At 42.1% G+C, this 1,153,433-nt stretch overlaps 2 protein-coding genes across 6 annotated transcripts in view; one reads left to right on the forward strand and one right to left on the reverse strand.

Annotated features, from left to right (window-relative positions):
- The first annotated feature begins 103,093 nt into the window (after window positions 1–103,093).
- ACP6 (acid phosphatase 6, lysophosphatidic) lies at window positions 103,094–829,069 on the forward strand. 2 transcript variants are annotated; one of them, XM_044072107.1, is made up of 10 exons: window positions 103,094–103,782; window positions 180,699–180,827; window positions 225,246–225,376; window positions 322,553–322,632; window positions 460,738–460,825; window positions 526,517–526,649; window positions 608,396–608,496; window positions 706,261–706,353; window positions 719,909–720,086; window positions 828,720–829,069. In XM_044072107.1, exons 1-10 carry the CDS (start codon window positions 103,570–103,572, stop codon window positions 828,864–828,866), a joined length of 1,293 nt encoding a protein of 430 aa, XP_043928042.1. In that variant the 5' UTR covers window positions 103,094–103,569; the 3' UTR covers window positions 828,867–829,069. The 2 variants fall into 2 exon arrangements, with proteins under 2 accessions (XP_043928042.1, XP_043928043.1); XM_044072108.1 differs by having other exon boundaries at window positions 719,912–720,086.
- A 178,537-nt stretch (window positions 829,070–1,007,606) lies between these two features.
- The window catches only part of BCL9 (BCL9 transcription coactivator), a 1,690,791-nt gene continuing 1,544,964 nt past the window's right edge, over window positions 1,007,607–1,153,433 (reverse strand). For all 4 annotated transcript variants that reach the window (XM_044072112.1, XM_044072109.1, XM_044072110.1 and 1 more), the window contains 3 exons: window positions 1,081,413–1,083,684; window positions 1,041,863–1,042,111; window positions 1,007,607–1,009,890 (listed from right to left, as the gene is read on the reverse strand). In XM_044072112.1, coding sequence (XP_043928047.1) covers window positions 1,008,770–1,009,890; window positions 1,041,863–1,042,111; window positions 1,081,413–1,083,684 — 3,642 coding nt within the window. In that variant the 3' untranslated portion in view covers window positions 1,007,607–1,008,769. The remainder of the gene's footprint in view (window positions 1,009,891–1,041,862; window positions 1,042,112–1,081,412; window positions 1,083,685–1,153,433) is intronic.

A 1,153,433-nucleotide genomic window follows, 5' to 3' on the forward strand; every position in this document is an offset into this window, starting at 1 on the left:
ACTAACTCAGACTTGCCTTGCTTTGGAACAGGCTCCCAACCTACATTAAGCTGAGTCCCTCACTGACACTCTTCCAGAGGAGCCTTGATGAGTGTATGTGAAACTGAACTGTCACACCATGGATCACTTCATCAGCTCTACTACACAGAGGCATAGGGAACTAACCCCAGGTGTGGTGATAGCTGCACACTCTGGCCATACTAATATATGCCTTCAGGCAGATAGCCTATTACCTACCTATATACCTATATATGTAGGGGGTACACAGTATAATAAGCCAAAGATGGATGGGCAGAGATGTGTGTAAGAGGGGGATCATGACAGGGAGCCATCCAGGACTGTCTCACCCAGCACACATCCCAATGGCACAAAAGACATGAGGTGCACATCTCACCCACTGTACATAATAGCCACCAGTATCTGTAAGCATTACAGTGTATGTGGTGCATGTGCCTGCTGTACAACATGACTGTACAATGAAGTACACATCTACTATCTGTAGACATGTACCTGTCACATAGGTTCATAGGTATGTAGTAGACTATCTTCACAGAGGCATATATTAGCCTAAGCAAGTCATGCAGCTTTCACCACCCCATTGGTTAGTCTCCTAAGCCCTAGTTCTAATAGTTAGTACCCTAAGCCCCTTTCTTGTGGGGCTGCTGATGTGATCCCTGGCATGAATTATTTGTTTTCCATCCACTCATTAAGGTTTCTATTGAAGAGTGTCAGCAAGGGGCTCTGTCTGATGTACATTGGGACTCTGTTCCACAGTAAGGCAAGTCTCTGAGATGGTACTCTATCCCACCAGCATGTTATATTCATTGTTGTGATGAGGTTCATATCCCTGGAGTGTGTAGTGTGACTCAGTTTTGTTTTCCTTAGATGAAGCATGTTCAAATGTTATGTGTTGGACATGGCTCTGTATGTTAGGCAGAGTTTGCCTCTGAGTAGGCGGTACGCAACAGAGAACAGATTTAGTTTTTACAGTTGTCTTGCATAACACAACTGTTTGAGACCAGTAATCCTCTTGGTGAGGTACCTCTGTGGTCTCTCCAGCTGCGGGATATGGTTAGTCAAGTGCATCCAAAATGATGCATTGTACTCAATGATGGGTCTGATGACTTAAGAGTAGAGAGCCACCACTACCTCTTTTGATCCTGATGCAAACCCTTTGTTGATTAGGTGGGCCACATAGGATTTCCTAACCACTTTGGCAACATGGTTGTCAAAGGAAAGATGACTATCTACTTCTGTCCCCAGATCCCTTATTACCTCGTCAGGTTTTAGGGGGTAACACATATGTGATAGCTTGTGGGTACTTTTTTTTCCCCAAAGGGGATTACTATGTATTCTTTTGCATTGAGGCCATGATTCTGACACCACACATCTGACTCATAGAGTCCCTTCTGGAGAATATTTGTGTCATCTGGGGAATCTATTATGGCAAACACTTTACAGTTCCCAGCAAACTTAGTCAACCACAACCCTCCTGTGTTTGGCATGTACTTCTGAGAAGTATATACCAAACAGGAGGGGCCTCAGGACTGAACCCTGGAGGACACCAGTTGTTGCCGGTATAGAGTCTGACATGTAGCCAGCAACTTTTGATTTGTGGGATCTATCTGTGAGCCAGTTTGCAATCCATCTTGTGATGTATGGATTTATGCCCAGGTTGGTGAGTTCATCTATGATACCTGACTGGGGAATGGTGTCAAAGGCCTTAGCGAGGTATAGATAGGCTGTGTGGAGCTCCTTTCAATCATCCATAGCCTGGGTGACTGTCTCAAAGAAATCCATCCAGTTCAGGAGGCATGATCTGCCTTTGACAAAGCCAAACTGGGTGTGCTCAACTGTGTGAAGATTCCCAATGTCTTTATTGTTGACTTCCATTATGATTGGCTCCATTGCCTTGCAGATCAGACTCGTCAGGCTCATAGAGTGGGAATGCCAAGGGTCTGTTGTGGCCCCACCCCTGTGGAGTGGGAAGAACATTGCTGTGCAACATTCTATGGGTACATATCCTGTAGAGAGGATGTAGAGAGAGGTGTAGGTATCCTTGATGAATATGGATACATCCCCACCCTATGTGCTATGATCCAGGTTCTGATGCTGGAAGGTATGGAATGAGTAGTATCCTGGTAGTGCTGGTGTGCTCTCTGGAGCCTTGTACTAGGTTTCTGTTCTCCATACTGAGAAGTGCCTCGAGTGTGTGCATTTGGAAGCTGAGACTTCTGGCAATGAGTGGCATTTAGCTCACTTTGTGTTTATTTGTGTTGGTTACGGGGTTTGGTTTGTCCTGAGTGACTGGTGTTCCACACCTGAAGTCAATGCCTCATTGGTCCGATCCGGACATAAGCTAATTACTCTAGATATCCACATTCTGTCCCCACCCTCCATTAAGGAAACCATGGTAAATATTTTCTCCAAAGCCAACTTCATGCTTTTTAAGACAGAAGTGCTGAACTGCAGGACACCCATGCAGATGGACAATACAGTTACAACTACTGAATCCTACACAATTGCACTTTATAAGCACTTACATGAGTGCATGGATCGTGCTATCCCAAACAGAACCAAGACGCTATCCTCCAAAAAAGAAAGCCAATCTGGTGGTCCCCCGCCATAAACAAACTGTACAACAGAAGGAAGAAACTGTTGCAAAAGAGAGTAAAATCTCATGAGTGGAGGAGCTCCCTGGTCAGCCTCTGTAAGAAGCTGTGATCCCTGATAAAATCCTCCAAAGCTAGTTACAAAAACAAAATCGCCACTGATTCTAAAGACAACCACAAAGCATTCTATAGCTATGTCAAGAATCTCAATGGCAACACTCAGATCTGCTTACAGCACAATGGCACTAAATATACAGACCCAACTGATATTGCCAACATCCTGGCAGATAGTTTCAGTGCTAACTTTACCCCCCTCTCACCCATTAAAGAGCCCATCTCTATACCAGAAGAATGCAAAGTTCCTGTAATCACGGCTGCACAGGCAAAAACCCCACTCTCCAAAGCCAAGAACACAGCAGCCATGGGACCAGACAACATCCCAGGATGCATTCTACATGAACTATAGAATGAACTGGCACCCCACCTAAGTACCATGTTCAATCATAGCCTCACCTCAGGCTTTGTGCCTGCTGAATTGCACACAGCGACAGTTATCCCCCTCCACAAGGGGGGAGCTACCACGGACCCCGGGAACTACCTCCTCATTAGCCTGATGGGCCTGGTCTGCAAGGCCATGGAACGTATCATCATGGAACTTATAAACAAAGACATTGGTAATCTCCAAACTCTGGACCTCACCCATTTCGGGTTTGTAAAAGGCAGATCATGTCTCCTAAACCTGATATACTTCTTTGAAGCAGTCACCAAAGCCATAGACAAGGGTAAGGTGGTTCACACAGCCTATCTAGATCTTGCCAAGGCTTTTGACACCATCCCCCACTCTGGAATTATAGATAAACTCACTAAACTAGGTATAAACCCCTATGTCACAAGATGGGTTGCCAATTGGCTCACTGACAGAACCCACACTGTGAAAGTAGCAAACTCCAAATCTGACTTCAGACCAGTGACAAGTGGAGTACCGCAGGGGTTCAGTCCTGGGTCCTCTCCTGTTTGGTGTCTACTTCTCTGAAGTACAGGCTAAACAGAAGGTCTTTATTAACGGTTCGCAGATGACTGCAAACTAGGAGCCATAATCGAAACTCCTAACGATGTGGACATCATACAAAACGGCATGACTGAGACAGATGCCTGATGTCAAAGCCATAGCCTCAAGCTCAATGCCAAAAAGTGCATTGTCATCCCCTTTGGTAAAAACTCTGTACCCATGAACTACAACATAGGCGGTAGTATACTTAACACCAAAAGTGTGATAAGATACCTTGGGACACAGGTGGACAGGAGTCTCTCCTTTGATAATCACAGCACCACAGTAGTCAGAAAATCCTATTACGTGGCACACCTCATCACAAAAGGTTTCTCATCCAGAAAAAAAGAGGTCATTGTTCCCCTCTATTCATCACTCATTAGACCCATTATAGAGTACAATGCCCCTTTTGGTATGTATCTCACAAGACATCTACAACTGGAAAGGCCGCAGAAATACCTCACAAAGAGGATTACTGGCCTCAAACAGATGCCCTATACAGACCGTCTCAAATAACTCCAGCTTTACTCCGTCGCATATTGCCTGCTCAGAGGTGATTTCTGCCTAACATACAAAGCTATGTCAAACCCAGAGCTGTTGGACATGCTCCACTTAAAGAAATCCGAATCCCTCTGAGCTACACGCTCTAGAGACCTAAACCTTGTCACCACAATAAACAGAACATGCCGGAGGGATAGATTCCTGTCCCAGAGACTTTCCATACTCTGGAATAAACTACCTCTCTATATCAAACAAAGTTCCTCATTAGCACTCTTCAAGAAAAATCTTGATGATTGGATGGGGAATAGGAGATTCACCCTGGGGATCACCTCTGTGGCTCTGCTCGACAGTGGCACAGGAAAATAATTTTCTTGGGTGTCAAAAGCCAGGGTACCTTTTTGGCTGGGCTTGTATAGGCCTAGTACCAACCTATGAACCTATGAACCTTTGAGCCTTGCCTAAAAAAAGTAATATAGGGACAGCAAGAGCCTTGGCCAGTATTCAGAAGCATAGGGGTGACAGATGCAAACCATCTCTAGCAAAGCAACGAGGCATGTCTATCATGTCATCCCAGGCAGACAGAGACTGGATACCCTTTGAATGACACCAGAAGCTCAGCCAATTGTTGAAGATTATCATCTTTCTGTTATATTGCAGTATCAAGTAGGTGAAGGTAAGATGCAACTCAAGGTCAGGGTCATACCAGCCTGGGCTACATGATCATGCAGCTACTATATATCTCTTGTCATGTTTTCCTGGGAGATATGTCTCAGGTCATTCACACTGACATGTACAAAGACCATGTCATATATGTACCTGTTCTAGAGTGATCTAAGTGCTTGTGTTATGTGGCGGATCATAGCACTTGACAGACAACTGACAGTAACCTTCCCCTTGTCCAGCCTAGTGAGTGGAACATCTGTGTGCCTGCCTATGGAGTCACCTATTACTAGTGTGTTGGGTATGTTATTTTGCCTTACGGCCTGTTGTGAGGCATGCTGCTTTGGTGTATTATGTGTTTTCTGCCATGTGCTTGGAGGTGCATGTTGCTTGCTTGTCTGCTTAGGAGGGCACACTCTCTTTTTCAGATTAATATTTGTATTCTCCGAGTATGGTAATGTGTATTTATGTGTGTGTTTTGCTGGTGCTTATATTGTAGGTCTATGTGAGACTGTTGGTGTTGTGCTTGTATGACCCTACTCCTCTTGACTGTATTGTCCAGTATTGGGTTGACAGAGCTTAGCCACCGGTATGACCCTGTGTGTGCCAGCATGTGGTGCATCAACCCATATATGATATGGTTATGGTCTATGCATACAATACACTCACAATACACCTAGTATGATAAGCCTGCTGAGGTTAGCAAATGTGAAAAAAAACTTTGGGCAAACTGTCAGCGTGTAATGTCTGTATTGCACCCTGTAACTCCATATTGCTTGCTGAAGTGTAAAGAAGTACTTAGTTTGGATTAAGAACCCCACACTTGCCAACTGTGTGTGTGTGTGTGTGTGTGTGTGTGTGTGTGTGTGTGTGTGTGTGTGTGTGTGTGTGTGTGTGTGTCTCCCTGGGGAGGGAGCAACTTTTTTGGAGACAACTTACACCCCTTAAAAGTGACATACTCATCTCTGTCACATCTGATGATGTCACTATCCTACAAATACACCTGTGAGAAGGTGAAATCCCCGTAATGTATATAGTGTGTTGTGTAAATGCATACTGTTGTAGTATTATAATGTAGGTAGGCAGTGGTTTGAATCCTAGTACTTGCCAACTTTGTGTGTGTCTGTCTCTCTCTGATGAAGGAGCAACCTTTTTGGAGACTACTCAAACCCCTTAAAAGTGACATACTCATCTTTGTCAAGTCTGATGATGTCACCATCCTACAAATACACCTGTGGGAAGGTGAAGTCCTAGAAATGTGTATAGCGTGTCATGTAAATGTGTACTATTGTAATATCATGATGTAGTTAGGTAGGGGTTTGAATCCTGCACTTGCCAACTTTGTCTGTCTCTTCCTGGTAAAGGTGCAACCTTTTTGGAGACTACTCACATCCCTTAAAAGTGATATACTCATCTTTGTCAAGTCTGATGATGTCATCATCCTACATATACACCTGTGGGAAAGTGAAATCACAGTAATGTGTATAGCACGTCATGTAAATGTGTACTGTTGTAGTATCATAATGTAGTGAGATAGGGATTTGAATCCTGCACTTTCTAATTATGTGTGTGTCTGTCTACTGCTCCTTGATGAGGGAGCAACCTTTTTGGAGACTACTCACACCCCTTAAAAGTGACATACTCATCTTTGTCAAGTCTGATGATGTCACCATCCTACAAATACACCTGTGGGAAGGTGAAATCCCAGTAATGTGCATAGCATGTCATGCAAATGTGTACTGTTGTAGTATCATAATGTAGTTAGGGATTTGAATCTTGCACTTGCCAACTTTGTGTGTGTCTGTCTCTCCCTGGTGAAGGAACAACCTTTTTAGAGACTACTCACACCCCTTAATAGTGATATTTTCATATTTGTCAAGTCTGATGATGTCACCATCATACAAATATACCTGTGGGAAAGTGAAATATTAGTAATATGTATACAGTGTTGTGTAAATGCATGCTGCTGTAGTATCATAATGTAGCTAGGTAGGAGTTTGAATCCTGCACTTGCTAACTGTGTGTGTGTGTTCCAGGTGTGTGACACTGTTGGTCAATACAGAGTAAGTTTTGATTTTTCCAGTGTATGACATATCACAATGACAATTGTATGTGCATAACACATGTAAGGTAGCTGTGGGGCAAAGTCATATACATATATGAGACCTCAATTTTTTCATAGGTGGGTACTCTGCTTTCTCCATGTAAGCATATGTTAGCTTTGCCAGAGTGTGCTGGCGCTTTCCAGACCTTATGTCACTTTTGTATGCTTGTGACAAGCTTAGCCACTGCAGTGATCCCTGGGCTACGTCTTCTGTTTCACATCCACTCATCACAGTTTCTATTGAAGAGTGTGAGTGAGAGTTTATGCTTGAGGTATATTTGAATCCTGTTGCAAAGCAAGCAAAGTCTGGCAAAGATGACTAATAATTATAGGTGTGCAACAACCTCTGTGGATCTGCATGCAAACCTTTTATTGCTTATGTGCTCCACAGAGGGATTTCCAAAACCCTTTGGTAATGTGATTATCAAAGGAGAGATGATTAAACACATGGCTCTATGTTTACATTAGTACATGTTCCACATTTTGGGGGCTACTACCTATGTGGTAGTCTGGGGATACTTTGTTTTCTAAAAGTGGATAACTATGCTTTCTTTGGCTTATAGCTTTACAGCATGATTTTGACACCAGGTATCTGTTTCTATGATACCATTTTGGAGGATGTGTGTGTCATCTGTAGAATAAAGTATAGCCCATAGTATACATTTTCATCAAACGTGGGCAGACATATCCCTACTGTGTTTGCTTGTACCTAAGAAAGCTATATGCCAAACAGGAGTGGTCCCAGGACTGAGTGCAGGTGAATACCACTTGTTACTGGCATAGAATTGTACATGGAGGCTGCAAATGTTACTGTGTGTCCTACATTTGTGCGTCATTTGTCAATTCATCATCTAACAATTGTTTATGGTCAGTCTGTTGAGGTTATGTATAATACCAGAATGTGAGATGGGTATGAATTACTGGTGAGCTATAGCTTGGCTGTGTGGACCTCCCCTCTCTGACCTATAGCCTTGTTAACTGGCTTGAAGTCTACTAGGTGTAGGAGCCATGATCTGGCCTTTAGAGAACCTAAGTGGGTTTGGTGCAGTGTTTGCAGGTTCATAATGTCTCTGTTAATGAGTTCCATAATGCTGTGCTCCATAGCCTTCCAGATAACATTTGTCTGGTTTATAGGGTGAGAGTTTCCAGGATCTGTTGTAGCTCTACCCTTAATCAATTTATATTAACATTTGCACTGGGTGTGACAAGGGTGGACAGAATGAGGAATAAGTATATTAGAGGGTCAGCCCAGGTTTGAAGGTTAGTAGACCAAGCCAGATAGGCAGGATTACGTTGGTTTGTACATGTGCTGAGGAGGGATGCAGAGTATATTGTGAAATAGATGCTAAGGATGAAGCCGCCAGGTAACAGGAGAAGAGGAATTCCTAAGATGAGGTTTATGGATGTGGTGAGAGAGGACATGCAGGTGGATGGTGTGACAGTGCAAGATGCAGAGAGCAGGAAGAAATGGAAACAGATGGCCTACTGTATCAACCCCTAATGGGAGCATCTGAAAGGAGAAGAAGACATTGTAGCTCAACCCTTGTGGATTGTGAACACCATTACCATGCGTCATTCCACAAGTATGTAACCTGTATAGAGGCTACATCTGAACAGAGTGTTTAGGTGAGTGGTGACTTCATATGTCAGCTTGTGTATGACACAGCCAGGGACACTATACAGTACCATTGCCACTGTGGTTTGGACTTTGGTAAAGAGATGTTTTAACTAAAGTGTCTGAATCATCAGGTTTTACATTCTTCAGGTCTGAAAATGTGGCCCTTGTGTAATGACAGGGTGGTGAAATTCACATTCAAACTGTCTGACAAGATATTTGTAATGTCATTCAGATAAGTGTACTTTATGACCATTTACATTAACTCTGACCCGATCTGAGATTTTCCCTCTAAATTATAAACAACACTAAAAAAAGCTTTAGTGTTGTCTTTGGAATCCTTGCCAATTTGTATTTTGAAGCTTGCCTTGTATGATTAATGAGGGCTTGCATTTTTCCAATGATACTGACCCAGAGAGGTTATCCCTTCTTGGTATGTAACTCTTTTTTGGTACAACTTCACACCTTCTATTATATATTTAATTTATGGCAGGGGTCCATGAGACTAATGCACTTTTACTGTATAAGTGAGTATTTTTTGTGTTTGTGATAGCATGGTCCATGCAACCCTGTAGGTGAACAGTGTGCATTACTAAATGATTATGCAGCTGGGACAGTGTTAACCTTAGTAATGCAAACCAATGACAAATAGCAACAACAGCATCACCTACAGCACAGTATCAACCCATGTCATACACACACATGCGTACTCAAGTTCCAAAATGTGTGTAGTACAATGCATAATGGCCACCATTAGAAACTATGATGTGTTAACACTGGCCAATACAGGAATGTCACCCTGCCCATATGTCCAATATACATGTACATGCAGACAGTGTACCTCCACCATGTTCACAAATGGACACCTGCAAACCTGTGTTGCACACACCCTACACTTACTGTCCACTGTATAACACACGCTGACACAACTACACACATCAGCCAAGTGGCACATGGGCAAACAAAACACAATTGGAATAAACACTGGTGAAAACAATACAACATTGCTAATTACAGCTTTAATGCATCATGCCTGCTCAGCTACACCTTCAAGGATATCATTACTCTTTACTGCTGACAACATGCTAAACATCCAACCATTGCTATATTTTATTGAAGTCACCCTGTGCATCAGCACCATGTTAGCCTGTTCCTGCATCAATGTTACAGATGACAGGAGGTGGCTCAGGTTTCATCATATGCACAGGGTGTGTTGTTGGTTTGCCAGAAGCCTACACTGAGTCATACAATCGACATGTGTGTGTGAGTGTGTGTGTGAGGGCCATGAGTACTGTTATGGACCAATGTTGATGTCATGTGTGCGGGTATGTATTTCCCCTAGGTTTATGTGTGTGTGTGTCTGCATGCACACAGTTCCACCATGTGGCTGCCATATACAGGGATTGTGAGACAGCTACAGACTGTACCTGGCAGGCTTTACAGATCACCATCTCTGGCCATGGATACAGAACCTGTGCCTGGCAGGGGTGCTGCAGACAGTATCAGGTACTAATCCAGATTGGGTACTATCCTCAGAGGTTGACAAATGTCCACTGGATCCAGGTCCCTGCTTGGACTGGCCAGAGCCACGTGCACGTGGTCTGCTAGGACGGTCTATGGACAGCCCCCCCAACATTGCTGGGGCTGGTACTGGCACTACGGGAGTGGCTGTGACTTGCTGGATGTCCACAGCGACCTCCAGCTGGTGATGTTGCTGGCATACATCCATGTCGATGTCTCAACTGTCCCGCACTGTCCTGCCACATGGACATGACATTGTGGAGGAGATCCAATGTCTCACCCCAACGTCTATCAATGACCTCAGTGTAGTTACGTATGGCACCTGCTAGGTCATGGATACTGTCATTTACAGAGGTGTAATGAGCCCTCTGTGCCCTTAGCCCCTGTCTGGTGTACCGCTCCATTCATGTCTGTGCCTCCATGATAGCCTGGAACATGTGTGTGGTAGAAAGAGGTGTGGCATGTCTGCCAGGGGCATGATGACCAGCAGTGCTCTGACGAGAACCCCTGAGCATCTGCCTATGTGGTACCATTCCAGACATCTGGCTATGGCTGCTGTGTCCTGATAAATGTGCCATAGATACCACACTGTCCTGGCCAGTGCCAACCGTACACTGTCCCTCAGCTAAGGGCAATTGTGATGATGGATGTGCAGGCAGTATGACTGTGTGCATGGATGGGATGGAGACTTGTGTACTGTCAATTGGTGGCCCAACAACAGACCCTGACAAACCTGCCTGTGCCTCAACACACCTATCCTCATGATCACTGTCTGTGTCAGTGACATCAGGTTCCCTGCTGTACTGAACCAGCCCCACCTCACCACCGGTGAGAGGAAAACAGGAAACACACTTTAAGACCTGAACATGATTCAGACCACATGCACACATGCACACACACAAAACTACACTCCTCCCAAAAGCAGACACACACAACACCAGCAATCACAGAACATACACAATAGCAGGTGATGGTGGAGTACAGTATCACAAGCAAAACAGTCATATCACACCTGTCAGCATGCAGGACATGTGTTGCTCAACAGCATGCAGTGCAAGTGTAGTCAATCCTTGTTACTAACAGTATACATGGCTTTGATGCATGTGTTTTGTTATTAGGGGATGGCCCTCCCGCTGGAACACAATGCATACATGGACACAACATTGCTGTGCAGGTATTCATAACCCTGTGATGTACTGTGCACCATAACTCACAGGTGTACATACCATTGCTGGATGTGTATCTGTGTATCAGATAGGTATTCAATGCTGATTACAGCCTCTGTGTCTTTAGCAAATAATTGTGGACACGTTTTTAGCACATGCATGATGAGTATTCACACAACATCATCAGTGGTGCATGGATAATTGATAGAATACCATTCGGCCACATACCCAATGTACGGTACTTATGGTGAGTGTAGATCATATTGTGGACATGGCAGTCTCATCCATGACATGGCATGCTAAAACACAACTGCATATTTAAACACTAGACATAACCAATATGTGTCATATGACCTAGCCACTCAATAGCATCACAAGACATATATGTGTCAGTTGTGCAAATGGTGATTGGTATGCATACTGTTTAGAGGTGCATATGTGTGCACACACACATCATTATGGCGTGTAGCAATGACAGCTATGTGTAGTACTGTGGTTACAATAACTGGATGGGGTATAGTATCATAGGCCATCATCATGAAGCATCAGGTGGTCACTCAAGGCTACAAATGTTTCACAAACCAGCACAAATCATGCTGTGCCAGAACTGTACTACCTTGGCTAAATTCATCATTTCACAACCAGTTGTTACATGAGTTTGTAAGGAGGCCAATAAGATGCATTCCCTGACATGAATGTGTAGTGTGTTGCAGAGTGTTTAAATGCCTCAGGATAGGCCTCTTCCCCTCAGGTATAGTCTGTGTAATGTGTGGATGAGATTTTGGATACTGGAGTGTGTCTTTACAGAGGGTTTGGGAATCCTTTATGTGTAGCATGTTAAAATGCTTTGTGTATGACATAGATGTGTATGTTATGTGGATGTTGAGTATCAACTGTGCCTATCCAATGGTCACTACAGTCTAGCCACATTTGTTTGAGATGGTCTCTGTATTGCATGTGTTTGAGGCTGCTAATCACATTAGTGAGATGTGCGTGCTCTTTCACCAAACATGCACAGCATGCATTATGGGTAGATGTGGTACATGTGTACATGGCCTACACCTTAACTATGACATACACTTTTTATTTCCAATAATAAATGTAGAACACGCTCACCAACATCTGTCTGCTGCCTTGACGTCACCCCAGAGGTACTTACATAGAGATGAGACAGTTTGTAGGTGGCCACAACTGTGGCATTGCTACTGTGTGTTTGCAATCTTACAGTACAACAACAGTTTACACTCATAGAGCTAGAAATTATGTTCCAAACGATCAGTATTGCACAACAACAGGCTCCACATCTTTGAACGACACACTCCACATCTCACATATGCATGATCTACCAATACAGATAACAGTAGTCTTCAGATATGCCATGTTACCTGCATGCTCCATGTGTGCTTGTTGGGTGGCTCCAACCTCCATCATGGTGTATGTCTGCTGCTGTTGTTGGGCAGGTGCCACCAGGCTCATGAACAGCTTCTTCACTCTGGAGAGGGGAGGATGGATGCTAACACCACCCCCTGTTGCAAGCTGTTCTGTACGCACATCAGCGGCACACTGATGGACATTTTGAGAAGATCATTGCAGTGGCGGCGTACCTGCTCATATGTGCAGTTATGCAGGCCTACCTCATTGACCCTGTAGACAAGATCTTGCCACATTGCAGTATGCTCCTGCTGGTCCTGGCCGGTTTGTGAAAAAAGTACACAGTAGTGCTGAATCATGATGCTAGTAATGACATCATCTTCAGCTCTACTGTAGCTTGAGTTCCTGTGGTGGGCCATGATCCCTGGAAGACAAATACAAAAATATGTCTGAGCATGTCATATGGCATATTTAACATTATACAGTACAGATATCACTGAACTGCCATATATATATATATATATATATATATATATATATATATATATATATACTTACATAATACAATATGTTGTACCTGAGCACAGCTTACAATAATTACTCACACACATACATCTACATGTTGGAGTACATTTTCTGTAGTGTTGTATGATTGTACTGGATGTTATGTTTGTGAATACATAAACGATATGTATATCTGAGATGGCTTAGTGGCAAATCACATATGTTGTGATGTGAATGATTGTGGGTTTTTTCCTAGTAAATGCTTTTTATTTTGTTACTAGCCAAAACAAAGGTCAGGGGGTACAAATGCCTTCTACCAGCACCTGCAGGACTGCATGGATAAGGCAATCCCAAGCAAAACAAAGACTCTTTGTACCAAAGGCAAGCGTCCAGTCTGGTGGACCCCAGCCATAAACAAACTCTACAACAAAAGGAGGAAGCTACTACAAGATAGAGCAAAATCCTTAAAAGGTAAGACACCCTTGATCACTATAAGTAAAAAACTAAGAGCTCTCATAAAATCATCCAAAGCAAATTTTGAGAAAAATAGCTAAAGACTCAAAAGACAATCATAAGGCCTTCTTTAGCTATGTTAGAAACCTGGGAGGAAACTCCCAGATATGCTCAGAACTAGTTCAAAATGATGTGAAGATTACTGATCCTACAGACATTGCCAACATACTGGCTGACAGGTTCAGTGCAAACTTCCCCCCAAAGGAGAGATATCTATACCAAGCGATTGCAGCCCCTCAAACATCTCCAACGCCCAAGTGAGAACTGCTCTCTCCAAAGCAAAAAGCACAGCATCCATGGGACCTGATGGTGTCCCCGGCTGTGTGCTCCACGAACTCAACGAGGAATTAAACCCACAGCTAGGACAGCTGTTTAATCATAGTCTACCTCTGGATACGCACTCAGGGAGTGGCACTGCAACTGTGGTCCCACTTCACAAAGGCGGTGCCTCCACCGACCCTGAAATTACCGCCCATTAGCTTGACAAGCCTTATCTGCAAAGCCATGGAGAGGATCATAATGGACCCTCATAAATAAAGACATAGGGAATTTGCAGACTTTGGATCCATCCCAGTTTGGCTTTGTCAAAGGCAGATCATGCCTTCTAAACTTGGTTGACTTTTTCAAACAGTCACCAAAGCCATTGATGAGGGAAAGGCAGTCCATACAGCCTACCTCGATCTGGCGAAGGCCTTCGATACAATACCCCACTCGGTATCATTGAAAACTCATCAGCTTAAATGTTAACCCATACATCACAAGATGGGTTGCAAACTGGCTGAGTGACAGAACCCACAGGGTCAGAGTTGCTGGCGCCATGTCAGACTCAAAGCCTGTCACAAGTGGTGTACCACAGGGCTCAGTCCTGGGCCCACTCTTGTTTGGCATCTACTTTTCCAAGTGCAAGCAAACACAGGAGGGTTATGGCTGACAAAGTTTGCAGATGACTGCAAACTGGGCCATAGTAGAAACACATCTGACACAGATATCCTTCAGAAGGGTCTCACAAAACGGATAACTGGTGCCAGAGCCATGGCCTAAAGTTAAATGCCAAAAATGCATAGTCATACCCTTCGGGAAAAACAAGGTTACCCCTAGCTACCAAATAGGTGGCAATCCACTGAGCACAGAAGAAGTTATCAGGGACCTGGGGACCCAGGTTGATAGTAGTCTGTCATTCGACACCCATGTAGCTAAAGTAGTTAGGAAGACCTTCTACATTGCCCACCTTATCATGAAGGGATTCTCATCTAGATCAAGGGAGGTCATAGTCTCCCTATACTCATCACTCATCAGACCAATGATTGAGTACAATGCCCCATTCGGAATGTATCTGACCCGACACTTGCAGCAGCTGGAGAGGCCACAAAAGTTCCTCACCAAAAGGATAAAGGGTCTCAAACATCTGCCCTATGCTGCCCGACTGAAAGAACTCCAGCTCTATTCAGTCGCCATCCGCTTGTGCTCAGAGGTGACCTTTCCCTAACTTACGAGGCCATGTCAAACCCAGATTTGTTCAATTTGCTTCACCTCTTAAAATCTAGATCCGCCAGAGCCACAAGGGCGGAGACTTAAACCTCGACACGGCTATTAATAGGACGTGCTGGAGGGATAGATTCATCACCCAAAGACTCCCTATGCTGTGGAATAAAATCCCGGTATATGTGAGGCAGAGCACCTCGCTGGCCTTGTTCAAGAGAAATCGTGACCAATGGATGGGAGATCGCAGATATACCCCAGGGATTACCTCAGTGTCACTGCTCAACAGAGGCACAGCAAAATAATGGGTATAGTTCCCCATACTAAAGGGGTGGCGTAAGCCACAAAACTATGGGCTAGGCTTGTAAATGCCCTCGGGCAGATAGCCTAGTATGAACCTATGAACCTATGAACCTATGAAGATGGAATAAGGCACATTTCAGCATTTGCAAGTGGGTTTTCAGAAGGGTAAGCACAGCTTATGGAGGTTTAGCAACCTATAAGCTAACTGAGAGTGAAACCATGCTCTGCACAGCAACAAAATAAAATCACCATATAAGACTATACAAGAGTACCTGGCACACTGTATGCAACACAATGCACCACCTAGCCACAGCAGATATACATCAAGCTGATGTGTAAAGAAATATATCATCCATCACAATCAGTGTAAGGTCCAGTAAATGTATTAATATTATACCACACAACCTGTTAATGCCAAACCCGTGGCCAAAATATGTTCACAATTGGGAATACAGGTCACATACTGCTGTAATACACTATGAATGTTGCTAGATACACAGTTATATGCATTACCACACATATGTCAAAGGACATGTTACAGACATACCCGCACACACGTCAGACATAATTACAGGACACAAAGGTATGTCATCCCAGATAAGCTTTCAGTGTGTACTATACAGTACTGTGTGTCAGTACTTACACAACCTTAATCTTGAGAAATGTAATCTATGATGAATACAGGGACCACACAAAACAGTAGATGCAAGCAATGTGGACATACACTATACTTTGGTGTACAGGCCCAGAGCTTCAGTTAGTACTACAGTACACACAGGATTTGCATTCAACATCGGCACCAATCAATAATCATGCATGTAGTGCTTTAGCCTCCAATGACACACCCTAGTTAAAACCATGGGACTTAATCACACTGTATGCAATAGCACTTGTTCTGCTTAGCAACATAATACACAGCTTTTGCTAGGATCAAAGCAAGGACCCAGAATACCATAACATATACAGTTTCCCGGTAAGCTATTCCACAGATACATATCTTTGACGTATTCACAAACATATTGACCATCACAGTCAGTCAACAGTACAAAGAATCTATTGCAACAAGTAGATGTAGGTGTGTACGAATATATATATATATATATATATATATATATATATATATATATATATATATATATATATACACATCCATTTGTCTATAGATAAATATATATATATATATATATATATATATATATATATATATATATATATATATATATATATATACATATACACATCCATTTGTCTACGTATATATATATATATATATATATATACATATATATATATATATATATATATATATATATATATATATATATATATATATATATATATATATATATATATATATATATATATATATAGAGAGAGAGAGAGGCACATATACATTTCACCTTTCATAGTGAGAATATCAATTATACAAAGGACGTAAGGTGTACAGTAATGTAATAACATTTCGCACAGTCTTAGGATAAATGCATTGAAGGTGTTCACAGCCCAGGTAGCTTTAGCAGGCCGGCTTCAACATAGCAAACTGAATGAACCACCCACAGTGTTTAACCACCACATGTCATATACCAGCACTGTATGTTGTCTTGTTTGTCACACACTAAAACCTACATACAAATATGCGCATACTAACCTTCACCAACATATATATCTTCCCTTCGCAAACAGTTGCAATATGTCCCCTGCTCTATGCACATATACAGATGTGAATATATATGACACATATATATTTCTCTGTATGTGTGTGGCATACACACATGGTCCACAGTGTTGTCAGTCCCTGGACCTCACAGCTGAATTGTTGGGCCTTGCTGCAACACAAACATGTGTCACATATGAACACACACTAACATTGGGGGGTATATATGGCTACAGATGCTAGATAAGCATACTACACTGCTACAGCACTTGCCAATGATAAGCTACACTTTAATATGACTATCATGCATGTGTTGTTCTGCCACACCCATGTTTTTATAATGTCAGCGCTAATCCCCCCAACAGCCATTGGCCACACTACTGTACAGAACACAGATAACATGGATCAGATCTTTGACATTTAATTCTGAGCTACACATTTCATAGGTATGTCCCACTGCCCACAGGTACACACAGCATTGTCCATAGCAGTAGTTAAGCAGAACATCTGTGCAGAAAGAAGTACTGCTGCCACATATGAATGTTTCAATAACATGTACTACATGCCAGTAAATACATATGTGTGTGAAGATTACTGATCCTACAGCATGCCAACATATGGCTGACAGGTTAGTGCAAACTTCAAAGGAGATATCTATGCATGCAGTACATCTCCAGCATAGAACTGCTCTCTCCAAAGCAAAAAACACACATCCATATGATGGTGTCTGTTGTGCTCCATACTCACAGAATTACACAGCTAGGACAGCTGTTTAATCATAGTCTTACCTCTGATAAATAGATATGCACTGTGGTCCCACTTCACAAATGCCTTGATATAGCCCATTAGCTTGACAAGCCTTATCTGCAAAGCCATAGGATCATAATGGACCTCATAAATAAATATTTGCAACTTTGGATCCATATTTGGCTTTGTCAAAGGCAGATCATGCCTTCTAAACTTGGTTGACTTTTTAAACATACAAAGCCATTGATGAGGAAACAGTCCATACAGCCTATTTCATCTCAAACATACAATACATTATCATTGACTCATAGCTTAAATGTTAATACATCACAAGATGGGTTGCAAACTGGCTGAGTGACAGAAACATAGAGTTGCTCCATGTAGACTCAATGTACAAGTGGTGTACCACAGGGCTCAGTCCTGGGCCCACTCTTGTTTGCATCTACTTTTAAGTGCAAGCAAACACAGAGGTTATGGCTGACAAAGTTTGCAGATGACTGCAAACTACATATGTACATCACACAGATATCCTTCAGAAGGGTCTCACAAAACATACTTGCCAGAGCCATGGCCTAAGTTAAATGCCAAAAATGCATATATACCCGGAAAAACATTATGCTACCAAATAGGTGGCAATCCACTGAGCACAGAAGAAGTTATAGACCTGGGGACCCAGGTTGATAGTAGTCTGTCATTGACACCCATGTAGCTGTAGTTGGAAGACCTTCACATTGCCCACTTATCATGAAGGGATTCTCATCTAGATAAATCATAGTCTCCCTATACTCATCACTCATCAGACCATGATTGAGTACAATGCCCCATTAGAATGTATCTGACCCACACTTGCAGCAGCTGGAGACCACAAAAGTTCCTCACCAAAAGGATAAAGGGTCTCAAACATCTGTATGCTGCCCACTGAAAGAACTCCAGCTCTATTCAGTCGCAGTGCTCAGAGGTGACCTTACAACATCTGCCATATCAAACAGATTTGATGAATATGCTTCACCTCATCTAGATGTCAGAGCCACAAGAAGACTTAAATCACACCTTTCTGCTATAGATTCATCACCCAAAGACTCCCTATGCTGTGGAATAAAATCCTATATGTGAGGCAAGCACCTGCTTTGTTATTGACATGGATGGGATCGCAGTTATACCCCATTACCTCAGTGTCACTGCTCACAGAGGCACAGCAAAATAATGTATAGTTCCCCACTAAATGTAAGCCACAAAACTATACACTTGTAAAGCTCAGATAGCCTAGTATGAACCTATGAACCTATGAACCTATGAAGATGGAATAAGGCACATTTCAGCATTTGCAAGTGGGTTTTCAGAAGGGTAAGCACAACTTATGGAGGTTTAGCAACCTATAAGCTAACCGAGAGTGAAACCATGCTCTGCACAGCAACAAAATAAAATCACTATATAAGACTATACAAGAGTACCTGGCACACTGTATGCAACACAATGCACCACCTAGCCACAGCAGATATACATCAAGCTGATGTGTAAAGAAATATATCATCCATCACAATCAGTGTAAGGTCCAGTAAATGTATTAATATTATACCACACAGCAGTAATGCCAAACCCTGCATATGTTCCTTGAATACAGGTCACATACTGCTGTAACACACTATGAATGTTGCTAGATACACAGTTATATGCATTACCACATATATCAGGACATGTTACAGACATACCCACACTAGACATAATTACAGGACACAGTATGTCATACAGATAAGCTTTCAGTGTGTATACTATACAGTACTGTGTGTCAGTACTTATGGTTATAATCTTGAGAAATGTAATCTATTGTGAATACAGGGACCACACACAAACAGTAGATGCAAGCAATGTGGACATACACTATACTTTGGTGTACAGGCCCAGAGCTTCAGTTAGTACTACAGTACACACAATTTGCATTCAACATGGCGCAATCAATAATCATGCATGTAGTGCTTTAGCCTCCAATGACACACCCTAGTTAAAACCATGGGACTTAATCACATGTATGCAATAGCACTTGTTCTGTAGCAACATAATACACAGCTTTGCTAGGATCAAAGCAAGGACAGAATACCATAACATATACAGTTTGTAAGCTATTCCACAGATACATATCTTTGGGTATTCACAAACATATTGACCATCACAGTCAGTCAAACAGTACAAAAGAATCTATTGCAACAAGTAGATGTAGGTGTATATGAAATATATATATATTATATATATATATATATATATATATATATATATATATATATATCACATCCATTTGTCTATAGATAAATATATATATATATATATATATATATATATATATATATATATATATATATATATATACATATACACATCCATTTGTCTAGATACATATATATATATATATATATATACATTATATATATATATATATATATATATATATATATATATATATATATATATATATATATATATATATATTTATATATATATATATGGAGAGGCACATATACATTTTCACCTTTCATGTGAGAATATCAATTATACAAGGGCGTATGTACAGTAATGTAATCATTTCTAGTCTTAGGATAAATGCATTGAAGTGTTCACAGCCCAGGTAGCTTTAGCAGGGGCTTCAACATAGCAAACTGAATGAACCACCACAGTGTTTAACCACCACATGTCATATACCAGCACTGTATATTTGTCTTGTTTGCACACTAAAACCTACATACAAATATGCATATAACCTTCACCAACATATATCTTCCCTTTAAACAGTTTGCAATATGTTGCTCTATGCACATATACAGATGTGAATATATATGACACATATATATTTCTCTGTATGTGTTGGCATACACACATGTCCACAGTGTTGTCAGTCCCTGGACCTCACAGCTGGTGTTGGGCCTTGCTGCAACACAAACAGTGTCACATATGAACACACACTAACATTGGGGGTATATATGGCTCAGATGCTGATAAGCATACTACACTGCTACAGCACTGCCAATGATAAATACACTTTAATATGACTATCATGCATGTGTTGTTCACACCATGTTTTATAATGTCAGCTAATCCCCCCAACATCCATTGGCCACACTACTGTACAGAACACAGATAACATGGATCAGATCTTTGACATTTAATTCTGAGCTACACATTTCATAGGTATGTCCCACTGCCCACAGGTACACACAGTATTGTCCATAGCAGTAGTTAAGCAGAACATCTGTGCAGAAAGAAGTACTGCTGCCACATATGAATGTTTCAATAACATGTACTACATGCCAGTAAATACATATGTGTCATGTTGCACACAGACATTGCCAACATACAGTGACATTAGTAAATTAAAGGATTATACCACATGCATTGCAAACATCTACAAGTAATGTTCTCAAAGCAAAAACACAGCATCATATTACACATACTGTAACTAGATACCCACAGTAGGACAGCTGTTTGCATACACCTCTATATCAATCATAATGTGTATTACAAAGGATAGACCACAAATTACCGCATTATTGACAAGTTATCTGAGCAGAGGATCATAATGGACCTATAAATAAAACATAGGAATTTGCAGACTTTGATATCATATTGCTGTCAACAGATATTCTAATTGATTTTTAAACAGTACCAAAGATATATAAAAGGCAGTATACATATATCTAATTATACAATACATTTGTTATCAACGATATCAGCTTGTTTGTACATCACAGATTAAATGCTATTACAGCCACATAGAGTTACTATGTAATAAACATACAGTGTATACATATTGTCTTGTTTGCATCTATTAAGCAAACACAATATTACAAATATGCAGATATATAACATATATAGAAACACATATACACAGATATATTCAGATCTACAATAAATAATTATATATATATATAAATATATATATATATATATATTATAAAACATATATATATAGCTAAATATCAATATACACAGAAAATATATAATAATATATATAATATCTGTCATTCGACACCCATGTAGCTAAAGTAGTTAGGAGGTCCTTCTACATTGCCCACCTTATCATGAAGGGATTCTCATCTAGATCAAGGGAGGTCATAGTCTCCCTATACTCATCACTCATCAGACCAATGATTGAGTACAATGCCCCATTCGGAATGTATCTGACCCGACACTTGCAGCAGCTGGAGAGGCCACAAAAGTTCCTCACCAAAAGGATAAGGGTCTCATACATCTGCCCTATGCTGCCCCGACTGAAAGAACTCCAGCTCTATTCAGTCGCTGCCACTGCTCAGAGGTGACCTTTGCCTATCTACGAGGCCATGTCAAACCCAGATTTGATGAATATGCTTCACCTCAAAAATCTAGATCCGTCAGAGCCACAAGGGGCGGGAGACTTAAACCTGAACACGGCTATTAATAGGGCGCTGGAGCTGGAGGGATAGATTCATCACCCAAAGACTCCTCCCTATGCTGTGGAATAAAATCCCGTATATGTGAGGCAGAGCACCTCGCTGGCCTTGTTCAAGAGAAATCGTGACCAATGGATGGGAGATCGCAGGATATACCCCAGGGATTACCTCAGTGTCACTGCTCAACAGAGGCACAGCAAAATAATGGGTATAGTTCCCCATACTAAAGGGGTGGCGTAAGCCAAACCATGGGCTAGGCTTGTAAATGCCCTCGGGCAGATAGCCTAGTATGAACCTATGAACCTATGAACCTATGAAGATGGAATAAGGCACATTTCAGCATTTGCAAGTGGGTTTTCAGAAGGGTAAGCACAGCTTATGGAGGTTTAGCAACCTATAAGCTAACTGAGAGTGAAACCATGCTCTGCACAGCAACAAAATAAAATCCCATATAAGACTATACAGAGTACCTGGCACACTGTATGCAACACAATGCACCACCTAGCCACAGCAGATATACATCAAGCTGATGTGTAAAGAAATATATCATCCATCACAATCAGTGTAAGGTCCAGTAAATGTATTAATATTATACCACACAACCTGTTAATGCCAAACCCGTGGCCAAAATATGTTCACAATTGGGAATACAGGTCACATACTGCTGTAATACACTATGAATGTTGCTAGATACACAGTTATATGCATTACCACACATATGTCAAAGGACATGTTACAGACATACCCGCACACACGTCAGACATAATTACAGGACACAAAGGTATGTCATCCCAGATAAGCTTTCAGTGTGTACTATACAGTACTGTGTGTCAGTACTTACACAACCTTAATCTTGAGAAATGTAATCTATGATGAATACAGGGACCACACAAAACAGTAGATGCAAGCAATGTGGACATACACTATACTTTGCTGTACAGGCCCAGAGCTTCAGTTAATACTACAGTACACATAGGATTTGCATTCAACATCGGCACCAATCAATAATCATGCATGTAGTGCTTTAGCCTCCAATGACACACCCTAGTTAAAACCAAGGGACTTAATCACACTGTATGCAATAGCACTTGTTCTGCTTAGCAACATAATACACAGCTTTTGCTAGGACCAAAGCAAGGACCTAGAATACCATAACATAAACAGTTTCCCAGTAAGCTATCCCACAGATACATATCTTTGACGTATTCACAAACATATTGACCATCACAGTCAGTCAACATTACAAAGAATCTATTGCAACAAGTAGATGTAGTGTGTATGAATATATATATATATATATATATATATATATATATATATATATATATATATATATATATACATCCATTTGTCTATAGATAAATATATATATATATATATATATATATATATATATATATATATATATATATATATATACATATACACATCCATTTGTCTAATATACATATATATATATATATATATATATATATATATATATATATATATATATATATATATATATATATCTATATGTATATATATATATACAAATATATATATATATAGAGAGAGAGAGGCACATATACATTTCACCTTTCATAGTGAGAATATCAATTATACAAAGGATGTAAGGTGTACAGTAATGTAATAATATTTTGCACAGTCTTAGGATAAATGCATTGAAGGTGTTCACAGCCCAGGTAGCTTTAGCAGGCCTTACTGGCTTCAACATAGCAAACTGAATGAACCACCCACAGTGTTTAACCACCACATGTCATATACCAGCACTGTATGCTGTCTTGTTTGTCACACACTAAAACCTACATACAAATATGCGCATACTAACCTTCACCAACATATATATCTTCCCTTCGCAAACAGTTGCAATATGTCCCCTGCTCTATGCACATATACAGATGTGAATATATATGACACATATATATTTCTCTGTATGTGTGTGGCATACACACACATGGTCCACAGTGTTGTCAGTCCCTGGACCTCACAGCTGAATTGTTGGGCCTTGCTGCAACACAAACATGTGTCACATATGAACACACACTAACATTGGGGGGTATATATGGCTACAGATGCTAGATAAGCATACTACACTGCTACAGCACTTGCCAATGATAAGCTACACTTTAATATGACTATCATGCATGTGTTGTTCTGCCACACCCATGTTTTTATAATGTCAGCGCTAATCCCCCCAACAGCCATTGGCCACACTACTGTACAGAACACAGATAACATGGATCAGATCTTTGACATTTAATTCTGAGCTACACATTTCATAGGTATGTCCCACTGCCCACAGGTACACACAGTATTGTCCATAGCAGTAGTTAAGCAGAACATCTGTGCAGAAAGAAGTACTGCTGCCACATATGAATGTTTCAATAACATGTACTACATGCCAGTAAATACATATGTGTCACATACCTTTCCTTTGTATAATTTGGTAATATTTATTTTCCTTTCTCTCTCTCTCTCTCTCTCTCTCTGTCAGTCTCTGCAGTAGAGTGATTGAGTTTGTTGGCAGAGATTGCAGCCTACTTTTGTAGGAATTGCACATGAGCATGTGATGGCCTCTGCACCAATTAGTGGCCACCATTTGCTAATTGCATGCAGCCTGCTGTGTAGTAATTGAAGTAATCACTGTCATAGCAACCCAGTACTATAAATTGCTGGCTCATGCAGGCGTGACCCTTTCAGCTTTCCAAGATGGAGAGCATCCTTGTTTGGTGTGGACATCATTGTTTAAGACAGAAGGTTGGTATAGTTCTTGTATCAGAAGCCAGGGGTGTAGCCAGAGATTTACATTTTGTACTCAGACCTAATGTTACTGCTTCCAGTACCCACTTGTCAGTGTAAAAATGTACTCACCCCTCAAAATGCTACCCCAAGATACATTGAAAGATGTACTTTCTTTTCAACTGTTATAATTAACTGCCATACAAAGCTAGTTATTGAGATGTATTCCTTTGGCACAAGAATTGTTTGTGAACTGCTATACTGTGAATATTCATTTACTCAGTTCTAAACATTTTGTGCTTTTTTACTGTTGACATTTGCACAAGCTGCTCAGAAAAACTGGACACATTTCAGTACTGTGAGTATGCTTACCTACATCCTTGGTAGACCCTGCACACACAAGTATATTCTACATTTGGGTAGGGTTGCAGAAGGACAGAGAGCGTAAGTAGTATTGTATGGATTTTATCTTGCTGGACTTACAGGGTTGCTGTGTACATGTTAGTTTATCAAGGCATGTAGTCTGTCTCCATAACTCCCAACTGTGGACCTATCCACATGATAGCCAGAGAATAGCCTGTTATTTTTTGTCTGTGCACCACACATGTCTTTTCAGCAATAGAGCAATGGCTTTCTTACAGTTGGTTGTTACCAGTACATGGCTACATCCATTTGTATTTCAGTGTTTTATTCCTACATAAGGGTATGTTTCCAAAACTCCTTCCAAAGCTATTCACACAGTGTGTAACAGCAGAAAGGCTAATATGCCTCTGTTTTTCTGCCTCTGCCAGATCTCTCAACCAATCGGGTACATATTTGAGCAGCATAAGGGAAAAGTCAAGAAAAACTCAGGGACTATCAGGGGCACCTTTAAAATATTAGTGCCATTAAGTTGAAACATTGAGAGAATCAGAGCATATGAATTAATACACCTTTTCTGAAGTAAAAGAAGTGTATAACTCTTAATTATTGTCATTATTCATTAAGTTTAATTCACCACCTTTCTGCCCAAAGTCAGTAGTTTTAGGAGGGATTCAGAGGGACAGAGCTAAAATTTGGGTCAAAATCAGGGACGTCCCTGAAAATTAGGGACAGTTGAGAGGTATGGCCTCTGCCCTAAACAGATATGCCAGTGTTTGTCCTGCTGTGATACTGTGTGGGGTTGTAAGGTGATGGTGTATCATTATTTCCTGCTAGAATGGCTGCTTCTCTTATCACAGTCATGTCATGTAATCCCACAACTGTTGGTCAACATCCACAGAACAAGTTGTGTGGTATGGTATTCCTAATTTTCCTTTACATTCACTCATTCTGATGCATGATATAATTATTTAATCACCTACGTGATGTATATCTAACGTGGCTTAGTGGTACTTCATGTTGTGTAGTGTGTGCAAGGTCTGGGGTTCGAGACTTACAGAGGTGTTTTATTTTGTTCCTGAGCAGAACAAGGCCCCTCACATACAGAGTGACTAAAGCACTTTTAAGCAGTTGTAAGCGGGTTTGCATGGGTTTGCATAATGCTGCGCATTGCTTAGCCAAGTGCAAACAAGCGCAAACTTGCGCAAACCCACTAACTACTGCTTAATAGTGCTTACTCCCGCTCACCCCTGCACTCATTTCTTTGAAAGAAAATAAAAATGGGGATATAGAAAAGTGGTGAAAAAGGGGCACAAAGAGGGAAAGACAGTATGGAAAATAGCTTGGGATGTGCAGGACAGGTGTAGGGAAGGTCCATAGCTGCCCATTTCTTCAACAACAACAGCTGTGCATATGCAATAAATTTGGAGGTAGATATGAACCCTTCAACCCCAGAGAGAGGGGTGAGGACAACAAAGTATGTTGTAATGCCAATTAAATAACATTTCATGTGTCCAGTGGACACGTGTGTAAAATGGGCAGCTATGTATGGGGCGTAATTTCTTTTTTGGGAGCAGATTGCCCTTTTTTTCAGGTGAGAGTGGAATGTGGGGTAGGGGAAGTAGGTATATTTGGGGAGGTAGGTTAGGGAGTTAAGCAGACAAGACAAACAAGATGCATACAGGGGCAGTATATGACACATGTGGTGGGTGAACACCTTTGACGTGGAGGGATGTTTGGAAATCACAAGCTCATGTGCCCCCAGATGGAAACAGTGGGACCGAGGTCCCCACCCATGGGCAGTCACCACTGCACCTTCATGGCTAAGAAGGTGGCTGTGCTGGGGGCAGTGTAGGAGGGGCAGGCTGACCTGGGAGTTGCGCCACTCGAGCCTCAAGCTGGCATAGAGGTTCTGCAACAGAACGTTCAATCTCTCTATGCACCACAGCCCGGACTGTACGAAGGGTGATAGGTGCCTCTCTGCCCACGCTTGCACGGGGGGCTGAGCCCCATCCCCTGCAGTGCTTCCACCCAAAGGTGGCACAGAGCCAATGGAGGAGGAGGTCCCAGGCTGGGCACCAGACCTGCTGGTGCCAGGTGCCATGGCCAGCTGAGGTGGGACAGGTGGGTCCGCTGGGACCGGCCTTTCCATACAAACTATGTTTTGGAGAGTTTAATAAAGATATGGGTTAGCAACAGTCAACAGCATTCCCAATTAGTTATAACAGCATGCAGAAGTATTCCCATTAACCCAATACACCAGATGTTCAACAGTTGAAAAGCAAGCATGACACATGCATATATAGAACAATAGTGGACATTACAACAGCATGCAGGTTTAATTGATGGCAACAGGCCACCAATATTGTGATATTTTAACAGGGCACATGCATAGAAATAAATGCAAATATTTCTAAACCAATAGGACATATGTCCCAACAAATGTTTTGAGATTAGACATATCGATTGAGGTGTGGAATTGCATTTTTTATGCACATACAGTAGGGTGGAAAAAGATAGCTCAATTAACTTATATATTATTCTAGTTTTCACTACATTCCTATTAACTGCAGTTATATGTCACTTACATGTATTATTACATTACCCAATGTCCTTATATTGTGCAAGTGGATTTTGCTAGATCATTATATACATGAGCTGTATCTTACACACAAACTGTCCAAGATGCAGATGTTACTGCAACATATTTTGAGAGTTGCTCACACACACTACTGCTAAGATGGTACACTGACAGCTCTAATTTCATATAATTATCTAGATATGTTCAGGTGAAAGTATCAGTTATATGTTAACAGCTCCCTACATTTCTGGCAGCACACTGACATTTCTGTGGAACACAATACCAAGCTACTCATGTGCCAGATTAACCTGTACATGCTGGGCATGAACCAACATTTGAGGGCTGTACATATGCATACAAGCTACTGGCACTCCCTTCATCCACGTTATATGGGCCTACCCAAGTGTGGGTTGACACTGCTTAATACAACACTACTATTTGTAGAATGCAACAGTACAACAACATATCAAAGAAAATGACACAGACACACTCCATGAATCATACATTTATTAAAAGATTATTACACCTTTATTTATTGGGTTAAAAGACTTTTTGAAGGCTCTCTCATTTATTTTATATAACAGTACATGCAGAATAATTACTAACCTGCCTCATGACGCAGCCTTTGCAGCCTATCTTCATGGGCTTGCAGGTTCATAGCCCGGTCACCTGCAGCTGTGAAGTAAATGCAGTGATATTGAGACATACCTATCCATAGTATAGACAAGCATGGCAATTCTTAACAACTTAATACAATGGCTACTTACTCAGTACTGGGTCATTAGGCATCGTACGGGATTCCTGGATCCACCGGTCCAATTCATCTCCCCTACGCCGCTTCAGGTCAGAATAATGGTGCCTGACCTGCTCACCAGTCCGAGGAACACCAGTGGCACTGGTGAGATCACGGGCAAGACTGTTCCAGGCCTCTGTTTTATATTGGGTACCCTGTTACTGGTCCTGCAGAAGTCTTTCCTCATGTTTGTGGATGAGGAGCCAAACCATAATTTTGACTCGATGCCCCAGCAGCTATAATTCTAAATCCGAAAAGTCAACAAACAATTACATATCAGATTGCAGAAAGGCAGAAGCACCAGTTAGAGCAAGTATTCCCAAATTCTTGGAGCTTAAAAATACCTCATTTCCTGCATGTTTGTGATGTTTTTGTTTTGGAAAGCTTCGCTGTAAAGCCGCCTGATTGGCAATGTTTAAACCTTGATAGATATGCGTGTGTGTGTGTCTGTGTGTGTGTTTGCAACAGCTATGGCTGAGTAGTTGTTAACTACTACTTTTTTGTGCACATATCCTGAGTTTGAGAGTTTGAGCTGCTTTTTATTTTTTATTTTGCCTGCTGGGCAGACCCTGGAACAAAGGTGAGCGTGCTCAACTGTGTGGCGTGGCGTTACTTGACGTTTTGCAACTGTAGCGCTCAACGCTGCCTCGGCTGTTAGGCTGGCATGCTGGAAAGCAGCTTGGCGAATTGTATTTAACGGTACTGTATTTAAAATGTGCTTAATAGTGCTTATATTGCTTTAATAGGTACTCAAGTGCCTCAGAATGCCTCAGAATGCATACATATACCTTCATATATATATATATATATATATATATATATATATATATATATATATATATATATAAAATTTGTGCACTACTACATTTAACATTTCAATGCTTTTAACAAAATTTATACATAAAAAATGTCAGTAAATATTTTTGTATACAGATTTCCCACAGAACCAGGAATGCCTTATCTTTGTGCAAAGGCTCTAACCACTACGCTATTGCTATGTTGCTTACTTTGCATATATTTTTCTTATTATCCTCTTCTGGTGTCTAAACTGCTAACTGTAGTTAAGCAATGGGCAAACCCACACAAACCCATGCAACTACAGGCAGCTATACCGGAAGAAAAAAAATTATTTTTATTTTTTATTTTGTAAGTTGTTTAACATATGGGGGAGTGTAGTGTTACCTTGTACACGTGAGTGGACTCGCTCATGTAAATGGAAGTTGCGGCATTTCTTCATTGCAGGGTCATGGATTTTTGGACTGCTCGACAGTCCGACATGCCCCCTAAACTCGTCCACGCTCCATGTAACCTTTAGAGTTGAGGCAGCGCGCCCTCATTAATATGCATGGTGCGCTGCCATCATAGTCTTACACTGGCGCTTCCGTGTAAGACTAATCTAGGGTGGAATTTAGGTCAGAATGGCAGTTGTAAACTGACAGAGTGAAACTTTTATAAAATAGTTAAAAACAAAAGTGCTCTCAACTGCTTATTTCCAGAATAAGGGACAAATCCAGATATAATCAGTGGCAATCTGAAACTTTTTAAGACTAAGTACTGTTAACTTGAGACATTTTATAAAATAAGAATGAGCAAGAACGTGTGTTTTCTGAAGTAAAATAAGTCTATAATTCTAATTATTGTCATTACTGAAGTGTAATCCACCAACTTTTCTTCCAGACTTGCCAGTATTAGAAGGGTTAAGAAAGACAAAGCTACATTTTGAGCTAAAATCAGGGACACTTGAGAGGTATGTGCATTGCTTTCAGTGCTCTTCAGACTCAAATAAAAGCTATTAAAAACATAATGGGTTTGTAGCAGATTACTAGGTTAACAGCTTAAAAGGCCTTGCAAGCCTAGAAAATACAACCTGATTTTACTTAATATGTGGCCCCTGGGGCAAGAGGATGGCATGGGTTAGTGCCTATGCCTTGAATATGTTAAGATTGCCCCTGTCCATAACAGACATAAACATTACCCCAGGTGTGAATTTGTTATTCCCCATCCATTGATCCAAACTGCATTTGAAGAGGGCCAGGGAGGGGCTTAACATGAATAGGAAGCCTGTTCCAAAGAATGGGCAATCTGTGAGACAAGTCTGTCTCTCTACCATGTTTTGTTTGAGTTGCTGACTAAGTTTAGACCCCTAGATTGAGTGACCATCATGCTGTTTGACTTGCAGATGTGTAGCAGCTCCATCAGGGCTCGATTTGTGAGTGCCTTGTAGGTCAGGCATTGGTCACCCCTTAATAGTCAGTATGAAACAGAGTAAAGGGATAGGGCTTTTAGTCTATCTGCATAGGACATGTTATTTACATTCTGCGGTTTCTTTATGAGGAACCTTTGAGGTCATGCCAGCTGCTGTAAATGCCTATGCAAGTATATGTCAAATGGCGCATTATACTCAATTATTGGTCTAATGAGGGCTGAGTACAGCGAGACCATAATTTTCTTTGATCTGGATGCCATGCCTTTACTTAGAAATTATGCCACATAGAAGGCCCTTCTCACCACTGTGGACACACGGTGGTCACATTTCAGTCAATCTATCTGTGTACCTAGATATCTCACCTTTGAGTCTACTCTTGGGGTGTGTTATTGGTGTTGTAATTTGCAGGGGTATTTGACTTCCCATTGGGTATGATAATGCATTTTTCACATTTAGTTTTATGTCATGTTTCTAGCACAGTCATTTTATTGATCTAGACCCTCCTGAGGGATATCTACTTCATTGGGGGATTTAATTATTGCCCCCAACTTGCAGTGGTTGTCAGAGTTTGTCATCCAGAGGCCTTCCACACTAACCTTGGCTTCAGAGTAGAATATTTCATACAGGAGTGGTCACAACAGTGAGCCCTGTGGCATACCACTATTAACTGGCCTCTTGCTTTATCTGGATTCACCCACTTTAACCATATGTGTTCTGTCCATGAGACAATTGGCTAGCCATCTGGTGAGGTAGGGATTTATGCCCGCTTTCATGAGTTTGATTCAACTAAACAACTACATAGTTGTATGCTTTGAATATTCATACTGATGCTGCCTTGCCACGGCAGCGGCGATGTGAATATTCATGCGGGTGTGGGGTCCGTGCGGCCGGAGGCGTGTTTGGGGTGGGATTTGCTACTGCGCATCCTGCGAGGTACTAAAAGGACATTTCTGCAAAACGCCCCATCTAGCTCCTTCTTTAGAACCCAAGGATCAAACACAGCACATATACCAACAAAAAACATTCTCCCTTCATACCTCTCAACTGTCCAGATTTTTGCAGAATGTACAGGTTTTTTCCTCTTATTTAAATAATGCACTAGATTAAAAAAAATCCTAATTTGACGACCGACACAGAGAAAATGCAGATGTACTTGCTTCATTTGCAGTTTTATGCATACAGTTAATGATGACATTCATGTTTCCCACGTTTCATTATTTGGAAAAGACAGTAAAAGCCTAGACTAAGTAAGGCATATCACTGAGGTTTTCCTAAAAAAAAAAAAAAAAAGGTTACTTGCAGCATTGACGGATAGCCTTCCAACAAATTAAAATCTGACCAGCATTAGTCAAATTGAACTCACGAACTGCATTAACTTTTTACGTTTAATGTTTTCTGCAGAGCTGTTCACCTCTTCAGCCACTATTCTTGGACAAAGTTAAGTATACATACTAGTCTAGCACTGTGACCTCTTTCTTGTTAGGCGATATTTTACAGAGGCATTGCTCACTAAGACAGTTTATACATATTTTAATTATTTTTAATTTAACATTTGTTGACTGGGAAAGTCCAACTAGGTTCCACAGATCTTGTTTTCAGCAGAGGCCTGGGGAGAAATGCTCCAGAAGCATGTCTTTAGAATGTGGGAGGAAACCCATGCGAACGCAGGGAGAACATGCAAACTCCACACAGAAGGCACCCCAGCCAAGAATCAAACTGGAGAACCTCTTGCTGTGAGGCAACAGCATTAACCTCTGCACCACTGTGCCTCCCAAGACTAAAAATTAAATTTTAATGAAAGTATAACTTTTTGTATAAACATCAGCAGCAGCAGTGTGATCATTGCAACCCTGACAACGGAAAAGTACTTTTCGATTTATAATAAATCTTCTCATTTTTCTTTCCCTCTCATAATTGTAAAGTAACACTTATGTCAAAACACGATATTACTGTATTCAGTTTTGTATTCTTTTTTAATAATAATATATTTAATTTCTTTTCTGGTAACACATGCATTGTATGCATGATGTCACCGGCTAATATAAATAGCATGTCAATCATGCCTCATTTCATATGTAGGTTTGAACGTCAATCATCCGTGCCACGCCCACTCCTGCGTGTAACTCAGGGTGAGCCAGTCAAGTATAATATCGCTGCCCATAGTATATGTGCCAAGTTATTTTCAATATGTGTGAGATTTTTTTCACATTTTTCTTTACTTCACGTTGTTTAACTCTGTTAGGCCAGGCTATTTCTTTTTAACATGTGTTATTTGATAGCCAACCCTTGTATATAACATTTTCTACAGATTGTAGGGGCATATTTATACTTGTGTGTGTATATAAAATTCTTTGCAACTTTTTGTACAGACTGATGGAGCATTTGCATATTTATTTAGGATATATTTATAAATGTATGCTTGTTTCTTTTTGTGTGTGTGTGATCTATTTATGCATATATGTACACGGCATTTTGTGTGTGTAGTTTGGGAGTAGACCTGTATAGTCTGAGGTAGAAATGTGACTCCTAGCTGTAGTTAGCTTCCTGATAATGATCTTATTATCTGCAGTTAGACATTTAGTGACATAATCAAAAATTAGTGACATTAGCCTTTCACCTTCAATAGGTCTACAACTATTTTTCACATACAAATGTTTCCACCACAGCAATAGATAATACAATGACTTTTCTGGGCTTTTGTGGGAAGGAGTCCATGTGTATTCTTGGAATGGTTCTCAGCGTCTACTCTCTGTACCACAATACATGCACAAAAGAGGGTGCTGGTCACTGGCCTTTTTGTGGAGGTAGACTTTCCTATTATGACTTCTTGGTTCATGTCTCTGAGCTGGTTGGCTATCCAGTGGATGACATGGGGGGTATCCATAATTTCAAGAGCTGGTCAATTATACCCATGTGGAGTATTGTGATGAATGCCTGGCCAGCTTGAGGTAGGCAGTGTTCAAATTTTGTCCTTATCTATTGCACTGGTGACCATCTTGAACAAGTGTACTACGTGAAGTAGGCATGGCCTGCCCTTGAAGGAACCAAACTGGTTTGTATCCAATGTCTTAAAGTTTCCTATGTCATTATTCATCATAGCCATGATAACATCATAGATTGTCACTAACCTAATGACCCAGGGGGCCTTTCTAAGCCTTACCAAATTTTCAAACAGGACATTGAGGGCCACGCATTTATAAGCTACCTCTGTCCATAACAGACATGGGTGCCAGGCCCAATGTAAATGTCCTATTTCCCATCCACTGGTCCAAGTTGTGTTTAAAATGGGTAAAAGCCTAACTCAGCTTCATGGGATTAAGCCTTTTTTCCATGAGGGGGTGGTCTCTGGACACACATCCTCTCTCCTAACAACTGAGTAAAGAAAAGGGAGGATTGTACTCTAAGATTGATCTGGAAAGGGTAGAGTACAGTGGGTAATGACCTCTATGGATCAAGATGTCATGCCCTTACTTATAAGTTGGGCAACATAAAAGTACTTTTTATACAGACCGTTGGACGTGGTGGTCGAAAGTAAAGCTAATGTCTACGTGCATATACAGAACTCTTACCATGGGTCGACTCTTAGGAGAGTATTATCAACATGGTAATAAGTGGGCTGGTTCACTTCCTAAGACGTACACTTATGCATTTCTCAACATTTAGTTTATGACCATGGCTTGAGATAGAACTTCTTGAAAAATTCTAGTGTCTGCAGGGGAGTCAGTGATAAGCCCCAGTTTGCAATCATCTGCAAACTGAATCAGCTATAAACCTTCAACATTTGCTTCCATTTCAGAGAAATTGATGCCAAAAAGCAGCAGGCCCAGTAAAGAGCCCTGGGAACTCCACTAATTACTGTCCTCTTGGTGGAGGTGGATTCAAAACTTGGGTCCTATCAATGAGCCCGTTGTCTATCCAGCAGGTGATAAAAGGGTTTATACCTAAATTAGTGAGCTTGTCTATAATGCCTGTGTGGGATATTGTATCAAAAGTGGTGATACTGTATTTTACTGGCTCATCAGATGTGCAGTAGCAGGTGCCACCCAAACTCCACTCCAGCTGGTTGACGTATCACTGTTGTAGGAGAAACAGCAATTACATGTTTTCCCTTTGCTTTTGCAGGGGGCAAGCCCACTGCACCCCCTGTGGGTGCGCTGTGCCCCCCACACCCCCACCACTTGGATATGCCATCTCCGGCTTACACAAGACCCACTGCCTTCCTTTAGCACCAGCAAGACTACTGTAATGCTGCAAGACACAATAACATTAAATCTAGCCCCTGGCATGATGCTTACAATGAATGTAGATGAGGCAATTGAGTTAGGCAGCCTTTACTATGGAACATTCCGATGAACTTGTTTTAATAATTGTTAGCAAGCCTGTTGGAAATGCTGCTCATCTACAGTCATTGCATGCATGATGTCAGTGGCTAATATACATGGCATGACAATCATGCCTTATTTCATATTCAGATTCGCTCGTCAATCATCCGGACCATGCCAACTCCTGCACGAAACTGAAGGTGAGCCAGTAAAGTACAATATCGCCTCAAAAGCCTTGTACAAGTCAAAGAAAGCTGTGTGAACAGTCTTATCTTCATCCAATGCTTTGGTGACCTCTCAAAAAAGTCCACCAAATTTAATAGGCATGACCTTCCTTTAACAAAGATGAACTGTGATGGGTCCAGTGTTTGCAGGTTACCTTCATCCTCATTCTTTTCATGCCTTTACATATGAAACTAGTCAAGTTTATGGATCAGTAGTTTCCTGGGTCTGTGGATTACCCATCCATATGTAGGGGTACAGCAGTTGCAGTCTTCTATTCCTGTGGCACAAAGCCTATTTGGAGGCTACAATTAAATAGATTATAGTGCATCAGACAGGTAACATTTCATACTATTAAGAAGGCATCCTGGGATACTATCTGGGTCCATGGATGCAATGTTTTAGCTTCAGGGAGCACATGGAAGACCTGTTTCCTACTGATGGTTGGGAGAGTTATGGTTGGAACTAATTTTTAACAGATGTCTCGGGGAGAAAAAGAGTAAAACTGAAGATGAATTTCTTGGCCAGTAGAGTTGCTATAAGTTATTCCATTTATAATCAGTTCATCACATTGTTGTGTATTGCCTTTGAGTCTGTAGATGTAGACACAGATTAAGAGTCCCTTGCCCCCATGCTGCTTGTTTAGTTTGATGAGGAGGTCTCTTACTGGGCATTACACTTCCTGGTTTTGGCCAGGACTTTCTTCTCTTTTTGATACAACCTACTGAAATTGGCCTTCCACAAGGTGCCTTGTTTATTTTATTTTTTTCTTTTTATTTGTTCTGTTCTTTTTTGAGTAAGTATTGCTGCCTTTATACATCTGTATACATAATTGCGAAGGCTTTTTGTGAGTAATTCCCTATAGACAGCAGTGTTCCCAGGGTTTGGGGGGGGTGCTTGAAATTTTGCGAGGGTGTCACTTAATAGTAGGAAGTTTGCCTTGGATTAATTCCTAAAAGTTGCAATGTTAGTTGGTGTCCCAGGTTTTATTCTGCAGGAAACAACTTTATGGTAGACCTGACCATTGAGAATATTATACTTCGGGGGGGGGGGGGTGCAATATTCATAAATGTTGGTGGGGAATATGTTAAGCATGTTTTCACCCATAGTGAACTTATGAGTTAACTGGTCCTGGGCAAATGCATTGACAAAATCAAGTTATGTTTGGGCCTGAATGTTTGCAGTCGTGTATGATTCCTATTTTTATGGGGGGGTAGTTAAAGTTAGTCACGAGCTTGGTGTTAGCTGAAATGGAGAGCAACTCTAGTTTATTCAAGTAAGTGGTGTGGGTTTCTTGGGTCATACAGGGGGACTTATAGTTCGCAAAGTTACGATATGAGCTTTTGCTTATACTGAGTTATACATGGAGAAGATCAAGTGTATCATACTACAGCACCAGCCTTGAGGTATGTTTGTTTTTAATGTAATTTGAGACAGTTTTACCTTTTGTCTCTTTCTATGCAGTTAATGTGTGGAAAGCATTATGGCCCTCCACTCCTGCATTGCTTTCCACGGCTTTAAACTATGTCTCAGTAACTATACAGCTGTTTACAGTCTTCTCCAGGGCAAGGAAAGCTTGTAAGCAGTAGATTTTTTGTTTATATTACTGTCATTGAACATTAATGCCTTTAGATTATCCTTGGTTTAGCTATGTTGGCTGGTTAATTAGGTTGGCAATGTCTAAAAAGGGCCTATACGGGGATGGTTAAAGTTGCAGTTAATGTCTGAAAGACAATAGGGAGCAGGTGTGGACTATCCCTGGTGAAGCAGCATGTTTTGACAACCATATCTTACCAGGCAAACAAATATTGTTCCCCCTTTGAATGATACCAAAAACTGATGGCAGTTGTTTGTCAATCATCTTTTGTACGAATTATAGACTCATCCTTGAAAAAAGTGGAATAGTGCTCAATGCTAGGCTCATACTGGTGTGGGACACAGTTCATGTTCCACCATATCTGTCTTCATATAGTCCAGGGACCTATGTCTAAGGTCATTTATGCCCACGAGGACCAAAACTGAGTCATACTGATACCTGTGGGTCAATGACCTAAGAAGAGTATCATCTTTTTTCTTGTCATTTCCTGCATTTCTGTGTGATATGCAGCTGCAGTTTCCTTGTAGTTGTAGAAATTAATTATACACATGTACACATTTCAGCGATATTTAATTTTAGGACTCACCTTCTCCTAACTCCGCTGGCAGTGGGCAGGGTCAATTGAGTGACAGCAGAATACAACTGAGGGCACAACTGAATAATGGTGGTATCTACTGTTAATGACAGTGAACCCTTGAAAATAAATGCAAACATCATGATTGTGGAGAAATTTTACATCCAAGAAAAATAATGGCTTTTCTTTCATTGCATTTTTACTTGGGTACCTTACTTACTATTTTTAACCTGTTAAAAGAAATGACATTTGGGTGTAAATTAATTATTTTATTCACATTTGCTACTGTTTTTCATCTCTGCTTCAGAAGTGTAGAGATGTAGTCATTTTGGTTTGTTTTTAGGTTTTGGACTCAAATAGTAATTTAATAGTTGGTAAGTCAATTTGGATGAAATACATTCTGAGGTTTTGCTGAGTTACATTTTAGCATCACTGCTTCTGTGTACACGTGTCAGTCCTGCTCTAGTAGGCAAGACAGCATAACAAGGCAAGTAGTACAACATTCCCATAACCAAATATCTGCGACAGAAGTGGCGTGCATAACAGTGAATAAAATGTGTGCACAAATAAGGTTATTTAATAAATAAAATTGCATTTTCCAGCTTTAACACACATTTTTCAGTTTTATTAGACTCCTAATATGTATGCCTGTGTGTGTGCATGTCTATATATGATAAGTTGAACATGACTTGGCAATAATACCTGGGCCATCTTGTTATGTTCAGAGTGCTCTGACAGTTTAGATACAGCCTCATCTGTCACTATAACTCCTGTTCTTCTACATATAAAGACAGTTGCCATGTTTATATCTTGTGATTTTTGCAACTGTTCAATCTGTAATGTTAAATTGATAAACTGGTGTCATTCCTTTTTACGTAGGCAGTAACTGGTCCAGTACTGGCCTGAGGCACTGGTTGAACCAGCTATGCTTCTGGTAACAGCCTCATAGGAAGCTCTAATTTATATTTTACAATTTTCTACAATCAAATTTACTGAAGCTTTGGAAGTTAATGGGTAGATTTTTATCTCCGATTTTAATGTAAAGGTCTTTCTTGATTAATAATGTTTCGATTATTGAAGACTAGTGTTTAGAGTTTTGACGCAGAATTATCTACAGCTTCATTATTTAGTTATTCATTTATTTATTTATTTATTTCCAGTTTGGTGACTGCGGAGGTCCACTGGGCTCAAGGAGCCCATTTTCAGTGGAGGCCCGGGAAGAAAAGCTCCATATTACATAGTAGAAATACTAACAGTTAAGCAAATAGTAAATATTATATAGTAAAACATAAGCAAAGTAAAATAGCAACATAGTATAATATACAATGCATATTTACATGTTTAAACATTAGAGAACAGTAGTACAGAGTTACTATTCTACTGAGGTTTTTAAATCATCCGAGAATGGTATAAAAGTAATATTTGTAAGAAAACAGTAAATAAGATTAATCCCCTAAAGGGTATGGTGGAAGGTACTTTATGTGTATGGATGTATTTATGTATAAGGCAGGATTAGGTAGGTAGAGTGCAACTGCATTTCCATTTATTTGAGAGGTAGGAATGGAGCTGGGTTTTGAAGTGTTCAAAGTTTTCAGAAATTCTTAAAGAAGGAGGTAGAGAGTTCCATTTTTTTGGCTAAGGGAAAGGATAGGAGAAGCTGACCTGGGGGCGATTTGGTTTGTGTACAGAAATTAGATTTTGGTGGACAGATCTTAGAGTTCTGTGAGGGGTGTATAGTGATAAGATGTTTGTTAGTGCAGGGCACTTAGCAGGTTTAAAAATAAGCTTGTGGGCTGTGAGATTTTGTTGTAACAGGTTTCCAGTTTAGAATAGATAGAGGAAGATAGGTTGGGTAGTAGGGGGGCACCATACATCAGAGATGGTAGTTAGTAGGTAGTGGCGAGGGTCTGTCTTGTGTTAGAGGAGAGAAAATGGGAGTTTCTGTACAGCAGGCCAAGTTACTGATGTGTTTTCTTAATATTTAGCTGAATATGGGTATCAAATTTTAGGTGTTCATCAATAGTGACCCCAAGAAGTTTAGCAAAAGGAACAACTTCTATAGTGGAGTTGGCATGGCTGATAATACTGAAGAAGGGTTTGTCAAGAGGCTGAGATTTAGAGGGAGAGAATAGTAGAATTTTAGATTTGTTGGCATTTAGAGAGAGGTGAATTTGAAGTATCCAGTTCTCAGTAGTAGAAAAAGCAGTTTGGGTTTTTGATTGGAGCTCGGGGAGGTTTGATGCAGAGCAAACTAGAATTGAGTCATCTGTGTATTGAACTATCTTAGTGTTAGGAATGGCTGCATGGAATTAATTAATACATACGTTAAAAAGCATTGGGCCGAGTATGGATCCCTGAGGTACTCCGGTTGGGGTTGGAAGGAAGGTAGAGGTGCCAATTTTCCATTTCACAGCCTGAGATCAGTCAGAGAGGTAGCTGCTGAACCAGGTAAGGGTGTTCTGAGAGAGATTAAGATTAGAAAGGTAGTTTAGGAGATGGGAATGGGAGACAGGATCAAAGGCCTTGGAGAGGTCAAAGAGGACTGTGGATACAAGTTCTCCAGAGTCATGGGCGTGGTTTACTATGACTAGGAAAGAGTGAGGAACAGTTATTGTGCTGTGGCCAGGACGGAATCCATGTTGTGTTGGGGTGAGGAGTTGGTTATTTGTAAGGAAAGGCATGAGCTGGAGGTGGATGCATTTCTCGAGTATTTCTGAAATAGGTGACAGAATGGCTATGGGCCGGAAGTTAAAGATGCTATTATTTTTGCCTCCTTTGTGGTGGGGTAGGATAAAGGCTGCCTGACACAGTCTGGGGACATAAGATTCCTGTATGGCTCTGTTAATGAGAATGCTAATGGGGATGGCAATGCCATCTGCTGCAAGTTGTAGAAAGAGTGTGAGGATGTTGTCAGGGGCATTGGAGCCTGGCTTAAGCTTAGAGAGGAGTTTTTTTATATATGAAGTGGAAATGGGTTTGAGATGAAAGATGGGAGAAGACATAGGGATGGATGGTTGGGGAGGGGGTTTGAGTAGGGGTGAGGAGTTGTTGTTTGGGAAGGTCTTGGTGAGTTCTGCTATGGAGTTAGTAAAGAAGGAGTTGAACAGAGTGGCTATTTCTGGGTCAGACTTACTAGTGTCAGGGCAAGGATTGTTTTTGGTACCTGAGTTGAGAAGACAGTTGATGGACCTCCAGAATTGTTTAGGGATTTTGGAATGATTAGATTGGAGTTTGGTATAGTATGATTTTTTTATCCTGTATAATATGTTTTTTGGCTTGGTTATGGAGTTGTTTATATTTAAGAAGGGTGTCAAGGTGCTTATTGTGATGGTAAAGTTTCCAGGTCTTGTCCCTTTGTTGCATAAGTATTTTGGTGTCTTTAGTAAGCCATGGGGCGGAATTGGATTTTATACGTTTTGTTTGAGGATGGGCTTGGGAGTCAAGTGTATCTAAGAAGGTTTAGTTGAAGAATTCAACAGAGTGGTCGAGAGGAAGAGTTTTTAGATTATCCCAGTTTATTAGTTTGAGAGAATTGGAGAAAGTTGTGGGGTTAAAGTTTGTGAGATTTTGTGTATGGATATATTGGTGTAGGTGAAGAGTGGAGGGGGTTGCTCTATAGATGAAGACTGGCAAGTGGTCACTAATGGAGTCTGGTAAGGTGTCACTATGGGAGATTTTATTTGGGTGAGAGACCAGGATCCAGTCAGGTATGGAGCCTGGGGGGTTGTTTTTATTGGGTCTGGTAATGGTACTTGTAAGTTGGCTAAAATTAAATAGGTTAATTGAGATGGTGGGATTATTGTTATTAATTCTGTTCCAGTCAATGTTTACATCTCCTAGGATGTATGTCTCAAGCTTAATATTGGTTGAGGCCCATAGTAGAATGTCTTCAAGTGTAGATGTATTGTTTCCAGGGGGTATATAGAGGACTATAACACAAATGCTTTTATAGTTATTTATTTTGAATATTCCTATGACTAGTTCAGCGTTGTTGAATTGAGGAATAGGGTTTTGGTAAGGAGTGATGGAGAGTAGGCTAGAGTAGATTAAGGCTATTCCTCCCCCTTTCCTATTTAGACGGTCATATCTGAGAAGTTGAAATCCAGGGGGAAGGAATTCAGAGTCAGAAATATTGGGTTTTACCCATGTCTCAGAGACAGCTACTATGTCAGGTAGGGGATGGTATAGCCAGGCGTGGAAGTGGGCTATTTTGTTTTTTAGACTCTGGGCATTGATGGTCAGGAGTTTGAGATATTTAGGGTTGGTAATATTGGTAGTGATAGGGGGAGTTGGATTGTTGCTGGTAGTTGGTCCTGGGTTGGGGTGTATGTCACCTGCTAAGCATAGGCAGTTGAAGGGGAACGGGAGCAGGGGTTTGGGTTTGCTCCTTGAGTTTTGTGGGAGGTGCAATATTGCTTTAGGTATGTGGTGCTTTTTTTGGGGAGGGAAAAAGTTTTAGTTTGATGCAGTGAAGTGGGTTTGGTTGAACTATAGAGGAGGATATGGTGTGAAATTCAGATCTGGTGGGGTGAGCAAGGATGTTGGTAGTGATGGTGGGGAATCGGAAAAAAGGGGGTAGTTTGTAAGAGGAGTAAGAAGTAGCATGGTATAGAGGAATTAGAAGAAGTATGGTGAGGGAGGGGAAGAGAAGGATTTGAGACAGTGGAGGAGACATGGTGTGATTTAGAAATAAGGGAGTAGTTTGGAAGGTATGTGGGAAGGAAGTAGTTGGATGATAGGGGACTGTGAGAGGGTAACATGGTGGAGTATAGAAATGAATATAGGACCTTATGGGTTGGAATGGTGGAGGGGGTGATTAAGTACTGGAAGAAGTGAAGGGGAGGGGATAATGAGGACATGTGACTGAATTGGTTGAGTGGAAGGGGAGGGGACTTGAGGCTAGAATAAGTGTAGGAGTAGTGGGAGCAGGTGGAAATTGGAGGCAGGGTAGGGAAGCAGAGTGAGCCTGCAGAGCGAATGGAGCAGGTAGAGCCAGAGACATGTATTCATGTTAAGTTTATTGCTGCATGCCCAAGGGTCTAAGTCAGTTGCTACTGAGAACTACAACAACTCAATTAGATATAATCTCCCAGCAGAGTAAATGTTTGTTTTATTAGGGATCTGTGTTATAACATCAACTTGCCAAAATATTGATAATATTAACATCCAACCCACATTATCAAAACATCAAACAGTATGGACTTCCCAGAAAATCAAATGTTAAACCATGACAAATAAATGTTTTTGCAGAAGGCCAAGCCCCCCTGAACCCCCAACCCTTGCTAATCACATATTTCAACTCTGAGATCACACTACATCTGTTTATGGGCAGAAACTCAATATCCACTGGGCTGCGATCTCACACAATCACCTTCTTGCATTGTGTGATGTTTTGATGCTCAACTTTCTGAGAAATTGATATTGTGCACGCATGTGCGTGTGTGTGTGTGTGTGTGTGTGTGTGTGTGTGTGTGTGTGTGTGTGTGTGTGTGTGTGTGTGTGTGTGTGTGTGTTGCCATTGTCTTCAGTAAGCTGCTACATTGATAATATATTGTAGAAAACAGCCTAGACTCTAAGGCCCTTTGTCCCCCATTTTTTTTAAGTTAGCACATGGTCTATTTGGTGGCAGCACACCTATTGGAGAAACAAGAAGTATTTAACAGCTATTGTACCATGGAAGATCTTACCATCCAGAATAACATAACAATATCTTTAACTAATACAGATCTTGACTGCAGTGTTTTTGCAGAGGACTGCACCCTCTGCTATGATGACACAGGTCTTTTACTGTCCAACCCATCATGTAAACCTTCATGGCTTTACCCAACTAGTCCAGTCGCCAGTCAGGATAAATAAAAACTCCAGCAAGCACACTACCCTGGATTGGATGCTAGTCAGTAAGAGCCCCAAATCATATATAACAGGCTGCTTATCAGATAGCCTCAGTGATCACTCCCCAACATCTCTACTCAAACAATACCTATACCAAGCTAAACCTGTCATCTACCGTCAAATACATAAAAAACTAAACTTTAACCCACTCACATTCATCTCATCCCTCAAAGAATGTAACTGGCATCCTCTAAAGTATCTCAGTCTTGATGACGCAGTTGAATTTTTTAATACTACCTTCCTGAACATCCTTAATTACCATGCCCCCATAAGACTTTCCAGAATCAAAGCACAACCCAGTCAGAAATGAAAAACAGGGATAAAGCCTGGGAGCACTGGCACAAAACCAAAACCCCCTCAACTAGACAGAAATTCCTAGAACTACGCAATAGAGTCAAAAAGCTAATAAAACAGGACAAATTCCAATTCTACCAGTCTGAGCTAGACTCCACCCAACACAGCCCCAAACAATTCTGGTCCTCCATAAACTCCATCCTCCACCCAGGTAAAGTCAGTACCCCTCCTCCTAACATCCCTCACTCCTCAGAAAATATTGCTACCTCATTCAACACACACTTCACACAAACCATACTATCACTAGCTAAACAACACCCCCCCCCTCCCCTCCAACCCATACCTTCAACTAGTAATCTCCCCACTGCCTTCTCTTTTTCTCCTGTACCTACCTCCAGCATAAGAAAACTCTTAACTAAACTTAAACCCACCAAATTAGCAGCAGACAACCTCCCAAGTGAATACCTACAAATCGCAGCTGATGCTCTGGCCTACCCAGTATCCATCTTGGTTAACCAATCTCTGTCAGAAAGTTATGTTCCCACACTGTGGAAAGTATCACATATAATTCCCCTCCACAAAGGCGGACCCTCCACAGAACTAACCAATTACCGCCCTATAGCTATTCTCTCTCCACTCTCCAAAATACTAGAGAGATGCATACACTCTCATGTCTCAGACTACCTCCTTACTAACAACCTCCTTTCCAATACTCAGCATGGTTTCCGACCAAACCATAGCACCAGCACTGCCTTACTCTCCTTTACTAACACTATCCTTCAGCATAAAAACAATGGCTCTCTCTCCTCTGCTACTTTCCTAGACCTATCTAAAGTATTTGACATGGTCCCACACAAACAACTTATCTCTGTCCTCAATAACCTATCCTTCTCACAATCAGTCACCAACTGGTTTCAGAGTTACCTGTCTGACCGCCAACAATCCGTTGTATGGCAGAATGATATATCTCCCCAACTACCTGTCTCCATTGGGGTTCCCCAAAGATCCATCCTTGGACCCCTACTCTTCTATGTTTTCACCAATAATCTAGCCTCTGCCACCAAACATGGCACACTCATACAATACGCAGATGACTCAACCATCATCTGCTCAGCCCAGTCCCTACCCAAACTGCAAAAAGTCACACAGGAAGCCTTTTCCTCTGTTATCCGATGCCCAATTAATACTCAACCCAAACAAAATTAAACTACTCAGCTTCCAACCCACCAAACATACTCAAAACAACTCTCACTTTAACATAACAGCAAAAGACAACACCACTATATACCCAACTGAACACACCAAATTGCTAGGAGTGGAAATAGGCAACAAACTAAAATTTGACATTCAGATATCCATGACCATAAAAAAGTCCACAAAAAACTAGGAGCTTTATACAGAAATAAACAACTTCTCACCAAAGCAGCAAAGATTTCAATAGCAAATTCCCACCTTATCTCCACCCTATTTTATGCCTCTCCAATAATACCAACCTAAGGCAATGCGATCTAAACCTGCTACAACAAAATTGCCAAATTCGCCACAGGGGCATCCTACCGTAGTCACCACTGTCTCTCACTTGCTGAACTGGGCTGGCTTGAACTCCCTCACCTTCTTCAATGGTATCAACTTTCACTTGCCCACAAACTAGTAAACCATCCACTAAATGTCCCACCCCTCCAGAATCTACTCCAACCCTATCGCACCACCAGACCACTAAGATCCAGCAACAAAAATCACTTGCAGATCACTAAAGCCAATAACTCTGCTGGTGAAGCACTATTCTCTTGCACCATAGCCAAATTATGGAACTCCCTCCCACCCACAATTACCTCCATACCATCATGCACCCACTTCAAAACTTTACTAAAAGCGCACCTAGAAACATGCTGGCTATGCCCTTGCAACTCCCACTCTAATATCACCCACCCCATCCAACCACTACCTTTCTTTCCACTCCACTAACTACCTTGATTATAGCAAGCTCAGATGCTCATAAGCCTAGTACGTATTATACAGCAGGAACTTCTTATTGTAACATTTGTTAATGTCTGTTATGTACTTCACAGATAAAGATTCTATTTGTCTACTGACGTACTATGTTCTTCATCTGTAAATATGTTGTAAGTAATTGCTATGTAAATTGTTAATCGCTATGTAATCCAATATAACTACTGTCTGTTTATTTTAACTGTGGAGCTTTTCTCCCCGGGCCTCAGTCGGACACTCCCAGTCAACAAATATAAATAAATAAAAAAATAAATAAATAAAATACTCATTTATTTTATTTTATTTATTTATTTATTTATTTGACATTTGTTAACCAGGTATGTCTAGCTGAGCCAAACAGTCCATTCTCAGTGGATACCTGAGGAGAAAAACTCCAGTTTACAAATATTTACAGGAAAGTGTAGAATAAAGAATACAAATGTTTGCATGCAGCATTGAAACAGAGTACAGAGACAATATACACAATAGTGTACGGGCAGAGAATACAGTTGTTGGTATGCAGTAAGGAAACATAATTTACGTTGACTATACAGCAAGAAATAGTTTTATACAATATTTAGAAAAATCTTTAGAATAACGAGTTATCAGTCAGTACAAGCATGTCCTTTATCAGGTAGTATAGCAACAGGAAAGACATTTTCTGCAGCTTGAGTGAGACAGATAATTTTGTTAATGTAAGAAAGGAGAGAGTGTGGACAGAGTAGAGAGAAGTGGGAGAGAAGTAGAAGAGAGATGGAGTGGAAATGGATGGTTAAGAGGGATTATGGCAACAGCAGGTTCTGGAGTTAAGGAGATAGTTTTTGAATTTGGTTTTAAAGAGACTGGTACTGTTATTGCTGAGTTGTAATTATTTTATTTACACATTTTATTGCCCAGGTTAGTCCCCTTAGGCAGATGGTCTCTATCCAGGGAGACTGGGGTTGTGTATACACACACTAATTAGGAGAAATTCGACGTGGGCATCAGGAACTTATCCTACTCTTTTGATAAGTGGCATAAGATCTTTTACAGCCATCTGAGCTACCACCAACTTGGGTAGCTGTGTCCTTGGTTTAATGTCTCTTCCAAAGGGTAGTCCACTCAGGAGTGTAGCACCTCCTACCACCCAACACTACAACCTGTGAGAGATGCACTTATATAGCCAAACTGGAAGCAAAGCTCTCTTCATCCATCTTCATCCAAGACTGGACTAGACAGTCAAGAGTAGAAGGTAAACACTTGCACCACACCACACTCATCACATAGTCCCTCAAAACCTACACCATCAAAACGCACAGGTAGAAACACAAAACACACACCTACATTAACGGAGGCTCTCAATAAAAATCTGAACAAGCAACAGAGACCTCCAAAGCAGAAACGCGAGCAACCTCCACCCATCAACACAACCCAAATGACACATAGCCCACAAACTCAGTGTGCCATTCCACCACAGCCCACAAGGCATAACAACATACCCAACACTCTAGTCATAGGTGACTGTATAGTCAGGCACACTGATGTTCCACTCACCAGGCTAAACAAGGAGAAAGTTACTGTCAGCTGCCTGTCAGGTGCCACAATCCGCCACATAACTCACGTACTCAGGTCACTCCACAACAAATACAAATATGACTCTGTCATTGTCCATGTTGGTATGAATGACCTGATATATACCTCCCTGGACTACATGAAAAGAGACATGGAAGAGCTCTCCGATCTTGTAGCCCATGCAGGTATGACCCTAGCCCTGAGTAGCATCCTGCCATCACCCAGAATGATACCACAGTACAAGGACAAAATGGTTGACTTCAACAATTGGCTAAGTTTCTGGTGTCATTCTAAGGGGATTCAGTATCTGTCTGCCTGGGATGACATGATCGATAGACCACGATGCTTTGCCAGAGATGGCCTGTACCTGTCGCTCTTGGGGTTCCGGATACTGGCTAAGGCTCTTGCCACCCCTATAATGCCTTTTTTAGGCAAGGTTCAAATGACAAATTTACCACCGTAACAGGTACAAGCAAGCAAAATATGAAGGTAATGCTACTCAATGCTAGAAGTCTAAACCTCAAAATGCACTCACTCAAGGCACTCCTTAAAATGAAGAATATCAACATCTGTGCAGTGACAGAGACCTGGTTCAAGGATCCAGAGAGCACCCCTGCATTACCAGGCTATAATTCATACCACACCTTTTGGCCACCTAACCCGGACCAAAACACTAAAGGTGGAGGAGGCATGTCCATATTCATTAAGGATATCCACACCTCCAGGCTAGTTGCTCAGCATAATGCATCCGAGATTATCCAAGTGCAACTAACTCTGGGCAAGACTGCAATCCAAACTGTAGCTTGCTACAGATCCCCCACCATGCCCCAGGATTTCCACTCCTCATTTCTTGATACACTGCAAAATATTAGGGTACAACCCAACACCCTAATAATGGGCAATTTCAACTACCCCACTATTAACTGGGAAAACTACTCATGTACCAACTCTTTTGCTCAATGTTTTCTAGGATTCATAAATTACAATACCTTGGATCAACTTATTCACACCCCCACCAGGGGCAGCAATATCCTAGACCTGGTCATTACCAGCATAGGTGACCGGTGTCCCACACCAGATGTCAGTTCCTCGTTGGTCAGATCTGACCACAAGCTAATCACCTTAGACATCCACATTATGCCCCCACCTCCATTAGGGAAACCGCCGTAAAAAAATTTCTCTAAAGCCAACTTCGCGCTTCTTAAGACAGAAGTTGCAAACTTCACTACACCCATGCAGATGGACAATAGAGGTACGACTGCTGAATCCTACACAAATGCACTTTATAAGCACTGACACAATTGCATGGATTGTGCTATCCCTAACAGAAGCAAGATGCTATCCTCTAAAAAAGAAAGCCAATCTGGTGGTCCCCTGCCATAAACAAACTCTACAACAGAAGAAAGAAACTGCTACAAAAAAAGAGTAAAATCCAATGATTGGAGGAACTTCCTGGTCAGCCACAGTAAGAAGTTGAGATCCCTCATAAAATCCCCCAAAACTAGTTATGAAAACAAAATCTAAAGACAACCACAAAGCATTCGATAGCTATGTCAAGAATCTCAATGGCAACACTCAGATCTGCTCTGAGTTACAGCACAATGGCACTAAATATACAGAACCAACTGATATTGCCAACATCCTGGCAGATAGATTCAGTGCTAACTTTAACCCCCTGTCACCCCCTAAAGGACCCATCTCTATACCAAAAGAATGCAAAGTTCCTGTAATCTCGGCTCCACAGGTAAAAAACACACTCTCCAAAGCCAAGAACACAACATACATAGGACCTGACAACAACCCAGGCTGCATCCTACATGAACTACAGAATGAACTGGCACCCCACCTAAGTACCATGTTCAATCATAGCCTCACCTCAAGCTTTGTGCCCACTGAATGGCCCACAGCAATGGTTATCCCACTCCACAAAGGGGGAGCCATCACAGACCCTGGGAACTACCACCCTATTAGCCCGACGAGCCTGTTCTGCAAGGCCATGGAACGTATCATCATGGAACTTATAAACAAAGACATTGGTAATCTCCAGACTCTGGACCCCACCCAGTTCAGGTTTGTAAAAGGCAGATCATGTATCCTAAACCTGATAGACTTCTTTGAAGCAATGACAAAGCCGTAGATGAGGGTAAGTTGGTTCACACAGCCTGTCTAGATCTTGCCAAGGCTTTTGACACCACTCCCACTCTGGAATTATAGATAAACTCACTAAACTAGGTATAAATCCCTATGTCAGAAGATGGGTTGTCAACTGGCTCACTGACAAAACCCACACTGTGAAAGTAGCAGACTCCAAATCTGACTTCAGACCAGTGACAAGTGGAGTACCACAGGGTTCAGTCCTGGGTCCTCTCCTGTTTGGTATCTACTTCTTTGAAGTACACGTTAACACAGAAGTTCTTTGCCTAGTGAAGTTTGCAGATGACTGCAAACTAGGAGCCATAATTGAAACTCCTAACAATGTGGACATCCTACAAAAGGGCCTCACTGAGACAGATGCCTGGTGTCAAAGCCATGGCCTCAAGCTCAATGCCAAAAAGTGCATTGTCATCCCTTTTGGTAAAAACTCTGTACCCATGAACTACCACATAGGCGATAGTGTACTTAACACCAAAATTTTGATAAGAGACATTGGGACACAGGTGGACAGTAGTCTCTCCTTTGATAATCACATCGCCACAGTAGTCAGGAAATCCTTCTACATGGCACACCTCATCACAAAAGGTTTCTCATCCAAGAAAAAAGAGGCCCTTGTTCCCCTCTACTCACCACTCATTAGATCCATTATAGAGTACAATGCCCCTTTTGGTATGTACCTCACAAGACATCTGCAACAACTGGAAAAGCCACAGAAATACCTCACAAAGAGGATTACCAGCCTCAAGTAGATGCCCTACGGAGACCATCTCAAAAATCTCCAGCTTTACTCCGTCGCATATCACCTACTCAGAGGCGATCTCTGCCTAACATACAAAGCTATGTCAAACCCAGAGCTGCTGGATATGCTCCACTTAAAGAAATCCCAATCCCTCCAAGCTGCACGCTCTAGGGACCTAAACTTTGTCACTGCAATAAATAGAACATGCTGGAGGGATAGATTCCTGTCCCAGAGACTTCCCATACTCTGGAACAGACTACCTATCTATGTCAAGCAGAGCTCCTCATTAGCACTCTTCAAGAAAAATCTTGATGATTGGATGGGAAATAGGAAATTCACCCTGGGATCACTTCTGTGGCTCTGCGCAACAAGGGCACAGGAAAATAATTTTCTTGGGTGGTGAAAGCCAGGGTACCTTTTTGGCTAGGCTTATATAGGCTCCAGGGCCAATAGCCTAGTACCTACCTAAGAACCTATGAACATCCCTTAACCTGCACTACAGTGTCAGTAGTAGAAAATTAAGCCAACTGCCTGGTATGAGAATGGAACCCTCAGTCTTCTGCACCAAACGCAAATGTCTTCCCTGTTGGGATACTTAGATAGATGTATTACTGCTGTAATTGCACCAAGTCATATACAATAGAAACAGCTTAATTCCATTTTCTCCAAGTTGTTCTGACCTCAGAAGTTTTATATTTACAAATTCTAGACAATATCCTTTTCATCCAGGGGTGCAGGGGATCACATCAGCCTGCAAAAATGCTTTAATAGTTTACAAATTAATTTATTTTTTCTGTATCTTTTTGCCTCATTTCCTACATCCTGTATTGCACTGTAACCCAGATTTCCTAGCAGTGGGTGCCTTCCAGATATGTCAAGGGAGTCATGCGTGGAGGCTGTAATCTTATTATATATAAGATATTCATAATACTCTCAGTGAAAGCAGTTTTAGAGTTTATGTGGCATAACCCCACACCATGGTAGTGATGTGCCCTCCCTCATCACTACAAAGACTGTCTATGCTCCCCCATGTCTGCACATGACCACTCCTTCACATGCAAGACCTGGAGCAGCCATAATTGGTTTTAGCAGCCATAAACTATGACTTTTCTAGCTTCCTGCTACTTCTTTTGGTGTTACATGCAACATCTGCACTACATTAGAGTGGCAACTATAGCAAGCCCGGATTGTGGTTTGAGACGATTGATGCATTCCATGCCTTTGCAAACACGACTTGTAGGGCTAATGGGTCCATATTTCTTGCATCTGTGGTGTTAGGCTGAACAACTTAAGGAGGAGATCTGATGAAGTAGTTTTAGTCTTTGAGAGCACTTGAAAGATAAGGTCTTTGGAGCTATGAGGAGGAAGTGATTTCAGTATGTTTTAGAGGGACAGTTTTAGTCAATATGCTGGTGTTGTCATTAGGCATTGAATAGGAGCTGTATTTACAGATGTTCTGAGCAGTGATGTAAATTAGCTGAAGAAGGACTTGTAATTATCCTTAACCTCATAAACAAGCCTTCATTATGGAAGGCTTCACTGTCTTAATAAATTTCCTGGAGAAGCATTTCATATTTTTATTGTGTCAAGAGATTCTGGCCTTACAAGGTAATCAAAGCAGTTTCTTCCTTCTAGTGTTTACTTTATATCTTCTGACTACTGGGGGGGGGGTCTGTTATTGAATTTGCCATGGTATTTGGTATTGATAGGGACAGCCCACCATTGTCAAATACAATGACAATTTTGCTAACAACTTTTTATCTAAATGAGCACAACAATCATTAGCATAGGTGGCTGCATATCCTGGTTCCATTTTGCGGTTAGCATGCAGTTATGTTGTACAATTGTAAAAGTGTAACTTTTTGACGTCTTTGAAAAGGGTGGTATTGGTAACCATAGGAGAAGATGTCCTGAGGGCAAATATAAGCAGCTGAGAATCAGACTTGTATAAGAGATCATTCCTGCATAGGGAGCAGGTCAGAGCTGAATGTGTGGGAACTAGGCCCAGCATATTTCTGCCCCTTGTGGAGTTATGGACAATTGAATCCAGAGAATTCTCAGAGACGCAGTCTAAGAAACACTGTGCATACCCAACATTAGAAGAAGTACTCCTGTCTATGGAAGAGTAGTTAAAGTCACAAAGGTTTACACATCCATCTCCTATAGGGATTTTTTCTCAGAATACTAAGAAATTATCATGGTCACATCAGGCTATAAAAGGTGATTTGCAACAAGCTACGCATCAAAGATTCTTCATGCTTGGTGTAAACTGGAGTCCACTAAGATTACTTGGAGGCCCACTATCATTTCAAAAAGGATGAAAGCCCTGCTGAAAATGGAGACATTGCCACCATTTCCAGATGTCTTGAAGGAAGCACAAAATTGAGGCAAAGAGGAGGGTGTCCTCATTCCTTATGAACCATGGCACATTCACTACAAAAATATAGATTCATTTCACGTGCATATATGCCTCCACATCTGTCAATTTGTTATTAAGACTCCAGGTATTGAGAAGGGTCAACTGTTGTCTTAACGGGTGGTTTGATTTGTTGGTTATGTCGGGATGTTCAGTATTTGACCTCCAACTAAAACAGGCACACTGGGGGTAGCAAAGGCTTTAACCAGTATGTAGAAGTTCTTGAGTGCAAATGTGTGTGTTAGGTTTAGAGTAATGGAATGGATTAAGTGTGTATGATTGTGAGTATTTAGCGTTAGGTTAGGGGATAGATTTATTTTGTGTGTGTGTGTGTGTGTGTGTGTGTGTGTGTGTGTGTGTGTGTGTGTGTGTGTGTGTGTGTGTGTGTGTGTGTGTGTGTGTGTGTGTGTGTGTGTGTGTGTGTGTGTTTGAGACAGATGAGTGTCCCGACTGCCTTCTGTAGTGGTCTGTTATAATGTTATGAGAACAGCTTTTTTTTAAATTAAAATGCAAGTTAGAGTTAGGGGCAGGGTTAGCATGTATTACTGAAGATAGGCATGGAGGCTTTGCTGGCTATAATGGATCCAGTAATCCAAAAACTCTTTTGCATCCATAAATGAAACAGTCCAGCTAATACTAGGGCCATAGTCCTAAATCCACTACAACAAATAAATAAAACATGGTGGAGGGATAGATTTATAAAACAGCACTTACCCAAGTTAAACAGTCTGACACATTGTCTGCCTTTAAAAAAGATAACTGCTTGGGTATTCATAAATTCACCCCTGGTATGACTGGCCTGGCCAGGGTTGCCAGACGTCCCTATTTGAGCGGGACTGTCCCAGGATCAGCAGCCCGATCCCAAGTCCTGCACCGCCGGTTAAAATCCCGGCAAATCAGCCACGCTTTTTTTTTTAAATTGGCCCATATATGAGCATACGGGCCAGTCAAAAATCTCTAAACACGGAGCTATTTGTGTTTAATGCAGAACTGCAATGTGTGCCGCATTAAAGACCTTTTTTTTTTGGTCTTCACTTAGCGTGAAAGATCTTTTTTTTGTCCCTACCAGGCCCGTCGGAAATCTGGCAACCCTGGGCCCAGCCCTCCTTGTAAAGGGAGGAATGGCTTAAGGATGGGTACTGGCAAAGCAGAAATGTCCTTGCAGCTCAGTTGTTTTGCAAATCTTATGAACCTATGACATGTGACTAAGTCATATCCCTGTATGTAAGCAGAGTTAATGGACATTATATGCTTAGGCCTGCTCTCCTACCTAGTGACTCTTAGGTAACCTGCATGGACTTGCAGTATGTGGGAGTGGAGGAGGAGTACCTGCTGCCTTATCTGCACTGAAGGGTGAGATCTTTTAGTGTGTGTGTCTGGAAGATGCTAACAAAAGATATATGCATGGTATTTTTATAGACAGTATGTGCACTGGAGTGAATTGCAAGACCATAACATTTTTACATGGCCACTACAAAAATATCAACTATACTAGTCAAAATACTTTAATGTACTTTTTGCTTTTGTGTTTTAGACCCTCTTGAGTTGCTGGTTTCTGTTAGCTTAACCCAACTCATATGTTTAGAAGTTTTGGTTCTTGCAGGGGAAGTGCATCCTTAAAATGAGTGTGTTGACTCTCATGCCAACCTCTGTTTTTACAACTATCCTGTTTGACAGTTGATATTTGTGGTTCTCCTGATTTTCAATTAAATTATTTTTTCATAGCTGTTCCAAGTCTGTTACAGGCCCATAAATAGGTAACTTAAAACTATATATGTAGCTTTATTATAATTTTCTGCAGTTATCAATATCCACTGAAAATCCACAGTTTCTTAAAGTTTGTTATATTAACTAAAAGGTTGACTAAATATATAAACAATAGTTACGTAATTCTCAGTTTGTGGTTAGAGAAGTCTGAGTCAGCTGTGTACGTTAATTATTTTAAAATTGCTGCAGTCATTCTTGGTTATGATTTAAGTGGTTTTCATCTTGGACATACCGGATTAAACAGTGAGTGCCATCACAGGTGAAAATAGCTGTATTCAACTTGATGAGGCACTAACTACAATGATTTCCGGCTTGATAGTGATCCATTTCATTGAATGACGGGTTGAATTGCTGAGCTGTTTAAGATGTCTTATTCATTTCAATGTATTTATTTATTTGAATGTGTCAACTAGTGTAATCTGTTCATGCATTCATCACAGAGTAGTAAATTCATGCATTGTCTAGGTGCATCCTATGGATAGACAAGGCTTGGCTTAATTGTTTGGAGGTGGGTATGGTGTTTTAGGAAATGATAAGTGTGTCACTTTCTACAGAATTCAGCTCAGTCTATAACTTACAGTCATGATGGAATGTTGGATGAGAGGTTAGTGCAGCCTTTTTTATAAATGAGTAATTTGTTGAAAATTTTACTTTTTTGGCTGGTATCAGTGGGATTATAAATCACTGTCATGATTTGCTATAGGGGACTTAAATTTTGCAGTAAGTTTTACAGATAATGGTTATATGTTGTTTAAGTTCTATGTAGATTTTCTGCAATTCATTTGGAGAAGCAGTCAGCTTTGTAGGAGATGGCTGCTAGAAGAATTAATGGGACTTGTTTAGATTTCACATGCGGACATTACAGGTAAGTGAACATATTTATGTTTCGAAGATTCTTATTTAAACTGAATTATTGATGGCACCTCTTCTGTTTGGTGTAATTACTAGAGAATTTTAAGTAGAAAGTATGTATTTGGTACACAGCTTTCCATGTTGTATGGTTTATATAGTGTGGAGCTTTGTATTATAGGTTTAATTTTTTACAGGTTGCTAGTTTTACTGCACTCTGTGCAGTTATTTCAGTGTGTGTGTGTGTGTGTGTGTGTGTGTGTGTGTGTGTGTGTGTGTGTGTGTGTGTGTGTGTGTGTGTGTTTAGGGCTGTTACTTACTTTAGTAAATGGCAACTCTTTCCCTGATTGGTTGGGAGTCTGGTTTTGCAAGAGGTGTACCGTGTTGTTTTTGCTTTGCTGTACAGGATTTTAGCTCATCTGAGAGCACGTGGTCATTGTTGAAGGTTTTACTTTGTATTATTAATAAGGCAATTTTTTAACAATATTTATTGTGTTTTCTGTTTGTGGATAGTGACAGTTTAGAAATAGTTTTGTTGAGGGTCGTCTAACCTGAGTTCTGACTTTACCTTCTGGTGCTGTATATGGCAGTGGTTATGGCCATCTTGTATTGCTTAGATACTGGGTAGGTTTTCCTGCTGCCTCAGTTGAAACAGTGGTCAGCTTCACGCAAAAACATGGCTCCAGTAATACATTGTGGTACATGCTTATAAGCTACAGGTTAGTGTGCATTTTTATGTTTTTAGAGATTATTTAAATTCCATTAAGTTATTTATGTCAGCTCTTGAATTTGGAGTATATGTTGTAGGAAGAAATAAGTATGAATGGTGCATTCAGTGTATTTTGTGCAAGTTTTGTGCAGAAGTAATAGCTTCATAGGTATATACTAGACTAATGACCAACAGGGTCTTTACAAGCATAGTCGTGCAACCCAACCCAGTTTCATCCTAGATTTACTTGGATGCCTGTATGGTGCGGTATGTTATTAAAGAGGTAGCTAAGGGTTGCATGGGGGGCTATGTTAGTCGGGGATTAATTTAATCACTGTAGAACTTGGTCCATCAGAGACATGGGGGGGTTGTTCTATAGCACAGAGATCCTTTGAGACACACTGCAGTCTCTCCAGCATGTTCTATTTATGTCACAGGCAAAGTTGAGGTTTTTTGATCTAGTGTTTCTGGTGCTGTTTGTCTTGCGAATGTACAAGAGATCCATCACAGCTGGATCTGAGGATGCCTTATATGCTAATCATAGATCATCTCTCAGTAAACTGTAGAAGACTGAGTACCGATATAGGGCCTTAAGGTGATCTGTGAAGGACAGGGTATTCATGCCCTGGATTCTCCTGGTGAAGAACCTTTGAAGCCATTCCAACTGTTGCAAGTGCCTGGTTGGGCACATGCCAAAGGGGACATTGTACCTAGTAATGGGTCTGATAAGGGCTGAATATAGTGGTGCTATAACTTCTCTGGATTTGGATGCCATACCTTTGGTTATGAGTTGGGTAATACAGAATGATTTTCTTACTGTATTGGCTACGTGTTGGTCAAAGGCCAGATTACTGTCTATATATGTTATGAGATCCCTAACTATCTGGTCAGTTCATACGGGTGTTTTATCAATGGAGTATTTAGCTTCAGTGGACAATTTCCCAAAGGCACTATAATGCATTTCTTTGTGTTGAGTTTTAATACTTGGCTTTGGCACTGATTTGTCAGTATCTTTAGCTTTATTGACAGTATCAGTGTTAGAATGCAGTGCAAGTACTATGTGAGGTATAGAACCCGTATTGTGTGGAGGACAGGAGTTCTTCCTGCAGAAGATGGTTTAGCAGTTATTTCAGAGATGGTGGGCTCAGCATAATGGTTAAGATCTTCACCTCATAGACACATAGCACAGGGTTTGATTCTCACCTCAAATTATTGGTTAAGCTTAAAATGGCTCTTTAGGGCAATTAGCCTACTGTTCTCCTTTGAAGCTAAGATTACTATAGGTCTAAAGTTAGTGATGTCTGTTGAACTTCCTCCTTTGTGTAGAAAGATAATGTGTGATTTTTACAAAGAGAAGGAACATGGGATTCCTGGACTGACCTATTTATAAGGTTTGATACATGATGAGCAATGCTTTTGGCTGCTGTTTGTTTTAAGGTACTCATTTGGAAGGTCATCAGCTGAAGTTGGCTTGGTTTGAGTTTAAGAGTTGTTTTATATATGATGAGGGCACAGGTTTGAAGGTGAAAGTGGATGTTGTGATATTTGGCTGTTGGGCAGGGGAGGGATTAGGTGTAGGAATCCTTGGTTAGGGATGCAATGCTATGTATAAAATAAGAGTTGAATTCTCTGAAAGTTTTGAGTGGTGAGTTATTGGGAGAGGGATTATAGTTGAATTTTTGGCTAGGATGCAAGCTTTCTTTAATGATTAACCAGAATGTTTTAGGGGTATGTTGACTATTGCTCTGAATGTTGCTGTAGTATAGTTTTTTTGTCTTCATTTATTTGCGTTTTTAGTACAGATGTGGAGCATACTGAAGTTTTTCAAGATATTGTGCTGATTTGTATTTCTGCCATTTTTTCCACATTTTTCTTTATTCTGCAGTAGCAGTCTACTCTTTTTGGATAGCCAACTCTCATTATTTGTTTTAGTCTCTTCTGTTTAAGAGGTGAAAGGCTGTTTAGGAAAGTTGCACTGAATTCATTTACAATATCATCTGAGAGGAGGATTTTTAGGATATGTCAATTAATAGATGAAAGGATAGTAATGAAAATGTCTGGGTTAAACTTAGGTTGCATGATTTTTTGGTAAGCATACTGTTTAGATGGCTGTGTGAGATGTCTGGTTTAATCTTTTCAAACATTTTGGGTTTCTAATACCATTATGGGAATAGACCCCATTCCTAAGTCAGGTTATGATTGAAGTTCAAGGAATTGGTATTGTTTCAATCTTTGATAGCCAAAGGTTCTTGTCACAACACCCACAATGGACCCAGATATGACTCCTGCAATACATACAGAGTTACATGTATTGGTGGTATGATTGCAGATTCTTTTTTAGACCCATTGTTCCTACTACTACTAGTACTATTGTCTGAGTATTTTTCATCCACATTGCTCTCATTTCTGCCTGAAAATCTTGATATTTTATGAGTTTGTGTCATGCTGTACTTGAGACATTGCAATGTGTAGCATATAGCATGAACTGCTATATCAGGTTTTTTCGCATCTTGTTTTTGAACAGTTGGTAATGGGTGATCCCATGTGATGTACACTTCATAATTCTCTATAATGCTTTGTGATTCATGTTCCCAATGCTTCTCAGCTACTTCTCTGTTGTAGTGTTTGCACAATCCTCAGTGAAACAATCGTGCCACATTATTGTGTCTTTCAGTGTACAGGCCCCTCTGTCATGAGTGTATCACACCCAGCAACAAGGTGTGTGACTGTTTCCAGTTCTTGTTTTACAAAGCCTATATTTGTCTGCTTCATCCACATGTTCAGTGGACTTTGTAAACCAACTTGTATGTAGTCCAATATCCTGGGCTGCCGTTATTAGCCTTTCATCCTTCGGTTTCGACTCACGTCTCCCTATCCATTCCTGTGTCAAATTCTTATCAACATGAGGTTATTCCATGAGATCTGTTATTTTGGCACATTCAGTTGTTGTTTGATTTTTTTTCCACTTGCCAATTGAATGCTTTTGCTAAACTAAGCAGGGAGGTCATCTTGGACTTCCTCTCCTTTTGTTTTAAAACTTCCACTATGTTTGGCTCTGATGAGATCAGCAGATAATGACCCAGGAAACCCATAACATGTTTTTAAACTTATTAGAAACACTAACCATCCAACCCAATACTATATTCATGGGTGACTTTAATTACCCTCCTATTAACTGGGAATCCTATACGACATCAAACATACGTGCACAGAGATTCCTGGACTTTGTAAACACTAACTCCCTAGACCAGATAGTCAGTGCACCAACCAGGGGTGCAACCATACTGGATCTGGTCCTCACTAATTTTATTTATTTATTTATTTATTTATTTATTTATTACATTTGTTAACCGGGTTAGTCTAACTGACCTTTTGGCTCATTTTCAGCAGAGACCCGGGGAAAAAAAGGTCCTCTGTTAATAGAAGTTATCAAAAAGTAGTCACAGTAGCAGGGAGACTGCTACACACGCCCTACTGTAATGCCTTCCCTGGTAAGGTCAGACCACAAAATGGTCTCCTTTGAAGTAAAAATAAAACCTGGACCGCCAGCTAAACCTAGAATATTTAGGAACTATTCTAAGGCTGACGTCCTGCTATTAAGTGATAACCTGGCTAAATTTCAAGCCCCCATAAACCCTGAGAACACTTCTGCCTATGCAGAACTGTTCACAGAAACCCTGTACCAGTATGTTAATAGTTGCATAGAGGCAGCTGTACCCACCAGGAAGTACAGAACTATCTCAAAAAACAAGCCATCCTGGTGGAATCACAAAATCAATTGGATTTATAACAGGAGGAAGAAAATCATGGCAAAAATTAGGAAGTGCAGCACCCAGCAGGATAAAAGCACTCTCATTAATCAGTTCATCTCAGTGCTAAAAGCTGTAAATGGGAATCTCTGAAACAGCTGCTACTAGATGAAGCAGTCAACTCATTTAATAAAACTTTTTTAGAGATTCTAGATTGCTATGCTCCCCCCAGAACCATTAGAGTTAGAGCCAATTACGCACCCTGGTTGAGCAAGGAATGCCATTCCCTTCTCAAAAATAGAGATAAAGCCTGGGAATGATACCACAAACACAAAACCCAGTCCACAAAACTAACATTTCTGGAACTACATAACAAAGTTAAAAAACTCATCAAACAAGACAAAATCAATTATTACCACAATATTCAAGAAAAATACCACAATAACCCACAAAAATTCTGGGATGCAGTTAATAACATACTATTTCCAGGCAAAACCTCCACACCCACTCCAACCTCTGTCACTAATCCTGAAAACATAGCAACACAATTTAATACTTATTTTACAAAAATAATACTAGCCCTAACCAATACAAACAACAACTGCAATAGCCATGCCCCGTACAACCCCTATCTAAGTAAACCCTCTCAAAACAACCTCAGTCTATTTACACTACAACCAGTAATAATAAATATTGTAAAAAAAAAAAAAACTACTTCTCAAACTAAAACCAACTACCTTAGCCATAGACAAACTACCAGCCGAATTTCTGAAAGTAGCTGCTGAAGGAATAGCTTATCCAGTAGCAATACTCATAAACAGATCTATGTCAGAGTGCATAGTACCTGCTATATGGAAAAAATCCCATATTATACCCCTTCACAAAGGAGGCAACTCAAACAATTTTAGCAACTACCACCCATTCACTATTCTGTCAACCCTATCTAAATTACTAGAGAGGATGGTCCATGCTCAACTCATGAACTACCTTAACACCCACAATCTATTATCAATCCACACAACACAGATTTCGCCCCCCATCATAGTACAACTGCAGCCCTCATGTCCTTTACTAATATAGTCAACCAACTTAGAAATTCAGGGCAATTCATATCTGCCATATTTCTATATCTGTCCAAAGCATTCGATATGGTAAACCACAACAAACTGATCAAGGTCCTCTCCTCCCTAAAGCTTAGTGCTTCCACTGTTAACTGGTTCCAAAACTATCTGTCAGACCGACAACAGACTGTACTGTGGCAACATCACCTGTCCACTCTCCTCCCAGTCTCCCTAGGTGTCCCACAAGGCTCGATCTTAGGACCACTATTATAGGTTCATAGGTTCATACTAAGCTAACTGCCCTTGCAAGCCATTGTAAGCCTAGCCAATTATCCCTTGTGAGACTCAAACCCTGCACCTTGTGTTTGCAAGGTAAGCACCTTAACCATTAGGCCACCCTCCCTTGTTCTCCCTCTTTACCAACCAACTCCACACCTCCACTCACCAAGCATCTGTGATACAATATGCAAATGACTCTACCCTCATATGCTCTGCCCCCACCATACAGGACCTCCACACCATAACCCAGAACTCATTTCTATCAGTAGAATCCTGGCTTACCAATTCTCAACTCATTCTAAACCCAAATAAAACCAAACTCCTCCTTTTCTACCCCTCAAGAACACCTATGACACTCCCAATTTTCACCCTAGAGTCCAAAAACAAAACTGTTTTCACCCCTGTGACACATACCAAACTGCTAGGGGTCGAAACTGACAACAATCTAAAATTTGATATCCACATAGCCCAAACTATCAAAAAAGATCATAAAAAATTAGGCCTCCTTTACAGAAACAAGAAATTTTTAACCAGACCTACAAAAGCTACCATTGCCCGGACACACTTCCTGTCACCCCTACTCTACACCTCCCCTATACTAACCAACCTACGCAAATCATACCTTACTAAACTAGACTCATGTCACAATAAAACAGCCAAATTTGCTGCAAACTCCCCCTACAAAACACACCATTGCACAGCCCTTAGACAACTAAACTTGCTAGACCTTTCTCAGCTCCTCCAATACAAGCAACTAAACTTCGCCCATAAAATACTCCATGAACCAGATAAAACCCCAGCCCTTAAAGATCTCATACAACCATACACCACCACTAGAACACTCCATTCCAGTGGCAAACTCCTAGTTAAATCCACCAAGGAAGCAACTCAGCTGGAGAATCCTTATTTTCTAACAACATTCCTAAAATATGGAATAACCTACCCACTTCCATCACTTCCATCTGTACCATAGTACAACCTAAAATATGGAATAACCTACCCACTTCCATCACTTCCATCTGCACCATAGTACAACCTAAAATATGGAATAACCTACCCACTTCCATCACTTCCATCTGCACCATAGTACAACCTAAAATATGGAATAACCTACCCACTTCCATCACTTCCATCTGCACCATAGTACAACCTAAAATATGGAATAACCTACCCACTTCCATCACTTCCATCTGCACCATAGTACAACCTAAAATATGGAATAACCTACCCACTTCCATCACTTCCATCTGCACCATAGTACAACCTAAAATATGGAATAACCTACCCACTTCCATCACTTCCATCTGCACCATAGTACAACCTAAAATATGGAATAACCTACCCACTTCCATCACTTCCATCTGCACCATAGTACAACCTAAAATATGGAATAACCTACCCACTTCCATCACTTCCATCTGCACCATAGTACAACCTAAAATATGGAATAACCTACCCACTTCCATCACTTCCATCTGCACCATAGTACAACCTAAAATATGGAATAACCTACCCACTTCCATCACTTCCATCTGCACCATAGTACAACCTAAAATATGGAATAACCTACCCACTTCCATCACTTCCATCTGCACCATAGTACAACCTAAAATATGGAATAACCTACCCACTTCCATCACTTCCATCTGCACCATAGTACAACCTAAAATATGGAATAACCTACCCACTTCCATCACTTCCATCTGCACCACAGTACAACCTAAAATATGGAATAACCTACCCACTTCCATCACTTCCATCTGCACCATAGTACAACCTAAAATATGGAATAACCTACCCACTTCCATCACTTCCATCTGCACCATAGTACAACCTAAAATATGGAATAACCTACCCACTTCCATCACTTCCATCTGCACCATAGTACAACCTAAAATATGGAATAACCTACCCACTTCCATCACTTCCATCTGCACCATAGTACAACCTAAAATATGGAATAACCTACCCACTTCCATCACTTCCATCTGCACCATAGTACAACCTAAAATATGGAATAACCTACCCACTTCCATCACTTCCATCTGCACCATAGTACAACCTAAAATATGGAATAACCTACCCACTTCCATCACTTCCATCTGCACCACAGTACAACCTAAAATATGGAATAACCTACCCACTTCCATCACTTCCATCTGCACCATAGTACAACCTAAAATATGGAATAACCTACCCACTTCCATCACTTCCATCTGCACCATAGTACAACCTAAAATATGGAATAACCTACCCACTTCCATCACTTCCATCTGCACCATAGTACAACCTAAAATATGGAATAACCTACCCACTTCCATCACTTCCATCTGCACCATAGTACAACCTAAAATATGGAATAACCTACCCACTTCCATCACTTCCATCTGCACCACAGTACAACCTAAAATATGGAATAACCTACCCACTTCCATCACTTCCATCTGCACCATAGTACAACCTAAAATATGGAATAACCTACCCACTTCCATCACTTCCATCTGCACCATAGTACAACCTAAAATATGGAATAACCTACCCACTTCCATCACTTCCATCTGCACCATAGTACAACCTAAAATATGGAATAACCTACCCACTTCCATCACTTCCATCTGCACCATAGTACAACCTAAAATATGGAATAACCTACCCACTTCCATCACTTCCATCTGCACCATAGTACAACCTAAAATATGGAATAACCTACCCACTTCCATCACTTCCATCTGCACCATAGTACAACCTAAAATATGGAATAACCTACCCACTTCCATCACTTCCATCTGCACCATAGTACAACCTAAAATATGGAATAACCTACCCACTTCCATCACTTCCATCTGCACCATAGTACAACCTAAAATATGGAATAACCTACCCACTTCCATCACTTCCATCTGCACCATAGTACAACCTAAAATATGGAATAACCTACCCACTTCCATCACTTCCATCTGCACCATAGTACAACCTAAAATATGGAATAACCTACCCACTTCCATCACTTCCATCTGCACCATAGTACAACCTAAAATATGGAATAACCTACCCACTTCCATCACTTCCATCTGCACCATAGTACAACCTAAAATATGGAATAACCTACCCACTTCCATCACTTCCATCTGCACCACAGTACAACCTAAAATATGGAATAACCTACCCACTTCCATCACTTCCATCTGCACCATAGTACAACCTAAAATATGGAATAACCTACCCACTTCCATCACTTCCATCTGCACCATAGTACAACCTAAAATATGGAATAACCTACCCACTTCCATCACTTCCATCTGCACCATAGTACAACCTAAAATATGGAATAACCTACCCACTTCCATCACTTCCATCTGCACCACAGTACAACCTAAAACATGGAATAACCTACCCACTTCCATCACTTCCATCTGCACCATAGTACAACCTAAAATATGGAATAACCTACCCACTTCCATCACTTCCATCTGCACCATAGTACAACCTAAAATATGGAATAACCTACCCACTTCCATCACTTCCATCTGCACCATAGTACAACCTAAAATATGGAATAACCTACCCACTTCCATCACTTCCATCTGCACCACAGTACAACCTAAAATATGGAATAACCTACCCACTTCCATCACTTCCATCTGCACCATAGTACAACCTAAAATATGGAATAACCTACCCACTTCCATCACTTCCATCTGCACCATAGTACAACCTAAAATATGGAATAACCTACCCACTTCCATCACTTCCATCTGCACCATAGTACAACCTAAAATATGGAATAACCTACCCACTTCCATCACTTCCATCTGCACCATAGTACAACCTAAAATATGGAATAACCTACCCACTTCCATCACTTCCATCTGCACCACAGTACAACCTAAAATATGGAATAACCTACCCACTTCCATCACTTCCATCTGCACCATAGTACAACCTAAAATATGGAATAACCTACCCACTTCCATCACTTCCATCTGCACCACAGTACAACCTAAAACATGGAATAACCTACCCACTTCCATCACTTCCATCTGCACCATAGTACAACCTAAAATATGGAATAACCTACCCACTTCCATCACTTCCATCTGCACCACAGTACAACCTAAAATATGGAATAACCTACCCACTTCCATCACTTCCATCTGCACCACAGTACAACCTAAAATATGGAATAACCTACCCACTTCCATCACTTCCATCTGCACCACAGTACAACCTAAAATATGGAATAACCTACCCACTTCCATCACTTCCATCTGCACCATAGTACAACCTAAAATATGGAATAACCTACCCACTTCCATCACTTCCATCTGCACCATAGTACAACCTAAAATATGGAATAACCTACCCACTTCCATCACTTCCATCTGCACCATAGTACAACCTAAAATATGGAATAACCTACCCACTTCCATCACTTCCATCTGCACCATAGTACAACCTAAAATATGGAATAACCTACCCACTTCCATCACTTCCATCTGCACCATAGTACAACCTAAAATATGGAATAACCTACCCACTTCCATCACTTCCATCTGCACCATAGTACAACCTAAAATATGGAATAACCTACCCACTTCCATCACTTCCATCTGCACCATAGTACAACCTAAAATATGGAATAACCTACCCACTTCCATCACTTCCATCTGCACCATAGTACAACCTAAAATATGGAATAACCTACCCACTTCCATCACTTCCATCTGCACCATAGTACAACCTAAAATATGGAATAACCTACCCACTTCCATCACTTCCATCTGCACCACAGTACAACCTAAAATATGGAATAACCTACCCACTTCCATCACTTCCATCTGCACCATAGTACAACCTAAAATATGGAATAACCTACCCACTTCCATCACTTCCATCTGCACCATAGTACAACCTAAAATATGGAATAACCTACCCACTTCCATCACTTCCATCTGCACCATAGTACAACCTAAAATATGGAATAACCTACCCACTTCCATCACTTCCATCTGCACCACAGTACAACCTAAAATATGGAATAACCTACCCACTTCCATCACTTCCATCTGCACCATAGTACAACCTAAAATATGGAATAACCTACCCACTTCCATCACTTCCATCTGCACCATAGTACAACCTAAAATATGGAATAACCTACCCACTTCCATCACTTCCATCTGCACCACAGTACAACCTAAAATATGGAATAACCTACCCACTTCCATCACTTCCATCTGCACCATAGTACAACCTAAAATATGGAATAACCTACCCACTTCCATCACTTCCATCTGCACCATAGTACAACCTAAAATATGGAATAACCTACCCACTTCCATCACTTCCATCTGCACCACAGTACAACCTAAAATATGGAATAACCTACCCACTTCCATCACTTCCATCTGCACCATAGTACAACCTAAAATATGGAATAACCTACCCACTTCCATCACTTCCATCTGCACCATAGTACAACCTAAAATATGGAATAACCTACCCACTTCCATCACTTCCATCTGCACCATAGTACAACCTAAAATATGGAATAACCTACCCACTTCCATCACTTCCATCTGCACCATAGTACAACCTAAAATATGGAATAACCTACCCACTTCCATCACTTCCATCTGCACCATAGTACAACCTAAAATATGGAATAACCTACCCACTTCCATCACTTCCATCTGCACCATAGTACAACCTAAAATATGGAATAACCTACCCACTTCCATCACTTCCATCTGCACCATAGTACAACCTAAAATATGGAATAACCTACCCACTTCCATCACTTCCATCTGCACCACAGTACAACCTAAAATATGGAATAACCTACCCACTTCCATCACTTCCATCTGCACCATAGTACAACCTAAAATATGGAATAACCTACCCACTTCCATCACTTCCATCTGCACCATAGTACAACCTAAAATATGGAATAACCTACCCACTTCCATCACTTCCATCTGCACCATAGTACAACCTAAAATATGGAATAACCTACCCACTTCCATCACTTCCATCTGCACCATAGTACAACCTAAAATATGGAATAACCTACCCACTTCCATCACTTCCATCTGCACCATAGTACAACCTAAAATATGGAATAACCTACCCACTTCCATCACTTCCATCTGCACCATAGTACAACCTAAAATATGGAATAACCTACCCACTTCCATCACTTCCATCTGCACCATAGTACAACCTAAAATATGGAATAACCTACCCACTTCCATCACTTCCATCTGCACCATAGTACAACCTAAAATATGGAATAACCTACCCACTTCCATCACTTCCATCTGCACCATAGTACAACCTAAAATATGGAATAACCTACCCACTTCCATCACTTCCATCTGCACCATAGTACAACCTAAAATATGGAATAACCTACCCACTTCCATCACTTCCATCTGCACCATAGTACAACCTAAAATATGGAATAACCTACCCACTTCCATCACTTCCATCTGCACCATAGTACAACCTAAAATATGGAATAACCTACCCACTTCCATCACTTCCATCTGCACCATAGTACAACCTAAAATATGGAATAACCTACCCACTTCCATCACTTCCATCTGCACCATAGTACAACCTAAAATATGGAATAACCTACCCACTTCCATCACTTCCATCTGCACCATAGTACAACCTAAAATATGGAATAACCTACCCACTTCCATCACTTCCATCTGCACCACAGTACAACCTAAAATATGGAATAACCTACCCACTTCCATCACTTCCATCTGCACCATAGTACAACCTAAAATATGGAATAACCTACCCACTTCCATCACTTCCATCTGCACCATAGTACAACCTAAAATATGGAATAACCTACCCACTTCCATCACTTCCATCTGCACCACAGTACAACCTAAAATATGGAATAACCTACCCACTTCCATCACTTCCATCTGCACCATAGTACAACCTAAAATATGGAATAACCTACCCACTTCCATCACTTCCATCTGCACCATAGTACAACCTAAAATATGGAATAACCTACCCACTTCCATCACTTCCATCTGCACCACAGTACAACCTAAAATATGGAATAACCTACCCACTTCCATCACTTCCATCTGCACCATAGTACAACCTAAAATATGGAATAACCTACCCACTTCCATCACTTCCATCTGCACCATAGTACAACCTAAAATATGGAATAACCTACCCACTTCCATCACTTCCATCTGCACCACAGTACAACCTAAAATATGGAATAACCTACCCACTTCCATCACTTCCATCTGCACCATAGTACAACCTAAAATATGGAATAACCTACCCACTTCCATCACTTCCATCTGCACCATAGTACAACCTAAAATATGGAATAACCTACCCACTTCCATCACTTCCATCTGCACCATAGTACAACCTAAAATATGGAATAACCTACCCACTTCCATCACTTCCATCTGCACCATAGTACAACCTAAAATATGGAATAACCTACCCACTTCCATCACTTCCATCTGCACCATAGTACAACCTAAAATATGGAATAACCTACCCACTTCCATCACTTCCATCTGCACCATAGTACAACCTAAAATATGGAATAACCTACCCACTTCCATCACTTCCATCTGCACCATAGTACAACCTAAAATATGGAATAACCTACCCACTTCCATCACTTCCATCTGCACCATAGTACAACCTAAAATATGGAATAACCTACCCACTTCCATCACTTCCATCTGCACCATAGTACAACCTAAAATATGGAATAACCTACCCACTTCCATCACTTCCATCTGCACCATAGTACAACCTAAAATATGGAATAACCTACCCACTTCCATCACTTCCATCTGCACCATAGTACAACCTAAAATATGGAATAACCTACCCACTTCCATCACTTCCATCTGCACCACAGTACAACCTAAAATATGGAATAACCTACCCACTTCCATCACTTCCATCTGCACCATAGTACAACCTAAAATATGGAATAACCTACCCACTTCCATCACTTCCATCTGCACCATAGTACAACCTAAAATATGGAATAACCTACCCACTTCCATCACTTCCATCTGCACCATAGTACAACCTAAAATATGGAATAACCTACCCACTTCCATCACTTCCATCTGCACCATAGTACAACCTAAAATATGGAATAACCTACCCACTTCCATCACTTCCATCTGCACCACAGTACAACCTAAAATATGGAATAACCTACCCACTTCCATCACTTCCATCTGCACCATAGTACAACCTAAAATATGGAATAACCTACCCACTTCCATCACTTCCATCTGCACCATAGTACAACCTAAAATATGGAATAACCTACCCACTTCCATCACTTCCATCTGCACCACAGTACAACCTAAAATATGGAATAACCTACCCACTTCCATCACTTCCATCTGCACCATAGTACAACCTAAAATATGGAATAACCTACCCACTTCCATCACTTCCATCTGCACCATAGTACAACCTAAAATATGGAATAACCTACCCACTTCCATCACTTCCATCTGCACCATAGTACAACCTAAAATATGGAATAACCTACCCACTTCCATCACTTCCATCTGCACCATAGTACAACCTAAAATATGGAATAACCTACCCACTTCCATCACTTCCATCTGCACCATAGTACAACCTAAAATATGGAATAACCTACCCACTTCCATCACTTCCATCTGCACCACAGTACAACCTAAAATATGGAATAACCTACCCACTTCCATCACTTCCATCTGCACCACAGTACAACCTAAAATATGGAATAACCTACCCACTTCCATCACTTCCATCTGCACCATAGTACAACCTAAAATATGGAATAACCTACCCACTTCCATCACTTCCATCTGCACCACAGTACAACCTAAAATATGGAATAACCTACCCACTTCCATCACTTCCATCTGCACCATAGTACAACCTAAAATATGGAATAACCTACCCACTTCCATCACTTCCATCTGCACCATAGTACAACCTAAAATATGGAATAACCTACCCACTTCCATCACTTCCATCTGCACCATAGTACAACCTAAAATATGGAATAACCTACCCACTTCCATCACTTCCATCTGCACCATAGTACAACCTAAAATATGGAATAACCTACCCACTTCCATCACTTCCATCTGCACCATAGTACAACCTAAAATATGGAATAACCTACCCACTTCCATCACTTCCATCTGCACCATAGTACAACCTAAAATATGGAATAACCTACCCACTTCCATCACTTCCATCTGCACCACAGTACAACCTAAAATATGGAATAACCTACCCACTTCCATCACTTCCATCTGCACCATAGTACAACCTAAAATATGGAATAACCTACCCACTTCCATCACTTCCATCTGCACCATAGTACAACCTAAAATATGGAATAACCTACCCACTTCCATCACTTCCATCTGCACCATAGTACAACCTAAAATATGGAATAACCTACCCACTTCCATCACTTCCATCTGCACCACAGTACAACCTAAAATATGGAATAACCTACCCACTTCCATCACTTCCATCTGCACCACAGTACAACCTAAAATATGGAATAACCTACCCACTTCCATCACTTCCATCTGCACCATAGTACAACCTAAAATATGGAATAACCTACCCACTTCCATCACTTCCATCTGCACCATAGTACAACCTAAAATATGGAATAACCTACCCACTTCCATCACTTCCATCTGCACCATAGTACAACCTAAAATATGGAATAACCTACCCACTTCCATCACTTCCATCTGCACCATAGTACAACCTAAAATATGGAATAACCTACCCACTTCCATCACTTCCATCTGCACCACAGTACAACCTAAAATATGGAATAACCTACCCACTTCCATCACTTCCATCTGCACCATAGTACAACCTAAAATATGGAATAACCTACCCACTTCCATCACTTCCATCTGCACCATAGTACAACCTAAAATATGGAATAACCTACCCACTTCCATCACTTCCATCTGCACCATAGTACAACCTAAAATATGGAATAACCTACCCACTTCCATCACTTCCATCTGCACCATAGTACAACCTAAAATATGGAATAACCTACCCACTTCCATCACTTCCATCTGCACCATAGTACAACCTAAAATATGGAATAACCTACCCACTTCCATCACTTCCATCTGCACCACAGTACAACCTAAAATATGGAATAACCTACCCACTTCCATCACTTCCATCTGCACCATAGTACAACCTAAAATATGGAATAACCTACCCACTTCCATCACTTCCATCTGCACCACAGTACAACCTAAAATATGGAATAACCTACCCACTTCCATCACTTCCATCTGCACCATAGTACAACCTAAAATATGGAATAACCTACCCACTTCCATCACTTCCATCTGCACCATAGTACAACCTAAAATATGGAATAACCTACCCACTTCCATCACTTCCATCTGCACCACAGTACAACCTAAAATATGGAATAACCTACCCACTTCCATCACTTCCATCTGCACCACAGTACAACCTAAAATATGGAATAACCTACCCACTTCCATCACTTCCATCTGCACCATAGTACAACCTAAAATATGGAATAACCTACCCACTTCCATCACTTCCATCTGCACCATAGTACAACCTAAAATATGGAATAACCTACCCACTTCCATCACTTCCATCTGCACCACAGTACAACCTAAAATATGGAATAACCTACCCACTTCCATCACTTCCATCTGCACCACAGTACAACCTAAAATATGGAATAACCTACCCACTTCCATCACTTCCATCTGCACCATAGTACAACCTAAAATATGGAATAACCTACCCACTTCCATCACTTCCATCTGCACCATAGTACAACCTAAAATATGGAATAACCTACCCACTTCCATCACTTCCATCTGCACCATAGTACAACCTAAAATATGGAATAACCTACCCACTTCCATCACTTCCATCTGCACCATAGTACAACCTAAAATATGGAATAACCTACCCACTTCCATCACTTCCATCTGCACCATAGTACAACCTAAAATATGGAATAACCTACCCACTTCCATCACTTCCATCTGCACCATAGTACAACCTAAAATATGGAATAACCTACCCACTTCCATCACTTCCATCTGCACCACAGTACAACCTAAAATATGGAATAACCTACCCACTTCCATCACTTCCATCTGCACCATAGTACAACCTAAAATATGGAATAACCTACCCACTTCCATCACTTCCATCTGCACCACAGTACAACCTAAAATATGGAATAACCTACCCACTTCCATCACTTCCATCTGCACCACAGTACAACCTAAAATATGGAATAACCTACCCACTTCCATCACTTCCATCTGCACCATAGTACAACCTAAAATATGGAATAACCTACCCACTTCCATCACTTCCATCTGCACCATAGTACAACCTAAAATATGGAATAACCTACCCACTTCCATCACTTCCATCTGCACCATAGTACAACCTAAAATATGGAATAACCTACCCACTTCCATCACTTCCATCTGCACCATAGTACAACCTAAAATATGGAATAACCTACCCACTTCCATCACTTCCATCTGCACCATAGTACAACCTAAAATATGGAATAACCTACCCACTTCCATCACTTCCATCTGCACCATAGTACAACCTAAAATATGGAATAACCTACCCACTTCCATCACTTCCATCTGCACCATAGTACAACCTAAAATATGGAATAACCTACCCACTTCCATCACTTCCATCTGCACCATAGTACAACCTAAAATATGGAATAACCTACCCACTTCCATCACTTCCATCTGCACCATAGTACAACCTAAAATATGGAATAACCTACCCACTTCCATCACTTCCATCTGCACCATAGTACAACCTAAAATATGGAATAACCTACCCACTTCCATCACTTCCATCTGCACCATAGTACAACCTAAAATATGGAATAACCTACCCACTTCCATCACTTCCATCTGCACCATAGTACAACCTAAAATATGGAATAACCTACCCACTTCCATCACTTCCATCTGCACCACAGTACAACCTAAAATATGGAATAACCTACCCACTTCCATCACTTCCATCTGCACCATAGTACAACCTAAAATATGGAATAACCTACCCACTTCCATCACTTCCATCTGCACCATAGTACAACCTAAAATATGGAATAACCTACCCACTTCCATCACTTCCATCTGCACCATAGTACAACCTAAAATATGGAATAACCTACCCACTTCCATCACTTCCATCTGCACCATAGTACAACCTAAAATATGGAATAACCTACCCACTTCCATCACTTCCATCTGCACCATAGTACAACCTAAAATATGGAATAACCTACCCACTTCCATCACTTCCATCTGCACCATAGTACAACCTAAAATATGGAATAACCTACCCACTTCCATCACTTCCATCTGCACCATAGTACAACCTAAAATATGGAATAACCTACCCACTTCCATCACTTCCATCTGCACCATAGTACAACCTAAAATATGGAATAACCTACCCACTTCCATCACTTCCATCTGCACCATAGTACAACCTAAAATATGGAATAACCTACCCACTTCCATCACTTCCATCTGCACCATAGTACAACCTAAAATATGGAATAACCTACCCACTTCCATCACTTCCATCTGCACCACAGTACAACCTAAAATATGGAATAACCTACCCACTTCCATCACTTCCATCTGCACCATAGTACAACCTAAAATATGGAATAACCTACCCACTTCCATCACTTCCATCTGCACCATAGTACAACCTAAAATATGGAATAACCTACCCACTTCCATCACTTCCATCTGCACCACAGTACAACCTAAAATATGGAATAACCTACCCACTTCCATCACTTCCATCTGCACCATAGTACAACCTAAAATATGGAATAACCTACCCACTTCCATCACTTCCATCTGCACCATAGTACAACCTAAAATATGGAATAACCTACCCACTTCCATCACTTCCATCTGCACCATAGTACAACCTAAAATATGGAATAACCTACCCACTTCCATCACTTCCATCTGCACCATAGTACAACCTAAAATATGGAATAACCTACCCACTTCCATCACTTCCATCTGCACCATAGTACAACCTAAAATATGGAATAACCTACCCACTTCCATCACTTCCATCTGCACCATAGTACAACCTAAAATATGGAATAACCTACCCACTTCCATCACTTCCATCTGCACCACAGTACAACCTAAAATATGGAATAACCTACCCACTTCCATCACTTCCATCTGCACCATAGTACAACCTAAAATATGGAATAACCTACCCACTTCCATCACTTCCATCTGCACCACAGTACAACCTAAAATATGGAATAACCTACCCACTTCCATCACTTCCATCTGCACCACAGTACAACCTAAAATATGGAATAACCTACCCACTTCCATCACTTCCATCTGCACCATAGTACAACCTAAAATATGGAATAACCTACCCACTTCCATCACTTCCATCTGCACCATAGTACAACCTAAAATATGGAATAACCTACCCACTTCCATCACTTCCATCTGCACCATAGTACAACCTAAAATATGGAATAACCTACCCACTTCCATCACTTCCATCTGCACCATAGTACAACCTAAAATATGGAATAACCTACCCACTTCCATCACTTCCATCTGCACCATAGTACAACCTAAAATATGGAATAACCTACCCACTTCCATCACTTCCATCTGCACCATAGTACAACCTAAAATATGGAATAACCTACCCACTTCCATCACTTCCATCTGCACCATAGTACAACCTAAAATATGGAATAACCTACCCACTTCCATCACTTCCATCTGCACCACAGTACAACCTAAAATATGGAATAACCTACCCACTTCCATCACTTCCATCTGCACCATAGTACAACCTAAAATATGGAATAACCTACCCACTTCCATCACTTCCATCTGCACCATAGTACAACCTAAAATATGGAATAACCTACCCACTTCCATCACTTCCATCTGCACCACAGTACAACCTAAAATATGGAATAACCTACCCACTTCCATCACTTCCATCTGCACCATAGTACAACCTAAAATATGGAATAACCTACCCACTTCCATCACTTCCATCTGCACCATAGTACAACCTAAAATATGGAATAACCTACCCACTTCCATCACTTCCATCTGCACCATAGTACAACCTAAAATATGGAATAACCTACCCACTTCCATCACTTCCATCTGCACCATAGTACAACCTAAAATATGGAATAACCTACCCACTTCCATCACTTCCATCTGCACCATAGTACAACCTAAAATATGGAATAACCTACCCACTTCCATCACTTCCATCTGCACCATAGTACAACCTAAAATATGGAATAACCTACCCACTTCCATCACTTCCATCTGCACCATAGTACAACCTAAAATATGGAATAACCTACCCACTTCCATCACTTCCATCTGCACCATAGTACAACCTAAAATATGGAATAACCTACCCACTTCCATCACTTCCATCTGCACCATAGTACAACCTAAAATATGGAATAACCTACCCACTTCCATCACTTCCATCTGCACCACAGTACAACCTAAAATACGGAATAACCTACCCACTTCCATCACTTCCATCTGCACCATAGTACAACCTAAAATATGGAATAACCTACCCACTTCCATCACTTCCATCTGCACCATAGTACAACCTAAAATATGGAATAACCTACCCACTTCCATCACTTCCATCTGCACCATAGTACAACCTAAAATATGGAATAACCTACCCACTTCCATCACTTCCATCTGCACCATAGTACAACCTAAAATATGGAATAACCTACCCACTTCCATCACTTCCATCTGCACCATAGTACAACCTAAAATATGGAATAACCTACCCACTTCCATCACTTCCATCTGCACCATAGTACAACCTAAAATATGGAATAACCTACCCACTTCCATCACTTCCATCTGCACCATAGTACAACCTAAAATATGGAATAACCTACCCACTTCCATCACTTCCATCTGCACCATAGTACAACCTAAAATATGGAATAACCTACCCACTTCCATCACTTCCATCTGCACCATAGTACAACCTAAAATATGGAATAACCTACCCACTTCCATCACTTCCATCTGCACCATAGTACAACCTAAAATATGGAATAACCTACCCACTTCCATCACTTCCATCTGCACCATAGTACAACCTAAAATATGGAATAACCTACCCACTTCCATCACTTCCATCTGCAGCATAGTACAACCTAAAATATGGAATAACCTACCCACTTCCATCACTTCCATCTGCACCACAGTACAACCTAAAATATGGAATAACCTACCCACTTCCATCACTTCCATCTGCACCATAGTACAACCTAAAATATGGAATAACCTACCCACTTCCATCACTTCCATCTGCACCATAGTACAACCTAAAATATGGAATAACCTACCCACTTCCATCACTTCCATCTGCACCATAGTACAACCTAAAATATGGAATAACCTACCCACTTCCATCACTTCCATCTGCACCATAGTACAACCTAAAATATGGAATAACCTACCCACTTCCATCACTTCCATCTGCACCATAGTACAACCTAAAATATGGAATAACCTACCCACTTCCATCACTTCCATCTGCACCATAGTACAACCTAAAATATGGAATAACCTACCCACTTCCATCACTTCCATCTGCACCATAGTACAACCTAAAATATGGAATAACCTACCCACTTCCATCACTTCCATCTGCACCATAGTACAACCTAAAATATGGAATAACCTACCCACTTCCATCACTTCCATCTGCACCATAGTACAACCTAAAATATGGAATAACCTACCCACTTCCATCACTTCCATCTGCACCATAGTACAACCTAAAATATGGAATAACCTACCCACTTCCATCACTTCCATCTGCACCATAGTACAACCTAAAATATGGAATAAACTACCCACTTCCATCACTTCCATCTGCACCATAGTACAACCTAAAATATGGAATAACCTACCCACTTCCATCACTTCCATCTGCACCATAGTACAACCTAAAATATGGAATAACCTACCCACTTCCATCACTTCCATCTGCACCATAGTACAACCTAAAATATGGAATAACCTACCCACTTCCATCACTTCCATCTGCACCATAGTACAACCTAAAATATGGAATAACCTACCCACTTCCATCACTTCCATCTGCACCATAGTACAACCTAAAATACGGAATAACCTACCCACTTCCATCACTTCCATCTGTACCATAGTACAATTTAAAAAAACTTCTATTAACTCACTTAGGAAAATCCTGGCTTTGCTGTTGCTACTCACCTGACTAACTCTATATTCTCCACTTTTTATACACACCCTCTGACTTTCTTTAGATCGAGACTTAGGTTCATAGGTTCATAGGTAGGTACTAGGCTATTGGCCCTAGGGCCTATATAAGCCTAGCCAAAAAGGTACCCTGGCTTTCGCCACCCAAGAAAATTATTTTCCTGTGTCACTGTTGAGCAGAGCCACAGAAGTGATCCCCAGGGTGAATTTCCTATCTCCCATCCAATCATCAAGATTTTTCTTGAAGAGTGCTAATGAGGAGCTTTCTTTGATGTAGATAGGTAGTTTGTTCGAGAGTATGGGAAGTCTCTGGGGCAGGAATCTATTCCTCCAGCATGTTCTGTTTATTGTGGTGACAAGGTTTAGGTCCCTAGAGCATGTAGCTCAGAGGGATTGAGATTTCTTTAAGTGGAGCATGTCCATCAGCTCTGGGTTTGACATAGCTTTGTATGTTAGGCAGAGATCGCCTCTGAGTAGGCGATATGCGACAGAGTAAAGCTGGAGTCTTTTCAGACTGTCTGCATAGGGCATCTGTTTGAGGCCTGTAATCCTCTTTGTGAGGTATTTCTGTGGCCTTTCCAGTTGTTGTAGATGTCTCATGAGGTACATACCAAAAGGGGCATTGTACTCTAAATGGGTCTAATGAGTGACGAGTAGAGGGGAACAATGACCTATTTTTTCCTGGATGAGAAACCTTTTGCAATGAGGTGTGCCACATAGAAGGATTTCCTGACTACTGTGGCGATGTGATTATCAAAAGAGAGACTACTATCCACCTGTGTCCCAAGGTCTCTTATCACACTTTCGGTGTTAAGTAGACTACCACCTATGTGGTAGTTCATGGGTACAGAGTTTTTACCAAAGGGGATGACAATGCACTTTTTGGCATTGAGCTTGAGGCCATGACTTTGACATCAGGCATCTGTCTCAGTGAGGCTCTTTTGTAGGATGTCCACATCATTAGGAGTTATGATTATGTCTGCTAGTTTGCAGTCATCTGCAAACTTCATTAGGTAAAGACCTTCTGTGTTAGCGTGTACTTCAGAGAAGTAGATACCAAACAGGAGAGGACCCAGGACTGAACCCTGTGGTACTCCACTTGTCACTGGTCTGAAGTCAGATTTGGAGTCTGCTACTTTCACAGTGTGGGTTTTGTCGGTGAGCCAGTTGGCAACCCATCTTCTGACATAGGGATTTATACCTAGTTTAGTGAGTTTATCTATAATTCCAGAGTGGGGGGTGGTGTCAAAAGCCTTGGCGAGATCTAGACAGGCTGTGTGAACCAACTTACCCTCATCTACAGCTTTGTTGATTGCTTCAATGAAGTCTATCAGGTTTAGGAGACATGATCCACCCTTTACAAACCTGAACTGAGTGGGGTCCAGAGTTTGGAGATTCCCAATGTCTTTGTTTATAAGTTCCATGATGATACATTCCATGGCCTTACGGACCAGACTCATCAGGCTAATGGGGCGGTAGTTCCCAGGGTCCATGCTGGCTCCCCATTTGTGGAGTGGGATAACTGTTGCTGTGTGCCATTCAGTGGGTACAAAGCCTGAGGTGAGGCTATGATTGAACATATTACTTAGGTGGGGTGCCAGTTCGTTCTGTAGTTTGTGTAGAATGCAACCGGGAATGTTGTCAGGTCCCATGGATGCTGTGTTCTTGGCTTTGGAGGGCGTGGTTTTTACCTACACAGCCGTGATTACAGGATCTTTGCATTCTTCCGGTATAGAGATGGGCCCTTTAGGGGGGGAGAGAGGGGGATAAAGTTAGCATTGAACCTATCTGCCAGGATGTTGGCAATATCAGTTGGTTCTGTATATTTAGTGCCATTGTGCTGTAACTCAGAGCAGATATGAGTGTTGCCATTGGGATTCTTGACATAGCTATAGAATGCTTTGTGGTTGCCTTTAGAATCAGTGGCAAATTTTTTTTCGTAACTAGCTTTAGAGGATTTTATGAGGGATCTCAGCTTCTTACTAAGGCTGACCAGGGAGTTCCTCCAATCATGGGATTTTACCCTTTTTTGCAACAGTTTCTTTCTTCTGTTGTAGAGTTTGTTTATGGCAGGGGACCACCAGATTGGCTTTATTTTTTTGTAGGATAGGATCTTGGTTCTGTTAGGGATAGCATGATCCATGCACTTGTGTAAGTGCTTATAAAGTGCATTTGTGAAGGATTCAGCAGTCGTACCTCTATCGTCCATCTGCATGGGTGTTGTGAAGTTTGCCACTTCTGTCTTAAGAAGCGTGAAATTGGCTTTGGAGAAAATTTTACAGTGGTTTCCCTAATGGGGGTGTGGGGCCGGCATGTGGATGTATAGGGTGATTAGCTTGTGGTCAGATCTGACCAATGAGGAATTGACCTGCAGTGTGGAACACCGGTCACCCATGTTGGTAATGACCAGGTCTAGGATATTGCTGCTCCTGGTGGGAGTTTGTATAAGTTGATCCAAGGTGTTGGAATTTATGAATTCCTGAAAACATTGATCAAAAGAGTTGGTACATGAGTAGTTTTCCCAGTTAATGGTGGGGTAGTTGAAATCACCCATTATTAGGGTGTTGGGCTGTACCCTAATATTTTCCAGTGTATCAGGAAATGATGAGTGGGAATCCTGGGGCGTGGTGGGGGATCTGTAGCAAGCTACAATTTGGATTGTGGTCTTGCCCAGAGTTAGTTGCACTTGGATAACCTTGGATGCATTATGCTTTGCAACTAGCCTGGAGGTGTGGCTATCCTTAATGAATATGGACACGCTTCTGCCTTTAGTGTTTCGGTCCAGGTTAGGTGGCCGAAAAGTGTGGTATGATTTATAGCCGGGTAATGCATGGGTGCTCTCTGGAGCCTTGAACCAGGTTTCTGTCACTGCACATATGTCGATGTTCTCCATTTTAAGGAGTACCTCGAGTGAGTGCATTTTGAGGTTTAGACTTCTAGCATTGAGCAGCATTACCCTCAGATTTTGCTTGCTTGTACCTGTTACAATGGTGCATTTGTCATTTGAACCTTGCCTAAAAATGCACTATAGGGGTGGCAAGAGCCTTAGCCAGTATCTGGAATCCCAAGGGCAACAGGTGCAGGCCATCTTTGGCAAAGCATCATAGTCTGTCGATCATGTCATCCCAGGCAGACAGATACTGGATCCCCTTAGAATAACACCAGAAGCTTAGCCAATTGTTGAAGTCAATCATTTTGTCCTTGTACTGTGGTATCATTCTGGGTGATGGCAGGATGCTACTCAAGGCTAGGGTCATACCTGCCTGAGCTGCAAGATCGGATAACTCCTCCATGTCTCTTTTCCTGTAGTCCAAGGAGGTACATCTCAGATCATTCACACCAACATGGATAATGATAGAATCATATTTGTACTTGTTGTGGAGTGACCTGAGCGCATGTGTTATGTTTCGGATCCTGGCACTTGACAGGCACCTGACAGTAACTGAGTGGTACATCAGTGTGACTGACTATAGAGTCACCTATGACTAGAGTGTTGGGTACATTGTTATGCCTTATGGGCTGTGGTTGAGTGGCACACTGAGTTTGTGTGCTTTGTGTCATTTGGGTTGTGTTGGGGGGTGGAGGTTGCTTGCTCTTCTGCTTTGGAGGGCTCTGTTGCTTGGGCAGATTTTTATTGGTAGCCTCCGCAAATGTAGGTGTGTGTTTTGTGTTTCTATGTCTGTGTTTTGGTGGTGTAGGTTTTGAGGGACTATGTGATGAATGTGGTGTGGTGCAAGTGATTGCCTTCTCCTCTTGACTGTCTAGTCCAGTCTTGGGTGAAGAGAGCTTTGCTTCCAGTTTGTTATATAAGTGCATCTCTCACAGGTTGTAGTGTTGGGTGGTAGGAGGAGAGGGTTGTCTGTGTACATGAGGCAATTGCTGCATTACCCCAAGATGCCCAGATTCATCATGTAGACAGGAGAAAACACCGGGAGCTGACCCTTAGACATGCCTGGATAGGTGCTTATTTATTAAGTACTAAAAACTGTTTTCTTCTAGACAAGTGAGTAAAAGTTGAGTGCTGTAGTAATTTGTAGCTTATTTAGTGCTTACGAGTTCTGAACAAATGCTGAGCTCAAAGAAACAGATTTGAGTGCTACAACTAAAAACTGATTAGTTCCAGTTTTTAGTTTTTTTTTAATATAACAGTAGTGAATGAGCAAACTGATTTTAAACAAATTAATCAATTAACCAATAGAAGCTAAAAACTGAGCCCAGTTCCATCAGTCTTCGATCAGACAAGTTCCAACTGCACACTCCTGCCACTAGGATGCAGGATAACATTATCCAAAAAATGTGGCCTGGATTAGTACTCAAGTTATACAAACAAAGCTAGATTCAGCAGATCTGAATCAAGTTTATGCTACAGAAAACAAGGCGTACCAATTTCAGAAAGAAACAGTTCAAATAAGCAGTCACAATAAGCCTTTAACCAGCAACTCCCAGCTCAGAAGGGCAGAATCTACCCTCTCCTCCCACAAGAGTGCAGGCCACACCTTCTTAATGTAAAATAACTGGCCCAAAGCCCAAGTGCTTAAACCAGAACTAATACACGTTTAGAACAACAGGCACTAAACCTTCAATCAGCAACTCCCAACTTAGAAGGATGTAAGCCTACCTGTCCTGCCACAACAGTGCAGACCACAAACCTTCTTAATGTAAAACAACTGGTCTGAAGCCCAAGTGCTCAAACCAAAGGCTTAGAATAACAATTACAACTTAATCAGGCTACTAACAAGCAGTAATAAATGTCACAGAATAAATGCAATTAAGTACTTTTAAGAACAGGCAGCAAAAGCAAAATAAGGTAATAAAGTAGGAAGAAACACAATTACAGTAAAAGCAGATGAATAAAGTGCAATTTTATATATATATATATATATATATATATATATATATATATAAATATATATATATAAATATATATATATAAATATAATAAGCAGACTGATTTAAACAAATTACCCAATTAACCAGTAAAAAGCTCAAAATGGAGCCCTGTTCCAGCAGTCTTCAATAAAAGAAATTCTAACTGCACACTCCTGCCACTAGGTTGCAGGGGAACCCTCTCCAAAAAAGATGGCCTGGATCAGTGCTCAAGTTATACAAACAAAGTTCAATTCAGCAGGCCTGAATCCAGTCTATGCTACAGCAAACAAGGCGCACCAATTTCAGAAACAGTTCAAATAAGCAGGCACAATAAACTTTTAACCAGAAATTCCCAGCTTAGAAGGGCAGAATCTAGACTCTCCTCCCACAAGAGTGCAGACCACAAACCTTCTTAATGTAAAATAACTGGCCCAAAGCCCAAGTTCCCAAACCAGAGCCAATACACTTTTAGAATAACAGACACTGAGCCCTCAATCAGCAATTCCCAACTTAGAAGGATGTAAGCTACCTGTCCTGCCACAACAGTGCAGACCACAAACCTTCCTAATGTAAAACAACTGTTCTGAGGCCCAAGTACGTAAACCAAAAGGCTTAGAATAACAGTCAGAATTCAATCAAGCTACTACCAAGCAGCAACAAATGCAGCAGAATAAATACAATTGAGTACTTTTAAGAAGAGGCAAAAGAAAAAAGCAGGAAGAAACACAAATACAGTAAAAGCAGATGAATAAAGTGCATTTTTTTTGTTTTACAGAAAAGTAGCTAAAGCAGCAGTAAAAACAATGCAAATGCAGTGCAAGCTAGCACACTTGAGTGTGTAGCAATATTAGACCAAACACAGTTTAACCAAATGCAACAGAATTAAAAATGACTAAAAACAAGTGCAGAAGGAGTTTGGCCTTCCTAAATGATCTCTGTATTAGGTAGACTGAGGTAAGAGATGGGACTGGGAGGAGTGTCACAGATCAAGTTTACAGTGGGGGTGGGCAACTGCAGAAGCCACCAAACTTAAACACAACAAAAACAGGGAGGATGGGTGAGGAAAAACAGTTAGAGCAGAGATCATAAAAGCCAGCAACTGTATAGATAGTCAAGCAAAAATAACAATATACAACTCTGAAGTCAGACAAACCAGGAAGTATATAAATAATTAGTCAAGCAAAATTTAACAGTACACAACTCTAAACTGCCAGAATAATATACTTAGCTCTGTATATTTCCAGATAGTCTAAGCAGCACTCTGTCAGAACACAAGGTCAGCAATGAATATGCTTCCTTCCCTATATATGCTTACTCTATTACCTCAAATCATTTCAAGTCTTCCTCAAAAATATCATACTGTGCTTTCTAATATATTTGCTAGTCAGTTTGTATAATACCATATACTCTGATATACAAATTTTGTTAAAATTGCTAAGGTGTCATCTCTTTCGGTTACTTATTTTTTTGCAATGTGTAGTTTCATTGTTGACCTGTACTATAATTTTCTAGTGGTATAATGTTTGTTTGTTTTTCATATTGTTGGAGCTTTTCTCCCCGGGCCTCCGCTGAAAATGGACCTGTGCCCAGTCAGACTTTCCTGTAAACAGATGTTAAATAAATAAAATAAATTAAGCTAAACAAACAACTCAGGGGACAAATAAAGTCTACCAAAACCAAATGTGAGGTACGTTTGGCCTCCCAGGCCAAGGACAGCCACAAAGCATTCTTTAACCATGTCTACAGCCTTTAAGGCAGTACACAATTGTGTGCAGAGCTCATTGTAAATGGCGTCACCTATAGTGAGCCAAAAGATATAGCAAACCTCCTGGCTGATAAATTCAGCTCCAACTTTACTCCTCTCTCCCCCTGAATCTTCCCTCAGGAAATATCATCAAATATAACTCCCCCTACTATCACTAGGGAACAGGTCCTTATTGCTCTATCTAAGACTAAGAACACTGCATCACTGGGCCCAGACAATATCCCAGGATGTCTTCTAAATAGCACAAAACATGACCTATCAGGGTCTCTGGAATTACTATTTAACTGTAGCCTCCAAACAGACTTTGTGTCTCAAGAATGGAGGAAGGCAACAGTTATCCCTCTGCACAAAAGTGGGCCATCTACAGACCCTGGAAACTACAGACCCATAAGTCTCACTAATCTTATACGTAAAGCCCTGGAAAGAATTATCATGGTGATGATCAGTAGAGATATAGTCAAATTCCAGACACTGGACCCAACCCAGTTTGGTTTCATCAAGGGCAGATCATGCCTACTCAACCTTGTGGACTTCTTTGAGAAGGTCATCAGAGCAATGGATGAGGGCAAAATCATTCACACTGCCTACCTTGACCTGGCCAAGGCATTTGACACAATACCCCACTTGGGCATCATTGACAAACTCAAGAGGTTAGGTACAAACCCATATGTCACCCTTTGGATAGCCAACTGGCTCACAGACAGGACCCAGGAAGTTAGAACTGGGGAGTCCACCCCTACAAAGAGGATAGTCACAAGTGGAGTCCCTCAGGGATCAGTACTTCGGCTGCTCCTTTTTGGCATTTACTTCTCAAAAGCGAGACCAATGTCAGTGGTCTCTGGCTGACTAAATTTGCAAGTGATTGCAAATTAGGAGCTGTCATTTAATCTTGTACTGACACAAATGTTCTCCAGGTGGGCCTGACACAGACAAACAACTGGTGTCAGAGCCATGGACTAAAACTAAATGCCAAGAAATGCATAATAGTATCCTTTGGGATGTCATCCATCCCTGGTAACTATCACATTGACAACACACCCCTTAGAGGTGACCCAGAAGTCAGGGACTTAGGGACACACATAGGTAGTAAACTAGCCTTTGATCATCATGTGTCTACAGTGGTGAGGAAATCATTCTATGTTGCGCAACTTATAAACAAAGGTATGGCATCTAAGTCCAAGGAAGTCATTGTTCCACTGTATTTGGCATTCATCAGATGTGTCATTGAGTACAATGCCCCCTTTGGTATGTACCTAACCAGGCATATCCAACAACTGTAGCATCCAAGGAGGTTCCTCAGTAAAAGAATACAGGGCATAGGTAATACATCCTATGAAGACCACCTCAAGGCCCTATCACTGTATTTTGTCTCCTACAGGCTTTTGAGGGGAGATCTATACCCAGCATACAGGGCATTGTCAAACCCCACTCTGATGGACCTCCTGCATATCCACAAAACAAACAGTACCAGAATTACCCATTCTAAAGACTTAAACCTTCCCTGTGATATAAATAGGACCTGTTGGAGAGATAGGTATGTATCCCTGAGCCTATCCCGTCTATGGAACAGGCTACCCATCCATGTGAAGCAGAGTTCCTCCCTAATCCAATTCAAGTGCAACTTGGACAATTTGTTTGGGAAACCAGAACTTCATCCCTGGTTTGACACCTATGTCTCTGATGCAAACAGATAACCTGTAAATGGTTCAGATCCCAGTCCCATGCTTACACTTATCAAGGGTATCAGAACTTGTCAGAGATTTGGGTTGCATGGCTAAGCTTAAAAAGACTTAGTCTGTGAAGTGGTTTAATTTTTTTGCATTAAAGGACCATTACATTTGGAGATTTGGTGGTTTTGTGTTTGTTTTTTTATTTTTATGCATAGTGGACTGTTCGTTTTTTTGCAAATTGTGGCTGATTTCCTGGTTCTAAACTTAAAAAGGCCCTTGTGGTCATTAGCTTAGAAAACACCTATGAACCTATAATCTATGCAGCCCAACAAGTGTAGATCTATACATGTAATCAATTTTGAGGTGGTCTATATCTCCTTCAGAGAGTGGAATACATAATATACACTATTATTTATATATTATTTGGTAAGTATGAAACATTTTTACTGCTTTTCTGTCCAAATAATCCATTACCTTTTGAGGCTAGTCAATCACACCAAAACAGTAAGTGAAAACAGGAAGAGTAAATTGGTGTAAAGCTTGGACTTTATTCCTATGTCAAGGCTGTTTTCAATATTAGTTTTAATCTTCTGGAGTATTCCTTACAGAATTTTATTCACAACTGTTCATGTTTTATTGGTGATCCTTCCTCAGTTCCCAAATATTTATTCATTCCTTCCATCTCAATTTCCTTTATATTACATTTCTGTCCCAGATTGACAATTTCTTGGTGCTGCAGCTTTCCTGCACATTTATTGAGACCAAGTGTCATTTTTATATTTGAGGAAGTTTTAACTGCTTGCAGTTGTTCTTTCAACTGCTCATCTGATGAACTATACAGTTTTAAGTCATCTACAAAAAGTAGATAAGTATTTAAGCAAAGTTGCTTTCTGGGACCCAAAATGTAATCAAGACCTAATCTGTCTAGTAAACTGCTTAAAGGTTTAAGGGTAAGAAAAAACAGCAGTGGCAAAAAGTCACCCTGGAATATCCCATTTGAATTTTTATCCCTGGTATAATAAATTTGCCATTTGTCATGGCTTAATTGCAAGGTGGTTTGCCATTGTCTCATGGTCACTTTAATGTAATTTATCAATGTAGGATTTATCATATACATCTGTAAGCACTCCTGTATCCATGAATGTGATGTGCAGTCATTTTTGTTTTTATTTTTTATTTTTTGTAATCTGTTCATGCCATACTTAGAGTATTTCCCTTTTTACAAATTTTCATTGTTTTTTTAGCAACAAACAATCCTTTGTTCCATATGACTTTCTTCTGTTTCCCTCCTCTTTTTTTGTGGTGTTTCTATTCTTGTCTGATTGTACAGATTTGGTGGGGGTCACTGAGAGAGTCTGTCATTGTACCAGTTTGCTAGGGTGTCCTATTATGGTCCAGTTTAATAAGGATTTTTATATCTTCCTATAATTTGGGGGGCCTATTAATTAGTTGTATGAAACTGTAAATTCATGCTAGATGTAGGGGAGTTAGAGGATATGTCCAAACAATTGATATTGATGTCACCTAGTAATATTTTTTTCTTCTGGAATTGTTATGGATATCTTCCAGTGTAGCCAGACTGTGGTCAGGAGGAATGCTAAGGACAGTAATACATATTTACTTATATTTGTTTATTTTCAGGAATGTAATAAGAAGCTCTGCTGAATTGAATTTTAGTATTGGTTTGTTGTAGATGCAAATGTGGTAGTTATCCACCTGTGATGGACATTTTGATTTAGGGAGTTGGTATTGATAAAATTGCAAAACCACTGGGTATAATTATTTATTGTATGCAGTGTCCAGTTAATGTGCAGGAAGTTAAAGTCACTCTAAAGTGGATGGGTGTGATAGGTTTAGATATCACATTACTGAGGGTAGGTATCATACCCCTCTGGAAATAATGAATGGATGTGTAGTTGGTCATAATGTGGTAATGGGCTCTATTTAGTGTGACAGAAATACATGAGAGTTTAAAAATTAGTGTCTGAAGAGATTTGGCATGAGGTAACTAGGGAACAGATAAATGAGAATACCTCCCTACCACTCAGATGGTCTGAACGAGTGAAAAGACAGCACAATGAAACCAAGTTTCAGTAACAGTGTATGTGATATCTATATCTATGGTGTGTGTGTGTGTGTGTGTGTGTGTGTGTGTGTGTGTGTGTGTGTGTGTGTGTGTGTGTGTGTGTGTGTGTGTGTGTGTGTATGTGTGTGTTTTCAACTGTAGCAATGGAAAAAAGATTGACCAGTTTTTCTTCAAACTCCTTGTGTTGATCAGTGCCACCTTAATGAAGGCTGGACTGGAATCTGCTAAGCTAAGAAGCTCACGAGATAGAATTTGCCTAAAAAAGGCATTATGGGACAGAAAGTATTAGCCAGTATGCAGAAACTTTGAGAAGAGAAAGAGAGAGAAGCAACTTAGTTAGAACAGTGACTGTTTAAACAGGGAAAAAAAAACTAGCATCCAGACAGTTATGTTCAGATATTGTATATTTGGATGCATGAGAATGAATAGGAAAGGGGAAGGCATGAAGGAAGATTTCTGTACAAGGAATTGAAAAGGCCCAAAGTAAGCTAGAGGAGAACTGTTTCAGTTCTCTGAGATTGGAGGAAAACATATCAATGTGAGAGATTCTCCACTGGTGTATTATAAGCAGAAAGGCCTACCAGTGAAGCATCCACTCATGAGAGCCTGTTCTAAAACTTCCCAGTGAGTCTGACATTGTATTCTTCTCCAAAAGAATGCAAGTTGCCTAATGGAATAAGACATGATGAATTGCTTAGTCTTAGGCAATTTTAGTCAGTCTGCAAAGGGGCTAAGACCTTGTTCTGCCCTGTTTAATTTATGTACCATATTACTGTGGTGCTGTCTGACACCTTTAAAAAAGTGTGTGGCGACCATAATTGATTCAGAGCTTTTAGAGCACTTGTAAAAGACATAGTTTCTATCAGGTTGATGTTTTCAAGCCTGTGTTCATATTTCCACATTCTCTGTCCCTTGATACCCTGGGAAACAGGGCCTGAAGCAAAATCTGAATCATGTGTGGTAACTAAGTGGGGCTAGAAGGAGAGAAAGGGACTCCTCTGTTGGATATAACATGTTTGGCCCACAGAAGCAGCTTTGTAAAGAAAAAACAGAGAACTAGAACTGAATAAGATAACAGAACGAGAGTTTTGGGTCCAAACAGGCTTGAGGAACTGGTTCTTTCTCATGTGAAATATGGCATGAAGTCTCATCAGGGTGGGTACTGACTGTATTTTGAAAGCATTTATTTAAATGTTTGCTGAAATTAAAAAAAAAAAACAGCATTTCTATTTGTTTCTTTGGTTTGCTGCTCCTGGTTGTTTCTAAATTGTCTTTCAGAAGAGTGAATTAGGAGGGGACTTGGATGTCTGATAGTTGTTTATTGTTAATCTGCACTTCAGAGCATCTTTTGTTGTGCTTTCACATTAAGAAATTGCAGGGTCATCCATCTTATGGCAGAAGGTGTTTACATGGTCTCTCTGAGATGAAAAGCTGTAGTTGTTTATAGGACAGAGGACACAGGAGTTAGTTTTATTTTTTTTTCTGGCTACTATAAGCTAGGCACATTTGTGCAGCTCTGTTTACTTCCACAAAACTTAGCAATGCTTTGCATGTATTTCCACTGCATTTAGAGTAATCCAGGCTGAGATAAGTATATTTTCTTGATCATTTGCAATTGCTTTAGTCAGTGATTGCTGCTGATCAATTGCATTTTAAAAGTATTTATTTAACTTTTTACTGAAAAAAAGTAATTTCTCCATTGTCTTGCTTCTGATGACTTCATCTCTGACGTGGGTATGTAAGGTTTATTAGCTTGTCTACAGATAATTGCACTATATGTAGTTGAGTGTCTTTAATGTGAATTTTGAATGTCATGGGTCACTTCATCAATGTGCTGGATTACTTAAGCTGTTGGTGTATTTTCAGTAAGTTTTTATTTTCTCCACTGTAGTGTGATAATGGAATTGGTATATATAAGACAGGGGGTGGTGGAGGCAGTGAGAGCTTGACAACTACAAAAAAGTATGTTTTGTTTCTGAAACTATGCTTTTTGCAATTGAATTTTCAAAAAAGCATAACTTATTCTTGTGCTTTGACTGAAAATGAGTAACCCGGACACTTCACTGTGATAGAAGACTGTGGAGAAGATTTAAGATATATTGGAAGGGACTGAATGTCTCATCTTATGTGAATTCCTGAGGGTTCCAGCAACAGAGCTGGATAATGCTGGTGGGTATGTTGAAGTTTTGCCTGTTTACCTGACAGGCTTATTTGTTTCCATTACTACATTCACCAGCAGAAACCAAATGAAGTACCCACAATCCAACTCATTTATATCACCTGATATAAGACTTCTGTAGTCTGCGCTGTGTAGAGGATACCATTTATTTGTTTAATTTCAAAATGACAATAGGTATATTTGTTAGCATGATTCTTTTTTATTTGATTTTCCTAAGTTAAAATGAGAAGGTCTCTAATCTGGGTTGAAATGTATGTGTGTTTGCGTACTCAAGACACCCCACAAGCAACACATAAACCACAAAATCAGTGTGCAAAGCAGTCACAGCCCTTAAGGCCAAATACAACACCAAACATACTTGTCATAGGTGACTCCATAGTCAGACACACTGACGTCCCACTCACCAGGCTGAACAAGGAGAGGGTCACAGTAAGCTGCCTATCGGGCGCTAGAATCCGCCACATAACACAAGCACTCGGGTCACTCCACGGCAAGTACAAATATGACACAGTCATTGTCCATGCTGGTGTGAACGACCTGAGACATACCTCCCTGGACTACATGAAAAGAGGCATAGAGGAGCTCTCTGATTATGTAGCCCAGGCAGATATGACCCTGACCCTGAGCAGTATCCTTCCTTCACCAAGAATGATGCCACAATATAGAGACAAGATGATCAGCTTTAACAATTGGCTTAATGTCTGGTGTCATTCAAAGGGGATCCAGTGTCTGTCTGCCTGGGATGACATGCTTGACAAGCCACGCTGCTTCACAAGGGATGGCTTGCACCTGTCACCCCTGGGATTCCAGATATTGGCTAAGGCTCTTGCCACCCCCATAGTGCCTTTTTTAGGCAAGGCTCAAATTCTAAACCTACCACCCTAAAAAACAAAAATGGGAAGAAACTGAGGGTAATGCTGCTCAATGCCAGAAGTCTAAATCTCAAAATGCACACACTCGAGGCCCTTCTCAGTATGAACATCGATGCCTGTGCTGTAACTGAAACCTGGTTCAAGGCTCCTGAGAGCACCCCGGCACTATTAGGTTTTACCTCATATCATGCGTTCCGGCCCCAAAACCCGGACCACACCACAAAAGGAGGGGGTGTATCCATATTCATAAAGGATACCCACACCTCCAGGTTGGTGGCAACGCACGAAGCTTCGGAAACCCTCCAGGTGCAACTAACCATAGGCAAAACTCCTCTACAAATTGTAGCATGCTACAGGCTACCCTCTCAAACTTAGGAACCCCACACAGCCTTCCTGAAGACACTGGAGGGTATAAATGTATCTCCAAACACCATCATATTGGGTGACTTCAACTACCAGAATATAGACTGGGAACATTACTCAAGCCCTAACTTTCTAGCCCAACGGTTCCTGGAGTTCATAAATTCAAATGCCATGGAACAGCTAGTCACTGTTCCCACGAGAGGAGAAAATATACTAGATCTCATTATCACAAACATGGGGACAAAATGCTCCACACCGGAAGTATATCCCTCATTGGTGAGATCTGATCATAAACTAATCTCACTGGAAATCCACATCCCGCCCCCACCCCAAACAAAAAAGACCACAGTGAAGAACTTCTCTAAAGCAAACTTCACACTACTCAAGACTGGTGTGGTATCCTTCAGGGCCCCTGAGCCAGTGGAAACCACAACCCAAGCTGCAGAAGCCCTTACAAATGCCTTCTATGAACACCTCCAGGACTGCATGGATCAGGCAATCCCAAATAAAACCAAGACTTTTTCCACAAAGGACAAACGTCCAGTCTGGTGGACCCCAGCCATTAATAAACTTTACAATAATGGAGAAAGCTATTACATGATAGAACAAAATCCATAAAAGGGAAGTCACCCCTTATCATTATTAGTAAAAAAATACGAGCACTCATAAAATCAACTAAGGCCAATTTTGAGAGAAAAATTGCCATGGATTCAAAGGACAATCATAAGGCCTTTTCAGCTATGTTAGGAACCTGGGTGGAAACTCCCAGCTATGCTCAGAATTAGTCCAAAATGATACAAAAATCACTGAACCCACAGACATTGCCAACATACTGGCAGACAGGTTCAGTGCAAACTTCACCCCTCTCCCCTAAAGGAGAGATAACTATTCCACCGCAGTGTAGCCTCTCAGACATCTCAAATGCGCAGGTGAAAGCTTCTCTCTCTAAAGCTAAAAACACAGCATCAATGGGACCGGATGGTGTCCCCGGCTGTGTGCTACACAAGCTAAATGAGGAATTAAACCCGCACATAAGGCAGCTGTTTAATCTCAGCCTTACCACAGGATACGTGCCCAAGGAGTGGCGTCACGGCAACTGTGGTCCCACTCCACAAAGGCGGTGCCTCTACGGACCCTGGTAATTACACCCCATAAGCTTAACAAGTCTAGTCTGCAAAGCTATGGAGAGGATCATAATGGAGCTCATAAACAAAGATATAGGGGACTTGCAGACATTGGACCCGACCCAGTTTGGCTTCGTCAAGGGCAGATCATGCCTTTTGAACTTGGTCGACTTCTTGAAACAATCACCAAGGCCATTGATGAGGAAAGGCAGTCCATACAGCCTACCTTGACCTTGCAAAGGCTTTCGACACAATACCCCACTCAGGTATTGTAGAAAAACTTACCAGCTTAAATGTAAACCCATATGTCACAAGATGGGTTGCAAACTGGCTTAAGGACAGAACCCACAGGGTTAGAGTTGCTGGCGCTATGTCAGACTCCAAGCCGGTCACAAGTGGTGTCCCACAGGGCTCGGTCCTTGGCCCCTATTGTTCGGCATCTACTTCTCAGAAGTACAGGCCAACATGGGAGGACTTTGGCTGACAAAGTTTGCAGACGACTGCAAACTGGGCCATAGTGGAAAGTGCATCGGACACGGATATCCTTCAGAAGGGACTCACGGAAACAGATAGCTGGTGCCAGAGCCATAGCCTGAAGTTAAACGCCATAAAATGTATAGTCATACCCTTCGGGAAAAACAAGGTAACCCCAAGCTACCATATAGGTGGCAATCCACTAAGCAGAGAAGAGGTTATCAGGGACCTGGGGACTCAGGTTGACAGTGGCCTTTCTTTTGACACTCACGTTGCTAAAGTGGTTAGAAAGACCTTCTACATTGCCCACCTGATCATGAAGGGATTCACATCCAGATCTAGTGAGGTCATTGTTCCCCTGTACTCTTCACTTATCAGACCAATGATCGAGTACAATGCCCCATTCGGGATGTATCTCACCCGACATCTGCAGCAATTGGAGAGACCCCAAAAGTTCCTCACCAAAAGGATAAAGGGACTCCAAAATCTGTCATATGCTGCCAGATTGAAGAAACTCCAGCTCTATTCAGTCACATACCGTCTGCTCAGAGGTGACATGTGCCTGACATACAAGGCCATGTCCAACCCGGAATTAATGGACATGCTCCACCTCAAAAATCCAAATCCACCAAAACCACTAGAGCAAGCGACTTAAACCTTAGCACGGATATAAATAGGACGTGCTGGAGGGATAGATTTATCACTCAGAGACTCCCTTTGCTGTGGAATAAAATCCCGGTCCATGTGAGGCAGAGCACCTCGCTGGCTCTGTTCAAGAGAAATCTTGACCTGTGGATGGGAGATCGTAGGTTTACCCCGGGAATCATCTCTGTGTCACTGCTGGACAGAGGCACAACAAACTAATGGGCACAGTATTTTTTCATATAAGGGGTGGCGTAAGCCACAAAACTTTGGGCTAGGCTTATAAATGCCTTAGGGCAGATAGCCTAGTATAAACCTATGAACCTATGAACCTATGAACAAGCTCCTTGTTGGCATGTGTATGTATGTTTGCTTATTTTAAATACATGAAGGGAAGGCTGTATGTGTAGATGACGGTGACACTATTATGTGTATTTGTGAGATATTTTGAAATGTTTGTGCTTGTTTAATTACAAGTTTAGGGGTGAGTAAATGTGAGTTCAGCATCATATTGTTGGATTTTAAGGTTATAGAAGTGTCTCCTTTTCCCTATTTTATATTCAGTCTCAGAGTTAGTATATATTTAAGTTGTAGGGGGTATAGGGTTAAATGGGGTGCTGTGGGGTCTTGACTCCTGCAAAACCCTTTTTTGTAATGGAAGATGCAGTTATACATATTAACTCCAACAATGTCCAAACTAAAATGCACACAAAATTACATGCCGCATTTGACTAAACATATCTTGACTGTAGTACAAACTGAGACAGAACAATGCACCAACATAAACTGTTTTTCAAAATGATAACTTGACTAACAATCATGCTGTCATATATCCATGGTATTAATGAAAACAGCAGCAACCATTCCATAAAATAATGTGATTTTTATTAAACAAGAAAAATATTTGTGTAGATACTTCTTTAGCACAGATGAGAAAAGTTGTAATGTCTCTCATATTAATTCTGCTACAGTTGCAAGGAGAATTCACACAACTTCCACCTGTCTGGATGCTTTGTAGAAAGCTTCCATGCCACTTCAGGTTCTTCCAGCTTGTAGCTTCTTTGTTACTTTACACTTACCAGAACCTCTGTTCAAGGCAGAAATGTCCCAACATCAAGAAGCCAACATCACCAAGTACCAGGGCCACAGCACTCCTTTTAATATATCACACAATAGGATTATGGCTTTGTAACAGGGCTCTGTTTGGCAGCCTCTCTAATGAACACAAACCCATTTATAAAACACAGTTTACAACATATTATTTACAATATATTTGCTATTTACAACAAAATACTCTATGACACCACAACATTATTTTATCATTCTGACACGCACAGGGCAAGTACCACTAGTGCCATAACTAGGTGGGCTAAAGGGGGCAGCTAGCCTGGTTGAAGATGTCAGGGATCACAATCAACAGTTAATTGTCATTGACTGGCAATGATTAAGCTCTGTCAAATGAATAGGTTTAGCAGAGTAGAGTGAGTAGACAGCAGTATTTGCTGCTACAGTTTAACAATTTAAGGGAGGTATTTTAATTTTCTTTTTGGTATTCAGCTTAGTAAGTGTGCACTGCCCAGTGCACCAAATAGGATTCATATGAGTTTCAAGGCTATTTTAGCCCAATGACCGTGTAGGTCTTGCCAGTAGTCACTGTTATGCCTTATCTTTGATACAAGTGACCCTGTAGACAGTGTCCTTGCAGGAAGCTTTGGTATAGGTTGTGTGCGTACAAAATGTGTGACTCATATGAACTGTCTGGGTGATACACAGACACATTACATATAATAACCTGGACATTACAGACCACCTAGCATGATATGGAGTGAAAGCCCTTCCAGTTAGTATATTCCAGGCCATCTGCATTTGATTAACCCTTGATAGTAACATGGGTGTAATCTATACTTCCTGGGATGTCAGAGAAATGGATGATGTCATAAAATAGCGCATACACTGTTGGTTCTCTCCTTCCTGCTGTCTTGAGCAGCCATTTATGCTCTTCCATATACTGTAGTGTAATGTTGTGGAAATGGTATGGCTGCGATACACCTAATATGTCACCCCTAGCTTCATGGAATGTCCCTGTAGCTAAGACGATCAGTGCTACCCATACCATTGTATCCACATGATTGGGCACTCCAGACAGCCAGCATAATTTTAATTGTGGATGGGCAAGTTTGACTAGGTCCCTTACTGCATCCTATCCACTTAGAAATGGTCCATGTCTTATCAGACTATTGGGTGATTGTAGGACAGGTGCTGACTGTTTCTCCTTCTTAACAGTATAGGTAATCATGACATGCAACATTATGAACACTGGCTCTAACACTGGGTCTCAACACAAGCTGCCGTACTATTACTGCTGCTACTCCTGTCATGGCTTCCATCAAGCACACCATGATTCTTGCAGTTCAAACTTGGTATGCACTGCTCTGCAGTACCAACATTTTATATATTTTTGAAATGGTCCACCATTTGGTCTGCCATTTTGGATTCCCTCATTTTGACAGGAGAGAATCAGTTCATGGACCGTAATCACTTTGCCAATACTCACCCTCATAGGGTGTCACGTGTCAGCAGAATGCAAAACAGATGTGCAGTGAATTTGCAGGCACCCATGCAATCAGCATGATTTGCTTTAAAGGAATTGTGGTTATCACTGATGTCCTTCTATTCTCATGTTGCAGTATTCATAACAGTAGGGAAGACACCGCCTGCAGCACTGGACATCCACACAGTATACCAGAGTCTTTGGATGAGGGGAACGTGCAATGTTGCATGTCAGAGCCATAAACCTACATTGGCTATATATGTGACATGTACATGTACCCAATGCAGAACTTTTTTGCTGCAGTGATCTACAGACATACGATCACCAGCTCATGGAATTCAGTTGCTCATTTGCCTTTGACTGTCCGCATTCAAGCCAAGTACCCTTTTGGGATTTTTGATTATACCTTTTTCTTATATTCCAGACAAACATGTCAGTTGAAAGGGAAAAGTGTACTTGTGGAAGACAGATTCCACACAAGGACATGCATGACAAGTGCTTGTTTTGCTTAGAGGCAAGCTACGACTACAAGTCTTGTGACATCTGCCAGTTCTTTGTCCCCAAAACTTTGAGAAGCTGTCTGGCTGCCTTAAATTTATATTTAGAGAATCAAAGACTCCGACGTTTGACATCAGCTATGGAAAGAGGGGTAGGTATGTCCGAGGAGCCGTCTCAGAAGAAAGCCAAAAAGTTAGTCCCAACGCTCATGCTGCACTTCAGGAGTCCAGTGAGACTCTCTAGGCAGGTGATAGCCCAGGGTCTTATCAGTTTTACTGCTGGAACTGGGAACTGTGGAGGAAGCTAGTTCTGTGGAAATCCAGAGTACATCTGCTGAGGTTGTTCTACCATCAGATCCTGATGGTGAGGAGGTACCATGGCTCATGGTGTCGAATGGGCCTACTGCAGCTTTACCATCCACCCCGGCGTCAGCTCCCAGACCAACTACTTCTCCTGTTTCCTTAAAAAAGAAACAAAAATAAAAGCACAGGATCACATGATCGACACCAGGATGGGATGGAAGCCTTTTCACAGAACTTATTCAGGGCCTTCCAGGCTCTTCAGCCTCAGGTGGCCCAACCAGTTCTATCCTTGAATCCCTGACTTATACTTCCCAAATTGAGACCCCCATGGACTTTTCTACCCCCAAGGAAGAAGACTTTCTTAGTCCTGATTCTCCTGGGGAAGAATTTTCTTTTGAAGATACCATTACATTGATGAGAGAACATTTTAAATGGGAGGATTCTGATGTGTCTGAGAAAAAAAAGAGGTATTTTGAACTTCTGCAGATGGACTAGCCTTCTCCGTCTGTAGTTCTCTGTTGGCTTCCAGCTTTCCATGATGACTTTCAAGCTGCCTCTCGGAACCTAGACACTCAGCTTCCAGCTTCTAAAGGACCTGATAGATTTTACAAGATTCCCGAAAAGGAACAATTCCTCTTCAAGAATCCTCATAGTATTGCTGTGTCAGCAGACAAATTCTCCAGGCAGCTACCCTCTACTTATTTGTTGCCAACAGATAAAGATAGCAAGTTTATGCACAGAATGGGGAAGAACATATACACTTCTTCCACCCTGACCATTAGAGCTAGTAATTATTAAACCCACATGGCTAAATTTGTCCTAGATTCATTGTCTAAGGCTACTACCCTAATGTCTGATGTAGCAGATTCTCCTGCCAAGTCTCAGCTAACTGCCCTGCTCTCGACTGTCTCTCAGGTGACCAAGCATTTTATCAAGTGCAGCTATGATGATGTAGAACCATCATCCAGGTCTCCAGCATCTGGCCCTCTCCATAGAAGGTATTCCTGGATTAGAGTCCAGCATCTGACCTTGGATGTACAGGCCAAATTACTTGATGTACCTCTGGACAATACAGCCCTTTCTGGCACCACTTCAGCTGAGCTCCTTAAATCCCACCAAGAAAAGGGCAAAGAGCTGCAAAATTTGAAGACATTTGCTCATTTTGCCCATTCCTAGATACCACAGGAACTACCCACAAAAGACCAGTTTTATAAGGAGGCAGTCCTCCCACTCTTCTGCCGTCCAGTCTAAGGGATGGAGACACCCTAGGAAGCAAACAACTCCTAGATCTTCCACCACCTCTACCCCTGCTTCTTTTCAGAGACAGCCTGACCCCGACAGAGCTCCTCCACTGTGACACAAATCCCCTGCCCACATCCACCCCCCTGTCCCACCGTCTAACCCTTTCCCTACCTTCCTGGCAGAAAATCACTTCAGAGAATTGGGTCCTTTCTATCATACAAAACAGGTACTTCATGACTTGGTGGGCAGTTCCCCCCCTGCCATGGTACCCCTCAACCACCATCAAATCAACTCCACCTTTTCCCCGCAATTCTGAATCCTCTTCTATCTCTGGGCACAACAGAAAATGTCTCTTGGGATCAGACAGCCAAGGGATTTTATTCCACAATATTTCTGGTCCCTTGAAAGGATGGTTGTTGCAGACCAATTCTGGACTTGCCCCTACTCAATCAATATCTCAAGGTGCCTACCTTCAAGATGTGCACCTTACAGCACCTCTTACTTCTTATCCCTCACCAAGCCTTTATGGCATCCCTGGATCTCAAGGATGCTTACCTTCACATCCCCATTCACCCCAGCTACAGGAAATTCCTATGTTTCTCAGTGGGTTCTTCACATTTTCAGTTTTCTGCATTGCCTTGTGGGCTCTCTACAGTGCCAAGAGTATTCACAAAGTGTGTAGCCCTGGTTATCACCCATTGCAGAATGCAGGGCATACAAATTTACCCCTAACTAGATGACCTGTTAATCCTGCACCAGGAGTATCACTCCCTGTTCCATCACTTACACATGGTGTGCAGGGTCTAGGAGGACCTAGGTTTTACAGTGAATCTACAAAAATCCCAAATTACACCAAGTCAAGACCTTGACTTCTTGAGGTGCAGGATAAGGATGGACATGATGTTAGCCTTTATCCCCTGGCAGAAGGTGGAAACACTCATGCACTTCTTCCAATCTCTATTTCCTCTCACAGCCATCTTATCCAGGGAATGTCTGATGGTCCTGGGCCTCATGGCTTCTCTGATGGTCCTGGGCCTCATGGCTTCTCTGATGGTCCTGGGCCTCATGGCTTCCTTGATTCCCATGCTTCCCTTGGCCAGGCTACATATGAGGAAATTCCAGTGGGTATTGAGGAATTTGAGGAACCAACACACCCATCCTCTGGATGTTACACTCCCTCTTCTCTCATGCTTGAAAAAGGAGCTGCTATGGTGGATGTCAAGCATTACCCTCAATCAAGGGGTACCCCTGCAGATCCCTCCTCCCACACAACACCTCTACATAGATGCATCAGATCTGGGTTGGGGAGCCATCCTGGACAGCAGCAGTTAGAACAAAGTTTAGGGGGAGTGGTCCACCCAGAGAAAAAGGGACCACATCAATATAAAGGAACTGAGGGCACTTCTCTTGGTACTGCCAGCCTTCAAAGAGATTCTGCAGTTAGGCACCTTGAAGGTAATCACAGACAATATGCCTGTTCTGTGTTAGTCAACAAGCAGGGAGGGACAAGGTCTTATCCACTCTGTATCACAGATTTCCATGTTCCACCATTCCATTCTGCTTCATGCCTGCTCTATGCTTCATTCCACTTGAAGATCATAGGATCATCTAATGAAATACAGCAGAATGTCTCTGTATAGTTATTGATGCTAACATAGAAATGGATCAGTACTTGATTATATGGCACTGCTAGCTGATAGTAAATAGTGTCTGATGATGTCATCTGTCAACTGATAGCTGATAGTAAATAGGGTCTGGCCCCATATCTCCGATATACAGAGATAGTCAGTAATGCCCAAACTAACGTATCCTCCACATAGCCTCTCAAAACTTCCCGACTAGCATACCTCTCCTAATAAATGCCCATGATACATACAGGGACACAACTGAGTTGGGTTGCATGACTAGGCTTATAAAGGTCCTGGTGGTTGATAGCCTATTATATACCTATGAACCTTTCTGGACGTGAGGCTGAACTCCCATAATGCCAGTTGTAAGTCCAGTGCTAACCACCGTTTTCATTCTCTTGTATTTAAGTTATTCTTTTTAGGCGTAATAGGGCTGCCAGCTTATTAGGACTTCATCATTTGAGACATTATCAGCTACCAAATGTGTTGGCTATATGGTAACATGGTACTGTTAGCTGCTTGACCAAAGTCCATGTAGCCTATGCCATGTATCTCTTGCAGTCATCTGACCAAACAATGTTCTCATTTTATTCACACTGTCCTACATGAGGAGTTCCTTTGCATCTCTGAAAAAAATCATACATGGCAATCAGTACATGAAAACTAACACAACCATAAAACAGAAACAATAACAGCAGTGGCTACTTTTAGCAACAAAGGGCAGAGGCAGCATCGTAGAATCTCATACCTTGGTTCCCTTTCCCACAGATGGTGCAACCCTAGAGAATATTTATATTCGTTAGAGGGATTTGTGGGGCGCAGCCATCCGCAACACCTAAGACAACCTTTACAGAATCATTTGAGTAACTGGAGTTATTCATAATGTCAAGAAGGCAACACTTGAGCAGTTGTTGTTGTTGTTGTGTCTTTCGGCTTTTCCCGATTAGGGGTCGCCACAGTGAAACTCCGGTCCGCTAATGATTGGCAGAAGATTTTTACATGCCGAGTTGCCAGCCCTGACGCACAACCTTTAATGACGTTACGCCCCTTTACGCATGTCTCCACACAGAAGACGCTTTAGCTGAGAATCGAATGGAACAATGTCTTGCTGTGAGGCGACAATGCCACCGCAGCAACACCACCGCAGTCCTACTACAAATAACTAATCCAAAGAATATTAACATAGAGGTAAAAGACTACCCTTCCCCCACACTTATTTCCCTTCCAAGGCTGCATAGTTTTTGGGACAAGCATATAATAACTTACTGCTATAAACTCTGTAATTCACTTGGTACAAAGTTGTGCAAGTTCAGAGTGGGCTTCTTCAAGTAGTAGGACTGTGGGTGGAACAGTCCCTACATGGAGTGCAGCAGGACTGGATAGGTGCATTACTGTTCTTTCTTTGTTTTTGTCAGGTTATTATTTCACATTTATTTTTTTATATCACCTTTCAGCAGCTTGCAGGTGTCATCATTTATGTTTGGTATTTTGTTTTTCAATGCCATGTGAGTCAGGATTATAAAACAGCCTTTTATAAGTCTAGTGCAAACCCTGATTACTTCTTTGTTTATGGTGTTAGAATGCATTTTATCCACTCTCTGAATCTTTGTAGTAATGGCACAGTGAGACTGCAGGTTGCATATGATTTGTAATGCAATGTGGTAACTTGCATAAACGAGCAAAAATGAAAAAAAATATTGTGCCTATGTATGTTAAAACAGTTTTAGAAGAGTTCAGATTTTACAGTTAAGAGTTACCACTTTGTGAGGGACAGTCCCTCTTTGGGCAGTGTCCTGCAAAAAAATTGAAAATGTGGCAAAAGTCCTGAGAGTTTAGGACAAAAAATATTTACTATATTTTATGTAATAGTTGCATAAAACAGTTATTCTGTATCTGAAACACCTAAATGTTATAAGAAAAAAAAATAAGCAACTAAAATGCTACAATAATAAGCTTTTATTTAGGCAAAAAAGTGAAGTTCTGTCCTTTGTACTGGCCGTGGGTATGTTTCACCCTGCAAAATGTGACGTTTGTACCAAAAATGTCCCTTCCCTCTTTGGGCATTTGAAAAGGTGGCAACCCTATTTACAATATTTTTTAATAAGCTCACTAAAATTCTTTCTGGGTAGTACACATGCTGAACAGTTTTACAGATTACCTTCCTGAAGCACTTTTTCAGAAGCAATAGTCTGTCTTTTCCACATGCGTACTATTGAAAGCTGACTTAGCTGTTGAGTGGTTACAGTATTGTATTTTTTTTTAACACTAACGGTGGTTATGATGTAACAGTGCACCTTTTTTCTGTCACATTCTGATTAGTCCTCCTCTACAAACAGTAATACATCCTGTACTGCTCATCTAAGGGCATAATTGTGAGTCCTTTTCTCATGTAATAAACAACAGTAGGACCAACCACATCAATACACTGAAGGGGACATTATGTAAAAAGCACATCAATGAGCAAACAGTAAAATCCATTACATCGTTTTCCATTAGATGTACACCAAACAACTGTGTTGCAGATAATATTTAAAAAAAGGCACATTTGTGTCTGCCTCCAAAGCAAAAGATGCCCCCAAAAAAAGGGGTAGCTCAAAAAGTAGCTCATATAAGTACTTTCTCTACATTTCAAAGTGAAATGATAAGGTATCACAATGGGGCTGCAAATAAAAGAGCACACAGAGGAAACTGATAGCATTTCCTGAAGTGCTAAATTACCCTTCCCCCAAGGTACTGAAACCAGAGCCATCACACTAAAAGCTGTCTGTTTTGTGCTTGTAACCTGAACCCTTTCGGACATTGCAGCTTGTTCTTCATGTTTTTCTTTGGAAATGTACATTCCCTGCTCATTGGAATCAGCAGTACCTCTTAATTGTCCCTGATTTTGCAGAATGCACCACTTTGCTTCAGAGTTCAACCTGCCATCACAATATGTCTAATTCATGAGGTGTTAACATTCAGTAATGCCATATTTCTTGTTCATAAATACACATTGATGCAAACCCAGCTGTCCCATTAACGTTTCAAGATAATTAAAGCAATATTTAAACACAGCATTAAAATTTAAAAAAAAAAAAAGAATGATGATTTGGTACAGCCAAAGTTTTTTTTTTATAAAAGGTTTTCATTTTATATTGTAGCAAAACAGTGACAGTAATGAATGTGTACATAACTACTGTCAGCTTACCACAAGCAAAATAAGTCAATTAAGCAGGAATTTGACATTATCGGAACCAATCTAGGTTGTTTCTCTTTAAAACAATCATGGAAAAGGTCAAGAAAGTTCATAATTAAAGAACCTAGGGTGGGGAAGTGATGTGTATGATGACATCACACTGTGGGTGGTATTATATGGCTAGAGTGAGAGAGCAGGACGCTCCAGAAGCAAATACAGTGAATTGACAGAAAAATGGAGAAGAGTGCAGATTCAGTAATATAGAACTACTTTATACTACTTAAAAGTATGCATTGGTGCCAGAAAAAAATAAAGTGTTCTGTAAGCTACATCTTTGACATTCTATCTTTAAGCAGTTACTGACTGGAGAACCCCGGATTTTTACACAAACGGATGTCACTGATTTATTTATACTACGGATAAGCAAGTGCCTCTGTGAACTTTTCCTACTTCCTTCTAAACTGTTTATTGTAAATTACAACTTACGATCCTGTTTTTAAAACAATCTTTGTGCACTGGTGACAGTTCATCTCATACTGCATCAACAGTGTAAGCCTTCCTCGTGTCACCCGGGAAACTATAGTCATCCTGTAGTTTTAAGTTCCAAGCAGCATAATTTTCCTTTTTTTCTGAAGAAATGAATCGGTTAGCCGTTACAGCAGGTTTAGTAGGGTCAGCTGCCTTGAGTGGAATAGCATACGTTTGGAAGAAACCTGCAGAACACTTCAAGGATACAACTCCGCTCACTGGTGTAGACTTAAGCCAGTATGAACTGAAACTGGTTCAGGTTTTATTCCGACATGGTGCCAGGACTCCTTTAAAACCCATCCCGTTTGAAGATGAAAAGCAGGTAAGCCTAGGATTCATCCATTCATTTATTTATTAGGATGTGTCTCAAGTATTTTTTTGTATTATGTTAACTTGTACATCTGCAAGTAACACTTCTTTTTACAAGAGGTCAGAACATCAAAGAAGCAGCCATGCAAATGTTAACACATATGTGAACATGGGCATTTTTAGAAACATGGTACAAACTCTTCTGTCACTGTGTAAACTGTAAGGGATGGCATACATCTTACACATCAGATGCATTACCAGTCATTGCTGTTACAACAGTTATTTGCTTTTGTTATCTGTCAGGAGGCCTTTAAATGATGCATGTTGTTTTCAACTTGCATAGAGCAGTTGCATAGAACATCTAAACATTCAGTATAGAATGTCAAGCTCCTTAAATGTTTCAACAACTTTAATAAGCAATACATACTTCATAGGAAGCAGCAGTGATAGCAAAAATAAATACTTCTGCAGCCAGGCCTGCACCAGTGGGATAGAGGAGCAAAGCCCATCCAGGCAACCCAAGTTTGATTAGTAGCTTGGATGCTTCACAGCATTGGCAAGCGAGGATGACTTCCTGGGAGGGTGAGGCCATAATGTATACCATCATTGCCAGAGACAAAAAAAAACCCTCTTGGCTACCTGAATGATGACCCTTCTAATGTGGCTCTTGCCAGAATCCAGATGAAATCCCTGGGTAAAAAGAATCAATTAGTGTGTCTGGTTGGGGAAAGCTTGTTAGTCAGCAGGCACACAAGTAAAACTCCCTAAAAATGAATGTCTCAATGCGCAAAACCTCTTTGGGAATCGGAGCAAGGTTATTTTGTTTTGCACAGATTCTAATGTTTTAAGTGTTTCAGCACTGTACTTTTACTCCTTAGCACAGGCAGCACCTTGAGGTATGACGTGAATACTGAAGACAGACTTGACAGCAGAGAAAGTTAGGCCGTTAGCACAGAGTATTAAAGATATGTTAATGATGTAAATACTGAAGACAGACTTGACAGCACAGAAAGTTAGGCCGTTAGCACAGAGTATTAAAGATATGTTAATGACGTGAATACTGAAGACAGACGACAGCACAGAAAGTTAGGCAGTTAGCACAGAGTATTAAAGATATGTTAATGAACTGCTTCCTGCAGTGCTTTTTTTTAAACACCGTTATTGAATGATCACGTGCCATAGGCAAACTTACATTTACATTAAAGTAATCAAACCATATTAACAAATTCACATTTACAAACGTTATATATCATGTATATTGTTCTGTACTATATAGTTAAAGCAGCATTTTATATATTGTTCAATTCCTGCCTTTTCTTAAATGCCATTCCTCCTCCAAAACATTTTTCTGCATGTACAATTTCCATTTTTTTCTATGTAATTTGCTCCTACCCTTTCTAAAGATCTCACTTCCTGTTCGTTTATCTCTTTCAATATTCACTGCTTCAAATGTAGTTGGTTTAGAATTTGATTTCCATTTTCTAGTAATTCCTTTTTTGGCAGCCACCAGAATTAAACTTAACAATGTCTAGGCAATTCAGATTATGTATCCCAGCTCAAAAAAATAATTTCCTTAGTTACACCTATTTGCTCACCCAGTACTCCTGATGGGTCTATATTATAACCACGAAGGTACAGAATCTCGAGTACCTGTTCATCGACACATAAGTGTTGAACATCCTTTTCAGCGAATGGCCACATCATCGATTTCTTTCCAAGGGAAAGAAATTGATATGCCAACTACGCACGACACAATTTAACAAACACTATGAAGTGGGGGTGGGTTCACCACTCCAAACCCCCCAATGTGGGGGGGTTGTGCCCCCCACAACCCCCCGTAACTAAATATACTAAGTCTGCGATCGCACTACTGTGGGGAAAAGGGCAGATTTAAAACAATGGCCGACGGATTTCTTTCCCTCGGAAAGAAATTGATGAAGTAGCTGTTTGCTGAAAAGAACGTTCAATACTTATATGTCGATGAACAGGTACTCGAGATTCTGTACCTTCGCCATTCATAGGTAGGTAATTAGGTAGGTACTAGGCTGTTGGCCCTAAGGCCTATATAAGCCTAGCCAAAAATGTATCCTGGCTTTCGCCATCCAAGAAAACTATTTTCCTGTGCCCCTGTCGAGCAAAGCCACAGAAGTGATCCCCGGGGTGAATTTCCTATTTCCCATCCAATCATCAAGATTTTTCTTGAAGAGTGCTAATGAGGAGCTCTGTTTGACATAGATAGGTAGTCTGTTCCAGAGTATGGGAAGTCTCTGGGACAGGAATCTATCCCTCCAGCATGTTCTGTTTATTGTGGAAACAAGGTTTAGGTCCCTACAGCATGTAGCTCGAAGGGATTGGGATTTTTTTAAGTGGAGCATGTCCAACAGCTCTGGGTTTGACATAGCTTTGTATGTTAGGCAGAGATCGCCTCTGAGTAGGCGATATGCAACGGAGTAAAGCTGGAGTTTTTGAGATAGTCTGTTTAGGGCAACTGTTTGAGGCCAGTAATCCTCTTTGTGAGGTATTTCTGTGGCCTTTCCAGTTGTTGTAGATGTCTTTTGAGGTACATACAAAAAGGGGTGTTGTACTCTATAATGTGTCTAATGAGTGATGAGTAGAGGGGAACAATTACCTCTTTTTTTCCTGGATGAGAAACCTTTTGTGATGAGGTGTGCCACATAGAAGGAGTTCCTGACCACTGTGGCAATGTGATCATCAAAGGAGAGGCTACTGTCCACCTGTGTCCCTAGGTCTCTTATCACACTTTCAGTGTTAAGTAAACTACCACCTATGTGTTAGTTCATGGGTACAGTGTTTTTACCAAAGGGGATGACAGTGCACTTTTTGGCATTGAGCTTCAGGCCATGGCTTTGACATCAGGCATCTGTCTCAGTGAGGCCCTTTTGTAGGATGACCACATCGTTAGGAGTTTTGATTATGGCTCCTAGTTTGCAGTCATCTGCAAACTTCATTAGCCAAAGACCTTCTGTGTTAGCCTGTACTTCAGAGAAGTAGATACCAAACAGGAGAGGACCCAGGACTGAACCCTGTGGTACTCCACTTGTCACTGGTCTGAAGTCGGATTTGGAGTCTGCTACTTTCACAGTGTGGGTTCTGTCCATGAGCCAGTTGGCAATCCATCTTGTGTCATAAGGATTTATACCTAGTTTAGTGAGTTTATCTACAATTCCAGAGTGGGGAATGGTGTCAAAAGCCTTGGTGAGAGCTAGATAGGCTGTGTGAACCACCTTACCCTCATCTATGGCTTTAGTGACTGCTTCAAAGAAGTCTATCAGGTTTAGAAGACATGATCTGGCTTTTACAAACCCGAACTGGGTGGGGTCCAGAGTTTGGAGATTACCAATGTTGTTGTTTATGAGTTCCATGATGATATGTTCCATGGCCTTGCAGACCAGGCTCGTCAGGCTAATGAGGCTGTAGTTCCCGGGGTCCATCATGGCTCCCCCTTTGTGGAGTGGGATAATCGTCGCAGTGTGCCATTTATTGGGGACAAAGCCTGAGGTGAGGCTATGATTGAACATGGTACTTAGGTGGGGTACCAGTTCGTTCTGTAGTTCATGTAGAACGCAGCCTGGGATATTGTCAGGTCCCATGGATGCTGTGTTCTTGGCTTTGGAGAGTGTGTTATTTACCTGTGCCGCCGTGATTACAGGAACTCTGCATTCTTCCGGTATAGAAATGGGCCCTCTACGGGGTGAGAGGGGGGTAAAGTTAGCACTGAACCTATCTGCCAGGATGTTGGCAATATCAGTTGGTTCTGTATATTTAGTGCCATTGTGCTGTAACTCAGAGCAGATCTGAGTGTTGCCATTGAGATTCTTGACATAGCTATAGAATGAATACAAAAACAATAAAGTATGAAAAACTAGCAACTGGATAAAAGTAAGAATAGATTCCAAAACTGCAAGTAGGGAAATACTTATTCGGGTTTATTTGAATCAAACACCACATATAAGCGCTTTCATCTCGTAAATGAGACTTCTTCAGATGCAAATTATGCATGTGCTACACCTACTATATATAATATCTTAATGACCTTAATTAATTAAACAATTAAGCAAAAAACATTTTTTTTGTTGTTGTTTATAAAGCAGTGAAACCAATTACTTTTTTTAAAATTCATATAAATGTCACTTTGTGCCATGAAACAGTAATAAAAACATACAAACAACAAAATATGTTTAAAAATATTTAAGAATTTTAAGAATGTTTAAGAAATATACATGTATGTTGAAAATGTTTAAAAATGTTTAAAAATTTGTGGAAAATATAATTTGAAATTGTAGAAAATTCTATTAAATAACCGCAGATGAATAAAATGTCTCCCTTCATTAAAATAGTTATCAACAGATTTTACATAGATTTGTAATTGATCTATAGTAGAATGAATTTCAGTATTGCTAAGAAAAAATAATAAATACATTAAATATATAAAACAAATATGTTAAACTTTGGCTGCCTTCTCAATAAGAATAGGCTTAATGTTAATATATTCATTTAAGCCAGGGGGGTAATTAGCCCTAAGTCTCAATTGCCATCTTAGCTCCCTGTTTAATAATACATTCTTTATATCACCTCCCCTGCTATTGTTCTTAACCACATCTATAATACCAAATTTGAAACTACTAAAGGATGCACAGGTAACAGAATGTTTATATAGGGCACTGGTATCTTTTTTGGTCCTAATATCGTAAACATGTTCATATATTCTATCTTTTAGTGCCCTTTCAGTTTTACCTATATAAAATGAAGAACAATATGTACAAATGGCCATATAAACCAACATCCTACTATATCAATTGTCTTTACAAAATTTAACAACACTATTTAGGCCATTTTTCAATTTAATGGTTTCTTCCTTGAGAATATATGAACATTGTGCACATCTACCACAGGAACTAGTAGCTTTTTTAATAATCTCCTTATTGACAGCTATTTCAAAAGATCTTTTAAAATTCAATCCTGTCCTATAAATAAAATGTGGTTTATTTCCTATCACTTCGTATAATTCCTTATTAGTTTTCAAAATTCACCAATTGGCTTCGACAGTTTCTTTAAAAAAGTCAGAAAACAAGTTAAATTCAGTAATACAAGCCCCCTGATAATTTTTTGTCATTTTATCAGATTCAACCTCAGCTTTAAGTGGTTCACCTAATAAAGCCTTATATCTAGTACCCCAGTTATTATAAACCTCTTCCAATACTTTACCAACTAAGTCCCTGGGATAACCTCTCTCAATGAACTTTTTACCAAGAAAAATGAATTCATCAAGTAAGTCAGCAAAGTCGGAGGTCATCCTCGCCAATCTGACAGCCTGACCCTTAATCAAACTTCTTTTCTGATGAAAGGGGTGTGCACTATTGTGGTGCAAATAACTATTGCACCATGTGGCCTTACGAAAAATTCTAGACTTAAAACCAAGCTGTGTTTTATAAACAGTGATGTCTAAGTAATTAATACTGTAGTCATCGACTACGTGCGTGAAAGAAAGAAAATTAGTTGTGTTATTCAAATATTCAATAAAATCAATTATATTTTCCTTAGTGCCATCCCATAAGACAAAAATATCATCCAAAAATCTTAGGTAGCACTTAATATGTTCACTATAAGTACTTTTAAACACAAATCTCTCCTCCCATGCTAACATCACTAAATTAGCATAAATGGGGGCACAAGCTGCCCCCATTGCTACACCGCTGGTTTGTTGATAATATTCACCTTCAAGGCCTATGTAGTTATTGTCCAAAACCACTTCCATTAACTCCAGAACTAATAACTTTTGATCATAGGGTAAATCCAAATGTTTATGAATACATTCCTCAAAAAGTTCATACCCATCAACCCGTGGTATGCAAGTAAATAAATTCTTAACATCAATAGTTATAAATACGCAACTTTCTGACCACAATTCATTTTTTATTTTACTAAGAAATTCCCAGGAATCTTTAATTAAATGTTCCGTCTTAGTGACAATATTTTAATAAGACTATCTATGTGCACTGCTAATGGATGTGTTTTGGAATTCCTAGCTGAGACAATAGGTCTAAAAGGGGGTTCAATTATAGATTTATGAATCTTAGGTACACCAAAAAACTGGGGAATAATAGGATGTACTTGTCTCAAAAAATTATAAGTTGATTTATCAACTCTATTTTCCAATAGATATTCCTCCAAAAGGGAGTCAATTCTACTGTAAGCAATTTGTATTCCGTTGTATGAAACCAAAGAATATGTATTTGAATCTAACAACATGTTAGTTAAAACATTGTTATATTCTTCTTTATCAAATAAAACAACCCCCCCACCCTTGTCCGGCTTCATAATTCTAACTTCTTTCTGTGTTTTCAATTTAATAAGCAACTTCTCTTCCTCCCTACTCAAATTATGATATTCCACTTTTCTTTTGTTTTTTATATATATGTCATAAATTTCATTCGTAACAATATTTTCAAAGGTAATAAGTGCCGGATGTAAGGGTGGGTTATATGTACTGTGCCTAACTAGGCCTCTGTTGGTAAAAGAATTGTCTCCAGAGGTTTTCTTATGAATCAGTTTCAGATTTAATTTCCTAAGATATAATTTAAAATCCACTAAAATATGTGCTAAATCACCATATTGCGATTTAACAAACTTAAAACCTTTTGAGAATAAATTAAAATGATTTATTTCCAAAGCAATAGAAGTATAATTAAAAATTTTGAAACCTTTATATTCAGAAACTGTGCCATCAGTGTGTGGAATAAGTTTTATCTGTTCTTCTTCCCCACATTTTTCCATCCATAATTGTTCCCATAGGAAATTGTTGGCTGACCCGGGTCCAAAGGAAGTCTGTTTTTGTTTGCCAGACTTCTGACCTTGTTACGAATGAAATTTATGACATATATATAAAAAACAAAAGAAAAGTGGAATATCATAATTTGAGTAGGGAGGAAGAGAAGTTGCTTATTAAATTGAAAACACAGAAAGAAGTTAGGATTATGAAGCCGGACAAGGGTGGGGGGGTTGTTTTATTTGATAAAGAAGAATATAACAATGTTTTAACTAACATGTTGTTAGATTCAAATACATATTCTTTGGTTTCATACAACGAAATACAAATTGCTTACAGTAGAATTGACTCCCTTTTGGAGGAATATCTATTAGAAAATAGAGTTGATAAATCAACTTATAATTTTTTGAGACAAGTACATCCTATTATTCTCCATTTTTTTGGTGTACCTAAGATTCATAAATCTATAACTGAACCCCCTTTTAGACCTATTGTCTCAGCTAGGAATTCCAAAACACATCCATTAGCAGTGTACATAGATAGTCTTATTAAAAATATTGTCACTAAGATGGAACATTTAATTAAAGATTCCTGGGAATTTCTTAGTAAAATAAAAAATGAATTGTGGTCAGAAAGTTGCGTATTTATAACTATTGATGTTAAGAATTTATTTACTTGCATACCACGGGTTGATGGGTATGAACTTTTTGAAGAATGTATTCATAAACATTTGGATTTACCCTATGATCAAAAGTTATTAGTTCTGGAGTTAATGGAAGTGGTTTTGGACAATAACTACATAGGCTTTGAAGGTGAATATTATCAACAAACCAGCGGTGTAGCAATGGGGGCAGCTTGTGCCCCCATTTATGCTAATTTAGTGATGTTAGCATGGGAGGAGAGATTTGTGTTTAAAAGTACTTATAGTGAACATATTAAGTGCTACCTAAGATTTTTGGAGGATATTTTAGTCTTATGGGATGGCACTAAGGAAAATATAATTGATTTTATTGAATATTTGAATAACACAACTAATTTTCTTTCTTTCACGCACGTAGTCGATGACTACAATATTAATTACTTAGACATCACTGTTTATAAAACACAGCTTGGTTTTAAGTCTAGAATTTTTCGTAAGGCCACATGGTGCAATAGTTATTTGCACCACAATAGTGCACACCCCTTTCATCAGAAAAGAAGTTTGATTAAGGGTCAGGCTCTCAGATTGGCGAGGATGACCTCCGACTTTGCTGACTTACTTGATGAATTCATTTTTCTTGGTAAAAAGTTCATTGAGAGAGGTTATCCCAGGGACTTAGTTGGTAAAGTATTGGAAGAGGTTTATAATAACTGGGGTACTAGATATAAGGCTTTATTAGGTGAACCACTTAAAGCTGAGGTTGAATCTGATAAAATGACAAAAAATTATCAGGGGGCTTGTATTACTGAATTTAACTTGTTTTCTGACTTTTTTAAAGAAACTGTCGAAGCTAATCGGTGAATTTTGAAAACTAATAAGGAATTATACGAAGTGATAGGAAATAAACCACATTTTATTTATAGGACAGGATTGAATTTTAAAAGGTCTTTTGAAATAGCTGGCAATAAGGAGATTATTAAAAAAGCTACTAGTTCCTGTGGTAGATGTGCACAATGTTCATATATTCTCAAGGATGAAACAGTTAAATTGAAAAATGGCCTAAATAGTGTTGTTAAATTTTGTAAAGGCAATTGTTATAGTAGGATGTTGGTTTATATGGCCATTTGTACATATTGTTCTTCATTTTATATAGGTAAAACCGAAAGGGCACTAAAAGATAGAATATATGAACATGTTTACGATATTAGGACCAAAAAAGATACAAGTGCCCTATATAAACATTCTGTTACCTGTGCATCTTTTAGTAGTTTCAAATTTGGTATTATAGATGTGGTTAAGAACAATAGCAGGGGAGGTGATATAAAGAATTTATTATTAAACAGGGAACTAAGATGGCAATTGAGACTTAGAGCTAATTACCCCCCTGGCTTAAATGAATATATTAGCATTAAGCCTATTCTTATTGAGAAGGCAGCCAAAGTTTAACATATCTGTTTTATATGTTTAATGTATTTATTATTTTTTTCTTAGCAATACTGAAATTCATTCTACTATAGATCAATTACAAATCTATGTAAAATCTGTTGATAACTATTTTAATGAAGGGAGACATTTTATTCATCTGCGGTTATTTAATAGAATTTTCTACAATTTCAAATTATATTTTCCACAAATTTTTAAACATTTTTAAACATTTTCAACATACATGTATATTTCTTAAATATTCTTAAAATTCTTACATATTTTTAAACATATTTTGTTGTTTGTATGTTTTTATTAATGTTTCACGGCACAAAGTGACATTTATATGAATTTTTTAAAAGTAATTGATTTCAGTGCTTTATAAACAACAACAACATTTTTTTGCTTAATTGTTTAATTAATTAAGGTCATTAAGATATTATATATAGTAGGTGTAGCACATGCATAATTTGTATCTGAAGAAGTCTCATTCTGAGATGAAAGCGCTTATATGTGGTGTTTGATTCAAATAAACTCGAATAGCTATAGAATGCTTTGTGGTTGTCTTTAGAGCCAGTGGCAATTTTGTTTTCGTAACTAGCTTTGGAGGATTTTATGAGGGATTCAGATTCTTACTGAGGCTGACCAAGGCTCCAGTCATGGGATTTTACTCTTTTTTGCAACAGTTTCTTTCTTCTGTTGTAGAGTTTGTTTATGGCAAAGGACCACCAGATTGGCTTCCTTTTTTTGGAGGATAGCATCTTGGTTCTGTTAGAGATAGCACAATCCATTCACTTGTAAGTGCATTTGTGTATGATTCAGCAGTCGTACCTCTGTTATCCGTCTGCATGGGTGTCATGAAGTTTGTCAGTTCTGTCTTAAGAAGTATGAAGTTGGCTTTGGAGAAGTTTTTTATGGTGGTTTCCCTAATGGGTGGTGGGGGTGGGATGTGGATGTCTAGGGCGATTAGCTTGTGGTCGGATCAGACCAACGAGGAGTTGACCTCTGGTGTGGAACACTGGTTGCCCATGTTGGTAATGACCAGGTCTAGGATATTGCTGCCTCTGCTGGGGGTGTGAATAAGTTGATCCAAGGCACTGGAATTTATGAATTCCAGAAAACTTTGAGCAAAAGAGTTGGTACATAGGTTCATAGGTTCATAGGTTCATAGGTTCATACTAGGCTATCTGCCCAAGGGCATTTATAAGCCTAGCCCATAGTTATGTGGCTTTCGCCACCCCTTTAGTTTGAATAAAAACTATGCCTATCATTTTTCTGTGCCTCTGTCAAGCAGTGACACTGAAGTAATCCCTGGGGTATATCTGCGATCTCCCATCCATTGGTCAAGATTCCTCTTGAACAAGGCCAGCGAGGTGCTCTGCCTCACATGTACCGGGATTTTGTTCCACAGCATAGGGAGTCTCTGGGTGATGAATCTGTCCCTCCAGCACGTTCTATTTATAACCGTGTCAAGGTTTAAGTCTCCCGCCCTTGTGGTTCTGAGGATCTAGATTTTTGAGGTGAAGCATATTCATCAAATCTGGGTTTGACATGGCCTTATATGGAGGCACAGGTCACCCTCTGAGCAAAGCGGTATGAGACTGAATAAAGCTGGAGTTCTTTCAGTCGGGCAGCATAAGACATATTTTTGAGACCCTTTATCCTTTTGGTGAGGAACTTTTGGGGCCTTTCAAGCTGCATCAGGTGTCTGGTCAGATACATTCCGAACGGGGCATTGTACTCAATCATAGGTCTAATGAGTGATGAGTACAGGGGGACGATGACCTCCCTTGATCTAGATGTGAATCCCTTCATGATCAGGTGAAGATATAGAAGGTTTTCCCTAACTACTTTAGCAACATGAGTGTCAATCGAAAGACTACTGTCAACTTGGGTCCCCAGATCCCTGATGACTTTTTCTGTGCTCAGTGGATTGTCACCTATATGGTAGCTAGGGGTAACCTTGTTTTCCCGAAGGGTATGACTATGCATTTTTGGCGTTTAACTTCAGGCCATGGCTCTGGCACCAGTTATCCGTTTCTGTGAGGCCCTTCTGGAGGATATCTGTGTCAGATGTGTTTTCGACTATGGCCCAGTTTACAGTCATCTCCAAACTTTGTCAACCATAACCCTCCTGTGTTTGCTTGTACTTCAGAAAAGTAGATGCCGAACAAGAGTGGACCCAGGACTGAGCCCTGTGGGACACCACTTGTGACAGGCTTTGAGTCTGACATGGCTCCAGCAACTCTGACCCTGTGGGTTCTGTCGCTTAGCCAGTTTGCAGCCCATCTTGTGATGTATGGGTTTTACATTCAAGCTGATGAGTTTTTCGATGATACCTGAGTGGGGTATTGTGCCGAAGGCCTTTGCCAGGATGAGGTAGGCTGTATGGACTGCCTTTCCCTCATCAATGGCCTTGGTGACTGTCTCGAAAAGTCAACCAAGTTTAAGAGGCAGGATCTGCCTTTGACAAAGCCAAACTGGGTTGGATCCAAAGTCTGCAAGTTCCCTATGTCTTTATTTATGAGTTCCATTATGATCCTCTCCATGGCTTTGCAGATAAGGCTTGTCAAGCTAATGGGGCAGTAATTTCCAGGGTCTGTGGAGGCACCGCCCTTATGAAGTGGGACCACAGTTGCGTGCGCCACTCCTTGGAGTGCGTATCCTGAGGTGAGGCTAAGATTAAACAGCTGTCCTAACTGTGGGTTTAATTCCTCGTTGAGTTCATGAAGCACACAGCCGGGGACACCATCCGGTCCCATGGATGCTGTGTTTTTGCCTTAGTGAGGGCAGTTCTCACCTGGTGGAGATGTTTGGGGGCTACAATCCTCTGGAATAGATATCTCTCCTTTTGGGGGAGAAGTTTGCACTGAACCTGTCAGCCAGTATGTTAGCAATGTGTGTAGGTTCAGTAATTTTCACATCATTTTGAACTAATTCTGAGCATATCTGGGAGTTTCCTCCTAGGTTTCTAACATAGCTAAAGAAGGCCTTATGATTGTCTTTAGAGTCCTTGGCGTTTTTCTCTCAAAATTTGCCTTGGATGATTTTATGAGAGCTCTTAGTTTTTACTTATAATGATCAAAGGTGTCTTACCTTTCAAGGATTTTCTCTATCTTGTAGTAGCTTCCTCCTTTTGTTGTAGAGCTTGTTTATGGCTGGGGTCCACCAGACTGGACGCTTGCCTTTGGTACAGAGAGTCTTAGTTTTGTTTGGGATTGCCTGATCCATGCAGTCCTGTAGGTGCTGGTAGAAGGCATTTGTAGATCAATTACAAATCTATGTAAAATCTGTTGATAACTATTTTAATGAAGGGAGACATTTTATTCATCTGCGGTTATTTAATAGAATTTTCTACAATTTCAAATTATATTTTCCACAAATTTTTAAACATTTTTAAACATTTTCAACATACATGTATATTTCTTAAATATTCTTAAAATTCTTACATATTTTTAAACATATTTTGTTGTTTGTATGTTTTTATTAATGTTTCACGGCACAAAGTGACATTTATATGAATTTTTTTAAAAAGTAATTGGTTTCAGTGCTTTATAAACAACAACAACATTTTTTTTGCTTAATTGTTTAATTAATTAAGGTCATTAAGATATTATATATAGTAGGTGTAGCACATGCATAATTTGTATCTGAAGAAGTCTCATTTACGAGATGAAAGCGCTTATATGTGGTGTTTGATTCAAATAAACTCGAATAGCTATAGAATGCTTTGTGGTTGTCTTTAGAGCCAGTGGCAATTTTGTTTTCGTAACTAGCTTTGGAGGATTTTATGAGGGATTCAGATTCTTACTGAGGCTGACCAAGGCTCCAGTCATGGGATTTTACTCTTTTTTGCAACAGTTTCTTTCTTCTGTTGTAGAGTTTGTTTATGGCAAAGGACCACCAGATTGGCTTCCTTTTTTTGGAGGATAGCATCTTGGTTCTGTTAGAGATAGCACAATCCATTCACTTGTAAGTGCATTTGTGTATGATTCAGCAGTCGTACCTCTATTATCCGTCTGCATGGGTGTCATGAAGTTTGTCAGTTCTGTCTTAAGAAGTATGAAGTTGGCTTTGGAGAAGTTTTTTATGGTGGTTTCCCTAATGGGTGGTGGGGGTGGGATGTGGATGTCTAGGGCGATTAGCTTGTGGTCGGATCAGACCAACGAGGAGTTGACCTCTGGTGTGGAACACCGGTTGCCCATGTTGGTAATGACCAGGTCTAGGATATTGCTGCCTCTGCTGGGGGTGTGAATAAGTTGATCCAAGGCACTGGAATTTATGAATTCCAGAAAACTTTGAGCAAAAGAGTTGGTACATGAGTAGTTATCCCAGTTAATGGTGGGGTAGTTGAAATCTCCCATTATTAGGGTGTTGGGTTGTACCCTAATATTTTCCAGTGTATCAAGAAATAAGGAGTGGGAATCCTGGGGCATGGTGGGGGGTCTGTCGCAAGTTACAATTTGGATTGCGGTCTTGCCCAGAGTTAGTTGCACTTGGATAATCTCAGATGCATTATGCTGTGCAACTTGCCTGGAGGTGTGGATACCCTTAATGAATATGGACATGCCTCCACCTTTAGTGCTTCAGTCTGGGTTAGGTGGCTGAAAGATGTGGTATGAATTATAGCCTGGTAATGCAGGGGTGCTCTCTGGAGCTTTGAACCAGGTCTCTGTCACTGCACAGATGTCTATGTTCTCCATTTTAAGGAGTGCCTCGAGTGAGTGCATTTTGAGGTTTAGACTTCTAGCATTGAGTAGCATTACCCTCAGATTTTTCTGGCTTGTACCTGTTATGGTGGTGAATTTGTCATTTGAACCTTGCCTAGAAAAGGCACTATAGGGGTGGCAAGAATCTTAGCCAGTATCCGGAATCCCAGGGGCGACAGGTGCAGGCCATCTCTGGCAAAGCATTGTGGTCTGTTGATCAGGCAGACAAATACTGGATCCTCTTAGAATGTTACCAGAAGCTTAGCCAATTGTTGAAGTCAATCATTTTGTCCTTGTACTGTGGTATCATTCTGGGTGATGGCAGGATGCTACTCAGGGCTAGGGTCATACCTCCTGGCCTACAAGATCGGAGAGCTCCTCCATGTCTATTTTCATGTAGTCCAGGGAGGTACATCTCAGGTCATTCACACCAACACAGACAATGACAGAGTCATATTTGTACTTGCTGTGGAGTGACCTGAGTGCATGCATTATGTGGCGGATCCTGGCACCCGACAGGCAGCTGACAGTAACTTTCTCTTTGTTTAGCCTGGTGAGTGGAACATCAGTGTGCCTGACTATAGAGTCACCTATGACTAGAGTGTTGGGTACGTTGTTATGCCTTATGGGCTGTGGTTGAGTGGCACACTGAGTTTGTGGGGTATGTGTCCTTTGGGTTGTGTTGGGGGGGGTGGAGTTTGCTTGCGTTTCTGCTTTGGAGGTCCCTGTTGCTTGGGCAGGTTTTTCCTCCGCGAATGTAGGTGTGTGTTTTGTGTTTCTATGTGCGTGTTTGGTGGTATAGGTTTTGAGGGACTATGTGATGAGTGTGGTGCGGTGCAAGTGTTTACCCTTTCCTCTTGACTGTCTAGTCCAGTCTTGGGTGAAGAGAGCTTTGCTTCCAGTTTGGTTATATAAGTGCATCTCTCACAGGTTGTAGTGTTGGGTGATAGGAGGAGAGGGATGTCTGTGTACATAAGGCAATTGCCCCAAGATGTCCAGATTCATCAGGTAGACAGGAGAAGACACCGGGAGCTGACCCTTAGACTGCCTGGGTAGGTGCTTATTTATTAAGTACTAAAAACTGCTTTCCTCTAGACAAGTGAGGAAAGTTGAGTGCTGTAGTAATTTGTAGCTTTAGTGCTTACAACGAGTTCTGAACATGATATAGACTCACTCTTGACAGAGTACTCTACAGGGAATTTTTAAAGTCTTCCAACTTATTACACTCTGGGAACATATGCTCCCAGGTATGTTTTTCTTCCCTGACAACCTCCCAGCAATCTTCCTAAAACTATCTGCTGAGAGCATAGCCCTGCCCATTTCCATCGTAATCAACAGATCCATCCAAGAACCAGATGTCCCATCCATCTGGGGCCAAGCATACATTATCCCACTACACAAAGGAGGAAAAAACACTGACACTTCCAATTTCAGACTTATAGCTATCCTTTCCCCTCTTTCAAAAATCCTGGAGAAATGTATTCATACTCAACTCATGTCTTACCTTTCTCAAAACAACCTTCTTACCCCCACTCAGCATGGCTTCTGCCGTGGACATAGTACCATGACTGCCCTCCTATCCTTTCGCGAAACCATAAATAAAGCTCATGTCTCTGGTAAATTTGTATCTTCCCTGTTCCTTAACCTATCCAAAGTTTTCAACACCATCTCCCACCCTCTACTGTTAACTCAACTCTCATCTCTCAACCTCTCCTCCTCCACCTTAGCCTGGTTCGCAAGCTACCTCTCTGAACATCAACAAGCCATTTAATAGAAATCCTCAGCCTCTCCCTTTCAACACCCCCCCCACCGGGGTCCCACAAGGTTCTGTTCTAGGACCTCTGCTCTTCAATATATTTATTAACAATTTTCCACTATGCCATCACTGAGTCATCAATAATCTAATATGCAGATGACTCAACAATCATCTGCTCTGCATGCACTGCCTCCAACCTACTTCTAAAAACTTGTCAGCCTTCTGTCTTAAAAAATAACCACCTTGCCCAAATTAAACTTAAGGTCTCCTCTTCCTCCAGAAACTCCACAATAGACAAAAACGCTTTCTGAATACTTAGCAGTGATAACATCCCAATCTAATTCGTATCCAATACCAATCTCCTTGGCGTCATCATTGACGACCATCTAAAATTTTACACTCGTATTCAATCCACCATAAAACAAACACCAAAAACTGGGGCTTCTATACAGGCACAACCGCTATCTCTCCCCCTCCACTAGAAAAACACTTGCTTCCTCCTACCTTCTCCCCTCTCTGATGTATGCCGCCCCCCTATTAAACTATCTCTAACTTGATCTACAATCTAAACTCAAATCATGCTATAATAAAATAAGCAAATTTGCTACCAACTCAAAAAACTCCTCCCACCACTGCCACTCTCTTCTCATTCTACAGTGGCTCGAACTTCCTAATTACTTGACCCTGCTTAAACTCATAAATGCCCACAAACTCATCAACAAACCCACTAGCTGCCCTTCTCTCTCTTCCGCACTAAGCACCTACATCCCTAACCACTCACTCAGATCTGAAAACCAAAACCTCCTACAAATGTACAAACCCTAATGACCCCCTGGCCACCTGCTACTTTTTTGCCCCATCTCTAAACTATGGAACTCACTCCCTCTCACCCTTCGCAATACCCCCAACCACAGCAAATTCAAATCTCTTCTGTTCTCCTATCTTACAACTAAATGGATCTGCCCACCCCACTCAACATAAATTCCCCCTCCAACCATCTACCCCCACCACCATCTGCAACAACTATCAACCTCCCCATTGTACTCTAATTGGGACAGTCAGCTACTGCATCTAGACCCATCACTCACATTGATGTCCTTCCTCACAAAAAAAGAATGTGTTAATTCCCTTTCTTTTTATTGTATCATACAATGTAGTCATTTGTGAATTTACTGTATTGTTTGCTGTATTATTCTCTAAATGTTGATTGTATTCACATTGTTTCTCTGTAACTGAGTTTGTACCTTTGTTCATATTGTTTCTCTGTAAATAGTTTTGGAGCTTTTCTCCCTTGGCCTCCACTGAAAACGGGCTCTTCATGGCCCAGTGGACTTCCCCTGTTATCAAACTGAAATAAAAATAAAAGAATATTACACCTCTAATGTTTGCCATCTAGCCCAGGAAAATGTATTTGGAGTCTGCTTGGGGTATAAAAGTATCTATGCAAACACTTCCAGGCAAAAATACTAAACCTTTTAGATTGTTACATATCTGGGAGCCATCTATATGTCTTCCCAATGTTTCTTTGTGAATTGCTTACTAATCTTTCTTCCCAATCTTTTCTAACTTCTGATTGATTCCTGTAGTTACCATGAAATGTATTATATGCTACTTATTTTCACTTTTTAACAGCACTTCTGTCCTAGATTCATCTAAAAACTTAACTAGCTCTGGTCTGTCATTTAGGATTCCTCTATCCCTTTCTCTTTTCCTTTACACTCATATCAATCTCTGATAAGGAAGGCAGTCACTAGCCTGCAATCCTAGCCTGCAGTATTCTTAACTATGTGGGATTCCCTTCCGTGGAAGCCCGACACCTGGCCAGTGTTCCAAAGACTTCTGAATTTAAAAGGTTTGCCAAACGTCACCATATTCTCCCTGTGTAATGTAGGGCTTAAAGGTGACATTCAGACCTACCAAAAACAAAACTGATTGCCCCAGGAGGAGCACCAGTCCAAGGAATCCAAGAGGTAACATGTACATTTAGGAAGGCAAAACAATAGGGGGATGTAGGGAGGGAGCAAATACTGCAGCAGTGAAGGCAAGGACATCTACCGTTACAGTAAGATTTTACAGAACTGTACTTTGTTTGTGTCTTTTGTCTTTTCCCGGTTAAGGGTCGCCACAGCGGAACTCCAGTCCACTAATGATTGGTAGTGAATTTTTACGTACCGGGTTACCAGTCCTGACGCACAACCTTCAACAAAGGCATGCCCCATTCACATATGCCTCCACACAGAAGATGCTCTAGCTGAGAATTGAACGGGACAACGTCTTGCTATGAGGCGACAATGCTACCGCAACTATGTCTGTAAATTCACTGCTGCAGTATTCTTAACTAAATGGGAGAGTTGGAAATCTCAAGTGCAAACTTAGGAGGAGGAAGGAACAGAAGTGTCCCCTAAAAACACGAAGAAATGAACTAGCAAAACCAACCCTAGCTCTAGAGATACTATTCAATTTTAAGTGCTTGGTAAAGATATGCACAGAAGTCCAGGTAGCTGCTTCAAGAATAGAACTAGTATGTAAACCTTTGAAAAAAGTACCAGAAGAAGCCACAGCTGTAGTAGAATGAACCTTAATGGAAAAAGGAAAGCTCTTCCCATGAAAAATGTAACAAAAGGAAATAACCTTAGAAATCCAAGAAGAAATAGTTTGCTTGGATACAGCAAGCTCCAAAGATCTAAGATGAAAAGAAACAAATAACTGATCAGTTTTGCTAATAGCTTTGGTCATATCCAAATAAACTCTTAAACTGCCTATGCATGTCCAAAGTATGCAGCACCCTCTTTTGTGGAGCGGGGAAAAATAGGCAGATTAATAGACTGATTAAGTGAACGCTCATTAACCACCTTCGGCATAAAAGAAGGGATAGTGCGCAAGGACACTCTCCTCATGAAAAAACAAAAAAGTAGGACAAGCCATAAGGACCTGCAACTCTGACACCCAACTGGCAGAAGTAAGTGCTAACAAAATAACAGTCTTCTAGGAGCAATGTTGCAAGGAAGCTGAAGCAGCAGTCTCAAAAGGAGCCTTAGTCAACTTCTCCAAAACAAAGGGAGGAGGAACAAGCTTCCTGGGAGGTCTAAGAAATTGTTTCACCTCAAATCTAGCAGCTAAAGGAGGAGAAAAGGGCAGACAAGCAGAGATAGCTGATAGGTGGGCCTTAATAGAAGAATAGGCCAAACCAGCATTGAGCAACTCACACAAATAAGAGAGAACCAGAGGAGCATCCACAGTAAGTGGGTCCAGGTTACAAGCGAGACACCAAAAAGAAAACCTCATCCATTTGGATAAGTAGGATTTCCTAGTCATAGGTTTCCTGGCCTCCTGCAGGACTTGCACCACGTCATCAGAAAAAAGGTGCCAATCCTATCACCAACAATGTCAGCTGAAGTGTGAACAGATGGGGATGGATAAGAGATCTTATGTGGTCTTGTGTGATTTAGGTCCACCCTGTGAGGTAATCTGTGAGAAGAAGAGGTGGCTCCTCTTGCTATTGCGCCAAAAGCAAGTCACCAACAAGATTTTGGGAGCATCCTCTTGAAGTTTGAACAGGACTTTCGGAATGAGAAAAAGGGGAGGTAATGCATAAAGAAACAGTGACTTCCAAGAGAATGAGAGGGCATCCACCTTCCATACCAGACAACCTGAGACTCTGGCACAAAACAGAGGAAGCTGTCTGTTCAGAGGAGAGGCAAAAAGATCCACTTGAGGAGTACCCCACTGGTGGATAATGTCCAGAAACACATCCCTGTGAAGTATCCATTTGTGGATCTGAGTTAAGGACCTGCTCAGAGTGTCTGCCACAGTGTTCTGACCGGAAGGGATATAAACTGCCTGAAGAGTCACTTGACAGCAAGATCCCATGCCAGAAGTGCCAACCAGCAAAAAAGATAAGATCTCATTCCTCCCTGTTTGTTGATATATCGTATCACTATGATATTGTCTGTGAATACCTTGAGAGGCCCTGAAGAAAATAGAGACCTAAAGGCCTGAAGAGACAGCAGAAGGGCTCTCATCTCTTTGACATTGATGTGATCCTTCTGCTGGCGAGGCGACTCCATCCCCTGTACCTTTAGGGAGCCAAACGTCTCCCCCCATGCCATGTCTGAGGCATCTGTGAACAATTCCTGAGAGGGAAGAGGGGGATGAAAAGGGATTCCTGGATTCAGAGACAACAGCTGAATATACCAGGGAAGGTCCTCTCTGAGACAAGGAAGGAGAGGAACTACATATTTTAGAGGATGAGCATATTGAAGCCTCACTGACATAAGAAACCACTGAAACTTTCTCATATGAAGTTTGGCCAGAGGGAGCATCTGAATGGTGGATGCCATGAAACCCAGAACTCTAAGAAATTCCCTGGCAATTATGGAAGCTAGAGGAAGAAGAATGTGAAAGAAGGAAAGGAGAGTTAGGACTTTTGGAGGGGGCTGGGATGCAAGCATTGGCACCGTCTGAATCCTGCAACCCAGAAAAAAGTTCCTAAGGAGTCAGAGAAGATTTCTTGAAATTTATAGTGAACCCCAGGCTCTGAAGAAGGGATACAGTAAAATTCAGATTTTGCAAAAGGGTTTCTGGAGAGGATGCCTGAATCAACGGGTCATTCAAGTAAGGAAATGTATGGATCCCTTGAAGTCTGCAAAAGGCAATCACAGGATCAAGGCATGTGGTGAACACCCTTGGGGCAGTAGAAAGGACAAAGCAGAGAACAGAAAATGCCAGGAAGCAACAGAGTAATGCAAAAACTTTCTGAAAAGGGGATTGATGGGATATGGAGATAAGCATCCTTGTGGTCCAGAGACAGCATGTAGGCCTTAGAGAGCAAGAGAGGAAATAGAATCTGATGGGGCAACAACCGAAAGGAAGGAAGGAAAGTGTTTAGATGCTAGAGGTCTAGAATAGTCTCCAAGTGTCCTCTTTTCTGGGCACTAGAAACAGGAGTAGAACCCTTTCCCCTTTTGGGATACGGGCACCTCTTGAGTAGTACACTGAGAAAAAGAGATATTGAAGAACCTCTGGCAAAAAGGGAATATGTTTCATGGGAGGCTGAGGAATGTCCATAAAAGGAGGAATGGATTTCCACAGCATGAAGTACCCTTGATGAATGACCGACAGAACCCAAGAATCCTGAGTGATCTAAAGCCAAATCGGAAGAAAAATGAGGCTGGGAAGGGACTGATAGTCACACAGTGCCTGGCTTGTCCAGAAAGGAAGGCTTTGGAGTCCCCAAAAATTGAGTAGCCTTAGCAGAGCAGCAGGAGCCCATTTGCCACTCTTTTTACCTTTGGTAGAAGGACAGGATTGCTTACGAACAGAGGCAGGCTTACCAAGGTAGTTTCTCTGAAATTTAGGCACAGGAGAAACAAATGCATACTTAAGCTCCTGTAAGGCCTTAACCTTATCCCAAAGGGACTTAAACAAACCAGCAACAGCTTCCCCAAACAGAAGTTTAGAATACAAAGAAGCATCCATCAACTTACCTTTAATATCATTAAGTAGAGTTTAAAGCTTAAGCCAAGAATACCTCCTCATAACTGCATCCCTAGAAGAGGCATCCGCTGCATCATAACTACATTTAATAGAATAACAAATGACTTGAGAGGAAGTCCTTAGCAAGGAAAGAACAGAAGTTTTACCACCAGAGTCTGGAAAATCAGAAATAAGTTGACAGGCCTGAGAAACTGCAACAACTCATAGTACATCTTATGGATATCAGACACCTGAGTAGAATCCCACTTAAAAAAATCCATCATCCTAGAGAGTGTGTCCAGAAAGGAAATTTCCTGCAAAGGAACATCAGAACTGATACATTCCTCCTTATCTGACCATTAATCCAAAGGAGAAGGAATTTGAGTAGAATAAGTTAGGGATTCATCAGCAGAATCCGACTCATCCTCAAAAGAATCCTGGTCTCTAGGCCTTTTAAGAAGAACATCCTGAGAAGGCTTAGATCCAGGACAACAGTCGAGAATCATAGCAGGAACTTCTTCCCCATCTAAAAACTGAGGAACTCCCCTAGGCCCCTCAGAAAAAATCAACCGTGGTTCCATCTGAATGTCTGAGACAGATGCCTGCAAAGCCTCTTCTGACATGCTGACAACCGGATCCTTTCCAGCCTACAACATGGTCACGGCAGAGAAATCTGACAACACAGCCAGGTGAGCCTCTGGGTTTGTAATGACCTCTGGAGAAACACCTGGCAGAGGCTGGACAGCGTATGATTTTGGTTGTACCTTTTTTCACCATTTTCTTCCCTAATGGCTGACCCTCAGGGTGGGAGATTCCTTCCATAATATCTTTAGCGAGTAGCTTAAGATACCAAATCGCAAGATGCAAGGAAAGGGAAGAAAGTCTACTGCAAAGAGTTTTTGGAACAAATGCCTGGCAATTGGAACAAGACATATCGTCATGAGAAGTACCTAAGCAAAAAAGACACTTATTGTGGTGGTCTTTGTGGAGAATTTGTCTCCACACTGGCAATTAACCTTCCTGGATGACACTAACCCCAAGGAACATAAAAAACAAGAAAAACAAAATTCACAATGGGGAACTTATCTCGCAAAAAAGAAAACAGGCGTAGGAAGTCACTGGAGAACATACATGCGTTCAACTTGCAGAAAATGGATGCAAGTAAACAGGCAGATGATGTAAAAGATATGTTCAGACTGGCAGCAAAGACGTTTTGTTTTTGGTAGGCCTGAATGTCGCCTTTATATGCCCTATGTTACGCAGGGAGTATATGGAGACGTTTGGCATACCTTTTAAATTCAGAAGTCCTTGGAAGACTGGCCGGACATCGGGCTTCTGTGGCAGGGAATCCAGTATAATTAAGAATACTGCAGCAGTGATTGTAAGGACATTTTATAATTTTCTGCTTGTGCTATGTATAAGAACCTTAACTGTGTAGCTCTGAAATGCCCCTTCAAATTGGGTTATCTCAACCCACCCTGTTCTTCTGAAAGAATCAGCTTATCCCACTTGATTCTTGTCATCTTCCCCTTCCAGACAAATTCTTCAGCTCTTTATTAATTGCTATCCACAACTTCTCTGGTTGATAAAAGTATGCCTGCCCTGTGTATAAAACTAAAGGGTCTAAAACAATTTTGACTGTTTGTATCTTACTATCCATATAACAAAACTTCAATTGTCTCAGTTTTTGTATTACCTTTTGTTTAGTCTCTTCCTGCATATCCTTAGTTGCCACACCAGAATCATTTTTAATCCATACTCCTAAATACTTCATTTTATCATGTCCCCATAAGTAAGGATATTGCTGAACCAATTAATCTGTGGGTACATAACTTACCGCTATTGTCTTTGTATTAGCTTCATTAATTTTGTATCCTGAAAAGATTTGAAACTGTCTCAAAATGGTCAGCAACACTGTAATGTCTCCTTCTGGTTTTGTCAGGTATAAAATAATATTATCTGCAAAAAGAGCCATTTTTTCTTGACTACCATACCAGTTATATCCTTGAATTTCTGAGTCCCTTATTTTCTTTGCTAATGGTTCTAAATATAATGCAAATAGCAGAGGAAAGAGGGCTTCCCTGCCTGGTTCTTCTGCTCAAGCAGAAGTTATCAGAAAGGTCCCCACATACTTAACTCACCTCTGATCCCTCATATATCCTCCTAATCAATCTTATCATTTTTTCAGGAAATGCAAATGCTTCCATTGCCCTGCTCATAAAGTCCTAGCTTACTCTGTCAAATGCTTTCTCTGCATCAAGACCCACTAACAACAATGGTAGTTTCTTACATTCTGCTTCCCTTTGGATCATCAGTGTTCTGTTAATGGTGTCAAATGTTTGCCTCCCCTCCACAAAACCTCATTGATCCATACCTATCAATTTTGGCATTTCTTTTGCCATTTTTATAGCCAGTATAGATGTGAACACTTTATAATCATGGTTTAGTATTGAAATGGGCCTGTACGAAGCTGGGTCTGCTGGATCTTTACCCTCTTTAGGTATTATGGCTGTGAAAAACTGAGGGTCTGCCATCCCAGCTGGACAGAATTATTTACAAAATTCTATGTCATTGTAAATATTAATATGTTCCACAGGCTGGTTTCACAAATGTAAGAAAACTGTGTTATGTGCTAAGCTTCAAAAATGTAACCACAGTACACCCTGCTGGAAGAAAGCTGGTAAGTAAAGAATTTTATAACTGTGTATAATCTCAAGCTCCGAGACAGGATGTCTGGGCTAGGAAATTCTTTCTATTGTCCTAAAACAGAGATAATTACTAGGTTTCACATGTAAAGTGTCTTTTATTGCTGTGGCTTCCTGACAGGTTCAGATCAAAAATAAATGTTAAACTTTTGAGTTTTCTGAGCCTGGGAAACTTAAGCAGAAGTGTCAGGAAGTATGTAATCTGAAATGACTCAGCAGTAATGTGTATTATCAATTTAAGGGCTATCTCAAAAAGTAAGAATAGTATTTTGTATTTTGTTCTGACTCTGACAGCAACTCACCAGTACTGTGATCCTAGTATTTCTTTTACAGATAGATAGGAATATAGCCAGATTAGTCTAGATGTTTTCTATATTTATGTCAGACTGTCCTACAATGTTGTTTTAAAGTATTTCCTGTGATTTCTGAACTCTTTAATGTCATTGTGTTGCATTAATAAGTATTGTCTTGTGTTTTTATTATTTATTAAACATATTTAAACCTTTTAACTGTGGCTGTTTTGTGTAGAGCTTTTAAGCTCTTAGAGTACTTGCATGCATTTGGTGATGCTGTATAAACCACTCCTAAATAGCCTTCAAGTCTCAGTCACACTTACCAATTGGATAACAGTAACATTGCACAGTAGAATTGGATACCCTTTGGTAAGGGCCTTTATAGTTGCTGATAAGAGTAGTTGGTGGCAGGTGGTACTACCGTATAGTCTGGGAAGAAGGGGGCATAGCTTGAGAACCTGTTCCAGCCTTCCCCAGGAGTGTCTGTGTATTTGTATATAAATCAAATCTCAAAGTGTGTGTGTGTCAGCTACTTGGGCAGGGATATGAAGCACTGGTTGGACAGAGAGGGTACTGGAGGTTTTGGCTTGACTACTCGGCTGAGATCTGAACCCTATAGCTGTGCCAGTGCTTAGTCTTATTGGGGATCTGGAGAGAAAGGGAGAAACTAGCCCCAGACTGACTGTGATCTCTGTGTACTCTTAAGGGAAATTGTACTTTACTGTGTGTGCACTCGTCATCCTTCCAATGTGGGCGCCCCTCACTGGTGTTAGTGGTGAGGATTGATGCTGCTTGATTACTGGGCCAGTGCACGGGCATCACAGTGACTACTACTGCTTTCTTCCAGGTTATTGGTACTTCTCCTCCTCTTAAAATACTGTTAAACAAAACCTTCCAGATCTTTATTAGTTTTTGCAATCCAAATGTCTTCTTGTCCTATTTCCATTCTATTACCTTTGCCTCTGTAATTCTTTGTTCAAAATATATTGGTTCCTTTGCATGCTTCATCCTGTAATTTCCAGCCTCCTCTTGCCTATTCTGTGTACCCCTAATTGCAGTTATCCATATCAGCAGAATCTGCTTTCTCCATTCCTGTGTTGGCTTAGTTTTTGTATAGTTTTGCTACTGTATGAATATAATATTGTGAATGACTGCTGTTATTCTCCTTCATGATCCAAAATTTCACTCTTTCCTTATTTCTTAAATCACCCTCCCCCCCGTTCTTCATCATCATCCCTTTTCACTTTGTATTGTAGCTTTCTCTTTGCATTGTGTGTAAGAGCCTTAACTGTGTAGCTCTAAATACCCCTTCAGATCAGATAGTCCTAAACCTCCTTGTTCTGTTGGGAAGATCAATGTATCCCACTTGCCTCTTGCCCTTTTCCCTTCCTGGATAAAATCTTTTAACTTGTTATTAATTACTGTCCACAACTTCTACTCTGGTTGATAAAAATATGCCTGACCTGTGTATAAGACTAAAGGGACTAAAACATTGTGACTGCTTGTATCTTACAATCCATATCCATAGACAAGAGCTTCCAGTTTCTCAGTTTATTTAGTCTCTTCCCACATATGCTTAGCTGCCATAATAGAATACCGTTTAATTCATGCCCCAGTAAATATGGGTATTGCTGAACCAGTTCATGTGTGAGTACATAGATTATGGCAATAGCCTTTGTTTTACCTCCATCACTTTTATATCCAGAGGGAAAAAAGGAACTGCCTCAGAATGTTCCACAACACTGAGAGGTCCTTTTCTGCTTCCATCAGGTGTAAAATGATATCATCTGCAAATAAAGCCATTTTTCTTGATTACCATACTAATTATATCCTTGAATTTCTGAGTTCCTTATGTTTTTTTGCCAGTGGTTATACATATAATGCAAATAACAAAGGGGAAAGAAAACACCACTGCCTGATTTCTCTGTTCAGACACTACTCAGAGGAGCCCTCCCACTTTGATTTTTGCCACCATTCCCTCGTATATCCTTTGAATTAGCCTTCTGTTGCCCTACACATAAAATGCCTTCTCTGTCGAATGCTTTCTCTGCATCACTACCCACCAACAGCAGCAGCATTTTCTTACCTTCTGCTTACCTGAATTATAATTTGTTCTGTTACTGTTGCCAAATGTTTGCCTGCCTTCCACAAATTCACATTGATCCCTAGCTGTCAATTTTGGCATCACCTTTGCCATTCTTTTAGCCATTATAGATATAAATACTTTATAATTCTGGTTTAAAATTGAAATGGGCTTAGTTCCACTCCTGTTCAGTATCATTACTAACAAGCTCCACTCTGCTACAAACCTAGCCACAATCCTACAATATGCTGATGACACCACACTCATCTATGCAGCCCCCCTCTCTAAACTTCAAGAAAAAAAAAACAGCTTACTTTCTTTGTGCTAGAATCCTGTCCTACTAACTCCTACCTAATCCTGAATCCCAATAAGGCAAAATGAATGATCTTCTCAAATAAGCCCTCTGACCACCACTCACCCTTACAAATCTATTCAGCTTATAACACCAAGATTAAACCAGTATCACACAACAAGCCACTTGGCATCACAATTGATAACAACATGAAACGTTGTAAGCATCTGTCAACTGTTATAATGAAAGTACACATAAATACAGATCTAAAGCATACCTCACTGACTTCACTAGACAGCCTTTTGCCAGGACTCATTTACTGCCTCCCCTCCTCTATGCCTTTGCCATCTTCACCAACCTGAAGAAATCTAATCTAGCTATACTAAACGCTTGCTGTAACAAGGTTGCTAGATTTGTAATAACTCCCCATACAGATAACATCACTGTAATGCCTTGCAACAACTAAACTAGCTGAAATTGGCTAATCTTCTAACATTCAACCAACTTATAATAGCTCACAACATAGTATATCAACCAGAAAAATGCCTAGCTCTTCAAGACTTACTTAAAACCCAATATAATACAAGGCAGCTCGGATCTTCTGACAGGCTTCTGTTACATGTCACTAAGGCCATCAACTTCTGTGGAGATTGTCTGTACTCCAGTTGCATCTCCAGGACATGGAATTTGACCCCCAACATACTGTAACCACTGCTAACCCCCCAAAATTTAAAACACTTCTCAAGTCCCAGCTATCTAACGTCTGGCTTTGCTCTTGTTTAAATCCCGACTGAATACTGTCTTTATTTAATCCTTCCTGAGAAATTCCAATAACAGATCTTGAATTTACATTTACTAAGCTGCCCTTAAATATGATCCTTCTACTTTTTAAGTAGTAAGATATATGTCTAACTATGGGACAGTTTTGAAGGTCTCAACTTAAGTTTGTATTTTGTTATATTATGTATTCACTGTGGGTTATTTTTGTTTTCTCATCTTATGACTGTAGTTTCTTAGATTATGTTTTCTCTGTAACTAGTGGGGCTTTTCCCCCCAGGCCTCCACTTTAAATGGGTTACCCACCCAGTCGGACTGTCCCGCTAAATAAGCATAAAATAAAATAAATAAATGAAGCTGGATCTGATTGGTCTTTGCCGTCTTTAGGTATTACAGTCACTACAGCCCCCCCCCCCGAGTGTTGGTGTCTTTCCTCCTTTGAAAATACTGTTAAACAAAATCTTCCAGATTTTTATCACGTTCTTCCCTCCTAGCTTCCAAACTTCCATTGGAATACCATCTATTCCTTGACTTTCCTTCAGATTGGTTATACATCACCATTTATAGCTCATCTCCTCCTGTATTAATTGTTAATTAATTGGTGAGCCTCATCCTACGCTAACTTTGGCATATTTAAGTCTTCCATAAATATTTCCATTTGTGCTTTTTCTTGATTTACCCACATTTCTGCTTTATACAAATTTTCAAAAAAATTCCAAAATATCTCTAATACTGCTACAGGATGTCTTGTTATTTTTGTTTGTGTAAAGTGTTTTCAAGTGTCAGGTCTTTGGTAGCTTTCCAATGACGCCATGCATTGTCTCTGAGTTTGAGTTCTGATTTTAGTTCAGGGGTGAACTAGCCATTCTTCTTTCATTTGTAGAATCTAGCTGGTAATGAAAACCATTTGTGCTGTACGATTTGAGAGAATTAATGAAAGCTTATGCTGCACTGTTGGCTTCAGTAGTGTTTAAAATATTTGACCAGTCTGCATGCAATCATTAACTTTGTTGTTTAAGTCCGATTTCGATCTGGAAGGTAGAAGCTGTGCATGTCTTTATTTAGAAAATACATGTCAGTAACACTGTTCAGCCTGCCAGTGGGAACAATGGATATGTGTGTTCTCTGCAGATTCAACATGACACTCTTAGATGTTCCATATTTAACGCTTTTAATAATACACCCAAGCAGTGCTACAAGGTGCCCAAATGTTATTTACTTTATAAAAAATTAGATTAATTGGATCATTGTTTACCTTTCCAGGCCCTTCTACTTTGTTCTGTTTCTAAGCCTGATAAAGACTAAATGTAATGAATTCTGTTTTAAGTGTTTTCTAAATATTCTTCTTCGACTCAGGTTTCCTCAAAAGTTTGTTCCTCACCAATAATATTGGAAGACTCCTCTTCTCCAGGACAGTTGTGTCATAAAATTGGTTAACTCTATATGTATGTATGTATATATATATATATATATATATATATAAAAGAGAGGAAACAAGTCCTTTAATCTTCCTACAGTTATGGTGCTAGACCAGCAAGCTTCATCGCCTGTAGAGGTACAGGTACCTCCAGCCTCAAAATCTGTGTCCTTGTGTGGATGACTCCAAGATTGTAGCATATTGGCTGTAATTTTCGCTGTGCCAGAAAGTCAAAAAAAGTCACTCCTGTCTGAGTCTTTCTGTGGTGCCAAGATTCTCCTCTGAGTTTTCTCCAAGGTTTCCTTTTCTTCAGCACCCTCAGCAGCTCTTGTATTACCTTCATTGGTACTACCTTGTTCACTGCTGGCTGTTTGACTCCTGCTATGTCCAATGTCACCGCTAGGATTATGAGTGCATTTCTCTTGTGCAGCCATTCATTCATCATTTCTGACTCAATTTCAAGCAATGGTTTCAGTGATTATGGACCTTAAGTTGCAGCATCAGTGACTTTCTGAAACAGGCTTCTCTGACATTGGTCTGCGTGGTACCCTTTTCCAAACACAAGTTCAGCCAGTGTTGGCCAGGCTAGTGCCATCTTTTAGATGTTGTACTTTATGGTGTCAGTCTGTTCAGTGTCATCCATTACAACATTGACCCTTTCAGTGTTGGCAGTTTAGATGGTGCCAGAATATTTGACATCAGGATCTTTTTTTCATAGGCTTCAGACTTGCCAAGACTGCTGCATTCAGCTCTTCTGACTCTCAACTTTCAAAGTGACCGGCTGTGTCTTCAGATGCAGAACCATCTCTAGTGAATTTAAAAAAAAAATCTCTCTACAAGTCTGACACTTAGAATAAGAACTGGATCCACCTTTGAGGAATGATGACGATGAAGGAAACTGACCCTCTCCTCCTCCTGAAGATGCCAAGTTTAAGGAACTGTTGCAGCTAAGACAGTAGTGGGGCAACTAACAGCTGGCATTTCGATGCAAAACATTTTGTCAACTGTAAGTTAATCAAGTTTGTAACCCAGCCACTGGGGATGCACAAGCCAGTGCATTTCTTTGTGCCGGTCCCAAGTGCAGATAAATGGGAAGGGTTGCATCAGGAAGGGCATCCGGTGTAAAACCTCTGCCAAATGACTTATGCAGACAATAGTACAGATTTCCATACCGGATCAGTCGAGGCCCAGGTTAACAATGACCACCTCCAGTACTGTTAGCCAACAGGGTGCTGGCGGAAATTGGGCTACTGTTGGCAGAAGAAGAGGAGGGGGAAGGCATGCCCGAAGGCAGGAAGAGTGGAGGAAGGTTAGGAGTGTAGTAGTGAGGGTAGAAACCTTGAATGTTGGCAGTATGACTGGTATAGGGAGAGAGCTAGCTGATATGATGGAGAGAAGGAAGGTTGATATATTGTGCGTGCAAGAGACCAGATGGAAGGGAAGGGAAGTAAGGCCAGGTGTATAGGAGGTGGGCTCAAATTGTTCTATCATGGTGTGGATGGCAGGAGAAATGGGGTAGGGGTTATCCTGAAGGAACTGTATGCCAAGAGTGTTTTGGAGGCAAAGAGAGTGTCGGATAGAATGATGTCTATGAAGCTGGAAATTGATGGTGTAATGATGAATGTTGTTAGTGCATATGCTCCATAAGTTGGATGTGCGATGGAGGAGAAAGAAAAATTTTGGAGCGAGTTGGATGAAGTGGTGGTGAGTGTACCCAAGGGTGAGAGACTAGTGATTGGAGTGGATTTCAATGGGCATGTTGGTGAAGGGAACAGAGGGGATGAGGAAATGATGGGTAGGTATGGTGTTAAGAAGAGGAATGCAGAAGGTCAGATGATTGTGGATTTTGCAAAAATGATGGACATGGCTGTGGTGAATACATATTTTAACAAGAGGGAGGAGAATAGGGTAACATACAAGAGTGGAGGAAGATGCACACAGGTGGATTATATCCTATGCAGGAGGGCCAGTCTGAAGGAGATTGGAGACTGTAAAGTGGTGACAGGAGAAAATGTAGTTAAGCAGCATAGAATATAGGATGACGTTGCTGATCAAGAAGAGGAGGAGGAATGTGAAAGCAGTGCCAAGGATTAAATGGTGGAAGTTGAAAAAGGGTGATTGTGATGTGGAGTTCAAGAAAGAGGTAAGACAGGCACTGGGGGCCAGTGAAGAGTTAACGAATAGCTGGGTAACTACAGCACAGCTGGTAAGGGAGACAGCTAGAAAGGTGCTTGGTGTGACATCTGGACAGAGGAAGGAGGACAAGGAGACCTGGTGGTGGAATGAGGAAGTACAGGAGAGTATACAGAGGAAGAGGCTGGTGAAGAAGAAGTGGGATTGTCAAAGAGATGAAGAAAGTAGACATGAGTATAAGGAGATGAGGCGCATGGCAAAGAGAGAGGTGGCGAAGGCTAAGGATAAGGCGTATGGAGGGTTGTATGAGAGATTGGACACTAAAGAGGGAGAAAATGACCTGTACCAATTGGCTAGACAGAGGGACCGAGCTGGAAAAGATGTTCAGCAGGTTAGGGTGATAAAGCATAGTGAGGAAAATGTATTCACAAGCAAGGAGAGTGTGTTGAGTAGATGGAAAGAGTACTTTGAGGGGCTGATGAATGAAGAGAATGAGAGAGAGAGAGAAGGTTGGATGATGTGGGGATAGTGAATCAGGAAGTGAAACAGATTAGCAAGGAGGAAGTAAGGACAGCTATGAAGAGGATGAAGAATGGAAAGTCTGTTGGCCCAGATGACATACCAATGGAAGCATGGAGATGTTTAGGTGAAATGGCAGTGGAGTTTTTAACCAGATTGTTTAATGAAATCTTGGAAAGTGAGTGGATGCCTGAGGAATGGAGAAAAAGTGTTTTGGAACCTATCTTTAAGAATATGGGTGATGTGCAGAGCTGCAGTAACTACAGAGAGATAAAATTGATCAGTCACAGCTTGAAGTTATGGGAAAGAGTAGTGGAAGCTAGGTTAAGAAGGGAGGTGATGATTAGTGATCAACAGTATGGTTTCATGCCAGGAAAGAGCACTACAGATGCAATGTTTGCTCTGAGTGTGCTGTTGGAGAAATACAGAGAAGGTCAGAAGGAGTTGCATTGTGTCTTTGTGGACTTAGAGAAAGCATATGACAGGGTGCCTAGAGAGGAGTTGTGGTATTGTATGAGGAAGTCGGGAGTGGCAGAGAAGTATGTAAGTGTGGTACAGGATATGTACGAGGGTAGTGTGACAGTGGTGAGGTCTACAGTGGGAGTGACAGATACGTTTAAGGTGAAGGTGGGATTACATCAAGGATCAGCTCTGAGCCCTTTCTTATTTGCAATGGTGATGGACAGGTTGACAGATGAGATCAGACAGGAGGCCCCGTGAACTATGATGTTTGCAGATGACATTGTGATCTGTAGTGAGAGTAGAGACCAGATTGAGGAGACCCTGGAGAGGTGGAGATATGCTCTAGAGAGGAGAGGAATGAAGGTCAGCAGGGTAAGACAGAATATATGTGTGTAAATGAGAGGGAGGGTAGAGGAATGGTGAGGATGCAGGGAGTAGAGCTGGCAAAGGTGGATGAGTTTAAGTACTTGAGATCAACAGTTCAGAGTAATGGTGAGTGTGGAAGAGAGGTGAAGAAGAGAGTAAAGGCAGAGTGGAATGGGTGGAGAAGAGTGTCAGGAGTGATTTGTGACAGATGGGTACCAGTAAGAGTGAAAGGGAAGGTCTACAAGAGGGTAGTAGACCAGCTATGCTATGGGTTGGAGACGGTGGCATTGACAAAAAGGCAGGTGTCAGAGCTGGATGTGGCAGAGTTAAAGATGTTAAGATTTGAACTCGGTGTGACTAGGATGGACAGGATTAGGAATCAGTATATTAGAGGGTCAGCTCAGGTTGAATGGTTTGGAGACAAAGCCAGAGAGGCAAGATTGCGTTTGTTTGGACATGTGCTGAGGAGGGATGCTGGGTATATTGGGAAAAGGATGCTAAGGATGGAGCTGCCAGGTAAGAGGAAAAGAGGAAGGCCTAAGATAAGGTTTATGGATGTGGTGAGAAAGGATATGCAGATGCAGGTGGTTCGTGTGACAGAGCAAGATGCAGAGGGTAGGAAAAAATGGAAACAGATGATCCGCTGTGGCGACCCCTAATGGGAACAGCCAGAAGAGAAGATGGTAATTAAGTTTGTCTCACCGGGTGTTCCACTGTTTGACTCAGTAAGCTAGAAAAGTCCTTTTTCGTCAGGCATTGTCACGAGTAAAGGGGAACAGTTTCTTTTATATAGAAATCAGAGCTCCCTTTACTTTGTAGCAGTGGTGTTTGGTGAATACATTCCCATATATGTGGTGCTGGGGGAGGGGGGACTGCCTTCCAGCAAAAATGCTTATTTTTCTTTGAATTTTTATGTAGCTGTCAGCTAGTTGCAAGAAGTCTTGATGTGGTGTTTTGAATTTTTGCCTAGTGGGACTAGTTGGCCAGGTTTACAGGTTAAACTGAATAAGCTATGCTGTATAAGTTAGTTAAACTATTATGGACCAAATCCCCAAAAAACAACTGTAAAAGTCTTGCACGTTTTCCTTACAAACCATCTGAGGACTCCCTTCCTAGTAGATACACTTCAAGACACAACCAGGATTGCATCGGAGTACATTGTACAAGAGCAGTTGGGGATATTTGTAAATGTGGACAGTACAAAGGACTAGAACTCCTTGTCTCATAGCATGAAAGTGATGGAGAGGACTGGAAAATAAATAGAGAGGTAGAGAGGAAGCTGAGAGATGGGCAGTTTGAATTCGCATCAGGATGCAGTACAACTGACTTTATGTTTGCAGTAATGCAGTTAATGGAGACAAAGCAGGAGATGATGAGAATCCAACTAGCATTCCTGGACTTGGTGAAAACATATGGCATGGTCTGAAGACAGCCAATTTCACAGTCCTGCGAGCCTGCATGGTCTGAAGACAGCCGATTTCACAGTCCTGCGAGCCTGCATGGTCTGAAGACAGCCGATTTCACAGTCCTGCGAGCCTGCATGGTCTGAAGACAGCCGATTTCACAGTCCTGCGAGCCTGCATGGTCTGAAGACAGCCGATTTCACAGTCCTGCGAGCCTGCATGGTCTGAAGACAGCCAATTTCACAGTCCTGCGATCCTGCTAAGGTTTGAAGTCCTGCAAACATAGTAGCATTAGTGCAGACCATGTACAAGGGCCCAGTGACGAAAGTACAAACAGTTTTATGTTCCCACTGGGAGTGGGCGTGCATCAAGGCTTAGCTGTGAGCCCACTGCTGTTCATGCTGCTCATAGACTACATCAGAAAGAACAGATCACCAACACTCCTGTGTGCAGATCATGTGGCACTACAGGCAGACAGTGGACAGCTACACAAAGCTAAAGGCACATGGGATGAAGCTAAATACAAATAAGATGGTGGTAATAAGATGGTGGTAATAAGATGGTGGCAATAGCAGCAAAAGGGAAATCTGAAGAAGCTTAAAAGTGAAATAGAGTGGAAGACCAACAGGTTAATGGCTTTGAGTATCTCGGAGGTGTGGTGTAAGAGAAGAAAAGTATGAATGAGGAGGTGAAAGCTAGAATGACAGGGGCTGCATTCAGCTGCCAGAAAGTATCAGCGGTAGTGTATGACAGAAGAATGGCAAAGAAGTTGAAAAGTAAGGTGTATAAAACAGCGGTGTGACATTCTATAAGCTACAGAAACCTTGGCAGTGAAGATAGATCAGCTGAGAACGCTTGAGGTGATGAAAATGAAGGGCCCGAGATGGGAAGTAGGATGCACACAGTGGGACAGATGAAGAAATGAGGACAACAGAGCAGAAGACAGAGTAGCCCAATTACAGAGGTCAAGGACACGAGATTTGTGTGATTCAGTCACACTCCGAAAAGCAGAAGATCATTTGGTAAAGTAGTCATGAAGAAGCCTAGAGGAGACAAGGTCTCCAGCTAAGGGGTAGATGAACCGCATGAGAGAAGACCTGAAGCATGTGGGCTTGACTGTCAAAGAAGGTGTGTGTGTGTGGGGGGGGTAGCTCTTGCTGATGACAAGTGGCAAAAGTTAACATGACACCCTAACCCTGCACAAAAATGTAAAAAGGAGCTGGATGATGAATCTTGTATCTTCACATGACACTACGCAGTCAGGTTTACTGATGCTAAAAAAACAAGGAACACAAAGGCCTTAGAGATTTTCCTTTTCTCAGAGAAAATGTTCTGCCTTTCAGAAGGAATGTTGTTCCACATAACCTTCTGTGCTTTTAGTTAAACATCCTAACAGAAAGGTTATGTTTTTCTCCTGAAAAACTCTGACTGCATCTCTAAGAAATATCTTGTGATTCTTTAACTGCTCCTTTAGTTATGAAACAGTCCTCTTCCGTTTCTGCAGGACACTGTCGTCCCAAATTAGTCGTAAAATGTGCAGATGACCTATCGAGGGACTCCTTTAGGTTTTTGTTGATAACGGTGGTAGGATCCACATTCTCAGCCTGCGCACTCATTCAGACTTCTTACTATCGCCTTTCCAAGGCCTGTTAATTCTGTTCCTGTAATACAGTCCCCTGCATTTCTGGACATTGATAGTGACTAACTGGCAGTAACACTTCACAGGACAATGTGCACCATTCACAGAATTCTACTCCTGTTCCCAGTGACTCGGTGTGTCAAGGTCTTTTTTCATCTTTCCTGGCAAATACTTATTTTCCTCTGACTCCAATTTCCCCAGCATTGTGGGAGGGGGGGATCTCTGTCATGAGTTCTGACACAGTTCCTGCAACATAATTTGTATTGGTTACCAAAGATGGACATTCTTCTTACAGATATATTTTTATTGTTACTATATAGTTTTCTTTTATATGAGTGCTTGTTGAAATTCCTGTAAGCACAGTTGTGAACTTTGGAGTGGCAGAACTAGATGTATAAATGCAGCAGAATGTTTGCTATATCCAACGTTGTAGTATCTCAGAACATTCCCCGTTATGAATACCGTGACGTTGGGGTAATATAATTTAATTAGCAGATATGTGAGAGGCACAATCCCTCACTTCAGGGGTGCATGATAGTAACCCCAATTCTGTAAGATTGCTAAAAAGGCTTTAAAAAAGTTCAGAATTCACTATCTTTTTTTTGCTTGAATCAGTTTTTTGAAGTGTCAGGACTTGTAGCATACATCTCAACCAACCTTGATTTCGCAGAATGTCCATAATTTTGCCTAATATTTTTGCCCTTTCCCTTGTAATGTTTTGACTTTCTTATAAATCACTGAGGAATAGTCAGTTAATAATGTCAGATATTAGTTTCATACCCTTTATAGTTCAGAAAATGCATTTTAATGCAAAACCTGTTCTAAAACGTTTTAAGTGAATTAGGGTAGTGTTTAAAATTGTGTGTGTGTGTATGTGTGTGTGTGTGTGTGTGAGTGTGTGTGTGAGTGTGTGTGTGTGTGTGTGAGTGTGTGTGTGAGTGTGTGTGTGTGAGTGTGTGTGTGAGTGTGTGTGTGAGTGTGTGTGTGAGTGTGTGTGTGTGTGTGTGAGTGTGTGTGTGTGTGAGTGTGTGTGTGTGTGTGTGTGTGTGTGTGTGTGTGTGTGTGTGTGTGTGTGTGTGTGTGTGTGTGTGTGTGTGTGCGGTATGGTGATTCTCACCCAGTGATGTCCCAAACTGATATAACTAATATTGTTATATATAACGTTTTGTAAGTAGAGGACACATTTTCAGTGTTATGTCTGTGAATATTGTACATAGAGCGTTTTACAAATATTGTGTTTTTCCTTAGGACGGACAGTACAGTTTTTTGTACTAGTTAGAAAGGTTCCCACAGAGAGTGTTGTTAACAATCAATTGTCCTTTAAGAAGGAGAGTTATGGCCATGGTAATAGCAGAAGTTGGCCTCCCAATGTGGAGAGAGTTTGTGCCTGGAGCAGTGGTTCCTGGAGAGTGTGCTGTAGTAAAGAAGGGACAATTTGGAACAACTTAAAGTAGTCTGCAGATTTTCTGCTAAGAATCCAGACAGAAAGAAGCCATATGAAAGTTGATTGTAATTGTAGCAGAACTGTTATGCAAGACTATAGTTTACTTGTTATTTTGCATATACTAAATGACTTCTGTTTTAATAAAACCCACATTATTTTATAGATTAGTTGCCTTTGTTGCCTTGTTTGATACCACGCTGGTGGGTACAGTAAGCAGATTTGACACAACATGTTTCGTGTTACAACGAATCTAAAGTTATACTTTTCGCTACCTGAAAGACCTTTAATTGAGGAAGGTTGCTTTGCCCTTGGAGAGATGGAAGCCCTCTGATGTGGGATGGGAGCTTTTTTGTGGAGTACATACGTACTGGTTTTTGTGCTAAGATGACCACTGTGGAGCACTGCTTCAAAATGTTACTGTTGCAGTTAAGGGGGTAATGGTAAATGCCAGAATCATCACATGTGCAGATTTCCAATGTAGGATGTTCTGTCTGCAGGACCTAGTTGTCAGCTTGTCTTTCAGTGAAGTAGGAAACGTCTGATGCATTTAGTATGAAAATACAGTAACATATATGTTACTTGAGGTAGTTAGGGATTGTGGTCTCTAATTTTGAGCCTTTGCCCACTCCACCATAATTTTCAACTTTATGCATACTTATGAAAAAATGTTAAAGTAGGGTGTTTTAGCTCTAAGAAAAAATTAGAGGCATCCTTATCAACAAAATAAAATGAAAGATAACAGCTTTCCTTGTAAAAAGGCATTATTTGCTACTGTATTTGGCAAGGAGGTTATATCCTCCTTCAAAGGTCTGCCACTTACAATTGCTTCAATAAGTGGCCAATACACTTTATAGCATCATAGGAAGTTACTAGGCTATTGGCCCTAAAGCCCTTACAAGCCTAGCCAAGACTTAGTCCATGTTTAAACAAGAGAGCATCTGATGCCCCTGTCCAGCAGGGACATGGGTGAAATCCCAGGGGTGTATTTTCTGTTTGCCATCCAGTTACCCAGGTTGCACTTAAAAAGGGGTAAAGAGATACTCTGCTTGATGTGGAGAGGGATTCTCTGGAACACAAATCTGTCTCGCCAACAAGTCCTGTTGATGTCACAGACGATGTTGAGGCAGCGCATGTGGGTTACTCGAGTGGAGCTTGACTTTCGGATATGCAGCAGTCCCATCAAGGTGGGGTCCAAGATCACCTTGTATGCCAGACAGAGGTCTCCTCTGAGGACTCTGTATGAAACTGAGTAGAGGGATAGGGCTTTTAGCCTATCTGTGTATGATAGATTGTTGAGGCCCTGGATTCTCCTGGTGAGGAACCTCTGTGGTCTCTCCAGCTGTTACATGTGCTTTGCAAGGTACATGCCAAATGGGGTGTTATACTCAGTAATGGGTCTTATAAGGGAAGAATACAGGGATATTATGACCTCCTTGGTCCTGGATGAGATACCCTTACTTATGAGGTGGGCCATGTAAAAAGGTTTCCGTACAATGGAATCAACATGGTGGTCAAAAGTCAGGTTGCTATCAACCTGGGTACCCAAATCCCTCACAACTGATTGCATACTTAAGACATTGTTATTAATGTGATAATTTGTGGGAACGTCACTCTCCACAAAGGGAATGATGAGACATTTTTGGTGTTAAGCTTGAGGCCATGTTTCTGGCACCAGTCATTTGTTTGGGTGAGACCCTCTTGGAGGATGTCCACATAACTAGGGGGAACTGATGACAGTGTCTATCTTGCAGTCATTTGCAAACTTGGTCAGCCATAGCCCACTGGTTTTGGCTTATACCTCAGAAAAGTATATCCCAAATAACAAAGGCCCCAAGACTGAACCCTGGGGTACACCGCTTATTACCAGTCTACTGCTTGAGGTAGCTTCCCCTGTTTTGACTAGGTGGGTTCTATCAGTGAGCCAGTTTGCTACCCATCTGGTAACATATGGATTGATGCCTAATTGACAGTTTATCTGTTATGTCCAAGTGGGGAATAGTGTCAAATGCTTTGGCCAGGTCAAGGTAGGCAGTGTGCACCGTCTTCCTCTCATTCATGGCTTTGGTGACTGTCTCAAAGAAGTTGGCAAAATTTAACAGACATGACCTCCCCTTGACAAAGCCAAACTGTGTTGGATCGTGTGTTTGGGGATTGCCAGTGTTCTTGTTAATGAGGTCTATGATAATTCATTCCATGGCCTTGCAGATCAGGCTAGTTAGGCTGATGGGTCTATAATTTCCCTGATTGGTTGATGCTCCACCTTTGTGGAAAGGGATGACAGTGGCTGACCTCTACTCAGCTGGGACGAAGCTGGTACTCAGGCTTTGGTTGAATAGGGCACCTAATGGTGCTGCAAGTTCCTGCCTGAGTTCATGTAGGATGCAGCTTGGGATGTTATTTGGTCCCATGGAGGCTGTATTTTTTGCTTTTGACAGAGCAGTGATGACCTGTTCCCTAGATATAAGGGGAAGGGGCAGGTACTGGGAATTTCCTTATTTACTGATGGGGACAGAGAAGTGAAGTTTTCACTGAAACTGTCAGCCAGCAGGTTTGCTATATCTACGGCATTTGTATATGTGGTGTACTTGATCACCAGTTCAGAATAGATCTGGGTGCTTCCTTTGAGATTGCAGACATATGTGAAGAAGACCTTATGATTGTCTCTAGTAGATATGGTCAGTTTGGACTCGAAGTTTGCTTTGGAGGATTTCACTAGTGCTAATATTTGCTTGTGCAGGCTAAGGAAAGATTGGTTCTAATTGGACACTTGCTCCTTCTTGGTCCTGGAGAGCAATTTTTTTTCCTTTTATTCTAGAGTTTATTTATTGCAGATGTCCACCAGACAGGTTTACTTTTCCTTGCAGAGGATGATTTAGTCCTATCGGGTATTCCTGATTCCATGCATCTATATATATGCTTTTATAGTGCTTTGGTATAGTTATGGCTACTGGTGCCAGTTCCTAGAGGGGGGAGGGGGATGTGAAGCTATTTATACCATCCCTCAGGAGGCTGTAATCAGCTTTAGAGAAGTTTGTTTGTTTGACCCTAGCTAGAAGGGGGGGGGGGGATTGGGGAGATAGTGACTTCAAAAGTGACCGCTTTATGGTCGGATCTTATCATGGAAGATGATATTGCAGGGATGCCACAGTGATTACTCATGTTGGTTAATACCAGTATTATCACCTCTTGTGGGGGTATTGACTAATGGTTCCAAAGCATTTGCATTGACAAAATCGAGGAATCTCTGGGCATTTGTGTTCTGGCATGAGTAGTTCTTTCAGTCTATGTTTGGGTAGTTACAGTCACCCATGATCAGGGTAAATGGTTAAATCTTGATAAATTCAAAGAGGTCCAGATAGGTGGATTGGGCATCGAGTCAGATTTGGGAGCTGGTAACTAGCTGTGATTTGTATAGGGGTCTTGTCAATGGTTAACCGCACCTGGAGCATCTCTTGTGCGTCATACTGTTTGACCAGCCTGGAGGTGTGTATGTCTTTAATATGTATTAAAACTCCACCTCCTTTGGCTTTACTGCCCACAGTTTGCAGTCTGAATGTATGATAGGATGAGTAACCAGGTAAGGCTGGGGTGCTCTCCGCAGGTTTGAACCAGGTTTCTGTGACTGGGCAGATGTCAGCATTTTCCAGGGTTAAGAATGCTTGCAGTGAGTGCAGTTTCATGTTTAGACTTCTAGCATTTAGCAGCATGACCTTTAATTTGTGTTTTGTTGAAATTTTTATGTTGTTAGTTTTAACTTCATCACTTTTCCAAAAAAAAGGCACTATGGTGGAGGCAAGAGCCTTTGCCTGAAGCCCAAGTGAAGCAGATGCAGGCCATCTCTGGCAAAGCATTGTGGTCTGTCGATCATATCTTCCCAGGCTATCAGGTACTGGATCCCCGTGGAATGACACCAGAAACTAAGCCATTTGTTAAAGTCAATAATTTTCTGTTTGCATTGAGGCATTATTCTGGGTGATGGTAGAATGCTGCTTAAGACTAGGGCATACCCGCCTGGGACACATATTCAGTGAGCTGAATCATTTCTCTCTTCATATAGTCTGGGGATTTACATCTCAAGTCATTCACGCCAACATGGACTATGACAGAGTCATAATAGTACCTGTTGTTGAGAGACTTGAGTGCGTATGTGATATGGTGGATTCTGGCTCCTGACAGACAGCTTGATTTTCTCCTTATCCAGCTTGGTGAGAGGCACATCTGTGTGTCTCACAATGGAGTCTTCTATGACTAATATGTTGGGTTTATGGTTAAGCCTTAGTGGCTGTGAGATACAGGTGTGTGAACTATGTGTGGTATGTGATGTAGATAGTTGTGGAGATTGCGTGTGTTTTTGCCTTAGATCCCCTTTGTTTGGGTATCTTTTTGTTGACGACCCCCGCATATGTGGGTGTGTGTTGTGTAGATGTGGGTGTTGGTTGAGGTGTAGTGATTGTGTTGACAACCTTCTCAGTGCCAGATATACTGGCTTGTGAGGGAGAGAGCATAGACTCTAGCTTCCTAAAGTAAATGCATCTCTCACAAATTGTGTTCCTAGGTGGTAGTAGTAAATGGTTGTCCATGTGCATGAGACAGTTGCTACAGTGTCTCAGGATGCCATATCAACCAGACTGGTGGGAGAAACTGTAGGAAATTGTCCGTCCATATTTGTCAGAATCTGAGGGAGAGATAAGGAGTAGGCCTAAAGCCCAAGTGCTTAAACCAAAACTAAGAGGCTTAGAATAACACTTACAATTTAAACAGGCTAAAACAAGCAGTAATGAACGCAGGAGAAAAGATGCAACTGAACACTTTAGAGAACAAGCAGCAGCAAATAGCAGAAAAAGCAAGATGAAGTAATAGAGTAGGAGGAGGAAACACAAATACAGTAAACGCAGCTGAATAGTGTTTTGTTAGTAAAGTGGAAAGGGAGAGAGGAGGAACAAAAGATAATTCAAGATTAAGGAACTGTGGGGTTTGGCCTTCCCAAATGATCTCTGTATTAGGTAGAATGAGCTAATGAGATGGGGCTGGGAAGAGCGTCCAGATCAAATTTACAGTAGGGGCGGGCAACTGCAAAAGTCACCAAAATTTAACGACAGGTCAGCAAATATATAAATGCAGACACAGAAAAGTTAATAATTCAGTCGAGCAAATGAATAAAAAGAGTGCAGTACTTATAAGAAACAGATTAATCTTGGAACTGTTCTTGCTGCTTTATGCAATGCTACAAGGGGAGATTACACTATCTTTGGGTGCTGTTTGCCATTACCTTGTTTACACTGTAGGTTTATATTGGCTTTAATTTATTTTAATGTGTGCAGTCTTGTGCTGTCTGGTATAATACTCGTTTACACTCAGCTGCGTGACAGTGGAACAAATGGAAATGACTACTGTACTGCCACCCCCCAACACCAGGGAAGTGAACTTTTTGAGATTTGTGCTGCCTGCTGGTAATATATAAATATATCTATATATATATATATCTATATATATATCTATCTATATATATATATATATATATATATATATATATATATATATATTTTTTTATTTTAAGCTGTTTTCTCTAGTGAGTGAAGGGGAAATTGCACAGTTTTAGGTGTTTATAACACTGTAAGTTGCTTTTGACAGTTTGTTTGCTGAGTTGCACAGCTTAGTGCTTATCTGAGCTAAGCTGACCAATGGTGTGCACCTCAGCAGGTGGATAACAAGAAGTGACCACTGATTTCCTCAACACCATGGAAATTAACTTTTGAGCTACATTTCAGACGTATAATCTAGTGAGAAAAGGAGAAATTGTATTGTTTTAGAAAAGTGCTTCAACAAAGTATTAGTTTAAGGGTATGCACTAACAACAAATTATTAGTTTAAGGGTGTGCAGATTTATGCAACCAGCATATTGTATGTTTTATTTTTTTATATTTTTTCTCCTATTTGTTTTTCAGTTGAATTGTATAGGTTATAGGTCACATTAAAGGTGGAAAAGTTTTGTAATTATTTATTGTGGTATCATTTTTTATATCACAAAAAACTGTCATTTTAACAGGGGTGTGTACACTTTTTATATCCACTGTAGTAAGTGATATTCCAGTTTATTAGTAGCGCCAACTCCTTTATTTTTGAGTCAGTTTTGATCAATTCATCGACTCAGTTTTCTCAAAATTCACGTTGCAGCTTTTGGTATACCACCTGAAACTTGATGAATGTACACAATTATAAACACATAGATGCGGTACTATAGAACACATTTTAGCTACTACTACTTCTAACCTGAAAAGTTGCGTTCCTGTAAGTAGAGGATTGTATAACTTCTGTATGATTTGTACTTCCATAGATAAAGCACCTTGTGGTATGTAATGCCTGCTAGTTCCTATAATTTAAGCAATACCTTGGGGGTAGTGCTTTCCAACCCCAAATCTTTCCTAGATGCACCCCTCGGCCCATGGCCTTGACAGTATGACATGGCAGTCTGTTCTCACCTCCTCTGTGGATAGTCTGCTTGCAGTATTGTTTTGAGACAATGTTGCAATTGTCTAATGCTTATTGAGTGTCCATTGCTACATCCTAACCATATCACAACCTGGACAAGGTGTAAGTATTTAACCTAGAGGCTAACCTGCTGCACTAGACTTTGATTAGTAAGTATATTACATCCACAACCCTAAAGCAGTTACTGCACACTATCAGTCCTGTAATCTATACTGAGGCTGTTAAATATTACTTACTAAAGCCCCCTAGAGTCGTATATCATGAACATGAGGCTGAGATGTTAACGTGCTCCCACACCTGTCAACTCTACATCTTTACAGAACTAACAAAATAGTCACTGGGGGTGCGGGCATGAGCTTCTAAGGCCAACAAAGCCTAGCACCACTCAAGTAAATGTCTGACGCCATACTCATCAGGCTAGGCAAGAACAGGGTGATCATAAGCTGCCTATCTGGGGACAGAATTGGAGATGGTACAAGGGTCCTCATCTCCCGTAAAGCTGAAAAGTGATTGTAATCTATTGGCCATCTTAGGAGTGAATAATCTTAGATGGATGAAGTGAATAATCTTAGACATCTCACCTAAGAGACACTGCAGAACATAGCATGCATGTGTTAGAAGACACTGATCTTGAGTAGCATGTTACCTACACAAAAAATTATGTCTAAATATATGGACAAGAAAATTGGCAAAACAACTGTTAAGAGAAAAAGTTTTAAAACACACTGTTATTTGTCTCTTTCTCCAATCTAGCAAAATGAATATGCTATTTGCTGAAGTGTTGGTAAGAAAAGGTCATTGAACCATGTTTATTAAAGATGGGCTTTATCTATGATAGATGTAGTTTACTTATGAACTTGAATAACATCTGTTTTCTATACTTCTGAATAAGAGTTAATTTACTGAGGCAGGCTGTGGAAAATTCCAGCTACCACTGTTGAACTAAGTATGCTGTACCTTTTTGAACGTTCTACACTAACTGTGGTTTTGAGGTAAACGTTCTACACTAGCTGTGGTTTTGAGGTAAAGCATTCTACACTAGCTGTGGTTTTGAGGTAAAGCATTCTTTTCTGAGGTAAATTGTGATCCTAGATGTTTTTCATAGCCAACTGTCAACTGTTAGAAATGTAACAAAAGCTATTTTGGCTAGTAACAGGAAAGTATAAAAGTTGATGCCAGTAAACAAGCTGATCAGATCGAGATCATCTTGGCCAACATGCTGCTGTAATCTGGTTAGCTGCAAATAAAGAAGTTTTTCATCACCTGAGGCAGATGTGACTCGCTTGAATTTTTTCTTCTGACATTTTGATCCTTCGGACCGGAAACCTCTACGAAGATATGGATCAGACCGACAGAGAGACCGAAAAACCTGCGCAGGTGAGGGTTTCTTATCTTAAGATTCCCTCGACGGAAAGCCCTCCGACTGATTTGTCGTTGGAAAGAGGCCGGCCGCTCTCTGATCCCTATCTGAGGGACGGTTTCCGAACCAAAAGGGGAAACGGAGTCTCATCTGGTTCAGGTAGGATGAAAACAATTTTCTTTTAATTTAATTTAACCTTGTCGACAGGGGTTTTATTTTTAGTTAAGGGTGGGTAGGAATAATTGTTAAGATTATTTTGTTACAATTACTTGTTATTTTGTTAGGATTACCTGTTATTGTGTTAGGATCCCCGTTAAGATAGCCCCATTTTGTAATAAGCCCTGTAAAAATAAGTTTGATGCAGTCCTAAAATAAGAAATCTAGGAAAACATGGGTTCAAGTTGCTGCAAGTGTGAGAGTGATGCCTGTTTAAATGTTGATGCTAAGTATATGAAAGGTTTAAACAAAAATAATGTTAAATTTTTGAAGAAGTGGAAGTTGAAATATGATTTTGATGGTACACTGAATAAGAATGCCTGTGCAAAATTGGTTAGAGATTTGAAAAGAGATGCAGGAACTAGAACTAAAAAGCAGAGACAATTGGGATTTCCCCAAGCACAAAAATGGTTAGAAGAAGCAAATAAACGAGCTATAAAAGAAAAACAGTGTCAGAAAAAAGAGAAAATAAATCAAAAGGGATCACTGGTGCCAAGTGGAAAAGTAGCTTTATTTTTAGATAAGGAGCATGAGCACACAGTTTGTGCAGTACAAAGGCAGGCAACTGCCCCACCGTATGGTGAAATTGCTGCTGCCATACTGGGGGAACCTCCTCAATATCAGTCTGAAGATGTGGGATCTGTACAGCAGGGTGGGTTATTAGCTGCTCAAGGAAATGTTGTGACCCCTCCAATTTACCCACAAAGGTTGCTTTGCAACAGGTAGACCAACCTATGCAGTTAAGGTCAGGACCAGCAGGGCAAGGACGTTGGGCTATTAAACTTTCTGACCATTCAGAAGCTCTTCCCTTAATACAAGTTGCAAACCCACAAGCAGGAGATGTTGGACAAGAACCAACTATTTTAGTTTATCGTCCCTGGGCTAGAGAGGATATAAAACGAGCTACGGATGGTATTCCTCATCCCAAGGTTAATTTTCAAAAGTTTTCTGAGGACATAGTTGGTATGCGTTTAAGTTATCATCTAAATGGTTTAGCAGTAGAACAAGTAGTGCGACAAATCTTAGGTCCAGATTGGCACTTAGTTTGTGGTACTTGGACATGTAAGGCAGATGACGGCACTACATTAAAGCATAATTCTGGGGTGTTAGACACACGAGTCACTGATCTGTTAAAGAGAATTTCTGATAAGTGGCGTCCAAGAGCAGATTGGACAGTAATAAACCAGTGCATTCAAAATGATGATGAATCTGTAGATCACTATATTGTAAGACTGACAGAAGTGTTCAATAACCATTGTGGAATGATGATTCCGCAGGATCAGACTAATGATAGTCCGTATGAACAGCAATTGAAAAATGCTTTTCTTAAAGGTTGTAAGGCTCCGATAAGTAGTTTTATAACTAAGCATATGGTAGATCATAGAACATGTAGACTGCAGCCTTTTTTTGAATATGCACGGCATGCTGAGCGACATTTTAATTTAAAATAGAAAACGAAAGTACAAGTGCTGGCAGTAGGGGATGATGGTGGGATATTCCTAGTACAGGACCAAAGGGGGCAAGGGCGCTGTGTTGGCGTAAAAAAAACGTGGGGGTCCGCAATGGGACACGTTAAATGAACCGGGTGGACATTCAGCCTATAGGGAAAGGTTAAAATGTAGAGAATGTTTTAAATGCGGTAGACGTGGGCATTTCGCTGCCAACTGTGAAGAGTGGCAACATCCCCCACAGCTTACGAACAATGGCTCCGCATGACTATATGATAGTAAAGAAAGGCGCCATCTTCATTATGGGGATAATGAAGAGGCAGACACTCTCTACGATGAATGTCAGAAACACTCTAATGGAAGGGCGGGATTGTGACTGTGAAGTCATAAACCTGGCAAATTTGGATATTGCTATGCATCTAGATCAGAAACCCATGATAGAGTTTTTGGTTGAGGGACAAAAAGTGGAGTTTTTATGTAATTCAGGTGCATCGCGTACACTTTTGGGTCCAGCAGTTCTGCCTCTGAACTGCGAAACAGATGAGTTTGTCCTTGTAAAAGCGGCAAACGGGAAAATTTATAAGGAACCACTGTCTCATCCTCTACTGTTCACAGATCCGCCAACAAACCAAACTGTTAGGTGTAGGGTAATTATATCAAAAGTTTGTCCAGTTAATTTGCTAGGAAGAGATTTGATGCATGTGTTTGGAATAGCGGCAATTCCCACACCTAAAGGTATTGAGGCAAAAAGGTTAGCGGATGGCTTAGTAGTACAGGGAGTACAAGACTTGTTTTACTGGTATAGCCTAGACTTGATTTCAGATGGCCCGGGGAGGGTTGATACAGAGTTGATCAATCTAGCTCTAAGTAAATCTAGGAGCGGGTCACCGCAGGTTGCGGCGCACTTACATTGTACAATGTTCTATAAGGCCCCTGGTCCGGATGAAGAATTTGAAAAAGAATTCTTTAAGCACAAGTGTGCAAGGATAATTTTGAATGATATGTTTTGGGATACACAAGGTAATACAGTAGTGACCTGTACTTTGACTAAGGAAATGAGTTCTTTATATCGCTCAGGTTATAGCCCACATATTTCAATTACTAAAGCAGTGGGGACACATTGGGTAGATTTGGCGAAAAAGGTAACGATTTGGAACACAATGTCTGAAAGTCAGTTGAAAGATCAACAGATCCAGGTACAAAGATTAAATTGGGTGACTTGGGCACGACCAAATGTGCACCTCAGGGATGACAAAACAGAAATGGCATGACAAATCCTCCTAACTCAAGACGAAGATAGTGCGTTAAGTGCCTTGCCTGTAGATTTATGGTCAAAAGGTAAAGGAGATGTAGGATTAATGAAAACAGCAGGTGAAGTTTGTATAACTACAAAGTCAGGTTTTAGCCCTCGTAAGCACCAATATCTGTTACGTAAACAAGCAGAGGAGGGAATTAAACCAGTTATTGAACAGCTAAAACAGGTAGGAATTCTTGTTGAATGCCCAGATTCACCCTGCAATACCCCGTTGTTTCCTGTAAAGAAACCAGATGGGTCATGGAGGTTGGTTCAGGATTTACAAGCAGTTAATTCAGCTGTGATCCCAAGAGCACCGGTGGTCCCTGACCCCTATACAGTACTTAATGATTTACTACCTCAGCACAGATATTTTTCTGTCATAGATATAAGCAATGCCTTTTTCTCCATACCACTACATAAGGAGAGTAGATTTTGGTTTGCATTCACTTTCCAAGGTAAAAGATACACCTACACCAGATTGCCACAGGGTTATTGTGAGAGTCCGACAATATTCGCACAAGAAATGGCTGCGAATTTAGCTCAGTTTGTCCCCCCAAAGGGAAGCCAGGTTCTGTTGTATGTAGATGATATTTTATTGGCCTCACCCATGCAGGAAAGTTGTAAAAGGGATAACCTTGCCCTTCTTAGTTTTTTAGCTGAGCAAGGACATAAGGTAAATAAAGAGAAGTTACAATTGTGGAAAGCACAAGTAAAGTACTTGGGTTATTTAATTTCGCAGGCAGGTAGACAATTGGAGAACAAAAGAAAACAAGCAATTCTTGAAGCACCTATGCCTACGACTAAGCGGGAGATGATGTCGTTTTTAGGTGTGACTAATTTTTGTAGAAGTTGGATTCCTAATTATGCTGAAGAAGTAGGGTCATTGACCGCACTGATCTATGACACTCCCATGGCAGCTAAAAGTAATATACAGTGGACAGATAAGGCAATACAAGCATTTAATAGAATTAAGCAATTGATAGCAGGATCCTCTGTTTTGGGTTTTCCCAACTATTCTAAGCAGTTTGTACAAATGGTTGATTGTAAGGGAGGATATATGACTTCTGTTCTGGTACAAGTATATGGGGATAAACAGAGACCGATAGCTTTTTATTCCTCCAGATTAGATCCTGTTGCAAGGGCATTGCTGCATTGTGTTCAAGCTGTAGTGGCAGCTGCCATGGCAGTGCAAGCCTCAGCATCATTAGTTTTGTTTCACCCATTAAAATTGCGAGTTCCACATTCAGTAGCTACTATACTTTTGCAAGATAAGATAACCTTTTTATCTCCTAGTCGACATTTGTCATGTATGACAGTGCTGCTGACACAGCAACATATGACCATAGAAAGATGTACTACTCTTAATCCGGCGACACTTTTGCCGACTCCAGAAGAAGGTACTCCACACGTTTGTTTAGAGAGCATTCATGACAAAGTACTTCCCCGACCAGATTTAATGGATATTCCGTTGGTAGATTCTAATCTTGTTTTGTTTGTAGACGGATCATAGCTGCAAATAAAGAAGTTTCTCATCACCTGAGGCAGATGTGACTTGCTTGAATTTTTTCTTCTGACAACAACCAGCTAAGTAATTGGCATCATTCAGGAGGGACCAGTATGTGTCAGCACAGTATGTGATGACAGCTAGGATATCCTGTTTCAGCAAGTATAACTTCGACTTCTTGCATTAACTCCTTTGCATATTGCTGCCCCCTATACTGCCTGTTTTAGACAGGGTCCATTTAATGGACATTCAGCATAGCAAATTCAGATCTAGGCAATGTTAGGGTGCTACTACTTCATGTTACTAGTCCAGTCAGAAAGATGCCAGAACTGTAGGCACTCCTACAACTTCAGCTCACCCATATTTGTGTAGGTACTAAAACTTAGTGCTGGTACAATGAAAGCACCCTTCTGCCTCATGCCAGGGTTCAGTACCTGTCATGCTTTCCAACATAATGGCAACTGTGGGGGAGAATCTGATGTTATAAAAAATCTCATCACCTCATGTCAAATTACCCATGATCCTAACTTGGAGTTACTAGATGTCCAAGTCAAGCTCATCAAAATCAACTACTACACCATCTCCTCCTATAAATTCTAATCAGCGTCCACTGAGGACCATGATAATTACATCACTGAATTTGAAGAGATACTATCAAACCTAACACTATCATTTTAGTAGACTTTAACTGTCCAGACATTACCAGTGCACTTGCACCACAAAAAGCCACTATGCTGAGCATTTCTTAGGCATTAATAAGGCAAATGCCGTCAAGCAGATTGTTAAAACCCTTCACAAGGGGTCCTCATACTCTTGATCTAGTCCTTAATAACTTAGCTGCAACCTGTACCTTACCCTGCATCACTCCATCCCTGGTGAAATCTGACCACAGATCTTCTCCTTTACAGCTGTTGGACTACCCCTACCATATGCATTGGTTTTTATGGACTTCTCTCAGGCTAACCTGCTACAGCTTGTAGACTACCTAGAAAATTCGCACAGAACCCTCATTTATGAATCCAGCTGAAAAAGGGGCCTCTTGCGTACCTGACTTCTTCCACCACCTCAGTAATTGAACAGATGAGTCAATTCCCAACTACTCTAAGTACAGTGAATAAACTGCAAAACAAATTAAGGCAAATCATGAATTGCTATAAAATCCAGTTCCTCCCACCTCAAATGTACTGAAGCAGACTAGCAAAGATCTTAAGAGCACCATTAGGAAAAACTATGGATTTAAATTAGCCACAAATACCAAAGGGAATTATAAGTCCTTCTTCAGTGCAGTTAGAATGCGAAGAACTGATGCCCACGGTCCATAATAAGGCCACTCAGTCTAACTCCAAAGGACATATTGGATATCTTGGCAGACAACTTTAGTTCAAAGTTTACTCCTCCCACCCGTGTTATCCCTTCCACTACTCCTGCTGTGCTACCCCCAATATCACTGTAGAGCAAGTCCTAGAATCCCTATCCAAAGATAAAAATAGATACTTCCATGGGGCCTGACAATGCAACAGGATGCATCCTCATTGGTGCTAAATATAAACCATCTAAACACCATTACTTTTTATTATTTTAGCTACTGGATGTATAAAATAATGTAAATGTAAATAATTATCTCACCTAGTGAATTTAGTACTCTGTGCATTTCAAACAAATTTACTGCATTCCTGGACAAATATCGAAGATCGTCCTGCTTGTCCTTCAGTTGGTAGCCTGACAGCACATGGCATCATTAATTAGGCTGGTGGTGTTGAAAAATTAGGCAGACATAACGTAAATCTCTGCATTACCTACTGGATTGCAAATTGACTGTCCAATCGATCCTATGTTGTGAAAGTTGCTGGTTCCCTTTCTGAATGTAAAAATTGTAGCTAGTGGGGTGACACCGGGATAAATTTTAGGCCCTCTCACATTTGTCATTTGTTTTTCTGACATACAAACCAGTATCCCAGAAGTGTGGTTAGCCAGATTTGCTGATGACTGCAAACTGGGCACTGTTATCCACTTGTCCACTGATACAAACAACTCCAGCAAGGGCTGGGATATGTGGTGTATCAAAAACAGCCTCAAACTAAATGACAAAATGCAGCAGAGTAATACTTGGCTAAAAAGTTACCCCATCTCATGTTTAAATATGGAGACTTAGGTACGTATATGGATAACTCTGTCATTCAATCGCCATGTTTCCATCATAATCAGGAAGTCCTCATCTGTCCCATTTGTTTTCCAAGGGAATATCTTCAGGATCCAAAGAAGTTATCCTTATGCTGTACTCTACATTATCAAACCCATCAATGAATACAGTGCCCACTTTGGTATGTACAAATTCAAGCATATTGCTCAATTGAAAAGGCCCCAAAGATTTCTAACTAAGGTTTTCAATTACCCTGATACATCAGTAGGCCTCTCTTTATACTTAGTCAGGCACCTACAGGTTGCTGAGAGGTGAGCTGTGTCTCGCTTTTCAGGCCATAAAAGATCCATTCCTGTTTGAGCTCTTATTTCTTTGTAAAACTAGTGGCTTCACAAACACCCGCACTAAGGACCTAAATCTACACCAACATTTAAACAAGAGTCTTTGGAGAGAGACGTTCCTAACTAAATGTATTCCAAGCCTATGGAGTAAGTTACCACTACAGGCCAAACAAAATACTACTTGGGCTACCATTAAGGATAGTCTTTATGATTGGATGGGTAGACACCAATTTACATCGGGGTTATCATGTATAGCCCTGCTCAGTTTGAGAGGTGAGCACTATTAAGTGCTTGAAGAGGATCTGCTTAAAGATGTACATCACTAGGCATCTCATAGTTCCAGTGATTGCTTGCCTTGTATGTTTGTATGTTTCTATCAGCCTGAAGAATCTTGTATACAAAGCAATGGGGCATAGTATAACTGATCTGATTAACTATGACATTAAAAATGTCATCAGGCTAGACTTGCAGCAGTTTGACTTTGCCAAGGGTAGATCCTTTTTAATAAATTTTGTCAACTTCTTTGAGAGTGTAATACAAGATGTTGGCAGTAACCTTGCTATCCACATGGCATACCTGGACGTGTCCAAAGCATTTGATAACCACCTGTTATGTTTCCATCATCAGTAAGCTAAGTTCCTTAGAAATAAATTATGTGGTCAGATGGATAACAGATCAACTAAAGGACAGAACTGACATGATGCAGGTAGCAGGATCATCGTCAGAGAGTATGAAGGTCACCATTGGTGTCCCAAAAAGCTCTGTGTTGGTACCCCTTTTCTACTGCATTTAGTTTTCTGATCTCCAAACCACTAATCAAGACCTCTGGATAATCAAGTTTGCAGGTAACTGTAAACTGAAAGTTACTGTCAAGACACCCTGTATCACTGAAGCCTTTCAGCAAGAACTTAAACTTATAAATACCTAGTGTATACAAAATGGGCTTAAATTAAATGCAAAAAAATGTTACTTTGTCACACTTAGTAGATTACCCCTTCTCACAAAATACAACAAAATGAGAATGTTGTTAGAGGCCTTGTACATTGTACAGTAAAGTACAATTTTCCTTTAGAGCACACAGAGATCATCTGGGGCTGGTTTCTCCCTCTTTCTCCAGATCCCCAGTAAGACTCCCCACTGGCACAGCTATATTGTTAAGACCTCAGCTGAGGTGTCAAGCCAAGACCTCCAGTACCCTCTCTGTCCAACCAGTGCTTTGTGTCCCTGTCCAAGTAGCTAACACACACACACACACACACACACACACACACACACACACACACACACACACACACACTTTAAGATTTGATTTATATACAAACACACACACACCTGTGGAAGGCTGGCACAGGTTTACTAGCTATGTCTCCTTCTGCCCAGACTATAAGGAAGTTATCACTGCCACCAACCCCTACTTATCAGCTACTTAAGGCCCTTACAAAGGGTGACCAAGCCTACTGTGTAATGTTACTATTATCCAAATGGTAAATGTGACCAAGAGCAAAGCTATTTAGGAGTGGCCTGTACAGTGACAGCAGATACATATGCAAGTACAGTAGACAGTCGATTATCCAAACTAATTGGGACCTAGGGTAGTTCAGATAATCAAACATATAATTGAACTGGATAAAAAAAACTTCTAAAATCTTGTTTTTTCTGCACACAGGAATATACTTTTTAACCATTCAGTGATTCCAATAGACAATAAAAGAATGTTTTTCACATACGAGCTGGCTACAAGCTCAAAAAAACATGATCAAGCAAATACATATAATGTTTACATATTCAGACTTTATGATTTTTCCTGCCCAAAAATGTTGGAAGGCTGGTTCTTATAATTGACATTTCTGATAATTGACGTTCAGATAATTGACTCTCTACTGTACTCTAAGAGCTTAAATAAGCCTCACAAATTTCAGCCACAAAGATAATAATAAATAATAAAAGAACAAGATAATACTTAACACCGTAACTACAGAGTTCAGACTCGCAGGAAATACTTTAAAACAACATTGCAGAACAGAAAACATCTAAACTAACCTTTACTATATTCTATCTAGATCTAAAAGATGCCATGCCCTAAATAACTTACTTACAGAGCAACATGCAGGCAGAAGTGCTGAATGGATGTTTCTAGGTCCAAGACAAGACACAAAATGCACACAGTCTCTCTCTGAGAGAGTTCTTAAATTACTATCAAACATTACTGCTGGGTCATTTTGGATGACATCACTCTTTTGTCACCTGCCTTTAGTTCCCAGGCTAACAGATACTAACAGAATTTTAACATCTCTGTCTGAGAAGTACATATCTCTCAGAAGTGCAGCTGCTGGGAAGTCATAGAACAATAAAACACTTTACATTTTAAACATAGTAAATAATTTTCTCCAAGACAGTAGAAAAAAACTTCTAGCTCTAGACATCCTGTGTTCTTGCTGCATTGAAACTGTCTTTTATAGCACACCGTAAAGCACTTAATTTCAACTTATTTTCTTGAAGATTTGTAAGTTAATCTTTTATGTTCCAGCAGGGTATGCTGTGGTTACATTCCTGAAGCTCAGTACATAACATACAGTTCTGTATCAATCATATCGATATTCACAAATGACGTAGAATTATTTACAAAATTCCAGGTTGCTGGGCTGGCAGTGTCACACCCCCCCCCCCCAAAAAAAAACTCAAGCTACTTTCTCAAGTGAACCTTGAGAAACATTGCTTGAGAGGGTTGAGCCTACCTGGGAATACTTTATCCCATTCCATGTCTTTAGAGCCCATCTGTGTTGGCATTGCTAACCCCACTGCGGTGCTGCCATATGCCCACACTATGGCTAGGCATTCCTTTTCTACAGAATAGCATTCCTCCCTGGGTTGGAGCTTATGACTAAAATATACCACTGGGGGCTCTTCTCCCTCTGAGGAGACCTGGCTAAGTACAGCCCCCACTCCATGGTTTGAAGCATCCACCTGCATAACAAATTATTTGATGTAATCTGGACTGGCTAACACAGGGGTCCTCCCAAAGCTCCTTTAAGCTTCTAGAATGCCTGCTTACATGCTGGGGTCCACACTACCTTATCTGGCTTGTTTTTCTTTGTCAGTTCTGTGAGGGGAGCAGCTATGGTACTATAACTGGGGACAAACTTTCTGTAGTACCCTGCTGCCCCTACGAATGCCCTCACCTGCTTTTTGGTAACAGGAGCAGGCCATGCCTGAATGGCTTCCACTTTGGCAGGGTCTGGCTTGATCTTACCACTCCCCACTCTATGTCCCAGGTAGGAGACCTCGGTCATACCCACCTGACATTTGCTGGGCTTAATGGTCAACCCTGCCCTCTGTAGCCAGCCCAGCACCTCCCTGACATGCTGAAGGTGCTCTTGCCAGGAATGGCTGTAGATGGCAATATCATCTAGGTAAGCAGGGGCAAGGTTTTCTGCTCCTGCTAGGATACGATCTACCAGCCTCTGGGAAGTTGCTGGGGCATTTTTTATCCCAAAGGGCATCTTCATGAACTCATCCAAGCCAAAAGAAGTCCCAAAGGCTGACCTCTCTCTAGCACTGGGAGTCAAGGGCACCTGCCAGTAACCCTTGGTAAGATCAATAGTGGTAAGATACTTAGTCCCACTCAGCTGCTCTAGGGCTTCATCTGCCCTGGGCATGGGGTAAGCATCTGACTCTATGTGACTATTTAATTTCCTGTAGTCCACACAGAATCTGGTGCTGCCATCCTTCTTTGGTACCACTGGCAAGGCCCAGGGACTGCTGGACTCCTGAATTACCCCTAGTTCCAACATTTCCTGTATCTCTCCCTCAGAGTCTGTTAGGCACCCTATAAGGGGCCTGTTTAGTAGGCCTTTGGGGTCCTGTATCCAAATAGTGCTGCACCAGGTGGGTGCACCCTGGTATCCCAGTGATCTTGCCCCCAAACTGCTGTAACACTGCTCAGATTTCTCGAATCTGGTTAGGGGATAGCTGCTGGGACACTGCTACCCCTTCCATTGAGGTGTCAGTCTGAGCCTCAGTGAGATCAGCCACCAGATCCTCCTCAGACTCCTCCTGCAATCTGCTGCAAATGCTCTGCACAAGGGCCTCCCTATGATGGTAAGGTTTCATCATGTTAACATGGTACAATTTGTGCCCCTGCCTCCTACCTAGTAGTTCTACCATGTAGTTAACATCAGTGAACTTCCTTACCACCTTGTATGGTCCCTCCCACGCTGCTTGCAGCTTGTTGTATCTGACAGAAATGAGAACCATTACCTGTTGCCCTACGGCATACTTTCTAGCTCGAGTAGTCCTGTCATACCAGTTCTTTTTCTGCTGTTGGGCTTCTGCCAGGTTCTTCTGAGCCAAGCCCATGAGTTCCGCGAGCCTTCTCCTGAGGTTTGGGACATATGCCACAACAGACTCCTTGTGGGATTCACACTCACCCTTCCACTCATCTTGAATCAAGTCTAGAGGTCTCCTCACCCTACGCCCATACAACAACTCAGAGTGAAAAACCTGTGGATTCCTGGGGCACCTCCCTCAAAGCAAACAACAGATGTGGCAAATATTTGTTCCACTCCCTCTTAAACTCATCTGCAAATGCCAGTAGCATTGTCTTGAGTGTAGTGGTTAATCTCTCAACAAGGCCATTAGTCTGGGGATGGTAGGGGTGGTCTTTAGGTGCTTCACCCCACAGTACCTCCACAGACAAGCCAGCAGGTCTGACATGAAATTGGCATATCTGTCAGTTAGTATTTCTTTTGGGAAACCTACCCTGCTGAAAATCTCTACCAAAGCATTTGCCACCTTTTCTGCCTTAGTGGAGGACAAAACCATTGCCTCAGGGTATCTAGTAGCATAATCTACTACCATTAGGATGTACTTTTTCCCTGGGGAACTTTGGGTACTCAGAGGACCAACAATATCCATAGCTACCCTCTGAAATGGCTCCTCAATCACAGGCAAAGGCATCAAAGGAGCTTTCACCTTGTCTTCTTCCTTGCCTACCTTTTGGCACTGCTCACACGTCCTGCAGTACCCTGTTAAATCTTTGGAAATCCCAGGCCAATAGAAGTTCTGCATAATATGTCTTTTTGTACACTTTATGCCCATATGACCTTTAAAGGGAATATCATGGGCTAAGGCTAGAAGTGCCAGATGGTAGGCTCTGGGCAGTAACAACTGCTGTATTCTCTCGCCTGCTAGCCCTCCCTCAGGGGTCCACTCTCTATACAGTAACCCTTTGTCCCAGTATACAGATTCCCCCTTCCCTTGAGAATCAGATGCCTCACTAGCTACCTCTCTCTCTCAGGCTGTGTAATGTAGGGTCTAAGAGCTGAGCCTGTCTCACCTCTCTCTTAGTAACCCTTTCCAGCTCCCCTTCCACAGGAAGTCTGGCATCCTCTGACAGCGGTGCCTTAATGTCAGCCTGGGTACTACTACTACTACTCACCTTTGCCCTTGCAGTCACTCTGTCCAAGGGAACATCAGTACCCACAAGCAGCTGTGGCTCATCTTCAGTCTCACTGCTACAGGGTAGCTCCCTCCCTGAAGAAACCACCTCACTAGTCCTGGCTGAAAGTGTGTGGTCTATCTGGGTCTCCCCCGAGGCTGCCAGACCCACATGCTTGCCTCCAAGCCTGAGTGTGTGTAACTGCAGGTACACATGGTACTGCATTATCAGAATCAATCCCTATCAGGACATCTGCAGGGATATCCTCAAACACACTTACTTGCCGGCTTCCTTTTCCACACTTCCAGTCAAGGTGAATCCTAGCCAAAGGTATTTGGAATGGGGTACCCCCAAAAGCTCTGACTGGAGTAGACTGCCCAGGCAAGTAGTGCTTCTCTGTAACCATTGCAGGCTTTACAATGGTTCAGTCAGAGGCTGTGTCTCTCTCAGCCATGGCCTTTTTCCCATTCAGTAAGATAGGATGTAACCTCTTGTGGTAGTTTGGTACTCTTGTTGTCTCAAGACAACCTGCTGTTGGCATTTTGTCATTCCTACTTACTGGCTCTCCTGCCTTTTGTTCCCCACCTTGCCTCCATGGACATCTATATGCTACATGGCCCCACTGGTTGCATTTAAAACATTTAACCCTTGGTCCTGGATGTGTACCTAGACTAGTGGCTTCCCCTGCTACTGGCGGATTCTGTTGGGGAAGTCTGGGCTGCCCACCATGGGTTCCCTTAGACCCATGAGCAGCACTGTGGGTCTCTTTCCTGTGCAGTGATGCCCTGCTTGCTAGGCATAGGTCTCCCTTCTTCTCCAACTCATCTGCAGTAGTGCATTGTCTATCAACTAACCAGATTCTCATGTCCTCAGGCAAAGCGCTATGGGCTTGTTCCCTCACCAAAACGTCTGCCAGCCCTTCAAAAGTGGTGACCTGACATCCACTCACCCATCTATGAAAGTAAGTGCTTAGTTCAGCAACATATTCACACACACTTTCATCTGCCTTGCGTCTATGCCCATTAAATGTTTTCTTATAATCTTCAGGTGTTAACTTAAAACATTCTAAAAGACAGTTATTTACAACATTATAATTTAAACAGTCAGTATCAGACAGTTTAGAAATTACAGTTACAGCCTTACCATGGAATAAGAGGGTCAGGAACCATACCCAAAGTTCTTGGTCAGCAGTATACTGTTTACATAGCCTCTCAAATATATGAATGAAACTATCACAATTATCCACCTCTGTAAATTTTGGAAGAAATTTACTGAGCTCTGTTGCTTCTGGGGTTCAGTTACTCCCTTCCCCATTGCCTCCATGACTCTGACAAAGAGTCAGCATCTCCTTTTCATGTTGCCTCTCCCTCTCATTCTCCTCCGCTTCCTGGCATTGCAGTTTCTCATTTTCCTCAGCCTTCACATGTTGCAGTTTCTCATTTTCCTCAGTCTCTAGATGTCTCAGTCTCTTTGCTGCCTCTATTTCCAAATGTTGGCCTCTAGCTCAAGTCTCTTTAACTCCACATAGATTTTTAAGTCCTCTGTGGAAAGGTTGAGCTGTCCATTTTCTGAGAGTTGTACATCTCCAAGGCCAGTCTGATTGTCCTGTTGGTTGCTATTCTGCAATGCAGCTGTGATCAAAGCTGCAATCTTGTCTGCTTTAGTCAGGTTTCCATACACCAGTCCTTTAGCCTGGCACATCTCAGCCAACTGGCGTCTTGTCAGCTTGCCATACTCCTCTGCTGACATGCTTGCCTGCTCTCCCTGACTAACTAAGATAAAAAAAAAACAATTGTGATATGAACTCTGAATGTTCACTGCATGGCTAATTAAGAGTACAAACACCTGTCATGATCACTGTACACAAGCTACAGGAATTCAATATCCACACCACTACAAGCCAATTAATATGTGATGTGGCTAACTCACCACTGTCAACCAATCAATATGTGATGTGGATATCCCACCACTGCTACCAATTAAAGTATGATGCCCTCTGCACTGGCCCACTAATCAAGAAACTTCAGTCCTCACCACTAGCAATAATGAGGGATGTACACAGTGGGAGGCTGACAAGTACACACACACAGTAAAGTACAATTTCCCTTAAGAACACACTGAGCTCACAGACAGTCTGGGCCTGGTTTCTCCCTCTTTCTTCAGATCCCCAATAAGCCTCCCCACTGGCACAGATGTAGGGTTAAGATCTCAGCTGAGGGGTCATGCCAAGACCTCCAGCACTCTCTCTGTACAACCTGTGCTCCATGTCCCTGCCCAAGTAGCTGACACACACACACCCTTTGAAATTTGATTTATATAAAAACACACACACCTGGGGAAGGCTGGCACAGGTTTACTAGCTATGCCCCTTCTGCCCAGACTATAAAGTAGTTATCACTGCCAACAACCCCTACTTATCAGCTACTTAAGGTCCTTACAAAGGCCGACCAATCCTGTTGTGTAATGTTATTACTGTTATCCAAATGGTATGTGTGACTAACAGCAAGGCTGTTTAGGAGTCGCCTGTACAGTGTCGCCACATACATGTGCATGTACCCTAAGAGCTTAAATGTGCCTCACAAATATCAGCCACAAAGATAGGTTTAAATATATTTAATAATAAGTAATAAAAGAACAAGACAATACTCAATCAACACAGTAACCTACAGAGTTCAGAATCACAGGAAATATTTTAAAACAACATTGCAGGACAGTCTCAAATAAATACAGAAAGCATCTAAACTAATATTTACTATATTCTTATCTATATCTAAAAGATGATATGCCCTAAATAACTTACTTACAGAGCAACATGCAGGCAGAAGTGCTGAATGGCTGATGTCCTTCAAGAATGCAACTGCAGTCAAAATATGGGGTTGTCCTGCTCAGGGCAGCCCTCGGTCGGCCGGATCCCCAAAGTCTGGGTCGACGTCGGCTGATCTCGCATTTTCCTCCTCACGCCAGAGCGGGCTGGGGTATATATGCGCCGACGCCTGCTTTCTTCTTCTTTCTTTGCCGCTGCGTAGCGAGCAGCAGAAGTAGTTCTGCGCCGGTCGCGGTCACGGTTCTTCGATCACCTTCGATCGAAAGACTCGCTGGGGACCTTACTCCCCCTTGCCTCAGCCGAGCGTCAGAAATTGAATTAAAGCATTGTGTTATCTTGTGGTAAACAACACTTCATAAGGATTTCCACTTCACTGTCTTCCTGTCTTCTTCCAGACCCCAGACGCCTGTCCTGCCTGTGCTGTGTGTGTTCTCGCAGCGCTACTCTCGCTCTCAGAGGCGCGCTGGAAGATTTTCGGGCGTTGCTTTTTAAATAAAAATGCCGCCGACAATGCCGGACATCGCGAACTCGAACGAACGAGAAAGACAAACCACATCCGAAACAAGGCTACCTCCCGACGGCCCGCCCTCCTACAAAGTTCTCTCCATCAAACGCCTGGCTCCCCGAGAGATCCGCCGAACACCGTGACACCGGAACCCCAGAACACGACGAATACGATTCGCTCCGGAATTGGATCCATTTCCCGATTTCCCACAGATTTGAAATGTCACGGAAATGGCCCAGGACAGTAACCCTTGACAAGGTCACTCCAGCCTGGCCCATGGCCAGGCTGCCAAAACACTACATCTTACTGGCCCAGCTACGCTAATAAAAACAGCAGCCTAACAAAACATCTACTAAACCTGATTTAATTTCTATGATTAGAGCTTCACTCCCAAAGACACACATTATTATTCTATGGCTAGTCTATCCTGAGGCCTATGGAGAGGCTCCACAGGTTCACAGAGAGGATAGGATCCTCCCTTGAAGCCCTGAGCCCTATGAAAGCCAAGAAGGATCTGTTCCAGAGGATAGCCTCTAGGAGTTCTTCCAGAGGAATTTCGACTCCCCCTAGTTGACAGGGATCTGAGGGATCGGACCTCCTCCCTCCTCCTCCCTTTACCTCGTTCTGGGAACCATGAGGATACATTTTAATTTCTTTCTGCATTGGGGAACATTTCAATTCTTGATTCCAGAAAGCCTTTGACTTTCCTTTAGCCCAGAACTTTCCCTTAGCTCCTATACCTCCTCCTTTTTTTGATTTATATTATGACTTTGTACACCCCTCTCTATTCTGTCTCTGCTCTGCTCAAGCCAGCCAGGACTTACTTCCTCCCAAATCAGCAAGGTTCATCAGGTTATTCAGGGCCCATTCTCATGATTCATTACAGGGTCACAGGGGCCTAAAGGAGAGAACCTGGCAAAAACACTGCTGCCTCCAACAGGAAGCTAGGTCATTAGAAAGATGATTTTAAAAAACATACACTATCACAATTTTCTTTCAGGAAGCTTTGACCTTTGAATACTTTATTTCACTTTTGACATAGGATGTTCCTGGATGCTCAAAAAGCAAAAGCCACTCAGCATCTCTATTTTAGAAGGCAGAAGATTTCAGAAGGCATTTGGAGCTTTGCAGCAAGCACTCCCTACAGGAAGCATCATTTGGGCAGCGCGCACTGAAGCACTGATGACACAGCTGCAGGGCAGCTATGACAGGGATGCACTGCAAGGAGCGTCATAAGACCTCATTGGAAGCGTAACACAGAATGCACTTCTGAAAACTCTAAAAGCAAGTTCTTTGAGGCTACTTTTGTTAAAGAAGCTTTAGGTTCAGCAAAATGAAATCAAGCGAAAACAGTTCAACTCCAACAGGCACCCCCAGGGTCAAGCAAAATGTTCAAAAGCCTTCCAGTTTCCTGGGTCAGAAAACCAGAACAGGGGTAAAACAGAACGGTTTAGGAAGAGGCCAAACCAGAGGGTCCTTAGGACTCAGGCCACAAAACAGGCAAGGGCAATGAAGAGAACCTTCCTTAGGGGTCAAATGAGGGCGAACACAGGGAAGCTCCCAAAGAGAGGAAAAAGAGCTCTATTGAAATTATTCTAGAAGCTAAAGGACAGAAGCCCAGCACTGAAGCGAGAAAAAAACTTAGGTTTAGTGAGCAATCTGTTTGGCACGAAATGGGCACCAAGAAAAAAGATTAAAGCGATTTTGCAAGGAACCCACCCAAACAAGGCTATCACTAACATATCTGCAGACTCGATAGTAAAAATAGAAAAAAGGCCACAATAAAAGCAAGGGCCAAAATTATCACTCAAAATCAAAGGCAAGAGATCTCAAAGATGTGAAAAAAAATGTCTCAAAGAACCAAAACCAGAAGAACACAAGAAGGATTAGTCCACAAATAAGAGTTCAGTTCTGCAGACTAAACAAAGCAAATCTTTTCCATGCTGGGCAAGGGTCTTGGCTGATTACTTGACCTGCTGAAGGCATACCTGCTTGTCATTTTCAGACACTGCTGCGCAAGATCAGGTCTTTGGCTGGCAGATAGAGCTACCTCAAGAGTCTCAGCTGCCATTTTTTCTATCTACTAGCTGCGATTACTGCTTAATGCCTTGCCAAATTTCAGCATTATCAATTCGCTCCTCACTGCATAATGTTACCTCCCATTGTACGACAGCCTCCCAACTGCAACAGAATAAATTGATGAGTGATAAAACTTGGGATTGTCATAAGAAGCTTACAACAAACTCTGCGATACAAACCAATTCCTCAGAAAAAGCATAGACCACAAAACTTGGACTATAAGGCAAGATTACAGAAAAAGCTCTGGAAATGGTCAATTAAAGCTAAGACAAAAGACAGAAGCTAAATTAATACTTAGCCTCAAAAGGAAGCCTCATTAAGATGCTCACCTTAAGAAAGGTTACCCTAAGAAGTTAAGGAATTGAAACAGGCTGCCACTTCAAAGTTAGCAAGAAATCACATGAGATCCATTCAGGGGATCCCCTAAAAGCATTGTCTGCAGACAGCAACAACTTCGTACAACCTCCAGCACAATCCAGACTTTCCATACAAAAGGAATTTGGCAACTGCTTGGCAACAGCACCAAACACAGGTATGTCATTCAAAAAACAACCAAACACACAGGGCCATGATTCCAATGTTCAGATAACATTGGGGGCGACATGAGCCAAAAATACCACAAAGGACACACATCTCCACCACAAACAGGACCACAATGAAACTAAAAGGAAATGCTGGACATAATAGGACAAACAGGGAAAGGCTTTGCAGAAGGACATCTATGGCGGTAAAGAACAATGCATACCTGCAGTTAAGCATTTACTGACAGGCAGGCACACCAACTGCCACCCAAGCACCATAAACCATGGACACTTCAACAACAACTGATGAGGATAAACATACACAATCAGGCCCACCACTCACCAGTTAAAGAACATGTTACAAGACCACTTTCTTTGGAGCAATCAGACCTAACACGAAAGTGCCAATGCTAAACTCAAGAGCCCATCACACAATTTCTCATCCCCACAGTTTTGTTTCCAGGAATCTTCTCCAATGTGGCGGACTCAGATCAAACATGACTTCCCAAGGACACCCCATCAAATGCCTCACAAATGGAACTTCCTACAACAGGATCTCCCAAGACCAAACCTACACCATGCATTCCACCCTCACTAAATAATCAACTGGCCAAAACAAAATTCTCACCCACTCATACCTCCTCCTAACAATCCTCTCATTCAAAACTCTGCCAGACCAAGGGACTTCCCACTACTCTCAAGCATAACACCTCATGCCAATGTAAACCCCCTTCCCATTGGTAACACTTCGAGACAAGACCCAACAGTACAGTGCAATAAAAACCTTCAGACCACACAGCTAACAGCAAGGTCAGAACACTTGAAACATTGCAGCCAAACCTTCAGACACTGCAGCTAACAGCCTGGGAGATCCAAGGCCATCATACATTCAGGGATACTTCGCAACAGTTGTCAACCCATGGCATTTGGCAAGGAAGCCCAGCACTCCTAACAACTTCTTGAACATCCCACCTAGTTCTCATACATTTGATAGATTAAGATCCTCTGATCCATTGGAAATCCAGCAAGGGACATCAATCAAGAATTTCAGCTTCCCCTATAACTGGCAAGAACATGCCACCTATCCATCAGCTACCTCAATTCATCTTCCAGAAAGATACAAGCATCTTTCTCTAAAGCTCCTTTCAACACTTATCTGAGACAGATTTTCACCTAGAAAATTTCAGCTGTCTTTCAGAGCCAGCAGCAGCCTGGGACCTCAATTTTGTCCTAGAAAAACTGGGAGCTCTTTCTTTTCAATTAAGCCACTTGCCTCAACTTTCGTTTTCAGCCCTGGACAGATTGGTTTATTGGCTCTAACTGACTCTTTTCACTTTTGAGCCCTTTCAGGCAATGAGGGCCAGTTTTTTATGCATAAGGACACAGGGAGGGGTTTCATTATACACCACTTGATAATGCCTGTAACTGTGTATAACTTTATCAATTTATTGATCTCATTTCTTCTCTGCTTTCTTCCAGAGAATAAGGGAATAAGGGGGGAAAGAACTTTACCTTATTTAGGGATTCTCTTACAACTTACTCAATGAGAAGAACCACCAAGGGAAGAGCAACAATAAAACACACAGTAGCAAAATGGATTGACATTCCAAGGAATTCCAATAAGCAATCAGAGAAAGACAATTTCAAATTTTGCAATGCACCATCTAATCAACTTTGCAGAACCAGACCCTACAGCATTCATTCCAAAATGATTCCACATTACATAAACAGCCCCATTCCACCAGCATTCTTAAGAGGTTCCAACTCTACATATTTCTATACCCTAGAGTAGATGCTCCTTTTCTCAGTTGCCACATATCTACTTGATACAGCCACCTCTACTTCCAGGAGCAGAGGGCTCCCCCAGCTAAGCAGTGGTTTGCTACCACACTCCTGCAGTCCTTGTACCCCACTTCATGGATGCCTCACTGTTCCCTACCTATTGTATTTGTGAGGACCACATAGACTGCAGTCCTGCATCGGATGTTGTTTGCACCTTATATAGTAAGGCCTCTGCCCACCTCATCCAACTTTCATTCTGCTGACCCATAGTCTCCATTTGTATTGTCCCTCCTATCCATTTATTAGTCTGGGGTCCTCTACATGTGGGTGTGTTTTGATTAGCTCCTTCGTGCTGTCGTATTCTCCCTTTTATCCCCCCTCCTTGATGTACTTTTCTGGGTCCAAGACAAGATACAAAATGCACACAGTCTCTCTGAGAGTTCTTAAATTACTACCAAACATTACTGCTGGGTCAGTTTGGATGACATCACTCTTTGTCACCTGCCTTCAGTTCCCAGGGTAACAGATACTAACAGAATTATAACAGCTCTGTGTGAGAAGTACATATCTGTCAGAAGTGTAGCTGCTAGGAAGTCCTAGAGCAATAAAACACTTTACATTTTAAACATATAAATACTTCTCTCCAAGACAATAGGAAAAAAAATCTAGCTCTAGACATCCTGCCTTCTTGCTGCATTGAAACTCTTTTATAGCACATCATAAAACACTTAATTTCTACTAACTTTCTTGAAGTTTTGTAAGTTAATTTTCTATGTTCCAGCAGAGTATGCTGTGGTTACATTCCTGAAGCTCAGTACATAACATACAGTTCTGTATCGGTCATATCACTATTCACAAATAACAGAATTATTTACAAAATTCCAGGTTGCTGGGCTGGCAGTCTCACAGATGCATCCAACTATAACTGCCATACCATTTTTTTTATGCAACATTTGTTTTTGTCAGTCACCACCAAAAACAGAAGGAATTATTTTCTCTAAAATAGAAAACTTAAACTTAATGAAATTCCTACAACAGATAGCATGCTTGGCTAGAGCCCTTCCATTGTCCTTTTTATTAGTGCTGTAAATATTCTGATTTTATTCAAAGCATCGTTAGTTTTTCCGACATAAAATGCTGGACATGTGCTGCATCTAGCCACATAAACAACCCTCTCAGACAAACAATTATATCTATCTTTCCTCATCCAGTTTTGCACACCAGCCAATATTCCACCCCCAAAGTCTGTGTCAGTGTAAGAACACTGATTCCAGCGGCCACATGTCGTCATCATCATCAGTCCCCTTTTTCCCATTTTTCTACATGGGGTCGGGGTATCGTGTTAACTGTCGCCAACTCTCTCGATTCAGTGCCACATTCCTGCCTTCTTCAACACTCATGCCTGACTGTCGCAGATCTTCTTTCACACAATCCAGCCACCTCTTTGCTGGACATCCTCGCTTACTCTTACCTTCTTCCTGTCTGTCCCAAATCTTCCTCACCAGATTGTCTTCTGCTTTTCTACACATGTGGCCAAATCACCATAATCTGTTCTCTTTGATCTTTCTCGCAATTGGAGATACTTTGGCTTCTGCTCTTATCTCCTCAATTCTTTGTCTATCCCACAGTGTGCATCCTACCCCCTTTCTTAGGGCACTTCATTTCCATTACCTCTAGCTCCTTCAACTGTTCTACCTGTAATACCCAGGTTTCTGCACCATACAGTAGTACTGGTTGCACCACTGTCTTGCACACCTTACTTTTCAGCTTCTTTGGCATTCTTCTGTCATAGACTACACCTGATACTCTATGCCAGTTGGCTGCAGCCCCTCTGATTCTAGCTTTGACCTCTTCATTCAGACTCCCAGATACTTGAAGCTGTTTACCTGTTCCACTATCTTCCCTTCTATCTCTATTGTCAGCTTCTTCTGATTTCCCCAATTTACTGCCATTACCACCATCTTATCTGTGCTTAGTTCATCCCGTGTGCCTTCAGATTTGCATTCAATTCTCCTATCCTTTGCTGAAGTTCTAGCTCAGAGTCTGCCTGTACTGCCACATCATCTGCATACAGCAGCTTTATTGATCCGTCCCCTCCAACCTGTTTGCTAATGTAGTCCATCACCAGTATGAGCAGCAGTGGGCTCAGAGCTGAACCCTGATGTGCACCCACTCCCACTGGGAACCCCTCTGTGAGGCTGAACACTGTTCGTACTTGAGTTGTGCAGCGGCAACATGTATCCTCTGCGAAATAAACTTGTCCCTCCAGCAAGTTCTGTTGATGTTGCAGAAGAGGTTTAGAACCCTAGACTGGGCACTTCAGATGCCTTTGACTTGTTAATGTGCAGTAAATCCATCAATATTGGGTTTGAGGATGCCTTGTATCCCAGATGCTGGCCACCTCTTAGCAGTCTGTAGAGTATTGAGTACAGTGGCAGGACTTTGAGTTGGTCCATGCCAGACATGTTTAGATCTTGTATTCTTTTAGTAAACTATATCTGTGGGCATTCCAGTTGTTGCATGTGTGTGGACAGATGCATGCCAAAGGGGGGCTTATATTCAATGACTGGCCTAATGAGGACTGAGTAAAGAAGGTAACGACATCCTTAGATTTAGACACAGTCCCTTTATATATAAGCTGTACAGTATAAAAGAACTTTCTTATGACAGTGGGCACATGTTGGTTGAAAGTTAAGCCACTGTCTAATTTCCCAAATCCTGAACAACTGAGTCAACTCTTAGAAGCATATTGTCAATGTGATAGTTTCCCAGGTAGATGGCTTCCTAAAAGATGCAGTAATGCATTTTTTTTTTGGCATTTAGTTTGAGTCCACGATTTTTTCGCATCAGTTATTTATTTGGGACAGACCTCTCTGCAGCATGGCCAAGTAATTTGAGGATTTAGTGACTTCTCCTGACTTGCAGTCATCTGCACACATAATCAGCCAGAGCACTTTGGTGTTGGAGTTTACTTCAGAGAACTAGCTGTCAAACAGGAGATGTCCCAACACAGAGCCCTGGAGGACTGCACTGGTGACTTGTCTCTTTCTGGAGGTAAGTCCTCCTGTTTTGATTTCCTGCATCCTGTCTGTGAGCTGGTTGGCAGCCCAATGGGTTACATAGGGGTTTATTCCTAGTTTATTTAACTTTTCTACAGTTACAGTGGGGAATTGTGTTAAACGTTTTGCCCAGGTCAGGATATTTGGTGAGTACTGTTTTGCATTCGTCTGTTGTTTTGGTGACTTTTTCCAAAAAGTCTACCAGGTTGATTAAGCGTAACCTTTCCTTGATGAATCCAAACTGAGATGGGTCTAGTGTTTGGAAGTTTCCTATGTCCTGATTGATTAATTCCATGATAAGTCTTTCCATGGTTTTGCATATGAGGCAGGTCAGACTTATGGGTCTTTAATTACCTGTGTCTGTGAAAGGTCTTCCATTATGCAGGGGAATGTCTGCAGCTGTTCTCCATTTGCATGATACAAAACCCGCATGGAGGCTGAAGTTGAACGTGGGTGCCTAAATTATGCTTCATGTTATTTAAGATACATCAGGGATTTTATAAGGACCATCAGTGCAGTATTTTTTGCTTTTGATAGCACTTTTAGGACTTGGTCTTTTGTGATAGTTAGAGGCAAGCAAGTTTCAGGTATATCTTGAGGGACAGACAGAGAGGAGAGGAGAGGGAGTAAAGTTAGAGCCAAATTTATCTGTCAGTAGGTTTGTTATATCTTTAGTGTCAGTTTAGGTAACATTGCCCCCAGTCAGGTCAGCGCATTGCTGCATTGTGCGTTTGAGATTATTAACATAACTAAAAGGCATTGTGATTCTTTGACTTGGGTAGCTGTTTTAACCTCAAACACAGCTTTAGTAGATTTTATTAAGCTCCTGAGCTCTTTTTTATTTCAGTGATGAGGCCTGTAGCATTTTGGAAATTACTGTTCTTATTTTTGGTCAAAATTCTGTTCCTTTTATTGTAAAGCTAGTTGATACTGTGGTTCCACTATGTGGGTTTGTTTCTGGGGTTTGTCCTGCGCTTGTACCTACAGGGTACAGCTGCATCTGTGCAGCTGTTTACATGCTGGTATAGTGTGGGGGTGTACATTTCTGCATATTCGGTGGAGGGAATTTGAAGCTTGCCAGTGATCAATTAAGAGTAGGTAGTTTGTCTTAGAGAAATTTCTAAAGATACCTTGGGTAGAAAGGATCTCTGGTTTCAGCTTTATTTCATACAACTGATGTATGGTTAGACCTAACAAGTGATGAAGATTTGCATGGGATTATGCAAGATATCTCCATATTAGTAAAGACAAAATCCAAAACGTTGTTGCCTCTTCTTGGTACTTTGACTAACTGGTCCAGGGTGTTTGTATTGAAAAGGTCCAGGAATCTTTGTGGTTATGCACTAGTGGTGGTGTGGGTCTCTCAATCTGTATTTTGATGGTTTACATCACCTACGAAAATAGCATTCAGTTTAATACCGAGTGATTCTTGACATAGATAGGCATTGCATCTTTTTTGGATCATAGAGTAAGCTCTATAGCTGGTTAATGATATGGCCATGGGACTTTTCTGATGGCTTTTTGTACATGAAGACAACTCTAGTGCTTCATGCTTTACCAGCCTTGATGTGATTCTCTTCTGGATGTAGATTGAGTCACTTCTGCCTTTTTCACCTCCTGCACTGTTCATGGTCTAAGCTTGTGGAAGGTTCTGTCCACTGTTTTAAACTGTCACTACGCAGACGTCAACACCCTCCAGGGTGAGAAGGGCTTGTAGGGAGTGGATTTTCTTATTTAGACTGCTAGCATTGATCAGTAGTAATACGTTCATATTTTCCTTTGCTTCTTTCATTGTGTTGGTAGGCTTGTCAGGTTGGCATTGCCTAAAAATGGACTGTGCGTGTGGATAATGTCTTTGCCAATAATTGCGACTCTAGAGGAGATGGATGCATACCATCTCTGGTGAAGCGGGGTGGTCTGTTGATCATATCCTTCTAGGCTGACAAATACTGGACCCCTTCAAATGACTCCAAAAACTAAGCCAATTATTGAAGTCAGTTATTTTTTGCTCACATTGTGACATCATCCTTAGAGAAGGTAGAATACTCCTAAATGCAAGGCTCTTACTGCTTGGACACAGTCTGAGAGCTCCAACATATTTCTTTGTGTAGTCCAGGAAGGTACATCCTCAAGTTATTGACACTGGCATGAACTATGACAGTCATACTGGTACTTGTTATTCAAGGACATGTGTGCATGTGAGATCTGATGGCTCTTAGCACCAAACAGACAACTAACTGTCACTTGTTCCTTGCTCAGCCTGGTTAGAGATACATCTGCATGTCTTACAATGGAGTCTGTGGTATGTGACTTTGAGATTCCTTCTGCTACGCGAGGAGGTAGGCTTAACTTGCTGAGTGTGCTGTAAGCCTGTCTTGTGTTTTAGGGAATTTGAAGTTTAGGCAAGGTAATCTTTAGAACCTCTGCTCATGATGGATTATGCATATTGTGATGGCCTCGGAGAGGTGTGATGTGTGGTGTACTGCTAATGATTTTGGTGTCTGAGTTTACTGTGTGTGTGATTTTTGCCTCGAAAGGTGTTATGTATATAGATCTCTTACACACACACACTGTTGTGCTGATTGAGTAATAGATGATCGTCAGGCAGCATGAGGCAGTTCTTACGCTGTCTCAAGATACCTGTGTCAATCAGGCTGGCTGCAGAAGATATGGGGACATGCTGGTCCATGATTCCAACAGGAATGAGTCGGTGGGCAGGGTGTGACTATAACTGCTTGGAGATCAGCTTGTTTAGGATAATGTTTGCATAGACTTGCTACTGACTATTTAAAGTTCAATAGAAAACAACTTGTCTGGAAATTGTAAGCCACCAGAAGGAACCAGCTAACTAATTATAACAAAAACACACTTAATTTAGCACTAAAGTCAGTGTAGGCATTGTAAGTACACTCGATATTAAACACTTTTATAAAGTCTTCCAGCATGGTGAGTAGTTTAAGGGGAGAGACTTTACAAAATGATACTTATGTGCTTATTGTCATCAACCAATAAACAGGGGGGAGGAGGAGGAGGGACTTATGCTGTCAAATCCTCATAAGGGGCAGGCACAATAGATACACTGGGTTTAAGAACAGACTCCAACATGGTGGGTGGGAAGGAAAGAGCCTGGAACTGCTTTAATGTAAGTGCTGGTCTTGAAGTACCCTGACATACACTTGGTACGTAAGAATGAAACTAGGGTTTAATACCAATAGGTACCATGTAAACAGCAAGATGCAGTGTAACTCTGTACTAGAATTACTAATGTAGGCTTAAAGACCTTAGCTAAAGCAAATACAGAGTGTTAAAATGAATTTAAAAACAGATTCATGGACGCATTAGCCGCATTGAGCAGCGTCCTCATTACTGGCTGTTTTCCATGTCTGTGAATCGCAGTAAACTACAAAGGGCAGATCAGCACTTCCTGTGGTAGTTAACTGTGGCAACTGCATCGCGCAAGCAACAAAACACACACCGCATACCGAATAACCTGCTGTCAGAATGTCCACGATGTCCTTTCCTCTGCCATGGTAATTCGGGGATGATTAGAGTCAGTCCAGAATGCCAGACATTCAAGTTTCACACTGCGTATCCTTCAGTAAATGCATACTAGGACAAAAGCTTATGAAGTTGGGAGCTATGCCTAACATTTCCCTGCCCTCTCCCTTGTACACGACGACATAATGCCCATGCTCTTAAATATGTAGGTAACAAGCACCTGGTGCATTAAAGCATCAATTAGTGCAGCTTCTAATGTCGGGGTTTCTTGTGTAAAGAGTGCATGGTTCACATCCCTTTTCTCCATATGCATTTATTTATTATTTTTTAATCATGTAGTTTTTAAAACAAATCCCTAGTATGTAGTGTCCCCCCTATTACGCCCATGCAGCTTGAGCATGAGACATTAGTGTTTCCTCTTGATCCCTTTACTGTTAAAGTGCTTTTAAGGTACAGAAATAAGAATTTCCCCTGGTGTCTAGTGGTCCCCCCCATCCCCATACTGTTAAAGTGCCATTAGGTTACAGACATAAGAGTTATCCCTGGTACCTAGCAGTACCCCACCCCCCAATACCAATTCTGCTTAAGTGCCACTCAGGCACATCTTTTAAGAATTATTCCTGGTGGCTAGTGTTTCTCTCCACTCAGTGTTGCAGGGTATGCTCATTATTCTAGGTATCTGTAGAAATGACAGCCACCCCAACACAAACACAAAAAAACATACAGACACACATATGCCTAATGTAACAATGTAACCCCCCCATTGCTACTTCCCAGATGGACATGCACTCACACTTGCATATGCTCAGACGTACACCTCCTAACCCTAGCTTACCTACAGACTCTCTAGTACTTACCTCTACAGTGATGGATGAACCTGACCAACTACCCTGACATGGAAGGGGCGGCCATCTTAATCTACATGGCCAAGTGGTTCTATGAATTGCTTGTCACGTAGATGCCTTTCTGGAGGCAGTTCTTGGTGAGGGAGTACATGGCTAATTAATATATGCATCACCTATGTCTCTAATGGTCAGAAGCAGCCTGTAAATCTTGCCCTAGCTTATGTATACTCCTTAAAATAATCTCTAAGGCACATAAACTTGAGGGATAAAATTGCAATGCTTGGCTAGGCTTGTAAAGGACTCAGTGTCCATTAGCCGAGTATATAACCAAGAGCCCTCCAACTGCCACATTAAAATGTAGTATGATCTAGGAGACAGCCTGAAGCAGTACTGCATATCCTTGTGCAAAAGCGCCATGTTAGGGCTATCACTAAATACAAAAGGGTTGCTGATCTGTACTCCTCGTGATGATATTTATGAATTCTGCCCATAGCCTTTCCTCAGGCTGTCTTATTTTTTTTTCTTCAAAAGCATTAACAATCTGAGATGCAGACTCAAAGAATTCAGAGTTAGTGTTTGTAAAAGCCTTTGTGTCAAGATGTATAATATATCTAATACGATAGAATGAAAAACCCAGTTGCGGCAAAAGCTTTTCCAGTGCAGCTGTCAGGGGTCCCTTGCTTTCTGAAATAAATTCCATCTGGTATCTTTATTTGCCATGGCTTTATCTCCTTCACTAACAGCTGCTGCATAGTAATGTTTTTCTACAGTTGTCTTCCTGCTTTCTTGCACTCTGTGCTGTCTGACCTCTCAGCATCACCAGGCTGTGAACCCTGCCCTTCTTGGCATCTGTGCTTATCCTGGCGTATAGATAGTGGCCATCTTTTAATAGCTGGCAGTGGGCATTTTTTTTTCTCCTGGCTGATGACTGTATTGTATCCATTTCTTTGCTCTAATCTTTCTCATTTTCAGAATCCTTGTAACTTTCATTACTTATGTCCACTAAAACTTCACCAGGCAGGCATCCTGGAAGTATTTATTTGCATACCATTTGCTGCAGTTTTTTTTCATTATTTTATTTTTGAGTTTTATCAAGGATATTTTCTGCGTTCTTCATGCGTCAGACATGTATTCCCCTACCCGCAACGCAGTGCAGGAATTTCTCACTTGTGATAGCCAAATTTCCCCTTGTCCATATGAATATTACCACCTTGGTTCTGCCGTGAGTCTGACCTAGTTAACAAATGTAAATCTTAAAGGATATATGTGCTGCAGAAGCTTGGCCTTCCCAGAACATGTGTGAGGCTTATAAGAAAGAAGTTATTTTCAGGTTCAAGTCTTCTTTTAGGTAGCATCATCAGGGATATATTCCGGCTAGAGTAAATACAGAGAAGTTTGTTTGCTAGCACTGTGCACCTTTTTTCCATGAATCTCGGGGGGGGGGGGGGTCATTCACATCTAGTGAAATAGCTGGGTTTGTGGAAAACCTATTATTTTGATCACCTCCTTAAAATTACTACAAGTCTTTGCCATGTTTCATCTACGAAATATAGCCCACTCACTATCAGATCGTAGAATTTCTTTTCTAAGGGCCCAGGCTTAATAGTTTACTTGGCGCTAACAGCATAACTCTCCCTAAGCACCACACATTTTAACACTTACGGGGGTAATCACTATAAAAAAAATACTGTAACTGTCACTGAGCAGAGCCATAAATGTGATTCGTGTGCAACACTGCTCACCTTGGGAATTGGAAGCACTTATTCATTTATGTGTATAGTGACCTACGTATGCACATATGTATGCATTTTTAAATGGTAGATATGTGGGAGGGGAAACATTTGGGGTTTTGTGGAAAGTTCTGACTACACCCCTTGTGGATTATGTTGACACTGGCTGTGAGTCCTCTGTGCAGGAAGTTTGCCAGACTCAGTGCTGCTTGTTTGGAAAAAAGAAGGGGTGTAGATAGGAAACAGAACAGCTTATGTGTTGCAGATAGTAGGAAGTGCAGTAGTGAAGGAATTGAGTTGGGTATTTATTTGGTCTATTTTGATTCAGGGTCATATGAATGGCCTTCTGAGTCAGAAGAAAAAATATTAAAAAAAACAAAACATTAATGAACTTTTGTTGCATGATTTGAATGGATACTTCTGAGTTTTGTGTTGTGTGGTTATCTCATTCCTTTTGTCTGACTGGAGTTAATTCTCATGTCATTATTCTCTGATATGAGAAAATGTTTTGTAGCAAATTATGTAGTAATATCTGATTATTACACTGAATGTTTATGGAAGCCTCCTGGAAGGCGGGTGGGATCACTTGACAATTGGTGGAATGCTGTGAGCTCCATAAAACCTGGCATTTCTACCGCCCAAGTATCCTGGTAAAAGTTGCACTGAAGTATGTATTGAGTCTCTTTCAACTGGTTTTCATAATGTATGATTTTGAACATGCTAGTGCAAATGTTTTAGGGTAACACGGCCGTACCTGATAGGATCAAAACAAGCTGCTCAAGGAAGAGCAAACCTGCCTGGTGGACAGCTGCCATTAACAGGCTTTACAATAACAGGAAAAAATCGCTGTCTAAGAGTAAGAGGGAGCGAGCCTAAACTGGAAACACTCCATCCTCAGCTTAAACAAGCAAATAAGAAGTCTTGTGAAGTCCTCCAAAGCAAACTATGAATCCAAATTAGCTTCCTCAACTAAAGACAACTATAACGTATTCTTCAGTTACATTTGTAACCTAAAAGGAAAGGCCCAGGTTTGTGCCGAACCGGTAGTTAATGATACCGCATATACTGAGCCTGTGGACATACCTAACCTGTTGGTCGACAGGTTCTGTGAAAACTTCACTCCCCTGTTACAACCACGCGTACCCTATGACATCCCTACCACCTGTCCCCTACCTTGTATCTGTAACGAGTAGGTTGTAGACACCCTCTCTAAAGCCAAAAACACAGCATCTGTGGTACCCAATAACATCCCAGGCCGCGTTTTACATGGGCTTCAACAAGAATTAGCAACACCATTGGGTACTCTTTTCAGTCATAGTCTAGGCACTGGCTTGTCCCAGTTGAATGGAAAATGGCCAATGTTATTCCTTTGCATAAAGATGGTGCTTCCACTGACCCTAGGAACTATAGATCTATTAACCTCACTAGCCTTATCTGCAAGGCTGTGGAGTGAATCATCATAGACCTTATCAACAAAGAAGATATAGGTACTCTCCAAACACTTGACTCTACTGAGTCTGGATTTGTCAAAGGGAGATTATTCCTGTTAAACCTGGTCGGCTTCTTCGAGACAATAGCCAAGGCCCTGGACGAGGGGAAATCTGTGTATACAACCTACCTAGACTTAGCCAAGGCATTTGACACTCCCCCACTCAGTCATCATTGACAAACTCACCCAGCTAGGTATCAACCCTTATATTGTTAGATATGTCGCTAAATGGCTCACTGATAGAACCCATATAGTCAAATTAGAGGAATCCACCTCCAGCTGCAGACCTGTAAGCAGTGGTGTTCCACAGGGATCAGTCCTGGGACCTCTACTGTTTGGAATCTTTTTCTCTGAAGTGCAAGAAAAAACTAAAGGTCTGTGGCTGGCAAAGTTTTCTGATGACTGCAAACTGGGAGCAGACATAGAATCTCCAAATGATGTCAACATCCTTCAAGAGAGTCTTACACAAATGATTGGTGCCAAAGTCATGGCCTTAAACTCAATGCAAAAAATGTATTATCATCCCTTTCAGTAAGGGTGATGTTCCTGCTAACTACCACATCAATAGCAACACCTTAAGTACATACTCAGTGGTGAGAGATCTGGGCACAGGTTGACGGCAACCTTACCTTTGACCACCATGTGTCCACAGTGGTAAGAAAGGCATTCTATATGGCTCATCTCATAAGTAAGGGCATTGTCTCAAGGAAAAAAAAAAAGTTTTCTTCCCTTATCTGTCCAGTAATTGAGTACAGTGCCAGCAATTGAGTATAGTGCCCCTTTTGGTATGTAACTTTCCAAGCACCTGTAGCAATTGGTGGGACCACAGATGTTCCTCACAAGGAAAATTCAAGGTCTTCATCATCTGTCCTGTGTGGATCATCTAAAATCAGTCACTATGTAATTTCATACAGACTGCTCAGAGGAGATGTCTGCCTTGCATACAAGGGAATCTTTGACCCTACTTTATTGTAAATACTGCATCTCTGTAAGTGAAATGGTACAAGGGTTACTCACTAAGGACCATAACCTGGTATTTGACAGTAATAGAACCTGCTGGAGGGACAGATTTGTCTCCCATAGGATACCATTCCTTTGGAACAGACTCCCACTTCATGTCAAACAGAGCACCTCATTGGCCTTCTTCAAGCGAAATCTGGAAGATTGGATGGGTGACCGTGAATTTGCCCTGGGGGTTCCATCTCTGTCCCACTTGGAGAGGGGCAATAGATGCTGATCATGGGAATAAGGGTAGAACTTGGCTAGGCTTGTAAGGGCCCTAGGACCATTAGCCTACTAACTTCCTATGATCGTATGAGGTGATGTCCTTCATTAATTCAATTATATGTATATGTAGATTTCTTATACCACATCCAGTCAGCAAGCAGGATTTTGTGAGGTTAGAGGAGAAGTCAGAGTACTAGGAAAAACCCCACGCAGTCATGGGAGCAACATGCAAACCTCAACACAGACCTTGACCAGAAGTCAGGACTGATGCAGGACACTGGAACTTTGATGAAGACATCTAGCACTAAACCACTGTGAATTAAAATTACAACATTTGTTTGTTAAAAAAAAAATTAAAAAGAAACAAACATTTTGTATGTTTTGTTGGAAAAGTTATTCTTTAAGTGAAAGGTGTAACATTAACCATAACTGAGATCTTGAAAGACAAATTTCTATCGAGTGCGCTTTAATGTTCAGAGTACACCAAAAAACTCTACTTCATTTTACTTGTCTGACTTATTGATCTCAGTCAGAAATTTTGCAGGAGCATGTGTCACTTTATGCTGGGATTTCTCGTATTACAGATCTGCCACGCCACTGATAGTGACAGCTGCGAACTTCTGGCTGATGTTGACTGTCTACTCATTTCTTTGTGAAAGGAAGCTTTGAAATGACCCCTGACAAGTCTGCAGGACAGTTCTTAATTGATATGGATGGAGGGGGTACATGTCAATCAAAGTATTAGGAAAACTTAAAAAAGAGTTCATAATGCATAAAAAGGTACAGAATAATAAGTCATGGTTTTCTGTGTTACAGATTGAATGGAAAACTAGCTTGCTGAATGTTCCTCCTCACACACTCATGGACTACACTGTCACAGATCTCAACGGTGGTCCCCAGCCTCCCTCACCTGTTGAAGACACCTACAGAAAACGGAAGCTTAAGGTAAATGATGTGGTTTCTTGTTTGGCATAGTGGCAGTACACTAAACTCGGGTTTTACTCACAATTACTCATTATTGTGAAAAGAGAGAACAATATCCTTAAGGATAAAGGAAGGTGCTGTTTTTTTTTTTTTTTTTTTTAGAGGGGATGGGTGGATGCAAGACAGGAAGCTGGATAAGGGTAGGTGCCAAGACTGAGTGAGACTTCAGATCATAAACTTGAAAATGGGTAATTAGTGAGTAATGAGCAAACACATGAATGGCTTTCTAAGCCTTTTGAACAGGTGAAAGTGACAATATCATAATCCTGCTATCGGATGTACTTCTTTAATCATGGTCACAATATTCCTTACTATAGGGAGCTCGTGCCTAGAATAGCCATACGTCCAGCCAGCATACCGAAGCCTGGGCCCCTTCCAAGAGCTGCACATGAGACATCTGTCATACATCCAAGGGGTAAGGTGTATAAGTGATGTACAAGTGCCATATCCTCGGACTTCTTTGCCACCTGTCCGAATGTTCTGTTTTGAATTTAGTCTGAAAGTAGTTTTTCTTGTACAGATCTCTAAGCCTAGTGCAGAAAAATACCACATTGGTGACTCAGCAATAATAGAAAATATTGGACTGCACCAGTGTTTTTGCATTGCTTTCAGAACATTATGCAGTTGTGTAAAATCTAGGTGCTGCCGTTTGTCAGCCAGAGATCTCAGCTTCTTTGTTCAATAATCAAGGGCAAAGCTAAAATAATGCGTAGAAAACCTATTATTGTTGCTCATGCCTTTCAAGAGACCTCATTATGAGGAATGTTCCTCATTTTAAGTCTTAAAAAGTCTGCGTTCCTCACTGTTCCACATTTGAACGGTGTGTTATTCATCCACTATTAAGAATTTTTCTAATTAGTGTCACAAATAGCTTAGAGATGTTCTCAGCAATAATGCAAAGTGTTTTACTTTTATCACATTTAGTGACGGTAGCCATTTCAGGTGATAATGGAAAACACTGGGCTTTGCGTAACCACGTTACTCGTATTCTGGATTTGCACTTGTGCATGGTCCATTGTTCTTCATCATCTCTAGTGACTCTTCCATTTTTCTAATTTTTTTGTTTTATTTTAGGTACATGTCATCCAGAAATGGGAAATGTGAATGTGGGAGGCAGATTTGACCCAGAAGGGTAGACATGAGAATTGCCTTTTTTTATTTGGGTGCAGACCATGCTCACAAACAGTGTGATATTTGCCATGCTTTTGTTCCTAAGACCCTGCACAGCCATCTTTCTTCTGTTTGTCTATTTAGAGAATTAGTGTTTGAAATTACTCACTCATAGGACTATGGCTGCTGAATCTTCCCGGATGTCCAGCTGCCTTTGAAAAAGAAGTAAAAAAAATATGCAAATGGATACTTCTGCTGTCCAGCCTCTGCCAGATGTCTCTGCAGGGTCACTTGAAGAGTGCAAGGACTGTCTAACTCTGATGCCTGCTCCCTATGTTACAACCCTGTTGGGTGCTGGCATGAGGCATGTTACTCGCACATCCTCTGATTCTGAGCTGACATCCACTTGGATAAGAAGGGAACCACAGCTAGTGGTTTTGGAAGGGCCTAGGGGAGTCTTCAGACACATGTAAAGGAAGAAGTACCTGGTTACTTTATAGCAGTAAGACAGGGTTCAGAACCTCCTACTAAGCTGCTTGCCTCATCCAAACTCTTATCTTCAGGCAAGGATACTAGACTAATGGATATGTATGGTAAGAAGGCATATACATGTAGTACCTTAGCTTTCAGGGCCATCAGTTATTGGGCACTTATGACTAGGTATGTACTTGCCCTTCCTGCCAAACTGGGGGGGGGGGGTGTTGGCTGACATGCTCTTTCTTTATTGAGTTCTGCGTCACAAGTAGCTCACCATTCCATCAAATGTCACTATGATGCTGCTGTTGCTTCATCTAAGGTGGCTGCATCGGGGTCCATCATTAGTAGGTATTCCTGGCTTTGGCTTCAATTCTTACCAGAGCATGTGAAGGCAAAATACCTAATACTTGTTTGGTTCTGCTGCACCATATCTCTTTAAAGCTTTACGAGATAAAGAGAGGAGCAAGACCTTAAACAGAATGCCCTATTGCCTATTCTTAGGTAGCAGAGGAATTACCCCTCTAAGGCATACTTTGTGCATAAACAGCATAAGCAGCCTTTAAAGGGTAAAAGAACCACTAAAAAGTTTTTTTTCAGAGAAGCCTGGTCAAGACTGCTGGGGACAGAGGTCTTACTTTCCGGACAAGTCAACTTCTATTTGACAGTCCTTTTCCCCTCAGCCAGCTTCATCTTTCCCAAAGGTTAACTCTGTCCTTCCCTTTTGGCATCAGATCATCACAGATTCTTTGGGGTTTTAGCCATAATTCACAATGATTCTTTTGTGATATGGAATTCTGTCCTCTATTTTTAGTGATTCCTCAACCTCCTTCTTGACAGTTACTGCATTTTCTTCTCCTTCTTCAGGCCCTCTTGGCTGAAGGTACTATTCAACCAGGGTCACCTCTTACTCCAGGAAATTTTTAGCTCCCAGAAAGGTGAGCTCCTGAAGACCCATACTAGACCTCTCCATTTCTGAACACTTTTCTGAAGCTTCCTTCCTTCAGTGTTTTCCCTTTGCATCTTCCTCAGGCATTTCTGGTTTCCCTGGACCTGAAGGATGCCTGTCTGCATATTCCTATTCGCCCTCTCTTCAGGAAATTGTTATGGTTATTTATTTCTTCATTGCATTGCTAGTTTTCTGATGTGCCCTTTTGACCTTTCAGTGGTACTAAGGGTTTTTACCAACTGTCTATATTTTGCAGACTCCGTGATGTGTAACTAGTCACCTAACTTCTGAAAAGATCATACAATAAAGGAGAATCTTATTTGAAGAAAAATCGAGTCACTGTGTCTTTTTTTGATTGTACAGGAGAATCTTCTGCAGCATTTTGAATAAAAATCTGTTAAGATCTGTGTTAAGCTCGGAGTGCGACCTGCTGATTCGATTTGGCTAAAGCTATTTGGACACACGTCTAAATTGGTTTGGTGGTATCAGTACAAGATACACACAACAAGGGAGCCTTGGGGTAGTGCTCTGATCATAGGAGCTTCCAAGTGCTACGAAAAAAGACTCCATGATATACAGATTTTTCCCTATCTGTAAGACTGTCTTATTCAGGCCCATTCTCTGCAGGTTCTTCTACAGGACCTGGAATTTACTACGCTGCTGCTTTTTAGTGTGGACTTCACTTTCCACCTAAAGAATCCACAATAAAAAGCGGCAGGAGACAGAAACATCAACAAGTCAAACTTTATTCACTAAAACGACCACGATTAGCGGTTTTGTCTGTGATAAACAGACTTCATCAGATGAGATTCACTTGAATAGTCCACCATATTTAAAACGCATCCTGTCATCATGTGACTTCCAATGTATCACATTCAAAGAGCCCACACATAATTATAAGCATTGTATAATACATCACATAATACTAACAGAACCACTGAAAAATATACTTAAAAAAGATGAAAAATGAAAAAAAAAAGACTAAACAGCCATTAAAATAATCATTAACAAAAATATATAAGTATAAGAACACTCATGTCTGAAAAGCTTTAAGCTTTAAAACTGGCTGAACAGGTATCAACTCACTTAAGCCTGGACTCACACTTGTATTACATTTCAATTGCCACAGCAGTTCCTTTTTGTCCAAATACAGCCCCGTAGGACCACCCCTTGGATTTTCAATCAACTTCTCCAAAACAGCAAATTTAAAACAATGTGTAGCATGCCATTTAGTGTACCTAGCCAGAGCATTTGTTTCTTGTGCTTTAGAAATGGCATACACATGTTCCCTTATGATATATTTTAACCCCCTTTCCGTCCTGCCCACATAAAAGGGGGTGCAAGACTCTTTTTTTCTAGTGGCTCCTTTAGCTGTTTAAAACTTTCATTTAAAGGCTCACTGCTGCTTTTCAGCTGTGAGTAACATTTCTGCAGTTTGTTCTAAGTAGTGGGGATATTTGTAGCATTTCCATATTCAGGCTTGTATTTGGGCCTAGTGTTTGTGGAGGCTGTGTGTCTGAGCACATAATTCAGGGACATCTTGTTTTAGCCAAAGCCATCAGGCATTTCAGTGAGAGAGAATTGTTTGAGGTCATTGGCTGACTGAGGTCTCCTGGACTACAGCTTAGACTAAGCACCTCATTGGTTCTTTTGAGATTTCTTTCTTAAAAGCTGTCTCAGGTTTCAACTTGCTGTTACCTAAGAAGCTCAGTTGTGAGTGTTCAGCCATTTTACAGTGAGCTGATCGAAGGAAGGACACCCAGCAAACTCGGAGCTACAATATATAACATTAAGTATCCTGTTTTTTGTTTATTTTGTTCTTTATTTCTTTGTTGTTTATAGCACTTTGTGTACTGTGTATTTATTCTAGCTAGTTTCACTGTGTGTGAGGTATTAACTGGAAATTGTCCACTCTTATTAAGCATCTGTTGGGTTGTTTGTTTATGATAACTTGTTGCAGTTAAACTCTTTTTTTCTAGTGGCTCCTTTAGCTGTTTAAAACTTTCATTTAAAGGCTCACTGCTGCTTTTCAGCTGTGAGTAACATTTCTGCAGTTTGTTCTAAGTAGTGGGGATATCTGTAGCATTTCCATATTCAGGCTTGTATTTGGGCCTAGTGTTTGTGGAGGCTGTGTGTCTGAGCACATAATTCAGGGACATCTTGTTTTAGCCAAAGCCATCAGGCATTTCAGTGAGAGAGAATTGTTTGAGGTCATTGGCTGACTGAGGTCTCCTGGACTACAGCTTAGACTAAGCACCTCATTGGTTCTTTGAGGTTTCTTTCTTAAAAGCTGTCTCAGGTTTCAACTTTCTGTTACCTAAGAAGCTCAGTTGTGAGTGTTCAGCCATTTTACAGTGAGCTGATTGAAGGAAGGACACTCAGCAAACTCGGAGCTATAATATATAACATTAAGTATCCTGTTTTGTTTATTTTGTTCTTTATTTCTTTGTTGTTTATAGCACTTTGTGTACTGTGTATTTCTTTCTAGCTAGTTTCTCTGTGTGTGAGGTATTAACTGGAAATTGTCCACTCTTATTAAGCATCTGTTGGGTTGTTTGTTTATGATAACTTGTTGCAGTTAAACTCTTTTTTCTAGGGGCTCCTTTAGCTGTTTAAGTCTTTCATTTAAAGGCTCACTGCTGCTTTTCAGCTGTGAGTAACATTTCTGCAGTTTGTTTCCCACCCTTCCTCCCTGTTGGTATAGTGTTTTATAGTTGGTGGCTTTGCAGTTGCCCGCCCTATTGTAAATTTGATCTGGGACCCTCCTCCCAGTCTAGTGTCATTACCTCATTCTACCCAGTACAGGGAGAGCATTTGAGAAGGCCAATCAGCTTAGTTTCTGCTACTCCTTTCTCTCTTTCCAAAAAAAAAAAAAAATGTATCTGCTTTTACTGTATTTGTGTTTTTCCTACTTTATTTTGCTTTTCATCTTAAAAGTACTCAATTGTATTTATTACTGCTTGGTATAACTCATTGTAAGCCTTTTAGTTTAAGCACCTGGGCTTCAGTTTACATTAGGAAGGTTTGTGGTCTGCACTGTAGTGGCAGAACAGGTAGCTTACATCCTTCTAAGTTGGGAACTGCTGATTGAGGGCTCAGTGTCTGTTATTCTAAAAGTGTATTAATTCTGGTTTAAGCACTTGGGCTTGAGGCCAGTTATTTTACATTAAGAGGGTTCGTGTTCTGCACTCTTGTGGGAGGAGAGGCTGGACTCTGTCCTTCTGAGCTGGGAATTTCTGGTTAAAGCTTATAGTGCCTGCATATTTGAACTGCTTCTTACTGAAATTGGTACACCTCGTTTGCTGTAACATAGACTAGATCCAGGCCTGCTGAATCTAGCTTTGTTTGTATAACTTGAGCACTAATCCAGGCATTCTTTAAAGTATTCAGTTGTATTTATTACTGCTGGTAGTAACTTGATTAAAGTGTAGCTATCATTTCTAAGTCTTTTGTATTAAGCACTTGGGCTTCAGACCAGTTGTTTTACATTAGGAAGGTTTGTGCCTGCACTGTGGTGGCAGGACAGGTAGCTTACATCCTTCTAAGTTGGGAACTGCTGATTGAGAGCTCAGTGTCTGTTATTCTAAAAGTGTATTAGTTCTGGTTTAAACACTTGGGCTTCAGGCCAGTTATTTTACGTTAAGAAGGACTGTGATCTGCACTCTTGTGGGAGGAGAGGCTGGACTCTGCCCTTCCGAGCAGGGAATTTCTGGTTAGAGGCTTATAGTGCCTGCATATTCTAACTGTTTCTTACTGAAATTGGTACACCTTGTTTGCTGTAGGACAGACTAGATCCAGGCCTGCTGAATCTAGCTTTATTTGTATGCTTGTTGTTTGTTTATTTCCCTGAAATGCTAATTCCACCTAAAACGCGGCCTTTTAGCACTTCTGTGGATCCCTAGTGATATCTGCATTTCTTACTGTACTTATTTCCTTGTTTCACTTGAAAAAAGTTACTGTTTGTCGTTTTTGCATTTAAGTTACCTGTAACACATTGCATTTAAATTACCTGGCACTTGCTCACTAAAGCAATTATATAAGTCAGCTCTAAAAAATTAAAAGCACTACACCCTCACAAACTCCCCTTGAGCACCTTGTTCCCCATTGGCCCTTTTTTCAATTATAAAGGAATTCCCAATACTATTCTAGCATGTCCAAAGGTCAGTTGTCAATCTCCTCTGCGGTCCAGCTGGTGAATCTGGGAATCTTGAGGCAATGTTACAACTGCCTCATGTACACAGACAACCCTCTCCTCCTCCCAACAAATTCCAACACATGTGAGAGATGCAACCATATAGCCAAACTGGAGGCTAAGCTCTCTCAACTCAGTACTGGCATAACCAGTCAGGAGGAGAAGGAAACCACACTCACTACAATTCCAGTCTCACATAGACCTACCACGACAACAAACCAAACACATAAACACACAAAAACATACTCGGAGGCTCTAAATAAAAATCTGCCTAAGCAGCAGAGACCTTCAAAGTAGACACCCAAGCAACCGCTACCCCAAAACAAAACACGTGCAACACATAGCTCACAAAGCCAGTGTGCCGAACAGTCACAGCCCTTAAGGCTAAACAACACACATGATACACTTGTAATAGGTGACTCTGTCGTCAGGCACACTGCACCAGGCTGAACAAGGAGAAGGTCACGGTGAGCTGCCTGTCAGGCGCTAGGATCCGCCACATAACACAAGCACTCAGGTCACTCCAAGGCAAGTACAAATATGACTCAGTTATTGTCCATGCTGGTGTGAATGACCTGAGCCTGGACTACATGAAAAGAGACATAGAGGAGCTCTCTGAGCATGTAGCCCAGGCTGACCTTGAGTAGCATCTTACCCTCACCAAGAATGATGCCACAATATGAAGACAAGATGATCAATTTCAACAATTGGCTTAAGTGTTGGTGTCATTCAAAGGGGATTGAATGCCTGTCAGCCTGGGATGACATGCTCGACAAGCCACGATTGCACCTGTCACCCCCGGGCTTTCGGATGTTGGAAAAGGCTCTTGCTACCCCCATAGTGCCTTTTTTAGGCAAGGCTCAAAAGATAAACCCATCTCCATAGGTATCACAAGGGATAAGAAACTAAGAGTAATGCTACTCAACGCCAGAAGTCTAAACCTCAAGATGCACGCACTCAAAACTCTCCTTAGCATGGAGAACATCGATATCTGTGCAGTAACAGAAACCTGGTTCAAGGCTCCCGAGAGCACCCCAGCACTGCCAGGTTATACCTCATACCATGCTTTTCGGCCCCAAAACTTGGACCGAACCACAAAAGGAGGGGGAGTATCAATATTAAAGATACCCACACCTCCAGGTTGGTGGCACAAGCATCAGAGACTATCCATGTGCAACTAACTGTGGGTAAAACTGCCTTCCAGTTTATAGCCTGCTACAGACCACCCTCCCAAACACAGGAACCCCACTTGGCCTTCCTGAGAATACTGGAAAATATGAAGGTCTCTCCAAACACCATTATATTAACTACCCAAACATAGACTGGGAGCATTACTCTAGCTCCAACACCCTAGCCCAAAGGTTCCTAGAATTTATAAACTCAAATGCTATGGAACAACTTGTTACCACTCCCACAAGAGGGGAAAACATACAGGACCTGATCATCACCAACATGGGGACACTATGCTCCAGACCAGAACTGTATCCCTCACTGGTAAGATCAGACCATAAACTAATCTCACTGGATATTCACATCCTGACCCCACCCCCTGCCCATAAAACCAAAGTGAAAAACTTCTCTAAAGCAAATTTCACATGCCTCAAAACCAATCCTTCAAAGCCCCGGCCTGTGGAAAATACGGCCCAGACCACAGAATCCTTCATAAACGCATTCTATGAACACCTTCAGGAATGCATGGATCATGCAATCCCAAATAAAACCAAGACGCAATCCTCCAAAGGCAGACGTCCTGTCTGGTGGACCCCAGCCATAAACAAACTATACAATAGAAGGAGGAAGCTACTACATGATAGAGCAAAATCCCAAAAGGGAAGGCATCTCTGATCAGTATTAGCAAAAAACTACGGGCACTCATAAAATCATCTAAGGCCAGCTTCGAGAGAAAAATTGCACAGGACACTAAGGATAATCACAAGGCTTTCTTTAGTTATGTTAGGAACCTGGGTGGGAATTCCCAGATATGCTCAGAATTAGTCCAAAATGACAAGAAATACACCGAGCTCACATATATTGCCAACATCCTAGCTGACAGGTTCAGTGCAAACATCCCCCCCCCACCAAAAGGGCAAATATCTATCCCAACAAAGTGCTGCCCCTGACATCTCAGATGCTCAGGTAAGAGCCGCCCTCTCCAAAGCAAAAACACAGCATCAATGGGACCAGATGGTGTCCCGGCTGCGTCCTACATGAACTCAAGAAGAGCTAAACCCAAACATAAAACTACTGTTCAATCTTAGCCTTACTACAGGATATGTACCCAAAGAGTGGCGTGCAGCAACAGTGGTCCCTCTCCACAAAGGTGGTGCCTCAACGGATCCTGGAAACTATCGCCCCATAAGCCTGACTAGCTTGGTCTGCAAAGCTATGGAAAGGATCATCATGGACCTCATAAATAAAGATATCGGGGACCTACAGACACTGGATCCTACCCAGTTTGGCTTTGTTAAGGGCAGATCCTGCCTCTTAAACCTGGTCGATTTTTGAAACAGTCACCAAGGCCATTGACGAGGGAAGGTGGTCCACACAGCCTACCTGGACCTCGCAAAGCCTTCGATACAATACCCCACTCGGGCATTATAGATAAGCTCACCAGCTTAAATATAAACCCCTATGTCACTAGATGGGTTGCAAACTGGCTCAAGGACAGAACCCACATGGTTAGAATTGCTGGAGCCATGTCAGACTCCAAACCAGTTACAAGTGGCGTCCCACAAGGCTCAGTTCTGGGACCTCTCTTGTTCGGTATATATTTCTCGGCAGTACAGGCCAACACGGAAGGACTGTGGCTGATCAAGTTCACAGATGACTGCAAACTGGGCGCCATAATCAACTCTCCAGCCGACACAAGCATCCTCCAAAAGGGCCTCATAGAAACAGACAACTGGTGCCAGAGCCATGGCCTCAAGCTAAACGCCAAAAATGTATAGTCATCCCCTTTGGCAAAAACAAAGTGCCCACAAATTACCACATAGGTGGTAATCCATTAAGTACAGAAGAAGTCATTAGGGACCTGGGGACCCAAGTTGATAGCAATCTCTCATTTGACAACCACGTGGCCAAAGTGGTTAGAAAAACATTTTATATAGCCCACCTAATCATGAAGGGATTCACATCTAGATCAGGGAGGTCATCCTCTTTACTCATCCCTCCTCAGGCCCATAATTGAGTACAATGCCCCTTTGGGATGTACCTTACCAGACACCTGCAGCAACTGGAAAGACCCCAAAAGTACCTCACCAAGAGGATCATAGGGCTCAAACAGATGCCATATGCTGCCCGGTTAAAGAAACTCCAGCTCTACTCAGTGGCATACCGCCTGCTCAGAGGTGATCTGTGTAAAGCCATGTCCAACCCGGAATTAATGGACATGCTGCACCTCAGAAAATCCAAATCCTATCGGAGACTTGAACCTCAGCACTGAAATAAATAGGACATGCTGGAGGGATAGATTCATAACCCAGAGGCTCCCTTCACTCTGGAATAAAATCCCAGTCCAAGTTAGGCAGAGTCCCACATTGACTCTCTTCAAGATGAATCTTGATGAGTGGATGGGAGATTGTAGGTTTAATCACTTCTGTGTCACTGTTAGACAGAGGCACAGTATACTAACCTCAAAAAAAGGCATAGCAAAATTAATTTAAAATGGGTGGCGAAAGCCAAACACACTCTGGCTAGGCTTATAAATGCCCTAGGGCAGATAGCCTAGTATGAACCTATGAACATAGCGCTGCATACACCACTCTTTTTGTATTACAGTTATAATTACCTTGCATTTGATACATCTTCCTATTGATAAATACTCGGGTACAAAACCCACATCTTTTCATTATAAAATTTTGATTGTCTGAGGAAGAAATAGCAGGCATTTCCAGGAAATCTTTTAAGTTTTTACCTTTCCTGAAAATTATTGTTGGCTTGTCTCCTAACTTGCTAGCCACCTCATGATCTTCCCTAATAATTATTTCTTCCTCAGACAATCAAGGTTATACCATGAAATGATGTGGGTTTGTAGAGCTTGCCCCTATATAAAATGTTGTTTGTCTTTTCGGCTTTTCCCAGTTAGGGGTTGCCACAGTGGAATTCCGGTCCGCTAATGATTGGCAGTAGATATTTATGGTGCCAAGTTGCCACCGATGCCCAACCTTCAGTGAAGGCACGCCCATTCACGCATGTCTTTCAGAGGCCACTCGACCGCGGGGCGGACATGCAGACTCCATGCCTAAATTCATCAGGTATGTGTTTTTGAATCCGACCATTCATCTTCCTTCCCTCCTTTCTTTCCTTTTCAAATTGTAGTAAGAGGATTCTCCAGTCTTTCAATTTCCATAGACCGCTCATATTATTTAAAGGAGACTACATTTACTAGGAAATCTGAGCAACTTTTTGTTTCTTTTCAGGACAAGAAATTAAGTTTAGCAGTTTCTAAATAAACCATTTCCTCTTTGATTTCGTAAGTCATTTCTTTTCGTTATACCTTTTATGGCAAACAGCTTCCTGCTTCTGTACATGCTCATTTTACTAGGGCATTTACTTCTTCTGGAGCTTTTTTCAAAAGTCTAGATGCTAGATACATTATGGAAGCTGCCACTTGGTCTTCTGTGTATACATTTCTAAGCACTGCAAGTTGTATGTAATTTCTAGGGCTAGAGCAAGTTTTGCAAAGTCCATCCTCCATGGGTTTTCGAGGATTCCTCAGTTCCTTCTTCCTCCTCCCATCTTTTTCAGTAGTTCCTGTACTGTCCCTATTGTAAGGAATACTGCAGCGGTGATTAAAGAAGGACATAGTACAGTTGTGTAACAACTTACCATAACGGTAGATGTCCTGCATATCACTGTTGCAGTATTCTGTCCTTCTGGCCAGGGTGTCTCCTTTGTCTTTCTTTCTGGATGTACATGCATCATCTTTCTTCATCTTCATTGGCTGCTGCTCATTTCTTGGGGCAATTCAGTTCTAAGGATTTGTCACTAATACGTCACTTGTGTGCCTTATGTCTCTACCATAGGACGTAACGTCTGACATACGGCACTTGGAAAGGCCCAGGCTTTGGTTGCTTTCTGGATGTATGGTTATCCTCAGCAAGATATCCCTATTGCAAGGAATACTGCAGCAGCGATAAGCAGAACATCTACTGTTATGGTACGTTCTTACACTGCTGTACTTTACCTGTGGTGGGACAAATAGGCCATTGGACTCAACCCTGATGGAATGAATGGGTCAGTAGGCTGCTCTGGGAGAGGCTTACTAGCCCAAGGGGGGGCTAGAGCCAGAAAAACGATTTTAAAAAGATTGGTAGTTTATTACAAGCAGGTAATGTTGTTGACAAGGGAATAGATGGAGACACCTGTAGGGGTGTAATTTGAAGGAATAACCTTCTAAATTGAAAATTGAGAAGGTGAAGTGGTTAATGGACTTCTGTGCATGTCTTAAACTGATTACATGGATGCTTGTAAGTATAGTTGGCACTAGTATAACTTGGGCCAAAGGTCATTAATAGACTTTGTGTTCAGGTTGTGTCCTCAGACTTGAGGCCTTGTTTTCTGCACATACAGATGATAATAAGGATAGTGATCTTAACTGACCATGTGTTGGTAGTGAACTGAATTTGTCAGATGGGGTGTTACTGGACAAATCCCAAACAGTCCAAGAGGGTCACTTGGAAATGTCTGGCAGAGGCTACTTATGTGGAATGAGTTCCTGTTCTACCTCCAAGATTACTTACTCTTTCTGCTCTTAGTGAGGCTGTGGGCACAGAGACAGATTAGACTATATTTAAGACCTTAGTCACAGCTTTGGTCAGGTGTGGTCAGTATCTGTCACTTATGTAATCTTAAGACCTAGTAGCACACATCAGAAATGAAGGATGCTACCAGTATGTAGAAGATGGCCTTCCTGGAAAGAGAGTGAGTAGTAGGCCAAGAAAATCATATTTCACTGGTTGCCAAAGTGAAAGCTTCACTGTGAGAAGAATTTGAAGAGGCCATGGAGGTAGAATGTGAGGGACCTCAAAGAGGCTCTAACAAACGTTTGTCACCTCAGATAGGCTGTGCTAACTGAAGATAGACAAGTGCTGACCCCTGCTGGGAAGATGGTGGGACACTGGAAGAAGTGGACATGATGCATTTCAAGTCAGAGTGCATTACATTTGTAATGGACTGGGGTCCATCACAGTAGCTGAACTCACTGCAGTGGTCAGAGGACCTCCATATTTGTAAGGTTGCAGGTACGGATAAGATACATCTGGAAATGTCAAAGTTTATTTAACTTTATTTTATTTAATTAACATTTGTTAACCAGGAAAGACCAACTTGGAACAAAGCCAGTTTTCAACGGAGGCCCGGGGAGAAATGCTCCAGATGCATGTCTTTGTAATGTGGGAGGAAACCGGAGCACCTGGAGGAAACCCACACAAACGCAGGGAGGACATGCAGACTCCACACAGAAGGCACCCCAGCTGAGAATCGAACCGGGGAACCTCTTGTTATGAGGCGACAACACTACCGCTGCACCACTGTGCCGTCCAAAGTTGTTGGCAATTAACTGATTTATGAAGGAGAAGTGGGGACAAAGCTTTTTATTTAACTGTCATTCTACATTCTCCAGCCTTATCTGTTGTCATAAAGTGTGAGCATTTTCCAGAATAAGACTGTAGCTGCAAGGTTTGGAAGTTGAGTTTCTTTACAGGGTTGACAGGGTGAGGAGCTAAGTGACCAGGGAGAGACTCAGAATAGAGCTACTGTTTGTTCAAATTAAGAACTATGTAAGTTCATTCAGACATCTTATAAAGATGGCACTTGGGTGACTCCTCCAGAATTGTTTCAGGTATGGGAAGGCACCAAACTTATTGGAGGGATTATGTCTGTGGGCTAACTGGGAGCACTTGGGGAGTCTCGGGATGAGCTGGAACCTGTGACTGTGAAAGGTGAAGTAAGTCTGTCCTGCTGCTTAGTGTGCTGCCTTTGTGTGCCTCAGTGGTAAAAGTGGAATGAAAGCTGCATGAAAAACATAGCCCGTGTTTGTATTGTGCTTAGAATGGGGGTACCTTTGAGGAGATACAGTGGCACTGTGTTATAGATGAGTAGATCACTAATAAGTGAGGAACAAGTTGAGTAAAGGTTACAATAATGGCATCAGAGTGGTAACTTCATTCATAGTAAAAGATGTTCGAGGCAGAGTCTCCTTGATGAGAGCAGTGCAACATTTGGAGAATAGTTTGTTCGGCTATTAACAGTCTGCAGTACATGAGGACAAGGTTAAGTAGAAGTTATGTTAAAGATGTAAGAATGGTGGCATGACTCTTAAAAAGTTGCCTGTGGTAAATTCCCATTCATGAGGGCGAGTACAAAGTTTGGAGAATAGCTTGATTATGTTGGGAGGCTGGATTACATGAGACCACTGATCAGGAATGGGCAAGAAAGAGAGTTTGGAGGGTAGAGGCAAAAGTGAAAAGATCTGCCTTTAAAAAGTGAGACCCTTTTTGGGGTATTCATGGAAGGAGCTATCATAATTTAGTTGAAGGCTTAGTTAACCCATTTACTGCTTTTCTGAGACGTTTGCTCTCTAAAATTAACTGCTTTAGATATTTTCATTTTTGTAAAGAGGTATACATTGAAAATGGTTTAAGAGAGGTGAATGACATCCTTGAAAACAGATATCTGGACCCTGTGCTGTAAAATATTCCTAGACTGTTACTGTTCTCAGATGCAATAGAACTGCATCTCAGTTTCTAATGAGAGGTTCATTTTTATTTCTTTCTTCCTTCCTCTTATAAGTTCATTGGTGTATACTAACCTAATGACCATTGAGGCCTTTATAAGCCTAGCCCCGCAACCCAAATGTATCCCACAGGTTATTGTGCCATAAAGGTTACTTTAAGGAGTGTATGTTAGCTAGACAGGGGCAGCTGTTAGATCATGCCATGTCAGAGGCATAGGTGTCAGACCAGGGGTGAATTTCTGATTTTTCATCCACTAGTCCAGGATGTGCTTGAATAGTTTCAGGGAAAGGCTCTGCTTCATGTGGATGGGAAACCTATTCCAGAGAATTGGGATTCTCCGAGACACATACCCGCCTCTCCAACATGTCCTAGTTAAGTCTCAAACAAAGTTTAAATCCTTAGATCTAGCAGTTGTGGTGCTGCTTGTTTTGCAGATATGGAAAAGGTCAGTAAGGCTTTGAGGTGACCTGTATAGAACGTTATGTTTACACCCTATATTCTTTTTGTGAGGAATCCCTATGCGTGTTCTAGTTCTTGCACGCTCTGGTCAAGTACCTAAAGAGCGAATTATAGCTGATGATGAATCAGATGAGGGCTGAGTACAGTGGCATGATGACTTCCCTGAAGCTAGATGTCATGCCCTTACCTACAAGTTAAGTGACAGAATCATTTTCTTACAACCTCTGTCGCATGTTGGTCAAAAGCCAGGTTGCTGACTACAATGAGTCCCCAAATCCCTGATTACTATGCCTACTTTTTAAGGGTGTTTGGTCAATGAGATAGTTTCCCTGGAAGGGACAAATTCAGAAAACATACTGTTATGCATTTTTTGTTGTTGAGTTTTAAGCCGTGGCTTTGGCACCAGTCATTTGTCAGTGTTAGACCTTCCTTTAAGATGTTAGTATCTTGGGGAGTTTTTATGATTGCTCCTAGCTTTCAATCCACAGACTTGATAAGCCAGAGGACCTTGACATTGACCTTGACTTCCAAAAAAATTGATGCCGAACAGAAGCGGACAGCATAGAGCCCTAAGGGACTCCACTGATGACTGACCTCTTTGTGTAGGTGGTCTCTCTGATCCTTACTTCCTGGGGTCTGTCTGTGAGCAGCTGGCTATCCAGCGAGTTACATAGGGATGGTTTATGCCTACTTCCATGAGTTTGTTTACAATGTCCAAGTGGGGGTTTGTATCAAATGCCTTAGCTAGGTCAAGGTAGGAAGTATGAACCGTTTTGCCCTCTTCCATTTCCTTGATAAAAAGAAGTCCACCAGGTTCAGTAGGCTTGACCTGCCTTTGACAAAACCAAACTGGGTTGGGTCCAGTGTCTGAAGGTTTCCTATGTCATTAATAATCATTTCCATGGCTTTGTATATGTGACTAGTCAGATTAATGGGTTTGTAGTTCCCGAAATCTGTTGATGGTCTGACCTGATGCATGACGCGTGAAGCCTGTATACACATGGCTGTTGTTGAATAGTGACACCAGTGGCCCCGATGAGTCTTACTTCAGGCTATTTAGGAGGCATTCTGGGGTGTTACTGGGGACCACTGAAGCTGTATTGCTGACTTTCATTTAAAAAAGATTAGAAAATTGACTGCTGTATGGAAATGTGTAATGTAATTAGAGCTGATATTATAGCATCACTGTATTTTTGTTGGTTTTTGTTACACTGAATGAAACTGAAACCTGCACTTTTTATTGAAACTACTTTCTTATTGCTGTTAGTCAATAGTTAATGTATTTACATTGTAGTATTTACATATTGTAAATAGAGGCAGTTCTGTTCAGTTTCATATACAAGTTACTATAAATTTACAGTCTGACAACTTCCTTCTTGAAACCACTGTTTTGTTCTGGGTGTTAATCTAAACTGTTCTCAAAACAAAACTAAACAGCTATAAAACTTTAACATATAGTTTATCTAGAATGAAAGATGGATGAATTATATTTTCTTTGCCGTCCCATTAAACATCCCAGTTGTTAAGCCATCCATACAATTCTGTTGTACATCCTCCTTCCTTCTTTCTATAACACACCATCGTGTCTTTTGCTTTGATCCTTTTATCATTGTATTACTGTTCACCATGTCCCTTTATTCATGCATATGATGTTTACTAGCCTCTCTAAAACCCTTAATCAGCAGACAGGCAGCCATACCGCTTAAATTGCCTGATGACAAACCGTTAACCTTCTCAGATTATTCCTCCCTTTTTTATACATTTCCTATATATTATTTATTCCATATTATTTAAACCAGAGTATCCAAATCCCATGCATTTTTTTACTGTCCTGTTATCAGATTAACCTCAATGTTTTCTATGACAAAGTAGCTTGGGGTGACATTTTGGCTTAACCTTTTTATGTTTATATCCCTTTTTAGAACCACTAATCCTTGTCGCCATAGAGGAGAATGCCAGCTGCTTCTTTCTCTTTCTTGTCCTTACTGATATCTGTCTGCCCATGTGGTAAAAATGTGCAGCAGGTGCCCTCAAAGAAAGATAGTTCAGTTGCATGCGTATTTTATTGTAAGAGTAGATCTTTGAAAGTGACTTTGTGCAAGAACTCTTTTCTTTCTGCCCTCATAATTTATTGGCTAATCTTCTGTTGACCTTTCAGATGTATGGGTTTATTCCTTCTAGGGCATGCAGACCACTTCAAGAAAGGAATACAAAGATTTTTCGGAAGGCCTCTGTTAAAGTGAAAAGAACATTAGACAGCATGTTGAAGCGTCTTCCACTTTTTAACATTGAAATCCTGATTAAATAGTTGGCAGAGGGGCTCCCTAGTGCAGAAGAATGCTTCAGGGCTAAGATGATACCCTGGTGTGAGACCTGTTCCACTCCTTAAAGAACCTGCAACAGGGACAGTCATACCGATCTAGTGTGTGTGTTGCCAAGTTTATCAAGTTTTATGTGGCAGTACATGCTCCTGAAGTTGAAATTGCCTCGAATGTGCTCTTTCTTTGATGTAAGATGATAGTCCTTAAAGGCACAAAACTCGAACCGTCATTGATACCGTCATAAGGATCCCTTTTTATTTTACTTTTCTTTTGTCATGGCAGCAAACAGGTCGATTGACTGGTAGGTGGCTGAAAGTTAGCAGGCGATGAGGACAAAGTGTGTCAACAACATATTCCAGAACTCATTTCATTGCTATTTTTTATTAAAATGTTTGGAAACCTAAATACTGCACATATATTACAACATGCATAACTAAAATGGAATACATTGTTACAGTAGAAAGCAGTCACTGCAGCAGAGAAGGGTGTATAAAAAAGAAAGAAAAGACAGATGTTCAGTAAAGAGAATTATCATAATAGCATAAGGATTTATCCTAGCTTCTGAAAGATTCATCTCTATAGATGCCACCTAAGGACGGACCCCCCAAATTTGTCTCAAATGGCACCTAAGGACCCCCTGAATGAGTGTCAAGTGTCTCTTAACAGTAATCAGAGAGGGCAGTTGATTTCACAGAAAGAAAAGGGAGAAGAGCTTCCTGATATTCGTGCTTGGCCCTGGGAGCAACTAACAACCTCTAAACTAAGGACCCGAGCAAGGGAAGTGTCTGTCACTGGGTGTGGAAATCGTGTAAGGTGATGAAGATTTTTAATTCACATCTAGGGTAACCTGACAGAAAATAACTCTTGAGTTCCTTAATGAGAAGGAGGTTACTTAGTCTTCTAGTGTTGGTTACATTCTCTAGGACACCGCAGACTTTCTGTACACATCTGCAGGCCCTGATACAAATTTGCAAGGACAATGACTTGGCTGCATCTTACACCAACGTGAAGGAAATCAGGTCTGGGGCTGAAGTCCAGGAAGCACTGTCACCCTGGGCATAGATAATATTAAGGGCTTGACTGGTTTAGCACAGTGCTTTCTAGGGCTATCCATCCGTCTTATAGACATGTCTAGCCAATTCACTGGCCTACGGAACAAATGAGAACATCAGCAAAGCCTAATTATGAATCTCTTCAGGTAGTGGAGAAAGTCTGAAGTGCATCATTTTGTGATAACGCTAAATAAAACTGCAAACATGTTGCTCTTTAAGGCCTTGTCTTGGGTGTTTGTGATTGCTGTTATTTTACAGCATTTTGGGCATATTTACACTGTGTACAATATCATAGTAAGCTGCAGTTCCTTACAACTTAATGCATGTACTACTATAACTTCTACACCCTAAAAGCATTTATCTTTGTATTATGCTGCTACAGCTTCATCATTGTAGTTTCACAAACATTTTCTTTATGAGACCTAATTAAAGATTTCTGGGTACTTAAGAAAGCATGCCACTAACAACCATATATACTCTACTTGATTTGCTAACAGTTTATCTGGGGTGAAAACTGGATATACAATTTTTCCAGTAGAACTCATAATTTGCCCCATTTGTTAAAAACATATGTGGATTTTATTTATTATATGCCGGTGCCCCTTTCTACCAATTTATGCCATTGTTTCGTCATTTATGTTCTCTGCTAATCTTCTTGTTGCCTTATTACAATTCACAATGCCCCTTAAGTCTGATGGCGCTGCTCTCTAGCCTCAGCACCCCCCCCCCAAAAAATAAAAAACTTTAAACAGCAATCAGGCATCCACGTCTGTTAAACTCACCTTTGACAACAAAGTTCTGAAAACTCCACTTAACTTTCCCAGATCACTCCTCGTTTATTATACACCTTCTGCCTCTGCCTGGACATCTTTCTTCTCCCACATTATATAACCCAATATCCAAATCTTGTCTCTGTTATTCTGAGATTCTGTTTAAACATACTGTACAAAATACTATCCTCTTCACTGTTCAGTCCCACGGGCAACATCCATATTAATATTTAGCATCCAAATCATGGTTCTCATTGCAATCTGCACACACAATACACACCTACCTTTTGTGTTGGAACATCTCACAACTGTGTATCATGACCCTGCTCACCAACACATCACCTCGTCCACCCATTAGCATGGCCAGCAGGGGATAAGGGAGCCTATTACCATCTCTTTTGTCTCAGATCTTTTTTAAAAGTTCAGTAGGACCGATTTGCCTAGTCAGTATGGCACATTAAGTAGGACTGGTATAAACCTTGTACATCTCACATCTTCCACATTCTACTTGGTGTAATAGTCAACCATCGTAGATGTGAAGTCCCCAACAGGAGTGGTCCAGTTCCTCCAGTTGGGGAAACCAAGCCTCCCATTTAAACTTGAACATTCCTAGACAGATCCTCTGAGTATTGACAGTTTGTTAATTGTCCTTACCCTGCTCCTCTTGAAAGTATCAGTATCCAGCTTTCATTCCACAAATCTGAGTACTGCTTAGTAACTTACTCTGTTTATCTCTTGTTAATATCAAATGTTTTGATAGTTAACCTGTCTTTGATGGAACCAAGTTCATAGGTTCATAGGTAGGTACTAGGCTATTGGCCCTAGGGCCTATACAAGCCTAGCCAAAAATGTACCCTGGCTTTCGCCACCCAAGAAAATTATTTTCCTGTGCCCCTGTCAAGCAGAACCACAGAAGTGATCCCCGGGGTGAATTTCCTATTACCCATCCAATCATCAAGATTTTTCTTGAAGAGTGCTAATGAGGAGCTCTGTTTGACATAGATAGGTAGTCTGTTCCAGAGTATGGGAAGTCTCTGGGACAGGAATCTATCCCTCCAGCATGTTCTGTTTATTGTGGTGACAAGGTTTAGATTCCTAGAGCATGTAGCTCGGAGGGATTGGGATTTCTTTAAGTGGAGCATGTCCAACAGCTCTGGGTTTGACATAGCTTTGTATGTTAGGCAGAGATCGCCTCTGAGTAGGTGATATGCGACGGAGTAAAGCTGGAGTTTTTTGAGACGGTCTGTGTAAGGCATCTGTTTGAGGCCAATAATCCTCTTTGTGAGGTATTTTTGCGGCCTTTCCAGTTGTTGTAGATGTCTTGTGAGGTACATACCAAAAGGGGCGTTGTACTCTATAATGGGTCTAATGAGTGATGAGTAGAGGGGAACAATGACATCTTTTTTTCTGGATGAGAAACCTTTTATGATGAGGTGTGCCACATAGAAGGATTTCCTGACCACTTTGGTGATGTGATTATCAAAGGAGAGACTACTGTCCACCTGTGTCCCAAGGTCTCTTATCACACTTTCGGTGTTAAGTAGACTACCGCCTATGTGGTAGTTCATGGGTACAGAATTTTTACCAAAGGGGATGACAATGCACTTTTTGGCATTGAGCTTGAGACCATGTCTTTGACACCAGGCATCTGTCACAGTGAGGCCCTTTTGTAGGATGTCCACATCGTTAGGAGTTTCGATTATGGCTCCTAGTTTGCAGTCATCTACGAATTTAGTTAGCCAAAGACCTTCTGTGTTAGCCTGTATTTCAGAGAAGTAGTTATAAAACAGGAGAGGACCCAGGACTGAACCCTGTGGTACTCCACTTGTCACTGGTCTGAAGTCTGATTTGGAGTCTGCTACTTTCAGAGTGTGGGTTCTTTCAGTAAGCCAGTTGGCAACCCATCTTGTGACATAGGGATTTATACCTAGTTTAGTGAGTTTATCTATAATTCCAGAGTGGGGGATGGTGTTGAACGCCTTGGCGAGATCTAGATAGGCTGTGTGAACCACCTTACCCTCATCTATGGCTTTGGTGACTACTTCAAAGAAGTCTGTCAGGTTTAGGAGACATGATCTGCCTTTTACAAACCCAAACTGTGTGGGTCCAGGGTTTGGAGATCTCCAATGTCTTTGTTTATGAGTTCCATGATGATACGTTCCATGGCCTTGCAGATGAGGCTCGTCAGGCTAATGGGACAGTAGTTCCTGGGGTCTGTTGTGGCCCCCCCCCTTTGTGGAGTGGGATAACTGTCACTGTGCACCATTCAATGGGCACAAAGCCTGAGGTGAGGCTATGATTGAACATGGTACTTAGGTGGGGTGCCAGTTCATTCCTGTAGTTCATGTAGAAGGCAGCCTGGGATGTTGTCAGGTCCCATGGATGCTGTGTTCTTGGCTTTGGAGAGTGAAGTTTTTACCTGTGCGGCCATGATTACAGGAACTTTGCATTTTTCCGGTATAAAGATGGGCCCTTTAGGGGGTGAGAGGGGGGTAAAGTTAGCACTGAACCTATCTGCCAGGATGTTGGCAATATCAGTTGTTTCTGTATATTTAGTGTCATTGTGCTGTAACTCAGAGACGATCTGAGTGTTGCCATTGAGATTTTTGACATAGATATAGAATGCTTTGTGGTTGTCTTTAGAATCAGTGGCAATTTTGTTTTCATAACTAGCTTTGGAGGATTTTATGAGGGATCTCAGCTTCTTACTGAGGCTGACCAGGGAGTTCCTCCAATCGTGGGATTTTACTCTTTTTTTACAACAGTTTCTTTCTTCTGTTGTAAAGTTTGTTTATGGCAGAAGACCACCAGATTGGCTTCCTTTTTTTAGAGGATAGCATCTTGGTTCTGTTAGGGATAGCACGATCCATGCACTCGTGTAAGTGCTTATAAAGTGCATTTGTGTAGGATTCAGCAGTTGTACCTCTATTGTCCATCTGCATGGGTGTCATGAAGTTTGCCACTGCTGTCTTAAGTAGAGTGAAGTTGGCTTTGGAGAAATTTTTTACGGTTGTTTTCCTAATGGGGGGTGGGAGCGGGATGTTGATATCTAGGGTGATTAGCTTGTGGTCGGATCTGACCAACGAGGAGCTGACCTCTGGTGTGGAACACTGGTCACCCATGTTGGTGATGACCAGGTCTAGAATATTGCTGCCTCTGGTGGGGGTGTGGATAAGTTGATCCAAAGCATTGGAACTGATGATTTCCAGAAAACGTTGAGCAAAAGAGTTGGTACACGAGTAGTTTTCCCAGTTAATGGTAGGGTAGTGGAAATCACCCATTATTAGAGTGTTGGGTTGTACCTTAATATTTTCCAGTGTATCAAGAAAAGAGGAGTGGGAATCCTGGGGCATGGTGGGAGGTCTGTAGCAAGCTACAATCTGGATTGCGGTTTTGCCCAGAGTTAGTTGAACTTGGATAATCTCGGATGCATTATACTGAGCAACTAGCTTGGAGGTGTGGATATCCTTAATGAATATGGACACGCCTCCACCTTTAGTGTTTCGGTCCGGGTTTGGTGGCCAAAAGGTGTGGTATGAATCATAGCCTGGTAATGCAGGGGTGCTCTCTGGAGCTTTGAACCAGGTCTCTGTCACTGCACAGATGTCAATGTTCTCCAGTTTAAGGAGTGCCTCGAGTGAGTGCATTTTGAGGTTTAGACTTCTAGCATTGAGTAGCATTACCCTCAGATTTTACTTGCTTGTACCTGTTACGGTGGTGAATTCATTTGAACCTTGCCTAAAAAAGGCACTATAGGGGTGGCAAGAGCCTTTGCCAGTATCCGGAATCCCAAGGACGACAGGTGCAGGCCATCTCTGGCAAAGCAACGTGGTCTGTCAATCATGTCATCCCAGGCAGACAGATACTGGATTCTCTTAGAATGACACCAGAAGCTTAGCCAATTGTTAAAGTCAGTCATTTGTCCTTGTACTGTGGTGTCATTCTGAGTGATGGCAGGATGCTACTCAGGGCTAGGTCATACCGACTTGGGCTACAAGATCAGAGAGCTCCTCCATGTCTCTCAGGTCATCACATCAACATGGACAATGACAGTCATATTTGTACTTGTTGTGGAGTGACCTGAGTGCATGCGTTATATGGCGGATCCTGGCACCTGACAGGCAGATGACAGTAACTTTTTCCTTGTTTAGCCTGGTGAGTGGAACATCAGTGTGCCTGACCATAGAGTCACCTATGACTAGAGTGTTGGGTACGTTATGCCTTATGGGCTGTGGTTGAGTGGCACACTGAGTATGTGGGCTATGTGTCATTTGGGTTGTGTTGGGGGGGGTGGAGGTTGCTTGCATTTCTGCTTTGGAGGTCTCTGTTGTTTGGGAAGATTAGTACTGAGAGCCTCCACGAATGTAGGTGTGTGTTTTGTGGTTCTGTGTGTGTGTTTTGGTGGTGTAGGTTTTGAGGGACTATGTGATGAGTCCAGTCTTTGATAAAGAGAGCTTTGCTTCCAGTTTGGATATATAAGTGCATCTCTCACAGGTCGTAGTGTTGGGTGGTAGGAGGAGAGTGTTGTCTGTGTACATGAGGCAATTGCTGCATTGTCCCAAGATGCCCAGATTCATCAGGTAGACAGGAGAAAACACTGGGAGCTGACCTTTAGACATGCCTGAATAGGTGCTTATTTATTAAGTACTTAAAACTGTTTTCCTCTAGACAAGTGAGGAAAGTTGAGTACTGTAGTAATTTGTAACTTATTTAGTGCTTACAATGAGTTCTGAACAAGTGCTGAGATCAAAGAAACAGATGAGTGCTAAAACTAAAAAGCTGGCTAGTTGCAAGGGAAATTTTGAAAAACAGACTTTATGGCGCCAGGAATAGTTAAGTGGGGGGGAACTTAGGAGCTAACAAACAGTCCTGGACACAGCAAATCCGTATCTGACCTGCCACAGGAAAGGGGGGAAGCAAGCTTAGAATTTTTTTTTCCAGTAAAGTGGAAATGGAGAAAGCTGGAACAGAAGTTAATTCAACGTTAAGAATCTGAGTGGGTTGGCCTTCACAAATGTTCTCTATTAGATTGAGTGAACTAATGACACTAGACTGGGAGGAGTGTCACAGATCAAATATACAGTATGGGCGGGCAACTGCAAAGCCACCAAGTATGGTGGGTGGGGAAAAAATTACAGTTCCTGAACACACAACACTAGGGAGGGTGGGTAGTGAAAAAATTACAGTTCCTAGCTGTAGCCACTAAATGAAAATTTTAAACAGATCGAGGAGCAGACTCGAGAATGCTTTTAACAGGCAAAAATGCACAGAAAAGTTCGGATAGAGCACTCACAAACAGAAAATACAACTCTCAGTATGAAAAAGCAGTTTACAGTTAAGTAATGTTAAAACAGTTTAAAACAGTACATAAATGCAGTGAAACAATAAAAAAAGCTTTATAACAGTGCAAAAGTATAGTAGATCAACTGTATAGCACAATTATAAGCATTTCAGAAGTGCAATTCAGTGAAATAAGTGTAAGAAATAGCCTGCTCTTGGAATCTTAAGAAATTTCCACTTATGCAATGCAATCCAGAGAGTTTAATGAATTTGCATTAATTGTGTAGTCCAGTGGTTCCCTAACTGTGCACCGCAGCACCCTGAGGAGCCTCAGCTACCTCACAGGGGTGCCGCGAGCAGCAGCAGCTGATTACAGGTAAATGAATGCCTGTATGAGTGTGTGTGTGTGTCTGTCTGCATGAGTGAGTGAATGCATGATTGAAAGCAAAAGAGTGTTTGTGTGTGTGTTTGTGTGTGTGTGTGTGTGTGTGTGTGTGTGTGTGTGTGTGTGTGTGTGTGTGTGTGTGTGTGTGTGTGTGTGATCGGGAGAATGCAGGTATGAATGAAGACGTGACTGTGTGTGTGTGTGTGTGTGTGTGTGTGTGTGTGTGTGTGATTGAATGTTCAGATTTGTGCCTCATATTTTTGGTGTATTCCTCCTAAAATCTGTAGTTTTCTGGCAAATAGTTGAGGATTGAAGTCATAAATAATGACAAACATTTGAGTTTGACTCCACATCCTTCAGAGAATTCATGCTAATGCAAAACCTATTATTCTATCAACTTTCTAAGTTTGTAAGAGCAATATTTAAAATCTGCCCCTATTTGTTCCCCCATCATATTAGGCTTACAATGTAAAATAAATAAATAAATGATCACAATTGACGATTTTGCTTTATTTTATTTTATATTTCTTCTCCATTTCAGTAAATTACTCTTAACTTCCTCAATTTCATATTATTCAGCACTATGCTTCTGTACAATAAATGGATCATATATTTTCCAAACACACATGAAGTAGATTTTTTGTGTATTTAATAGCATGCAAAGTCATATGCATAACATTTAACAAATTATGGTCAAAGTGAACTTGCATTTCCATATGATTACTGGTTTTTATATGTTGCAATACTCTGACATGTCCAAAAAATGTCTCTTCTTTATATTCAAATCTATTGAATGACTCTCATGTACTTCAAACCATTCTGAGTAGTCTAAAAATGTGTGTGAAATACTCATAAAACATTTACATGATCATTTACACATAACATGATCCCTAATATAATTTTTGTAGTGTACATAATTTCTTAATAGACCCAGTAACTCAAGTTGGAACAGTGTCCGGTCTCACAGAGGGGTTCCCAGTGGGAGCAGGTGTACATCAGGGTTCAGCTCTGAGCCCACTGCTGTTCATACTGGTGATAGACTGCATTAGTAAACAGGTCAGAGAGGATAGATCAACAAAGCTGCTGTATGAAGACAATGTGGCATTACAGGCAGACTGAGCAAGAACCTCAGCAAAGGATCGGAGAATGGAATGCAAAACTGAAGGCACATGGGATGAAACTCAATTTAACAAATGTTAAATTCATTAATTAAATAAAACTAAGTACAGATAAGACTGTGATAATGGCAGCAGATTGGGGAAATCAGAAGAAGCTGAAAACTGAGGTAGAAGGGTGGACAGTGAACCAGGTTAACAGCTTCAAGTATCTGGGAGGGGTGGTTGAGGAGATGAAAAGGTCAAACTAGAATCAGAGGGGCTGCAGCCAACTAGCACAGAGTGTTTGGTATAGTGTAGAAGAATGCCAATGGTGCAAAAGCCAAAGTAGGTTCAATTACATCAAAGATCCAAGAGAACAGGTTATGGTTGTTTGGGCACATGTACAGAAAAGCAGAAGATGACCTGGTGAAGGTTTGGGACATGAAGGAAAGAAGGTAAGAGGAGGTGAGGAGCTCCATCACAGAGGTGGATGGATTATGTGAGAGAAGTTCTACGACAGTGAAGCATGAGTGTTGAAGAAGGCAGGACTGTGGCACTGCATCGAGAGAGAGAGATGGCGGCAGTTAACATGACACCCCGACCCCGTGTAGGAAAATGGGAAAAAGGGGGCTGATGATGATAATTTCTTAACAGAGACACACATCTTGCTACATACTAATACCTGTAGAACATATTTTCTCCTTCATCTGCAATATCTCTTACCCTTTTGTAAAAATAAGTCTGTGTCTTGGCCAGCAATGTGGAATAGAGAGATAAAGCCCTGACTATGTCATAGGTAACCTGAGCTGAACTGGTGTCTGTGGTGCTGTAGGAAGTGACCAGGAAGGATGGAAGTGAGTGTCGATTGCCATCTCACCCATCCTGAGAAGATGCAGGCAGCTTGGGCTCACCACATAACTAGCACCTAGCAGGAGAAGTAGGTGTTGAGCCATTGGAGCTCTGAGCCTGCTGAGCTTGACTTATCGTAGTACATTCACACTTTGTAGTCAAGGGGAAGCTAACTTGCAAAGACAATCTTCTTGTTGGGTGGTAGCAGTTGTGTGCTCAGAGGAGCCAAACAATGGAGAGAGGGTAGGCCACCCTCATGATCATCAAGCTATCTGAATTTCTACTACCTGAATCTTGACAGGGAAGAGGGATGATGGGGCAGGAATAAATCATCATAGGGATCTGGCCTACCCTTTGAATATCCATCTGATGTTTTGCTCAAACAAATGGTACAATCTGACAAAGTTAGAGGAACAATCAGGCAAGGTCTTGGGAGAGGAATAAGGTGAATCTTAAGTCTTCATTTTACATTAATTAAAATGTTGTATTTGATGGATATGTGGAATATAGTATATAATAACGTGAATATTAATTATAGTAAAGAACTAATGAGGGCTTATCTAAACAACCTTGCACTAGTTTGTGATTATCTGCGTATCAGCTTGGTAGGAAAAGATTTTTATACACATTTATATTTTATTTTTGCACTGTTTTTTCACTTTTTCTAGGAAGAAAGGGATACCCTGTGGAAAAAAAATTACTTTCATTTATATTTTATTGTGTTACCTTTAATTTTCACTGTTATTAGTTAGAAAGGGATAGGTTTTAGACACGCTAACTCTAGCCATCCCAAAGAGCCTAGTCCACTATAATGTCACACACACTGCAGAGAGGACAATCCACAGTTTATCTAAACAATCCTGCCTTGGTTTGTGATTTATTGATCTTTACTGTTAAAAAGAGGTGTAACTGCTAGTAATAGTGAGTAAAGGAATTTGTGCTTTTGTGTGACTTTCACAACTTGTACAGTTTGTGTGATTTTTCTCATAGAGGTTTATTTAAATTCTCTTTGAATTCTGTGGTACCTGATTTTGATTATTATTTTACTTTAGAATATTTTATTTGCAGCTGAATATAGATACCTTAAATGAGTATGTCATTAATGATTTGCTAAAGCACAAATATCTTGTACAGTATAATAAATGTTCACAGGGATTTAATAATCTACATGTAGGTTTTGCATGTGTGCGCGGAGAAGAGTGGTGAGCAGCAGAGCTCATTGCATATTCGTGCCTCACTCCACGTTTCAACCTAATTAAGCAAGGTTTCCTGGCTGGCAACAGTGTTGCTGGTGAAGAGACCATGTAAGTGAATATGCATAGCAATCCTGTTTAAGTCAGAACACTGAAGGTCCTCGGTTTTGCATGGAATGTCATAACGATCACCGGGGTTTAACAGCTAATAGTTTTCATAGCTCTGAATCTCTTAGTGCAAGACGTCCGGACAAAGGACAACATAATGGGGTGTGGGGGGGGGGGGGCAGTGATCCAGAAATAGGAATAGATTTCACATATTTAGGGTCATAGGAGGTTACTAGGCTAATGGCCCTGGGGCCTTTACAAGCCTAGCCAAGAGTTTATCCCCAAAAAAGAAACCTCAGTCAGCACCTGTCACCCCTGTCACTGAGGGACAAAGGTGGAACCCCTAGGACAAATTTATGGTTTCACATCCACTCATCAAGATTGCGTTTGAAGAGGGACAGTGAGGTACTCTGTTTGACATGTATGGGATGTCTGTTTCAGAGATGGGGAAGCCTCTAGGAGACAAACCTGTCTCTCCAGCAGGTTTTGTTGATGTTGCATATTAGATTTAGGCCTATCAAGCAGGTAATGCACAAGGAGTTAGACTTATGGATATGGAGCATCTCTAGTAGGGCAGGGTCAGATATTGCCTTGTAGGTGAGACACAGATCACCTCTGAGCAATCTGTATGAGAGTGAATAGAGTGATAGTGATTTAAGCCTGTCCACATAGGATAGGTGTTGGAGGCCATGGATTCTGTTTTTGAGATATTTCTGTGGTCTTTCCTGTTGATGCAGGTGTTTGGAGAGGTACATACAAATGGGGCATTATACTCAAGCATAGGTCTAATAAGGGAGGAGTACAGAGAGGTAATCTCCTTTTTTCTGGATGCAATCCCTTTACTTTTAAGATGAACCAAGTAAAAGGCTTTTCTGACCACAGCCGCCACATGATGGTCAAATGTCAAAGGTCTTGGGCCAGGTCATGGTAAGCTGTATGTACTGACTTTCCCTCATGCAGGGCCTTGGTGACTGTCTCAAAGAAGTCAACTAGGTTCACTAGGCAAGATCTTCCCTTGACAATTCCGAATTGGATGGGGTTGAGTGCTTGTTTATGAGATCCATAATAATACGCTCCATAACTTTACAGATCAGACTTGTCAAGTTGCTGGGGCGATAGTTTCCCGGGTCAGTAGTGGCACCACCATTGTGCAAAGGGATGATGGTAGCAGATGTTCTTCATGTTTCACTGTTGCAGTCATTACATTTGGGTAATCTGCTGGCAGGTTGCCCTCAGTCGGCCTGAATAACAAAGTCTTGGGTCCTGCGTCAGTTGCTGTCTCCTCTTCCATGATGTCAGGTTGTCAGGGGTATAAAACATGCAGCCGACGCCATTTTATTCAGTCTTTCTTGCCGCGCGGTGCCCGAAGCAGAAGCAGTTCGCAAGTTCCGGTTGGTCGACTCCTGAAATTTTCGCATTCGAGTTTCAGAACCGAAGTCTTCAAACTAAAGCTAAGTACCCCGTTGGGGAAACTTTTTCTTGCTCCTTACCGATGTCAGTAAAAGTTAATAATTGCATTACTTGTGGTAAGCAAATACCTCATAAGGATTTTCATTTGTACTGTATTCCTTGCCTTGGCCCAGATCATAACGTGCCTTGCTGTCAGTTTTGTGATAGATTTAACCAATGCACTATTAAGCATCGGCATATTTTTGCTTCTAAATATTTTGGATCAAGATTTAATTATCCTGAAATGTCGTCAGTTAGCAATCCGACTACCGGAGTTCACAAAAAACGCATAGAAAAAGACAGAGACAGACCATCGAGGTCCAAAACTGACGACAAAGCTTTTCCTAAGCCAGTCGCCGGTTCCCTGGTACTCAGTGAGGTGCTTTTGCAGCCCCTGATACCCGCTACTTTTGAGTTGCAGGCCTCTACCGAGACCTATTCAGAGTCCGGCATGCCGCGAGATTCTCAGAGTATTGAACCCGCGGATGTCTCTCCCTTGGATGGGTCCGGAGCCACTGAGCAGGCACCGGCTTCTGAGGGTGTTTTCAGGCCTCAACATTTTTATATTAAACTGATGCCAGCCTCAAAAACAAGGTCAAAAACATCTTCTATCTCTAAAAAAAACGATGCATGAGCCACATACTCAGGTCCCTATGCCTAAAAAACAAATGATCAAAATGGCTGAGAACCTAATTACCTTGATCAAGGGTTCCCAACCACCCCCACCCCGCTAAGAGGCCTAGGCAAGGCACTGATTATGAATCTTCAGATCAGGATTCCATTTCTTCTGATTCCTCTTCTGATCAGGAATTTTCTATTCCACCCTATGAGGATTCTGATGCAGAGGAATCCATCCCATCTGCATCTCCTCTTGAGGATTACTCTTTTGGAGAGACTTTGCATACTTTAAGGGAACATTTTCATTGGGAGAGTCAGGACTTCTCTGAATCAAAAAAGAGGCTTAGGGATTTCCTTCTTCTTCCTCAGCATAGGCCTTTGGCAATACCTCCTGTATTAGACACTGTTGATGATGTGTTTTTGGAATCAAGCATGGCTCCTGATTCCCTACCTCCATCTCCTAGTAAGCCAGAGAGATATTACAGGGTTCCTGACTCCCACAAATTTCTATTCAAAAATCCTGCTGCCGATTCTGAGACTATTTCACAGGGTCCCAAGGGTGTAAAGGCCTCTACAGCCAAAAATCCTACCCCCTCTGATAGAGATTCCAGGGCGCTGGATAGATGGGGAAAGAAAGTTTATACGTCTGCAACCTTGGCAATCAGGGCCTTAAACTGCCAGTTTCATATGTTTAAATATCAACAGCATGTTATGGGCTTACTGAAACAGAAAATGATGTTGATTTCTGATTGTGTGGAAAATAAAGAGTTACAGGAATTATTGCATTCAGCAGAACAGGTTGGAAAGCATACTTTGCAATGTGGTTTTGATTCCTTGGAGACTTCTTGCAGGGCCGCAGTTACTGGATCTGTGATTAGAAGGCATGCCTGGCTCAAGGAGCAAAATCTGCCTGATCATGTTAAAGCTAAATTGTTGGATGCCCCCTGGGAGCATGATACTCTGTTTGGTAATAAGGCAGAAGAGGTTTTAAAGAAAATGGAAGACAAAGCTAAATCTATGCAAACTGTAAAAGATTTCTTGCAAGTGCAGCCACCCAGGTTCAGTAGGCACTGGCCTACTAAAATTTGGTCCTTTCCTGTGTCCAACAGAGCCACTCAAGGCAAATCCAGGCACTCAAAAGGCTCCAGATACCAATCACAGGGTTCTTACAGGTCAAAGCAATGGGGTGCCTCCACCTCTAAATCTGGAGGAAACAAAGCACAACCCTACAGTAAGCAGTCTCAATGACTTTCCTCTACCATCACCAAGCACTTATCTTTTGGCAGCCCCCTTGGAGGGAAAACTAGCACTTCATGCTCAAAATTGGCAGTTAATTACCCAGGACAAGTGGGTATTAAACATAGTATCCCAGGGGTACAGATTTCATTTCCATACTTTGCCAATTCCAAATGGATGGCCAGTTCTGCCACAAAATCAGTGGGCAGAGGCTCAAAAACAAGTTATGTCCCTCATGGATATGGGGGCTATTCAACCAGTACCAGAAAAGGAAAAAGGACAAGGTTTTTATTCAAGACTTTTCCTGGTACCCAGAAAAGATAATGCTTGGTGTCCAATACTGGACTTATTGATTTTGAACACATTCCTGGACATTCCAAAATTCAAAATGCTGACTTTACAACAGCTACTTCCTATGCTGGGCAGGAACGCTTGGTTAGTGACTCTAGACTTAAAAGAGGCATACCTGCATATCCCAATAAGAGAATCATGCAGAAGTTACCTCTGCTTCAAGGCAGGTTTTCTGCATTACCAATTCTCTGCACTGCCCTTTGGCTTATCTACTGTGCCCAGGGTCTTTACAAAGTGCCTGGCACCAGTAATTGCATTCTGCAGACAAAGAAGCATACAAATTTATCCTTATCTGGATGACTGTCTCATTCAAGCAGAGGACAAGGACACTCTTCTTCAACATCTGGCATTTGTAAAAAGGCTTCTAATATGCCTAGGGTACACAATAAATGAAAAGAAATCCCAGCTGGTACCCTCTCAAATAATTACATTCCTGGGTGCAAGCTTGAATACAACTGCCCAGATGGCTTACCTTACGCCAGACAAACAAAGGCAACTGACAACATACTTCAAACAAATGGCAACAAAAACCCAGTTATCTGCAAGACAAATTCTGCAGGCTTTGGGGTTCATGGCATCCTACATTCTACTAATTACATATGTGAGACTGCATATGAGGAAACTTCAATGGTACCTAAAAAGTTTATGGAGTCAACATTGTCACAGTCTGGAAACAATGATTCCTCTCATTCCCTGCCTACAACAGGAGTTTCTTTGGTGGGCAGAAACATGTCACCAAAACAAGGGACTGTCATTCACTCTACCCCCTGCCATCCAAACACTAACCACAGAAGCATCAGACTATGCTTGGGGGGCCCACCTGGTGGGGAGATGCATTCAGGGCAAATGGAGCCCAAAACAAATGCATCTGCATATCAACCAGAAAGAGATGCAAGCTGTTCAGAATGCTCTGACAGCCTTCAAGGACTTACTTCATCCAGGACAACTACTGATAAAGACGGACAACACCACAGTTATGTGGTACATAAACAAGCAGGGGAGTACACATTCCTACCTCCTTTGCAGACTAGCCATGGCATTGTGGAACACAGCTTTGACTTACCAAATACATCTTCAAGCTCAATTCCTGCCAGGAAATCAAAATACTCTGGCAGACGACCTAAGCAAAAATCTTATGGACCCGCATGAATGGAAACTGGATCCGCAAATCTTCAGCATGTTAACACAGAAATGGGGGAGCCCGGACATAGATCTATTTGCCTCTCCCCAAAATTATCAGCTGGACAAATTCTGCACAAGAACTTATCACAGAAAAGCATGGAAAGTGGATGTCCTGTCCTTCAGTTGCCTGCCTGTTCTCTCCAATGTCTTACTGAAAGTCAGACAGGAAAAACCAAAAATGATCTTAGTTGCTCCGGACTGGCCTCGGCAGCACTGGTACACAAGTTTAAGGAATATGTCTCAACTTCCTCCTTGGTACTTACCTCAAATACCTCATCTACTGTCTCAGCAAAACAATCAAATTCTGCACACTCAACTCCAAACTCTGAACCTTGCAGCATGGCTGATCATTTAATTATTCAAACAACACCTCTCAGTAAATTTGTGATGGATGTCATTTTGGAAGCCAGAAGGCCTAGTACTAGAAAATCTTATGCTGATAAATGGAAGAGATTCTGTGCTTGGAACCAAGCACAAGGAACAGACACAGCAAAGCCCAATATTCCTCAGATTTTACAATATTTGACTGAGATGCTTGACAAGGGCCTATCTTTTTCTTCAATAAAAATCCATGCCTCTGCCATCTCGGCTCATTACAACACAGAGCCTCCCCTCTTTTCTCATCCTCTGCTTAAACAGTATCTTAGAGGGGCCAGAAATGTAAGGCCTTCCAGAAGATCACCAACTCCTACATGGAACCTCAACTTTGTGCTGGAAAAACTCACCCTGCCTCCTTTTGAACCAGCAGCTACTGTGGATATAAAATTTCTATCTTGGAACAGCTTTTCTCTTGGCAGTCACTTCAGCAAGAACAGAACTACAGGCTCTCATGGCTGTGGAGCCTTTTATTACATTTTACCCGGACAGGGTGTCCCTCAGGACCAATCCTTCTTTTATGCCTAAGGTAGTATCCAATGTGGCTCTTAACCAGACAATTCACCTGCCAACATTTTACCTAAATCTGCAGAACAAGGGGGGAGCGGATTCTGCATTCATTGGATGTGCACAGACAACTAAGATTCTACTTAAACAGGACCAAATCTCTAAGAAAGTCTAAGCAACTACTGGTAGCATTTGCTGCAGAGTCAGAGGGGAAGGCTATATCAAAGCAGACTATTTCTAAGTAGATAAGCCACTGCATTCATTTCTGCTACCTGCACCATGGTAAACCTGTGCCCAAGGGGATCAGGTTACATTCCACCAGGGCTGCCTCTACCTCAGCAGCTTTTCTCAGAGGAGTTCCAACCAAAGACATTCTAGAAGCTGCTACTTGGAGCTCTGTTCATACTTTCACAAAGCATTATCATTTGTCTCTCTTCTGCAAATCCAGGGCAGGCTTTGCCACTGCAGTTCTGCAGGGCCTTATAGCCGCTCCTAATGCTATTTAATACCATCCTCCCATCCATAGCTTTGGGATTCTACACAAATGTAATGACTGCAACAGTGAAACACGAAGAACATAGTACAGTTGTGTACACTTACCATAAATGTAGATGTTCAAGTGTATTCACTGTTGCAGTCCAGGTTACCCACCCGCCACCATCCCCCTTTTTTCTATACTTTTTCTTTCCCTCACTGTATACTAAAGCCTTTGTGGTGTATTTGCTTTTAGATGAAGGTAAAGTTTATGTTGCTAAAAGTGCATTTACATATATTTCTGTTTATTTATACACATATATATATATATATATATATATATATTTATATATTTTTTTTTTTGATCCCCATTTGGGGGTCACCTGACATCTGGGGCAAGAAAAACTGAATAAAATGGCACCGGCTGCATGTTTTATACCCCCTGACGACCTGACGTCATGGAAGAGGAGAAAGCAACCGACGCAGGACCCAAGACTTTGTTATTGAGGCCGACTGAGGGCAACCTGCCAGCAGATTACCCAAATGTAATGACTGCAACAGTGAATACACTTGAACATCTACATTTATGGTAAGTGTACACAACTGTACTTTATCCACTCTGCTGGAATGAAGCCAGTAGTTACGCTGTGGTTGAACAGGGTGTTGAATGACGAAGCTAGTTCTTGCTGTAGATGGTGCAGAATACAGCCAGGGATACTATCAGGTCCCATGGAAGCTGTGTTCTTTGCTTTGGATAGGGCCTTTAACACTTGATCTATAGAGATGTGAGGTGTGGGACAAGTATCACAGATGTCAACTGGGCCTTTGGGAGATGATAAGGGGGTATTAGCCACCAGGTTGGCTAAGTTAGTAGGATCAGTGTAAGTGGTGTCATTAAGTACCAATTCAGAACAAACTTGGTTTTTGCCATGGAGGTTCCTAACGTAACTGAAGAAGGACTTGTGGTTTCTCTTTGTTTTGGAGGCTAGTTTCAACTCATAATTGGCTTTGGAGGTTTTCACTAGAGATCTAATTTGCTTGTTGAGGCAGAGGAGGGAGATTTTCTGATTTGGAATTTGTTCTTTTTTACCCTTGGACAACAGTTTCTTATTTTTGTTGTGAAGCCTGTTGATAGAGGATGGCCACCAGCTCTTTGCTGTTTAGAAATGTGCTAGTATAACAAGGGGTTTGTGTTAAGATACCTTTTCTGAAGGTTTTGAAGTCTGAAACTCAAATGTATGTAATTCTTAAGTCACTTCAGTCCTGAGATCATCCCAGTGAAAGGGCAGAAATGCACACATTTGATAAGGAACAGATTCATTTGATAAGGAACACAGCAAAAGATATACAAGGCAAAAATCTGGACATGCTGTGAAAAGCTGGATAATTGATAGGTATGATAGTTATGTATATGGTCCAAGCACAGTATAGGACAGTGTATACAGTGCAGAGTATTGTGAAATCCCATTCCTGGCATTCTGTACTAAAGTTGTATAAATGATCTGTAAGGGTACATGGACTGTCATGTAAAATAAATGCTCAGGGAACTGTGTGTATTGAATAGGAATACACAAATAAATTGTAGGAATAAACACAGGGAAAGAGGACAGATAAAATAACCTAATGACAGCAGATGAGGGCATGTCAATGGAAGACAGCTGTAGCAGCAACACCAATCACGTCAGTATGGTACAGTAGGGACTGCACAGTGAAAATGTGTATTATGTGACTGTCACATGAGGTGACATAACAATGGGGAAGATGTCTGTGTGAGATAAGCATCCTTACATGAATGGTGTAGAGGACCTCTATCAGAGATGTTACATAGAACTGGGGGTAGGGTGCATAGTGTAAAGCTATGCAAACTGATTTGTCTAAATGAGTGTAATCTCAGCAAAGGTCTCCAGCAAGTGGAGCACAGGTAAAATGCTCATGGACAACATTAAAAGAAGCAAACAGAATCATGGACCATATCAGAATAATACCATCATTATTCCCATGTCCTGACATAACATATGTCATTGTCACCTAGAGAAATCAGAGATAATTCTGCACAAACACACTTGTACAACTATTATGACATGTCTACACTCTATGAGGGTAATCACACACACTGACCTGGCACTGTAATATCTGCTGGTGACATTGTGATCAATACAGGCTAGTTGACTGGTGTGCATGGCACGTATATGTATATGTATATGTGTGTGTGTGTGTGTGTGTGTGTGTGTGTGTGTGTGTGTGTGTGTGTGTGTATATATATATATATATATATATATATATATATATATATATATATATATATATATATATATATATATATATATATATATATATATATATATACATATGTTACCCGTGTCATTAATGTTTTAAGACAGCTATGTATCTCCTTTTGTTCTCCCTGGTATAAAAATCGCTTAGCGTGGTTTTTGCGCTTGTATACAGCTCAGCAAAGCTCCTCGTGGTGCCCTGCAGAGTCCTACAAGTGGCTGAGAGACAAAGAGAGACTTTAGAAGTGTTTAAGTATTGATTCTTTCTTGTTGTATCCCTGAAATGCTAATTCCACCGAAAACGCGGTTATTCAGTGTTTCTGTGGAACCCTACTGATATCTGCATTGCTTACTGTACTTAAAATTCATTGTTGCACTTTAAAAAGTTACTGTTTGTCATTTTTGCTTGTATATCTGTAACATAGTTGTAGGCTACACACTCAAGTACGCTAGCCTCCTCTGTGTATTTAGAGTTATTTAAGTTGCTGCATTTCTGTTATCTGTGAAAAAAGAAAAAATACAAAAACATAATCTCCCTGCTTTCCTGCCTTTCTGTACCAGTCTAGTTTGGTTTTCAGGCTTTGCTGAATCCAGGACTGTGGTTAAGGTTCCTGTGTTGCCCATATCATACTTGAATAGTTAGGTGGCTTCCTTGTTCACTGTGAGAGAGGGAACTCTGAGCAGCCTATCTGTCCCTGTACGAGTGGTCCCAGCCCAGCAAATTGTAGCTCATTGGCCATATTGGGCTAATTTCTATCCCTTTGTTCTCCCTGGTATAAAAATTGCTTAGCGTGGCTTTGCGCGATTTTGCGCATCGGGCAGCGCTGGTTAATCGAGTTTAAACTATTCCCGGCTCCACAAAGTCTACTCTTCACTTTTTACCTTGGAACTGCTCTAACTCAAATTAAACACTCTATTCTAAATCTAAAACCCTGCACTTGCTCATATAAGCAATTTCTATAAGTTAAGCACTAATAATCTAAATAAGCACTACATCCTCATATACTCCCCTTGATTACTTTATCCCCTATTGGTCCTTTCTGATTCAGTTGCAAAGGAGTTCCCTATACAATTCTAGCATGTCCAAAGGTCAGTTACTGGTTTCTTCTCCAGTCCAGCTGGTGAATCTGGGAATCTTGAGGCAATGTTACAACTGCCTCATGTACACAGACAACCCTCTCCTCCTCCCAAGTACAAATATATGTGAGAGATGCAACCATATAGCCAAACTGGATTATACAATGCCATTATTTAAGAAAAGTAAGGTTTTTTTTTTTCTTAAATAATGTCATTGTATAACAGCAATAACCCACTTCTGGGTGTGGGTAATACTGGATTTACCCACAGTTTTCTTTGTTTGGCCACTCAGGCTTCACCCTTGTGACTAAACCACACCAACCGTGGGTAAATCCAGCATTACCCACACCCAGGTGTGGGTTATTGCTATAATAGAACACATTTAGGAAAGAAACTCTCCTTAGCATGGAGAACATCGATATCTGTGCAGTAACAGAAACCTGGTTCAGGGCTCCCGAGAGCACCCCAGCACTACCAGGTTATACCTCATACCATGCTTTTTGGCCCCAAAACTTGGACTGAACCACAAAAGGAGGGGGAGTATCGATATTCATCAAAGATACCCACACCTCCAGGTTGGTGGCAAAGCACAAAGCATCAGAGACTATCCATGTGCAACTAACAGTGGGTAAAACTGCCTTCCAGTTTATAGCCTGCTACAGACCACCCTCCCAAACCCAGGAACCCCACTCGGCCTTCCTGAGAACACTGGAAAATATGAAGGTCTCTCCAAACACCATTATATTGGGCGACTTCAACTACCCAAACATAGACTGGGAGCATTACTCTAGCTCCAACACCCTAGCCCAAAGGTTCCTAGAATTTATAAACTCAAATGCTATGGAACAACTTGTTACCACTCCCACAAGAGGGGAAAACATACTGGACCTGATCATCACCAACATGGGGACTCTATGCTCCAGACCAGAAGTGTATCCCTCACTGGTAAGATCAGACCATAAACTAATCTCACTGGATATTCACATCCCGACTCCACCCCCTGCCTAGAAAACCACAGTGAAAAACTTCTCTAAAGCAAATTTCACACTCCTCAAAACCGAGGTGGAATCCTTCAAAGCCCCTGGGCCTGTGGAAAATACGGCCCAGACCGCAGAATCCTTTATAAACGCATTCTATGAACACCTTCAGGAATGCATGGATCATGCAATCCCAAATAAAACCAAGACCCAATCCTCCAAAGGCAGATGTCCTGTCTGGTGGACCCCAGCCATAAACAAACTATACAATAGAAGGAGGAAGCTACTAAATGATAGAGCAAAATCCCAAAAAGGGAAGGCATCACTGATCAGTATTAGCAAAAAACTATGGGCACTCATAAAATTGTCTAAGGCCAGCTTTGAGATAAAAATTGCACAGGACACTAAGGATAATCACAAGGCTTTCTTTAGTTATGTTAGGAACCTGGGTGGTAATTCCCAGATATGCTCAGAATTAGTCCAAAATGACAAAAAAGACACCGAACCCACAGACATTGCCAACATCCTAGCTGACAGGTTCAGTGCAAACTCCCCCCCCGTCCCCACCAAAAGGGCAAATATCTATCCCAGCAGAGTGCTGCCCCCCTGACATCTCAGATGCTCAGGTAAGAGCCGCCCTCTCCAAAGCAAAAAACACAGCATCAATGGGACCAGACAGTGTCCCGGCCTGCGTCCTACATGAAATCCAAGAAGAGCTAAACCCAAACATAAAGCTACTGTTCAATCTCAGCCTTACTACAGGATATGTGCCCAAAGAGTGGCGTACAGCAACAGTGGTCCCTCTCCATAAAGGTGGTGCCTCAACGGATCCTGGAAACTATCGTCCCATAAGCCTGACGAGCTTGGTCAGCAAAGCTATGGAAAGGATCATCATGGACCTCATAAATAAAGATATTGGGGACCTACAGACACTGGATCCTACCCAGTTCGGCTTTGTTAAGGGCAGATCCTGCCTCTTAAACCTGGTTGATTTCTTTGAAACAGTCACCAAGGCCATTGACGAGGGGAAGGTGGTCCACACAGCCTACCTGGACCTCGCAAAAGCCTTCGATACAATACCCCACTCAGGCATTATAGATAAGCTCACCAGCTTAAATATAAACCCCTATGTCACTAGATGGATTGCAAACTGGCTCAAGGACAGAACCCACATGGTTAGAATTGCTGGAGCCATGTCAGACTCCAAACCAGTTACAAGTGGTGTCCCACAAGGCTCAGTCCTGGGACCTCTCTTGTTCGGTATATATTTCTCGGAGGTACAGGTCAACACGGAAGGACTGTGGCTGACCAAGTTCGCAGATGACTGCAAACTGGGCACCATAATCAACTCTCCAGCCGACACAAGCATCCTCCAAAAGGGCCTCATAGAAACAGACAACTGGTGCCACAGCCATGGCCTCAAGCTAAATGCCAAAAAGTGTATAGTCATCCCCTATGGCAAAAAACAAAGTGCCCACAAATTACCACATAGGTGGTAATCCATTAAGTACAGAAGAAGTAATTAGGGACCTGGAGACCCAAGTTGATAGCAATCTCTCATTTGACAGCCACGTGGCCAAAGTGGTTAGAAAAACATTTTATATAGCCCACCTAATCATGAAGGGATTCACATCTAGATCAGGGGAGGTCATCGTGCCTCTTTACTTATCCCTCATCAGGCCCATAATTGAGTACAATGCCCCTTTTGGGATGTACCTTACCAGACACCTGCAGCAACTGGAAAGACTCCAAAAGTACCTCACCAAGAAGATCAAAGGGCTCAAACAGATGCCATATGCTGCCCGGTTAAAGAAACTCCAGCTCTACTCAGTGGCATACCGCCTGTTCAGAGGCGATCTGTGCCTGATGTATAAAGCCATGTCCAACCCGGAATTAATGGACATGCTGCACCTCAGAAAATCCAAATCCCATCGAGCCACGCTCGAGAGACTTGAACCTCAGCACTGAAATAAATAGGACATGCTGGAGGGATAGATTCATAACCCAGAGGCTCCCTTCACTCTGGAATAAAATCCCAGTCCAGGTTAGGCAGAGTCCCTCATTGACTCTCTTCAAGAGGAATCTTGATGAGTGGATGGGAGATCGTAGGTTTACCCCGGGTATCACTTCTGTGTCACTGTTAGACAGAGGCACAGTATACTAACCTCGAAAAAGGGCATAGCAAAATAAATTTAAAATGGGTGGCGAAAGCCAAACACATTCTGGCTAGGCTTATAAATGCCCTAGGGCAGATAGCCTACTATGAACCTATGAACCTATTGTTTGTAAAAAAACACTCAACTCCTATAAAACAAGATAATGCCACTGACAACTTTGGAATTCTGGATACAAGTATTCAGCAATCTAAGGATTCATAGTGTATAGAAGGAAGTGAAAGAAAGGAAGTTCTCAACAAATAACAAGGAAGAAAAAGAAACTGACAAATGTCTGTAAAGCAAAGACAATACATACTAAAAAAGGACACTGCTTTGTTACGTAGCATGCAGATTCTGGGGAATGATACTATTTTTGTATCAGAAAACCTTTGGTCTACAGAAAAAGGCATCATTTTTCCAAAAAATGAAGAAAAGAGGCAATGTGCGGGTAAAAAGGAAGAAATCAAAACAATGTGGAAAGATCAATGAACATTACTGTTATAGAGAAAAAGAGAGAGAGAGAGAAGAACAGACATTGACAACATGGCTCAAGCTGCGGATGTACTAGGGAACAGGTCCTTAATGCTCTCTCTAAGACCATGAACACTGCATCAATGAGCCCAGACAGTATCCCAGGCTGCCTTCTAAATAGCATGAAACATGACCTATCATGGCCTCTGGAATTACTATTTAACTGTAGCCTCCAAACAGGCTTTGTGCCTCATCAATGGAGAAAGGCAACAGTCATCCCTGTCCGCAAAAGTGGGCCATCTACAGACCCTGGAAACTACAGACCCATAAGTTTCACTAGTCTTATATGTAAAGCTATGGAAAGCATTATCATAGAGATGATCAATAGAGATATACTAAAACTCCAGACACTGGACCTAAGCCAGTATAGTTTCGTCAAGAGCAGATCATGCCTACTCAACTTAGTGGACTTCTTTGAAAAGGTCACTAAAGCAATGGATGAGAGCAAAATCGTTCACACTGCCTACCTTGACCTGGCCAAAGCATTTGACACAATACCCCACTCAGGCATTGTTGACAAACTAAAGAGGTTAGGTACAAAACCGTATGTCACCCAGTGGCTCAGAGACAGGACCCAGGAAGTTAGAATTGGGGAGTCCACCTCCACAAAGAGGCCTGTCACAAGTGGAGTCCCTTAGGGATCAGTCCTTGGACCGCTCCTTTTTGGCATTTACTTGTCAGAAGTCAAGGCCAATGTCCATGGTCTGGCTGACTAAATTTGCCGATGATTGCAAATTAGGAGCTCTCATTGAATCTAACACTGACACAAATGTTCTCCAGAAGGGGCTGACACGGACAAATAACTGGTGTCAGAGCCATGGACTAAAACTAAATGGCAAGAAATGCATAATAGTATCCTTTGGGACATCATCTATCCCTGGTGTAACTATCATATTGATAACACACCCCTGAGAGTTGATCCAGTAATCAGGGACTTAGGGACACACATAAATAGTAATCTAGCCTTTGATCATCACGTGTCTACAGTGGTGAGGAAATCATTCTATGTTGCACAACTTATAAACAAAGGTATGGCATCTAAGTCCAAGGAAGTCATTGTTCCACTGTATTCGGCTTTCATCAGACCTATCAGTGAGTAAGTGCACCCTTTGGTATGTATCTAACCAGGCATATCCAACAACTGGAATGTCCACAGAGGTTGCTCACTAAAAGAATACAGGAGGTAAGTAATATGTCCTATGCAGACTGCCTCAAGGCCCTATCCCTGTATTCTGTCTCCTACAGGCAGTTGAGGGGAGATCTATGCCTGGCATACAGGGCATTGTCAGACCCCACTCTGATGGACCTCCTACATATTCACAAAACAAACAGTAGCAGAATTACCTGTTTTAAAGACTTAAACCTTACCTGTGATATAAACAGGACTGCTGGAGAGATAGGTATGTATCCCAGAGACTACACCGTCTATGTAACAGGCTCCCTATCCATGTGAAGCAGAGTTCCTGTCTAACCCAACTCAAGTGCAACTTGGACAATTGTATGGAAAACCGGAAATTCATCCCTGGTTTGGCACCTATGTATCGAATGTAAACGGGTAACCTGTAAATGGTTCATCTCCCAGGCACATGCTTACACTTATCAAGGGTATCAGAACTTGTAAGAGATTTAGGATGCATGGCTAGGCTTAAAAAGGCCCTTGTGGTCGTTAGCCTAGTAAACACCTATCAACAATGGGCACGCTGGTTGGGCTGACCAATCAGAGTGCTACTTTTTGAATATTAATGGCCAGTCATTGTATAATGATAGTTGTAGAACTATAGGTTGTATAAAAAGATTTATAAAGTCTAGGAAATCAAAAATGATGAAGTTATTGTTTGTTAGTAACATTAGACCCAAACTTGAGTATGGAATAACAATATGGAAACCTTATAAGAAAACCAGTATGAGTAAAGTGGAAAGAGTACAGTGAAAATATACCAAGGGCATCCATGGATGTGAAAAGTTAAGTTATTATGAAAGACTAAAATATCTGAACTTGTATAGTGTCTCTTACAGATATCTAAGAGGAGACCTTATTCGGGCATATAGGGCATTTAGAGGCAACTACCTCTGCGAATGTATGAAGTTATCAGACAGTAGTAGAGAATCTTCAGACAACCTATGTAGAGGATTCTAGAGGAATGAGAAGTGTACAAGTTGGTTCTCTGAGAGAGCAACTGATGCATGGAATAGACTACCAAATTACATTAAAGTAAGCAGTAATTTCAATATTTTTAAGAATAGACTGGAGACTTATTATGGAAACAACTGTTTTGGTATATTGGCAGGCTAGAAGGGTATTAATGCCCATACTTGAAATATGTGTACATACGTATTTATGTATGTAATGACAGATGTATACACTATACACAAACAGTGGAGGGAAAGAATGTTTAAAAGCCACATAATACTTTGTTTGTAGTGCAAGAACTTCTTTGTATCAGCTTGCATTTATAAGCAGGGACAGATGACAAAAAACAGACAAGGAAAATTAAGTGACACAAGGAAGACTGCCCCTCAAGCTTGGACAGGGCGTTTTTCTTTCTGCTTTCTGCTTGGAAGAGGTGAATAATAGATAATGGGCATATATTAAGAGGACAAAGTTCTTAAATTACATTGCAGCTGTAGAAGCCCATGTACTGGTTACATGGTAGACCTCTAAAACCATGCACAGTTTAAATTGCAGGTCAGGTTACCTAGTAGGCCTGGTACTTAAATTGAAGAGTAGGCCAGTCTCTTGCACAATTTGTGGTGGGCCCTGGAGGCCCACATAGAGGTTTTATGGTAGGTCTGCATATAGGTCCATGCACAGGTTACCAGGCAAGTCTGAAGGGGGCATGCAAAGCTTTGAAGCCATCACACAGGTTAACTGTCAGACCTGTAAGACCACACATACACCTTTCCGGCCTGCAGACCCACACACAGATTGCACATGGGTTACAAGGCAGACAAGCACCAACTGAAAATGTATATGGTGGGACTAAAGGCCCACTTGCTAGTTACACTGGCAGGTTGTAAGCCCATGCAGAGGTTATATGACAGAGTATCCATAGCAACATGCGCATTAGTACTAGGTAAGAAAAATTACTTGATAATAAGTCGCTGCGATTTGGGTCTAATGTTAAGTGATTGCACCATGACTGGACTAATTTTGGCTTAAAAAATTAACTGCTCATTTTATTGTTTTGCTTCCTGCAGGGTGGAATATATCCTGGTCAGCTGACGACATTAGGAATGCAGCAACTATATGAACTGGGACAGAAGCTGAGAAAAAGATATGTAGAGGAAAAGCAATTCATCTTGCCTGTTTTCAGTCCTTCTGAGGTCTAGTGAGTTTCTCTTAATTACTTAGTGTTTACAGTGCTGTCATGAAACTATTCTGAGCATGTTTCATCTGCCTTTCGGCAGTACAAAAAGTGGTGATGTATCAAATGTACTTAGCATCAGAAAGGTAGATTATTACATGAAACACCAAGACCAGGACAGCAGTAGATATGTGGCACCGAAGCATGCATTATTAACAGAGAATAAACAATAATATGCAGAAGTGTATCAAACACGGATACCTCAAACAGGTAAAAAACAGAAATGTGGGGCATTGCAGGCAAAGACAAGTTAAAACGGTGCTGCATAACAACAGTGTTTCCTAGCATTACATGTACACATTGTGTAGGAGGAGTGATAAATGGAGGATGGGGAATAAAAACTAAAGAAGTAACGCAAGTAGCAGGAAGAGTAAAATACAGTGATAAAACACGACCAAGAGTAAAAGTTTTAGGATGCAAGACATGCATTGCTTGCAGAAGTAAACATTAGAATTCTTAGTACAGGGGAAGAGTTTCAGGGTTGCGACTAAGGTCTAGAAGTAATGACAAATGCTGAATCATTACTGAAGTAGCCAAAAGAACCAATGCTGTTTCTTCATAGAGTTATTTTCATGAATTAATATGGAATATTATTTGATATCACTTGTTTATTTGTTGAAAAGATTCTTAATAAGTAAATGTGTGCCAAATCCTTTCAGTGTGTAACTGCATGGAACATAGAATTTTTTAGACTCAGAATGAGGAACGTTCCTCATAATGAGGTACAGTTGAGAGGTATGGAAATACATGGCAGAAGTTGAACGGGGACTGACACGTCAGCATGCAGCAGTTGTATCCTGAAGCTGTTAATGTACCTAAGGCCTTTGATAAGGTACAGGAGAAGCATGTAGGGACTCTTGTCCCTCTGAGTTAGAGATAAGCAGCTGACGCGTGGAGCTTTGTGTGGTATAGTTCAGGTGATGTGCCTCATTCCTGCAGGAAACTGTACCATTCCAATCTGATTCACTGCTGTAGATGAGTTGTAGCAAGGGTGATGTGTGTGAGGTTTAGTAAAGCTTTTGACACTGTTTCACATCAAAGCTGGAAAAGAAAGTTAAGAGGAATGCTGTTGCGGAAAGATTTTGAGGTAGAAATTCATTTTTTGTTGTCTCAGATGCATATGAAAACGTAGTACAGAACTATTTCTAGGATCAGTGATGTTAAGTACCAACTAAGAATACATCAGTCTGTTTCAGTGTCAACAGTGAATGAGTTAACGTCCATCGCTAGGCAGAACTCTTGCCATGGCATAACAAATATGTCCACTCACCGATGCCTAGTATTATCTGGCTGGTTTAACAGATATGTCCCACTCACCGATGCCTAGTATTATCTGGCTGGTATAACAGATATGTCCTGCTCACTGATGCCTCATATTATCTGGCTGGTATAACAAATATGTCCCACTCAGCGATCCCTATTATTATCTGGCTGGTATAACAGATATGTCCCGCTCACCAATGCCTAGTATTATCTGGCTGGTATAACAGATATGTCCCGCTCACTGATGCCTAGTATTATCTGGCTGGTATAACAGATATGTCCCACTCACCGATTCCTAGTTTTATCTGGCGTGTTTTTTTGCCTGCGTTATCATTGTAGTTGCACTTCATTAAGAGTGACATCTGACCTGTATCCTACATAAAACCTGTGATACTCCTCACCATCCTCAGCTCTTCTTGGCACTACAGGACCATTAATTGCTTGACTGAGACTTCTACTTTCTTACTGTTTTGTTAGCCATGTGTCCTGATGCTCTTGACAGTTACCATACTTGCAGAAAATACTGTTAATTTTTGAAGGTTAAAGTCACAAATTACATCTAACTATATCTATAAGTAGTGCTTGTGCAAGATGTGACAGAATTTGTAAATCTAAGGTGTTTAAAATCCTTGCAGGTACACTTATTTCAGGAAAGGTTAAACGTGAAGTTGCACAGCAGTTGAGCCTAGTCGATAAATACAGGCGCTATAATTAGATTGCAAGCAGCAGTAAAGAAACTCAATATTATTTTGTTCTGACATGATGCCCTGTCCCACATAATACCATTAAAGGACGATTCTTTCTATGTTGTTACTCTGTCACTTAAGTGAACTGGTCCATTTTAGATCCTTTTCAGCCATGACTCGAGCTGGTATAGAGTAGTTACTTAAACTTCACCATATTTAGTAGGCATGAATCAGCCATTCAGCAGTACAGCAGGCAGTGTTACTTTGAAGGGTCACCAGTCTTGGTAATCCTGCCCTTACCACACATGTGACTGGAAAAGGTATAGGGACCAAGAGATAAGCACTGACAAAAATGTGAAACCCCGGCATAAAACCCAAGTACAGCACTGGGTAATTCAACAAAGCTTCCACTTTAATGTGGCGTATCCCCCTTCTTTAACACAAAAATCTGTGTCTCCAGCCCGGAAAATTAAAAAAAAAAAAAGAATAACTGCAACTGTCCTAACCAAAACGGTGTGGGTTGTACTACAGAAGCTCCTCACGTGTTGAGTAAAAGTGGCAGAGGTATCTTTATTTTCAGTCTTCCACTGCCTGTGAACTCCCAGTTGTATTCATCAGCTGACATCATTGTGACTGCCATAGTATGCAGATGCCTGCAAAGTAACAGAAGGATGTGGTCATATTAAACTTAACATAAAAAAATAAACAATGAGATATAATTACTAATGATGGCACTGTAAAAATGTGACAGCTTCCTAACAACGGAGGCTATAGCTGTCATTCACCATAGTAATAACATTGGGTTCCCAGTTGTTTCACTTTACTGTTTTCTAACAAAGAAATGCAGAGAATATTAGTTTATCAGGAAAAAAAATGTCTAAGCAGTTTGATTCCAGTTTTTTAATTGAATTTTTAGAAACTGGAAAAATATCTAAATTAAAACTTTTTTGTCTGCTGTAACTAAACTAAACTAAACAGGTTGGGAGGGTGGCCTAATGGTTAAAGTGTTTGCCTTACAAACGCAAGGTGCAGGGTTTGAGTCTCACAAGAGATAATTAGCTAAGCTTAAAATGGCTCGCAAGGGCAGTTAGTTTAGTACTAACCTATAAACCTAATACGGCAGTATTCTGTTCCCTCCCAGCTTGTTTAGTGGAAGATTAGGTTTCTGTGGAGGAGATTTTAAAGAAGGACAAGTTTTGTCCACCATAACACTTGAGTTTTAATACTTTTTGAGGCTTATGTCAGTGCATTTGGAACTGGCTAGAAACTGGAGTGGGGAGTGGAGACAGTGACATGTTTAAAAGATGATGAGGACATTGCCTGAAAAGAATTGTTCTATTTCTTTTTTGTAAAAAAGATATACTGGGGCTCTAATGAAAACTGACATACTTCCTGAAGGCAGTTCCTCAGTCTGACAGTGTAAAAGATTAAGCCTGTGAGCTGTTAACAAGCTGCTTCCTGTGATACAGAGCTTGATTCCTACAGCATTGATTTCCCTACTGTGTGACCTTGAGCAAGTCAGTTAACCGGAAAGGGTGCTGTAGGACATTTGAAAATTTGAGCTTAACTTTAATGTAGTATCTCTAAAACTTTAAGAATTGTTTCAAGATTTATTTTCCTGATGTTTATCAAAGTGATATATCCAAAAATAAAAGGTTCATAGGTAAGCACTAGGCAATCTAAAAGTCTGGCTCTTCCATCCTGGCTGGTATTTGGGTTAGAGGCAGTTTGTGCGATTCTGCAACAGGAGAACAAATGTAAAACAAAAGAGAAGGTGTTTTCTGTGCATTTCTTTGGGTTTAAGATGTTCCTTTTGCAGGGAGAGAGAAGACATTTCCATGCTAAAGGAGGAACATTTGGAATCCACACTTCTTATTGGAGACAGTGTCCTGCAGCTAAACTTTGTTATGTAGGTAAAGCTTTTCCTAAGAGTAGAAGGGCTAAGAGGCAGCGGTCCTTTTAGCCTGCTGCTCCTTCCAATGGACACAGACAGTCTAAATGTCTGGGTACAACTGCATACATCACCCCCCCCCCTTCCCGCAGGGAAAAATAATGTTGCCAGATCTCCATTTGAATTCTGCTCTTCACCATCCCAGAAATACTCTTGTTAGAGGCAGGAAACGTATTTTGACAAATTGTTTGGTAAGAATTTAGGAGTCAGGATACAAGTTAGTTTAACCCCATCCCTCATCAAAAGATCATTCCACAAGTATTAAAGTTCCCTTTGTGCCCTATGCTCTTCTGAGTCTTCAAAGGTACTGAAGAAGAAAATTACAGAGAGAGACTCTGTTCCTGCGTGGGTTTTCCAAGTACCTGAATGAAAGCCAAACAAATACTTCAAGGCCATGGAGTTCAAAAGGATATCTCTTCACATCATGATGTCCCTGTTTTAGAGTGTATGGATTGCCTGCATTGGACTTCAAGGACACACATTGGTGTGTCCTAGTTTTTCCTCCTTACAGGTTTCTCCTATTCAAAGCAGGGAATCACACTATCCAGTTTTCACTCCTATCCTCTGGTTTGCCAGCAGCTCCCACACTTTTCTCCAAGTGCAGTGTACTTTTGGGATCTGCTGTTACCCAGGCATCTTTACCTGATTGTCTCACTCACCATGGGAGAGCATTGTGGAAACAAGAGCTCTTTGAGTCAGCCATTTCAGGTGAATAACAACTGGTAGGTCAGTTCAGTTATTTAAACATATTACAACTGTCAGGGTAATTTCATTTATATTTGTGTCTCATGATATTGCTCGCCTTCAATCTCTATATGAGAAACTTACATGTTCTGATAAAAAGTTGGAGATGATGACTGCTTTATTTTATCTTCCAATTTCCTTGCTTCAAAAGGTGCTATTAAAATAAAAATAGAAGGTGCCACTGTGAGTCTGCTAACTCTGTTCTGGTAGAGGTAGTCATGGCTCTGATGAAGCCCTACAATGCATGATCAGGATGAAAGTGCTTAACCTTGTGTAGTTTCTTTGTATTAAATATTTTTAAGATGTTTTATATGTTTATTTATTTATTGCATTTGTTAACTGGGAAAGTCCACTGGGCCTAGAAAGAGCCCATTTTCAGTGGAGGTCCGGGGAGAAAAGCTCCACATGATTACATAAGAAGTATACATAAGAAATTGACATAATTACATAATCTTGGCATAAGTACATAGAACAATGTATGTTGATAATAAATTACATTTTAGCAAAATAATAGGAATAAATAGAAAAAAACAAGTCAACATGTTAACATTCTAGAGTAGTATATTGGTAGAGTTGGCATATGAATCTACAGAAGGCATATATATCTGTATCATGGTTAGACAGACTAGAGGAGAAGGGATATGGTAGGAAGTTAGAATGTAGAGGTTAAACGGAAGTTCCAGAGGGAGTTAGTTGTTGGGGTAAGTGGGGTGCAGGAGCATAGCCAGTGAGAGGAAAGATGTAGTTTGAGTGTCTTTTTGAAAGTGGCAGGAGTACTGATTGTTCTGATAGTAGTGGGAAGATTATTCCATAGCTTGAAGGCAGTATGGGAGTACAACATCTGGCCCACTGATAATTTGGGTTTGTTAACTGATAGTAACATTTTGCTTTCAGACCTAAGTTGGTGATTAGGATGGTACAGGTTTACTATGGAGGATAAAGAAGGGCAGGATTCAGGTTGGTAGATTATTTTGTGAGCTGTCATTAGTTGTAAGTAATTAAGTTGGTGAGGGGATTCTAGCCAGCTGAGCTGATGTAAAGAGGAACAGTGATGTGTGTAGTTTTTGCATTAGTGGCAAATTTGGTGACTTTGTTATAGCAGGAGTCTAGTTTTGTTTGTAAGTGTGATTGTAAATTTGTAAGGATGAGAGCACCATATAGAAGAGTTGGAAGAAGGAAGGATGAAGCCAGGGCTATTCTAGTTGAGTGGCTGAGAAAGTAGTTATGTCTGTAGAGGGCACCAAGTTTCTGTTGGGTTCTTTTAATATTGCTATAAATATGAAGGTCAAATGTTAATTTATCGTCTATGATGACACCTAATAGTTTGGTGCTTGGGACCACTTTTATGGTAGTATTGTTTTGGGAATGGATAGAGAAAAGAAGTTTGTCAATATGGCTGGATTTAGTGGGGGAGAATACTAGTAGTTTGGTTTTATTGGGGTTAAGGGCTAGGTGGTTTTGGGACATCCATGTTTCAGTGGAAGAAAAGGCTTCTTGGGTAAGATGCTGCAGAACAGTGGGAGATTTAGAGGAGCAGAGGATGGTCAAATCATCAGCATATTGGATAACAGTACTGTTGGTTAGGGAATTGTGAAAGTCATTGACGAATATGCTGAATAAGAGGGGACCAAGAACTGAACTTTGAGGGACTCCTGTGTTAGTGTTCGTGAAAGGAGAGGGGGACTGCTGCAATATAGTGGCCTGGTGTCTATTGCTGAGATAGCTAGTAAACCATTTTAGGGTAGGGGAAATTAGGTTAAGGTTGGAGAGTTTAGTTAGTAGGAGGGAGTGGGAGATAGTGTCAAATGCTTTAGATAAATCAAGAAAGAGAGCAGAGACTAAGGAACTGGCATCACGGGCTCTATTTACTGTGTCCAAGAATGAAATTAGGGCTGTGTTGGTGCTATGTCCTGGTCTAAAGCCGTGCTGAGTCGGAGAGAGCATTTGGTACTTTATTAAGTGGTTAATGAGCTAAGTTTTCTCCAGAATTTTGGAGGTGGGGAAAGTATGGCAATAGGACGGAAGTTTGAGATATCTGAATTAGAGCCGCCTTTGTGGAATGGAAGGACAAATGCTTTTTTCCAAATGTCGGGAATACAGGATTCTTGAATAAATCTATTAAGGAGGATACTGACAGGATAGGCTACAGAAGTGGCAGCTAGTTGTAGGTATTCTGAAGGTAGGTTATCTGGGGCATTAGTGCAAGGTTTTAGTTTGTGGAGAAGTTTTTGGATGGTAGATGTTGGAATGGGTGGTAGAGAGAAAGTAGGTAGAAGGGAAATGCTGGTAGGTCCTGAGGGTATAGTTTGAGAGTTGGTGTTGACTGGTGGCAAGGAGGTGGTTAGTTTTGCAATGATATCAATAAAGTAAGTATTAAAGAGTGAGGTTATATCCGTAGGTATTTTTTCAGGGTTAGGGCAGGGGTTGTTGTTTGTTCCTGGGTGGAGTAAGGAGTTTATAGCGTTCCAGAAGATTTTAGGGTTTTGTCTGTGCTAATTTTGGATGTTTTGGAAGTAATCTTTTTTATTTTGTATAACTAAGTGTTTGGCCTGGTTGCGAAGTTGCTTATAGTGTAAGCGGTTAGATGCAGTTTTATTTTTGTTCCAGGCTTTCCAGGCTTTGTCTCTAGAAATCATAATTTGCTTTGTAGACTTTGTAAGCCAGGTAGCATGTTTTACTCTAATTGTCTTATGCCTGAGTGGGGCTAGGCTGTTTAGTATTTTGAAAAATGTAGAATTAAAGAATTCTACTGCATCATTGAGAGAGATAGTTTTTAATGGACTCCAGTTAATGTTCTGGAGTATATTGTTGAGGGTATCAGGGGAGAAGTAAGGTAGGTCTCTGTTGTAATGGTATTGGTGTATGTGTGGTATACAGGTGGACTTGCATATTATATATGTTGGTGAATGGTCACTAATGCAATCTGGCAGTGTGCCAGATGGGGAGATTTTGTCAGGGTCAGAAACTAAGATCCAGTCCAAGATGGATCCATGTTTGTTTTTCTTATCTTGTCTGGTTATATCTGAGATTAGCTGAGTGAATTTGTGTAGGTTGATAGCTGTAGAGGGGTTGTTAGAGATATCAAGCCAATTGATGTTTACGTCACCCAGGATTACAGTTTCATTATGAATGTTATTGGTTGTCCAGGCAAGAATTTCCTCCAAAATAGGACTACTGTTGCTAGGGGGGTATGTATATGACTATGATACATAGGGATTTACAGTAATTGAGTTTTAGTAAGGTGACAAGAAGCTCTGCATTGGAAAAAGTGGGTATAGGTTTTGAGTACGGAATAACTGTGAAGGTGCTAGGAGATAGTAGTGCGATGCCTCCACCTTTTTTATGAAGTCTGTCACTTCTGAGGCAGGAATGGTTGGGGGTAGGAATTCAGAGTCCTTGAATAATGGTTTTAACCATGTTTCTGTGATGGCAGTAAAGTCTGGTTTATGTTGAGTGAACCATGCATGCAGTTGAGGAATTTTAGTTTTAATGCTTTGGGTATTGATTGTGGTGAATTGAAAGGATTTTGTGGGGTTGGGGGAGTTGTGGGAGGTGGGAGAAGGGCCAGGGTTGGGATGTACTTCCCCAGATAGGGCTAGATTGCAGAAGGTAGGGGGACTATTTGCTGGAGATTTTCTGTTTGGCTTGTAGAATGTTCTAGATAGTCTCTTATTAGTTTGGTTATGCTTATGTTTATAGACATGGTTGTGGGAGGGCTGAGTTCGAGGGGAGAGGAGTACCATTTTTTCTGTAAGATTATGTTTGTACTGCAAAGAGATGAACTGATTGCTGAATAGCTGGGGAGGGTGTGGGTGTGATTAGCTATAGTAGGGGAGCTTGTGGGAGGTGGGCTAGTCATGTGAAGAGCAGATAGTCTTAGAAGTAAGGAGAGGTAGAAAGAGAGTGTGATGAGGAGGATGTTGGTTAGGAGAGACATTGTAGTACAGTTAGTGGTGAATGATGCAGTGAGAGTGAGTTTTGCCAAGTATCTAGAAGGATTTATCTTTATTATTCATCTTTAAATCTTTAATTCTTCTAGAATATCCCTGGCTGCTGTCTGCTCCTGCCTCTGTACCCTGCTTTCCACTGTGCTGTTCCTGATGTAGCCTCTAAGAGCCTAACTACCTGGTGACAAAGGACCCTATCCAAATTTGCGGTCTCATTAAAACAGCCTTTTTTTGCCCTGCACCCTCTCTCAAGGAAGCAAGAAAGTATGTGGCTGACTAAGTCCTGATTGTAAAACTGACTACTGTCTACTACTTGCTTCAGGGGTTATAAAGTAAGCTACGAGCCTGAACAGCCAGCAGCCTTTACTCCCCCCTCCTATCTACCCTGTATCCAAGTAACCTCCTCTACTTCATAACCCCCCCTTTTACTTGCTATCACTCCGTCCCTGGTTCTAAACCAGCTAGCCCCCTACATACTTATCTGCAATACTAGATCTGCCCACTAGGTGGCACCCTCATCCCAACCCTTATCTCCTGCTTTATCCCCTGTATTTTCCTCTGTAATTACACTAATACCCCTAAGGTCTTAGACCTGCTCCTATTTTCTCACTCACCCTTTACTTCAACTGTATACTCTCACCTGTCCTTTTTTTTATCTCATAGACTCCTGATATATCTCTGATCTTTCCCACTCCTGACTCACCTACTTACCTTCAGCTATTAGCATTGCTGATAGTTTATTCTCTAGATTCTCCTTCACTTGTCCCTACCCGCGCCGTTCACTCTGCGGGCTCACTCCGCTACCCTACCCCCAATTCCCACACACTCCTAGGGGTCCTACTCTTATACCATCTAACCACACCCTTTCCCTCTTACACTAATCATAGCCCCTCCCATTGTTAATTAACACCAATTTACGTACTTTCAATTACCTCTTCCAGTTTCTCCTACCACACCCTACACCTATTTCCTTCCACACTTAGCATACCTCCAAACCTATAACAAGAACCTAACAACTTAACCTGCCAGATGGATATGCTACCCTCCTCAACCCTCTTACAGAGGTTACTCATACTTACACTTCTACGACCCCTAACTTTAGCTTACCTGCTAACCTCCTATGAACACCCAATATATCCACACATTCTTCACCTCAACACACTATCTACCTCTCCTACTCTACCTATTCTCACTAACCATGTTAACATAACATCCACACCTAGCTATCTACTAGCAAAATTCCATAGGATTACCCACATTAGATATGGCTCTCCCAATCCCAGAAAGTCTCTAACTCTATATAATAAGTTCCCAAATCTTAGACTTCAAACACTACGCCTCTTTTTGAAAGATGGTGACATTCATCCAAACCCAGGCCCTATAACTGCTACTACCACTCAACTCCACAACCCCATCCCCCATCCTATCGATTCCTTTACCAAACCACCTAACTCACTCTTATTAGCTCACCTCAACATAAGTAGCCTTAATAACAAAGTTGCACAACTCCATGCTCTCCTAGAAGTCTACTCCTTTGACATTCTTTGTTTAACAGAAACTTGGTTAAAACCTTCAGCTAAAGACAATGAAGTCATCCCACCCGGTTATAATATTTTGCGACTTGACCGTACAACCAAAAAGGGTGGCAGTGTAGCTATCCTTTTTAAATCTGGCCTACAGATTACTACCTTCGACTATATACCACCTCAAGTCTCCAACGCTGAAATTCTTATTACCAAGCTTCAACTTAACAAATTCAAATCCATTTATATTATCTGTACCTATCTTCCTCCTGGTAATAACATTGCCACAATAGAGAATATCCTCTGTTGGCTATCTCAAAATTTGCCTCAAGAAACCATAATCCTAGGTGATTTTAACATTGATTGGAAGTGTTTGAGCAGTTGCCACCCTACAAGCCATATAAACCTTTTTGGATTTTCACAAACAATTACCTCCCCTACCAGGATAAACAAGCCTAATAAGAAAGAAAGTACCTTAGACTGGATTCTCATAAACAGTCATCTCCAGACATATGAACCTGGTACCCTCCCTGATGATGTAAGTGACCACTCACTAACTTACATCATCGGGCATAAAACCAACCTACCCAACCCAACCATATCTAGAACAATTAGAACCAAGAAAAACTTCAACCCCGATCTCTTCCAAAGGGAACTAAGAGCATGTAACTGGTCTCCCTTAAAATACCTCCCATTGGAGGAAGCTGTCAATTACTTTAACTCTAACTTCTTATCCATACTAGACCACCATGCCCCAACGTGCTCTATAAGAATGAGAACTAAATCTGCCCCATGGCTTTCAAAAGAAACCAGGCAAAAAATCTAACTCAGAAATAAATACTGGAACAAATCAAGATCAACTAAAATCCCAGTCGATCAACAACACTTCAGGCAACTAAGAAACGAAACTAAAAAAGCAATACTGTCTGACAAAAGAAACTACTACCTACAATTCCAACAAACCCACCATAATCAACCACAAAAGTTCTGGGCAAGTATTAATCAATTATTACACCCAGGTCAATCCATCACACCCAACCCACAAGGCACAGACCAAGAGAATCCTAAACAGACTGCTAATACCATTAATACCTGTTTCACTGAGGCCATTCAAAACCTTGGCAGTCAGCTATCCACTCAGGACTTACCTATATCCAGCTATATCACTAACCCACCCCCTCCATTTCTCTTCCAACCAGTCCCAACTACATATATTCTTGCCCTCATCCAAAAACTTAAACCAGGTACTCCTTCAGCAGACCAGATACCCTCTGAATACCTACAAAAGGCAGCCAAATCTATTGCCTAGACCATTTCCATTCTTATCAATAGAACAATCACTGAAGGACACATCCCTAGCATATGGAAGGTCTCCCATATTATCCCCCTTCATAAGGGAGGTAACTCCACTGAACTCTCCAATTACTGTCCCATTGCCCTACTGTCTCCCCTAGCAAAGATCATGGAAAAATGCATCCATAAACAATTGCTAAACCACCTAATCCAAAATAACTTACTTTCCAGCTCACAACATGGTTTCAGACCCTCACACAGCACTACTACTGCCCTTCTTTCCTTCACTCACTGTATCAACAAAAACCACAACCTTAATAGGCTTTCCTCCGCACTGTTTATAGATCTGTCTAAGGCATTCGATATGGTAAATCACCAGTTACTTATAAAAATCCTCAAATCTCTGTCACTAGATGCATTAGCTATAAAATGGTTCCAATCCTATCTGGATAACAGACAACAGACTGTGCTTTGGCATAATATTCTATCTACCCATCTACCCATTAACATAGGGGTCCCCCAAGGGTCTACATTAGGACCTCTCCTATTTTCTATATTTATCAACGACCTTCACCTAGCAATTCCCCAAGCTACATGCATACAATATGCAGATGATTCAACACTTATATGCTCAGCCACATCCATATCTGAGCTTTACTCCCTCACCCGAAAGGTCTTTAACACAGTTGAACTACGGTTTACTCAATGCTGTCTCCTGCTAAACCCCCCAAAAAACTAAACTCCTCCTTTTCACTCCTATTTGTAAGTCCCCCCCAATAGACTTCACAGTAACATCCAATAACAGTACTCCTATATCCCCAGACCCAATTACCAAACTACTAGGTATCACCATAGATAACAACCTTAACTTTGACACCCATATTAACAATACTCTAAAATCTGTTAATACAAAACTGGGCTCTCTCTACAGGATCAAACCCTTCCTCTCTCCTACAGCTAGAATAACTATTGCTCACACTCGTCTAATTCCTACTCTCCTCTATGACTCACCCATATATACTAACCTCTCTAAAAACAACCTTAATAAAATGGAAAATGCCTACAATAGCATAGCCATATTTGCTACAGGTAAACCTTTTAGAACCCACCACTGTATTAACCTAAAGCAACTAGGATGGCTTGAATTACAAAATCAGCTTAAATTCCACCAACTTACCATTGTCCACAAAACCTTTTACTATCCTACCAGTACCCCTGTACTAGCTACCCTCATTATCCCCTACAACAATCTAAAGACCTTACGTTCATCACACAGACTTCTGGTAAATATTTGTAAGTTAAACAATAGGCTGGAGACTCACTTTTCTCTAATGCTGTAGGAAAATCCTGGAACCTTCTTCCTAGCGAACTTTCCTCTGTTCCCTCTATATCACGCTTTAAAAACAAACTTTTTCTCAGAACACACTGGTTGTGCCCCTCTACCAAACCTGACTGATCTACCACCTTTCTTACTTGGATCTAGCTACTCTCTTCTTCTCAATATTCTTGTTCCTTTTCTTAACAACTGACCTAGACCTTTCTAGATTTTTTTACTTGCATCCTCTTACTTTCTTTAAGCAGACTAGTTATTAACTCTTATACTGATTATTACAGCTCCTACTTTTTGTTTTCCTTCATTATGTCAACTTGTTTACTAATATATTATCTAACTCAGCAGCTCTCTTTTTATATATTGTATTGCAACTACATTTGTATTGTATTAAGTGTATTTGTATATTTAGCACTATGCTATGAACAAACAACCTCTGTGATTATTCCCCGTTTCTTTTCCTGCAAAGTTTAACATACAAATTAATCTTTGTATAATGTGATTATATTTTTACTTCCTCGGAGCTTATCTCCCCGGGCCTCTACTGAAAATGGACATATATCCAGTTAGACTAGTCCGGTCAACAAATGTAAAATAAATAAATAAATTTAAAGATAAGAGAAAGTATGGGTAGAGGATGACAGTACTAGAGGTGTGATGTAAGTAGAAGTGGGGAGGGAGGTAGTGTAGGGGATATGTTAGAGGTAAAGAAATAGGTGGCAAGTAAAGATTTGAGCAAGATATGATAGTAGTGGGTGTGAGTAGTAATGGAAGGTATGGTTAGTGGGAGGAATTTGTTAGGAGTAAGGAGAGGGAGAGGAGTGGAGTATGTATTAGAAGTGTGGAAGTGTTATAGGGGATGGTTGGTCATGTGAGTGTGAGGTGGTGGTGTGAGGTTGGGTGCTGATGGGGTTGGTGGGGCAAGGCTAGATATAAATGTAATTGACTTGGGAGTGAGTGGGAATGGGTGTAGGGTAGGGGACCGGCGTGAGCCCGAGCGTAGCAGGTTGGCCCAGCTGAAAGTGGTGTGAAGTTTGAAGAAAATAAAAACAATCAGGAAGAAAAAATAAATAAATAAAATGGAATGTTAGAATGCAGGTAAGTATCTTAGTGCACTCCTTGTCTATGTATTGTAGTCAGCAACTAGATTTAGTGACGCTATTTTAAGCAGTACCTTTGACTTTAGATAGGACAGGATGCAGGTAGGGGGCAGAAATACAGTAGGTGGAGTACACCTTACAGAGATTGGGGTTTATGCGAGTGAATGCAAGAGAAAGTACAAGGGTTATTCCAGGTAAGTTTGTTCTGAAGTCGTGTGCTTCAAGCAGTCCTATTTTATGCCGCCATCTAGTGGCCTTAGAAGGGAACTAAACTTGGACAGGGCTAGGTGCGGGGAAGATGGAAGGGAGAAGGGAAATAAAAAAGAAAAAAAATACTACGGAGCTAGACGTGAGCTGGGGTTATTCCAGGTATATTTGTTCTGAAGTCGTGCGCTTCAAGGATGCTAGTTTTAAGTTGTGCGCTTCAAGCACGCTTGTCTTATGCCACAATCTAGTGGCCTCAAAAGGGAACTAAACTTGGACAGGGCTAGGTGCGGGGAAGATGGTAGGGGAAAGGGAAAAGAAAAGAAACACTACGGGGCTAGAAGTGAGCTGAGGGACGAAGTCGCTAGTCTGCAAGCCACTAACAGTCATTAAAATAACTTTATATTCAAGCATTAAGGAAGCCACCTACACTGCATTATTGGACACTGGCTCCGATTAGAGTCCTAGTAGAGGGAGGTCAGGCGAAGCAATTAGAAGTTGTAGTTCACGCAGTACGTGGATATTTAGTACATATGGAGGGGCAGCAGCAAGTATTAGACCACTGAAGTTGTGCTGTAAAAGAAAAGGAAGAAAGTGAGCACTTAGTAGGGTGAGGATGACTAACAGTAGGGTACAGACTGAGAGAGGGCCAGTATCTAGATATAGAGAGGAGTTAGGCGGGATATTAAGGGGGATTTATAGCAGGGAAAGGAGAGCTGAAGGGCTAGGCATACAGGTAAATCAGGATATTAAGATATAGAGAGGAGTCAGGCAGGATATTAAGGGGATAGTAGCAGTGAAAGGAGAGTAGAAGGACTAGCCACACAGGTAGATACAATCATTAAATGTAATTGTTAGTAACAGCTAACCAGTTCTACTACACAGCCGCAAGTAAAAATGCAATGTAACAACATTAACTTGTTATACAGTGTCCTACATTGAACAGTGTTTAAGCAGTTTTGCTGACTACTCAACTGTACTGGGTAGCATCTGAAGAAAAATAAAACCAAAATTAACTGCGCACCTTCCAATACTCTTATTAGGTGGCTTCGAAAGATATATCAGTAATAACGTTACTACTACTTTCCTTTACAAGGGTAGCCTCTAATGAAATAGCAGCAATAACAGTATCTTTTATTTAAGAGAATAATCCCAGTGCACATTTGCCTTTTTACAGTATTCATCGTCTTATCACAATGCAATGGATATGCCGTAAACCTACTACATGCACGCTATTGACCTATCCTTACTCGTTCAATTGTAACATTATTAACATCGATATTCATTGTGCTGTAACAGTTAAGTCACAGCTGACAAACAAAAAGAATATGCACTCACTGGAGTGCACACTCTGCGGGGTCTGCAACAGACGTTCGGGCTGCAAAGGGGAAGAAGATATGATACAGATCTAAGAGATGGCGCCGCGGATGCAGGCTATTACTTATACAGTTTGTTGGGTAAGAGAGGGGGAGGGCTCAGCAGTCAGGAAGGGGGGATCCAGTGTCATACTGGATAGTGACTGGCCCAGCTGAAAGTGGCGCGAAGTTTGAAGAAAAAAAAAACAATCAGGAAGGAAAAAATAAATAAAGAAATAGAATGGAATGCTAGAATGCAGGTAAGTATCCTAGTGCACTCCTTGTCTATGTATTGTAGTCAGAAACTAGATTTTCTGATGCTATTTTAAGCAGTACCTTTGAATTTAGATAGGACAGGATGCATGTAGGGGGCAGAAATACAGTAGGTGGAGTACACCTTATAGAGATTGGGGTTTATGCGAGTGAATGCAAGAGAAAGTACAAGGGTTATTCCAGGTAAGTTTGTTCTGAAGTCATGTGCTTCAAGCACTCCTGTTTTATGCCACCAGCTAGTAGCCTTAGAAGAGAACTAAACTTGGACAGGGCTAAGTGCGGGGAAGATGGAAGGGAGAAGGGAAATAAAAAAGAAAAAAAACACTACGGAGTTAGACATGAGCTGGGGTTATTCCAGGTATATTTGTTCTGAAGTCGTGTGCTTCAAGGACGCTAGTTTTAAGTTATGCACTTCAAGCACGCTTGCTTTATGCCACCATCTAGTGGCCTCAGAAGGGAACTAAACTTGGAAAGGGCTAGGTGTGGGGAAGATGGTAGGGGAAAAGAAAAGAAACACTACGGGGCTAGAAGTGAGCTGAGAGACGAAGTCGCTAGTGTGCAAGCCATGAACAGTCATTAAAAATAACTTTATATTGAGAAACAAATGCAAGCATTAAGGAAGCCACCTACACTGCGTTATTGGATACTGGCTCCGCTTACAGTCCTGGTAGAGGGAGGTCAGGCGGAGCCATTAGAAGTTGTAGTTCACGCAGTACGTGGATATTTAGTACATATGGAGGGGCAGCAGCAAGTATTAGACCGCTGAAGTTTCTACTGCATTATTGGATACTGGCTCCGCTTAGAGTCCTGGTAGAGGGAGGTCAGGCGGAGCAATTAGAAGTTGTAGTTCACGCAGTATGTGGATATTTAGTACATATGGAGGGACAACAGCAAGTATTAGACCACTGAAGTTGCGTGGCTTGCACACTCTGCGGGGTCTGCAACAGACATTTGGGCTGCAGAGGGGAAGAAGATATGATACAGATCTAAGAGATCTGTTGTTGTGGGTTCCTACCTCTTGGAGGCCATTTCCTTTGGTACAGTTTAGTTTACTATTTTTTGTTCCTGTGTTGTTGACATTTTAGTGTACAGTTCATCTCTCCTAAAGGACAGAGAAATTCACTTAATTCACCATTTGCTCAGAGAAGATAGTCTTATTCAGCGAGGAGGCACGGTGCTTCATCTAGCTGTCAGTCCTCTGCGTCTCTCAGCACAGATGCTGGAGTTTGGATCTCAAACAAAAAGACAGGTTCATAGGTGTGTACTAGGCTAATGGCCCTGGAGACTTTACAAGCCTAGTCCATAGAATTGCCCTGGCATAGTGCCGCCCAACATTAGTTTCCAGAGCCTCTGTTGAGTAGAGCCACTGGAGTGATCCCCGGGTTGAACTTTTTATTGCCCATCCACTCATCAAGGTTTCTCTTGAAGAGGGCCAGTGAGGTGCTCTGCTTGACATGTATTGAAACTCTGTCCCAGAGCATGGGCAGTCTCTGGCTTATGAACCTGTCCCTCCAGCATGTTCTGTTGATCATGGTAATGAGGTTGAGTTCTCTGGAGCGTGTGGTGGTGGGGAATTGGGATTTCTTTAGATGTAGCATTTCCAACAGAGCTGGGTCAGACATGACTTTGTAGGTCAAGCAAAGATCGCCTCTCAGTAAACAGTATAAGACAGAGAAAAGCTGGAGTTTTTTTTAGTCTGTCCGTGTAGGATATGTGTTTAAGGCATAGGATCCTCTTTATGAGGTACACTTTTGTGGCCTCTTCAGCTGTTGCAGGTGTCTAGTGAGGTACATGCCAAATGAGACATTATACTCCATGATTGGTCTAATGAGGGAAGAGCAGAGAGAGAGACGATAACCTTGTTCTTCCTGGATACAAAACCCTTGGTAATGAGATGTGCCACGTAGAAGAATTTTCTGATCACAGTGGCAATGTGGTTGTCAAAGGAGAGTTTGCTGTCAACCTGTATCCCCAGATCTCTTATAATGCCTTCAGTGTTCAGTGGACTACCATCAATATGGTAATTTGTGGGAACTGAGTTTTTCCCAAAGGGGATGACAATGCATTTTTTGGCAGTGAGCTTAAGGCCATGGTTTTGACACCAGTCATTTGTCTCACTGAGGCCTTTCTGTAGAATATCTGTATCACCTGTGGAGTTAATAATGGTTCCAAGCGTGCAATCATCTACAAACAGCATGCAGGGCCTCCCCCCAAGGGGATCAGGACACACTCCACCAGAGCAGCCTCCACCTCTGCAGCTTTCTTCAGAGAAGTCCCCACCAGGGACATCCTGGAGGCTGCCACCTGGACATCTGTTCACACTTTTACCAAGCATTACCACTTGCCTTTCTTCTCCAAATCCAGGGCAGGGTTTGCCTCTGCAGTCTTGCAGGGCATCCTAGCCAGCCCCTAGTTTCCTTCACTGCCTCCACCCATTTCCTCAGCTTTGGGAATCAACCCAAATGTGATGACTGCAACAGTGAAACACGAAGAACATAGTACAGTTGTGTACCTACCATAAATGTAGATGTTCAAGTGTATTCACTGTTGCAGTCCTGGTTTCCCCCCCTCCATCCCCCTTTATTCTCTTTCTCCTTTTATTACCTTCTTCCTTGTTGTTCTCCTTTCCTTACAAGGGACATATTGGTATTTATTTTCCACTGGTGGGGTTCTTCCATCAGAACCTGGCCTCTTACTCTGGGGGCTTCTGACAGGTTAGGGCAAGAAAAATGGCTGTAATGGTGTCGGCTGTCTTACTTTATACTACTGACAACCTGACGTCAGTCCTCAAGCAACAGCAACTGATGCAGAAATACTAAGTCTCTGGTATTCGGGCCGGCCGAGGGCTACCCTGGCAGGGCTAACCCAAATATGATGACTGCAACAGTGAATACACTCAAACATCTACATTTATGGTAAGTGTACACAACTGTACTTTTCCCTCCCTCCATCCCCCATATAGCATCTTCCCCTAGGGGGACATAAGCTTCCCACGGTGGCTTTTAGCCAACAGGACCACTTTTCCTTATTTCCTTGTGCTTCTGAATGGTTAGGGCAAGAAAAACTGATGCAATGATGTCGGCTGCCTTGCTTTATAGCACTGATGACCTGACGTCAGACTACAGGCGACGGCACCCGAAGCAAAAAAACATTGACTGTGGTATTTGGGCAGGCCGAGGGCTACCACAGCAGGGATAACCCACAGGTGACGACTGCAACAGTGAATACACTCAAGCATTTACATTTATGTTAAGTGTACACAACTGTAATTTTTGAGTGTCTCTCTTCTGGACTTATAGCCGGATATGCCAGACAGAACTCATGACATACCCAGCAATTGCTCCTGGTAATGGCAACTTCCTATTTGATCTCTCTTTATATGGATTGTGCTGCATACCAGACCAAAGCAGATGGGCCTTACTGCATACCAGACCAAGGCAGATTGTGATTACAGAGTAACAGAGTATGCTTAATTGTAGCTGACCTTGGTGTTGGCTGAGAGATCCAAAACTGCAGAGTTAAGTGAGGCCACATTGTGTTGATGTAATGGCAAACTGTAGCTCAGCTTCTCCCAGCAACACATTATAGGTTGTTGCTATGGGGAAAATATTAGCCTCTACTACCTCTTTATGGTGAGGAATGTAAGTCAAACATACAGACAGCGAGGACAGGGATGAATCGGTTGTCTACTGTTTTGTGGAGCACCTTGCACAATTGTACTGTTTTTCTAATAAGTTTTTTTTGGTGATAGAATTGTTACTGAACAGTATTGTCTGTATTTACTACTCAAGCCTTCACTGGTGCAAGGAAGGAACGTCATCATGAGCCAGTGATTAAAATACTCCTTTACAGAATGCCAAGATACCAGGCCATACCCCTTTACAGAATGTCCATTAATAGGGTGGGGCAAGACAGCCAGGCAATGACGTAATGACGTAACTGAATCATTATAGTGTATTATTATTATTATTATTATTATTATTATTATTATTATTATATTTTGTTTCTTAACTAGGTAGGCAGTCTATTCTGGAGTGGCCCTATTTGATCTTGCCCATAAGCACAACATTTAAAATACAGAAAGCAGCTCTTTCATACTAGCCAGTATTGCTGATTACAGTTGAATATAGACCAGAGTAAAGCATGTGTGACTACTGCTTGTCATATTGTACAGTTACAGAAGGTTTGTGATCACCATGTGTTAAAATGATACATGTAATTCACAAAATATAAAAGTTGACATCAAACATATCTTAGAAAGGATTTATTAAAATTAAAATTTACAGTGCAATTTGTAGAAAGAAAACTCACAGGACCAAAGTAGGTCCTCTGTAGGTTCTCAGCACCTTTGTCATCTACCCAGATTTACCAGCTCTCCTATTAACTCATCTTGGTGTTGGGCTTCATCCCCCTCTTCACTTCCTGAAACTGATTGTATATGAAACAAATGGAATCTGCTTTGCACTTTTACTGAGGCTTGGATGATTAGGAGTCTCTGACATGTGGATGGCCCTCTTCAGGTTCTTTTACAGAAGCAGTTTAATGAAGACATTTTACAGCTAGAATATGGATACCCCAATTTCTGTTAGTGATATTGTTAGCTGAAGAAGGTGGATGCAACCCAGAAGGTTTGGTTGTACCCCTATTGACAGATGATTCTTTGAATTTAAATATGTTTGAAAGACCCTTGACAGCCCCCAACCCTCTAAAAATTTTGGAGACTGTATGGGGCAGCAGCAGACAGCCAAGTGTTTTACATAAATCCAAGAGCATATCTGTATCTGCCCCATAGTTGTGGTGTAGAGCTGCGAGTCTTGCAAATATTTTTTACCAAGAAGCATTCGGTTGGTGAGTTTTTTTGTGAAAAAAGGTATGAGCTACATCTTATCAGAGTTCAGTTTTGCAAAAAAAAAAAAAAGTTTTCATGTACAGTTCAAGAATTTCTCTGTTTTGGCACAAAAAATAATGCAACACTTTAAAACTGATATCCACATCTGATAACCTAAGAACTCACAAAATTAACTGCATACTGTGCTATGGAATTACCCTTAAGGTGTGTACTGGTGTTTCCTTTGAAGCCACAGCTGTTCCTAATTATATTAAGAAAGACGTATTTAATGTACCCATGAACGACCTGTCAGTTTTTGGGCAACCAACAGGAAAAAAAAAAGATACTTACAGAAATTCATACAGCCTGCTTTTATAGATTTATTTGTATTGAGAAGTGCTAGAGAAAAGATAGTTATTTTAAGTCAACTGCATATTTACATAGTACAGCATTTATTCCATTGTGCAAGATACAATTGTACAACTTTTGATGTCATCAAATGCAACATATAGCTCATGGTCATCCACATAGAAATGCTGTAATGCTGTGAACTCCAACCCATCGACCTACATACAAAGTTTTATACCTTTGTTCGATTTTATTACATATCAGGGCACACCAGAACTGTTCACATGGCATCATTGCTTAGTGATGCATCTTGTGCACTGACATGTATCAGGTAAGCAACTTCCTCAGCTAGTACTTACCCTGAGATTGTAGTACTTACCCTGAGATGGTAGTCTATCCCAATCTTTCCAGCATTCCGCAGAATTATGCAACATTAATGGGGGCCCTTTGATAACAATTTGAAACAACTGTTGGAGAGCAAATAGCTTTGTGTAAACTAGAGGTTGGCAGTAACCAACGCATATCAGCATTTTCAAAATTAAGGAAATGCTCATTTATTGGAAGACAGAAATGCATAAATAAAACATATGTAATAAGATGTTGTATAAGACATATACAGCTGTGCATTTTAGTGTCAATATCCAGGAACTATTAATGGCATATACTTCTCTATGTGAGAGACTAAAATCAACCTTCTATGGACTTGTAGTTTGTTTAAAATTTTCTTTTAGACCCTTCACCCCAGGACTTTTGAAATATGTATTCTTAACAGTTAGATTAAGGTTTTAGATTTCTATATGTATATTTCTACATTAGACAGTAAATGCATCAGAAAGATTAGGTTTCAGTTGTGCTCATCTTACACATTTACATATAGTGACAATTACTGCCAGTCAAATAACTACTTGTTTTACTGTGGTTCAGGAAGCATTCTAGGAATAAAACTTCACGCTAAAAAGTCTAAAGATATCATGACAAGAATGGGATTAGGTCCATTTTTAGCAAGAGCAGTTTTGTTGAGTAGACTAATTGTCAAAATTGCTGCCTTCAAATTAGTATTTCCCAGCATTTTTTGGAAACGGTTAGTACAGCCACTGCTCCCCGTGCATCACTTTGTTATACATACTGATTCTGGGATTACACAGCTTTGGGCAAAGGAGCAGTTTTGATGAGTTGTTTCACTCTGTAAAATTGCCTTCAATCAAATGGAACTCTCCTGCATAATGTCCCCTTCAAGGAGAGCAGCCTATATGTAATCCAAAGACTGCATTCATAGGCAGCCCATATATAATCCAAATGCTGCATTCATAAGTAAACACATATTGTAAAGTTCCACTCTCCCCCTTTTGTAAGTATAGTACACTGTTTTCAAACTTAAAATCCTGCATCTCACTGCCTAGTATGCTCTTCTGTCATTTGTTCTTTCTAACATTGTGTATTCATACATACTCCTCCTCGTATCATATTCTCCTTTCTTCTTCACATTTCCTCAGATCTCTTGAGTGTGTGATACTTGTTGCTCCACTTTTTATTTATTTTATTGACATTTGATTACTGGCAGTGGCGGCTGGTGACTTCAAATCAAAGGGAGGCTACAGGAGACAGCTGAATGGGTGGGGCCAACGTGAAAGGGGTGTGGCCAACTAAAAGGGGTGGAGCTATGGTGCAGTGGGATCAATGCTGGACATACTAATTTACATGAAATAAATGCTCAGTCACTATGGCGCATGCACAGCACACATTGTTACATGTATATACAGGTTGGTTTGAACACTTACCTCTGTGGTATGCTGCAAACAGTACTTAGTACTCTGTTTCTGGACCTGAGGAGAAGCTGTGATCTGGTCTGGAACACATCAGGTCATACTCGATTTCTTTCCCCCCCCCTTTTTCATGGAGGCTCACAAGGGACAGTTTAAAGTTTCTCAAGCAAATACTATTCACATGACCCCACCTAGTTCCAAATAACTTGTAGTCTTCTCTTTCAGCTGTTCCCGTTAGGGGTTGCCACAGCAGATCATCTGTTTCCATTTCTTCCTGTCCTCTACATCTTTTTCTATCACATCAATCACCCGCATGTCCTCTCTCACCAGTAAACCTTATGATGCCTTCCTCTTTTCTTCCCAGGCAGCTCCATCTTTAGCATCTTTTCCCCAATATACCTAGCATCCCTCCAAAGCACATGTCCAAATCAACACAGTCTCACCTTTGGGCATGCCTTCCCTCTCTTCTCCTTCGGCCAACAGTAGCTCAATTTCCGCCGGCGCCCTGTTGGCTAACAGTACTGGTGGTGGTCATTGTTAACCCGGGCCTCGACCAATCCCGGTATGGAAATCTGTATCATTGTCCACATATGTCATTTGGCAGAGGTTATATTGGATGCCCCTCCTGACGTAACCCTCCCCATTTATCCGGGCTTGGGACTGGCATGAAGAAATGCACTGGCTTGTGCATCCCTAGTGACTGGGTTGCATAAGTGCTTGAAGTATAGTACCAAATAAGTGCCTCTATTGTGTTCCTCTGTGTATTGTGTTTATCTGTGTATTTTTCAGGTTTACTTAGACAGAGATAAAGTCCATTTGTCTGTCTTTATTTTGTGCAAACAAATCAATAACTCTTTGGTTGAAGTTAGTTATACTCCACGTTAACTCTTTTCCTATGGAAATCATAGCCAATGCATTCAGTCTTTCTTGCCCCATTGTACTACGAAGAAACGTTTTAATTCTTTTCAATGTTGAGAAACACCTTTCTGCCTCAGCAGTTGACATTGGTGTCGTGGCTATAATTAACAACTCATTGTAAATCTGTGAAAACACACTGGTTAAGGAGTTGTCCACCAAGAATTTTAACATCTGGACTGCACTGCCAGTTGCTGCAAAGTCTTCACGTTGATACACAAACTCCAAGTTCTGTTCTAAGTTGTCCCCTCAACAGGAATGGATAGTTGTCTATTGTTGCTGTGAATAGATTTTCTGGAAACTCTCTTATGTATGTTGAAAACATTTCAGGCAGAAGTAACTGAGAAGCTTGAAGATGGCCAGTTTGTTGAAATCGTGATGCTGCCTGGAACTTTATGACATCACACACTTCCTTTGCAGCAATTGACAATGTCTCATGCAGTGGTCGGGAAGCTGATGGCCCTCATTTATGTCTTGACAGGATGTTCTCTGTCTGTAGATACTGTTCTGCAATACCATCGATACCCAATCTGACACCATAAATTTAATTAAAAAATGTATGCACATCCTTTTCAACAGCGGTTGCATCTATGGTATGACACTGAAGTTGCCTGTACAGAATGTCAACATGGGGCATTATACGATGGAAAACAGCAAGCCAAAATTTAAATTCATCATCTTCAGCTGTTCACAGTAGCTCATTGCTTCCAGTACAGTTGCTGCAGCAGATGTAGGACACTTGTACAAATAAAGAAAGCACTCCGACAGCGACTCCAAGTTCTCGTACACTGCATTTACAGTACGGGTGTTAAAATTCCACCATGTTCCTGACACTCTTGGTATGCTTTGTGCTACTATACTATCCAGAGCAGCTTGTCTTTGAACTGAATGACTGAAAAAGGCTGGAATTCCACCAAGTGTTATAAAAATGTCCTTGCTTCAGTATTCTGTTGTGTGGCTCTTTGCATTACTAGATTAAGTTGGTGGGCATAGCAGTGTACATAGTAGGCATATCTAAACTCTCCTCTTATGATGGCCTGTACCCCATGCTGAACACCACTCATAACAGATGCACCATCATAACTCTGAGCAATCACTTATTCATGCTGGTCTCCCACTACTTCCTTCAACTGTTGTTTTATTACACAAGCAATATGTCCTGCTGTCTGTCCAGGTGGTGTAAAGTATCCCCAAAAACGTTCCAACACCTGTCCATTGACAACGTAAAGGAACACAACAGCAATTTGCCATAGCCCAGCAACATCAGTGGTTTCATCTGCTATTACTGCTACAAATTTTGCAGTACGAATCTCCTTTTTTATTTCTTCTCTGCATATTGTTAGCATGCAGTCCTGGAGTTCATTTTGAACAGTTTTTGATGTTCCTTTAAAAACAAGTTGAAGTTCTCAAGTGTTCCCAACTTCTGATTAATCTTGCAAGTGAAGTCTATCAGTCTCCGGAACATTCCTGCACTCAGTGACTCTTCAGACTCATCATGGCCTCTTAAAGCAACTTCTTCTTCAGCACACAGCTTGATGCAGTCGATTGTAAGTGATAGAACATGACGGTTTTCTTCCACTTTCTTGTTGTGTCTTTCTACTGATAACTGGTATCCACTACTTAACTGAGTCCTGATATCCACAGTTCCCAACACTGCTAGACTCATTTGGTTGTCAAAATGTTTAGCAGACTGTTCATGCTTTCTGAAGTTTTCTTCCATTCTCTTCAGGTCATTCATACCCTTTGATGTCCAGGCATCCTCTCCACCAAACAACAAACATGGAAGCAGTACAAGCGGTTTGTTTCCTCACAACCACAGACCCAGGTGTGTTTGTCATACACTGACCTGCTGAAGCTGCGTGTGTATGTTCTTGACCTACTTGTACCTGGAGACTCTATCTTCAGATCAGGTGTGGGTCTTCCAGTCCTCTTGATTCTTAACTTTTCATTCAGAGTTAAGTCTTTAAAATTAATAGATTTCAGATAGGCCACTGTTACACTCTGCTCAGTCATTCTGGTTATCGTAGTTGTTGTAACTCTGAAATGAAGATATTGCAGAAATGATTTAAGTGCCACTGTTGTATACATGTTAAAGTACAGCTTCAGAAACAGCACTCATTTCATTGACAGTCTGCCACAGCCATGACCTACCAACTATCTGGCTTGGCCCTGCCAGGATTTAAAAGACTATAATAATGCATTTGTGATGCACACACTGTCACATCTTACATTCTGTAATAATTCTAGCTTTGCAAGACTAAAAACAAAAAAGGGGCAGTCATTTCATTGACCACCACTACAGTTTCTGCTTTGATCCTTCCAGCATCAAAATACACGTGCTGCACAGAGACAATAGTCACAGCCTGTATGCATATTGCTTACTCCCTCAGACACATTAGTTTTGCAAAGCCAGAATTACAACTGTAAAAGGCCAGTTATTTCATTCTCACACTGACATGATAGTCCCCCATCCCAATAGGCTACCAGAAGTACCTGGCTTGAACCTCTGAAATCAGAAAGCAAAACAGTAATGTAACTGCATCTTTTACATAAACATTATCCAGAGGTCAGCACTTGTACTCAGTCAATCTCACTCCATCCAGTTGCAGTCTTAACAGCTAGTGGTGGGACCAATTATTTCATTTAATTTCCAAACAGCCCCCCCCCCTCCCCATTTAGCTCGGCAAAGCCAGAATTACACCAAAACTACAGTGCCAACATTTCATCCACAAACAGCCATCATATCAATTACCAACTTAAAATATCTGCTGACCCTGCCTGGATTAAAATGAAAATATTAATGGCTGGGTTAATTTAATCTGTTGCAGAGAAACGGCAGTTACAGGGTTGCACAACAGCTGATTTCACCCAGATAAACACCTCACTGTCACCTCAATGAATAAACAAACACCCCCATTACCTAAGTAAAGTAGCTGCCTTTTACCTGTCAGAATTACAGTACAAATAACAGTAACAGCTGCTTTGCATACTTACAAGCTGTGACTAATGCTTCTGTCAACAAGTGCATTTCACAACTTTTATTTACTTGAGTTTCCACAATGCAACACTGTTTTATAAAACAAAAATCCCTGGTTATTGTCAACACTGTCCAGGAAGAAAAGCTCAACATATTAAATAAACATTCAGTATAGAGAATGAACAGATATGAAACATACATGAACTACTGAAGCTTGCTAATTATTGTACATTCATCTTAAATACAGACATTATACTTTTGCAAAGCTAGACTTAAAAAACAGCAAGCATCAGAGCCATTTGTTCCAGTCAAACACAGCCCCAACCACAGTATATGACTTGATCTTGTCAGGTTAAAGGCACAAAAAAAAATACACTGTCATGAATGTGAGTATACACCCACACACACACTCACACACACACATAAAGCATAGTCAGATTTCTGAACTTGTGGTCAATCTTACTTCAGTGAAATCAGCATTACTCTTGCAAAGCAAAATAGAACTGCAGCTATTCACACATAGGCATTGCCCCCAATCCAACTCACTGCCTACCCAGATAAACTGCTGTCAGCCTTCTTGCTTAAATCTTCATGGTTACATTATTGTATTTCTTTCACATCTCAGTAGCCAAGAGCTCACACATGATCTTACAGTCACTGCCACCACCAAGTGGCGTGTGTGTGTGTGTGTGTGTGTGTGTGTGTGTGTGTGTGTGTGTGTGTGTGTGTGTGTGTGTAGACATGTAGTGTTTAATGCTATTGATTTCTGTGGATGTAAGCTACAGGCTATTATTTCAGATACCTATTTGTGGCACACAAATGATACAAAATGCCCCAGCAGACATACAACATACCATCATACTGTAACCGTTGTCATAGCCAAGCACTCAAATCCAGTAATTTCCTTATTTCTATGCACAAAATATTTTAAGCAATTATGTAATTTTCCAGAAAAGGAGGACGCATATGGAGCAGAACCAAAAAGCTTAAGCAAATCTAACTTAGAATACCAGTCCCGGACCAATAAACATAACAGAAATGATATTCCAGGCATTCCATTTTACATGTACTGAGTCTGATTCTGAAGTACCACAGATACTGATTTAACAACACAATGTATGTGTCCGGTACGCTGCCTGCTTATTTATTTTTAGATTATTGTAATGTAAGCCCAAGCATTCTACCCTAGCTAAAAACGTTAATCTTACGTTTTTCATTTTCTTATAATGTTAGGTGCCCACAGACAATACTGCCAAAAAAATGGATCTGCAGTGGTCGTGCTAATGACACCCCCCCAAAATAGTACTACACTCAGACCTCTTGTTCTGGGAAAAATGATGAGTACAACAAATAAGAAAAATATAAACACTTATTACTAATAAAAGTTTATTTCTTTTAAATACACACACACACACACACACACACACACACACACACACACACTAATCCTTCTCTTTATGGTCTTAAACACATTCAGGCCCTTGTTAAGAAGAAGCACATCAACAGCTGTTTTAAATAAATGTGTCACGACTGCTTACTGCTGCTGTTATCTAGGAAGGTACAGTAAATATGATCACAACAAAGTACACTAAAAGAAACACATGGAACATTAATCCTCAGTGTAGGTGTGTACTCTGCCCTGTCATAAAACTTTTATAATCAGTCCTGTCTTCCTGCTGGGATCAGCAAGGTAGTCATCATCTTAGACATTCGTCTCCAACTTTTGTTCAAGAGTGCGAAATCATTTTATGACTTAAAAAGCCATTTAGTTTGGGCTGCTATTTTGGGGTGGGAATAGAATCCACAGCCTTCTGATCTTCCAGCATCAAATAAGGGTAGTTACCTATTTATCCAGCTCTTAACACTGTGTATAATCTTTTACAGAAAGGATGCAGAGTACACTAGAGATAAAAGGTGGTGCCATCTGAAGTGGGTCTTCCCTGAAAAAGGCACAAATGAATGTTTATCTAAATAACCTCAGTACTGTTTTGGCAGATGTAGCCTGAAGCTAGCATGATTCACTGGGGTGTATTAAACCATTGCAGTATATAGTTCATTATTCGCTCCATGTCCTCTTTATTCTTTCCTGTCTTCCTGTTAGGAGTTATGTGTTATACTATGTGTTAAGAACTTGGCTTTATCTTTCATTAGGTAGAAATTATTTTAAGAAAATATAAGTAAATATATTTTCCTGATTTGGGGCTTTCCCCCCAATTCTGTGTTTGCTCTGTCCCTAATTCTGGACATAGAAGTTTAAATGTTTTAAGTGTGGTATTTTTCAGATACATTTAAATGTGCTGGTAAAATGGTATTTTCTATATTTATCCAACTGGCTTTTTTCCAGACATTAAAAAGAAACTGTCAAAAGAAGCTGGACACAAAGTATGTGTTTTCAGCTGATATATATATACCGTGGATATAAAAAAAGTGAACACACCCCTGGTACAGTGCTAGGTTTTTGTGATATAAAAAAAAAGTGTGACCACAATAAATCATTTCAAAACGTTTCCCACCTTTAATGTGACATATTCAATTGAAAAACAAACAAATCTGTTAGGGGAAAATATAAAAAATAAAAAATAAAAATATTCCAATAAACTGGTTGCATAAGTGTGCACACCCTTAAAATAATACTTTGTGGAAGCACCTTTTGATTTAATTACAGCATTGTCTTCTTGGGTACACACCTGCCATTCATATAAGTGAATGGATTTCTGTTCTCATTACTGGTTTAACAACATCAGGCTATGCATCATTTTTAATACCTGAATGGAAATCCAGCTAGGAATGTGCTTCCCTGTCTTTACAATGGACAGAGAAATTCAATTCATATTGCAAGGCATACGAAAAGCACCAGTTAAGAAACGTAATACAAACCCTGCTAAGGTCAGAATGCTTTCAGTCCCTCCAGTGCTCACCAAACACAATTTCTCTAATGCAAACATTATTAAGCATGCTTTTCAGAAGCTAAAAGGGAACCTACAGTGCATTTTGCCATCACAGCATTTCTAGATTGTGGAGGAAGGCAGAAACAAGCTACAACAGAATAAAACAGTGGCATATCACTGGAACAATGCCTGGTAAAACCCAAGGTGTTCCCCTTGATTGCATTTTGCCCTTCAAGCTTATACAACCATCTTTCTTTCCCATCAAAAGTAACAAAGCAATTGTGTAAGCCACCACAATAGTTCAACAACAGCTTCTTTCAGTGTTGTGTACTGAGAGATTTCTTCCTGTGAAATGTGCTTAGTTCAACCACATACACAAGGCTATTTTAGTCTCCACAAAAAACAATGACACAAGCAATGAGATTACAGTGCTGAAAAAACTGCTAAGATAGTGCTTTCCATGCAAACAATGAAAAGCCTGGGTAATTTCAAAGCAAACTAAGTTTACATGATTGATGTCGGTTGCAAAGAACAGTGGGTAATATTGTTTTTATACTATTGTTATCCTTCTGGTGCCAGACACAATGTAATTTGATGAATGTTTTTTATGGCACGTTAACTGAGTGGTGTCAATCAGTCATAGATTCAGGGACACACAGAAGCTGCAGGTGAGATGCTTTTTTTACTTTCCCCTTTCATCCCTCCCAGACCTACATTATCTGTGCACCAATGTCCTATTGCACAACTGTCTTGCCTACTTATTACCCTTTTTATACTGTATTTTACTAACATGAAAACGTGGATAATAGTATGAGGTTAGGTTTAATGTGCACAGAATCAATAAGCTTTCCAACTAATCTTATGCATTATTTCCGAGGTTGTAGAACATGAACATCCATGGACGAAACAGTACTTTGGAAACCCCACGGTTAACATCAATCTAATAATGCAAACAATGATATAACCACTTGAAACTAAATGCATTTGCAGGCAAGACATTTGGATGTTTACAAATACACCTACCCAGCTCTCCTTAGCTCCCATTATAAAACTGATGATAACAAGGTTAGGAAGCAAAAACTGGGTGAGCAACAAAATTCATGTTAAAGCCAGATCAGTGACAAATAAGTTAAACAGAATGTTTATAAATCTGGGTAAAGATGACAAGTACTTTGAAAACAGTGGAACACAGGGATCTGCTTTCAAATGTAGGCTGCAGAACTTCTACCCCCTACAACTGTTGCTTTTAATTTTGGGCTCCTAACCTTAAAATGTTCAGTAATAAATCTCCCAGGATGTCACATTGTATTCATATTAGACCATGAATAAGTGTAACCTCATCAGAGAAAATGTTCACTGCTTACGACACTGAGCAAAGATTTTTCACTGCATCAGGGAACAATCAAAAATTGACTTCCTTTCTTCACCTGAGTCCCCGGATTCCAACATGATGAGGACTGTAGTTGCTGAGTTTAATTGTCATGATAATAAACCAATGAAAATTCTATCAAAAGTTTTTTTTGTTTGTTTTTTTTTTTTTTTTGGGGCAGCCCTTAATATATATTTCACAAATGTATATTTCAACTCCACAAACATTAAAGAGAACTTTGTAAAAGAAACATCACTGTCAGCTTGCACAGGAATCAGTGATTAGAAGCTAAAAATCGTCAGGAAGTTGAATTTGATCATATGGAACTTCATTCGTTTTGCAATTAACAAGGCGTAGTAGCTGTCTTTTTTTCATAAATGTACTGATCCACTTGGTTCACCAAATAATATGATATATGCTCTCCACATGGGGGGACATTATATATACACTTTTCTTAAGACATTCAGTTCTGCTTAGGCTAGCTCATAGCTATACAGTTTAGAACCAAAGAGCCACAGCAAGCCAGTTAGCAATGCATGATTTCAGAACATGTAAGTTTAAAGCACTGCTAAGCCGTTTCATCTTGATTGCCGTCTATGGACTACAGTCTACAGATCCTAACAAGAACACCAGGCTGTGGAACAGTACCTGCAAGGCTAGAAAGGCTAACATCAAAAACTTATGAGCAAAGCATTATTTAAACACTGTCACTGTATAGCTGTTAGAAAGCTGTTTCTCTGTGTAAGCCTTCTGAAATGTCATTCACGCAATTTGGTGGGATCTCTTGTAACTGCAATACTTAACCTACCTTTCTCAAATATAATATAACAAAACAAAGCACACTAATACCAATTCCAGATAGAAAAATGGCCACATGTAGTCTGAAGAGAAGATAACTCACTTGATTAATAATCAAGTGAGTTATCTTTGGACTTCATTGTGTGGCTGTTTTTCATTCCAGAATTGGTATTAGTGTACTTCGTTTTGTTTTAGGTTACAAAAAAAAAAAAAAACTCATGGGTACAGAGCCGATTCCAGCACCTACCTTAGTTTTATACATCTCGCGCTCGTCTTCTTATTTTCCTCTCTGCTCTCCCTGACTGCAGTGCAGTGCAAGCCAAGCCCTTAGCCAAGGCCCAAGACAAAAAAATAAACTTGCTTCAAGCACCACCAACGACAATGCCAGTAAAAATTGTAATCCACTAAATCCAACGGTCCCAAACAAACAAGACAAGTACAGTACTACTGTGCTAGGGCTACTGATTGTTTCTCACTCTCTTTTTTGAGAAGAGAACGAGAACCAATCAGCAATCCAGCTATCCACGTCATGTACGTGCCTGCGGACGTGGCAGTCCGAACCCCCTTCTAATTTACGGTGTGGTTAAACCGCATAGGCTTCTGGACATCACACTGATGCTTTTTCTTTAATCTGGACTGCCTTTTACAGCAGTCAGATAGTACAGTATATACTACGTTCGTTGTTAAAAAAAAAAACGGAACTCCACGAGCATGCGCAGTTCGAGTTCCGGGACTTTGCGGACTTATCATACTGTTGTGTAGGTTAATTAAAACACGAAATAATGGAAATATTTTTTTTTTATGGCAAATGAAATGTCAACTACACTTCCATCTTTTTCCTGGAAGGGCTGCAGTCCAATAGCACGAGCCACCACTGATTACTGGGAAAGTCTGACTTAGTAGATTTTTGTCATTGGATCGTAATGACCAACTGGGAACATACTTTGTATAATGATGTTTAGTGCTGGACAAACAGATGGATGCTGGATAATTTTATATGTGGTAAGAAGCTGTGTATATGTTGTTTGATGGAAAAATTCTAACCAATTTTGACTTTGTATTGCTTTGTAGCGGTGGGTTTTGAAATTGGTATTTGCTACAAATTTAGCCACTTTATTATAATATTAAGAGGTTAGGTACAAACCCTTATGTCACCCAGTGAATAGCTAGCTGGCTTCCAGACAGGAATCAGGAAGTTAGAACTGGGGAGTCCACCTCTACAAAGAGGCCAGTCACAAGTGGAGTCCCTCAGGGATCAGTTCTTGGACCGCTCCTTTTTGGCATTTACTTCTCTGAAGTCCAGACCAATGTCAGTGGCCTCTGGCTGACTAAATTTGCTGGTGATTGCAAATTAGTCGCTGTCATTGAATCGCCCTTCAACACAAATGTACTCCAGAAAGGCATGTCATAGACAAATAACTGGTGTCAGAGCCATGGACTAAAACTAAATTCCAAAAAATGCATAATATTATACTTCAGGAAGTTCTCCACCCCTGGTAACTATCATATTGATAACATACCCCTAAGAGTTGACTCAATAGTCAAGGACTTGGGGACACACAGTAGTGTAGCATTTGACCATCACGTCTATAGTAGTGAGGAAAGCATTCTATGTTGTGCAACGTTTAAACAAAGGTATGGTATCTAGGTCCAAGGAAGTCATTCTTCCACTGTATTCTGCATTCATCAGTCCTATCATTGAGTACAATGCTCCCTTTGGTATGTACTTAACCAGACATATCCAAAAAATTGGAATGTCCGGAGAGGTTCCTCACTAAAAGAATACGTACGTAACATGTCCTAAGCATATTGCCTCAAGGTCCTATCCTTGTATTCTGTCTCCTACAGTCTGTTGAGGGGAGATCTATACCTGGCATACAAGGCATTGTCAGACCCCACTCTGATGGACTTCCTACAAACAGCACCAGAATTACCATTCTTAGGACTTAAACATTGCATGTGATATAAATAGGACATTACTGGATATATCGCAGAAAATGCTCCTTCTCTGGAACAGGCTGCCCATCCATGTGAAGCAGAGTCCCTCCCTAACCCAATTCAAGTTTAACTTGGACAATTGGATGAGAAACAGGAAATTCATCCCTGGTTTGGCACATTTCTCTAATGGACATAGGCAGCCTGTAAATGGTTCACCTCCTAGGCTGCTGCTTACACTTGTTAAGGGTACTGGTAGTTGTTAGAGATTTGGGGTGCATGGCTAGGCTTAAAAAGGCCCTTGTGGTCATTGGCCTAGTAAACACCTATGAACATTGTTCAGGTTTTATTTTTTTGTAATGCCTAGAGGTTAGTAAGGATGGGAGTGCCGTAAAGTCATTAGGGGAGGAGATAAGTAGTGGCAAGTATCATTTTAGTTGCGTTGGTGAGAGTTTTGCGCTCTATAAAGCACCCCTAGTTTTTGTTGAGGTTTTTTTTTTTGTAATTTTGTAAATGCAGGTTGAATTTAAGAGTATTATCCACTGTCATCCCTAATTTGCTGTAAGTAGTGACTTCAATAGTTGTGTTATTAAAAGAGAGTATTTTACATTTTGTTTATTCATGAGGGAGGGATATGGGGAAAAATAATTTTTTGTGTGTGTTAAGCATGAGGCATGAGTTACAAAAACATTTTTAGTGGCTTTTAAGGCTTCTATAATTTTTTTTAAGATGTGACAGGTTGTCTGATATGCATAGGAGTATGGAGTCTTCTGTGTATTGTATTTGGGAGGCCTGTTATGTGGATGTGTGGAGGGTGTTTGTGAAAATGTTACAGGAGTGTACCAAGGATATAGAGCCTTGTGGTACACCAGCAGTGATGGAGATGTATTGATAGAGGGTGGAGTACCATTTTGCTGACTGATACCTATTGGACAAATGGCTTTAGAATCATAAAAAGGGTGGGTTGAGATAGATTTAGTGTGGACATTTGAAGTAGAGGTTTGCCATGTCAGACTGTGTTACAGACTTTAGAGAACTCTAGAAATAAGGAGTAGACTAGTTTGCCATTATCTCAAGCGTTATTGACCGTATATATAAAGGTTAGAAGTGCAGTGTTGGTACAGGGATAGAAGCCAAGTTGTGTGAGGGATAGGAGTTCTTCCTGCAGGAGATAGTGTTAGCAATTTTTTGAATACATTTTTCAAATATTTTGAAGAAGGGGATAAGATTGGCATAGGTCTGAAGTTAGTGATGTCTGTTGAATTTCCTCTTTTGTGTAGAAGGTTAATATATGTTTTTTTCCAGGGAGCGTGAATGTGGCATTCCTGAACTGACATATTTATAAGGATTGGGAAAGATGGGGTTTGATATTTGCTGCTATTTTAAGGTATTTGATTGAAAGGTCATCGGCTGAAGTAGAGCATGATTTGAGTTTGAGTAGTTTATTTATAGGATGTAGGCACAGATTGGAAGGTGAAAATGGATGTACTGATATGTGGTTGTTGGGCAGTGTTGTGATTAGATGTTGGGAAGTCTGTGGTTAGGGACACTATTACACTCTATACATTGCAGATGTTCATCGTGTGACACTGCTGCACTCATTACACTTAGGTTATCCTGCCGTCAGGTGGTTCTCCAGCCGGCCTGTCACCTCCTTCCTGACGTCAGTGTGACAGGGGTATATAAGATGCAGCCAACGCCATTTTCTCCAGTCTTTCTTGCCGCATGGTGCCCAAAGCAAAAGCAATTCGCAAGTGCCGGTCGGCCTACTCCTGAGATTTTCATTCCGAATCCAGAACCAAAATCTTCTACAAAGCTAAGTACCCCGTTGGGGAAACTTTTTCTTGCCTCAAACCGATGTCAGTAAAAGTTAATAACTGTATTTCTTGTGGGAAGCAAATACCTCATAAGGATTTCCATTCTTATTGTATCCCATGCTTAGGCCCAGACCACAACGTTACTGGTTGTCGGTTTTGTGCTAGGTTTAATAAGCGCACTATTAAACGTCGGTTTGATTTTGCCCAACATTACTTTGGCAGAAAATTTAATTATACCATGCCATCGGAACTTCCGACGACTGGTATTCATAAAAAGCGCAAAGACAAGGACAGGCATCCGAGGCCCAAAACTGGCGACGAAGCCTCTTCTAGGCCAGTCACCGGTTCCCCGGTTTTCAGTGAGGCGCCTTCGCAGCCCCTGATGACCGCTTCTGCAGAACCACAGGCCACCCCCCGACCCTCCATGTGGAGATGGCTGGGCCTTCGGATGCACTAGCTTTTCAGCAGACTGAAACCGATCCTGCAGAGGGATTCGGAGTACCTGAGCTACCCGCAGCTTCAGAGGGTGTCTTCAGACCTACTCAGCTAAGCATTAAACCCTCCTCAAAGTCAAAGCCCCCTTTAAAAACTAAGAAATAAGTACAGCATTCTCCAGGACAGGCCTCCATGCCTAAGAAACAAATGCTCAAAATGGCCAAAGACCTAATCACTCTGATCAGGGGTTCCCATCCCCCACCTGATAAAAGGCCTAGACAGGATGCAGACTATGATTCATCCGACCAGGAGTCCTTTTCCTCAGATTCATCCTCAGACCTGGGATATTCTTTACCCCCTTATGAGGATTCTGATGCTGAGGAATCTATTCCATCAGCCTCTCTGCCTGAGGACTACTCCTTTGGGGAAACCTTACATACCATGAGGGAGCATTTCCACTGGGAAGGCCAGGATTATTCAGAATCCAAGAAAAGGATCAGAGACTTCATATTATTACCTCGACACAGACCCCTGGCTATTCCGCCAGTGCTAGATATTGTGGATGATGTGTATACTGAATCCAGCTTAAATCCTGATTCCTTACCTCCAGCTCCACTTAAACCGGACAGATATTATAGAGTCTCTGACTCTCACAAATTTCTGTATAAAAGCCCTGTGCTGATCCTGAAACTATTTCTGTGGACCCAAGTTAAGGCCTCATCAGCCAAGAACCCAGTTCCCTCTGACAGAGATTTCAGAGCACTAGACAGATGGGGAAAGAAAGTATATACGTCTGCAACTTTAGCAATGAGAGCCTTAAATTGCCAGTTTCACATGCTAAAATATCAGCAATTTATGATGTCTCAGTTGAAACAAAAAATGCTTCCAGATACAGATCCTCCTAATTTTAAAGAAATTCAGGATTTATTGCATGCCGCTGAACAAGTGGGAAAGCATACTTTGCAATGTGGTTTTGATTCTTTAGAGGCCTCATGCAGAGCAGCAGTTACAGGCTCAGTCATTAGAAGACATGCATGGTTAAAAGAACATACGTTACTAGATCATGTTAAAGCTAAATTACTGGATGCACCTTTACAGCAGGATGTTTTATTTGGAGTTAAAGCAGAAGAGGTATTAAAGAAAATGGAGGATAAGGCAAAATCTATGCAAACAGTGAAGGATTTCTTACAGGTTCAGCCTCCTCGATTTAGTAGAAACTGGCCAACAAAGAATTGGTCCTTTCCAGTTAATGACAGACCTCAAAGGGACCGATACAGACGGCCAAGAGGTAGAGGTCAACCACAAGGTCTTTACAGGCCTTGACAATGGGGTGCATCAGGCCAGAAAGAAGGGGTAAACAGGCACCAACCTTATAAAAAACAGCCCCAATGACTTCCCACTCCAGCTGCCAAACAACTCACTCTTGGCAGCCCCTTTGGGAGGAAAACTGGCACTTTTTTATCACAATTGGCATATGATCACCCAAGACAAATGGGTTCTCAATATTATTTCAAAAGGTTACAGGTTCCACGTAAACACTGCCAGGATTAAAAGGAATGCCAAATCTGCCAGTAAATCAATGGGCAGAGGCCCAAAAACAAATTATGGCACTCATGAACATGGGAGTTATTCAAAAGGTGCCACCACAGGAACAAGGGCAAGGATTTTACTCAAGACTCTTTCTGGTTCCCAGAAAAGACAAAGCCTGGAGGCCCATTCTGGATCTTTCTTCACTAAACACTTACCTGGATGTTCCGAAATTCAAAATGTTGACATTACAGCAGCTTCTTCCCATGCTGGGCAAGCAAGCTTGGCTCCTGACTTTGGACCTCAAGGATGCATACCTGCATGTCCCTATCAGACAAAACTGCAGAAGATACCTCAAGTTCTTAGCTGGTCCAATGCATTATCAATTCTCTGCACTGCCCTTTGGATTATCTACTGCGCCCTTGGTGTTCACAAAGTGCCTGGCACCAGTAATTGCATTTTGCAGACAGAAAGGAATTCAAGTTTACCCATACCTGGGCGACTGCCTGATTCAAGCAGAGAGCAAGGACATTCTTCTACAGCATCTGGCATTTGTAAAAAAGTGATTAAGTTGCCTGGGGTACACAGTAAACGAAAAGAAATCAAAACTAGTGCCCTCACAAGAGATAATATTCCTGGGTGCCAGCTTGAACACAACGGCCCAGATGGCTTTTCTCACACCAGACAAGCAAGGACAGCTGACACAATACTTTCACTTGATGGCAACAAAGACCCAAGTCCCTGCAAGAAAAATTTTGCAGGCCTTGGGCTTCATGGCATCTTGCATACTACTAATTCCATATGCCAGACTGCATATGAGGAAACTACAATGGTACCTAAACAATGTATGGTCTCAACACTGTCAAAGTTTGGAAACAGTTATGCCACTAATACCTTGCATTCAACAGGAGTTTCGATGATGGGCTCAAGCTTGTCACCTCAACAAGGGACAGCCTTTTGCTCAACCCACAGCCAGGCAAACACTAACAACAGATGCATCGGATTATGCCTGGGGAGCACACATGGCAGGAAAATGTATTCAGGGCAAGTGGCCCGCAGAACAAAGGCATCTCAACATCAATCAAAAAGAGATGCTAGCTGTACAAAATGCCCTTGTAGCTTTCAAGGACCTGTTGTATCCAGGACAACTACTGCTAAAGACAGACAACACCACAGTTATGTGGTACATAAACAAGCAAGGGGGCACTCACTCCTACCCCCTCTGCAGACAAGCGATGACCTTGTGGAAGGCAGCTATAAACTGTCAAGTTCATCTGCAAGCACAATTCCTGCCAGGAGAGAAAAACACACTGGCAGACGACTTAAGCAGAAATATCATGGATCCCCACAAATGGGAATTGAATCCTCAAATATTCAGAATGATAACAAAGAAATGGTGGAGCCCGGACATAGATCTGTTTGCCTCCCCAATGAATTGCCAGCTAAAGAAATTCTGCACAAGGAGTTACCATCCGCAAGCATGGAAAGTGGATGCCCTCTCATTCAGCTGGGCAAACCTGCAAGTATATGCTTTTCTACCACTGCCTCTTCTCCCAAAGGTACTCATAAGAGCCAGGCAAGAGGAGCCAAAAATGATCCTGATTGCACCAGACTGGCCATGCCAGCACTGGTACCCAATCTTAAAAAACTTAGCACAAGGACCACCCTGGATTTTGCCTGAAATACCACATCTGCTGTCTCAGCACAACAATCAGTTACTCCACAGCTAGCTAAAGACACTAAAAATAGCTGCATGGAAGATTCCCTAGCCACGCAAGCAATGCCACTCTCCAAAACAGTTATGGATGTCATTCTGGAGGCCAGAAGGCCTAGTACCAGGAAAGCCTACTCAGATAAATGGAAGAGATTCTGTGCCTGGAACCAGGCTCACAGCCTTGATCCTCTTGTGCCAAACATTCCTCAGATAGTACAATATTTGACTGAGATGCTGGACAAAGGCCTCTCCTTTTCATCCATCAAGATCCACACCTCTGCCATCTCTGCACATTGCAACATGGATCCACCAATTTTCTCTAATCCTTTGCTAAAACAGTACCTTAGAGGGGCTAAAAACATAAGACTGCCCCGTAGAGCACCTGCTCCAACTTGGGACCTCAACTTTGTTTTGGAAAAATTAACTTTACCTCCTTTTGAACCAGCTAGCATGGCAGAATTAAAATACATTTCTTGGAAAACTGCTCTGCTCCTGGCAATTACTTCTGCAAGAAGAGTTTCAGAGTTACAGGCACTAATGGCAGTGGAACCTTTCCTCATTTTCCACCAGGACAGGGTGTCCTTAAGAACTAGCCCTACGTTTATGCCTAAGGTGGTTTCAAGTGTGTCTCTAAACCAAACCATTCACTTGCCTACTTTTTATCCAAAACTACAGAATAAAGGGAAAAGATTACTGCATTCGTTGGACATTCACAGGCAGTTACGCTTCTACTTGGACAAAACCAAAGCTTTCAGAAAATCTGAGCAATTATTGGTAGCGTATGCTGCAGCAACACAGGGAAAAGCTATTTCAAAATAAACTATTTCCATATGGATAGGACATTGCATACGTTTCTGCTATACGCACCATGGAAAACCTGTGCCTAACAGCATTAGATCTCACTCCACCAGGGCAACAACCACTTCACCTGCCTACCTCAGAGGAGTACCTACCAAGGATATTTTGGAAGCAGCAACATGGAGTTCTGTGCATACCTTCACCAAGCATTACCATCTGCCTCTATACTCTAAATCCAGAGCTGGCTTCGCCTCTGCAGTGCTGCAGGGCCTTATAGCCACCCCTAATGCCTTATAGAACCAACCACCCTACCTCAGCTTTGGGATTCTACCCAAGTGTAATGACTGCAGCAGTGTCACACGATGAACATAGTACAGTTTTGTATCTACCATAGATGTAGATGTTCGAGTGTAGACACTGCTGCAGTCCAGGTTACCCTCCCTCCTTCCCCTCTTACTGGCTAGTATATACCTTTTACTACCTATGGGGAGTATTTGCTGGTAGCTGAAAGTATGTTGTTTGCATTTCTTATGTATGTTTTATTAGCAATTTGAATTGCCTACCTATTTGGGGGCACCTGACATCTGGGGCAAGAAAAACTGAAGAAAATGGCATTGGCTGCATCTTATATACCCCTGTCGCACTGACGTCAGGGAGGAAGCGACAGCATCTGACGCCGGACCAAGACTTTGGAACTCAGGCCAGCTAGGGAACCACCTGACGGCAGGATAACCCAAGTGTAATGACTGCAGCAGTGTCTACACTCGAACATCTACATTTATGGTAGGTACAAAACTGTACTTTTCAAGTGGTGAGTTATTGGTAGATAGCAAACAAAAATTTATATTGTTGACTGTGATAGGATTTGTAAATTGTTGAATGTGATAGGGTTTGTAAATTATCAGGTTTAACAGGAGCTGGAGGTAAGGAATCTGGGTGGAGGCTGGCTTCTGTGTACACATCATCTAGAATATCCAAGACGGGAGGGCTAGCCAGAGGCCTGTGCTGAGGAAGCAAAAGAAAATCCCTGAGCCTTTTCTTGGAATCTGAGTAATCCTGACCTTCCCAGTGAAAGTGTTCCCTCAAGGTGTGTAAGGTTTCCCCAAAAGAATAGTCCTCGGGGGGGTGGGAGACTGAGGGGATGGATTCCTCAGCATCAGAATCTTCAAAAGGGGAATATGAATATCCGTGGTCCTCAGAATGCTCTGAGGTAATAGAGGCTTGGTCTGAGGAAGGGTAGTCTTCCTCCAATCTGGGCCTTTTGTCCGAGGGAGGCTGAGAACCCCTGATAAGAGAAATCAAATCCTCAGCCATTTTGAGCATATGTTTTTTAGGCATGGGGCCCTGAGAGGGGCTCTGTGGAACTTGTCTTTTAGTTTTCATGGCTGCTTTAGATTTTGTGAAAGTCTTAATGGAAAAAGAGGAAGGCCTGAAGACACCTTGAGAGCTGGCAGGCTGAGTTTCCCCGCCAAGGGTGGCATCGGTATCTGTAGTCGGAGTGGGCGCCGAGGAGCCTGCGACCTCGGGCACAGAAGACACCGCTAAAGAAGCGTCATCAGTACTCAGGGGCTGCATAGGTGCCTCGCTGTGAACTGGAGCACCTATAGCCGGCTTTAGCGTGGTGTCGGTAGAAGTCGCGGACCTCGTATGCTGGTCCTTATCTTTGCGTTTTTACTCAAAACTGGAGTCGGAGTATCTGACAACATAATGTAATTAAACTTTTTACCAAAACAGTGTTGGGCGAACTCCGCCCGATGCTTAATAGTGCGTTTGTTGAATCTAGCACAAAAACGACAGGCCGAGACGTCGTGGTCTGGGCCTAAGCAAAGAATGCAGAAGGAATGGAAATCCTTATGCGATATTTGCTTCCCACATGAAATGCAATTATTAACTTTGTCTGACATCAGTCTGAGGCAAGAAAAGTTTCCCCAACGGGGTACTTAGCTTTCAAGAAGACTTCGGCTGCAATATTTTTCGTAAATCTCAGGAGCTGGCCGACCGGCACTTGCGAACTGCTTCTGCTTTGGGCACCGCGCGGCAAGAAAAACTGAAGAAAATGGTGTCAGCTGGTTCCTTTGTACCCCTGGCGCACTGACGTCAGGGAAGAGGCGACGACAACTGACGCCGGACCTAGACTTTGGAATTTGGCCGACCGAGGACCCGCCTGACGGCAGGATAACCCATCTGTTATGACTGCAGCTGTATTCGAACATCTACATTTATGGTAGGTACAAAACTGTACTTTTCTGAAATTAATTGACAGTAATGTTAAAATTATGGTCAGCTTAAAGGAAGAAGCTTTAAAGGTTAAAGAGGAAATGTGTACACAGATCACGGACAGTACCAATGATGACATCCATTGCAGTTTGGCTTTGGAAGAAGTGGGAAAACATGAAAATGCTGTTATTATGCGGAAGCATAGCCTGTGAGAATAATCTTGCCTATCACTCCTTTGATCCTAATAATAAAAATAAAAATGGACATGAATATAGCAATAATATAGCAATAATAATCCTACTTTAAAGTTGGTACAGTCCAAGAAAATAAATGACAGGGCAAATCACCAATTGGCTTCATCAAAAGTTATGAGGAGGTACTTCCGGGCTGAGGTTACAGATAATTCCTCAGGTGGGAGTATGATAGACAGAAACAGTAATTTAAAGTCCTGGGTTGGTTAATCAGACCATGGAAAATGTAACAGCAGTTTAAACAGTTTAAATATTGAGAACGGGGCTAAATCAAAGACTTTTTTACCAAAAAGGGACAACAAGGCGCTGAGGACAAGATCCACATGAACAAGGGGGCAGATGGCCTCGGACTGATCAGCGGAAATTTAAAAAGGTATGATGCAGAGACTTTTAGCATCATTAACCTATCAAACTTTGTGAAATTAACCTATCAGACTTTGTGTTAACGCCTGTACGTGTAAAGTTGTTGGGTTGCGGCCTTAATTTTGTGCCAATTAGAAGAGCTAATATTGCAAGAACTTTAGTGGATTTGAAACAATATCCTCATAAAGTTTACTTGGATTTCTTATTGAAAATGTTAAAAATGTAGTAGGGACATATGCAAAACTGTCTTGTTTTACTCCTACTTTACATCATACGCTTAATGTTTTTGAATGTATGTGTGGTAACGAAATAAGGGAGTATCTCAGCAAACACAACAGGAAGTGGTACTATAATTTGGGCATTCAATAAGTTGAGAAATAGAAACTTGAGGGTTATGAAAAGTGATAAGGGGGCAACTTGGTGTTAATGAATATAGACAGGTATCTTAACAGTGTGTTGAACATTTTAAATAAAGGGGGTGATTATGCAGAGGCACAAATGGGTGAAATTCAAAAGAGTTATAAGAATATCTGCACATTTTTATGTGATGGTTTGACGAATGATGACATTGATATAAGTATGTATATTTTTTGTATTGTAGACAAACCAAATGTGGGAGTGTTATTTGGCATCCTGAAAGTTCATAAAGACCTAATTAATCCGTCTTTTAGGCCTGTTATGTCCTCCCCCAATTCTGTTACCGGAGGCATTTCCCTGGTTATAGATTCTATTCTGAACCCCTAAGCACAAAATCTGAAATCTCATAGTAAAGATTCACGTGATTTATTTAGATAAATTCAGGCAGTTTGTGGAAGGTTTTGAGTTTAATCCAGATAGGTATGTTATGTTTACCTTGGATGTAGTTTCTCTATTTACATCTATCCCTCATATTGAAGGAGTGGAATATGTAAGGGAATTTTTGTTTAAATATTCTGTTTTTTCTCAGCATAGGGTCAATTTTTATTGTGATATGATTGACATTTTTTTGCACAGTATTTTTTTCTATTCAATGGTAAGTATTATAAACAGAATAAGGGGGTCGCTATGGGGTCCCCAACAGCCCCATCATATGCTAAGCTAGTGATGGTGTTGTGGGAGACTGCGGTGTTGAAAGAGTTAAGTGACAGCTTTAAGATCTGTTATTACAAAAGGTTTGTAGATGACCTATTTTTTACCATTGAGGGTAATAAGGTAGAAGTTGAACATCTTGTGGTAGTCCTAAATCAGAAATCTGTTTTTTTTTAAAGTTTGTTCTGGGTGATTACGGATGTCAAGTGAATTTTCTTGATGTGCATCTCGAATGGGATATGGAATTGAAACGCTTCGAAAGTAGCATCCATAGGAAGAATACTTTTACTAACAGCTATCTACATAATAGAAGCAATCATCCAGTGTTTATTAAAAAGAACATTCCCAAAGGTCAATGTATATGGGCTAGTAGAATGACCAGTAAGGGTGACGTTGCCAGTAAGAATTTGAATTCATTACAAAATTATTTCAAAATCGGGGATATGATGAGGGACACCTTAAGGAAGTAAGCAACAATATATGGAATAAAAGGTATAATCAGTACCCTCCCATACTTAGGTTTCCTTTTGTAAGTAATAAGGTTCAATCTAATGAAAAGATGGGGTCTGTATGTACCTTGGATATGACAACCGACAGTTTAACAGTATGAAATATTGTGGAAAAGGACTGGAAAATTTTGGAAGGGAATGCAGAATTATTCAAAGTAGTAGGAATTAAGCTGAATTTTGTTTATAAAAATAGGTATAATTTGAAAAGTATACTACAAAATGACCACATAAAGTACATCCCTAGAGTTTTGGAGATGAATAAAACTATGGGAATGTTTATGTGTGATAATTGTAATTTTTGTAGATTTATACTTGGAAGGACCTTTTGTTTTATTACAACATTTACCCTATACACTAAAGGTACCTGGACAGTTTACATGCAGAACTAGGGGGTAGTTTTTATTAGCATGTGTAGTGGGCGTACCGCTTTTTATGTTGGTGTGACCACTCATACTTTATTAGAACGTATGACAGGACATGTACATAGTAGTAAGACAAAAGATTCAAATAATGTGCTTTTTAAACATACTTTAGATAGAATGCCCTAAATATAAAATGTTTTTTTTCCATCTTAGAACAAGGTAAGATGGATTGGAGGGGAGTGATTTTAGAAATGGTTTGGAACAAAAGGAAACTTTGTGGCAGGTTAGACTGGAGGCTGATAAAAATATTTAAATTAATCTATTAATATAAAGTGTTTTTTGAAGGACAGAAAATTAAAAGTGTGCAAATAATTTTTTATTAGGGGGCATATGCAATGCTTATTAGTGGGTATATGTAATGATTTTATATTACATGTATTGAATGCTGTTTTGTATTTTAATTGTATTTAATTGGTTAATTATATAATAGAATTTCACTTAATTGCTTTTGAGAGTATAAAAATGGTATGTGTGTATTATAGAAGTGTGTTCTGAGGAAGTCTTGAGACAAAAGCGTGGAAATAGTTTAATCTGAAGTAGTTTACTTTATTTGGTCTTCAACCTGTGGGTTACAGATCCGTATCAGATCTGATCTGGCAACTTTTGCTAGCATCAGCTCCGAGCTCCAAACTCCTCCCCTTACCCATAATACACCTCCACTGCCTTCCATCCCCAGATCTCATTTGCCATGAATTGCTTCAGCATCATGTCGTCTGAGCTCCAACTAGCAGTGGGTTTAAAAACCTTTTATGAGTAACTAATTTTCTAACTTTTTCTCAGATTAGTGTTAGTGTAGGTTCCCCTTCTCCTCCCCTCCCTTGGTGCGTTGAGTGTTAGTGTTTTTGGGTTAGTTAGAGTAGTTTGTTCTATGCTGCCCCTCCCCCCGCAGTATTTCCTATAGACTAGTGTGGTGTGTGTGTGTGTGTGTGTGTGTGTGTGTGTGTGTGTGTGTGTGTGTGTGTGTTGTTATTTAGAAAAAACTTGCCTGTCTTTTTTTCTAAGGCTATCTTTCTAACTTTAGTATGGCTGAAAAGCTTGTTTTCAAGTGCTGCACAGAGTGCGGCCATAAGCTCTCCACAGCGGATGGCCACACTGTGTTTTTTGCTTCAGTGTGGCCCACCTGAGTGTGGAGTGTAGTATTTGTGCGGGCTTCAACCCCCGTGCCCTAAAGGATAGGAAGGCCAAGTTGGCCCTCAAAGGTCTTCTTCCTCCTCCTTCCGACTCTCTTTCCTTGTCTTCGGCTTTGGTCACAGCGACTGCTGTGGCCTCCTCTCCCTCTTCTCTTCCTCTGGCTTCTTCTCCCTCCCAGGCTGGGACTCAACCTCCTGTGGCCTTGTCACGGTCAACCTGCTCCTTGTCGGATATGGATCTGGACAAGATGATGAGGTACTTTATCAGTACACAGATCCAAATGGGGGTCTTGTCAGCCCCCCCTTCCCTCTGGAGTGGGAGCTCGCTTCCTTTCTTTCAACCCATTTCTCCTTCTTCGATCTAACATTCGGCTTCGGAGTACTCGGATCTGAGGTTGGCTTTGTTCAAGGGGCCGGCGCCAGTGGTGCCTGCTTACTCAACACCGACAGCTGCCTGGAGCATTTTGGATACGACCAGCTCAGACCCAAGCCACTCTCAGAGCCAGAACTTGGGTGTCGGATCCAAGAGAGTGGAATCTTTTTCATCAGCTCCAACTTTGTCGGGCCAGGTTCCCTCTCTCGGAGCTCCATCCACCTCGGACCTAGCTCCGATTCTCGTGTCAGACCCAGAGAGACCGACCTCCTTCTAGGTTTCTCAGGAGATTCACTCTCCTTCGGCGTTCACTGTGGTAGAAAGGGTTCTCTCTGTCTGATCGAGACCCCTGACCACCTCCTCAGACTCCTCCCAGACCCCCACGGCTCTGTCTACTGTCCCCAACATCTTACCAGAGGGACAGCCCATGCTCAAAGAGCCCCAGATGGTTCGCCCAAGGAACAAATGGCTTGCGAGCGCCCCCTGGAGAGCCCCATTGGAGATGTGCCTCGCAAGCATACTTGTAAGAGGAGGTACTTGGACTTCCTCGAGTCCCTCACCGAGGACATGGACTTAGATGATGGAGAGGGTTCCCCAAGGTCACCTCCCGAGGATGTCTCCTTTGGAGACATCATGGAGATCCTGCACCAGCAGGGAGGTTGGTCTTCACCCAAACCTTCTTTTGATGAGTCTGTGTTCCTGGAGGCTTTCTGCACGGGACCATCTACTTCCTGGGTGTCCCCTCCCACGGATCCTTTGGTGGATTTGGTCACCTCACAGGCATGGAAGGATCCAGACACCATGGAGTCTATCCCAAAGTGACCCGATAAAATCCTAAGCTCCCCATTGATAGGCCATCTTGGAATAAGGACTCCCCCATGGACGCCATGGTTGGTAGCAGCAGCCACTAAGAAGGAACTTGCCCAGGAGAGTTCCTCGGTCCACCCTCCTGACTGAGAATCGCAGATGATGGACCACCTAAGGAAGTGGGTTTACGCTTCAGCTACCTTTTCGATTAGGGCGCTGAACTACTTGGCCCATGTCACCAGACTCCAATGCAACCAGGTAAAGGAGCTGGAGGAGTCTCCCCCAAGTCCATGTAGCAGGAGGACAAGGCTTCGTTCTCAGCGAGGATGGCCACTTTAAAAGCCGTATCTAACATGTCCATGTGACTCCTCTCCCATGCTATGGAAGGAACATCTAGGGTGGCTGGATCCTGCGTGTCCATGAGGCATAACGCCTGGCTCAGATTATGTCAATTTTCCGAACCCTTCAAGACGTCGTTTGCCAATGCCCCTTATGACGGCTCTACACTCTTCGGTAAGACCGTCAAGGAGACGTTAGTCCAGAGTGAGAAGGATGCGAAGACACCGCTTCTCTAACCCTCAAAGGTCCTTTTCTCAGAACCAGAGAGGGCAAAAGAAGATGTGTTTCTGGAAGCCACAGTATTCCTGAGACACTCAGGGATCGTCTTCCTCCAGAGGCAAAGGGGGACAGAATGGACACCGGCCCAGAGGTAGAGGGGGTCCGTGGAATTTTGGGTCTGGAGAACCTTTCTCGGACAGACCCGGGCAGTAGCCCTGAGGGGTTGCCTGACTGCTCTAGTCTGGCGGCGGTCGGGGGATGATTGTCCTTGCACCCAGTGGCATGGGAGTTCATAACAACGGACCACTGGGTCCTTCAAATCATGTCCAGAGGATACACTGTCCACTTCCTGGGTTCCCCCATATCTCCCAGACACCTCCTGGATGTACCACCCATGTAAAGGGAGGCAGCAACACAGGAAATTTCCAAGCTGCTAGTAAAACAAGCCATCGAAACCCCCCCCCCCCAGTTCAGTCCAGATCGGGCTTCTACTCCAGGTTCTTTTTGGTGCTAAAGAAAATGGGGGACTTAAGACCCATTCTGGACCTCTCTACCCTGAACCTGTCAGTTGCCAAAGAGAAGTTCCCGTCCATCATGCCGTACCTGCAAGAGAGTGACTGGATGTGCTCATTAGACCTCCAGAATGCTTACTATCACATAAAAATTCACAGAAGCTCCAGGAGGTTCCTCCACTTCTGGCTAGGAGTCAATCATTACCAATTTTGAGCCCTACACTTTGGTCTCACCACAGCCCCCAGAGTGTTTATACCAAAGTGATGGCGGTCGTAGTGGCTCACCTGAGGCTTCAGGGTATTCAGGTCTATCCGTACCTGGATGATTGGCACCTCACTGCTCCCACCAGGCATCTACTTTCCCAAAAAAGGGATTATTTCCTGACACTTGCCCTGTGTTTGTGAATCACAATCAACACATCCAAATCTCTCCTAGATCCTGTACAGGTGCTAGACTACATTGGTGCCAGGATAGATACTCTTCAATGCAAAATATTCCTGACCTCGGAGAGAGTTCAGTACCTGAGAATGCATGTCTCCCTGATCTACCGTTCTCATCTTCCAATGGCGGAATCTGTGTTGAGGGCCCTAGGCTCGATGGCAGCGACCATAACTCTTCTCCCATGTGCTCGGTTACACATGAGAATTCTACAGTGGACTCTAGTGGTTCAGTGGTCCCTGTTGGAGCTGCCATTGACATATCCTATTCAACTCAGTTGATTCTGTCGGTCGTCCCTCATATGGTGGATGGGCTCTCTGGACATTTTGGAGGGGCGACCCTTTGTTCCAGCCCCAGCTCAAACCACAGTGGTCGCAGATGCCTACCAACTCGGGTGGGGGGGGGTGCATTGTTCAAGCAGGACAGTCCAAGGCCTGTGGTCCCCCATAGAGATCAGCTTGCATATAAATGTCCTTGAAATGAGGGCAGTCCTTCTAGCATTGCAGGCCCTTCATGCCTTTCTTCCTCTGGGGATGATTGCTATTCAGTCAGAAAACATGTCAGTGGTCTGGTATATCATCAAACAGGGAGGGACCAGATCTTACCCCCTTTGTCGCGAGGCCATGAGAGTGTGGGAATGGGCGATCTCCACCAGTCGCTTTCTCATCGCAACACACATTCTGGGGCGGTCCAACATTTTAGTGGACAGGCTAAGTCAGACCATTCTGATGCCTTACGAGTTGTCTCTGAATCTGTCAGTAGCAGAACAGATCTTCAGTGAGTGGGGTCAACCTTGCTGCGATCTCTTCGCATCTCCTTCCAATTTGAAGTGCAGCAAGTTTTTCACTTTGAACCCCCTGCTGGGGAATTCCCCAAGAGATGATCTAGTTCAAGCTTGGCCTCCCAATATTCTGTATGCTTACCCGCCAATACCTCTCATTCTGAGGTTTCTGCAGAAAGCTTGTCGACTGGGGAGCAAAGTGATCCTCATTGCCCCATTCTGGCCTCACCAGGTATGGTTTCCCTTCCTTTGGTCTTACTTTCTGGCTCCACCTTGGATCCTAGATCCCATTCAGGATTTAATTTCACACCCTTCAGGGGTGTCTCATCCGAGTCTGGACAGCCTGAAGTTCACGGCTTGGCTGCTCCAGTTCCTGTGATTGCTAGGACTCCCAGTCTACCCTCCTCAGTTAGATCTATTTTGGTAGCTGCTCATAAGTCTTCAACCAGGAAGGTTTATCGCAGCAAGTGGAAACGTTTTTCTTTCTGGGCCTCTCAAAGGAGTTTACACCCTTTCACGACTCCTATTTCCACCATTCTTGATTTTCTAGATGATATTTTCCAACACAGAGCTAGTTCTTCTACTGTCAAAATTCAGTTGGCTGCAATTTCTTATTTTCATGTGGGTGAGAATTCTGTCTCCTTAGCCTCTTCCAGGCTGTGTGAAGCCTTTATCAAAGGCACCTTTTTGTTACCCCCCCGGTCAAAGATCCTGTTCCCCTGTGGGACCTTACTATGGTTTTTCAAGCTTTGGTCGCTCCACCTTTCGAGCCTGCCGCAACTGAAGATCTGAAATTTTATCTTGGAAAACAACTTTTCTGGTGGCTATTACCTCTGCAAGAAGAGTTTCAGAACTACAGGCCTTGTTCATCAAAATTCCATACATGATTTTTCACAAAGACAGGGTTTTCCTTCGAACCAATCCATCCTTTCTTCCTAAGGTGGCATCACCAGTCAATATCAATCAGACTATCAATTTGCCTGTGTTTTTTTTCCTAATTTTATGAACAAGATGGAATACAAACTCCACATGTTGGATGTTCATAGACAGTTACAAATGTCCTTCAAGGATGCATCTGCAGTCCTAACATATGGGTTGTCCTGCCTCAGGCAGCCCTTCGGTCGGCCGGATTCCAAAGTCTGGGTCTGGCCTCGGCTGATGTCGCACTTCACCCAACGTCATAGCTGCTGGGGTATAAAGGCATCAGCCGACGCCATTTTCCTCAGTCTTTCTTGCCGCGCGGTGCCCGAAGCAGAAGATGTTCGCAAGTGCCAGTCGGTCAGATCCAGAGATTTCTACTACCGAAGACTTCTAAAAAAGCTAAGTACCCCGTTGGGGACTCTTTCTTGCCTCAGCCAATGTCAGACAAAGTAAATAATTGTTTAACTTGTGGGAAACAAATACCTCATAAGGATTTCCACTCTTACTGCCTTCCTTGCTTAGGCCCAGACCACGACATATCAGCTTGTCTAGCCTGTGCTTCCTTCAACCGACGGACGCTTAGACGTCGGTCGGAGTTTGCAGAGGAGTTTTTTGGTCCCGCTTTTGCATATAAAATGCCGTTGGAGACTCCGACTACACAATTAGCTAAAAAGTGCAAGGAAAAAGACCGACACTCGCGGTCCGCGGTTTCGGCTGAAACCATGGTTAGGCCAACCGCGAGTGTCTCGGTTTCGGCTGAAACCGAGTCCTCGGTTTTTCCTTCGGCCGAAAGCATGCCTCCGATAACCGAGGCCTCACAGAGCATTGCTGAATCTGCTACTGAAATTACTGCTACAGAAGCAGGCACCCAGGATTTGTCAGACACTATTCCTTTAGACATTTCTACCCCAGCACGTGGGGCTGCTAGACCCCCTGCTTCTATGTCTATCAAGGCCTTTTCCAGGGCTAAAGCAGCTAAATCTTCTAAGGCCTTACCTACAAAAGCTCCCTCACACAGGCCTACCTCTAGTTCCCAGATACTCAGCCTGGCTGAGGATCTTATTTCTTTGATCAGGGGATCCCAACCTCACCCAGACAGGGCCTCTCAACCTCCTCCTGATAAGAGGCCTAGGACTGAACCCCCTGAACCTGTCTCTACAGACTATTCCTCGGATGACTCAGATATTTCAGACCATCAGGAAGGCCCATATTCTCCTTATGAGGATTCTGATGCAGAAGACTCCATTCCTTCTGCTTCTCCTCCTGAAGAATTTTCTTTTGGGGAAACCCTACACTCTATGAGGGAACACTTCCAATGGCAGGGCCAGGATTTTTCAGATTCAAGAAGCAGTGATTCGAAGGCATGCCTGGTTAAAAGAACAATCCTTACCAGACCATGTTAAGTCAAAACTCCTAGATGCTCCTATGGAGAAACAAAGTTTGTTTGGCTCCCCTGCACAGGAGGTTCTAAAGAAAGTGGAAGAAAAAGCAAAATCTGTCCAAACAGTCAAGGATTTCTTACAGGTCCAACCTCATTTGGAGTGCAGCAAAGGGAGAAAATGTCTCATTGGCAAACATAGCACACATCCTGGAATACTTAGCAGAACTGTTCCACAATGGCCTGTCCTACTCCTCCATTAAGATTCATGCATCAGCAATTTCAGCAGAGTACAACATGGATCCTCCTGTCTTCTCTCATCCTCTACTCAGGCAGTTCTTGAGAGGAATCAAAAATGTAAAGCCTCCAAGGAAACCACCTTTACCTACATGGGATCTCAACTTTGTGCTGGAAAATTAACACTTCCCCCTTTTGAACCAGCAGCAACAGCAGACTTACAGTTCTTATCTTGGAAAACTGCTTTCCTGCTAGCAATCACTTCAGCAAGAAGGGTATCTGAGTTACAGGCATTAATGGCAGTACAGCCTTTCCTTATCTTCCATCAGGATAGAGTGTCTCTGAGAACTAATCCTACTTTTATGCCAAAAGTGGTCTCGAGGGTATCATTGAACCAAGCGATTCATTTACCTACATTCTTCCCCAACCCACAGAACAGGGGAAAGACTACTACATACCTTGGATGTGCACAGACAATTACGCTACTATCTGGACAGAACTAAGACCAACAGAAAAACTGACCAGCTTCTGGTAGCATATGCAACAGGAGTGCAAGGAAAAGCAATTTCAAAACAGACAATCTCAAAATGGATAGGAAATTGCATTAGATTTTGCTACTCTTTTCATGGAAAGACAACTCCTGAAAATATCAGGCCTCACTCCACAAGAGCTACAGCCACCACTACAGCTTTCCTACGAGGAGTGGCTACCAAAGACATTTTAGAAGCTGCTACTTGGAGCTCCGTGCATACATTTGCCAAGCATTATAATCTTCCTTTATACTCCAGATCCCGAGCAGGTTTTGCAACTGCTGTTTTGCAAGGGATCTTAACTACACCATCTTTATCTTAGTGCCTCCTCCCCCAGTTTGGCTATGGTATTCTACCCATATGTTAGGACTGCAGATGCATCCTTGAAGGACATAGTACAGTTTTGTACCTACCATAAATGTAGATGTCCGATAGGTATGCATCTGCAGTCAGGATTACCCACCCTCCTTCCCCTCTGTGGTATTCCTAGGGTACTTACCCCTCTTTTAGCTAGCTGGGGGAATCTATTATGGTGTATTTGTTTGTATGTATATATGTATATATATATATTTTGCTTTATACTGTTTGGAATTATTTGCATTTATCCAAATTTAGCCTTCCTAGAGGGCACCTGGCATCTGGGGAAAGAAACAGTGAGGAAAATGCCGTCGACTGATGCCTTTATACCCCAGCAGCTATGACGTCGGGTGAAGTGCGACATCAGTTGAGGCCAGACCCAGACTTTGGAATCCGGCCGACCGAAGGGCTGCCTGAGGCAGGACAACCCATATGTTAGGACTGCAGATGCATACCTATCGGACATCTACATTTATGGTAGGTACAAAACTGTGCTTTCTATTTGCACAGGACAAAAAATTTCCGTAAATCTGATCAATTGTTTGTTTCCTTCTATAAATCCTTTTTGGGGAAACCTATCTCCAAGGTCACTATAGCTAGATGGATTTCTTCATGCATCCTGCAGGTCTACAAGGACAGAGGCATGTTTCCTCCAGGTCAGGTCAAAGCTCATTCCACTATGTCCATGGCTATGTCTGCAGCCTTTTGGTCTAGAGTGTCTTTGGATGACATTTGTTCTGCAGCTACTTGGTACTCATCTCATACATTTATTTCTCATTACAAATTGGATTTGACTTCCAGAAGGAGAGCATCCTTTGTTTCTGCGATGCTCCAGAATATCCTTCCATGAGGGCCTCCCAGGAGTTTAATAGCTGGGGACTCTGTCCCACAGGTTGAAGACCAAATGAAGTAAGCTACTTCAGATAAAGAAGATATGTGCTCACCATAATGTTACATCTGAGTAGTTGTACTTCATTTGTCTTTAACCATCCCTCCCTCCTTCCCTTGGACCTTGGCGCATGATCAGCCTACTGGCTGCAGTGTAGGTCACAAGTAAATCTATCAGGTTGGGTTCTTAGTATAAGTTCAGCAAATTCGATCTTGGGATGAAAGGCAGTGGAGGTGTATTATGGGTAAGGGGAGGCATTTGGAGCTCGGAGCTGATGCTAGCAAAGGTTGCCGGCTCTGATCCGATACGGATCTGTAACCCACAGGTTGAAGACAAATGAAGTACAACTACTCAGATGGAACGTTATGGTGAGTACGTAACTTCTTTTTACGCCAAGTTCGGAGTTGTTGTGCTTGTTTTCATTGAGCCTTTATTCTGCCATCGGGTCCAGTACCTTGTTTTTGTTGGTTTTGAGTGGTATTGGGTCAGATTTCTTAGTTATTGGAAGATAAGTTAGGTTTGAATTTGTGGCCCTGATAAGATTTCTTTAATGGCTGACCAGAATGTTTTCGGGTTATATTTACTATTGTTCTAAATGTTGTTATAGTGTAGTATTTTTGTCTTCATTTATTTGCTTTTCATCATGGTTGTGGTACATTTTGAAATGTTTGAGATACTTTGCCCTTCTTTCCATGCTTTTTCTCTTTCCTGCACTAACATTCTACCCTTTTTGGATAGCCAATTTGGATTATTTGATGTTCTTCATCTCACATTGCTGCAGTCCTTACTTATGGGTAGTCCGCTGTCCTCGGTCGGCCTGAATACCAAAGTATTAGGCTGACGTCGGTCATGGGCGCACAGCCCTGACATCAGAGCGTCAGGGTATAAAAGCGCATGACCGACGTCATATCCTCAGTCTTTTTTGCCGCATGGTCCGATGCAGAAGCAGCGTTGCAAGTGCCGTTCGCTCTGAAATTTTTCGCTTTGGAGTTTCAGACATACCAAGTTGGGCTAAGTACCCGTTGGGGAGCATTTTTGTTTTTCTTGCCTCGGTTATTTACGGATGTCAGAAAAAGTGAATAATTGTATTTCTTGTGGGAAGCAGATACCGCATAGGGATTACCACTCGCTTTGTATCCCTTGCTTGGGACGAGCACAACGTAGTTGGGTGTCGGTTTTGTGCTAGGTTTAATAAGCGCACTATTAAGAGAAGGCTAGTTTGCGCTAGGTTAGTCTTTGGCAAACGGTGTAGTTCTAATATGCCGTCGGATCCTCCGGCGCCCTTCCACGAAGAAGCGTAAAGACAAATCTGTAAAGCCTAGACAGGATGATTCGTCCATTTCGGACGCCGGTCCTTTAGAGACTGCAGTGGAACAGGTGGATCCGGCTGAAGTTTCTGTTGAGTCTCAGGGGAAACCTTGATTTTACAGGATGTGGCCTCACAGGAGTCAGGTCAGGCTGAAGGGGCCTCTCAGGTTACTATTCTCCCTTCTTTGCCTAAGGGGGTTAGGCCTTCTGCTACTGTTTCTAGGGCTCCTTCTAAGGGCAGGTCTGTTTTGCCTTCTTCTGGAGTTAGTTCTGGTTCTTCAGGGTCTGTACCTAAGAAGCATATGCTTAAAATGGCAGAAGATTTGATTACTTCAATTAGAGGTTCCATACCCCCTCCTGATAAGAGGCCCAGGGTAGAGCCAGAGTTGGAAATTTTGGAGCAGGCCTCAGATGATTCTGAGTCTTCTGCTGAAGATATTCAAGATTTTCCTCCTTATTCGGATTCCGATGCAGAGGATTCTACCCCTTCTGCTTCCCCTCCAGAGGATTTTTCATTTTCAGAAACCTTACACTCTATGAGGGAACATTTTAAGTGGGAAGGACAGGATTACTCAGATTCCAGAAAGAGGCTTAGAGAGTTCTTGTTTTTACCACAGCACAGACCCTTGGCTATTCCTCCTGTTTTGGATGTTGTTCAGGATGTTTTTTCGGAGGCTTCATTTAAACCAGATTCTATGCCTCCTGCACCAGTTAAACCGGACAGGTATTATAGGGTACCTGAGGCTCATAAATACCTATATAAGAGTCCTAGGGCGGACCCAGAAACTATTAGTCAGGGGCCTAAGGGTGTTAGGGCTTCTGTTGTAAAGAATCCGGTTCCTCTAGATAAGGAAGCTAGAGCTTTGGACAGATGGGGTAAGAAGATGTACACCTCTTCTACTTTAGCAATGAGGGCTTTAAATTGCCAGTTTCATATGTTGAAATGTCAGAATTTCCTCCTTTCTCAGCTAAAATCTAAAGTGGATGCTTTGGCAGAGGGCATAGAGTGTAAAGAATTGCAAGATTTGGTGCATGTTTCTGAACAGGTGGGGAAACATTCTTTGCAGTGTGGCTTTGATGCTTTGCAGGCTTCTTCTAGAGTGGCTGCCACTGGTTCAGTTCTTCGAGGCATGCCTGGCTTAAGGATCAGAATTTATCTGAGCATGTTAAGTCTAGAATTCTGGATGCCCCTTTACAGTCCGAAGTTTTGTTTGGTCCTCCTGTGGAGTCTGTTTTGAAGAAAATGGAGGACAAGGCTAAGTCTATGCAGACTGTTAAAGATTTTTTGCAGGTTCAGCCTCCTAAGTTTAGTAGAAATTGGCCTGCTAAGGGGTGGACGTACCCTTCTTCTGATTCCCAGTCTAGGGGTAAATCTAGGCGTGGTAGGGGCAGAGCTCAGAGTACCTTTAGGCCTAGAACATGGAGTTCGCCTGCTCAATCTGCTGGTGAGGGTAGGGGCCAGTCCTTTCGTAAACAGGCCCAATGACCTGCATTTTCAGCTGCCAGATTCTTCTTGCCTGGCAGCTCCTTTGGGAGGAAAGCTAGCTCTCTTCAAGCAAAATTGGTTTTAATCACCCAAGACAAATGGGTGTTGGACATTATAAACAAAGGTTACAAGTTTTATTTCCATACATTGCCTCCTTTCAAGGGTATGCCAGACATTCCTGCCCGGCAAAGGATGGAGGCTCACAAACAGATTTCATTACTTCTTCACATGGGAGCCATACAGCCAGTACCTCCTTCAGAAGTGGGTCTAGGGTTTTATTCCCGCCTGTTTCTAGTACCAAAGAAAGGGAACACGTGGAGACCGATTTTGGATTTATCTCTCCTCAACACTTATTTGGACATTCCAAAGTTCAAAATGTTGACATTACAACAGCTTTTGCCTCTGCTGGGAAAAGATCACTGGATGGTAACTCTGGATCTAAAAGAGGCTTATCTTCATGTTCTTATCAGGCCCAGTTGCAGGAAGTACCTGCGTTTTCGAGCTGGAAATTTACATTATCAGTTCTCTGCATTGCCCTTTGGCTTATCTACTGCCCAGAGTGTTCACAAAGGTTCTGGCTCCAGTGATAGCCTTTTTCAGGATGGAAGGAATACAAATTTATCCTTATCTGGACGATTGCCTGATTATTGCACAAGACAAGGACGAGCTTCTTCAGCATCTACAGTATGTGATGGTAGTGTTAAGATGCCTAGGGTATTCTGTGAACGAAACAAAGTCCAGTCTAGTACCCTCTCAGGACATGTGCTTTCTGGGTGTGAGACTGAATACAGCTTCCCAGATGGCCTTTTTGACCCCGGACAAACAGAAAAGTCTTTCACTTTATTTCCACCAAATGTCTCTACAGTCCAGGCTGACTGCAAGGACAGTCCTTCAAGCCTTGGGGTTCATGGCATCTTGTATTCTGGTGCTTCCCAATGCCAAATTGCATATGAGGAAGCTTCAATGGTATCTCAAAATCTATGGACACAACACTGCCAGGATCTAGACACTGTCATTCAGATAATACCTTGCATTCAGAAGGAATTTTTGTGGTGGGCTCAGGAATGTCACCTAAACAAGGGACTCTCTGTGACCCGACCAGAGGCGAGTCAGATTCTAACGACGGATGCCTCGGACAAGGCTTGGGGAGCACACCTCAATGGAAAATGGGTGCAAGACACGTGGCCTGCCAGACTTCAACATTTGCATATCAACTTGAAGGAGATGTTAGCAGTACAATTTGCATTGATGGCTTTCAAGGATTTACTTCATCCAGGGCAGGTGTTGATTCTAACAGACAACACAACTGTCATGTGGTACATCAACAAGCAAGGGGAACTCATTCGTACCCTCTTTGCAGACAAGTGATGATTTTGTGGGAGACAGCTCTCAGTTACAACCTCAATCTTCAGGCAAGATTTCTACCAGGAGCACAGAACTCCTTAGCAGATGTATTGAGCAGACAAATAGTGGATCCTCACGAGTGGAAATTGGATCCTCAGGTATTTCAAAGTTGACAGTGTCATGGGGAACTCCAGACATAGATCTGTTCGCTTCTCCACTAAATTACCAGTTGCCAAAGTTTTGCACAAAAGGTTTCATCCCACAGCTTGGAAGGTGGACGCTCTGTCATTCAGTTGGAACAATCTTCATGTATATGCCTTTCCACCTCTACCTCTTCTGCCCAAGGTTCTCTTGAAGGCCAGACAAGACAAGCCATCCATGATCCTGATAGCACCGGATTGGCCTCGACAACATTGGTACCCACTACTGAGGAGTTTGGTCCGAGAGCCTCCATGGCCTCTGCCTTTGATTCCACACCTTTTGTCTCAGGAGGGCAATCACTTTCTCAATGTCAGAATTCAGTCTCTGCATCTAACAGCGTGGCATATTCTGTTTTAGGTTCTGGAGGTTCTCAGCTTCCACAACAAGTTTTGAATGTTATTTTGGAGGCCAGGAGGCCTAGTACAAGGAAAGTTTATGCTGATAAATGGAGGAGATTTTTTATTTGGAGCAAAGGGAAGGACTTTGATGTTTCCAAGCCTAATTTGAGTGCTTCCTTACAATATCTTACTGAGTTATTAGACAAAGGTTTGTCCTTCTCCTCCATAAAGGTTCATGCTGCAACCATTTCGGCTAATTATGACTGTGACCCTCCTTTATTCTCTCATCCTTTGTTTAAGCAGTTTCTCAGAGGGGCAAAGAACATAAGACCCCCACGTAGAGCTCCTACTCCTGCTTGGGATCTCAATTTTGTGTTGGAAAAGCTTACAATACAACCTTTTGAGCCTGCAGCTACTGCCGAGTTAAAGTATTTGTCATGGAAAACTGCTTTTTTGTTGGCCATTACTTCTGCAAGAAGGGTTTCTGAATTACAGGCCCTTATGGCAGTGGAGCCTTTCTTGATTTTTCATAAGGATAGGGTATCTTTGCGTACTAATCCTTCCTTTATGCCTAAAGTGGTTTCTAGTGTGGCCTTAAACCAAACTATTCATTTGCCTACTTTTTATGCAAATCCTCAAAATAAAGGGAGAAGATTTTGCATACTTTGGATATTCACAGGCAGTTGCGTTATTATTTGAGCAGAACCAAGGAGTTCAGACAGTCTCAGCAGTTGTTTGTTTCTTTTGCTTTGGGTTCACAGGGTAGACCTGTTTCAAAACAAACTATTTCTAAATGGATTGGGTTTTGTATTTCTTTTGTTATTCCCATCATGGTAAAGAGATTCCTGGAATCAGACCTCATTCCACTAGAGCTACTGCAACTTCTACTGCCTTTCTAAGGGGTAGCTACAAAGGATATTTTGGAAGCAGCCACTTGGAGTTCAGTACATACTTTCTCTAAACATTACCACCTTCCTCTTTATTCTAAGTCTAGGGCTGGATTTGCCACTGCAATATTACAGGGCATTTTAGCAGCCCTAATGCTTTATGATTTTTCCAACCTCCCTTTCCCGTTGCTTTGGGATTCTACCCATATGTAAGGACTGCAGCAATGTGAGATGAAGAACATAGTACAGTTTTGTACCTACCATAAATGTAGATGTTCGAAGATCCACATTGCTGCAGTCCAATTTTCCCTCCCTCCTTCCCCTCTGTGGCTTAGCATGGTTATATGGTTGGGGTGATGGCTGTAGTTGGGCATATCTTTTGGGAAGGTACTCTGTTTTTTGGCTAGGGCCTTTCTTTTAGGGCCTTCTGACATCTGGGGCAAGAAAAGACTGAGGATATGACGTCGGTCATGCGCTTTTATACCCTGACGCTCTGATGTCAGGGCTGTGCGCCCATGACCGACGTCAGCCTAATACTTTGGTATTCGGGCCGACCGAGGACAGCGGACTACCCATAAGTAAGGACTGCAGCAATGTGGATCTTCGAACATCTACATTTATGGTAGGTACAAAACTGTACTTTTTTAGTCCCTTACTTCTATGAGGTACAAGGCTTGTTAGCATATTTAGGAAATTTGTACTGAATGCATTTTACAGCATCAACTAAATGGAGGATTTTTAAGATTTTCCAGTTAATCGATGATTTATTTATTTGACATTTGTTGACTAGGATAGTCACAACTGAGTTAGTGCCCTTTTTCGTCATAGACCAGGGAGAAAAGCTCCACAGTAAAATAAGCATTAAAAATTGCAGTATTGAAGCAGAATGCAATAAAAATACATACAATAAAGTATTCCAGCAAATGTCTTAGGTTCATAGGTTAGTACTAGGTTAACTGCCCCTGCAAGCCATTTTAAACCTAGCCAATTATACCTTGTGAGACTCAAACCCTGCACCTTGTGTTTGTAAGGCAAACACCTTAACCATTAGGCCACCCTCCCAACTCTATTATAATGCAAGTAATAGAAATCTGTAAAGAAAACAATAGGACAAAAATAGTAAGTATTGATGCATGTAGTAACAAAAGCTGGCAGAAAAGGAAAAAAAGTATGCAGTTAGGATTATCCTTAGTGGACCACTGTACATTTGAAAGCATTTAGTTTTATAAGCAGTGGACTCTGAGAATATTAATTATAAAGCAGTCGCAGGTAGTATACAGCTTGTTTCCATAAGTGAGGAGGTTAAGGTTAGTAATGATCATTTTTGAGTTAAACTTGGACAGGTTACATGTTGTTTTATAAACATACTGTTTAAGTGGATGCGTGAGATGTCCTGTTGTATAGATTGGGTGGGGGTCACTTTGAGAGTCTGACATGGTACCTGTGGTTGTTGATCTACTAGGATCTGAAAGAGGATCCTGTCTAATAAGGAGTTTGATGTCTTGCTATAATGTGTGGGGCTATTAATTAGTTGTGTGAAATCGTGTAAGTTTATGCTAGATGTAGGGGAGTTAGAGGCTATCTAAATCAATTGATATTAACATTACCTAGTAGTATCGTTTCTTGTGGAATTGATATTGATATCTGTTCTAGGATATCTTCCAATGTAACTATATAATCGCCAAAAGGGATGTAAAGAACTGCAATACATATTTCTTTATATTTTATTTTCAGGAAAGTAATAAGCCTTGCTGAATTGAATTTTGGTATTGGCTTGTTGTAGAGGCTTGTTATAGGGGAAAATATTAAATCAGTACCAGGCTTGTTTTGGTAATGCAGGCATGTAGTTCAGTATTTTTTTTTCTTATGCTTCTAATATTTATGATGGCAAAAGTTAAATTACCAAAACTTTAGATATCTCCTTAATCAAAAGGGTCAAGGTAGATGAGATCAGCTACTGCTTTGACACACAAACCACACACCATAACTGTGCTGAAGAGTTCTGGAGCTCCATCAAAAAACTCTTAATCCCTGGTAAATGGCAACAGTCCAACCCATGGCCTGATAAGGATCCAGACAGTACTACCACTCTATTCATCTCCAGCTTCATAATCACCACAAATTCATTACTTGATAAAAATAACAGTTCCCAAATTACCTCTCAACCATAATTTACAAACTATCTCAGAATTGCTACCATAGCCTATCCAGTCTCAATTCTCATCAATAGATTTGTTCAGGAATCTTATGCCCCCTCCCTCTGGAAGAAATCTTATATCCTGCCTCTTCACAAGGGAGGCAACATCACTGAAGTCTCCAACTACAGGCCCATAAATCCCATTTCTTCCTTGTCTAAAATCCTGGAGAAATGCATCCATGCCCAACAACTTTGAACAAAATTCTGATGTCCTTCAAGGATGCATCTGCAGTCCTTACATATGGGTTGTCCTGCCTCAGGCAGCCCTTCGGTCGGCCGGATTCCAAAGTCTGGGTCCGGCGTCGGCTGATGTCGCCCTCTCCCCGATGTCAGAGCGCCTGGGGTATAAAAGCGTCAGCCGACGCCATCTTCCTCAGTCTTTCTTGCCACGTGGTGCCCGAAGCAGAAGCAGTTCGCAAGTGCCGGTCGGCCAGCTCCTGTAACTTTAACTACCGAAGACTTCAAAAGCTAAGTACCCCGTTGGGGACTCTTTCTTGCCTCAGCCAATGTCAGATCAAATGCTTAAAGTTAATGATTGCTTAACTTGTGGGAAACAAATACCTCATAAGGATTTCCATTCTTACTGCCTCCCCTGCCTAGGCCCAGACCACGACGTCTCGGCCTGTACAGCCTGTGCCTCCTTCAACCGACGCACTCTTAGGCGTCGGGCGGAGTTTGCAGAGGAATTTTTTGGGGCTAGTTACTGTTACATTATGCCGTCGGAGACTCCGACTTCTCATTTAACCAAAAAACGGAAGGACAAGGACCGACACATGCGGACCGTGGTTTCGGCTGAAACCACGCCTAGGCCTACCGCTTGTGTCTCGGTCTCGGCTGAAACTGAGTCCTTGGTACTTCCGACAGCCGAAACCGCTCAACCGACGACCTCGGCCCCGGAGGCCTCTTCTGAGTCGGTTATAGAATTTCCCTCAGAAACCGGTGTTCTGGAAACATCCGACACCATTTCCCCAGACAAAACTACACCAGCACGTGGAGCAGCCAGGCCTCCTGCATCCATGTCCATTAAGGCATTCACAAGGGCTAAAGCTTCAAAGCAGCCAAAATCTCTGCCTCCCAGGCCTATTCCTCAGGGATCCACTTCAGGTTCACAGATTTTAAGTTTAGCTGAGGACCTTATTTCCTTAATTAGGGGCTCTCAGCCACATCCAGACAGGGGCTCTCAACCTCCTCTAGACAAAAGGCCCTGGGTTGAGCCCACTGATCCCCAGTCCTCTGATGAGGCCTCAGATGGCTCTGCTCTTTCAGACTACCAGGAGGAGGCCTTTCCGGCCTACGAGGATTCTGATGCAGAGGAATCTATCCCCTCAGCCTCCCCTCCTGAAGAGCTGTCCTTTGGGGAGACCCTTCACTCCATGAGAGAGCATTTCAAATGGCAGGGCCAGGAATTCTCTGATTCCAGGAAGAGATTAAGGACCTTTTTGCATTTACCTCAGCATAGACCTTTGGCTATTCCTCCTGTTTTGAATGTCATTGATGATGTGTACTCTGAGTCTAGCATTACCCCTGACTCCCTTCCTCCGGCTCCTGTCAAACCCGATAGGTACTACAGGGTTCCGGACTCACATCATTTCCTTTACAAGGCCCACTCTGCTGACCCAGAAACTATTTCCCAGGGCCCTAAAGGGGTTGCAACTGCCACTACTAAAAATCCACTCCCCTCTGAAAGGGAGTCCAGGGCTTTAGAGCGATGGGGTAAAAAAGTTTATACTTCTTCCATTCTTTCTATGAGGGCATTGAATTGTCAATTCCATATGATACAGTACCAAGAGTATTTGTTAGCTGAATTGCATAAGAAATTGTCTTCACCTGAACCCCTAGATCGCAAGTCACTTCAGGATCTGGTACATAACTCCCAACAGGTTAGCAACCATTTCTTGCAGTGTGGTTATGATGCATTGGAAGCTTCATGTAGGTCAGCAATGACAGGTGCAGTCATACGTAGGCATGCTTGGCTGAAGGAGCAATCTCTGCCAGATCATGTTAAAGCAAAGCTTCTGGATGCGCCACTGGAAAAGCAAAAGTTATTTGGCTCCACTGCTCAGGAGGTCTTAAAGAAATTTGAGGAAAAGGCTAAATCTGTACAAACAGTCAAAGATTTTCTCCAGGTCCAACCACCAAGATTCAGCAGAAATTGGCCCACTAAGAATTGGTCCTTTCCGGACACAGAGATTTCAAAGAGGCAAGAACAGGCGTGCCAGAGGTAGAGGGCAAGCTAGAGGCTCCTACAGAGGGCGTCAATGGCAGCCTCCTAACCAGAGAGGTAGTGCAGGACCTACAACTGCTGCACAAGGACAGACTCAATGACTTTACCTTGACCCCGCCAACCAGGGCTCAATTGGAAGCACCTTTGGGCAGAAAGCTGTCTTTATTCTCAAAAAATTGGCACAGTATTACAAGGGACAAATGGACACTGCAAATTATAGACAAAGGATACAGGTTCCATTTTCATACATTACCAAAAAGAAAAGGCATGCCAAACCTGCCACCGAATCAAAGGGCAGAGGCTTTAAGACAAATTTCCAACCTATTGCAAATAAAAGCTATAGAAAAGGTTCCTCTCACAGAACAAGGCTAAGGATTTTACTCCAGACTATTCCTTGTCCCAAGAAAAGAAAAACAATGGAGGCCTATTCTCGACTTGTCCGCACTGAATACTTATCTCATTGTGCCAAAATTCATAATGCTGACTCTACAGCAACTCCTTCCCATGCTGGGCAAGGGGTCTTGGCTGGTAACTCTAGACCTCAAGGAGGCATACCTGCATGTCCCTATCAGACAAAGTTGCAGAAGACACCTCAGATTTCTTGCAGGTTCAGAGCATTATCAATTCTCAGCATTGCTCTTTGGCTTATCTACTGCGCCCAGAGTATTCACGAAATGCCTGGCATCAGTAATTGCACACTGCAGACTTCAGGGGATTCAAATATACCCATATCTGGACGACTGCCTTATACAAGCGGACAGCCAACAAACTTTGGTAAAACACTTGAATTATGCCATCCGCCTACTCCAGGCCTTGGGATATACAGTCAACATCCACAAATCAAGACTTGTTCCATCCCAAAGAATAATTTTTCTGGGTGCGAAACTAGATACAACCACCCAAATGGCTTTTCTCACAGAAGAAAAACAAAGGCAACTACCGGATTATTTCGAAAATCTGACAAAACAAGCTCAGCTGACATGCAAGGAAAATCCTGCAGGCCCTGGGTTACATGGCATCTTGCATTCTTCTGATTCCACAAGCAAGGCTGCATATGAGGAAACTACAATGGTACCTAAGGAGTATATGGTCTCAGCACAGTGACAACCTAGAAGCTTTGATACCACTCATTCCATGCCTTCACAAGGAATTTCTGTGGTGGGCTCAAGCAAGCCAGTCAAACAGGGGTCTTCCCTTCAACAAACCAATAATCAGCCAAACCATTACAACGGACGCTTCAGACCATGGATGGGGAGCACACATGGAGGGCAGATGCATTCAAGGACTTTGGTCACAGAAAGAATTGTGCATGCACATAAACCAAAAGGAAATGCTAGCGGCGATACATGCAATCGAGACCTTCAAACACTTTCTGCATCAAGGCCACCTGCTAATAAGGACAGACAATACCACAGTTATGTGGTACATAAACAAGCAAGGAGGTACCCATTCCTACCCCCTTTGCAGGCTGGCAATGAATCTTTGGGAACTCTCCCTAAAACTCAATATAGAGCTGCAATCCCAGTTTGTACCAGGAAAAGACAATATACTGGCGGACAGCCTATGCAGAAATCATGGATCCACACGAATGGATGCTGCACCCAGACATCTTCCTTCAGATAACACAATCATGGGGAAGGCCGGACATAGATCTTTTTGCCTCCCACCACAACCATCAGCTGAAGAAATTCTGCTCAAGGACATACCACCCACAAGCATGGAAAGTGGACGCCCTCTCTTTCAGCTGGAAAACTCTAACAGTGTATGCATTTCCTCCTCTTCCATTAATGACCAAGGTCTTACTGAAGATCAGGACAGAGCAGCCAAAAGTGATTCTGATAGCTCCGGACTGGCCAAGACTGCACTGGTACCCACTGTTAAGGAGCATGTCACGCACGAAACCATGGCCTCTACCACAATGGCCACTTCTTCTGACACAGCACAATTACAAAACTCTGCACTCCAGCCTAAAAACCTTGCAGCTGACAGCCTGGCGAATACCTTGACTCCTCACCAGGATAAGCTATCCAACAGAGTGAAGGATATCATCATGGAAGCTCGCCGGCCTTCCACAAGAAAGGCATATTCAGCAAAATGGAAAAGATTTCGCACTTGGAGCAACACAAAGGGCCTAGATGCGACAGTCATGAACATGGCACATATCCTGGAATACTTGGCAGAAATGCTCCACAATGGCCTTTCTTACTCTTCCATAAAGATTCATGCTTCAGCAATTTCAGCAGAATACAATACTGATCCACCTGTCTTCTCTCATCCTCTCCTAAGGCAGTTTCTAAGGGGAATTAAAAACATCAATCCTCCAAGGAAACCACCAGTACCTGCATGGGACCTTAACTTCATGTTGGAAAAATTAACTCTACCTCCCTTTGAACCAGCAGCATCTTCAGAACTACAGTTCCTGTCTTGGAAGACTGCCTTCCTTCTGGCCATAACCTCAGCAAGAAGAGTATCTGAGTTGCAGGCCCTCATGGCAGTACAACCATTTCTTATTTTCCATCAGGACAGAGTCTCATTGAGAACCAATCCTTCATTCATGCCAAAGGTTGTATCCAGGGTCTAACTGAACCAAGCTATTCACCTGCCTACCTTCTTTCCAAATCCACAAAACAAAGGGGAGAAACTTCTGCATACCCTGGACATTCACAGACAGTTACGCTATTACTTGGACAGAACTAAGACTTACAGAAAAACTGACCAGCTGTTTGTAGCATATGCTGCTGGTGTACAAGGAAAAGCAATTTCCAAGCAGGCAATTTCAAAATGGATAGGAAATTGCATTCGATTCTGCTACTCTTTTCATGGCAAAACTGTGCCAGCTAACATCAGACCTCATTCCACTAGGGCCACAGCCACCTCCACAGCCTTCCTAAGAGGGGTGGCTACCAAGGACATTTTAGAAGCTGCTACATGGAGCTCCGTGCATACTTTCTCCAAGCATTACAACTTACCCTTATATTCCAGATCCAGAGCAAGCTTTGCTACGGCAGTCCTGCAGGGCATTTTAGCTACACCATCCTTTTCTTAGATCCTACCTCTCCCAGCTTGGCTATGGTATTCTACCCATATGTAAGGACTGCAGATGCATCCTTGAAGGACATAGTACAGTTTTGTACCTACCATAAATGTAGATGTCCGATAGGTATGCATCTGCAGTCAGGTTTACCCTCCCTCCTTCCCCTCTGTGGTATTTCCTGGGTACTTATCCCTCTTATAGCTAGCTGGGGTTATCTATTATGGTGTATTTGTTTTTATATTACTGTGCATGTTTGGAATTTTTTGCATCTCTCCAAATTTAGCCTTCCTTAGAGGGCACCTGGCATCTGGGGCAAGAAAAACTGAGGATGGCGTCGGCTGATGCTTTTATACCCCAGGTGCTCTGACGTCGGGGAGAGGGTGACATCAGCCGACGACGGACCCAGACTTTGGAATCCGGCCGACCGAAGGGCTGCCTGAGGCAGGACAACCCATATGTAAGGACTGCAGATGCATACCTATTGGACATCTACATTTATGGTAGGTACAAAACTGTACTTTTTCTCCTATCCAGCATGGTTTCAGTCCAAACCACAGCACTAACACTACATTAATCAGCTTCATAAATACCACGGTATTTATGAAGGAGATATAATATTCTTGAATAGATCTATTTGTGAAAAAGAGCCCAAATTAGCAATGGCTTCAGCATATGGTATCCAAAATATTCTTAGACTTATCAAAAATCATTGATACAGTCTCCCACGACAAGCTACTGTTTCATCTAGCATCATTAGCCCTATCCTATCCCACATTATTCTGGTTCCAAAGTTTACCTGTTGGATAGAGCACAAGCTATTAAATGGCAATCAAACTAATTCTTCCTACTGGTATCTGTTGGTGTACCCCAAGGATCAATACTTGGACCCCATTTGTTCAATGTATTAATAAACAATTTGCATAGTGCTGTAAAATATGACTACCTAATCCAATATGCTGATTTATATTATGTTTAGTTTGTTATAATTATTTTAAACTGCAGATGGTTTTGTTTTATTTTTGAAGATTGTAAAATTGTTCTTCATAAAATGTTTTGTAATAATTTGGAGCTTTTCTCCCCAGGCCTTTGCTGAAAATGGGCTTCTATTATCCAGTTGGACTTTCCCAGTAATAAAATGTCAATCAATCAAATAAATAATTCTACTCTTATATGCTCAGCCCAGAATCCGGCTCAATGTCAGCAACTCCCTCAGGACTCCTTCACCTCTACTGAAACTTGGTTGGCCAAATCCCAATCTTGTCATATATCCAAAGGCAACAAAACTACTCCTTTTTAACCTAAGTCTCATACTGTTTGCAAAACATATACTGTTTGCAAAACAAAATTCAAAATCACCTCCTCCAACAGCATAATAATTGGAATGGTCTCCAACACTAAACTACTAGACATTACTATTAATGAGGATGACTTGAAATCTGACTTGCATATTCAATAAGTTGTCAAAAAAAACACCAAAAGCTGGGTCTCTTATACACGGTTAAACACTGTATCAGTGAAAGTAGCAGGACAACCCGTGTCTGCTACAGTCTTCGTTTCATACTCCTGTATGCCTCACCAATTTTCTCCAAACCCAAGACCGCACACAACAGAAATCTTGAATGACTGCAGTAAAACAGCCACATTTGCATCCAGTAAAGCTTACACTTCTCATCACTCCTTTGCCATTAAGTACTGCCCAGAGCTACCCCGTTACCTCACTCTGTCCCAGCTACAGGTAGCAGACATTGTAGTACATTAACGTAACGTAACCCTAATAATGTACACACCAGTACGCCTTGGAGCCAGAGATTAAGGAGCAGTAATAATTTTCACACAAGGAATAATTTCAACAACATGAATCAGCGTGTAACTTCAGTCCCTGCTCCTCCTGCTCCTACCTCTTCCTCTTCTTTTTTAGGCACCAGACCCAAGAACAAGGGTCAATACCAACAGAGATTTATGCCGAGGTGGGCCAACAACCAGTAATATCTGGTCAGCTTACCCACGATTCTCCCGACAAAGAAGGAGTCACTGTTGGTGATGATTCTTCTATTGACTATGACTTAAGTAACGGTTGTTATTTTGACGCTGGGACATTGTACAATAGGTTTGATCTCAGCATGTTGGAGGACACTACCACTCAACTGAACAACAAGTTTATGCCTCTTGCTGGTATCATCAAAAATGACTCTGGTGACTTTAGCTTGTACAACTTCAGTGATGTTCATTTTGATAACGAGATGCTTTCACTGTTCTCTAAGGGGTTTAGTTTTGTACCATCTAAATTCATTAATATTGTTAACACAATTTTAGATGTTAAGCTATTTGTCAGGAAATTGAACTTCAAGATACTACTTGGTGATCATGTAGATCCTGTGGCATCTCACTTACATGTCCGCAGTACTTTCAATCCCCCCCTACATCCTGTGTTAGAGACGTTTGAGAGGTGTTGTGAGTTAGACCTGAGGTACATGGCCAACAACACCGTCCATAATTACGGTTCTATCAACATAAGTAAATGTGAGAGAGATCTCATTGAATTTTTAGGTACCCAAAACCTAAGGTTTTGTAAACCAGATAAGGGGGGTGGATTGGTGGTGTTTACGAATGCTGATTATGAGAACAGGATGCATGAAGTGTTAAAATCTAACAAGTACGTCTTGAGTTCTAGATCTGAAGTTAATTGTGCGTATAAGTTGATTAAGGATACCATTGAGGATTTGTTCATTGAGAACAAAATTGATTTAAAGACACATGATTATTTAATTACATCTTATCCAAAATTTTCATGCGTCTTTGGTATCCCTAAAATACATAAATGTATTGATAACCCCCCATTGAGGTTATTGGTGGATAGTAGGGGCACCCCAACATATACATGTGCGAAATTGATAGATTCTATCCTCCAGAAGTACGTTTTGAAAGAGGCACAGATCTGTAAGGACTCATGGTCCTATTTGGAAACCATTAGGGCGATCACTTTTGACACAGACATGAATTTCATCACAATAGATGTCAAGGACCTATATAGTAGTATACCCCAGGACATAGCTTTAGAATGGGTTAGCCTTATGATGAAGAAATATAATGCTCCAGAAAGTGAGATAGATTTGGTGACAACACTTGGGGATCTGGTGTTGTCTTACAACTTCTTCATATTTTGTGATGATTTTTTCAAACAAAAAGTAGGCGTAGCCATGGGGTCGCCATGTGGGGGTAGTATGGCGAACTTGGTTATGGCCTACTGGGAGTCTAACCATGTGTTTTCGTCTTTAAACCCTTATTATGAGAAAATCATATTATATACGCGTTTTTAGACGATATATTCATTCTTTCATGTATTACAGAAAATGAAGCTTCTATGTTGGTTAACTACCTTAATGGTAGTACTCATTTTCTCGAATTCACATACACGTTCTCCACTGAAAGTATTGCATATTTAGATGTATGGTTGCAAAAAGATTTCCAGCACAATTGCTTTACCTCTAAGATACATCGTACGAAGACATATTCAAATACTTTCTTGCACTTTACCAGTTGTCACCCTTTTTTCCCAAAAAAGATCTGTGGTTAAGGGACAACTGGTGCGTGCTCAGAATGATTACCTTGTATGATGATTTCTGTGAGGAGTGTTTAAACCTGAGGAATATGTTCATGGCAAGGGGTTATCCTGATAGCTTGTTGGATGAATTGATTCAGGAAGTGACTGATAAACGTCTGGATAGGTTGTATACACCTTTGTTACCTGTAGTAACTCATATAGGGGCAAATACAACAATTCCAGTAAATACCAGTACTGGCATTAATACAGTGGTGTTTGATAGCACAAAGGGTACTAACAATGCTGACTTGGTTGAGCAACTTGATGCAATTACTGACAAGAATATATCTTTAGTTTGTGAGACAGCCTCTGAGGTTGTTGATGAGTCTTCTTTAACATGTGCATTCATTACCACTTTCAATTTGAATAGTGGTTTATGTAAGGATATTATTTTTAAAAATTGGGAATTGTTTAAAATGTACCCTGATATTTACAAAAAAGTGGGGTATCAACCCCGAGTGGTTTATAAGAGGGGTAAAAATATGAAAAACATTTTGGAAGTAAAATCTCCTGGATTGGTGTGTAATGCAGGCATGCACAAATGCCAGAGTTGTAATTATTGCAGATATATTGAGGAAGGGACACATTTTAGTATATGCAATTACACACATAAGATAGCTTTCAAATTGAATTGCAACACAACATATGTGATATACTTGGCAAGATGTAAATCATGCCCAGCCTTCTACATAGGTAAAACTGTGAGAAGGCTGAGGGAACGTATATATGAACACACATATGCTATTAAAAGTTGAAAGCAGAATGCTCTAGCCAAGCATATTAGTGTTTACCCCAACCACAGTTTTAAGTTTATGGCGATAGACCATATCCCTATGGATCAGAGAGGAGGTCCCAGACCATTAAAATTAGAAGAGGCAGAGTTAATTTGGCAGGTGAGACTGTATGCTTATAGGCATCCTGGATTAAACGACACCTGCTCAATTGCCAGTATTTTGAAATTAAAAAACCTTATAAGATGACATTGTCACAGTATATGTACTTTTTGTATTAAACTTATTTTTCTTTTTATTTTTCTTTTCCTTTTATTTTCCATTTTTGTATTTACGTTATTATTATATATATTTTCTACATTATTTAGTTTTTGTAATGTAGGTTTTATATTTATGGTCATAGTATTGTTACTTATTACTGAAAGTAAGTTGATGCAGGCTGCTCTCCAGTGTTTTAAAATTGGAAAACATACTTTTAACTTAATTAATTAATTAGTCAATTGAATAATTTATGATTGTATATAAATGTTGTTGTAACTTGTTGTGTCATTTCCCTTGAAGAAGGCAAGCATTGGGCTTGTCGAAAAGCGCTTTGGTTATTCTCAGTAAAATATTTATTTTATATTTAAAGGTCGCTGCTTTACGTTTGTTTCTTATTTATTGTAGTACATTACCCTGAAAGGTTACCTACCCTAGGCTCTTTGTTACAAAGGTGCACTCCCAACCATCGACTCTGCCCTAGTGATTAACATCTCCTCATGGTTCAAAGGGCAGCAGCATAGCTGGAGATCCTCTGTATGCCAACCATGTCTACAAGATCTGAAACCCCATCCCACTTCCTATTAGACTTCATGAAAACCCACACATCTTCAAAACTAAACTAAAACAACTCCTGTTTAATTCTTGGCTGTGCTGCTGGTTCACTCCAAGGCAAGGTTAAAAATAAACAGTAACTGACATTTTCCTCAACTAGAGCCATCTGTTACCATATTACACTATGTATAGATTTTAATTGTGTTGCGAGAGTTAATTTTGCATCCATTTATTCTGATGACTTTAGGGTCTTCTTATGGAAGACTTTGATGTCCTTCAAGGATGCATCTGCAGTCATAACATATGGGTTGTCCTGCCTCAGGCAGCCCTTCGGTCGGCCGGATTCCAAAGTCTGGGTCTGGCCTCAGCTGATGTCGCACTTTCCCCGACGTCAGAGCGTCTGGGGTATAAAAGCATCAGCCGACGCCATTTTCCTCAGTCTTTCTTGCCGCGTGGTGCCCGAAGCAGAAGCAGTTCGCAAGTGCCGGTCGGTCAGCTCCTGTGATTCAACTACCGAAGACTTCGAAAAAGCTAAGTACCCCGTTGGGGACTCTTTCTTGCCTCAGCCAATGTCAGATAAAGTAAATAATTGTTTAACTTGTGGGAAACAAATACCTCATAAGGATTTCCATTCTTACTGCCTCCCTTGCTTAGGCCCAGACCACGACGTCTCGGCCTGTTCAGCCTGTGCTTCCTTCAACCGACGAACTCTTAGAAGTCGGTCGGAGTTGCAGAGGAATTCTTTGGGGCTACTTTTGCATATAAGATGCCGTCGGAGACTCCGACTTCGCATTTGGTGAAAAAACGGAAGGACAAGGACCGACACTCGCGGCCCGCGGTTTCGGCTGAAACCACAGTTAGGCCTACCGCGAGTGTCTCGGTTTCGTCCGAAACCGAGTCCTCGGTACTTCCTTTAACCGAATCCACTCAACCGACCACCGTGGCCCTGGAGGCTCCGGCTGAGTCGGCTACTGAGCTACCTACTGAAACCAGTGTCCAGGAAATGTCCGACACCATTCCTTTGGATGTCTACTCCTGCACGTGGTGCAGCCAGACCCCCTGCTTCCATGTCCATTAAGGCTTTTTCCAGGGCTAAAGCTGCTAAACTTGCTAAAGCTTTGCCTCCCAAGACTACCTCTCAGAGACCTTCTTCTAGTTCTCAGATCCTCAGCCTTGCAGAGGATCTTATCTCTTTAATTAGAGGTTCTCAGCCTCACCCAGAAAGGGGCTCTCAACTACCACCAGACAAAAGGCCCAGGACTGAGCCCTCTGACCAGCACTCTTCAGATGAGTCTACGGATGGATCTGTGTTGTCAGATCACCAGGAGGAGGCTTATTCGGCCTACAAGGATTCTGATGCTGAAGAATCTATCCCTTCGGCCTCCCCTCATGAAGAGTTTTCTTTTGGTGAGACACTACACTCTATGAGAGAACATTTTCAATGGCAGGGTCAGGAATTTTCTGATTCCAGAAAGAGATTAAGGACCTTTTTACATTTACCTCAGCATAGGCCCTTAGCTATACCTCCTGTTTTGAATGTTATTGATGATGTGTACAATGATGTTAGTACAGCCCCTGATTCTCTCCCTCCGGCTCCTGCCAAACCTGATAGATATTACAGGGTCCCGGATTCTCATCTACATCTGTACAAGGCCCATTCTGCAGACCCAGATACTATTTCTCAGGACCCAAAAGGGGTTGCAGCTGCCACTGCCAAGAATCCTCTACCTTCTGAAAGGGAGTCTAGAGCTTTAGAGAGATGGGGAAAGAAGGTATATACTTCTGCAACTCTTTCCTTGAGGGCATTAAACTGTCAATTTCATATGATACAGTACCAAGAGTATTTGTTGGATGAATTGCATAAGAAGCTTTCCTCTTCTGAACCCCTTGACCGTAAATCCCTTCAGGATCTGGTACATAACTCACAGCAGGTTAGTAATCATTTTTTGCAGTGTGGTTATGATGCACTGGAAGCTTCATGTAGGTCAGCTATGACAGGGGCAGTTATTCGTAGGCATGCCTGGTTGAAGGAACAATCTTTACCAGACCATGTTAAAGCTAAACTCCTGGATGCTCCAGTGGAAAAACAAAAATTATTTGGTTCCTCAGCGAGCGCAGGAGGTCTTAAAGAAGTTTGAAGAAAAGGCAAAATCTGTGCAAACAGTTAAGGACTTTCTGCAAGTACAACCACCGAGATTCAGCAGAAACTGGCCTACTAAGAATTGGTCCTTTCCAGACTCGGACAGATCCCAGAGGGGCAGGAACAGGCGTCCCAGAGGTAGAGGGCAAGCTAGAGGCTCCTACAGAGGCCATCAGTGGCAACCTACCAACCAGAGAGGTAGTGCAGGAACAGCAACAACAACTACCACACCTGGACAGACTCAATGACTTTACTTTGATTCCGCCGACCAGGGCTCAACTGGAAGCAGCATTGGGTGGAAAGCTTTCTTTATTCTCAAAAAACTGGCATTACATTACAAGGGACACATGGACACTGCAAATAATAGACAAAGGATACAGGTTCCACTTCCACACTTTGCCAAGAAAAAACGGAATGCCAAACCTGCCACCAAATCAGAGGGCAGAGGCTTTAAAGCAGATCAACAACTTAATACAAATGAAAGCCATAGAAAAGGTACCTCTTTCAGAACAAGGCCAAGGATTTTACTCCAGATTATTCCTTGTTCCAAGAAAAGAAAATCAATGGAGGCCTATTCTCGACCTGTCCGCACTGAATACTTACCTCATTGTGCCAAAATTCAAGATGCTGACCCTACAGCAACGTCTTCCCATGCTGGGCAAGGAGTCTTGGCTGGTGACTCTAGATCTCAAGGAGGCATACCTGCATGTCCCTATTTGGCAAAGTTGCAGAAGACACCTCAGATTTCTTGCAGGATCAGAGCATTATCAATTCTCAGAATTGCCCTTTGGCTTATCTACTGCGCCCAGAGTATTCACGAAATGCCTGGCATCAGTAATTGCACACTGCAGACTTCAGGGGATTCAGATCTACCCATATCTGGACGACTGCCTTATACAAGCGGACAACAAGAAAAATTTGATAAAGGACTTGGACTATGCCATCCACCTATTACAGGCCTTGGGATACACAGTCAACATCCAAAAATCAAGAGTTGTTCCATCCCAAAGGATAACCTTTTTGGGTGCAGATCTAGACACAACCACCCAAAATGGCCTTTCTCACAGAAGAAAAACAAATACAACTTCCGGATTACTTCTTGAATCTGACAAGACAAACTCAGCTAACTGCAAGGAAAATCCTGCAGGCCCTGGGTTACATGGCATCCTGCATAATTCTGATTCCACAGGCCAGGCTGCATATGAGAAAATTACAATGGTACCTAAGGAGTGTATGGTCTCAGCACAGTCACAGTTTGGAAACTTTGATACCAATCATTCCTTGCCTTCAAAAGGAATTGCTGTGGTGGGCTCAAGCCTGCCAGTCCAACAGAGGGTTGCCTTTCAACAAACCAAAAACAAAACAAACCATCACCACGGACGCTTCAGACCGAGGATGGGGAGCACACATGGAGGGCAAATGTATCCAAGGCCTATGGTCTCAAGGGCAGCTGCGCATGCACGCAAACCAAAAGGAAATGCTGGCAGTGATACACGCAATCGAGGCCTTAAAACCTTTCCTCCATCAAGGCCATCTGTTAATAAGGACAGACAACACCACAGTCATGTGGTACATAAACAAGCAAGGAGGCACGCATTCCTACCCTCTATGCAGGCTGGCCATGAATCTGTGGGAACTATGCTTGAAACTCAATATCCAACTACAGTCCCAGTTCGTGCCAGGGAAAGAAAATGCACTGGCAGACAGCTTAAGCAGAACTACCATGGATGCACACGAATGGATGCTGCACCCAGACATCTTTCTACTCATAACACAAGCATGGGGAAAGCCGGAGATAGATCTGTTCACCTCACCCCACAATCATCAACTGAAGACATTCTGCTCAAGGACATACCACCCACAAGCTTGGAGGGTGGACTCTCTCTCTTTCAGCTGGAAAGCTCTAAAAGTCTATGCCTTCCCACCTCTCCCATTAATGTCCAAGGTTTTACTGAAGATCAGGGCAGAACAGCCAAGAGTGATTCTGATAGCTCCAGACTGGCCAAGGTAGCACTGGTACCCACTATTGAGGAGCATGGCACAGACAAAACCGTGGCCTCTCCCCCTATGGCCACTTCTTCTGACGCAGAACAATTTCAAGATCATGCATTCCAACTTGAAAACATTGCAGCTAACTGCCTGGAAGATTCCATAAACCCCCCTCAAAATAACTTATCACAGAGAGTAAAGGACATTATTATGGAAGCTTCTTGACCTTCCACAAGGAAGACATACTCAGCAAAATGGAAAAGATTTCTCATTTGGAACACAACAAAAAGCTTAGATGTGACAGTGGCGAGCATGGCACATATTCTGGAATACTTAGCAGAATTGTTCCACAATGGCCTATCCTATTCTTCCATTAAGATTCATGCCTCAGCAATTTCAGCAGAATACAATGTTGATCCACCTATCTTCTCGCATCCTCTCCTCAGGCAATTTCTGAGAGGAATCAAAAACATCAATCCTCCAAGGAAACCACCTTTACCTACTTGGGATCTCAACTTTGTGCTGGAGAAACTAACACTTCCTCCCTTTGAACCAGCAGCATCAGCGGATCTACAGTTTCTGTCTTGGAAAACTGCATTCCTTCTGGCCATAACTTCAGCAAGAAGAGTGTCTGAGTTACAAGCTTTAATGGCAGTACAGCCATTTCTTATCTTCCATCAGGACAGAGTTTCATTGAGAACCAATCCTACTTTTATGCCAAAGGTGGTATCTAGGGTATCCTTGAACCAAGCTATTCACTTGCCTACATTCTTCCCAAATCCACAAAATAAAGGGGAAAAACTTCTACACACTCTGGATATACACAGACAACTACACTACTACTTGGACAGAACTAAAAGTTACAGAAAGACTGACCAACTCCTTGTAGCATATGCTGCTGGGGTACAAGGAAAAGCAATTTCTAAACAGACAATTTCAAAATGGATTGGAAATTGCATTCGATTTTGTTACTCCTTTCATGGAAAGACTGTTCCTGCAAACATTAGGCCTTATTCCACGAGGGCCACAGCCCCCACTACAGCCTTCCTAAGAGGGGTGGCTACCAAGGACATTTTAGAAGCTGCTACATGGAGCTCAGTGCATACATTTGCCAAACATTACAATTTACCTTTATACTCCAGATCCAGAGCAGGTTTTGCTACAGCAGTCCTGCAGGGTATCTTAACTACACCATCCTTTTCTTAGTACCTCCTCCCTCAGATTGGCTATGGTATTCTACCCATATGTTATGACTGCAGATGCATCCTTGAAGGACATAGTACAGTTTTGTACCTACCATAAATGTAGATGTCCGATAGGTATGCATCTGCAGTCAGGTTTACCCTCCCTCCTTCCCCTCTGTGGTATTCCTAGGGTGCTTACCCCTCCATTAGCTAGCTGAGGGATCTATTATGGTGTATTTGTTTGTATATATATGTATATATTTTGGAAAATGTTTGGAATTTATTGCATTCCTCCAAATTTGGCCTTCCTAGAGGGCACCTGGTAACTGGGGCAAGAAACACTGAGGAAAATGGCGTTGGCTGATGCTTTTATACCCCAGACGCTCTGACGTCGGGGAAAGCGCGACATCAGCCAAGGCCAGACCCAGACTTTGGAATCCGGCCGACCGAAGGGCTGCCTGAGGCAGGACAACCCATATGTTATGACTGCAGATGCATACCTATCGGACATCTACATTTATGGTAGGTACAAAACTGTACTTTTCTGGTAGTAATCATTTTTGCAAGGATTTTTCATCTACAGACATGGGTGTTTACCCATTTTTTCCCATAAGGATGTGTTTTTAAGGAGAAAACATCTCCAACACTTTCCTTTCTTTCATTCCAGAGTAATATTTGAGATGAACCCATTCGTTAAGCTCCATGTCTGTGACTTTAAGAAGTGGCCTTTATAATTTGCATGTGTACAGGTAGCTTATATGCTATTTGGAAAATATCTGACCCTCTAGAAACTGTCATCTTTTTTTTTTGTCCACAGTAAGCAGGATAACCACACTGGACAAGCTACGTCTGTCAATGTGACTATGAATTGTCTTGCTTTCTGTTATGAAAATGCGGGCAAGAGTCTGCAAAGAGTAGTGGGAGCAAATTCTACCAGAGCAGCAGTTGCGCTACAGGGTTATATCACCAGGACATTTGTGAGGCTGCAGCTTGTCACAGTGTGTTTTTTTATTAGGTAGTACAAGTTGGATTATTATTCCTGTAGCTGGATAGGACTGTCCTCAGTACACTACAGTGACATATCTAAACCAACCCAGGTTTTATTTATTTTTTTATTGCATTTGTTTACCGGGAAGGTCCACTGGACCTAGGTGAGCCCATTTTCAGTGGAGGCCCAGGGAGAAAAGCTCCACATGTATTACCAATACATATAACAAATAACACACTATACAGTGTATATACAGTTGCAATCATGGAAATACAAGAAATAATACACAATAGAGAATATTTACAGTCAAAATGCATGAAAGTAGTATAAGCTCAACAGTACAAATTATTTACATACATAGACACTTCTACGTCGTGTAAAATTATTAATACTGATGATGGAGTTTGTCAGAGTGTTGTTGATTTGTAGGCATGAGCAGCTAAGATTTAGAAAGAAAGAGTGAGAACTCATGCAGTTATCGTATGTGAGAGAAAGGAAAAGTTGTACAAGTAATAAAAGGGAATAGTGTAAGGATTATAATGGGGGAGTCAGGTTTTAGGAGGTTTTATTTTGGCACATGTACAGTGCCAGAGAGAAAAAAAGATGTTGTCTGAGGGACATTTTAAAGAGAGCGGGATTACTGATTGTTCTGATTGAAGGTGGGAGGGCATTCCAGAGTTTTGAGACAGTAAAAGAGCACCGCATTTGACCAGCTGAGAAATTTGGTTTGTCAACTTTTGGCAACAGTTTGTTTTCAGATCTAAGAGGTCTGCTGGTATGCTGCTATGCAGTCAGTCAGGATTCAAGGAGGTACTTCTACATAGGCTTCCTTTATGTTATCAGTAAATGTTGAAATGCTTTCTCCTGACAACCTTTACTCCAATGCCCTGAAGATTTGTGTGTGTGTGTGTCTATCTGTATATGTACATAAGCACAAATCTTCAGGGCGTTGGAGTAAGGGTTGTCTAAATGCTGAAATTCTTATCAAAGCTCTACTGTTGTTCGAGTGCCCTATACTACTTCAGGGGAAAGCATTTCAACATTTACTGATAACATAAAGGAAGCCTATGTAGAAGTACCTCCTTGAATCCTGACTGACTGCACAGGGGTTGGGAGGGTGGCCTAATGGTTAAGGTATTTGCCTTACAAATACAAGGTGCAGGGTTTGAGTCTCACAACAGATAATTGGCTAGGCTTACAATGGCTCACAAGGGCAGTTAGCCTAACACTAATCTATGAACCTAACCTAATATATATATAACTACATAAATACATATATGCACACACACACATGTAAATGGATGTTGTATCCTACATTCAATGAACAAAATATCAACATTTGTAATGTCGATGTATAAACGTCGACAACACAACGTTGACAAGCTGCTGCACATGCCCCAAGCATTAAGTCTGGAGTATGTAAAATGTAAGGAAGTGTTTTGTAAAGGGGTCAGTCCCTGTTAATTATGTAATTAGTAACTCTGAGTTTGCGTAGTCCACAGGGAAAGAGAATATTACCTTACTGGGCCATTGTTGATCTCGCACAACTGCTGACCACCTGTTTCTTTCAACCAAAGCATGTCAACCAAATAAATGTTGACATTTGAGTGCTGTAATCAAAAGTACTGAACCATATATATGCGTGCTTGTGTGTGTGTGTGTGTGTGTGTGTGTGTGTGTGTGTGTGTGTGTGTGTGTGTGTGTGTGTGTACACACACATACACACATTATTTTGAGATGTCAGTGAGAGGGCACTCCTTGTGTGGGATTCCAAAATATCATACTCTACACTACATTACTCCATATTTAGATGCAATGAAAGGGATATACTACATTGGGTAAGGGTGATGTCCTTCAAGGATGCATCTGCAGTCCTAACAAATGGGTTGTCCTGGCCTCAGGCAGCCCTTGATCGGCTTGATTCCAAAGTCTGGGTCTGGCCTCGGCTGATGTCGCACTTCACCTGACGTCATAACTGCAGTTCAGCGGGTATAAAGGCATCAGCCGACGCCATTTTCCTCAGTCTTTCTTGCCGCGTGGCGCCCGAAGCAGAAGCTGTTCGCAAGTGCCGGTCGGTCAGAACCAGAGATTGCTACTACCGAAGACTTCTAAAAAGCTAAGTACCCCGTTGGGGACTCTTTCTTGCCTCAGTCGATGTCAGAAAAAGTGAATAACTGTTTAACTTGTGGGAAACAAATACCTCATAAAGATTTCCACTCTTACTGCCTACCTTGTTTAGGCCCAGACCACGACGTAGCAGCCTGTCTAGCCTGTGCTTCTTTCAACCGGCCGGACACTTAGGCGTCGGTCGGAATTTGCTGAGGAGTTTTTCGCTCCGCTTTTGCTTACAACATGCCGTCGGAAACTCCGACTTCACAATTAGCTAAAAGCGCAAGGAAAAGGACCGACACTCGCGGTCAGCGGTTTCGGCGAAACCGGTTAAGTCAACAGCGAGTGTCTCGGTTTCGGCTGAAACCGAGCCCTCGGTTCTTCCTTCGGCCAGCTTGCCTCCCACGAGGCCTCATCCAGCATGGCTGAATCTGCTACTGAAATTCCACCTGCTCTTACAGGTTCACAGGATTTATCTGATACTATCCCTTTAGATATATCCACTCCTGCACGTGGAGCTGCTAGGCCCCTGCATCCATGTCGATTAAGGCTTTTGCCAGGGCTAAAGCAGCAAAATCTACCAAGACTGTGCCTATTAAGACCCCTCTCACAGGCCTAGCTCTAGTACTCAAATGCTTAGTCTAGCAGAGGATCTCATTTCTTTGATCAGGATCCCAACCTCACCCTGACAGGGCCTCTCACCCACCTCCAGAGAAGAGGCCTAGAGCAGAGCCCCCTGAGCCAGTTTCTTCAGATTACTCTTCTGATGATTCAGAAAATACAAACCCTCCAGAAGGCCCTTATTCTCCTTATGAGGACTCTGATGCAGAAGACTCCATTCCTTCTGCCTCTCCGCCTGAGGAATTTTCTTTTGGGGAAACCTTGCATGCTATGAGGGAACAATTTCAATGGCAGGGCCAGGATTTTTCAGACTCTAGGAAAAGGCTTAGGACCTTTTGCATTTGCCACAGCATAGGCCTTTAGCCATTCCTCCAGTACTTACTGTTGTGGATGATGCATTTAGTGATGCTTGTACTGCCCCTGATTCACTTCCTCCGGCCCCTGCTAAGCCTGACAGGTACTACAGGGTTCCGGACACACATTATCATTTGTATAAGGCTCCTTTTGCAGATCCTGAAACTATTTCACAGGGACCCAAGGCTGTAGCAGCTACCTCTGCCAAAAACCCCCTCCCCTCTGAAAGGGAATCTAGGGCCTTAGAGAGATGGGGTAAAAAAGTTTATACTTCAGCTACTCTTTCGGCTAGGGCCTTAAACTGTCAATTCCACATGATTCAGTATCAGGAATTTATGTTAGACCAGTTAACTAAAAAACTGTCCTCGCCTGAACCATTAGACAAAAAGTCTCTTCAGGAAATGGTACATAACATACAGCAGGTCAGTAATCATTCCTTAAAATGCGGCTATGATGCACTGGAGGCTTCCTTTAGATCAGCTATGACGGGTACAGTGATCAGAAGGCATGCATGGTTAAAAGAGCAGTCCTTACCAGACCATGTAAAATCAAAGCTCCTAGATGCTCCCATGGATAAGCATAATTTGTTTGGCTCACCTGCACAGCAGGTGCTGAAGAAGGTGGAAGAGAAAGCAAAATCTGTCCAGACAGTCAAGGATTTCTTACAGGTCCAGCCTCCAAGGTTTAGTAGGAACTGGCCTTCCAAGAATTGGTCCTTTCCAGACACCACCAGAGCACAGAGAGGCAGGAATAGGCGCCCAAGAGGCAGGGGTCAATCCAGAGGTGCCTACAGGGGACGTCAGTGGCAGCCTAACAACCAGCGAAGTACTGCCACAGATCCAGCCACTACCACTATCACAGTGACTTGGCTCTGAGACCGCCTACCAGGGAACAACTAGATGCACCCTTAGGCTGAAAGCTAGCCTTATTTTCAGTAAACTGGCATTACATCACAGGAGACAAATGGATTTTACAGACAATAGACAAAGGTTACAGGTTTCACTTCCATACTCTACCAAGGAAGAGAGGAATGCCAAACCTACCTCCAAATCAAAAGACAAAAGCTCTAGAACAAATAGACAACTTAATAAGGATGAGAGCTATAGAAAAGGTACCGTCTATGGAACAAGGGCAAGGATTTTACTCCAGACTTTTCCTGGTGCCAAGAAAAGAAAACCAATGGAGACCTATTCTAGACCTGTCCGCTCTGAACACATATCTCATTGTTCCAAAATTCAAGATGCTGACCCTACAGCAGCTTCTTCCCATGCTGGGCAAGGAGTCTTAGCTGGTAACTCTAGATCTCAAGGAGGCATACCTGCACGTCCCCATACGACCAAATTGCAGAAGATACCTCAGATTTCTTGCAGGATCAGAGCATTATCAATTCTCAGCATTGCCCTTTGGCTTATCTACTGCGCCCAGAGTATTCACGAAATGTCTGGCATCAGTAATTGCTCATTGCAGGCTTCAGGAATTCAAATTTACCCTTACCTGGACGACTGCCTGTTACAAGCGGACAACAAAACAAATTAGCAAAAGATTTGAAAAAGGTCATTCATCTGCTACAAGCCCTGGGATACACAGTCAATATAAAAAAGTCAAGGCTGATACCATCCCAGAGGATAACTTTCTTGGGTGCAGAACTGGACACATCAAATCAAATGGCATCCCTCACAGCAGAAAAGCAGAAGCACCTTCCTCCCTATTTCATGGCATTAACAACGCAGAACCAGCTAACAGCAAGAAAAGTCCTGCAAGCCCTGGGTTACATGGCATCCTGCATAATATTGGTTCCACATGCCAAACTACATATGAGGAAGTTGCAGTGGTACCTAAGGAATTTATGGTCTCAGCACAAGCACAGCCTAGAAACCCAAATTCCAATAATTCCATGCCTGAAGCAAGAATTCCAATGGTGGGCTCAGGCCTGTCAATTGAACAAAGGACTGCCCTTCCACAGCCCTCAACATAGCCAGACTATCACCACGGACGCCTCAGACCTCGGTTGGGGGGCACACATGCTGGACAAGTGCATACAAGGCTTATGGACTCAAGACCAGCTGAACCTACACATAAATCAAAAGGAGATGCTGGCAGTAAAACTGGCAATTCAGACATTCAGACCATTTCTTCAACAGGGTCAATTGCTGATAAGGACGGACAACACCACAGTTATGTGGTACATCAACAAACAGGGAGGCACACATTCATACCCTCTATGCCGGATGGCAATGGACCTCTGGAATGTAGCCCTGAGCTTCAACATTCAGCTCCAGGCAATATTTGTACCAAGAAAAGAAAATATACTAGCAGACATCCTAAGCAGAACTACCACGGATGCCCACGAATGGATGCTGCATCCAGACATCTTCAAATCCATTACAAGGAAATGGGGACTACCAGAAATAGACTTATTCGCATCCCCACACAACCACCAATTGAAAAAATTCTGCACAAGGACATACCACCCTCTGGCTTGGAAGGTGGACTCCCTATCTTTCAGTTGGGAAAACCTGACAGCATATGCATTCCCACCTCTTCCTTTGATGCACAAGGTGCTATTGAAGATCAAAGAAGACCGTCCAAGGATCATCCTGATATCTCCAGACTGGCCAAGGCAACATTGGTACCCATTACTGAAGAGTATGTCTCGGGAACAAATATGGCCTCTGCCCCTAGTTCCCTTACTGCTAACACAGAACAACTTCAAAACCCTGCATCCAAACTTGAAAATGTTGCAGCTAGCTGCCTGGAACATTGCCTAAGACAAAATAACCCAGATTTATCTCAAAGGGTTAAAGACATTATCTTGGAGGCTCGCAGACCCTCAACAAGGAAAACTTATTCAGCAAAATGGAAAAGATATCTCATTTGGAGTGCAGCTAAAGGAGAAGCTGTGTCACTGGTAAACATAGCTAACATACTGGAATACTTGGCAGAACTTTTCCACAATGGCCTGTCCTATTCTTCCATTAAGATTCATGCATCAGCTATTTCAGCAGAATACAACATGGACCCTGCAGTCTTCTCTCATCCTCTACTCAGGCAGTTTCTGAGAGGAATTAAAAATGTAAAGCCACCAAGGAAGCCACCATTGCCCGCAAGGGACTTGAACTTTGTGCTGGAAAAGTTGACACTCCCTCCTTTTGAACCAGCAGCAACAGCAGAATTACAGTACTTATCATGGAAAACTGCTTTCCTGCTTGCAATCACTTCAGCAAGAAGGGTTTCTGAATTACAGGCATTAATGGCAGTACAGCCCTTCCTTATCTTCCATCAAGATAGAGTGTCCATGAGAACTAATCCTACTTTTATGCCAAAGGTGGTCAGCAGGGTATCTCTAAACCAAGCTATCCACCTACCTACATTCTTCCCCAACCCACAGAACAGGAGAGAAAGATTATTACATACCTTGGATGTACATAGGCAATTGCGCTACTACCTGGACAGAACCAAGAGCAATAGAAAAACTGACCAGCTACTGGTAGCATATGCAACAGGAATGGAAGGAAAAGCTATTTCAAAACAGACAATCTCAAAGTGGATAGGAAATTGCATTAGATTTTGTTACTCTTACCATGGAAAGACAACTCCAGAAAACATCAGACCTCACTCCACAAAGGCTACAGCCACTACTACAGCTTTTTACGGTGGCTACCAAAGACATTTTAGAGGCTGCTACTTGGAGCTCCGTGCATACATTTGCCAAGCATTATAATCTACCCTTATACTCCAGATCCAGAGCAGGTTTTGCCACTGCTGTTTTGCAAGGGATCTTAACTACACCATAATCTTATTACGTCCTCCCCAGTTTGGCTATGGTATTCTACCCATTTGTTAGGACTGCAGATGCATCCTTGAAGGACATAGTACAGTTTTGTACCTACCGTAAATGTAGATGTCCGAGAGGTATGCATCTGCAGTCAGGATTACCCACCCTCCTTCCCCTCTGTGGTACTCCTAGGGTATTTGCCCATCTTGTAGCTAGCTGGGGGAATCTATTATGGTGTATTTGTTTGTATATATGTATATACTTGTTTATTTCTATTTGCTCTCTATTGTTTGGAAACATTTGCATTTATCCAAATTTAGCCTTCCTAGAGGGTACTGGCATCTGGGGCAAGAAACACTGAGGAAAATGGCGTCGGCTGATGCCTTTATACCCGCTGAACTGCAGCTATGACGTCGGGTGAAGTGCGACAACAGCCGAGGCCAGACCCAGACTTTAGAATCCGGCCGACCGAAGGGCTGCCTGAGGCCAGGACAACCCATTTGTTAGGACTGCAGATGCATACCTCTCGGACATCTACATTTATGGTAGGTACAAAACTGTACTTTTGCAACTGTCTTCATTCTCCATACACCGTATGAGCTCACAGCTTTATGAGGAGGTGTACCAGTGTTCTTAAAGCTTATCTGGTGCATGGGAGAAGAGAAACAGTTGCAGATTTCCTTATAAAATCTGGTGTACCCCTTTAATTACTCGACAGCTTGGAGAAGTGTTGTGTAAGATCTATTGGAATTGTAAGACTGAAGGTTTTAGGCTAGATGAACTGAAGCTGGCTTGAGCTGGTGTTGACTTTGAAATATTTGGTACATGACTTCATTCACACAAAGTGAGATCAGTATATCCTGACCCCACCCCCTCCCCACTATATATAGGTATTACTGTGGTGGTGGTGCTGCGGTAGCATTGTCACCTCACAGTAAGATGCTGTCCGGTTCGATTCCCACTTAGAGCATCTTCTGCGTGGAGACATGCATGAATGGGCGTACCTTCGTTAAAGGTTGTACGTCAGGGCTGGCAACACGGTACGTAAAAATCAACTGCCAATCATTAGTGGACCGGAGTTCCGCTGTGGCGACCCCTAAACGGGAAAAGCCAAAAGACACACACACATACACACACACACACAGAAAAGGTGCATGAGATACCCATTTTATGTTCTTGCATAACACTGTTGCAATGTTCTTTACTAAGGTATCTCCTAAGGTTATCCCAAAGTCTGGCCAGTGTACCAAAGCCCTTAGTACTTAATACATCACACATATGCTCCCCATGCACAGCATAGGGCATAAATGTAGCCTACAGGTGCATACACTGAGAACTTCTTTGCCACTGGTCCAAACGCCATTGTCAGACATTGGTCTGAATGCCCTTCTGTTGTGCTGGTTACCAAGCAATGTTTTTAGATAAGTGCCCCCCTGGGTTTCTTCCCTTTCTTCTGGTTTTGTGGTTACTGTGTTTATGTCAACCAGAAAGGGAAAATGTCAGTGTGGGAGGCAGATTCCTCATAAAGACCATCATGGCCAGTGTCTCCTCTGTTTGATTGCTTCTCATGATCATACACAGGGCTGTATCTGCTGGACATTTGTCCCTAAGACCCGTGGTAGTTGTCTCTCCACCTTGTTCATGTACATGGTGTTGTCTCTCCTCCTTGTCCATGTACCTGGAGAACCAGTGTCTTAAGTTGTTGGATCAAGATGCTATGGCAGAATTTTACCGTTCTGAGAGCCAGCTGTCTGCTAAGAAGGCCAAAAAAGTTAGGTCTGATTCAGCTGCAGTCCAGCCTCCCCAGATGTCTCTCTGGAGGCTGGTTGCTTCGGATTCCTTTGCAGCAACTCAGTTGAAAGCCAGTATGGATCCTGCTTCTCGCACATCCACAGAGGCTTTTAAATGTCTGTACCTGATGTTAAAGGGAACCTCAGCTGATTATATCTGAAGGACTGAGGGGCATTCTACAAATCTTATTTAAGGAAGAGATTCCTACCACTATTATTGAGTCACACCAGGGGTCTGACCCACTGAGGGTATTTTGAGTGGAAAAAGAAACAAAAAGCATATTTCCCCTGTTGTTAAGGATCCCCAGCATGAAAGGCAGTATTTCTCTCAGGGTTTATTTAATGCTTTTATGGCCTTGAAACCTCCTCCCTGGTCTTCTACCCCTCTCAAGAGACCTAGGGAATTAGAATCCTCAGATGTGGACCTGTGCTAAGGGGAAGAATCTTTGGATTACTCTTCCTAAATCCCCTCCCCCTTGGACAATAGTTCAGAGGAGGAGGAGGATTCCATAAGCTGGGTTCCCGTCCCCCCGAGGACCTTTCCTTTGGGGGATACCTTTGCTTATGATGGATTATTTTATGTGGGATTGTTCTTAACTCTCTGAGATTCAGAAAAAATATTATGACCTCTTACGGATGGAGTCTCCCAGGCCATCTGCTGTTCCTTCTGTTCTGCATGCCCTCTCTGGATACTTTCTCAGCCATGCCTGTAACCCTAACTCTCAGCCCCCTGTACCTAAAAAGCCTGATAGATTCTATAATGTGCCTGAGGAGTACAAATTTCTTTCTAAATGCCCTTCTTACCTTTCTGTAGTGTCAGTCTCCTCTGACAAACCATCCACGTTATTGCGCTCTACCAAGCTGCTGCCTTCTGATAAGGAATAGTAGGACTATGGAAAGGCTGGGTAAGAAAGTTTACACTGCTGCCACTTTATCATTTAGGGCCATCAACTATCAGACTTGTATGACCAGGTATGTCTTTTCTTGGGTTTCTAAGGTGGTTTCTGACCTTCCTGGCTCTGAGGGGAAGGTCTTTGGCCCTTTCCCTGCTGGGCTTCAATTTTCATGTTGCACACCACTTAATCAAGTGCAGCTGTAATGCAGCTGGTACTTCTTCAAGGAGTGTCATCTTTCGTTCAGTTGTGAGGCATTATACTTGGCTTCGTTTTTAGGTCTTGCCTGATGACATTAAAGATGAACTTTCAGATGCTTCTTTGGATAATAAAACTCTTTTTGGATCTGCTGCCGCTGCTGAATTTTTCCAGTCTATCCAGGACAAGGGCAAAGCTGTGCAGGGGCTGAAATGTATATTTGTGTTTCTTCTATTCCCAAATTTCAGAGGAGTTATCCCTCTAAGTCAGCATTTGTTCGGGGGCAATCTTGCCTTCCTCCTAAGGTAAAGAAGGGTTCTAGGAGTGCTAAGTGTACTCAGACTTCTGCCTCCCAGAAACTTGCTGTCCAGGAAAAGCCACATTCTGTTTAACAGTTTGCTTTCTCCTTCCTGCAACCAGGTTCCCATGTTCCTCTGTCAGTCCCCATCTTTTCCAAGTTGGCTACCAGCCACTTCAGACTCTTGGGTTCTGTTCATTGTCCATCAGGGATATTTCATGGTTTGAAAGTTTCTTCCGTTCTTTTCAGGAATTCCTCAGCCTCCTTGGGAACAATTCTCTCATTTCCCAGAGGTTCTTCATTCTCTTTCTGGCTCAGTGCACCATTCAAGCCATGCCTCCTTACCAAGTGGGGAAGGAGTTTTATTCCAGGATGTTTGTGGGCCCACAAAAGGAAGGCACATGAAGGCTAATTCTGGAACTTTCTAGGCTGAATACCTTCCTCAAGATTCCTTCCTTTTTGATATTATCTCTGCAGACATTATTTCCACTTCTTCTACCTCAGGCCTTGCTGGTATCTCTGAATCTAGAGGTATCTCTGAATCTTAAGGATGCATACCTCATCGAGACTTCCATGATGGCTGCATATTGAGTTGCAGCTTATTTCTGGCTCTTCCAGGGTTAAAACAGAAACTCAGCAGAGAAGGCCAACAGACTTGTGTTTATGGGTAAATTTCAGTAACTGGCTAGTAAGTGCACTGCCTGGATGTCAGGAATAAAGAAATACAGAAGACCTGGAAAAAAGTCAGCTACAAAAAGTGAGGAAGGAACACTGACTGGGGAAAATTCTGCAATTCAGTAAAAAGCAATACAAACCTTGAGACTTGACTTCCAATAACCTATATGAAAATCAAGACAACTGCATACAGACCCATTTAAAATAAACAAAACACTGATGGAGTATATCAACACAAACAACAAAATGCTGGAAAAACTGGAAAAGCTTTAAACAAATATTCAGATGAGATGAAAAAGCTGCAAAAGTCAGAGGTTGAAATGAAAAGGCTGGCTGAATATGAGACTGCTCAGGAAGAGATGTTTAAAAAATACTAGAATTAGAGGAGAGAGCACGTAGGGAAAACCTGAAATTTTCAGCTATACCAGAGAAGCTGGAAGGACAGACTGAATTAATTTTATGAAAGCACAAATAAGCAACTGAAATGGTATTCAAAAACTGGAGTTGTTAGTTGAAAGGACACATTGTGTGTATGCTCCAAACCTGGTTATAAGAAAGCAACCTAGACCTTTAATAGTAAAGATGCAATCCAACCAGCTGAAGGAGTTGATTTTGATAAACTGTGGCTGAAGGACAAAGTACTAAAAGTGGGTGACAGCAGAGTGTTTGTGGATAATGATTACTCATTGTACACCAAACAGAAGAGGAGCAAATTTATTCCACTCTACAGGGAATGTCAAAATGCAGGAGTGAGATTCAAACTGCTGTACCCAGCTGTCTTCAAGGTATTCTTCCCTGGAGGGACAAAATATTTTTTTGATGAAGTACATGCTAAGGAGGAAATACAAAAGTTTGTCCAGCAAAAAGTAAGCTGTGAAACAGAAGGAGACTCTGCTTGTTCTTCTGGTAATAAAGAACACAAAGGGACTGTACCTGTGAAACCTTTTCAAATTTGTCAATGAAAAATGTTGGAGAGAGGGAATAGGGCATGAGAGTTGACTAGAAGAATCGACAGTATGTTATAAATGAGGCAGAGACAATATTTCAGAGATGAACAGTAATAAAACCAGTAACTTAATATGGGATTACAATGCAGCAATTATATCTGTGAAATATGACAGAACAAGAAAATCTGGAAATATTGGACTTTTTCAGAATTTGTTGGACTTGTGGGGGACTCTAAAGCATATGCCCTACTTCATGTCATTAATGTTTGGAAAATTGCTTTGGGGAGGGGAAGAGGTGGTAGAAAGGTACCTGTAAGTAAAGATTTTTTTCTTAAGTACTAATTTTGTGACATGTTTTTTTTTGCATGCTATAAAGTAAAGTTGTTAGTTATTTTTGAGTGTGAGTGTAATGGGAATTGTAAACAGGTGCTGCTGTTCTTTTTTTTTTCCTTTCTTCCGTCTTTCTTCTGTCTTGTTCAGTTTTAAGAAATGTAGGCACTGCAGTATTAAAAAAAAGAAAAGAAAAAAGCCTGGTTGAAAAGCATAAGGGAGGGATTGATGTGCTTTTTTTCATTTTTGCATGGGGGAATGACTGGATTGAGTATGCTAGATTGATTTACTAACAAGTTGTTTGAGAGAAAGCAAGTAAATAAAAAGAACATTGAATATTCTGAGGCTTTTTTCTACCAAGTACATGTATACTCAGTAACAGTCTGTAGCTGGTGTTCCTGTTTCCATGGAAACTATCTGATGAAGAGAAACTGGCTGCCTGGTTCTCATGTCTCCATGGAGACAATCTAATAAAGACAAACTGGCTATAGTCTGGTGGAGAGTTACTGACTGAGGAAAAAAAAAAGAAAAGAAAAATTGGCTAGGAGATAATGTTCTCTGAAAAACATCTGGGGTATTTTCCAAGGTAGATAATGTTCTCTGAAAATCATTTAGGGTCTTTCTCAAGGTAGTTAGTGTTCTCTGAAAACATTCATGGTTTTTCCCATCTGGGAGAGCTGTAAAGATAAGACAAAACCAATCAGCACTTAGAAGCATGGGCTGCACCATGCATCTTAGCATGGATAGCCTTAATTTTTAGGTTAACTCAGGTCTATGAGTGTGGCTATCAGTTTGGGACCTTTGTTCATATTAGGAGGGTAAAACTTCACTAGTTGAAGGTGAACATAGTTTTGTGTGTTGATATGTTTTAGGAGGGTATTGGGTGTGTGTGTTTTTTTTTTTGAGGGCTTTCAATAAAACAAAAAGTTTTATAACATGGGACATAGGATCAAATGGATATGACAAGAAACAACTGTATAAAAATTCAACCTGCCAAACAGTGTATACATGTAACACAAAAGCTGGAACTAGACATTTAACAAAAAAAGGTGTTATAAATAAAAGGGGGGAATAATAACTTTTTAATACAATGATGCTTTCTGTAATGTCTTTAAATGTAAATGACCTCATAGGTAAATGCAAAACAGAAAGAAAAGTGAACTATATTAAAAATGTAGAGTGCAAATAGCTATGTTACAGGAGACACACTTGGAAATAACTGAACATGTGAATTTGATACCTGGGACAAACAAAAAGAGGAAGGAGTGCTTATTAATTGCAAGAGGAGCTCCAATAGTGATAGAATAAGATAAAAAAGGTAATATTGGCAGATTTGTAGTGCTAAGGGGCTACTGGCAAGGGAGGAGGATTATACTGGCATGTATTTACATTCCATCTAAAACTACTATAATGGAGCTTAAGAAAATTCTGGGAGAAAAAAAGCAGTTTTCAGCAAGGAATAATTACTTATAGTTGGGGACTGGAATTTGATTTGCATCAGTGAAGATGTGTCTGGGGGGCCCAGAAGGGAGAATATAACAAAGGAGGGTAGTTTTTTGAAGAGATTTATGAAAGTATTTGCCATGGAAGATGTGAATGCAGTAATAGGAGTTCGGAATGAATTTACATATCATTCCCTAATATATAAAAACTGGGCTAGGTTAGAATTTACATTTCACAGGAACATGTTCATTTAATTAAAGGTCTTGATACTCACCCAGTAACTATTTCAGATCATGCGCCAATAATAGCTAAAATAAAACCACAGGGTAATAAAATGAAAATGAGCTATTGGCTTTTTCCCACCTATTTGTTGAAAAGAGAGGAATTTAAGAAATGGGTAGTGGAAATTATTCAGGAGCTGTTAGAAAGGATAGATTTTTTTTCTGAAAATATAGTTAGGAATTGTGATAAAATTAAGGTGGAGTTTAAAAATAGGGTGGAAGTAAAATGAAGGGAGCTATGGTTAAGAAGTAACAATTATTTAGTGAGACTGACAAATGTTAAAGTATTGCAGAATAGGAGAAAACTCACAGAACAAGAAGAGGATCAAATGCAGAATGCTAGACAGAAAAAAGGGATTACCTCGATAATATGCATAAGCTTAGAAAGGTTGCTGTTAAGCAGCTGTTTTTTGATAATAACACTAGAGCACAAAAACTTTTAGCACAATGACTCAGGCAACAAAAAGTAGAAAGAGCTGTCACCAGACTTGGGGAGCCTGAAACAAGGAAGGTAACAAGATCCTGTAGCGGTATTAGATATTTGTGTCTTTTCGGCTTTTCCCGGTTAGGGGTCGCCACAGTGGAACTCCGGTCTGCTAATGATTGGTAGTTGATTTTTACATACCGAGTTATCAGCCCTGACGCACAACCTTCAACAAAGGCACGCCCATTCACGCATGTCTCCATGCAGAAGATGCTCTAACTGAGAATTGAACCGGACAGCGTCTTACTGTGAGGCGACAACGCTACCGCAGCACCACCACCATGGGTCCTGTAGCGGTATTAGATATATTTCGGAAATTCTATGAAAGTCTCTATAAAGCAGAGAAATATGAAAAAATCAAGAAAAGATGCAAATGGAAATGTTTATGGAAGAATTAAATATGCCAAGGTTAGAGGTAGATAAGGCTCACTTACTAAGGATAGGAGGAGATGAGATAAAAATTGTGATATATAACCAATCTACAGGAAAGTCCCCAGGAATAGATGGTATTCCTGTGGAAGTTTGGAAGCTATGGGGAAAATTTGAAAAAGATCTGGAAGGTTTTGTTTAACAGTATTTTAAAAAGAGAAGTGCCAATATCCTGGACGAAAGCAGAGGTAGCTGTAATACCTAAAGAGGGTAAAGATCCTTCAGATCCAGCTTCATACAGGCCCATTTCAATACTAAACCATGATTATAAAGTGTTCACATCTATAATGGCTAAAAGAATGTTAAAAGTAATGCCAAAATGGATAGATCTGGATCAGTGTGGTTTTGTGGAGGGGAGGCAAACATTTGACAACATTAACAAAACACTGATGCTCCAGAGGGAAGCACAATATAAGAAATTACCATTGTTATTGGTGGGTCTCGATGCAGAAAAAGCATTTGAACGAGTAAGCTGGGACTTGATGAGCAGGGCAATGGAAGTATTTGCATTTCCTGAAAAAATTATAAGGTTGATTAGGAGAATATACGAGGGATTGGCGGTGAAAATTTAAGTGAGTGGGATCCTCTCTGATAATTTCTGCTTGAGCAGAGGAACCAGGCAGGGGTGTCCTCTTTCCCCCTTATTATTTGCATTATATTTAGAACCACTGGCAAAGAAAATGAGGGACTCGGAAATTCAAGGCTATATTTGGTATGGTAGTCAAGAAAAGCTTTCTTTATTTGCAGATAATATTATTTTATACCTGACAAAACCAGAAAGAGACATTAAAGTGTTGTGGAACATTTTAAGCCAGTTTCACATCTTTTCAGGATACAAAATTAATGAAGCTAAAACTAAGGCAATAGTGGTAAATTATGTACCCACACACAAATTGGTTCAGGAATATCCATATTTATGGGGACAAGATAAAGTTAAGTATTTAGGAGTATGGATTAAAATGATTCTAGTGTGGCAGCTGAGGATATGTGGGAAGAGACTAAACAAAAGATAATACAAAAAAATGAGACAATGGAAGCTTTGTTATATGGATAATAAGATTCAAGCCATTAAAATGTTTTTAGTCCATTTAGTCTTATACACATAGGTCAAGCATATTTTTATCACTCAGAGGAGACGTTGTGGATAGCAGTTAATAAAGAGCTGAAGGACTTTACCTGGGAGGGGAAGACAACAAGAACAAGTGGGATAAGCTGATTCTTCCAGTAGAATAGGGCAGATTTGGTTTACCCAATTTGAAGGGGTATTTCAAACCTACACAGTTAAGACTCCTATACATAGCACAAGCAGAAAACTGTATTCCAAAATGGAAAGAGATGATGATGAAATGGGGGGAAGCTCAAGAAACAAGGAGAGACTGGGATTTTGGATGCAGGCCTTTAAGCAGAATAACAATAATCATACAGAATATTATATCTATAAAGTAGCAGAAAGTATTGTAAGAACTAAGCTAACATGGGATTGGAGAAAGGAGATTCTGCCTATGGGGATGACTGCAATTAGGGATATGGACAGTAGGCAAGAGGGGTCTGGAATTTATTGGAGAAAACTGGCAAAGGAACCAAGGTATTGGGGGCAAATAACTAGAGACAGAAAGCTGATAGAATGGGAAGATACCAAGAATTTATTTGGACTGCAAATTAGAGATTGCCTTTCGTATCCGGGTTTGATATCAGAGGATAGGCAAAGAGAAAGAAATAGGGGGGGGGTCCTAAAGGAAAGACCAGCACTGGTAGAGCTTTTAGTAGAATCTAGAACAGAAGCTGCCATTAAAAAAAGGAATAATTAGTAGAGCATATAAAATATTGCATGATAACTATAAGAATCAATCAGAGGAGGTTAGAAAGGATTAGTAAGAGAGAATGGATAAGCAATTCACAAAGAAACAATGGGCGTATATATGTATGTCTCCCAAATATGCAACAAAGTCTAGAAGATTTAGGATTTTTGCCTGGAAATGTTTGCATGGATATTTCTGTACCCCAAGTAGACTGCAGAGAAATTTTCCTCAGGCAGACCGCAAATGTTGGATGTGTGACAGGGAAGAAAGAAGTAATTGGGAACATAGTTTATGGGAGTGCGGTGAGTTGGGAGACTTTAAGGATTCCCTGTGGGATGCACTGCTGGAGATTCTGGGTGGGCAAATTGGTCTGACAAGGGAGATGATGTTTCTGAGCTATGATACAGAATTGGAATTGCCTCAGTATGGTAAGGCCTTGCTTTGTCTAATATTGGTGGCCACCAAAAAAAGCAATTACTAGAAAATGGAAATCAAAATATAAACCAACTGTACTAGAAGTAATGAATATAGTAACAGAGATAAAACAACTGGAATTGAGATCTTTAGAAAAGGGTAGGAGCAAACTACATAGGAAACAAATGGTAATTGTGGGAACAGTGCATACAAGGGAGGAATGAGATTTAAAAGGCGTCAGGACTTAAAGAGCTATGTAATGTTTGACTGAAAAAGATTGGGTAGATTAAAACTGATGTATAATGTTTGCAACTGTGAGTGTGTCAGTATGGTTTGTGATGTAAAATACTTGCAATTAGGATTGTGTCGGTGTGGTTTGTTTTCATTAGTATAAATGTATGATTGCCTGTAGTAAGTGATGGTTTAATAAAGATGTTTCTTGTTTAAAAAAGACAGGAATTGAATAATTTATGTAATGTTGCTTAGGTTATATGATATATAACTGTCCCAAGGGTATTCACCAAATTTATAAAAACAACTGCAACTGCACAAAAAAATAAATAAATAAATGAAAAAAATATGTGAAATGAGAACTAATAAACTACTGTACACACCAGAAAATAAAGTTTAGCGCTTTCATTCACTTTAATAACACAAACTTCTTCAGAACTCTAACAGCAACCAACAAACATTATCCATTTAAATACACATCAATTAAATTAATAATTAGTTAATTATCCTCTAATTACAAAGTTTTTAAAATTTTTGAATATGAGGAAAATAAATATAAAGTTAAAAATCAAGGGGAAAACATTAAAATGAACTGTGCCTATTCCATCTCAATTTGTATGGACTCCCAGAAAATTAGACAAGTCATTTGTAAAAACTGGAAGGTTAATATTAGTAATAGAGACCTGGCTAAAGTAGTTGGTGACCATCCTATGTTCATCTATAAAAAAGTGGCTACTGTTAAATCTATGTTGGAAATAGGTGATTCTTCTTCTTCCATTATTGTAAAAGGAGCTGTTGGTACGTACCCTTGCCATAACTGCAAGCAATGCAGATACATTGACTCTTCTAAGAATATTTATTTTCCTCATATTCAAAAATTGATAATTAGCAAAGGTAGATTTAATTGCAAAAGTTGTGGCATAGTATATTTCGCTACCTGTATAACTTGTCACAATTTTTATGTAGGCAAAACTGTTAGGGCTTTATATAAAAGGATATATGAACACAGCTTAGCTATTAGAAATAAAGATGTTAATAATAATTTAGCTAAGCATGCCATGGAATGCTCAGATTTCAAGAAATTTGTTTTTTATGTATTAGATTATGTTAATATGACACCTTTCATTTTTGATTTTAATGCTGCTTTAGAAATCAAGGAGCTTAGATGGCAGGTGTTTTTAAATGCTGAAGTTTTTCCTGGCTTAAATGGCACTTTAAATATAAAATGTCTTTTAAATGACAGACACTACTATTAAGTAGTGGTTTCTGTATTGTGCCCTTTTAAAACTTTGTAATTAAAGGGTAATTAACTAATTATTCATTTAATTGATGTGTATTTAAATAGAGAATGTTTGTTGGTTGCTGTTAGAGTTTTGAAAAAGTTTGTGTTATTAAAGTGAATGAAAGCGCTAAACTTTATTTTCTGGTGTGTGCAGTCGTTTATTGGTATTCACCAGATGCTTTGCTCCTGTCATTGCTTTTTGCCTGTTAGTATTTATCGGTAGAGAAATGCTTCACTGAAAGAATGTCATTGTCACTTGCAAATTTTCAAGATAAGCCTCAACATCTATGTTTAGAAATCCTGTAGTGCCCTGCCAGGGAGATAACAATGATTGACTGTGTTTCTTTGAAAACGAAAGCAATTTTAATGTTCTAGTAGATGATAAATTTAACTTGGTAATTATTGACGTTGTTTGACTTTCAAATCCTTATTAGTCGGTGCCCTTCATTAGCAATATTAAATCAGCTACAGTAACAGTGTTTAAACCACCTCCCATTCAAAATAATTTACCGTGCTCTCATGCTGTTTTGGGGAAAAGCTGATGATGTGCATAATCATGTGATGGAGATCTCAGGAGGAGCTACAACACAAAAATACAAAAGTAAGTTGTCTTTTCTAATCAGATAATTTTGTTATTAGAACATAGTAATTATTCGTCAGGTCAGATTTTTAGAATTTATCCATCCATATATCAGACCAGAAGGTTTAGTGGGTAATGGATACTGTCCAGCAAAGTAGACAATTTTAAATTCCAGCAGAAATTTTATTACTGATTATCCTGGTCCTATATATTTTTCAGTGTCCGTTCCACAAACATCGTTAGGAACATTGAATCTACTCGATGTTTGCTGGCTGGCTTATTCCACCAAAATCAAGAAGGTAAGCGTTTGTCTTTTTTGAGCAGTAGATGTACCTTAAAGCAGTCAATACTTCATATGAGATTGGACTTTAAAATGTGCACTGCATCTCCTAACTTTGCTTACTAAGATTACAGATGGTGTCATATTTGCTTTTCACCTAGCTGAAGAATGTAGCTCTGTGACTGAACTTTTGCTGAGTTGCTGTTCTCCTTAGACAGTGTGCCAACTTATTCTTTCTAAACATCAGCTTGTACCACAGGCTTTTCCGTTTTGCACTGATGTAGTTGCCTTCTTATTAGGGGCACCCTTTAAATTTTGAATTCAAAAATTAACAACCTGACTTAATTTCCTTTATCGCAAAAGAGTGTGAATAGATGTAAAAAGTATACATTGAAAAATATTTCATGTGTTGGTGTGAGATTCTGGTCCTGTCTCTTACTTTTAAAAAAGCAAAGTAGTTTTTGTTTTCTTATGTACCTCAGTGTTTTGATATACAAGTATGTTATGCTTCGGTTTAATATATTTTGTTCACTGTATAATCATTTCTGTATTTCATCTCTCTAAAGCCAGAATAACTGTTCTGGATCACACATTAACATTGTACAGTTCAGACATCTGGCAGTTTAGCACAGAGGATTAAAGCTGTGAACTGTTAACAAGCTTTATCCTGTAATCCACAGTTCAACTCCTTTAGCATTCAGTTTTCTGCTTGCTAATCAGACAGTGCTCCTGGGTTGCACCTGAAAAGAGGCTTGCGCATAGTGTGTTTTCCCAGTCAAAAATGGATAAAATAAAAATAAATATAATTGTATAGGAGTTAGTTGATCTATATCTGTCATTTTGTGGCACAGGCTCCAACATTGATGATGTGTTATTGCATTTTTCGCTGCTGTAAGGCCTGCTGTTTCGTGTGGTTTTGAAGAGCCTGAGACATAGTTCCAGAAACTGCTGATTTAGTAACAGTTTCTTACTTTATTTAATGTTTTTTCTGTAACATTTTTCTCCTCTGCTTCCCAACCATCAAGCCTCCCCAGTAGTACATGGGCTCATTCATTCCCTGATAGTGAAAATAATTCTCAAATCTGCCAGGGTAGGAGCTTGCACATGGCGGATCCATGCATTGTTTACTTTTCGTTTCACTAGTTAGGCGTGTTCATACTTCCAGATCAGGAGCAACCCATGTTTATAAGCTGGGCTACTTTGAGTCACTAGTTAGGCATTCTCACATGTCCAGATCAGGAGCAGCCCATGTTTATAAGCTGGGCTACTTTGAGTCACTAGTTAGGCATGCTCACACATCCAGATCAGGAGCTACCCTTGTTTATAAGCTGATCTACTTTGAGTCACTAGTTGGGCATGCTCACACGTCCAGATCAGGAGCAACCCATGTTTATAAGCTGGGCTACTTTGAGTCACTAGTTAGGCATGCTCACATGTCCAGATCAGGAGCAACCCACGTTCTTAAGCTGGGTTACTTTGAGTACCTTATGCCTACCTAGTAGAAGCCTCTCTCCCATGGTTTTACGAGATCTGTATTCCAAGGTGGGAATATGGAGTTTGTAAAGGACCCCTAACTCTGCCTTTGTACACATCTGCTGCTGATACAGTAATGGTAGGCAAAGTATCCTTCTGTCTATGTGGTGATATGCAGTTCTTAAAAGTCACTGCTTTTGGTAAAAAGTCTGAAGTGCACATTAAAAATCTGATTTACATACCCCATTTTGGCAGTGAACCATAAACCAAATCCTGTCAGCAAAGACTACTCAGTGCCCCTGGCCTTCCCACAAATCAAGAGTCCTTCCCATCCCATTGACAAATATTGGCGGTAAGTCTTTATGCCTGCCTTCACAGTAGTCCTGTATATAGTGTCCTTTGTCCCCCCAACCTGTGCTGTCAGTGATTGAAACCCTATCTCAGCCTTGATCAGAGTAATTTGCTATTGGCCTTTCCTTATCATACAGTCAGCATCATAGTTACCTGTAGATCGATTAATAACAATCTTGGGGGCCTATTAAACTTGGACATTCTTCCCAAAGGTGAGGATCAAACCCTGTAGCCTGTGTCTGTAAGGTAAACATGTTAACCATTAAGCCAGTCCACAAACTCAATACAGTAACGTTTCCCTACTCACACACAGTTAGCCTGTAAGTGCTCAGAGGCCCCTTCTTACCTCATTCCAGCACGTGATGGATCAGAGGTCTTCACAGTGCAGTTATATTTCTCTTGACTTCTTCAGCATCGTGCTTATGCTTTTATTTTCTAGCAGTACTCACAGATAAGCTAACAGCAGTGAGAGTAGCCCCGTCATATATGCCATCGCTTTTTAGTAGCCCATCAGGTACCTGTGGTTCATGGTGTGTAGCTCCTCTTAAGGCACTCAGAGAGCTGTCATTTCTTTGTTTTACAAACGCACGCACACACGTGAAACAGAAGGGACAGACTTCATTCTACACTGCTCTTCCCTCTGTAGTACTGTAAGCATGATTAACCCTTCCCAAGGACTCTGAGCTGTCATGTGAAGGTCTGTGCTTTCTCCTCTTGCCCCCAAGCAAGTCCTTTAGCACCAAAGTCCATCACATAATCTGGGCTTTGATGTATTGTAGATAGAAACCTAACCTTTGTGCTTACAAGCCCATCACCTTCCTTTACATTTATAACAAGGGTGCATCATATTTGATCTTTTTCTTATGTTTGTTATATATTTTAAATGGTTGTCTTCTTCCCACTTTCTTTATGGCTATCACTTTTAAATCTAACCTTTGTGTTTACAAGCCCATCACCTTCCTTTACATTTATAACAAGGGTGCATCAGATTTGATCTTTTTCTTATGTTTGTTATATATTTTAAATGGTTGTCTTCTTCCCACTTTCTTTATGGCTATCACTTTTGTCCATGTTACCATTACTAACCTCTCTTTCTTATGCAGTCTTGTGAATTCTTCTGTCACGTTGCCTAAAGCTTTGTAGGGGTATAGAAATATTGGGTCTACTTCACCCTGTCGAAGGCTGACAATATCGAAGCTGATATTGTTGGCACCAAAATGTCGAAAGCGAAAGTCATTGCGTGTGTAAACGGAAATCTCCGTAAGGGGAGATTTCCATTTACTGCAATGTAGTGTGATCTCGGAGTTGGCATATTTAAGTAGCTGGGGATGTAGGGGGGTGCAGGTGGGCTTGCCCCCCTGCATAGAGCAATTTGTGTTGTGTTTGGGTGTTTTTTTGTTTTTCTGTGTGTGTATTCGATGTTCAGGGATTTCAACATTTTCGTGTCGATTATTACGCTGTCGACAGTTTGAGTTTTCAACAGCGTAATATAAACGCAAAATATTTATGCAAACATTTCTGTTCAAAAATTCTAAATTTCCTTGATTTAATTGCATATTTCGGGCTAAGACATATTTCTCCATGCTATTTTTTTGCCTTTATATTTTAATGTCTTCTCAAATCTAATACTGTCTTAATATGCTCTGCTTAAGTCTCTTTTTCAGTCTGCCATTTCTGTTCTGACCTCAGTAATAACAGTAATTATTTGTGGTTTAACTAAATTACTATCCAACCGTCACATGTCTTTTTTGAACTCTAGCTTTAGACCTCTTTTTATGCAAGGTGATCCAAGTTCATAATCCAAAAATCTGTGTACCTTCATCTCATTGTATTACCCTATCTCCTTTTATCATCAGTCCCAAAATATTTGTTCTTTCTTCTGTAAATACTCTTTATAGTCTTTTCTGTATATTTTTTCTTATTATATATAGTATAGCATCTTGGTGCTTTTCCATTTTTCCAAGGTCTAACTTCCTTTAGCATAAAGACTTGCTTAATACTTTCATGTGTATAAGGCTGTACAAAATGCTATGTATATTCCTTTCCTAGATCTTCCCAAATGCCCATGTGTGATCCTGTTATTACCTTGTCAGGAACTATGCCTGTCGTGTGCTTCCATTTGGGCTTATATTCTGTATCCTGGATCAAATATATTAATCTAAATCTGGAAGTCACATACCACCCTGTCCTTTTGTCAGTATTTGTTTTTCCCATTGCATACTCTCTGTCTCTTTTGTTATCCCAACAAAACTCCTTTTCCATATTCCTCCATGTGTGATCTCTTGATTGATACATTATAAGCATGACCCAAAACCTCTTAATTGCATATATCTTTTATTTTACATATAGCATTTTGACTGATTTCTTCCTAGATTTCGTTAGCTGCTTGCTCAAAATCCAGTTTCAACCAAATTCCTAAATATATCGTCTTGCCATGACCTTACAAAAAGGGAAAGTTATGTACCATCTCATGTGTTGGGGCATAATTCATTACTGCACCATTTGTTTTTTGCTTCATTTATTTTATATCCTGCTGTAATACTAAAATATTTTGGTTTGTCAAATGTAACATTTTAAAATTTTAGACTGGTAACATATAATAGTATGTGGTGTGCAAAAAGAACTACTTTCTCATTAGTATTTCTACATTTATATGCAAAATATGTTTGTCTTATGCCCTTGGCTAATGGCTCTAAATATAAAGCATAGAAAGTGGAAACCCCTTCATAGTTCCTTTTGTAAGGTTAAATGTTTTAGACAGTTCACCTTCACACCTCACCCTAGCTTAATGGTGTCCATGTTTGTATAAACCCAGTACCTTAAAATCTCTGTTCATAAATTCACAGCTCACTTTGTCAAATGCTTTTTGATGTTCAAACTTATTAACATTATTATTATTATTATTATTATTATTGCACAGTGCATTCATTTAAATCATAAGGGTTTTGTTAATATTGTTTATTTTCCTACCTTTTACAAACCCGCACTGATCCAGGTCTATTTTCAGTAATATATTTGCCAAAATCATCATAAGCACTTTGTAATCGTGATTCAGAATCAAAATAGGTTTGTATGGTCTTTGATCAAGAGGATCTTTTCCCCTCCTTTGGTATAAGTTGCTACTTTCCAAGTCAAAGGTCTGTCCCCCCTGGGAATTTATTGTTAACAAATAGTACTGAGCTTTTATTATCTCACGCGCCTTCTTTTTCCTACTTCTATCGGAATATCACTACCAGTGTTTTCCCAATATTCTGGTTTCTCTTTGCTTCTTTAATTTCAGTTGACTTTGTTTTATATTGCTGCCTCTCCTTCTACTTCTGTTAACTGAATAAGTTGTAATTTTGTCAGATATTTTACCATTTCCTGTGTGTTATTCTCAACCTTTCCATCGTGTCTGTATAGTGTACTGTAATAATTTTCTATTGCATTAATATTTTTCAGGTTCGACCTCTACCCTACTATTCTCATTATTCCTGATTTTGGTTATCATCCTTTTAACATTTTGCTGCCTCAAACAGAGGGTTATTTTCAAAAAATCATTTTAAAACCATTGCTCTGTTTGCTCATGGTTTCTACGTAATCTTGCAAATAGACTATTTCGATTGCTCTTCATCTTTTTTGCATTCTACTTATTATTTTTGCTTCTATAAATCACATACATTTAAGCCCTCTACATAGCTACCATTGGTCAGATTCATTAATCCCTACACTAAGTGTACCCAATCTGTATTCAAGAACATCCCTACCACGTTTTTTGTGCTTTCTAGTCACTCAGAAAGATTACACTTGGTGTGCATGTAGTCTACACTTTGTGGTAACCTTTATAAAGCTCCCTCTATATTTAAGGCCCCAAGATAATTGGTAGGAAAACTAAAATTAGGAGGAAGATGGTGTGGGTTATGCTTGTGTTGTCTGTTCACTCAGAATGGTGTACAGTTACTATAGATGTTAATAAATCACAGGGAGTGACTATTATTCCATATTTCATTTTAACCACGTTTCTAAGATTCAGTTTAAAATTATCCAGATTCTTTGTAAGCTCTTTTCTGCTGAGGATCAAACCTAATAAGATTTCAGTTAGTTTGCTTTATGCAATCACTAAGTGGTTTTCATTTCAGAAGATGTACTGTTTACGAAGCTTAATTTGTATAGATGCATGGTCTGAACACTGTCATAGGATGTGTTTTTATGGCTCAGACCATGTTACAGTATTCTTTTGATAATGTAATATCTGTCTAATCCTGCCCAAGGACCATATGTCACTGAAAAATATGTATGTTCTACTTCAGTCTGTCTAGTAAGCCCAACATTCTGCATATCTTCTTTAAGTGTGTGCCTGCAGGTGGTATTGTGTGATATATGGGTCCTCCAGAGACGTGTTACTTATTTCCTGATATATTATTTGTCTGCCTGCAGGTGGTATTGTGTGATATATGGGCCCTCCAGAGACGTGTTCCTTATTTATTTATTATTTATTTATTTGCATTTGTTAACCGGGTTGGTCCAGCTGGGTAAGAATTACCCTTTTTCAGTGGAGACCTGAGGGGAAAAGCCCCTAACAGACATACAAATACATACGAATAGAGACAAATTAACAATATTACAGAGGAAAACAATATTATGGGTACAATGGATAAGAAAAACAAACAATGAAAGTTTGAGAATATGAGTAAGGTAGGCCAGAGGCATGCATGCAAAATATTTATGAAAAGGTGTTCTGAGCAAGATCTCTGAATTAAGTTAAAGTAGGCAAAGAAATTATGATTTAGGTGTGGAGTTAGTAGTGTGCGAGTTTTAGGTGGGAGCATGTGAAGGACATTCCCATTTGGAGGAGAGATGGGAGAGAAGCATGGATTTGAAATTGTTGTGGTTAGGTATATTACGTAGTGGTGTGGGGAGATTGTTCCATAGTTTGGCTATAGTGTGGGATATTTCCTGATATATTCTTTGTCTGCCTGCAGGTGGCATTGTGTGATATATGGGCCCTCCAGAGATGTGTTCCTTATTTCCTGATATATTCTTTAAGTGTCTGCAGATGGTATTGTGTGATATATGGGCCCTACAGAGACATGTTCCTTATTTCCTGGTATATTCTTTAAGTGTGTGCCTGCAGGTGGTATTGTGTGATATATGGGCCCTCCAGAGACGTGTTCCTTATTTCCTGATATATTCTTTAAGTATCTGCAGGCGGTATTGTGTAATATATGGGCCATACAGAGACATGTTCCTTATTTCCTGATATATTCTTTAAGTGTCTGTGGGTGGTATTGTATGATATATGGGCCCTCCAGAGACGTGTTCCTTATTTCCCGATATATTCTTTATGTGTCTGCAGGTGGTATGGTGTGATATATGGGCCCTCCAGAGATGTGTTCCTTATTACCTGATATATTCTTTTAAGTTTCTGCCTGCAGGTGGTATTGTGTGATATATGGGCCCTCCAGAGATGTGTTCCTTATTTCCTGATATATTCTTTAAGTGTGTGCCTGCAGATGGTATTGTGTGTTAGATAGGCCCTCCAGAGACGTGCTCCGTATTTCCTGATATATTCTTTAATTGTCTGCAGGTGGTATTGTGTGATATATAGACCCTCCAGGGACATGTTCCTTATTTCCTGATATATTTAAGTGTGTGCCTGCAGGTGGTATTGTGTGATATATGGGGCATGCAAAGACGTGTTCCTTATTTCCTGTCTGCAGGTGGTATTGTGTGATATATGGGCCCTCCAGAGACATGTACCTTATTTCCTGATATATTCTTTAAGTGTCTGCAGGTGGTATTGTGTGATATATGGGCGCTCCAGAGACATGTTCCTTATTTCCTGATATATTCTTTAAGTGTGTGCCTACAGTTGGTATTGTGTGATATATGGGCCCTCCAGAGACGTGTTCCTTATTTCCTGATATATTCTTTGTCTGCCTGCAGGTGGTATTGTGTGATATACGGGCCCTCCAGAGACGTGTTCCTTATTTCCTGATATATTCTTTGTCTGCCTGCTGGTGGTATTGTGTGATATATGGGCCCTCCAGAGTTGTGTTCCTTATTTCCTGATATAGTCTTTGTCTGCCTGCAGGTGGTATTGTGTGATATATGGGCCCTCCAGGGACATGTTCCGTATTTCCTGATATATTCTTTAAGTGTGTGCCTGCAGGTGGTATTGTGTGATATATGGACCCTCCAGAGACGTGTTCCTTATTTCCCGATATATTCTTTATGTGTCTGCAGGTGGTATTGTGTGATATATGGGCCCTCTAGAGATGTGTTCCTTATTTCCTGATATATTCTTTAAGTATCTGCAGGTGTTATTGTGTGATGTATGGGCCCTCCAGAGACGTGTTCCTTATTTCCTGATATATTCTTTAAGTGTGTGCCTGCAGATGGTATTGTGTGTTAGATGGGCCCTCCAGAGACGTGTTCCTTATTTCCTGATATTTACTTTAATTGTCTGCAGGAGGTATTGTGTGATGTATAAACCCTCCAGAGACATGTTCCTTATTTCCTGATATATTCTTTAAGTGTGTGCCTGCAGGTGGTATTGTGTGATATAACGGCCCTCCAGAGACGTGTTCCTTATTTCCTGATATGTTCTTTAAGTGTCTGTCTGCAGGTGGTATTGTGTGATATATGGGCCCTCCAAAGACATGTTCCTTATTTCCTGATATATTCTTTAAGTGTCTGTCTGCAGGTGGTATTGTGTGATATATGGGCCCTCCAGAGATGTGTTCCTTATTTCCTGATATATTCTTTGTCTGCCTGCAGGTGGTATTGTGTGATGTATGGGCCCTCCAGAGACATATTTCTTATTTCCTGATATATTCTTTAAGTGTCTGCAGGTGGTATTGTGTGTTATATGGGCCCTCCAGAGACATGTTCCTTATTTCCTGATATATTCTTTAAGTGTGTACCAGCAGGTGGTATTGTGTGATATATGGGCCCTCCAGAGACATATTTCTTATTTCCTGATATATTCTTTAAGTGTCTGCAGGTGGTATTGTGTGTTATATGGGCCCTCCAGAAACATGTTCCTTATTTCCTGATATATTCTTTAAGTGTCTGTCTGCAGGTGGTATTGTGTGACATATGGGCCCTCCAGAGATGGGTTTCTTATTTCCTGATATATTCTTTAAGTGTCTGTCTGCAGGTGGTATTTTGTGATATATGGGCCCTCCAGAGACGTGTTCCTTATTTCCTAATATATTCTTTAAGTGTCTGCCTGCAGGTGGTATTGTGTGATATATGGGCCTTCTAGACATGTTCCTTATTTCCTGATATATTCTTTAAATGTCTGCCTGCAGGTGGTATTGTGTGATATATGGGCCCTCCAGAGACATGTTCCTTATTTCCTGATATATTCTTTAAGTGTCTGCCTGCAGGTGGTATTGTGTGATATATGGGCCCTCCAGAGACGTGTTCCTTATTTCCTGATATATTCTTTGTCTGCCTGCAAGTGGTATTGTGTGATATATGGGCCCTCCAGAGACGTGTTCCTTATTTCCTGTAATGTTCCATTTTCCTCCTTGTACAGTGTATCCTTGAAGGAGGTCTGTAACTTCTCCCATAATATTCTTTTTATCTTTTCTCACTATATTTGGTGGAATATGTAGTGCAACCAGTGTAATTGTTACACTCTGCCATATACTTCTCACGAAATAAATCTTGCCTGCATGTCCTTCATTTGTTTCCCCATCTTTACTCGTGTACCTTTTAATTTAGATCTCTTATTTTCATTCTGCTTCTAGATCAGAAAACAAACCTTCATTTTCACTTTTCTTTAAAAATGGTTGTCCTGTATGTCTCAGGTGCATTTCCTGTAACATTATCTGTACATTACTATTGCAGTTATAAGTCAGTATCTTGTCCTGTATTTCCTGCTAAGTAGGCCATTAGCATTCCAAACCAATAAGTCAAATTGTACCATTGTAAAGTTTGTATTTTATTCTACTTAACTTATATTTGTCACCTTTCTGTTACAAATTGGTCCCCATAATCTGTTTATATCACTTTTTTCTGTTACTTTATATACTTTTGTGCATTGTCCCCAGTGAACTTTAATCTCTTAATATATGATTCCCTCCCTACCCATCAAATAAATGTATATTAAATATTAACATGCTTTTGCAAGACAATACAACTGGCACTCAGTGCAAAACGGCTTTTTCTAGTCCTCTCTAATCAGACTTGAACCCTGATTTAAGTCATCTGGCTAGATAACAGCTATTCTACGTCACTTGATCTGTTTATTTTGCTTAACTCCAGCATTTCATTTTTGAAGTTGCCTCTAGATAGCCAGGCTTTCTATACTCTTTCATATTCATTTCTTCAAGTTGTTTATTCCCAACAGCCAGTGCACATTTTTAACAGATCTCCTTTACCTTTCATTAGCTGTTCTTAAAGGGTAAAGCTCAACTCTTTGAGATACATTAACCCCACTTTCTTGCAAGGAAGGTACGTTGCATTCCAGTAGCACTGGAGACAAGTTAGTCTGTGGACTGAGAATCTCCCATTCTGAAACCACATGTGACCAAACAGACAACATGAAATTAAGTAGTGCCCCCCCCCCCCCCAATGGTAGTTACTGAACTGAGTGGTTTTAAAATGTCTTCAATAGTGCATTTTTTGTATTTTAATTATGCTGCTAACAACCTTGTTCATACATACATTTCCCTGTGTTCATCAAACTTCCTTCAGTGAGTTTTTCCAGTGCATTATTTTTATGACTCCAGATATCTATCCTACTTATTGTATGCATCACTAAACCTTAGTGCATGGATTGCCAGAAATAACTCTCCAGAATATTGTATGTTGGTTTCCATCACATTTTCGTTTCTTTCCATGCGTCACCCCTTTACTTCTTTCCACTTCCTTATCTGCTGTCATAGTTCATTTATTAAAAGCAGCAGAACACAATTTGCAGCTTTAAAACATGGACTTTTATCAAACATCATTCAGTATATCCTCTGTCAGTTAGATATAAACTTTCATTTTAAGTAAAATTTGAGATATGATACTTGTGTTACATTTATATTAATCAAATATTTATTTTCTGTTTGGTATTTACCAGTTTTAATGATTTTAAAGTATCACTCTAAATGCAACCCGCATTTTGATAATATCACATCCGTTTATCACTAAATGCAACCCGCATTTTGATAATATCACATCCATTTATCACTAAATGCAACCCGCATTTTGATAATATCACATCCATTTATCACTAAATGCAACCCGCATTTTGATAATATCACATCCATTTAATACTAAATGCAACCCGCATTTTGATAATATCACATCCATTTATCACTAAATGCAACCCGCATTTTGATAATATCACATCCATTTATCATTTTTTAAAGAATGTCCCCAATCACTTCTACCAGTACATTGTATTTTATGAACTCTCCCACTTTTTTGAAAACTGTTTCATCTTATTTGATTTACCCATCATTTTCTTTTGGGAAACTGGTAAGGACTTCACAGGAAATCTCTCTGTTTAGATGTCTATAGTCTGCTTTTCAATACCTGTTGATGGTTGCTTGTTACCTCACCGCCTTCCCCTTCCTGCAAATCTTTTTTCTCTTTGCCAGTTCATCTTATGTCTGTCAGGAGTCTGTGTGAGTTTTTAATCCAAGTAGACAGTAGACTCTAAATAATGCAGGATGCAATAACGTGAAGTTTCATTTCATTGCAGAGTCTTCTGGAAGGAAGGAAAGCATGTCTGTTAGTTTGTTTGTAATGAAGTCATTATAATGAAGTTGTTATCCACAGAAACCCTTGTGTCTCCAGCCTCCTTTAGCTCTTTTTTCTGCAGGTTAATCAGTATAGATCTTGCTTGCTTTCTCAGTTTCAGATTAGGAATGCTTAGTCTATGTGCTTTTTCTATTCTAATATCAGCAATAAAATGTCCAGTCCATGTGCTGAGGCATTTTCTCATAAAGTCTTTATAATCCATCCCTTCATTTTTTTCAGGTTCTACTGTAAACCTTAAGTTGTCTATGTATAAGGTATCCTCATGTTTATCCAGTTTCTGTGCCAGTGTTTTCATATTTTAGTTATTCCACTGTGTTTCTTTCATCTCCTTTTCAACAGTTTGCTATCAGTTGTTTTCTTTGAAGTCCAGGTTAAAACATCATCCTTCTCCTGCAATATTCTGTTATTTGTCTCTATATTCTAACAGTGAAGCACTTATTTTTAAAAATCTCAGATCACATTTGGTCAGTCTTTCTTTGTATGGTGACTGAAGTGGTTCCTACTTCTGCTTCCATTACCATCTGCGTTTCTTACCTCAGCTTCACACAGTGATTTCTTTTTTGTTTTTTTAAAACAAAAACATCTTTATTAAATTTTAATGTATAGCATAGGCAATCTTACATTTATAAATGAAAATAAGCTGTAAAGATACAATCTCATTTGCAAACATTGTCTTACAAATCTTGTCATCACAACTGTAGCTGCAAACATTATACATCACTTTTAATATATCCATTTATTGTCAGTCAACCATTATATAGATCATTCGAATCCTGCCTTCTTTTAAACATTGTTCCTTCTCTGCATGTATTGATCCTGCATTTCCCACTTTTTCCTATGTAATTTTCTCCTACCGTTTTCCAAAGATTCCAGTTCCATTTGTTTTATCTCTGTTACTATCTTCGTTATTTCTAGTAAAGTTGGTTTACACTTCGATTTCCATTTTCTAATAATTGCTTTTTTGGCAGCCATCTGAATTACATTCATCAAGGCCTTACTATATCTATGCAATTCTGATTCTGTATCATAGCTCAAAAAAATTATTTCCCTAGTTACTCCAGTTTGCATACCCAGCATCTCCGACAGTGCAGACTGCAGGGAATCTTTAAAAGTCCGCAAACTCATTACACTCCCAGAAAATATGTTCCCAGTTACCTCTTTCTTCCCCATCACACCTCCAACATTTGGTGTCAACCTGAGGAAAAATTCCTTGGAGTCTGCTTCGGTATAAAAATACCTATGTAAACACTTCCAGGCAAAGATCTTAAATCTTCTAGATTTTGTTGCATATTTGGGTGACATACATATATCCCCCATAGTTCATAGGTTCATATGTTCATAGATTAGTACTAGGCTAACTGTCCTTGTGGACCACTTTAAGCCTAGCCAGTTACCCCATGTGAGAATCAAACCCTGCACCTTTTGTTTGTAAGGTAAACACCTTAACCATTATTCCATCCTCCCACAATTTTTTTGTGAATTGCTTATCCTGTCTTTCTTTCCAATCCTTCCTAACCTCCTCTGATTGATTCTTATAGTTATCATGCAATATTTTATATGCTGTACAATTATTCCTTTTTTTAACTGCAACTTATATTCTAGATTCTACCAAAAACTCTTATCAGTGCTGGTCTTTCATTTAGGACCCCCCTATTTATTTCTCTTTGCCTTTACTTTGATATCAATCCTTGATATGGAAGGTAATCTCTGACCTGTGGTCCAAATAAGTTCTTGGCCTCTTCCCATTCTATCATCCTTCCCTCTCTAGTTATTTGCTCCCAGTACCTTGTTCCTTTGCCAATTTTCTCCAATATATTCCCACCTCCTCTTGCCTATTGTCTGTATCCCTAATTGCAGTCGTCCCTTTTGGCATTCCCGTATTGGCTTAGTTCTTAGAATACCTTCTGCTACTTTATGAATACAATATTCTATACGATTAGTATTGTTCTCCTTAAAGGTCAGCATCTATAATACCAGTCTCTCCCTGTTACTTGGGCTTCCCCCATGCCTCATCTTCATCTCTTTCCATTTTGAATTATACTTTTCTACTTGTGTTGTGTATAGGAGCCTTAACTGTGTTGCTCTGAAATACCCCTTCAAATCGGGTAATCCCAATCTGCCCTGTTCTACTGGAAGAATCAGCTTATCCCACTTGACTCTTGCCATCGTCCTCCTGTCCCAGTAATCCTTCAGCTCTGTCCACAACTTCTTCTCTGGTTGATAAAAATATGTCCCGCCTGTGTATAAAACTAAATTGATTGAAAACATTTTAACTGCTTGTATCTTAATATCAATATCCATATAACAAAGCTTCTATTTCCTAAGTTTTTGTATTATCTTTTGTTTAGTCTCTTCCCACATATCTTCCGCTGCGATGCTGATATCATTTTAATCCATATTCCTAAATACTTCATTTTCTTATGTCCCCATAAGTATGGATATTGCTGAACCAATTTGTATGTGGCTACATAGTTTACCGCTATTGCTTTTGTTTTAGCTTCATTAATTTTGCATCCCAAAAAGGTTTGAAACTGTCTCAGTATGTTCCACAGCACTGTAATGTTTTTGGAGCTTTTCTCCCCAGGACTCCATTGAAAACAGGTTCATTTTGGCCCAATGGACTATCCTGGTAAACCAACTTAAAATAAATAAATAAATAATGTCTCTTTCTGGTTTTGTCAGGTATAAAATAATGTCATCTGCAAACAGAGCCAGCTTTTCCTTGATTACCATACCAATTATATCATTGACTTTCTGAGTCCCTTATTTTCTTTCCCAATGGTTCTAAATATAATGCAAATAACAAAGGGGAGAGAGGACACCCCTGCCTGGTTCCTCTGCTCAAGCAGAGATTATCAGAGAGGACCCCACCCACTTTAATTTTTGCCTCCGATGCCTCATATATCCTCCTAATCAACCTTATCATTTTATCAGGGAATGGAAATGCTTCCATTGCTCTGCTCATAAAGTCCCAGCTTACTTTGTCCAATGCTTTCTCTACATTAAGACCTACCTACAGCAATGGTATTTCCTCACATTCTGCTTCCTTTTGGATCATCACTGTCCTGTTAATGTTGTCAACTGTCTGCCTCCCCTCCACAAAACCGCATTGATCCATATCTATCAATTCTGAGCTGCACACAGTGATTTCAGTCTTCTTCTGAGTTTTCTCAGTTATGTTTCCTTTTACTTCCCTTCTGTTCTTTGTTGAACTGGGTATCATAGGCAGGTAGTAATTTATATTAATAGTTTACAACAGTTTGCAGGCTTTGTTTTAAAATGCCAAATGTAGTAAAAGAAAAAAGAAAAAACAACAAGCAGGAACCAACACAAGAAAGTTTAATCAAAATCTCACTCTGACTCAAGCGCTTCAGCAAAGCCTTCAAGGAGTACAATAAATGCCTTATCCCATCCATTTTAAATACACACATCAGTAAAACAATTATCCTATTAAAACACATAAAACATGTTCTAAATTAACAGTCTCTAATTACATTCAAGATTAAGACCCAGAGGAGACAAAGTACCATACTTCAGTATAAATATACTTTCTTTATATAGCAGTCTATTATTATACACTCTATCTGAACAAAAAACAACAGGATTTTTTCCAAAATAGTGGCATTTAAGCCAACCAGATCAGCAGTGTGAACCTGCATAAAATGTTTAACAACAGGACTATCCTCTTTTTGTTTCTTAATATTCCTTGTATGTTCTGGAACTCTAATTTTAAACTTTCTTTTATTTCCCCTATATATACAAGACCACATATTAGAATATGAGTTATTAATACAAAAAGGCTTCCGATTAGGTTATTTTTCATGTCTTGGTTTAGACAGAAATTTTAATTCACAGGATGGAGAGTTGGCTGTGTTTTTTTTTTTTGTCTCCCTAAAATCCATAAGAACAAGCTTAATCCCCCTGGAAGACCAGTAGTCTCTGAACAAAAGTTTGAGTGAGAGTGATATTTTGATTAAACTTTCTTGGGTTGGTTCCTGCTTGTTGTTTTTTATTTTGTTTTAAAATGTTCTGTGTTTAGAGCTTGTTTTTAGCTGCTTGCACTACTACCATCACCTTGGAATCTCCAGTTTGTTGAGTCTAAATTTTGTGCCAAAGATGATGGATTTTGTTTGGAATGGTTCAAAAGTAGTTTTTTTTTTTTTTTTTAGAAATCCAAATTGAGAGTTGGTTAAGGGTAATTATAGGTGAATCTAGGCTGATACTGTCTGTACATTGTTAACCAATGAACTGGTAGCTGCAGGCTCCTTTATTTCAACAGCAGTGAATCTTTTACTTCTTGAGCTCCTCCCCTTACCCATAACACTCTTCTTCTACCTTGACTGCCAGGATCTTGTTGCCGCCTTCAGCTATTCAGCACGATCTGGTGCTAGATTGGGAATAGGAGAAATGTTGTTGTATTTTGACAGTAAGACAAGTCCTTAAAATTTGATTTTTCTCTGTGTGGAAGATTTTCAGTCCATATATTTCTAGTTAATCACTGTATATTAATCAGATCAGACAATAGTAGTAGAAGTAGCGAGCGTAAACTCGTCTTACGTCAAAACAAAACAAAATGTAATAATAGAAAATATATAATTGTACAGCATTACTAAGTATTCGAAAGTAATCCAAGCAAGGCAGGCAGTCTGTTTCCAGTCGAAAATCCTATATTAAGTACACAGACAAGCGATCCAAGTAAAACAAAAATAGAGTAATAATTTCCTCACAAGCTTTCTAAATATATATGTACTTTTTATCAGGTATGGGAGTGGTTTATTGTGCTATAAAACAAAGTGTTAGTGGTACACATGTTAAATTTACATCCCTTCCCCCATTAGTGTGACATTCGAGTTGGTTCTGCCCTACCTAGTAGCTGTCATAATAATATATAACCCTTATGTACTTTAAATAAAATTTATAATGATGTGGTACCTCTTATTTAACCAAATTATTAAGTAGATTATTAAGTCTGTGATTTTAGCCAAAAATATTTACCACATGGCTGGAAATATATCAACCTTAGTTCATTTGGCAATTAAAAAATATATATAAATATATACATATACATTTTGCATGTAAAAATCAGTTTCTATTTTCATAACCTATTGTTAACAGAGATCGCTTTCGTCCTTCTAGACTTCTTCAGGTCTGTGTACAAGAACCCTAAAAACATATATAATTGTATAATTAGTTAGTATTGTTATTACACATCATTTTGAATAAAGTGGAAAAAAGAAAGAACCAGAAAAAAATAAAAATAAAAAAAATGTATGTATGATGATGGAAACAATATATACATTTAAATTTCAACTGATTTAAAATGGTATTTAAAACCAATTTGTAGAATAAAATAAAATACAATTAGTCATGTAAACAATGTGGCGATTTTCTAAGTTCCAGTGCACTTTTAATTGAACAGTAGTAGTTTAGTCCAGGCTTCCTAAAAGAGTTCATCTTTAATTGCCACATGAGTTCATGTTTCTCCAGAATATTCGGGATGTCTCCTTCAAGATCACCCATGTCTATGCGATCCAGGATCTGAAACTTAAAACCTGTGTGTCTTTTATGGGGAAAGGGATATGAATTTAACATGTGTACCATTAACACTTTGTTTTACAGCACAATCAACCACTCCCATACCTGATAAAAAGTATATATATATGTATATATATATATATATATATATATATATTTAGAAAGCTTGTGAGGAAATTATTACTCTATTTTTGTTTTACTTGGATCGCTTGTCTGTGTACTTAATAGAGGATTTTCGACTGGAAACAGACTGTCTGCCTTGCTTGGATTACTTTTGAATACTTAGTAATGCTGTACAATAATATATTTTATATTATTACTTTTTTTTTGTTTTGACTTAAGATGAGTTTACGCTCGCTACTTCTACTACTATTGTCTGATCTGATTAATATACAGTGATTAACTAGAAATATATGGACTGAAAATCTTTCACACAGAGAAGTTTCTTACACTGTTTTGTCTTTGGACCCACTATACTTTAGTGGGTTGTTTTGAGACTTCGGGGATACCATGGGGATTACTTGTTTTTTAAAATTTGATTTTTCTTACAGTTCTATGACATCTTCCTCTGGTATATTTTTTTCTGGCTCTTCTTGCCACTGTTATAACTTTTGTGTAAAATCTCCCATTCTGTTTCAACCTCCATCTCTCTTCTTACCCAGTCAAGAAAAAAGGATCGAGGTTCTGTACCTGGTATCCATTTATATATCCTTGTCTTCTGATTGTGAAGTGTTTTTACTTCGTATTTTGCTATTACAATCAAGCCATAGTGAAAGAGAAAGTGGGAGAGATCTTAAAAGCCGGGCCTTTGGGTTCAAAAAGTTTAGTAAGTGTGAGATAAGATCCCATCCAAAGACTCAAATAAAATATGTGTTGTTTGTCTTGGGGGTTGGACAGTTGGATGCTGAAGGACAGATTTGTAGGTACTTCAGTTCTAGGTCTGCACTTGATCATAGAAACAACTTGGTATTAAAAGTTTTACTCAAAACTGTCACTGGTGCCAGCATGTATGCACTCCTACCTTTTAACAGTTTCTTTGAAGTGAGAAAGGGGGAAAGAAAAAAGAAAAAGTATTTAGAAGATGTTCAGCAGCCTGTTTAGAAAACTTTCACTGGTTAAGGTTCCTCATATTCTTCTCATCATGCGTATTAACCACTTCTTCCTACCACTCTTTTCAGACTAAACAGGATAAGTTTTCGTCTATAGACTCCACTTTGAGAAGAAAAGTGGGCAGCTTTTCCTTGGATCAAAATTCTCTAGATGTATGACATCCTGTCCAGCTTCAGTTTTGTATCCTTCTGCTTCTCTGTGCATCTTCAAAGCCCCAAACAGTTGGGACTAGGAAAAAATGCTGACAACCTTTGCCAAAGCTAATTTCAGCTAGATGTTCTGCTGGCCCCCTTTGTGCCTATAACCATGTCCCTGCTGTTATTGTTCATCTCCTGGGTCTCGTTTTCTGCACTGTGCATTTTACAACTGACTGGAGATCATGTGCAGAGGTCCTTGACACCCTTGGATATTTTTTCCTCGATGCCAGCTTCCTGGCACTGGTGGAGATGTCCTCGTCAGTGGTCAGTCAGTATCAATTGGTCAGTAGCGGCATCAGCCACAGTGGTTTCTAGGCCCTTGTTAGTGTTGATGCATTCTGTACTAAATGCTTTAGTGCCAAAGTCTGCCCCATACCCTCAGTATTGGTGTTGTGTGTGTCAGTCATTTGGTCCCTTCCTTCTCCACTTCATTGTCTGGATGTCCTCTGTGCCTGTATTGCCGGAGTTGGTGACTTCAGTCCCAGGCACCATGACTAAGCCCTCACTGTCAAGGAGACCACCAGAAATTGGCCATTTGAAACAGGCACCTACTCCCTTTGTTCTTCCCAAATTGAACACTGATGTAGGACCTGCTAGCAATTCATCTATCTTGCTCTTTCATGACCAAGGACCTGACAGATGTACAAAGTATGTTAGGCCTGGGTTAGAGTCTCTCCAAGGAAGGTTGGATGTAACCCCCATGCATACCAAAGAGGACAGCATGCAAGAGGAAACTCCACAACTCTCCACCCGAGCCTCACACCCTAGACAGTCATCTAGACAAAGGGGAAGCTTTCCCTCAAAGCCCTCCAAAGGACCTCAGATTCAGGGAGGTTTTGAAGGTGATGAGACAGAGTACATCATGTCTCATTGACCCCACCTCCCCAGAGGAAGAGATCCTAAAGGAAGTCTACAGGTCCTCACCCCCAGTGGCCTGGGTGGTTCCCCTGCTGATCAGTTAATAATCCTGATGTGCATGCTAGAGCATGTAGGGAGGGGGGACATTGTTAACTTGATCTTAAAAAACTAACAGAGTGTTGTAGACTCTGTGGAGTCAGCAGCCACCAGAAGACAGGCTGCAGAGGATGCTCAAGCCATACATTCTCCAAAGACTCCTGAATGATGGATAAGTTTAGAAAGCATGTCTGTACATTATGCATGTTTGCTATCTGGGCTATGAACTACATGATGCGTATGGTTCATTTTCAGAGTGACCTGACAAGACCTTTGCCTCCATGAAATACTCAAAAATAGTTGGAGACTCAAGTGGCAACCATGAACTCAGTTGCATTGTTCTCCATGCATCTACTTTGTAACACCACAAATGGAGCATCTTGTATCACAGGATCAGGCAATACAGTGAGATGACAAACAAGGGTGCACTTAACTGGATTTGTGGAGCACTTCAATGTGACCTAATTTAATGCCCCTTTTGATGGTGCTACACTTTTCAGACAAGAACTTAGACAGATTTTTACAATGTGAGCTAGAAGACAGAATGTTGACATCTGCTGGGGTGACGTTCTGTGCTCCTCAAAGATCGTTTTAGAGGGACTAGAAGGGTGCTAAGAACCTTTAGTACTGGAAACCCCAATAGCCCCAGCAGAAGCAACATTTTGACAGGAATTCCCAGGGTGGAGGGAGTTTTTATAATGGTGCTGCCCTACAGGCAAAAGTGTACTACAGCAACAGAGTTTCCACAGTCATACTGGAAACACAGTATAACCCCTGAACTGTTGCCTGACTACCTCACTCTGGAGGCAGTCTATGGACATGGCTCCTTGAATTTGACTGTGTGGTGGGCCATCAGGTAGGACAATTGGATCAAGGAGATTGTATCCAGAGGTTATACTACACCATTTTCTCACTACCCTATATAACCTTTCTCCCATCCTCCTTGGCAGGGAAGGGTAGTGGAACAGTTAGTTGTGAGCCTCCTCTGAAAGAGAAACATCCAAGATATCCCACCATATCAGAGAAGATAAGGATTTTACTTAAGATTCCACTTGCTGCTAAAAAAGTCTCATGACCTCCAGTCAATTTTGGACCTCAGCTGTAAAAATCATTATGTAAAGTAAGAAAACTTCCGGACAGACACTTTGCAATCTGTCCTTCCTTGTTTGCAGGAAAGAGAGTGGATATGTTGTTTGGATCTTCAGGACATCTGTCTTCATATCAAAATAGCCAAACTGCCCAGAACATTCCTGCACATTCAGGTGAGAGATAGTCATTACCAGATCAGAACCCTGCCTTTCGGTCTCTCCAACCCCCCCCCCCCAAATATTCTGTAAATGCTTGGTTCCAATAGCCACACATATGTACCTACTAGTGAACAAAAGCTTCCCATAGTTGAATGACTGAATTATCATGGTATAAATAAAAGGGTGATTAATGTTAACAAGGGAGTTCTTACTGTGGCTGTGTTTATCTTTGGGGATGACCATCAACTTTCTCAAGCATCAAATGGACCCTTCCCAGAGCCTGTTGTTTATTAGTTACCAAGTACAGACCATTTTATAGCTGGCTGTCATCCCATTGGACAAAGTTCAATCAGTAGTGCGAGCAATGCAAAATCTGTGCCATGAACCAAATGACATTGCAGCCACAAACCTTTGAGTTTTAGATCTTATGACAGCCACAATACAGACCATTCTGCATACCCGATTTGACATGAGATTCTACAGTGGACTTTGAAAGTTTAATGTTGTCAGTCAACAAAGCCAATAAAAAAGCAGTCAAGCTTTCAAAGGCCTACCTTAAACACCTTCCTTGATGGACATTTCTAGAAAGCCAAATGACAGGCTGTTCATTTCTACAACCATTATCAAGTTGCTACTCTAACAATGGATATATCCAGTCTGGAGTGCAGAGGCACTATAAAGACAGGACGATCCAAGGTGCATGGTCAGTTTATGAGGCCCAGCTGCATATAAACATTTTGGAGATGAGGACAGCCTACCTAATATTACAATCTTTCACATCGCTTTCTCCTAGCATGCACTTTGCTGGTAAAGCCAACATAATTGCAAACAGACTGAGCACACAGATACTGCGTGGTCTGTCAACTCTGCTGACAGTAGCATCTTCTGTCAATGGTAAAGGCTCGCTGCAAGCTGTTTGCTTCACTCTCCAGTACCAAATACAACAGCTTCTTTTCAATTCTCCCTCATGAAAGATACACATCAAGAAATGCTCTGGTCCATGTTTGACCCTCTGTGTTCCACTCTGCCTTCCGGTCTCTACCTATTATATGAAAATTCATATAAAAAAGTAAGATGTCCAAAGCAAATGTGATTCTCCTATCCAGTTTATGCCCTCACCTGGTTTTCCCTGCTTTAGCCTCATCTTGTAAGGAACCTTTCCTTCTATTGCAGTATCCTAAACAGTTGATGTTCATCGTGCATACAGCTGCAGTCATAACAGATGGTGTTATCCTGCCGTCAGGCGGGTCCTCGGTTGGCCGAATTCCAAAGTCTAGGTCCGGCGTCGGGTGTCGTCGCTTCTTCCCTGACGTCAGCGCGGCAGGGGTATAAAAGAGGCAGCCGACGCCATTTTCTCCAGTATTTCTTGCCGCGCGGTTCCCGAAGCAGAAGCAGATGTTCTTCATCTCACATTGCTGCAGTCCTTACACTTGGGTAGTCCGCTGTCCTCGGTCGGCCCGAATATCAAAGTATAAGGCTGACGTCGGTCAAGGCGCATTTGACTGACATCAGGACGTCAGGGTACAAATGCGCATGACCGACGTCATATCCTCAGTCTTTTTTGCCGCATGGTCCGATGCAGAAGCAGCGTTGCAAGTGCCGTTCGGCGTTCTGAAATTTTTCGAATTCGGAGTTTCAGACCGAGTTTCAGACCGAGTCAAAGTTGGCTAAGTACCCCGTTGGGGAATATTTTAGTTTTTTCTTGCCTCAGTGGTTTACCGGATGTCAGAAAAAGTGAATAACTGTATTTCTTGTGGGAAACAGATACCGCATAGAGAGGAACTGTGCCCAAGAAGCATATGCTTAAAATGGCAGAAGATTTGATTACTTTGATTAGAGGTTCTTTGCCCCCTCCTGATAAGAGACCTAGGGTGGAACCTGAGCTAGGGAGTTTTGAGCAGGCTTCGGATGTTTCAGAGTCTTCGGCTGAAGACTTGCAGGAGTATTCTCCTTATTCTGATTCTGATGTGGATGATTCTACTCCTTCTGCTTCTCCTCCTGAGGATTTTTCTTTTTCAGAGACTCTTCATTCCATGAGGGAGCATTTTAAGTGGGAAGGTCAGGACTTCTCTGATTCCAGGAAAAGGCTTAGGGAATTTTTGTTTTTACCCCAGCATAGGCCTTTGGCTATACCTCCTGTTCTGGATGTGGTGGAAGATGTTTTTGCAGAGGCTTCTCTTAATCCTGATTCTTTGCCTCCTGCTCCTGTTAAACCGGATAGGTATTACAGGGTGCCTGAAGCTCATAAGTATCTTTTTAAGAGTCCTAGGGCAGACCCAGAAACTGTTAGTCAGGGGCCTAAAGGTGTTAAGGCTTCTGTTGTCAAAAATCTGGTTCCTCCAGATGAGGCCAGGGCTTTGGATAGATGGGGAAAGAAAGTTTGTACTTCTTCCACCCTAGCTATGAGGGCTTTGAATTGCCAGATGTTATGTGATCCTATCTCGCCTACATTCTGAATGATGGGTTCGGAGCCGATCCCTCGGCTCCGACTCGGCACGCTTATGCCAAAGAGCGAAGTCTCTTATTGGCTGAGCTTACTATATCCCAGGATGCACCACTACCAGTCCCCCAGATCTCGTTTGCCGCTTCCCTGCGAAGACGTGGTCTCGAGCTGGCTGGGCTAAGTAGTTTATTAAACTAACTTTTCTGTCAGTTTTTTGCTGTTTTTGCTCACAAAAGCTGTTTTAACGGCTATCGCTAACTTTGTGTACGATTTGGATTTGAATTGTTGTGTGTGATTGGGTTCAGTTGGTTTTCGGCCCCCCCCTCCATCCAGGGCCTTCCCGGACTGTTAACCTTTATACTTACAGGGTCTCTAGTAATTATACAAATTGGTTAGAGTTACCTGTTCTTTTTACAAGAAGAGTTGGCATTAATTATTACTGTAAGCTTTAATTTATCAGCAGTAAAAATTTAGTGTACTTTCCTGTCAGAGTGACTAGATTTGTGTATCAACATGTCTCAAACCCCTAGGCCTTCGGGTTTTAAAAAATGTTCGAAATGTGGATTTAAAATGTCTATCACAGACGATCATTCGCTCTGTGTATATTGTCTCGGGGCAAAGCACTTGCAGGAGTCATGCAGTGTATGTCACGCTTTTTCCTCAAGGGTCCTCCAGGAGAGGAAAAATAAATTGATTTTAAAGGGGTTAGTTAAACCCTCCTTTGAAGAAGCCTTGGCATCCTCTCCTGCTCCAACCAAAAAGAAAAGGGCTTCGGTTCCGACCAGTCCGTCGGACCCGACTGCCAAGAAACTTAGGCAGGCCTCTCCTTCGGCTCCAAAGACTTCGGAGCCGAGGTTGGAACGGTCTGCCTCGATGCCACCAGTATCGACTCCTCTGTCTTCGGAGCCGATGGCTGGGGCATCGAGAGGCGGGTCACCTTCGTCGGCTCCACTGCTCTCGGAGCCGACAAGGGTCGCCCGCTCAGACACTTCCTCCTCGGCGCCGAAGTCTACCTCGGCACCGATGGAATCTGCTGTGAGTATTCCCTCGGCGCCGATACTCATCGAGTCGCCTCGGAGCCGGTCCCCTAGCCCTTTGGGGCCGATGGAGAGGCCTTCTCGAACCCGTTCTGTTTCCTCTCGGTCTTCGAGGATGTCGGATTCTGATATCGACAGGGTGCTCCAAAGACTGTTCCAGTCCCCAGTCTTCCAAAATTTGTTTCGGTTCCGACCCAGCTGGTTTCGAGCCGATGACCTTGGCCCACCCGTTGCCATTCCTCCTCCGACCGCTTGGCTCCGTGAGCAGGTGCTGTTGGAGCCGGTGGAGATTCTAGGGTCGGCTCCGACCCTTACTCCAACCGGCCTTCGGGTCCGAGTTTAGTACGCGGACTTCTTCGGCTGGACCGGGGTGATGTTTCGGGACCTATGCTTTCGGTTCCGAGCCTCCCCCTCGGTGCTTCGGCTGCGGGACTCCCGTCGGCTATCACGGCTCCGGAGTCCGGACACTCCCAGGATTCTGGGGGTCCGGCTTTCAGAGCCATGAGGAGTGCCTTGGCCAAGTCCTCTTCGGCCATCTCTCCGGTTTTACCAGCACCTTCCCTGGGCGTGGAGACTGGGTCTTTGGCTGTTCCCCTGTCCGTAGCCAGCGGAGCCCCGAGGCCTGAGGTTACCCCCAGTGGGGGTTCCCCTCCTCCTGAGGGTTCTTCGAGGTTATCTTCAGAGGCACCCCCAAGGAAGAGATCGTGCAAGAGGAAGCACGTGGACTCCCGAGTCTATAACATCGGACACTGATATGGATGATGCGGAGAGGTCCCGGAAGACGTCCAGAGTTGATGGCTCAGGTGCAGACATCTTAGAGATCCTCAAACAACGAGGGCTGGATATCCAAACCCCCTCTGCTGATGAATCAGTGCTCCTCAAGGCCTTTGGGGCTCAGCCCTCCGCCTCCTGGGTGTCTCCGCCCGACGAGCTTCTGGATTTAGTTTGTCGAAGGGCGTGAGAACATCCAGATACCGTGGAACCAGTCCCTTCTCGTCCAAATAAATTCTTATCTGCTCCCCCCGAGAAGGAGTTCCTTACTAAAGGCGTGGCTGTAGATGCCATGGTGGTGGCATCTGCTACACAACAGGTCGTGGCTGAGGCTTCAGCGTCTATCCATCCTCCTAATAAGGAGTCTAGGAGTATGGATAGGTGCGGAAGCGCACCCTGACTTCAGCGGCCTTTACCTTAAGGTCTCTGAACTATTTGGCACATTTTACAAGGCTTCAGAGGGATCTGGTCAAGGAGTTGTCAGATTCCCTCTCGGGTAACCTACCTGAGCAGCTAGCCCAGTCGGTTAGCTCTCAGTTGGCTATCCTTACGTCAATTTCTAACTCGTCCATGAGGCTCATTTCCTATGCGGCGAAGGCGGGAGAGCGGCAGGCACAGGCGTGGCTCTCGTGACAAGCCTGGCTCCGCTTGTGTCAGTTCATGCGGAGGCCTTCAAGTCTTCCTTCGCCGACGCTCCCTTTGATGGGTCCTCATTGTTTGGACCCAAGGTGAAAGACACCCTTACCGCTGTGAGCAAGAGGGAAAACGTTATCTGCCGTAGGGGCCCGTTATTCCACTCCCTTCGGCCTTACCCCAAGGCCAAAGGAGGGAAAATGTGGTTCGAAAATCTCAAGTTTTTCTCCCAACAGCAGGAAGATTCCCGTCCAGAGGCAGAGGGCGGGAAATTTTTCAGGGAGACGCCGTCCCAGAGGCGGCAGAGGGCCCCGCAATTCTGGAGACCGCAGTCCTTTCGTGGCTCTTCAGCCTCCCACACGACATGAGGGATTGCCCGGCTGTGCTGCTCGGAGCCAGTCGGGTGTCGCTTTGCCAAGCACCTAGAAGCCTGGGAGTCAATCACTCAGGACAGATGGGTGCTTCGGATCATTGCCGGAGGTTACACCATCCCATTCAAAGACTCACCCCCTCCGTCCAAGAGAATCCCGGGCCCTCCACCCAGTCAAGGGGAAATAGCAGCCGCAGAAGCTTTAAAGCTGCTAGAAAAAGGAGTCATCCAACCGGTCCCCACAGACCAGATCGGATCAGGAAATTACTCCAGGTTCTTTTAGTGCCAAAAGACAGGGGACCTGAGACCAATATTGGATCTCAGCAGACTGAACCAATCCGTAGAAATCCAGATTCGAATGGTCACGTTACAATCCATTCTCCCGTTGTTGGAGAAGGATGTTTGGATGTGCTCCATAGACCTCAAGGACGCCTATTATCACATTCTGATACATCAGGCGTCCAGAAGGTATCTGCGCTTCAGCCTGGGAGTCAGTCATTACCAATTTTGTGCTCTGCCCTTTGGTCTCACCACAGCCCCAGGGTGTTCACCAAGTGTTTGGCAGTAGTGACGGCTCACCTGAGAAGTCTTGGATTCCAAGTGTTTCCCTATCTCGACGACTGGCTCCTGACTGCCACCACCAGGCATCTACTAATGGACAACCTCAAAGCCACCATCTCCTGGGTGTTTCCCTAGGGATTACATTCAATTGGTCAAAGTCTGTCTTGCTGCCCTCTCACGCATAAAATTTATAGGGGCAGAGATAGACTCAAGATTGATGCGTCTTTCTTCCTGCCGAAAGGATCCAATCTTACAGGCCCAAATTCAAGCTCTGATCTCGAGATCCAAAGCCCCAGCCAGGATGGTCCTACAGGTTTTAGGCTCAATGTCTGCCACGGTTCTTTTAGTTCCTCTAGCAAGATTACACATGAGGATTCTTCAGTGGCTCTTGTCAACTCAATGGTCCTTTCAGGATCTTCCCTCAATCATCACATCATGATAACGGAAATATGCAAAAGGGACCTTCGCTGGTGGCTTCAGACACCCAACTTGGATCAGGGAAAACCCTTTGTTCTCCCCCCTCCAGTAGTTACCCTGACGACAGATGCCTCCCAGATAGGGTGGGGGGGCATTGTCTGGGCAGGCTAGTTCAGGGCTCCTGGCTTCCGGACGAAGCTCTTCTCCACATCAACGTGTTGGAGATGAGGGCTGTTCTTCTATCCCTACAGGCCTTACACAAGTTTCTTCCTCAAGGCATCATCGCCATCCACACAGACAACATGTCGGTGGTTTGGTATCTGAACAAACAAGGAGGGACCAGATCGTATCCCCTTTGCAGAGAGGCCATGAGAGTGTGGGAATGGGCTGTAGCTACCAACCGCTTCTTGGTAGCGACCCACATCCCGGAAAATCAAATGTATTGGCGGACAAATTAAGCAGGACAATTCTCTCTCCTCACGAATGGTCTCTAAACGCAAAGTAGCAGCTCAGGTTTTCAAGAGATGGGGGCCGTGCTGCGACCCACTTGCAACGCCACAACACACCAAGTGGCAGAAGTTTTTCTCCCCGATTCCACATCAGGAAGTACCAGCCATGGATGCTCTAGCACAACCTTGGCCAACAGGGCTACTTTATGCCTTTCCTCCAATTCCACTCCTTCCAAAAGTTATTCAAAAGCTTCTCAACTCGGGGCTTGAATGATTCTGGTTGCCCCATACTGGGCTCGTCAGATATGGTTTCGCTAGCTGAAAAAGCATGCAGTGGGCGATCCGTGGACCTTGGACCTGATCCCGGTTGCTAATCCATCAGTCGGGACATTGGCATCAGTCCCTTCAATCTCTAAAATTGACAGCTTGGCTCCTCCACTTCCAACCTTAGTTAGAAGGCACACACTAGACCCGGAAGTTGTTCACATTTTATCTTCGCCCACAAACCCACCACTAACAAATTGTACCTCAGTAAGTGGAAGAGGTTTGCTATCTGGGCTCAACTCAAGGGCTTAGACCCTATCACTGCTCCTGTCCCAGAGGTTTTGAAATTCTTAACATCCCTGTTTAATCAGGGATCTTCTGTCTCAACTATTAAAGTCCAACTAGCTGCTATCTCGAAATTCCATGAATCCACGGATCCTCCTTTGATGAGCAGCAGACTATGCAAAACGTTCATTAAAGGTGCCAGTCTGTTAAGACCACCAGTTTTTCATCCTGCACCTCCGTGGGATCTTGATTTGGTGCTTCGTGCATTAACATCTCCCCCTTTTGAACCGGCTGCTACATGCAAATTAAAATATCTGTCTTGGAAAACGGCATTCTTAGTGGCTATTACCTCTGCAAGGAGAGTCTCAGAGCTTCAAGCCCTGTCTATTAAACCACCGTACTTGATTTTCCACAAGGATAGAGTATCACTTAGGCCTAATCCATCCTTTGTCCCCAAAGTCTGTTCTAGTTTCTGTCTTCAACAATCTCTAGAGCTACCAGTTTTCTTTCCAAAATTCTCTAATGAAGCAGAATATACTCTCCATAAATTGGATGTTCACAGACAATTACGCTTCTATTTAGACAGGACTCAGCAACTTCGTAAGTCAGACCAGTTGTTTGTGTCCTTCTCAGATAATAAATTGGGCCAAACCATTACAAAAGCTACAATCTCAAAATGGATCAGAGATTGCATAACTCAGGCCTATTCTTCTTGAATAAACATCTTACATCATCTATCAAAGCTCATTCTACCAGGGCTATGGCTACTTCTATAGCCTTTCATTCCAAGCTCGCTATTTCGAAATTTGTGCTGCGGCTACTTGGTCCAACCCGCACACTTTCATTTCCCACTACAAATTGGATGTGGCATCTAAAGGACGAGCATCATTTGGTTCCACGGTACTCAGGAGTGTTTTCCAGTGAGCCACCCAGGATTCAGGTGCTAGGACGCTGTCCCATCATTCAGAATGTAGGCGAGATAGGATCACATAACATCTTTTAGTTATGTACTCACCATAACTTCAGATGTTTGGGATCCATCTCCTACATTCCTGATACCCACCCTCCTTCCCCCTGCCTTGCAGATCAGAAGAGATTGAACGGTTTTGAGTTCAACTGTTTTTATCTTGTTCCATCTGACGATGTTATATAAGCAGGGTATGCGTGTGTGCATGTATGCGGACAAACTAGATCTGGGGGACTGGTAGTGGTGCATCCTGGGATATAGTAAGCTCAGCCAATAAGAGACTTCGCTCTTTGGCATAAGCGTGCCGAGTCGGAGCCGAGGGATCGGCTCCGAACCCATCATTCAGAATGTAGGCGAGATGGATCCCAAACATCTGAAGTTATGGTGAGTACATAACTAAAAGTTTCACATGTTGAAATACCAAAACTATCTCCTTTCACAATTGAAGTCTAAGGTAGATGCTCTGGCGGAAGGTATTGAGTGTAAAGAGTTACAAGATTTAGTACATGTTTCTGAACAGGTGGGTAAGCATTCTTTGCAATGTGATTTTGATGCTGTACAGGCCTCGTCTAGGGTGGCTGCCACTGGGTCAGTTCTTCGCAGGCACGCCTGGCTGAGGGATCAGAATTTATCCGACCATGTTAAGACAAGGATTTTAGATGCTCCTTTACAATCTGATGTGTTGTTTGGTTCTCCTGTTGAGGCAGTCTTAAAGAAAATGGAAGACAAGGCTAAGTCTATGCAGACTGTTAAAGATTTTTTGCAGGTTCAGCCTCCGAAGTTTAGTAGAAATTGGCCTACCAAGGGGTGGACGTATCCTCCTTATGATTCCCAGTCTAGGGGTAGGTCTAGACGTGGTAGGGGCAGAGCTCAGGGCTCTTTCAGGCCTAGAACAGGGAGTTCACCTGCACAGTCTTCGGTGAGGGCAGGGGTCAGTCCTTTCGTAAACAGACCCAATGACCTACCTTTTCAGCTGCCAGAGCCTTCTCATCTGGCAGCACCTTTGGGAGGAAGGTTGGCACTTTTCAAGGAAAATTGGAGTTTAATTACCCAAGACAGATGGGTATTGGATATCATACACCACGGTTACAGGTTTTATTTCCATACCTTGCCTCCTTTCAAAGGCATGCCAGACGTTCCTCCTCAGCAAAGAATAGAGGCTCACAAACAAATTTCTCTGTTACTTCAAATAGGGGCCATACAGCCGGTCCCTATGCCAGAAGTGGGCCTAGGATTTTATTCTCGCCTGTTCCTAGTACCAAAGAAAGGGAACACGTGGAGACCAATTTTGGATTTATCTACCCTCAACACTTATCTGGACATTCCCAAGTTCAAAATGTTGATGTTACAACAGCTTTTACCTCTGCTGGGCAAAGATCATTGGATGGTAACTTTGGATCTCAAGGAGGCTTACCTTCATGTTCCTATCAGACTGAGTTGCAGGAAGTATCTGCGTTTTCGGGCTGGGACTTCTCATTATCAGTTCTCTGCATTGCCCTTTGGCTTATCTACTGCCCAGAGTGTTCACGAAAGTTCTGGCTCCAGTGATAGCTTTCCTCAGGCTAAAAGGAATACAGATCTATCCTTATTTGGACGATTGCCTGATTCTGGCTCAAGGAAGGGACGAGCTTCTTCATCATTTGGAATATGTGATAGCAGTGCTAAGATGCCTGGGGTATTCTGTGAACGAAATAAAGTCCAGTCTAGTACCCTCTCAGGACATGTGCTTTCTGGGTGTAAGACTGAATACAGCATCCCAGATGGCCTTTTGACCCCGGACAAACAAAAGAATCTTTCCCTTTACTTTCATCAATTGTCTCATCAGTCCTGGCTGACTGCAAGGACAGTCCTTCAAGCCTTGGGGTTCATGGCATCTTGTATTCTGGTGCTTCCCAATGCCAAACTGCATATGAGGAAGTTACAATGGTATCTCAAAATGTATGGACACAGCACTGCCAGGATCTGGACACTGTCATTCAAATAATACCTTGCATTCAAAAGGAATTGTTGTGGTGGGCTCAGGAATGTCACCTAAACAAGGGACTCTCTGTGACCCGGCCAGAGGCGAGTCAGATTCTAACGACAGATGCCTCAGACAAAGCTTGGGGAGCTCATCTGAATGGAAAGTGGATACAAGACAAGTGGCCTGCCAGACTACAACATCTACATATCAACTTGAAGGAGATGTTAGCAGTCCAGTTTGCATTAATAGCTTTCAAGGATTTACTTCTTCCAGGGCAGGTGTTGATTCTAACAGACAACACAACTGTCATGTGGTACATCAACAAGCAAGGGGGAACACATTCTTATCCTCTATGCAGGCAAGCAATGATTTTGTGGAGACTGCTCTCAGTTTACAGCTAAATCTTCAAGCAAGGTTTCTGCCGGGAGCACAGAACTCCTTAGCAGATGTGTTGAGCAGATGAATTATGGATCCCCACGAGTGGAAATTGGATCCTCATGTATTTCAGAAATTGACAGTGTCATGGGGAACTCCAGACATAGATCTGTTCGCTTCTCCACTAAACCACCAGCTGCCAAAGTTTTGCACGAAAAGGTTTCATCTCACAGCTTGGAAAGTGGATGCTCTTTCTTTCAATTGGAGCAATCTTCATGTGTATGCCTTTCCACCTCTGCCTCTCCTCCCAAAGGTACTGCTAAAGGCCAGACAGGACAAGCCAAGGATGATTTTGATAGCTCCAGATTGGCCTCGACAGCATTGGTACCCATTACTGAGAAGCCTGGTACGGGAGCCTCCATGGCCTTTGCCTTCGATTCCACACCTGTTGTCTCAGGAGGACAGTCATTTGCTCAATGTCAAGCTTCACTCTCTTCACCTAACAGCCTGGCATATTCTGTTTTGAACCATAGTGGGTCTCAACTTCCACAGCAAGTTTTGAATGTTATTTTGGAAGCTAGAAGGCCTAGTACAAGGAAAGTGTACAGATAAATGGAAGAGATTTTTATTTTGGAGTGCAGCAAAGGATTTTGATGTTTCTGAGCCTAATTTAAGTGTGGCTCTTCAATATCTTACTGAGTTACTGGACAAAGGTTTGTCCTTCTCTTCTATTAAGGTTCATGCTGCAGCAATTTCGCTCACTATGATTGTGACCCACCATTGTTTTCTCATCCTTTGTTCAAGCAATTTCTTAGAGGGGCAAAGAATATAAGACCCCCACGAGAGCTCCTACTCCTGCTTGGGATCTCAATTTTGTGTTGGAGAAACTCACTCTACAACCTTTTGAGCCTGCAGCTACTACCGAGTTGAAATATTTATCATGGAAGACTGCTTTTTTGTTGGCCATTACCTCTGCAAGAAGGGTTTCTGAGTTGCAGGCCCTTATGGCAGTTGAGCCTTTCTTAATTTTCCATAAGGATAGGGTATCTTTACGTACTAATCCTTCCTTTATGCCTAAAGTGGTTTCTAGTGTGGCTTTAAACCAAACTATTCATTTGCCTACTTTTTATGCAAATCCCCAAAATAAAGGGGAAAAGATTTTGCACACTTTAGATGTACACAGGCAGTTGCGATATTATTTGGACAGAACTAAAGGGTTCAGGCAGTCTCAGCAGTTATTTGTTTCTTTTGCTTTGAGTTCTCAGGGCAAGCCTGTGTCAAAACAAACTATTTCTAAGTGGATTGGGTTTTGCATTGCTTTCTGTTATTCCCATCATGGCAAGGAGATTCCAGCTGGGATTAGGCCTCATTCCACTAGGGCTACTGCCACTTGACAGCTTTTTGAGGGGTGGCAACTAAAGATATTTTGGAGGCAGCTACTTGGAGTTCAGTGCATACTTTCTCTAGGCATTATCACCTTCCACTTTATTCTAAATCTAGGGCTGGTTTTGCCACTGCTATTTTGCAGGGCATTTTGGCAGCTCCTGCTTCCTTATAGTTTTGCCATCCTCCCTTACCTCTGCTTTGGGATTCTACCCAAGTGTAAGGACTGCAGCAATGTGAGATGAAGAACATAGTACAGTTTTGTACCTACCATAAATGTAGATGTTCAAGATCCACATTGCTGCAGTCCAATTTACCTCCCTCCTTCCCTCTGTATTTAGAGGCGGTTGTGTGGGTTGGGTTGTCAATATGGTGTATATTGTATATATTGTACATATTTTTAGTGCAAGGGTGGTTGGTTGGTTGTTTGCTGTCTTTTGGTTTTGACCTTTCTTTTTAGGGTCTTCTGACATCTGGGGCAAGAAAAGACTGAGGATATGACGTCGGTCATGCGCATTTGTACCCTGACGTCCTGATGTCAGTCAAATGCGCCTTGACCGACGTCAGCCTTATACTTTGATATTCGGGCCGACCGAGGACAGCGGACTACTCAAGTGTAAGGACTGCAGCAATGTGGATCTTCGAACATCTACATTTATGGTAGGTACAAAACTGTACTTTTGCAAGTGCTGGTCGGCCAGCTCCTGAGATTTATGAAAGTATTTCAGCCGAAGTCTTCTTGAAAGCTAAGTACCCCGTTGGGGAAACTTTTCTTGCCTCAGACCGATGTCAGACAAAGTTAATAATTGCATTTCATGTGGGAAGCAAATACCGCATAAGGATTTCCACTCTTTCTGTATACCTTGCTTAGGCCCAGACCACGACGTCTCAGCCTGCTGTTTTTGTGCTAGATTCAACAAGCGCACTATTAAACGTCGGGCGGAGTTCGCCCTTCACTTTTTTAGCAAAAAATTCAATTATATTATGTCGTCGGATACTCTGACTCCAGTTTTGAGCAAAAAACGCAAAGATAAGGACCGACATACGAGGTCCGCACCACCTACTGAAACCACGCCAAGGCCGACTACCGGTTCTCTGGTACTCAGCGAGGCGCCTACGCAGCCCCTGAGTACCGATGACAATGCATTACTGGTGTCTTCAGTACCCGAGGTCGCAGGCTCCTCGGCCCCCATTCCTACTACAGATACCGACGCCACTCCTGGCGGGGAAACTCAGAATTTAGACAGGCCTGCCATTTCTCAAGGGGTCTTCAGGCCTTCCTCCTTCTCTATTAAAGCCTTCACTAAATCTAAAGCAGCCATGAAAACCAAAAAACAGGTTCCTCAGACCCCCTCTCAAGGCACCATGCCTAAAAAACAGATGCTTAAAATAGCTGAGGACTTGATTACTCTTATCAGGGGTTCTCAACCCCCCTCTGACAAAAGGCCCAGATTAGAGGAAGACTACCCTTCCTCAGATCAAGCTTCTATTACATCAGAACTATCTGAGGACCAGGATTATGCCTATTCTCAATTCAAAGACTCTGATGCAGAGGAGTCTATTCCCTCGGTCTCCCCCCCCCCCCCTGAGGACTTCTCTTTTGGGGAAACCCTGCATACATTGAGGGAACACTTTCACTGGGAAGGCCAAGATTACTCAGATTCCAAGAAAAGGCTCAGGGAATTTCTTCTGCTCCCCCAGCATAGGCCTCTGGCTATCCCTCCTGTTTTAGATATATTGGATGATGTGTACACAGAAGCCAGCTTTAATCCAGATTCTTTGCCTCCAGCTCCTGTTAAACCAGACAGGTATTACCGGGTTCCTGATTCTCACCAGTTCCTATATAAAAGCCATACTGCTGACCCAGAAACAATTTCACAGGGTCCCAGGGGAATTAAGGCCTCTACTGCTAAAAACCCATTACCTTCAGAGAGAGATTCCAGATCTTTAGAAAGGTGGGGGAAAAAGGTGTACACCTCGGCCACTTTAACCATGAGGGCATTAAACTGTCAGTCCCATACGTTAAAGTATCAACAGTTTTTGATATCTCAGCTGAAACACAAGATGACACAACCAGAACAACCAGATTTAAAAGAGTTGCAGGATTTGTTGCATGGTGCAGAGCAAGTAGGTAAACATACCTTGCAGTGTGGTTTTGATGCTTTAGAGGCCTCATGTAGAGCTGCTGTTACGGGGTCTGTTATACGTAGGCATGCTTGGATCAAAGAGCAAACCTTACCAGATCATGTCAAAGCTAAATTATTAGATGCACCTCTTCAAAAAGATGTATTGTTTGGTGTTAAAGCTGAGAAGGTGCTAAAGAAAATGGAGGAAAAAGCGAAATCAATGCAAACAGTGAAAGATTTCCTGAAGGTACAGCCTCCACGATTCAGCAGAAACTGGCCTTCAAAAAATTGGTCCTTTCCGGCCACGGACAGACCTCAAAGGGGCAGATACAGGCATCCAAGGGGTAGAGGGCAACCTCAAGGATCTTTCAGAGCCAGACAGTGGCAAGCATCAACCCCAAGAGGTGGAGAAGATAGATCACAGACTTTTAGCAAAAAAAAAAAAAATGACTTCCCCCTACACCTGCCAAGCAAAGCTTTAATGGCAGCACCTTTGGGCGGAAAACTGACATTATCCTCAAAAAATTGGCATATTGTTACAAAAGACAAATGAATTCTGGACATTATAGACAGAGGCTACAGGTTCCACTTTCACACACTTCCAAAAATGAGAGGCATGCCAAACCTGCCACAAAATCAAAGGGCAGAGGCACAAAAACAAATTTCAGCTCTCATGGACATGAAAGCAATTCAAGAGGTACCTGCAAAAGAACAAGGTCAAGGGTTTTATTCCAGACTATTCCTGGTACCAAGGAAAGACAAAGATTGGAGACCTATCTTAGACCTATCCATCCTAAACACATATCTACAAAATTCAAGATTCTCACATTACAGCAGCTTCTTCCCATGCTGGGCAAGGAGTCTTGGCTGGTAACACTGGACCTCAAGGAGGCATACCTGCATGTCCCTGGACCTCAAGGAGGCATACCTGCATGTCCCTATCAGACAAGATTGCAGAAGATACCTCAGATTTCTTGCAGGTTCAACCCATTACCAATTCTCTGCATTACCCTTTGGCTTATCTACTGCACCGAGAGTGTTGCCAAAATGCCTGGCATCATTAATCGCCTTCTGCAGACTACAAGGGATACAAATCTACCCATATCTGGACGACTATAAGAAACTTGTTCCTTGCAGCAACACAGCTCCACACCGACACCAACGGTTCTGAGGAAGTCTATATAAGTTAGATGAAAGCGCTCAACAGGAATTTTTGTTTGTATTAAAGAACTTTTAAACTTTCGTTGGTGTCGGTGTGGAGCTGTGTTGCTGCAAGGAACAAGTTTCTTATGGTTGTATATATTGTTGACTAGTTCCTTATTTTGTCGAGTTTACATATCTGGACGACTGCCTGATCCAAGCGGACAGCAAGAACATACTACTGCAGCACCTGGCATTTGTAATAAAACTGTTGAACTTCCTGGGATACACAGTTAACAAAAAGAAATCAAAACTAATACCCTCTCAACAAATAATTTTCCTGGGTGCCAGCTTGGATACAACCACCCAGATGGCCTACCTCACGCCAGACAAGCAAGGGCAACTGTCTCAATACTTCAGAAAAATGGCAACTTACACCAGGCTAACTGCAAGGAAAGTCCTGCAAGCTCTGGGTTTCATGGCATCTTGCATCTTACTAATCCCATGTGCAAAGCTGCATATGAGGAAACTTCAGTGGTACCTAAAAAACTTATGGTCTCAACACAGCCACAGCTTGGAAGCAATTATACCACTCATTCCATGCCTTCAAAAGGAATTTATGTGGTGGGCTCAAGCTTGCCAAAGAAACACAGGTCTTCCTTTCTGTTTACCTCAAGCAACTCAAATCATCACAACAGACGCCTCAGACTACGCCTGGGGAGCACACATGACAGATCAGTACATTCAGGGAAAATGGACCCGAAAAGAGAAGCACCTTCACATCAACCAAAAGGAAATGCTAGCCGTACAAAAGGCTATTATGACCTTCAAAGACCTACTGCATCCAGGCCAGCTATTGATAAGGACAGACAACACCACAGTGATGTGGTACATAAACAAACAGGGGGAACTCATTCATACCCCCTGTGCAGGCAAGCCATGACCCTATGGAACACAGCACTGGAATTGCAAATTCAACTACCGGCACAATTCCTGCTAGGGAAGGAAAACACACCGGCAGACAACCTAAGCAGAAATATGACAGATCCACACGACTGGAAGTTGCATCCTCAAGTTTTCACAAAGATAACTCAGGCATGGGGACAGCCAGACATAGATCTCTTTGCTACCCACAGAAATTGCCAGTTGAAAAAATTTTGTTCAAGGACCTATCATCCACAGGCCTGGAAAGTGGATGCACTTTCCTTCAATTGGGCAACATTGACAGTCTATGCCTTCCCGCCTCTTCCTCTGCTGCCCACAATTCTATTAAAAGCCAGAGCAGAGAAGCCGAAAATGATTCTCATTGCGCCAGACTGGCCAAGACAACACTGGTATCCACTCCTGAAGAGCCTGACACATTCCCCATCATGGATCGTACCTCTAGTTCTCTTCTGTTGTCCCAGCACAACTACAAAACCCTTCACAGCCATCTCAAAACTCTAAATCTAGCTGCATGGAGAATTCTTTGATTTCCCAACAATTTCTCCACTCCAAGGAGGTGCAGGATGTCATCCTGGAGGCCAGAAGACCTTCTACTAGAAAGGCCTACTCTGCCAAATGGAAACGATTTTGTGCCTGGAATCAAGAAAAGAGACAGAATTCTTGGGTAATAAATATACCTCAAATTTTACAGTACCTAGCTGAGATGTTAAACAATGGACTTTCCTTCTCCTCCATCAAGATCCACGCTTCAGCCATTTCTGCACAATACAACACTGATCCTCCTTTATTCTCTCATCCTCTCTTAAGGCAGTTTCTCAGAGGGGCAAAGAATATAAAACCCCCAAGGAAACCACCAGTCCCTGCTTGGGACCTCAACTTCGTATTGGAAAAGCTGACCCTTCCTCCCTTCGAGCCAGCTTCTTCAACAGAGTTACAGTAGTTGTCATGGAAAACAGCCTTTCTTCTGGCTATCACCTCAGCACGCAGGGTTTCGGAGCTACAGGCCCTCATGGCTGTGCAACCATTCATCATTTTCCATCAGGACAGAGTTTCCTTACGAACCAACCCTACCTTTATGCCAAAGGTAGTATCCAGTGTAGCTTTGAATCAGACTATCCACTTACCTACCTTTTATCCTAATCCACAAAACAAAGGGGAAAGACTACTACATTCCTTGGACATTCACAGACAACCGTTCTACTATTTGGACAGGACAAAACCATTCAGGAAATCTGAGCAACTCTTTGTGTCCTATGCTGCAGGTGCTCAAGGAAAGGCTATTTCCAAACAGACAATTTCAAAATGGATAGCCCACTGCATACGCTTTTGTTACTCATTTCATGGAAGAACTGTGCCTGCATGCATCAGATCCCACTCCACCAGAGCCACAGCTACCTCTGCAGCCTTCCTCAGGGGGGTCCCTACCAAGGACATTTTGGAAGCAGCCACCTGGAGTTCAGTGCACACTTTCTCCAAGCACTATCACCTCCCACTATACTCAAAATCTAGAGTGGGCTTTGCCACGGCAGTCCTGCAGGGCATCCTAGCCGCTCCTAGTTCCACTTAGTGCCTACCACCCTTACTTAGCTTTGGGATTCTACCCATCTGTTATGACTGCAGCTGTATGCACGATGAACATAGTACAGTTTTGTACCTACCATAAATGTAGATGTTCGAGTGCTCATACAGCTGCAGTCCAGGTTTCCCTCCCTCCATCCCCTCTTAGGACAGGCCTTATGACAAACACTTTTCATATAACCTTTTTGGGGTATTCTTTTATGGTGTATTTGCTTGCAACTACTGTTTTTGATTTATCAACATTGCATCTTTGCATAACATTATGCTTGCCTTCCTTCTGGGGGCACCTGACATCTGGGGCAAGAAAAACTGAAGAAAATGGTGTCTGCTGCCTCTTTTATACCCCTGCTGCGCTGACGTCAGGGAAGAAGCGACGACAACCGATGCCAGACCTAGACTTTGGAATTCGGCCGACCGAGGACCCGCCTGACGGCAGGATAACCCCATCTGTTATGACTGCAGCTGTATGAGCACTTGAACATCTTCATTTATGGTAGGTACAAAACTGTACTTTTTAGCTGTCTGGGCAACCTCATCCAGACGTCAAGTCCATCAAATTAAAGGCTTTATTTTTCAAATTTCAATGGTTGCCTGTGATCCATTGTTCCTACAAAAGTGATAGAGCTCATTACTACTTTACAGAAACCTTCCACAAGGAAAAGATTTAGTAGCAAGTGATACACATTTTCAGTTTGGGCAGAAAGACAAGGACTGGATCTCTTCTTCTGTGTTATATTTTTTAGCAGAGATAGTTAATGCCAGGTCAAGTTACTCCTCCATTAAAGTTCATTTGGCTGCCATTTCATGTTTCCATTGAGGGGTCCCTTTTTTTTCTCCTTAGCTTCTCACAAACCATGTAAGGCCTTCTTGAAAGTTCTTTTTTCTTCTTTTTCCTCATTATATACTTCCCTTTTATTACCCTGCTCCACCATGGGACCTGAATTTTGTATTGGAAAAGCTGACCTTATCTCCATTTGAGCCAGCCCATGCAACAGATATAAAATTCTTATTTGGGAAGGCCCTATTTCTAGTAGCTATCCATATATCTTCTATAAGGACTGGGTAATGCTGAGAACTAACCCATCTTTTACGCTTAAGGTTGCAACCCAGTCTAATTTGAACCATACCATAAATCTGCCTGTGTTTTCCCTCCTCATAACCCAATCAAAGAGCGTATAAGGTGCATTGTCTTGACATACATAGATGGCTTAGATTTTATTTGGACAAAGCAAAAGACTTTAGGAAGGATGATCAGTTGTCTCCTTTACATGTTAGTGGAAAAGTGAGCAAATCAGCTTTGCCTAAATGGCTGTCAGATTCCTTTCTTTTTTGCTGTGTGTCAAGCAGCAAATTTTTACCAGACAAACACAAACTGCAGTGTATCGGACTCTGGTAACTTCTTTGGAACCTTCCACTAGGTAGAAAATCTGTGTGACTGATACATTTTCTTTTGAACACAGTTTTGTTAAATATTACAGTTTGAAAATTCTTTCTAGATTCAGAGTCTCCTTTAGGGCTTTGTTTCTAAAAGGTATTTTGTCTTAGATCCAGTCGAAGCATTGGTTTAGAGGTACAGACAATACCAATGTAAATACACAAGTTATATACTTAACAGAGCAGTAGATTTAGTTAGTATCTGTTCATACACTGCAAACAACCTGCTCATTAGTCCCCCTCCAAATTGTCAACATCCACAGAGACCCGAAGGAGCACCAACAGCCTGTTACCTAGTCCCTGGGGTGCACTTTCTTCTAGTAGGCCTCCACTAGTTGGAAAACTAGTTTGTTTGCTCCTTAATTATAAAACTTTGTGGCTGCACTCTATCTGGAGAGGCAGGCTAGGAGAGGGGTATTATGGGTAAGAGGAGGAGCTAAATCTAGTGAAAGATTTACAGTTGCCAAAAAAAAGGCGCCTGTTTTCAGTACTTTACAATACATGTACAAACACCAATGGAATCTATTGTTCTGGTAAGTGCATAATGTCCAGTTTTCAAGGGTGGAGAGGGTGAATCTGAAGTGGAACAATACAATGTCATCAATTACTGCAAAATAAGGAGTTCAGATATGTCTTAGGGAACTTTGTTGATAAAGATGGAGAAACGTAGAAGCACCAGAATTAATTCCTAAGCAATGTCTGTGATTAAGGAGGATTTAGAAGAAGTGGAGTTGTCAGTCCAGACAAAAAAGTATCAATTAAGGAGGTAGTTGTGAAACCAGAGGGCTACTTCCTGACTTTTGCCTTGTTCTAGCATAGAGGATATAAGAATAGAGTGGTCTACCAAATGAAAAGCTTTAGTTAGATTAATAAAAGATTCTCTCTGTAAATAGGCTTTTGTCCATTTTAAAAGAGTATTTTGTCTTTCAGTTTCCAGATTGCAGTTATAGTATTAAGTTTAGTGCAAAAGCTATGTTGTTTGTGAGATAGTAGTTTATATTTATTGATGTATTCATCCAGCTGAGTGTACAGTAGCACTACGTTTATCTTTTCTAAGTTTGATAAGATGGAGGTAGGATGGAAATGCTTTCTTTGTTTAGGTAAAAGCTTAACTAAGGCTGATCTGCCAGACTTTGGCATAACGTTTTGTGTAAGGCCTAGGTGTTATTTGTGCAAGAGATGGACTGATGAGAAGGCTCTGTAGTGGTGTACGAACCATGGGTGTAAATTTTTTGTGCCTTTCAGGGCATCAAGTGGAGTTTGAGTAGGGCTTGGATATCTGTAGAGTTAGTTTGAAGTAGAAGGGAGGAATGAATGGACTGAAAAAGTGACTTTTCATAAGGAGGGTTGAGAATGGTGTCTTGTAAGATAGGAACATTTGTGAACTATTTTAGGAATTCTGAGGGAATAAATAGATGCTAAGTACTTGTTTTGACCAATAAGGTGATTAATCTCTTTCCACAAAAGTTTTAGACTGTGAATTTGGGTATTTTGTGCACAGACTTGAGGAGACTGGATTTTGTTATATCTGATGGCTTGTTTTACTAGGTTGTATAGTTGAGTGCAGTGTTGATGTGTGAGGGTTGTTGGATTGTGTTTCCAAGTATGATAGGCATTCTCTAAGTTTTAGAAGAGCTTTTTGTTCATGTGTCACCCATTGGTTTTGTTTTGTAATGTCTGATATTTACTGGAGAAAATGTACTTTGAATGTTATTAAGCATAGCAGTAAGGGTCTCAGCTTCAAGGTTTGGGTCCATTGAGTTTCTAAATGTGGTCTACATAATGGATGATATTGTGTTTTTTGTTTGATGATGCACAACTGGGATTTGGACCTAAAGGCGATACAATTGGCAGGACAGTTTGAGTTATTCTTTGCGTATTAAAGTGCACGGGGCAATGGTCACTCAAAGTTGTGGAGTGCATGAGAGTTTGGGATATAGTGGAAGGATTGCAGTCAGTAAGTACTCTTTTGAAGATTTAATTTTAAGACAGGTAGGTTGGGTGACTAGTTGCATAAGGCTGAGGTTTGCTATCTTCTCTCAGATAACAATTTGAATTGGTTCTAGTAAGTTAAGGTTGACTTCCCAAGGATGAGGAGGTTTCTATGATTTGTAGCAAATGTGAGTATCTGAGTGACAAGGGGCTGGAGGTGGAAGATGCACTACAGCTACGTGGTATGCTTTTGTTAGTGGTGTTTATTTTATGTAGAGCCCAGTTTGGACTGGAAGTGGATGTGGATTAGATTATGAGACTAAGTATATGTAAAGGTTGGATTTGTGCAAAAATAAGGTTCTGCCTCGATCCTTTTTGTTCTCTGGTCTATAGTCAAGGTAGCCATTACACCCTGAGAAAAAGAAATGGATGAAAGGTCAGCCTGAGTTTAGCCAGGAATTTGTTATAACAAATATGTTGGAGTTTTGCTGTGCAGTGTAGTGAAGGAGATGAATTGGTCTAATTGATTTCTTATGTTTTATCCATTAAGGAAACAGGAAGTTTGTTCTATGTTAATTTGTTTGATTGGAAAGGAGATGGAGAGTGGTATTAGTTTGTTTTAGTACTGGCTTTGAGAAGAAGTACAAACACCATTGGGGTGAATTTGTACTGGAATTTGGATATTTTTAGTAACCATTTCTGAGTGGTGGCATATAAACTGCTGGTGATGGCATGCTGTGTATGGAGAAATCCAAGTAAGGTATTAGGGTTATTAATTGGAGGGTGGACTGTGTAAATGCATTTTTTATGGTAGGGAGTTGTATTTGATGTTGGGTGTTAGCATTTGAAGTCTGTATTTTGTGTACTTCTGCAGTAAATAATAAATATCATGCTAAGTTTGAGGAAGTGCCATTAGGTATGTTAGGAAACGTGAGTTATGTAGAAGAGATTCTGTTGTTATGGGAAAGTAGATGTGTTTTCTAAGGAAGTGTGTAATTGTTCACTTGTATATAAAAGTGGGCTTGTATTGTGGACTGAGTGTATTCTTGTTTAGTATGTAGTCTGTAAGAGGGGAATATATATGTGGGTTTGGATCACTTTGTTTTGTCTTTAATGGGATGGACAAAAGTAGTGAGAAGTGGATGAGCAGACTCTGAAATAAGTATCTGGAGGGGGTTGGGAAGCTGAAGAAAAAAGTGAAGCAAGAAGTGCCAACCATTTTTATGAGAGTTTGTGTATGATCAAAGTACCCAGGCCCTCTGAGTCTAGCAGCAGAAGGTAATAAATGCCAAAAAGTAATGGATTTAACATAACATTTATTATCTCACCTTTGTTTTAGTTGTGTTTCAAGGGAATGGTTCAACCTGAATTACTGATTATAATTACATTAATAAAAACTGCAGGAAAAAAAACAGCCAAGCTAGAGTTTTCACTGTGCGATACCTTAAACCTCCTGTTGTAGAGACTCATGGGATATATGCAAATGACCCCTTATGGGCATCAAGTGTTGAACCACATGGCTACTGAATGTCCGTGACTTTATTTTACTTTTTAAGTCTTTGTGGTTACATTCAGGTCATTAAAACCAAACCTCACTAGCCATGGATATGCATGTTTTGGCCTCTTTGTTGACCTCATCAGCACAGCATAGGTGGATAGTTTGACTGTACTTCAGAAACAAGTGTGACTTAAACACTTGATGTCCTTAATAGGTCCACTGCAGGAGGTTTAGGATGTCACACAGTTAAAACTCTAGCTTGGCTGGGTTTTTCTTGCAGTTTTTACTGAATGGTTTGTGTGTCTTTCTTACCCTTTGGTTTGGATGTCAGTTAGGATAATTTGCAGGTACCTTCCTGTTTATGGGCATCGACTGGGTTTAAAGACCCTGCGTTTTTGAAGTACACCCAAACTATTGACTTATGCTGTACTGATGGTCAGGTATCCAGTCATAAACTTCTAGTATGTGCTCTTAACATGGATGCGCTCCTTAGGTGAATTTCTTGGCATCCATGTCTTAAACACCCAGTAAGCTGCTTATGAACTGAGACCCATTCATAATCTTCTATATTAAGGGACTACCAATACAGGGGTTGGAGGGAGATGTGAGGACTAAACAAGAGAGATCCACAATGGAGCAAGGGTGTGAGCATTCGGGCAGGAAACAGTACATAAGAGATCAAAGTCTGCCCTTAGTCAAATTCAGCACCACCCATGTTAGTGGGAGTCAATCTGTGTACGCATGCTTAGAACACTCTTAGCCTCTAAGTCTGGCAGCAAAAGATAAGAAAAGTGAAGGTCAAAAATGAAGATTAAATGTTACGTAATGCAGAACACTCATGAGACCCATACAAAGGAGGTAAAAGGGTAACAAAATCTTATCAAATCTTTACAGTGTAAAAATAAATATTTATACTCATGAGCTAGTTCAGATTTTCTAAATATTTGCTTTACAAGGGATGTTTTGCATATCTAAACTACCGGTCCTGCTGTTTTGCTCCATTAAGCTGTGTGGCATGTCAGCTGATTAGGAAAGGCAGTTAGTCCCTAGGCATATATTAAGGGAAAGGCTACTTATAGTCACTGTGTGATCCAATGCAGTACGGAATTATGATCTGAAAGTGGAATGCAGGTCAGCTAAGGAGCTGTACGTAATAGATCTGTTCGATAGGGAATACTTGCCAAAGAAGCATGTTAAGCTGTTAGAACTAGAGATTCTGTGGGTAATATCTCAGTTACCAGTGTTAAAGTAAAAGAATTTGTGAGATTTGCTGGTGCTGACTGTAACACCGAGGCCCACATGGGGAAATCTTGCAAAAATCTATCACCAGACAGTCAACTATCTAAGAGCATATGGTTCTTGGGTCGTTTCCACTGCCTACATATAGGTCTGATGGGCAGCAAAGGGGTGATCTTTCAAGTCACTTCCCTGGCATCTGGCAGATCTGCCAAGTTAAACTAGAGTAGATGCACACAAATGTGACTCACTAACCTAGTCATCAAATACAGTCTGGCCTCAAGACCATACAGGGAATATGTACTGTTGCTCTGGAAATGGGGTTTCCAACATCCACATCCAAACTAAGACGCCATACTGATCACTCACAAAGTAGAAACTTTGGTCTAGCACTCCAGGCCCTTTCTCATCACTCTGCCTGTGAGCTTCACTGCTTTCTAATGTCGGTTCTGACAGTAGCTGCCTTACAAATTCCACTTTCACACACGCACATAAACACAGAATTCCCAGGGAGGACTGTTAGAATTCTTCAATTCCCGTCAGCTTTTGTCCTGGTAAGGCACATCTGCCACCAGCCTAGTTTATTAGGCTAAGGTCCCACTGTTTTTATGCCATTCATGATAATTACACATAAACCATTATAAAAAGTAAATACATAAAACACAGTTGAAGGTGGAACAACACTACACAAAACAATTTGGTAAGCACCTTTATTCAGAAAGAATGTATGAACTTCATCAGACCTATATTAACCACCAACAGTGTGTTTAAGTACTAATCACTACTTTACATCACAAGATACATGTTATAAAAACTGTGTTGGCCATTAAACAAAAACAGCAACTTAATAATAAATCTCTTGCTTTCAGAAAGTATGGTATCTTGTCATATTATTTCAATCCAGGTACCTTAACTCATTCAGTCCGGAGCAGCTCAGAAAATGTCTGCTTACTTCCACCATAGGAACAACAGTGAAATAAGTCAAAAACTAGCAAAAGCTGATAACATATAAATAAACAAAAAAATAAAAAACGGACAACAGTGGTAAAACCAAGCATTGCGCTTTATTTAAACCACACAAACAAAGTGACTAAGTGTCAGAAGAAAAATTCAAGCGAGTCACATCTGTCTCAGGTGATGAAAATTTCCTTTATTAACTGCTAACCAGATTACAGCAACATGTTGGCCAAGATGATCTCAATCTGATCTGATCAGCTTGTTTACTGACATCAACTTGTATACTTTCCTGTTACTAGCCAAAACAGCTTTTGTTACATTTCTGACAGTTGACAGTTGGCTATGAAAAACATCTAGGATCACAAATTACCTCAGAAAAGAATGTTTTACCTCAAAACCACAGCTAGTGTAGAATTTTACCTCAAAACCACAGTTAGTACAGAATGTTCAAAAAGGTACAAAATACTTAGTTCAACAGTGGTAGCTGGAATTTTCCAGGACACACAGCTTGCCTCAGTAAATTAACTCTTACTCAGCCGTGCGTCCTTTTACCAAGCTTTCATTTAACTGCAGTTAGCTTTCTTTATTCAGAAGTATAGAAAACAGATGATGTTATGTGATCCTATCTCGCCTACATTCTGAATGATGGGTTCGGAGCCGATCCCTCGGCTCCGACTCGGCACGCTTATGCCAAAGAGCGAAGTCTCTTATTGGCTGAGCTTACTATATCCCAGGATGCACCACTACCAGTCCCCCAGATCTCGTTTGCCGCTTCCCTGTGAAGACGTGGTCTCGAGCTGGCTGGGCTAAGTAGTTTATTAAACTAACTTTTCTGTCAGTTTTTTGCTGTTTTTGCTCACAAAAGCTGTTTTAACGGCTATCGCTAACTTTGTGTACGATTTGGATTTGAATTGTTGTGTGTGATTGGGTTCAGTTGGTTTTCGGCCCCCCCCTCCATCCAGGGCCTTCCCGGACTGTTAACCTTTATACTTACAGGGTCTCTAGTAATTATACAAATTGGTTAGAGTTACCTGTTCTTTTTACAAGAAGAGTTGGCATTAATTATTACTGTAAGCTTTAATTTATCAGCAGTAAAAATTTAGTGTACTTTCCTGTCAGAGTGACTAGATTTGTGTATCAACATGTCTCAAACCCCTAGGCCTTCGGTTTTAAAAATGTTCAAATGTGGATTTAAAATGTCTATCACAGACGATCATTCGCTCTGTGTATATTGTCTCGGGGCAAAGCACTTGCAGGAGTCATGCAGTGTATGTCACGCTTTTTCCTCAAGGGTCCTCCAGGAGAGGAAAAATAAATTGATTTTAAAGGGTTAGTTAAACCCTCCTTTGAAGAAGCCTTGGCATCCTCTCCTGCTCCAACCAAAGAAAAGGGCTTGGTTCCGACCAGTCCGTCGGACCCGACTGCCAAGAAACTTAGGCAGGCCTCTCCTTCGGCTCCAAAGACTTGGAGCCGAGGTTGAATGGTCTGCCTCGATGCCACCAGTATCGACTCCTCTGTCTTCGGAGCCGATGGCTGGGGCATCGAGGCGGGTCACCTTCGCCGGCTCCACTGCTCTCGGAGCCGACAAGGGTCGCCCGCTCAGACACTTCCTCCTCGGCGCCAAGTCTACCTCGGCACCGATGGAATCTGCTGTGAGTATTCCTCGGCGCCGATACTCATCGAGTCGCCTCGAGCCGGTCCCCTAGCCCTTTGGGGCCGATGGAGAGGCCTTCTCAACCCGTTCTGTTTCCTCTCGGTCTCGAGGATGTCGGATTCTGATATCGACAGGGTGCTCCAAAGACTGTTCCAGTCCCCAGTCTTCCAAAATTTGTTTCGGTTCCGACCCAGCTGGTTTCGGAGCCGATGACCTTGGCCCACCCGTTGCCATTCCTCCTCCGACCGCTTGGCTCCGTCGAGCAGGTGCTGTTGGAGCCGGTGGAGATTCTAGGGTCGGCTCCGACCCTTACTCCAACCCGGCCTTCGGGTCCGAGTTTGTACGTGGACTTCTTCGGCTGGACCCGGGGGTGATGTTTCGGGACCTATGCTTTCGGTTCCGAGCCTCCCCCTCGGTGCTTCGGCTGCGGGACTCCCGTCGGCTATCACGGCTCCGGAGTCCGGACACTCCCAGGATTCTGGGGGTCCGGCTTTCAGGGCCATGAGGAGTGCCTTGGCCAAGTCCTCTTCGGCCATCTCTCCGGTTTTACCAGCACCTTCCCTGGGCGTGGAGACTGGGTCTTTGGCTGTTCCCCTGTCCGTAGCCAGCGGAGCCCCGAGGCCTGAGGTTACCCCCAGTGGGGGTTCCCCTCCTCCTGAGGGTTCTTCGGAGTTATCTTCAGAGGAACCCCCAAGGAAGAGATCGTGCAAGAGGAAGCACGTGGACTCCCCCGAGTCTATTACATCGGACACTGATATGGATGATGCGGAGGGGTCCCCGAAGTCGTCCTCGGATGATGTCTCATTTGCAGACATCTTAGAGATCCTCAAACAACGAGGCGGCTGGATATCCAAACCCCCCTCTGCTGACGAATCAGTGCTCCTCAAGGCCTTTGGGGCTCAGCCCTCCGCCTCCTGGGTGTCTCCGCCCTTCGACGAGCTTCTGGATTTAGTTTGTCGAAGGCGTGGAACATCCAGATACCGTGGAACCAGTCCCTTCTCGTCCAAATAAATTCTTATCTGCTCCCACCGAGAAGGAGTTCCTTACTAAAGGCGTGGCTGTAGATGCCATGGTGGTGGCATCTGCTACACAACAGGACGTGGCAGAGGCTTCAACGTCTATCCATCCTCCTAATAAGGAGTCTAGGAGTATGGATAGGTGGAAGCGCACCCTGACTTCAGCGGCCTTTACCTTAAGGTCTCTGAACTATTTGGCACATTTTACAAGGCTTCAGAGGGATCTGGTCAAGGAGTTGTCAGATTCCTCTCGGTAACCTACCTGAGCAGCTAGCCCAGTCGGTTAGCTCTCAGTTGGCTATCCTTACGTCAATTTCTAACTCGTCCATGAGGCTCATTTCCTATGCGGCCGAAGGCGGGAGAGCGGCAGGCACAGGCGTGGCTCTCGAGACAAGCCTGGCTCCGCTTGTGTCAGTTCTTGGAGGCCTTCAAGTCTTCCTTCGCCGACGCTCCCTTTGATGGGTCCTCATTGTTTGGACCCAAGGTGAAAGACACCCTTACCCGCTGTGAGCAAGAGGGAAAACGTTATCTGCCGAGGGGCCCGTTATTCCACTCCCTTTCGGCCTTACCCCAAGGCCAAAGGAGGGGGAAAATGTGGTTCAAAATCTCGCAAGTTTTTCTCCCAACAGCAGGAAGATTCCCGTCCAGAGGCAGAGGGCGGGAAATTTTTCAGGGAGACGCCGTCCCAGAGGCGGCAGAGGGCCCGCAATTCTGGAGACCGCGAGTCCTTTCGTGGCTCTTCAGCCTCCCACACGACATGAGGGATTGCCCGGCTGTGCTGCTCGAGCCAGTCGGGTGTCGTTGCCAAGCACCTAGAAGCCTGGGAGTCAATCACTCAGGACAGATGGGTGCTTCGGATCATTGCCGGAGGTTACACCATCCCATTCAAAGACTCACCCCCTCCGTCCAAGAGAATCCCGGGCCCACCACCCAGTCAAGGGGAAATAGCAGCCGCAGAAGCTTTAAAGCTGCTAGAAAAAGGAGTCATCCAACCGGTCCCCACAGACCAGATCGGATCAGGAAATTACTCCAGGTTCTTTTTAGTGCCAAAAAAGACAGGGGACCTGAGACCAATATTGGATCTCAGCAGACTGAACCAATCCGTAACAAAATCCAGATTCCGAATGGTCACGTTACAATCCATTCTCCCGTTGTTGGAGAAGGATGTTTGGATGTGCTCCATAGACCTCAAGGCGCCTATTATCACATTCCGATACATCAGGCGTCCAGAAGGTATCTGCGCTTCAGCCTGGGAGTCAGTCATTACCAATTTTGTGCTCTGCCCTTTGGTCTCACCACAGCCCCCAGGGTGTTCACCAAGTGTTTGGCAGTAGTGACGGCTCACCTGAGAAGTCTTGGATTCCAAGTGTTTCCCTATCTCGACGACTGGCTCCTGACTGCCACCACCAGGCATCTACTAATGGACAACCTCAAAGCCACCATCTCCCTGGGTGTTTCCCTAGGGATTACATTCAATTGGTCAAAGTCTGTCTTGCTGCCCTCTCAACGCATAAAATTTATAGGGGCAGAGATAGACTCAAGATTGATGCGCGTCTTTCTTCCTGCCGAAAGGATCCGAATCTTACAGGGCCAAGTTCAAGCTCTGGTCTCGAGATCCAAAGCCCCAGCCAGGATGGTCCTACAGGTTTTAGGCTCAATGTCTGCCACGGTTCTTTTAGTTCCTCTAGCAAGATTACACATGAGGATTCTTCAGTGGCTCTTGTCAACTCAATGGTCCTTTCAGGATCTTCCCCTCAATCATCACATCATGATAACGGAAATATGCAAAAGGGACCTTCGCTGGTGGCTTCAGACACCCAACTTGGATCAGGGAAAACCCTTTGTTCTCCCCCCTCCAGTAGTTACCCTGACGACAGATGCCTCCCAGATAGGGTGGGGGGGGCATTGTCTGGGCAGGCTAGTTCAGGGCTCCTGGCTTCCGGACGAAGCTCTTCTCCACATCAACGTGTTGGAGATGAGGGCTGTTCTTCTATCCCTACAGGCCTTACACAAGTTTCTTCCTCAAGGCATCATCGCCATCCACACAGACAACATGTTGGTGGTTTGGTATCTGAACAAACAAGGAGGGACCAGATCGTATCCCCTTTGCAGAGAGGCCATGAGAGTGTGGGAATGGGCTGTAGCTACCAACCGCTTCTTGGTAGCGACCCACATCCCGGAAAATCAAATGTATTGGCGGACAAATTAAGCAGGACAATTCTCTCTCCTCACGAATGGTCTCTAAACGGCAAAGTAGCAGCTCAGGTTTTCAAGAGATGGGGGACGCCGTGCTGCGACCTATTTGCAACGCCACAAAACACCAAGTGCCAGAAGTTTTTCTCCTTGATTCCACATCAGGAAGTACCAGCCATGGATGCTCTAGCACAACCTTGGCCAACAGGGCTACTTTATGCCTTTCCTCCAATTCCACTCCTTCCAAAAGTTATTCGAAAAGCTTCTCAACTGGGGTCTTCAATGATTCTGATTGCCCCATACTGGCCTCGTCAGATATGGTTTCCCTACCTGAAAAAGCATGCAGTGGACGATCCGTGGACCTTGGACCTGATCCCGGATTTGCTAATCCATCAGTCGGGACATTGGCATCAGTCCCTTCAATCTCTAAAATTGACAGCTTGGCTCCTCCACTTCCAACCTTAGTTAGAAGGCACACACTAGACCCGGAAGTTGTTCACATTTTATCTTCGGCCCACAAACCCACCACTAACAAATTGTACCTCAGTAAGTGGAAGAGGTTTGCTATCTGGGCTCAACTCAAGGGCTTAGACCCTATCACTGCTCCTGTCCCAGAGGTTTTGAAATTCTTAACATCCCTGTTTAATCAGGGATCTTCTGTCTCAACTATTAAAGTCCAACTAGCTGCTATCTCGAAATTCCATGAATCCACGGATCCTCCTTTGATGAGCAGCAGACTATGCAAAACGTTCATTAAAGGTGCCAGTCTGTTAAGACCACCAGTTTTTCATCCTGCACCTCCGTGGGATCTTGATTTGGTGCTTCGTGCATTAACATCTCCCCCTTTTGAACCGGCTGCTACATGCGAATTAAAATATCTGTCTTGGAAAACGGCATTCTTAGTGGCTATTACCTCTGCAAGGAGAGTCTCAGAGCTTCAAGCCCTGTCTATTAAACCACCGTACTTGATTTTCCACAAGGATAGAGTATCACTTAGGCCTAATCCATCCTTTGTCCCCAAAGTCTGTTCTAGTTTCTGTCTTCAACAATCTCTAGAGCTACCAGTTTTCTTTCCAAAATTCTCTAATGAAGCAGAATATACTCTCCATAAATTGGATGTTCACAGACAATTACGCTTCTATTTAGACAGGACTCAGCAACTTCGTAAGTCAGACCAGTTGTTTGTGTCCTTCTCAGATAATAAATTGGGCCAAACCATTACAAAAGCTACAATCTCAAAATGGATCAGAGATTGCATAACTCAGGCCTATTCTTCTTTGAATAAACATCTTACATCATCTATCAAAGCTCATTCTACCAGGGCTATGGCTACTTCTATAGCCTTTCATTCCAAGCTCGCTATTTCGATAATTTGTGCTGCGGCTACTTGGTCCAACCCGCACACTTTCATTTCCCACTACAAATTGGATGTGGCATCTAAAGGACGAGCATCATTTGGTTCCACGGTACTCAGGAGTGTTTTCCAGTGAGCCACCCAGGATTCAGGTGCTAGGGACGCTGTCCCATCATTCAGAATGTAGGCGAGATAGGATCACATAACATCTTTTAGTTATGTACTCACCATAACTTCAGATGTTTGGGATCCATCTCGCCTACATTCCTGATACCCACCCTCCTTCCCCCTGCCTTGCAGATCAGAAGAGATTGAACGGTTTTGAGTTCAACTGTTTTTATCTTGTTCCATCTGATGATGTTATATAAGCAGAGTATGCGTGTGTGCATGTATGCGGACAAACTAGATCTGGGGGACTGGTAGTGGTGCATCCTGGGATATAGTAAGCTCAGCCAATAAGAGACTTCGCTCTTTGGCATAAGCGTGCCGAGTCGGAGCCGAGGGATCGGCTCCGAACCCATCATTCAGAATGTAGGCGAGATGGATCCCAAACATCTGAAGTTATGGTGAGTACATAACTAAAAGTTATTCAAGTTCGTAAGCAAACTACATCTATCATAGATAAAGCCCATCTTTAATAAACATGGTTCAATGACCTTTTCTTACCAACACGTCAGCAAATAGCATATTCATTTTTCTAGATGGGAGAAAGAGACAAATAACAGTATGTTTTAAAACTTTTTCTCTTAACATTTCCCCTCTCAAAACACTTTTATTTGTCTTTTTATTTCAGCAATATATGGTAAAAACTAAGTTTTTCTTTGCATACATTACTTCATTTGCAAGACAAACTTTTAAACTTCAAAACATTTGCAAAAGTCACATTTCAATGTATTCACTTTCACCAGTCTGTTGCAACTGCTGGTACATCGTCTTCATAACAGCAGTATCAACCAGTCTTTGTAGAAGACCTCTGATACAGGGTATACAACAACAACCACATACCACCACGATAGCCACAGCGACGCCAACGGACACCAGGAAACTGCTGATGAGATGACTCCATTTTCCAAACCACGCTTGTAGCAAGTCTGTGAAGGGATTATTTACCCCAGAGTTCTCTGCCAATTCTTCGGATAACATCTCCAAACCTTTCAAAGCTCGAGTGATGCTCCCATCAGGGGCAGTGTTATTCGGAATATATGTACAACAGAAAGTCCCAAACATCCTGCAAACTCCTCCTTCTTTGGCAAGGAGCATATCCAACGCAATTCGATTCTGCCATGCCATCTGCGAAGTGGCCTCCAGTTGTTCAGCAATTCCTTTCAATGCATCTTTGGTATAGTTCACAAAACGCTGCTGGTTATAGTAAATGTAGTTGATCCAGTCCACATTCTTATTAGGTTGGATCCAGACAAAGATGGATGTAAAACCAGCTGCTATTTGGTTTATTGCTTTGTATTCATCAGGTACACCTCTTGGTACGCCAATGCTATCGATGTAGACACTGCTATCAAAGGATTGCTTCGGTGCCTCTCTTTTTCTCTTATTCAACCACCTCGGCTTTATTTCAGGTTCTCTTACGAAATTGCTTGCTGGAACTGGGAAAATGTAGAATGGCAGAATTAACTTTGCAAGTGCACAAGTTCCCTTCCAGGGAATCATAAGCCTTGATCTGAGTTTGTTGTCTCCACATAACCACCATACCACCATACGTCTGCCAAACTATGAGTTTGGTTTTCCAGAAATGGATTCCCATTGCCATTCACAGTAACATTGCAATAATTCTGTCCCATATTGCCATAATTCTTTCCTGTGCCATCTCTGGAAATGTACATATACGAACCCAGATAAGAGATTGCTGTAGGCGGTTTCTCAACTTTGCTTATGATTGGAAAACGCTGGGTGTTATCTTTGCATTTATCTTCGGTTTTGTTGAAGAATAACTTTAACAGACACATCAGATTACCTTCAGCTTGCATCAATGGGACTGTCGCTAATTGCTGTTTACCTTCAGCACAGGAAACACAGTTCTCACGATGTGCCTCTCGGGTACTATATCTAACCCAAGATAACCATTCGTTACGGTGTACGAATCCCATCTCGAGTAACAATTGTTCTTCTTCTGTGAAGACAAAATCTGCTTTACTTGTAGCATTTTTAAGGCTTTGCACTTTAAGTTGGTGGGTCCCCAAAGGATCAGTTCCAATTGGAAGGGACACTCCGATTCCATAAACTCCTGAATCACTTTCTTGTGGTGACACGATGGTTATAGTAATTACTTCGGTACCTTGGAAATGCACAATTTTTAATCTTTATTGCCTGCTTTTGTCTTTCTCCGGTATCACTGCACCACTTGTTTCCCATCCATTCACATCTGTTGACCACCAAACATTTGACCAGGATGCACAGTCTCTATTGCAAAAGTATTTTGCACGAGTCAGGAAATCATCACTGGTTCCATTTAGAACAGTCCAAAATTCCTTCACAAAGTTTCACAGTAGTAACACCTGTTTGCACCTGCAGCACAACCATTCCTTTTTTTCTCACAACTGTTCCTTCTTGTATGGGCATATTTACTTTCGCCACCAAAATCATCATCACGTAACAGTTCAAGTACCAGTTGAACATGGCCATCCTTCCTTTGTAGTCAGACTTTGCGTTCAGGGGTCCAATGGAGTCTGACCAACATCAATAGTAGAAGGAAAAGTCTTAAGTTTTTTTACAGTGAGTGATATGAATCCACAAAGTCCTCTCTGCGATCTTTACAGCCGTAGGTGTTGAGATAAGTACTTGATATGGGCCTTCCCACCTGGGGGATGACCAGTTCTTTCTCTTCACAGTTCGGATCCACACCCAGTCCACGGGTGCCACGCTTAACAAGGCTTCACCTCTGGAATCTGCAAAGGAGTCATTGGTTACAAGAGACTTGACATTTAGCAGCTTCTTCATATAATCCGCCAGATCCTCACCCCCCCCCCCTCACGTTCAACTGGCAACAATCCTTGCCACTGCGGGACGTAATATGGTCTCCCAAACAAAAGTTCAAATGGTATAAGTCCTTTGTAGGAGGGTGAGATTCGCATGTACAGGAGTGCCAATGGAAGGCACGCAGTCCAGGATCTGTGCGTTTCTGTCATCAGTTTGCGGAGTTTACTCTTCAGGACACCATTGTGTCTCTCCACCAGTCCAGCTGACTGCAGATGGTAAGCACAATGGTACTTGAGATCAATTTGAAACACTTGACCCAACTTCTGAACAATCTGTTTAACAAAATGAGACCCATTATCACTGTAAATGCGTCTTGGTAAACCAAATCGGGGAATTATTTCTGTTGTTAAAAGCTTAGCTACTGTGTGTGCATCAGGATGCTTTACTGGAAAAGCTTCTACCCACTTAGAAAAAGCATCAATTATGACTAGACAAAACCTTTTTCCCTCTGAGGGTGTCAACTCAATAAAGTCTGTACAGAGTGTGTGGAATGGATATGGAGGGGTAGGGAATGCCTGCTGAGACTTTTTAACTCCCCCCTGAGCATGATACTTTGCACATAATAAACAAAATAAACAGAATTGCTTTGCATAAGTTGAAAATCCTTTACACCAAAACACCTTAGACACTATTTGAACTAGTGTCTGTACTCCTACATGGGCAGGTCCATGGCTAACCAATGCAGCATACCTAAAAAGGTTTGAGGGTAATACCATTTTGCCATCTGATGCCCTATACAACCCATCCTGTTGGATAATACCATATTTCACCCAACGACATTTTTCCTTCTGTGTTGTCAATGTTTGCATTACTTTTAGTGTCTCTAAGTCTAAGAGGTGTCTGGGCTCTAAATTATTGTCATGTAAAAGCAAATCATTTTCTTGAGCTGCCTTTTTTGCAGCCATATCAGTAAGGGCATTTCCACTGGAGACAGGATCTTTTCTATTGGTATGTGCGGAACATTTACATATCGCTAAATGAAGTGGTAGTTGCACTGCATCTAACAACTGTAAAATTAAATCTCTGTGATTTATTGGTTTGCCTGTCGCAGTAACCATTCCTCTATTCTTCCATTGTTGGGCGAAAACATGCACAGTGGAGAAAGCATACTATCTGTATAAATTGTCAGTTTTTTACCCTCCTCTAAGGTACAAGCTTGAGTCAAAGCCACTAACTCAGCTGCTTGGGCAGAATAAATGTTTGACAATCCTTTTGCTTCCAAAACTTCAGTTTCTGTGGTGACAGCATACCCTACTAGTGTTTTTCCTACAGTGTCTTTCTTTGCTGATCCATCTGCAAACAAAACAAGATCAGAATCTACCAACGGAATATCTGTTAAATCTGGTCGGGGAAATACTTTGTTATGAATGCTCTCTAAACAAACGTGTGGAGTACCTTCTTCTGGAGTCGGCAAAAGTGTCGCCGGATTAAGAGTAGTACATCTGTCTATGGTCATATGTGGCTGTGTCAGCAGCACTGTCATACATGACAAATGTCGACTAGGAGATAAAAAGGTTATCTTATCTTGCAAAAGTATAGTAGCTACTGAATGTGGAACTCGCAATTTTAATGGGTGGAACAAAACTAATGATACTGAGGCTTGCACTGCCATGGCGGCTGCCACTACAGCTTGAACAAAATGCGGCAATGCCCTTGCAACAGGATCTAATCTGGAGGAATAAAAAGCTATCGGTCTCTGTTTATCCCCATGTACTTGTACCAGAACCGAAGTCATATATCCTCCCTTACAATCAACCATTTGTACAAACTGCTTAGAATAGTTCGGAAAACCCAAAACAGAGGATCCTGCTATCAATTGCTTAATTCTATTAAATGCTTGTATTGCCTTATCTGTCCACTGTATATTACTTTTACCTGCCATGGGAGTGTCATAGATCAGTGTGGTCAATGGCCCTACTTCTTCAGCATAATTAGGAATCCAACTTCTACAAAAATTAGTCACACCTAAAAACGACATCATCTTCCGCTTAGTCGTAGGCATAGGTGCTTCAAGAATTGCTTGTTTTCTTTTATTTTCCAATTGTCTACCTTCCTGCGAGATTAAATAACCCAAGTACTTTACTTTTGCTTTCCACAATTGTAACTTCTCTTTATTTACTTTATGTCCTTGCTCAGCTAAAAAACTAAGAAGGCCTAGGGTATCCTTTTTACAACTTTCCTGCGTGGGTGAGGCCAATAAAATATCATCTACATACATCAGGACCTGGCTTCCCTCTGGGGGAACAAACTGAGCTAAATTCGCAGCCATTTCTTGTGCGAATATTGTCGGACTCTCACAATAACCCTGTGGCAATCTGGTGCATGTGTATCTTTTACCTTGGAAAGTGAATGCAAACCAAAATCTACTCTCCTTGTGTAGTGGTATGGAGAAAAAAGCATTGATTATATCTATGACAGAAAAATATCTGTGCTGAAGTAGTAAATCATTAAGTAATGTATCCTTTATAGCTCGTTTATTTGCTTCTTCTAACCATTTTTGTGCTTGGGGAAATCCCAATTGTCTCTGCTTTTTAGTTCTAGTTCCTGCATCCTTTTTCAAATCTCTAACCAATTTTGCACAGGCATTCTTATTCAGTGTACCATCAAAACCATATTTCAACTTCCTCTTTCTCAAAAATTTAACATTGTTTGTTTAAACTTTTCATATACTTAGCATCAACATTTAATCAGGCATCACTCTCACACTTGCAGCAACTTGAACCCATGTTTTCCTAGATTTCTTATTTTAGGACTGTATATTTTAGGACTGCATCAAAATTATTTTTACAGGGCTTATTACAAAATGGGGCTATCTTAATGGGAATCCTAACAAAATAACAGGTAATCCTAACAAAATAATCTTAACAATTATTCCTACCCACCCTTAACTAAAAATAAAACCCTTAACTAAAAATAAAAATCCTTGTCGACAAGGTCAAATTAAATTAAAAGAAAATTGTTTTCATCCTACCTGAACCAGATGAGACTCCGTTTCCCCTTTTTGGTTCGGAAACCGTCCCTCAGATAGGGATCAGAGAGTGGTCGGCCTCTTTCCAACGACAAATCAGTCGGAGGGCTTTCCGTCGAGGGAATCTTAAGATAAGAAACCCTCACCTGCGCAGGCTTTTCGGTCTCTCTGTCGGTCTGATCTGTATCTTCGTAGAGGTTTCCGGTCCGAAGGACCAAAATGTCAGAAGAAAATTGAAAGCGGGTCACATCTGTCTCAGGTGATGAAAATTTCCTTTATTAACTGCTAACCAGATTACAGCAACATGTTGGCCAAGATGATCTCAATCTGATCAGCTTATTTACTGACATCAACTTTTATACTTTCCTGTTACTAGCCAAAACAGCTTTTGTTACATTTCTGACAGTTGACAGTTGGCTATGAAAAACATCTAGGATCACAAATTACCTCAGAAAAGAATGTTTTACCTCAAAACCACAGCTAGTGTAGAATGTTTACCTCAAAACCACAGTTAGTACAGAATGTTCAAAAAGGTACAGAATACTTAGTTCAACAGTGGTAGCTGGAATTTTCCAGGACACACAGCTTGCCTCAGTAAATTAACTCTTACTCAGCCATGCGTCCTTTTACCAAGCTTTCATTTAACTGCAGTTAGCTTTCTTTATTCAGAAGTATAGAACACAGATGTTATTAAGTTCATAAGCAAACTACATATATCATAGATAAAGCCCATCTTTAATAAACATGGTTCAATGACCTTTTCTTGCCAACACGTCAGCAAATAGCATATTCATTTTGCTAGATGGGAGAAAGAGACAAATAACAGTATGTTTTAAAACTTTTTCTCTTAACACTAAGCACTTTCACCCTCTTCTTACATGGGCTTCTTCAGAGTCAACAATATAATAAAGGCACTTCCATTTATATCTTAAGTCCTTTTATATCTTAAGCACCAACAATCAAACACCCTATCAATTACTGCATTATTAATTGACTGTCAACATATATAAACTGCTAAAAACATAAAATGTTTCTGTTTACATTACAAATATCAAAACAAAACTAGAAAAGTTGAAATTGAGCTGCAAACATGACTAAAAAATGACATTTTAAGTTGAAATGTGCAACATTAAACTACCATGGCTCTCTGCTTAAGTACTGGTGCTATTGAGATCCCATCGTTTAAACCAGCCTCATGCTTTGCATTAAGCCCGAATTGCCACTTTGTTTCTCTAGCTGCGACTTCCAAATCAACATTCCCACCCCTTTTATTATAGTTGTGATCCGTTTTTTTTTTTTATTTTTTTGTTTATTTATATGGGAACAATGGTGCAGCCTGAGCTCATTTTCAGATCATCCATTTGTAATACCACACCGAAAACAAATGTTCCTAACTCTTTAACCATAGGAGCTAGATTAGAAATGTAAAAGCAAAAGTTGTTCAGCAGACACTGATCTTCCCAATGGTATAAATGTTGATAGTGTGTATGTAAGTCATTATTAAATATTTATCAAGGAATGCTGAGGTTATGCAAATTTTTTTACCTTTTAGGTAAGAGACAGCACAATATCTCGGTGAACATGCCATGTAGACCCATACAATTTGTAATTATTTTTTTTGTATGAATGTCAGTTTTAAAATTATACCTTAACCGTTACTGTGTGATGCTCCTTCACTGAGACATTCACAGAAATATGATTAATATTATATTTCTCATAATCTGAAAGGTAAACAAAACATAATATCACATCACCTGTAACAGTGACTACATGTCATTGTACAAGTTGTGTGGCTCATTGTCAGCTTTGAAATGATACAGTGTGTCATCGCCGTGCTCCCTTGCAAAGATATGGGCATAATAATGAGAAATACCCTAATTTCCATAATGCAACAAACTAGTTGAGTATTTGAATTCTGAGCATTAATTTTTTGCAGAAATTGATGTTTGTTCTGCTGTGAATATTACACTTCACCCTGACCTTGCCTTACTTCCTTGCACACATATTCACAGAAATATGGCAAAATAAATAAATGTTCTTAACCAATGAGCAGACAGTCTGGAATATCTGTCCATGTATGATACTTAAAATTCATATTATTACAGGAAGTTGTACATTTTGATAGTGGCTTTAAAATGATACTTCACTCATCACCTTGCCATCTTTCCTAGCAGAGTTATTTACCAAAATATGAAAAAATATCATAATTTTCATAACATGAGTCATAAACAAGCTGTGATATCCGTACATATGTACAGCATACAGATGCACTACTTTTATCATCTTGCCAGTATTAATAGTGTCTTCAAAAAGTGGGCCTTGTTCAGCACGTTGACATGTTCCCTACTAGAGTTATTTGTCAAAATGTGAAAAAATTATCATAACAGGAAACTTTTAAATGATACGATGTTCAGTTGCAGTAATTCACACAAATATGAATCCTAACCACAATGCATACCTTCACCTGTATCTTGGAAGAAATTGTGATAAAAAAAATTCTGCATGACTCATCGGAAACCATAGTGTCGCATGTGCAGTCATAGGTGCGATAATGACTTTTAGTAATGTGAATAGCAGTGGCAGCTGCTGAGGATTTTACCCAACAGGTGATAATGACTCAGTGTTATATACTGTAACTGCACCTACTGTAAATTAATAATGCAATAATGACTTACATGTCATTAATGGAAGGTTCTACATGTTCAAACAAAAGTGATAATTGCTGCATATAACCTGTTGAGCAGGCATTCATTACATTCTTGATGCAGGTGCATCCAGCTATCTTTGTTTTTAACCTATTTCTGTCCATGATATATGCTATATAAAATACAGTCTATGTATCAGTATCATCTTGGTGAGATTTTGTGAAAAACAGGGTCTACCTCGTGAAGGTACTCACCAAGACTTGTGCATGAATTAAATTCCAACAATACGTCTCTCCTTATCCAGGTGATATGCTTCCATTTTACTTTTTTGTCTGCCTGCTGTAGAACCTCTGGTCTTCACTTAGGGCTGTGGCCAGGCAGGAAGCTCACCCACCTCCTTGGACTGGTGACCTAGAGTTTAAGTCTTTCCTTGATTCATCAACCCCTCCATCTGACTCCACCAGTGTCCAGTAGTAAAAGATGCTTGGAAGAACTGTTATTAAAATATAGTACTTTTACACAGAAGAGCAAATCCAAGTAACACACATATTACCTCATTTGCCTGGCTGAGACACTAGCATCTTCCTAGCGCATATGTTGTAATTTTCAATAATATTTTTATCAAAAATGATCTTATTCTTTTACTGGCTCCTATTTAGACAGATCACTTGGTAACTAAACAGTGCCCCTCTAGTGGCACCACACTGTTACTATCTCAAAAGAGCCATTTAGTCTAGAAAGCAAATGCATTTGAATTTACAGTAATTACATCTCAGGCCTTCCGCGGTGGTGCCGCAGTTAGTGTTGTTGCCTCATAGCAAGAGGTTCTTGTGTTCGATTCTCGGCTGGAGCGCCTTCTGCGTGGAGTCTGCATGTCCTCCCCACGGTCGAGTGACGTCTAAAGACATGCAGGTATGTGCGTGCGTGAATGAGTGTGCCTTCTCTGAAGGTTGGGCATCAGGCTGACAACTCGGCACCGTAAAAATCCACTGCCAATTAGCGGACTGGAGTTCCACTGTGGCGACCCCTAACCAGGAAAAGCCGAAAGACTTTAAGACATCTCAAGCTGCAAGTTTACGAACTAAAACTACTTAAAACTTAGAAGTGCGACTCGTGCCAAATGAAAGGAAAAATCGACAGGCTAAACATGAGGCTCGTCAAGCAGAAGAAGAAATGCGTGGAGTTAGAAGTTGAAGCAAAAGAGAAAACCTGATTTTTTTTCTTATGCCAGCAAAACTGGAAGGAACAGACTATTGAATTGTATGAACATACAAATAACAATTGGATTGGTGATCCTCAGAGAGACGTGAGAAAGTATATCATGTGTTCACTCCAAATCTAGCTGCCAGAAAGCAGCAGAGACATGTTGGTTAAGATGCAATCATAACCGCAAAAAGAGCTGTTCTTAACATAATTGTGTCAGAAGAAAAAGTATTAACAATCTGGGGCACCAGAGTGTTTGTGGAAAATGATTATTCACTGTACGCCAGGCGAAAGACAAGAACGGGATGTTAGATGATATCAGCTGTTATTAAACTGTCCAGAAAAGCAGCATACATTTGGTAGTTAGGGAAGATGTAGCAAAGCAGGTGCAACATGACAGTAACACAGTACTTTGGAAGTCCAAGGAAAAATCAGTGTTACCCAGGGGATTCAAAGCTGGCATTCCCAATATTTATTTATTTACCTGTCCTTTTGTAATTCTTTTGAAAATGAAACAAGTTCAACAAATGGGATCGGTAGATGGATAACTGTTAGTCAATGAACCTTGAATCCTACCCACGTTTGAGTCACAGCTAATGTCTATAGTGAACCCAGTAAAGCCATCACTACCCAAGGAGTTTACCAGGTAAAGGAGAGATGGAGATACAAGTAGACTGACAGGCCTTTCACACACACACAGAAGAGATGGAGATACAAGTAGACTGACAGGCCTTTCACACACACACAGGAGAGATGGAGATACAAGTTGACTGACAGGCCTTTCACACACACACACAGGAGAGATGGAGATACAAGTAGACTGACAGGCCTTTCACACACACACAGAAGAGATGGAGATACAAGTAGACTGACAGGCCTTTCACACACACACAGGAGAGATGGAGATACAAGTAGACTGACAGGCCTTTCACACACACACACAGGAGAGATGGAGATACAAGTAAACTGACAGGCCTTTCACACATACACAGGAGAGATGGAGATACAAGTAGACTGACAGGCCTTTCACACACACACAGGAGAGATGGAGATACAAGTAGACTGACAGGCCTTTCACACACACACACAGAAGAGATGGAGATACAAGTAGACTGACAGGCCTTTCACTCACACACACACACACACACACACACACACACACACACACACACACACACACACACACACACATACACACAGGAGAGATGGAGATACAAGTAGACTGACAGGCCTTTCACTCACACACACACACACACACACACACACACACACACACAGGAGAGATGGAGATACAAGTAGACTGACAGGCCTTTCACACACACACACAGAAGAGATGGAGATACAAGTAGACTGACAGGCCTTTCACACACACACACACACACACACACACACACACACACACACACACACACACACACACACACACACACACACACACACACACAGGAGAGATGGAGATACAAGTAGACTGACAGGCCTTTCACACACACACACACACACACACACACACACACACACACACACACACACACACACACACACACACACACACACACACACACACACACACACACACACACACACACACACACACACACACACACACACACACACACAGGAGAGATGGAGATACAAGTAGACTGACAGGCCTTTCACACACACACACACAGGAGAGATGGAGATACAAGTAGACTGACAGACCTTTCACACACACACAGGAGAGATGGAGATACAAGTAGACTGACAGGCCATTCACACACACACAGAAGAGATGGAGATACAAGTAGACTGACAGGCCTTTCACTCACACACAGAAGAGATGGAGATACAAGTAGACTGACAGACCTTTCACACACACACAGGAGAGATGGAGATACAAGTAGACTGACAGGCCTTTCACACACACAAACAGAAGAGATGGAGATACAAGTCGACTGACGGGCCTTTCACACACACACTGACCCACCAACCCCTGCAGGCAGTTTAATTCAGCAGTCTGCCTACCACAAGTTTGGCAGCACCAGTACAGAGCAGACAGGGAGGACATGCAAACTCTGCACAGAAATTGCCCCATCCAAGAATTGAACCAAGAACCTCTTGCTGTGCCTGGTTTGAATAGAGTAATCGGAACAGGTTACGTATGTCAAGTAGGCGCCGACAGGTGGATTTAAAGCAGTAAAATACTTAAATAATCCGTATATTTAAATAATGAGAATGAGACTTCAACGCACACACAGACCGTCGCTGCTAACTTACTAAGTAATGCACTTCCTGCAAGAATGACCATTATTTCAGGACTTGTTTAGTGCTCCTAGGAGGTCAGCATTTTCACCTTGGTACAACGTTTATTATACACACAGTTCCAGCAAGAGCTTCTGATAGGCAGCAAGGAGAGTGAACACAGAGTACTATGCACAGGTGCCCATTACTAAAATGAAGAGCAATGTATTGACATATATACCACACAAGAGGAAACTTTAACTTGAGGCTTTCTACCACAATCGGCATTGCGCATTACATATCGACATTATCGGGGCAGTTATTTCAGGACAGAATTAGGCAGGTCTGAACTTAACCAACTGAACAGAACAGGCAGATCTGAACATCATGAAAACTAGAAACTCTACTGCTGACGCAATCTACAGAAGGCAAAGTAGATATAAAATGTTATATGGAGTTGGAACAAACTACAAACTACTACCTCCACTGCTGAAGGAATCTGCAGAGGGTAAAGTAGATATAAAACCTGAATTGTCCCTGGCACATTCTTGGCTGAAGGATCTGGTAGCAGTCTCCGTGAAATCACCATATAATGTCTGTAAAGAGAAAAGGAATAATGCTACTACATGACCCCCTATTTATTTACCCCTGAACAAGGAATGGTTAGGTGTCGAGGCAGAGATGTTATGCTATGCTTGCAGTAATCTAATTGGCTGCCACTGCTTGCATCACCACCAGAATGTGGGCTTTCTACCACCTGTAAGTAAACTTACTGGTTTTAAAGGGTTCCTTTTACCATTTCTTCTATTTTTTATTTTGCTTTATTGCAGGTTTACCATTCCTTCTATTTTTTATTTTGCTTTAATGCAGGTTTACCATTCCTTCTATTTTTTATTTTGCTTTAATGCAGGTTTACCATTCCTTCTATTTTTTATTTTGCTTTAATGCAGGTTTACCATTCCTTCTATTTTTATTTTGCTTTAATGCAGGTTTACCATTCCTTCTATTTTTTATTTTGCTTTAATGCAGGTTTACCATTCCTTCTATTTTTTATTTTGCTTTAATGCAGGTTTACCATTTCTTCTATTTTTTATTTTGCTTTAATGCAGGTTTACCATTCCTTCTATTTTTTATTTTGCTTTAATGCAGGTTTACCATTCCTTCTATTTTTTTTATGTTACTTTAATGCAGGTAAAGGGGGAATGTTAGTGTTTGTGTTTACTATCACTGGAAAAGCAGAGAAAATCTGTTAGCTGTGAATGATTGCAACCATGGAAAGAGTGCACAGCAAGCAGATTTTCTGAAAAAACTCCTTTGTAAACAATAGCTAATTCTACTGTGAAAATAAAGCTGAGACGGTAACTAAAACAGTTGGGTACTTTTTCAATTTAATTTTCATCAATGGAGTTACATTCTGTTTGTGAACTTAGTTGTGCTCCTAGTTGACCTCGGAGGTAACGTATCAGGATAGCTACCAACTCAAGGAGTTCGCCCTGTGGCAGTACTCTGAGTTAATGAATTAAAGGAATTGAATCTAAACTCCCAGTTAAATTCTTTTTGTTCCACAACCATGCCACTGATGTCCTTCAAGGATGCATCTGCAGTCATAACATATGGGTTGTCCTGCCTCAGGCAGCCCTTCGGTCGGCCGGATTCCAAAGTCTGGGTCTGGCCTCGGCTGATATCGCACTTCACCCGACGTCAGAGCTTCTGGGGTATAAAGGCATCAGCCGACGCCATTTTCCTCAGTGTCTTTCTTGCCACGCGGTGCCCGAAGCAGAAGCTGTTCGCAAGTGCCGGTCGGTCAGATCCAGAGATTTCAGCTACCGAAGACTTCTAAAAAAGCTAAGTACCCCGTTGGGGACTCTTTCTTGCCTCAGCCGATGTCAGACAAAGTAAATAATTGTTTAACTTGTGGGAAACAAATACCTGATAAGGATTTCCACTCTTACTGCCTTCCTTGCTTAGGCCCAGACCACGGCGTATCAGCTTGTTTAGCCTGTGCTTCCTTCAACCGACGGACACTTAGACGTCGGTCGGAGTTTGCAGAAGAGTTTTTTGGATCCGCTTTTGCATATAAAATGCTGTCGGAGACTCCAACTACACATTTAGCCAAAAAACGCAAGGAAAAGGACCGACACTCGTGGCCCGCGGTTTCGGCTGAAACCACGGTTAGGCCTACCACGAGTGTCTCGGTTTCGGATGAAACCGAGTCCTCGGTTCTTCCTTCTGCCGAAAACATACCTCCGACAACCGAGGCCAGAGAGGCCTCGGCTGAGTCGGCTACAGAAATTCCTACTGAAGAAGCAGGCGCACAAGAATTGTCCGACACCATTCCATTGGACATTTCTACTCCTGCACGTGGGGCAGCTAGGCCCCCTGCTTCTATGTCTATTAAGGCCTTCTCCAGGGCTAAAGCAGCTAAAATTTCCAAGGCCTTACCAACAAAATCTTCCTCTCAGAGACCTTCCTCAAGTTCTCAGATTCTCAGCCTTGCTGAGGACCTTATATCTCTGATTAGGGGATCCCAACCTCACCCAGACAGGGCCTCACAACCTCCACCTGACAAAAGGCCTAGGACTGAACCCCCTGAACCTCTCTCCTCTGATTATTCCTCGGATGGATCTGATTTATCAGACCATCAGGAAGGACCATACTCACCTTATGAGGATTCGGATGCAGAAGACTCAATTCCTTCTGCCTCCCCCCCTGAAGAATTTTCCTTTGGGGAGACTTTGCACTCAATGAGGGAACACTTTCAATGGCAGGGTCAGGATTTTTCTGATTCTAGGAAAAGGCTAAGGACCTTTTTACACTTGCCACAGCATAGGCCTCTAGCCATACCACCTGTACTATCAGTTGTTGATGATGCATACAATGATGTCAGTTCTGCCCCTGATTCTCTTCCCCCGGCCCCTGCCAAACCTGACAGATATTACAGGGTCCCGGATTCTCACTTCCACTTGTATAAGGCCCATGCTGCAGACCCAGAAACTATTTCACAGGGCCCAAAGGGTGTTGCAGCAGCCACTGCCAAAAACCCCCTACCCTCTGAAAGAGAGTCAAGAGCATTAGAGAGATGGGGAAAAAAGGTTTATACATATGCTACTCTTTCTGCCAGGGCTTTAAACTGTCAATTCCATATGATACAGTACCAGGAATTTCTGTTAGATCAGCTGAATAAAAAGCTTTCCTCTCCTGAACCTTTATACCGTAAGTCCCTTCAGGATTTGGTACACAACTCTCAGCAGGTCAGTAATCATTTCTTAAAATGTGGCTATGATGCACTGGAGGCTTCATTTAGATCAGCTATGACTGGAGCAGTGATTCGAAGGCATGCCTGGCTAAAAGAGCAATCCTTGCCAGACCATGTCAAGTCTAAACTCCTAGATGCCCCTATGGAGAAACAAAGTTTATTTGGCTCCCCTGCACAGGAGATTCTAAAGAAAGTGGAAGAAAAAGCTAAATCTGTGCAAACAGTCATGGATTTTCTGCAGGTCCAACCTCCGAGGTTCAGCAGAAACTGGCCTTCAAAGAATTGGTCCTTTCCAGACACCTCCAGAGCACAGAGGGGCAGGAATAGACGCCCAAGAGGCAGAGGTCAATCAAGGGGTGCCTACAGGGGTCTTCAGTGGCAACCTGCCAACCAGAGGAGTACCGCCACAGCTGCGACTACAACCACTTCCACAGGACAGACACAATGACTTGGCTCTGATTCCGCCTACCAGGGAGCAACTGGAAACACCCTTGGGCGGAAAGTTAGCTTTATTTTTGAAAAACTGGCATTGCATTACAGGAGACAAATGGACATTGCAAACAATAGACAAAGGCTACAGGTTGCACTTCCACACTTTACCAAAAAAGAGAGGAATGCCAAACCTTCCACCAAGCCAGAAACCAGAGGCTCTAAAACAAATCATCAACTTACTAAGGATGAGAGCAATAGAAAGGGTACCATCTATGGAACAAGGCCAAGGATTTTACTCCAGACTATTCCTTGTACCAAGAAAAGAAACTCAATGGAGGCCTATTCTCGACTTGTCCGCACTAAACACATATCTCATTGTACCAAAATTCAAGATGCTGACCCTACAGCAACTTCTTCCCATGTTGGGCAAGGAGTCTTGGCTGGTGACTCTAGATCTCAAGGAGGCATACCTGCACGTCCCTATACGACCAGATTGCAGAAGACACCTCAGATTTCTTGCAGGATCAGAGCATTATCAATTCTCAGCATTGCCCTTTGGCTTATCTACTGCGCCCAGAGTATTCACGAAATGCCTGGCATCAGTAATTGCACATTGCAGGCTTCAGGGAATTCAGATCTACCCATACCTGGACGACTGCCTAATACAAGCGGACAACAAGACAAAAATAATAAAGGATTTGGCCTATGTCATACAACTGCTACAAGCCTTGGGATACACAGTCAACATCCAGAAGTCAAGACTAGTGCCATCCCAAAGGATAACATTTTGGGTGCAGATCTGGACACAATAACTCAGATGGCTTTTCTCACAGAAGAAAAACAAAAGCAACTCCCAGTCTACTTCATGGCTTTGACAAGACAAACTCAGCTTACTGCAAGGAAAGTCCTGCAGGCCCTGGGTTACATGGCATCTTGCATAATCTTGATCCCGCATGCCAGGCTGCATATGAGAAAATTACAATGGTACCTAAGGAATGTATGGTCTCAACACAGACACAGTCTAGAAACCATGATACCAATCATTCCATGCCTGAAAAAAGAATTCCTGTGGTGGGCTCAGGCCTGCCAGACCAACAGAGGGTTGCCTTTCCACAAACCACAACCAAGGCAGACCATCACCATGGACGCCTCAGACCTAGGCTGGGGGGCACACATGGAAGACAAGTGTATCCAAGGCCTATGGTCTCAAGACCAGCTGAATCTACTCATAAATCTAAAGGAGATGCTGGCAGTGAAGCATGCAATTGAGGCATTCAAATCATTCCTCCAGCAAGGACATCTGCTGATAAGGACAGACAATACCACAGTCATGTGGTACATCAACAAACAGGGAGGCACGCATTCCTACCCTCTATGCCGGATGGCAATGGACCTGTGGAACCTAGCCCTGAATCTCAACATTCAACTGCAGGCCAAATTCGTACCAGGAAAAGAGAATTCACTAGCAGACAGCTTAAGCAGAACTACCACGGATGCTCACGAATGGATGCTGCATCCAGACATCTTCAAAAACATAACAAAGAAATGGGGAATGCCAGAGATAGACCTGTTCGCCTCCCCACTCAACCATCAACTGAAGAAATTCTGCTCAAGAGAATACCACCCACAAGCCTGGAGGGTGGACTCCCTTTCTTTCAGCTGGAAGGCCCTGACAGTTTATGCCTTTCCACCTCTCCCATTGATGTACAAAGTTCTACTGAAGATCAGGGAGGAACAGCCAAAGATGATTCTGATAGCTCCAGACTGGCCAAGGCAGCATTGGTATCCGCTACTGAGAAGCATGTCTCGGACGAACTCATGGCCTCTACCCCTATGGCCTTTACTTCTAACACAGAACAACTACAAGACCCTGCATCCAAACTTGAAAACGCTGCAGCTAACTGCCTGGAAAATTACATAAAACAAAACCAAACTGTTTTATCTCAGAGGGTCAAGGATATTATCCTGGAGGCTCGCAGACCCTCCACAAGAAAAACATACTCAGCTAAATGGAAGAGATTCCTCATTTGGAGTACATCAAAGGGTACAAATGTCACACTGGCAAACCTAGCACACATCCTAGAATACTTAGCAGAACTGTTCCACAATGGCCTGTCCTATTCTTCCATTAAGATTCATGCTTCAGCAATTTCAGCAGAGTACAACATGGATCCTCCTATCTTCTCTCACCCTCCGCTCAGACAATTTTTAAGAGGGATCAAAAATGTAAAACCTCCAAGGAAACCACCTCTGCCTGCATGGGATCTCAATTTTGTGCTGGAAAAATTAACACTTCCCCCTTTTGAACCAGCAGCATCAGCAGACTTACAGTTCTTATCTTGGAAAACTGCTTTCCTTCTAGCAATCACTTCAGCAAGAAGGGTATCCGAGTTACAGGCATTAATGGCAGTGCAGCCTTTCCTTATCTTTCACCAGGATAGAGTGTCTCTGAGAACCAATCCTACTTTCATGCCAAAGGTGGTATCCAGGGTATCCTTGAACCAAGCTATTCATTTACCTATGTTCTTCCCTAACCCACAGAACAGGGGGGAAAAACTATTGCACATCTTGGATGTACACAGACAACTATGCTACTATCTGGACAGAACTAAAACCAGCAGAAAAACTGACCAGCTTCTGGTAGCATATGCAACTGGAGTGCAAGGAAAAGCAATTTCAAAACAGACAATTTCAAAATGGATAGGAATTTGCATTCGATTCTGCTACTCTTTTCATGGAAAGACAACTCCTGAAAATATCAGGCCTCACTCCACAAGAGCCACAGCCACCACTACAGCTTTCCTATGAGGAGTGGCTACCAAAGACATTTTAGAAGCTGCTACTTGGAGCTCCGTGCATACATTTGCCAAGCATTACAATCTTCCTTTATACTCCAGATCCCGAGCAGGTTTTGCAACTGCAGTTTTACAAGGGATCTTAACTACACCATCATTATCTTAGTACCTCCTCCCCCAGTTTGGCTATGGTATTCTACCCATATGTTATGACTGCAGATGCATCCTTGAAGGACATAGTACAGTTTTGTACCTACCATAAATGTAGATGTCCGATAGGTATGCATCTGCAGTCAGGATTACCCACCCTCCTTCCCCTCTGTGGTATTCCTAGGGTGCTTACCCCTCTTTTAGCTAGCTGGGGGAATCTATTATGGTGTATTTGTTTGTATGTATATATGTATATATATATATATTTTGCTTATTACTGTTTGGAATGTTCTACATTTATCCAAATTGAGCCTTCCTAGAGGGCACCTGGCATCTGGGACAAGAAACACTGAGGAAAATGGCATCGGCTGATGCCTTTATACCCCAGAAGCTCTGACGTCGGGTGAAGTGCGACATCAGCCGAGGCCAGACCCAGACTTTGGAATCCGGCCGACCGAAGGGCTGCCTGAGGCAGGAGGCAGGACAACCCATATGTTATGACTGCAGATGCATACCTATCGGACATCTACATTTATGGTAGGTACAAAACTGTACTTTTCCACCTCTTACAATCAAACTTACTTCTACTAAAACAGAAAAATAAACCCTTTGAAATTAATACAATTCAAACAGTGCTTACACAAAGCATTATTGGCATCCATATTCTTTATTGCTGTCAAATACTCAGCCACCCTTTTTCATTTTTCTATTCATTTTGCTAATATGAAAGCAGTCACAAGCTAATCATTGAACACGATACACCACATTCAAAGTGTCACATGTACATTTTTCTTTAATGGCTTCTGCTGCGCCTATAAACTAATTAACTACAAAAGGACTACTTGATAGGTAGATGGGAATTCACAACTCTACCTCTGGTTTGGCACCTGTGTCCCTAATGAACAGGGGCAGCCTATGAGCACTTGATGTGTACAAGCCTATATCATAACTCATAAAATTCCTTGGGTATTGACACATCAACAATATTTTTTAAACACGTTTATTAAATTATCACTTAAGACATAGGCAGACATACATTAACAGAAAAGAAAACAAACCATTTTAGCATTTTTTTCCATTTAAATATATATTCATTTGCTACTATCATCAGTCCAACATTATATAAATTGCTGAATTCCTGCCTTCCCATAAACTTCACTCCTCCTGAGCATTATTCCGCATGTACTGCTCTCACAGTTTCCATTTATTTGTATGTAATTTGCTCCTCCCCCTTTTAAAAGATCCCTCTTCCAGTTCTTTTATCTCTTTTATAATATTCAATACTTCAAAGACATTTGGTGTAGACTTTGATTTCTGTTTTCTAGTAAGTGCTTTTTGGCAGCCAACAGAATTAAACTTAATAAGGCCTTACTATGTCTAGCCAATTCAAATCCTGTATCCCTGTAAGTCTTTATTCATTCCTTACTGATAGGACTTCGGTTCCGTCCTCTGAACCGATACGGCCGTTTCCAAGCTTGCGCCAGCCAAAAACTCTCAGCTAAGACCTACCCATAATGCCCCCTCATAGTCTCTCCAGATCTCATTTACAGCATTCCTCATCAGACTTACCAAGTCTTCTCTCTTAAAGCTAAGTGAAAAATGTCTGTATTTTTGTGTAGTTTCTCTCAAAACTTTGCCCTTTTTAGTCAGTCTTGCTAATTTCTCCTCTCGCCTGTAAACTGCTTCTACTTCCAACCGTCTACCTTTGGTCGTTACCCTTATGCCATTGTTGGTACTGTCCCTCTCTCCTACATTTGGTAGGCCCTTCTTTTACCACTTGTGGTATTTCTAGATACCATCAAAAAAAAAACTTTCTCTTTCACTTGTTGTTTCCTTTCTGGTAGTTTTTTGTCAATACACTATGTCAGATAAAGCTAAATTGGGGTTTAAACAGTGCGACAAGTGTGAGCGAAAGATGGCCAGCTCAAATGATCACACTCGGTACGTTTATTGTTTGGGCGTGGACCATATAAATGCTTCATGAGACATCTGCTCTAGTTTTAGTAATCGCACTCTAGCAGAGTGCAAAAACAAACCAATCTTGAAAGATTTAGTCAAAACTCCTTTTTTGAAGGCTCCATCTGGGTCGAAGGTTTCACCACCTCCTAAAACCAAGAAACACAAGGAGAAACAGAGTCACTTGGTTCCTACATCCCCAACCATTACAGAACCAAGTCGGCACCGAGCTTCTCCAGTGCCCTCTCCGCAGACAACTTCGGCACCAGGCCCTGTGTCTTCTCCCTCGGTGCCGTCTCTGATGTTGACTCCTATTACAGTTCCAGCTTTGGCACCATCATCTTTTGTGCCGTCTTTGGTCCTGATACTGGCTTTGATGACCATACCCACTTCGGACCATCCCCGGCCATGGTGTCTATAGCTTATTTGGCTCCACAGATTATGACCTCTGTTCCTAAGGTTGAACATCTCCCAAGAACCAGATACTCTCCAACTTACGACCCTTTTTTGGGGCACCAGTTAAGCCTCTTTCCTGAAAGACCTGACTCTCCTTCAGTTGCCTCCTATAGATTCACCAGGAGCCTTTCTGAACAAGATGTAGTGCAGGTTGCGGACCAGCTTCTGGCAGCTAGGGGATTGCCAACCCCGGCTAGACCTTCTGTTCCCTTTGGCAAAGAACCCTTCACTGGCCTCTTCCCAGGCTCCAGAGATCTCTGTACTGATGACCACCCCAGTGCATACTGTCTCGGCTCTGACTGCGGAGTTTCCTCTGTCAGCACTGACCTCCCTTGCTTCATCGGCTCCGTTGGAGCCGGTACATTCTCGGAGCAGTGTTAGGGCTGTCGGCACCAATGTATGTAGTCTGGCATCATCTATGTCCATGGTTCTGACAATTTCGAGTCCTATCAGAGCTCCTCACCTGGAAATGGGTTCCTCAGGGTGGGGTGTGACCCCGGTTCCGAGGTTGTCGTTCTCAGTTCTAGGCTCCCATCCCTCCTCAGGTGGGCCTGCTTTCCAGGTGATGGAAAGGGTCCTTGCCTCCACAGGCTCACAGTCAGCACCAATGGCATCAACACCAGAACCCCCCTCTAATATGCAGCTGTCCCAACCCCCTACTTTAGGATCCCGGACACGGGAGCCACAAGACCTCCCCTTAAAGGGAACTCTTTCTCCAGAGGCCTCCTCAGAAGATCCCACTGGGAAGCCACCCCGAAAGAAATGGTACAAGAGGAAGCACCTTGATTCCCCTGAGGAATCTATCACTGAGGACACCGGTTGCAATGAGGGAGAAGGGTTCCCATGGTCTCCCCCAGAAGACGTCTCATTTGGAGACATTCTTGAAATCCTCAAGCAGAGGGGAGACTGGAAGTCCTCTAACCCTTCAGAGGAATCGGTGTTCTTGCAGGCCTTCTGTGCCCGGCCATCTACTTCCTGGGTGACCCCACCTGCGGTTGAGCTTGTAAAGCTGATTGTGCAGTGTGCCTGGAAGGTCCCGGACAGCATAGAACCTGTCCCCTGGAGGCCAGACAAAATTTTATCCACCTCCCCCCCGAAGACCAGCCCAACTGGTCCAAGCAGTTGACTGTTGATTCCATGGTCATGGTGGCAGCCACCAAGAGGAAAATGGCAGAAGATAGTTCCATTGTCCATCCTCCGAACAGGGAGTCTCGGGCCATGGGCAGACTGGGGAAGCAGACCTATGTTTCAGTGATCTTTGCTATTCGGTCACTGAACTATCTGGCACACTTCACTCGTCTCCAAAGAGACCTAATTTCTGAAATGTCTACCTCTTTGGCGGGGGTACTGCCTGATGAGGTGTGTGATACTGTCGTCTCACAGCTAGCTACTCTAGAATCTATCTTGAACTCCTCTATGTGTTTGATATCTCACACCACTGAGGGGGCAGCTCAAGCTGCCACATCAGGCATTGTCATGAGACATCATGCTTGGATGCGTTTGTGTGATTTTGCAGACCCCTTTAAATCTTCCTTCGTCAACATGCCTGTCAATGAATCTGCACTTTTTGGTCCCAAAGTACGAGACACACTAGCACGAAGTAAGAAAGACGGAAAGACCTTGTCTGCTGTGGGCATACTTTTTCCACCCCTCCAGAGGTCCTATTCCAGGAACCAGAGGGGAGAGAAATTGTGGTTCAAAAAGTCCAAAGGATCTTTTTGTGACACTCGTGGTGAGCTATCTCCCTGGGGCAGAAGGGGAAACTCATCTGGAAGACAACCCTTTCAGGGCAGAGGGGGGTCCGTGTAACCAGGGTGCTAGAGATTCCTTTTCTGGCCAACCCTACCAACGCTCCTGAGCAGCGGCCCGATTGGTTTCCTCTGGAAGCAGTCGGGGGTCATTTTTCTCAGCACCTACCAGCCTGGCAAGTTATTGCTACCGATGTTTGGGTGCAGAGAATAATATCCAGAGGCTACCATATCCCATTTGATTTAACTCCCAGACTCGTCAAATGAATCCCCAGTGTGTCACCCAATCAGAGGGAGGTAGCAGCCTTAGAAATAGAAAAGCTGCTAAGAAAAAGAGTCGTCCAACCAGTCCCACCAGACCAGAGAGGATCCGGGTTTTACTCGAGGTTCTTTTTAGTGCCAAAAAAGACAGGGGACTGGAGACCAATCCTGGATCTCAGCCTACTGAACAAATTTTTGAAACCTCAAAAATTCCAGATGGTCATGGTACAGTCCATTCTCTGTTTTCTAGGGGAAGGACAACTGGATATGTTCTATAGATCTCCAGGATGCGTATTACCACATAAAGATTCTCCGCTTCTGGCTGGGAGCCAATCACTACCAGTTCAGGGTACTGCCATTTGGTCTCTCCTCCCAGAGTGTTCACCAAATGTATGGCAGTTGTAGTACCTCATCTTCGACTACAAGGATTCCAGGTGTTTCCGTATCTAAACGATTGGCTCCTTACCGCCTCGACCAGGAATCTTCTAATCCACATCCTCTCTTACACTCAAGGCTTCGTTCTCCGCTTGGGGATTATGATCAACAAGGACAAATCTCAAATTTCCTCAACAAAAACACTGGAATTTATTGTTGCAATCTTCGACACAACATCCTGTCAAGTTTCCCTCCCTCCTTGCAGGCTTTTGAAAATACCACACCAGATTCAAGCCCTCCTTCCACAGACCTTTGTACCAGCACACCTTGTACTGCAACTCTTAGGCTCTATGGCAGCTGCCATTACCCTAGTACCATTGGTGAGGTTGCACATGAGAATATTACAGTGGCTCCTTTCTTCACAATGGTCAATCTTAACCCACCTACTCGACCGCACGATACACATTACAAACCTTTGCAAGAAAGAAATGCTATGGTGGATGAAGCCAGAATCAAATCTTTGGTGTCGACCATTCTGTCTCCCCCAGCCCAGGGCCACGGTGACTACAGACACTTCCCTGTTAGAGTGGAGGGGGGCATTTCCAGGGAAAGACAGTCCAAGGCACCTGGCCCCCCTATGGAGGCTAATTTGCACATAAATGTCCTAGAATTGAGGGCATTTCTCTTAGCGTTGCAAGTGTTCCATACATCTTCCCTTCCGGGACCATTGCAGTTCAATTGGACAACATGTCAGTCGTCTGGTATATAAACAAATAAGGCGGAACCAGGTCTTACCCCCTGTGTCAGGAAGCCATGAGGATTTGGCACTGGGTGATAGCTTCCAATTGCTTTCTTATAGAAATGCACATTCCCAGGAGTTCCAACATTATTGCGGACAATCTGAGCAGGAACATCCTAATGCCTCATGAGTGGTCCCTCAATCATGTAATAGCGGATCGGATCTTCCACCGCTGGGGCAGGCCTTGATGTGATCTGTTTGCTTCTCTCTAAACAAGAAATGCAGAAGCTACTTTGCCCTGATCCCCCCTCAGGGGGAGTCACAGAGGGATGCTCTAACACACAATTGGCCTCCAGGTCTACTGTATGCCTTTCCCTGTTTCCCTTCATCCTGAAATTCCTCCAGAAAGCTCAAAGGTTGGGAAGCAAAGTGATCCTCATTGCCCCTTATTGGCCCCGTCAAGTCTGGTTTCCTTTCCTGTGGCCTCATCTGATTCCCAGCCTGTGGATCCTGGTTCAATCTCAAGGTCTGCTATCTCACCCTCAGGGACTGATTCACCTCAATCTCCACAGCCTCAAGCTCACAGCCTGGTTCCTCCACTTCCAATGATTGCCAGGCTGCCTGATATTTCATCTTCCATCCGTGAGATTCTTTTGGCTTCACATAAACCTTCCACCAGAAAAAAAATATTCTAGTAAATGGGCTAGGTTCTCTACATGGGCCAAAGATCAGGATGTGGACCCTTTCTCTATGCCTATTCAGAAGATCCTACAGTACCTGACTACTCTTCTACATGCAGGAGCCTCAGCATCAACAATTACTGTGCAATTAGCAGCTATCGCAAATTTTCATAATGGAGTTGATAAATCTTTTGTTATTTCACACCGTCTGTGCAAAACCTTTTTGAAAGGAGTATTACACTTTAAACATCCTGTCAAGCCCCCCACAGAACCCTGGGACTTGACTTTGGTACTTCAGTCGTTAACAAGCCCTCCTTTCGAACCTTCTAATTCATGTGATATAAATATTTTATCATGGAAGACTCTACTTATGGTAGCACTTACCTCAGCGAGAAGAGTATCTGAGTTGCAGGCCTTGAGTGTCAAGAGACCTTACTTGAACTTCCACAGGGATAGAGTGTCCCTTCGTACTGACCCTTCCTTCTTGCCCAATGTCATTTCTGGATTTTCAATTAACTAATCTATTAACCTGATGCATTCAAACAGAGGGGAGTATCTTTTGCACACCCTTGATGTTCATTGGCAGCTTTGTTTTTATTTGGACAGGACTAAATCTTTCAGGAAAATGGATCAATAGTTTGTGGCCTTTGCAGGACCCAGAGTGGGTAAACCTGTCTCCAAAGTGACTCTATCCTCTTGGCTTAGAAACGTCATTACCTTCATCTACCATCAGAATAAACTATCCTTACCTTCCAGAATAAAGGCTCATTCTGCTAGATCAATGGCTACATCTGTGGCTTTTCATTCCAGAGCCTCTATGGATGATATCTGCACAGCAGCCACGTGGGCAAGACCTCATACCTTTATCACTCATTACAAATGGGATTTGGCCTCCAGGGGATGAGCATCTTTTGGTTCTATGGTGCTCAGGAATATCCTTCCTTAGGGCCACCCAAGACTCTAGTAGCTGGGGACATGGTCCTATCCGTAATGAATGAATAAAGATTTACATCAGATAAAGAAGTTGCATCTTACCATAATGTTCCATCTGTGTTGTAGATCTTTATTCATTCATTACTTCCCACCCTCGTCCCCCCTGCCTGGACTCTGGTGGACTTTAAGAACTCCTGGTTAAGGTATTTGCTCAGACAGAGCCTCCTACTTTCTCTTACTATCTCTATAATATAGAGGTGGGCAAACTTGATCTGAAGAGACCATGAGAGGGGCATTATGGGTAGGTCTTAGCTGAGAGTTTTTGGCTGGCTTGAGCTTGGAAACGGCTGTGTCGGTTCCGAGGACGGAACCGAAGTCCTAACAGTAATGAATGAGTAAAGATCTACAACACAGATAGAACGTTATGGTAAGACCTAACTTCTTTTTTCGTTATTTACAGCCATTTGCTTACCCAATATTTCTGCTAGAATACTCTGTAGGGAATTTTTGAAATCTGCCAACTCATGACACTCCTAAAACATACTGTATGTACGCATTTACCTCTTTCTTCTCCATCACATGTCCAGTATTTGCTTTCTACCTGAGGAAAAATTCTTTGAAGTCTGCTTGGGGTATAAAAATACCAAATCAAACACACCCAAGCAAAGATCCTAAACGTTTTGGACTTGTTTGCATACTTGGGAGCCGTACACGTGTCTTCCCATAGTTTTCTTGTAAATTGCTTTCCCAGTCTCTTTTCCCAATCTTTTCTAACCTCCTCTGATTGGTTCTTATAGTTATCATGCAATATTTTATATACCCTACTAATTATCACTTTTCAACAGCTGCTTCTGTTCTAGATTCAACTAAAAACTCTGGCAGAGCAGGTCTTTCACTTAAACTCCCCCTGTCCCGTACTCTTTGCCTGTACTCTGAAATCAAGCCCCAGAAGGGAAGATGGTTTATAGCTGCAGTCCAAATGTCTTCTTGTCACAATCGATAGCCTAGTAACCTCCTCTGAACCTTTGAACCTATAATAAAAGCTTACATCTGAAATGAGGAACTGTATTCAGAGTCTTATTGGTGTTCTTCCTTATTTCTTCCTTTTTTAGCAGAATTTTCAAATATAGATTTCAGATTATTTGTTGTGTTGTCAACAAAGTAGGAAATATCACCAACCACCTTCCTGAATTTTTACACTACCTTGCAACACATTCCAGTTGTTGTAATGAGGTTTTGTCCCCTTGACTCTCCCTTGTGTAAAGGAGAGAGAAAATTTGATAGTTATAGCTGAATGTACTTTTCAGTGACAATAACAAATTCTGGGTTCTTAACTGAAGGGGTGTATTTGAAGGTTTTTTTTTTTTTGAGAACCTCTCATAACATGTCTTTCACCAGTTCCTTGGGATAAGCCCTATCCAGTAAAAAAGACACCAGTTCTCTGTGTTTGATAATAACTCCACCAATCCGATATTGCCTGTTTTCATCCAATTCAACTTTTGGGTTATTGGATCCAACCTCTGCACTTTTTCAGTAGCTTGGATCCAGAGCTCTGACTCATCCCTACCCACAATTCCCTCAGTTTCCAGAAGTACCTCAGGTCTTGTTTACAGCTTGATCCAGCAAGACCTGGAATTCTAGGGCCTATATTTTTGGGTTGTGATAAGTGCTTCTTCGTTGTTTTTTTTCTTCTTCTTTGTGGAGATCTGGATTATATTTTTCTCAACTATTTAGTAATTGAGATTTCTTTACCTTTTCAAAAAATCAAAAAAGAGTAAAGAGCTTTTTCTTTATAGGTTTATACAGTTAAAATTTGTCTTTCTTTTTCTTATAGACTTTAGACCTTTTCTGCCCTTATAGTGTTATAGTGATAGGGAATTTTTGGCTGTTGGTTGGTTGATTGCTGTGTACTGTCATTACTGTAGTTGTTTTTGCTGTTTTAGGTCTGGTGAGTTTTTGTTAGTGGTAGTTTCTGCTTGTTTTTCCTTCATAACATGATGGACAAAGCCATTGGTTTCAAAAAAGGTTTGGCCTGTGATCACAAAATTCCACCACAGGTCCTGCACTCTTTGTGCATTTATTGCTTAGGGGTCACCCGCCTGGATACAGACTGAGGTGTGAGCCTCTTTTGGGGCCAGAGCATTACAGGAGCAATGAGACAAACTTGCTCTAAAGCACCTTCTTCATGCCCAAGTGAGGCATTCATCACATTCTGCCCCAGAGATTTGCCCTCTGGCTAAGAACCCTGAGAAAGCTAAACTGCCAAAGGAAAAAGAGAAAGAGAAGGGGGAGCATGAGAGAGAGAGAACTTTAAAGAACTAAGCAAAGAGTAAAAGAAGGAAAAAGGACAAGAGATAAGATCTAGGAAAAGGTTGCCATATCTGCTGGTGTTGTCCAGTCTGGCACCCAAGACTCTGAGGTGTTCAGATCCAGAGATTTGTCAGAACTGATCACCTTCCTGTCCTCCACACTTCTCACTGGATTTGGTGAGTCTGAGGCTGCATTCCCCTTTTCTTTAAGAGAAGCATCCTTCTTGGCCACATTCTGATCCTTGTGTTCATTGAGGAGTATTTCGGAAATGAATGACAACAGGATAGTATGGAAGTTCTTTCAGACTCCAATCCAGTTGAGGGTCTTCCTGGCACTGACCCCATCAGGGGCCATGGGTATGGTCCTGATTAGCCCTCCACTGGTGTCTCCTGTTCAGGTCCAGCTGTTGGTCCCTGTGCCCAGTAGAGTACCAGTGTTGGAGCAAACAGTATTTTCATCTTTGGTTTCCATTGCTCTCTGATCTCCTGTGGCATCAGATTGGGATGAGCCTCTGAGCCGAAGAGCTAGGGCAGAAGCTTGGTGGTCTGGGTTGACTCTGAAGTTTTTGGATCCATCTCTTCCCCTCGATGCCTCAGCTCTCAACAGCTCAGTGCCATTGTCTGTCTTGGAGCAGGGCCAAGTTGGCATCAATGGTACTCCTCCATTTCCCTGGCAGTTCGAAGGGATACTTCCTCAGCGCTGATTGTTGCTTTGGCTTTCATGGCATTTGAAAGGGTTCTCTCCAGGTCAAGAAAGGAGGTGACTCTACCATACTTGGCTCCTTCCAGACTTCCTTGGGAGTCTGTCTCTGTATCCACACATCCTGATCGACAGGGACAGTCAGCCTCCTTCAGCCATGAAGGTTCTCACCATGCGAACCCCTATCTGATTCCAAACCTTCTCCAGAAGTCCATACAGAGCAGACTCATAGGAAATGGGTTTGTAAGAGGAGACATTTAAACTCTTCACCAGAATCACTCACCAAAGACACAGACTTCAGTGAGGGAGAGGGTTCCACAAGATCCCCCCTCGAAGATGCTTACTTCCAAGACATTCTAGAATTGATGAAACAGAGGGGTTTGTTCCCCCAAAGGTCCCTGTCCTGAAGAGTCTGTGTTCCATGAGGCATTTGGGGCTGGCTCTTCTACCTCCTGGTTGATTCCTCCTGCTGATGAGCTCATGGATCTAGTTTTTCAGTGGGCATGGAAGGAACCTGATGCAATGGAGCCTATACCAAGTGAACCAGTTAAAATTTTAGTAATTCACAAGAAATCACACTGGAGCAAGGGTCCCTCAGTAGATGCTATGGTTGTGGCGGCAGCCGCCAGGAAGGAGTTCTCTGAAGAGATCACATCTGGCCATCCCCTTAACAGAGAGTCCTGGACCCTGAACTGATTTGGAAAACCGACATATGCTTCAGCAGTTTTTGCACATAAAGTGCTGAGCTACCTCACTCATATGACACATTTTCAGAAGGACTTGAAGACAGAACTGACAAAGTCTGTCATGGGTAATCTCCCTGCAGACATCCATAAATCAGTGGAGTCTCAGTTGTCTGCCTTACAGTCAAAGTGAAACTTATCCATGCATCTGCTTTCCAACACAGCTGATGGTACATTTAGGGCAGTGGGCACTGGCATTGCTATTCACTGACATGCCTGGGTGCTCCTCCTTTGTTGGATATACAGAATAAACAGTCTCCATACCTTTGTCATCATTCATTGTTGGCTGGTTGTTTGATGTTACATCCAGCTGTCACTCAACAGAGCTATCCCAGGTAGCAAATCTGGGCAACAGAACACTGGTCAGCCAATAGTTTACTGACTCAGGACTGCTGGACATTATGGTGGGCACACATTGTTTAGTGGGGGCATGTAGATGCATCCCGTCATTTGTATGGGTTCCTGGAGTAAGTCGAAGTACACCAGGTCCTCAACTCACTTAAAACTGACAAAAACCATGGCCCCTTTTTGATGACATTAGTTGATATGACCATATCAGCTAAAACCAGTACTTGTACCACCAAGTGACTAACACTGACACGGCATGTATCCTGTGGTTCATGTTCTCCTCTCTAGATGATACTGAGCCCCATAGTTGATGCCTGAAGTGGTTAGTATTGCACGATTACTCTTCATTTGTGGGTGCATTCCTGTCATATTCTGCTGGGAAGGCTGGGGTAGAACCTGGGACCCTTTGCCCTAGAGGCAGTTCCTTTTTACCTTCTCATTCACCACAGCAGAGACCCAGCATGGTACACACACACACACACACACACACACACACACACACACACACACACACACACACACACACACTCCTCTAATTATGCAGATGTTTTTTCTTTTTCCTCCAGTGCCCAGTCATAGTCTAACACATAATGTGCAGTTATTTGTTTATCCCAGGAATTCCAATCAGCCATGGTGGGGAGTGGGGCAGCTTACTGGTCCTGTGGGATACTGTCTCCCCCAGTGTGACAACTCCCTCCCTCGCAGAAGCTCCTTTGAGCTCCATTGTTAGAGAAGTGTGCCTCCTCATGCTGAATTCTCCTTGGCCTACTGTGAGACTGCCCTCAGCAGCATTGGCTGGCTAGGCTTTGAACTCTGTGGGGTGTAATAAATACTGCTCCCATTAGGTGTCAACCGTCTGACTAATTAGAGTCTAATTCCTCCCCAGGTAGGTGAGCCTGCAGTGTCCAATCCAGCTTGCAGTTATTTTGTACTGAAGTAAGACAGTTTTGCTTTTCTTAAATCTTAGTTGGCAGATACTGACTGTGAGATAGATCAGCAAGACAAGAAGTTAAGGTGACTGGAAAAATGTTATTTTCAAATATAGATACAGAGTTGTACAGATTTGCTATACACGAATAACAGCTCTAGGACAATTTCTTGAAACAGTCAGTCCCAACCATTTTTTTTGACTGCGAGATTATAGTCAAACTACATATAATCTATCCTGGGAAAAATAAAAATAGCTTTTAGTGAGCAACTCTTCCTGCGTAACAGGGATGTGGGCATCCCTCACACCTTACTATTATAATGAACACTGTGGTCACTACAGCTTTTTAAAAAGGCGCTACTCCTTTCCTTCCCACGATACTCCCAGCTTCCCTTACTCTGATTGAATGTGCAAGTCAAGTGACCCATTCGGCACAGTTCAGGGTGGGTGAACAACAGGCTTTCACAGGTAACATGTCCTCCATAGCAAGGATGGAGTGAAGGGGCAGCCACCCCAGGCACAAGGCGGTAGTTCCTGTTTCTGTGCAGACATTTCTGAATGCTGTTACAGTTTTGCACCAAAGTGCTTCAGCACTTTGTGACATTTCTGAATGCTGGTACAGCCATGCACTGAAGTGCTTCAGCACTTTGTTTGTGAAAAGCTGTACAATCCTCTTGCCACAGTTTTAAAAAGTCTTTTTATGCTTTTCAGTTGAAGAGCTGAGGGGGTACCACATCACGCTGTCTGGCACAAATTTTACAAAACCTTACAGCAAAATGCCTTCGAGAATCGTACAAACAGAACTCCAAAAAAATTGTTTTCAAATAGAAAAAAGTCAGTTGGTGGTCTCTTTTTCTTGCCTGGTGAAAAACTTTTCATCCTATGTGGGCAACAGTTTATTTCTTTCACATTTAATAAGTCATCAGCTTGTGTCATGCATTATTTCATTTCTCATTGCTTCTTAACATTAATATCCCCCCAGGAAAACTGTTCAAAATTATCTATTTCTGTTTCAATGAAAAAATGCTTCCTCATATGTAGCCTGAGCTATCCATTTTGTATCTTAGATTATCTCATCCTAAATTGTATTTATTTTGTTATTGCACATTTCAGTACTGCTTCGACTTGGCTGATAGTACTGATGTACTTAAACGTTTTTATCATTCTTCTCCACCCTCCTTTGTCCAAAAGTCTCATCATTTTTGTATGACTTTTGTTACAGATTGTAGAGCATTTTCCTCTCTTTCTCTAAATTGTTTTTATTCTATGCCTTGGCAATAATGGGGTCACAAGAACGATGGACTACCCTCTAGATGGGATCCAACAAATGTCTTAAAGCATGAACTCCTTCCTTCCCGTTTCTGATGACTCTGATTGCATTGTAATATTCCAGCTGACATTTATTTATTCTTCTTCACATTACCTGTATATCTTTAGGTTCCTTTGAATGTCTAGCTAAAGGTTCCCTTCCCGGTTTGTTGCTCTACTTCCTTCCGCTCTAGTGTGTAGTCTTTACTGGACTTCTGTTTCCTAGACGCATTGTTGTCTATTTTTCCATTGTATCAACCCTGTATATGGTGTCATTAGTTAAAAAAAATTACAACACTTCACATACCAAGTAACCTTGTTTCTAGTGCTAATGAAAACTAAAACCTCACACCTAAACAAGTTTAACGTCCCAGCTGTAGTCCTATAGTCAATAACTTGTTCAACTGTCCTAGCAACTATGTTTGACCAAATGGCATGTAACTCAAGCAAATACATTTCAGTCAAAAGATCTTCACCATCTTGCACGGAACAGGTAATCGACTCCCACTTTGCATCTGTAGTTCTTTCAGAACACTTTTACTGTGAAAGGACTGGGACCAAACAATTTACCTTAGGCTTGAGGCACTCCACTTGAGTAGATTTGATAAAGTTTATTTCTCTTCTTCCTTTGAAACGTCTGAAAATGAATATTCATTTAGCAGTAGTAGTTTTCCACCTTCCTTCCTTTCCTCAGACCAGTTTAGTGTAATTTGGCTTCAGCTGATCTATTTGTGTGTCTTGCTCCTTTGTTTACATATGTATGTTGTTTATTTCTGTTCTTACACATTTGATACCCAAATAAGTGGACTAGTCTGAAGACTCTTTTCAGCCATGATTATTCACTGTGACAGATATAACAGTTTATGAACTTTACTATAAAGTTGACTAATGAAATAAAAATTATGTACTTAACATAATGACAGATGTGTAGGAATGGATCCATCTTCCGCCATCCACGAAACTTAAAACCAGCAAGACCCAGCCAGCCTGGCACAGATTATTTTTATATTGATAGCCTGACTACACTGTTGATACATTTTCATTACCCACAAGGCAAAATGACCTTGAGCTGCAGTCCAGTGAGGGGCAAACAAGAAGTGTATTTGCAACTTGCCTGTACTGTAGCTCTGTTTTTATTACTCACAAGGCAGTTATGAAAGTCAGAAATGATCTTTTAGTTACTGAGACCACTAACACTTGTCATGCTTCTGACATATAGCCTCTAATTAGGAACTTGTTACTTAATCCGTAAAGGTGCAATGATCTGATCCTTGACCTTGTATAGAAAGGTAACAGAAATATTGCCGGGATCTCTGTAGCTATCATTTTTAATTTTGTTTAGGGTTTTTATAATTGTATCCCCCGGACTGTAATTTCTGATGAATTTTAAACAAATTCTAATTTCATGGTAGTTGACAGAACTGTGCCAGTTTACTTATGTTTCCATCCTCTGCAAAAAAGAAAGATAGTCTGAGTTAATTACCAGTTGTTTTATAAAGAACTGTCATCTTCCAGATGCCACTACTAAAATTAAAACTGTAGTATAGTGGCTGTTGGAAATTAGTAGGAAAAAAGCTATCAATCGGTTATGTTACTGATCGCAATATACATGTGAATAAATCTGTGGTTGTTGTTTATAGTCTCACACTTCACGCACATTTAACAGGAATGTGAGAATAGCGCCACCATGTAAATAAACTGCAGATGAGCGAAACTCATTTTTGAATTTCTCAGGCCTGTAAAGGCATAGTTAGCATATTTGAATCTGAGTAAACTGAAATAAGATGAATGTAAATATGTTTAAAACAGAATCATTATTTTGTACATGCAACACTTGTTCATAAGGTCACGAATGCTTTTGTCTATATTCGGCAGTAAGCAATGAGAGAAGAGATGCACCAGTCTCTCCAGAACTTTCCACAAGTGCTTGCACTGATTCAGGTTAAGTGCTGCTGCCAAGCAGCTTATTACAACTTCTATAATCTATTACTTCACTTTGAAGGAGTCCTTATGTGGATATTCTGTTATGGCTCTTATAAGTTATGAAAGGGGAAGCTAGGTCAGTTGGAAAAAGGGGAGAGAGCAAGCAAGGAAAACAAAAGAAATTAATTGTTGGTTGTGCTGCAAGAGGTGGGAAAAGATGGATAATTTCTTTATTTTATTTTTTTTGTTGGACTAGTCCCCTTTTTTTCTAAATATACACACACAAACATATATATATATGGGAAGTTGGAGAGGGAAGAATGGAAGAGACAAGGGTACTGACAATAACATATGGCGCAGACAAGACAGACAGGAACACTATGTTGGGTTGGCAAGTTGAAGGGTACAACTGTTGGACAGATAGAGGAGATGAAGAGACCTTTGCAGCCAGTGCCACCCCAGTCCGAACAACCTCCCTGTGTACACTGCCCTGATGTTCTTTGGCAGGGGGACCCTGGTGTTTGGGGAGTTTAAGGCCTCCAGTGGTTTGGACCAGTTGAAGATTGTTCATATGGCCCCCACCACTCTCTCGAGTGCAGCCTCATGTAGGTTCTGAAGTTCAGGTCTTTGGCTTGTGAGGCTGCCAAGCCACAGGGTGCCCACGGGGGGGGGGGGGTTGGGGGGGAGCCACCAGTCCCACCAGTCCCACCAATCCCACCATGTGGAGCAGCCCCAGACATGCAGGAGGGTGGTGATGATCATTCCTGCACTTTGGTCGACTGCAGTCAGAATTTCCCAGATTCACTTGGATCTGCAGAAGGAAAAAAGAGAGGAGAGAAGAGACGGACTCTGGTGTTTCATACCAAATGTTTTTATTTCCCAGAAAAAAAAATAGTGATGTTTTTATTCAGTACTTTTAAAGAGACGATAATTAGATGTATGATAATTATCATTACAGTCAATACTGATAAGTACAGTTTCCGTAATTGATTATCATTACAGTCAGTACTAATAAGTTCAGTTTCCATTAGAGGCCTCGGCACTGCAGAATTTGAAAAACGTTGCATTCCTTAATCATGGATGAATAACTATGCATTTATGGAATGTATAACTGACACCATTATATATTTAGTGTATGGCATGCCAAGATTACCTACAGATACCAAGAAAAAGATAAGCCAGTTAACACTGTCTCTAGAGCAAGACATGATCATAACAGCACTTGGGGAGTGCTTAACAATTGTTATGCTTCCCCCCAAGTGTTATTACTTTTGGATCCTGTGCTAGGGGCAAACAGCGGGCAGCGCCAGCCACTAAAAATCAGCAGAAGATAAAACAGCTTTGATTTTGCCTGCTCACCATGCTTCTTAACTGTCAATGAGTTTCTCATATTGTTTGTGCTGTCACTTGTAAATCTTTGATTTTCTGATTAATCACTGAGGATTATATTCGGTCAATAAAGCCAGACATTAGGGTTACATACTTATAATTGCTGTGAAAATACATATTGATGCAAAACCTGTTGTTCTATTAATTATTTTAAGTGAATAGGAGCAATATTTAAAAACTGTCCCTGGATTTGATCCTTTGCCCCCATACTCTTCCCCTGTTTTGGCTTTGTCGAAAATTCTTAAGCAAAGGAGTAAAGAGGTGTGCTGTTCTCTGTTGACATCACAAAGTTCATAGGTTCATAAGATGTTACTAGGCTATTGACCCGAGGTCTTTGCAAGCCTAGCCGTTAAATTCCAGTATAATACTAGATGAGAGATATTGTCTATGCCCAAGGTTTTTCTAGCATGGACTAACCATGTCCAGGAGAGAAGCCGGGGCAATCCCTGGCAGAAATTTATGGTTTCCCATCCAGTCGTCTAGTTTGAACTTAAACAGGGTCATGGAGGTGCTCTGCTTGATATGGATTGTAAGCCTATTCCAGAAGAATGGCAGCTTCTGAGAAATGTATCTGTCTCTCCAGCAGGTCCTGTTTGACACAAGCTAGATTGAGGTCCCTGGAACTGGAAACGCTAGTCCTATTTGGCTTATAGATGTGCAACATATCCATTAGATTTGAGTCAGAGATAGCACTGTAAACCAGACATAAGTCGCCTCTGAGTAGTCTAGATGCCACTGAGTACAGTGACTTCAGTCTGTCCACATAAGACATGTGCTGGAGACCCTGAATTTTCTTAGTTAGAAATCTCAGAGGTTACTGCAGATGTCTGGTATAGTACATACCAAAGGGAGCATTATATTCAATAATGGGCTTGATGAGGGACGAATACAGGGGAGTTGTAACCTCTTTTGCTCTCCTCACCACAGTAGACACATGGTGGTCAAAGATGAGGTCTCAGTCAACTTGTTTTCCCAGGTCTCTCACTACTGAATTTGTACTTTAGGTTATTGTTGTTTATTTTATTATCAGCAGGGGCGTTGTTTTTACTGTAGGGAATGATGATGCATTTTTTAGCATTTAGTTTAAGACCATGTCTTTGGCACCAATCATTGGTCTGTGTAAGCCCCTTTTGAGGTACGCTGACATTGCTAGGGGATTTAATGATGGCACCTAATTTGCAGTCATCCGCAAACTTGGTTTGGCACAGCCTCTCCATTTTGGCCTGGACTTCTGAGAAGTATATGCCAAACAGGAGGGGACCCAGCACTAACCCTTGTAGGACCCCACTGATGACAGGTCTGCTGGTAGAAGTAAAGTCTCCCATTTTAACTAAGTGTTGTCTATCTGTGAGCCAGTTTGCATCCCATCTGACAACACAGGGGTTGATATTCAACTGGGTTAGTTTGTCAGTGATAGTGTCAAATGCCTTGGCTAAGTCAGGATAGGCTGTGTGAATGGCTTTGCCCTCATCTGTGGCTCTGATCACATTCTTGAAGAAGTCCAGCAGGTTTAGCAGGTATGACCTGCCCTTGACAAAACCAAATTGGGACAGATCCAGGGTTCTGAGGTCACCTATATGAGGCCCATGATGATTTGTTCCGTTGCCTTACAGATGAGGCTGGTTAAACTTATGGGTCTGTTGCTGAGCCGTCCTTGTGGAGGGGGGATAACAGTCACTGTTTTCCATTCAGTGGTGACAAAGCCAGTACTCAGGCTGTGGTTAAATAGAGTGCCTAATGGAGTAGCTAGCTCTTGTTTTAGAATATTAAGAATGCAGCCTGGAATGCCATCTGGTTCCAGGGAGGCTGTGTTCTTAGCCTTGGAAAGACCATTGATGACTTTCTTTTTGGAGATACAGGGAGGAGGAGATGATGAAGATATGGTTTGTGATATGCCAGGTGGGGATGGGGGGGGGGGGGTGAAATTTTCGCCAAAACTGTCTGCTAGCAGGTTTGCAATTACTGCAGCATCAGTGTGTGTGATGCCACCCACAATTAGTTCTGCACACATCTGAGTACTACCTTTTAGGTTGCAGACATAGCTGAAGAACGTCTTATGGTTATCCTTGGCTATGGTTGCTAAATTTTTCTCATAGTTGCTCTTTGAAGATTTTACGAGTTGTCTTATTTGCTTGTTTAGGCTGAGGAGGGTGCTCTTCCTGTTCTGGGATCTCACTTTTGTATTTTTTAGTCAGCAGCTTCATTCATTTATTGTATAATTTATTAATGCTAGATGTCCACCAGGATGGTTTGTTTTTTCTTGAGGATCTTGCTTTAATCCTATCCTGCACAGCTGTCTGTACGTTTGTATAGATGTTTATACTGGGCGTCAGTGTATACCTTAGTGTAGTTGTCAATGCCATCTGTGGAAACTGGAGCTTGGAAGTTGATTATACCTTCCCTTAGGAGAGTATAGTTAGCTTTGGTGAAGTTTTTCAGCTTGACTTCTCCATCAGGGAGTTCTGGTGCTATTGTGCCTTCAAAAATGACTGATTTATAGTTGGATTTAACCAATGTGAGCCGTACATTTGAAGCGTTCCATTAGTCACTCATATTGGTGAAGACCAGGTCTAGAATATTGGAGCTCCTTGTGGGGTGGTGCACTATTTGTTCCAGGGCATTTGAGTTAACAAAATCCAGGAACTTTTGTGTGAGTGAGTTTGGGCTCTTAAAAGTTTCCCAGTTAATGGAAGGATAGTTGAAGTCATCCATGACTAGGGTGTTAGCTTGTACCTTAATTGTCCCAAGTAAGTCTAAATAAGCTGTGTGGGCATCTTGGTTCATGAAAGGGGACCTGTAACTGACGATGATCTGAAAAGGGGTTGGTGATTTGGACTTGGAGTAGAACCACAAAGTTTTCTTGTCTAACCAGTGTAGAGGTGTAATTATCTTTAATGAAGATAGATACTCCACCTCCTTTGCTTCCCACACCTTTAATTTGTGGTCTGAAAGTGTGGAAGGCATTGTAGCCTTGGAAGGACGCGGTACTCTCTGCGGCCTTGAACCAGGTTTCTGGCTGTACAAACATCAGCATCTTCCAGGGAGAGGAGTTCTTCCAGAGAGTGCAATTTCTGATTTAAACTCCTAGCATTTCGCAGCATGACCCTTAGTTTCTTTGTGTTTGATATTTTCACATCGAGAATTTTGTTGTTTTGACCTTGCCTAAAAAAAGGCATTATGAGGGAGGCAAGTACCTTAGCCAACAGCCGAAAGCCTAGAGGTGCCAGGTGAAGACCATCTCTGGCAAAGCAGCGAGGTATATCCACAATGTCGTCCCAGGCTGACAGGAACTGGATCCCCTAGAATGACACCAGAAACTAAGTCAATCATTTTCTGTTTATATTGTGGTATCATCTTAGGTGAGAGTAAAATGCTGCTCAAAGCTATGGACATACCTGTCTGGGACAGACATTCAGATAGCTCAATCATGTCTGTCCTCATATAGTCTAGAGAGGTAATTCTCAGTCGTTCACACCAACAGGAACTATGACGGACTCATAACAGTACTTGTTGTTGAGATACTAAAGTGCAAGTGTTCTGGTGAATCCTTGCACCAGAGAGACAGCTGACTGTAACTTTCTTGAGCAATCTGGTGAGTGGGGCATCTGTATGTTTCACTGTAGAGTCAACTATAACTAAAACATTTGGAATAGTTGTGCATTGCCTTAAGGCCTTATTTGGTGAGACACAAGTGCTTGTGTTTTATGTGTATTGGTGCTTTGCGTGTTGTGTTTAGGTGTACCTTATTTGTGTTTTGGAGGTCTGTGGTGTTTAGGTAGGTTTCTGGAGTGTACCTCTGCATATGAAGGTTTATGTGTTGGGTGCATGTTACATATAGGAGTCATGGTGTGTGAGCTGACATGCGAGAGAGCACTGATTCCAGATTCTTAGTGTAGGAGCATCTCTCGCAAATTGTACTTGAGTGATTTAGGAGTAAGGGGTTGTCAATGTACATGAGGCAGTTGCCACACTGCCTCAAAAAAAAAAAAAAACATGTCCACCAGGCTGGCAGGAGAAACAGAGGGAAACTGACAGTCTATAATGCAAGGTTTGAACCTGGTATCTCAGCAGATAAGGAAGAAATGATGCAAGCAAGAGCAAAGCAGCTAATACAAAGAAACCAGTGAAAAAGCTCAAACTGAGCCCTGCACCAATGAAATAGCTTAAAGTGAGCCCTGCACCAATGAAATAGCTTAAAGTGAGCCCTGCACCAATGAAATAGCTTAAAGTGAGCCCTGCACCAATAAAATAGCTTAACATGAGCCCTGCACTAATGAAATAGCTCAAACTGAGCCTTGAACCAGTAGCCTTCAATTAGATAGTCCCACTGTATACTCCTGCCACAAGGGTTTGGGGGGGCTTCTCAAAAAAAGGATGTCCTGATTTTTAATGCTCAATCTATAAAACAGAACTGAATTCAGCTGGTCTAAATTCAATCTGTACTAATGGAACAACAGAAAAAAGCAGGATAATTTATTTTTTAATTTAAATAAGCAACAGTGTAAAAATGCAGCACAGTTTTTCTTGCATTAATAATAGCAACAGAATAAAACAACAGAAATTGATCTTTTCTTGAATTAAGTAAAAGCAGCAATTGGTGTGAAATACCTTTAAAGTGCAACAAATTCAGTAGTAAAATACAGTGAAAAGCTGCAGCAATCAGTACTTTTTTTAAAACTGCTGAAGTACAGTCACAGTATTAAGAGAAGTGCAAAATAAAAATACTTAGAGCATTTTGGTGGGTTTCCCAGCTCAGAAAGACCAAGTAAACACCTACAGCCATTAGATGAATAATCCCAGGCAGATTAGGCAGAGCTCCTCGCTAACCCTCTTCAAAAGAATGGATGGGAAACAGAAAGTTTACCCCAGGGATCACTTCAATGGCTCTGCTGGACAGAGGCACAGAGAACTAATCTAAGGGGGCGGCGAAAGCCAACACATTCCGGCTAGGCTTATAAATGCCTTCTGGCAGATAGCCTAGTACCTACCTATGAACTAGTCCTCCTAATGTAAAAGCATGTAACAGAGTGTCCAAAGTGAAGTGCTACCACCAGAAGTGCTTTACCATCTTTGAACTCTGGAAAAACACTTTACCCTCCAGCACTTTTTTTCTGTAACTAGTTCATAGGTTACTAGGCTGTCATTTCAAGCACAGAAATTTCATCCCAATGTAATATCAGATACACTAGTCGATACCCAGGATTGTATTCAGTAATGACTGCCCGTGTCCAGGAGGGTTGAGGGTGCTGTCCCTGGTAAGAATTTACGGTGCCCATCCACTCATCCAGGTTCCTTTTGAACAGTGTCATAGAGGTGCTCTGCTTCACATGAACTGGCAGCCTATTCCAAAGACACAGCAGTCACTGGGAGACAAATCTGTCCCTCCAGCATGTCCTATTCAAGTCACAAGCCATGTTTAGGTCCCTGGAACAGGTAGCTCTAGTCCCATTTGATTTACGGATGTGCAGCAAAGTCACATGTACATGGATCAGATAAAGCTCTGCGCACTGCAAAGAATTATGACTGGGTCACCAATCATAACCTTTTATTATGTGCCATATTGCAAAAGACCAGAGTAAGTCATTCTGCAAACAACTTTTTTTGAATATGGTCCCTGGTGTAAACCTGCTTTATAGAGGAGCCTTACACCATTAAAAGTTCCATTGAATCAGGGCAGACATACATCAGAGTGTGACACTTACACTGAGAGCAAATCTTTTGGAATCTGGCCCTATGTGCATACCTCTCAACCTGTTAGAGTAAAAATCTCGACAAAACCTGATATAATAAGGGGACAAAGGTCCCAAAATAAGGACAGATTTCAAATATTGCTCTTATAAACTTAGAAGGTTGATGCAATAACAGGATTTGTCTTAGCATGCATTTTTCTGAAGGCTATGAAGTCTGAAACTTAAATGTATGTCATTATTTAGTAACTTCAGTCCTCCAGTCAACCCAGTGATTTGCCTGAAAACCGCAGATTTTATGAGAAACAGGCCAAAAATATGAGGCAAAAATGTGGACAGTTGAGAGGTGTGCCTATGTGTTCTCATCATGAATTTCTTGGCATCCATGTGTCAAACACCTAATAAGCTGAATATGATCAGAGACCATATCATAATCCTTCTTAGTTGGGCTCTTCTCAGTGACAACTTGGTAGTGCTGTATTGCATACATTTGTAATATACCACTGCCAAAACCTTCTTTACAGATGTAATCTGTATTTCCTGATTCTATATTTTTTGTTACTATGAACTCTCAGCAATATGTGGGTTTCTTTTTATTGAGTATCTATTTTTCTATGTTTCTCTTATTGCTCATTCTAAAACCATTCCTACAGGGTCAGGGAACCAGCCTAGTCTATCTTCTCAGGTACAGGATGCAGTTCATGAAGATTTTATCTGGGTCTGTGTAAATAAGACAAAAAAAATGAAGGGATTACAGAGAATTATTATCTTTGCAGTGTAGTTCAAATTCTTAATTACAACTGCCCCCCCCCCCCCCCCCCATAAATTAAACATGCTGATAAAACGTAAGAGTTAGGATATTTGAAAATAGTTATGTTTATTATTTCCTTGTAAATAACTAAAAGTAAATGTATGCATGTCTTTAGAAAATAAAGGAAAGCATTGTCACTGGAATGAAATTATTACAGGCAGTTTTCAACTTCTGTAGTGGATGTATTCATATGCACTGATTACCTTTTGTGGGTGACGGTATTGTCCTAATTACAGGTGAAAAACTTTGCTGCTGTGGCGACTGTGAAGGTAGTCAGTTTCAGGAAGGTCAGACTCTTGCCATGCATTGCTGTGGCTAAAAGAACAGTTTCTAGTGTTATCAGTAATCCATCCATCATACCTTCCAACCATACAGAATTACTCAGTTTTTACCATGTTTTAGGGTCCAAATAATGGGGTGCCACAATTCACGAGTGGCACTCCTGCATTTCCGAATTTTTCCCAGCTTTCTTTTTTTCACATTTTCTGAGTTGACATCATCAAGTGCGTGATGACGTCAGGTCCATCAGGGCTACCAGCCTGTCGGAATTCAGCTCAAGGGCCAGCTGACTCACTTACTATTTAGCTGACTCGCTCACTTTTGAATTCCACTTGTGAGTGGGAAAGTCCTGGGCACTAGAGCAGTGAACAGATTTATTTATTCTGGCTACACTCAAGTTGTTTTGTTTTGAACTTGCGAGTGGAAAGTCCTGGGTACTTATTCTGCAAGGATGTTTTATTTATTCTGACTGCACTCAGGTTTACTGCAGAGTGGAAAGGATTCTGGCTGCACTTACAAGCAGTGGGAATTTCAGGTAACATGTTTATAAGTCCTGGGTACTAGAGTGGTGAACAGATTTATTTATTCTGGCTGCAGGCTGCACTCGAGTTATTTTGTTTTGAACTTGCGGGCGGTAAGTCTTGGGTACTTATTCTTTAAGTATGTGTTATTTATTCTGGCTGATCGAATGGAAGTAAGGTTTATTTATTCTGGCACTTGGAGTGTGTGTGTGTGTGTGTGTGTGTGTGTGTGTGTGTGTGTGTGTGTGTGTGTGTGTCTGTGTGTGTGTGTCTGTGTGTGTGTGAAAATGCATCCAATTTAATAAACCTGGTGGCTAGAGGTACTCAGGCTCAAACCCTGTACCATAGGTGCAAGGTAAAAAGAGCCTAAAGTCCCTAGCTACCACTACTTGTGAATTTCTGCCTCATATTTTTGATCTGTTCTTCATAAAATCTGTGGTTTTCAGGATTTTTGTGGCAAATCACTGAAGGATTAAATTCACTAAATAATGACAGGCATTTGAATTTCTGACTTCATATTCTTCAGAAAATAAATGGTAACACAAAACCTTTTATTCTAGCAGTTTTCTAAGTTTATAAGTTCAGCATTTGAAATGTGGCCCTATTTTGGGGCTGTATTACCCCATTATTGGCTTTGTCCAGGTTTTTTGTGCTAAGACATTGAGAGCTATGGTGAAAAGTGAGAACTGAAATTTGTATTCCCCCATTATTGGCTTTGCCCAGGTTTTTTGTGCTAACAGGTTGAGAGATATGTTGCGAAGTGAGAACTGAATTGACTAAATGATAGCCATTTAAGTTTCAGTCTTCCTATCTTTCAGGAAACTGTGGATTTGGCATAGTGATATGTTGCTCTGACTGTAGTGCACAGGGTCCTGGGTTCAAGACTTGGCAGTGAAATGCATGGCTGTAACACAACATTTTATCCTAGCAACTTTCCAAAATTATACAAGCAATGTTTAAAATATGTTCCTGGTTTTTGTCCGCCCCCCCCCCCAAAAAAAAAACTGAAATTGAAAATAAGTGCGAGAAGCTGTGCAAGATGACTGTGGGTTACACTACTGTCATATATATATATATATATATACACACACACACACACATATATATATATATATATATATATATATATATATACACACACATATATATATATATATATATATATATATATATATATATATATATATATATATATATATATATATACACACACACACACACACACACACACACATACATATATATATATATATATATATATATATGTGTGTGTGTGTGTATAGTGGGGGTGTGGAGGTAGACTTTTATGATGGAAATGTTCTGAATTGGGCAGTTTTGTCATTATTGGTTTATGCATTTTGTTTCATTGCCTTGGAAAAATGTTCAAACAGTAAATTTAAAATGTGCTCTGTCTAACACGTGTGCTGTATTATACAAGGAATATAATTTAATAAAGTTAGGAAGGTGTATCAAAGAACACATGTATGTTTCTTGTTTTGTGTGCAAGGGGCCAATGATTTGAAAACAGTCCAAAGGTAATCTTTATCCACCACTGGCCATATGCATTTTCTTTGGATGTAGTGTGGGTTTCAATACTGTTTCAATGAATGTGAGTTTCAAGGGCAGAGAAGGTTTAATGCCAAATCTATTTTCATTGTGAGACAGTATTGCTTTGTTTAGCAGATGTCTATTAGTGTTTGTGCATTGTGCTATAAAATGTAAAAATAAAATACAAATCATTGTAGAAGTAAAGCAGTATGCACACAGTATTTATGGTAAATGGGGTGAAATAGCTAGGTAATGGGACATGGGAATGGCTGCAGGGGGACTCTAGTGTCATATTTTGGTTGTCTGTTCTTCATTTTGTGTTTGAAAGTTGGTATCCCACAATTCCATTGGAGTGGGTGGAGTTATGTAATTATGTATTCAAAATATATGTTAATCAGTGTACACATTTGTACCTATTTTTCATGGGCCTTGTCCAGATTTTTGATGTTTCCAGGTTGAGAGGTGTGCCATCCATCCATCCTCAACCCCTTTTCCCATTTTTATACATGGGGTCAGGGTATCACTTCACAGTGACAATCATCTTGAGCCATGCTTTACACTGCCGGGTGGCTAGCCCTGCCACAGTAGTTTATTTGCACCACTCATGCACGCACACACTCTCACCTACAGCCAATTTAGAATGTCCAATCCACCTACTGCATGTCTTTGGAATGTGGGAGGAAACCAGAGCACCTGGAGGAAACCCATGTAACCATGGGGAGGACATGCAGACTCCACACAGAAGGCTGCCCAACTGAGAATCGAACCAGAGAACCTCTTGCTGTGAGGTGACAATACTAACCGCTGCACCACCGTGGAATTTTCCACCCATGTTCCCTTTGTAGTATGTGTGCTTGACATCATTAATCCTTGTATGCTATTTCATTACTATTTTCATCAGTAGGCTTTGATCAAGGCGACAAGCAGTAGAGTTGGCAGTGCAACAAACCTTATGCCCATTACATGTATTTCAAAAAGTCTCTACCCCACTTCTCCCCAGAGGTGAGGGGAATGTATCATTTGCTAAACCTGAGTAAAATTGTGGAAATCTGCAGCACATTAGTAATACCGTGTTACATGTTTTACAAGAATGGCACTTCTGAGTGCTACACATCACTTAGAAGTTAAGTAAATGTATTCCTGCCTGAAAATTTCATCATATGACCTGAGGTATAAGGTGGTGATATAACAGCAGCTGGCAACACAGTAAATGCTTTATAATGAAGTGCAATTCTTATCCCATTGCATTATTTTTGTGTGCATTTATATGAAAAATGAAATAGCAGTCAGTAATTCTTCACTTTATAGAAATGCAAGCAACTGGAAACTTTTACAATACTTATGCATGTGGCATAGTAACTCGAACATATTTAAGTTCATTAGACATGGCTAAGTAACCTTTACAGAGTTTTCTTATAAACCTGGATAATATAATGCATATTTAGTATTGCATCATTAAAGGAATTGCAATACTTACTGTATAACTCTGGTCTCCTCTCATAAATTTCTGCCACCCACTGGGCAAGCTGGGCGGAGACCCCCTCTGCAGCCCTGCATTGATCTATGCACTGGAGATGCCAGTTAGGATTGTTAGCTCATCCCCCAGTTTAGTCCAGATATCTGCTTTTTTTTTTCTGTGTACTAGTGGTCACTGATTCTAACCTTTCAGGTAAGATGCCTGCAGCAGGTGAAGGAGTATTTTGTCTCCTCATACCAGATTGTGGCTTGACTCTGAGCTTTCAGAGAAGGCATACTCTCTATGTCATTTTCAGCTAAGAATGAAGAGATGGGTATAAAACTAAGGCTACTAATGTGTGAGACACACCCACTGAGGTATATTGTCCTTCTGTCTGGTAGCTTACACCTTCTGCTGGCATCCTCTGGGTGCCAAAAATTATGTACATTCACAGAATAGCTACAGATTCACCCACATCATGCCAGAAGGTAGAGGTAAGAAGATATCACTTACATATGCATGATCCTTTCATGGCTGATAACAGCAGTAGGAGCTGAGCTGCACTGATAAATGCAGTTACACATATGCACAGTTCTGAGAGTCAGAGCAATGTTGAATGCAGTTACACATATGCACAGTACCGAGAGTCAGAGCCATGATAAATGCAGTTACACATATGCATGGTACCGAGAGTCAGAGCAATGATGAATGCAGTTACACATATGCATGGTACCGAGAGTCAGAGCAGCGATAAATGCAGTTACACATATGCACAGTACTGAGAGTCAGAGCAGTGCTAAATGCAGTTACACATATGCATGGTACCGAGAGTCAGAGCAGTGCTAAATGCAGTTACACATATGCACAGTTCTGAGAGTCAGAGCAATGATAAATGCAGTTACACATATGCACACAGTACTGAGAGTCAGAGCAATGATAAATGCAGTTACACATATGCACGGTACCGAGAGTCAGAGCAGTGCTAAATGCAGTTACACATATGCACACAGTACTGAGAGTCAGAGCAATGATAAATGCAGTTACACATATGCACGGTACCAAGAGTCAGAGCAATGATGAATGCAGTTACACATATGCATGGTACCGAGAGTCAGAGCAGCGATAAATGCAGTTACACATATGCACGGTACCGATTGTCGGAGCAGTGATAAATGCAGTTACACATATGCACAGTACTGAGAGTCAGAGAAGTGATAAATGCAGTTACACATATGCACACAGTACTGAGAGTCAGAGCAGTGCTAAATGCAGTTACACATATGCACAGTACCGAGAGTCAGAGCAGTGATAAATGCAGTTACACATATGCACGGTACTGAGAGTCAGAGCAGTGCTAAATGCAGTTACACATATGCACGGTACTGAGAGTCAGAGCAGTGATAAATGCAGTTACACATATGCACAGTACCGAGCGTCAGAGCAATGATGAATGCAGTTACACATATGCACGGTACCGAGAGTCAGAGCAGCAATAAATGCAGTTACACATATGCATGGTACCGATTGTCGGAGCAGTGATAAATGCAGTTACACATATGCACAGTAATGAGAGTCAGAGCAGTGATAAATGCAGTTGCACACATCCATGGTACCGAGAGTCAGATCAGTGATAAATGCAGTTACACATATGCATGGTACCAAGAGTCAGAGCAGTGATAATTGCAGTTACACATATGCATGGTACCGAGAGTCAGACCAGTGATAAATGCAGTTACACATATGCACAATACGAGAGTCAGAGCAGTGATAAATGCAGTTACACATCTGCATGGTACCGAGAGTCAGAGCAGTGATAAATGCAGTTACACATATTCATGGTACCGAGAGGCAGAGCAGTGATAAATGCAGTTACACATACAGTGGATATAAAAAGTTTACACATCCCTGTGAAAATTCCAGGTTTTTGTGATATAAAAAATGAGACCACAATAAATCATTTCAAAACTTTTCTCTCCTTTAATGTGACCTATAACTTGTACATTTCAATTGAAAAAAACAAATCTGTTGGGGGAAAAATATAAAAAATAAAGTATAATATGCTGATTGCATAAGTGTGCACACCCTTAAACTAATACTGTGTTGTGTGTGCACACCCTTAACCTGCTACTTTATTGAAACACCTTTTGATTTAATTACAGCATTCAATCTTCTTGGGTAGGAGTCTGTCAGCATGGCACATCTTGACTTGGCAGTATTTGCCCACTCTTCCTTGCAAAAGTGCTCAAAATCTGTCAGATTGCAAGGGCATCTGTTGTGTACAGCCCTCTTCAGGTCACCCCACAGATTTTCTATTTGATTTATGTCTAGGCTCTTGATGGCCGTTTCAAAACTTTAAATCTGATGTTGTAAATCTTTATTCATTCCTTACTGATAGGACTTCGGTTCCATCCTCAGAACCGACATGGCCGTTTCCACGCTCGCACCAGCCAAAAACTCTCAGCTAAGACCTATCCATAATGCCCCTCTCATAGTCTCTTCAGATCTTGCTTGCCGCTTTCCTTGTCATACGTGCCAAGCCTTCTCTCTCAAAGCTAAGTGAAACATTTCTGTTTTTTGTGTAATTTCTCTCAAAACTTCTCGGAGCAGTGTTTAGTAAGTCTGCACTGTGGTACCTAGTCTGGCACCTATTTTTTCAATGACGCCATCTATGTCCACAGCTCTGACAGCTTCCAGTTTTCTCAGAGCTCCTCACCTAGAGGCAAGCTCCTCAGGGTGGGGTATGACCACAGTTCTGAGGTTGTCGTTCTCGGTTCTGGGCTCCCTTCCCTCCTCAGGTGATGGAGAGAGTCCTTGCCTTCACAGGCTCTCAGTCAGCACCAATGGCATTGACACCAGAACCCCCTTCTAGCATGCAGCTGTCCCAACCCCCTACTTTAGGATCCTGGGCACGGGAACCGCAAGACCTCCCCTTAAATGGAACTCTTTCTCCGGAGTCCTCCTCAGAAGATCTCCGGAGTCCTCCTCAGAAGATCCCACTGGGGAACCACCCAGAAGAAATGGTGCAAGAGGAAGCACCTTGATTCTCCCTGAGGAATCTATCACTCAGGACACCAATTACGATGAGGGAGAAGGGTCCCCATGGTCTCCCCCAGAAGAAATCTCATTTGGAGACATTCTCGAAATCCTCAAGCAGAGGGGAGACTGGAAGTCCTCTAACCCTTCGTCGGAGGAATCAGTGTCCTTGCAGGCCCGGTAGCTACTTCCTGGGTGACTTCACCTGTGGATGAGCTAGTAAAGCTGATCGTGCAGCGTGCCTGGAAGGCCCCGGACAAAGTAGAACCTGTCCCCCGGTGGCCGGATAAAATTTTATCAACCCCTAAAGATCAGCCCAACTGGTCCAAGCAGTTGACGGTTGATTCCAACAAGAGGGAACTGGCAGAAGATAGTTCCACTCTCCATCCTCTGAACAGGGAGTCTCGGGCCATGGACAGACTGCGGAAGAGGACCTATGCTTCAGCAACCTTTGCCATTCGGTCGCTGAACTATCTGGCACACTTGACTCGCCTCCAAAGAGATCTAATTTCTGAAATGTCTCCCTCTTTGGTGGGGGTACTGCCTGATGAGGTGTGTGACACTGTCGCCCTCATAGCTAGCTACCCTAGAATCTATCTCTAACTCCTCAATGCATTTGCTATCTCACACCACTGAGGGAGCAGCTCGAGCTGCCGCATCAGGCATTGTCATGAGAAGTCATGCTTGGATGCATTTGTGTGATTTCGCAGACCCCTTTAAATCTTCCTTTGTCAATGTGCCTATCAATGAATCTACACTTTTTGATCCCAAAGTAGGAGACACACTAGCATGAAGTGAGAAAGACGGAAAGACCTTGTCTGCTGTGGGCATATGTTTTTCCACCCCCCCAGAGGTCCTATTCCAGGAACCAGAGGGGAGGGAAATTATGGTTCAAAAAGACCCAAGGATCTTTTCATGACACTCGTGGTGAGCAATTCCCCCAGGGCAGAGGGGGCAACTCATCTATAAGATGCCCTTTTCGGAGCAGATGGGGTCCACTTAACCAGGGTGCTAGAGATTCCTTCTCTGGCCGACCCTACCAACGCTCCTGAGCAGCGGCCCGATTGCTTTCCTCTGGAAGCAGTCGGGGGTCATTTTTCTCTGCACCTACCAGCCTGGCAACTTATTACTACCGATGTTTGGGTGCAGAGAATAATATGCAGAGGCTACCATATCTCATTCAATTCAACTCCCAGACCCGTCAAACGAATCCCCGATGTGCCACCCAGTCAGAGGGAGGTAGCAGCCTTAGAAATAGAAAAGCTGCTAAGAAAAAGAGTCATCCAACCAGTCCCACCAGACCAGAGAAGATCCGGGTTTTACTCTAGGTTCTTTTTAATGCCAAAAAAGACAGGGGACTGGAGACTAGTCCTGGATCTCAGCCTACTGAAAACATTTATGAAACCTCAAAACTTCCGGATGGTCACGGTACAGTCCATTCTCCCTTTTCTAGGGAAGGACAACTGGATGTGCTCTATAGATCTCCAGGATGCGTATTACCACATAAAGATGGATCAGCGCTCCCGAAGATTTCTCCGCTTCCGTCTGGGAGCCAGTCACTACCAGGTCAGGGTACTGCCATTCAGTCTCTCAATAGCCCCTCCGAGTGTTCATCAAATGTATGGCAGTTGTAGTAGCTCATCTTTGACTACAAAGATTCCATGTGTTTCCGTATCTAGATGATTAGCTCCTTACTGCCTTGACCAGGAATCTTCTAATCCACAGCCCCTCTTACACTCAAGGCTTCACTCTCTGCTTGGGGATTATGATCAACAAGGACAAATCTCAAATGTCCCTAACAAAAACACTGGAATTTATTGGAGCGATCTTCGACACAACATCCTGTCAAGTTTCCCTCCCTCTTTACAGGCTTTTGAAAATAAGACACCAGATCCAAGCCCTTCTTCCACAGACCTTTATACTGGCACACCTTGTATTGCAACTCTTAAGGCTCTATGGCAGCTGCCATTACCCTAGTACCACAGGCAAGGTTGCATATGAGAATATTACAGTGGCTCCTTTCTTCACAATGGTCGATCTTAACCCAGCTGCTCGACCACATGATACACCTTACAAACCTTTGCACGAAAGAAATGCTATGGTGGATGAAGCCAGAATCAAATCTTTGGTGTCAACCATTCTGTCTCCCCCAGCCCAGGGCCACAGTGACCACAGATGCTTCCCTGTTAGGGTGAGGGAGTCATTTCCAGGGAAAGACGGTCCAAGGTGCCTGGTCCCCCATGAAGGTCAATTTGCTCATAAATGTCCTGGAATTGAGGACAGTTCTCTTAGCATTGCAAGCATTCCATATATCCCTCCCTTCCGGGACCATTGCACTTCAATCAAACAACATGTCAATTGTCTGGTGTATAAACAAACAAGGCGGAACTAGGTCTTACCCCCTGTGTTGGGTAGCCATGATGATTTGGCACTGGCGATAGCTTCTAAATGCTTTCTTATAGCAACGGACATTCCTGGGAGTTCCAACCTTATTGCGGACAATCTGAGCAGGAACATCCTGATGCCTCACAAGTGGTCCTTCAATCCTGTAATAGCGGATTAGATCTTCCGCCGCTGGCGCAGGCCTTGCTGTGATCTGTTTGCTTCCCCTCTAAACAACAAATGCAGAAGCTACTTTACCCTAATCCCCCCGAGGGGGAAATCACTGAGGGATGCTTTAACGCACGATTGGCCCCCAAGTCTACTGTATGCCTTTCCCCCATTTCTCCTCATCCCAAAATTCCTCCAGAAAGGTCAAAGGTTGGGATGCAAAGTGATCCTCATTGCCCCTTACTGGCCCCATCAAGTCTGGTTTCCTTTCCTATGGCCTCATTTGATTCACAACCCGTGGATCCTGGATCAATCTCAAGGTCTGCTGTCTCACCCTCAGGGACTGATTCACCCCAATCTTCACAGCCTCAAACTCACAGCTTGGTTCCTCCACTTCCGATGATTGCCAGGCTGCCTGATATTTCATCTCCCATCTGTGAGATTCTTCTGGCTTCACACCAACCTTACACTAGAAAAATGTATTCTAGTAAATGGGCTAGGTTCTCTACGTAGGCCAAAGATCAGGATGTGGACCCTTTCTCTATGCCTATTCAGAAGATCCTACAGTACCTGACTACTCTTCTACATGCAGGAGCCTCAGCATCAACAATTACTGTGCATTTAGCAGATATCGCAAATTTTCAGAATGGATTTGATAATTCCTCCGTTATGTCACACCGTCTGTGCAAAACCTTTTTGAAAGGAGTATTACACATTAAACCTCCTGTCAAGCTCCCCATAGAACCCTGGGACTTGACTTTGGTACTTCAGTCGTTAACAAGTTCTCCTTTCGAACCTTCTGATTCATGTGATATAAAATTTTTATCATGGAAGACTCTACTTCTAGTAGCACTTACCTCAGCGAGAAGAGTATCTGAGTTGCAGACCTTGAGTGTCAAGAGACCTTCCTTGAACTTCCACAGGGATAGAGTGTCCCTTCATATTGACCTTTCCGTCTTGCGCAATGTCATTTCTGGATTTTCAATTAACCAATCAATTGACCTGCCGGTTTTCTTTCCCTCAGCATTCAAAGAGAGGGGAGTATCTTTTGCACACCCGAGATGTTCATAGGCAGCTTTGTTTTTATTTGGACAGGATTAAATCTTTCAGAAAAATGGATCATTTGTTTGTGGCTTTTGCGGGACCCAGATCGGGTAAACCTGTCTCCAAAGTGGCTCTATCCTTTTGGCTTAGAAACGTCATTACCTTCATCTACCATCAGAATAAACTATCCTTACCTTACAGAATAAAGGCTCATTCTACTAGATCAATGGCTACTTCTGTGGCTTTTCATTCCAGAGCCTCTATGGATGATATCTGCGCAGCAGCCACTTGGGCAAGACCTCATACCTTTATCAGTCATTACAAATTGTATTTGGCCTCCAGGGGACGAGCATCTTTTGGTTCTATGGTGCTCAGGAATATCCTTCCTTAGGGCCATCCAGGACTCTAGTAGCTGGGGACTCAGTCCTATCAGTAAGGAATGAATAAAGATTTACAACATCAGATAAAGAAGTTATGTCTTACCATAGCATTCCATCTGTGTTGTAGATCTTTATTCATTCATTACCTCCCGCCCTCCTTCCACCTGCCTGGACTCCTGGTTGACTTTAGGAACTCCTGGTTAAGGTATTTGCTCAGACAGAGCCTCCTACTGTCTCTCTTACTATCTCTATAATATAAGGGTGGGCAAACTCGATCTGAAGAGACTATGACAGGGGCATTATGGGTAGGTCTTAGCTGAGAGTTTTTGGCTGGCGCGAGCTTGGAAATGGCCGTGTTGGTTCCAAAGATGGAAGCGAAGTCCTATCAGTAATGAATGAATAAAGATCTACAACACAGATAGAACGTTATGGTAAGACATAACTTCTTTTTTTCTTCTGGTGAAGCCATTCTTTTGTTGATTTGGATGTATGCTTGGGGTCATTATCATGCTGAAAGGTGACATTCCTCTTCATCTTCAGCTTTCTAGTAGACGCCTGAAGGTTTTGGACCAAAAGTGTCTGGTATTTGGAACTGTTTATAATTCCCTCCACCTTGACTAAAGCCCCAGTTCCAGCTGAAGAAAAGCAACCGTGAAGCATGATACTGCCACCACTGTGCTTCACCATGGGGATGGTGTTCTTTTGGTGATGCAAAGTGTTGATGTTCATCGTGCATACAGCTGCAGTCATAACAGATGGGTTCTCCTGCCGTCAGGCGGGTCCTCGGTCGGCCGAATTCCAAAGTCTAGGTCCGGCGTCGGTTGTCGTCGCTTCTTCCCTGACATCAGTGCGACAGGGGTATAAAGGAACCAGCCGACGCCATTTTCTTCAGTCTTTCTTGCCGCGCGGTGCCCGAAGCAGAAGCAGTTCGCAAGTGCCGGTCGGCCAGCTCCTGAAATTACGAAAATTTTGAAACTTAACTCTTCTTGAAAGCTAAGTACCCCGTTGGGGAAACTTTTCTTGCCTCAGACCGATGTCAGACAAAGTTAAGTATTGTATTTCATGTGGGAAGCAAATACCGCATAAGGATTTCCATTCCCTCTGTATACCTTGTTTAGGCCCAGACCACGACGTCTCGGTCTGTCGCTTTTGTGCTACATTCAACAAATGCACCATTAAGCGTCGGGCGGAGTTCGCCCAGCATTATTTTGGGATAACATTTAACTATATTATGTCGTCGGATACTCCGACTCCAGTTTTGTCTAAAAAACGCAAAGATAAGGACCGACACACGAGGTCCGCGGCCTCTACCGACACCACGCCAAAACCGACTACACGTGGCCTGGTTCTCAGCGAGGTGCCTACGCAGCCCCTGACTACCGACAACACTTCATTGGCGGTGTCTCCTGTGCCCGAGGTCGCAGGCTCCTCGGCCCACACCCCAACTACAGATACCGAAGCCACTCTTGGCGTTGAACCTCAAAATGTGGACAGGTCTACCACCACTCAAGGTGTCTTCAGACCTTCTTCTTCTTTCTCCATCAAGGCTTTCACTAAGTCTAAAGCAGCCATGCACTCTAAGAGACAAGCTACACAGGGCCCATCTCCAGGCCCCATGCCTAAAAAGCAGATGCTTAAAATGGCTGAGGATTTAATTACTCTTATCAGGGGTTCTCATCCCCACCGGACAAAAGGCCCAGAGTGGAGGAAGAATCCCCCTCCTCTGATCAGGGCTCCATTATTTCAGAGCACTCTGATGATCAGAAACATCCTTACTTCCCTTTTGAAGACTCTGATGTGGAGGAGTCCATTCCTTCTGTATCCCCCCAAGAGGATTACTCATTTGGGGAAACTTTGCATACTTTAAGGGAACACTTCCACTGGGAAGGCCAAGATTATTCAGATTCCAAGAAAAGGCTTAGGGAATTTCTCTTACTACCTCAGCACAGGCCTCTGGCTATACCTCCTGTCTTGGACATCCTAGATGATGTTTACTCGGAGGCCTGCCTTAACCCGGACTCTCTGCCTCCAGCCCCAGTTAAGCCTGACAGGTACTACAGGGTTCCTGACTCACACCAATTTCTATACAAAAGCCATGCTGCTGACCGAGAAACCATCTCACAGGGCCCCAAGGGAATAAGGCCTCCACTGCTAAAAATCCATTACCTTCCGAGAGAGATTCCAGATCCTTAGAAAGGTGGGGAAAAAGGTATATACCTCGGCTACCTTAACCATGAGGGCTTTAAACTGTCAGTTCCATATGCTAAAATACCAACAGTTTTTGTTATCACAATTGAAAAGTAAAATGTCACAACCTGAACAACCAGACTTGAAGGAGTTGCAGGATTTGATGCATAGTGCAGAACAAGTGGGTAAGCATACCTTACAATGTGGTTTTGATGCTCTAGAGGCCTCATGTAGAGCTGCTGTTACAGGATCAGTCATACGTAGACATGCCTGGCTCAAGGAACAAACCTTGCCTGATCATGTCAAAGCTAAATTACTAGATGCCCCTCTTCAAAAGGATGTATTATTTGGTGCTAATGCTGAGGAGGTATTAAGGAAAATGGAGGAAAAGGCTAAATCAATGCAAAATGTGAAAGATTTTCTACAGGTACAACCCCCACGTTTCAGTAGAAATTGGCCTTCCAAAAATTGGTCCTCTCCAGCCATGGACAGACCCCAAAGAGGCAGATACAGGCACCCGAGGGGCAGAGGACAATCCCAAGGATCCTTTAGAGGCAGACAATGGCAAGCTCCTACACAAAGAGGTGGTGAGGATAACTCACAATCATTCAGAAAGGAAGCCCAATGACTTTCCCCTTTGCATGCCAAGCAAGACTCAAATGGCAGCCCCCTTAGGAGGAAAGCTGGCATTATTTTCAAAGAATTAGCATATTGTCACAAAAGACAAATGGATCCTGGACATTATAAACAGAGGCTACAGATTCCATTTTCACACCCTTCCAAAAATGAGAGGCATGCCAAACCTGCCATACAATCAAAGGGCAGAGGCACAAAGGCAAATTACAGATCTCATAGACATGAAAGCTATTCAAGAGGTACCTACAGAACAAGGTCAAGGTTTTTATTCCAGGCTATTCCTGGTACCAAGGAAGGGAAAAGATTGGAGACCTATTTTGGACCTGTCTATCCTAAACACATTTCTACTCGTACCAAAATTCAAGATGCTCACTCTACAGCAACTTCTTCCCATGCTGGGCAAGGAGTCTTGGCTGGTAACATTGGACCTCAAGGAGGCATACCTGCATGTCCCAATCAGACAAAATTGCAGAAGATACCTCAGATTTCTTGCAGGTTCAACCCATTATCAATTCTCTGCATTGCCCTTTGGCTTATCTACTGTGCCCAGAGTATTCACGAAATGCCTGGCATCAGTAATTGCCTACTGCAGACTTCAAGGGATACAAATATACCCTTATTTGGACGACTGCCTGATCCAAGCGGACAGCAAGCACATTCTTCTGAAACATCTGGCTTATGTAATAATGTTGTTGAGCTCTCTGGGATACACAGTCAACAAAAAGAAATCAAGGCTAATACCCTCTCGGAAGATAATGGGTGCCAACTTGGACACAAACACCCAGATGGCCTACCTCACGCCAGAGAAGCAGGAGCAACTAACTCAATACTTCAGAGCACTAGCAAATTGCACCAGGCTGACTGCAAGGAAAATCCTGCAGGCTCTGGGATTCATGGCATCTTGCATCTTACTAATCCCATGTGCAAAGCTGCATATGAGGAAACTTCAGTGGTACCTGAAAAACATATGGTCTCAACACAGCCACAGTTTGGAAACAATAATACCACTAATTCCATGTCTACAAAAGGAATTTCTGTGGTGGGCTCAAGCATGCCAAACAAACACAGGTCTTCCATTCAGCAAGCCTCAAGCAAATCAAGTCATCACAACAGACGCCTCGGACTACGCCTGGGGGGCGCACATGACAGATCGGTGCATTCAGGGCAAATGGTCCCAAAAAGAAAAGCACCTTCACATCAATCAAAAGGAAATGCTAGCAGTAATAAATGCTATTATAGCTTTCAAGGACCTTCTGCAACCAGGTCAACTATTGATAAGAACGGACAACACCACAGTTATGTGGTACATAAACAAACCGGGAGGAACACACTCATACCCCCTATGCAGACTGGCCATGTCACTTTGGAACATGGCCATGGACTCACAAATCGAATTACAAGCACAGTACTTGCTAGGCAAGGAAAACACGCTGGCAGACAACCTAAGCAGAAATATGACAGATTCACACGGATGGAAGTTGCATCCAAAAGTTTTTACAGAAATAATCCAAGCATGGGGAAGGCCAGACATAGATCTCTTTGCCTCCCACAAAAATCACCAATTGACAAAATTCTGCTCAAGGATTTTCCATCCAAAGGCCTGGAGAGTGGACGCTCTCTCTTTCAGTTGGACATCAATGACAGTTTATGCCTTCCCACCTCTTCCTCTGCTGCCCAAAGTTCTATTGAAAACCAGAGCAGACAGACCAAAGATGATTCTCATTGCTCCGGACTGGCCAAGACAACACTGGTACCCACTCTTGAGGAGCCTGACGCATTCCCCACCATGGACCCTGCCTCTAATGCCTCTTCTTCTGACTCAGCACAGCTTCAAAACTCTTCACAGCCAGCTAAAAACACTCAATCTAGCCGCATGGAAGATTCCTTAGCATCACAACAGACCCTACTCTCCAAGGAGGTGCAGGATGTCATTTTGGAGGCCAGAAGGCCGTCAACTAGAAAAGCTTACTCCGCAAAATGGAAACGGTTTTGTGTCTGGAATGAGAAAAAGGGCCAGGATCCTGGAAAACTGAATTTACCTCTAATATTACAGTATCTAGCTGAGCTGCTAAGCAGTGGACTTTCATTCTCTTCCATCAAGATCCATGCCTCAGCCATTTCTGCAGAATACAACACTGATCCACCCTTATTCTCTCACCCTCTCTTAAGACAGTTCCACAGAGGGGCTAAGAATCTAAGACCCCCAAGAAAACAACCAATACCTGCTTGGGATCTCAATTTCATTCTGGAAAAACTGACCTTGCCTCCCTTTGAGCCAGCTGCCTCATCAGATTTGCAATATTTGTCCTTGAAAACAGCTTTCCTTCTGGCTATTACCTCAGCTCGTAGAGTCTCAGAACTACAAGCTCTCATGGCTGTGCAGCCTTTTATCATCTTCCATCAGGACAGTTTCCTTATGAACCAACCCGTCCTTTATGCCTAAAGTGGTATCCAGGGTAGCTTTGAATCAGGCCATACACTTACCTACCTTTTATCCTAATCCTCAAAACAAAGGGGAGAGATTACTACACTCCTTGGACATCCACAGACAATTACGTTATTACCTGGACAGAACAAAGCCTTTCAGAAAATCAGAACAGCTCTTTGTGTCCTATGCTGTAGGAGCTCAAGGAAAGCCAATTTCAAAACAGACAATCTCAAAATGGACAGCCCACTGCATATGCTTTTGCTATTCTTTTCATGGCAAAACTGTACCTACAGGCATCAGATCTCACTCCACAAGGGCCACAGCTACCTCTGCAGCTTTCCTCAGAGGAGTTCCTACCAAAGATATTTTGGAAGTAGCCACTTGGAGTTCTGTGCATACCTTCTCCAAGCACTACCACCTACCATTATACTCCAAAACTAGAGCAGGCTTTGCCACTGCAGTTTTGCAGGGCATCCTGGCTCCTCCTAGTTCCACCTAGTGCCTACGACCCCTTTCTTAGCTTTGGGATTCTACCCATCTGTTATGACTGCAGCTGTATGCACGACGAACATAGTACAGTTTTGTACCTACCATAAATGTAGATGTTCAAGTGCTAATACAGCTGCAGTCCAGGTTTCCCTCCCTCCTTCCCCTCTTGGGACAGGCCTATAGGCTAACACATCCTCATACAACCTGATTGGGGTACTCATTTATGGTGTATTTGCTTGCAACTACTGTATTTTGATTATATTGCACTGCTTTATTACACAAATTTATGTATTGCCTTCCTTCTGGGGGCACCTGACATCTGGGGCAAGAAAAACTGAAGAAAATGGCGTCGGCTGGTTCCTTTATACCCCTGTCGCACTGACGTCAGGGAAGAAGCGACGACAACCGACGCCAGACCTAGACTTTGGAATTCGGCCGACCGAGGACCCGCCTGACGGCAGGAGAACCCATCTGTTATGACTGCAGCTGTATTAGCACTCGAACATCTACATTTATGGTAGGTACAAAACTGTACTTTTTTGCGCCAAACATACCTTTTGAAATTGTGGCCAAAAAGTTCAACCCTGGTCTCATCAGACCATAACACATTTTCCCACATGCTTTTGGGAGAGTTGATGTATTGTTTTGCAAATTTTAGCTGGGACTGGATGGTTTTCTGTGTAAGAAAAGGCTTCCGTCTTGCAACCCTACCCCATAGTCCAGACATATGGAGAATACAGGAGATTGTTGTCACATGTAGTACTCAACCAGAACTTGCTACAAATTCCTGTGGCTCCTTCAGTGTTGCTGTAGGTCTCTTGGCAGCCTCCCTGACCATTTTTTGTCTTGTCTTTTCATAAATTTTGGAGGGAAGTCCAGTTCTTTGCAACATCAGTTTCATATTTTCTCCACTTTTTGATGACTGTCTTCACTGTGTTCCATGGTATATCCAGTGCTGTGGAAATTTTGTTGTACCCTTCTCCTGACTGATACCTTTCAACAATGAGATCCCTCTGGTGCTTTGTAAGCTATATCCGAACCATGGGTTTTGCTGTAGCAGGCAACTGAGTAAATGTCAGGAAAATCCTATTAGGACAGCTGAAATGTATTTATGGCTAATCAGAGTCTTTTTAATTGATGACAGGTGTGTACCCAAGAAGACTGAATGCTGTAAGTAAATCAAAAGGTGCTTCAGCAAAGTATTAGTTTAAGGGTGTGCACACTTATGCAACCAGCGTATTGTATGTTTTTTATTGTTTAGATTTTTTTCCCCTAACAGATTTGTTTGTTTTTCAATTGAATTGTACAGGTTATAGATGACATTAAAGGTGGGAAAAGTTTTGAAATGATTTATTATGGTCTCATTTTTTATATCACAAAAAACTGGCATTTTAATAGGAGTGTGTAAACTTTTTATATCCACTGTATGCATGGTACCAAGAGTCAGAGCACTGATAAATGTAGTTACACATATGCATGGTACTGAGAGTCAGAGCAGTGATAAATGCAGTTACACATATGCACACGGTACTGAGAGTCAGAGTAGTGATAAATGTAGATGTTCTTCATGTTTCACTGTTGCAGTCATCACATTTGGGTTATCTGCCTGCAGGTAGCCCTCAGCCGGCCTGAATACCAGAGTCTTGGGATTTCTGTGTCAGATGCTGTCACTTCTTCCATGACGTCAGGTCGTCAGGGATATAAAACATGCAGCCGACGCCATTACATCAGTCTTTCTTGCCACGTGGTGCCTAAAGCAGAAGCAGTTTTCAAGTGCTGGTCGTCCAACTCCTGAAATTTTCGATGTTTATCGTGTTTCACTGTTGCAGTCATGACTGTAGGGTTCTCCCCTGCCGGCAGGCAGTCCTCAGTCGGCCAGAATCCCAAAGTCTGGGTCCGGCGTCGGCTGTTCAGCCATGCTCCCTGACGTCAGAGCGCCAGGAGTACAAAGCTGACAGCCGATGCCATCTTCTCCAGTCTTTCTTGCCGTGCGGTGATAGCAGTTCGCAAGTGCCGGTCGGCTGACTCCTGACAATGTTTTCTGATAAACTTCAGTCTGAAGACTTTCTTCTCCACTCAAAGCTAAGTACCCCATTGGGGAAACCTTTTCTTTCTCCAGTCCGATGTCAGAAAAAGTTAATAATTGTATTTCATGTGGGAAGCAAATACCTCATAAGGATTTTCATTCTTACTGTATTCCTTGCTTAGGCCCTGACCACGACGTAGCTAGTTGTCGGTTTTGTGCTAGATTCAATCAACGTACAATTAAACGAAGGTACGATTTTGCTTTTCATTACTTCGGTAGGCGTTTTAACTACAAAATGTCGTCGGATACGGTTCCGGCTACCGGAGTTCACAAACGTCGCAAGGATAAAGACAGGCTTCCAAGGTCCAAATCTGATGATAGCGCACAAGCGGAGCCAGCTTCAGGTTTGGCCATCGTCAGTGAGGCGCTTTTGCAGCCCCTGTCGTCGGCCATTTCAGAACTGATGGCCGAAACAGACTCTCATGAGGAGCCAACCAGGCCTTTGAATATTTCTATTGCAGGACCTTCGGACAATGCTCCTTCGGATGGGTCAGGAGCCGCTGTGCAGGTACCGGCTTCCGAAGGGGTTTTCAGGCCTACTCAGCTTCTAATAAAGGCAAAGACAAAGGCAAAGACTCCTTCTAAATGAAAGACTGCAACACAGGCCTCTTCTGAACCGGCTCCCAAGTCACAGAAACAGTTACTCAAGATGGCGGAGAATTTACTTACTATGATTAGGGGTTCACATCCCCCTCCAGATAAAAGGCCAAGGCAGGAAGTGTATCATGACTCCTCTGATCAGGCTTCTGTTTCTTCAGTTTCTTCTTCTGACCAGGAATATTCTTTCCCTCCTTATGAGGATTCTGATGCTGAGGAATCCATTCCTTCAGCTTCTCCCCCTGAGGATTTCTCTTTTGGGGAAACTTTGCATGAAATGAGGGAACATTTCCACCGGGAAGGACAGGAGTATTCGGAATCTAAGAAAAGACTAAGGGATTTTCTTCTTCTCCCCCAACATAGACCCCTGGCTATTCCTCCTGTTTTGGATATTGTGGATGATGCTTTTTCGAGGCTAACTTAAGCCCTGACTCTTTTCCTCCTGCTCCTGTTAAGCCTGATAGATATTACAGGGTTCCTGATTCCCACCAGTTTTTATACAAGAACCCTTCTGCTGACCCTGAAACCATTTCTCAGGGTCCTAAGGGAGTTAAGGCCGCTTCTGCCAAAATCCCATTCCCACTGAAAAGGATTCTAGATCATTAGAAAGATGGGGCAAAAAAGTGTACACTTCTGCTACTTTATCCATTAGGGCTTTAAACTGTCAGTTTCATATGCTGAAATACCAGCAATTTCTCTTGTCTGTTTTAAAACAAAAGCTTACTTCCATTTCTGCCTGTGCAGATGATAAGGAATTACATGACTTATTGCATGCCACTGAACAAGTTGGGAAGCATGGTTTACACTGTGGATTTGATGCCCTGGAGGCTTCTTGTAGGGCTGCTGCCTCCAGCACAGTCATTAGAAGGCATGCATGGCTAAAGGAACAAAATTTGCCAGAACAAGTAAAAGCTAAATTATTGGATGCTCCTGTTCAGCATAATGTTTTGTTTGGATCAAAAGCTGAAGAGGTGATTAAAAAGATGGAGGATAAGGCGAAATCCATGCAAACAGTTAAAGATTTCTTACAAGTACAGCCACCAAGATTTAGCAGGAATTGGCCTTCTAAAAATTGGTCCTTTCCCACTTCAGACAGGCCTCAGAGGGGTAGATATAGACGCTCCAGAGGAAGGCCTCAAACACAAGCTTCTTATAGACCAAGACAGTGGACTGCTTCCACCCCTAGGGGGGGAGAGGACAGGTCACAAACTCATAGGAAACAATCTCAATGACTCCCTCTGTTGGGCTGCAGGAACTTCTTGCCTGGAAGCCCCTCTCAGAGGAAAACTCTCTTTTTTATCAAAATTGGACTCATATAACCCAAGACAAGTGGGTTCTGGATGTGGTTTCAAGAGGTTACAAATTCCATTTTCATACCCTGCCAAGGCCAAGCGGATGGCCAGACCTTCCAAAACATCAATGGACAGAGGCCTTAAACCAGGTGGAAGCTCTTTTGGCTATGAAAGCCATAGAACTGGTTCCACTTTCAGAGATGGGACAAGGTTTTTACTCAAGGCTCTTTCTAGTCCCCAGGAAGCAAAACTCATGGAGACCCATTCTGGATCTGTCAGTCTTGAACACCTTTCTAGAGATTCCAAAATTCAAGATGCTTACTCTACAGCAGCTACTTCCAATGCTGTCCAAAGATGCATGGATGGTAACGTTGGATTTAAAGGAGGCGTATTTACACATTCCCATCAGGCAGGAACGCAGAAAATACCTCAGGTTCAAGGCCGGATCGAGGCACTTTCAATTCTCTGCGCTGCCCTTTAGATTGTCTACTGCGCCCAGGGTCTTCACCAAAAGCCTGGCTCCAGTAGTAGCTTACTGCAGACTCAAGGGAATTCACATTTACCCTTATCTGGATGATTGTCTAATTCAGGCAGACAGCAAGGATGTCTTACTCCAGCATCTAGAATTTGTACAGGACCTCCTCAAGTTCCTGGGATTCCCTGTAAACATAAAAAGTCAAATTTGACACCCTCACAACAGATAACTTTTCTGGGTGCTCTTCTAAACACCACAACCCAGATGGCATTTCTGAGATCCGAAAAACAATTACAGCTGGCTTCAACTTTCAAAACCTTGGCAACTTTAACTCAGCTATCTGCAAGGAGATTACTGCAGGCTTTGGGTTACATGGCCTCCTGCATCCTTCTCGTACCATATGCAAGACTACACATGAGGAAAATACAGTGGTAACCTAAAAAGTGTATGGTCTCAGCATTGCCACAGTTTAGACATACTGATCTCCGTCCTGCCTTGTCTTCAAAAGGAATTCCTTTGGTGGTCCAGGGCATGTACTCTAAACAAAGGGAAACCCTTCTGTCTGCCTCCTGCCACTCAGATTCTAACCACGGACGCCTCGGATTATGCTTGGGGAGCCCATTTTCAGGGCAACTGTCTGCAGGACCTTTGGACAAAGGATCAGAAGCACCTGCATATCAATTTAAAGGAAATGTTAGCCGTTCAGAAAGCTCTAATGGCCTTCAGGAATCTTCTACAACCAGGACAACTACTAATACGGATGGACAACACCACAGTTATGTGGTACATAAACAAGCAAGGGGGATCTCATTCCTACCCCCTTTGCAGACTAGCCATGGATCTATGGAACACAGCTCTAGCTTGCAATCTGGACCTTCAAGCTCAGTTTCTACCAGGGAAGCAAAACTTCCTGGCAGGCGGTCTGAGCAGAAACCTTTTGGATCCACACGAGTGGATGCTGGACACCGAAATATTCAGGATGATAACAGCAGTCTGGGGATGTCCTCACATAGACCTCTTTGCATCCCATCTCAATCATCAACTACAGAATTTTTGTACCAGGACTTTCCACAAAGAAGCTTGGAAAGTGGTTGCCCTATCATTCAGTTGGAGGAACCTCTCGGGATATGCCTTTTCGCCTCTTCCTCTTCTTCCACGGGTATTATTAAAGATAAAACAGTACAAGCCCAAGATGATAATCTTGCTGGCCCCAAATTGGCCTCGACAGTTTTGGTACCCAACTCTAAAAAACCTATGTCTGGAGCCCCCTTGGGTTTTACCTCAGTCTCCGAACCTTCTGTCCCAACATCAGTGTCAGGTTCTACACTCTCATGTCAGAACTCTCAGCCTGGCGGCCTGGTTAATCCAGGGCCTTTGATTTCTTCTTTCCTACTCAAGCAGGTTATGGATGTCATTTTAGAAGCCAGACGTCCTAGCACTAGAAAATCTTATGCAGGAAAATGGAAAAGATTTTGTTCCTGGATGCAGGCTCAGGATTCTGATCCTCTTCTTCCGAACATTCCTTTAATTTTACTTTATTTGACAGATCTCTTACATAAGGGTCTCTCTTTCTCTTCCATTAAGATACATGCCTCTGTTATTTCTGCTCATTATAATACAGACCCTCCAATCTTTTCCCACCAGCTCATGAGACAGTTTCTCAGAGGAGCTAAGAACTTAAGACCTCCTAGATCTCCTCCCATTCCTGCTTGGGATCTCAACTATGTTTTGGAAAAACTAACCTTGCCTCCTTTTGAGCCTGCTGCCTCTTCTGACATCAAGTTTTTATCTTGGAAGACAGCCATCCTCTTAGCCCTAACCTCTGCCAGGAGAGTTTCAGAGTTACAAGCTCTTATGGCTGTGGAACCTTATATTATTTTTCATCAAGACAGGGTGTCTTTGAGGACTAATCCTACCTTCATGCCTAAGGTGGTTTCCAAAGTGGCTTTAAATCAAACTATCCACTTGCCAACTTTTTTCCCCACTTCTCAAAATAAAGGGGAAAGGATCTTACATTCCTTGGATGTACACAGACAACTACGTTTTTACCTGGACAGAACCAAGGACATCAGAAAATCAGAACAATTGTTTGTTTCTTATGCTTCAATTTCCCAAGGTAAAGCCATTTCAAAACAGACCATTTCTAAATGGATTGCTCATGGAATCAGATTTTGTTATTCACACCATGGAAAGCAAATCCCAGGGAGTATACGGACTCATTCCACCAGAGCTGCTGCCAATTCTGCGGCCTTCCTCAGGGGAGTTCCTACCAAAGACATTTTGGAAGCTGCAACTTGGAGTTCAGTGCATACTTTTTCTAAGCACTACAATCTACCTCTCTACTCTACGTCTAGGGCAGGCTTTACCTCTGCAGTCTTGCAGGGCTTTTTAGCCGCCCCTTCCACTTTATGACCACCTCCCTTTCTTTCAGCTTTGGGATTCTACCCTACAGTCATGACTGCAACAGTGAAACACGATGAACATAGTACAGTTGTGTACACCTACCATAAATGTAGATTTTCGCGTGTCTTCACTATTGCAGTCTGGGTTTCCCTCCCTCCTGTCCCCTCTTATTTTTACTTTTGTGTGGTTCCTTTTTTCACCATTCTTCTGAGGTGTATTTGCAAAGGATATGGGACCTTTCTCATTTTGGGACTCCTGACATCTGGGGCAAGAAAAACTGGAGAAGATGGCGTCGGCTGTCAGCTTTGTACTCCTGGCGCTCTGACGTCAGGGAGCATGGTTGAACAGCCAACGCCGGACCCAAACTTTGGGAATCTGGCTGACCGAGGACTGCCTGCCGGCAGGGGAGAACCCTACAGTCATGACTGCAACAGTGAAGACACTCGAACATCTACATTTATGGTAGGTGTACACAACTGTACTTTTTTGAGTTTCAGACCTGAAGTCCTCTAAAAGATAAGTACCCCGTTGGGGATCCTTTTTTCTTGCTCTAACCCATGTCAGAAAAAATTAAGAATTGTCTTGCCTGTGGAAAGCAACTACCTCATAGAGATTTTCATTCTTACTGCATCACCTGTTTAGGCCCAGACCACAACGTCCCTCGCTGCCGGTTTTGTGCCTTGTTCAACGCCCGAACTATCCGTTGTCAGGCAATTTTTGTAGCTAAATACTTTCACTCTTGATCTCTGTACTCCAAAATGGCATTGGTAAGCCATCCAACTACCGATCTTCTGAAAAAACGTAAGGATAAAGACAGAGACAGTTCGCATAGGTCCAAAACTGCCAACGACGCTACCGTTAACCTAGTCGCCAGTCTGCCGGTCAGTGAGGCGCTTTCGCAGCCCCTGATACCCGCTTCTGCAGATTCACAGGCCTCTACTGAGACCCATTCAGAGTCCGGTATGCCACGAGATGCTTCTTCGACTATGGAACCTGCGGATATCTCTACCTTGGATGGGTCCGGAGCCGCTGTGCAGGCACTGGCTTCTGAGGGTGTATTCAGGTCTACTGATTTTCATATTAAACCGACAACTTCATTTCTAGCCAAAAATACTGAATTTCTCAGGCCTAAAGTTCGCACTACTCCTAGGAAACTGACAACCAAAGTGCATTCTCAGACCCACAGGCATCAAAAACAAATGATTAGAATGGCTGAAGACCTTATTACCTTAATTAGAGGAAGCCAGCCTTCCCCCTCAGAGACCTAGAACTGATTTTCCTTCTGATTCTTCTGATCAGGAATCTGATATCTCTGTTCCTTCTGACTACCAGGACATACCCTTTTCTACCTATGAGCATTCTGATGCAGAGGATTCCATTCCCTCTGCTTCCCCTCCAGAAGATTTTTCTTTTGGTGAAACCCTGCATACCCTTAGGGAACATTTCCACTGGGAAAGCCAGGACTACTCTCAGTCCAAAAAGAGACTCAGGGAATTTTTAAAACTGCATAGGCCTCTAGCTATGCCTCCTGTTCTGGAGATTATAGATGATGTTTTCTTGGAATCCAGTCTTACCCCAGATACTTTGCCTCCAGGTCCCAGGAAACCTGACAGGTACTATAGAGTACCTGACTCTCTCAAATTCCTTTTCAAGAATCCTACTGCGGATCCAGAGACCATTTCCCAAGGACCAAAAGGCATTAAGGCTACTACTGCCAAGAATCCTACCCCTTCTGAAAGGGATTCTGTATGCACGGTACTGAGAGTTAGAGCAGTGATAAATGCAGTTACACACATGCAGGGTACCGAGAGTCAGAGCAGTGATAAATGGATTTACACATATGCACACGGTACTGAGAGTCAGAGCAGTGATAAATGCAGTTACACATATGCACACAGTACTGAGAGTCAGAGCAGTGATAAATGCAGTTACACATATGCACAGTACCGAGAGTCAGAGCAGTGATAAATGCTGTTACACATATGCAAGGTACCGAGAGTCAGAGCAGTGATAAATGCAGTTACAGAAACAGTGGATACAAAAAGTTTACACACCCGTTAAAATTCCAGGTTTTTGTGATATAAAAATGAGACCACAATAAATTATTTCAAAACTTTTCCCTCCTTTAATGTGACCTATAAGCTGTACAATTCAATTGAAAAACAAACAAATCTGTTAGGGGAAAAAAAATAAAAAAGTATAATATGCTGGTTGCATAAGTGTGCACACCCTTAAACTAATACTTTGTTGTGTGTGCACACCCTTAAACTAATACTTTGTTGAAGCACCTTTTGATTTAATTACAGCATTCACTCTTCTTGGGTAAGGAGTCTGTCAGCATGGCACATCTTGACTTGGCAATATTTGCCCAGTCTTCCTTGCAAAAGCGCTCCAAATCTGTCAAATTGCAAGGGCATCTCTTGTGCACAGCCTTCTTCAGGTCACCCCACAGATTTTCTATTGGATTTAGGTCTGGGCTCTGGCTGGGCCATTTCAAAACTTTAATCTTCTTCTGGTGAAGCCATTCTTTTGTTGATTTGGATGTATGCTTGGGGTCATTATCATACTGAAAGGTGACATTCCGCTTCATCTTCAGCTTTGTAGCAGACACCTGAAGGTTTTGGGCCAAAAGTGACTGGTATTTTTAACTGTTCATAATTCCCTTCACCTTGACTAAAGCCCCAGTTCCAGCTGAAGAAAAGCAACCCCAAAGCATGATACTGCCACCACCGTGCTTCACTGTGAGGATGGTGTTGTTTTGGTGATGCAAAGTGTTTTTGCACCAAACGTACCTTTTAAAATTGTGGCCAAAAAGTTCAACCTTGGTCTCATCAGACCATAACACATTTTCCCACATACTTTTGGAAGACTTGATGTATTGTTTTGCAAATTTTAGCTGGGACTGGATGGTTTTCTGTGTAAGAAAAGGCTTCCGTTTTGCAACCCTACCCCATAGTCCAGACATATGGAGAATACGGGAGATTGTTGTCACATGTAGTACACAACCAGTACTTGCCAGAAATTCCTGCTGCTCCTTCAGTGCTGCTGTAGATTTCTTGGCAGCCGCCTCCCTGACCAGTTTTTGTCTTGTCTTTTCATCAATTTTGGAGGGATATCTAGTTCTTTATTTATTTTATTTTTATTTATTTTACATTTGTTTACCGGGCTAGTCCAACTGGATACATTTCCATTTTCAGCAGAGGCCCGGGGAGAAAAGCTCCACATTGAAGTTAGTACAAACAAGTCATTTACATAAAGAAAGTAAGTAGTTAGTAAACTACCAACAGAAATAAGGTTTAATCTAGATTATAGTAGTTGAAAATATATATTAGGAAGGACACTTACTCTAATTTTCTTTACCGTACAAGATAGGGGAGTTATACTTTAGTAAAACATTCATGAAGAGTCTAATTAATTAAGTAAGTATAAACCATAGAGAGTTCTATATTAATTCATATCAGAGGCTAATTAACAAGGGTGATTTAGAGAATGTCTACTCAAGGGGAGTGAGTAGAGAGAGGCGAGAGAGGGTGATTCAGAGAAGAGTAACTAGTAGAATTATAAGATTAGTCGGGATTGATGCAGGGCATAACCAGAGTGTTTTTAGATGTTGTTTGAGTTTTTGTTTAAAGAGGAAGGGTGACGAAGTAGAAGTTAGAGTGGTCGGTAGAAGATTCCAGTATTTACCTATGGTGTTGGAGAAAAGTGAGTCACCTGCTATGTTATTGGACTTGCTTAACTTCACAAGAAGTTTATTAGAGGAGCGTAAAGAATTTAGGTTAGAATAGGGAGAAATAAGGTCAGAAAGTATAGGGGTATTTTTTGGTTGGTGAAATATCCTGTGAACAAAGGTAAGTTGGGAGAGTAATAGTGTATTTTTTAGTTCTAGCCAGTCTAGTTGTTGTAGATTCTGACAGTGGTGAGTTCTAAATGGGTTTCCGGTGGCAAATCTAGCAATGCTATAGTATGCATTTGCTAGTTTAGTGAGGTTATTTTTCTTTAGGTTAGTGTATATGGATGAAGCATAAAGAAGAGTAGAAATAAGATGAGAGTGAGCAAGTGTGATTTTGGATTTTGTGTGGAGATAAAAAGGTTTTAATTCTATATAAGGAGCCGAGTTTTCTATTTACGGTTTTAATAGTGTTATTAATGTGATTATCAAAAGTGAGGTTATTGTCAGTTATAATACCCAATAGCTTAGTGGTAGAGTCAGGGGCTATATGTGTGCCATTGTTGGAAGTAATAGAGAAGTCTATGAGGGGAGACTTAATATTAGGCCTAAAGAGCAGGAGTTTGGTTTTATTGGCATTCAAAAGGAGGCAGCGTTTCAAGAACCATGCCTCAACTGTGCTAAATACATTCTGTGTTAGGGTTTGTAGTTCAGGGGAGGTGTTAGCAGAGCATATGAGTGTTGAGTCGTCTGCATATTGAATACATGTAGCTTGAGGTATTGCTGCATGTAAGTCATTTATGAATAAAGAGAAGAGGAGAGGTCCTAGGATGGACCCCTGTGGGACTCCAAGAGAGACTGGTAGAAGGGATGAAAGTTTATTATCCCAGAGAACTGCCTGTTGCCTGTTATTAAGGTAGGAAGTGAACCATTGAATAGCTTTGGTATCTAGAGAGAGGGATTCAAGGGTTTTTGAGCATATTATGGTTTACCATGTCAAAGGCTTTTGACAGGTCTATAAAGAGTGCTGATGACAGAATACTATTATTGCGGTTTCTATTTATACACTCGGTAAAAGATAGGAGAGCTGTTGTAGTACTATGAAATGGCCTAAAGCTATGTTGGCAGTTGGCTGTTGGCTGTTGGCAATGTCTCTGTTGTCCCATATTTTCTCCACTTTTTGATGACTGTCTTCACTGTGTTCCATGGTATATCCAATACTGTGGAAATTTTTTGTATCCTTCCTCTTGACTGATACTTTCAACAATGAGATCCCTTTGATGCTTTGTAAGCTCTCTGCAAACAATGGCTTTTGCTGTATCAGGCAACTGAGCAAATGTCAGGAAAATCCTACTAGGACAGCTGAACTTTATTTGGGGTTAATCTGTCTCTTTTTAATTGATGGCAGGTGTGTACCCAAGAAGACTGAATGCTGTAAGTAAATCAAAAGATGCTTCAACAAAGTATTAGTTTAGGGGTGTCCACACTTATGCAACCAGCTTATTGTACTTTTTTTATTTTTTTATATTTTTCCCCTAACAGATTTGTTTGTTTTTCAATTGAATTGTATAGGTTATAGATCACACTGAAGGTGGGAAATGTTTTGAAATGATTTATCGTGGTCTCGTTTTTTATATCACAAAAACCTGGCATTTCAATAGGGGTGTGTAAACTTTTTATATCCACTGTATGCACGGTACTGAGAGTCAGAGCAGTGATAAATGCAGTTATACATATGCACAGTACCAAGAGTCAGAGCAGTGATAAATGCAGTTATACATATGCATGGTACCAAGATTTGGAGCAGTGATAAATGCAGTTGCACATATGCACAGTACCAAGAGTCAGAGCAGTGATAAATGCAGTTACACATATGCACTGTACCGAGAGTCAGAGCAGTGATAAATGCAGTTACACATCTGCATGGTACCAAGAGTCAGAGCAGTGATAAATGCAGTTACACATATGCATGGTACCGAGAGTCAGAGCAGTGATAAATGCAGTTACACATCTGCATGGTACCAAGAGTCAGAGCAGTGATAAATGCAGTTGCACATATGCACGGTACCGAGAGTCAGAGTAGTGATAAATGCAGTTACACATATGCACGGTACCAAGAGTCAGAGCAGTGATAAATGCAGTTGCACATATGCACGGTTCCGAGAGTCAGAGCAGTGATGAATGCAGTTACACATATGCACGGTACCAAGAGTCAGAGCAGTGATAAATGCATTTACACATATGCACGATACCGAGAGTCAGAGCAGTGATAAATGCAGTTACACATCTGCATGGTACCAAGAGTCAGAGCAGTGATAAATGCAGTTACGCATATGCACTGTACCGAGAGTCAGAGCAGTGATAAATGCAGTTACACATATGCATGGTACCGAGAGTCAGAGTAGTGATAAATGCAGTTACACATATGCACGGTACCAAGAGTCAGAGCAGTGATAAATGCAGTTACACATATGCACACGGTACTGAGAGAGCAGTGATAAATGCAGTTACACATATGCATGGTACCAAGAGTCAGAGCAGTGATAAATGCAGTTACACATATGCACGGTACCAAGAGTCAAAGCAGTGATAAATGCAGTTGCACATATGCACGGTACCGAGAGTCAGAGCAGTGATGAATGCAGTTACACATATGCACGGTACCGAGAGTCAGAGCAGTGATAAATGCAGTTACACATCTGCATGGTACCAAGAGTCAGAGCAGTGATAAATGCAGTTACGCATATGCACTGTACCGAGAGTCAGAGCAGTGATAAATGCAGTTACACATATGCATGGTACCGAGAGTCAGAGTAGTGATAAATGCAGTTACACATATGCACGGTACCAGGAGTCAGAGCAGTGATAAATGCAGTTACACATATGCACACGGTACTGAGAGAGCAGTGATAAATGCAGTTACACATATGCATGGTACCAAGAGTCAGAGCAGTGATAAATGCAGTTACACATATGCACGGTACCAAGAGTCAGAGCAGTGATAAATGCAGTTACACATATGCATGGTACCAAGAGTCAGAGCAGTGATAAATGCAGTTACACACATGCATGGTACCGAGAGTCAGAGCAGTGATAAATGCAGTTACACACATGCAGGGTACCGAGAGTCAGAGCAGTGATAAATGCAGTTACACATATGCACAGTACCAAGAGTCAGAGCAGTGATAAATGCAGTTACACATATGCATGGTACCAAGAGTCAGAGCAGTGATAAATGCAGTTACACATATGCATGGTACTGAGAGTTAGATCAGTGATAAATTCAGTTACACACATGCAGGGTACCGAGAGTCAGAGCAGTGATAAATGCAGTTACACACATGCAGGGTACCGAGAGTCAGAGCAGTGATAATTGCAGTTACACATATGCATGGTACCAAGAGTCAGAGCAGTGATAAATGCAGTTACACATATGCATGGTACCGAGAGTCAGAGTAGTGATAAATGCAGATACACATATGCACGGTACCGAGAGTCAGAGCAGTGATAAATGCAGTTACACATATGCACACGGTACTGAGAGAGCAGTGATAAATGCAGTTACACATATGCATGGTACCAAGAGTCAGAGCAGTGATAAATGCAGTTACACATATGCACAGTACTGAGAGTCATAAAGCTGAGCACTAGTGTGCCCACTTTGCATAAGAATTTCGTAAGTTGTGCAAAAATGTTCTAAACTTTTTCAGTGTTGGCATTTTGAGGCCACTGACACCAAGTTTCTGCAAAGTCCGACTAAGAGCATGAATTAAGGCACATAGGTTATAACGTGCATTTAGGGTCAATCAAAATGAAATAGGTTGTTACCATTTGATTTTAATGTCACATCTTCAGGATTAGCCTTTGAATTACTGATAAGATAAGGAGGCAAACCCTATTACAGCACTTGTATATGCTACTGGGTAGGTTGTGTGAAACTATCGTATTTAGGTAATTTCAGTACCTTAAAGTCAGTGGGCTTGGTTACTGTAGTGGCAGTGTAAATGCTCAGGACCTTTATGCAGTCAGCTTTATTGTATTTTAATGAATAAACCAGTTCAAGCGTTACTTGTTTTTCTCTTTCCCTCACCCTTCCAATCATCATTAGTAGGCCTACTTTTCTGTGTACACATTCATACATATAACTCAGGTGAACAATTTATTACACACAAAAAAATGGAAAAGAAATAAAAGGCATTACAAAACTGATACATGTCATTTTTTTTTTCTTTTTGTTTTCTAATATTAAATTATCCCTTTGCACGCATGAAACAGAACTGATTACACCCAGAAGGGGTAGGGGTGCAGTAATTAATGCAAAACTTGTATTTCTTTTTTTTTTTTTTTTTTGTAACATCTTTTTATTAGTTTTGAATATTTTACAAACTAACACACATACAAAACAGAAATGCATACCTAAAATCTACTACATGCTATATACCATATAACTATATACAAATCTCATCTATACCGTAATAAGAAATTCTCTAGTGCATCCTTTGCAACATCACAGTAAAATATGATCAAATAATACTTTCCAGAATTCCTTATGTTCAGGCTGTTGGTTCAATGAATACAAAAAGTATTTGTGTGCACATAGTTGCTTTCTGGCTACTTGCTTGAACCCTTCCCATGATAAGGCCATCCTATTTTTCCAATTTAGAGTGATATAGTACTTCATCAACATAAACAGAGAAACGAGAATATGTATTTGCCCCTTATTTATCCCTGGAGGAGGGATATGGAGAAGAGTAAATTTCCATGATAAAGTTGTTTTCTCGTACCCCATTTTTTCTAGCTTAACCCTTAACGCACACCAGAGCTTGTATGAGCATTTACAGCTCCAAATCAATAGTGGATATATTTTCGTATTACTTGCAAAACTTGTATTTCTAGCGAAAGCATGTCACGGTGTCGGGGAAAAGAGTGAGAAAAAACACATTTTCATGGATGTAGTTAGGACATATGGAAAATGTCTTTTTGGAAAAGGGGGAGCTAAAGCACGCTGAGTGAGCAAAGGTGTGGAGTCAGTTCGTGGCTAACATGAATTTTGCAGCGGTAGGAACTGCACCTTGGCACAGTTCGAGGAAAGAGTTAATGACATGCTTGGCCCTACAAGAAATAAACCTAGGCAGAAGACCATTGCTTGTAGTAACATTGGAATAGGTCATCCACTCTCCAGCCTTTAACACCTGATGATTAGCTCCTGCTCTATTTATGAGGCACTGACTGTGATACAGAAGAGGAGGGTACCAGATTCATATGAGGTGACGTGGGCACCAGTAATTTCAGACACTGCAGCATCCACATACAGATTGTGCAAAAGGTCAGTCTTTTGCTGGGATGGGCAATTGCCGGGCTCGTGCACTTGGAATAGCAGCTGTGAAATGTTTCCTCATTAGGTACCCCATCAACATCAGCTGTAGTATCACCTCAGCGCACAGCACATAAGTGTTGTGCACAACATACATTTAGTACTAAATGACATGCTTGTGACAGGTGACATTAATAACATTGTTATGCATTTCCTGACAGTGTCAGCACTAGAAACAATTGAATGCTGTGCCTCACCACAACAGGCTAATGTTGACACCACAGTGGCTGATGCCATAACTCTTATATTCATGATATAATCTCAGGACAGTGGCAAGCAGTCGCAGTGTAGTGGCAAGTTCACTTACCCCGCAGCTGGTAGGCAATTCTGTAGCCAGAAATACTGACTTGTATACTCAGCATAATGAGGAATTGATATTGCAACACGGGGGATAAATACACCATAGCTCAACAACTCTTTCTTCTTTACAGGCTGAATATTTGGAAGAAGAAACAACCCTGTCTGAGGTATCATTGTGACTGTCACACTTGTACTCAGGGATGACAGTTGAAGCCATATTTCACTGTTAGCCCCAGAGACGAGCAAGGCCTTGTCTACACAGCAGCAAATGTATAGTGACATAGTTCAGGCCCATGCTAATACCACTGTGAGTTACGGAAGATGGTTTGAGTGCTCTGGGGTGTACATGAAGAAATGGGCCAGTACCTTGGAATGGCAGAGGCCATTAACAAGGCCAGGATGATCCTCATGCACAGTATCGTTGCTCACACAACATCCATGTCAGCATGTGTACATATACTAGTAAGGACTCACCAGACACATACTGGGGGAGCCGCTGTTTGTGGACAAGTACACAAGGTACCCACATGTGTTACTTCAAACAGTTATCAGTCATGTGGATTCTCCCAAAAGGAAACCAGTCAGGCCTCATCAAACATCCACATCATGGGGTAGAACCTCTGACCTTGATATGCAACCTAAGAAACAAGTACCCTCAGGATCCTCAGAAACACAAAACACAGGCAGCATCCACCATGTAACACACATGTAAGAGTCCCACTGACTCAATTCGAAAACCCATTAGGCATAACTCCACAGAATCCTGTAACCTAGTTATAGGTGACTCCAGCGGTAGACACTCTGATGCACCACTCACTGTGCTGTGCAAGGACAAGGTCACTGTCAGTTGGCTGGCGGGTACCAGGGTTCATGCATGAACTCAAGTCCGTGTACCACAATACACTTACAACACAGTCATAGTGCACATGGGAGTAAATGACTTGAGGTGTACCTCCCTGGACTATATGACGAGAGACATAATGGAGCACTCAGAATCTGAGGCAGGTATGAAGCTAGCCTTGAATACCATTCTGCCTCCATCAAGAATGACAGTGCAATACAAACAAGATTATTGACTTCATCAATTGACTTGGCTTTTGGTGTGATTCTAAGGGGGTACAATATATATATATCAGCCTAGGATATCAGGAATGGCTTGCACCTATCTCTCCAACACTTTCATGTATTGGATAAAGCCTTTTCCACCCCTATAGTACCTTTTTTAGGCAACTTCGGTCTTCTAAAGCTTCCAACATAAACAGAATCCAGATAGTATAAAGGTATTGCTCCTCAATGCTAAGAACCTTAACAAAAAATTCCTCTCCTTACAAGTAGTCTTTACTCTGTAATGCTTTGATATATGCATCGTTACAGACACCTAGGTCAAGACCAGTGGGAGCTCTCCATCAGGACAGGGTTTCAGTGCCTAACACATATTCAGGCTCACCACATTAGGTGATGGCATGGAAGACTGCAAAGTTTCCATATTTAAGAAAAAATAATTTCATCCCCAGGGTCATTAGACAAAACAATAGCCTAGAACACTTCCATGTTCAACTTATTATTACCAAAATGTTATTATCATATCATCACGAGCTATATGACCCTTTCTATGCCCCCCTCTTAGCCCATATCTCCTACCTAACCAATATGGAGTCCCTATACATTAAGTCAAACACCATTCTCTTAAGAGACTTCACCTACTACTGTTCCATTAACTGAGAGACTTGTACATTCTCAAATATGTATGGCCAGAAATTTCTGGTCATCATAAATACAAACTGTGTGGACCAGTTAGTCTGCACCCCAACCAGAGGTGATAAAATCCTGTACTTAGTTCTTACCAATGTGGACTAGCTTTACTTCCCACTTATTGTAACATCCTCCCTGGCCAAATTGGGCCACGGTTCTTTTGCATTCACCTTAAAGCTGAAGCTGGAAGCATCTTACAGTACCTCAATATTCAGAGATTATGTCAAGGTTAATCTGTTAAAAGTGAGAGATGAACTGGCTAAATTCAACCCCCTCCCTTCTTTATGACCCCATTGCTTATGCAGAATATTTTACAGTCAAATCCTGTACACAGGTAAACAGCCACATAGATGCATCTGATCCCTCACAAGTAAATACAAAACCAAATTTGAAAATAAATCCCTGTGGGGTAGAACTCTAATAAAACAAGCAGTATAATAAAAGAAAAAATAATTACACAGAAATATAAATTTAACTCTCAAGATGCCAATAACACTCTTGCTAAACTTAACAAAGAACTTCAGACCCTGATCAAATCAACCAAAGCCATATACAAGGTAAAAATAGCCACTGAGATGAAGAATGACTGCAAAATCACATTTATCAGTGTTAGTAAAGACTATCACATACTTGAACCCAGAGAACATAGCCCATCTACTAGTGGACAAAGTTAATTCATCTTCACCCCCTTTCCTCTCCTATATTCCCTGATCCCATACCTGCATGTTCCTTCCAAAAATCTCCCAAGAACAAGTCCTCAAAGCACTCTCCAAGACAAAGAACACTACTTTTGTGGGACCAGGTAACATACTGACCTGTCATTGGTCAGTTGGAAACATGACTTCTCAGGCCCTCTACAGAGGTTATTAAATATTAGCCTCCGAATGGGCTTCATGACAGATAAATAGAAAGCAGCAACGGTCATCCACTTGCACAAAAGTGAGTGTTCAATGGACCCTGATAATTACAGACCTATAATCCTGACCAGCCTTACATGTGAGGCTGTCAAAGGGATCTTTATGAAATTAATAAATAAGGATATAGTTTAATTTACAAACTCTCAATCCAAACCATTTCAGTTCATAAAGGGTAGATCTTGCCTACTTAACTTGGTTGATTTCTTTGAGAATGTTACTGAAGGAATGAATGAGGGTAAATCAGTACATACTGCATGTCTAGACCTCACAAAGACATTTGACACCATCACACACACTGGTATCATAGACAGACTGTTCCAGCTAAATGTAAATCCCTGTATAACTCACTGGTAGCAAACTATGTCACAAATAGAACCCAGAAAATTAGGGTGGGAGTCTGTACCTCCTAAAGACCTATCACTAGCAGTGTACCCTAGTGTTCAGTCCTTGGACCACTCCTCTTTGGTATTTACATCTCGAAGGTCAAAGCAAAGCAAATGTTAAGGGTTTATGGTTGACCAAGTTTACAGACAACTGTAAACTTGGTCACATCATAAACTCCCTAGAGGGCATCAAGATACTCCAAAAAGGCCTTTCCCGAACAAATAACTGGTGTCAAAACAATGGACTAAAACTAAACGCCGAGAAACCTATAGTAGTTTCTTTTTGCAAACATGCCTTTCTTTAAAAGCATCACATTGACAAGACTTCCCTGAGAGTCGATCCCATAGTTAGGGATCTGAGAACCTATGCTGGCAGCTTGCTGTCCTTTGGTCACCATGTTACCCCTATTGTAAGTGTATTTCTAAAGGTATGGTATCCAGGTCCAGGGTGTAATCATTCCAATGTACTCAGCTCTCACTGTGCCAATCTTTGAATAGAATGCCTGGAGTGACCATGACACTTTCTAACTTAAAAATCAAGGGCATAAATCACTAAAGGTATGCAGGCCATCTGAAAGCCATGTCCCTCTTTTTGCATCATACATAATACTAAGAGGTAACATCTGTTTTGCATATAGAGCCTCAACAGACCCCATCCTGTCAGTTCTAATGCACACTTTTCAAGTCTAATGATAGTGTGAGCACCCACTCGAGGGATCTTAATCTCTTTTGCAATATAAATAGTGCATGTTGGAGGGCTAGGTACGTATCACAGGGAATACCTCTTCAGTGGAACCATTTTCCAGTCCACATAAAGTGAAGTACTTCTCTTACTCTCTTCAAACTTAATTTGGAGGAATGGATGGGAAATTGCAAATTCACCCCTGGTTTAGCGGCCATGTCCTTCATGGCTAGGGTAATAAGTAAATGTCCTGACACATCCTTGATGTTCATCATGTTACCCTGCTGCAGTCATCACACTTGGGTTATCCTGTCGTCAGGCGGTCCCGCAGTCGGACGGAATTCCAAAGTCTTGGTCCGGCGTCGGTTGCTGTCGTCTCTTCCCTGACGTCAGTGCGCCAGGGGTATATATAATGCAACCAACGCCATTTTCTCCAGTCTTTCTGCTGTGCGGTGCCCGAAGCAGAAGCAATTCGCAAGTGCCGGTCGGCCGACTCCTGAGATTTTCGAATTCGAATTTCAGACCGAAGTCTTCTATAAAGCTAAGTACCCCACTGGGGAAACTTTTCTTGCCTCAGACCGATGTCAGAAAAAGTTAACAATTGTATTTCTTGTGGGAAGCAAATACCTCATAAGGATTTTCATTCTTATTGCATACCTTGCCTAGGCCCAGACCACAACGTCACTACTTGTCGGTTTTGTGCTAGGTTTAATAAGCGTACTATTAAAAGGCGCTTTGATTTCGCACAACACTACTTCGGTAGGAAATTTAACTACACCATGCCATCTGAGCAACCGACTACCGGCGTGCACAAAAAACGCAGGGATAAGGACAGACAGCCCAGGCCTAAGCCAGATTCCGAGACCTCGGCCGATCCGGTCTCTGGTTCTCCAGTCCTCAGTGAGGCTCCGACGCAGCCCCTGACTACCGCAGATCTGGAACCCGAGACCGCTACGGAAATTTTGACGGAATGTACCAGGCCGACGCAGCCTTTTACTTCAGGCTCTTCCAACGACTTTGCTACAAAAGACGTCAGTGCTACAGAAACGCCATCGGTTTCTGAAGGCGTTTTCAGACCGACGACACTCACCATTAAAATGTTTTCTAAGTCGAAGACCCCTTCTAAATCTAAAAGGACTGCACTTCAGTCTCCTGTTCAAGGCCCCATGCCTAAGAAACAGATGCTCAAAATGGCTGAAGATGTGATTTCCTTAATCAGGGGTTCCCAGCCCCCTCCTGACAAAAGGCCTAGACAAGAGGAAGATTATGCATCCTCTGAGCAAATGTCCATTTCTTCAGACTCCTCTGAGGACCAAGACTACTCCATCTCTCCTTATGAAGATTCTGATGCTGAGGACTCTATTCCCTCAGCTTCTCCTCCTGAAGACTACTCCTTTGAGGAAACTTTACACACTATGAGGGAACATTTTCACTGGGAAGGTCAGGACTACTCTGACTCAAAGAAAAGGCTCAGAGAGTTTTCTTTTACTCCCCCAACACAGACCACTTGCCATCCCACCAGTTTTGGACATTGTAGATGATGTCTATTTAGAATCCAGTTTCAACCCAGACTCTCTACCTCCTGCTCCGGCTAAGCCTGACAGATACTACAGAGTACCTGATTCCCACAAATTTCTTTACAAAAGCCCTGTAGCTGACCCAGAGACTATCTCACAGGGTCCCAAGGGGGTCAAGGCTTCTATGGCTAAAAACCCAGTACCTTCTGAGAGGGATTCCAGAGCACTAGACAGGTGGGGGAAAAAAGTTTACACCTCAGCTACACTAGCTATAAGGGCACTGAATTGTCAATTTCACATGCTTAAGTATCAGCAATTTCTAATCTCTCAGTTAAAGCAAAGAATAACCACTCTCCCTCAACAATCTGAATTGAAAGAAGTACAGGATCTGTTGCACTCCAATGAGCAGGTGGGCAAACATACCTTACAATGTGGGTTTGATTCTTTGGAGGCCTCCTGCAGAGCAGCTGTCACTGGGTCTGTTATACGTAGGCATGCTTGGTTAAAAGAACAAACTCTGCCTGATCATGTTAAAGCAAAACTACTGGATGCTCCCTTACAGCAGGATGTTCTTTTTGGAGTTAAAGCAGAAGAAGTTTTAAAGAAAATGGAAGATAAGGCAAAATCTATGCAGACAGTCAAAGATTTCCTACAAGTACAACCCCCTCGCTTCAGCAGAAACTGGCCAACAAAAAATTGGTCCTTTCCAGCCACTGACAGACCACAGAGGGGTAAATACAGACGCCCAAGGGGCAGAGGACAACCACAAGCCCAGTATAAACCTCGCCAATGGGGATCTACAACACAGAAGGGAGGAGAAGACAGGTCTCAAACCATCAAAAGGCAAACTCAATGACTTGCACCTCATCCAGCCAAGCAATACTCTCTTGGCAGCCCCCTCGGGGGGGGGAAACTCGCACTTTTTGCAGACAACTGGCACATTGTCACAAAGGACAAATGGGTCCTAGACATAATTTTATGAGGATACAGATTCCACTTTCACACCTTGCCAATGAAAAGAGGAATGCCAAACCTGCCACAAAATCAATGGGCAGAGGCACAAAAGCAAATTACAGCTCTCATGGACATGAGAGCCATTCAACTTGAGAGCAAGGCCAAGGATTTTACTCAAAACTCTTTCTAGTGCCCAGAAAGGACAATGCCTGGAGACCAATTCTGGACCTTTCAATTCTAAACACTTACTTACAAGTACCCAAATTCAAGATGCTAACACTACAGCAGCTACTTCCCATGTTGGGCAAGGAAGCATGGCTTGTAACGTTGGACCTCAAGGAGGCATACCTGCATGTCCCTATCAGACAAAGTTGCAGAAGATACCTCCGTTTCATTGCAGGTTCAACCCATTACCAATTCTCTGCACTGCCCTTTGGCTTATCTACTTTGCCCAGAGTTTTCACAAAATGCCTGGCACCAGTAATTGCATACTGCAGACAAAGAGGAATTCAAATATATCCATACCTGGACGACTGCCTCATCCAAGCAGAAAGCAAAGACATTCTCTTACATCATCTGGCCTTTGTAAAGCGTCTACTAAACTGCCTGGGGTACACAGTAAACGAAAAGAAGTCAGAACTAGTACCCTCACAACAAATGACATTCCTGGGTGCCAGCTTGAATACAAGGCCCAGAAGGGTTATCTTACGCCAGACAAGCAACTACAACTGACTCAATATTTCAAGACAATGGCAACAAAGACCCAATTAACTGCAAGAAAAATTCTGCAGGCTTTGGGCTTCATGGCATCTTGCATACTAATAATACCATTTGCAAAGCTGCATATGAGGAAATTACAGTGGTACCTAAAAAGCGTATGGTCTCAACACAGCCACAGCTTGGACACAATGATAGCTCTCATTCCCTGCCTACAACAGGAATTTCTATGGTCGTCACAGGCATGTCACCTCAACAAGGGTCAGCCTTTCACCTTGCCCCCAGCCAGGCAAATTATCACAACAGACGCTTCAGACTACTCCTGGGGGGCACACATGGCAGGACAATGCATTCAAGGCCTATGGACTGCAGATCAAAGAAATCTGCACATAAATCAAAAAGAGATGCTAGCTGTACAGAAAGCTCTGACAGCCTTCAAGGATCTATTACATCCAGGACAACTTGCAATAAAGACGGAAAATACCACAGTAATGTGGTACATAAACAAACAAGGGGGTACACATTCTTACCCTCTATGCAGGCAAGCAATGACCTTATGGAACACAGCTCTGGCCTACCAAGTCCAGTTACAAGCTCAATTCCTGCCAGGACAGAAGAACACATTGGCAGACGACCTCAGCAGAAACATCAAGGATCCCCACGAGTGGAAACTAGATCCACAAATATTTGCAATGATAACTCAAAAATGGGACCTTCCAGACATAGACCTGTTTGCCAGTCCTCAAACCTATCAACTGACAAAATTTTGTACAAGGACATTTCACCATCAAGCTTGGAAAGTGGACGCTGTCTCTTTCAGTTGGAAAAACCTGACAGTATATGCCTTCCCTCCATTGCCTCTCCTCACAAAGGTTCTTTTGAAAGTCAAAAAGGAGAGACCACGACTGATTCTCATAGCCCCAGACTGGCCACGCCAGCACTGGTATCCGCTATTGAAAAATGTGGCCCACAGCCCACCATGGATATTGCCTCAAATCCCCCATTTGCTCACACAACAAAGCAATCAGATTCTTCACAGCCAGTTCAAAACTTTAAACCTGGCTGCATGGAAAATCATCTAAACATCCAACCAGCTCCTCTTTCACAAGCAGTTCTGGATGTTATTCTGGAAGCCAGGAGGCCAAGCACTAGGAAGGCTTATTCGAACAAATGGAAAAGGTTTTGTGCCTGGAACCAAGCTAAAGGCCAGGACACATTTCAGCCTCACATGCCTCACATTCTACAGTATTTAACTGAGATGTTGCACAAAGGACTTTCCTTTTCCTCAATTAAAATCCATGCTTCAGCTATTTCAGCTCACTTCAACACGGATCCACCTTTATTTTCACATCCTCTTCTAAGGCAGTTCCTCAGAGGGGCAAAGAACATAAGACCACCCAGGAGAGCTCCTACACCAACATGGGACCTCAATTTTGTTCTGGAAAAACTAACGCTACCTCCCTTTGAACCAGCTTTCTCTGCAGATCTTCAGTTCCTGTCATGGAAGACTGCCCTGCTCCTAGCAATAACTTCAGCTAGAAGAGTCTCAGAGCTACAGGCACTAATGGCAGTGGAACCTTTCCTCATTTTTCATCAAGACAGAGTTTCTCTATGAACTAATCCTTCCTTTATGCCTAAGGTGGTTTCCAGTGTAGCTTTAAATCAAACCATCCACTTATCAAACTTCTTCCCCAATCCACAGAACAAAGGTGAGAGACTCCTGCATTCCTTGGACATTCACAGGCAGCTTTGTTACTGTTTGGACAAAACTAAGGCTTTCAGAAAATCTGACCAGCTCTTTGTATCCTATGCTACAGCTTCTCAAGGGAAGGCTATATCAAGGCAAACCATTTCTAAATGGATAGGTCATTGCATACGTTTCTGCTATACCCATCATGGGAAACCAGTTCCTGCTACCATTAGATCCCATTCTACCAGGGCAACAGCTACCTCTACAGCCTTTCTCAAGGGGGTTCCAACCAAGGAAATTTTAGAAGCTGCTACTTGGAGTTCTGTACACACCTTTACCAAACACTATCACTTACCTCTTTACTCAAAGTCCAAGGCAGGCTTCGCCACTGCAGTTCTGCAGGGCCTTATAGCCTCCACTAACCCTCTATGATACCTCCCCCCTACTTTAGCTTTGGGATTCAACCCAAGTGTGATGACTGCAGCAGGGTAACACAATGAACATAGTACAGTTTTGTACCTACCATAAATGTAGATGTTCGAGTGTTCACCCTGCTGCAGTCCAGGTTACCCCCCCTCCATCCCCTCTGATCTACTGGCTAAATCTCTTCTATGCCTTACTGATGTATTTGCTTATAGCTGAAGGGATTTTGTGTTTGTGCAGTGGTTACTCCTTTTGGTATTAATTCCTGACCACCTTTTTGGGGGCACCTGACATCTGGGGCAAGAAAAACTGAAGAAAATGGCGTCGGTTGCATTATATATACCCCTGGCGCACTGACATCAGGGAAGAGGCGACAGCAAATGATGCCGGACCAAGACTTTGGAATTCCGGCCAACTGCGGGTCCGCCTGACGACAGGATAACCCAAGTGTGATGACTGCAGCAGGGTGAACACTCGAACATCTACATTTATGGTAGGTACAAAACTGTACTTTCTACCTGTCTCTGGGTTATTCATACGCAAAATGTAAGAGCTAAAAACTACCATGGGAATATAAGGTTAGGCTTCTCAAGATCCACACAGGTCAATAGCCTAGTAAAGTACCTATGAACCTGACTAAAGTTCTTAGTCCCACAGCGCTGTTCAATGTCAAAATGTTCCCTTGTATTCATTGTAGCAGCTCAGCATCAAGTTCACATGCTAGCATTTGCTCTTGATCTCTCATTCACCCAGACTATCCTTGGGAGACATTGTGTGTGACAGTTTCAAAATGAAGTGCTGTAACACCTATATTACGGTGATATTGTACTTGAGGGCCTCACCAGTTTGTTTCATGCAGAAGTGGGCGTGTCACAAATTGAGTGACAGATGTAGTGGACCCGGGCTGTGCAATAGTCTGTAAATTACGAAATTGGCCTGTGACGGTCCTATTCTCAAAACAATCGTTTCACTGTGCGTTGAGTCAAACAGAACTAATTCAGGAAGTTTTATAAAACATCAATACTCGGCGGCTTTTACAAGTATAGCTGTATTACTTGCTATTATAAATAAGCCAGACTTCATGCTACGTACAAAAGTCTTATCTATTACATTTACCTTTATATACATTCCGGTCCGGTCTCAAAAGAAAAAAAAAAGTAGGTATGAATGTGTGTGTGTGTGTGTGTGTGTGTGTGTGTGTGTGTGTGTGTGTGTGTAAGCTGAAATAACCAGTAATAAAAGAAGTGGACATAAGAGCATAGAAAGAAAGTACCACAGTCTTACCTAAAGCTTCCTCCTCGGAGTCACAACGTGGAGCACAGTGTGTTAATAAAATAACTGTATTCAGAATAAGCACAGATGTAATCATTTTTTGGTGATGTTGTACTTGTAAGGACTCCCCTTGTGAAACTATTGTTTTCTTTTTATATTTTGTTGTACATTCGGAGGGAATGCATATTCATGAATGACATATCATGGGGGTGGGTTTTGGGCGGGGCTTGCTACTGCGCATCTGGTGAGGCCCTCAAGTACAATATCGCCTATATTACTCATCAGGAAAATAATTAACAGAGTGGTATAGATCACATCACTTCATATCTGTTGGAAATGACAAATACCATACTTACCTTCATTAGTCTCCGCCAGTATCTCCTTCACCAATGTCTATTAGCACCCCTGAGAGCACTAGGTTATAGTGCAGCAGAGATAAGCACCTCAAATCGAGAAACAATAAAGATTGCAGCAAAACTGAGCATCTTCTTTGATTGTAAAGTGACTGGAAAAGGTGTGGGTGCTTTTTATAACATAAGTGTTCATGCTGCAGTTGTATACAAAAAAGCGACTGTGAATTGCAAAAGGCCAGAAGACAGCCTCATTTACATGAGTAATTCACACCATTTACACACATTTCTCATTTCCATCTCATTATTCCCTCATTTGCTTAAGACTTTCTAAATCTGTTACTAACTGCTGCATGTAAATGCAGTTTGTCACTGAATCAGGCCTTGTTTGCACTTGGGTGCAACTAGTGTGCATATCCACTCCACAGCACTCAAGCAATAACTATGAATACCTCCCTCTGTATCATACTTCAGTACTCCAAACGTTGGCAATGGAAAGGTTTAGCTGTCGTGCAGATTTTCTTACTATCATCAGAAGTGAGAGAGACAGTCGCATTAAATCTGTGTTCGTGGCCATTTTACTCTCTCTTATAGAGCTTTCTGATAGCAACACAAATCAGGTCTTTTTGTCCTTTTGTCTCTCATTGAGGCAGTCTTAACCTGGAGATTAGAGGTAGTGATCTAATGAAAGTTGAGTAACGCAACTCAAGTAGAATATATTTCAGGCAACAAACTCTCAGACCATTATTTTTTATCAGGGTTGTTGAAAGTTAATATCCATGTATGAATTAGTACACAAAAAAATAATTACTGTGATTTTCTGTTTTCCACAAGACTATAATTGTTGAATTTTTTCATTTAGTTTGCAGTATTCTGCCAGTACGTACCTACTATATAAATGTTTTTTTTTTTAATGTTGTTAAGTACTAATAATGCATAGAGTCGTGGACATTGTGTGAGCATGGCTAGGGGCCTTTGTATTGGATCTTCTGTCTTACATTGCTGACTTTTGCGGCAGTTGAATCCCAAAGACACCAACCATTTAGCACTAGGTTAAAGAGAAGATTGCTTTCAGAAGAGTTACTTTTTTGTATAACTTTAATATACTGGTATTTTAATATACTGGTATTTTATCAAGACTACATAGTATCATCTCATTGTTCTCCACAGGTAGAATACGAATTGTTACAGCCGGTGCAGAAAATGAAATTTTCTATCCAAACTACCACATATGCAGACAGTTGAAAGTACTGGGCAGGTAATTGATTTTAACCAATTATACTTGTTCAATGATTCAAATTCAGACATTATAAAAAGCTGTTGTACTTTGTCCTCCATGTGTGTGTGTGTGTGTGTGTGTGTGTGTGTGTGTGTGTGTGTGTGTGTGTGTGTCCACAATGTTTTAGCCAAATGCTGATGGATAGTTTAATAGAAAACATCGTTTTTTTTTACTTATAGCTTAAATTTCAAAGGCAATAACTTAGTATGCTTAGATAGCAGTTACAATATCTGCCATCTCTGGCAAAGAGGGGATAAAGCCCTGAATAGGGTCTAAAAAGTTCATGTTTGATAAGTGTCCCTGTCACTTGACAGACCTGGAAGGAAGGATAAGTGCATCTATCCTGGGGAGAGGTTCAGAGCTAGCTGCTCTGTAGTCCTTTGGAGGAAGGTGCAGGGCATGTAACCTTTGGCAGGTTTTTGGTGTGCCAAATCTCTGATGGTAAGTAGTTTTCACTGAGCAAATGCACGGGAGCTTGCACGTGCATAATGATAAGGCATTGTGGCACTTGCCGTCTTGTGGGCCATTTATCTACCCCCATCAAGGGGGAAAGGTTAGGCTAAATATAGAAAATCCCTCATAGCCAGAATGCAAGTAAAGACACAAGCAACCTTCATCACTACTCAAGTGATGGCCTTACCAGATCATTCTCACCCTAGTGGATCTGGGGATAATACTGTAGCAGAAGGACAAAGTACTAAAAGTGGGAGACAGCAGAGTATTTGTGGAGAATGATTACTCATTGTACATCAGGCAGAAGAAGAGTAAATTTATTCCACTGTTCAGGGAATGTTGAGACGCAGGTGTGAGATTCAGACTGCTGTACCCAGCTGTCTTCAAGGTATTCTTCCCTGGAGAGACAACAAATTATTTTTTGATGACGTACATGCTAAAGAGGAAATGCAAAAGTATATCCAGCAAAAAATGAGCTGTGAAATAGAAGGAGATTCTGCTCTTGTTTCTGGTAATAATTACCACAGAGTGACTGCACCCGTGCAACCTTTTCCAGTGTTTCAAAGGCAAATGGAGAGAAGAAAGGGAACACAATAGTTGACTTGAAAAATTGAGAGTACATTGGAAATGAAGCAGAGACAGGATTTGAGAGATGAAGATGAACTGTAATAAAACCAGTAACTTAATGTGGGATTACAATACTATAATTATATTTGTGAAATATAACAGAACAAGAAAATCTGGAAATATGGGACTTTTTCAGAATTTGTTGGACTTGTGGGGACTCTAAAGCATATGCCCTCCTTCATGGCATTAATGTTTGGAAAATGCTTTGGGGAGGGGGAAGAGAGGGGAGAAAGTTAACTATAAGTAAATATTTTTTTTTCTTAATAGTACTATTTTGTAGTGTATGGCTTTCTTTGCATACCATAAAGCAAAGTTTTCTCTGTTACTTTTAAGTGTAATGGAGACTGTAAACAGGTGCTGCTGTTCTTTTTTTCCCCTTCCTACCTTCTCTGTCTCATCTTGTTCAGTTTTAAAAAATGTACACAGTGCAATATAAAAAAAAACTGGTTAAAAGAGCATTACAAAAAAAAACATTAATGTGCCTTTTCTCATTCTTGCATGGGGAATGACTGGATTAAGGATCTTAGTTTGATTTAAGAACAAGTTTTAAGAGAAAGCAAGTAAATGAAAAAGAATATTGAATATTGTGAGGCTTTTTTCTTGCAAAATGAATGTATGCTTAGTAGCAATTATATGTCTGGTTCCCATGTCTCCATGGAAACAATCTGATAAAGAAAAAAATGACTGTCTGTACCAATCTGATAAAAGAGAAAAATTTGTAGTCTGATGGAGAGTGATTGGCTGGGGGAAAAAAGAAAAGAGAAAAAGCCTAGAAGATAATGTTCTCTATAAACAATCAGAGGTTTTCCCAGCTGGGAGAGCTACATATATAAGACGAAACCAGTAGCACTTAGTAGAGGCACAGGCTGCACTATGCATCATAGCATGGATAACCTTTCTTTTATGTTAATTAAAGTCTGTCAGTGTGGCTGTCAGTCTGGGACATGTGTTCCTATTAGGAGTGTAAAACAATATTTGAAGATGTACATGGTTTTGTGTTAGTATTAACTTAATAGGTTTTAGGGGGTTTGGGGGATGTTTGTTTTTTTGTTTGAGGGCATTCAATAAAACAAAAAAAGTTTTGTAAGATGTGACATTGGCTCAAATGGATGTGACAAACAACTGTATAAAAGTTCAGCCTGCCAAACAGTGTATGCATATAACACAAAAGCTGAAACTAGACATTTAACAAAAAAATGTGTTCTACATAAAAGGTGAGAGTAATAACTTTGCAATACAATGATGTTTTCTGTAATGTCTTTAAATTTCAATGGTCTCACAGATAAATACAAAAAAGAAAGAGTAGTGAACCATATTAAAATGTAGAGTACAAATAGTTATGTTACAGGAGACACAGTTGGAAAGAACTGAACATGTGAATTTGATAAATAAAGGTTTTCAGGATGGTTTTTCAGTGGAATACTTGGGATAAAGGAAAAGAGGAGTACTTATATTAATTGCAAGAGGAGCTGCAATAGTAATAGAAGAGGAAAAAAGACAATAATGGTAGATTTGTAGTACTAAGGGGCTACTGGCAAGGGAGGAGGATTGCATTGGCCTTAATGGCAGTAAAAAATTATGGGAGAAATAATCAGCTTTCAGCAAGGAATATTACTTATAGGTGGGGATTGGAATTTAATTTACAGCAATGAATATGTGTCTAGTAGTCCTGAAGGGAAAGTATAACAAAAGAGGGTAGATTTTTGAAGAAAGTTGTGAAAATATTTGACATGGAAGATGTGAATTCAGTAACAGGAGTAATAGGAGTTTGGAGTGAATTTACATATTATTCCACAGGATATAAAAACTGGCCTAGATTAGACAGAATTTACATTTCACAGGAACATGCTCATTTAATTGAAGGTGTTAATTTGTACCCCGATAACTATTTCAGATCATGCACCAGTAATAACTGAAATAAAAATACAAGGTAATGAAATAAAAATAAGGCGCTGGTGCTTTCCCATCTGTCTGGTGAAAAGAGAGAAATTGAAGGAATGGGAAGTGGAGATTATTCAGAGGCTATTTGAAAGGATAGAAATTTCTTCTGAATGTTTAGCTAGGGAGTGGAATAAAATTAAGATGGAGTTTAAAAATAGGGTGAAAAATAGGGTAGACATAAAAGAAAAGGGCACTGTGGTTAAGAAGTAACAAGAATTGTTTAGAGGGACTGACATATGGTTAGGTATTGCAGAATAGGGGCAATCTCACAGAACAAGAAGAGGATCAGTTGCAGAATGCTATGCAGAAAATAAGGGATTACCTCGATAATATGCACAAGTTTAGAAAGGCCACTGATAAGCAACTGTTTTTTGATAATAGCACTAGATCACAAAAACTTTAGCACAATGACTCAGGCAATAAACAGAAAGAAACAGCTGTTGCCAAGCTTAGGGAGCCTATAACAAGGAAGGCAACAAGATCCTGTAGAGGTATTAGAAATATTTTGGAAATTTTATGAAAATTTGTATAAAGCAGATGATTTATGGAACTCAAGAAAAGATACAAATGGAAATGTTTATGGAAGAATTAAATATGCCAAGGTTAGTGGCAGATGAGGCTGTATTACTAACTGTTATGATAGGAGGAGATGAGATAAAAATTGTGATTTATAACCAATCTACAGGAAAGTCCTTAGGAATAGATGGTATTCCTGTGGAAGTTTGGAAGCTAGGTGGAAAAAAATGATAAAGATCTGGAAGGTTTTGTTTAACAGTATCTTAAGAAGAGGAGACGTACTAGCATCCTGGAAGAAAGCAATGTAGTGTTCATGTCTATAATGGCTAAAAGAATGGCAAAAGTAATGCCAGAACTGATATATATATGGCTCATTGTGGCTTTGTGGAGGGAAACAAACATTTGACAATGTTAACAGAACATTGATGATCCAAAGGGAAGCAGAATATAAGAAAATACCATTGTTGTTGGTGCATCTTGATGCAGAAAAAGCATTTCACAAAGGGGACTTTATGAGCAGGGCAATGGAAGTATTTGCATTTCCTGATAAAATTATAAGGTTGATTAGGAATATATATGAGGGATAGGAGGCAAAAATTAAAATGGGTGGGGTCCTCTCTGATAATTTTGGCTTCTGCAGAGGAACCAGGCAAGGGTGTCCTGTTCCCCCTTGTTAATTGCATTATATTTAGAACCACTGGCAAAGAAAATAAGGGACTCAGAAACTCAAGGCTATAATTGGTATGGTAGTCAAGAAAAGCTGGCTCTGTTTGTAGATGATATTATTTTATACCTGACAAAACCAGAAAAAAGACATTACAGTGTTGTGGAACATTTTTAAAACCGTTTCATATATTTTCAGGATACAGAATTAATGAAGCTAAAACAAAGTCAATAGCAGTAAATTGTGTACCTATACATGAATTGGTTCAGGAATATCCATATTTATGGGGACATGATAAAATGAAGTATTTAGGAGTATGGATTAAAAATTATTCTGGTGTGGCAGCTAAGGATATTTGGGAAGAGACTAAACAAAGGATAGTACAAAAACTGAGAAAATGGAAGCTTTCTTATATGGATATGGATAGTAAGATACAAGCAATTAAAATGTTTTTATTCCCTTTAGTCTTTATACACAGGTCAGGCATACTTTTATCAACAAGAGGAGAAGTTGTGGATAGCAATTAATAAATAGCTGAAGGAATTTATCTGGGAGGGGAAGATGGCAAGAGTCAAGTGGGATAAGGTCTTTCTTCTAGTAAAACAGGGTAGATTGAGATTACCTGAATTGAAGGGGTATTTCAGATATACACAGTTAAGGCTCCTATACATAGCACAAGTAGGTGTGCTACTTGGTTCTCTGAGAGACAAGCTGATGCATGGAACAGACTGCCAAATTACATTAAAACAAGCATTAGTTTAGATATTTTTAATAACAACCTGGACACTTGTTACAAAAATAACTGTTTTGGTATATTGGCAGGCCAAAAGTGCATTATTGCCAGTGCCTGAAATATTTGTATGTATGAATGTTTGTATGTGTATACATATGTAAAAGTAAAAGTGGTGAAAATTAGGGACAACAGAATATTTGTAGAAAATGATTATTTGCTTGTACAGTAGACAAAGGAGAAGTGAATTCATTTCAGCAATCAGGGATACTGTGATGCAGGTGTGAGATTTAAACTGCTGTATCCAGCTGACTTGGGAGTATTTTTCCAGGTGAGTCAAACATCTGTGGAGACAAAATAGGCTGTGGACTTGATTAAAGTTAATTAAGCAGAAAATAAATAAATACTCTGTAAAGGGAGCTTTCTCTTCAGCTTTCTTCCAGCAGGAGAGGTCAAAGAGAGAGAGAGAGAATTGCCTGTGAAACCTTTTCTGTTGTTCTAGAAAACATGATAGAGTTACAAAGAGAAGCCAAGGAACCAACTAGAAAAATAGTAAGAAACCTGATTGAACTGGTTGCCAGTAGTATGAGAACACAAAGAACAAAGGAAGACCAACAACAAAGTGCATTTACTGGATAAGCGGGAATACTGCAGAACATTAATTCCATTGTGTGCAGCTTAGGTATGTTACTTGTTGAAATGTAAGGACTTGAAAAAATGAAGACTAGAAAGTTGTTGCCTGTGTTAAACTAATGTTAGGATTGTGAAGCATAAATCCAATTAGTGCTATTCTTGTTTGGAAGCAACTAATTTAATGGAAAAAGTCTCTGAGAAAACTAAATGGTTATAAGACATGGTGATAAGTGATACAATATTTAGTCATGAAACTGTTTTTTTAGGTGGCACTTTATTGTAAAAACCTAGAGAAAGTAGTGCATAGTACATATTGTGAAGTTACCATAAATGCTGGGGGTGGTTGTAAGGCAAAAAAGAGTTTTATTTTATATGAAGAGTAACTTGGGATTTACACTGTATCCAGAATAAGAAGGATTAAAAAGTAGCAGTGAAAAGTAAAACATATTTGCTTTATGTATCTGGGGGGATACTAAACTAGGAATGGCCATTCTGCAGCTTAAACAAAAATCAGAGATATTAGTAAGTTTCCCCATAAGTATAGAGGTAAATGAGTATACCATTTATATAAATTAACTAAAGAGGACAACTCCCCCCCCCCCCCAAGTTAAATGTCTTAAAATGAGAGAGCGTAAAGAAATGTCTTATTTGGTAGTTTTGCAGTGCTCTTGCAAGATGACCAGATTTTTTTTCCATTAGCAGGTGTGTTGGCTGAATAGAAGTAGATTTCAGTGGGACTGGGTTAGTGAAAATTCACATCTCAGGGACAGCCAAAACAGAATCTCAAAAGAGTGCAGGTGCATTTGAAATGAGGAATAATTTGATCATGAGATGTCTAGACTTTGTGTTCTTAGTGGCATTTTCTGTGGATCTTCTTACAATTCAGAAATTAACCATTAAAGGGCAGTGGTTTGTAATTTACAAAGTATGTAAGGTATAGTAAGAAATTCAAATACAAAGTGGGTAAAAATGAACCGTCTTAAAAGCAAATAAAGTTCCAGGAGCTTCAGTGTTAAAGGCATTAAATAAAGTCATAGAATTAGTATAATTATTAAAGACTATTCATGTACTTCTGCGGTGGTGCAGCGGTAGCGTTGTTGCCTCACAGCAAGAGGTTCTCCCATTCGATTCTGGGCTGGAGTGCGGGGAGTGCCTTCTGTGTGGAGTCTGCATGTCCTCCCCGTGGTTGGGTGGGCGTTCGAAAGACATGCGTAAATGGGCGTGCCTTCGTTGAAGGTTGAACGTCGAGCTGGCACCTCGGCGTTCGTGAAAATCTACTGCCAATCATTAGCGGACCGGAGTTCCGCTGTGGCGACCCCTAACCGGGAAAAGCCAAAAGACAACAACAACATTAAATACTATTCATAGTAAAGAATTTTTAAAGTGCTAGTTTAAACATTAAGGTTTAACTGAATACAAATACGTTGCTTTTTACACTTGGGAAGGAAATAGACATAAGGATAATACAGAAACAAACACTGTTTTTATTGTGACTGCAAACAATAGCATGCTCCTTAGCATAGCTGTCTGTAATTTTTTGTTAAATAGAGTCTGGGTTTGCAGCCATCAGTTTGGAGCAACTGCTTCTTTTCGGAGGGATTGTACTTTCTCAGTGAAAATGTTTATACTTCTGTGTGTTTGTTTTAAAGGACAGAGGGGTTTGTAGGGTGGTGTAGTATCTGGAAAACTGGCATATGTTCAGAAAGAGATAGTAAGTTGCAGTTATTTGGAAGGTTCACCCAATAGTCATTAATGTGTATGCATAAGCTGCCAGGTGGAAGAGTATATGTAAAAAATAATGTTTACTTACTAGCATGGCTACATTGTCATGTTTAATATGGAATGTAATTTGCCTTACAGGTATAGATAAAAAGCAAAAAAGTAATGACTTGCCATTAGAAATGTGGGGTGCAAATACTGAGACTTGTTGAAATAGAAATGAATGTGTGAAGTTAATAAAGAAAGGCTTTCAAGAAGGATATTCAATGGAATATGAGGGAAAATGAAAGGGGAGTAATAATACTGAAAGGCAGAGAAGCTTCTGTGGTGATAGTAGAGGAAACAAAAGACAGCAGTGAGATATTTGAGTAGTAAAGGGCTATAGACAGGGAAGGAGGGTTACATATTTATACTACCTCTAAGACTTCTGTCTTGTTGCTTAGACAAATATTGGGAGAAATAATACGTTTTCAACAGAGTATTTTATTTATAGGTGGAGACTGAAACCTGATTTTGTAACACTAGGATGTATCAGGTGGCAAGAAGGAAGATTATAATCAAAGAGGGTAGAAAGTATTTGGTATGAAGGATGTTTTTTAAGTAACAGACATTCGGAGAAAATTTATATATTACTATCCTAGATGTGGTAATTGGGCTAGGAACTATATACGTTTTCATTTGATTGAATTTTAAGAAACATCTAGTAACTTTATCTAGCAATGCTTCTTTAAGGGCAAGCATATATAAGGTAATACGATTAATGAGAGGCATTGATATTTCCCCTACACATTTATTAAAAACGATTAAGGAATGGGTAATAGACATAATTAGAAGCATGTTAGGGAAAATAAAAATTACTTCAGAAGGGTTGTTTGGGAAAAGATAAAAATGAATTTGAAAAGTATGATAGAATTAGTGGCAACAGAGATCTGTGTAAAAAGCGGTAGGAATTATGTAGAAGAATTAGCAAAGTAAAATAACTGCAGAATAGGAAGACTGATCTTGTAGACCAAGAAAAAGAGCAGCCGTAGAGTGCCCAGGAGAAAGTGAGCGAGTATTTGGCTAGTATACAATGGTTCAGAAAGTCTGTTAAGTGTTTTCTGATAACAGTCAGAATGGAGAAACTTGTTGGGTCACTGACTTAAGCAACAGAAAGTAGAAGCAGCAGTACCAAAACTCAGGGATCCTATGACAAGAACAACTAGAGAACCTTTGGATATACTGAAGATATTTTGGAAATTTGTAAGAAAGTATATAAGGTAAGTGAGCTAATTAAGATATGGTGCAACTGGAATTATGTATGAAGGGTTTAGATCTGCCAGTGCTACAAGAGATTCACCAACTAACAGCCAGCACAGAAAGGGAACAAATAAAAAGGATGATGTATAATCAAACACCAGCAAAATCTCCAAGAACAAGCAGTCCTCCTGTAGAAGTCTGGAAGTTATGAGGGAAGAAATTGGTAAATATCTGTAAAGGATAGAAGTGCCTACATGTTGTAAGAAAGCAGTGGTGGCAGTACTTCAGAAATAGGCAAAGGGCCCTCACAGAGCCAGATCGTGGTCAAATGGAGCCCTAGGAATGGTAATGGACTTGCCCCCCCCCCCCCCCCCAGCCTTACCAAAATGCCATTACTTGGCTGTCACTCTTCAGTTACCACAAAATACTGTTCAAATCTGTTAGTGTGCATGCTGTTACTTTTTTACTAATACATTGATCGCACACATTTTGGATTTTAATTTGAAACTGCTATTTCTAACATTGCAGCAAAAACATTGGTAGCCATTTGCTAAAAAAAACAAAAGAAAACAAAAAAAAAACAGTCCCACACTGAAAATTGACATAGTATGAGTAACAGTAAACAACTCTTCCCTTGAAACTAACAATTCTTGAAAATGCATCTGGCAACTCATTACACTACGAGACATGTGCCTGAACTCACAATCAAACAGCATATCATGAAGAACTACTTAGAGGTATAGGAAGGGTGCAACAATTCAAAAGAAATGTGATACACGGTTTCTAACAGCTTGTGCCAGCCCACTACCTTTTCAGGGGCAGTCTGGGAGCATTGTTTGATGAAGTGACTTGGTCAGAGTCGTGTAGTAGATAAATGAAGGCTGATGGGGTTAAATCCTGCACTACAAAAGCAGCTTTTTGTCATCCAAGCAGATACAAAGACTGGAATTCATGGTTGTCATTATGTAATGACTGCAGTCCACAATGAACAAGGAATAGGAAAATACCTCTCCCCAAAGTAATGAGGGTACACAGGCACAAACTGGAATAAAAAAATACCTCTCCCCAAAGTAATGAGGGGACACAGGCACAAATTGGAATAAAAAAATACCTCTCCCAAAAGTAATGGAGGGACACAGGCACAAACTGGAATGAAAAAATACCTCTCCCCAAAGTAATGAGGGGACAGGCACAACATTTAATTACCCTTTTTTATCTATATGTTAACTATGTAAACTCGTACATTGCGCAAAAGCCAACTATCCAATAATGAAAATAAAAGTCAATAATGGAAAAAAGTTGCAGATACATTACGCAACAGCTTCTGAAAAATTATGGAAAAGCTTTTCCTAACAATTGGAGGAAACCAGGCATTGCATTCCTTTCAAAAGTAATTGTACTATTTTATTTATTTATTTTACATTTGTTGACCGGGATAGTCCGACTGGATGCATGTCCATTTTCGGCGGAGGCACGGGGAGAAAAGCTCCGTGGAATAACAAATCATCATAACGTGTCACATATTACAAATAACAAATATATTATTTATAGAGATTAGATGGGCAGACAATACAAATTACATATCGAATATTTTTAGTGATTAGAAAAGCAAACATTATAACAAATCGTCAGGTAGTGTTATTCAGCGAAAGAATCGGATAAAATTCCATAGTAGGCTACCTAGCAGATTTACACATTCCAGAGACAGGTTAACCAGGCTTGATACAGTGACATAGCCAGTTTGTTCCCAGGTGGTGTTTGAGCCTAGTTTTGAACTGACCATACTATACTATGTATACTATGTATTGGATGTGGACTTTTAATAGCTAAATATGCTAATAATTATATACTATGTACAAAATTACTTCAGGAAAAGAAGTTAATATTCCCTGAGATGGTCTGCAGAGCTGTAGTAGTAATTACCTTACTTTAAATGCCAGAGTAAGTGTAATATTATGACACTTGGCAAAGGACATACAATATAATTACTAAATTTGTAAAATCATAAACAAACACCATAATTAAAGCCCTGTGGACAATGGTAGCATTTAGTGACAGTGGTAAGTAATCTAAACTTTGGCAAGTATATATGTCTACCAAAGTCCGATAAGAATGGTCAGTAGCCTGTCTGTCTTATCAAATCACTCCAGAGAGATTAGTGGACCTCTCTGTGCCTGACGTATATGACCAGGTATTGAATACAACACAGCATTTTGTAGCTTTGGAATAAGCTCTCTGAAATAACTTGAAAATAGAAATGCTACAGGATTTGTCATTATATTCTGCTTGGTCTGTGAGAAAATGTGCGAGCCAACTGTTATTAACTGTTGTGCCTAATAACCACTGTTGGTGCAGACCATCCCAATCTTTAAAATAAAAATCATTAGTGGAAAAAGTGGCAAATACCTCAAGAACACCTTCAAGATTATGGAATAAGCATCCCTAGCTGTTAGAGAAAAAAAATCACCCTTTATCTTCCTACAGAATTAATATTGCTGTTTGTATTATGTGTTCCCAGAATTAAGAAGTTTATGTAGAGCTTGCCTTGTGTTTATAAGTTAGCAACACAGCTTTACAATGGGCAAAAAAGTAGAAGCTCTGAAATGACAGTTAGAAGTTATCTCAAAGGAACAGTTTAAAAAAAAAACACTTTTACTGGCCTCTTTACAATTTAAATTCAGATAGTCTAATACAGAGGTACTTCTACACTGAATAAAATTAAATAAAATAAAAAAGAAGATTCAGTCACATGTTAATAGCACAAGCTTCTAAATATTAAGATACAGTAAAGTTACTTAACTGGACACAGAACCTCCATTTTTTATAACTTGCTTCTGCTGTTGCTGACCACCTTGCAATTTAGAGAAGCATGTCCTACTTGAACACAGATCACTGCAGACAGAACCCCCCCCCCAAAATGGAAAGTAGTGCACTCCATCGAAACTTAAGCTGATAAGCGTGCTATTCACATATTATCACCTTTCCACAGCAAATTAACACATGCAGTGAATCTAGGTTTATTCTTTAGAAGGATATTGAACTACAATGACAAAATCAGTTTGCTTTAGCATATTTGTTAACTTAAGTTTATGATGTTCTTCATGTTTCACTGTTGCAGTCATTACAATTGGGTTACTCTGCTGGCAGGCTACCCTCAGTCGTCCTGAATTCCAAAGTCTAGGTCTGGCGTCGGTTGCTGTCGCCTCCTCCCTGACGTCAGTGCGCCAGGGGTATAAAAGATGCAGCCGACGCCATTTTCTTCAGTCTTTCTTGCCGTGCAGTGCCCGAAGCAAAAGCAGTTCACAAGTACCGGTCGGCCAACTCCTGAGTTTTTCAAATTCGAATTTCAGATCCAAAGTCTTCATTAAAGCTAAGTACCCCGTTGGGGAAACTTTTTTCTTGCTCCAGACCGATGTCAGAATAAGTTAATTGTATTTCTTGTGGGAAGCAAATACCTCATAAGGATTTTCATTCTTACTGTATTCCTTGCCTAGGCCCAGACCATAACGTTGCTAGTTGTCGGTTTTGTGCTAGATTTAAGCAACGCACTATTAAGCGTCGGTACAATTTTGCATTCCATTACTTTGGCAGAAGATTTAATTATATAATGCCGTCGGAACAGCCAACTACCGGAGTTTATAAAAAGTGCAAGAACAAAGAAAAGGACAGACATCCAAGATCCAAAACCGACTACGAGGCTTCTGCTAGGCCTATCGCCGGTTTGCCGGTTCTCAGTGAGGTGCTTTCGCAGCCCCTGATGCCTGCTACCTCAGAGCCACAGGCCACTTCCGACTCCCACGTGGAGCTGACTAGGCCACTGGAAACTCAAGGTATTGGACACTCGGAAACTACTCCCTCAGATGGGTCCGGAGCCGCTGAGCAGGCATCGGCTTCTGAGGGTGTTTTCAGGCCTACACAGCTATATGTGAAACCTACTTCAGCTTCAAAGGCAAAGACTAAAGCAGATCTAAAGACAAAGAAACAAGTACAGCATTCTCCTGGACAGGCCTCCATGCCTAAAAAACAGATGCTTAAAATGGCCGAAGACCTAATTACTTTGATCAGAGGTTCCCATCCCCCTCCTGACAAGAGGCCTAGGCAAGAGTTAGATTATGAATCTTCAGATCAGGTTTCCATTTCCTCTGGTTCCTCCTCTGAACAGGAATATTCCATTCCTCCCTATGAGGATTCTGATGCTGAAGAATCTATCCCTTCAGCCTCTCCTCCTGAGGATTATTCTTTTGGGGAGACACTGCATACTATGAGGGAGCATTTCCACTGGGACAGCCAAGACTACTCAGAATCCAAGAAAAGGCTCAGAGACTTCCTTTTACTGCCTCAGCACAGGCCCCTGGCAATCCCACCTGTTTTAGACATTGTAGATGATGTATTTTCAGAGTCCAGTCTATCTCCAGACTCTTTACCACCAGCTCCTGTTAAGCCAGACAGATATTATAGGGTTCCTGATTCTCACAAATTTCTTTATAAAAACCCTGCTGCTAACCCAGAAACTATCTCACAGGGTCCCAAAGGGGTCAGGGCTTCTACTGCAAAAAACCCTATCCCCTCTGATAGGGATTCTAGGGCCCTAGACATATGGGGTAGAAAGATTTATACTTCTGCTACTTTGGCTGTAAGAGCTTTAAATTGCCAATTTCATATGCTTAAGTATCAGCAATATCTTATGTCATTGCTTAAACAGAAAATGTTAGCAAATGCAGAATGTGCAGACAATAAAGAAGTGCAGGAGGTATTGCATGCAGCTGAACAAGTTGGAAAGCATACTTTGCAATGTCGTTTTGATTCTCTAGAGGCCTCCTGCAGGGCCACTGTTACAGGTTCCGTTATTAGGAGGCATGCTTGGTTAAAAGAACAGAATCTGCCCGATCATGTTAAAGCAAAACTATTAGATGCTCCATTACAGCACGATACTTTGTTTGGTGTTAAAGCAGAAGAGGTATTGAAGAAAATGGAGGACAAAGCTAAATCTATACAAACAGTCAAGGATTTCTTGCAGGTACAGCCTCCCAGATTTAGCAGAAACTGGCCTAAAAAGAATTGGTCCTTTCCAGTGTCAGATAGGCCACAAAAAGGCAGATACAGATGCCCCAGAGGCAGATCACAGCCCCAAGCCTCATACAGGCCTAAACAATGGGGTGCTTCTACCTCCAAGAGCGGAGAGGAAAAATCACAGCCATACAGGAAACAGTCTCAATGACTTTCCCCTTCCGGCACCAAGCACTTCTATTCTGGCAGCTCCTCTGGGGGAAAACTAGCACTTTTTTCACAAAATTGGCACATGATCACCCAGGACAAGTGGGTCCTAAATATAGTATCACAAGGCTACAGGTTCCGCTTCCACACCCTGCCAAGGCCAAACGGTATGCCGGACCTGCCACTCAATCAGTGGGCAGAGGCACAAAAACAAGTTTCATCCCTCATGGACATGAGGGCCATTCAACAAGTACCAGAGCAAGAGCAGGGGCAAGGATTCTATTCAAGGCTGTTCTTGGTAGCCGGAAAGGACAAAGCCTGGAGACCAGTACTAGACTTGTCTATTCTAAACACATTTCTGGATATCCCAAAATTCAAAATGTTGACTCTACAACAGCTTCTGCCTATGTTGGGCAGGAAGGCTTGGCTTATGACTTTAGATCTAAAAGAGGCATACCTGCATGTTCCAATCAGACAAACATGCAGAAGATACCTAAGATTCAAAGCTGGATCAATGCACTACCAGTTCTCTGCACTGCCCTTTGGCTTATCTACTGCACCCAGGGTCTTCACAAAGTGCCTGGCACCAGTAATTGCATACTGCAGACAAAGAGGAATACAAATATATCCTTATGACTGCCTCATTCAAGCAGAGAACAAGGACATTTTACTACAGCATCTGGCATTTGTAAAGAGATAACTACCATGCCTAGGGTACACAGTCAACGAACAGAAATCAAAACTAGTGCCCTCTCAAGAGATAATATTTCTGGGTGCAAGCTTAAATACAACTGCCCAGATGACTTATCTCACGCCAGACAAACAAAGACAACTGACTGCCTATTTCAAACTGTTGGCAACAAAGGCCCAGTTATCTGCAAGAAAAATTCTGCAGGCTTTATTCTTCATGGCATCCTGCATTCTACTAATTCCATATGCAAGACTGCATATGAGGAAACTTCAATGGTACCTAAAAAGTGTTTATACTCAACATTGCCACAGCCTGGAAACAATAGTTACTCTCATTCTCTGCCTGAAACAGGAGTTTCGATGGTGGGCAAAGGCCTGTCACCAGAACAAGGGACAGCCATTCACTCTACCCCCAGCCACACAGACATTAACAACGGATGCATCGGATTATGCCTGGGGAGCCCACATGGCAGGAAGGTGTACTCAAGGCACATGGTCCGCGAACCAAATGCATCTACATATCAATAAAAAAGAGATGCTAGCGGTTCAAAATGCCCTGACAGCCTTCAAGGACCTATTTCATCCAGGACAACTACTGATAAAGACAGACAATACCATGGTCATGTGGTACATAAACAAGCAGGGAGGCACTCATTCTTACCCCCTTTGCATACTAGCCATAACTTTGTGGGGCACATCATTGACTTACCAAGTACATCTGCAGGCACAATTCCTGCCAGGAAAAATAAATACTCTGGCAGACGAACTAAGCAGAAACCTCATGGATCCCCACGAGTGGAAATTGGATCCACAAGTCCTCAGCATGGTAACAAGGAAATGGGGATGCCCAGTCATAGATCTATTTGCCTCACCTCACAACTACCAACTAAAGAGATTTTGCACAAGGACTTATCACAGACAAGCATGGAAAGTGGATGCCCTATCTTTCAGCTGGAAAAACTTAACAGTATATGCCTTTCCTCCTCTGACTCTCCTACCCAAGGTACTCCTAAAGGTCAGACAGGAGAAGCCAAAAATTATACTGATTGCCCCAGACTGGCCACGCCAGTACTGGTATCCAATCCTATGGAACTTGTCTCAATGCCCAGCCTGGACCTTGCCTCAAATGCCTCATCTACTGTCCCAGCAGAACAATCAGATCCTGCACAGCCAACTCAAGACCTTAAATCTGGCAGCATGGCGGATAATGTAGTCATACCAAACACACATCTCACTAAAGTGGTGATGGATGTCATTTTGGAGGCCAGGAGGCCTAGTACTAGAAAATCCTATGCTGGAAAATGGAAGAGATTCTGTGCTTGGAATCAGGCGCTAGGAATTGACACAGCTGTACCAAACATTCCTCAGATTTTGCAATACTTGACTGAGATGCTGGACAAAGGCCTATCTTTTTCATCTATAAAAATTCATGCCTCTGCCATTTCGGCTCATTACAATACAGAGCCACCAATTTTTTCTCATCCTTTATTAAGACAGTACCTCAGAGGGGCCAAAAATGTAAGGCCTCCAAGGAGATCACCAATACCTGCATGGGACCTTAATCATGTCTTGGAAAAACTCACCCTGCCTCCTTTCAAGCCAGCCACTACAGCTGATATAAAGTTTTTATCTTGGAAAACAGCTCTGCTCCTAGCAATAACTTCTGCAAGACGAGTCTCAGAGCTACAGGCACTCATGGCTGTGGAACCTTTTATCATTTTTCATCCAGACAGGGTTTCTCTGAGGACGAACCCGACATTTATGCCTAAGGTAGTGTCCAGTGTGGCCCTTAACCAAACTATTCATCTGCCTACCTTTTATCCAAGCCCACAGAATAAGGGGGAGAGAATTCTGCATTCTTTGGATATACACAGACAGCTACGCTTCTATTTGAACAGAACCAAAGCTTTCAGAAAGACAGAGCAATTACTAGTGGCATATGCTGCAGGAACACAAGGAAAAGCTATTTCAAAGCAGACTATTTCAAAGTGGATAGGCCACTGCATTCATTTCTGCTATTCACAACATGGCAAGCCAGTACCTAAAGGCATTAGGCCACATTCGACCAGAGCAACACCCACTTCAGCAGCCTTACTCAGGGGAGTACCAACCAAAGATATTTTAGAGGCTGCCACCTGGAGTTCAGTGCATACCTTCACAAAGCCCTATCACTTACCACTCTACTCTAAATCCAGGGCAGGCTTTGCCACTGCAGTTCTGCAGGGCCTACTAGCCACTCCTAATGATATTTAGCTCCAGCCTCCCAACCTTAGCTTTGGGATTCAACCCAACAGTAATGACTGCAACAGTGAAACACGAAGAACATAGTACAGTTGTGTACACTTGCCATAAATGTAGATGTTCAAGTGTATTCACTGTTGCAGTCCAGGTTACCCACCTGCCATCCCCCCTTTTCTTTGCTGGAACTTATCTGTACTTCTCTATTCTATACAACCTATGTGGTGTATTTGCTTGTAGATGAAGGCAAAATATATATTTTGGTGTATGCTTTGCTGACATAGTTTTAGCCTACCCTTTTGGGGGCACCTGACATCTGGGGCAAGAAAAACTGAAGAAAATGGCGTTGGCTGCATCTTTTAAACCCCTGGTGCACTGACATCAGGGAAGAGGCGACAGCAACCGACGCCGGACCTAGAGTTTGGAATTCAGGCCGACTGAGGATAGTCTGCCAGCAGGATAACCCAACTGTAATGACTACAACAGTGAATACACTCGAACATCTACATTTATGGTAAGTGTACACAACTATACTTTTTCCTCTAGGTCCTAGTGCTAACCCCTTTTCAGGAAAAAGTGTACTGAAGTAAGTACCAACGTCCTTGTTTCAGTGTTACTGGAAATGCACAGCCCATTGATTGACATTAATTCCCCAATTGCTGAGGAATATAGCCTCAGTAATGAAGGACCTCCTTGAAATCTCCCATACCTGGGAGTGCAGAATGCAGCAGACATGTTATTGATCTATCTATGCATGAGCTTTGAGTAGAAGAGAAAGTGAAAGTGTGTATGTGCATGATGATTATTAGTTAATGGCCAGACCAGGCCCCAAAGTGAGCACTGGACCCTAAGCAGCTACCTAGGTCACATTGTGCTGCATCCGGCCCTAGGCCCTGTAGATCGTGTGTCCTATAGACCAGTTTTGATTCTAACTCATGATTATAAGGTGTTTGTCTGTTTTAACCAAAATGGCAAAAAGGTTATCAAACTTTATAGACATGGATCTCCATGGTCTTGTGGAAGGGAGGCAAACATTTGATAATATTATATTAAGAGAACAATGATGATGCATAGAGAGTCAGAACACAGTAAACACCACTATTGTTGGTAAGCTTGGATGCTGAGGAAGTATCCTGCAGATTCTGTTTGGATTTTATGAGTAGGGCAATGGCATCTAATACATTCCTGAATAAAATACTAGAATTAATAAAGAGAACATATGAAGGATCCAGTGCAGTAATTTAAGCTTGCGCTTGTGTGTGTTTATAGGGGGGATTCTGACAGGTAAGTTGAGCTTGATTTCAAGAATTAGACAGGTATGCACCCTTTCTTCTTTTATGATGTTCATCGTGCATACAGCTGCAGTCATAACAGATGGGTTATCCTGCCGTCAGGCGGGTCCTCAGTCGGCCGAATTCCAAAGTCTAGGTCCGGCGTCGGTTGTCATTGCTTCTTCCCTGACGTCAGTGCGGCAGAGGTATAAAAGAACCAGCCGACGCCATTTTCTTCAGTCTTTCTTGCCGCACGGTGCCCGAAGCAAAAGCAGTTCGCAAGTGCCGGTCGGCCAGCTTCTGAGATTTACGAAAATTTTTCAGCCGAAGTCTTCTTGAAAGCTAAGTACCCCGTTGGGGAAACTTTTCTTGCCTCAGACCGATGTCAGACAAAGTTAATAATTGCATTTCATGTGGGAAGCAAATACCGCATAAGGATTTCCATTCCTTCTGCATTCCTTGCTTAGGCCCAGACCACGACGTCTCGGCCTGTCGTTTTTGTGCTAGATTCAACAAACGCACTATTAAGCGTCGGGTGGAGTTCGCCCAACACTATTTTGGTAAAAAATTGAATTACATTATGTCGTCGGATACTCCGACTCCAGTTTTGAGTAAAGACGCAAAGATAAGGACCGACATACGAGGTCCGCGACTTCTACCGACACCACGCTAAAGCCGGCTACAGGTGCTCCGGTTCTCAGCGAGGCGCCTACGCAGCCCCTGAGTACCAATGACGCTTCTTTAGCGGTGTCTTCTGTGCCCGAGGTCGCAGGCTCCTCGGCCCCCACTCCGACTACAGATACTGACGCTACTCTTGGCGGGGAAACTCAGAGTTTAGACAGGCCTGCCACCTCTCAAGGTGTCTTCAGGCCTTCCTCTTTTTCCATTAAGGTTTTCACAAAATCTAAAGCAGCCATGAAAACTAAAAGACAAGCTCCACAGAGCCCCTCTCAAGGCCCCATGCCTAAAAAACAGATGCTCAAAATGGCTGAGGATTTGATTACTCTTATTAGGGGTTCTCAACCCCTCTCGGACAAAAGGCCCAGATTGGAGGAAGACTACCCTTCCTCAGACCAAGCCTCTATTACCTCAGAACATTCTGAGGACCAGGAATATTCATATTCCCCTTTTGAAGATTCTGATGCGGAGGAGTCCATTCCCTCAGTCTCCCCCCCTGAGGACTATTCTTTTGGGGAAAGCTTACATACCTTGAGGGAACACTTTCACTGGGAAGGCCAAGATTACTCAGATTCCAAGAAAAGGCTCAGGGATTTTCTCTTGCTTCCTCAGCACAGGCCTCTGGCTATCCCTCCTGTCTTGGATATTTTAGATGATGTGTACACAGAAGCCAGCCTCAACCCAGATTCTTTACCTCCAGCCCCTGTTAAACCTGACAGGTATTACCGGGTTCCTGATTCACACTAATTCCTATACAAAAGCCATGCTGCTGACCCAGAAACTATTTCACAGGGTCCCAAGGGAATTAAGGCCTCTACTGACAAAAACCCATTACCTTCAGAGAGAGATTCCAGAGCTTTAGAAAGGTGGGGGAAAAAGGTATACACCTCGGCCACTTTAACCATGAGGGCATTAAACTGTCAGTTCCATATGTTAAAGTATCAACAGTTTTTGTTATCTCAGTTGAAAAGCAAAATGGCACAACCTGAGCAACCAGACTTAAAGGAGTTGCAGGATTTGTTGCATAGTGCAGAGCAAGTGGGTAAACATACCTTGCAATGTGGTTATGATGCTTTAGAGGCCTCATGTAGAGCTGCTGTTACAGGGTCTGTCATACGTAGACATGCTTGGCTCAAAGAGCAAACCTTACCAGATCATGTCAAAGCTAAATTACTAGATGCACCTCTTCAAAAAGATGTATTGTTTGGTGTTAAAACTGAGGAGGTACTACAGAAAATGGAGGAAAAGGCAAGATCAATGCAAACAGTGAAAGATTTCCTACAGGTACAACCTCCACATTTCAGCAGAAACTGGCCTTCAAAAAATTGGTCCTTTCCAACCACGGACAGACCTCAAAGAGGTAGATACAGGCACCCGAGGGGTAGAGGGCAATCTCAAGGATCATTTAGAGCCAGACAATGGCAAGCACCTACACCAAGAGGTGGAGAGGATAGATCACAGTCATTCAGAAAGCAGACACAATGACTTTCCCCTTTGCATGCCAAGCAAAGCTTTAACGGCAGCACCTTTAGGCGGAAAACTGGCATTATTTTCAAAAAATTGGCTTATTGTCACAAAAGACAAATGGATCCTGGACATTATAGACAGAGGCTACAGATTCCACTTTCACACCCTTCCAAAAATGAGAGGCATGCCAAACCTGCCACAAAATCAAAGGGCAGAGCCACACAAACAAATTTCAGCTCTCATGGACATGAAAGCTATTCAAGAGGTACCTGCAAAAGAACAGGGTCAAGGTTTTTATTCCAGTCTATTCCTGGTACCAAGAAAGGACAAAGATTGGAGACCTATTTTGGACATATCCATCCTAAACACATATTTACTCGTACCAAAATTCAAGATGCTCACATTACAGCAGCTTCTTCCCATGCTGGGCAAGGAGTCTCGGCTGGTAACACTGGACCTCAAGGAGGCATACCTGCATGTCCCTATCAGACAAGATTACAGAAGATACCTCAGATTTCTTGCAGGTTCAACCCATTATCAATACTCTGCATTGCCCTTTGGCTTATCTACTGCGCACAGAGTGTTTACGAAATGCCTGGCATCAGTAATTGCCTTCTGCAGACTTCAAGGGATACAAATATACCCATATCTGGACGACTGCCTGATCCAAGTGGACAGCAAGCACATACTTCTGAAACACCTTGCGTTTGTAATAAAATTGTTGAACTTTCTGGGATACACAGTCAACAAAAAGAAATCAAAACTAATACCCTCTCAAGCAATAATTTTCCTGATTGCCAGCTTGAATACAAACACCCAGATGGCCTACCTCACGCCAGAGAAGCAAGGGCAACTATCTCAATACTTCAGAAAAATGGCAACCTTCACCAGGCTGACTGCAAGGAAAGTCCTGCAGGCTCTGGGATTCATGGCATCTTGCATCCTGCTGATCCCATGTGCAAAGCTGCATATGAGGAAACTTCAATGGTACCTAAAAAACTTATGATCTCAACACAGCCACAGTTTGGAAACAATTATACCACTGATTCCATGTCTTCAAAAGGAATTTCTGTGGTGGGCTCAAGCATGCCAAAGAAACATAGGTCTCCACGTCTGCATGCCTCAAGCAAATCAAATCATCACAACAGATGCCTCGGACTACGCCTGGGGGGGCGCACATGGCAGATCAGTGCATTCAGGGCAAATGGTCCCTAAAAGAGAAGCACCTACACATCAATCAAAAGGAAATGCTAGCAGTGCAAAATGCTATTATGGCCTTCAAGGACCTACTGCATCCAGGCCAGCTAATGATAAGGGCAGACAACACCACAGTGATGTGGTACATAAACGGGGGAACTCATTCATACCCTCTGTGCAGACTAGCCATGTCCCTTTGGAACACGGCTCTGGAAGTGCAAATCCAACTTCAAGCACAATTCCTGCCAGGGAAGGAAAACACGCTGGCAGACAACCTAAGCAGAAATATGACAGATCTACACGAATGGAAGTTGCATCCTCAAGTTTTCGCAAAGATAATTCAGCCATGGGGGCAGCCAGACATAGATCTCTTTGCTACCCACAGAAATTACCAACTGAAAAAATTTTGCTCAAGGACCTATCATCCACAGGCCTGGAAAGTGGACGCACTTTCTTTCAATTGGACAACATTGACAGTCTATGCCTTTCCACCTCTTCCTCTGCTGCCCAAAGTTCTATTAAAAGCCAGAGCAGAGAGGCCAAAGATGATTCTCATTGCTCCGGACTGGCCAAGACAACACTGGTATCCACTCCTGAGGAGCCTGACGCATTCCCCACCATGGATCCTGCCTCTAGTGCCTCTTCTGTTGACCCAGCACAACTTCAAAACTCTTCACAGTCAGCTGAAAACACTCAATCTAGCCACATGGAGGATTCCTTGATTTCCCAACAGACCCTCCTCTCCAAGGAGGTGCAGGATGTCATCTTGGAGGCCAGAAGACCTTCTACTAGGAAAGCCTACTCCGCCAAATGGAAACGGTTTTGTGCCTGGAATCAGAAAAAGGGCCAGAATCCTTGGGTACTAAATTTACCTCAAATATTACAGTACCTAGCTGAGATGTTAAACAGTGGACTTTCCTTCTCCTCCATCAAGATCCATGCTTCAGCCATTTCTGCACAATACAACACTGATCCTCCTTTATTCTCTCATCCTCTCTTAAAACAGTTCCTCAGAGGGGCTAAGAATATAAAATCCCCAAGGAAACCACCAGTACCTGCTTGGGACCTCAACTTCATTTTAGAAAAACTGACCCTGCCTCCATTTGAGCCAGCTGCTTCAACAGAACTGCAATATTTGTCATGGAAAACAGCCTTCCTTCTGGCTATCACCTCAGCACGCAGGGTTTTAGAACTACAAGCCTCATGGCTGTGCAACTTTTCATCATTTTCCATCAGGACAGAGTTTCCTTACGAACCAACCCTACCTTTATGCCAAAGGTAGTATCCAGTGTAGCTTTGAATCAGACTATCCATTTACCTACCTTTTATCCTAATCCACAAAACAAAGGGGAAAGACTACTACATTCCTTGGACATTTACAGACAACTTTGTTATTATTTGGACAGGACAAGGCCATTCAGAAAATCAGAGCAACTCTTTGTGTCCTATGCTACAGGTGCTCAAGGAAAGGCTATTTCCAAACAGACAATCTCAAAATGGATAGCCCACTGCATACGCTTTTGTTACTCATTTCATGGAAAAACTGTACCTACAAGCATCAGCTCTCACTCCACAAGGGCCACAGCTACCTCTGCAGCTTTCCTCAGGGGGGTTCCTACCAAGGATATTTTGGAAGCAGCCACTTGGAGTTCTGTGCACACTTTCTCCAAGCACTATCACCTTCCACTATACTCTAAATCTAGAGCGGGCTTTGCCACAGCAGTCTTGCAGGGCATCCTTGCTCCTCCTAGTTCCACTTAGTGCCTGCCACCCCTTTTTAGCTTTGGGATTCTACCCATCTGTTATGACTGCAGCTGTATGCACGATGAACATAGTACAGTTTTGTACCTACCATAAATGTAGATGTTCGCGTGCTAATACAGCTGCAGTCCAGGTTTCCCTCCCTCCATCCCCTCTTGGGACAGGCCTTATGACAAACACCTCCTCATACAACCTGATTGGGGTATTCTTTTATGGTGTATTTGTTTGCAAACTACTGTTCTTTGATTATATTACATTGCATTATTACATAAGTTTATGTTTTGCCTTCCTTCTGGGGGCACCTGACATCTGGGGCAAGAAAAACTGAAGAAAATGGTGTCGGCTGGTTCTTTTATACCCCTGCCGTACTGACATCAGGGAAGAAGCGACGACAACCGGCGCCGGACCTAGACTTTGGAATTCGGCCGACCGAGGACCCGCCTGACGGCAGGATAACCCATCTGTTATGACTGCAGCTGTATTAGCACTCGAACATCTACATTTATGGTAGGTACAAAACTGTACTTTTGCATTACATCCTCAGCTTTTAGCAAGAAAATTAAAGGATTCACAGTTGAGTATAATTAATATGATAGTGTGATGAAGTTGGCTTTTTTTGTATATAGTATTGCATTCTGTCTAAATAAAACTCAGGATATCCTAGTTTTATGGAACATTTTTGAGACCATTTTAAGAAGTACAAGATTAATGAAAGTAAAACAAAGGTGACAGCTGTAACTTGTGTCCACACATTTCTTCAACTCTGTCCATTTTGCGGGAACATCATAAAATAAAGTATTTAGTTATATGGTTTAAAAAATATTCTGTTATAGTAGCTTGTTGTAGATTGTTAAAAAAAAAGAGATTGAAAATTTGTGATCATGGACCTGGACAGTAAGGTACAGAGAGTGATTTTTTTTAAAACAACTTGTTCATCACTTTTGTTAACTTTTAATATGAATGCAGATGTGTGACTATCAATAAAAAGATGACATTAACAATTTCTCTTATCGCATGTGTACATTATACATACAGTTTCCATCATAATTCTTTGTTCTTTTGCATTACCGCATATATTCAATCTCTCCAGTTATAGCCATTCTACTGCTGTAGTTATATGTCTGAGCTTTGGTTTGTATACATGGTTTCCAAATGTACAATTTATTAAGAAATTACTTCTTCCATCTTTTCATGATCTCGTCTCTAGATTTTTATCTAGTTTCCTTTACAGTGTTCAGTACTTTATTTATAGTTCGTTTAAGCTTTACTTTCCACTTTCATGTAATTTCTTTTTCAGTTGCTGATAGCATTATACTTAATAAGGCCTTAGTATGTCTCAGTGACTGTTTAGTTAATATAATATATTCCCCCAACAGCTGTAAAAAGAAAATCTGTTAGGAGACTAAATTCTGATAATTCCATGCATTCCCAGAAAATGTGCTTCCAACTACCTCTCTCATTGTCAAAACATCTCAAACATTTGCTCACCACTTAAGAGAAAATACTCTAAAAGCCCAATTGAAGTATAAAGTACCTGTGTAAACATCTCCATGCAAATATCCCAATGTTTCTGAACTTTGTAGCATACCTAGGGTCCATACAAATTTCCTCCCATTTCTCTTTTGTATAAAGTCATTTTAATGTTCTTTCTCTGTCTCTTTTAATCTGTTTTTTTTTCATATAATTGTCATGCAACATTCTATATGCCTTACTAATTATCTCTTTCTTAATGGCATCTTTTTAAATCTTATTTAATTTATTTATCCTTTGTAAGACGGGTTAGTCCCACCTAAGGGACATTTTAAATCCACCTGAGCTGCCACCAGTATTTTGACTTAGTACTCACCTTTCTGTCTCTCTTTGACATGCATGTCAATGATTGTCTTCTATATCAAGGACTGTTGGCAGAATACAGACAAACATTTGTTTATGTTCCTCATATTGATCACTGCTGTAGCAGCCTTAGCTATATGGGTTATAGCTAAGGCGACTGCAGCAGTGATCACTGAAACGTCTACTGCTATACTTTTACTTACATGGCTCTACTTTCTTCTTTGCACTGTTTCACTTTTCCCTTCTAAATTATTTGCTCCCAATAATATTTTTTAATGCCCTCCAGTTGCTTCCTGCCATGTCTTACCTCTTTTCTGTGTCATTAGTAGTATGAATTCCTATTAGAAAAATCTCCTAACTTCACTCCCTCACTAATTTACTCTTAATAATGATGGTCTGGCACTCTTTTATAGGTTCATAGGTTCATACTAGGCTATCTGCCCTAGGGCATTTATAAGCCTAGCCAGAATGTGTTTGGCTTTCGCCACCCATTTTAAATTTATTTTGCTATGCCCTTTTTCGAGGTTAGTATACTGTGCCTCTGTCTAACAGTGACACAGAAGTGATACACGGGTAAACCTACGATCTCCCATCCACTCATCAAGATTCCTCTTGAAGAGAGTCAATGAGGGACTCTGCCTAACCTGGACTGGGATTTTATTCCAGAGTGAAGGGAGCCTCTGGTTTATGAATCTGTCCCTCCAGCATGTCCTATTTATTTCAGTGCTGAGGTTCAAGTCTCTCGAGCGCGTAGCTTGATGGGATTTGGATTTTCTGAGGTGCAGCATGTCCATTAATTCCGGGTTGGACATGGCTTTATACGTCAGGCACAGATCGCCTCTGAACAGGCGGTATGCCACTGAGTGAGCTGGAGTTTCTTTAACCGGGCAGCATATGGCATCTGTTTGAGCCCTTTGATCTTCTTGGTGAGGTACTTTTGGGGTCTTTCCAGTTGCTGCAGGTGTCTGGTAAGGTACATCCCAAAAGGGGCATTGTACTCAATTATGGGCCTGATGAGGGATGAGTAAAGAGGCACGATGACCTCCCCTGATCTAGATGTGAATCCCTTCATGATTAGGTGGGCTATATAAAATGTTTTTCTAACCACTTTGGCCACGTGGTTGTCAAATGAGAGATTGCTATCAACTTGGGTCCCCATGTCCCTAATTACTTCTTCTGTACTTAATGGATTACCACCTATGTGGTAATTTGTGGGCACTTTGTTTTTGCCAAAGAGGATGACTATACACTTTTTGGCATTTAGCTTGAGGCCATGGCTCTGGCACCAGTTATCTGTTTCTATGAGGCCCTTTTGGAGGATGCTTGTGTCGGCTGGAGAGTTGATTATGGCGCCCAGTTTGCAGTCATCTGCGAACTTGGTCAGCCACAGTCCTTCCGTGTTGGCCTGTACCTCCGAGAAATATATACCGAACAAGAGAGGTCCCAGGACTGAGCCTTGTGGGACACCACTTGTAACTGGTTTGGAGTCTGACATGGCTCCAGCAATTCTAAGCATGTGGGTTCTGTCCTTGAGCCAGTTTGCAATCCATCTAGTAACATAGGGGTTTATATTTAAGCTGGTGAGCTTATATATAATGCCTGAGTGGGGTATTGTATCGAAGGCTTTTGTGAGGTCCAGGTAGGCTGTGTGGACCACCTTCCCCTCATCAATGGCCTTGGTGACTGTTTCAAAGAAATCAACCAGGTTTAAGAGGCAGGATTTGCCCTTAACAAAGCCGAACTGGGTAGGATCCAGTGTCTGTAGGTCCCTAATATCTTTATTTATGAGGTCCATGATGATCCTTTCCATAGCTTTGCAGACCAAGCTAGTCAGGCTTATGGGGAGATAGTTTCCAGGATCCGTTGAGGCACCACCTTTATGGAGAGGGACCACTGTTGCTGTACGCCACTCTTTGGGCACATATCCTGTAGTAAGGCTGAGATTGAACAGTAGTTTTATGTTTGGGTTTCTCTTCTTGGAGTTCATGTAGGATGCAGCCCGGGACACCGTCTGGTCCCATTGATGCTGTGTTTTTTGCTTTTGAGAGGGCGGCTCTTACCTGAGCATCTGAGATGTCAGGGGGGCAGCACTCTGCTGGGATAGATATTTGCCCTTTTGGTGGGGAGGGAGAAGTTTGCTGAACCTGTCAGCTAGGATGTTGGCAATGTCTGTGGGTTCAGTGTATTTTTGTCATTTTGGACTAATTCTGAGCATATCTGGGAATTACCACCCAGGTTCCTAACATAACTAAAGAAAGCCTTGTGATTATCCTTAGTGTCCTGTGCAATTTTTCTCTCGAAGCTGGCCTTAGACAATTTTATGAGTGCCCGTAGTTTTTGCTAATACTGATCAGTGATGCCTTCCCTTTTGGGATTTTGCTCTATCATTTAGTAGCTTCCTCCTTCTATTGTATAGTTTGTTTATGGCTGGGGTCCACCAGACAGGATGTCTGCCTTTGGAGGATTGGGTCTTGGTTTTATTTGGGATCGCATGATCCATGCATTCCTGAAGGTGTTCATAGAATGCGTTTATAAAGGATTCTGCGGTCTGGGCTGTATTTTCCACAGGCCCGGGGGCTTTGAAGGATTCCACCTCGGTTTTGAGGAGTGTGAAATTTGCTTTAGATAAGTTTTTCACTGTGGTTTTCTGGGCAGGGGGTGGGGTCGGGATGTGAATATCCAGTGAGATTAGTTTATGGTCTGATCTTACCAGTGAGGGATACACTTCTGGTCTGGAGCATAGAGTCCCATGTTGGTGATGATCAGGTCCAGTATGTTTTCCCCTCTTGTGGGAGTGGTAACAAGTTGTTCCATAGCATTTGAGTTTATAAATTCTAGGAACCTTTGGGCTAGGGTGTTGGAGCTAGAGTAATGCTCCCAGTCTATGTTTGGGTAGTTGAAGTTTCCCAATGTAATGGTGTTTGGAGAGACCTTCATATTTTCCAGTGTTCTCAGGAAGGCCGAGTGGGGTTCCTGGGTTTGGGAGGGTGGTCTGTAGCAGGCTATAAACTGGAAGGCAGTTTTACCCACTGTTAGTTGCACATGGATAGTCTCTGATGCTTCGTGCTTTGCCACCAACCTGGAGGTGTGGGTAGCTTTGATGAATATCGATACTCCCCCTCCTTTTGTGGTTCGGTCCAAGTTTTAGGGCCGAAAAGCATGGTATGAGGTATAACCTGGTAGTGCTGGGGTGCTCTCGGGAGCCCTGAACCAGGTTTCTGTTATTGCACAGATATCGATGTTCTCCATGCTAAGGAGAGTTTCGTCGTGCATCTTGAGGTTTAGACTTCTGGCGTTGAGTAGCATTACTCTTAGTTTCTTATCCCTTGTGATACCTATGGAGGTGGGTTTGTCTTTTGAGCCTTGCCTAAAAAGGCACTATGGGGGTAGCAAGAGCCTTTGCCAATATCCGAAAGCCCAGGGTGACAGGTGCAAGCCGTCCCTAGCTGAGCATCGTGGCTTGTCGAGCATAACATCCCAAGCTGACAGGCATTGGATCCCCTTTGAATGACACCAGTACTTAAGCCAATTGTTGAAATTGATCATCTTGTCTTCATATTGTGGCATCATTCTTGGTGAGGGTAAGATGCTACTCAAGGTCAGGGTCATACCGGCCTGGGCTACATGCTCAGAGAGCTCCTTTATGTCTCTTTTCATGTAGTCCAGGGAGGTACGTCTCAGGTCATTCACACCAGCATGGACAATGACTGAGTCATATTTGTACTTGCCTTGGAGTGACCTGAGTGCTTTTGTTATGTGGCGGATCCTAGCTCCCGACAGGCTGCTCACCGTGACCCTCTCCTTGTTCAGCCTGGTGAGCGGGACGTCAGTGTGCCTGACGATAGAGTCACCTATTACAAGTGTATCAGGTGTGTTGTTTAGTCTTAAGGGCTGTGACTGTTCGGCACACTGGCTTTGTGAGATATGTGTTGAACGTGTTTTGTTTTGGGGTAGCGGTTATGGAATGCTTCCAAAGCCCTAATCTCATTCTGCTTGCCTCAGACTTCCAACTTGCTCCACCAGCATATTTTTTCCACTTTACTCTGTAGCTGTCTGCTCGTGATGTAAAAAATATCAGTTGTGTAGCTTTAAAGAATCCGTTCAAATCAGGTAGTCTTAAATCATCCTGTTTAATAGGAAGAATCCGCATACCCCACTTTACTCTTGCTCTGTTCCCTCCCCAAATAACTTCCTTCACCTCTTTGTCATCAACAGTTTTTCTCTGTTTGGTTGGAGTATTCCTGGCTTTGTCCTGGTCTTTTCCCACATATGCTCAATTCCCAGAACAGAATCATTTGTAATCTGTATGCCTAAGTATTGCATTTTCTCATGTTCACATAAATTTAGGTGTTGTTGAAATAATTTGTAGGTGTATAATTTACTGTTATAGCCTTTGTTTTTCATTCATTTATTTTATACCCTAAAATACTCAAACCTGTCTTAAAATATTCCACAACACCATAGTGTTAGATTTAGTATTTGTCAGGTACAAGATACTGTCATTCTCAAATAAAGCTAGTTTTTTTGTTTTGTTTTGCTGCCATACCAGCTATATTCCCAGCTTTGTAAGTCCTTTATCTTTTTAGCGAAAGTTTCCAAGTAAGTAAATAAATGGGGTTAATGGACATCTGTGCCTGTTTTTTATTCATACTCAAGTTGTCAGAAAGGTCTCCTCCCAACTTTATTTTTGCCTCTCATCTGTCTTATATTCTCCATATTAACTCTTATTACGTAAATGCAGAAACTATCATTTTCCTGCTCATGAATTTCCAGTAAACCTTATCAAATGTATTCTCTGCAACAAAAGTAGTCAATAATAATAAAGTTTTTTGTGTGTTCCTCTTTTCTCTGATTTGTCATTGTTTTGTTAATATTATCAAATGTTTGTCTCCATTCCACAAAACCACACTGATCCATATCAATCAGCGTTGGTAACATTTTTCTATTCTCTTAGTTAGTATAAGCATAGACACTTTGTCATCTTGATTTTGAATTAAAATTAAATCTATATGATTGAGGGTTTACAAGAGCCTTACCCTCCTTTGCAAGTTCTACCACCATTTCCTTCGTGTGTAATGCAGGTATTTCAAAAGATTATTGAACATTGCCTTCCAAATCTTCAACAGACGACTTCCCCACTAAGTTCCAAATTTATTTATTTATTTGTTTGTTTGTTTCAGTTTGATGACCGGGGAGGTTCACTGGGTTCAAGGAGCCCATTTTCACTGGAGGCCCAGGGAGAAAAGCTCCACATTACATAGTGATTATACACAGCTATTCACATAAAAATCAAAATTAAATGAGGTAAGAATATGTACACAGATGTTCTTCATGTTTCACTGTTGCAGTCATTACATTTATTACCCAAATGTAATGACTGCAACAGTGAATACACTCTAACATCTACATTTATGGTAAGTGTACACAACTGTACCTTATACACAGTTATTCACATAAAAATCAAAATTAAATGAGGTAAGAGAACAATTAAATAATATTGTGTTACACAGTGTGTTCACAGTTACAGTCAAAGTAAAGAGAAACACAATTCAAAAATGATTGAGTCAGAGAACAACAAAAATTATATAGTTTCATGGTGTCAAGTATTTATGAAGGTATGTTATAGAGTAGGAACAGGGAATGTATTGAGAAGAAATTGTGGGTGTAGATTTTATTTTAAGCTAAAGAACAGGAATAAGATGTTGCAGATTATATTTTAAGCTAAAGAAGTCAGAAATTCCCAGCTAAAGAACAGGAGTATGTTCCCAGTTTCGAAGGTATTTGAAGTGTAGGGAGGAAAAGGCAACTGGGAAAGAGGGGGAAAGAGAAGAGAAGTGAAGGAGAGCAGAGGTGGTAGAGGTTAAAGTGGGTTGTACAGGTGTTTACTTTTACTATTATGTCAGGTTAGGTTTAGGCTCAGTGGTAGAGAAAAGCTTATGGGAAGAAAGCGGCATTAGGCTATGTGGGGAGAGAGCAGTTGCATTTCTATTTGGAAGAAAGGTAGGAGTGTAGAAGAGTTTTAAAGGTTTCAAAGCTTTCACAAGTCCTTAGGGAGGATGGAAAGGAATTCCATTTTTAGATAAAAAAAAGGATAGCAGATACTGCCCAGCAGGACGATTGGGTTTACGGACAGCGATTAGGTTTTGGTGCGATGATTTTAGAGATCTTGGAGGGGAGTATGGTTGGAGGATATTGGTTAGGGCTGGGCTCTTAGTTGGATGAAAAATTAGTTTATGGGTTGTAGTAATTTGGAGATAATCTAGATGGTTGGGGAGTTTATATGTTCATAGGTAGGTACTGGGCTATCTGCCCGAAGGCATATATTAGCCCAGCCACATTGTGCAGTATTCACCGCCCCCTTTGGTTAGTTCCCTAGGCCCTTAATCTAGCAGCTAGTACCCTTGGCCCCTATCTAGTAGAGCTGTTGTGTGAATTTTCTGTTACCCATCCACTCGTCAAGGTTCCTCTTGAAGACTGATAGTGAGGGGCTCTGTCTTATGTAGATTGAGACCTTATTCCATAGCAAGGGAAGTCTTTGCGAAGGGAATCTATTCCTCCAGCATGTTCTATTCATTGTTGTGTTGAGGTTTATATCCCTAGAGCATGTAGCTTGAGTAGATTTGGTTTTGCTAAGATGGAGCATGTTCAACAGTTCTGGGTTGGACATGGCTCTGTATGTTAGACAGAGATCGCCTCTGAGAAGGCGATATGCAACAGAGAAAAGCCTTAGTTTTTTCAGTCGTGCTGCATAGGGCAACTGTTTGAGGCCAGTAATCCTCTTAGTGAGGCACCTCTGTGGTCTCCCCAGCTGCTGGAGATGCCTAGCCAGGTACATTCCAATTGGTGCATTGTACTCAATAATGGGTCTGATAAGGGAAGAATAGAAGGGCACCACTACATCCTTAGATCTTGATGCGAACCCTTTCGTGATCAGATGGGTCACATAGAAGGATTTTCTAATCATCTTTGCAACATGGTTAAAGAAAAGCTGACTATCTACTTGGGTCCCTAGATCCCTTATTACTTCTTCAGATTTCAGGGGGTTACCTCCTATGTGGCAGTTCGCGGGTACTCTGTTTTTTCCAAAGGGGATTACTATGCATTTTTTAGCATTTAGCTTGAGACCATGGCTTTGACACCATGCATCAGTTTCATTAAGGCCCTTCTGGAGGATATCCATGTCGGCCAGAGACTCTATTATAGCACTCAGTTTGCATTCGTCCACAAACTTGGTCAGCCACAGCCCTTCAGTGCTTGCCTGTACTTCTGAGAAGTATATGCCAAACAGGAGGGGCCCCAGGACAGAGCCTTGAGGCACACTGCTTGTTACTGGTCTGGATTCGGACATAGATCCCGCTACTCTTACTTTGTGGGATCTGTCTGAGAGCCAGTTTGCGATCCATCTTGTGACATAAGGGTTTATGCCCAGGTTGGTGAATTTATCAATAATACCCGAATGGGGAATTGTGTCAAATGCTTTAGCAAGGTCAAGGTAAGCCGTGTGTACCTCCTTTCCCTTATCTGTAGCCTGAGTAACTGTCTCAAAGAAGTCCACCAGGATCAGGAGGCATGATCTGCCCTTGACGAAGCCGAACTGTGTGGGGTCTAGTGTTTGGAGGTTCCCAAACTCTCCATTTATGAGTTCCATAATGATTCGCTCTATTGCCTTACAGATCAGACTGGTCAGGCCTATTGGTGGGTAGTTCCCAGGATCGGTTGTGGGCCCACCCTTGTGCAGCGGAACCACCGTTGCTGTGCGCCATTCTATAGGCACATATCCTGTCGAGAGACTAAGACTGAACAGGTTATTCACATGCGGGGTTATTCCATTTTGGAGCTCGCGTATGACACAGCCTGGGACACCATCTGGTCCTATGGAGACAGTGTTTTTAGCTTTAGATAGAGCCTTATTAACAGACGTATCAGTAATAATTGGAGTTACAAAATCCCCTGGAATAGTAATAGGCCCTGTAGGTGTGTGTGTGGGGGGGGGGGGGTTTGCACTGAACCTATAAGCCACGATGTTGGCAATGTCAGTGGGGTCAGTGTATTTTGTTCCATTTATTACTAGCTCAGAATAGACCTGAGCGTTGCCATTTAGGTTTTTGATGTAACCATAGAAGGCCTTATGGTTATCCTTGGCATCCTTCTTTTCAAAATTGGCTTTAGTTGGGCCCTCAATTTCTTACTAATGCTGATCAGGGATGATTTTTCTACTTGAGATTTGGCCTTTTTTTGTATAAGTCTCCTCCTTTTATTTTATAGTTTGCTTATGGCTGGGGTCCACCAGACTGGTTTCTTCTTGCTTGAGGTTTTATTTGGGATAGCACGGTCCATGCAATCCTGAAGATGTATATAAAGTGCCTTGGTGTAGGATTCTTCATCCTGGATATCATTATCCTTCTGCAAGGGAATAGTGAAGCTTTCCACTTCTGACGCAAGTAGTTTGAAGTTTGCTTTGGAAAGGTTTTTTACAATGGTTTCTTTGACTGGGGAAGGTGGAGGGGTGAGGATGTCCAGGGTTATCAGTTTGTGGTCAGATCTGACCAAGGAGGGAGTGATAACGGGTGTGGTACAATGGGCGCCCATATTTGTGATGACTAAATTCAATATGTTGTCCCCTCTAGCGGGAGAACATACCAGTTATTCAAGGGCATTTGAATTTATAACTTCTATGAACCGCTGGGCATAGGAGTTAGAACTTTGGTAGTTCACCCAGTCTATACCAGGGTAGTTGAAATCACCCAAAATTATGGTGTTGGGTAGGACCTTTATATTTTCCAATGCCTCAAGGAATGCTGAGTGAGTATCTTGGGACATGGTGGGCGATCTATAACATGCTATGACTTGAAATGTGGTTTAACCTGCTGATAGTTGCGCATGGATGATTTCTGGGGCATCATGCTGCGCCACTAACCTGGAGATGTGGGTATCCTTGATGAATATGGATACACCTCCGCCCTTTGTACTGCGATCCAGTAAGTGAGGCTGGAAGGTATGATATGAATTGTAACCTGGTAGTGCTGGGGTGCTCTCTGGAGCCTTGAACCAGGTTTCCGTCACTGCACAAACATCAGTTTTCTCCATACTGAGGAGTGCCTTGAGTGCATGCATTTTGAGGTTGAGACTTCTGGCGTTGAGTAGCATTACCCTTAGTTTTTGGTTACCTGTGCTGGTTACAGTGGTTGGTTTGTCCTTTGAGCCTTGCCTAAAAAAGGCACTATGGGGATGGCAAGAGCCTTGGCCAGTATTCGAAAGCCTAGGGGTGACAGGTACAAACCACCTCTGGAGAAACAGGGAGGCTTGTCTATCATGTCATACCAGGCAGACAGACACTGGATCCCCTTAGAATGACACCAGAAACTTAGCCAATTGTTGAAATTGATCATTTTGTCTTTGTACTGTGGTATCATTCTAGGTGAAGGTAGTACGCTACTCAAGGTCAGGGTCATACCAGCTTGGGCTACATGATCAGAGACCTCCTCAATGTCTCTTTTCATGTAGTCCAGGGAGGTACATCTTAGATCATTCACACCAACATGTACAATGACAGCATCATACTTGTACTTGTTCTGGAGTGACCTAAGTGCCTGTGTTATGTGGCGGATCCTACCGACAGGCAGCTGACAGTAACCTTCTCCTTGTTCAGCCTGGTGAGTGGAACATCTGTGTGCCTTACTATAGAGTCTCCTATTACTAGCGTGTTGGGGATGGTGTTTTGCCTTAGGGGCTGTTGTGAGGCACACTGCTGAGGTGAATTATGTGTTTTCTAGATTCTGTTTGGAGGTGCAGGTTGCTTGCTTGTCTGCTTTGGAGGGCACTGTTTCTTTTTCAGATTGGTACCTAGTGCCTCCGAATATGTTTTTGTGTATTTATGTGTATGTTTTGCCGGTGCTTGTTTTGTAGATCCATGTGTGACTGGTGGTGTGATGCTAGTGTGTCTCTTCTCCTCTTGACTGTCTGTTACAGTCATGGGTTGAGAGCGCTTAGCCTCCAGTCTGGCTGTGTATTTGCATCTCTCACAAGTGTTTGTGTCTAGATGTAAGAGGAGAGGGTTGTCTGTATACATGAGGCAGTTGTGACATTGCCTCAGTATGCCCAATTCCACCAGATGAACTGGAGAGTACACCTGAAGCTGACCTCTGGACATGCTTGGAAAAGTGAATTTCTCTTGTCTTGCAGACAGTCGAGGGTCTTATGCTGTATTATAATAGTGCTGTCTAGGAGATTTGGAAAATAATAGTGCTGTCTAGGAGACTTGGACAAGTGCTGATTTTGGTTATACAAGTGCTGCAATAAGAGCAGTTGATCTGAAGCACTTGAATTGAGGCTTGCCTAGTTCTAAGGGAAAATTTGCAGTGCACACTTTGTGGAGCCAGGAATAGTATGCAGTCATTACATTTGGGTAATCTGCTGGCAGGTTGCCCTCAGTCGTCCTGAATAACAAAGTCTGGGGTCCTGCGTCGGTTGCTGTCTTCTCTTCCATGATGTCAGGTTGTCAGAGGTATAAAACATGCAGTCGACACCACTTTATTCAGTCTTTCTTGCCACGCGGTGCCCGAAGCAGAAGCAGTTCGTAAGTGCCGGTCGGCCGACTTCTGAAATTTTCGCATTCGAGTTTCAGAACCGAAGTCTTCAATTAAAGCTAAGTACCCCATTGGGGAAACTTTTTCTTGCTCCTTACCGATGTCAGTAAAAGTTAATGATTGCATTACTTCTGGGAAGCAAATACCTCGTAAGAATTTTCATTTGTACTGTATTCCTTGCCTAAGCTCAGATCATAACGTGCCTTGCTGTCTGTTTTGTGCTAGATTTAACCAACACACTATTAAGCGTCAGTATATTTTTGCTTCAAAATATTTTGGATCCAGATTTAATTACCCTGAAATGTCGTTGGTTAGCAATCCGACTACCTGAGTTCACAAAAAACGCAAAGAAAAAGACAGAGGCACACTGTCAAGGTCCAAAACCGATGACGAAGCTTCTCCTAAGCCAGTCGCCGGTTCACCAGTGCTCAGTGAGGTGCTTTCGCAGCCCCTGATACCTGCTACTTTTGAGTCGCTGGCCTCTACCGAGACCCATGCGGAGTCCAGTATGCCGCAAGATTCTCAGAGTATTGAACCCGTGGATGTCTCTCCCTTGGATGGGTCCGGAGCCGCTGAGCAGGCACCGGCTTCTGAAAGTGTTTTCAGGCCTCAACATTTCTATATAAAACCAATACCAGCTTCAAAAACAAGGTCAAAATAATCTTCTAAGTCTAAAAAACCGATGCATGGGCCACGTGCTCAGGCCCCTATGCCTAAAAAACAGACGATCAAAATGGCTGAGGACTTAATTACCTTGATCAGGTGTTCCCAACCCCCCCTGCTAAGAGGCCTAGGCAAGACACTGATTATGAATCTTCAGATCAGGTTTCCATTTCTTCTGATTCCTCTTCTGATCTGGAATTTTCTATACCACCCTATGAGGATTCAGATGCAGAAGAATCCATCCCATCTGCATCACCTCCTGAGGATTATTCTTTTGGAGAAACCTTGCATACTTTAAGGGAACATTTTCATTGGGACAGTCAGGATTTCTCTGAATCAAAAAAGAGGCTTAGGGACTCCCTTCTTCTACCTCAGCATATGCCTTTGGCTATCCCTCCTGAATTAGACATTGTTGATGATGTGTTTTCGGAATCAAGCATGGCTCCTGATTCCCTGCCTCCAGCTCCTAGTAAGCCAGACAGATATTACAGGGCTCCTGACTCCCACAAATTTCTATTCAAAAATCCTGCTGCTGATCCTAAAACTATCTCACTGGGTCCCAAGGGTGTAAAGGCCACTACAGCCAAAAAGTCCTACCCCCTCTGATAGAGATTCCAGGGCGCTGGATAGATGGGGAAAGAAGGTTTATACGTCTGCAACCTTGGCAATTAGGGCCTTAAACTGCCAGTTTCATATGCTTAAATATCAACAGCATGTTATGGGCTTATTGAAACAGAAAATTATGTTGATTTCTGATTGTGTGGAAAATAAAGAATTACAGGAATTATTGCATGCAGCAGAACAAGATGGAAAGCATACTTTGCAATGTGGTTTTGATTCCTTGGGGGCCTCTTGTAGGGCCGCCTTTACTGGATCTGTGATTAGAAGGCATGCCTGGCTCAAGGAGCAAAATCTGCCTGATCATGTTAAAGCTAAATTGTTGGATGCCCCTTTACAGCATGATACTCTGTTTGCTAATAAGGCAGAAGAGGTTTTAAAGAAAATGGAAGACAAAGCTAAATGTATGCAAACTGTAAAAGATTTCTTACAAGCGCAGCCACCCAGATTCAGTAGGCACTGGCCTACTAAAAATTGGTCCTTTCCTGTGTCCAACAGAGCCACTCAAGGCAAATCCAGGCGCTCAAAAGGCTCCAGATACCAATCACAGGGTTCTTACAGGTCAAAGCAATGGGGTGCCTCCACCTCCAAATCTGGAGGGAACAAAGCACAACCCTACAGTAAACAGTCTCAATGACTTCCCGCTACCATCACCAAGCACTTATCTTTTGGCAGCCCCCTGGGGAGAAAATTAGCACTTCATGCTCAAAACTGGCAGTTAATTACCCAGGACAAGTGGGTATTAAACACAGTATCCCAGGGGTACATATTTCATGTCCATACTTTGCCAATTTCAAACGGTTGGCCAGATCAGCCACAAAATCAATGGGCAGAGGCCCAGAAACAAGTTACGTCCCTCATGGATATGGGGGCTATTCAACCAGTACCAGAACAGGAAAAAGGACAAGGTTTTTATTAAAGACTGTTCCTGGTACCCAGAAAAGACGATGCCTAGCGTCCAGTAATGGACTTATCGATTTTGAACACATTCCTGGACATTCCAAAATTCAAAATGCTGACTTTACAACAGCTATTGCCTATGCTGGGTAGGAGCGCTTGGTTAGCGACTCTAGACTTAAAAGAGGCATACCTGCATATCCCAATAAGGGAATCATGCAGAAGATACCTCCGCTTCAAGGCAGGTTTTATGCATTACCAATTCTCTGCACTGCCCTTTGGCTTATCTACTGCACCCAGGGTCTTTACAAAGTGCCTGGCACCAGTAATTGCATTTTGCAGACAAAGAAGCATACACATTTATCCTTACCTGGAGAAATGTCTCATTCAAGCAGAGAACAAGGACATTCTTCTTCAACATCTGGTATTTGTAAAAAGACTTCTAACATGCCAAGGGTACACAATAAACAAAAAGAAATCACAACTGGTACCCTCTCAAAAAATTACATTTCTGGGTGCAAGCTTGAATACAACTGCCCAGATGGCTTACCTTAAGCCAGACAAACAAAGGCAAATGACAACATACTTCAAACAGATGGCAACAAAAACCCAGTTATCTGCAAGACAAATTCTGCAGGCTTTGGGGTTCTTGGCATCCTGCATTCTACTAATTCCATATGCAAGACTGCATATGAGGAAACTTCAATGGTAACTAAAATGTTTATGGAATCAACATTGTCACAGTCTGGAAACAATAATTCCTCTCATTCCCTGCCTACAACAGGAGTTTCTTTGTTGGGCAGAGACATGTCACCAAAACAAGGGACTGTCATTCACTCTACCCCCTGCCACCCAAACCCTAACTATAGAAGCATCAGACTATTCTGAGGGGGCCCACCTGGCATGTACATGCATTCAGGGCATATGGAGCCTAAAACAAATGCATCTATATATCAACCAGAAAGAGATGCTAGCTGTTCAGAATGCTCTGACAGCCTTCAAGGACTTACTTCATACAGGACAACTACTGATAAAGATGGACAACACCACGGTTATGTGGTACATAAACAAGTAGGGGGGCACACATTCCTACCCCCTTTGCAGACTAGCCATGGCATTGTGGAAACAGCCTTGACTTACCAAGTATATCTTCAAGCTCAATTCCTGCCAGGAAAACAAAATACTCTGACAGACGACCTAAGCAGAAATCTTATGGACCCACACGAGTGGAAACTGGATACACAAATCTTCAGCATGGTAGCACAGAAATGGGGGAACCCAGACATAGATCTATTTGCCGCTCCCCAAAAATATCAACTGGACAAATTTTGCACAAGGACTTATCACAGACAAGCATGGAAAATGGATGCCCTATCCTTCAGCTGGAAAAACCTATCAGTCTATGCATTTCCCCCTCTGCCTCTTCTCTACAAGATCTTACTAAAGGTCAGACAGGAAAAAACAAAATTGATCCTAATTACTCCAGACTGGCCTCGCCAGCACTGGTACCCAATTCTAAGGAATATGTCTCAACTCCCTCCTTGGTACTTGCCTCATATACCTCATCTACTGTCTCAGCAGAACAATCAAATTCTGCACACTCAGCTCCGAACTCTGAACCTTGCAGCATGGCTGATCATGTAATTATTCAAACAACACCTCTCAGTAAATCTGTGATGGATGTCATTTTGGAAGCCAGAAGGCCTAGTATTAGAAAATCTTATGCTGATAAGTGAAAGAGATTCTGTGCTTGGAACTAAGCACAAGGAACGGACACAGCAAATCCAAATATCCCTCAGATTTTACAATACTTGACTGAGATGCTTGACAAGGGCCTATCTTTTTCTTCAATAAAAATCCATGCCTCTGCCATCTCGGCTCATTACAAAATGGAGCCTCCCATTTTTTCTCATCCTCTGCTAAAACAGTATCTTAGAGGGGCCAAAAATTTAAGGCCTCCCAAAAGATTACCAACTCCTGCATGGGACCTCAATTCTGTGCTGGAAAAACTCACCCTGCCTCCTTTTGAACCAGCAGCTACTGTGGATATAAATTTTTATCTTGGAAAACAGCTTTCCTTTTGGCAATCACTTCACCAAGAAGGGTTTCAGAACTACAGGCTCTCATGGCTGTGGAGCCTTTTATTACATTTTACCCGGACAGGGTGTCCCTCAGGACTAATCCTTCCTTTATGCCTAGGGTGGTATCCAGTGTGGCTCTTAACCAAACTATTCACCTGCCAACATTTTACCCAAATCCGCAGAACAAGGGGGAGCGGATTCTGCATGTATTGGACGTACACAGACAACTAAGATTCTACTTAAATAGGACCAAATCTCTAAGAAAGTCTGAGCAACTACTGGTGGCATTTGCTTCAGGATCAGAGGGAAAGGCTATATCAAAGCAGACTATTTCTAAGTGGATAAGCCACTGCATTCATTTCTGCTACTTGCATCATGGTAAACCTGTGCCCAAGGGGATCAGGCCACATTCCACCAGGGCTGCCTCTACCTCAGCAGCTTTTCTCAGAGGAGTTCCAACCAAAGACATTCTAGAAGCTGCTACTTGGAGCTCTGTTCATACTTTCACAAAGCATTATCATTTGCCTTTCCTCCAATTCCAGGGCAGGCTTTGCCACTGCAGTTCTGCAGGCCTTATAGCTGTTCCTAATGCTGTTTAGTTCCATCCTCCTATCCATAGCTTTGGGAGTCTACCCAAATGTAATGACTGCAACAGTGAAACACGAAGAACATAGTACAGTTATGTACACTTACCATAAATGTAGATGTTCGAGTGTATTCACTGTTGTAGTCCTGGTTACCCACCTGCCCATCCCCCTTTTCTATACCTTTTCTTTCCTTCACTATATACTAAAGCCTTTGTGGTGTATTTGCTATTAGATGAAGGTAATGTTATGTTGCTAAAAGTGCATTTACATATGTTTCTGTTTATATATATATATATATATATATATATATATATATATATATATATATTTATATATTTGGGGGGCACCTGACATCTGGGGCAAGAAAAACTGAATAAAATGGCGTCGGCTGCATGTTTTATAACCCTGACAACATGACGTCATGGAAGAGAAGACAGCAACTGACCCCAGACTTTGTTATTCAGGGCGACTGAGGGCAACCTGCCAGCAGATTACCCAAATGTAATGACTGCAACAGTGAATACACTCGAACATCTACATTTATGGTAAGTGTACACAACTGTACATTTCTGATTCTCCCTGTGAAGTTTCTCTTTCCCTGAGACTATTGCTAGAATGTTCCACTGTTTTCAGTGGGAGAACACTGAGTCTTATTACTTCCTCAGACAGTACTATGAGTTGTTACAGAAGGGTTTTCCAGAATCTACACCAGTTTCTCCTTTTGTCTGCTTTAGAGGATATTTTTTACTGCTTGCAGTTTTCCTGATAGTCCACTGCCTTTAAAAAGGCAGATAGGGTGTATAAAGTTCTTCACTCTTTTAATTTTATATGCACTGTTACCAAACCTGACCCAGCAGCTATAGTTTTAGTTGATCCCACTGCTGCTAAGCTCTTCCTCACACTTTTTGAAAAGGATAGGAAAATAACTAATAAGTATGAGGAAAAAGTGCATGGTTCTGCAGCTTTGGGATTTTCAGAATTTTGTATTGTCAGGTTTATAAAGTTTATTCTGACTAATTGTGAATGTATGAGGAATGTTTTGTCTGCCGTTTCATATTGTGAGGAAAAATCTGCTTTAAATGGTTTAGTTTCTTCCATCTCACAGGTAACAACTCATTTTTTAAAGTGTATGTATGGCTCTGTTGATTCTTCCAGGGCTATGGCCAGTGGTACTATTTTGAGGAGGATTGCCGGCTGCATTCTGAGAACTTCCCAAAAAAAGTGAAATCTGAAATCTTAATTTCTCCTTTGAGTAGAGCTTTAGTTTTTGGTCCCTCTGCTACCGAGTGTATTAAAAAATATGATACAAGGGGTAATCTGGTGCAGGGAGCCTCTAAGATTTGTCAGCCTTCCTTTTCCAAAGTTTTTGAGGGATTCTCTAAGCCCCATCCAGTTTGGGCAAGAAACAAAATAAACAGTCACAGCAAAATGCTGGTAAACAGATGTTCAAGAAAGAGTGGCAAGGGGTTCCAAAAAGAAGACAGGAACCTTCCAAAACAATAGCCAGACCAGTAAGTAAAAATGATCATTTAAGGAACTGTGCACACCCCCTCACTTTCACCTGTGCCCACACACACACACACACACACACACACACACACACACACACACACACACACACACACACACACACACACACACAGTCAGCTTCTTTTCTGTTCCAGAAAGTTCGAATCTCCACTTATCTCTCTTTGGCAACAGATAGTTTCAGATAAATGGGTTCTGAAGATCATTCATTAAGGTTAAATAGCCGTGGGAGGAAATTCCTCCTTTTCAGAGGTAATTCTTCATCCATCAGACCAGACCCCTCTATCAACATATGTTGTTCAGGAAGTGGTAGAGCCATTTCCTCATTCCAGGTTTAGGAATTGTGATGCCCATGCATTGGCCCAGTAATCAAGGTACCTCAATCTTCACAACTAGTGCCAATGAGAGGCATCCACATTGGGAGGATTACAAGTACACACACAGTAAGGTACAATTTCCCTTAAGAGCACACAGAGATCACAGTCAGTCTGGGGCTGGTTTCTCCATTTCTCTCCAGATTGCCAATAAGACTCCCCACTGGCACAGCTATAGGGTTCAGATCTCAGCGATGTGGTCAGTCCAAAACCTCCAGCACCCTCTATGTCCAAACAGTGCTTCATGTCTCTGCCCAAGTAGCTGACACACACACACAATTATATACAAACACACAGACACTCCTGGGGAAGGCTGGCACAGTTTCTCCAGCTGTGCCCTCTTCTGCCCAAACTATACGGTATTACCGACTGCCACCAGCTACTACTATCAGCTGCTATAAAGGCCCTTACCAAAGGGTGTCCAATTCTACTGTGCAATGTTGTTATTATCCAATTAGTAAGTGTGACTGAGACTTGAAGGCTATTTAGAAGTGGCCTATACAGTATCACCAAATACATGCAAGTACTCTTAAGAGCTTAAATATCTCTACACCCAAACCTGCCACAGTTAAAAGGTTTAAAGTATTTAATAATAAATAATAAAAACACAAGACACTACCCGTCAGTTCAACAGTGATAACAGAGAGTTCAGAAATCACGGGAAAATACTTTAAAGCAATATTGTAGGACAGTCTGACATAAATATAAAAAACATCTAGACTAATCTGGCTATATTTCTATCTATCTCTAAGAGAAATACTAAGATCTAAATAACTTTACTTACAGAGCAAGACACAGTGCTGGTGAGTTGTTAACAGGTCTGAAGACAAATACAAAATGCTATTCTTACTTTCGGAGATAGCCCTTAAATTGATAATACACATTACTGGAGTCACTTCAGATTACATCATTCTTGTTACGTCTGCTTAAGCTTCCCAGGCTCACAGAACTTAAAATTTAACATTTCTCTTTTGATCTACACCTGCCAGGAAGCCACCAGCAGTAAAAGACACTTTACATGTGAAACCTAGTAATTTATCTATGTCTTAAGACAATAGAAAGAATTTCTAGCTGCAGACATCCTGTCTCCGAGCTTGAGATCAAACGCAGTCATAAAATCCTTTACTTATCTGCTTTCTTCCAGCAGGGTGCACTGTGGTTACATTTGTGAAGCTCAGAACATAACACAGTTTTCTTACCTGTGGATCATATTAATATTTACAATGACATAGAATTATTTATAAACTTCTATTTGGCTGGGCTGGCAGTCCCTCAGTTTTTCACAGGAATGTCTTTCTTTTTTTTAATTCAAAGATGTTTTAGTGTCAAAGAAAGAAAATGCTTGGAGGCCAGTTTCTTGATCTTTCTTTCCTAAACCAGTCTGTTATAGTGCCCAAGCTCAAAAGGCTGTCACTTCACAAACTATTAGCTCCTCTTCTTTTTACGTTTTCTGGTTACACTAGGTTTAAAACATGCTTATCATACCACAATTCATCCAGATTTAGGGCATTTCTTAATGTTTTGTGTGTCTGGATCTCATTAGCAGTTCTCTTCCTTACTCTTTAGACTATCCACTAAACCTTTACTGTTCACTATGTGTCTAGCTCCAGTTATAACTAATTGCAGGCTACAAGGTAGCCATATTTTTCCATGTTTAAACAACTTGTGTATCTTTGCAGAGTCTTTTCCAGAGTATCGTGAGTCTCTCACTTGGGTTTGAGATTTCTTAAAAAATTTGGAATTCCAAGAGAACATTCAAAAGTCTTTTTGACTCCATCACACAAGATTGTATTCCTGGGGTGTATGCAAGACCCCACAGTTCAACAAACATTTCTTCCACAGAAAAAAAATAGATCTATATCTGTCTGTTCCTAGGGCTTTCCACAAAGATTTTGGACTCTGTGAGGGAATACCTCAATATTTTGGGTCTCTAGGTATCTGATTCTCATGATACCCCTAACAAGATTCCACATTAGAAATATACAGTGGCATTTGAAGTCTCCTTGGTCTGAGCACAAACACTTATCATCTTTTAAAAATCTCAGTTCTGGGATTTATCAGAAAAGAAATCGCATGATGGAGACAGCAAATATCCCTAAATCAGGGCCCCCCACCCGCTCCAAAGCAGTCAGTCATAACATGTTTCAGACTTTGCTTGGTGAGTAGATTCAGGAGGGATAAAAGATCAAGGTGTTTGGAACACCAAGTACAGAAGCACAGACATTTAAAAAGAGATGCCTAATCTAATTAAGGCAATCAACTTTATAAATCATCTTTGGTTTCCCAGTCCTCTTCAAGTTTATTACAGACAATACCACAGTCATGTGGTACATCAACAAGCAATGGGGAACCAGGTCTTCACCCCTTTGTAGACTAGCAATGTTAGCTTAGGATACAGCTCAACAGCACAATCTCTCTCTAGAGTCATCCTGCATCAATCCAGAGCAAAATTTGATCCATGTTTGGGCAGTTCCTCAAGTAGATCTGTTTGCCTCCTCTCTGAACATTCAGCTGACAAAATTCTGTTCCAGGAGTGTGTGCAAGAAGGTCTGGAGGACAGATACCTTTTCTTTTCCCTGGGCAGGAACATTCTTGTATGCCAGGGTACTTCTGAAAACTCAGATGGAATCCCCCAAGGTCATTGTGGTGACTCCTTTCTGGCCCAGGCAACAGTAGTTTTCCATTCTTTTGGAAATGGCCAGGGTTTTTTTTACCACAAGTTTCCTCAGAATGGTTCTGCTCACACAAGAACATGCATGTTTGATACACCCTGACCCCAATCAACTTCAGCTTGACTGCCTGTATGATAGGGTCTTAATTCCCTTTAGGAACCTGTTTACTAAGGACAAGCAGCATGTATTAATGGAGGCAAGAAAGCCTGCCACTAGAAAGTCATATATTATTTTATTGATTTTTATTTATTTTACATTTGTTGATCAGGATAGTCCAACTGGATATATGTCCATTTTCAGCAGAGGCCCAGGGAGAAACGTTCCACATACCAAACAAGAGACAGTACATACATCACTGAGTGATAAACTCAGGCAGACATGTTTAGAAAAATATAGACAAAGAATACAGGCAGATATCAGTATACACAATGTGCAGATTTACATCTGATTGGCAGAGATGTATCAGAAAAGGTGAACAGAGAATACAGTCAGATTTCATAATTCACAATGCTTAGACATTAGCAGGTTGGGTAGCAAGACATGTATTAGTGAAGTTGTTAGTCAGGTTTAGAACAAGAGCACAGCCAATGAGATATGAGGTATTTTTCAGTTCTCTTTTAAATAAGGGTAGTGAGGTTTCCTTGGTAATGGTAGTAGGGAGTTGATTCCAGATTTTACCAGTTGAGTTGGCAAATATAGCATCGCCTGCAGAGTTGTTGGATTTTTGGGTCGGTATCAATAGTTTATCAGCTGAGCGTAATGGCCTGGGGGCACTATGAGGAGTGAGAATATTTTTGAGGGCAGGGGTGTTATCAGGTTGATGGAGTATTTTATGCGCTACTATAAGCTGGTTGAACTGTAGAAGGGTAGGATACTCTAGCCATCCCAGTGCTTTGAGGTTCTGGCAATGGTGGGTCCTAAAAGCCATGCCAGTAGCGAATATGGCTATATGATTGTAAGATCCTGATAATTTGTTGAGATCGGTTTTGGATAGGTTGGTGAGTACGGGGGGGGCATACATAAGGGTAGAGAGGAGGTGTGATCTTGCAATAGGTACCCTAGCTAGGGGGGGTGAGGAAAGGTTTGGCTCTGTACAGGGAGCCAAGTTTTTTGTTGACGGACTTAGTGTGATTTACATGTTTATCAAATTTAAGGTTGTTGTCTTTTATTACACCTAGAAGCTTTGTATGGTTATCAGGGGAGATAATGGTGTCATTGCTAGATTTGATGTTGAAGGAAGGAGGAGAAATTCTAGGGTTGGGGAGAAAAGTAGTCGCTTGGTTTTGTTAGGATTTAGAAGCAGGCAGCGATTAGCTAGCCATGTTTCTACCGTACTGAAAGTGGTCTGGGTGAGGGTTAGAAGTTATGTAGGAGAGGAGGCAGAGCATATTAGCGTTGAGTCATCTGCATATTGGATGCAGATGGCTCCTGGGATGTTGGTGTGCAGATCATTGATAAAGATAGAGAAAAGGAGGGGACCTAGTATGGACCCTTGTGGGACACCTAGGGTTAGAGGAAATTGGGATGACAGCTTGCTCTGCCATAAGACAGCCTGCTGTCTACCGTTTAGGTAGGAGTGAAACCATTGTATTGCGTGTTGGTCTAAACCGATGGTTTGTAGGGTATTGAGCAGTAGCTGATGGTTGACCATATCGAAAGCTTTTGAGAGATCTAGGAAAAGTGCTGAAGATAGTTTGTTGTTCTTACGATGAAGATTGATGACATTAGAAAAAGATAGAAGAGCCGTGGTAGTACTGTAGAATGGCCTAAAGCCCTGCTGAGAGTCGGCAAGCTTTCCGTTTTGAATAAGAAAGTGCATGATTTGTTTGTGTATGCATCTTTCCATGATTTTAGCTAGTGGTGAAAGATTGGCTATAGGTCTAAAGTTAGTTAATTCTGTGGAACTTCCTCCTTTATGGAGAGGTATAACGTGATATTTTCCATATTGCTGGGATGGATCCTTCTGAGATGGATCTGTTGATCAGAACAGAAATTGGAAGTGCTATGGCATCAGCTGCTTTTTGAAGATATTCAGCTGGGAGGTGGTCAGCAGCTAGTGTAGTAAGTTTTAGCTTTTTGAGTAAGGTCTGGATCAGGTTGGTAGGTACAGTTTGAAAGGTAAAGGTGGGTTGGGTGCTGGGTGGATCAGGGCTAGATGTGCCAGAGCTGGTGTTTGTGTCCGATGGAGTGAGATGGGTAGCTAGAGACTGGATAGTTTCAGTAAAGAAAGAGTTGAAGCTGTTTGCAATTTCTACAGGGGATTTATCAAGGGCAGCTGATGGGGTAGGAGTGATAGAACGGCCTGGGTGGAGAAGACTGGTAATACCAGCCCAGAACTTTTGAGGTTTTAGCAGATATTTTTGTTGTAGGAGGGTGTAGTGATTTTTTTTGTCTAGAATGACAGATTTTTTTGGTCTGATTCCTTAGCTGCCGGTATCTTACTTGGTCCATAGGGGCTTTGGTAACATGCCACCTGGCCCAGGCGTTGCTTCTTAGTTTAATTTTGTTTTTTGTTTCTTTAGACAGCCACGGTGCAACTGTGGCTTTTGCACGGATGTATGGGTAGGAGCATGGTGGTTAAGGATAGCCAGAAATCTGGTATTGAAGTACTCAACTGCTTCTTGTAATGGGAGTCATTTCGAGACATTCCAATTACATGCTTTGAGTTAATTTTGGAAGTTGTCAAGGTTAAAGTTCCTGACGTTTCATATAGTTTTGTAGGTGCGCTGGTTGGGAATGTTGGCTTTGAGCCTAATAATATAGGTAAGGCAGTGATCACTTAGATCATCGGGTAATGTACCTGACTTGTACTTTTGGGGGTGGCTGTTAATAAGTATCCAATCAAGGATACTATCTTTGACTCTATTTTTGCTAAATCTGGTGGGGGTGGCAATGATCTGAGTAAACCCGTGGAGGTTTAAATGGGTGGAGGGGGTTTCAGAGGAACAGGTGTTCCAATCAATGTTAAATTCATGTAAAAATTATGAATTAAAAGCCTCCTTTCCTGCAGACAATATGTTCTATCCTTAATTATGAGTGATGCAGGAAGAGGTTCTCATTAGTCAATGTAGTGACATCAAGCTGGTATCAGGAGCGAGTGAAGGAAGTGTTGTCAGATTCTTTGTTTTTTTTTTGTTTTTTTTTTTTTTAACAATACCGTTTTTAGTGCATTTTTTTTTTAATTTCTGAGGCTAAATAAAGGAAATTCTGTTATTCAGGGACAGTAGAGAAGGATTCAGGCAACCGACAAATGCTTGTATTACAAACCAATACATAATATTCCCCTTTTACTGTACTCTGCTCCATTTCCACCCACAGATAATTTGTTTTGACAGCTAAAAAAATTCATTACGTACTATTTAGCTACTTCCTGCCCTTTCTTGTTCCATCTGAGGAATATTCAAACTGACGATGGAGTTTAAAGTTTTGCTTTTTTTTCAGTATTACTGGTTTCAGTGATTGGGTCCAGATACCCTGGCACACTGTCTCGGGAAGTGCAGTATCACTCTGACTTTGCGTCATTAAGGTGAGGAGCATGATGAATCAGGAAGCACTGCATCAGCAACAGCTGTGAAGCCTTATTTTGTGGAAATTAATGTTAAAAGAAAATAAACTTTACACAAATACAAGTCAAAGAATTGAAGAGCCATACATTCCTACAAAACTTAAAGGTACTAATGCTTCGTTACACATGATCTTTAAAAATTCTGTGCTAGCATTACCTCTCTAACCCTAACCCCAAAACTCTATGCCTTACCCTAACATTCTATCCCTAACCCTGGCCTTAACCCTGAAAGTCTAAACTGAACCCTGAAAAATTACTCCAAAGTAGAGTGACATGAATTAGTTCCATAGAACTGTTGCTTCGCATTTTACCTCAGAAGTGGCACATTTTCTTGGCGTAATTCACAGTGGCACTATCACACAGTCTCTAGCTGTACACTGTAAGTAACTCTGGGTGCTGATTTATTTACTTGTTAACTGGCTAAGTGCATTGGACACAATTATCCCTATTCTAGGGTGACCTGGGAGTACTGTCTGGTTAAATGGCTTGCTCAGAATTGCACCGTTTGCATTCGAAAACTGAGGGAGCCAAATCCAGAACCATGAGATGAAGCTTATTAACAACCTTTAGCCATAACTGGCTGAGCTAAACTGCCAGGCAAAGCATATCATTTTGATATGTGTACAGAAGATGGAAAGCTAGGCTGTAAAACATTATTTTATTACAATGTTTTAAAAGTCAGCCTGACTTGGGTTATATATTGGTGCAGAAAATGCAACATCTGCTGAAGCAGAAGAAAGTGCTCAGCCGTGTACTTTGGAAGTAACACTTTTTTTAAAATTTGCAGCATTAAGCTGAAGTCGTGCTTTTAAGGATGTTGGAATACTTACTTAAAACATTGCTTTTCCTGTTGTTTTGTTTTTCATAAAAGAAAGTTGAGAGTAATGTGTATTTTGTCTTTATGAGTAATATGTTTAGAAATCCAGGTCTGCTTGCTCTGTTATACACAAGTCACTTCTGCACACATTATGTCTGTTGTAATAGTTCTGTTATTTCAGAAAACAAAAACTCACAGAAATATTGTAGAGAGCCTTCACAAGTCTGCAGTGCTGCACTGATACTAAATTCCATATCCACTGACCCCGGTAAAGGAGCCTTCCATGGGGTAGAATACTGCCTACATTACCTGATGCAATAACATCACTGCCTTTGTGCTGTATACCAGCTGTATCAGGTGTAGATACTGAGATTCATTAACATTCTATATTAACGAAATTTACTGCCGATTCCTGGTGTAATCTGACAGTTGCCAAGCCCACAACTTAACCTCCAAGTTCACTTAAAGCCAGCTCCATCTGTACCTGAGAAAATGTCTGCAATACTATTTACAACCTACAGGTGGGGCTAAGAGTGTCCAAAGCTAGATGACAGAACAGCAGCACCTGTACAGTTGATGTGACACTGCATGCACATACAGGTGGGGCTATGAGTGTCCAAAGCTAGATGACAGAACAGCAGCACCTGTACAGTTGATGTGACACTGCTTGCAGAGCAACTAAAATTGTTTCCTTCATGCACTGTAAAATCAGATGTTATAAGGAGGGTGTGATGTGCACAAAGTAATAGCTCCAACGCTACTATTCCTCACATGCTTGTGGTCCTTAGGGCCCTCCGTCTGCCTCACAGACTGCAGTACAGCTCCACCTGTTTGTTGGTACTGGTACTGTAAGCTACTGGCAATTCCACCAGGTGCTGCCTACAGTACTGACATCACAAACATATGGGTGAATCACCACCTCTGCTGAAAAAGCTCACCCATTTGCATGGAACATGCTGTTAGAGATTTTACTTTTTTTTTTTTTGTTTAGGGACCTTAATTATTCTGCACTTCTATTTCCACAAGCAGAATTACTTGTAAAAGTTGTTTGTATTTTAAACTTTGATGTGCCAAAGTCTTGTAGTTTAATTCACTTTTTGTAATTTCTCCAGTTCTTTTGAGTTTCTAATACCATTACAGGAATGGACCCCATTCCTAAGTCAAAGTATAATTAAAGTTCATGAAATTAGCACGGTTTCAATCTTTGATGTCAGCCAGAAGTGCTCTTCGCAGCACCTGCAATGTGCCCAGTAATGACTCCTCCTGCAATTCATACTGGGTTACATGTATTGATAACATATCTAAATACTATTGTAGATTCTGTTTTTATAAGCCCCATTGCTCCTGCTACTATTGGAACTGTCTGGGTATCCTTCTACATTGCTCTCGTTTCTGCCTGCAAATCCTGATATTTTATGACTTTCTGTACAAAGACATTGTAGTCAATGGGTGTGGAGATTTCAATGATCGATGCTACTTTTGTCTTCTTTTCAAGGACTACTATATCTGATTTTTCTAGCATCTATCTTTTGAACTGCTAGTAATGGGTGAGCCCATGTGATGTAAACTTCATAGTTTTCTGTGATGCTTTGTGGCTCATATTCCCAGTGTTTTTCAACCACTTCAGTACCATAATGTTTGCACAATCCCCAGTGCAACAGTCTTGCCACATTATTATGTCTTTCAGTATACAGTCGTTCTCCCATTAGTATGTCACAACAAGCAATGAGGTGTGCAACTGTTTCCAGTTCTGGTTTACAAAACCTATTTGCCTGTTTCTCCCACATGTTCATTGGACTTTGTCAACCAACATGTACATAGCCCACTGTCTTGGGTCGCCAATATTAATCTTTCGTCTGTTGGTTTGAATTCACCTCTCCTTAACCATTCCTGCGTTCGTTCCTGATCAACCTGAGGTTCTTCCAGAAGTTTTCTATACTTGTAACTATATTTATGCATTTTGCACATTTCTTGTCTTCTCATCTGGAACTTTACCTTATATTCTTTCTTTTGTTTTTTGGCACATTCAGTTGCTGCCTCAATTTTGTCTACTTCTGTTTTGATTTCCATTCCTGATTGATGCCAATATGCTTCTGCTACATTAAGAAGAGAAGTCATCTTAGATGTATTCTCCTCATGTTTCAAAACTTTCACTATGTTTGGGTCTTGTGAGGTCAGCAGATATGTGTGCAGTCCCACAACTGCAAATCTATACATGTAATCAGTTTCAAGGAAGCCCATCCCTCCTTCGGAATGGGGAATATACAGTCTTGGTATGCACTGATTTTTATAAATCATTTGGTGAGCATGAAGCATACCTCTTGTTTTCCTGTCTAATCTATCCAACACCTTTTGAGGCCAGTCAGTCACTCCAAAACTGTAAATTAGGACAGGAAGAGCAAATTGGTTTATAGCTTGAATTTTGTTCGTAGATGTCAAAGCTGTTTTCAGGATTTATTTAAGTCTTGTAAACTATCCCTTACCAAGTATTATTCGCATTTGTCACTTCCCAAATATTTATACACTCCCTCTTGCTCAAGATCTTGTATATCACATTCTTGTCCCAAACTGTTGTTTTCTTGATGCTGCAGTTTTCCTGCTTTAAAGGTTGCTTTTGCACATTTATCAAGACCAAGTGACATACTTGTATCATCTGACAAAGTTTTGACAACTTCTAGTTGTGCTTTGAGTTCCTCATCTGATGAGCGATACAGTTTTAGATCATGGACAAAGAGAAGATGAGAATTCTTTACACTTTGTTGTTTTCTAGGAGCCAAATTATAGCCATGGCCTAAGCTATTAAGTAGACAGCTTAATGGGTTAAGGGCAAGACAGATTAGCAGCGGTGACAAAGTCACTCTGGAATATCCCCCTTTGAATTTTTATCTCTGGGATAATAATTTGTCCTTTATCATGGCTTAATTGCAGAGTGGTCTGCTAATGTTTCATAGTCACTGTAATGTAGTTGATCAGTGTAGGATGTATCTTAGACATTTTTAAGCACTCTTTTATCCATGAATGTGGGATACTATCAAATGCTTTTTTGTAGTCAGTCCATGTCATACTTAGATTTTTCCTTTTTTTACTGTTATCCACTATGACTTTATTTAACAACAAATGATCCTTTATTCCATATAACTTTCTTTTATTGCCCCTTTGTTCTAGTGCCATAATTGAGTTTTCTTCTAAATGACTATAAACTCTATTGGCATCAATTCCAGTGTATAGTTTATACATCATTGGAAGGCAAGTTATGGGTCTATAATTTTTAAGGTAGCTTGCAGGTTCACTCTTAAGTAGGAGCATTGTATTTCCTGTTTGCCAGGTTGGTGTCTTTTCGGGGTGTGCATATAAATTAGTTCTTACTCATGGTTAAATCTTCGTGCAAAGATATTAATACTTTTAACCAGAAGTTAGGTATTGCATCTGGGCCTGGGTTTTTCCAGTTAGAGGCTTTTCTTAACTTTGTTTCAATCTCTCGGGCTGTTATTTCATCCCATTTCATATCCTGTACTTTTAAACTTCTTATTCTTTCTTTTACTTCTGTCCATTTAGCATCTTTGTTATGTTCCACAGGTCTTCATAAATACTTCTCCAAAATATATCTATTTCTTCTTTTTTGGTGGTCTTTCAGTTCCCTTTACCTTTTTTTCCAATTCTCTATAAAACATTTTTGGGTCATCTGCGTATCTTCTAAGGTTTTCCACTTGTGCTGAGATTTTTAGTTTATTTGCTATACTGCATGATAGATCCTGATCTGTTCTAATATTGTGCATTGCTTTTAGATCATGTCTATCTTTCAAAGTATTTTTGTTGATCTGTTACCTCTACTATACTCTTCTAACAGTGACACTTCTTGTCTTAATTGCTTTATAGTTTTCTCTATTCGATACTTCCATGATGGTATTCAATTTCTCCCCTTCCTTTCCCTCTTGTGGTAGGACTGTATCTGTTATTAATTTGGCTGCACAGTAATATATCCTTTTTACTTCTGTTATATCACGTAGATCTCTGTGGATAGAACTAATTACTGTGTCCGTTTGTTTTATCAAACGTCTGACTTTTTTGGGGTTTTATTGACCCTCTGCAGTCTATTTCTTTCATTGATCATAATATGTCTATCTATCTCTATTAAATCAAACAACTCTTCTCTTAGCTCATTTTCTTCTAAACTGAGGGCACATTTTTTGTTTTCCGTTTCCTGTGGTCATTCTATAGAAAGTTATGTAACATCTTCCTGTGGCACATTCTCTTCACTTTCATCCTGTGCCATTCATTGCTGTGTCATATCGGAACTCGGCCTATCACTCCTCAACACTGACTGCATCAGAGTTTCCACAGTTTCTTGTTCCTTCCCTTGCTGTCCAGGTTCAAGTGAACATTTATAATGGTTTCCTGTGGTAGGCTCCAAGATATCTTCATATGGCACCTGACCAGTTACTTCCTGTTCCACTGGCTTCCCCTTAATTTGGATATCTATTGCTCTATCCTGTTGTGGTGCTTTCTAAATTCTTCACTTTGCAGGTACTCCATAACCTCAAGAAATTAAAACAGTCTCCCACAGGGAAAATGACCAATAAAGGTAAAACAATTGGAATAATCAAAAATAGAAACCTCAGTCACTCACGGCAGGTAAATAAAATGTATATTTATTGTTAAAAAGACCAAAAGTAAGCAAAGTCTGATGAAGCAGTTATGCTGAACCGAGAAAGCGCTTACTTTTGGTCTTTTTAACAGTAAATATACATTTTATTTACCTGCCGTGAGTGACCAAGGTTTCTATTTTTGATTACTCCATAACCTCAGTTTGTTTCTTTAACTTCTCCATTACTAATCTCCTTTATTGCTTTCAGGACCCATGATACTGAATGCCCACCCAGCAAACCAATATTGTTCTTAAGTAAACCTAGACCTCAGCACAGGTTGTAGTCCTCGCCTATGTTCCAGAGGCATTTTACTTGTATGCAGTACTTTCCAGGTAAAGTTAAGTACTTTGATTGGTAAATCGCACTTGTTATTTTTAGTGATCACTTCTGTTTCCTGCGTTTATGCGTGCACATTTCACTAATTTTTTTAAAATGTTCTTCCTCTCACTGTTACTGTCTTGAAATAACCTTCGTCAAGGAATTTCCAGCTAATTGTTTAAATGTTAGCATTGCACTTGAGGGTCTCTTCTACTGTGTTTTTACATCAAGATGACTGGGTTTATTCATCTTGTGGCAGGAGGTGTTTGCCTGGTCTATCCAAATTAGGGAATACACAAAAGGACTCCTAGTGTATTCATTTTATTGGCCAGAGGGCCATTATTTAGTTTTATGTTTTTTCTGTGCTCCTGTAAATTTTAAATGTTTGCGTGGGTTAGCAGTGCCCTGTATGGTAGCAAACACCTAGAAAGCAAATTTTCTATGTAGAATGATCCATAAAACTGTAACATTTAAATGTAACGCAAATACCTTGTGCGCCAACAAGCTTAAAGCAGCTAGTTTGGCCTTGAGTGGCAGTACCTACAGATTTAGTAGAAGTCACTGTTGTCTAAACATTAAAGTTAGTAGAATTTAGTTCTGCTTAGCTTAATCTGCACCAGTAAAGTACCCTTATTAGTCTCCACAAAGTACCTTTAATAGCCTTCTAACCCCAATACACCACCCCCTTGTAGCTCACAAATCCTAGGACTGGACAGTATGGATATGCAGTTTCCTAACTTCTCTGTACCCAACTTGGTGGATGTGGGCAGCTTGAGACAATGTAGTAATTGTCTCATGTTTACTGACAACCACTAAATCCTTAAAGAATCAAGACAAGGTATGGGAGAGGCGTACTTACACAATGACACTGGAGGCTAAACTCTAGCATACAAGTGCACATAGGGTTGTCAAAACCAAACCCACAACATACATAGAATAATATATGCTGAGGCACTTAAAAGCAATCTTCCTAAACAACAAAGATTGCCAAGACCACTTGGTCAAAGCTCTGTCTCAGCAAGCTCAAAAGTACTCAAAAAAAACCCACCACCTAACACCACATATACTGTCACTGTCATTGAAGCTGAAAACACTAAGCCCCAAAGGCAAATAAACACATTTCCCAGTCCTCTCATCATGGAGGACTCCATTGTAAGGTATACTGATGCCCCTCTAACCAGGCTGAGCAAGGAGAAAGTAACTGTTAGTTGTTCTCTCGAGCCAGGATCTGCTAAATCATTCATGCACTCAAACCACTACACCACAGGTACCAGTATGATTCCATCATAGTCCATGTAGGTGTTAATGACCTGAGATGTACTTCCTTGCACTATATGAAGACAGACATTATGGAGCTTTCAGACTGTGTATTTCAGGCTGGAATGAGGCTGGCACTGAGCATCATATTACTGTCACTGAGATTGATGCCACAATGTGAGCAAAAAAATGATTGATTTCACCAACTGTCTGTCTTTCTGGTGTCATTCTAAGGGGATCTAATATTTTTCAGCTCGGGAGGACAAGGTCAACAGACCACGTTGCTTTGCCACGGATGGTCTACACCTTACCCTTCTCAGTTTTCAAATATTGACTATGGCTGTCTGCCCTCTTAGTGCCTTTATCAGGCAATGCCTAATTGACAAACCCACCGATACATCAAAATGAACTCAGTGGAACTTCAAAGTGTTACTGCTCAATGCCAGGAGCCTAAATAAAAAAATATATATATACTCCCTCCTAACATTCGAGGATATAGATATCTGTGCGGTTACTGAGACATGGTTTAAAGTAACAGAGAGTACCCCAGCAGTGTAAGGTTTCAGTGCTTTCTACACTTTTAGACCACTAGCTGCACAGACAAGGACTAAAGGTGGAGGTGTCTCTATGTACATTAATAACAAGTATACCTCTAGGGTGGTCAAACAGGATGGCGAGCTGGAGTTCTTCCATGTGCAGATCACCATAGTCAGAATTCTGTACCATATCATAGCCAGCTGTAGGTCACCCTCCATGTCCCAAGAAGCTTGCAGTGCATACTTACTGGATATACTTGATAACCAACCTAACACTCTACTCACAGGAGACTTTAATTACCCCTCTATTGATTGGGAATACTACATGCTGTCAAATCTATAGGCATAGCAATTCTTGGACTTCACAAACACCCTTGACTAAATAGTGAATACACCCACTAGCGGCTGCGACATACTGGACCTCATGCATACAAATATGGGAGAATGCTGCACCCCCCCCCCCCACCAATGCCTTGTCCTCCTTAATAAGGTCTGACCATAAAACTGTCATTTTTGAAGTCAAAATCAACTTTGTAATCCCATTAAAACCAGTAACAAGAGCTATTCCAAGGCAAATTACATGTTTTAAGTGATGGTTTGTCAAAATTCAGTGTTCTTCCAAACCCCAAGAACACACCAGCCTATGCTGTACTGCTGTCAGAAACTCTGTACAAGCATGTCAATGAATGGCTGAGTAGAGGCTGCTATACCTACCAGAAGTCAACCCAGAACTACCCCCAGAAACAAACCTCCTTGTATATACAACAAAAAGAGAAAAAAAATATATGGCAAACTTTCTCATCAAAGTAAATGGGCTAATTAGGTCAAGTAAACCCAGCTTGCGGTTAAGATATCCTCCAAGGTGAAAGATGACCGTGAGGCTTTCCACAGTGATGTCAGAAACCTGAAGAGCAGCACAGAGCAATGTGCTGAACTGGTTAATGGTACCACATTCACTGAGCCTGGTGATATAGTTAACCTGTTAGTGGACAAATCCCATTCCAACTGTAGCCCCCAACCATCCCCCACCCAATAACACTTCAAACATAACCTCTCCAATTATAACTAGGGAGCATGTACTGGCTGCACTCACTAAAGCCAAGAACATGGCCTCAATTGGCCCTGTTAACATCCCAGGATGCCTCCTGAATAGTCTAAAATATGTCTGATCAGGACCCCTGGAGTCATTATTTAGCTGTTGTCTTAAGACAGGTTTTGTGCCATTTGAATGAAGGACTGTGACAGTCATCTTCTTCCTTCGTAAGGAAGGACCTTCAACAAATCCTGGAAACTACAAACCCATTAGTCTGATTGGTCTTATTTGCAAAACCGTGGCAAGAATCATGGACGTTATCAACAAAGACATAGATTCATAGGTTCATAGGTGATTACTAGGCTAATGGCACAAGAGCCTTTACAAGCCTAGCCAGTAATACCCAGGATATGACAATGTTATATCCTAATTCCCCATCTGGGATGGGGTACTAATGGGGTAGTGGGTCTTTGGGTGTTGGAGCCCTGAGTCATTTTATAGACTGTTGGAGCCCTGAGTCATTTTACAGACTGTCTCTGTCCATAAGAGAGGTGAGCAGTACCCCAGGAGTGAATTTACGTTTTCCCATCCATTTACCCAAATTCGTTTTGAAGAGAGTGAGGAACTGGCTTTGTTTTCCGAAGATGGGAGGTTTATTCCATAGACAAGGTAGCCTTTGGGATACAAATCTCTCTCTCCAGCAAGTTCTGTTAGAGACACAAACAAGGTTCAGGTCCATGGAATGCATGACCCTTGTCTAATTTGTTTTTTGTGAATATGTAACATTTTCATCAGGGCTGGATCAGAGAATGCCTTGTAAGTCAAGCACACGTCCTCTCTCAATAAACTGTATGAGAAAGAGTAAAGGGATAGGGCCTTTAGTTTGTCTGCATAAGACGTGTCTTAGGCATTGTATTTTTTTTAATAGGATCATAGGAGATTACTAGCCTGTGGACCCAGATGTCATTTTAAGCCTAGCCGTTTCAACCCAATGTAATACCATAGAAGTGCTAGTCAGTACCCAAGATTGCATTTAGTGATGATGAGAAACCTGTGGAGCCACTCCACTTGGTTTAAGTGCCTAGTTAGGTATGTGTAGAAGGGAGCGTTGTACTCGATCATGGGCCTGATGAGGGCTGAGTACAATGACACTATGACTCCCTTTGATCTTGATGCCATGCCTTTACTTATAAGTTGAACCACACATAATCACTATGGCAGCAACCTAGTGGTCGAAGTTTAGGTTACTATCTATCTGTGTTCTTAGGTTCCTCACCACTGGGTCTACTTTTAGGGGTGTGCTATCAATATTATAATTTGTAAGGATATCTGATTTGCCGAAGGGTAAGATTATGCATTTTTTTAGTGTTTAGTCTCTGATCATGGTTTTTGGCATCAGTCATTTGTCACTTTTAGGCATGTTTTTAGGATGTCAGCATCATTTGGGGATTCATTGATTGCTCCCAGCTTACAATCATCAGCGAACCTGATGAGTCAGTGGGCCCCAACATCGGTCTTCACTTCAGAGAAGTATATACCAAACAGAAGGGGTCCCGACATTGAGCCCTGTGGGACACTGCTAGTAGCAGGTTGCTTATCGGAAGTGGCTTCACCTGTCCTGTCCTGTCACTGAGCCAGTTGGCTATACATCTGACGATGCAGAGGTTTATGCCTAACTCAGTAAGTTTATCTATGATCCCCAAATGGGGGATTGTGTCAAAAGCTTTGGCCAGGTTTAGATAAGCATCGTATACTGTTTTACCCTCATCCATGGCCCTGGTGACTTTTTTGAAAGAAGTCTACCAGATTGAGCAGGCAAGACCTCCCTTTGACAAAGCCAAATTGGGTCTGGTTCAGTTTGTGGAGAGTTCCTATGTCGTTATTGCCATGGCCTCGTGGATAAGACTTGTCAACCTTATGGGTTTGTAGTATCCTAGGTCATATGATGTCCCCCTCCTTGTGCAGAGGGATGACTGTTGTAGTCCTCCATTCCTCTTGGACAAAGCCCGTCCAGAGGCTGTGGTTATAAAGAGGGTTTCTAGTGGCCCTGATAGACTCTGTTTTAAGCTATTTAAGAAGCATTCTGGAATATTGTAGGGACCCATGGAGGCTGTGTTCTTGGCTTTAGTGAATGCAGTAAGAACCGGTTCCCTCATAAGGACTGGTAAGAGGATGGTTGTGGGTATTTCTTTGGATGTGGTAGGAGATTATGGGTGAGGGATTTGAACTTAACTTGTTGGCCAGAAAGTTTGTTGTAGTTTCAGGCTGGATGTAAGTGTTGCCATTCATGATTAACTCTGTACATTGCTAACTGTTTCCCCTGAGGTTACGGACGTAATTAAAAGAAGCTTTATGGTTATCTTTCATTTGGGAGGCTATCTTTGCCTCATAGTTTGCTTTGGCTGGTTTGATCAGCTCTCTAATTTGTTTGTTTAGACTGGCAAGTGCCTTTTTGCACTGTTTTATCTGTTCCTTCTTGGCTTTGGAGATGATTTTTTCCTTTTGTTGAATAACCTATTTATGTTAGGGGTCCACCAGGGTGGTTTCTTTTTGCCAGTAAATACAAGGTTGACTTGGACATGTACTGCCTCTTCTGTGAAGCTATGAATGTGGTTTTACAGTGGTGTTGTGTACAGCTCAGAGTAGGCCTCAGTGTCATCTGGGTTCAGAGAGGCTTGGAAGTTTAATAAACTGTCACTTAGTTTGAGGTAATTGGCCTTAGCAACGTTCTTAACAGGTTTGGAGTGTGATGGGTGTTCTAGATTAATACTAAAGGAGATCATTTTGTGGTCAGATCTTACCAGGGAGGAGTTAATGCACAAGAGGGAGCAGCATCCTCCCATGTTTGTGAGTACCAGCTTTTGGATATTTGTACCTTTGGCCGGGAACTAGTTGCTCCAGGGTGTTTGCATTGACAAAGTCCAAAAAACTCAGAACAAGTGAATTATAGGTTGTATAAGCCTCACAGTTTATGGAGGGGTAGTTGAAGTCACCCATAAGTATGGTGTTAGGCTGAATGTTAAGAGATTTCAGTAGGTTGAGGTAGGAGGTGCTGTTTTCCAGACTCATGTTAGGGGATCTGTAGCTGGCAAGGATATGATAGGTGGTTGCACCTATGGTTAGCTAGGCATGGAGCAGCTCAGGTGAATCATGTTGTTGGACCAGTCTAGCAGTGTACTTGTCCTTTATGAACACTGAGACACCTTCTCCCTTTGTTTTATCCTGAGCCGAGGGGGATCGAAATGTATGAAAAGCATTGTAGCTTTTGATAGTCGGGGTGTATTCTATGGTTCTGAACCATGTTTCTGTGACTGCACATATGTCTGCGTTCTCCAGGGTGTGGAGTGTTTCCAGGGAGTGCATTTGTTTTAAACTCCTAGCATTGAGCAGCAGTACCTTTAAGTAGTTGAGTGATTTTTATTATGTCGGAGGGTTTAACAACTTGGCACAGCCTATAAAAGGCACTATGGGGATAGATAAAGTTTTTGCTAGTATCCTGAAGCCAAGTGGTGACAAGTGCAAACCATCCCTGGCAAAAGCATTGTGGTTTGTCAGTTGTGTCTCCCCAGGCTGACAGATATTGGATCCCCTTGTTGTGAGACCATATCCAGCAGGCCAGAAACAAAGATGACAGGGAAGCGCCTCTCCATTATACCAGATCCTAAGTAGATGGCAAGGAGAAGGGGAGAGTCATTTACAGGTCTAAGTGAGAGTGTTTAGTATTAGATGACCTGCAGTTGTGCTGCCCTGCACAAATTGGCAGCTCTTCGAGCAGCTGTGAACAGTGGGAGACTATGGAAAGCATTTCCTGTAGAGGATTTTAAACTGGAGAGGTTTACTTATGTACAAGCCATGGATATCTCAAGAGAACATTGGGAAATTCAGAACAGCTTTTGCAGTATCAGAGGTGGATATGAAATGTCAGAATACTGTTAAAACAAACTAAGAGCACTACAGTAACAAACAGTTTAAAAAGTGCAGGCTGGAAAACAGTGGTAAATTCAACCAAATTAATAAATGCAACACAGAAGTATTAAATAACACTGAGATAGTTTGAGCAAGTGCAAAAAAATGCTTTTATCAGCTTTGCAGGTCCAAATGGTTTTAGAAGCAATCCATATCTTGCAGTCATAGGTGTCCAAGTCAGGCACAAGGAAGCTTTCAGTAAATGATCACAGTCTCACAAAAATGTAAGACTTTTATACCAGCAGGATGAAGGACGTTTACACAGCTAGGTCCTCAAGCCAATCAGTTAAACACACAGTTAGCCTTCCAGCAGCAGTTTCCAACTCTGGTTGGTTGAGTCAGCCCTCTGCTTCCATCAGAGTGCACAAAAACCCTCTTAATGTAAAACAAACTGTTTTTGAGCTCAAATTTATTTATTTATTTTTATTTATTTATTTGCAGTTGGTTTACCAGGATAGTTCATTGGGCCAAAGGGAACCCGTTTTCAATGGAGTCCTGGGGAGAAAAGCTCCATCAACAATCAAGGTTACAAAATTATGTAGATAATAAGTTTACATGTGTTATAATATAGCGCAGACCAATTAATATAACAATATGACATAGATTGAAAATATACAATTAGATTCGACAAGAACAGACATTGCAAACAGTATAGGTTTTAGATAAATGAACAGGTAGAGCAGAATTTTAAGGAATGATTACAAGATATATACAGGAACATTAATATATAGAAAGTTTAAGTAAGAGGTGTAGACTAGGATAATATCTAGTTTGCAAGTAAATAACAACAGTTTATGAGTTTGAGGAGAAGTTAGAAGGAGCAATGTTGATAAAAAAGGGGAGAAAAATAAATTTTGCAGTGTGAGTTATGTGGGGTGGCAGCTGGAGCATTCCCACTGGGATACTAGGTATGAGTGAAGAGTTTTTTTGAAGATAGAGTAAGTAGGGGTAGCACGAACAAATGCAGTAACAAATGCTTTACAAGAAAAGGCAGGACTCTTGCAGTATCAGGTATCCTTGGAAATAATTTCACAAACCCTGAGAAATGTTCACAAATCCAGAAAAAGTGCACAAACATAGGAGAACTTCTACATATACAGAAAAACTTTTCAAAATTTAGAAATATTTTGGCATACTCAGAACAGCTTTTGCATTATCAGAGGAAGTTAGGATCACAGGATCATTGGAAGTTACTAGACTAATGGCCCCAGGGCCTTTACAAGCCTAGCCAAGTTCAACTCATGTTCCCAATGGTGTCTGATTCAAGCAGACACTAAAAATCATCACCTATTCCCCCCTGTCCAAGAGGTACATAGGTAGAACTCCCCAGAGTGCATTTCCGGTTACTCATCCAATCGTCCAAATTATACTTAAATAGGGCCAATGAGGGGCTTTGTTTAACATGAATAGGAAGCTTGTTCCAAATGTGGGACAACCTCTGTGAGACAAATCTCTCTCTCCAGCAAGTTCTGTTGATGTCACATGCCAGGTTAAGATCCTTTGAGCGAGTGACCCATGTGCCATTTGACTTACAACTGTGCAGCATTTCCAATAAAGCTGGGTCAGAGATTGCTCTATATGCAAGGCACAGGTCGCCTTTCAGCAGTCTGTATGACAGAGTAAAGTGACAATGATTTCAGTCTGTCCGCATAAGACAAATCTTGAAGACCCTGAATGTTCTTTGTAAGGAACCTTTGTGGTCTCTCCAATTGCTTCTGGTGTTTGGAAAGAACATACCAAAGGGGGGCTTGTACTCTATTATTGGCCAGATGAGGGAAGAGTACAAGGGGGTTATAACCTCTTTTTTTCTGGAGGCAGTGCCATTACTTATGATATGAGCAATATAAAATATCCTTCTTACCACTATGGAGACGTGGTGAGTTAAGTTAAGGTTGCTGTTGTCTTGTGTGCCCAGATCTCTCAGCACTGACTGTTTGCTTAGAGTATTGCTAGCGATGTGGTAGTTTTCAGGGACATCACCCTTGCCAAAGGGGATGATAATGCATTGTTTTTGCATTAAGTTTAAGATGATGACTTTGGCACCAGTCATTAGTCTACATAAGACCTTCTTGCAGGATGTTGCATCTCTAGGGGTTTCAGTGATCGCTCCCAGATTGCAGTCATCAGTAAACTTTGTCAGCCACAGTCCTTTAGTTTTAGCCTGTACTTTGGAGAAGTAGATTCTGAACAGTAGGGGGTTCCAGAACTGATCCCTGTGGAACCCCACTGGTTACAGGTCTGCTGGAGGAGGTGGAGTCCCCTATTTTGACCGTATGAGTTCTATAAGTGAGCCAGTTTGCAACCCACATAACAGTATATAGGTTGATACCAAGCAGGGTGAGGTTATCAATGATGCCTGAGTGGGGGATTGTGTCAAAGGTCTTGGCTAAGTCTAGATAGGCCATATGCACAGATTTGTCTTCATCTAGGCCTTTTGTGACTGTCTTGAAGAAGTCCACCATATTTAACAGGCATGATGCCCCCTTAACAAAGACAAACTGGGTTGGGTCGAGCATTTGAAGATTTCCTAATTCTTTGTTGATGAGGTCCATGATGATTCGTTCCATGGCCATGCAAACGAGGCTGATCAGGCTAGTAGATCTATAATTCTGGAGTCTGTGGATTCACCCACTTTGTGCAAAGGGATGATAATAGAGGTTTTCTATTCTGCTGGGACAAAGCCAGTGCTTAGGCTGTGATTGAAAAGCATGCCCAATGGTGATGCTAATTCCTGTTTTAAACCATATAGAACCCAGCCTTGGATGTTGCCTGGTCCCATAGAGGCTGTGCTTTTGGCTTTGGAGAGGGTATTTTAAGACCTGCTCCTCAGAGATACTAGGTGGGAGACAGGTATTAGGGATGTTTTGGGGTATATGTAGCAGGGACAGAGGAGTGAAGTTTTTATTGAACCTGTCAGCTAGCAGGTTTGCTATATTCATGGGTTCTGTATATGTCGTACCATTTACTACGAGTTCAGTGCAAATCTGGACCTTACTTTTGAGGTTATGGATATAACTAAAGAATGCCTTGTGGTTATCCTTAGTTAGGAAAGCTACTTTGGATTTGTAGTTAGCTTTGTAGGACTTCATTAGGAGTACTATTTGCTTGTTTAAGTTAAGGAGAGAATGTTTCCAGTTTTGAGACCATTCCTTCCAACTCTTAGACAGCAATTTCTTTCTCATATTGTATAGCCTATTAATGGCAATTGTCAACCATGTAGATTTGTTTTTCCTTGAAGATCTTGCTTTAGTTCAGTCAGGTATGACAGAGTCAATAGAATTCTACAAGTACTCATATAAAGCATTGGTGTATAACTCAGTATAGGTGTATGTTCCATCAGAGGGCTGGAGAGGCTGTGAAGCTATTTATGCTGTCACGTAAGAGGTTGTAATTGGCCTTGGAGAAGTTTTTTAGCCTAGTTTTTGCAAGGGAGGGGGTCTTGTGTTATAGTTACTTCTAGCGAGACTGATTTGTGGTTAGATCTCACCAGGGATGGTCACACACTGGGGGTGGTACAGCGGTCCCCCATGTTGGTAAGCACCAGATCTAGGATGTTTGAGCCCCTTGTGGGTATGTCAACCCGATGGTCCAGGGCACTGGAGTTAAAAAATAAATAAATAAATAAATAAATAAATAAAAAGTCCAGGAACCTTTGGGCAAGTGAGTTAGAACACGTATAATTTACCCAGTCAATGGATGGGTAATTAAAGTCACCCAAAACCAGGGTGTTTGGTTGTATCTTGATTGACTCAAGTAGATCCAAGTAGGCTGAGTGGATGTCCTGATTCATGGAGGTGGTCTTATAGCTGGCAATGACCTGAAGAGGGATTTTACCTGCAGTCAATTGCACCTGTAGTAATTCAAGGGAATTGTGCTGTTTAACCAATGTAGAGGTGTATTTATCTTTAATGAATATTGGTACACCACCTCCTTTAATTCTCACACCTTCAATTTGTGGTCTGAACATGTGGAAGGAAATGTAACCTGGTATAGCTGGGGTGCTCTCTGCAGCCTTAAACCAGGAAATATCAGAATACTGTTAAAACAATGTAAAAGCAGTAAAGTAACAAACAGATGACGTTTCTTTGACAAGTGCAGGCTGAAAAACCGTGATAAATTCAACAAAATCAATAAATGAAACACAGAAGTGTTAAATAACAGTCAGATAGTTAGCTCAAGTGTAAGAAAATGCTTGTATCAACTTTGTAAGTACAGATGGTTTTAGAAGCAGTCCAAGTCTTGTAGTCACAGGTGTTCAAGCCAGGCACAAGGAAGCTCTGAATAAACATAGGAGACTTTTAGTCGCTGGATCTGTCACAGTTTGGCTTTATCATTGGAAGGTCTGTGTGTGTGTGTATGTATTAATTCAAGTACATATTTCCTTTTGATAATTTACAAATGTTGTTTCTTTTTTGGAAAAAAATACACTGCCAACAAAGGAGAAGTAATAAAACTGAGAGTGTTGTTAACCTGAGTAGAAAAATGTACCTATGACTAAGATTTTTGCATGGTACATCACTAACAATGTATTTTCTGTCTGCATATTTAGGTTCTTTTTACTGCTTTAGAAATTGCAGCAATGGAAGATAAATGCATTTAGCATTGTCTGTGGTCTAAAAATTTGACTTTGATAATGTGTACCTTGTTTGTGTTTAGCCCCCGGTGGTCTAAGTTCTCTCTACTGCCTTCTGTATCTGAGGACCTGAGCCATCTGCACAAATTGCTGGAAATCAAAGAAACAAAAGGTGTGGATTTTATTCTTCTGAGAGACAATCTTGTTGCCATGGAGGTAAATGAGAAAGATGTTTATGGATACATATGGTTATATATTGTTTAATATATGTTTGTATATGTAGATACATCTGAATCTGCGTGTGTGTATAAATAAACACACGTATATATATATATATATATATATATATATATATATATATATATATATATGTGTGTGTGTGTGTGTGTGTGTGTGTGTGTGTGTGTGTGTGTGTGTGTGTACGTGTGTACGTGTGTATACATACATACACATTCATTATAGTTTTAACATGTGGTAGTAGTAACAGTGAGAGTAGGAACACAATATTGCAATTATTTGATGACAGAAGGTGACAGCCTATCTAGTCTGCACTTTAAATGTTTCTGACATTTATTTATTTATTTATTTATTTATTTTATATTTGTTAACCGGGCTAGTCTAGCTGGATACATATCCTTTTTCAGTAGAGGCCCGAGGAGAAAAGCTCCAACATAAATGGTAAATCACAAGTTGAAAAAAACAAGTTATAAAAAATACAGGTTATAAAAAATACAAGATTATAAAAAAGTATAATCAAGTTGACGTGTTACATTTACAAGATTAGTAAAAAAAATACAATTTTATATAGAAGTATTATGAGACAAAGATAGATCGGTTGGTATACATAGCAGAGATATGTTATATACTAATAGTATATATACAAATTCAAGAGTCACCCGCTTATATTTTGGGTAAAGAGGATTTCAAGATCAGTAGTTGGGAGCAAGAAAGAAGGGAATAGTGGTCTGGATAGATTTGGTAAGAAAGTTAGATGTGTTAGGTTAGTCAGGTTCAGGACATGGGCATAGCCATTGTGTCTTGAGATATTCTTTCAGGTTGCTTTTGAACTGGTTATGAGAGGTAGTATTTCTAAGGTTGTTTGGGAGGGAGTTCCATGGTTTACCAATGGAGTTAGCAAAGAGGGCATCACCGCCAGAATTATTAGCTTTAATGGTTAGGATCTGGGTGCTGTTGGATGATCGGAGACTGTTTAGGTTAGTGTAAGGGATGAATATGCTAGAAAGAGATGGGGTTCTATCTGGCTGATTGATTATTTTACATGCTTCAGTGAGTTGGTTGAGTTTGAGAAGGTTGGGCAGTTCCAACCAGCCAAGTTGCCTCAGGTTATGACAGTGGTGGGTGCGATATGGAGAACCGGTTATGAATCTAGCAATGTGGTTATAGGCCAGTGAGAGCATGTTTAGTTCACGTTTATTGAGGAAAGAAAGGACTGGGGAGGCATAGAGGAGGGTAGAGAGGAGATGTGTGCGGGCAATGGTTAGTTTGGCAGTAGGAGTTAAAAAGTTTTTTATTCTGTACATGGATCCAAGTTTTTTGTTCACAGATTTTACGGTTTGAGTAATGTGTATGTCAAATTTGAGCTTATAATCAATAGTTACTCCTAGTAATTTGGTACTGGTGACAGGGGTTATGATAGTCCCATTGTTAGATTTAACATGGAAGGTAGTATTATCAGTATTTGGGAGTTCTATTCCTGGGGTAGAGAAGACGTTGGGGAAAAATAGTAGTAATTTGGTTTTGGTTGGGTTGAGTAGGAGTTTGAGGTCAGTGAACCACTTTTCTACTAGAGAAAAACAGAGTTGAGTGGAGGTTTGGAGGTTGAGGAGGGAGAGATCTGAGCAGATTAAGGTGGAGTCATCGGCGTATTGGATGCAGGTGGATTGAGGGATAACTGAGTGGAGGTCATTAATGAAGATGGAAAATAGAAGTGGACCCAATATTGAGCCCTGAGGGACACCAATGGTATTAGGAAGCAGGCCTGATAGTCTATTTTGCCACATGACAGCCTGTTGCCTACCAGTTAGGTAAGCTTTGAACCAGGTTAGTGATGGGGTGTCCAGATGTAGGGTTTCAAGGGTGGACAGAAGGAGCTGGTGATTGACCATATCGAAAGCATTTGACAGGTCAAGAAAGAGGGTGGAGGATATGAGTTTGCTATTGCGATTATTGTTAATGGAGTCGACAAAGGAAAGGAGGGCAGTGGTTGTACTGTGGTGGGGGCGGAAGCCGTGCTGGGTGTTGGATAGTAGATGATTGCAAGTTAGGTAGTGAAGAAGTTGTTTATGGATACATCTTTCCATAATTTTCGCTATTGGGGACAGTATCGCTACTGGTCTATAGTTTGATATTTCCATGGAGGTGCCTCCTTTGTGAAGCGGGATGATGTAGGAAATCTTCCAAATAGTGGGGATAGTAGCTTCAGTAATGGTTCTATTGATAAGGATGGATATAGGGTATGCAATAACATCAGACGCAATTTGTAAGAATTCTGCTGGGAGGTGATCAGCTGCTAGGGTGGTTGGTTTTAGCTTTTTTAAGAGAGTACTTACGTATGATGTGGAGACCGGCTTAAAAGTGAAAGGGGTAGGGGCCTCAACAAGGGGTTGTGTGGCAGGTGGGGGAGAGGAGGTTAGTTGACTGGCGAGGGTTTGGATAGTCTCAGTGAAGAAAGAGTTAAAGGCATTAGCTATTTCTTCCTGTCCTTTCTCAATAAGTTTCTCAGGGGTTGGGGTAGTAGTTTTACCTGGGTGCTGGAGGTTGTTAAAACATGCCCAGAATTTCTTTGGGTTGTTCTGGTGTTTCTGCTGGAGGTGGCAGAAGTATTGCTTTTTGTCTAGGGTAATGGCTGTTTTAGTAGTATTTCTTAGATGTTGAAACTTAGTTCTGTCTTGGGGGGTTTTTGTTGCTCTCCATTTGTCCCAGGCTTGGTCACGGAGTTTAATTTTAGTTTTTGTTTCTCTAGTAAGCATAGACATTCTGTTCTTTCCATCCCTAGCTTTTTTCAGTCTTTCACCACATGTTGAACAACAAGTTGAATGCTTCTACACCCATTCTGACAAGTCCATTCCATGGGCTTATAGCTCTTGCTGTGAAGAAATATTTTCTGGAGAGCTGTTGAGTAGTTAGTCGGTTCGGTTTTCTATGTACATTTTCATATTTCTTTCCTTCCTTTTCCTTTCAGAATGTCTCCTGCATATCTGCCAAACATGATATTGTGTGTCAGTATCATGGTTTCTTGTGCCTCTTCTGGAGTATACACAAAAGAGCTGCAGTTCTCCAAACTTTGGTCATAACCCCACCACCACTGCCATACCTTATATCTTTCTATTAGTTTTCCTCTGGACTTCTTCCAGAAGCCCACTGTCTCTTTCCTGGTTTGGCGCCCAGAACTGCACACATTATTCAAGGCTTCACTTGCTCAAGGTGTGGGATGTATGGAAGTCTGCCCCTTTATTTCAGAACTCTGCCCTTTAAGCATATACCTCAGCAGTCTCTTAGTTGCTGACATTGCTCTCCCATTCAGTTGGTAGTGATCCAGTCCAGCTATGATCAGTACCCCCCAGATTTTCCTGCTCTGGTGCCATCATTTCCACTCCCATGTCCATAGTGAACCTCAACTGCCACATTTCTACCACCCTGGTCAGCCTTTTAATGATTTTCCTGAGACTCCTCTCCTCACCCTTCACTGCTGTGCCTGGCTTTCATCAATAAAGAGTACAGGCTTGATGTTCATCGTGTTTCACTGTTGCAGTCATTACACTTGGGTTATCCTGCTGGCAGGCTACCCGCAGTCGGCCTGAATTCCAAAGTCTTGGTCCGGCGTTGGCTGCTGTCGCCTCTTCCCTGACATCAGTGCGCCAGGGGTATAAAAGATGCAGCCGACACCATTTTCTTCAGTCTTTCTTGCCGCGCGGTGCGGTCGACCGACTCCTGAGATTTTCGAAATTGAATTTCAGATCCGAAGTCTTCAATAAAGCTAAGTACCCCATTGGGGAAACTTTTTTCTTGCTTCAGTCCGATGTCAGACAAAGTTAACAATTGTATTTCTTGTGGGAAGCAAATACCTCATAAGGATTTTCACTCTTACTGTATTCCTTGCCTAGGCCCTGACCACGACGTTGCTAGTTGTCAGTTTTGTGCTAGATTTAACCAATGCACTATTAAGTGTTGGTATAATTTTGCTTTTCATTACTTTGGCCGAAGGTTTAACTACATAATGCCATCTGAACAGCCGACGACCGGAGTTCATAAAAAGCGCAAGGAAAAAGACCTATATGTCTGAAATACACACCCAGAAGAAGGCTGAGTCCAGGACTGACTCTTTGCTAAGCCATTTGTCACTTTCCTTATTTTTGATATTGTCCCTCTCAACAAAACCCATTCATTCCTACCCTTCAGTTTTATAGCAGTTCTATTCTTTTGTCTTGTTATAACCTACAACCTCACTAGTTTTCATATCGACAGCAGTGTCAAACTGCATGAAAGGTCTTGGCAAAGTCCAGGTAAATCTCTTCTACCAATACTCCCCTGGCAAATCACACTCATAAAAGTGAATTAGGTTTGACCGATAGCTGTTTCTGCCAATCAACTCCTTGCTTGTTGCTATCCTGGAGATTGTTGTCCTCTAGGAAAACCACCAGCCTTCCCCTCAGAATTATCTCCATGAGTTTCCCTGCTATTACATTTTCACTTATAGGCCTGTCACGATCTGGAATTTTACCTGCTTATCCTGTTGTATGAGGGGTATACTTGCTTGTACTTAGGCACCTTTGAAGTGGTTGGTGATCTGTTGAAGATCTCCTTCTGGGGATCTACCAGCATACTGGCAAAATAGTACTAGTTGTAATAGGATTATTTTTATCTGACTGACATCAACATCAACTAATGATGTGTGACAGATATTCACTACTTTGAGAATCATATCTGAGCGCACAAGCATTGAAACTGTCATGACCCATCAAACTCACTGACTTTGGCAAAAATGTTAGTGTTTATGCAGGGGAGTCCCCACACTGCAATAGCTTTAAATATACAGCAAGACCACAGAACAGTGAGGAAAAAGACCAAGTCCCTTACCCCACTGTCCCTCAATCTCACCACAGTGGAGAAAAGACCAAGTCCATTACACCACTGCCCCCCAGTCTCACCACAGTGGGGAAAAAGAGCGAGTTTATTACCCCACTGTCTCCCACTCTTACCATAGTGGGGAAAAAAGACCAAGTCCCTTACCCCACTGTCTTCCAATCTCACCCAAACACAGTGAAGTGCTGTGCCTAAGACCCTTACCCCACTGTCCCCCAGTCTCACCCAAACACAATGAAGTGTTGTGCCTAAGTCCCTTACCCCACTGTCCCCAAATCTCACCCAAACACAGTGATGTGCTGTGCCTAAGTCCCTTACCCCACTGTCTTCCAATCTCACCACAGCGGAGAAAAGACCAAGTCCATTACATCACTGCCCCTCAGTCTTACCACAGTGGGGAAAAGAGTAAGTTCCTTACCCCACTGTCTCCCAATCTTACCATAGTGGGGAAAAAAGACCAAGTCCCTTACCCCACTGTCTTCCAATCTCACCCAAACACAGTGAAGTGCTGTGTCTAAGACCCTTACCCCACTGTCCCCCAATCTCACCCAAACACAGTGAAGTGTTGTGCCTAAGACCCTTACCCCACTGTCCCCTAGTCTCACCAAAACACACTAAAGTGCTGTGCCTAAGTCCGTTACCCCACTGTCCCCCATCTCACCCAAAAACAGCGAGGTGCTGTGCCTAAGTCCCTTACATCACTGTCCCCCAGTCTCATCCAAACACAGCGAAGTGCTGTCAATATGCATTGTAATTGAATGGCACATAGCTGTATATTGGCACTCACTTTGTTACAACAGCAGTATGCACACAATAACCTAATGCATGACAGTTAAATTATAAACACACACATACACGAGAGAAAATGTGTTGCTATTTTCCTTAATCAGTTAATCTTAGTAATGCTTGAAAATGTATGACTTACGTATGGGTTGTGTGCGTGCGTGTGTGCGCACGTGTGTGTGTGCACGTGTGTCTGTGTTTATACATATATATATATATATATATATATATATATATATATATATATACACACACACACACACACACACATGTATACAAATCATATATATATATATATATATATATATATATATATATATATATGTAGATATTCTTCTTCTTCTTCTTCTTTTGGCTTTTCCCGGTTAGTCACCTCAGCGGATCACCTGTCCGCTCATGATTGGCAGTGGAATTTTACAGTATATATATATATATATATATATATATATATATATATATATATATATATATATATATATATAAAAATGTGTGGATGTTTGTGTGTGTGTGTGTGTGCATATATATATATATATGTATATATATATATATATATATATATATATATATATATATATATATATATATATATATATATATATATTTATGATGTGTGTGTGTGTGTGTGTGTGTGTGGGTATGTGCATATGTGTATAGTGCTACCATTTGTATATTATTGTAAACTAATTATCATCTCTTTTTGACTTTTTCACTTCTGTGTATATTCATGTATCTAGTACCTGAATTTATATGCCCTTTTACTCTTCAAAACTATACTTACCATTGCCTTCCAATTTAGATTGTAGCTGAAGAAGTTCCCAGGGCCAGCCAATTTACCTGGTTAACAAATATTTAAATTTATTTATTTAATTGTTTCTTTGTTTGATTTTTTATTCCATTTTACTGATCCTAGACCCCACTGAGCCTGTGGCCCTTTTTCAGGGGACACATGAATTAGTGATTATGATGACTATATAACGTGATATTTTTAATATCTCTGGAAAGAGTTTTGTGTAAGCTGGCATACAAGTTTCACAGAACTTCAGTTAGAGCTACAAAGCTCAGTTATTTAGACTATCTAAACATGGTTATCTACTGGAAACGTTTCCATGTACTCTAGACCAACCTTCTAACTAAATAACTGCTATAAGACTGTAGATAATTCATTATAGTACAATTTGACATGATTTTAAGAGACACCATTATTAGGGTCATAGATCTTGCAGGCACTGGATTTCACTTGTGATGATGCTAAGAGAACATGGAATCCATTGTGCAACAGTTGCATGAGCATGCCTTCCTGACACAGTTAACATTTGACCTTGTACTGCAGGAGCTGGTATGAGCATGCCTTCCTGACACAGCTAACATTTTACCTTATACTGCAGCTTGTATAGTGCTAGTCCTGAATTCGTCATCACTTATGGCTTTACACATACGGTGAGAAGGGCAACAAGTACTTGTGTAGTCAACCATCCGAGCTTCCAGTTCCACCTCACCCTTTTAAGGCATTCTTCATTGACACCTATACCAAAGATCACTGCTGTTTAATCTAGATACTGATGACCACATTAAGAGGCTAAAGGAGAAAAGTCAAAACTTATTAACTATGAGCATACCCTTCTAGATTTCCCATTTATCTTATCAAAATACTTAATATAGTGGAGTCAATGTCTACAATACCATAATCTCATGAATGAGCTATAGCCATTGCTTATAATTTCCTAAGTGGCAGCCCACTGGTGTTTTCCAGATTCATGTTTCAGGAGGAGGGATGTTTCTTCCAAAGACCCTTACATTCTTCTTGCCCAGCCCATTTACTGCCTCCAATCTCCATCACAGGGAGTGACCAGAGAAAGGATGAGATTACATAGAAGAACATAGTAATTATTGTGGCTGTTTATTTTATTATGTTAATTAAATTCTCCTGCAAAGTGCTGTAGTTATGTTACTTGTTTATTTTATTATATTTATTTCTCCTGCAAGATGCCAGCTCCATCCCAGGTGACATGAGATCAGTTAGCGGCTCAATCATCTCTTGTATCCAGTGTGTGGGGAGGATGAGCATGCCTGCCCTGGTGGGGTTGCAGACCAGGGACATCCCGTGCAACAATCTCAGAGGAGGGATGATAGCAAAAGAATGATCCTGGGGCTGGATGTTTGGCTGTCAAGATGCACAGGTGGTAGCCCTTATTAGGGATGCATGGGAACCTGCTGTTTCATGAAAAGGGTGTAGTGGCTCATGAAAATGGTGTAGTGATTTCTGTGGTGACATGGGATGCTTATCCCCTGCTTAAGGGAGGTATTAAGTGCCCCATACTATATATTGTCATTGTCCAGATGCCAGCAAAGAAGGGAGCAAATCTTCTTCATAGCTACCTGTCTGATAGCTAGTCCAGATGGTTGTCCCCCCTTCTGTGGTCTGAGGCTTGATGGTCGGCAGACAGCATGTAAAAAACAGAAAATAAAAACATTAGTTTCTCCTACAGATTTACTTGAATCTGCTTTTTTTCATTTTCTTGTTAATATTTTTATATAAGATGCAGAAGTTTAAAGCTGCGAAATATTTTTAATAAGTAAATAAATAATTGGTTTTCATTCATTGCTGATCAGTGATAAAGATGCAGTGTTTTACATATTTGCCTTAGAGAACCCTTCTTGATGGATCGAGTAACTGGGTTCTTCTTTGCCACCAATCAGAATAATGTATGAGGGTACATGAAGATCCTGCTCTTAGAGATGTCTCCGCGCTTTTTCTTTTTTCAGCCATATCTTTACTGAACAATAATCAGCCACCAATAATAGTATCTTATGAAACATTAAAGTCTGCATGCCTTTTCGTATACACTTCATGACATAATTTGCCAGATACAGACGTGACATACCCTCACCAGTCTGTCTAGTTTTCCTTAGCCTATTGCATAGGTAATCTCATTATCCTTAATATAAACAATGACGTTCTTCTTTCGTATGCTTAAGCAGACACTCAGTAGAGTCCTTGTGGACATTGAATGACAAACCAGAGTTTACACTACTATTGCTTTATTGATTGGGGAAAGGGCAGAACATTAAAAGTACCCAAATGTCAGCACTTTCAGACTTTATCACAAATAGTTGATTTTTAGCTGACCTGGCAACTAAAACTCTAGAGGCCATAGAGTACTCCTTGCACAGGGAATTAAGTGAGGGTCCACCTTGTCATCCCAGGCACATATCAGTGCTTCATCGCAGGATATAACATCAAAAGGCGGGTCATGGTCTTGCCTTCTTTTAGGTAAGTGGTGCCTTAAGCCCCCCCCCCCCCAATTCTTTGTTTACAGCTGGTTCTGATAGCAGGGATTGAAACCCATGAAAAGCTTATGTTGCAGTGAAAGATGATTGGCTTGTGGAGGTGCAGCTGTGGCTCCCATCTTAAGAGAGTATATCCCAGGAAGTAAGTACTGCTTATCCCCTGGTCAGTTAGCTGGATTTGCATCTGGCCAAACTGATTCCAGGAGTGACACCTTGATTCACACAGATTCAGGTCATTAGAACATGGAGCCAAAAGCTCCCCATATAGGAACCCCCACAGCCAGTCCTGGTTGTGGGGATCCAGCAGGTCATTCTATACCAGAGCTTGGGTCTTGGGGTCTAGATATCAAGTAAATGTTTTATACATGATGGGAACTCTAGTGCCAAGCCCAGTGCAAGCCTGTCTCCCTTTGCTGACTGCCGTTGGCTGGTGAATGTTCCACTGTTACCCATTTACATGTGTGTCCTTTGCTCACTCACCTTCATTTGGTACCATGCATGACCTATGACCTTATGCTTATGGGTAATGGAGAGCATGGTACCTCTCATTCAGCCTCCTGGAGGAATCACAGGATCCAGAGGTTATTGCAAGGACAGTGACTCCACTCGTCTCCCACTGCCTCTTCACCAGATGCCTGATCCCTTTGTTGAATTTTTCAGATTTATGAGGAACAAGCAGCTAGGACTGACTCCAGGCTTTGGTCCCATTTCCTCAGAAACACCTTGTGGAATATGTGAGGAGGACACCTGGGATCCTTGAGTTATATTTTCCTATGGAGTCTGTCAGAAGGGTTGCTATTCAAGCAGCTTGGTATCGTACTGACTGCCCTTTTGACCACTAAGAAGGTAGATGCCTTCTGCAAGCCCCCACCAGACTGGGTAGAGCCTTCTAAGTTTCCTTCTTGTGACTCCTCTGTGGTGTCTTCAGTCCACATAAGTACCAGAGAGCACAGCATTTTACCAGTTGGCTACCGGACAAGGAGTCCACAGCTTTTGAAAAACATAGTAAGAGCAACTTTCTGTCATTTTGGGACTTAATGTTTCTAACTGTTTGTCTCACTTGCTGTTTTGTTTGTGTATATTTTATTTAATTTATTTAACTGTGTTAACCAGGTAAGGGGACTGGTCCAAGTGCCATTTCAGCCATATCCCAAGCTATTTGGATCTGAAAGTTTACAGAATTTTTTGCATACGTATTTAATTGCAGTTTAAAGTTATTTACTTAACATTTGCTATTCATCCGTGGTAGTGCAGCGGTAGCATTGTTGCCTCACAGCAAGAGGTTCTCCTGTTCGATTCTCGGCTGGAGTCCGGGGAGTGGCTTCTGTGTGGGCATTCGAAAGACATGCGTAAATGGGCGTGCCTTCATTGAAGGTTGAACGTCGAGCTGGCACCTCGGCGTTCGTGAAAATCTACTGCCAATCATTAGCGGACCGGAGTTTTGCTGTGGTGACCCCTAACTGGGAAAAGCCAAAAGACAACAACAACAACTTAACATTTGCTATTTCCAGTCTACACAATGTAGTTCATAACAGTACATCTGATAAATCAGGCTCTGGAAAAGCTTGAAGATTGCCTTGTTTCTGGACTGAAAGAAGGTCTTGTAGAAACTATCTCTACCTTCTGAAGTGGGACACATTTCACTTCTCTAACTCTTTTTTTTAAGGCCACCGGTTTACACCTCACCCTCATCAGGATTGCATGGATGCTCACTTCAGGGGAGGAAGTACACTTTGAACAAACTACTCAAGACCTGGTTGATGAGAGGGAACCAGACCTCGGCCTCTGAAGAGCCTGTATGACCCCTGTCCTGTCCTGCCTTTCTTCTGTAAGCTTAGCTAAACCCAAAAGTGGAAGACCCCTCTTTGCCATCCAAGGAAGGCACTGAAGCATCACACAGTCTTGCTTCCACTCATCAGAGATGAGTAACCACTGCAACATCTCCACAAGTAGCCCCAGTGTGGTTCTGACTCCAGTCTTGGACAGCCTGTGGGAGAACATTCTCCAAATTATCCCCACATCTTGGATAGCTATTACAAAGGACCAGTAATTTCAAGATGTGGTGACTTTTGAATGTTTTTTGGGGCTCACCTGTCCTTCCCAAGAATGAGTCATGCTGGTGGGCCAGTTCATCTCAATGGATTTATTGATACTGCCCAAGAGACTCTACCACTCAATGGGGTTATACAGACTGCTGTGTTTTTGAAACAGGCTTGGGGAGTTTGCTTCCACCTCTTTTTGATTCCAGAGAAGATGGACAGTTTTCATCCCATTCTGGACTTTAGTGACTTCAAGCATTACATCTGGTACTTTTGGTTCTAGATGGTCATTGTGCAGGAGTCCTAGCCATTACACCCAAAGGGCATCTGTATGGTGTTGTTGGATATAATGGAAGCTTTTTAGCACATTACCTATTTGGGGTCTATACATAATGTCTTTCTCATTTGCAGTGGGTAGACATCACGTCCAGCACAAATTGCTGCAGATTGAGCTTCCTTTAGCACCTGAGCTGTTTACAAAGGTGTTAGCTTTGCAGAGAACTTGCACAAATTCATTTACCTTCACAACTCACTGTTGGTAAGCATTGTCCAGGAACTTCAGGAAAACATCCCTGCAGTGGGTGTTACATGGCTGCCATTCCTTAGTTGACCATAAATTGGGAGATTACACTGATGCCTTCTTGGAGCATTGTGTTACTAGGGGTAGAGCTGCTGTTCAATGCTGGCTATTCCTGCTTTTTGAAAGGACTCAGGTGGTCATCTTCTTGACATCTGTTGAGGATGCAAATACCAAAGTCCAGGCTCTGATCCTATTGCATCTTTTGTGCTTTATGGCTGCCTTAATCTTCGTAATTTCATTTGTACATTTGAGAATATGGATGTTACAGTGGACTGTGCAGTCACTGGCTGCAGATCTACCATGTGTTCACAGATCTGGTGTCAGACTCCTTTCTGCAGGACCTGGAAGGGTAGATTTTACCCACCTACCTTTCTGTCTTTAGTGATGAATACAATTGCTGCTGCAACGCAGTTCATGGTATGTTCTCATGCATTGATGAGGGAGACACATCTGCCATTTGTAGTTCTAAGTGGCCCTTTGTACCCTTAAAATCTTAAATACTCAGCTACTTTTGTGACCTCCCCTTATTTTGGTCTAACAAAACATGTGTCATGTGATACCTAAACAAACAAGGGGGTACAAATTAGTACCTCAGTAGACATGTATGTCTGTTGATATTTTTTTACTTTTATGCCATGTTTTACCAAAACTCCTTTCTGCTCTAATTACCTCAAAAAATGTTGTAATTGTCACTTCTGTTTGTTTTTGCCAGTGGGTTGTAATTGTCTCTTACATTTTATTAAGCTAATTGGTAGTAGTACATTACCAATGTATACATCCATATTACCAATGTATAAAAGTCTACTTTTATTCATGTATGGAGGTTCTTCTTGAGCCTGCACTGAAAACAGGCTATGAATGGTCCAGTGGACTTTCCCCTGTAAACAAACTGCAAATAAATAAATAAATTAAATAAGTAAATAAATAAATAAATGTGCCCCTATATTGAAATATTCTTGTTTGAATGGATTGGTGACATTCCATACTGAGACATCTTTTTGGTTTGGGTCTTAGGTATGTGATAGTCAGGGTGCATGTCTTCCATTTTTGACAATCATGACCTTGAGAAGGGCAGGATTCTGGTCCTGAGCTGACTAGACATGTAGTTTTTAAAAGGAGTACTGTATAGCCATCCGTCATTGAACATCTATTCCCTCAGTAAGATCGAACATAGTAAGCATTCCTATCTGGCTCAACAGTGCTGAAGTTCATTTCTTGGAAACATCTCAAATCATAGGCTTTTATGTATACGGAACTGTAACCTGTCTTTTATGAGGATCAGGTGTCCCTTGGCAGTAACCCATATTCTAGCTAAATGTTTATTCAAATTGTTCCTGAATCCATGGATTTGTTCCCTATTTTGTTTTGCTAGGTTAGTTACAGGGAAAGGAGATCTTTGCATTCTAAATGTGCACAGCCAGCTCAAATTTTTTTTGTCACCTATTTCTAGTCTGTTCCTCATAAAATGTGTTGTATTCTGGTAAATTACAGAGGGTTGCAGTCACTGAATGATGACAGACATTTGAGTTTCAACCTTCATATCCTTCATAAAAAGGAGGATAATACAGAACATGTTACTTTAGCAACATTCTAAATATCGAATGTCAATAAATGTGAACACAAGACCAAGAATCACCAAAATCCACAGCCACAGTACCCAAATCTCCAAAAAAATGTAGTTGAAAGCAGTAGGTTAAAAACAGCACATTTATTGGTACGTAATCTGAATCACACCAAACAGCAGCAAACTATAAACCAAGCGCTTTCGCTCGGTTATTACCGAGCTTCTTCAAGGTTAAAAAATCTGTTATGTCATGTGATGTTGCATTTAGTATTTAACATGGCTGACTACATAACAGATTTTTTAACCTTGAAGAAGCTCGGTAATAACCGAGCGAAAGCGCTTGGTTTATAGTTTCTGCTGTTTGGTGTGATTCAGATTACTTACCAATAAATGTGCTGTTTTTAACCTACTGCTTTCAACTACATTTTTTTGGAGAATTGGGTACTGTGGCTGTGGATTTTGAACATTCTAAATATGTAAGAGCAACATTTAAACTCTGTCCATGATTTGGGTCATTGTCCCTGATTTTCATATTAAGAGATTGACAGTTATTTGAATATTTGTAGCCCTTCTTTTATTTTTTTATTTATTTTTTTGTAAAAGCAAGGTATCTGAGATGTACACAAAGTCATAATCGCTGTGGCTGTCTGTGTAGAAAAATTGCTCTCTGCTGCTGTTTGCTAATTATTCTGGTTTTGCTGGACTACTCTAGTTTGTGTAAAGCAATTTGGAACACTTTAATATGTGTCTGTGTAGAGCAAAAGTTGGAATACACTACATGACCATCATTTTTGTCACAATTGGATGTCTCAAGTGTACATAGAAGTAGCTGTAAGTGCTGGATGGGATGGGGTCTGTCTGTAGATGAAAGGAGATGACACTGTTGTCATTGGCTTTGTTCAGTCAGTTGTCTGGCTTTGCTAGTTTCCATATGATTGGATACTTTACTGTGATTGCTTTGTATTTGTGTGAAATAAATGTGAACTGCATTATTGTTAGCATCATTATTGTTTACTACTGTCCAAGATCTGAGTAATGTTCACAGTCAGTAAAGTGACTTCAGCTGATGGATATAGAGTTTTTTTTATAGGAAAAAAATGACTTAACACTGCTGTCATTTCATCACTGTTAAACAACAGTCACTTTTCCAGCATGGCAGAAGTAGTGTCCCACAATGTATTTTATTTACTGAAATCAGTGTAAAACTAGCTTAAGCTTGGGGTAGAGGCACTGAAATGTATTCATTTCCCATCACAAACGTCATAATTGTGTATGATAAGTAGCTATCTTTGATAGTCTTACAAAAGTAGGATGTCTGAAAGCATGTACTCATTGGCAGAGTGATCTAGTGAGTAACACTGCACATGGCTTCGCCCAGGATGAATTCTTGGCTATGGCTTCTTCTGTATGGAGCCTACGTGCCCTCCCTTTTTGTATGTTGGCTGTGCATCTTGTGATAGACCTCCTTGTCAGGGTCAATGTCAGTGTATGTGTACATGTGTGAAAACTTGTGCATCTTGTGATAGATCTGGCTTGTCAGGAGCAGTATCTATATGTGTCTTTCTGAAAAAAGTCACCAGTTTTTGTCTGTGGACATGTACAATTTTGCCAGAAACATACATCACTCTAAAATAGTTGGCAAATCATTATCCTTCAAAAATGAAGCATAAATTACATCACAGAATATCCAGACCATTAGATCTTCTGAGAACCTGGAGACCTTCACATTGCATTGTCTTTAAATGGATTTTGGCATGGGCTTAATAATGGCCTCTACCCTAAATACCATCTGTTCTATAACCAGCCTGCTCAGAGATGTGCACAGATAATTGCTGTAACTTATGTGATAGTCTGGGGAAAGTGTGGTTATTATTTTTTAATTTACCTCAAAATTAAGCTTGTGTTGGGGCTAGGGACAATGTGATATTTTTTTTGACGACTCTCACAAACTTCAGAGTTGTTCACCGATGGTCACTATAGCTTGTTTAGGGGACAGTTTACTATCTGGGAGCAACAAGTTGTAATACATTGCTGTGATCATTATCTTTTCCACTTTCCTCACAAACGTTAGACCCATACATTGATGGCTGTCATTTGGGGTATAGGTAAGGAGGCATGCTGTTTTAAGTCTCATAACAGCTGGTTGAAATTTATTACTGTGTACTTTATGCTCTTTCAGTTTCGTCCCAATCCAACATTTCTTGGTAAAAGTGAGGAGACATTGTATATGACAGCAACAACTTGAAATGTATGACTGTAGCCATCTGTGCTTTACCTTTCATCCCAATCCAATACCAGAGGGAGTACATAGAAGATGACTATCTTTTTTGAAAGGCAGGCACTATTCCCAGATATGATTTATGTATCATTGCAAGCATTTGTCTTCTCAGTTTATTGTGAACTACTATTTTGTCATGAACGTTAAGCCTTGGACATGAACTGTTTTTTTCCTTGAAAGAAAAAAAAAGACTGAATTTTTTTTCCTTAATCGTGCTTTTTGCTCTGAACATCAGTGGCTCAAGAGGAAAGGAAATGCTGTAAAATACATCTCAGAAAATCTGTAACCCTAAGGTTCTGAGGGAGGTTAGCAGCCTCCAGAGCCCCCAGCTTAATTCAGTTATTTTTTCCACTTGTATTACATACAGGAAAAATAGTAAAGTAAGACAGAATGTGAGAAAAGGAAGAAAGAGTAACCTGGATGGTGTAGGAAGGCCAGGGGGGGGGGGGGCAGGGGAATACTGGGATTGGGTGGGGTTGCAATGGCAGCAGGGTGGGATGGCAGCATGAAGCCCTTTGCCTATGCCGTCATTTCACTTAAGCTTGATTCTGATGATAAAATGTATGCTATATAAATTTAATTATCCTGTTTTATTTTGCTCAGTATGTTGCTAGGCATACTTTCTTAGGCCAGCATATGACATCGCTGTAGATGTTGGTAGGCTGGTTGGAGGCACTCAAGTTTCTAACAAGAGTCCACAAAACCTATATAGCTGAAAAAACCCACTTTAAACAGATATAGATAACACTAAACTAAACACAGAAACAAACAGCAACAGCGTAAGGAGGGAGAAAGTAATGAGAGAAAAGGAGGTAGGTGGTATGACAGGACAAAAGCACACAAAACACAAAAATAAAGTTATTTGATCTAAGTCCGTTAGATGATGATAAATCACTAGCTGAGTAAATATTATAGAATTAAGGTACTTATCCCCCAGAAGACACCAAACTCTGATCTTAAGCATGTCAGAAGCAGGGATTTTGTCTGGTAGTGGGAAACGGTAAATCTGATATGGAGAAGTGAAGACTAAAGGCATTATGGGAGTTAGAGGAGGAGCTCAAACTGTAGAAAGCTCTATAGTGCTGAGTTGGTGCTGCTTGCTGCAACCAGTCCTGCCTTTTGAAGTATATCAGCTTGCTTACGCTATTCAGGGTCAGGAGGAGTGAAACACCTGTTTTGCTGGGTCATAGTTTTCTATTCTCCAGTTTGTCTCCTGGGCTGGTTTGCCTTCTGTACAGACTGTACATATCCTTTCTGTGTCTCCACAGGTTTTTTTGGCAAGTACTTACTCATGTACCAACTCTTTTGATCAACGTTTTCTGGAATTCATAAATTTCAATGCCTTGGATCAACTTATCCACACCCCCACCATGGGCAGCAATATACTACACCTGGTCATTACCAACATGGGCAACTAGTGTTCCACACCAAAGGTCAATTCCTCGTTGGTCAGATCTGACCACAAGCTAATCACCCTAGACATCCACATCCCACCCCCACCCCTCATTAGGGAAACCACACTAAAAAATTTCTCCAAAGCCAACTTCACGCTTCTTAAGACAGAAGTAGCAAACTTCTTGACACCCATGCAGACAGACAGTAGAGGTACGACTGCTGAATCCTACACAAATACACTTTATAAGCACTTACATGAGTGCATTGATCGTGCAATCCCTAACAAAACCAAGATGCTATCCTCCAAAAATAAGGAAGCCAATCTGGTGGTCCCCTGCCATAAACAAACTCTACAACAGAAGAAAGAAACTTTTGCAAAAAAGAGTAAAATCCCACGACTGGAGGAACACCCTGGTCAGCCTCAGTAAGAAGCTGAGATCCCTCATAAAAGCCTCCAAAGCTAGTTACGAAAACAAAATCATCACTGATTCTAAAGACCAACTACAAAGCATTCTATAGCTATCTCAAGAATCTCAACGGCAACACTCAGATCTGCTCTGAGTTACAGCACAGTTGCACTAAATATACAGAACCAATTGATATTGTCAACATCTTGGCAGATAGGTTCAGTGCTAACTTTACCCCCCTCTCACCCCCTAAAGGGCCCATCTCTATACTGGAAGAATGCACAGTTCCTGTAGTAAGGGCTCTTGAGCTGTTAGCCTAGTAGTCTCCTATGAATGTACGAACCTGAACAGCCAGTCAGATTGTTTGAAAATGACCCCAGAATGAACATGTACAACACATTTGGGAGATAATTTTGCATAGATGTCAGGTTTCAAAACTAGTTTATTCAAGCTGTTGTGTGCAGGGCCTCCATATAACAGAAAGTACTGGCAGAAAACTAACCTGTCTCCATTACCTAAGTAAATATAAATTGTCAAAGGTGACTATACCACTTTAGATGTAACTGTATACTTGGTTTGGAGGTTGAAGACTTTCACCCTCCCCCCACCTCCCCCCACCTCCTATAGTGTTAGCTTTCACGTGTTTCTGCTGCACAGCATTTTCAATGAAGTCTGTATTCAAGAGCTAGAGTTGCATAATTGGGCTTAACAAAGCTAATTTCAGACAGCTGATTGTCACAGTCTTCTTCTTTCGGCTTTTCCCAGTTAGGGGTCGCCACAACGGATCACCTGTCCGCTCATGATTGGCAGTAGAGTTTTTACGGTGTTGAGTTGCCAGCCCGGCGACCAACCTTCAATGGAAGGCACACACACACTCATACCTAGGGCCAATTTAGAGTGTCCAATCCATCTCTTTGGGATGTGGGAGGAAACCGGAGCACCCGGAGGAAACTCGCACCAAGGATCGAACCAGAGAACCTCTTGCTGTGAAGTGACAACGCCAACTGCTGCACCACCGTGGCTGCCCTATGTTTAAAAAACAGATGTGTTATAGAAGCATAGGCTTGTGCTGGGGTGTTAGTCTCCGCTAAAAGCTGAGAAGTTGCTGCAAAATGTAGGTGACGGTAGCTGGAAGTGTATTTTGCTACAGATAGATAGGCAGCAATGGAAGAACTGTGGTGTAATTCTAAAAAATGTGACATAAAAAGGAAGTTTTTTTGGGTCTCCAGGATCAGCCCAATGGCTCCCCTTCCTGAGCCCAACTGACCGATTGAGGTGAGAGCCCCTCCAGCCCATTCATTGCCCAGTGAAGGTGAGAGTTTGGCACTGGCATGTGCAGATCCTGCAGAATGTCCTATCCCTACTCCCTCAGCAGCCTGGCAGTTTTGCTATAGCTGCCTCAGGAAGTGTATGCTCACTCCCTCCTATTCCCATCCCCTCAGCAGCCTGCAAGCTGCACTATAGCTGCCTCCAGAAGTGTGTGCTCACTGCCATACGTGTGCAGCCTCCCAGCCAAGCGGTACACTGCTTGCAGTGTAGGAGTGCTAGGCTCCTTGTGCTGTGGTGATACATCTGTATTTCTGCTGGTATTGTCAGTATAGCCAGCTAAGCTGCTTCCCACCTCAGATGATAGGCAAACTGGCATCAGCTGCCCCTTCTCATCCTCCCCTTCTGGTCCCTCCAGCTCCTGTGCCACTTATCAGACAGGGGTTAACTTAAGTGCAGATAGTGTTTTATCCCTCTGCACTATGGGACTGAATCTAAGCACAAAGTTGTTTTAAGTGAAAATGGGGCTTTGGAGGAGGCCATGTTGCTGGCGTGTAGATGTTTTCAGGGAATACAGTCGCATTAAAACTAGGGTGACTGGACAAGCCTGAAAAGCTTTTGTAGGTTGCTAGTTTCTTTCTCCCTCTCTTACCAGCCCATCTGGTGTGCTTTAATTAGAAAGTACACATTGCTGTTTACAAAGAGTTATATTCTGTGCTAATAGTTTCTTGCTCTTTTTTTTCTTTTTAGCTTGTCACACCCTGAGTTAAAGCAGTTAATGTCTAAATTCACTGCTTCCAGTTTTTATGTTGTCTGCTCTCATGTAGTGCCTCAGATCGATTTAGCCTTCTATTTTACTGCCTCCTGGAAAACTGCAATATCAGCGAATCCATTTCTTGTATTTATGTTCATTTTCACATTTCTTAAATCATGCACAATGATTTGCTTAGGCTTTGTTGACCTTCTACTGTTCTCTCATGTGGTTAGTGAAATACAGCTGTTTTGCAGTTTTTGCCTTCTTGTTTGTCTTACTTTGTAGTGCTAGACATAGCATGTGTTACCAGGCATTAGCAACAATTACTGGCCTTTTACGTAGAACAGGTAAATGCAAATCTTCCATGTTTAATTATACTTATCAGTAACCATTTAACTTGTATTTATACAAAAGAAAACAGAGCAACAAAACACAATGCATTAAAAAGCCAGTCAACTAGTAAACACTTTCAGTATATCACTGTTTGTAGATATAACCCTGAAACACTTTTATTGCTCAAATCGACCATAAATACTTTTAATGAAAACCTTTTAGGCATGTTTTATGATGCAGGATCACCTAAGGTTGTATCCAGCCTTTTTAACTGCTGTTACTATTCTAAATGCTGTGAACTTTGTACCTACTGTCTATGCAAGAATGAGAATAATCCTAAGGCCATGCATGTTAAAATTTATTTGTTCATTGCTAGTTACTTTTTGTATGTTATTGCTCTGCTGTAGTGAATAATTACAACTTTTTTATCAGCTGCCATTTTATTCTTAAACCACATTCCATCTTGCTTTATGTTCTAGTTCTTTGACGCTTTTTTTTTCTCTTCTCCTAAAATCCCTTATTTGCTTTTCCTTCTTCTTCTTTTTCATGTTTCTTTCTCTAAATACTTTGATCTTCCTTTTCTAGCCTTTCTTTATTTACCCTGTCTGTTGTGTGTGCTCCTTTTCTGCCTAACTTGATCTTACACCTCTCTTTGTAATCTTGGACTTTTCACCTGTAGACTTCAATCTTTATTCGATACGCTTTCATTTGCATTTACTGTGAGAAGGTTTGAACTTCGCATTTCTATACTTTTTTGCTCTCTCCTATTTGCTGTGTGGAGTCCATCTTTGATCCCTCCACTGTTGTCAGAGTCCATATGAACCTGGGTGAGTTTCCTGAACAAGTTTGACTTTTTCTCCCTCTCTGGATTCACTTGATGTGATTTTTGGAGGCCTTCTGCAGTGGGTTTACCTGATGTGATTTCACAGAATTTCTGCAGTGGATAGCTGTTCATCTTTCTTATTCTAGTACTGATGTCCATAGCTCAGTTTGCAAGCTGTCTGTACACATTGTGCTCAGGGGAGTTGCATGCCTTAGCAAATTTATGTCTGAAGTTCACACTCTGGATTAAGAGGGCATGTTGAGGTGATGCACTAGCCAGTTCTTTTTTGCCACTCGTGTTTTCAACCTTGGAAAGTTCCAGCATTAAGTGCCTTAAAATACCCAAACCATCCAAGTGTTTCTGCCATTGTCAGATCACCAGCTTGGGCTCACACTAACAATACCTTCACTTCCTGAAAAAGGAATGTGTCTTGAAGCATAGATTCAAGAGCCAGCACTTCACCACCTCACCAAGAGGATCAAAGGGCTCAAACAGATGCCATATGCTGCCCGGTTAAAGAAACTCCAGCTCTACTCAGTGGCATACCGCCTGTTCAGAGGCGATCTGTGCCTGACATATAAAGCCATGTCCAACCCGGAATTAATGGACATGCTGCACCTCAGAAAATCCAAATCCCATCGAGCTACGCGCTCGAGAGACTTGAACCTCAGCACTGAAATAAATAGGACATGCTGGAGGGACAGATTCATAACCCAGAGGCTCCCTTCACTCTGGAATAAAATCCCAGTCCAGGTTAGGCAGAGTCCCTCATTGACTCTCTTCAAGAGGAATCTTGATGAGTGGATGGGAGATCGTAGGTTTACCCCGGGTATCACTTCTGTGTCACTGTTATACAGAGGCACAGTATACTAACCTCGAAAAAGGGCATAGCAAAATAAATTTAAAATGGGTGGCGAAAGCCAAACACATTCTGGCTAGGCTTATAAATGCCCTAGGGCAGATAGCCTAGTATGAACCTATGAACCCAGCCACTAGAGATGCAGAAGCCAGTGTATTAGATCAGTTTATTGAAGAAAACAGCTGTGGAAGTCCCAGCTCAAAGATGGGCAAGATGATCCCTACCATAATCCCATGTTGGTACTGGACCAGTATGGGAAAGGAAATCCTACACCAGATATTGGTAAAGACTTCCCCCATCAGAATTCCCATGTTCCTCACCATTTGCAAGCTGTCTTTCAACTAGTGAGGGGTCAGTCTTCTCCACATCATTAACCTCTGACAGGAAAAGCACAGAAGATATATTCTGGAACCATCTTTGGGGATGTTTTGTAGCACATCTGCATTTTGCAGCACATCTGCATTGACATTCCCACATATTGAACTTCCAGAACAACAGATAGATTCATAGGTAAGTACTAGGCTACTTGCCTTCTGGGCCATTTTAAGCCTAGCTACTTTCCTTTTTGGTGTTTGAATTAGCCTATCCTGTTTGGTGTTAGATTGGCCTTACCCATCCCATGATCAATAGTTACACATTACCCCTAGTGAGAATAACTGTGATCATACTGTTGATAATTTGAAGGGACCCATGCATGGTATAAAACCTTTAAGAGCTTCCTCTGCCTATTAGTAGTACAGGAAACAGTCCTGTAGTAAATGTTCTCTTTCCCATCCATAGATCCAATTTACACTTGAATGTAGACAGGGATGAGGTTTGTTTTACATGGATGGGGAGTCTGTTCCCGAGTAGTGTTATCCTCTGCATGATAAACTTGTCCCTCTAAACTGTTCTGTTGATGTTACAGAAGAGGTTTAGGTCCCTAGTCTGAGTATTTATGATGCTGTTTGACTTGCTGATGTGCAGTAAATCCATCACTTTTTGGTCAGAGGATGCCTTGTATGCCAAACACAGGTCACTTTTAGCAGTCTGTAGGATACTGAGAAAAGTGACAGGGCTTTGAGTCAGTCCACATAGAAGATATTGTTTAGGCTTTATATCCTTTCAGTAAGGTATCTTTCTGGGCATTCTAGATGTTGCATCTGTTTGTGCATGCCAAAGGTGGCATCATACTCAATGACTTTTATAATGACAGCTGAGTAAAGGGGGATAATGACATCCCTAGATCTAGACGTTATCCCACAAGTCCCCCTGAGAAAGTTTGGAAGATGCACTTGGGATTGAAGTTTTTGCTCCTTTGCCTCTGTTCAGTCACCCAGTTGCAGTGAGGAGGTTTGCAGATGTCTTTGTGCACAATTATGATGTACAAAAATGAGTTGGAATCTGGGTGTGTGTTTTCTGTTTGACTTTACTGGACACCTTTTTGTGCTGGTTCAGAAGCATGTTCTCAACTTCCTGCCATAATCCACTATTGCTTTCAACTTGAAGCTTCCTGGTGCTGGTGCCCATCACCTGGTATCTGTTGCCACCTGTTACTTGGTTGTTTGCTCCTTTTGTACCTAGTGATAATGGAGAGTTTCCTCTCTACCTCAGTATCCTGAAAAGGGAATTCTGAGGGTCCAAGAAGTCCTGGTCTTTGAGGTTGATAAGGGTGACACATTCCCTTAATGCAGGCTCCCATCCAAATAATCCTTCTTTTGGTAAGACTGTCCCGTTACTCTTATACCTTTATCATTATCTGTCCAAGAAAGACAAGGAATGATGGGCCTTTGTTAAGGATGCCATATTTGTAGCTTAGCAACAAATGGATAGAGGTCCTTCTGATACCAGAAAAATGTACATTTTCAAGCTCCTGAGAGGTGGCATAACATCCTAACTGAAGAAGATGCATTTGTGATTGCTTTAGTGCAGCAGAAATTCCACATGCCGCAATGCCTTTTTACCTTGCCCACTTGATAAGGAATGTAGTGTTGTGGAAGTAGGAGGCAAGAGGGTTTTCTCCCATACCTCTAAAAGACTTGTGTCAGTTACCTGTCCTTCCTGTCCTTTGTCCTTTCCTTCTTAGTGGATGAAGCTCAGGAATAGATAACAAACTTCTCTGAATTTGGGATCAAGAAGGCTCTAAGAAAATATCCTTGACATAGCTTCTAAACGTGAGCTTTTACTGGCTTACTGTAATGTTGACTGTGCTGATGCTATGGCTGAGGTAACAAGCTGAGGTATAGGAACATTACTAGGCAAGTGATGGTAGGGAACAAGATACAGAGCCCTGTACATCTTTAAGTAGACAGATTTAAAGTTATTGACAATTTTTTTCAGCACCATTTTGGATGGCTTAGTTTTTTTTCTCCTTTAAGGATGAGTTCTGACAGGCCATTCTGGATGACCTCTTCTAGGAAGCTATCCCTGTTGGTCAAATCTTCAAAGGACTAGCAGAATTCTGAATACCATATAGGAATTTTATGATATCCTTCTGGCTTTCTTCCCCACCTTTTCCTCTTCTTCTGTCAGCCAACATCTTTAAGATAAAAAAATCCTGAAGAGTGAGGATATGCCCCAGCCAGTTTTGCCTTCCCCTAGTTGTGCTGGCTAAATGTTCAAGGCCAATGACTGCACCAGAGCATCAGCAGTCACAGTCATGGCCTATTTTAGTCCAGTTCTCTGAACATACTTCAGCTTTGCAGAGGCAATATCATGGATCTTTGGGCTTTAGGCATTGCCATGGATGGTCTCATCATAAAATTATGGCAACTCCTACAGAAAGAATATCACCCAAAGACTAGTTAGTCTGTACAGGGCTCCTGGAAAATACCATGATTTAATCTGTAAAAACTAAATGAAAACTCCAGCCAAGCTAGAACTTCCACTCAGTGACCTCTCAAACCTCTTGTATCAGAGGCACATGGGGTATATGCAAATGACCCTTATGAACATCAGGTGTTTCAGCTATATGGCGATTCTGAATGCCCATGATTTTTTTTCTTTTTAAGTCATTTTAACGGACAGATTTCAGGCCAATAAAGCCAAACCCCACTAGCTGTATACGTGGATATTCATATATGTGGCTGTTCATTTAGTTTTTACTGATTGCTTTTTCTCTGTGACCTTCTCACTCTGTTTTAGTTTGTTGTTTGGGATATGTTTGCAGTCACCCTAATGGTGATGAACATCAGCTGGGTATAACAGCCCTGTGTTTCTTATACTTAGTCAAACGCTCTGCTTGTGCTGTGCTGATGAGGTCATAACAAGGCTGAAATATGCATATCCACAGCTAGTGGATAATGTAAGAAAATACCACTTTTATTGGTGAGTCTTGATGCAGAGAAAACATTTGACACAGTAGACTGGGACTTTATGAGCAGGGCAATGGAGGCATTTGCTTTCCCTGGTAATTATAATCTTGATTAGGAGTATATATGAGGGATCAGAGATGAAAATTAAAGTGGGTGGGGTCCTTTCTGATAACTTATGCTTGAGTAGAAGCACAAGGCAGGGTTTTCCACTTTCCCCTTTGTTTGCATTATATTTAGAACCATTGGCAAAGAAAATAAGGGACTCATAAATTCAAGGATATAATTGGTATGGTAGTCATGAAAAGCTGTCTCTATTTGCAGATGATACTATTTTATACATGACAAAACCAGAAAGGGACATTACAGTACAGTGTTGTGGAATATTTTAAGACAGTTTCAAATTTTCTCAGGATACAAAATGAATGAAGCTAAAACAAAGGCAATAGCAGTAAATTATGTATCCACACACAAATTGGTCCAACAATATCCATATTTATGGGAAAAGTGATAAAATGAAGTATTTAGGAGTATGGATTAGAAATGATTCTGTTGTGGCAACTAAGGGTATGTGGGAAGAGACTAAACAGAAGATAATACAAAAATTGAGAAAGTGGAATCTCTGTTATATGGATATGGATACTAAGATACAAACAATTAAATGTTTTTAGTACCTTTGGTCAGGCATATTTTTTTCAACTAGAGAAGTTGTGGATAGCAATTAAAAAAAAGAGTTGAAGGATTTTATCTGGGAAGGGAAGACAGCAAGGGTCAGGCGAGATAAGGAGATTCTTCTAATAGAACAAGGCGGACTAGGCTTACCCAATTTGAGGGGGCATTTTAGACCAACACATAGCACAAGCAGAAAACTATAATTCAAAGTGGAAAATAATGATGATGATGATACCGGGGGGGGGGGCTGAAGAAATAAAGACATTATGATTTTGGATGCAGATTCTTAAGGAGAACAGCAAGAATCATAAGGAGTATATTATTCATAAAGTTGCAGGGAGTATTCTAAGAACTAAACCGGCACAAGAATGTAAAAACTAGATTCTGTTGATAGGGATAACTGTGTTTAGGGATACAGATAAACAGACAAGAGAGGTCTGAACTTTATTGGATAAAACTGTCCAAGGACCCAAGGTACTGGGAGCAAATATCTAGAAAGGGAAAGGTAATAGAATGGGAAGAGGCCAATAATTTATTTAAACTGCACGTTAGAGATTGCCTTCCCTATCAAGGATTGATATTGGAGTATAAGCAAAGAGAAAGAGGCTTTTAAATTAAAGACCAGCATTGGTAGAGCTTTTAATAGAATCTAGAACAGAAGCTGCCATTAAAAAAGGAATAATTAGTAGAGCATATAACATATTGCATGATAACTATAGGAATCAAACAGAGGAGCTTAGAAAGGATTGGGAAGAGACTGGATAAGCAATTCACAAAGAGACAATGGGGGATATATGTGTATCTCCCAAATGTGCAACAAAGTCTAGAAGATTTAGGATCTTTGCCTGGAAGTGTTTACATAGGTATTTTTATACCCCAAGTAGACTCCAAAGAATTTTTCCTCAGATGGATAGCAAATGTTGGAGGTGTGATGGGCTGGAAAGAGGTGGCTGGGAACATATTTTTTGGGACTGTAGTGAGCTGGCAGACTTTTTAGGGATTCCCTGTGGACCATGCTTGGTGATCGGATTGAATTGACTGGGGAGATGATTTTTTGAGCTATGATACAGAATCAGAATTGCATAGACATAGTAAAGCTTTGCTGAGTCTAATTATGGTGCCTGCCAAAAAGCAATTACTAGAAAATGGAAATCAAAGTCTAGACCAACTTTATTAGAAACAGTGAATATAGTAACAGAGATAAAACAACTGGAAATGGGATCTTTAGAAAAGGGAAGGTGCAAACTACACAGGAAAGAATGGGAATTGTGGGAACAATATATGTAGAGAAGGAACAAGGTTTAAGAGGCAGGATTTGAATGAGCCATATGATGCTTAACTGACAATAACTGGATAGATTATAAGTGATGTATAATGTTTGCAACTACAGTTGGTTCAATGATGTCTGTGATGTATAATGTTTGCAACTAAAGTGGTGTCAATGTTATTTGTTTTTCATTTATATAAATGTAAGATTGCCTATGTCATATGTGATGATTTAATCAAGTTGTTTATTGGAAAAAAAAAAGTTTTTCCCAAGGAGCAGGGACTCTAGGAAAAAGACTTCTGAAGTTACAGCAAAGATTTAGTCCTAAAGGCTCTTGAGGAAAAGATGAGATTGGATTGCCTTATGCTCAAGAATGAAAACTGAGCCATAGTATATTACTCAATAAAATAGATCAGCACGTGCTTTTCTCTGTGCAAGGAGAAACCACAGTGAGCCATAATTTTGAAAGCCATTCACATTCCGGGACCTTAGGGAAGGGGAATCCTGTCTGGTCAGTGGTTACTTCCATGAGTGAGATGCCCCTGAGATTAGAGTGTTTGTAACACAAGAGAAAATTCTATTCCACTCAGTTCAGCAGGGAGCTGATTGTAGTTGCTGTGACAATGTGAGATATTGCCAGCTATGCCAGGAGAAGTAAAGCAGTGGATGTGTAACATATACCAGCACAGCTAGCTGGAATTTTTTAAAGAATTTTATGTCATTTGTATATCAAACTGATTTGTACAGATGTTTGGTTGAAAAATGTATTTGTAAAGCTGCTTGTGTTAAAGTGTATCAACAGTGTGCCCTGCTGGGCAGAAAAGAAATGCACATGTATTATTGTAAATGTTTAAATGTAACCTGACATAGAAAGATCCCTCACCTACTTTATCTTACCCTGCTCTATTAAGTAAGTAGAAACAGTGATTCTCTAGATCAGTCAGGAAAATATAGTGAGAATAGTTAAGTATTGTTTTTCCAGCTGTTATTTTTAATATTTCCTGTGATTGAAACTCTGGTGTTTATTGTAAATAGATAATTTAATATTTACATGTTCTTCTATATTTAAACATTTCATTGTGGCTAGTCCTTTGGAAAATATTTTAACCTTTTAGATCACTTGTATCTGTTGATGATACTGTAGCCACTCCTGAAAGCTTGGCTGTTCGGTCAACATTACCATTTGTATTAATATTAATTTCACTCAATACAATTGGGTACCCTTGCAACAGCCTTAGAGTAGCTGGCATTGGGGTGTCTGGTGGCAGGTTAAAAACCTTATAGTCTGGGCAGAAGAGAGCATAGCTAGTAAATCTGTGCCAAATTTTCCCAGGTGTGTGTGTGTGTGTGTGTGTGTGTGTGTGTGTGTGTGTGTGTGTGTGTGTGTGTGTGTGTGTGTGTGTGTGTGTGTGTGTGTGCGTGTACAAGCGCGTGCTACTTGGAGCAGGGACACGAAGCACTGGTTTCACAGAGAGGGTGCTGGAGGACTTGGCTTGGACACTCGGCTGAGGTCTCAACCCTATAGCTGTACCAGTTTGGAGTCTTACTGGGGACCTGGAGGGAGACAGAGAGAGAAATCCAGACCCCAGACTGTGTGTGTTCCCTTTGTGCTCTTAAGGTAAATTGTGCTTAATGCAGAGAGCTGCATCTGAAAATACTGAGTGTATCCATTTGTATTCCAAGTGAACATCCCTCACCAGTGTCAGTGGTGGGGATTCAGGCTTCTTGATTACTGGCCTTAGTGGGGATGTCACATATTGGTGAGCCGTGGTGTGGATATTAATTGAACTTCTGTGACCTTTAAGTAGTTTTCACTGAAGGTGGTTGTACTCTCAAGCAGCCACAGTGTAAACATTTAGAGTTTCATTTCACAACAGTTTTATCTACTTTTTTTGTTAGCTTAGTTTAGTCAGGGAAAGCAGGCAAAGATGTCAGCAGAGGATTATGGCAAGCTGACAAAGAGGTCAAGGTGTGTCAAGCCAAAGGGCTGGTGCATGCCAACCTGACTAAAGAGGAAATTATTTTCGCCTTAGGTATAGCTCAGATCAGCAACCAGGAGGATAATCAGTCTAGTGATGGGAATTTGCAGCCCTCATAAGCAGTATGGTTCAACTTTTCCTCAGAGGACTTACAAAATCCATCTGGAGTTAGATAGTTCAGCTGAAGGCCAAACGTTTGGAACTAGAATCAGCACTGATACTGTGGCATTTGGAGGCTGAAGAAAATAAGAAACTATGGCATTTGAAGGCCGAAGAAAAAGAGAGACTGCGGTATTTGTAGGCTGAAGAAAAGGCGAACCAGCGTCAACATGACAGAGAGATGCTAACTCTTCGACAGGGTCATAGAGGTAATGGGGAAGGGAATAACCGAACTCCAGAAACAATAAAGGTTAGTACATTTTTCCACAGTTTACAGAGGGTAATAATTTTGATAGTTTTATTTGTATATATTTGAAACGGTATGTAAACAGTATAATGCTGACCAAGGACTCTGGGTATGGTTCCTGACTCCCTTACTCCATGTAAAGCTGTAACTGCTGTTTCTAAATTGTTTGATAGTGATTGTTTAAACTATGAAAAGTAAAGAAATGTTTGAATGTTTTATGTTAACACCATAAGCTTACAGAAAAAAGTTTTGTGAGCATAGACGCAAGGCAGTTGAAAGTGTGTGCGATTATATTGCTGAGTTAAGTACTTATTTTCATAGGTGGATGAGTGGGTGTCAGGTCATCACCTTTGAAGGGCTGGCAGACCTTTTGATGAGGGAGCAAGGCCTTAACACTTTGCGTGAGGACATGAGAATCTGGTTGGCAGACCGAGAATGTAACTCTGCAGATGAGCTGGGGAAAAAGGGGATCTCTGTTTAGCAAGCAGGGCATTACTGGCCAGGAAAGGGATAGATAGTGCTGCACATGGATATAAGGGAACCTGTGGTGGGCAGCCTAAACCACCCCAACAGAATCCACCATTAACAGGGGGATCCACTAGTTTAGGTACATATCTAGGATCAAGGGTTAAATGTTTTAAATGTAATAAATGGGGCCAGGTAGCATATACATGTCCATGGGGGCAACAAAAGGTGGGGGAGCCAGCAAGTAGGAATACAGTTATGCCAGTGGTAAGTTGTCTGGAGACAACAGGGGTACCAAACTATCACAGGAGGTTATGTCCTCTCTTAGTGAATAGAAAACAAGCCTCTGCTCACCGCCTGTGGCATAATCATTGTGAAGCTTGCAGTGTTTAAAGAAAAAAAAAACAGTACTTGCTTGGGCAGTCCACTCCAGTCAGATCTTTAGCAGGGACTCCATTCCAGATGCCTTTTGCTAGGATTCACCTTGACTGGGAGGGCGGAAAAGGAAGCAAGCAAGTAGGTGTTTTGAGGATATCCCTGCAGATGTCCTGATAGGGAATGATTTTGATAATGCAGTACCCTTTGTGCATGCAGTTACACGCAGTCAGGCTTGGAGACAGGCATGTTAGTCTGGTAGCCTGGAGGAGACCCAGACAGATACTACGCCTGAAGACAGGATAGATGAGGTGGCTATTTCAGGGAGGGAGCTACCCTGTAGCTGTGAGCCTCTAGTTGAGCCACAGCTGCTGGTAGGTACTGATGTTCCCTTGGACAGAGTGACTGCAAGGGCAGAGATGAGTGTTAGTACCCAGGCTTACAGTGAGGCACCACTGTCGGAGGATACCAGACTTTCTATGGAAGGGGAGCTGGGAAGAGTCACACAAGTAGAGCTGAGACAGGCTCAGCTCTCAGACCCTACATTACAAGGCTTGAGGGAGGTAGCTAAGGAGGTACCTGATTCTCAAGGAAAGGGGGAATCTGTATACTGGAACAAAGGGTTACTGTACAGAGAGTAGACCCCTGAGGGAGGGCTAGAGGGTGAGGTAATACAGCAGTTGGTAGTGCCTATAGCCTACCATCTGGACCTTCTAGCCATAGCCCATGACATTCCTTTTGCAGGTCATATGGGCATAAAGTGTTCCAAGAGACATATTTGCAGAACTTTTATTGGCCTGGGATTGCAAGGGATGTTACAGGGTACTGTAAGACCTGTAACAGTGCCAAAAAGTAGGCAAGGCAGGAGACGAGGTCAAAGCTCCTTTGATGCCTTTGCCTGTGATTGAGTAGCCATTTCAGAGGGTAGCTATGGATATTGTGGGGCTTGTGAGTACTCCACGTTCCACAGGGAAGAAGTGTATCCTACTGTTAGTATATTATGCTTCTAGATACCCTGATGTGGTGGCTCTGTCCTTCATTGAGGCAGAGAAGGTAGCAAATGTTTTGTTAGAGATTTTCAGCAGGGTAGGTTTCCCAAGAGAAATACTGACAGAGATGTCAATTTCATGTCAGACCTGCTGGCTTGTCTGTGGAAGCGCTGTGGGGTGAATCACCTAAAGACCACCCCTTACCATCCCAAGACTAATGGTCTTGTGAAGAGGTTAATCTGTACACTAAAGATCATGCTACAGGCATTTGCAGACCTGTTTAAGAGAGAGTGGGACAAATATTTGCTCCATCTGCTGTTTGCTTATAGAGAGGTACCCCAGGAATCCACAGGTTTTTCACCCTTTGAGTTGCTGTTTGGGCATAGGGTGAGGGGGCTTTAGATTTGATTTATGATGAGTCAGAGGGTGAGTGCGAGTCCCACAAAGAGTATGTTGTAGCATATGTCCTAGACCTCAGGACAAGGCTTAGAGAGCTCATGGGCTTGGCCCAGGGAGTACCTGGCAGGAGCCCAACAGAAGAAAAAGGTCTGTTATGACAGGAATTTTCCTCAGAGGTAGAAGAGCACCCAGTGGTATATCTCAGCCATAGACTCCAACCTGGGGAGAAATGTTATGCAGCAGTAAAAAAAGAATGTCTAGCCATAGTATGGGCACTGCAGAAACTTCATCCCTATCTGTATGGAAGGAAATTCACTGTAGTTACAGACTACAGTCCCTTAACATTGCTACATTGAGACAGCCAACAAAATGCCAAGTTACTAAGGTGGAGCCTAGGGTTGCAGGCATATGATATGTGCAACACCATAGTGCAATAAGCAGTACCAATGCAGATGGCTTGTCAAGACAGGGTATGGGTTAATGTATTCCCAGATAGGCTCATTCCTTTCAAGCAATGTTTCTCAAGGATAACTTGAAAAACTAGCTTGAGTCTTCAAAGGGGAGAGTGATGTGATGTAAGGTATTGTCAGCTATACCAAGAGAAGTAAGGCAGTAGATGTGTAACATGTACCAACACAGCTAGCTGGATTTCTGTAAAGAATTGTATGTCATTTGAATGTCAAACTAGTTTGTATAGATGCTTGTGTTGAAAATATATTTGTAAAGCTACTTGTATTAAAAATGTATCAACAGTGTGCCCTGCTGGGCAGAAAAGAAATGTTCATGCATTATTGTAACTGTTTAAATGTATATATTGTAACAGAGGATACTGGAAGAGAAGAGGTTAATCTCAATCCACCTGACTTTGAGAAATATTAAGAAAATTAAATTTCTGGGCCTGGGCCATAAAGATGTTATCTCACAGTTTTGAATGCAGCTAGAGATAACAAATCTGTACTAGGAAACTTCCTGCATTGTCATTGAGGTGAACTAACTGCTACTGTGAAAGGGTGGATGTTTGAAATTGTTTTGCAGCTTCCAGAAGCTGCAGCAGATCTTAGCAAGGCTGTGTGTGTGTGTGTGTGTGTGTGTGTGTGTGTGTGTGTGTGTGTGTGTGTGTGTGTGTGTTATTGACACCAATATGGTAAATCCTGACAGCTTCTAGCAATGGGGGTTACATGGGAACCAGAAGTCAGATGACCAGATGTATGTGATATCATTCTGTACAGAAATAATGTTTTAATATTAGAGGAGACTGAAGTCTCAGCAGCAGATCCCTCACCTACTTCATCTTGCCTTGGTCTATTATGTAAGTAGGAACAGTAATTCTCTAGACCAGTCTGGAAAATATGGTAAGAATAGTTAAGTATTGTTTTTTTCTGTAACTGTGTGAATCTTTTGATCAGTGTTATTTTTAATATTTCCTGTGATTGAAAATCTGGTGTTTATTGCAAATAGGTAATTGGTATGTCCATGTTCTTCTATTATTTATTATTAAATATATTTAAACTTTTCATTGTGGTTGGTTCTTTAGAAAATATTTTAACCTTTGAGAGTACTTATATTTGTTGGTGATACTGTGGCCACTCCTGAAATCCTGACCGGTCAGCATTACCATTGATATTAATATTAATTTCACTCAGTATAATTGGGTACCCTTGCAACAAAAGTAGCTGGCTTTGAGATGTCTCGTGTCAGGTTAACTACCTTATAGTCTTGGCAGAAGGGGGCATAGCTAGTAAATATGTGCCATCCTTTCCCAGGTGTGTGTGTGTGTGTGTGTGTGTGTGTGTGTGTGTGTGTGTGTGTGTGTGTGTGTGTGTGTGTGTGTGTGTGTCTGCTACTTGGAAAAGGGACACAAAGCACTGGTTTCACAGCGAGCGTGCTGGAGGACTTTGCTTGGACACTCGGCTGAGGTCTCAACCCTACAGCTGTACCAGTGGGAAGTCTTATTGGGGATCTGGAGGGAGACAGACATAGAGACATCCAGACCCCAGGCTGAGTGTGTTCCCTTTGTGCTCTTAAAGGAAATTGTGCTTGATGCAGAGAGCTACATCTGGAAATACTGAGTGTTTCCATTTGTATTCCAAGTGAACGTCCCTCTCTACGGTCGGTGGTGAGGATTCAGGTTCCTTGATTACTGGCCCAGAGTGGGGACATCACAGTTGCATTCTTTTTTTTCTGTAGAATCATAGAGTCCCTTGTGTACCATTCTCCATTCCCTGTGCTTCCACACAATCAAAAAATTCACAGAAGGAATACTAAGTTTTTCTCTTAATGCAGTGGCAGCTGTAAAAGGTGTAGTTTCAGCCTCCTGGATCCTGCACAACCGTATCCTAGCATATGCCAGAGAATTATTAAGCTGGAGTAAGATTTAACTCCTGTCTCCAGGTTCAGCTCCTATTGTTTATTCCTACTTCCCCAAGTCTTCTAGCTGGAGTTCTAGAGGTGATTGAAACTGCCATTAAGTCTTCTATTTGCCAGACATGTTATGCTGAGTTGAACATGTTCTTCATCTTGCCAGAGTGGTATTGCATGCAGCCTCATTGGTCAGTTTGCAGGTGACGCTCACTATCTTGGCGCATCTGCATGAACTGGATCTCAGTTATTCTAGGATTGTGGTAAGCATGTCTGACATATTTGCTGTCAGCAACCTTTTAGAGGGCAGAATTCTTGATCAGCACCAGCTGGTTGAGCATTTCCTTAAAGGGGTTCTGCATCTAGCATCAGTGGGAGAACACATTTGCAGTCTTGGGAGTTAGTGCAGAGGATTAGGGCTATTAACTGTTAACCAGTTGCTTTCTTTGGTACAGAGTTTGATTCCCTCAGCCTCTGTTTCATTATTGTGCAACCTTCAGTAAGCCACTTAGCCAGAGAGGGCTTTGGGGAAATTGGGAAATTGGACTAGGTCCTTTAATGGTCTCCTAGACTATATGCCTCGTAACTACCTGTAAAGAGGTAGCACACATTTTTCACACAGGCAGATCATCTGGAATTATTTACAGGATTTAAAATATTTTTATATGTAATTCCAGACTCTGACCACCTGGAGGCTGGCATATTGACGTGGTTTGAATAAATCAGGTTGCCATCCAGTATCCCAGAAATCATTGTTTGGCTCAAAAATGTTACATCATGCAGGCCTCCGTTTGCCTAAATTTCCTGTCATTTTATAGATGTTGCATGCGTACAAAGTACTGAGTAAAATAGAAAAGTGTAAGTAACATTCCCTGCTGCTGGATGACTACTTAAAACAGAAACAGTGCAAATGTCACAAAACACACTCAAAGTGCTGTTTACTGCTGCCTTTTTTTCTAATTTAGTTTAAATGGCACTAATTTGTGAGACAATGAATTCCAGTCCATTTACTTCTCCCCTCCCCCATAACACTTAGCTTCCCTAGCTGTCAAAGTCCTGAGGGTAATTTGACCTGGTAATTCCATTGTTTGGCAGATCTCAGCAGGGTGCTTGACTCATGTAATTTAATCTTTGCTCTAGCATTTCCTTTGTTAGAGGGGACATTTTTTTGCTGCACTATAGCTATGGCCTTACTTGACTGCAATCACATCCAGTAAGGTCTTGCACCAAGGAGCTAAAGAATAAAACATTTATACTATTAACCAGTTTAGATCTTTATTAATTTAAGTGTTAAGGTATCACTTCATGCTTCCACCTTGTTAAAAATTGAGATTTACATGTGCAAAGTGTGTTGGTATGCAGTGTTTGACTTTCATATGTTTTTACTCCACTGGTTGGTTTGCAAAAAAAAAGCTTTTGCAGTGTCCCTGGATTTGTCTTTGTACATACAAACCACATTGCTATAGTTTCCCCTTCCTTTTTCTTGTGTCCAGAAGTCACTTATAACAAAGTAAATTTTTTTATTGATTTTTTTTTTAATCAAGGACATCAAGGTTAACTTACCTTGAATCAGATAATGGATGCCACTACAAAGAATCACTGTTGAAATATTTGTGCATGGACAAAATCCTTACTAAATCTATTTGCCAGCCTCCAGTTCAATTGGTGCTATGGCTTTAATATACTGGTGTGTTTGCTCATGCCTTCCAATTATCTCCACCATTACATACCAGTTTTGCAGTGTAGTAACCACCCGACATGCCCATACACCTTTAGCCATCAATATGCAGCTACTCCTGTTCATGTGAGTATGTGAATTCATTTTCAGACTTAAGGTGTGAAAGCTGCACTGAATAATTCTAGGTGCTTGTTCAGGTTTCACATGGTGCTTGCTGAGAGCTACTCTCATGTTAATTCACTATGAATATGTTGCACTGCCACCTCTGATACCAGGGTAATGTTTTAATTTTTCTATTCCCGTACTGCACACTAGCAGTATCTGGTGCAAATACAACAGAGAAGTATGCAAGCGATACACCACCTGAGCATCATTTGCCGTGCAGAATGTACAAGTATGCATACCAAATTTCTGTGTTTCCAAACATCGGTGTTACTACACTACTACTGAATAAAATGAACAGCACTCAGGTTGGGGGGGGGGAGGACAAGGGAGCCATGACATCACATAATGGGTGGGTCTTATTATTTTAGTTAGAATCAGATGACGGCTGTGGTGATGTCACTTTGGGGGAGGGAACTGATTAAAAAAAAAAAAAAGTACCTGCACTGCCTGGCCTCGATGATGTCAGTAATTGGGCGACTCCAGCAAGCTTTATTCAAACGTGAGAGAATCATTTTGTAAGTGAAACCATCACAGTATGAGAAGGTAGGCTTCTGTTACAGAAGTAAGGGGAATTATAAAAATTGTAAATGCTTTATTGTTGTTGCTTTACAGAGGACAATGTAAATAGGGAGGAAAAGGGCCGTGAAGTTGAGGAATACACTAGAGAAACCTGTTGTACTCCTTTAATTAGGTTTTATTACATACTTTATTTCTGCTAATTCCATTTCTGTAGTGGTTCTTTCTGCACAGCTGTTTTGTCCTGATCAATGAACTTAGATGCATTTTTTCAGATTTTTTTAAAGATCTTTATCTTTCTTTCCTGATCTTTTATCACAGTATGTAATCTTCCTTTGTATCTTTATTACTACACTGACTTCATTGTTTAGATATGCTGGTTGTCTTTCCTTTGCACACAATTGTTTATTCCCTTACTTACTCTTTTATCAGTTTCCGTAATTTATTCTACTGTCATCAGTTAAGTAAAGTAACAGCAAAACAACGACAAAGAACAAGAAGCATTTTAACAAACAATAACCATATGGATACCAACAGAGAAGGCACTGCGCGCACACATCTAATCCCAACCCTGCCCAACAGCCATATATCACCACATCCACTTTCACCGTCAAACCTGTGCCCACATCTATGTAAAACTACTCTTAAACCATGCTCTTCTTCAGCTGATGACCTTCCAAGTGAATACCTAAAAGTAGCAGCCAGTAGCATTGCCTGTTCTGTCTCAATTCTTATAAATAGGTCAGTCCAGGAATGCCACATTCCCTGTCTCTAGAAAAAGCCAGACATTATCCCTCTGCACAAAGTTGGAAATTCAATAGATATTAATAACTTTAGACCTATAGCAATCTTATCTCCCCTCGCCAAAATACTTGAAAAATGTATTCATATACAATTGATGGACTATCTCCTGCAGGAAGAAATCCAGTCCTCTACATAACATGACGTCCATCCTTCCCATAGTACTAGCACTGCCCTTCTAACCTGTATAGATACTGTCAACAAAGCTAGAGATAATGACAAACTAGTCTCTTCCTTATTTCTAGATTTGTCTAAGCCTTTGACACAGTCTGTCACAGCAAACTTCTACCTCAAATGTTCTCAGTAGGTCTCTGTCAGCCCACCCTTCTGTGGTTCATATGCTACCTGTCTAATAGGTATCAGTCAGTAAAATGACACTCCACGCTTCCTGCTTACCTCCCAGTTACCACCAGTGTACCACAAGGCGCTATCCTTGGTCCACTCCTCTTTGTCATTTTCACCAACACCCTGTATACATCCACAAAACAGGTCATCCTAATACAGTACGCAGACGGTTCCACTCTCATTTGCACATCTGACAACAAGGTACACCTCCTAAAAATAGCTCAGAAAGCTTTAACAGCCACTGAAATATGGCTCCATAACTCACAACTCATGCTCAACACAAAAAAAAAACTATTATTTTTTTCCCCATATCTCTCTCTCTCTTGAAAAAATAAATTAAAGTCCTGTCTTGATAATACAACCATTGAAGTCACTTCTTATAGAAAATTGTTAGGGGTGATAGTGGATGATAATCTTACATTCAACTTGCATATACAAAATTGCATAAGAAAAATTCATCAGAAACTAGGGATGCTTTATAGAGCCAAAAACTTTCTCACAAATGCATCTAAAACTACACTTGCCACCACTTGTCTTCTCCCCACTCTTCGTTATGGTGCTCCCATCTTTACTGACCTCCAGGCTTCACAAAAATTAAAACTTGAACAATGCTAGAAGAAAGTTGCTAAATTTGCAGCACATATTTCTTTCAGAACCCACCACGATATAGCACTGAAAAGCCTAAATTGGTTAGAACTGCCTCATCAGCTAACATATACACAGGTTTTTACTACCTATAAAATTATCCAGTATCCATCTGCCTGTCCAGCACTAAAAACATTCCACACAGGTATGTTCCCAGTCAGTCATTGCGATCTAGTGAACAAAAACTCCTGTCTGTCTCCAAACCTAGTAAATCAGTTGAGCATTGTGTGTACTTGTACAAAGTTGCTAAGGCCTGGAACGCCTTACTGTATCCGTCAGGTCTACACCCTCCCTACCATCTTTCAAAACTACTCTGAAAGACTTCCTAGCTAAAATCTGGTTCTGTTCTTGCTCAAAACCAGAATAAACTAATTCCTAAATGTGAACAAGTACCTTTTCATTTCTTATACCTCATTACTCTCCCTTCTTCACTTATTTCCTTACTGCTGTCTAATTCTCTTCCCCGACTTTTTCTGTAAATATACAAAGCATGTTTTCCCCTCACTTCATATTGCAATTCCTGTTTGTATTAGACTAACTTACCTTTAATTTCTCTAGAAACTATCTAAAATGTCTCTAAATATTAAATAATTGTCATATAACTTTGTATTGATTCTTAACCAGTGTTTTATATTATGTTTAATTTGTTATAATTATTTAAATGGCAGATGTTTTTGCTTTACTTTTGAAGATTGTAAAATTATTGTTCCTAAAATGTGTTGTAATAATTTGGAGCTTTTCTCCCCGGGTCTCTGCTGAAAATGGGCTTCTACCCAGTTGGACTTTCCCGGTAATTAAATGTCAATAAATAAGTGGTGTGACAAGAGTGTTTTACACAAGTATAAATCTTTGGAAATTAACTTCACAAATACAAATTAAAATATACAAGCAATATAGAATTTGTCCGCAAAAGTAACATAGTAACGTAACTAGACTAAAGACCAAATAGTTCTAGTTTGAGGTAAATTGAGACCATCTGTAAGAGAGTTTACGTATATTGCAATTATTCTCCCATAAAATTGGATATTTATTCACTATGAAATTATATTTAAGAGATAAATTCCAGAAGTTTAACAATAAAACTTACCTGTGAATTGAGATACTATAATTGCTTTGTCAGTTTGATACTTAACCATATGAAATTTGATCCTTGCTGAGATGATGAAGGTTAAAAGATTTGTTTCTTGGTTAATATTTGACAGTGGAATGTTAAGAATATGTTTGAACCATTTCTGATTTTGAAAAAAAAAAAACAGACTTTTTCTGTTGAGGGTGTAACAAAGTAAAGAGCAAGGGTGGTATTTATAAACAAGAGTTGGATGTAGTTTTCAAGGCGGTCACTGTGAGAAGACCCACAGAGTTAATCGGGCATGTACTGGGCACTTATTAATAAAGGTAGTGTGAGAATGGGCCCCATGAGTAAAGACAGACATAGTGATAACTGAAACAGGCAGTGCTGGGCTGCTCTACAGCTGGGTCAGTGCTACCTTTGGTCATGTGACCAAGATCTATATCACAATGAAGGTAGGCTAGCACAGCTGAGTCAGTGTGAGTGCATGGATGTAATGTAGCACTGCATAGTAAATGCTTGTGTTCATCCAGCACAAGAAGGGCAGCTTAGCAGCTAGACTGTTGTGGGAATGCACAACAGAATGCTAAATCTGATCAGGAAAAGAATAAAGGGGAGTAGAGCGAGCAGAGGGAGGCACACCAGGGTATGATAAGTGGTGGGGGAAGGGTCATTTTCTTTTCACAAAGGAAAGATCCCCTTTTGTGAGCCTTACAAAAGAAGGGAAAGTATTAAGGGATGGTTTAGGATAGGACAGAGGGAGAAGGGCAGGTAGTATGGGCAGACAGACAGATGTACAACACAGACTCAGACAGACTGGAACGGTATACTCACAAGTGGTGGGGAGGACACTGAATGGGCACAGACATGTAGAAGGTGGACAAGTGATGGCTAAGGAGGGTTGGACAACTACCAAGAAATGGAGATTAACACACAAAAGGGAGGGAAGACACCAGGGCATGTAGGGCAGGATCCTCACATGTTTGTATACCAGGCCATCCCAGAGGACATCAAACCCAGGCATGTCTTGCCTATGTGGTTGATGTTATGGGCTGGTTATTTTCCTGGAGGCTTGATGGTTGTGCCTTGCCAGTAATGTAACTCCACAAGAGGCACCCCACAGTGCTGATGTGTGCCCTCCAGTTACTGGCACACCTTGGCAGTCATCAGCATTCACAGCTGAGTCAGGGAGACTGGTGAGCGACCCCTAACTTCCACTTTCGGAAGAGGAGCCTTTACCCCTTTCATTGACCAGCCATGGGGAGCACCAGCAAAGTATTCATAATTTTCTTGCCAAGAGGCAGACCTAGTGACCACTGGTGGCTCAGTAGTATAGGATTTGTCTGGCACAACCTAAAGTGGTGACAGCGGCTTTACTTGTTCCACAACTGGACCTGCAGAAAGACAACACAGTATGGAAAAATGATATACTGCAACTAGTTACACAGTGGAGTGTTACAAACATCATGCACACTCCATGCACACTCTATTGCCAGGAAAGGTGGTTCACACCTTTTGCTGCACCCAGCCATACATTCCTCTGCCAGTGGAAAACAAAGCATGTACCCCTATGTCTCCATGTACAAAGTTTAACATAGTAGAATATGATACTCAGGAAAAAAGTGCTTATAGGATGCTTCAGGCTCTCCTTCCTGTTCCTCTGCTTCCCCCTTGATGATGATTGTCAGACTGGTGCTGCCTCAGATCACTTTAACAGTGCTCACCAGAACAGGAGATGTAAGTGCACCACTCACCATCCCATTAAGCTCATACCAGGCACCCACCTTCTGCAGTGGGCTGTCATACTTGCTTAGTAGATGCTCCCTAAAGTACTTGTGCAGGAAGAACAGAAAGATCCTGTACTCCCTAACACACCATGCTGGAATCCTGCATTCCACAGTGCTTGAAGTAACTTCAAGTAGCCATGGCCATTCACACAGGTCTGCTCAAGGAGCAAAATGGTCACCCCTTGTCAAAGAGACACGTTTGTGGCTCACATATCATACAGGGTGGAACTGCATTGCAACATACTGACTCTCCATAGAGCTGCACCATGGTGTTAAGAATGGATGTAGTACTGCACTTTAACCCTATAGGCATACACACGTATGCACTTACGTACTGGTCACATGCTGCATGGCCCTTGTACATGCACAGTTACATGCATTTTTGGATAAAGCATTGATTCCCAGGTAGGAGTAGTAGTGTTAACTGACACATTGTAATTTTTATATACATTAGTATAACCTCCTCACTGATGAGCTGTTATTAGCATTATATGAAGAGATAGTGCCATCTATAGCACCTTCTGACACACACAACCCTAGCTTTCACATTCGTCTTCATCTCCTAGAATTATCACTCCTCCTCCTCCTGACTCTAGCTGCACCATTTCCCCAGGATCTCATTTCTGCCATTGCTGAACTTTTTAGGAGGCTGCTGTTCTGTTTATGATCCTAACATAACTCACCTTTTACTTGCTGAATGCCCCATCTTTCTGAACACTGCAATGGTGTCTTAGCTGTCTTATTGCTGCTTCAGGCATATAGTAACAGAACTGTGAACCACCTGAACAGGTGACATTAGAGCAGGTCATAGTTTTAACAAAAAGTACTCAGAATGCAAAAAATTTTCAAAATGTAACACCCAGATTTGTAATATATCGATTCATATTGATGATGTAACTGACCCTGATGCATGTATAAATTCATACAATGGGAAGAGGTACAATAAGGGATAATTTATTTATTTTTTAACCCCTTTTTTGCATTATCACTTGAGGTAGTCAAAAATACATATACATAAAAGAAAACAAAACCAATTTAATATGTTTACAGTTACAAATATTATACATAACATGTATGTTTTGTGTAATTGTCATCAATTCAAACTTACATACATTTCCTACCTTCCCTTAAACCTCTCTTTTCTTCCAAACCATTATTATACATGTATTGTTCTCACAATTTCTATTTTTTCTATGTAATTTACTCCTACCCTTTCTAAAGATCCCACTTCCAGTTCTTTTATGTCTGTTAAAATATTCAGTACTTCAAATACAGTAGGTTTAGATTTTGATTTCCATTTTCTAGTAATTGCTTTTTTTTGCAGCCACCAGCATTAAACTTAACGAGGACTTACCATGTCTAGGCAGTTCAGATCATGTATCACAGCTCACAAAAAAAATAATTTCCTTAGTTACACTCATTTGCTCACTCAGTATTTCGAACAGATTACTCTGGAGGGAATTTTTGAAGTCTGCTACTCATTACTCTCCCAAAACATATGTTCCCAGTTGCCTCTTCTCCATCACACCTCCAACATTTCACTTCTGCCTGAGAAAAAATTCTCTGGAGTCTGCTTGGGGTATAAAAATACCTATGTGAGCACTTCTAAACAAAAATGCAAAATTTTCTATACTTTGTTGCATATTTGGGAGCCATACATAGTCCTCCTATTGTTTCCTTGTGAATTGCCTATCGAATCTCTCTTCCCAATCTTTTATAACCTCCTCTGATTGATTCCAATAGTTATTGTGCAATATTTTATATGTCCTACTAATTATTAATTTTTTAACAGCAGCTTTTGTTCTAGATTAAACAAAAAATTCTACCAGTGCAGGTCTTTCACTTTAGATTCCCCTATCCCCTTCTGTTTGTCTGTACTGATATCAATCCCTGATAGGGAATGCAGTATCTAGCCTGCAGTCCAACTGTCTGCTTGGTCTCTTCCCACTGTATTACCTTTCTCTCTGTCTCTGTCTCTAGTTATTTGTTGCCAGTACCTTGGTTCCTTTGTCAGTTTTCTGTAGTAAATTCCAGCCAACCTCTTACCTATTCTCTGTACCCCTAATTGCAGTAATCTCTATTGGCAGAATCTCCTTTCTTCATTCTCATGTTGGCTTAGTTCTTAGAATACTTTCTGCTATTTTAAAAATATAATATTTTTATATGGCTGTTAGTATTCTGCTTAAGGATCTTCATCCCACTCTCTCCTTATTTCTTGAATTTCCCCCTGCTTCATCATCATCTGTTTCCACTTTGATTATAGCTCTCCGATTGCATTATGTATATGAGCCTTAACTGTGTAGCTTTAAAATATCCCTTCAAATCAGGTAATCCTAAACCACTTTGTTCTCGTGGAAGGATCAGTTTATCCCTCTTCCTCTCCCAGATTAAAATCCTTCAACTCTTTATTAATTACTGTCCAGAACTTCTCCTCTGGTTGATAAAAATATGCCTGACCTCTACATAAAACTTAAGGAACTGAAAAATTTTCACTGCTTGTATCATTCTAGCCATATCCATAAATAAGAGCTTGTAGTTTCTCAGTTTTTGTATAATCTTTTGTTTAGTCTCTTCCCACATTCCCTTAACTGCCATTACTGAATCCTTTTTAATCCATACTCCTAAATACTTCATTTTATCATGTCCCCATAAATATGGGTATTGCTGAACCAATTCATGTGTGGCCACATAGTTTACAACTATAGCCTTTGTTTTGTCTACATTAAATTTTTTATCCCCAAAAGACTTGAAACTGTCTCAGAATGTTCCACAATACTCAGACGTCCTTTTCTTGTTTTATCAGGTGCAGAATAGTATCATCTTCAAATAATGCTAGCTTTTCATAATTACCATACAAATTATATCCTTAACTTTGAGCCCCTTATTTTCTTTATCAATGGTTCTAAATATAAAGCAAATAACAAAGGGGAAAGAGGACACCTCTGCCTGGTTCCTCTAATCAGACAGAACGTTTCAGTAAGGAACACTCCTCCAACCCCCCCCCCCATGTGCGCACGGGCGCGCACACACACACCACACACACACACAAACTCTATAATTTTTGCCTCGGATTCCTCATATATCCTCTTAATTTACCTTACAATTTTATCAGGGAATGCAAATGCTTACATTGCCATCCCCATGAAAGCCTGGCTTATTCTGTTGAATGCCTTCTCTGCATCAAAACCCACCAGCAACAGTTGTATTTTTGTACATTCTGCTTCCCTTCTGGATCATCATTGTTTGATTACTGTTGTCAGATGTTTGCTAACCCTCCAGAAAACACATTGATCCCTATCTGTCTATGCTGGCATAACCTTTGTCATTTTTTTACGTATTATAGATATGAACACTTTATATAATCGTGATTTAAAATTAAAATGGGCCTATATGAAGCTGGGTCTGATGGGTCTTTACTGTCTTTAGCTATTACAGCCACCAAAGCTTTCTTCCAGGATGGCTTGTACTTCCACTCCTTTTAAAATACTGTTAATATTGTCCAGATCTTTATCACTTTTTTCCTTCCTATCTTCCAAACTTCCACAGGAATGCCATCTATTCCTGGAGAATTTCACAGCACTGTTTTTCATCTTATCTCCTCCTATCTTAACTGTTAATTGTTGAGCCTCATCTACTTCTAACCTTGGCATACCTAAATATTTGCATTTATGCTTTTTCTTGATTTCCAAGTTTCTCTGCTTTATACGAATTCTCATAAAAGTTCTGAAATATCTCTAATACTTCTGTAGTATCTCAGTTTATTTTTCCTGTTATTGGCTCCCTAAGTTTAGCAACATCCCTTTCTATTTTCTGTTCTAGAAGCCACTGTGCTAAGTGTTTGTGTTCTGGAGTTTTTTTCAAAAACAAAAAAAGTTGCTTAACAGCAATTCTTCTAAAACTCATTTATATTATCCAGATACTCACATTTTCTCTTTAGCTCTCTGCAGTTGTGCCTCTTCTTGTTCTGTGAGATCCCCCTGATTCTTGCAATACTTTAATCTTTGTCAGCCCCCATAAATAATACTTGTTAATTTTTAACCATATCTGCTTTTCTTTTATTTCAACCCTATTTTCAAGCTCCACTTTCATTTTATCCAACTCACTAGCTCTAAATTCTGAAGAAATTTCTATCTTCTGTAATAACCCTCAAATAATTTCCACTACACATTCATTAAATTCCTCTCTTTGCTATATGTCTAGTTTAAGGGTGCTGTATTATTGCTGTTCTGTTTTAAAAGCCAGGGGGTAAAAATGAAGTGTTTACATTTAGAGACTGATTGATGCCCAGGACAAGGAACTTTTTAACCAAGGACATGTAATAAAGCAGTGTGACAAAGGTGGAGGAACTTAATTGTTGTATTGGGCAACAGACACTGTGCTCATCTGAGCTCCTGCTGTTGCTGCGTAAAACAAGGAGTGTCATATAGGCTGCCAGTATGATCACATCTGCTGTAGTTACATATCAGCGCACTGTAGCCGAGTGACATGCAATGACATGGGCAGCTGCTACTACTATTGTACAGCCTCACAGTCTTAGTGAACTGCCAGTGACTTAAGTCTGTCACTGGAGTTCATCAGCTGCAGTAAAGAAAACCATTTCCTCACTGAGTAGCAGTGAGCAGCCTGAAATATCCATCTTGAAAGTGGTGCAATAGTTCTACTCATTGCCACGTGATATCTGGTTCAGTAGTGTCCACTACACCCATTGCGATGTGATATATGATACAATAATGTCCACTACACCCATTACCACATATACGGTACAGCAGTGTCCACTACACCCATCACCATGTGATATATGGTACAGCAGTGTCCACTGCATCCATCAACATCTGATATAGGGTACAGCAGCATCCATTACACCCATCAACATCTGATATATGGTACAGCAGTGTCCATTACATCAATCTCCACGTGATATATGGTACAGCAGTGTCCATTCCACCCATCGCCAGGTGATATATGGTACAGCATTGTCCACTCCAGCCATCATGTGATACTGTATATGCTACAGCAGTGTCTGTTCCAGACATTACTATGCGATATATGGTGCAGCAGTGCCCACTCCACCCATCGTGATATATGGTACAGAAGTGTCCACTCAACCCATCACCATGTGATATATGGTACAGCAGTGTCTACTTCACTCATCGTCATGTGATATATTGTACAGCAGTGTTCACTCCACTTGAGTATCGATACAGATGCCAGCTATGCTTGCTTTATACCATGCTGTTCCATGTAATTGGAAAATTGAGTCTTCTAACTGAAGATCTTGGATTATCTTGCACGTCCAATTCAACATGTGACACAGGTCACCTCCAGGCACCCCAACAGGTGGTTAGTCTTCTTCCTCAAAACTCAAAATTCTGCCTTTGGCTGCCATAATGCACTCCTCCTCTTTCAGTACCCCAGATCTCATTTTAATCCTTTGGAACAAGTAGTTTGGCTCAAGAATTTAGATAATTCTTGTTTATTTTGTTATTCGGTGTCATTTAAAAGTTTATAGTATTTGTATAACTATACAGAGAACTTAAACTTTTTCCTGTTACATTTTTTCATCCTCATTGCTTCCAGTTTGGCAATTAGGCCAGATGTTAACATTTCACTACTATTTTTAGAATTTAGGTTATATTTGGATCTTTTTGTGTACTTATTGTGATAGTGTTGTTGAATTTTAGTATTTCTGTTTCCAAGTTAGTTGTGCATTGTGATTACTTCCTTTAGCTAGTGATGCCATCCTGGTATTTTCATATAATCTATCTTTTTTACCCCTTTTAACTTTTCTCACTGCACCATCAGAGTACTCTTCCTTACCATAGTTGGTACTATTTTCCTCCCTCATCCAACACTTTAACAAAAAATAAATAAATAAATAATAATAATATTTATTGTCCTTTTTTTCCTATCATTCAAAGATGTCTGAAAAAGGCACTTCAGTGTTTAAAACATGTAAAAAGTGTGGCCATAAGCTTCTTCTATCAGATGCACACTATCTATGTGTGTGCTGTCTGGGCCCGACCACCTGAGTATAGGTTGTACTATTTGTAAAATTTTCAACCCATGAGCAATTGCAGATCGTAAAAATAAGTTAATCTTAAAGGGTTTACTTCCTACATCATTTTTGGAAACAATTACTGGGGATCAGCATCCTAAAATTTCATCTAAGGAGACTTCAAAAAAGTCCCCTAGACCATCTGGCTCTTCCACTCTGTCATCAACAGAGCCACCGAAAAAGAAACATAGATCAAATCTGAAGGCTTCTTTCAGAAACTTCTACAGATCCGAGTTTGTTGGATCCAAAGCTCCTTCCAAGAACTATGCATTCACCATCCATTGACCCAGTACCGTCTAGGGTCCCAGCTCCCTTTTTGGAAAGACAGCATTCAAAATCCCCTTCTATTGCCTCCTCTTCTTCTTCATGGAATCTCACTGAAGCTGACATGGATAGGATGAGGATGAAATTTTTCTTGACGTAGATACAGATGGGAGTTCTCCCAGCACCTACCCCTTTGGGGCAGGAAGCCTTGATCTGTTCTACCCATCCACTATCAACTCCTTCTCCAATCCAGCAGTCTGTTTCGGAGTCCTTGGATCCAAGTTTGCCAAGACCATCTGGCTTGGATCTGAGGATTTCTGTGAGCCCTCCAGCTCCCACGATTTTGGAGCTGGATGACTCTTGGAGCTGGAGCATACCAGTCAGACCTGAGGTGTTGGAGTCAACGCCGAAGTTTTCGGAGCCAACTCTGCCCCCCAGAGCCTGTGTTTTGGATAGCTCAGCTCCGAGCACTGCCTTGGGTGGAATGCCTTTGGGGGAGACTGAGCCGATGGGGCAGAAGCATGGTTTCTTCCCATCATCAGCTTCCTTCTTCCCGGAACATTCTGCCTTTGAGATAGTGGAGAGAGTGTTCTGTGCTTCAGTTGGATGGATGGTTTCCCCCTTGGATATCCCTTCAGGATCTCATGTGTCTCTGTGCCTTGAGCCTCAACATTCAACTCCACAGGGACAGCCACTACAACCTCTCCAGGCTGCCCAGTAGGGTATCACCATCTCTTCTGATACTTCTCCGGAGCATCCCACTGAAATACCTCAGAAGAGAAATTACAAAAAGAGGCACTTAGATTCCCCTCAGGAATCTATCATGAAGCTACTGATTTTGACGAAGGGTAAGCATCCCCAAGATCATCCGAATACGTCTCATTTGGAGACATTCTAGAGAGCCTTAAACAAAGGAGTGGCTGGTCCTCCCACAATCCTTTGATCTGGCCCATCTACCTCCTGGGTTACTCCATCCACAGATGACCTCATTGATTTGATCTTTAAGCGGGTGTGGAAGGAGCCTGACTTGATTGAACCTATCACCAAGAAACTGGATCGCATTCTGGCACCACCGACAAGAAGGGAGTTTTGGAGTAAGGGAGCACCTGAGGATGCCATGGTTGTGGCGGCAGTCAGTAAGAAAGAACTTGTGGAGCAAAGTTCCACTGACCATTCCACTAACAGGGAGTCTAGGGCTTTGGACAGATTTGAGACGTGTGTCTATGATTCAGTGACCTTCGCTCTTAGGTTGCTGAACTATTTGCCACATTTCTCTAGGTTGCCAAGAGAATAGATAAAAGAACTGTCAAATTCTTTTTCAAGGTCCACTACTGCTGAGACTTGGTTTTCTGTGACCTCACAGTTGGTGACCCTACAGTCCATTTCAAACTCATCCATGAGGCTTATCTCTCATGCTGTAGAGAGTACCTCAAGGACAGTGGGTTCAGGCATTTCCATTAGGAGGCATGCTTGGATTCACTTGTGTGACTTTGCAGAGCTGTTCAAGTCCTCTTTCATCAATGCCCCCCTTGGCGGAACTTCTTTATTTGGCTCCAAAGTGAAGGACACACTCTCCAGGTGCAGAAAAGATGGAAAGACTTTCTCTGCTGTGGGAGTATGTTTTTTGATCCCTCAAAGAGCCTTCTCTAGGAACCATCGAGGAGGATGAAAAATGTGGTTCAAAAAAATGTCAGGGTCCTTTCCAAGATCCACATGGAGACAGTTCCCCCAGGGACAGAGAGGGGAACTCAAATGGAGGATGTTGCCTGTCTGGCATAGGTGGCCCCCAAAACCAAGGGTCCAGAGATTTTTTTCTCGGATAGACTCTATCAGCACACCTGAAAAGAGGCCTGATTGTCCCCCTCTGGAGACAATCGAGGGTCATTTATTCCTGCACCACAGAGCCTGGCTAGCTATCACAAAAGATACATGGGTGCAGAGGATCATTTGTAGAGATTATATAATCCCCTTTTCCCTACCACCTCCAGCCTCATGCAAGATTCCAGATGTTCCACCGAGTCAGAGGAAAACAGCAGCACTATAAATAGAAAAGTTGCTAGAAAAAAATAGTCATCCAAGAGGTCCCACCAGACCAGATATAATCCGGAACTTACTCAAGATTCTTTTTAGTGCCAAAGAAAACATTGGGCTGGAGACTAGTTTTGGATCTCAGCAACTTGAATAAATCAGTCTGACACACAAAATTATGGATGGTTGTGGTTCAGTCCAGTTTGCTCTTTTTGAGCAAGGACAACTGGATGTGCTCGATAGACCTTCAAGATGCATACTGTCACATAAAAATGAACAGACAGTCCAGAAGGTACATATGTTTTTGGCTGGGAACTAGTCATTACCAATTCAGAGCCCTGCTCTTTGGTCTCGCCACAGCCCCCAGGGTGTTCAAATACATGGCAGTGGTAGCTGCTCACTTGAGACAGCAGGGATTCCAGGAGTTTCCATATCTAGACTACTGGCTTGTCACTGCCCCGACCAGGCATCCACTCATAAGAGTGAGAGATCAGGTACTCCAAATTTGTTCCCTTCTAGGAATCACAATAAACTACAACAAATCCCATTTAGAACCATCTCAAATACTGGATTTTATAGGAGCAATTTTCAACATGGCATCTGCATTTGATTCCTCTAGCAAGAGTACAGACCATAAGAATTCACATCAAGAAAGTTGTTCACAGTACAAAAATTTCAGCCTGATCGATTCTTCAAGCCTTGGGGTCAGTGTCAGCTGCCATAATTTTAGTCCTCCTGGCAAGATTTCATATGAGAATTTTTCACTGGATACTAACAACACTTTATCAATGAACAAAGGATCACTCAAACATGTAAGAACTACCTTTGGTGGTGGATTCAATCAGATCAGGTTCTACAAGGCCGTCCTTTTACTCTCCCTCAACCCAAGGCCATAAGGACTATGGGCACATCCCAGACTGAGTGGCAGGAGCATTTCCTGTGGAAAACAGTCCAAGGCACTTAGTCCCCTGAAGAGGCCAATTTGCATATCAATGTCCTACAGCTGAGAGCAGTGCTGTTACTGTTGCAAGCCTTTTAGGACGCTCTCCCTTTAGGGACAGTTGCGATTCAACAGACAATATGTCAGTAGTTTGGTACATGAACAAATAAGGAGGAACTAGATCTTATCGCTTATGTCAAGAAGCACTCAGAGTGTAGCAATGGGGGATCTCATCCATCTGCTTTCTGATAGCAATGCACATTCCAGGGAAGTCCTACATGATAGCAGACAAATTGAGCAGATCCATTGGTCTCTCAATATGAAAGTAGCAGAAATTATTTTCCATCAGTGTGGCCAGCCTTGCTGCAATCTTTTTTACTTTTTCCCTAATCAACAAGTGCAGCAGCTTCTTTGCCCTGATTCCCCCACTGGGGTGGAATCACTGAGGGATGCTCTGCTCCATGATTGGCCCCCTGATCTCCTCTATGCTTATCCCCTGACTCCCTTGATCCCCAAATTTCTGCAGAAAGCTGCCAGACATCCTGATTGCGCCTTACTGGCCTCAACAGATTTGATTTCCCCTTGCTTTGATCTCATCTACTTTTCCCAACTTGGATTCTGGATCCGATTCCAGATGACCTGTCTCACCCGACAGGGATGGTTCACCCAGATATCTCAAACCTAAAGCTGGCAGTGTGGTTTCTACACTTCAGTTATTAACCAGACAACAATGTTGTCATCCCCTGTCCATCATATACTTTTATCTTCCCATAAAGGTTCTACAAGAAAACTTTACAGAAGCAAATGGAAAAAGTTTGCTTTTTGGGTACATCAGAAATGCACTGACCCCTTCTCAGCTCCCATAAAACGTGTTCTTGATTTTTTGGCAATGATTTTTGAGGGAGCTAGCTCCTCAACAGTTAGAGTTCAGTCGGCAGCAATTTCCAACTTTCATATTGGGTTTGAAAATTCTTCGATGGCGTCATCTAAGTTTTGTAAATCTGGTACTGCAGGCCTTAACTCATTCCCCATTTAAATCAGCAGGAAAATGTCAGCCTAAACTTCTAACATGGAAAACTGTCTTTCTTGTAGCCATTACTTCAGCCAGAAGAATTATTGATCTTCAAGCACTGTCCTGTAAACCTGCCGACTTGATTTTAAATAGAGCTAGAGTAACATTATGAACCAATCCTTCTTTCCGTCTTAAGGTGGTGTTAGAATCCAATATCAGCCAGTCCAGTAATCTGCTTGTCTTCTTTCCAAAAATTGAAAACAAGGGAGAAAACATGGTGCACTTGTTAGACATTCATAGACCGTTAGGTTTCCTTTTACACAGAATAAAAGAAATTAAAAAATCTGATCAGCTATTTATCTTTTATTTTGATGTTTCCACAAAGGTCCTTCTTCCAGAACCATAAAGGCCCTGCAGATTTGTGGTATAAGACATGACATCAGCAGCTGTCTGGTCATTTCACTGAAACAGATTCCTGCAGTCACAGGGGGCCACTTCAGTGAACATGGGCCCAGAGGTCAAGGTGGTCTGCAGAACCAGGTATTTTATGTCCCTTCCTAGGGTAATCAGCAGAAGCCCTGAGAGCTTGCCTGAACCTCCTATTTCTAGAGGTAGTTGTGAGTTGCTTATCCCCATACAAACAAGTGTGGTTGGCCATCACACAAAACAAATGGATGAGCGATGTTATCCAGAAGTTATAAAATACAGCATTTGGAACTGCCCAACATGACCTCCCCACCACAACCAGATGCCCCACCCTGTCAAAAAGAGGTGTCAAAAATCTTATTATAAAAATAATCATCCAGGATGCCCCACCAGACTAGAGGGGGCCCAGGATTTACTCAGTTTTCTTTTTAGTTACCAAGAAAATAGAGCACTTAAAACCAAGCTTAGATCTCAGTGGTCTGAATCTCTACACGATGGAAACCAAGTTATAGATGATCACAGTGCAGTCTATCCTTCCATGCTTACAGGAGACTAGATGTACTCGGTGGACCTTTAGGATACAAATTTGTACATAAAAATTGCCAAATCATTCACAAGGTTTCTACACATGTATACAGAAGCCAGTCGTTATCAGTTCTTTGAAAACAAGCAAACTGGAAACAAAGAAGCAAATAAATAAAAACACCACCACAGATCCAGACAAATCAATTTATTCACCTCACACCTCTAGCACCTCAGCAAAAATGCTTTCAAGGAGTAAAAGCAATCTAAAAAAAAAATCCATAAATATACCATCAGTTAAACAATTAAACAGTTGCACTTCATTAAACAATTAAAACATTTAGCACACATTAAGTCATGTACTTCCACTTACATTCACCATTTAACCCCCTGGGTACCAATGTATTCTATTTTAAGATTTACAAAGTTTGTTTATACAATAATTTGTCTTTAAAATCACCATTTCCTCCATCTCCAAGTGTATTTGTTCCAGTATGTAACCTTTCAATAATGATAGGTCACTGTGGTGAATTTTTTGAAAATGAGCACCCAAGGAACTTTCAGTTTTAACATTTTTAATATCCCTAACATGCTCCTGCAACCTTATTTTGAAAGATTTTACACTTTCTCCCCACATAAAATAAATTACAAGGGCATTTTAATATATACACAATGCCCTGAGTGTTGCAACAAAGCTTTTTTTTTTGGAATAAATATCTTACCATTTATTTTAGCAAACCTATTCACAATATTGCTACACACAGAGCATTTGTTGCACTTAAAAGTACCTAACTCCACAGAAAGTTGCTTACCCAACTTATTTAAAGGGGGAACAAACCTACTATGTACTATAAAATCTAACAAGTCATGCCCTCTTTTATGAGATATAGGGAAAATGTTTAACCAGCCCAGATAATATCCTATCTTTAAACAAAATAGGCCAATAATGTCTTGGTAAGTCATTAAGCTGTTCACTTAATATAAGTTGTAACAAAATATATCTTTTTCTACAGCTTCATGTTGAACCCTCATTCCATATTTATAAAATGTACAACCAGTCATTTGAAAACTAGATTCATGAACTACATTATTCCTATTTCTAACCTCACGCCTATCTAAAATTTTATTCAAGGCCTCCAAAATTATTTCATCCCTATATCCTCTATTAATAAACATTTCGGCTGTATAAAGGGCCTCTTGAAAAAAAAAAATCATGTTCCTATCTAATTCTAATAAATTCTCCATAAGGTAAACCTGAAATTAGATGAGGAGGATGGCAACTAACCCCATGTAAAAAAAAATTCCCTCGTCTCTCTTCCTGCGTACCATTGTAAGAAACCTCCAATAATTCATACCAACTAAATCCAAATCAAGAAAAGAGATATGTTTACCTGCGTGTATCCCTTCAAATCTAAAGCCAAATCTGTTGTTTTGAATTTGTTCAATAAAATCATGAGCAGAATTCAGTTCCCCATAAAAGTAATAAAAGTCATCTATACAATGAAAATATTTAACTACTTGATTCTTAAAACATATATGGGGATACAAGTACTTCAGTTCAAATAAATCCACGGTAATATTGTCATACATAGGGACAAAAGAAGCCCCATGGCCATTCCCTGAATTTGATTATATAATTCAGAACTGAATGTAAAAAAAAATATTTTTGAGACAAAACATTAGCAATTCAACAACATAATTTGACCTAAGGATTATCACCGAAAAAATAATAGAGGCTGCACACCATGTTAGTGCTGTATATTAGTATATAAGATCTTAACATCCATAACCAACCAATACATATCATTTTTCCACTTAACTTTGTTAATCTTATCCAAAAAGTCCTGTGTGTCTTTAATATTTGAAGGAATTTATGGTACTATCGGCATTAGATATTCATGTAAAACAATTCCTAGATTGTAGAGAAAATATTTTTGTGCAAACACTATAGGGCGTCCATTAAGATTGTCTATTCCTTTATGTATTTTAGAAAGACAATAAAAAGTTGCTATCTGACATCCTTTAGAGTTAATTTTTTTCTCCACATCCATTTTGGAAGAGTAACCCAAACATGCAGTTTAACAATACAGCAGATTTTTCCACAGCCTCATTGTACTTCAGAATGTCACATTTTTCATAAACCAAGACATCATTAAATGTTTATAACACATTTTGGCATGCTGTATATGATTTAGTACAATTATTTTATTCCCCTTATCCACGGGCTTAATTACCGTGTCCCTATTATCTTTTAAATGATTCAAAGCTTTCCATTGTTCCTTGGTAAGGTTATAACCAATATTTTTAAATTTATAAAAATCAGCAAACAAATTTTTAGCAGCCTGTGTAAATGCTGTAATAAAACTTTGTATGCCCTCATTGTTAAAGGGAGGTATAAACATACTTCTACTTTGAACTGTAGAAATATCTAACCTGCAATAAGCATTAATTTCCTCAGGCAGCATATTATTTACATCAGACGTACGTGAATAAAATGAGATATCTTTGCTATCATTCAAACCATTTAAATCACATAAATCACATTCACCATTCTGTTGATTAAAAATATTTAAGATATACTTCACATTTAAAAACATAAATTGAAAGGTTGCATATTGGAACGAGTACACTTGGGGATGGGGGAAATGGTGATTTTAAAGATAAATTATTGTATAAGGAAACTGTTCATTTTACAATATGATACATTCGTATCCAGGGGGGTTAAATGGTGAATGTAATTGGAAGTACATGATTTAATGTGTGCTAAATGTTTTGTTTAGTGAAGCGTAATTGTTTAATTATTTAATTGATGGATATATTTATGGATTTTTTTTTTTAGATTGTTTTTACTCCTTGAAGGCATTTTTGCTGATGCGCTAGAGATGTGAGGTGAATAAATAGATTTTGCTGGATCTGTGGTGGTCATTTTTATTTTCTGAGTATCAGTTTCTTACCCTACTATTTAATTTTACCACAGAAAGGATGTTCACCAAATGCATGACAGTGGTTATATCTCACATGAGACTGCGGGGAGCCATATTTTCCCATATCTTAATGACTAGCTCCTACCCTCTACCACAAAGAGTCATTGGCAAAAGCAAGCCATTATTTACTGCAGTTGTGCCGTCTCAGAGGATAACACTGCAAAGTCGCAGTTGGAGCCATCACAGAACCTGTTTTTTTAGGCAGTCACTTGCACAGTCTGAAAAAGATCATGAAACTACTTGGGACAGGATACCTTTTCTACAATCAGCAGCTCATCACTTGTTATCTCAGCCTGGACCCATCTTATCTGATTCTGTGAGTACTAAGACTGATGGTAGACGGCCATCATTACCATCAACTGTATATCACATGCAAGTTATCACATGAGGGAGTTGCAGTGGACTCCTGAGTACAGTGGTTACACTTGGTGGAAGGTATGGATGAGTTCATCTATCCAGGGTGTCTTGGACTCATCTGCACTAGTGATTGCGTACCCTGATCCTGACAACTGGATGTCTGTTTGTCCTTCCCTTACCAATAGCCACAGTTGCCTCAGATGCATCTGCGAGGGTGCGCTACTCAGGGCAGACAGTAAGAAGAGTGCTTAACTCATTCCCTCCAGTACGGCTCTTTTGAGTGTGTACTGTTAACCTGAGCCTTTAAAAAGATGAAGTTATCACCTTACAGCTCAAACAAATATTCATATTTCTGGAACCATAAGTGTTACTAGAAAACTGCAAATGGCAAACTATTTAGGATAAATTTATATTTACGTAGTGGCATTCATTCAGCTTGATGCTTTAAACTGGATTTTATAAGTCAAAATAAAGGCAGTGAATATTAATTTTGTAATTTTTTATAAACAGCTTATGATATATCCTTAACCATTCAAGACGCATGCTGCCAGAAGGCTTTTCTTCATACTGCTGTGAGCAGTATGAAGGCTTTGCAGTTCTGTCTGTGTTACCTGAATGTTGAGATATTTAGAGAAATATAAAAAATATTACAATACAATTAAGCATTAGACAAATAACATTCAATATCACTTTAACTGCATTAAACAGAGGTCAAATGTCAGTACAGTTGGGTTTGCCATCATGTATGCTTTAAGATGACATCTTCAGTTACCTTGTGTATAGCATGGTTTTAGAATTGTTAATGCAAATATGAACAAGCAGTATTTGATGTCTAGACACGTCAGTAGACGGTAAATACAGAAACGTCTGGAGGCCACTTGGCTGTAATGAGTTAAAATGGATAAAAAAAGTCATGTTGTTACACTCTTGGAACAAGAGGAGAATCTATACATCTATATACTTGAGGTGAGGGAGGTTCTCCTTATGTTGCAGGCCTTGCAAATCACATCCCTTAGGGTCTCATAGCGATTCACCGTTTAAGTGGAGTGGTAGATCATCACATAAGTTTTCATTAGCGCATATCTCCTTTGTCAAGAGGCCATGACAGTATGGGAATGGGTGATGTCATCAGAATGCTTTCTTCTCACAATGCACCTCCCTCTTTGGATCAAGTGGGCAGGCTCAGCAGGTGCAATATGATGCTCCACAAGTGGTCCCTCCTGTATTGATGAGTTAAACTTTTCTGTAGCCTGTTTGTATCCCTAAGTGCAGCAACTTCTTTCCATTATCCCTACTGAGGGACAGACCCCCAGCGATGATGAAATTCAGCAGTGACCACTGGGGCTTCTGTATGCCTTCCTACCACTTCCTCTGATAATGAGATTCTTACAGAAGGCTAGATTATGCAGTGTAACTGTTGTACTTGTGACTCCATTCTGGCCTTGACAACTATGGTTCCACTTGCTTTGACCTTCCCTAAAGAAGGCTTTTCTTCTGCATCTACTGTCACACCCATCTGGAAGGCCTGTCCCAGACATTCAGTCCCTACAGCTAACCACACGCTTTTTCCATTCTTCTTGATGGGCAGGGACTCTTTGAATGCACTAAGAGTAGTTTAGATTCTTAATGCTCCTCACAAACCTTCCACTAGGAATCTTTAAGAGTCAAATGGACAGAGTTCTCCCCATGAGCAGTTCAAGGGGTGTAACTCCCCTTCTCAGTTCCTATAAGCCCTGCACTCCTGTTTTGTATTCTTTGTTTAATACAGGCTACAGTTCCTGTACTATCAAGATAGCTCTGGCAGCAACTTCCAAGATGGCTGCACATTGAGTACCACCTTAATTCTACCTCTCCCAGTGTGAAAACAGAAATGTAGCAGAGAAAGCCAGTGGATTTATACTTTTGGGTAAATTTCAGAAGCTGGCTAGTAAGTGCAGTTCCTGGATGCCAGGAAAAAAGAAATATGTACACAGGACCTGAAGGGAAACCAGCTCCAAAAGGTGAGGAAAAAAACACTGACTGGGAAAAGTACTGCAGCTGTTCAGCAAAAAGCAGTGCAAGCTCCAGACATGACTTCCAGTAACCTAGTAGAAAGACAAGACAATGGCACACAGACCTGATTAAAATAAATGAAACACTGATGGAGTATAGCAACTCAAACAACAAAAGGTTGGAAAAAATGGAAGAAGTTTTAAACAGATATTTAGATCAAATGATGAAACTGCAAAAATCAGAAGTCAAAATGAAGAAAAGGCTGGCTGAATATGAGACTGCACAGTAAGATGATTAAAAAAATAATAGAGTTAGAGGACAGAGAACATAGGAAAAAAAACAAGATTTTCTGCTGAACCAGAGAATATGGAAGGAACAGATTGTATTAATTTTATGAAAGCACAGATAAACAACTGGACTGGTATTCCACAGCAGGAATTATTAATTGAAAGGGCACATCCTGTGTATGCACCATACCTGGTTACATGAATGCAACCTAGACATTTAATAGTAAAGATGCAATCCTACCAGCAGAATGAGTCAATTCTAACATAACAGTGACAGAAGGAAAAAGTACTAAAAGTGGGAGACAGCAGAGAGTTTGTAGAGAATGATTACTCCTTGTATATGTTCATAGGTTCATACTAGGCTATCTGCCCTAGGGCATTTATAAGCCTAGCCAGAGTGTGTTTCGCTTTCGCCACCCATTTTAAATAAATTTTGCTATGCCCTTTTTCGAGGTTAGTATACTGCGCCTCTGTCTAACAGTGACACAGAAGTGATACCCGGGGTAAACCTACGATCTCCCATCCACTCATCAAGATTCCTCTTGAAGAGAGTCAATGAGGGACTCTGCCTAACCTGGACTGGGATTTTATTCCAGAGTGAAGGGAGCCTCTGGGTTATGAATCTGTCCCTCCAGCATGTCCTATTTATTTCAGTGCTGAGGTTCAAGTCTCTCGAGCATGTAGCTCGATGGGATTTGGATTTTCTGAGGTGCAGCATGTCCATTAATTCCGGGTTGGACATGGCTTTATACGTCAGGCACAGATCACCTCTGAGCAGGCGGTATGCCACTGAGTAGAGCTGGAGTTTCTTTAACCGGGCAGCATATGGCATCTGTTTGAGCCCTATGATCCTCTTGGTGAGGTACTTTTGGGGTCTTTCCAGTTGCTGCAGGTGTCTGGTAAGGTACATCCCAAAAGGGGCATTGTACTCATTTATGGGCCTGATGAGGGATGAGTAAAGAGGCATGATGACCTCCCCTGATCTAGATGTGAATCCCTTCATGATTAGGTGGGCTATATAAAATGTTTTTCTAACCACTTTGGCCACGTGGTTGTCTAATGAGAGATTGCTATCAGCTTGGGTCCCCAGGTCCCTAATTACTTCTTCTGTACTTAATGGATTACCACCTATGTGGTAATTTGTGGGCACTTTGTTTTTGCCAAAGGGGATGACTATACACTTTTTGGCGTTTAGCTTGAGGCCATGGCTCTGGCACCAGTTGTCTGTTTCTATGAGGCCCTTTTGGAGGATGCTTGTGTCGGCTGGAGAGTCGATTATGGCACCCAGTTTGCAGTCATCTGCGAACTTAGTCAGCCACAGTCCTTCCGTGTTGGCCTGTACCTCCGAGAAATATATACCGAACAAGAGAGGTCCGAGGACTGAGCCTTGTGGGACGCCACTTGTAACTGGTTTGGAGTCTGACATGGCTCCAGCAATTCTAACCATGTGGGTTCTTTCCTTGAGCCAGTTTGCAACCCATCTAGTGACACAGGGGTTTATATTTAAGCTGGTGAGCTTATCTATAATGCCCGAGTGGGGTATTGTATCGAAGGCTTTTGTGAGGTCCAGGTAGGCTGTGTGGACCACCTTGGTGGCCTTGGTGACTGTTTCAAAGAAATCAACCAGGTTTAAGAGGCAGGATCTGCCCTTAACAAAGCCAAACTGGGTAGGATCCAGTGTCTGTAGGTCCCCAATATCTTTATTTATGAGGTCCATGATGATCCTTTCCATAGCTTTGCAGACCAAGCTAGTCAGGCTTATGGGGTGATAGTTTCCAGGATCCGTTGAGGCACCACCTTTGTGGAGAGGGACCACTGTTGCTGTACGCCACTCTTTGGGTACATATCCTGTAGTAAGGCTGAGATTGAACAGTAGTTTTATGTTTGGGTTTAGCTCTTCTTGGAGTTCATGTAGGATGCAGCCTGGGACACCGTCTGGTCCCATTGATGCTGTTTTTTGCTTTGGAGAGAGCAGCTCTTACCTGAGCATCTGAGATGTCAGGGGGGCAGCACTCTGCTGGGATAAATATTTGCCCTTTTGGTGGGGAGGGGGGGGAGTTTGCGCTGAACCTGTCAGCTAGGATGTTGGCAATGTCTGTGGATTCGGTGTATTTTTTGTCATTTTGGACTAATTCTGAGCATATCTGGGAATTCCCACCCAGGTTCCTAACATAACTAAAGAAAGCCTTGTGATAATCCTTAGTGTCCTGTGCAATTTTTCTCTCGAAGCTGGCCTTAGACAATTTTATGAGTGCCCGTAGTTTTTTGCTAATACTGATCAGAGATGCCTTCCCTTTTTGGGATTTTGCTCTATCATGTAGTAGCTTCCTCCTTCTATTGTATAGTTTGTTTATGGCTGGGGTCCACCAGACAAGACGTCTGCCTTTGGAGGATTGGGTCTTGGTTTTATTTGGGATTGCATGATCCATGCATTCCTGAAGGTGTTCATAGTATGCGTTTATAAAGGATTCTGCAGTCTGGGCCGTATTTTCCACAGGCCCGGGGACTTTGAAGGATTCCACCTCGGTTTTGAGGAGTGTGAAATTTGCTTTAGAGAAGTTTTTCACTGTGGTTTTCAGGGCAGGGGGTGGAGTCGGGATGTGAATATCCAGTGAGATTAGTTTATGGTCTGATCTTACCAGTGAGGGATACACTTCTGGTCTGGAGCATAGAGTCCCCATGTTGGTGATGATCAGGTCCAGTATGTTTTCCCCTCTTGTGGGAGTGGTAACAAGTTGTCCCATAGCATTTGAGTTTATAAATTCTAGGAACCTTTGGGCTAGGGTGTTGGAGCTAGAGTAATGCTCCCAGTCTATGTTTGGGTAGTTGAAGTTGCCCAATATAATGGTGTTTGGAGAGACCTTCATATTTTCCAGTGTTCTCAGGAAGGCCGAGTGGGGTTCCTGGGTTTGGGAGGGTGGTCTGTATCAGGCTATAAACTGGAAGGCAGTTTTACCCACTGTTAGTTGCACATGGATAGTCTCTGATGCTTCGTGCTGTGCCACCAAGGCAGAAAAGGAATACATTTATACTACTATTCAGGGAATGTCGAGAGGCAAGCGCGAGATTCAAACTGCTGTACCCCAGCTATCTTATCAAATATTCTTCCCTGGAGAGACAAAATAATTTTTGATGAAGTACATACTAAGGAAGAAATACAAAAGTTTGTCCAACAAAAAGTGAGCTGTGAAACAGATGGAGAGTCTGCTTCTTGTTCTTCTGGTAATAAAGACCACAGAGAGTCTGTGCCAGTGAAACCTTTTCCAGCACTTCAACAGAAAATGTTTGAGAGGGAAAAAAGCGCAAGAGTTTACTAGAAGAACTGAGAGTACGCTGGAAATGAAATGGAGACGGGATTTGGGAGAGAGAGATGAACAGGAATAAAACCAATAACGTGGAAATTGATAAATGTGAGATTACAAAGCAACAATTACATTTGTTAAACAGAACAAGAAGATCTTGAAATATTGAACTTTTTTGGACTTTGTCAAACTTGTAGGTGACTCTAAAGCACATGCCCTATTTCATGTCATTAATGTTCAGAAAAATAGTTAGGAGAGGGGAAAGAGGAGGTAAGTAAAAGTAGGTAAAAATTTTTTCTTCATGACACTATTTTTATAGTGCTTGATTTTCTTTGCATGCTATAAATTAAAGCTTTCTCAGTTATTTTAAGTGTAATGGGGATACTAATATAAAAAGGTGCTCCTGTTTTTTTTTTCTTTCTCCATTCTCCTTTTCTCCCTGTTCAGTTTTACAAAATGTAGGCACTGCAAATGTAAAAAAAAGTCTGGTTATAAGAGCATGACAGATGAAAAATGAGTGTGCTTTTCCTTATTCTTGCATAGGGGCATGACTGGATTAAGACCCTTATCTTGATCTACTAACAAGTGTTAAGAGAAAGCAAGTAACATATGTATAGTAGTTATTTTGTATCTGGTTATCATGTTTCCAGTAGACAATCTGATAAAGGGAAATGGCTAGGAAATAAAGTTCTCTGAAAGCATTCAAGTGTTTACCTAGCTGAGAGAGCTATAAAAATAAGGCAAAACCAGACAACACTTAGCACCATGCATCTTGGCATGGATAACCTTTCTTTTAAGTTAATTCAACTTTATGATTGTGGCTGTCAGTTTGGAATATTTGTTCCTATTAGGAGAGTAAAACTTCAATATTTGAGTATGTACATACTTGTGTGTTAAGTTAGTAAGTTTAGGGAGTAGTGTGTGTGTGTTTTTTTTTTATTTTTGTTTTGTTTTGAGGGCTTTCAATAAAAAAAAACAATGTCCTTCTATTCCTATGTTGCAGTATTCTAGTTGTTAGATTTTCTGCCCTCAGGCGACTCGTACGTCGGCTCCTATACAAAAGCTTCTGCTTGGCTTTTGCAGTGTGTGTTGGAAGTCACATGTAAGGCCATAAACCAGGGGCCTTAAATGTGACATCTGCATGTACAATCCTCAGAACTTTTCAGCCGCAGACCTTTGCGTCGTACCATCGCTTCTTCACAGACATCGCATCTTAAAGATAAGTAACCCATTGGGTTTCTGTTTTTCTTATTTTGCCGATTGTTATTGCTTAAGCTTCGTTGTTGTAGCCTTTAGCTGATGTCAAGTAAAAAGGGAAAGTGCCAATGCAGGTGCCAGATATCCATAAAGATGCCCATGATAGGTGTGTTTTTTTTGCTTAGGCCGGGAACACAAACACTCCTCCGGTGCAATTTGTCAGTCTTTTGTGCGGAAGGCCTTCGCAGCCATCTGGGCCACTTTAAAACTCAACCTTGAAAACCAACGCCTTAAGCAGTTAGCCCTTAGAATGGATCCTGTATGGGAGGATGCACCCGAACCTCTACGCAAGAAGGCCAAGATTCCTAGGCATTCCTCGCCTGCTGCTCTGCTTCCTGATGCCCCGCCAACTGCCGATCTAGGGGTTGAGGTGAGCTTGGCGGATCCATCAACTGCAACGATGTCCCTTGAGGAAGCTGTTGCACAGCCGACGACCAGCACGTCCTCGGAGCTTATCTAGACAGCGACTATTGTCGATGTTGAGGGGGAACCAGTTTCGGTCATACCTCTGACCAGGATCCAGCCTTCGGATGTGTTGATTTCCAAACCGACGCCTTGGCCACTCCCTACTTCCACCCGGCCAAAAAGAAGCAGAAAACTAAGCATACCTCCTCTTCTACAGAAGCCATACCAGACTGGCAGGCCTTCACCTTTTTTCTCATGCAAGCCTGTATGACCCTCAGACCTTCAGCCTCAGCCCCCTCCACTCTGCCTCTATTGAGCCCTAGGCCTGCTTCTGCCTCTTCCCTCCCACTCATGACCTCTCAAGTCAGGGAGGAAGAGCATGATTCTTCCGTCTCTTCCTCAAAGGATTCCATTTCATATGCATCCTAGATTGCTTCCCCCCAGGAATATTACTCTCCTGATGAGGAATCTATGGAAGAGGATTCTCCTCCTAAGGATATTACATTTGGTGAGACCATCACCAAGATGAAGGATTACTTTAAATAGGATACGTCCCAAATGACTGACACCCAAAAAAGGTACTTTGAGCTTCTGCAAGTAGAATCACCCTCCCCTTCGGTGGTTGCTCCAGTTCTACCTACTTACTTGGATGCCTTCAACTCAGCTTCTAAGGCTCCTGACTCCCAGCCTCCAGCCCCTAAGTGCCCGGACCACTTATATAAAGTACCAGAGAACCAGAAATTCCTGGTTAAACCACCCTTGGTGGACCCAGCTTTGATTGCCACCACTGCAGATAAGCACTCTAGATTGCTGCCTTCTGCCTCCCTCCTACCCACAGATAAAGATAGCAAGTATATGGATAGAATGGGAAAGAAGGTATACACATCTTCCACTTTGGCTTTCAGAGCCATAAATTATTAGACCCACATAACTAAGTACGCTCTAGACTTGGTTTCTCAAGCCTCCGCCATGCTGGCATCTTTGCCTGACAGTCCCATTAAGACTGACATTACCTCCAAGCTGTCCTTGGCCCAACAGGTAGTCAGGCATTCTATCAGATGCAGCTACAATGCTGCAGAAGCATCTGCCATATCTGCAACATCGGCTTCTGTCCTTAGGAGGTATTCATGGCTAAGACTTCAGAACCTACCAGCGGATTTGAAGTCCAAGATCTTGGACGCCCCACTGGACCACAGTGTCCTTTTTGGTAAACAATCTGCAGACCTCTTTAAGAATCTGCAGGAAAAAAAGTAAAGAACTACAGGACGTCAAGCATCTTCTGGTGTCCTCTATTCCCAAGTATTATAGGAACTACCCTGCGAAAGCAACCTTTGCGAGGTTTAATCCTTAGACTTCTGCCTCCTCTTCCAGATCTAGAAGAGGGGGTAGAAGACCCACCACATTCAGACCTTCTGCTGCACCTCATCAACCCTTTCAGGACAAAGGAAGCTCCAGTAATGCGTGACTGCCTTGCCCACCTACAGCTCTTGGCAAGCCTTTCCCACTGTCTTCCCCTTTGGCAATATATCACCACAGACCAATGGGTCTTAAACATTATCCAAAAAGGGTACTTCCTATCCTGGAATCCCCCCCCCCAGGAAAGGCATTCCACCCCCCCCCCCAGAAAACCAGGCCCATCTCATACCATAAGTTCTGGCAGACCTTCTAAAGCTAGGCACCATAGAACTTGTCCCCTCAGGACAAGAAGGAAAGGGTTTCTACTCCCGTCTCTTCCTGGTCCCCAAAAAAGATGGGCCCATCTTGGACCTGTCCTAGCTAAATCTTCACCTTCAGGTACCCTCTTTCAAAATGCTTTCTCTCCCCACCCTGCTGCCTCTAATTCCAGCCAAAGCTTTCATGGCCACCCTGAACCTAAAGGAGGCCTACCTACACATACCCATCAGGACTTCCCACAGACAATGCCTGCGATGTTCATCGTGCATACAGCTGCAGTCATAACAGATGGGTTTTCCTGCCATCAGGCGGGTCCTCGGTTGGCCGAATTCCAAAGTCTAGGTCCGGCGTCAGTTGTCGTCGCTTCCTCCCTGACGTCAGTGCGGCAGGGGTATAAAAGATCCAGCCGACGCCATTTTCTTCAGTCTTTCTTGCCACGCGGTGCCCGAAGCAGAAGCAATTCGCAAGTGCCGGTCGACCAGCTCCTGAGATTACGAATATTTTTCAACCAAAGTCTTCTTGAAAGCTAAGTACCCCGTTGGGGAAACTTTTCTTGCCTCAGACCGATGTCAGACAAAGTTAATAATTGCATTTTTTGTGGGAAGCAAATACCGCATAAGGATTTTCATTCCCTCTGCATTCCTTGACTAGGCCCAGACCATGACGTCTCGGCCTGTCGTTTTTGTGCTACATTCAACAGACACACTATTAAGCATCGGGTGGAGTTCGCCCAACATGATTTTGGCAAAAAATTTAATTACATTATGTCGTCGGATACTCCAGTTTTGAGTAAAAGACGCAAAGATAAGGACCGACATACGAGGTCCGCGACTTCTACCGACACCATGCCAAAGCAGACTACAGGTGGTCCGGTTCTCTGTGAGGTGCCTACGCAGCCCCTAACTACCAACAACACTTCATTGGTAGTGTCTTTTGTGCCCGAGGTCGCAGGCTCTTCGGCCCACACCCCGACTACAGATACTGAAGCCACTATTGGCGGTGAAACTCAGAGTTTAGATAGACCTGCCACCTCTCAAGGTGTCTACAGGCCTTCCTCTTCTTTTTCCATCAAGGCTTTCACTAAGTCTAAATCAGCCATGCATACTAAAAGACAAGCTCCACAGGGCCCTTCTCAAGGCCCCATGCCTAAAAAGCAGATGCTCAAAATGGCTGAGGATTTGATTACTCTTATTAGGGGTTCTCAACCCCCCAGAACAAAAGACCCAGAGTGGAGGAAGAATCCCCCTCCTCGGACCAGGCCTCCATTATTTCAGAACATTCTGAAGACCAGGAACATCTTACTCCCCTTTTGAGGATTCTGATGCAGAGGAGTCCATTCCCTCTGTCTCCCCCCCCTGAGGATTACTCTTTTGGGGAAACCTTACATACCTTGAGGGAACACTTCCACTGGGAAGGCCAAGAGTACTCAGACTCCAAGAAAAGGCTTAGGGATTTCCTCTTGCTCCCTCAGCACAGGCCTCTGGCTATACCTTCTGTCTTAGACATTCTAGATGACGTGTATTCGGAGGCCTGCCTTAACCCAGATTCTTTACCTCCGGCTCCAGTCAAGCCTGACAGGTATTACCGGGTTCCTGACTCACACCAATTCCTATACAAAAGCCATGCGGCTGACCCAGAAACTATATCACAGGGTCCCAAGGGAATTAAGGCCTCCACTGCTAAAAATCCATTACCTTCAGGGAGAGATTCCAGAGCTTTAGAGAGGTGGGGGAAAAAGGTTTACACCTCGGCCACCTTAACCATGAGGGCATTAAACTGTCAGTTCCATATGTTAAAGTACCAACAATTTCTGTTATCACAGTTGAGAAACAAAATGTCACAACCTGAACAACCAGACTTGAAGGAGTTGCAGGATTTGATACATAGTGCAGAACAAGTGGGTAAACATACCTTGCAATGTGGTTTTGATGCTTTAGAGGTCTCATGTAGAGCTGCTGTTACAGGATCAGTCATACGTAGACATGCCTGAGTCAAAGAGCAAACCTTACCAGATCATGTCAAAGCTAAATTACTAGATGCCCCTCTGCAAAAAGATGTATTGTTTGGTGTTAAAGCTGAGGAGGTATTAAAGAAAATGGAGGAACAGGCAAAATCAATGCAAACAGTAAAAGATTTCCTACAGGTACAACCTCCACGTTTCAGTAGAAATTGGCCTTCCAAAAATTGGTCCTTTCCAGCCACCGACAGGCCCCAAAGAGGTAGATACAGGTGCCCGAGGGGCAGAGGGCAATCTCAAGGATCATTCAGAGGCAGACAATGGCAAGCACCCACACAAAGTGGTGGTGAGGATAGTTCACAGCCATTCAGAAAGCAGAACCAATGACTTTCCCCTTTGCATGCCAAGCAAGGCTCAAATGGCAGCACCTTTAGGCGGAAAACTGGCATTATTTTCGAAAAATTGGCATATTGTCACAAAAGACAAATGGATCCTGGACATTATAGACAGAGGCTACAGATTTCACTTTCACACCCTTCCAAAAATGAGAGGCATGCCAAACCTGCCACACAATCAAAGGCAGAGGCACAAAAACAAATTTCAGATCTCATGGACATGAAAGCTATTCAAAAGGTACCTGTACAAGAACAGGGTCAAGGTTTTTATTCCAGACTATTCCTGGTACCAAGGAAGGGAAAAGATTGGAGACCTATTTTGGACCTATCCATCCTAAACACATTTTTACTTGTGCCAAAATTCAAGATGCTCACATTACAGCCGCTTCTTCCCATGCTGGGCAAGGAGTCTTGGCTGGTAACATTGGACCTCAAGGAGGCATACCTGCATGTCCCAATCAGACAAGATTGCAGAAGATACCTCAGATTTCTTGCAGGTTCAACCCATTATCAATTCTCTGCATTGCCCTTTGGCTTATCTACTGTGCCCAGAGTGTTCACGAAATGCCTGGCATCAGTAATCGCCTACTGCAGACTTCAAGGGATACAAATATACCCATATCTGGACGACTGCCTGATCCAAGCAGACAGCAAGCACATACTTATGAAACATCTGGCGTTTGTAATAATGTTGTTGAACTCTCTGGGATACACAGTCAACAAAAAGAAATCAAGGCTAATACCCTCTCAAACAATAATTTTCCTGGGTGCCAGCTTGGATACAAACACCCAGATGGCCTACCTCACGCCAGAGAAACAAGGGCAACTAACTCAATACTTCAGAAAACTGGCAACTTTCACCAGGCTGACTGCAAGGAAAATCCTGCAGCCTCTGGGATTCATGGCATCTTGCATCTTACTAATCCCATGTGCAAAGCTGCATATGAAGAAACTTCAATGGTACCTAAACAACCTATGGTCTCAACACAGCCACAGTTTGGAAACAATAATACCACTAATTCCATGTCTTCAAAATGAATTTCTGTGGTGGGCTCAAGCATGTCAAAGAAACATAGGTCTCCCATTCTGCAAGCCTCAAGCAAATCAAATCATCACAACAGACGCCTCGGACTACGCCTGGGGGGCGCACATGACAGATCGGTGCATTCAGGGCAAATGGTCCCCAAAAGAAAAGCACCTACACATCAGTCAGAAGGAAATTCTAGCAGTTATAAATGCTATTATAGCTTTCAAAGACCTACTGCATCCAGGCCAGCTATTGATAAGGACGGACAACACCACAGTAACGTGGTACATAAACAAACAGGGAGGTACCCATTCATACCCCCTATGCAGGCAAGCCATGTCTCTTTGGAACATGGCTCTGGAATTACAAATCGAACTTCAAGCACAGTACCTGCCAGGCAAGGAAAACACACTGGCAGACAACCTAAGCAGAAATATGACAGATCCACACGAACGGAAGTTGCATTCTCAAGTTTTCACAAAGATAACTCAAGCATGGGGAAGGCCAGACATAGATCTCTTTGCCTCCCACAGAAATCACCAATTGGCAAAATTCTGCTCAAGGACCTTTCATCCACAGGCCTGGAAAGTGGACGCGCTCTCCTTCAGTTGGGCAACAATGACAGTTTATGCCTTTCCACCTCTCCCTCTGCTGCCCAAAGTTCTATTAAAAACCAGAGCAGACAGACCAAAGATGATTCTCATTGCTCCAGACTGGCCAAGACAACACTGGTACCCACTCCTGAAAAGCCTGACGCATTCCCCACCATGGATCCTGCCTGTAATGCCTCTTCTTCTGACTCAGCACAACTTCAAAACTCTTCACAGTCAGCTGAAAACACTCAATCTAGCCGCATGGAAGATTCCTTAAATTCACAACAGGCCCTACTCTCCAAGGAGGTGCAGGATGTCATTTTGGAAGCCAGAAGACCTTCTACAAGAAAAGCCTACTCTGCAAAATGGAAACGGTTTTGTGCCTGGAATGAGAAAAAGGGTCAGAATCCTGGAATACTGAATTTACCCCAAATATTATAGTACCTAGCTGAGATGCTAAGCAATGGACTTTCATTCTCCTCCATCAAAATCTATGCCTCAGTCATTTCTGCAGAATACAACACCGATCCTCCTTTGTACTCTCACCCCCTCTTAAGACAAATCCTCAGAGGGGCTAAGAATATAAAACCCCCAAGGAAACAACCAGTACCTGCTTGGGACCTCAATTTCTTACTAGAAAAACTGACCTTGCCTCCTTTTGAGCCAGCTGCTTCAACAGAACTGCAATACTTGTCTTGGAAAACAGCCTTCCTCCTGGCAATCACTTCAGCTTGCAGGGTTTCGGAACTACAAGCCCTCATGGCTATGCAGCCTTTCATCATTTTCCATCAGGACAGAGTTACCTTACGAACCAATCCATCCTTTATGCCAAAGGTAGTATCCAGGGTAGCCTTGAATCAGGCTATCCACTTACCTACTTTTTACCCTAATCCTCAAAACAAAGGGGAAAGACTACTACATTCCTTGGACATTCACAGACAGCTGCGTTATTATTTGGACAGAACAAAGCCTTTCAGAAAATCAGAGCAACTCTTTGTGTCCTATGCTGCAGGAGCTCAAGGGAAGCCTATTTCCAAACAGACAATCTCAAAGTGGATAACCCACTGCATACACTTTTGTTACTCTTTTCATGGTAAATCTGTACCTGCAGGCATCAGATCTCACTCCACAAGGGCCACAGCTACCTCTGCAGCTTTCCTCAGGGGGGTTCCTACCAAAGATATTTTGGAAGCAGCCACTTGGAGTTCCGTACATACCTTCTCCAAGCACTATCACCTACCATTATACTCCAAATCTAGAGCAGGCTTTGCCACTGCAGTCTTGCAGGGCATCCTGGCTCCTCCTAGTTCCACCTAGTGCCTACTACCCCTTTTTTTAGCTTTTGGATTCTACCCATCTGTTATGACTGCAGCTGTATGCACGATGAACATAGTACAGTTTTGTACCTACCATAAATGTAGATGTTCGGGTGCTAATACAGCTGCAGTCCAGGTGTCCCTCCCTCCTTCCCCTCTTGGGACAGGCCTAACGGCTAACACCTCCTCATACAACCTGATTAGGGTATTCTTTTATGGTGTATTTGCTTGCAACTACTGTTTTCTGATTATATTGCATTGCATTATTACATAATTTTATGTATTGCCTTCCTTCTGGGGGCACCTGACATCTGGGGCAAGAAAAACTGAAGAAAATGGCATCGGCTGGATCTTTTATACCCCTGCCGCACTGACGTCAGGGAGGAAGCGACGACAACCGACGCCGGACCTAGACTTTGGAATTCGGCCGACCGAGGACCCGCCTGATGGCAGGAAAACCCATCTGTTATGACTGCAGCTGTATTAGCACTCGAACATCTACATTTATGGTAGGTACAAAACTGTACTTTCCTCTGACCTTCCTCTCATTTCCAGTTGACTACCCTCCCCTTTGGTTTATCCATGCCCCCCAAGTCTTTACAAAGTGCTTAGACCCAGAAATTGCCTTCTGCAGAACTCAGGGAATCCAGATTTACCCTTATGTGGACGACATCCTGATAATGGAAGAGTCCAGAGATACTATCTCAAGGCATCTACACTTCACCATGTCCCTTCTGCAGAATCTAGGATTCACCATCAACCTTCCAAAATCCTCCCTGATCCCAGGGCAGGACAAGAGTTTCCTAGGCTGCAGAATCAGAACAGACAAAATGAAGGCCTTTCTCCCACAAGACAAGGTTCTTTCCCTGACTTCCCAATTCCAGAAAACCATACTATCCCAGAAGGTGATGGCAAGGCAATTTCTCCATCTCCTGGGTTTAATGGCAGCTACCATCCCCATGCTACCACTGGCAATAATGCACACACGCAAGCTACAGTGGTACCTCAAAAGCATCTGATCCTAACACCTACATCACTTAGAGCAAGTCATTCCCCTCCTTTCCTGTCTAAAGACAGAAATCAGCTGATGGATCCAGCAAGTCCATCTAAACCCGGGGCTCCCACTACAACCCCACCCCAACCCAAACAATGCATACAGATGCCTCAGATTCAGGTTGGGGAGCAACTCTGGCTTCCTACAGGATTCAAGAAAAGTGGCATCCCTCTCTAGCACATCAATATCAGGGAAATGACAGCAGTCTTCTTGGCTCTAAAAACCTTTACTCCCCTTCTTGTTCCAGGTGTGTTCCTGATAGTGACCAACAACACCACAGTTATGTGGTACCTCAACAAACTGGGAGGAACAAAGGCCTATCAGCCATGCAGACTAACCCTGCTGATATGGGACCTAGCCTCTCTCCACAACTTAGTCCTGCAGGCAGCCTACATCCCCTCACAGGACAACCACCAATCAGATCCCTTGAGCAGGACTTCTTATCCTCAGCACGAATGGATGCTGAACAGGGAGGTCTTCCTAGACATAGTCCACTGGTGGGGTGCTCTACAAATAGACCTGTTTACCTCCCCTCAAAACAGACAACTGCAGACCTTCTGCTCAAAAACCTACTTCCTTCTAGCGTGGAGAGTGGACGCTTTCAGCATCTCTTGGGAGGGGAAGTTCCTTTATGCCTTCCCCCCATTCCCATTGATTCAGAAAGTCCTCCTGAAAATACAGAAGGACAAACCAAAAATCTTGTTAGTGACTCCCTACTGGCCAAGGCAACACTGGTTCCCCCTACTTCACAAGCTAGCCATGAGCAATCATTTCAAGTTACCCTACAAGGAAGACCTACTGACACAAGACAAAGGAACTCTCCTACACCCACACTTACAGATGTTATCCCTGACTCTGTGGGTGATAAACTTTTGATCCCCTTCAGACACCACTACTCAGAGGACATGCTTTCTCTCCTAAGGGAGGCAAGGAAACCTGTCGCCAGAAAATCTTACCTGGGTAATTGGGAAAGATTTACAAAATGGTGTCTGCACAAGGGAAGGGACCCTTGCTCTGTTGAGGTCCCCCTGGTTGTCTTACATGTGTCAGTTGATTATTCTCTTATTCTTCTGTAAAAGTACACCTTTCTGCTATATCAGCCTGCCTGCCCCTTGACCCCCCCTTGTTAGCCAGACTCGACGTAAAGCTCTTTCTTAAAGGGGTCTTACACATGAGACCACCAAAGAAACATATCCCCTCTGCCCTGTGACCTTAACTACATCTTAGAGAAACTAACCCAGGATCCTTTTGAACTGGCTGAGTCCTCTTCCCTACAGATGTATACATGGAAGATTGTCCTTCTGGTGGCTATCACTTCAGCCGGAAGGGTGTCAGAGTTGCTGGCCTTAATGGCCTGTCCCCCTACACCATCTTACACAAAGACAGAGTAACCCTGTGAAGCAATCCCTCTTTTATGCCCAAAGTGGTCAATGACTTCTATCTAAACCAATCTATCCATCTACACACTTTTTCCCTCCCCCACTAATGAAGGAGAAAGGATTCTGCACTCCTTGGATGTGCACAGGCAAGTAAGGTTCTATCTAGACAAAACCAAAACCATTAGGAAAATTAACCAGCTCTTTGTCTCCTTTCACCCCAGAGCCCTGGGCAAGGCTGCCTGCAAACCATTGCATGCAGGAACAGGAAAACTATTTGCCTCTGTTACTTCCACCATGGAAAGGAACCTTCAGTGGGAGTAAAGGCCCATTCCACTAGAGCTGTGGCCGCCTCCAGGGCCTTCATGAATGGTCTAGACACTGCATCCATTATAGAAGCAGCCACATGGGCCACTATCCACATTTTCACCAAACATTACAAACCTGACTAAGTTTCCAGAGCTCGGACAGGATTCACCAGGGCAATCCTGCAGGGATTTGTAGAATCCTCTTCAACTACCACCATCCTCTCATAACTAGAATACTGCAACATAGGAATATAAGGACATAGAATAGTTGTGTAAAATCTTACCATAACCATAGATGTCCTTCTCTTCCATGTTGCAGTATTCCTTCCCACTCACCAGTTCCTCCAAGTCATTTTCCTTTACCTGGCCTATCCATACTACAGTAGGACACCAGGTCACACACCTGAAAACCACTGGCATTCCTCCTGCTGGGCCTTATTCTCTGCCTGCTGGCCTTCAAGTTCTGAGGATTGTGCATGAAGACGTCACTGGTTTATGGCCTTACATGTGATGTCCCACGCACACTGCAACAGCCAAGCTGAAGCTTTTGTATAGGAGCTGACGTACGAGTCACCTGAGGGCAGAAAATCCCACAACTAGAATACTGCAACATGGAAGAGAAGGACATCTGTGGTTATGGTAAGATTTTACACAACTATTCTTTTTGTACAATATGACATAGGCTCAAAAGGATATGACAAGAAAAAACTGTATAAAAGATCAACATGCCAAACAGTGTATGCATGTAACACAAAAGCTGGAACTAGACATTTTTAAAAAAGCTGTTATAATTAAAAAATGTTATTAATAACTTTTAATATGATAATGCTTTCTGTAATGTCATTAAATGTCAGTGGTCTCACAAATAAATACAAAAAAACAGAGTAGTGGAGTATATTAAAAACTTTAGAGTGCAAACAGCTACTACAGGAGGCACACCCGGAAAGAACTGAACATGTGAATTTGATAAAGAAAGGTTTTCAGGATGGTTCTTCAACAGAATAGCTGGGGCAAAGGTAAAGAGGACTACTTATATTAATTTTAAAAGGAGCTCCAGTAGTGATAGAAAAGGATAAAAAAGATAATGATGGTAGAATTGTAATACTAAGGGGCTACTGGCAAGGGAGGAGGATTGCACTGGCATTTATTTATATTCCACCTAAAACTGCAGTAATGGAGCTTAAGAAAATTCTGGGAGAAATAATCATTTTTCAGCAAGGAATATTATTTATAGGTGGGGACTGGAATTTGATTTACTGTGAATTCAGTACTAGGATTGGAGTAAATTTACATATTATTTGTCAAGATACAACACTGGGCTAGGCTAAGTAGAATTTACATTTCACAGAAACGTGCATTTAATTGAAAGTCTTGATAAGTATCCAGTAAATATCGCCGATCATATGGCAGTAATGACCAAGTAGAAACACAGGGTAATGAAATAAAAATGAGACACTGGTGCTTTCCTACCTGTGTTTTAAAAAGAGGAATTTAAGGAATGGGTAGTGGAAATTATTCAAGAGCTTTTAGAGAAGATTGAAATTTCTTCTGAAAATATAGCTAGGGAGAGGGATAAAATTAAAGATGAGTTTAAAAATTGGGTGGAAATAAAAAAAGGGAGATATGGTTAAGAAGTAACAATAATTATTTAGAGGGACTGATACATTAAAATATTGCAAAATAGGGGAATCTCAAATAAGAAGAGGAGCAACTGCAGAATGCTAAACAGAAAATAAGGGATTACCTCAATAACATACATGAGTTCAGAAAGATTGCTGTTAAGCAACTGTGTTTTGATAACTCTAGAGCACAGAAAAGTTTAGCACAGCAACTCGGGCTACAGAAAGTAGAAAGAGCTGTCACCATGCTTAGGGAGCCTATAACAAGGAAGATAAGAGATCCTCTAGAAGTATTAGAAATATTTCAGAAATTCTATGGAAGTCTGTATAAAGCAGAGAAATATGAAAATCATGAAAGGATACTAATCGAAATGTTTATGGAAGAATTAAATATGCCAAGGTTAGAGGTGGATGAGGCTCAATTACTAACAGGATAGGAGGAGATTAGATAAAACTGGTGATGTATAATCAATGTACAGGAAAGTCACCAGGAATAGATGGTATTCCTGTGGAAGTTTGGAAGCTAGGAGAGAAAATAAACTATAAATATCTAGAAGGGCATCTTGGAAGAAAGCAAAATACCTAAACAGTGTAAAGATCCATCAGATCTAGCTTTATACAGGCCTGTTTGATACTAAACTATGATTAGAAGCTGTTTATTTCTATAATGGCTAAAAGAATGGCAAAAGCTATGCCAAAATTGATAGAGCTGGATCAGTGTGGTTTTGTGGAGGGGGAGGCAAACATTTGACAACATTAACAGAACATTGATGATCCAATCCAGAGGGAATCAAAATGTAAGAAAATACCACAATTGTTGGTGGTGCAAAGAAAGCATTTGACAGAGGAAGCTGGAACTTTATGAGCAGGGCTATAGAAGCATTGGGTGTATATTATGTCATCGAACCATTACTTAAATGAACAGCATTTCATCAAACCCCCCCACGCTCACTGCTAATTATATATACCAACTGCGATATCGCACTACAGTGGGGAAAGTGCAAATTTCCCATTCCCTACCATAATGTGATTTCAGTAAGAACAGTTCGACGAATGGCATGTTCAACAAAATGCCATTTGATGAATGGTTCTTTTGATGATATAATATGGTCCTGAAGCATTTGCATTCCCTGATAAAATTACAAAGTTAATTAGGAAGATATAAGAGGGATTGAAGTTGGGTGGATTCCTCTCTGATAATTTCTCCTTGAGCAGAGGAACTAGGCAGAATTGTCATCTTTCCCCTTTTTTATTTGCATAATATTTAATACCTTTGGCAAAGAAAATAAAGGATGTGAAAATTCAAGGATATAATTGGTATGGTAGTCAAGAATAGCTGTCTCTATTTGCAGATGATATTATTTTATATTTGATGAAACCAGGAAAAAACATTACAGTGATTTTATCGGGATACAAAATTAATGAAGCTAAAACAAAGGCACTAGCAGTAAATTATGCACCCACATAAGAATTGGTTCAGCAATATCCATATTTATGAGGACATGATGAAATGTATTTAGGAGTATATATTAAAAATGATTCTGGTGTGGCAGTTAAGGATATGTGGGAAGAGACTAAAAAGATAATACAAAAACTGAGAAATTGGAAGCTCTGTATATGGATATGGATAATAAGATACAAGCAGTTAAAATGTTTTAAGTCCTTTTAGTCTTGTACACTGGTCAGGCATATTTTTATCAACCACAGGAAAAGTTGTGGATATCAATTAATAAAGAACTGAAGGATTTTATCTGGGAGGAGAAGATGGCAAGTGTCAAGTGGGATAAGCTTATTATTCCAATAGAACCGGGTGGATTGCGATTACCCAAGTTGAATGGGGTATTTCACAGCAACACAGTTAAGGCTCCTATACATAGCACTAGCACAAACCTATAATTCAAAGTGGAAAGGGATAATGATGAAACAGAGGGAAGTTCAAGAAACAAGGAGAGACTGGGATTTTGGATGCAGACCTTTAAGGAGAATAATAATAATCTTCATATGCCCTCCTAATCAGCCTTATAGTTTTATCAGAGAATGCAAATGCTTCTGTTGCCCTGCTCAAAGTCCCAGCTTACTCTGCCAAATGCTTTCTCTGCATGAAGACCCACCAACAACAATGGTATTTTTTTACATTCTGCTTCCATATGGATCATCACTGTTCTGTTTGTGTTGTCAAGTGTTTGCCTCCCCTCCACAAAACCACACTGATCCATATATATCAATTTTGGCAGTAATTTTGCCATTCTTTTATCCATTATAGACAAACACTTTATAATCATGATTTAGTATTGAAATGGGCCTGTATGAAACTGTATCTGATGGATCTTTACCATCTTTAGGTATTACAGGATGTTGGCAGTTCTCCTCCTCTTAAAATACTGTTAAACAAAACCATCCAGATCTTTATAATTTTTTTCCCTCCTAGCTTCCAAAGTTCCACATGAATACCATCTATTCCTAGGGACTTTGGTTGTACATCACCATTTTTATCTTATCTCCTCCTATCCTGTTAGTAGTTGAGTGACCTCTCCTTCTAACCTTGACATATTTAATTCTCCCATAAACATTTCCATTTGTAACTTTTCTTGATTTCCATATTTCTTTATACAGATTTTTGTAGAATTGCCGAAATATTTCTAGTACTTCTACAGGATCCCTTGTTATCTTCCTTGTTATGAACTCCCTAAGCTTGCCGACAACCCTTCTACTTTTTGTTGGAGGAGTCATGCTAAAAGTTTTTGTGCTCTAGAGTTATTATCAAAAAACAGTTGCTTAATGTCAGTCTTTCTAAACTCGTGCATGTTATTGAGGTAATCCCTTTTTTTCTGCCTAGCATTCTGCAGTTGATCCTCTTCTTATTCTGTGAGATTCCTCCTATTTTGCGATACTTTAACTTTTGTCAGTCACTCTAAATAATTCTTGTTACATCTTAACCAAGTCTCCCTTTCTTTTATTTCCACCCTATTTTTGAATTCCACTTTAATTTTATCCCACTCCCTAGTTATATTTTCAGAAGAAGTTTCTATTTTCTCTAATAGCTCCTGAATAATTTCCACTACCCATTCCTTAAATTCCTCTCTTTTCAACAGATAGGTGGGAAAGCACGTGTGTCTTATTTTTATTTCATTACCTTGTGTTTTTATTTTAGTTATTACTGGCGCATGATCTGAAATAGTTTCTGGGTGCCTATCAAGACCGTCAATTATATGCACATATTCCTGTGAAATGTAAATTCTGTCTAGCCTAGCCCAGTTTTTGCATCTTGGAGAAAATGTGTAAATTCACTCCAAATTCTTTGTACTAAATTCACATCTTCCATGCCAAATATTTTCATAAATGTCTTTAAAAATCTAACGTCTTTTGTTATGTTTCCCTTTCTAGACCCCCCCAGACACATCTTCACTGTTGCAAATCAAATTCCTTTCTCCACCTATAAGTAATATTCCTTACTGAAAGCTGATTTAGCTCAATTATAGCAGTTTTCAGTGGGATATAAATACATGCCAGTACAATCTTCCTCTGTTGCCAGTAGCCCCTTAGTACTACAAATCTACCATTATTGTCTTTTTCCCTTTCTGTTACTATTAGAGCTCCTCTTGCAATTAATATCAGTACTCCTCTCTTCCTTTTGCCCCAGGTATTCCACGGAATAACCATCCTGGAAACCTTTCTTTATCAAATTCACATGTTTAGTTATTTTCAAGTGTGTCTCCTGTAACGTACCTATTTGCACTCTACATTTTTAATATAGTTAACTATTATTTCTTTATTTGTATTTATTCATGAGAAAATTACATTTTAAAGACATTATAGAAAGACTCATATTACTGAGGGGTTATTTACATCTTTTATGTATAACAGCTTTTTTTGTTAAATGTCTAGTTCCAGCTTTTGTGTTACATGCATACACTGTTTGGCAGGTTAATCTTTTATACAGTCATTTCTTGTCATCTCCATTTGAGCCTATGTCACATCTTTTTCTTTTATTGAGAACCCTCAAGTAAAAATACGCAGTGAACCCGAATCCCCCCTAAAACCTACTAACTTAATAATAACACACAAAACTATGTGCATCTTTAAATATTGAAGTTTTACCCTCCAAATAGGAGCAAATGTTCCAGTCTGATAGCCCATAGACTCAAGCTAAATAGAAAGAAAGCTTATCCGTACTAAGATGTATGGTAGAGCCTGTGATTCTATTAAGTGCTGTCTGGATTTGCCTTATCTTTATAGCTCTCCCAGCTGGGAAAACAGTTGAATGCTTTCAGAAAACATTTTCTCTAAACCATTCTCTTCATCAGATTGTCTGCTAGTGACATGAGAACCAGATACAGGACTATTTACTAGAAAAAAGACTTTATAATATTTAATATTCTTCTTCATTTACTTGCTTTTTATTAAAAGTTATTACTTAAAGCTAATGACCTTAACCCAGTCATTTCCTTGTGCAAGAATGAGAAAAAGCACACTATTTTTTTCTTTTGTCATGCTCTTTAAACCAGATCCCTTTTTGTTTTACATTGCAGTGCCTACATTTCTTAAAACTGAACAAGGAAGAAGAGAGAATGGAGAAAGAAACAAAAAGAATATAAACAGAAGCACCTTTTTACATTAGTATCCACATTACACTTAGAAATAACTGAAAAAAAAGTTACTTTATAACATGCAGAGAAAATTGTGCACCACCTAAATTCTGTTAAGAAAAAAATTGTTTTACTTACAGTTAACTCTCTCCCTCCTCTTCCCTTCTCCTGAGTATTTTTCCAAACATTAATGACATGAAGTAGGGTATATGATTTTGAGTCCCCTAGATGTTTAACAAAGTCCAAACAAGTCCAGAATTTCCAGATTTTCCTTGTTCTGTCCTGTTTCACAAATATAATTGTTGCTTTCTAATCCCACATTTGTCAATTTCCAAGTTACTGATTTTAGTCTCCAGATATTAATGACATGAAGTAGGGCATATGCTCTAGAGTCCACTACAGGTTTAACAAAGTCCAAGAAAGTCCAATATTTCCTGATTTTTCTTGTTCTATTCCTGTTCATCTCCATCTCCCAAACCTTGTCTCTGTTTCATCTCCAGTGCACTCTTGATTCTTCTAGTCAACTCCTGTGCTTTTTCCCTCTCTCAAGCATTTTCCATTGAAACACTAGGAAAGGAGTCACTCTGCGGTCTTTATTACCAGAGGAACAAGAAAAATCCCCTTCTGTTTCACAACTCACTTTTTGTTGGACAAAATTTTATTTCTTCCTTAGCATTGTAGTGTATCAAAAAAATGTTTTTGCTTCTCTAGGGAAAAATATTTTGAAGATAGCTGGGTACAGCAGTTTGAATCTCACTCCTGTTTCTCAACATTCTTTAAGTAATGGAATATATGTGCTACTCGTCTGCCTGGTATACAATGAGTAATCATTCTGCACAAATACTCTGCTGTCTCCCACTTTTAGTACTTTATCCTTTTACCACAGTTTTGTTTGAATCAACTCCTTCTGCTGGTAAGATTGCATTTTTACTATTAAAGGTGTAAGTTGCTTTCTAATAGCCAGGTTTGGAGCATACACATGATGTGCCCTTTCAATTAATAATTTCTGTTGTGTGTGCTTTCATGAAATTAATATGGTCTTTTCCTTCCAGCTTCTCAGGTACAGCAGTAAATATCAGGTTTTCTCTACATGCTCTGTCCTCTAATTCTATTGTTTTTTTTTTGAAACTTCTCTTCTTGTGCAGTCTCATATTCAACTAACCTTTTCTTCATTTTTCCCTCTGAGTTTTGTAGTTTTATTATATCATCTGAGTATCTGTTTGAAACTTCTTTCATTTTTTCCTGCCTTTTATATACTCCATCAGTGTTTCATTTATTTAAATCAGGTCTGTATACAATTGCTTTATACTCTCCTCAAGGTTGCTAGAAGTCATGTCTGCAGCTTGCACTTCTTTTTGCTGAACAGCTACAGTATTTTCCCAGTCAGTGTTTTTTAAAATATAGCGGATTTTCCTTCAGGTCCTCTATCTTTCTTTTTTCTTGGCATCCAGACAGCGCACTTACTATTTAGTTACTGAAATTCACTCAGAAATCCAGGTCCACTGGCTTCTCTGCTAAGTTTCTGTTTTCACACTGGGAGAGACAGAATTAAGCTGTTACTCAATGTGCAGCCATCTTGGAAGCCTGGAAATCGATGTCTTAACCAACTGTAGTAGAAGTAGTGAATATAGTAACAGAGATAAAATGACTTAAATTGGAATTTTTAGAAAAAGGTAGGAGCAAATTACATAGGAAATGAGAACTGTGAGAACAATACATACAGGTGGGGAATGAGGTTTAAAAGAAGGCAGGATGTGAATAAGTTTTTTTTAATGTATGACTGACAATGATTAGGTAGATTATAAGTGATGTATAATGTTTGCAACTAAAATTGTGTCAGTATGGTTTGTGATATAAAATGCTTGCAACTGGGATTATGTCAGTATGGTTTGTTTTCATTTATATAAAGGTATGATTGCCTTTGTCATAAGTGATTATTTAATAAAGATGTTTCTTGTTTAAAAAAAAGGTAGCTCTGGCAGGAATATTCAGTTTCTACCAAAGATTCAATCTTCAGTCCTTGATGTCATATAAGGTGTGTAAGGCCTTTCGTATAAGAGACCTTTCTTCTATAACACCTTCATTAAAGAGCCTATTCCACCTTGGGATCTTAACTTGGTTTTGGAGAAGCTAACACCTCCCTACAAACCAGTCAGGTCAGCTAATCTGAAATACTTTCTTCAAAGCCCCAATTCCAAGTATCTGTCACATCAGTGAAAAGAGTGCCATAGTTGCACGCTCTTTCCTGCCTTCCCCCTTACTTGATCTTTCACAAAGATAGGGTTTGTCTTTGAACTAATTCCTCATTTATGCCGAAGATAGATTCAGACATGAACATCAATCAGGCTATCCCCCACTCTGTGTTTTTTCCCATTATGCTAATAGAGGAGTATATACCCTTAATTGTTTTGATGGGTATAAACAATTACAATTATATTTGCAATGAAAAAAGCAACAAAGAAAACATGACCAGCTATTTATATCCTTTGCATCTGTAATAGTGGGACAGTACGTGTCCATTGTAACCTTGTCCAGGTGGTTGTCAGACTGTAACCTCTGTATATAAGTCTTCCAGTAGAATTGCTTCTTTTCAAACCAAAGGCACATTCTACCAGCTCAATGGCCACTTCATCTGCCTACTTCAGAATCTCTCATCTGTAGATGAGATTTGTGCTGCAGTAACATGGGCTTTGATGCATAAGTGCATACCTTTGAAAGACACAATTAGCTGAATGTGATCATTGGATCAAGGTCTTCCATAGAGCCACCATACCCAGTATTCTGTCACAGTACCACCCAAGATATATAGCTGATTTTTTTGTATGGTGTGCCTGTCCTACCTGACATTTTACATGCTTTTAGAATCTGAGAGGGAAAATTATCTTATGGACTTCTCATTTTACATGATCAGATCCTGGTTAATTGTATGAATTTTCTTTCTATTTATTTTATTTATGTTTGAGTAGATTCAGTGTGTCCTGTGTACTACGTGGATAAACTGGATAATCCATAATACCTTCCTCCTTCAGCACTTCCATTAAAGACCCTGTTCCACCTTGCAGTTGCATACTTAACATAACATTGGCTCTTTAGTGTTTGTGTTTATCCACTTCAATAAACTGCCTCCCCAACAAATCTCCAGTATTGTTATCCTGACCGACCTTGCAGACCTTTCAGGGCCTATCCATTCCTGTCTTTTATTAGTCCAGGGTATCTTGGATCCTAATTATTAGGGATTACCTACCTGTGGAAGTTAAGGGCAAACTTGGTTTGGAATGTTGAGGGAGGAGCAATGCATTATGGAAGCCAGGGGTAGAGCTTGAGCTCTGAGGAGGAAGTCTGATTGCTGATCGGGGCCACCTGAATATAACCAGTCCCATGTGCTGAAGTGGAAAGACATGCAAAATGAAGATCCAATATTCCAATAAGTACATAACTATCATGTTTGTTTCACTTTATATGACCAAGCAAGTAGAGTGCTTAAGATTGATAAAATGAAGTCATGTTGCTGCAGTTATGAAATAAATGTTCCTCTTTTTCTATTTCAGGCTCATCATTTGCCTGGTATCCCTGCCCTAGAGAAAAATAGTGAGAAAATTAAGGAACGAGCGTCAGAAATGCTTCATTATGTTTTTGATCCACAAGGAAGGTAAGACTGTGGTATGGCTTTTGTTTTTATTGTACTATTTAGCATTAGACAAGAAGGGCAAATAATTTGTATTGTTTCACCTTCTTGTGGTATTTTTGAACATTTATTTCTTCTGAGCATCTGCCTTTTTTAACACAGAAAAACAAGTGTTAAAGAAATATGGTGGAAATCAGGTTTAGTAGTTTTGATGTCTACCTAGTTGCAAGCGATAATGGCAAACCTTAGCAAGTTCCAGCTCCCTCTCAGCTACAGTTAGAGCTTTCCAGAGATTTGCTCTTCTTTTCTCCATCTGCTGCAGGAGCAGACGTGAGTGTGTCTGTGTGGGTGGGGGAGGCGACCCAAGGTCTCCCTTTTGTGGCTTGTGGGTATTTCTTTCCATTTTTTCTGGATACACTCACTAATTCTGAATCTCTTGACAGAGTTCAAGGCTGAAACTTAAATCAATTCATGGTGCCTTTCACTGGCTGCACAAAGTATGAATTTGGACTTCCAGTGCTGTGGTGATACAAGAAATGTCTCTCTGTTTGGTTGACGGTTGGTTCTTCCTTAGGGCTTAGCACAGTTTAATACCCATATTCACACCAGCCTTCTGCTGGTCACTGGGACTTTGAAACTGCTAGGAAGCCTTCCACTTGGGTTTACTGTCATCTTAATATGTCCTTTGTTTTTCTGAGGCCTGTATGCTCAGCTGTCAGCTTTTCACAAGGGTTTCTGGGCAGTCTTCTACCCAGTCAGTCTAATGGAGGGCAAGGCTAAGGCCCTGCTCTGACTGTTCAAATAATTCTTTTTAGATTGCAGCTTCTCTTGTTCAACTTTGTAGAAATCTTCACCTTTTGGGGTTTTGGAATTAATATTTCACTGACTTTCCTGTATGCTTGTGGACATGCAAGTCTGGGCTAAACTGCCTCTCTAGTATCGCTGCCTCTGAAAAATATGCTAGAGCTTCAAGCCCATAGGCTTTGGGATGGCTATCAATTAGTCCATTTTCTCCCTGTTTTTTTGTGGGGGACAAAAATGGGGGCAGAAAGAGGGGCCCTCACTTCCTGGAGATGTGCTTTCTTCTTGGGCCTTCCTGAAGGGGCTGCACTGATTTTAGCTACCTGGTTCAGTAGTTTGTCCCCCTGGCACCAGGGAGGAAAGTAGACATTTTTTAAGGGCTTGACACCTGCATTATCTTTGGTAGTGGGCGCCTTGCCTGTTGGTCAAAGTCTGCTCCCCTCCAGGAACAGCTGCACTCTGTGCTTGCTTTAGTCTGTTTTATGCCAGACGTGAGTGTTCCAGCCTTTGGTCAGTAATGCTGCCATTCCTAAAGAATTATTGGATGTCAGGCCTCTCCTGGCTGCAGTGTTCTGTAGGACTCAGTCTTTTGAGCTGTGTTCTGCTGCGGTCCTCTGTCTCCTCCTGAGCTGTGTTCTGCTGCAGTCCTCTGTCTCCTTCTGAGCTGTGTTCTGCTGCAGTCCTCTGTCTCCTTCTGAGCTGTGTTCTGATGCAGTCCTCTGTCTCCTTATGAGCTGTGTTCTGGTGCAGTCCTCTGTCTCCTACTGAGCTGTGTCCTGTTGCAGTCCACTGCCTACTTGGTTATGTTCTGGTGCAGTCCTCTGTCTCATTCCGAGCTGTTCCACTGCAGTCCTCTGTCTCATTCCGAGCTGTTCCACTGCAGTCCTCTGTCTCCTTCCAAGCTGTTCTGCTGCAGTTCTCTGTCTCCTTCCGAGCTGTGTTCTGCTGCAGTCATCTGTCTCCTTCTGAGCTGTATTCTGGTGCAGTCCTCTGCCTCCTTCCGAGCTGTGTTCTGTTGCAGTCCACTGCCTACTTAGTCATGTTCTGGTGCAGTCCTTTGTCTCCCCCTGAGCTGTGTTCCAGTGCAGTCCTCTGTCTCCTTCTGAGCTGTGTTCTGCTGCAATCCTCTCTGTCCTTCTGAGCTGTGTTCTGCTGCAGTCCTGTGGTTTCCTTCTGAGATGAGTTCTGCTGCAGTCCTCTCTCTCCTTCTGAACTGTGTTCTGGTGCAGTCTTCTGTCTCCTTCCGAGCTGTGTTCTGTTGCAGTCCACTGCCTGCTTAGTTATATGTTCCAGTGCAGTCCTCTGTCTCCTTCCTTCCTGATTGGTTACTACTTCATTTTCAACCCAGCCATAGGACACACTAGAGAACATCCTTAATGTCTGATACAAGAAACACAGTTTTACTATATCAGTTTAGCCATGAGACAACCTTCTTTGATGGGTCAGAAATACTACCCCCCCCCCGTTCCCCCTGGAGATGGGCCACCTATCCAAGTGTCCTCAGCTGTTTGAGGTCCCTGTAAAATTCAGACTCAAGAATCCCATGCCAAAAGACAAAAAATAATGTTTATTGCAAAGCTTTCGGGTCACAAACACCCTTCCTCAGTGCTACTATCATGAAAGTAAAAATACAACATTTAAATAGGAGTTCTTAAAAAAACACATGATTACAGCCAGCCTATCACAGAATAATAATGATACCCCCAACATATTATAATATACACTTTGTAACAATGCATATGTATATGTAAAAAAGTTATATAAAAATTGTTTCACAATTCATATATAAAAATATATGTGCACATACCAAATACATATATATAAACATATACATAACTGTAAATTTTCTGCCTGTTTTTTTTACTAAAATGGGCTTCAAACTAACAGCATTATTTAAACCAGGTAAAAAATCTGCCTGTAACCTAACTATCCATTCATACTCTTTAAGTTCAACAATATTGTCAATGTTACCACCCCTATTAATAACATATGCTACATCAGTAACTCTGAATTTAAATTGATGTTCTTGACCTTTTTCAGAAATGTGTTTACTTAATGCATTAGTTTTGATGTTTCTTCTAATATCAGACTTATGTTCAACTATACGTTCTCTTAATTTCCTTATAGTTTTTCTGACATAGAATGATGAACGTGAACTACAAGTAGCTAAGTAAACAACATTATTAGTATTACAATTTGCTGAACAATCAAACATATATTCTTTATTAGTTGTGGGGTGTTTAAAAAAGTTATTCTCTGTATAAATATCCATACAACTGCAGTTTAGACATTTTGTAGTACCTGGTTTACTAAAACATTTTTTGTGCTGCCAGTTTGTTTAAAGTCCTTGTAGCGCAACCTTCTCTTTAAATTATTTTGATTTCTGTAAGCAAAAAATGGTCTATCACCACAAATTTGTTGTAACTCGTGCATTGTCATCAAAATTGTACAATTTCTTTCTATGAGTTTCTTTGCTTCAGCAGTTTTTATATTATAAGTAATTAAATATGTTATTTTATCATTTTTGTTCTTCTGTGTTAATAGTACATTAACATTATTATCCAAGAATATAGGTTTAATACTATTATGTCTTTGATCACAGACTTCTTCATAAACCTCTTTCACCTTTCTTAAATCATATCCACTTTCATAAAATTCCTGCATCATATCTTCTGCCTGTTGTCTAAAAATCTCATCTTCTGTAAGTCTACTTAATTTAGTCAACTGTGCTCTTAGTACCCCTGTGAATACACGAGGTGCATGCATACTATGCCTATTTGCATAGCGGTTTACTTGAGCATATTTCTTTTGTACCCTAGTTTCTATTCTTCCTTCTATTTTTCTTATCTCTACATCTAAGAAAACTATCTTTTCATTTGAACTCTCCATTTTAAACTTTAGAAAACTGGTAGTAGAGTTAAGATAGGCAATATATGCATTTAACTCTTGCAGTGTACCTTTCCAAACAAAAAAGCAGTCATCTACAAACCTTTGGTAAAATGTAACATTACTATTCAAAGCATTTTGTTTACTATAAATGAATTTAATCTCCCATTCATATAGTACTAAATTAGCATAAGTGTTGGCCATGGGAGTACCCATGGCCACATCTGCCAACTGCAAGTAAGGTTCATTGTCAAACAAAAAAAATGTTTTTAGTTACTACTAATTCCAGTAGTGTATAACGTTTCTATGTATCTGGCCTGTAGGCCTGCTTGCACACTTTATGTATAGCATCTATTCCATATCTGTTTGGTATTACTGTAAGTGGGTATATAATGTCCAATGTGACAAAAACATAATTTATCTGTCAATGTTTGACATACCACTCTTTCAACTTGCACAAAAAATCTGTTGTATCTTTCAAAATACTAGGACATTTCTCTAGATGTATTTTCAACTGTTTTTGCAAATACATAGAAATGGGATCAGTTATCCAACCACCTCCTGAGACTATTGGTCTCGGGGGAGGGAGGGGTTAAACACGTCTTTATGTATTTTAGGAATACCATATATCTGTGGTTTTCTAGGGCATGGGTCAGACAAATAAACAATTCCACATTTTTATCATTCATCAATTGTAATTCATAAATGGCCATGTTTATTTCAGAAATATGTCCTTTTACTTCTAAAAGTTACTTTTCTAGAGGTCTCTACACCCTGTACCATTTCATTTATAGATGCCATATATTTTACTCTGCCCGTTATTACAGTGGCACCCCTTTATCGGCCTGCTTTATAATAATGCTTTCATCACTTTCTAACTGTGTAAGGGCCCATTATTACAGTGGCATCCCCTTTATCGGCCTGCTTTATAATAATGCCTTCATCACTTTCTAACTGTTTAAGGGCCCATTATTACAGTGGCATCCCCTTTATCGGCCTGCTTTATAATAATGCTTTCATCACTTTCTAACTGTGTAAGGGCCCATTATTACAGTGGCACCCCCATTATCGGCCTGCTTTATAATAATGCTTTCATCACTTTCTAACTGTTTAAGGGCCCATTATTACAGTGGCACCCCCTTTATCGGCCTGCTTTATAATAATGCTTTCATCACTTTCTAACTGTGTAAGGGCCCATTATTACAGTGGCACCCCCATTATCGGCCTGCTTTATAATAATGCTTTCATCACTTTCTAACTGTTTAAGGGCCCATTATTACAGTGGCACCCCCTTTATAGGCCTGCTTTATAATAATGCCTTCATCACTTTCTAACTGTTTAAGGGCCCATTATTACAGTGGCACCCCCTTTGTCGACCTGCTTTATAATAATGCTTTCATCACTTTCTATTCAATTTCTGTTTAAGGGCTATATTTTTTACATATGTCAAGTTATAATGATTTTTATTACTTCTAAAATATAATTCTCTTAGTTCACTTTCACAGACATTACTAAATGCCATGAATAATGGACAACATACTGGTATGAATGTACTTAATTTCTGACATTCTTTTCTTGTGCTGTATCTGTTCCAAAAATCAGCTTTAAGCTTAAATTTCACACAGACAGTTTCAAGTCTGTTAGCGCCTTTACAATATCATCAGTACTTGTTGGGAATAAATTTCAGTCCCTTTCCCAACACAGATAAATGTAATTCAGTTAACTGATAATTAGATAAATTCACAATACCTTTATCTTTGTGCATTAATGTTGAGCAGTCTTGCTTTGTTGAGCTGGACTGTTGTTTCTCCTTTTTGTCCCATTTGTAATGCTGTGTGTTCGGCGCTGCATGGACCTCCCTCTTTGTTGAGCTCTTTGCAAGCTTCCCACCTTCTCCAGAAGGTTTAGCTGAAAAGGAAACATTACTAGCGCATTTTGCTGTTTATTCTGTTGCTTTTTGAAGAAATTAGAGACATTACGTTGCTCACAACTTGTTGTAGGAGTTAACTGCTCATTTTCATCACTTCCTCTTGTAATCTCTGATATTACACCAGCTGCTGATGTCACTATGGGCAGAACCAAAGATTTCTATTGGTTGGAAGGCTCAGAGGCTGATACAGAGGACTTGATGTTCCCATTGGTTAGCAAAGCTGTCTCATCAACTCAACTGACTCAAAGTTGTCCAAATCGCTGGTTTTATTAGTTTTTAATTTATTTTGTTGATTTTTTACATAATCTGATTTAGGCCAAGAAAAAATGTGTCCTTGTCTGAAGTCATTCATTTCTTGACTTATTTTATTCCTTTTATTTTCATTTTTAGCCTAGTATCAAACAAATACATTCTGTCAAGCATATTCTGGTATGTAGTTGATACACTAGGAAAACAGGGCATATTTTTAACAGTTCATTCTTCAGTTTAAACATTTCATCTTTAAGTTCTTTCTCAATATTCTCAAAGAAGTTATTCATTAAGCGCATATAATCTGCGCTTAACCTTAAATTTAACTGCTGCCACTGTTTTAAAAGTTCCAGATATGTGTTGGCATAAGAAGGCATTTTAAGCACCCTCAGTCCACGAGGCACTATTCCCAGCTCCAAATAAGCTTGAAAGCTTAACCGCTGCCATTGGAGCTGCTTGAATGCCAGAAAAGGTAGACCAGTGACTAAAACAATGCTTTCAAAATGGCTATCTGATTGTATCACCTTTGTTTAGTCAGCTGCTAATATGCCCTTACTACACAAGATTAAAGCTCACTCAACCAGAGCAGTTTCTACATCTTCTGCATTCCAAGCCAAATTGCCTCTTGATAACATTTGTGCTGCAGCCACTTGGTCTAAACCTCATACCTTTATCACTCATTACAAAGTTGATAAGGCTTCCAGGGACAGGTCTTCCTTTGGGTCTATGGTCCTGAAGAATGTATTCCCGTGAGCCACCCAAGATTGAGGGTGCTAGGGACACTACCCATCAGTAAAGAATGAATGGCGAGATTGAACAATTTCACATTAAAAAGTTATGTACTCACCATAACGTTCCATGTGAGTTGTTCCATCTCGCCTTCATTCTTACGTCCCTCCCTCCTTCCCCCACCTGGCTGATAGTTGACCTAAAGGCTGGTCTCCTCCTGGTTGCTCAATTCTTCTTCCTTTCTATGGGAGGGTAGTTCACCCATATGGATATAGTATACACAGCAAACAAGATCTGAGGCAATTCCAGCAGTGCATCATGGGATAAGGGGCTTAGTATCGAGCTACTGATAAGCCTTGAGCTTTGCAAATGGCCGTATCGGAGCCGATGGATCGCCTCCGAACCCATCAGTAGAGAATGAAGGCGAAATGGAACAAATCACATGGAACGTTATGGTGAGTACATAACTTCTTATTTTCCCCTATTCCTGAGCTGTCCAACATATGTCTAGTTATGTTGTTTACTTACCTCAAACTGATGAGAATTTATAATTATTCTTATCTGTATGACTGCTTAATCCGAACAAATTACATGAAGAATTCAGACAGTACAGTGTCAGCAAGAAATAGATGACTTGAATCCGTTGCATACATAATCAGATATAAATAAAATTAGCAATAATGTTCTCTTAAAAAATTTATGTGGATATTGCCATAGATGCATGATTAACACATTTTTACAAGAAAATGTCTCTAAAAGTTTGAGACTTCCAACTAACTACTGTGGTCCTCTGTCTTTGTGTATACAAGACATGTCAAACAGCTAAACGGCAGCTTTGGATATTTCTCCATAATGTGAAATTAATTTTCACAGAATTAAAACAAATAAATAAATATATATATATATATATATATATATATATATATATATATGGATCTACCTGACAACACCGATGCACCAAAACACCGACAACAAAATCACAGACACCACATAACCGAAAGTTCACAAACATGAAACCGCACATGCCCGACACACCACAATCCCGACAATCAACAAACAAAACAAATCCCTTGTCCAAAAAGCACACACACAACACAAGCACACCACAATCCTTACAAACCTACACTAACCTGACATACACAGCTATCTACAACCTTAACCCAAACCCTAACCCTAAGGTCCGTCACTATCGCACACTCACCTAACCCGCGCCCTAACCCTAACTCATTTAACCCGCCCCTAACCCTAAAGACTGTCACTATCACACACTCACCTAAGTCCGCGCCGTAACAATAACTCACTTAACCCGCCCCTAACCCGTAAGACTGTCACTATCACACACTCACCTGACCCGCGCCCTAACCCTAACTCACTTAACCCACCCCTAACCCTAAAGACTGTCACTATCGCACACTCACCTGACCCGCGCCCTAAGCCTAACTCACTTAACCCACCCCTATCCCTAGAGTCGTCAATTTCGCTCACTTACCTTATTCACACCCTAACCCTAACGTCCGTCACTACTGCATACTTACACAGCCTTTTCACATGTCTGTGTTCTCAGCGTCGGGGTTTTCATCTGTCGGTCATCCCGGTTTTCGATCTTCTGGTGTCGGTCTTCTCATCGTCAGCATTATCAGCTTTCGGCGTTGTCAGGTAGACCCATATATATATATATATATATATATATATATATATATATATATATATATATATATACGTGTGTGTGTATATATATATGTATATATATATATATATATATATATATATGTGTGTGTGTGTGTGTGTGTGTATATATATATATATATATATATATATATATATATATATATATATATATATATATTTATTTATTTATATTTCTGCAATGACAGTTGCCTGTGTTTTTCATGCAGATAACAGTGATGTTCATCATATCGACTCCCTGATGTGTATACAAGAATAGCACAATATAGTACAAAAAACCTGTGATTTTTTAAGTAACTTTTGCTTCAACCAGAATAAAATGTTTCAGTCTCAGAAACTGTTAACAGCTTTACTTTTCCTAACAAGATCTGACTGTAACATTGTAGATAGCTAGAGACACTACACGTAAGTAGAACTTGTTAATGAAACACCTGGTGTACACTCCTGGTGTCCAGAGTTAAATGTAAGCAGGTATATATTATTAGTCCATTCCGTCACATTGCATGCCTTAATAATCATGTATGGTGGAAATAAAATGACATAGCTTTAGTCTTTTAAAAATTTGTTTGTAGGTTATTTCTGTCAAACCAAACCTACAATCTGTGAAAATTAGTTACAGTATTTCAAAATTATTTTCCATCAGTGTTTGAAACAGATAAAGCAGTGTCAACAGCAAAATGTAATAGTTTAGAGTGAAAAATCCTCAAAACTGTCACAACAGTCAGATAAAACAGGGGACTGAATAATAAACCTTGAGGTAGCACCATGAGCGCTTAGATACCCAGAAACACTGACCCAGACCAAATACAGCATGATATATTATATATGTAGGATATATACCACTCTAGTGCGTCTCTGCTCTTAACTCAATTTATATAAACTACAGGCAAAGTCATGATGACCGATCATGTCAAGGGTCTTTAGTATATTAAATAGAATGTAACCTATGTTTTACACATCATGAGCCTTATAACGCTCAGTGTAACATCAGATTTGATTTTTTTTTGTCCGATTCAACCTTTTGTTTGTCAGATCTGACCTCGGTGCCTATAGAAGCTGTGGACCCAGGGCTCTGAATCCCCCCCTACCATAATCCCTCTCTTCCTCCAAATACTTCAAATCTTGTTTGCTGCCTGATCTAGAAGGTCATATTTTCAAGGGCTGTGATTTTCATCGAATAGATAAATGCCTTTTCCTGTTATTCCCTATCTTTGGGAAGTTATCTTTATGTTATCTTGTTGCTTTACCTTTGTCTTCCCATATTTTTTATAATTATATACATATAGGTTCATAGGTTTATAGGCTGGTACTAGGCTATCAGCCCTATGACCTGTACAAGCCTAGCCACAACAATTCCTTGACTATTACTTCCCTGGCCCCCTGTCTAACAGTGTGATTGACGTGATCCCTGGGGTGAATTTCTTATCTCCCATCCAATCATCAAGGTTTTTTTTGAAGAGGGCCAAAGAGGCGCTCAGCTTGACATGTAGGGGCAGTCTATTCCAGAGTATGGGGAGTCTCTGGGTTAGGAACCTATCCCTCCAGCATGTTTTGTTCATTGTGATGACCAGGTTTAAATCCCTGGAGCATGTGGCTCTGAGGGATTGGGATTTCTTTAAGTGTAGCATGTCCAACAGCTTTGGGTTTGACACGGCCTTGTATTTTAAGCAGAGATCGCCTCTGAGCAGGCAATATGCGACAGAGTATCGCTGGAGTTTTTTTAGATGGTCAGCGTAGGGCATCTGCTTTAGGCTTGTGATTCTTTTAGTGAGGTATTTCTGTGGCCTTTCCAGTTGTTGCAGATTTCTTGTGAGATACATACCAAATGGGGCGTTGTACTCTATAATGGGTCTAATGAGGGATGAGTACAGTGGGACAATGACCTCCTTTTTTCTGGATGAAAAGTCCTTAATGATGAGGCGTGCCACATAGAAGGATTTCCTGACTGTTGTGGCGATGTGGTTATCGAAGGTGAGACCACGGTCCACTTGTGTCCCTAAGTCCCTTATCACACTTTCAGTGTTTAGTGTACTGCCACTTATGTGGTAATTCATGGGTACATGTTTTTTTCCCAAAGGGGATGACTATACATTTCTTGGCATTGAGCTTGAGCCCATGCTCTGGCACCAAGCATCTGTTTCTATAAGGCCCTTTTGTAGAATATCCACATCATTTGGGGATTCAATAATGGTTCCCAGTTTGCAGACCTCTGCGAACTTTGTTAGCCAGAGTCCCTTAGTGTTGGCCTGTACTTCAGACAAGTAGATGCCAAACAAGAGCGGTCCCAGGACTGAACCCTGAGGTACTCCACTTGTCACTTGTCTGGAGCTGGATTTTGAGTCAGCTACTTTTACAGTGTGGGTTCTGTCAGTAAGCCAGTTGGCAACCCATCGAGTGACGTAGGGATTAATGTCCAGCTTAGTAAGTTTATCTATGATTCCAGAGTGGGGGATGGTGTGGAAGGCCTTGGCAAGGTCCAGATAGGCTGAGTGGACCGCCTTGCCCTCATCCACAGCTCTGGATACTGATTCGAAGAAGTCAGGTTGAGGAGTCAAGATCGGCCCTTTACAAAACCAAACATGGTGGGGTCCAGTGTTTGAAGGTTGCCAATGTCTTTGTTTGTAAGTGCCATGATAATGCATTCCATGGCTTTGCAGATCAGGCTCGTCAGACTGATAGGACGATAGTTCCCGGGATCCAAGGTGGATCCCCCCTTGTGGAGTGGGATACCTGTAGCTGTGCCCCACTCATTGGGCACGAAGCCTGAGGTCAGGCTATGATTAAACATGACACTTAGGTGAGGTGCCAGTTCATTTTGCAGTTCATGTAGTACACAGCCTGGGATGTCGTCTGGTCCCATGGATGCTGTATTCTTAGCTTTGGAGAGTGCGTTTTTTACCTGTGTGGCCATGATTACCGGAATTTGGCAATCTTTTGGTATTGAGTTGGGCCCTTTAGGTGGCAAGAGGGGAGGGTGAAGTTGGCACTGAATCAATCTGTCAGGATATTGGCAATATCCTTGGAATCAGTATATTTAATGCCATTCTGTTGTAGCTCAGAACAGATCTGAGCATTGGCATTTAGATTCTTGACACAACTATAGAATGCCTTGTGGTTGTCCTTGGAATCTTTGGCAATTTTATTTTCATAACTAGCTTTGGAGGATTTTATGAGGGATCTCAGCTTCTTACTGAGGCTGGTAAGGGAGTATTTTGCATCATGGGATTTTCCTCTTTTCTGCAACAGTTTCTCCATCTGTTGTATAATTTGTTTATGGCAGGGGACCACCAGATTGGTTTCTTTTTTTTTTGGAGGAGGAGAGCATCTTGGTTCTATTTGGAATGGCACAATTCATGCATGAGTGGATGTGCTCGTACAGTGCCTTAGTGTAGGATTCAGCAGTCAAACTTTCAGTTCCCGTCTGCATGGGTGTCATGAAGTTTGCCACTTCTGACTTGAGTAGCATGAAGTTAGCTTTGGAGAAGTTTTTTATGGAGGTTTCCCTACTTGGAGGGTGGGGGTGGGATGTGGACGTCAAGGGTGATTAGCTTATGGTCAGACCTGACCAACGAGGGGGTGCTCACTGGCATGGAGCATCAGTCTCCCATGTTGGTAATGACCAGGTCTAGGATATTTGAGCCCCTGGTAGGACTATGGATTAATTGATCCAGAGCATTGGAATTTATGAATTCCAAGAACCGTTGGGCTAAAGTGTTGGTGCCCGGATAGTTTTCACAATTAATGGCAGGGTAGTTGAAATCACCCATTATTAGGGTATTTGGTTGTATCTTAATATTTTCCAGTATGTTTAGAAAGGTGTAGTGAGAATCATGGGGCATGGTGGGGGATCTGTAGCAAGCTACAATTTGGATTGTACATTTTTCTATCTAGAATTTGCTATTTCCTATAGTTTTAGTGTAGTTTATATTTTACTGTCAGTTCAGTTGTGTTTTTTTTTTGTAGACACTGTGTTTTTCTCTGCAGGTTCCACTTCCATTCCTATGGTAGACAAATTCAGGGGTTTAAGAACTGTAGGCCTGCGATCATAAGATTCCTCTGCAGGACCCATATTGCTCCTGCATTTATTGTTTCGGTGCTGCCCACTTAGGCACAAACTGTTAGACTTGCTCTTTTTTCGGCTCTAAAGCCATTCAAGGCCTTAGGGACAAGTTAGTTTTAAAAGGATTTATTCCTCTATCAGGACAGTCAACTTCATATATTTCTTCACCAGCTTCTCCTGCTAAAACCACGGATAAATGCAAAAAAATTTTAGTTGCACCTGAAGATAGAGCACAGTGGAGTGAGGGTCCCCTTGTAGATACCATGGTTGTGCTGGCAGCCACTAGAAGAGAGTTGTCCAAGTACATCTGTTCATCTGCCTAACAGAGAGTCCAGACCACTGGACATTTAGAGAAATGGATTTGCACTTCAGCAACTTTTACATTTAGAACACTGAACTACCTGGCTCACATGATTCATTTCCAGAGGGACTACCAGCGGCTCCTGTAGATTTAAAATACCTTTCCTGGAAGACTGTTTCTTGTAGCCATCACTTCATTTAAAAGGCTTTCTGAGTTACAAGCACTCTCCTGTAAACATCCTTATTTGGCTTTCCGTAAGGACAGGGTTTCTTTGAGAACAAATCCTGCTTTCATCCCAAAAGTGGCATCAGAGGTGAACATTAATTAAAGCATTAATTTGGCAGTATTCTTTCCACAATTGTCTAATAAAGGAGAATATATATGTATTACATGTCCAAATACAACTCAGATTTTATTTCTTTAGGACTAAGGAGTTCATAAACTGATCACTATTATTTGTAAGCTTTTCTGAAGCAAAACTAGGGCAGAATATGCAAAAAATTGGGACTCTCTCTTAAGTTAAGTAACCAAGACCTCATTCTACAAGGTCTGTGGATCCTTTGACTACTTTTATGCACAGAGTTCTTCTAGTTCAAATTTGTGCTGCAGCAACTCGGTCTACAGTCCACACTTTCATTTCTCATTACAAGCTGGATGTACAGTCAAGATCGCATACAACCTTCAGTTCTGCCATTCTCAGCAATATCCTTTCTTGATACCCCCCAGGGATGTGGCAGGTAGGGAGACTGTCCCAAAGGTTGAATCAGATGAAAAAAGACAAACTTGTATATGAAAGTTATGTACGTACCATAATGACAGAGCCATGTTGTCGTTTTTTCTTCTGGTTCAACATCCCTCCCTCCTTCCCTTTTCTAAACTTTTTTCTCACATGGTGCTTCTCTAACCAGGAACGTTGTCATTACACAGCCTCATCTGATTATTTTTTTCAGGTTATTTTCTGGAATTTAGTTTTTTTTTTTTTTTTTTTTTTTTTTGTTTATGAGTTAATGAGAGAGTTTATTGGCTGAGAAGTAAGCAAACTCGATCTGACTAATTTGGAGCATGAGAGGGATTATGGGTAGGAGAAGAGTCAATGCCCTGGATACATACCTTCTAAAGACACCAAGGTCAGATCTGGTAGGATCCAATAACACAAAGGTTGAACCAGAAGAAAAGAAGACAACAGGGTTTTGTCATTATGGTGAGTCCACAACTTTCATTTTTGCTGTTAATGTAGAGTCTGACGTTTAAAACCGTGATGATGAAAGTAACTGCTTGGACTCCAGGAAGTTTGTTAGCTGACTGGGTATTACTTTCTCAAAGATCTCAAATGTAGGGGTATGCAAGGTAATAGACCTTCAGTTTTGGATGCTGTCCCTCATGGCTTTTTTTTTTAAATACAGTTATAATTTTTTCCTCTTCAAATTGACAAGAAATATCCTTCCTAAAATAGACAATTAAACAGATTCATGTTGAACAATAAGACATAATTAATAACCAGTTTCAAAAACCTTCACTTCATTACCATTTAGTATCACCTTTGACCTCATTTTTGCTTCACTTTACTTCAGAATAAACGTATTCAGTAGAAAATAATAAAGACAAAAAAAACTCTAGCATTTTAATTTCTAACAGCAATTCTACTTACCTTCAGCAAATTATTAAAATAAGAATTAAATCCTGATGCTGTATTTACAAGGTTTAGAGGTAACCTGTCCATTTATACTTTCATAGGTCTATACTAAGCTAACAACCACCAGGGTCTTTACTAACCTAGCTGTGCAACCCAACCCTGTTTTGTCCCCGAGTTCCTTGAATGCCTATATGGTGGGCTAAATTAGTAAAGAGGTAGCTAAGGGTTATGGGGGGTATATTAGTTGGAGATTAATTTACTTACTGTCAACCTCTGTCCATCAGAGACATGGGGGCCAGACCTGTGGTGAATTCGCAATTTCCCATGCAATGATCAAGGTTTCTTTTGAATAGGGTCAGGGTGAACTTTGGTTCATTTAAATGAGGACCTTATTCCATAGCACTTGAATCCTTTGAGATGCATATTGGTCTCTCCAGCATGTTATATTTACGTTGCAGGTAAAGTTCAGGTCTTTGGATCTAATCTTTCTGGTGCTATTTGTTTTTTGGATGTGCAAGAGATCTATCAGAGTTGGATGTGAGGATGATTGATATAGTAGGTATAGATCTCTTCATAACATGTAGGGGACTGAGTACAGAGATAGGGCTTTAAGGCAATCTGTGTAGGACAGGGTATTCATACCTTGGATTCTTCTGGTGAGGATCCTTTGAGGGCATTCCAACTGTTGCAAGTGCCTGGCTAGGTACATGCCAAAGGGGGGGGGGCATAGTACTTACTGATGGGTCTGATAAGGGTTGAGTTGAGGGGTCCTATTACTTCCTTGGACCTGGATGCCATACCCTTGCTTATGAGGTGGGCAGCACAGAATGATTTTCTTACTGTCTTGGCTATGTGTTGGTCAAACACCAGATTGTTATCTACATATGTTCACAGATCCCTAGCTATCAGGAAAACTCTTAGGGGTGTTGTATTGCTGGACTAATTAGTTTGGGGGATGATTTCCCAAGGGACACTATAATGCATTTCTTTGCACTGAGTATTAATCCATGGCTTTGGCACCAGTCATTTGTTTGTGTTAGACCCTGTTGTACGATGTTACTGTCATGGGGAAATCTCTGATAGTTCCAAATTTACAGTCATCTGAAAACTTGGTGAAGCAAAGGCCTTTGATATTAGCCTTTACTTCAGAGAAGTAGATGCCAAATACAAGCGTGCCCAACATGGAGCCCTGGGGTACTCTGCTGGTAGCTGGTCTTCTGGTGTGGAGGTGGTCTCACTGATCCTAACTTCTTGAGTATTGTCTATGAGTGAGCCAGCAATCCAGTGAGTTATTTAAGGATTTATGCCTAGATCTAAGAGTTTGTCAACAATATCTGAGTGGGGTATTGTACTGAATGCCTTGGCCAGGTCAAGGTAGGCAGTATGCACTGTTTTCCCCTCATCCATAGCCTTGGTGACCCTCTCAAAGAAACTGACCGGGTTGAGTAGGTAAGACCTTCCCTTAACAAAGCCAACCTGGGATGGGTCCAGTGTCTTTAGGTTGCCAATGTCCTTGTGGATCACTTCCATGATAATTTTTTTTCATGACTTTGCATGTCAGACTTGTCAGATTGGTGGGTCTGTAGTTCCCGGGGTCAGACGATGATCCACCCTTATGAAGAGGAATGACCGTTGCGGCCTTCCATTCACCTGGCATGTAACCTATTTTGAAGATTAAGTTATAGAGTGTCTCAAGTGTTGCTTCTATGGCATGTTTTAGGCTATTTAGGAGACAACTGGGCAGGCAATCCTGACCTTGTAATTGGTCATGTTGGACTTTTACACCACTTAATTTCTTGTTTAGTTGAATTAGAGTGCTGTTGTCTTTTGAGGGTTGGTTTTTCTAATTTTGGCCATGGCTTTTTTCTTTCGTTATATACCCTGTTAAGATAAGGATTCCACCAGTGGGGTTTGTTTTTGATGTTGGATATGGGCTTACTTCTGGAAGGCACGGCAGCCTCAGTGCAGCCATATACATGTTTGTACAGGGTTTCTGTAAATAATTCTGCATAGGTAGCTGTGTTCTTAGGGTTTGGGAGAGCAGTGAATTTTGACAAACTCACATAGCAGGACGCAATTTGCTTTAGAATAGTTCGTGACAGGTATGGGTTTGGTTGGGCTTTCTGGCTTGATTTTTTTTTTTTGGAAGACAGCTTTGCGGTCCGACCTCACCAATGAGGACATTACATGGGGGCAGTGGGGATGCAATGCTCCCATGTTCGTGAGTACTAAGTCCAGTATGTTTGATCTTCTGGATAGAGTGTGCACTATCTGGTACAGGGTGTTTGTGCTGATAAAGTCCAGGAAAATGCTTGTAAATTAGAGGCAGTGTATGTTTCCCAGTGTACAGAGAGGTAGTTAAAATCTTCAATGAATAGGGTATTTGGTTGAATGGGTAATGCCTGTAGTAGGTCAAGGTAAGAGTTGGTATGGTTCATGGGTCATAAACGGCAACCTGTAGCTAGCCAGGACATGGCAAGGAATCTTGTCAATGGAGACTTGGATGTGGATAAACTCCAGGGCATCATCCTATTTAACCAATCTGGAGTTGTATTTGTGGCCAGTGTAGACTGAGATACCTCCCCCTTTAGCCCCTGCCTGTGCTGCTGCTGTTCTAAATGTGTAGAAGGTACAGTAGCCTTCCACTGCCAGAATACTTTAAGCAGAGTTAAATCAAGGCTCGGTGACAGGGCAAATGTCTACATTCCCCAGAGTTAGGAGAACTTCTTGTAGGGTGTAGAGTTTCTTGTTTAGGCTGCAGTAGCATCTTGAGGTTCCTTTGAGTTTTGTTTTTTGGGTTTTTTTTTTGCTCCATTGGTAGTTTTGTTATTTTGACTTTATCCATCCCCTTACAGTCTTTTTTGGCAAAGTTATAGCCAGTATCCAAAAGCTGGGGGGAGGGGGCAGGTGCAAACCATCCTTGGCAAAGCAACGTAGTCTGTTACATGTCCTCCCATGCTGATAAGATATTGGAATCCCCCTGAAGTGACACCTGAAACTAAGCCAGTTATTAAAATCAGTCATTTTCTGTTCATACTGTGGCATCCCCTTTGATGAATGTAGACTTCTGTTCTATGCAAGGCATGACACGCGTTCAGAGAGATCCATAATGTCTCTTTTCCTATGGTCCAGTGAGGTATGTCTTAGGTCATATACACCCACATGGACCATGATAGCATCATATCGGTACCTGTAGTGCAGTGACTTGAGTGTGTGCATGTGATATTGTGGATCCTTGCTCTTGATAAGCAGCTGTTATTTTCTCCTTGTCCAGCCTGGTGAGAAGGGTATCTATGTGTTGTGCAATAGAATCTCCTTTGACAAGAGTACTAGGTAAAGTGTTTGCTTGCCTTATGGACTTTGATCTTTGGGGACATTTGGGTGTTGGCTTATGTGTCATGTTAGGTGCTCCTTTTGCTGTGTGCTTTAGTGGACGTTCATCGTGCATACAGCTGCAGTCATAACAGATGGGTTCTCCTGCCGTCAGGCGGGTCCTCGGTCGGCCGAATTCCAAAGTCTAGGTCCGGCGTCGGTTGTCGTCGCTTCTTCCCTGACGTCAGTGCGACAGGGGTATAAAAGAACCAGCCAACGCCATGTTCTTCAGTCTTTCTTGCCGCGCGGTGCCCGAAGCAGAAGCAGTTCACAAGTGCCGGTCGGCCAGCTCCTGAGATTACGAAAAATTTGGAAAACCGAAGTCTTCTTAAAAGCTAAGTACCCCGTTGGGGAAACATTTCTTGCCTCAGACCGATGTCAGACAAAGTTAATAATTGTATTTCTTGTGGGAAGCAAATACCGCATAAGGATTTCCATTCCCTCTGTATACCTTGTTTAGGCCCAGACCACGATGTCTTGGTCTGTCACTGTTGTGCTACATTCAACAAACGCACTATTAAGCGTCGGGCGGAGTTCGCCCAGCATTTTTTTGGGAAAGCATTTAACTATACCATGTCGTTGGATACGCCGACACCGGTTTTGTCTAAAAAATGCAAAGACAAGGACCGACACTCAAGGTCTGCGGCCTCTACCGACACCACGCCAAAACCGACTACACGTGGTCCGGTTCTCAGTGAGGCGCCTACGCAGCCCCTGACTACTGACGACACATCTTTGGCGGTGTCTCCTGTACCCGAGGTCGCAGGCTCCTCGGCCCACACCCCGACTACAGATACCGAAGCCACTCTTGGCGTTGAAACACAGAATGTGGACAGGTCCACCTCCACTCAAGGTGTCTTCAGACCTTCCTCTTCTTTCTCCATCAAGGCTTTCACCAAGTCTAAAGCAACCATGCACCCTAAGAGACCAGTTACACAGGGCCCATCTCCAGGCCCCATGCCTAAGAGACAGATGCTTAAAATGGCTGAGGATTTAATTACTCTAATCAGAGGTTCTCAGCCACCTCCGGACAAAAGGCCCAGAGTGGAGGAAGATTCCCCCTCCTCTGATCAGGGATCCATTATTTCAGAACACTCTGATGATCAGGAACAGGCTTGCTCCCCTTTTGAAGACTCTGATGCGGAGGAGTCTATTCCTTCTGTATCCCCCCCCTGAGGATTTCTCATTTGGGGAGACTTTGCATACCTTAAGGAAACACTTCCACTGGGAAGGCCAGGATTATTCAGATTCCAAGAAAAGGCTCAGGGAATTTCTTTTGTTACCCCAGCACAGGCCTCTGGCTATACCTCCTGTCTTGGACATCCTAGATGATGTTTACTCGGAGGCCTGCCTTAACCCGGACTCTGTACCTCCAGCTCCAGTTAAGCCCGACAGGTACTACAGGGTTCCTGACTCACACCAATTTCTTTACAAAAGCCATGCTGCTGACCTAGAAACCATCTCACAGGGACCCAAGGGAGTTAAGGCTTTCATTGCCAAAAATCCATTGCCTTCCGAGAGAGATTCCAGATCCTTAGAAAGGTGGGGAAAAAAGGTATATACCTCGGCTACCTTAACCATGAGGGCCTTAAAGTGTCAGTTTCATATGCTAAAATACCAACAGTTTCTGTTATCTCAATTGAAAAGTAAAATGTCACAACCTGAACAACCAGACTTGAAGGAGTTGCAGGATTTGATGCATAGTGCAGAACAAGTGGGTAAACATACCTTACAATGTGGTTTTGATGCTCTAGAGGCCTCATTTAGAGCTGCTGTTACAGGCTCAGTCATACGCAGGCATGCTTGGCTCAAGGAACAAACCTTGCCTGATCATGTCAAAGCTAAATTACTAGACGCCCCTCTTCAAAAGGATGTACTATTTGGGGCAAATGCTGAGGAAGTATTATGAAAAATGGAGGAAAAAGCTAAATCAATGCAAACTGTGAAAGAATTTCTGCAGGTTCAACCACCACGTTTTAGTAGAAATTGGCCTTCCAAAAACTGGTCCTTTCCTGCCACGGACAGACCCCAAAGAGGCAGATACAGGTGCCCGTGGGGCAGAGGACAACCACAAGGATCGTACAGAGGCAGACAATGGCAAGCTCCTACACAAAGAGGTGGTGAGGACAACTCACAATCTTTCAGAAAGCAAACCCAATGACTTTCCCCTTTGCAGGCCAACCAGGTCTCAAATGGCAGCCCTCTTAGGAGGAAAGCTGGCACTATTCTCAAAAAATTGTCATGTTGTCACAAAGGACAAATGGATCCTGGACATTATAAACAGAGGCTACAAATTCCACTTTCATACCCTTCCAAAAATGAGAGGCATGCCAAAACTGCCACACAATCAAAGGGCAGAGGCACAAAAGCAAATTTCAGATCTTATAAACATGAAAGCTATTCAAGAGGTACCTACACACGAACAAGGTCAAGGTTTTTATTCCAGGCTATTTCTGGTGCCAAGGAAGGGAAAAGATTGGAGACCTATTTTGGATCTTTCCATCCTAAACACATTCCTACTGCACCAAAATTCAAGATGCTCACTCTACAGCAACTTCTTCCCATGCTGGGCAAGGAGTCTTGGCTGGTAACATTGGACCTCAAGGAGGCATACCTGCATGTCCCAATCAGACAAAATTGCAGAAGATACCTCAGATTTCTTGCAGGTTCAACCCATTATCAATTCTCTGCATTGCCCTTTGGCTTATCTACTGCGCCCAGAGTATTCACGAAATGCCTGGCATCAGTAATTGCCTACTGCAGACTTCAAGGGATACAAATATACCCTTATTTGGATGACTGCCTGATCCAAGCGGACAGCAAGCACATTCTTCTGAAACATCTGGCTTATGTAATAATGTTATTAAACTCTCTGCGATACACAGTCAACAAAGAGAAATCAAGGCTAATACCCTCTCGAAATATAATTTTCCTGGGTGCCAATTTGGACACAAACACCCAGATGGCCTACCTCATGCCAGAGAAGCAGGGGCAACTAATTCAATATTTCAAAACACTGGCAAATTGCACCAGGCTGACTGCAAGGAAAATCCTGCAGGTTCTGGGATTCATGGCATCTTGCATCTTGCTAATCCCATGTGCAAAGCTGCATATGAGAAAACTACAATGGTACCTAAAAAACATATGGTCTCAACACAGCCACAGTTTGGAAACAATAATACCACTACTTCCATGTCTGCAAAAGGAATTTCTGTGGTGGGCTCAAGCATGTCAAGCAAACACAGGTCTTCCATTCAGCAAGCCTCAAGCAAATCAAGTCATCACAACAGACGCCTCGGACTACGCCTGGGGGGGCGCACATGACAGACCGGTGCATTCAGGGCAAATGGTCCAAAAAAGAAAAGCACCTTCACATCAATCAAAAAGAAATGCTAGCAGTAATAAATGTTATTATAGCTTTCAAGGACCTTCTACTACCAGGTCAAATATTGATAAGAACAGACAACACCACAGTTATGTGGTACATAAACAAGCAGGGAGGAACACATTCCTATCCCCTATGCAGACTGGCCATATCACTTTGGAACATGGCCATGGACTTACAAATGGAACTACAAGCACAGTACTTGCCAGGCAAGGAAAACATGCTGGCAGACAACCTAAGCAGGAATATGACAGATCCACACGAATGGATGTTGCATCCAAAAGTTTTTACAGAAATAACCCAAGAATGGGGAAGGCCAGACATAGATCTCTTTGCCTCCCACAAAAATCATCAATTGACAAAATTCTGCTCGAGGACCTTCCACCCAAAGGCCTGGAGAGTGGACGCTCTCTCTTTCAGCTGGACATCAATGACAGTTTATGCCTTCCCGCCTCTTCCTCTGCTGCCTAAAGTCCTATTGAAGAGCAGACAGACCAAAGATGATCCTCATTGCTCCAGATTGGCCAAGGCAACACTGGTACCCACTCCTGAGGAGCCTGACTCATTCCCCTCCATGGACCCTGCCTCTAATGCCTCTTCTTCTGACTCAGCACAGCTTCAAAACTCTTCACAGTCAGCTAAAAACACTCAATCTAGCCGCATGGAAGATTCCTTAGCATCACAGCAGGCCCTACTCTCCAAGGAGGTGCAGGATGTCATTTTGGAGGCCAGAAGGCCATCAACTAGAAAAGCTTACTCCGCAAAATGGAAACGTTTTTGTGTCTGGAATGAGAAAAATGGCCAGAACCCTGGAAAACTGAATTTACCTCAAATACTACAATATTTGGCTGATCTACTAAGCAGTGGACTTTCATTCTCCTCCATCAAAATCCATGCCTCGGCCATTTCTGCAGAATACAACACTGATCCTCCTTTATTCTCTCACCCTCTTTTAAGACAGTTCCTCAGAGGGGCTAAGAATTTAAGACCTCCAAGGAAACAACGAATACCTGCTTGGGATCTAAATTTCATTCTGGAAAAAACTGACTTTGCCTCCTTTTGAGCCAGCTGCTTCATCAGATTTGCAATATTTGTCCTGGAAAACAGCTTTCCTTCTGGCTATCACTTCAGCTCGTAGAGTTTCAGAACTACAGGCCCTCATGGCTGTGCAGCCTTTTATCATCTTCCATCAGGACAGAGTTTCATTACGAACCAACCCTTCCTTTATGCCTAAAGTGGTATCCAGGGTAGCTTTAAATCAGGCCATACATTTACCTACTTTTTATCCCAATCCTCAAAACAAAGGGAGAGATTACTACATTCCTTGGACATCCACAGGCAACTGCGTTATTATTTGGACAGAACAAAGCCTTTCAGAAAATCAGAACAGCTCTTTGTGGCCTATGCGGTAGGAGCTCCAGGAAAGCCAATTTCCAAGCAGACAATCTCAAAATGGATAGCCCACTGCATACGCTTTTGCTATTCCTTTCATGGCAAAACTGTTCCTACAGACATTAGAACTCATTCCACCAGGGCCACAGCCACCTCTGCAGCCTTCCTCAGAGGAGTTCCTACCAAGGATATCTTGGAAGCAGCCACATGGAGTTCTGTGCATACCTTCTCCAAACACTACAACCTACCATTATACTCCAAATCTAGAGCAGGCTTTGCCACTGCAGTCTTGCAGGGCATTTTGGCTCCTCCTAGTTCCACCTAGTGCCTACCACCCCTTTCTTAGCTTTGGGATTCTACCCATCTGTTATGACTGCAGCTGTATGCACGATGAACATAGTACAGTTTTGTACCTACCATAAATGTAGATGTTCGAGTGCTAATACAGCTGCAGTCCAGGTTTCCCTCCCTCCTTCCCCTCTAGGGGTATTCTTTTATGGTGTATTTGCTTGCAACTACTGTTTTTTGATTATATTGCATTGCATTACTTCATAATTTTATGTATTGCCTTCCTTCTGGGGGCACCTGACATCTGGGGCAAGAAAAACTGAAGAACATGGCGTAGGCTGGTTCTTTTATACCCCTGTCGCACTGACGTCAGGGAAGAAGCGACGACTACCGACGCCGGACCTAGACTTTAGAATTCGGCCGACCGAGGACCCGCCTGACGGCAGGAGAACCCATCTGTTACGACTGCAGCTGTATTAGCACTCGAACATCTACATTTATGGTAGGTACAAAACTGTACTTTACTGATGGTAGGTGTTGCTGTTTAGGTTCACAGGAGGTATCTGAGGTTTGGAGAAGTTTCTTTTAAGTGCCTCTGTCCATTTATCTTCCATAACTCCACCTTTCATACCTCTCATCATTTTTTAAGCTGCATTCTACTTGTCTGTCTGTAAATTATTACTAAAGTCAAAAACATCCCAGTTTGATCTGTTCCTGAAGCTGTCCTGCTATAAATATATTCATTGTTATTGTATGTTATTTCTCTCTTCATTAATTAGCCAATTTACATCAATTTCTCTCTTTTCTGTTAAGATGTTAAGTTCATGTAAGAAATATTTAAAAATATTTAAAAATCATGTAAATAAGCTCATATATAGATGCTTTTACCTTGCAATTATAAATGTGCATCATGTGTAACTTAAATGTGTAGCTTTTCTCCCTGAGCGTCCGCTGAAAATGGGTTTTGCCCAGTCAAACTTTTCCTGGTCAACAAAGACAAGTAAGTAAGAAAGTCTATGTGTTTGATGAACAGTATGTGTCAAGGTTGTAGTGTGTGTGTGTTCTTGTCAACCTTGTTTGTAAGCAAGGTTTTTGACTCCAAGGAAGTTATGTATGCACATTTCTCGCATACTGTGTTGGTTTCTTTAACGTTGTCTGAGTACATGAGACAATTGCATTTAAATATCTAGGATACCGAGAGTCCTTTCTACCTAACATAATTAACTACTTGTTATGTTTTAGATACAGTTTTCCCTCAAGGATTCAGTATCCAGTAACATTGCTTTTTAATTACTTTTGAATTTGCGTACATTTATTAGCTTTTTAAACTCAGGACGTACACACTCTGTTTCTTACAAAACTTCTAATGTGGTCCATTTTTCAGAACAGTTACATTTTGCAACTGTCTTTCTAACCTTGTCTTAAACTTCTTTTTGTTTTAATTAACTTTAGTTTTCATTACAAGTACACAGTAGTCCATCATAGATAGACTAGTTTACCTAATATCCATTTTCTATTTACATCACGGGTAATATAATAATCCTCCCACAATGAATTGTGTAAATGTTGCACACCTCACCACTGAATGTGTTTTAAAATTTATAAAACTACTACTGCTTTTGACCTATTCAGCTGTCTGTAGGAAAAAAAAAAATACCTCAGCTGGCAAACCCTCACTTACAGCATTAAAAGGTATCTCACAATTTATTTATGCAAAATTCTAAGAAGTTAATACCCAGTCAACTGAAGAATTATAGCTAGATACAGAATATCTCATAGGAACATGTATTAAACTTAGGATAGGATCAGGCACTAGCCACTTAGTTAAAGTCACCAGCTGTAAGATATTTTTAACTGAAGCAGCAAATCATTTACCTGTTAGTATAGGTGCCTTAGTCAAATGTACCTTTAGGTAAATTTATAATGGGCATCACCGAATGTTCAGAGTAAGGACACATCGTTAAAGAGTTGACCACATTTGCATCATGGTTTAAATACATTTTCATTGGATAAACAAGTTCTTAATAACACAAAAATGTCTTCCAAATTCTACCTGCCCTTCTTTGAGATATTTTCTGGTACAGTGAATAGAAAATCTGGGATGTTCATCATTAGAAATCTGTGATTCAGCAAGTGCATAAATATAATTGGTTGTTTGAATTCATAATAACATTTCCTTTTGGAGCTGGTTGCACAAAATGTTCAGCAAACACTTAAGTACTTCCAGACACTTAGGAGGGTGTGGGTACCATGTTGAACTTGCGTCTCTGTCAGGTTAGTGTCTAGCAGAATATGAATGTTAGCCAAAGAAAAGTGTTTACCTACAATAATGTTTTGAAGGCACTAGGTTGCTTGTTTTTCTGAGTCATTATGTTTTTGAGTGCAAACCTTCACATGAGGAAAGTCTGGTAATATATCAGAAACTTGTGATCAGAGCATTAATGCCCTGGAACATGTCCATTTTTTATTTCTACTTCAATACAGGACTTCATTGGGAAGTACAGCTTTTGTAATATGAAGACCTTTCTTCATTCTTCCAACTGTAGACCAAAAACTGACAACAAAATCTTCAGAATTCCTTTGATGATGCAGTCAGATTTCAGGGTATCAAGACCTTCCTTTGCTCTTCTGCTTATGACTAATAGACTCCTCATGTCTTGTTTATTGAGACCATATTTAGGACTTCAGAGTCTCGGGCCTGTGGTTTTAATTGTGGCGGAGCCAATTTATTTATAAGTGATAGTTATCCAACTGGATCTTTATGCGCAAAAGCATACTAAGATGAGGAATCCCTTATCTGGTGAAAGGCATTACAGGGATTGGTACAGTAGCAAACAGAGAGGCACCCATTGTTATCCAGGTTAAAGACCAGCACTGACCATCTGAGAGCAGGCTTTTAGTATGGATTCATCCATTCAGGCTGTTTATATTCATACTCAACATGTAACATTGTCTATGTTGATGGGAGGTATAGGGCAGCACTAGGAGAGGTTTGATTGATGTTTGTTAGGCTTTGAAAGCATTGCCATCAGTGCAGATTCCCATGGTACAGAATGATATCTAAAAGGCATCAGTAGATTAAAGATGAGAGCCTTCAGTAAAACATTTCTTGCATGGATTGGCTAGTAATGTACGGAATTCAGCAGTGCATGTAATGTATATTGTTCGCTACTGTATACTGTGTGCTGCATATTCTGGAGCCTGTGTCCTTTATAGAGATGTTCTTCATGTTTCACTGTTGCAGTCATTACATTTGGGTAATCTTCTGGCAGGTTGCCCTCAGTCGGCCTGATTAACACCACTTTTCTCTAAATCCAGAGCTGGCTATGACACTGCTGTCCTGCAGGGCCTTATAGCTGGTCCTAATGCTGTATAATTCCCTCCACCCAACCATAGCTTTGGGAATCTACCCAAATGTAATGACTGCAACAGTGAAACATGAAAAACATAGTACAGTTGTGTACACTTACCATAAATGTAGATGTTCGAGTGTATTCACTGTTGCAGTCCTGGTTACCCTCCCTCCAGCCACCTATTTTTCTCTGGCTATATCTCTACTTTCTTTCACTGTTCTTAAAAGCCCTTTTGGTGTATTTGCTTTTGGTTGGAGGTATATTTTTTGTATTTTTAATTTTATTTGCTCCCCATTTGGGGGGCACCTGACATCTGGGGCAAGAAAAACTAATGTAATGGCATCGGCTGCATGTTTTATACTCTTGACGACCTGACATCACGGAAGAAGGGAAAGCAACTTGTACAGCATTTTCTGATAATTTAATGTAAATGTATTACTCTCCTATAAACTACTCAGTACACCACTATGACAAGCTCAAGGGAACTGTGCTTTTGAGCATCTGAATGAAGAACAGTGTAAGACTTGTCTGTCTGTCTGTCTGTCTGCAGAAGCTACTTGCATGCAATTACTTTACTGAACTCCTGTGTTAAGAGGATGAGCTTGAATTTCTTAGTTATTTTCCAACTCCATGATAGTTGATGATTTTACTGTACTTGTCTTGCCCTTTCAACCTGGATAGACTGAAAATGGTCCTTGGACTAGCTTGCTAACCTAGTTTAAATGAAATAAATAAATCCATCCAAACTAAGAGCTGTGCCATTTAAGAAAGCATATTTCTTGCTCCACTTCATTTTCACCAAAAGGACATAGAGATTCTTGAATGAACCATGGAGGGGTGAAAAAAGAATTCCAGAAAGAAAATTTAGTGTAGATTCAGATTTAAATAATATGTCCCATGACCCCTCTCTCTCTGAATAGAAAGAGTACTCCACCTGTTAGGAAGAGTTTCTGACCCTGAGTCTGTAAGACCTTGTAATGTAGGCCACCTTCATATTGCTGCATTTTGACTCCTGTACCAGCTTCATAAAGTGTTGCAGGATGGTCATGAAAGCTAAGTTTTTATATTAAATTCCTGAACAGTCTAGCAGTTGATGCAGAGGATTAAGGCTATGAGCTGTAGTTCCTGTGGTACAGAGTTTGATTACGCAAACCACAAAAATGGCCAGCACCAAGTGAATGGAACAATTCAATTTATTAATGTGGCAACACCATCAAGGTAATGTGAAAACTACAATACCTATAAAATAATCAAGACTGGTTTTAGCATGAACTACCTTCCTCAGTGATAACAAGTAACTGAATAATACAGCCAGGGTCTATATTATATAATCGAACTTTCAAAACTTCGAATCCCATATGTTCGACAACATATGATCGAAGTTCGAATATATAATAAAAAACAAAAAAAAACTTACCTAACGGTGCAGGCAGGGGGGCAAGTGCCCCACCCCCCTACTTAAATATACCAACTCCGAGATCGCACTTCAGTGCAGAAAAGGGAAATTCTCCCATTCTGCACTGAATGGCGCCATTATGCTTAACCTTGAAAACACTTGAAATGTCGATCATATGGTGTCGACCATATGACGTTCGACATTTCAAGCGTTCGATGTTCTAATAGGAACCCTACAGCCTTATTTTATACATTATGTCACACATACAGAGGCTTCCTATTGGATAATTATAAATGTTCGTTTAAACCCGGGGTAAACAAGCCCTCTAATTTAATTATCCAATTTATTTCCTTTTGATCTAATAAAGTATTCCAACCCATCTTGGTTGATGACCCTGAATATGATCAATAATAACAAATTTGAACTGTGCAGAGTTATGTTTGTGTATGTTTATATAAGGCTTTGGAAATCCTTTTGTTCCTGATAGCACTCAAATGTTCTGATATACAGATATATACAGACCTTGAAGTTTGGCCAACATAAAAGGCAGAACATGAGCATGTAGCCAGATAAACAAGCCAATCCAGAGTTTGATTCCCTTAGTCCTTATTTGCCTACTGTGTGATCTTCAGCAAGTCACTTGAACAGACCGTGCTTGGGGACAGCTAGGGCTAGGCCCCTCAATGTTCCCTGGGACTGCAAGCCTAGTAACTACAAACAAGACTAATCTGCTCAGTGCAGTAATACAGGAATGTGCATTTTCATCATTCAGGCCTGTGATGAGAGATGGACAGGAGAGGAGCTCTGCAATTTTCTTACACTAAATATGTCATTGTTATCATTTAGAAATAGCCTAGGCCCTGGATATCAGTCTTAAAGGAAACATTTAACGACATCCCAGAAAATAAATCTGGGATGAAATGCCTGTCGGTGTGTTTCCAAAATTGTTCTCAGATCTCTTCTAGGAGGTCTCAAAAGTCTGGTAATATTGTGAAAAACAGAACTAGTCATTATGGGGCCCCTTAGCCAAGAGATATTTGTTAGTGATTGTAGTACACTGGGAATCGTCATCTCTTAGAGACAGCACAGAGAAGGTGAGTTCATCTCATTCGAGTCTCAAGACATAAAATATTTCCTTGTGAGCACTGGATTAATAAATGTGGGTTAGTCTTGCAACCAAGCCTGGCACTCCAAGATTTTTCAGACATAGACTAGTGGTATATTATTGAAGACATGACCCGCTGACTATCCTGATGAATTAAATATTAAAGTCCCCCATTCCGATCAAAGTCTCCTTCAGATTCTTGATAATCAATTCAAGTAGACATTTTAATTTACCAAAGCGGTATTGTGGGTATACACATATGGAAACTCTAGTAAGAATTCCTGCACTCCGTGCTAGACTGACCATTTCTAGCACCACTTCATTGTCCTCAAAGGGCCAGGATTCATAAAGCACAAGAAGTGTAATGCTCCCAAAAGATCCAGTCCTCTATACCTTCCCAAATTATTTGAAGATTCAATGAATAAACAAGTAAACTTGAAAGAAATTTTTCTTAGGTAGATGGGAAAAGTTTGAGGTGTGATGGGGAAGAAGGCGGTAACTGGGAACATATGTTTTGGAAGTGTAATGAGTTAGCAAATTTTAAAAATTCCCTACAGAGTACCCTGTCAGAAATCTTGGATGAGCAAATAAAAATGATTCTTTTGATCTGGGACACAAGATCTGAACTGTTTACACATAGTAAGGCCTTATTAAGTTTAATTCTGTTGAAAATAGAAATCAATGTCTAAACCAAATGTGTGTGAAGTATTGAATATTATAAGAGATAAAGAACTGGAAGAGGGATCTTTAGGAAAGAGAAGGAGCAAATTACATAGAAATAATTGGAAATTGTGGGAACAATGCATGGAGACTAATGTTTGGGAGAAGTGAGAGTTCAGCAATTTATGCAGTGTTGGACTGATAATAGTTAAAAAGAAAACGTATATGATGTATAATGTCTGTACATGAAAAACATGTTAATATAGTTTGTTTTCTTTTTGTTATTGCGTGTCTGCCTATGTCTTAAATTGATAATTTAATAAAGATATTTAAAAAAAAATGATTCATTAAGTAATGACAAGCCAACCCTAGGTAGCTTACTGTGTTCCCCTTGGAGATATGGATTTCCTGAAGGCAGATAGCATCCAGATGGGAATTCCAGAAGTTCTCGGAGTTGTGCTTATGTAATAGAATTGCAGAGGTCAGTGGTATTCCATTACGCAGCCTTCAGGGGATTAGCCATATCTGACAGGCTAGGTTACAAAACTGCACCAGGCTTCACCATACCCTCATTTGTCCCTATGGGGAGAGTATAATTTCTGTTTCATTTGACTGAGGAAGAAACACGATATACAAAAAGCCCCCGAACCACCACCACCAGAAACTATATAAGTTGAAAGAGTTTGCAAAGGTCAACAAGGCCCATAGCCTTAAGGTTAGTGTGACCATCACTAAAATGAACATGGAAAGGGAAAAAGCTGAGCACGTCAGTAGCTAAATGTTCTGCTTCACTTCCTTTACAGCACTCACTCTTCTTAGTCAGTCACTTCCTTTACAGCGCTCACTCTTCTTAGTCAGTCACTTCCTTTACAGTGCTCACTCTTCTTAGTCAGTCACTTCCTTTACAGCGCTCACTCTTCTTAGTCAGTCACTTCCTTTACAGTGCTCACTCTTCTTAGTCAGTCACTTCCTTTACAGCGCTCACTCTTCTTAGTCAGTCACTTCCTTTACAGTGCTCACTCTTCTTAGTCAGGCATACAGTTTAGAGTAACTTGCCCTTGTAAGCTTATCTCCCAGTGGAAAAGCAGGGTTTATAATTTTCTACCTATTAACAGAAAGGAAAGTTCATAACTAAAGGCAACAAAGCACAGAGTTTTGGCCCATAAAACAAGCCCTGTTTCCATTTGGCTAGTAAAGCCTTGTCAGTAGAGACATATACCAGCTCAAGTTAAGGTGGACTACTTGAGTTGTATTCTGACCCAGTGAATCCAATTCGTCCAACCAAGGAACCTCACTCAAAATAGCCAGTTTGCATAGTCTATGGAGACTGGAGGACAGAGAATCTAAATTCCCTGAAATATATTTAGATACCGCTCAGCCATTGTAGATCCACGGCTAGTTCTGAGTGGGTGGGAGGGAGACGTGGCAACATTTGTCACACACAGTAGATCCATTAGTATCACACACATGCACACACACACACACACACACACACACATGCACACGCACGCACACACACACACACACACACACACACACACACACACACACACACACACACACACACACACACACACACACACACACACACACACACACACACACACACACACACACACACACACACACACACACACACACACACACACACACACACACACACACACACACACACACGCACACACAATATCCATTAGTATGTATTGCAGATTATACAATAACAGCTCATTGCTATTCAGAACTGAACACCCTGACTGGATATCCCTATCAGCATGCTCAATGCTCATTGTAAATCGAGCATATCCCAACAGAAAAAGGTCTGGTCGCTTAACTATTGTTAAGCCGCCAGACTTTCTATTAAGACATGCTAAAAAAATGGTACTCGAATATTTTAAGAGGGATGAAGCAAACTATGAGAAAAAAATCAGGACATACTGCAAAAATCTGGACAGCTAAAAGGTACACTTCTGCTAATATCAAAGACTGCAATGTTTTTAATCTTACCTGTCAACTGTCTGACTTTCAACAGAATGTCCATCATTTTCCTAATATGTTTGTATCATCCCTAATTGTTTTGGTATTGCTGCCATACCTTCCCAACATGTAAAAAAAGGTTAATTAAAAAAAAAAGGCAAACTGACATCAGTGTGCTGTCTTCTATGCCAGTTTCCTAGCACTCTGCTGATGTGTTGTGCAAGCGTACATACTATATGCATCAGTAAATCAGGAAGCCAGCGGAAGAACTGAAATGCCATTACACAAAGGCATTATTTAAGAAAGTTAAGCAATTTCTTTCTTAAATAATGTCATTGCATGATAACAGTAACCCACTCGCTCACTCCTACATGTGGGTGTCTCAGGGTTTAACCATGGTTGGCTTTGTTTAATCACTCGGGCTTCACCCTCATGATAAGCCACATCAATCATTGGTAAAGCCTGCAGTACCCACACCTAGTCGTGGGTTATTGTTAAGTTATGACATAAATTTGACTCTGTTTGTAAGTTATTATTTCCACTCATCCTGCATCTATAATGGTCAGTCCCTTCCCTACTGTGGGGATCTAGTGATAAAATAATAAAACATCAAGAACTTGCAGAACCCCACTCTGCTTATCTTACCTCTTGCATGTTTGGTGACTGCTTTAGTTAAACTAATGCAGAAAGATGAGCCATGTTTCTCATTTCCATATGGGCATGATAAGACATACCTAAAGTGGAGCAGGGAGTGCTGTATCCCTCTGTTGAACTGTAATTGGAGATCTCTATAAAAGCATACCACAGTTCTCTTCAAGTGAATTCTGCCATAAAGCCACACTCTCTTTGGCTATAATGAAGTCCATCAAAGTGCAACAACTTGAAAAGTGTCGAGAGGTTGAAGCCACCTGGGAATTGAGCAGCATCGTGGAAAGCAGGGTCATTCTTAAGTTGCAGTTTGCAACACTTATCTAATCACTTCAGAATTATAGTAACAGTGCCGTGTGACTCTGGAAGTTTCATTTCTGCTAGCTTTAGGACTATGACTGGCAGGACTTGACATTTAAATATTACCCAGGCTGCGTTAGCCCCTCCGCTTTATCCATAATCCTACAGAGGTTACCACCTAAAGACTGCTCTCCAGAACCCTTTAGTCATGGTTAAAGTAAGTTGCATCTTGAAAAGGACTCCAGGCTACCATTTTTATGTCAGACTTTTTTTTCTGTGGAAAGAGTCGTCTGGTTTGGTTTCCACTGCGTTTCCCAGCATTTCAGGTCAGTTCCTTTGAATTTGCTTTGGATGTTCTGCTAGTTTCCTGCTAGCTCAATTTAGTGTTGTACAGGCAGATTTTCCCCCTCCCATTGTTTCTTTGCAACCATTTTGTAGCTATGAAAAAGAAGCAGGATTCCCAGTTCAAAAAAAATGCAAGTGTGTTGCAATCATTTTTTTGGGTAAGCATGTTAATTGTGTAGTGTGTTGAAAGAGAAGGTTACTTTTGTGAAGGCTGCAGTAGCTGTGCTGCCTTCAATCCCTTCATCTTAAGAGTGTAAAAATAGATTACGAGCTGGAAAAAAATAAGTGCTATCCCTTATTCAGACTCACTTCCTAGAGCTTCCCCCTCTACTTCCAAGTACCCCGAGCAGTTTTAGAGAAAAAATAACCTTTAGAGAAGAATACTGTGCATGTCAACCCCAAGTCTGTTGATTTTTCTACTGCAAAGTTTGTTTCTTCTGCCCGTGTCATTCTTGTTGCTTCAGTTTCTACTAAAATCCACTGTCGTTCCTCATTCAGACAGTCTCTTCTGTTTTGACAGAGCATGAAATCAGCCTCCTCTTTCTTCCATTTTATCTGTCAGATCTAGGATGACAGTTTCAGTCCAGCTGAGCAACAAAAAAAGATGGGTCAAGTATTTTTTTTTAAGATTACAGCAGTTGTGGTCACAGATGTCTTTCCCCACTAACATCGGGGGCTTGATAGCAGTTTCTCTGCTTACCTTCTCTGACCTCAGCCCTGACGCTCAAAGGGTGAGAATTAAGCTCCAGTCACTTTGAAACCTCCCATGAACACTTGGCCACAACATCACTGGCCCCATCAGGAAGTGCCTTCAACCTCAAAAGTTCTGCTGTCAACAGTGATGTTCCAAACTTCATCTTTTTTGAGGTAATACCACCTTCAGTGGTAGGGGTCAATCTCCTGGTGGTCATCCTTGGTCCCGCACCCTTCAGGACTGAGTAATCTGTCCCAAAAGTCACCTTTCCAGCAATTAACATGGAGGCCAACAGTCTCGACTGGGTTGTCTGTGCAGGCTTAAACTTCAGTGATCAACACATCGGTCTCATTGCTGGAGTTGGGGGATGGGAACTAGGTTGCAAAACTGGTCTTTTGAACTGGCACAGGAATCAGAAGTTCAGCTGGAGTTGCGCAACAAGGGAAGGTGCAGGAAACCATGGCAAATCTGACACAGGCAGTGTTCTGGAGTGATGTGCCAATGAGTTCCCATAGGAAGGAGCAGCTGAAGAGGGCATGTCACAGAAAGAAGTTCTGTTTTTGTTTTGGCGTCTTTCCAGGCTTGTTAGTTGTTGCTGAAGCACCTACCAAGGGGAGAAAACGCTGAGAGGAGAAAGGAGCCACTCTTGAGATTTTAAGTATTTTCTTCTGCTTTTTTGTTAAGAATTACTGCTTTGCCGCCTACTTTTCGGTGTTTTCCAGCTTGCTAAAGTTTATATCTGTATTAGAAACAGTATTTAGAACACAACTAGAGCCTGTTTACTGCATTTCCTGTGTTGCACTTAATTTAAAATCATTTTTTTCTCTTAAAACTGCATTTTACCTGACTTTGGCCTAGCACTCAAGTGTGGGGTCATTTATTGCACTGTTGTGATTATTTTGCTACTTGTGTATCTCTGCTACCTTTAAACTAAAACAAAAAGAAAAAAAAATCTTGCTTTTTTCCCACTTTCTGAAATTTAAGAAAGTTCAGTTACAGATTTGCTGTTCTGAACTGTTTGTAAGTTTCTTGGAGGCCAGTGCTTGCTTGGACTAAAGGGAAGTCTCTGTGTTCACCAGTGGCAGTGGTTAACACTGAACAGCCTGCCTGTCCCTGTAGGAGTGGTTACTGCCTAGAAGCTGTAGTTTTATTGGCCATTTTGGGTCAATTGTAAACTCCTTGATCTCTATCTCTTAAAACCCTGCAACCCTCTTTTAGCGCGGTTTTGCGCACAGAGCAGCGTCGGGCAGCGCCGCTTAAACTATTCCCGGCTCCACAAAGTCTGCTCTAAATCTCAAATTAAGCACTCTATTCTCATTCTAAAGCCCTGCACTTGCTCGTATAAGTAATCTCATAGGTAAACACAAACTAAAACACTACATCCTCTTATACTCCTTCAAAGCACTTGCTCCCTATTGGTTCTTTCTGATCAGTCAATAAGTAGTTCCCTATATTATTCAGGCATGTCCAAAGGTCAAGTTTTGTGTTTACTCTCCAGTCCAGCTGGTGAATCTGGGAATCTTGAGGCAATGTTACAACTGCCTTATGTATACAGACCACCCTCTCCTCCTCCCAATAAGTTCAAATATATGTGAGAGATGCAACTATATAGCCAAACTGGAGGCTAAGCTCTCTCAACCCAGTACTGGCACAGCCTGTCAGGAGGAGAAGGTAACCACACACACCACAAATCCAGTCTCACATAGACCTATCGCATCAACAAACCAAACTCATAAACACACAAAAACATACTCAGAGGCTCTAAATAAAAATCTGCCTAAGCAGCAGAGACCTCCAAAGCAGACATCCAAGCAACACCTACCACAAAACAATATCCACGTAGCACATAGCTCACAAAGTCAGTGTGCCACACAGTCACAGCCCTCAAGGCTAAACAACACACCTAATACACTTGTAATAGGTGACTCTATTGTCAGACATACTGACGTCCCACTCACCAGGCTGAACGAGGAGAAGGTCACTGTAATCTGCCCGTCGGTTGCCAGGATCCGCCACATAACACAAGCACTCGGGTCACTCCAAAGCAAGTACAAGTATGACTCCGTCATTGTCCATACTGGTGTGAATGACCTGAGACGTACCTCCCTGGACTACATGAAAAAAGACGTACAGGAGCTCTTTGATCATGTAGCCCAGGCCGGTATGACCCTGACCTTGAGTAGCATCTTACCCTCACCAAGAATGATGCCACAGTATAAAGACAAAATGATCAATTTTAACAATTAGCTAAAGTATTGGTGTCATTCAAAGGGAATCCAGTGTCTGTCAGCTTGGGATGGCATGCTCGACAAGCCACGTTGCTTCGCTAGGGACGGCTTGCACCTGTCACCCCTGGGTTTTCAAATACTGGCTAAGGCTATTGCCTCCCCCATAGTGCCTTTTTTAGGCAAGGCTCAAAAGACAAACCCACCCCCATAGACAACACAAAGAAAAAAAAACTAAGGGTAATGCCAGAAGTCTAAACCTCAAGATGCACCACTTGAGACTCTCCTCAATATGGAGAATATCGATATCTGTGCAGTAACAGAAACCTGGTTCAAGGCTCCCGAGAGCACCCCAGCACTACCAGGCTATACTTTATACCATACTTTCCGGCCCCAAAACTCGGACCGAACTACAAAAGGAGGGGGAGTATCCATATTTATCAAAGATACCCACACCTCCAGGCTAGTGGCACTGCATGAAGCTTTGGAGACCATCCATGTGCAACTAACAGTGGGCAAAACTGCCTTTCAGTTTGTAGCCTGCTACAGACCACCCTCCCAAACACAGGAACCTCACTCAGCTTTCCTGAGAACACTGGAGAATATGAAGGTCTCTCCAAACACTATTATATTGGGTGACTTCAACTACCTAAACATCGATTGGGAAAACTACTCAAGCCCAAACACCCTCACCCAACAGTTCCTAGAATTTATAAACTCAAATGCTATGGAACAACTGGTCACCACTCCCACAAGAGGGGAAAACATACTGGATCTGGTCATCACCAACATGGGGTCTATGTTCCACACCAGAGGTATACCCCTCATTGGTAAGATCAGACCATAAACAAATCTCACTGGACATCCATATACCATCCCCACCCCTAGCCAAGGAAACCACGGTGAAGAACCTCTCAAAAGCAAACTTCACACTTCTCAAAACTGAGGTGGAATCCTGCAAAGCCCCCGGGCCAGTGGACAATATGGCCCAAAATGCAGAATCCTTTACAAAAGCATTCTATGGACACCTACAGGAATGCATGGAGCATGCTATCCCAAATAAAACCAAGACTCACTCCTCCAAAGGCAGGAGACCTGTCTGGTGGTCCCCGGCCATAAATAAGCTGTACAACAAAAGGAGAAAGCTACTACATGACAGAGCAAAATCCCAAAAAGGGAAGGCGTCACTGATCAGTGCTAGCAAGAAACTACGATCCCTCATAAAATCTTCTAAGGCCAGCTTTGAAAGAAAAATTGCACAAGACACTAAAGATAATCACAAGGCCTTCTTTAGTTATGTCAGAAACCTGGGAGGCAACTCCCAGATATGCTCTGAGTTAGTGCAAAATGACAAAAATTTCACTGAACCCACAGACATTGCCAACATCCTGGCAGAAAGGGTTCAGTGCAAACTTCTCCCCCCCCTTCCCCCCCAAAAGAGCAAATGTCTATCCCAACAGAGTGTAGCCTTCCTGAGATCACAGATGCAGAGGTGAGAGCTGCCCTCTCCAAAGCTAAAAACACAGCATCAATGGGACCAGACGGTGTCCCGGGCTGCATCTTAGATGAGCTCCAGGAAGAACTAAACCCTCTTATAAAGTCACTGTTCAGTCTCAGCCTTACTACAGGATATGTTCCCACGGAATGGCGTACAGCAACAGTGATCCCACTCCACAAAGGGTGCCACAACAGACCCCGGAAACTATCGCCCTATAAGCCTGACTAGCCTGGTCTGCAAAGCTATGGAACGTATCATCATGGAAATCATAAACAAAGACATTGGGAATCTCCAGACACTGATTCCTACCCAATTTGGCTTTGTTAAGGGCAGATCTTGCCTCTTGAACCTGGTCGACTTCTTTGAAACAGTTACCAAAGCCATAGATGAAGGGAAGGTAGTCCACACAGCCTACCTGGACCTCGCAAAGGCCTTTGACACAATACCACACTCGGGCATCATAAATAAACTCACCAGCTTAAATATCAACAACTATGTCACAAGATGGGTTGCAAACTGGCTCAGGGATAGAACCCACATGGTCAGAATAGCAGGTGCCATGTCATGTCAGACTCTAAACCAGTTACAAGTGGTGTCCCACAAGGCTCAGTCCTGGGACCTCTCTTGTTCGGTATATATTTCTCCGAGGTACAGGCTAACACGGGTGGACTATGGCTGACCAAGTTCGCAGATGACTGCAAACTGGGTGCTATAATCGACTCTCCGACTGACACAAGCATCCTCCAAAAGGGTCTCACAGAGACGGATAACTGGTGCCAGAGCCATGGCCTAAAGCTAAATGCCAAAAAGTGCGTAGTCATCCCCTTTGGAAAAAACAAAGTGCCCACAAATTACCACATAGGTGGTAATCCATTAAGTACGGAATAAGTAATTAGGGACTTGGGGACCCAAGTAGATAGAAATCTCTCCTTTGACAATCACGTTGCCAAAGTGGTTAGAAAGACCTTCTATATAGCCCACCTTATCATGAAAGGGTTCACATCTAGATCAAGAGAGGTCATTGTGCCCCTCTACTCATCACTTATCAGGCCCATAATTGAGTACAATGCCCTGTTTGGGATGTACCTTTCCTGACACCTTCAGCAACTGGAAAGACCCCAAAAGTATCTCACCAAGAGGATCAAGGGGCTCAAACAGATGCCCTATGCAGTTCGGTTAAAGAAACTTCAGCTCTACTCAGTTGCGTACCGCCTACTCAGAGGCGATCTGTGTCTGACGTATAAAGCCATGTCCAACCCAGAATTAATGGACATGCTTCACCTCAGGAAATCTAAATCTCTTAGAGCTACACACTCCATGGACTTAAACCTCAGCACAGAAATAATTAGGACATGCTGGAGGGACAGATTCATATCCCAGAGGCTCCCCTCACTCTGGAACAAAATCCCAATTCATGTCAGGCAGAGCCCCTCACTGACCCTCTTCAAGAGAAATCTTGACGAATGGATGGGAGATCGTAAGTTTACCCCTGGGATCTCTTCTGTGTCGCTGCTTGACAGAGGTACAGTAAACAAACCTTAAAAGGGCTACCTTCTGTGACCTACTATACAGAAGCACAGTCAACTAATCTAAAAGGGTGGCGAAAGCCAAACATACTCTGGCTAGGCTTATAAATGCCCTAGGGCAGATAGCCTAGTATCAACCTATGAACCTATGGAACTTTCTCTACAATGTCCACAGGAAACTGAGAGCAAAGAATGCTCAGTTTAGAAGAAAATGATGTAAGAGCCAAGTTGCATGATTTAAGAGAGATGTATAAACATATTAAGAGTGATGAAGGAAATAGATTACAGAAAGTAAGACCCAAAAATGTTAGAATTTTGAAAAAAATGAACACAATAATCAAGACTTTTAATAGAATTTCATGTGATATGATAGAAGTAAATAAGGTGTATAACTGTGCAGTTAAATTAATAACCGATAAAAGTCTTACCACAGAAACAAAGAGCAATAAGAGAAAGGAAGGGATGAAGTAAAATGCCATCATGGAAGCAACGAATAGAGAAAACTCTAAAGCCATTAAAGTCAAGAAGTGCCACTGCTGAAAGAATATAGAAGATGTCAGCAAAGATACTCAGAAAGATGTGGTAAAAGCAACGGACTTTATCAAAACAAACCGTGATCTATCATTCACTGTTGCATAATAAACTAAAAATATCAGCACAGGCAGAAAAACTTAGAAGATGTACAGTTAAATATAAAGGAAAAGTGCAAAATAAGCAATTTATTAATGACTCAAAAAATGTATAGAGAACCAAGAAACAAAGCAAAAGGAATAGAAACCACCAAATAAAGAAGAAATAGACACGTTTTTGAAAACTAAGAAGACTCTCTGAAATATAATAAAGATGCTGAAATTAAAAAACAGTAAGCAGTTCAAATGTACATGATATAAAATGGAATGAAGTAATGGACAGAGAAACAGAAACAAAATTAAGAAAAACTCCTAACTGGAAAACCCCAAGCCCAGATGCAGTACCCAGCTCCTGGCTAAAAGTATTAACATATTTACATATAGATTTAGCCCTGAGTATGAATTACTTACATGTGCATCCTGAGCAGACACCAACCTGATTAATAACAGGAAAAATAATAGTCTTCCTTAAGAATGTGCATGTAAGCCATCCTAAAAACTATAACCTGCCACCCAGTGATGTACAAATTGTGTACTGGGCTTGATGACAACAGAGTTTATAGTCATTTATAAGAAAACTCTGTCGTGGCAATAGAACAAAAGGGTAAAAAAAGAAGTCGTATGAAACAAAGGATCATTTGTTACTAAATAAAGACATAGTGGAGAATTGTAAAAAGTGGAAGAGTCTTAGTGTGGCATGGATAAATTACAAAAACACATTTGACAGCATCCCACATTCATGGATAAAGGAGTGCGTACAGATGTACAAGATATATCCGGCATTGATCAGTTACATTAAAGTGACCATGAAACAGTGGCAAACCACTTTACAGTTAAAGCATGACAAAGGGCAAATTTTTATCCGTGTGATAAAAATTCAATGGTGGATATGCCAGGGAGATTTCTTTTGTCACTGCTGATGTATTGTCTTGCCCTTAACCCATTAAAGTATTTACTCAGCAGATAAGATCATGGTTACAGTTTGGCTCCCAAAAAACAACAAATTGTAAAGACAACTTATCTTTTTGTGGATGTTTAAAACTGTATGGGTCAGCAGATGAGCTGAAAGCACAACTGGAAGTGGTCAAAACTTTCTCAGATGATATAAGAATGTCATTTTATCTTGATAAATTTGCAAAAAAATCATTTAAAGCTGGAAAGCTGCAGTACCAAGAAAATATCAGTCTGGGACAGGAATGCGATATAAAGGAACTTGAGCAGGAGGTAGTGTATAAATATTTGGTAATTGTTTAGGCTTGGCAATAAAACATGAACAAATGTGAATAAAACATGAACACATTTCGAATAAAACTCTACAAGGAATACTTCAGAAAACTAAAACTAATATTAAAAACAGCGTTGACATCTAGGAATAAAGTCTAAGCTGTAAACCAATTTGCTCTTCCAGTCCTAACTTAAAGTTTTGGTGTGATTGGCCCCAAAAGATATTGGATCATTTGGACCAAAAAAGAAGAAAAATTCTTCATGCTTATCAAATGACATACAAAAAAAAAAAAGTGTATACCAAGATTATATATTACTCGTTCTGAAGTAGCTTTTCGCCTACTTGAAATTGATTACATGTATAGCTCTACAGTCATGGGGCTGCATACTTATCCGTTGACTTCATCAGAGCCAATCATAGTGAAAGTTTTAAAACATGAGGAGAGAAGTCTAAGATGACCCCTCTGCTTAGTTTAGCAAAAGTATTCTGGTGTCAAGCATGGAATGGAAATTGAACCAGAAATGGAGAAAATTCAGACAGCAACTGAATGTGCCAAAAAACAAACAAACAAAAAAAAGAATATAAAGAGAAGGATCAGATGAGAAGGAAAGAAATGTGTAAAAGTCATAAATATAATGGCAAGTACAGAGATATCCTGGAACAGGTGGCGCAGTGGTGCAGCGGTTAATGCTGTCGCCTCACAGTAAGAGGTTCTCCGGTTCGATTCTCAGCTGGGGTGCCTTCTGTGTGGAGTTTGCATGTTCTCCCTGCGTTCGCGTGGGTTTCCTCCGGTTTCCTCCCACATTCTAAAGACATGCTTCTGGAGCATTTCTCCCCGGGCCTCCTCTGAAAACAGGATCTGTGGAACCTAGTCGGACTTTCCCGGTCAACAAATGTTAAATAAAAATAAAATAAAATAAACAACCTCATGTCAATCAGGATTTGATGCAGGAATGGTTAAGGAGAGGTGAACTGAAACCAAAGGATGAAAGGTTAGTAATGGCAGGATAGTAGACTACATACACGTTGGTTTACAATGTCCATTGAACATGCTGGAAAAACAGACAAATGTAGACTCTGCAAAAAAAAAAAAAAATTGGAAACTGTCGCACATCTTTTTGCTGGGTGTAATACCCTCATGGCAGAGGGCCTGTACACTGAAAGGCACAATAATGTGGCAAGACAGTTGCGTTTGGGATTGTGTTAGCACTGCAATATAGAAGTAGCTGAGAAGTATAGGAAACATAAACGACAAAGCATTATAGAGAATGATGAAGTGTGTATCATATGGGATCACCCATTAGCAAAGATTCAAAAAATATATGAGGGAAAACCAGATACAGTAGTCCATGAAAAAAGACAAAAGTAGTTTCAATCATTGAAACTGCTACACCTAATGATTACAGTGTCTTACATACAGAGTGACACAAAGTCATAAATTGTCAGGATTTACAGGTAGAAACTAGAACAATGTGGAAAAAAGATATCCGGACATTTCCAATAGTAGTAGGACCAATGAGACTAATAAAAAATAATTTACAGTTGTACTTAGATATGCTACCAGTACATTTAACTCCATATGAATTGCACATTTTGGGTGCTGCAAATAGCACTTTGGCTAACATCAAAGATTAAAACAATGCTAATTTTATGAACTTTAATTATACCTTGACTTAGGAATGGGGTCCATTCCCATCATGGTATTAGAAAACCAAAGGACTTGGAGAATTTAAAGCTGGAGATGATACTTTCGGCATCTGTGTCGTAGCCTTGAACATCAAGGTCAGAGGTCCCAAGCTTTTGCACAGAGTTGCTGACAGTCAAATACCACAGAAGCGGTACTGCCCCAGAAACAGCCTACAATGAGAGTAGAAGAGGAGCCCAGCTTAGAAGAAGTAAGAACAGCACTAAGGAAAATGAAGTCAGGGAAAGCAGCAGGCTCAGATGAGGTCACAGCAGATATGATAAAGATGCAGGGTGAGCTAGGGGAGAAATGGATCCTGAGGGTACTAATTGCAGTGTGGAGAGAAAGGCGTATTCCAGATGACTGGAGAATAAGCATACTCGTGCCAGTGTACAGGAACAAAGGGGACATCCACAACTGTGGACAGTACAGAGGCATCAAACTCCTACCACATTGCATGAAAGTTCTGGAGGGGGTGATTGATAAATGGATACGCAGAATAGTAGAATGTAAGATGGGAGATGAACAGTTCGGATTCAGATCAGGATGCAGCACAATTGACCCGATGTTTGCATTGAGACAGATACTTGAGAAGAAACTAGAGAAGAGGAGAGAGTCAAACTGGGCTTTCCTAGACTTGGAGAAAGCATATGACAAGGTCCCAAAAAAGCTGATCTGGGCAGTACTGCGGTGGTTTGAAGTCCCAGAAACATTGGTAGAATTAGTACAGGCTATGTACAAGGACCCAGTGACTCAAGTACGAACAGTGTTTGGCCTCACTGAGGGGTTCCCAGTGGGAGTGGGTGTACCAGGGTTCAGCTCTGAGCCCACTGCTGTTCATACTGGTAATGGACTACATCAGCAAACAGGTTGGAGGGTCAGAGCAACAAAGCTGCTGTATGCAGACGATGTGGCAGTACAGGCAGACTTTGATCTAGAACTTCAGCAAAGGATAGGAGAATGGAATGCAAATCTGAAGGCACATGGGATGAAACTAAGCACAGATAAGACAGTGGTAATGGCAGCAGATTGGGAAAATCAGAAGAAGCTGAGAATAGAGATAGATGGGAAGATAGTGGAACAGGTAAACAGCTTCAAGTATCTGGGAGGGGTGGTTGAGGAGAAGGGTAGTCTGAATGAAGAGGTCAAAGCTAGAATCAGAGGGGCTGCAGCCAACTGGCATAGAGTATCAGGTGTAGTATATGACAGAAGAATGCCAAAGAAGCTGAAAAGTAAGGTGTACAAGACAGTGGTGCGACCAGTACTGCTGTATGGTACAGAAACCTGGGCAGAACAGTTGAAGAAGCTAGAGGTGATGGAAATGAAGTGCCTGAGAAAGGTGGTAGGATGCACACTGTGGGACAGATGAAGAAATGAGGACATAAGAGCAAAAGCCAAAGTAGCTCCAATTGCAGAAAAGATCAAAGAAAACAGATTACGATGGTATGGGCACATGTGTAGAAAAGCAGAAGACAATCTGGTGAGGGAGATTTGGGACAGACAGGAAGAAGGTAAGAGGAAGCGAGGGCATCCAGCAAAGAGGTGGATGGATTGTGTGAAAGAAGATCTGTGACAGTCAGGCATGAGTGCTGAAGAAGGCTGGAGAGTGGCACTGAATCGAGAGAGCTGGTGACAGTTAATACGATACCCCGACCCCATGTAAATGGGAAAAAGGGGATGATGATGATGAAATACTGATTGCTTGCCTGCATGATGCCCCCCAAAGTGATTCAGACCATGGTTTCTCTGGAACCTTGCTAAGCTGCTGCTGCTTCTGGTGTCCACAGTATCTATCCCAGGATAGTAAACCTGAGGGGGGGGGGGTCTTGGCAGGATGATTTGGATGTGTCCAGATTGCAGCCCCCTCCCCTTGGATTCCATCCTCCAAGTTCAGGAAGTAAAAGGAAGTTGAACTGCAAGCACTCGGACTCTGTGGCAGGGTCTCCCACACTAGACATATTGAATAACCAGGAGACTGAGTCTCTTCTCTTCTCTTACCAGCTGATGACCCTAAATAATGAAGTTTATTAGGGATAAGGCAAAATGGCCTTTTCTGAGTCTGAGCACATCTTTATCAAGGCTTTCTGGCCTCCTAGGTAGTCTCCTTTGGTGGTTATCCCCAGCTGATGTGATGGTTCAGCTGTTTTCAGAGTGCTTGAAATAACCCCACCGTGGTGGCTGCAGTCCTAAAGAGGCACAACAAGGCTGCAGTCCTAAAGAGGCACAACAAGATCCCCTGTCCCCACAAACACATCCCAAGCTGGTTGTATAACTCAGTTGTGGACTCAATCATTTGTGTCATCTGCTGTCAAGAAGACTTCAGGCCTCAGTTCAAAGCTGTCTGCTTTTCCAGTAAAGAATTCAGAGCTCTGGACAGACTTGAAAGTCATGTTGTTCATCATATTGATCACTGCTGCAGTAGCCTTAGCTATGCAGGTTATATCCTGCCAAGGATATAACAGCCAGCCAGCTTTCAAACTTCAGAGCACCTTCCACATGCCTAAACTGTCATTCAGCTCAAGCTGACTTGACTTTAAGAAAAAACTCGACAATTGGATGGGAAATAGGAAATTCACCCTGGGGATCACAACTGTGGCTCTGCTAGACAAGGGCACAGGAAAATAACTTTCTTGGGTGGCGAAAGTCAGGGAACTTTTTTGGCTAGGCTTATATAGGCCCCAGGGCTAATAGTCTAGTACCTACCTATGAACCTATGACTAAACAAGACAGGGTTGGACACCAAGCCCTTCAGAGCCTTCCTGCCACCAAAGAGAGTGTTCCTCTCAGGCTTTAGAGGATCATCTGTTGGCTTGTGCTGTTCCATTGCAAAGCAGATAAGCTCCTTTTGGGGGGAAAAAATTCTTCTTCTAAAAATTGATGGTTTATTGTAATTTCCTGTTTAGGAAAGTATTTATTTTTAAGGTGGGCGTTTGTGTTTTAACAGAGTGACACAAGACTTAACTGTGTTTTTAATGTTTGAGTGCATTTTTTTCCTGTCAGTTTTAAAAAATGTTTAAAGTAACTGGAAACCATTTTTTCTGTTGAGAATTTGTGTTTATTTTACTGTTGGGTGACGATTAAGTGTTTTAATGTGCTTTTTACTGTCTTTTTTGTGAAAAAAGTGATTTTTGAAAACTTGAAAATTTTAGTGGTGCTTGCTGCTTGTTTTCCCCAAGAAAGAAGCATGATTTTCAGCTTAACCATGGAAGAAACTGCCAGACTCAGTAAGTCCTCCTTCCAGCCACAGAAAGAAAAAGTTAAGCAAACAACAGGCTTTGCGACCAAAGCCGGGTATCATTTTGCCTCAGCCGCAGGAGGATGACTGCTGTGGCCATAGCTTCTTCCTCTGACCACTCATCTTTTACCCGAGATCCCTGTGCTATAGCACCTACAGCCACTATGGACTAGGGGTTTGCTATGTTCTCTGTGGCTACTGGGTCCCCTCAGTGCCCAAGGAAGAGACACCCTTTTCAGCCCTGGCAGAGGGAACAGGGTAGGCTTCCCAGTTTTGTCAGAATGTTGTGCCCATCCCTGGGGAAGCTGCTGATGCTATCGATAACACTGTTGGCCCCATTTATCTTGCCAAAAAGAACCAGAAAACTAAACATGTATCTGCTCTTGAAATTTCCTTAGACAGGAGTAGTTAACTGTGTCTGGCTCATGGTTTAATTTGGGCTATTGATCTTTCTTATTAGGTGGCTTCTGGTGAAAGAAAGAGGGATTCTTCTTTTCCTGAAGTGATTCACAATTCTGAATGTTGACAGGAAGATAAAGGGACACACACAGGGTTTTCTCTAATATTTTCTGATTCAGACTCAGAGAGGGTGTTCCATTTCTGACTCTCCCTGTGGGTGTTTCTCTTTCTCAGTGACTATTTCCAGAATGTGCCAGTGTTTTCAGTGAGAGAACACTAAAGTTTCTCAGTCCCTCAGGAAATACAGCTCTTGAGGATGTATGTGTCACTGTATGTAATTTTCATGATAGACAGCCTGGTGTGCCTAAAAAGGCAGGTAGAGTGTATAAAGTTCCTCAGTCTTTTAAGATGTTCATCGTGCATACAGCTGCAGTAATCACAGATGGGTTTTCTACCGTCAGGCGGTCCCTCGGTCGTCCGAATTCCAAAGTCTTGGTCCGGCGTCGGTTGTCGTCGCTTTCTCTTCTGACGTCAGAGAGGCCAGAGTATATAAGACACCGCCGACGCCATGTTCTTCAGTCTTTTTTGCCGCGCGGTGCCCGAAGCAGAAGCAGTTCGCAAGTGCCGGTCGGCCAGCTCCTGAATTACGAATATTTTGGAAACCAAAGTCTTCATTAAAGCTAAGTACCCCGTTGGGGAAACTTTTCTTGCCTCAGACCGATGTCAGAAAAAGTTAATAATTGTATTTCTTGTGGGAAGCAAATACCGCATAAGGATTTCCATTCCCTCTGCATACCTTGTTTGGGCCCAGACCACGACGTCTCGGGCTGTCGCTTTTGCGCTTTCAATAAACGCACTATTAAGCGTCGGGCGGAGTTCGCCCAGCACTACTTTGGTAAAGCTTTTGATTATAAAATGTCGTCGGACACTCCGACTACCGTTTTGTCCAAAAAACGCAAGGAAAAGGACCGACACGCGAGGCCCCGCCGACACCACGCCAAAACAGGCTACACGTGGTCCGGTTCTCAGCGAGACGCCTTTGCAGTCCCTGACTACCGACGACACTCCTTTGGCGGTGTCCTCTGTACCTGAGACCGCTGGGACCTTGGCCCTTTCCCAGACTACAACCGAAGTCTTTGCCAATGTTGAGCCTACTAATGTGGACAGGTCCACCTCCACCCATGGTGTATTTAGGCCCTCATCTTCTTTTTCAATTAAGGCCTTTACTAAATCCAAAGCTGCCAGGCATCCCAAGAGGCCTGTTGCACAGGGCCCATCTCCAGGTCCCATGCCTAAAAAACAGATGCTTAAAATGGCTGAGGATTTAATTACTCTTATCAGAGGTTCTCAACCCCCTCCAGACAAGAGACCCAGAGTGGAGGAAGATTCTCCCTCTTCTGATCAGGGATCCATTTTATCAGAACATTCTGATGCAGAGGAACACTCTTACTCTCCTTTTGAGGATTCGGATGCAGAACAGTCCATTCCTTCTGTATCTCCTCCTGAGGATTTTTCCTTTGGGGAAACCTTGCACACCTTGAGGGAACACTTCCATTGGGAAGGCCAAGACTTTTCAGATTCCAAGAAAAGACTTAGGGAATTTCTTTTGTTACCTCAACACAGACCTCTGGCTATACCCCCTGTTTTGGACATACTGGATGATGTCTATTCGGAGGCTTGTCTTAACCAGGATTCTCTGCCTCCTGCACCAGTCAAACCTGATAGGTATTACAGAGTACCCAGCTCTCACCAATTTCTCTTCAAAAGCCATAATGCTGACCCTGAAACCATTTCACAAGGCCCCAAGGGATTGAAGGCCTCCACTGCCAAGAATCCACTTCCTGCAGAAAGGGAATCAAGATCTTTAGAAAGGTGGGGTAAAAAGGTATATACCTCGGCCACCCTAGCCATGAGGGCCTTAAATTGTCAGTTTCATATGCTTAAATATCAACAGTTCCTGTTATCACAATTAAGGAACAAAATGTCTCAACCTGAACAACCAGATTTAAAGGAGTTACAGGATATGATGCATAGTGCAGAGCAAGTGGGTAAACACACCTTACAATGTGGTTATGATGCCCTAGAGGCCTCAAGTAGAGCGGCTGCTACAGGATCAGTCATTCGCAGACATGCCTGGCTTAGGGAGCAAAATTTGCCTGATCATGTGAAAGCTAAACTTCTAGATGCTCCTTTACAAAAGGATGTGCTGTTTGGTACTAATGCTGAGGAGATACTACGGAAAATGGAAGAAAAAGCCAAATCTATGCAATCTGTCAAAGCTTTCTTACAGGTCCAACCACCACGTTTTAGCAGAAATTGGCCTTCAAAAAACTGGTCCTTTCCAGCCACTGACAAGCCCCAAAGAGGTAGATACAGGCGCACAAGGGGCAGAGGGCAATCACAAGGATCATATAGAGGCCGACAATGGCAAACTCCAGCACCAAGAGGTGGCGAAGACAGTGCACAACAATACAGGAAGCAAACCCAATGACTCCCTCATTTCCATGCCAAGCATGTCTCAGCTGGCAGCACCTTTGGGAGGGAAACTAGCATTATTTGCAAGCAATTGGCATATTGTCACAACAGACAAATGGATCCTGGACATTATAAACAGAGGCTACAAATTTCAATTTCACACTCTTCCAAAAATGAGAGGCATGCCAAACCTGCCACAAAATCAAAGGGCAGAGGCACAACTGCAAATTTCAAAGCTCATAAGCATGAGAGCTATTCAAGAGGTACCTACTCACCAACAAGGTCAAGGTTTTTATTCAAGACTTTTTCTGATACCAAGGAAAGGAACCGACTGGAGACCCATTTTGGACTTATCCATTCTAAACACATTTCTACTCGTACCAAAATTCAAGATGCTCACATTACAGCAGCTTCTTCCCATGCTGGGCAAGGAGTTTTGGCTGGTAACATTGGACCTCAAGGAGGCATACCTGCATGTCCCAATCAGACAAAGCTGCAGAAGATACCTCAGATTTCTTGCAGGTTTAATCCACTATCAATTCTCTGCATTGCCCTTTGGCTTATCTACTGCGCCCAGAGTATTCACAAAGTGCCTGGCATCAGTGATTGCCTACTGCAGACTTCAAGGGATACAAATTTACCCTTATCTGGATGACTGCCTGATCCAAGCGGACAGCAAGCACATACTTCTGGAACATCTGGCATATGTGACACGGTTACTGCTTTCTCTGGGATACACAATCAACAAAGAGAAATCAAGGCTAACACCATCTCAGAAAATAACTTTCCTGGGTGCCAACTTGGACACAAACACCCAGATGGCCTACCTTACGCCAGAAAAACAGGGGCAACTATCTCAGTACTTCAAAATACTAGCAAAAAGTACCAGGCTTACTGCAAGGAAAATCCTGCAGGCTCTGGGATTCATGGCATCTTGCATTCTTTTAATCCCATGTGCAAAGCTGCATATGAGGAAACTTCAATGGTACCTAAAAAACCTATGGTCTCAACACAGTCACAGTTTGGAAACAATAATACCAATAATTCCATGTTTACAAAAGGAATTTCTATGGTGGGCCCAAGCATGTCAAGCAAACACAGGCCTCCCATTCTGCAAGCCTCAAGCAAAGCACGTCATCACCACAGACGCCTCAGATTACGCCTGGGGGGCGCACATGATGGACAGGTGCATTCAGGGCAAATGGTCCCAAAAGGAAAAGCACCTTCACATCAATCAAAAAGAAATGCTAGCAGTAATAAATGCAATTACAGCTTTCAAGGACTTCCTGCATCCAGGACAATTACTGATAAGAACAGACAACACCACAGTAATGTGGTACATAAACAAACAAGGAGGAACACATTCATACCCCTTGTGCAGACTAGCCATGACTCTTTGGAACTTGGCTCTGGAATGGCAAATCGAACTTCAAGCACAGTACTTGCCAGGATTGGAAAACACACTGGCAGACAATCTAAGCAGAAATATGACAGATCCACACGAATGGAAGTTACATCCTCAGGTGTTTACAGAAATAATCCAAGCGTGGGGGAGGCCAGACATGGATCTTTTTGCCTCCCACAGGAATCATCAATTGGAAAAGTTTTGTTCGAGGACCTTTCATCCAAAGGCCTGGAGAGTGGACGCCCTTTCATTCAGTTGGACAGCATGGACAGTTTACGCATTCCCACCTCTGCCTCTTCTGCCCAAGGTGCTTTTGAAAGCAAGAACAGACAAACCGAAGATGATACTGATTGCTCCAGATTGGCCAAGGCAACACTGGTACCCACTCCTGAGGAGCCTAACACATACTCCTCCCTGGTCCCTGCCTCTAATGCCTCTTCTGCTGACTCAGCACAGCTACAAAACTCTTCACAGTCAGCTAAAAACACTCAATCTCGCTGCATGGAAAATTCCTTAACACCACAACAGACCCTACTCTCCAAGGAGGTGCAGGATGTCATTTTGGAGGCCAGAAGGCCATCTACTAGAAAAGCTTATTACTCCGCAAAATGGAAGCGGTTTTGCTCTTGGAATGAGAAAAGAGGCCAGGACCCTAGAAAACTGAACTTGCCTCAGGTATTACAGTATCTAGCTGAGCTGCTGAACAGTGGACTTTCATTTTCTTCCTTAAAAATCCATGCCTCAGCCATTTCTGCAGAATTCAACACGGACCCTCCTTTATTTTCTCACCCACTCTTACGACAGTTCCTCAGAGGGGCTAAGAATATAAGACCACCAAGGAAGCAACCAATACCAGCCTGGGATCTTAATTACATACTAGAAAAATTAACATTGCCTCCTTTTGAACCAGCTGCCTCAACAGATTTGCAATATTTGTCCTGGAAAACAGCCTTCCTTCTGGCTATCACTTCAGCTCATAGGGTTTCTGAACTACAGGCCCTCATGGCGGTGCAGCCCTTTCTCATTTTCCATCAGGACAGGGTTTCCCTTCGTACCAACCCATCATTTATGCCTAAAGTGGTATCCAGGGTAGCTTTAAATCAAGCCATACACCTACCTACCTTTTACCCCAATCCTCAAAACAAAGGGGAAAGGCTGCTACACTCTTTAGACATCCATAGGCAGCTACGTTATTATTTGGACAGAACAAAGTCCTTCAGGAAATCAGAACAACTCTTTGTGTCCTATGCTGTAGGGGCTCAAGGGAAGCCAGTTTCAAAACAGATTATTTCAAAGTGGATAGGCCACTGCATACGGTTTTGTTATTCCTATCATGGGAAATCTGTTCCTACTGGTATCAGATCACACTCCACCAGGGCCACAGCTACCTCTACAGCCTTCCTCAGAGGAGTTCCTACCAAAGATATTTTGGAGGCAGCCACTTGGAGCTCTGTACATACCTTCACAAAACACTACCACCTGCCTTTATATTCCAGAACAAGAGCAGGCTTTGCCACTGCTGTTTTGCAGGGCATTCTGGCTCAACCCAGTTCCTCCTAGTACCTACCACCCTGTGCATAGCTTTGGGACTCTACCCATCTGTGATTACTGCAGCTGTATGCACGATGAACATAGTACAGTTTTGTACCTACCATAAATGTAGATGTTCGAGTGCTAATACAGCTGCAGTACAGGTTTCCCTCCCTCCTTCCCCACTTGGTAAAGGCATGGGGCCTAACAACCTCTTCATACTACCTGACTGGGTTATCCTGCTATGTTTTATTTGCTTGCAACCACTGATTTTGGATTATATTGCATTGCTTGTATATGCATATAAGCATTATTTATGTATTGCCTTCCTTCTGGGGGCACCTGACATCTGGGGCAAGAAAGACTGAAGAACATGGCATCGGCTGTGTCTTATATACTCTGGCCTCTCTGACGTCAGAAGAGAAAGCGACGACAACCGACGCCGGACCAAGACTTTGGAATTCGGCCGATCGAGGGACCGCCTGACGGCAGAAAACCCATCTGTGATTACTGCAGCTGTATTAGCACTCGAACATCTACATTTATGGTAGGTACAAAACTGTACTTTTCTATACAGTCTTCGCAAACCTGACCCAGCAGCTGTAACTTTAGTTAATTCTACTGCTGCTAAGCATTTGCTTAATTCCATTACTGCTTGATCTGACAAGGATGGGGAGATGATTGATAAATATGGGAAAAAATCTATGCTTCTGTAACTTTGATTTTCAGAATGTTTAATTATTAGGCTGGTATGTTAAAGTTTATTCCAACTAATTGTGAAAATATGAGGAATGTAGTGTTTACAGTTTCTTCTTCTGAGGAAAAATCTGCTTTAAAGGACAACCGCGCCCTCAGACTCAAAAAACATATTAATTTCATCATGGTTTGATGTTTCCTACATTTTAACAGCACTCTGAGACTATTTTGAGCTTTTTAGATATTTTTAGATGCAATTTCTGACTCTGACCACATGGGGTCTGGCATATTGAAAAAATTCAGACTGTTTACTTTGCCTCTAAGTATCCCAGAATGCATTATTTGTCTCCAAAAAATTGCATCAGATCTGCCACGTTTTGCCTTAAGTTGCTGTGACTTCATTGACTTAACAGGCATTCACTGCAGTCTTAAAATCCCCTACTTTTGTTTAAATAGTTATCCTTTTTCAATGACCACTTGAAACACAAGCAGTGCAAATGCTACAGAACAGAACTGAAAAGTGCATTTTCTAGCTCTTTCATCTTAGAAATGCTAAATTGCTTTCTTTTGTGAAGGCTGAAATCTAGCTCTTCAAGGAATCTCCTCCCACTTCACACCTACCTTCCCTAGCTGTCAAAGAGCCAAGGGTAATTTGACCCATTATATGCATGTGATTGACAGCTCGTCACAGCAGGTGACCAGAGTAATGTACTGTTTGCTTGTCTGCCTTTTCCTCCTTACAGTGGGAGACTTTTTTTGTTGCACTACTCCTGTCAAATTGAAAACCAAGCTACATAGCACTGGCAATAATCCCTGCTTTGCAAAGCATCAATCTGCCACTTATTTTCCCTTCCTGTTTAAATAGCTAATAAATGATACACTATCTAAAAACTATTTCAGACTTGCATGACAGCACCCACATGCTTTTTTGAGTCAATATTTAAAAAAAAAAAAAAAAAAACACTGATGGTAGTGCATACCACTTGTAATTTTTGCACTGTTTAATTGTGCCAGACATCGGCTTATGCAAAAACATGCAGTTACTGTCTACGCATGTTCACTGCAACTTTATCTTACTTTTTGTAGCCGTTACTGTACTTAGTTATATTGGTAGGCCTCTTCAGAATTGTGAGATTTTATAGTCTGCTTTTTTGGTTTGACTTTCACAGTTCCAGTAATGGGCAACTACATCATATGTTGGAGTGCTCAGAATTTCACCGCTTAGTATGCATGGTTTTACTACATTTTTTGCTTTATTTACAGTATCTCAATTTACAAAGTATGCACTCGATCCATTTCTCTATAACGCCTGTATACATTAACACTGCAGCGTAATGAAGATCCGTCACCTGTGAAACAGTTGTCATTTTAATGGACCTTACAAATCTACAGTAATCAATTACCATTTAATTTTGCAAAATGTGCCAGAAGTCAATTGATCCTTCATAAGACATACAAGATAAGCTGGCTTTTGGTTCACAATGTGCAAAAGTGGCAATTCCAACAGCACTATTGTGAAAAGCCTCTGTACCTCGTCAAGGTAGCCAGCATCACAGAGGTCCACTCACACCACAATACTTCCGTCTACAGCCTGATCCACTCACATCACCACTTGCATTACACCCCTGCATGTAACAGGCTTCCAGATGCATGCGACGCTTGCCCAGCAAAAAAAACCTCTAAATGCCGACATTTATTCACCAAGGACCAGTCCTTAGACACACTGTACATGCTCCAAATAAAAAGCAATCATACACAACTTCATACCGCTCCATACAAGACATTCCACAAGAGTAGTGGTCTCTTGGTCTACATCTGCACAGCATGACAGATCTTACACAAGTTATGCCAATCGATAGAATTAAAAAAAATAACCAAGGTCAAACAGCACACATACACATCACTAAGGACCAGTCCTTAGACACACTGTACAAGCTCCAAATAAAAAGGAATCATACACAACTTCATACCGCTCCATCATTCACACAACCCCTAGTGCAAATCCAGGCTAATACAAGACATTCCACAAGAGTAGTGGTCTCTTGGTCTACATCTGCACAGCATGACAGATCTTACACAAGTTATGCCAATCCATAGAATTAAAAAAAATAACCAAGGTCAAACAGCACACATACACATCACTATTTCAGAAAAATGTAGTATCACTTCACAATACCAGTACACATTCTATAAAATATTAGCATTTGCCCAGAGCCTCAACTGCTCAACAACAAATTTACATGTGTTTCATCAACCACACCAACTTGTTACACACTACTATGCCTTACTTTTACTGCCTGCTCCCTCAGTGCTACTACATACCTGAATGCTTCACTATTTCATGCAAGGATTGTTATTCCATTGAACATGCCACTTTACAAGTGCATAATGTGCAGGACTGTAATCATAACATTCACAGTTCAAACCAAAAAGATACATTTACAGTGACTGCATGGAATAGCCAGTCCATACACCGTCAGTAATACAATTCTACCTTACATAGCTTATCGATTCCATCCATTAACAACTTAAGAACCATTCATCCAGTTAACTATATTCATCAAGTCAGGAAACCTTAACATTACACATCACAAACCATGCATAACACATTTGTAGACTGCATTTAACATCACATGAATTCATTGTAGCACGTTAGACATTGCATTGAACACGAGACAAAGTGATTGTTGCATGAGTCAAAAAGTAACCAAACATCAATTCTTAGTTATTACGGTTTACATGTGCCAACTCACTGATAGTCTGTCCAACTTTAGAAACACTGTTCATTAAAGTTTGGATTAATCAGTATATAAATGGCAATGGATTTATTTGTATTGAAATGGCAATGGAAGTACTCCTTTGGCTGTTCCTGTTGGGGGTCACTACAGCATATCCATTTGCCTTTTGTCCTGTCCTCTGCATCTTTTGTCAGACACCACTTGCATGTCCTCTATTACAAACCTTACCTTAGGCCTTGCTCTTATCCTCTTACCTGGCAAATACACTTAGTTTAGACAATAATGCCTGCATCCCAACCCTTCCTATAACTGTCATATTGGTTAGATGCTCGCAAACAGTCACCTACCCTTAACACATTTAAGGAGCAGGATCTATGGACATTATCTTCGACACTATGTGCCAGTTTAGACAATAATGCCTGCATCCCAACCCTTCCTATAACTGTCATATTGGTTAGATGCTCGCAAACAGTCACCTACCCTTAACACATTTAAGGAGCAGGATCTATGGACATTATCTTCGACACTATGTGCCAGTTTAGACAATAATGCCTGCATCCCAACCCTTCCTATAACTGTCATATTGGTTAGATGCTCGCAAACAGTCACCTACCCTTAACACATTTAACGAGCAGGATCTATGGACATTATCTTCGACACTATGTGCCACCACCTGTGGAGGAGACACCCACTGCATGTCTGATCAACTCAATGTACCTCTTTACATCCAGTTTGTACATAATCATTTTGTAAAATTGTAAACATGTCATTCTCTGCCATGTTGCATTATTTGACACGTGGTTCCCTATGTTTCGCCTTCATCATGGCCACTACTCTGATGTTTCTGTACTACGTGCCTCAGCACTTTGTGTAGCTCTATGAACATGGGCTATAAAATTTATGTCCACACTGACCAGCCCTAACAGAATCACCATTCGGAGCCAGGCCTACACAAGGCATAGTCCGTCCACTGCCACCCACAGAAGCCAGTGCACAATCACAGGATGGGGAGGGTGTGAAGAAATACTGCAACATGGAAGACATGGACATCTTTCTGGTAACAATTCACACAACTTTGATGTCCTCCCATTCCACTGTTGTACTATTCCACGTGGTTGCCTTCCGCAGCTCACCAAGAAGGCTATTGTTTGCTAGATGTTTCCCTAGGAAAAGGTGGAGGACAGCCAGGTCCAATCTGGCTCTGGCCATTGTGATTTTGTCCTGCTTGCGTTTTTTACCTAACGTCTCAACTAAGGAACAACTAGCTACTTCAATGATATCATTGGTGCCATGTTCCTTACGTCTCCTGAAGAGGCCATCGATCTTTTGTAGTGAGCTGTACTACTTCCATGCAATGTGTTTCCATGGTACAGGTAGCCAAATGTAATTATCTTGCAGAAAAGAGGCTGAAATGTGTAGTATGACCACTACTTTCACACAGCCAGGGGGTGCAAAGACAAAATCCTCAACTCTTTTACACACACTGATATGGGCATAAAACCCAATTAGTCTGTGAACATCCACAGTATGGATAACAGAGGTTGCGTAATAGCTCTATTACCATTGCCATGAAGGACAGATTGGTCTTGACCAAAAGCATTACATCGAAGCATTACATCGACTGGATGGGAGACCCTCCAGTCCAAGGTTACTGCCCATCAAATGTCATTGCTTCATGTGTAAACATTTAGGTGAGGTTTTTACATCTCTCACAGGGGGCTCTGTTCAGTAGTTTTTACTTCTAGTTAAACAACCCATGTAGGTGTCCGCTTCATATGGTGTCTTAAACGTAGAACCCCATTCCTGAAGGTTCTGAAGATAGTCTGTATAATGGTGCATTCAGGTTGCGACAAGCAGAGATATCGAAAAAAATGTCAGCTTATAACTCATTATGCACCTGTCTGTATTCATTAATACACAATACAGGATTAGGCAGATGTCACTTTCCTGTGTCTCGAAAAACTTTGTAAAATTCATGGAAAATATTTTCCTCTTCAATAGGCAAGATTGCCTTTGTTCATCTCTGATCACTACAGTGTTTAGTTGGTCCACTGAGTGTGGTAACTTGGTGTGATTGACCAAAGAGGGAACCAGTCCTGTCTTGGCCAGTAGAGAGTCAACGTAAAGATGTACCCTTTGTCTGGCTTTAGTTTCAGCTGCATATTTGGAAATAATGGGAAGGGTGTTAAAGCATGCAGACATTTCCCCTGCCAAGACGTGAAGTTGGCATCGCTTATCACTGCCTTTTATTCCCTTGTCCTTTTGCAATGCCAGCCTAATTTCCTGTTGGAAAAGGCAAACATGTTAATTTGAGGTATGCCCTATGCGGTCCACTTCCAGTAAGATCTCTGAAGTGGTACAGAATGCCCGGGTGCATCCCAATGGGTGTCACTTAACTGGTCAATCAGGGGTAATCTTGCATATTCTAGTTGTCGTTATAACCACAACAGTTAAATTTACTTTAACTGCAGTGAGCTATTAATGGTATAGGGGTAGTATCGCCTACTACCATCAATAGCTGGGGATAATATTAGTCCTAATTTGGTTATTTGAAAAAAATTTACTTACCCAGTCCACATTAGTAAATGTGCTGTTTCAACCTGGAGGTTTACTACACTCACCGAATCGTGAAATATGTCTAGCAATCACCATAGTCTTCTCAGGACATTCACACCTAGCAATATTCTTTGGTATGTCAGGTATAGACATGGGTTGCGTTTCCAAGATCCCTCGCTTAGCTTTTATAACTTCCAACATCAGGTCATATATGTAGTCAAACTTTCTTTTCTCAAATATTGGTTTGGCTACCCATTCCTGTTTTGCTTTCGGGTACACCACGCGATACCTTAGCTCTCCCTTTGCTGCTGACTTCTTTGTAGAGAATCTCACCACTGCTTGCTCACGATGAAGGTTCTCGTTATGATCCAGGATGGCAAGTATGATTCTTGCTTTCATTCCTGCAAAACTAAAGTGCTCAAACTTGGGGCAATATTTGCATAGTAATGCATGGAACACCTCGAGGTCGCCAGTGTGGCAGAATTTGGTGATGTGCTTCAAATCTTTAATGAGAAATTTGCTTGCAACAATTCTCTTCAATGCACTGTGACAGGCATCATCTTCTTCCAGCCACTTTGTCTCATCTCCATCGATGAGTGGCATTTCATGTCCACAACAGGAAACCTTCTTGCCATCATCCCAACTGTGTTTGTCGGTTACATGGTAGAGCAATGACAACCATTTCTCCTCTAGTACTACTTCATCCCCTTCACACGTTTCAGCACACCACCAGAGGTGATTTGAAATACTGTGGCACCACTGCAGTAAGTCTTGCTGGCCTCTCCTTTTCCCAGCTTCAGTGATTTTCTTCGTCAAATTTTTGGTCATATGCCACACATCAAACTGATGATCCACCTTAGGAAATTCTGTGCGCATCGATAACCTTATCCCAGGATGTCTGTCTGTCGCCACAAGGCTGACATTAACATTTTTATCCAGCAAGTTTTTCAGGCACTTCTTAAAAGCTTTCTTCTCCAGTGCCACCGAGGATACACCTCTGCAGACCTGCTCCAGACAGAAATCTACAATCAATCCAGAATCCAGGTCCATCATGCTGTAGCAGCAGTACTTGGCAGAATAACCTGGACTATCACACCGGCCATCTCCAGCTAACCTTACTTCCTTACCCATTGCATCTTCTAGCAGACGAGTCTGATGCTGTGTCCAAGTATGCTGCAAAACTGGGAATAAATACTCCCGTTGAATAGAATAGAATGTGCTTTCACTTATAAATTAAAGTCCTAGATAAGCACAAAATCGCGCTATATGTGCATATGTACTTCCACTGAAAAGTACAGATGATGCCAGTAGAAGATTGCCAGCTGGCATTAGATCCTATTAAAGGTTGACTTTCCCAATGCATAACTTCATGTCCACTAATGCATGAAACATTCACAGAGACATAGGATCCCAACTTCACTTTCTTCAGTTCCACTGCTGGTGTGTGGCATTGTGGACAGGTCAGTTTTAGCAACACGCAATCCAGGCAGGACTCAAACACAATGAACTTTGATTCACTTACCATCTTCTCGTCTTCATCCTGTTCCAGCACTGTGTCTTCAATCTCTGACGTAGACAAGTTGTCAGAAGTGTACAACCAGTCTGGATCCTTTTCCACATCATCGGTCCACTGAGAAATTGAGGAGCTGCTATGCATGCTCATGTTATGGACGTCCTTTCGTAGCTTGACCGGAGTACTGCAATGTGTCATCTCCGCAGCAATGTATGCACTAGAGCTACATGTGGCCTCTTCAGTGCAACTTTCGTCCTTTTCATTGTGACATCTACTCTCACTCAGGCGATGATTGGCATTATTGAAACTGTGTTGTTGTGGTACGTCTGCACTCAATTCTGTTTGTACATCCCTCGATTTTTTAAAGTATGTGTGGTCTAACAGTGGTGAGACTCCTACTTCTGGAACCTGTACAGCTGCATCAATCATAGTGTGTGGTACTGTTTGAAGGTCCTTTAGCTTGACTTGAATACCTATGCTGCTACCTTTCTTTTGGCGAAACTTTGTCTGGCATGCGACTGTACTGTGACTGCAAATCCCAGTCTCCATTGCGTATACTTCTATGTCTTCGACTACCTCTTCATAGTAATCAGTTGCTTGAACCTACAATCACATAAGAAGTGTTAATCAGTCAATGCTTGACTAATGACAAAGTAAACTACTTGCACTATCTCTGCGATAACAGCATAAGCATTTTGATCGCTGATATCCTAACTCAATATATTCAAGGGAGTACCAATGAACTCCAGTACAATTCTGTAATTTTCACTATTACTCAGACAACCATCACACAACCCGTAAATTAAATGCTTATCCACTCGCATATTACTCTATCTTTTCATCAAAACTTACTTCCACACATTCTTGATGAGCTTGACAGTCTTCCATTCGGTCTTCCACCATGAGTCTTGACGCATCATTATCTGCATCCCTTTGATTCAGTAGCTGCACATACTTCCTCTGCAACAGATAAAAAAGTAAGTCTCATTAAAATTACATTCATCGGAGTGTTGACTAATCATTTGTGTGCTGAAGAGGTAATACAATAACACTCACCTTGCGTTGCACAGACCGTTGCTCTGTCACAAGGTCTTGCAATGTAGGCTGCGTTGTACTCAGAAGGTCTTCAATAAGCTGCATGTAAAAAGTACATCCGTTAACTGTTGCAAATTGAAATGCATGCAGTACCAGTATCTCACTCAGCAAATGTCAGTAGGCCGATTAAACAGTTCAGTGCTCCACTGATGTGCTCACCTTCTGCTGCTGTTTCTGCTGCAACCGATGTACTGAAGATGTCCGTGTCTTGCTGTTCGAAAGAGAGAAAATTGATGGCACTGCCCCTTTTATTAATCTCCGAATAGGTCGCTTGGGCCTCATCTCATCAGGAAGTAGCAGTTGCTGGTAGTCAAGGTGAAATTGGCTCTGCTCAAAGTGTTGAGAACAGAGGAAATGTCGTGGCTTTGTACTACCCAATACTTCCTTAACAAACTTCGGTATGCTACCAACATCTCTACCACAGTTAATCACCCACTGTCTACACAGGTTGATATCACGTGGAAACCGATGGAATGATACCCCCTGTGGCAGATTGTCTTGGCGCATACTACAGTTGATTGCAAAGCAGGATGGCATTTTGACGTTCACCTAATAAAAATAGAAATTACTATATCAAATCATACAGTAATCACACAACTAATTCATGGTAAACTTGTTACACTACATGATATTGGTACAACCTGTAAGACTTCGACGGTTACAATCGATGTTCAATCAAATATCCAACTTTAATAATGGCTGCCTTCATGTGACAGTCATGCAATACATTTGTCAGTGTCACTTTCATCCACCTCTTCTCTGCGTTCATAGTGTATCCTTGCTTTCAGCCATTACCGCCACCTGGAAGTCGACAATTACTCCGATTCCAACTGGGGCACTGTAAAAATCTACTTTTCTACATGAGCAATGTTGAAGCAGTACTAATTCAGGTGAATTTCTTCCCTCCACAAAAACACTTTGTGCTACAAATAAATGAAATGATGCAGACTGGCATATAGTGATCATATGGTAACTCTGCCACAGACAAATACTTTAGGGATTCCTTAGTCTTGCATGGGCAGTGTGACCGGACCAGTACAGAATTAAAAACCACTTAGAGGACAAAATACACTTAGTTGGTCTGCATGGTGGGAAGGATGTCAACAGTGGCACAGGTGGACATTGGCCAAGGATTGAAAGCTGCTGAAGAATTGCTATAAAAAGACAATCACCATCATGATATACAACAGTGAAAACAGCTGTAGTCGTACTCTGCTCTCAGAGCAGCGTCGATTTAAAGGCGATCGTAGACAGATGTACACATGACACATTAAGTATCCAAGTCAATGATTCACACACTTTATTAGTGCACAAATTTCAATTTCAAAAACAAGGTAGTGTATACAGGATTTGAAAACTAAAAGTATTTGTCAGTTGAAACCAGCAATGCACAGCTATAGTAAGAATAGACATGTCAGTGTTCTGAAAAAATCCATAGTCCCTCAAAGGGTTTAAATCCTGTGTACGAATCATCATCTGCACATGGAAACTGTGCTCGAATTCGCGACACTACACAAGCGGGAAGCACCATTCGATTACCAAATCCCAGCCTTCGATTGTTATGCACCCACAGCACATATGCACGGTACGCCACAACCCGGTACAACCTGAAATACAGAGCAATCCTGTGGTGAGAGAGAGAGAGACAGAGAGAGAGACAGACAGAGACAGACAGAGAGAGAGACAGAGAGAGAGAGAGAGAGACAGAGAGAGAGAGAGAGAGAGAGAGAGAGAGAGAGACAGAGACAGAGACAGAGAGAGAGACAGAGACAGACAGAGACAGACAGACAGAGACAGAGACACACAACGTACTTGTTTGTCCACTGCGGTGGTTGATAATACCCTCTACGCCGACACAGAAGCCTGAATATAGTTTTTAAAACGTGGGTATAAAGGCATGCCGAGTCAAACTGTGGATGCACAGTTATGCACGCAGTGTGACCTGATGCTGAAGTTATTTCTGCCCATTTTTCAATTGCTCGTGGCGAAGACACACAACATAGGCATTCGAGCGACGTGGTCATCATTGTGCATTTGCCACATAGGCACCATGTCATACTTGACAGACTACTGTAATCAGGGTCCGGCGAAGGCGGTTCATTCTCACCACTGTTGCACAAACGACGCTGCTTCCTTGGCTCTCCAGGTCGATACCTGGGCTCAAATTGATATCCCTGTCTTGCACTAGTTTGACTGTGCCCTGCCATGAGTACTGTTACAACGTGGGAGAGAAGAGCCAAAGGAAATGCATGAGAATTCTCCAATGCAGAAAAAATACATGTGTTCAGTGTTCCCAATATCGCACGCATGTATATGTCCATATATATAGCACCTGACGAAAAATCAATCACCCTCACTGAAGACACCATTGACAGTGTTTCAGTTTGGATAATGGGCAAAGTAAGCTATAACTATATATATCAGAAGGCATGTAATCACATTACAAAAGAGGGACTGTAAGTAAATCCGCTGTCAGTGATGTGTTGGCTGGTACTGCCAACCAACTTTGAATTGTAGTTTGCATATTATCAAACACACACACACACACGAAACACACACACACACGAAACAGATGACCCTTGCTTTCACTCAGAATCTGGACATTGAAGCAGCAGTGAAACAGACATTCAAAGATAATACAATTAGCCCGTGCCAGACATTAACTTAAGGTTCTATTTTCACATTACAGACCCCTTGCCCAAGAAACACATTAATGAATATATATATATATATATATATATATATATATATATATATATACATATATATACATATACATATACATATACATACACACACACACACACACACACACACACACACACACACACACATATATATATATATATATATATATATATATATATATATATATATATATATGATATAACACTGTTAAACACTGTTATTGGGTGTTTTAATTGTTGAAACACATCCTAAAACAGTGAAACAATATACATGCACCAATTAAGACAATACTGCCCAATTCGGAAGATTTACAACACAAGTCTAGTCAAAATCAAGTCTAAGAAAAACCAGCAGCACTAAAAGCAAACCACTTCTCCTTGTACTCCACTTCTAAAGCTAATTTTTATGCAGCTTTATTAAACTACCAACTAGCAAACAAGTTTTGTTTTGAAACTACCAATGTCTGTGATACCCACACTTGTAGAAATGTTGCTTACCTAAACAAAATCTGCTGCCTGAGTACAAGTATCCACTAGTTTCATGGCCAAAAAATGATTACAGTAAAAAATGAAAAGCACAGATGAAACAAGGTTTCAATACACTGCTTAAGGGATAACTGCACAGGATATGGACCACACGATCTAGATTGGCAGTCTGTCCAGTCTCTCCAGTTAAATCCTGTAATGAGCATCTAAAGTAATGTAATCCTGGCCTTTAGTACAAATACTGTCATATGCATTTCAGTACCCCTGACTAATATATTATATAGTTATGCCAAGTATTCTCAGCATGTCAACAGAAAGTCTTTCAATGTTGGCGATTCTTTAACAGTAAAGTTATTGCAATGTACTTGCATCTTACAATCTCAGACAAGATTACTAGAAAAACAAGATGGTAAGTACAGCATTGCTACTACAACACAGATAAACAGGCACTTTGATTAATAGGCAGAAATCAACAGAATTCAAAGATGTCAGCAACCAGAAGTAGAAATTTTAAATATTGCTCTTATTAACTGAGATCATCCAATAGTAGGTCTTGCAATATTATGACTTTTCAAAAGGATATGAAATCTGAGACTGAAATGTAGGCCATTATTTTCTATCTTCAGTCTCTAATGATTTGGCAGTAATTGTCCACAAAAAACCAACACAAGGTTATATAACATGGACCGAAAATGTGATTGAAAAAGAAATTAGGTACACAATACAGCTGGGAAATCATCCCCCCCACACACACACACACACACACACATGCCCCCTTGCTTGCAGTTGCCCCCGCACACACACTTGCCCACTTGCTTGCCGTTGCCCCCGCACACAGACATGCACGCACTTGCCCCCTTGCTTGCATTTGCCCACACAGACATGCACGCACTTGCCCCCTTGCTTGCAGTTGCCCACACACAGACATGCATACCCTTGCCAGCAGTCACACACACACTTGCCCCCTTGCCAGCAGTCACACACACACACACTTGCCCCCTTGCCAGCAGTCACACACACACTTGCCCCCTTGCCAGCAGTCACACACACACTTGCCCCCTTGCTTGCAGTCAGACACACGCACTTGCCTCCCACACACACTTGGCCCCTTGCTTGCAGTCAAACACACACACACTTGCCCCCCACACACACTTGCCCTCTTGATTGCAGTCAGACACACTTGCCGCCTTTCTTAGCAGTCACACACACACTTGCCCCCTTGCTTAGCAGCCTCACACACACACACACACACTTGCCTCCTTGCTTGCAGTTGCCCACATACACAGACATGCACACACTTGCCCCCTTGCTTGCAGCCCACACACACAAGCACACACACTTGCCCCCTTGCCTGCAGTCACACACACTTGCCCCATTCCTACCAGTCACACACACTTGCACACACTTGCCCCCTTGCTTGCAGTCAGACACACAGATATACACACACACATATAATTATATTGCTTGTACAATGCAGTATAGTTTTATTGGGTGTTTTAATTGGGTTAAAACATTCCAGAAAACAGTGCAACTAAATGCATGCACCAATAAAGACAGTACCACCCAATTCAGAAGATTTCCATCACAAGTCTAGTCAAACTCAAGTCTAGTAAAACAAGCTGCACTAAACGCAAATCACTTCTCCTTGTACTCCAGTTCTAATTATAATTTATATTCAGCTTTATTAAACTACCAAGTAACATAACCAAGCAACGTGCTGCAACTAGCAATCGCTGTGATACCCCCCCCCCACTTGTAGAAATGTTGGTTATCCAAAACAAATCTGCTGCCTGAAAACAACTATCTACTTGCTTCATGGGTAAAACATGATCACAGTAAAAAATGAAAAGCAAACATGAAATCAGCTCAGAATACACTGCAACGAGTATGTCACAATTTGAAATGTCTCAGGCTGACAGCGATGGTCCTGACATGTCATACCTATGAACCTCAGTGCAATCAATCAGGAGTAAGCCATAAGTGGGACAAAGGCATAAGCTGAAGTAGAAATTTTAAATATTGCTCTTACAAAGTTAGAAAGATCATCCAACAGTAGGTCTTGCATTATTATGCATTTTCGAAAGGGTATGAAATTTGAAACTGAAATGTCTGCCATTATTTTCTATCTTCAGTCTATAATGTTTTGCCACTAACTTTCCACAAAAAAACAACACAACGTTATGTGAAATGGACCGAAAATGAGAATCAAAAAGATAAATTAGCCAAACAATACAGCTGGGAAGCTGTCAAAGAAGGGGCACGTTTTAATGCTATTACTCCTAAGTGGAGCAGCTGTCCAAAATAAAAAATTACATGCATTTCTGAAAAGAAAGTAATCCCTAACTGGATTATTCCATGTAACTAATTGTAAACCCTCCATGTTTTCTTCCAACACTGCTATTTCTGGGGAGGGATTATTAGGGGAAGAGAAACATTTGTGTTACCACTACATTAGAACTGTATGTTGTCTGTATATCAAGCTGCTGGTACAAAAATGTGTGTGCGCGCGCGTGTGTGTGTGTGTGTGTCCACAGTGTACCCTACTTGGAAAGAACAGAAATGTACTGGGTAAATGTATATGTTTTAACAGTGGGCACTAGAACATAGAGAGTTAACTTGCAAAACTTCAAGAAAACAGTTAAAATTTAAACTGACTGTGTCCTAACCAACAACCCCACATTGTACCCTCACACAGGTAGTCTCCCAGACACCTTAAGTGACCACAACATAATATACTTTATACATAGTAGAACAAGCATATGCAAAACCACTAACTATATATCCACTAGAAACAAAAAAATTCTCTCCTGAGGTCCTTAACACTTTACTTTGTAACTGTGACTGGACCCCCCTAAAAACCCTGCCACTTGACCAGGCTGTAGCATATTTCAACAAAACATTTCTACAACACCTAGACACAGTCGCTCCATTGCACAAAAATCAAGGTTAGAACCTCTACAAATCCCTGGCTCAGTAAAGAAACTGAACAAATCCTCAAGTCCAGAGACACTGCCTGGCTTTACTATAAAAAAAACAAACACAAAGCCTAAGTACCAAGAACTGCGCAACCCTGCAAAAAAATGCATTAGGCTGGACAAAAAATCCTACTACACAACATTACAAACTAAATACCAACCCAACCCACAAAAATTTTGGAAAAAATGTAAACCAGCTACTAAAATCCACCCAAAAAGCTACCCCCAAACCAACCACCCCTGACACTAAAGTTCCCATCGAAACACAATTCAACTCCCACTTTGTGAACTCAATTCTACCCTTAGTATCACAGGACAGTTCCTTCCTCACTATTCCCCCCAACACAAAACACAAGCTTTACCCTCAAAACAGTTTCCACCACTTCAATCAAAAGCATGCTCTCCAAACTAAAAAGCTCTTCAACAGCAGCCTACCTACTCCCCAGCTATTTCTTGAAACTCACAGCAGATGCTATTGCTATCCCAGTCTCCACTCTCATAAACAGATCAATTGTTGAAAACTATGTGCCCAAACTCTGGAAAATATCCTATGTTATACCCATACATAAAGGCGGGACCTCCACTGAACTTAACTACAGACCCATTGCTTTAATCTTCCCCCCTGGCCAAAATCCTAGAAAAATGCATCCATACCCAGATGCTAAACTATCTCCTAGACAGCAACATCCTATCACCTTCTCAGCATGGTTTCAGACCTGCCCATAGTACCACTACAGCCCTCCTCTGCTTCACAGACACAGTAAACCATCTCAAAAATGAAGGCCTACAAGTGTCGACTTTTTTTGGATATGTCCAAAGCATTTGACAGTCTCACACCAAATCCTGCTAAACAAACTTAACCAATATCATCTATCAAATTCCACTCTTACGTGGTTCCAAAGCTACGTAACTGACAGGTACCAAGCTGTGAAATGGGAAAATTGTAGCTCTCCTCAGCTGCCCTTAACTATAGGAGTCCCACAGGGTTCTATTTTAGGACCACTACTATTCACAGTCTTAACAAGTGACCTCCATACCTCCACACAGCATGCATCTATAATTCAGTATGCAAATGACACTACCTTAATCTGTGCTGCACAAAACATTCCCATCCTCCTGCAAACAACTCAACTAGCATTCTCTGACATTGAAAACTACCTTACCAAAGCCCAAATCATCCTCAATCCAAAGAAAACTCAGCTTATGATTAGAACCAGTTCTAACAAAAACACTAAGTGTCAAATCACTATCTACTCCACTAACGCTACTCCAGTGTCACAGGCTAAGCTATTGGGAATAACCATAGACTCCCACCTAAAATTTGATAGTCATCCCAACTTAACTATTAAAAAAGTACATGCCAAACTGGGGTCGCTCTACCGTATCAAACCATTTCTTACCAACACAAGATCAGCCATTGCTCGCTCCCAACTTCTATACACCCTACTCTATGCATCTCCCATTCTGACTAATCTCAACAAAACTGAACTAACCAAAATGGAAGCCTGCTATAACAGAATTGTACGCTTTGCTGCAAATTGCTCATATAGAACTCATCACTGTACTGCTTTTGACAGCTCCACTGGCTTGAACTGCCCAACCTCCTAACCTACAATCAGCTCTGCCTCTGTTATTATATTACCTCCCCAATAAGTGTCCTGCCCTCAAAAAAAAAGTACATCACCACTCAGACAAAAGGCCTCTTAGATGATCAAGCAAACTACTACTAGAAGTCACCAACAGCTACAACAGCGTTGGAGATGCACTATATAATAGTTCAGTGGCTAAAAAATGGAACTCTGTCCCTACAAGCATTCAAAACACACCATCCAAAGCCTCCTTTAAAGACCTCATCAGGCAACATCAAGGAAAGTTGGCAGTGCCATGATTGCTCCCCAGGCTAGTGAAAGCGGATAACACATACATACAAAATCTAGAGCACTTGATAATAGTTTTCAATCTTACTCACAAACACTGGCTAATCTACAATGTATGTACTGTACCTGTGTACTATGTATGTATTATACCTATGTTCCAAATTTCAGCTGAACACCACAAATCTATTATTTTTAGAATTAATATTTTTTGTTTGTTCTGTCCACTGTAACTCTGTATGTGCCACATACCACTGTAAAACATGTCTCCTGTAATTGGTGTGTATAGTGATCATGTCTAAATAACGAGATGTTTCTGTAATTTCTCTTTGTGGAGCTTCTCCCCTGGCCTCTGCTGAAAAAATAAATCTTTTCGGCTCAGACACCCCCGGTTAAGAAATGTAAAATAAATAAATAATTGTGCTATAAAGTTAGTTTTAATGCAGCAAGGAGACAAGATGCCTAGAACTAGGGAGCCTTCTGCATTAGATTGTGTTTTGTTTTAGGTCTTCTATTAGCTGCAAACAGCTGAAGGCTATGTATTTTCACAGGAAGAAGCTAGATGCGGTTGTCAGTTTCTGTCATTTCATTATTTTCAGCGCTGTGGTGGAAAGTTACAGGTCAGGTTCAGGTAAGTGTGCGACTGGGCATGGGTTAGGTGAGTTAGGGTTAGGCGTGAGGGAGGTATGTGGCGATTGTGTGGACGTGAGAGACTGGGCAGGTTAGGTGAGTTAGGGTTAGGGCTCGGGTGAGGTGAGTGTGCGATAGTGATGGACCTTAGGGTTTGGGTTAAGGTAAGTGGATAGTTAGTGGTGTTTGTAGAGTTTAGTGTAGGGTTAGCTGCAAGATTTTGGGTGTATGTGTGTGGATTGCTGTGTGTTTGGTGTGCTTGTGTTGTGTGTATGTGTTTTGGAACAGCAAATTTTTTCCATAGGAAAAAATTTGCTGTCCTGAATGTTCGATGTTGTCAGCATTTGCTGAATAGGGTTCGATGTTAGAACATTTGAAATAATGAACTTTCGATGTTCTAATATAGACCCGTGACCCGCATACAAAATTCAGCAAAGCATCTCATCTGCCTCTCATGTGCCTCTGCACTGTTCAGCATAGTTGATAACTAAATGTTAGCACACTGCATCTTCCAGAACAAGGTTTTGTTCACTGTATTCCACTTAATTCCACTTAAGGAAATGATAATCATATCACAAACAATTATTACACACTCTCAGACTCTGTGCTTCCCCTAATCATAAGAAAATATGCTAACAAAACGCAGGGTCTGTGCTGCTTCTTTCTCCAACACCACTGCCATATACACAAAACCCATAACTCAATTGTCCCAAGTCTGGGCCTATACTTGCATGGCCTCCTTCTGCCCAAAGCAGCCAATGCATCTACCAAATCCTTAGTTCCCAGAGCCCCCAAATCAATGAATCTCTGCACCCAGTCTGCATCAATCAGGTCAAATATGTCAATGAATTTGCCCTTTCATGTTTTTTTCTTCATAGCTACAGTAATATGGGGTGTAGAAGACACACCAGATCCTCCTTCACGGAAAGTTTATGTAGCTAGCCAGTCTTTTGGCTGCACTCACATTTATTCTCTACCAACATCAGCACCCTGACTTAAATCCTGCCCTACCTGCTTCACAAGTGGTTCAAAGCTACCTACTCTTTCACCTGAACCAGGATCTCCAACCTCCAACTGACTCCTAATCTCTTGTACCTCTTCTTCAAATGTCAGCAATTCCTGCAGCCTAGTCCTCTCCATTCCTTCTAATACTCGCAGTGAATCAGCCACTCTATGAGCCTCTGACCTGCCTCAGCCTGCTTAAACAACTCTTCTGCTTGTGACAACAACTGCACCCAATGTTCCTTCAAAGTTTGGACATCAGCCATTTGAAAAAAAAATTATTAGCATCACATGAGCCAATTACCCATCAAAATCACCAGCACTAGCCCCCTTATCTCCCTGTTCCTCCCAGCTACCCACTCTTTGACAAAACTTCCCAGTGAAAGTCCCAGCCACCATTACATATCTCCCATTCATCTCAATTGTCTAAATTCTCCAAACCAGCCCCGACTAGCCGCATCCACTAAAGCCAGCCTTCACTGACTGAAAACCCTAAAGCCAAATACTTGCAAGCCTCAAGACATATGCCTCTCAACCTCTCAGACAAAAAAATCCAGACACAGACAAAAATAATGTGGAAACCAAGGACCAAAACAGGGTCAAATTTCAAACATTGCTCCCATAAACTGAGAAAGCCACTAAAATAAAAAGGCTTGTGTTATAATGCATTTATCTGAAGGACATGAGTCTGTGTGTTCATATGTATTAATCCAAAGGATATGTAGTCAGAAACCCAATTGTCAAGTTTTGCCTTTTTTGAGAATTCAATTCTCACCAACTCCAGCAAACCAAACTCTGTAGAGAACAGGCTACAATATACAGCAAAATCAGGGACTTCACAAACAGAATAGCAAGTGCAACTGGTGCTGATATATAAAAGATGATCAATATTCCATGGCTAGTCCAAAACGGGCGGGCTATTATCATGTGTGTGTATATATATATATATATATATATATATATATATATATATATATATATATATATATATATATAAAAAATTAAATTCACTTTGGTGACTTTAAATGCAAGCTGCCTTTTTTTTCAAAATCATTAAAGCAAAAGGGTCAGAAGTGAGAAAGTAGAACTGTAAAATTATAACTACTAGTTTTATAACACAGATCAGACCATCTGCTCCTTTTATCAAATTTTGCCGAGGACTTATTCTTCAAGCTGATTAAACAGTGTTGATCTAAATCTACCAATTGTTGCAAATTAACTTGAAGCAGGATCTTTCACTTATGTGCTGAATAAAATACACATTAGTTGCTTTAAACACAGCCAACAAGCTATTTAACATTGTCAAAAGAGAGTTCAAAACTCTCTGTTAACGGCCTCTGCTGAAAAAATAAATCTTTTCGGCTCAGACACCCCCGGTTAAGAAATGTAAAATAAATAAATAATTGTGCTATAAAGTTAGTTTTAATGCAGCAAGGAGACAAGATGCCTAGAACTAGGGAGCCTTCTGCATTAGATTGTGTTTTGTTTTAGGTCTTCTATTAGCTGCAAACAGCTGAAGGCTATGTATTTTCACAGGAAGAAGCTAGATGCGGTTGTCAGTTTCTGTCATTTCATTATTTTCAGCGCTGTGGTGGAAAGTTACAGGTCAGGTTCAGGTAAGTGTGCGACTGGGCATGGGTTAGGTGAGTTAGGGTTAGGGCGTGAGGGAGGTATGTGAGCGATTGTGTGGACGTGAGAGACTGGGCAGGTTAGGTGAGTTAGGGTTAGGGCTCGGGTGAGGTGAGTGTGCGATAGTGATGGACCTTAGGGTTTGGGTTAAGGTAAGTGGATAGTTAGTGGTGTTTGTAGAGTTTAGTGTAGGGTTAGCTGCAAGATTTTGGGTGTATGTGTGTGGATTGCTGTGTGTTTGGTGTGCTTGTGTTGTGTGTATGTGTTTTGGAACAGCAAATTTTTTCCATAGGAAAAAATTTGCTGTCCTGAATGTTCGATGTTGTCAGCATTTGCTGAATAGGGTTCGATGTTAGAACATTTGAAATAATGAACTTTCGATGTTCTAATATAGACCCGTGACCCGCATACAAAATTCAGCAAAGCATCTCATCTGCCTCTCATGTGCCTCTGCACTGTTCAGCATAGTTGATAACTAAATGTTAGCACACTGCATCTTCCAGAACAAGGTTTTGTTCACTGTATTCCACTTAATTCCACTTAAGGAAATGATAATCATATCACAAACAATTATTACACACTCTCAGACTCTGTGCTTCCCCTAATCATAAGAAAATATGCTAACAAAACGCAGGGTCTGTGCTGCTTCTTTCTCCAACACCACTGCCATATACACAAAACCCATAACTCAATTGTCCCAAGTCTGGGCCTATACTTGCATGGCCTCCTTCTGCCCAAAGCAGCCAATGCATCTACCAAATCCTTAGTTCCCAGAGCCCCCAAATCAATGAATCTCTGCACCCAGTCTGCATCAATCAGGTCAAATATGTCAATGAATTTGCCCTTTCATGTTTTTTTTTCTTCATAGCTACAGTAATATGGGGTGTAGAAGACACACCAGATCCTCCTTCACGGAAAGTTTATGTAGCTAGCCAGTCTTTGGCTGCACTCACATTTCTTCTCTACCAACATCAGCACCCTGACTTAAATCCTGCCCTACCTGCTTCACAAGTGGTTCAAAGCTACCTACTCTTTCACCTGAACCAGGATCTCCAACCTCCAACTGACTCCTAATCTCTTGTACCTCTTCTTCAAATGTCAGCAATTCCTGCAGCCTAGTCCTCTCCATTCCTTCTAATACTCGCAGTGAATCAGCCACTCTATGAGCCTCTGACCTGCCTCAGCCTGCTTAAACAACTCTTCTGCTTGTGACAACAACTGCACCCAATGTTCCTTCAAAGTTTGGACATCAGCCATTTGAAAAAAAAATTATTAGCATCACATGAGCCAATTACCCATCAAAATCACCAGCACTAGCCCCCTTATCTCCCTGTTCCTCCCAGCTACCCACTCTTTGACAAAACTTCCCAGTGAAAGTCCCAGCCACCATTACATATCTCCCATTCATCTCAATTGTCTAAATTCTCCAAACCAGCCCCGACTAGTCAGATCCACTAAAGCCAGCCTTCACTGACTGAAAACCCTAAAGCCAAATACTTGCAAGCCTCAAGACATATGCCTCTCAACCTCTCAGACAAAAAAATCCAGACACAGACAAAAATAATGTGGAAACCAAGGACCAAAACAGGGTCAAATTTCAAACATTGCTCCCATAAACTGAGAAAGCCACTAAAATAAAAGGCTTGTGTTATAATGCATTTATCTGAAGGACATGAGTCTGTGTGTTCATATGTATTAATCCAAAGGATATGTAGTCAGAAACCCAATTGTCAAGTTTTGCCTTTTTTGAGAATTCAATTCTCACCAACTCCAGCAAACCAAACTCTGTAGAGAACAGGCTACAATATACAGCAAAATCAGGGACTTCACAAACAGAATAGCAAGTGCAACTGGTGCTGATATATAAAAGATGATCAATATTCCATGGCTAGTCCAAAACGGGCGGGCTATTATCATGTGTGTGTGTATATATATATATATATATATATATATATATATATATATATATATATATATATAAAATTAAATTCACTTTGGTGACTTTAAATGCAAGCTGCCTTTTTTTTCAAAATCATTAAAGCAAAAGGGTCAGAAGTGAGAAAGTAGAACTGTAAAATTATAACTACTAGTTTTATAACACAGATCAGACCATCTGCTCCTTTTATCAAATTTTGCCGAGGACTTATTCTTCAAGCTGATTAAACAGTGTTGATCTAAATCTACCAATTGTTGCAAATTAACTTGAAGCAGGATCTTTCACTTATGTGCTGAATAAAATACACATTAGTTGCTTTAAACACAGCCAACAAGCTATTTAACATTGTCAAAAGAGAGTTCAAAACTCTCTGTTAACTGAGACAGCAAAATGATAGCATTATTCAATTTAAAAAGATAAAATGAAGATTTTGTGCTATTTCATTCAGTTGAGAGGCATACTCCACCATCTGCACTAGAACAATCCAGAAGCCCACTCACCAAACTTGCAACCCTCACTTACACCTACCTAAACCCCATGATCACCATCAGTTCCAGCTTCCTGCCCTGCCACAACTACCTAGCAAAATCACTTCCATGCTAAACTTGTGCTTACCACACCACTTGAACAAAAGCAATAATAACTAGTTTATGTTCTACCACAAAAAAGTAATAACTAGTTTATGTTGTACCACAAAAAGCAATAATAACTAGTTTATGTTGTACCACAAAAAAGTAATAATAACTAGTTTATGTTCTATCACAAGCATACAGTGCTGCTCTGGATCAGTAGTTGTCATGGTAACCCACCTACTGCCCCTCCATTCATCTAAAACTTGCCAGCCATTACTTCATCTGGAACTCTGTTCTTAATTAATGCTTAATAACTTTTGCCATATTAAGCCCCACAATTCAGTTATAACCAAAATCAATGTTCAGGAATGATTACTGGCTCTGTGATTTCAATGATGGAGGAATTTAATGCACCAAGCCCTAACCTGGTTCCTTCCCCCTTAACTCACACCAGCAAAACACAAAAGAATGTTATTAACCAACTGCCAAACACCCGAAGAAAAAGTTTCTGCCCCTAAACTACAAAACTTTCTTATAACCTAACACCTCAGAAAACTTAATCACAGATGGATCAAGTTGCGCTCAGTAGATTGTTGGAATTTCATCGCATGTCTATCAGCGATTTTCACAAAAGGCTTAGAAAAACTTGCTTAAAGTACGATATTAGAACTCCTACGGCGTCCTCAAACACTAAAAGGATACATCTGTTTGAAAACAGTCAGTCCTTTAAAAATTGTAATAAAGTTTAGACTACACACCACCTGCTGTTTCAAGGAATGTAATTCGATGGAAAGGGAGTTAGCCCCCCCACCAAAAAAGTAGGAAACTATTACAGAAAGACCTAAGCAAACGGAATATGTGTGGGCATGTGTGACAGGATTTACATAGTTAGGAGATTTTTTTTTTTTAATTTGGTTCCTTGTATTACGCTTTGACTTTTTAAGCAGCTTCCATATACAAGCATCCACTCACAGAAGGAATCATGTAAAAAAATCAGATCATGCCTACAAAATAAGTCTGAAATCATTCATATTTACGGCAACATATAACTTCATCTCCCTCCTGACCTGTCTAAAATCTTGGTGATGAAAACATGAACATAATTTTTACACGCATCGGGTGTTTTCTCAAGGTTCACTAAGCCTTCCGGTGGGTTACTAGAGAGGTTTCCACCTTTTTTTTGTTTTTATTCATTTTTACAGCATGTTGGCTGCTTTTGCCATTTTTCACACACACAGAACACACACACAGAACACACACACAGACACACACACACAGACCACACACACACACGGAACAAGCAGAGCAGCTTCGTGTCTGAAATAGAGCAAGGCCAGCAGCTTCACACATGGCCAGCAGCTTCACACACAAACAGACACAGTAAACCGGAGCAAGCACAGCAGCTTCACATTCAAAACGGAGCAAGCCCAGCAGCTTCACACACTCACACACACAGACACACACACACAGACACACACACACAGACCACACACACACACGGAACAAGCAGAGCAGCTTCGTGTCTGAAATAGAGCAAGGCCAGCAGCTTCACACATGGCCAGCAGCTTCACACACAAACAGACACAGTAAACCGGAGCAAGCACAGCAGCTTCACATTCAAAACGGAGCAAGCCCAGCAGCTTCACACACTCACACACACACAGACACACACACTAAACTGAGCAAGCACAGCAGCTTCACATTTAAAAAGGAGCAAGCCCAACAGCTTCACACAGACACACACACATACACTAAAACGGAGCAAACAGTAGCATAATGAATAAAACGGAGCAAACCCAGCAGCATAACGAATAAAATGGAATATTAAAAAAAAAAAAACACACACGACTGAAACGCGAAGCCCAGCAATAGAAAAAACAGCCGGAAACATTACAAGACATCTGCAGTGTACAATAGCGAAGCACTCGGCATCAACAAACTAAAGAAAACGAAATATAGCATAGTTTATAAAAAACATACCAGCAACCAACTAAAAAAGTAGTAATACACTAAACAAAACCGAACACAACAATTAAAAACCAGCTAAATTGCTTAACTATTAACAATTAAAAGCACGTGCCACCTGTACAAACACTAACGCTACTAATGTGCACTAAAAACAGTGAAATAAATATCAGGGCTACGAACGCATGGACAGTAAAATTAACTTTTCTTACATTACACTTACACTAAATAGACTTACCTTACCTAGGAATTAGCGAAACGCTGCTGAAGATGCAGTATAAACTGTTGAGAAGTCCTTCGCACGAAATGGAGCCGACAGGATTCACCTCGACCGAAAAGACGTTCCACGCACCAGCTAATGCATTTTATTAGGGCAATAGTGGGCTGGGCAAGGCAGAGATGACATCACAATGTGGGAGGATCACGGGGGCTTCAATACAGCATTTAAATTAGGCAGTGTTCACGTCACTTTGGGGGAGGAAATGTCCCTGGATTTACAAGAAGAGCTATGGCAGATGTGACATCACTATTTAAGAGACGGCTAGACTGCTTTCATTTTGGTTTTCAATAGGGAAGTGAAATAGTACGGAAAGATAGGAAGCCTAAGCTATAAAACACTTTTGAAGATTTTATTTTAAAGCTGCAGTTATTTTTTTTTTTGGCTGTAGCACATAACAGGGACTTAAGGAGACAGCAGGCAGAGCTTTTCAATTTGATATCCCGTTGTTTTCCTTTAAATAATTTAGTTTCTTCCACTGTACAAGTAACGACTTATTGTTTACAATGTGTGTATATGATTCAGTTGATACTTCTTCCAGGGCTAAAGCAGCTGGTACTGTTTTGAAGAGATCTGCCTGGAAGGTTCTCAGAACCTCCTAGATGATGTGAAAATTATATATTTTTGGCTGCTCTGCTGCAGAGGTTATCAAGAATTGTAACGAAATTAGCAGTTTCATTTAGGGAATCTCTAAGACATTTTAGCCCTGCTTTTCCAAAATTTCTAAGGGATTCGCTTAACCCCTCATTCAGTTTTAGCAAAAAAAAAAAATAATAATAATAATAATCATAATAATAATAATAACAATAATAATAATAATAATAATAATAATAATAATAATAATAATAATAATAATAATAATAATAATAATAATAATAATAATAACAATAATAATAATAATAACAATAATAATAATAACAATAATAATAATAATAATAATAAGTCTCAACAAAATGCTGGTAAACAAATATTTCAGAAGTGACACCGGGGGGGGTCATCCAAAATCCACAAAACCATGGAGAGTCTAACAAGTCAAAAGAGGGCAATTTATGAGAACCTGCCCCCACCCTGGCCTTCCCTTTTCCCTTCCAGAAAGCTGGAATCTGTACTATTGTATTTGACAACAGTCTCTGACAAATGGGTTCTGAAGGTCATTCATCAAGGTTGCAGCTGGCAGTGGGTGGAAATCCCTTTTTCCAGAGGGTAATTCCTCATCAACCAGACTAGACTTCTTTATTTCTCCCTGTACTTCAACACATGCTCTCCCAGGCAGTGTTAGAACCAGTTCCTTATTCAAGGATGTTTTAGTGCCAAAGAAAGAAGATGCTTGCAGACCGGTTCTGGATCTTTCTTTCCTAAACCTGTTTATGACCACACCCAAGTTCAAACCGCTGACACTTCACAACCTGCTGCCTTTTCTTCCTCATTTAAGTTTCCTAGTAACACTAAATTTAAAAGATGCTTAGCACATCCCAGTTCATCTAGACTTCTGGTGTTTCTTAAGATTGTGTATGTCCAGGTCACACTGTCCGTTCTCTGTCATACCCTTTGGACACAGAAAAAAAAAACAGACAAAACAAATGGTCATCAATATACTCCAAAAATAAATTTAATATATATATATTTTTTTTTATCATTTGTTGACCGGGAAAGTCCGACTAGGTTCCACAGAGCCTGTTTTCAACGGAGGCCCGGGGAGAAATGCTCCAGATTAAAGCAAACAAATGGCAGACAAACATTAAGCGCTTTCGTCTTGTAACACAAAACTTCTTCAGACAATCACATTAAGTAAAATAGTCCATTTAAAAACTAAAGGACATCATGTGACTCCAAACACAGAAAAATTTAGAGAGACAAACTTTTTTATACATGATAGCTAGCCACCTTATAAGTGTTAAGTATGAAGTTCACTACCCTATACCCAGCTCCATGGTGGATGTCCATTACAAGTTTTCCAGGACAGTAAGTGATGCCACTGTCATCACCTATTCTGGTAAGCAGTGCTGACATCATAGCAATAACCTTTGGTGGTGCCACCCAGACCTGCTTAGAGAGGGAGGCAGAGGTTAAGGGAAGAGAGCCAGGGTGTTACTGAAAGCACTGCTTTTTTACATATTCTGTTAACAGTTCCACCCTGTACTGAGTTCTTCCTACTGATGAAATGGGTTGGCAGTTCTTGTCCTCCTTGGGCAGTCCATCGCTGTGCATATGGATGCAGTGTGACACTTCATTGTGCACATGAGCACATGTAGCTTTGGGCATACATGCCTGCCTTTCCTATGACACTGGACATATATGGCTGCTCCGCTGTACCTGCCTAATATTACTAATGCCTATAATATAGCTCCACTAATTTACTTTACAGTCCTTTTCTGTGAATGTTGACACTGTGCAAGTCATGCTTACATTATCTGAGCAGCTGTGGTTCACATCACACTGCAGGCTGTTTCATATTTAGCAATGCACTGGTGAGAAGTTCTTGTCCGGGAATTCCAGCTCTGATGTCATATATGACAGTATTCCTGAATACAAAAGTCAGGAATTCAGAAGATTTATGAGTGAGTGAGTGTGACTTTAAACATATAACTTTCTGTCCAGTCTCTCTGCAGTTGAGACAAGTAGAGAGAACTGTCCAAACCTAAGATTATTATCAATTTGCAGTTTTGGAATGTAACAGTACTTCAGTGCAGGGGAATTAGTCTCACATCAGCTCAGTTATTTTTGAGCAGAAGGTTAAAAAGCAGATTACCTTTTTCACCTTACATTACTGATACATGAAGGTCAACACAAAGGAAATGCTGTAGGAAAATCAGCAGAGACATAAATGCTGTTATGACCGAGACTGCATGAAAGTAGAAGATATACAAGCAGGCAGAACAGTAAGAACATAACTATGGCAAGGTTTTCAGCCTGAAGATGAAGTGTTTGGTAAAACAGCTGAGTCAGCATCCTGGTATTCAAATGGAAGATGTGGAGCTGTATGGGAGGAACTGCATAAAAGCTCTGACAATGGCTTAGTCAACAAGAGTTCATTTCACAAATTGAGTGACTTGTGGAGTATTAGGGAGAGATGGATATTACCATGCCTCGGGGGGGGGGGGGACAGGCATGTGGATGTCTCTTGCATCGATCTCTGGTGCAGGCTGGAGGGAAAATGGTGGAGAAGTGGCTGAGCTGCAGCTGAGGTGGGGCAATACACTGCACATCTCTATTGCATGCCTGCCCCTTAGATAAAACCACAGGGGCCACAGAAGGGGGAAGGAGAGGAGAAGCAAGGGGTAGATCCAAAATGAAAAAAAAAATGGATTTTGAGTAGTATGACCCCAGAAGATGTCCTTAGGATCCTTGCTGGTGAAAGGTGAAATTAAGTCATTGGACTGTGAGTCAGTTGAATGTGGGGCACTGGGAAGGCTGTCGGAATGAAAAACAGCAAGAGAAAATGTGTGTGTGTGTGTGTGTGTGTGTGTGTGTGTGTGTGTGTGTGTGTGTGTGTGTGTGTGTGTGTGTGTGTGTGTGTGTGTGTGTGTGTGTGTGTGTGTGTGTGTGTGTGTGTGTGTGTGTGTATCTGTGTTTGTGTGTGTCTGTGTGTCTGTGTGTCTGTGCACTGGTGTCTGCCTGAATGGCCTGGGTCCTATAATTTTACAAATTCTGCCCTTATTCTTGAGTTCTTCGATATTTGCAGTGGTTCTTGAAGAAACCTTAATTATTCTAGTTTTTTGGGTTCTTGGATAAAGAAATATAGAGCAATAAAAAGTAATTGTAGATCAAGAGCAGGAAGCATATGGGGAGGCTGCACGCCATCTGTTTTCTGACACTTGTGCTAGAAACTGTTATGAGTCTTTATGTCCTCTTTGGCCTTGTCTACTGTAGAGGAAAGAAGGAAAATTCCCTCTAGACTATCACTGAGAAGATGGTATTAGAGGTCACATAGGCCAGTGCAGGCTATCAGAATTAAGGTGTTGGAGAGCTGAGATGAACTAGATCGAAAGATTCTGCTACTGTAGTGAAAGGACCAATTATATGTGATCTGCTTTCTTTCACGATATTAATAGGCCAGTTTTATTACCATATGAAAACCGGGTTCATTATGAGAATAAGGCTTTTGAGAGAAAACTGAAGATGGGGGCAGCCAGGAGAGAGTGATGATTCAGGCATGGAGTGGTCAGTTTGCAGGACATTAAACAAGGTATCTAATTGTAGGACAAAAGCCCCCACATTGAGTAATAGCCTTTAGTACGTAGTTATGATTGTTGGAAAAGTGAATTGTTTTGCCACTTGATGAGTATGTGGCAGTTGTTGAAAGATTTTCCTTAGGTACTATAAAACATATGAGATAAACTGCAAAGGTGGAGCAGCCCTATGGAGAGGAAAGCCTGTGATTAATTAATTTGTATCTATTTTTTGTAGCCCAAGGATGAAACTCTTTTCATGAAACATAAATGAGTTGACAGCCTCAGTCAAGTGAAACATAATATTATTATTACATTACATAATTCAATTAAGGCCTTGGATTGTACCATTGTAAAAGATTTGTTTGGATGAGAATGGACATTCAGAAACTGACTAATGAATACTGGAGTAGAAGAGTTTCATTAACCTTTTAAAATGGCTAAGAGGATAAACATTGTCCTAGTACTATCTAGAATGCATCTTTTTTGAGGGATGAACACTCCAGTAGACTCACAGAGGTAGTTTGTATGCATCAAAACGTTCAGGGTAGGGGGAATACACACACACACACACACACACACACACACACACACACACACACACACACACACACACACACACACATGTAAAGGATTCATGTTGAGCTGACAAAGGTAAATTCAAAGAACAGAAGTAAACCAAAAAACATTTGCCAAAACTACTTTCGGCGAGAATTACAGCAGTTTTTGCAAGGAGGCAAGGCCCCCCTATACCCCCCCAATGTGGGAGCACACCCCAAACCCTCCAGGTATTAATATGCCATTTCTGAGGTTGCACAACAGTAGAGAAAAAAAGCAAACCCCGCTGTCAGCAAAAGTAGTTTCATCAGACAACTCTCCCTGTTTTTTGTTTGCCGAAAACTACATTCGTCCACATGACATTTTCCCCATAAACACACATATGTTAATATGTACACACTCGCACACACATTTTAGTGATTATTTATCTCAAAGAAAATGTAGAAGATTAATGACTACGTTGTTAGCTTTCTGGTATGGAATAGTACTGTACGTGGGAGACTGGAACACTGCAACTAAAAGTGATATGAAAGATAGTGCAAGAAGTTTGTAGTTGAGTCTAGAACAGAAGCAGTTGATAAAGGAATAGTTGGTAGGGACATATAAAATAAAAAAATAATTGATAAGGCATATAAAATAAAAAAATAATTGATAAGGCATATAAAATAAGGAATAATTGATAAGGCATATAAAATGTTGTACAATAACTAAGAATGAATTAAAGTAGGTTAAAAATGAGTGGGAAAAGACACTGGAAAGGCAATTTACCAGAGGACGATGGAAAGATATCTCTATGGTTCCCAAGTATGCAACAAAGTTGAGAAGGTTTAGGATTCGTCTTGGATGTGCTTGCATGGGTATTTTTATACCGTGAGCAGACTTCAACGTGTTTTTCCTCAGGTAGATAGAAAATGCTGGAGATGTGATGGGAAAGAGAGAGGTGATTGGAAATTTGTTCTGAGAATGAAACAAGTTGGAGATTTTAAAGATTCCTTAGAGTGTTTAGTCAGAAATATTTGGGAAGCAAATCATTGTAACTAAAGAAACAATTCTTTTGAGTTGGGACAGAGATTGTGAGTTACCCGTACATTGTAAGGCTTTAATAAGTTAGTGGTACTGACCACCAAAAAAGTATTTACTAGAAAATGGAAATCAAAATGTAAAATAGCAGCAATTGAAGTACTACATTTTGTAAAAGAGATGAAAGAAGTGGAGGTTGGATCCTTGGAAAATGAAAGAGCAAATTACATAGAAATAAATGGACTCTATAGGAATAAACAAAAGATAAATAAATACCTGCAGAATAATTTTCAGGAAAAGGAGTAAGATTGATTGATTGATTTATATATTGACTGACATTTGACTACCAGGAAAGTCCGACTGGGTAGAATGCCCATTTTCAGCAGATGCCTAGGGAGAAAAGCTCCAAATTATTACAAAACATTTTAAGAACAATAATTTTACAATCTTTAAAAATAAAACAAAAACAACTGCAGTTCAAATAATTATAACAAATTAGACATAATATAAAAACATTGGTTAAGAATCAATGCAAGGTATATATGACAATCATTTAATATTTACAGAAATTGTAGACAGTTTGTAGAGAAATTAAAGATAAGCTAGTCTAATGCAAATCATTGCAATATGAAGGGAGGAAAAACAGGCTTATGGTGTATTTAAAGAGAAAGTTGGGGAAGAGAATAAGACAGGCATAAGGAAGTAAGTGAAGAAGGGAGAGTAAGGAGGTGTAAGGCATGAAAAACTTGTTCACATTTAGGGAGATAGTTTATCCTGGTTTTGAACAAAAACAGAGCCGGATTTTAGCTAGGAAGTCTTTCAGAGTGGTTTTGAAAGATGGGAGGGAGGATATAGACCTGATAGATTTAGGTAAGGAGTTCCAGGTCTTAGTATCTTTGTATGAGTACAGACAATGTCCAACAGATTTGCTAGATTTGTAGAAGGAGTTTTTCGTCACTGGATCGCACTGACCGACTGGGAACATAGTTGTGTGGAATGCCTTTTAGTGCTGGACAGGCAGATGAATGCTGGATAATTTTATAGATGGTATGAAGTTCTGAATATGTTAGTTGATGTGGCAGTTCTAACCAATTAAGGCTTTTCAGTCCTGTACAGTGGTGGGTTCTGACAGGTGTATGTTCTGCAAATTTAGCAACTTTGTTATAGCATTGTTCAGGTTTTAATTTTTGTGAAGTTTGGAGAGTAGTAAGGATGCCAACACCACAAAGACGAGTAGCGTTAAGTAGTGGCAAGTGTAGTTTTAGTTGCGTAAGTGAAAAAGCTTTTGTCTCTTTAAAGCATCCCTAGTTTTTGATGAGTTTTTCTGAAGCAATTTTGTATATGCAGGCCGAACGTAAAATTATCATCCACTATTACTCCTGGTAGTTTGTATGAGAAGTGACTTCAGTGGTTGAATTGCCAAGAGAGAGGACTTTAAATTTTGCTTTTTCACGAGAGAGGGATTTGGAGAAAAAAAATAGTTGTTTGGTCTTTTTGGATTGAGCATGAGTTGTGAGTTATGAAGCCATGTTTCAGTGGCTGTTAAAGTTTCCTGAGTAATTTTTTGGAGGTGTACAATGTTACATGTCCAACTAAGAGTGGAATCACCTGCGTATTATATTAGGGGTGGCCTGTTGTGTGGAAGTAGAGAGTGTTGGCGAAAATGTTAAAGAAGAAGGGGCCAAGGATAGAGCCTTGTGGTACACCTGTGATGACTGGGAGGTAAGGAGAGAGCGTGGAGTGCCATTTTACTGACTGATACTTATTGGACAGGTAGCTTTTGAACCACAGAAGGGTGAGCTGAGAGAGACCCAGTGAGGACATTTGAAGTAGACGTTTGCCATGAAAAGCTGTGTCAAAGGCTTTAGACAAGTCTAGAAATAAGGATCAGGCGAGATTGCCATTATCTCTAGCTTTATTGACAGTATCTGTATAAGTTGGAAAGGCAGTGCTAGTACTATGGGAAGGACGGACGCCATGTTGTGTAGGGAATAGGAGTACTTCCTGCAGGAGATAGTCTAGCAATTGTTTTTGAATACATCTTTCAAGTATTTTGATGAGGGGAGATAAGATTGTGCAGCGGGATAATGTGTGACTTTTTCCAGCGAGAGAGAATGTGGGATTCCCAGACTGAGCTATTTGTAAGTATTGATACTGGATAGGCAGTGCTATTGGCTGCTGTTTTTAGGTACCCACTTGGAAGGTCATCAGCATGGTTTAAGTTTGTTTGAGTAGTTTTATATAGGATATGGGCACAGGTTTGAATGTGAAAGTGGATGTAGTAATATGTGGCTGTTGGGCAGGGCTTGGATTAGATGTTGAGGAGTCCTTGGTTATGATTGTTATACTAGCTATAAAATAAGAGTTGATCTGTATTGCAGCTTAGAGTGATGAGTTATTGGGAGAGGGGAATGGGTTGAATTTTTGGCCGGGATGTAAGATTTCTTTAATTTTCTTCTTCTTCTTTTGGGTTTTCCCAGTTAGGGGTCGCCACAGCTGATCACCTGTCCACTCATGATTGGCAGAGGAGTTTTACGGTGTCGACTTGCCAGCCCAGCGCCCAACCTTTCACAGAAGGCACACACACATGCACTCACACCTAGGGCCAATTTAGAGTGTCCAATCCACCTACAGCATGTCTTTGGGATGTGGAAGGAAACTGGAGCACCCAGAGGAAACCCACGCGACCACAGGGAGGACATGCAGACTCCACACAGAAGGCACCCCAGCCAAGGATCAAACCGGAGAACCTCTTGCTGTGGGGCGGCAACGCTAACCGCTGCACCACCGTGGCCACCCATGTAAGATTTCTTTAATAAATATCCAAAATTGTTTAGGGTTGTGTTTAGTATTGTTCTGAAAGTTATTATAGTGTAGCTTTTTGTCTTCATTTATTTCCTTTTTAGTCCGATTGCGAAGTATTGTGAAGTTTTCAAGATATTGAGGTGTTTTATATTTTTGCAATTCTTTCCATGCTTTTTGTCTATATTGCATTAGCATTCTATACTTTTTGGACAGCCAAATTGCATTATTTTTCAGTCTCTTCCTTCTAGGAGGTGCAAGGCTATTTAGGATATTTAGAAAAAATGTATTGAATTCAATTACAGCATCGCCTAATAGAGAATTTGATGTGTTATAATGTGTGGGACTGTTAATTAGTTCTGTGAAACCATATAGTTCATACTAGATGGGCGGCGCAGTGGTGCAACAGTTAATGCTGTCACCTCACAGCAAGAGGTTCTCTGGTTCGATTCTCAGCTGGGGTGCCTTCTGTGTGGAGTTTGCATGTTTTCCCCTGCGTTCGCGTGGGTTTCCTCCGGGTACTCCGGTTTCCTCCAACATTCTAAAGACATGCTTCTGGAGCATTTCTCCCCGGGCCTCTGCTGAAAACAGGATCTGTAGAACCTAGTCGGACTTTCCCAGTCAACAAATGTTAAATAAAATAAATTAAATAAAAGACGTAGGGAAGTTAGAGTTTATGTCCTACCAGCATTCACATCACTTAGTAATATTTTTTCTTGTGGAAATGTTATGGATATCCAATGTAGGATATCTTCCAGTATAGCTGTATTGTCACCAGGAGGGATACAAAGGACAGTAATACATATTTGTTTATAATTGTTTATTTTGAGGAAAGCAATAAAGAAGCTCTTCTGAACTGAATTTTGGTGTTGGTTAGCTGTAAGGGGAAATGTGGTAGGTACTGGGAAATATTAAAGCAATACCGCAACCTGTCCTCTTTATACGGATGGTATTATAGTCAGGAGGTATAACTTTGGAGTTGTTTATGCTGGTTTAAGCCATGTTTCAGTTTCAGCAAGAACATGAGGGTTATGTTGGGTAATCCAGGCATGTATTTCGGCAGTTTTATTTCTTAAACTTCTAACATTTATTGCAGCAAAAATTAGATAACCAGGGTTGGGGATTGGCTTTTGTTGGGTTACAGAAGTGATAGGTGGGGCCAGGATTAGGGTGGATATCTCCTCCTAGAAGGATTTTAGTACATTAGATAATTATGCACACTTGGTTTTTGGAGAGGATTCTTGCACTTAATTTTGTTTTGGTTTGAGTTGAAGTACAATTAATCATCTGTATTTGGAATAAAGGTGAGGCACAGTATCAAACACGTTTGGTGCATCGTGTGGAGAGTGTAAACAGGAAGTAAATATAGGTGGTTGGGACAGAGTCGGACAGATGTTGAGAGATATTATTGAGTCATGGTAGGATGACAGATGCACATCAGGGTGAGAAGAGAGGACAAGCTGAAGAGTCACATAATTACGTCCAGGAATCGGTATTTTATAGATGTCAGATGGTGGGAAGTAGCAATGAGGAAAGAAACAAGTTACAAGACAGTGGGAGATTCAGTGATGGTGGATTCTGAAAGCTGCAAGAGGATACTTAAGGAGAGGAGGATTTTCTATAAAAGGAGAGGTAGGTTGCCCTGGTATCTTCTTTGGAATGTAAGGAATACAGGGGTATTAAGAGGGAACTGAACAATTTATGTAATGTCGGAAAGAAAGATAATTGTTAAAAACAAATGATGTGTATACTACAAGAAAAATGTCACATGTTGTTTTTTTTATATTAATATATGTGTGCCTGTGTCGTTGTTTTAGCTGTGATTTTATGAAGATGTTTATTTAAAAAAAAATAAATAAACACACTACTAGGATCCTTAGGCTAGGGTGCCATACGAAGTGTTGAACTAAGGTGTTGGGCTTAGGAGAGGTTTTTGCTGTGGTGGAAGAATCCCCCAGCCATGCTTTCTTTTTCAAACAGTGTAAGTCCAGCTACAGACTAGGTGATAATGAAGCTTGTATACATTGTTCAGAAGATATAAGCTGTTGTACTGTCTGGTCATGCTGCATTAGGCATTACAGTTAAGCTACATCGTAAGCAAGAGATTCCCAGTTTACTGTTAATAACAAGAAACATTTGAGGAATGGTGTAAATGTTGGCTGTAGTTAAAGATGGAAGACATTGACTATCCACTTGTGCTGTACTGATGAGGTCAATAAAAAGGCTGAAACATGCATATCCACAGCTAGTGGGGTTTGGCTTCAGTGGCCTGAGTGTAACCATAAAGACTTAAAAAGTAAAAAAAAAAAAAAACATGGGCATTCAGAAGCCATGTAGCTGAAACACTTGATGTCCTTAAAAGCGTCATTTGTATATATCTCACGGGCCTCCATTACAGGAAGTTTACGGTATCACACAGTCAAAACTGTAGCTTGACTGGGTTCTTCTAATAGGTTTGGGGTTGGCATAATGGTTGAGGTGTTTACCTTACAGACACAAGATGCAGGGTTTGATTCTCATGTTTGAAGAGAAATGGTCTAGGCTTAAAAATGTCCTACAGGGTCAGCTAGCCTTATATGAAAGAACAGAGGCTCTGGGGTCTCACACAGTTGGATGGGGTTAGTCCAAGGCTTTGGCAGGTAAGGCCGTGTAATATCTTATATTGATAAGTTATGGAGGAGGGGTAAGGGAATCTTGAAATTAAAGAAAAATAGACCCCTTTAGTTAGAAGGCATTTGACCAGAAAAGACACATACCCAAAGAAGGAAATAAACGAAGTAAAGCAGAAAACAGAAAGGGTATTGGGTAAGTTACACAAGCAGAGGACCCCAGCATATTTAAGTGGGATTTGCCCATTACAATGGCTGTGATTGATTAGGAACCCTGTGAATATTGCAGCAAAGATTATAGTTCCATGAAAGCTTGTGATCAGCTGGGAGAGTGTCAAGAAGAGATTCAGACTTATCTTGGATATACTTACCTAAAGTAAATGCAAACCAGTCCACAAATCTTATGTTGTCTGTTAATAATATTGAAGAAGTGTGTGAAATAATAGGAGGATATGCACAAGGTAAGATTCCCCGAATGGACGGTTTGTTGGTAGAAATCTGGAAGTATTACATAGAGGAGGTTGTGTCACTATTTGTAAACCTATTTAATGAAGTCCTTATTAACATTGATGGACTTGATATCTAGACACTTGTAATTGTAGTAGTTATACCCACGGAGAAAAGGGATCCATGTCTGCCATTTTCTGACAGACCCATATCAGTGCTTAAGCATGACTCCGTTATTCATGTCTGTTATCACAGCAAGACAGCAAAATGTTTGGCTGGAATATTACATGCTAATTAGAGTCAGTTTGTTAGCAGACCTCTGATAATGTTTTGAAAATGTCCGGGTTCATAAAGAGAGCTCAACTGGTGTAGAATAAAATAGCAATAATGATACCAGATGCTGGGATGGGATTTGACAAGAATGAATGGTTTTATCTTTTGAAGGTACTGGATAGTTTTAGCCTGCCCATAGATTGCATGAAATTGATGATGTATATGGAAATTCTCTGGCTAGGATTAAGACACAAATCAAACTGTCTACAAGGACAGGACAGCGATGTCTCTTATCTCGTGTTTTTCCTTTTGCTGCATCTGGAACCTCAGACACTATAACGAAGACGTTGGCTGTTAAGGATATGAGACAGTCAGAAAAGAGATCATAATTTCATTATCTATGAACAATGTTTTTATTTATCTGACCAAGCCAGAAGAAGACACAGACAGTTAGATAGGTTTGGGCAATTCTACAGATACAAAATCAATCAGACTAAAACCAAGGCAATGGCAATAAATTCTGTGTTTTCTAAAGGGAAGAGGCCATCTTATTTGGTAGCCGTGGTTTGGGAACCATCTTAAATACTTGAAATACTGCTGGGAGTACATTACATCTTCTGCTAAGAAAATGTTAAATGAATTGATGGGAAGGATAAAGGGCAAATTCAAGAAATGAGAATAATTACTTAAGATTGTATCAGAGGGTCCAGACTGCAAATATGCTTGTGTTACTGCTCATGTTCTGTGTGTTAAGAGATCTCCAGTGGAATTTTTGTGATATTTTTGAAGCCTTTTAAAAACATGATTCTGGACCGTCTCTGAGATAGAACCAAATCTAGGGTAGCATGGAAGAAGTTAGTTAAAGGAAGAGAAATTAGAGAGTTGGGTGTTGTGGACCCATATTTATATTACAAAACGATCCATCTTAAAATTTTATATCCGCTTCAAATGGGGGCTTACAACACAAGATAGGAAATGCAAGCTTTCTTATCAACTCGAGATAAAGGAAATTAGGAGGGTCTCTTTCTGGATGTATACTCGAGTAATGAGAACCCCCTTACATTGTGAAGTAGGGTATCAGTATCCTAAACAATCTACAAAAGTATAATGAGCTAACAAGCTGGAATAAATTGTTGTTACTTGTTGGCTGTTGCAATAAAGGAGTAGCGAGAGAGGAAGGAGTAAGGATTTGGAAAGGTAGGAAAACCAGGGTGATATTCTGGCATCAGTTATAGACTGGAAATGGGAATTCTGGGTCTGGGTGAATATTAGGTTTGGAGTCTTTTAAGACTTGGCAATGGGAGTATCAGTGGGGGGAGGGGATGCTGCACGCAGCCAGATAATTGGGATTGATAGAGCAAGCAAAGGCTGAATGCCCTAGAATTGTACCTTTAAATATAGAAGCAAGTGGATATCAACCTTCATCTTAAAAAAATAGGTGAGCTTATAGGATGTTGAGGGAATTGAAGGGGAAGATAGTGAAACAGATAAGACAGGCATGGCATGGAAAATGGGTGAAGACAGAAAATTGAAAAAGTTTGGGTATATCTCCGTCAACGTTCATGATGAACTACAAAGTCAGTGTAATTTAGGATACTTATGTGTACATGTTTTATACCCAGCAATAATTGTTTGTATGCTCCCACAGTGGGCAGGTTGTGTTGGAGATGTGATACTGCAGAATGGAGTACTGGGGTACCTCTTTTATTCTGGACCTGTGTGGGGTTGAAGTCTTACATTATGGAAATGCATATATTATTTGGCAAAATGTTTAACAATAAAGTGGCATTGTCAAAGGCTGTCATGGTGGGTTTTTGATGGAAAGTATTTATTTATTTAGTTATTTTTTTTCTTTGTTTACTACGAAGTTCTGACTGCAGTTTATCCAATTTTCAGTGGAGGTCCTGAGAGAAAAGCTCCACATATTAGGCAAGTACATTTAAAGACAAAAAAAAAAACACAGTGACAATTTATTTATTCATTTATTTATTTAACATTTGTTTACCAGGAAAGTTCAACTGGGTCAAGGACCCATTTTCAGTGGAGGCCCGGGGAGAAAATCTCCACATGAATGCATACAGTTAAAATATAGTACATAAACAAGACAAAAGCAGGTATTAAAGGATATGCAAAATAAGTAATTAATACTACATAGTAAGTAAAAATAGGAAGATACAGTAATAGAAAATGTATAAGGTAGATGACATTAATAAGAGATGTTGCAGGTTACATCTTATAGTTTAAGTTCTACAAGAGAAGTAGAAGTATAGAGGGAGGATTAGAAAGAAGGATAGAAAAAAGAAGGAAGAAATGTATTGCAGGATATAAAAAGTTTAAGGTGCTTAAAGAACGTAAGTGAGATTTGGAAATAGTGTAAGAGATTCACGGTAATGGGATCAAAGGTGGAAAAAGGAAAGGAACAAGAACCTATTAGGGAAAGAACAGGGACAGTTCTGAGCAGAGAAAGGCATTTTTAGGGTGTGTGTGTGAAGTTATGTAAACTGTCAATGATTGTAATGTCTGTTGGCAGAGTCCCAGAGCTTAGCAGTACTATGAGAATCTAGGCACTGCCCAGCTCTTTTATTTGGGATGTAGACAGTTAGAAGTTTGTTTTCAGAATGGAGGGATCTAGAAGAATAATAGGGTTTTAGGACAAATGTGAGTGCAGGGTAACTATCAGGAGAATACAACATTTTATGTGCGGCACACAGTTGAGCTAGGCTTAGATGGTATGTGAGTTCAAGCCGCTTCAGTTCCTTTGGGGCTAGGCAGTGATGTGAATGGTAAGAGTCGCCCGTGACAAACCTGGCAATTGTATGGAAGCAAGACTGGCGCTTGTTTTTAAGAGAAGATGGTAACTTGTTGTATAAAGGAGCTGCATATAAGAGAGAGGGGAAGCAAAAAGCTGTTGGCAAGGGTTTTTCCTGGGAGAGTAATCCAGGAAGGATTTTTGTCTATAGAGAGTTCCTAGTTTGATGTGTCTTGTTTTAATGGTATTGCAGACATGATGCTCAAAAGTTAGTTTATTATCACTGGTAACACCTAGTAGTTTGACTGTAGTAACTGTTTGGATTTCTATGTTATCCGGTGAGTATATTTTGAAATCAGATGAGAATGGCTTTGTTGAGAATAGCAAGAGAATTGTTGTTTTGGATTTAAGAGAAGCTGAGCTTCTCTCAGCCATGTCTCTATTGAGGAGATGGAGGATTGGGTGATTTGCTGAAGTTGCTGAATGTTATTAGAAGTGCAAGTTATGGTAGTGTCATCTGCGTATTGGATATGGGGTTAAGAGGTGAAAAGGTAGGGAGATTGTTGGTAAGGATATTAAAAAGTAGGGGTCCAAGGATGGACCCTTGCGGTACACCAGTAGTGTTGGTCTGATATTGGGATAGTTTGTTTTGCCATTTAACACACTGTTGGCGGTTAGATAGGCACTTTGCAAACCATTGGTGGGAAGGAGTGGTACATCCAACAATTGATAGCTATTGAAGGAGCTTTTTGTAAGACACTCTGTCAAATGCCTCTGATACTTTGTCAAATACATTGAGTTTAAATGAAAACACAGTTATATGAATGCATCTGTAACACATTATATAACATATAGTAGCCTATGAATTTAAGGAATTACATTTTTTCATGTGGTATGGGGGATTACAGAGGAATTATACAGATACATAGTGGATGCATTATGTAATGTGCTGATCACTTGAAAATGCAGAGAAGGTTAGCAAAGGTAGCCAGAGATTTAGCAGGAGGTAGAACGTAAGAGGAGAAGAAGTTATATGAAACATCATGTAGAGCGCTTATATAGACCTGTATTAAAAAATAGAGGTAGTGGTAGTTACCTGGGAAGTGGAAGTTTTGTAGGAGAGAAGGTAGGGAGTGAGTGGAATGTCAGTCTGTAGAAGAACAGTGTAAATGATAGCTGTGGGAGAATATACATTGAGATGTGACAGTGATAGAGATACAAAGTTACATACATAAAATTAGGGTACCTAAAGGTTAAGTAAAGGGGGTGTATCTTTTGAAGGTGGAATTTAGGTTGAGTATTGGGGGGTAGCCTGGCTTAGTGCATGAGCAGGTGTTTCTGTACTGATGTTTTGAAGAGATACAGTTTGTCTGCATGTCTTATTTCTGGGAGAGTTGCTTCATCTTCTCAATATCTGTGCTATTGACACTTTTCATGACTGCAGTATAAAAGCATCCAAGTTCAAATACTCTAACTGAAGCAGCTCTGTTTGCTTTGTTAGATGTAAATACACCCAACTTTAAAAATGAGTTTACAAAATATGTTCATGTTGTATTTGTATAATATATCAAAGTAATCATTTCATAATGTAAGAACTTTATCTGATCATATCTTCACCATATCCAGGTTCTGCTGATTTTTCCAATTCTTCATTGTAAGTTACGTTAAGTACCATTGTCCAAGGTATTTGACATTGAATTATAACATACTTGGTTATAAATGCTCTAATTAAATGATTTTTAAATAGCTGTTTGTTAGAAATTGAACTTACTAATTAAATGTTTCTCACAACTCATCAAAATACAAAAGCAGGCCAACTTGGCCATGACATAGTGGCTGTACTAATTTTAAAATGCTTAGAAAAATAAGCATAACACAGATAAGCCCTGATATTCTGCACCTTTTATCTTAATAGTTACTAAATTTATGTACTCAGACTCCCTGGAAACATCCTGTTCTGCAGCCCTGCTGTTGTGCTTACATCAAATGATAGTCCTACCAGTGGTATGTGGTTGATGCACTGTTTGTTGTGTTTTGTCCTTCATGGGCTGAGCCTGAAATCAGTCCATATGGATCAGTACACTACCTTGTTAAATAAATTAAAATAAAAGGAAAGAAGAGACACTGAATGGGGCCTCTTTTAATTTCTGTACATTTGCTCTTCAGTTCCCGTCGTTTTAACAGGCCAACCCATTTTTTCATGCTTCCAGTACGTAGTTTCCAGATTGCGTCTACCATAACTGGATTAGTTTTCAACAATGTTCAGTCTTCTAAAACATAATGTAATGTTTCTGTTAATAACAGCTGAGCATCTAACAGTCGATAGCTTCATAGTTATGTGCTCTCGTACCATTTCATTCTTGCTGCATTACACAGAAATGCTCTCTGTTTTCCACTGTGCTTGTGTTGCACCTCCCATTCATCTTCTGCTCAACCAAACTCATCTGTGTTTACCAGTCCCACCATGTGTTTAGTCTCTGTTACTTCATGCAGTGAGTGCAATGGCATCTTCTTTAACACAGTCATTGGTTCTACATATTTGTACAAGTCAGCACTCCTTCCTTAGAAAACTCATTCAAGACTGCTGGGAAGGTTACCCTATACATCAATTTGTAGTTGAGCATGTGTCTGAGAATGAGATTGGGCAGGGGTTGGCTGTGTGCATGTGTGTGTGTCTGTGCATGAATGTATATATGGGGGTGGGCTGTCATGCCTCCACACGTCCCTAGACTAATGAGCAAATCCTGCAGTATCAGGGGGATATACACCACGGGTACACTTCATAGCATGCCTTAAAGGCACTTAAAGAAAGTGGGTCTAGGGGAATACTTGTCATCAGGGATACTATTCATATTGTGTCTTACAGGCACTTAGAAAAATGTTAACAAGGGTATGTGGGGGCACATTAGGCACCAGGAAATCTCTATAATACCATGCTGCAAATGCACTAAAACAGATTCAAACCCTTTACCCTCCTACTTCAAACATGGGATATTAGTCCTCTGCACCATCATTAGACAGCCTTGATTGATTGATTTTAAAGTTGTGAACTGGGGTAGAGCGCTCATCCCATTAGACAGTTAAATATATTGGCTAAATATTTCTAAAAAATAATATAAAGTACAATCCTGGAAAATGTTTCAAACCCTGCACCGTTGAAACAGAAATCAGCAGCATTAACCAACTACACTGTCAGAGTACTCAGGGTTATTTTATATAATAAGTGTGAATATCTAATATCTGACATGATTCAATGATTACAACAGTCTGTGAGTTGCTAGGGAAAGGGTACATATATGAGGCAATTGCAGGAGGTTGTCTTGGGGGCTTCAGAGTAACGCTGGGAGGAGCACTTGCTGATATCAAGGAGAATTTTTGCAGCATTACTTGGACTCCTTCAAAAAGTGAATTGAGAAACGTTCTAGCATCACAATGCACATTATAGACAGTAAGATTAACGAGCATCTGTCATTACTGAGCCACTGTAAGGATCTAGGTTTTATGAGGGCAGGGACAACAAAATTAAGAGAGACATTGGGGACATTCTGTCAAATTCAGTACAGGTAAGAGGTGTGTGTGTCTGTGTGAGTGAAGAGAGGTGTTGCTGGAGCAGCAGCCAAAGAGAAAACTAGATCTACCGGTACTAAAAGTGCTATGAAAGGTGGTTAAGAACATATGGCAAGATGAAAAATTGGAGTGATGGGAGAATCTAACATTGCCAATAGAGAGTACAACACAGGACATACAGACACACTCAGTGCTATGGAGATGAAAGAAAAAATAAACAGATTATAGTAAAATATTGGTGTCATATTAGTAGAGGAGACAGAATAAAGACATAGGAAGAAATGTAGGACGAATGTATGCTACTGGCCAAGTAGGAATGGGAATATCAAGGAATAGCAGGAAAATGGGGTCTGTTGCAGAATGAGCTTAAAGATAAGCAACCTCAGCCATATATACTAAGAAAGAAATTTATTTATTTTATTTTATTGTTGAATGGGAAAGTCCGACTGGACACAGGTCTATTTTCAGCAGAGGCTCCGGGGAGAAAAGCTCCATTTCAGTACATGAACATGCTCTTAAGAATAGTGGTATTTACATACAAATCAGGAAGACTAACATTAGTAAATATATGACAGTATATAGAACGGGCTCATAGTAAGATATACAGTTCAGAGGTAGCACATTTCTTAATGCATGCAGAATATTGCAGACTTATACATAGAATACATTCAGTTCTTTGTGGATTTATAGATACAATATGAAATGACAGGTGGGTAGAGGGGGGTGTAGGGGGATTGTTTGCAAAATGTGCAAGATTTGAAGAAGAAAAGGACAGTGAGTAGAGGAAAGAACTGCAATTACAAATCATGTAAAGGGGAGTGGGCAAAGATCGTTCAACTACCCAGGTATGCTACAAAAGCATGACATTTTAGGAAATGTGCATGGCAATGTACGCAGAGATGGTTTTGTACATCACCCAGTCTAGAAAGGATGTCACTGGGGACGTCAAGTAGGTGCTGGCAATCTGATTTGGGAGGAAGAGGAACATGGGCTCATTTTGGCAATGTTTTTAGTTAAACAGCATTCTGAAATGCATTTACAAAGATTATTTGATCATGTTTTGCCTGATGTGGTAAGTTTAAACAAAATGTTCTTTCTCTTGGATATGATTGCCAAATCTCAGTGAAAATGAAAGCTTAATAGGGTTAATAATGACTGTGGGGAAAAAGGTGTTGCAAAGCGATAGAAGATGCAAGAGCCTCCAGTAATAAATAGGCTAGAAGTAAAAGAAAGAGAAATGAGTGGAAGAGATATGGAGAGATGGTATAAAGTAAAATGTAGCCCGTAGAAAGCAAGTAGAGATGCGGGTGAGGAAATGAGAGAAAACACCTTAGGAAAATAGTGCGTAAATGGATGGATAGGCTCACACATGCACAGAGATGTAACAACAGGTCAAAGTAAAAAGTAAGAATGGAAAACAGGAAAGGAACAGAACACTGAGAAAGATGAGAAGGGCTGCAAAAAGGAGACTTGCCTTAAACGTATCAGAGAGAAGTGCATTAATAAAAGCTGTACACCCTTTAAGGCAGGGAGATGTTTTACTGTTGGGTAAGTAGGAAGATAAAGGGATGAAAACAAAACTGTTATGTGAAAGATTCAATAAAAATGATAGAACATAGTACAACACCATTGATTGGACAAGATAGTGAAAAATGATAGAACATAGTACAGTACCATTGATTGGACAAAACAAAAGGATGAGAACAATACTGTTATGTGAAATGTTCAATAAAAATGATAGACCATAGTAGAGTACCATTGATTGGACAAGATAGCGAGAAAGAGGACTAACTATTGACGAAGTGAGACAATAAACTAACTCAGAGTGGAATCCTACTTAGAGAAATGAAAGGACAGTGCAGAAGATTAACTTAAATGGTCAAATGATGTACGGAATGTACAGGAAGAATATGGTTAATATGAAACTTAATATGTATTATGAGAAGGTGTAAAAATTGTAGGTGCTGTTTTTTTTTTTTTTTTCCTCTGATGTGGTGCTGAATAAAGTTATTATTTAATTTGTTTGTTTGTGTCTTTCGGCTTTTCCCGGTTAGGGGTCGTCACAGCGGAACTCCCGTCCGCTAATGATTGGCAGTAGATTTTTACGTACTGGCTTGCCGGGCCTAACGCACAACCTTCAACGAAGGAACGCCCATTCATGCATGTCACCACACAGATATAAAAAAAAAATCTAGCCTATTTCTTGAACTTATACTGACACCAGCAAGCATTCAGTCTTCCAGTTTTGATTGCTGCAGAATTAGTTCTTTTTGATGTCAGGTGGATTTCAGTCCTAGCTAGGTTCTGCAGCCTGCAACAGAGTAGGAAAATGCAGGTGTTAGATGCTTTGGATTTAAGAAATGTTACCACACACACACACAACACACACAACACACACACACACACACACACACACACACACACACACACACACACACACACACACACACACACACCAGTTTCTCACCTTTTGACAAACACCAGATTAGATGGACCAAAACTTATTCTTACCAGTTATTGGCTTTGAAGAGCCAACTTTCCAGTCCTTCTACCGAACCATTTTTTTTGGGGGGGGGGGGGGGGGGTAGCACTGTGAAAAGAAAATTGTCTTTTATTCCTTTGTTCCAGTGATAGGGAAAGTCCAAGTGAGAAATCTTATGAAGTTTTCAGATGTTATAGAGAACCAAGATGGTACTGAATCTTTCAAGTAATGTACCAGAAGTGCTGCCTTTAAGGCAGAGTGACAATGGTCTCCATTAGGCACAAGGTTCTTTTTGCTGCCAGTCACACTATGGATTTAGTTCATCTGAGCCTTGTTATTCAATCATTATGGCTCATCCTGGATGCCTTTCATGATTAAGCAGTAAGCAAACTCTGTATTGATACTTTTTAGTACTTAGCTTACTGCATTGTCTTTTGCAACCGAAACATCAGCTAACACTTGGGTTATGGTCAGATGGCATTTGCAAGGGGGTGGCCATTTCACTTTGTTTCTGGAATGTGTCCGCAGCAAACATTTGCATCGTAGCCACTTCAAGATTGGTATATGCCTTCAGCAAGCATTGTTATTTGAATGAGCACATTATGAGTAGAGCATCCTTTGGAGAGCAATGCCTCAGAGCACTTTGACTGGAATCCATTATTTTGCCTTTTGTCTAATGCCATCTACTAGAGAATTTTGTGGAAGGGAGGGGCATGCTTTTTAAAATGTTAAACCCAATGCAAAGGACCTGTGAATAAGATATAACATGTATGCAAGTGTTCACTATGTTTATTTTTTTTTAAAAGACCTCTCTGCAGTAAGCAGGTTTGTCTTTATCCTGCATGCTGATTTCTGCTGCCCAGTTAAGTTTTCAGTGAGATATTTATGCAAATAAACCATTAAGCATAGGACTGTCTATTCTTGTAGCTTAATGTATTTTATTCCAAGTAAATTGCAATGTAAGCAGAAATTAAGAACAAAGAACATTAGGGGTATGCACACCCCTAAATCTCAACTGTGGTGTATCATGTGTGACCTAAAGGAAGCGTATCTAAACATGTGTGGGATCTTGAATTTTTAGAGAAGGTGCACTGCAGTGCAAAAGGTAGAGTAGTTAGTGACCTCTGTATTGGTCAGTGATTCAGATTCATCAGCTAAGGTCTCATTTCACGTGAACATTGCTCTTGGCTGAGATGAGCTGATGTCAGCATTGATAGGAGTGTGGAGGCACAGCCCCCCCCCCAAAAAAAAAGTCTTTTATAATTTTAGCAAAAAATGTGTTGAATATTTTGTTCCGTGCAACTTATTTAACTTAATTTTGCATAATTGCTCTGGAATCCACAGAATGGCTGTACCAAATTGTTAAACCAACTACAGATGGTCTTCTTGAAGATCATCTGATATGCTGAGAACTCCTTTACCATTTATATTATTATTTTTGTCTGTTTGTAAATTCTTTTCAGGAAAGTTCTTCAGTTCGCTGTTGGCCCTTTGCTGCACCTATTCTTAGAAAATATGGAAATGGTTAAAAACAACGGTACCTCTACAAGCAGCAGGTATGTTTCACACCTTCACTGAGGTCAGTGCCTTCAGGGAAATAAGTTTATATATGGAATACATAACCATGTTTTGTGTGACTAGATTGTTCATTATAATATACTGCTGAAGTGAAATGGCTGCGTTGTCAGAGATGAATTTGTGTTGTGATTTGGAATTTTGTAGTGTACCACTGCTGTAAACTGGCATATTCAGTCACTTTAGTTTTGTTCTACTTACCTGCAATATCTCTATAATCACAGCAACACTTTCTTACAGACAATGCTGTTTTTTAAGTATCGTCTTGGTTGGCATATGTGAGAGAAGGTAAGAAAGGATGCCTGATGTGTGCAGCAGCTCGCACAGCTCTTTGTCAGGGAGCAACGCAATAGGAATAGCTGAGTAAAAGGATCTTTCTTTACATTTTTATGCTTAGATGAGATGTGTAAACAGAAGTCAGTAAGAACCTCTTATGTCCAGTGCAACTACCATGGCTCAGTGTCAGTAAACAGCTGTGGAGGGAAAACCAAGCAAAAACACCCTGTTGGTTAATTTTAATCGATGTGCAAGAGGAAGTCAGTGAGGATGTTTTATATGTGCAGCAAAAAGGAGTAGCTTATTGTCAAGGATCAGCACCTTAGGAAAAGTAAAATAAATTGGTTCTGCTGGCTTGTCTTTTATATATATATATATATATATATATATATATATATATATATATATATATATATATATATATATATATATTCGCCTTGGTTGGAGTGGGTAAGGACAGGTCAGGGAAAACATCTGGAGTATTCAACAACTGGGGAAGCTTATTCAGGGAGTACCTCTCTAGATAAAGTTCAAGTAAAATGTAATTTCTGAATAAAACCAAAATGATAAATTCATTATATGCTTGCAGAGCAGGGCTGGACTGAAGAATGTTGTAAAAGAATTGGTTACTGCAGCATAGTACGTGAACTCAGTGGTTCTGATGTACACTGTATTAGCACATAGTGATATTGTTATAATACAGTTTAGCTGTTGCACACCAAGTGTATTCTGTGTGTGTTCAAAGACAGAAGCTGCTAAGTATTTTATACAACGCTGTTAAGTTAAATGTTCATCATTCCCACTGCTGTAGTAGCCTTTAGGCTATGTATGGGTTGTGTATAGCTCAGGACACAACAACCAGCCACTTCTAAAAGCTCTGGCTCTCCCACACCTTCACTCTGACTGCTGATTGAATACTGTACTTTCTTGCTGCCTTGTGAAGAAACCATTCAGAGGCTTCACAGGAGCAGCAAATGGCCTTCAACTTAGTTTCTGGCAGATAAGTCCCTAGTGGAGAAAAATTGCACACAGAATGTTGCTCTTTAAAAAAAATGATTTTGTAAAATATGGCTTTTTAGTATTATTTCCCCTTTAAGAAACCCGATCTTCTTTCTAGTATTAGAAATGTCCTATCAGCAGCCACTATTTTTAGCTCTAATCTATTTGGCAGGCTATTTTTGTGAGAAAATATACTGCTTATGCAAACTTAGTGCTATTTAATGAAAAGTTTAGTGTCCGGAAGTGTTTTATATACATGGGGACTATTATGTTAGTGCTTATTTACCTGCCATTTATTTTTCTGACAGACTGAATTTTTGAAAAAGAGGTTTTCTAGCAGGAATTTAGTGTCCTGCTTATGCATTACTGTGTATATGATGTAAGAATGCTTCTTGTGCACACATTTTGACAACTTACATTCCCACCGACTTGTTGCAGCAAAGTGTACCTCCTATGAGACACCCCCCTCAGTTACATCTTGGATACTTATCCCACTCCAGGTGTTCTGTCTCCTATTGTACATAAAAAGAAAAAAAAAATAACTTTAACCAAAGACTTGTTGCTGACATAGGTTAAGTCAATGCCTAAATCGGTGGACCGGGGGGGTGTTAAATCTGCAGTGGCCATTAGTCATTCCCTAGATCACTAGCTTACCTCTCAAGCTTCCTCTCGTGTAGTCCTTTCAGCCTGTGCATACTGGTAGTCAGACACATCTTTTTCAGAAGTCCCACTGTCCAATCCAGACATGGGAGAACTATCTCTTCTGGAATGTTGCTAGGTGTAGCCAGAGAACGAGACCAGTAGACAGGGCAGAGGTGCCTTTTCCAAGTCGGTCTTCATCCAGAATTGTAAAAAAAAAAAAAAAGTTAAACATTGTTCATCTGAAGACATGGTGTCTGTGAGAAGAAATTATTTTCTTACCTTAACCAGGCAATGTTTCAAGCTGTTTATTCTGATGCTCAGAAATCCTTACCTGAAGAAGATGTTGGAAAAGATATTCCTGAGGAAGCTATGTCAGAGGATTCTACCACAGACAGAGATGGGGCAGCTTCTCCTACAGATTCACAAATCAAATCTCTGAGTCTGAGTAAACTTGGTCCTCACATCCTCTCGTGTGAGAATTTTCCTTTTCTCAGGCAGTAGCCTGGATAAGTGAGATTTTTTTTATGGGAACAGATGGATGTTCCCACTGAACTGAGGTGATATTGTGATATGTTACAAGTAGATGTGCCTCATTCCACTCCAAGACCTCCTATTGTGCAGCCATTGAAGGATGTATTTAATGCTGCCTGTAATAATCCTGATTCTCAACCTTCAGTTCCAAAACAGGCAGGTACATTTTACAAAGTTTCTCAGACTATCACACATTTATTTTCCCACCTCAGGTCTGACCCTGCAGCCATATCCGCATCTTCACTAGCTGGGAATAGACGCTTGGTGTCTTCCAGTCTTTCTTCTGTGGACAAAGAATGAAAGGTATTGGACAGATTTGGTAAGAGAATATTTTCTTTTAATACCTAGGCGTATAGAATTCTAAACTGTCAGACTCATATGTGGACGTTTGCTGTTTGTGTGCAGACAGTTTGAGAATTATGTGCTACAGTCCATTCTGAAGGTACTGCCTATCTGAATTCCACTGTTACTTATCTTTGCAGAGTCCTTTCCCAGATGTCAGAAATCATTACAATTTATTTCTTCTGTTCTGACCAATCTGGAATTCCAGATAAATGTTCAAAAATCCTCCTTGACCCTGTCGCACGATTATCTTTCTGGGCTGTCTTACATTCATCTCTCAGCCAAAAAGTATTTTTGACACAGGAGAAGGTGGATTTTTATCTGGAAACTTTTCTGAGCTCAGATCAATCTCAGACTTCATCCAGAGAGTATCTCAAGATTCTGGGATTCATGACTTCTATAATTCTCATGATTCCTCTCACCAGTTACAAGATTCAGTGGTTTCTAAAAAAAAAAATGGACCTGTTTGCATACTCATCCTCTGGAATTTGTGTCAAATGGAACTGCAGTAGTGCAGACTACAGAAACAAGCAAATCCAAATCTCCCCTTTTCTCCTCTACCTCTAAACCAAGTATAATTTTATACACCTCAGATTTTGTTTAGGGGCGGTTTTTGTGGGGGTAAAGATATAAGGCCTGCAGATCTCATCATATATACCAAAGTGCATCACTGTTAAAGAGATGTTGACTGTGGTCCATACCTTAAAATCTCCATCATCTATGGTCCCCAGGACCTCATCAGGTGATTCCAGACAACACCACAGTGATGTGGAACATAAACAAGCAAGGGGGCACCAGGTTGTACCCTCTGTGCAGGCTGTGATGGCTTGGGTGGTGGCTATTCAGCACTCCTTAACCCCCTCTTAGCATCTTACATTCAGTCAGAGTAAAATATATTGGCAGATAAGATGAGAAGAACCAGGACAGACCATCACAAATGAAAATTGAACAAAGGGGGTCTTCCAGGAATTGATCCAGTTGTAGGAACACCCCAGTTAGATCTGTTTGATGCATTTCAAAACAGACAACTAAACAAAATCAGCTATAGGACTCTTTGCAAGCAAACCTGGAAAACAGATGCTTTTTCTTTCCCTTAGTCAGGAATGTTCCTGTATGTCTTTCCACCCTTTCCACTGACATGCAGAGTAATTCTGAAGATTCAGAAGGATTCCCCAAAGATCATTGTGGTGACTTCATTTGGGCCCAGGTAACTTTAGATCTGATGTTGTTAATCTTTGTTTATTCCTTACTGTTGGGATTTGGTTCCAAACTCGGAACCAAGTCGACCTTTTTTTCAAGCTCGCATCAGCCACAAACCTCTTGAGCTAAGATTTTACCCATCATGCCCCTCTCTCTGTTACCTCAGATCTTGTTTGCCGCATTGCTGTTCAGCCGTGTTGAGCCGTTCCTCTCCAGCTAAGTGTATATTTAGTTTTTCAACTTTTTTAAGTCGTATCTTCTTATTCTTTATTGCTTGTACCTTTTTGGTACCTTCTACTACCTTTGTTGGTAGCCTTTCCTCACCCTCCCTTGGGCCTTGCTACAGTTTGTGTGTGTCTAGTTTTTGAATATTTTGTGGATATAATGTCTGAGAAGAAAGGGAGTCCAGGTTTTAACAGGTGTTTAGAGTGCGGACACAAACTGCCTCATTCTGACACACATGACTTGAGTGTTTACTGTTTGGGCTTGCCTCATTTCACAGTGAAGCTGCCCTGTCAGATTTGTAAAGGTTTTTCTGCCTGGACTTTAAACGAACGTAAAAATAAACTAGTACTAAACGGTCTCATTAAGACCTCTTTCTGCAAGGCTATTTCTGGGTTGCAGGAGTCATCTCTTCCTCTCAAACAACAAAAAAGTTCTAAGTCTCTTCCATCATCTTCCTCCGGAGACCCTAAGAAATTGAAAAATAAGAAGGCTAAATTGTCAGTGGTTGGTGCCAACGGCTGCTTCAGCACCGACTCACTTGACTCTGTCTCCGATGTATGTCTGCTAGCCCCTCTACACTATTGCTTTCGATACAGACATCAGCCTTCATGGTGCAGACTACTACGGCACCGACTAGTTCATAGCAGACTTCCTTGGCACCGATTGGTATATCGGCGCAGTCAGCTTTGGCACCGACTGAAGTCTCAGTGCAGACTCCTTTGGTACCATCCAGTTTTGTGGTGCAGACATCTTCGGCGCCGACAGTTTTCTTGGCACAGGTGCCTTTGGTGCCGACAGTTTTCTCGGCGCAGACCCCCCTCGGCACCAACAATTTCTTCGGTGCAGGTCTTTTCGGCACTGATGGTTTCGGTGCAGACAACTCCAATTTTGATGACACCGTTCTCCGTGCAGGAATCTTCCGCACCATTGATTTTGGTGCATAACCCTTCTGCGCCGGCTTTAGGGGCGTAGACTATACAAACACCGCCAGTTTCAGTGCAGACATTACTTATACAGACACCTTTTTCCAGTGGTCGTGCTAGCCCCTTTTTGGACAGGCCCGAATTGCCTTCAGGGCTTTCAGTGAGGACTACCAGAAGCCTTTCTGAACATGATGTGGTACGTCTTATAGACCAGCTGCTTTTGGCCAGAGGAATTCCTCCCCCTTCAAAAGTGTCTCTCCCCTCTGGAGTTAATCACCCTTCTCCACAGACTCCTACCTATACTCCATCGACCTCTGTGGAGGTTTCGAGGCATCCCTCCTCGGGCAGGCCAACCTTCCAGGCCTTGGAGAGGACACTGGCTGCTGCTTCTTGGCCACCACTGTCGGAGACTGCTACTTCCTTTGTGCCTCAGCTGTCTCAAGTCACAACCCCGGACACCAGGCGGAAGAGTCTTGGGCCATTCTCCCCCTGGAGACCTCATCCTTGCAGCCTTCCCCAGAATCTCCCACTGAGGAAGTCCACCACAAGACTATGTGTAAGAGGAAGCACATGGACTCCACGGAAGAGTCATTTACCAAAGACACAGATTACGATGGCAGGGGAGGGGTCCCCACGTTCCCCTTCTGACGTGGTTTCCTTTGGTTAGACACAAGAACCAAATAGTTGGTGCAGTTAGTGCTCCAAGAAAAACTGAATAACAAAAAAGAGCAACAAAGTTGCGAGTCCTCAGTATTACTTTAATAAGTTAAAATAAATGTTGAGCGCTTTCATCAAAACGTTTGACTTCTTCAGAAGAAGTCAAACTTTTTGATGAAAGCGCTCAACATTTATTTTAACTTATTAAAGTAATACTGAGGACTCACAACTTTGGTGCTCTTTTTTGGTTATTGAGGTTTCCTTTGGTGACATCCTCGAAATTGTAAAGCAGAGGGGTGAATTGAAGTCCTCTAACCCTTCCTCAGAGGAGTGTGTTCCTGCAGGTTTTTTGTGCCCGGCCCCCTACCTCCTGGGTTACCCCACCTGCTGATGAGCTCGTCAAGCTCATCATGCAGTGAGCGTGGAAGGCACCAGGCTCTGTGGAAGCCATACCTCGTAGGCCGGACAAACTCCTTTCTCCCCCAGAAGAATGCTCCCATTGGTCGAAAGTTCTCCCAGTAGACGCCATGGTGGTGGCTGCCGTTACAAAGAAGGAACTGGCAGAGGAGAGCCAGACTGTTCACCTGCCCAGTAAGGATTCCTGGGAGGTGGACAGATTAGGACGTGAGTCTTTGCATCATCGACCTTTGCTGTTATGTCCTTGAACTACCTGGCACATTTCACAAGGCTACAGAGAGACTTGGTGTCCAAACTCTCTGAGACCTTGGCAGGAGCAGTTTCTGATGAGGTCTGAGACAAGGTGGCCTCTCAGTTAGCAATCCTAGAATTGGTTTCCAATTCCTCAAAGCATTTGATATTACATGCTACTGAGGGAGCAGCGAGAGCTGTGGGTGCAGGCATAGTCATGAGGTGCCATGCCTGGATGCACCTTTGTGACTTTGCAGATCCCTTCAAGGCTTCCTTCCTTAACGCCCCTATTGAGTCATCCAAACAGTCCCCCCAACAACTACTTAGTTTGGGTTTAAGGTAAAAGATACATTGGCCAGATGTGAACAGGACGGTAAGACCCTATCTGTCGTGAGTGTCCATTTATCTTCTCCTCAGCGGTTCTGTTCTAGGAATCAGAAGAGTGGGAAAATATGCCACAAAAAGTCTCAGGGACCTTTTCGTCACTCTCAGGCCGAGTTTTCCCCTAGAGGTGGGGTGGTTCTAACTTAAGACCCCCCCTTTCGGGGCAGGGGAGATCCACGAAACCAGGGTTCCAGGGAATCTTTCTCTGGACAGCCCTATCAGTGTTCCTGAGGAACAGCCAGATTGCTTTCCTCTGGAAGCAGTCGGAGGTCGTTTTTCCTTGTTCCCTTCTGCCTGGCAAACCATAACCACAGATGCCTGAGTACAAAGGCCCATCACCAGAGGGTACCATATTCCTTTCTTATTCACTCTCCCCTTACCCAGAAGCTTACCCGACATACCACCCAGTCAAAGGAAAGCTGCAGCTATAGAGATATCAGAGCTGCTTCAAAAAAGAGTCATCCAAACAGTCCCCCCGACCAGACAGGATCCGGCTTCTATTCAAGATTCTTTTTGGTGTCAAAAAAGACAGGGGACTGGAGACTAATTCTAGATCTCAGCGCCTTAAACAAATTCATAAAGACAGAACAATTCCAGATGGTCACAGTTCAGTCTATACTTCCACTTTTGGAAAAAGATTGGATGTGCTCCATAGATCTTCAAGACACATACTACCGCATATAGATGGAAAGGTGCTCAAGAAGATATCTTCGCTTCCAGGTGGGAGCCAGTCATTACCAGTTTCACGTACTGCTCTTTGGACTCTCTACAGCCCCCTCCCTGAGTGTTCACAATGTGCATGGCAGTAGTCACAACTCACCTGCAGCTTCAAGGATTCCAGGTGTTTCCCTACCTAGACGACTAGCTCATTACTGCCCCAGCAAGACATCTACTGGATCAGGCCTTGACTTACACCCTAAACACTGCACAGCAGCTCGGAATATTGATAAACTGGAAGACGTCAAACCTTACTCCGAGTCACTCATTAGAGTACATTGGAGTGATTCTGGACAAAATGACTTGTACAGCCTCTCTACCAGATCACAGAATTCAGAGGATCAAAAAACATGTTCAGGCAATACTTTCACAAAATCTAGCCTCAGCTCGATCCGTTCTTCAACTGCTGTTATCGATGGCAGCCTCCATCACCGTAGTCCATCTAGCAAGGCTACACATGAGGCTTTTTCAGTGGCTGCTTCTTACTCAGTGGTACCCATCCCAGCACCCCTTATCTTTTCCAATTTGAATAACCAAGATTTTCAAACAGGACTTGCTCTGGTGGATGTCAAACAACCCTCACCAGTGGTCTCGCCCCTTCATCCCTCATCAGCCCAACACCACAGTGACCACGGACACCTCCCTGATGGGGTGGGGGGGCTGTTTCAGGGAAAGACAATCCAGGGCACTTAGTCACAGGCGGAGGCCCATCTGCATATCAATGTCCTAGAACTGAGGGTGGTGCCACTAGCATTGCAGGCATTCCAATCAATCCTTCCATCAGGGATTATTGCAGTTCAGTCAGACAACATGTCAGTAGTCTGGTACATCAACAAACAAGGCGGAACCAGATCATACCCACTCTGTCACGAGGCCATGAGAATATGGCAATGGGCGATAGCCTCCAACTGTTTTCTGATAGTGACGCACATTCCCGGGAGCTCCAACATGATAACAGACAAGTTGAGCAGATGCATTCTACAGCCTCATGAGTGGTCTCTCAATCCTCTAGTGGTGGCGAAGATTTCGACCTCTGAGGTCAGCCTTGCTACGACCTATTTGCGTCCCCTTCCAATCACAAGTGCAGCAACTACTTTGCCCCGATTCCCCCCTCAGGGACAGTCACCGAGAGATGCTCTAATCCACAATTGACCCTCGGGTCTGCTATATGCCTGTCCTCCGATACCCCTCATTCCCCTGTTCCACAAGAAAGCATGTTGGTTGAAGAGGAAAGTGATCCTCATTGCTCCATATTTTCCTCGACAAGTTTGCTTTCCCTTCCTGTGGCCTCATCTGCTAGATCGACCATGGATTCTCAGTCCAACTCCAGAGTTGATCTCTCACCCACAGAATCTGGTTCATCCAAACCTATCCAGCCTGAAACTGACAGCTTGGTTTATCCACTTCCAATGATTGCCAGGCAGCAGGACCTATCTTCCCCTATGCATGACATTCTGATAGATCATCCAGCAGACTACTCTACTGCAGTAAATGGAAGAGGTTTTCTCTCTGGTTACAAGATAAACAAACAGACCCTTTTACAGCCATGTTTCTATTGTACTAGAATTTCTTTCAGACCTTTTTAAAGTGGGGGTAGTAGCCTCCACAGTTCGTGTTCATTTGACTGCAATTTCTAATTTTCATAATGTCTTCCAGGGTTCTTCCGTAATGTCACACAAACTTTGTAAGACCTTTCTGAAGGGCGTAACCCAACTAAAGCCTCCATTCAGAGAACCTGTTCAACCTTGGGACCTGGCCTTAGTCCTTCAAGAGTTGACAACTTCGCCTTTTGAGCCTGTATCTACCTGTAATCCAAAGTATCTGTCATAGAAAACTTTGTTCTTAGTTGCTATTACTTCTGCCAGACATATTTCTGAATTACAGACCTTGTCTAGCAAACTCCCCTACCTCATCTTTCACATTCATTAAGGACCAATCCGACCTTCTTGCCCAAGGTCATTTCTGAGTTGTCTATCAATCAGACTATTGATTTGCCAGTGTTCTTCCCTAATCATTCTAACAGTGGGGAATATTGCCTGCATACCTTGGATGTACATAGACAAATTAGTTTTTACCTAGACAGGACTAAATTTAATAGAAAATCTGACCAGCTGTTTTTGGCCTTTTCTGAATCCAGATTAGGTTGTCCAGTTTCTAAAGTCACTTTAGCTACTTGGTTGAGAAATTATATTACTTTCATTTATGGAAAGAATGGTACCCCTTTACCTGGCAGAGTAAAGGCTCACTCTACAAGATCAGTGTCAACTTCTGTAGCCTTCCATGCTAGAACATCTTTGAATGACATTTGTGCAGCCGCAACCTGGGCTAAGTCTCATACCTTCATTGCTCATTACAGATTGGACTTGGCTTCCAGAGGCAGAGCTTCTTTTGGTTCTGTGGTGCTCCGGAATGTCCTTCCATAGGGCCGCCCAGGGAACAAGATAGCTGGGGACTCTGTCCCAACAGTAAGGAATAAATGAAGATTAACAACATCAGATAAAGAAGTTATGTCTTACCATAATGTTCCATCTGAGTTTTCATCTTCGTTTATTCATTACGGCCCACCCGCCTTCCCCCTCCGAAGGTTTCTGGTGGATCTCATTTGTCCTTCTTTCCATTTGTTAGGTCATGTCTGAACAGAGGTAGCCTCGGCTTCATTTTTCCAACTTGAAAACTAGATCTGAGGTAATAGGGAGAGGGGCATGATGGGTAAAATCTTAGCTCAAGAGGTTTGTGGCTGACGCAAGCTTGAAAAAAAGGCCGGCTCGGTTTCAAGGTCGGAACCGAATCCCAACAGTAATGAATAAACGAAGATAAAATAACTCAGATGGAATGTTATGGTAAGACATAACTTCTTTTTTTCCCTTCTTATGAAATTGGCCAAGATCAATTATCACAAGCTTCCTCACAAACTGGACCTACTCAAACAAGACGGGGGCAGTTTGATACACTCCCTTGTCTCATTGCCAGCTAACTGCCTGAATGCCTCCTTCCTGAAGATGTGCAGCAGGTATTAAAGGAGGCAAGAGAACCTGCTACCAGGAAATCTTGTACTGGCAACTGGGAAAGATTTTCTAGTTGGTATCTCGCCAGTAACCAAGGTCCCATCAGGGATTATGTACCACTGGTGCTTAAATATTTGAGAGTTACCATCCTCTGGCCAATCCTTTTCCTCTATTAAGGTACATCATTATGTTTGTCCATGGATCCTCCACTTTCTTTTCTGTTAATACTAGAACAGTTTCTGAAGGAAGTTTTACATCTGAGACCTCTTCGTACACAGGTTGCCCTTTGTTGGGATCTTAACTTTGTTCTGAAAAAGTTAACTTTGTCTCCCTTTGAACCAGCTCATCAAGCAAATTTAAAGTTCATCACATGGAAGACTGTACTGTTGCTGTGACATCTACAAGAAGAGTTCCGAAGTTGTAAGCTGTTATGGTGGGTGAACCCTGTCTGCTCTTCCATAGAGCTAGGGGTCTCATTAAGAACAAATCCCTCATTTATGCCTAAAGTTGTTTCAGAGTTTATTCTGAAACAAATCATCAATCTCAAGTGTACTGTTCAGATCATCAGAATCAAGGGGGAGAGTTTCTGCATACTCTGGAGATGCACAGGCAGCTCAGGTACTATCATGACAGAACAAAGTCCTTTAGAAAACCACGTCAGGTGTTTGCTTATGATGGGGCAAACAAGGGAAAACTCATGTCAAAATTGGTGGTTTTGAGATGGCTGTCCTCTGCTTTTGCCATTTGTTATAACCGCCTGGGTAAATAATTTTTTAGAGGTTCAGGATGAGTAAGCTCTTCTCTCTGTAAGGGCAAGAAAGTCCTGAATACATCTTCATTATGACTGCTGATTTCCCTCGTCTGGGGTGTCCAAACAGCGGCCAGTGTTTGAGTGAGCCAGAGATTTGTGAAGCTGGCCAATTGTTCTCCCCTAGTCAGGGAACAACCTAAATAGCCAAAGGCTACTGCAGCAGTGAGGAACTCAAACATCTACAACTATGATAAGTGCAACCTATACAGCTGAACTTCCCTCAGCATGCAGGAGGCCCTTCTCCCAAAGAGGATGTTTGATGAAACTGTTACAAGTTTCCATCATTTGAATTAATCTGCTGATAATGTTAGGCTAACCTTCTTTGGATGCCAGATGTGGTAGACATCTCAATCTCTTTTCATGTCGCTTTGCATGTTGAAGTTGCTGATATCCTTTGAAAGTAAATGGGAATCTTGTTTTCAGCTGTATAAAATGACTACAGCTACTGAACTGCACAATCATTTTTTTCATAAGAAATTTTGCAAGACTTTGCTGCCAGATATTTCCTATATCTTTTGGACTTAAGTGTTATCACATTTTTATGCACAAGCTATTGTTCATCCATGCTGGCTTTTTTGTTGAGTTGCATGTCTTGAGAAAACTTCTGTCTCCCACTAAATTGTACCTACTTCTTGTGCACGTCAACTTTCGTATAGCTTGAGAAGGAGAAATGGATGCAGTTATATAGCAGAATGTTGGACCTTAATATTGAAATTACAATGAAACCCTAACTGTATGTAGTTGTGCAATCAAGTTTATAATGTATGCATACGTATATGCATATACCTCTTTTTGTATGCATTTATATGTTTACATATGGCAATAAACTATGTAGCTGAAAAAAAATTACTCAACAGTGCATTCTTATTTGTTTGGTTGCTTGTTTGCGTATTTATTTAAAGTTTGTTAACCAAGTGAGTGAACTGGTCTGAGTACCCTTTTCAATGACAGCCTAGGCCAAAGTCAAAGACGCTTACATGCATACAGTGAAATTATCACATACATAAGATGATCTCTAAGGATAAATATTTCTGATACCTAATGTTTAAGGGGTAGAATTCATTTAATCTAATTGTGTTTCACTAAATCACAAGTGACTGGAAAAAAATAATTAAATACTCATTTTACTGAAAGTGCATTTGGATGAATCACAATTCATCGAAAACTTAAAGGCCATCACTGCTGGTGGAGTTTAGAGATCATAGGAATTACAAGGCAAATTTGTGTAGAATTCCATTTTACCTTGTCGCTGCCCTGTCATGTTCTACTTTCATCTCTAGACATTTGTGTTTGTGTGCCAACAGTGATTCCTCTTTTCTTTACAGTTCTGTGACTGTGGGGTTAGTACATACAAGGAGGCTCACCCCTCTACAAAAAAACAAACAAAAAAAGTTTGGAGATATACATACTTGTTAGTGTCGTGTTTTCAATGAAATGTGTTTTCATTCAATTTTTTCATTGACTTGTGATTCAGTGAAACTGCTGTTTGGATCAAATGATATATACTCTGTTTAAAATATGAACTTAAAAACATTTGAATGTACAGTTAATATGGTTATACATAATACAGATGAATGTTCACAGGACAAGAGTAAGGTTCTGCTGTGTAGTACATGCATGCAGTGACAACTAAACCACACTGAAGCTGTGGGTTTGATACCCTAGGTACACAACCGTAGAGTGATACAGTATGTTCAGAGTATAATTAAAAAAATCATAAAGTAGGCATTCAGATCATCAATTTAGAGCTGGTTTAGAAGTACGATAAACCATTCCAGGCTGTGTCCTTCTCAGATGTGCAGAGGATACTTAGCCACTTATACTGTTAAGCCTGAGGTAGGGCTCAGAAGGATTTAATGCGTACCCGTTCACTTAAAATCAAGTGCAAATCTAAACAGATATGTATATGTTGAGTAATTGATTTATAAATAACCTGTATGATTTTCAGCAGCAAATTGTGTTAGCAAACTGCATATTCAGTTATAGAATGAGTGAAGGAGTGTTTATGTGCACAAAACAATTATTACAGCAACAGCACTGTCTTTTTGCTTCTGTCTGTACTTTTAAATCTTTAAAACTGCAGCCGAGCTGAATATAATTGGTGAATTTTGATATACATATCTAGTATTTACTCAACTTTTAGTTTCACTGTTTTTTTTTTTTTTTTTTGTCCCAGCAGTAACAACGTAAAGATGTTCTTGTATTCAACCCATGATACTACCCTTGTACCTTGTATGATGGCTTTGGGGATATCTGATATGAATTGGCCACCTTTCGGAGCAGAGCTTACACTAGAGCTGTACCAACATCAGCTCACTAAGGAACATTATGTCAGAGTCTTGTACCTAGGAGAGGTAAGAGTCTGCTTACAATTCCATAACTTTCTTTTGTCACAGTTTCCTACAGGTAAGTTCAGACTTCTTTGGTTGGCTCTTTTCCAGTCATTCCGTACTTTTATGCAAGTACCAGAGACACTAATGAGTTTCAGGTCCAAACATTTGGTGCAAGACAGCAGGGAGTGATCACTACACCTACAAGAAGAGTCTAGATGGTGCAAATGTGGCACCACCCAGGAGCAAGGTGTTAGGTGGTCATGCGGGAGAAGTTTATCATGTCTGCTTAGTTTTGAAATAAGCCCAAAGCTAGTGTTCTTTTTTTTGGAGTCATGTGTCTGCATTGCATTGTTACCAGAAATTAAAACTACACTTTTTGTGACACGTTTTACAAAGTGGTAAGATGATGTCCTTCAAGAATGCAACTGCAGTCATAACATATGGGTTGTCCTGCCTCAGGCAGCCCTCGGTCGGCCGAATTCCAAAGTCTGGGTCCGGCGTCGGCTGGTGTCGCCTCCTCTCTGACGTCACAACGGCTGGAGTATAAAGGCATCGGCCGACGCCATCTTCTTCAGTCTTTCTTGCCGCGCGGTGCCCGAAGCAGAAGCAGTTCGCAAGTGCCGGTCGGTCAGCTCCTGTGTTTTCAGTACCGAAGTCATCTAAAGCGAAGTACCCCGTTGGGGAACATTTTTTCTTGCCTCAGCCGATGTCAGAACAAATTGAGAAAGTTAATAATTGTTTGTCTTGTGGTAAACAAATACCTCATAAGGACTTCCATTCTTACTGTCTTCCTTGCCTGGGCCCAGACCACGACGTCTCGGCCTGTGCTGCCTGTGCTTGCTTTAATAAGTGCACTCTCAGGCGCCGGCAGAATTTGCTGAAGACTTTTTCGGCGAATCATTCGCATATACCATGCCGTCGGATCAACCGACAGCTCAATCTTCCAAAAAACGGAAGGACCGGGACCGGCATCCTCGGCCCGCGTCCTCCACCGATACTACTCCTAGACCCTCCGCTAGTGCTTCGGTCCCTGCAGAAGCGGTAATCCAGCCGCTCCAGGCCGATGACGCAGCGTTGACTAGTCCTTCGGTCCCGGAGACCTCTCTGGTGCCGGTTGTTGATTTTCCTCCGGATACCGCAGTTCTTGATTTACCCGACACTATTCCGGTGGACAAGGTCACTCCTGCACGTGGGGCTGCTAGACCTCCTGTATCTATGTCCATCCAGGCCTTTGCACGTGCTAAGGCCACCAGCCAGGCCAAGGCCCATCCTAAACCTGCTGTCCAGGCCCCCTCTTCTGATAAACAGATCATGTCTCTTGCTGCAGACCTTATTTCCCTTATCAGGGGGTCTCAGCCTCACCCAGACAGAGGTTCTCAGCCTCCTGCAGAAAAAAGGCCTAGAACTGAGCAGACTGAAACCCTCTCTTCAGATGAGGCCTCTGGGGATTCTGAGCATTCAGATATTCAAGAAGAATCATTCCAGGCCTATGAGGACTCTGATGCTGAGGAATCAATTCCCTCTGCCTCTCCTCCAGAGGATTTCTCTTTTGGTGAAGTCCTGCACTCAATGAGGGAACATTTCCAATGGCAGGGTCAGGAATTCTCTGATTCCAGGAAAAGGCTCCGTACCTTTCTAAAACTTCCCCAGCACAGACCTTTAGCTATTCCTCCTGTGATGGATGTTTTGGATGATGTTTTCTCCGATTCCAGTGCTAGCCCTGACTCTCTCCCCCCTGCTCCTGTCAAGCCAGACAGATATTACAGAGTCCCTGACACTCACAAACATCTCTTTAAGGCCCACACCGTGGATTTAGAAACTATTTCACAGGGTCCCAAGGGAGTGGCTACCTCCACTGCCAAGAATCCTTTGCCAGCGGATAGGGAAGCTAGGTCTATGGAGAGATGGGGTAAAAAAGTTTATACCTCTACCACCCTAGCCATGAGGTCTCTTAACTGCCTTTTTCATATGTTTCAGTACCAGGATTTTTTACTGGATGATTTACAGAAAAAGTTAGCCTCTCCTGAGCCTATTGACAGAAAGGCATTGCAGGATCACATACATAACACTCAGCAGGTTAACAATCATTTTCTTCAGTGTGGTTATGATGCATTGGAAGCTTCATGTAGGGCAGCTATGACTGGGGCTGTGATACGTAGACATACTTGGTTAAAAGATCAGCCACTGCCAGACCATGTCAATGTAAAGTTACTTGATGCACCTCTGTAAATACAGAAGCTTTTTGGCGCTAATGCACAAGATGTGTTGAAATCCATTGAGGAAAAAGCTAAGTCAGTACAGACAGTCAAGGATTTCCTCCAGGTTCAGCCACCCAGATTCAGTAGAAACTGGCCTTCAAAGAATTGGTCCTTCCCAGACTCGGACAAGTTTCAAAGGGGAAAGAACAGGCGTGGCCGAGGCCGAGGCCAGTACCGAGGCTCCTACAGGGGACGCCAATGGCAACCTACAAATCAAAGAAGTGCTGCAGCCAGTCCAGCTGCACCACAAGTACAATCACAATGACTTGACTTTCATACCACCTACAAGGGCTCAGAGAGAAGCACCCTTGGGCGGAAAATTATCCTTATTCTCAAAGAACTGGCATATCTTAACCAAGGACAGTTGGATTCTGGATTTAATAGACAAGGGTTACAGATTCCACTTCCATACTTTACCTACAAGACAAGGCATGCCAAACCTGCCACACCATCAAAGAGCAGAGGCACTCATTCAAGTTTCAAAGCTATTAACTATAAAAGCAATAGAAAAGGTACCTCCCCAGGAACAAAGCCAGGGATTCTATTCAAGACTGTTCCTTGTTCCAAGAAAGGAAAACAAATGGAGGCCTATACTGGACTTGTCTACTCTAAATACCTTTCTCATTGTGCCAAAGTTCAAAATGCTGACGTTACAGCAACTCCTTCCCATGCTGGGCAAGGGGTCTTGGCTGGTCACTCTGGACCTCAAGGAGGCATACCTGCATGTCCCAATCAGACAAAGCTGCAGAAGATACCTCAGATTTCTTGCAGGGACAGAGCACTATCAATTCTCAGCATTGCCGTTTGGCTTATCTACTGCACCCAGAGTGTTCACGAAATGCCTGGCATCAGTAGTGGCACACTGCAGACTCCAGGGAATTCAAATATACCCCTACCTGGACGACTGCCTCATACAAGCAGACAACAGACAAACCTTAATCAAAAACTTGGACTATGTCATGCAATTACTAAAGGCCTTGGGATACACAGTCAACGTTCAGAAATCAAGGCTACTGCCATCCCAACAGATTATTTTCCTAGGAGCCAAACTGGACACACAAACACAAATGGCCTACCTCACAGAGGAAAAACAACAGCAGTTACCAGAGTACTTCAAAGGCCTAGCACAGCTCTCCCAGCTGACTGCAAGGAAACTCCTGCAGGCCCTGGGGTTCATGGCATCATGCATTCTTCTGATACCTTTGGCAAGACTTCATATGAGAAAGCTGCAATGGTATTTGAAAAGCTTATGGTCCCAACACAGCCAAAGCCTAGAGGACGTAATCCCACTTATTCCATGCCTGCAAAAGGAATTCTTGTGGTGGGCTCAAGCAAGTCAATTAAACAAAGGCATGTCTTTCAACAGACCTCAAGCAGGTCAAATTATTACAACAGACGCCTCAGATCATGGATGGGGGGCGCACATGGAGGGCAGATGCGTTCAAGGTCAATGGACACCAAAGGAAAGACATCTGCACATAAACCAAAAAGAGATGCTGGCAGTGATACATGCAATCGAGAGTTTCGAAAAATCACTGCAGCAAGGACATTTACTAATAAGGACAGCCAACACCACCGTCATGTGGTATATAAACAAGCAGGGAGGGACTCATTCATATCCCCTCTGCAGACTAACAATGATTCTCTGGGGAAAAGCACTGAGTCTGAAGATACACCTGCAATCCCAGTTTGTGCCAGGCAAGGGCAATGTACTGGCGGACAAGCTGAGCAGAAATTTCTTGGATCCACACGAATGGATGCTGCATCCCCATATTTTCTCACAAATAACAAAGACATGGGGAAGACCGGACATAGATCTATTTGCGTCTCACATGAATCATCACCTGGAAAAGTTCTGTACCAGGACCCACCATGCACTAGCCTGTACAACGGATGCTCTCTCCTTCAGCTGGAATTCCCTAAAAATTTATGCATTTCCTCCTCTGCCACTGTTGACCAAGGTGATCCTGAAGATCAAAGCAGAACAACCAACAGGCATTTTGATAGCTCCAGACTGGCCAAAGCAACACTGGTACCCATTGCTGTTGAGCATAGCTCGGACCAAACCATGGCCTCTGCCCCTATAGCCCCTGCTCCTAACACAACACAACTACAGGACTGTTCACCAAAACCTGAAAACATTACATCTGACAGCCTGGAGATTACTTTAACACCTTCCGCTTCCAATCTTTCCAAGGCAGTTCAGGACATCTTATTGGAAGCACGCAGACCATCCACCAGAAAAGCCTATTCAGCCAAGTGGAAGAGATTCAGCATCTGGGCTGCCAACAGGGGTCAGGATACAACAGTACTGAGTATACCTCAGATATTGGAATACTTGGCAGAAATGTTTCATTCTGGACTCTCATATTCTTCCATAAAGATTCATGCCTCAGCAATCTCAGCAAGATACAATTGTGATCCACCAGTGTTCTTGCATCCTTTGCTAAGACAGTTCCTGAGAGGGATAAAGAATATCAAGCCTCCCAGAAAACAACCAATACCTGCATGGGACCTCAATTTTGTATTGGAAAAATTAACTCTTCCTCCCTTTGAGCCAGCAGCAACCTCAGAGATACAATTTCTATCATGGAAAAAGTTTTTTCTATTGGCAGTCACATCAGCAAGAAGAGTCTCGGAGATACGGGCACTCATGGCAGTACCTCCTTTCCTCATTTTTCATCAGGACAGAGTCTCTCTAAGGACAAATCCTTCTTTCATGCCAAAGGTAATTTCCAGGGTGTCTCTAAATCAAGCTATTCACCTTCCTACTTTCTTCCCCAATCCTCAAAATAGAGGGGAAAGACTGCTACATACCTTGGACATACACAGGCAACTGCACTACTACTTGGACAGAACTAAGGCCACCAGAAAGTCTGACCAGCTGTTTGTAGCCTATGCTGCTGGAGTACAAGGAAAAGCAATCTCCAAACAAACAATATCAAAATGGATTGGTCACTGCATCAGATTCTGTTACTCTTTTCATGGAAAAGGTGTGCCAGCCAATATTAGGCCACATTCCACCAGAGCTATAGCCACATCCACAGCTTTCCTAAGAGGAGTGGCTACAAAGGACATTCTAGAGGCTGCTACATGGAGCTCCGTGCATACATTTACCAAACACTACAACCTGCCTTTATACTCCAGATCCCGAGCAGGCTTTGCTTCGGCAGTCCTGCAGGGCATTTTAGCTACACCATCCTTTTCTTAGCTCCATCCACCCCCAGCTTGGCTATGGTATTCAACCCATATGTTATGACTGCAGTTGCATTCTTGAAGGACATAGTACAGTTTTGTACCTACCATAAATGTAGATGTCCGATAGATATGCAACTGCAGTCAGATTTTCCCTCCCTCCTTCCCCTCTTTTCCTTCATTTGGGTCCATTCCCCCTGTTCCTTTAGCTGGGGGTATCTCCTATGGTGTATCTGTTTATTACTGTTGTGCATGTCTGGAATTGTTTATCCATTCACCAAATTTAGCCTTCCTAGGAGGGCACCTGGCATCTGGGGCAAGTAACACTGAAGAAGATGGCATCGGCCGATGCCTTTATACTCCAGCCATTGTGACGTCGGAGAGGAGGCAACACCAGCCGACGCCGGACCCAGACTTTGGAATTCGGCCGACCGAGGGCTGCCTGAGGCAGGACAACCCATATGTTAAGACTGCAGTTGCATATCTATCGGACATCTACATTTATGGTAGGTACAAAACTGTACTTTCTTCATGTTTCACTGTTGCAGTCATCACCTGTGGGTTACCCCTGCTGTCGCTTCCTGCCTGACGTCAGGTCGTCAGTGGTATAAAGGAAGGCAGCCAATGCCATTACATCAGTCTTTCTTGCCGTGGAGCCCGTAGCAGAAGCAGTTTGCAAGTGTGCCAGTCAGTCAGTACCAGAGTTTGAATTACAGCTGAAAACGTCTAAAGCTAAGTACTCGATTGGGGATCCTTTTTTCTTGCACTAACCGATGTCTGAAAAAGTTAACAATTGTCTCGCCTCTGGAAAGCAAATACCACACTGAGACTTCCATTCATACTGCGTCAATTGTTTAATCCCAGACCACAACGTCCCCCGTTGCCGGTTCTGTGCCTTCATAAACACGAGAACCATTCATCGTAGAGCTCTTATTGTAGCCAGGTATTTTTGTCTTCCATCTTCACATTTTGAAATGGTGTTCATCAGCCAACAATCCATAGACATTCCAAAAAATGTAAGGATAAAGATAGAGACAGACCACACAAGGGTAAGCCTTCCAATGACTCTACTGCTAAGCAGTTGTCAGTTCTCCGGAATTCAGTGAGGCACCTTTGCAGCCCCTGATGCCCGATTCCATGCCATTGCAGGCCTCTACTGAGACCATTTCGGAGTCCGGTATGCCACAGAAATCTTCTTCGTCTTCCGAGCCTTTGGTTGTCTCTGCCGTGGTTGGGTCCGGAGCCACAACGCAGGCACCGGCTTCTGAGGAGGTTTTTCGCACTACTAAATCTAGACAAAAAGTGATGTCTTCTCCTCCAACTACCATTTTTCTCAGAACGATGGATACTCTTAGGCCTAGAAGCAAGGCTACTCCTAGGTAAACTACCTCTAGCCACCATTTTACTCCTGCTCCACCACCCCAACCTCAAATGCTTAAAATGGCGGAGGATCTTATCACCCTTATCAGGGGTAGTCAGGCCACACCTTCTAAAAGGAAAATACCTTTCTCCTGAAATACTGACAGAACAGGATTCTGAGGAATCTGTTTATTCAGATTTTGAAGAGGAACAACAACCTCTGACTGCTTATGAGGATTCAGATGCAGAGGAATCCATTCCTTCTGCTGCCCTACCAGAAAATATTTCCTTTGGGGAAACCCTTCACCCCTCAGGGAACATTTCCACTGGGAATCCCAAGACTTTCCTCAGTCTAAGATAAGACTATGAGAGTTTCTAGACCTGCCCCCCACACAGACCCTTGGCTACCCCTGCAATCTTAGAGGTGGTTGATGATGTCTTCCATGAATCCTGCTTACCCCCTGATGCCCTCCCACCTGCTCCCAGAAAACCTGACAGGTACTACAGAGTACCGGACCCTCACAAATACCTGTACAGAAATCCTGCTGCAGACCCAGAAGTCATTATACAAGGACCAAAAGGAGCTAAGGCTAGTTCTGCAAAGAATCCTATGCCTTCTGACAAGGACTCCAGAGCTCTGGACAGATGGGGTAAAAAAAGTATACACCTCTGCAACTGTAGCTATCAGAGCACTCAGCTGTCAGTTCCATATGTTAAAATATCAACAACACACTTTGGTACTATTAAAGCAAAAGATTTCAACCTTTCCTGACTGCCAATTCTAAGGAGTTAGCAGATTTACTGCACTCTACTTATCAAGTGGCCAAACACTCATTACACTGTGGATATGATGCCTTAGAAGCCTCAAGCAGGGCAGGAGTGTCAGGGTCCATCTTTAGCAGACATGCATGGTTGAAGGAACAACCTCTCCCTGATCATGTCAAGTATAAATTAATTGATGCACCCTTGGATAAGGACTGCTTGTTTGGAGTAAACGCAGAAGAGGTGCTTAAAACGATGGAAGACAAAGCAAAATCTGTGCAAACAGTAAATGATTTCCTTCAGGTATAACCTCCTAGATTCAGCAGGAATTTTCCCTCAAAACACTGGTCCTTTCCTGCACCTAGCAGACAGGGGCAAGGTAAGCCCCGCAGGGACATACCACCCAGACTCCTATCCCAGGGACAGTAGAGAACCAAACAGTGGACCACTTCCACTCCAAAGGCAGGGAGTTTTAAACCATCCCTCTATAGCAAAAACTTTCAGTGACTCCCTCTGCCCTCTTTTCGCTCACCAAAAACTAGGAAGAAGGCTCTCCCTCTCCAAAGAAAATTGGCTTTCTGTAACAAAGGACCAATGGGTCTTAAAGATAATTTTTCAGGGATACAAATTTTCCTTCAACGAACTCCCACTTCTAAGTGGGTACCCAGACTTACCTCCAAATCAGTGGGCAGAGGCACTGAAACAAGTCCAAACTCTCATATCCAAGGGGTGGTAGAACCTGTCCCCTCAGATCAAACAAGCAAAGGCTTTTATTCCAGACTATTTCTTGTTCCCAGAAAAGAGGGAACTTGGTGTCCCATCCTGGATCTATCCATTCTGAACACCTTCCTTGTGGTCCCCAAATTCAAAATACTAACTTTGCAGCAACTGCTGCCTATACTGACAAAAAATGCCTGGTTAGTTACCCTAGATCTAAAAGATGCCTACCTCTACAACCCCATAAGGAAATCCTGCAGGAAATTCCTTCACTTCAGAGCAGGCTCACAACACTTTCAGTTGTCTGTGCTACCCTTTGGCTTATCTACTGCCATAGCCTTTTGCAGACAGAAATATATAGAAATTTACACTTATCTAGACGACTGCCTCATTCAGGCAGATTGCAAAGAAAAGCTCCTCAAGGACCTCCTCTTTGTCAAAACGCTCCTAACCTCCTTAGGGTACCCTATCAATGAGAAGAAATCAAAGTAAACGCCCTCCAGGAAGATCATTTTCTTGGGAGCACTGCTGGACACAGTATCCCAAATGGCCTTCTTATCCCCAGAAAAGCAGAACTTCCTGCCTATTTTACCCAGCTGGCTGCCAGAAGTCACCTCACTGCGTGGAAGTTCCTGCAAGCTTTGGGGTACATGGCATCTTGCATCCTTCTAATTCCTCTGGCCAGGCTTCACATGAGAAAACTTCAATGGTACCTAAAGAACCTTTGGTGTCAGCACTCTCAACCTCTAGAGACCTCTCTCCCTCTGATCCCCTGTATATGGGATGAGTTTCTCTAGTGGGCAGGGGCCTGTGCTGAGAACAAGGGTCTTTCCTTCACCCTCCGCCCAACCGGGCAGACCATTACAAATGACACCTCAGGCATAGCTTGGGGCGCTCATCTAGAAGGCAGGTGCACCCAAGGTCTTTGGGATGCCCAGCACCTTCCCTTACACATCAACCAGAAGGAAATGATGGCAGTTCAAAAGGCTCTGACATCCTTCAAACCACATCTCAGGTCAGGAGTTCTCCTTATCAAAACAGACAACACCACAGTAATGTGGTACATCAACAAACAGGGAGAGACCCAATCTTACCATCTGTGCAGGCTAGCCATGAACCTCTGACTGACAGCCTCTTCCATGGGACTACACCTAATAGCCCAGTACCTACCAGGGATCAACAACACCCTGGCAGACCACTAAAGCAGAAACTTACTGGACTCCCATGAATGGCAGCTCCACAGATAAATCCTTTTACAAATCACTCAGGCATGGAGGACTCCAGAGGTGGATCTCTTTGTTTCACATCTCAACCATCAGCTGGAAAATTTCTGTACCAGGTAGTATCACCACCTAGCGTGGAAGGTGGAAGCCTTGATCTTCCCCTGGAACACCCTCTGTGTGTACACATTCCCTCCTGTGCCTCTTATTCCAGAGGTACTGATCATAATAAGGGAGGAGTGACCAAAGGCCATCCTTATTGCTCCAGATTGGCCCAGACAACATTGGTACCCCTTACTGCTCAGCCTGACCCTTACAGCCTCCCAGCCATCTTCCCCTGATCTCAGACCTCTTAACTCAGGTGGGAGGGAGGAAATGCTGCACCCAGACTTACAGACTTTCAAACTATCAGCATGGCTAATACTCTAAAGGTAAACAAGGGGCCCCTGTTAAGCAAACAGGTCCTAGACATTATCACAGAGGCCAGAAAGCCCAGCACCAGAAAATCTTATGCAGGAAAATAGAAAAGATTCTGCTCCTGGAGCCAGTCCAGAGGGGGCAATACTTCACAACCTTCCATTCCTCTTATCCTGGACAACCTACCAGAGCTACTTAATAGTGGCTTCTCCTTCTCCTCTATTAAAATCCACGCTTCAGCCATTTCAGCTCATTTTGATACAGAACAGCCCCTGCTCTCCCATCCTTTCATTAAACAATTCCTCAGAGGGGCTTCTAATATCAGACCTCCCAGAAGACCACCCATTCCAGCCTGGGACCTGAATTATGTTTTGGAAAAACTAACTTTACCACCCTTCGAACCTGCTGCTTCAGTAGAACTAAGATACCTCTCCTCGAAGACTGTTTTTCTCCTAGCTATCACCTCAGCCAGAAGGGTTTCAGAACTTCAGGGTTTGATGGCCATTGAGCCCTTCATCATTTTCCATGCAGACAGGGTCTCCCTGAGGACTAATCCCACCTTTATGCCCAAGGTGATATCTAATGTAACTCTCAACCAGGCCATACATCTACCCACCTTATTTCCTAACCCTCAAAACAAGGGGGAAATAAATATCCACTAACTAGACATGCACAGACAGCTCAGATACTATCTGGACCGTAATAAACCCTTCAGGAAAACAGACCAACTACTTGTCAGCTTTGCCCCAGGGGCGGCCCATTTCCAAACAAACCATTTCCAAATGGATATCGCACTGTATCCATTTCTACTACAGATTGCATGGGAACCCCCCCCCCCAAGTCTATTCAAACCCATTCCACTAGGGCAGCCTCCATTTCCACAGCATTCCCACCAGGGACATCCTGGAAGCTGCCACCTGGACTTCTGTCCATACCTTTACCAAGCATTACCACCTACCTCTATTTTCTAAAGCTAGGACAGGGTTTGCCTCTGCAGTTCTGCAAGCCATGCTGACCCATTCCTAGGTCTCTTACTAATCCTACCACCCCTCTCCTCAGCTTTAACAGAATAACCCAAATGTGATGACTGCAACAGTGAAACATGAAGAACATAGTACAATTGTGTACACTTACCATAAATGTAGATGTTCGAGTGTATTCACTGTTGCAGTCCTGGTTTCCCACCCTCCTTCCCCCTTATATCTTCTTTCTTTAGGAAGACATTTTCTAACGGTGGCTTTTAGCCACCAGGACCACTTTACCATATTTACTTGGGCCTCTGACTAGTTAGGGCAAGAAGAACTGATGTAATGGTGTCGGCTGCCTTCCTTTATAGCACTGAAGACCTGACATCAGGCAGCAAGCAACAACAGCCGACGCAGAAAACATTGACTCCGGTATTTGGGCCGGCTGGGGGCTACCACAGCAGAGAAAACCCACAGGTGATGACTGCAACAGTGAATACACTCGAACATCTACATTTATGGTAAGTGTACACAACTGTACTTTATACAGACTATATTTTTTTGCACTTCTTTAGTTCTCCTCCATTTATTTATTTATTTATTTATTTATTTATTTATTTATTTTAGAAACCTCTTAGATGTTTTTCGTGTTTCCCTGTTGCCAGGTAGAAGTAGAAGCTGCTAGGTAAAAGTTTTGCTTAGAAGGGTTCTGTCTGGTGTGTATTCTCTAAATTGAAATTCATTGGGAGCGTCAGACCTGACAAGGAAAGAACGTACACTTGCTAAAGCCTCAGAAAGCAAAACTGGTCTCACGTCTTTCATCAAAGGTATAAGTTCCATTTAACTGGCAACCTCTCACACAAAGAAAGAACCGTCACGATTTGGTAACTTCTGCTGCTTTTCCTTTCTTCTGAGTCAACGTACTTTGACTTTCTATGATGCTGTCATTTCTGAGAGATATGAGAGAGGTTTCCTTGTTCTAGAGTTTATATAAAGGTCAAATGAGTGAAAACTGCTTTTAATGTCAAGTGGGTCCAGCAATATACAGTGGATATAAAAAGTGTACACACCCCTGTTAAAATGCAAGGTTTTTGTGATATAAAAAAATGAGACCACAATAAATCATTGCAAAACTTTTCCCACCTTTAATGTGACCTATAATCTGTACAGTTCAATTGAAAAACAAACAAATCTGTTAGGAGAAACAATATACAAAAATTAAAAAAAAAGTACAATAATCTGGTTGCATAAGTATGCACACCCTTAAACTAATACTTTGTTGAAGCACCTTTTAATTTAATTACAGCATTCAGTCTTCTTGGGTAGGAGTCTATCAGCATGGCACATCTTGACTTATCAATATTTGCCCACTCTTTCTTGCAAAAGGGCTCCAAATCTGTCAGATTGCGAGGGCATCTCTTGTGCACAGCCCTCTTCAGGTCACCCCACAGATTTTCTATTGGATAAAGGTCTGGGCTCTGGCTGGGCCATTCCAAAACTTTAATTTTCTTCTGGTGAAGCCATTCTTTTGTTAATTTGGATGTATGCTTGGGGTCATTGTCATGTTGAAAGGTGAAATTCCTCTTCATTTTCAGCTTTCTAGCAGACACCTGAAGGTTTTGGGCTAAAAGTGACTGGTATTTGGAACTGTTCATAATTCCCTTCACCTTGACTAAAGACTCAGTTCCAGTTGAAGAAAACCAACCTCAAAGCATGATACTGCTACCACCATGCTTCACCGTGGGGATGGTGTTCTTTTGGTGATGCAAGGTGTTGTTTTTGCACCAAACGTACCTGTTGGAATTGCGGACAAAAGGTTCAACCTTGGTCTCATCAGACCATAACACATTTTCCCACATGCTTTTGGGAGACTTGATGCATTGTTTTGCAAATTTTAGCCGGGCCTGGTTGTTTTTCTGTGTAAGACAAGGCTTCCATCTTGCAACCCTACCCCATAGCTCAAACATATGGAGAATACAGAAGATTGTTATCATGTGTAGTACTCAACCAGTACTTGCCAGAAATTCCTGCAGCTCCTTCAGTGTTGCTCTAGGTCTCTTGGCAGCCACCCTGACCAGTTTTCATCTTGTCTTTTCATCAATTTTGGAGGGACGTCTGGCTCTTTCCAGCATCACTGTTGTCTCGTATTTCTCCACTTTTTGATGACTGTCTTCACTGTGTTCCATGATATATCCAACGCTGTGAAACATTTTTTGTACCCTTCTCTTGACTGATGCGTTCAATCTCCCACACCTCACACTTTAAAAATGAACTAAAAGTTTATTTTCTCAATTCCAGAACCTGCCCTTGCCATGACCCTACCTAGTCTTCCTTCCCTTTATGTACCCTCAAAAGGACCATACTTAGTACCTCATTACACCTCTCTCTCCAATGTGTCTACTATGCATTTGCACAATTTTATACAAACAAAAAATATTTATTGAACTATATCAATGTAAAATTGTTACTTAGCTTCTTTTTAATACAACTTTAACTTTATGCATGTAACCCAACATATGTGAATCATTTTGCTATAACTGCCATTATATCAATATTGTTTAAAATTGTACTTGTTTTAAAATGTATTACTGGAGCTTTTCTCCTCAGGTCTCCACTGAAAATGGGCCACAAGCCCAGTTGGACAAACCCAGTTAAGAAATGTCAATAAATAAATAAATAAATACCTTTCAACAATGAGATCCCTTTGATGCTTTGTAAGCTGTCTGCAAACCATGGCTTTTGCTGTAGCAGGCAACTGAGTAAATGTCAGGAAAATCCTACTAGGGCAGCTGAATTTATTTGGGGTTAATCAGAGTCTCTTTAAATGATGGCAGGTGTGTATCCAAGAAGACTGACTGCTGTAATTAAATCAAAAGGTGCTTCAACAAAGTATTAGTTTAAGGGTGTGCACACTTGTGACCACCTTATTGTACGTTTTTTTATTTTTTTATATTTCTTCCCCTAACAGATTTGTTTTTCAATTGAATTGTACAGGTTATAGGTCACATTAAAGGTGAGAAAAGTTTTGAAATTGATTTAGTGTGGTGTCATTTTTTATATCACAAAAACCTGGCATTTTAACAGGAGTGTGTACACTTTTTATATTCACTGTATCTGATGCTGGTTTTTCCCTTTTGATTTTTTTCTGTATCTTAGTTGCTATCTTTCCATTTCACTGTTGCAGTATGCGTTACAATAGGGATCCCTGCCAAGGGCGGCCCGACATCCAGCCAGTATACCAAATCTTTTAGGTAGCTTTAAGGTGCACCATACATTATATGTATGTTCATTGCATAACGTAGGGCATAAAGATGATGTCTGAATGTACAATCCTCAGAAATTCTTTGCCGCCAATCTGAACTCCATCTCTTGATTGTCGGTCTGAATGCCCGTTCCACTGCTGGTTCGCCAAGCCATTGCAGATAAGTGCACCATTGAGCTTTTTGTTATCTTAGCTTTCTTTTACATTTTTTGTTGCTTGTAGGGTTTCATGTCATCCAGGAAGGGTAAATGCCAGGGTGGGAGACAGATTCCCCATAAAGTCCATCACAAGCAGTACCTATTTTGCCTCTGTGCTTCCCATGACCATATGTTCTGTTCAGTTTGTCAGGCTTTTGTTCATAAGACCCACCATAATAGGCTTTTCTCTTTGGCTTTATATGTAGAGAAAAACCAGGAAGTACACCAAGGCACCAAAAATAACTAAGAAGTCCACAGGTACTCTGAATATGGAATGGAGACTCCACACAGTAGTGCAAAAACACAAATTTATTCAACAAGCAAGACACACATACAGAATTTAGTACTAACTTCTCCTCCCACCTTGCCAAAACAAGGTTGGCATATGTGGGGGCGCAAGCCGCACCCATAGCCACACCTTTTATCTGGTAGAATAATTCACCTTTGAAATAGATATTGTTGAATTAACACCAATTCAAATAATTGCATAACCACCATACATTCATTATGTGTAAGGGATACATCCTCATAGATAATTTCTTCTAGCAGAGAAAGACCCTCATGATGGGGGATACTAGAAAACAAATCCACTAAATCTATAGTAAGGAATGAAATGTTGTCCCTATAGAGTTCTTTATTTAAACACCTTTAAAGATCCCACAAATCCCTCAAAATATTGTTCCTCTTCAGCCACAATGGTTTCAATTTACTATCCACATATTTAGCCAAAGGCAGGGTCTTCGAACCATCTGCCGAAACAATAGGTCTAAGTGGTGGGTTACTCCTATTTTTATGTATTTTGGGGATTGGTGTTAAAATACAACTGCACCTATTTCAAAGGTGAATTATTTCACCAGATAAAAGGTGTGGCTATGGGTGTGGCTTGCACCCCCACATATGCCAACCTTGTTTTGTCAAGGTGGGAGGAGAAGTTAGTACTAAATTCTGCATGTGTGTCTTGCTTGCTGAATAAATTTGTGTTTTTTCACTACCGTGTGGAGTCTCCGTTCCATATTCAGGGTACCTGTGGACTTTTTATATGTAGAGAATCAACATCTTAAGCTCCTAGCTAAAGACACAATGGAGGGAACTTCCTGCTGCACGGGGCAGCCGAATGTGAAGAAGCCCAAGAAATCTAGGCCGGATTTTTCTGTTGTACAGCCTGTGCCAGACGTCTCTTCCAAGGTGAGTGAAATCCTGGGGGATTGCCTGGCTCCATCTTTGGATTCTTCTGCCACAACTGGTTTGGAGGCCTGCAGGGATTCAACTTTAGGCGTGTCCTTGGAGGCATTGCAGATATTTGCTTCAGATGTTCAGGTGAACCATTTCTGATTATCTCTGAGGGACCTAAGGGTGTTCCTCAAATTTTGGTCAGAGAAGAAGTCCAACACCAATTATTGAATGCCTTCCGGGGTCGGCGTCTTCTAAGTTTTATAAGGTGGATGTCCCCTTAAAGAAAAAGTAGAAAGCTAAATGTCCAGCCCCTAAGGACCCACAGAGTGAATGGCAGTCCTTCACTCAGGTTGTTTCATGCTTTGATGACTTTAAAACCTCTTCAGGGAGATCTTGTTCCAGTCCCCCCTTGGTCCTCTACTCCCCTTAAGAGACCCAGAAAATAGGATTCTTTTGAGGAGGAGATGGATTCAGATGAGGAATCCATTGCTTACTTCTCTCAGATTCCCACTTCTTTAGATTGTGGTCCAAGGAAGAGCAATCTACTAGTCCTGATACTCCTTTTGAGGAGATTTCTTTTGGGGGACAATCTCTAGAATGGTAGAGTTTTTTAAATGGGATTGTGCTCAAGTTTCTGAGGTACAAAAAATGTATGAGTTCCTTCAGATGGATTCTTCAAACCTTTTTCAATGCTTTTAAGACTCCTGATTCTCAGCCCCCTGCCCCCAAGAAACCTGATAAGTTTTATAGGGTGCCTAATAACTGTAAATATCTGTACAAATGTCCTTCTGCTGACCCCTCATTGATGTCTGTGGCTTCTGACAAGCCATCTCAATTGCTTCCTTCTTCTAAGTTACTGCCTTCTGCAGAAGATAGCAGAACCATGCAAAGGTTAGGTAAAAAGGCTTATACCTCTGCTACTTTAGCTTTTAGGGCTGTCACTTATCAGACCCATATGTCCAAGTACTTGTTGGCTCTTCTTTCCCAGGTCTTTCAGGTGATTTCTGATCTTCCAACAGGGAAAACTTCTGCCCTTTCCCTGTTAGGGGCATCATCCCAGGTGGCTCGTCATTCCATCGAGTGTAGTTATGATGTAGATCCTTCCTCTAGGGCTGCTGCTTTTGGGTCTGTGATGAGGAGACATTCTTGGCTTCAGCTTAAACTGTTGCCTGAAGATATTAAGGCTAAGTTAATGGATGCTCTTCTAGATAATAAACACTTGTTTGGTGAAGCTGCTTCTGCTTTGTTTAAGTCCCTTCAGGATAAGGGCAAGGCTTTACAGGAACTTAAACATGTGTTTGTTTGTTCTGTACCTAAATTACAGAGAAATTACCTCAATAAGCCAGTCTTTGTTCAAAGGCAATCTCACCCTCCCTCCAAGGGTAAAAAGGTGGGAAATGGGATAATTTTCCTGATAAACCAGGTACTGTCTAACTGTTCTGTTCTTCCCAGCCACTTTCCTCTTTATCTTCGCCTTCCTGTCTCTCTTCCTGTTTGGTTAAATATTACTCAGTACTCCTGGGTTCTGTCCATTATCTGCCAGGCATATTTCATGGTCTGGAAGTCTCTTCCCCCTTTTATGGGAATTCCTCAGCCTCCTCAGGAACAGCTGTCTTTTTTCCAGGGGTGCTTTGAGATCTCTTGACTCAAGGTACTATTCAAGAGATTCCTGTGTCCTAAAGGGGGGGGGTTACTCCGGAATGTTTCTAGTGCCCAGGAAAGAGGGTACTTGCAGATCAGTTTGAGAGCATTCTCATCTAAACACATTTCTGAAGGCTCCCTCTTTTCGAATTTTGTCCCTTCAGACTCTGTTCCCTCTTTTGCTTCCTCAGGGTTATATGATGTCTCTGGACCTCAAGGATGCTTATCTCCATATCCCAGTTCATCCCCGTTTCAGGAAGTTTTTTTGTTTCTCTGTTGCTTCCTGGTATTTTCAGTTCTATACTTTGCCCTTTGGCCTTTCTATTGACCCAAGGGTATTCTCCAAATGCCTCGCTCCTGTGATTGTCTTTTGCAGGCTAAAGGGGATCCAAATCTATCCCTACTTGGACAACCTCCTGTTTCAGGCATCTTCTCCAGAGATCTTATTGCAAATTCTCCATTTTGCCATTTCCCTTCTGCAAACCCTGGGGTTCACTATACATTTCAAAAAGTCTTTTCTGACTCCTTCTCAGGATCATGTTTTTCTGGAGTGCAGGAGCCAGACTGTACCTATGCTGGCATCCCTGCCTCCTCCCCAAGGCCTCAACTCTCATTTCCTGTTTTCAAACTCCTCTTCCTTTGGTTTCAATAACAGACAGGGAATTTCCGAGAGCTCTGGGGTTCATGGCCTCCACCATGCCTTTGCTCCCTCTGGCCAAACTCTACTTGAGAAATTTTACAGTGGTTTCTGAAGTCAGTTTGGCTTCAACATGCTCATCCCCTCAAATTTGTAGTCTCTATTCTGCCTTGCCTCATAGGTTCATAGGTAGGTGCTAGGCTATTGGCCCTAGGGCCTATATAAGCCTAGCCAAAAAGGTACCCTGGCTTTCACCACCCAAGAAAATTATTTTCCTGTGCCCCTGTCAAGCAGAACCACAGAAGTGATCCCCGGGGTGAATTTTCTATTTCCCATCCAATCATCAAGATTTTTCTTGAAGAGTGCTAATGAGGAGCTCTGTTTGACATAGATATGTAGTCTGTTCCAGAGTATAGGAAGTCTCTGGGACAGGAATCTATCCCTCCAGCATGTTCTGTTTATTGTGGAGACAAGGTTTAGGTCCCTACAGCATGTAGCTCAGAGGGATTTCTTTAAGTGGAGCATTTCCAACAGCTCTGGGTTTGACATAGCTTTGTATGTTAGGCAGAGATCGCCTCTGAGTAGGTGGTATGCGACGGAGTAAAGCTGGAGTTTTTTGAGACTGTCTGCGTAGGGCATCTATTTGAGGCCAGTAATCCTCTTTGTGAGGTATTTCTGTGGCCTTTCCAGTTGTTGTAGATGTCTTGTGAGGTACATACCAAAAGGGCATTGTATTCTATAATGGGTCTAATGAGTGATGAGTAGAGGGGAACAATGACCTCTTTTTTTCTGTATGAGAAACCTTTTGTGATGAGGTGTGCCATGTAGAAGGATTTCTTGACCACTGTGGCGATGTGATTATCAAAGGAGAGACTACTGTCCACCTGTGTCCCAAGGTCTCTTATCACACTTTCGGTGTTAAGTTGACTATCACATTTGTGGTAGTTCATGGATGACAATGCACTTTTTGGCATTGAGCTTCAGGCCATGGCTTTGACACCAGGCATCTGTCTCAGTGAGGCTCTTTTGTAGGATGTCCACATCGTTAGGAGTTTCGATTATGGCTCCTAGTTTGCAGTCATCTGCAAACTTCATTAGCCAAAGACCTTCTGTGTTAGCCTGTACTTCAGAGAAATAGATACCAAACAGGAAGGTACTCCACTTGTCACTGGTCTGAAGTCAGATTTGGAGTCTGCTACTTTCACAGTGTGGGTTCTGTCCATGAGCCAGTTGGCAACCCGTCTTGTGACATAGGGATTTATACCTAGTTTAGTAAGTTTATCTATAATTCCAGAGTGGGGGGTGGTGTCGAAAGCCTTGGCGAGATCTAGATAGGCTGTGTGAACCACCTTACCCTCATTTATGGCTTTGGTGACTGCTTCAAAGAAGTCTATCAGGTTTAGGAGACATGATCTGCCTTTTACAAACCCAAACTGGGTGGGGTCCAGAGTTTGGAGATTACCAATGTCTTTGTTTATGAGTTCCATGATGATACATTCCATGGCCTTGCAGACCAGGCTCATCAGGCTAATGGGGCGGTAGTTCCCGGGGTCCGTCGTGGCTCCCCCTTTGTGGAGTGGGATAACCATCGTGGTGCGCCATTCAGTGGGCACAAAGTCTGAGGTGAGGCTATGATTGAACATGGTACTTAGGTGGGGTGCCAGTTTGTTCTGTAGTTCATGTAGAACGCAGCCTGGGATATTGTCAGGTCCCATGGATGCTGTGTTCTTGGCTTTGGAGAGTGTGTTTTTTTACCTGTGCAGCCATGATTACAGGAACTTTGCATTCTTCCGGTATAGAGATGGACCCTCTATGGGGTGGTAGGGGGTAAAGTTAACACTGAAGCATTCTTCCGGTATAGAGATGGGCCCTTTAGGGGTTGAGAGGGGGGTAAAGTTAACACTGAACCTATCTGCCAGGATGTTGGCAATATCAATTGGTTCTGTATATTTAGTGCCATTGTGCTGTAACTCAGAGCAGATCTGAGTGTTGCCATTGAGATTCTTGACATAGCTATAGAATGTTTTGTGGTTGCCTTTAGAATCAGTGGCAATTTTTTTTTTTGTAACTAGCTTTAGAGGATTTTATGAGGGATCTCAGCTTCTTACTGAGGCTGACCATGGAGTTCCTCCAGTCATGGGATTTTACTCTGTTTTGCAACAGTTTCTTTCTTCTGTTGTAGAGTTTGTTTATGGCAGAGGACTACCAGATTGGCTTCCTTTTTTTGGAGGATAGCATCTTGGTTCTGTTAGGGATAGCACAATCCATGCACTCATGTAAGTGCTTATAAAGTGCATTTGTGTAGGATTCAGCAGTCGTACCTCTATTGTCCGTCTGCATGGGTGTCATGAAGTTAGCCACTTCTGTCTTAAGAAGTGTGAAGTTGGCTTTGGAGAAGTTTTTTATGGTGGTTTCCCTAATGGAGGGGTGGGGTCGAGATGTGGATGTCTGGGATGATTAGCTTGTGGTTGGATCTGACCAACAAGGAATTGACCTGTGGTGTGGAACACTGGTCACCCATGTTGGTGATGACCAGGTCTAGGATATTGCTGCCGCTGGTGGGGGTGTGAATAAGTTGATCCAAGGCATTGGAATTTATTAATTCCAGAAAACGTTGAGCAAAAGAGTTGGTACATGAGTAATTTTCCCAGTTAATGGTGGGGTAATTGAAATTGCCCATTATTAGGGTGTTGGGTTGTACCCTAATATTTTCCATTGCATCAAGAAATGAGGAGTGGGAATCCTGGGGCATGGTGAAGGGTCTGTAGCAAGCAACAATTTGGAATGCGGTCTTGCCCAGAGTTAGTTGCACTTGGATAATCTCGGATGCATTATGCTGTGCAACTAGCCTGGAGGTTTGGATATCCTTAATGACTATCTCAAGAAGAAACTTCAGTGATGGATTCAGCAGTTGTCTCTAAATCCAGGGTTCCTTGTCATTCACCACTTACTTCTCAGGAGCTGTTCACTGAAGCCTCAGATGTGGGATGGGGAGCAGCTTTTCGCTCCCTAAAGGTGCAGGGAGTCTGGTCGTCTCATCAACAGAAGTAGCACATCAATGTCAAAGAAATTAGAACTCTGTTGCTGGGTCTTCAGTCTTTTCATCCTCTCTTCTCCCCAGGACCTCTCAAGGTGCTTACAGTCAATACCACAGTGATGTCGTATGTAAACAAATGGGGGTGGGGATCATGGTCTTAATCATCTTTGCCAGTTGGCACTCCTAGTGTGGGAACTCACTATCCAGTATCAAGTGGCTTTTCAGGTGGTTTACATTCTCTCAGGCCAAAATATTGTGGCAGATTCTCTGAGCAGGTCTATAAGTCAATCCCAAAAATGGATGCTTCACATGGATGTGGTTCTGGACATTGTCCACCAGTGGAGCACTCCTGAAATAGATCTTTTTGCCACCCCTCTGAACTTCCTCTGTTTTGTGGTTTGGAAAGTAGTCACCCTATCTTTTTCTTGGAAGGGGATGTTTCTTTATGCTTTCCCTCCCCTTCCTCTCATTCCAAAAGTCCCGTTCAAAATTCAGTTCAACAGGATGCTCCCAAAATCTCTCCACGGACAATTCAAGGCAAAAACAAACCGTTTAATTCAGCTAATAAAAACACTCCACATACAGGCTAAAACCACGACTTAGCACTTTCGCCTTCTACAGGCATCATCAGAGTCATGTGTACAATGTGATTAAGTTCCTTAAATAGCCATTTAATCACACTGGCAATTAAACAAGCTTAACCCTTGAATTACAGTCTAAATATATAATGTAGAAATAAAACAATCAATGTTTTAAATGGCTCATGTAGAAAATAAAAAAATCATTTTTTGTGTTTTATAAGGGCAGGGTGTTCCTGCATATTATTCCTTCTTTTATGCTCAAGGTGGTGAATGAGTTGTCCCTTAATCAGTCTATTCATTTGCCCACTTTTTTCCCCTTCTCTGCACTCTGCCAGTGAGAAGGCGCTGCACACGTTGGATGTACATAGACAACTGCGATTTTATTTGGATAAGACTAAGACTTTTAGGAAATCTGATCAGCTCTTTGTTTCCTTTCATCCCAGGTCCTTAGGAGTGGCTCTGTCCAAGCAGACTATTTCTTCTTGGATTTCTAAAGCCATTTCTTTTTATTATTCCTTTCATGGTAAGAGCCTTGCTTCTGTTGACTCGTTCTACTAGAGCTGTAGCTTCTTTTGATGCTTTTTTCAAGGGTTCGAATACTAACTCTATTGCTGAGGCAGCTACCTAGACTTCTGTGCATACATTTACCAAGCACTACAAGTTGGATGTAATCTCCAGAGCTCGAGCTGGTTTTGCTAAGGCTATCCTTCCTGGCTTCCTTGAGAGCTCTGCAGGTCCCTCCTTCTCCCTCTCTTCCTCCTGAACTTTGGCATTCTCCCTATTGTAATGAATACTGCAACAGTGAAATGGAAGGACATAGTACAGTTGTGTAAAATCTTACCTTAACAGTAGATGTCCTTCTCGTCGCTGTTGCAGTATTCTCTCCCGCCCTTCTCCCCCCCTGGTCTTTTGCTCTCCTGGATATACTGATTACATTTCTTTCTCCTTGGACAGGCATTCCTACTAGGGCTGTCACTTCTGAGGACGGTACGTTTGGACAGCGTCTTTATGCCCTACATTATGGGAGCCGCATACATGTTACATACTGTGTACATTAAAGCAACCTAAAGGCTTTGGTATACTGGCCAGACGTCAGGCCGCCTTTGGCAGGGGATCCTTGTTATAATGAATACTGCAACAGTGAAGAAGAGGACATCTACTGTTATGGTAAGATTTTACACAACTGTACTTTACGGTGATTATTCAGTGGGACCTTCCTAGGAGGAATAGTTGTTTCTTGTGTTTTCGGTCTGTGTTGTGTTTTTACAGAGCGTTTGCAGTTCAATCGGTGATATTGTGCACAACAGCGACAGCAGGGGCTACTCTGAGAGATGGTGCAATATTTTATAGCTGTTTCACTAACAGTGGCATCAATAGCACTATACCGTGCAGTGGACTGTGAAATCGTAATTACAGAACTGTGCTTACTGGTGGCATCTTGGTTCTACAGTTTCAAGAAGCCACCTTCCTGTCTGAAAAGTTTTCTTCTTTGTTGTATTCAGGTTTTCTTCCCAGCTTTGATACTGATCTGAGTTAATTACTTGAATTGTTAAAGATTGCAGACTCTTAACTCAAAAATGGCCTAAAAATAACAAAAGCAATTATTTAAAATTATGTATATCAAGCAGTTGATGCTCAACTGGAAGGTATGTATAGAGAGACAGAAAAAAAAATTATACTTATATTTTTTATTGTTATCAAGCCTGACATATAGTCAAAAGAGTCTGTAGGAACTCCAGAGGTGCTCAGAGTCAAAATGAATATAAAAAACAAAAATCACTCAAGCACTCCAAATGTCAAAGCACAGATATTTAGCAGACTCGAAAAAGAAAAAAAAAACTGCCTGCAGTCTCAGAATAGCAGCCTTTCTAGTGCAGTATCTAAACTTTCATTGCAGGAACCATATTTACATATTAAACATCAATTAAGTGACCACTTTCATCATCCAGATCTCTATTAATTAACTGACAGCCAACTATAACACCACTGAAGATCACGCCCTTAAAGTAGGTGCCTCCTGTTACCAAAATAGTATGATGTGCCACAAAAATATTTTCTGTATCACAGTGTATATTGTTTTATATAACAGGTGTAAAAACGTGTCAATTTGAAGTCCCAAAAATATATAGAAAACAAAATGGAAGCAGTATCCTGAAAAAAAAGCACAACATTGCACATATACTTGATTAAAATACCAACACTCATTTATCCATAAAACCTATTTGTACGGACCATTATAGGTTTAAATAATAGCAAATACTGACACCTAGTGGTAAAAAGCAATATGGCAAGAAATACAAAAAAAAAATTCTATAGTACTTGCTGTGTTTTTTCATAGGTTCATAGGAGATTACTAGGCTAATGAGTTAAGACCCCTTACAAGCCTAGCCCATATAACCTAATTTTTCCTAATGTATGGCCCCTAGGGGCAAGAGGATGGCATGTGTTTGTGCCTATGCCTTCAGTGTGTTAACAGATTGCCCCTGTCCATAAAGGACATAAGCGCTACCCAGGTATGAATTTGTAATTCCCCATCCATCGATCCAAATTGTGTTTGAAGACGGCCAGGGAAGGGCTTTGCTTAAAGTGACTAGGAAGCCTGTTCCAAAGAAGGGGCAATCTCTGAGACACACGTCTGTGTCTCCAACATGTTTTGTTTGAGCTGCTGACTAAGTTTAGATCCCTTGATCGGGTATTTATGCTGTTAGACTTGCAGAAGTGTAGCAGCTACATCAGGGCTGGATTTGTGAGTACTTTGTAGGTCACCCCTTAATAGGAGACAGAGTAAAGGAATAGGAGTTTTAGTCATGCATAGGACATGCTGTTTACACCCTGCATTTTCTTTGTGAGAAACCTCTGAGGACGCTTCAGCTGTAAATGCCTTGTCAAGTACATGCCAAATGGCGCATTGTACTCGATTATTGGTCTAATGAGGACTGAATACAGTGGAACTGTAATTTCCTTAGATTTGGATGCCATACCTTTACTTATAAGTTGTGCCACATAGAAGGACTTCCTCACCACTGTGAACACATGGCAGTCAAAGCTCTGTCTACTGTCTAGCTGTGTACCTAGATCTCTCAACTCTGAGTCTCCTCTTAGGGGTGTGCTATTGATATTGTAATTTGCAAGGGTATTTGACTTCCCAAATGGTATGATGATGCATTTTTTCTCATTTAGTTTTAGGCCATGATTCTTGCACCAGTAGCATTTGTCTGAAATAGACCCTTCTGGGTTATCTACACCATTGGGGGATTCAGTGATTACTCCCAGCTTCCAGTCATTGGCAGATTTTGTCAGCCAGAAGCCTTTCACATTAGCCTTGACTTAAGAGAAGTATAATCTGAACAGAAGTGTTCCCAGCAGTGAGCCATGTGGCACACCACTAGTAACTAGCCTCTTCCTGGATCTGTATTCACCCACTTTAACCACGTGTCCTATCTGTGAGCCAATTGGCTGTCCATCTGGTGGTGGTGGAATTTATGTTCAGTTTTCTGAGTTTATTTATAATACCGGAGTATTGTAGCAAATGCCCTGTCCAGGTCGAGGTAGACTGTATGTACTCTTGTACCTGCATCCATGGTCTTAATGAATTTCTCAAAGAAATCTACCAGATTCAGTAGGCATGACCTCTGCCCTTGACAAAGCCAAATTGAGTTGGGTCAAGTGTTTGAAGGTTTCCTAGGTCATTATATATCAGGTCCTTGATTATTCTTTCCATGGCCTTGCATATAGGACTAGTCAAACTTATGGGTCTGTAATTTCTAGGGTCAGTACATGGTACCCCTTTGTGCAGAGGGATGACTGTTGTTGTCCTCCACTCTATCAGGACAAAGCCATCCCTGAGGATGTGGTTAAATATAGATCCTAATGGGCCTTATAAGTTCTGATTTAAGCTGTGTAAGAGGCAACCTGGAACATCGTCAGGCCCTACTGAAGCCATGTTTTTAGCGTTAAAGAGCGCAGTGGCAATCTGTTCTTTGGTGATAATGCAGTGGAATGGTAGAGTGTATGTCTTGGGGGAAACGGAGATAACAGGGAGGTACAATTTGAGCTGAATTTGTCAGCCAGCAGATTCGCTACATCTTCTGGGTGAGTATAGGTGATGCCATCTACAACTAAGTCTGCACATTGTTGGGTATTGCTCTTAAGATTGCAGGCATAACTGAAAAATGCCTTATAGTTATTCTTAGCTTTGGAGGCTATTTTTACCTCAAAGTCTGCTTTCAGAGAGGTGACTAGTACCCTGATTCATTTGTTTAGACTAATGAGGGAATTTTCTCTGTTGTGCACATTCCCTCTTACTTCTTGACAGAATTTTTCTTTCTTTTGTTGTACAACCTAGACCAGGGGTCCACCAGGGTGGCTTGTTTTTGTGGTTTAACCTGGGTTTTCTTCATTCTGCTACTGCCATTTCTGTGCAGTTGTTTATAAGGTCATACAGGGCTTTTGTGTATACCTCTGCATCAGTTTCTCTGTTTTCTGGATTTGGGGGAGCTTGGAATCTAGCTATGCCATCTCTTAGTAGGTAATAATTCACCTTAGAGAAGATCTTAAAGTTTCTGAGGTTAGGTGGGGGAACCAGTTTTACCTTTATTTCAAGGGTGACTACTTGTTGATCTGATCCTACCAGTGATTTTTTTTTTTTTTGGGGGGGGGGGTGCAATGCCATCCCATATTTGTGAGTACCAGATGTACAATATTTATTTCCCTAGTGGGAGTGCAGACAAGCTGGTCCAGGGCATTTGAACTTAAAGTCAAGAAATCTTTGGACTTGCAGGTTAGTGGTTATGTGTGCCTCCCAATTAATGGAAGGATAGTAAAAATCACCAATAAGTATAGTAATGGGCTGGATGGTGAATGATTCTTGTAACTTCAGGTATGATGAATGGGTTTCCTGGTTCATGGTGTGGGACCTGTAGCTAGCAAGAATACGGTAATGGATTTTTCCCATGGTTAGTTGGACATGGAGTAGTTCAAGCATGTCATATTGCTGACCAGCCTTGAGGTGTGCTTATCCTTTGTGTACATAAATACACTTCTGCCTTTTGCACTTTCTCATTCAGTGTGTGGTCAGAAATTATGAAAGGTGTTAAAACCATGCACTGCTGGAGTGCTTTCCATGGCTTTGAAGCACGTTTCAGTAACTGCACAGATTTCAGCATTCTCCAGGGTGAGGAAAGCTTCTAAGGAGTGCAGATGTTCTTCATGTTTCACTGTTGCAGTCATAACTGTAGGGTGCTCCTGCCGGCAGGCAGCCCGAGGTCGGCCAGAATCCCAAAGTCTGGGTCCGGCGTCGGCTGTACAAGCTAGTACCCTGACGTCAGTACGCTTTGGTACATAGCCCTCAGCCGACGCCATCTTCTCCAGTCTTTCTTGCCGTGCGGCGGAAAGCAGCTCGCAAGTCGTTGGTTGGCGATTTTCGAACAGCGTATTTTGTTGTTGTCGGTCCGAAGTTCTTACTTCTCTTCTCAAAGCTAAGTACCCCATTGGGGAATCTTTTCTTGTTCCTCCGATGTCAGAAAAGTTAATAATTGTATAGCGTGTGGGAAACAAATACCTCATAAAGATTTCCACTCTTACTGTCTACCTTGCTTAGGCCCTGACCACGACGTTTCTTGTTGTCGGTTCTGTGCCAGGTTCAACTCTCGTACTATTAAGCGCAGGTACGATTGGGCTTTAAATTATTTTGGCAGACGCTTCAATTATAGAATGTCGTCGGACACTACCGGAGTTCAAAAGAAGCGCAAAGACAAAGACAGGCCTCCGAGGTCCAAACAGGACTCGTTGCAGCTGGAGCCAGCGTCCGGTTCGGCTGTCGTCAGTGAGGCGCTTTTGCAGCCCCTGTCGTCCGCCACTTCTGAACCGATGGCGTCACGGACTCCCATGGGGAGCCATCAAGGCCCACTATTTTAACTGCTGCAGGACCTTCGGACGTCGCTCCTTCAGATGGGTCCGGAACCGCTGTGCAGGTACCGGCTTCTGAGGGGGTTTTCAGGCCTACTCACATCACTATTTCAAAGGCAAAGACAAAGACTCCTGTTAAGTCTAAAGTTCCTGCTCAAGCTGCTTCTGAATCCACTCCCAAGACACAAAAGCAATTATTAAAGATGGCTGAAGATTTGCTTACCATGATTAGGGTTCTCACCCCTCCTGAGAAAAGGCCTCGACAGGATGTTACTCTGGATTCCTCTGACCAGGCTTCTGTATCTTCTGTTTCTTCCTCAGATCAGGACTATTCCTTTCCCCTTATGAGGATTCGGATGCTGAGGACTCTTTACCCTCGGCCTCTCCGCCTGAGGATTTCTCTTTTGGGGAAACCTTGCATGAGATGAGGGAACATTTTCATTGGGAAGGACAGGAGTATTCTGCTTCCAAGAAGAATTTCTTCTTCTTCCCCAGCATAGGCCTTTAGCTATCCCTCCTGTTTTGGACATTGTAGAGGATGCTTTTCTGAGGCTAATTTGAATCCTGATTCCATGCCTCCTGCTCCTTCTAAGCCTGATAGATTTTATAGGGTTCCTGACTCTCATTTATTTTTATTTAAAAACCCTTCTGCGGATCCTGAAACTATTTCTCAGGGCTCTAAGGCTGCTAAGGTTGCTACTTCTAAAAATCCTATTCCCTCTGAGAAGGATTCTCGTGCTTTAGACAGGTGGGGAAAAAAGGTATATACTTCTGCTATCCTGTCTGTAAGGGCTTTAAATTGCCAGTTTCAAATGTTTAAGTATCAGCAATTTCTTTTGTCTGTTTTAAAGCAAAAGCTTGCTTCCCTTCCTGCTTGTGCAGAGGATAAGGAACTTCAGGATGTTTTGCATGCTGCTGAACAAGTGAACAAGCATAGTTTACATTGTGGTTTTGATGCTTTGGATGCTTCTTGCAGGGCTGCAGCCTCTGGTACTGTTATCAGGAGACATGCCTGGCTTCGTGAACAAAGTTTACCTGAACAGGTTAAGGCTAAGTTATTAGATGCCCTGTTCAACATGATGTTCTTTTGGATCCAAGGCTGAGGAAGTTATTAAAAAGATGGAAGAAAAGGCAAAGTCTATGCAGACTGTAAAAGATTTCTTGCAAGTTCAGCCTCCTAGATTTTCCAGGAATTGGCCCTCTAAAAATTGGTCCTTTCCCACGTCTGACAGGCCTCAAAGGGGAAGATATAGGCGCTCCAGAGGTCGTGGTCAAGGTCAGGCCTCTTACAGATCTAGACAATGGACTGCTTCTTCACCTAGAAGGGGAGAAGACAGATCCCAATCTCAAAGGAAGCAAGCTCAATGACTCTCTCGGTTGGGCTACAGGACCCCTTCAGCTGGATGCCCCTCTCGAAGGAAAACGGTCTCCTTTTTACGAAAATTGGACTCATATTACCCAGGACAGATGGGTATTGGACGTGATTTTAAAAGGTTACAAATTCCACTTTCACACTTTGCCAAGGGCTCACGGTTGGCCAGATCTGCCGAAACATCAATGGTCAGAGGCCTTAACTCAAGTGGATGCTCTTCTGGCCATGAGAGCCATAGAGCCTGTTCCACTCTTGGAGATGGGAAAAGGTTTTTATTCAAGACTGTTTCTGGTTCCCAGAAAACAAAACTCATGGAGACCTATTCTGGACCTTTCTGTGTTAAACACCTTTTTGGAAATTCCAAAATTCAAGATGCTTACTCTGCAGCAACTAATTCCAGTGCTCTCTCAGGACGCCTGGATGGTGACATTGGACTTAAAGGAAGCCTACTTACATATTCCCATCAGGCAAGAACGCAGGAAATTCCTCAGGTTCGAGGCACTTTCAATTCTCTGTACTGCCCTTTGGTTTATCTACTGCACCCAGAGTCTTTACCAAGTGCCTGGCACCAGTAGTGGCTTACTGCAGACTTCAGGGGATCCAGATTTACCCCTATTTGGATGACTGCCTTATTCAGGCAGACAGCAAAGATCTTCTGCTTCAACATCTGGACTTTGTTCAACGTCTTCTCCTCCTACTGGGATTCTCAGTGAACACAAAAAAGTCACATTTGATCCCTTCTCAACAAATGGTATTCTTGGGAGCCCTCTTAAATACAACCTTACAAAGGACTTTCCTCACTCCAGAAAAACAAACTCAGCTGGCTTCTACTTTCAGCACCTTAGCAACTCTATCTCAGCTCACTGCAAGGAAATTCCTGCAGGCTCTGGGCTACATGGCTTCCTGCATTCTGTTGATTCCAAACGCAAGGCTTCACATGAGAAAGCTTCAATGGTATCTGAAAAGTGTATGGTCACAGCATTACCACGATCTGGATATTCTGATTCCTCTGATCCCCTGCCTTCAGAGGGAGTTCCTCTGGTGGTCCAGGGTATGCACTTTAAACGAAGGAAAGCCTTTTCGTCTTCCTCAACCTACTCAAATCCTAACCACGGACGCCTCGGATTATGCTTGGGGAGCACACTTTCTAGACAATTGCCAGCAGGGAACCTGGACAAAGGACCATCTTCACTGGCACATCAATCTGAAGGAAATGTTGGCAGTTCAAAATGCCCTTCTAGCCTTCAAGAACCTTTTGCAACCAAGATCTCTGCTAATTCGCACAGACAACACCACGGTCATGTGGTACATCAACAAGCAGGGGGGTTCTCATTCATACCCCCTTTGCAGACTAGCTATGACTTTATGGGACACAGCTCTAAATTTGAATCTACATCTCCAGGCTCAATTCATTCCAGGGAAACAGAATCTCTTAGCAGACAGCCTGAGCAGAAACATTTCAGATCCTCACGAATGGATGCTAGACACCAACTTATTCAACAGGATTACTGCAGTTTGGGGATGTCCCCAGATAGATCTGTTTGCATCCCATCTCAATCATCAGCTACCTCGCTTTTGCACCAGGTCCTTCCACAAAACAGCTTGGAGAGTGGATGCCCTGTCCTTCAGCTGGAGAAGCCTTTCAGCATATGCCTTCCCTCCTCTTCCTCTATTACCTCGGGTATTACTGAAGATAAAACAGGACAAGCCCAAGTTCCTCATCTTGATTGCTCCAAATTGGCCTCGACAGTTTTGGTATCCAACTTTAAAGCACCTGTTCTTGGGGCCTCCTTGGATTCTCCCTCTGAACCCTTCGCTTTTGTCCCAGCATCAGGGTCAGTTACTACATCCCAACCTCAAGACCCTTTGCCTGGCAGCTTGGCTCTTCAAAGGAATTTGATTTCCTCTAGTCTTCCCAAGCAAGTTTTGGATGTTCTTTTGGAAGCTAGACGGCCTAGCACTAGGAAATCCTATGCCTCTAAATGGAAGAGGTTTTGTATTTGGATGCAGGACCGAGGCTCGGATCCTCTGGTACCTGATCTCTCTTCTATTTTGCTTTACCTTTCAGAACTTTTATCTAAAGGACTTTCCTTTTCTTCCATTAAGATTCATGCTTCTGCTATTTCTGCGCATTTCAGTTCTGATCCTCCTGTTTTTTCTCATCCTTTGGTGAAGCAATTCTTGAGAGGGGCTAAAAATTTGCGGCCTCCCAGAACCCCTCCTGTCCCTGCCTGGGATCTTAATTATGTTTTAGAAAAACTAACTTTGCCTCCTTTTGAGCCTGCTGCATCTTCAGATATTAAGTTTTTATCCTGGAAGACTGTTCTTTTATTGGCATTGACCTCTGCCAGAAGGGTCTCAGAGTTGCAAGCTCTCATGGCTGTGGAACCATACCTTATTTTCCATCAGGACAGAGTATCCTTGAGGACCAATCCTACTTTCATGCCTAAGGTGATTTCGAAAGTGGCTTTAAATCAGACAATACACCTTCCTACTTTCTTTCCAAATCCTCAAAATAAAGGGGAAAGGATTTTGCATTCATTGGATGTGCACAGACAGTTACGATTTTACCTGGACAAGACTAAAGAGTTCAGAAAGTCTAATCAATTGTTTGTTTCTTTTGCCTCCAGTTCTCTTGGAAAACCTATTTCTAAACAAACTATTTCCAAATGGATTGCTTATGGAATCAGATTTTGTTATACTCATCATGGGAAACAGTTACCAGGTACCATTAGAAGTCATTCTACTAGAGCAGCTGCCACTTCTACAGCTTTCCTCAGAGGAGTCCCTACCAAGGATATCTTGGAAGCTGCCACATGGAGTTCTGTGCATACTTTTTCCAAGCACTACAATCTCCCCCTGTTTTCTAAGACCAGGGCAGGCTTTGCCTCTGCTGTTTTGCAGGGTATTCTTGCCTCCCCTTCTTCTATCTAAAGCCTCCTCCCCTTTACACTGCTTTGGGATTCCACCCTACAGTTATGACTGCAACAGTGAAACACGAAGAACATAGTACAGTTGTGTACACCTACCATAAATGTAGATGTTCGAGTGTCTTCACTGTTGCAGTCGGCGTTTCCCTCCCTCCTATCCCTCTTTTTCTCCCTTTTCCTTTTTGTGGTGTATTTGTGTTTCCTTGTTGGATTCATTTTTGTTTCGTTGGGGACTTCTGACATCTAGGGCAAGAAAGGCTGGAGAAGATGGCGTCGGCTGAGGGCTATGTACCAAAGCGTACTGACGTCAGGGTACTAGCTTATACAGCCGACGCCGGACCCAGACTTTGGGATTCTGGCCGACCTCGGGCTGCCTGCCGGCAGGAGCACCCTACAGTTATGACTGCAACAGTGAAGACACTCGAACATCTACATTTATGGTAGGTGTACACAACTGTACTTTCCTTGTTGATATTCCTAACATTGAACAATAACACCTTTAGCTTGTCCTGAATAGCTTTTATGTTGGAAGGTTTGTCTGTTTGGCAGTGCCTAAAAAAGGCACTATAGGGGTGGATAATGTTTTGGCCAATATCCAAAAGCCTAGAGGTGACAGGTGAAGAGCATCCCTGGCAAAGCAACATGGCCTGTCAACCATGTCCTCCCAGGCTGACAAGTATTGGACCCCTTTAGAATGACACCAATAGCTAAGCTAATTGTTAAAGTCAGTCATTTTCTGTTGGCATTGTATCATCCTTTGCAGATGGTGGAATTCTGCTCAGTGCTAGGCTCATACCTGCCTGTGACCCATCTTCTGAGAGCTCAATGATGTCTCTCTTTTATAGTCCACGGAAGTATGTCAGAGGTCATTCACGGCCACATGGACTACCTTCTCCTTATCCAGCCTAGTGAGAGAGACATCAGTGTATCTCACAATGACGTCTCCTTTGACCAGAATGTTGGGTTGTAGAGTATTTCACCTTGTGGGCTTGGTAGTTGAGACTGAGTGAGATGTGGCTTTATGTGTTGTAATGGGAATTGTATTGTTTGTGAGCATGAGGAGTTTCTGAGGACTGAACCTGAGAGGCTTTTGAGGTTTGAGCAAGTTACATGTGATCACCTCCACATATGTGGGACTGTGTGTGTGGTCCTTTGTGGGTGAGGTGAGTGATTTGTGTTAATTCACTGACAAACTGTTTGTGGCTTTTCGTGTCCGTATGTGAGATTCTAGCTTCCATTGTCAGTGTGCTACTACATCTCTCACATACTGTATTTGTCTGGTCGAGAATTAAGTGGTTGTCAATGTACATAAAGCAATTGCTACATTGCCTCAGGATGCCCAAGTCCACCAAGCTGGATGCAGAGAGATAGCAGGAAAATGCCCATCCATGGTTGCAGGTCCTAATGTGTACTTGCAGGGGATAGGAGGGGAGGGTGTATGTAACTAGATGAAGGAAGGGTGCTTACTTGGTGTAAACTGCAGCTAACCCAACCAGTGATGCTGCTCAGCGCCCAAACTAGAATCCCTCTGAGCAGTGGTACTCCTGGGTGCTATAATAAGATAAGGTAGGCCTAAATAGTTGTAACTAAATGCAGAAATACTGCTCACCACACAAACTAGTTGCCCTGTGAGTATCGTGGGACTAAGGTTCTGAGGTGTTTTTTGTAGGGAAATTTCAGATTTTGGTGATTGCGTCTATACAAAGCACCAGTAACCACCGCAGCGTGAATGGCAGCTTTGTGCAAATGCAAGCCTTGTATACTATCAGAACAAAGCAAGTTTTATACTAACTATGCCCTAAGACCAATCAGGTAAGTAAATAGTGAGATTTCCACCAGCAATTCCCAGCTTAGATAGGTGAAATCAGCCCTCTCCACTCACAAGAGTGCAGCCTTTGACCCTCTTAATGTAAAATGACTGGTTTGGAGACCAGGTGTTAAGGAACCAGAAATAGATGCCTAACACTAACTAAGAAACACTAGATACGATGTATTTCAGTACAAAACAGCAGTCCTTACAGCAGTTTAAAAATGCAACTTTAAACTTTAAAGAAGTGCAAAAAACAATAAATAACACAATAAATGTTCACATTATAATAAAAATTAGTAATGTTTCTAGATATTTGCATCTGCACAGGGCTCTAGCATGACACACAGCTTCATACAAATGTGCCAAATTTATACCAGCACTGAAAATATTAAAAAAAAAATAAAAATTACTGGACCCTCTGGCCAATAAAGCGACTGCACTTAGAGCCCTTTTGTGTGCTTCACACCTCGGATGGATCAGGCAAACTCTTACTGCCACTAAATGAATAATCCCAGTCCTCCTAATGTAAGGACAAGGCCACAGATATACTCTGTGTAAGTAGCACTCAAGAAACAAATTAACCAGTAGTGAAAAAGCATGTGAAATATGCAGACTGAGTAATTTGTTTTTCTGTCAGTAGAACAAAAACACCAGGCCAAGCAGATTTCTCAAAACAGAAAACAAAATGGAACAGATAAAACAAAAGCAGTTCTAACAGTTTAAGCAACTCACATACAAAAACAAAATTCCTCACCAGCAGGAAGTCACCAACAGTGCTTGCCGTTTTTGTAGGCCATGAGTCTTATCAGAGTCCAAGGCATTAAAACTCTACTTAAACTGCTAATCTGCATTACCTCTTTTCTATTCAAGCACCTCTTCCAATTAAAAGGACACCCATAATGGATATCTACCTTTATATTCTCTGTGTATGTAACCTGTGAGGGTACAAGGTTTGAATCTTGTCTGGCAGTTGGTGCAGCGTGTTAAGGCTGTGAGATTTAGTTTATGTGGTTCAGGGTTTGATTTCCATAGCCCTTATTTGCCTACTGTGTAGCCTTGAGTAAGTCATGTAACTAGGCATTGCTCAAGGGCAACTAGATATTTAGGCTATGTCCCTAAATGGTCCCCTTGACTGCAAGCCTAGTAACTACCTAATAATCTATTAGTACCAATAGGTTCATAGGTAAGTACTAGGCTTGCTGCCCTCATGGACCATTTTAAGCCTGGCCAGTTTCCCTTTTTGTGCTCAAAATGACCTCTCCCGTTTGGTTATCGATTGGCCTTACCCATCCCATGGTCAATAATTATATATTAACCCTAATGAGAATAACTGGGATTATACCATACATCATTTGAGGGGACCCATGCATGGCATAAAGAAAGCATTTAGGAGCTGCATTTGTCCATTAGTAGTGCAGGGACCAGTCCTGGGTTAGATTTTCTGTTTCCCATTCATAGACCCAAGTTGCTGTTGAAAATGGACATGGATTAACTTTGTTTTATGCGAATGATGAGTCTATTCTACAGCAGCAGTATCCTCTGCAAAATATGCCTATCCCTCCAAACCATTCTGTTGATATTGTAGAAGGGGTTTAGATCCCTAGACCAAGCATTTCTGATGCCATGTGACTTGCTGTTTTGCAGTAAATCCAACAGTAATGGGTCAGAGGATGCCTTGTATGTCAATCACAGGTCACCTCTTACCACTCTGTAGAATTCTGAGTATAGTGACAGGGCTTTGAGTCAGTCCATATAGGACATGCTGTTTAGGTCTTGTATGCCAGGCACAGGTCACCTCTTACCAGTCTGTAGAATACTGAGTATAATGACAGGGCTTTGAGTCAGTACATGTAGGACATGCTGTTTAGGTCTTGTATCATTTTAGTTAGGTATGTCTATGGGTGTTAAAGTTGTTTCATGTGTCTGGACAGATACATTGCAAAGGGGGCATTATATTCAAAGAACAGTCTAATGAGGGCTGCATAAAGGGGGGCAATGACATCCCAAGAGCTAGACACAATCCCTTTGTTTATAAGCTGTGCAGTATGGAAGGACATTTGTACAACAATAGACACGTTAGTCAAAAGTTAGGTCACTGTCCATATAAGTTCCCAAATCCTGAACAACTGGGACAGCTCTTAGGGGCCATACTGTCAATGTGGTAGTTCTCTGGGGTAGATGACTTCCAAAAGGATACAATAATGCATTTTTTGGCATTTAGTTTCAGACCATGATTTTGACATCAGTTACTTATTTCAGACCAGCCTTCCTGCAGGATGGCTAAGTCATCTGGTATTCATTGACTGCCCCTAGCTTGCAGTCATCTGCAAACACAGTCAGCCAGAGCTCTTTAGTGTTGACTTTTACTTCAGAAAAATAGATGCCAAACAGGAGATGTCCCAGCACAGAACCCTGGGGGACTCCACTAGTGACTGGTCTCTTTGTGGAGGCGATTTCCTCTGTCTTGATTATCTGTGTCCTGTCTGTAAGCCAGGTGGCAATCTAGTGGGTGACACAGGGGTTTATTCCCAGTTTACTTAAATTTTCTACTATGCCTGAGTGGAGTATGCCTGAGTGGAGAATTGTGCCAATAGCCTTGGTCAGGTTGAGGTATGCAGTCTGTACCATTTTTCCTTCATTCATTGCTTTGGTGACCTTTTCAGAAAATTCCCCCAGGCTGAGTACGCATGACCTGCCCTTGACAAATCCAGACAGAGACGGGTCCAGTGTTTGCACGTTCCCTATATCCTGACTGATTAATTCCATGGTAAGTCTTTCCATGGCTTTGCATATGAGACTGTTCAGACTTATGGGTCTGTAATTGTCTGGGAATGTGGATGGTCCTCCCTTATGCACAGGAATGACTGTAGCTATTCTCCATTCACTTGGTCCATAACCTGTATGGAGGCTGAGATAGAACAGTGTTGCTAGGTTTGTGACTAAATTGTGCTTCATACTATTTAAGATGCATCCAGTGATATTGTCAGGACCCATCAATGCAGTATTTCTAGCTTCTGATGGTACTTTTAGGACTTGGTCTTTTGTGATACCTGGAGGTGAACCAGTGTGAGGTATATCTTGACGGACAGATGGAGGGAAGAGAGGGGTAAAGTTCCATCTAAATTTATCTGTCAGTAGGTTAGCTATATCTTCAGCCTCAGTATAGGTAACGTTGTTCACAATCAGCTCAGCACATTGCTGCATTGTGCTTTTGAGATTACAAATGTAACTAAAAAGGCCTTGTGATTGTCTTTGGCTTTTGTTTCTTTTTTAGCCTCAAACATGCCTTTGGTGGATTTTTAAGCTCCTGAGTTGTTTGTTTCAATGACAAGGGCTCTAACATCCTGGGAATGACTCTTCTTACTTTTTGTCAAAAATCATTTCTTTTTATTGTAATGTTTGTCGATACTTTAGTTCTGTCATGTATGTTGGCTTCTGGGGTTTGCTCTGCACTTGTTCCTACAGGGTAGAGTGGCATCTATGCAGCTGCTACATGCTGATATAGTGTGGTGGTGTACACTGCACGTTCAACGAAGTTAACTGGGTTTAGTGGAGATTTAAAGCTTGCCAGTGTATCAGTTAGGAGTAGGTAGGTTGCCTTAAACAAACTTCTAAAGGTAACTTGGGTGGAAGAGATCTCTGGTGTCAGTTTGATTTTGAAGGAGACTGCTTTATTGAGACCTAACAAGTGATGAAGATATGCAAGGGATGGTACAGGATGCTCCCATTTTAGTAAGGATAAGATCCAAGATGTTATTTCACTAATGGGTACTCAGACTAAATGTTCCAGGGCATTTGTATTGACATAATGATGTAAACAGGAATGACTGATGCAAAATGATGATGTAAACATCTTTCACTTCCAGTATCCCCTTACTGCTGTAATCCATCCATCCACAACCCCTTTTCCCATTTTGCACGCAGGGCCAGGATGTCACTTTAACAGTGACAGTCATCTAGAGCCGAGGTATGTAGTGTAGGGCAGCTATCCCTGCCGGTACAGTTCTTCCATACCACACACTCAAGTACACTCTCACACTTATGGCCATTTTAGAGTGCCCAATCCACCTACTGCATGTTTTTGGAATGTGGGAGGAAACTGGAGCGCCTGAAGAAAATCCATGCAAACACAGGGAGGATATGCAGACTCCACACAGAAGGTACCCCAGCTGAGAATTGAACCTGGGAAGCTCTTGCTTTGAGGTGAAAGCACTATCTGATGTGCCACTGTGCCACCCATCTCTCAATGTTTATGCAGGAATGGTCCGAATGGGAATGGATGGAATTCTGAGAAAATTAATTAAAGGAATCAAAGGAATTGCTTACTGTATTATGATGCTTCACCCCTTTGATCCATTTTTGAGTGTCAGGTTGGCACAGCTTAAGCTTCTTTTTATGGAATCAGTGATCTTCTGTAGCACAAGTGCCAGTATGATACAATGAACTGCAGAGGTTTATAGCTGAATGTGAGTATGCCCAGACAGGCAAAACATTACCGTGCCTAGGCGCAAGAAGGAAAGACGTTTAATCAGTACTCACATCGATGAGTTATGCTAATTATAGACTGCAAGTCATTACTAACTCCCCTTAACCTAGGACATGAGGTAGCCATGCTAGACCAAACAGGTTACAATACTTGTCTCTTTTCTAAGGGTGACATGCCACAAATCATCCATTATTTTGTTCTCTTTTATCACGATTGGAGACCCTCTACCTGCCAGTGTAATTGCATGCTTTTTCCTTTGTCCTTGGTATTCTGCCAAATATGTACACTGAAATCTTTTTATCAAACTCCTGTATTCATTTCTATCCAAATACATCTCCTGCAACATGCCAGTTTGCACCATATAAGTCTCTGTATAGTTCAGTACTCTTTACGTTTAGTCTGTGCCTGTAAGGTAGTTGATATTCCACGTTACAATTGAGAGTGCAGCCATTCTGTCTCTTTTGTGTTGCAGTCACTTATAACGCATGGCACTTTTTTATATGTATGTTCTTCCTACTGCCAGCGTACACAGACTTTATAACACTTTGCTATCAAGACTTTTATATATTTGCAGTGTCACACCTTTGATTTCGTCATCTTTTTCCAGAGAGTTCCATTTACTACAGTCACCACGTCTCTAACACAAACAGTAAACAGAGAGAGATATTCATTTGTGCAAATAGAACTTCACCCCTTCCAAACTGAAGCAATAGCTCCAGGTTGACAGCTGTTTTGATGCTTGCACGGGCATATCTTCCTTAGAACCATGGATACTCATTCTAAAATGCATATTATTACCAGTGTTTGCATTTAAGTACATAGTTGCTTGTTTCATTGTTAGCTTTTATTCCTCTTCCTAATGTTGAAAACAATCTGAATATATTCAGTTAGCCATTAACTTACAAACTAGTGCTTAGAGAAGATTCACTGACTAGACTTCAAAAAGTAAAGTGATTCCATGAGTTCATTAGTACATTCTAAAGTTAAAGCTGCTGAGGAGCAGTACAATTTCAACATTATTTCTCCCCCGTATTTTTTAAGCTTGCGTACATTTCGCCCTTCTATGAATAAGCTGCTAACCCTGGAGCAGAGCCAATGAACACAATTTTAGCTGTAGTACATGTAATACTGTGTTTAAAAGAAGCATTTCCCTCCATGCAGCAATGTATATCGCTAAGGAGTAATGAAAGACGTTTCCAGAGACACTTGGTCTGCCCCACTGTGAATAGAGCCATGGGTACATCATTTACTGTGATCTGCAATAACTTATTTATTGGTTATTTAGGATTTGGTATATAAAGAGATGTGAAGATTCTGTCATGATTGCCGACTCTTGTTCAAAAGAAATACCAGTCAGCTCAGGAAGTTCATACATTACATTGATTCACATTATATTGGACTGACTTTTACTTGCACTTACAGTTTGTGTGCTGTGAAATTTTTGGAACTTGCGTTAACTAAGTTACTAATTGGAGCTGTTAGTTCTGCTTGATTTGTTTCTAACTTCAGAATATCTGCCTAAATACTTCATCCTTACATTTTCAGGGTCTGTGTATTAGTTTCCCCTCAAGTGTTTGGCAGTGCTCTGTACAGACTCAGACAGCTTGAGTGACATTTTTCCTGTAAAAGCACGACTGAAAGTTCTCCAGTACCTAGTTGCACACAGGACAACTAGTTTGCAGTGACAAGCACTGTCCCCATAGTTGCAAACCGGATACTCCTGACACGGATTGATATTCTCATTCCAACAGTCTAATCAGTAAAAAAGGGTCTGTTGCCATGGATATGACCTTTCCCACTGTCTCCGTTACCAGCTTGGTGGATATGGTTATCCTGAGGCAATGTAGAAATTTCCTCATATTTACTGACAACCAGTTAATTCTCAAACAAACTGATCTGGTATGTGAAAGATGTATTTACACAATGTTACTGGAGGCAAAGCGCTCACATAAAAGTACTCCTGTTGTCAATAAGGTTGTCAGTAGTACACACACTGCACCCATCATACACCGTTCAAAGCAGACATATCAACCCACATATGCTGAGGCACTTAAATGCAACCTTTCTAAACCACAAAGACCTCCTAGATAAAGTACACATAACAAACACCCTCAGCAGCCCCAAATGCACTCTCAAAACAACACCAACATCAACACATAGCGCTACATCTCATGGAGCCTCTACCTCTAAGCCCATAAGGCAAGCCACCACACAATCCAGATTCTAGTCAGTGATGTCCCTCTCACCAGGCTGAGTAAGGAGAAAGTCACAGTCAGTTGCTTATCAGGGGCTGCGATCCGCCACATTACGCTTGCACTCAGGTCATTGGACCACAAGTACAGATATGACTCAGCCATAGTCCATGTGGAAGTAAATGACCTGAGACGTACCTCCCTAGACTATGTGAAGAGAGACATCATGGAGCTCTCGGAATATGTGTCTCGGGCTGGTATGAGCCGAGCATTGAGTAGCGCTTTACCTTCTCCAAGCATGATGCCACAGTACAAACAAAAAATGAATGACTTTAATAATTGACTTAGTTTCTGGTGTCATTCTAATGGGGTGCAGTATTTGTCAACATGGAAGGAGATGGTCAGCAGACTACGCTGCTTTGCCAGGGATGGTCTGCATCTCTCCCGTCTAGGCTTTCGAATATTAGCTAAAACATTGTCTTCCCCCTGTACTGGCTTTTTTAGGCAATGCCAAACTGAAAATACTTCCGACATAGCAAATCAAAACCAAGAAAATCTAAAGGTGTTACTTCTCTATGCTAGGAGTCTAAACAACAAACTCCACTCCCTGGAAGCTCTCTTCACCCTAGAGAATGCTGATGTCTGTGCAGTCACTGAGACATGGTTTAAAGCCACGGAGAGCATACTGACAGTGCAAGGTTACCAGCTACTTCACAGGCAGGGACTAAATGTGGAGGTGTCTCTATTTACATCAAAAATAAATATACTTCAAGGCTGGTCAAACAGGGCAATGCACTTGAGCTGCTCCATGTTCAAATCACCATAGGTAAAATCCAATACCGCTTCCTTGCAAGCTATAGGTCCCCTCTATGATTCAGAAAACCCATACCATGTATTTAATTTATTAGCAACACTAACTATCCAACCCAATACCATATTCATTGGTGACTTTACCTCACTAATTACTAGGAATCCTATATGATACCAAACGTACAGGCACAGACATTCCTGGATTTTGTAAACACAAACTCCCTGGATCAGATAGTCAATACACCAACCAGGGGTGCAACTGTAGTGGAGCTGGTCCTCACTGATATGGGAGAGTGCTGCACACCCCCACTGTAATGTCTTCCCCAGTAAGGTCAGACCACAAATTGGTCTCCTTTGAAGTGAAAATAAAACCTGAACCCCCAACTAAACCTGGAATATTCAGGAACTACTCTAAGGCTAACCTCCTGCTATTAAGTGATAACCTGGCAAAATTTCAAGCCCCCATAAACCCGGAGAACAATGCTGCCTATGCAGAACTGTTCACAGAAACCCTGTACAAGCATGTTAATAGCTGCACAGTGGCAGCTGTACCCACCAGGAAGAAGTACAGAACTAACACAAAAAACAAGCCACCCTGGTGGAATCACAAAATCAGTAGGCTGTGTAACAGAAGGAAGAAAATCATGGCAAAATTTAGGAGGTGCAGCACCCAGCAGGATAAAAGCATTCTCATCAAACTAAACAAACAACTCAGAGGGCAAATAAAGTCTGCCAAAGCCAAATGTAAGGTAAGTTTGGCCTTCCAGGCCAAGAACAACCGCAAAGCATTCTTTAGCTATATCCGCAACCTCAAAGGCAATACACAATTTTGTGCAGAGCTGATTGTAAGTGGAGCCACCTATACTGAGCCAGAAGATATAGCAACCCCCCTGGCTGATAAATTCAGCTCCAACTTTACCACTCCTCACCCCTTAACCTTCCCTCAGGAAATACCATCAAATACAACTCCCCCCTACTATCACTAGGGAACAGGTCTTTAATGCTCAGACCAAGAACACTGCATCAATGGATCCAGACAATATCCCAAGATGCCTTCTAAATAGCATGAAACATGACCTATCAGGGCCTCTGGAATTACAATTTAACTATAGCTTCTAAGCAGGCTTCGTGCCTCATGAATAGACAGCAGCAGTAATTCCTCTGTGCAAAGGTGGGTCATTTACAGACCCTAGAAGCTACAGAGCCATAAGTCTTGTATGTAAAGCCATGGAAAGAATTATCATGAAAATGATCAATAGAGATATAGTAAACCTCCATACACTGGACCCAATCCAATTTGGTTTCGTCAAGGGCAGATCATGCCTACTCAACCAGGTGGACTTCTTTTGAGAAGGTAACCAAAGCAATGGATGAGGGATAAATGGTTCACACCGCCTACCTTGACCTGGCCAAGGCATATGACACAATACCAAACTTGGGCATTGTTGTCAAACTCAAGAGGTTAGGTACAAACTCATATGTCACCCAGTGGATAGCTAGCTGGCTCACAGATAGGACCCAGGAAGTTAAAACTGGGAGTCCATATCTACAAAGAGGCCAGTCACAAGTGGAGTCCCTCAGGGATCAGTCATTGGACCATTCCTTTTTGGCATTTACTTCTCTGAAGTCAAGGCCAGTGATGGTGGTCTCTGGCTGACCAAGTTTGTAGATGATGGCAAATTAGGAGCTGTCATTGAATCCCACACTGACACAAATGTTCTCCTGGAGGGGATGACACAGACAAACACATGGACTAAAACTAAATGCCAAGAAGTGCATAACAGTATCCTTTGGGAAGTCATCCACCCCTGGTAACTATCATATTGACAGCACACCCCTTAGAGTTGACACAGTAGTCAGGGACTTAGCAACACACATATTTAGTAATCTAGCCTTTGACCATCACTGCAGTAGTGAGGAAATCATTCTATGTTGCGCAATTTCTAAACAAAGGTATAGTATCTAAGTCCAAGAAAGTCATTATTTCACTGTATTCGGTATTCATCAGATCTATCATTGAGTACAATGCCCCCTTTGGTATGTACCTAACCAGGCATATCCAACAACTGAGATGTCTGCAGAGGTTCCTCACTAAAAGAATACAGGGTGTAAGTAAAATGTCCTGTGCAAACCGCCTCATGGCCCTATCCCTGTATTCTATTCTGTCTCCTACAGGCTTTTGAGGGGAGATCTATGCCTGGCATGTAACGCATTATCAGACCCCACTCTGATGGACCTGCTGCATACCCACAAAACAAACAGCACAATAATTATCCCTTCTAAAGACTTAAACCTTATCTGTGATATAAGTAGGACTTGCTGGAGAGATAGGTATGTATCCCAGAGACTGCCCCATCTGTGGAACAGGCTCCCCATCCATGTGAAGCAGAGTTCCTCCCTAACCCAATTCAAGTGCAACTTGGACAAATGGATGAGGAACAGGAAATTCATCCCTGGCTTGGCACCTATGTCTGTAATGGATACAGGCAACCTGTAAATGGTTCATCTCACAGGCCCCTGCGTGTAAATGTTTATCTCCCAAGCCCCTGTTTACACTTATTAAGGGTATCAGAACTTGTCAGAGATTTGGGATGCATGGTTAGGCTTAAAAAGGCCCTTGTGGTTGTTAGCCTAGTAAACACCTAGGAAATTAAGAACCTATAAAACCTTTCCCTCATAATGTTTATTTGTCTGCCTCTGCCTCTAGCTTTCATCCACTATATATATATATATATATATATATATATATATATGTATATATATATATATATATATATATATATATATATATATATATATATATATTTTTTTTTTTTTTTTTTTTAAGCAAATATTTATAAAACACTAATACATGTCTTCTCTCCAAATAAGTGAATCTAAATTCAGTAGTAAATATTTAGAATCATGTATATAAGAATTTAATTTTACTACATACATAATAATTAATTATTCTACCAACATTGTCTGTGTAACTTTGATACCCAGCTGAAATCTGTCTACCAGGAGACCTAAATATATATTTTATGTAATGTAGTTATGAAATAGCTGAACTTTTTTCATTCTGTGGTCCTTTGTTAAAAAATGACAGCCCTTCTGAGTTATTTCCTTAAGCTGTTGTTTTGCCGAAGAACAGTGATTTTTACTCACTGTCGTATAGATATTTTTATCACATAAACACATTTTTCTTTTTATTGAGATGGCTGCAGCATTTGCAGTCAACTTTATTGTAACATGAAAGCACCAACCATTTGGAAGCTGGAAAGGGAAATTATATGGGTTGTTTGGATTGCTGTATTAGCAGTGTGAATTCGGTATTGCTTTATTTTTCCCAGTTTATTAAGTGGAATACTATTTTGGAACATCAGCTGACAAGTTGCTCAAAAGGCTTGGAGTTTTGCTGAAGTGAAACAAGTATACCCCTCAGACTACTTGCATTTAAGAGACATATCTTAATCATGTGGATCATGGAAAATATAATTAAAGTTGGATGTAATCTTGTATCTTACGTGATCCAGTCCATCCACTTCAACCTCGGGACTGGTTAGTCACAGGCAGCAGTCAGTTGTCACTGTTAATTTCCTAATCTCTAGAACCCCACCCTTAACTCCAGTAATGCACCATGCTTCCCCTTTCTTCCAGATCCCATTTGCCACATTTTGGTGCAATACTGAGAAACATCTCCAAGTTCGATCTTTAACATTTCTGAGTTCTTTTACATCTCAGAGAAGTACTTTGAAGCTTCTTGTTTCCAGATCAGATCTTTATCTATTTCATCTTTTGCATTTATCCGCTGATTTTTTTCAGTTACAATCTGTCTGCTAGAGCTTTGCCCCTCTTCTGCAGTCAGTATCTTGTCCCCGACCCCCCAGTAGTATTAATCTTCATAGCATTTCCTGTTTGACTGTTTCTGCTGTTTTGCTGTTACTTCTGGGTTTTGGGGTCATGGGCTGATTTTTGATTGTGCATTTAGATATGGATAAAGTTTCCAGATTTTGAAAAACATTCAAAGTGTGGTCATAAGATTCCTCCCAGTGTATATACACACGCTGCAGTTATTCATGAGGATAAATCATCCTGATGCAAAATGTGATTTGAGACAGAAATTTGTGGTTTGTACATCAGAAGAACATAGAAATAAGTTGATTTTAAAAGGGTTGGTGTCCTCTGATGTCACTGGATGTAAACCCAGGAAAGAGGAAAAAAAGAGAATATGTACTGATGGAGGTATCCTAATGAGTCAGCTCTTCCTCTCATATGGCCAGATTTTCCAAGGTGTCTCCCCAACAGTCTCTCAAGAATAGGTGGGCCCAGTGCGGTTTTACATTTAGATGTAAATGCGATTCCTAATCCTGTTCAAAATGGTCAGTAATTTGTCATCTGAAAATAATTATCTCACTATGTGAAGTACAGACCATCTTCATCAATGTCAATACATTCCTCCAGGTCTCTTCATGTTCCGTCTATTTATGTTGGTTTGATAGAAGACTGTGAGGGCACTGGTGAAAGCACAGATCAAATCCGTCATCCTGTCTTTCACTTCTGTCTCTTGAGCAGCAAGATGAGGTCTCATTCCCTTCAACTTTTACTCGTCCTGTCCAGGGCTGTGTTTCAGCACCAGATGCTTTTGAGGCAGTAGACCTACCACAAAGTCCTGCATTGGTACTGATAACGTCTCAGAAATCAGCAGTGATGGCCTCTTTTGTGTCAGTAACTCTGGCTCTGAGTCTTTTGCTGTTGAGGATTACTAGGGCTGAGATCATTAACTTTGACAGTTTGGCATTGATCTTGATCCCAGTGTCCGCAGTGGGTATTGTTGGAGTCTACCGTATTGACTTTTAACAACTCAACACCAAAACCTTCCTCATCACTGTCCGGGTTCTTGATGTCGGAGTTGGCCAGGGCCGCTTCATTGCCAAGTACTTGAGCAACCTGCTGGCTTCCTTGATCCCAAATGTATCAGTTGTTACCTGGAATCAATGCACAGAAAACCCAGAGACTTGATGAACATTCTCCTGGACTTGGCACTGACTTGTGCTTCACCCCTGGAACATCCTTCCCTGTAGTGCTTTGACCACTGGAGCAGAATGGCACTATATGAACAAGTCAAAGATTTCTGACTTAGATTCATCTTCCTCCCACTTGGACCAATCCTTTTTTTAAACATGTATATTAAATCTGATTTTAGACAATGACATAGGTACACATACATTAATAGAGAAAACAAACCACAGTAAACTTGTTCATAGGGTATACATTAACAATTATCATTCAGTCCAGTTTTACTTCAATGGTTCAATTCCTGCCCTCCCTTAAATCGCATTCTTCCCACAAAGTCCATTTCTTTCTTTCTTTGTAATTTGCTCCCTCCCTTTTCTAAAAATCCCAACTCCATTTTTTTTAACTTCTTACAATGTTCAGTATTCAGTATTTCTCTTGTAGATGATTTAGATTAGCATTTTCTAGAAAAAGATTTTTGGCAACCAATAGTATTAAACTTAGTAAACCCTTGTTATGTTAAGCAGTTCAGATTCTGTGTCCCAGACAAAAAAAATGTCCTTAGTTACAGTGATGTGCTTTCCCAGTACTTCTGACAAAGTACTGCGCAGGAAATTTTTTAAATCTGCCAACTCATTAAAGTTCCAAAAACATGTTCCCAATTTCCTTTCTCTTTTCTATAACACCTCCAGCATTTACTAGCTACCTTAAAAAATTCTGGAGGCACTCGGGGTCAATTTTCTTTGCACCCAGATGCCTGGGCAAGTATAACACAAGATATATGGGTGCTCAGCATAATATCCAGGGTTTATTACATACCATTTTCCATTCTTCCATTTTGTAAAAGGAAGAAACTTCCCAACGTTCACCCAGTCAGAAGAAGGCAGCAGCACAAGAAATCCAAAAGCTGCAGACAAAAGAGTCATCCAAAGGGTCCTGCCAGACCGGATAGGATTCAGAACTTATTCTTGCTTCTTTTTAGTGCCAAAGAAAACGGGAACACAGACCCATTTTGGATCTAAGTAACTTAAATCAGTATGTAAAGAAGGCAAAGTTCTGAAAGGTCAAGTCCATTCTACCATTTCTACATAAAGACAATAGGATGTGCTGTGTAGATCTTCAGGATGTGTACTATCACATCAAAATAGACAGCCGATCCAGAAGACATCTTCGCTCCTGGCTGGGAGACGATCATTACAAGTTCAGAGCCCTACCCTTTGGACTCATCACAGCCCCCATGGTGTTTACCATGTTCATGGCAGTAGTAGCAGCTCATTTGAGACTAAAGGGATTCCAGGTTTTTCCATACCTAGAAAACTGGCTTCTTACCAACCCCTCCAAATATCTACTTCTGCATACCAGGGACTATTAGCTGTAGATTTGCAATTCTTTGGGTATAACTATAAATCATGCAAATCAAACCTAATCCCAGGCCAGAACCTGGAGTTCATTGATCTTCTTCTAGACAAGACAAAACAGACAGCCTCTTTACGTCCTCATCGTATCGCCACTGTAAGAGTCGGGTCCATTTTCTCCTTGCTCATTCAGCTCCTCCGACAAGGTCAGTACTGCAGGCATTAGGTTCCATGGCAGTGACCATTGTACTACTCCCTTTGGCATGCTTTTTATGTAGGTTCAACAGTGGACTTTAGCTGTACAGTAGTCCATTCTATACCAACCCCTATCAATTCCAGTTAGACTTAACACCAATTTGCAAACAACACATCTGATGGTGGATACATTTGGATGATCTACATCTAGGCAGACACTTTATTTTACCAGCCCCTTCAGCCATAGTGACCACCGATGCTTCTCAATCAGGGTGGGGGGGGGCATTTCTTGGGAAGAACTGTCCAAGGCATGTGGTCCCACCCAAGACACTGAGTTGCATATCAATATCCTAGAGATGAGAGCAGTCTTATTAATGTTGCAGGCTTTTCAAGATGCTCTTCCATTGGCGACTGTTGGATTTCAAACGGACAATATGTCTGTAGTCTGGTACATCTACAAACAAGGAAGAACTCGATCTTACCCCCTTTCCAGAGAAGGCATAAGTGTACGGGAATGGGCAGTCTCATCAGACCGCTTTCTAATTGCGATGTACATTCCAGGGGAAACCAATATGCTAGCGAGCAAACTAAGCAGATTCAATTTGATAGCCCGCGAGTGGTCTCTTAATCAATTTGTGGCGGAGATGATCTTCCGGCATTGGGGCCGACCTTGCTGCAACCTGTTTGCCACTCCTCTCAACAACGAGTGCAGCAGGTACCTTGCTCTGATCCCCCCTCAGGGGGAGTCACCAAGAGATCCTCTAGTTCATGCTTACCCTCCTCTTCCCCTGATTTCCAAATTTTTACAGCAAGCAAGCAGGCTCAAGAGCTCAGTAATCCTCATTGCCCCCTTCTGTCCTCGTCAAAGATGGTTCTGCTTCCTACGGTCTCATCTTTGTTATCCTCCATGGATACTGGAGCCAACTCTGGAACTCTTTTCACACCCATCAGGGTTTCATCATCCCAACACTGGAGCCCTAAGACTAACCACATGGTTTCTCCACATCCAATAATAGTTAGACAACCCAGGCTTTCTTCCACTGTGTATGATATTATTTTAGCTTCTCAAAAAGAATCTACCAAAAAGTGTACAAAAGCAAATGGAAAAGATTCTCCCTTTGTGCTTTGAATAAAGACATTGATCTCTTCTGCCCAGTCTCTGATTCTCAACAACCCTTTTTGAGGAAGGAGATACTTTCTCTACAATTAAACTTCAACTTTCCAAATTGTTCCAGTAGATGAGAGCATGTGCTGCATCTTCTGGATGTGCACAGACAATTACGTTTTTATCTTCACAGGACAAGACAATTCAGAAAATCAGACCAACTGTTTTCTTTTCTCCAAAAAGACTAGGTTATGCACTATCCAAAGTCACTCTAGTAAAATGGATAATAGACTGTATTTCCTGGACTTATTCTCAAAAAGACATGACATCTAAACCTCCCAAGGCTCATTCAACCAGATCCAAGGGCACATCTTTTGCTTTTTGCTCAAGAACATATATTGATGACGTTTGTGCTGCAGCTACATGGTCCAATGCTCATACTTTTGTTACACATTACCAGTTAGATACTATGTCTAGAAACAGAGCTGCCTTTGGTTCGGAGGTACTCCAGAATATTCTTCCACAAGGGCCACCAAGATCACTGTAGCTGTAGACTCTGTCCCATACGTTGAGGAAGAATGAAAAGGACATAATCAGATTTAAAATTTGTACTCCACGTAACTAGGCATCTGTGTTGTACATTTTTATTCTTCCTCAGCTTCTCTCTCATCCATCCACCATCCAAGTTCTTGGGAAAACCTCTTGGACTGTATTGGAGCCTACAGTTCCAGGCTGGAGCCCTGTCTTCCTATCAAACTATTCCTGCCTCTGTTTTATTATGGGGAAAGGGCGACAAATTCAGTCTGAGGTTTTGGGGATGTAATAGAGCATTATGGGTAGAGGGAGGAGCTTGAGAGCTGGATCCTAAGTCTGCAATAAGCGTCCAAGTCAGATTTGAGGATCAGATCCGAACTCTTGCGTTGAGGAAGAATGAAAATGAAAAAAAAAAAAAACAGATGCCTAGTTATGGTAAGAACATAATTTTTAATTTTCATCAGTTTTTGGTTTATTTATTGTCTAATACTGTTCTAGGCTGTATCCATTCATTTGGGCTGAAGCTAGCCTTTTTTTTACAAAATCAGGGGACTTCTGTGCATGTATTTTGTGATTGGAACTGCGTTACCGAAACTGCTATTATTTTATTCAGTGCAGGGTTCAGAATAGTATCCCTGCAGGAATAGGCTTTGGATTGCTATTTAAAGAGAAGGAGACAATAGTGGGATTTGCCCAATATTTTACTGGGCTGACCATGCAGCCAGCATTTGTTATTAATCTGGATAGTTTTTGTCCCTTGACTTAATTGACTAAGATGTGGTGCTCTCCCATCTACCCATTTTGCACCTAAAAAATGCAGAAATAAATCAAGAAATATGCCTCAGCTTATGGCTTGTGACTCTGCAGTAGCCTTTAGCAGGCTATCAGGCTACTCACCTTCTTTTGCCTCCATGTCCTGTGGTGTGGTCTTACTATCACAACTGTACTTGACACAAAGAGCCGATACATCCTCCAGGACTTTACCAGTACCTTGTTTAAGTATAGGAGAACCAAACTTGTTAGATACAGGGGAAGTCAGGTGTGCGGAATCTGTTGCCACTGTTGATATACCTCCCCCTGGGGATTCTCTCAATAGTGTAATGCATGAAAAAGAGACTGAAGACTTACCATGTCTCAGAGCAACATTTCTGACTGGGCTTTCATCTGTGGTGGTGACTATGGCTAGATCCATTGTTTAGGTAGTTGATTATAGGATGCAAACCTGGTTTGTGAGTAACATCTGTATTTACACCTCTGTTCAACCTCCCAGTGATCTTGATTTTGAAAAGGATTCAGAATTTGACATTTCAGAAGTGTCAAGAGTCATGCAGTCAGCTTCTCTGAGATTCTGCAGCTGTTCATCCACAAACACATTTTCTTTTTTCTCAAACCGAGTCTCTTCAGATAAACCAGGCAAGTGGCTATAATCTCTGGGAAAGAAGCTGATACAGTCCAGCACAGCAGCCTTTAAGGTTTTTAACTACCAGTTTTTGTGTGGATGTTTGTGTTGTAGTGTTTGCAGAGTTTAGATGAGTTTGCTGCATTATCTCCTAAGCAAAAAGTATTTCTCAAAGGTATCATAGTCAGTGTTTTTCAAGTGTCCAAACATGCTTTAAAGAATGTCTTGGAAGGGGCTGATACTGTTTCTAGAAATGCAGCAACATCTGTGGGAATAAGGAGGTATAGTTAGCTGCACAGTCAAAACTTTTCTGATGAGTTAAAAAATAAGATCTGAATGCCCCACTTGATCCTGATTATGTGTTATGGTAAAGCAGCTGATCACATCCTTAAACACAGATATGATAGAGGTAAACTGATGCAAGGGGTGTCTGAAATGTTCCGTATTCCTATGTTTCCCTCCTTTAAGCAGGATAGTTTTTGGCGGCAAAACAAACAAATGTCCCAACCAAAACAAAAGCCAAGTCAAGTCTGAAAGTTCAGTATGCTCATTCTACAGACAGAGTGTCCTCTCTTGCTGGATCACTGCTTTATGGCGATCCTGGACGTGAGGGATGCGTGTCACCACATTCCCATTGCCCGAAGCTTCAGGTGATCTCACGTTTGTTGTGTCTGGTTCCCACTATCACTTCTCTGCATTGCCTTTTGGGCTACCCACTGCGCCTCGAGTCTTTACCAAATGCCTTGCTCCAGTATTCACTCACTGCTGGACTCTTGGCATTCACATCTTTCCTTACATGGCCGACCTGCTGAACTATGCATATTCTGTATCAAGGTGTTTGGAATAGCTAGAGAAGGTCTCAGTCTTAGTCTCCCAGCTAAGGTTCAAGTCGAACCTTCGGAGGTCTTGCCTGACACCTTCATAAAGACTCGTCTTTCTGAGGTACTCATTGACTCTGACAAAAGAATAGCCTTTCTCTGTAAAGACAAGGTCCTGTCTTTCCTGATGGTGTTTCAGGAATCCTTGAGGAAGAACTTCTCCTTGGCATGAGAATCCCTAAACATTTTAGGACTTAAGGTATCTATGGTTCTCATGAGATGACAGTCCCTTCTCCACATGACAAAAATTCACTGGTATGTCTGGAGTTGTTGGACACAGCACCTACATTCCCTGGAATATCCGATACCAGTGTTGCCCTTCATCAGATGAGAGTTACAGTGGTGGAGAGCATAGTTGAGTATCAGTCCAGGGCTTCCCTTTTCACCTCCTATTCCAACACAGTCGGTCCAGACAGATTTGTCTGATTTCACTTAGGGAGCTGTGTCAATGGGAGCACAAGTGCAGGCCACTTGGGGGCCCAAGGATACATGGAAGCAAGCACATCAGTATCAAGGAATGTTGGTAGTGAGCCACACCTTGAAAGTCCTTCACAACCTATGGACTCATGGGTCCTCTTCTGCTAGTTACAGATACCACCACAGTGATGTGGTACCTCAACAAACAAGAGGGTAGAAGGTCATTCTCTGTGCTGGTTGGCAGTGATGTCCTTGGGAGCTGGCTTTATAGTGTCCCCTGACTCTTCAGGCATCACGCATTCTGTCAGAGCAAAATGTCATTACAAACAAACTAAGCAGGTCCTGAGTAGTTCTGCATGAGTGGCAGCTTAAGGCAGTGGTGGTCCTGGATCTAGTCCAGATGTTGATCTGTCTCCTTTCAGAACAGACAGCTGGAGAAATTTGATTCCAGACATCCTTGCAGCCATGCTTAGAAGAAAGATGCATTCTCTTTGCCTTGGATGGAAATATTCCTGTATTAGTTTCCACCCTTTTTACTGATTGACAGCATACTTTTGAAGGTTCAGAAGGAAATGCCAAAAATTGTGGTGCCCCCCCCCCCCCAAATTGACCTAAGGTAATCCTGGATGTTCTTCGTGTTTCACTGTTGCAGTCATCACATTTGGGCTATCCCTGCCAGGGTAGCCCTTGGCCGGCCCGAATACCAGAGGCTTAGTATTTCTGCATCAGTTGCTGTCACTTCAGGACTGACGTCAGGTCATCAGTAGTATAAAGTAAATCAGCCAACGCCATTACATCAGTCTTTCTTGTCAAGGAGCCCGAAGCAGAAGCAGTTTGTATGAGTGCTGGTCGGCCACTACCTGAGTTTCTTCTTCCGAATTGAAGCTGAAGTCTTCTAAAGCTAAGTACCCCACTGGGGATCTTTTTCTCTTGCTCTGACCGATGTCAGAAAAAGTTAACAATTGTCTCACCTGTGGAAAGCAAATACCACACCAAGACTTTCATTCTTACTGTGGCACTTGCTTAGGCCCAGACCACAATGTCCCTCACTGTCGCTTTTGTGCTTTAATGCCAGAACTATACGTCATTGGGCCCTTACTGTAGCTAGATATTTTTGCTTACAGTCCTCTAGTTCCGATACGGCTTTGGTAAGCCATCTGACAGCAGATTCTTCTGAAAAAACGTAAGGATAAAGACAGAGACAGACCGTACAGGTCCAAACCTACCGATGATGCTTCTGTTAAGCTAGTCGTCCGTTCTCCGGTCCTCAGTGTCACTTTTGCAGTCCCTGATGCCTGCTTCTGTGGATTTGCATGCCACTACCGAGACCCTTTCGGAGTCTGGTATGCAGCAAAACTCTTCTTCGACTAAGGATCCTGCAGTTGTCTCTACCTTGGATGGGTCTGGAGCTGCTGAGCAGGCACCATCTTCCAAGGAAGCACTTCACACTACTGATTCTCGACACAACCCGACGACTTCTTTCGCGTCTACCGTTCTTTCAAAAACTACCGATTTTCCAAGGCTCAGGGTACGAACCGCACCCAAGAAACCGACGACCCAACCTCAGGCACCTATTTCCTTGCCTCAGTCTCAAATGCTTAAAATGGCAGAATACCTTATCATGCTGATCAAGGGAAGCCAAGCTACCCCTTCCAAAAGGAAAAGAGATCTGTCCCCAGTAGTTTTATCTGAACAGGAGTCTGATGACTCTGATGCATCTGAATATGAAGACATGCAACCCCTCTCTGCTTATGAGGATTCTGATGCAGAGGAATCCATTCCTTCAGCCTCTCCACCCAAGGACTTTTCCTTTGGGGAAACCCTTCATACATTAAGGGAGCATTTTCAGTGGGAATGTCAGGACTACCCTCAGTCTAAAAAGAGACTCAGAGAATTCTTAGATCTTCCACAGCACAGACCCCTGGCCATTCCCCCAGTCCTGGATGTTGTGGACAATGTTTTCCTGGAATCCAGTTTGACTCCTGACACCCTCCCTCCTGCTCCCAGAAAACCTGACAGGCATTACAGTGTCCCTGACTCACACAAATTTCTTTTCAAAAATCCTACTGCTGACCCTGAGGTAATTTCTCAAGGACCTAAAGGAATTAAAGCAACCACTGCTAAGAATCCCAACCCCTCAGAATAGGGATTCCGAGCACTAGACAGATGTGGTAAAAAGTATACACCTCTGCTGCTCTTGCTATCAGACCACTAAATTGTCAGTTCCATATGCTAAAATTTCAGCAACATACCATGGAACTCCTCAAACAAAAACTGTCTTCCTTTCCTGCTTGTGCAGAATCTAAAGAGTTACGAGAGTTAATGCAGTCTGCAAGTCAAGTAACTAAGCACACCTTACACTGTGGTTTTGATGCCCTGGAAGCTTCTTGCAGGGCAGCAGTCACTGGATGTTCATCGTGCATACAGCTGCAGTCATAACAGATGGGATCTCCTGCCATCAGGCGGGTCCTCGGTCGGCCGAATTCCAAAGTCTAGGTCCGGCGTCGGTTGTCGTCGCTTCTTCCCTGACGTCAGTGCGACAGGGGTATAAAAGAACCAGCCGACGCCATTTTCTTCAATCTTTCTTGCCACGTGGTGCCCGAAGCAGAAGCAGTTCACAGGTGCCAGTCGGCCAGCTCCTGAAATTATGAAAGTTTTGCAACAGAAGTCTTCTTGAAAGCTAAGTACCCCGTTGGGGAAACTTTTCTTGCCTCAGACCGATGTCAGACAAAGTTAATAATTGTATTTCATGTGGGAAGCAAATACCGCATAAGGATTTTCATTCCCTGTGTATTCCTTGTTTAGGGCCAGACCACGACGTCTCGGTCTGTCGTTTTTGTGCTACATTCAAGAAACGTACCATTAAGCGTCGGGCGGAGTTCGCCCAGCATTGTTTTGGCAAAAAATTTAACTATATTATGTCGTCGGATACTCCGACTCCAGTTTTGTCTAAAAAGCGCAAAGATAAGGACCGACACATGAGGTCTGCAGCCTCTACCGACACCATGCCAAAGCAGACTACAGGTGGTCCGGTTCTCAGCGAGGCGCCTACGCAGCCCCTGACTACCGACAACACTTCATTGGCGGTGTCTTCTGTGCCCGAGGTTGCAGGCTCCTCGGCCCACACCCCGACTACGGATACCGAAGCCACTCTTGGTGGTGAATCTCCAAATTTAGACAGGTCTGCCTCCTCTCAAGGTGTCTTCAGAACTTCCTCTTCTTTTTCCATCAAGGCTTTCACTAAGTCTAAAGCAGCCATGCATTCGAAGAGACAAGCTACACAGGGCCCATCTCCAGGCCCCATGCCTAAAAAACAGATGCTTAAAATGGCTGAGGATTTAATTACTCTTATCAGGGGTTCTCAACCCCCCCGCCCGGACAAAAGGCCCAGAGTGGAGGAAGAATCCCCCTCCTCTGATCAGGCCTCCATTATATCAGAGCACTCTGATGAACAGGAACATTCTTACTCCCCTTTTGAAGATTCTGATGCAGAGGAGTCCATTCCATCTGTTTCCCCCCCCAGAGGATTACTCATTTGGGGAAACCTTGCATACCTTAAGGGAACACTTCCACTGGGAAGGCCAAGAGTACTCAGATTCCAAGAAAAGGCTTAGGGATTTTCTCTTGCTACCTAAGCACAGGCCTCTGGCTATACCTCCTGTTTTGGACATACTAGATGATGTGTACTCGGAGGCCTGCCTTAACCCGGATTCTTTACCTCCAGCCCCAGTCAAGCCTGACAGGTACTACCGGGTTCCTGACTCACACCAATTTCTATGCAAAAGCCATGCGGCTGACCCAGAAACTATCTCACAGGGCCCCAAGGGAATTCAGGCCTCCACTGCTAAAAATCCATTACCCTCCGAGAGAGATTCCAGATCCTTAGAAAGGTGGGGAAAAAAGGTATATACCTCGGCCACCTTATCCATGAGGGCATTAAACTGCCAGTTCCATATGCTAAAGTACCAACAGTTGCTGTTATCACAATTGAGAAGTAAAATGTCACAACCTGAACAACCAGACTTGAAGGAGAGTTGCAGGATTTGATGCATAGTGCAGAACAAGTGGGTAAGCATACCTTGCAATGTGGTTTTGATGCTCTAGAGGCCTCATGTAGAGCTGCTGTTACAGGATCAGTCATACGTAGACATGCCTGGCTCAAGGAACAAACCTTACCAGATCATGTCAAAGCTAAATTACTAGATGCCCCCCTACAAAAGGATGTATTATTTGGTGCTAATGCTGAGGAGGTATTAAAGAAAATGGAGGAAAAGGCTAAATCAATGCAAACAATGAAAGATTTTCTACAGGTACAACCCCCCCCCCCCCCACGTTTCAGTAGAAATTGGCCTTCCAAAAATTGGTCCTTTCCAGCCACGGACAGACCCCAAAGAGGTAGATACAGGCGCCCGAGGGGCAGAGGGCAATCCCAAGGATCATTTAGAGGCAGACAATGGCAAGCTCCTACACAAAGAGGTGGTGAGGATAGTTCGCAGCCATTCAGAAAGCAAGCCCAATGACTTTCCCCTTTGCATGCCAAGCAAGGCTCAAATGGCAGCACCCTTAGGTGGAAAACTGGCATTATTTTCAAAAAATTGGCATATTGTCACAAAAGACAAATGGATCCTGGACATTATAAACAGAGGCTACAGATTCCATTTTCACACCCTTCCAAAAATGAGAGGCATGCCAAACCTGCCACACAATCAAAGGGCAGAGGCACAAAGACAAATTTCAGATCTCATGGACATGAAAGCTATTCAAGAGGTACCTACTCACGAACAAGGTCAAGGTTTTTATTCCAGACTATTCCTGGTACCAAGGAAGGGAAAAGATTGGAGACCTATTTTGGACCTATCCATCCTAAACACATTTTTAATCGTACCAAAATTCAAGATGCTCACTTTACAGCAGCTTCTTCCCATGCTGGGCAAGGAGTCTTGGCTGGTAACATTAGACCTCAAGGAGGCATACCTGCATGTCCCAATCAGACAAAATTGCAGAAGGTACCTCAGATTTCTTGCAGGTTCAACCCATTATCAATTCTCTGCATTGCCCTTTGGCTTATCTACTGCGCCCAGAGTATTCACGAAATGCCTGGCATCAGTAATTGCCTACTGCAGACTTCAAGGGATACAAATATACCCCTATTTGGATGACTGCCTGATCCAAGCGGACAGCAAGCACATACTTCTGAAACATCTGGCTTATGTAATAATGTTGTTGAATTCTCTGGGATACACAGTCAACAAAAAGAAATCAAGGCTAATACCCTCTCGGAGAATAATTTTCCTGGGTGCCAACTTGGACACAAACACCCAGATGGCCTACCTCACGCCAGAGAAGCAGGGGCAACTAACTCAATACTTCAGAACACTAGCAAATTTCACCAGGCTGACTGCAAGGAAAATCCTGCAGGCTCTGGGATTCATGGCATCTTGCATCCTACTAATCCCATGTGCAAAGGTGCATATGAGGAAACTTCAATGGTGCCTGAAAAACCTATGGTCTCAACACAGCCACAGTTTGGAAACAACAATACCACTAATTCCATGTCTTCAAAAGGAATTTCTGTGGTGGGCTCAAGCATGCCAAACAAACAGAGGTCTCCGATTCAGCAAGCCTCAAGCAAATCAAGTCATCACAACAGACGCCTCGGACTACGCCTGGGGGGCGCACATGACAGATCGGTGCATTCAGGGCAAATGGTCCCAAAAAGAAAAGCACCTTCACATCAATCAAAAGGAAATGCTAGCAGTGATAAATGCTATTATAGCTTTCAAAGACCTTCTGCATCCAGGTCAATTATTGATAAGGACAGACAACACCACAGTAATGTGGTACATAAACAAACAAGGAGGAACCCATTCATACCCCCTATGCAGGCTGGCCATGTCACTTTGGAACATGGCTCTGGACTTACATATCGAACTTCAAGCACAGTACTTGCCAGGCAAGGAAAACACGCTGGCAGACAACCTAAGCAGAAATATGACAGAGCCACACGAATGGAAGTTGCATCCTCAAGTTTTTACAGAGATAATTCAGGCATGGGGAAGGCCAGACATAGATCTTTTTGCCTCCCACAAAAATCACCAATTGACAAAATTCTGCTCAAGGATTTTTCATCCAAAGGCCTGGAGAGTGGACGCTCTCTCTTTCAGTTGGACAACAATGACAGTTTATGCCTTCCCACCTCTTTCTCTGCTGCCCAAAGTTCTATTAAAAACCAGAGCAGACAGACCAAAGATGATTCTCATTGCTCCAGACTGGCCAAGACAACACTGGTACCCACTCCTGAGGAGCCTGACACATTCCCCACCATGGACCCTGCCTCTAATGCCTCTTCTGACTCAGCACAGCTTCAAAACTCTTCACAGTCAGCTGAAAACACTCAATCTGGCCGCATGGAAGATTCCTTAACATCACAACAGACCCTACTCTCCAAGGAGGTACAGGATGTCATTTTGGAGGCCAGAAGGCCGTCTACTAGAAAAGCTTACTCCGCAAAATGGAAACGGTTTTGCACCTGGAATGAGAAAAAGGGCCAGAATCCTGGAAAACTGAATTTACCTCAAATATTACAGTATTTAGCTGAGCTACTAAGCAGTGGGCTTTCATTCTCCTCCATCAAAATCCATGCCTCAGCCATTTCTGCAGAATACAACACTGATCCACCTTTATTCTCTCACCCACTCTTAAGACAGTTCCTCAGAGGGGCTAAGAATATGAACCCCCCCAAGGAAACAACCAATACCTGCTTGGGATCTCAATTTCATTCTAGAAAAGCTGACCTTGCCTCCTTTTGAGCCAGCTGCCTCAACAGATTTGCAATATTTGTCCTGGAAAACAGCTTTCCTTCTGGCTATTACCTCAGCTCGTAGTGTATCGGAACTACAAGCCCTCATGGCTGTGCAGCCTTTTATCATCTTCCATCAGGACAGAGTTTCCTTATGAACCAACCCGTCCTTTATGCCAAAAGTGGTATCCAGGGTAGCTTTGAATCAGGCTATACACTTACCTACCTTTTATCCTAATCCTCAAAACAAAGGGAAGAAATTACTACATTCCTTGGACATCCACAGACAACTGCGTTATTATTTGGACAGAACAAAGCCTTTCAGAAAATCAGAACAGCTCTTTGTGTCCTATGCTATAGGAGCTCAAGGGAAGCCAATTTCCAAACAGACCATCTCAAACTGGATAGCCCACTGCATACGCTTTTGTTATTCTTTTCATGGCAAGACTGTACCTACAGGCATCAGATCTCACTCCACAAAGGCCACAGCTACCTCTGCAGCTTTCCTCAGAGGAGTTCCTACCAAAGATATTTTGGAAGCAGCCACTTGGAGTTCTGTGCATACCTTCTCCAAGCACTACCACCTTCCTTTATACTCCAAATCTAGAGCAGGCTTTGCCACTGCAGTCTTGCAGGGCACCCTGGCTCCTCCTAGTTCCACCTATGCCTACTACCCCTTTCTTAGCTTTGGGATTCTACCCATCTGTTATGACTGCAGCTGTATGCACGATGAACATAGTACAGTTTTGTACCTACCATAAATGTAGATGTTCGAGTGCTAATACAGCTGCAGTCCAGGTTTCCCTCCCTCCTTCCCCTCTTGGGACAGGCCTATTGGCTAACACCTCCTCATACAACCTGTTTGGGGGTATTCATTTATGGTGTATTTGCTTGCACTACTGTATTTTGATTATATGTCATTGCTTTATTACACAAATTCATGTATTGCCTTCCTTGTGGGGGCACTTGACATCCGGGGCAAGAAAAACTGAAGAAAATGGCGTCGGCTGGTTCTTTTATACCCCTGTCGCACTGACGTCAGGGAAGAAGCGACGACAACCGACGCTGGACCTAGACTTTGGAATTCGGCCAACCGAGGACCCGCCTGACGGCAGGAGAACCCATCTGTTATGACTGCAGCTGTATTAGCACTCGAACATCTACATTTATGGTAGGTACAAAACTGTACTTTCTGTCCTTAGAAGGCATGCTTGGCTTAAGGAACAGCCCTTGGCAGACCATGTCAAATCTAAATTATTGGATGCACCCTTGCACAAAGACAACTTACTTGGCACCAAGGCAGAGGAGGTCTTAAAAAAGATGGAAGAAAAAGCTAAATTTATGCAGACAGCTAAGGATTTCCTACAGGTCCAGCCACCCAGGTTCCGCAGGCATTGCCCCTCCAAGCACTGGTCCTTTCCTGCCCCCACCAGGTCAGTTCAGATCAGACCCTGGGGAAGAAGACCCCCCAGACAGCAGCCACAGGGAATGCAGAGATCAAAGCAGTGGAGTTCCTTCACTTCAAAACCAGGGAGTACAAAGCCACCCCCACATGATAAGAACTCGCAACGACTCTCCTCCCCCACCCCCTCCCTCTGCCCACCTGTACTTTGCTCCTAGAAGGAAAACTGTCCTTCCACGCAAGCACCTGGGCCACCATTACCAATGACCGCTGGATTCTCAACATAGTGTACCAGGGATACAAATTCTTTCCACACTGTTCCAACCCAAAAGGGTTCCCAGATCTACCATCAAACCAATGGGCAGAGGCAAAAAAGCAAGTCCTTTCCCTGTTCTCTATGGGGGCAATAGATCACATTCCTGCAAAACAGATAGGCCAAGGTTTCTACTCCAGACTTTTTCTGGTACCCAGAAAAGAGGGCACCTGGCACCCCATCCTTGATCTATCAATTCTAAACACCTTCCTGGTGATACCAAAATTCGAAATGCTCGCCCTCCAGCAACTGCTACCCATGCATTCCAATAATGCCTGGCTAGCAACCATAGACCTAAAAGAGGCCTACCTCCACATTCCTATCAGGGAATCATGCAGGAAATATCTATGTTTCAGGGCAGGATCTCAGCACTTTCAGTTCTCTGCACTTCTCTTTGGCTTATGTACTGCTCCCAGAGTTTTCACAAAATGTCTGGCTCCCGCCATTGCCTTTTGAAGACAAAGGAATATCCAAATTTACCCATACTTAGATGACTGCCTAATTCAGGCAGACAGTCAGGAAAAGCTTCTTAAGCACCTGGCCTTTGTAAAGTCCCTACTGACCTCCCTGGGGTAAACTATCAACGAAAAGAAATCCAAACTAGTACCCACCCAAAGGATTATATAACTGGGAGCAAGCCTGGACACAGCATCCCAGATGGCATTCCTTACACCAGAAAAGTAAACTTGCCCGACAGCCTACTTCTCTCACATAACCACCAGACCCCAGTTATCTGCAAGGAAAATCCTGCAAGCTCTGGGGTTCATGGCATCTTGCATTCTACTTATTCCATATGCCAGACTGCATATGAGGAAACTACAATGGTACCTAAAAAGCCTTTGGTGTCAACATTCTCAAGACCTGGAAACTCTTATACCAATGATACCTTGCCTAGGGAAAGATTTTCTTTGGTGGGCAGCAGCATGATCCCACAACAAGGGACTACCTTTCTCACCACCCACCACTGCCCAGACACTCAACACATACACATCAGACTATGCCTGGGGTGCACACCAGGACGGCAGGTGCATACAGGGCCAATGGAGCCCACAGCAAATCCATCTAGACATCAACCAAAAAGAGATGTTAGCTGTCTAGCACACATTGACAGCTTTCAGGCCCCTTCTCTCCCCTGGGGCTCATCTGATAAAAACAGACAACACCACTATGATGTGGTATATCAACAAGCTGGGAGGGACTCACTCCTATCCTCTATGCAGGCTGGCCATGACCCTTTGGCACATAGCCTTTGCCATGCAACTCCACCTGTTAGCACAATTTCTGCCAGGCTTTCTAAACTCCCTGACAGACCACTTAAGCAGAAATCTTCTGGACCCACACGAGTGGCAGCTAGACCAAAGAACCTTCACCCTAATAACTCAGAAATGGGGCACCCTTGAAGGTTGACCTCTTTGCCTCCCACACCAACCATCAGCTCAGCATGTTCTGCACCAGGGAGCATCACTGTATGGCTTGGAAAGTGGATGCCCTATCCTTCCCCTGGGTCAATATTTCGGTTTATGCATTTCCCCCACTACCTCTCATCACAAGGGTACTGCTCAAAATAAGGGAGGAAAAACCAAGGATAATTCTGATTGTTCCAGACTGGCCTCGCCAGCACTGGTACCCACTGCTGTGCAGCCTGTCCCCACTGCCACCTTGGCATCTCCCTCAGACCCCAACCCTCCTGACCCAGAGGGAAGGAGAATTCATGCATCCCCAATTGCAGACCCTCAGTTTGGCAGCCTGGCTTATTCCCTGACCTCTGATCAATCTGCCAACCTCAGTAAACAGGTTCTAGATGCTATACGAGAGGCTAGACACCCTAGCACTAGAACGTCTTATGCTGACAAATGGAAAAGGTTCTGCACCTGGATTCAAGCTAAGAGAGCCAATACAGCACAGGCCTCCCTACCTCTCATTCTGGATTACTAGCTGACCTGCTACACAGTGATTTCTCCTTTTCCTCTATTAAAATTCATGCCTCTGCTATCTCTGCTTATTTCCACACTGAGCACCCCCTTTTCTCACACCTTCTGATCAAACAGTTCCTAAGAGGGGCTATCAACTTGAGTCCACCCAGAAGAGCACCTACCCAAGCTTGGGACCTAAACTTTGTGTTGGAAAAGCTCACCCTGCCCCCCCCCCCGCCCCCTTTTGAACCAGCATCTTCAACAGAGTTAAAATTTCTCTCCTGGAAGACAGTTTTTCTTCTGGCCATCACTTCAGCCAGAAGAGTCTCCAAGCTACAAGCACAGCCAGAAGAGTCTCCAAGCTACAAGCACTCATGGCTGTAGAGCCCTTCATCATCTTCCATGCTGACAAGGTGTCCCTCAGGACTAACCCATCCTTCATGCCCAAAGTGGTATCCAGTGTGGCTCTCAACCAATCCATTCATTTGCCTGCCTTTTTCCCTAACCCACAAAACAAGGGGGAAAGGATCCTGCACTCTCTAGATGTGCACAGACAGCTCAGATTCTATCTAGACAGGACTAAATCATTCACAAAGACTGATAAATTACTGGTCAACTTTGCTGCAGGGGCAGAGGGCAAAGCAATCTCCAAACAAACCATTTCCAAATGGATAGCACACTGCATCAATTTCTGTTACAAGCAACATGGAACACTTCCCCCTAAGGGGGTCAGGACTCCCTCTACCAGAGCAGCCTCTACCTCTGCAGCTTTCCTCAGAGGAGTCCCCCCAGGGGCATCCTGGAGGCTGCCACCTGGACATCTGTTTACACTTTCACCAAGCATTACTACCTGCCTATCTTCTCCAAATCTAGGGCAGACTTTGCCACTGCAGTCTTGCAGGACATCCTAGCCAGCCCCTAGTCTTCTTGACTGCCTCCACCCTTTTCCCTCAGGGAATCAACCCATATGTGCTGACTGCAGCAGTGAAACATGACAAACATAGTACAGTTGTCTACACTTACCATAACTGTAGATGTTCGAGTGTATTCACTTGTTGCTGTTCTGGTCTCTCTCTCTCTCTCATGCTCTCTCACTCCCTCACTCTCTCTCTCTCTGTCTCTCACTCTCTATCTCTGTCTCTCTCCGTACAAGGAACATTTTGGTATTTACTTTCTACTGGTGGAGTTCTTCCACCATATCCTGGCTCCCACTTGGGGGCTCCTGACAGTTAGGGCAAGAAAAGCTGATGTAATGTTGTCGGCTGCCTTACTTTATACTACTGATGACCTGACGTCAGTCCTGAAGTGACAGCAGCCAACACAGAAATACTAAGCCTCTGGTATTCGGGCCGGCCGAAGGCTACCCTGGTAGAGATAAACCAAATGTGATGACTACAACAGTGAATACACTCGAACAGCTACATTTATGTTAAGTGTACACAACTGTACTTTCTCCCTTGCAATAGTGTTGGCCAAGGGGAATTAGCACAGACTTCCTCACACTCTGGATTTGCTCACACAGTCTCAGGGGCAACTGGCACACACCCCAGCTTAGAGCAACTGCAACCAACAGCCTGGATTTAGGCATTTGCTTCATAAGGATATGCAGCAGGTGTTAAAGGAGGCCAGAAAACCTGCTACAAGAAAATCTGATGTTAGCAAATGGATGAGGTTTTCTAAGTGCTAAATGGGAACAGATGATCCCTTAAGGTTAACATCTCTCTGGTCTTGAAGTATTTATGTCAGCTACTTCAGACTGACTTATCCTGTGTATCCATTGAGGTGCATCTAGTGTCCATCTCTACTTGTCTGCCAATGGATCTCCTTCCTTCTTTATCTCTATTGGTAAAACAATTCATGAAAGGAGTATTACATATGAGACCCCCCCACACACACACAGGCAAATTCCTCCTTTGTGAGATCTCAACTGCGCTCTGGAAAAATTGACCGTACTACCTTTCAAACCTGCCACTCAGGCTGATCTGAAGTTCTTAACATGGAAAACTGTTTTAATTATTGTTCTGACATCTGCAAGAGGAGTCCCTGAGCTGAAGCTCTCATGGCAGGATAACCTTACCTGATTTGCCACAGGGATAGGGTTGTGTTATTACACACTAACCCTTCTTTCATGCCAACAGTAGTCTCAGAATTCACCCCCAGTCAGTCTTTAACCTCCCTGTGTTCTTCCTAGAACCTAAGAATAAGGAGGAGACGATGCTTCATACCTTGAATGTTCATCAGAAGCTCAAGTACTACCTTGACAAAACAAAACCCTTCAGGAAGGCTGAAAGACTTATTTCCTGTACAGGAAAAGAAGAGTCAGCCTGTTCATAGCAAACCATTGCAAGTTGTTTCTTCTGTGGTATTTTTGTAACACCCATCATGGCAGTTTTAATCCAGGCAATGTAAAAGCACATTGCACTAGAACTTCTTACCCTTTAGTGGCTCATTGGAACAGATTGGACTCTAGAAGTATTCTAGAGGCAGCAGTTTGGTCCTCTGTCCATACCTTTACAAAGCACTAGATGCTAGGTGCCTTTTCTAAATCCAGAGCAGGCTTCGCTAGGACTATTTTCCAGAGGTTCCTGGACCCTTATCCTTCTTTCTTCTGGGTTGGGTAAGCTTTGGAGTCTACCCGTATTCCAGTAAGGCAGTTTGTTTGTTGAACATAGTAACAGTTTAAGTCCTACTAACCTGTAACAGTAAATATTTGTAGAGCATACTGCCTTACTAGCAGCACCTACCCAGCATCCTCCTTTTTCGATGCACTTAGTTTGATGGTAGAGTTGCCAGTCAATTATGCTCAGCAGCCATTTTTGTGGTGTGTGTGTGTTTGCGTGCGCACACGCTTTGGTTTAGAACAGTAGGTGTTCGCAAGCTTGCATTTTCATCGTCTCTTCTTTTTGGGCCCTGGGAAGCTGAAAGGACCTTGTCTGTGGTATGAAAAGTCCCTATAATCAGATGATTGGTCCATGACACTCGCAGACAGGCAGAGGAAGGGCTCTGAGCTTTGTTTGACTGCCAAAGATAGGGTAGCGAGGCACTACTACCCATATACCAGTAAGGCAGCATGTTCTACAAACATTTACTGTTACAGGTAGGTCAAACTTATGTAATGGTACTTTTTACAAATTTTCATAAAATTTCCATAATACCTGTGTAGGATCTCTAGTTATATTTCTTATGTAGGCTTCCTAAGTTTGGCAACAACCCTGTCTGTTTTTTTTCTGTTGCCTAAGTTGTTGTGCTAAATGATTTTCTTCTCTGGAGTTATCAAAAATAGTTGCTTAAGAGTAACCTTTCTAGGATAATGTATATTATCCAAATACTCCCTTATTTTCCCTTTAGTGTTATGCAGTTCCTCCTTTTTATCATTTGGGGGATTCTCCTTATTCTGCAATACTTTTAATTTTGTCAGTCCCTCTAAATAATTATGACTTTTTCCCACATCTCTTTCTCTTTTATTTCTATTGTGTCTTTAAACTCCCTTTTCATTTTTGGCCCACTCTCCAACTAACCCTCCTGAAGATGTCTATCTTCCCTACTAATTCTTGAATTATTTTCACTACTCATTCCATAAATTGCCTTCTTTTTTTAACAGATAAATAAAGGAAGCACCATTTTTACTTCACTACCTTGCATCTTTATCTTAGTTTTTATTGGTACATGATCTGAAATCATTACTGGATGTGTGCTATTTCTTTCACTTAATTATATTTCACTGGAGCTTGTATGTTTTCTGTCCAGTCTAACCCTGTATCTTGAGGAATAATACATAAATTCTGTCTGGGTTCTTACTTCTGAATTTGTATCTTCCATACCAAATATTCTCCTATATTTCTTAAAAAATCTACCATCTTTTGTTATATTTCCCTTCTAGATCCTCCTGATGCATCCACATTATAGCAAATCAAATTCCAGTCTCCACCTGTAAATAATAATCCCTGCTGAAAGCTTATTATTTCTCCCAAAATTCTGTTAAGCTCCATAACAGTAGATCTGATGTTGTTAATCTTTTTTCCGTTCATCACTGATGGGTTTGGCTCCGAGCCCTCAGAACCGAGTTGGCCTATTTGCCGGGCTCGCGCCAGCCAAAAAACTCTTGAGCTAAGATTCTACCCAGAGTGCCATTCTCCCTGTTACCTCAGATCTCGTTTGCCGCATAGCCGTAAAGCCACATTTCAGCCGAGCTCTCAGCTAAGTGGAACTTTATTTGATATTTGTGTGAAAATTTGCTGATATCTTTATTTCTTATTGAACAAATAATATTGCTAGTGTGATTTCTACTGTCAGACCATATCTCTTTTCTCTCTATTCTACCCGTTGGTAAATTTCAAGTACCATTATTGGTACAGCCTTTCCTCCCTTACCCTTGTGGTATTCCTTCTATACCATAGCTGGTATTTTTCTTCCTATCTAACTGTTAGCCTGGTTTTAGTAAGGTGTTTCTGTTCTCTCCTACTTTTCACTGTACTGGTACTATTGTGATTTTTTTGAACGGTGTTTGACCTTTCATTCTAACTGGTTATTCTGTTGGCCTGTGGTGTTTCTCTCTATCAAGATGTCAGATAAGAAGGGTACTTCAGGTTTTAAACATTGTGTTTCATGTAATGACAAGTTACCTAATAGTGATTCTCACGATGACTGTGTATACTGTTTGGGAGTGCCCCACCTTTCGGTCCAGCCCCCGTGTGACATTTGTAAGAGTGTCAATCAACGCACTCTTAAGGAGCGCAAAAATAAACTGATACTGAAAGGGTTACTTAAGTCTCCCTTTTCAGAGGCCATTTCTGTGATGGAGGTCTCAAACCCTCCTACTAAGGACAAAAAGAGGTCCCACTCGGTTCCTTCCTCACCATCGGGTGATCAGGGTAATTCTATCAAATCAAAGAACCCAAAGTTGTCTTCGGAGTATAAATCTGCCTCTGTGGCTCTGTCTTTCTCAGCTCTGAGCATCTCAAAATCTTTGATACTGGCACCAGTTCTGCCACTGGTCCTGCCTCCGGCACCGATTATAGACCTCACTACACCTATTTCGACTTTGGCACCCGTGGCCACTTCGGCTCAGGGTGCACCTTCCATTCCTTTGTCAGTTACGATTTTGGAACAGACTTTTTCAGCTCTGTGCACTTCGGCACCGAACGTTGTACCAACTACACTGGATCTGACCCCCTTATTCCCAGTCTCAAAACTAGAAACCGGTGCCAGCAGACCTTGCACCATGGACCCAATACTCCCCTTCTATAGATCCATTTCTGGGCCAGGTATATAGCCCATTCATTGAATGTCCTGCCTCTCCATTCGGAGTATCCACTAGATCCACCAGGAGCCTGTCGGAGCATGACGTGGTGCTTCTTGTGGACCAGCTGCTGTTAGCCAGGGAGATACCCACACTTTCTAAGATCTATCCACCTGCAGGACTTGGGTTGGTTTCTTCACAGACTTCATCTTGCACTCCTTCTTTGACCATTTCTGTTCCAAAGCCTTCTGCTCCGACATCCTTCTCGGAACCCATCACTTCGACTCCAAGTTTATCCCTTTGGTCTTCAGTTCCTGCAGAACTGTTCCTTCCTCATTCTGGGGATTGGGGGACAGGTGCTTCGGCTCCATCCATGGGGTCAGGTTCGTCATAGTGGGGTTTGACCCTGGTCTCGAGGTTGTCTTTCTCGGTTCCAGGCTCTCATCCCCCTTTGGGCAGACCTGCCTTTTGCACGATCAAGAGGGTTCTCACTTCTGGAAGCACTCCTTTGATGTTGGAACCCTAGTTTTCACTCCATGAGCTACAGCTGCCACAGACCACCACCCCCTGGAACACTGGGCAGGGAAGCCACAGGACACCCCTGTGCAGGGTACCGACTCTTCCGAGTCCTCCTCAGAGACTCCCACTGAGGAGCCCCCACGGAAGAAGACGTGCAAGAGGAAGCACATGGACTCACCTGAGGAATCATTAACAGTAGACACGGATTACAATGATGGTGAAGGGTCACCTCTTGATGATGTCTCCTTCAGAGACATCCTGGAAATGCTCAAGTAGAGAGGTGACTTTAAGCCCTCCAACCCTTTGTCTGAGGAGTCCGTGTTCCTGCAGGCTTTTTGCACCCAGCCTTCTATCTCTTGGGAGATTCCGCCTGCCTACGAGCTCATCCAACTCATCATGCAGCTTGGAAGAGCCGTGATTCCACTGATTCTGCCCCCTCCCCTCAAGGAGAACCCAGATTGGTCCAAAAGGTTACCAGTCAATGCTATAGTGGTGGCGGCAGCCACAGAAAAGGTCTTGGCTGAGGAAAGTCCCACTGTCCACCCTCCCAACAGAGTCCCTGGCAGTAGACAGACTTGGGAAGCATGTTTTTGTGTCAGGGACCTTTGCCATATGGTCCGTGAACTATCTGGTACATTTTCGAGGCTACAGAGGGACTTGATCTCCAAACTCTCTGGGACGCTCGCAAGACAGTTGTCTGACGAGGTCAGAGACAAAGTGGCCTCACAGCTCGCAACCCTGGAATCGATATCCAACTCATCCATGAAGTTGCTTTCACATGCAACTGAAGGGGTGGCTAGAGCAGTGGGTTCGGGCATTGTCATGAGGCATCATGCCTGCATGCGCATCTGTGACCTCGTGGACCACTTTGTCTTCATTTTTGAATGCTCCCATTGAAGCATCATCCCTTTTTGGATCCAAAGTGAAGGACACGCCAGGTGCGAGCAAGACAGAAAGACCTGTTTGCTCTAGGCCTACAGTTTTCCAATTCTCAAAGTACCTTCTCCAGGAATCAGAGGAGTGGGAAAATGTGGCACAAAAAATCTAAGGGTCCTTTCCATGCTGCATGTGGTGATGATACTGTCAGGGGCAGAGGGGGTAACAGTTCCGGAAGGCACCCCTCTAGAGGCAGAGGGGGTCCCCGTAACCAAGGCTCCAGGGATTCCTTCTCTGGACAGCCTTACCAGAGCTCCTGAGGAGAAACCTGATTGCTTATTTCTGGATGCAGTCTGAGGTAGTGTCTCACTGCACCAAGCTGCCTTCATTCTATTAGTACCGATCGTTGGGTGCAAAACATCATCACCAGAGGTTACATCGTCCCCCTTTCTTTTCAACCAAATCTTCCAAGAAAGCTTCCCGACATTCCACCCAGTCTAAAGGAAGAAGCAGCTTCAGAGATAATAAAGCTGTCTCAAAAAATGAGTCATCCAACCAGTTCCACCAGACCAATGCAGATCTAGATTTTACTCAAGATTCTTTTTGTTGCCAAAGAAGACGGGGGACTGGAGACCCATTTTGGATCTCAGCAGCTTAAACAAGTCTGTCACCCAAATCAAATTCCGGATGGTCACGGTTCAGTCCATTCTGCCCTTTTTAAGAGAAGGCAATTGGATGTGCTTGATAGATCTTTGGAATGCGTATTACCACATCAAGATTGTCAAATACTCCAGGAGTCTGCTTCGCTTATGGCTAGGGGCTAGTCATTATCAGTTTCGAGCCCTGCCGTTCGGTCTCTCTACAGCCCCCAGAGTGTTCATGAAATGCATGGCAGTGGTCACAGATCACTTGAGACTACAAGGATTCTGGGTGTTTCCATATTTAGATGACTGGCTCCTCACAGCCCCCACCAAACATCTTCTGGTAACAGCCCTGCATTATACTCTCTCTCTGGCAAAATTGTTGGGAATAACGATACATTGGGAGAAATCAAACCCTACTCCTACGCAACAAATAGAATTCATTGGAGCAGTGTTCAACACCCAGTCCTGTCTCGTATCACTCCCAAATCCCAGACTCCACTGACTGAGGCTCCAACTCCGAGTGATACTCTGTCAAACAAAAGTTTCAGCAAGGGAATTTCTTCAAGCTCTAGACTCAATGGCAGCTTCAATTCCAATAGTGCCTCTAGCAATGCTGCATATGTGGATCCTGCAATGGCTCCTTCTTTGTCAATGGTTCCCAAATTATCATCCCCTCTGTTATCAGATTTGAATAACCAACTCCTGCAAACAGGACCTTCTTTGGTGTATGAGGCCAGATGAACTTTGGAGTCGCCCATTTCAATCCCCTCTGCCCAGAGCCATTGTGACCACAGATGATTCCCTGATTGGGTAGGGGGGCATTTCCAGGGAAAGATTGTCCAAGGCACATGGTCCACTTCAGAGGCCCACCTGCACATCAATGTTCTGGAACTGAGAGCTGTGCTGTTAGCATTGCAGGCCTTTCATTTGGCTATCCCTTCCAGGACAACTGCAATTCAGTCAGACAATATGTCAGTAGTCTGGTATATCAACAAGCAAGGAGGAACCAAGTCCTACCCCCTGTGTCGAGAAGCCATGAGAATTTGGCAATGGGTGATAGCTTTCAACCACTTTCTGATAGCAACACATATCCCGGGGAGCTCCAACGTAATTGCAAACAAATTGAGCAGATGCATCCTACTGCCTCAAAAGTGGTCCCTCAGTCCTGAGGTGGCGACAAAAATCTTCAGCAACTGGGGCCAACCTTGCTGCGATCTTTTCTCCTCCCCATCGAACAAGTGCAGCAGCTATTTCACCCTACTTCCCCCAGAGAGGGAGTCCCAGAGGGATACTCTAATCCACGATTTGCCCACAGGACTTCTTTACACTTATCCTTCCATTCCCCTGATTCCACAATTTCTAAAGAAAGCTCTTCGGTTGAGATGCAAGGTGATCTTCATAGCTCCATTCTGACCTCGACAAGTTTGGTTTCCCTTCCTGCGACCTCACCTAGTATACCCACCATAGTTTCTGGACCCCCTTCCAGATCTGATTACTCACCCTCAAGGGTTGAGCCACCCAAATCTGTCCAGTCTCAAGCTGACAGCTTGGTTTCTCTACTTCCATTAGTTGCCAGGCAAACAAATCTCCCTTCGTCTGTTCGACACATTATTCTGGCCTCTCATAAACCATCCACCAGGAGACTATATCAGGATAAATGGAAAAGGTTCTCCATCTGGTCCAAGGATAACATGCTAGACCTGTATTCAGCTCCAGTAACTCCGGTACTTCAATACTTGGCTAAGTTTTTTGATAATGGAGCCTTAGCCTCTACCGTACAGGTACACCTGGCAGCAATTTCTAATTTCCACAATGGTATAGATGGCATCCCCCTTATTTCATTACGTCTATGCAAGGCCTTTCTTAAGGGGACCTCTCATATCAAGCTTCCTGTCAGACAACCCGTGGAACCATGGAACCTCACTTTAGTCCTTCAGTCTTTGACTCAAAAACCTTTTGAACCTGCTGAAAAGTCTGATCTAAAGTTTTTGTCTTGGAAATCTTCGTTTTTGGTAGCCATAACATCTGCCAGAAGAGTCTCAGAGCTGCAGGCATTGTGTATCAAGAGGTCCTATATGGTCTTCCATAAAGACAGAGTATCACTTCGGACAAATCCATCCTTCCTTCCCAAAGTTGTTTCTGAATTCTCCATAAACCAGACCATTGACCTACCAGTGTTCTTCCCAAATTTTGCCAATAGAGGAGACTACTGCCTTCACTCCTTGGATGTACATAGACAACTGAGATTTTACCTAGGCAGGACCAAACCTATCCGTAAATCTGAAGAACTTTTCATCTCTTTTTCTGGGCTCAGAATGGGAGATGCTGTTTCCAAAGTTACATTATCAAAATGGTTAAGAGACTGCATGCATTTCATCTATTCCCTCAATAATGAACCTATGCCAAAAGTTAAAGCTCACTCCACTAGATCTATGGCAACATCGGTAGCTTTTCATTCCAGGGCTTCCATGGATGACATCTGCGCAGCAGCTACTTGGGCTAAGCCTCATACCTTTATCAATCATTACAAATTGGACCTGGTCTCCAGAGGGAGAGCTGCCTTTGGCTCAATGGTACTCAGGAATGTTCTTCCATAAGGGCCGCCCATGGACCTCAAATTAGCTTGGGATTCTGTCCCATCAGTGATGAATGGAAAGAAGATCAACAACATCAGATAAAGAAGTTATGTCTTACCATAACTTTCCATCTGTGTTGTTCATCTTCTTTCATTCATCACTTCCCACCCTCCTTCCCCCTCCAAAGGCTCCTGGGGGATACTTTGGGTCCAAGTGGTGTCCTAGGGTATTTGCGCAGAAATGGCCTAGGCTTTACTTCTCTTTCTCTAGCAAACTCGATCTGAGGTAACATAGAGAAGGGCATTCTGGGTGGAATCTTAGCTCGAGAGTTTTTTGGCTCGCACGAGCTTGGCAAATAGGCTGACTCAGTTCCGAGGGCTCGGAACTGAACCCATCAGTGATGATTGAAAGAAGGTGAACACAGATGGAACATTATGGTAAGACATAACTTCTTTTGTTTTGGTAGAATACAAATGATATGCCAGATTAATCCTCCCCCAGCTACTAACCACTTACTATCACAAAAGCTTTTTGTCCCCCTTTTGTCACTACAGGAGCCCCTCTAGCAATCAGTGTTTTAACTCTCCTTTCCTCTGTCCCTGATATTCTGCTGAATGTCCACTCAGAAGTCATTTCTTTGTCAAATTCACATGCTCATTTCTATCCAAATATGTCTCCTGCAACATTGATATTTGCACCCTGCACTTCTAAATTGTCGATATCTGTAAGCCCATTTACATTCTATGATAATATGGACAGAGTAACCATTAATATGCTATTACTCCTCCCTATTATCCCTGAGAGTTATTTTCAATATGTTTCCAACTTTTTAGCTTACATGCACACACCAGTGTTTGGCAGGCTGATCTCTTATGTTGAATCTGAAGAAGCGTGCCTTGTGGATGCACGCGAAAGCGCTCATTCTGTTATTTTAAATAAAGAAGATTTTGTTACGTGGTGGTGCTCTCCAGTTTGTACTACATGATCTCTTATGTTGCTTAGTCTTATCTCCATTTGAAGCTATGTCGCATTTTTCAGAACAGATAGGGTTCATTGAAAACACTCATACAAAAAAATTAAATAGATTTTTCGGAACCCTTGCCCACTTCTAACTTGCAACACTCAAACAAAACTGTACATTTTAAAAAAATGGTTCACTTCTCCAACTTGATGGCTGCACCTGCAGACAGTTCATCATCTTCTTTCGGCTGTACCCATTAGGGGTCACCACAGCAGATCACCTGTTTCCATTTTTTCCTGTCCTCTGCATCTTGCTCTGTCACACCAACCACCTGCATGTCCTCTCTCACCACATCCATAAGCCTTATCTTAGGCCTTCCTCTTTTCCTGTTAACTGGTAGCTTCATCCTTAGCAACTTTTTCCCAATATACTCAGCATCCCTCCTCAGCACATGTCCAAACCAATGTAATTGTGCCTCTCTGGCGTTGTCTCCAAACCTTCCAACCTGGGCTGAGCCTCTAATATACTTATTCCTAATCCTGTCCACCCTCGTTACACCCAGTGCAAATCTTAACATCTTTAATTTTGCCACATCCAGCTCAAACTCCTGCCTTTTTGTCAGTGCCACTGTCTCCAACCCATATAACATAGCTGGTCTCACTAACCTCTTGTAGACCTTCCCTTTCACTCTTACAGGTACTCGTCTGTCACAAATCACTCCTGACACTCTTCTTCACCCACTCCATCCTGCCTGTACTCTCTTCTTCACCTCTCTTCCACACTCACCGTTACTCTGAACTATTGACCCCAAGTATTTAAACTCATCCACCTTCACCACCTCTACTCCTTGCATCCTCACCATTCCTCTATCCTCCCTCTCATTCACACACATATATTCTGTCTTAGTCCTGCTGACCTTCATTCCTCTTCTCTCTAGAGCATATCTCCATCTCTCCAGGGTCTTCTCCACCTGTTCCCTACTCTTACTACAGATCACAATGCCATCTGCAAACATCATAGTCCACGGGGACTCCTGTCTGATCTCGTCTGTCAACCTGTCCATCACCATTGCAAATAAGAAAGGGCTCAGAGCTGATCCTTGATGTAACCCCACCTCCACCTTAAACACATCCGTCACTCCCACCGCAGACCTCACCACTGTCACACTACCCTCGTACATATCTTGTACCACTCTTACATACTTTTCTGACACTCCTGACTTCCTCATGCAATACCACAACTCCTCTCTTGGCACCCTGTCATATGCTTTCTCTAAGTCTACAAAAACACAATGCAACTCCTTCCGACATTCTCTGTACTTCTCCATCAACATTCTCAGAGCAAAGATCGCATCTGTAGTGCTCTTTCCTGGCATGAAACCATACTGCTGATCACTAATCATCACGTCCCTTCTTAACCTTGCTTCCACTACTCTTTCCCATAACTTCATGCTGTGACTGATCAATTTTATCCCTCTGTAGTTACTACAGCTCTGCACATCACCCTTATTCTTAAAAATTGGTACCAAAACACTTTTCCTCCATTCCTCAGGCATCGTCTCACTTTCCAAGATTTCGTTAAATAATCTGGTTAAAAACTCCACTGCCAGACAGTTCCTATCCTAAAATTGAAGGTATCCATGCTAAAACACATGAGCCTGTGTTCCAATTTACACTAATTACTAACTCTAGTTTTCCTATCTTTAGTCCCCTCCTAGGTGTGAAAACGAGCATTCATGATTTTGGTAAACATCAGCCTTTAGCCCTAAGAAAAAGTGAACTTGGCTACCTTTAAATAAACCAGATTATGCAGTAGTATATTAAATGACTGAGGCTGATAGGGAAACAACTGCTTGTATAACTTATTCACTTCCCACAGTTTCAAACTTCATTAAATTTTCACTGAACTGCTTGCTGATGTATATTTGTGTTAATTACATTGTAGCTTGTACATGTCACTCAGCAAATAGTGTTCAGACTTCTCCTGATTAATTGCTTGCACCTGCAGACTTCTCAATTCTAAGTAATAGCATTTAGTAATGAAAAAAAAAGTAGCAACTTTGCTAATGCATGAAAGAATCTTTGTAAATTTCACTAAGAACACCCTTGACTTTACAAATGCAAGAAATAGCAAGAAATGTCATTTTTCATACCTTTCAGCATTTTATTTTATTTTCCAAGCCTATTTGTTTAACAAATTATTGTATATAGCTTAAACCAAGGGCATTAATTTAGATATCCACCTCTGTAAAACATGGGAAATTCTTATCTTAATTCTACATACAATGTAATCAATATATGTTTACATCCTCCAGCAGCCCAAGATCACACATGTTTTTGTCCAGCCTTTCTTACATTGTTACAGTAAAACCTGGATACCTTACAATTAAGAAAATTTAACATGTATGGTAGTCACTGATGGCTTCCCCTGCCTCATGTTTAAAATACCTCTGACTGCACATTATACAAAGCTGCTTTACAATGTAGTATGCAATTTACATTATTTTTTATGCAAATATTCATAAGAACAAAACAGGTTTGCTTAGTTGCTTCTTCATTCCCTTCAATGCCCTTCTAAATATTAAAATAAAGTGGGGTATACCCTTTACAGGTCATCTGACAGTTCAACACAGTCAACTAGATTCCAGTCTTTCTTCTTCTTGCAAAGCCACATTTCATATGTCTGTTCCTATCTAGTGAGCTTAATACTTTATAGTCTCTGATTTATTCACTAATTTCATAATGCCACTGCTGGTCCTGATCATCTCTCTCTCCTATCACCAATTTATTGTTCAAATCCAAGGTACTCGTGACTCTTCTAGTCAGTTTCTGTGCTTTTTTTTCTGTCAGCCAAGTGTTTTCCTTTAGAACACTGGAAATGTTTTCACTGGCAAAGTCTCACTTTGGGTTTTGTTATCGTCAGAAAAGTGAAAAACAGAGCCCCTTTGCTTGCTGATACATTCTTTCGTGGATGAATATTTGTTTATCTTCTTAGCCTGTTCTGCATCAACAATTTCTGTAATCCTCCAGGAAAAACAATATTTTGAAACAAGCTGGAATACAGAAGCTTGAATCTCATACCTTCTTCTATATTCCCTGATTGCTGGGATAAACTTGTTTCTTTCCTGCCTGGTTTACAGTGAATAATCATTTTCCACAAAAAAAAAACACTGTTGCCCTAATTTTTTATGCTTTTCCTTTCTACCATAGTTTTATCAAGAGCATCTCTTTATGCTGATGTAATTGCATCATTATTAATGTAGGCCTTGACTGCTTTCTCATGGCCAGATTTGGAGCATAGACACAATGTGTCCACATCTTCATCAACTCCCTTTTTCCCATTTTTTTACATGGGGTCATGTTAACTGTCACTCTCTCTCTTGATTTAATGCCACTCTCTTACCTTCTTCAAAAGCCATGCCTGACTGCCTCAGGTTTTCACTCATACATTCCATCCATCTCTTTGCTGAGTGCCCTCATTTCCTCTTGTCTTTTGACTGTCTGTCCCACATCTCCTCTTCAGTAGGAGCTACTTTGGCTTTTGCTCTGATGCCCTCATTTCTTCATCTGTTGCACAGTATGCATCCTACTACTCATCTTAGGCAGTTCATCTCCATCACCTCTATCTTCCTGAACTGCTGTGCCTTTACTGCCCAGGTTTATGTATCATACACTGGTCACAACACTGTTTTGTTCATCTTACATGATGTGCCCTCTCAGTTAATAGTCCATTTGCTTATTTTGTACATTAATGAAATTAATGAAGTCCATTCCTTTCAGCTTCTCGGATACTACAGAAAATCTTGTGTTTTCTCTGCATGTTCTGTCGTGTAACTGTACTATTTTTGAAACAGCTCTTCTTGAGAAGCCGTATGCTCAGCCAGTCTTTTCTTCATTTTAGCAATTTATCTGAATACCTAAAGCATCTTCTTTTTTCCAGCCTTTTATTTGACTTTATATATTCCTTCACTGTTTCACTTATTTTGAACATCTATGAGTGCAGTTAATTTATTTTTCTCTTCTAAATTACTGGAAGCTATCTCCTGTACCAGAGCTGAAGCTTGGCTTGCTTTTTGCCAAACAGCTGCAAGAGCCTTCCCAATCAGAGATTTTTTTTCTAGTTGGTTTTCTCTTACTTACCCCAAATGTTTTGTTTGCTAACATCTAGGTAGTGTAATTACTAACCAGTAATCAATCTTACCTAAATGGAAATGTTTTAGTCTCTCTTGTTTCACAGCTTTGGTTTTCACACTAGACGAGATCTGATTGAGCTGTTGATCAATGATCATCCATCTTAGAAGGCTTTGGACCATTCCCTCTTGATTATATATCAGAAGAGAAGCTGCAAGAAGCACTTGAATGCCCTCTACAGAGTCCCCAGTCCCAGATACTAACTTAACAGTGGAGGATTCCACAGCATCTCCCTAATGGCTCCAAATCTGGGGAGATATTAGAACTAATGAGACAGCAGGAGTCATAGCAAATCAATCCCATCTACTTGGAAAGTAAATTAGGAGACTATTCACTGTGCTCCACTGGCATGCTAGTTGGTTCCACCTACAGACTAGATAGTTTCACTGGTTGTGCAGAAAGCTTGGCAAAAGCTAGATGTTGTGGAACCTTTACCTAGGAGACCACACCAGCTCTTCCGACCTACCATGGATTGTGAATATTGGAATAAGACCTCCTAAGCTACTCAGTTTTGTTGCCTTCTGCCCTTAAAAAAGTGCCCTCTGAAGAAAGATGTGAAGTCCACACCCCTGACAAGGAGTCCAGGCCTGTGGATTAATTTGGGAAGAGCATGTAGACATCAGAGCTTTGAATTACTGATGCACAAAACCAATATTCAGCATGATCTTACAGAAAAAAAATGCGGCAGATGCTGATTAAATTACTCCATGGGAAGTTACAGAAGATATTGCTTTCCCAGTATGTGAACAACCTCTGCATAAGGCTACCACACAATGCCATAGAAGGAGTGGTTGTAACAGCTGGTTCAAGCATTGTCATACACTACCTTACTTACATTGTGCTGGGTCAGGCATTGTCATACACCACCTTACCTTGCTCAAACACTGGAATTTTGCAGACAGCTTTAAGGAATCATTCACAAATGACAGCTCATTCTTGTTTGTGTCTCAGATGAAGGAAAACTTTAAATGCAAGCAGGAGGACAAAACACACACTGTTTATTGAACTGAAGTTTTTCTCTCCCAAATGACTGCCATCCTGTCTGAAATGTGGCAGTGATTTGGTACTTCATCAAGCAGGGCAGAACTCACTGCTGTACCTCTTTTGGAAACAGTGGGGTTATGGAATGAGTCATGTCAGTACATTCCTTTTTTATTACAATACATATTCCGAGACACTGCATACTCTCTGGCAGGTAAGCTAAGTCAATGCTTATGGATGCCTCATCAGTACTTTCAAGGTGGCTGCACACTTATCAACAACTTTCCAGATCTAACATTGTGAAAGGAGAAACTGAGAAATAACCTGTGAAATTGTCATTTTGAGTAAAATTCAACTACTGGTTAGTAAGTACACTGCCTGTATGTCAGCAATGAACACATTTAGAGAACCAGTAAGAAAATCAACCAGAAATTGTGAAGAGAAAATACTGGCTGGGAAGAATCTTGCAGCTGTTCAGCAAAAAGCAATTCAAGCTTCATCTTTTGTACAAGAGATGGCTTCCAGTAATTAGAAGAAAAAATAAATCAAATGTACTCAGATGTGATTAAAATAAATAAGATATTGAAGGAGTATATCCATGCAGATAAAAGCTGGAAAAAAACAGAAGCTTTAACTAGCTATTCAAATGAAGTGATAAAACTGCAAAAAGTAGAGGATGAAATAAAGAAAAGGCTGTCTAAGTATGAGACTGCTCAAAAAGAGATGTTTAAAAAGTGGTAAGTTAGAAGACAGATTGTGCAGAGAAAACCCTAGACTTTCTGCTGTTCCACAGAAACTGGAAGGAACAACCTGTATTCATTTTATGAAACCCAGATAAACAACTGGACTGGTATTCTTCAGCAGGATTTAATTGAAAGGGTATATCGAGTGTATGCTCCAAACCTGGGCTTGAGAAATTGTCTAGGACCTATATTAGTAAAGGTGCAATCATACCAGCAGAAAGAGTTGATCCTGACAAAACTGGGGCAGAAGGAAAAGTATTAAAAATTAGAAACAGCAGAGTGTTTGTGAAAAATTATTATTTGCTTTACACCAGACATAAGAGAAGCAAATTTATCCCAACAATCAAAGAACATCGAGAGGCAGGTGTGAGATTTATGCTGCTATATCCAGCTGTCTTCAGAATACTTTTTTTCCTGGAGGATCAAAGACATTTTTGATGCAGAACAGGCTGAGGAGGAAATAAAAAAGTTTATCCAACAAAAAGTGAGCCAGCAAAAGAAGGGGACTCTTCTCATTCTTCTGACAGTAAAGCTAATAGAGAGACTTTGCAATGAAAATCTTTTCTAGTGTTCCAAAGGCATTGACTAGAAGAATCAGGAGTACCTTGGACTTTCAAAAGTGACTGAGAATGACTGGACTCTTTGTTGACTTTGTTAAACTGAATTAATCTGAGGTTAATTGTACTGCAAATATAGTTTAACCAAAACACTAGATTGTGGTTCTAGAAACAGGTGTTAAAATCACCTTATTTACCGAGAGAGGCCAGGGGCAGAAAGACCTAAGTCTTATCTCCATGGCTCAATTCTATGCCTCACTCGACATTTAAAGGAAAAGTTTATCCATTGGTCTTGGGAACCAAACCGTCCTGGTGCAAATCCAAGTGAAGGCTATGATTTTACCTCTGACTATATCATCTACCGTAATCTGTAATTCCCAAACTAAGAATATTTTAGGAGTATACTGTAAAATGATGGGCTAAACAGATGTGAGAAATGCAATTTGGATATTATTCATGTGTGTAGAAGAAATATTGTAGACCAAACCTAGCTAGTTTCTATTCAGGAGCAGTTGCAACTATTTGAGAAACTTAAAACCACTGACAGCTATATTGGATCATCCCCTCCAAATTTAAAATTAGATCTGAAGTAGGCAGACTTCATTTGTCTGCAACCTGTGGGTATCGGATCCGACCTCGGATCCGAGCCGGCATTTCAAAAGCTTAGGCTCCGAGCTCCTAGCTCCTCCCTCTTACCCATAACCCCTTGCCAAGCCCTGACTGACCTCAGATTTCGTTTGCCGCTTTCAAGTTGCGACGGATTCCTTGAGCTCCTAGTGCAGATAAGTTTTTTCTGACAGAAAAATTTTCAAAAACCTTAATTTTTTTAATTTAATTAGTTAGAAGTGATTGTGTTAGGCTTTCCTCTCTCTTTATTTTAAACTTTTCTCGGGTTTTAAGTAGTTTGTGTGTGTGTGTTTGTTTGAGGCCTGTTAGGGCTTAACATGTCTGAAGCCCATAAGGCTGTATTCTCTAAATGTACCGAGTGTGGCCATAAGCTGTCCCCAGCAGATGGCCACACTCGTGCAAGTCATCTTGGGGTTGAACACCTGTCATCTGGTTGTACCATTTGTGCAGGGTTCAATCTCCGAGCTTTGAGGGAGCGGAAGTCGAAGCTGGTGCTGGCGGGACTTCTCCCTCCAGATACCGCTTCGGCTTCTGCCCCTTCTACTCAGCAAGCAGTTGCTGTGGGCTCTCCTCCACCGGCTGGGACTCAACCTCCCTCTAAGATGCCGGAGGAGAGAGAGTCTTCTAGGGAGAGAGAGAAGAAGGAGAGGCACAGGGAGAGGCACCACAAACGGAGAGCTGAAACCTCCAGTTCGGCTCCTCCATCTAAGCGGGCCTCCCCTGTGCCTTCTAGCTTTCCTCCTCCTCGGCTCCACTCCCCTCGGTTCTCTCCTGGGCCCGAGGAGGAGGAGGAGGCTAGCCCTTCAGCGAGGTCCCTGAGGCGGCTCTCTAGGTCCGCTTCGGTGGCCTCCACCAGATCCACATTCTCCATGAGTGAAGCAGATATGGACCAGATGATGAGGAAATTCATCCAGGCCCAAATGCAAATGGGAGTGCTCCTAGCCCCCCCCCATCCGGGAGGGGCTTCGACCCCTTTTTTCGCCCCTTTGGCTCCTTCTCCGACCCATACCATGGGTTCGGAGCTGTCGGCGCCGGGCAGAGTTGGATCCGGGGGTGGGTCGGATCCGATAGGTCGGTGCACCTCGGATCCGTCCCATCCCTTGAGTGCTTCGGGTACTTCGGACCCGACCTCTCGGAGCCGAGGACCGAGCCTCGGGTCCGAGGGAGCTGGTGTGTCTTCGGCTCCGTCTAGGTCGGAGCACACCGGTCTCTCGGATCCGACGGTCTCGGCTCCGGCTCCGATCCGTGCGTCGGATCCGAGTGGGGGTCAGCTCTCGGGGTTTAGAGAAGCTGGCTCCCCCTCGGCCTTCGACGTAGTGGAAAGGGCACTGTTGAGGACTACCGGACCCCCGGTCCCTGCCACGGCTCCATCCCGCGCTCCCTTGCAGTTGGGCCAGGCCCCCACCAGCCGGTCCCAGGGACAGCCCGCCTCGATGTCCCAAGTAGTTCCCTTGGAACATCCAGCTGCGGAAGAGTACTCCTCGGACAGCCCCCCCGAAGAAGTACCTCGGAAGCGTAAGTGCAAAAGGAGGCACATGGACTCCCCCGAGTCCGTTACCAAAAACACAGACTTGGATGAAGGGAAGGCTCCCAGGTCACCCCCTGAAGACGTCTCATTTGGAGACATTATGGAAATGTTGAGGATCAGGGGGGGTGGTCTGCCCCCAAGGCCTCCTCAGACGAGTCTGTGTTCTTGGAGGCATTCGAGGTGGGCCCATCTACCTCTTGGGTGTCCCCTCCTGCCGACCCTCTGGTGGACCTTATATCCATCAGAGCGTGGAAGGATCCGGACACCGTTGAGCCTGTACCTAAGCGTCCTGACCGCATCCTTCCCCTCCGGCGGACCGCACTCACTGGAGCAAAGGCCCCCCAGTAGATGCCATGATGATGGCTGCAGCCACTAAGAGGGAATTGGCCCAGGAGAGTCCCTCTATGCATCCTCCGGGCAAGGAGTCCTGCTCGATGGATCGCATTGGGAAGCGAGTTTTCAGTTCAGCAACCTTCTCTTTGAGAGCGCTGAACTACATAGCACACGTCATCAGGATGCAGCGGGATCTGATTAAAGAATACGTTGCATCTCCCCCAGAGTCCATGTCGAGTGAGGATAAGCAGGTATACTCCACCCGAATGGCCACTCTTAGATCAGTCTCGAATACATCTATGCGGCTGCTTTCTCACGCTACTGAGGGAGCCGCTAGAGCCAGCGGAGCAGGCCTAGTCATGAGGCGACAGGCCTGGCTCCGCCACTGTGATTTCGCAGAGCCCTTCAAGGTGACCTTCGCGAATGCCCCCTTCGATGGTTCTGCCTTGTTTGGCAAAACTGTTCGCGAAACATTAGTCCAGAGCGAGAAGGACGGGAAGACGCTGTCTGCCATCGGAGTCCGCTTCTCAGCTCCCCAGAGGTCCTTCTCGAAGAACCAAAAGGGACAGAAGAAGATGTGGTTCCGGAAATCGCAGCAGTCCCAACCTGCTCCGGATAACCAGTCCTTCCGTGGCAGAGGAGGACGGGGAGGTCGCCGTCCTAGAGGCAGGGGGGCTCCTAGCAACTTTGGGTCCAGAGAACCTTTCTCTGATAGACCCACGCAGCAGCCCTGAAGGGTTGCCCGGCTGTCCGTCTCTGGAGGCAGTCAGGGGGCGTTTTTCGAGGCACCTAACTTCTTGGGAGTCCATCACAACAGACCGTTGGGTGCTTCGTGTGATATCCAGAGGTTATACAATTCCCCTATACAAAGTTCCCAGATCTCGCAGCCTCCCAGATGTTCCACCCGACCAAAGGGAGGCAGCAGCTATCGAAATCGGACAGCTGCTAGAAAAAAGAGCTATCCAGTGCATCCCCCCAGATCAAACCGGGTCAGGGTTTTACTCCAGGTTCTTTTTAGTGCCAAAGAAAACGGGGGACTTAAGACCGATCTTAGATCTTTCCTTGCTGAACCTGTCAGTAACCAAGCAAAAGTTCCGGATGGTCACCCTTCAATCTATACTCCCCCTCTTGAGGGAGAACGACTGGATGTGCTCCATCGACCTCAAGGACGCGTACTACCACATTCGCATGGACAAACGGTCCAGGAGGTTTCTTCGCTTCCGGCTGGGAGCCAGTCATTATCAGTTCAGGGTCCTTCCCTTTGGTCTCACCTCAGCCCCCAGGGTGTTCACCAAGGTTTTAGCTGTTGTAGCATCCCACCTGAGGCTCCAGGGATTACAGGTCTTTCCGTACCTGGACGACTGGCTCCTGACGGCATCATCAAGGCATCTTCTGTGCTCAGCCAGGGACTACTTTCTTCGACTAGCCCCAAGGCTGGGCATCACTGTCAACTGGGAGAAATCTTTACTGCACCCCACACAAGTTTTAGATTTCATAGGAGGAAGGCTAAACACCAGGTCAATGCGAGCCTTCCTCACTCCAGACAGAATTGCCAACCTGAAGTGTCATGTAGCAGCGGTCCTGCAACCATTTCCGACCGCAGCTTCGGTCCTGAGGGCCCTAGGTTCGATGGCAGCAGCTATCCCGCTTCTTATTCATGCGCGCTTACGCATGCGGGTTCTTCAATGGACCCTTCAGGTTCAGTGGTCCCCTCTCAGTTCCTCTCTCAACACTCCGATAGCGGTCAGCAAAGCGTGCAAGGATTCCCTTCTTTGGTGGCTTCTGTCTCCGGAGCCCCTGACAGGGAGACCTTTTTGTGCTGCTTTTCCCCGAGCCACAGTGACCACGGACGCTTCTTGCCTCGGGTGGGGGGGGCATTCTGCGGGAAAGATTGTCCAAGGCACGTGGAACCCCACAGAGACGCGTTGCATATAAATGTCCTGGAAATGAGGGCGGTGCTCCTAGCGTTGCAAGCACTTCACCACGTTCTTCCTTCAGGGACTATTGCGATTCAGACAGACAACATGTCGGTAGTCTGGTACATCAACAAACAGGGAGGAACCAGGTCCTATCCCCTTTGTCGAGAGGCCATGAGAGTCTGGGAATGGGCAATTTCCACCAAACGCTTTCTGGTAGCAACGCACATTCCGGGAAAATCCAACATCCTTGCGGACAAACTCAGTCGCACCATTCTTTCACCTCACGAGTGGTCTCTCAATCCTCAGGTAGCGAAGAAGATTTTTGCCGTTTAGGGGCAACCCTGTTGCGATCTTTTTGCCTCTCCCTCAAACGCCAAATGCGACAATTTCTTCGCTCTGCTTCCCCCACCAGGGGAATTCCCGAGAGATGCACTGGTGCATGCTTGGCATCCCGGTCTCCTTTATGCCTACCCTCCACTACCTCTGATGCAGAGGCTTCTGCAGAAAGCCAACAGTTTGGGGAGCAGAATGATTCTCATTGCCCCGTTCTGGCCTCGTCAACCCTGGTTCCCCTTTGTATGGTCTCAAAAAATCAATCCACCCTGGATTCTGGATCCGATTCCGGATCTCATCTCCCACCCTCTGGGAATTTCGGTTCCCAATCTACGCACCCTGAAATTGACAGCTTGGCTGCTCCAGTTCCATCCTTGATTAGGACTCCCGGTATCTCGTCACCGGTCAAGGCCATTTTAGTGGCAGCTCATAAACCTTCCACCAGGCAGGTTTATCGGAGTAAATGGAAGAGATTCTCTATTTGGGCGGTTCAGAGAACTTTGGATCCTTTCTCAGCACCTATGTCAGCAGTGCTGGATTTCTTAACAGATCTCTTTCATCAAGGGGCAAGTTCTTCCACGATTAAGGTACAATTGGCAGCCATCTCGCATTATCACATTGGTCATGAGACAGCTCCCTCATGACGGCTAAATTGTGCAAAACCTTTCTCAAAGGGATTTTTTTATTGAGGCCTCCAGTCAAGGAGATTGTACCACCTTGGGACCTATCTTTAGTTCTGCAAGCCCTTACTGCTCCTCCCTTCGAGCCTGCAGCTTCTACAGACCTAAAGTACCTTTCCTGGAAGACTGCCTTCTTAGTAGCTATCACTTCAGCCAGAAGAGTGTCTGAACTTCAGGCTCTATGCTGTCAAGCCTTACCTTTCTTTCTTTCCAGATAGGGTGTGCCTCAGGACCAATCCATCTTTTCTTCCAAGGTCTCTTCAGAATCTAATATCAACCAGTCAATCAATTTACCTGTGTTTTTTCCCAAGTACTCAAACAAAGGAGAATACAAATTGCATTCCTTGGATGTTCATAGACAATTACGATTTTATATTCACAGAACAGCTGGTCACAGGCAATCAGATCAGCTGTTCGTCTCCTTTGCTAAATTTGCTTTGGGTAAAGCAGTGTCTAAAGTCACACTATCTAGGTGGATTGCTAATTGTATTCTGCAGGCTTATGACACTTCAGGTAGACCTGCTCCTCAGAGGATTACGGCTCATTCTACTAGGGCAGTCTCCACGTCAGCCGCCTTTAAGTCCCGTGTGTCATTGGATGATATCTGCATGGCAGCTACTTGGGCCTCGCCTCATACCTTTATTTCTCATTATAAAGTGGATGTTGTTTCCAGAGGAAGAGCATCCTTTGGCTCAGCGGTGCTCGAACATCCTTCCATGACGGCCGCCCAAGATTCAGGTAGCTGGGGACTCTGTCCCACAGGTTGCAGACAAATGAAGTCTGCCTACTTCAGATTTAGAAGTTATGTACTCACCATAACGTTCCATCTGAGTAGGTGACTTCATTTGGATGCAACCATCCCCCCCTCCATCCCCCTGACCTTTATAGAGCGAGTATTTATGCTTTGTTCATGTACTGTAGTCAGTATTATTTAGGCAAACTCAATCTGAGGTCAGTCAGGGCTTGGCAAGGGGTTATGGGTAAGAGGGAGGAGCTAGGAGCTCGGAGCCTAAGCTTTTGAAATGCCGGCTCGGATCCGAGGTCGGATCCGATACCCACAGGTTGCATCCAAATGAAGTCACCTACTCAGATGGAACGTTATGGTGAGTACATAACTTCTAATTCTTGAATCTGTCCCACTAGATATAATATGAAGATTTAGGGATTCTTTAACAAGATGTAGGGATTTTCAGTGTTGCTTTTTGAGCAGTGGAGGATATGGGATGCTGTAAGAAAACTGAGATGCAAGGAAGGGGACCTGGAAATTATTAGTGAAATGATGTGTTTAGTGGAGATGGAGACAAAAAAGAATGGTCATACAGGTATAGCTAGATTGGCTGCAAGATTTGGAAGCAGAGGGAGAGAAAGGGCTTGATTAGTTAATTATAAAAGTAAAAATGGAAGTCTCTCTCATACTAGACATGCAGTAAAGGTTTAGAAAGGCAAGTGTACAGATGAAACATTTTGAGAAAGCAGTGACAGCTCTAAGAATTTTGGCTATAAGGTATTGCCACTTGAAAGGGAAAATGGTGTAAAAATTAATGAGCAATAGAGAGGAGTTACTAGGGACTACATCATTAAGTTATCTGTTCTAGAGATTTTTAAATATAACCAGCTATATACGTCTGAGGTTTTACGAAGTAGAACAAGTAATGGTAGCGGTTCTTGCAGGGTTATCTTTGCCTCAGATGATTGCTGCTGAATGTGAGGCTTGTTAAGGCCTGTTCACCAAGATGAGTTGCAGAGAGAGAAAAAAAATCAGTAGTCCAGGAAATTCCCTGACCCTGGCAGATTTCTGAAAGAATTCTGTGCAGTGAGGGGGAGGATATTTTGAGCGACGTTTTGCTTTTCTGTAATGCAGTCTTGACTACCAGGGTTGTCCCTGTCAGCTAGAGGGAAACAGTATAGCGTCAGCTCTTCATAAGGAGGGCAAAGACTCAGTATTGCTGACCTCACATGGATCTAGTTCCATTTAAAGTTTGATTGTAATTACTTTGTGGCAGTATTGGCAGATAGGATGAATATTTTGTTACTGGGTCTGTGCCATTCTGATCAGTGTGGTTTTGTCATAGGTTTCCAGACCTTTAAGAATTCAGTTAAGGTGATTTTAACACTTCAAGAAAATGGAAAACCCTTTACTAGTCTCATTATTGGATGCCAAGGCAACATTGTTTCAGGTGGAGTGGACTTTTCTGCTTCCAATATTAAAAATATTTGGACTACCAGAAGACCTTGTAAAGTTTATCAGTTCAATCTATGAAGAATCTTCAGCAAGGACTTAAGTTGATGGGTATTTCTCAGATTCCTTTTAACTGAGGAGAGAAACTAGTCAGTGAGGACAATTGTCTCCTCTTTTGTTTACTTTTTATAAAACCTTTGGGAGTGTTAACCCATAACTCTGAACTGAGGGGTTCTACATGGGACAGTAGCAAGATTAGGCTGCCTTTTATAGGTTCAGAGCTGCTTGCTAGGCTGTTGATCTCTGAGGATCGCAAGAAGCCTAGCCTTTCATTCTCATGGTAGTTTTTAGCCTGTGTATTTTGTGTACAGATAACCCAGATACCAGTGTAAGTAATCCATAGACGAACAGAACTAGGATACAGTGGATATAAAAAGTTTACACACCCCTGTTAAAATGCCAGTTTTTTTGTGATATAAAAAAATGAGACCACAATAAATCATTTCAAAACTTTTCCCACCTTTAATGTGACCCATAACCTGTACAATTCAATTGAAAAGCAAACAAATATGTTAGGGGAAAAATATAAAAAAATAAAAAACGTACAATACGCTGGTTACATAAGTCTGCACACCCTTAAACTAATACTTTGTTGAAGCACCTTTTGATTTAATTACAGCATTCAGTCTTCTTGGGTGGGAGTCTATCAGCTTGGCACATCTTGACTTGGCAATATTTGCCCACTCTTCCTTGCAAAACACTCCAAATCTGTCAGATTGCGAGGGCATCTCTTGTGCACAGCCCTCTTCAGGTCACCCCACATATTTTCTATTGGATTTAGGTCTGGGCTCTGGTTGGGCCATTCCAAAACTTTAATTTTCTTCTGGTGAATCAATTCTTTTGTTGATTTGCATGTATGCTTGTGGTCCTTGTTGTTTTGAAATGTGAAACTCCTCTTCATCTTCAGCTTTCTAGCAGACGCCTGAAGGTTTTCGACCAAAAGTAACTGGAATTTGGAACTGTTCATAATTCCCTCCACCTTGACTAAAGCCGCAGTTCCAGCTGAAGAAAAGCAACCCCAAAGCATGATACTGCCACTACCATGCTTCACTGTGGGGCTGTTGTTCTTATGGTGATGCGAAGTGTTGTTTTTGCACCAAACGTACCTTTTGGAATTGTGGCCAAAACGTTGAACCTTGGTCTCATCAGATTGTAACACATTTTCCCATATGCTTTTGGGGGACTTGATGTATTGTTTTTCAAATTTTAGCCTGGCCTGGATGTTTTTGTGTGTAAGAAAAGGCTTCCGTCTTTCAACCCTACCCCATAGCCGAGACATATGGAGACTACAGGAGATTGTCATCATGTGTAGTACACAACCAGTACTTACCAGAAATTCCTGCTTGTCACGTGTAGTACACAACCAGTACTTGCCAGAAATTCCTGCAGCTCCTTCAGAGTTGCTGTACATCTCTTGGCAGCCTCCCTGACCAGTTTTCATCTTGTCTTTTCATCAATTTTGGAGGGACCTCCTGTTCTTTGCAACGTAACTGTTGTCCCATATTTTCTACACTTTTTGATGACAGTCTTCACTGTGTTCCATGGTATATCCAATGCTGTGGACATTTTTTGTGCCCTTCTCCTGAGTGATACCTTTCAACAGTAAGATCCCTTTGATGCTTTGTAAGCTCTCTGCGAACCATGGCTTTTGCTGTAGCAGGCAACTGAGTAAATGTCAGGAAAATCCTACTAGGACAGCTGAACTTTATTTGGGGTTAATCAGAGTCTCTTTAATTGATGGCAGGTATGTACCCAAGAAGACTGAATGCTGTAATTAAATCAAAAGGTGCTTCAACAAGGTATTAGTTTAAGGCTGTGCAGATATATTGCAACCAGCTTATTGTACGCTTTTTGTTTTTTATATTTTTTCCCCTAACAGATTTTTTTTTCAATTGAATTGTACAGGTTATAGGTCACATTAAAGGAGGGAAAAGTTTTGAAATTATTTATTGTGGTCTCATTTTTTTGTATCACAGAAACCTGGCATTTTAACAGGGGTGTGTAAACTTTTTATATCCACTATATGTTGGGACATATACAAGTTGTCCCTATCTATGAGGGACAATGGCAGTAAACCAGGAGTAAGTTTGCTGTTAACCATTCATTTGTCCAAATTATGTTTGAATAGAATAAAAGAAGTACTTTGCCTTATGTGGAGTATAAGTCGAATTCTCTGTGATACATACCTATCCCTCCAGCATGTTCTTTTTATGTTGCAGAAGAGATTGAAATTCCTTGAGAGGGTGTTTCTGCCAGCACTGGACTTGCAAATGTGCAATCGGTCTGACAGGATAGGGTTTGCTAAGGTTCTGTTTGTGAGGCAGAGGTCTCCTCTCCATATACTGTATTATACCAAGAAGGGGGACAAGGCTTTAAGACAGTCCACATAGTCTTTCATGATTCAATTTTTGATTTTCTTCTTCAACCAGTTTTAGCATTAGAGGACCTTGTTACAGAATTTTCACTAATAAATCCCTACAAACTCAAAAATGGCACTAATCCGAAGGTAAATTACACATATTACTCACCTTGCTACAAATTATGGTCTAGAATAGACTTCTTTCTAATCTCAGATTCCTTTCTAAAATTGGAGCTTAATTATAGTGGTGAACCTAGATTTCTCTCAGATCATTCTAGAATAACCCTCAAAATAAACTGGTAAAAAATTAACCAAGATAACTTTGTATGGTCCCCAAACCCTGACCTTTTGTTAAAATAAGATATCAGACAGGAAATAGATTGCTCCCTTGATTGCTCTTCACTTTCTATACATCAATATACCCCTTGATATAAGATGGGCTGCAGTGAAAGTGAGGATAAAATGCATTTTAATTCACAAAGCATCCTATTACAAAAAATAATCAAGGATAAAGAATTTAAACTACATTCTGAAATTAACAAAATTGAGCAAAAACTCCATCATAACTTTAACCTAGAACAGGAAAATAATCTGCTGAAATTACAAAAAGATTTATACATGGTGTATAGTCAAAACTATTCTTTTACAGAAATGAAACTTCTCGCTAGATATGCGGACCTGACACAAAAAAACATCCAAATTATTAGCAAAACTAATAAGTGCACACCAATCAGCTCCCAATATAACAACAAAACAGAAAATACAAATCATGAAATAATGGATATCTTTGTAGAAATGTATGCAAAACTATATGGACCCCAGAAACAAACCTCAGTAGAACAATGTAAAAGTTTTCTTAACAATATAAAATTTCCAACAATTGAAAATCATCAAGCTGATCTGCTAAAAGCATCCCTCTCAATTGAAGAAATTACAAATGTAATTAAGAAGCTAAAGTTAAGTAAATCTCCTGGGCCTGATGGGTTCACCTCTAATTTTTACAAAACCTTTGCATCCAAACTCTCACCCATTCTCCTGAAATTATATAATTTTATTACTAAAAGGGGTCTCACTAACATTGACCTTAATAACTCTGACTATTTTCATTTTAAAACCTAATTCTGATAATAAGAACTCCATGAACTACAGGCCAATTGCTCTTATAAATATAGATATAAAAATTCTGACTACAATTTTGGCCAACAGACTAAAAACATCCAGCATTATATCATCTGAACAATCTGGTTTCATGATGGGCAGGCAGGCAGGCAAACATGGGACAGTACTCTCACTATACATGCAGCTATTTAACTACTGAGGAAAGATAAACACCCCAGATATGCTCTCACCTTGGACACAACTAAAGCATTTGATAGAGTAAACTTAGATTTTCTATACTTAACACTGTCATATTAGAATATCCACTGAAGAATTCATTGAACTAATTAAAACGTTTTACAAGTCCTCCACCACAACACTTTTCTTGAACAAGACACAGTCTAACCCAATAAAAATAATTAATGGTACTAGACAAGGCTACTCCCTATCACCCTATCTCTTTAACCTCAATATTGAACCCTTACTTATATATATAAAATAAAGAACATTCCACCATATTCCGGAGATTCTGCATAATAACCTAACCTTAACAGCATATGCAGATTACATTAACATATACTTTCAGCTACCAAATACAGACCTAAACAAAATCCTAAATGCTGTTGAAAATTTTTCTAAAGTGTCAAATTATGAAATCAACACCTTGAACTCCTTCATATTCACACTTAACCCCCTGGGCCATAATATAGCTTATTTTCCATACACTTCTATTAAAACAAGCTACTCACTTAAATAATTAGGGGTAAACTTTGAGCATAATCATAAATCAAACATGCAAAATAACCTTCTAAAAAATGGACGGCTGTAAAGCTAGATCTGCAGAGATGGGAAAACATGAATTTCCCAATATTATCTAAAACTGCAATAGTTAAAATTAATATTCTTCCAAAACTTCTATACCAACTCAATGCCGGTAATATTACAATTTGTAAATCATTTTACAAAAAAGTAAATAAGGACCTATCCAAATTTATTTGGTATCCAAAAACAACCAGAATTTGTTATACAAAATTAATGCTACCAACCATAAAGGAAGCATGGGGTTACCAGATTTTGAACTGTACTATAAAGTAGTCTGTTTTGACAGAATTATCCAGATTGTTGAGTATAACCCACTGAGCAATGATTGGTTCCTAACGATGGGTTAAATTATGGCACAATCACATTAAAGAATACAGAATTAACCCCAAAGCCCTCCCCTTCATGGACATTTCAAACTTAAAAAAATTTAAAGTACATAACTTACTTAATCATAAAATTCTCATGTTCCAATAACTTTTTGAATATCTAAGCCTTTCACATATTCTAAAGCTATTACAACCAATTCATTTAAACCCAAACTTAACAATAGGGACTAAGATGTTAAATCTAGCCCAATATCCATTAATCAAAAACTTCATAATTTGAGACTTCTACAAACTTAAAAATAAAACCACCAACAAAATCGGGGAAAACTTCAACTTAAGCAAAAAATACATTATTATCATTAGACAAATCATGGAACTCATTGCAACTTTCAAAAACATATCCAAAGATGTGCAAACAGATGTTAATACTTCATTAATGATTCTGAGATGTCTATTGTATAAAAAGAAAAGGCTTTCTACTGTGTACAAATTAGGTTCATAGGTTCATACTAGGCTGTCTGCCCTAGGGCATTTATAAGCTTAGCCAGAGTGTGTTTGGCTTTCGCCACCCATTTTAAATGAATTTTGCTATGCCCTTTTTCGAGGTTAGTATACTGTGCCTCTGTCTAACAGTGACACAGAAGTGATACCCGGGGTAAACCTACGATCTCCCATCCACTCATCAAGATTCCTCTTGAAGAGAGTCAATGAGGGACTCTGCCTAACCTGGACTGGGATTTTATTCCAGAGTGAAGGGAGCCTCTGGGTTATGAATCTGTCCCTCCAGCATGTCCTATTTATTTCAGTGCTGAGGTTCAAGTCTCGAGCACGTAGCTTGATGGGATTTGGATTTTCTGAGGTGCAGCATGTCCATTAATTCCGGGTTGGACATGGCTTTATACGTCAGGCACAGATCGCCTCTGAGCAGGCGGTATGCCACTGAGTAGAGCTGGAGTTTCTTTAAACGGGCAGCATATGGCATCTGTTTGAGTCCTTTGATCCTCTTGGTGAGGTACTTTTGGGGTCTTTCCAGTTGCTGCAGGTGTCTGGTAAGGTACAACCCAAAAGGGGCATTGTACTCAATTATGGGCCTGATGAGGGATGAGTAAAGAGGCACGATGACCTCCCCTGATCTAGATGTGAATCCCTTCATGATTAGGTAGGCTATATAAAATGTTTTCTAACCACTTTGGCCACGTGGTTGTCAAATGAGAGATTGCTATCAACTTGGGTCCCCAGGTCCCTAATTACTTCTTCTGTACTTAATGGATTACCACCTATGTGGTAATTTGTGGGCACTTTGTTTTTGCCAAAGGGGATGACTATACACTTTTTGGCGTTTAGCTTGAGGCCATGGCTCTGGCACCAGTTGTCTGTTTCTATGAGGCCCTTTTGGAGGATGCTTGTGTCAGCTTGAGAGTCGATTATGATGTCCAGTTTGCAGTCATCTGTGAACTTGGTCAGCCACAGTCCTTCCGTGTTGGCCTGTACCTCCGAGAAATATATACTGAACAAGAGAGGTCCCAGGACTGAGCCTTGTGGGATGCCACTTGTAACTGGTTTGGAGTCTGACATGGCTCCAACAATTCTAACCATGTGGGTTCTGTCCTTGAGCTAGTTTGCAATCCATCTAGTGACATAGGGTTTATATTTAAGCTGGTGAGCTTATCTATAATGCCTGAGTGGGGTATTGTATCGAAGGCTTTTGCGAGGTCCAGGTAGGCTGTGTGGACCACCTTCCCCTTGTCAATGGCTTTGGTGGCTGTTTCAAAGAAATCGACCAGGTTTAAGAGGCAGGATCTGCCCTTAACAGATCCGAACTGGGTAGGATCCAGTGTCTGTAGGTCCCCAATATCTTTATTTATGAGGTCCATGATGATCCTTTCCATAGCTTTGCAGACCAAGCTAGTCAGGCTTATGGGGCGATAGTTTCCAGGATCCGTTTAGGCACCACCTTTGTGGAGAGGGACCACTGTTGCTGTACGCCACTCTTTGGGTACATATCCTGTAGTAAGGCTGAGATTGAACAGTAGTTTTATGTTTGGGTTTAGCTCTTCTTAGAGTTCATGTAGGACGCAGCCCGGGACTCCGTCCAGTCCCATTGATGCTGTGTTTTTTGCTTTGGAGAGGGCGGCTCTTACCTGAACATCTGAGATGTCAGGGGGGCAGCACTCTGCTGGGATAGATATTTGCCCTGTTGGTGGGGAGGGGGGGGAGAAGTTTGCGCTGAACCTGTCAGCTAGGATGCTGGCAATGTCTGTGGGTTCGGTGTATTTTTTGTCATTTTGGACTAATTCTGAGCATATCTGGGAATTCCCACCCAGGTTCCTAACATAACTAAAGAAAGCCTTGTGATTATCCTTAGTGTCCTGTGCAATTTTCCTCTTGAAGCTGGCCTTAGACGATTTTATGAGTGCCCGTAGTTTTTTGCTAATACTGATCAGAGATGCCTTCCCTTTTTGGGATTTTGCTCTATCATGTAGTAGCTTCCTCCTTCTATTGTATAGTTTGTTTATGGGTGGGGTCCACCAGACAGGACGTCTGCCTTTGGAGGATTGGGTCTTGGTTTTATTTGCGATTGCATGATCCATGCATTCCTGAAGGTGTTCATAGAATGCGTTTATAAAGGATTCTGCAGTCTGGGCCGTATTTTCCACAGGCCCGGGGGCTTTGAAGGATTCCACCTTGGTTTTGAGGAGTGTGAAATTTGCTTTAGAGAAGTTTTTCACTTTGGTTTTCTGGGCAGGGGGAGGGGTCGGGATGTGAATATCCAGTGAGATTAGTTTATGGTCTGATCTTACCAGTGAGGGATACACTTCTGGTCTGGAGCATAGAGTCCCCATGTTGGTGATGATCAGGTCCAGTATGTTTTCCTCTTGTGGGAGTGGTAACAAGTTGTTCCATAGCATTTGAGTTTATAAATTCTAGGAACCTTTGGGCTAGGGTGTTGGAGCTAGAGTAATGCTCCCAGTCTATGTTTGGGTAGTTGAAGTCGCCCAATATAATGGTGTTTGGAGAGACCTTCATATTTTCCAGTGTTCTCAGGAAGGCCGAGTGGGGTTCCTGGGTTTGGGAGGGTGGTCTGTAGCAGGCTATAAACTGGAAGGCAGTTTTACCCACTGTTAGTTGCACATGGATAGTCTCTGATGCTTCGTGCTGTGCCACCAACCTGGAGGTGTGGGTATCTTTGACGAATATTGATACTCCCCCTCCTTTTGTGGTTTGGTCCATGTTTTGGGGCCAAAAAGCATGGTATGAGGTATAACCTGGTAGTGCTGGGGTGCTCTCGGGAGCCTTGAACCAGGTTTCTGTTACTGCACAGATATCAGTGTTCTCCATGCTAAGGAGAGTTTCGAGTGCGTGCATCTTGAGGTTTAGACTTCTGGTGTTGAGTAGCATTACTCTTAGTTTCTTATCCCTTGTGATACCTATGGAAGTGGGTTTGTCTTTTGAGCCTTGCCTAAAAAAGGCACTATGGGGGTAGCAAGAGCCTTTGCCAATATCCGAAAGCCCAGGGGTGACAAGTGCAAGCCGTCCCTAGCGAAGCATCGTGGCTTGTCGAGCATGTCATCCCAGGCTGACAGGCACTGGATCCCCTTTGAATGACACCAATACTTAAGCCAGTTGTTGAAATTGATCATCTTGTTTTCATATTGTGGCATCATTCTTGGTGAGGGTAAGATGCTACTCAAGGTCAGGGTCATACCGGCCTGGGCTACATGCTCAGGGAGCTCCTCTATGTCTCTTTTCATGTAGTCCAGGGAGGTACATCTCATGTCATTCACACCAGCATGGACAATGACTGAGTCATATTTGTACTTGCCTTGGAGTGACCTGAGTGCTTGTGTTATGTGGCGGATCCTAGTGCCCGACAGGCAGCTCACCGTGACCTTCTCCTTGTTCAGCCTGGTGAGCGGGACGTCAGTGTGCCTGACGATAGAGTCACCTATTACAAGTGTATCAGGTGTGTTGTTTAGCCTTAAGGGCTGTGACTGTTCGGCACACTGGCTTTGTGAGCTATGTGTTGCACATGTTTTGTTTTGGGGTAGCGGTTGTTTGGGTGTCTGCTTTGGAGGTCTCTGCTGCTTAGGCAGATTTTTATTTAGAGCCTCCAAGTATGTTTTTGTGTGTTTATGTGTTTGGTTTGCTGTCATGGTAGGTCTATGTGAGACTGGAATTGTAGTGAGTGTGGTTTCCTTCTCCTCCTGACTGGTTATGCCAGTACTGAGTTGAGAGATCTTAGCCTCCAGTTTGGCTATATGGTTGCATCTCTCACATGTGTTGGAATTTGTTGGGAGGAGGAGAGGGTTGTCTGTGTACATGAGGCAGTTGTAACATTGCTTCAAGATTCCCAGATTCACCAGCTGGACCGGAGAGGATATTGACAACTGACCTTTGGACATGCTAGAATAGTATTGGGAATTCCTTTATAATTGAAAAAAAGGGCCAATGGGGAACAAGGTATTCAAGGGGAGTTTGTGAGGGTGTAGTGCTTTTAATTTTTAGTGCTGACTTATATAATTGCTTTAGTGAGCAAGTGCCAGGTAACTTAAATGCAATGTGTTACAGGTAACTTAAATGCAAAAACGACAAACAGTAACTTTCTTTCAAGTGAAACAAGGAAATAAGTACAGTAAGCAATGCAGATATCACTAGGGATCCACAGAAGCGCTGAAAAGCCGCGTTTTAGGTGGAATTAGCGTTTCAGGGAAATAACAAGCATACAAACAAAGCTAGATTCAGCAGGCCTGGATCTAGTCTATGCTACAGCAAACAAGGTGTACCAATTTCAGTAAGAAACAGTTCAAATATGCAGGCACTATAAGCCTTTAACCAGAAATTCCCAGCCTTCACCCTGTACCCTGTTCTCTAAATATTGGAATGGAATAAACAATAAAATTACCTTGGAACAAATTTCACTTGCTGTAAAAAATACTGTTAAATTATCTCCTTTTAGAAATCTACTATATACACAATTAATGATCAATAATGACGCTTATTTCACACCAATTAGATTGAACAAATTTAACTCAAACTCTTGCCCTTTCTGCCCGAAGATGCATGCAGACCTACTTCACATACTTTGGTATTGCAAATTTGCTCAAAATCTATGGGGTTCATTAAGAGTCAGGCTAGAAAAGATGGGATATGGGCAAACTATTTCATGAGAGTTTACAGTCCTTCACATTACCACAGACAGAATACCCAAGCAGAAATCCCACATTCTTATCAAATTGGTTAGATAGATCCAAATTAGCATGGGAGGGATATAGAAACATGGCACTCAAATACATCACCTCCCATAAAATAAGAAATAGTAAAAAACGTTCCTGCTTCCAGAAGTTTTGGGGTTTTCTCATTGACCACATTCTTAAGGAATTAATACTCTTTGTAGATATTACAGACATTAGCTTATAATAATCACTATCTTCTGTCCTTTGAATACGTAATAATATAATAAGCAGGATAAATTCTGCAGTTTCGCATTAACTGTATAGGACATATGAAACAGTAAACGCCCTGCTCTACGAGATTTCTTATCGTAGCAGTTGTAAATATTGTATATAGTTTTGGGTGAACTTAAGGTCAAAAATCTTTATATCAAGTCATACTACTATTTTTTTAATGCAAAGCTATCAACAGTACTGCTGTTTATGTGCCATTTCATTGTTTTTTGTAACCTTGCTGGTAAATTATCTATATGGTCTTACTCCCAATATGGTTGTATTCTTGGTTTGTATGTACCCATTTTGTACATTGGACTGTTGTAAATTTGTTGTTAAATTATCTCTGAAATAAATAAAACAGATTTCTGAGAAAAAAAAAGTTTTTGATTTTCTTAGTGAGGAAGTCTTTTATTAATTCCAGTTGTGACAAGTACATAATGAAAGCATTATAGTTAACAGTTGGCCTAATGAATGCTGAGTACAGTGGAATGAATTATATCCCTAGACCCAGATGCCATCCCTTTAGATATTAGCTGTGGAATTATTTGATTTGTCTGATATGGAGGCAAACTTTTCTAAATGTATTAGAGTTAGTAAATATGAGTGAAGGCTGTGTAAGGTGGATAAGTTTTTGTCTGTTAAAATATTACAAAAGATGTGTTAAAGTATCATCAAATCTTGAGGGTATTTCTTTTATTTTATTTTTTATATTCCAATTGTTTTTAGGCTTTTTTAAATTGGCACATTTTTAAACATCTTTTTTTTGTTAACAGTTATTTTTTGTATGCTAAATTAAGTAGATGTGATTTATTAACAAAAAGAGAATGTTTTGTAGATGGCAGCCAAAGATTTTTGGAGCACCATCGGAGATGGAGTACTATTATTTGACCATAATGTTGTTTTCAAAATACTTTTAAGATCTGCAGAACCTTGTCTGTATTAGTTTGTAACTTGTTTACTTCTTAGTTGAATGGATAACCATTCAGCTTTACAACTGGTGAAACAGTTAAAGTAGTAATTTTCTGTTCTGGGTGATTAGTCATAAACTGACCAATTGCGTTTAGTGTAGTTTGCCACCTGTTTGGGTATTTTTCACAAAACTAAATGTCGTGTTCCAATGTAGGAATAAGGAAACTGATGTCCTTCATGGATGCATCTGCAGTCATAACAAGTGGGTTGTCCTGTCGTCAGGCAGCCCTTCAGTCGGCCGGATTCCAAAGTCCGGGTCCGGCTTCGGCTGATGTCGCACTCCACCCGACGTCATCTCTGTTGGTCTTCGGGTATAAAGGCATCAGCCGACGCCATTTTCCTCAGTCTTTCTTGCCGTGGCGCCAAGCAGAAGCTGTTCGCAAGTGCCGGTCGGTCGGATCCAGAGATTACTTCTACCGAATACTACTTCAAGACTTCTAAAGCTAAGTACCCCGTTGGGGACTCTTTCTTGCCTCAGCCGATGTCAGAAAAAGTTAACAATTGTTTAAACTGTGGGAAACAAATACCTCATAAAGATTTCCACTCTTACTGTCTGCCTTGTTTAGGCCCAGCCCACGACGTAGCAGCCTGTTCGGCCTGTGCTTCTTTCAACCGACGAACGCTTAGGCGTCGGTCGGAGTTTGCAGAACAGTTTTTCGGTTCTGATTTTGCGTACATTATGCCGTCGGATCCTCCGACTACCCAATCTAGCAAAAAACACAAAGATAAAGACCGACACTCGCGGTCCGCGGTTTCGGCCGAAACCATGGTCAAGCAAACCGCGAGTGTCTCGGTTTCGGCCGAAACCGAGAAAACTGAACAAAGTACAGCTGAACCTATTCCTACACTGAGGCCCCTGCTACAACTCTTGAAACGACTTCAGAAACTTTACCCACTACGGTGGTTGACTTATCAGACACCATCCCCTTGGATGTTTCTACCCCAGCACGTGGTGCTGCTAGGCCTCCAGCAGCCATGTCCATTAAGGCCTTCGCCAGGGCTAAAGCAGCCAAGACTACTAAAACAGTGCCTGTTAAACCACCCACATCCAGGCCCTCTTCTAGTTCTCAAATGCTTACTTTGGCAGAAGATTTAATTTCTTTAATTAGAGGATCTCAATCTCACCCAGACAGGGCCTCTCAGCCCCCAGAGAAGAGACCTAGGGCAGAGCCCCCCGAGCCAGTGTCCTCTGATGATTCTGCTGATGAATCAGACATAACTGACCAGCCAGAGGCTCCCTTCTCCAATTTTGAAGATTCTGATGCTGAAGAATCCATCCCAGCTGCTTCCCCACCAGAAGAATTCTCCTTTGGGGAAACCTTGCATGCCATGCGAGAACAGTTCCAATGGCAGCAACAGGATTTTTCAGACTCCAGAAAAAGACTTAGGACTTTTCTGCACCTCCCACAGCACAGGCCCTTAGCTATACCCCTGTTCTCTCTGTGGTGGATGATGCTTTCAATGATGTTTGCTCCGCTCCAGATTCTTTACCCCAGCCCCTGCCAAACCAGACAGATTTTACAGGGTGCCAGATACTCATCACCACCTTTACAAGGCTCCACTTGCAGACCCAGAAACTATATCCCAGGGCCCCAAGGCAGTAGCCGACCATAGCTAAAACCCTATTCCTTCTGAAAGGGAAGCAAGGTCATTAGACAGATGGGGTAAAAGGTCTACACTTCAGCTACTCTCTCAGCTAGAGCTTTAAACTGTCAGTTTCACATGATACAATACCAAGAGTTTATGCTGGATCAGTTAACTAAAAACTAACCACTGATGAATCTCTTGATAAGAAATATGTATTAGAGATGGTAAATAACATACAACAGGTTAGCAACCATTCCTTAAAATGTGGCTATGATGCACTGGAGGCTTCATTTAGATCAGCCATGACAGGCACAGTGATAAGAAGGCATGCATGGCTAAAGGAACAAGCTTTACCGGATCATGTTAAAGCTAAGTTGCTAGATGCTCCTATGGACAAGACAAGTTTGTTTGGTACATCTGCCCAGCAGGTTATGAAGAAAATGGAAGAAAAGGCAAAATCTGTTCAAACTGTTAAAGATTTCTTGCAGGTTCAACCCCAAGGTTTAGCAGGAACTGGCCTGCCAAAATTGGTCCTTTCCTGACTCCACAAAATTTCAAAGGGCAGGAATAGACGCTCCAGAGGCAGAAACCAATCCAGAGGAGGTGCCTACAGAGGAAGACAGTGGCAAGGTAACAACAGAGGCACAGACACAGCCACTGCCACTACATCAACACAACCACAGTGACTTAACCCTAAATCCGCCTACCAGGAACAAATAGCAGCTCCTCTAGGCGGAAAGTTAACCTTATTTTCAAAGAACTGGCACTACATAACAAAGGACAAGTGGATTTTACAAACCATAGATCAAGGTTACCGGTTTCACTTCCACACTTTTCCAGTCAAAAGAGGAATGCCAAATCTACCTCCAAATCAAAAACAGAGGCTCTACGCCAGATAATGGAGTTAGCAAACATGAGAGCTGTGGAAAGAGTGCCAACAGCAGAGCAAGGAAAGGGTTCTACTCCAGACTATTCCTAGTTCCAAGAAAGGAAAAAGTTGGAGACCAATTCTCGACCTGTCCACCTTAAATACATACATCATTGTCCCAAAATTCAAAATGCTGACCCTACAGCAACTTCTTCCCATGCTGGGCAAGGAGTCTTGGCTGGTAACTCTAGATCTCAAGGAGGCATACCTGCACGTCCCCATTCGACCAATCTGCAGAAGATACCTCAGATTTCTTGCAGGATCAGAGCACTATCAATTCTCAGCATTGCCTTTTGGCTTATCTACTGCCCAGAGTATTCACAAAATGCCTGGCATCAGTAATCGCCCATTGCAGACTTCAAGGAATTCAAATTTACCCATACCTGGACGACTGCCTGCTACAAGGGGACAACAAAAGCAAGCTGACAACAGATTTACAAAGGGTCATTTACTTGCTACAAGCACTGGGATACACAGTCAATTTACAAAAGTCAAGGCTGATACCATCCCAAACAAGGACATTCTTGGGCTGAATTGGACACAGTAAAACAAATGGCATTCCTGACTACAGAAAACAAAAAGAACTCCTCTATACTTCTTGGCACTAACAAAACTGAACAAGTTAACAGCAAGAAAAGTACTGCAGGCCTTGGGCTTCATGGCATCATGCATAATCTTGGTTCCATTTGCCAGATTACATATGAGAAAACTACAGTGGTACCTAAAGAATTTATGGTCCCAACACAGACACAGTCTAGAAACAGAAATCCCACTAATTCCATGCTTAAAACAGGAGTTCCTATGGTGGGCTCAGGCATGCCAGTCAAACCCAGGCCTACCCTTTCGCAGATGTCAAGCAAGCCAGACCATCACAACAGACGCTTCAGACCTAGGATGGGGGCCCACATGCTGGACAAATGCGTGCAAGGATTGTGGACACAGGATCAACTTCAACTGCACATCAACCTAAAAGAAATGCTGGCAGTAAAACTGGCAATCCAAAAGTTCAAACCATTTCTCAAAGAGGGCCAGTTGATGATAAGGACAGACAACACCACAGTCATGTGGTACATCAACAAACAGGGAGGCACTCATTCATACCCCTATGCAGAATGACCTTGGAGCTGTGGACCCTGGCACTCAGCTACAACATCCAGTTACAGGCAATATTTGTACCAGGGAAAGACAATACCCTAGCAGACATATTAAGCAGAACCACTTCGGATGCCCACGAATGGAAGCTTCACCCCGACATCTTCAAGACCATCTCAAAGAAATGGGGAATGCCACAGATAGACCTATTCGCATCACCTCTCAATCACCAGCTCAAGAAATTCTGCACAAGGACATTCCACCCATTAGCATGGAAAGTGGATTCGCTCTCTTTCAACTGGAAAGGCCTAACAGCATATGCATTCCCGCCTCTTCCTTTGATACACAAGGTACTACTGAAAATCAAGGAAGAACGTCCAAGGATTATCCTGATAGCTCCAAACTGGCCAAGACAACACTGGTACCCACTACTGAGGAGCATGTCTCGAACAATATGTGGACAATTCCCTGATGCCTTTGATGTTAACGCAGAACAACTACAGCATCATACATCCAAACCTAAAAACCTTGCAACTGACTGCATGGAACATCACATAACAGCAGCTATTCCAGAACTTTCCCAAAGAGTTAAAGACATTATTCTTGAAGCACGCAGACCTTCAACAAGAAGGAACTATGCTGGAAAATGGAAAAGGTTTGTCATCTGGAGTACGGAAAGAGGAAAAGATGTGTCAAACATAGATATGCCTAACATTCTGGAGTATCTGGCCGAACTTCTTCATTCAGGCCTGTCCTACTCCTCCATCAAGATACATGCATCAGCTATTTCAGCAGAATACAGCTTTGATACACCTGTTTTTCGCACCCTTTGCTCAGGCAATTCCTCAGAGGAATCAAGAATGTAAAACCTCCAAGGAAACCACCATTACCAGCTTGGGATTTAAACTTTGTGCTAGAAAAGTTGACACTAGCACCCTTTGAACCAGCAGCAACAGCAGACCTACAACACCTGTCATGGAAAACTGCTTTCCTACTGGCAATTACTTCAGCAAGGAGGGTTTCAGAACTACAGGCCTTAATGGCAGTGCAACCCTTCCTAATCTTCCACCAAGATAGAGTGTCCATGAGGATTAATCCTACATTTATGCCTAAGGTGGTATCCAGAGTGTCTTTAAACCAGGCAATCCACCTACCTACCTTCTTTCCCAACCCACAAAACAGAGGGAAAGAATACTGCATACCTTGATGTACATAGACAGCTACGCTACTACTTGGACAGAACAAAAATAGCAGAAAGACTGACCAACTTTTTGTAGCCTATGCAACAGGAAGGGAAGGAAAAGCTATTTCCAAACAGACAATCTCCAAATGGATAGGAAATTGCATACGATTCTGTTACTCCTTCCATGGAAAACCAATTCCACAGAACATAAGACCTCATTCTACAAGGGCAACAGCCACTACCACAGCCTTCTTACGAGGAGTGGCAACCAAAGACATCATTGAGGCGGCTACTTGGACCTCCGTGCATACATTTGCCAAGCATTATAATTTGCCTCTATATTCCAGATCCCGAGCAGGGTTTGCCACTGCTGTACTGCAAGGGATCCTAAACACACCATAATCTACTTTTATCCTCCTCCCTAGTTGGCTATGGTATTCTACCCACTTGTTATGACTGCAGATGCATCCATGAAGGACATAGTACAGTTTTGTACCTACCATAAATGTAGATGTCCGAACTGGATAGCATCTGCAGTCAGGATTACCCTCCCTCCATCCCCTCTGTGGTACTCCTAGGGTGTTTACCCTTCTAATAGCTAGCTGTTGGGGAGTCTTTATGGTGTATTTGTTTGTGTATATGTACATACATGCTTATTGTTGTGTTTACCTCTATCTATTTGGAAACATTGGCATCTATCCAAATTTTAGCCTGCAAGAGGGCTACTGGCATCTGGGGCAAGAAACACTGAGGAAAATGGCGTCGGCTGATGCCTTTATACCCGAAGACCAACAGAGATGACGTCAGGTGGAGTGCGACATCAGCCGAAGCCGGACCCGGACTTTGGAATCCGGCCGACTGAAGGGCTGCCTGACGACAGGACAACCCACTTGTTATGACTGCAGATGCTATCCAGTTCGGACATCTACATTTATGGTAGGTACAAAACTGTACTTTTTCTAGTCTGGGGTCCAAACATCTGCTGTCTGACTGCCCCGTTTGTGTGGCCTTTAACCCATGCGCCCTTTTGGATCGTCGGAATAAGCTAATTTTGAAGGGGATCTTGCCTGCTTCTGGAGGTCAAACAGTTGAGCTTCAAGGATGTTAAACAAAGAGCCACCTCCACTTCCCCATGGGCTTCTTCCTCTTCTCTTGAGGAGAAAAGACCTAGACTGAAGGATCCAAGTTCCCCGGATCCGAACAGGCCTAAAGTGCCTTTGGATCTGACAGTCCTGTTGGCTGTGAAGCCTGTTCCTGATACATCCATGGATCCTGAAGCATTGAGTCCGAGGTCTCAGAGCTGAACTTCAGTTTTGGCACCTATGCATGCCTCTCTGGCCCCTACCTCCAAAATTACTTCACCTATAATATCCAGGCACTCCTCTGCTTCCTCTAGGTCATCTGAGAGCCTTCTTAGATCTGACATGGACAGGATGATGTGCAGCTTTCTCAAGGCACAGATAGAATTGGGTTCTTTTGCCATCTCCATCCCACCTAGGATCTGTGAGATCTCCAGTTCCTTCTCCTCGTGCTCCTCTTCCAATCCTAACTATTGTTTCTGAATCCCTGGGTCTGGTTTCTCCAAGAGGGCCATCAGCAGATCCTAGGAAAAGGATTTCTTCAGGGTCCCAGACTGACCCGGCTCTGATGATGTTGGGGCAGAGTGGGTCTCAGAACACCGATGTCCAATATGACAACATTTGAAAATAAATAAATTATTTTCATCTCTCAAAACTTTTTAACTTTAACATGGGAGTTATGCTAACTGCTTCACTAAGTTCTGGGTGCCTATAGATGGTAAGTCCTGGTACTATAGATGTACGGGATCTTTATACCGTCATTCCACATAATATAGCTTTAGAATGGACACAAGATTACTTGCAAAGAAATGGAATTGAACAAGGGAACATCAATAATGCTACTGAATTATTAGAGATCGTTTTAAAGAACAATTTCATATATTTTGAGAACAATATATTTAAACAAAAAGAAGGGGGTAGCAATGGGGTCCCCTGTGGGTTCATTCTTAGCAAATGTTGTCATGTTGGAATGGGAGTGTAGGCATGTTTTTGGTGGTCATCACAACAGTGCTATAAAGTTTTATTTATGTTACTTGGATGACATCTTCCTTATTTGGAGTAAACAGGTCCCTGAATTAATGGAATTTATTCACTACATTAATACAAGTACAGACTTCCTGGCCTTCACACATTCTTATAATCAGGAGAGTATGCCATACTTAGATGTTCTTACAGAAAAAAATAGGGATTTAGGAAGATACACTGCTAGTGTGTACCGGAAGCCCACATACTCGAACATGTTACTACATTTCTCAAGCTGCTACCCGTTCAAACAGAAAAGGGCAGTGGTAAATGGGCAGCTTGTTAGGGCTGCCCGTGTGAGTAGTTTGGACATTGATTTTTTAAGGCAATGTAAAACATTAGTGAACATGTTCAACAGGAGGGGTTACCCCATCTAATGGTGCATGAATTAATTGATGAGGTCCGTTTTAAAAGGGAGACAGGGTTTTATAAACCTATATTGGCAGGACAAGGGGGTAGTTGACAGAACAACCGCTGACCAGAATAGTGATTTAAAGAACTACACAAGTGCACTGGTGACTGCATTTAGCAGGGATAGTTCTAAAATAATTAAAGGGAAGGCTATCAAAGTTCAAGGGAGGTATAACTGTGACACTATGGGGGTGATTTATGGGGCTCAGTGCCAAAATTGTGAAGGTTTTTATGTAGGAAAAAAATGAGCGAAAATTGTGTAATCACATTTATGAGCACACTTATGACATAAGGAAGAAAAAGACAACCAATGCTCTTTTTAGACATTTAGAGAACTTCCCCGAGCACACTTTTAAATTTAGTGTGTTAGAAAAGATAGAGAAGAATCCGAGGGGAGGTCCTTGGTTAGTATATTTGGAGAGACAGGAGGTAATATGGCATTTGTGACTTGAAGCCTATAGGTACCCAGGATGTAATGAAGCAGTTAGCATAACTCCCATGTTAAAGTTAGAAACTTTTGAGAGATGAAAAGAATTCACAGGTTTTATTGATTTATTTTTTAACTTTATGAGTTGAATACATGTATTCAGATAGGAATGTATTTTAAAACTATTTATACAACATATATATGTTACTTGAATTTTCTTATGTTTATGGTGCTGATCCTTGCATGGTTTATTATTGCTTGCACTTTTAAACATGAACTTTTTAAGTATATACAAAGTATGAGGATACGTCTTTAAATTTTTCATCTAAGGCTAGTGATCACATGACTTGCCTCTCTTTGATATACAACACGTATTCTGTGTTCAAAACTATGTAGAAGTTTTTAGAGTTTAAAAACAAAAGCACTTACATTGTATTAAACGTGGTTTGAATATTAAGTTTGGCTGTGTTGTTGTCTTTTGGACTCGGCTTTTGCTTTTTGTTTTTATATACAGTGATGAATATCAACCAGACTGTCCAATTATCAGTTTTCTTCCCAAACCATTCCAACAAGGGTGAATACATGTTGCATTTCCTTGATGTTCATAGGTAACTGCTTTTCTATTTGCATAGGACAAAGAAACATCAAAAGTTAGAGCAATTGCAGTGTCGAAGATAACTCTCATTAAGTGGATTACGAATTGCATTTCTACCATTTATTCTTCAGACAGTATACAGCTACCCTGTCCTCCAAAAGCATATTCTACAAGATGTATGGCCACTTCATCTGCCTTTTCTACCAGAACTTCAATTGATGAAATTTTGTGCTGCAGCAACTTGGTCCAGGCCTCATACCTTTGTGTCTCACTATAAGTTAGACATTGTTTCTACAAATAGACCATCCTTGTGCTCCAGCATATACTTCCATGAGGGCCACCTAAGGAACTACGTAGCTGGGGTCTACATTGAATCAGTGAACACTTAAAAAAGTGAACGCTGATTCATCTACCCTAGTTCAGCGAACGCTGAAAATCCCAAACACCCGGAACAGCAAATTTTTTCTCAGGGAAAGAAATCGCTGGGCCGGTTTTGGGAGTTTGCTGTTTCCTCCACTGTGGTTCAATCTCGAAGCTGGTATATTTAAGTAGGGGGGTGTGGGGTTTTTTTTTTTTTTTTTTTTTTTTTTTGTGGAACAGTGATTTTTTTCCCTGGGAAAAAAATCTCTGTTCTGAGTGTTCATCATTTTCAGCATTCGCTGAACTAGGGTCGATGAATAAGTGTTTGCTTTTTTAAGCATTCACTTATTTAATATAGACCCCGTAGCTGGGTACTTTGACCCAGAAGTGAGGAAGAATGAAATGGACATCAGATTAGATGTTATGTACTTACCACAACTTGGCATTTCTGTACAATTTCATTCTTTCTCACGTCCCTTCCCATCTGGCCCCCATCTTAATTGCTTAGAGACACTTAGAAATTCAGAAACCCATAGGTTCTTAGTTTGAGCTCCAGAATATGGCTGCCTTTTTATTAAATTAACAGTACAGAATAGGTGTGTACCCTTTTGGTAAATTGTTCCCTAGGCAGCAAACTCGATCTGAAGGTTAGACAGGTGTGAGGCATTATGGGAGAGGGAGGAGCCTGAGGCTGGGATCATAGTCTTGTACTGAATCAGATCCGATGTTGGATCCTAAACCCAGAAGTGAGGATGAATGAAACTGGACAACACAGATGCCAAGTTACGGTAAGTACATAACTTCTATTTTTAGTGTTAAGCTGTACTGCATAACTTATACTATACAAGTCATCATTAACCTAGGACAGAGGTTATATTGCACATGGTTTGTTAGTTCCTGCTACTGTCCTTGATAACGTCTGGTATGCCAACTCATTTATCCACTTTACAAAGAAGTGCACAGCTACAAGATGTGTGCTAGTCTGACAAATAATTTGCACTTTTTTCCCTGAAATTCTGTTACACTGTGGTGAGGTGGTCTGTAAATGCTGATGTATATCAGTAATTTACTGTATTAAATGCTGATGTGCATCTGTGATTTACATTATTAAATGCTGCTGTATATATCTGATTTGTTATATCAAATGCAGATATATATCTCTGATTCACATTATTATATGCTGCTGTATATATCTGATTTATTGTATCAAATGCAGTTATATATCTCTGATTCACATTATTATATGCTGCTGTATATATCTGATTTATTGTATCAAATGCAGATATATATCTCTGATTTACATTATTATATGCTGCTGTATATATCTGATTTATTATATCAAATGCAGTTATATATCTCTGATTCACATTATTATATGCTGCTGTATATATCTGATTATATCAAATGCAGATATATATCTCTCTGATTTACATTATTATATGCTGCTGTAGATATCTGATTTATTGTATCAAATGCAGATATATATCTCTGATTCACATTATTAAATGCTGATGCACATGAATAGTTTATTATATTAAATGCCAATGTATATCTGTAACTTTATTGTATCAAATTAACTGTATTTAGTCTTTCAGAATACATGGGGAAGACCAAGGTTACTAGTGTACACTTTGCCAAATTATCATAGCTTGCCTAGCAAAAACCTGGAACCCCAAAAACCTACAAATTCACTGTGTTTTTACTGAACTTTATAATAAAAAAGATACTTGCTTTAATTCAAGTGACTTTTTTTCCTTTTTCATTGCTTAGGATCAGCTGGTACAAGGTTGTAATTCTGTACTTTGTCCACTGCAAGAATTTCATGAAGCTGTAGCACAGTATACACTCAGCCCAGAGGAATATCACACAAACTGTAATCAGGCGCGGAAAGCAGATGGTGGTCAGATGCGAAGTTAACTACACAGCTTGAGAACTTCACTGAAGATCCCTAACCAAACTTACCATCTCCATATTAAAAATGTAGTTCAGTTCAGTGAAATCTTTTCATTTCAGTTCCAGGTGTTGTTTTCTTCAGGCTGGATCTGGAAATATTTCAATACATTTAAAATATGAAGGTGCATGACTGCTCATAGCAGTCAAATTAAAGGGTCAGCATATAATTTTTGGACTCTTCATTGTGTGATTTTCTTGAAATCTAGCAGAGGAAATGCCACAGAAATTAGAATTTGTATGGATATATTTATTTATTTTTTGTTTTAATTTGGACAGACCTGCATATCTGACATATTTACCAAAATCAAGAAATGAAATTTGAAGAACTGTCTCAGTAGAGGGTATTGTAATGATAGGACATCTTAAGATGTACTGTATTGTGGATACACACTGCATCTCATGAGACTTTGTGTGCCACGAAACAGCAAGCACACATTTAAGGGCATGCCCTTGTGTGGTACTGCATTCCTGTATGGAGTATTTATTTATTCTTAAGCCTGTTCTTGATTTCACAACTTCCTAAGATACTGTTGAAAGTGTCCAGCTCCTTGGGTCAGCAGAGTCCTGGCTGATCGAGTTGTCACATCATGTTGAAGTTTCTTTTTAGTCATTCAGTTCACTGTTTATCAGAAATATTTGACACTGGAAATTAGTTTAAAAGGCTTTGTTTGGTTGAAATTTTAAAATGTTTGTGGTTGAAAATGCAGTAATTTTTTATGTAATTTTACATCTAATTTTATCAAGGGGAAAGAGAACCCCTTAAATGTTCCTCCCGTCTCAGTTTGGTCCTGATTTAAGGAGGTGCTTCCTTCCCTTTACACACACATTGATGTAAAACACTGGGGATGATATGCTGTGCAGAGTAATAAGTGGGCGTACTGCATGACTGAGTCACAGTGTTTATGATGTGCTGTGCAGAGTAATAAGTGGGCATACTGTATGACTGAGTGACTTAGTGTTTATGATATGCTGTGCAGAGTAATAACTGGGCATACTGTATGACTGAGTGACTTAGTGTTTATGATATGCTGTGCAGAGTAATAACTGGGCATACTGTATGACTGAGTCACTTAGTGTTTATGATATGCTGTGCAGAGTAATAAGTGGGCATACTGTATGACTGAGTGACTTAGTGTTTATGATATGCTGTGCAGAGTAATAACTGGGCATACTGTATGACTGAGTGACTTAGTGTTTATGATATGCTGTGCAGAGTAATAACTGGGCATACTGTATGACTGAGTCACTTAGTGTTTATGATATGCTGTGCAGAGTAATAAGTGGGCATACTGTATGACTGAGTGACTTAGTGTTTATGATATGCTGTGCAGAGTAATAACTGGGCATACTGTATGACTGAGTGACTTAGTGTTTATGATATGCTGTGCAGAGTAATAACTGGGCATACTGTATGACTGAGTCACTTAGTGTTTATGATATGCTGTGCAGAGTAATAAGTGGGCATACTGTATGACTGAGTGACTTAGTGTTTATGATATGCTGTGCAGAGTAATAACTGGGCATACTGTATGACTGAGTCACTTAGTGTTTATGATATGCTGTGCAGAGTAATAACTGGGCATACTGTATGACTGAGTGACTTAGTGTTTATGATATGCTGTGCAGAGTAATAACTGGGCATACTGTATGACTGAGTGACTTAGTGTTTATGATATGCTGTGCAGAGTAATAACTGGGCATACTGTATGACTGAGTGACTTAGTGTTTATGATATGCTGTGCAGAGTAATAACTGGGCATACTGTATGACTGAGTGACTTAGTGTTTATGATATGCTGTGCAGAGTAATAACTGGGCATACTGTATGACTGAGTGACTTAGTGTTTATGATATGCTGTGCAGAGTAATAACTGGGCGTACTGCATGACTGAGTCACAGTGTTTATGATGTGCTGTGCAGAGTAATAACTGGGCGTACTGTATGACTGAGTCACTTAGTGTGCATGATATGCTGTGCAGAGTAATAAGTGGATGTGCTGTATGACTGAGTCACTTAGTGTTTTACTGTCTTTTTGAATCAAGTGCAAGTAGCAAACCCTTGATGTTGTGTATAATCTCCTTACAATATACAATAACATATGATGCAGTTTTTAATACAAAAGCTGAGCTGCTTTTGCATTTTATTTTGCCGATAAGGAATGCTCCTTGAAAATTTCTTTCAACTGTAACCCCCCTGCCATGACATAGTGAAAGACTGAACCCCCAATGTCTCCTTACCTAAAATAATACATACGTCTACTGTGTTTCCATGCTAGCTGCATCATTACCTTTTCTTCCTCAAAGACAAGTTGTCAAGTAAGAACTGCAGCTGGAAAACTTTAAATTGAAATCTATATATAAAATTCTCTGTTTTTTTTTAAATTATATACAACAATATAGTACTGAAAATTACATTCAAGTTTTTTCTTTTTCTTCTTTTTTTTTTTTTTAAGTAGGTTTTTTTCTTACTCTGAATGTTTTGCAGTTGCCCAGTGCATACCGTGACATCATTTTATGAGTGTGGTAGAAAATTTGAATTTAAATTTGACAGTTGAAATAAAAAATAGCACAGTGTAAATTTCATTTTTCTCAAAATGTTTTGCAACTTTAACATGAGAAATGTAACCAGAAATTAAATTAATTGTAAAACAAAAAATAATCAAAAGATGAGCAATACACTTTAACCAAGGTGCAACACATTGTAGACAGTCTCACCTTATTATTAAAGAATTAAAAAAAAAATATTATATTAAGCAAAATCAAACGTAATTAATTTGGTTTTGATTAAAACTATTTTTGTATTCTTAATACAGCTATGACTGCCCTCATTTTGATCTACAATTTTGTTCTTCCTACATAATTTCTTCTTTTTCAGTTTTGTGTATATACTGAATTAGACATAATTGCTGTACTCAGACCAGCTAATTGCTTCACATCTCCCCTTCATACATCTTCATGCCAGGTTGTCATAGCACAGCTATTTAACCATATCCATTATATATATTCTTTTACCCTTTCATTTGTTATAACATGTTCATCAAAAAGACGTTTGCTACAGGAGTTACATTTCTGACTGGGGTATCAGCCATCAGGTGAATATTTGTCTAGCTGGATCTTTTGCAGTGGATTTTTAAATACCTTTATTAAATTATAAAGCAGGCAAACATACACTAGCAGAAAAGAAAACAGACCATATCAATTTTTCCATGTACATACATTAGACATCACGTCTTTTATTTCTTTGTAACTGAAACATTACATACATTGTTGAATTCTGCCATCCCTTAAACCTCACTCATCCTTATCCTGCATGTATTCTATTCTGCATGTATTGCTCCTACAATTTCCATTATTTGTATGTAACATTTTCTAAAGACCCATCTTCCAGTTCTTTTATAATATTCAGTACTTACTTTACAGTTAGTTTACTTTGATTTCCATTTTCTAGTAATTGTAATAGAATGAAACTTAATAAGGCCTTAGCTCAAAAGAATAATTTCCTTAGTTACAGCCATTTGCTCACCCAATATTTGCAACAGAATCCTGTTTGGCATCTACTTTTCTCAAGTAAAAGCCAATACCAAAGGGTCTGGCTGACTAAGATTGCAGAGACTGCAAGCTAGGAGCAGTCAATGAATCCCCAAATGACTTGGCCATCCAGCAGTAAGGTGTGTCTCAAAAAAAAAAAAACTGGTGCCAAAATCATGTACTGAAACTAAATGCCAAAAATGCATTATTGTATCCTTTGGGAAGTCATCTACCCCAGGGAACTACCACAATAACAATAACCCCCAAGAGATAACCCAGTTGTTAGGGATTTGGTAACTTATGTTGACTGTGACCTATTGACCAACATGCATCCATTGTGGTAAGAAAGTCCTTCTATATTGCTCAACTTATAAACAAAGAGATTGTGTTTAGATCTAAGGATGTCATTGTCCCCCTTTACTTAGCATTCATTACACCAATTAAATATAATGCCCCTTTGGCATGCATCTGCCCAGACACATACAACAAATGGAACACCCACAGAGATACCTTACTAAAAGGCTACAAGGCCTGAATAACATCCTACATGGACCAACTCAAAGCCCTGTACTATACTATACTCTCCATCCTACAGATTGCTAAGAGGAGACCTGTGTCTGGCATGCAAGGCATCCTCCAACCCATTACTGATGGATTTACTGCACATCAGCAAGTCAAATGGCATCAGAAATACTCTATCTGGGGATATAAACATCTTGTACAACATCTACAGAAAGATTTAGAGTGACAGGTATATCTTGCAGAGGATACCATTGCTGTGGAACAGACTCCCCATTTATATAAAACAAAGTTCATCCCTGTCCATATTTAAGCACAACTTAAATCAATGGATGGGAAAAAGAACATTTATCTCAGTAGTCCCCTGTAATACTAATGGACAGAGGCAGCTCCTAAATGCTTTATCCAGTGCATGGGTCCCCTTAAATTATCTATGATATGATCCCAGTTATTCTCATTGGTGGTAATATATAATTATCGACCACAGGATGGGTAAGGCCAATGTATAACCAAACGGGAGAGGTTATTTCAAGTAAAAAAAGGGAAAGTGGCTAGGCATAAAATGACCCAAAATGGCAGCCTAGTACTTATCTAGGAGTACTCTGTGGGGAATTATTTTTTAAATCTGTCAACTCATTACACTCCCAAAACATATAATCCCAGTTACCCTTTTCTTCCTCATCATATTGCCAACATTTACTGTCTACATGAGGAACAATTCTTTGAAGTCTGCTTGAGGTAAAAATATACCTATGGATGCATTTCCAAGTAAAGATCCTAAACCTTCTGGACTTTGTTGCATACTTGGGAGCCATATGTTGTTCTCTTGTAAATTGCTTTTCCAGACTCTCTTCCTAATCGTTTCTAACCTCCTCTGATTCCTATAATTATTGTGCAATATTGTATATACTTTACTAATTATTCCTTTTTAGCAGCAGCTTCTGTTCTAGAGTCAACTAAAAACTCTGACAGAATGAGTCTGTCACTTAAGATTCCCCTTTTTCTTTTCCTATATTCTGATATAAAATCCCTAGTAGAGAAGGCAGTCTTCAGCCTACAGTCCAAACTTCGTAGCCTCATCCCATTCTTGTTACCTTTCCCTCTCTAATTATTTGCTGCCAGTACCTTTGTTCTTTTGCCAGTTTTCTCCAGTAAGTTCCAGTACGTTCCAACCCTGCTTGCATATTTTCTGTACCCCCTACTTGCAGTCATCCCTATTGGCAAAATCTCCTTTCTGCATTCTTGTGCTGCCGTAGATGCTCATCATATTGATCATTGCTGCAGTAGCCTTAGTTATAGGGGTTATATCCTGCCAAGGATAATAAGTCAGCTTCCAAAGCTTCAGGGCACCTTCTATGCACCCAAACTGTCAGGCAGCTTGGGCTGACTAAATGACAAATTTAGGCATGAAGCCCTTCAGAGCTTTACTGCCGCCAAAGAGTATGCTCCTCTGAGGCTGTCAAGGATCAGTGGTCAGCTTGCTCTGCTCCTTTGCTGGGCAGATATGTTTTCTTTGGGGGGAGAATTCCATTTTGTTATGTGTTGCTGTTTTATCACTTTCCTCTTCAGGAAAGTTATTTTAAAGATAGGAGTGATGTGTTTTAATGAACTATCACAAAACTGTAATGTACATTTAAACGCAGCACTTATTTTTTCTGTCAGTTTAAAAGTGGTGTAAAGTAAATTAACACATTTTTTTCTGTGGAGAAATTGTGCTTATTTTGTTTTCATGGGGTTGGCATAGTATTTTAAAGTGTGTTTTACTGTGTTTTTCCATAAAAAATGTAACTTTTATTAACTATTGTTTTTACCAGCATTTGTTGCTTGTCTACTGGGAAAGAGGCCCAATTTTCAGCTTGACCATGGAACACATTATTGGGCCCATGGTTGGTCTTTCCTCCAAGCACAAAAATAAATAATTAAGCAAACAGCCTCACGGTTTGCCTCAGCCACAATTGGGTAACTCTGCTGTGGTCATGTGTTGTCCCTCTGACCACTCATCTTTTACCCTGCATCCCTCTGGTATAGCACCTACTGCCACTATGGACCAGGGGTTAGCCAGAGACATCCAAGTCTTTCTTGACTCCTTCACACAGGATTGTGTTCCTGGGACAACTAGGCACCTTCATTCAGAGAGTTTTTCTTCCACAGGAAAAATATATTTATATTTAGATCTGTTTATAAGGTTTTCTACTCAGACTTCAGCCACTGCAAGGGAATACCTCAGGATTTTGGGTTTCATGACATCTATGATTCAAATAATTTCCCCAGCAAGATTCCATGAGGAAGATAAAGTGGTATCTGAAACCTTAGGCAGAGCATCCTTTATCTTCTCAAATTCTAGTGTTTGGAGTTGTCAGAAGATAAATCACTTGGAGGAGACAACAGATATCCTTAAATCCAGTTTCCCCCTTTTCCGTCCCTGCCCCAAACTAGTCACTACATATGCCTCGGACGTTGCTTGGGGAGCAGTTTCAGGAGGGATAAAAGTGCAGGGGGTATGGGACACCAAGAACAGATGCAAGCACATATATATTGCAAGGAGATGCTTGCCCTGATCGAGGCATTCAACTCTCTGAACCATCTTTGGTCACCAAGACCTATTCAAGTAGTTGTAGACCATACCACAGTCATGTGGTACATCAACAAGCAAGGGGAGCCAGGTTGTACCCCCTTTGCAGACTAGTCATATTAGCTTGGGATATGGTTCACAGCACAATCTCACTGTACAAACATCTTACATTCTGTTAGAGCAAAATTATGTAGCAGACAAGTAGAGCAGGACCAGGACAGATTTTCATAAATGGAAACCAGATTAGGGGGTCTTCCAAGATTTGATCTATCTGTTACGACTTCCATCAAGTAGACCTCTTTGTCTGCTCTCTGAACAATCAACTAGCAAGATTCTGTTTCAGGATTCCATGCAAGAAGACCTGGAAGACAGATGTCTTTTCTTTTCCTTGGATAAGAGTGTTCCTTTATGCTTTTACACCCTTTCCACTGATATCCAAGTTACTTAATTCTGTAAGATCATTGTGGTTATTACCTTCTTGCCCAGGCAATCATTGTTCTCCCTTCTTTTAGAAATGACCAGGGGCAGTTACAACAGGCTTCCTCACAGACTGGATCTACTCACATAAGGACAAGGGTGTTTGAGACACCCCGATATCACTCAACTTCAATTGACTGCTTGCAAAATAGGTTCTTAATTGTTTACTGAGGATGTGCAGCAGGTAAGAAAGCCTGCTACTAGAAAATCATATATTAACAAATGGAAAAGGTTTTCTAGTTGGTGCCAAAATATAGCCAGCAGCTATTCAAGGGTAGTTGTTCTCTGGTTCTACAATTGCTTGTGAGAGTTACTATCCTCTGGATTTTCTTATTCCTCTTTCAAAGAGTTGTTTTATAACTATTAAGAATCAATCAGAAGGGATTAGGAAAGATTGGGAAGAGAGAATAAAAATGCAGTATACAAACAAAAAGTGGAAGGTCATCTATATAGCTCCGAAGGATATGTCCAGAAAATTTGAGATTTTTGCATAGAAGTGTTTACAGAGATACTTTTATACCCCTAGCATATTTCAGATAATTTTCCTTCAGGTAGACAGCAGTTGCTGGAGTCATTGATGGGAAAAAGAGAGGTAATTTGGAAATTATTTTTTTTTTTTTGCGAGTATAAAAATTGCAGATTTTAAAAATTATCTGCAAGAGTACTTTGTAGGAGCAAATGATTGTAACTAAGGAACTGATTCTTTTCAGCTGGGAAAAAAAAGATCTGAATTGCCTAAACTTAGTAAGGCATTGCTAAGTTTAATCCTATTGGCTCCCAAAAAAATTACCAGAAATCAAAATCTAAACCTATTGTAACTGAACTATTGGATAATGTAAAGTATGTAAAAGAATTGGAGGTGGAATATTTAGAAAAGGGATGTAGCAAATTACACAGAAGTAAATGGAATTGACGGGAAGAATACATGCAAAATAATGTTCAGGACTGAACAATGTATTTAATATTGGAGTGAATGATTGTTTAAAAATAATATATATATATATATATATAATGTATTGCATGAAGTTAATGAAAAATGTTTACAATGATTTGTTTTCTGTAACTGTATGTGTACTCATGGCTTTACTCAAAATGTGTGAAGTTACTAAATATGGTTAAAATAAAGGGAGAGAGAGACAGAAGGGAAAGCCAAGACAGTCGAAAAGCATGACATGTGTGTGTCAAGCACCCTTGAGAGTTCTAGAAACTATTTCCCATTATTAGGGATGCCACCAGTAGAAGACACACCATATTGTATTGCCTTTCCCAACCTATTTTAGGTTACATTTACTGGCAAATCTGTTCATCATTTTGTAGTTTTTATTTTTTAAACCATCTTCTGATCCGACTGCTTTGTATTGAAACAATGCTGGTGCAAAAAATGCTGTCTGTAGATGATGATTTACAAAGTATGGTATTCTGTTTGCAGTGGCAGACTGAATACAGCAGTTATAAAGTCAGTTCCAGATTACCAAAAGAACATGTTTTCTGGACAGTCTGGAAAAAAGACGGGTAGCAACCTTAATGAACTTTTCTTAATGGCACAGGATTTCATTAACTGGAAATTGCTGTTTCAAAACTATGATCTGAATGAAAGCTGTGCTAAGTTTCAGAAATGATGCATTCTGCTTTAAGGAGGAACAGTAAATGTCCTTCTGTTCCTATGTTGCAGTATTCTAGTTGTGGGACTTCTTGCCCTCAGGCAACTCATACGTCAGCTGCTATACAAAAGCTTCAGCTTGGCTGTTGCAGCATGCGTGCAACGTCAGACATAAGGCCATAAACCATGGGCCTTAAATGTGATGTCTGGACACATAATCCTCAGAACTTTTCAGCCGCCGACAACCTACGATCGCTCCTTCACAGATGTTGCATCAATAAACTAGGTAACCTGTTGGGTTTCTGTTTTTTCTTGTTTTGCCAATTGTTATTGCTTAGGCTTGGTTATTGCAGCCTTTAGCTGATGTCAGGAAAAAAGGGAAAGTGCCAGTGCAGGTGCCAGATACCCCATAAAGACGCCCATGATAGGTGTGTTTTTTGCTTAGGCCGGGAACATGACCATTCCTCCTGCTCAATTTGTCAATCATTTGTGCCGAAGACCCTACGCAGCTGTCTGGCTGCTTTAAACCTCTACCTAGAAAGCCAGTGCCTTAAACGGTTATCCCTTAGAATGGATCCCACATTGGAGGCCACATCCGAACCTCCGCGCAAGAAGGCCAAGATTCCTAGGTCTTCCTTGCCTACCTCTTCACTACCTGATGCCCTGCCAATTGCTGATCTAAGAGTTGAGTGCTCGGCGGATCCATCGATTTCAAAGATGTCCTTTGAGGAAGCTGTTGCACAGCTGATGACCGGCACATCCTTGGAGTTTACCCAAACACCAACTACCGTCGATGTCGAGAGGGAAACCAGTTTCTGTGGTACCTCCAACCGGGATCAAGATTTTGGAAATCTTGATCTCAAAACCTGACACCAGACTGGTTCCTACTTCCACCCTGGCCAAAAAGAAGCAGAAAACCAAGCATACCTCCTCTACAGAAGCCTTACCAGATTGTCAGGCCTTCACTTCCTCTCTCATGCAGGCCTTTATGGCCCTTAGGCCTTCAGCCTCACCCTCCACTACTCTGCCTTTACTGAGCCCAAGGCCTGCATCTGCCTCTTCCCTCCCACCCATGACCTCTGAAGTTAGGGAGGAAGAGCATGATTCTTCCTTTTCTTCCTCAGAGGACTCTTATTTCATATACATCCCAGATTGCTTTTCCCCAGGAGTATTCTCCTGATGAGGAATCTGTGGAAGGGGATTCTCCCCCTGAGGATATTACCTTTGGTGAGACCATCACCAAGATGAAAGGTTACTTCAAATGGGATACTTCCCAAATGACTTGACACCCAAAATAGGTACTCTGAGCTGCTTCAAGTAGAATACCCCTCCTCTTCGGCTGTCCCCCCTAAGCACCCTGACCACTTCTATAAAGTGCCAGAGGAGCAAAAATTCCTAGTTAAACCACCCATGGTGGACCCAGCTGTGATTGCCACTGCTCCTGATAAACAGTCTAGACTGCTGCCTTCTTACTCCCTCCTACCCACAGATAAAGATAGCAAATATATGGATAGGATGGGAAAGAAGGTATACACATCCTCCACCTTGGCTTTCAGAGCCATAAATTATCAGACCCACATGACTAAGTATGCTCTAGACTTAGTGTCTCAAACCTCCTCCATACTGGCTTCTATTCCTGGCAGTCCCATTAAGGCTGACATTACCTCCAAACTGTCCTTGGGTCAGCAAGTAACAGGTACTCCATCAGATGCAGCTATAATGCTGCAGAAGCATCTGCCCACTCTGCAGCATCTGCTTCTGTCCTCAGGAGAGACTACAGAATCTACCAGAAGACTTCAAGTCCAAGATCTTGGATGCCCCCCTGGGTCACAACTTCCTTTTTGGAAAACAATCTGCAGGAAAAAAGTAAAGAATTACAGGACATCAAACATCTGCTGGTGTTCCCCATTCCCAAGTATTACAGGAACTACCCTGCTAAAACCATTTTTGTAAGGCATAACCCTCCTCAGACAGCTGCTTCCTCTTCCATATCTAGAAGAGGGGCAAGAAAACCTACCACATCCAGACCTACTCCGCCACCCCCTCAGCCCAGACAATCCTTTCAGGACAGAGGAGGTCCCAATAATGCATGACTGCATTGCCCACCTACCACTCTCTGCATGCCTTCCCCTTCTTTCAATCCATCACCACAGACCAATGGATCCTAACAATTATCCAAAAAGGGTACTTCCTATCCTGGAAAGAAAAAAACACCCAGGAAAGGTATTCAGTTTCCCCCCAAAAAAACAAATTCATCTCCTGCCACAAGTTTTATCAGACCTGCTATAGCTAGGCACCATAGAACCTGTCACCTCAGGACAGGAAGGAAAGGATCCTACTTCCGTCTCTTCCTGGTCCCCAAAAAAGATGGCCCCGGAGACCCACCTTAGATCTCTCCTTTCTAAATCTACACCTTCAGGTACCCTCCTTCAAAATGCTGTCACTTCCCACTCTGCTGCCTCTTATTCCAGCCAAGACTTTTATGGCCACCGTGGACCTAAAAGAAGCCTACCTACACATACCCATCAGAGAATTTCTGCATTTCTTTGGTCCTTCCTCTCATTTCCAATTTACTGCTTTGCCCTTTGGTTTATCCACTACCCCCTGAGTCTTTACAGAGTGCCTAGACCCATTGCCTTCTGCAGAACTCAGGGATTCCAGATTTACCCATATCTGGATGACAGCCTAATACTAGCAGCGTCCAAAGATACCCTCTGAAGGCATCTGCACTTCACCATATCCCGTCTGCAAAATCTAGGGTTCACCATCAACCTCCCAAAGTCCTCCTGGAACCCAGGCCAGGACAAGATTTTCCTAGGCTGCAGAATCAGAACGGACAAAATGAAGGCCTTTCTCCCACAGGACAAGATTCTATCCCTGATTTCCCACTTCAAGGAAACCCTACACTCTCAGAAGGTGACGGCAAGGCAATTTCTTTGTCTCTGGGCTTAATGGCAGCAACCATTCCCATGCTATCACTGGCCAGAATGCATATGCGCAAGCTACAGTGGTACCTCAAAAACATTTGGTCCCAACACCTACATCACTTAGAACAGGTTATTCCTCTCCTTCCCTGTCTAAAGAAAGAAATCAGCTGGTGGATCCAGCAAGTCCAACTAAACCAGTGACTCCCACTTCTTCCCCCACCCCAACAATGCATACAGATGCCTCAGATTCAGGTTGGGGGCGACACTGGCATCCTACAGGGTTCAAGAAAGGTGGCACCCTTCTCTAAAGACCAAGCACATCAATGTCAAGGAAATGACAGTAGTCTTTCTAGCCCTAAAGACCTTTATTCCCCTTCTTGTACCAGGGGTGCTCCTGATTATGACCTACAATACCACTGTTATGTGGTACCTTAACAAACAGGGAGGAACAAAGGCCTATCAGCTGTGCAGGCTGACCCTGCTGATATGGGACCTAGCCTTTCACCACAACTTGGTCCTAAAGGTGAGTTACATCCCCTTGCAGGACAACAAGCAAGCAGATCTCCTAAGCTGGACTTCCTGCCCACAGCACAAATGTATGCTGGACAGGGGGTCTTCCTAGACATAGTCCACCAGTGGGGTACTCCACAAATAGACCTGTTTGCCTGCCCCCAAAACAGGCAGCTGTAGACCTTCTGCTCAAAGACCTACTCCCCTCTAGCATGGAGGGTGGACGCTTTCAACATCTCTTGGGAGGGAAGTTTCTTATGCCTTCCCCCCCCTTCCCAATGATTCAGAAAGTCCTCCTGAAAATCCAGAAGGACAAACCAAAAATTTGTTAGTGACTCCCTACTGGCCAAGGCAGCACTGGTTCCCCCTACTTCACAATCTAGCCAAGGGCAAGCACTACAAGTTACCCTACAAGGTGGACCTACTGACACAAGACAAAGGAACTCTCCTCCATCCACATTTGCAGATGTTATCCCTGACTCTGTGGGTGATAAAGTTTTGATCCCCTTCAGACAACACTACTCAGAGGATGTGTTTTCAGTCCTGAGGGAGACCAGGAAACCTAGCGCCAGAAAATCTTACCTAGCTAAGTGGGAAAGGTTTACAAAGTGGTGTCTGGACAAGGGAAGGGACCCTTGTGCTGCTGATGTCCCCCTTGTTCTCACTTGTGTGTCAATTGATTAAAAGAGGACTTTCCTACTCTTCAGTGAAAGTACACCTTTCTGCTCTATCAGCCTGCTTGCCCCTTGATCACCCCTTGCTAGCCAGGCTTGACATAAAGCTCTTCCTTAAAGGGGTCTTACACATGAGACCACCAAAGAAACCTATCCCCGCCCCCCCGGGACCTTAACTACATCCTGGAAAAACTAACTCATTACCCTTTCGAACTGGCTGGGACTTCTTCCCTACAGATGTGTACATGGAAAACTGTCCTTCTGGTGGCTATCACTTCAGCCAGAAGGGTGTCAGAGTTGCAGGCCTTAATGGCCGTCCTCCCCCACACCACCTTCCACAAAGACAAGAGTCACCTTGTGAACTAATCCCTTCTTTATGCCCAAGGTGGTCAATGACTTGTCTCTAAACCAATATATCCATCTACCCACTTTCTTTCCCTCCCCCACTAATGAAGGGGAGAGGATACTGCACTCCTTGGATGTGCACAGGCAACTAAGATTCTACCTGGACAAAACCATTAGGAAATCTAAGCAACTCTTTGTCTCCTTCATCCCAGAGCCCTGGGCAATGCAGTCTGCAAACAAACCATCACATGCTGGATCAGGAAAACTATTTGTCAATGTTACTCCCACCTCTGGAACCCCCCCCCCAGTGGGAGTAAAGGCCCATTCCACTAGGGCTGTGGACACCTCCAAGGCTTTCATAAAATGTTGGGACGCAGCATCCATTATGGAAGCAGCCACATGGTCCACCATCCACACTTTCACCAAACATTACAAACTTGACCAAGTCTCCAGAGCACTGGCAAGATTCGCCAGGGCAGTCCTGCAGGGCTTTGTAGAATCCTCTTCTGCATCCGCCACCCCCTCATCCATCTAAGCTGTGGTACTTGATAGATATTGTGTAAATTAAAATGCTTTTCCCAAAAATACTGTGCGTGCAGAAAAGAAAAATATGCAAGGCTGAACAGCAAGTTTTCAAAATAATATAGCTTGCTTTGCAAGAACAGTTAGCTGTTGATATATTAGAAATGTCTAACATAGATATTAATAACATATAGCTGTGGGCTTATGGTGTCCTGTTATAAAATAAGGAAGTATCATTGTTTTTACATTACAGAGACTGCTTCATCTAAAATAACATGAACCTTTGCGTATTAGCAACAGAAAGAGACAGCTGCATTACAGGAAAACTTTCCATATCAAAAATAACACTTCAGCAATGATGTTTGTATCACATGGACTGTTGCTTCTCAAAAATAATATGGATTTTTGCATATCAGCACTTTGGAAAGAGACAGTTGCATCACAGGGACTTTTTTATATTGAAAATAGCATTTAGCAATGAAAAAAGGAGACGTTGGAACCACAGGGACAGTTTTATCTTAAAAATAACATGATTTTTGTAATAACAGAAGTGAGAAAAATAACATGAGCTTTGCATGATGTTTAAATTAGCTTTGCATGACGTTTGCATCCAAAATAACATGTGCATTGCATTACAGGGACTTTCTATTTATCAAAGATAACAGTGTTTAAAGTATATAAAGTACACAATGCTTGCTTTTCATTCAGTGACATTTTTACTGAGAGTGCATCAGTATCATCATCTGTCTAGCTGTGTTATAATAAGAATTGAAATAGCTCTGAAAGAATTAACTGTTTGCCAAGAATTTGTTCTGAGACAAAGTATAACAGATACAGTAGTACAGAGTTTGTCTGGTCACTTTTGGACATTTTCTACAGTTCTTCAGTGGCGAGCCTTGGCCAGTGGCTGTAACCATATATCTGTTACCAGCAGTTAATATTACAGAGGAGCCCTACTACTTACTATGTTAGTTCAACAGACTGACAGTTCCAGTGTTTTAACAGAGATACAGTTCCAGTACTTCATTGGTGGACACAGAGCACCGCCATGGAAGCTGTCCTTCTTCAGACCACCTCCAATTCGTCTGTGGAGAAACACAGTCCTTTTCCAGATTGACTTCAGCCTGATCACCTGCTTGTCTTCTGCATAAATTACGGTACTTTCTTTATGGTTTTATAACATGGACGCCATATTTGAGACCAGTCTGAAGTGTAGCCATACTGTTAGTATTTATATAAATGAGTCTCCTGATAAGGTTTAGTCATATTTATAGCAATGGTTTCAATCTTCTATGTCTGACATGAAATCTAAATCTGGCATTTTTAATGCCCAAAAAAATAGATAAATCTGTATTTGCAAATGGATACATGTTTATTCTCAATGCATTACTAAATCAAAGATTATGCCAAAAGCTTGTATTTTATGTGATAGCAAATATCCACAAATTTGTCTGTTCTGCTATAAAGGTCTAGTATGTAAGACATATAAACCAAAATACCCTATTTACCAGGGGACTTGGCCAAACAATTGGTCGAATACAATCACAAAATTTTGGCCACATAGGCACAGAAAAATTATGGAGTATAGTTAAACAAAAGATGTGGAATCCATGTTTGAAAAAAGTTGTGTAAAACAGTACTAGAGGGATGTTTGGTTTGTTTACAAATCAATGCCAGTACAAAGAAGCCTCAGTTGCACAGGGTACCAGTGGCAGATGGGCCATGGTATGCTATCCAAGTAGACTATGCAGGGCCCCTCCGAATTGCAAAGGGAGGATACAGATACCTTCTAGTGGTAGTTGATGTGTTTTCAAAATGGGTTGAAGTAATACCTACAAAAAGTATGACAGCTAAAATTACAGCAGAGGTACTATGGAAAAACATTTTTGTCCAATGGGGATGGCCTCGAATTATTGAGTCAGATAATGGACCACAGTTCACAAGTCAAATAATGTGGCATTTGTGCAAACTGCTGGGGATCCAGCACAGGTTTCAAGTTCCCTACCATCCACAATCTAATGGGATTGTTGAAAGAATGAATCGAACAGTTAAGGAAAGATTAAAAAATGCATGCCTGGAAAAAGGTAAGGACTGGGTAAAACAATTGCCAGGGATTTTACTGGGTATTAGGGCTACCCCTAACAGCAAAACAGGAATTTCACCTTTTGAAGTAATGACAGGGAGGAAAATGCCCCTATCTCTCCCCTGTGACCCAGGAGTGGTAGAAAACCGACCATTACTGACAGCAGTAGAACACCAAAAATGGTTTAAAGACATACAAGGGGTATGTGATATGATTGCCAGAGAACAGGCTTACTGTCTGTGGAAAGAAATGCCAGTGCTTCCTGCAGAAATGATTTTACAGTCAGGAGATGAGGTCCTGGTAAAAAAAACTTCTTAAAGGAAGGACCATGGAACAGTAATTGGCAGGGACCCTATAAAGTGATTGAGAAAATAGGACCATTAGTGTTCAGAGGATAGAAAAGGAAAAAGTAAATCCAAGACAACAGTTAAACAAAGGAAATGTACCATGTTGGTTCATACAGACCAGTGTAAATTACTGAAAGCTAAAACAGAATCAAATAATGACAGTCTACAATACTCTGTTAACAGTGATAGGAAAGTAACAGTCTATTTAAATTCATTTTTAGATGCTGACTAATTCAGTTAAGCAGCAGCCAGAGGAAACAGAAGTTAGATCTTGTATGCAGAGATGCAAGTCATGGGCGTGCCCTATATTGGTCTTATGGACTATAATGTTTACACTTTATGTTTTATATGTTTTACATATTTTTGAAGAAGCTAAAATGTTTGAACAAGCGTATCAAGCAAACAGACAATGAATTACAATGCTTGAAGCGTGTAATGTAGACAAGGAAAATAAGCAAGAAAAGGTTATTCAAAAGAGAGATGTACATATAACACATCATGTAAATAAGAGGGTTGTAAAGAAAAAATGGGAAGAAATACTCCACTATAACAGGTCACGAAAGCAGGACCACCATGACTGGGTACCTAAGGTTAATACATTTTTGGCCATGCAAAGATTGTTTGCAAAAACACATAACAGATCAAATTGCTGGGTTTGTAGCCACATTCCTTACAGGGGAAAGATGCCATTGCATGCAGTTCCAGTAGATATTACTGACACAGGATTTATGTTTAAAGGATCTTATAAAAACAAAATTATAAACCAGTCAGTTATTAAAGAACATCTACATTTAATGGAGGTTGAAAGAGAATACTCTGTTTTCAACAGAAAGGGACAGTTAGGGTGGTATTAGTAATTGTAACTATTCCATCACCCTACATCACCTATGGTCACGAGATAAGCTGGAGTACCATGGGGAGTTGATAAAATAAAAACAGCTTGGGAAGCAATATACAATACGTCCTTTAAGGAAGACATGAAACTATTTTTCTAAAATGGAGCTATGATAATGTTACAATTCTGGCTAACGGTTTCTTTTTCATCTGTGGAAAAAATGCATATAAATGGTTACCAGTAGGGCTGGCAAGGGTCATGTTACATAGGATTTGCAATTCCAATTATGAGAATTACTCATACATTGCCAAATGAAAAGGTTAGGAATCACAGAAGGAAAAAGGAAGTTCATGATAGTTTCTCCAAGCTTGGAGAAGACTTAAAACAGTTGGACTTAGGTGATGGAGTTAACTCAGGGGCTGCGATCTTTCCATGGTATGGCTCTGCCAAAGCAATATGGGAACTAAGAAAGGTTGCAAAGCTAATGGAAGTTTTAGCAAATGCAACATATAAGATATAACAGAGATGGTAGCAATGAGGAAAATGGTCCTCCAGAACAGAATGGTTCTCGATTACCTACTTGCTAGCCAGGGGGGTGTTTGTGCTTTAATTCAAACCGAGTGCTGTACTTATATTCCTGATAAATCAGAATCTATACATCAACATCTAGAGAGGATTGCAGAAGTTTCCTCAAAAGTTAAAAAAACATGGAGTACAGAATGGTCAGATTGGCTAAGTGGATTATTTTCAGGATGGTGGGGTACTATAATTACCGCATTAATTGCTCTTATTGTCATTATCTGCTTAATCACAACAGTTTGTGTGTGTGTTAAAATCTGTGTTAATAAAAGCATTAGTCAAGTTACATCTGTTAACACCAGTACAGTGTATGAAGAAATAAATGCAAGGGACTCGTATGTAGCAGTGGATAGAGAGATGCAAGGCACTGAAGATCGTATTGTTTTGTAAATTCTGATACAGTGTATGAAGAAATAGAAATAAATGCAAGGGACTCGTATGTAGCAGTGGATAGAGAGATGCAAAGTACTGAAGAGCATATTGTTTTGTAAATTGTCTTACAATTTCCACCTTAAATAAAAAAGTGGGAATTGATAGATATTGTGTAAATTAAAATGCTTTTCCCAAAAATAATGTGTGTGCAGAAAAGAAAAATATGCAAGGCTGAACAGCAAGTTTTCAAAATAATATAGCTTGCTTTGCAAGAACAGTTAGCTGTTGATATATTAGAAATGTCTAGCATAGATATTAATAACATATAGCTGTGGGCTTATGGCATCCTGTTATAAAATGAGGAAGTAGCATTGATGTTCATCGTGTTTCACTGTTGCAGTCATTACACTTGGATTATCCTGCTGGCAGGCTACCCCCAGTCGGCCTGAATTCCAAAGTCCTGGTCCGGCTTCAGTTGCTGTCACCTCTACTCTGACGTCAGTGCGCCAGGGGTATAAAAGATGCAGCCGACGCCATTTTCTTCAGTCTTTCTTGCCGTGCAGTGCCTGAAGCAAAAGCAGTTTGCAAGTGCCGGTCGGCCAACTCCTGAGATTTTCAAAATTGAATTTCTGATCCGAAGTCTTCAATAAAGCTAAGTACCCCGTTGGGGAAATTTTTTTCTTGCTCCAGACCGATGTCAGAAAAAGTTAACAATTGTATTTCTTGTGGGAAGCAAATACCTCATAAGGATTTCCACTCTTACTGTATTCCTTGCCTAGGCCCTGACCACGACGTTGCTAGCTGTCAGTTTTGTGCTAGATTTAACCAACGCACTATTAAGCGTCTGTATGATTTTGCTTTTCATTATTTTGGCAAAAGGTTTAACTACATAATGCCGTCGGAACAACCGACAACCGGAATTCATAAAAAATGCAAGGATAAAGACAAGGACAAGCATCCGAGGTCCAAAACCGATGACGAAGCCACTTCGAGGCCAGTCGCCGGTGCTCAGTGAGGTGCTTTCGCAGCCCCTGACACCTGCTACCTCAGAGCCACAGGCCGCCTCCAGCTCCCACGTGGAGACAGCTAAGCCTCTGGATACTCAAGGTATTGGCCCTTTGGAAATTAATCCCTCAGATGGGTCTGGAGCCGCTGAGCAGGCATTGGCTTCTGAGGGTGTCTTCAGACCTACACAACTTTATATAAAGCCTACTTAGGCATCCAAGACAAAGTCTAAAATAGTTTTAAAGACAAGGAAACCAGTACAGCATTCTCCAGGACAGGCTTCTATGCCTAAGAAACAGATGCTCAAAATGGCCGAAGACCTAATTACTTTGATCAGGGGTTCCCATCCCCCTTCTGATAAGAGGCCTAGGCAAGACACTGAATATGATTCCTCTGATCAGGTTTCCATTTCCTCTGATTCCTCTTCTGATCAGGGATATTATGTTCCTCCCTATGAGGATTCTGATGCGGAAGATTCTATTCCTTCAGCTTCTCCTCCTGAGGACTATTCTTTTGGGGAAACCCTGCATACCATGAGGGAGCATTTCTATTGGGAGAGCCAGGATTATTCCGATTCTAAGAAAAGACTTTAGAGACTTTCTTTTACTTCCTCAGCACAGACCTCTTGCAATTCCCCCTGTTCTAGAGATAGTAGATGAAGTTTTTTCACAGTCCGGCCTGTCTCCAGACTCTTTACCTCCTGCCCCTGTTAAGCCGGACAGATACTACAGGTCCCAGACTCCCATAAATTACTTTACAAAAACCCTGCTGCTGACCCAGAAACTATCTCACAGGGTCCCAAAGGGGTCAAGGCTGCTTCTGCCAAAAAACATGTTCCCTCAGACAGAGATTCTAGGGCTTTGGACAGATGCAAGGGAGTTTACACTTCTGCTACCTTGGCTGTAAGGGCTTTAAATTGTCAGTTTCATATGCTCAAATATCAGCAATATTTAATATCTTTGTTAAAACAAAAAATGTTGACAAATTCTGAATGTTCTGAGAACAAAGATTTGCAGGATTTATTGCATGAAGCTGAACAAGTGGGAAAACATACTTTGCAATGTGGCTATGATTCACTGGAGGCCTCATACAGGGCCACTGTTACAGGTTCTGTTATTAGAAGGCACGCTTGGTTAAAGGAACATAATCTGCCTGATCATGTTAAAGCAAAATTATTGGATGCTCCATTACAGCATGATACTTTGTTTGGTGTAAGGCAGAGGAGGTGTTAAAAAAATGGAGGATAAGGCAAAATCTATGCAGACAGGATTTCTTACAGGTACAACCACCCAGATTTAGCAGGAACTGGCCCTCTAAGAATTGGTCTTTTCCAGTGTTAGACAGACCACAATGAGGCAGATTCAGACACCCTAGAGGAAGGCAACAGCCCCAGGGCTCATACAGGCCCAAACAATGGGGTGCTTCTACCTCCAAAAGCGGAGAAGACAAATCACAGCCTTATAGAAAACAGTTCCAATGACTTCCCTCTGCCTATGCCAAGCACTTATTTTTTGGCAGCACCCTTAGGAGGAAAGTTACTGGCACAAGATCACACAGGACAAATGGGTCTTAAATATAGTCTCTCAGGGTTACAGGTTCCACTTTCACACCCTTCCAAAGGCAAAACGCATGCCAGACCTGCCACGCAATCAATGGCAAGAGGCACAAAAACAAGTTTCATCTCTCATCAACATGGGGGCTATTCAGCCAGTGCCACCCCAAGAGCAGGGACAAGGATTTTACTCAAGACTTTTCTTAGTACCAAGAAAGGACAAAGCCTGGAGACCAATTCTGGACCTGTCTATTCTAAATACTTTTCTGGACATCCCAAAATTCAAAATGTTCTCTACAGCAGCTTCTGCCCATGCTGGGCAAGAAGGCTTGGCTTGTAACTTTGGACCTAAAAGAGGCATACCTGCATGTCCCAATCAGACAATCTTGCAGAAGATACCTCAGATTCATAGCTGGCTCACTGCACTACCAATTCTCTGCACTGCCCTTTGGCTTATCTACTGCACCCAGGGTATTCACAAAATGCCTGGCACCAGTAATTGCATTTTGCAGACAAACAGGAATTCAAATATACCCCTACTTGGACGACTGCCTTATTCAAGCAAAGGACAAAGATATTCTACTACAGCATCTGGCGTTTGTAAAAAGATTACTAATTTGTCTAGGGTACACAGTAAACGAAAATAAATCAACACTAGTACCCTCTCAACAGATAATATTCCTGGGTGCAAGCTTAAATACAACTGCCCAGATGGCTTATCTCACACCAGACAAACAAAGGCATCTGACTTCTAACTTCAAAGACATGGCAACAAAGACTCAGTTATCTGCAAGAAAAATTCTGCAGGCTCTGGGCTACATGGCATCCTGCATTCTACTAATTACATATGCAAGACTGCATATGAGGAAACTACAATGGTATCTAAAAAGTGTTTGGACTCAACATTGCCACAGCCTGGAAACAGTAATTACTCTCATTCCCTGCCTGCAACAGGAATTTCAATGGTGGGCACAGGCCTGTCACCACAACAAAGGACAGCCATTCACCTTACCCACTGCCAGGCAAACACTAACAACAGATGCATCAGATTATGCCTGGGGGGCACACATGGCAGGAAAATGTATTCAGGGCACATAGCCCACAAACCAAATGCAGCTTCATATCAATCAAAAAGAGATGCTAGCTGCACAAAATGCCCTGACAGCCTTCAAGGACCTACTACATCCAGGACAACTACTGATAAAGACAGACAATACTACAGTCATGTGGTACATAAACAAGCAAGGGGCACACATTCCTACCCCCTCTGCAGGCAAGCCATGACTTTGTGGAACACAGCATTGACTTATCAAGTACATCTGCAAGCACAATTCCTGCTAGGAAAGACAAATACTTTGGCAGACGAACTAAGCAGAAACCTCATGGATCCTCATGAGTGGAAACTGGACCCACAAATCTTCAACATAACAGGGAAATGGGGATGCCCAGACATAGATCTATTCACTTCCCCTCACAACTGCCAGCTACACAGATTCTGCACTCGGACTTATCACAAGCAAGCATGGAAAGTGGACGTCCTTTCATTCAGCTGGAAAGCCCTTACAGTATATGCCTTCCCTCCTGTGCCTCTCCTCTCCAAGGTACTCCTAAAGGTCAGACAAGAGAAGCCAAAAATGATCCTGATTGCCTCAGACTGGCCACGCCAACACTGGCACCCAATCCTGAAGAGCTTGTCTCAAGGCCCAGCCTGGACATTGCTTCTAATACCTCATTTGCTGACCCAACAGAACAATCAGATCCTACACAGCCAACTCAGAACCCTAAATCTGGCTGCATGGCAGATAATGTAATCATTCAGAACACACTTCTCTCTAAAGCAGTTATGAATGTTATTTTGGAGGCCAGGAGGCCCAGCACCAGAAAATCTTATGCAGACAAATGGAAGAGATTCTATGCTTGGAACCAAGCACAGGGAATTGACTTGCTTGAACCAAATATTCCTCAGATTTTGCAATACCTGACTGAGATGCTGGACAAAGGCCTATCCTTCTCATCAGTTAAGATCCATGCCTCTGCCATTTCAGCTCATTACAATACGGACCCACCTATTTTTTCTCATCCACTGCTAAGACAGTTTGTCAGAGGGGCCAAAAACATAAGACCTCCAAGGAGAGCTCCAGTACCTACATGGGACCTCAATTTTGCCTTGGAAAAACTCACACTGCCTCCTTTTGAGCCTGCCAACACAGCAGAGATAAAATACTTGTCATGGAAAACCGCTCTTCTCCTAGCAATAACTTCAGCAAGAAGAGTCTCAGAGTTACAGGCACTAATGGCTGTGGAACCTTTTATTATTTTCCATCAGGACATGTTTTTTCTAAGGACAAACCTGACATTTATGCCTAAGGTAGTGTCCAGCATGGCTCTTAACCAAACCATACATTTGCCTACCTTTTATCCAAACCCACAGAATAAGGGGGAGAGACTTCTGCATACTTTCGACATCCACAGACAGCTACGCTTTTACTTGGACAAAACTAAAGCCTTCAGAAAAACTGAGCAACTCTTAGTGGCATATGCTGCAGGTTCCCGAGGAAAAGCCATTTCAAAGCAGACTATTTCAAAATGGATAGGCCACTGCATTCGTTTCTGCTATTCACAGCATGGCAAATCAGTGCCCAAGGGCATTAGGCCACATTCTACCAGAGCAGTAGCCACTTCAGCAGCCTTCCTCAGAGGAGTACCAACCAAGGATATTTTGGGGGCTGCAACATGGACTTGAGTGCATACTTTTACAAAGCACTACCATTTACCTCTCTACTCTAAATCCAGAGCAGGCTTTGCCACTGCAGTTCTGCAGGCCCTCATAGCCACTCCAAACTCTATTTAGGCCCAGCCGCCCAACCTCAGCTTTGGGATTCAACACAAGTGTAATGACTGCAACAGTGAAGCATGATGAACATAGTACAGTTGTGTACCTACCATAAATGTAGATGTTCCGAGTGTACTCACTGTTTCAGTCCAGGTTACCCTCCCACCATCCCCCTTTTTCTTTGCTGAGACTTATCTGTACCTATCTATTCTCTACAACCTATGTGGTGTATTTGCTTGTAGATGAAGGTTATGTGCATGCTTTTTTATGATCATAATTTTTACAGCCTACCCTTTTGGGGACACCTGCCATCTGGGGCAAGAAAAACTGAAGAAAATGGCATCAGCTGCATCTTTTATACCCCTGGCACACTGACGTCAGGGAAGAGGTGACAGCAACCGACACCAGACGAGGACTTTGGAATTCAGGCCGACTGCGGGTAGCCTGCCAGCAGGATAACCCAAGTGTAACGACTGCAACAGTGAATACACTCGAACATCTACATTTATGGTAGGTACACAACTGTACTTTTTTACATTACAGATTCTGCTTCATCTAAAATAACATGAACTTTTGCATATTAGCAACAGAAAGAGACAGCTGCATTACAGGAAAACTTTCCATATCGAAAATAACACTTCAGCAATGACGTTTGTATCACATGGACTGTTGCTTCTCAAAAATAATATGGATTTTTGCATATCAGCACTTTGGAAAGAGACAGTTGCAACACAGGGACTTTTTATATTGAAAATAGCATTTTAGCAATGAAAAAAGGAGACGTTGGAACCACAGGGACATTTTTATCTTAAAAATAACATGATTTTGTCATAACAGAAATGAGAAAAATAACATGAGCTTTGTATGATGTTTAGCTTTGCATTAGTACAGAGTTTGTCTGGTCACTTTTGGACATTTTCTACAGTTCTTCAGTACTCTCTCTCAACTAGAATACTGCAACATAGCAATAGAAGGACATAGAATAGTTGTGTAAAATCTTACCATAACCATAGATGTCATTCTCCTGCATGTTGCAGTATTCCTTCCCACCCACCATTATCCCTAATTAATTCTCCTTTAGTCCCAGCTAATACCTGGACCTATCTATGCTACTGAAGGACACACACCTGTCCCCACTGGCATTCCTCCTGCTGGGCCTTCTTCTCTACCTGCTGGCCTTCAAGTTCTGAGGATTGTGTGTGCAGGCATCACATTTAAGACCAGTGGTTTATGGCCTTATGTTTGACATCCCATGCACGCTGCAACAGCCAAGCTGAAGCTTTTGTATAGGAGCCGACGTACGAGTCGCCCGAGGGCAGGAAATCCCACAACTTGAATACTGCAACATGGAACAGAAGGACATCTATGGTTATGGTAAGATTTTACACAACTATTCTTTGCTTTTTCACAACCCTTCATTATTTTTCATAGGAGGTTACTAGGCTAGTGGCCCTAAAGCCTTTACAAGCCTAGCCATGTTAATCCCAAATATCCCCATTTGTTCTTTTTTTGGGTAGTTCACAGAACAAATTTATGAACAGAGCAGGTCTGTGATCAACACCATTTTTAAGCCAAGAGAGGAGAGAAATTCAACAAATGTTACGCTCACTATCTGAGCATTCCATATGAAGAGGCAGGATAACTGCTTCTTCAACTTAGAAAAAAACACAACTTCCCTGATGTCTGATTTTTAGAGGTTATATTATGAGCACTGCAAAATGTCAGGATCTAGGTAAAGGAATTTAGGTGGGATATCATCTGCAACGCTAGTTGATTTTATTTCTAATAGCAATTTTCTGATTTTTGCCAGCAGATTAACATTGCAATGAGGCTTGGTATCCATGAGTTTGCTGTTGCAATATCTAGGGTAAGAAAAATTTAAGATAAGTCAAACAAATTATTTGAACTTCTAATATGATGAACTAGGTATAATGAGTGGTAACACTGAACGTAATGAATAAGTTAATACTGTCTCAGAGATTTTAGTTTATTTGGGATCGGTGTGTTTGCATGAAAAGGATACTCTTTCACCCATTTACCTACAATTTCCAGATAATCTTGTATTCTGTTTAAATGTCAATGACAGTCAGGAGTTCATGCTCTAGAGTGTTTACTTTTGACTCAGGGTTTCTCCAAGAGATCTAATTTCCATTTCACTCTATTTTATAGAGAGAAATCAAAGGTGATTCCTAACACGTCACCACTGAAGTGTTGTAACACCTTACAAAGTTTGTGTTCTTTACTGCTTGGAGATAACCTTTGTGTATTTGTCAGGCGTAAACTACTTTATACTAATAACACTAAACAGCTTGGCTTGTGAACCTAATGAACTTATCCAAGCTGCCAGACGGTAAAGGATGTGGGTAAGAAATGATTGATCCAGTCATTAGCCTTGTTGTCTTACTTTTGGCTAGGAGATATTGAAAATATCCAGTCCAAATCTTCCACAGACAAAGCATCTGAAATTATTTGGTTGGTAAGAATCTGATGAGTAAACAGCACATTTTCTACAACCTTTCTGTCCAAAAATGGCATTGTTTGGATATTTCCTGTTGGCTATCAGTCTAAATCTTACTGTTTCTTACAATTGTGTGACCAGTTCAAATTCAAAGACCAAGAATGAAGCACTGAACCCTTTAAAATAGAAAGTAAAACACAAGACAAGTTTCCATGTATGATCATGTTTTTCTTCATGAAGTTGTACAAATTAGAAAACTAGACAAACCCTTCAGAAGAGGTATTTATTGATCTAATTATTGATAGCACTAGGGATGGATGGGGTGAGTAACTGATGCTTGTAAGATTTTTCTGGATTCCAGGAATTGCAAGGCAGTATTGTCAGCTGTGCAGTATATAATTGGGGGGGGGGGCTTCTCTTTACTGAGATTATTAGTTGTTTCTGGATGTCAGCTGCCCTCTCACCTTACTTCAAGTGAATTCCCATATTTATTAAATCTATTTAACCATGCACATTTCATTTCCCAACTGAACTTTTATAACACATGAGGTTTGAATTGTTTAGGTTACTCACCTGATGAAAATTGTTCCAGAATGTTATCCAAGGTAAAGGACATGTTTTATCTTGCTATATTGTCAGTAAAATGTTGCCATCTTTTTGAATATGAATCCCAAATAAATGTTTTTGACTGACCAAACTTATCATGGACATTGTTAAAGCATTAAGGACCACTGATGTACACGTACCTGAAAGATTTCATTAGTGTTTTGAACCAGACTCCTAATCTGGGGAAAAGGTATGCCTGGTTATCTGCAGAAAGCCCCATATGGGGGGGTATGGGTTCCTCAAGAAGGTATGGCATATGAGTGCTGTACTTAACTGAAGCCAGGGAGAATGGGTAACCTTCAGAATTTAACTGTCAATTAGATATATGCCTCAACAACAGCTGTCAGAAGTTACACCTCTCGGTTCTACATAAACCTTTAATAATGCATATTAACCTTTTTTGACTACATCAAGTCATAAATGCGTACCACAAACAGAACCGTAAATGGTACTGAAACATAAGAAAATGGCATCAGCCTAACTTTGCACTGATAACATTAAATGCATTCTACAACCTTAGCTAAGTCTTACAGTGAAAAGTGCCATTTTCCTGTAGACTAAAGTACTTTCAGTACCTGTCTATTCAAGCTGCTCTCATAATTTTTAGTATAATTTATGTTCAGAATGATGTGAACATTCAGATTTTGGGATATTTACATCAGTGTGAAAAGTATCCTTATTTCCCGGCTAATCATGAGCAAAGCTAAATATCTCTTAAGCTGTCCAAGTTAAATGGCATAGAATTTAGCCGTCTTCTCTGACATGGTCAGTGTGTATGCATGCATGTATGTATGCATATATATATATATATATATATATATATATATATATATATATATATATATACATATACATATACATATACATATACATATACATATATACATACGGTTTACTATTGAAATTGCGACGGCACTAAGCAGTCGAACGAGGTTATCAGGATTCGGGAAACAGGATGTCGAAGACATAATCAATCTAGAGCGGTTTTAACATGGGTCAGTAGGTGTTCAGTATTATTCCCTACTACAAACATCTTCCCTACCTCGACCCATGTTAAAACCGTTCCTAGATTGATTATTTTGTCTTCGACATCCTTGTTTATGACCTTATACGTTCGACTATCCGACTGTCACCCAAGTGCCGTTCGCAATTTCAATAGTAAACCCATACATACATAGATATATATATATATATATATATATATATATATATATATATATATATATATATATAGCTGATAACCATTTAGACTTTTGAAGTCACTTGGTTTTATAATGTTAATGTAAAAATAAAAATACTGTATATTTTATAACAATTGGCTCAAATACTTGCTAGTTGTACCGATATTACATATAATGTCAGTATAATTTACTATATTGTATGCTAATATTTTATGTAATGCCAAAAAAGTTTGTAAAGCTCTTGATCTGAAGTTGTTGCCTTCATTTGTTCTTCAACTTTTGGGTTCGGATCTGAGGATCGGATCCAACTCAGATGCTATTAAAACTCTAGGATCCAAAATCTGAGCTGCACCTCTACCCATAATGCTCTGGTCCCTCTCATCCCCCAGATCTCATTTGCCATGCTTCTGACAAGCATCGAGACTGTATTTTTCTGAGCTCCTTGGGGGTTTCAGTGAGTTATCGAAAAAAAAGTTTCCATTTCTTTTTTCCCATTTTACTTACTCCTATTCTAGTGTTAGAGTTGGTGTGTTTTGCTCTTAGTTATCTGGGTTATTGCAGTATGGCTGACTCCAAACCCGTGGGTTTTAAAAAATGTCTCATGTGGACACAAAATTCCCCTCTCTGATGCTCACTCTGAATGTGTAGTTTCTCAGGGCTGCTCACTTAGATCCCTTCTGCTCCCATATGTGCTAGTTTTAACCAGCAAGTGTTAACTGATAGGAGGAACAAGCTGATCCTAAAAAGCCTCCTTCCTTCCACTGCTTCTTCTGCTACAGCACCTTCCTCTTCAGTGGTTCAACCCCCCCCCCAGGAAACACAAAGAATGTAAGAGGTCCCCCAGCAGATCCCACCATCCCACCTATCTGGGGAACCTCCTGTGAAGTCCTGTAAGCCATTAGATCTGATTAGCTTGTCTCCTATTGATATTCAGGCTTCCTCTCAGCACTGGTCTCACAGTTTTTCTCCTGAGTCAGTTGCCTTGACCTAAATACCCCATTCTTCAACCCCCAAATCCAGTTTCCAGACCACCATCCGTTGCTTCCTCCACTAGATCTTTCTGTAGCCTCTCCGAAGCTGAGGTAGACAGTATGATGGTAAAATTCCTCAGGGCACAAATCCAGCTGGGGATCTTGCCTGCTGCATTCCCCTCTGGATCTGTGAGTCACATCCCTGCCTTTGCTTCCGATATCTCTTTCCTTGGATCCATCCCCCAGTTTCAGAGTTATTGGGCCCGAACTTACTTGGACGGAGCTAACAGGTATGGATGTCCTTCAAGGATGCATCTGCAGTCCTTACAAATGGGTTGTCCTGTCGTCAGGCAGCCCTTCGGTCGGCCGGATTCCAAAGTCTGGGTCTGGCCTCGGCTGGTGTCGCACTTCACCCGACGTCATAGCTGCAGTTATTCGGGTATAAAGGCATCAGCCGACGCCATTTTCCCCAGTCTTTCTTGCTGCGTGGCGCCCGAAGCAGAAGCTGTTCGCAAGTGCCGGTCGGTCAAAACCAGAGATTACTACTACCGAAAACTACTTCGAAGACTTCTAAAAAGCTAAGTACCCCGTTGGGGACTCTTTCTTGCCTCAGCCGATGTCAGAAAAAGTGAATAACTGTTTGACTTGTGGGAAACAAATACCTCATAAAGATTTCCACTCTTACTGCTTACCTTGTCTAGGCCCAGACCACGCCGCAGCTTGTCTAGCCTGTGCTTCTTTAACCGCGGACGCTTAGACGCCGGTCGGAGTTTGCTGAGGAATTTTTCGCCCGATTTTGCTTATATTATGCCGCCGGATCCTCCGACTTCGCAAATAGCTAAAACGCAGGAAAGGACCGACACTCGCGTCCACGGTTTCGCCGAAACCACGGTTAAGCCAACCGGGGTGTCTCGGTTTCGCTGAAACCGAGCAAGCGGTTCCTCCTTCAGCGAAAACTTTCCTCCTGCCGAGGCCTCTTCTAACCTCGTGGAATCGGCTTCTGATATCCCACCTACTGTTACAGTTTCTCAGGAATTATCAGACACTATTCCCTTGGATATTTCAACCCCTGCACGTGGAGCTGCTAGGCCACCTGCAGCCATGTCCATTAAGGCCTTTGCCAGGGCTAAAGCAGCTAAAACAACTAAATCTGTGCCTGCTAAGCCCCCCTCTCACAGGCCTAGCTCTAGTTCACAAATGCTTAGTTTAGCAGAGGATCTCATTTCTTTAATCCGAGGATCCCAACCTCAACCAGACAGGGCCTCTCACCCGCCTCCAGAGAAGAGGCCTAGAGCAGAGCCCCCTGAGCCAGTGTCTACAGATGATTCCTCTGAAGACTCAAATGATACAGACCCTCCAGAGGCCCCATACTCCCCTTATGAAGACTCTGATGGTGAAGAGTCCATTCCTTCTGCCTCTCCGCCTGAGGAATTTTCCTTTGGGGAAACCCTGCATGCTATGAGGGAACAATTTCAGTGGCAGGGCCAGGATTTTTCAGATTCCAGAAAAAGGCTTAGAACTTTTCTGCATTTACCACAACATAGGCCTTTAGCCATACCTCCAGTTTTTTCTGTTGTAGATGATGCATTTAATGATGCTTGTACTGCTCCTGATTCTCTGCCTCCGGCCCCTGTTAAGCCCGATAGATACTACAGGGTCCCGGACACACATTACCACTTGTATAAGGCTCCCCTTGCAGATCCAGAGACTATCTCCCAAGGACCTAAGGCTGTAGCAGCCACCTCTGCCAAAAAAACCCTCCCCTCTGAAAGGGAATCCAGATCCTTAGAGAGATAGGGTAAAAAAGTTTACACTTCTGCTACTTTTTCAGCTAGAGCCTTGAACTGTCAATTTCACATGATGCAGTATCAAGAATTTTTGTTAGATCAGTTAACCAAAAAAGTGTCCTCAGATGAAACAGTAGACAAAAAATATGTGCAGGAAATGGTACATAACATTCAACAAGTCAGTAACCATTCCCTAAAATGCGGCTATGATGCACTGGAGGCTTCGTTTAGATCAGCCATGACTGGCACAGTCATCAGAAGACATGCATGGCTAAAAGAACAGGCCTTACCAGACCATGTCAAATCAAAACTATTAGATGCTGCTATGGATAAGATCAATTTGTTTGGCTCTGAAGAAGTTTTTGCTGAAGAAGATGGAAGAGAAGGCAAAATCTGTCCAAACAGTAAAAGATTTCTTGCAGGTCCAACCTCCGAGGTTTAGCAGGAATTGGCCCTCCAAGAATTGGTCCTTTCCAGACTCCTCCAGAACTCAGAGAGGCAGGAATAGGCGTTCAAGAGGCAGAAGCCAATCCAGGGGTGCTTACAGAGGACGTCAGTGGCAGGGCAACAACCAGCGAGGCACAGCCACAGACGCAGCCACCACCACAACTACTGGTCAATCACAGTGACTTGTCTCTGACACCGCCTAGCAGGGAACAACTGCAAGCATCCTTAGGCGGGAAGCTAGCCTTATTTACGACAAACTGGCATTACATCACAAGAGACAAGTGGATTTTACAGATAATAGACCAAGGTTACAGGTTTCACTTCCATACTCTACCAGGCAAGAGAGGAATGCCAAACCTACCTCCAAATCAAAAGGCAGAAGCACTAAAACAAATATCCCAATTATTAAGGATGAGAGCTGTAGAAAAGGTACCATCTATGGAGCAAGGGAAGGGATTTTACTCCAGACTCTTCCTGGTACCAAGAAAAGAAGGCAAATGGAGACCTATTCTCGACTTGTCCGCTTTAAACACATTCCTCATTGTTCCAAAATTCAAAATGCTGACCCTACAGCAGCTTCTTCCCATGCTGGGCAAGGAGTCTTGGCTGGTGACTCTACATCTCAAGGAGGCATACCTGCACGTCCCCATACGACCAAACTGCAGAAGATACCTCAGATTTCTTGCAGGATCAGAGCATTATCAATTCTCAGCATTGCCCTTTGGCTTATCTACTGCGCCCAGAGTGTTCACGAAATTCCTGGCATCAGTAACTGCTCATTGCAGGCTTCAGGGAATCCAAATCTACCCATACCTAGACGACTGCCTGATACAAGCGGACAACGAAAGCAAGCTAGCAGAAGATTTACAAAGGGTCATTTATCTGGTACAAGCCCTGGGATACACAGTCAATTTAAAAAAGTCAAGACTGATACCATCCCAGAGAATAACCTTTTTGGGTGCAGAGTTGGACACATCAAGGCAAATGGCATTCCTAACAGTAGAAAAACAGGAGCAGCTACCTCTCTACTTCTTGGCCTTAACAAAACAGAACCATCTGACAGCAAGAAAAGTTCTGCAAGCCTTGGGCTTCATGGCATCCTGCATAATATTGGTTCCTCATGCCAGACTGCATATGAGAAAACTACAGTGGTACCTAAGGAATTTATGGTCTCAACACAAGCACAGCTTGGAAACCCAGATTCCCATTATTCCATGCCTGAAGCAAGAATTCCTATGGTGGGCTCAGGCTTGTCAATCAAACACAGGATTGCCTTTTCACAGGCTCAACCAAGCCAAACCATCACTACAGACGCCTCAGACCTCGGTTGGGGGGCACACATACTGGACAAGTGCATACAAGGCTTATGGTCTCAAAACCAGCTGCACCTACACATAAATCTAAAGGAAATGCTGGCAGTAAAACTGGCAATTCAGGCATTCAGACCATTCCTTCAGCCAGGTCTATTGATGATAAGGACAGACAACACCACAGTTATGTGGTACATCAACAAACAGGGAGGCATACACTCGTATCCTCTTTGCCGGATGGCACTGGATCTCTGGCATGTGGCCCTGAGCTACAACATACAGTTAAAAGCAATTTTTGTACCAGGAAAAGAAACCATCCTAGCAGACATTTTAAGCAGGACTACCACGGATGCCCACGAATGGATGCTGCATCCGGACATCTTCAAAACCATTACAAGAAAATGGGGACTCCCAGAAATAGACTTATTTGCATCCCCACGCAATCACCAACTAAAGAAATTCTGCACAAGGACGTACCACCCACTTGCTTGGAAGGTGGACTCCCTATCCTTCAATTGGAAAAACCTGACAGCATATGCATTTCCACCACTTCCTTTGATGCGCAAAGTGCTATTGAAGATCAAAGAGGACCGTCCAAGGATCATTCTGATAGCTACAGACTGGCCAAGGCAACATTGGTACCCATTACTGAGGAGCATGTCTCGGGAACAAATATGGCCACTACCCCTGGTTCCCTTGCTGTTAACACAGAACAACTACAACAATCTGCATCCAAACCTGAAAACTCTGCAGCTGACTGCCTGGAACATTGCATAACACCAATTAACCCAAATTTATCCCAAAGGGTTAAAGACATTATCCTCGAGGCTCGCAGACCCTCAACAAGAAAAAATTATTCAGCAAAATGGAAAAGATATCTCATTTGGAGTACTGAAAAAGGAGAAGATGTGTCACTGGTAAACATAGCTAACATTCTGGAATACTTGGCAGAGCTCTTCCACACAGGCCTGTCCTATTCCTCCATCAAGATTCATGCATCAGCTATTTCAGCAGAATACGACTTGGATCCTCCTGTCTTCTCACATCCTCTGCTCAGACAGTTTCTGAGAGGAATTAAAATGTAAAGCCTCCTAGGAAGCCACCATTACCAGCATGGGACTTGAACTTTGTGCTAGAAAAATTGACACTTCCTCCTTTCGAACCAGCAGCAACAGCAGAATTGCAATACTTATCATGGAAGACTGCTTTCCTGCTGGCAATCACTTCAGCAAGAAGGGTATCTGAACTTCAGGCATTAATGGCAGTGCAACCCTTCCTGATCTTCCATCAAGATAGAGTGTCCATGAGAACAAATCCTTCCTTTATGCCTAAGGTGGTTTCCAGAGTTTCTTTAAATCAGGCTATCCACCTACCTACATTCTTCCCTAACCCACAGAACAGGGGAGAAAGACTACTACATACCTTGGTTGTACATAGACAATTACGCTATTACCTGGACAGGACCAAGGGCAATAGAAAAACTGATCAGCTACTGGTAGCATATGCAACAGGAAGGGAAGGAAAAGCAATTTCAAAACAGACAATCTCCAAGTGGATAGGAAATTGCATTAGATTTTGTTACTCCTACCATGGAAAGAAAACTCCAGAGAACATCAGGCCTCACTCTACAAGGGCAACAGCCACTACCACAGCCTTCTTACGAGGAGTGGCTACCAAGGACATTTTAGAAGCTGCTACTTGGAGCTCCGTGCATACATTTGCCAAGCATTATAATTTACCTTTATACGTTAGATCCCGAGCAGGCTTTGCCACTGCTGTTTTGCAAGGGATCCTAACTACACCATAACTTTATTTGTCCACCTCCCCCAGTTTGGCTATGGTATTCTACCCATTTGTAAGGACTGCAGATGCATCCTTGAAGGACATAGTACAGTTTTGTACCTACCATAAATGTAGATGTCCGATAGGAATGCATCTGCAGTCAGGATTACCCACCCTTCCCTCTGTGGTGCTGCTAGGGTATTTGCCCATCTTATAGCTAGCTGGGGGAATCTATTATGGTGTATTTTTTGTATATATGTACATACATGCTTATTTTTTGTGTTTGCTCTCTACTATTTGGAATCATTGGCATTTATCCAAATTTAGCCTTCCAAGTGGGCACCTGGCATCTGGGGCAAGAAACACTGAGGAAAATGGCATCGGCTGATGCCTTTATACCCGAATAACTGCAGCTATGACGTCGGGTGAAGTGCGACACCAGCCGAGGCCAGACCCAGACTTTGGAATCCGGCCGACCGAAGGGCTGCCTGACGACAGGACAACCCATTTGTAAGGACTGCAGATGCATTCCTATCGGACATCTACATTTATGGTAGGTACAAAACTGTACTTTACCTCAACTCCAACAATCTCCCTGACTTGCCCAGCTCTGACCATTTTAGAGCAGGTAGGTTCTTGGACCCATAGCTTCGGCATTGGGTCCGAGGGGTTAACATCAGCTATGGAGTTTACAGAGCTGTCTCTCCCCTTGGGGCTTCAGCACTTGATAGCTTGACTCTGACTCCTCACTCAGATCTGAGGGCAGTGAGGATTTGAGAAGCTTCTTCTTCAACAGCTTCAGCTCCAGTGGAGTTGCCCTCAGTGTCTCAATCTCCCTCAGCATTCGAGGTGGTGGAGAGGATTCTCTCTGTGCCCAGAAGAGCCTCAACTCTACCTGCTTCAGAGCCTGGCCTGCTTCCAGCAGATTTTGTGTCTGAGCCATCTATTCTATCACCTCCAGGACAGCCTACCCAGAAAGACTTCCAGACTGCTTCCCTGTGGAATAGCTCAAGTCTCCCAATACCTCCCCAGAGCACCCCACCGAGGAGGTCCCTTTGAAATGCCAGTGCAAAAAGAGACACTTGGATTCCCCCTTGGAATTCCTCACTGAGGACACCCATCTTGATTAAGGGCAAGTGTCCCCTAGATCACCACTTGAGGATGTCTTCTTTCGGGACATCATGGAGATCCTAAAAAGGTATTTGGTTTTCACAAAACCCTAACCCGGAGGAATCTGTGTTTCTGGAAACTTTGGGGTCAGGCCTATCTGCTTTTTTCAGTCTCCCCCTCCGTGTATCCTCTTATCAACCATGTGTCCCACATCCCTAAATGCCCAGATAAGATCCTTAGCACCCAATCAGACAGAGCCTACTAGACTAAAGATGTTCCTGTCCATGCCAAGGGGCTGGTCCAGCAAAGCTCCACCATCCATCCCCCTAACAGGGAGTCTAGGGCTTTGGAGAGGTTTGGTAACTGGGTATATGCTTCAGCAACTTTTGTATTGCAAGTGCTGAATCATTTGGTAAACATTACCAGACTACAGACGGACTTAGTCAAGAAATTCTCTAGTTCTGCCCCAGGGTCCATGTCTGCTGAGGAACAGAAGACTTGTTCCTCCAGGATGGCCACCCATATATTGGGCACGGCCATGAGGTTGATTTCTCATACTGCAGAAGGTGCCTCACGGTGAGCCGGATCAGGCATTGCTACCAGATGGTACACCTTGATGCGGTTGTGTGATTTCTCGGAACCCTACAAGGTGTCATTCACCAACACCCCTTTTGACGGATCGACTCTTTTTGGTCCAGTGGTTAGAGACGCACAGAAAGACCTTGTCTGCCATCAGAATCTGCTTTGCTACCCCACAATGGACCTTTTCCAGGAATCAGCATGGGGGTAAAAAGTTGTCATTCTGAAGAGCTCAAGGTCCTTTTCAGGATTCACAGGAAGGCCTTCCTCCCAAACCCAGAGGGGTAAATGGTAATAATGGCAAATGCCACCCTTGTGGGAGAGGGGGTCTGATGAATCAGGGGTCCTGAGATACCTTCTTGGACAGGACCAGTCAGTGATCCTGAAGGATTGCCTGACTCTTCGTCTCTGGAGGCAGTCGAGGTTGTTTGTCTTTACACCCAACAGTCTAGGAAGCTATCACAAAAGATCATTGGTTGTTAAAGTTCATATCCAGAAGTTATTCAATAGCCTTTTTCAAAAATCCCTCTCCAAGCAAGACTCTCCCTGATGTTCCACCCAGTCAGAGGGAGGCTACGGCCTTAGAAATTTCAAAGCTGCTTTCAAAAAGAATTATCCAAAGTGTTCCCCCCAGACCAACTCAGATCAGGCATCTACTTCAGGTTCTTTTTTAGTGCCCAAAAAGTCAGAGACCTCAGGCCCATTCTGGACTTTATTACCCTCAGCAAATCATTTGCCAATACAAAGTTCCAAATAGGCACGATTCAGTCCATTCTGCTGTTCCTGCAGAAGGATGATTGGATTTGCACTATAGACCTTCAGGATGCATACTATCCTATCAAGATGAACAGGCACTCCAAAAGATTCCCCTGCTTTTGGCTGGGGGCCAATCACTATTGGTTCAGTGTACTCCCCTTTGGTCTTACCACAGCCCCCAGGGTGTTCACCAAATGCATGGCAGTAGTGGCAGCTCACCTGAGACTGGAAGGATTCCAGGTGTTTCCCTATCTGGGCAATTGGCTCCTAACTGCTCCCACCAGGCACTGACTCCTAAAAGCCAGAGACTTTCTGTTCCATCTACCCTCAACCTTGGGCATTTCCATCAGTCTAAAAAAAGTCTCATCTCCATCCAGTACAGATAATAGATTTCATCATGGCCTGCCTGAACACCACTCGCTCTTTAGCTCTTCTTCCTCTGGACAGAATCTCCACCTTGAGAATCCATATCAAGCAAATCCTTGATATTCCTTCTTCCCAGCAAGTCTTGTTCTAAGAGCCTTGGACTCCATGGCAGCCACAATTACTCTTGCACACCTTCATATGAGAGGATTTCAATGGACTTTGGTGGTCCAATGGTCCCTTCTTTGGTATCAGATATATCATCCAATCAGAATATCTCTAGCATGCAAACAATCTCTTATGTGGTGGCTCCAATCGGAGGACATCCTTCAAGGCCGTCTATTCATCATCCCTCCGCCAAAGGCCACAGGGACCACGGACATGTCTCAGTTTGGGTGGGGGAACATTACTTTGCACAAAAAGTGGTCTACTCTAGAGGCCAATTAGCATATAAATGTCCTGGAGATGAGAGCAGTGCTAAGCCCTTCAATCTTCTCTTCCAACAGACACCATTGCAATTCAGACAGACAACTTGCCAGTGGTCTAGTACATCAACAAACAGGGAGGAACCAAATCTTACCCCTTGTGTTGAGAGGCCATGAGGCTGTGGCAGTGGGCAATCTCTTCCAACCGCTTTCTTGTAGCAACACACATTCTGGGGAAGTCAAACATCCTGTTGGACAGGCTCAGCAGGACCATTATGCCTCATGAGTGGTTTCTAAATACTTCAGTGGCAAATATGATCTTCCAGAAATAGGGTCAACCTTGCTGCGATCTCTTCACATCTCCTTCCAACACCAAGTAGCTAGAACTCCTGGGCTTTCATCCCCAGTTAGGAAGATTCTGATTGTAACACACAAACCGTCCACTAAGAAAATATAGCAAGTGGAAGTGGTTTTCCATTTGGGCTCACCAAACCATCTGGATCCTTTTACAGCTCCTGTTTTTGCTGTCTTAGACTTTCTGGCATCCACTTTTCATAATGGAGCTAGCTTCTCTATGGTGAGAGTGCAATTGGCGGCCATTTCCAACTTTCACATTGGGGAAAATTTTCTCTCTTTGGCCTCGTCTAAGTTGTGCAAGGCCTTTTTGAAAGGTACCTTTCTTCTTCACCCTTCTATTAAGGATCCTGTTCTACCTTGGGACCTTACTATGGTTTTGCAAGCTCTAGTTTTGCCTCTTTTTTTGCCTTCTGCTAAAGTTGATTTAAAGTTTTTGACCTGTAAAACCATCTTTTTAGTGGCCATCAATTTAGCTAAGAGGGTGTCTGAATTACAGGCCTTGTCATGTAAGCCTACATATTTTTTTCACAAGGACAGAGTTACTTTGCGTACTAACCCTTCCTTTCTGCCCATGATTGCTTCTGAGGCTAAGTAAACCAGGTTATTAATCTACCTGTGTTTTTTCCTAATTTCCAAAACAAAGGAGAGTACCAACTTCATATGCTTGACATGCACCGACAGCTTTGCTTCTATTCGGACAGGACTAAGCCTTTCAGAAAGTCTGACCAGATTTTCATTTCCTTTTCAAAGACCAAACTTGGAAAAGCAGATTCCAAGGTGACCCCGACAACTAGGTCACTAGTCGCATTGCTCTTGCATCTGATGCTATCCGTGTCATTATTCCTCACAGATGGGTCTAGGATCTGACCTCTGATCTGTGTCAGACACTTTTCAGACAGATGCAGAGCTCAAGCTCCTCCCCTTCCCATAATCGCCTGCTGCCTTCTAACCCTCAGATCTTATTTGCCGCTGAATTGCTGCAGATGTGGTCCAGGCTCAAGCGTTAGGGAATATAGATAAGTGGTATTTTGTTGTTTTTTTCTTCTTTCTCTTTCTTCCTTTTTAGGGTGATATTACTGTACTTAACTACTTTCTCTTTTATTTTAATTGTATTTCCTCTCCTTACTGTCAGAACCTAGTTGTTTGCTCAAATAGGTTTCTCCCCTGCCCCCCTTCAAGTGCCTTGTGCCTTTTCTTAGAGTAGACTTTCTCAAAAAAAAAATGTTATTTTGGCTGTCTATGTGTGTGTATGTGTGTTGTAGTTTTTTAGTATGGTTGTGATAAGCCTGTATGTTTTAAGAGATGCTCTTCATGTGGTTGGAAGAGTCCCTGCTTTGAATCGCATGAGGAGCATCTCTGCTGTCTAAGGTTGGTGCACCTGGAGGTTGAATGCAACATTCATGCCACATTCAACCCCAGGGACCTTGTGGAGCACCACAACAAACTCCTTCTCAAAGGCTTGGCACAGGGTGGTCCTCTGTCCTCAGACACCCCATCCGAGTCCTTGCTGGATCCAAAGAAAAGACATCCTCCTACCCTTGGGTCATGTTCTTCCTTGCTTCTTAAAAAGCCTAGGCTCTCAGATCACAGATCCCTGGATCCAAGTCCAGCCTCTTCGGCCTCAAATCCGAGGTCTGTCATTCCCAGGACTTCAGATCAGGCTCTCATATCCAAAACCTCATCAGATCGGAGGCCTTCAGATCGGAGTATAATCAGGCCATCCCCAGATCTGGCCACTTTGTTGGATCTGTCCGGTACAGCTCCCAAGTCTTCGGACCCTATAAGATTGTCAGATCCGAAAGTAGCAATCTTATAGGGTCTACTGTTGTAGATGGACCCCTTCCAGATCCTCCAGGACCCGGTTGGATCGAGACATCAGAGCAGATCTCCTTCTCAAAGCCACAGAACTTCAGGATCCAAGGCGGGATCCCCAGCAAGATCTGGCCATTCTTTAGCTTCTTCCAGATCATCCGGAAGTGTCCTTCCCTCGGATGTGGATAGGATGACGAGGAGTTTCCTCAAAGCCCAAATTGAGTTAGGCCTGCTGTTGTCCCCAGCCCATGTGACTAGGAGACCCTCCCCCTCCACAGGTCTCCACTCTCCCCTTCCAACCCAACCTGTATTGGAATGTCAGGACCCGGAGATTCATAGTGAGAGGCCAACAGTGCCGGGAATCCCCCCTTCTCAACACTGTCAGGGTCCCTGGCTGCCTCTGTTCCACAACCCTTGTCTCTGAAGGGTCAATGCTAGTTCCCTGGGAATGGGTTCAAGTCTGGATTTTTTGGATCGCCTTCCCTTGGGGGCTTCAGTGCTGGACAGTTTGGGGCAAATATCATCCGGGGGGTATGACACTGCATTGGGGCCCCTTCTCCAGTCCCAGGTAGCCCTGACCACAGGGGATGGGGAGGGGCTTTGTCCAGTCTTTCAGCCTTTTGCATAGTAGAGAGGACCTTCTCCAGTTTGATAGTTACCTCTCCTTTTCAAAGTCCACCCCAACCTTTCTCTGGATTGGGTGCTAAGGCCTCATCATCCATCCAGGGTGAGCCCTCTCACAAGTGCCTTCAGATGGGTACTGCCCCACTTGGGGTACCCATCTCTTCTGAGTCCTCCCCTAAGCACACCACTGAGGAGCCCCCTAGGAAGAGAACATGTAAGAGGAGGCACTAGGACTCCCCCAGAGAGTCCCTCACTGAAGACACAGATTTTGAGGAAGGAGACAGGTCCCCCAGGCTTCTGCTATAGGAGGTTTCTTTCGGGGAATCTTGGAAGTCCTCAAATAGAGAGGCAGATCATCTTCCCAACCCCCATCTTCTGAGGAGTCCATGTTCCTGAAGGTGTTTGGGATGGGACCATGTACTACCTGGGCCCACCCCCACCACCCCCGCTGAGGAGCTTATGGACCTCATCACCAGCAGGGCTTGTAAGGAGCCAGACATGGTGGAACCTGTGCCCAAGAAAGTAGATAAGTTCCTCAGTCCCCTTCATGATAGGTCTTTTTGGAACAAAGGGGTCTCTGTAGATGCCATTGTGGTAGCTGCTGCTACCAAGAAGGAGCTAGTTGAGAAGATCTCCTTGGTCCATCCCCCGAACAGGGAGTCATGGGCAAATGACCATTTTGGAAAGCATGTGTTTGCCTCCACTACTTTTGGTCTGAGAACAACCAATTACTTGGCCCACTTTACCCGGCTTCAAAGGGATTTGGTTTTGGAGCTTATCACTTCCCTGTTAGAGTTGTTGCCTCCACAGAGCTCCAAGGAAGCCTCTCTGAGGCTGTCCACTCTCACTTCCTTAGCAAATTTTTCAATGAGGCTGATCTCCAATACTGCAGAGGCCACCTCTCGAGTGGCAGTCACAGGCATAGCTATCAGGCGGCATGCCTGGTTTTGCCTTTGTGGGTTCGCAGTACCCTTTAAGGCGTCCTTTACTAATGCCCCCTTTGACAGTTCCACTTTGGACCATCTCTTGGAGAGACCTTATCCAGCAGTGAGCAGGAAGGCAAGACTCTTTCTGCAGTAGGGATCAGGTTTACTACTCCCCAGAGGTCCTTTTCTAAGACCCAGAGAGGAAGTAAAAAGCTCTGGTTCTGGTAGACTCAGTCTTCCTTTCAGGATGCTCCCCAGGAATCTTCTTCCACAGGCCAGGCAGGGGATTTAGCAGTAGATGCCACCCTAGGGGCAGAGGGGGTCCAGAAAATCAGGGCTCCCAAGAACCCTTCTCGGAAATGCCCCTCCAGCATTCCTGATGTGGTGCCAGACTGTCCTTTCCTGGAGGCAGTCAGGGGTCATCTCTCCCTTCACCCACTAGCCTGGATGAGTCTCACCTCCTATCAGTGGGTGCTAAAAATCATTTCCAGGGGTTACTCTATTCCCTTCTCCTAGCCCCCTCCAACTCAAAGATTTCTCCCAGCTGTACCACCCTGCCAAAGGGAGTTGGCCTATCTCGAGATGCAAGACCTCCTTCAGAAAAGAGCCGTTCAAGAGGTCCTGACAGGACAATGAGGGACTAAAACTTACTCTCTCTTCTTTTTGGTGCCATAAAAGACTGGGCACCTGTGTCCAATTCTGGACCTCAGCGAGCTAAACTTTTCTGTTAAGAAATCCAAGTTCCAGATGGTCACTGTACATTCCATGCTGCCTCTCCTGTTGAAGGACGATTGGATGTGCTTTCAGTGAGGGGCCAATCACTATCGGTTCAGAGCCCTGCCCTTTGGATTTACCACAGCCCCCTGGGTGTTTACCAAATGTATGATAGTGGTGGCAGCTCATCTCCAGCTGCAGGGTTTCTGAGTTTTTCCATACCTGGACAATTGGCTTCTCACAGCTATCAAGAGGCGTCAACTAACACCGGCAACCAGGTATGTCCTCAGGCTTTTCCAACATCTAGGTATCACAGTGAATCTGCCCAAGTCAAATCTAGTTCCAAGACAAAACCTGGAATTTATTAGAGTCCTGCTGGACATGGTATCAGAGACTTTACGAATTTAATAATTCTGAAGTCTTCTAAAGCTAAGTACCCCATTGGGGATCCTTTTTTCTTGCTCTAACTGATCTCAGAAAAAGTTAACAATTGTCTTGCATGTGGAAAGCAAATACCTCACAGAGATTTTCATTCTTACTGTGTCACCTGTTTAGGCCTAGACCACGACATACCTTGCTGTCGGTTTTGTGCCTTGTTTAACACCCTAACCATTCGCTGTCGGGCACTCTTTGTCACTAAATCTTTTGCTCTTGATTTCCTTATTCTGAAATGGCTTCAGTAAGCCATCCAACTACTGATATTCTGAAAAAATGTAAGGATAAAGACAGAGACAGAACACATAGGTCCAAAGCTGCAAACGACACTTCTGTTTAAGCTAGTTGCCAATCCGCCTGTACACAGTGAGCATTTTTGCAGCCCCTGATGCCTGCTTCAGTGGATTCGCAGGCCTGTACTGAGACCCATTCGGAGTCTGGTATGCCACAAGACTCCTCTTCAACTATGGAACCTGTGGATGTCTCTAACTTGGATGGGTCCAGAGCTGCTGTGCAGGCACCAGCTTCTGAGGCAGTTCTTCACTCAACCAATGTTCGACTCAAACTGATGACTTTTTTATCTAAAACTACCGAGTTTCTTAGGCCCAGAGTACACTCTACGCCTAGAAAACCGATGACCAAAGCCCATGCACCTGCTCCCATGCCACAAAAACAAATGCTGAAGACCTTATTACGCTGATTAGGGGAGGTCAGCCTTCCTCTGCTAAGAAAACAAGAGACCAGTCCCCTACAGCTTCTACAGACCAGGAGTCCGATGGCTCTGAGGTTTCTGATTATGAAGACATGCCCTTATCTGCTTATGAAGATTCAGATGCAGAGGAATCCATTCCCACTGCCTCCCCTCCAGAGGATTTTTCTTTTGGTGAAACATTGCATACCTTAAGACGGCATTTCCACTGGGAATGCCAGGACTATCCTCAGTCCAAAAAGAGACTCCAGAGAATTTATTGTGTTGCCTCAGAACAAGCCTTTAGCAATTCCCCCTGTCCTGGATGATGTTTTAATGGAATTCAGTCTTACTCCTGACACTTTACCTCCTACCCGTAGAAAATCAGACAGGTACTACAGAGTACCTGACACTCACAAATTTATTTTCAAGAATCCTACTGCTGACCCAGAGATCATTTCCTAGGGGCCTAAAGATATCAAGGCAACTACAGCCAAGAATCCCACCCCTTCAGACAGGAATTCCAGAGCCTTGGACAGATGGGGTAAAACGGTATATACCTCTCCAACTCTGGCTATTAGGGCATTGAATTGTCAGTTTCACATGCTGAAGTACCAGCAACATATTATGGAACTTATTAAACAAAAAGTGACAACCTTTACAGACTGTGCAGAAAATAAAGATTTGCAGGAGCTTATGCACTCTGCAAGCCAGGTCAGCAAGCATACTTTGCAGTGTGGCTCTGACACCCTAGAAACATCTAGCCAGGCAGCAGTCACTGGCTCTGTACTGAGAAGACATGCTTGGCTCAAGGAGCAAACCTTGCCAGACCATGTCAAATCTAAGTTACTAGATGCTCCTCTAAACAAGGACAGTTTGTTTGGCACAAAAGCAGACGAGGTTCTCAAAAAGATGAAAAAAAGCTAAGTCTATGCAGACTGTTAAAGAATTCTTACAAATGCAACCCTCTAGGTTCGGTAGGCATTGTCCTTCCAAACACTGGTCCTTTCCAGCCCCCTCCAGGCCTTCTCAAACCAGACCCAGGGGTAACAGACCACCCAGACTGCAGTCTCAGGGTATGCAGAGATCTAAGCAATGAAGTGCCCCCACCCCTAAAACAGGAAGTAAGCCACCTCCTTATGGAAAAAACTCACAATGACTTCTTTACTCCACTCCCCAGCCCTGCCCAATTTTCTGTGCCCTTTGGAGGAAAACTTGCCCTTCTTGCAAGAAACAGGATGTCCATCACACAGGACTGATGGGTCCTCAACATTGTATCCCAGGGGTACAAATTTTATTTCCACTCACTGCCAACCCCCAAGCGGGTTTCCAGACCTTCCTTCAAACCAGTGGGCAGAGGCTCAAAGCCAAGTACTTTCTCTGCTCAATATCAGAGCTATTCAGCCGGTTCCAGTAGAACAGAGGGGTCAAGGATTCTACTCCAGACTCTTCCTGGTAGCCAGGAAAGAGGGCTCTTGGCGCCCAATCCTGGCTCTTTCCATTCCCAACACCTTCCTGGTGGTACCAAAATTTAAAATGCTTACCCTGCAACAGCTTCTTCCTATGCTAGCCAAGGATGCCTGGTTAGTTACCCTAGATTTAAAAGAGACCTATCTGCACATCCCCATAAGGGAGTCATGCAGGAAGTATCTATGTTTAAGGGCAGGATCTATGCATTATCAGTTCTCTGCACTTCCTTTTGGCTTATCTACTGCACCCAGAGTATTCACAAAATGCCTGGCTTCAGCCATTGCATACTGCAGGCAGAGAAATATCCAAATTTACCCGTACTTGGACGGCTGCCTGATTCAAGTGGACAGTTAGGAATTGCTGTTGCAGCACCTGACATTTGTGAAAAACCTTCCCACTTCCTTGGGGTACACCATCAACGAAAAGAAATCAAAACTGGTACCCAGTCAAAAGATTGTTTTCCTGGGACTAAGCTTGGACACAACATCCCAGATGGCATTCCTCACTTCAGAAAAGCAAGTCTAACAGCCTACTTCAAACAAATGGCCACCAGAACCCAGCTATCCACAAGAAAAATACTGCAGGCCTTAGGGTTCGTGACCTCATGTATACTGCTAGCTCCATATGCAATACTGCATATGAGGAAACTCCAGTGGTACTTAAAAAGTCTTTGGTACCAACATTCTCAGGACTTGGAAACAGTCATTCCTATCATACCCTGTCTAAGGACAAAGTTCCTTTGGTGGGCAGAAGCTTGCAACCACAACAAGGGACTGCCCTTTACTCAACCCCACGCCGCACAGACCCTAACCACATACACATGAGACTATGCCTGGGGAGCACACATAGATGGCAAATGCATTCAGAGCCACTGGAGCCCAAGTCAATTTCATCTGCACATCAACCAAAAAGAGATGCTAGCTGTGCAGAACACCCTGACAGCTTTCAGATCCCTACTGCTTCCAGGACAACTGCTAATAAAAACAGACAACACCACAGTTATGTGGTACATCAAGAAGCGGGGGGGGGGCCCACTCATACCCACTCTGCAGGTTAGCCATGGCCCTGTGGAACACAGCCTTGGACATGCAAGTCCATCTGCAGGATCAATTCCTGCCAGGCAAACAAAATTCACTGGCAGATGACCTAAGCAGAAATTTACTAGAACCACACAAGTGGCAATTGGAGACCAGCACCTTCAAACTGCTGATTCAGAAATGGGAGACCCTAGAGGCATCTATATCACATTATCGAAAGTTTACTACATCGAATCACTAAAGGTCAGCCTCTAATAATCGATGTAGTAAAACATCGAATAACGTTAAAAAAAAACAAACAAAAATAAAAACTAACTAGCGTAGGCAGGGGGCAAGCCACCCTGCACCCCCCACCCCCCTACTTAAATATTCCAACTCCGAGACCGCACTACATTGAGGTAAATGGAAATCTCCCCCTATGGAGATTTCCGTTTACCTGCACAATGTTCTGCACTTTCGATGTTGTGCTGCCGACAATATCAGCTTCGATATTGTCGGCTTTCGACATCATGAAGTAGACTCCCCTAGAGGTGGAGCTCTTTGCTTCCCCCTTCAACCACCAGCTCAGCAAATTCTGCACCAGGAATCCTCACAGAAGGGCCTGGAAAGTGGATGCCCTATCTTTTCAGTGGGTCAATCTCTCAATCTATGCCTTTCCTCCTCTGCCCTCTGCCCCTTCTCTCAAGAGTATTACTCAAGATAAGACAGGACAAACCAAGGACAATTCTGATTGCCCCAGACTGGCCACGCCAGCACTGCTACCCACTCCTGCACAACCTGTCACCGGTGCCACCCTGGCACCTACACCAGAACCCAACCCTGCTCTCTCAGCAGGAGGGACAGATTTGCATCTGCAATTTGCAAACCCTAAATCTTGCAGCCTGGCTTATTACTTGAATTCTCCCCCTGCAACCTTAAGCAAGCAGGTGCTGGACATCATTCTTGAGGCCAGAAGACCCAGTACAAGAAAATCCTATGCTGATAAGTGGAAAAGGTTCTGCTCCTGGATTCAATCTAAAGGAGAGGACACAACAATGCTCTATCTGCCTCTAATCTTGGATTACTTAGCAGATCTACTCCACAAAGGCCTGCCCTTCTCCTCCATTTAGATACATGCCTCAGCCATTTCAGCTCATTTCAACACTGAGCCACCTCTCTTCTCACACCCTCTTATCAAACAGTTCCTGAGAGGGGCAAACAACTTAAGGCCACCAAGGAGATAACCCGCCCCTTTTTGGGACCTTAACTTTGTACTGGAAAAACTCATGCTTCCCCCTTTGAACCTGCGTCTGCAGAGTTAAAATTCTTCTCTTCAAAAACAGCCCTGCTTCGGACCATCACTTTAGCTAGAAGAGTGTCAGAGCTACAAACACTTATGCCTGTGGAACCCTTCATTATTTTCCATGCTGACAGGGTTTCCCTCAGGACTAACCCTTCCTATCCCTAAAGTGTGGCTCTCAACTAATCCATCCATTTGTCTACTTTCTTCTCTAAGCCCCAAAATAAAGAGGAAAGGATCCTGCACTCCTTGGACGTGCACAGACAGCTCAGATTCTACCTTGATAGGACTAAGCCCTTCAGAAAATCTGACCAGTTGCTAGTCAGCTTTGCAACAGGGGCAGAGGGCAAGGCCATTTCAAAACAAACAATTTCCAAATGGATAGCACACTGCATCCATTTCTGCTACAAGCACCATGGGAAACCAACCCCTCAGGGGGTCAGTACACATTCCACTAGGGCAACGTCTACCTCTACAGCATTTCTCAGGGGGAGTCCTTACCAGGGACATCCTGGAAGCTACTACCTGGAGTTCTGTACACACCTTCACCAAGCATTACCACCTGCCTATCGTTTCCAAATCCAGGGCAGGTTTTGCAACAGCAGTACTGCAAGGCTTCTCAAAAAACCTGCCTCCACCCTTCTCCAGCTTTGGGAATCCACCCAAGTGTGATGACTGCAACAGTGAAACATGAAGAACATAGTACAGTTGTGTACTCTTACCATAAATGTAGCTGTTCGAGTGTATTCACTATTGCAGTCCTGGTTTCCCTCCCTCCAGCCCCCTGGTTTATCTCTCTCTCCTCTCTATGGCTATTACTCACCCCTTTCAGGGGAATTGTTATTGGTATTTACTTTTTACTGGTGGTCTTTTCCCCACCATAACTTAGCACCCTATTTGGGGGGCTCATGACATTTGGGGCAAGAAAAACTGATGTAATACCATCGGCTGTCTGTTTTTATACCCCTGACGTCAGTCCTGGAGTGACAGCATCTGACGCAGAAATATTAAGTCTCTGGTATTCGGGCTGACTGAGGGCTACCTGCAGGCAGATAACCCCAGTGTGATGACTGCAACACTGAATACACTTGAACATATGGTAAGTGTACACAACTGTACTATCTTTGACAATTGGGGTCAACCATGCTGTGACCTTTTTACTTCCCCAGTCAACCACAAATGCAGCAATTACTTTGCCATGATTCCCTCATCAGGGAGTCACTCAGGGATGCTCTTGTTCACTATTGGCCTCGGGGTCTCTTCTGTGCTTACCCTCCTATTCCCCAGTGCCAAGTCTTACAGAAATCTCATCACCTGAAGAGCTCTCTCATCCTCATTGCCCCTTTCTGGCCTCGTCAGGCCTGGTTCTCCTTCCTAAGGTCTCATCTGAAGTATCCACCTTGGATACTGCATCCCATTCCGGATCTCATTTCCCACCCCTGGGGGCTTCCACTTCCCAATCTCCGGACCCTTCATCTAACCGCATAGTTTCTCCAGTTCCAGTAATCCTTGCAGAGTCCAGGCTTCCTTCCCCGGTGAGGAACATTAATTTGGCTTCTCAAAAACCATCTACAAAGAAAGTATATTCCAGTAAGTGGAAGAGGTTTTCCATTTGGGCCAGATGCCTTTTTAGCCCTTATTCCTGATATCTTGCTCTTCTTATCTTCCATCTTACAAGATGGGGCAAGTTTCTCTACCATTAAGCTCCAGTTGGCTGCCATTTCTAATTTCCATGTCAGCAATGAGCCTACGTTTTCTTCCAAGTTGTGCAAAGTCTTTATGAAAAGAGTTTTCCTTCTTAGGCCTCCTATTAAGGATCTATCACCTCCATGAGATTTGTCTCTAGCACAAAAAACATTTGAACCAGCTAGTTCATGTGACATTAAATTCCTGTCTGGGAAGACATCCTTTTTAGTAGCCATTACTTCTGCCAAGAGGCTCTCAGAACTACAGGCTCTGTGCATTAAGCCCCATTTATGATTTTTCACAAGGACAGGGTGCCTCTTAGAAAATTCTGCCTTTCTCCCCAAAGTGGCCCCTGAAGCAAATCTCAATAGGTCGATTAAACTACCTGTCTTCTTCCCTAATTATACTAATAAAGGAGGATATATCTTGCATTGTTTAGATGTCCACAGACAATCATGTTTTTATTTGCAAAGGACTGAGGATTTTAGAAAGTCAGACCAACCTTTTGTGGTTTTCTCCCAAAACAGAAGGGGTCAGAAAGTTTCCAAAGTGACTCTCTGCAGGTGAATTGCTGGTTGTATTTCCATCATTTACACTAGTCAGAATTTAGAACTATCCAAACCAGTTAAGGCCCATTCCATTGGGTATGTTGCTACATCATTAGCCTTTTTGGCTAGACTTTCCCTTGATGAGATCTTTGCTGCTGTGACTTGGTCTAATTCTCATACCTTCATTTCGCACTGCAAATTGGATTTGGTATCTAGGAACAGGGCTTCCTTTGGTTCCTCTGTGCTCTGGCATAACCCTCCCAGGGTACATAGTAGCTTGGGATTCCGACCCACCGGTGAGGAATAATGACACGGATGGCATCAGATGGAGAGTTATTTACTTACCATAACTTGGCATCTGTGCTGTACAGTGTCATTATTCCTCACATTTCTGTCCTCCATCCCCCCCTTCCTTCTGGTAGGCCTGGTGAGGCTGAAGTGGGTTGGATCTGGTGAGAAGTTTTTGACTTCTGTTGTAGATGTTGTTTTTCCTGCATTTTAGCTAATTTAGCAAACTTGATCTGAGGGACAGAAGGTAGCAGGGGATTATGGGAAGGAGGGGAGCTTAAGCTCTGGATCTGTCTGAAAAGTGGCCAGCTCAGTTCTGAGGTCAGATCCTAGAACCATTTGTGAGGAATAATGACACTGGATAGCATAGATGCCAAGTTATGGTAAGTGCATAACTCTTTATTCTACAAAGGGCATTCCTTTGCCTTGTCAAATTAAGGCCCATTCCACTAGGTCTGTGTCCAGTTCCTCAGCTTTCTGGTCTAAACTTCCCATTGATGAGATTTGTGCAGCCACTATCTGGTTAAACCTCCATACCTTTACATCTCATTACAAGTTGGACATTATTTCCAGGAACAGGGCTTCTTTTGGTTCTGTTGTGCTCCGGAATATCCTTCCATGAGGCCCTCTCAAGTTTTTTTTCTGTAGCTGGGAACTCTGTCCCTCAGGTTGAAGAACAAATGAAGAAAACAACTTCAGATAAAGGAGTTATGTACTCACCATAACATTACATCTGAGCTGTTGCCTCTCATTTGTTCTTCAACCTTGCCTCCCTCCTTCCCTCCCCCTTCCCTTTTTGCAGGATCTAGTGGATATATAGATATATAAATACTTCCTTGTTGTTTGAGCTCCTGAAGTGTTTCTGACTTCCTCTGCCTTTTTATATATAAAAACTTGATCTGAGGGATAAGGGGAGTGGAGCATTATAGGTAGGGGAGGAGCTCAGATTTTGGATCCTAGAGCTTTAGTATGAACCCAAAGGTTGAAGAACAAATGAAAGGCAACAACTCAGATGGAATGGAATGGTGAAAAAGTACATGGCATTTTTGAATATGTTTATTAAATTATCACTTAAGACATAAGCAAACTTACATTAACAGAAAAGACAATAAACCATATTAAAATGTTTCCCTTTTCATGCATTATACATCACATATATTTTCTTTGTTTATAACAATCATCAGTCAAACATTACATAATTTGGTCAATTCCTGCTTTCCCTTAAACCTCTCTCCTCCTGAACATTATTCTGCATGTATTTTTCCCACAGTTTCCATTTATTTCATGTAATTTGCTCCTTCCCTTTTCTAAAGCTCCCTCTTCCAGTTTATTTTATTTTACATTTGTTAACCGGGCTAGTCTAACTGGATATAATTCCATTTTCAGCAGAGGCCCGTGGAGAAAAGCTCCACATTGAAAAAAAAAAAAAGCAAATTACATAATACAAAAAAAAGTCAAGAATAAAATAAGGTGCCTAGTTCAATATAAAATTCTACATTGAAGTATTCTAAATTCATAACCTGTACAGAAACAAAGGTTAATTGAACATTTAGTACATGAAAAATGAAAGGAAAAGAGAAAGACATTCATAGTAAATGTAAAAGTAACAGCAGCAGAGAAAAAAAATCTTGTTAATTTAATATGTTAACAACATTATTAATAGATTTAAAAGAGACTAATAGGAAAAAAAAGTGGAGTAGAAAGAAAAAACCTATTAAGGCATATGTAGAGTCCCATTAAAATAATAAGAAGGAAAACAAGGAGAGGACAAGAGAGAGAGAAAAGAAGTTATGGAAACCATAGTTTTAATCAGGGTTAAAGCAAGAGCATAACCAGTGTTTTTTAAGGTGTGTTTTGAGTTTTTGTTTAAAGAGAACCGAGGATGGAATGGAAGTTAGTTCGGTGGGAAGATGATTCCAATACTTACCAATTGTATTGGAGAAAAGGGAGTCACCAGCACAGTTATTAGTTTTAGTTAAGGTTACTAGAAGTTTGTTTGAGGAGCGAAGAGAATTAAGGTTAGTGTAAGGAGTAAGCAGGTTGGAAAGTATAGGTGTTTTGTTAGGATAGTAGAAAATCATATGTACAAAGGTAAGTTGAGAAAGTAGCAACATGTTTTTTAGTTCAAGCCAGTGAAGTTGCTGTAGGTTCAGGCAGTGATGAGTTCTATATAGATTTCCAGTAACAAATCTAGCTATACTATGATATGTGTTAGCCAGCTTAGAGAGATTGTTTTTCTTTAGATTAGTGTAGATAGGTGAAGCATAGAGAAGAGTGGAAATAAGATGAGAGTGGGCAAGTGAAGCTTTAGCTGTAGGAGTTAAGAACATTTTGATTCTATAGAAGGAGCCCAGCTTTCTATTTACATTTTTAATAGTATTATTAATGTGACTATCAAAGGTAAGGTTGTTGTCAATTGTAACACCTAATAACTTGGTGGTAGAGTCAGGTGATATAAGGGTGTCATCACTGGAAGAGAGAGAAAATTGTAGTGGGGGGGACCTAGTAGTGGGCTTAAAGAAGAGGAGTTTGGTTTTTTTAGCATTCAAGAGTAGACAACATTTTAAGAACCATGCCTCTACTGTGTGAAATACATTTTGTGTAATTGTTTGTAATTCAGAGATAGTTTTAGCAGAGCAAATAAGTGTGGAATCGTCAGCATATTGTATGCATGTGGTCTGGGGTATAGCTACTTGTAGGTCATTTATGAATAAGGAGAATAAAAGTGGTCCGAGAATAGAGCCTTGGGGGACACCAAGAGAGATTGGCAAGAGAGAAGAGAGTTTGTTATCCCAGAGGACTGCCTGTCTCCTGTTATTGAGGTAGGAAGCAAACCAATGGATAGCCTTGGGTTCTAAGGAAATAGATTCCAGAATTTTTATGAGAAGGGGATGGTTAACCATATCAAAGGCTTTGGACAGGTCAATGAAGAGAGCTGATGATAGAATATTGTTATTACGGTTTTTGTTGATGAAGTCAGTAAAGGATAGGAGTGCAGTGGTAGTACTATGAAATGGTCTAAAACCATGTTGGCAGTTAGTTAGAATGTTGTGTTTAGTTAAGTGATCCATTAATTGATAGTGAACACATTTTTCCATTATTTTTGCTAGTGGTGACAGGATTGCTATGGGCCTATAATTAGAGTACTCATTTGAGTTTCCTCCTTTGTGTAAGGGGATGATATAAGAAATTTTCCAAATATCAGGGATGGTTTCTTCATTAATAGTTCTGTTTATAAGAATGGATGTAGGATAGGCTGTTTCATTCGCTGCTTTTTGGAGGAATTCAGGTGGAAGCTGGTCAGCAGAGAAGGTGCCAGGTTTAAGTTTTTGGATACATTTTCGGATAAAGGTGGTAGAGATGGGTTGTAATATGAAGGTTGGTAGGTTAGAAGATGAGAGATCAGGGATGCTAGATTTATCAAAGGAAAGGTGAGAGGCCAAAGAGTTAATGGTGTCAATAAAGAAGGAATTAAAGTTATTGGCAATTTCATTGGTTGAGATATTGTCCGACTCAGAGGGGGAGGGAGTTGTAGTCTGACCAGGGCAAATAAGTCTATTTAAGTTTTTCCAGAATTTACAGGGGTTATTATGATTTACTTGCTGAAGATTACTATAGTATTTTTTTTTGTCAGAAAGTATGGCTTTTTTGGTACTATTTCTTAAGAATCTAAAGGTCTGTTGATCTGATGGAAATTTACTAGTTCTCCATTTGATCCAGGATTTGTTTCTAAGTAAGAGTTTTTGTCTTGTTTCCTTAGTAAGCCAGGGAGCTGGTTGAAATTTAACTCGGATGGTATGTTTTGGTGCATGATTATCAAGGATTGATAAGAATTTGTCATTAAAGTATTTAACGGCATCTTCAAGTAGGAGAGATTTTAGGGGGTTCCAGTTGCAGGCATTTAGTACAGCTTTAAATAGGAGAAGATTAAAATGTTTATTACTTCGTGAGATTTTACAAATAGGGGTATTAGAAGTGATACTTTTTTGTCTTATGATGTATGTTAAGGCGTGGTTACTAATGTCATCAGGCAAAGTGCCAGACTGATATGCTTGTTAATTAGAATCCAATCCAATATACTTTCTTTGTTGTTAGGTTTATTGATCCTAGTTATGGTGTTTATTGTCTGAGTAAAGCCATGAAGATTAATATGCATGGCTGGGTTAACTGAGTTAACAGAGGACCAGTCAAGGTTGAGGTCTCCTAGTATGATAGTTTCTTGTGGGTAAATGGAAGATGCCCAATTAAGGATGTTTTCGATAGTAGTAGAGTTATTTCCAGGAGGTAGATAGATACAAATATAGATTGATTTATATGGATTTAGTTTCAGTTTTGAAATAAGGAGTTCAGCCTTGGTATCCTCTTGTGGATCATAGCGTACTAAGGATACTTGTAGTTTAGTCTTAAATAGCAGTGCTACACCCCCACCCTTGTGGGTAGTGTGGTCTAGTCTTAGAATATTATAGCCTGGGGGAGTAATTTCACTATCTTTAGTACAGGGCTTTAACCGGGTTTCGGTTAGGCAGAAGATGTCAAAGGAGTAATAATCAAGAAGGGAATGAAGATGAGTAAGCTTGTTATTGACACTTCAGATATTAAGATGTCCAATAAGTAAAGAATTTGAATTAGAGGTTGATGATGGAAGGGAGGAGCTTGAAGTAATAGGTTTAGTGTCAGAAGAGGTGTTAAAGGGCCCTGGGTTAGGATGTATATAACCATCTTTTGCGGTTGAGGGGATATATGGTGAGTGAAGGTTACAGGAGAAGCTAGAAAGATATTTTAGTCATCTCCAGATAAGATAATTAAATTTAATATGGGACAGTCGATGATATTTGGCTAGGAGGTAGGAAGAGGTAGATGTGATATTTAAATGAGTTAACTTGTGGGATGTAAGATCTGAGGCTGTTTGTTTAAGAGAATAATGACTGTGGCAATTATATTTTTGTTCATAAGAGGTAAAAAGATAGTGTAGCATGAGAAGTAGGGAAGGAATAAGCAGGAGTAGTAGCTTTGTTAGGATAATGTTAGTGTTAGAGGTTTTGGATAGGGTTGTACGAGTTTTGGATGACATATTGAGGGGTAGATGAAAGCTACTTTTAGTGTAGAGGTAAGGACAGAACTATGGTATAAATAAGGCAAGGTAGGTAAATGTTAAAACTATGGTATAAAAAAGAGAAAGAAGATGAATAATTAGAATGTATAAGTTAAAGGTTTGTGGGTGGAGAGGAAAGCAAGGAGAGTATAGAGGATAGTAGGGGAGTACAGAGGGGGAGGAGTTTTATAGATTAAATAGTTGGTTAGGATAGGTGTAATGTGGGAGGGGGTGTGGTGTGAGGAGTATATATGTAAAGGTACGTGGGGTGGGTGGGATAAGGGGGTAGGGAGGGGATCGCAGCAGGGCAGAAACAACTAGTGGAGAGAGCGTGGCCAATCAGCCCAGCAAGAGAGCTGCAACACAAGTAGCTTGGCCAGGTAAGAGTAATAAATAATCTAGAAGGAACTTAAAATGTGGGTGGTACTGAACATTAAAGAGGGCAAGTGGTATGCATGAAGGTGGCTTGTTGGGGGAGAGCAGGATAGGGAGTATAAGTCCAGTAACAACCTACCTTTAGGATACAAGCAATTCAGAAAACAATAGTTCGGTAGGAAAAAGAAATGCTTAGGCCAAAATGTAATGAATGAAAAAAGAGAGAGGAGGGATAATTTAGATATGTAAGGTTATCAGACACTGAATAATATCAGGCTTTCGAGGCAAGGTAGAGAATAAATTAAGTAAAGAAAAATATTGTAGAGGCAAAAGCTAACTGATAGAGTGGTGATATGGTAAAGGGGCGCAACAAGACCTTGGGAGGTTCCACGTGAGTGCCGCTCTCGTTAGCTTACTGTATAATTATAAAAATAAATAAACAAGGACATACATCAAATATACTGAGAGGCTAGTGCATGAAACGAGCACTAGATAGGTAGTTGGAGCACTTCCAGGGTAGCCACGCTAGAAAGGCCTGCCTTGAGGTTACAGAGAGACCAAATTATTAGTGCACCAGGGAAGGGGCAATCCAATGTGGAACGTTAGGCTTCAACAGCTAGAAGAAAAACAAGGGAGAAAGCAAGGTTAGGAGAAGTGTTAAATGGCATTACAAAAGTCGCTTAGGAAAGAGAGGAAAAAGAGAAGTAGAAGAGTAGAATAGGCACAGGGAGAGGTAGAGAAAATACACATATACAGCGCAGAGTAACAGATTAATGGAATGGAGCAATCACAGGCAACAGTTACAGAGTACAATATATTAACACAGGTAAGCAGTGATACAAGAATTATGCACACAGTTTAAAGCCCTTAAAACACATAAATGGCATCCATTATAAACATTATAAACGAGTATAGGAAGGTTAAGTATTAAAACAGACAAATAACATTCCTTCCAAACCTAGAAACAAGTGTGCGAAGGTTAAAGATTATGAAACAGAGTTGGCGTTCTATGCGCTAACAGCAATATACAAAACATGAGGAAGGGGATTCACCCTTGCGGTCACAGTAACCAACGAGTTAGGTGGACATAATATAATATTACTATACTCTCGCTACTTTACTATGATAATAACCAAACTACTATAAGATGTATTAGTAAAGCAAGAGGCGTTTTAGGAGAGCAAAAAGCAGTATAAAATAAACAGTCGCTATACTAGCAAATAACTAAGCTAGGGACAGATGTAGTATGCACATAGGGCTCGAGGAGCACAGTACTATATATAAAAACAGCCATTATGCAGGCAAAATATCATAGTTAGGAGCTGGCACAGCTCTCAGCAACATTGTATTGATAAGCAACTATATGACAGAAAGCGCTAGGTAGGTTTCAATGTAACATAAGCAGTAGCTCTAGAAGAGCAGGATGCACGATAACATAAAACTGTAATACTAAGCTAAACATTAGTTATCCATATAATGATAACGTACACCTATTCCAGGAGTAAGGTTACACTGAACTGAGACGTTTCTGGCGAGGCCAGAAAAAAGAAAGTTAAAGCTAAAAACTGTAACTAGAACTGTACAGACAAATAAACACAGTCGCTGCAAGACAGACGATGTATCATCCAATTATTGTTAAAAATAGATAGACGATAACAAGGTCAAAGTAGAAATATTTTTAACAGGAGCAAATTAACATTGTATAGCTAGATAAACACTTACGAGCTGCAGCACACCACGCGGACGACCAAGGGGACACGAACTAAAGAAGTATAGGATTTAAAGATGGCGCCTCAAGGGGGAAGGAAATACTAATAGACTTAGAAAGGGCTAGGGGGGAGCTAAGCGGGAAACCAATTAGAGAGGAGGACCGTGAAAGGGGGGGGGCCTATACTGGCAGAAACAACTAGGGGAGAGAGCGTGGCCAATCAGCCCAGCAAGAGAGCTGCAACACAAGTAGCTTGGCCAGGTAAGAGTAATAAAAATTCCAGAAGGAACTTAAAATGTGGGTGGTACTGAAAATTAAAGAGGGCAAGTGGTATGCACGAAGGTGGCTTGTTGGGGGAGAGCAGGATAGGGAGTATAAGTCCAGTAACAACCTACCTTTAGGATACAAGCAATTCAGAAAACAATAGTTCGGTAGGAAAAAGAAATGCTTAGGCCAAAATGTAATGAATGAAAAAAGAGAGAGGAGGGATAATTTAGATATGTAAGGTTATCAGACACTGAATAATATCAGGCTTTCGAGGCAAGGTAGAGAATAAATTAAGTAAAGAAAAATATTGTAGAGGCAAAAGTTAACTGATAAAGTGGTGATATGGTAAAAGGGCGCAAAAAGACCTTGGGAGGTTCCACGTGAGTGCCGCTCTCGTTAGCTTACTGTATAATTATAAAAATAAATAAACAAGGACATACATCAAATATACTGAGAGGCTAGTGCATGAAACGAGCACTAGATAGGTAGTTGGAGCACTTCCAGGGTAGCCACGCTAGAAAGGCCTGCCTTGAGGTTGCAGAGAGACCAAATTATTAGTGCACCAGGGAAGGGGCAATCCAATGTGGAACGTTAGGCTTCAACAGCTAGAAGAAAAACAAGGGAGAAAGCAAGGTTAGGAGAAGTGTTAAATGGCATTACAAAAGTCGCTTAGGAAAGAGAGGAAAAAGAGAAGTAGAAGAGTAGAATAGGCACAGGGAGAGGTAGAGAAAATACACATATACAGCGCAGAGTAACAGATTAATGGAATGGAGCAATCACAGGCAACAGTTACAGAGTACAATATATTAACACAGGTAAGCAGTGATACAAGAAATATGCACACAGTTTAAAGCCCTTAAAACACATAAATGGCATCCATTATAAACGAGTATAGGAAGGTTAAGTATTAAAACAGACAAATAACATTCCTTCCAAACCTAGAAACAAGTGTGCGAAGGTTAAAGATTATGAAACAGAGTTGGCGTTCTATGCGCTAACAGCAATGTACAAAACATGAGGAAGGGGATTCACCCTTGCGGTCACAGTAACCAACGAGTTAGGTGGACATAATATAACATTACTATACTCTCGCTACTTTACTATGATAATAACCAAACTACTATAAGATGTATTAGTAAAGCAAGAGGCGTTTTAGGAGAGCAAAAAGCAGTATAAAATAAACAGTCGCTATACTAGCAAATAACTAAGCTAAGGACAGACGTAGTACGCACATAGGGCTCAAGGAGCACAGTACTATATATAAAAACAGCCGTTATGCAGGCAAAATATCATAGTTAGGAGCTGGCACAGCTCTCAGCAACATTGTATTGATAAGCAACTATATGACAGAAAGCGCTAGGTAGGTTTCAATGTAACATAAGCAGTAGCTCTAGAAGAGCAGGATGCACGATAACATAAAACTGTAATACTAAGCTAAACATTAGTTATCCATATAACGATAACGTACACCTATTCCAGGAGTAAGGTTACACTGAACTGAGACGTTTCTGGCGAGGCCAGAAAAAAGAAAGTTAAAGCTAAAAACTGTAACTAGAACTGTACAGACAAATAAACACAGTCGCTGCAAGACAGACGATGTATCATCCAATTATTGTTAAAAATAGATAGACGATAACAAGGTCAAAGTAGAAATATTTTTAACAGGAGCAAATTAACATTGTATAGTTAGATAAACACTTACGAGCTGCAGCACACCACGCGGACGACCAAGGGGACATGAACTAAAGAAGTATAGGATTTAAAGATGGCGTCTCAAGGGGGAAGGAAATACTAATAGACTTAGAAAGGGCTAGGGGGGGAAGCTAAGCGGGAAACCAATTAGAGAGGAGGACCGTGAAAGGGGGGGGGCCTATACTGGCAGAAACAACTAGTGGAGAGAGCGTGGCCAATCAGCCCAGCAAGAGAGCTGCAACACAAGTAGCTTGGCCAGGTAAGAGTAATAAATAATCTAGAAGGAACTTAAAATGTGGGTGGTACTGAAAATTAAAGAGGGCAAGTGGTATGCACGAAGGTGGCTTGTTGGGGGAGAGCAGGATAGGGAGTATAAGTCCAGTAACAACCTACCTTTAGGATACAAGCAATTCAGAAAACAATAGTTCGGTAGGAAAAAGAAATGCTTAGGCCAAAATGTAATGAATGAAAAAAGAGAGAGGAGGGATAATTTAGATATGTAAGGTTATCAGACACTGAATAATATCAGGCTTTTGAGGCAAGGTAGAGAATAAATTAAGTAAAGAAAAATATTGTAGAGGCAAAAGCTAACTGATAGAGTGGTGATATGGTAAAGGGGAGCAAAAAGACCTTGGGAGGTTCCACGTGAGTGCCGCTCTCGTTAGCTTACTGTATAATTATAAAAATAAATAAACAAGGACATACATCAAATATACTGAGAGGCTAGTGCATGAAACAAGCACTAGATAGGTAGTTGGAGCACTTCCAGGGTAGCCACGCTAGAAAGGCCAGTTCTTTTATATCTTTTTATTCAATACTTCAAACACGGTTTAGACTTTGATATCAATTTTCTAGTAATTGCTTTATTGAAAGCCAGCAGTATTAAACTTCACATTGCCTTACTATGTCTGAGCAATTCAGATTCTGTGTCCCAGCTCAAAAGAATCATTTCCTTACTTATAACCACTTGCTCACCAAATATGTTTGGTAGAGTACCCTGTACGGAATTTTTAAAATCTGCCTACTCGTTAAACTTCCAAAACATATGCTCTCAGTTACCTGCTTCTTCCCTGTCACACCTCCATTTTTAAATGCATGGCAGTTCGTAACATCACTAATGTTATGCAGCAAAACTCACAGGACACTTTTTAATGTCACCAATTTTGTGCATTGTACTGACAATTTTATTTTCTTTTTTTATATCCATCCTGTTCGCATAATGATTGTAAATAATTGTTACACTTAACAGAAAATGTTAATGCACATGAACAATGAAGAATATTTTCAGTGCTACATATGATACAGATACATTATTATTTCTTATACAACCAGTAGCTGCCAAATAAGGTATAGTAAGTCTTTTTTTTGCTAATAAATACTAACGCAAGTATGGAAATACTGCATATTTTCATTATGAACTGTATAAGATGGTGTCTTTATTTCCCCAAATTTGCAAGTGACATACATTGTGTTATTTTTGTCATATCCTGACACTCACCACCAACCCCCCCCCCACACACACACACACACACACAAACACACTTCCCTCTCTTAGTAATTTTTTTTCCAGATTATCTTACCTAGTAGAACCTCCCTTTGTCCTCATCACATAGATAAAGGTCTGATCAAAACTAAAAATAACCATTTCAGGGGGAGGCTGTACTTTTTTTGGCTTGAGTCACAAGTAACAGTCCTAACTACATTTACAATGTGCAGTTTGTATATTCCAAAATGTTTTGCATGTCGTATGATTGTGACTTTTGGTTTGCCCTTTTCGTGAGGAGATGTATGGAAGTAAGCTTGGTGACAATGTCCACAGAGACTGTGTGGGTCAACATGGTGATTGCTGGTAGACTCCTATGAGGAGAATTCCTGTGACTGTATGGTCAGGTGAACTGGCACAAGGGATAAAAGGAACTCTACTGTCTGGGCAAAATTTGCACTTTCTTTTAGTGGTACCTGCATGTTCTATAATGTTTTACCTACTGCATTAATTGTTTTGTTAGCTTAAATATGCATTATCATATGGTCTGGGGAGGGCAGGCATAGTATAACAGTGTCTTGCTAGAGTTATGCTGCTACATTGATCTTCAAATTTGCAACCAATTGAAAGATACTCAGCCACCATTTAATAATCAGTATGCTTTGATTTTGAGTATACATGATAATGACATTTATTTTGACATAGCTTTTCTAATTGGAACATTTAAGGAGGGCCCAGATTAAGCAATATTTGAATGGACATGCTAGAGCACCCTTCTGTGTGTGTGAGTGGAGTCACTGGATAGATATTGTGGCCTTAAGGTCTCTCTCTGTCTTTGCTAGTTTTCAAGATTTGGTAAGGATCACAGGAAATATTTATAGCTGTCAGAGTGAGTCAAGAACACCTTTCACAATTTTTGTAGCTCACCACTTTCAACCTAATGATCTTAGAAGCATTTATTTGGACTTAAATCATTGTGTTGACAGTACTTTGCTGCTGAAGCTAAAGTAAATTATCTGATTTTGTTGATCTTCGTTCATTCCTTACTGATGGGTTATTGGTTCCATCCTCGGAACTGAGCCAGCCAATATCAAGCTTGTATCAGCCAAAAACTCTCGAGCCAAGGTCCTACCCAGAATGCTCTACTCCCTGTTACCTCAGATCTCATTTGCCACGTTGCTGAACAGCCGTGTCAAGCCACTGTCTCAGCTAAGTGTCTAATTTTTTGAGTTTATATATTATTACTCTAAAATTTTCTCAAAAGTTTATTCTAATATTTTCCTACCCTACCGCACACTTTAGACTCTCTCCCTTTAGTCCTTTCCCTTTATTACCCTCTGTTTCTTACCTTGTGGTAATTCTCCATTACCATCATTGGTAATCCTTCCTTTTTTCTTTTTACCCTTTTCTTGGGTAGCCATTATTTTTCCTTTTGCTACTGTGCTTCTTCTCCACAACAGCTATGTCAGATAAGAAAAGTTCTGTTGGTTTCAAGCAGTACAATGATTGCGGCCGTAACTTACCGCTTTCCGATGGCCATGATTTGTGTCTACTGTCTTAATGTCTCCCACTTGACTGTAGATCCTCCTTGATCTGTAAAAGCTTCTCTGCCAGGACTCTCAACTCTTGTTAAACCCTGCAAGAGGCATTCTTCCTATTCTTCGTCAAAGTCACTCCCTTCTTCTCCCTCTGGAGATCATAGGGAGTTGACTCACAAGAAGGTGAAATTGATTACTACTCCGGTGCTGCCATCTGTGACCCTGTCGGCTCCAGGCTTGGCACCGCCCCAAATGATCCTGACTACAGCCATGTCTCCTTTGTCGATATCAGCATCGGAGTTTCTGGTGCAGACAACTATGGTTCTGACAGTTCGGTCGCAACCCCTAACAGCACCGTCAATACAGGTTCAGTCCCCTTTGGCACCGTTGGTACAGTCACCTTCGGCTCCAAGTATGACTCTTCTGTACTCCACGGTGCAGACTTTTTCGGCACCTACATGTACTTCGGTGCATTCCTTCTCGGCACTGTCCTCATTGCTGATACAGACACTTTCCACTATGGCACCGTACCCTTCAGGGCAGTCCTTTGCCTTTATGGTGCAGATACCTTCAACTACCATGGTGCCGACATCTTCGGCGCAGACTTTTCCCACACAGTTTTCTTCAGTGCAAACTTCCTTGGCTCTGAGCTCTGCACCTATTGAACTAGCAAGGACCAAATATTCCCCTTCATTGGATCCTTTTGCAAGCAGTCAGTATAGTCCTTTCCTGGAAAGACCAGAATTGCCATCAGCCTTCTCCATGAGATCAACCAAGAGTCTTTCTAAGCAGGATGCGTTGCGGCTTGTTGACAAGTTCCTTGTGGCCAGACGTCTCTCTTAACCATCAAAGTTCATGAAGGTGAGCGTATTTTGCCTCAAACCCCAACGTGTACTCCTCTTTCGACTTCTACTCGAGTCTTAAAGCCTATTACTCTGACAGCAGCTTCCCTCCCTCCGACTCCAGTAGTGGCTCTCACTTTGGAACCAGAGTCATTCTTGTGGCCCTCAGTGCACTGGACATTTGGATCTTCTCAGGCCAGTGCCTGTGCCGTTGGGGAGGGCATTCCTGGCTCCATGCTGATTTTTTTCTATAGCACCTTCCAGGCATGCTCTCTCTCTTACGGTTCATGGTCCTCTTGAGACTCCTGGTCTGGGGGTGGGTTCATTGGGGTGGGGTGTGACCCCACTTCTGAGGTTGTCATGCTCTGTTCCAGGCTCCCATCCCTCCTTGGGTGGGCCAGCCTTCCAGGCCATGGAGAGGGCACTTGCCTCCGCTGGCAAAGCTCATTTGTCGGTGTCCTCTCCCCTCTGTGCCGCAACTGCTACAAGCTTCAATCCTCAGACACTGGGCACAAGAGGTTCAGGTCTCTCCTCCTCAGGAGACCCTCTCTTTGCAGTCTTCCCCAGAACCTTCCACTGAAGAACTGCCCCGCAAAGTATCATGCAATAGGATGCACATGGACTCCACTGAGGAGTCACTGACTGAAGATACGGATTTGGATGATGGGGAAGGGTCCCCACGGTCACCCTCTGATGAGGTGACCTTTGGTGAAATCCTCAAGATCCTTAGACAAGAGGGGTGACTGGAAGCCCTCTAATCCTTCCCCTGAGGAATCCGTATTCCAGCAGGCTTTTCCTGCCCAGCCCCCCTACCTCCTGGGTCACCCCGCCTGCCGATGAGCTCATCTAGCTCATCGTGCAGCACGCATGGAAGGCTCCTGATACCATGGAAGTGATACCTAAGAGGCCAGACAAGATATTATCACCCCCTGCAGAGCACCCCCACTGGTCACGTGGTCTCCCAGTAGACACTATAGTGGTGGCAGCTGCTACTATGAAGGATTTGGCAGAAGAGACCCAAACTGTCCATCTACCCAAGAAGGAGTCCCGATCAATTGACAGATTAGGGAAGCATGTGTTTGCTTCATCGACCTTCGCTGTAAGGTCTTTGAATTATTTGGCACATTTTACCAGGCTTCAGCAAGATCTTATCAACCAGCTCTCTGAAAACTTGACAGGAGCTGTTTCTGACGAAGTCTGTGATAACGTGGCTTCTCAGATAGCCACCCTAGAGTCCATTTCCAACTCTTCCATGCGTCTTATTTTTCACGCAACAGAAGGGGCGGCTAGAGCAGCAGGTGCAGGTATAGCCACCAGATGACATGCTTGGATGCTCCTTTGTGACTTTGCGGACTCCTTTAAGGCTTCCTTCATGAATGCCCTCATAGAGGCCGCTTCTTTGTTTGGCCCTAAAGTCAAGGATAATCTGGCACAGTGTGAACAAGATGGCAAGACCTTGTCTGCCATTGGCGTCAGACACTCCACTCCTCAGTGATTCTATTCCAGAAATCAGAGGAGCTGAAAGATCTAGCACAAGAAATCACAGGGTTCTGTCCAGGATACACGTGCCGAGTTTTCCCCTAGAGGCAGAGGGGGAAATTCCAATGGAATACGCCCCTTTCAGGGCAGAGGAGGTATGTGAAATTGGGGTTCCAGAGATTCTTTCTCTGGCCAACCCTATCAGCACTCCTGAAGCATTGCCCGACTGCTCACCTCTGGAAGCGGTCGCGGGTCATTTCTCCTTGTACCCTGCTGCCTGGCAAAAGATAACAACTGACTCTTGGGTACAACAGATTATACCCAGAGATTATCATATCCCCTTCCATCTTTGCCCAGTCTCATCAAGAGTGTTACCCGACATTCCACCCAAAGGGAAACAGCAGTACACAAAATCAAAAAGCTGCTACAAGAAAGAATCATCCAGATGGTCCCCCCAGACCACATAGGATCCAGATTTTACTCAAGGTTCTTTTTAGTGGGAAAAAAGACAAAGGACTGGAGACCAATTCTGGATCTCAGTACACTAAACAAATTTGTAAAAACAGAGACATTCCGGATGGTCATGGTTCAGTCTATTCTTCCTCTTCTGGAAGAAGATGACTGGATGTCCTCTGTAGATCTTCAAGATGCGTATTACACATAAAGATGGACAAACGCTCAAGAAGATACCTCCACTTCCATATAGGAGCCAGTCACTACCAGTTTTAAGCCCTGCCCTTTGGTCTCTCTACAGCCCCCAGAGTGTTCACAAAATGCATGGCAGTGGTTATCGCTCACTTGCAACTTCAAGGATTCCAGGCATTTCCATATCTAGATGACTGGCTCCTTACTGTCCCCACCAAGTGTTTACTAGAAGAAGTCCTGCAGTATACTCTCTTAACAGCTTTAAGCCTGGGAATCATTAAAACCGGGAGAAATCCAACACAACCCCAACTCAGTCTTTGGAATTCATAGGGGTACTGTTGGACACAAGAAATTGCACAGCATCCCTTCCAGAACACAGACTTCAGAGAATAAGACAACAAATTCAACCATTGCTCTATCACCACAAATCCCCAGCTCCTTCTGTACTTCAGCTATTGGGGAAATGGCAGCTTCAATCAGCATTGTTCCCCTAGCCAGACTCCACATGAGACTTCTTCAATGGCTACTTCTCACTCAGTGGTATCCACTACAACATCCTTTGTATTTTCAAATAAGTGTGACTCAGAGATGCAAACAAGATTTACTCTGGTGGACGTCTCAAAATCCCCAACAATGGTCTCACCCTTTCACCCCCATCTACCGCTAGCCACGGTTGCCATGGACGCCTCCCTGATGGGGTGGGGGGGCTATGTCAGGGAAACTCGCTCCAAGGCACCTGGTTAGAGACAGAGGCCCTTTTGCATATCAATGTCCTGGAACTGAGGGTGGTGCTTCTAACATTGCAAGCATTTCACTCCATCCTTCCATCAGGGACTATTGCGATGCAATCAGACAACATGTCAGTGGTCTGGTACATCAACAAACAAGGGGGCACCAGATCTTACCCATTATGCCGAGAGGCCTTGAGAATATGGCAATGAGTGATAGCTCACAACTGCTTTCTGATTGCAATGCACATTCCTGGGAGCTCCAACGTGATAGTGGACAAATTAAGCAGGTGGATTCTACAGCCTCACGAGTGGTCCCTCAATCCTCTGATAGCATTAAAAATCTTCCACCGCTGGGGCCAGCCTTGCTGCAACCTATTTGCCTCCCCAACCAACTACAAGTGCAGCAACTACTTTGCCCTGATCCCCCCTCGGGGACAGTCACCAAGGGATGCTCTAGTCCACGCTTGGCCCTTGGGTCTCCTTTATGCATATGCACCTCTTCCCTCGATTTCTAAAGAAAGCATGACAGTTGAAGAGCAATGTGATCCTCATTGCTCCATATTGGCCTCGACAAGTCTGGTTTCCCTTTCTCTGGCCTCACCTGCTAGATCACCCATGGATCTTCAATCCATCACCAATGTTGATCTCCCCATCCACAGGGTCTGATTCACCCATATCTAACAACCCTGAAACTGACAGCTTGGTGTCTTCACTTCCTATGATTGCCAGGCATGAAAACCTTTCGTCCCCTGTGCGCAATATTCTTATTGCATCTCATAAAACATCCACCAGACTAATCTATCTTAACAGATGGAAGAGGTTCTCTCTATGGGCAGCAGATAAGCAAATAGACCCCTTATCAGCCCCGGTCTCAGTGGTATTAGATTACTTGTCACATCTTTTCCACTCTGGGGTGTCTGACTCTACTATCCATGTACATTTAGCTGCCCTCTTGAATTTTTATATGGGTTTTCAAGATTCTTCACTTATGTCACACAGACTCTGTAAGACTTTTTTAAAGGGGTCATCCACCTAAAACCTCCCTTCAGAGAACCCGTACAACCTTGGGATTTGGCTTTGGTTCTGCAAGCTTTAACAGCTCCACCCTTTGAACCTGCATCCTCTTGTGATGTAAAATATCTCTCTTGGAAAACTTTGTCAGGCAGACAATTGTCAGAACTTCAGGCCTTATGCATCAAACCTCCTTATCTTATCTTCCATAAGGATAAGGTATCACTGAGAACCAGTTCTACCGTTTTACCAAAAGTGGTGTCAGAGCGATCTATCAACCAGTCTGTTGATCTCCCAGTGTTCTTTCCTAACCATTCTAACAAGGGAGAGTATTGCTTGCACTCCTTGGATGTTCATAGGCAAATATGATTTTATCTGGACAGAACAAAATCTACCTGTAATTCAGACCAACTGTTTCTGGCTTTTTGTGGATATAGACAGTGTCATCCTGTATCAAAAGTTACATTGGCTTCATGGTTGAGAAATTGTATCACCTTTATCTACAAGAAAAATTATCTCACCTTGCCTCATAGAGTCAAAGCACATTCTACAAGATCTATAACAACTTCAGCAGCCTTCCATGCTAAGGCTTCCCTCAATGATATTTGCTCATCTGCAACTTGGGCTAAACCTCATACATTTATTCTTCATTACAAATTGGACTTGGCCTCCAGAGGTAGAGCTTCCTTTAGTTCCATGGTGCTCAGGAATGTCTTTCCATGAGGGCCACCCAGGAATACAGGTAGCTGGGGACTCTGTCCCATCAGTAAGCAATGAACAAAGATTATCATCATCAGATAAAGTTATGTCTTACAATAACGTTTCATCTGTGTTGTTGATCTTCGTTCATTCATTACTTCCCACCTTCCGTCCCCATTCAGAGGTTCTTGGTTAATCTCACATACTCCTTTCTGGTAGGTCTGTTATGACCAGAGGTAGCCTCTACTTTTATCTATCAACTTGCAAACTCGATCTGAGGTAACAGGGAGTAGAGCATTCTGGGTAGGACCTCGGCTTGAGAGTTTTTGGCTGACAGGAGCTTGATATTGGCAGGCTTGTTTCTGAGGATGGCACCGATAACCCATCAGTAATGAATGAATGAAGATCAACAACACAGATGAAACGTTATGGTAAGACATAACTTATTGTTATAGCAGTTAGGACTGATTGAACTTCTGAGAGTGCACTGTATTTCAGTTGTAGAAACACAGAGCTTCTGTTTCAGCTAGTTATAGTGGATGTATTCCATTCTTATTTGCAATGGGCCTTTAGATTACACTTTTTGTTTTAGAACCAATTTCTCCTATGCAAGAAAACATGTATTTTAGTTAAACAGGACACCTTCTTCCAGGTGGCCTCTTTGGCAATCCTCCAAATCTGGTTGTTAGCTCACTTTTGTTTATTGCTAGAATAAAACTTGAGATCCCCACTTATTTCTGGCCATTCACATTTTATATGGAAAACTCTGTGTCTTGAAGGCATGCCTAATTCAGCTAGCTTCACATTTTTTTTAGAAGAGTTCCAAAAATGCTGCCAAGGATTAGTAGGATATCAGTGAAGATTCTCAACACAGAAACAAAACCTGATATTAGATTTTCAGGTGCAATAAAATGTGTACTCCAAAATATTACACTGTCATGACTACTTAAGAAATGGTCTTATGAGACTCTTGGATTTCATTTTTTTCCATCAAAAACTAGAACGCAAGTGAGAACTCCAAGATTCCATTGCATGCAAAGTGCATGTGCAAATGAGCCCAATCAGTTCAAATTCACCAGGAAATTGAAACAGTAAATGACAACTGTTCAAAATGTATGGCAACAAATTCAGAATTTTCAGCTTTTTTGAAACCCCATCATGAAGCAGACTGTCAAACAATGAATAATCTCTGAGAGATGAAAATAAAGGATTATAGGAAAAAATCAAATGACCATTATACTAAAACAAACTGATTATGGAAAGGAAAAAAATAGATGGCTAGGAGAAAATTGGGAAACGTAAAATCTATCTGAAAATATGTGGTGTCCCAAAAGATGAAATGGGAAGTAACCCAACTGCCTCTTTTAATAATTTAATTCCTGAGGGCCTCTTATGTGTATAGAAAGAGTGACCACAATCGATAAAACACAACTGCCAACAGAACTTCCAAGATGGCTGCACACTGAGTAACAACTTATTTCTAGTTCTCTCAGTGTGAAAACAGAAACTCACCAGAGAATGCCAGTAGACTTATGTTTATGGGTAAATTTCAGTAATGGGCTACTAAGTGCACTGCCTGGATGCCAGGAATAAAGAAATACAGAAGACCTGGAAAAAAATCAGCTACAAAACGTGAGGAAGAAATGCTGACTGGGGAGAGTTCTGCAGCTGTTCAGTAAAAAGCAATGCAATCTTCAGACATGACTTCCAATAACCTACAAGAAGATATAAGACCTGCATACAGACCTGGTTAAAATAAACAAAAACACTGATAGGGTATACCAACATAAACAACAAAAGGCTGGAACAAATGGAATAAGCTTTAACCAGATATTCAAATGAAATGATGAAGCTGCAAAAATCACAGGTTGAAATGAAGAAAAGGCTGGCTGAATATGAGACTGCTTAGGAAGAGATGCTTCAAAATAATAGGATTAGAGAACAGACCACATTGGGAAAACCTGAGATTTTCAGCTATACCAGAGAAGCTGGAAGGAACAGACAGGATTAATTTTATGAAAGCACAAATAATCAACTAGACTGGTATTCCACAGCAGGAATTGTTAGTTGAAAGGGCACATTGTGTGCATGCTCTAGCTATAAGAAAGCAACCTAGACCTTTAATAGTAAGGATGCAATCCTACCAGCAGAAGGAGTAGATTCTGGCAAAACTGTGGCAGAAGGACAAAATACTAAATGTGGGAGACAGCAGAGTGTTTATGGAAAATGATTACTCATTGTACACCAGGCAAAAGAGAAGTAAATTAATTCCGGTATTCAGAGAATGTTGAGACGCAGGTGTGAGATTCAAACTGCTGTATCCAGCTGTCTTCAAGGTATTCTTCTCTGGAGGGGCCAAATCATTATTTGATGAAGTGCATACTAAGGAGGAAATGCAAAAGTTTGTCCAACAAAAAGTGAGCTGTAAAACAGAAGGGAGATGCTGCTTCTTATTCTTCTAGTAATAAAGACCATAGAGAGAGTGCATCTCCGAAACCTTTTCCAGTATTTCAGTGGAAAATGTTGGAGAGAAGGAAGGGAGCATGAGAATTGACTAGAAGAATTGAAAGTACATTGGAAATGAAGCAGACACAGGATTTGGGTGATGAAGAAGTAATAAAACCAGTAACTTAAAGTGGGATTACAATGCAATAATTATATTTATGAAATATGCCAGAACAAGAAAATCTGGAAATATTGGACTTTTTTAAAATTTGTTGGATTTGTAGGGGACTCTAAAGTATATGCCCTACTTCATGTCATTAATGTTCTGAAAAAAGCTTTAGAGAGGGGACAAAGCTAACTGTAAGTAAAGAAAATACTTTCTTTTCTTAACAGTACTGTATTTGTGGTGCATGCTTTTATTTGCATGCTATTTTTAAGTGTAATGGGGATTGTAAACAGGTGGTAGTGTTTTACTTTTTCTCCTCTCTTCTTGTACTCTTTTGACACATATAGACAATGCAATGATAAAAAAGGAGCCTGGTTAAAAAGGCATGACAAAGTTAAAATTAATGTGCTTTTTCATTCTTGCATGGGGAAATGACTGATTAAGGACCTTAGACTGATTCGTTTTAAGAGAAGGCACTTAAATGGAAAATAATATTGAATATTATGAGGCTTTGTTTTTCTAAAAAATGCATGTATGTATACCAAGTATCAATTCTGAAGCTGACCATCATGCCTCCATGAAGACAATCTGATAGAGAAACCGGAGACTAGTGGAAGGGGACTGCCTGAGGGAAATGAAAAAAAAAGGAAAGAGAAATTGGCTAGGACATAATGTTCTCTGAAAACAATCAGGGGTTTTCCCAGCTGTGAAAGCTTTAAAGATAATGCAATACCAATTAGACAAAGTAAAATTTTCTCAGTTTTTTTAAATGCAAGGGGATACTAATATAAATAGGTGCTTTTGTTTTGTTTTTTTTTCTCCCTTCTCTCGTTTTCTTTGTTCAGCTTTAAGAAATGTAGGCACTTCAATAAAAAAGGGGGGGTCCGGTTAAGAGAGTATGACAAAAGAAAAATCAGTGTGCTTTTTCCCATGCTTGCATAGGGGAAATGACTGGGTTAAAACTCTGGGTGTTATCCAGTAACAAGTTTATTACAAAGCATATAAATGAAAAATAATAGTGAATATTATAAGGCTTTTTTTCTGGCAAACAAGGTACCATTAGCAGTTTTGTGTCTGGTTTGCATGTCACTAGAAGACACTTCAATAAAGAGAAATGCCTTGGACAATATGTTTACTGAAAGCATTCAAGTATTTTCTCAGCTGGGAGAGCTATAAAGATAGACAAAATCTAATAGCACATGCTGTACCATGCATCTTAGCATGACTAACCTTTCTTTTTGGTTAACTCTAGCCTGTGTGTGGCTATCAATTTATAACCTTTGTTTTTATTAAGAAGCAAAAACTCCAATATTTGAAGATGTACATTGTCTAGTATGTTATTAAGTTAATAGGTTTTGGGAGGGGTTGTTTGTTCTGTTTGAGGACTTTCGAAAAAATAAAGCCATGTACAATGTGGCATAGGCACAAATGGATATGACAAAAAACAACTGCTTAAAAGACCAACCTGCTGAACAATATATGCATGTAACATAAAAGCTGGAACCAGACATTTAACAAAAAAAGCAGTTGTACATAAAAGGTGGTAACTATATAAAAAATGATGCTTTCTGTAATGTCTTTCAATCTGAATGGTCTTATAGATAAATATAAAAAAGAAAGACTAGTGGACTATATTAAAAATGTAGAGTACAAATAGCTATGCTACAGGAGACACACCTGGAAAGAACTGAACATGTAAATTTGATAAAGAAAGGTTTTCAGGATGGTTATTCACTGGAATATCTGGGGCAAAGACAAAAAGGAGCACTAATATTAATTGCAAAAAGAGCTCCAGTAGTGATACAACAAGAAAAAAAAAAACAGATAATGGAAGACACATAGTACTAACGGGCTACTGGCTAGAGAGGAGGATTACACTGGCACGCATTTACATCCCATCTAAAACTGCTATAATGGAGCTTAAGAAAATTCTGGGAGAAATAATCAGCTTTCAGCAAAGAATATTACTTATAGGTGGACACTGGAACTTGGTTTGCAACAGTGAAGATCTGTCTGGGGACCTAGAAGGGAAAATATAACAAAGGAGAGTAGATTTTTGAAGAAATTTATGAAAATGTTTGGCATGGAAGATGTTAATTCAGTACTAGGAGTACATAGAGAATTTACATATTTCTCACTGGGATACAAAAACTGGGCTAGGCTAGATAGAGTTTCTCTCCCTACAGGAGCATATGCATTTAATTTAAGGTCTTCAAACACACCCAAGAACTATTTCAGATCATGCGCCAATAATAACTAAAATAAAAACACAAGGTATGAAATAAAAATGAGACAATGGCATTTTCCCACCTATCGGTTGGAGAGAGAGGAATTTGAGGATTGGGAATTAATTCAGGAGCTACTAGAGAAGATATAATTTTCTTCTGAAAACATAGCTAGAGAGTTGGATAAAATTAACAATCTCTCAGGACAAGAAAAGGAGCAACTGCAGAATGCTAACAGAAAATAAGGGATTACCTTGATAATATGCATGAGTTTAGAAAGATTGCTGTTAAGCAAATGTTTTTCTGAAAATAATTCTAGAACACAGAAACTTTTAGCACAACAACTCAGGCAACAGAAAATGGAAAGAGCCGTCACCAAGCTTAGGGATCCTATAACAAGGAAGATAACAAGAGATCCTGTAGAAGTACTAGAAATAGTTTGGAAATTCTATGAAAGTCTGCATAAAACGGAGAAATATGGAAATCAAGAAAAGGTACAAATGGAAATGTTTATGGAAGGATTAAATATGTCAAGGTTAGAAGGAGAGGAAGCTCAACTACTAACAGGATAGGAGGAGATGAGATGAAAACGGTGCTATATAACCAATCCACAGGAAAGTCCCCAGGAACAGATGATATTCCTGTGGAAGTTTGGAAGTTAGGAGGGAAAAAAAGTGATAAAGATCTGGAAGGTTTTGTTTAACAGTATTTTAAGATGAGGAGAAGTACCAGCATCCTGGAAGAAGGTGGTGGTAAAGGTAATACCTAAAGAGGGTAAAGATCCATCGGATCCAGCTTCATACAGGCCCATTTCAATACTAAACCATAATTATAACATTTTTATGTCTATAATGGTTAAAAGAATGGCAAAATTGATAGATATGGATCAGTGTGGTTTTGTGGAGGGGAGGCAAACATTTGACAATATTAACAGAACACTGATGATCTAGAGGAAAGCAGAATATAAGAAAGTACCAGTGATGGTGGGTTTTGATGCAGAGAAAACATTTAACAGAGTAGATTTTGACTTCATGTGCAGGGCAATGGAAGCATTTGCTTTCCCTGATACAATTATAAGGTTGATTAGAAGGGGTCTGTATTATAATATCGAAGTTTCAAAAATAATATCGACCCATTTTTGTCGAAAACTCAAAATAGCAAAGCCACAAAACTTCAAAATCTTACGTAGGATAAGATTTTGGTTGTCCATTACATGGCTTCGCTATTTACTCTACTGTGGTGGGAAGGTTACAGACTAGGTTAAGGTAAGTATGCAAATGGAGGTTACGGACCGGGTTAAGGTAAGTGTGGAAATGGATTGGGGTAAGGTGAGTGTGCAATAGTTAGGGACATTAGGATTAGGGAGCAGGTAAGGTGAGTGTGCGATAGTTAGGGACATTAGGGTTAGGGAGTGGGTAAGGTGAGTGTGCGGTAGTTAAGGGCTTTAGGGTTAGGGAGCAGGTAAGGTGAGTGTGTGGTAGTTAGGGACTTTAGGGTTAGGGAGCGGGTAAGATGAGTGTGCGGTAGTTAGGAACTTTGAGGTTAGGGAGTGGGTAAGCTGTGTGTGCGGTAGTTAGGGACTTTAGGGTTGGGTTATGGTGAGTGGATAGGTAGTAGTGTAGGGTTAAAATTATGGTTTTGTTAAGTGTATTTGTGTGTGTGGTTTAGTTATTTTGGTGTGCTTGTGTTGTGTGTATGTGTTTCGGAACAGCAATTTTTTTCCCTGGGAAAAAATTCGCTGTTCTGTATGTTCAATATTTTGTGGTTTACATATTTTAGGTACGATGAAATAGCATTCGCTACTTAAATCATACGATAGGGTAATATAAATGCGATTAGAAGTATATATGAGGGATCAGAGGTGAAAATTAAAGTGGGTGGTGTCCTCTTTGATAACTTCTGCTTGAGTAGAGGAACCAGGCAGGGTTGTCCACTTTCCCCTTTGTTTGCATTATATTCAGAACGTTTGGCAAAGGAAATAAAGGCCACAGAAATTTAAGGATATAATTGGTATGGTAGTTAGGAAAAGCTGGCTCTATTTGCAGATGATATTTTATACATGACAAAACCAGAAAGGATCATTACAGTGTTGTGGAACATTTTAAGGCAGTTTCAAATCTTCTCAGGATATAAAATTAATGAAACTAAAACAAAGGCAATAGCAGTAAATTATGTACCCACACACAAATTGGTCCAACAATATCCATACTTATGAGGACATGATAAAATGAAGTATTTAGGAGTATGGATTAGAAATTACTCTAATGTGGCAGCTAAGGGTATGTGGCAAGAGACTAAACCGAAGATAATACAAAAATTGAGAAACTGGAAACTTTGTTATATGGATACTAAGATACAAGGCATTAAAATGTTTTTAGTCCCTTTAGTGTTATACACAGGTCAGGCATATTTTTATCACCCAGAGGAGAAACTGTGGATACCAATTAAAAAAGAGTTGAATGATTTTATCTGGGAAGGGAAGACAGCAAGGGTCAAGTTGGTTAAGATGATTCTTCCAATAGAACAAGGCAGACTAGGGTTGCAATGTGGGGGTATTTTAGAGTAACACAGTTGAGGCTCTTATACAGAGCACATGTAGAAAACTATCATTCAGGGTGGAAAGGAATGTGAACATTTAGGGAGGAAGCTCAAGAAATAAGGAGAGATTGGGATTATGGATGCAGACTCTAAGTAAAACAGCAAAAATCATACAGAGTATGATATTCATAAAACAGCAGGGAGTATTCCAAGAACTAAACCAGCACGAGAATGGAGAAAAGAGATTTTGTCGGTAGGGATTACTATGGTTAGGGATACAGATAATAGGGAGCTGGAATTTATTGGAGAAAACTGGTAAAGGAACCAAGGTATTGGGAGCAAATAACTAGAAAGGGAAAATTAATAGGCCAAGAATTTATTTGGACTGCAGGTTAGAGATTGCCTTCCCTATCAAGGATTGAGTATACGCAAGAGAAAGAAATAGGGTGCTCCTAAATGAAAGACCAGCATTGGATGAGTTTTTAATAGAATCTAGAACAGAAGCTGCCATTCAAAAAGGAATAATTAGTAAAACATATAAAATATTGCATGATAATTATAAGAATCAATCCGAGGAGCTTAGAAAGGATTGGTAAGAGAGATTGGATAAGCAATTCACAAACAGACAATCGGGGATATATGTATATCTCCCAAATATGTAACAAAGTCTAGAAGATTTAGGATCTTTGCCTGGAAGTGTTTACATAAGTATTTTTACACCCCAAGCAGACTCCAAAGAATTTTTCCTCAGGTGGATAGCAAATGTTGACGGTATGACAGGCAAGGAAGAAATGGCTGGGAACATGTCTTTTGGGAGTGTAATGAGCTGGCAGACTTTAGGGATTCCCTGCAGACTGCTCTATCAGAGATGCTGGGTGAGTGGAGTGGATTGCCTGGGGATATGATCTTTTAGAGCTATGATACCTAGAGCAAAAAATAGTAAAGCCTTGCCGAGTCTGATTATGGTGGTTGTCAAAAAAAGTAATTACTAGAAGATGGAAATCAAATCTAGACCAACTTTACTACAAGTAGTAAATATAGTAAGAGAGACAATACAACTGGAACTGGGATCTTTAGAAAAGGGAAGGAGCAAATTACATAGGAAAAATGGGAATTGTGGGAACAATATATGCAGAGAAGGAACAAGGTTTAACAGGCAGGATTTGAATGAGCCATATAATGCTTAAATGACAATGACTACATTATAAGTGATGCATAATATTTGCAGCTACAGTTGTTTCAATGGTGCCTGTGATGTATAATGTTTGCAACTAAAGTGGTGTAATTTTGTTTTTCACTTGTATAAATGTAAGATTTCCTATGTCATATGTGAAAATTTAATAAAGATGTTTGTTGAAAAAAAAAGATACTGATTCTTCTAGTAGGCACCTGTGTGTTTTTCTGTTTCGCAAACATTTTCCTTTTGAACAATTGAAAAAGTGTCACTGACAAAGTCTCTCCATATACTTTGGGCCAGATTCATGAAGGCTTGCATGGAGTCTAAGAGTAGAGTAAGACTCCAGACAGCCAATATGTCTGCCGAGCTATCCAGGAACAGAGCTTCTAAAACTACTCTTGCACGGACAGTGTTATGTTATGCAAATTACCTCATTTGCTGCTGAAAGCTATGCAAATGAGGTAAATTTGCGATCCAGGAAACATTAACCTCTCCGAGTAAGAGTAGTGTTATTTGCAGAAATGTACTCCATTGGTAACGGAGTACCGTTCTGCAAATAGCAAAACGGAGCTATGACAGCTCCAAATAAAGGATGCATCCAGTTGTGGAAGCATGCCAATGGCCAAATATAAGGCCACTGGCATTTTTATCTGTTGCAAAATAAAAATAAATATTTTTTTCCCCGATCTCCAATGTTTAAGCGTAGCGCAGTGCCGCGCAAACGTGCGGTGCCATAAAAACCAGAAAAAGATAAAAAGCCAAAAATAGGCATTTTATTAAAAATATTCTTCTGCCATGCAGGTGACTGGCAGGCTGAAGACAACATGGCTACTGAGTAGTGGTTGCTAAGGGGGGAAGCTCAGTCTGAGAGATGTAACCAAGCATTAGTAGGCAATCCTATGCAAATGAGGATAAGGATAGTGAATCCCAATTTTCCCTGCCATGTGAACCATGTCCCTAGAGTGTAAGAGTAGGATTAGGGGAGTAACAGAGTAGAAAATAGGTGACATCATGAGGGGGTATTTATCAAAGACTGTAAGCTTATTGGAGCACAGTGGTATATGTTTGCTGTAAGTTACTCAGGACTGGAAGAGGAGTGTCTACAGTTTTCTTAACTGAAACCCAGAAACCGAAGGTGTACACCGTCGATATCATTAAAGTTTCTTGCAAAGATGCTTACACTGTGTGCACACGTGTGCGCACCTGTAAACCCGTCTAAGTCTGTGTGCACCCGTGTAAGCCTGTGTAAGGCTGTCTATGCCTGTGTGCGCGCATGTGCACCCGCCTAAGCCTGTGTTCGCGCGTGTGCGCGTGTTTTTACTTGTTTGTGCGGCGCTGCCCCCTGTGGAAACAGAAAGGGAAAAGGAAGGAAAAGAAGTAGTAGGATGTTAACCAAGGAGAACTAGCAGGGCTGCCAGGTGAAATCAATCAGAATCAGTCAATTACACAGGCAGTACACTAGCCCAGCCCAGCCCTTAAAACTCTGCAAACAACATTCCCCCATGTTTTACTCAGAAACACTGCAACACTGCAGTATACAAAGAGAAGTGAAAACTTAAAAAGCTTAACTAAGACAAAAAAATGTTAGGGGCTGCCATTGCTATTATAAGGCAACATGTGCAAGATGCTGAGAGTGGTGCCATTGCGAATGCTGCTGAGCAACCCACAGTGAGGAGACGGAAAAGAGTGTACAGCCCCAGGGTAACCTACCAGGGGCTACATGAGCTGGAGATAGTGGAGCACTATAGAGTGGACAGAGACCTCCTGCAGCAAATTGTTGAGCTGTGCAGGCCACACCTCACACACAGAACCAACAGAGGGGAACTCATCCCAGTGGAAACCAAGGTATGTATTGGCCTAAGAATACTAGCAACATGTACCTTCCAGAGACCAACTGGTGATATGATGGGGATTTCACAGGCATCAGCATCCAGGGTACTCCACCAGTTCCTAAATGCCATGTCAGCACATGTTGGTGATCATGTATATTTCCCCAATTCCCATGAGGTATTGGCCAGCAATATGCATCTCTTCCAGCAAATAGCGGAATACCCTGAGGTAGTGGGTGCAACTGACTGCACGCACATACACATCAAAGCACCAGCCGGTGAGTGGGGTAGGGCCTACATCAACCGCAAGGGCTTCCACTCCATCAACTGCCAGGTCATGTGCGATGCCCAGGGCATAATACTGAATGTGTGTGCTGGCTGCCCTGGAAGCTACCACGATTCCCATATCTGGCATCTGACACAGCTGTACCAGACATTTGCCAATGGGGACATCCCTGATGGTCACCTAGTGGGGGATGCTGGATACGCACTGGAGCCATGGCTGATGACACCCATCAGAAATGCACACACACCTGAACAAGAACTCCATAATGAGGCACACGCACAAACACGAAATGTAATCGAGTGTGTGTTTGGGATGCTCAAGTCACGGTTCTGGTGCCTGGACACATCTGGTGGAGCCTTGCAGTTCTCACCCACTACATGTACCCAAATTGTCATGGTATGTGCCATGCTACACAATATGATCCTGCGAAAACAGCTGCAGCAGGAACAGCATGGGGCAGGGCCAAACAGCCCCCCACCATTGCCAAGGCCTGCACAGGCACAGCGTGACTCGGAGGAGGAACAACCTGAGCCTGCCCCAGTAGGCAGAAGGAGGCGTGCCCAGTATGCCTTGGCCTTGGCAAAGAGGCAACGCATAGCACATACACTGGCTCAGTAGGAACCCTGAAAATGATACCTCTCTCTGACTAGCACATAAAATAAAAGGGATGCCTAACTTGACACTACCTGTTTCCAAACATGTTTAGGGAGTGTAGTATGTGCATCCAACATAGGCAGCCCTGCAGCACCACCTGAGGCATGATTGCCATGTTTTAAGCAATATAAAGCAGTGCTAAGCAGCTTTTACCAATATTTAGTATATGTAAAAAAAATTGCCCGTGCTAACTAGTGCAACGTTGAGCAATGTTGGGCAAGGTCGGGCAAAGTTGAGCAAAGTCAAGTAAACATGCTCATATTTGCTTTACTGTCCCTTAAGCAGTCTGGTCTGCCCAGCATGAAAATAAAAAGCAGTGACAGGGCTCGAACCCAGGATACTGTGCACTATAGTCACAGTACTGAACCACTAAGCCATGATAGCATTTCAGTGGCACAGACACAGCAGGACAATTGTACACTAATGCAAACACAAAGAAATGCTGTATCATGGCCCTAAAGAGGCATATGGGTAACCTCCCCCACAGGCCTATGCAGACAGAGAACATCAGGCCAGGCGGTGTGATGTGGGTTGTGTAGGCTATGAAGTCACAATCTAATATACGTGACATTGGGCGCTAAGATCTGTAGTACAGTAGTATGCCTCAAGCCAGTACAATAGGCAACAGGACAGACTGAAATGGTGTACCGTACATAGCAGTGCAGGCATAGCAAATGTGTATAAGTGTCAGGTGAAACCCTCATCCTATGTACACCCACAGTAACAATCAGGTGTGCCCCCGGGTAGAAATGTACAAAGAATAGCTGTCCCCCCTGTATGTAGAAATGTTGATAAGTCTATGCAAAGTGTCTCATGGAAGCCCTGCAGGCACAGCATGATCCCTGTTGATCTATGACACAAAGGTGAGCCCTGCTGTAAAAATACAACTTGATTTTCCATACACATATAGTATAAATGTCTATACCGGGCATGCTCACACACTCCAACAAATGTAGTGGATTTCATTCAGCATCACACTGAAAGGTCATACTGGGCATGCTCACACACTGAAGCAAATGTCAGGCAACAACATACTGAAAGGTCATACTGGGCATGCTCACACACACAAATAAACTAAGCAAATGTCAGGCAACAACATACTGAAAGGTCATACTGGGCATGCTCACACACTTATGCTAAATACAGAGGTAATAATAAGGGATCTATGGACAAATGTGGATAGTCATCTCTACTTCCAGAAACACATTCACAAAGTGGTCAGAAAATCAAGCTATGTGTTCACACAAACTGCCTAGGTCTGTGCATGTAGGTCAAAGGAGGTTTCCACTACTCATCAGTCATCAGACCCGTCAGAGAGTACCACAACACACTTGCGATGAATCTGACTAGGCACCTTCAGCAGCCAGAAAGACCACTGAAGTACCTTAACAAGAGGATTACTGGCCTCAAACAGTTGTCCCATGCAACAAGACTGAATGTAACCCAATCTGTACTCTGTTGCATACTGTCTACTCAGGAGATCTCTGCCCAACAGACAGGTCCATGTCATGGCTACACTCAGATCTGTTCTGAGTTACAGCTCAATGGCACTAAATATACAGACCCAACTGATAGTGCCAACATCCTGGCAGATAGGATCAGTGTTAACTTTACCCCCCTCTCACCCATGAAAGAGCACATCTCTATAATGGAAGACTGTAAAGTTGCTGTCATCACGGCTGCACAGGTAAAAAACACTCTCCAAAGCCAGTATTACAGCAGCCATGGGACCAGATAACTTCCCAGGATGTGTTCTACACAAACCACAGAATGAACAGGCACCACACTGACGTACCATGTGCAGTCATAGCCTCACCTCATGCTTTGTGCCTGCTGAATGGTGCACAGTGATGGTTATCCCACTGCACAAGGGTGGAGACACCACGGACCCCAGGAACTAGCTCCCCATTAGCCTGATGAGCCCGCTCTTCAAGGCCATGGAATGTATTATCATACAACTTATAAATATTTACATTGGTAATCCCCAAACCCTGGACCACAACCATGTTGGGTTTGTAAAATGCAGATCATGTCTCCTAAACCTGATAGATGACATTGAAGCAGTCACCAGAACCGTAGACAAGGGTAAGGTGGTTCGCACAGCCTATGTAGATCCTGCCACGGCTTACACCACCACCCCACACTCTGGAAATATAGATAAACCCACTAAACTAGGGATAAATTGCTATGTCACAAAATGGGTTGCCAACAGGCTTACTGACAGAACACACACCGTGAAAGTAGCAGACTCCAAGTATGACTTTGGACCAGTGACGGGTGCAGTACCACAGGGTCCAGTCCTGGGTCTTGTCCTGTTTCATATCTACTTCCCTGAAGTAAACTTTAACATGGAAGGTCTGTGGCTACTGAAGTTTCCAGAGGACTGCAAACTAGGAGCCATAATTGTAAACAATAAAGATGTGGACATCCTACAAAAGGGCCTCACTGAGACAGATGGCTGTTGTCAAAGCCATGGGCTCTAGCTCAATGCCAAAAGGTGCATTGTCATCCCCTTTGTTAAAATCTCTGTAGCCAAGAACTACAACATAGGCGGTAGTATACTTAACACTGAAAGTGTGACAAGAGACCTTGGGTCACAGGTGAACAGTGGACACAACTGTGATAATTACATCCTCACAGTAGTCAGAAAACCCTCTTATGTGGCACACCTCATCACAAAATGTGTCTTATGCAGAATAGAAGAGGACATTGTTCCCCTCTACTCATCACTCACTAGAACCATAATAGAGTACAGCACCACTTTTGCTATGTACCTAACAAGACAACTACAACAAGTGGAAAGCCTGCAGCAATACCTTACAAAGAGCATTAGTGGCCTGAAATACATGCCACACACAGACCATCTCAAAATGCTCCATCCGTACTCCCTTGCATATCGCCTACTCAGAGGTGTTCACTGCCTAACATACAAAGCTATGTCAAACACAGAGCTGTTGGACATGCTCCATGTAAAACACTCACAATCCCTCTGACCTTCGGGCCCAAAACCACGAGTGAAATACAAAAGGAAGGGGTGTATCCATTTACCTTATGGATACCCACACCTTCAGGTTAGTGGCACAGCATGAGGCCTTGGAGACCATGCAAGTGCAACTAACTTTGGGAAAAGCTGCTCATCAGATTGTAGCCTGCTACAGATCACCTACCTTGTCTCAGGAACCTCACTCAGTATTCCTGAGAAAAGTGGAAAATATAAAGGTCCTATCAAACACCTATGAGGAGATTACAACTACCCAAACATTGAGTGGGAGAATTACTCGTGTACAACATCCTTTGCCCAATGTTTCCTAGAGTTTAAAAACTCTAACACCCTGGAACAGCTGGTCACCATGCCCACTAGAGGTGACAACATACTGGACATGATCATCGCCAACATGGGGAACCAGTGTTCCACAACAGAGATAAACCCCTCGCTGGTAATATCAGATCATAAAGTAATCACACTGGACATCCACATCCCGCACCTCCCCCACCCAGTCAATGAAACCACTGTGAAGACATTTGCAAAAGCAAACTGCAAACTTCCCAAGACCAAAGTGGAACGTTCCAAAGCCCTCTTGCTATAGGATAATGGTATACAATCTGCCAAATCATTTACAAGTGCATCCTATGAGCATCTACAGGGATGCATGGATCGAGACATCACAAATAAAACCAAGATGCACTCTTCCAAAAATAAGAAAACAATCATGTGGTCGTTGCCCATAAATAAGCTAGACAACAGAAGGAGGAAACGAACACATGATAGAGCAAACTTCACAAAAGGAAAGGCATCACTGATCATTATCAGGAAGAAACAATGATCGCTCATAAAATAATCCAAGGACAGTTTCTAAAGACAAATTGCCAAGGAATGTAAGAATAACAACCACAAAGCCTTCGGTAGCTATACCAGACATGTAGGTGTCAACTTCCAAATATGCTGTCAGCTACTGAAAAATGGCAAGAAATACACTGAACCAACTTTCATTGCCCACATCCTGGGGGACAAGTTCAGTGTAAACTCCCCCCATCACCCCCAAAAGGGCATGTGTCCATCATAGAAGTATGCAGAGCCCCAGACGTCATGGACATGCAGGTAAAGACAGCCCTCTCCAAAGCTAAGAACACAGCATCAATGGGACTGGATGGTGTCCCAGGCTACGTCTTAAACTAGGCCCAAAAGGAACTACATCCTCACCTACATTCACTGTCCAGACTCAATTGTACCACAGGCTATGTACCCAAAGAATGGCATACACTAACAGTCATCCAGCTCCACAAAGGGGGTGCCGCAACAGAACCTGGAAACCATTGCCCTATATGTCTACTCAGCCTGGTCTACAAAGCTATTGAGCAAATTGTTATGGAACCCATAAACAGAGACATTGGGGACCTCCAGACACTGGACTCTACACAACTTTGCCTTGTTAAAGGCAGATCCTGCCTCCTAAAACTGTCCTTGGATTATTTCAAACAGTTACCAAGGACATAGATGGAGGTGAAAGTAGTCCACACAGCCCACCTGGACCTCACTAAGGACTTTCTACACCATTCCCCACTCTGTCATCATGGACAAGCGTACCAGCTTGAACATTAATAGCTATGTCACAGGATGGGTGGCCATGTGGCTCACAGATCAAACACACATGTTCAGAGTTGCGGGTGCCATGTCCGACTCTAAGCCATTCACAAATGGCATCCCACAGGTCTTGGTCCCGGGACCCCACCTGTTCAGTAGATACTGCTCAGAGGTACAGGCAAATGGGAGGAGTATGGCTGAACAGGTTTGCAGATGACTGCTAACTGTGGTCCATAATCGACTCTACGGCTGACACAGACATCCTCCAGAAGGGTCTTACAGAGACAGATACCTGGTGTCAAAACAATGCCCTCAAGCAGAATGCCAAAGAATGCATAGTCATCCCCTTTGGCTAAAACAAAGTGCAAACAAATTACCACATAGGTGGTAATCCAGTATGTACGGAGAAAGTCATTATGGCCCTGGGGACACAGGTAGATAGTAAACTTTCCTTTGATGATCACATGGCCAAAGTGTTTAGACATTCCTTCTATGTAGCCCACCTAATGTAACCCACTTTGTCTAGTCTGATGATGTCACCATCCTACAAATATACCTGTGGAAAGTAGAACTCACAGTAATGTGTATAGCGCATTGTGTAAATGCGTACACCTGTAGTATCATAAACCAGTTAGGTAGGGATTTGAATCCTGCACTTGACAAGTGAGTGTGTGTGTGTGTGTGTGTGTGTGTGTGTGTGTGTGTGTGTGATCTCCTTGGAGAGGAGCAACCTTTTTGGAGAGTAGTGAAACACCTTAAAAGTGGTATACTAATCTTTGTCAAGTCTGATGATGTCACCAGCCTACAAATATACCTGTGGAAAGGAGAACTCACAGTAATGTTTATAGCATGTCGTGTAAATGCATACTCCTGTAGTATCATAAACCAGATAGGTAGGGGTTTGAATCCTGCACTTGACAAGTGTGTGTGTGTGTGTGTGTGTGTGTGTGTGTGTGTGTGATCTCCTTGGAGAGGAGCAACCCTTTTAGAGAGTAGTAAAACAACTTAAAAGTGGTATACTAATCTTTGTCAAGTCTGATGATGTCACCATCCTACATATATACCTGTAGAAAAGAGAACTCACAGTAATGTGTATAGCGCATCATGTTAATGCGTGCCCCTCTAGTATCATGAAGTAGTTAGGTAGTGGTTTGAATCCTGCACTTGACAAGTGTGTGTGTGTGTGATCTCCTTGGAGAGGAGCAACCTTTTTGGAGAGTATTCAAACACCTTAAAAGTGGTATACTAATCTTTGTCAAGTCTGATGATGTCACCATCCTACAAATATACCTGTGGAAAATAGAACTCACAGTAATGTGTATAGCGTGTCGTGTTAATGCATACTCCTCTAGTATCATGAAGTAGTTAGGTAGGGGCTTGAATCCTGCACTCGGTGAGTGTGTGTGTGTGTGTGTGTGTGTGTGTGTGTGTGTGTGTGTGTGTGTGACACTGTTGGTCAATGTGTTGTGGGTTTTGCTTTTACTACTGTATGACATATCAGTATGACAACAGTATGTGCATTGCACATGTGAGGTAGCTATGTGGCAAATACATATACGTACATGTGACCTCAATTATTGCATGTGCGGGAACCCTGCTTTCTCCAAGAACACATCTGTCATCTTTGCCAGAGTGTGCTGCTGCTTTCCAGAACTTAGGTCACATCTGTATGCTTGTGACAAGGCCAGCCACTGCAGTGATTCCTGGTCTAGGTCAACCGTGTCACACACTCTCATTACGGTTTCTGTTGAATTGTGTGAGTGAGGGTTTATCACCAAGGTATATCTCAGACCTGTTCAAACGCAGCAAAGTCTGTAAATGATGGCTATTCATTATAGGTGTACAACAACCTTTGTGGATATGCATGCAGACCCCTTATTGCTTATGTGATCCACCGAGGGATTTCAAAATACCTTTGGAAATGTGACGTAACACTTGGTTGCATGTACACATCGGTACCTGTTCCTCATGTTGGTGGCTACTACCTATGTGGTACTGTGGGGATACTATGTTCCGTAAAGGTGGATGACTATTGCTTTGGTTGGCTTATAGCTTTACAGCATGGGTTTGACAACAGGTATCTGTCTGTATGATACCCTTGTGGAGGATGTGTGTGTCATCTGGAGAATGCATTATAGGCCACAGTATGCATTACCAGACGTGGACGGACATATCCCTACTGTGATTGCTTGTACCTAAGAGAGCTATATGCCAAACAGGAGTGGTCTCAGTAATGGGTGCAGGTGAATACCACTGGTTACTGGCATAGTATAGTACCTGAAGGATCCAAATGTTACTGTGTGTCCTACATCTGTGTGTCAGTTGTCAAGACATCATTAACAATTGGTTATGCTCAGGCTGTTGAAGTAATGTATTCTACCAGAATGCAAAACAATGACAGATAGTAACAGTATAACCCACAGCACAGTGTCAAACCATGTCATTCACACGTGTAGTCAAGTTCCGAAATATGTGTAGTACAATGCATACTGGCCACCAATAGAAACTATGGAGTGTTACTGTGTAATACAGGGCATGTCACCCTGCCCATGTGTCCACTATGCACGTACATGCAGACAGTGCACCTCCACTACGTTCACAAATGTACACCTGCAAATCTGTGCTACACACATCCCACACATACTGTCCACTCTCTAACACATGCTGCCAATACTACACTCATCAGCCAAGTGGCATGTGGGCGGACAATACACTATTGGAACTAACCCTGGTGCATCATGCCTGCTCAGCTACACCTTCAAGCGTATCATTACACTCTACTGCTGACAACATGCTAACATTGCTATAAAGTCACCCTGTGCATATCAGCACCATGGTAGCCTGCTCCTGCATCAATGTTACAGATGACAGGAGGTGGCACAGGTTTCATCATATGCACAGGGTGTGTTGGTTTGCCAGAGGCCTACAGTGAGCCATACAATCGATGTGTGTGTGTGTATGTGTGTGTGTGTGTGTATGTGAGGGCCAAGAGTACTGATATGGGCCAATGTTGATGTATTGTGTGCAGGTATGTGTTAGCCCTAGGTGTCTGGTTTATGTGTGTGTGTGTCTGCATGCACACAGTTCCACCATGTGGTTGCCATATATGGGTATTTGTGGGACAGCCATAGACTGTATCTGCCAGGCTTTACAGATCACCATCTCTGGCCACGGATACAGTACCTGTGCCTGGCAGGGGTGCTACTGACACTATCAGGTACTAAGCCAGACTGGGTACTATTCCCAGAGGTAGATGGTTGTACACTGGACCCAGGTCCCTGCTGGGACTGTCCAGAGCAACGTGCATGTGGTCTTCTAGGATGTTCTATGGACAGACCACCTCCAACACTGCTGGGGCTGGTACTGGCACTACGGGCGTGGCTGTGACTTGAGGGATGTCCGTGGTGACTGCCAACTAATGATGTTGCTGGCATACATCCACGTTGATGACTCAACCGTCCCGCACTGTCCTGACACATGGACATGACATTGCGGAGGACATCTAATGTCTCACCCCAACGTCCATCAGTGACTTCAGTGTAATTATGGATGGCACCTGCTAGGTCACAGATACTGTCAATTACAGAGGTGTTATGTGCCCTCTGTGCCCTTAGTCCCTGTCTGGTGTACCGTTCCATATGTGCCTGTGCCTTCATGACAGCCTGGAACATGCGTGAGGTTGTAAGACCTGTGGCACGTCTGCCAGTGGCATGATGAGCAGCAGTGCTCCGACGAGAACCCCTGGACATCTGCCTATGTGGTACCCTTCCAGACATCTGGGTATGGCTGCTGTGTCAGGATGCATGTGCCATAGATACCACACTGTCCTAGCCAATGCCGACTGTATGCTGTCCCTCAGCTAAGGGCATTGGTGATGGATGTATTGGCAGTATGACTGTGTGCATGGATGGGGTGGACACTTGTGTACTGTCGATTGGTGGTCCAACAACAGACCCTGGCAAACATGCCTGTGCCTCAACACACCTATCATCATTATCACTATTTTGCTCAATGACATCAGTTTCCCTGCTGCAGTGAACCAGCCCAAAGTCAGCACCTGTGAGAGGAAGACAGGAAACACACTTTATGACCTGTACATGATGTCGGCACACATGAACACATGCACACAAATACACTCCTCACTAAAACAGACACACACACACACGCACACACACACACACACACACCATCAGCAATCCAGAACATACTCAATAGCGGGTGATGGTGGGGTACAGTATCACAAGCCAAACTGTTATATCACACGTGTCAGCATGCAGGACGTGTGTTGCTCAACAGCATGCAGTGTGAGTGTAGACAGCCCTTGCTAATAACAGTATACATGGCTTTGATGCATGTGTGTTGTTGTTCAGTGATTGGCCTCACCCTGGAATGCAATGTGTACATGGACACAAAATTGCTGTGCAAGTATTAAAGGCTCTGCAATGTCCTGCGCACCATCACTCACAGGTATACATACCATGGCTGGATGTGTATCTGTGTGTCACATAGATGTCCATTTCTGATTAGAGTGTCTGTGTCTTTAGCAGATAATTGTGGACACAGGTTTAGCACATGCATGCTATGTATACCTAATGGAATACCACTGCTCAACATAGCCATTGTACAGTGGTTATGGTGAGTGTAGGACATATTGTGGACATGCCAGTGCCAGCCATGACATGGCATGCTACAACACAACTGCAACATTAAACATCACACATACACAATGTGTGTCATGTGACCTATATACTCAATAGCATTACAAGACATATATGTGTCACTTTGTACAAATGGCGATTGCTATGCATATTGTGTATAGGTGCATATGTTTACACACACACAACATTGAGGTGCATAGCAATTAATGCTATGTGTAGTACTGTGGTCACTGTAACTGGATGGGGTGTAGTACCATGAGCCATCATCATGCAGCATCATGTGGTCACCCAAGGCTACTAATGTGTGTTAGACCAGCACATAGCATGCTGTACCAGATCTGCAGTACCATGGCTACATTAACCATTTCACAGCCAGTTGTTACATGGGTTTGTAAGGTGCCCAATAGGGGGCATTGCTTAACATGAACGTGTTATGTGTTGAAGAGTGTCGCACAGCCACATGAGAGGCCTCTACCTCTCAGGTATGTTATGTGTGCTGTGTGGATGACATTTGGGATACTGGAGTGTGACCTTACAGCGGGTGTCTGAATACGCCATGTGTAGCATGTTAACGTGTACTGCGTATGACAAAGTTGTGTATGTTATGTGCATGTGTATCGACTCTGCCTATCCAATGTCCACTACAGTGTTGCCACAATTGTGTGGGATGCTCTGTGTATTGCATGTGTTTGAGGCAGCTTCTCACGTTACTGAGATGTGTATAGTCTCACAGCAAACATACACAGCATGCATTATGCGCAGGTGTGTTACGTGTACATGGCCTACACCTCACCTATGACATGCACATTTAATTAGCAATATTAAATGTAGAACACACTCACCAGCATGGGTCTGCTGCCTTGCTGTCACACCAGAGGGATCTACAAGGATATGAGACAGTTTGTCAGTGGCAACAACTGTGGCATTGCTACTGTGTGTTTGCAATGTTACAGTAGTACAACGGTTGACAGTCACAGGCCTACAGATTATATTCCTAATTATTAGTATTGCACAGCACTAGGCACCACATCTTCTAACTACACAGTACACATCTCACATAAGCATGATCTACTAATAGAGGTAACAGTAGTCTACAGCTATGCCATGTTACCTGCACGCTCTGTGTCAAATTGCTGGGTGGCTCCGGCCTCCATGATGATACATGTTAGTTGTTCTTGTTGTTGTTGGCCAGAGGCCACCTGGCTCAGAAGCAGCTCCTCCACTCTGATGAGGGGGGGATGGATGGCTACCCCACCATCTGTGGCAAGCTGTTGTCTACGGATATCAGATGCATGCTGCCAGACATGTCTAATTAAATCACTGCAGTGATGGCGTATCTGCTCATATGTCCGGTTATGCATGCCTATGTCATTTACCCTACGGACAAGATCTTGCCACAGTGAAGTCCGCTCATGCTGGTCCTGGCTGGTTCTTGAGAACAGCATGGCATAGTGCTGAACCAAGCTAGTTGTAATCTGTTACTCCTCTGCTGGGCTATATGAGGGATTATGATGGTGGGCCATGACCCTGGAAGACAATGAAACAATATGTGTGAGCAAGTCATGTGGCACACTTAGGTTCATAGGTTCATACTAGGCTATCTGCCCTGGGGCAATTATAAGCCTAGCCTGATTCTGTAGAGCTTACGCCACCCCTTGATTTGAGTATACTGTGCCCTTTTTAAGGTTTAGTTTACTGTGCCTCTGTCTAATAGTGACATGGGAGTAATCCCTGGGACAAACCTACGATCCCCCATCCACCTATTGAGATTCTTCTTGAAGAGATTCAGTGAGGTGCTCTGCCTCACATGAACTGGAATTCTATTCCAGAGCAAAGGGAGCCTTTGGGTTATGAACCCGTCCCTCCAGCAAGTTCTATTTATTTCTGTGCTGAGGTTCAAGTCCCTCAAGCGTGTGTCTCTAAGGGATTTAGATTTACTGAGGTGGAGCATGTCCATTAATTCTGGATTTGACATAGCTTTGTATGTCAGGCATAGATCGCCTCGAAGTAGGCGATATGCAACTGAGTAGAGCTGGAGTTTTTTTAACCGAGCAGCATATGGCATCTGTTTGAGACCCTTGATCCTCTTGGTGAGATACTTTTGGGGTCTTTCTAATTGCTGCAGGTGTCGGGTAAGGTACATCCCAAAAGGGGCATTGTATTCTATGATGGGCCTGATGAGGGATGAATAAAGGGGCACGATTACCTCTTGATCTAGATGTGAAACCCTTCGTGATGAGATGGGCTATGTAGAAGGTCTTTCTAACCACTTTGGCAATGTGGTTTTCAAAGGAGAGATTGCTATCAACTTGGGTCCCCAGGTCCCTAATAACTTTCTCTGTACTTAATGGGTTTCCGCCTATGTGGTAATTTGTGGGCACATTGTTTTGCCAAAGGGTATGACTATACATTTTTTGGCATTTAGCTTTAAACCATGGCACTGGCACCAGTTATCTGTCTCTGTGAGACATTTTTGAAGGATGTTTGTGTCAGCTGGAGAGTTGATTATGGCACCCAGTTTGCAGTCGTCTGCGAACTTGGTGAGCCATAGTCCTCCACGCTTGCCTGTACCTTGAAAAGTATATACCGAACAAGAGTGGTCCCAGGACAGAACCCTGTGGGATGCCACTTGTGACCGGTTTCGAGTCTGACATGGCTCCAGCAACTCTCACTCTGTGGGTTCTGTCTTTGAGCCAGTTTGCGACCCATCTTGTGACATAGGGGTTTATATTTAAGCTGGATAGCTTATCTATGATGCCCGAGTGGGGTATTGTGTCAAATGCCTTTGCAAGGTCCAGACAGGCTGTGTGGACTACCTTCCCTTCATCTATGGCTTTGGTGACTGTTTCAAAGAAGTCAACCAGGTTCAAAAGGCAGGATCTGCCCTTGACAAAGCCAAACTGGGTAGGATCTAGTGCCTGTAGGTCCCCAATGTCTTTGTTTATGAGCTCCATGATGATCCTCTCCATAGCCTTGCAGACTAAGCTAGTCAGGCTTATGGGGCGATAGTTTCCAGGGTCCGTAGAGGCTCCACCTTTGTGGAGTGGGACCACTGTTGCTGTACGCCATTCTGTGGGCACATATCCTGTAGTGAGGCTGATACTGTATAGCTGTTTTATTTGAGGGATTAGTTCCTCTTGGAGTTCATGTAGGACACAACCAGGGACGCACATCTGGTCCCATGGAAGCAGTGTTTTTTGCTTTGGAGAGGGCAGCCTTCACCTGAGCGTTTGGGGGGGGGGGAGAAGTTTGCACTGAACCTGTCTGCCAGGATATTGGCGATGTCTGTGGGTTCAGTGTATTTTTTGTCGTTTAGAATCAACTCAGAACAAGTCTGGGAGTTGCATCCCAGGTTTCTAACATAACTGAAAAAAGCCTTATGACTGTCTTTGGTGTCCTGTGCAATTTTTCTCTCGAAGCTGGCCTTGGAGGATTTTATGAGGGATCGTAATTTTTTGCTAGTACTGATCAGAGATACCTTCCCTATTAGGGATTTTGCTCTATCATGTAGTAGCTTCCTCCTTCTGTTGTACAGTTTATTTATGGCAGGGGTCCACCAGACTGGACGCCTGCCTTTGGATGATTGGGTCTTGGTTTTGTTTGGGATAGCATGATCCATGCATTCCTGGAGATGTCCGTAGAATGCGTTTATATAGGATTCTGCAGTTTGGGCCGTAGTTTCCACTGGCCCTGGGGCCTTGAAGGATTCCACTTCGGTTTTGAGAAGTGAGAAGTTCACTTTTGAGAAGTTTTTCACTGTGGTTTTCCAGGCTGGGGGTGGGGTAGGGATGTGGACATCCAGTGAAATTAGTTTATGGTCTGATCTTACCAATGAGGGATATACTTCTGGTGTGGAACATAGAGTCCCCATGTTGGTAATGATCAGGTCTAGTATGTTGTCCCCTCTTGTGGGAGTGGTGACTAGTTGTTCCATAGCATTTGAGTTTATAATTTCCAGGAACCTTTGGGCTAAGGTGCTGGGGCTTGAGTAGTGCTCCCAGTCAATGTTTGGGTAGTTGAAGTCACCCAGTATAATGGTGTTCGGAGAGATCTTCATGTTCTCCAATGTTTTCAGGAAAGCCGAGTGGGATTCCTGACTTTGAGAGGGTGGTCTGTAGGATGCTATAAACTGAAAAGCAGTCTTGCCCACTGTTAGTTGCACATGGGTGGTCTCCGACACTCGCAATGCCACTAACCTGGAGGTGTGGATATCCTTGATAAATATGGAAACTCCCCCACCTTTTGTGGTTCGGTCCGGGTTTTGGGGCCGAAAAGCATGATATGAGGTATAGCCTGGTAGTGCTGGGGTGCTCTCTGGAGCCTTGAACCAGGTTTCTGTCACTGCACAGATATCGATGTTCTCCATACTGAGGAGAGCTTCGTGTGCGTGCATCTTGAGGTTAAGACTTTTGGCGTTTAGCAGCATTACCCTTAGTTTCTTGTTCTTTGTGCTGTCTATGGGGGTGGGTTTGACTTTTGAGCCTTGCCTAAAAAGGCACTATGGGGGTGGCAAGAGCCTTTGCCAATATCCGAAAGCCCAGTGGTGACAGGTGCAAGCCGTCCCTAGCGAAGCAACGTGGCTTGTTGAGCATGTCATCCCAGGCTGACAGACACTGGATCCCCTTTGAATGACACCAAAATTTTAGCCAATTGTTAAAATCGATCATTTTGTCTTTGTACTGTGGCATCATTCTAGGCGAGGGTAAGATGCTGCTCAAGGTCAGGGTCATATCAGCCTGGGCTACATGATCAGAGAGCTCCTCTATGTCTCTTTTCATGTAGTCCAGGGAGGTACGTCTCAGGTCATTCACACCAGCATGTACAATGACTGAGTCATATTTGTATTTGCTTTGGAGTGACCTGAGTGCTTGCATTATGTGGCGGATCCTAGCACCCGACAGGCAGCTCACCGTGACCTTTTCTTTATTCAGCCTGTTGAGTGGGACGTCAGTGTGTCTGACAATAGAGTCACCTATTACAAGAGTATCAGGTGTGTTATTCAGCCTTAAGGGCTGTGGCTGCTTGGCACACTGACTTTGTGGGTTATGTGTTGTGCGTGTTTTGTTTTGAGGTAGCATTTGCTTGGATGTCTGCTTTGGAGGTCTCTGTTGCTTAGGTAGATTTTTATTTAGAGCCTCCGAGTATGTTTTTGTGTATTTATGTATTTGGTTTGCTGATGTGGTGGGACTATGTAATACTGGAATTGTGTTGTGTGAGGTTACCTTCTCCTCCTGACTGGTTACACCAGTTTTGAGATGAGAGAGCTCAGCCTCCAGTTTGGCTAAATAGTTGCATCTCTCACATATATTTGAACCTGTTTGGAGGAGGAGAGGGTTGTCCGTGTACATGAGACAGTTGTAACATTGCCTCAAAATTCCCAGATTCACCAGCTGGACTGTAGAGGAAACCATTGACTGACCTTTGGACATGCTAGAGTAATATAGGGAAACTGAATTTAATATGGACCAATAGAGGACAGGGTAATCATAGAGAGTATAGAAAGTACAGATATCAATTAACTGCCATATTTAGCAACCTATTGGCTGTCAGAGGATACACACTTTCAATACCACATATCAGTGCTCAACCCACAACTGCCTGACAGTGCCTGGCACACTCTATATATCAAACCATGTTTTGCACAGCAACAAAGATAAACCAGTATGTAAGACTATACAACAGTACATGGCACACTGTATGCGACACAATGCACCACCAAGCCACAGGAGGTATATATCAAGCTAATGCATAAAGAAACATGTAATCCATTGGAATGATTGTAAAGTCCAGTTACAGTATTACCAGTATACCACACTTGTTGTTGATGGCAAATCCCTGCCTAACATATGTGCACATTTGTTAATATAGGTGGCATACTGCTGTACTAGACTATACATGTTGCTAGATACGCACTTATATCCTGTAACACACATATGACCGAGGCCATGGTACACGCATACCCACACACACATCAGACATACATACCAGACACAAAGGTATGGCAACCCAGATGACCTTTACTTGTGTATCATATAGTACTGTGTGTCAGTAGTTACAAAACCTTATGCCTGAGGTATGTAATGTGTGAGGACTACAGGGAACACACAAAACAGTGGTTCCAAGAAATGTGGACATACACCATACAGTGCTGTTCAGACATACATCTCCAGGTAGTACTACAGTTCATACAGGAGTTGGCTTCACCAGCAGTAACACTCAATAAGCATACATGTACTGCTTTAGCCTACAATGGGACACCCCAGTCGACACCAAGGGACTACATCAGGTCGTATGGCATACTGCTTTTTCTGCCTAGCAATAGCATACACATCTTTTGCTGGGATCACAACTAGAATACATAATACCATGACAGAAACAGTTTCCCACTAAGCTATCACACATATACAGAACTCTGACACATTCATCAACACATTCACCATCACACTCAGTCAACCTCACATAGCAGTTATTGCAACAAGTACATGTGGGTGTGTATCGGTTCATAGGTAGGTAATAGGCTATTGGCCCTAGGGCCTATAGATGTCTAGCCATACGCTACCCTGGCCTTTGACACACAGGTAATTTCATTTCACGTGGCCCTGTCAAGCAGAGCCACAGAGGTGATTCCCGGGGTGTATTTCCTATCTCCCATACAATCATCAGGATTATTTATGATGACTGCTAATTAGGAGCTTTGTTTGCTATTGATAGGTGGTTTGTTCCAGAGTATGGGATGTCTCTCTGAGATAGGCATCTATCCCTCCAGCATGTGCTGTTCATTGAGGTCACAAGGTTTAGGTCCCTAGAGCATGTAGCTCGTAGGGATTGTGATCTGTTTACGTGGAGCATGTCCAACAGCTCAGGGTTTGACATAGCTTTGTATGTTAGGCAGAGGTCACCTCTGGGTAGGCGGTATGTGACACAGTCTAGCTGTGGTTTTGTGAGATGGTCTGCATAGAGCATCTGTTTGAGGCTGGTATTACTCTTTGTGAGGTATGTCTGTGTCCTTTCTAGTTGCTGTAGATGTCTTGTGAGGTACATAACACATGGGGCATTGTACTCTATAATGGGTTTTGTGTGTTTTGAGTAGAGGGGAGCACTGACCTATATTTCCCTGGATGACACACCTTTTGTGATGACGTGTGCCACGTATACAGATTACATGACTAGTGTGGCACTGTGATTATCAAGGGGGAGACTACTGTCCACCTGTGTCCCATGGTCTCTTATCACACCTTCGGTGTTAAGTAGACTACCACCTATGTGGTAGTTAATGGGTACAGCGTTTTTGCAAGAAGGGATGCCAATGCAGTGTCAACATTGAGCTTGAATCCATGGCTTTGTCACCAGGCATCTGTTGCAGTAAATATGACCCATATATATATATATATATATATATTGGTGTACATATAGATATACATATAGGCACATAAACAGTCCACCTTTCATGGTGGGAATATCAATTATGCGAAGGTTGTAAGGTATACAGTTATGTCATAATATTGCACAGTGTTTTGCGGAATGCATTGAAGGTGTTCTCAGCCCATGTAGCTTTAGCAGGCCTCACTCCCTTAACACCTTATATGTACTACATTCCTTTTGACTGCAGGTATATATCCCCTACATGTATTATTACACTAGGCAAAGTCCATTAAGTTGTGAAATGGGTTTTGCTAGTTCCTTATATACCTGACGTGTATCTGACATACAAACTGTCCAGGATGCAGATGTTACTGCTACGTATTTATATATTTTATTTATATTTATATATCTACATATCTGGATGTGTTCAGATGACATTATCAGTTAAATTTTTACAGCCCCCTACATTTCTAGCAGCACACTGACATTTCTGGGGAACACATTAAAAAGCTACTTGTGTGCCAGATTTACCTATACATGCCAGCCATTAACCAACAGTTGAGGACTGTATATATGCTTCACAGCTACTGGCACTCCCTTCATCCACTTTATATGGGCCTGCCCAAGTGTGGGTTGACAGCGCTTAATACAACAGTACTATTTATATAATGCAAGAGTACAACAACATTTCAAACTAAGTGACATGGACACACTCCAGGAATTATACCTTTATTAATTACATTACACACTTTTCTAGACGCTCTCTCATTTATTTGATATTACAGTGCATGCAGAAGACTTATTCAAGACGTATTATACCTTTATTAATGGGTTACAACACTCTTTTTCAGGCTCTCTCACTTATTTTATATAACAGTACATGCAGAGAAATTATTCAGGACTTATTATACCTTTACTATTGGGCTACAACACTTTTTTTCAGGCTCTCACTTATTTTATATAACAGTACATGCAGAATAATTACTAATCTGCCTGGTGGTGCAGCCTTAGCAGCCTATCTGCATAGGCTTGCTGATTCGCAGCATGGACACCTGCAGCTGTGAAGTAAATGCAGTGATATTGAGACATATACCTATCCATAATATTGAGTACAATAGCAATTCTTACATACTCCATTCCATGGTTACCTACTCAGTAGTGGGGCATTGTGCATCCCACAGGCCTCCTGTATCCACTGGTTCAGTTGGCCCTGCTTGTGTCTCTTCAGGTCCGCGTAGTGGTGTCTGACCTGCTCACCAGTCCGAGGGACGCCTGTGGCACTGGTGAGATCATGTGCGAGATGGTTCCAGGCTTCTGCTTTGTATTCAGTGCCCTGGAACTGGCCCTGCAGGAGTCTGGCATCATGATTATGGACAAGGAGCCAAACCATCACTTTTGACTCCTCAATGCCCCACAGTTGCGCTCAAAAGCGAGAGCCCTCTCCAACACCAGCCATGCTGCCTGCAGATGGGAGCTACAACCAGTTATGGCAAGTATTCCCACCTATGGAGCTTAAATATGCCTCATTTCCTGCACTTATTTGTGATTGGCCAGATTTGAAAATTCTCAGCTGAGTGCAAACCTGCTTAGCACTGAGTAAACTTTGATTAATATGTATATGTATGTTGACAGTGCATGAACAGCAAAAGCTGTCATGGCTTAGTGGTTCAGTACTGTGATTATGGTGCACAGCATCCCGGGTTCGAGGCCTGTCATTGCTTTTTATTTTACTACTGGCCTGACCGGCTAGGAGGTGTGGCTGTGTTTAGCCGACTTTGCTCAACTTTGCCCAATGTTGCTTTACGTTGCTCGACATTGCGCTAGTTAGCGCAGTGCGCAGCTTTGCGCAAACATATTTTGTTTGCGCTAGTTGGTGGGATGCGCAGCTCCGTGCAAAGCCATTGCGCTAGTTAAAGCAGTGCTAAGCTATGGGCAATTATTCTTAAATGTGCTTAATACTGGTAAACATTGCTTAGCAGTGCTTCACATTGCTTCAGATATGTTACTTATGTATTCATCAGTATGCATGGCCATTTCACCTTGTTATATACATATATATATATATATATATATATATATATATAAAATATCGTTCACTACTACATAGGCCATTTCAATGCATTTTACTAAAATTTAAAAGGTAAATGTCAGGAATTATTTTTATGCACAGATTTCCTACAGAAAATGAAAAGGGGAGTGGTGGGACTCGAACCGGGAAAGCCTCCTCTTTGTGCAAAGGCTCTACCACTATGCTATTGCTATTTGGCTTAATTTGCATATAACTAGTTTATTATCCTCTTCGATGTCTAAACTGCTAACTGTAGCTAAACAATGGGCAAACCCACGCACACACGCACAAATACGGGCAGCTATATCGGGAATAATTAAAAAAAAAGTTTTACATTTTATTATATTTGTAGAGGGGTTTAGAATGTGGGGGAGTGTAGTGTTGGGGATATACACATTTGAGCGGACTCGCTTATGTCTGGTGACATTTGCAGATTTAGGCACTTGCAGGGGCGTGGATATTTGGACTGCTCGGCAGTCTGACCCTGCACTCGTGCACCCTCCATGTTAGCCTTAGAGTTGAGTCAGCGCACCCTCATGAATATGCATGGCCGCGCTGACGTCAAAGTCCTAGGCTGCAGTTTCCGTGTAAGACTTATTTAGTCTTACACGGAGGATTACTGAATCCCGGCCTTTGTTTTTAGAAAAATGAAAAGTACAGCCCCTTCTGCTTGCTGGATATATTTTTAAATTTACTTCTTAGCCTGTTTTGCATCAGAAATGGATTTGATCATTTAACAAAAAAAAAAATACTCTGAAGTTAGCTGGATACAGTAGCTTGAATCTCACACCTGCATTCTGACATTCCTTGAGTGCTTGGATAAATTTATCTTCAGCCTAGTGAACACTGAATAATCATTTTCCACAAACATTCTGTTGTCTCCAATTTTATATTTCTTCTTTCTGACACAGTTTTGTCAGGATCAGCTTTTTCTGCTAGTATTATTGCATCTTTACTAACAGGTCTTGGCCACTTTCTCATGACCAGGTTTGGAGCTTTCACATGATGTTCCCTTTCAAATAAATCCTACTAACACCAATCCAGTTGCTCATCTGTACTTTTATAAAATTAATATAGCCTGTTGCTTCTAGATTCTCTGGTGGAAATTCTTAGGTTTTCTCTGCATGTTCTGTCTCCTAACTCGATTTTTGAAACATCTCTTCTTGAGAAACCTCATACCTTCTCATGAAGAATTCAGGCAGTGTTTTCCTCATTTCATCTTCTGGGTTTTGCAGTTTTATCAGTTCATCTGAATAGCTAGTTCAAGCTTCTACTATTGTTTCAGCCTTTTATTCGAGTTAAATCTTTTATTTATTTTAAACACCTCTGAGAACATTTGATTTACTTTTTCCTCCGAATTACCAGAAGCCATCTCCTGCACCAAAACAAACTGCTCTTTGCTGAACAGCTGCAAGATTCTTTCCAGCCAGAGTTTTCTATTCACCCTTTCTGGGTGATTTTCTTTCACGTTCTCTAAGTATCTTTATTGCTGGCATCCAAGTAGTGTAATTATTACCCAAGCAGACAGTTCTGATGGCTCTTTTTTCATACTTTGATAGCTAAAATCAATGTCTTGTTCAGTGTACAGTAATCTTGGCAGTCCCAAGCAGTGATCAATCTTGACCAGTCTGAAGATGAAAGAAAATTCATGGTCAAGGACGCAGTGACTCAATGTTAAGATAAAAATCTGCCTTTCTTGAAGCTGACTTTTTGTACAGAACCAAGACTGACTTTGGCATAGAAATTAATACCAATGCTTGACCCAAAACTGGGGTCAATGTTGCTACAGAAATATATTTCTAACAAAAATTGTGTAGGGTTATGAGATTAAACCCATTAACCAGCTAAATACACAGCCAAAACTGGCACCAATAATGAAACATGGTCAATAAGATGGCCAGAATAGGAGCAGCTGGCTTTAACAAAATACTTATACACACAAAAAAAACCAGGATACATGTTCTACAAGTAAAACTTGTACATCAGTAACCACAATAACAAATTCCCAACAAGAAAACATAATTGAGAACTGACTAGACTGATAAAAACTACATTATGTCCAACAAAACACAAGATAAATGTCTTAAAAATAACTGTTTAAATCTGTAAATACAAGCAACCATATTTCAATAACAAATCAGTACTTTCATCAATGCCCATATTTATGGGGACACAACTTAATGAAATATGTAGGTGTATGATTTAAAACAATTCTGTTATCTCTGCTAGAGATTTTCATCCAGAAAAAAAGAGGTAATTGTTCCCATCTACACATCACTCATTAGACCCATTATAGAGTACAACGCCCCTTTTGGTATGTACCTCACAAGACATCTACAACAACTGGAAAGACCACAGAAATACCTCACAAAGAGGATTACTGGCCTCACACAGATGCCCTATGCAGACCGTCAAAAAACTACAGCTTTACTCCATCGCATATCGCCTACTCAGGGGCGATCTCTGCCTAACATACAAAGCTATGTCAAACCCAGAGCTGTTGGACATGCTCCACTTAAAGAAATCCCAATCCCTCTGAGCTACACGCTCTAGGGACCTAAACCTTGTCACCACAATAAACAGAACATGCTGGAGGGATAGATTCCTGTCCCAGTGACTTCCCATACTCTGGAACAGACTACCTATCTATGTCAAACAGAGCTCCTCATTAGCACTCTTCAAGAAAAATCTTGATGATTAGATGGGAAATGGGAAATTCACCCCAGGGATCACTTCTGTGGCTCTGCTTGACAGGGGCACAGGAAAATAATTTTCTTGGGTGGCGAAAGCCAGGGTACATTTTTTGGCTAGGCTTGTATGGACCCTAGGGCCATTAGCCTAGTACCTACCTATGAATCTATAAGATATATGGGAAGAGACTAGACAAAATATAATGCAAAAATTGAGAAGTTGGAAGCTCTTGAATGAATATGAATAGTAAGGTACAAGCAGCAATTTTTTTTCTGGTCCCTTTAAAAGCTGTGGACCACAGTTGAGAAAGAATTGGAGTAATTTATTTGGGAGGGAAAGAGGGCAAGAGCTAAATGGGATAAGTTGTTTGCTCCTCAGAAAAAAAAGTGGTTTAGTAATACCAGATTTAAAAGGATATTTTAGAACTACACAGTCAAGGCTTGCATTTGTAACACAGGCAGAGGGCTGCAAATCAAAGTGGAAATAAATGATGTGGAAATATGAGGGAGGACTTTATGAAAAACGGAGAGAGAGAATGGGATTTTGGGTGTAGACCCTTAAAGAGAACAGTAACCACCGTACATAATATTACAGAAAGTACTTTGAGATATAAGCCAAGACAGGAATGGAGAAAGGAAATGTGACCAGAAGGATGACTGCATGTAGGCGCACAAAAACTATAGAAGAGGAAGCTAGAATTTATTGGAAAAAAACAAAGCAAACACAGTGTTGGAACAGAATAACTAGGTGGGGAAGAGGCAAAGTAAAAGTTTTGACTGTGGGTTGGAGATTGCCTTCCCTACTACAGACTGATAAAGTGGTATATTCAAAGAGAAAGGAATAGGGGGGTCAGCTCTGCTTGACTTTGTAACTGAATCTAGAACAGAAGCTGTGGTTAAAAATGGATACTTAGTAGGGTATATAGAATAACGAATGAAGGTTAGAAACAACTGGGAAATGAGAAGGAAAAGCAACATGCAAAGGAACAATGGGGGATATCTGTATGGCTCCCAGGTATTTATAAAATCTACAAGATTTAGAATGTTTGCATGAAAGCGTTTGCATAGGCATTTTTATTCCCCAAGTAAACTTCAGAGAAATGTTCCACAGGCAGACAGCAATTGTTGGAGGTGTGGTGGGAAAGACAGGAGTACTTCTGAACATATTTTGGCAATGCAACAAGTTGTTGATTTTTAAAATTCTCTACAGGGTACTTTATCAGAAATTTTGTAGGAGCAAATTTGTAAGTAAAGAAATTATTATTTTGAGAAGGCATATAGAAACTGAATGGACTAGACATATATAATAATGCCCTACTACGTTTAATGCTATTGGCTGTCAGAAAACACAGTTACTAGAAAATGGAAATCAAACTCTAAACCAACCATAACAGAATTACTGAATGTTAAAACTGAGATAAAAGAATTGGAGGTGAGACCTTTAGAAAAGGGAAGGAGCAAACTACATACAAATGAATGAAATCTGTAGGAAGAATATATCCAGAATAATGTTCAGGAGGAGGAGTGAAATTTCAGAGATGGCAGGACTTGAGCAATCTAATGTTGAATTAAATACTTTTTAGGAAAAAAACATACATGTATAATTCATGAAAATGAAAATCTTTGTAATGGTTTGTTTTCTCTTTTCTAACCAAGTTATGTGTACCCATGTCACTAGGTAATGTGTGAAGTTAATACATGTGTTTTAAAAATAAAAAATCGGTATTATGAAAATGACACCTGTTGAACAAAAAGGTACAATAAAACTTTGAACAGTAAAAATGGGACAAAAAGAAAGCTATTCAAAGACGAGCTGTCTTGATTTCAAATATCTTACTTGAATGTACATCAAATAAACCAGCAGCAATAATCCAACAAAAAAACAATATGTGAACACAAAATAAGCCAAAGACAAAAATACTGATCTTTATGCAGAGTACTCAGTCAGCACTGACTGAGAGAAAAGCAAATGGAGGACACCAAAATCTAGAGATCACTGAAACACTAACAAAAACTGAAAACAAGTGTTGGGCCATTTACAAATGCCACTGTATGTCATACATGATAAGAGAGATCTGCAGAAAGGTCCTTTGTTGTGCAGGGTTGTGGGTAAAGTGGAGAAGTTTTGTAGCCTGAGGAAGTTTTAGATACAGACCTAAGCTCTCCTGACCTTCATTCTAATGGTGAAGGAAGACAGACCAGTACTGAAAAACAGAACAGGTTGCACTACGAGTGGTGGGGATGACATCTGATAAAAAAAGTTAGCTTTGTTTATGGGAAAAAAATGTTGTGGTAGTTCTGCCAGCTGGGTAAGTAGCTACAGTTGAAAAAAGTATTGTATTTTTGATGATGATTTTTCAACTATTACCATTTAACAAATGCATCAATTTTCAATTATAGTAAAAGAATGCAAGAGGCAAAATGTTGCATAAAATGTGATTTTTCTGAATGTGTGTGTGTGCTGAAGGATTTTGTTTTTCAAAGTATTATGCACGTATTCTTGAGTGCACAGTTGGCATTAGCAAGGTTAAACACTTAGCAAACTGAGACAATGTTGGAAAAACTGAAGACTGTAGTTTGGGTTGAGGAGTGGACCTGTTACCGGAGACTGTATCAGAAGATGAATTAGAAGAGCAAAAGGGCAATGCTGCGAGTCTGGTAGATAAACTGTGGGTCCACCAAATGGCTTCTGTTAGCTGGAAAAAGCTTACAGGTCTTCATAACTGCTTTAAATACATAAGGTTTTGGTCATTGCAATTATATAACAGTAATGTTTGACTGCTGAGTACAGCTGAGGTCTTTACTGATATTAGTATTGCAGCTGTAAAATTTCAGTACAGAAGCAGACTTACTGCATGTAACAGATTTTGTTACATTTTCTAAATGCCTGGAAGTCACTGGATAGAAACATCAGGTCAGGCCAAGCCAGCATGTTTTATTAAGATTCTAATTGTTAAATGTAAAAATGTTTGTGCAGCTGTTGGTTACTTAATGTCGTGTATGATAGATGAGATAATGTTCATGAATGCTGATCAATTATTTGCAAGTTTTGAATCAAGACTGCCATTCAAGGACTTCAGGTGTTGATATTATTCTCAGAGTTGTAATTAGGGCAGAAGAAAGGGGAGGTGACTGCCTGGGAGCAAGTTGTTAGGGGCACTAAAAGCAGTTGCTAATGGTGTACAACTGTAAGACTGGTATTCATTTAAAAAGCTGTGGCTGATCATCAAAACTTCCAAAATTAAGCCGTTTGCTAAATTCATTAATAAGCAGATTTGCTACAGAGTTCTGTGGGAGCTTTTTTTTTTTTTTTGGTTACACATGCTGTAATTATATTGTATCTTAACAGTTATAACATATCCAAATGAGCTACAAGTATCACTAAAGACTTGAGTTTGCTCTGCACTATTTGATCTCAATAACTAGATGTAGATTTGAAGGTCGCTATATTATAATTAGGCTTGAAATGATGAAAGCAGGACATTAACATACGCCTGTTATGTTAACGCGCAAGTCTCTAATAAACATAATAAATAGTTTACTGAACATGTAAGCCCATCTAGGATAAGTGGTTATAGGACTTTGACACCAAACTGTAAAGCGTTTACTTATGTTTGCTTGACATGACTCTGACTGCTAAATATAAAAATGTTTTGGACAGCTGGATTCCTTTGAGTCCATAAAGTAAATGTATGCCCGGCAACATGTATACAGCCAATGTTGGATTTTTTTTCAACTGTACATTTATTCCTACATTTTTTCAACTTGTACATTTATTCCTACATGCTCTCCTGGGTTTCTGCACCTCCAGCTGGTGTAGCTCCGCTCACTTTGCTCCCCTACCCTACCCCCATTCTCACTCACCCCCTTATCAATTACCTTTATACTATCTTGTCCAAACAGCCACCCACATTTCACTTCCTGTCTACCCCAACCCCTCCCCCTCCACACACTATCTAACCACTAACATTTCTCCTTCCTGCTCCTATTTCCCACCTCTTACACCATCACTACTTACTTCACTTCCCCAAACCCAACCTATTTCTAAAATCATAATCCCTCCCACACACAAAACCCAACCTTTACATACTACTTTTATACCTCCTATTACCAATCCTAACTCTACTTGCAAATCTAACCTCCTATCATAGGTTCATAGGTAAGTACTAGGCTATCTGCCCAAGGGCATTTATACGCCTAGCCAGAATGTGTTGGCTTTCGCCACCCCCTTAGATTAGTTCCCTATGCCTCTGTCCAGCAGAGCCATTAGTTCCCTGTGCCACTGTCCAGCAGAGCCATTAGTTCCCTGTGCCACTGTCCAGCAAAGCCACTGCAGTGATCCCCGGGGTAAATGTTCTGTTTCCCATCCACCCGTCAAGGTTTCTCTTGAAGAGTGGTAGTGAGAGGCTCTGCCTGATGTATATTGGAATCCTGTTCCAAAGCATGGGGAGTCTCTGGGATAGGAATCTATCCCTCCAGCATGTCCTATTTATCATTGTGGTGAGGTTTATATTTCTACAGCATGTGGCTCTCCGGGATTTGTTTTTTTTTAGGTGAAGCATGTCCATCAATTCTGGGTTGGACATGGCCTTGTATGTCAGGCAGAGATCATCTCTGAGTAAGTGGTATGCAACCAAGTACAGCTGGAGTTTCTTGAGTCAGGCTGCATAGGACATCAGTTTAAGGCCAGTAATCCTCTTGGTGAGGTACTTTTGTGGTCTTTCCAGCTGTTGCAGGTGTCTTGTAAGGTACATCCCAAATGGGGAGTTGTATTCTATGATGGGTCTAATGAGTGATGAGTACAGAGGCACAATAACCTCTTTTGTTCTAGATGCAAACCCTTTTGTGATTAGATGGGCCACATAGAAGGATTTTCTAACCACCTTGGCAATATGATTATCAAAGGAGAGATTAGTATCTACTTGGGTCCCAATATCCCTTATTACATTTTCTGTATTTAGAGGACTACCACCTATGTGGTAGTTCGCTGGTATTTTATTTTTTCCAAAGGGGATGACTATGCACTTTTTGGCATTTAGCTTGAGGCCATGATTTTGACACCAGGTATCCATTTCAGTGAGACCTTTCTGGAGGGTGTCTGTATCAGCTGGAGAATCAATTATGGCCCCTAGTTTGCAGTCGTCTGTGAACTTGGTAAGCCATAGTCCTCCTATGCTTGCCTGTACCTCTGAGAAGTATATACCGAACAGGAGGGGTCCTAGGACTGAGACCTGGGGGATGCCACTTGTAACTGGTTTAGAGTCAGACATAGAGCCTGCAACTCTCACCATGTGGATTCTATCCATGAGCCAGTTGGCAACCCATCTTGTAGCGTAGGGGTTTATGTTCAAGCTGGTGAGTTTGTCTATAATACTAGAATGGGGAATGGTGTCAAAAGCCTTTGCGAGGTCTAGGTAGGATGTGTGAACCTCCTTTTCCTCATCTAATGCCTTGGTAACTGTCTCAAAGAAGTCCACCAGGTTTAGGAGGCATGATCTGCCCTTAACAAAGCCAAACTGGGTAGGGTCCAAGGTTTGGAGGTTCCCAATGTCTCTGTTAATGAGTTCCATGATGATGCGCTCCATAGCCTTGCAGACCAGGCTAGTCAGGCTTATAGGGTGATAGTTCCCGGGGTCCGTTGTGGCTCCACCTTTGTGGAGTGGGATAACTGTTGCTGTGCGCCACTCTGTGGGTACGTAGCCTGTAGAGAGGCTGAGTTTGAACAGTGTGTTTAGGTGAGGGGTTAGTTCATTTTGGAGCTCTTGTAAGACACAGCCTGGGACACCGTCCAGTCCCACTGAAGCTGTGTTTTTGGCTTTGAATAGGGCTGTTTTAACCTGTGTGTCAGTGACTGACGGGGTCCTACATTCTTCTGGTATGGTTATGGGCCCTTTAGGGGGTGAAGTTTGCACTAAACCTGTCTGCCAGAATGTTGGCAATATCAGTCAGTTCAGTGTATTTTGTGCCATTCTGCATTAACTCAGAGCAGATCTGAGAGTTTCCACTTAGGTTTTTGACATAACTAAAGAACACTTTGTGGTTATCTTTGGAGTCATTGGCAATTTTTCTTTCAAAACTAGCCTTGGATGATTTAATGAGGGATCATATTTTCTTGCTGATACTGTGCTGACCTTTCCCAACCTTTTCTATACTCTCCTACCACATGTACTAACAACCAATCCTCTCCTTCCCACCCCATCTTTAACATTACCTTCCACTGCTATCACAAACTCATTATACTGGACATCTACCCCCCTCCTATAAACCCACGCCAAAATTTCACCAACAAATTTTCTCAGCATCACACCCTACCTCAGTCCCCAAAAACTTACTACTCATTGATGATATTCACCCAAATCTAGGCCCGCCCTCCCATATCCATACCCCTACACCTATAAACAGCCCCACCATCCCTATATCTTCCCACCACCCACTCCCAACTCAACCTCCCTTAAATCAAACCTCACAGTACAAACACCTTTCTATCTACGCCCTGAATGTACGAAGCCTCACTAATCAAATCTCTGAGCTACATGCTTGAATAGCTCATACCACCTCTCATATCATAGCCCTATCTGAAATCTGGCTAAAACCACACATAAACAATGAAATTCTCCCACCTGGTTACAACATCTACTATTCTGATAGACTCAACAAAAAAGGCGGTGGTGTTGCCATTCTCCATTCAAATAACCTTAACCTCTCCACTATTCCCACACCTATTCCTGATTTCCACCCAGCTGAACTCATCATTCTCAATTGCCATCTAAACCCACATAAGACATTTGTCATTGCCTCCATTTATATTCCCCCTGGTAATAATATTCCAGTCCTAGAATCTATCCCCTCCTGGTTCTCTCACAACATACCCTATGAAACGGTCATCTTATAGGTTCATAGGTTAGTACTAGGCTAACTGCCCTTGCGAGCCATTTTAAGCCTAGCCAATTATCCCCTGTGAGATTCAAACCCTGTACCTTGTGTTTGTAAGGCAAACACCTTAACCATTAGGCCACCCTCCCAACCCTCAAAGGGACATTGTCCTCACACACACTAGCCCCCCTCAGCCAAAAACACACACTTGCCCATTTGCAGGATTCAAACTCCTATCTGACTATGTTATGACACTCAAGACGGACACATTAGCAGAGTGTGCTATTCGCATCTTAGGAGATGTTAACATAGACTGGGCCAAACTTGCCACTAACTCCCCACAGCTCTCCATCAACCTCTACGAATTTCACCAACTAATAACATCCTCTACTTACCTACATAATAACACCTCTTCCACTTCAACCATAGACTGGATTCTCACAAACTCTCTCAACCTGTACCACAATCCAACTACCTTACCTAATTCTTTGAGTGACCATCATCCTACAAGCATACTACGCCACTCTTCACAAGCACTCAAATCTCACTCCTAGAGAGACTGCCGTAACTTACTTAACTTTAATACTACCAATTCAACTCTATCCTCTCTTCTATTGACTGGTTCATCCTTAAACAACTGCCCCTGAATGATGCTGTTCACAAATTTAATAGCATATTCCTTGATATTCTCAACTCCCTAGCCCTTACAAGACGTATCAGAATCAAATCTAAATTTGCCCCCTGGCTTTCTAAAGAAACTAAATCACTCATAAAATACCGTGACAACACTTGGAAAGCCTGGACTAAGTATAAACAACCTACCCTACTTCACAAATATAAAGAACTTCAGAATCTTGTCAAAAGGCATATCTGTAAGGACAAAAAAATCATACTACAACTCTCTGCAAAATAACTAAAACAAATCCACAAAAATTCTGGTCCACCCTAAAGAAAATTCTCAATCCTGGGTCCCCCTCAAACTCCTCCCCTTACCCAAATAATAGCCCTCTAGAAACTGCTACCCTTCTAAATAGACACTTCATCGAAACTGTCCAGAAACTTATTCCCTCAAACCACAACTCAAATAACCCCTATACCCCTCCCAAGCCTCAAAACGGTAATCTTTTTCTCCTTCAAACCTCATATATAAAGTTACTCATTCTAAAGATTAAACCTTGATCTCTCCCGCCTCTGACAACTTCCCTCCTTCCTTCCTCAAATTAGCTGCTGAATCCATAGCCTACCCAGTATCTATCTTAATAAATAGATCTATCCATGAATCTACAGTACCAGACATTTGGAAATCCTTCTTCACTATACCCGTGCATAAAGGGGGAAACTCAACTGACCCATCTAACTTTCGTAAAATTACCATTCTCTCTCCTGTCTCCAAACTCTTAGAAAAATATGTACACTTTCAACTCCTAAACTATGTCCTAGAACATAACCTCCTCACACACTCCCAACATGGCTTCTACCCTAATCACAGCACCTCTACAGCCCTCCTGTCTTTCACACACTCAATAGCCAAAGCTTGAGACAAAGACCTCCTAGTATCCAGCCTCTTCCTCAACCTCTCAAAAGCCTTCGACACTGTCTCTCACCCCCTGCTTCTAACTAAACTGTCTAACCTCGGTCTAGCTCCCTCCACCCTAACCTTCTTCTGTAGTTATCTTTCTGACAGACAGCAATCTGGTCATTGGCTCTCCTCCTGCTCACCCCACCTCCCAGTAACCACTGGGGTGCCTCAAGGCTTCATCCTTGGACCCCTCCTAGTCAACATCTTTACAAATGATCTATATACCTCCTGCAAACAATCTATACTAGTCCAATATGCCGACGATTCAACTCTCATCTGTACATCCAACAATATCTCTGACCTTCACACACTCACCCAGGACACCTTTCTTTCCGTAGAAAAATGGCTTGCTGAAAATCTTCTTATCCTAACCCTTACCCCAAGAAAACCAAACTTCTGCTATTCTTCCCCCGGACTCTCTCTCACCTAAAGTCTAACTTTCTTATCTCATCCTCTAATAACACCACCATTCAACCTGACTCCCACACAAAACTTCTAGGAGCCATATTTGATGATGAACTTAAACTTAACATACACATCCTTTAAAGTATAAAGAGAACTCACCAAAAGCTTGGTATGCTCTTCCGAAATCATAGATTCCTGACCTATGATGCCAGACTGTCCCTGTCACAGGCTTTTCTTCTCCCCTCCCTACTCTATGCCACCCCTATACTAATATTCAAGCAAATACCCTGGCCAAACTCCAACAAAAGTACCACAAAATAGCAAGGTTTATCACAAACTCCCCACATAACTCACAACACTGCATCTCACTCAACTCATTACAATGGCAAGAACTCCCACAACGTCTACTATCTCAGTTACAAATTATTCATTCCATACTTTATAAACCATCTTCATGCCCTGTCCTGTCTTCCTTGGTATCCATCTACACACCAACTCGCACACTTCGGACTTCTAACCAACTCCTTAACATCTACCAACCAAAAAAAAACTTTTGGTAGATTACTTTACAAATCCATGCTATCCCACGCATGGAATAACCTCCCATCCCAATTACGCTCCATATCACACCCTTTACAATTCAAGAAAGAACTCAAACTACACTTTATTACAACCAAAAGTTGTTCCTGCCATGATCCTACCTAGCTCCACTTTCTCTCTGTAGTGCACTCTTCATTACAACTTCACAGGACACTTTCTTCTCATTCCTGTACAATTTCTGTTGTACCACCATTAAATACATTCCTCTCTGTATCTTATTTCTCTCACATCTATTTTTCGCCATCTTTTTTCAACTCTAGACACTCTTTTCACCCCTCTCATGGTTCCTATTATATACCTTACTACACCAGTTATAAAATTAGATACTTACACCACTCACACATTGTACTCTTAACTATGTATACTTAATCTCTCTGTCTGTAATTGGAGCTTTTCTCCTCAGGTCTCCACTGAAAATGGCCTCCTAGCCCAGCTGGACTAACCCGGTTAACAAATGTCAATAAATAAACTGATGTAGGCTTTACTTTATATATGCTTTAACTAGAGTGGCTTTGCATGAATTCCTGAATTTATTATTGTTGAGCTTCAGTAAGCTGACATCTATCTAAAAAGCTGAATATTGCATTTAGAATGAAAAGCTGTTAAATTTAAATTTAGAGATTCACTGGAAAAATGTAACTAGGCTGAAATATTCTTAATTAGGAGGAGAGACCGACCTGTAGTGACAATATGGAAGGGTTTAAGATACTCACTATGTGAAATGCAACATTTACTTCAGACAGCTGAAAGGCACCATGTCTCCATATCATAATTCTGAGACTCTTAATTGTGAGTTCTGAATTGCAGAAAAAAAAACACAGTGAAAATACAGAGCAATGAATGTTCACAACTTCTTTTGTACTTTAAAAGTTGCTTTTTTAGGTAAGGGGGCAGGCTCCCTTGCATCTCCAGTGTGTGTGTGTGTGTGTGTGTGTGTATGTGTGTGGGGGGGCTTCACCTTCTCTACTTGTACATAAATCCAAGACTGCCGTGACTTGAAAAAAAGGGAATACTCACAATTTTAGACTAAGTATACATAAATCCATGTTTTCATACATTCAATCTCACTGGTCTGGAGTTTGATCTAGAGTTTCAGAATTATAAATGGTAATTTGGCACCACTTTATTAATAATGTGACACTTCAAATACATATGAAAACAAATAAAAAAATAAGGTAGTATTTGCAGCAGCTGAAGACAGGAATCTACATGAATTAAAGCAAACCAACACACACTGGCTTCAGCTGCTGTGATGCAATTTTTTTTTATTTCTTTTCATTGGTGTTGTAGTGTCGGTTTTATCTTGTTACTTCAAATACACAAGTAGATCTGCATGGTAGGGTGAACAAACGTTAAGGAAAAAAGTTATCTGCATTAAACAATAATAGATGAGTAGGATTATGCCCATCTTCATCTACCTCTAGAGCTTGAGGTCAGCAAGTCTTGTGCAGCCTGAGACTTAAAACTTTCCTAAGCCATACAATCACTCTTCTTCATCCTCACCCACAATCTGGGCATGGAAGGATTTCCTTGTAGATATCAGGTACTCCACAAAAGGCAGAATCCAGGAAGGAAAGATAAGTACAGAACAGACTCTGAAATCATGGTCCAACCCCCAAATGAAAAAGGCAGTGAAAAGGAGAGAAGGGTGATAGAGGAAGATTTATCTAATTCTACACATTTATCATTATAGAAAGCTTAAAACTTTTGTATGTGAAAGAATTAGCTCATGTTCCTCTACCTATACGGCAGAAAAAGCTGGGTTGTTTTAAAGATAATCTGTAAGGCAGTAGCTTTGAGGCAAATTAGAAGAAGCAATATCTAACCCATGAAGTCTCAAAAACAAAGAGAGTGAAATTAATTCTCAATCAAGAATGTGACAGAAGACATTCAGTCCCAGTCACCAAAACCAAAATCCAAAGTATCTTGTATTAATAGTGAAGACCAAAACCAAAATCCAAAGTATCTTGTAGCAATAGTGAAGACCAAAACCAAAATCCAAAGTATCTTGTAGTAATAGTGAAGACCAAAACCAAAATCCAAAGTATCTTGTAGTAATAGTGAAGACCAAAACCAAAATCCAAAGTATCTTGTAGTAATAGTGAAGACTGAAACCAAAATCCAAAGTATCTTGTAGTAATAGTGAAGACCCAAACCAAAATCCAAAGTATCTTGTAGTAATAGTGAAGACCCAAACCAAAATCCAAAGCATCTTGTAGTAATAGTGAAGACCCAAACCAAAATCCAAAGTATCTTGTAGTAACAGTGAAGACCAAAACCAAAATCCAAAGTATCTTGTAGTAATAGTGAAGACCAAAACCAAAATCCAAAGTATCTTGTAGTAATAGTGAAGAGATGGTAATGTGATCAGTAGAGATTTAAAGTGTTCCTACATGCAGAGTGGGGCTGAGCAGCAAATCTGTTTAATTGCAAAGAGCTAACAGGAAGAATGCTTTCAAGCTTTCCAAACAAAAGCCTCCTCACCCATAAGGTAAGGTAGGAAAGTCACTCATGAAGTACCTCAAGGACAAAGAGAAACTTAGAGAACCAGTACAGGGGAAAAAACAGATGGGCAAATAAATGACTTGAGGTACAAGGACAGTAAAGTCCAAGGTTGGTGTTATAATTCAAGAATGATAAATTTGGGAGCCATAAGGGGGGGGACCAAAAACAGATTATACAAAGGTTAACGGAGCAGCAGAGTGAGGCTGGGGCCAAAGACAGAGCAAATGTAGAACACCAGCGAGAACCTGATAAAATATCAATGAAAGGCTAAAAGTCCATTATATAATCTGTAACCCACAGTCTGACAAATCAGAGCCAGGCTGAGGGTGACTGCCCAATGGTTAAATCTCTCTTTAATCCCAAAGAGAAGGGGAACAAGGTACATCCTAACACAAAAAATTGCCATTGAGGTGCTTGTCCATACCAAAGTCCTGTGCCACAAGGGCTACATCATTAATCAAGTAAAAAAATGAGAGAAAGGGAAAAAACACTCAAAATAACTATCTTTGTGATACAATAAGAATTAATTGAAAGCTCAACTGCTGGAAGAACCATATCTCTACCCTATGGATGAAAGCCACATAAACAATGCATAAGGCTAACCCAACAGAAACAGCGGAAATGAGTGAAAGTATACCCACTTAAAGCCCTACATCCAAAGATAGAAGACATAAATCCTAAACCCCTTATGGGTGCCTGGGTAAGAGAGGAGAAACAGGAAGCCATCAGCTGCATGATCAAAAGCCTTGGGAGTCAAACAGTTGACAGAATTGGAACTATGGCCGCAGGAGGGCAAGCTATGTACATGGCATAGACTGGAAAAAGCTAAACCAAAAAAACTTTTAATAACATTAGGGAAAGATATACCATGTTCCTTGAATGTAACAAAAGGAAAATCCTGCATAATACAGAACAATATTGATAAAGACTATGGAAAAAGTATGCTAGCCCTTTGAAAAATCCCCTAAACAGTAGAAGCGCATGAGTGAGTGGGACCTGCCTGGAAAAAAAATAAGTTGTCTAGGAAGATAGGGAGAGAAAGTGTGGGTACTATATACAGTGCAAAAGACTGAGTTGTTGAGGCTAAAAGAAGAGCAGGTTAACCACAAAGGAATACCCTTCTGAGGCAAGAGCACCACCTCATATGGAATTCAGTTAAAGGATAACTGGACAACAGAATGACAATGTGTCCAACAAAGCACCCCCTACAGATATTCTCTGGTATATCCCTGACAAATGGAAATGCACCCCCTACAGATATTCTATGCTATATCCCTGACAAATGGAAATGCGCCCCCTACAGATATTCTCTGGTATATCCCTGACAAATGGAAATGCGCCCCCTACAGATATTCTCTGGTATATCCCTGACAAATGGAAATGCGCCCTCTACAGATATTCTCTGGTATATCCCTGACAAATGGAAATGCGCCCCCTACAGATATTCTCTGGTATATCCCTGACAAATGGAAATGCGCCCCCTACAGATATTCTCTGGTATATCCCTGACAAATGGAAATGCGCCCCCTACAGATATTCTCTGGTATACCCCTGACAGATGGATATTACCAGGGATAAGCTGATACACCAAGGCTTCAGGAAAGAAAAAGGCAAGAAAATAAGATAAACCGGCTAGTGGTTGAAGGGAGCAACAGATTACATCATGAAACAGTGATGTCAGAGAGAAAAGAATGGAGGGACAGGGGCTGTGAAACCCAAGTAAACAAGGTGTCCAGGGGAAGAGAGGTCAAAAAAGAGCATGAATCTGACCATGAAAGGGGAGAGGGAGCCACAGCAGCATATGCTAGCTAAACTTAAGCAAAGGGTCAAGATTAGTCACACTGCAAAGACATGACTAACTGAATAAAGAGCAGCAGAGGGGACTACCGCTGAAAAGTACTGATAAATAAGGTGGGCTCATCCTAAGGGACTTCAGGACCTTGGGAATGGAACACCCAGGCCTGCAAGAAATTATGACAGAAAAAATATCCTAAAATGATCACACAAAATGCCTGCTGCTGAAAGTGCCTGACAGCAGTGGTGCAGGACATTCTGTGGACATTAAGTCATTCCAAGGCCTGTTGAGCAGAAAGAAATATGGGCCTCAGTATCCATAAACATGCATACATGTATTTAGTAATATTTCAACACAGACAATGGGCCTAGGCAGGTCCCACTTCTGTTCAGTAAAGGAAAAACTATACAAAATGTAGGGTTCATGGGTTATAGCAAGGAAACAGGCACTTTATTCTAAGTAGGGGCACCTGACAGTGAAATGCTTGACAGGGAGCTTCCTTATACAGGATAAGTTCAGTGGGAAACTTCATTTATAGTGAGTGAGTGTGCATTTGTGAAGAGCAGCAGACTGATAAAGGGCAATTATCAAGGATAATGAAACTACTTTCGCAGCTAGACTAATGAACTGAAGAAAAATGCTAAAGACATCAGTTCACACCTCACACACATAAAATCAACACAGTCTAATTTCCACATCTTCAGGAAAGATGGGAATTCATGATGAAAAGACTGGACATGCACATTAAAGCAGACAGCAAAGGGGAATTATATGCAACTGGTGGGGATTCCTTAAAAATAACAGGAATATTAACTTTAATATTTTATCAGGGGAACAGACAAGGACATCTGCTCAATGTTTTTCACTGCCACTCATCAACAGAGAGACTAAAAAATCTCAGTTCTATGCAACTTTAGCCCAAGGAAAAAATGGCCTCACAGAAACTTACAAACAGTTCAAGAGACAGCAAGCAAATTCTTTACAGGGGGTCAAGCCAGATATGGAAAAGCCTTGGAAGTGTGTGATGGTTACCTGAGGAATCAGAGAGCTAACTCTGAAATAACCAGGATGCAGGCTAAGATACAGTCCTGTTGACACTGAACCTAATCCCAGGGTTGGTGAGGACAAGCAGTGAGACCTGGAAATGGGAGAAATGGGAAGGACTGTTAAGTTAAAGAGTTAAGAAAGAGTCTCAGTACAGGATGGAGGCTGGATGAGGTCCTACAAAATTACACAAGCTTGAGTAAGTCTAGGACAAAAAAAAAGTGAACAACAGAAATTATGCTGATTGGCTGCTGCTGCTGCCGCCAAAAGTATAACTCACAATAAGCAACTCACCGCAGTCAACGTGGCACACATTGGGCAGCAAAAAAATTAATAAAAAGAAAACAAAGGCAAGGCCTTAAAGGTAAAGAGTTCAGAAAGACAGACAACAAAGAAGAAAAGAGCAATCAGGCACAAACCAAAAGGCTGAAAAGGTCAAATAACACAATACAAAAAGAATGCAAACTGTAACTGAACTTTTAAATCTCAGAAAAATATTAGGTGGGAAAAAAGCAAGATTTTTGAGAACATTTTTTCAGAGTGTGGTGAATGGGCAGACTTTAAGGATTCCCTGCAGAATGTACTGTCCGGAGATGCTGGGTGGGCAGACTGGTGTGACGAGGGAGATGATTTTTCTGAGCTATGATACAGAATCTCAATTGCCTAGACATGGTTAGGCCTTGCTGTGCCTAATTATGGTAATTGCCAAAAAGCAATTACTAGAAAATGGAAAAAAAAATCAAAACCAACTATACTAGAAGTCAAAAGTATATAATATATTAACACAAATAAAACAACTGGAAACTTAAAAGGGTAAAAAGGGTAGGAGCAAACTACTTTGGAAAAAATGGGAATAACAGTTCACAGAAATGAGTTTTAAAGAAGGCAGCCAGGACTTAGGATGAAAATGCAAGTTTTTGAAAAAAAATGATGTTAATGTACAAGTGATGTATAATGTTTGTAACTGAATGAGCATGAGCAGCATGTGTGACTGCTGGTCAGGAATTGTGGTTTGTTTTCATTTATATAAATGTACAATTGCTTGTGTTGTGAGGGTTTAATAAAGATGTTTCTTGTTTAAAAAAAGGGGGATCAGGAACTGAATAATTTGTGTAATGTTGCTTATGTTATATGATATATAGTAATATATGTGAAGTATAATGTTTGTAAAGATGAACTTGTTAATACAGTTTCATTACTTTTGTATAAATGTAAATCTGCTTGTGTCACAAGTCATAATTCAATAAAGGCATTTTAAAAAAAAGCAGATGTCCTACTTCTCACTGTTGTGCTATTCTTTACTACTGGGATATCCTGCAGAGTACAACTGAACATCCAGCCAGCATACCAAAGCCTTTACATCTTCCAAGTGCCGTACGCTATATGTACGTCATACATTTAAGACGCAGGGTCCATATGTGATGTACAAGTGCTTAATCCTCAGAACTGAAGTGCCCGGGAAGGTCCAGAGCAACCCAAAAGGAAAGTAATAACATACATCCAAGAAGGTAAAAAGGACAAGAAGATACAAGAAATACCCCTTGGCCAGAAGGAAGGCAACAGAGGAAAAAAGGGGAAGGAGACAGGAACAGAAACCTGCAACAGTCAGGAGGAGGACTTCTACTGTTACAGTAAGATCTTACACAGCCCTACTATGGCCTTCTTTATCACTGATGCAGTATTCTTTACTACCATTTGGGTACAAGAGTTAGTGGAGAAAACAACAAGAGAAAGCCACAGAGAAGCCCTCCAAAAACCCATGAAGGATGGCACTGGAAAAACCCACCCTGGCCCTAGAAATAGCATCTAACTTGTACTGTTTGGCAAAGATATATACAGAGGACCAAATGACAGCTTCTAAACTGGATCTAGTATCCAGACTCTTGAAAAAATCATCAAAAGATTCAACCAACTGGTAGAATGAGTGCAAACAGATGAAGAAAGCTGGTTGTCATGAAAGGAATAGAAAAGAAATGGCTTTAGAGATTCAGGCGAGATGGTTTGGTTAGAAACAGTGAAACCCAATTTCCTGGAATGACAAGAAACAAAACATTTGCTCAGATTTCCTGATATCTTTTATCTTGTCCAAGTAATCCCTGAGCTTTCTATGTAAATTCAAGGCGTGAAGTCATTACATCCTGTGAAGAGGGGAAAAAGGAAGGAAGGTGAACTGTTTGATTAAAAAAAGTACAGTTGTGCACACTTGCCATAAATGTAGATGTTCGAGTGTATTCACTGTTGCAGTCTTCACACTTGAGTTATCTGCCTGCAGGTAGCCCTCAGTCAGCCCAAATACCAGAGTCTTGGGATTTTTGCATTGGATGCTGTCGCTTCTTCCATGACGTCAGGTCGTCAATGGTATAAAACAGGCAGCCGACACCATTACATCAGTTTTTCTTGCCCCAAATGTCAGAAGCCTCCAAACAGGAAGCTAGTATATGGTGGGGAACACCACCAGTAAAAAGTAAATACCACGGTCAGTAAAAATTGCCATAGAGAAGAGAAGTAGAAAGGATAGAGAAAACCAGGGGGCTGAAGGGAGGGAAACCAGGACTGCAACAGTGAATACACTTGAACATCTACATTTATGGTAAGTGTACACACCTGTACTATGTTCATGTTTCACTGTTGCAATCACACTCGGGTTGATTCCCAAAGCTGAGAAAGGGTGGAAGCAGTCAAGAAGTGTTAGGGCTGGCTAGCAGGCCTTGCAAGACTGCAGTAGCAAATACAGCTCTGAATTTAGACAAAATAGGTAAGTGGTAATGCTTGGTGAAAGTGTGTACAGAACTCCAGGTTGCAGTTTCCAGAATGTCCCTGGTAGGGACTCCCCTGAGAAATGCTGTAGAGGTGGATGTAGCCCTAGTGAAATGTGGTTTGATCCCCTGTGGGGTAGGTTTTCCATGGTGCTTGTAGCAGAAATGGATGCAGTGGGCTATCCATTTGGAAATGGTTTGTTTTGAAATGGCCTTGCCCTCTGCCCCTGTAGCAAAGCTGACTAGCAGCTGGTCAGATTTTCTGAAAGGTTTAGTCCTGTCAAGGTAGAACCTGAGTTGTTTGTGCATGTCCAAGGAGTGCAAGATCCTTTCCCCTTTATTCTGAGGATTAGGGAAGAAGGTTGGCAAATGAATGGATTGGTTTAGAGCCACACTGGACACCACCTTAGGCATAAAGGATGGGTTAGTCCTGGGGGAAACCCTATCAGCGTGGAAAATAATGAAGGGTTTCACATCCATTAGTGCCTATAACTCAGACACAATTCTTGCTGAAGTTATGGCTAAAAGCAAGGCTGTTTTCCAAGAGAGGAATTTTAAATCTGCTGAAGCAGCAGGTTCAAAAGGGGGAAGTGTGAGCTTTTTCAGTACAAAGTTAAGGCCCCAGACAGGGGTGGGTTACTCTCCTAGGAGGCCTTAAGTTGTTAGCCTCTCTCAGGAGCTGTTTGATGAGCAGGTGAGAAAATAGAGGTGGCTCAGTATTATAATGAGCTGAGATGGCAGAGGCATGAATCTTAATGGAAGAGAAGGATAGGCCTCTGTGGAGTAGCTCTACTAGGTAATCCAGGATTAGAGGTAAGGAGGGCACTGCTGTGTCCTTTCCTTGAGACTGATTCCAAGAACAATATCTTTTCCACTTTTCAGCATAGGATTTCCTAGTACTAGGCTTTCTGGCTTCAAGAATGACATCCAGCACCTGTTTGCTGAGGGTTGCTGGTGGTGTGTATTCAGGGGATAAAGCCAGGCTGCAAGGTTTAGGGTTTGCAACTGTGGATGCAAAATCTGTCCCTCCTGCTGAGATAGCAGGGTAGGAGTCCGGTGAAGGTGCCAGAGTGGCACTGTTGTCAGACTGTGTAAGAGTGGGTACCAGTGATGACATGGCTAGTCTGGGGCAATAAGAATTGCCCTTGGCATGTCCTGTTTGATCTTGAGTAGTACTTTTGAGAGAAGGGGCAGAGGGGGAAAGGCATAAATTGAGAGGTTTTTCCATGGGAAGGATAGGGCATCCACTTTCCAGGCCCTGCTGTGAGGGTTCCTGGTGCAGAATTTGCTCAACTGGTGGTTCTCGGGGGAGGCAAAGAGGTCCACCTCTGGATTAGAAGGTTGAAGGTGCTGGGCTCCAATTTCCACTCGTGTGGGTCTAGGAGATTCCTGCTTAAGTCTGCCAGTGAATTTTGTTTGCCTGGCAGGAACTGAGCTTGTAGATGCACTTGGCTGTTCAAGGCTGTGCTCTGCTAACCTGCAGAGTGGGTAGGAATGGGTTTCCCCCAGCTTGTTTATGTACCACATAACTGTGGTGTTGTCTGTTTTTATCAGCAGCTGTCCTGGAAGGATTAGGTATTTGAAGGCTGTCAGAGCATTCTGTACAGCTAGCATCTCTTTTAGATTGATGTGCAGGGGAATTTGGCCTGGGCTCCAGTGGCCCTGAATGCATTTGCCTGCATGTGCGCCCCCCATGCATAGTCTGATGTGTCTGTTGTCAGGGTTTGGGTGGCGAGGGGTTGAGTGAACGGCAGTCCCTTATTGTGGTTGCATGCTTCTGCCCACCAAAGGAACTCTGCCCTTAGACAAGGTATGATTGGAATGATTGTTTCCAGGTCCTGAGAATGTTGGCACCAAATGCTTGAGTACCATTGAAGTTTCCTCATATGCAGTCTTGCATATGGAATTAGCAGAATACATGAGGCCATGAACCCTAGGGCTTGCAGTATTTTCTTTGCAGATAGCAGGGTTCTGGTGGCCATTTGTTTGATGTAGTTGGTCAGACAGACCTGTTTTTCTGGAGTGAGAAGTGCCATCTGGAAAGTTGTGTCCAAGCCTGCTCCCAGGAATACAATCTTTTGACTCGGCACCAGTTGTGATTTCTTTTCATTGATGGTGTGCCCCAATGAAGTGAGAAGGCTTTTTACAAATGTCAGGTGCTGAAGTAGCAATTCCAGACTGTCCACCTGAATCAGGCAATCGTCCAAGTATGGGAAAATATTGATATTTCTCTGCCTGAAATATGCAATGGCTGGAGCCAGGCACTTTGTGAATACTCTGGGCATAGTAGATAAGCCAAAGGGAAGTGCAGAGAACTGATAGTGCATAGAGCCTGCCCTGAAATGTAGATATTTCATGCATGACTCCCTTATGGGGATGTGCAGATAAGCTTCTTTTAAATCTAGCGTGACTAACCAGGCATTCTTGGCTAGCATAGGGAGAAGCTGTTGCAAGGTACGCATCTTGAATTTTGTGACCACCAAAAAGGTGTTGAGAATTGACAGATCCAGGATTGGGCACCAAGAGCCCTCTTTTCTGGGTACCAGGAAAGTCTGGAGTAGAAACCCTGCCCCCTTTGTTCTACTGGAACAGGTGGAATAGCTCTGATATTGAGCAGGGAAAGTACTTGCTTTTGAGCCTCTGTCCACTGGTTTGGAGGAAGGTCTGGAAACCTGCTTGGGGTTGGCAGTGAATGGAAGTAGAATCTGCATCCCTGGGATACAATGTTTAGGGTCCATCAGTCCTGAGTAATGGACATCCAGTTTTTTGCATGAAGGGCAAGTTTTCCTCCTAGGGACACAAGTAATTGGGCAGGGTTGGGAAGGATAACTGAAAAGTCATTGTGAGCTTTTTGCATAAGGGGGCAGCTTGCCACTCCCTGTTTTTGAGGTGGGAGCACTCCATTGTTTAGATCTCTACATATCCTGAGACTGCAGTCTGCTGGCCTATTTCCCATGGGTTTGGACTGAGAAGGCCTGGAAGGTGCTGGAAAGGACCAGTTTTTTGAAGGCCAATGCCTACTGAATCTAGGTGGCTACACTTTTAAGAATTCTTTAACAGTTTGCATAGATTTTGCTTTTTCTTCCATCTTTTTAAGAACCTCTTCTGCTTTGGTGCCAAACAAACAGTCCTTATTTAAAGGAGCGTCTAGTAATTTGGATTTGACATGATCTGGCAATGTTTGTTCCTTCAGCCAAGCATGCCTTCTCAATACAGACCCAGTGACTGCAGCCCTGCAAGATGCTTCTAGGGCATCAAAGGCACACTTCAAAGTATGCTTACTAACTTGGTTTGCAGAATGCATTAACTCTTGTAAATCTTTATTTTCTGCACAATCTGGAAGTAACCCAATTTTCTGTTTAATTAGTTCCATAATATGTTGCTGGTACATCAACAGTGAAACTGGCAATTCAATGCCCTGATGGCAAGAGTTGCAGATGTATATACCTTCTTACCCCATCTGTCTAGAGCTCTGGAATCCCTGTCTGAAGGGGTAGGGTTTTGGGCTGTAGTAGCCTTAATACCTTTAGATCCCTGGGAAATGGTATCTGGATCTGCAGTAGGATTCTTGAAGAAAAATTTGTGAGAATCAGGTACTCTGTAGTACCGGTCAGGTTTTCTAGAGGCCGGGGGTAAAGTGTCTGGAGTAAAACTGGATTCCATGAAGACATCATCTACAACATCCAGGACAGGGGGTATAGCTAGAGGCCTGTACTGAGGCAACTCTAAAAATTCTCTGAGTCTCTTTTTTGGACTGAAGGTAGTCCTGGCATTCTCAGCGGAAATGCACTCAAAGTATGCAAGGTTTCACCAAAAGAAAAATCGTCTGGCGGGGAGGCAGAGGGAATGGATTACTCTGCATCTGAATCCTCATAGGTTGATAAGGGCATGTCTTGATAATCAGAAGGGTCAGAATCATTGGACTCCTGGTCTGTAGAATCAGAATGAAACTCAGTTCTTTGTCTCTTAGCAGGGGAAGGCTGGCTTCCCCTAATTAGAGTAATAAGGTCTTCAGGCATTCTTAGCATTTGTTTTTGTGACATGGGAGCTTCAGCATGTGCTTGGGTCTTCAGTTTTCTAGGTGTAGTGCATACTCTGGACCTAAGGAACTCCGTAGTTTTAGCTAAAAATGAAGATGTCGGTTTAATTCGAACATCGGTAGGTCAGAAAACACTCTCAGAAGCCAGTGCCTGCACAGCGGCTCTGGACCCATCCAAGATAGAGACATTCGCAGGTTCCATAGTCGAAGAACCATCTCGCAGCATGCTGGGCTCCAAATGGGTCTCAGCAGAGGCCTGCAAATCTGTAGAAGCGGGCGTCAGGGGCTGGCGACTAGCTTAACGGAAGCGTTGTCGGCAGTTTTGGACCTATGCGGTCTGTCTCTGTCTTTATCTTTCTATTTTTTTGGAAGATCAGTAGTCGGATGGCTTATCGAAGATATTTCAGAATAAGGAGAATGTCAGTGAAAGAATTTAGCAACAAAGATAGCTCGACAACGAATGGTTCAGGCGTTAAGGCACAAAACCGACAGCAAGAGATGTCGTGGTCTAGGCCTAAACAAGTGCTGCAGTAAGAGTGAAAATCTCAGTGAGGTATTTGCTTTCGACAGGCAAGACAATTGTTGACTTTTTCTGACATTGGTTAGAGGAAGAAAAAAGGATCCCTAACTTGGTACTTAGCTTTAGAAGACTTCAGTTTTGAAACTCGAAAAACGTAAATTTCAAGTAGTGGCCGACCGGCACTTGCAAACTGCTTCTGCTTCGGGCTCCTCAGCAAGAAAGATTGATGTAATGGCATTGGCTGTCTGTTTTATACCCATGACGTCATGGAAGAAGTGACAGCATCCCAGATAACCCAAGGGTGATGACTGCAACAGTGAAACATGAAGAACATCATTATTGACCATTATGTACATAAAAGAAAGATTTGTATGAAGAAAGACCCTGTCTTACTGAAAAAAACAAACAAAAAAAAGGTGGAACTGCCATAAATGATTTAAGTTCAGAGTCTCTTTTAGCAGAAGAGTCACCAACAATACGGTCTTCCAACTACAGTGCAACAAGAGGCGGAAACTGCAGGCTCAAGGGGAAATGGAGCCAATTTCTGCAGCACAAAAATAAGGTCCCAAGAAGATGGAATAAGTTTTCTCAGGGACCTAATATGAAGAACACCTTTCAAAAACTGATCGACTTCAACACAAGATACAAAGGGTGGATACAAAGTCCGAGAAGCAGAAATGACTGACAAATGAACTTTAACATATTAATATGCCAGACCAGAAGTGAGCAACTCACACAAATAAGAAAGAACCATAGAAATACCCACAGAAAAAAGGTCTGGGTCTTGCTTAAGAAACCAAACAGAACATCGCTTCCATTTAGAGAAACAGTGTTTTTTCTGTCCACCTGCAAAACCTCAAGCATGTCCTCAGAAAACTAGAGTCTAAAAGGAATCACAACAATGTCACCCAAAGAATCAACCAAAGAGTGAGCAAGTGAGGATAAATGAGAGATCCTTTGTCCTGTGTGAGAAAAGCCATCCTATGAGGTAACTTGTGATAATTGGCACTGGCCACTTGAAACAAAAGGGAAAACCGGTGTTGTCTAGGTCAAAAGGGAGTCACAATATTTTGGGCCTGTCCCACATGATCCTGTGCAGGACTTTTAGCAGCAGAGGAAGAGTGGAACAGGCATACAGAAACACCCCCTTCCAGGAAAAAGACAGGTTGTCCACTTTCCAAGCCAGATGACTTGGCACTCTGGTACAGAACTGGGGAAGATATCTTTTCAGAAGGGAGGCAAAAAGATCTACTTGAAGAGTACCTGATTGATTTCCTATATCAAGGAACACCTCCAAGTGAATCATATTCATGAGGATCTGTCATAGACCTACTCCAAGTGTCTGCCACATGATTGTGCCCTGAAGGAATGTAAACTGCTGGAGGAAACAATTGATGGCCAACTGCAAAATCACAAGCCTGAAGAGCCAGCCTGCAAAGAAGACAAAACTTTGTGTCCCCTTGCTTGTTGATGTCAGTTGGTTTGGCATAATGGTAAAGGTCTTCACCCCATAGACAAAAGGTACAGGGTTTGATTCTGACCTCAGGTTATTGGCTAATAATAAGGTCCTTCAGGGCAGTTCACCTAGTATTCTAGTATTCACCTATGAAAATGTAGCACATGACTGTGGCATTGTCTCTAAAAATCCTTAGAGAACATGTAAACCAAAAAGACTGGAAGGTGTGGTGGGCCAGAATGACAGTGATCATCTTGATATTGATATGGTTGATGAAATCAAAGTTCCTGCACCTTGAGATTGTTGGAGGAAGCTCCCTAGCCTTGATCAGATGCATCTGTGTACAGCTGCTGAATGGGAAGAGGAACTTGAAAATATAGACCTGGATTCAGGGAAATCTGGTGAATTCATGAGTGAAGCTCAAGCTTGAGACAGGGCAAGACAGGAACTGGTCAATCCAGAGGATAGCATTCTGTAGACACTCTTGAGATACCATTGAAATTTTCTCATATGGAGTTTGGCAAAGGGAACCATGGGAATAGTGGATGCCATATACCCCAGAACTGGCAGAAATTCCCTTGCAGGAAGGACTGGAAGAGGGAGAACAGACTGGAAAAAAAATCAGTCAAATAGAGGACCTTGGGGGTGGGGGACAAGCCATCATTTGTATGGTCTGAATCCTGTATCCCTGAAACACCTGGTCCTAATGGGGGGAGATTTAGGGTGAACCCCATATTGCAAAGAAGCACAGTGAAGAGCAGATCCCAAAGCAGAAGCTGCTGAGAAGGGTCCTGAATCAAAAGGTCATCCAAATAGGGGAATATTTGAATTATCTGAAGTCAGCAGAAGGCTACCACTGGGGCCAGACATTTGGTAAAGACCCTCAGAGCTGTAGAAAGGCCAAAAGGCAAAGCGGATAACTTATAATGTGAAGAAGAAACAGAGAAAAGTAAGAAAATTCTTGAAGAGAGGGTGAATAGGAATGTGTAGGTGAGCATCCTTCAAATCCAGGGACATTAGAAAAGCTTGGGGAGGCAACAGAGAAAACAGTATCTAGAGATGGAACATCCTGAAGGAAGGAACTTTTAGAAAAATGTTGAGAAAGGAAAGATCTAGAATGTGCCTCCAAGACCTCTCCTTTCTGGGAACCAGAAACAACCTGGAGTAAAAAAAACCCTATCCTGCTGAGAAGGGATCACACTGGATGGTTCCCTGTACCAAAAGATCCTTAAGAACCAAAGGAAATTTAGTCAGTTGACAAGTAGGAGTCTGAGGAAGGCCAGAGAATGTGTTAACAGACTTCTGAACCACAAAATAATCATTTTGAACAATAGAAAGCAACCAAGAGTCTTGTGGTGATCTGTTGCTAGACAGGAAAAGACAGAGTCATCTGGAGGGGCAGAGGAAACTGGTCAAGGGGTAGAAGTCGTTGAATGTCAAATGGAAGCACATTCATCAGGAAAACAGGCTTCTGACCCTTAGTATGCTGAGAAGGCTTGTCTAGAAAAACTTTCGTTAGCCCGCTTACCTCAACAAGGATGACTAGGTTGCCTACTGACAAAGGGGGGCTTAGATGGATAATGTCTCTGAAATTTAGAAACAGGAGAAAGATTTGTTTCAGATCCTGTATAACTTTGCCCTTATCTTGTAATGTCTTAAAAAAGCTCAGCAGTTACAGTGCCAAAGAGATTCTGGTTGTCCAAAGGAGAATCTGGTAATTTAGCCTTGATTTTCTCTGGAACAGCCTGCAGGTACAACCAGTGAATACCTCCTTAAGATCCTGATGAAGTTGCCATAGAAGAGGAGGAATGAGCAGCATCAGGGCTGCATTTAATAGAACAATGAGCCACATGGAAAGGAGAACTCAAACGGGGAATGGCAGAAGTCTTTGCTCAGAATCAGGCATATCAGTCAGAATGCCCCCAAGCTTAGAAAGAAGAGCCAGAACATACCTAGTTATGTGGGTCTGATAGTTAATGGCTCTGAAAGTTAAGATGGCAGAACTTCAGGAACTTTATAGAACTTGTCAGACTTTTTAGGGGCAGAAGGCAGAGAATCAGGGGCCTGAGAAGGTGAAGAGAAAGTGTCCAAAAGGTCATCCAAAACTGGAGGGACAGCAGAAAGCCTATGAAAACCTATTTGCAAGAGTTCATAGGATCTCTTTTGAATGTCAGAAACCTGTGAACAATCCCACTTAAAATGTTCCATCATACAAACCACAGTATTCCCAAAGGACAATTCCACCATAGGTGAATAAGGACAAAGTGAATCCTCTTCTTCAGACCCCAGGCAAGAAGAGAGTGGATTTGAGAAGAGTATGCCAATGACTCCTCATTAGAGTCTAAATACAACTTTTTTCTTGGGAATAACAGTCCCTAGAACATTTGGAAGGAGTGGAAGATCAAGGAACAGAAGCAGGAACAGACAATCTCTGAGGGGGCTTTACAGCCTTAAGAGCATTGAAAAGCCCCAGAGTAAAATCCTAACATTACTTATGTGGATTCCTAGCCACATATGTCCCACATGCTGGGTATTCTTCCTTTTTTTTTAAAGAAAATAAGCTTTAACAAATCTCTAGGAGGTTCAGACCCCTGCCTAGATTCAATGAGGGTACCAGACACCTCTTCCCCTAACAAATATTTGGGCAATTCCCCTAGGCCCCTCTGAAATAATCAGCCATGATTCCCTCTCCTCATCTGCAGCAGATTTAAGTACAGCCTTGATAGATGTTGGCCTCCAACTGGGTCATGGTAGAAGGAGCTGGCGTAGGCATCAAACTGTCCTTGGGTCTTCATGCAAACTGATGAAAATGTCCAAAGGAGACTGGATAGCGATAGAATTGCTGTGAGCCTTTTTGGCTTTTTTTTTTTCTTAAGTGGCATCTGAACATTAGGGCAGGCAAAGTGAGAGGCCATGGTGCCCTGAGCTAACAGTTTTAGATGCTAGTGCTCCAAGTAAGTGGAAAAGGATGATAGACAACTGCAAATAGTCTTAGGGACAAATTCCTGGCAGATCTCACACTGAATATGGTCATCCATAGCTTGTTCTATCTTTATGGGACATTTGCCTCCCGCACTTACATTTTCCTTCTCTAGATGACATGTAAAAAGGTAAAACCAAAAGAAGAAAAAGATGAGAGAGACCCCAATGCAGCATTTATGCTTAGCAGGTTCCGTATGAACCAACTTAGTGAACTTCTTGCAGACCAAATTCAGGGTATCATATAAAGTGGTAGCAAAGGAGTCCTGCATATTAGGTGCTCAACATCACAATATGTACCTTATATCTTGGATGTAGGACATATGGTGCCTAGAATGTATTAAAGGTTTGGTATGCTGGCTGGACATTTTGGCTATCCTCGACAGGATATCCCAGCAGTAAGGAATACTGCAACAATGATAAAGGACATCAAAGTTTATATTGGGAAGGGGATAGAAACACCGACTGTGTCAACTCCAGCACACCTAAGACCAGAAATGATACCAAAGCCAGAACCAGGCTGAGTGGGTATGAAGTATGCAGTTCTACAATGACAAGAAAGTTTCTGTAACAGAAGGTGATTATTCATGAAAACAAAAAATCAAAACACAAACATATGCACTTTTATCAAGCCAAAGATAAGTAAAGAGGCTAAAGTTTTAGACTAACATTCTGGACAGAGCAAACAGAACTCCAAATTATGACCATCTTTGACATCAGCAGAACCAGGCTGGTTGAAAGGTATGGCTGGAAAATTAGTTCTGTTAAACTCAGAAGAGAATTTAGCAACCCCCCCCCCCCAAGCAAATCACAAACAAATACTTTTCACATTCATAAAAAGGAAGACATACCTTACATTGAAATCAAAAAGTAAAATTAAGTTTAATTCTGTTGGCTGCCAAAAAAACAAAAACAAACAAAAAAAAACATGGAAGAGAGATCTTAAGAAAAGGGAAGGAGCAAATTACCTACAAACAAATATAAATTATGGGGACAATGCACGCATAATAAAGTTCAGAAGGAAAAGGAGTGAGGTTTAAGGGAAGGCAGGAATTCAGCAAGTTATGTAATGGTGGACTGATTATAGTTTAAAAGAAAGAAAAGATATGGGATCTATAATACATGTAAATGGAAAAAATGTTACTATGTTTTTTTTCTTTTCTGTCTCTGCCTTAAGTTATAATTTAATAAAGTTATTAAAAAAAGAAAAATGGAGTGTTCTTGATACAATATAAGCAGGGGTGGGTGGAAACAAAAGAAATCCATTCCATATTTACAAAGGGAAAAAATGATACGTGACTGTTGCTGCTGACACCAAAGCCTGAAATTGGAGAGAGGTCAAAACAACAAGCTCTGCTCAACCCAGAGCAAAACAACAGGCCACATCCCTCCAGATGAAAACTATGTACACAAAGGTTCCAGTTATGAAACCTACATAAGAATAAGAGCAAACAACAAACTTGGATTACACTGGCAAACATAGGAGTCACAGAATCATCCTGAAAATAATGCATGTATACAAAAAAGAAAAAAACTTAAGATAACAAGTACATATTGTAAAGTATGGTGTGCTTACTAGCAAACAGCACAGGAAGTTAATTGTCAAGGGTGGAAGATCAGTTATCAAACAAAAAAAATACTAATTGAGGTCAGAACAAGTTTAAAGTGATAATAAATTCAAGAAAAAATCTTCAAAACTATATAAAAATGGTAGTCTGTGAGAGGCAGTAGATGCAATTGCAATGATGTAGAACAAGAGAGATCAAATCTAGAGAGAGGTTTATTCATGCACAGTAGCATGGGTAAAAGGAAGGAATTTGGTGGCTTGGGGAGACGTTAAGGTGCTGAGGTGCTACACTCCTGATGGCCTCTACTTTAGAGGTAGGTGAAGATGGTTCTGTCCTATCATGTCCTGAGATTATATTACTCAGAAAACCAAAATCCCGAAGTTGTATAGCAATATTTTAAAAATGCTTAAAGTTATAGATTATTGCTATATAGGTTATGCTCTGTCACAGTTTAGAAACTATGGATGGTAATGCTTTCCAGACTTCCAGTGAAGCATCAGAGATGAGGTGAAGTTTATGTTAAGCTTGGCTGGATAAAGATGCAATCTACTTCCAAGATGAGTGCAGGCCAACCAACATGAGGTGGGGGGTAAGGGTGGGGATAATGACCCAGTAAACAGTCAAGACTGTGTAACATTTTCATCTGCAACTGATGGTGAAAACGACTGTAAACATCAGGCCTAGAAAATGAAATAATTTGCATTCTGATCATATAATACTTGGAAAAATGAAAGTGGTGATGTCTGACAGAATATTAAAGCATTAGCCAGAAACTAAACTTGTATACCAATCATAATAATACATCTATTAAGGACCAGCTTCATTAACCTGTAGGACATATATTGCAAGTGGTTGGACTAGTCAGAAGATAAAACCTTCTTAGCAACTAGACTCCCTCCTCCTTCCCATCACACATCCCTTTCCATTTCTGAAATTGAGCAAAAATGTGGAGGAAAATCAAAACAGACAATAAGTGAAGATACTAGAGAAAAGGTAGGGGGTGGAGGAAGGTTATCTACTAAAGACGACAACATGGGGAAACCCACAGCTTTATACATTGATGGGCAGCATCTTAAAAGTTATCAAAATTATAAAAGTCCTTGAAGTCTATTAGATGACCTTCCTTCTGATAAAACATATATTTGCCTACCTCATCTTCTGTGGAGCTGACATCCATGCCAAAGGAACTGCCCTCCCTTATACAGCACTTATCAGACCAGTTGCAGATTACTGTGCCTTGTTCTGCAACTTATTCACAAACCATCTGAAGCACAAAGAGGATCCAAAGGCTTCAATGTTCATCTTACAACCAATGATTACAGAAAATGTCTCTTTTCTATATCTTATCACTTTCCAAAAAGAGACCTATTAAAGAACATTTTTAATTCATGAAAACATTTGCTTAAAATATGTTTACCTGGTAACCTGAACACAAGAGGACATTCACAACCTCAATAAAAATGAATATGAACCATTCCCTGAAATATAAAAACGTTGCATCAGTTAAACACAGACCACTAATCCATATCCTCAGAAATGAATTGGACAACTACATGGGGATCTGCAAGATCATGGAACCTTCACCAAACCTTTGACAATGTTACAGGCTGAACATTTTAGTAAGCACACAGCTTTTGCATCTGACAAGAAATTCACATTCAGTAACTGGCTCAAAAGAGCTCCCAGCTAATCCTTCTAGGTGGCCTCTCTCATGGGAAATCACCAATGATGACAGCAGCCCATGAGAAGACATAAATCGAGAAACACCCAATTTATAGCGACTCAAAAAGTGTTCAGAGAAGACCAAATTGCTGCTGCACAATTCACTGTAGATATAGCCACTATTGTAGTGATAGCTTGTTGGACTCTTCCATATTTTCATGGAGAAATGCTAAGTAGTTGTCCACTCATATAAAAAGGGTGTGCTTGGTAACTGTCATGTAGTGGTCCAGTGGTGCAAGGATTGATCCCCTTAGCTTCCACCATTTAACTGTGTGACTATGAGCAAGTCACTTAACCAGACACCACTCCCAGGCAGAGTCTGAAAAAGGTCCATGAAGAACAGTGCTCTATCTTGGAAAACAAATACAAATAAAATAAATAGTTTTAAGCAAAGAACAGAAGTAGTTGATCAAGCTTAGGAAAATATATGCTTCTATCCCAGTAAAAATCAAAGCTGTTTGTGGACATCCATAGATTAGAGAACATATTCACCATAACTGAGTTGTCAGGAAAGAAAAAGCCACAAGAATAGTTTCAATTAAGCCCCCTAGACAACTTTAGGCACAAAGGATGGATTGTTCAAAACCAGACAAAGGGACTTCAAAGAAGAGAGACTGTAATTCACAGACTTTCATAGCTGATGCAACAGCCATTAGAAAGACAGTCTTGTAGGGCAAGAACTTCAATTCAGGTGAAGCTGCAGGTTTCAAAGATAAGCTTTTCAAGCATGAGCTAAATACCCCAGAATGGGATGGTATTCCAGATAGGAGACCTGACCTGGAAGGTGTCCTGTAATAAATCCTTATAGATCTTCAAAAAATTTACAAAAGTAGAATCTAGGCCAGAACTGAAGTTAAAGATAGCCACCAGATGAGCTCTGAGAGCAGAATAAAACAACACTTGTGTAGAAATGCACTGTAACAGTAGATGCTAGTGGGTGGTCAATATTTCACTCACTAAAACAGAAATCTCTGGCACTGGCTTGCTGACCAACATCTGGACTGACTTCAGAACTTAGCATTCTTTTTCATGTTTGGACTGACATGACCATATCTCAGATTTTTTTACACAGTATCGGTTATCACAGTCTTTACTTTTCTCTTATTCCCTAACTGAAGATGCTATATTCAGGTGCTACGGCTAGTAGAAAAGAACTCTCTCAAAGATTTAGTCTGTGGTCTGCAGAATAAAATGGAATGAAGTTGGATAACATCTGGTTTACTGAGCTCAGATCAATTTGAATATACAAGTCAAAAGTTAGGGTTGAAAGAAGATATGCAGAAGCTGGACAGTAAATTTGTTAAGCCACAGATAGACTTTACAATTGAGGCCAGACTGGGAAGGCTGGAAAAGAGTAGCATGTGCAGCATACAAGTCAATGAGGGGAAACTGGCTAGGCTTAAAATGTCCTGCTAGTGCAGCTAGCCTAGTACTTAACTATGAACCTATAATATTATACTTGAGAAGACAATACGCAATTAAAGATATTGCAAATGATCAGTGGAGAGAAATAAGTCTTCATCCTTAGATATGAAATTAAATTGAGACAATTTAGAATTTTTGCATGTTTTGTACAAATATGTCTGTATCCCTACAATGCTTGAAAAAAGTATTCCCACAGATGAGAGGCATACAGTGGAAAAGTGATGGTTGATAAAGGTTTGAGGGAGCATATATTTTGGAAATGTACAAAATTACTTCAGTACAAAAATGAACTGAATGATATGCCAAGTCTTGTATGTGTAACAGAATTTAACCTCAGTCTTCGTCAACAACACCCTATATCCTCTTTTTCAACATGGGGTCAGGGGTGTTGTATCAAATGTTGCCACTTCTCTTGATGCAATGCTATTCTTCTACCCTCATTCACAGTAAAGCCTGTCACAGGCCTTCTCATGCAATTTAGCCATTTCTTTTTTGGACTTGCTTATTTCCGCGTGTCTTCTTCCAGTCTCTCCCAAATCGTCATCAAATTATCTTCTGCTTTCCTGCACATGGGCCAGAACCACTGTAATCTGTTCTCTTTACCTTCTCAGCAATTGGAGCTACTCTGGCTTTTGCTCTGATGTCACTATTTATTAATTTGTCCCACAGTGTACAGCCTACCACCTGTTTCAGATAGTTAATCTCAATCACCTCTCGCTACCTTAACTGCTTGCCCTTCACTGCCCAGGTTTCTATACTACAAAGAAGTGTTGGTCATACCACTGCTTTTAATACTCCTTACTTTTTTGGCATTCTTCTTCCTTCTGTCACTGTTTCAGTTGGATGCAGTCCCTCTGATTCCAGCTTTGACCTCCTCATTCAGGCTTCCCTCCTCCTCAACCACTTCACCCTGGTATTTTCCCTTCTATCTTAATTTTCAGATTATTCTGATTTCTCTATTTGTTGTCATGACAACTGTCTTGCCTGTACTCTGGCTTGTCCAATGTACCTTCAGTTTTGCATTCCATTCCCCTATCATTTGCTAATGTTCCTACTTGGAATTTGCATGTAACGCCCCATCATCAGCATGAACAGCAGTAGGCTTAGGGCTGAACCCAGATGCACTGTGATGACCCACCACTGGACCAGTAATCAAGAAGTCTCAATTCTCACCACTGGCAAATGTATACTAAGAGGATGACACGTACACACACTGTATTTCCCGATGCAGCCCTCTGCATCAAGTGCAGTTTCCCTTAAGAGAACATAGAGACCACTGTCATTCTGGGGCTGGTTTCTCCCTCTTTCTCTAGATCCCCAATAAGACTCCCCACTGGCACAGCTATAGAGTTGAGATTTCAGCTAAGTGGCCAAGCCAAGACCTCCAGCACCCTATCTGTCCAACCACTGCTTCATGTCCCTGCCCAAGAGCTGACTCATTGAGATTTGGTTTATGCACACACACGGGAAAGGCTGGCAGAGGTTAACTAGCTATGCTCTTTTGCCCAAACTATAAGGTAGTTATCACTGCCACCAGCCAGCTCCTTTAAGGCCCTTAAAGGGTGTCCAATCTTACTGTGTAATGTTACTAATAATACAAATGGTAGTTTGACTAAGAGCAAGGTTATTAGAAGTGGCCTACATAGTGTCACCAAATAAATATAGTACTCTCAGAACTTAAATATCTCTAGGCAGATCAGCCACAATGAAATGTTTAAATATATTTAATAATAAATATTAAAAGAAAAAGAAAATACTCAGTATATATTTACAGTGACAGAATTCAAAATCACAGGAAATATTTAAAACATTGCAGGACAGTCTCAAATAAATAAAGAAATATATCTAAACTAAGTGTTGCTATATTCCTGACTATATCTAAGAGAATTATACTATTCCCTAGACTTACTGTAGAGTGCAGCAGATGTGGTGAATGGATCTTATCAGGTTCAAAACATCTCTCTCTCACAGAGACCTCTCAAATTAATATCTCAAATATTACTGCTGGGATAGCTTGCAGAATGACATCATTTTTTGTCATCTGACTCTATCCCAAGTAAAATCCTCACTGCTGGAAGCTAGTACTATTTAGCATCTACCTGTGAAAATACATAGACAAGGGCTTTTCCTTGGATCTTAGGCAGTTGGTGGAAGTCATAAAACAATTGCATCCTTTCACATTTCAAAACTAGTAATTACTTCACCTTAAACACAATACAGAAAGCTCCCTAGTATAGACATTGTGTCTGTTGCTGCACTGAAAGCCAACATCTTTTTATGGCCTAGCCATGAAGTAATTTAATTTCAGTTATTTTTCTGAAGTTTTGTTGAACTGAAGTTAACCTCCTGTACTCCTGTTTCCATTGTTAAATATACACATTTAAATAGTTACAACAGTGCATGTACATTTCTGTTCTATTCCAGTAGGGCATGGTGTGGTTACATTTTAAACACAAGCACTTTATAAAATATCTTTTCAACACACGTCTGTGCAAACCTAGTTTGACATATACATGACACAGTTCTAATACATTTGCAAAACAAGCATCTTATATGAATCATGTTGATATTCACAAATGGCATACAATTATTCACAAAATTCCAGATAGCTGGGCTGGCAGACTCTCCCTTTGTTACATGCACCACAACTTCCACTGGGAACCCCTGTGAAAGTCTGAATACTATATTTGTGCCACGAGTCCTTGTAGATAGCCTGTATTAATTCTACCAGTGTATCCAGGACTTCAAACCTCCAAATTAGTTTTTTTGTTGTTACCTTGCTATATGCTTTCTCCAAGTCTTGGAATGGTCAAGATGGACTGCTTCCTCATCTCTAGCTTTTTCTCCACTATTTGTCTCAATGAAACCCATTCTGGTTGTGCTTTATCCTGATCTGAATCTAACTTCTGATCTCCCATTTTCCTTTCCTCTATGCATGCTATGTATTCATTTATCAATTATCCTTTTCAGCACTTTCATGCAGTGTAACAGGAGTTTGAAAGCTCCATATTACCCACTGTTGTGAATATACCCTTTGATCTTGTACATGGGATCCAGGATATTCTCCAATTATCTGTTTTGTGCCTTTCTCACCACACTGCTAGGAGTAATCTCTGAAGCCATTTCACCACTCACTCATCCAACATCTTGATAATATCTTCCCTGACCTCATCTGAGTCTACATATTTCCCTAAGTTCACTTTCTTACTGCTATTCTTACTTTTTCTAGGGTGGGCTCTTTTTAATCGTAGACCTTTGATGTCCCATGGACTGATGAGCAGGCTGTTCCTGGCATTCCTTATGAACAGTGTCTAATGATTGCCTTCTACATATTTCTAGCACTGCCTTGCAACTGATAGGGTTTATTTGTGCCATCTGTCGAGTTGCTTTCCAGACGCTGGTTAAGCACCTCAGATGCCTTGCACTTTTGTTAGTGTAGCAACAAATACTGCTGTATAAAAACAAAACAGAAATAAAACCAACCGTTGAGAGAAAAAAGAACCTTTATCAGACAACAAAGCTTTCAGGCAAGAAACCCTTTCTCGATGTTTAACAAAAGGTATGTTAAAATCACATGTTTAAATACAAGCCCACAAGATCATATGACCCACAGCCAAGGTCACATGATCAAACTTAATACAAAATTTCACATAAAAAATAATAAAACATATTCATTTATAAATACATACATATAAAATTTATATACAAAGAAATATATATATATATATATATATATATATATATATATTGTTATTATATAATAACAATATTATAATAAAATGCAAGTATATACATTCACTTCAGTTTAGTATGTTGTATCTTAGTCAATACAGGCTTTAGTGAAACACTTGCATTCAAGCCTGGAAACACATCTGCTGATAATCTTACAATCCAATCATATTCCCTCAAGTCTAATGAATTACATAAATCCCCCCCCCCCCTATTAGACACATAAACAATATCAATAAGCCTAAACTTAAAGCTATGAGAAATACCAAAACATTTAACATGTTTCGACAGGGCATTAGTATCACATCCCCTTCTTATGTTGGACTTGTGTTCTATAATTCTATCCTTAAATTTTCTTTTAGTTTTTCCAACATAGAAGGAAGGACAGATTTCACACGTTGCCAAATATACAACATTGCTTGTTATACAGGTGGCTGAGCAATGAAAAGTATATACTTTTTTAGAAACAGGGTGAATAAATATATTCACTGGGTTTACTCCACCACTCCCTTGAAAAATATCTACACAGCAACTACAATTATGGCAACAGAAAGTACCCTTTCTTAGCAGGCTGGAAGAGATAGATCTTGCTCTATCAAAATCCTTATAAGCCAACATGCTTTTTATTGTCCTCATATTCCTATAGGTAAAACTGGGTCTATCCCCTACAACCATTTTAACATCTTCCTGAGTTAGAAGAACCTTCCAATATTTCCTTACTATACCCCTAATTATTGGTGACATAGTATTATAGGAGGTAATAAATCTTAAACCAACCCCTTCTAATGGAGTATTCGACATTTGACGTACTTCCTGAGGCACCTCCAAGAAGGTAGGCTTATATAATGGATGTCTATTGGATATAATATGTTCACCAACTTGACATAACAAGTTAGATGAGTACCCACTTTCTTTAAACTCATAACAAGCTTCATGTAGTTGTTTTATGAACACAACATCCTCAGTGTTAAGTCTACTAATGCGGGCCAGCTGTGCTTTAATAATGCCTTTAAAGACATGAGGCGCATACATGCTGGACGCAAAAAGATACCTACCAGATGATACTTCTTTCTTATACACTGATGTGTTAATAGCATTGCCATTCTTGGTTATTGTTATATCCAAAAAATTGATAACCCTAGATGAATATTCAAACTTAAATCTCAAAAAACTAGTTGTATTGTTCAAAAAAAATATATTCCTGTAGCTCATCAAGTGAGCCTTTCCATAACAAAAAGCAATCGTCCACAAATCTTTGATAGAATATCAAGTTATCATTCAAATATCTCTCCCCATTGTTAACATACAACTTCTCCCACTGAAAAAGAACCAGGTTGGCATAAGTGTTTGCTACTGGCGTGCCCATCGCTACACCAGTTTGCTGTAAATAATATTCCCTGTCAAACAAAAATATGTTATTCCTTAACACTAAATCTAACAACATACATATATTCTCTGTATGTCTAGCAGAAAATGTAGAATGATGTGTTAGAAACTCTCTTATGGAGTCCAGCCCATAGTCACTAGGAATTACAGTAAATAGTGATGTTATATCCATCACTACCATATATAAATCTTCACAAGTTTCTATTGGTAAATCCATATTCACATACCAGCTCTTAAGCTTGACGAGAAAATCAGTAGAATCTTTAAGCACTGTATGGCAGATATTCAGCAATGGTTGCAATTGCCTTTGTAAATATAGGGATATGGGTTCAGTAACCCAACCATTACCCGAGACATAAGGTCTCATTGGAGGGTTATCCTGTGATTTATGTAACTTAGGTATACCATATAATTGCGGTACAATAGGGCAAGGCACCATAAAGAAATGAAATAGATCTAGTGAAATGTCATCAGACAGTTGTAATTCATATACACACATATTCACATAACTAATATATTTCCTTACATCCCCTAACAATAATGACACTGATCTCATATAATCTTCTCTACCCATAATCACAGTAGACCCCCCTTTATCCGCTTGTTTTATCACAATATTTGAATCATCCCTCAGCTCACTCAATGCCACATGCTCAGCATAAGTAAGATTGTAGTTTTTAAAATGTTTATTAACTGCATAAGCCCTTCTTAGTTCATCTTCACAAAGGTCATTAAAAGCTATAAGAATCGGAGCATAGTTAGGTATGAACACACTACGCCTTTTGCAAGCATTAACATCATATGTTTCATTTTTAAAAATCAGCTTTAACGCTATAGATCTAACAAATAGTTTTAAATCAGTCAACACTCTCACAATGTCCTCTGTACATGTCGGTATAAAGCTCAAACCCTTCGCAAGGAGAGTAATATGTTCCTCTCTCAAGACAAAACTAGAAAGGTTTACAGTACCTGCCATCATCTTCGAGCTATTTTGAATTGTTTTGACGGACTTTCATTCTTCCGCTTACCATCCAGCGACACAACGGGATCCCTCTGCTTGGTTCTACCCCTCGACCTGGATCTAGAGGCAACAACTCTCTCGTACCCGCTCAGCTTGTTGTAGCTGAAAGGGTTTGCAGAAAAAGCTAGACACACTCTTTTGCAACGGTTGTGTAATGCTTTTAACATCCATATTAGTCCCAATTGCACCATTACCCATCGAAGCATTGGCGACGGTTTCCATATCCATAGCGTGAGATGCAGAATCCATTGCTGCAGGTTTACCAACAGTTACGTTACTACTCGACGTAGACATTGCCGTTTGCTCTTCATTTGGCGCCAAATTCAAACTTCCAGCGTTCAGCTTAGGAAATACATCTAGTGAATCCAAAGGTTCCTTCCGTGCTGGGTGTTTTACTGACGTAGACGTGCGTCTTTTATGAATATCATTAAACCTTGCTTTTGAATCCAAAAAGACTCCAGTTTTATCATTTTTTGGCCAAAAGAATATATTTCCAGCCTGGTAGTCACCCATATCACGTAATAGCTTCCTTTTCTTCACTGCTTCCAGTCTATCATCTAGTGTACATAGTCTGTCCATCATAGATTGATAAGAAGACTGTAAATTTTTGAAACAAGACATTGAAAACCGCTCATCCTCTATGGCAATGATTTCACCCTTTAGCTCCTTCTCAATATCAAGAAAGAAATTATTCATCAGGGTCATATAGTCTTGACTCAGTTTTAAATGAAGACACTGCCATTGTTTTAATAGCTCAGGATAAGTATTTCCGTAGGAGGGCATCTTCAAAACCCTCAAACCACGTGGAGCTATGCCCTTTTCCAAATATGCAGCAAAACTAAAATGTTGCCATTGCAAACGTTTGACTGTACCAACCTTTCTTTCCAAAATTTGTATCTTATGCTCAAAGTCCATTGCATTAGTAGAAGGTACATCCATTGTATTCCCTTGAGCACTAATAGGCTCTGAAGCAACTTGCAAAAGAGGATTGAATTACATAACCCCCCACTTGTATAACAAGCAATGTTGTATATTTGGCAACGTGTGAAATCTGTCCTTCCTTCTATGTTGGAAAAACTACAAGAAAATTTAAGGATAAAGTTATAGAACACAAGTCCAACATAAGAAGGGGATGTGATACTAATGCCCTGTCGAAACATGTTAAATGTTTTGGTATTTCCCATAGCTTTAAGTTTAGGGTTATTGATATTGTTTGTGTGTCTAATAGGGGGGGGGTTATGTAATTCATTAGACTTGAGGGAATATGATTGGATTGTAAGATTATCAGCAGATGTGTTTCCAGGCTTGAATGCAAGTGTTTCACTAAAGCCTGTATTGACTAAGATACAACATACTAAACTGAAGTGAATGTATATACTTGCATTTTATTATAATATTGTTATTATATAATAACAATATATATATATTTCTTTGTATATAAATTTTATATGTATGTATTTATAAATGAATATGTTTTATTCTTTTTTATGTGAAATTTTGTATTAAGTTTGATCATGTGACCTTGGCCGCGGGTCATATGATCTTGTGGGCTTGTATTTAAACATGTGATTTTAACATACCTTTTGTTAAACATTGAGAAAGGGTTTCTTGCCTGAAAGCTTTGTTGTCTGATAAAGGTTCTTTTTTCTCTCAACAGTTGGTTTTACTTTTGTTAGTGTGACTGCTCTCTCTGCCTTTTTGTATTCCTTTTTTAGCTTGGTCCTTCATTTCTATCTTCCACTTTTACTGCACTCATTTCTTTAGCAACTTTCTGGACTTTCACATTTCACCACCAGGTTTCCTTATGTTTATTTCTATTCATGACTTGGCTGCATATCTGTTCAATAGCCTTTTGTCATGCTGTTTTAAGATGCTGCCATCCTTTAACTCCATCTATTTCCCTCTTCTCCCAGTGGTGCTAGAGCCCTAAGGTTTTTCTTGAACCTTTGTGGTTTCCCTCTGGCCAACTTCTACGTCTTCAGCCAAGTCCCAAATCTTACTCTTACCACTGCCTGCAGCTGACCATGCCCACTAGTAGTTTACCTCTGGGGCAACTGTTTCACTGGAGATGACTTTGCAGTCAAAGAGTCTACTCCAGTGCTGAAGTTTATATGAATTGCATCTTGGCCACAGTCCTTTGCTGTTGCCATATCCAACAGGTCCATTACAATTTTCAGCTTTAAGCCTATAAAACTGATCATCCAGAACTGCTTAACCTGTCCTGTCTGTTTCAAGATAAGTATTCAGGTCCCCCATTATCAACCCAAACTCGCATTTGTCTTACTCTCCATTATAAAGCAGTAGGTCCTGCAACTGCTGCCAGAAAGAACTTTCGCACGGTTACAACCCTACTGCCTCAATGCCATCGTGTAATTCACTTCCATGCAGTGTCCTTGACAGTAAATCTATACTCAGTGGAACAATACTGAGTTCATGTTTGGCAGGTTGAGTGGTTTTACATCCAGCTTTCATTCAACAGAGCTACGCCAATTAACCCAGGGGGAGAGCAAATGGACTCTGAACAAACAGTAGCTTATTGCCAAAGGGTTAATTGCATTTATGGTGAACATGTACACACACTGGCCAACAGAAGCATACAGACCTTAGTACTTCATGGAGTAAGCTGGGTTTTCAAATTGCTTGTCACAAAGCAAATACCCATTTGTGATGCCATTAATCAATATGACCAAATACTTTGGAGCAGAATTTTACACCATCAGATGGGCTAGCCCTGACAGTCTGTGTGTGATCCATGTTTATCTATAGGCTACTGCACACCACAGCCAATATCTAAAATAGTCTGAGGTGGCAATATTCAGTTTTTCTTTAGGAACTGGGAAGAAACCCAGTTGAGAACATGCAAAATTTACACAAAGGCACTGACCAAAAGGAAAGAATGAATTCTGTACCTTGTGCTTAGGAGGCAAAGACCTTAAACATTATGCCATCAATGTCCCTATTGAGTTGGTGTAAAGAGGTGGAAGCATTAATATCATTAGTGTTAATAGTGGCTGTAGATCATTGAGTAAATTGTACCTAGTCAGCCACTGTAGCTAGACAGCATGTGCATATATGTTACTGAGCATGTGCAAGATCAGTGCCATTTTCTATAGTCAGTGAGAGTGAATGCAGGCATGAATGGAGATGCACATGCGAGTGTGTTTGAAGTAACGAGTCAGTTAGCCTAAATATATGTTCCAGTTACGGCTCTTCCTGAACCCATCACAGTACCTCAATGTCTCATTTGATACAAGAGATATGCGACATGGTGTCAGAATGGGAACTGAAGTTGAAGCAACTTGCAAACCATGAGGTATGCAGTTACAAGTGGAGGAATATACAGGAGCCAACTTGCAAACAGCCCAGCGGCTATTCAAAGGTATGTAAACTTGTTTAAATGATTTTTCAGTTGCCAAATAAGTGGCAAAGCATTTAAAACATTCAAAATAATTACAGAGATAAACAAGATCTCTGAAATTTCAACATACTGATAAAAATATTCAAAATAAATATGCCATAAACTGTACAACAGAAGGAAGAAACTGTTGCAAAACAGAGTAAAATCCCATGAGTGGATGAGCTCCCTGGTCAGTCTCGGTAAGAAGCTGTGATCCCTGATAAAATCCTCCAAAGCTAGTTACAAAAACAAAATTGCCACTGATTCTAAAGACAACCACAAAGCATTCTATAGCTATGTCAAGAATCTCAATGGCAATCTGCTCTGAGTTACAGCACAATGGCAATAAATATACAGACCCAACTGATACTGCCAACATACTGGCAGATAGGTTCAGTGCTAACTTTACCCCCCTCTCACCCCCTAATGAGCCCATCTCTATACTGGAAGAATGCAAAGTTCCTGTAATCACAGCTGCACAGGTAAAAACCACACTCTCCAAAGCCAAGAACACAACATCCATGGGACCAGACAACATCCCAGGCTGTGTTCTACATGAATTACTAAACGAACTGGCACCCCACCTAAGTACCATGTTCAATGTTGCAAAACAGAGTAAAATCTCATGAGTGGATGAGCTCCCTGGTCAGTCTCTATGGGGGAGGCTCTTGCCACCCCCAAAGTGCCTTTTTAGGCAAGGTTCAAAAGACAAACCCACCTCCCTAGAAAACACAAGTGAAAAAAAACTAAGGGTAATGCTGCTCAATGCCAGAAGTCTAAACCTCAAGATGCACGCTCTCGAAGACCTCCTCAGTATGGAGAACATCGATGTCTGTGCAGTGACTGAAACCTGGTTCAAGGCTCCTGAGAGCACCCCAGCACTACCAGGTTTTACCTCATATCATGCTTTCCAACCCCAAAACTTGGACCGAACCACAAAAGGAGGGGGAGTATCCATATTCATCAAAGATACCCACACCTCCAGGTTAGTGGCAACGCACGAAGCATCGGAGACCATCCAGGTGCAACTAACCATAGGCAAAACTGCCCTACAGTTTGTAGCATGCTACAGACCACCCTCTCAAACTCAGGAACCCCACTCAGCCTTCCTGAAGACACTGGAGAGTATGAATGTCTCTCCAAATACCATCATATTGGGAGACTTCAACTACCCAAACATAGACTGGGAACATTACTCAAGTCCCAACACCCTAGCCCAAAGGTTCCTAGAATTCATAAACTCAAATGCGATGGAACAACTAGTCACCAATCCCACAAGAGGAGATAATATACTAGACCTGATCACAAACATGGGGACAAAATGCTCCACACCGGAAGTATACCCCTCATTGGTGAGATCAGACCATAAATTAATCTCACTGGAAATCCACATCCTGCCCCCACCCCTGCACAAAAGACCACAGTGAAGAACTTCTCAAAAGCCAACTTCACACTTATTAAGACTGAAGTGGTATCCTTCAAGGCCCCTGGGCCAGTGGAAACCACAACCCACACCGCTGAATCCTTTATAAATGCCTTCTATGGGCACCTTCAAGAATGCATAGATCATGCAATCCCTAATAAAACCAAAACCCATTCCCCCAAAGGCAGGCGCCCTGTCTAGTGGACCCCAGCCATTAACAAACTTTACAACAGGAGGAGGAAGCTACTACATGACAGAGCAAAAGGCATCTCTGGTCAGTACTAGCAAAAAACTACGATCACTCATAAAATCATCCAAGGCCAACTTTGAGAGAAAAATCGCAAAAGACACAAAAGACAATCACAAGGCCTTCTTTAGCTATGTTAGAAACCTGGGTGGAAACTCCCAGATATGCTCAGAGTTAGTCCAAAATGACACAAAATACACTGAACCCACAGACATTGCCAACATTCTGGCAGACAGGTTCAGTGCAAATTTCTCCGCCCCCTCCCCCCCAAAAGGAGAAATATCTATCTCAGCAGAGTGTAGCCTCCCTAACATCTCAGATGCCCAGGTGAGAGCCGCCCTCTCCAAAGCTAAAAACACAGCATCAATGGGACCGCATGGTGTCCCGGGCTGTGTGCTACATGAACTCCAAGAGGAACTAAACCCGCACATAAGGCTGCTGTTTAATCTTACACAACGAACAGTTCAAGAAAGATAAAGCACAAACATAGTCCAAGTCCAAGTATAAAGCCAGCTCTTTATTTTCGATCTGGTACCTCGGCCTATCGCCTTCAAAGGATCCTTTGAAGGAGATAGGCCGAGGTACCAGATCGAAAATAAAGAGCTGGCTTTATACTTGGACTATGTTTTTGCTGTTTAATCTTAGTCTTACTACAGGATACGTACCCAAAGAGTGGCGTACAGCAACAGTGGTCCCACTCCACAAAGGTGGTGCTTCTACGGACCCTGGAAATTACTGCCTCATAAGCTTGACGAGCCTGGTCTGCAAAGCTATGGAAAGGATCATTATGGAACTCATAAACAAAGACATTGGGGTCCTACAGACATTGGATCCTACCCAATTTGGCTTTGTCAAGGGCAGATCCTGCCTTTTGAACTTGGTTGACTTTTTTGAAACAGTCACTAGGGCCATTGATGAGGGTAAGGCAGTTCACACAGCCTACCTTGACCTTGCAAAAGCCTTCGACACAATACCCCACTCGGGCATCATAGACAAACTCACCAGCTTAAATGTAAACCCATATGTCACAAGATGGGTTGCAAACTGGCTCAAGGACAGAACCCACAAGGTCAGAATTGCTGGAGCCATGTCAGAGACTCTAAGCCAGTCACAAGCGGTGTCCCACAGGGCTCAGTCCTGGGACCCCTCTTGTTCGGCATTTATTTTTCCGAGGTGCAAGCAAACATAGGAGGATTGTGGCTGACAAAGTTCACAGATGACTGCAAACTGGGCGCCATAATTGATACTCCAGCGGACACAATCATCCTTCAGAGAGGCCTCATAGAAATGGGTAATTGGTGCCAGAGCCATGGCCTTAAACTGAACGCCAAAAAATGTATAGTCATACCCTTTGGGAAAAACAAGGTACCCACAAATTACCACATAGGTGGTAATCCATTAAGTACGGAAGAGGTAATCAGGGACCTAGGGACCCAAGTTGACAGTAACCTCTCATTTGACACTCACATTGCCAAAGTGGTTAGGAAGACCTTCTATATTGCCCACCTTATCATGAAGGGATTCACATCTAGATCAAGAGAGGTCATTGTGCCCCTGTACTCTTCTATCATCAGGCCCATGATTGAGTACAATGCCCCATTTGGGATGCATCTTACTCGAAACCTGCAGCAGTTGGAAAGACCCCAAAAGTTCCTCACCAAGAGGATAAAGGGTCTCAAACATATGTCATATGCTGCCCGGCTGAAGAAACTCCAGCTCTATTCAGTCGCATACCGCCTATTCAGAGGTGATCTATGCCTGACGTACAAGGCCATGTCCAATCCGGAATTAATGGACATGCTCCACCTCAGAAAATCCAAATCCATCAGAGCCATGAGAGCAAGAGATTTGAACTTCAACACAGAAATAAATAGGACATGCTGGAGGGACAGATTCATAACCCAGAGGCTCCCTACACTCTGGAACAGAATCCCAGTCCATGTTAGGCAGAGCCCCTCACTAACTCTCTTCAAGAGAAATCTTGATGAGTGGATGGGAGATTGTAGGTTTACCCTGGGGTCATCTCTGTGTCACTACTAGACAGAGGCACAGTAAACTAAACCCTAAATGGGCGTAGTATTCTCATCCTAAGGGGTGGTGAAAGCCACACACACTCTGGCTAGTCTTATAAATGCCCTATGGCAGATAGCCTAGTACGAACCTATAAATCATAGCCTCTCCTCAGGCTTTGTGCCCGCTGAACGTCGCACAGCGATGGTTATTCCACTCCACAATAGGGAGCCACCATGGACCCCAGGAACTACCGCCCCATTAGAATGATGAGCCTGGTCTGCAAGGCCATGGAACGTATCATCATGGAACTTATAAACAAAGACATGGGTAATCTCCAAATTCTGGACCCCACCCAGTTCGGGTTTGTAAAAGGCAGATCATGTCTACTTCTTTGAAACAGTCACCAAAGCCTTAGACAAGGGTAAGGTGGATCACACAGCCTATCTAGATCTTGCCAAGGCTTTCAACACCATCCCCCACTCTGGAATTATAGATAAACTCACTAAACTAGGTATAAATCCCTATATCACAAGATGGGTTGTCAACTGGCTCACTGACAGAACCCACTCTGTGAAAGTAGCAGACTCCAAATCTGACTTCAGACCAGTGACAAGTGGAGTACCACAGGGTTCAGTCCTGGGTACTCTCCTGTTTGGTATCTACTTCTCTGAAGTACAGGCTAACACAGAAGGTCTTTGGCTAATGAAGTTCGCAGATGACTGCAAACTAGGAGTCATAATCGAAACTCCTAACGATGTGGACATCCTACAAAAGGGCCTCACTGAGACAGATGCCTGGTGTCAAAGCCATGGCCTCAAGCTCAATGCCAAAAAGTGCATAGTCATCTCCTTTGGTAAAAACTCTGTACCCATGAACTACAACATAGGCGGTAGTATACTTAACACTGAAAGTGTGATAAGAGACCTTGGGACACAGGTGGACAGTAGTCTCTCCTTTGATAATCACATCGGCACAGTAGTCAGGAAATCCTTCTATGTGGCACACCTCATCACAAAAGGTTTCTCATCCAGAAAAAAAGAGGTCATTGTTCCCCATCACTCATTAGACCCATTATAGAGTACAACGCCCCTTTTGGTATGTACCTCACAAGACATCTACAACTGAAAAGGCCGCAGAAATACATCACAAAGAGGATTACCGGCCTTAAACAGATGCCCTACGCAGACCGTCTCAAAAAACTCCAGCTTTACTCCATCGCATATCACCTACTCAGAGGTGATCTCTGCCTAACATGCAAAGCTATGTCAAACCCAGAGCTGTTGGACATGCTCTACTTAAAGAAATCCCAATCCCTCCGAGCTACACACTCTAAGGACCTAAACCTTGTCATCACAATAAACAGAACATGCTGGAGGGATAGATTCTTGTACCAGAGACTTCCCATACTCTGGAATAAACTACCTATCTATATCAAAGAAAAGCTCCTCATTAGCACTCTTCAAGAAAAATCTTGATGATTGGATAGGAAAAAGGAAATTCACCCCGGGGATCACTTCTGTGGCTCTGCTAGACAGTGGCACAGGAAAATAATTTTCTTGGGTGGCAAAAGCCAGGGTACCTTTTTGGCTGGGCTTATATAGGCCCTAGGGCCGATAGCCTAGTACCTACCTATGAAGTGTTCAAAATAATTTCTGAAGTATTAAAATGTACAAAAAGGCTAAAACACCCACATTTTCCCCATGTACTATTTTACATTAACTAAAACTTTTCAAAGTATCCTAAGCTTCTGTACTGTTTGCAGTGTTAATGTGAAGCCTTTTCAGAGTGATTGTTGTACATTTGAACATAATTACAAGTACCTGGTCTATGCTTATATTTAAAGAAATTGTGTTGTTACGGCAGAGGGATTTCATAGACCCGGATTGCTGGTGTTTGTTGATATTGCTGAGAACTGCCAAGTGTTTGAGCAAAAATATATTTTCATACAGGCTACATTTTCTGATAAAGACACATGTACAAAGGCATTAATACTTCTTAATTTAACTGGCTTGGAAGCCATTGAGAGGGAACATTTATTTGTGTATGCACTGTGATTGATGAAACGGTTAACACAGCAGATTATTGGTTGGCATTAGAGTGAAATATTTTGTACTGTTTGGACCAATGGAAACCCTGTAGATCTTAAAGTAGACACTGGATCCAAGTGCAATGTTATAACAGCACAAATATTTGCTAAAGTAAAAGCAGGTGAGAAACTTAATTAAGCAGAGTATGCAAAACTGGTTGCTTATTGTGGTGAAGAGATTCAAACTGATGGCGCATTAGTTCTCACTTCATTCTGCTGGCAACAGCTATGACTTGCACTTTTACATAGTCAAAAGACACTTGCAGTCACTGTTAGGCCTCAAAGACAGTCTGAGAATGGAATTGACTTCATTTAATAAAGAGATCCACCATGGAAGTCTGAACAATAACCACACTAGTTTTACACAGAATATTTTTAGTGAATATGCTGATATTTTCAAAGATGAGCTTGGCAAACTTCCAGTCACATATTCCCTGAAGTTAAAGCATGAAGCAAGCACAGTTGTCAGACCATCAAGGAAGACTCTGGTAGCAATGCAGAGCAAAGCAAAAGGAGAAATTGACAAAATGGTGAATTTAGGTGTCCTTACTCCTGTAGAAGAACTAAAATGAATGGGTATCCTCAATGGTTACACCTCATAAGAAATGCTCAGATGATATTCAAATATGTATTAATCCGACAGACTTAAAGCACTTAAAAACGTCATCATCTGATGTGTACAGTAGTAGTAGTAGCTGCTCTCATGCCAAATGCCACTGTTTTTTCTGTCTTAGATGCAAAAAGGTTCCTTTCGGCAAATTTTGCTAGATCACAAATCTTCATTAACCACTTTCAGTACACCATTTGGAAGATGCAGACTTTTGAGAATGCCATTTGGGATAAATTCTGCCAGTGAAGTACTTCAATGTGTGATGGAACAACTTTTTTCAGGTTATCCATGTGCTATTACAGTAGACATTACTGTAGGGGGAAATGGTGATGACAAACATGATAGAAATCTCAGGAAAGTTCTAGACCGTGCTTGTGAAGTCAATCTTAAACTGAACCCTCAGAAATGTAAATTCAAACAAAGAAATTACTTATGTGGGTCACTTGTTTACCAGTTCTGGCTTACAACCAGATCCGTCTAAGCAAGCAGCAATTCTTGAGATGCCTGTTCTAGAAAATGTCATATCTTTACAATGTTTTCTTGGTATGGTCAACTATTTAGGAAAGTTCATTCCAGACCAGTGTGAGCTTTCAGCACCCTTACTTGAGTTGACACCTAAAAATGTAAACTGGTCCTGGTTGGAACACCACCAAAAAACATTTGATACTCTGAAGAAGAAAACTGCCAGTCCACCCACACATTGAGATATTAATGATGTTCACAAACCTGTAACTCTTTCATGTGACACTTCAAAGTATGATCTTGGTGCAGCATGCCTTCAAGAAAGCATACCAGTAGCCTATGCATCCAGAACTTTAACCAAAACTGAAATGCAGTATGCACAAATTGAGAAAGAGCTTTTGGAAGTAGTGTTCGCATGTTTGAAGTTCAATGATTATATTTATGGAAGACCTATTCAAATAGACACTGATCACCAACGTCTAGTAACAATTCTGAAAAAGCCAATAGATACAGCCCCAGCACACCTGCAATGCATTATGTTAAAAATGCAAAAGTACAATTTCAATATAGTCTATACTAAAGGCAAATCTCTATACCTTGCTGATGCTTTGTTGAGAGCACTCAGACAACAGAACATCATGAAAATGACAAAGTAGACTTTGAAGTTATACAAGTCAGACATTTTTCCCACATCACATCTTGATGAACTCCGAAAACAGCTTCACATCCAATTCTCCAGAAGCTGCAACATTTTATCGGTCAAGGATGGCCAGCATAACAAACCAGTTTACCGCTCGACATGTAGAAGTATTTACCTTACAGTGATGAGCTCATAATGGCAGATGGAATCATCATGAAAGGTCCTAAAGTGGCAATTCCTTCAGCATTAAAACAGGAATATATCAAAATTTTAAATAGTGGTCATTCAGGTACTGACTCAACCAAAAGAAGGGCGGAAGGCATAGTATTTTGCCCCTCAATGTCAAAAGACATAGAGAAGGAAACTCTAGCATGTTCAATTTGCAACAGTACTAAATCGCACCAACAAAAATCACCACTTCAGCTAAACCAGATTCCTGAATTACCATGGTTGATGGTTGCTACTGATATTTTCAAATAGATTGGTCAGCATTACTTAGTGTTAGTAGACTCTTACTCAAATTGGTTTGAAATTGTCCTTCTTCCTAACTTAATGTACAGCACTGTCATTACGAAATTGAACACACATTTTTCTGTCCATGGTAGTCTGCACAAAAGTCATTTCTGACAATGGTGCACAGTTTACAAGTCAGCATTTCAAGAAATTTCCTGAGTCTTGGGACTTTGTCCATGTTACTAGTAGTCCTGAGTATCCATAGTCCAATGGATTAGCTGAGCGTGCATTCAAAGTGCGAAACATTTGTTGGAGAAATCCGAGAGATGGTACCGATGTTTTTCTTAACTTACTCAATTTCAGATACATTCTTCAAGATAACTTGCTTGGTTCACCTGCTAAGAGATTATTGTCCAGACAGACAAGAACAACTTTACAACTGTTAGTATCAAATGTAAAGAATAGAATGGTCAAGGCTTAACTTCTGAGAAAACGTCAGTCACAAAAGTTGTACTATGATAAGTCCAGCAAACCTCTTAGACCACTAAGACAAGGAGAAGTTGTGAGAATGAAAACATCTAAAGGATATGACCTAGTAGGTATTATCAAAAACCTCTGCAAATAACCAAAATCTTACATCATACATTTGATGGAATGGATTTCAGAAGGAATCAAAGACGCATACTACCAGTCTCCAAACCAGTGATGTAGCAGATTGCCTGTGCCAGAGACTATTTCTCAGTGACTCTACACTTGAAGTACACTATGCTCTGAAAATTGAACAAGTAATCCTGATGTAACCCCTGAGGTTCCAATTGCAAAAGAATCCCCAGAGACTGTCCCTGTTGCTAAACTCAAAGTTTTTATGTGACCAAATCAGGTAAAATTTCCACACCCATTTCAAGATGCACAGTGACTTGGACTTGAATTCATTTGTTGTTAAATGTTGTTCTGATATCTAGCTTGTTAAAAATATCTTGTTCTCCTACAGCATGTCGAACAAATCAAAGAGGGAGGATGTAGATCATTGTGTGTACTGTACTCAGTCAGCCACTGTAGCTAGATAGCACGTGCAAGATCAGTGTCACTTTGTATAGTCAGAGTGAATGCAGACATGAATGGAGATGCACATGCAAGTGTGTTTGAAGTAATGAGTCAGTCAGCTTAAATATATGTTCCAGTTACAGCTCCTGATGTGTGTATGTACAATAAACAACTTGAACTCATCAGTGCCTCATTTGATATATGAGACATGTGACAGTGGCTAGGAAAGCCATAAAGTACAGTTGTGTACACTTACCATAAATGTAGATGTTTGAGTGTATTCACGGTTGCAGTCATTACATTTGGGTAATCTGCTGGCAGGTTGCCCTCAGTCAGCCTGAATTCCAAAGTCTTGGGTCCTGCGTCGGTTGCTGTCTCCTCTTCCATGACGTCAGGGGTATAAAACAGGCAGCCAACACCATTTTCTTTAGTTTCTCTTGCCCCAGATGTCAGGTGCCCCCCAAATGGGTAGGAAAAATATATATAAGCTATATATACATGCAAAAATAAAAACTTTACCTTCATCTACAAGCAAATACACCACAAAGGCTGTAGAAAATAGTGAAGGAAAGGGAAACTCCAGAATAGAAGGGGGACGGCGGGCGGGTAACCTGGATTGCAACAGTGAGTACACTCGAACATCTACATTTATGGTAATTGTACACAACTGTACTATGTTCTTCTTGTTTCACTGCTGCAGTCATTACATTTGGGCAGAATCCCAAAGCTATAGATGGGAGGCTGGAGCTAAACTGCATTAGGGGCGGCTAAGGCCCTGCAAAAAGTACAGTTTTGTACCTACCATAAATGTAGATGTTCGAGTGCTAATACAGCTGCAGTCATAACAGATGGGTTTTCCTGCCGTCAGGCGGGTCCTCAGTCGGCCGAATTCCAAAGTCTAGGTCCGGCGTCGGTTGTCGTCGCTTCTTCCCTGACGTCAGTGTGACAGGGGTATAAAAGAACCAGCCGACGCCATTTTCTTCAGTCTTTCTTGCCCCAGATGTCAGGTGCCCCCAGAAGAAAGGCAATACATAAAATAATGTAATAATGCAATGCAATATAATCAAAAAACAGTAGTTGCAAGCAAATACACCATAAAAGAATACCCCTAGAGGGGAAGGTGGGAGGGAAACCTGGACTGCAGCTGTATTAGCACTCGAACATCTACATTTATGGTAGGTACAAAACTGTACTATGTTCATCGTGCATACAGCTGCAGTCATAACAGATGGGTAGAATCCCAAAGCTAAGAAAGGGGTGGTAGGCACTAGGTGGAGCTAGGAGGAGCCAAAATGCCCTGCAAGACTGCAGTGGCAAAGCCTGCTCTACACTTGGAGTATAATGGTAGGTTGTAGTGCTTAGAGAAGGTATGCACAGAACTCCCAAGTGGCTGCTTCTAAAATATCCTTGGTAGGAACTCCTCTGAGGAAGGCTGCAGAGGTGGCTGTGGCCCTGGTGGAATGAGTTCTAATGCCTGTAGGTACAGTTTTGCCATGAAAGGAATAGCAAAAGCGTATGCAGTGGGCTATCCATTTTGAGATTGTCTGTTTGGATATTGACTTTCCTTGAGCTCCTACCGCATAGGCCACAAAAAGCTGTTCTGATTTTCTGAAAGGCTTTGTTCTGTCCAAATAATAACGCAGTTGTCTGTGGATGTCCAAGGAATGCAGTAATCTCCCCTTTGTTTTGAGGATTAGGATAAAAAGTAGGTAAATGTATGGCCTGATTTAAAGCTACCCTGGACACCACTTTAGGCATAAAGGACGGGTTGGTACATAATGAAACTCTGTCCTGATGGAAGATGATGAAAGGCTGGACAGCCATAAGAGCCTGTAGTTCTGAAACTCTACGAGCTGAAGTGATAGCCAGAAGGAAAGCTGTTTTCCAGGACAAATATTGTAAATCTGATGAGGCAGTGTCAGTTTTTCCAGAATGAAATTAAGATCACAAGCAGGTGTTGGTTGTTTTCTTGGAGGTCTTAAATTCTTAGCCCATCTGGGGAACTGTCTTAATAGAGGGTGAGAGAATAAAGGTGGATCAGTGTTGTATTCTGCAGAAATGGCTGAGGCATGGATTTTGATGGAGGAGAACGAAAGTCCACTGCTTAGCAGTTCGGCCAAATATTGTAGTATTTGAGGTAAATTCAGTTTTCCAGGGCACTGGCTCTTTTTCTCATTCCAAACACAAAAACGTTTCCATTTTGCAGAGTGAGCTTTTCTAGTTGATGGCCTTCTGGCCTCCAAAATGACATCCTGCACCTCCTTGGAGAGCAGGGCCTGCTGTGATGCTAAGGAATCTTCCATGCGGCTAGATTGAGTGTCTTCAGCTGACTGTGAAGAGTTTTGAAGCTGTGCTGAGTCAGAAGAAGAGGCATTAGAGGCAGGGTCCATGGTGGGGAATGCGTCAGGCTCCTTAGTAGTGGGTACCAGTGTTGCCTTTGTCAGTCCGGAGCAATGAGGATCATCTTTGGTCTGTCTGCTCTGGTCTTCAATAGGACTTTGGGCAGCAGAGGAAGAGGTGGGAAGTCATAAACTGTCATTGATGTCCAACTGAAAGAGAGCGTCCACTCTCCAGGCCTTTGGATGGAAGATCCTTGAGCAGAATTTTGTCAATTGATGATTTTTGTGGGAGGCAAAGAGATCTATGTCTGGCCTTCCCCATTCTTGGATTATTTCTGTAAAAACTTTTGGATGCAACTTCCATTCGTGTGGATCTGTCATATTCCTGCTTAGGTTGTCTGCCAGCGTGTTTTCCTTGCCTGGCAAGTACTGTGCTTGTAGCTCCATTTGTAAGTCCATGGCCATGTTCCAAAGTGACATGGCCAGTCTGCATAGGGGATAAGAATGTGTTCCTCCCTGCTTGTTTATGTACCACATAACTGTGGTGTTGTCTGTTCTTATCAATAGCTGACCTGGTTGTAGAAGGTCCGAAGGCTGTAATAACATTTATCACTGCTAGCATTTCTTTTTGATTGATGTGAAGGTGCTTTTCTTTTTGGGTCCATTTGCCCTGAATGGCACCGGTCTGTCAAGTGCGCCCCCCAGGCGTAGTCCGAGGCGTCTGTTGTGATGACTTGATTTGCTTGAGGCTTGCTGAATGGAAGACCTGTGTGTGTTTGGCATGCTTGAGCCCGCCACAGAAATTCCTTTTGCAGACATGGAATTAGTGGTATCATTGTTTCCAAACTGTGGCTGTGTTGAGACCATATGTTTTTTAGGTAACATTGTAGTTTTCTCATATGCAGCTTTGCACAAGGGATTAGTAAGATGCAAGATGCCATGAATCCCAGAGCCTGCAGGAATTTCCTTGCAGTCAGCCTGGTGCAATTTGCCAGTGTTCTGAAATATTGAATTAGTTGCCCCTGCTTCTCTGGCGTGAGGTAGGCCATCTGGGTGTTTGTGTCCAAATTGGCACCCAGGAAAATTATCTTCCGAGAGGGTATTAGTCTTGATTTCTCTTTGCTGACTGTGTATCCTAGCGAGTTTAATAACATTATTACATAAGCCAGATGTTTCAGAAGAATGTGCTTGCTGTCCGCTTGGATCAGGCAGTCGTCCAAATAAGGGTATATTTGTATCCCTTGAAGTCTGCAGTAGGCAATTACTGATGCCAGGCATTTCGTGAATACTCTGGGTGCAGTAGATAAACCAAAGGGAATGCAGAGAATTGATAATGTATTGAACCTGCAAGAAATCTGAGGTATCTTCTGCAATTTTGTCTGATTGGGACATGCAGGTATGCCTCCTTGAGGTCCAATGTTACCAGCCAAGACTCCTTGCCCAGCATAGGAAGAAGTTGCTGTAGAGTGAGCATCTTGAATTTTGGTACGAGTAGGAATGTGTTTAGGATGGAAAGATCCAAAATAGGTCTCCAATCTTTGCCCTTCCTTGGCACCAGAAATAGCCTGGAATAAAAACCTTGACCTTGTTCGTGTGTAGGTACCTCTTGAATAGCTTTCATGTTTATAAGATCTGAAATTTGCTTTTGTGCCTCTGCCCTTTGATTGTGTGGCAGGTTTGGCATGCCTTTTATTTTTGGAAGGGTATGAAAATGGAATTTGTAGCCTCTGTTTATAATGTTCAGGATCCATTTGTCCTTTGTGACAATATGCCAATTTTTGAGAATAGTGCCAGCTTTCCTCCTAAGGGTGCTGCCATTTGAGACCTGGTTGGCATGCAAAGGGAAAGTCATTGGTTTTGCTTTCTGAAAGATTGCGAGTTGTCCTCACCACCTCTTTGTGTAGGAGCTTGCCATTGTCTGCCTCTGTCACGAGCCTTGTGTTTGTCCCCTGCCCCTCGGCGCCTGTATCTGCCTCTTTGGGGTCTGTCTGTGGCAGGAAAGGACCAGTTTTGGAAGGCCAATTTCTACTAAACGTGGGGTTGAACCTGCATAAATTCTTTCACAGTTTGCATTGATTTAGCCTTTTCCTCCATTTTCCGTAATACTTCCTCAGCATTTGCCCCAAATAGTACATCCTTTTGAAGAGGGGCGTCTAGTAATTTAGCGTTGACATGATCAGGCAAGGCTTGTTCCTTGAGCCAAGCATGCCTACGTATGACTGACCCTGTAACAGCAGCTCTACATGAGGCCTCTAGAGCATCAAAACCACATTGTAAGGTATATGTTTACCCACTTGTTCTGCACTATGCATCAAATCCTGCAACTCCTTCATGTCTGGTTGTTCAGGTTGTGACATTTTACTTTTCAATTGAGATAACAGAAACTGTTGGTATTTTAGCATATGAAACTGACAGTTTAAGGCCCTCATGGATAAGGTGGCCGAGGTATATACCTTTTTTCCCCACCTTTCTAAGGATCTGGAATCTCTCTCGGAAGGCAATGGGTTTTTGGCAATGGAGGCCTTAACTCCCTTGGGCCCCTGTGAGATGGTTTCTAGGTCAGCAGCATGGCTTTTGTATAGAAATTGGTGTGAGTCAGGAACCCTGTAGTACCTGTCAGGCTTAACTGGAGCTGGAGTGAGAGTCCGGGTTAAGGCAGGCCTCCGAGTAAACATCATCTAGGATGTCCAGGACAGGAGGTATAGCCAGAGGCCTGTGCTGGGGTAACAAAAGAAATTCCCTGAGCCTTTTCTTGGAATCTGAATAATCTTGGCCTTCCCAGTGGAAGTGTTCCCTTAAGGTATGCAGAGTTTCACCAAATGAGTAATCATCAGGGGGGATACAGAAGGAATAGATTCCTCTGCATCAGAGTCTTCAAAAGGAGAGTAAGACTGTTCCTGATAATCAGAGTGCTCTGAAATGAGGGAGCCCTGATCAGAGGAGGGGGAATCTTCCTCCACTCTGGGTCTTTTGTCCGGAGGTGGCTGAGAACCTCTGATTAGAGTAATTAAATCCTCAGCCATTTTAAGCATCTGTTTCTTAGGCATGGGGCCTGGAGATGGGCCCTGTGTAGCTGGTCTCTTAGGGTGCATGGCAGCTTTAGACTTGGTGAAAGCCTTGATGGAGAAAGAAGAGGAAGGTCTGAAGACACCTTGAGTGGAGGTGGACCTGTCCACATTCTGTGTTTCAATGCCAAGCGTGCCTTTGGTATCTGTAGTCAGGGTGTGGGCCAAGGAGCCTGCGACCTCGGGTACAGGAGACACCACCAAAGATGTGTCGTCAGTAATCAGGGGCTGCGTAGGTGCCTCGATGAGAACCGGACCACGTGTAGTCGGCTTTGGCGTGGTGTCGGTAGAGGCCGCGGACCTCGAGTGTCGGTCCTTGTCTTTGCATTTTTTAGACAAAACTAGAGTCGGAGTATCCGACGACATAGTATAGTTAAATGCTTTCCCAAAATAATGCTGGGTGAACTTCGCCCGACACTTAATAGTGCGTTTGTTGAATGTAGCACAAAAGCGACAGACCGAGACGTCGTGGTCTGGGCCTAAACAAGGTATACAGAGGGAATGGAAATCCTTATGCGGTATTTGCTTCCCACAAGAAATACAATTATTAACTTTGTCTGACATCGGTCTGAGGCAAGAAAAGTTTCAACGGGTACTTAGCTTTAAGAAGACTTGGTTCCAAATTTTTTGTAATCTCAGGAGCTGGCCGACCGGCACTTGCGAACTGCTTCTGCTTCGGGCACCGCGCGGCAAAAAAGACTGAAGAAAATGGCGTCGGCTGGTTCTTTTATACCCCTGTCGCACTGATGTCAGGGAAGAAGCGACGACAACCGACGCCGGACCTAGACTTTGGAATTCGGCCGACCGAGGACCCGCCTGACGGCAGGAGAACCCATCTGTTATGACTGCAGCTGTATGCACGATGAACATCTGCAGTGGCAAAGCCTGCCCTGGACTTAGAGTAGAGAGGCAAATGATAATGCTTTGTAAAAGTGTGAACAGAACTCCAAGTGGCAGCCTCTAGAATGTCTTTGGTTGGTACCCCTCTGAGAAAAGCTGCTGATGTAGCTGCAGCCCTGGTGGAATGAGACCTAATGCCCTTGGGCACCGGTTTGCCAAGGTGTAAGTAGCAGAAATGAATGCAGTGGCTTATCCACTTTGAAATAGTCTGCTTTGAAATAGCCTTTCCCTTTGATCCTGCAGCAAATGTCTCTAGTAACTGCTCAGTTTTTTCTTACAGATTTAGTCCTGCTCAAGTAGAATCTTAGTTGTCTGTGTACATCCAAAGAATGTAGAATCCACTCCCCCTTGTTCTGCGGATTTGGATAAAAAGTTGGCAGATGAATAGTTTGGTTAAGAACCACACAGGAAACCACCTTAGGCATAAATGAAGGATTGGTCCTGAGGGACACCCTGTCTGGGTAAAATATGATAAAAGGCTCCACAGCCATGACGGCCTGTAGCTCTGAGACCCTTCTTGCTTAAGTAATTGTCAGGAGCAAAGCTATTTTCCATGATAAGAACTTTAAGTCTGCAGTAGCTGCTGGTTCAAATGGAGGCAGGGTGAGCTTTTCCAACACATAATTGAGATCCCATGCAGGAATTGGTGATCTTCTGGGAGGCCTTAAATTTTTGGCCCCTCTAAGATACTGCTTTAGCAAAGGATGAGAAGAGATTGGTGGCTCTGTGTTGTAATCAGCCGTGACGGCAGAGGCATGGATTTTTATTGATGAAAAAGATAGGCCTTTGTCAAGCATCTCAGTCAAGTATTGTAAAATCTGAGGAATATTTGGGCTCTGCTGTGTCAGTTCCTTGTGCTTCGTTCCGAGCACAGAATCTCTTCCATTTATCAGCATAAGATTTTCTAGTACTAGGCCTTCTGGCTTCCAAAATGACGTCCATCACAGCTTTACTGAGAGATGTTGTTTGAATAACGACATGATCAGCCATGCTGCCAGTTTCAGTGTTTGGAGCTGATTGTGCAGGACGTGATTGTTTTGCTGAGACAGTAAGTGAGGTATTTGAGGCAAGTACCAAGCTGGGTATTGAGACATATTCCTTAGGATTGGGTACCAGTATTGGCGGGGCCAGTCCGGGGCAATAAGTATCATCTTTGGTTTTTCTTGTCTGACTTTTAGTAGGACCTTGGGAAGAGGAGGCAGAGGAGGAAAGGTGTAAACTGATAGGTTTTTCCAACTGAAGGATAGGACATCCACTTTCCATGCTTGTCTGTGATAAGTCCTTGTGCAGAATTTGTCCAATTGATAATTCTGAGGAGAGGCAAATAGGTCTATGTCCGGGCTCCCCCATTTCTTTGTTATCATGCTGAAGACTTGTGGATCTAGTTTTGACTCGTGAGGGTCCATAAGGTTTCTGCTTAAGTCGTCTGCCAGAGTATTTTGCTTTCCTGGCAGGAACTGAGCTTGAAGATGTACTTGGTAAGTCAAAGCTGTGTCCCACAGTGCCATGGCTAGTCTGCAAAGGAGGTATGAGTGTGTGCCCCCCTGCTTGTTTATGTACCACATAACCGTGGTGTTTTCCGTCTTTATCAGTAGATGTCCTGGATGAAGCAAGTCCTTGAAGGCTGTCAGGGCATTTTGAACAGCTAACATCTCTTTTTGGTTGATATGCAGATGCATTTGTTTTGGGGTCCATATGCCCTGAATGCATCTTCCCGCCAGGTTGGCCCCTCATGCATAGTCTAATGCATCTGTTGTTAAGGTTTGGCTGGCAGGGGGTAGAGTGAAAGCCCGTCCCATGTTTTGGTGACATGCCTTTGCCCACCAAAGAAACTCCTGTTGTAGGCAGGGAATGAGAGGAATCATTGTTTCCAGACTATGACAATGTTGACTCCATGAATTTTTTAGGTACCACTGTAGTTTCCTCACATGCAGTCTTGCATATGGAAGCAATAGAATGCAGGATGCCATGAACCTCAAAGCCTGCAGTTTGTCTTGCAGATAATTGGGTTTTTGCTGCCATCTGTTTGAAGTAAATAGTCAGTTGCCAGCCATCTGGGCAGTTGTATTCAATCTTGCACCCAGGAATGTTATCTTTTGAGAGGGTACCAGCTGTGATTTCTTTTAGTTTATTGTGTACCCTAGGCATGTTAGAAGCCTTTTCACAAACGCCAGATGCTGAAGAAGAATGTCCTTGTTCTCTGCTTGAATGAGACAGTCATCTGTATACTTCTTTGTCTGCAAAATGCAATTACTGGTGCCAGGCACTTTGTAAAGACCCTGGGCGCACTAGATAAGCCAAAGGGCAGTGCAGAGAATTGGTAATGTATAAAGCCAGCCTTGAAATGGAGGTATCTTCTGCATGATTCCCTTATTGGGATAAGCAGGTATGCCTCTTTTAAGTCTAATGTCACCAGCCAAGCGTTCTTGCCTAGCATGGGCAGAAGCTGCTGCAAAGTTAGCATTTTGAATTTTGGAATGTCCAGGAATGTGCTCAAAATTGATAAATCCAGTATTGGGCACTAGGCCTGGTCTTTTCTGGGTACCAAGAACAGTCTTGAATAAAACCCTTGTCCTTTTTTCAGTTCTGGCACTGGCTGAATAGCCCCCATATCCATGAGGGACGTAACTTGTTTCTGTGCCTCTGCCCATTGATTTTTTGGCAGATCAGGAACAATTTGCAATTGGCAGTGTGTGGAAGTGGAATCTGTATCCCTGAGATAGTATGTTTAACACCCACTTGTCCTGGGTTATTAACTGCCAATTTTGAGCATAAAGTGCTAATTTTCCCCCTAAGGGTGCTGCCAAAAGATAAGTGCTTGGTGATGGCAGAGGAAAGTCATTGAGACTGTTTACTGTAGGGTTGTGTTTTATTTCCTCCAGATTTGGAGGTAGAAGCACCCCCATTGCTTATCCTGTGACTGGTATCTAGAACCTTTAGGGCACCTGGATTTGCCCTGTTGAGCTCTGACACAGGAAAGGACCAATTTTTTTGTAGGCCAGTGTCTACTGAATCTTGGTGGCTGCACTTTTAAGAAGTCTTTTACAGTCTGCATAGACTTAGCTTTGTCTTCCATTTTTTTTAACACCTCTTCTACCTTTATACGAAACAGAGTATCATGCTGTAAAGGTGCATCCAGCAATTTAGCTTTAACATGATCAGGCAAATTTTGCTCTTTTAGCCAGGCATGCCTCCTAATCACAGATCCAGTAACTGCGGCCCTGCAGGAGGCCTCTAAGGAATCAAAACCACATTGCGAAGTATGCTTTCCAACTTGTTCTGCTGCATGCAATAATTCCTGCAATTCTTTATTTTCTGCACATTCAGAAATCAACATCATTTTCTGTTTCAGTAATCCCATAACATGTTGTTGATACTTGAGCATATGAAACTGGCAGTTTAAGGCCCTAATTGCCAAGGTTGCAGATATATAACCTTCTTTACCCATCTATCCAGTGTTCTGGAATCTCTGTCAGAGGGGGGTAGGATTTTGTGCTGTTGAGGCCTTAACACCTGTTGGACCCTGTGAAATCGTTTCAGGTTCAGCAGCAGGGTTTCTAAATAAAAATTTGTGTGAGTCAGGAACCCTGTAATATCGGTCTGGCTTGCTGGGAGCTGGAGGTAAGGAGTCTGGAGTCAAGCACGACTCCAAAAACACATCATCCACAATGTCTAAAACAGGAGGTATGGCTAAAGGCCTATGCTGAAGGAGAAGAAAATCCCTAAGCCTCTTTTTATATTCTGAGAAATCTTGACGCTCCCAGTGAAAATGCTCCCTCAAAGTATGCAAGGTTTCTCCAAAGGAATAATTTTCAGGAGGAGATGCAGATGGGAAAGATTCCTCTGCATAAGAATCCTCATAGGGTGGTATAGATAATCCCTGATCAGAAGAGGAATCAGAAAAAATAGAAACCTGATCTGAAGATTCATAATCAGTATCTTGTCTAGGCCTCTTATCAGGAGGGGGTTGGGAACCCCAATCAAGGTAATTAGGTCTTCAGCCATTTTGATCATCTGCTTTTTGGTCATAGAGGCCTGTGCACATGGCTCATGCATAATTTTTTTAGCTTTAGAAGTTGCTTTTGTCTTTATTTAGAAGCCAGCATCAGTTTTATATAAAAATGTTGTGGCCGGAATACACCCTCACAAGCCAGTGCCTGCTCAGCGGCTCCAGACCCATCCGAGGGAGAGACATCCACAGGGTATAATGACTCCACATGGGTCTTGGTAGAGGCCTGCGACTCGAAAGTAGTGGGTATCAGGGGCTGCGAAAGCGCCTCACTGAATACCGGTGAACTGGCTTAGGAGAAGCTTCGTCGTCGGTTTTGGACCTCGACGGTCTGTCTCTGTCCTTTTCTTTGCATTTTTTTGTGAACTCCAGTAGTCAGATTGCTATCTGACGACACTTTAGGATAGTTAAATCTATTTCCAAAATATTCTGAAGCAAAGATATACCGAGGCTTAATAGTGCGTTGGTTAAATCTAGCACAAAACCGACAGCTTGGCACGTTATGATCAGGGCCTAGGAAAGGAACACAGTATAAATGGAAATCCTTATGAGGTATTTGCTTCCCGCACGTAATGCAATTATCAACTTTTACTGACATCGGTATGGAGCAAGAAAAAGTTTCCCCAATGGGGTACTTAGCTTTAGTGAAGACTTTGGATCTGAAACTCGAATTCGAAAATTTCAGTAGTCAGCCGACCGGCACTTGCGAACTGCTTCTGCTTTGGGCACCGCATGGCAAGAAAGACTAAAGAAAATGGCATCGGCTGCCTGTTTTATACCCCTGATGACCTGACGTCATGGAAGAGGAGGCAGCAACCAACGCAGGACCTAAGACTTTGGAATTCAGGCCGACTGAGAGCAACCTGCCAGCAGATTACCCAAATGTAATGACTGCAACAATGGAACACGAAGAACATCTAGAAAATGGAAAGCTAAAGACAAACCATCAAAACAGAGGTAAAAAAGAGATTACAGAGATTAAAAGTATGGATCTGAGAATTATTACAGATCAGTAATCAATCTGTTTTTAGGAATACCAAGCTTAATTCCTTGAAGAGGTTCTCCTTTCAATACCTTATTTCTAAACGAGAAGTTGACCAGAGATACCCAGGTGTCTAACAAGCAGAAAGTCTGATCAGTTCCACAACAAGATCAATTTTTATGTCAGAGCAAAAGATATTTTGCATTATAGTTTTTCATTTGGGGAAAGGAAAGCCTCCCTCTTCTGCAACTTATTGATATGAGATCAGCACAAATACAACTACCAAAGGTTTAAGACATACAAGAGGGTTTAGGAGCAACCCTCCAATGGCACTTTAAGGAGGCAAAGATCTACCTGAGGCTTACCCCAATGATGGATCAGGTCCAGAAACACATCACTGTGTAACATCCATTTGTGGGACTAGGTCATGGACATGCATAATGCATCTGTCACCACATTGTGAGCCAAGGGAAGGTAAACTGCTTTAAGGGAGTATTGGCTTTGAAAGGCCAACTCCCAAGCATATAGGGCTAATCTGCATAGGAGGTGAGACTTTGCTCCCCCTGCTTGCTGATGTACCACAGAACAGAGGTGTTGTCTGTGAACCACCTCAGCACCCCTGGAATAAGCTTGGGTTTGAAGACTTTCAAAGCAAAAATCATGGCTCTCATTTCTTTTACATTCCTATGTTCCTTTGCCTGAGTGGGAGACCACACATCCCTGACCCTCCAGGATTGTAGAGTTGCACCCCAGCCTGTATCTGAAGTGTTTGTGTACAACTCTAGGGAAGGGAGGGGTGTCTGTAGGGGGGAGACTATAATTTTTGGTTACCTGAAGTATTCACCAATCCAACTCCTTTTTTTCTTCACAGTAGGAGTGCAATCATGAAATCCAAGGGGTGGGAATGTTGCATCCAAAGAGTATTTAGAAACCAGTGAATTTTCCTCATGTGCAGTTTGGCATGGGAATAGTAGATGCCAGGAGGTACAGGAAGTCCCTGGCAGTCATAGATTGGAGGGGTAAGACTGGAAGCAACAGGTGAGGGAACAGCACCTTTTCTGTAGGTAGGGAAGCTAGCATCTTGTTTGTTTGGATCCTGCAGCCCACAAAAATGTGGTCTTGTGAAGGGATCAGAGAGGACTTCTGATAGTTTATAGTGAAGCCTAGACTCTCTAGACGAGAAATGGCGAAGGAAAGAGACTCCTGAAGTAGGTCTGATGATTGGGCTTGGATAAGATCCTCATCTTAATAAGGGAATATCTGAATTCCCTGCAGTCTGCACAATGCTATGACAGGAGCCAAACATTTTGTGAAGACCGTTGGTGCCGTAGAGAGATCAAAGGGCAAAGCACAAAACTGAAAATGAGAGGAAGCAACAGAAAAATGTAGAAATTGGCAGAACAGAGTGAATGGGGATGTGAATATAAGCGTCTTTGATATCCAATGACACCAAGAAAGCTTAGGGAAGAAGAGAGGACAAAGTCAGCATCCAAAAGGATGGGACTTTTGGAAAGGTGTTTAGGTGGGAAAGGTCCAGAATGGGTCTCCAGGGGCCATCCTTTCTTGGAACCAAAAACATCTGAGTAGAACCTTTTCCCTTGTTGAGCAGAAGTGACCTCTTGAATAGTTCCCTGTGAGAGAAGATCCGAAATTACTTAAGGGAAAAATGGCATTTGATCCTTTGGTATTTGTGGCATGCCTCAGGAGGAGGGATAAGTTTCCCAAACCATGAAATGTCATCTCTGGATGATGGGGAGGACCCAAGAGTCCTGGGTGATATGATTCCAAATCGCAAAAAAAGAGAGAAAGATGAAGGGACAGGGGAGTGGATGGCCTGGAGGTGGGTAGTCACAGGCTACCAGACTCAGATTGGGAATGAAAGGGCTGTTTCTGAACCGGAGTAGATGAGGTAGATTTAGAAGAAGCTTGCTTCCTAGAGCCTTTCTTACAAAGAGGAGGCATGACACGTTTCCTAATAAAGGCAGTCTTCGTTGGATAGTTCCTTTGGAACCTGGGAACAGGGGAAACCTGGATATGCTTCAGGTTCTGCAGCTCCTTACCTTTCTCCTGTAGATTTGAATAGTTCTGCAGCCGAGGTACCAAACAAGGTTTTACTATCCAGGGGGGCAGCCAAGAGATTGGCCTTAAAGTCATCAGGCAAGGGTTGTAACCTGAGCCAAGAATATCTCCTTAAAACCGAACCAGAGGCTGCTGCCCTAGCACAGGCATCTGCAGCATTGTAACTGCACTTGATGGAATGCCTCGTAACCTGGGCAGAGGAGTTCAGAATGGCAGCCAGTTTTGCCTTGGCAGGAGAATTTGGAAGCTCAGAAGGAGTTTCCCTGCATCAGAGCGGAGACTCAGAGTATTTTGGCCATGTTTTTCAGATTTTTCCGGTTAGGGGTCCCCACAGCGCATCTTCGGTCTGCTTATGATTGGCAGTGGATTTTTATGGTGTCAAGTTGCCAGCCTGGTGCCCAACCTTCAGAAAAGGCATACATGCATTCACGCACCTACCTGCATGTCTTTTTAATGTTCCATCGCTTGCGTGGTGGACATGCAGACTCCACACAGAAGGCACTCCAGCCGAGAATCGAACCAGAGAGCCTCTTGCTGTGAGGCGACAATGCTAACCACTGGACCACAGCAGCAAGTCTACAGTATTTGGCCATGTGAGTCTGGTAATTAATTGCCCTGAATGCCAGTGTAGCAGAGGTGTAGACCTTTTTCCACCCATCTCTTCATAACCTTGCTCTCTTTATCAGAGGGCAGTAAGGAAGTAGAAGGCAATAACGAAGGCCTTAACAGCTGAGATAGAAATGGTAGCTGGGTCTGCAGATGGAGCTTTAAACAGGAACTTAGCATATTCGGGTACCTTGTAGAACCTGCCATGGCACTTTGGAGCAGGGGGTTGAGAATCTGGGCACTTGGAAGCAGCAGTAAATGCATCCAAGAAGGCTGGCAAAACTGGGTGAATAGCAGAGGTTGATGGAGAATCCATCTGCAAGAAGTCATAATACCTCTTTTAAATATCAGAGACTTGGCAGCAGTCCCATTTGAAAAATTCTTTCATTTCTTGGATAGTTTCTCCAAAGGAAATATCCTCCCCCAGGGGAATCTGTACCATTAGATTATTCTTCTAGGGAGCCATACTCTTGGGGTGAAGCTATCTAGGTGGAACAGGCCAATGAATCATCTTCAGAGGATTGCTCCTCATCCGAAGAGAAGTCTGCAGCTGTCCTCTTGAATGCAGTGGAGGGAGAAATGGACTGCAAAGAGACAGAAGGTGAGAACTGGTGGAGGGCCATGAAGGCATTGAAAAGGCTTTGGGACTAAGTCTGCCAATCAGGGGAATGTACTGGCTGAGCAGGAGCAACGTACTTAGTCTTCACTTTTTTCTTTTTAGGAGTTTCAATGTGATGGAATGTAGAAAGGTCTGACATTGGCTTACATTCGACTATGCCAGTAAGCACATCCTCATGCACAGTGATCTGAGTGACACCCAAAAGACCCTCCGATATAACGAGCCACTGTTCCCCCTTTTTGCCCAAGATGGATACCTGCACTTCCCTCTTGGACGTGCTGGCAGACTCCTTTCTGGGTTTCCCCTGTGGTAGCCACCAAAGGGACATCCACAGACTCCGGAAAGTACAGTTGTGTACACTTACCATAAATGTAGATGTTCGAGTGTATTCACTGTTGCAGTCATCATATTTGGGTTATCTGCTTGCAGTAGACCTCAGTCGGCCTGATTATCAATGTCTTAGGTCCTGCGTCAGTTGCTGTCTCATCTTACATGACGTCAGGTAGTCAGGGGTATAAAGCATGCAGCCGACTCCATTACATCAGTTTTTCTTGCCTCAGATGTCAGGTGCCCCCCTAATGGGAAGCAATAATAATAATAATAAAAAAAAATATATATATATATATATATATATATATATAGATACATACATACATCCACACAAGGTTATACCTCCAACAAAAAAGCAAATACACCAAAAAGCTTTTAAGCATAGTAAAGGAGAATAGAGGTAAAGCCAAAAGAAGTCAGGGGGATGGAGGGAGGGTAACCAGGACTGCAACAGTGAATACACTCAAACATCTACACTTATGGTAAGTGTACACAACTGTACTATGTTCTTCATGTTTCACTGTTGCAGTCATCACATTTGGGTTGATTCCCAAAGCGAAGGATGAGAGGAGGAATTTAGATAGCATTAGGACCAGCTATAAGGCCCTGCAAGACTGCAGTGGCAAAGCCAGCTCTGGATTTAGAGAAAATTGGCAAATGGTAATGCTTGGTGAAAGTATGTACAGAACCTCCAGGTAGCAGCTTCTAGGATGTTGTAGGGACATCTCTGAGAATGGCTGTAGAGGTAGATGCAGCCCTGGTTGAATAGGGTCTAATCCCCTGTGGGATAGGTTTTCCATGGTGCTTATAGGAGAAACAAATGCAATGGCCTATCCCTTTAGAAATGGTTTGCTTTGAAATAAATAGCCTTCCCCTCTGCCCCTGCAGCAAATGCCACCAGCAGTTGTTCAGATTTCCTTTAAGGTTTAGTCCTGTTCAAATAAAATCTAAGTTGTCTGTGCACATCTAAAGAGTGTAGTATCCGTTCCCCATTGTTCTGTGGATTGGAAAAGAATGGATTGATTATGAGCCACACTGGATACCCCCTTGGGCATGAAGGAGGGACTGGTCCTGAGGGACACCCTGTCCGCATGAAAGATGATGAAAGGCCCCACTGCCATAAGGGCCTGTAATTCAGATACCCTTCTTGCTCAAGTGATTGCTAAAAGGAAAGCTGTTTTCCAAGAGAGGAATTTTAACTCTGCAGTTGCAGCTGGCTCAAAAGGAGGAAGAGTGAGTTTTTCCAATACAAAGTTAAGGTCCCAGGCTGGAGTTGGGGCTCTCCTGGGTGGTCTTAAGTTTTTGGCCCCTCTGAGAAACTGCTTGAGCAGTGGGTGAGAAAAGAGTGATGGTTCTGTGTTGTAATGAGCTGAAATGGCTGAGGCGTGAATTTTGACGGAGGAAAAAGAAAGGCCCTTATGAAGCATCTCAGTTAAGCTTTGAAGAATCTGTGGTAAATTGGGCGCTGCTGTGGTCATCCCTTGAGTTTGGTTGCAGGCACAGAATCTTTTCCATTTTTCAGCATAAGACTTTCTAGTACTAGGCCTCCTTGCCTCCAAAATGACATCCAACACTTGTTTACTGAGGGATGGTAACGGAGACATTAGGTAATTAGCCAGGCTGCCAGGTTCAGGGTTTGAAGCTGAGCGTGCAGAATCTGGCTCTCTTGCTGTGACAGCAGGGTAGGGATTAGAGGCAGGTGCCATGGGGCTAGCTGTCACAATGTGTAAGAGGGGGTACCAGTGTTGGCGTGGCCAGTCTGGTGCAATCAGTATCATCCTTGGTTTGTCCTGTTTAATCTTTAGTAGTACTTTGGAGAGGAGAGACAGAGGCGGAAAGGCATAAATTGATAGATTTTTCCAGCTGAAGAACAGAGCATCTACTTTCCAAGCTTGTTTGCGAGAAGTCCTTATGCAGACTTTGTCCAATTGGTAGTTCTGGGGGGAGGCAAACAGGTCTATATCTGGGCTCCCCATTTGTTGATCAACATGTTGAAAGTCTTTGGTTCAAGTTTTCACTCGTGGGTCCATGAGATTTCTGCTTAGTTCGTCTGCCAGTGTATTTAGTTTTCCTGGCAGGACTCGAGCCTGTAGATGCACTTGGTAGCTCAAGGCTGTGTTCCACAGAGCCATGGCTAGTCTGCAGAGGGGGTAAGAATGGGTAACCCCCTGCTTATGTACCACATAACAGTGGTGTTGTCCGTCTTTACCATTAATTGTCCTGGAAGAATGTGGTCTTTGAAGGCTGTCAGAGCATTCTGTACAGCTAACATTTCTTTTTGATTGATATGCAGGTGCATTTGACTTGGGTTCCATTTGCCTTGAATACACTTCCCTGCCAAGTGAGTCCCCCATGCATAGTCTGATGAGTCTGTTTTTAGGGTTTGGGCAGCAGGGGGTAGAGTGAATGGTAGTCCCTTGTTTTGGTGGCATGCTTTTGCCCACCAAAGGAAATCTAACCATAGGCAAGGTATGATAGGAATCATTGCTTCTAGATCCTGAGAATGTTGACACCATAGGCTTTTTAGATACCAATGTAGTTTCCTCATATGCAGTCTTGCATATGGAATTAGAATGCACGAGGCCATGAACCCCAAGGCTTGCAGTATTTGCCTTGCAGATAGCAGGGTTTTGTGGCCACTAGTTTCAAGTAAGTTGTCAAATTAATTTGTTTCTCTGGCTTGAGGAAAACCAACTGGGAAGTTGTGTTCAAGCTTGCTCCCAAGAATATAACTTGTTGACAGGGTACCAGATGTGATTTCTTTTCGTTTATGGTGTACCCCAGACAAGTTAACACCTTTTGTACAAATGCCAGATGATTCAAAAGTATGTCCTGGCTTTCTGCCTGAATTAGACAATCTTCCAGGTATGGGTATATTTGAATATTTCTTTGCCTGCAAAATGCAATTACTGGAGCTAGGCACTTTGTGAATACCCTGGGCGCAGTAGATAAGCCAAAAGGCAGTACAGAGAACTGATGGTGCATGTAGCCTGCTTTGAAGCGTAGGTATCTTCTGCAAGATTCCCTGATTGGGATGTGGAGGTAGGCTTCCTTTAAATCCAGTGTTGCCAACCAGGCATCCTTGCCTAGCATAGGAAGTAACTGGTGAAGAGTTATCATCTTGAATTTTGGAATCACCAAAAAGGTGTTTAAGGTAGAAAGAGTCCAGGATAGGGCGCCATGAGTAGTCAGTAGAAAGCTTGTCCCTTTTCCTCTTCAGGTACAATTTGAATAGTCTTTATGCGTGAGAGAGAAAGTACTTGCTTTTGAGCCTCTGCCCACTGATTTGGGGGTAGATCTGGCCAACCGTTTGGGGTTGGTAATGTGTGGAAGTGAAATCTGTATCCCTGGGAAACTATATTTAAAACCCATTTGTCCTGGGTAATGGGCTCCCAGTTTTTTTGCCTGCAGAGCAATCTTTCCCCCTAAAGGAGCAGTCAGTTGAGAAGTGCTTGGAAGTTTCAAAATTAAGTCACTGAGACAGTTTACCATGGGGGTGGGGGGGAGTCTTACTACTCCCTGATTTGGAAGTGGGAGCACCCCACTGCTTAGTCCTGTGCGTACCCTAGGACTAAAGCCTGGGTGTTCTGCTGGTTCTGGGTTTGGACTGAGAAGGCCTGGAAGAGGCAGGAAGAACCAATTCTTAGGGGGCCAATGCCTACTAAATCTTGGAGGTTGTACTTGTAGAAATATTTAACAGTCTGCATAGATTTAGCTTTTTCCTCCATTCTTTTTTAAGAACTTCTTCTGCTTTGTTGCCAAACAGGAGGTCCTGATTTAAGGGAGCATCCAGCAATTTAGCTTTAACATGATCTGGCAAGGATTGCTCCTTAAGTCAAGCATACCGTCGAAGTACAGACCCAGTGACAGTAGCTCTGCAAGAAGCCTCTTGAGAATCAAAACTACATTGTAAAGTATGTTTTCCAACCTGTTCAGCAGAATGCATTAAATCCTGTAAATTCTTGTTTTCAGCACACTCAGGAATCAACATCATTTTCTGTTTAAGCAATCCAATAATATGCTGCTACTTTAACATATGAAACTGGCAATTTAAGGCCCTAATGGCCAAGGTTGCAGAAGTGTATACTTTCTTACCCCATCTATCCAGCACCCTGGAGTCTCTATCAGAGGGGGTAGGATTTTTGGCAGTAGTAGCCTTAATGCCCTTGGGTCCCTGTGAAATGGTCTCAGGATCCGCAGTAGGATTTTTAAAAAGGAACTTGCGAGTCAGGAACCCTCTAGTATCCATCAGGTTTTCTGGGAGCAGGAGGTAAAGAGTCAGGGGCCAAGCTAGATTCCAAAAGGCATAATCCACAATGTCTAGTACAGGAGGGATAGCTAAAGGCCTGTGCAGGGGAAGGAGTAAGAAATCCCGAAGCCTCTTTTTAGAATCAGAGTAATCCTGGCTTTCCCAACGAAAATGCTCCCCAAGAATAGGCAAGGATTCACCAAAAGAGAAATCCTCTGGGGGGGGGGGTGGGGAGCTGAGGGAATACAGCCCTCTGCATCAGAATCCTCATAAGTAGATAAGGGTAAATCTTGGTCATCAGAGGAAACAGAAATTTCTGAATTCTGGTCAGAAGTATCATAAGCAAATTCAGTCCTAGGTCTCTTAGAGGGGGAAGGTTGGCTTCCCCTGATTAAAGTAATAAGTTCTTCAGCCATTCTTATTTGTTTTTTAGGCATAGAGGCCAGACCATGCGGTCTGGGCGTTGGTTTTCTAGGCATGGTTCGAGTTTTAGGCCTTGAAGAAGAAGAAGATGGCATTGGTTTAATATGCAACTCAGTAGGCCTGAATACACCCTTAGAAGCAGGTGCCTGCACAGCGGCTCCGGAGACATCCGCAGGTTCCACAGTTGAAGCATCTCACAGCATACTGGACTCCGAATGGGTCTCAGTAGAGGCCTGCGAATCTGAAGTGTTGGGTATCAGGGGCTGTGAAAGCGCTTCACTGAGCACCGGCGAACTGGTGACTGGCTTAGGAGAAGCGTCGTCGTCAGCTTTGGACCGAAGCAGCCTGTCTCTGACTGGTAGTCAGATGGCTTACTGAAGACATATCTGGACAATTGAACCAAGCACCAAAATATTTAGAAGCGAAAATATACAGACGGTGAATAGTTCGTGGTTTAAATAAGGCACAAAACCGACAGCGAGGTACGTCGTGGTCAGGGCCTAGGCAAGGAATACAGTACAAATGAAAATCTTTATGTGGTATTTGCTTTCCTCAAGAAATACAATTATTGACTTTTACTGACATCGGTTTACAGCAAGAAAAAGTTTCCCCAATGGGGTACTTAGCTTTAGTTGAAGACTTTGGTTCTGAAACTTGAAAATGAAAATTTCAGGAGTCGGCCGATCAGCACTTGCGAACTGCTTCTGCTTCGGGCACCGCACGGCAAGAAAGACTGATGTAATGGTGTCGGCTGCATGCTTTATACCCCTGACTACCTGACGTCACGGAAGATGAGACAGCAACCGACGCAGGACCCAAGACTTTGATAATCAGGCCGACTGAGGGCTACTGCAAGCAGATAACCCAAATGTGATGACTGCAACAGTGAAACACCAAGACCATCAACCTTCGGGCCTACATCAGCCTTGGGAAGGACACCTGAGAGAGAGGGCACAGCTGGTAGATCAGGGCAAGATTTCTTGGCCTTTTTAGTTTGTGGCTCGTCCAAAGGACCCAACGTCACCTCCATCTCTTGTGCCAGGCGCTTAAGATGCTGGTTCTCTATGTACAATTAAGCAAAGCTAGATGGCTCCTTAGAGGGTTGGGGATGAACGATTTACAAATATCACAGGCGGTATGGTTGTGGTCTGGGCCTAGACAGAACAGAGGTCGTGGGATTCTTTATGTGTTATCTGCCTTCCACACCTAACCTTGCCCTTCCTAGCTGACATGAAATCACTCCACAAATAAGCAGTAGCAAAAAGCAAGACAATTAGTAATGAAAAAACACCAACTGGGTATTTATCTGCACCACAGTGCAACATTAATTTGGCGGGCAAACGTTTGGAGCAGGCGATCGGACAGGTGGCAGAAAAGTTCTGAGGTTGGTGAGTGCTGATGTCCACTTTATACCAGACATCCCTTTATGACCAACGTACCCAAGACAATGTGCGTCAAACGTACCTAGTAGTAGCATGTAGACTTTTGTATACTGGCCGGACGTACGAGTTAGCCGGTGGCAAACTGCCAAATGTGATGAGTACTGCAGCATATGAATAGAAGGACATGAACAGTATCTACCAATCTCTGGAAGTCCAAAGGGCATGGTCTGCTCTTTTTAGGTAGTGGGTTCACTACTAATGCATTCTCCCAACCAATATTGATGACATGTTTCAGGAAATCTACCAAGGGCAGTAACACATGAAAACTTTGGGAAGAACCCAAAGGCAGGCCTTCTGCAGTCTTCTTTATGAAGAGTATGGGAAATGCTGGATAAGCATCCTTATTGTTACATTAACAGTATGGTATTCATGAAGCCTGGGTCTTTGGGAAGGAGAAACGAGGTGAGCTGCCCCTCCCACCTTATCACTGTGATCTACCAGTTTCTACTTGGTCTCTAAAAACAAAATCACCGTTAATTTATCTGGTCAAAAGTTCTGGAATTTACCCCCAGTCTAAACATCTGGTGTATTGTCTTTGAAAATGATCCTTGAATTTTTGTGTTTCAGTTTAAGTGGCAAACCTTCAGCTTCAAGATGATGAACACTTTCAGATAGTTTCCATGCATTTCAAGGCACAAGTTACTAAAATTCATTTCTGTTACACTGTCTTTCAACTTGCAATATTTTACACAGCATTCTTAAAACCACAGATGCTAACAAACTTTAAGAAATGGCAAACAAATTATTCAGTCCTTTGGTACATTAGCATAGGCTTATGTGGACCCCAGAGTTCCGTACTCCAATCTCATTTGGCTTCATGAAAGTCGGCTTATGAACTCTATTAGAGCCTCTTCCTGAACACTCCGAGGTCAACTAATGAGCCAAAAGGTCACAAAATCCCAGGCACACAAACTATGAAACTTTTTAATTAAACAAGTTCAAACAGAGGCTTCTTTCTTATGGACAAATCTGAATTAACCACATTAAAAAGGTGATCAAAGTGACTATACACAGAAGGTTGTGCTGACATACTGACTTCTAGAAAAGATTTATCAAATTACTTCCTATGTATATTCCACAACACAAATTTGACAACTGTGATGCTTCCAAGTGGAGCTCCAAGTATAACTGTGGTAATGGTCCTCAATGCAATTACCTTCTCTTACAGGAAATGAAACCACACAAAGCATATGGTATTACTACTGGGAGTTCAGCGATGTTACCAAAACATTTAAAATGCTGCTGTTTTAGGAACACATTATGATTCTGTTCATATACGCTACACTGTAGTTTGTCTACACAATGTATAACGATTACAAAAATGTTAAAATCCACTACATTGATCTTGCATTCTTTCAACACAGCTTTACCAGTGTTATGCAATGGAAAAAAATAAGTGGAGCTTACAATAAATTACAGTATATATGGCATTTAGCAATGCAGAAATATGACACAGATTATAAAGCATGGTAGCAGAACAGAATAAACTTAACTCATTTTACCTAAAACAAGGTTTGTAGAAGGGATGGAAAATACAGAAACCTGTGAACTACAACAGCCAGTGTGTAAATATAAAATGCTACAAGGATGTAATGTTCACATTTTCAGGGGACAACTCTGAAGCAAAAGTTGGACAGTTAAGTATAATATACAAACTAATCAAGGGAAACAATTTTTACAAAATGTGACACATTACCTCTGAAAAACACAAGACTGAATCATGCTGACTTATTTTCAACTAATTTAAAATTAAATGGTCAAAATGGATAAAAAGTAAAGAAGCTTATGGCCAAAAATCAGTGAAGGTGATCTATACATCATTAATGACAAACCTGGAGAAGGTAGTGGAACTTAAGCGATAACAAATAAGAGCATGTTTCTAAACAGTTTGAGATTTTAGCCAGCTTATCACTTCCTTGAAAAATCCTTATCAGGATTACCTTATTATGGAAAATTAGTTGCCAGCCTTAATGCAGCATGTACATTCAAATAAAGTTATTCAGATTCAGCATAAATGTATGTCTAATACAAGCTTACAACAATGCAATGGCCTAGTCTGTTAAATATGCTAGAGAAGGAAGCTTTTCACTTTGTGCACTAATCAGGTTCACGTGGAACTTTGAATATCTTTATGAAATGTGCATGCATATAAAGTACAAAAAAAATCCTATTTATTCATTCACTAAAGGAACCGAGAAAGCAGGTACTGGCGAATGACTGAATGATCCATGACCACGACTTTAGTGAAATATCTACGAGATGATTGACTGCAGCAGGGCATAGAATGTTGAACATCAAACTACTGCAAAGGACTGAAGATGTATAGCTGAAACAAACATTTTCAGCAAGGCCAGATATTTAAAAGCAAATGTCAAGAGCAACAAACCAAACTTGTTCCAATACAGACTTCAGGAAAGGCACTGTTATAAACCTCTTACCAAATAAAGGAAAAGGCTGGGCATGGAACCCTGTATTTAAATATGCTTGTCTGCACTTGTATCTCTAACAAATTATGCAAAGTATGACATCAAACAAACTGAAAAAGAGAAGTGGAGGTGGGGAATAGTATGACCAAAGCCCTGATCTCTCAAATAGCTGGAGCTTTCATAGTTACCTGATGTCCTTTAAAAAATTTAGAATCGAACTATTACAGTTAAAAAATGAACAAATGCCCAAATCATGTCTGATAAATCCAAAAGGAGTGCCACAGAAACTGCACGTCTACCCAGAAAGTATAGTTGTGTACACGTACCATAAATGTAGATGTTCGAGTGTATTCACTGTTACAGTCATCACACTTGGGTTATCTGCCTGCAGGTAGCCTTCAGTCGGCCCAAACACCAGAGTCTTGGGATTTCTGTGTCTGTTGCTGTCGCCTCTTCCATGACATCAGGTCGTCAGGGGTATAAAACATGCAGCCGACGCCATTACATCAGTTTTTCTTGCCCCAGATGTCAGGAACCCCCAAAATAGGAAGCTATTACTTGGTGTGGAACACCTCCAGTAAAAAGTAAATACCCCTGACATAAAAGATGGCCATAAAGAGGATAGATAGAAAGGATACAGAAAACCAGGGGGATGGAGGGAGGGAAACTAGGACTGCAACAGTGAATACACTCGAACATCTACATTTATGGTAAGTGTACACAACTGTACTTTGTTCTTTGTGTTTCACTGTTGCAGTCATCACATTTGGGTTGATTCCCAAAGCTGATGAAGGGTGGAGGTAGTCAAGGGGTGTTAAGGTTGGCTAGCAGGCCTTGTAAGACTGCTGTAGCAAATCCAGCTCTGGATTTAGAAAAAATAGGTAAGTGGCAGTGCTTGGTGATGGTGTGTACAGAACTCCAGGTTGCAGCTTCCAGGATGTCCCTGGTAGGGACTCCCCTGAGAAATGCTGTAGAGGTTGAAGTAGCTCTAGTGGAATGAGCTTTGATCCCCAGAGGAGTAGGTTTTCCATGGTGCTTGTAGCAGAAGTGGATGCAGTGTGCTATCCATTTGGAAATGGTTTGCTTTGAAATGGCCTTGCCCTCTTCCCCTGTAGCAAAGTTGACTAGCAGCTGGTCAGATTTTCTGAAAGGCTTACTCCTGTCAAGGTAGAACATGAGCTGTCTGTGCACATCCAAAGAGTGCAGGATCTTTTCCGCTTTATTCTGAGAATTAGGAAAAAAGGTTGGCAAATGGATGGATTGGTTTACAGCCACACTGGATACCACCTTGGGCATAAAGGAAGGGTTAGTCCTGAGGGGAAACCCTGTCAGCATGGAAAATAATGAAGGGCTCCACCACCATTAGTGCCTGTAACTCAGACACTCTTCCTGCTGAAGTAATAGCTAGAAGCAAGGCTGTTTTCCGAGAGGGGAATTTTAACTCTGCTGAAGCAGCAGGTTCAAAGGGGGGGGGGGGGGTGAGCGTCTCCAGTACAAAGTTAAGGTCCCAGGGTCAGGGTGGGAAGCTCTCCTAGGGGGCCTTAAATTGTTAGCTCCTCTCAGGAACTTTTTGATGAAAGGGTGAGAAAAGAGAGGAGGCTCAGTATTATAATGAGCTGAGATGGCAGAGGCATGAATCTTAATGGATGAGAAGGATATGCCTCTGTGGAGCACACCTGCTACGTAATCAATGATTTGAGGTAAGTTGGGTACAGCTGTGTCTTTTCCTTGACACTGACTCCAACAATATCTTTTCCACTTTTCAACATGGGATTTCCTAGTACTAGGCCTTCTGGCCTCAATGACGACGTCCAGCACCTGTTTGCTGAGGGATGCTGGTGGTGCATTTAGGAAATAAGCCAGGCTGCCAGGTTTAAGGTTTGCAGCTGTGGATGCAAAATCTGTCCCTCCTGCTCAGGCAGCAGGGAAGGTGTCTGATGTAGGTGCCAGGGTGGCACTGCTGTCAGACTGTGTAGGAGTGGGTACCAGTGCTGGCGTGGCCAGTCTGGTGCAATAAGGATTGTCCTTGGTCTGTCCTGTTTGATCTTGAGTAGTACTCTTGAGAGGAGGAAAGGCATAAATTGAAAGGTTTTCCCATGTAAAGGATAGGGCGTCCCACCTTCCAGGCTCTGGTGTGAGGGTTCCTGGTGCAAAATTTGCTCAACTGGTGGTTTTGGGGGTAGGCAAAAAGGTCCACCTCCCGTGTTCCCCACCTCTGGGTTAGAAGTTTGAATGAGTTTGGGTCCAGTTTCCACTTGAGTGTCCAGTTGATTTCTGCTCAAGTCGTCTTCCAATGAATTTTGCTTGCCTGGCACGAACTGAGCTTGTAGGCGCATTTGAATGTTCAAGGATGTGTTCTATAGAGCCATGGCTAACCTGCAGAGTGGGTAAGAATGTGTTCCGCCCTGCTTATTTATGTACCACATAACTGTGGTATTGTCTGTCTTTATCAGGAGCTGTCCTGGAAGGATAAGGTATTTGAAGACTGTCAGAGCATTCTTTACAGCTAGCATCTCTTTTTGATTGATATGCAGGGAAAATTGTTCTGGGCTCCATTTGCCTTGAATGCATTTGTCTGCCATGTGATCCCCCCCCCATGCATAGTCTGATGAGTCTGTTGTCAGGGTTTGGGCGGCGAGGGATTGAGTGAAAGGAAGTCCCTTGTTGTGGTTGCATGCTTCTGCCCACCAAAGGAACTTTGCCCTTAGACAAGGTATGATAGGAATCACTGTTTCCAGGTCCTGAGAATGTTGACACCAGAGACTTTTAAGTACCACTGCAGTTTCCTCGTATGCAGTCTTGCATATGGAATTAGCAGAATGCATGAGGCCATGAACCCTAGGGCTTGCAGTATTTTCCTTGCAGATAGCTGGGTTTTGTTGGCCATTAGTTTGAAATAGTTTGTCAAATGGACCTGCTTTTCTGGAGTGAGGAATGCCATCTGAGAAGTTGTGTTCAAGCTTGCTCCCAGGATTGTTGGCTGGGCACCAGTTGTGATTTCTTTTTATTGATGGTGTACCCCAGTGAAGTTAGAAGTCTTTTTACAAATGCTAGGTGCTGAAGTAGCAATTCCTGGCCATCTGCCTGAATCAGGCAATTGTACAAGTATGGGTAGATTTGAATATTTCTCTGCCTGCAGTACGCAATGGCTGGAGCCAGGCATTTTGTGAAAACTCTGGGCGCAGTAGATAAGCCAAAGGGAAGTGCAGAGAACTGATAATGCATACAGCCTGCCCTGAAACGTAGATATTTCCTGCAAGACTCCCTTATGGGGCTGTGCAGTAAGCTTCTTTTAAGTCTAAGTTGATTAACCAGGCATCCTTGGCTAGCATAGGAAGAAGCTGTTGCAGTGTAAGCATTTTTAATTTTGGAACCACCAGAAAGGTGTTGAGAATAGATAGAGCCAGGATAGAGCGCCAAGAGCCCTCTTTTCTGGGCACCAGGAACAGTCTGGAGTAGAAACCCTGTCCCCTTTGATCTACTGGAACAGGATGAATAGTCCTGATATGGAGAAGGGAAAGTACTTGCTTTTGAGCCTCTGCCCACTGGTTTGAAGGAAGGTCTGGCAACCCGCTTGGAGTTGGCAGAGAGTGGTAGTAGAATCTGTATTGTTTAGAACCCATCGGTCCTGGGTAATGGACATCCAGTTTTCCTGCATGAAGGGTGAGTTTTCCTCCTAGGGGGTGCAAGTACTTGGGCATGGCTGGGAAGGATAATTGGAAAGTCATTGTGAACTTTTTCCATATGGGGGTGGCTTACCACTCCCTGGTTTTGAGGTAGAAACACTCCATTGTTTAGATCTCTGCATACCCTGAGACTGTAGTCTTGGTGGTCTGTTTCCCCTGGGTTTGGACTGAGAAGACCTGAGAGGGACTAGAAAGGACCATTTTAATGAAGGCCAATGCCTACTGAACCTAGGTGGCTGCACCTGTAAGAAATCTTTTGACGGTTTGCATAGATTTAGCTTTCTCTTCCATCTTTTTAAGAACTTCTGCTTTTGTGCCAAACAAACACTCCTGATTTAATGGAGCATCTAGTAATTTTGCTTTGACATGATCAGGCATGACATGTTCCTTTAGCCATGCATGCCTTCTCAGTACAGACCCAGTGACAGCAGCCCTGCAGGATGCTTCTAAGGCATCAAACCCACACTGCAAAGTAAGTTTACTAACTTGGTTTGCAGAATGCATTAACTCTTGTAAATCTTTACTTTCTGCATAATCTGGAAGTAAAACCATTTTTTTGCTTAATTAGTTCCATAATATGTTGCTGGTATTTCAACATGTGAAACTGGCAATTCAAAGCCCTGATAGCAAGAGTTGCAGAGGTATATACCTTCTTACCCCATCTAAAGCTCTAGAATCCCTGTCTGAAGGGGTTGGGTTTTTGGCTGTAGTAGCCTTAACCCCTTTAGGTCCCTGGGAAATGGTCTCTGGATCCGCAGTAGGATTCTTAAAGAGAAATTTGTGAGAGTCAGGTACTCTGTAGTATCTGTCAGGTTTTCTAGGAGCTGGTGGTAAGGTGTCAGGAGTAAGACTGGACTCCAAGAAGACATCATCTACAATATCCAGGACAGGGGGTATAGCTAGAGGCCTGTGCCGAGGCAAATCTAAAAATTCCCAGAGTCTCTTTTTGGACTGAGGATAGTCCTGGCATTCCCAGCAGAAATGCTCTCTTAAGGTATGCAAGGTTTCACCAAAAGAAAAATCCTCTGGAGGGGAGGCAGAGAGAAAGGATTATTCTGCATCTGAGTCCTCATAGGTAGATAAGGGTATGTCCTGGTAATCAGAAGGGTCACAGTCATCAGACTCATGGTCTGTAGAATCAGAAGGAAATTAAATTATTTGTCTTTTGGCAGGGGAAGGCTGGCTTTCCCTAATTAGAGTAATAAGGTCTTCAGCCATTCTAAGTATTTGTTTTTGTGACATGGAAGCTTGAGCATGTGCTTTGGATGTCAGTTTTCTAGGCATAGTGCGAACTCTGGGCCTCAGAAACTCAGTAGTTTTTGTTGGAGATGAAGTTGTCGGTTTAATATGAATATCGGTAGGTCGGAATACACCCTCAGAAGCCGGTGCCTGCACAGTGGCTCCGGACCCATCCAAGGTAGAGACATCTGCAGGTTCCATAGTTGAAGAAGCATCTTGCGGCATACCAGACTCCAAATAGGTCTCAGCAGAGGCCTGCGAATCTGTAGGAGTGGGCATCAAGGGCTGCAAACGAGCCTCACTGAGCACTGGCGGACTGACGACTAGCTTAGTGGAAGCGTAGTCGGCAGTTTTTGACCTCTGTCTCTGTCTTTGCGCTTTTTCGGAAGATCGGTAGTCGGATGGCTTACCGAAGCCATTTCGGAATATGGAGAATGAAAGCGAAAGAATTTAGCTACAAAAATAGCCCGACGACGAAGGGTTCGGGTGTTAAACAAGGCACAAAACCGACAGCGAGGGACGTCGTGGTCTGGGCCTAAACAGGTGACGCAGTAAGAATGAAAACCTCTGTGAGGTATTTGCTTTTCACAGGCAAGACAATTGTTAATTTTTTTTTACATCGGTTAGAGCAAGAAAAAAGAATCCCCAGCAGGGTACTTAGCTTTAGAAGACTTCAGGTCTGAAACTCAAAAAAATTAAAATTTCCAGAAGCGGCCGACTGGCACTTGCCAACTGTTTCTGCTTCGGACTCCTTCTCGGCAAGAAAGACTGATGTAATGGTGTCGGCTGCATGTTTTATACCCCTGACGTCATGGAAGAGGCAACAGCAACCGACGCAGAAATCCCAAGACTCTGGTATTCGGGCTGACTGAGGGCTACCTGCAGGCAGATAACCCAACTGTGATGACTGCAACAGTGAAACACGAAGAACATCTTTAAGCAGAGCAGCATGGCATACGTGTGGTGGGTCAACTTCAAATGGTAACACAGTTCTGAGATACTAAAAAACTGATCCAGCAGTTATGAATGTTGCCAATATTATTATTACAAAGTTAATGTTTTATGACAGATGTACACCTTGAATTATGGTGCAAAGCAAACACCAACAGTGGAGACTCTTACTGTAGAAATCAACAGCATTTAATGCTAAAAAGTCTACTAGGCCTGTATGATACTTGAACACTCCAAGGAGTTTTTTTCTTGTGTACAGTGTCATCTAATAATGCTTGTGCAGAGAGCTGATCAAAAACGTAAGTCATGTAAGCATTTTATTTATTTCACGGGAGATCTCTCTTTGCTGGCCTTCTTGGCTGAAATTACTGTAATCTTATAACACTGCAGGACAGCTTAGAAAACAAGACACAATGCAGCAAATAAGAAACAATATATTTTATTTGTTCAACACCACAGCCCAGGGGAGTGGTTGTGTACCAAATTTAATGAGGTTACACACAACAGTTTACACAGGGGAGGGGGAAAAAACAAAAACAAAACAAAACAAAAAAACAAAAAACAAAAAAAAAAACACAAAAGAACAAAAAGTCCAGGAAAATAATGACATTTGCTGTCATTCCCACGTAAAGTCAAATGGAATTCCTCATAAAAGGATGGGTTAGAACACAGCAAATAGTGTCTACTGTGTGGCCTTGGTGTCCGCGCTGAATATCTGCCCACCACATTGTCAAAGTGGTCACTAGAATCTTCCATAAGGTGTACTTTTCAAACCCCCCCACCTCCCACAGCCCTGGCCTCCAGCCTCCCCAGTTAATTCACAAAGGTACAACAGGTACCAAAGGACAAACAAAGCCTGCTCAGTGTTCTCCATGTTTAAAAGTTTGCCCGGTAGTGTTCTCAGAGAACTAGACCACCCCCCCAAACAATGAATATTGAAATAGTTCATTTTGTGCTTTATATTTGTAATACTTTTTCTGGCATGAGGTTGTGGTTTGGTTTATTATACACTGGAGTTCAAAATGAAAAGCTGCACATTTGTAGTGTTGCACTTACCCAATGCACACAGTGCTGACTGGCCCTGAATGTTATATCAAGGCCTGCTGCCACATCTTGTATTAAGATTTCTTCTTGTATCCCTTTTTTAGTCTAAACAGTATATAAACCGGTATATGGAGAGGTTTGTGTGTATGTGTGGGTGTGTACTTTTTTTTATCTTGGAGCAGCGAATCCAAAACAATGTAAACACAGAGAAAAAGAGAATAGAACAACTCAGGACAAATGCAATCCTCAAAAAATACAGCTGCAAATTTCCAGTGTGGGAGCCAAGTTTGGCAACCCAGAAGTCCACACCCCTTAAAGAAAGTCACCAAATCAATCCTCCTCCCCAAAAAACAAAAAATGCTGTTGATAAAACAAAGTGGAGTTCTCTGTAGATACATCGCATACATTCTGAAGTTTTCCTGCTTTGTGTTTTCTGTACCCCTTGGATGTAAGCAGTGTTTTCATACTGCATCTGAAGTCTACCCAAGGGCCCGAAGATGCAGCTGTGCAACTCAAGTCTATGCACACAAAGTTTTAGCAGCTTACAACATTAGATTCCCTGGGTTGCCAGGCCCCTGGCTAAACCCCCCCATAGTCAGATCAGCAGACATTCCTCTTGCTCTCATTTGAGGGGGTATTATCATACTTTGCTGCGGACCCACCATACCCTGTAATGACATCATCATGTTTGGTGATCCGACAGGGCCAGGGTGGCTGTACATGCCAACTGGGCCCCGTTCCTTGACTTGCATCATGGCTGCTGCCGCCACTGGATTGTTCATCATAGTAGGCTGCCCATGTAGACCACCTTGTCCTGGTGACATCATTCTGTGCTGAGGTCCAATCATTCCTTGTTGCAGAAAAGCAGGTGCCCTTATAGCATTGTGGCCTGCTAATGAGCCAGGGTTGCCCATGGGCATATCTTGTGCACCCATGGGACCTGGCCCTCCCATACTGGGAATCGGAAGCCCCATTCTTGAATTCTGTTCTACCATCATCCCTTGCATGTGAGGGAAACCTGGTCCAGGGCCTTGAAACTGCTTGCGACCAGAAGGATCACTACGTGGAAAATATTGTAATGTTTGGCTGGGCTTCTCTGATGGGATGATGCGGGACAAATCAAATTCTGGTATCCCAGAAACACCTGGTCGGATAACCTCCTGAAGATCTGGATCTGCAAAAACTGAAGGCATGTTGCTCCCCATACTGCTAAAAGAGTCTGGGCCGCTCTGAAGACTAGGCTTACAAAGGACAGGGTCTGCAGAAGGTTGTGGTATATTGTTTGAACGCCCAAGAGGTACACCTTCACCAGGGAAACCAATGGTTTGTGGAAAGCTGCCCTGTCCACCACTTGGACTGCTGTGAGAAAAGGGAATCTGCTGTGAAGGAGAATGCACTGGGGGAAAATTCTGCTGACCTGGGGCAAATCCCATCCGTCCTTGAGGTATCATCTGAGGATTGTTCATAGAAGGATCCTGAGGGCCATGTGGCATCATTTGACTGTGTGACATCATGCCTGGTCCCATGGGGGTTGGAGAGGGCATCTGGTTAGGAAGGTTGTGAGAAAGAGGTTGTGTCATGCCCAGTGGGCTAAGAGCCGCCATCTGACCTCCAGAATTCGGAGCCGGCATTCGAGGATGATTTTGCATGCTACCAGCTACACCTACGGAGGAAAAAAACAATCAGTAAAACAAGAATGACATTCGATTACTTAAAAAATAACTCATTCTCTATCTCCTAAATGATATATCCAATCTACACACAACAGTAACATTTCTTATAACCCTAAGCTTACTAGAAGACACTTGGTCTAAACCACAAAAAAATATGTAATACCATTTCTATCAACAGAAATATTGTCCTCCCCTTGCATTTCTCATTTCACTCATCTTGAAGTTATTCCTAGTACAATCCCAAGGAAGAAACAATTACGGCCAGTACAGTTATTGTGACTGACTGCTCCCTTCTCACAAGCACTTCCATAAAGGACAGCTATGTTCCTTTAAATAACTGGACATTTCAGGCATTAAATGACCAACGGAATCAGAACAGAGATGTAGCAAATTGTTCTGGTTTGAAAGAACTATGTTACTGCAAACACAACAGCACTGTACATAATCTCAAAATCTGGCAAGGAGCAACTCTTTTCTGTGTTGTTAACAGGTTAGTAATAGTGCCTACACAGTAAATAAATGTAAAGTAATTTTAAGCAGCTGCTAGGATGTAATGAGCAAGACTTTTTCAAGGAGCACAAACAGATCATTCTAATATTTTAACAACCACAAAGATGGTTACAGCATTATAGCATATGGATCAGTTGCACAGCTGAGACGCAACTAATTTACTGTAACAGCAGATTTTCAAACAAAAGGGCCAGTGCTGTAGTACTACTCCTTCCCACAGAAAATAGTCACAGGCAGAAATCTACTCTTCTGGCTTGACTTTCACAGCCATTGGACCTCCTGGAATCAGATAAATTCCTCCACTTTGTCTAGGACCTTAATATGACGTTTGGCTTAAAAAGAGGGCAACGTATATCATCTTCATTTTTTGTCTAAGTGACATCATCAACAACAACTTTTGGTAAATATAAATCAGACACTTCTAGTGTTACCTGCTCTGTTGCCGACAATAGGTATGGGGCTAACCTCTGCTTTCCCAGCCCGTTATGAAAGGAAAGGGGGAAGAACAGAAAAAAAATAATAACTGTTCGAATAATTAATTTTAAACAGTTAGATGCACAAACATAATTCTCTGAAAACCACTTTCAGAAAACACAATTTCTACTTTTTTTTTTCAGGGTGAGGGGATTGCCTCCCATGTTCGGGGAGATTCCCCCCACATCCACCCTAACTTATATATACCACTTCCATGGTTGCACAACAGTGGAGAAACTGCAATACCGCCTGTCTGCTGAAACTGTCTTTCAGTCATGAAGTCATCACACTGCCTTCAATTGAACCACAATCGTTCAACTAACTTTCAAGTTCCCAGATAAAAGCACCCTAACAATTTTAAGTGTAAGCTAGATGTGGTAAAGCTATTATGTGGTCTCCTTCCTTTCAGACTACCCCATTTCAGAATGCAAATGAATACTACAAAGGATCAATTACATTACTTATTCCTCCCTAGTTCCTGCAGAGGGCATTTTACTAAAAATGTAACACATTGGATTTATTTTTCTTGCATTGTATACCTCTATAATATGTATTTGTCTTGTTTATCTACTTCAATTTGTACTATGTAAAAACTTTCTCGACTTTCAAAGTTAAGCTGATGTTATGTAAAAATTTCTGTGATTGTATGGAGCTTTTCTCCCCGGGCCTCCACTGAAAATGGGTCGTTGGGCCCAGTGGACTTTCCCGGTCAATAAATAAATAAATAGAAGTCATTCTCCACACCAGGTCTGATGAAGCCGAAGCAAAGGGAAAGGTGTGTAAGAGTCTATACTACAAATGCGATCACGTAAATTCAAACATTTTCCGTTACGCAGAGCGTACTCGCACAACTCTATGCAGTGAGCTCCCAGTGGGTGGCCTATTCTGGCTCCTGCGCCAATAAAAACATGTTCTGCAGCATCACAAACTCTGAACCCAAAACAAGTAGAACCGTCCTGCAGTATTACTGGACTGAATCTCTAACAATATAGTCTGTGGTGAAGGTGTGAATGACAGGTCAGGTGGCTGTTCATAGACATTATGAGCTGAATTATTTTTAAAGAAGGCTGGTGTGGTGGGCGCTTCCCTGGTGGAATGCGCTTTTGCATGACCTTCCCATACCTTTCAATGCTATCCTTAACAAAATTCAGTACAGTTAGCCACTTCCAGATGGTCTACTCTGAATTGGTCTGCCATGCATACCTAGCATAACAAAGCAGGCAAACAGCAGAATGGACTGTCTGAAGTCTTTAGTACCACATTCACGTGTATATCCATTAAATGCATTACCATCTCTCCTACGTGCTGTGGCCTAGAATACAATACTAGCAAGCCGGAAGTTTTGACTTGGTGCAAATTTGGAGTCCATTTTTGGTATGTAGGAGGGATTAATTGTAAGATTTAATCTGTCCTGTGAATAAATGTGAATGGCCATTATACAGTACGGCCTGCAGTTAGGATATCCTCTTATCAGATGTAATGGTTGCCAGAAAAAGAGCTTTCCAGGATAAAAAGAATGATGGGACAAACGTAATAGATTCAAAGTCGTCAAGGTCAGTTTCACCACCACAAAAGTAAGGTCCCAAGGAGAAAGTACACATTTTAGGGGTACTGAAAAGCAAACCCCCTTAACTGTTTGAATGCAGAGTCAGAAGACAAGGGGAGATCCATGGGGAGACAGGCTGCAATAGGCGACTCATCTTGTATGAATGAAATCTTACTCTAGAATATTTCAACTAAATATTCAAGGACTCTAGGTAAAATACGTAGCATTACCATCACACCACACTGCAAATATTTTCCACTCAGCTAGGCAGAATTTTCTACTACTTGGTTTCTTGGCCTTTTGCATGGTGTGTAGCACTTCCTTACAAAAACTATCCCTGGAGAGTACTAGGCTAAGATTATCCATGCCATAAAACTGAGTCACTAAGTTTGGATAAATGATTGACCTACTCTGTTGTGCTAATGGATAAAAACTGGTAGTGGCTTCTCTCAGTCTTCCTTCTTTATGCTCATTTGAATCGGCAAAGAGAATTATGGCTGATTTGTTCAGAGAAAGGCTACTAAAACAAGCCTTGCCTTCTTCTATTCTTACATTCTGGAGTACTCTTTGGAGAACAGGAAAGGGGGAAATGTGTAAAACTCTTTTTAAAGAGAAAAAGCATTTCATAGTTTCATAGTATAGTACTAGGCTATCTGCCCTAGGGCATTTATAAGCCTAGCCATAGTGTACGTGGCTTTTGCCACCCCATGTAATGATACAAAAGTGTACAAAATAAATTTAGTTTACTGTGCCTCTGTCTAGTAATGACACAGAGATGACCCCCGGGGTAAACCTACGATCACCCATCCACTCGTCAAGATTTCTCTTGAAGAGAGTCAGTGAGGGGCTCTGCCTAACATGGACTGGGATCCTGTTCCAGAGTGCGGGAAGCCTCTGGGTTATGAATCTGTCCCTCCAGCATGTCCTATTCATATTTGTGCTGAGGTTTAGATCTTTAGCTCTCATGGATCTGATGGATTTGGATTTTTTTGAGGTGGAGCATGTCCATTAATTCCGGATTGAACATGGCCTTGTACGTCAGGCACAGATCACCTCTGAGCAGGCGGTATGCTACTGAATAGAGCTGGATCTTCTTTAGTCTGGCAGCATATGACATATGTTGGAGACCCTTGATCCTCTTGGTGAGGTACTTTTGGGGTCTCTCCAGCTGCTGCAGGTGCCGGGTGAGGTACATACCAAATGGGGAATTGTACTCAATCATAGGCCTGATAAGGGAGGAATATAGGGGTACAATGACATCCCTTGATCTGGATGTGAATCCCTTCATGATAAGGTGGCCAAGGTAGAAGGTCTTTCTAACCACTTTGGCGACGTGGGTGTCAAATGAGAGGTCACTGTCAACTTGGGTCCCCAGGTCTCCGATTACTTTTTCCATACTTAATGGATTACCACCTATGTGGTAACTTCTGGGTACTTTGTTTTTCCCAAAGGGGATGACTATACATTTTTTGGCATTTAGTTTAAGGCCATGACTCTGGCACCAGCCGTCTGTTTCTGTAAGGCCCTTCTGAAGGATGCATTTGTCAGCTGGTGTATCGACTATGGCGCCTAGGTTGTAGTCATCTGCGAACTTTGTCAGCCACAACCCCCCTATGTTTGCCTGCACATCTGAGAAATAAATGCTGAACAAGAAGTGTCCCAAGACAGAGCCCTGTGGGACTCCACTTGTGACTGGCTTAGAATCTGACATAGCTCCAGCTATTCTGACCTTGTGGGTTCTGTCCTTTAGCCAGTTTGCAACCCATCTTGTGACGTATGGGTTTACATTTAAGCTGTTGAGCTTGTCTATGATGCCTGAGTGGGGGTATTGTGTCGAAGGCTTTTGCCAGGTCCAGGTAGGCTGTATGAACTGCTTTGCCCTCATCGATGGCTCTAATGACGGTTTCAAAAAAGTCCACCAGGTTCAAAAGGCAGGATCTGCCTTTTACAAAGCCGAACTGGGTTGGGTCAATTGTCTGTAGGTCCCCGATGTCTTTGTTTATGAGTTCCATAATGATCCTTTCCATAGCTTTGCAGACCAGGCTGGTCAAGCTTATGGGGCGGTAGTTTCCAGGGTCTGTAGAGGTGCCTCCTTTTTGGAGTGGGACCACTGTTGCTGTACGCCAGTGTTCAGGGACATATCCTGTAGTAATGCTAAGATTAAACAGCATTCTTATGTGCGGGTTTAGCTCCTCTAGGAGTTCACGTAGCACGCAACCCAGGACACCGTCTGGCCCCATAGATGCTGTATTTTTAGCTTTGCTGAGAGCAGCTCTCACCTGGACATCTGAGATGTCAGGGAGGTTGCATTCAGCTGGGATAAATATTTCATCTTTTGGGGGTGAGGGAGGGGAGAAATTTGCACTGAACCTGTCTGCCAGTATGTTGGCAATATCTGTGGGTTCAGTGTATTTCTTGCCGTTATGAACTAACTCTGAGCAGATCTGAGGGTTTCCGCCCAGGTTTCTAACATAACTGAAGAAGGCCTTGTGGTTATCTTTAGTGTCCTTAGCGATTTTTCTCTCAAAGTTGGCCTTTGCTGATTTTATGAGCGAACGTAGTTTTTTGCTAGTGCTGCTCAGAGATGCCTTCCCTTTATGGGATTTTGCTCTGTCTTGCAGTAGCTTCCTTCTCTTGTTATAAAGTTTGTTTATGGCTGGGGTCCACCAGATAGGACGCCTGCCTTTGGTGGAAAGGGTCTTGGTTTTATTTGGGATTGCATGATCCATGCATTCTTGGAGATGTCCGTAGAAAGCATTTGTGAAGGATTCAGCAGTGTGGGATGTGGTTTCCACTGGCCTAGGGGGCTTGAAGGATGTCATTTCAGTCCTAAGGAGTGTAAAGTCGGCTTTTGAAAAGTTTCTCACTGTGGTCTTTTGTGCTGGGGGTGGAGGTGGGATATGAATATCTAGGGTTATTAGTTTGTGGTCTGATCTCACTAGTGAGGGGTATACTTCCGGTGTTGAGTATTTTGTCCCCATGTTTGTGATGATCACGTCAAGTACATTATTTCCCCTTGTGGGGGAGGTGACTAGTTGTTCTATCGCATTTGAGTTGATGAATTCCAGGAACCTTTGGGCTAGGGTGTTTGGGCTTGAGTAATGTACCCAATCTATGTTTGGGTAGTTGAAGTCTCCCAATATGATGGTATGTGGTGAGACATTCATATCCTCCAGTGTCTTCAGGAAGGCTGAATGGAGTTCCTGAGATTGAGAGGGTGGTCTGTAGCATGCTACAAGATGTATAGCAGTTTTGCCTACGGTTAGTTGCACATGGATGGTCTCCGATGCTTCGTGCATTGCCACTAACCTGGAGGTGTGGGTGTCTTTAATGAATATGGACACTCCCCCTCTTTTTGTGGTTTGGCCCAAGTTTTGGGGCCGAAATGCATGATACAAGGTATAACCTGGTAGGGCTGGGGTGCTCTCAGGAGCCTTGAACCAGGTTTCAGTTATTGCACAGACATCGATGCTCTCCATACTGAGTAGTGCTTCGAGAGTCTGCATCTTGAGATATAGACTTCTGGCATTGAGCAGCATTACCCTTAGTTCTTTTCCTTTTTTGTTTTCTAAGGTGGCGGGTTTGTCTTTTGAGCCTTGCCTAAAAAAGGCACTATGGGGGTGGCAAGAGCCTTAGCCAATATCCGGAAGCCCAGTGGTGACAGGTGCAAGCCGTCCCTTGCGAAGCAGCGTGGCTTGTCCAGCATATCATCCCAAGCAGACAGACATTGGATCCCCCTAGAATGACACCAGTAATTGAGCCAATTATTAAAGCTGATCATCTTGTATTTGTATTGTGGCATCATTCTTGGTGAGGGCAAGATGCTGATCAGGGTCAGGGTCATACCGGCCTGGGCTACATAATCAGAGAGCTCCTCTATGTCTCTTTTCATGCAGTCCAAGGAGGTCTCAGGTCATTCACGCCGGCATGGACAATGACGGAGTCATATTTGTACTTGCTTTGGAGTGACCTGAGTGCTTGTGTTATGTGGCGGATCCTAGCACCCGACAGACAGCTCACCGTTACCCTCTCTTTGTTCAGCCTGGTAAGTGGAACATCAGTGTGCCTGATTATAGAGTCACCTATTACTAGTGTAACAGGCATGGTGTTTCGCCTTAAGGGCTGTGATTGTTTGGCACACTGACTTAGTGTACTATGTGTTGCATGTGCTGTGTTTTGAGGTGGTGTTTTCTTGGGTGTCTGCTTTGGGAGCCTCTCTTGTTTTGGTAAGTTTTTTATTAGAGCCTCCGAGTATGTCTTTGTGTTTTTATGCGTTTGGTTTGCAGTTGTGGTTGGTTTGTGTGAGACTGGGTTTGTTGTGTGTGTGGTTACCTTCTCCTCATGTCTGGTCTTGTTAGTCCTGTGTTGAGAGAATTCAGCCTCCAGTTTGGCTATATAGTTGCATCTCTCACAAATGTTTGTGTTTGTTGGGAGGAGGAGAGGGTTGTCTGTGTACATGAGACAGCCCCCTTGTGTGCAAATATGGCACAGTACTTTCTGAACTGGTAATTGCTTATGAGGCAAAATGGTGTTCCACTTGCTCTGGGCCTTCAGGTGAACAGTATAAGTAACCAATGAAAGTCCAAGGTATCTACTGTTAGGATGCAAGTACAGTCTTTTTTTTTTTTTTTTTTACACACCTTTACTGAATTATCATTTGTGACATAGGCACATTTACATCTATACAAAAGTAATCAAACTATATTAAATTAACATTAATAATCATTATACTTCACATACATTGCTATATATCATATAACCCAAGCAACATTAAAAAAGAAGAAAGATTTGAATAATTTATGTAAACATCTTTATTAAAAAATCACTTATGACACAGGCAATCATAAATTTACATAAATGAAAACCACACCAACATAATCCTAGTTGCAAGCTTTTAACATTGCAAACCATACTGACACTCCCATTTGCAAACATTATACATCACTTATAATCTATCCAATCATTTTCAGTCAGACATTACATTGCTCATTTAAGTTCTGCCTTCTTTTAAACCTCATTCCTCCCTTGTATGTATTTGTTCCCACAATTCCCATTTTTCCTATGCAATTTGCTCCTCCCCTTTTCTAAAGATCTCAATTCTAGTTGTTTTATCTATGTTACTATATTCACTACTTCTAATATGGTTGGTTTAGACTTTGATTTCCCTTTTCCAGTAATTGCTTTTTGGCAGTCAACATAATTGGACACAGCAAGGCCTTACCATGTCTAGGCAATTCAGGATGCAAGTACAGTCTTGTGTCACAAAAGGCATTCTTGGGTTGTCTAGTACCTAATGAGGCCACCATCTTACGTCCCTCCTTATGGAAGGGATCACTGGCAGTGCTTTGTAAAAGGGGGTGCTGAGTTACTCCCACAGATTTGGGAGGTTCCTCTAACTTACTGTGGTACGGGGTATGGGCACTATCAAAAGTGATGCCAACATGCAGTCCAGTAGTGCTGGAAATACGTTTGCTGTCCCGTACATCTTTCTAGTCACATGGGCAAAGAAACATCCCAACTAGAAAACTTTCTCTTTGTGCAGCTTACTTATCTGTGTTAAGTAATGCCTCTAGAAAGATCTTCAAAGTTGCTGGAGTTATGTTTAACTCTGACAAGCTCAAGGAAATTCCCAGGCTAGTAAAACATGGATAGTGTATTGAAGAGCCATCTACATGTCCCTTAGGGAGGATGCCTGGGTCAGGCAACCTTCTTCATGGGAGATGGGGGTTAAAATGAGACTCTCCCTGGCCCCAAAGATGGGTGATCGCTGGGGTCAAGATAGTCAGCTTGTAATGGACATGATTCAAAATGCAGTGCCTGGTTCTGTCCATTTTGTTACTTGCAAAAAAATACTGCCTGCAGGATTGATTCAGAGCGTGTTCTGAGATTGCTTCAGTCAAATAGCAAGTATTCAGTCTAACAGCTAATCTGTCAATATGGAAGAATGTGCATTGGTCTTTACACATAGGACAGGAGTCTTAAAGATCCTCATAAAGGAAAATGGCCAACAGAAGGTGCTCTCCAGTGGGGGAAAGCTACTAGAGTAAAAGGTTTTGAAAAGGGGCAAGGTCAGCTTTCTACAACAAAGCTAAGGTCCCATGAAGAGAGCCAGACCAGCAACATGCAATCACAATGAGCACTGTTTTTCTTTTGCAGCCCTCATCACTCTTGGAATGGTGAGGAAGACCTTCCTTGAAGAGATCGTTGCCCAAACCTCAGTGCATGGAAATCTGGCACAGAACTTCTCCTAGCTGGTAAATTTCTTGTGATACAAATAGATTTGTCTCTGTTTCCCACTTCTGCACTAAGCCCTGGAAAACTTGAATGCCCAATTTCTATTCAAGAAGGCTGGAAGACCTGGTCAGCTTGTCCACAATGAACTACAAGTCTGGCGCGATGTTAAGTGGTCAAGACGCACAGGTCTTGGTGGAAGTCCCACTGCAGTCATTCTAAACAGTGGATACAAAGTGTGTCCCCCTCCACTTGTCTAGGTAGTGCATTACCGCAGTGCTGTCTGTTGCTGCTTTCACTGTGTGTAGGTGTCACACTGTTAACAAATGCTTGGAGGGATCAAGTAAGATGACCAGCCATTTCCCTTACAATGATGTACCTATTCACCACCATGGTGTTCCACCTGCTCTGGACAGTCATACGAACATACTGCAACCTCCAACTATATCTGAAGCAATCTGTTTTCAAGGTCTAAATACTTTCTAGGTTACAAAGGTCATCCCTTGGCTGGCTAATAAATGATGGGAAGACCAAATGAATCCCTCGTTTATAAGAGTTCAACAATATTACTTTCACCAGACAGTGCTGGTGCTGCATCCCAAAAATTTTAAGGTGCCAATGTGCCTTGCTCAAATGGATTTTTGCGATTTTCTCTACTGTATCAGGACTAAGGTGATTTCAGAATAGGTCTGTCTATCAAGATCATTTATTGTTTTAGCCACATGGGCAAAGAAGGCGCTCAAATGGATGAAGTTTTCTTGGAACGAGACTATTATACTTTTTTGTCCAGAATGACCTCCAGAAAGATATCCGAGGTTTGTAGATGTTATGCTGGATTTTGTCATGTTCAAAGCAATTCACACAGTAATACAGTGGACTCCGTGCTATAGGGGACACTCCAAGGTTGGGGGCTTGAATCAGTTAATGGTCTTAATAGGGGTAGATGTAAACCCTATGGTCCTGAGGTGAGCAAATATGACAGTCAACTAACTGGTGAACATTCTAATTACAGTGTAAAGACCAAATGGCAAAGAGGTGAAATGATAATGTTCACCATATTCTGAAATGAGAGAACTAAAAATGGTCTTTGTGGACAAGTAAGCATCTTTCAAATCCATACTACATTTGCATACACAGAGGAAAGGTGACCTGCAGTGCTGACATTTTGAATAGTTCCAAGAAATTGTGTAATCTGGGTTAAGTCCAGGTTAGGTCTTCCAAAGTCCATCCTCCTTTGGGACAAGAAACAGTTTGGAGAACAGCCCTCTCCTTATTCCAATAAGGGAACTCCTACTGTAGATCCACCAAAAAGTACAGTTTTGTACCTACCATAAATGTAGATGTCCGATAGGAATGCATCTGCAGTCCTTACAAATGGGTTGTTGTCCTGTCAGGCAGGGCAGCCCCTTCGGGGGGGTCCAAAGGTCAGTCTCTGGCTGGTGTCGCGTTCACCTCAACCATCGCTGCTCGCTGCAGTTTTCGGTATAAATCATCATCCATATCCTTTATCATCCTTTCTTCCCAGTGTTTTGCCCCAGATGCCAGGATGGATAAATTTGATAAATGCCAATGTTTCCAAATAATAGAGCCAAAAAACAAAACACATAAAATAAATAAAATAAGCATGTATGTACATATAATATAACAAAATATACACAACAGATCCCCCCATTGGCTGAAGGATGGCATGATACCTACCTAGGAAGGAGTCTAGGGGGGAGGCAGAGTGGTTGAAGGTGCATTCCTATCGGACATCGGATTTATGGTAGGTATGGCAGGTTACTATGTCCTTCAAGGATGCATCTGCAGTCCTCCTAAATGGGTAGCATACCATAGCTAAACAAGGGGGAGGAAACCAGGGAGCTAAAGGTAGAGATAGAGGATAAGAGTAGAAGAGTGCAAAAACAGCAGCTTGCATAAACAGCAGTCTGGAAATAGAAAATAAATGTAACTAATGTGTAAATGGATGGGCAAAGGCAAAGCAGCCACAGCATCTATAGTAGCAGCCAGCACCGTGAAGAAAGTGGTAGCCGTGTGAAAAGCCCTGGTTGGAGGAGAGATGTTGTCTGGAGTTGTCTTGTCTTTCTCTGAGAGTAAAATAAATCTAATGCATTTATCCATTTGGAGATTGTCTGTTTTGAATTTGGCTTTTGTTCCTTCTGCCTGTTGCATATGCTACCAGTCAGGTGGACTTGGTCCTGTCCAGGTAGGTCCTGCAATTGTAGTAGTACATCCAAGGTGTGCAAGAGTCTTCCATGTAAGTACTGTTTGGTTGTGTTGGGGCTCTGGGGAGAATCTCCTTAGGGTGAAAGAAGGATTTGTACCAACTTAGCATAAAATGTAGGGCATAAATGTATGGACACTGGATTCACAGGAAGATCTGGTGGGGGATGCAACTGTGGTTAACTGCTGTTGATGCTGAAAGTTTGCAGAAGTGTTAATGCCAATATAGCAGGAAGCCCAGCCTCCAGTTGTAGTATTGCACTCTGCAGAAGGGTTCATTTTTTATTGTCAATCAAGAAGTCTGCTGTGGGTTTGGAGTCCTAAAGGCAGGGCATTTGTCTTTCGAGGTTCAACATTTTAGCTCCATGATCAGAAACTCCTGGAGCAGAGGATGAGAGGATGAGAGAAGACAGATCCTGAGCTCCCTGATGCTGAAGCGAGGCATGATATCTGGATGGAGGAAGAAATTTAATATCTGTGCCAGAGAGCTCATAGCACCTTTACGTTGGTGGTGTTGAGCCTCCAGGAGTCTTCTTTCTTTTTTTGGCTCCCAAATGGGATAATTTTCTGATTTTCGCATTTGCTCTTTTTCTTGTCTGTTTTCATTTTGCTGATTTTCCAGGATTATGTCTTTAACCCTTAATTTAAATTTATTTTAATTGCTGTTATGTAATGTTCCAGGCAGTTAGGAGTTTTGTGTTTTTAATGGGATGTGCAGTGTGTTGTAGTTGTTCTGTGCAATCAGGTATCGGGGGATGCTGTTCAGGTTTTATGCCCCGTGCAATGTCTACCAGTCTTGGGTTCTCAGGGTGATCTTTGCCAGAATGATCCGATCCTTTGCCTCCTCTGATCTGTCCAAAGCACCTTGTGCCACAAAGGAAGTGGTGGAAGTGGTGGCTGTGCGAAGTTTTCCAACTGAACCTTACTGAAAGTCTTCCCAAGCAGAAGGGGTAGGATGCTTGTGAATTTCTTGTGTTGGTGATTGAGTGGGGATGAACACCTTGAGTGAATCCATAAAAATTTGTGTGATGTGGTATTTTGAAAGTCTTGCCATGCATAATCCTATGTAGTATCTGTGGTAGTTCTGCTGAATATGTCTGCTAGAATGTTTTTTTTTACAGTTCTGCTTGTTGTTTGTAACTAAATGTTCAGAGCCAGGTTTCAGAAAAATGCCTCCCTGTAGAGCCACATCCCCCAGGCCAGCCCTGTTGTCTGTTAACTGGATATGCTGTGGTGTTTGTGGATTAAGTCTTGCGCTGTGGATTGGAACTGTGAGTCTCTTGGTTGGTGATTGTCCTTGGTGGATTGCGAATTTTTTGGCTTATGTAACCTTGATCACAGCATTTCAATTTACCGCTACGCTTGAGTCTTAGGCTTTTGTGGTGACTTGAGCTGGGGTTGAGGATTGTTTCGAGGTGGTTTCTTGTGCGTGCTGTCTTTAGAGGTCTGACTGCTGTGAATTGGGCTCGATGGTTTCTCTTGAGGTGGCAATCATGGTTTCCTGATTATTGAATTTTGCCTTCAGAGATGGCTTGCTGTAAATTCTTGTTTATAGGTTAGGCTTGTGTTATTGGTATGCAGTGTTTTATGAGGTGCTAGCTTAGGGACCCACAAAGGGATCATAGGAGGCACTGGCTTTGTGGTATCTTAGACTAAGAATTAGAGTTGCTTTGTTTTTGCATGCTTCCTGGCAGTTACTTGCAGAATCTTGCAGGTTCTTTATAGAATTGTGGTGTTTTTGATGTCTTTGCAAGCAGAGGTTTCTTTGCTGCTTGTTCCAGCCAGGTTTTTTTTGATGATTGAGCCTTGACTTTTTAGCTTGCAGCAGGTAAATGACTCTTTGCAAGTCTTCTGTTAGGCCTTGTTTAGGTCCCAGGGGCTTGTATAGCCTGTCCTTTCTATATAAATGTTCTAGGTTTGGGTCTAAATTGATCCCATGTAGTGAGCAATGAGCAATTCAGGCAGTTGGGCATTCGCGAGTCACCTGGGCTTAGTAAGTCTGCCAAAGGCAATGCTGAAATTGATAAAGCCTGATCCTGCAAGATTACTGATGCCAAAGGGGCAAATTGGTTTGTTGGGGACTGCCTGCAAATGAGAAGAGTGAAGTTTGAACTGCTTTCAAGACTCCTCAGAGAAGCTGTTGTAGGGTCCTTCTTAGAATTTGGTTTGAAGATGGGGATCATGAGTTTTCTGTCCTTAATAGGATAGGTTCAGGTTTTTGGTCTCCATTTTGGAATTTTTAGGTGGGTGTCCTTCACTTGTAAGGTCATCCTTTGGTTTTCCCATTTCATTTACCTTTCTGTCTGTCTTATTCTTAGAGTCTGCTTTCCAAGTTTGGAGCTCTAAGACAGCTTATAGTTGCTTAGTGGAGAGGAGGGCTTTTCCTGGGTAGCCTATGAATTGGGAACCTGTAACCTTGGTCTATAGTTTGCAAAAAGGGCAGTTTTTGTGATGCAAGGTTGCTTTCTTGAAAATTACATAGCTTTCTGATGCTAATGTCTTTTCTAGTTGTTCCTTTGTGTGCGCCTAAGGGTTTCAAGTCCAGTTGGGCTTGTTGTGTTTGTGCCTTGCCAATCATGCCTGCTGAGCCTGTTGTTGTGGTTTCACTGATTCAAAACTGCCCTGCCCCTGTGCTAGTTCCTCGCCTCAGAGAACTATTAAATTGACCTTGTTGTTGCTGCTAGATCCGGAAAGGACCACTTTTTGCCTGTTTTTCACAGTTTTGGAGGCCATTTATTTTACCTCTAACTGTGCCTGTACACCTTGAGCTCGAACCATGTTCAATTGTGTTTCAAATTTGTGAACCAAAAGCTTTGATGAGACATGCTTTGTACTCCAGCATGCTTTGGACCATGATCCCTGATTGCTCATGGTCTGTCTAAAAATTCAACTCAGCCTGCATGTGCTTTTAGGGGCTGATTTAAAGTGCTGTCCAGTGCCTGATAGCTGTTGTTTAAAGAATCCATACTACATTTAGTTTACTTATGCAATTATTGGATGAACATATTTTTAGGTTACTATTCTTCAGAGCAGTGATTTTGAGACAACTGGTCACATAAACTGGAAGCCCAAAATTTGTGAAAAAGGCCTATGATGTGGTAGCCCCTGTAGTAGCTTAAGTGCCTTTTTTACCCCTGAATTTATACCTACTCACCTTCTGCCTGGAGGACCTTTAGTAGCATGCTTTTGCAAAGGAAAAAAATCTACAGAGCCTGCTGAAAAGAAAGGACACTTCTATGAGCAGTGCCTTTAGTGTCCTTGGCAGGAGTCTAAGGTTTTAGAGGGAGCCGGAGGTAATGAATCAGGAGGAGGAAGCATCATTAAATGCATCATAGCTTACGTGATGCAAAGGGAGGTTCTGGAGGAGTGCTGTGTGTGGGGCATTCAATGAAGGGTTGGAAGTCTTTCTGGCTCAGGTACCCCCTTAGGCAAAATCTGTTGATGGGGGCTGGTCATGGGACTGTGAATTTCCAGAGGAAAAATTGAAGAGTGGAAGCTGCAGCAAAAATAGCCTGAAAGGAGAGGGTGAAGACATGGCTCAATGGCACTGTGGAGGGAGAAAGGTGCCCTGGAATTTTCTGGAGGTCTGCCTGTACCGGGCAGAAACAGGAGGCTAGGTTGGACTAGGCTGGAGTCCGAGGAGAGGGAAAGTTCGGGATGAGGCCTGTGCATGCTGGTTGCGGCTCAATAGATCCTCAGGTGGAGAAAGCATAAGTGAACTGGAAGTTGGGCCTGTGTGCTTTAATCGGTTGCGGTTGCGCTTGTGAAGCGGCCATTGCTTTTCCTTTTGGCAAAGGCCTTTTTCATATCGCGGGGAGGGAGAGCAGCTCCAGAACAGGGCAGAAATAGAGCATGGGACTAGGGCCTGATAGAAAAACCAACCGCAAAAGGTTGGATGAGAGAAGGCCGATTCTACAGGTTTTTTAGGAGGGGCCCTGGGCATGGGTAACAGCTGGGCTGAAGATCTGGGAAATCTTTCGCTGGTAGTTAGAGCAAACTTTGCTGCGTGTTTGTTTAATCGCTGAAAATCGGCTTGCTCGTAATGTTGAAAGTCCCTAAACGGCGCCTTAAAGTGGTACTTGTCGCTGTCGGTATCGGTCGGTAGCAGTCGGTTCGAGAGACCAGGCTCAATGTAAACAGCATCGCAGCAGCGCCGCCTATCTTCAGCGTTCTGCTGGCCGAGGAGGCTAGAGCAGCCGTAAACTGGTGTCTGGGCGCCGGCAATGGGTGGAGGAAATCTTTTGTGAGGGGACTTTTTATAAGTTTGAATTTGGATAAATTGGTATTCACTTTCTCTGACATGAGTTGAGGTAAGAAAGAGTCTCTGCTGACATCTGGTTGTGCTACTCTGCTTGATTTGGTGGGGTGGGAGGTAGGAAGTTACTTACAATCCCATCCCCCACCTTTCTGGGGGTGAATTCTCAGTCATGCATTCCTGTGCTCAATGATGCCGCTAGCTTACCTCCACCTACAAGCATCAGTATCATTACATCTGCATTCCATTTCATGTTACTCCCACCTTGAAAGCAGTAGGAGTCAGCAAACAAACTCTTCCCTTTAGGACCCCCATCAAGGGGTGTTTGAAACCATTGCACTGGTATTCTATCATACTTGTGGGTAATAAGAGGTCTAATATCCAGAGTCGAGAGTATATATGTTTGCCAAATCAATGTAACAGTGCTCTCGTTGCCAGTGAAGAGGGTGCTAAAAACTGGAGCCAGCTTAAACTTCCTAAACAGCATTTAGGAGTACTACTGTGGGATCTACCACAGGGTTCTCATACATGGTGCTTACAGGATTCTTCAACCCTATAAAACCCGCCAGATTTCTTAAGGATCAGTGGTGCGAATCAGGATTCACAGCTGTACTTTCACATGCATCATGGAACAAAGAGAGGGCTGGTGGTTTTGGCTCATCCATGTCCAGGAAATTCAAGTATCATCTTCGGGTCTCAGAGATCTTCTTGGAATACCACTTAAAGTATTCCTTCATACAAGTCAGTGTCTCGCCAAAAGCACCAACAAAGTCACATCCACATTTTATAGTACGTTGGTCCCCCTCTTAGCTGCAGTCTACCTCATTTCTCCAAAAAAAATAAATAAATAAAACTGCCCTGGATACCTTGTTGTTAGGTCTGCTTCTTGTTTAAAAAATTGTTCTGTTGCTGCAACACATGGGTTTGACAAACAATTTCTCGGATATTAAGGGTGGCTCGATAATGTATACTTTCATGCCAGATCTGTCCATTACTTTATTCTTCCCAGTAACAGGGACAGAGCTCGAATCTAGGAAAAGTCTGCATCCTCTTTGATAACTCTATATAAACAAATACTGGGTCCATCACAGGGTTCTTGAGTTAAGTGTAGGCCCTGCACCAGTAAAACTTATCGGACTTTTTTGGAGTATACGGCTGTGACTCCCAGCACTCACGTGACAAAAGGTACCTTTTTCTTTTCCCAATGGGTTTCATCTCCTAAGTGAATAGAGCTGGAGTTACAGCAAAGGAGGAGCAGCCCTTGTGTAATGTGTAATTTGTCCAGGTATTCCCCTGTAAACATTTACAGTCAAAGGCAAAGAAACCATAGCAGACATCTATGTAACAGGGGTCAACTATCCAGGCTTATGCTCAACCTTAGGCCTTTTATGAGTGGAAACAGAAGTTGTTTGCTTGGTATATTAAGCAATGACTTTCTTTTCTCTTGAAAGTCAATAAAATACAGGTATGTCTGTCTACTTCTTGCAGGGTAGGTGGGTGGTTGGTGGTTTGTGTTCGTCTATCTGTTTTTATGAGCAGACAGCTGTCCTTTGTGGACATCTGATAACATAAATAGAAAAAAAAGCATCCTAAGGTTCAGGTGCACATTAAAGTCCAAGATAAAAAATTCCAAACAGCACTCTTGATACCCAATTTAACTTGACTTATCAACAAAACAACAACTAGGTTCATCTCCCTGACTTTATCAAAAGGCAGTTAAGTACAACAGTTATCCAAATCCATTTTATACATATCCCTTGTAACATGATTAAAATTTCCATGTTATGTCACATGGAACTGAAGCAGAACATTTTGAAAGGGAAAAATGCACAACAAGAAAAAAACCCCAAAAAACAAAAGTTCTTATTTCCAACAGGAATCAAAATAGATTTTAAATTGCACATCACCACTGTAGTAAAATTTGATTCAGTCTGAATAGGAAGAGGAGGTCATTGCAGCTTTTATCTATTAGATGGAGAGGCAACAATTCACATTTCTTGACATTTTCATGGGCTCATAACTCCAATAGAATGTTCACAAACTTTTAAACCAGCACTAAAAACACATTACCTAACAAACCTCTCCTGCTACTGCACAACAATCAGGCCACCTTAAGCTGTCCCATCACAATTTAATCCTATGTTTCAATTGGTAAATACCTTGTTTAATTACTGCTGCCCTTTACTGCTTGATGTTTTGTGTAAAGCATACCTCTGATACCACAGCTAAACTCTCCTTTATAATGTAACATAATCTTGTATATTGCAATGCCAAGACTTAATATTGTTCTTTGTACTATACTGTTTGTGACTTATCTCTGCGTATATTTGTAACTATGATTTGGGCTTAATTTAGGCAGAGACTTTAGCTCTGATGGACCTATTGCATACTGTAATCTTGTTTTGTATTTGCCATTTTTGCTTCCAAATGTACTCAAACATGTTTTTTTTTTTTTTTTGTAAATGTCTATTTTCTATGTACTACTGTGGAGCTTTTCTCCCCGGGCCTTCGCTGAAAATGGGCCAATGACGCAGTGGACTTTCCCGGTTAATAAATAAATAAATAGTTCAAAGGTGGCTAACACTAGATTTAACTAAGCAGTTTACATTACAACTCCAATGACTTTCCCTTTTATTAAGTTTGCAGGTGCTAATACAAACCTACCCAACAAACCTATTCAGCAGTTCCCTCCAGGCTCAAGGACAACAAGAGGAGACAGCCCAGGGGAGAGTACGAGTCCTCCCATCCAATTATCTAGGTTTGCTTTGCAGGTGACAAGGGTGACAGGCTGCTTGACATGTAGCAGATGTTTGTTCCAGAGGTGAGGGATACATTGAGAGATGAATCATGCCAATCTATCTTATCTGTTGATGAATGTTTAGGTCCTTTAACCATGTACTTGAGGAAAATAAAGTTGTACAGTCAACTTACCTTAACTGTAGATACTTGAGAGTGGTTGGTGTTACAGTCATTACTTCAGGAAACCTACTGGAAGCTGAGATATGACATCCAAGTAGAATTTCAGAGCTCAGCAACCTTCCCTCATGGTTGGCTGATGTTAGCTTTTACCCTGGGCGCCTCCAAACATGTGATACCGTTCCTGGCATACATCTGTCCATCTCTGATTCTTGCTTGCCCCATGGAAGAAATGACTAGAAATTAACAATAATGCATCAGTATATCATGGGTAAGATCCCAGGGATTGGTCAATGCCCAATGCCTGAACCTTACCTCCTGGTAATCTTGAACAAAAACAGGAGGTGGGAGCAAAAGGGGGCTAAACAAAGTCAGGCAGTGCAGTGGAAAGGGAAGCTGCAACCACCTTCTCATATTAAAGGGGGTTACAAACAGGGAAACTGGGCAACAACAATGGTCACACTCAAACATCTACAATTATGGTAAGCCAATTACATAAACTGCATTTCGTTCATGATGTGGCTCACCACTGCAATCATTAGCTCGGAAGATGACCAAAGCTGGCCGTTCCCACAGAAGACGTGGTTCACATGGCCATAAGGTAGGAAAGCAACATGCCCTTTAGGTTTGCAGAGGTAAAACCTACTCAAGCCCTGGAGGTTAGGGTCGATCTGCAGTTTTCTGAGAGGGTACAGACAGATGACCAAGTAGCTGCTTCCAGGATATCTTCTGCACTAACCCCTTTTAGGTAGACAGTGGTAGCAGCCATGGCCCTGGTAGAATGGGATCATACTCTTTCCTGCAACTGTTTTTCATGCAGTTTAAAGCTGAAGTAAATGCAATGCGCTATCTACTTATAAATGCTCTGCTTAGAAATAAGCAAACCTTTCATGTTCTCTGCAAAAGCCACAAAGAGTTGTCCTGTCTTTGCAAATTCCTTTATTTGGTCCAGGTAATGTTTCTGTTGCCTGTGGACTTCCAGGTGTGCAGTTCTTTCATAACTAATTTGAGGAGAAGGGGAAAACACATCTACAATTAGGGCTACTTCTGTAACTGCTATGTACATAAAAGGAGATGGTATGCACAGTATCCTTGTCCCCTCTGTAAATCAAGTTAGGTTTCCTTATACATTAGGACTTGGAATTTAGACTCTCTTCTAAATGATGTAGCTTCATCAAGGTCAGGTTTCCATGACAACAATATCTCAGCAGACTCAGCTGCTTCAGAGTGTGCCACGGTTAATCTTTTCAGCCTGAAAGTCTGGCTTTAAGATGGAGCCATAGTCTGCCTAGGAGGCCTGAGGTGCAGGATGAAATTTAGAAAATGATCAGCTGAAGTCTAGATTCCAAGGGGGGAGATGTCTAAAGGCATACTGGCTGAGACTGCTGACAGGTGTACCTTTGCAAAAGTGCAGGCTAAGCCAGGGTTGTAAAACTTAGACAGACTGACTTCAGGGCAGTGGACACACACACTACTTTATAGTGCAGGTATGTCTTTTGGCACCAGAGGGAACATTTTTCTCACTTAGCTAGGTATGGATATTGTAACCTTCCTCCTGACTGCTCACGTCTCTTGAATACAGGTGGCCAGAGACAAGGAAAGCCATACTGTCCAAGCTGACACATTCAAAGCGGACAGGTTGGGTTGTACAAGGGACCCCTTAAGTCTACATGTTGAGGCAATATGAGAAGTTTCTCCCTTGTCAACTGTGGGCGGGGGGACAATGCTGCTTTGGCCACAAAGGTGTAAGCAGAACTTCTGGCTTCTCCTCCCTTATCTTCTGAATTACTCCAGGGAGAAAAGAAATGGGACAAAATGCAAACACACAGGCTTATCCAGTTTAGGAAGAAGGTCTTGTGAAGGTCTGGAGAAAAACTTACTGCTTGGAGAAGCAAAGAGATCCTATGTTTGGTGCCCCCCACCCAAAAAAAAAGTATTCACCAGACGTGCAAATACCTTTCTGTTGAGCTTTAAGTCACGTGGGTTTGTAGTGGTTCTGATGAACTTCTTTGTAACTGGACTGTCTAGTGATATGTGCACTACAGAAAGGAGCTAGCTGGGCTGCATTTCATCAGCTAGCAGGCTTGCATGGTTTGCTTACATGGTGGATATGAATGGCTCTTTATCATCACTGGTCAGGGACTGTGTCCTCATCATCCTGGTACTTAAGGATGTGGGTATGGTAACTGTGGGCCCTAAAGGCCATGGTTGTTGAGCCATACACCTCATTACCATATCTATCAAGTAATCTACTCTCCTCCTTATCCGTCTGAAGCCAATCTAGCTTTCTCTACAGGTTTCTGAACTATCATATACTTTACATGCATACAACACACTCCGCATGAAAAAAACTAAAGATGGCTGAATGTATTCTGGTCTTTATACGAAGTATGTAGACGCAGCCAAGGAATACGCGGAGCTCACTTTGGCCATGGAGGAAGGGTGCACAGTTCTGAAAGACTTGCTGGACAATAGATCTCATCTGTGGCAGAGTTCCCTGAAGTAATGACTGCAACACTGAAGATGATGATCAATTTGTTCTGTGAAGGAAAAGGCTGGCAAGGAGGACCAGGTCTTTCATGGCTCAAAATGTTGGACACAGATTACCATGAAGGAGTCCATGACAGAATGAGTACAGGAAGAGGGCTGATGGTTTACCCAAACAACTGACGATCATGAAGACGCTGATCATTTTAAAGAGGAATTTCTGAAGCCCACAAGTGGAGTAATATCCTGAAAAACAGGTTCATAGGTAAGTACTAGGCCAGCAGCCCTTGCAGGCCATTTTAAGAATAGTCAATTTCTCTTTATGTGATCAAATTAATCTATCTCATGTGGCTATAAATTGGCCTTACCCATCCCTTTAATGATAATTACATGTTACCCCCAATGCGAATAACTGGGATCATACCATAGATAATTTGAAGAGACCCATGCATGGGATAAAGCCTTTAGGAACTACCTATGTCCATAGTAGTACAGGGGGTAGTCCTGGGGTAAATTTTCTATTACTCATCCAAAGAGCCAAACTGCACTTGAAAATGGACAAGCATGAACTTTGTTAAATGTGGATGGGTAGTCTGTTCCACAGCAGTGGTATCCTCTGTGAAATATACCTGTACCTTCTAACTGTTCTGTTGATATTGCAGTTGATGTTGCAGAAAAGGTTTAGACTCCTAGACAGAGTTATTCTGATGCCATCTGACTTAATGATGTGCAGTAAATCCATCGGCAACGGGTAAGAGGATGCCTTGTATGCCAGTCACAGGTCACCTCTTAGCAGGCTGTAGAATACAGAGTATAGTGACAGGGCTTTGAGTCGGTCCATGTAGGACATGTTGTTCAGGCCTTGTACTCTTTTAGTAAGGTATCTCTGTGGGCATTCCAGTTGTTTCATGTATTGGGATAGAAACATGACAAAGGGCACACTATATTCAATGACTGGCCTAATAAGGGCTGAGTAGAGGGGGATACTGACAATCTTAGATCAAGACACAATTTCTCTGTTTATAAGATGTGCAATATAGAGGAACATTCTTACAACAGACACATTACAAACATACGTCAAAAGGGGCAGTAAATCCTACAATGGGTCTGATAAGAGACGACTAAAATGCAACTCAGACTCGATCTGCAGAAGATGCCTTTTGGAAATGAATTGAGCCAGATAGGACTTCTGAGCTACTACTGACACACAGTGGTTAAAACATAAGGTAATACCAACAAAAGCAACGAGATCCCTTACAGCAGTATCTTACTGGAAGGGTGTGCCACATATATAGTTTGATACGGAAAGGTTATAGTTCCTAAAATGAACTATCCTACATTTTTTGTACACTTAGTTTGAAACTGCTGTGTTTATCAACAATCATGAGAGTTTAACCCACACTGGAGCAACTGTGAGTTTGTGAAGGAATGACCAACACTCAATTTACAGTTGTCTGCAAACACCGATAAACATAGGCCAGGAGCGTTGGCTTGAAAGTCTGAGAAATATATACCACATTACAAAGGGTCCCAGCACTAACCAGTCATGGCAGACAACTGGTAATTTTTTGTTTGTTTTCAGAAGAAGCACCTGTAACTTTAATCAAATAAGTTTGGACAGGCAACCAATTACTACTGTACAATGTAAAGACTTAAAAGTTTGTCATAACAAATGAAAGGGAGCAGTGGCAAAGGCCTTGTCCAAGTTTAGGTATGCCATACGTGCAACTCATCTGCTATTCGCTGCTTTGTTGACCTGCAAAGATATTAATAAGGGTAAAGAAATAGTACCTTCCTTTGACGAGACAGGATTGCTGAGGTTTAAAGGTCGAGACTTTCCATTTCCATAGTAATTATAGGGTATGGCTGGGACTGTACTAATCTGTGGAATAACTGGGGGTGGAGTAAACTTTTCACTAAGTTTGTCAGCTATGAAACAAACTGCTTCATACTAGTTCCTTTGGGTTGGACAGGGCAGCATTACTGTGGGCTAGCTCACTAGCTCTTAAGCACTAGGTTCTAGTGCTTAACTTCCTGACTTACTTGAAAAATCTGCAGTTAGTTTTGGTTTCAAGGGTTATTTTAAGTTCACCTTCAAACCTGAGCTTCCTATTGGTACCTGTCCTTAACGTGGGTAGGATTGGACCGCTTGTGCAGAAAGTAATTAAGGTAATTTGCTACACAGTTTACTTATATGAGTGAGTACTCACGACAGTGGTATGTTTTCAAACTTCCCATTACATTTAGTGCAAACAGGAACTGCCTTATAAATGCAACTGCTTCAGTGGGACTAGATGTCAGAGGCATAGACTAAGCAAGGCTTTAGCAATGGGATCCATTACAGAAGTACAATAAATGAAGAAGGTTTTGTTTCTGAGAATTCCCTAAACACAGAGGCATCTGGAGTGGATGCACCAGCAGCTTTAACGGGTACGGTTACTAATTTATGGCCCAATTTAATGAGGGGAACTGATGCATGTAAAGGTATGTAAGAAGGGGCCCATATTTGTGAGGATAAGATCAAGGGTATCTGGGGCTCTTATCAGGATGGTTAACAATTTATACAGTTGAGTTAGCATTTATAATATCAATGAAGCGGTGGACATGTCATCCACTGGTGCTATAGGTCAGTTTACATTTAGGATTCCAGCTACGGCTTTAAGATGTCTATCACGGTCAGTAGCACATCGGGAGTGCCCCATAGCTACCTATGAAATAGTAATAATCATGTTTAGGGTCATTTGGACATCTAGGTGTTCAAATGTGGGATCCCAAAACATCAGTCATGAAGTGAGAGTACCCTTGACAAATACAAAGCACCCCTGCAACTGTCAGTAGGTCTGAAGTCATGATGCACACTAAACCCAGGAAGTGTGTGTGCTTTCATTATTTTGAAACCATGGCTCTGTAATTACACATATACAAATGACCAATTTTCAAAAGGTTTTGTTACTTTTACTAAGGTACTTGGCAGTGAATAGAGCCACCGTGATATGTTCTGAATTAGAGTTTACTAAGAATGAATGTACAGCAGACAGTTTCAACCTAAAAATGACACTACAGGGAAAGAAAAAGGTTTGGCCATAATGTGAAAACAGCAGCAAGACAGGTGCAGACCATCTTTGGAAAAACAGGGAAGCTTGTCAGCCATCTTGTCCCAAGCTGACACATACTGTTTTCCCCTAGAATTACACCAGCCACGTACCAATTATTAAAGCCAAAGTATGGCCTTATGATGCAGTCTGATTCTCTGCATCATTCTGGGTGATGGCAAAATACAACTCAAGACCAGTGTCTTTCTTGTCTTGCACACATGAATAGCAAGCTTATTCATACACCTCCTGCAAATTCCCTCTGGGTTAGTATCAGTAGTTCAACAAACAGCACACTCACCTCTAGTACCAGATCAACAGAGAGTTGTGGATTCCCACCCAAGGTAGGTGAAGTAATTTTCAATTACTGACACTGGAATGCAGTATAAGTGGGGGTGCTGCTCTCCTTCAGATGAGACATTAAACCGATACCCCCTCTGCCTCAGTTGGTGATAACTCAAGATAAAGTACAGTTGTGTACACTTACCATAAATGTAGATGTTCGAGTGTATTCACTGTTGCAGTCATTACATTTGGGTAACCTGCTGGCAGGTTGCCCTCAGTCAGCCTGAATATCAAAGTCTTGGGTCCTGCGTAGGTTGCTGTCTCCTCTTCCATGAGATCAGGTCGTCAGGGGTATAAAACATGCAGCCGACGCCATTTTCTTTAGTTTTTCTTGCCCCAGATGTCAGGTGCCCCCAAATGGGGAGCAAATATATATATATATATATATATATATATATATATATGTATAACTATATATAACAATGCAATTGTAACAACATAAACTTTACCTTCATCTAAAAGCAAATATACCACAAAGGCTGTAGAATATAGTGAAGGAAAGAGAAGTTCTAGAAAAAAGGGGGAAGGCGGGTGGGTAACCTGGACTGCAACAGTGAATACACTCGAACATCTACATTTATGGTAAGTGTACACAACTGTACTATGTTCTTCGTGTTTCACTGTTGCAGTCATTACATTTGGGTAGAATCCCAAAGCTATGGATGGGAGGCTGGAACTAAATAGCATTAGGAGCAGCTATAAGGCCCTGCAGAACTGCAGTGGCAAAGCCTGCCCTGGACTTAGAGAAGAGAGGCAAATGATAATGCTTTGTAAAGGTATGAACAGAGCTCCAAGTAGCAGCTTCTAGAATATCTTTGGTTGGCACCCCTCTGAGAAAAGTTGCTGAGGTAGATGCAGCCCTGGTGGAATGTGACCCGATTCCCTTGGGCACCGGTTTACCATGATGCAAATAGCAGAAACGAATGCAGTGACTTATCCACTTTGAAATAGTCTGCTTTGAAATAGCCTTTCCCTCTGATCCTGCAGCAAATTGCTCATATTTTCTTAGAGATTTGGTCCTGTTTAATTAGAATCTTAGTTGTCTGTGTACGTCCAAGGAATGCAGAATCCGCTCCCCTTGTTTTGCAGATTTGGGTAAAAAAGTTGGCAGGTGAATAGTTTGGTTAAGAGCCACTCTGGATACCACACCTTAGGCATAAAGGAAGGATTGGTCCTGAGGGACACCCTGTCTGGGTAAAATATAATAAAAGGCTCCACAGCCATGAGGGCCTGTAGTTCTGAAACCCTTCTTGCTGAAGTGATTGCCAGAAGGAAAGTTGTTTTCCAAGATAAAAACTTTACATCTGCAGTAGCTGCTGGTTCAAATGGAGGCAGGGTGAGCTTTTCTAATGCAAAATTGAGGTCCCATGCAGGAACTGGTGATCTTCTGGGAGGCCTTACATTTTTGGCCCCTCTAAGATACTGTTTTAGCAGAGGATGAGAAAAGATGGGAGGCTCTGGGTTGTAATGAGCCGAGATGGCAGAGGCATGGATTTTTATTGATGAAAAGGATAGGCCCTTGTCAAGCATCTCAGTCAAGTACTGTAAAATCTAAGGAATATTTGGCTTTGCTGTGTCAGTCCCTTGTGCTTGGTTCCAAGCACAGAATCTCTTCCATTTATCAGCGTAAGATTTTCTAGTACTAGGCCTTCTGTCTTCCAAAATGACATCCATCACAGATTTACTGAGAGGTGTTGTTTGAATAATTGCATGATCAGCCATGCTGCCAGGTTCAGAGCTTGGAGCTGACTGTGCAGAATTTGATTGTTCTGCTGAGACAGTAGATGAGGTATTTGAGTACCAAGGAGGGAGTTGAGTACCAAGGAGGGAGTTGAGACATATTCCTTAGAATTGGATACCAGTACTGGTGAGGCCAGTCCGGGGCAATTAGGATAATTTTTGGTTTTTCCTGTCTGACCTTTAGTAGGACCTTGGGAAGAAGAGGCAGAGGAGGAAAGGTGTAGACTGACAGGTTTTTCCAACTGAAGGATAGAGCATCCACTTTACATGCTTGTCTGTGATAAGTCCTTGTGCAGAATTTGTCCAGTTGATAATTCTGGGGGGAGGCAAATAGATCTACGTCTGGGCTCCCCCATTTCTCTGTTATGTTGAAGACTTGTGGATTCAGTTTCCACTCCTAAGGGTCCATAAGATTTCTGCTTAGGACGTCTGCCAGAGTATTTTGTTTTCCTGGCAGGAACTGAGCTTGAAGATGTACTTGTTAAGTCAAGGCTGTGTCCCACAATGCCATGGCTAGTCTGCAAAGGGGGTAGGAATGTGTACACCCCTGCTTGTTTATGTACCACATAACCATGGTGTTGTCCGTCTTTATCAGTAGTTGTCCTGGATGAAGTAAGTCCTTGAAGGCTGTCAGGGCATTCTGAACAGCTAACATCTCTTTCTGGTTGATATGTAGATGCATTTGTTTTGGACTCCATATGCCCTGAATGCATCTCCCCAGGGCCCCCCCAAGCATAGTCTGATGCGTCTGTAGTTAGGGTTTGGTTGGCAGGGGGTAGAGTGAAAGACCATCCCATGTTCTGGTGACATGTCTCTGCACACCAAAGAAACTCCTGTTGTAGGCAGGGAATGAGAGGAATCATTGTTTCAAGACTGTGACAATGTTGACTCCATAAACTTTTTAGATACCACTGTAATTTCCTCACATGCAGTATTGCATATGGAATTAGTAGAATGCAGGATGCCATGAACCCCAAAGCCTGCAGAATTTGTCTTGCAGATAACTGGGATTTTGTTGCCATCTGTTTGAAGTAAACAGTCAGTTGTCTTTGTTTGTCTGGCATAAGGTAAGCCATTTGGGCAGTTGTATTCAAGCTTGCACCCAGGAATGTAATCTTTTGAGAGGGTACCAGCTGTGATTTCTTTTCTTTTATTGTGTACCCTAGGCATGTTAGAAGCTTTTTTACAAATGCCAGATGTTGAAGAAGAATGTCCTTGTTTTCTGCTTGAATGAGACAGTCGTCCAAGTATGGATAGATTTGTATGCTTCTTTGTCTGCAAAATGCAATTACTGGTGCCAGGCACTTTGTAAAGACCCTGGGTGCAGTAGATAAGCCAAAGGGCGGTGCAGAGAATTGGTAATGCATAAAACCAGCCTTGAAGCGGAGGTATCTTCTGCACGATTCCCTTATTGGGATATGCAGGTATGGCTCAAGTCTGGAGTCACTAGCCAAGCATTCTTGCCCAGCATGGGCAGAAGCTGTTGCAAAGTCAGCATTTTGAATTTTGGAATGTCCAAGAATGTGTTCAAAATTGATAAATCCAGTACTGGACGCCAGGAATTGTCTTTTCTGGGTACCAAGAACAGTCTTGAGTAAAACCCTTGTCCTTTTCTAGTTCTGGCACTGGCTGAATAGCCCCCATATCCATGAGGGACGTAACCTGTTTCTGTGCCTCTGCCCACTGATTTTGTGGCAGATCTGGCCAACCATTTGGAATTGGCAAGGTATGGAAATGAAATCTGTATCCCTGGGATACTATGTTTAATACCCACTTGTCCTGGGTTATTAACTGCCAATTTTGAGCATGAAGTGCTAGTTTTCCCCCTAAGGGGGCTGCCAAAAGATAAGTGCTTGGTGATGGCAGAGGGAAGTCATTGAGACTGTTTACTGTAGGGTTGTGCTTTGTTTCCTCCAGATTTGGAGGTAGAGGCACCCCGTTGCTTTGACCTGTAAGAACCCTGTGATTGATATACAGAGCCTTTTGAGGGGCTGGATTTGCCTCGTGAGGCTCTGTCGGACACAGGAAAGGACCAATTTTTTGTAGGCCAGTGTCTACTGAATCTTGCTGGCTGCACTTGTAAGAATTCTTTTACAGTTTGCATAGACTTAGCTTTGTCTTCCATTTTCTTTAAAACCTCTTCTGCCCTATTACCAAACAGAGTATCATGCTGCAAAGGTGCATCCAACAATTTAGCTTTAACATGATCAGGCAAGATTTTGCTCCTTGAGCCAGGCATGCCTTCTAATCACAGATCCAGTAACTGCGGCCCTGCAGGAGGCCTCCAAGGAATCAAAACCACATTGCAAAGTATACTTTCCAACTTGGTCTGCTGCATGCAATAATTCCTGTAATTCTTTATTTTCTGCACATTCACAAATCAACATCATTTTCTGTTTCAATAATCCCATAACATGCTGTTGATATTTAAGCATATGAAACTGGCAGTTTAAGGCCCTAAATGCCAAGGTTGCAGACGTATAAACTTTCTTTCCCCATCTATCCAGCGCCCTGGAATCTCTATCAGAGGGGGCAGGATTCTTAGCTGTTGAGGCCTTTACACCTTTGGGACCCTGTGAGATAGTTTCAGGGTCAGCAGCAGGACTTTTGAATAAAAATTTGTGGGAGTCAGGAACCCTGTAATATCTGTCTGGCTTGTTAGGAGCCGGAGGTAGGGAATCTGGAGCCCTGCTTGATTCCGAAAACACATCATCAACAATGTCTAATACAGGAGGTATGGCCAAAGGCCTATGCTGAGGGAGAAGAAGGAAATCCCTAAGCCTCTTTTTTGATTCTGAGAAATCTTGACTCTCCCAATGAAAATGTTCCCTCAAAGTATGCAAGGTTTCTCCAAAAGAATAATCTTCAGGAGGAGATGCAGATGGGATGGATTCCGCTGAATCTGAATCCTCATAGGGTGGTATAGAAAATTCCTGATCAGAAGAAGAATCAGAAGAAATAGAAATCTGATCTGAAGATTCATAATCAGTGTCTTGCCTAGGCCTCTTATCAGTGGTGGTGGTGGTGGTGGGGGGGGTTGGGAACCGCTGATCAAGGTAATTAAGTCTTCAGCCATTTTGATCATCTGTTTTTTGGACATAGAGGCCTGAGCACATGGCTCATATGTCGTTTTTTAGCCTTAGAAGTTGCTTTTGTCTTTGTTTTTGAAGCTGGCGTCGGTTTTATATAGAAATGCTGAGCCCTGAAAACACCCTCAGAAGCCGGTGCCTGCTCAGCGGCTCCGGACCCATCCGAGGGAGAGACATCCACGGGTACAATACTTTGAGAATCTTGCGGCATGCCGAACTCCACATGGGTCTCGGTAGAGGCCTGCAACTCGAAAGTAGAGTGTATCAGGGGCTGCGAAAGCGCCTCACTGAGTACCGGCAACTCGGTGACTGGTTTAGGAGAAGCTTTGTCGTTGGTTTTGGACCTCGACGGTTTGTCTCTGTCCTTTTCTTTGTTTTTTTATGAACTCCGGTAGTCGGATTGCTATATCGACAACATTTTCAGGGTAATTAATTCTGTTTCCAAAATATTTTGAAGCAAAGATATACCGACGCTTAATAGTGCGTTGGTTAAATCTAGCACAAAACCGACAGCAAGGCATGTTATGATCTGGGCCTAGACAAGGAATACAGTACAAATGGAAATCCTTATAAGGTATTTGCTTCCCACAAGTAATGCAATTATTAACTTTTACTGACATCGGTATGGAGCAAGAAAAAGTTTCCCCAACGGGGTACTTAGCTTTAACTGAAGACTTCGGTTCTGAAACTCGAATGCAAAAATTTCAGGATTTGGCCGACCGGCACTTGTGAACTGCTTCTGCTTCGGGCACCGCGCGGCAAGAAAGACTGAAGAAAATGGCATCGGCTGCATGTCTTATACCCCTGATGACCTGACGTCATGGAAGAGGAGACGTCAACCGACGCAGGACCCAAGACTTTGATATTCAGGCCGACTGAGGGCAACCTGCCAGCAGATTACCCAAATGTAATGACTGCAACAGTGAAACACGAAGAACATCTGAAAAGATTCCACTGCAGTTCGAAAATGACAGGGGAATTTCCCCATTGTACTGACCAAGTTTCCTATACTCAGTATAAATCTCCCCTGAAAAGAGGCTACTAGCCTAGTATGCCTAACCTGGTCAATAAAGGATAAATAAAACAAAATCTCAGGTCAAATCACCCACACATGGGCCACTTCTGGGTAATAATTACGTCTATCAGGATGGGAGGGGGAGATCAAAGACCCCATTAGGTTCTGGATCCCGAGTTTGGAAAGACAGCAAACAGTTGCTCTACTTTTATCCAGCTAAGTGAGGGTGATGTCGGTCTATCTGACAACAGAGGCACCTAATACTAAAATATTACAATGGGTAGATGCAGACTCATTGGACCTTTGAGCTCGGAGTTTATGCCCATGACTCTTACTGGTTCTTAGATTATCTAAACCACCCCCTCTAACTTTGAATACTCTTGTCTATTTCAATGAATGAGAAGCACAACTTAACATTTTTCAGTTAGACTCCTAAAAAGGTAACTTATTAGTCTCTTAATCTCATTAGTAAATTGTATAACACAAGTCTTTGCCTGTTTTTTCACCTATCAAGGTTTATATTCGTGCACACTACCAGATAAACAACATTTTTAGTTTGGCAACTGATCCTAGACATATTACCTGCTTTTCAAAACTTTGTCTAAGTTACTTGCAGACAAAGTGCCCACTTGTGCGGCTACCCTTAACCACAGGCCTAATTATACTCTTACCAATATCAGACTAGTGTAGCACTATCAACTTTTGTGTTTGCATTCCTAAAACTGAATGTACTTTCACCAACTGCCCGCTTTACCCCTCATATGATAATGTCCTTTCTTAGACATTCCTTTATAAACTGAACATCAGAAGGGACAGTGATAAAGCTAACCCTTAAATGATGTGTCTTGATGTCCTGAAAACTGCTTTTCTAAAAATTCCCTCCTATCATGTGATGAAGTAACAGATGTCCTGTTCTACATTCATTTCTTAGGAACCCCTTCTGAATAAAGTACATCTTTCTACCAGTTAGATTCTGAAATGCTGATATAACTGTATCATAGCCTTAAATTGTGATTTAAGTATATTACAAGCCAAATACTTTGGATGGTATTGTGTTGAATGACTGTACAGAACGCACCATTCTGCTACACTACTGTGTATATTTAAGTATGGACAAGCTTTGTCACTTATTTGTGCCTCAAAAGAAAAAGATACATGGCAGTTTGTAAAACAATACAAATCCTCTTTCCAGTTTTGCAAATCACTCTTCCACAGAAGCAATGCCAAGTAAAAAAATGATGCAATTAAGATGAGATAAGCTCTTCAGCCAGCTTCAGATGCCTGTCTGTCTTGAGATACAACTACCTCACTAACTGCCTCAAAAGGAGCCGCATGTGCAATAGGTCACCCTGGACTATGGCAAAAGCACCCAAGCCTCAACAGAAACGAATAACTCAGGGCTCTGTGGGACTGGACTGGTCAACAGTCTCAGGCACGCAACCTGTGAGCTCTGAATCGAGACCATTTCAGACTTTCCATCTTGTGAAGTTTTGCGTATTCCTTAAGACTCTTCGTGGATTTAAAACAGGATATCATACTACTGGATGGCTCACCTACCAGGGAACTGGCGGGTGTCCCTTGGGTCTCAGGAACCCATTTACTGTGCTCTGCAAAGGCTACAAATTGTGTTTGTTAAAGGCTTAGCAATGCTCATGACCAGTCACATAATGTTTACCTAAATGGAGCAGACAATCCAAAAGTGGTAATCTTTTATACAGAATCTGTCTTCTGGGACATCATTAGCCACCCATCAAAAAAATGTAGTGGCTAGATGCACAGCACAAAAATCACAGCCTCGCCTTATAATTAACAGTGTTCGTATGTCTTACAAAAACAACACAATCAGCTACTCTGCATTTCTTACTGTATATTAACTGCCTAATTAAGAACTCTTGTCAGTGCAGCCAACGTCTTCCTGTGACAGATATACTCATATGACAAAGTTCCAGAATGTAGCAGTTTGTATCTTTAGTGGCCAGTATTAAAGTCACTGTCCTGCAAACTGTACTGGAATTAAGGTGCTTTCTGGGGATACTCACCTGGTATGCTGCAAACAGGGGGGACATTTGGTGAACGGGCTGGAGGGGAGTCATCATCAGAACTAGCAACAGTCTTGATTGCATCATGGTACAATGGTGTGGAGCTTGGCATTGCAAACTTGGACATCCGAGACATCATTATTGAAAGGGGGTTTTGTGAAAGGGTGGGCTCAGGAGGCAAGGTGTAGGGACTCCCTGATGAAAGAGCTCCTGGAAGATTTGAAGCTACCGTTGAAGCTGGCGGGGCACCTGTAAAGGAAAGAATTAGAACTGTTATGCTGTATGGATAAGATCCTACTTAGTAATTAAAACTACTGAACTTAAAATGAAAACAACATTCCTGCTCCTGAAAACAAACAAAAAAAAAACAGTAAAACAGAACTGAATACAGCCACAGATTCTGTAAATCTCAAATCAGCAGAGAAAACTGTGACTCAAATTGCCAAATAGAAGGAAACATATTACCTAATAGGTAGCAGTACAAACCAGAACTGTCTAAGCCCCTTTAAGTGCACAAACTCCACCTTCTCCCAATATACACAAACAAACTACAGTGCTCCCATGACAATGAGCCTGGACCATTCAGAGCCTATGAAGTCTAAGTGCAGGGAACTAAACAGTAACATAACCTAATGTTAAAAACAAGACAAAGGCCCCAAGCTACTACTATGCAAATAAAACAGTGGCTGAAATAATGCAAACATGTAGCCAGGCTAAATGTGAACAACACACACACACACACACACACACACACACACACACACACACACACACACACACACACACACAAGGTCAGGCTAAACATAAGAAATACACACAGACATGGCCAGGCTAAACATAAGTAACACAGACACACACATGGCCAGGTTAAACGTGAATGATACACACACACAAATACACACGGTCACGCTAAACGTGAATCACACAAAAATACACACTGTCACACTAAACATGAATCACACACAAACAGGCTAAACGTGAATGATGTAAATACAAACACACAAAAAATACACACGGTCAGGTTTAATGTGAATGATATAAATACATACACACACACCCCACGCTGTCAGGCTAAACGTGAATGACACACACACACACACACACACACACACACACACACACACACACACACACACACACACACAAAGGTCCATTTGCAAATCTGCTGATCCATAAACCAGGCAAGCAACCTGTGAGCTCTCATCTAAACTTTCACTGAACTTTTAAAAACATGATGAAGCTTGACCTGCTCATACACAGATCCATACTACACAAAACAGAAATGTTTTCCCCCCGCTTATATTTTGGCTACAGCACCCCTCAAAAAAAAAATTTCAAAGAAGTGGGTTTGCAAATGTAAGTTGGTGTGTGCAGGGAAATTCCCAAGCCTCAGTGGTTGTTCAAAAATCTGAGAGCCGGCTAAGCCAACCCCCCACATGAATACTACTTACTGGTTTGCCATACTACACTACATGTCGACTGAAGTATTGCCTGATGTTTACTCACATGAAAGGCTAATTAACTGACTGGGCCAATTTATTTGTCTGGTGATCGGCTGAGTGGATTAATTCATAAAGGACCTATTTTCAGCCACTGCCCAGGCTCAAAACAGGAAAATGTACAGTTGGGTCCCACTTAGCATAACTGTAGATGTTACAGGACATCACTGTTGCAGTACTGATTCATGGGTCTTCCTGCCATACAGAAGTCCACAACTAACTCGACTTCGAGTCTTTAAATTATCCTTAGCAGACGAATGTCCGAAGATGGACATCAGGGTGTAAAGAAGGGTGTTCGCTGGCGCCATCTTCACATCTTTCTAAGCAGTGAATGGACAGTCTGATGCCTGAAGACAGCACTATTCTCCAGCTGTCTGAATTTTAGTGAGGAGGAGGAGGGAAAACAAAACAAAAAACAACAGAGGCAGAGAGGGGAATGATGGAAATAAGAGGACTATCTGCAGAAAAGCTCCACTACCCTGCACTCAGCAAAGGGGAGACAAGTGGTCAGCAGAGAGAGGGGTTGGAGGGTGGGAGTATGTATTACAACACTGATCTACTCGAACATCTACAATTATGGTACATGGAACACAACTGTACAATGTTCTTCACAGTAAATGTTGCAGTACTGATTCTTCATAAGACTCCCAAAGCTAAAAACTGGGTGGCGAGTCATGTGTGTGACCTTAGTAAATAAAATTTATCAGGGTGTCAGAAGCAAAACCTGCTCTAGCCATGGAGTTATTATCTAGGTTATAGTGTTCTGTGATGGTGTGCACAGAGTTCCATGTGGCTGCCTCTAGAATAGCCGGGGTGGGAACACCTTTGAGGAAAGCAGTGGTAGTCAACCCATACCTGGTGGAGATGGCTTTAATATGCCCAGGTAAATAATTTTCATGGTGTGAGTAACAGAAGTTAAAAGTCATTTGCTATCCATTTAGAGATGGTTTATTTGGAGACAGGCTTGCCCTGTTTACCTTCTGTGAAAGCCACCAGCAACTGCGCTGCTCTATTAGGGCTTTTTGTCCTGTCTAGATGGTACCTGATCAACCTGCACACATCCAGGGAGTGAATGACTTGCTCTGCTCTGTTCAGGGGATTTGGGTAGAAGACTGGCAAGTAGACACTCTGGTTTAAGGTAAGTTCTGATACCACCTTAGTCATAAAGGCTAGGTTTGTACACAGTGTGACCCTATTCCTGTAGAAGATAGTGAAAGATTTGTACACACGAGGGATTATAGCTCAGACACTCTCCTCCTAGTTGATGCAACAGCTATTAGAACGGTGGTCTTCCAGGACAGCATCTTTAGAGAGGCAGTGGCAGCAAGTTCGCAGGGAGGCAAGGTTACTTTTTCTACAACATAATTAGATACCATGCTGGACTGGGATTCCTTCAGGATGGATTCAAGTGAATCACCCCTTTTAGAAAAAGTTTCATGCGGGGGTGTGAGAAGACGGGTGAAACACTGTGCAGCAAGCTGATATTGCAGATGCATGTGTCTTAATGCTGGAATAGGAAAGTCCTTGTAAAAAGAGGTCCAAGAGGTACTACAAGACTGAGCTAATGTCTGCCAGAGAAGGGTTGGTGTTATTACTCTGACACCATGCAGAAAATCTTTTCCATTTTGCCAGGTATGATTTCCTGGTATTGGGCTTTCTTGCTTCCTGTAGAATGGAGAGCACACCCTTAGGATAGGATGTAGCCCTACGAGTCAAAACCCAATCCTCCAGGCAATTCACTTGAGGCTGGCTAGGTGGGGTTGGAAGACAGACCCCCTTGACTTGGCTGAGGAGATCTACGTCCTGCAGTAGGGTGCAGAATCTCCACACTCAGAGTGAAAAGGAAGGAGAACCAGTGTTGTCTCAGCCAGCAGGGGTTCAAGGGTCATGCTGAGTCTGTCTGCCATGACTTTTGTTAGTACCCTGGGAAGCAGGGGGTAAGGGCTGGAATGCATACATGAACCAGTTTCTCCATGTGAAGTTGAATGCATCTATCTTCCAAGCTCCTGTCTGTTATGTTCTGGAGGAGAACTTCTGTAGTTGCTTGCTGTGGAAAGAAACAAACAGGTCTATTGAGGGGATCCCCCACTGTATAGTCAGATCCAAGAAGACCTCTTTTTTAAACATCCATTCGTTGGAGTCTAGAAGGTCCCAGCTTAGAAAATCTGCTAGGGTATTACTATGGGTTGGAATATAAGAGGCTATGAAGAGTTAAGCCCTATCTCCTGAGCCAGCATCCAAATTTTTCTGCCAAGACTGCACAGGGGACAGGACAAAGTTCCCCCATGTTTGTTTATGCAACACATCTCTGTCCAGATTTACAGTGTCCCTGGGTTTAACTTTTGTTGAAAGTCTTTTATGGCAAGACAGACTGCTACTCACTCCTTTTGGTTTACATGCATCTTCCTCTGTTGTGGGGTCCAAATGCCCTGCACCTTCAGGGGGACCTAAGAGAACTCACCAAGCTATGTCTGACTTGTCCATGGCAATGGTCTTGTCTGCTTGTGGCAAAGTGAAATTTGCCCCTAAATTCTTTTGTAAGGTGTTCTTTCACCACAGGGGTTCCTTTTTAACGCATGAAGGAGGGGCAGCTGGGTTTCCAGGGGTTGGGAGTTCTGTTCTCAAACATTTTTTCGAAATCACTGGAGTGTTCTCAACTGCAGCTTTGTAAATGGAATCATGAGAATGCAGGATGCCATGTACCCCAGTATCCTCAGGAAATCTCTTGCAGTGATGACCTGCTTTGGAACCTGACTGGTCAGGCAGCCTGTCAAGAAAACAATCTTGTCTTGGGGAAGGAAGGCTTTCTTTTTCACCAACTATGAGGGCTCCCAAGAAAGAGGATCCTTGTTTGAGGAAGGTTTTATGATTTTTGAAGATTTAAGGTGAGACCTACCTTCTGAAAACAATCTACAGTGATCTGTAAGGAATCTAGAGTCTCGGAAGTGGATCTTCCCTGAATGAAACAGTTGCCAAAGTATGGATCAATATGAACCACTTTAGATCTGCAGTGTGCTATCATAGGAGCTAGACACTTTGTGAAAACTCTGCGAGCAGTAGATAGGCCAAAAGGTAAAGTACAGCACTAGAAGTGGGAGTATATTGCTACAGATCATAGGAACTTTCTGTGACTGACTGCTACAGGGACATGGAGTTGAGCATCCTTTAGATTTAAGGAGGCGTTCCGGAAGAGCACTGGGAGCAATTTCTGCAACAAGAGCATTTTGAATTTTGTGATGCTGAGGAATTTGTTTAGCTTTTAGAGGTGGTTCTTAGGGCTAGAAATACCCTTGAGAAGAAGTCTTCTCCCTTGTGTCCTGGAGGGACAGGCTGAATGGATCCTTGGTGAACTGGTCCCTAAGAAAGGCTGGGTAAGAATCTTTCCTGCTCTTTTGGTGGTTCTGGAACGCCCAAAGTATTTCTCTGAACTGAATATAGTGCCCTTTTCTCTATGATGCTGAGGACCTATTTGTCCCTGCTGATGGATTTCCATTGATTTAGGAAAAAAGACTCTCTTCCTGTCAGAGGTTTGGAGGGCAGGAACAGGTTAAGGGAGGGTGAGGTAGAACATAGTCACAGTTTCTCTCTCTGCTGGGTGGGTTCTTTGAAGTCGTCTGCCCTTTGCAATTGTTCTATTGCCATCTCCTAGACTGTCTTCATCTTTTACCATGGGGTGCCCCCCCCCCACCTTGTCTTGTCTAGGTGGAAAAGGCCAAGGTTTTGAAGGGTAATTCCTACTGTAACCCAGAGTCCAAGACAGGTAAAATTCTTTCACAGTTTTAATTTACTTTCCTTTTTTTAGTCCAGTTTCTCAAACACTTATTCAGCTGTAGGCCCAGAAAAGAATTCCTTGTCCAGTGGGTTAACCAGTAGTTCAGCCTTTACCTGATCTGACAGAGGCTGGGTCCTGAGCCATGCTTTAACATGATCTGGTAGGGATTGCTCCTTAATCCAAGCATGCCTTCAAAGTACAGACCCAGTTACAGCAGCCCTGTAAGATGCCTCTAAAGAGTCAAAACCACATTGCAAAGTATGTTTTCCAACCTGTTCAGCTGAATGCAATAAATCCTGTAAATCCTTATTTTCAGCACAATCAGGAAACATCATCATTTTCTGTTTAAGCAAACCAATAATATGCTGCTGATATTTCAACATATGAAACTGGCAGTTTAAGGCCTTAATTGCAAAAGTTGCAGAAGTGTATGCTTCTTACCCCATCTATCCAGCACCCTGGAGTCTCTATCCAAGGGGGTAGGATTTTTGGCAGTAGTAGCTTTAATGCCCTTGGGCCCCTGTGAAATGGTCTCAGGATCCGCAGTAGGATGTTTGCAAAGGAACCTGTGAGAGTCAGGGACCCTGTAATATCTATCAGCAGGAGGTAAAGAGTCAGGGGCCAAGCTAGATTCTGCAAATGCATCAACAATGTCTAGTACAGGAGGTATGGCTAAAGGCCTGTGCTGGGGCAGGAGTAAGAAATTTTAGAACCAGAGAAATCCTGACTTTCCCAATGGAAATGCTCCCTGAGAGTATGCAAGGTCTCACCAAAAAGTACAGTTGTGTACACTTACCATAAATGTAGATGTTCGAGTGTATTCACTGTTGCAATCATTACATTTGGGTAATCTACTGGCAGGTTGCCCTCAGTCGGCCTGAATTCCAAAGTCTTGGGTCCTGCGTCGGTTGATGTCTTCTCTTCCATGACGTCAGGTCATCAGGGGTATAAAAATGCAGCCGATGCCATTTTCTTTAGTTTTTCTTGCCCCCAAAAGAGTAGCACTCGAACATCTACATTTATAGTAATTGTATACAACTTTACTATGTTCTTCTTGTTTCACTATTGCAGTCATTACATTTGGGTAGAATCCCAAAGCTATGGTTGGGAGGCTGGATCTAAACAGCATTAGGTGCAGCTATAAGGCCCTGCAGCACTGCAGTGTCAAAGCCTGCCCTGGACTTAGAGTAGAGGCGCAAATGGTAATGCTTTGTAAAAGTGTGAACAGAACTCCAAGTAACGGCCTCTAGAATGTCTTTGGTTGGTACTCCTCTGAGAAAGGCTGCTGAAGTAGCTGCAGCTCTGGTGGAATGAGACCTAATGCCCTTGGGCACAGGTTTACCATGGTGTAAGTAGCAGAAACGGATGCAGTGGCTTATCCACTTTGAAATTGTCTGCTTTGAAATAGCCTTTCCTTCTGATCCTGCAGCATATGACACTAGTAATTCCTCAGTTTTTCTTAGAGCTTTAGTCCTGCTCAAGTAGAATCTTAGCTGTCTGTGAATGTCCAAGGAATACAGAATTCACTCCCCTTTGTTCTGCGGATTTGGATAAAAAGTTGGCAGATAAATAGTTTGGTTAAGAGCCACACTGGAAACCACCTTAGGCATAAAAGTAGGGTTTATCCTCAGAGACACCCTGTCCGGGTAAAATATGATAAAAGGCTCTACAGCCATGAGGGCCTGTAGCTCTGAAACTCTTCTTGCTGAAGTAATTGCTAGTAGCAGAGCTGTCTTCCATGATAAGAACTTTATATCAGTGGTAGCAGCTGATTCAAATGGAGGCAGGGTGAGTTTTTCCAACACATAATTAAGGTCCCATGCAGGTAATGGTGATCTTCTAGGGGGCCTTACATTTTTGGCTCTTCTAAGATACTGCTTTAGTAAAGGATGAGAAAAAATTGGTGGCTCTGTGTTGTAATGAGCCGAAATGGCAGAGGCATGGATTTTGATTGATGAGAAAGATAGGCCTTTGTCAAGCATCTCAGTTAAGTATTATAATATCTGAGGAATATTTGGTTCTGCTGTATCAGTTCCTTGTGCTTGATTCCCAGCACAGAATCTCTTCCTTTTGTCAGCATAAGATTTTCTAGTACTAGGCCTTCTGGCTTCCAAAATTACATCCATCACAGCTTTACTGAGAGGTGTTGTTTGTATGATTACCTGATTAGCCATGCTGCCAGGTTTAGAGTCTGTAGGATCTGATTGTTTTGCTGGGACAGTAGTTGTGGTGTTTGAGGCAAGGTCCAAGCTGGGTATTGAGACAAGTTCCTTAGAATTGGGTACTAGTATTGGCGGGGCCAGTCCGGAGCAATTAATATCAACTTTGGCTTCTCTTGTCTGACTTTTAGGAGGACCTTGGGTAGAAGAGGCAGAGGAGGAAAGGCGTAAACTGAAGGATAGGGTGTCCACTTTCCATGCTTGTCTGTGATAAGTCCTTGTGCAGAATCTTTTCAGATGATAATTTTGAGGAGAGGCAAATAGATCTATGTATGGGCTCCCCCATTTCTCCGTTATCATGCTGAAGACTTGTGGATTTAGTTTCCACTCGTGAGGATCCATAAGGTTTCTGCTTAAATCATCTGCCAGAGTGTTTTGTTTTCCTGGCAGGAACTGAGCTTGAAGATGTATTTGGTAGGTCAAAGCTGTGTCCCACAGTGCCATGGCTAATCTGCAAAGGGGGTAAGAGTGTGTGCCTCCTTGCTTGTTTATATACCACGACTGTGGTGTTGTCCGTCTTTATCAGTAGATGTCCTGGATGAAGTAAGTCCTTGAAGGCTGTTAGGGCATTTTGAACAGCTAGCATCTCTTTCTGGTGGATATGTAGATGCATTTGTTTTGGAGCCCATATGCCCTGATTGCATCTTCCTGCCAGGTGGGCCCCCAGGCATAATCTGATGCGTCTGTGGTTAAGGTTTGGCTGGCAGGGGGTAGAGTGAAGGGTCGTCCCATATTTTGGTGACAGGCCTTTGCCCACCACAGGAACTCCTGTTGCAGGCAGGGAATGAGAGGAATCATTGTTTCCAGAATGTGTGAATGTTGACTCCATAAACTTTTTAGGTACCATTGAAGTTTCCTCATATGCAGTCTTGCATATGGAATTAGTAGGATGCAGGATGCCATGAAGCCCAGAGCCTGAAGAATTTGTCTTGCAGAAGACTGGGTTTTTGTTGCCATCAATTTGAAGTAAGTAGTCAGTTGCCTTTGTTTGCCTGGCGTAAGGTAAACCATCTGGACAGTTGTATTCAAGCTTGCACCCAGGAATATTATCTTTGAGTGGGTACCAGTTGTGATTTCTTTTTGCTTATAGTGTACCCTAGGCATGTTAGAAGCCTTTTCACAAATGCCAGGTGTCGAAGAAGAGTGTCCTTGCTCTCTGCTTGAATGAGACAGTCGTCCAAGTAAGGTTATATTTGTATACTTCGTTTGCAAAATGCAATTACTGGTGCCAGGCACTTTGTAAAGACCCTGGGCGCAGTAGATAAGCCAAAGGGCAGTGCAGAGAATTGGTAATGCATTAAGCCAGCTTTGAATCTGAGATTATCTTCTGCACGATTGTCTTATTGGGACATGCAGGTATGCCTCTTTTAGGTCTAAAGTCACCAGCCAAGCATTCTTGCCCAGCATGGGCAGAAGCTGCTGCAAAGTCAGCATTTTGAATTTTGGAATGTCCAGGTATGTGTTCAAAATTGACAAATCCAGTATTGGCCGCCATGCCTTGTCCTTTCTGGGTACCAAGAACAGTCTCGAGTAAAAACTTTGTCCTTTTTCCTGTTCTGGTACTAGTTGAATGGCCCCCATATCCATGAGGGACGTAACCTGTTTCTGTGCCTCTGCCCATTGATTTTTGGGCAGATCTGGCCAACCGCTTGCCATTGGCAGAGTGTGGAAATGGAATTTGTATCCCTGTGATACTATGTTTAGTACCCACTTGTCCTGGGTTATTAACTGCCAATTTTGAGCAAAAAGTGCTAATTTTCCCGCTAAGGGTGCTGTCAAAAGATAAGTGCTTGGTATAGGCAGAGGGAAGTCATTGGGACTGTTTTCTGTAGGTTTGCGCTTTATCTCCCCCTGATCTGGAGGTTGCACCCCATTGCTTTGACCTGTATGAATCTTGCGCCTGGTATCTGGAACCCTTTGGGCATCTGGACTTGCCCCTTTGAGCTCTGTCTGACACTGGAAAGGACCAATTTTTTGTAGGCCAGTGTCTACTGAATCTTGGTGGCTGCACTTGTAAGAAGTCTTTAACAGTTTGCATAGACTTAGCTTTGTCTTCCATTTTCTTTAAAACCTCCTCTGCCTTAATACCAAACAAAGAGTCATGCTGTAAAGGTGCATCTAGCAATTCAGCTTTAACATGGTCAGGCAAATTTTGTTCCTTTAACCAGGCATGCCTCCTAATCACAGATCCAGTAACTGCGGCCCTGCAGGAGGCCTCTAAGGAATCAAAACCACATTGCAAAGTATGCTTTCCAACTTGTTCAGCTGCATGCAATAATTCCTGCAATTCTTTATTTTCTGCACATTCTGAAATCAAAATCATTTTCTGTTTCAGCAATCCCGTAACATGTTGTTGGTACTTAAACACGTGAAATTGACAGTTTAAGGCCCTGACTGCCAAGGTTGCAGATGTATAAACCTTTTATCCCCATCTGTCTAGTGCCCTTGAATCTCTGTCAGAGGGGGTAGGGTTTTTTGCTGTTGAGGCCTTAACTCCCTTTGGACCCTGTTAAATAGTTTCAGGGTCAGCAGCAGGGTTTCTAAATAAAAATTTATGTGAGTCAGGGACTCTGTAATATCTGTCAGGCTTACTGGGAGCCGGAGGAAAGGAGTCAGGGGTCAAGCTTGACTCCAAAAACACATCATCCACAATGTCTAAAACTTGGAATGGCTAAAGGCTTGTGCTGAGGGAGAAGAAGGAAATCCCCGAGCCTCTTTTTTGATTCTGAGAAATCTTGACTCTCCCAGTGAAAATGCTCCCTCAAAGTATGCAAGGTTTCTCCAAATGAATAATCCTCTGGAGGAGATGCAGATGGAATAGACTCCTCAGCATCAGAATCCTCACAGGGAGGTATAGATAATTCCTGATCAGAAGAGGAATTAGAAGAAATAGAAACCTGATTTGAAGATTCATAATCAGTGTCTTGCCTAGGCCTCTTATCTGGGGGGGGATGGGTACCCCTGATCAAGGTAAAAAGGTCTTCAGCCATTTTGATCATCTGTTTTTTTAGGCATAGAGGCCTGTGCACGTGGCTCAGGCGTCGTTTTTTTTAGTTTTAGAAGTTGTCTTTGCCTTTGGTTTTGCAGCTGTTGTCAGTTTGATATACAAATGTTGAGGTCTGAATACACCCTCAGAAGCCGGTGACTGCTCAGCGGCTCCAGACCCATCTGTGGGAGATACATCCGTCGGTCCAATACCTTGAGTATCTTGCGGCATGCCGGACACCGCATGGGTGTTGGTAGAGGCCTGCGACTCGAAGGTAGCGGGCATCAGGGGCTGCGAATGCGCCTCATTGAGTACCGGCGACTGGCTTAGGAGAAGCTTCGTCGTCGGTTTTGGATCTCGACTGCCTTTCTCTGTCCTTTTCTTTGCGTTTTTTATGTACTCCGGTAGCCGGACTGCTATCAGACGACATTTCTGGGTAGTTAAATCTGTTTCCAAAATATTTTGATGCAAAAATATACCGACGCTTAATAGTGCGTTGGTTAAATCTAGCACAAAACCGACAGTCAGGTACGTTTTGATCAGGGCCTAGGCAAGGAATACAATATAAATATAAATCCTTATGAAGTATTTGCTTCCCACAAGTAATACAATTATTAACTTTTTCTGACATCGGTAAAAAGCAAGAAAAAAGTTTCCCCAACGGGGTACTTAGCTTTAGTGAAGACTTCGGTTCTGAAACTCAAACTTAACTATTTCAGTAGTCGGCCAACCGGCACTTGAGAAATGCTTCTGCTTCGGGCACCGTGCGGCAAGAAAGACTAAAGAAAATGGCATCGGCTGCATGTTTTATACCTCTGACGACCTGATGTCATGGAAAAGAAGACATCAACCGACGCAGGACCCAAGACTTTGGAATTCAGGCCGACCGAGTGCAACCTGCCAGCAGATTACCCAAATGTAATGACTGCAACAGTGAAACACGAAGAACATCAGAAATCCTCTTGGGGGGGGGGGGGCAGAGTGAATGGAGTCCTCAGCATCAGAATCCTCATAGGTAGATAAGGGTAAATCCTGGTCATCAGAGGAAACAGAAAATTCAGAATCCTGGTCGGAAGTATCATAAACAAACTCAGTCCTAGGTCTCTTAGAGGGGGAAGGCTGGCTTCCCCTGATTAAAGTAATAAGGTCTTCAGCCATTCTTATCATCTGTTTTTTAGGCATAGAGGCCTGACCATGCGGTCTGGGCGTCAGCTTTTTTTTAGGCATGGTTCGAGATTTATGCCTTGAAGAAGGAGATGGCGTCGGTTTAATACGCAAGTCAGTAGGCCTGAATACACCCTCAGAAGCTGGTGCCTGCACAGCGGCTCCGGACCCATCCAAGGTAAAGACATCCACAGGTTCCACAGTTAAAGCATCTCGTGGCATACCGGACTTCGAATGGGTCTCACTAGAGGCCTGCGAATCAAAAGTAGCGGGTATCAGGGGCTGCGAAAGCACCTCACTGAGTACTGGCGACTGGCTTAGGAAAAGCGCCGTTGGCAGCTTTGGACCTAGGCGGCCTGTCTCTGTCTTTATTTTTGCGTTTTTTCGGAATGTCGGTAGTCAGATGGCTGACCGAAGACATATCAGGATAATTAAACCAAGCACCAAAATATTTTGAAGCGTAAATATACAGACGACGGATAGTTTGTGGTTTAAATAAGGCACAAAACCGACAGCGAGGTATGTTGTGGTCTGGCCCAAGGCAAGGAATATAGTAAGAATGAAAATCTTTATGAGATATTTGCTTTCCACAAGTAATGCAATTATTTACTTTTACTGACATCGGTTAAGAGCAAGAAAAAGTTTCCCCAATGGGGTACTTAGCTTTTAGTTGAAGACTTCAGTTCTGAAACTCAAAAATGAAAATTTCAGGAGTCGGCCAACCGGCACTTGCGAAGTGCTTCTGCTTCGGGCACCGCACGGCAAGAAAGACTGATGTAATGGCGTCGGCTGCATGCTTTATACCCCTGATGACCTGACTTCATGGAAGAAGGGACAGCAACCGACGCAGGACCCAAGACTTAGTTAATCAGGCCGACTGAGGGCTACCTGCAAGCAGATAACCCAAATGTAATGACTGCAACAGTGAAACACGAAGAACATCTTCAAATCTGCAGAGGCAGCTGGTTCAAAGGGAGGTAGAGTAAGCTTTTCCAGGACAAAATTAAGATCCCAAGCAGGCATAGGAGCTCTTCTGGGAGGTCTAAGATTGCTAGCTCCCCTCAGGAACTGCTTCATCAAGGGGTGAGAAAATTGCTGAAGCATGAATTTTGACTGAAGAAAAGGAAAGTCCAGCATTAAGCAAGCCTGCTAGGTAATCAAGAATGTGTGAAAGAGAAGGACGAGAAAGGTCTTCTCCTTTAGCCTGCATCCAAGAGCAAAATCTCTGCCATTTATCTGCATAGGATTTTCTGGTGCTAGGCCTCCTGGCCTCATGAAGAACTTCAACCACCTGTTGGGAACATTTTAAAGTATTAGCCAGGCAGTTAAATGCAGAGTTTGAAGATGAGGATGAAGGAACTTTCCCCCTTCCTGAACCAACAGATCTGGTACCAGGGGAAGATGCCAAGGCTGAGCCTGGGAAAGGCTGCGAAGAAGGGGATAAAAATGCTGCCTGGGCCAATCTGGTGCTATAAGAATAGCCTTTGGTTTTTCGTCCCTTATCTTCAGCAGCACTCTGAAAAGAAGAGGCAGAGGAGGGAATGCATAAATTGAGAGTTGTGTCCATGGGAAGGACAACGCATCCACCCTCCAAGCTTTGTTGTGAAACTCTCTGGTGCAGAAGGTTGGCAGGAGATGATTGGTGTGAGAGGAGAAAAGATCCACTTGTGGAGTGCACCAATGCTGAGTGATGCGATAGAAAATGACCTTGTTCAGTTGCCACTCATGAGGATCCAGAACATGTCTGCTCAAATGATCTGCCAAGGTGTTTAGCCTCCCTGGAAGATACTGGGCTATTAGATGTATGCCCATGGAAGCGGCTATGGACCATAGTCTCATGCTTTGTCTGCACGAGGGGTAAGAGTGAGTCCACCCTGCTTGATGATGTACCACATGACTGTGGTATTGTCTGTCCTGATCAGCAGAGTCCCAGGGTAGAATAGGTCCTTGAAAGCCAGTAAGGCCTGTTGCACTGCCATCAATTCTTTTAAGTTTATGTACAGATGAATCTGCTGGGTGCTCCAAAGTCCCCTGTATGCCCCTGTCTTCCAGATGAGCCCCCCATGCAAAATCTGAGGTGTCTGTGGTGAGAGTCTGGCTGGCAGATGGTGGGCGGAAAGGCAGACCCTTGTTCTGAGAACAGGCTGTCGCCCACCAGAGAAACTCCATTTGTAGACAGGGAATTAGGGGAACAATCAAGTCCAAGTCCTGTGTGTGTTGACACCAAAGATTCTTGAGGTACCACTGAAGTCTTCTCATATGGGCTCATCAGAATACAAGAAGCCATGAAACCCAGTGCTTGCAAGAATTGCCTTGCAGAGAGCTGGGTCATGCTTGCCAAGTGCATGAAGTAAGCCGAAAGATCTTCTTGTTTCTGTTGAGGGAGGAATACCATCTGGGTGGCTGTATTCAGCCTCACTCCCAGGAAAACAATCTCCCTTGTATGAACCAACTTTGTCTTCGAGTGTAACCCAAAGAGGTGAGAATGTTCTTCACGAAGTTCAAATCCTTTTCTAGTTGTTCTGGGGAGTTTGCTTCAATGAGACAGTCATCCAGGTAAGGATAAATTTGAATGTTTCTCTGCCTGCAAAAAGCAATGGCTGTAGCCAGGCACTTCGTAAAAACTCTGGGAGCAGTAGATAAGCCAAAGGGCAGTGCAGAGAATTGAAAGTGTTGCTCCCCAGCCCCGAAATGAAGGAACTACCTGCAACCTGTGGCTCTGCTTGACAGTGTCACAGGAAAATAATTTTCTTGGGTGGCAAAAGCCAGGGTACCTTTTTGGCTGGGCTTGTATAGGCCCCAGGCCGATAGCCTAGTACCTACCTATGAACCTATGAACTTTCCCTTACTGGGATGTGCAGATAAGCCACCTTGAAATCCAAAGTTACTAGCCATGAATCCTTGCCCAGCATGGGTAGTAACTGTTGAAGAGATAGCATCTTGAATTTGGGAATCACCAGAAAAGTGTTTAGAATAGACAGATCCAGAATAGGGCGCCAAGTGCCCCCTTTTTTGGGTACCAGAAAAAGTCTTGAATAAAAACCTAGGCCTGCTTGATTTGCAGGAACTGGCTCTATAGCCCCCATAGTCAGTAGAGAAGAGATTTGATTTTCTACCTCTGTCCTGAGAGTACTGGGTATGTCTGGGTACCCTTGCAGAATAGGAAAGGTGTGAAAATAAAACTTGTAACCCTGGTTTACTATATTGAGCACCCATTTGTTGTATGTGATGGTAGACCATACCTCTGCGAACCTGGTGAGCCTTCTCCCCAAAGGAAACCCAGGGCCCGCAGAGGTAGGCACAGGAAGGCCGGAGTCATTGAGAATGCTTGCTTTGGGAAGCTGTCTTAGAACTCCCCGATTTAGCAGAAGAAGAATGCCATTGTTTAGCCCTTTGGAAGATCTGAAACCACTATGCCTAGAGCAACCCTGCTTGCCAAGATCAGAGAAAGACCAATTCTTGGAAGGATAATGCCTGCTAAACCAAGGAGGCTGAACCTGAAGGAACTCTTTTACAGCTTGCATAGATTTCGCCTTATCCTCCAACTTCAGTACCTCCTCAGCCTTATTACCAAAAAGATTGTCTTTGTGCAAAGGAACATCCAGCAATTTAGATTTAACAGGTTCAGAAAGAGGCTGCTCCCTGAGCCAAGCATGCCTTCTAATAATGGAACCAGTGGCTGCTGCTCTGCAGGAAGCCTCCAAAGTGTCAAAACCACAATGAAGCAAATGTTTAGTAACTAAAGTGGCAGAATTCAGCAAGTCTTGTAAATCTTTGTTCTCTGACATGGAAGGAATATTGCCAAGTTTAGCCTTAATAGCTTCCAAAGTATGCTGCTGATACTTATCATGTGAAAAAGGCAATTCACAGATCTAATGGCAAGAGTTTCAGAGGTATAGACTTTTTTACCCCACCTGTCCAAGGCCCTAGACTCCTTATCAGAAGGCACAGGGTTCTTAGCAACAGTAGCCTTAACACCCTTGGGGCCTTGAGAAATAATCTCAGGATCAGCAGTAGGGTTTTAAAAAGGAATTGATGAGAATCAGGAACCCTATAATACCAATCAGGTTTTCTGGGGGCAGGAGGAACAGAATTAGGAGTTAAAGAATTTTCCATGAAAACATCATCCACAACTTCCAAAACTGGAGGTATAGCCAGAGGTTAATGCTGTGGCAAATCCAAAAATTCCCTGATTCTTTTCTTAGACTGAGAAAAATCCTGACATTACCATTTAAAGTGCTCCCTAAGAGTATTCAAAGTATCCCCAAAGGAAAAATCTTCTGTAGGGGAGCCAAAAGGGGTAGAGTCCTCAGCATCAGAATCCTCAAAGCCACAAAAAAGTTGAGAATTTCCTTCTTCACCAGCAGAAATACCGGAACCTCAGAATCTGAGACACAAAACATCAGGAGACAATTCCCTAGCCCTCTTGGAAGGGGGGGGGGATGATAGCCCGTAATCAGGGAAAGAAGATCACCAGCCATCTTTACCAACTGGGACTGAGGCACAGGAGGGGAGGCCGACACCTGCTTGTGAGTAGGTTTGCGGATGGAAGGTTTGCTAGCAATCTGCAGGGACTCGGGAGGCCTAGCAACTGCAGAAATCTGAACTAACGTAGTCGGTCTGGTTCTGGCCTCATGTCGAAAAGAAGAGGCGTCAGAAGCTGGTGCCTGCATAGGGGCTCCGGACCCATCTGAGGCAGCGACAGGCGGAGGGTCTGAAGACAAAATAGCAGCCTGCGGCATGGAGGACTCTGTAAAGGTCTCGGCAGAGGCCTGCGGCTGGAAATCTGCGGATTGCAGGGGCTGAGAAAGCACCTCACTGACTACCGTTGGGCTAATGACCAATTTCACCAGTGCGTCGTCAGCAGATTTAACGCTAGGCCTGCCACGGTCCTTGTCTTTGCGTTTCCTAGGTATATCCGAAGTTGGGAGACCAGAAGATGCCATACCAACGAACTTAGGCCAGACTCCGAAATGCTTATACAAAATCTTAGCTTTACGGCGTACAGTACGCGGGTTAAAGGAAGCACTGAGATCGAAGTTAGGGACGTCGTGCTCAAGGCCCAAACAAGTTATACAATAGGAATGAAAATCACGGTGTGGAATCTGTTTTCCACAGGCAAGACAGTTATTAACTTTATCTGACATTCGTTAAAGCAAGAAAAGAGGATCCCCAATGGGGAACTTATCTGAAGGCATCTTCAACTTGGCAGTCGGAAAGCAAAAAGAAGGTAAACGGCTGACCGGCACTAGTGCGAATTGCATCTGCTTCGGGCTCCGCGGCAAGAAAGACTGAGGAAATGGCATCGGGTGCCTCCCTTTATACCTGACGTTCTGACATCAGTTTTACAGCCGACGTCATATACCGAGGACTCTGGTATTCTGGCCAACTGAAGGCTACCGGGAGCCAGATAACCCATACATTAGGACTGCAACAGTGAAATACGAATAACATCAGTAGTCGGAGGTGGTGGTGAAGCTTCAGTGTGGTAGTGTGCTTTAAAGGGGTGACTGGAGGATGTGGTAGTTGGACCACAACTTTGGTTGTAGTTTTGGTAGTTGAAGAAGACTGAGTCTCCTTCAAAATCCACATGGACATCCGAAGCTGAGGACTGCAGAGCAACCTTGGACCAAACCAATGTGTGAGCCGTACTGGCATTTGTAGGTAAGGCTGGAAACCATGGTGGCCTCCAGAGGGGATGGGACAGTGGGTTCGGGCCTGGAAGTGACCAGACTACAGGTCTGGAAAGGTACCTCACACCTAGGTTGTTGATGCACTTAAGACCTATAGATGGAACTTTTATGCTAATGTCAGGGTCCTTTGCCTTTCTCAATTTTTGGAATGACGCTAGTGGATGCGGAGTCTGCAAAGGAGCTGTGGCAGCACTGGATTGCACCGCTACTGAGGAAACTGATGGGGAGGACTCCACATGGTTGGCGAGTACCTTGGCATTAAGTTTGAGAGAGTTCTCATGGAATTTTGCACAGTCAGAACAGTTAGATACATTGTACTGACGCCCCAAGCAGAACAGACACAATGAGTGAAAGTTTATATGCAGGATTTGCTTCCCACACTTCAAGCAACTGTTGACTTTTTTAACATTAAATTAGTAGAGAAATTTCCACATTAGAGTACTTATCTGAATGGAAGAAGGCTGTTCTCTGGGAACATGAGCTGACCAACAGACTACAAGTGTACTGAACAAATATGAAGCACACTGGACTACACAGTTAGAAAGAACTGAAGATGGTGCAGATGGATGCCCTTCTTATACCATGATGTCCAGATGCTGGTCTTCGGACATCTGGCGGCTAGTGATGGTGTAAAGTATCTGGAAATCGGTGGAAATTGTGGCCTTCTGAATGGCAGGAATTCCCAAAGATCAGCACTGAAACACTGACTATGAAGAAAGAATAGTTGTGCAAAATCTTACCATAACCATAGATGCCCTTCTCTTTCATGTTGTAGTATTCTTTGTGAGGGATTCCCTGCCTCAGGTGACCTGAACGTCAGCTCCTATACAAAAGCTTAAGCCTGGCTGCTGTAGGTGCATGAAACGTCACAAGTAGGTCCATAAACCACGGACCTTAAATGTGACGTTTGCACGCACAGACCTCAGAACTTAAATGCCCAGTCGGACAGTCCAACAGAGAGTGATAAGTGATGTCAGCTAGAGGTACAAAGTGTCATATGCTGTCTAGTCTGACCCAGGTCTAGGGTACAGCCTCAGAGTGCCCTTAAGACAGGTCCCTAGTAAAAAAGGGGGATAAGTGGGTGGGAAGGAATACTGCAACATGAAAGAGAAGGACATCTATGGTTATGGTAAGATTTTACACAACTATTCTATGTCCTTCTACTTCTATGTTGCAGTATTCTTAGTGTGAGAGAGTACCACAGCTTAATTAGAGGGAAGGGAGGAGGTAGATATAGATGATTCCACAAAATCCTGCAGGATTGCTCTAGCAAACCCTGCCTAGGCTCTGGAGATGTGGTCCAATTTGTAGTGTCTGGTGAAGGTGTGAATTGTGGACCAGGTGGTTGCTTCCAGGATGGAGGCTGTTTCCAGACCTTTGAAGAAGGGTTTGGAGATGGCCTCACCCCTGGTAGAATGAGCTCTTACTCTCTGGGGTAAATGCTTGCCATGGTGGGAGTAGCAGAACCAAAGAGTTTTCCTAATCCACCAGGAAATGGTTTGCTTGGAGACTGCCTTGCCCAGGGCTCTAGGGTGGAAGGATACAAAGAGCTGGTTAGATTTTCTGATGGACTTGGTTTTGTCTAGATAAAACCTTAACTGCCTGTGCACATCCAGGGAATGGAGTATCCTCTCACTGTCACTGGTTGGAGAGGGGAAGAAGCTGAGCAGGTGAATGGATTGGTTTAGAGACAGTTCACTGACCACTTTAGGCATGAAGGAAGGGTTAATACATTGGGTCACCCTATCCTTGTGGAAGGGAGTGTAGGGACAGCAGGCCATGAGAGCTTGTAACTCTGACACCCTTCCAGCTGAGGTAAGGGCCACCTGCAGTACAGTCTTCAAAGTACACATTTGGAGTATAGCAGCACTAGCTGGTTCAAATGGGGCCAGTGTTAATTTTTCCAGAATTAAGTTTAGGTCCCAGGGGGGTGAGATGGGTTTTCTTGGTGGTCTGATGTGTAAGACCCCTTTCAGGAATAATTTGACATCTAGCCTGTTTACTAAAGGGGGAATCTAGTAGTAGACAGGCTGAAACTACTGATAGGTAGACTTTCACTGAAGAGTATGAAAGATCAGCCTTAATTACTTCACACACATAGGTAAGGACTGGAGGGGGGGGGGGGTCTGCCTGGCAGGGATCCCTGTCCTTATGGAGGCATTAGTTGGAAAATCTTTCCCATTTCAATAAGTAGGATCTCCTACTAGTAGGTTTCCTGGCCTCCCTCAGGACTAAAAGCACGTCCTCTGAGTATTGGTGTCTGAAAGGGATTAGAAGTTTATCATCCAGAGTGTTAGGCCTAACATCTGTTGGTGAGGGTGAATTAGAGTTCCCTTTTGTTGTGTGATTAGGTCCACCTTGTGTGGTAACTTGTGGTGATTGCCCTTGGCTAATGACAGAAGCAGGGGAACCAGTGCTGCACTGGCCAATAGGGAGTCACCAGCAAGATTTTTGGTTTGTCCCTCCTGATTTTATGGAGGACTTTTTGAATGAGAAGGAAGGGTGGAAATGCATATAGAAACTGCCCTTTCTATGGAATGCTGAAGGCATCTACCCCCTCCAGGCAAGTGGAGAGTGGTCCTTGGTGCAGAATTTTTTCAATTGTCTGTTCTGAGGGGAGGCAAACAAATCTACCTGAGATGTGCCCTTCTAGACAATGTCTAGAAAGGAATCCCTGTTCAGCATCCACTCGTGCTGTAGAGAGGATGTTCTGCTGAGAATATCGGCTTGTTTGTTATCCTGGGAAGGGATGCATGTTGCCTGGAGGGTTAAGCTGTTCCTGGAGGCGAGGTCCAAAATTTGCAATGTTATCCAGCAGAGGAGGTAGGCTTTGGTCCCTCCCTGTTTGTTGAGACACCACATGACTGTGGTGTCTGTTAATATCTGAAGGGGGCTCGGTTGCAGGATAGGGAGGAAGGCTTTCAGGGCTAGAAGAACCGCAGTCATTTCCCTCACATAGATATGTTTCTTTTGGAGGGTAGGGTTCCAGGCCTCCTGTACCATGAAACCTTTCATGGTAGCCCCCCCCCTCCCCCCCCCAAGGTGTAATGCATCTGTATATGCATGTGCTGGGTTGGGGAGGGTGGTTGTAGTGGAAGGCCTGGGTTCAGAAGTATTTGTTGGCTCCACCACCTTAGTTCTGCTTTGAGGCAGGGCAGGAGGGTAATCTGGTGCTCTAGGTGATGTTGGTGTTGTGACCACACATTTTTCAGGTACCACTGCAGTTTTCGCATGTGCATTCTGGTTAGGGGCAGCATCGGGCTGGTGGCTGCTATGAGCCTCAGGATCTGCAAGAATTGTCTTGCAAATATCTGATGAACCTGTAATAAGTTTTGGAAGTGAGTGGAGAGAGACAGAACTTTGTCCTGAGTGAGGAAAGCCCACATCAGGTCTGTTCTGATCCTGCAGCCCAGAAAGATTAAGTCCTGTTGGGGGATTAAGGATGATATTTGGAGGTTGAGGGTGAATCCCAAGCTTTGAAGCAGGGAAGTGGTGAACCTCAGATGGTTTTGAAGGGTGTCCTTTTTTTTCTGCTAGAATGAGGATGTCGTCTAGGTAGGGGTAGATTTGGACACCTTTGGTTCTGCAGAAAGCTATGGCTGGGACTAGGCATTTTGTAAATACCCTGGGTACACTAGATAAACCAAAGGGCAAGCCTGTAAATTGAAAATGAGAGCAGGGCCCAGTGAAACGAAATAATTTTCTGTTGGAGGGTTTTATAGGAATATGGAGATATACTTCCTTTACATCTAGTGTGGCCATAAAGGCCTGGGCTGGCAATAATGGGAGTAGAGTTTGAAGGGATAGCATTCTGAATGATGGAACGTTTAGGAAAGGTTTAGAAAGGAGGATCTAGTATTGGTCTCCAACGGCCATCTTTTTTGGGGACCAGAAAAAGCCTTGAGTAGAAGTCTTTTCCTACCTGTCCTCGAGGGACAGGTTCTATAGTTCCTAATGTCAGCGGGTCTTGAAGTATGTGAGGGATAAGGTGCAGTTGATTTTTTGGGAGAAAAGGAATGCCTCTTTGAAGGGGCTTTTCCTTCCAAGAAAGGAAATATTCATTTTGTATTATTGCCAGCACCTAGCGGTCTGACATGATGGATTTCCAAACGAGGAAGCAGTAGGATAGGCGAGCTGACAAGGGGAGGTGGGCAAGGTAGTCACGCATTGTTGGGTCCACTTCTATCTTGAAAAGGTTGGCTTTGACTGGGTTGTGAGGCAACTGGTCTGTAGGAGGTCTGCCTCCTGGTTCCTCTCTTATACCTGGAAGAGGAGGGGGTAAGCAGAGGAAAGGGGCCTCCTGACAAAGGTAGTCTTAGCAGGAGATTTCCTGTAGTATTTAGGAATGGGGACACAAGTAAGTGCTTGATGTCTTGAACCTCTACTTTTTTCCTGCAGGTTTTTGAAAAGGTCTGTAGACTGTTTACCAAACAGGAAGTTTTGGTCTAATGGGGAGTCTAAGATTTTAGACTCGAAATCCTCTGGTAGGGGTTGGAGGCGTAGCCAAGAATATCTACGGAGTAGTGATGCAGAAGCAGCAGACCGTGCAGAGGCCTTTGCTGCAACATAACTACATCTAATAGAATGTCTGGCTACCTGGGAAGCCAGGGACAGTTTAGATGTTATCTCAGCTTTGGTAGGGCAGTCAGGGGTGAATGCCAAGAGAGTAGAGGCTTGTGATACTACGTCCAAAGTCATATTTTATCATATGAGTTTGGTAGTTGACAGCTCTGAAGGCTAGGTGGAGGAGGTATAAACCTTCTTTCCTAACCTGTCCATGTTCTTGCTATACTTATCAGTAGGCAGAAGAGATGCTGAAGAAATCGGTCTAGATTGCTTGTCAGGGGATACAGCAATTACAGCAGGGTCTGCCAGGAGTGGTTTTACTAGGGATTTTTGTTCATCTTGAACTTTATAAAACCTGTCAGATCTCTTAGGGGCTGGTGGTTGTGAGTCTGGGATCTTTGATGCTGAGGTGAAAGCATCACGGTAGGCAGGAATGACTGGTGGGATTGGCTGAAGGCGAGGGAGATTCCACTTGGAGTAGTTCAAAGTATCTCCTTTGGGTGTCAGTCATTTGGGAGATGTCCCATTTAAAGTATTCTTTCATCTTTGTGATGGTCTCCCCAAAGGTGATATCCTCTGGTGGGAAGTCCCCTTCTATGGATTCCTCTTCTGGGGAATAACATTCAAGCGGGGTGGCAATTTCTGAAGAATAGGAGACTGACTCATCTGAAGATGAATAAAGTACAGTTTTGTACATACCATAAATGTAGATGTTCGAGTGTAGACACTGCTGCGGTCATTACACTTGGGTTATCCTGCCGTCAGGCAGTCCCGCAGTCAGCCAGAGTTCCAAAGTCTTGGTCCGGCGTCGGTTGCTGTCGCCTCCTCTCTGACGTCAGTGCGACAGGGGTATATAAGATGCAGCCGACACCATTTTCTTCAGTTTTTCTTGCCCCATATGTCAGGTGCCTCTAAATATGTAGGCAATTCCAACTGCTAATAAAACATACATAAGAAAAGCAAAAAACAACTTACAGCTACCAGCAAATACTCCCCATAGGTAGTAAGGGTAGAAGATATAGGTACATACCAGCCAGTAAGAGGGGAAGGAGGGAGAGTAACCTGGACTGCAGCAGTGTCTGCACTCGAACATCTACATTTATGGTAGGTACAAAACTGTACTATGTTCATCATGTTACTCTGCTGCAGTCATTACACGTGGGTAGAATCCCAAAGCTGAGGAAGGGTGGCTGGTCCTATAAGGCATTTGGGGTGGCTATAAGGCCCTGCAGCACTGCAGTGGTGAAGCCAGCTCTGGGTTTAGAGTATAGAGGCAGATGGTAATGCTTGGTGAAGGTGTGTACAGAACTCCAAGTTGCTGCTTCCAAAATATCCTTGGTAGGTACTCCCCTGAGGTAGGCAGTTGAAGTGGCTGTTGCCCTGGTGGAGTGAGATCTAATGCTGCTAGGTACAGGTTTTCCATGGTATGTGTAGCAGAAACGTATACAATATCCTATCCATTTTGAAATAGTCTGTTTTGAAATGGCTTTTCCCTGTGCTCCTGCAGCATATGCTACCAATAATTGCTCAGATTTTCTGAAAGCTTTGGTTTTGTCCAAGTAGAAGCGTAACTGCCTGTGAATGTCCAAAGAGTCCAGTAGTCTCTCTCCTTTATTCTGTGGTTTAGGATGAAAAGTTGGCAGGTGAATAGTTTGGTTTAGAGCCACAATGGATACCACCTTTGGCATAAAAGTATGGTTAGTTCGTAAAGACACCCTGTCCTGGTGAAAGATGAGGAAAGGTTCCACTGCCATTAGTGCCTGTAATTCTGAAACTCTTCATGCTGATGTTATTAACAGGAGCAGAGCAGTTTTCCAAGTGATATATTTTAATTCTGCTGTGTTGGCTGGCTCAAAAGGAGGTAAAGTTAGCTTCTCCAAAACAAAGCTGAGGTCCCAAGTTGGAGTAGGTGCTCTACGGGGCGGTCTTATGTTTTTAGCTCCTGAGGTACTGTTTTAACAGAGGATTAGAAAAAATTGGTGGATCCGTGTTGTAATGAGCAGAGATGGCAGAGGAGTGGATCATGATGGATGAGAAGGAGAGTCCTTTGTCCAGCATCTCATTTAAGTATTGTAGTATCTGAGGAATGTTTGGGACAAGAGGGACAAGGCTGTGAGCTTGGTTCCAGGCACAGAATCTCTTCCATTTATCCGAATAGGCTTTCCTGGTACTAGTCCTTCTGGCCTCCAGAATGACATCCATAACAGCTTTGGAGAGAGACACTGCTTGCTTGACTAAGGAATCTTCCATGCAGCTAGGTTTAAGGTCTTTAGCTGGCTGTGTAGTATTTGTTTGTTGTGTTGAGTCAGCAGATGTGGGATTTGAGGCAAAATACAGGGCGGTTCTTGTGCTAAGCTCCTTAAGATTAGGTACCAGTGCTGGCGTGTCCAGTCTGGTGCAATCAGGATCATCTTTGGCTCTTCCTGCCTGGCTTTTATGAGTACCTTTGGCAGGAGAGGTAGTGGTGGGAAAGCGTAGGGTTTTCCAGCTGAATGAGAGGGCATCCACTTTCCATGCTTGTGGATGGTAACTCCTTGTGCAGAATTGTTGTAGCTGGCAGTTTACTGGGGATGCAAACAGATCTATGTCCGGTCTCCACCATTTCTGTGTTATCATTCTGAATATTTGTGGATTCAACTACCATTCGTGGGGATCCATGATGTTTCTGCTTAAGTCGTCTGCCAGTGTGTTTCTCTCCTGGCAGGAACTGCGCTTGCAGATGAACTTGAAGGTTTATAGCTGTGTTCCATAAGGTCATAGCTTGTCTGCATAGGGGGTAGGAGTGAGTGCCCCCTTGCTTGTTTATGTACCACATAACTGTGGTGTTGTCTGTCTTTAGTAGTAGTTGTCCAGGATGCAGCAGGTCCTTGAAAGCTATAAGCGCATTTTGTACAGCTAGCATCTCTTTTTGATTGATGTGAAGATGCCTCTGTTCTGCGGTCCACGTGCCCTGAATACATTTGCCTGCCATGTGTGCTCCCCAGGCGTAATCCGATGCATCTGTTGTCAGTGTTTGCCTGGCTGTGGGTTGTGTAAAAGTCTGTCCCTTGTTGAGGTGACCAGCTTGAGCCCACCATTGAAACTCCTGTTGAAGGCAAGGGATTAGTGGTATAACTGTTTCCAAACTTTGACAGTGTTGAGACCATACGTTCTTTAGGTACCATTGTAGTTTCCTCATATGCAGTCTGGCATATGGAATTAGTAGTATGCAGGATGCCATGTAACCCAAGGCCTGCAGAATTTTTCTTGCATGGAGCTGGGTCTTTGCTGCCATCAATTGAAAGTATTGAGTCAGTTGTCCTTGTTTGTCTGGCGTGAGATAAGCCATCTGGGCCGTTTTGTTCAAGCTGGCACCCAGGAATATAATCTCTTGTGAGGGCACTAGTTTTGATTTCTTTTCGTTTACTGTGTACCCCAAGCAACTTAGTAACTTTTTTTACAAACGCCAGATGCTTTAGAAGAATGTCCTTGCTCTCTGCTTGCATCAGGCAGTCGGCCAGGTACGGATAAATTTGAATTCCTTTCTGTCTGCAAAATGCAATTACTGGTGCCAGGCACTTTGTGAAGACCCTGGGCACAGTAGATAAGCCAAAGGGCAGTGCAGAGAATTGGTAGTGCATTGAACCAGCTATGAATCTGAGGTATCTTCTGCAGTTTTGTCTGATAGGGACATGCAGGTATGCCTCTTTGAGGTCCAAAGTCACGAGCCATGCTTTCTTGCCCAGCATGGGAAGAAGCTGCTGTAATGTCAACATTTTGAATTTCGGAACATCCAGGTAAGTGTTTAGAGATGAAAGATCCAGAATGGGCCTCCAGGCTTTGTCCTTTCTGGGTACCAGAAAGAGTCTTGAGTAAAATCCTTGTTCTTGCTCCTGTGATGGTACCTTTTGAATAGCTCTCATATCCATGAGTGCTGTAATTTGTTTTTGAGCCTCTGCCCATTGATTTGGTGGCAGATTTGGCATTCCTTTTAACCTTGGCAGAGTGTGAAAGTGGAACCTGTAACCTTGAAATGCAATGTTGAGAACCCATTTGTCTTTGGTGATCATTTGCCAATTGTGGTAGAAGAGTGCCAGTTTTCCTCCCAAGGGGGCAGCCAAGAAGGATTTGTTTGGCAGCTGTAGTGGGAAGTCATTGGAGCTGCTTTTTATATGGTTGTGGCCTGTCTTCCCCTTCTTTCTGGCCTGATGTAACCCACTGTCGAGGCCTGTAAGGACCTTGTGTTTGACCTCTACCTCTTGGACGTCTGCATCTTCCCCTTTGAGGTCTGTCTGTAATTGGAAAGGACCAATTCTTAGTTGGCCAGTTTCTGCTAAATCTAGGAGGCTGAACCCGTAAGAAATCCTTCACCGTTTGCATAGATTTTGCCTTATCCTCCATTTTCTTTAATACCTCTTCTGCCTTAACTCCAAATAACACATCCTGCTGCAAAGGTGCAGCCAATAATTTTGCTTTAACATGATCTGGTAGCGTATGTTCTTTTAACCAAGCATGTCTTCTAATGACAGTGCCTGTAACTGCTGCTCTGCAGGAGGCCTCTAGAGAATCAAAACCACATTGCAAAGTATGCTTTCCCACTTGTTCAGCTGCATGCAATAAATCCTGCATTTCTTTAAAATTAGGAGGATCTGATTCTGGAAGCATTTTTTGTTTTAACTGAGGCAGTAAAAATTGCTGATATTTTAGCATGTGAAACTGGCAATTTAAGGCTCTCATTGCTAAAGTTGCAGATGTATATACTTTCTTTCCCCATCTGTCTAATGCTCTAGAATCTCTGTCAGAGGGAACGGGATTCTTGGCTGATGAGGCCTCAACTCCTTTGGGTCCCTGAGAAATAGTTTCAGGGTCAGTGACAGGGCTTTTATACAGAAATTTATGAGAGTCAGGGACTCTGTAGTATCTGTCAGGTTTAACAGGGGCTGGAGGTAAGGAATCGGGATTTAAGCTGGATTCAGTATAAACATCATCCACAATATCTGACACTGGTGGAATAGCAAGGGGTCTGTGTTGAGGTAATAAAAGGAAGTCTCTGAGCCTTTTCTTGGATTCTGAGTAATCCTGGCCTTCCCAGTGGAAATGCTCCCTCATGGTATGTAGGGTTTCCCCAAAGGAGTAGTCCTCAGGCAGTGAGGCTGATGGAATTGATTCCTCAGCATCAGAATCCTCATAAAGGGGAAAAGAGTATCCTAGGTCTGAGGATGAATCAGAAGAGATGGACACCTGGTCGTATGAGTCATAGTCTGCATCCTGTCTAGCCTTTTATCAGGAGGGGGATGGGACCCCCTGATCAGAATAATTAGGTCTTCAGCCATTTTGAGCATTTGTTTCTTAGGCATGGAGGCCTGTCCTAGAGAATGCTGTATTTGTTTCTTTGACTTTAAAGGAAGCTTAGATTTAGCTGAGGGTATAATGCTTAACTGGGTAGGTCAAAAGACACCCTCTGTAGCTGTGGGTTGCTCAGCTACTCCAGATCCCTCTGAAAGGTTAGTCTCGGTAGGCTGAGGAGCTTGTGCGTCCGAAGGCCCAGCCATCTCCACGTGGGAGTCAGAGGCGGCTTGTGGTTCTACAGAAGCGGTCATCAGGGACTGCGAAGGCGCCTCGCTGAAAACCGGAGAACCAGTGACTGGCCTAGAAGAGGCTTCGTCGTCAGTTTTGGGCCTCGGAAGCCTATCCTTGTCTTTGCGCTTCTTGTGTATTCCAGTCATCGGAAGTTCCGACGGCATGTTATAATTGAATTTTCTACCAAAATAATGTCGTGCAAAATCAAAGCGACGTTTAATAGTGCGTTAAACCTAGCACAAAACCGACAACCAGTAACGCCGTGGTCAGGGCCTAGGCATGGGATACAATAGGAATGGAAATCCTTATGAGATATTTGCTTCCCACAAGAAATACAGTTATTAACTTTTACTGACATCAGTCTGAGGCAAGAAAAAGTTTCCCCAACGGGGTACTTAGCTTTGTAGAAGACTTCGGTTCTGCATTCGGAATGAAAATCTCAGGAGACGGCCGACCGGCACTTGCGAACTGCTTTGCTTCGGGCACCGCGCGGCAAGAAAGACTGAAGAAAATGGCATCGGCCGCATCTTATATACCCCTGTCGCACTGACGTCAGGGAGGAGGTGACAGCAACCGACGCCGGACCAAGACTTTGGAACTCTGGCCGACTGCGGGACCACCTGATGGCAGGATAACCCAAGTGTAATGACTGCAGCAGTGTAACACGATGAACATCAGGGTTCCTGTTCTTCTTCCCCTTCTTGGGCAGTAGGCAAAGGGAGAGAAGTGGCAGAAGCAGGCCTAGGACTGAGCACTGGAATGGTGGAGGGGGAAGAGGCCATGGGCCTAAGGGCCATGAAAGCCTGCATCAAAGAGTTGTTAAAGGATTGACAGTCTGGGACTCCTCCAGAAGGTGGAGTCTGGTGTTTTGAGTTTTCCGTTTCCTTTTTAAAGGTGTAAGTCTTGGAGAGGTCCTGGCTTCAGGAGCCTGGGAAACGGTAGGGGTTTCAGGCATTGGAATCTTGGTCGGTCATCAGACTATATCTGGTTCCCCCTCAACATCAATAGGGGCCGACGTCAGAGTTATCTCTGTGGATGCTCTGGCCATAAATTCCGAAGTGGCTTCCTCGAGGGGAGCCGTCGAAGTAGACAGTTCTACTGGACGTCCCTCAACACCTAAATCGGAAGCTGGTGGGACATCCGATGGCGGAGAGGCAGAGGAAGTAGGCCTGGAAACCTTGGCCTTTTTCCGTGGTGGTTCCGTCGGAGCAGCTGATTCGGGATCCATCCTGAGCGCTAGTTTTTTTGAACCTCTGGTTTTCAAAGTATAGGTTAAGGGCGGCCAGACTGCTACGGAGGGTCAAATCCAGCAAGCGGTATGGTCGTGCTCTCGGCCTAGACAGAAAACGCAGCGGTCGTGCACATCTTTATGTGGTATCTGACACCTGCATTGGCATTTACCCTTCTTAGCTGACATCAGCTAATGGAACCACAGCATACCCAGCTCAAGCAAAATAAAGGCAAAATCCCCAATGGGGTATTTAGCTTTAGACGTCAAGTAAAGGAGCAATGGGAGCAATGTGACAGTCGACTGTGGCTGAAAAGTTCTGAGGTCTGTGCGTGCAGACGTCACATATAAGGTCACTGGTTTCTGGCCCTATGTGTGACGTCCCACGCACCTACAACAGCCAGGCTTAAGCTTTTGTAAAGGAGACGACATTCAGGTTGCCTTAGGCAGGGAAGGGTGGGAGGGTGGCATAATGGTTAAGGTGTTTACCTTACAAACACAAGGGTCAGAGTTTGATTCTCACATGGGGTAATTGGCTAGGCTTAAAATGGCTTACAAGGGCAGTTAGCCTAGTACTGACCTAAGAACCTATGAACCTATAAGAATACTGCAACACAGGAACAGAAGGACATCATCTGTTTATTGAAAGCAGTTTGTTGCTCCACTTTCAGACAAAGGGAACCTTCAAACTTTTTATGCATAACAAGCAGGGTTTTTGCATAAAAAAATAAGCCAGATCCCGGGTTACCACCTTTAGAAGAGGAAAATGCCCCAACTGTTGTTAAACTCTTTGCCACACCTTGCTGCACATCCCTTGGCCCACTGCTCCAACCTTCACTTTTGCTACAAGAGATGACTTATCATTGCAGCATCTATTATTATTTCTTAACTGCCTTCTGATGTGACATAATGAAGCAATCTGGAGGTGTTCACTTTAAATACTCCAGTACTTTGTTTGCTATGGCAAACAAGACACTGAAATTTGTGCAGTCAGTCTTGGATTGCTGGATCATACCTCAGTTTTACAGAATAGCAGGAAAGAAAGGGGTAGGCAGCAAACCTGGAACAGCCAAGGTACACTGGATCTACACAGATTCCTTTTTGTTATGGCATATAAGCCACTTCAATCGCCTTTGAGTAACTGTATTTTAGTGGTCACTGATACCTTGCACTGCTACAACCCTTGTTTCAACACAGAAAAATGGAATGACTGCTACACACCAACAGAAAGAAATTGCAAAAAACTTCAAAACCAGCAGCTTCAAAGGAAATTAACACATGGGATCGAATAAGAGACAATGGCCTTCTAAATAGCATGCTACTGTCTAAAACAGAAGGTTTCTAGGGAACTTAATTCTCCCTCTGTAAAAGGGAATCAAATGGTGTATTTTAAATAAGCACCAGCGAAACACCCTCCTATTAAATTTTAGTGTTTATTTTTTTGGGGGGGGGCCACTTTGCATCACTTTTACTTAGCATATAAATTTAAAGGTTGCTGCACTGTAGGTATTGCAGAAGCAGTTGCAAGAATTTGAAAAATTCTAACAAAGCCATAACCACCTTTTAGAAAAGTAATCTAATTATATCGCTCTCTCTTTTAACAACAGGCTACTTCCGCATTCCTTCTGTTGTGCTGTTGCATTATTGTACAAAAATCTATCTATTTAGAATTAGTATTTTTCTAGCTAGTCTTTCTAGCTTTTGCCCAATATGAAAGGGGGAAGGTCCCATAAACCCACCACTCAGACACGACCAGGCAGTGCCACCTAACGGCATCTGTTGGGTTTGCCGTAGTGATGACCGTAGCAGTTTGCAAGAGGACTGCAAAGACCATTATTCATGCTCTGGACACCGAATAAATCAACAAACGACACGAACAGCAGTAGTATCAGACAGTACTTAAAGCAGATGTGCGAAACATTCTGACATTAAATTCATATTCTTGCTGGAAACCCTCACAACTGAATACCCCCATCCAAAAGCATCGAGGATAATTTTACAACCAAGGTATTTGGTGGCATCAAAAAGTTGAAAATGCAATTTTATGTTTATTTTCTATTTTTACAGCTATAGTCATGGCTTAATAAAGTTCACACTTGCCTGGATTTCTTGGTAACTTACTTGTAAGCAATAATATTTCTTCAAAAAGGAAGTGGTCATATGTTGTCCAAACAGTATACCTTGAGCTGGCTAAGGTGTCTGACATGATCCCCGATCTAGCATAGTTAGTAAGCTTAATGCATTACAAACACCTCCCTATTTGGTGAGATGGATAGCAAACTCGCTAAAAGACAGAACCCACATGGGGTGGGTATCATGTGCCACATCAGAGAACATGAAGGTGACCACTGGCATCCCACCGGGCTCAGTGCTGGGAACTCTTCTGTTTGGTATTTACTCTTCTGATCTCCAGACCATGAACCAAGACCTCTGGCTAAACAAGTCTGCAGACAACTGTAAACAGAGTCAATGCCAAGATGCTGCTCATACCCAAGCCCTTCAGCAACAACTTACCCTTGTAAACGGCTGGGGCACTAAAATAGGCTCAAATTAAATGCCAAGTACAATACTGTCACATTCTGTAAACAAATCCTCCCACAGCATACAACACAGACAACACCCCACTCCAAGATGAGAATGTCATTAAAAGACCTTGGAACTTTCTAATTCCCTCTTCTTTGATCACAGTGTAAAAATAATAGTCAGAAAGTCCTTTTATTTAACACAGCTAATTGCCAAAGGAATATTATGCAAATCTGAAGATACTATTGTTGCCTAATATTCAACATTGATCAAATCAGTTACTGAATAAAATGCCCCCTTTGGGATGTTTCTCATTAGACTTATCAAACTAGAAAGACCCCCAGAGATTCCCAAGACCACCACTGGCTTAAAAACCTTACACCATCAGAAAGGACTGGAAGCACTGTCCCTTTACTCAGTATTTTATAGACTCCTGACAGGAGACCTATACTGTGCCTTTCTTGCCATTAGGAGCCCTGGATCTCGTGTTTCTACAAACTGTCCCATAAATCTCAGAACCATGGATCTAAGTTTTCATCAGCAAATAAATAAAACAAACACTGTGAAGAGAAATGTTTATTACACAACATCTTCCCTGTCACTGGAACAAACTCTTGCTGCAAATCAAGCAGTGTGTGATGAACTATCTTCCTTTAAAAGGAAACTGGATAATTGGACGGGTATTCACAAATTTACCCCTGGCTTCACTGTCGTGGCTCTCCTCAAAAAACATGGTATGGACTAAGGGTGAGGGGTAGTGGCGATGAGTACAGGTTGCAAGACTCTTTCGCCTTGTATTGTCTACGATCCTAAGTTAAAGGCTATTTGCACCACTAGGCTCAGAACATTAAATTTGGAATGATTCAAAGTGTGTATTACTCTACCGAAGTGCAGGCACTATGTCCTTGTCACAAATCAGATGCGTGTCCAGATAATTTCATCACCCAGGAACAGAAAAATATATATATTTTCAGCAAATCCTGATTTTCTGTGCTAGCCTAATGCCTCAGAAAAACATTATTTTGCACTTACTTATTCCACAAAATGGCCCGATGGGGTTGCCATAATAATGCAATGTTTCTGTGTTTATTCACTTTTCATTCACAATACATTTCCATCCCCATAATATGACACAAGCTAGAAGCAGCAAACCAGCCTAATTATGCATTTTCTTAAGAAAGTGTCCTTTGTCAATGCCTTATTAGACCGTCTCTGTAAACAGTGTCAATGTCCCCCAACACACACACACATGCACACACTACTTAACTCTTCTGATTTCTGGCATTTTACCGTAACTACTTTGATTTCTGCTAAGCTGGGAAAAGCTTTTCATGGTGCACTTAAGTTTTACATGACAGCTGAATTACAAGGTCCTGTTAGGTACCCAAAATTACAGTTTTTAGCAAATTTGTATACAATTTCACACCCTGTCTTATTTAGGTGTCAGGAACAGCAGCTCTGTTCAGTCATTTGTAATTGACAGTTACTTCACTAAATGTGATAAATTAGATTAAAGCAAATTATAGTACTCATTACTACCTCTCGAGTGTACCTCAAAGTACAGTTGTGTACACTTACCACAAATGTAGATGTTACTGTTGCAGTCATCATATTTGGGTTATCTGCCTGCAGGTAGCCCTCAGCCGGCCTGAATACCAGAGTCTTGGGATTTCTGCGTCGGATGCTGTCGCTTCTTCCATGACGTCAGGTCTTCAGGGGTATAAAACATGCACCTATGCCATTACATCAGTTTTTCTTGCCCCAGATGTCACGTGCCCCCAAAATAGGAAGCAATTATATGGTGTGGAACACCCCCAGCAAAATGCAAATACACATAGAATAAGATATGCAAAACCAAAAAGGATAGGTGAAAGCAAAGACAATTGGGGCTGGAGGGAGGGTAACAAGGACTGCAACAGTGAATACACTCGAACATCTACATTTATGGTTAAGTGTACACAACTGTACTATGTTCTTCGTGTTTCACTGATGCAGTCATCACATTTGGGTTGATTCCCAAAGCTAAGGAAGGGTGGAGGTAGATTAAGAAGCAATAGGACTGGCAATCAGGCCCTGTAATACTGCGGTGGCAAATCCAACTCTCAATTTAGAAAGGATAGGCAAGTGGTAATGCTTGGTGAAAGTGTGTACAGAGCTCCAGGTTGCAGCTTCCAGGATGTCCCTGGTAGGGACTCCTCTGAGAAATGCAGTAGAGGTAGATGTAGCCCTAGTGGAATGTGTTTTTATCCCCTGTGGGGTAGGTTTTCCATGATGCTTGTAGCAGAAATGGATGCAGTGTGCTATCCATTGAGACATGGTTTGCTTTGAAATGGCCTTCCTCTCTGCCCCTGCATCAAAGCTGACTAGCAGCTGGTCAGATTTTCTGAGAGGCTTAGTCCTGTCCAAACAGAATCTAAGCTGTCTGTGCATGTCTAGAGAATGCAATATCCTTTCCCCCTTATTTTGAGGATTAGGGGAAAAAGTAGGCAAATGAATGGACTAGTTTAAAGCCACACTAGACACTACCTTGTGCATAAAAGATGGGTTAAGTCCTGAAGGAAACCCTGTCCGCATGGAAGATAATGAAGGGTTCCACTGCCATAAGGGCCTGCAGTTCAGATACTCTTCTTGCTGAAGTGATGGCTAGAAGTAAAGCTGTTTTCCATGAGAGGAATTTCAACTCTGCTGTAGCAGTCGGTTCAAAGGGGGGGGGAGTGTAAGTTTTTCCAATACAAAGTTAAGGTCCCAGGCTGGAGTGGGATCTCTCCTGGGGGGGGGGGGGTCTTAAATTTTTGGCCCCTCTAAGGAACTGTTTTACCAGAGGATGAGACAAGAGGGGTGGCTCAGTATTGTAATGAGCTGAGATGGCAGAGGCATGAATCTTAATTGAAGAGAAGGATAGGCCCTTGTGGAGCATTTCTGTTAAGTAATCTAGTATATGAGGTAAGCTGGGCACAGTTGTGTCCATCCCTTGAGACTGGCACTAGGAACAGTGTCTTTTCCACTTTTCTGAATAGGATTTTCTAGTACTAGGCCTCCTTGCCTCAAGAATGACATCCAGCACCTGCTTACTGAGGGTTGCTAGAGATGAGGTCAGGGGATTAGCCAGGCTGCAAGGTTCAGGGTCTGAAGTTGAGGGTGCAGAATTTGGCCCCCCTGCTGGGACAGCAGGGAAGGGGTCTGAGGCAGATGCCATGGTTGTAGCACTGTCAGACTGCGCAAAAGAGGACACCAGTGCTGGCATGGCCAGTCTGGTGCAATCAGGATTGTCCTTGGTTTGTCCAGTTTGATCTTTGCTAGAACCTTTGAGAGGAGAGACTGAGAGGCTTTCCCAGGAAAAGGGCAGGGCATCCACCTTCCAAGCTTGGCTGTGGGGAGTCCTGGTGCAGTATTTGTTCAATTGATAGTTCTGAGGGGAAGCAAAGAGGTCCACCTCTTGGTGTCCCCCATCTCTTCCCCAACAGCTTGAATATTTTGGGTTCCAGTTTCCATCCGTGTGGGTCCATGAGATTTCTGCTTAAGTCGTCTGCCAGTGAATTTAGTTTGCCTGGCAAGAATTGAGCTTGTTGGTGCACTTGGTTGCTCAAGGCTGTGTTCTACAGAGCCACGGCTAGTCTGCAGAGTGGGTAGGAATGTGTTCCCCCCTGCTTGCTTATGTACCACATAACTGTGGTGTTATCTGTCTTTACCAACAGTTGTCCTGGAAGAATAAGGCCTTTGAAGGCTGTCAGAGCATTCTGTACAGCTAACATTTCTTTTTAATTGATATACAGGTGCATCTGCTTTGGGCTCCATTTGTCCTGAATGCACTGCCCTGCCATGTAAGCCCACCATGCATAGTCTGATGTGTCTGTTAGGGTTTGGGCGGCAGGGGGTAGAGTGAAAGGGGTCCCTTGTGGTAGCAGGCCTCTGCCCACTAAAGGAACTCTGCCCTTTTAGACACGGAATGTTAGGAATTATTGTTTCCAGGTCCTGAGAATGACTTTTTAGATACCACTGAAGTTTCCTCATATGCAGTCTTGCATATGGAATTAACAGAATGCAAGAGGCCATGAACCCCAGAGCTTGCAGTTTTTTCCTTGCAGATAGCTGGGTTTTTGTGGCCAGTAGGTTGAAGTAAGTTGTCGAATAAATTTGTTTATCTGGAGTGACGAATGCCATCTGGGTAGTTGTGTTCAAGCTTGCTCCCAGGAATACAATCTGTTGGCAGGGTACTATGTGTGATTTATTTCCGTTGATGGTGTACCCCAGTGAAGTTAGAAGTCTCTTTACAAATGCCAAGTGCCGTAGTAGCAAGTCCTGACTTTCTGCCTGAATTAGGCAATCGTTCAAGTATGGATAAATCTAAATACTTCTCTGCCTGCAAAAAGCAATGGCTGGAGCTAGGCACTTTGTGAACATCCTGTGCACAGTAGATAAGCCAAAGGGAAGTGCAGAGAACTGATAGTGCAAAGAGCCTGCCCTGAAGCGATGGAGCCTGCCCTGAAGTGAAGGTATTTTCTGCAAGATTCCCTTATGGAGATGTGCAGGTAAGCTTCTTTTAAGTCTAGGGTTGCCAGCCAGGCATCCTTGGCTAGCATAGGAAGCAGCTGTTGGAGAGGTAGCATTCTGAAGTTTGGAACCACCAGAAAGGTGTTGAGAATAGATAAATCCAGGATAGGACGCCAGGAGTTTTCTTTTCTGGGAACCAGGAACAGTCTTGAATAAAAGCCTTGTCCCCTTTGTTCTGCTGGGACAGGTTGAATAGCCTTGATGCTGAGGAGAGAAAGTACTTACTTACTTTTGGGCCTCCGTCCACTGGTTTGGGTGAGGTCTGGCCATCCACTTAAGAGTTGGGAGTGAGTGGAACTGGAATCTGTATCCTAGGGAAACAATGTTTAAAACCCATTTGTCTTGGGTAATGTATTCCCAGTTTTTTGAATGCATTGCGAGTTTTTCTCCTAAAGGTGCAAGTACTTGAGCAAGGCTTGGGGGAGTTAAGGATAAGTCATTGTGCAAGTTTACCATAAGGGGGTTGGCTTACTACTCCCTGATTTTGATGTGGGTGCACCCCACTGCTTAGATCTGTGCATAACCTGAGACTGAAGTCTTGGGGGTCTGCTGCCCCTGGGTTTGGACCGAGAAGGCCTGGAAAGGATCAGTTCTTTGAAGGCCAATGCCTACTGAATCTAGGTGGCTGTACTTGTAAGAAATCTTAACAGTTTGCATAGATTTAGCTTTCTTCTCCATCCTTTTGAGAACTTTTTCTGCTTTATTGACAAACAGGCACTCTTGGTTTAAGGGTGCAGCCAGTAATTTTGCTTTGACATAATCTGGAAAGTTTTGTTCCTTAACCTAAGCATGCCTTCTAAGAACAGACCTAGTGACAGCAGCCGTACAAGATGCTTCTAAATCATCAAAACCACACTGCAAAGTATGTTTACCAACTTGGTCAGCAGAGTGCATTAACTCTTGTAAATCTTTGTGTTCTGCACAGTCAAAAGTCAACATCATTTTCTGTTTAATTAGCCCCATAATACGCTGCTGATACTTTAACATATGAAACTGGCAATTTAAGGCCCTAATGGTCAGAGTAGCAGAGGTGTATACCTTCTTACCCCATCTATCTAAAGCCCTAGAATCCCTGTTTGAAGGGGTAGGATTCTTAGCAGTAGTAGCCTTAATGCCTTTTGGTCCTTGGGAAATGGTCTCTGGATCCGCAGTAGGATTCTTGAAAAGGAATTTGTGAGAGTCAGGTACTCTATAGTACCTGTCACGTTTCCTGGTAGCTGTAGGCAAAGTATCAGGGGTAAGGCTGGATTCCAAGAAAACATTACCTACAATCTCCAGAACAGGAGGGATAGCTAAAGGCCTGTGTTGAGGCAGGTTTAAACATTCCGAGTCTCTTTTTGGACTGAGAGTAGTCCTGGCTTTCCCAGCGGAAATGCTCCCTAAGGGTACACAGGGTTTCACCAAAAGCAAAATCTTCTGGAGGGGAAGCAGAGGGAATGAAATCCTCTGCATCTGAATCCTGTTAGGTAGATAAGGGTATGTCCTGGTAGTCAGAAGGAACAGAGATATCAGATTCCTGATCAGAAGAATCAGAAGGAAAATCAGTTATAGGTCTCTGAGAGGGAAGGCTGGCTTCCCCTAATTAAGGAAATAAGGTCTTCAGCCATTCTATTCATTTGGTTTTGAGGCCTGTGGGCCTGAGAATGTGTTTTGGTCGTCGGTTTCCTAGGTGTAGTGTGAACTTTAGGCCTGAGAAATTCGGAATTTTTGGCTTGAAATGAAGTCGTCGATTTAATATGAAAATCGGTAGACCTGAATACACCCTCAGAAGCCGGTGCCTGCACAGCGGCTCCGGACCCATCCAAGGTAGAGACATCCGCAGGTTCCATAGTCGAAGAAGCATCTTTCGGCATACTAGACTCCGAATGGGTCTCAGTAGGGGCCTGCGAATATGTAGAAGCTGGTATCAAGCACCTCACTGAGTACTGATGGACTGGCGACTAGCTTAACGGTAGCGTCTTTGGCAGTTTTGGACCTATGCGGTCTGTCTCTGTCTTTATCCTTATGTTTTTTTCAGAAGATCGGTAGTCGGATGGCTTACCAACGCCATTTTGGAGTACAGAGATCGAGAGCGAAAGTATTTAGCTATAAAAATTGCCTGACGACGGATAGTTCGGGCATTGAACAAGGCACAAAACTGACAGCGAGGGACATCGTGGTCTGGGTCTAAACAGGTGACGCAGTAAGGATGAAAATCTCTATGAGGTATTTGCTTTCCACAGGCAAGACCATTATTAATTTTTTCTGACATTGGTTAGAGCAAGAAAAAAGGGTCCCCAATGGGGTACTTATCTTTTAGAAGACTTCAGGTCTGAAATTCAAACAAAAATTTCAGGAGTCAGCCGACCGGCACTTGTGAACTGCTTCTGCTTCGGGCACCGCACAGCAAGAAAGACTGATGTAATGGTGTCGGCTGCATGTTTTATACCCTTGACGACCTGATGTCATGGAAGAAGCGACAGGATCTGACGCAAAAATCCGAAGACTCTGGTATTCAGGCCGGCTGAGGGCTACCTGCAGGCAGATAACCCACATGTAATGACTGCAACAGTGAAACATGAAGAACATCGAGGAATGTACCACATTTAGGGTCTCCAAAAGTTCATGTTCTTGAAGTTCCATATTAAAAGGATCTGCCACACATTCCGTGTTTGGAATTTTTTAACTGATGTCCATAACAAATAGAAATTAATTACATTAATTCATTAAAAGTAAAAACAGCATATTTAGCCATCCTGTGACCTTCCTAGCTGAAGCTGTTAGTAAGACATCAGTGTGTTGCACATTTTGCCCATTTGTTCCACATTATGAGAGCTAATTTCCTCATTTTGGAGATGGAAGGTTGAGAGCTATGTCTAGAGTTATATGGATGAGATCAACACTCCACTAAGCAGAAATGAAAGTATTTACTGGTCTGCAAGTACTATTCCAGTATGAATGACCCCTGCTTTTCATAACAAAATATAAATGCAACAACTAATTGTTTGGAAAAGCTTCACTAGAGCTAATGTGTGTGTTCTAAAGTAAGGCAATCTCATGATGCAACTGTTAACTAACCACAAAAAAAAAAACTACAAAAGGAGTGTGGTCTTATCTCATGCAAACATAGATGCATCCTTTTCTAAATCAGCATGCCATTTAAATATGAAGTGATGGTGGGACCTTCACAACTGTTGACAGGAAAAATGTAAGGTAACAAGGGTTCCTAGGTACCAAAAGTACACCTGGATGACACCAGAGGGAGAAGAAAACATTCTAGAATTACTTTAACTACACTGGAGGGTGGTGGTATCTTAACTTCTATGCAATAAAAAATAATTAGCCTGAATAAACCAGTTTAATGGGCCAGTACAACAGACTACTTAATGAGATTTCTGACCATAAGCTATCCTGTACAAGTATCTCCAACCAGTGTAACATGCACTTCATTAAACATCAATCAGAGGTTCCAAAATAACAAGATTGTCTCATCCTACCTTTTTAGCTATAAAACAGTCAAGCTAATGCATTCTATTACAACATCCTTTAAAAAAGTAACTGGCCCAGTTTAGCCCCATAAGACTGCACCACTGTGTAAAACAAGCATATTCTAACAGGTTCTGTAAAGGTGCATCACCTTTTTGTAACATTTAACATCTTTTAAGAAGTTATCAGTCAGTTACTGGAGTACAGGAATTTGAAGTTAATGTAAATGAGGCAGTTTACCTCAATAAATACAAAATCTTACTGATCAACACAATAAAAAAAATATATAAGCATTACTCATTTACATACATACATACATACATACCCGACTCCATGGTCCCCATCATTCCAGGGGAAGCCATATTAAGTGATTGCTTGTTCTGTGGAATCCCAGGACTCTGAAGATGAGGCTTAGGAGAAGAAGTCCATCCAGGTGATGGTGCTGGGAGAGAAGGTGACTTAAGGTGGACAGGAGAAGCTGTAGCAGACCCTAAAACAGGAGGAGATTTAATGGATGCAGCAGCGGCCGCAGCCTGTCCAGTTAATATGCCAGCAAGCTGGGATGGAGTCTGTGGAGACTTCAGATTGGCTGAAGGAGAACCAAGCATCGGTGACTGAACCTGTTTCAGTGTTGGAGACTTCAATGGGTTCACACCTGGCGAGTTCACTTGACTAGATGAAGTAGTTATATCAACAGATTTACGGCCCATGTTGCGTTGTGACGATGAAGGGTTTGCTTGACTAGCCTGGGAAGGATTTAGAGGTAGTGATGGCATATGACTGAGCCTGTTTGCTCCAGCAGTAGTCCTGTGTTCAGGCCCAAACTGATCTCTAGGATTTCGCATTCCCCCTCCAGGACCCTGAGGCATATTAGGAAAATGTCTAGGTCCCATAAGGAAATCTTGCTGAGCATGGTCTGCACACTGATTGGGCATCATCTTTTGCTGGGCAAGTATTAACTCTGGGTTAGTGTTCCTCATTTTCAAAATATCATCAGGGATCATACCCTGGGGCCTCACTCCTGCATCTCTGATCTTCTGTGCCATAACCTGAGGACTAGAGTTCATGTTGACATTTAAACTCATGTCTACTTTCATATTCATGTTCATATTACCTGGACCCATCCCAAACTCTACTTCCCTTCCAGGTGCCATTTGGGGTGGAATTCCTTTGCTAAATTCTAGTCTTGAAGGACTCATAGGTCCTTCTCCTGGTAGCCGTGGAAACATATTACCATTCCTTGGTTCCATGTGCTTCTGAGCAGAGACCATCCTGTTTATTTCAATACCAGGTCTCCCACCATCCATGACTATGCCAACAGGCATTCCAACCTGTTTTTCTGCAAGTTGCTGCATGAACATCTCTTCAGACATGCTTTGAGGGTTTGGAAATCTTTCTCCTCGTCCTGGTCCACTAAATTCTGCTTGACCTGGTGGAAAGTTTCTTCCATCTGACATTTTTGGTATGTCCTCTGGCCAACTGACTCCAGAAAGACCAGACCTCTGCAAAGGATTTGGTACGCCAGGACCATCTATTTCTGGACTCATCAACCTTGGAAAACCAGACATCCTTTGAACCTGATTTCCAGCTACATTTGGGTGTGGGGCCATACCTCTTGGATGCATAGAATTTGGTATAGTCATGCCTTCTCCAAAAGGTTCTGGACCACCAGGCCCCCATTCTTCCCCAGGGTTAATCTGATAAGGGGGTGGTGGCCCTCTAATCATTCCTCGAGGTCCATGTTGGTGCATCATCATATCCTGAACTGACCTATGTTGCTCCTGTTTCCTCCTCTTTGCTTCATAAAATTCTTGTGAAAGTTTTAACCATGCAATCTGTTCAGGTGTCATATGGTCCATATGATCATGCCCTCCTTGGGAATTCATCACCTGCGGTATCATTTCATCAGGTGTAAAAGGCATCTCTCTGTGGCCAGGCTGTCCGAAGTGTGGACCATCCATTCTTTGTGAAGCTGCTTTGCCAATGTTTTGTGACTGCACCATCATAGCCTGTAAAGGACCATCAGGCTTTTTAGGAGGTCCTTCTGTCATACCAGAGTTTTCTTGTGGTCCACCTGCTAGCCCCGCTGCTTCTTTTAAAGAAAAGTCTTTCTCATCTGGAAAAAGCATCCTGTGAATATCACGTAGTGTCTGCAAGGACCGTTCTCTGTGCTCCAGCTGTTCCTGGGATAGACCCTCTGGGTTGTCCTCTATATTTGATGCATCACCACCAGGGATCTGCAAAGAAGAACCTTTTGGATCATCCTTAGGGTCCACTACTGAAGCAGTACTACTGTTACTAGTAGGAGGAAAAGCTCCCTGGGAGCCAGGTGTGGACGATCGATTGCTGGGTGTTGAACACTGACCAGTACCTTCAGAAGCATTTGGGGCAGCAGCCTGAGGGCTATTAGTAGGCAATGCATTACTGTCCAAGTCAGAACTCTCTTGCCCAATTGTCACGTGTGTCCCCGTGGAGGGCTTACTACTTTGTGAGTGCAATGAACGAGACTGTGTTTGTGCATCGGTTGGCTCTTGTAGCTGAGATGGTTGTTGCGGGAGACTTTTGGATTCATTCTGAACAGCTGGAGATGGTGTTCCCTGCAACAGAGACATGAGTTAGAAGATACAAAGATTCAGCACAGAATGCAAAGGATCAGTACCTGAAGCACAATGTAAAAAAACTCACATCTACAGACAACACTGCACAGGGATGGATACATTATAACCGTTCTGTAGCAAGTCAATTTCAAGACTCTGGAGTTAGATCACCCTTCAAATGGGAAGGTAACACAACAAAACAGAACAAAATACTTTAATGACATGTTCGTATTCTAGATCACACCACATATTCATGGCAGAGGCAGCAATCTTGCGTCTGCCAAGAAGTTTTAACAAAGTACAGCCTTACTATAATGACATGCACGACAAACTGACTCACACGTCATGAAATTATAAGTCTGCACCCATTTATTTAATGCTGTGAAATAAATGGGTCACGTGCGGGTATGCAACAGATTAAAAAAAAAATTCCAAAACAGATCCAAGGGACCCTGAAATAATGGTTCCCTATTATATGATCGAAGACGCATTCTTTTGAATGCGTCTTGATAGAACTTGAAGGCACGAAACGGCATATAAGCAAATTCTTTCCCTGGGAAAGAAATCGCTTGGCCGTCTTTGTTATTTTGCTGTTTTCGTTACTGTAGTGCGATCTCGGAGTTGGTATATTTAAGTAGGGGGAGTGTGGGAGGTGAAGCCCCCCACTTTATGCAATGTTTTAAAGTTTATTTTTCTTTTTTGGAACAGCTAAGTGTTTGGGATTGTAAGCTCTTGCTTACATGGGGTTGATAAATCAGCATTCACTGATTTAATATAGACCCGAAACAACACATTACAGACTTTCACGGAGTACCTTCACTCTCATTAGCTATGAGACTTCATAGGAATATAACAAAATCAAGACTAATCTTATTTATAAACAGTTGATGAAGCTGGGCATCCCTCAGAAGGGGGTTGGGGGCTGCTAAAGTGACATCTACTGCAGACATCCTTCTCAAAGAAATTATATGGGAAGTACTGAAAGATCTATTAATCTTGCTCCACTGGTTACCTGCAATGACTGCAGCATTTTGTTAAGCTGTTGTGAAAATACATCCATAGGAGGTGGATGGAGTCTGAAGGACACTGCACTCCATGAGTGGTGGTGCAAACTACAGTGCTTGGCAAATGTAAGCATCAATAAGTCAACACTAATAACTGCCGGAGAAGTGCTTCTGATATATGAAGCAGACGAAGCCACTCATTTCACAAGAGGCCCCGTCACAGCTGGACAAGGACATTACTTTTGTTTTAAATATTGTTCCAGGACTTTGCCCAGTGGCTTACCAACCAGTGTCCTGCTGGATTATTCGTAACTCCAAGGAACAAAGCCAGACATCCCTGAACTGAGCAATTCCCATTTGGAGCCCTGATCTGTCCATTCGTTCCCCTAGAGGTGACAGTCAGGCATTAGAAAAAGGATCAGTATTCTGATCCTGTGGTGCTCCCCACTCTAGTCCTCCTAACCCCTTACTATAGGTGGCAGGCTGAGTCGCAATAACCACCTGAGCAGGTAATAATGTGCGTTATCCCATCTACATCACCCCCAAAACAGCAGCGCATGCACAGCTTAACACAGCAATCCTGGCCTGGTCTCTTCCACTGGTGATCACCCACTCTCCAGCTGCTGCCAATGTGCCAAGACCATGCTGCCTCTTTCCCTAGGATGAGTAAGCTGGCATCAACAGCCCAATCCTATCCTCCCTATTCAGCCACTCCAACACTCATGAGAGTGCAGAATTGTGCAACCCAGAGATGTGCTCACCTATCCTGCAGGAAACATTTTAGCAGACTCTGGTCCAGAAACATCCAAACAGGGCTGGAGAAAGCAAGTGGGCATCTGCTTGCCTATTATAGTGAACACAACAGGGACTACTGTCACTGCAGAGTTGACTCCAGGTGGAGATTTGTGCTGACACAACCATCATGGCATAAATCTTCACAACAGCATGACATGTGACAACATACAAACTCATCTGTATGTGATGAATGGAAGCATGCGCAAACTGAGTGTCAGTATTTCGGGAAGTATACTTATGATCTGGACAGAAATGAAAAAGCCCTCTCATTTTTGGAGTTGCAGATGCTGCTCCGTTCTAACTTTGCTCTCACCCCCACCGTTGACTAGGTACATCAGTTTCACTGTCCTGGAGGTACGCCAGAGAAGTAGTGTTTCTCCTGGATAAAGGTTGGAAGGCATGTACTCTAAAAGACTTGGGGTGCTTATACATGTACTTAAAAAAAAAAAAAAATTAGTTGCAGCTCAGAAAGTATTGTTGTGTAAGAGCTTACCATAACCTTAGATGTCCCTCTCTTCCATGTTGCAGTATTCATAACAGTAGGAAGGTTGCAGCCTGCAGTGCCAACATCCAGCCAGTATACCAAAGTCTTAGGAGCAGGGGCACGTGCAACGTTTAATGTCAGCACCATTAACTGACGTTGGTTATAACAGTGTCATCTTCATGTACCGACTTCAGAATGGACTGCCGCATACAGCAGTACCCCTGGACGTAATGAAGAGGAAGGAAGAAGCTTTTCAGCCCCACCTGTAAGACTAGACCCAGGGGATGCCTCATGCAGGCATATGCCTATATGCCTGATGCTGACATTTGGTAGATGGAGAGTAATCTGTCCCCTCAAGTGGCTAAACAGGAAGAGAGGGGGTAAGGAGGGTTGGACTGAATATTGCAACATGGAAGAGAAGAACATCTAAGGTTATGGTAAGTTCTATGTCCTTCTATTCTCATGTTGCAGTATTCATAACAGTAGGGAGAGTACCAAAGCTTTAGGTATGAGCCTGACAGGAAGGATGAGGTCCCTGGTCGATAAGGCCATGTAGTGTGGACCTAGCAAACCTACTTCTAGCCCTAGAGCCAAATCAAGTTTGTAATGCCTGGTAAAGGTATGGACTGATGACCAGGTAGCAGCTTCTAGGATAGAAGCGTAGTCTACCCCCTGAAGAAAGTACCTGAGGAGGCAGCTGTCCTAGTGGAATGAGCCCTCATGCTTTCAGGTAGGGCTTTACCATGAAAGGAGTAGCATGCAGAGACAGCCTTAGATATCCATTAAGAGAGAGTCTGTTTAGTGACTGCCTTCCCCAAGGCCCTTGGGGAAAGGAGACAAACAAGTGGTCAGACAATCTAATGGGTTTAGTCTTGTCCAGCTAACATGTGAGTTGTCTGTAGACACCTACGGAAAGTAAAGTTCTTTCAGAGAAATTTAGTGGTACAGAGAAGAAGACAGGAAGGTTAATAGTCTGATTCAAGGATAGCTCATTAACCACCTTAGGCATGAAGGAAGGGTTAGTCCTGAGGGAGACCCTGTCTTTATGGAAGATGAGGCAAGGAGGGATGGCCATCAGGGCTTGAATTTCTGATACCCTCCTGGCGGATGTGAAGGCCACTAACAGTACTGTTTTCCAGGTATACAGCTTCAGTGAAGCAGAGCAGGCTGGCTCAAATGGAGGTAAAGTCAATTTTCCAGGACAAAATTTAGGTCCCATGTAGGAGAGATTGGCTTACGAGGGGGTCTGATATGGAGGACCCCTTTCAAAAAGAGCTTAACCTATAATCTGGATGAGAGAGGAGGTACCAAAGGAAGACAAACTAAAATGGCAGACAAGTGGACCTTAACAAAAGAGTATGTTAGTCCTGAGTGTAGAGGCTCACACAAGTAAGAAAGGACCATGGCTACAGGAATGAGTAAAGGGCTCTGGTTTTTCTTACGACACCACCTGGAGAATCTTTTGCATTTTGCCACATAATTTCACCTGGTACTGGGTTTCCTGGCCTCTAGCAGGACATTGAGTATGTCCTCTGAGTATAGGTGTTTGAAGGGGATCAGAAGCCTATCACCCATAAAGTGAGTCTGAGACTGCTCACCTGAGGTGCATTAGGGACCCCCTGTCTTGTGTGAGTAGGTCTAGACGGTGGGGTAACCTGTGGTGATTGCCCTTGGCTAACAGGTAAAGAAGGGGAAACCAATGTTCTTGGCCAGAAAGGAGTCACCAGCAGGACTTTTGGTTTGTCCCTCTGAATCTTCAGGAAGACCTTCTGAATCAGTGTGAAGGAGGGGGGCATAAAGGTACATCCCTGCCTGGGAAGGTGGATCCCTCATACAAAACAGAGGCAGCTGACTGTTCTGGGAGGAGGCAAACAGGTCTGCCTGAGGAATACCCCACTTGTGTATAAGATCTAGGAACACCTCTCTGTGAAGCATCCATTTGTGAGAGGGTGCAGTAGTTCTGCTGTGTGTCTGCCATTGCATTCACTGCTGAAGGAATGTGCACTGCTTGCAGGTGAATATGCAGAACAGAAGCTAGAGACCAAATCTGTATGGCTAGGTTGCAAAGAGGGTAACACCTTGTCTCCCCTGCATGTTGTACCACAAGACAGTCATATCGAATGTGACTACTTTCAAGGTGCTTGGTTGGAGGACTGGTTGGAAGATCTGTAGTGCTAAGTAAAGGGCCCTCATCTCTTTGATGTTGATGTAGTCCCTTTGCCTGAGTGGAGATCACTCTCCTTGCACTTTGCTTAGTTTTTGTTGGTGTTGTAAAACTGCCCCCCAACCCAGGTCTGAAGCATCTGTGAAGATTTGCTGTGAGGGTGGGGGTAACTGCAAGGGTATGCCGTGGTTGAGACTGATGGCTGTAATCCACCATTCCAACTCTTTTTTCAGGCATGGTAGTAAGAGGAGGGAGACATCCAGAGGGTGGGAATGTTGACTCCAACGAGTCTTTAGTACCCACTGAATCTTACTCACATGCAGCCTTGCCAGAGGAAGCATTGGTATCAAGGATGCCATGTGGCCCCAGGGCTCTCAGGAATTCTCTGGCTGAAAGTGTTTGAAGAGAGAAGCTTCTGATGGTAAAGATCGAGGTTTTTACCCTCTGGCAGGAATGAAAGCTGCCATATTGTTTGTTCTTATCCTGCACCCTAGAAAGACTAGGTCTTCTGTAGGGGTCAGGTGGGACTTCTCGTGGTTCACAGTGAACCCAGGTCTGCCAGTGTTCTAGTCACCAGGTGTAGGTGATGTTGCAGGGTGTGAAGGTCCTGGTGAAGTATTAACAGGTCGTCTAGACATGCGTATACTTGAATACCCTGTGTTCTGCAGTGGGCAATCACTGGTGCTAGACACTTTGTGAATACCCTAGGAGCTGCAGAGAGTCCAAAAGGTAATGCAGAAAATTGAAAATGCAAGGAACCTACTGAAAACTTAGGAATTTCCTGTAGTAGGGGTGAACAGGAATGTGAAGGTAGGCTTCCTTCAGAACCAGGGATACTATAAAAGCCTGGTAGGGAATGAGGGGTAACAGCAGCTGCAAGGTGAGCATTCTAAGGGTGTGAACCTTGAGATAAAGACAGAGTATGGACAAATCCAGAACTGAACTCCAGGGACCATCTTTTCTTGGGAACAAAAACATCCTTGAGTAAAATCCCCTGTTTACCTGCTGTGGTGGGACCTTTTCTATTGTGCCCTGGGCCTGAAGTTGATGTAGAACAGAGGGGAAAAGATGGAGCTGGCTTAAGGGGGGATGGAGTATTCTCTGGAAGGGGGAGTAGAACCCACCAAGTCATAAAATAACTTTTTTGAATTATGGAGAGGACCGAGGCTTCTGAGGTGATCTTCCACCAGGAGGGTAGGGAGAGGGTGAGAGGGTGAGGCAAAGGGATGGGGGGGGGGGGTGAGAGAGGTAGTGGGTTTGAGTCACAGTTGAGGGGTTCTGTCCTGGTTAGGCTGCCTCTGAAAGACCGTGATATTACTGGAGGAAGGGGTTCTACGAGTGGAATGTTTCCTAGTTTGCCTGTGGTGGAGCAGCATGAGATGATGGTCTCCTAACAAAAGAAGTTCTTTGAGGGTAGTTTCTATGGTACCTAGAGATAGGAGAGACCAGTAAATGTTTTAAATTTTGCAGTTCCTTTCCCTTTTCTTGCAGGGATTTGAGTTCTGCAGATGATTTCCCGAAAAGGGCTTTATTATCTAGTGGTGCATCCAACAACGTGGTTTGTACATCCATAGGAAGGGACTGCAGCCTCACCCAGAAGTATCTTTGCAATACAAAGCCTGAAGCTGCAGATTTTGAAGAGGCCTCCACCGCATTGTAACTGTACTTAATGGAGTGCCTACTCACCTCTGAGGTAGTGGAGAGAAGGGAGTTTAGTTGGGTCTTAGCAGGCAAGTCTGGTACATAAGGTATGAGGGCTGAAGCCTTACAAAGGGTGTCTAGAACAAACCTGGCCATGTTGGCTTGATGGTTTAGGGCTCTGATGGCAAGAGTGGAAGAAGTATAGACCTTCTTCCCTAGCCTATCCATAAACTTGCTATCCTTGTCAGTAGGAAATAAAGAGGTAGAACGCAGCTGTCTAGAGGATTTGTCAGCGGAGACGCTATGACTGCAGGGTCTGCAGGAGAGTTCTTGAAGAGGTACTGAGTACCTGAGGAACTTTACAGAACCTGTCTGGGCATTTAGAAGTTGGGGGTTGAGAGTCAGGTGCCTGTGAAGCAGCCAAAAAGGCATCCTGAAAGGCTGGAAGCAAGGGAGGGACTGCAGATGGGGAGGGTTGATCCATCTGTAGTAATTCAAAATACCTCTTTTTTGATTCTGAGACATCTGAGGCCTGCCATTTGAAGTGTTCTCTCATGAGAGAGATGGTATCTCCAAAAGAAAACATTTCCCCTGGAGATTCAAGACTGATAGAGTCCTCTTCCTCAGGGGTAATGACGTCCTTGGGGGATTCAATTTGAGAGCAGTAAGTAAGGGAGTCTTCAGAGGAGGAATATTCTTCCTCTTACTCTTCTAAGGCCTGCACAGGAGTAGGACCAGGTGGATGTACCTGCGACTGTAGGGTCTGGAATGTCCTGAAAAGATTCTGGGAGAAAACTTCCCTTCCAGGGGCAGATTGCTGTTCTGTATGTTTTAATTTTTGTTTTCTCTTCAGAGGAGTTGAAGGATGGGTCGATTTAGAGGCCGTCTGGGAGGACTGCAGAGTAGGGGTATGTCTGACAAGCCAAGGAATAGATAAAAAAAACCCCAAAGGGTACTTATCTGTAGCAGACATGCATCAAACGAGCAAACTGCTTCCCGAAGCTGGCGATCAGAGGTCCGAAGATCACTGCGACAGAAAAGTTCTGAAGTGGGTATGTGCAGAAGTCACCTTTATAGCCGCCGGTTTATGGCTCTGACATCAAATGTTGCATGCACTTCTACTCCTAAGACTTTGGTTACTGGCTGGATGATCGGTGCTTCAGACAGCAACCACCCTACAGTTATGAATACTGCAATATGAGAAGAGAAGGACATCAGACACTTCCAAGTCACAGAACAAGATTGCTTGATGGACAGATACAAAAGCAAAGCCAAAGCAATCGTAATGTAAAGATTCAAAGGAAGGAAGGATGCCCCACCAGCGAAAGATGATGGCTTCCTTTTAAGAATTGCTTCATCATGCAATATTGGCCCAAAGTTATGGCCACCTGTCAAATCACAATGCAAAAAGGTGGCTGAAACACACACTATGACGGTGAAGCAACTTAGGCCTACATGAATTAAGCAGTTAACACAGAAGGTGTGAATGTGGAAATCAGACTAAGCAGGATGAGGATTACTTATTCAGCCCACAACAACCAAACTTTCCTAACCAGTACTGTAAGAAAATGTCTGGCAGTTGACTTAGTGGATTAAGGAGCTGTTAATGAGCAGTTTTCTGTGGTCCAGAGGTGCAAGGTTTGATTCCCTCCGCCTCCACTGCCTGTGTGACTCTGAGCAAGTCAACCATACACTCCTCGCAGGCTGAGTGTGAAAAGTTCTATGGCGATGACTGCTCTAACCTGGAAAACAAACAGAAATAAATAAAATAAACCCAACTGGAATAGCAACTTCCAATACTTCAGAAATCTCCCATAAACACAGCAGTAAAAAGGCAGGACTGCAGCTACTAAGTTTTCAAGCAGAACCAGATACAGCACTTTCTCTATGTATCCCTGCTTTCAGAAGAGTCTGGAACAAGCTCTTTAGGGTCACAAAGGGTCAGTGAGCAACAGTCTTCCACTTCATAAAATGAAGTCTACTAGCATACAGAAGAGTGGGGTGTCATGCATAAGGGAACATTTCACTCTTCCAGATCAGCTAGAACATACCCACTTTTCACTTTCTCCATACTACATAAGGAAGCAGAACTTGGGGTTACATTACCTTCTTCTAACAACAAAAATGTTTACTCAAACTATCCCACTTGTGGAAGACAGCGTACACACTGTTCTGATGAAGCCGAAGGTCAAGTAGAGGACTTGAAATAAAATTCAAGGTGCCTGCCAAGTTGCTCATTTTTTCTAGGAAAAGAACTATCTGAAGGAGTATGACCCAACTGGTAAAACGGGTCCAAATACAAACCGCTCCAGCTGGTAAAATAGGTCCAAACACAAACCGCTCCTTCACACAGAGAAGATAACAGTGAGTTTATGCGGCTTATTCAAGAACCAAACTGAATAACTACTCTCACAAAGAAGGTGGGTCTTCAGAACTGCTGCCACAGGATGCAGGGTTAGAAACATCATCATCCACTTGAAGACTTGCAGTGCTTGAGCAGATTCGAATCAGCAGATCGGGGAAGACTGAAGGTTGACTGTTCACTTCTTCAAGCATTTGCTCAACAGAAAGGAATACATCAGACAAGGCAGACAGAAAGGGAAATGTCTCTAGGTTACAGGTAGAGGGGTGCTATTAAGAAAACAAAAAAAGATATTTAAGTCCAAGAAAAGATCAGAGGGGGAATGACAGCTCTGCAGTCAGTGACAGTGAATGGTTTGCTGAAAAGACCTATAATGTCCCTACCACTGACTCACAGTACAGTCCTTGGTCAGTTTATATAATATGGCACAAGGAAGCCAACTAAACCTCTCTACGCCCTCTCTCTTTAGAGAACCAAAGGCATTTTTCTGGATCATATCCAGAATCAACCTTAAAAGACAGAATACAGTGAACTTCGTTACATGACTATGACTCAAGTTAACGTCATAAAGCCATTACTCAGACTACCAAAACCCCTAGGGAATATCAGGTGGGGGCCACCAGCCACTACAAACCAATTTTTCTGGCAATGGTACAAGAAAAAATGTTGCACTATTGGAGAACCTCTGTTAATCCAGCCAACCTTACCAAGCCAATGTTCTACTCACTGCAAACTACAAAAGCGAGTGTGTGCATCTGCACACGTGCAGAACATGACATCAGTGCACAAGATGTCACAAAGATGAGAAGGGAAGAGAAGGAAGAGGAAGTACAGGCAGTGAACAGAAGGGGGTCAATCAATCCCTGGAGCTACCACATACCTCGTTACAGAGTTGTTTGCGTATTCATGAAATGGACTACTGCAATGGGTAGCAGGCAGGAAATTTATAGCATTCAAGAGTGCATAGGGCAGGAGATGAAACTGAGGAGAAAGACAGAAAGAATATTAATTAAATATACTCTTACAATATGAGTATAGTTACTGTCTCGTCTGTTCTGCTTGTCAAGCAAGTGTAATGCAATGTGTACTCCCACCTCACCTAACGGAATTACAACTAAACATGTCACTTCATGTAAAAGTGTAGAACGTTGAAAGATTTGCTGTTACAGCAAACTTGTGCTTTTGAGAACCAGTGTATTTCAGCACTTAAAAATATATCACACACACACATGCATATTGTCCTCTGAGCACAGCTTATCCTAATTTTTTTTAACTGGCATGTATCAGCACTAAACTGCCTTTTGCATCAGAGGATGAAGGCATCACACGGTGCAGCTACAGAGATCAGCATTTAACATAGAGCCGTCTGTGGAAATAACAGCAGGGGCAGGAAGTAGTAGATGCTTATCAGGATCAAACTACTAACAGTTAAACGAAGATTGTTAAAATTCTTGGTATGTGACATTTCATGTTGTTGAGGTACGGGCCCCCTCACAGATGTTCACACTGCGATGAAGCTTCTGCTCACCAGGATCCTTTGTCATACTGTGTCATACTCACAGAGGCCTGATAATCACAGCACCTTTCCCAAGAGGCATGCAAAGGAGGTTTGGAACAGCTATTATCATATGCTAAGCAAACAACCTGCAGCCAGATTCTATAATGAGTTACTGAAGCAAATGTCTGAATACCAAACTTAGTTGCATCTCACTTTGCTGTTACTTTGCCTTTTTGTTTGCTTCATCTCATGAAATGTCAAGAAGTTACCAAACCTACACAACAAACGCAACCAGAGGTATGACAGACAGCCCAGAGAATAACTCCTCTCACTGACTTTAGAACTTATCTTAAAACATCTGACAAATGCATCTGTTTTGAATCTCAGTGACTGTAATAATTCATTCTCTCTGAGCATATTCAATCTAATTTTTACATAAAAGACAAACTTAATTCTGCCCAGACTATGTTATCTAATCATGTTTGTTCCAAAGTGTGTACCCAGTGTGTATAATGTCATCTCTATAAACTGTAACTTGGGAATTGTTTAACTACTGACAATTTTCTTTTTCTAAACTTAACTGTATCAAAACATTTGGACGCTGTATGTGTAAGGTCACACTGTATGAACCGAAGATGTGAACTGAATTTTTTACCAAGTTGATATGTTGTTTTTGTATTACGTTTTGTAATAACTTCGTGATTTAACTATTACCATATTATGACAATGTGGAGTTTTCTCCTCAACCCTCCTCTGAAAATGGGATATTATGCCAGCTGGACTTTCCCCAGTAAATAAATGTAAAACAAATATATGCCATTAAATTCCTTCAGTATAAAAACTCTGTATATATTTTAATCGATTGACTATGGATGGCCTATACTTAGACAATGTTTACTAAAAGAACTGCTTTCAGTAAACTGACTTTCAACTATCCATACATTTCATTACAAAAGATGTAGATATAATGTTCCAATAAAGTCAGCATATTACTAGGTTACACGATGTACTGGTTCCATGAGATCTTGCACGTGGATTTTGCAGGCTGCAGTCTATATTCGACAAGGTACAGCACTCTAATAACCAATGTACTGATTCCATTTCAATATACAGACACATTTATCAATCATTGTGCATATTACAGTACAGACGTTTCACCTTATAACCCTAATCACTGAAATATACAAATGCAGTGTTTTTCAGGGAGGGCATGGATATTTTTTTTCTCAATAAACGTCTTTATTAAATTATCATGTATGACACAGGCAATCTTACATTTATAGGGAGGGCACGGCTATTACTGGGAAATCAAAACATTGTCTTTTGTATGACGGCTTATTTATAGCTCATTTCCAAAACTTCTTTGGCATACATTTATTTTTACAAATTTCATCACATGCTGTGAAATTCACAACAGTTTATATGTTTTAGTATACAAGAAATGTGCTTCATTGTATGCCATACTGACTTCACTACACAGTAAATGCACCACATCTGGCAATACACTGTTGTCTGGACTGTTCTGAAAACACTTATGTTATTCTTTTAAGTTTTGCCCCAGGAGTTCTCATCAGTTTTGTCAGCCATAAACAGTGGGACAACGATAATCTCACTCAAACCTTCAAAGTCACCAAATATAAATCAGAAACAGAACCAGGTAGTCAAACTCACTAAACAACAGAAACAAAAATATACAGAAAGCAATTAAATATACAGAAAAATACCTGCTCCATGGCACTGGGAGACAAATGCTATGACTGTGACCCATGAGATTTGGTTTTGGACTAGTAGCCAGGGTGCTGGAAAAGCCAACAGATGGGAGGGTGGGAGTGAATGGATGATACTGACTCAACCGTCTAGGGCAAGGAGGCAGTCTGATCACTGAATAGTGACACCTAGTGTCAGGTGTGTGCAAGCGCATGTGCAATACAGGAGGTACTGCAAAATCTCTACACTGACGTGGGTGCATGTCTGCCAACAGGGAAGGGAACATACCATTCTCAAAAAATACTCTAGTCTACATCATTTATTATGTGGTTTTGTGGGACAGGCAGTTTATGTATTTCTCACATACTGAGGGGGTCTACCAAAAAATGAAACAATCCATCCTAAAGCACTCAAATCCCAGTAAGGCTACCAGGACAAGGATCTGTCTCCCCCCAGTCACACAGGATAGCCGATATAGAAAGGGGCATAAATCACCTTCAAGCCTACCTGGTTACGGATCTTATGTCTAACAGTGGGACCCGCTGGATGAAGAATGGTGGGGGGGGGGTGGGTCTGCTGGCAGGCAGGGAAGGAGGTAAAAAAAGGTTACCTATTGTATTCTCGAAAGCCGACAATGTCGAATCCGACATTGTCGACACGAGAATAGTGAAAGTCCAGAACGTCAAACGGTTAAATGGAAATCTCTGTAAGGAGAGCCAAAGACCTTTACCATTATGCCAAACTAACCCCTAAAAGTATCTGTAGCTGGATTTGAACCCTTAACCACTTGTGTTTCTTTACTGAACACCTTGTGCTACAGACATGTACCAAGGCACAGAACACCAGAGTACACCATATGCACGCAGAAAATTGCACCTAAAGTTAAAGCAAAACTTAAATGTTGGGGAGTTGTGCAACATCACAGTACATGCTGTACAAAGTACAGCACACAACACTGCAAACTACAACTTACAAACCAGGCAGTACAGTTTCTGACTGAATTTATGTACTCATACTGACCTTGTCTCATGATTACATTGGCTAAATGTCTGTAGATGATAAAACTGCTTGTTACAAGTCATCTATGCGTTGTTTTTGTCATTTGTCTCACATCATTGCAGAAAATACTTTATTGGACAGGCCTATTTTTAGCTAGTAATAAGCAGAAATTATACCCCAGCTGGACTCAGAAAAAGTACAGTTTTGTACCTACCATAAATGTAGATGTTCGAAGATCCACATTGCGGCAGTCCTTACACTTGGGGTAGTCCGCTGTCCTCGGTCGGCCCGAATATCAAAGTATAAGGCTGACGTCGGTCAAGGCGCATTTGACTGACATCAGGACGTCAGGGTACAAATGCGCATGACCGACGTCATATCCTCAGTCTTTTCTTGCCCCAGATGTCAGAAGACCCTAAAAATAAAGGTCAAAACCAAAAGACAGCAAACAACCAACCAACCACCCTTGCACTAACTATATGTACAATATATACAATATACACAATATGTACAACCCAACCCACACAACCACCTCTAACCACAGAGGGAAGGAGGGAGGGTAATTGACTGCAGCAATGTGGGTCTTCGCACATCTACATTTATGGTAGGCACAAAACTGTACTATGTTCTTCATCTCACATTGCTGCAGTCCTTACACTTGGGTAGAATCCCAAAGCAGAGGTAAGGGAGGATGGCTAACTACAAGGAAGCAGGAGCTGCCAAAATGCCCTGCAAAACAGCAGTGGCAAAACCAGCCCTGGATTTAGAGTAAAGTGGCAGGTGATAATGCCTAGAGAAAGTATGCACTGAACTCCAAGTAGCTGCCTCCAAAATATCCTTGGTTGCCACTCCCCTCAAAAAGCTGTTGAAGTGGCAGTAGCCCTAGTGGAATGAGGCCTAATCCCAGCTGGAATCTCCTTGCCATGATGGGAATAACAGAAAGCAATGCAAAACCCAATCCACTTAGAAATAGTTTGTTTTGACACAGGCTTGCCCTGAGAACTCAAAGCAAAAGAAACAAACAACTGCTGAGACTGCCTGAACCCTTTAGTTCTGTCCAAATAATAACGCAACTGCCTGTGTACATCTAAAGTGTGCAAAATCTTTTCCCCTTTATTTTGGGGATTTGCATAAAAAGTAGGCAAATGAATAGTTTGGTTTAAAGCCACACTAGAAACCACCTTAGGCATAAAGGAAGGATTAGTACGTAATGATACCCTATCCTTATGGAAAATCAAGAAAGGCTCAACCGCCATAAGGGCCTGCAATTCAGAAACCCTTCTTGCAGAGGTAATGGCCAACAAAAAAGCAGTCTTCCATGACAAATATTTCAACTCAGAAGTAGCTGCAGGCTCAAAAGGTTGTAGAGTGAGTTTCTCCAACACAAAATTGAGATCCCAAGCAGGAGTAGGAGCTCTTCGTGGGGTCTTATATTCTTTGCCCTCTAAGAAATTGCTTGAACAAAGGATGAGAAAACAATGGTGGGTCGCAATCATAGTGAGCCAAAATTGCTGCAGCATGAACTTTAATAGAAGAGAAAGACAAACCTTTGTCTAGTAACTCAGTAAGATATTGAAGAGCCACACACAAATTAGGCTCAGAAACATCAAAATCTTTTGCTGCACTCCAAAATAAAAATCTCTTCCATTTGTCTGCGTACACTTTCCTTGTACTAGGCCTTCTAGCTTCCAAAATAACATTCAAAACTTACTGAGGAAGTGGAGGCCCACTATGGTTCAAAACAGAATATGCCAGGCTGTTAGGTGCAGAGAGTGAAGCTTGACATTTAGCAAATGGCTGTCCTCCCGCGACAACAGGTGTGGAATCAAGGCAAAGGCCATGGAGGCTTCACCAGACTTCTCAGTAATGGGTACCAGTGCTGTCGAGGCCAATCCGGAGCTATTAAAATCATCCTTGGCTTGTCCTGTCTGACCTTTAGAAGTACCTTTGGGAGGAGAGGCAGAGGTGGAAAGGCATACACATGAAGATTGCTCCAATTGAAAGAAAGAGCATCCACTCTCCAAGCTGTGGGATGAAACCTTTTTGTGCAAAACTTTGGCAGCTGATGGTTTAGTGGAGAAGCGAACAGATCTATGTCTGGAGTTCCCCATGACACTGTCAATTTCTGAAATACATGAGGATCCAATTTCCACCCGTGGGGATCCATAATTGCCTGCTCAACACATCTGCTAAGGAGTTCTGTGCTCCTGGCAGAAACCTTGCCTGAAGATTGAGCTGTAAACTGAGAGCAGTCTCCCACAAAATCATTGCTTGCCTGCATAGAGGATAAGAATGCGTTCCCCTTGCTTGTTGATGTACCACATGACAGTTGTGTTGTCTGTTAGAATCAACACCTGCCCTGGAAGAAGTAATTCCTTGAAAGCTATTAATGCAAACTGGACTGCTAACATCTCCTTCATGTTGATATGTAGATGTTGTAGTCTGGCAGGCCACTTGTCTTGTATCCACTTTCCATTTAGATGAGCTCCCAAGCTTTGTCTGAGGCATCTGTCGTTAAAATCTGACTCGCCTCTGGCCGGGTCACAGAGAGTCCCTTGTTTAGGTGACATTCCTGAGCCCACCACAAAAATTCCTTTTGAATGCAAGGTATTATTTGAATGACAGTGTCCAGATCCTGGCAGTGCTGTGTCCATACATTTTGAGATACCATTGTAGCTTCCTCATATGCAGTTTGGCATTGGGAAGCACCAGAATACAAGATGCCATGAACCCTAAGGCTTGAAGGACTGTCCTTGCAGTCAGCCCGGACTGATGAGATAGTTGATGGAAGTAAAGGGATAGACTCTTTTGTTTGTCCGGGGTTAAAAAGGCCATCTGGGATGCTGTATTCAGTCTCACACCCAGAAAGCACACGTCCTGAGAGGGTACTAGACTGGACTTTATTTCGTTCACAGAATACCCCAGGCATCTTAGCACTGCTATCACATATTCCAAATGATGAAGAAGCTCTTCCCTTCCTTGAGCCAGAATCAGGCAGTCGTCCAAATAAGGATAGATCTGTATTCCTTTTAACCTGAAGAAAGCTATCACTGGAGCCAGAACTTCCGTGAACACTCTGGGCGCAGTAGATAAGCCAAAGGGCAATGCAGAGAACTGATAGTGAGAAGTCCCAGCTCGAAAACGCAGATACTTCCTGCAACTTAGTCTGATAGGAACATGAAGGTAAGCCTCCTTGAGATCCAAAGTTACCATCCAATGATCTTTGCCCAGCAGAGGTAAAAGCTGCTGCAACGTCAACATTTTGAACTTGGGAATGTCCAGATAAGTGTTGAGGATAGATAAATCCAAAATTGGTCTCCACGTGTTCCCCTTCTTTGGTACTAGGAACAGGCGAGAATAAAATCCTAGGCCCACTTCTGGCATAGGGACCGGCTGTATGGCCCCTATTTGGAGCAACAGAGAAACCTGCTTGTGAGCCTCTATTCTTTGTTGAGGAGGAACGTCTGGCATGCCTTTGAAAGGAGGCAAGGTATGGAAATAAAACCTGTAGCCATGGTGTATGATATCCAATACCCATTTGTCTTGGGTAATTAAACTCCAATTTTCTTTGAAAAGTGCCAACCTTCCTCCCAAAGGTGCTGCCAGACGAGAAGGCTCTGGCAGCTGAAAAGGTAGGTCATTGGGTCTGTTTACGAAAGGACTGACCCCTGCCCTCACCAAGACTGTGCAGGAGAACTCCTGTTCTAGGCCTGAAAGAGCCCTGAGCTCTGCCCCTACCACGCCTAGATCTACCCTAGACTGGGAATCATAAGAAGGATACGCCCACCCCTTAGTAGGCCAATTTCTACTAAACTTTGGAGGCTGCACCTGCAAAAAATCTTTAACAGTCTGCATAGACTTAGCCTTGTCTTCCATTTTCTTTAAAACTGCCTCAACAGGAGGACCAAACAACACGTCAGATTGTAAAGGAGCATCTAAAATCCTTGTTTTAACATGTTCAGACAAATTTTGATCCCTTAGCCAGGCGTGCCTCGAAGAACTGACCCAGTGGCAGCCACCCTAGACGAGGCCTGTGCAGCATCAAAACCACATTGCAAAGAATGCTTACCCACCTGTTCAGAAACATGTACTAAATCTTGCAACTCTTTACAATCAATACCTACTGCCAGAGCATCAACCTTAGACTTCAATTGTGAAAGGAGATAGTTTTGGTATTTCAACATGTGAAACTGGCAATTCAAAGCCCTCATAGCAAGAGTGGAAGAAGTATAAACTTTCTTTCCCCATCTATCCAAGGCCCTAGCCTCTTTGTCCGCAGGAACCGGATTCTTAACAACAGAAGCCTTAACACCTTTAGGCCCCTGGCTAACAGTTTCTGGGTCTGCCCTAGGACTCTTAAAAAGATACTTATGAGCTTCAGGCACCCTGTAATACCTATCCGGCTTAACAGGAGCAGGAGGCAAAGAATCAGGATTAAGAGAAGCCTGTAAAAACATCTTCCACTACATCCAAAACAGGAGGTATAGCCAAAGGCCTATGCTGGGGTAAAAACAAAAATTCCCTAAGCCTTTTCCTGGAATCAGAGAAGTCCTGACCTTCCCACTTAAAATGCTCCCTCATGGAATGAAGAGTTTCTGAAAAAGAAAAATCCTCAGGAGGAGAAGCAGAAGGAGTAGAATCATCCACATCAGAATCAGAAGGAGAGTACTCCTGCAAGTCTTCAGCCGAAGACTCTGAAACATCTGAAGCCTGCTCAAAACCCCCCAGCTCAGGCTCCACCCTAGGTCTCTTATCAGGAGGGGGCATAGAACCCCTAATCAAAGTAATCAAATCTTCTGCCATTTTAAGCATATGCTTCTTGGGCACAGTTCCTGAAGAGCTAGGTAACACCAACAGAAGCTAAACCTGGCCTGCCCTGGGAGAAGCCTTGAAACAGAAGGAGAGGGCCTAGCCACCCTAGGAAGGGAGAGTATAGTAACCTGAGAAGCCCCCTCAGCCTGACCTGCCTCCTGAGAGGCCACATCTTGCAATAATAAAGTCTCACCCTGGGAACACAAAGAAACCTCTGGAGCCACCGGCTCCACCGACACCTCTAAAGAACCGCGTCCGTACAGACGGTTCTTCTAGCCTAGGCTTAACTGCTTTGTCCTTGCGCTTCTTCGAAGAAGCGGGCGCCGGAGCATCCGACGGCATTTTATAATTGCACCGCTTCCCAAAGACTAACCTTGCACAATCCAACCTTCTCTTTATAGTGCTTATTAAATCTAGCACAAGAGCGACAGCCAACAACGCCGTGCTCAGGCCCTAAGCAAAGAATACACAAAGTATGATAATCTCTATGCGTATCTGTTTCCCACAAGAAATGCAATTAGTGACTTTTTCTGACATCCGTAAATCACTGAGGCAAGAAAAACTAAAATATTCTAACGGGGAACTTAGCCAACTTTGAACTCGGTCTGAAACTTCGAAATCGAAAAGTCTCAGAACGCCAACCGGCACTTGCAATGCTGCTTCTGCATCGGACCATGCGGCAAAAAAGACTGAGGATATGACGTCGGTCATGCGCATTTGTACCCTGACGTCCTGATGTCAGTCAAATGCGCCTTGACCGACGTCAGCCTTATACTTTGATATTCGGGCCGACCGAGGACAGCGGACTACCCCAAGTGTAAGGACTGCAGCAATGTGAGATGAAGAACATCCTGAATACTGGGGGGGTACTGTACTGTACTACAGTAAGCAGCAAATGAGATACTGGGGATGCTTTAATGCATCATACAGGGATGCAGAGTTCACATACGGTGCCACTATGCCAGACACATTGCAATGAATCTGAAGCATGCAATTCACATCTTGGGATACTAAAGTTCAGTGCACTACATGAAATCTGCATGCTGGGACACTAAATGCAGCAGTGACTGCAGCATCATGTCACTATGCTGCTACAATAAAATCTACATGATGAGGCATTACAGTGTAAGCACTGTGGTGTATCATGCTGTAGCACTGGAAAGATACAGTACAGTTTACATGCTGAAACATTATTCAGTACTATGCTACAGCATCATTTACACGCTGGAGCATTATTCAGTACTACGCTACAATATCATTTACAAGCTGAAGCATTATTCAGTACTATGCTACAGCATCATTTACACGCAAATGCATTATATTTAGTACTACGCTTACAGCATCATTTACAAGCTGAAGCATTATTCAGTACTATGCTACAGTATCATTTACACGTGGAAGCATTATTCAGTACTACGCTTACAGCATCATTTACAAGCTGAAGCATTATTCAGTACTATGCTACAGTATCATTTACACGTGGAAGCATTATTCAGTACTACGCTACAGCATCATTTACAAGCTGAAGCATTATTCACTGCTATGCTACAGTATCATTTACACGTGGAAGCATTATTCAGTACTACGCTACAGCATCATTTACAAGCTGAAGCATTATTCACTGCTATGCTACAGCATCATTTACACACGGAAGCATTATTCAGTACTATACTACAGCATCATTTACATGCCAAACATTACACAGCACTGTCTGGTAGCATTACTTGCATGCCAAAGCATTACATAGCACTATGCTATAGCATCATTTACATGCTGAAGCATTACACAGCATAGTGCTAGAGCACCATTTACATGCGGAAGCATTACACAGCACTATGCTATAGCATCATTTAAATGCCAAAGCATTACACAGCACTAGGCTACAGCACCATTTAAATAGCATTATATTTCTGGCACAGGGATGCAGCACGCTACACCACCATTTACAAGCTGAAGTGCTATGCTGCACTATCGTACAGCATGATTTGCATACTATCCCACTAGTAAGGTTACATATGCCAGTGATGCTACGCGTACATCCAATTACAAACATTTTTACATGGTGAAATATTACACCAAGTACAAGGCTGGGTAATACTACATCAGAATTTACATGCTGAAGCATTATATTACTCCAAGACTGAATCCAGCATATGACACTGCATGTAGAGTAGTTATTGAAGCAAAAAGCAGAAAAGCCATTCAAAGAACCAGCGTTTACAGATCGATGCCATGTGACTGGAAACGAGGTGTGCTACACCTAAAGTACACAAAGTGAAAGGTTCCCTGACTTGTCACTGGACAAGACGCATGATTACCTTTATGAGATATGAAACTTTACTGTCACATCATTTGCACTCAAGAAGGTGGGTGCACAACACAAGATAGCAATGGACACTGATCTGGAAGGCAGTGTCTGTGTCAGACAGCACTGGAGAAACAGACAGTCAAACATGTCAGTAGAAGAAGTTTCCATCAGCACCCCTGGACATACAGGAAAGGTTTTGGAAAAGATAAACACTAAAAGTGGTGCAACCTGTGGTACACTAAACAGTAGGAACGTTTTTGGACACTACAATTAATTGATCTGCTAAAGGCTGAAAATCTTTGTACTTAACCAGTTGCTGGTGGACAAGCCAACCCGGATCCAAATCTGGGCATGTTTAACATAGAAGACATCTCTCTTCAAGAAGCAAAACAAAATAAGCTAAGCAAATGGAAAAATAACAGTCTCTGAAAAAATAAAAAAACGTGGAACAAAATGGTGGGTTATGCACCCTAAAAGAAACACGTGCAGGTATTCCAATAAAAGGTCATCTAATGGCTGAAGGTTTTTGAGGAAGTGGACATTTCAGAGCTTGCTGAAGACTGCCTCACATGCTCTCTGAACTCAGTAAAACTACTTCCAAATCTTGGTTGTCAAATGTGGATGTTACACTCGATATTAACTCAGCTTTCTCAGAAGGAAAGGAGCTATCAAGAGACATTTAAATTTACCCTCCCAATGAAGCAAAAGATCAGAGGACATTACAGAAAATGCAAAAAAGTACAGTTTTGTACCTACCATAAATGTAGATGTCCGATAGGAATGCATCTGCAGTCCTTACAAATGGGTTGTCCTGTCGCCAGGCAGCCCTTCGGTCGGCCGGATTCCAAAGTCTGGGTCTGGCCTCGGCTGGTGTCGCACTTCACCCGACGTCATAGCTGCAGTTCTTCGGGTATAAAGGCATCAGCCGACGCCATTTTCCTCAGTGTTTCTTGCCCCAGATGCCAGGTGCCCTCTTGGAAGGCTAAATTTGGATAAATGCCAATGATTCCAAATAGTAGAGAGCAAACACAAAAAATAAGCATGTATGTACATATATACAAACAAATACACCATAATAGATTCCCCAGCTAGCTATAAGATGGGCAAATACCCTAGGAGCACCACAGAGGGAAGGCGGGTAATCCTGACTGCAGATGCATTCCTATCGGACATCTACATTTATGGTAGGTACAAAACTGTACTATGTCCTTCAAGGATGCATCTGCAGTCCTTACAAATGGGTAGAATACCATAGCCAAACTGGGGGAGGTGGAAAAATAAAGTTATGGTGTAGTTAGGATCCCTTGCAAAACAGCAGTGGCAAAACCTGCTCGGGATCTAGAGTATAATGGTAAATTATAATGCTTGGCAAATGTATGCACGGAGCTCCAAGTAGCAGCCTCTAAAATGTCCTTGGTAGCCACTCCTCGTAAGAAGGCTGTGGTAGTGGCTGCAGCCCTTGTAGAGTGAGGCCTGATGTTCTCTGGAGTTTTCTTTCCATGGTAGGAGTAACAAAATCTAATGTAATTTCCTATCCACTTGGAGATTGTCTGTTTTGAAATTGCTTTTCCTTCCCTTCCTGTTGCATATGCTACCAGTAGCTGGTCAGTTTTTCTATTGCCCTTGGTCCTGTCCAGGTAGTAGCGTAATTGTCTATGTACATCCAAGGTATGCAGCAGTCTTTCTCCCCTGTTCTGTGGGTTGGGGAAGAATGTAGGTAGGTGGATAGCCTGATTTAAAGAAACTCTGGAAACCACCTTAGGCATAAAGGAAGGATTTGTTCTCATGGACACTCTATCTTGATGGAAGATCAGGAAGGGTTGTACTGCCATTAATGCCTGAAGTTCAGATACCCTTCTTGCTGAAGTGATTGCCAGCAGGAAAGCAGTCTTCCATGATAAGTATTGCAATTCTGCTGTTGCTGCTGGTTCGAAGGAGGAAGTGTCAATTTTCTAGCACAAAGTTCAAGTCCCATGCTGGTAATCGTGGCTTCCTAGGAGGCTTTACATTTTTAATTCCTCTCAGAAACTGTCTGAGCAGAGGATGTGAGAAGACAGGAGGATCCAAGCCGGATTCTGCTGAAATAGCTGATGCATGAATCTTGATGGAGGAATAGGACAGGCCTGTGTGGAAGAGCTCTGCCAAGTATTCCAGGATGTTGGCTATGTTTACCAGTGACACATCTTCTCCTTTTGCAGTACTCCAAATGAGATATCTTTTCCATTTTGCTGAATAATTTTTTCTTGTTGAGGGTCTGCGAGCCTCAAGGATAATGTCTTTAACCCTTTGGGATAAATTTGGGTTAATTGGTCTTATGCAATGTTCCAGGCAGTCAGCTGCAGAGTTTTCAGGTTTGGATGCAGATTGTTGTAATTGTTCTGTGTTAACAGCAAGGGAACCAGGGGTAGTGGCCATATTTGTTCCCGAGACATGCTCCTCAGTAATGGGTACCAATGTTGCCTTGGCCAGTCTGGAGCTATCAGAATGATCCTTGGACGGTCCTCTTTGATCTTCAATAGCACCTTGTGCATCAAAGGAAGTGGTGGGAATGCATATGCTGTCAGGTTTTTCCAACTGAAGGATAGGGAGTCCACCTTCCAAGCAAGTGGGTGGTATGTCCTTGTGCAGAATTTCTTTAGTTGGTGATTGCGTGGGGATGCAAATAAGTCTATTTCTGGGAGACCCCATTTTCTTGTAATGGTTTTGAAGATGTCCGGATGCAGCATCCATTCGTGGGCATCCGTGGTAGTCCTGCTTAATATGTCTGCTAGAATGTTTTCTTTTCCTGGTACAAAAATTGCTTTTAACTGAATGTTGTAGCGCAGGGCCACATTCCAGAGGTCCAGTGCCATCTGGCAAAGAGGATACGAATGTGTGCCTCCCTGTTTGTTGATGTACCACATAACTGTGGTGTTGTCTGTCCTTATCATCAATAGACCTTGTTGGAGGAATGGTCTGAATGCCTGAATTGCCAGTTTTACTGCCAGCATTTCCTTTAGATTTATGTGTAGGTGCAGCTGGTCTTGAGTCCATAAGCCTTGTATGCACTTGTCCAGCATGTGTGCCCCCCAACCGAGGTCTGAGGCGTCTGTCGTGATGGTTTGGCTTGGTTGAGTACTGTGGAAGGGCAATCCTGTGTTTGACTGACAAGCCTGAGCCCACCATAGGAATTCTTGCTTCAGGCATGGAATAATGGGAATCTGGGTTTCTAAGCTGTGCTTGTGTTGAGACCATAAATTCCTTAGGTACCACTGTAGTTTTCTCATATGCAGTCTGGCATGAGGAACCAATATTATGCAGGATGCCATGAAACCCAAGGCTTGCAGTACTTTTCTTGCTGTCAGATGGTTCTGCTTTGTTAAAGCCAAGAAGTAGAGAGGTAGCTGCTCCTGTTTTTCTACTGTTAGGAATGCCATTTGCTTTGATGTGTCCAACTCTGCACCCAAAAAGGTTATTCTCTGGGATGGTATCAGTCTTGACTTTTTTATATTGACTGTGTATCCCAGGGCTTGTAGCAGGTAAATGACCCTTTGTAAGTCTTCTGCTAGCTTGTTTTTGTTGCCCGCTTGTATCAGGCAGTCGTCCAGGTAGGGGTAGATTTGGATTCCCTGAAGCCTGCAATGAGCAATTACTGATGCTAGGCATTTCGTGAACACTCTGGGCGCAGTAGATAAGCCAAAAGGCAATGCTGAGAATTGATAATGCTCTGATCCTGCAAGAAATCTGAGGTATCTTCTGCAGTCTGGTCGCATGGGGACGTGCAGGTATGCCTCCTTGAGATCTAGAGTCACCAGCCAAGACTCCTTGCCCAGCATGGGAAGAAGCTGCTGTAGGGTCAGCATTTTGAATTTTGGAACAATGAAGAATGTGTTTAATGCGGACAGGTCGAGAATAGGTCTCCATTTGCTCTCTTTTCTTGGTACCAGGAAGAGTCTGGAGTAAAATCCCTTTCTTTGCTCCATAGATGGTACCTTTTCTACAGCTCTCATCCTTAATAATTGGGATATTTGTTTTAGAGCTTCTGTCTTTTGATTTGGAGGTAGGTTTGGCATTCCTCTCTTCCCTGGTAGAGTATGGAAGTGAAACCTGTAACCTTGGTCTATTGTCTGTAAAATCCACTTGTCTCTTGTGATGTAATGCCAGTTTGTTGTAAATAAGGCTAGCTTCCCGCCTAAGGGTGCTTGTAGTTGTTTCCTGGTAGGCGGTGCCAGAGCCAAGTCACTGTGATTGACCTGTAGTTGTGGTGGTGGCTGTGTCTGTGGCTGTTCCTCGATGGTTGTTGCCCTGCCACTGGCGTCCTCTGTAGGCACCCCTGGATTGGCTTCTGCCTCTTGAACGCCTATTCCTGCCTCTCTGAGTTCTGGAGGAGTCTGGAAAGGACCAATTCTTGGAGGGCCAATTCCTGCTAAACCTCGGAGGTTGGACCTGTAAGAAATCTTTCACTGTTTGGACAGATTTTGCCTTCTCTTCCATCTTCTTCAGCACTTGTTGTGCAGGAGAGCCAAACAAATTGATCTTATCCATAGAAGCATCTAATAGTTTTGATTTGACATGGTCTGGTAAGGCCTGTTCTTTTAACCATGCATGCCTTCTGATGACTGTGCCAGTCATGGCTGATCTAAAGGAAGCCTCCAGTGCATCATAGCCGCATTTTAAGGAATGGTTACTGACTTGTTGAATGTTATGCACCATTTCCTGCACATATTTTTTGTCTACTGTTTCATCTGAGGACACTTTTTTGGTTAACTGGTCTAGCAAAAATTCTTGATACTGCATCATGTGAAATTGACAGTTCAAGGCCCTAGCTGAAAGAGTAGCAGAAGTGTAAACTTTTTTACCCCATCTCTCTAAGGATCTGGATTCCCTTTCAGATGGGAGGGGGTTTTTGGCAGCGGTGGCTGCTACAGCCTTAGGTCCTTGGGAGATAGTCTCTGGATTTGCAAAGGGAGCCTTATACAAGTGGTAATGTGTGTCCGGGACCCTGTAGTATCTATCGGGCTTAACAGGGGCCGGAGGCAGAGAATCAGGAGCAGTACAAGCATCATTAAATGCATCATCTACAACAGAAAGAACTGGAGGTATGGCTAAAGGCCTATGTTGTGGTAAATGCAGAAAGGTTCTAAGCCTTTTGAAAAATCCTGGCCCTGCCACTGAAATTGTTCCCTCATAGCATGCAAGGTTTCCCCAAAAGAAAATTCCTTAGGCGGAGAGGCAGAAGGGATGGACTCTTCAGCATCAGAGTCTTCATAAGGGGAGTACGGAACCTCTGGAGGGTCTGTATCGTTTGAATCATCAGAGGAATCATCTGTAGACACTGGCTCAGGGGGCTCTGCTCTAGGTCTCTTCTCTGGAGGCGGGTGAGAGGCCCTGTCTGGTTGAGGTTGGGATCCTCGGATTAAAGAAATGAGATCCTCTGCTAAACTAAGCATTTGTGAACTAGAGCTAGGCCTGTGAGAGGGGGGCTTAGCAGGCACAGATTTAGTAGCTTTAGCTGCTTTAGTCCTGGCAAAGGCCTTAATGGACATGGCTGCAGGTGGCCTAGCAGCTCCACGTGCAGGGGTTGAAATATCCAAGGGAATAGTGTCTGATAATTCCTGAGAAACTGCAACAGCAGGTGGGATTTCAGAAGCCGATTCCACGAGGTTGGAAGAGGCCTCGGTAGAAGGAAAGTTTTCGGCTGAAGGAAGAACCGCTTGCTCGGTTTCAGCAAACCGAGACACTCGCGGTTTTAACCGCGTTTCGCCGAAACCGCGGACCGCGAGTGTCGGTCCTTTCTGCGCTTTTAGATATTTGTGAAGTCGGAGGATCCGACGGCATAATATAAGCAAAATCGGAGCCGAAAACTCCTCAGCAAATTCCGACCGACGTCTAAGCGTCCGCCGGTTAAAAGAAGCACAGGCTAGACAAGCTGCGCCGTGGTCTGGGCCTAGACAAGGTAAGCAGTAAGAGTGGAAATCTTTATGAGGTATTTGTTTCCCACAAGTTAAACAGTTTTCACTTTTTCTGACATCGGCTGAGGCAAGAAAAAGTCCCCAACGGGTACTTAGCTTTTAGAAGTCTTCGTAGTAGTATTCGGTAGTAGTAATCTCTGGTTCTGACTGACCGCACTTGCGAACAGCTTCTGCTTCCGGCGCCACGCGGCAAGAAAGACTGAGGAAAATGGCGTCGGCTGATGCCTTTATACCCGAAGAACTGCAGCTATGACCTCGGGTGAAGTGCGACACCAGCCGAGGCCAGACCCAGACTTTGGAATCCGGCCGACCGAAGGGCTGCCTGACGACAGGACAACCCATTTGTAAGGACTGCAGATGCATCCTTGAAGGACATCATGCATCTCTTGACTGCCAAGTGCTTCACTCTACTATCACAGTAAGGTCAAAGACACCTGGTTTAGTCCAGTTTCATAGGTAAGTGCTAGGCTAGCTGACCTTGTGGGCCATTTTAAGCCAAGCTAACCACTTTTGTTGCTTGAATTAACCTATTCCATTTGGCGTTAGATTGGCCTTGCCTATCAGGTAGAAAACTATTAGATGTAGATCCTGTTGTGTGTTACTAGCATAAAAAAGGACAGCCTGGTCACTTTGCTGGTTTGCATATCAATGAGTTTATTTGGGTATCTCAAAAGACTTTATGATAAGCGATTACACACCAAAAATTTTTTTTTTTCAGGTTGGAAAGAAGCACAAGATAATTTTTGCTTCAGTGGTGCAAACCTAGATTCCCCTGGTGAATCCATACATAAGGAACAGAAATGCCATCTTACACAACTTCATTCTATCACTACAGATCTCATTAGGGAGAATCCAACATGTGAATCCATACATAAGGAACAGAAATGCCATGTTACACAACTTCATTCTATCACTACAGATCTCATTAGGGAGAATCCAACATGAAGCCCCCTCGCAAACATACAGGCGGCTCAAGACAAACATAGGTCACATTCTTTAGGCTACCACATAAAGCCGGCTAGACTGACACTTAAGTCTGATATCTTGGACAAATCATGCCACTGTACAGGGCAACAAGCAAAGTATTGCAAAAGCTGAAACAAGATAAGTGTGTTTTTCTTCTGTTCTATATGGATGACACTAATGCAAATCTGCAGTCTTAATAAGACTTGACCTTTAGATGTAATAAAACAGTAATGTTCTCCAAAATGGACAGTAATCAAATCTTGAATTCCAGATACTTGTCACCCCCCCCCCCGCCCCCCCATCTTGCATGGTATGCTACTGGCACCTACTGCATGTGAATCCAAAACTTCAACTGAAACAGTAATTACCAAAGATTATTATGGAACCTAATATAAAAAAATATCAACTTACTACTAAGGGATCCATTTTGGAGGAGGACAAAAACATAATGCAAACTACAACTATCCCCATCAGCAAACAAGCTATGACTGATTCTACCACTGGTTATTAGGACCCTAAAGGATGAGAGACAACCATGAAGTTTTAGTGTTAGGAGAGCGGTGGCCATCCACTTGTTTGGCTATAAGGCTCAGTTGACTATCTGAATTAGTCCTTGTAGCATGCATAGACTGTGCAACGTCAATTTTCTTAAGAAGGTGGTTGAAGACGGTCCACTTAGCTTAGACCATTCATCCCATCGATACGTGAAACAGAGAGCACACAGGATGGACAAAAAAGTGTGGCATCATGAAATGGACTGTTGTGCAAAATATCTGCTCTACACTGACATGAAGGCTGTGACCTTCTTCTGAAATTACTCCGGAGTAATGAGCACATTTTTCCATATTCTGATCTTCAAAACTCAATGAAAATGATGAATCTTCATGGGACTGAGCCTTTCTTCGGCAGTGAGAGGTAAAGCAGTAATTTTTCCAGAGGCCTCCTCAGCAAGCGAGCAGAGACTTCTGATTTAACAGCTGCTACTAGGCTAGTTTTGCTTTCAGACCCCAACAAGCTAAGACTGTTTGCAGTTGTGTAAATTAGGTGAGGCAACAAATGAGACCCTACAAAATTACAGAACTATCATCCTATAGATTGTGCATAACCCCAACTGTAGTTCTACACATTTGGGTCAAACATGTTAGTTGCATACAGTTAAATAATTTAGCTGTAGCATGCTTAGCTGTGTAACCTAGTCAATGTGCTGGCATAAAAAAGGAAAAAGAAAAAGATCAGTAGTTAATCCTCCGTACCAAAGCTGTAATACATACCTACATCCCTCAGTCCTTCCAGCACTAAAGCGTTTCTACCTGCACAAATCATACTGTAGAGCAACAGCCCAGGTAAATGGTGGACAGCTCTCAATGCAACATGAAACACCTGCCTCACAAAAGTGTAGAAAATGACAGTTATTTTTTTAATTCTCTGCAGTAAAAAATTAGAACCTGTTAAAAATGCATCTCTGAACATTGCAAAAGCTGAGTAAAAGATGAATACACAACTACAATTAATGACATAATTAAAGACTACTGAGAGAGAAGACGTCAACTCTCTTTTTTCCACCCGCATGAATATTCTAATCTGCAAAAGTACACCTCTAATAACTACTCAGAAATTATTAGCTTGACGCTGTGCATTTGCCTAACTCATTAATGTAAGCTGGTTCAGATATTCAAAAATCCCCAAAGGGAGCTGTCACTAATGCGCAGAAGTCGCCGACTTGAAAACTGCAAAGCAGAAGACTGCTTTGGATGCCGGTTGCTAAGACACATGCTTACAAGTACAGAGGAGCAGGTTTATATATGGCAATCTGATTCGACAAAAATAAGTACTTTTTTTTCATTCTTCTTTGCACATCTCTTTGGAAAACAAAAGCAAAAGAATCCAGAAAAGTAAATGCCAGATGAACTGTAACACGCATTTCTATTTTTATGCTACACAGACTATACACTGAAGTACCATTTTACGAATATTTTGAACAGAATGTGCAAAATTAATTACCAAGTTACTTCACTGGGTATATCAGCAGCTTCAAAGGAACTAATTATTTTACAGTGACGCTCAGTCCCAATGGGTGATCATTTAGACTGATGGCCTTTTTTTGCTATTTTACAGCCTGCCTTACACACTGTTGTTATACGGATGCTTGAAGCAAAAAACTATAGGGTTTCTGCCAGTTTAATGCCTAGAAATGGCCATCTCGGACTTAGTATATGTAATATTTTTTTGGCCATTCAGTCTCAGTGTTCCAGGACTCGCTCTAGTGGATCCTGACATTTCAACTGGTTACCGTGAAGACATCTGTATACCTCCCAAGAATGCAACAATGTCCAGATGACTTAGGATTTTTGCTTGGAAATGTTTGCACAGGTATTTATAATACCCAAGCAGACTTTAAAGAATTTTTCCTCAGGTAGACAGCAAACTCTGGAGGTATAAAGTACACTTACCATAAATGTAGAAGTTCAAGTGTATTCACTGTTGCAGTCATTACATTTGGGTTATCTGCTTGCAGGTAGCCCTCAGTCGGCCTGATTAACAAAGTGTTGGGTCCTGCGTCGGTTGCTGTCCCTTCTTCCATGACGTCAGGTCGTCAGGGGTATAAAACATGCAGCCGACGCTATTACATCAGTTTTTCTTGCCCCACATGTCAAGTGCCCCCATAATGGGAAGCAGTTAAATATATAAAAGTACAAAAATATACCTCCAACAAAAAAGCAAATACACCAACAAGGCTTTTAAGCATAGTAAAGGAAAGTATAGAGGTATAGCCAAAAGAAGTTAGGGGGCTGGAGGGAGGGTAACCAGGACTGCAACAGTGAATACACTCAAACATCTACATTTATGGTAAGTGTACACAACTGTACTATGTTCTTCGTGTTTCACTGTTGCAGTCATTACATTTGGGTAGATTCCCAAAGCTATGGTTGGGAGGAGGAATTTAGATAGCATTAGGGCCAGCTATAAGGCCCTGCAAGACTGCGGTGGCAAAGCCAGCTCTGGATTTAGAGAAATTTGACAAATGATAATGCTTGGTGAAAGTATGTACAGAACTCCAGGTAGCAGCTTCTAGGATGTCCCTGGTAGGAACGCCTCTGAGAAAGACTGTAGAGGTAGAAGAAGCCCTAGTGGAGTGAGATCTGATCTCCTGGGGGAAAGGTTTTCCATGGTGCTTATAGCAGAAATGAATGCAAAGGCTTATCCATTTAGAAATGGTTTGCTTTGGAAGTAGCCTTCCCCTCTGCCCCTGCAGCAAATGCCACCAGCAGTTGTTCAGATTTCCTTTGAGGTTTAGTCCTGTCCAAGTAGAATCTAAGTTGTCTGTGCACATTTAAGGAATGCAGTATCCATTCCCCTTTATTCTGTGGATTGGGAAAGAAGGTTGGCAAATGAATGGACTGATTAAGAGCCAAAATGGATACCACCTTGGGCATGAAGGATGGATTGGTTCTGTGGGACACCCTGTCCGCATGAAAGATGATGAAAGGCTCCACTGCCATAAGGGCCTATAATTCAGATACTCTTCTAGCTGAAGTGACTGCTAAAAGGACAGTTGTTTTCCAAGAAAGAAATTTTAAGTCTGCAGTAGCAGCTGGCTCGAAAGGAGGTAGAGTGAATTTCTCCAAGACATGGCTGGGGTTGGAGCTCTCCTGGGTGGTCCCAAATTTTTGGCACCTCTGAGGAACTGCTTGAGCAGTGGATGAGAGAAGAGTGGAGGTTCTGTGTTATAATGAGCTGAAATGACTGAGGCGTGGATTTTAATGGAGGAAAAAGACAGGCCCTTGTGAAGCATCTCAGTTAAGTATTGTAAAGTCTGAGGTAAATTGGGCACTGCTGTGCTCATCCCTTGAAACTGGTTCCAGGCACAGAATCTTTCCCATTTTTCAGCATAAGATTTTCTAGTACTAGGTCTCCTAGCCTCTAAAATGATATCCATCACAGGTTTGCTGAGGGATGGTAAAGGAGAGATCAAGTAATTAGCCAGGCTGCAGGGGTCAGTGTTAGAAGCTGAGGGTGCAGAATCTGGTTCTCCTGCTGACAAAGCGGGGAAGGAGTCTGAGGCAGGTGCCACGGAGATAACCGTGACACACTGCGCAGGACGGTGTACCAGTGTTGGCGCGGCCAGTCTGGTGCAATCAAAATCATCCTTGGCTTGTCCGGTTTGATTTTTAGTAGTACTCTGGAGAGCAGAGTCGGGGGGGGGGGGGGGCATAGACTGATAGGTTTTTCCAGCTGAAGGACAGCGCATCCATTTTCCAGGCTTATTTGTGGGGAGTCCTTGTGCAAAATTTGTCCAATTGGTAGTTCTGGGGAGAGGCAAACAAGTCTATATCTGGGCTCCCCCATTTGCTTGTCAACATGTTGAAAGTCCTTGGTCCCAGTTTCCACTCGTGTGGGTCCATGAGGTTTCTGCTTAGTCCGTCTGCCAGTGTATTTAATTTTCCTGGCAGGAACTGAGCTTGTAGGTGCACTTGGTAGCTCAAGGCTGTGTTCCACAATGCCATGGCTAGTCTGCAGAGGGGGTAAGAATGTGTACCCCCCTGCTTGTTTATGTACCACATAACAGTGGTGGTGTCCGTCTTTACCATTAGTTGTCCTGGAAGAATGTGGTCCTTGAAGGCTGTCAGAGCATTCTGTACAGCTAACATTTCTTTTTGACTGATATGCATGTGCATTTGACTTGGGGTCCATTTGCTCTGAATGCACTTCCCTGCCAGGTGAGCCCCCCATGCAAAGTCTGATGCGTCTGTTGTTAGGCTTTGGGCGGCAGGGGGTGGTGTGAAAGCTAGTCCCTTGTTTTGGTGGCAGGCCTCTGCCCACCAAAGGAACTCTAGGCGTAGGCAAGGTAATGACAGGAATCATTGTTTCTAGGTCCTGAGAATGTTGACACCATAGGCTTTTTAGATAACCACTGTAGTTTCCTCATATGGAGTCTTGCATATGGATTTAGAAGAATGCAGGAGGCCATGAACCCCAAGGCTTGCAGTATTTGTCTTGCAGATATAGCAGGGTTTTTGTGGCCACTTGTTTGAAGTAGGATGTCAAATGAATTTGTTTCTCTGGCGTGAGGTAAGCCATCTGAGAAGTTGTATTCAAGCTTGCTCCCAGGAATATAATTTGTTGACAGGGTACCAGGTGCAATTTCTTTTTGTTTATGGTGTACCCCAGACAAGTTAGAACCCTTTGTACAAAAGCCAGATGATTCAAAAGTGTGTCCTGGCTTTCTGCCTGAATTAGACAATCGTCCAGGTATGGGTATATTTGAATATTTCTTTGCCTGCAAAATCCAATAACTGGAGCTAGGCACTGTGCGAGTACCCTGGGCACAGTAGATAAGCCAAAGGGCAGTGCAGAGAACTGATAGTGCGTGTAGCCCGCTTTGAAGCGTAGGTATCTTTTGCAAGATTCCCTGATTGGGATGTGCAGGTATGCTTCTTTGAAATCTGGTGTTGCCAACCAGGCATCTTTGCCTGGCATAGGAAGTAATTGGTGAAGAGTCAGCATCTTGAATTTTGGAATCTCCAAAAAGGTGTTTACAGTAGACAAGTCCAGGATAGGACGCCATGAATTGTCTTTTCTGGATACCAGGAAAACTCTTGAGTACAAACCTTGTCCCTTTTCCTCTTCTGGTACCAGTTGAATAGCCCCCTCATGCTTAAGAGAGAAAGTACTTGTTTTTGGGCCTCTACCCACTGATTTGGGGGTAGGTCCGGCCACCCGCTTGGTGTTGGCAAAGTGTGGAAGTGAAATCTGTATCCCTGGGACACTATATTTAAAACCCATTAGTCCTGGGTAATGAGTTCCCAATTATTTGCATGAAGAACAATCTTTCCCCCAAAGGGGCAGTCAGTTGACAAGTGTTTGGAAATTTTAAAAGGAAGTCATTGAGACAGTTTACCATGGGGGGGGGGGTCTTATTATTCCCAGATTTGGAAGTGGAGGCCCCCCCACTGCTTAGTTCTGTGTGCCCCTGGGACTGAAAAGTACAGTTGTGTACCTACCATAAATGTAGATGTTCGAGTGTATTCACTGTTGCAGTCATTAAACTTGGGTTATCCGCCGGCAGCTACCCGCAGTCAGCCTGTGTTCCAAAGTCTTGGTCTGGCGTCGGTTACTGTCGCCTCTTCCCTAACGTCAGTGCGCCAGAAGTATAAAAGTTGCAACCAACGCCATTTTCTTCAGTTTTTCTTGCCCCAGATGTCAGGTGCCCCCAGATAGGAAGGCTGGAAAAATAAAAATATGCCAAAAAGCATGCATGTAGTAATATATACCTTTCCTTCATCTACAAGCAAATACACCACATAGGTTGTATAGAGTTGAGAAGTACAGAGAAGTCCCAGCAATGAGAAGGGGGATGGAGGGTGGGTAACCTGGACTGCAACAGTGAATACACTCGAACATCTACATTTATGGTAGGTACACAACTGTACTACGTTCATCGTGTTTCACTGTTGCAGTCATTACACTTGGGTTGAATCCCAAAGCTGAGGTTGGGCGGCTGGGTCTAAATTGGATTTGGAGAGGCTACCAGGCCCTGCAGGACTGCAGTGGCAAAGCCTGCTCTGGATTTAGAGTGGAGAGGTAAGTGGTAGTGCTTGGTGAAAGTGTGTACTGAGCTCCAGGTTGCAGCTTCTAAAACGTCTTTGGTTGGTACTCCTCTGAGAAAGGCTGCTGAAGTGGCTGCTGCTCTGGTAGAATGTGGCCTAATGACCTTAGGCACTGATTTGCCATGTTGTGCATAACAGAAGCGGATACAGTGTCCTATCCATTTTGAAATTGTTTGCTTTGTGATAGGTTTTCCTTGTGATCCTGCAGCATAGGCTACAAACAGTTGCTCAGTTTTTCTGAAAGCTTTTGTTTTGTCCAAGTAGAATCATAGCTGTCTGTGTATATCCAAAGCGTTCAGATGTCTCTCCCCTTTATTCTGGGGATTTGGGTAGAAAGTTGGCAAATGAATGGTTTGGTTCAGGGCCACATTGGAAACTACTTTTGGCATGAATGTTGGGTTTGTCCTGAGAGAAACCTTGTCCTGGTGAAAAATGATGAATGGTTCCACAGTCATTAATGCCTGTAACTCTGATACTCTTCTTGCTGAAGTTATTGCTAGGAGCAGAGCAGTTTTCCATGACAAGAATTTTATATCAGCTGTGCTGGCAGGTTCAAAAGGAGGCAGTGTGAGTTTTTCTAAAACAAAATTGAGATCCCAAGTTGGTACCGGTGCTCTCCTTGGGGGTCTTATGTTTTTGCCCCGCTGAGATACTGTCTTAGTAGAGGATGTGAAAAAAATAAGAGGTTCTGTATTGTAATGAGCTGAAATGGCAGAGGTGTGGATTTTAATTGATGAGAAAGATAGGCCTTTGTCCAGCATCTCAGTTAGGTATTGTAAAAATCTGAGGTATATTTGGAACAAGTGGGTTGAGTCCTTGTGCCTGATTCCAAGCACAGAACCTCTTCCATTTTTCTGCATAAGATTTCCTAGTGCTGGGCCTCCTGGCTTCTAAAATGATGCCCATAAAGAGAGGTGCAGTATGAGTGGCTACATTATCTGCCATGCTGCCAGATTTAAGGTTCTGAGTTGACTGTGCAGAATCTGATTGTTTTGTTAAGTCAGAAGATGAGGAATTTGAGGTAAAGACCAAGCTGGGCCCTGAGACAAGCTCTTTAGAAATGGGTACCAGTGCTGGCGTGGCCAGTCTGGGGCAATCAGGATCATTTTTGGTTTTTCTTGTCTGACTTTTAGGAGCACTTTGGTAAGAAGAGGCATTGGTGGGACTGTCAGAGCTTTCCAACCGAATGATAGAGCATCCACTTTCCATGCTTGAGAGTGATAAGTTGTTGTGCAGAATTTCTGTAGTTGGCAATTGTGAGGGGAGGCAAAAAGATCTATGTCTGGGCGTCCCCATTTTTTGTTATCATGCTGAATACCTGTAGATTTAATTTCCATTCGTGAGGGTCCAAGAGAATTCTGCTTAGTTCGTCTGCCAGTGTATTGTTTGCTCCTGGCAGGAAATGTGCCTGCAGGTGTACCTGATAGGTTAGTGCTGTGTTCCACAGGGTCATGGCTTGCCTGCATAGGGGGTAGGAATGTGTGCCCCCTTGCTTGTTAATGTACCACATAACTGTGGTATTGTCCATCTTTATTAGTAGTTGTCCTGGATGTAGTAGGTCCTTGAAAGCTGTCAGGGCATTCTGTACTGCTAGCATCTCTTTCTGATTGATGTGAAGATGCATTTGTTCCTTGGGCCACGTGCCCTGAATACATTTCCCTGCCATATGTGCCCCCCAGGCATAATCCGATGCATCCGCTGTTATTGTCTGCCTGGCTGTGGGTAGGGTGAAAGGCTGTCCCTTGCTGTGGTGACAGGCCTGGGACCATCATCGAAACTCCTGTTGTAGGCAAGGAATTAAAGTTATGATTGTCTCCAGGCTGTGACAATGTTGAGTCCAAACACTTTTTAGATACCACTGTAGTTTCCTCATATGCAGTCTTCCATATGGAATTAGTAGAATGCAGGACGCCATGAAGCCCTGGGCCTGCAGAATTTTTCTTGCAGGGAGCTGGGTCTTTGTTGCCATCGGTTGAAAGTATTGAGTCAGTTGCCTTTGTTTGTCTGGCATGAGATAAGCCATCTGGGCAGTTGTATTTAAGCTTGCACCCAGGAATATTATCTCTTGAGAGGGCACAAGTTTTGATTTCTTTTCGTTTACTGTGTATCCTAGGCAAGTTAGTAATCTTTTTACAAACGTCAGATGCTTTAGTAGAATGTCTTTGCTCTCTGCTTGAATAAGGCAGTCATCCAAGTAGGGATATATTTGAATTCCTTTTTGTCTGCAAAATGCAAGTACTGGTGCCAGGCATTTTGTGAAGACCCTGGGCGCAGTAGATAAGCCAAAGGGCAGTGCAGAGAATTGGTAATGCATTGAGCCTGCTAGGAATCTCAGGTATTTTCTGCAAGTTTGTCTGATTGGGACATGCAGGTATGCCTCCTTGAGGTCCAAAGTAACTAGCCAAGCATTCTTGCCCAGCATGGGTAGAAGCTGCTGTAGTGTTAACATTTTGAATTTTGGAACATCCAAGAAAGTATTTAGGATTGACAGGTCCAGTATTGGTCTCCAGGCTTTGTCCTTTCTGGGTACTAAGAAAAGTCGAGTAAAATCCTTGGCCCTGTTCTTGTTGCAGTACTCTTTGAATAGCCCCCATATCCATGAGAGCAGCAATTTGTTTTTGTGCCTCTGCCCACTGGTTCTGTGGCAGGTCTGGCATACCTCTTGATTTTGGAAGTGTGTGAAAGTGGAACCTGTAGCCTTGAGAAACGATATTCAGTACCCATTTGTCCTGGGTGATTTTGTGCCAATTTTTTGAAAAAAGTGCTAGCTTTCCCCTTAGGGGTGCTGCCAAAAGGTAAGTGCTTGGCATCTGTACAGGAAAGTCATTGGGACTGTTTCCTATAAGGTTGTGATTTGTCTTCCCCTCTTTTGGGGGCTGAAGCACCCCATTGTTTAGGTCTGTAGGAGCCTTGGGGCTGAGATCAGCCTCTTGGGTGTCTGTATCTGCCCCGTTGTGGCCTTTCTGACACTGGAAAGGACCAATTCTTTGAAGGCCAGTTTCTGCTAAACCTGGGTGGTTGAACCTGTAAGAAATCCTTTACTGTCTGCACTGATTTTGCTTTATCCTCCATTTTCTTTAACACCTCTTCTGCCTTAATACCAGACAAAGTATCATGCTGTAGTGGAGCATCCAACAATTTAACTTTAACATGGTCAGGTAAACTTTGTTCTTTCAACCAAGCATGCCTTCGAATAACAGAGCCTGTGACTGCGGCTCTACAAGAAGCCTCTAATGAATCAAAACCACATTGCAAAGTATGCTTTCCCACTTGTTTAGCTGCATGCACTAAATCCTGCATTTCCTTACTGTCAGGACTTTCTGAGATTGAAACCATTTTCTGCTTTAACAAGGACATGAGATACTGTTGATATTTAAGCATGTGAAACTGACAATTTAAAGCCCTTACAGCTAAAGTAGCAGAAGTGTAAACTTTTCTCCCCATCTGTCCAGAGCTCTGGAATCTCTATCAGAGGGGACAGGATTTTTGGCAGTGGAAGCCTTAACCCCTTTAGGACCCTGAGAAATTGTTTCTGGATCTGTAGCAGGGTTTTTGTAAAGAAATTTGTGAGAGTAGGAACTGCCTGGCTTGACTGGTGCAGGGGGTAAAGAATCAGGAGTCAGAATGGATTCAGAAAAAACATCAACAACAATATCAAGCACAGGGGGAATTGCCAGGGGCCTGTGCTGAGGCAATAAAAGAAAGTCTCTGAGCCTTTTCTTGGATTCTGAATAATCCTGGATCTCCCAATGGAAATGCACCCTCATGGTGTGCAGTATTTCCCCAAAAGAATAATCCTCAGGCGGAGATGCTGAAGGTATAGACTCTTCTGCATCAGAGTCCTCATAGGGAGGGAGAGAGTATCCCTGGTCAGAAGAGGAATCAGAGGAAATAGAAACCTGGTCAGAGGAATCATAGTCAGTGTCTTGCCTAGGCCTTTTGTCAGGAGGGGGATGGGAACCCCTGATTAAAGTAATTAGGTCTTCGGCCATTTTAAGCATCTGTTTCTTTGGCATGGCTGACTGTTCAGTAGAATGCTGTACTTGTTTCCTTGTCTTTAATGGTGATTTTAACTTTGCCTTGGCTGTTGTAGTGGGCTTAATTGTAAGCTGTGAAGGTCTGAAAACACCCTCAGAAGCCAATGCCTGCTCAGCGGCTCCAGACGCATCTGAGGGAATAGTTTCCGTAGGCCCAATGCCTTGAGTATCCACAGGCCTCGGTGTCTCCACGTGGCTGTCGGATAGGGCCTGTGGCTCTGAGGAAGCAGGTGTCAGGGGATGCGAAAGCGCCTCGCTGAGAACCGGCAAACTGGTGACTGGCCTAGAAGAGGCTTCGTCGTCGGTTTTGGACCTCGGATGCCTGTCCTTTTCTTTGTCTTTGCGTTTTTTATAAATTCCGGTCGTCAGTTGTTCTGACGGCATTATGTAATTAAACTTTCGGCCAAAATAATGTAAAGCAAAATCAAACTGACGTTTAATAGTGCGTTTGTTGAATCTAGCACAAAACCGACAACTAGTAAAGTCGTGGTCAGGGCCTAGGCAAGGAATACAGTAAGAGTGAAAGTCCTTATGAGGTATTTGCTTCCCACAAGAAATACAATTATTAACTTTTACTGACACATCGGTCTGGAGCAAGAAAAAGTTTCCCCAACGGGGTACTTAGCTTTATTGAAGACTTCGGTTCTGAAACTCAATTTCAAAAATCTCAGGAGTTGGCCGACCGGCACTTGCGAACTGCTTTTGCTTCGGGCACCGCGCGGCAAGAAAGAATGGGGAAAATGGCGTCTGTTGCAACTTTTATACCCCTGGCGCACTGACGTCAGGGAAGAGGTGACAGTAACCGACGCCGGACCAAGACTTTGGAACTCAGGCCGATTGCGGGTAGCCTGCCAGCGGATAAGCCAAGTGTAATGACTGCAACAATGAAACACGATGAACATCCTGGGGTTTTTGCAGTGTCTTGGTTTGTCTTGAGAAGACTTGGAAGGGGCTGGAAAGGACCAGTTCTTAGAGGGCCAGTGCCTACTAAATCTAGGAGGCTGAACTTGTAAAAAATCGTTAACAGTTTGCATAGATTTAGCTTTATCTTCCATCTTTTTAAGAATTTCCTCAGCCTTATTGCCAAACAAGCGGTCCTAATTTAAAGGAGCATCCAACAATTTAGCTTTAACATGATCAGGCAAAGATTGCTCCTTAAGCCAAACATGTCTTCTGAGCACAGACCCAGTAAGAGCAGCCCTGCAAGAGGCCTCTAATGAATCAAAACCACATTGCAAAGTATGTTTTCCAACTTGTTCAGCAGAATGCATGAAATCCTGTAATTCTTTACTTTCCACACAGTCAGGAATCAACATCATTTTCTGTTTAAGCAGTTCAATAACATGTTGCTGATACTTTAACATATGAAACTGGCAGTTTAAAGCCCTAATGGCCAAGGTTGCAGAATGTAAACCTTCTTACTCCATCTATCCAGCGCCTTGGAGTCTCTATCAGAAGGGGTAGGATTTTTAGCAGTAGAAGCCTTAATGCCCTTGGGCCCCTGTGAATTATTCTCTGGATCTGCAATAGGATTTTTAAAAAGGAACTTGTGGGACTCAGGGACCCTGTAGTATCTATCAGGTTTTCTGGGAGCAGGAGGCAGGGAATCAGGGGCCAAACTAGATTATGAAAAAGCATCAACAATGTCTAGTACTGGAGGAATAGCTAAAGGCCTATGCTGAGGTAGGAGAAGGAAATCCCTAAGCCTCTTTTTTGAATCAGAAAAATCCTGGCTTTCCCAGCGGAAATGCTCCCTTAGAGTATGTAAGTTTTCCCCAAAAGAAAAATCCTAAGGAGGGGAAGCAGATGGAATGGAGTCCTCTGCATCAGAATCTTCATAAGTAGATAAGGGAAAATCCAGATCATCAGAAGAATCAGAAAAAACAGAATTCTGATCAGAAGATTCATAATCAACTTCAGTCCTAGGCCTCTTAAAAGGGGGGGGGGGGTTGGCTATACCTGATTAGAGTTATTAGATCTTCAGCCATTCTTATCATTTGTTTTTTAGGCATAGAGGCCTGAGCATGTGTCCTGGGCATCAGTTTTTTAGGCATGAATCGAGATTTAGGCCTAAGTAAAGAAAGAGATGTCGATTTAATATGCAAGTCCATAGGCCTGAATACACCCTCAGAAGATGGTACCTGCACAGCGGCTCCGGATCCATCCAAGGTAGAGACATCCGCGGGTTCCATAGTTGAAGCATCACGCGGTATACCGGACTCCGAATGGGTCTCAGTAGAGGCCTGAGAATCAGAAGTAGCGGGTATCGGGGCTGCGAAAGCGCCTCATTGAGTACCGGCGAACTGGCGACTGGCTTAGGAGAAGTGTCATTGGCAGTTTTGGATCTCGGCGGCCTGTCTCTGTCTTTATCTTTGCGTTTTTTCGGAATCCCGGTAATCGGATGGCTAACCGACGACATTTCTGGATAATTAAACAGAGAAAGTACAGCTTTGTACACTTACCATAAATGTAGATGTTGGAGTGTATTCACTGTTGCAGTCATTACATTTGGGTAATCTGCTGGCAGGTTGCCCTCAGTCGACCTGATTAATAAAGTCTTGGGTCCTGCGTCGGTTGCTGTCACTTCTTCCATGACGTCAGGTCGTCAGGGGTATAAAACATGCAGCCGACACCATTACATCAGTTTTTCTTGCCCCAGATGTCAGGTGCCCACCTAATGGGGAGAAAATAAACACAAAAACACAAAGGTATACCTCCAACCAAAAGCAAATACTCCAAAAAGGCATTTAAAGCATAGTAAAGGAAATAAGAGGCAAAGCCCGAAAAAACTAGGGGGCTGGAGGGAGGGTAACCAGGACTGCAACAGTGAATACACTCGAACATCTACTTTTATGGTAAGTGTACACAACTGTACTATGTTCTTCGTGTATCACTGTTGCAGTCATTACATTTGGGTAGATTCCCAAAGCTATGGTTGGTAGGAGGAGTTTATACAGCATTAGGGCCAGCTAAAAGGCCCTGCAAGACAGCAGTGGCAAAGCCAGCTGTGGATTAATGAAAATTGGTAAATGATAATGCTTGGTGAAAGTATGTACAGAACTCCAGGTAGCAGCTTCTAGGATATCCCTGGTAGGAACACCTCTGAGAAAGGCTGCAGAAGTAGATGCAGCCCTGGTGGAGTGAGATCTGATCCCCGGGGGGGGGATAGGTTTTCCATGGTGTTTATAGCAGAAATTAATGCAATGGCTTATCCATTTAGAAATGGTTTGTTTTGAAATAGCCTTCCCCTCTGCCCCTGCAGCGAATGCTACCAGCAATTGTTCAGATTTTCTTCAAGATTTAGTCCTGTCCAAGTAGAATCTAAGTTGTCTGTGCACATCCAAGGAATGCAGAATCTGTTCCCCTTAGTTCTCTGGATTGGGAAAGAAGGTTGGCAAATGAATGGACTGATTAAGAGCCACACTGGAAACCACCTTGTGCATAAAGGATGGATTGGACCTGAGAGATACCCTGTCAGCTTGAAAGATGATGAAAGGCTCCACTGCCATAAGGGCCTGTAATTCAGATATCCTTCTAGCTGAAGTGATTGCTAAAAGGAAGGCTGTTTTCCAAGAAAGAAATTTTAAATCTGCAGTAGCAGCTGGCTCGAAAGGCGGTAGAGTGAGTTTCTCCAAAACAAAGTTAAGGTCCCAGGCAGGGGTAGGAGCTCTCCTGGGTGGTCTCAAGTTTTTTGCCCCACTGAGATACTGCTTGAGCAGAGGATGAGAGAAGAGGGGCGGTTCTGTGTTATAGTGAGCTGAAATAGCTGAGGTACGGATTTTAATGGAGGAAAAAGACAGGCCCTTGTGAAGCATCTCAGTTAAGTAGTGCAAAATCTGAGGTAAATTGGGCGCTGCTGAACTCATCCCTAAAGATTGGTTCCAGGCACAGAATCTTTTCCATTTGTCAGCATAAGATTTTCTAGTACTAGGTCTCCTTGTTTCCAAGATGACATCCATCACAGGTTTGCTGAGGGATGATAATGATGAATTCAAGTGATTAGCCAAGCTGCAAGGTTCAATGTTGGAAGCTGAGGGTGCAGAGCTTGGTTCTCCTGCTGAGACAGCAAGAAAGGGGTCTGAGGCAGATGCCATGGAGATATTTGCAACACACTGCGCAGGAGGGGGTACCAGTGTTGCTGCGGCCAGTCTGGAGCAATTAAAATCATCCTTGGTTTGTCCTGTTTGACTTTTAGTAGAACTTTGGAGAGCAAGGGCAGAAGGGGAAAGGCGTAGACTGATAGGTTTTTCCAGCTGAAGGACAGAGCATCCACTTTCCAGGCTTGTTTGTGGGGAGTCCTTGTGCAAAACTTGTCCCAACTGGTAGTTCTGGGGGGAGGCAAATAGATCTATGTCTGGGCTCCCCCATTTGGTGTCAACATGTTGAAAATCCATGGTTACAGTTTCCACTCGTGTGGGTCCATGAGGTTTCTGCTTAGTCCGTCTGCCAGTGTATTCAATTTTCCTGGCAGGAATTGAGCTTGTAGGTGCACTTGGTAGCTCAAGGCTGTGTTCCACAATGCCATGGCTAGTCTGCAGATGGGGTAGGAATGTGTACCCCCCTGCTTGTTTATGTACCATATAACCGTGGTGTTGTCTGACTTTACCATTAGTTGTCCTGGAAGAATGTAGTCCTTGAAGGCTGTCAAGAGTATTCTGTACAGCTAACATTTATTTTTGATTGATATGTAGGTACATTTAATTTGGGTTCCATCTGCCCTGAATGCACTTCCCTGCCAGATGAGCCCTCCATGCACATTCTGATGCATCTGTACTTAGGGTATGGGCGGCAGGGGGTATGGCAGGCCTCTGCTCACCATAGGAACTCCAGGCGTAGGCAAGGTATGACAGGAATCATTGTTTCCAGGCTGTGACAATGTTGACTCCATAGACTTTTTAGATACCACTGTAGTTTCCTCCTAAGCAGTCTTGCATATAGAATTAGATGAATGCAGGAGGCTATGAACCCAAAGGCTTGCAACATTTGTCTTTCAGATAGCAGGGTTTTTGTAGCCACGTTTTTGAAATAAGTTACCAAATGAATTTGCTTCTCTGGTGTGAGGAAAGCCATCTGGACAGTTGTATTCAAGCTTGCACCCAGGAATGTACTCTGTTGACGGGGTACCAGTTGTGATTTATTTTCGTTTATGGTGTACCCCAGACAAGTTAAAACCCTTTTTACAAATGCCAGATGATTTAACAGTATGCCCTGGTTTTCTGCCTGAATTAGACAATCGTCCAGGTATGGATATATTAAAATATTTCTTTGCCTGCAAAATGCAATCACTGGAGCTAGACACTTTGTGAATACCCTGGGCGGAATAGACAAGCCAAAGGGCAGTGCAGAGAACTGATAATGCAAGTAGCCTGCTTTGAAGCAAAATTATCTTCTGCAAGATTCCCTGACTGGGATGTGCAGGTATGCCTCTTTTAAATCTAGAGTTGCCAACCAGGCATCTTTGTCTAGCATAGGAAGTAACTGGTGAAGAGTCAGCATCTTGAATTTTGGAATCTCTAGAAAGGTCCAGGATTGGATGCCATGATTTGTCTTTTCTGGGTACCAGAAAAAGCCTGGATTAGAAACCTTGTCCCTTTTATTCTTCTGGTACAAGTTGAACAGCCCCCATGCTTAAGAGGGAAAGTACTTGTTTTTGAGCCTCTGCCCACTGATTTGGGGGCAGGTCTGGTCACCCGTTTGTTGTTGGCAATGTGTGGAAATGAAATCTGTATCCCTGGGACACTATATTTAAAACTCATTTGTCCTGGGTTATGAGTTCCCAATTCTTTGCATGAAGAGCAATCTTTCCCCCCAAAGGGACGGTTAAAAGATAAGTGCTTGGGAATTTTAAAAGGAAGTCATTGAGACTGTTTACCATAGGGGGGTGTCTTGCTATTTCCAGATTTGGAAGCGAAGGCCCCCACTGCTTAGTTCTGAGAGTCCCCTGGGACTGAAACCTGGGATTTTTGCTGTGTCTGGGCTTGGTTTGAGAGGATCTGGAAGGGGCTGGAAAGGACCAATACTTAGAAGACTAGTGCCTACTAAATCTCGGAGGCTGCAATTGTAAAAAATCTTTAACAGTTTGCATAGATTTAGCTTTATCTTCCATCTTTTTAAGAACTTCTTCAGCCTTATTGCCAAACAGGCAGTCCTGATTTAAAGGAGCATCCAACAATTTAGCTTTAACATGATCAGGCAAAGATTGCTCCTTAAGGCAAGCATGCCTTCTAAGCACAGACCCAGTAACAACAGCCCTGCAAGAGGCCTCTGAAGAATCAAAACCACATTGCAAAGTATGTTTTCCAACTTGTTCAGTAGAATGCATTAAACCTTGTAAATCTTACTTTTCCACACAGTCAGAAATCAACATCATTTTCTGTTTAAGCAGTCCAATAATATGCTGTTGATATTTTAACATATTAAATTGACAGTTTAAAGCTCCGACTGCAAAGGTTGCAGAAGTATAAACCTTTTTACCCCATCTATCCAGCGCCCTGGAGTCTCTATCAGAAGGGGTAGGATTTTTAGCAGTAGAAGCCTTAATTCCCCTAGGCCCTTGAGAAATGGTTTCTGGATCTGCAACAGGATTTTTGAAAAGGAACTTGTGGGACTCAGGAACCCTGTAGTATCTGTCAGGCTAAATAGGAACCACACACAGGGAATCAGGGGCCAAACTGGATTACGAGAACACATCAACAATGTCTAGTACAGGAGGTATAGCCAAAGGCCTACGCTGAGGTAGAAGGAGGAAATCTGTAAGCCTCTTTTTTTGAATCAGAAAATTCCTGGCTTTCCCAGTGGAAATGCTCCCTTAAAGTATGTAAGGTTTCCCAAAATAAAAATCCTCAGGAGGAGAAGCAGAGGGAATGGAATCCTCTGCATCAGAATCCTTATAAGTAGGTATGGACAAATCCAGGTAATTAAGAGAGTCAGAAGAAACAGAATCCTGATCAGAAGATTCATAATCAAGCTCAGCCCTAGGCCTCTTAGAGGCAGGGGGTTGACTACCCCTGATTAGAGTAATTAGATCTTCAGCCATTTCTATCATTTGTTTTTTAGGCATATAGAGGTCTGAGCATGTGGCCTGGGTGTCAGTTTTTTAGACATGGATTGAGATTTAGGCCTTAGTAATGAAGGCAGAGTTGATTTAATATGCAAGTCTGTAGGCCTGAATACACCCTCAGAAGCCGGTGCCTGCACAGCAGCTCTGGACCCATCCAAGGTAGAGACATCCGCGGGTTCCATAGGTGAAGTATATCGCGGCATACCGGACTCCGAATGGGTCTCAGTAGAGGCCTGCGAATCAGAAATAGCAGGCATCAGGGGCTGCGAAACCGCCTCACTGAGTACCGGCGAACTGGTGACTGGCTTAGGAGAAGCGTAGTCGGCAGTTTTGGACCACGGCGACCTGTCTCTTTCTTTGCGTTTTCTCAGAATCCCGGTAGTCGAATGGCTAACCGACGACATTTCTGGATAATTAAACCGAGAACCGAAATATTTAGAGGCAAAAATGTAACAACGACTGATAGTGTGCTGATTAAATAAAGCACAAAACCGACAGCAAGGCACGTCGTGGTCAGGGCCTAGGCAAGGAATACAGTACGAATGAAAATCTTTATGAGGTATTTGTTTTCCACAAGTAATGCAATTATTAACTTTTACCGACATTGGTAAGGAGCAAGACAAAGTTTCCCCAACGGGGTACTTAGCTTTAAGTTGAAGACTTCGGTTCTGAAACTCGAAAACGACAATTTCAGGAGTCGGCCGACCGGCACTTGCAAAAGGCTTCTGCTTTGGGCACCGCACGGCAAGAAAGACTGATTTAATCTCGTCGGCTGCATGTTTTATACCCCTGATGACCTGACGTCATGGAAGAAGGGACAGCAACGGACGCAGGACTCAAGACTTTGTTAATCAGGCCGACTGAGGGCAACCTGCCAGCAGATTACCCAAATTTAATGACTGCAACAGTGAATCACGAAGAACATCAGAAATATTTAGAGGCGAAAATATACCAACGAGGGATAGTGCACTGATTAAATAAAGCACAAAACTGACAGCAAGGTACGTCGTGGTCAGGGCCTAGGCAAGGAATACAGTACTAATGAAAATCTTTATGAGGTATTTGCTTTCCACAAGTAATGCAATTATTAACTTTTACTGACATTGGTAAGGAGCAAGATAAAGTTTCCCCAACGGAGTACTTAGCTTTAAGTTGAAGACTTTGGTTCTGAAACTCAAAAGTGAAAATTTCAGGAGTCGGCCGACTGGCAATTGCGAACTGCTTCTGCTTCGGGCACCGCATGGCAAGAAAGACTGATGTAATGGCGTCGGCTGCCTGTTTTATACCCCTGACGTCATGGAAGAAGGGACAGCAACCGACGCAGGGTCCAAGACTTTGTTAATCAGGCCGACTGAGGGATACCTGCAAGCAGATAACCCAAATGTAATGACTGCAACAGTGAAACACGAAGAACATCATGCTAAGCCCATAACCCAGAGTTTAAGGATTTAAAACCACTCTCTGCTGTATATTCTTTTGCCTGGCAGTTAGCACAGAGGCTATAAGCTGTTAAGTATCTACTTTCTGTAGTTCAAGGTTTGTTTGCCCTTATCCTGTATTTATCTATGGTATGAACTCTGAGTAACTCACTTAATCAGAGTGCTGGAGGACAACTGGGATGGTTAGTTAAGCTCCTCAATGGTCTCCTGGACCACATATCTAATAACTATCCAAGAACATATGTACAAATAGGTCCACTCTTTACTGATGTATCACACCTCACTATTGTACTATTCATGAACATGAAGATATGCAGTCTCTCTCAGGTCCACATCTGTTTGAAAGCTATGCAAGGCCTCATGTTGCCAGATCTGTTTGAAAGCTTTTATGTTTAAAATTACAGCCATCATCATCTCTTCGATACTGATGTACTTTTTTTTTTGTTCTTGTTCCCTTGAATCTTTCAAGTTTCCTTGAATGGGCTCCATAGGATACATATAAGGAATCTGTGATGATTGCTTGGGTGTCCAAGACTAGTTTGAATGCGACTCCCTCCCTGACTGATGTTCACCTGCTATATCCATCACCTAAATTTCTTCTTGATACAAGCCAGCAGAGGGATAAGGCTCTGCAGGGAGTGGGAAGGCTGAGATAACCTGTTTGTTAAGTACCACTGCTGCTCTCTCATACGAGGCATTACTGTGTGTCGGGGGGGGGGTGCATTAAGGATGTCATGTAATACAGTGCCCTGAGGAATTCTGTGGCAGTAATCTAATTCTACAGTTCTGTAGAACTGAAATAAGAGGACAGGAATACATCTTCTGTGAGGGGGTGCCCACTGGTCTGCAGCCCACAGAAAGGATCCCAAACAATAATCATTGGGAGGTTCAGAGACCATCCCGGGTTATGGAAGCAGGCCAGGGTAAACTGCAGACCAGTCTGGGTCTACTCTTGGGGAGGGGTCTGAATCAAGAAGTCCTCCAGGTATTAAGTACAAGTAGATACTCGTTTCTGCAGTATGCAGTTTGTGTATTTTATTTATTTATTGTTTTCACAGGAAGAGCACTATCTCCACGGACCTTTTAAGAGACTCAGCTAGGGAGTGGTGTCTGATTAAATGACCTGCTCAGCGTCACACGGGTAGGCAATGGAAGCAGAGGGAATCAAACCTTGCACCACTAGACCACAGGAAAAGTACAGTTTTGTACCTACCATAAATGTAGATGTTCGAGTGTACACCCTGCTGCAGTCATCACACTTGTGTTATCCTGTCGTCAGGCGGTCCCGCAGTCAGCCGGAATTCCAAAGTCTTGGTCCGGCGTCGGATGCTGTCGCCTCTTCCCTGACGTCAGTGCGCCAGGGGTATATATAATGCATCCGACGCCATTTTCTTCAGTTTTTCTTGCCCCAGATGTCAGGTGCCCCCAAAAAGGTGGTCAGTAATTAGCACCAAATTAAGTAATTTTTGCACAAACACAAAATCCCTCCAGCTATAAGCAAATAAATCAGGAAGGTATTGTAGAGATTTAGTCAGTTAGATCAGAGGGGATGGAGGGAGGGTAACCTGGACTGCAGCAGGGTGTACACTCGAACATCTACATTTATGGTAGGTACAAAACTGTACTATGTTCATTGTGTTACCCTGCTGCAGTCATCACACTTGGGTAGAATCCCAAAGCTAAGGATGGGTGGAGGAGTTACAGAGGGTTAGAGGAGGCTAGAAGGCCCTGCAGAACTGCAGTGGCGAAGCCAGCTCTAGTCTTAGAGTAAAGTGGTAAGTGATAGTGTTTGGTAAAGGTGTGTACTGAACTCCAAGTTGCAGCTTCCAAAATCTCCTTGGTTGGAACCCCCCTGAGGAAGGCTGTAGATGTAGCTGTTGCCCTGGTAGAGTGGGGCCTAATGGTAGCAGGAACTGGTTTTCAATGATGGGTATAGCAAAAACGAATGCAGTGTCCTATCCATTAGGAAATGGTTTGTTTTGATATAGCCTTCCCTTGTGAAGCTGTAGCATAGGATACAAAGAGCTGGTCAGATTTTTTGAAAACCTTAGTTTTATCCAAGTAGTAACGAAGTTGCCTGTGAATGTCCAAGGAATGCAGGAGTCTTTCTCCTTTGCTCTGTGGATTTGGGAAGAAAGTGGGTAAGTGGATGGTTTGATTTAAAGCCACACTGGAAACCACCTTAGGCATGAAGAAAGGATTAGTTGGTAGAGAAACTCTGTCTTGATGGAAAATGAGGAAAGGTTCCACTGCCACTAGTGCCTGCAGCTCTGAGACTCTTCTAGCTGAAGTTATTGCTAGCAGCAGGGCAGTCTTCCATGATAGAAACTGTAGATCTGCACAGAAAGCTGGTTCAAAGGGAGGTAGCGTAAGTTTTTCCAGAACAAAATTGAGGTTCCATGTTAGAGTAGGTGCTCTCCTGGGGGGCCTAATGTTTTTTGCCCCTCTGAGGAACTGTCTTAGAAGTGGATGCGAAAATAAGGGTGGATCCGTGTTGTAGTGGGCTGAAATAGCTGATGCATGGATTTTAATGGAAGAAAAAGAAAGTCCTTTGTGCAACATCTCAGTTAAGTACTGTAGAATCTGAGGCATGTGAGGCTGAAGTGTGTTTTGGTCTTTAGCTTGGTTCCAGGCACAAAACCTTTTCCATTTGTCCGAATAGGCCTTCCTGGTGCTGGGCCTCCTAGCTTCCAGAATAACATCCGTAACTGCTTGGGAAAGAGGAGCTAGCTGGATGCTTAGGTGATTTGCCATGCAGCCAGCTTTAAGGTTTTGAGCTGGCTGTGAAGAATATGAATGTTTTGCTGTGTGAGCAAATGGGCAATTTGTGGTAAAATCCAAGGTGGGCCCTGGGTCATATTCCTCAATAGTGGGTACCAGTGCTGGCATGGCCAGTCTGGGGCTATGAGTATCAGTCGTGGGCTCTCCTTTCTGACTTTCAAAAGCATCTTTGTGAGGAGAGGCAATGGAGGGAAGGCATATACTGTCAGGTTTTTCCAACTGAATGAGAGTGCGTCCACTTTCCAAGCTTGATGGTGCAGTGTCCTTGTACAAAATTATTTTAGTTGATAGTTTTGAGGACTGGCAAACAGGCAATGTCTGGAAGGCCCCATTTTTGAGTTATCATTGCAAATACTTGTGGATCCAATTTCCACTCGTGGGGATCCATGATGTTTCTGCTGAGGTCATCTGCCAATGTGTTCTTTTTTCCTGGCAGGAATTGAGCTTGTAACTGAACTTGGTAAGCCAGAGCTGTGTTCCACAACGTCACTGCTTGCCTGCATAGAGGGTAGGAGTGTGCACCCCCTTGTTTGTTTATGTACCACATTACTGTGGTGTTGTCCGTCCTTATTGTAAGTTGTCCTGGATGTAATAGATTCGTGAAGGCTGTCAGAGCATTCTGTACAGCTAGCACCTCTTTTTGACTGATGTGCAGATTCCTTTGATCTGCAGTCCATACACCATGTCCTGCCATGTGTGCCCCACAGGCATAGTCAGATGCATCTGTTGTCATAGTTTGTCTGGCTGGGGGCAAGGTGAAAGGCTGACCCTTGTTGAGGTGACATGCCTGTGACCACCATAGAAACTCCTGTTGTAGGCAGGGAATGAGAGATATCATTGTGTCCAAGCTGTGGCTGTGTTGAGACCATACGCTTTTTAGGTACCACTGTAATTTCCTCATATGCAGCTTTGCAAATGGTATTAGTAGTATGCAAGATGCCATGAAGCCCAAGGACTGCAGAATTTTTCTTGCAGGTAGTTGGGTCTTTGTTGCCATTGTTTTGAAATATTGAGTCAGTTGTAGTTGTTTGTCTAGCATCAGATAAGCCTTCTGGGCCGTTGTATTCAAGCTGGCACCCAGGAATGTCATATTTTGTGAGGGTACTAGTTTTGATTTATTTTTGTTTACTGTGTACCCCAGGCAACTTAGGAGATGTTTTACAAAAGCCAGATGTTGTAATAGGATGTCCTTGCTTTCTGCTTGGATGAGGCAGTCGTCCAGATATGGGTATATTTGAATTCCTCTTTGTCTGCAGTATGCAATTACTATTGCCAGGCACTTTGTGAAGACCCTGGGTGCAGTAGATAAGCCAAAGGGCAGTGCAGAGAATTAGTAATGGGTTGAACCTGCAATGAAATGGAGGTATCTTCTGCAACTTTGTCTGATAGGGACAAGCAGGTATGCCTCCTTGAGGTCCAATGTTACTAGCCATGCTTTCTTGCCCAACATGGGAAGAAGCTGCTGTAGTGTTAGCATCTTGAATTTAGGTACTTGTAAGAAGGTGTTTAGAATTGAAAGGTCCAGAATTGGTCTCCAGGCATTGTCCTTTCTGGGAACTAGAAAGAGTCTTGAGTAAAATCCTTGGCCTTGCTCTGGAGTAGGTACCAGTTGAAAGGCTCTCATGTCCATGAGAGCTGTAATTTGCTTTTGTGCCTCTGCCCATTGATTTTGTGGCAGGTTTGGCATTCCTCTTTTCATTGGCAAGGTGTGAAAATGGAATCTGTATCCTCGTGAAATTATGTCTAGGACCCATTTGTCCTTTGTGACAATGTGCCAGTTGTCTGAAAAAAGTGCGAGTTTTCCTACCAAAGGGGCTGCCAAGAGAGTGTTGCTTGGCCAGATGAGGTGCAAGTCATTGAGTTTGCCTTCTGGTAGTTTGGGACCTGTCTTCTCCTCCCTTCTGTGTTGCAATGCCCCATTGTCGAGGTTTGTACTGGGCTTGTGGTTGTCCTCTGCCTCTTGGACGTCTGTATTTACCCCTCTGTGGTCTGTCAGTAGCTGGAAAGGACCAATTTTTTGTTGGCCAATTTCTGCTGAAGCGAGGGGGCTGTACCTGTAGGAAATCTTTGACTGTCTGCATAGATTTTGCCTTATCCTCCATTTTCTTTAAGACGACTTCTGCTTTAACTCCAAAAAGAACATCCTGCTGTAAGGGAGCATCTAGAAGCTTTGCTTTAACATGATCAGGCAGAGTTTGTTCCTTTAACCAAGCATGCCTACGAATAACAGACCCAGTGACAGCTGCTCTGCAGGAAGCCTCCAAAGAATCAAACCCACATTGTAAAGTATGTTTGCCCACCTGTTCAGTTGCATGCAACAGATCCTGCATTTCTTTCAATTCAGACTGTTGAGGGAGTGTGCTCATTTTTTGTCTTAACTGAGACATTAGAAATTGCTGATATTTTAGCATGTGAAATTGGCAATTCAGTGCCCTCATAGCTAGAGTGGCTGAAGTGCAAACCTTTTTCCCCCCACCTGTCCAGTGCTCTGGAGTCCCTTTCAGAGGGTACAGGATTTTTTGCCATAGAAGCCTTAGCCCCTTTAGGACCCTAGGAGATGGTCTCTGGATCAGCAACAGGGCTTTTATAAAGAAATTTGTGGGAATAAGGCACTCTATAGTATCTGTCAGGTTTGGCTGGAGCAGGAGGCGAGAATCTGGGTTCAAACTGGATTCTAAGTAAACATCATCCACAATGTCTAAAACGGGGGGATGGCAAGTGGTCTGTGCTGGGGGAGTAAAATAAACTCTCTGAGCCTTTTCTTTGAGTCAGAGTAGTCCTGACCTTCCCAGTGAAAATGTTCCCTCATAGTGTGTAAAGTTTCCCCAAAGGAGTAGTCTTCAGGAGGAGAAGCTGAGGGAATAGTATCCTCAGCATCAGAATCTTCATAAGGGGAGAAGGAGTAATCTTGGTCCTCAGAGGAGCCTGAGGAAATAGACACTTGTTCAGAGGAGGCATAATCTTCCTCTTGTCTAGGCCTTTTGTCGGGTGAGGGTTGGAAACCCCTGATTAAAGAGATCAAGTCTTCAGCCATTCTGCTTCTTAGGCATGGGGCCTTGAACTGGAGACTGAAGTGCAGTCTTTTTAGGTTTAATAGAATTCTTGGTCTTAGGATATGTTTTAAAGGTGAGCGTCGTCGGTCTGAAGACACCTTCAGAAACCGAAGGTGTTTCTGTAGCACCGACATCTTTTTCAGCAGTGTCGTCGGTAGGGGCTAGACAAAATGGCTGCGTCGGCCTAGTGCTCTCCGCCAAAAGCTCCAAAGCGGTCTCGGGTTCCAGATCTGCAGTAGTCAGGGGCTGCGTCGGAGCCTCACTGAAGACCGGAGACCGGACCAGCTGAGGCCTCGGAGTCTGGCTTGGGTCTAGGCTGCCTGTCCTTATCCTTGCGTTTTTTGTGCACGCCGGTAGTCAGCTGCTCCGACGGCATAGTGTAGTTAAATTTTCTACCGAAGTAGTGTTGTGCAAAATCAAAGCGTCTTTTTATAGTACGCTTATTAAACCTAGCACAAAAACGACAACCAGTGACATCGTGGTCTGGGCCTAGGCAAGGTATGCAGTAAGAATGAAAATCCTTATGAGGTATTTGCTTCCCACAAGAAATACAATTGTTAACTTTTTCTGACATCGGTCTGAGGCAAGAAAAGTTTCCCCAACGGGGTACTTAGCTTTATTGAAGACTTCGGATCTGAAATTCGACTTCGAAAATCTCAGGAGTCGGCCGACCGGCACTTGCGAACTGCTTCTGCTTCGGGCACCACGCGGCAAGAAAGACTGAAGAAAATGGCGTCGGATGCATTATATATATACCCCTGGTGCACTGACGTCAGGGAAGAGGCGACAGCATCCCACGCTGGACCAAGACTTTGGAATTCCGGCCGACTGCGGGCCCGCCTGACGACAGGATAACCCAAGTGTGATGACTGCAGCAGGGTAACACGATGAACATCAGCTCATTAACAGCTCCTTAATCTTCTAAGCCAACTGTCAGTTACTGCAGCCATGCATTTTGTAAACAACCTTGGTGGAACAGATGAACCAAAGGTGTTGAGGGATAAAGTCCTGCATATGATTTTACCGTGTTCTTATACTTGGTGGCTTTGCAGTTGCCCGCCCCTACTGTAAATTTGATCTGGGACACTCCTCCCAGTCTAGTGTCATTACCTCATTCTACCTAATCCAGGGAGAACATTTGAGAAGGCCAACCCACTTACTTTCTGCTCCTCCTTTCCCCTTTACAAAAAAAAAAAAAAAAATCTAAGCTTGTTTCCTGCCTTTCCTGTAAGTCGTTTAGTCCAGATACAGATTTGCTGTATCCAGGACTGTTTGTAAGCTTCTGAGCTCCCCAAGCCTTTCTGTGTTGGAGGGAAGCCTTCTAGCTTAATTTTGTTTCTTGGAACTAGCCAGGTTTTAGTTTCAGCACTCAAATCTGTTTCTTTGAGCTCAGCACTTGTTCAGAACTCGTAAGCACTAAATAAGCTAAAAAAATAACTCCAGCACTCAACTTTCCTCACTTGTCTAGAGGAAAACAGTTTTTAGTACTTAATAAATAAGCACCTGTTCACACATGTCTGTGGGTCAGCTCCTGGTGTTTTCTCCTGTCTACCTGATGAATCTGGGCATCATGTGGCAATGCAGGAATTTTCTCATGTACACAGACAACCCTCTCCTCCTACAACCCAACACTACGACCTGTGAGAGATGCACTTATACAGCCAAACTGGAAGCAAAGCTATCTTCACCCAAGACTGGACTAGACAGTCAAGAGGAGACGGTAAACACTTGCACCACAACACACTCATCACACAGTCCCTCAAAACCTACACCACCAAAACACACACATAGAAACACAAAACACACACCTACATTCGCGGAGGCTCTCAATAAAAATCTGCCCAAGCAACAGGGACCTCCAAAGCAGAAACGCAAGCAACCTCCACCCCCCAACATAACCCAAATGACACACAGCCCACAAACTCAGTGTGCCACTCAACCACAGCCCATAAGGCATAACATCATGACTCTATAGTCAGGAACACTGATGTTCCACTCACTGGCTTAACAAGGAGAAAGTTACTGTCACAGCTGCCTGTCGGGTGCAAGGATCCACCACAACGCACGCACTCAGGTTACTCCATAACAAGTACAAATATGACTGTCATTGTCCATGTTGATGTGAATGACCTGAGACGTACCTCCCTGGACTACATGGAGAGACATGGAGGAGCTGTCCGATCTTCTAGCCCAGGCAGGTATGACCCTAGTCCTGACTAGCATCCTGACATCACCCAGAGTGATACCACAGTACAAGGACAAAATGATTGACTTCGACAATTGGCTAAGCTTCTGGTGTCATTCTAAGGGGATCCAGTATCTGTCTGCCTGGGATGACATGATCGACAAACCATGATGCTTTGCCAAAGATGGCCTGCACCTGTCACCCTTGGGATTCCGGATACTGGCTAAGGCTCTTGCCACCCCTACAGTGCCTTTTTTACGCAAGGTTCAAATAACAAATTCACCACCGTAACAGGTACAAGCAAGCAAAATCTGAGAGTAATGCTACTCAATGCTAGAAGTGTAAACCTCAAAACACACTCACTCAAGGCAGTACTTAAAATGGAGAACATTGACATCTGTGCAGTGACAGAGACCTGGTTCAAGGCTCCAGAGAGAACCTCTGCATTACCAGGCTATAATTCATACCACACCTTTCAGCCACCTAACCTGGACTGAAACACTAAAGGCGGAGGCGTGTCCATATTCATTAAGGATATCCACACCTCCAGGCTAGTTGCTCAGCATAATGCATCCGAGATTATCAAAGTGCAACTAACTCTGGGCAAGACCGCAATCCAAATTGTAGCTACAGATCCCCCACCATACCCCAGGATTCCCACTCCTCATTTCTTGATACACTGGAAAATATTAGGGTACAACCTAACACCCTAATAATAGGCAATTTCAACTACCCCACCATTAACTGGAAAAACTACTCATGTACCAAATCTTGTGCTCAACGTTTTCTGGAATTCATAAATTCCAATGCCTTGGATCAACTTATCCATACCCCTACCAGGGGCAGCAATATCCTAGACCTGGTCATTACCAACATGGGCAACCAGTGTTCCACACCAGAGGTCAATTCCTCGTTGGTCAGATCAGACCACAAGCTAATCACCCTAGACATCCACATCCCGCACCCAATTACGGAAACCACTGTAAAAAATTTCACCAAAGCCAACTTCACTCTTCTTAAGACTGAAGTGGCAAACTTCACGACATCCATGCTGACGGACAACAGATATACGACTGCTGAATCCTACACAAATACACTTTATAAGCACTTACACGAGTGCATGGATCGTGCAATCCATAAGAGAACCAAGATGCTATCCTCCAAAAAAAGGAAGCCAATCTGGTGGTCCCCTGCCATAAACAAACTCTACAACAGACGAAAGAAACTCCTGCAAAAAGTGTAAAATCCCATGACTGGAGGAACTCCCTGGTCCGCCTCAGTAAGAAGCTGAGATCCCTCATAAAAATTCTCCAAAGCTAGTTATGAAAACAAAATTGTCACTGATTCTAAAGACAACCACAAAGAATTCTATAGCTATGTTAAGAATCTGAATGGCAACACTCAGATCTGCTCTGAGTTACAGCACAATGGCACTAAATATACAGAACCAACTGATATTGCCAGCATCCTGGCAGATAGGTTTAGTGCAAAATTTACCCCCCTCTCATCCCCTAAAGGGCCCAGCTCTATACCGGAAGAATGCAAAGTTCCTGTAATCACTGCTGCACAGGTAAAAAAACACACTCTCCAAAGCCAAGAACATAGCATCTGTGGGACGTGACAACATCCCAGGCTGCATTGTACACGAACTATAGAACGAACTGACACCCCACCTAAGTACCATGTTCAATCATAGCCTCACCTCAGGCTCTGCGTCCTCTGAATGGCGCACAATGACGGTTATCCCACTCCACAAAGGGGGAGCCACCACGGACCCTGGGAACTACCACCCCATTAGCTTGACAAGCCTGGTCTGCAAGGCTATGGAACGTATCATCATGGAACTTATAAACAATGACATTGGTAATCTCCAAACTCTGGACCCCACCCAGTTTGGGTTTGTAAAAGGCAGATCTGGTCTCCTAAACCTGATAAGACTTCTTTGAAGCAGTCACCAAAGCCACAGATGAGGGTAAGGTGGTTCACACAGCCTATCTAGATCTTGCCAAGGCTTTCAACACCATCCCCCACTCTGGAATTATAGATAAACTCACTAAACTAGGTATAAATCCCTATGTCACAAGATGGGTTGCCAAATGGCTCACTGACAGAACCCACACTGTGAAAGTAGCAGACTCCTAATCCGACTTCAGACCAGTGACAAGTGGAGTACCACAGGGTTCAGCAGTCATGGGTCCTCTCCTGTTTGGTATCTACTTCTCTGAAGTACAGGCCAACACAGAAGGTCTTTGGCTAACAAAGTTCGCAGATGACTGCAAACTAGGAGCCGTAATCAAAACTCCCAACGATGTGGACATCCTACAAAAGGGCCTTACTGAGACAGATGCCTGGTGTCAAAGCCATGGCCTCAAGCTCAATGCCAAAAAGTGCACTGTCATCCCTTTTGGTAAAAACTCTGTACCCATGAATTACCACATAGGCGGTAGTCTACTTACCTCCGAATGTGTGATAAGGGACCTTGGGACACAGGTGGACAGTAGTCTCTCCTCTGATTATCACATCACCACAGCAGTCAGGAAATCCTTCTACGTGGCACACCTCATCACAAAAGGTTTCTCATCCAGGAAAAAAAGAGGTCATTGTTCCCCTCTACTTGTCACTCAGACCCATTATAGAGTACAACGCCCATTTTGGTATGTACCTCACAAGACATCTACAACAACTGGAAAGGCCGCAGAAATACCTCACAAAGAGGATTACTGGCCTCAAACAGATGCCCTACACAGACTGCCTAAAAAAACTCCACCTTTACTCCGTCGCATATCGCCTACTCAGAGGCAATCTCTGCCTCACACACAAAGCTATGTCCAACCCAGAGCTGTTGGACATGCTCCACCTAAAGAAATCCCAATCTCTCAGAGCTACACGCTCTAGGGACCTAAACCTTGTCACCACAATACACAGAACATGCTGGAGTGATAGATTCCTGTCCCAGAGACTTCCCATACACTGGAACAAACTACCTATCTATATCAAACAAAGCTCCTCATTGGCACTCCAAGAAAAATCCTGATGATTGGATGGGAGATAGGAAATTCACCCCAGGGATCACTTCTGTGGCTCTGTTCGAAAGGGGCACAGGAAAATAATTTTCTTGGGTGGCAAAAGCCAGGGTACCGTTTGGCTAGGCTTATATAGGCCCTAGGGCCAACAGCCTAGTACCTACCTATGAACCTATGATCCTGGCAAAAGAGTTCAAATAGTGGTTTAGGTGCTTGTTGGAGATGGTGTGGGGGCAGGGGGCAGACAGGAGTGAGGAGGCTCTGCTGACTCACCTCATCTCAGGAAGGAGGGGGTGGAGAGTACACCCTATTGTTCACCCTCTCAGTGGAATCCTGACAGAAATCAGAAATCATGCAGGAGGGCTGACTGGGCAGGGAAGCCTTGAGGAGTTCCATCTCCTGCAAAAGCGAGTGAAGCACTCACTGATGCTGAAGTATGGGAGAAGAGCAGTGGGGTTAGGTACCCAAAGTGCAAAAATTCTTTAACCACCCTGATCGCCTTGAGCCTTGTGGATTAGAAAAGCACATTTTTAAACTTTCTTAGAAAAGCATGTCCTGTTTTCCAGTGAAAGCAGATTACATTCTTGTCACGTCTGTAAGAAGTTCAGCTTTCTTGATGTGTGTGTGTGTGTAATACACTCATAAGCAAGTTCCTTATTTTTTTAAGCCACAGTCATTTAGTATGGTTGCTGATCACATATTACTAAACTCTGTTTCTGTATTTAAGCAAACTTTTTCTTTCAGCATATTTACAACATAATTAATTTCAGCCTCATATTCATAATATCTAACAATTCCCTCTGTTTTTAAACATACTCAAAACATTTTATACTGATATGTATTTTTTGATCACATTATATAGAAAGTCTTCTTTTGATCAAAATGCAATTTTACATAGTTAATACAATGATATTAAGTATCACTACCAAAACTGAATGTATTTAACAACTTTTTCTTTTGCAGACCATTCTGTGAAAATATTTGATCAGTTATGAGCTGTGTCTGCTTTAGTTTAACTTGATTAATTTATTATTTTGCAATTACAGAATTTATGACTTAGAACTGTTTCATTAACTCTTTGCAACTTGTTGAATTAACTATGAGAGACAAGAACCATGTGCTACTGCAAGCATTTATAACATTGTGGTCATGTGCTTGAACTGCCCATTAACATCTTGGTAATGTACTGAACTGGGCTTATAATAAATATTTGAAAGCAATTATTTTACTGGGGTAAAACCAGTGATATTACAACTTGACAAATTACTTTTAAACTTATTACAAAATATTCTGTACAGTATGTATTTACACAGACTGTTTGCATTCATGCATTTCAATCTAGCAGCTATCTTGAACCCAATTTTTTTAAAACCTGGTTTTTCACACATATTCATTGCTAGACATTAATTTAATTTGTAGTGAATTCTTCTATATTTGTACATACAAAGACTATAAAGTAAATTTAGTCTAATCTTACAAATTTAATAGCATTAATATTAAGCAAAATCTTGGAAAATGTTTATGTCTCTTTAGAAATATCTAGTGGAATTGGCACCAAATGCATATGTCCTGTTATTTTAAACTACATACTCAGCAATTAAAAATATTCATGCTTTTTTATACCAACATTGTCTTGCCAAAAACATATTAAAAAATAGTGTCCAATCTTGTTCAGTTTTTTACAGAAGGCATGTTTCAGGTCTAACATGCCAAGAAGGCGTAGTGGATACAAGAGAGGCAGTAGAGCCAGCAAGGTTATCATTCTGAAATTTGGGACTTGTAGATACTTGTTTAGCTTTGGTAAAACTACACTAGTCAAAGGCGACCTTTCCTTCACACTAGAAAGTGTCTTGAAGAAAACCTTGTGCCTTTTTCCTGCCCTGGCACTTCATCTATAGCCCTCTGTCTCAGATGGTCCAGTAGTAAATATTTGACTAAATGTTTTGGTTCTCAAAATACTTAGGAAATGCCTGATAACTGGCACCTGTATTCTTGTAACAACAATCTTACAACCCAAATGCATTGAATAACTTCCTCCCAATTCCATTTACAAATAGGCCAAAAAAAGCCACTTATTTTTGGGAGGGGATGAGGGGAGGTGTGTTTTTGGAGGAAGTGAATTGGGAAGGGGAGACCTCTGTTGAGTCATACATATTCCTTGTGACATCTAATTGCTGAGGGATCCCACACTTCATCCCTTTTGGTCAGACTACCATTCTTTTGCTGAGCAAAGCTTTCTTTCCCCTTATCTGCTTTCCTTTGTCTTTTCTCCTGTAAAAGTGAGAACTCTTACTGGGGTAGTTTTTACCATATTTGGTAAATGAGTGAAACCATTTCACAGACTGCATTATCTTCTCCTGTTCCTTTAGCTTTTTAAGCACTTGTTCAGAGTACTGCCAGGAGCTTGTTTTTTAATGTGACATTCAGAAGCTGCATTTTTACGACATGGAGCAGGAGAAGGGTCTTCAGTCAGATGCATCTTGTAATAACTGACCCACTGTTGTCACTCTGCATCACAGCCACATTTGTTTCAGTGCCGGGTAACCTAGGAGATGAGGCTGCAGGACCACACACTCTCTCTCAAGGCTTTCTTATCCATTTCCTCAGTGACATCCTTCAACTGGGACAGGAGAGCCTTCTGGAACTTTAGAACATACGTATGGCAGTTCAAAGCTGTAAAAGGCCAGAGTGGCAGAGGTGTAGCCCTCCTTCTCAGTGTCGTGTAGTTCTAAATTTCCATCATTGGGAAAGACATTTTTGGTCAGTGCCTTAGAGGATCCTGTACTGGAATCCATGGACACCAATGCTGGATCAGCTATTTGATTCTTACACAAATACTTAAAAGAAATTTTATAACCCTGTAAAAATGGTCACCGAAACAAAAGCTATGGCTTTTGGATTTGTTAAACAAAGAATCTATCTGTACCTTTCTGGGCATCAGAGTAGTTCTTAGCTTCCCATTTGAAAAAATCCTTCATACTTTTGAAGATGTTTACAAATGAGATATCCTCTGGTGGAGAGGCAGAAGACAGGGTGTCCTCACCATCACACTCCCAACTAAGAGGACAGGAAATCTAATCTACAAAGGTTACCTCAGAGACACAGGAGTAATATTTCCTGGGGGGTGGGGGTGGGGATCCATTCTCTTTTGCATTGTAGGCACCCCTGAATTCCCTGACACTGACAGCAGATGCATTCTGTTCAGGAAAAGAGCAAAGTGCAGAATCTGCTTCATCAGGTCTTCTGTAGGGAGGGGGATGAGTAAGATCATGGAAATCAGATGCTGTGACTCATTGGCATTGCTTTTGGGAGACTGGTGGCTTGGTCTGTGCAAGGGTGAGTGCTAATGACATCAGTTTTGGAGCTGCAAATGACATTGTGCACCAGACCTAAATAATACCACTCACTTTCAGTTATCAAAATATGGGTGCATCAGAGCCAGACATCTATGCAGAGGCATCCAGACCAACTGATTACTCCAAGGTTTCAGCTTGTTCTATAAGCCATCATAATACAGTGTGACAGCTACCTGAGGGGCATCACCAGAGGTGTAGGCTCAAGTAGATATCAGTTAGGGTCAGAAAAGAACCTTACCTGGTCTGATGCCCTAGAACCAATGATGGTATGTATTTGGTCTCTATGGATATTGGGAACCTTATAGTCAGTACTACAAAGTTCACTCAGTTCTTGTTTAAGTATTAAGTGGTTAAATCTTCACAACCTCAGGGAAAGCATGAATTCTTAGTTGGGATGCTTTTTAATTACACTTCTGTGGTCTGTGGCCTGTCACCACTGCAAAGCATCTACTGATTTTATGTCTTTGTTCTCAAAATACTTAGGAAACGCCTGATACTGAACGTTTACTCACAGTCTGTGTCAGTCTAAGGTGGCCTATCCTTCAAAGTGTCTGCCTTTACAGCCTTAGACATATCCTTTTACCTGCCCAAAAATGTCCCTTGGTACTTTACTATATAGGTGTAGCAATTAATGGCACTGATCCTAAAGGTAGAGAAGTGTACCTCTTTCTTCCCCAAATCTTTGTAACCAGTGGCGGATCCAGGAATCTGCAAAAAGGGGGGTGCAGTCTGGTTAGTCAACTATCAGGGTTGGAGTGACACTGGTTTTCGGGGATGTGTAAAGATCACCTGAAGATGCTTTGACATCATGTTTGAAAAGACAGCAATATACATTCAGTTGATAGATAAAAAAATGACCTCTAATACAATGTTCATGGAGATGGTTAACACTAAAAGGTATCTTCTCATAGGTGTGTACTACGCTAATTGCCTTGGAGCCTTTATAAGCCTAGCCTATAGGATTACCCTGGCATCTTCTGATATCTAATATAATTGCAATACAGTAAACAACTGTAGTAGACAAGTGGGGTAGTTGCAGATAGGCTGTTTTACCTCCTTCTACACTCTGAGGCAATCAAACACTCTGAAGTAACTGCAGGTATTCACTGAGCTGAGGAATTTACTCATAAGTTAGCCACTAAAGACAGGATACCTACCGCAGATTAGATGGTACCACTCTGTAACTAGGATGTGTGCATGTTGCGGATTATTATTGCTTGCTTACTGGCTATTAAAACATTGTGCCCCAGTATCAATATCACTTTCTTTACATTCAAACTTTTCACCTTATTTGACAGGGGATACAACTGATTTAAAGTGAACATTTGCAGATAAGCTAGGACTCATATGATGCCATCCTGTGTGCTAAGAACACACCCTTCATGCCCAACTTCAATGCCTACTACTCATTCAGATTCTTTACTTTGAAAGTCCCCATGGCTGGTGGAGGGTTATCTATATCCCTCCAGAGCTCCATCATAACTGGACTTATACAGTGAAATAATGACCTAGAAATGCTCTATGCATTGTTAATGTAAATAAGATAACCTACTACATACTAGCCCATTACCAATCCCCTTTCATGTCACTAGCAACTTATAAAAACATACCTAAACAAACTGAGGTCACCATGCTTCTCAACCTACAGACATCAAAAATATAGACAAAGGCTCTTAGAAAGCAGATACATCCAGCCAAAAATATGGACAGCTAAATTTGTATACCTATTACCTAACATCATAACGCCTGCTTCACTATGACTATCAGAAACAAGGTGGAGAAAGGCATCAAAAATTAATCATGCAGGCATAGTAATTCCAGAGTGGAGGCCTTTCTCTTTTCATAAGGAAAGGTGATGGTGGAATACATAAGTCCAGGAAGTCATAAAAAGAAAGAAAGAATCAGTTCAGGAAAACGTGGAAGACAGAAAAGACTGACCAGGCTAGGAAGGTAAACTGGTTGGCTAGCAAAGAAGCTAAGAAAGGAGTTGCAACAGCAAAGAAAAGGGCATCAGAGGCCCTCTACCACCTTCTGGAAAGTGACTCAGGAGGAGGCACAAAGACACTGTATCAGGTAGCAAGACAAAGACAGAAAGATGAAGAAAATAAACACCCTTCATAAGGGATGCCAGCAAAAAAAGTACAGTTTTGTACCTACCATAAATGCAGATGTTCGAGTGTAAACACTGCTGCAGTCATTACACTTGGGTCATCCTGCCGTCAGGCGGTTCTCCCCAGTCGGCCTGAGTTCCAAAGTCTTGGTCCGGCGTCGATTGCTGTCGCCTCCACCCTGACGTCAGTGCGACAGGGGTATATAAGAAGCAGCCGACGCCATTTTCTTCAGTTTTTCTTGCCCCAGATGTCAGGTGCCCCCAATATAGGTAGGCAATTCAAACTGCTAATAAAACATACATAAGAACAGCAAACAACAACTTTCAGTTACCAGCAAATACTCCTCATAGGTAATAAAGGGTAGATGACCTAGGTACGTACCAGCAAGTAAGAGGGGAAGGAGGGAGGGTAACCTGGACTGCAGCAGTGTTTACACTCGAACATCTGCATTTATGGTAGGTACAAAACTGTACTATGTTCATCGTGTTACACTGCTGCAGTCATTACACTTGGGTGGAATCCCAAAGCTGAGGTAGGGTGGCTGGTTCTATAAGGCATTAGGGGTGGCTATAAGGCCCTGCAGCACAGCAGTGGTGAAGCCAGCTCTGGATTTGGAGTATAAAGGCAAATGGTAATGCTTGGTGAAGGTATGCACAGAACTCCATGTTGCTGCTTCCAAAATATCCTTGGTAGGTACTCCTCTGAGGTAGGCAGTTGAAGTGGCTGTTGCCCTGGTGGAGTGAGATGTAATGCTGCTAGGTACAGGTTTCCCATGGTGTGTATAGCAGAAATGTATACAATGTCCTATCCATTTTGAAATAGTCTGTTTTGAAATGGCTTTTCCCTGTGCTCCTGCAGCATATGCTACCAATAATTGCTCAGATTTTCTGAAAGCTTTGGTTTTGTCCAAGTAGAAGTGTAACTGCCTGTGAATGTCCAAAGAATGCAGTAGTCTCTCCCCTTTATTCTGTGGTTTTGGATAGAAAGTTGGCAAGTGAATAGTTTGGTTTAGAGCCACACTTGATACCACCTTTGGCATAAACGTAGGATTAGTTCTTAAAGACACCCTGTCCTGGTGGAAAATGAGGAAAGGTTCCACTGCCATTAGTGCCTGTAATTCCGAAACTCTTTGTGCTGATGTTATTGCCAGTAGCAGAGCAGTTTTCCAAGAGATATATTTTAATTCTGCTGTGTTAGCTGGCTCAAAAGGAGGTAAAGTTAATTTTTCCAAAACAAAATTGAGGTCCCAAGTTGGAGCAGGTGCTCTACGGGGCGGTCTTATGTTTTTAGCCCCTCTGAGGTACTGTTTGAGCAAAGGATTTGAGAAAATTGGTGGATCTGTGTTGTAATGAGCAGAAATGGCAGAGGCGTGGATCTTGATGGATGAAAAGGAGAGGCCCTTGTCCAGCATCTCAGTTAAATATTGCAGTATCTGAGGAATGTTTGGGACAAGAGGGTCAAGGCTGTGAGCCTGGTTCCAGGCACAGAATCTCTTCCATTTATCCGAATAGGCTTTCCTGGTACTAGGCCTTCTGGCCTCCAGAATGACATCCATAACAGCTTTGGAGAGAGTCATTGCTTGCTTGACTAAGGAATTTTCCATGCAGCTAGGTTTAAAGTCTTTAGCTGGCTGTGAAGTATCTGATTGTTGTGCCGAGTCGGCAAAAGTGGGATTTGAGGCAAAATCCAGGGTGGTTCTCGTGCTAAGTTCTTTAAGACTGGGTACCAGTGCTGGCGTGGCCAGTCTGGTGCAATCAGGATCATCTTTGGCTCTTCCTGCCTGGCTTTTATGAGTACCTTTGGCAGGAGAGGTAGAAAGGCGTATACTTGTAGGTTTTCCCAGCTGAATGAGAGGGCATCCACTTTCCGTGCTTGTGGATGGTAACTCCTTGTGCAGAATTTCTGCAAATGGCAGTTCATTGGGGATTCAAACAGATCTATGTCCGGGCTCCACCATTTCTCTGTTATCATTCTGAATATTTGTGGATTCAATTCCCATTCGTGGGGATCCATGATGTTTCTGCTTAAGTCGTCTGCCAGTGTGTTTTTCTCTCCTGGCAGGAACTGCGCTTGCAGATGAACTTGAAGGTTTATAGCTGTGTTCCACAAGGTCATGGCTTGTCTGCAGAGGGAGTAGGAGTGTGTGCCCCCTTGCTTGTTTATGTACCACATAACTGTGGTGTTGCCTGTCTTTAGTAATAGTTGTCCTGGATGCAGCAGGTCCTTGAAAGCTATAAGGGCATTTTGTACGGCTAGCATCTCTTTTTGATTGATGTGAAGATGCCTTTGTTCTGCGGGCCACTTGCCCTGAATACATTTTCCTGCCATGTGTGCTCCCCAGGCGTAATCCGATGCATCTGTTGTCAGTGTTTGCCTGGCTGTGGGTTGAGTGAAAGGCTGTCCCTTGTTGAGGTGACAAGCTTGAGCCCACCATTGAAACTCCCGTTGAAGGCAAGGAATTAGTGGTATAACTGTTTCCAAACTTTGACAGTGTTGAGACCATACACTCTTTAGGTACCATTGTAGTTTCCTCATATGCAGTCTGGCAGATGGAATTAGTAGTATGCAAGATGCCAAGGCTTGCAGAATTTTTCTTGCAGGGAGTTGGGTCTTTGTTGCCATCAATTGAAAGTATTGAGTCAGTTGTCCTTGCTTGTCTGGCATGAGATAAGCCATCTGGGCCGTTGTGTTCAAGCTGGCACCCAGGAATATTATCTCTTGTGAGGGCACTAGTTTTGATTTCTTTTCGTTTACTGTGTACCCCAGGCAACTTAATAACCTTTTTACGAACACCAGATGCTTTAGAAGAATGTCCTTGCTCTCTGCTTGAATCAGGCAGTCGTCCAAGTACGGATAAATTTGAATTCCTTTCTGTCTGCAAAATATAATTACTGGTGCCAGGCACTTTGTGAAGACCCTGGGCGCAGTAGATAAGTCAAAGGGCAGTGCAGAGAATTAATAATGCATTGAACCAGCTATGAATCTGAGGTATCTTCTGCAATTTTGTCTGATAGGGACATGCAGGTATGCCTCCTTGAGGTCCAAGGTCACGAGCCAAGCTTTCTTGCCCAGCATGGGAAGAAGATGCTGTAGTGTCAACATTTTGAATTTCGGAATATCCAGGTAAGTGTTTAGAGAAGAAAGATCCAGAATGGGCCACCAGGCTTTGTCCTTTCTGGGAACCAGAAAGAGTCTCGAGTAAAATCCTTGTCCTTGCTCCTGTGGTGGTACCTTTTGAATAGCTCTCATGTCCATGAGTGCTGTCATTTGTTTTTGAGCCTCTGCCCATTGATTTGGTGGCAGATTTGGCATTCCTTTTAACCTTGGCAGAGTGTGAAAGTGGAACCTGTAACCTTGAGATACAATGTTGAGAACCCATTTGTCTTTGGTGATCCAATGCCAATTGTGATAGGAAAAGTTCCAGTTTTCCTCCTAAGGGGACTGCCAAGAGAGAGAGCTGTTTGGCAGCTGTAGTGGGAAGTCATTGAGGCTGTTTTTATATGGTTGGGGCCTGTCTTCCCCTTCTTTCTGGCCTGGTGCACCCCATTGTCGAGGCCTGTAAGGACCTTGTGTTTGACCTCTACCTCTTGGACGTCTGTATCTGCCCCTTTGAGGTCTGTCTAACTGGAAAGGACCAATTCTTTGTTGGCCAATTTCTGCTAAATCGAGGAGGCTGAACCTGTAAGAAATCCTTCACCGTTTGCACAGATTTTGCCTTATCCTCCATCTTCTTTAATACCTCTTCTGCCTTAACTCCAAACAACACATCCCGCTGCAAAGGTGCATCCAATAATTTTGCTTTAACATGATCGGGTAACGTATGTTCTTTTAACCAAGCATGTCTTCTAATGACAGAGCCTGTAACTGCTGCTCTACAGGAGGCCTCTAAAGAATCAAAACCACATTGCAAAGTATGTTTTCCAAGTTGTTCAGCTGCATGCAATAAATCCTGCATTTCTTTAAAATTAGGAGGATCTGAATCTGGAAGCATTTTTATTTCAACTGAGACATCAAAAATTGCTGATATTTTAGCATGTGAAACTGGCAATTTAAGGCTCTCATTGCTAAAGTTGCAGACGTATATACTTTCTTTCCCCATCTATCTAATGCTCTGGAATCTCTGTCAGAGGGAATTGTTTTTTTTTGGTGATGAGGTCTTAATCCCTTTGGGTCCCTGAGAAATAATTTCAGGGTCAGAAACAGGGCTTTTATACAGAAATTTGTGAGAGTCAGGGACTCTGTAATATCTATCAGGTTTAACTGGGGCTGGAGGTAAGGAGTCAGGATTTAAGCTGGATTCAGTATACACATCATCCACAATATCTAAAATTGGCGGAATAGCAAGGGGTCTGTGTTGAGGTAATAAAAGGAAGTCTCTGAGCCTTTTCTTGGATTCTGAGTAATCTGGCCTTCCCGATGGAAATGCTCCCTCATGGTATGTAAGGTTTCCCCAAAGGAGTAGTCCTCAGGTGGAGAGGCTGATGGAATTGATTTCTCAGCATCAGAATCCTCATAAGGGGGCAAAGAATATCCTAGGTCTGAGGATGAATCTGAAGAAATGGACACCTGGTCGGATGATTCATAGTCTGCATCCTGTCTGGGCCTTTTATCAGGTGGGGGATGGGACCCCCTGGTCAGGGTGATTAGGTCTTCGGCCATTTTGAGCATTTGTTTCTTAGGCATGGAGGCCTGTCCCTGAGAATGCTGTATTTGTTTCTTTGTTTTTAAGGGGCGCTTAGGCTTAGCAGAGGGTTTAATGCTTAACTGAGTAGGTCTGAAAACACCCTCTGAAGCTGTGGATTGCTCAGCTACTTCGGTTCCCTCTGAAGGGTTAGTTTCGGTAGGCTGAAAAACTTGTGCATCCGGAGGCCCAGCCAGCTCCACGTGGGAGTCGTAGGCAGCCTTCGGTTCTGTAGAAGCGGTCGTCAGTGGCTGCGAAGGCACCTCGCTGAAAACCAGAGAACCGGTGACCGGCCTAGAAGTGGCTTCTTCGTCAGTTTTGGGTCTCTGATGCCTGTCCTTGTCTTTGCGCTTTTTATGTATTCCGGTCATCGGAAGTTCCGACGGCATGGTGTAATTGAATTTTCTGCCAAAATAATGTCAGGCAAAATCAAACAGACATTTAATAGTGCGCTTGTTAAACCTAGCACAAAACCGACAACCAGTGACATCATGGTCTGGGCCTAGGCATGGGATACAATAGGAATGGAAATCCTTATGGAGGTATTTGCTTCCCACAAGAAATACAGTTATTAACTTTTACTGACATCGGTCTGAGGCAAGAAAAAGTTTCCCCAACAGGGTACTTAGCTTTGTAGAAGACTTCGGTTCTGGATTCGGAATGAAAATCTCAGGAGTCGGCCGACCGGCACTTGCGAACTGATTTTGCTTTGGGCACAGCGCAGCAAGAAAGACTGAAGAAAATGGCGTTGGCTGCTTCCCTGTCGCACTGACGTAAGGGAGGAGGCGACAGCAACCGACGCCGGACCAAGACTTTGGAACTCAGGCCGACTGGGGAACCACCTGACGGCAGGATAACCCAAGTGTAATGACTGCAGCAGTGTAACACGATGAACATCCTGCTCACCATTGCACAGGACATCAAAGGAAGACGGAAGGAGCATATTCTGAATGAAGAAAACCCCACAGAAGCTGTACTGTCCCAGACACAGCCTACAATGAGAGAAGAGGTGTCCATCCTAGAAGAGGCAAGAATAGCACTAAGGCAAATGAAGTCAGGGAAAGCAGCAGGCTCAGATGAGGTTACAGCAGATGTGATAAAGCAGCAGGTTTAGATGAGGTTACAGCAGATGTGATAAAGCAGCAGGCTCAGATGAGGTTACAGCAGATGTGATAAAGCAGCAGGCTCAGATGAGGTTACAGCAGATGTGATAAAGATGACTAAATGAGGACAAAAGAGCAGAAGCTAAAGTAGCTCCAGTTGCAGAAAAGATCAAAGAACAGATTACAGTGGTTTGGGCACATGTACAGAAAATCAGAAGACAATCTGGTGAAGATGATTTGGGACAGACAGGAAGAAGGTCAGGGGAAATGAGGGCATCCAGCAAAGAGGTGGATGGATTGTGTGAGAAAAGATATGCGACAGGCATGAGTGTTGAAGAAGGCAGAATTGAGAGCTGGTGACAGTTAACATGATCCCGGACCCCATGTTGAAAATGAGGAAAAAGGAGGGGTTAGTGATGATGGTAAGATGGATAGTAGACTGTCTAAAACATAGAATCTTCATAGTGTCAGTGGCAGTTGTCTTACCAAGATGCATGAAGACAACCAGTCTTGTCCCGAGTGCTCAGTATTTGAACATCTTCTTTTGGCATTTACTTTTTTTAAATCTGTAGGCTATAAACGAGAAGCTCTGGTTAACTAAGTTTGCAAATGACTGCAAACAGCCCAGATTCCCCTACCCTTTACCAATAACTAGTGTATGGAAAACAGGCTCAGATTAAATGCAAACAAGTGCAATATTGTATCCTTTAGTAGAAAGCACATGGTAGAATCATAAAACTTCAGAGTGCAACCAGCCAGAAAGAACACTCGGTGCTTCTTTCAAGAAGTTTCAAGAAGTTTAATAACACGAGTAAAAAAGACACAGTAACGCTTTTAAATCCACATATAATCCCATGCGTTTTCGTCCAAACAAATGGACTTCATCAGACAACAATTAATGATTCATTGGACAATTATATACTCTCATTCATTAAAAACAGACCAATTAGACTTCAAGTAAAGCTTTTAAATGTGCAAATCACGCATACCCTAAACCTCATGAATATTAATTAATATATAATATTAATTAAAACCAATTTGGACACCATACTGCTACTTGACATATAAACACACTAACATCAGTATTTAGTTATTTGTGATAAATGCCCCTCCTACTATGTAGGAAAAACTGAAAGGGAGTTAAGGAAAAGAATGTATGAACATTCCTATGATATTTCAAGAGAAAAAGAGACTAATGCCCTCTTTAAACCCAGCAGGAATTGTGTGGGTTGTAATTTTTATTTTTTTGTCCTTCAACAAGTCAAACAAGATGCCAGGGGAGGCATATGGGAAGAACTTTTCGAGAGTAGGGAATTGTGGTGGCAGGTGTACCTAGAAGCAGGGAAAAAGCCTGGGTTAAATGATTTTTTAAGCATTGTTTCTTTATTAAAGCTAAGAGCAAATAAAATATAAAAGTAATAAGAGTTTTTAATATTAAAGGGTGTATTTTACTAAATTTTATTTTAAATACGTAACATATCAAATGTATTTTATGATACTATTTATATTATATAACATTATTTATTAATATTTATTAATTCAATAGGTTTATGAAACACATTTTTATACAAATTAAGTTCTTATAATAATAATATTGATGTTGTCAGTGTGTTTATATGTC

Source organism: Protopterus annectens, chromosome 5.part0, assembly GCF_019279795.1.
Source record: "Protopterus annectens isolate FY-2018-M chromosome 5.part0, PAN1.0, whole genome shotgun sequence".
NCBI lineage: Eukaryota > Metazoa > Chordata > Ceratodontiformes > Protopteridae > Protopterus > Protopterus annectens.

Excerpts from the sequence above, each read along its gene's own strand:
- ACP6 (XM_044072107.1), top strand. The coding sequence starts at position 103,570 with ATGAATCGGTTAGCCGTTACAGCAGGTTTAGTAGGGTCAGCTGCCTTG. Across the intron at positions 180,828-225,245 it reads ACAGAAAACGGAAGCTTAAG|GGTGGAATATATCCTGGTCA; the intron begins GTAAATGATGTG and ends TGCTTCCTGCAG. Across the intron at positions 706,354-719,908 it reads GGTACCTCTACAAGCAGCAG|CAGTAACAACGTAAAGATGT; the intron begins GTATGTTTCACA and ends TTTTTGTCCCAG.